Source organism: Macaca nemestrina, chromosome 3 (genome assembly GCF_043159975.1).
Source record: "Macaca nemestrina isolate mMacNem1 chromosome 3, mMacNem.hap1, whole genome shotgun sequence".
NCBI classification, from domain to species: Eukaryota; Metazoa; Chordata; class Mammalia; order Primates; family Cercopithecidae; genus Macaca; species Macaca nemestrina.
This window is the reverse complement of record NC_092127.1, coordinates 50,441,945-51,595,377: the sequence shown is the minus strand read 5'-3', so window position 1 is coordinate 51,595,377 and position 1,153,433 is coordinate 50,441,945. Positions and strand designations below refer to the sequence as shown.

Here is a 1,153,433-nt window from a genome sequence, read left to right as displayed (position 1 = left end):
AAATTAGTAAGATTATACACCTAAGTTACAAGAAAAAGTATAGAAACTAAGATGTTCATTGAGCTTATGAAATATATATAAGAATAGAAAAATAAAGAAATGGAGAAGACGATAATTGACAAAAGTAAAAAATTTATAAAAGGTAAATCAGGGAAAAAGACAAAATTTAAGAACAAATGATATGGGAAGAGTAAATGGCAGAATATAAATACTTATTTTTTATTATTTTACTTTTTAAAACCATTTCACTGAGATATAATTGACATTAAGAAAACTGTACATACTTAATATGTACATTTTGATGAGCCTGGGAATAAGTATACCCATGAAACCATCACCATCATCAAAATTATAATCAAATCTATCACTTTCTAGAGTTTCCTCATGCCTCTTTTATTATTACTATTGTTTTTCTGAACACCAAACATAAGATCCACCTTCCTAGTAAGTTTAAATAGACAATACAGTATTGTTAGCTATAGGCATTATGTTGTATAGCAGAGCTCCAGAATTTATATATCTTGCATAACTGAAACTTTGTAAACTTTAACCATTTTCTTCCCATTTCCTCTTCTCCCAGGCCATGGCAACCACCATTTTTCTAGTCTTTGCTTCTCTGAGTTTAAATATTTTAACTTCTACATAGAAGAGACATTATACAGTATTTGTCTTTCTGTGACTGTTTTATTTCACTTAACATAATGCCCTCTACTTCATCTGTGGTATCACAAATGGCAGAATTTTACCATAATTTAGTATATGCCATGATTTCTTCATTCATTCATCCATGGATAAACGTTTAGGTTGTTTCTACATCTTGGATATTGTGAATAATACTTCAATAAACACGGGAGTTCAGCAAACTATTCAGGATCCTGATTTCAATGACTGGATTTGTACCCAGAAATGGGATTGCTGGGTCATATGGTAGTCCTATTTTTAACTATTCAAGGAATTTTCATATTGCTTTTTATAATGGTTATACTTATTTACATTCCCACCAACACTGGACAAGTGTTCTATTTTGTTTACATCCTTTGTTTTTCTTAATAACAGTCATTCCAACAGGTGTGAGGTCATAGTTCATTGTGGTTTTGATTTGCATTTTCCTTATGATTAGTGATTTTGAGCATGTTTTAACATATCTATTGGTCACTTGTATATGTTCTTTTGAAAAATGTCTCTTCAGGTCCTATGCTCTTTTTCATATGGGTTATTTGGCTTTTTGCTATTCAGTTGTATAAGCTCCTTCTGTATCTTGGATGTTAACCCCTTATCGGAATTATAGTTTGCAAAGGAGAAAAGTATGTAACTTAGTAAGTGCTAAAAAAAAGGGTTGTTGTTATAAATCTATTAATTAAAACAAACACACATATACAGACACTCTACCTAATCAGGGTGAATGTTGCAATAGTTTGTGACATTTTTAAGGAAGGGCTGGTTAATAAAAACTTTAAAAGCATAATCTCAATAATATCAGCATCATGAAAACATAAATTATTTTTTTAAATAATATTTAAAATATTTTGATACTACCAAGTAGTCTAATTATGCATTCAGTATATAAATAAGAATATATTTGGCAGATAATGTTATTACATTTCTGCAAAATTCTGAGGAATCAACCAGAATATAATCAGAAACTGTAAGAAACTCTATTAACACATATAGCTATACAATCAATAACAATGTCAATTATTTGTAATGAGAAATGACTTCACTTGTAACAGAAAGAAGAAAAATGAGAGGAATGAAAGAAAGAAAAGAAAGAAAGAAAGAGAGAGAGAGAGAAAGAAAGAAAGAAAGAAAGAAAGAAAGAAAGAAAGAAAGAAAGAAAGAAAGAAAGAAAGAAAGAAAGAAAGAAAGGAAGGAAGGAAGGAAGGAAAGAAAGAGAACAGAAAAAAGAGATGACATATATAATTGCAATGTATTTAAGACATATGCAGAATTATACAGTAGTCCCCCCTTTATCTGTGTTATTGCCTTATGTGATTTTAATTGCCCATAGTACAGTACAATAAGATTTTAAAATAAAGAACACATTCATATAACTTTATTACAGTACATTGTTATAAATGTTTTATTTTATTATTAGTTATTGCTGTTAATCTCTTACTGTGCCTAATTTATAAATTAAACTTCATTATAAGTATGTATATATAGCAAAAAGCATAGTATGTTTAGGGTTTGGTACTATCTGTGATTTCAGGCATCCCCTTGGGGTCTTGGAATGTATCCCCTGAGAAAAATGAGGAACTACTATATAAAGGAAATTTGAAAATTTTTTTGTAGAACATAAAGTAAAAGTTAAATAGAACCATGAAATTTGTTTATTAAAAGTCCTTAATATTTAAATATGTCATTTCTCCCCTAAATTATTTTGAGTTTTAATAGTATCAAATAGGTTTTGACACTCAACAATTCTAATATTAAATTTCTTCATAAAAAAATAAAAATGATTTAAAAGAACAGAGTATTCTGAAAAAAAATTATTAAAGGAGATATAGTTTTACCATATAAAGAGAAATACTATAAAACATTAATAATTAAAATATATTTATGTTGGCACATAAATGGGTGGACACATTAATGGCACTATTAGATAATTAAGAAGTACACGTGAACAGAGAAATATAGTATCTGGATAAATTATGATTCTGAATTAATGAAGAAAATGTGAGTGCTATACCAAAGTTGCAGTATAGAACTAAGAAATGTTAAATAGTAATTTCACATGAATCAAATATTTAAATATTAAAATTTGCATCTGTAATAGTGCTAGAAGAAAACAATATTTTAAAATAATTTCTAATCAAGGAAGTCCTGTATAAGCAAAATAATCATTTTAGATGGAAAGATGTCACTTATAAAGTCAAAAAGAGAAATAATATTGAACCATGTAATTGCAGATAGTAATAATATGTTCTTTATTACTGCTGTATAGTATACAATAGCTTGAATATAACACTTATTTTACATTTGTTTGCTTCCAGCTTTGGGCTTTTATGAGTAAAGGTGTAATGGACATTCTTATATCTGTCTTTTGGTGAACATGTACACTCAATGATAACAATCCTTGTTACCAACCCAGTATTGGTAAACTTTTCATTTACTCATTGATGTTTGTGTGTTGATATCTCCATGTGGTTTACTTTGCATGTTTATGATTACTAATGATGTTGACAATCTTTTATATAATTATTGTCTGTTTTGATGTATTGTTTTGTGATGTATCTCAGGTCTTTTGACTAATATTTGGATTTTCTGTCTTTTACTATTGGTTTTGTATTGGTATTTTTCACAGTGCTGATAAAGACATACCTGAGACTAGGCAATTTACAAAAGAAAGTGGTTTAATGGAGTTACACTTCCAGGTGGCTGGTGAGGCCTCACAATCGTGGCAGAAGGTAAAAGGCAAGGAAGAGCAAGTCACGTTTTATATGGATGGCAGTAGGCAAAGAGAGAGAGTTTGTGCAGAGAAACTCCCATTTTTACAACCATCAGATCTTGTGAGACTCACTCAATATCACGAGAACAGTACGAGAAAGACCTGCCTCCATAATTCAATCACCTCCGACGGGATTCCTCCCACAGCACATGGGAATTATGGGAGTTACAATTTAAGCTGAGATTTGGGTGGGGACACAGCCAAAGGAGTTCATTATATAATCTCATTATAAGTCCTTTTCCAGTCGTAAATGTCTTCTTCCGATCCTTGGCTTCCTTTCCATTTTTTAATGATGTCTTTTAATAACCAAAAAGTCTTATATTTAATAAAACTTCTTTCAGTTATCTATTGCTGTATAACTACTTACCACAAAATGAATAATTAAAACATTGCATTATTTACTCATTATTTTGCATTTTAGAGAGAGCATGGTAGTCTCTGATAGTTGAACTTCTTATGTGGCAGTTTGCTTCCCATAGCACAAAAGAGGCAAAATGTCATATCCTCTGCATTGTATTGATTTAAGCATACCACACTGTGATAATTGTGCAAAGACAGCTACAAAATTTTCATTGTAGCATTGTTTGTATTAGCAAATCCCTGGAAATAAATCAAATGTTCATTAATATAGCACTCAATAAATGTAACACATTTGTGTAATGCAATATGATCTTATTTAATGATATGGAATGAGTCAAAATGTATGCTGTCTTACTAACTGAAAATAGAGGTCTGCATAAGGTGAAATTTATATATAACATGATCTATTTTTTGTTAAAAATATAAATGTGTTTGTGCATATTCATAGAATAATTCTGGGAGGATGCATAAGCTAATATTGATGATGTTTACATATCAAAAGGACCCTGTAGAATCTTGTACAGAAAAGAAACTTACATTTAATTCTCTTTTAATTTTTTCTTCATATGCATATATTAATTTTCTAGTAGAATATTAGAATTTAAAATATATAAATGTAACATTTTAACATATGAACATTAGCAAATTGTCTTAGCTCAAGCCATCAGAATACAAAACATAGACTGGGTGGCTTACACTACAGACATTTATTTCTCAAAGTTCTGGTGACTAAAGTCTGATATCAGAGTACCAGCATGGTTGGGTTTTAGTGAGGGCTCTCTTCCTGGCTTGCAGATGGCTGCCTTCTAACTGTGTGCTCGTATAGTGCTAAGAAAGAAATCTGGTGTCTTTTCCTTGTCTTCTACAGGCGTTAATTCCATCATTCGTCCCCTACCCTCATGATTTTACCTAATGCAAATTAATTCCCAAAGACATCACCTTCAAATACCATATCGTTGGGGGTTAAGGCTTCACCATATGAATTTTGAGGAGAACATACTCAGTTGATAAGACAAATGTTGCTACATGTTTGCATGTGTGTGTATATGCACATATATGTTTCATAAACATATATATAACAATGTATTTAACAACATATATCTAACAAGATGTTGCCATTTTTTGTTTTAATTTTACAATTTAAAGCTACGCCTATATACTTCTGAATACACAAAGGAAGAAAAACATGCATAGTGATAATAAAAACAAGATGAGAATCCCAAAAGATTTTCAGAATAATCAGACATATCCTCAAGCAAAAAATGAATTACTCTGAAAAATGTTTTAATGGCTTCAGGAAGTTACAGAGCTCTTTGAAATTAGTGTGTGGATACACTGGAATTTATATTGCGTTGCATGTAAAAACATCCACAAAATAGTGCATACATTTCATGATGCCACAGAATATGAGATAGGTGTGATATAGGTGCATCACTGTATCTCCTAAGACAGTATTCTTTAAGGAGTGTAGTTTTGTTACTGATATGGTTTGGCTATGTTCCCACCCAAATCTCATCTCGAATTATAGCTCTTATAATCCCCACGTATTGTGGGAGGGACCCAGTGGGAGGTAATTGAATCATGGGGGCATGATTTTTCCATGCTCTTCTCATGATAGTAAGTCTTAAAAATCTGATAGTTTTGTAGGGGGCAGTTTCCCTGCACATGCTTTCTTGCCTGCTCCATGTAAGACGTGACTTTGCTCTTTATTCAGCTTCCGCCATAACTGTGAGACCTCCCCAGCCTTGTGGAACTGTGAGTCAATTAAACTTCTTTCATTTATAAATTACTCAGTCTTGGGCATGTCTTTATTAGCAGTGTGAGAACAAACTAATACACTTACTTTTCTTCACTGTGGAAATTTAACCTTGATTTAACCCCAAAGGAACAGCACAGTCTTGTGTTCTATATGCCACATTGTATCACATGGGAATGAATGAAGATGTGAACAGTTATTTTTAAGACACTTACGAGATTTAGTTACTTGTTATATAAAAATATAATCATTAAAATCAGTAGTCTTTGAGGTTCTCACATTAACTTCCAGTTTCTCTACAAGAATCCGGTGTAAACAGTGGCCAGTCTTCAATATTTTCTTGTTGTATTTTCCATTCTTATCTTCCTAGTACATAATTATGTTAACCCAGTTTATCATTTTATTCATCTTTATCAAAATGTCAGGTCATTTCTTACTGCATAACACACAACAAAGCTTTATGCTCCGTCATAGAGGCTTTAATTATTACTTTACACCTAATTTTTGAGTCAGTCTCAAAGTCAGCTCTAAAAATTATAACACACTTGTTTTTCTCCATGCTGCTTGGAATTTTCCAATAAGTAGACATTAATATTGATGAGATCTGTAGAATATAGTACTACTCTATCAACATAGGTTGCTCCAATGGATTGGTTTTTAATCATTTAAGAATTTGGGGGGTTGGGGAAGAGGGAAGAACAGGGGCATGTTTGTGATTTTTTTTTAACACAGAAAACTTGTAATATGACTTAGTATTCAGATAAAATTGTTGAAAATGCAGATTTGAAAAGTAAATAAAAGCTGTAAGTTTAGCCTGAAGCAGAGCTGTGAGGCACACTAGGAAAGAAATGCCATCTGTGGACATTTACCTCTGGGCAAAATCTTTTGTTACAGCTGCTACAGGAGCAGCTGAGTCACCAACTAGCCTCTCTGAGCAAAATGCTAAGGTTTGACTTCTTGCCCATCTTTCTCTGTAACCTCTCTCTAGAGTTGGATGGGAAAAATAAGGTTATAGCCTTGTGAAAGAAAACTGATCACATCCTACAGCTTTCAACTTTAGAAATTCTGAACCAGTACCTACATGTTGCAGAGGTTTTGATTAGAAATTAAGAGAATAAAATCAATCATTTTGGTTCCTGTGATCCTTTGTGATTACAGTAACATTATATTTACTTGCTATATGATAAATAAAGTCATTGCAGCTGAGTGGACCTGAAAAGTCTAGACTCAAAAAGCTAGACCAAAATTATGACATAAAGTCAGATGTCAAAATGAACTTTCACTTTTTTCATTGCTTTGCATATTTATTTACTGTAGTAAACATATATAATATGAATACATAAATGTCACATCTTGTCTCTTCATTGAAAATAATATGATCTAGCTCCAGGCTGCTGAAAACAAAATTAATAAAATGGTAACATAGTTACTTTACTTTAAACAAAGAAGCTGAGTGTTTTGATGCTGTTTTTGTTATTTAACCAGGAAAAAAAAAAAACTATTTTATCCTTTGGTTACTCTGCATTACAAATGTGAAAATTGATGTTGAGAGCCAATGGAAATGGTAAATTATAAATAAAATAATTGTGATGCAATCTTCAAACAAAAAGTACCAAGGCAAATCAAGTAAGAGCAGCTTCACGAAGTATGTAGGGTGTTATGAAGGCACTTAAGGAATTAATTGCTTCATTCTGAATAATATAATTGTGTGTAAGCACATTGCTTACACAGCTAAGAAAGGTGTTTCTCCAGACATTGGTGTAAATGTTTAAATCATATATTCTGTCCATAAAGTAAAGCAAGTATAATATGCAATGAAAAAATGTCTTTCACTTTTGACATAAGAATGTATGTCCTTTTAGCTTCTTATTGATTTTATTAAATAAGATTGAAAAATAAAGAATTACAAAGCCAATCTATTTCAGCAGTAAGTTGAATATCACATTGTATTGACAAACAGTCCTGTATGTGCTACTTTCCTAGCTATATGGTTTTGATAACTACATGTCCCCTTTAATAAAAAGCATTTATAATAAATTTAGAATGAAGCTAGAATAAATAAATAGCCTTTGTAAAGTCCTAGTAGTATTTATCTTTAATGTAAAAAAAACCCTTTCCTTTAATTCAAATCCCACGTTGTAAAGAATAGGCGACAGAACTAAATGTATCTACAGGGGTTTTTGAGATTAATGGAGCTTAATGGAGAAATAATTAAGTGATATTAGAGGATAACTAACCCATAGAAGCTTCATAACAGTAGTTCTCAATCTGGACTGTTTCATGAAAATCACCTATTGTATCTAGGGCTGCCATCACAAACCATGATGCACTGGGTGACTTAAACAACAGAAATGTATTTCTCACAGTTCTGGAAGCTGGGGAGTTGAAGGTCAAGGTACTGACAAGCTAAATTTCATTTTGAGGCCCATTTTCCCAGTTTTTAGGTTAGTGTCATGTCTCTGCAAGCTCACATGACCACTCTATTTATGGGTGGGAGAGAGAGAACAAGCTACCTTATTATAAAGCCACTAACCACATCATGAGGGTCATATCCTCACGACCCCATCTAACCCTAATTACCTCCCAAAGACCCCATCTTTAAATATCATCACATTAGCTATTATGGCTTCAATATATGAATGTTGAAGGGATACAACCATTCAGTCCATAACATTACCTGAGGAGCTTTTAAAATAGTACTAATACTTGAGTAGCACCCTCAGAAATACTGATTTAATTGGTCTGGGAGTAGATTGGACAAATGGATTTTTGAAAATTCCACAGGTAAGTCTAATATCCATCCAAATTTGAGAACTACTCATCTGTAATAGAAAGACCGCATTTTTAATACATTCTCAATGTGAAATCTTTCAACTGAGACATATTTTTCTTTTTTTTTTTTTACATTTTTGACATAGTTTCAAACTTACAGAAATATTGCAAGAACAGTAACAAAATGTCCTATATACATTTCCACAGATTCTCCAAGTGTTAATATATCACCAGGTTTCCTCTATCCTTCTCTCTGTGTGTCTGTCTCTCTTTCTCCCTTTCTGTACACACACAAACACACACACACACACAGAGAGTGAGAGATAGAACTAAGACGTAGCCGTAATACTCCTTTACCCACTTTAAATACTTAAAAAACATCATTTAAAATGATTATAGTACAATTATCAAAAATAAAAAAATTACGTTGATACTGAAGGAGTTTGTTACACAAAGTTTATCACTTTTGCATAAGAAACATTTGGAACTAAAGGCACTTAAACAGAAGGTGTGAGAAAATCATTGACCTTCGTTCTGTTTCTTAAAAGCAAGAAATGGAATTCCCATGTGAAAGATATCCTCCTTATAAGAATATATCATTCTTACTATCAGGACAAGAATTTGAGGCAGAGAGAAATCTGTAAAAAAAAAAAAAAAAACACCCTTTTTAGTCATTTCTTTACCCAATTAACTACTCTACGCAAATCCCTTTGCCTTGTCACATTTTCACAATTTACTACACTTTCTCCAGTGCAGTATTTAAGTTCAATACCAACTATGACTTTGGGTCCTCATCTCCTTGTAAAGGTTGCTGTGCCACATATGATTTGTATCAGATAAATTTGTATGCTTTTCTCCTATTGATCTGTCTATGGCCACTTTCATTTTCAGGCCCAGCCAAAAACCCTAAGAAGATAGAAATAAAATCTTGCCTCTTCTACATGACTATGCTATTACTGATCGACAAATAGTGTTAAATTTTGCCAGTTGTTTAAAAAATGACATTTATGGTAATTTACCATTTTGGGAAATAATCATGAGTCTTCTCTTTACAATTAGTGGAATTTCTTCATGTATTTTTTTTGATATGATTCAGTTCACAAATATTATGTTTTGAAATTTTGTATTATTTATAAGTGAGATAGGTCTGTAATTTTCTTTTCTTTGTATTAACTGTTTAAGGCTTAAGTATCAATGCCATACTTTTGAAAAGAAATAGGATATTTTCTTTAATGTCAATTCTTGAAAAGTATATAAACTATTACAATATCTTTAGAGGTTTGTTATAATTCCCTCATGAAATCATCTTGGCTGTTGTGTTTTTTTGTGTGTAGTTTTTTGATAACTTTCTCTAAATTTCTTTGAGGCACATTGGTCTGTTTAAGCTTTCTGTCCCTCTTGATGTCTGTTTGGGTAATTTTATTTCCTTAGAAAATAATCCATTGTATCTATATAGATATTTGTAAAATGTTATCATAAGTTTTAAAAGAGCCTTATTTTCCCTCTTTGTAATTTTTTATTTTATATTTTTGTTCTTCATTTTTCTAGATTAAATTAGTTTATCTAATTTGTTATTTTTAAAACATATACTGGAATGTTAGTTTATTAATTTGACCAAATCTGTTCATATTCTCTGCTACTTTAATTTTTACTTTAATTTTTATTATTTTCTTCCTTCTGCCTTCTTCTATTTCCTTTTCTAGGTTTTTAAAGTGGTTATTTAAGTAATTTTTATTCTTTTTATTATAAGAAGTATATTAAGTTACACAGTTTTCTCTGATAATTGCTTTAATGGAATTCCACAGGTTCAGGTATGTGTTCAGATAGGTGTTTTTTATCTTTTCAAAAATTATGTAATGTAAATTTTATTATTTCCTTTGGCCTGAGAATTGTTTTGTAATTCTTTTAAAGTTTCCAGTTGAAAGGATCTTGATTTTTTTCTAAATATTTTGTTCATTACGTTCAGAATATTATTTGTAATATTTATAGTTTAAACTATCAAATAATTTGTTTTACCTCAGTACAATTAATCTCAAGAAGTCATATATATTTCTTTTGAATTTCAGCTATGACTAAAGAGACTCCTTTCCAACCAGAAAGCAAATGCTAGAAAAGACTTCATATTGGTGATACTAAACAGTGTTAAGCATGGGGTGCCATCTGGTAATATTTAAAGTCTACTACTGGATGATTAGCAATTTGAAAATGTAGAACATGAGAGACTGACGTAGAGCCTACAGAAGAGGAAGAGATAAAAATTCCTCACCAAAGGTATAGCGCCAAAGATAGAGAGCCTGCAATCTGAGTCCTGTCTACTTGCTTTTATTTGTCTGGTGAGGCAGTGGACTGTCAGGGCAGAAACTTAGGTTCCCAGACCAAATTGCCTTTGTTCAATACGTTGTTCCGTCGCTTAGTCATTGTCACTATGTCATGACAGCCTTACTCTTCCTCTCTCAAATCTTTAGTGCTCACTTTGTGCCAGACCACACTAAAAACTAGACATATGAGGGTGAACAAAACAGACAAGGAACCTCTGCTCATGGAGATTATAGTTTACTAAGCTGGTGGAGCTACCAAAAATTTACATTAACAAAATGTAAGATGGTTGAAATTTTTCAGCACTTGCTCTAAGGGAAGCACACCATTGAGATAAAGAGTGAAAGAGAAAAGGTTTAAATTAGAAAAGATAGACAATATCTTTGGGGAATTATAGATTCAATCTTCTCTATTATCGCAAAAAAAATTAACACTCTCTTGCTTTGCTTTTGCCGTTAACAGCATATCATAATTCCTTCTCATTGTTGCCATGACATTTATTAAATATAACATGAGTTTCTTCAATTCTGTTTGGCTAAAAAGATGTTTTGTCAAGTTTTTATTATTTGAAGAACTGGCTGTTGCCCAAACAGTGCAAGTCAACCTCATCGACTTATTCTTTTAACTTTAGGATCCCAATAGAAAATTTCTCAATTGTGAACTATGACAATGAAATGTATCAAGTAACAGCCATTCACATTATCAACATTTATACTGTTTTTCTTAGATTATGTGCATACTGTTGGTGATAACTAGGATATTTACTATTAAAAATCAATTAAGTTTTTAAAATATGGGTATTTCTAATGAAGAAATACGATTTAGAGAATGAAAATTTTTACAAAAAACTTTAATAAAACTTACAACTGTTTAATGTGTGTTTTTCTTTTTCACTTTAGGCAAATTGTGTCATCAATAGGGATAGAAGATTAAAAAAATAGGAATAACTGATCCCATTAATACAATACCCAATAATCACTTTCTGTTTTTCTTTACTTCATCAGTAATAGAGTATCATGTGTAATTATTTTACCTTTATCTATAGACAAATATAGATTGAACGTTCTTTTATACAGTAATATAAAAAACCATTATATTGTAATTTAATTGTATATTATATTGTAATAAAAGAACATTCAAGACTATTATCTGAAAAAGGAAAGGAAATTACAAAATATCTTGAGGAAGAAAAAAGGAACCATTGATTATAAAAACCAATGCCCAACGCAGCTCTATAAAACAAATGAATCTAATCAAATCTATGATTTTAGAAGAGTCTATAGATCAGTTAATATGGAGATGAGCCAAGAAAGAATAAAGGAAAGAGCACAAGACTCAGAGAAGAGAATTAAGCTGGGCATGATGGCACGCACCTGTGTAATGTCAGCTATTCAGGAGGCTGAGGCAGGAGAATCACTTGAACATGGGAGGTAGAGGTCGCAACGAGCCAAGATCACGCCACTGCACTCCAGCCTGGGTGACTGAGTGAGACTTGGTCTCAAAAAAAGAAAAAAGAAAAAAAAAAAAAAAAAACAGAGGAAGAAGAAGAAAGAAAACAGATATACAGACCAGTGTAATAGAATAGACACCTCAGAAATAATGCCACACATCTACAACCACCTGATCTTTGACAAACCTGACAAAAACAAGCAATGGGGAAAGAATTTCCTATTTAATAAATGTTATTGGAAAAGCTGGCTAGCCATATGCAGAAAACTGAAACTGGACTCCTTCTGTACACCTTATACAAAAATTAACTCAACATGGATTAAAGACTTAAACATAAGGCCTAAAACCATAGAAACCCTAGAGGAAAACCTAGGCAATACCATTCAGGACATAGGCATGGGCAAGGACTTCGTGACTAAAACACCAAAAGCAATGGCAACAAAAGCGAAAATTGACAAATCGGATCTAATTAAACTAAAGAGCTTCTGCACAGCAAAAGAAACTATCATCAGAGTGAACAGGCACCGACAGAATGGGAGAAAATTTTTGCAATTTACTCATCTGGCAGAGGGCTAATATCCAGAATCTACAAAGAACTTAAACAAATTTACAAGAAGAAAAAAAAAAAACAGACAATCCCATCAAAAAGTGGGCAAAGGATATGAAGAGACACTTCTCAAAGGAAGACATTTATGCAACCAACAGACACATGAAAAAAAAAAAAGCTCATCATCACTGGTCATTAGAGAAATGCAAATCAAAACCACAATCTCGCACGAGTTAGAATGGTGATCATTAAAAAGTCAGGAAACAACAGGTTGTGGAGAGGATGTGGAGAAATAGGAACACTTTTACACTGTAGGTGGGAGTGTAAATTAGTTCAACCATTGTGGAAGACAGTGTGGTGATTCCCCAAGGATCTAGAACCAGAAATGCCATTTGACCCAGCAATCACATTACTGGGTATATACTCAAAGGATTATAAGTCATTCTACTATAAAGACGCATGCCCAGCACTATTCACAATAGCAAAGACTTGGAACAAACCAAAATGCCCATCAATAAGAGACTGTATAAAGAAAATGTGGCACATATTCACCATGGAATACTATGCAGCCATAAAAGAGGATGAGTTCATGTCCTTTGCAGAGACATGGATGAAGCTGGAAACCATCATTCCCAGCAAACTAACACAGGAACAGAAAGCCAAACACTGCACTTTCTCGCTCATAAGTGGGAGTTGAACAATGAGAACACATGGACGCAGAGAGGGGAACATCACACACCAGGGCCTGTTGGGGGGTGGTGGGCTAGATCACTAGGGGAGGGATAGCATTAGGAGAAATACCTAATGTAGATGATGGGTTGATGGGTGCAGCAAACCACCATGGTACATGGATACCTATGTAACAAGCGTGCACATTCTGCACATGTGTTCCAGAACTTAAAGTGAAAAAAGAAAGAAGAAGAAGGAAAGGAGGGAGGGAGGGAGGGTGGAAGGGAGGGAGGGAGGGAGGAAGGAAGGAAGGGAGGGAGGGAGGGAGGGAGGGAGGGAGGGAATTGGGCACTGAATAACCACAAAAGGTAAAATGTATTTTGAAAATTTTGTTTGTGCTGTGCACTATGCCTTGAATACATAATTTCTAACCTCCCTACATCACTGCAGAGAGGGTATTATTAAGCAATTATATAGCTAGGGTAGACTGTCTTCAATAAAATTAATTAACCAGCCTTCAGTTTCTATATCACTGGCATTTGAAGGCAAGTCTTTGATTTAAGCCCATGTGCATTTCTTGCTGCTGGGCTGTTGTTACTCAAGTTTAAGAGAAGGCTTCTCTGGCTCGTAGATGAAAACAGAATTCTCTCCTACAGAAAGAACCTGATCTGAGAATAATTTGACAACAAACTCTGATACATACTGTGTACCAAGATACTGAAAGAAGCCAGGTACGGTGGCTCACGCCTCCAATCCCAGCACTTTGGGAGGCCAAGATGGGTGGATCACCTGAGGTCAGGAGTCCCTGCCAGCCTGGCCAACATGGTAAAACCGCATCTCTACTAAAAATAAAATAAAATAAAATAAAATAAAATAAAATAAAATAAAATAAAATAAAATAAGCCAGCGCAGTGGCTCATGCCTGTAATCCTCCCAGCTACTTGGGAGGCTGAGGCAGAAGAATAGCTTGAACCCAGGAGGCACAGGTTGCAGTGAGCCGAGATCACACCACTGCACTCCACCCTGGGTGACAAGGGGGAGTCTCTGTCTCAAAAAAAAAAGATACTGAAAGAAGTTTCAGATAAAGCCATGAGATGGTTTGCATTTCTGTTGGATGAATCATGGAGAAAAAGAAAAGATGTAGCTTATGTTTTTAAAAAGAAGACTATATCACATTCTGCAAATTGTAAACAGATGTGATTATACAATCCTGGACAAGGTTATTGAATTAGATATTTAAAATTTATGTGCTTAGAAAATAAACCCATTAATAGTAGTATTAATGGGTTCAGTTAGTATATGCCATTATGACTAATCTAATAATCCCTTTTTTTACTTGGATTTAGCAAGGCATTTGTCTAAGTTTTTCATGTAGCCTAATGGATCGGAAAAGAAATGTAGGTTACACATGGAAATTTAGAGAGACATTTGTTCATTATATTTTAATCAATAATATGAACAAAGATATTGAATACCTTTTACAAATTTATAAATAATAGAAAATGGTAACTAGAAAAGTAATTCAAATCTAAATAAATTTTAATGTAACAGAGTGATTAGCTTAGTAACATGACTTCAAAGTGGGCAAATATAAACTCTTGCATTTGCTTCCAAAAGATGAAAGAAAGTGGTAATTTGATTTAGCAACAATGTCTAGGAAGTGAGGACACATGGCATCTGAATAAAAGTTAAGCTCAGCATCAATCTCAATTGATAATATATTAGTACTACATACTAACCTATCTGACTTGCCTTAATAAAATGGTAGTTGTTAAATTTTAATGTTAATTACAATTACTTGCCGTGTTTGTTAGATTGCAGAATTTCAGAATTATTGATTTGGGTCCAAAATAACCAAAACTTTTTCATTGCAGAGCTATCAAAGGATGAAAGAAATTGCCTCTGGAGACTTTGTATTCTCAATTATTTTAGCTTTCAAAAATGCAAACTCTTGTGAGAATAGATCCAAATAAACAATCTGCAAATAGCAAAGGGTATATATATATTTTTATATATATATATATATAAATAACCATATTATTTAAAGCACTGTAGGAGTAACCACTTATACATAATTGATATACTATTTATAGATGATTAATGCAGCTTAGTATAACCTCAGAGTTCTCAAAATGTTAGGGCTTAGGACCCCTTCACATGTTTAAAACCTATTCAGGACCTCAAAGAGCTTTTTTAAATGTGGATTATAGCTATCAATATTAACCATATAAAAATTAAAGCAAACAATTTAGATGTATTAATTCAATGAAATATAACAATGATAACCCTGTTATGTTTAACAGAAATAACATTTTATGAAATATAGCTCTATTTTTCCAACACAAAAGTTAATGACCAAACTGATTTTTTTTAAATCTGTGTATGGCTGACTCATTGGAAGACGGCTGGATCATTATATCTGCTGCTGTATTCAATCTGTTATAGTTCATTGTTTTGATTGAAATATATGAAGAAAATCTGACCTCCCACAAATACACAGATAGAAAATAAAGGACTGTATTTAGTAGCTTTTCTAGATAATTGTTTATATTCTCTTTTGTGTCAAAACTCAATATGTGGTAGTATTTAAGGTTATTGGCAATATGAAATATAAATAATATTAATTAATTTTTTGTTTCCTATTAAGGCAAAATCCATTGATCTATCTTGCATTTTTGAATAGCTAGATTACCTATAAGCAATTTAGCAATATCATACATTAGTCATTTGAAAAATATTGTTTCACTGAACAATGCAGGTCTTCCAAATGTTGATATATTTTATTAGAGAGTATAAATAAACCACATTCATTAATAGTATCACCACTGTCATCAGAAAAATCTAGTAGTATTGGGAAGGTGGGAAGATTTGGATACGAGATTTTTAAAATTTTAACTTGAACTTCAAGTTCAAAGTTTTTATTGCCAACAAATATTGTCAGTAGTTTTTCTTGAAGTAATAGTTTTATTGCATATATTTTTTGAGATAGTATCTGTCAAATACCCAAATTTGGATAAACTTAATTTGTGTTAAGCTGTTGTTTTCAGGTAAAAAACAGTGTTTCATTTTTTAAAAAATTGTCACTTTGGAAAGTTCGCAATTCAAACAATTGTCTCTCCTTTAGACGATTATCACACTATAATATTTAGCAGAAGTGTTTTGTATGTACTTCTTAGTCATGCACATTAATAATAAGATGTACACTCACAGGTAGAGAGTTTTAATTAATACTTTTTACTGTTTCATGAAGGACAATCTTAAGTAAACTGCTTTTTTGTTTGTTTGTTTTTGAGACAGAATCTTGCTCTTGTTGCCCAGGCTGGAGTACAATGACGTGATCTCGACTCACCGCAACCTCTGCCTCTGGGGTTCAAGTGACTCTCCAGCCTCAGCCTCTTAAGTAGCTGGGCATGTGCCACCACTCCCAGCTAATTTTGTATTTTTAGTAGAGACGGGGTTTCTCCATGTTGGTCAGGCTGGTCTTGAACTCTCAACCTCAGGTGATCTGCCTGCCTTGGCCTCCCAAAGTGCTGAGATTACAGGCATGAGCCACAGTGCCCAGCCAAACTGCATTTTTACCCCTGCAAATGCATGGTGATAAAGAACATAACAACTATTAGTACACTTTGATGCCATTGCCTTGGTTAGTGCTAAGGTACCTGAAGTTTCACCTATCTTTTGCTTTTCGCACCATCAGTGCAAATGTAACATAGTGAAATGAGGCAAATATATCAGTACTATGTACTAACATCTCAAAATGTTAGGACTCAGGACCCCTTCACATGTTTAAAACCTATTCAGGACCTCAAAGAACGTGATCATTTTTTTAAAAATTGTCACTTTGGGAAGTTCGCAATTCAAACAATTGTCTCTCCTTTGGACAATTATCACACTATAATATTTAGCAGAAGTGTTTTATATGTACTTCTTAGTCATACACATTAATAATAAAATGTCTCAGTGTTATTATGAAAATCATTTTGACCTCACAAATCCCCGAATATTCTCATGGTACCCTGGAATTCTGCAAAACACACTTTGAAACTTGTTGGCATATTTGTTAAAAGCATGGTATAGGTAACTTTACTGGGTGTGAATCACAGCTCTGATTTGGGCTGTGAACAAATTATCCTCTTCATGTGTCATTTGACTCATCTGTAAAGTGGAGCAATAATAGCGTTTATTGCTTAGAATTGTGTGAAACTCAGAATAGTAGTGGACATATCATACATACTCAATTTTGTTTAGCTATTAGTACTGGTATTAATAATAAATACCACCAGTGTATTAACTTGGTAGAAGCAGTATATATACTATTCCATGAGTTAATTATGCTACTATATTCTCTCTAAATTATTTATAAATTTAAACTTTCCACTTCTGTAAGCCAGTTTTTTCCATGAGACAGAAAAAGTGACAGTTCACCTGAAAGTGATTTTCTAAAGTATCATTAATCCCCCATCTTAATTTTGTGATTCATGCTGACATAGAAATAAAAATTTCTAGTAGATGTCAACTTCTGAGAAAGTAGCAAGTGAAAATTATATTTTTAAATAAATCTGTAAAATCTGAAATTAATTTACTTCATTAATATCAATGAATTTTTTAATGAGATTCCTGTATTTTACTCAATAAAGTACAGCCAGATAACTCTTGGTTTCTATTTTATAAGCAAGGGAAATAAAGGAACTTTCTAAGTCTGAAACAAATGTCTACTACTATATTGACAAATAGTGTTGTGATTGTCAGAGGACTTTTATCCAGTGCTTAGCATTTAGGAAAAAAATACTTACTCTTACTCCTGACCTAAGGTGGACAGGATAAGTAATAGGATGAGAAGTGAATAATTTATGTGTGTTTAAGTTAAACTGTCTCTTTCCAAACACACAATTAAAATTAAAGGTCAATATTTTTAGACATACATACATATGTCTTAATTTGTTAAAGTTGCACATCAAGCCAACTGTGGCTGGATTTCCAGTGGGGCCAGCTTCATGGGCATGCAGCCTGTGTTGATGTACAGGATCCTGCAATTACAAAGGCCTCACTCTAGGTCGAACATTCTATTGTCATCATCTTCGGTTTCTTCACGATTTTTCAACAAGGGTCAAGATTTTCATTTTTTTAGTGGTCTTTACATATCATATATCCCGTCTTGGTTCAAGGAGGAGCCTATCATGAGAGAGACAAGCACAGACCATGTAAACTTTTCTGAACAAATCATGGAATTCATGTAGCATCGGTTTCACCATCTTCTACGAATCGAGGCAGTAATAAAATCCTACCCAGTGCAAGGGGAGAAGAAATAGAGCCTATTCTTTGACAGTGGAAGCATTGTTGTAGATTTTGAAAAATTGTACCTGCCACAAATGAAAAAAAAAATTCAAGTACTTAGTATATTGACATTCACTTATATGACCTTTCTTGACATCTCAAAGCAATGCTTAGAAAAATGGATACTCCTGAGAAATAGTTGAGAGTACAAATTTGGAGTCAGACTTTTGGGATTTGAATTCCAGCTTTTGCTAGGATTTTGGCATGGTACTTAATTGCTCAGTGTCTACGTTTCTCATCCATAAAATGAGAATAATTTTAGAAATTACTTTTTATGATTATTCATGTAAGAATTAAATGAGTTAATACATGTAAAACCATTAGCCATCAGTTTTTTTATTATTTGGTCAGATGAATGAAATTCTTAGAAAATATACTTTTAAAATTGGACACATATTATTTCCCACTCCTAATGGCATAAATGTCCGTCTCAGATTTATAATGATTACTACATTAGAATTTAAAAATAGAACACATTAGTTTCCCAGAGCTGCCATAACAACATACCACAGATTCATTGGCTTAAACAATAAAAGTGTATTTGTTTACAATACTGAAGACTAAAAGTACAAGATCAAGGTATTGGCGGTGTTGGCTCCTTCTGAGGTCTGCTAGGGAATAATCTATTCCAGGCTACTCTCCTTAGCTTGTAAATGGCCATCTTCTCCCTGTGTCCTCACATTATCTTCCTTCTGTATACATTTGTGTTCGGGTCTCCTCTTCTTATAAGGACACCAGTCATATCATATAAAGATTCGCACTCATGACCTAATTTTGGCTTAAACGCCTCTTTAAAGACCCTATCTTCAAATCAGGTCACATTCTGAGGAACTGAGGATTTAGAACTTCAAGTTGAATTTTTGAGGGAGTATAATTGAGCCTGTTTGATGGATATGATTTTGAGGAAATGTATCTCATCACTCAGCATTTGTTCCAAAATTTTCTTACAGGTTTGTCATTTTCTTACAAATCACTAGAATATCATAAAAGCTGTATATATGATTCCTACTTTTATAAGCCTTGGTAATATTACTGGATTATTACCTTCAAAATTGTTTAAAACTATGCACCCCACTCCAGCATGGGTTTATTCTCTGATTCATCACTTTAGCTAACATGCCTACCCTCCTTGAAGGAGGACATCATGCATCACTTACGTTGTTCCTGCAGGGCCTTCATGTAGAACAGAAGCTCAAGCTTCTGCTGTATAGAATTTAATTGAAAGTCACTTAAAGAGATTTGAAAACTTTAATCCTCACTTATATCTGTGCTTTAATTTAGACTGAACAAATTAAATGTGTTACACTTGTAGCACTTGAATGCATGCATTTTGTCAATACTTGGCACCACAATATGCTACTCCATTCACTAATGTTTTCCTGTATCTGTATCTTCTCCCCAACTAGACAGAAAGGTCTTTTCTATAAGAACCCTTGCTATGCCACTTCTCCCTGTATCACCTTGTCATCTAACAAAGTAACCTTTCATTGTATCTCTACCATTTTAACCAGATATGTACAATGCTTTAACATTTCTTCACAATTCAACTGTTGAACAAATACATTTCTGAAAAACTAAAAATCTTGTTAAACAGAAAAGTTACCAAAGTCTCCATCAGAGGTCTAGGAAATTATTACAGTGAAGAACTCCTCTTTTCTTTTTCAGAAGCCCAAGATCAAAACAGGGAGTAGAGGAAAAAGTGGTCCACACTTTCAAGGAGAGCCATGGAACTCTCACATCTATCTGGGTAGTGATGTGTGCAACAGATACAAAGAATCATGGAAGTGAGGCCTTAGCAGCAGTTTGATTATTAAGATAAGTTATCACATATGAAGGGACTAGGAATAGAGATAGCCAATGTAGCTCTACCTGCCATCCAACAATAGCAAATGAGATCATTGGAATAACTTTCATAAGTAAGCTCTTCTTCACAATCCAACTTTTGGTACACCATGTGTCACCATACAGATACCTATAGCCAACCAATTATCATCTTCAATAGATTCTTCTTTCAAGCATCTCAAAGACCCAGTTATACAATCAGGATCCAATATCCTACTATAACACAAAATAACAAGTCATGATATTTTTCTAGAACACTTTAGCTTCTTTTATATAAATACTTTTTAAAAGTACAATAATTATTTCAATTATAAAAATTTGTTTTGTTCTCCTGAAATAAAATTAAAGCAACTTAAATAATAGAAAACTCTCTTTCCATGATTTCAAAATATTTTTAAAGTGAAGTCCTGCTTAACAAATGGAGTTTTAAGGATACATAAAATATTAACACGCTTGGGAAATGTAGTTAATAAATTAATTACATTTTACTTATTTTTTCTTGATGATATAAACCTTTTGAGATAAATTTAAAACAATGTAACTGCTTTTCTTATTTTGAAATCCATGATTACAATTGAGGCATAAAAAACTAGTGTATTTTGGAAAGGAAAATTGTCAATATTTAACCCTATTTATTGGTGGACTCCTATTCCTTAACTTTCCATATTTTAAAAATTAAAATTGCTTTTTGTTATGGTTTTAAGTTCTAATGTTCTAAAAAGTTACTGATAAAATTTCACAACTAGTCTGTGCCTGTTGTCTTGAAATTTAATATTGCTGCATTACAATTTGGGAATATTAAAATCCTCTGCATTTAGTATAAACAGAACAAGTAAGACTTCTTTCTTCTATTAAAAAAGCAGAGACTCTGAATGTCTGGTCGAGAAATAATTATGCTATACAAGCAAAAATATGAATAAAATTAATTGCTAGCTTTATCAAATCTTTATAAGTGAGGACAATCTTTTCTTATAATAAAAAAATTAAGAAGATAGGACAGAGTAGCAAGAATTGGATGGGAGTAGGGTAGAAAGGAAAGAGGAAGGGCAAAAAACAAACAAACAAACAAACAACAACAAAAAGATTGCTTTCAATTTTCCCTTCACCAAAGCTGGTTTTACTCTCTTGGTCCCACATTTTAGAAAATGGAATTTGAAAGAGAGAACAAGAATAATCCATTAGAATTGATATATCCTCTGTTACAAGCCACTGGAATTAGGGGGAAATAAGAATGGGAATTTCATATTTAGTCATGAGGATTTAAATGTTAAGACCTCAAATCAGGAAATGTTAACTATTAGGATATAGGAGTTTGGACTCACAGAGGGAAAACAAAAACTGTAGAAGAAATTTTACAGTACAAGACAATGTAACGGTGGGATAACCTGGATGGGATGTCATGGTGGGGCTGTAAACTGCTAAGAAATGGTAAGATAAAAATGACTGAGGACTTGAGGATAGATTTGACTTGAGGATAGAAATGACAAATGATTCTCATAACTACTTTGCCTAGAGTCCCCCTATTTTGGAGCACTGTATCTTTTCTGAAGTCTTATCATAGGTTTTCTTTCTTTTTAATAACACTTATATTTTAATTGTGAAATGTTTCTAACATACAGCACATACAGTGGCCTATGCCAGACCTTTGGGGACCAACTGCATCATGACGGTCACTGAACCAGCAGAATGCAGTGAAAGATATATGAGAAAAGAATTAACATGATAGGAAGCAGCTCCTCAATTTCCCCTAAATCCTCACAAGAGTGCACATAAATTTCAGTGGTCAGGGTAGCCTATGTGGCAAGAACAATCAGCTAGTTCTGAAGAGCACAGAGTCTGCAGCTGGCAAACTGTTTCTACTTTTTCTCCAGTCCTTCAATCTTATTTCTTCTAAGTTCCTCTACATTTGACACTGGCATCCACAAATCATTACAGATCAATAAAGATAAAGTGGACAACCAAGTGCACTGCTCAAAATGATGCCTGCAGACAGGATTTCTCTTCCCACCAACTGCCTACCTGAGGTTTTAATGCCATTGACTTCCATTTAAGTTTGGTGATATTAAAAAGAGCCATTTAGTTGCCAAGCACATTTTTTGTTCTTAGTCACCTAGTCATAGGCAGTCTCCATGAGGCCATAAATGAGGGTTGAGATGACACAGCATAAAACAGGGGCAGGTGCATGCCCAAGGAATCAGGTGATCTGCTCATGTGGCCTATTTGTGCCTTCAGTATCTGCTTGGGCCTACCTCCTCTTCCGGACATAGGGATCCATCAGTGATTTATCAGTTTACCTACCTTCTAGGAAATGTAGACTGACAAAATATGAAAGATGATTTTGGGTACAATCATAATGAGTGTTAATGAGAAAGCAGGTATGAGAAATGAATAGTTCTTATGGGTTGTAATTTTACAATTACAGACTCACAGAGACTCACAGAGAAGGTGATATTTAAGTAAAGTGAAAGAAAAAATAAGTGAAAGAAGAAGTCATGCGGATATCTGTGGGAAGAAGTTTCCATGGCGAGAGAAAACCTGCATGAGGTAGGAACATGCCTGGAATTTTAGAAGACACCAGTGCTTACTGGAGTATTATAAATGGTAGTATAATGGTGAGTGGAAGATTAATGACTTATTAAATCATTCATAATCTGGACGCCACCGCCACTGGTGCTCTATGTTTTCAGAGAGCCAGTGGCAGCCAGATTATGAATGATTTTATAAGCCATTGTAAGGACTTTCTCACTTCTCTGGGGGGTGAATTAGGAAGCCATTAGAGAGCTTTGGCAAAGATGTGACGTCACCTGACTTACATTTAAGTAGGATTTTACAGGCTTCAGCATTCAGAATAGACTGAAGGGAATCAGGACAGTAGCAGGACATCAAGTGAGGAGGTTACTGCAATAATCCAGGAAAATAATAATGATAGCTTGGACTACGGTTACTTAGTGGGGCAGATGGTCAACAGTGGTTAGACCATTTAGCCAACAGGATTTTTTTGGATGAGTTAGATGTGGTGTATGAGATAAAGAAAATAAACAGTTTAAGAAACTAGAAGAAACTAAGAAGAGCAACACTGTGAGAGGACAGACTTGGGGACTGGGAAATCAAGTCCATTCTGGACGTATTAATTTGCGGTAATACTTGGACAATTGTATATGATATATGTATATATAGGATATGAATTGGGAATTCTTAGTGTGGAGAGAATATTTAAAGCTAGAGGCTGTGTGAGATAATTGAGTGAGTCACCTGGAGAGGAGAGATATAATTAACAGACTGAGCCCTGTGGTCTGGTGTTAAGAAGTCAGCGAAATGAGGAAGAACAAGCATGAGAGATGGAGATGTGGCAGCCAGTGAAGAAGCTAAAAATGAGGAATGTGTGTGCATCTCAAAAGAGGGTCAAGGAAGAAATGGTGATTGGGAAGGTATATTAGACTTTTTAGTTTCATCCTCCACATCTCCTAATCTTTTTGTATTGTCCCTCTATTTATTATTCCTTGAAGAATTCTATATAATTTCTTCAAAGGCAATAGAGCAGAGTGTTTGAGAGCAAAGATTACAGAGACAGACAACTTATCACTAACAAACTCCGGGCAGCCAAAACATATGAATGAACACAGTAATGATAACAACAAGCAATAATTTAAAATAATGGTATCACAAGTATTATATAATGCTTAGTTGTATAGTAAGTGTTATATACTTAGTAAGCACTCAATAAACTACAGCTATTATCTATCTTCCAGGTCACCAGTTTCCTATTCACCAGTTTCTAATCAGCTTACTTGTCAATCAAGTTTGTAATTTCAATAGTCATTTTTTATTTCTAAAATGTATATTTAGTTCTTTTTCAAATATTCCTAATCCCTTGTAGTTATGTATTTAATTTACTTGCCTCTTTTTTTCTTATAGGTTCAATTTTATATTCGTAGTAATTTTAAATAGAAATCTTCATCATCTTTACCAGTTTGCTTTATTACTTAAAGTTTTGAAGTTCTATTAATCTTGCTTGACTGCCTCTTATAAGACACATTATTTTGGGTGTTTTGCAAATTTAGATTGTGAGCTTGCTTTCCAAGGGCTTTATCAATAAGGATCCTGTGTGGCCAGAGATTTTTTGCATTTGCTTCTTCCTAGTATCCTGCATCTACCACTGTCTTCTGGGCCAACACCTATTTTAATTTCTCAGTCTAGGGTTTTCAGAACCATTTGATTAATATAAACGGAACCAGAAACCCAGCAGATTCAGAACCATTGTTTTGACTTCTCAAGATATGTTTGCCTACTCGGGATCCAGGAGGCCATACTGGCTTCCTCATTATTCCCATGTGCAATTTAGGCAGACTTTCTCTGTGCATGCTGTGAATATGAATGAAGTCTCTGAGACTTTCAGCTCTACATGGAATTTCCAGTACTAAATCCTTGCTCAAGTCATGAAGAACAATAATTAAGACCTCCACGCAGCCCTGATGCCAACTCATCTTCTTACAATCTGCATTTAAGTTCCAGTGCTATTTCTTTTGCTTGGGGATTTCCTTTCCTTCCTTGTGACAATTTTTCCTAAACTTTATCCCACATTTCTTATAAAGATAGTGTACATTTTTGGAGACTGGTTCAGGGGATAGAGTCACTCTCTCTATTCCATTATGTTACCAAAGCCAGAAATAATAGATTTTCGAGCCTGAGACTCTATGACAAGATTAGGTAAGAAGAAGGGCCATAACTGTACCAGAAGTATACATACATGAATGTCACTTGATCCACTTAATTGGAGAACAACTTATAGTTTATACGTACTTTTAGGCCAAGGTAAAAATGTCCAGGAAAGTCAAAGACATAATACCATAATAATATTATCATTTGACTATTGAATCCTTTTGTTTTATTCTTGCAAGAAAGCATTTCTGTACTCTAGTACATAGCTTTTCATTATGCTAAAAGGCTACAATAGATAAAACAGAAGCATATTCACAGTAAAATAGCTAAAGTAGTCCAACAGCTTTAGTTTCTAGATAATAGTCCTAACTCCGACCTGCATTCTTGTTTTAAAGTAGTTTGTGACATATTATGACTCTGCAAAGTTGTAAAGTTTCACAAATTCGATTAAGCTGCAAAAAGAAGCTGAAACAACTCTAATTGAATTTGGCCTTATCAATTATTTTTGGAACTCTATGCTAACTCATATTGAGTTCTCAATTCAAATAGCAAAGATAATTTTGCACCAAAGAGAAATTGTCTTGGATTTAGCATTAAGAAAACCCATGTAATTTGCTGTGCTACTTGCCTATTGAAGAAAGCAAAAATGTGCTAACTGAACAACAAAAATTGTTACAGCACCATTGATTTCATTTTACTATGGCTAATGTTTAAGTGCAAACATACAGAAATCAGGACAAGAATATGATTTACTTTGCTCTAAATGAAATATTTGTTTTGAGCATCCATATTGTGTTTGATAAGATGATACCTATTTAGCTCTATTAAATAGTGGCAACTATGATGTTATGAATGTGTTCAATGTAATTCAAATTATCATGCAGGCAAATACACTTGAAAGAACAGCATTAATTCTGTATGACACTAAATTATTGTTACACTGGTTTGCAATATGTATCTTTGCTGAATTCACAGGACTATAAGTAACAAAACTATTTCATCAACAAAGTGTGAAGGAACAAATTTAAAGACATGAGTGTGGAAAATTTTATATTACACCACCAAATTACTTTGAGAAGAGAAATAAAAAGAAATATAATTTGTGACAGTCCAAGCATACTTGAATGCTGTTTATATTGTTCTGTGTGTAATAAGTTTGTTTTTTTCATCTCTAACTAAGAAAAATGCATTGTTTTCATGGCTCAGTTTTCTGCCAAATCTGTAATTACTTTGAAGGTTTATCTAAACATCCCTAAATAATTTTCAAGTCATTTATATTCTTGTGCTACTAAAGATAGTCCCATTAGTACAGTGACTTTATCACGATGGTGGCAACCCAGTGACAGCTTGAAAATAGCAATTATACATACTTATTTTCCAGGCTCTAGGTCATCTCACTGAGTCATGTGGCTTTACCAACAATACATAATGTACAGACCATTTCCTCTCATGTCATATGTTTTGCCCATGTATATTTTTGTGATACTTTCAGTATTTTGCTCAGATTCTGTTCATTTCTTTGAATAAGTTAGAGGGAAAACTGTAATTTAAAACAGATGAAAATGTAAAGCAAAAATATTACTCAATTGAAAGCAGATAAATAACACTCTTCAAGGATTAGGGCTTTTATGTATGTGTGGGGTGGATATTTATAGCATATACAAATGTTAAGTTAACTTTGCTGTTCATATTTTGTTCTTACTATTCTATATAACTTTTTGCTTAAAAAGGCCTAACTTAAAATAGGAAAAGTATTTAATTAAATGCTTTGATTTCTTGGTAAGGAAATAATTATTTGCATTTGCAGGTAGTACAACTTCTCTATTTATCCATTACTTTTCTTTTTTCTTTTTTTTTTTTGAGACAGAGTCTTGCTCTGTCACCCAGGCTGTAATGCAGTGGCGGGATCTCGGCTCACTGCAAGCTCTGCCTCCCGGGTTCACGCCATTCTCCTGCCTCAGAGTAGCTGGGACTACAGGCGCCCGCCTGGCTAATTTTTTGTGTTTTTAGTAGAAACGGGGTTTCCCCTTGTTAGCCCGGATGGTCTCGATCTCCTGGCCTCGTGATCCGCCCGCCTCGGCCTGCCAAAGTGCTGGGATTACAGGCGTGAGCCACCGTGCCCGGCCTATCCATTACTTTTCAAATGATTCTTTAAAGATGAACAGCACCGATTTTTCTTTTGCATTGCTTTTCAATATTGTCAGAAACATTTCTATAATGAAGAGAAAATTACTTCAGTAAAATTTATATCTTTATTACATTTCATATACAGTTCACTTTAATAAATAACTATTTAACTATTAGTTTCAAAGACTTTTAGCTCAACAACAATTCTGCTTTTCTCATTATAGCTGCTATATAACTGCATCATTGTAGCTCATGCTTTTGGCTTCATCGTTACTCATCTTTAAAAAGTACTATTTTTTCTTTCAGATAAACTCTAACAAATGCTGCAATAAATTCTAACCCAAGAAAACAGTCATTCACAGGTGGAAATAGTATTTCATTTACATTATAAATGTCATATGCTATAGTATCTAAGGTCAAGCATTCTATGGACCCTGAAATAACAGCTATATTTGCTTTCATCTGCTCATACCAAATTCAACAATACATAAAATGAGACTTTTTTTGTGAAATAGAAACTTTGGATGAATAACTAGTTTGAATAACGAAAAATTGCAAAATTAATTTCTGCTATGCTATTTGTGAGAGCTACAGGTCTTCAGAATTCTGGAATGCATTTATTCGATCTGGCACTATTAGTTTGAAGACTCTGGCACCAGGCCAGAATTCTCTGTGCGATCCAGAGGCAATCACAGGACTTCGCCCGGTAGGCCTCTGGGGAAAACTGCCTTGTCCACACCAGACTTGGTGCATAGCCAATAAAATTACTGTTTTCTGTAGAGAGTCGCAGTCAAGAATTCAAAGTACCTCAGGCTGAACATTCCCACGAGTATCCCTAGCCCAGGAGCCGCCATTTGGAGGCCTCTTTATTAGGGGGACTCAGCTGAGGTACTCTTCAGGAGCCTTTGCCAAGACCTTCTTAGTGGAGAATTCCAACTAAGCTACTTTTCTCCCCTCTGACTCGGTACTTTTTGCCCTTAGTTCTCTCCCTTTCTTGTTCTGGAGACCACTGGGTTTTATAAAAAGGCAGGAGTCTCTTGTTTGTGGCTCCTGGACAGTTAGACAGTTCCCTTTGACTGCCCTGCATGTTATTAGACTTTCGCCTGCATATTAAAAAAAAAAAAAAATGGAACTCTGAGGGGTGGTGCCTCACTCTTATTACAGTAAGTGAATAAAGGCTTGATTGTTACTTTTAGTTTGGCTGCTTGTCCTTCATTGACTACCTTGACACCCAAGGCCTTGGCATGGTTCATAAATCTGCACTTTTCATGTGATAGTTTCCCTTGAACAACTTTTTTCTTTTTTGCAAAGCTAATGACCGAGTGTCAATAGATATTTTTGCATACTGAGAGTTTTCTAATGGAGAAAATGTCTTTTTACTTCAAAGAATACAGATATCCTGTCCATGTATACCCATGCTTATAGACAAAGCAAACAACAATGATAAATGTCAATTGGTCTATCTAAAAATGATAACATATAAAGTCATGGAAACCACCTCCATGATGTCACATGATGCTGTTAATGCAGTACTTCTTGTTTTCAAAATCATTGGGATTTTTAGTTTTATTATTGTATTTAAAAATATGCAGCTTTGTGTGAAATACGTGGCTTTGTGTAGTAAGAATGTCATATTCCACACCCTAACAATTAATAAAATGTAAATGTTGAATCTTCCTTCTTGACATTTTAGGCATCAAATTAATCTCTAATGAGAAAAAAGTTATTATTCCAGTTACATTTGTAAAGAGACAAATATTATGTGGAGGAAAACAAAGTTTCGTTGTCTAACAGATTCCTAATTAAGGAGTGGAGCACTTGAATCAAGTGAGACATGGAAATGGGCTATATGACTTTTACATGCAGAGCATATTATTTTTCAATAAGGGTAAGAAATGCTGCTTTAAAGAGAAACTCACCAAAGCTTGCTTGAACTTTGAGCTGTTAATTTTTTGTCTTCTTTTTCAATTATTTAAATAACAGAACATACCAACTTTGCCATTATAGTTTCTGTTAAGCTAAACAATTGATTATTTTTCCCAGGGAAAAAGACTCAATGATCATACAACTTGATTCCTGTAAAGTTATATTTTCAGAAACACATCATGAATTTAGCTAAATTTAACAAAGAATCTGTGAAACACTGATGAAATAAAGCAAGTTTTCATGCAATGCTAAAATACACAGATGAACTGAATTAAGAAGATAGCAATGGTAGAAATGAAATGTTCTGTGAAAAAAAGCTGCTTCGTATAATGTATGTGTCTAGCAAATAATGGATTGTTATATTCTTTTTCCATATTTTTCAAAAAAAATTTTGAGCTTCTTTAGATTTTTACCATATGCATACTGGGCTAAATATTTTCAACACTACTTCTGAGATTTGAACACATGGAATCTTATGCTGCAATTATATAATTATAATTACTGTATATAAAATGTGCTCATATGACTGAGCAGAAAATACTCTGGGAGCCGAAGTAATTGGTTTGCCATGTGGGGGGTGATAAGTACAGTTTAATCTGATGTTAGTGGAAGGCTAGGGACTCCTCATATTCACAATAGAAATTAAGGCATAAAGAAACTTGTAATTTTAGAGACAGTCACAACTATGGATATCATAAATATGGATGTCAAATTTGTTGATTGGAATTTCATCCTGATAAAACAAAATAAATAAGTAAATATGCAGACTATCTGAAAACTCAGTTGTTTTCACTTAAATCCATACATCTATCAATTTATTCTCTATTTATTCTCTCGTTTTTCCCTCTTCACAACTCCATTTTTCAGTCTCTTCCTCTGTTTCATCTTTTGCAATGCAGCCTCTTTGTTATGTTTTGCTTATGTACGTTTGTGTGTGATTTTATGAAAATAATCCTTTGATAAATTCCTTTATCCAAAGTGTTGGGGCTTAAGGGAAATTGTATTGCCTATATAAATATAAAACTATATTTTAGGAGAATGCCCAACTTTTGGTAACAGCAGCTTAAATATAGTATTTCTTTTGACATCTCAATTTCAGGAAACAATTTGAACCACTGAACTTATCTTTATCAATTTGTGTCTAGAGAAATGATCAACAGTATATCGTTAAATGCTAGTGCCCTGTATTGGAATATAGCCCACAGTTTAGGAAGTACTTCATTAAATTATGATTATTTTACTTAATAAGAGTGAAAGCAGTTTAAACTGAAGTGCATCCTTCCCCTTCCCTGCTTTCCTACCTCTGGAAAGTACCATCAAGACTTGTACAAGCCAGTGTGTTCAACTATTTACTCTTCTTTCCACTCTTGCACTCAGAGCAGAGGAGTTTGATGCCTGGACTGGTCCTACAGTAATTCTTCCACTCATTGATGTAGTAAAATAGGAGGAAGATAGGGCAGAAATGGCAACTTTCTCCACTCAGCTGCCCATTGATAGACCCTTCTATTGATTGTCACTGTCTTGGCTAATACTGTCCGGGCATCAATGACCTGCGTGTAACAGGTGTATAATGCTGGCTCTATCATGAAGTATTCCTGTGCCTCTTTTGGAACATCCTGATGTGTTGTCTAGACATTGGAGTTCTACTTCTAAGGCAGTTGTGACTGTGGCTGCCTGTGGTTGGACTAGTTCTGCCCTTTCATTAAGCCTTGATGGTTGTCTGGTTCCAGTTGTTTGAAGGTGTTTTTAAAACTGAGACACCTGAGGCTTCTTGGTCCTCAGGGTCAGCACTTGATGCCAATTTAGAAACATCTTCAAAGTCCCACTGAATGTTTTGTTTCACACGTGCGCTTCTTTAAAATTATTCTGATGTGATGAAACCCATAGGCGTCTGTGACTTTCTTGAAAACATTAGAAGATGGCTGTGCACTGTTAAATGCAGAGGCATAAGTACTACGTGGGGACTCCAATGGTCAGTTCAATTTTCAAGTCAAGTTTAAAAAATACTTTAGAAAATTGAAAGGTCTATTAAGTTAAAGAATTATCTCACTTAGGAAAATGTGTTGGTTTTTTGTTTTTTTGTGGTGTGTTTGTGTGTGCGTGTGTGTGTGTGTGTGTATGTGTGTGTGGGAAGAGAAAGAGACCTACAGTGAGTGAGCCAGAAAATGACAAAGTGAGAGAAGAATCAAGGTAAGTGTTTCATTGCCAATGTCACAGTTAGCTTGAGAATCAGTATTTGGGGAACATAATAGGACCTATTTCAAAGTCAAGTTATAGTGGAGTTCTCACTGAATTATAATGTAAATGTGGCATGTCAATTTCTGAGATACTGCTAAATGCTTCAAAGAAACTAAAATGAGAAGGAATGAATTTTAAATGGATAGATTTCTTTTCTAATATACCTGAGTAGGAAATAAAACACCTGTTAAAATGACAGTTTTCTTCTAGCTTAATGGAACACCTCGTGGAGAAGTGAACTAAATATTCTAAGTTTTTATCAAATAATGCATGCACGTTAGTTTTCTTTAAAAAAAATGGGACATATTTATTTGACATAAAAATCAACTGTCTCTTTCCTATTTATTTTTAAATTTTGTATTGCTCCTTGCGGGAAAAAAAACCACTCTGAATTCTCTTAAATCCTTTTCCTGAAGCCTAATTTTATCTAAAAATATATTCTCTAACAGATAATTCTTGGTCAATTTATACCATTTTATACAGACTTTTTTTTTTAATTTATTTATTATTATTATACTTTAAGTTGTAGGGTACATGTGCATAACGTGCAGGTTTGTTACATATGTATACTTGTGCCATGTTGCTGTGCTGCCCTCATCAACTCGTCATTTACATCAGGTATAACTCCCAATGCAATCCCTCCCCCATCTCCCCTCCCCATGATAGGCCCCGGTGTGTGGTGTTCCCCTTCCTGAGTCCGAGTGATCTCATTGTTCTGTTCCCACGTATGAGTGAGAACATGCGGTGTTTGGTTTTCTGTTCTTGTGATAGTTTGCTAAGAATGATGGATTCCAGCTGCATCCAAGTCCTTACAAAGGACTCAAACTCATCCTTTTTTATGGCTGCATAGTATTCCATGGTGTATATGTGCCACATTTTCTTAATCCAATCTGTCACTGATGGACATTTGGGTTGATTCCAAGTCTTTACTATTGTGAATAGTGCTGCAATAAACATACGTGTGCATGTGTCTTTGTAGCAGCATAATTTATAATCCTTTGGGTATATACCCAGTAATGGGATGGCTGGGTCATATGGTACATCTAGTTCTAGATCCTTGAGGAATCGCCATACTGTTTTCCATAATGGTTGAACTAGTTTACAATCCCACCAACAGTGTAAAAGTGTTCCTATTTCTCCACATCCTCTCCAGCACCTGTTGTTTCCTGACTTTTTAATGATCACCATTCTGACTGGTGTGAGATGGTATCTCATTGTGGTTTTGATTTGCATTTCTCTGATGGCCAGTGATGATGAGCATTTTTTCATGTGTCTGTTGGCTGTATGAATGTTCTTCTTTTGAGAAATGTCTGTTCATATCCTTTGCCCACTTTTTGATGGGGTTGTTTGTTTTTCTCTTGTAAATTTGTTTGAGTTCTTTGTAGGTTCTGGATATTAGCCCTTTGTCAGATGAGTAGATTGCAAAAATTTTCTCCCATTCTGTAGGTTGCCTGTTCACTCTGATGGTAGTGTCTTTTGCTGTGCAGAAGCTCTTTAGTTTAATGAGATCCCATTTGTCAATTTTGGCTTTTGCTGCCATTGCTTTTGGTGTTTTAGACATGAAGTCTTTGCCCATGCCTATGTCCTGAATGGTACTACCTAGGTTTTCCTCTAGGATTTTTATGGTATTAGGTCTAACATTTAAGTCTCTAATCCATCTTGAATTAATTTTCGTATAAGGAGTAAGGAAAGGATCCAGTTTCAGCTTTCTACTTATGGCTAGACAATTTTCCCAGCACCATTTATTAAATAGGGAATCCTTTCCCCATTTCTTGTTTCTCTCAGGTTTGTCAAAGATCAGATGGCTGTAGATGTGTGGTATTATTTCTGAGGACTCTGTTCTGTTCCATTGGTCTATATCTCTGTTTTGGTACCAGTACCATGCTGTTTTGGTTACTGTAGCCTTGTAGTATAGTTTGAAGTCAGGTAGCGTGATGCCACCAGCTTTGTTCTTTTGACTTAGGATTGTCTTGGAGATGCGGGCTCTTTTTTGGTTCCATATGAACTTTAAAGCAGTTTTTTCCAATTCTGTGCAGAAACTCATTGGTAGCTTGATGGGGATGGCATTGAGTCTATAAATTACCTTGGGCAGTATGGCCATTTTCACGATATTGATTCTTCCTATCCATGAGCATGATATGTTCTTCCATTTGTTTGTGTCCTCTTTTATTTCACTGAGCAGTGGTTTGTAGTTCTCCTTGAAGAGGTCCTTTACATCCCTTGTAAGTTGGATTCCTAGGTATTTGATTCTCTTTGAAGCAATTGTGAATGGAAGTTCATTCCTGATTTGGCTCTCTGTTTGTCTGTTACTGGTGTATAAGAATGCTTGTGATTTTTGCACATTAATTTTGTATCCTGAGACTTTGCTGAAGTTGCTTATCAGCTTAAGGAGATTTTGGGCTGAGACAATGGGGTTTTCTAAATATACAATCATGTCATCTGCAAACAGGGACAATTTGACTTCTTCGTTTCCTAACTGAATACCCTTGATTTCTTTCTCTTGCCTGATTGCCCTAGCCAGAACTTCCAACACTATGTTGAATAGGAGTGGTGAGAGAGGGCATCCCTGTCTTGTGCCAGTTTTCAAAGGGAATTTTTCCAGTTTTTGCCCATTCAGTATGATATTGGCTGTGGGTTTGTCATAAATAGCTCTTATGATTTTGAGGTACGTTCCATCAATACCGAATTTATTGAGCGTTTTTAGCATGAAGGGCTGTTGAATTTTGTCAAAAGCCTTTTCTGCATCTATTGAGATAATCATGTGGTTCTTGTCTTTGGTTCTGTTTATATGCTGGATTATGTTTATTGATTTGCGAATGTTGAACCAGCCTTGCATCCCCGGGATGAAGCCCACTTGATCATGGTGGATAAGCTTTTTGATGTGTTGCTGAATCCGGTTTGCCAGTATTTTATTGAGGATTTTTGCATCGATGTTCATCAGGGATATTGGTCTAAAATTCTCTTTTTTTGTTGTGTCTCTGCCAGGCTTTGGTATCAGGATGATGTTGGCCTCATAAAATGAGTTAGGGAGGATTCCCTCTTTTTCTATTGATTGGAATAGTTTCAGAAGGAATGGTACCAACTCCTCCTTGTACCTCTGGTAGAATTCAGCTGTGAATCCATCTGGTCCTGGACTTTTTTTGGTTGGTAGGCTATTAGTTATTGCCTCAATTTCAGAGCCTGCTATTGGTCTATTCAGGGATTAAACTTCTTCCTGGTTTAGTCTTGGAAGAGTGTAAGCGTCCAGGAAATTATCCATTTCTTCTAGATTTTCCAGTTTATTTGCGTAGAGGTGTTTATAGTATTCTCTGATGGTAGTTTGTATTTCTGTGGGGTCGGTGGTGATATCCCCTTTATCATTTTTAATTGCGTCGATTTGATTCTTCTCTCTTTTCTTCTTTATTAGTCTTGCTAGAGGTCTGTCAATTTTGTTGATCTTTTCAAAAAACCAACTCCTGGATTCATTGATTTTTTGGAGGGTTTTTTATGTCTCTATCTCCTTCAGTTCTGCTCTGATCTTAGTTATTTCTTGCCTTCTGCTAGCTTTCGAATGTGTTTGCTCTTGCTTCTCTAGTTCTTTTAATTGCGATGTTAGAGTGTCAATTTTAGATCTTTCCTGCTTTCTCTTGTGGGCATTTAGTGCTATAAATTTCCCTCTACACACTGCTTTAAATGTGTCCCAGAGATTCTGGTATGTTGTATCTTTGTTCTCATTGGTTTCAAAGAACATCTTTATTTCTGCCTTCATTTCGTTATATACCCAATAGTCATTCAGGAGCAGGTTGTTCAGTTTCCATGTAGTTGAGCGGTTTTGATTGAGTTTCTTAGTCCTGAGTTCTAGTTTGATTGCACTATGGTCTGAGAGACAGTTTGTTATAATTTCTGTTCTTGTACATTTGCTGAGGAGTGTTTTACTTCCAATTACGTGGTCAATTTTGGAGTAAGTACGATGTGGTGCTGAGAAGAATGTATATTCTGTTGATTTGGGGTGGAGAGTTCTATAGATGTCTATTAGGTCTGCTTGCTGCAGAGATGAGTTCAATTCCTGGATATCCTTGTTAACTTTCTGTCTCGTTGATCTGTCTAATGTTGACAGTGGAGTGTTGAAGTCTCCCATTATTATTGTATGGGAGTCTAAGTCTCTTTGTAAGTCTGTAAGGACTTGCTTTATGAATCTGGGTGCTCCTGTATTGGGTGCATATATATTTAGGATAGTTAGCTCTTCCTGTTGAATTGATCCCTTTACCATTATGTAATGGCCTTCTTTGTCTCTTTTGATCTTTGATGGTTTAAAGTCTGTTTTATCAGAGACTAGTATTGCAACCCCCGCTTTTTTTTGTTCTCCATTTGCTTGGTAAATCTTCCTCCATCCCTTTATTTTGAGCCCATGTATGTCTCTGCGTGTGAGATGGGTCTCCTGAATACAGCAGACTGATGGGTCTTGACTCTTTATCCTGTTTGCCAGTCTGTGTCTTTTAATTGGAGCATTTAGTCCATTTACATTTAAGGTTAATATTGTTATGTATGAACTTGATCCTGTCATTATGATATTAACTGTTTATTTTGCTCGTTAGTTGATGCAGGTTCTTCCTAGCCTCAATGGTCTTTACATTTTGGCATGTTTTTGCAATGGCTGGTACTGGTTTTTCCTTTCCATGTTTAGTGCTTCCTTCAGGGTCTCTTGTAAGGCAGGCCTAGTGGTGACAAAATCTCTAAGCATTTGCTTATCTGTAAAGGATTTTATTTCTCCTTCACTTATGAAACTTAGTTTGGCTGGATATGAAATTCTGGGTTTAAAATTCTTTTCTTTAAGAATGTTGAATATTGGCCCCCACTCTCTTCTGGCTTGGAGAGTTTCTGCCGAGAGATCTGCTGTTAGTCTGATGGGCTTTCCTTTGTGGGTAACCCGAGCTTTCTCTCTGGCTGCCCTTAAGATTTTTTCCTTCATTTCAACTTTGGTGAATCTGGCAATTATGTGTCTTGGAGTGCGCTTCTCGAGGAGTATCTTTGTGGCATTCTCTGTATTTCCTGGATTTGAATGTTGGCCTGCCCTACTAGGTTGGGGAAGTTCTCCTGGATGATATCCTGAAGAGTGTTTTCCAACTTGGTTCCATTTTCCCCCTCACTTTCAGGCACCCCAATCAGACGTAGATTTGGTCTTTTTACATAATCCCATACTTCTTGCAGGCTTTGTTCATTTCTTTTTCTTCTTTTTTCTTTTGGTTTCTCTTCTCGCTTCATTTCATTCATTTGATCCTCAATCGCTGATACTCTTTCTTCCAGTTGATCGAGTCGGTTACTGAAGCTTGTGCATTTGTCACGTATTTCTCGTGTCATGGTTTTCATCTCTTTCATTTCGTTTATGACCTTCTCTGCATTAATTACTCTAGCCATCAATTCTTCCACTTTTTTTTCAAGATTTTTAGTTTCTTTGCGCTGGGTACGTAATTCCTCCTTTAGCTCTGAGAAATTTGATGGACTGAAGCCTTCTTCTCTCATCTCGTCAAAGTCATTCTCCGTCCAGCTTTGACCCGTTGCTGGCGATGAGCTGCGCTCCTTTGCCCGGGGAGATGCGCTCTTATTTTTTGAATTTCCAGCTTTTCTGCCCTGCTTTTTCCCCATCTTTGTGGTTTTATCTGCCTCTGGTCTTTGATGATGGTGACGTACTGATGGGGTTTTGGTGTAGGCGTCCTTCCTGTTTGATAGTTTTCCTTCTAACAGTCAGGACCCTCAGCTGTAGGTCTGTTGGAGATTGCTTGAGGTCCACTCCGGACCCTGTTTGCCTGGGTATCAGCAGCAGAGGCTGCAGAAGATAGAATATTTCTGAACAGCGAGTGTACCTGTCTGATTCTTGCTTTGGAAGCTTCCTCTCAGGGGTGTACTCCTCCCTGTGAGGTGTGGGGTGTCAGACTGCCCCTAGTGGGGGATGTCTCCCAGTTAGGCTACTCAGGGGTCAGGGACCCACTTGAGCAGGGAGTCTGTCCCTTCTCAGATCTCAACCTCGGTGTTGGGAGATCCACTGCTCTCTTCAAAGCTGTCAGACAGAGTCGTTTGCGTCTGCAGAGGTGTCTGCTGCATTTGTTTAGTTTAGTGTGCCCTGTCCCCAGAGGTGGAGTCTACAGAGACAGGCAGGTTTCCTTGAGCTGCTGTGAGCTCCACCCAGTTTGAGCTTCCCAGCAGCTTTGTTTACCTACTTAAGCCTCAGCAATGGTGGGCGCCCCTCCCCCAGCCTCGCTGCTGCCTTGCGGGTGGATCACAGACTGCTGCGCTAGCAATGAGGGAGGCTCCGTGGGCGTGGGACCCTCCCGGCCAGGTGTGGGATATGATCTCCTGGTGTGTCTGTTTGCTTAAAGTGCAGTATTGGGGTGGGAGTTACCCGATTTTCCAGGTGTGTGTGTCTCAGTTCCCCTGGCCAGGAAAAGGGACTCCCTTCCCCCTTGCGCTTCCCAGGTGAGGCAATGCCTCGCCCTGCTTCAGCTCTTGCTGGTCGGTCTGCAGCAGCTGACCAGCACCGATCGTCCGGCACTCCCCAGTGAGATGAACCCAGTACCTCAGTTGAAAATGCAGAAATCACAGGTCTTCTGTGTCGCTCGCGCTGGGAGTTGGAGACTGGAGCTGCTCCTATTCGGCCATCTTATACAGACTTTTTAATCTAAAAAATGAATATATAGCTCAACTATAAACTTCTTTATCTTCTCTTTCCCTCTTCTCTTCCCCCATTCTTTCAAAATAATTATTTCATTGTTTATAATTCCTTTCTTGAAAATCTTTCAGTAAATTTATTTGATAGATATAATGTGCTTCCTCATCTAATTCATATTCCATCAATGATGCAGACACTACTGGCCATCTGTATGGCAGCTGTTTTCCCTTTCTTGCTTGGTTTACAGAATTCTGATATTATCTTTACCTGGAATATTGGGGAAATAATAGTCATGACATCATAGAGTTGACGATGATTAAATGAGTAAGTACACATGCAGTGCTTATAATAGAGCCTACTAGAGTAGATGCTCAATAACATTTATTATTATTATTATTCAGACTACAATTTGTGCGGATAATGTGAGGGTTTTTATCAGCCTTAGAGAGAGAGAGTCCAAATTTTCAAGCCAACCATGGCAATGACATTCCCCTTTGTCAACAGTTGGTTGAAATCACATATATAACTCTATTTAGACAATGAAATGTCATGGGAATTCTACTTTGGGGGGAAGGGTGGAATCTGGGAATACTTGATTCCCTGATAAAACATGAGTGCACATACACACCCAAGAAACCCCAATATTTTTTATTGATCTGTCTTCCACCCTTGCCTGCTTAGGATTACTGTGTCAGAATTATGCTTAAAGCTATGGCCAACCTTGTTGGAGAAGCAACTAATGCACTAAGGATAGCAGAGAAGAAAGGTAGAGTCTGATCCTTGATAAGTTAAAGGAGTGCACAAAAAGCTCAGGGAAAGCTTAATTTCAGTTAAAGAAAAAAATAAATAATCCTGTGACTTACGCCAATTTTATTTGGCTAGTGTCTGACTTAAGCTGAAAATTCTCCTAACACATATTGTCACTCATTCTCTTCTGCTCTTGTTCCTTGTACTTTCCAGATTTATTTATCTACTCTTTGATTTTACTTTCTCAAGACAAAATAACAAAGACACTGCCTCACTTTCCAGGGCAAAGAATAAAGAATATGAGATATATTTGACTGAGAGGTGATTTTTAGAGAGACTAGAGAATACCCCAAATTAGCCAGAGATTTAAAAACTGCAAATCAAATGAAGAAAGAGAAAACCAAAGGGGTACTCAGCCAGAGAAAGGGTTAAGGGATAGTGCAAGAAATGTGATGTTAGTGTAGTACCCCATTTGGATCAGCAGTTAAATAACATTTATGTAGTTATTTAAAAATAAACATAATACACATGAATTCATTTTAAAATGTGACATTCTATATAGGGAATGTAAAGAGAAAGCAAATGAATATGAGAAGCTAAGGATTTGGACAGTGGAGGGACAGACAAAAAATGGAAAAGGATAAATAATTAAAGATGGACCCAGCAGGGACAGAGCTGTAGATTTGTGATTGGAAGGATTTTACAAATTTTTGAAAGAATATTGAGTCACTTGAGAATTTGTGCTGGAAAAATTTATTAATATTTTAAAATGAAATAAAATTTGACACATACACTACACACACACAAATACACATGTCCATATGCACAAAAAAAATGCAGTAAAATTCAACATAAATAATTATTGCAAAATATTCACACTGTAGAAAGTATAGTAGAAAATTTTCCTGAATGTAAGGCAGGGAAAAACTTCTTGGGTGAGAATCAAAAAGGATAAGCCATAACATTTAATACCTTTGTTAAATCAAGTTTAGCCTTAAGCTGCTGCCTTACATACTTTGAGTTCAGCCTAAGTGTTTCTCTGGACATTGTGAACTAGTGCATAAACGAAGTGTAAACAGACTGTAGCCTACTCTTGTGCTAATCACCAGTTTTTGGCCAATCAAATGTGGCCAACTATTCAAGCCTGTTTAAATAAAGCAAATACCAAGCTATAACCATTCTGGCTGTTTCTGTGTCTTACTTCCATTTTCTTTCATCAGTTTCCTTTTCCTGTCCATAAATCTTCTACCAGGTAGCTGTGCTGGAGTCTCTGATCCTACTTTGGCTCAGAAGGCTGACTGATTCATAAATCGTTCTTTGCTCAGTTAAACTCTTTTAATTTAATTCGGTTAAAGTTTTTCTTTTAACAGATGGTGTCAGAAGTGGGATCTGAGGTAGGATCCCTATGAGCGCTGAGTGCCCAACCGAGGTACCTGCCGGGCTCACTGTGTCCATTACAGTCTCAGACCAAATGGAGATTGCACTAGGTTCTCTCTTGGATTCTGAAGTTCCGCAGATTTGTGTTTTGAGCTCTCTGAGATTCTTTGAGGAAAGTTCTGATCCAAACTGGGTTTGGAAGTCAGTCGTAACAGTAGAAGGACTGGGTCCGGGATCAGTTGGATCTGATAATTAACTGTCTGGAACCAGTTAGAGATCACTTACATATGACTGGCTCTGAAAGAAACTGGTAGTAAATGGCAATATGGCAGGAGGTGTAAAATTTGGCTTTTGGAAATTTGCAGTTATGTTTGTGTTCTACCCCTTTGTTTTTGTTGCACACTTAGGTAGGGGCCAAGACTTCTCTACTGTCATGATACTCTTATCTTTCCTTTTTTTTTTTTTTTTTTACCTTGCTTATGCCTCTATGAACAACAGAAGTAAAAAGCAGGTCTGTTGTGTGCACTTATGAGATATACTTTTATTTGTGAAGGATTTTTTTTGCTTTTTTTTTTTTTTTTTTTTTCTGAGATGGAGTCTCACTCTGTCACCCAGGCTGGAGTGCAATGGCGTGATCTCAGCTCACTGCAAGCTCCACCTCCTGGATTCACACCATTCTCCTGCCTCAGCCTCTGGAGCAGCTGGGACTACAGGTGCCCACCACCATGCGTAGCTAATTTTTTGTATTTTTTTTACTAGAGACGGGGTTTCACCATGTTATCCAGGATAGTCTCGATCTCCTGACCTGGTGATCCACCTGCCTTGGCCTCCCAAAGTGCTGGGATTACAGGCATGAGCCACCATGCCTGGCAGGATTTTTATTTTATTTTGAGACAGTCTCATCCTGTTGCCTAGGCTGGAGTGCAGCAGTGTGATCTCGGCTCACCACAACCTCTGCCTCCTGGCTTCAGGCGATTCTCCTGCCTCAGCCTCCCAAGTAATTGGAACCACAGGCACGTGCCACCATGCCTGGCTAAGTTTTGTATTTTTAGTAGAGACAAGGTTTCACTATGTTGGTAAGGCTGGTCTTGAACTCCTGACCTCGTGATCCACCTGCCTTAGCCTGCCAAAGTGCTGGGATTACAGGCATGAGCCGCTGCACCTGGCCTATTTGTGAAGGATTTTGCAGCCAGCCTTATACATGGATAACCTTACACCTTGATAGATGAAAGATGAAGGCCGAAAGCACGTGAGAAATTTTAATGGTACATACATTGCCTCCTAATCAGTCAGGAACAGAACACTGGTCCACTCCTCTTAACCTACACCTAGGGTTAAAAAGAACATTGCCAAGAGGTCTTCACTTTTCTAAAAGAGCATCATTTATTGGGTCCTTTTTCCCATTGTTTGGAGTAAATGAGGCAATGATTAGAAATGTATTCCCCATGATATGCTGTATAACAGATCCTACTGTAAAGCTATGGTTCCACAACAGACTACATTCTCTTGTGAAAGTTATGCTAAATAATAGAATTGCCCTAGATTACTTACTGGCTAAACAGGAAAGCTTCTGTGCAGCTGCTGGCACTTCTTGTTGCTCATGGAGGAATGTATCATGTATTCTAGAGATTCAGTTGTAGGGAATTAACACACTGCTTGGTTAAAGTGAGTAGACTTTTTATCTAGCTCGTTCTTTGATCTATTTGATTTTAGGTGGTTTGGTTTATGGGTACCCTGGCTAAGGAACATACTCCAAACTCTTGGTGTTATCCTCCTGATAGTCAACAGTAGTCTCCCTGGTGCACCACATTCTCTCAAAAGTTTTAAATGTTTGCATGCAGCCATCTCTAGAATAACAAATGATCAAATGGTCTCTCTTCAACTGGAATGACATGAGCTGAAAGAAATGTGTGACTGTAATGGCACAATAACCAATGAATGATGTACTGAGACCAGAAACTCAAAATGATGGTAACTGAGACTAAGGCCCTAAGTTTTGGTCACACCCTCACCTGAGTGAGATCCTGACTAAAAGGGGAAAAATTTTAAACAAACTTATGGGTGCCCGTTGTTTTGGACTGAGCTCATGTACTAGACCCCAGTAGACCAGACCAAACCAAAATGGAGTCAGTTATGCTAAATGTGACATAATCAAACTAAAACTTTACAGAAACACACAGATACTGGAACAGGGTTGTTTTTTCTCTGATAAACAGGACATTCCAGCATAGGGAGGTACCCTCTACTCTAATCCTTACAAAAAAATAAACTGAAGTCGTTGTTCCTACCTTACAAAACCCACTGTTCTGCGATTGTCAGTGACTTTCAAAACCAAATAAGTACATTTAAGATGGTGATAGCGACATCAATGACTAAAGTCTTGGTCAATCTCTAAAAATTAAGAGGATGACCAAAAGGGCAGAATTGTTCAATCAAGTTTAGCCTAAATGGCCTCCTTATATATTTTAAGTTCAGCCTAAAGGTTTCTCTGCACATCATGAACTAGAACCCAAAGGGAGTTGTAAACAGACTGTGGCCTACTCTTGTGCCAATCACCAAGTTTTGGCCAAAGGTAACCAAATGTTCAAACTGTGTTCAAATAAGGCAAATGCCAAGCTGTAACCAATTTGGCAGTTTCTGTAATTCACCTACATTTTCTGTACATCACTTTCCTTTTTCTGCCCATAAATCCTCTACCATGTGACTGCACTGGAGTTTCTGAGCCTACTCTGACTCAGGAGGCTGCCCAATTCATAAATCATTCTTTCCTCAATTAATTTCTTTTAAGTTGAATTCAGCTACGTTTTTTCTTCTAACACATTGACTATTTTGAAGTTAAAATTAAAATGCTCTGAACAACCAAATCAGTGTAAGCAAGTAGAGAGTCAATCCATGCACAGGGAGAAGATGTTTACCATATCTAAAAACGGACATAGAAATACTGTCTATACTGTCTAAAGGACTCTAAAAATCTAATCAAAAATCTGAACAAATACATAACTTGGAAACATATCAAAAGAAAAAAACAAATTTTAAATGTGTTTACAAAAGAATGGCCAATCTTACAGGAATCAGGAAGAGCTTTCCTCCATTACTCTTTCTTGCAAAGGCTGGGCCTTTCTCCCATGCTCCCTGCCATACTCTGTTAATAGGTAAATCTTCAGACTAAGTTACTCCCCTGTGTTTTCATTCTTCCTTACAGTGACTTCACAGTTATTCTTCATCTTCTGTTTTAAGCCTTAAATCCTATCTGTGTAATTGACCTCAGCAGTTTACCATACCACTTGGTCACTAGAATTCATATTGCTCAGTTATGTTCATCAAGTCTAATTTTGACAGCTAGTTGCTTTTATAGAATGGCTGCCCCTCTCTTCATATGAGCAGAACTTATCCTGCTATCCAGCTCTTCTCTTCCTTCTCACTCTGTACCATCTCTGAGTCCTGCATCTTCAGCCACAAACACCAGGGTTTATTCTTATGTGACTAATCAGTTCAACACATATTTAAGATAACCGAATACAGTCCACAAAATAGGAGCCTTTTAATATGTATTGTTACATTTCTATGTGAATAAATTATTAAATCACATATATATGTGTATCCTGATTTGGGACTTGTTACAAAGTTCAATACATAAGTGCAATAATGTTTTAAATTATAATAAACATGAGTTTTTGTTAACCTCATTATATTCAGAAGAGAGTGTTTTCAGTATTGTTTCCTTCCTTGTAACTTTCCTATTATTCTAACCCAGAAAATATAGGAGAGATATATTAATAGCTAAAAAGCAAATCAGGAGAATTTTTGGAAATATTTCTTCCTCCCATGTAGAGAGAAATAATCGTATATCCAAAAATTAGTTGTAAAAAATATCATTTATTTTATTCTGAGAAAATCTTAAATTTCTTTCTTGGAGAGTACAATTCTAATTATTATAAAACTGAGACAGATGGCTTTTCATTACTCTATGTAAAGGACAGTCTCTTGGATGTAATATCTAGAGCAGATGCTTCAGGAGGTTTTTTTATTAGAAAAAACATGAAGAATGTTCAGAAAAGGCTCATTATCTTATTAAAGGGGAATTAAGCCATACAAAGCAGTCATGAAATTATATATCAAAGTATGTATTTACAGCATTAGATATCTTAAAATATGCAATTATTTAAATGTTTTAGTCACTATGACATTCCCTACCTATCAGATTAAAATATCCCATAAACTTTAAGGTTAAGTAACAACAGAAGAATCATCATGGCTTTCATTTTTCTTGAGATACTAATGATTAATATGCTCTATTGTGATATCAATGTGTTATAGTATTGAAAGTTGTGCCGAAAAGGCTATATCAATTCAATGCAAATTATAGACAAAGCTGTCTGAAACTTAGTGTTACCCAAGGTCGTCAAATCTTGTAGCTAAAGTTTAATGCTAAGTGGATTTCTTGATGTCTCTGTAATATCTACTAGCTGTTCAGTTTTCCTCGCTGAGATTGAAGAAATGAGATATATAATTGAAAGCTGGAAAATCTATGTTTTTGCCAACCTGCAGTATGATAATTCCACTTCAACAAGTGATAACTAACATCTCAACTAAACTTAACCATATTGCCCAACATTGGAGTAAGTCTAAAGAAAGCAGCAAGTTTTATTCCTAAGTAACAAATTGTAAAATTAGCCACATATTTAGAAATCGGGTCAGTTGTAAAATTTTTAAAAGGCTAAGAATGAAACCCCATGTGCAATTTTTTTCTGACAAGGATGAGCTAAAGAGTGCATTTCCACAATTAGCTACATATTAGAGTGTTGTATCACTAAAAGTTGGTACTTAAAGGCTCCCATTCATTACACTTTTTGAGAAAGAGGTTTCACATTGATTTCCATCTCTCTGTCTTGGTTTGTTAACATGTTCCATATTTTTGGATTTTAAAGATTTTCTCCTGTGGATAGCAATCTTCCAATAAACTAATTCTTAAAATATGAGTCCTAATAATTGTGTCAGTCAGAATCATCTGATGCCTTAAGAATCTCTGTTTATCCTGAGCTATTGTCATAGACATACTATGGTTTGGTAATTATTGCTCTAATACTCATTGTTATTTAGCAGTCAATATATAGGTGATGCTGAACCTTAATTGCTCAAGTTATTTTCATATTCAAAAGATCTTATTTCCCATAGCTTTATATATTCCCAATTATTCCTAGGTACTTTTCACATTTGAAGTGCCATACTCCCACATTATAGGGATAAAAGTTCAAGCGAGATGAGCTTCTTTATATCCAATCAGATTTTTAACTTGTTCAAAATCATCCAGGCATAGAAAGCTCATTAATGGAGACAGGGAGAAAGGTGAACTGAAGAAATGGCTGCCTGAGAGGAAATATATATATATTTGCCACTACTCATTTTCTAGAGCTTATAGAAAATGAAGGTTAGGTATCTCTGATTTCTTCTAAAATTCAGGAATACAGGACTTGCAATGTAGCTAGGATTCAAATCAATGTATTATATTAGCAGAACTAATACACAAAATGCATAAGCCCATAGATGTTGTACTACTTTGGCTAACTGTAAAAAAACTCTATAAGAAGTAACATATAAACCTTGACATTGATCAAGTTTAAACCATTGCTGATCCAAAATGGAAACCTGTAGCAATTTAAATGTAGTAAATTTCTAGTAATAAGAGAACATGAAGAAAATATAAAAAGTTGCTCCACACATTATAGTAATATATTTATAACTACATGTGCCTTATATTCTGAAACAATTCCTGCACTAAAAAACCAACCATCGTCTTCTGAAACCATTCCCTTCCGGTATTAATGCTGTGGTGTTTATAAAATTCTTTCCCTTCCAGTCTACTGAGTGAGGTATACGTACCTGAAAATATAATATCAGTTACATCAAAAAAATTTATAGCTCACAGGATCAACAAAATCATATTTAAATTTGCAACACCATCAAGCATTTTAGGAAATCTACATTCTTGGATGAAGTCTGATATTTGATTGGAGAAGTCTGATTGTAAGTATGAATATAAGTAGGCTATGGAATAATAATCTAATTTGGACACCAAAAGTATAAACCCAGAGAGATAACTTAGTGGATGTGAGTACATATGTGATGTATTGGCCTTTGCATGTGATTGGTCTTTCAGTTATGTGTCACGGAAATGTTTACACTATATAATTTAAAGATTCATTGAAATCAAACCTCATATATATTTATTGGAATGAGTGTAGTATGTGATTCAATTTATAGCACTTGATTGTCAAAATAGTAATGCAATATTCTAATAGGTTAATATTCTAGCATTGCAGTAGTCTAGTAATATCTCCATATCTATCTATATTTATATATATTAATCACTCATGGTTGTATATGCATATCTATGTATATGTGTGTATGTATATATGTATACACACGCATACATGTTTTTCAGAACTAAAGAGTTAGGTTCAAAACATGGCTCAAATTTACTAGCTATGTGGTCTGGGTTAATTTTTCTGTGCTTACATTTCTTCACTGTTAAAATACACATAATTATGGCAGAATACATCTATGACTGCTATGTGGAATAAATGAATTAGCATATGTAAAACACTTCTGGTAATTATACACTCTCAATAAATGTCGGTTGTCACTTTTATTATTACCTTGCAGAAGTTATTTGCCTGGAACATTCCCTGCACCTCTATGCTAAGAAACTTGGTAGAGCAAGTTGGTCAAATGAGTTTTAGAGTTTCGGATTCTGGATCTCTGTTCTCTTAGGGATATGAACAACAATAAAAGATAGTCAGAAAAATTACTCAGAATATTTTGTTTGCTAAATCTTTTGAAGACAATGAGCTATCTTTAATGTTCTTATGTCTCTAATACTTAGCATAGTACTTGAAAATTAATTTTTGCTTACTAAAGACCTTACTAAAGGTCTGCAAAGTGACAATCATTCTATGGGCATTTATATAACAAAAAAACTAACTTGCATAAATTAGGAGGGAAGGTCTTATGGCACTAATTTCAGGAGCTCAGTATCCAAATACAAGACAGGACAATCTGAAAGTAGAGCCAGATCCCACATAGAGGAAGGGAAAACCAAGGTGACCACAGGAGCAGGCTCATTGTCACAACAGGCAATGAAGAGGTGTCTCTCTTATCAACTGTCTTCAGAGTCCTATGATGGAAAGCAGGTAAGATGCAGAATTGGCAGCAATAGCACCTGGAAGAATGTCAATCTTGAAATAAAATTGGCAGGAAATAGGATTTGGATAGGCAGCCGGATAGGGCAAAGGCCAAAAAGGTACTCTATGGGGGTAGATATATTCAAATTAGATTTCTTGGACCTGAAAGGAAGTAAGCAACACCATTTTATATCCCCACAGTTGATTTTTGGCTTAAATACTCTTGTTTTGCGACTGCTATGTTGTTCACCTGGCTTTGTACTTTGTAGGCAGTGTAATTGTTTTAGGTGAATGTGTTGTGTGGGCCAATTCTCTGGGAGAAATTTATTGAACATTTGATATATCTCAGGCACCAAGTTGAGTGATTTCTCATTGCACCATTTAGTCTAATTGCAATTATATTTTGTAATTCAATGTACTTTTTAAATTTTAAGGGTAATATTATCACTACTCTATTTTTTAACAAATAAGGACACAAAAGAATACATAATTAACCAGACATCAACTTTCTCTGATAATTAATATTCTCCATAAATAGTTTCAGATCAGTGGATGAATAAATGAACTAGCACTAAAACTTATGGTTTTATTTCTTCTTTGGGGGGTTTACTTTTAGAGGCAGCCAATGTGCAATATTCTAATAAAGTCATTTTGTCTAATATGATTAAGCTAGATTAATTTTATCTTAGTGTCTATTTCACTTGGATTTCCTGAAGTTTTAAAAACATGGAAGAACGTACGGGTGACATACAGGAGAAATAAATTACTAATTATTGGGAAGAAAACTATGACACACATAGAAAGTTGGGTTCTATGACACACATAGAAAAAAATGTAATTTAATAAACTAAGTGATTAAGTTAGAACAGGTTGAATAAAGGCATTGCTTTAGAAAGATATGTTAGGCTCACAACAATGTCTGTAAATCTACATTTCACAGGTATGTTGCAAGTAGGGAGGATTGACAAAAGATTGTAAGGAGAGATTTCTTTTTCTTTCAGAGTTACAGTAAGATTTGCTTCAACAACCACTAAACACGATGGAAGATTCTACTGGTTATTTATACAGAAAAAAAAGGAAATTTTGTTTCTTTTAGTAACTCATTGAATGATAATGATGAAGAAGAGGAAGATGATATGTTGACATAAAGATAGAATGGCTAGATAGCATTTTTGAGCAAATACTAAGTATGAGACACTATTCCCAGCACCTTGCATATACCACTCAATCTCAACACCATTTGAGGTTAATGAGGTAGGTATGGTCCTTATCTTCACATTTTATAGATAAAACCTAACGTACTAAAATAGCCATCTACTGTGTGGTGAAGCCAGGATTCAAACCCAGGAATTCTGATTGTAGAGCTCACAATATTCATTATCTGCTGCTTCTCTAAATATGCTAGAAATAAAGACACTATAATTTTTAAAAGGTTAAGCAGAAGTAGAGCAGATGCCTAATGGTCAGAAAGGAGAGCCAAGAAGTTGAATGGGGAAAGGACTTCCGTGATGAACATGGAAAAAGCGAGAAGAGTTGGTGAACCCCTGTGCTGAGGATCCCGTCTAGATGAGCTAACTTTCCAGTTTTCTTAGTTGCAAGGCACAGAGATAGAATAAAACTAAAGGTGGAGATTATCAAAGTCATTTTGTCATTGTTATGCTCAAATGCAGACATGTGAAAGGAGAGACAATAGATACAACCCAAATAAATGTATTTATTGCCATGTCTCAAGTGTTCTTCCCCTATAAATTTACTATAAAATCATGCATTTTCATTTGAAAAAATCCAAATAACACCAATAGAATTATGTTTCAAGTGAATTACTTCAGATCTGCTAATCCTACACCCCAGAGGAAGCCACTGTTAAAATATTTTGGTTTTTTTTGTTTTGTTTTGTTTGGCCTATTTGGAGATATTCAAAGGACATCATACAGTTCTGCAATCTGTTAACCATAAATCTTTGACAAATTTTCTATTGCTGCAGATACCTTTTCCAAAGTCTATAGACTCTATATTTATTTACAAATCACCCTGTTAATCTACTTTAAAATGTTATTTTAAAAAATTAAATTTTATTTAAATTTGTATGTATTTGTGTAATTTTCTTTGTTACCTGGGCTGAATTACTTTTTTTCTGAAGTGTATTATTCATCTGAATTTTGTTTATTATGTTGATTACTCCTCCCTTTTCTATAGTATCTGTGTACATCCTCAGTGTTGAAAATTTTTTGCTTCCAATTCGTCTTTGAACAAGATACTTCTGTCTGGTACAGCTATTTGCTCAGAAATGGTTAAGGCAAAGAGATAGGTATTGATGTAAGATCACCACAACTTCAGCAAGAAAATGGAGAGAAATCAGATTTTGACCTTCCCCTTTCAGGACAAGCAGTCACTCAGACAGAAGGTGTTGGTTCTCAGTGAAGTTTGTAGCACTTAGATACTTTTCTGTGTTGATCTCTGCTTATAGTCAATTTGGACCCAGACTGTCAAATTGCCACTCATATTCAGTCCTCCATTATGATTCACCACCAGCATGATTTTCCTAGGTAAAAACAGAGATTAGAGAACATAGAGACAGGTATCAACAACATCCTTTCTTTATCCAATATGATTTTTTTTGAGACGGAATCTCGCTCTGTCGCCAGGCTAGAGTGCAGTGGCGCAATCTCAGCTCACTGCAACCTCTGCCTCCTGGGTTCAAGTGATTCTCCTGCCTCAGCCTCCTGAGTAGCTGGGACTACAAGCACGTGCCACCACACCCAGATAATTTTTTTATTTTTAGTACAGACGGGGTTTCACCATGTGGGCCAGGATGTTCTTGATCTCTTGACCTTGTCATCTGCCTACCTTGGTCTCCCAAAGTGCTGGGATTACAGGCTTGAGCCACCGCACCAGGACCAAGATAATTTTTTTAATGAATTTCAGAGCTATTACTTTACTATCAGCTTGTTTCTCATTTTAACAATTGACTATATCTCTTCTGAATTTCACTTTATTAATTGAATCTAGTTCACTTGATCCTGTATATGAGGTTCAATTAGTATTTTCATGAAACTGGAAGTGAATTTCTTGTCTTGTTTTTAGACTTTCACATGAAGTAGCAATTAACCACACAATGGAGGAAGGTCTGTGTTGCTGTCACTGCAATGATTTTACACAGTATTCTAAAGGCAGTTGTGATTCAAATACCACAATGCAAAGTTCTGAAAAGTCCTCAGAATAGAATTCTAATTTTTTGCACTTGATCTTAGCCAAAAAGCCAAGAAGCAATGAACTCCAAATTTTTTAAAGCAAGACAAAATTTATTTTTAAACATCTTAAGAGCAATATTCACATAGTTATTACTGAGCTACTCTATAATTAAATAAATCAGCAGCTGTTTACTATTTTGTGTCTTTCACAGGAAAAGAAGGGCATATTAAAATTAAAATATATAATAATTTCCAAATAATATTTTTACCAATGATGTCAAATTTACTGTCAGATTCCTGAAAGATTTTCTTGCATCATTTGAAAGAGGCAAGAGGTACAAAAATATTACCTCAGTATCTGATTTTTATTAATCAATGCTTAATTTTTCAGCTTTGCCAAAGTAGTGTTTTGCTTTTTGGATTATTCAGTCATTTTATTTGATTTTTGCATGAGCACATCTGCCTTTCAATTGTAAATCCTCAGTAATAAATCTTTAAACTCTGACTGTGCTTTCATTTAGTGCATGATAATACTGATTTCATTCTTCCTATTCTAAGAAATTTTTGTTGGCCATAAAAAACTTTGGATTCACCTTTCATACCCAGTTTCTTATGTGTCTGCAGTTGTTTCGTCCCTTTATATGAATGCATGATTTAACTCATGAAAACATACAAATATTTCAATGTGAAAAATGAGCTATTTTTATTTTAAGATTATCTGACTTGCCTCAAGAATGATTAGAAGAAATAAGAGTGCTAGGCAACCAAATAATTTGACTATAAAGTAAAAATTGCCACATCCTAACAATTATTGATCTCAACAGAGATATGCCAATTGCTTCTAAATTCATCCTCATCTAATGTAATTTTCTCTTCCATGTTTCAGGTTTCTTGCTGTCACTACATTATACTCCAGCAAGTGATGGCAAAGGAGAGTCTGCAGGCCAAATTGACCAACTGCTTGTTTTTGTATGACCTGTGAGCAAAGAAAGATTTTTACATTTTCAAATCGTTGGTGTATTAGTCTTTTCATACTGTTCTTAATAAAGAACCACAAAGACTTGGTAGTTTATAAAGGAAAAAGATTTAGTTGACTCACACTTCCTCATGGCAGGGAAGGCTTCAAGCAACTTACAATCAGGTCAGAAGGCACCTCTTTACCAGGCAGCAGGAGAGAGAATGAGTGACAGCAAGGGAAATGTCAGATGCTTTTAAAACCATCGTCAGATCTCATAAGAACTCACTCACTATCATGAGAGCAGCAAGGGGGAAACCACCCCCATGATTCAATTACATCCCATCAGGTAGCTCCCACGACACGTGGGGATTATGGATATTATAATTCAAGATGAGATTTTTGGTGGGGACAGAACCAAACCATTATCAGTTGGGTAAAAGAATCAAACAAAAATAACATTCTGTGCCGGGCGCGGTGGCTCAAGCCTATAATCCCAGCACTTTGGGAGGCCGAGATGGGCGGATCACGAGGTCAGGAGATCGAGACCATCCTGGCTAACACGCTGAAACCCTGTCTCTACTAAAAAAATACAAAAAATTAGGCGGGCACCTGTAGTCCCAGCTACTCCGGAGGCTGAGGCAGCGTAAACCCGGGAGGTGGAGCTTGCAGTGAGCTGAGATCCGGCCACCGCACTCCAGCCCGGGCGACAGAGCGAGTTTCCGTCTCAAATAATAATAATAATAATAATAATAATAATAACAACAACAACATTCTGTGACATGTAAAAATTATATAAAATTTAGACTTCAGTGACCATAAATAAAGTTTTATTGGAACACAACGATGCCAATTCATTTTTGTATTTTCTATAACTGCTTTCATGTCACAAAAGAGTTGAATAGTTGTTACAGAGACCACATAACCCACAAAGCCTAAATTATTTACTATTAGCCTCTTTACAAGAAAAAAAAAAATGTACTGATCCCTGTACTGGTACTGTAGGAAATGTTTGCCAAACCTAGTTTTTATTATTAAGAGACTATACAGCTGCTAAGAGAACAGTCCCAAGTCTGAAGCCAAGTTCCTCCATTTACCAAATATGTGTCCTTGGAAATTTTATATATTGTCTCTGTGCATTAATATTCAATCTGCATTCATAATTGTACCCTCTTCAGAGAGCTGTTGTAAGAATTCTGTGATCTAAAAGCTCTTATGACGTTGCATAACATATTGGAATAAAATTAACATTTTTTTTTTTGAATTTCATTTAAATTGTGTAAGATTATTAAAAATGTGTTAATAAATTTTCAAATTGAATTCAAAAAAACAAAATTAACCCTTAATAATTCATACATTTGTCTGTATTACATTTTAATGAATAAAATTAGCATTTTTTGAATTTCATTTAAATTGTGTAAGATTATTAAAAATGTGTTAATATTTTTTCAAATTGAATTCAAAAAATAAAATTAACCCTCAAAATTTAGAGATTTTTATATAATAGCAATCTAGTAATGTAAATTAATTTATACATTTGTCTTTATTAAATGTTAATGAAGGATTGAGGCAATGGCAGAAACATTTCTTAAACCTGAGAATATTACTCAAAGCATAGAAAGTGATGAAAAACATTTTCTATGGGGCAGGAGTTAAAAATAATAGATAATAGAAAATGATATCTTCCCAATGTAATGGAGAAGTTAAGATTGTGCAAAAATATCATCTATATAGTCTGTATTCCTTAACCCATTTGACTTAACTCTTAAAACTCACTTAACAAAAGATAATAAACTATAGATGCTAGAACACAGAGAAAAATTATGACACATTTAACTTTTTTCTTCTTGTATATATTAAGAATTTAATGCTTTTAATAATAAAATAATTTTCCTCTGATATGTTAAATTAACTGAACCCAAGAATTAAATGTAGTTAATTAAAGTTCTCTTAGAAAGTCTTTATATATTTGCTCTCCATGTTTTTATAAACTTTCTGCAGATAAGTGTTTAGACAGTTAATAAAAAATAGAATCAATAAACATCAACTTCTATGTTTACTAGGAAATTTCACGGTTAGTTATGAATCTGACTTCTTTAGCACAAATTTGCTCAAACTCATAAATACATTTGCATATTTATATTTCTCTTTTACCTCTGCTTTTAAATTTGTTCTCAAGTTATGTGATAATATTCATGAAATTTTCTGTTTCAGTTGCAAAATTCTAGGTATTCAAGATAAGGTTTTACAGGTAATCATAAATTCAGTTTCTGTCTTATTTCTTAAGCACAACATCTGTTGTGTTATTATAATGATAACTTTTGACAAGTGTATGGCCTCTTCGATGTATAGAGCTAAAGCTTGTACTTGTGCTAGAAAGTATGTAACATTATATTCCATCCAGCACATTCAACTAAGCCTGATTTTAGTTTTATTTGTTCTTGTCCTTCTCCATCACATCCTATCAAAGAATAAAGGTTATGGTTTTATACAGGTAAGAATTTTCACCATAAAGTGCTGTGTGTACCATTTATATAAAATTCAAGACCAGATAAAACTCACTGGTAGTAATGAAAGTCAGAATAGTGGCTATGTCTGATGGTGAGTAAACATAGGTATTGCCTGGAAAAGGACAAAAGGGAATCTGGTGGAGAAGTAAAATCAGTATATCTGGATCGGAGTGGTAATTACAAAGGTATGCATATATATAAAATCTATACAGGTGTGTACTTACTTGTCTATTTTAATAAATTGCACCTCAGTGTTTAGAAAAAGAGCATGAGAAATAGTAATATCAGCTTTTGCTACAACAAAGCTTTTGAATTTAAAACAATGTTTACTGAGTGAAAGAAAAGGGGCCAAGTCATGAAGTAAGATTCCGTGGATGATGGGGAACTAGAAATCCCCCCAAGGGCCACTGGAAAATGGTGAAAATATGTGTAAAACACTCCAAGTCTAGCTCTCTGTTGTTCATTTATCAATCCCCTGAAATCACCACAGCTTTTTCCTACTCCTGTTGCCATCCTAAATATAAAAAAACATCTGGGAAAGCAGGCAGCAAACAGCAGCAGCTGTGATTATTGGCACAGAAGAGAAGAGGAAAGCACAGAGGTGGCAGCATGTAGCAGAATAGCTATAAAACTGGGCCAAGTAGCAGCAGCATGCCCACGGATGGCAGAGAACTGAGTACGGGAAGGGCCACCTAGCAGCGTTTCCACTTTCCAAAGCTACTAAGAAAATTTCAGCACAAATAATTATTCTCAGCAGAGTACATAGCCAATCATTTTATAAACATGCCCAAGTTCTCAGCATCCTAAGCCAGTTACACATTCTAACCTGGATCGTTTAATAGCAGCATTCGGTTTGCTAGGAACTGAGACTTTGACAAGTAAATCTAGGGTAAGATGAAATACGCTACTCGTCTGCTGACGTTTCATGACTTCTTCTTATATCAGCAATTTCAGGTAGCCTGGGTAAGTAAGGGCTAAGCTTTGCATTTATATGACAAGTAAGGATATGGAGAACAAAAGACAAAGCCTAGAACCATACACCAGGGGATTTAGAAAATCTTGCATAAAACCCAAAGGAAGACGGTAGAATAAATCCAAATGTATCAATTATCATCAAAAATAGAAATATGCTAAAACCCCAGTGCTACAAACAGAAGTTGTCATGCCACAATAAAAAGAAAAAAACATATATCACATAAATTCTATCCAAAAGAAGGAATTTACTGTTTCATGAGTATAGAAAGCTAAACTTTAAGTAAAAGAACAATATTAAAAATAAAAGGAGTCATGCATTGATAAATGATTTGATTTTTTTCAATAAGAAAAGCTAATTATAAACTTTTACACACAAAACAATGGAGCCTTTTGTAAAGTAAAAACCAACTGATAGAATTAAAAGAGAAATCTAAAATTTAACACAATGTTATAATTTCAACATACTTTGTTTGGATAGGTTCATTAACCAAAGCCAGAAAGTACTATAAAATTAATAAGTTTAACATGACAGGCATATGAAGAATATACTCCTTAAAAATTATTTTAAGCACACATCATTTATGAAAATTTACACAAGTTTCTATAAACTGAAAAAGATTATCATAGAACAACTAGCTCTAAATTAATTTTAAAAGTTTTAAAAGATAACCAGAATTTTCCATTCAGATCAAATTTTAAGAATGCAAATCTAAGTAAATCCTGGATCAAAAAGAAATCCTACTGAGAATAAACAAATTGTAGATGTAAATCGTAAAGAAATAATTCTAGGATTAGTTTATGAGGTATTTTGAGAACAAATACTTTAAATTTAAATATATGTTATATGCTAATTTTAGAATATAGAAATGTATATGAGCTAAATAGTAGTGAGCTAACTGTCTAATACAAGAAGGAAGAAAAATCAGAATATATCAAAATAATATAAAGAAAGAATAATTTTTCATGGGGCAAAAAGACATGACATAGAAACCAAGAGTAAAATTGATAAAGAAAAATAAATTTGCCTTTTAAAAACATTACTGTCATTAAAAAACCTATGACAAGAGTAATTAAAAAATGAAGAAACAAGCAAAATTGTTACAATCACAGCTGCTAGAAACATACTCGCCTGCTACAATTGTGGAGTGTAAACCACTTATATTTTAGTATGAAGAGTAAAAGACAAAACTATTGAAAGCAGTAATAATGACAATAATTTATTAAGAGACAGGTAATATAAAAAGATGTAAACCGAGACATCAAAAAGTCAAAATGTGGAATGGGATAGGAATAGGGTTTCTAAGTTTAGAAATTTTATTTATTTTTTTTAGTTTTTTTTTTTGTTGGTTTGTTTTCTTTACAATCAAAGCTAGGTTGTCATCAGTTTAATAACTTATTATAACTATAAAACATTTTGTAAACTTCATAGTGACCACAAAGTAAAAATCTATAATACATACATCAATCCCCTGAAATCACCACAGCTTAAAAAGCAAAGAAACAGAACATATTATTAGGGAAAAAAAATCATTTAACCACAAATGAAAACAGTAGAAAAGAAAGAATCAGAGGAGTTTTGAAACAACCAGTAAACAAGTAACGAAATGGCAATAGTAAGTCTTTGCCTATCAATAATAACCTTAAATGTAAATGGACTAAATTATCCAAATAAAAGACAGAGTGGTTGAATAAATTAAAAAACAAGACTCGATTGTATGCTGCCTATAAGAAAGTTGCTTCACCTATAAAGACAGGCATAGACTGAAAGCTAAAGGATGGAAAATATATTCCATGCAAATGTAAACCAACAAACACAAAAAAGCAGGAGTAGTTATACTTACACTAAACAAAATAAACTTTAAATCAAAATTATTTTTTAAAAATAGAATAAAAAGGCCATTATACAATGAAAAAAGTGTTCAGGAAAGGAAGAGGATGTAACAATTGTAAATATATATGTATATACCCAACACTGGACCAATTAAATATATAAAGCAAATATTAACATTTCTAAAGGAAGAAATCAACTGCAATATAATCATAGTAGGAGACTTCAACAACACACTTCAGCAAAGAACATGTGTTCAGTGAGAAAATTAATATACATTGGAGTTAAACTACACTCTAGATGAAAAGGACGTAGCAAATATTTACAAAGCATTTTACCCTATAGCTGCAGAATACAGACTCTTCTCAACAGCACATGAAACCTTTTCCAGATTAGACAACTTGTTAAGCCATAAACAAGTCTTAAATTAAAAAAAATTAAGATCATATCAAATATCTTTTCTGACCATAATAAAATAAAACTAGAAATAAATAATAGGAAGAATTCTAGAATTACAGAAATGCATGGTAATTAACATGCTCATGAACAATCAATGAGTCAATAAAGAAATTAAAGAGGAAAATTTAAAATGTCTTGAGATAAATGAAAACAAAAAACCACAATATACCGAAACCTATAGGATATAGCAAAAGCAGTTTTAAGAGGGAAGTTTAGAGCAATAAAAACCGTCGTCAAAAAAAGTAGAAAGATCTCAAATAAACAACCTAGCAGTATACCTCAATGAACATGAAAAATAAGAACAAACCAAACTCCAAATAAGCAGAAAAAAGTAATAAACATAAAAATGGAAGTAATCAAACTACAGACTAAGAAAACAATATAAAAGATCAACAAAACAAAAAGCTAGTTATTTAAAAAGATAAGCAAAATCAACAAACAGTTAGCAAACTAAGGAAAGAAAGAAAACTCAAATAAATAAAATTAGACATGAAAATGGAGACATTACTCTGACAGCACAGAAATACAATGGATCATAAGAGAATATTATGAAAAACCATATGTCAACAAATTGGAAAACCTGGAAGAAATGTATACATTCCTGTACATACACAACTTACTAAGACTAAATCATGAAGAAATGGAAAACCTGAGCAGACAATTATCAGTAACAAGATCAAAGCAGTAATAAAAGTTTCCCACCAAAGATAAGCCTAGGACCTAATGGCTTCACTACTGAATTCTACAAAGCACTACCAAGCATTTAAAGAACTAATACCAATTCTACTCAAACTATTGCAAAAAAGCAAAGGGGAGGGAATGTTTCCCAACACATTCTGTGATGCCAGTATTACCTTGATATCAAAATCAGACAAGGATGCCACAAAAAGATGACTATAGACCAATATCCCTGATAAACATAAAAGCAAAATTCTCAACAAAATACTAGCCAACTCATTTTGACAACACTTTAAAAGATGAATTACCATGATTAAGTGGAATTCATCCCAGGGAAGGAATGATGGTTCAACATCCACAAATCAATAAATGTGATATATTGACTGGGCATGGTTGCTCATGCCTGTAATCCCAGCACTTTGGAAGGCCGAGGTGGGCGGATCACGAGGTCTGATGGAGACCATCCTGGCTAACATAGTGAAACCCTGTCACTACTAAAAATACAAAAAGAAAAAAAAAATTAACCAGGCATGGTGGTGGGCACTTGTAGTCCCAGTTACTCCAAAGGCTGAGGCAGGAGAATGGCATGAACCTGTAAGGCGGAGCTTGTAGTGAGCCGCGATTGTACCACGGCACTCCAGCCTGGGCAACAGAGTGAGACTCCATTTCAAAAAACTAAATAAATAAATAAAAATAAACATGATATATCACATGAACAAAATCAAGGTCAAAAACCATATGATCATTCCAATATACGCTGAAAAAGAATTTGACAATGTTTAATATCCCTTAATGATAACTCTTAACAAATTGGTTACAAAAGGACCATATCTCAGCATGATAAAGGCCATATATGGCAAACTCACATCTTTTACCAACAAGGGTAAAGCTTTTCCTCTGAGATGTAAAAAAAGACAAAAATGCCCACTTTAACCACTTTTATTCAACATGATACTAGAAGCTCTAGCCAGAGCTTTTAGGCAAGAAGAAGAAATAAAGGGCATCCAAATTGGACAAGAAAAAGTCAAATTGTCCCTGTTTGCAGATAAATATTATGCATATATTTATTTATTATATATAAATATATATAATTCATAATTATATATAACTTATAATTATATATTTATATATATATATATATATGTATGCTTAAATGCTCCATTGAAAACTGTTAGAATTGACAGGTAAATTTAGTAAAGTTGCAGGATATTAAATCAATATCCAAAAATCAGTAACATTTCTACATGGCAGAAGCAAAGTATCTGTAAAATGAATTAAAATAAGCAATTCTACTTACAAGAGCTACAAAAAAAAAAAAAAAGAAGTAGGAACAAATTTAACCAAAGAAGTAAAAGAGCTCTATAATTACATTATTTATGAAATTAAATTTACATTAATCATAAAACATTGATGAAAGAAATTAAAGAGAACACAAATAAATGGAAAGATATCTTATGTTTAGGTATTGAAAGAATTAATATTGTTAAAATGTGCATATTTACTCAAAGCAATTTATAGATTTAATACAATCTCTATAAAAAATACCCATGACACCCAATGACATTCTTCATAGATATATTAAAAAAACTTAGAATTTATATGAAAAAGCAAAATACTCTGAATAGCCAAAGCAATCTTGAGCAAAAATAACAAACTGAAGGCTGACTACCTGATTGCAAAATATACTACAAAGCTATAGTAATCAAAAGAGCATGGTACTGGCATAAAACAGACACAAAGACCAATGGAACAAAATACAGTACCCAGAAATAAATCCATGCATTTACAGACAATTAATTTTTGACAAAGACCCTAAGAACACACATTGGAGAAGGAACAGTCTCTTTGATAAATGGTGCTATGAAAACTGGGTATTCACATACAGAAGAATGAAACTAGAGCCCTACATTTCACCATTTACAAAAATCCACTCTAAATGAATTAAAGACTTAAATGTAAGACGTTGAACTATGAAACTACCAGAAGAAAACATAGAAGAAATGCCTCATGAAATTGGACTAGTCAAAAAATTTTTTAAATGAGACCTCAAAAGCACAGGCAACAAAAGCAAAATAGGCAAATGAGATGATCTCAAACTAAAAACCTTCTTCAAAGCAAAGGAAACAATCAACAGAATAAAGAGACAACCTACAAAATGGGAGATAATATTTGCAAAGTATGCATCTGACAAAGGGCTAATATACAAAATATATTAAAAATCTCAATAGGAGAAAAATTGAATAATTTGATTAAAAAGTAGGCAAAAGACCTGAATAGACATGTCTCAATAAAAGGCATACAAATGGCCAACTGATATATTTTTTAAAATGCATAATATTACTAATTATTAAGGAAATGTAAATCAAAGCTTCAATTAGATAACACTTCATGAAAATTAAAACAGCTATTTTCAAAAGAAAAAAAATGCTGGTAAAAATGTGGAGAAAGGATAACTCATGCACTATTGATGAGAATGTAAATTAACATAGTCATTATGAAAATAGTATGGAGGTTCCCCAGAAAGTTAAAAAAAAAAAAAAAAAAAAAAAAAAAAAAAAAAAAAAAAAACTACCATTTTACCTGGCAATCCATTACTGGGTATGTATACAAAGGAAATGAAACAGTATTTTGCAGAGATATCTGCACTCTCATATTTATTGTAGCAGTATTTCAAATAGCCAAGGTATGGAATCAATGGAATCAACCTAAATATCCTCATACAGAAAAATAGATTAAAAATATGGCCCTCGTGTGTGTGCATGTGTGTGCATGTGCATGTGTGTGCGTGTGTGCGTGTGTGTGTGTTTTATGGCTGGAATACTATTCAGCCATAAAACAGAATGAAATTTGCATTGAACCTAAGCATAAAAACTTTTCCCCGGTCTTTGGGTCTTCATTTTGAAAGTTCCCATGTCGAGTGCCTGACGATCCCTGCTGGTCAGCTGCTGCAGCCCAACCAGCAAGAGCTGAAGCAGGGCGAGGCATTGCCTCACCTGGGAAGCGCAAGGGGGAAGGGAATCCCTTTTTCTAGCCAGGGGAACTGAGACACACAACACCTGGAAAATCCGGTAACTCCCACCCCAATACTGTGCTTTAAGCAAACAGGCACACCAGGAGATCATATCCCACACCTGGCCGGGAGGGTCCCACACCCACGGAGCCTCCCTCATTGCTAGCACAGCAGTCTGTGATCTACCTGCAAGGCAGCAGCGAGGCTGGGGGAGGGGCGCCCGCCATTGCTGAGGCTTAAGTAGGTAAACAAAGCTGCTGGGAAGCTCGAACTGGGTGGAGCTCACAGCAGCTCAAGGAAACCTGCCTGTCTCTGTAGACTCCACCTCTGGGGACAGGACACAGCTAAACAACAACAACCAAAAAAAAAAAAAAAGCAGCAGAAACCTCTGCAGACGCAAACGATTCTGTCTGACAGCTTTGAAGAGAGCAGTGGATCTCCCAACACGGAGGTTGAGATCTGAGAAGGAACAGACTCCCTGCTCAAGTGGGTCCCTGACCCCTGAGTAGCCTAACTGGGAGACATCCCCCACTAGGGGCAGTCTGACACCCCACACCTCACAGGGAGGAGTACACCCCTGAGAGGAAGCTTCCAAAGCAAGAATCAGACAGGTACACTCGCTGTTCAGAAATATTCTATCTTCTGCAGCCTCTGCTGCTGATACCCAGGCAAACAGGGTCTGGAGTGGACCTCAAGCAATCTCCAACAGACCTACAGCTGAGGGTCCTGACTGTTAGAAGGAAAACTATCAAACAGGAAGGACACCTACACCAAAACCCCATCAGTACATCACCATCATCAAAGACCAGAGGCAGATAAAACCACAAAGATGGGGAAAAAGCAGGGCAGAAAAGCTGGAAAGTCAAAAAATAAGAGCGCATCTCCCCCGAAAAGGAGCGCAGCTCATCGCCAGCAACGGATCGAAGCTGGATGGAGAATGACTTTGACGAGATGAGAGAAGAAGGCTTCAGTCCATCAAATTTCTCAGAGCTAAAGGAGGAATTACGTACCCAGCGCAAAGAAACTAAAAATCTTGAAAAAAAAGTGGAAGAATTGATGGCTAGAGTAATTAATGCAGAGAAGGTCATAAACGAAATGAAAGAGATGAAAACCATGACACGAGAAATACGTGACAAATGCACAAGCTTCAGTAACCGACTCGATCAACTGGAAGAAAGAGTATCAGCGATTGAGGATCAAATGAATGAAATGAAGAGAGAAGAGAAACCAAAAGAACAAAGAAGAAAAAGAAATGAACAAAGCCTGCAAGAAGTATGGGATTATGTAAAAAGACCAAATCTACGTCTGATTGGGGTGCCTGAAAGTGAGGGGGAAAATGGAACCAAGTTGGAAAACACTCTTCAGGATATCATCCAGGAGAACTTCCCCAACCTAGTAGGGCAGGCCAACATTCAAATTCAGGAAATACAGAGAATGCCACAAAGATACTCCTCGAGAAGAGCAACTCCAAGACACATAATTGCCAGATTCACCAAAGTTGAAATGAAGGAAAAAATCTTAAGGGCAGCCAGAGAGAAAGGTCAGGTTACCCACAAAGGGAAGCCCATCAGACTAACAGCAGATCTCTCAGCAGAAACTCTCCAAGCCAGAAGAGAGTGGGGGCCAATATTCAACATTCTTAAAGAAAAGAATTTAAACCCAGAATTTCATATCCAGCCAAACTAAGTTTCATAAGTGAAGGAGAAATAAAATCCTTTACAGATAAGCAAATGCTTAGAGATTTTATCACCACTAGGCCTGCCTTACAAGAGACCCTCAAGGAAGCACTAAACATGGAAAGGAACAACCGGTACCAGCCATTGCAAAAACATGCCAAAATGTAAAGACCATCGATGCTAGGAAGAAACTGCATCAACTAACGAGCAAAATAACCAGTTAATATCATAATGGCAGGATCAAGTTCACACATAACAATATTAACCTTAAATGTAAATGGACTAAATGCTCCAATTAAAAGACACAGACTGGCAAACTGGATAAAGAGTCAAGACCCATCAGTCTGCTGTATTCAGGAGACCCATCTCACACGCAGAGACATACATAGGCTCAAAATAAAGGGATGGAGGAAGATTTACCAAGCAGATGGAGAACAAAAAAAAGCAGGGGTTGCAATACTAGTCTCTGATAAAACAGACTTTAAACCATCAAGATCAAAAGAGACAAAGAAGGCCATTACATAATGGTAAAGGGATCAATTCAACAGGAAGAGCTAACTATCCTAAATATATATGCACCCAATACAGGAGCACCCAGATTCATAAAGCAAGTCCTTAGAGACTTACAAAGAGACTTAGACTCCCATACAATAATAATGGGAGACTTCAACACTCCACTGTCAACATTAGGCAGATCAATGAGACAGAAAGTTAACAAGGATATCCAGGAATTGAACTCATCTATGCAGCAAGCAGACCTAATAGACATCTATAGAACTCTCCACCCCAAATCAACAGAATATACATTCATCTCAGCACCACATCATACTTACTCCAAAATTGACCACATAATTGGAAGTAAAGCACTCCTCAGCAAATGTACAAGAACAGAAATTATAACAAACTTTCTCTCAGACCACAGTGCAATCAAACTAGAACTCAGGACTAAGAAACTCAATCAAAACCGCTCAACTACATGGAAACTGAACAACCTGCTCCTGAATGACTACTGGGTACATAACGAAATGAAGGCAGAAATAAAGATGTTCTTTGAAACCAATGAGAACAAAGATACAACATACCAGAATCTCTGGGACACATTTAAAGCAGTGTGTAGAGGGAAATTTATAGCACTAAATGCCCACAAGAGAAAGCAGGAAAGATCTAAAATTGACACTCTAACATCGCAATTAAAAGAACTAGAGAAGCAAGAGCAAACACATTCGAAAGCTAGCAGAAGGCAAGAAATAACTAAGATCAGAGCAGAACTGAAGGAGATAGAGACACAAAAAACCCTCCAAAAAATCAATGAATCCAGGAGTTGGTTTTTTGAAAAGATCAACAAAATTGACAGACCACTAGCAAGACTAATAAAGAAGAAAAGAGAGAAGAATCAAATCGACGCAATTAAAAATGATAAAGGGGATATCACCACCGACCCCACAGAAATACAAACTACCATCAGAGAATACTATAAACACCTCTACGCAAATAAACTGGAAAATCTAGAAGAAATGGATAATTTCCTGGACGCTTACACTCTTCCAAGACTAAACCAGGAAGAAGTTGAATCCCTGAATAGACCAATAGCAGGCTCTGAAATTGAGGCAATAATTAATAGCCTACCAACAAAAAAAGTCCAGGACCAGATGGATTCACAGCTGAATTCTACCTGAGGTACAAGGAGGAGTTGGTACCATTCCTTCTGAAACTATTCCAATCAATAGAAAAAGAGGGAATCCTCCCTAACTCATTTTATGAGGCCAGCATCATCCTGATAACAAAGCCTGGCAGAGACACAACAAAAAAAGAGAATTTTAGACCAATATCCCTGATGAACATCGATGCAAAAATCCTCAATAAAATACTAGCAAACCGGATTCAGCAACACATCAAAAAGCTTATCCACCATGATCAAGTGGGCTTCATCCCTGGGATGCAAGGCTGGTTCAACATTCGCAAATCAATAAACATAATCCAACATATAAACAGAACCAAAGACAAGAACCACATGATTATCTCAATAGATGCAGAAAAGGCTTTTGACAAAATTCAACAGCCCTTCATGCTAAAAACGCTCAATAAATTCGGTATTGATGGAACGTACCTCAAAATCATAAGAGCTATTTATGACAAACCCACAGCCAATATCATACTGAATGGGCAAAAACTGGAAAAATTCCCTTTGAAAACTGGCACAAGACAGGGATGCCCTCTCTCACCACTCCTATTCAACATAGTGTTGGAAGTTCTGGCTAGGGCAATTAGGCAAGAGAAAGAAATCAAGGGTATTCAGGTAGGAAAAGAAGAAGTCAAATTGTCCCTGTTTGCAGATGACATGATTGTATATTTAGAAAACCCCATTGTCTCAGCCCAAATCTCCTTAAGCTGATAAGCAACTTCAGCAAAGTCTCAGGATACAAAATCAATGTGCAAAAATCACAAGCATTCTTATACACCAGTAACAGACAAACAGAGAGCCAAATCAGGAATGAACTTCCATTCACAATTGCTTCAAAGAGAATAAAATACCTAGGAATCCAACTTACAAGGGATGTAAAGGACCTCTTCAAGGAGAACTACAAACCACTGCTCAGTGAAATAAAAGAGGACACAAACAAATGGAAGAACATACCATGCTCATGGATAGGAAGAATCAATATCGTGAAAATGGCCATACTGCCCAAGGTAATTTATAGACTCAATGCCATCCCCATCAAGCTACCAATGAGTTTCTTCACAGAATTGGAAAAAACTGCTTTAAAGTTCATATGGAACCAAAAAAGAGCCCGCATCTCCAAGACAATCCTAAGTCAAAAGAACAAAGCTGGAGGCATCACGCTACCTGACTTCAAACTATACTACAAGGCTACAGTAACCAAAACAGCATGGTACTGGTACCAAAACAGAGATATAGACCAATGGAACAGAACAGAGTCCTCAGAAATAATACCACACATCTACAGCCATCTGATCTTTGACAAACCTGAGAGAAACAAGAAATGGGGAAAGGATTCCCTATTTAATGAATGGTGCTGGGAAAATTGGCTAGCCATAAGTAGAAAGCTGAAACTGGATCCTTTCCTTACTCCTTATACGAAAATTAATTCAAGATGGATTAGAGACTTAAATGTTAGACCTAATACCATAAAAATCCTAGAGGAAAACCTAGGTAGTACCATTCAGGACATAGGCATGGGCAAAGACTTCATGTCTAAAACACCAAAAGCAATGGCAGCAAAAGCCAAAATTGACAAATGGGATCTCATTAAACTAAAGAGCTTCTGCACAGCAAAAGAAACTACCATCAGAGTGAACAGGTAACCTACAGAATGGGAGAAAATTTTTGCAATCTACTCATCTGACAAAGGGCTAATATCCAGAACCTACAAAGAACTCAAACAAATTTACAAGAAAAAAACAAACCACCCCATCAAAAAGTGGGCAAAGGATATGAACAGACATTTCTCAAAAGAAAACATTCATACAGCCAACAGACACATGAAAAAATGCTCATCATCACTGGCCATCAGAGAAATGCAAATCAAAACCACAATGAGATACCATCTCACACCAGTTAGAATGGCGATCATTAAAAAGTCAGGAAACAACAGGTGCTGGAGAGGATGTGGAGAAATAGGAACACTTTTACACTGTTGGTGGGATTGTAAACTAGTTCAACCATTATGGAAAACAGTATGGCGATTCCTCAAGGATCTAGAACTAGATGTACCATATGACCCAGCCATCCCATTACTGGGTATATACCCAAAGGATTATAAATCATGCTGCTATAAAGACACATGCACACGTATGTTTATTGTGGCACTATTCACAATAGCAAAGACTTGGAATCAACCCAAATGTCCATCAGTGACAGATTGGATTAAGAAAATGTGGCACATATACACCATGGAATACTATGCAGCCATCAAAAAGGATGAGTTTGTGTCCTTTGTAGGGACATGGATGCAGCTGGAAACCATCATTCTTAGCAAACTATCACAAGAACAGAAAACCAAACACCGCATGTTCTCACTCATAGGTGGGAACTGAACAATGAGATCACTTGGACTCAGGATGGGGAACATCACACACTTGGGCCTATCATGGGGAGGGGGGAGTGGGGAGGGATTGCATTGGGAGTTATACCTGATGTAAATGACGAGTTGATGGGTGCAGCACAGCAACATGGCACAAGTATACATATGTAACAAACCTGCACGTTATGCACATGTACCCTACAACTTAAAGTATAATAATAATAAATAAATTAAAAATAAATAAATAAATAAATAAAAACAACAACAACAAAAAAAAAAGTTCCCATGTCATGTAAAACTGTGATTGCATACATGTGTTACGTTCTGTCTTGTTAATCTTTCTTTCGTAAAGGGAGTGTCAGCTGTGACCGTTAAAATGAGGAGAAAAGATATCACATATTTTCCAGCCCTACATCTACCATGGGTACCATGCCACAGAAATTAACCCAATTTATTAAATGTTATTAGCATATAGCTAGAAAATAAACTAATGCAATAGAACAGATAATCCTCCCTCAAAAGCTAATATGTATATGGAAACATAATCATGGTGTCCAAGCAAGTAATTACCCTTAATGAAAAATAAAGCTGAATCTCTACTTCATAACATGCAAAAATCAATGTGAGTGGATTGAAAACAATGGAAAAATAGAAAGCCATACAGTTACTAAAGATAATATAATAGAATGTGTGTATCTGATATTGAGGGAAGAAAGTATATATTAAATAAAAGTAAAAACATGTAAAACAAAAATTTACAAGTCCCATTACATTAAAAATTAGAACCAACGTTCAAGAAAGACAAGCCAGATGTGGGGAAGACACTTGTGTGACACAAAGCTGAAAAGGATTATGATACAGAAACTATAATTGTTAAAACTCTATGAATAGAGCAGGGGACACTTGGATGGGGAAAAATAACTCTATAAATAAATAAGAAAAAACAAATAACTTTCCAGAAAGATGGAAAAAGAGATACTTCAGAGAATAGAAAGCACGAATGACCAATAAATATATGAAACATGTCTTATATTTTGAGCTTTCAAAGACCTTCAAGTTAAAACCATAATGTGATCATTACACAGTAACTAAGATAGATTTCAAGTTTTCACAAGATGAAATAGTGGCAAAGATGTAGAGCATCTGAAACTCTTAAATAAAGCTAATAAAATGTAAAATGGTACAACTACTTGAAAATCAATTAGGCACTTATCTATTAAGGTGATGCTATACACTCCTTACAAGCCAGGAATTAAACTTTTTGATATACACCCTAGAGCTACAAGATACATACATAAATGTTAATCATGGCAATATTTGTAATAACAAACAAAAAATTACCAAATATATATAAAAACAAAATAAAATATATTGTATTATAAAATTATACTGTTTAAAAGTGACAAAAATAAATACATAGTGTCATGAATGAAATTTAGAAACAACGTTAAGTGAAAAAGCAAATTCTAGACTAGTGCATTGTAGTGATTTAATTAATATTAAAATTTTACATATACAAAACAATATATTGTCAACATTGTTTCTAAATGTCATTGTTTATGAAGCAAATGCCACAAGTGCATCACTCTAAAGAGCATTTTCCAGAGGTGAAGTCTGAAGAGGCTGGTCTTCACAGTGGAGCTTCCTGAAGTGCATGCTTCTGCTTGGTACATTAACTCAAACACATTACCTGCCTGCTGGAAAACTGAGTCCTTAAAATAGCCTAGACATTTATAGATGAGCTTTTCCAGTGGTTTGTACCATTAGGTATACATGAGAAATACTCGAGGAGTTTTAAAAAAGTTTAATGATCAGGCCACACATCAGCCAATTAAACCAGGATCCTTCAGGATGAGACCCAGAAAGTCCTACATTTTAAAATTTTACTGTGATTTTCCAAGACGCAGCCAAGGCTGAGAAGCATTGTGTTACAGCAAGTCCTTATCACTTTCCCCTGAAAAATCGAATGCTTCTTGTGGATGTAATTTTACTCAATCCTGAATAAACTGGTCTGCCTAAAATTGATGGTCTGCAGTCTCTTAAGAGATTATATATATTTTTTATATATATATATAGGTTAAGGTAAAACCTTTATTGTATATGTATAAAGACCAGAGCAAGAATAAACCACTGTGGAACCTACGGTTTAACATAATGTCAAAATCCTCTGTGTCAGTTCACACAACTGAGAAAGATATCAATCAAAAGTATTATATCATTAAGCACTTTCCTAATTAATTTAAAGAGAACTGCATGATCACTGTATATGCATCAAATTGCTTATAATGTGCAGTGATATTTAAAGATACCATTTACTCCATATCTATGAGAAGTACACCTAATGGATAGAAAATGAGTTGTTTTTATTTTGTTTCATAAATGAGAAAATCCATATAAACTATTAAATTAGAAACAAAAGCAATTCACAGAGAAGAATGTCTTACTGAAACATTTTATTTTCCTTAGTGATATGATATGATTACTAGAACGTTAAGTTCCTAATTGGGCTATGCAGTAATAATCAAAAGTCTCTAAGCACCAACTATAAATATACGAATTCTTAGATTTCTACATTTTAAAAACAAGCTCATTTCCTTTACTTAAATTGTAAAAAGTTAGCTATGATTTTCCTCAAGACATTCATGTTCTTATTTTATAGCACTTTCAAAAAGGTTGATTAAATTGTTACTTTTAACTATAGATTCACAAAGTTTTAGACATTTTTATTATTTAGTTCCTTTTTCTGAAATTGAACTATTTTTCAAGCCTAATTCTTTATATAAGTAAGCCTAGCTCAAATGTTTGTATTTATCATTCACTTTCAGGATTTTTTTTTCTCAGCTGTGTTCTATTATTTAATCCTTATCTTTATATCTTCTATATGTTAATGAGAGGCAAAAATGATCAATTATTGTTAGTTTCATGGTGAAAAACTTGTCTTAGTCTATCTGGATAGTGATTTTGAGAAGTATTAATAAACATAATTATCTTTTTTATAAAGAAAAGAAGTATAAGAATGTTTAGAGACACAAAGAAGACAGATCTTAACTACATTAAACGGAAAAAATAAAGAATTGGAAAAAACGAATTATGAAAGCATACAAGTTTCATGAGATAGTTCCCAATATAATTGGTAGGTGGGATTTTCCATTTACTCAAAGGCACATGGACTCAAACTCTGTATAAAATCTACATAGGTTATTGGCAGGCAAATTAATATATTTGGGTGAATTAAGGTAGAACTAGGCTAGTTTGGGTCAAATATTACAGATAATGAACAGGATTGATTTAAAACTGATCCTGCAAAACCCATAGTAAAATATATGCATCATATTACTAAAACAACTGAAGAGAGAGTTTATGCATGCTGTGAACGTACACTCGGGTGCCCTTTGCCTGGCTAATGTACCATATCCAGCTGTAAATATGGTTTGCTAATTTCTGATGACTGTCCCCTTCCCTAGAGAATTGACTTGTGCCAAAGGGAGATGCCTTGGAATATAAATTGGGCTCCAGCATCTCCTTATTAGTAATTCAACTAATATGAGATTTTTTTTAAAAAGACTGCCCCACCTCCTTCACTCCCTTCCCCTCACTAGCCTCAAAGCTGGACTAACTCTGTGGTATAATTTACCTTTGGAGGTTCCCTTGGGGATCAGGATAAAGGTACATTCTTACTTAATATTTTTACCTTGCCCTGTCTCACTTTTCTACTCTTCGTCTACTGAAGGCAATCTCCCATGAGTAAATGATGAGAAATCTTCCATGATGAGTAAGAACTCAGGTTCTTTATCTGCAGAGCCTAAACTTAAGACAGATGATCTCTTCCCACTTCCTCCCTAGTTCCACAGTGGGATGCTCTTGAAGTTCTGTATTCTTAGCAACCTGCATGGAGTGAGGGATGTGCCAGTTAAAAGGAATTCTAAATTAATGGTTCGTTGGGTTTCTTGCAAGTAACTATGAACAAGATCACGTCAGCACTCCAGGATCTATTTTTTCACCATATAAGGAAACAAATTACATATTTCTACATTCAATATTTCTCTCATATCATAAAGCTGAGAGCAGTTTTGGTGAAGTGGGCCTGGTCATGTTCTTGCAAGATCCTACCGTTAATTGTGAGCATGGATGTTAGCCCTTGTATTCAGTCAACCTCTAACTCCTCATGGCAGCAATATATTTCCATTGTGTATTATGAGACTATTTTGGCTTGTAAGACTATTGAAGTGACTGACTGTTTTACCTCACAGTCCTCAATTATAAAGTTGTAAATATCTGGCCTGCCCTCACCAGACAGTTTCCCATGTTTTATTTTTCAGCCTTTACTCTGTAGGACTCACTGACAAGATTATGTTCTTATGGTTCCACATCCCATGAAGAGGGCATAGCCAGTCTTCAGATTTTCAACAGAAAAGTAGACTCAATATGTTCAATCACACAGTTGAAAATATCAGGCCCAGTAGGGCAATATCTAATAGAGGAAGTTTCTCAGCAAATGCCCTCCTCTTGCAGCTAGTTCAACCTGCAAATGGAACTTATCGCTCTCTTTTCATCTCTTGGCATTCATTCAATGCACCTACCTGTCTGGCCTGGTTTCAGTCTAGGAATATAAACAATGGCTGTGCTAACTTAAATCTTCACTTCTAAAGGCTAGTGTTTCTGGCCTGCTCCCTTCTCTTGGAATTTCTGAGTATAACAAACTGTCTTTTCAATAGCAATTATTTCCTGACCTATTGGTCTTGCCTAAATAATAAAAACTTTGAAAGAGTAGCCTGGCCTTTACTACTGCCAGTATAATGAACATGATGGCTTATTTAATTCATACAAATTAGCTGTGCCACATCTTCTTTGCTTTTGTTTTTTGTGTGTTAGTTTTGATTTTTTTTTTTTTTTCTTTCCAGATTTTATTTTAGGTTCAGGGTACACATGCAGGTTTGTTATATGGGTAAATTGCATGTTGTAGGGGATGCGTGTACAGATAATTTTGTCATTCACGTAATAAGCATAGTACCCAATAGGTCATTTTTTAATCCTCACCCTCCTCCCACCCTCCACCCTTAAGTAGGCCCCACTGTCTATTGTTTTCTTCTTTATGCCTATGTGTACTCAATGTTTACCTCCCACTTTTAAGTGAAGAATGTAGTATTTGGTTTTCGCTTCCTCTGTTAATTGATTTAGGATAATGACTTCCAGCTTCATCCATATTGCTAGAAAGCTCTTCTTTATATGTCTGGTAGAATTTAGCCGTACATCCATCTCTTCCAGGGCTTTTCTAGTCAGTAGGCTTTTTATTAATGATTCAATTTCAAAACTCGTTATTGGTTGGTTCAGGGTTTCAATTTCTTCCTGGTTCTATTTTGGGAGGCTGTATACTTCTAGGAATTTATCCATTTCTTCTAAGTTTTCTAGTTTGTGTTCATAGAGGTGTTCATAATAGTCTCAGGTTTTTTTGTTTTGTTTTGTTTTGTTGTATTTCTGTGGGGTTGATATCCTCATTGTCATTTCTGATTGTGTTTACTTGGGTCTTCTCTGCTTTTTTCTTTATCTGTCTGGCTTGCATGATCCTGTCATCATGTCTTATTTATTATTTCCAATAATCGTGTTTTGGTTTATGTTTTTTATGTATCTAAATTTCACTCAATTCAGCTCAGATTTTGGTTTTCTTTTCTTCTGCTAGCTTTCATGTTGGTTTACTCTTGCTTTCCTAGTCCCTCTAGGTGTGATGTGAGGTTGTTAATTTGAGATCTTTCTAACTTTTTGATGTGGGTGTTTAGCACTATAAGCTTTCCTCTTAACACTGCTTTAGCTAAGTCTCAGGGATTCTGGTATGTTTTATCTTTGTTTTCATTAGTTTAAAATAATTTCTTTATTTCTGTCTTAATTTTATTGTTTACCTAAAAGTCATTCAGAAGAAGATTTTTTAAATTTCCATGTAATTACATGATTTTGAGAGATCTTCTTAGTACTGATTTTTATTTTTATTGCACTGTGGTCCAAGAGTGTGGTTGACATAATTTCACGGTTTTTTAAAATTCACTGAGAATTGTTTTATGGCTGCTTGTGTGATCAATTTTAGAATATGTGTCAAATGCTGATGAGAAAAATGTATATTATGTTGCTGTTGGGTGGAGAGTTCTGTAGATATGTTAGGTTCATTTGCTCAAGCGTCAGAGTTTATTTCCTGAATATCTTTGTAAGTTTTCTGACTCAATAATCTCTCTAATACTGTCATTGGGGTGTTAAAGTTTTCCACTATTATTGTATGCTTATCTAATTCACTTAGTACATCTCTAAGAGCTTGTTTTAGTGAATCTGGGTGCTCCAGTGTTGGGTGCATATATATGTAGGATAGTTAGGTCTTCTTGTGACTCAAACCCTTTATCATTATGTAGGGCCTTTGTCTTTTTTGGTCATTGTTGGTTTAAAGTCTGTTTTGTCTGAAATTTGAATAGCAACCCCTGTTCTTCTTTGTTTTTCATTTGCTGGGTAGATTTTTCTCCATCTTTTTACTTTGAGCATTGTGTGCTATATGGGTCTCTTGAAGACAATATACAGTTGGGTCTTTCTTCTTTATTCAGCTTACCACTCTGTGCCTTTTAAGTGGGGCATTTAGCTAATTTACATTCAAGGTTAATATTGATATATGCATATTTGATCCTGTCATCATGTTAACTGGTCATTATTAGACTTGATTGTGTAGTTTTTTTTTTTTTATAGTGTCAATAGTTATGTTTTGTGGCGGTCAGTGACAGTGATTTTGCTTCCCATGTTTAGCATCCCTTTAGGGACCTATTGTAAGGCAGGTCTAGTGGTAACAAATTTCCTTGGCATTTACTTATCTGGAAACGATCTTTTCTCTCTTTTGCTTATAAAGCTTAGTTTGTCTGGATATGAAATTCTTGGTTGACATTTCTTTTCTTTAGCAATGCTGAATATAGGCCCCCAATATCTTTTGGCTTGTAGGGTTTCTGCTGAAAGGTCTGCTGTTAGCCTTACAGGGTTCCCTTTCTAGGTGACCTGCCCCTTCTCTCTAGCTGCCTTTAATATTATTTCTTTCACATCGACCTTGGAGAATCCGATGACTATGTGTCTTAGGAATGGTCTTCTTGTGTAGTAACTCAGAGGGATTCTCTGCATTTCCTGAATGTTAATGTCAATATCTCTAGTAAGGTTGGGGAAATTTTCATGGACAATGCTCTCAAATATGTTTTCCCAGTTGCTTGTTCTCTTCCCCTCTGTTTCAGCGATGCTAATGAGTACTAGGATTGGTTTCTTTACATAATCCCGTATTTCTCAAAGGTTTTGTTCATTCTTTTCTTTTTTCTTTATTTTTGTCAGATTGAGTTGACTTGAAGAATCGGTCTTCCAGCTTTGATATTCTTTCCTCAGCTTGGTTGATTCTGCTGTTAATACTTATGAGTATATTCTTAAGTTCTTGAAGCAAGTTTTTCAGCTCTATCTGATCAGTTTGATTCTTCTTAAAATGTCTGTTTCATCTTTCAGCTCTTATATTGTTTCAGTGGATTCCTTAGATTCCTTCAACTGGGTTTTGACCTTCTCCTGAATCTCGAAGATCTTCGTTCTTAACCAGAATCTCAATTGTATATCTGCCATTTCAGCCTGGTTAAGACCCATTGCTAGGGAACTAGTGTGGTCATTTGGAGGTAAGAAGACACTCTGGGTTGAGTAAGAAGACACTTTTGATTTGTAAGAGTTCTTGCACTTGTTCTTTCTCACCTGTGTGGGCTGATGTTCCTTTAATCTTTGAAGCTGCTGTCCTTTGGATAGGGTTTTTGCTTTTATATTCTTCAATATCCTTGGAGGTTTGTCTGTGGTATAAGGTCTATTCAGTGATTGGCTTCATTGCCAAAAATTTTCAGAGTGGCAAGGATCAGCCCAGAACTCCTGGGCTGCATGCTCTAATCCTGGGCGGCTGGTACCAGACCCAGGGCTTCATTCTCTGACTCCTGTCAGTGCAGACCTACCTGCCTGGCCTGGTTTCAGCCTAGGAATATAAAAAATGGCCATGCTAACTTAAACCTTAATTTCTCAAAGCTAGTGTTTCTGGCAGGCCCCCTTCTCTTAGAATCTCTGAGTTTAACAAACTGTCTTTTCAATAGCAATTATTTCCTGAACTATTTGTCTTGCCTAAATAATAAAAACATCAACACAGACCTTAAGTATGATAAAAAAAAATATTTACAGTCTATTTTCTCTAAAGCTTGCTATCTGAAGGTTTCATCTGCCCTATAAAACTTTGGTCTCTATATACTCTTATCATAAGCCCGACATTCATTTCTATTGCTTTCAGGTCTTTATATAATAACTTGACTCTTTCAACCAATTGCCAGTCAGAAAATCTTTAAATCCACCTATGACCTGGAAGCTTCTGCTTCAAGTGGTTCTGCCTTTTCAGATAGAACCAATGTACATCTTACATGTTTTGATTGATGTATTATGTCTCCCTAAAATGTATAAAAGTAAGTTCTACCCTGACCACCTTGGATACATGTTGTCAGGACTGCCTGAGGCTGTGTCACAGGTGTGTCCTTAACCTTGGAAAAATAAACTTTCCAAATTGACTGAGACCTGTCTCAGATACTTTGGGGTTCACATTACCTGTTTGCTATTATATACATTTGCTATGTTACATATTGTGAAACAAAAATAGTAATTTTCAGAAAAGTACACATGTGGTTCTATTAATATAAAAATAAATAAAACTGAAATATACTTAGTAAGCAAAATAAGATTCACATAAATAATGACCAACTAATAATAATATTTGAATAAAAGAGTGAGATTTAGGGAGGGAAAAAAGAAATATTCTGGCTGGGTGTGGTGGCTAATGCTGCTAATCTCAGCATTTTGGGAGGCTAAGTCAGGTGAACTCTTGAATTCAAGAGTTCAAACTCAACGTGAGACAGGGTAGAAACTGGGCAACATGGAGATACCTTGTCTCTACTAAAAATACCTAAAAAATCCTGGGTGTGGTGGTACACCCATGTGGCCCCAGCTACTTGGGAGGATCATTAGAGCCTGGGACCAAGGTTGCGGTGAGCCAAGATCACACCACTGCACCCCAGTCTGGGTGACAGAAAAAGACCCCTGTCTTAAAAAAAAAGAAAAAAGAAAGAAAGAAAGAAAGAAAGAAAGAAAGAAAGAAAGAAAGAAAGAAAGAAAGAAAGAAAGAAAGAAAGAAAGAAAGAAAAGGAATGTTCTACTGTTACTTTCTATCTTTGAAATTTTAACTTATTAGGTAATTATGAATGCACACAAGCATCCATGTATATAGTGAAATAATAATGGCCACAAATTTTTTTGACAGCCCTCCCTTTGATAGATGGCATTTGTATACCTTCCCATTGAATCAGGGTGGGCTTTGCCTATTGGGCTGCACTGACAAACAGAACATGTTGCCCTGATTCTGAAACATTTTCCAGGCTCAGGTTTTAATAGACTGTTCTCTTCCACTTCTGCTGTCTTGGAACACTCCCATGATGTTGCCTCTAGGAACCCAGCCAGCATGCTGTGAGAAGCATGTCTGAGTCCTGGAGAGTCAACAGTCCCTGATGAATGCCAACCAATAGTCAATATCAACTGAAAGCCATCTACATGAGCCATCTTGGTCATTCAGTCAAGTCAACCCATCAACATGACTGCAGCAGCACTAGAGACTGCAAGAAAGAATTGCCCAGCTTAGGCCAGTCAACACACAGGATTACAAAAGGTAATTATAAATTATTCTTTTAAGTCACTAAGTTTTTGGATAACAACAAATAAAATGACAATGATAAGTGAGGTAACCTTTATCCAAAACTCTTGGGACCAGAATTGTTTCAGATTTCAGATTTTTTGTTTTTTTGGATTTTAGAATATTTGCACAGACATAATAAGATATCTTGGGGATGAGACCAAAGTCTAAAAACAAAATTTGCTTATGTTTCATATATACTTTACACACATAAGCTGAGATAATTTTATACAATACTTTAAATAATTTTGTACATGAAGCAAAGTTTGTACTAAGTACTTATGTATGGAATTTTCTGCTTTTAACTTCATGTTGGTGCTGAATTTAGATTTTGGAGCATTTCAGATTTTAGATTATTGTATTATTGATGCTCAATATGTACATGCAATATGCCTTAAAACATGCAGAAGTGTACATACAACTTAAAATAACAAAGAATTCAAAATGTCAAATCTGTACATCTGGAGATATTTAATAAACATATGCCAAAATTTTAAAATAGTAATTAATCTTCATTTATTAGCACAATCCTTGACATGTAGAAGGTGGTTTATAAATATATTAAAACATAGACACAAACAAGCTGTAGGGTCAAGGAAAGCTTAAGAAAGGGACAATATCAAATCTAGGTCAAAATGATAGATATATTTCTTCAGGATCCCTTCAACAATTCAGAATTTGCACATTTTATTACTTTTATTTCACACGAGTTTCATTGCAAATGCCCATGTCTCATGGTTAATATTTTACTTAACCAAAGAAAGGGAGATAGAAACAAACATGTTATGCTCCTTTACCCTCAACAGGCCCAGAAAGTACACATGAGTAGAGGTACATGAACATACAAATGTTTTGTATAAAATTATGAAAATGTTTTTAAGACAAAACCTGGAGACACAAATGGAAAATGTGAACTTAAGGTAGAATTCTTCTTTGTTAAAGGCCATATGATAATCTTGGTATTGTGAGACTGAATAATAGTATAAATTTTAGTCAAATGGCAGAAGGTTACCTCCTATGGAGTTAAGAGGCTCATCTAAAATAGGAGTTTTGAGTATCAGAATCTTTTCTTAGCTGCCTGAGTAATTGCAAATATACCATTGTATTTCCAGATTGTTATGATTCAAAATGACCCATTTTTTAAATACTGAAGTTGGGAGAATTCTATATGAGAAATATTGGGGAAGATGAAGAGCAGTACAGAGTACAGAAAAGGAACATGACCCTGAGGTCCCTGGAATGGCTTTCTGTTTAGGGCATGCAATCTAATGGCCACCAATGAAACAGTAAATCAGGGCAATTCATAATATCAGTACTGAGATAAATTACTGTCAGTCTACAAAGAGAGGGCCACACATATGTGAAAGAAAACCTAAACACTTCCGCACCTAGATATACAAAGCAGTTTGTCTCAGTCCAACTCTTCTATCAAAAACAACCATAATCATTGAGAAAAATAGAAATAAAACAAAATAGAAAACAAACAATGAAAAACACAGATTTTAGATGACATTACAAAGCAATCAAGGTCTCAGAATTTGAGGGTCAAAATCTCAGAGAAAAGACAAATTTGTTTAAGTGAACCTTCCATTTTCCTTTCCATGCATCAACAGAAGAACAATCTAAAAAGAAAGTGGCATCTAAGAAACAAAAAGTTAGGCAGAACTTTCAGCAGTCACACAGTACTGGGAAAGAATTATGACAATTTGGGCTACAGAGCAACCAGGATTTGTGGGTTATGATCCTTGGCAAAAGGGGCAACAACAGAGAAGGGAGAGAAGACAATATTCTGAGCTTTATTTCTACTTGAGATTTGCTTATTCTAAAGTTTCATATGATGAGAAGCTGAGAAGATAGGAAGAGTGGAAGCTGAGAAATGTAAAACCTAGGCAGAACTTCTAGTGATCTCACACTGCTAGAAAGAAAAAGATCAAAGTCAGCGTTTTTATACAGAAAGTTGGGATTATGATGGCATCCTTTCAGTTGAGACTCAAGAGGAGAAATTCACATGCATTACTAGTGGGGGTATCAATTGTTTCAACGACCTTGCAAACATTTTTGTGTCGCTTCAGAGAGATTTTGCTCTAAAATTTCACTCAGGGACCCAGGTTGTCAGTGGCCCCATCATCTTCAGAATGTGGCTTCCGAGTGTAATACATCTCTTATTCCATTGCACATTGAGTAAAACAGATTGCAAAAAGAAAACAAAATCTTTTATGGCCCAGGTATTCCATTGTCCAGAAATTAGTCATATGACCACATTTTACTGCAAGAGGAATTTAGCTCTGAACCTGAGAGACAAGTAAATAATTTGATAAACACCTACAAAGTCTCTATCACACCCCACTTCTCATCATTGACACACATATATAATAGCATACCTTGAATATCTTGAACAATGCTAGAAATAGAAATTGCTTAATAGACACTGCATTTTAATTTTATTTGACTTTGTACAAGTAAAATTACTCTATGAACACCAATCTCTTAGAGCAGGCAGTTGCAATATACTAAAATAACAACTTTCTAGGCTTAAAATATTTTCCTCTTTTTTGCTGATTCAACAAGAAAATTTCATAGGAACTCCTTTGATTCTCACATTATGTACACCAATGATAAATTTGTTACCAAAGAAAGGAAACTCTACAAGTTGAGAAACTAATGATATAAGAAGCTATTAAAGATTGTAAACTGCTGCGTAGGATAGATATTCACAGCTGGTAATGGAAGTTTTAAAATAGAAGTCCTCATGTCATTCTGGTTGGTAACCCTTTGCAAAGCCTCAACAAATTGCTTTGTGATTTATATCTAATTTGAATATGCCATAGTAAACTCCCCAAGCAGTTACTTTTGGGAGGAATTTCCATTTTCCTTGAATTTTTGTTACTATGCTTTTGAAATTTACTCACTAGTGTTTAAGAATAAACTTGAACCTGAGGACACATTTCTAATCACAGTGTCTTCTAATAAGATTTTCCAGGAAGATTAAAATGTGCTCTCTGCACAGACATTAACTTATCAAGGGTTTTTTTTTTTTTGGCAATCAGGGAACTGCAAATAAGCTCAAGAAGAGGTCATGATTAAGCAAGAAATTTATTGATTCCTGGTGTCCTCCATCTATCATGAAATTTACATTATAAATTTCATGATTGTACACAGGAACATGTTTGCAATTATTTACCTTGCCTTTGGCAGAGTTTAAACAAGATTTGAGAATTGCTCATTTATTTTATCAGTCCTTGACTCAATTCTTAGCTCTCTAACTTACAAAGTTTGTTCAATTAATGTTGAGAGGTCAGCAAAATAAGGCAATAAAGCACTCAGCTAATATTTGTTAACTTAGCCAATATGTGTTAAGCACTCTTTTCTTTACATATATTGTCTTATTTAATTTTAATTCTTACATTCATCTCACCTCACATGTAAACTAGGTGTTACATGAATGATATTCAGGTGCTTTGTCCAATGTGATTGACAGATCTTCTTACAACTGGTTCATGTCTTCGTAGCCATTAAATGTTTAAAGTATTATCTCTGAAGATTGCTATTTCATCTCACAGAAAAGAATACTAGATTTTAGGTATCACCACTGATAAGTGAACATTTGGTAAAAGATAAAGTAGAGATACAAAATCCAAGGAGCTTAATCTTTATCACATGGTATATTGAATATTATTTTAAAATTAAATCATAATCTGTATTTATTCAAAGACTCACTTTTCCATGACTCTTAAGGCTTATCAGAAAATACGAATAACATAAAACAGAAATATTCCTGTGCAATGAAACATGTATGTAATTATCCAAATGCAAAATCACAAATTATCAGAGACACAGGAAGTGCGGTATTTCTGTTGTTATAACTGTATATGCCTTCAGTCTTTCTCACCTGTCAGCAGACTATCACAACATAAATCCAAACTGAATAATAGTATTGGAAATATCAAGGTAATCATTTCGATTTTGCTCTGTGTGTGTGTGTGTGCATGTACATGAGGATATAAAAATGTACCAAACCATTAATATACCAACTGGTAGTTTCTTTTATTTACTTATTTTCTGTCATTTTACTAATACACACACCCACAGAAATGTTTTTAATGTAAAAGAATATCTTTTTTGCCACCACATAATTATGATATACTTTTAAATGAAGCAATCATATTTTATTTTGTTTTGTTTTCTTTGGGCTAATAAAGCAAGAAAATTTGAGCATTTCCTTATTATTATGGTTATAATAAAATATTTGAAAATCAATACAAGTTATTCGTTTTTACAAAAACATATGGCATCTGTCTCTATCTGGAGGAAATCTATACCCTAGTTCAATCTCTATTCCCTACAACACATCCATAAGTCCCCAAACAGCTAATCATGAAAATATTAATGAAACAAGCACATGCTTTATTCATAAGCCTTGGCTTACTAGCCTCTTATTACATTGCCAGAGAAAAGAAATATTAAAATAAATGATATCTGTGTTCAGCACTGAAAATAAATCAAAACAGCCACAATGTCAGTTATAATAGATTCCAGTCAAATGTCATTTTATCACATTAAACTGAATTGACATTTTCAACAATTCTAGAATAATTTTAGTTAGCTATAATTGGTTGAGTGGAATAATTAAAAATCCTAAATACATAAGGTGCTTCAAGGCAGTATATAATGTATGTCACATAATGCAAAGCAATATCCTTATTATGTTTTAGAGTTTCAGAATTACATATTAGGCATTTATGCATTGAGACATAAATTTCTAACTCACTAAATTATGCATTCAATATTTATGAAATTAATCAGTATAATTCATGGTAGTGCTTTATATTAACAAAATTTGCTTTTTTGTATTTTATTTGTTAAGGTGAAATGTTTGGCCAAAGAAAAAAATAATTGTTTGCTGGCAGCAGAATTATTCACAAAATCAAAAAGGAATAAGTGACTATTCATTGCACACCTCCAGGAGGCACCATTTACAATGAATACTTCTGCAGTTAACAGCCTACAGAACTAAATGTGGTGTGTTGGGTAGAATACATTTCAAGAAACTGTATTATCTCTAATTTCTAGCCTATTATGCTTTCTTACTCTTTGCAAAAATCATTTAGGACATTTTAAATGATTTTGGCCTCTCTTTTATCAGCTGAGTCGTGGACCTTTTTTTTGAAACTTCTTTTTCCTCAATTAATTTTGCATTGGCTGCTATGCAGGGACCCCTTAGAGACATCTTTTCATTAGAGACATTTTAAACCACCATCTCTCCAGAAACTTGTGCCTTTGAACAGATTTAATGCATCAAATCTGTACATTCATCCAGCTGTTTAGACTTTGCTAATTCATACATATGGCAGCAGTCAAAATTTAACAGAAAGTGCATTTAGAATTTTATTCAAAACAAAGGATGGCCTGAAACAGGAATGTCAAGTTAAATCTGCCATGCATTTACTGTGTCTCACAAATGACCCACAACAGAGTTACACTCTCATCAAGAATGACCAGTTAATTAACCTTCGTATAATTCAAAGTCATTCACTCATTACTGCAAGCAAGCAAAGTCATCACAAGGATAGCATACTCATTCTTTCACTCTAAGGAAATTGTTGCCTTTATTTTTCAGAATTTCTGTCTTTGCATTTCAAAACTAAAACTTGTCTTGCCTGGGAGGGATGCAATAGACTTTTTTAATAATGAATTTGGATCTCCATCTTTATAAAAATCATTTGTAAAAAGGCAATTGCAACATTTATAACTTTGTACATATATTCTGTATATAATAATTGGCTAAAATTCTATACGTTTTTGTACGCTTTTAAAAGTTGAGATTTTGTAGCTCTCTCTAAAAGAAGGCGGGAGAGGTAACTTATCTTAAAGTTCTCCCTACTAATACCTAGTATAAATTTATGACTTCAAAATGTCCTTTCCCAGCTTAAACTTTTGTCTTGCAACCTGTATTGCTTATTAACATGTCCATTTAGTTTTCCTATAAGTACTTCAAACTCAATACTCAAAAAATGACCTTGTCATCCTCTTGCTCTACTGTAATGTTCTTTGAATTGATAAGTAGCACCACCATTATCCCAGTCACTGAGTCTAGAAATCTTAAGAGTTAATCTGAACTACTTCTCTGTCGTCTTCTACGTGTACTTGGCCACAAATAGGGACGTTCATCTCCTAAATATTTCCATCATCTATCTCCTTCTCTTCTCCACTACTAAAAGCTTCCTGGTCTAGGTCACCAACATGTGTTGCTTGGGCATTTAGAATAGCCTTACGACACTATTTATCTGCTTCCAGTCTTGCTCCATCACAGTCCATCCTCTATTCTTCAAGTCAAGCAATCTTACTAAAACACACATTTGACACTTTACCATTTTATTGAAAATGTCTTCATGATATCCCATTTCCATTAGAATAATTGCCCACCCTTATCACAGCCCCACATGAATTTTTCCCAATACATTTTTCCAGCCTCAAATAATAGTATGCTCACCATCACATGTCAGGCAGAGAATCTATTTTCAGTTTCTCCATTAGATTATTGTCTCTTACCATCATACCTGCAGACTTTCTACATTGTGACACTGAAATTCATCCCCATGAGTTCATAGATAGCACCAAACATTCACTTATCACTTTAAGCATATAATCAAAGGGACCTACTCTGGCTTATTGAATTAACTCATGCCATCTTATTGGAATCCCATAAATCTTGTAAGTTTCCTATATTAACACTCGCTCCTGTATTCTCTCATCTCTCCCAAGCTTTTAAATTAGCGTGGGTGTGGATCTATCCACCTTGTTCAGTAGCATAAGACCATTCCCTATCACATGTCTGTCATTTAAAAGAAGAAACTTCAAAAAAGTACCATGTAGCTTGACATTCAGCCTTTACATATAATATATCAGGATATAAAATATTTTAAAAGAAAGCAGACATAGATTTAGGGGAGGGGATTATTTAGCAGCCTAGGCTTTGAGCCAGACTTCCAGTTTCAAACTTTAGGTCTGTGCCTCAGTAGCTGTGTGAAGCTGTGTGAACTCGGACAAATTATGTGTCTCTGTGTGTCGATTTTCTCCTCTGTAATATGAAGATAATATTTATTCCTACCTCATAGTTCTAATGTGAAGGTTAAAGAACAAAATATTTATACAGTGTGTACAATAGTGCTTCTCACATAGAAAAACTTGCTGTATTCCTGTTAACTATTATTATTACTAGTGTTTTAGGCAGTAAGGTTTGGGATCAGATTGTGTTCAAAGTCTTGCTTTAATATACTCCAAACTTGTCATCTTGGTCAACTGATTCAAGTTTTAAAGCCTCAGCTTTTTCTTCTCCTAAAATAAGGGGAACAGGAAGTGTTTAGTAAAAGTGAACCGACTAGTGTTAATGTTAAAGCTGTGACAGACAATTGAATTGGAATAATGTCTTGCTTAAGTTGAAATCTTATTTACTTAAAGCTATTGTATTAGTACATTTGACATTTAAACCTTAGTTCCTTTGACCTCAGTTGAAAATCTTTGTCATTTACTATTATCAAAAATAGATTAACCTGCAATTCACATTAGGGGTAAAAGTTGAAGTAAAACAAATTAAAATGAAAAGTAACTTAAATGTAAAGGATCTTCCTGTGAACTAGCCAAATCTGGGGAAAAAAAATGCTATTTCTCTTTTTCTGTGAAGTAAAGGTGAAAAATTTGCTCTCTTGCTATTTTTAGCTTGCTTCTCAGGACTTTTGAAAACTATGGCTCTCTACATAATTTCATAGATTCTTTTCATATGTATATTCTTTTAAATGTAGATTGGTTTTATGTTAACTAATAACAGAAGGATTGACTTTTTAACTATTTCAATTATTTCCCCCTTTGTTCTTTATTTGAATATCACATTTCTCCGGCATCCTCATTGCAACTTGTAGCATTTACCATGATAGGACATGTCATCTGGCGCTTATTTCTCCCACGCTTCATAATGCTGACTCAAACAAAGGTTTTAAACAAAGCCAACTCATTATTACTAGCAGTCTTGTCATGCCATTATATTTATGCCATTTTCCTTTACTCCATGCTGAATGAAATTAATATTCTAAGTGTGTATATATACTATATATATTATACATATATATATATTTGTTAGCCAAAGTTATCACAGCATGTTCAAAAATGTAGTTTAGAAGCTAACGATATCAGCTATGCTGCTGCCTTTGCATCAGGTTTCAATGTTTTACTAGTTGACGCAAAGGGAGTGTATTCTAATACACTGTGAGTCAAGTAGTCAAAACATTTGGAGCTGGATCAGAGACAAACCACCATAAATCAAGCAGACTCTTCACTTACGAACAAGGCACACTAATATGACTGTTTCTTTAACAGCAGTTGCTCAAAGCAGAAAAAAATTTCCACCTGCACTGACTTACAATGGACAATTTTCTGTTTCTCCAACTTTTGAACATCCTTATTTTGGAGAATTTCCACGTTTATGATTTGAGCTTCTCCAAGATAAAATCCACAAGACTTGATTTCTTCATCTTTAGTGCTCAGGCTCAATGAATGAGATCACTAACGCAAGACCTCAATTCAAAATTGAGCAAAAGGAAGGAGAATCTATCGCACAGAACCCATTTTGCTTGAGGGCAGTGGCAGAGGCAGCTGGGTTTCTGAATGGCAGAGGTTGCAAAACTGCATTTCTGGCTCTGAAATGATTCCAGTAGGGGTGATAGTAAATTGGAGTTCCTGGCAGGAGGGTGTGGAGGGTGGGAGTAGTGCCAGTTTAGTCAGCAAGCCAGCTCTGTGGCATAGTTCTGGGCAATGTTCCTGGAAGCTAAATCTTAAGCCTGGTTCTTTAGGCACCCTAGCATTCCATGAGTTACCCATTTTTATTATTGTTGTTAATAAACACCTTTTCTGCTTCATTAGTCAGAGTCAGTTTGTGCTATCCGCAACAAGAATCTCTATAAATACCATAACACAGTAGTCTATGTACAGTTCCAAATGTTATCAAGCCTAGTTGGAATTGTATCCGGAGTGGAAGAAAAAGAATAGAGGAATTAAATCATAAAACTATTATTTTCAAGTACAAATGATTACCAGGAGTGGTCTTAAGTGCTTACGATACATTATCTCATTTAATTGTCACAAGGGCTTGATGAGGAATGTGGTATCCCCATGAAGCCAATGAGAAAACTGAGGCAGAGATAAACTAAAGTGCCAAAGATCTTAGTGCTATTGATCACCAGAGCCTTGTGATAGAAGAAGATCTAGTTTACCAGTATTCCTTCCTAAGGGTCATTGAAATTCTCTCATATTTCTGGTAAGTTTCAAGAAATAAAGTAATGGGATTATCTCGCTATTGTTATCTATGTGACCCCTCTTTATTTCCAGGTGGCTGGAATAAAAATAAGAGCACTGGTAAGCTCTTTGCCCTTTTCTGGCACTTCATCCCATGCTTGTCTTCAGGTCTAGGGTTCTCTCGAGTGTAAACCCTGTATCTGTACTTGAGCACATTAAGCATCAGCTTTCAACCATGACCGTATAAATGGGTTCCTCTCCCCTTAGAAGTCAACATAAAGTCAGAGTAATCCTGGTTCTTTTCTTGTCAGTTACTGAGAACACTTAGAGAATATAAACATTTTTATATGGGCCCTTGTTAGAAGGAATAAAGCAACTTGAACTAGGAAAGCTGCTCAAAATCTATAATGAAAAAACATTGCCAAATTCTGTGGAAACTGACAAGGTAGTTCTCAAACAAAGGTATAATGAATGGTAATAACTATTTATCATCTCTAAGAATACATGGCTACAGAATCAAAAGTTCTATGAGATATTTTAAAAATAAAATAAGCTTTAAAAGTACATACAAATCTTTTTTAAGTCAGATCATTCACAGAACATCAATATTTCCAGAAAAATCTCTTTTTTTTAAAATTTATTTATTATTATTATACTTTAAGTTGTAGGGTACATGTGCATAACGTGCAGGTTTGTTACGTATGTATACTTGTGCCATGTTGGTGTGCTGCACCCATCAACTCGTCATTTACATCAGGTATAGCTCCCAGTGCAATCTCTCCCCCCGACACCCTCCCCATGATAGGCCCCGGTGTGTGATGTTCCCCTTTCTGAATCCAAGTGATCTCATTGTTCAGTTCCCACCTATGAGTGAGAACATGCGGTGTTTGGTTTTCTGTTCTTGTGATAGTTTGCTAAGAATGATGGTTTCCAGCTGCATCCATGTCTCTACAAAGGACACAAACTCATCCTTTTTGATGGCTGCATAGTATTCCATGGTGTATATGTGCCACATTTTCTTAATCCAATCTGTCATTGATGGACATTTGGGTTGATTCCAAGTCTTTGCTATTGTGAATAGTGCCACAATAAACATACGTGTGCATGTGTCTTTATAGCAGCATGATTTATAATCCTTTGGGTATATACCCAGTAATGGGATGGCTGGGTCATATGGTACATCTAGTTCTAGATCCTTGAGGAATCGCCATACTGTTTTCCATAATGGTTGAACTAGTTTACAATCCCACCAACAGTGTAAAAGTGTTCCTATTTCTCCACATCCTCTCCAGCACCTGTTGTTTCCTGACTTTTTAATGATCGCCATTCTAACTGGTGTGAGATGGTATCTCATTGTGGTTTTGATTTGCATTTCTCTGATGGCCAGTGATGATGAGCATTTTTTCATGTGTCTGTTGGCTGTATGAATGTCTTCTTTTGAGAAATGTCTGTTCATATCCTTTGCCCACTTTTTGATGGGGTTGTTTGTTTTTTTCTTGTAAATTTGTTTGAGTTCTTTGTAGGTTCTGGATATTAGCCCTTTGTCAGATGAGTAGATTGCAAAAATTTTCTCCCATTCTGTAGGTTGCCTGTTCACTCTGATGGTAGTGTCTTTTGCTGTGCAGAAGCTCTTTAGTTTAATGAGATCCCATTTGTCAATTTTGGCTTTTGCTGCCGTTGCTTTTGGTGTTTTAGACATGAAGTCTTTGCCCATGCCTATGTCCTGAATGGTACTACCTAGGTTTTCCTCTAGGATTTTTATGGTATTAGGTCTAACATTTAAGTCTCTAATCCATCTTGAATTAATTTTCGTATAAGGAGTAAGGAAAGGATCCAGTTTCAGCTTTCTACTTATGGCTAGCCAATTTTCCCAGCACCATTCATTAAATAGGGAATCCTTTCCCCATTTCTTGTTTCTCTCAGGTTTGTCAAAGATCAGATGGCTGTAGATGTGTGGTATTATTTCTGAGGACTCTGTTCTGTTCCATTGGTCTATATCTCTGTTTTGGTACCAGTACCATGCTGTTTTGGTTACTGTAGCCTTGTAGTATAGTTTGAAGTCAGGTAGCGTGATGCCTCCAGCTTTGTTCTTTTGACTTAGGATTGTCTTGGAGATGCGGGCTCTTTTTTGGTTCCATATGAACTTTAAAGCAGTTTTTTCCAATTCTGTGAAGAAACTCATTGGTAGCTTGATGGGGATGGCATTGAATCTGTAAATTACCTTGGGCAGTATGGCCATTTTCATGATATTGATTCTTCCTATCCATGAGCATGGTATGTTCTTCCATTTGTTTGTGTCCTCTTTTATTTCACTGAGCAGTGGTTTGTAGTTCTCCTTGAAGAGGTCCTTTACATCCCTTGTAAGTTGGATTCCTAGGTATTTGATTCTCTTTGAAGCAATTGTGAATGGAAGTTCATTCCTGATTTGGCTCTCTGTTTGTCTGTTACTGGTGTATAAGAATGCTTGTGATTTTTGCACATTAATTTTGTATCCTGAGACTTTGCTGAAGTTGCTTATCAGCTTAAGGAGATTTTGGGCTGAGACAATGGGGTTTTCTAAATATACAATCATGTCATCTGCAAACAGGGACAATTTGACTTCTTTTCCTACCTGAATACCCTTGATTTCTTTCTCTTGCCTGATTGCCCTAGCCAGAACTTCCAACACTATGTTGAATAGGAGTGGTGAGAGAGGGCATCCCTGTCTTGTGCCAGTTTTCAAAGGGAATTTTTCCAGTTTTCGCCCATTGAGTATGATATTGGCTGTGGGTTTGTCATAAATAGCTCTTATTATTTTGAGGTACGTTCCATCAATACCGAATTTATTGAGCGTTTTTAGCATGAAGGGCTGTTGAATTTTGTCAAAAGCCTTTTCTGCATCTATTGAGATAATCATGTGGTTCTTGTCTTTGGTTCTGTTTATATGCTGGATTATGTTTATTGATTTGTGAATGTTGAACCAGCCTTGCATCCCAGGGATGAAGCCCACTTGATCATGGTGGATAAGCTTTTTGATGTGTTGCTGAATCCGGTTTGCCAGTATTTTATTGAGGATTTTTGCATCGATGTTCATCAGGGATATTGGTCTAAAATTCTCTTTTTTTGTTGTGTCTCTGCCAGGCTTTGGTATCAGGATGATGTTGGCCTCATAAAATGAGTTAGGGAGGATTCCCTCTTTTTCTATTGATTGGAATAGTTTCAGAAGGAATGGTACCAACTCCTCCTTGTACCTCTGGTAGAATTCAGCTGTGAATCCATCTGGTCCTGGACTTTTTTTGGTTGGTAGGCTATTAATTATTGCCTCAATTTCAGAGCCTGCTATTGGTCTATTCAGGGATTCAACTTCTTCCTGGTTTAGTCTTGGAAGAGTGTAAGCGTCCAGGAAATTATCCATTTCTTCTAGATTTTCCAGTTTATTTGCGTAGAGGTGTTTATAGTATTCTCTGATGGTAGTTTGTATTTCTGTGGGGTCGGTGGTGATATCCCCTTTATCATTTTTAATTGCGTCGATTTGATTCTTCTCTCTTTTCTTCTTTATTAGTCTTGCTAGTGGTCTGTCAATTTTGTTGATCTTTTCAAAAAACCAACTCCTGGATTCATTGATTTTTTGGAGAGTTTTTTGTATCTCTATTTCCTTCAGTTCTGCTCTGATCTTATTATTTCTTGCCTTCTGCTAGCTTTCGAATGTGTTTGCTCTAGCTTCTCTAGTTCTTTTAATTGCGATGTTAGAGTGTCAATTTTAGATCTTTCCTGCTTTCTCTTGTGGGCATTTAGTGCTATAAATTTCCCTCTACACACTGCTTTAAATGTGTCCCAGAGATTCTGGTATGTTGTATCTTTGTTCTCATTGGTTTCAAAGAACATCTTTATTTCTGCCTTCATTTCGTTATGTACCCAGTAGTCATTCAGGAGCAGGTTGTTCAGTTTCCATGTAGTTGAGCGGTTTTGATTGAGTTTCTTAGTCCTGAGTTCTAGTTTGATTGCACTGTGGTCTGAGAGACAGTTTGTTATAATTTCTGTTCTTGTACATTTGCTGAGGAGTGCTTTACTTCCAATTACGTGGTCGATTTTGGAGTAAGTACGATGTGGTGCTGAGAAGAATGTATATTCTGTTGATTTGGGGTGGAGAGTTCTATAGATGTCTATTAGGTCTGCTTGCTGCAGAGCTGAGTTCAATTCCTGGATATCCTTGTTAACTTTCTGTCTCGTTGATCTGTCTAATGTTGACAGTGGAGTGTTGAAGTCTCCCATTATTATTGTATGGGAGTCTAAGTCTCTTTGTAAGTCTGTAAGGACTTGCTTTATGAATCTGGGTGCTCCTGTATTGGGTGCATATATATTTAGGATAGTTAGCTCTTCCTGTTGAATTGATCCCTTTACCATTATGTAATGGCCTTCTTTGTCTCTTTTGATCTTTGATGGTTTAAAGTCTGCTTTATCAGAGACTAGTATTGCAACCCCTGCTTTTTTTTGTTCTCCATTTGCTTGGTAAATCTTCCTCCATCCCTTTATTTTGAGCCTATGTATGTCTCTGCGTGTGAGATGGGTCTCCTGAATACAGCAGACTGATGGGTCTTGACTCTTTATCCAGTTTGCCAGTCTGTGTCTTTTACTTGGAGCATTTAGTCCATTTACATTTAAGGTTAAGATTGTTATGTGTGAACTTGATCTTGCCATTATGATATTAACTGGTTATTTTGCTCGTTAGTTGATGCAGTTTCTTCCTAGCATTGATGGTCTTTACATTTTGGCATGTTTTTGCAATTGCTGGTACCGGTTGTTCCTTTCCATGTTTAGTGCTTCCTTCAGGGTCTCTTGTAAGGCAGGCCTAGTGGTGACAAAATCTCTAAGCATTTGCTTATCTGTAAAGGATTTTATTTCTCCTTCACTTATGAAACTTAGTTTGGCTGGATATGGAATTCTGGGTTTAAAATTCTTTTCTTTAAGAATGTTGAATATTGGCCCCCACTCTCTTCTGGCTTGGAGAGTTTCTGCCGAGAGATCTGCTGTTAGTCTGATGGGCTTCCTTTGTGGGTAACCCGACCTTTCTCTCTGGCTGCCCTTAAGATTTTTTCCTTCATTTCAACTTTGGTGAATCTGGCAATTATGTGTCTTGGAGTTGCTCTTCTCGAGGAGTATCTTTGTGGCGTTCTCTGTATTTCCTGAATTTGAATGTTGGCCTGCCCTACTAGGTTGGGGAAGTTCTCCTGGATGATATCCTGAAGAGTGTTTTCCAACTTGGTTCCATTTTCCCCCTCACTTTCAGGCACCCCAATCAGACGTAGATTTGGTCTTTTTACATAATCCCATACTTCTTGCAGGCTTTCTTCATTTCTTTTTCTTCTTTGTTCTTTTGGTTTCTCTTCTCGCTTCATTTCATTCATTTGATCCTCAATCGCAGATACTCTTTCTTCCAGTTGATCGAGTCGGTTACTGAAGCTTGTGCATTTGTCACGTATTTCTCGTGTCATGGTTTTCATCTCTTTCATTTCGTTTAGGACCTTCTCTGCATTAATTACTCTAGCCATCAATTCTTCCACTTTTTTTTTCAAGATTTTTAGTTTCTTTGCGCTGGGTACGTAATTCCTCCTTTAGCTCTGAGAAATTTGATGGACTGAAGCCTTCTTCTCTCATCTCGTCAAAGTCATTCTCCGTCCAGCTTTGATCCATTGCTGGCAATGAGCTGCGCTCCTTTGCCGGGGGAGATGCGCTCTTATTTTTTGAATTTCCAGCTTTTCTGCCCTGCTTTTTTCCCATCTTTGTGGTTTTATCTGCCTCTGGTCTTTGATGATGGTGATGTACTGATGGGGTTTTGGTGTAGGTGTCCTTCCTGTTTGATAGTTTTCCTTCTAACAGTCAGGACCCTCAGCTGTAGGTCTGTTGGAGATTGCTTGAGGTCCACTCCAGACCCTGTTTGCCTGGGTATCAGCAGCAGAGGTTGCAGAAGATAGAATATTTCTGAACAGCGAGTGTACCTGTCTGATTCTTGCTTTGGAAGCTTCCTCTCAGGGGTGTACTCCACCCTGTGAGGTGTGGGGTGTCAGACTGCCCCTAGTGGGGGATGTCTCCCAGTTAGGCTACTCAGGGGTCAGGGACCCACTTGAGCAGGGAGTCTGTCCCTTCTCAGATCTCAACCTCCGTGTTGGGAGATCCACTGCTCTCTTCAAAGCTGTCAGACAGAGTCGTTTGCGTCTGCAGAGGTTTCGGCTGTGTTTGTTATTGCCCTGTCCCCAGAGGTGGAGTCTACAGAGACAGGCAGGTTTCCTTGAGCTGCTGTGAGCTCCACCCAGTTCGAGCTTCCCAGCAGCTTTGTTTACCTACTTAAGCCTCAGCAATGGCGGGCGCCCCTCCCCCAGCCTGGCTGCTGCCTTGCCGGGAGATCGCAGACTGCTGTGCTAGCAATGAAGAAGGCTCCGTGGGTGTGGGACCCTCCCGGCCAGGTGTGGGATATGATCTCCTGGTGTGCCTGTTTGCTTAAAGCGCAGTATTGGGGTGGGAGTTACCCGATTTTCCAGGTGTTGTGTGTCTCAGTTCCCCTGGCTAGGAAAAGGGATTTCCTTCTCCCTTGCGCTTCCCAGGTGAGGCAATGCCTCGCCCTGCTTCAGCTCTCGCTGGTCGGGCTGCAGCAGCTGACCAGCACCGATCGTCCGGCACTCCCCAGTGAGATGAACCCAGTACCTCAGTTGAAAATGCAGAAATCACCGGTCTTCTGTGTCGCTCGTGCTGGGAGTTGGAGACTGGAGCTGTTCCTATTCAGCCGTCTTGCTCCGCCCCAAAATCTCTTCAAAGAAACCTTAACAATGTGTTTCTTCCCCAAGGAAAAGTCCACAATATTGTTGAAAGGAATTACTGAAGAAGACACTTTAAAAATCCAAGTAAAGCATTAAGTGAACAAAAGAGAATGTATGTGTGAAAAAAATTGATTTAATAGACATATAGCCTACACTCATTACCAAGTAGGGTTTCTCTTGTAAGTCACTTAGCAGACCTCAACCTTATCATAAACAGTCTGTGTCATACGGACTATATCTCTAAATAAAAATTAGATCTTAAAACACGAAGTTTTCCTTTGGTGCTAAATCTCCCTTGCTTGTGACATAATTTTATCCCAGTTAAAAAAATTTACGTAAGTGACAAAAACAAATACTTGCCTTAGTGGTTTTCTTTGTATCAAATTAAATCCCAATAGCTCATTATTCGACTTATATAGAATTATCCCATTAGAATTATCCTGCTTTGCTCATCTCTCCCTACCAATTCTCATTATGTTGAAGTTATAGATTTAAAGATAAATGCCACCTGTAAAACACCCATTGTTTTCAAGTTATAGGTTTAGAGATGTTTCATTTCAAAATATTGCTATGTCCAAATATCTCACGTTTTTCTTGTGTGTGTGTCTTTTATGTCATTCAGTAGTTCTATAATTTTCTTTATTTAACTTTCCCACATGTCCTTTATTAAATTGCATTCCTATTTCTTTCCCTTCCTTCTGTTCTCTCCTCTGTCTTTCCTATGACCTCAAAGACTGTCAATTTTCAGTTGTCCCATTCCTTTGTTCAGTCATTAATTGAGTGTTAAGTTCTTTACTTCTGTTTTTGTTTTCTACACTGCATCGATGTGTTTGGTACCATTCCCATATCTGTTTCAAATGCTAATGGTTTTATTTTCCGTTGTTTTTGCCTCTGTGTATATTTTAATCAGTTTCTGGGAAGATGGAAGGTGTAAGTCTGCTCTTATTATCATTTCCAAACCCCAAAAGAGCAGAGACTTCTGTCATTTTCACTCATTGCTATATTTCCAGTGACAAGAAGAGTGACTTTATTATCCCAAGTAAACTGGTTCTTTCTACTTAACAGAGGATGGTTTTGCTGTAATCTGCATTCATAGAATTTGGAATCAAACAGTAGAACTAGCAGGAGCTCTAATTCCTCAACTTATAAAATCAGAACAAAAGTATCCTGCTACTTCACATGGTAGTTTAAAGGAACAATCTCTACATGTATATGTGAAAATGCTTTTAAAACTGTGGAATTTTTATCATTATTCTTTTACTCATGTGGCTCTTTTCATTAGTTTCTATTTCTTCTGCCTTGGTATATGAAGTTACTTTCATTTCTTTTTGTCAACTGTTTTTCTTTTTCTTCTCTCACATTACCATGCACCTTCATCTGCTGAAATAGTATTTCTGGACATTAAAATTGATAGATTTTTTAAATGGTTTTTATTTGCCAATAAAAATGTGTCTCTTGGGATATCTATTTCTTGCTGATCAAAACCCACTACTCCCTTCATTGCCATACCAAGGATTGTCTTCAAAGACAGACCCCTCGTGCTTTATACACTATTGATCTTGCTTAATCCAGGTTTTAAAATATGCAATTTAGGAAAATGGTATTCAAATTTGAACCAAGTAAAATTTTATTAATGTGTAGGAAAAGTATTTTCTTCTCATTCAATTTTTACTTAAATAAAACTTCACATTTGAAGAAAGACAAACCACATTGTGTTCTTGCTGCTTAAATTCCTACAAAAATAATCCCTGCACTAGCTTTTCAGAGATACAAGTCTGTACCTAATCTTATTCTTTCACTTAATTTTGTCAAGGAAAGATAAGATTGTACCATTTACTCATTTTAATATTTTAATTTTAATTTTAATATTCACAGATGATTCTTTTGTATTGTACAAAGGAAAATGAAAACTAAATTGGAATCATTCTCATTTTTGTCAGCCTCAAAATGAAAAATGTTCTTGAAATCAAATATATTGTAAAAGTAAACCAATTTTTAATAGCAGAAAATTTTAAAATACTAAGTTAAAGTAGGAGGCTGTTATGGGCTGTCACAAAACTTGAGAGATGTAATTAAAATGAGGTCATTGTGGTGGACCCTAAACCTTGACCAGTTATCCTAATCCTAATCTACCTGGGGTAGCTCAAGGCAGAACCAGCTCTGTGGTGCAAATTGTGCTCCAAATATTCCATGGGACAAGTCTGAAGCTTTCCTCCAGCAGAGACCACCTCCTTGCTTGGCCTTTTTCCCTGCCCTGGCTTCTCCTCGTATGCTGTTTTTCCTGACAGCATGACCTCAATAACTTCACTGGTGCAAGACTTCAGACTCTGCTCTGCTCATGTTCTGCTCCTGGGGAAACTGGCCTCAAGCAGTTGGTAACAAAAGTGATCAGAGGAAGCCAACTCTAACGGTGGGAGCCTCAAGTTCCATCACTCATCAGTCAAATGGCATTACAAACTCATTGTGGTAGTAGATAGAGAATTGATGGTCTCTAGCATACAGCAGCTCTGAGATTTGCTGGTGCCTCCCTTCACAATCTTCACTCCTTTTCATTGGGTGAACTGTGACAGGATATAAGTAAAAGGGGACATACGAGTTGGTGCAATTATATAAGAGAAATACTAACCACAAGTACTGTGAAATTAGGTGGCCACTAATTCACAGTATTTACGGTTACTGTGCCCCAAAGTGCCCTGTTATATTGAGAGAAATAAGAGCATTCTATTTAAAAACAAAAACAAACCATTTTAAGCAAAGTGTGTGTCAGAGAACCTTCTTGGCAGCATTTAAAATGTCAACCACACAACTGTCAATTAAGGACAGTCAGCAATGAAATCCAGGAATAACTCCCAATTGTAAAAGAGTGAGAAAAGCAGAAGTTCAAAGAAGGTTGAATTCTTACTCTAGCCAAGTATTCTATGTCAAATATACAAAGCCCTAATAGGCAAAAAGTAGGAACCCTGACACTTTGGATGGGCCCATCTGGGACAGATGCCCTGAGTGTTTGAACTTTCAGATTTCCCTGAACTATATATGACTACAAGAGTAGCCCACTTCCCTTTGTTTAAAGATGCAGAGCCCCCTTTACTAAAAGACCATGCAGAGCTTCCAATTGTTGTAGATATTCTATATTCTATAGGTACCCTATACAACAATGTTTGCTCCTCTTAGAATCTCCTTCTACCTCTATTCCTGGCCACCAGACACATAATCCAGGATGCTGGATCAAGAGAGAGAGAATATAAAACCAGATAAGAGAGACTGTGTCAATATGGGTACACTCAGCCATGATACAAGATTTAACATCCTGGTGAGAACTTGAGAGCATAAGCCTAACATACTGCTTAGTATGGCTTTTAGAAGTTTAAGAAAACTGATTGCCCAGATTAAATGAAGTAGAAATGCTGGAATTGTCAATGCAGATTATAAAAGAAACAGTTTAAAAACTCAGAGCAGTGGGCATGCTAGAATGGTTCTACTCTGTAAAAATGAACAAAGCAATACTGACTATGTTTTTTGGAAGAATCTGAATCACACTCTGTTTACCATGGAGCATGAAGGGGCTCTAGCATTGGTTGAGAAACTCAACAATGGCTGTCCTCTGCCAGCTGGTACTGATGGTAGGAGATGCTATTAAAGAACAGGGATCCCAAGTAGAGGTGGGATGATAGTATCCCCAAAGCAGCAGTAACTGTAGTTGTTGTAATGAGCAGTAAGGTCAGAATAGCAACTAGGAAAGACTGACCTGCAGGACTCTATTGTCATGGCTAGTAGAACATGATTTTCTTAGGGGAATCTTAGATGGGAGGCCAACAAAAGTATTTCTTAATAGATGTAATCAAAGGAAATCAAGTGTAAATCAAAGAAAATGACCAAGGTTAGTCTCAATCATTTTAAGAGGTTTATTGGCCAATGTTAAGGATGCATCTGAGAAAGAGAACACAGAACCACAGGAAAAATATGTGGTCCATCTTTCCTCCTAAGAGGGTCTGGAGACCTCAATACTTAAAGGGAAAAGAGCCAGTACTGGGAGAAAGAAAAAGAAAGGAAAAAAAAAAAAGGAAGGTAGACAAAAGAGGCAAGCAGCTGCAGTTGAATTCTTTTGAGTCTTTGATCAGTGTTCACAGCATATACATTTTACATGTGAGAGGGGGTAGAGGAATATTCACTTATGCATTCATCTAGTGCTCAGCGAATCTGCATTTTAAAATAAGATAAAAATAAACAGAGGAAGTGGTCAGACTTCCATTTGCCTCAGGTGAGCAAATGAATGACTTTTTAATTCTGTCTTTTGTCCTATACTTGTGAAAATAAACTATCAATTTACATTGTAGGGTGAAATTCAGCAGAACTGTTTTAGAGTAAAGATCTTGGGACCCACAAAGAATTTCCTTGTGGGAAAACTGTGAGGGAGGCATGCAGCATTTTTTAATATCTGTAGTTATTTTATCTGGAGCAAAATGATAGACCGGTTTGCATGACCCAGTTCCCAGCTTAACTTTTCCCTTTGACTTACTGAGTTTGGAGTACCAATATTTATTTTCCTTTCACACAAGAATAGATGAGAAAGTTGAGGTAAGTTACACAAATGGAAAATCTTAACCCACTCCTCAGTTTCCAGTCTTGAGTCAATTGTCAAATCCATAACCCATTGACTGAAGGAAAGACCAGACCTCTGTGAAAAACTACTTTGTAATTACCATGCTAACTGCATACTGTGATAATTTCCACAGTCTTTTCCCACAAAGGACCTATAACTATTTACTTAGGGAACTCTAATTGAGAAAGAGAAGTGTCCAGATCTTTCTAGGACTGTTGGATAGAGTCTTGTAACCGCCCAGTGGGTTTATTATGCCCACTTCCCAGATAGAGTCAATTTTCAACACAGAGGAATTGCAATTAAGAGAGAGTCTAATTCACACAGAGCTGGCTGAACTGGAGAAGTTTTATTATTACTCAAATCAGTCTTCTCCAAAATTTGGGGATTGGGATTTTTAAGGATAATTTGATGGGTAGGGGATTAGGAAGTAGAGAGTGCTGACTGGTCAGATTGGAGATGACATCATAGGAAGTCGAAGCTGTCCTATTGTGCTGAGTCAGTTCCTGGGTGGGAGGGCAAAGACGAGATGAGTCAGTTTATCAGTCTGGTTGGAGCCAGGTTGTTCATTAGGTTCAGGATGTGAAATATGTCTCAAGCACCAATCTTAGGTTTTACAATAGTGAGATTATCCCTAGGAGCAACTGGGAAGGTTTAGAATCTTGTGGCCTCTAAATGACTCCTAAATCGTAATTTCTAATCTTGTGGCTAATTTGTTGATCTTACACAGGCAATCCAGTCCACAGGCAAGAAGGGGATTTGTTTCAGGAAAGGTCTATTATCATCATTGTTTCAAAGTTAAACTACAAACTAAGTTCCCCCCAAAGTTAGCTCAGCTTATGCCCAGGAATGAACAAGCAGGTCAGAAGCAAGATGGAGTGAGTTAGGTCAGATCTCTTTCACTATCATAGTTTTCTCTCTGTTATAATTTTTTTTGCAAAGGCAGTTTCAGTCTGATCTAACACAACGACCTACAGAGCCAATGTGCCATCATGGTATCCCTGTGGAAGTGTGTCAAGTATTGAGCAGAGTGCCCATTCGGTTTAGGTCCATCTTGTAGGTGTGCAGACTCACCCAGCAGCGTTTCTCAGGTTCTCAGATGTAAGATTGAAATGGACATGCTTAGGAGGTGGCAGAATCCCTACATCAGTTCCCTTATCTATAATGTAAGGGCTATTATCATTGGAGAGGCTAAGTGGAAATTCTGTGCATTTGTTTTTTACACTGCAAAAAATAATTACCATAGTGACCTAAAAATACTGTTCTGTAGGTTAGAAGACCGGGTGGGCTCAAGTGGGTTCTCTGTTTAGGGGCTCACAAGGCTGAACTGTGCTCTTATCAGGAGGCTTAGGTGAAGAATCCACTTCCATACACAATAATATTTTGGGAAGAATTTAATATCTTGCAGCTGTAGCGTCAGGGTTTTTGTTTTCCTGCTGGATGTTAGCTCCTGGAGGCTACTCTCTTGTTCTTACCTGTGACCCCCTGTATCTCAGCAATGGAGAGCCTCCTTCATGTTGAATCACTCTCACACAAAGCTCTCAGACATTATCTTTTGCCACAAGTTGAAGGAAGCACTGTGATTTAAAAGTTCATTTTAAACAGAGATTATCACCTAGATAACCTCCGTTTGCCATATAATGTAACTAAATCATGGGAGTAACTCCAGGCGGCAGAGTTCATGAGGGCTGGATCAGTTTCCTATTGCTATGCAAACAATAACCACAAACCTACCAGCTTAAACAATACAAATTTATTGTCTTAGAGTTCTAGAGCTCAGAAATCTGAAAAGGGTCTTACTGGGATAAAAACAAAGTGTTGGTGGGGGTATGTTACTTCTGGAGGCTCTGAGAGAGAATCTGTTTCCTCATCTTGTTTAGCTTCTAGAGACTGCCCCTACTCCTTGGCTCAAGGCCCCTGCAAAACCATTAAAGCCTAGCCCCATCTTTCTCACGGTGCCTCCTTTGATTCCTCCTAAGAACCCTTATGATACCATTAGGCCCACCTGGATAATTCAGGTCAATCTATTTTAAGGCCAGCTAATTGGCAATCTTAATTCCATATGCAACATTAATTTCTCTTTGCCACATAACCTAAAATATTCATAGTTTCTGGGGATTAGGATTTGGACATTTTTAGGAGACCATTATCCTGCCTACAACAGGTGCCACTTTAAAATGCTGCTTACCACATTCTGAAACATCACCCACCAGCCAAGAAAGAAAACAGAAAACAACTGCAATTGGCAGGAAATGGCAGAAATAAGTACCACTCACAAAGATGTCAAGGATCGAGGTATGGGACCTTCATCATATCGCTTTTTAAGTCACCAATTTGGCCCTGGAAAAAAAAAAAAAAAAGAGAGAGAGATTCTGGTGGATGAAAATAGACTACTGCAAACCTAAAAAGATTAATTCCAATTGCCACTGCTGTTTCAAATGTGATCATTTTACTGGAGTAGCCACTGGTACAAGGTATACAGTTATTTGATGAGATAACCAGAGCAGTTGATGTCAGTTAGCATTTGTCCTCAGTGTTTGTGCCATGGGCTCATGGACAATGCAGCCATGTTATACAGGTGGAGACTTGGCATGAACTCAATTGCATAGAACTCTCGGCATAATTGATACATCATGAATATTTGAATATTTGACTCATGAATATTTGACTATCCAATAATAATAGGGTAAACACCCAATGGAGTACTATCTTTGAAGAGACCAGCCAGTCATTCAGTGGCAAGATCACAATACTGGACTCCTTTCACCTTGGAAGAGGCAGCATTTTATCGAACTGGAACTGGCAAATATGCTGGGTATGAGAGTTTGTCTTTCCTGCTCACAAAACCCCAAGCAGCATCAGTATCAGAGGATTTGTGGAAAGCCTGGCCTATATAATTGAATTCCATATTATATTTCCTTAGAGCCAGGGACCCACGTTATAGCATAGGAGATGTGTTAACGGGAATATACGTTCATGCTACCAAATGTTTTTACCACACACTGAACCATCCAAAAACTGATGGCTTGACAGAGTTCAGTCTCTTGAATTCACTATGGGAGAGATAGCTTGGAAATGACACCCTGGGAGAATGGGAGTTAGCCTTCAGGATAGGATTTATACCTTAAGCCAATAAACATTATATGACGCTATGTTATCAATAGGTAGATGTCAGGAAAGAAAGGCCTAGGAAATAGTGGTTACATGAAATACAAATTGTTCCTAGTTACCAACTTGGGGAAATTGTGTTTTTTTGTCCCTACTTTAGGTTCTTGGAGGAACTGAGTGCCAGAGGGGAATGTGTCTACCAGTGGAAACAGTGCGAGTTTTACTAAAGATGAAACTAGACCTATTTCCTGACCATTGGCCATTTTGAGCTTCTTATGCCAATAGACCAGCAAACACAGAAGGTTGTTATCATGCTAGCAAGGCAGTTTTACCTTAATCTTAATCTTCATGAGGATGGTAAAACTACTACTGCACACTGGACGTAGTAAGAATAATTTTTGCCAGTTGGATGGTCTACTGGGCTCCAGTTTTAACTGTAAATAAACCAGTGCAGCAGCCATGGCCTGATAAGGGCTTGGTCACCAGTGGCCCATCAGAAGGTCACCTCACAGGGTAAGCCATCTAGATAAGCAGAAATCCTAGTCAAGGGGATGGCGGATGTAGAGTAAGTGGTGGAATGGAGATAATGAGTAATCAATTAATTCCTTAGGAACAAATGTAGTTGTCAGGGCTGCGGTCCACTCCACAAACTCTTTTCTTATATACGTTTTCTAGAAACTGTGAATCACCAGAATTCTAAATAAGCTATTCCTGAGTGTAGCGAACTAAATGTGAGAAGCAAGAGGATCTGAATGATACCAGTGGTGGACTAGTGTAGACGCTCATGGTATATCCACAGATTCCCTTAGCCAGACCAATTAATCCATCAACTAGTTGCTATGAGTATTGCCTACAAACATTCCAGCTGCTTCATTTTGTGGAGCACTTTCCTTGCCAAAAAGAAATTCTCTCTCTCAGCAAGTTACCCCATCACCACCACCAGCAACTACTGGTCAATAACTGACTGATGTGGGATGAGGCCTCAAGATAAGGCCAACTTTGGCATGTAAGTTGTTCTCCAGTGATCCTATAGGACCAGGCTGAATCTAGTTTCCAGCAGAGACCATGTTGTTGTTTAGCTTTCTTCCTCCTGCGCTATCTGTTGCAGGAAGTCAGGGACTCCAAACGGAGGGACCAGCTGAAGCCATGGCAGAAGAACATAAATTGTGAAGATTTCATGGACATTTATTAGCACCCCAAATTAATACTTTTATAATTTCTTATGCCTGTCTTTACTGTAGTCTCTGAACATAAATTGTGAAGATTTCATGCACACTTATCACTTCCCCAGTCAATACTCTTGTGATTTCCTATGCCTGTCTTTACTTTAATCTCTTAATCCCTACATCTTTGTAAGCTCAGGATGAATGTCGCCTCAGGACCCTGTGATGATTGCATTAACTGCACAAATTGTTTCTAGAGCATGTGTATTTGAACAAAATGAAATCCGGACACCTTAAGAACATGTTAACAGCAATTTTCAGGGAATAAGTGACATAACCTTAAAGCCTGGCTGCCTGTGGGCCAGGCGGAACAGAGCCATATTTCTCTTCTTTCAAAAGCAAATAGGAGAAATATCACTGAGTTCTTTTTCTCAGCCAGGAACATCCCTGAGAAAGAGAATGCATTCCTAAGGGAAAGCCTCTGAAATGGTCACTTTGGGAATGTCTGTCTTTTATGGTTGCAGATAAGGGATGAAATAAGCCCCGGTCTTCTGTAGTGCTCCCAGGCCTATTAGGACAAGGAAATTCTCACCTAATAAATTTGGTCAGACCAGTTGTCTGCTCTCAAACCCTGTCTCCTGATAAGATGTTGTCAATGACAATGCGTGCCCGAAACTTCATTAGCAATTTTAATTTCACCACAGTCCTGTGATTTCACCCTGCCTCCATTTGCCTTGTGATATTTTATTACCTTGTGAAACATGTGATCTCTGTGACCCACACCCTATTCATACACTCCCTCCCCTTTGGAAAATCACTAATAAAATTTGCTGGTTTTGAGGCTAGGGGGACATCACGGAACCTACCGACAGGTGATGTCTCCCCCGGACACCCAGCTTTAAAATTTCTCTCTTTTGTACTCTTTCCCTTTATTTCTCAGACTGGCTGACACTTAGGGAAATAGAAAACCTACGTGAAATATCGGGGGCTGTTTTCCCCCGATGCTATCTATTCTGCTTTCCTCATCTTGCTTCCCCAGAGAGCATTCCCTTAACAAGTCACTTTTATAAAATCCTCATCTCAGCCTCTGTTTCCAGGAAACAGCTTAAAATACGCACACCCCAACCCCCGATCATATTACTTTCCTATGTCTCCCAGAGGCAAATACTCTTAGAAACATATTGTTATTGTTTGTATGTTAGTACATTTACTGTCTATGCATGTATATCTAAATAATACACAAAATAGTTTGAATATTCATGAAATCTACACAAATTGTATCATTCTATTTGTATGTTTCTGTAACTTGCTGCTTTTCACTTTAAGTTTCTGAGATGTATACACATTGACTGTATGTATGTGTGTGTGTTGCTCTAATTTAGTCATTTAACTCTTCCATTTCACTGCATTTATTAATTTGAATTACTTCAATCATTTTTTAAATTTTTCTACTACAAAAATGTAGCTATGAGCATTCTTAAACAGAAAAACATTTGTCTAAATTTGACTTTCCAGGAGAGAAATTGCTAAGTAAAAGTGTAATGCCTCTTCAAATTACTTGCTAATATTTAAGAAAAAAAAAAAGTGGTTGAAGCAATCTATACTATCACAAAGAAAGTTAGTGTGTTCAAATATTCTACATTTACACCAGTAGTGGTATTCTCTAGTACTTAATGTTTTCTAATTTCTGAGTATGTAAGGGTATCATTATGGCTTCAAGTTGCATTTCTGCAATTGCTAGGGAGGCACAGTATCTTTTCATTTTTTTGTTTCATTCAGGTTTCCTCTTTCAAGAAATATTTGTATGTATTCTGAGTATTCTTCTGTATAATTATTTTTTTAATGATTTGTAGAAATACTTTATAAATTCTAAATATTTATATTTGTGAATATCCTCTTCCAGTCTACTGTTTGTCTTTCCAACTTGTACTGTTTTTGATGTGCAAAATATTCAAATTTTAGTTTAATTAAATTCATCAATCTATATTGATTTTTTTAATTTTTTAATGTGATTAGCAAATATTTTCTTATCCCAAGCTCATGAACACATTTTTCTAAATGTTCTTCTGTGTTTTAGCATTCTGCCTTTCCAATTTGTATCTTTAGAAGAAATTTTTGTTTTGAGATTACCAATTGTCCCAATACCATTTATTGTATTGTTCATTCTTTCATCTTGATAAGCAATGCTAGCCCAGTCACTATTAAGACTCCATAGTTGTGGTGACCCATTTCTTTGTTTTCTACTTTGTTCCATAAACCTTTTTCCATTTCTGTAAGCTAACCACACTAATTCGTTATATATTTAAATTTTATTGATATTTGGTAGAGCAGATCCCACCATTCGTTCTTTTTGCCAAAATTATACCCTTCTATGATATTTCAAAAGTGGACTTGTCAAGACCCATTATAAACTTTATTGTATTTTGAATGAGTATATAGAATACATAGTGAATTGACATCTTTTCATTCTTATGTCAATTTTTGTTTTTTTCTTATATAATTGGCCAGATTTTAAATATTCTTTCTTTTAAATCATTGGCCTTTGTGAGAACTAACAATAGTCTTTTAAATACTAATAAGATAGAACATCTTTTTCATGTTCCTATCTTAAAGAAAATTAATGCAATATTTTATTTAGGTTTGGGATATAAAACTTTTACAAATTAAGTAAGTTTCTTCCTTGCCCTAATATGCTAAGGATTTTACTTTCAATAAAAAATATTTAACATTATCAAGTGCTTTTTCTACATTGATTAAAATAATTATATAACTTTTCTCATTTGGTCTATTAATTTCATTAAATACATTAATCAATTTTATAATATTTTAAAAATCTTAAATTTTATAATAAAACTTGTATTTTAAAAATCTGTTGGCTAATGATTTAATATTTTGCATCAAATTTCATTGATACAAAAAAGAAAATAGCTGTTTTTAAAAAAATTTGGTAACACTCCCATGTAAAACCTTCTTAGGCTGTGTAGCCATTTGACAGAGGAAAACTTCAACAACAATTTCAGTTTCTTTATTGCTTATTGATCTGTTCAAGTTCTTTTTTCTCATGATCATAGAGAAAAGTAACATCCAATTTTCTGTGGGCATTTACTGACAGAGATGAAAACTTAGCTCAAGACTCATTGGTTTCATTGCTAAAACTCAAGCACTGTGATAACTATCATACAACCATATCTTTTTTCTTATTTCTAACTTTTAAGTTCAAGGGTACATGTATAGGATGTGCAGGTTTGCTACATTGGTAAATGTGTGCCATGTGGCTTGCTGCACACATCATCCCATCACCTAGGTATTAAGCCCAGTATACATTAGTTATTCTTTCTGATCCTCTCCCTCCTTCCATGCCCCACCCTCTGACAGGCCCCAGCGTGTGTTGTTTCCCCACCATGTTTCCATCTGTTCTCATCATTCAGCTCCCACTTATAGGTGAGAATATGCAGTATTTGATTTTCTGTTCCTGTGTTAGTTTGCTGAGGATAATAACTTCCAGTTCCATCCATGTCCCTGCAAAGGACATGATCTCCTTCCTTTCATGTGATGCACAGTATTCCATGATGTATATATACCACATTTTCTTTGTTAAGTCTATCATTGATGGGCATTTGGGTGAATTCTACGTCTTTGTTATTGTGACTAGTGCTGCAATGAACACACACGTGCATGTATCTTTATAACAGAATGATCTCTATTCCTTTGGGTATATAGCCAGTAGTGGCATTGCTGGGTAAAATGGTATTTCTAACTCTGGGTCTTTGAGGAATTGCTACACTTTCTTCCACAATGACACAACCATATCTTGTTTTTGAACTAAATTTGGGGTATGGAGGAGAAACTAAATAGATAACATAGGGAAAAGTACGTATTTAGAAGATGACTCTTTTGCTCTCCTGAAACACAGACTGAAGGTGGACATAATGAAGGGAGGAAAATAAATGAGAAAACTTATTACAATAACTCGAGCATAAATTGAAGAGAATAAAGTGCACTGTTGCTGACTGTAAATAAAAGGAAAATGGTAGATGGCCAACACAATAGAATATGAAGGGAAATGTGAAAACAAATAGAAGCTCTTAAAAATGTGAACTTGAGTCACACCACTTTGACAGAAAACAAAACAAAACATCTTACAAGGTAAAAGGAAAAGGCTGAAAGGAAGAACTGGTAGTGAATGAATTCAGGTATGTAGCTTGTTGATGTAAGTATCCTTTCTTTCTTCCTCTTATGTTTCTGCCCTTGTGGGGGAAGGGTCATTAATATTGCACTCCTGACTTCTGTCTCCGCTCTTGCTTGCACCTCTTAAAATAATGGAGAGATGACTCAAAAAGTTTCTTGGCATGAATTTCTTCTCTCTTTTATTCCTCCCACTTCACCCATCTTTTCCTTGAGGTGAGCTGTCTCTAGGGAGTATTTTGTTCTGTCCTACCTCTAAACCACTAGTTCTAGAAGATCAAACTCTAACCCCTCAATGAGGCCTCTGCCCTGGCCCAAAACTCTCAGAAAACAGGTGACTAAAATGGTCTGATTCTGCATCTCAGTTATTAGGATAGGGTATTTGTATTAGGACAAGCCACATTTTCCAAAATCACTTTACCATTAATAACGGTTATATTTAACTTTTCAATCTGCCTATTCTTTTGTCTTACTTGTCAATTAGTTCAGAACTCAGGGAAAGAAAATGAGTGACTTTTTGGCTTTCTCAAACACTGGCCATGCATTGTGACTCATATAAGATAAAATGCATGAATGTTTATAGATTTAAAATAAGGTTGATTGATTTGTTTAAGACTGAAATAAGAATTTGCGAAACATTCACATAGAAGTGAAAGTTAAAATCCTGGAAAATGAGGAAAAATGAGTTTGAAGCTTCAGCTTTGAGAATGCCTTACATAGGAAGAAATAAAGAAATATCATGTATACTCCAGGACACAGAGATTTACTTGGAATAATAAGAGATAAATCAGAAACCAAGGAAAAAGTAACTTTTAAGAAAGAAAAATTTCTTGACAATATCAGACATCCCAGAGGGTTTGGAAAGAAGGACACAGGATGCAAATGATAAATTTCAAAAGCTATACCTATATGCAGTGGGATCTGGGTGTCGTGGTGGTTGTCCTAGGATTTTATGAGAGAGAAATTGAGACAGAACAAATCACCAATCATGAAACTCATAGGACAAGAGTTTCTAGTACCTAAAACGTTCAATATTTCTGCATTTCCTGGGGTCTTTACAGCTCTAGCATAGTCCACAAATATGCTTATCATGAATTGTTTTTCCTAAGGTAATTTGCAACATAAGAATAGAACATTGATGGAGGGATTTATGGCATGTGCAGGTAAGTGTGTAAGTGCTGAAGATTGTGAGTGAATTAAATTTGTCAGAAACTGTGATAAAATTTGGCTTTTGTTGACTGAAAGTTTCAACTTTCAGTTCTTCGCTCCTGTGAAGTAAAAACAAAACACGCCCCAAAACCCAAACAAACAAATAAAATCTCCTACCATCTTCTATTCTCTTCCTTCAACTTTACTTTCCATTTCTTGGTTTTTCTATACCAATTTGTTTCTTTTCCCTTTCTTTCTTTCTTTTCTTTTTTTTTTTTTTTTTGTTTTTTTGTTTGTTTGTTTGTTTGTTTTTTGGTATGCTGTTAAATACTTAAATAGTATTTAACTTCAGAAAAAAGCCTTGCTAAGGTTGGATTGGATTTGAGAGAGAAAGATTTGATTTTATTTGTTGTTTACCTCTTGGTTTCTCTTCATCTCAAAGGTCTAAGTTATAATAAATTAATTCTAATTCTAAAATGAACCATGAATCCAGTCTCAATGGAGAAAAAATATTGGTTTATATTTTCACCCTTGCCGCTATTCAACGTTAGAAATTCCTAGTACTATCAACCCATATCCAATTCTGCAGATATTGATCCTCAAATGATATATAAATGCACTGTCATTGTCTTTCATTTTTTCCTCTGGAGAAATAGAGACTAGCTGCTCTAAATTTTTCACATTGTATTATAAATATTCACTGTAGAGCAAGAAAATAGACTAGACAGGCCCCAAATATCTTCATCAAAACTCTAGTCTCCTTGTTAGTGCTTAGAAGTCAACAAAAATCCTCCATCAAAACTTCCTTATTTCTGGTTACATTTTTTGATCTTCTAAAAAGTTTTATCACACTCACTGGCAATTCAAGAAATTAAGTGGAAAGTTATGTTTCATGATGACTCTCTGACAAGAAGCAAGATCAGAAGTGTAACAGAAAGACTTCCAGTTTTTCAGCAACCTTACCCTCAAAACAGCAACCTTCTAAATTTATGATTTACTAAACTGAAAATAAAAACAAAGATATTTGGGTGAATACTTTAATACTTGAAAATCTAGCTAAACTGCTTTTTCTAATTTTTAAATGTAGAGTTCTAGAGATGAGTAAAACATTGTCTCTTTCCTATCCAAATTACATGATCTTTGGTTTCAACCTACCCAAAGATTGTACCCATGACCAAAGAAAGCCACTTACATGGATGAAATTAATGCTGACTCAATGAATATAAATAACTGGAAGTGCATGACAGTTATTTGCAGTACTGTCAGTTAAGAAGAGATGTGTTTTTTCTTGTCTTTAAGAGTCACAGCATGAAATCAAACATACTCATTAAAATTTTATTATTTCATTTTATTCCTGAATTGTGTCCTGATCTATAAAACAACTATCCTGAGAAATATTTTTAAAATAAGGGCACAAATGCATACATGCTCTTTCTTTCTTTGTTATATGCCTGGACCTAAAGACATTTGAGGATTTTGCTTATATGCTCACATTTGATCAGACCTCCTCACCTCACACAACCATCATCTATCATGCAAAGCCCTTCTTTAATTCTACATTTGGTCTCTACTCCATCTCATTTCACTACTCAACCCCACTCTCTTCCTTACCATGATCACCCACCAGAACCTATTTGACAAGAATATTTAGATATTGTATATTTTTTAAAAATACAGTGTTGATTCATGTACATGAGTGTTGCAAATTTAGATAAATGATATTTTTTCTATATATCTCATCCTGTTTCTAACTTTTTTACTCAAAATCTTTCAAAAATCTATCAACGTTGTACATACCTTTATTTATTTATTTATTTATTTATTTATTTATTTATTTATTTTATTTTTTATATGAAGTCTAGCTCTGTCACACAGGCTGGAGTGCGGTGGCATGATCTTGGCTCACTGCAACCTCCGCCTCCCAGATTCAAGCAATACTCTCTGCTTCAGCCTCCCAAGTAGTTGGGATTACAGGCACCCGCCACCACGCCTGGCTAATTTTTGTGTTTTTTTGTTTTGTTTTGCTTTTTAGTAGAGATGGGGTTTCGCCATGTTGTCCAGGCTAGTCTCGAACTCCTGACCTCAGGTGATCCGCACATGTAGGCCTCCCAAAGTGCTGGGATTACAGGCATGAGCCACCATGCCTGGCCATACCTATATTTAATTGCTTCTGTTTGCTATATAACACATCATGTCAGGATTGATTACATTTTTGGAGAGCTTTATTGTGTTTTAATTTTTTTAATTTTTTTATTTTTTAAATTGACAGTTAAAATTATATGAATTTATTTGGTACAACATGACATTTTGAAGTATATATACGTTGTGGAATGGTTAAATCTAGCTAAAAACAAATTCATTACCTCACATTATTTTTGTGGTAAGAACAATTAATATCCACTCTATTTTTCAAGAATACAATATATCTTTATTAACTACAGTCACCATGCTATAGACTAGACCTCTTGAACTTACTTTTCCTAAGGATTGATTACATTTTATTTGTTTATTCCACTATTTCTAGATTGCCTCTAAAATCCTACTTCTACAAATAATGCTACATTGAAGATATTTAATCAGGTTCTCAAAGTTTTCTTATGCACGTACCCTGCAGAGGAATGACTGCCTCGCATAGTATATATATTTTCTTGATCAAAAGGTACTGCCTAATGTAGGCATTTATTAGTGTGCAAGTCTATCTACACCTCTGCCTTTCAGTGAATAAGGATTCTTATTTTCCTATACCCCAACCATTATTCACACTTTTTATTTATTTTTTTTTTTAGACAGAATCTAGCTCTGTCGCCCTGGCTGGAGTGCAGTGGCGTGATCTCGGCTCTCTGCAAGCTCCGCCTCCCAGGTTTACGCCATTCTTCTGCCTCAGCCTCCCGAGTAGCTGGGACTACAGGCGTCTGCCACCACACCCGGCTAATTTTTTGTATTTTTTTAGTAGAGACGGGGTTTCACCATGTTAGCCAGGATGGTCTCAATCTCCTGACCTCGTGATCCGCCTGCCTCGGCCTCCCAAAGTGCTGAGATTACAGGTGTGAGCCACCGTGCCCGGCCCATTATTTACTTTTATACAATCTTCTAATTGGCAGTCCAGTTGGTGTAAAATTGTATTGCTGTGATTTTCATTTTCTGATTATTAATGAATCTGAGTAAGTAACTAATTGGCATGTTTATGAGCTATCCAATATTTCTTTTTGGAAAATTACCTATTTCTCTCTTGTTCTGGTAATGGGTGATTCAACTGTATTTTCCCCCTTTGTTGATTTTAAGACCTCTTGAATCTCTGCTTTTTCCTCCCCTGATCTCATCTTATTTTTAACACAAAGTAGCATTCCTCCATAAATGCTAGGTGAGTTATGCCCCCTTTGCACTTTTTATGTAACTGTTGACTCTTTCTTTCTGTCAAATAATATTGGAAAAATGTTTCTTACCCGCGATATTCAATACCTACAAATGTTATGCTATTTTATGAGGAACTCCAGAACCATGAATTTGAAAGAATATACAGAAGCAAGAAAGTAGACACTCAGTATTCTGGAAAGCATAATTAATTATGCATTAATTCCTTAGGTTACTAAGGATTTTGCAAGACAGCTAGTCTTTTCTCTTTCCTAAGCAGTTTCAAAACTCGAATCTTTCTCATGTTTTGAAAAACTGTTTCTGATGTCACAGGGCTACTTCGTCAAATCTTTATGACACTGGGTTGCAGCGACCTTCTATTTCCAGAATGTAGGGCAAGATGTAGAGAAGCATTTTCCTGGGTCATTTTAATAAGAATGGATATGTAGGGTGATGAGCTCCACTGTGACCATGCTGAGCACTGAATCTGAAGTGTCAGAAACTCCTATGTGTTACTTAATAAATTGTGTGTGTGCACGCGTGCGTGTGTGTGTGTGAGAGAGAGAGAGAGAGAAAATATTTGTGCTATATGGGAATCTTTATAGTGTGAGATTGAAGTCAGGACTCCCTCAGGACATTTTCAAAGAACAGCATAGTTCATATACATTATATTTAGGGGCTCGGGATTGAATTCACAATTTTTCATTATGAACTAGTCTGGATTTGGTTAACCTTATGCACTCTGTGCTAAATTCATGAGGGACAAATAACTAATGGCCACGACAGAGGTGGGTAAAGATAACAGTGGGATTTGCGTTAAGTTGAGAAACAACTGTTTGCAAGACGCAATATTAAGAGGAAGAACGGGGAATTTCTTAAGGATAACAGCCTACATTTACTAAGTATTTTATTTTAACTTCACAATAAAACAAGTTAATGCATATATAGTTTGCATTTTTAGAAAATTCTGGAAAACTGAAGGTAAATAACTTGTTTACTATCCCACCATAAGTGACAGCTGGGATTTGTACCCAGGCAGTCAGGGTCCAGAGTCAGTGATAGTGACAAGAATATATATCCTCGACAGCACGTTTCAGTGAAATAGTTGTTCAAGTCATGAATCTTGTTTTCAAGGCTACAACTCACTGAAGGAAGCTAACATAAAGTATATGTTATGACGAGACAGCATGGCCTAACTTCAGAAAAATTTAAGGGTATGAATGAACATATATTCATAATGCATGGGTCCACAAACCTGACCATTATTGCTTCCACAGACCCATTCTTACACTAGTTTTAGACTCCAGTGACTACACTGACTGACTTCTAATTTTCCCAAATCCCTACTCCCTCCGAAAAGAAATATTGCCCAATTTTGCTTTTGTTTAATGAGGGCATAAATCTTAGATACCTAATCAGTTTATAGATTTTCCTTGATCAGAGTCAATCAACTCTGATCAGTGATGAAGATGAAAGGAAGGGGTCATTACATGGCAATGATTTGACACAAGCAAATAGACAGGAGAGATGAAGAATAAGCAGGAATTATGAATAACACATTCAGTACCATGATCACTGATATTTTTCTAATATTATCCACATTCATAGTATCACCCTGTGTGTGATTTAAAACACTCACTCTCCTCAAAGAGACATTTGGCCAATGAATTCTGTGCTAACAGTACAGTTCCATAGAATAAGCTGTTCCCAGTGTGAAAATTCAGTTCTGGTGTTAATGCCATTCTGTATCCTTTGAAATTTTTAGACATTGTCGATCTATCCTATATAGAATAATAAGGGAAAGCAAGCAGAACATTCAATAATCACAGCTAATCATAATTCGTGCTTAATTTTAACAAAACAAGAAATTACTGTAAACTTCATTATTGAGTCCTAATCATTGCAGTTAGTCAGAAGCCATTCCTTTACTCACTTTCACATTCTATCAAGATTTTTTTTCAGATATAGTGGGATCTTTATTACAGATGAATCAAAGTCCAATTTGACCTTGCCCTATAAGCTTCAGTTAATCTTTACAAATGGAAAAGCAGTATAATACCTAACGGCTCCTCTGGATTCTACTCTTAACTATATGGTCCCTATTATATACTAGAAATATTATTTACTATATTGAAAATTAGTCATGTATTTCTCCAAAATGTAACATGTCTACCTTTTAAGAAAACAAACAAAATGTTGTTCTCATGTATAACAAGGAGCCAAGATTTCCAAGATTTTCTTTCTAATTTACTGAAACTTTATCATCTTTCCTGTTAAAAATGCCATTCTATTCAGTGGTGAACCTCTAGATCACAGAAACCAGTATAGAGTTAAAGAAAGATTTGAGATAGTTTAGTATGAGCAATGTTTTGGAAAATTCTTAGCCACTTTCCTCCTTAAATATCACTTCTGCCCCATCTTTTCTGTCTCCTTTATGGAAACTGATTGTATGAATATTGGATGCACTCTATCTTCTGTGCATTTTGTTTTTTGCGTTTTTCAGCCATTTGTCTCTTGGTACTACATCCTGGATAATTTCTGCTCATCTGTTTTGAAGTTCACGTATTATCTCTTCTGGTATGTCTACTCAACTTAATTTCCATTCTTTATTTTATTATTTTGATTTTAGTTATGGTATTTTTTAGCTGTACATTCACATTTGTTTTTTGGGGTGTTTTTTTTTTTGGAGTGTACTGTTTTCAAAATGTAGAAGCCCAATCAAGGATCAGGCCTCTTTCTTTGTAGTTAGTGGCTACAGAGATAGCATTTGTGGTTGCTTGTTTGTTTGTTTATTACAAGACTATGGAATGTCTCTCTGGGCTCAAGGCCAGATAAGTCAAAGGCAATCACTGGAATGCAGAGTCTTAGATATTAATCCCAGGTTAGGTAAGACGCAGGTTCTGAGTCTTACCAGCTCAAGAAAAAAGGAAGAAACTGGCACCTGGAACGCTCAACATATTTATAAGGATTAGGTGCAGGAACGTGTCTATATAACAACAGAAGGCCCCTGGTGGACAAAGTGGTCTCAATAGCTACTAATCCCCTTCTCTTCTCATGAGTCAACTCTCTGTTAAACTGCCAGAGATGGGTGAAAATGAGCCATATTTGTGTCTTTGCCTAAAGCTATCTTGGTCTGGATTTTGAAATGGAATTCTCTTAACTGAAGTTTCAGCTATGTCACTGAGACCATTTCAAAGTAAGGTTTGACACCAACATGCAGAAGTTGCAAAAAGAGTTGTGAGAGAAAAGTAGTCATGTATCTCAGTTAACTGTGGTTAAATTCTGTTCTGTAAAAGTGGTTATCAATTTAGGTAGAAATGCAAAGAAAATTTGTTTTAAGAGAGTTTCTCGGTGAGTCTCACCATTCCCAAAGAAAAATCAATTTTCCTACCTCCTAAACTTGGGCCCTGTGAAAGGGCTTCAAAGAGATTCAGTAAAATGCGTAGTATATATGCCCCCTGCTGTTTGCAAGATGATCACTAAACTAGGTCTGAGTCATTCTTTAGGAATCTAAATGATTGGATGGGTTGGCTGAGGACCTGTGTCAGAGAACATGAGACAAGGTTTTAGGAGAATCTCATTTCCACAGTTTGTTACGAGAGACAATGAGTGTTTCCTTGAACCAGATATGGGTTCTAATTGGAAGAAAGAGTGGCATAGGATTATGTTGGATGCTGCTGAGGTGACCACCTGGAGTAAAGAAAAAACTCAGCAAAAAGAAGCTGAAGTTGACACCATATGCACAGGCGTCGAGGAAGAAAGAATGAACGAGGAGAAAGAGAGCAATGCATTTGCCTTTTCTATAAAACAATAGTTGACCAGTCTACTGAGATTGGGGAGTTGGGGAAGGAAACATTTTCAAAAGAAAAATGAGAGCACCTGATGAGAAAGTCTATTAGGTTCAGAAAAGAGTTATGCCAGAACAGTGCCAAATAGGTGCTCCTGTCCCTGCTCTTTCTTCTACTCCTTTCTTCAACCTCAAGGATCAGAAGTCATGACTAAATGAATAGAGAGGTTGGGACTGGCAAAGCAGAGTGAGAAGAGCCTGACTTTGCTGCTCCATCTTGCTACAGCTTGACTTATCTCAAAGAGTGGAGACCCAAATGGAATTTAAATTTGTGTTACTATTGCACTGAACCGGGCTTATGAAGTCACCAAAAAAGTCTGTGTTCTATGAGTATTAGTGACCATAAAACTTTTTGCACCTAATATTCACAAGAAAAGACAATGTACACTGCCCTTTTTTTTAAATCCAGTTAGGGGAAGAACTGGCACTACAAAATTTAAAGTGACAATGGAAAAAAATAATAAAGTGCTTTATATTCACATCTCATGAATCATGCTTATTCAATTCACTGATTGTGAAACTAGGCCTCATAATTCCTAAGCCTCATAAAATTTAGAAAGCTTGGCCATCGTGAAACTTAAACCCCAGATGGCCACGGATAGCCCCCCGATGTTCCCAGAACCCAAACAGAAAGACAATTCCGGGAAATAGCCTCATGGGGTCCCACCCTGATAACCTCATGGGGCCCCACCCTGATAGCCTCATGAGGTCCCACCCTGACTCAAGGTCCCCGATGTTCCCGGAATCAGCAATTCCAGGAAAGAACCTCCTAAGGTCCCGCCCCAACCAATCAGAACAAGATACCTTGCTCAGGCCATAGACAGACCCAATTACCACGCGCCTAAAGCTTTGTTTGAATTTCGCGCCCTAAGCTGTGTTTGAACTTGTGTTTGCCTATATAAACAACCTGTAACAAGCACTCGGGGTCCCAGGGCCAACTTAGAGCTTGGGACCCTAGCGCGCTAGTAATAAATAACTCTCTGCTGTGAATCTCGTGTCGGTGATCCTTCGCGGCGACCCCTGCCCAGGAGGGAATCGACAGTTTGGTTCCAACAATTGTACTAGCAAAACTTTTTAAAAAGAAGTTTAGAAAATAACTTTTAAAAATTACATCATGTTTAGATTTTAATTATTGCTAATGTTAGAGTCAGCACTTTTTTTTAGCATTTGCCATGTCACCTTTTGCAAAGCAATTAGATGACTAACACTTTAGATTCCACTTATTTGTAGAAACTCTTGCAGATCTCCCCTTTAACATTTCATTTAGTTCTATTTTTAATCCTAAATGAGAGAAATGTGGATCTGAAGGGAGAGATTGAATTTCTAAAAAAAATTTACATTTCTGAAAAAAGTTGCTGTGTAATATAACTGTCAAGATTTAAATCATCCACATGAAACTGACTGCATTCAGATTCCAGAAATGTTTCAATTGATAAACACAGAAAATGAAAGAGGTAAAAAGAAAAGTAATGAGCCATGGTTACACAGGACAGCTGTATTCTTCTCACTGTTTGGGGTTTTCCATTGTCAGTTTGATTAATGGGATGTCTTTAAATGTATCTCCTTTTGGATATCTTATACCTCAACAAGTCTATTTCATGTTTTTGCCGCCAACATTTCCTGTAGATTTCTTCTAACATGTCAGAGTGACAGATAAGTTTCCATAGTCAGCCTTATAGAGAGCTCATTATTGTTTCAAACCAGTGCAATTGCCCTTAAGGTTCCGTAACCAGAGGGCCTTTGGAGGCCCGTGTCGTTTCCAAACTCATGAAGAGTAAGGGTGGCATTTCTGGCTTAAAATAAGGGTATAAGTCACCATTTAAGGTCAAGTACGAATTTTTTGCAAGATAATCCCCTGAGTTGATAGAAAATAAAATATTAAATAGTTTAAATGCATTGTATGGACTGCCAACTTTCTTAATGTAAGCTATCTATAATTTATTTTTGTGTTGCTTAGCTAGTAATAGTAGAATAATAGAATTTTAAAATGTATTTAGTTCACTTTCTTAGGTGGAAACTTTGAATAAAGCAGCATTTCTACAATATATAATGGCAATAAATGAGCATCAGTTTTTATTCTAGAAAATATTTATAAACTATATACACACCTATGTCATTTACTCCCTAAACCACATGTCTAGATCACAGGGTTTAACTATCTTCCCTAAAATTATTTCTTTCTGTCAAATATTTCTTTAAGAAAATTGAATGTGGGCCGGGTGCAGTGGCCCATGCCTGTAATCCCAGCACTTTGGGAGGCCGAGGCAGGCAGGTCATCTGAGGTGGGGAGTTCGAGACCAGCCTTGCCAAAATGATGAAACTCTGTCTCTACTAAAAATACAAAAATTAGCCAGGTGTGGTGGCGCACGCCTGCAATCCCAGCCACTCAGGAGGCTGAGACAGGAGAACTGCTTGAACCTAGGAGGCAGAGGTTGCAGTGAGCCGAGATCATGCCACTGCACTCCAGCCTGGGCAACAGAGCGAGACTGTCTCAAAAAAAAAAAAAAAAAAAAAAAAAATGAATGTTTGTGTTTGTAAAGCACAGTTCAATCTGTCAGTAAAAGGACCAAACAAATTGTAACGTATCAGGCAAAACCATGTAAAAATATTCACAAACCAATTGAAAAATCTTTTAAATGTCCTGAGAAGTTAAATGATTCTAAAAATATGGTAGAGCTTAAGATTATATTAAGTTTTAGACTTTTTAGACTCAGAGAAGATATTTGCATCTTTTAAGAAGAGACACAATATGTAATTCAATAAAGTGAGTAACATGGGTGAGAATTGCAGACTAAAGACAAAGAGAATTAGGTGATGTGAGCAATTTAAGATTTTTGGTGCAGGAGATTATGACTCTTAAAAAAAGCTCAGTGATAGTTGGGAGATGAGAAGAACCTATGGATATCCATAGCTTTAGGTTTTCTAACAGGCCAAAATTTCTGGTGTTACAGGATTTATTTGGACTACTTTGTGTCCATTTTAATGTGTAGGCACCTTTCAACTCTGGAAAGAAAACTAATTTACTACAGCAAGGTTTAAAAGAGTCAAAGTACTATTATTAATACTTTTGTATTAAGAAGGAACCACTTCTCTTTTTTTTGATAGTTTATATAGTTGAATATATTTTAGATAACTTAGCCTAATGGAATCTCAAAATATAATTTTCAAAATAGTAAAATCATGAATTTCATAAAAATAGAAAATGAACACTACCAAAGATTTTGTTTATTTACAGATTGTTGAAGAAACAAGTAAAATTTTAAAACTGGTTCAAATGAGAATATGGCTTTCAGAGATTTATCTTCTCTTTCAGACCAAATTTATTTGTGTTGTCATCTTTAGGGAACATTTTTAAGATTAATCATTTTATGATAAATAATTTTTATAATTAACCATTTTTATTTTTATGATCTGCTAACCTGCATCGTTTTCAATTTTTACAATTTAACTTCTGTATCTACCAAACTGTAAACTGGTCAATTAACAGTGCACCTTGACTACAGAATCAGAAAATACCCATAAGTCTAGTAGACATTACCCAGAACCCCACCATACCCAATAATTTCTTATATCTCTTCCAAAAATTTGACATTTTTTTCTGAGAAGAGTTAGAGTTCTGTAATCTTAAATTACAATATGTAATAAAATAATTAATTTAGATTTGAGATTATAAACAAAATATTTATAACTTTGAAACGTTAAAGACTAACTTCTGTTTAATTTTAGTATGTTAGATTTCTTATGTAATGAAGTATGCAGAAAGATGTTATTAATTTAAAAAACACATCTGTTTATAATGAATTCTAAATTTATAAATGCAGTTTAAAATATTGGAAGATGTTTAAATACATTTTTTAAAGAGACCAGACACATTCGACGTCCAAAAACAATTATTAAAATATGTCAGAGTTATAAGGCAGAATAATATTGCCATGCTAAGCTCAAAATTATAATAATAACTAAGTTTTGAAGTGTAGCTTTAATATAATATCTGTATAGTTAAAGAAGATAAACTTGTAAGAGGTCTCTTCTGCATATAAACTCAACCAAAAATTTAACACATATGTAAAACTAGTATATTAGGCCTTCCTTTAGCACCTTTTTTTTTCTTTTGCTATTGCAAAAAAAGAATTTCATGTCAATGTATAACTAAATGCCATACATTGAATAAGTCAAATTTCAACAATATACCAAAATTTTAACATCTCCTACTAAATTATTCTCCTGCTCATTATATGGCAAAATCTTTCCTCTAAGTAATTAGTTTTTCACACCAATCATATTTCCTTTTGTCTATATATCTCAATTCAGTATAAAGATATTAAAATTTTCCTGCTGGATTCTTAACTTCTTTTTAACATTCCAAATGGCTTAATAAATACAGTACTGAAAACAAATATGATATAAACAAATGCCCTCTGGTTGTGTCCACTTGGTAATTTCATGAGAAATTTCTGCTTCAACTACTGAGCCAATGCATGCAATCTGTTTCTGCATTAGCGAGGGGCATTCAACATAAAGATCTCAACAGTAGTTTATGATTAACCTTAAATTCTGTGTTACTAGAATAATAGATCTTTCTCTCATCCACTTGGGCCATTTGGGTTTTCTGTAGTATCAAAACATCACTAACAGATTCATTTTTGGTAATAGTATTTTATAAGACAAGAGAAGTTTTCAATTACCAATCTTAACCTACATACAAAAGGAAATTACTGTAATTTAAAAGATATTTGGTCTGTCTCGCAGTCAACTGAGAATCAAGAGAAGGTGGATGAGTAGTCTCCTAAACAAGTTTTATTTCCATTACAATTTATTGTATACTTAATAATTTTACCAGAAAATTTAATTTCTTCTCAGGAGAAAATTGTGACCCACATTGTACAAAATGTTCTATGCAGACAAAGTTTAAAAATTGTCTTTATTGAGGAAAACTAACATTTATAGAACGTTTCACCTAACAGCTGCAGAATATTATTTTCATCAGCATATGAAACATTCTCTAGGACTGACCATACTTTAGGGAACAAAACAAGTCTCAAACAACTTCTAAAAATCGAAATTATATCAAATGTCTTTTTGGACCACAGTGGAATAAAACAGACATCAATAACAAGAGGAACATTTTAAACTTTACAAATACATGGAGATTAAACAACATGCTCCTGAATGACCAATGAGTGAAGTAAAAAAATAAGAATGAAATTTAAAAATTTCTTAAAACAAATGAAGATAGAAACACAACATACAGAAACCTAGGGGACACAGCAAAAGTAGTATTACAAGGCAAGTTTGTAGCAATAAATGCCTACATCAAAAAATTAGAAAGATTTCAAATAAAGAACTTAACATTGTACCTCAAGGAACCTGAAAAGCAAGAAAAAAAAAAACTGAAATTAGTAAAAGGAAAGAAATAATAAAAATCAGGGTAGAATTAAATAAAATTGAGGCTGAAAATGCAGAAGATCAACAAAAGAAAAATTCCTTAGACCCAAATAAAAGAACTCAGAACTGAAAAAGGAAATGTCACAATGAATACCACAGATGTAAGAAGGATCTTACGAGACTACTATGAACAACTGTACACCAGTAGATTAAAAAACCTAGAGGAAATGGATGAATTCCAGCACAATCTATCAAGATTGAACTAAGAAAAAAATGGAAGACCTTAACAGACTAATAACAAGTAATGAGACTGAACTACTCTTTACTATTAAGACTTTTTATTTAAGTAATGAAATATTTAAATTAAAAGTCTTCCAAAAAATAAAACTCAACACTGGATGACTTCACTACTAAATTTTTTCAAACCTTTAAAAAGAATTAATAACAATTCTCCTCCAACTATTCCAAAAACTTGAAGCACAGGGAATTATTTCTAATTCATTCTACGAGACCAGCATTACCCCGATACCAAAAGCAGACAAGGACACAATTTTTTTAAAAAAGAAAGCTAAAGATCAATATCCTTAGTGAACCTAGATATAAAAATTCTCAAAAAAACAAAATAAAACAAAAAAAAACTAACAAACTGAATCCAACAACACATCAAAAAGATAATATACTATGATCAAGTGGGATTTATCAAGAATTGCAAAGATGTTTAAACATACACAAATCAATAAATGTCATACATCACATCAACAGAATGAAGAACAAAAGCCATACAATCATTTCACTAAGTGCAGAAAAAGCATTTCATAAAATTCAACATCCTTCATGACAAAAACTCTCAATAAATTAGGTATAGGGAGAAAGTACTTCCACATAATAAAGGCCATATATGACAAACTCACAGCTAACATTTTACTGAATGGGGAAAAAGCTGAAAGATTTTCCTCTAAGAATTAGAACAAGACAAGAATGCTTACTCTCACCACTCTTACACAACATAGTACTGGAAGTCCTAGGCAAAGCAATTAGACAAGAGGAAGAAATGAAGGGCATCCAAATTGGAAAGGAGAAAGTCAAATTTTCCCTATTTTCAGACAACATGATTAATATATAGAAAAACCTAAAGATAGCCGGGCTCGGTGGCTCACGCCTGTAATCCCAGCACTTTGGGAGACCAAGGCGAGTGAATCATGAGGTCGGGAGATAGAGACCATCCTGGCTAACACAGTGAAACCCTTTCTGTACTGAAAATACAGAAAAATTAGCCAGACATGGTGGCAGCTGCCTATAGTCCCAGCTACTCCGGAGGCTGAGGCAGGAGAATGGCATGAACCCGGGAAGCGGAGTTTGCAGTAAGCAGAGATTGCACAACTGCACTCCAGCCTGGGCAACAGAGTGATATTCCATCTCAAAAAAAAAGAAGAACCTACAGACTCTGCCAAAACAAATCTGAGAGCTGATAAATGAATTCAGTAAAGCTTCAGTATATACAAAATTAATATACAAAAATAAGCAGCATTTCTATACATGAACAGTGACCCAGCTCCTGAAAAAGACCTGACCTAGACCTGAAAAAGATATCAGGAAAGCAATCTGACTTACAATAGCTACCAAAAACAGAATAAATAAATAAAATACCTAGCAATAAATTTAACCAAGGAGGTGAAAGACCTCTACAAAGAAAACTACAAAATACAGATAAAAGAAATGGAAGAGTACACAAACAAATGGAAAGACATCCCATCCTCACGGATCAGAAGAATTAATATCATTAAAATGACAATACTACTCAAAGCAATCAACAGATTAAACACAATCCCTATTAAAGTACCAATGTCATTCTTCACAGAAATAGAAAACAAGATTCTAAAATTTGTATTCAACTAGAAAGACTCCCAATAGCTAAAGCAATCCTGAGCCAAAAGAACAACAGTAAAGGTACTATATAACCGGACCTCCAAATGTATGACAAAGCTACAGTAACCCAAACAGCATGGTCCTGGCATAAATACATACAAACACACACACACACAGAGAGAGAGAGAGAGAGAGATCAATGGAACAGAATAGAGAACCAAGAAATTAATGCACATATGTATGGCCAACCGATTTTTGACAAAGGCACTGAGAACACTCACTAGAGAAAGGATGGTCTCTCTGATAAACGGTCTTAGGAAAACTGAATATCCATATGCAGAAGAATGAAACTAGACTCCCACATCTCACCAATATAAAAATCAACTCAAAATAGATCAAAGGCCTAAACGTAAGATGTGAAATGATAAAAGTACCAGAAGAAAACATAAGGGAAATGCTCAAGACATTGATCTGGGAAAGATTTCATGAAGAAGACCTCAAAAGCACAGGCAACAAAAGGGATTATATCAAATAAACAAATGGGACTATATCAAACTAAAAAGCTTATGCACAGCAGAAGAAACAACAAAGTAAAAAGACAACATACAGAATGAGAGAAAATATTTGCAAAGTACTAATTTGACAAGAAATTTATGTCCAGAATATACAAATAATGACAACGTCTCAACAGCAAAAAAAAAAAAAAAAAACAACAACAACAACAACAACAAAAAAAACGAAGTGATCTGATTAAAAAATAGGCAAATGATCTAAATAGACACTGAAATATAAGGGAAAAAAAAAGCTCAATATCACTAATCATCAGGGAGATGCAAATCAAAACCACAGTGAGGTATCATCTTACCCCAATTAGGATGACTGTAATAAAAAAAAAAAAGACAAAAATAACAAATGCTGGTAAGGGTGCAGAGACATGGGAATGCTTATACACTGTTGGTGGGGGTGTAAGTACAGCAACTATAGAGAGCAGCATGGAAGGTCCTCAAAAAATTACATATAAAACTACCATAGGACCCAGCAAATCCACTACTTGGAATTTACCCAAAGGAAAGGAAATCATTATATCACACAGATATATGCACACTCTCATGTTTATTATAGCACCGTTCACAATAGCCAAGATATGGAAGCAACTGAAGAGTACAACAACAGATGAATGGATTTTTTAAAAGGGGATTTGTATACACAACAAAATACTCTTTAGCTATAAAAAAAGAATGAAATCTCATCATTCACAACCACATGGAGGGAACTGGTGGACATTATGTTAAGCAAAACAAGCTAGAAACAGAAAGTTAAATACTTCATGTTGTCATTCTTATGTGGAAGGCAAAAAAAAAGTTGATCTCATAGAAGTAAAAAGTAGAGCAGAGAATACTGATGGCTAGGAAGAGTGGGGATAGTAAAGACTTGTTAAATAATAGCTAGATAGGAGAAATAACTTCTAGTGTTGTATACCACTGTAAGAAGACTATCGATAACAGTAACAGTTTCCAATAGCTAGAAAAGGGATATTGAATGTTCTCAAAACAAAGAAAAGCTAAATGTTCGAAATGATGGATATACTAATTATATGTATTGAAATATCACTCTGTACCTCATGAATATGTACAATTATTATTTGTCAATTCAAAAATAAAATTTTTAAAACAACTTTATTTTCCATTGGGTTATTGTGAAAAGACATGTCTTATCATAAATGACATAGATGTGTGTTACTTGAACTCAAATCTCCAATATATCTTTACTGTCTACTACACTCCTATAGCATGTGAAATTTATCAGAAAACTTATTTTGAAGAATCTTTTTTAGAAAGTTTAGAAAGTTTTATTGCTGCTATTACAAAACAAAGATTACTAATTAATTCCTTTTTTTTTTTTTTTTTTTTTTTTTTTTTTTGAGACGGAGTCTCGCTCTGTCACCCAGGCTGGAGTGAAGTGGCAAAATCTTGGCTCACTGCAACCTCTGCCTCCTGGGTTCAAGTGATTCTCCTGTCTCAGCCTCCTGAGTAGCTGGGATTACAGGTGCACATCACCATGCCCAGCTAATTTTTGTATTTTCAGCAGAGATGAGCTTTCACCATATTGGTCAGGCTGGTCTCAAACTCCTGACTTCAGGTGATCCACCCGCCTCATCCTTCCAAACTGCTGGGATTACAGGCGTGAGCCACTGTGCCCAGCCTATTATTTAATTCTTAAACAAAATCTTTCTTTCTATGAAAAACAACCAAAACGATATATTGTCTCATCCTAATAATTAAGAACTTATTAAATATCAGTCTTGCTGCTTGGTTAAATACTTAAACTAATTGCTATTATGCATTTTTGTGATTCTTTTATTACTAAAATGTAAGTATGTGTGCTAGAAACAGCAACAAGAAAAGACATTTAGTAGATATGTTCAAATATGAAAATTCAGTCTCAGAATTTTAGGACACCTTGCTATTCTTTTCTATGGATAAACAGATACTTCATTATTGATGGCATTTTCTGTTATAATATCTCATCCAGATTTCAGAATGAAAAGTGGCCACTTTTATGAAATAAGAAGAATGGACTAAAATATATTTTGGTTTTAAGCTTAAGCATATTACTCCAGTAAAAATATATACAAAAATGATGTAATTATAACATGTGTGTGTTTCTTGCCACTACAAGAAGAGGCATAATGTGTTGAAAGCTGTGTCTGTGTTTAACACTGTATTAGTCTGAAAATGTAGTAGGCTAGTTTACAGTAAAAAATAAATCCTGCAGATAATATATTTGAAGCCAAGGAATAATTTTATATTCTGTAAGATTTTCATATAAGAGCATTTATGTAGAATATTTTAAATAGAGGACACATACATATATCCACTTTAGGTGGTGCTTACTAAATGTTTATTTAATTCATGATAATTTGACCTCACATTCACTGAACTTTTGAGCAGTACTGACAGATTTCCCAAAATATACTGTAGGGCAGGACAAATGTTCAGTATCATTCAAGGTACACAATGTAACAAATCAGAAGCCACTGTTGTGTCAGTTTGGTGAAATAATAAATTAATCATTATGTAATCAATAATGAACTATAGTGACTGTTTTGCTCCCAGAAAGTATCTGTCACCATATTTTGATAATCTTACACAACTAAATAACAATGTTTGTAATTAAAATATTATAATTTGATAGCTTAGGCCAGGCACAATGGCTCATGCCTGTAATCCCAGCACTTTGAGAGGCCAAAGCAGGCAGATTGCTTGGACCCAGGACTTGAAGACCAGCCTGGGCAACATGGAAAAACCCTATCCCAGCTACTTCAGAAGCTGAGACAAGAAAACTTCTTAAACCCAGGAGGCAGAGGTTGCAGTGAGCCAAGATCACGCCATTGCACTCCAGCCTAAGCAACAGGAGTGAAACCCTGTCTCAAAAAAAAAAAAAAAAAAAAAAAAAAAAAGACAATTTAAATGTGTCAAAGTACAGATAGACATTATGCTTGTCAATCCGTAGTAGAACAAAATGTCATCAGATCAATTTCTTTATCCCCACTCAAATAGTAAGCCTGATATTAAGAAATCTCCAAATTGTATTATAAACAATTTTATATCATGGACAGTATAACAAAAATAGATAATTTTAATACTTCATTCCTAATCTATAGAAAGTGCCTTAGATGCTTCTAATATATCAGACAATGATGTGAAATTTAGAAGTAGACACAAATGCAAAAACAATCACCTCCTCAAGGCTGACTTTGTCCAGGGTCGGGGCACACGTCTGGGCAGGCAGGACTGACAGTTAACCCACTTGTTTTGCAAATCCTTGTTTAGTTATTTCTTTCTCTGAAAAATCTATGACAATTATTGCTGGATGAAGGAACTATCTTGTTGTACGTAAGACAAACATACAACCTTGTCTTTCTCCACTATGAAATTATAGGATTTCCAGTGTCAGTGATTATAAAGAGTAGAAACTGTTAAATGATAAGTGTTCTGTCATTTTCTACTGGGCATCCTTTTTAAAACTTAAAAAATAATTGCTTTTATTTGTAGCACTTCACAGTTCACCTAGGATTTTATATTCATTATTATATGTAATCCTGCAACGATTCTAGGATATAAATACATTAGATGTGATTACTGTACTTTTAAAAGGTCACACAACTGGTAAGCACAAGAACCAGTGATATATGCCAAGAGTTTTGAGTGTTGGACTACTGTAGCTCCCTTTATAGCAACTTGCCATAAAAGAGCTGCTACCGTTAAAACAATGTGATATATTAAAGGATATTATTAAATAGTGGTTTTGCATAGACAATATATTAAATGTGAGTTCAGAGGCAGCTCTGCATTCAAGAGACAAAGTATTCCTTTTTTAATATTTAAATTCTCCCTTCCTAAGGAAAACAATTGTAAAAGATGTCTAATGACTCCAATAAAAAGTAATTTACCTCCTAATTTTAAATGGAGAAATACTAATCTCTAAGAGGTATTTTCTTGAGGCAGCATTTTTGTAGTTACACATGCTTGAGAATTTCCTACAATTAAATAGTGAAAAAAATATTGACCTTAAATACACAGGCGAGCTCCAATTTATATTCCTATATGAAGCTTACTCTCTCTTCTAGAATGGAATGTAAAAATGTCCTTTTCTCTCAGATGCAGGCATCTGAAATCAGGGTACTCTTCCTATTTATCATTGATCTATCACTAAAGCAGTAACTAGAATATTTTTTAAAAACTAAATAAAAATGTGGTTAATCTAACTGAATTTTTAAACAAAATCATTTGTTTATTTTAATCCAGTTTCAACCACATTTTAACCTTTAACTCTTATTCATAGACTAAAATGACTGACATTTATTTTTATTTTTATGCTCAGTTTTTAAATAAAATTGAGACGTATATGTAGAATAATCAACTAAATAGGAGAAAGAAAAGATAGAAACACCTTTTTATTAATACATATAAATGGGGCAATTGAAATCTTAATTTCCGTAACTTGTTCCAACCAAATATACTTAAATTGACACTTTATTTGTATCTTTATTTAACCTTCATAAACACTACCTGAATTCACTAACGAAATATATTCTTGATCTAGCCATCTGTGAGGGTTTCAAGAGTGGGTTGACTCAAAATATTTCGTAAATACCAATGTAACCTGCCTTCTCGCATGGTCACTGTGGAGGCTAAAGGACCTCTTTTATGCTAATCTGCCATGTTGACTACTGATTGACCCCAGTGCCAGAAATACCTCTAAGATTTCTACTTTGTCTACTAATAACAGCACCTACTTAGTGGTAAATTCTACCCTTAGGTCAAAACCACCTTAATCTTACGATAAACACATACTTGCCATAAATCCTGCTCTTGAGCAAATTGTAGTCTATGACACACATAGTCTATGACACATATCCCTGAAGGGGATAAAATGGCTTCAATTGTCTTACATATCTCTTCTGAAGCATGCATACCCTTTGCCTACGGTGTATAAGCCCTTGGTCTGGCATAATCATGCGGGAAGTACCATCTTGTGGCTGCCCCAGGCATGGCTTCAGTCCACAAATCCCTATTAAATGTCTCTTTCTGAGAAACTGGATTTGTCAGCCTCTTTCTTCAGCCTCTTAGCTTCTGGGGTTATGTTGCCATAGACCTGCTCGCCATGGAATAGCCATCAATCATGGCAACAACACCAGGCAGCAACTGGAGAACTATTAAAAGAAAGGACCCAAAACATAGGGTACAAAATACTCAGTGAGAAAGTGTTAATATATGAACATGTGTGTATGTATCATTCATGTGCATACTTATGCAGGAATCTGTTGACATTTGATTGTGTAAACATTTATAAACCACAAACATTATTTATCACCGGTCTTTGGCAATGAATACTATTTGGGGATGTTAGATAAATTAATAAGAGTAATATATGTAAGGAAACTATAGTGAGATTCAAAAGAAATACTGAAAATTAACTCTCCAAAAATGGGTATTTTCCCTTTATAATGTATTCCTGATTCCATGACATTGGCAATGTTGCTTATGTGACCTGGAATTTCCACCCTTCTCACCTCTGCCTTTTTAAGTTTTACTCATCCATCAAGTTTCAACAAATGTATTTCTCTTCCATGGATCTTCTAGGAAAACAAAAACCCACAGTCACCCTTTATTCTGCTTGTAGACATTGCTACATGACTATCATTTAACTTCCTAAATTTTTGCGTACATTTTGGTTTTTACCTATGCATCAGTTATAGTTTCTGACTTTAAGTGTAATTGCCTGATTGGTTCTTCCTTCCCACTGCACAGACAAAATTAATTCACAGAGACCATGATATTGCAGTAAAGAAAGAGTTTAATTTTATGCGAGGCCATTAACATGGGAGATGGAGTTATTACTCAAATCAATCTCCCCAAAGGCTTGGAGGTTAGGGTTTTTCAAGAACAGTTTGTTGGGCAGGGGACTAGGAAACAGGTGCTGCTGATTGGTTAGGGAAGCAATCATACGAGGGTAGAAAACAGTCCTCATCCATTGAGTCCACTTCTGGTTGGGGGCCACAGTACCAGTTGAGTCATGAGTCACAAATCCAGGTGGGGTCAGTCTAAAAACTATCTCAAAAGACAAATTTTAGGTTTCACAACAGTGATGTTATCTATAACAGCAATTGAAGAAGTGACAAATCTTGTGACTTCTGGCCACATGACTCCTGAGCAGTAAGAGATTATAGAAATTACGCCTACATTTTAGCAGAATCGGGGTCTTGCTCGTAATCTTAATCTCGTGGCCTTTCATTAATCTTACAAAGATGGAGAGGGAATCAGTTTTAGGAAGGGGCTATTGTCATCCTTACTTCAAAGTTAAACTACAAATCAAATTCTACCCATTGTTAGCTTGGCCGATGCCCAGAAATGAGCAAAGACAGCCAGCCTGTGAGGTTAGATGCAAGATGGAGTCAGCCATGTTAGATTTCTGTCACTCATAATCTTTGCAAAGGCAATTTCATTAGCAACTGAACCAAGACAAGATAACTTCAGCTGAAAAGAATTCAGAGAATCAATGAAGCTTAAAGAAGCGTGCTTATGGTATGAACAAAATCCAAGGGAGACTAGCAAAGTAGATCAGCCTGATTCTAGAACAGTCTGGCTAGGATGCTCTGTCTCCACTGCCACAGTGCCTCAAGTTCTCAAAGCCATAAATAATGTATTAACCTCCCTATACATTTGCTTTAAATCCTCAAGATTCAAGTCTCAGCAAGTTGTGTCCCTTCTCCTCAGCAATTGGAAGAAGGAAAAATTAACTTTCGCAGCTTGAATTTGGTGGGCAGTGAAACCTTGACTCTCAAAGCTCCTTAGTCCATGAGGGGTCCTCCTAACCAGTGTGAATGTTTAAATGTGAGGAACCTAAAATGCCTAAAAGTGTCTACTGTATTTTTCAATGTATAACATAAATTTGGATCTATTTGTATATTATCTTTGCATTAAAACTGCTTAAGGCCGGGCGCGGTGGCTCAAGCCTGTAATCCCAGCACTTTGGGAGGCCGAGACGGGCGGATCACGAGGTCAGGAGATCGAGACCATCCTGGGTAACACAGTGAAACCCCGTCTCTACTAAAAAATACAAAAACTTAGCCGGGCGAGGTGGCAGGCGCCTGTAGTCCCAGCTACTCGGGAGGCTGAGGCAGGAGAATGGCGTGAACCCGGGAGGCGGAGCTTGCAGTGAGCTGAGATCCGGCCACTGCACTCCAGCCTGGGTGACAGAGCGAGACTCCGTCTCAAAAAAAAAAAAAAAAAAAAAAAAAAAACTGCTTAAAATAAAGTTGGCTGTATAATATGGATTTCAATACTTGTTAAGAGGCTGGTGCTTAGTGGTAAAATAGAAAAGCTCTCCTTCTTCTTCTTTTTTTTTTTTTTTTTTTTTTTGGAGACAGAGTCTCACTCTTTCCCGCAGGCTGGAGCACAGTGGTGCGATCTTGGCTCATTGTCACCTCTGCCTCCCAGGTTCAAGCTATTCTCATGCTTCAGCCTCTGAAGTAGCTGAGACTACAGGCACACACCACCACACCCAGCTAATTTTTGTATTTTTAGTAGAGATCAGATTTTGCCAGGTTGCCCAGGCTGATCTCGAACTCCTGACCTCAGGTGATCCACCTGCCTCAGCCTCCCAAAGTGCTGGGATTACAGGCATGAGCTACCAGGCCCGGCCCTGGAAAGGTCTCTTTCAAGACTAAACCTCTATGTTTTTAAAGCTTATTTCAAATAACTATTCTTATGTTCATAGAACTTCTATAATCAGACAATTTAGCATAAGCTACAGAATAGCTGTATTTATTGAACTCTATCCACAAACATTTATAATGGGTGCATAACTCTATAATATGAACTTTAGAAAATCCTAAAGAAGTATATGACACAGTCCATGAACCAAAAACACTCATAATACTGATATAGAGATGACATTTTTCTTATAGGAATCAAAAAGTTGAAGGCAGCAATAAGCAAATGCACATGATGTATAGAGGATCTTGCGTAAGTGTTAAGAAAAAACCAAGGCCGGCCACCGTGGCTCACATCTGTAATCCCAGCACTTTGGGAGGCTGAGGCGGGTGGATCACGAGGTCAGGAGATCGAGACTATCCTGGCTAACATGGTGAAAACCCGTCTCTACTAAAAATACAAAAAAAAAACTTAGCCAGGCGTGGTGGTGGGCACCTGTAGTCTCAGCTACTTAGGAGGCTGTGGCAGGAGAATGGCATGAACCTGAGAGGTGGAACTTGCAGTGAGCCGAGATTGCGCCACTGCACTCCAGCCTGGGTGACAGAGGAAGACTCCCATCTCAAAAGAAAAGAAAAAAAAAAAAAAAAAAAAAAAACAGAAAAAACCAAGTAACCAAAAAGTTAATGTGGGCTGTGTTTACTTCAAGATCACAAGTATAATTGATTTATACAGCCCAAACTCAGTGACAGATAACATTCTTAAAATAAAAATCTGATGGGTAATAATATTGTGAAGCAATTTGGCTTACACAGAAATATAAAGTCCCTACAATGCATTGTTAAAATGGATTTTATAATAACAATCATCAGTGTTTTAATATAATGTATTATTTTTAGGAAACAATTTTAGGCAGTAGAACTAATTTCATTTCCTTAAAATATTCAAAGTTTAGCATTTTGAAATGGAGAGATTTTTTTACCATTAATTTACATGTCTATGAGAATTTCCCATGGAAAGATTTTACTTCATAATGCATGTTCATTGCGTTCTTTCTGATAAATCAACTTGTAGAAAAGAGACAGAGAGGCAAAAACAAAACTGCAGTGAATGAGTGGTTCTTTTGTCTCATCATTCCTTTGGAGAAAAAAAATTCTTTATAGACATTTAAACAAAAATTCAAAGGTGTTTTTATTATTTTCCTAGATGCTTTCTGAAAATTATATTGTCATGTTTGAGTCTTTTTCAGAAAGATGATGCTTTAGTGCTATAGTCAAGAGAGTAAAAGTAAGAAATAGGCACTCTCTTATTTCAATTATGATCCAAATGCTGTCATTGTTACTGCCAAAGAAGGCTCAGTTTGCTTAGAATAATGGAGGAGAAATCATTTTTTCCTCTTTCTGCATGTCAAAAATGATATTTCATTGAAAGATATTATAATTAATAGTTTATAAAATATCTACCTTAAATATTAAGACCAATTAAAATTTTGTGAAATATTGATTTTAGCAATTAAGTTCTTTATGTTTTCTAGTTAGCAATTTTGTTATTGTCTTCATCAGTACTTAGTTTCAATTAAAGTCAGGAATTATATTTTTCTTTCTTCTATACCTTCACAACTGAAACCTAGGATAAACATGGATATTCAGAGAAGATTAATCCATATTCTCTAAAAATCTGAGGTGATAATAAACATTGTCTACATTGAATAAAGCAGATTATGCATTCTTATATTTTCAAGTTTTCACAAATACCACTCAAAACCTTCTCATGGGGACCCAATACAAAACAGATTTAATATTCAAATCAGTATTATTCTAAAAGGATTTAACGGAGTTTTTATAAACAAGTATACAGGGTGTACTGTAGAAAAACCATTAGGGATAAAGTAGAACCCCAGGGCTGACTCCATGCCTCCATGGCTAGGCCAGAGGAGGGGAGGATGCTACAGTTTCAAAGAAGAGCTGCCTTGCGAGGAGTTGTAATCTTCTCTCAAAGGACACAGCATCCATCCCCCACTCCCCGCTTCTTACAGTATGCTGCTTGCATTCTCCATTGGCCAAAGCCTATTAGGAACCAGTAATGTTGTTCACCTCACTTAACCTTCTAGGGTCAGAAAACAGGGTAAAAAAGAGTAGAGAGCTGACATGTAAGGGCAAACGGGATTAATCTAGCATGTTGAAACTCATATTGTGTTTCGTCCTAGATTCTTAGCCTGTTACCTGGCAGCCTATTACCTGCTTCTAGCATTTACAAAGCAAAAGACCCACCTTACAAAGATCCATAGCAACCTCTAATAGACTTTACTGAATAGCAGGAAAGCAGTAAGATTACTAGACATTAAGAGATTAGTAATGAACCAAAGAATGATTTTTAAAGCACTAGTCAATTGCCTATTTTTAAATCAATGCATAAAAAGAAGAGTTTATTTACCTGCATACATTTCTGAAGTTTCACAAAGGCTTAAAACATTTTCAAAAATCTCTTTCATAGAAAACCTTTTTAAAGGAAGGGAAATGATGGTTGTTATTCTAAATTAACAACATTTTATATGCCCCCATTTAATCACTCAAACTATGTATTAAGTATCATGAGCTGTTTGGCATTTGGAAGTTTAATGTAGTCGGTAGGCTATAACTGAAAGCAAATTTTAAAACCAATTAAAGTCATTTAAAATATTGATTTGATGAAACTTTGTATGTATATGTTTTTTCAAGTCATTTACCACTTACAGAAAAATATACCATTTCCTTTCTCTCTCTGTTGCAGCTTTCATCTGTGCTGAATTAAAAAAAAAAAAAAAGTCCATATTGCAAGGATCAGTTATGTTTATGACTTTCCTTTTTTAAAAAATATGTTGAGTTATTGGTCTGCATAACATCAGAAGGTTGGAATATCCATCAGATTGCAAATTTCCCAAGGTCAGAAATTATGTTCTTTATACCACTGGAAATTTTATGCATCTTTATTAAGGACTTACAAACAAAGCAGTTGCTGAACTCATGTAGTTTCAGGGTCTCAAATTCAAGTTCATTACTTAATTTAATCTCTGTGTTGGAGTAATCAAGTTGAGCTATAACTTATTTTTTCTACACATATTAAAATATCAAGCACACGTTGCCAAATGTTTCATTATGATTATACCTACCCACTTGAAATGGTATTCAGTGTTCCGAATACCATTGCTGTTTAATTTGTTGAGCACACATTTTTTACATATTTGAATGGCCACAAATTTTCCAGTACAACAGCTTTGAAACAACGTGGCTAAATTGTCTGCAGACTTCAGACCTTGTTTGCTACTAAGTTTAGAAGAGAGATCACAATGAGCATTCTACTCTCACAACTTGGATCTAAGAGAAAAGGTTGCTGTAAAGTTCTGGGAACGTATCTCAAAACAAGGGAGGCAAGCCTAGATCATAAGATTTTTAAGCTTAAATGTCATCTGCCTTATCTCTTTCAGATTCCTAAAATGTTTTAAATGACATAGAAAATGTGAAGCCTTAAAACCCTTAAAAACTCAGACAACTTATTCCAGAATTTTGAGAGAATATTTACTTGTTACTAGAAAACTAGCACTGGTTGTAGCAAATCCTAACTTTGCTTCAGTAATATACAGTCTAATGACACAGATTCACAAATTGGCAAGTTGCCTCCTGCTTTAGATCTGGAATGTATACCAGCCAGAAAAACAAGGCAGTTGTTTTCTTAATGAATTATTTTTGAGGCAGAGCATCTTTCTCCATCCCCTTTCTGCATTAGTTCTTAAATAGCTAGTCTTCAAAGCCAACAAACCTAGAACAAACTGGGCAGGATGAGAAAATGGGTGCTGGAGAGGATGGGTGATGGAGAACTGTTGATAATATTACCCTGCTTTTTGGGATAAATAATCCCAAATTTCAAGTGTGATAATTTTGGGAAAGGAACCCTAGTGACCCAGAGTTTGGAGAACTGAAAATTTTGACTGTTTTTTGTCATAGTGTCTTTTCAGAGTAACTAAGAGGAAGGAAAACATTTCAAAGGAGAGTATTTTCCAGAAATAATTCAGTATTATTAGACTGACAGTTGAACATGTCAACCTAAATTCTGTAGCTGTGGGTCTGGGGAAAAATGCAGCCAATCAATCTTCTCACCAGTCTTGCCATCCAGACAACAGAGAAGTGAGGCAAGTATATTCCAACCCCTTACCTCTTTACCAAAACTGAATCTTGTGGGAGCTCATCTCATTTAGTGTAATTAAAGCAAGAAAAGATTCCTCATGGTGGATGAAAAATAAGCAAAAGTGGGGAGGGGAGTCATATAACCATCTGAATATTTTTAAAAAGTAAACACCTCTAAAAATATTCTACTGTGGTAACCAGAAAAGAAGTTTCAGGAAGTCATTTGCTATTCTGAAAAGAAAACGCAAGGAAATGTGGTATGTATGAAATAAGAATGAAAATCCATGAGCTGATATTACACTGAACTGAAGATAAGTTGATATAAAATAAATCACAAATAATTTAAAAATTATAATTTTCTGGGAAGACTCTTCAAGGTAGAATTGATAACAAGTATATATTGGATAGCTACAAAGGCAGAGATGATACAAATAACCATTCAATGGAAAATTACAATTAAGGGCGATTTTAATTGCGTATCATATATTTGTATTAAATACATAAAATATTATACCCATCACTGATTGTAATAGGAAATATGCCTTGTCCCAAATTTTCTGAGCACACAACTTTACAATGCTCCATTTTCTTCTGTTTATCTCCTAAACATGACATTAATGTTTTTATAAGTAATTAGATGAAGTTTTAGATTAGTATACCAATGCTAAATTCCTTTGTAGGTGGATTGTTCCATTCTAAATCCTAGCATCATTGTGTGGGAATGTCTTCTTCACATTAATCTCATTTTAATTTGCATTTCTTTGATGTTTAGAATTATTTTTTAAATGCATATATAGGGGTGTTTTTCTCCTCAGTATATATCATACTCTTTCTCCATTTTCTTGCTGATTTGTAAGATTGTTTTAGGTACTGCACTCTTATCTGCCTTGTACTTTGTACACTTTTATTTGCTTTTAATTGTATTTATGATTTAACTTCTATGAACATTAGTTTTATCAAAGAATAATGAAGGCAGGTTATAAAAGCAATTGAGAAATGCCTGATAATATTACTTAGATCAAAAGAAGAGATTATAAAGTAAAATATTAAAACAAAGATCTCCAAGGAATGGTTTTAGGAAAGTAATTATGGTACAATAACTCAATTATATAACATATATAAATAGAAATATCAAAAACTTATTTGAAAATTATTAGAAATATCAAAATTTAAAAGACAGTTAATAGTAATTATAGAAAAAGGAAAGACAGAACATTTAATTTTAATATTACAAATTTAATATCCCAAATTACATCACCATTGAGGAAGGTTGACAATTTAAAAAACTGAAATCAGTTGAAGCTTTGCTAAACCATCAAATAGAATAAAGTAGTCAATTTTTTAACATTTTTGAGACTACTTGGCATACAATCAGCTGCATATATTTAAAGCATACATTCTATAAGTTTTGATGTATGTATACACTTACAATGTCAATCAAGGTAGTGAACATATTACTCTCAAAAGTATACTCCAACCCCCTGGTAATCTCCCCTTCCCTCCCCTCAACTCCTGTCCACAGGCTACATCTGCACTGTGGATTTATTGTATTTACTACAATTTTATATAAACAGAATCACACAATATGTGCCTTTTCTTGTCTGGCTTTCTTCACTTCGTGTACTTATGTAGATATGTATCCATGTTGTTGTATGTATTAATAGTTACTCTTTTTTAGGTCTTAATAGTATTTCATTGTCTGGATACACCACAATTTGTTTATTCATTCATCCATTAATGGGTATTATTTACAGTTTTAGACTATTTCAAATAAAGCTTCTATAAACATTTGTGTCATAGCATTTATATGAACACATGTTTTTATTCCTCTGAGTTAATAACCTTGAGTAAAATGACTTATCACAGGGCAGATGAACATTTAACTCTAAGAAGTAGTCAAACTTTGACAAAGTGGTTGCACCCTTTTACTGGGCACCAACACTATAGGAGAGTTCAAATTCCACCGTATCTTTGCCAACACCTGACATAATCAATCTTTTTCACCTTAAACATCCTAATAAGTACAAAATGATAGATCTCATTGTGGTTTGAATGTGCATTTTACTAACAACTAATATAAAGAATCTTTTTTTGTGTTCATTCACTGTTTATACATTTTCTTCATTAAAGTGTTCATTGCTGTCTTTTGCTTATTTTTTAATTTGGCTGTTTTATTATTTACTTATAGGAGATTTTTATGAAGTCTTTATTTTGAAATTATTTTCAAATTATATATCAGATAAGGGACACATAATTTGAAAACATTTGCTTTCAGTCTCTGTGGCTTCTTTAATTTTCATTTTCTAAATGTAGTCTTTAAAATAGTAGAGTTTTTCATTTTAATGAAGACAAATTCAGCAACTTTTATTTAATGAATCTTACTTTTGGTGTTATATCTAACAAATTTTTGCCAAAGTAAAGGTCACAAAGATAGTCTCCTATTATTTCTTTTAGAAGTTTTGTACTTTTAGGACAACAGTTCATTTTGAATTAATTTTTGTGTATGATGCAATATATAGATCAAAATTCACTTTTTGCATATTAATATCCAATTATTCCACTGCTATTTGTTGAAAAGCCTATTCTTTCACCAATTAATTGCTTTTAAGCTTTTGAAAATCAGTCGTTCATGTGTATGTTAATCTCTTTCTGGACTTTCTATTCTGGTTCATTAATCTATTTCTGTCTTTCTCTCAGGGTCTTTCTCTGTCAGCTAGGCTGAAGTGAAGTGGAGCAATTATAGCTCACTGCAGCCTCTAACTCCTGGGCTCAAGTGATCATCCCACCTGGGCCTCCCAAAGCCCTGGGATTACAAGTGTGAGTCACGATGCCCAGCATCTATTTGTCTGTCTTTAAGACAATGTAAAACATTCTTAGTGACTATAGCCCTTTGTAAGTCTTGCAATTAGAGAGGCTTAGTCCTCCCACAGTTTCATGTTTATTTGTTTTTCAGATACTTTGACTAGGCTAGGTTCTTTATATTTCTATATGAATATTAGATTAGGCTTTCCAATGTCTACAAAATGTCTGCTTGATTATAATTTCAGCTTGTATTGATTCTATGAATCTTTTTTGTGGGGAATTAACATCTTAATCACTTTGGGGGGATATTTACGATTTGCTTATCCGTTTAGGTATGGCCCATTCACTTATTTATTCAACATTTACTTGATGAGCACCTTTGCTTTTGTTAGGCACTGGTCAAGGAAACCAGGATGTACTAGTGAATGAAAGAGACAGAAACCCTATTTTTGTGGACTTCCATTCTAGCTGGGAAGGCAGGAGTGAAGGTAGGGATAAGAACTAATGGTAAACATTATAAATAAGGAAGTATATAGTATATTAGAAAAATGATAAATGCTGTGGCAAAAAGCAGAACATGTAAGGGAGACAGATGATTGAGGTCACTGGTGGGTGAAGACTGTAATGCGTGGGTAGGAAGATTTCATTTTAAAAGTGTCATTTGGGTAAAAAACTTGAAAGAGATGACACGGCCATGGAAGCATCTGGGAAAAGAGTTTTCCAGGTAGAAAGGAAAGCCAGCACTTAGTGGGAGTGCGCAGGTGTGTTTGAGTAAAAGCAAGACTTTTATTCAAAAAGTGGCCAATGTGGTAAGGTCAGAGAGAAGAGGGCATCTCTCCAGACCAGGTAAATCATTGAAGGACTTCAGCTTTTACTGACTGAAACTGGGAGTTGTTGAAGGGATGAAATGCAATAAGCTAAAAATAAGAGTAATTTGAAAAGCAAAATAAGTAAAAACAAGACAGGGTAGGGATGTGTAGTTAAGAATGAAAAAGAGGTAAGGATAGCTCCCAAATCCACATCCACATCTGGGTGATGATCAGCAATGCTTCTGACAAAACTCAGATGGAGAAAACCAAAAACGCTTTAGGTGTCATGATTATATATAGATATAAATAGATGATATAGATACACATATGCATGTACATAGATACATCAATGAGGGATGTATCCCAGAGGAAGCCAAGCTTTAAAAAACCAGATTCCAAAAAAAGGAATCTTAATGGAATATGAATATTAATTGAAAATTAATGTGTCCGAAATTGTGTTCAGAATCTAGCTAATTTTACTAACACCTCATACATACTGTTACTATGAATGGAAGAATTGAAAAACAAACAGCAAAGTGTTGCAGATTAACAATTCATTAGCACTGATGTTCTGCTCATTTGAATTCAGATTTGCTAGGCTTGTTGTGTGAAAAGAATCAGTGAGGAACAGAGATGTGCCACCCAGTGAACTGATGGAAGGCAAGTGCCTTGAAAGATAAGTCAGTGACTTACTAGGGCATGATCTGGAGCCATGCATTGTGCTTTGGAAAACAGGAGTTGCAGTTGAGAGAATATGGAGTTGGGAGGCAATCAACCAAGAGTTAATTTATTTCAGCAAAATCTTTTTGTTTTGTGAAGAGTCCAGAAAAATGGCATTATGCTCAAAAATAGGCCACGTAACTGGAAACCCAAGACTGTAATCATAGAAAATAATCTCTCAGCATAGCATTTTGGACGTGACTCTGGGTTAATGACAGTAGCAACACTATTAGCCCATCTGCATACATAAGCAGAAATGTTTCACAGAATAAATTTAAACTATGAAAGACCTCAAATTCTGATGTTATATTTATACAGTTAGTTTTCCATACTATGAACAGATTTGCCATTCAATAAGTAAATATATATCATTTTCAATGTGGGAAGCTTTAAGATGAATACATAATAATGTTATGGATATAGTGTTTCCTGCTGGCATAAAATGCAAAATTGAGGTGATTTTCCTTCCATGTGAAATGTAATCAGTATGATTTTAAATATTTTGGCATTTACATTTATGTTGTTCAAATTTACTACTGGTGTATCCTGATTGACACTAAGCTATCAAACTTCTTCAGTTAAAGATTTTACTGCTGTGTCTGAGAAGACTCAAAATAGGTAATGTAATTCTCCAAATCTAGCCAAGGAAATTATTCTTTGGATAAAATGTGTATCATAAATGCATTTAAAAATATGCTTTCTAGTTACGTAGAAAGAAGGAAATTCAGAAATTAGATATGGAGAATAGTTTATAGTTCAGTTTTCTTTTTTAGTTTGTGTACAAATGAAACTACACAGCTCAGAAAAACATGTAAACAATAGTTCCACATATCATTGAGTGTGGCTCTAAGAATTCAAAGGCTACATAATTACAAAAATGCAACTATAAATTTGTATTATGATCCTAACTTTAAAAAAATTCCTGAAACTAAGAGCTTATATACCCAAGAATACCAGCAGAATTTATTGTACATACAACCCATTTGTACTTGACTAACACTGAATTGAAAAGGGGTTCACTTTCCTGGACAATTTTTAAGTTGTGTCAACTCTGAGAAAAAGAGCAGCACATAAAAGGATCATATCTAACAGATGATGTGTGGATCCATTTTATTTTATACCGGTGGAAACTAATCAGAATACTGACACTGGTGAAATATACCAAAATAAAAAGCAGAGGAAAGCTAGATGAACATATAGATACTGAAATTTTAGGAAAATATTTCTAGTCATCTCAGACATGTTATAGACATGTTATTCTGTTTGTAAATGAAAGGAAGAGCTATTTGATAGGTGGGTGATATTTAAACTTTTCTAATAAACTTTTTATTGTATTGAACAGTGCAAAAGTTATTTTCTCTCAAATTAATAATCTTGGAAAGTTTAAAAATATATACCTATATATTTTTAAAATCTAGTATTTCTGGCCTTCAGAAATGCTGACTCTTCAGGAATATAAGTGGGAAAGTTTAGTCTTGACTCTTCCGGGGCAAGTAAACCATAATTATTAGGCTGAAAAAGGATCTAACATAGTGTTATTCCAAGTGTGTTTCACAGACCAGTGGTGGTATGCACAAACACACAATTGAAACCCATCTGCAAGCTGAATTCAGAAACTGAGAGTACATGCTTTAATAATTTGACATTGTTGTGACATCAAGGTATGTTTTAAATTTCAGTCAACATGGTTTGAAGTTTAAGTTTTGAACAGAAGTAACTTCTAATGACAGAAAAACATTTCAGAGTAGAAACTCAGATTAAAAAGACTCTAGCAGATGTAAACTAACTCATTACTTCTTTCATCAAGAAGGTCTGATGAATGTCAGCTCTACTAAACAGTATGTTTCATGGCACAGTAAAACTTGTGATTTACGTAAGGCCTAATACATTAAACTAAAAATTATGCTTATTATTATGTACTAACATATAAGCTGCTTATAAATAGCTGTCATGGCATGCTCAAGAAAAAAGTTTGGTGGAAGATGTTTGAATCGTGAAACAAATTTAGCATATCTAAATATGAGTTTCAATTTTGTTCAAATTGTTAAATATGTGAACTGTTCTGGAACACTTGTTTGTCTAATGTCTTAGGAATTTAAAAAAATTTTTTAATATACCCACATAAACAATGAATGCATCAAAATTATTACTAATGGTAGAAAGGACTGAAGAACTAAAACAAAAGTTAGATTTTTGGATGAACAGAGATTCTGTATAATTATCAGTGAAGTCGGTGATGGACATGGAGTAGATGATATTGCAGCTTATGAAAGATATCACAGACAACTTGCAAATTTAAAAATATATTATTTTATCAAAAGAAGATCCAAACATATGAAATTATAGATCCAAAATTCATTTCATTCAACTAAAGGTAATTTAAATTTAAGAAAAGTTTTAAAGGATAAATTGTTGAAAAAAACTAGTGATAAAGGATTTAAGATGCATTTGGAAAATACAGCATCACTTGCCTTATTGGATAAAAAACAATAAATATCCTGAGGTTGCTGAGATTGCCTTAAAATCTCTTTTTTCATTCCCATTGATACATCATTGCAAGATGATTGCTCTACTATGAATGCTATTAAAACAACACATAAAAAAGGTTTAGATTATATAAGTTAACAAGTAAGAAGATACTATTTGGTCACATTTAAAACTTTACACTTTAATATATATGATGCTCATTCCAATTATTCATATAGGAATTTCATGGGGGAATTGCTATTTCCTTTATAAATTTTTCTTTAGTTACAATTGTGGAACAACAAACAGTTACAAGTGTGTAAATGTGATTTTGTGTGCTAATCATTTCTAAGAATAGTTTCAATTAAAAATCTGTAGTTTCTATAGTCCTCTTTTTCCTATATTTTAACTGCATAATTATGTTTACTAAATTGTTACTGAGTTTTGTTTTGTTTGTTTGTTTGTTTTGTTTTGTTTTGTTTTGGAGATGGAGTTTTGCTCTGATGCCCGGGATGGAATGAAGTGGTGTGATCTCAGTGCACTGCAATCTCACCTCCCAGGTTCAAGCAATTCTCCTGCCTCAGTTTCCTGAGTAGCTGAGATCACAGGCATGTGCCACCACGTCTGGCTAATTTTTCTGTATTTTTAGTAGAGACGGGATTTTTCCATGTTGCCCAGGCTGGTCCCGAACTCCTGGCCTTAAGTGATCCACCTACCTTGTCCTCCCAAAGTGCTGGGATTACAGGTGTGAGTCACCACACCCAGCCTATATATGCGTTGAATCTAATAGTAAATACGTGTGGAAAGTGTAGGAGGGTGTGCTAATATAAGAACAATAATGGTGATGTTTGTGGTAAAAGAACTTTCCTGTATCTTAGCTGTGGTGAAAAACATGAACCTACACATGTGATAAATTTACACTGAACTGAATACAGCACACACACACAAACACAAGTGCATGTAAGTTTGATGTAATCTGAAAAAGGTTGGCAGGCAGTATCAATGTAAATTTCCTGGTTTTGATTTCACACTCTACTGTACTATTACCAGATGTTACCACTGGGGAAAACTGAGTGAAGGATAATCTTTAAATTGTTTCTCTAGTTGTCCATAAATCTACTATTAAATAACTTTATTTGAAACTCATTTAAATCTCAAAATAAAAAGTCATTTTAAACAATAGATTAAGAATGACAGCAATTCGGGAAACTGCCACAAGGGGAGAGGTTTGGGAGGTGGTAGAAACAGTGGTGATGAACAGGAATGTAATCATAGCCACAGATTCCCATTGTGCCACCTACTTCTAGCAAAGGCTTCTTGTAATTCAGCAAGAGCATGAGAATCTGTCTAGAGCTGTTAGAAATTGTGGAAAAACATTCTCTTTCTGGACAAACTCTTCTGGTTAAAAGTAATTTACACGTTAAAAATAGCACAACCATTACAAATCAGAGCATTAGTATTAACAATGATCTAACTATTTTATTTTTATAAGCCTCTGTCTTGATTTATAAGTTGTAGAATACTTGATTTGTATTGTTACTTGTCTGATTTGATGTATCTTATGTTCAAGCAATCTCCCACTTTCTTGATGAGAGAAGTGCCTTTGATAAATTCTATTTGTAACATCTGTAACAAGGCCCTTAAAGTTTTATTGACCAATTAAAGAATGTCTTATTTCTAGTAGTAAGAAAATATTTTGTTAAAATAATGCCATAAAATAAAAATGCTCTTAAATGTAAAAGCATTATAAGAGTGAATCAAAATGAATTTCCTCTCTTTCATTGCAAATAACAGTTTACCACTTCAATTAGAACTACCAATTTAACTTATGGTGCACAAAATTATGTAATAAATTTAATGAATGAAACAGTTCACACACACACAAAAGAAAAAGTTGTCTTGAACTTTGGCTTCAATGAAGCCAAATAAGAAGATAATAATTTTAGGATTGGATAAGTCATAATATGGGGGGGCAATTTAAGTTACTTCAATTTGTCAGTAAATATGTGTGAAATTTTGTTTTAAATAACAACAATGGCTTTGACACTTTTCTTATCTAGAATGGGAGACAATGCTTTCCTCTTGAATCTGTGTGAACTATGACTATTTCAACCAAGAGCTCACAGAGGAAAACAAAATTATACAACTTCCTAGGCTAGGTTATAAAAGAAATGCAGCTTCCACATTACCTGCTGGACCACTCACACTGGAGCCACCATACAAAAAATTCAACTAATCTAAGGCTACCTTCCTGTGAGCCACCATATGGAAACGCCATATGTAGGCTCTCTAGCGGACTACCACTGCTGAAGGCCCAGCCAACAACCAGCATCACCTGCCAGTCATGTAAGTGAGCTGCGTTGGACCCCCAACCTTGTCAGGCCTGATAATAACTGCAGGCACAGCCAACAGCTGGACCCTTTTCAAATCCCTGGCTCACAAAACTTTAGGGAAATAATGGTTATAATCATCAACTGGTTATGTTACTAATTTCAAGAGCAATTTGTTCCACAGGATTAGTAATTTAGTCCAGTAAGTATAAAACGATAATAAGCTAGACAGATAACAAAGTAAAATACAAAAAGCAAACAAAACTCCATTACCTTTTCCTTGAGCAGAAAAATAAGTTTTATTACTAGGATATGGAGTATAAATTTTATGAATTGCAATCTGACAGCAAGGAAATGTATGGTGCAAGTAGTTGTAGGGTGCAGAATTCCATCTTCCAAATAAGGTTAAAAGATCAAAAAAGGCTAAAATGAAAATACAAGGAGGGTGAGTCTTTAAAGTTATCCAGGGAACACTTCATTCACTGGATCAAAAATTTAACTACAGGCCAGGCATGGTGGCTCATGTCTGTAGTCCCGGAGGCTGAGGCAGGTGGATCACAAGGTCAGGAAATCGAGACCATCCTGGCTAACACGGTGAAACTCTGTCTCTACTAAAAATACAAAAAAAAAAAAAAAAAAATAGCCGGGCATGGTGGTGGACGCCTGTAGTCCCAGCTGCTTGGGAGGCTGAGGCAGGAGAATGGCGTGAACCCAGGAGGCAGAGCTCGCAGTGAGTCAAGATAGCGCCACTGCCCTCCAACCTAGGCGACAGAGCAAGACTCCATCTCAAACAAACAAACAAACAAACAATTTACAAAATCCAAGCTAAAGAACATGACTTTTAAATTTTCACTTTCCCTGGTTTCCTTCGATACAGACATAATTATTTCCCAAAATAGCCATGATTTTTATTTATTTACATTATAGTTTTACATATTTACAGGGTACATGTAAAATTTTGTTATATGCATAGAATGTATAATGATCAAGTCAGGGTATTTAAGGTATCCATCACCTGAATATTTATCATTTCTATGTGTTGGGTACATTTCAGGTCCTCTCCTTCAGCTAGTTGGAAAAGCTAGCTAGTGTGGTTAACTATAGTCAACCCACGCTGCCAGCAAACATTTGAACGAATTCCTTTTACGTAAATGAGTGTTTGTGCCCATTAACCATTTTAACCTCTAGCTCCAGTGGAATCATCCAGTAATCAAACCCAGATCCCATATGCTTGTCCAGAATCTTGGGCCATTACCCAAATTGGAATTGTCTTGGAAATAAGTCTGAGACCAAAAAGCTTTAGCCAGTTTTAGATCTTAATTTCAATCCTTTTATTTGTATGAGGGGACTTCAGAAAGTTCATGGAAATTTTGAATTTAAAGATAAAAACAAAAAATAAAAATTTTATCTCTCAATATAAGCTCCATCAAGTTTAAGACACTTTTATAAGCAGTTGATACCAGTTCATCCTTGGAACTGAGAGTCTGGCAATTTAACCATGTCAGTGCAGTCTTTTTTACATTATTAACTGAAGAAAAATGGGTGCCCTTCAAATATTTTTTTCAGATTAGGAAACAAAAAGAAGGCAGAAGGAAGTAAGTCAGAAGGAAACAAGATGAATGCCTACTGATTTCCCATCGAAACTCTCACAAAAATGCCCTTGTTTAATGAGAGGAATGAGCAGGAGCATTGTCATGGTGGAGAAAGACTCTCTGGTGAAGCTTTCCCAGGAAATTTCTGCTAAAGCTTTGGCTAACTTTCTCAAAACACTCTCATAATAAGCAGATGCTATTGTTTTTTGGCCCTGCAGATAGTCAACAAGCAAAATGCCTTGAGTATCTCAAAAAACTGTTGTCATGATCTTTGTTCCTGGCTGGGCTGCTTTTACTTTGACTGGACCATTTCTACCTCTTAGTAGCTATTGCTTTGATTGTCTTTTGTCTTTAGGATCATACCAGCAAAGCCATGTTTTATACCCTGTTACAATTCCCTGAATAAATATTTTAAGTTCTTGATCCCATTTGTTTAAAATTTCCCTTAAGAGCTCAGTTCTTGTCTTCAACTGATCTGAATGCAATGGTTTTGGTGCCCATCAAGTGGAAAGTTAGTGCAATTTTTTTTTTTTTTGAAATGGAGTCTCGCTCTGTCACCCAGGCTGGAGTGCAGTGGCGGCGTGATCTGGGCTCACTGCAAGCTCCGGCTCCCAGGTTCATGCCATCCTCCTGCCTCGGCCTCCCGAGGAGTTGGGACTACATGCGCCCACCACCACGCCTGGCTAATTTTTTTGTATTTTTAGTAGAGACAGGGTCTCACCGTGTTAGCTAGGATGGACTCCATCTCCTGACCTTGTGATCCCCCCACCTCGGCCTCCCAAAATGCTGGGATTACAGGTGTGAGCCACCACACCCCACCAAGTTGGTTCAATTTTTCAGTCAGAATTGTGTAAACTGAATCAATCGAGATGTCTATGGTGTTGCTTCTTGTTTCTGCTAATCGTCAGCCCTCTTCAATTAGGATGCAAACAGGATGAATTTTTTCATCGTAAATTGATGTAGATGGTCTGCCATTGAAGTCTTCATCTTCATCATTATCTCATCCCTCTGAAAATGTGCTATCCATCATTTGTAAACTACTGATTTCTTTGAGGGACTTGTCCCCACAAACTTTTTATCAATAATGTCACCATCCTTTGACCCAAGCTTCATTATAAATTTGATGTTTGTTCTTGCTTCATTTTTAACAGAATTCATCTTGCTTTGATATGGGCTTTTTTCAAACTGATGACATACCCTTCTTAGTGCTTCAAACTCAATTCTGTTCAGACATGTTATCACAGTATCAGTTTATTTTGGTACAAAATCATTTATAAGTTCATACCTAGTTTTTTCATCATATGCATTTTCCATGAACTTTTTGAAGACCCCTTGTATGATTGATTGGTTTGTAATAATTGGAAGACATAGAAATAAATACAAAATATAAAGCAAATCAGAAAATTAGTATTGTGTTTATATTAAGCTTAATGGTCAGTTTTCTAAGCATGGTGATAATTTTTGTGTTTGGCATTTAAGTATTTGAAATACTTAAAATGTCTGATATATTTAAGGGCCAATCATATTTGGCCTCTGACAATTTTAAATGTATAAGACAATTATCTTGAGTTTTCAAACTGTGCTTGGATTTACCCATAATATGAATTATTATATCTAAAAATATTTATATTAATTTGTAAGTGGAGTTTAAGTGCATAGGTAGATTTTTTGTGTTTGTGAATCTGTCTTCTTGATATTTAAAATCCTAAGAGATTTAGTTATATAAACTTTGTGAATATAGTTTAAAATGTAAATTTAATCAATCATGTAAGTGGTATTGTACATTTAAGATTTAATCTTTCAATATAATGACTTAATTTAACAATGATCAAAAAAATGAAAAAAATTCTAATATTTTTGCAAAAGTTAGCAGATTTATAAATTAAAAACAAATCTTATATGTTATAGTTAAACTTAATAAAAGTAGTTATTAAAATCTATAGCTTTACTAAGCTATTAATTTAAACACATATGATGCAAATAATCATTTAACACACAAACTTTCTACTCAGACATTAGAAATGTAATTGAAAGTATTTCTTTGACTGTAGTACATACCCAGTAAAAACACAAACATGGATATTATTTTTTAAATAATTTGAAATCAAATTATTAACTATGTTTTAAGACCAATTTTATGAGGCTTAGAAGGTGGCTTATTGACTGAAGACGCCAATAAAAGCTTCCTGATATGAAGAAATCAAACCCAGATATAGTAAATACTTTATATATCAGAGATCACCTGTAAATAAGCAGCAGGCTAAATGTGTTTCGGACCACAAAGGCCATGTAAACTTGGGCTACAAATTCACATGTGGACTGCCTTGTAAATTTTTCATGCAATTATTTAATGGGAAATAATTTTCCTCCACTTGAAAAAGAGAGACCTGGTTCTCTCCTGCCTCTCTTTAAGAAGTGGGCCCCTTTCTGATTTGCTCTTTCACTGAGGATGTAGCACTTTGGGCCTTATTGCGTGTCTCCTGGCTGACTCCCTTGTTGTATGGGGCTAGGTTTTGCCTCATGTAACTCACACCCAAAATAGCTGTCAAAACAGAAGTAAAAGGTGACAGGGGAGTGTAGATTCTCTCATTTTTAACTGCTTATCTTCCTAGATTCCCATGTTCAATTTTATATTTTAGGAGTAAAGGAGTTTTCTTACTTTTATAGAAGGTCGGAAATACAATTAAAATATGGTTTAAGAGTACTGGTCCACTATACTTCCACATTATTTTTAGATAAGCAATTTAGTTATCACCTCATTCCAACTATAAAATTATAATCATACTAAATTAAAAATTGGAAGTAGACAACACCAGTTACCCAACCAACAAATATGAATGAAATGAATTTCCATACATTTTTCAAAAATATTTTTTCACAATCAGAAATTTAAAAGTTGATGAATTATTGTTACTTGCTATTATTTTTTCATTACAGCAAATTTGACTCAACATTATTACAATGACAGCTTTCATAGGTCAAATAAGAAAGGGAGAAAAAGAGAATTACTAATTTCAAAAAGTACTTTGGACATTTTTACAAATGTTAAGAAAAAAGACAAAAGTCGCTTTATTACGATATTTTTTTTCTAGTAAGTAATTACTGAGAAAACAAGGATAGTTGATTTTTACTGATGGTACTCTTATGTATAGGAAAACACAACTCAATATCTATATAGATATTGCTATTAGAGGCCAGTTTATCTAAATTATTCAGCCCCAAACTATATTTGTAAAGCAATTATGAGTATATCTAACTCGGCAAAAAAACATTTTACTCTTTTCTGAAATTACAAGGGCAATGTTAAAATGGGAAACTTCAGCAGGAGGAAATGGTTGATATTTGTCATTACTTCTCCAGTGTCTTAGCTATGAGACCTTAGCAAGTCATTCAAACTTGTCAGGACTCAGTCATCCTATTTAACATATAAGATTAATTTTTGGCACTTTGATGTCAGGAAGTAAGAGAGAGGATTAATGGAAATTTCTTGAAAATTTTAGGCTAATAATATGGCATAGTCATTTTTTCTTTTCTTTTCTTTTCTTTTCTTTCTCTCCCTCTGTCTTTTTTACCTCACTCCCCATATTTCAGATTATTTCAGATTATCTCAGCTGCATAGTAGTGTCTTAATCTGACTGTGCTGTCTTCAGGACACATTTTAGTCTACCAAGAAATAATAATACACTTACAAACACCGACTTTGCAAAATAACAACTGAGCTAAAGGCAAATGTGGAGATGAGCTTAAAATGGATTTCGGTTACTTAAGTTGACGTCAATCATCCTCTGATGCAGAAAGAAAAAAAATTAACCAACAGTTACTACAGACTTCAAATGCCAAGAAAAATTATGGCCAGTGGTCTAAAGGCCTTCTTGGACTCCAGAGAGAAACAAAAAATGCAGTTAGGAGACTGAATGAAGACATTTGGGGAAGAGATAATACAGCCATATTGTTCTGTGTTCTAAGAATATATTTTGTATTCAATACTTCTGCATTATGGAGTCTTATTCTTGGACTTCTTACAGCTAACATTCCAAATAGAAAACCCTGGATATCATTAGCTTTCTTGAGTAGTTGAGTTTACATTTCATTGCCTTCTCAATCCATTACACAGAGTAATTTTACTTAGCCAAAAATGATTTTTACAGTGTTTTTGTAAAAAGTCTAACTACTAGGGAATATGCAATGACTGCTTATAGCTACAGTCCTGGCTCATGATTTATTTTACAAGTCTTTCCTCACAGTTCTTTGCTAAATGGACATTCTTTGTGTTTTATTACAAGTTTCTTCCATTGCATCATGCTCTCCGTGGGATGGTGTGCCTATATTTTATTTTACTCCTACCATTAATTACCTGTGGGCCTATATCATGTCTCCCTCAGACCCATTTATTACAATGGTGCCTGCTGGTGTCCCTGCAGCTAGCAGTCTGTCAGCATTTCCATTAGAAACCCCATTTCACAGGGGCTTAAAATTCAGCTGTAAAATTGTGCTTTAGGCTGTACATGTTTAAAGTACATGGTATGAGCTATGGAACTCCTTATTTTTAGCTCCAACAAGACAAATTTGGACAAAAAGCTGTTTCAAAATTGATGTGCATGTAGGCTCTAATTTTTGTGGAAAAAAAAGCAAAGTGGGGTTTTTTTCTATAAACAGTCTTATGAAATATGTATGGGTTTTTATTTTATTCTTCTCAAAATGGACACATATTTCTGCATGGTTTATAGGAAAATTAGTACAATCTAGGTGATAGGTATGCTTTCATGTTTCTTTGTTTCTTTAATTTTATTAAAAATACATATAACTGCTAACTTTTTAAATAATTTTGAAATACGTATTTATTCATGGAGAAAACACAGAAAATACTGTATTGACAAAATAAAGCTGAATTTTAAAACTTGTTTGAGAGTTATCTATGGAGTTGTTCATTGCCCAGTATTCAAAGATGAACGTTATTTACCATAGGAAATACTTTGGAATTAAGAAATCAAAAGTGTCTAAAGAGTTATCATCCCAAGAAATCCTAAAATTACCCCTCTCTTGGGTATGACATGGGTATGGGTAACAGATAAAATGCAGGAAGCCCAGTTAAATATTAATTTCAAATAAAATATATTTTAGTTAGTATAAGTATATCCCAAATATTGCAGGAGAAATCCTGATACTAAAAATGTTTATATTTTGTGTTTATCTGAGATTCTTATTTAACAGAGTATCTGAATTTTTATTAGTTAAATCTGGCAACCAAGGATATCAGCAACTATTAACATATTCTTCACGCTAAAATTAGAATTCAGTGTAATAGAACATCTGAGTAATAAATGAATAGGAAATAATGTTTGCTCTCTTAAAATATTGCATAGACTATAAAAACCGTTTCTCAAGAGTAAGTTTTTCATGAAAAAATATTCTTACATATAGAAGTCAAAGGGAAATAATATGACCAAGGGAAAAACAGAGAGGCATCTATAATGGAAAGAGGTTCCCTAAGCATGAAAATTGAGACATTTGGATCCAAAGACACTAAGGGAATGAAAGATACTGATAAAAAAAATAAAATGTCATATCTAAATCAGCAGTGCCCCTTATGAACTCTATCCTAAATCTTTGCCTTAATTCTGAAGTACAGAATTACTAAATACATTTAAGTTCTTTGATTAATAAAATTAACCAGGAAAAAAAGACCACATTTAAAAATAAATTTCATAATATTTGGGTAATTCATGCAACCAATAAAAGTTTTTAAGCAACTTCAAGCGGCTAGATGAAAGTGAATGGAACTAGTAGCTGGGTGAATTGCTAAGAAATTAATAGGGAATAACGAATTGAAAGAGTTGTGATGTCACAGCAGTTACTAGGAATGAAGGTAGTCGTAAAACAATGTCTTCACTAAGAATTAATTATACAGCTAAAATAAGAATATTCACATAGGACAGCATAATACAAGAGGAGGATGAATGAATGATGAGAAGGAACTTGTTTTTTAGCTAGTTAGATGGGCTATAATTGAACAAAACATAAACGTTTCAAAACATGGGTGAATTCATGAGAAGGAGGTTTTCTGAATGTGTATGTGTAGGGAAAAAGAAAATAAAATCATATATATAAAAGAAACTACAATAATAAATATTAAGTGAATATGAATGTATGAGTCAAATATATAGAATAAGAAATAGCTCAGGCTTTTCAGAACTTAAAACATAGTTGAAACTACAAGGCATGAAATAATTCAAAAATATATCTCACCATAAAATTTATGTCGCAAAGTGAAGTTGTTTTTCAAATTGCTTTTTAATTTATCTTTGCTTGTAAATACTATTGAACTTCTTCAGCTATCACTGAATATCTTCACTTGTAACAAATTCTCACATTTTAAAAATAGATTTGATTTTTTTGATTCTGGTAAAATATGCATAATATAAAATTTACCATTTTATATGTTACAACTCAATGACATTAAATATATTCACAATGTTGTATAATCATTGCCACTATTTCCAGAACTTCATCATCCCAAACAGAAATTCTTTACCCATTAAACATTAATTCCCCATTCTCCTCTCCTTCTAGCCCCTGGTAGCCTCTATCTACTTTCTGTCTCTGAATTTACTTATTGTAGCTACCTCACTTATGTGGAATCATACTTGTTTTTTAAAGTCTAGTTTATGTCACCTAGCATAATGTTTTAAAGTTTCATCATGTTGTTGTAGCATGTATCAGAATTGCACTGCTTTTTATGAGTGAATGATATTCCAAATTGTTCATATTCTACATTTTGTTTATTCATTCATCTGCTGATGGACATTTGTGTTGTTTCCACCTATTGGCTATTGTGAAAATGCTAGTGTAAACATTAGTGTGCAAGTATCTGTGTCCCTGCTTTTGATTCATTTGGGTTGTACTTAGGATGAAACTACTGGATTATATGGTAAAGCTATGTTTAATTCTTAAAGAACTATCCATTTTTTTTCCATACTGGTTGCATCATTGTACATCCCGACCAACACTAAATGAGAGTTTTAATTTCCCCATACACTAACCAAAATTTATTCTCTGATTCTTTATCATACTCATCCTAGCAAGTATGAAATGATATCTCATTGTAATGAAAGTGTGCTCATGATACACAGAGCAAAGGATGCAACACTTATTTCTTCAAGGCATTTAAGAAAATATCTGCCCAATCATTAGATGAGAACTAAACTAACGGAGCAGAGAATTCAGTGATGGCATGCAACCAAAAATTCAATCTTTACAATATTCCTGTAAAGTCAGAAAAAAAAAACAAAAAAACAGCAAAATAACAGGAACAAAATAGCAACAAACACAAACCTGAGGGAAGGGCGTGTGAACTCCAGAGCTGTCACTGTTATCTTATTTGTCTAGTGTATGCCAAACAAATATAAGCCATGAGAGAAAAACACATACAAAAAACCCATGAAAGCACATAGAATATTGTCCTTTTGTAAATATAACAACAGAATTTTACCTAAATTGACTGAGAAAAATCAAATCAGTAAAATCAGTAATGAAAGACATTTCTAATGACCTTATTAAATGTATACATATATCAAAACATCACATTGTGCCCCATAAATATGTAAAATTATTATTTGTCACTTGGACCTGGTGGAGTAATTGTGAATTCTACTAAACCTTTAAAGAAGAATTAATATCAATACTATATTTACTTTGGCTATCAACATATAGAAAGAGGGGGATCATAAGAAAAAAAAAACTAAACTACAGAAAAATATCCCTTATGAAGACAAATATAAACATCCTCACAAAATTTTAACAGAATCCAACACAGTCAAAAAAGATTGAACACCATCTGTTTTTTATGCCAGGCATATAAGGTTGCTTTATTAATGTACTGCACTATATTGATAGAATAGGGGACACACAATTATCTCAGTAAATGTGGAAGAATTTGAAAAATCCAACACTTCTTCTTGAAAAAATTATTCAACCAATTAAAAATGGAAGAGAATTTGTTCAACTTGATAAAAGGACATCTATGAAATTCCACAGATAATCATATCTAATATACTGCACTATATTGATAGAATAGGGGACACACAATTATCTCAGTAAATGTGGAAGAATTTGAAAAATCCAACACTTCTTCTTGAAAAAAGTATTCAACCAATTAAAAATGGAAGAGAATTTGTTCAACTTGATAAAAGGACATCTATGAAATTCCACAGATAATCATATCTAATGGTGAAAAAAATGAGTGTTTCTCTGCGAAGATCAGAAATAACTCAGGATGTATGGTCTCATCACTTACATTAAATTTTATACTGGAGGTTCTGGTGATAGAGTCAGGAGGCTGAGAACTCTCCTAGGCAGACATGGCAGGGTCCCTGCAGAGCCTTCGACCCACCCAAGTCATTGTACAATGGGGACTTGCCTAACACACACGTGGAGAAAAATTCCATTCCTTAACACATGCACAGTAAGGGAAATAAATCAATGTGGAGTGGCTCAAACAACGGGCCCACCCGTGCACTGGAAGGACAGGGTGGTGCCATCAGGAATTCGCACCTTATGCAAGGGAGGAGCCTGACCTTTTCAGCTTGTGTGTGGAAATCCTGTATTCCATTGTGAAGGGGAAACCTGCTTGGAGAACCGCTCTCTTTGCTGAGAGTTTTCCTTTTGCTTAATAAATTTGTCCTTCTCACCCTTCAATGTGTTTGTGTGCCTAATTTTTCCTGGTTATGAGACAAAAACCCGAATTTAGCTAAACTAAAGAGCAAAAATGCTGCATCACTAGGGAGCACAATTAAGCAAGAAAATAAAATAAAAGGCATCCATACTGAAAAGAAATAAATACAATTAACTCTATCAGTACAGAATGTTATCTTGTATATAGGAAATCCAAAGGCATTAACAAAAGAACTATCAAAACACATTAACAAACTCATCCATATTGTGGGATAAAATAACAACATACCAACAAAATCTGTTATATTTGAATACAGAGCCATGGATAATCCAAAATGAAATTTAAAACATGTTTATTTACAATAATATCAAAAAGAAACAAATGTTAGAAATAAATTTAACAAAACATGAGCAAGATTTATACATTGAAAATGACAAAACATTGTTGAAAGAAATTAAAGACATCAATAGAAACACTTCTTATGTTTACAGATACAAAGCATTCGTATTATTAAGATGGCTGTTCTCCTCAAATGGAATTTCTGGTGCAATGCAATTCCTGTCATAATCCTAACTGCCTTTTTCTTTAAGAAATTGACAAGCTGTTCCTAAAATACATATGGAAATAAAAGGAACCAGAATAAACAAAACAATCATACAAAAGAAAGACAAAGTTGGAGAACTTATATTTTTTTTCCACTTCAAATGCACTACAAAGCTACACTAATCAAAGCAGTGTTATGTGGGAATAAGGATAGACACATAGATCAATGGAAAAGAATTGAAAGTCCAGAAATACACCCTTACATTTAGTATCAATTGATTTTCAACAAGGGTGCCAAGACAATTCAACAGGAAAAAGAATAGCCTTTTCAACAAATCATTTTAAGAAAACTAGATATCTACATAAAATAGAATAAAGTTGTGCCCTCCTTTTACACCATATACAAAAATTAGTTCAAAATGAAGCGTAAACTAATGGTATGAGATAAAATAATATGACTCAGAACAAAACATAGGAGTGAAACTTCTTATGCTTGAGCTGTCCAAAGTCTTATAAATGACAGCAAAACATGTGACAAAATTTAAAAAGATAAATTGCACTTTATCAAAATTATTAAATTTCATGTCTTGAAAAACACTATTGAGATACTAAAAAATAATTGGCCACGTCTTATAAACAAAATGGACTCACGCCCAAAATTTGGTTACTGATGTCAAGACTGATGACAACACACATACGCCAATAGGTTATGAAATAAATTCACTCATAGGATGATGCTTTCTAGGTGAGCAAGCTGGCTCCCAAAAGGTGTAAAAATGTCTGAGAGCCAGGAAAGGACAATGGCTTAGGGATTTTATGGGGTTTATGAGATGAGGCTGGGCTGAGGGTCCCCATGCGTGTTTTGAACTTCCCTTCAGTGCCAAAGGTGGGAAAACCCAGACTTTCTTATCATCATGGTCCACTGCGAGACAGAAGGGGAAGACATTAGGATGGGGTTTTAAAAGCTGCCAGGAATCACACATCAATAATGGAGTCAGAATCTTTGTTATAACAATCCAGTAAAAGGGAAAAAAAATGCAAATCGGATAACTGATACAGGCCTTGTATTTAGCATAAAGAAAGTACTCTTACAATTCAGTAGCGAAAAAACAAATAACCCATTCAAAATAAGGAAAAATATCTTAATAGCCTGTTTTCAAGAAAAAATATACAAATGGCTAAGAAACACATGGAAAGATACTCAGCATCATTAGCCAGAAGGGAAATGCAAATCAAAACTATAATGAGATACCACTTTGTACTCACTAGGATGGCTAAGTAAAAAAGACAGATGATAACAAATGTTGGTGAGGATATGGAGAAATTGTAATTATCATATATTGCTTTGGGATTGTAAAGTGGTGAAGTCACATTGGAAAGCAGTTTGGCACTTTCTCAATATGTATTGTAAAACAGAGACAATATGACCAGCAATTTACACTCCTGGGTATATATCCAAGAGAAATGAAAACATATGTCCACAAAAAATTCCACATGAATGTTCATAGCAGTGTTATACATAATACCTCAGAAATGGAAATAATACAGATGTCCATCAACTGATGAGTGGATAATAAAATGTAATATGTCCATACAATTCAATATCATTTGGAAATAAAAAGGAATGATGTACTGATACATGTTACAACACGAATGAACCTTGAAATTATTATGCTGTAAAAAGAATTCAGCCAGAAAAGATATTGTATGATTTCATTTATATGAAATGTCCAGAACAGGCAAAACCACAGAGACAGAAAGTAGATTTGTGTTTGCCTGGGAGTGGGAAGAAGGAAGAATTAAGAGTGATTATTAAATGGTATGGAGTTTGTGTTTGAGGTGTTGAAATTCTTCTATAATTAGATAGTGGTGATGATTGCAGAACTCTGCTAATATATTAAACTGTTCAGATGTATGGTTTTTGAATTATATCACAATAAAACACACTCTCCTACACACACACCAACAGACCCCAAATCTCTTAAAAGTAATGATTACGATCCTCTTTGCATATATGTGCAAATCTTGGAAGACATTTATTTTCATCAGTATGTGGTGCTAATGTATTTAACATGGTTATGTAGAGTGGTAGTGAAAATTATTTGAAGAATATAACTTTTTACAGCTCAGGTTGGATGAGTGCTATATTTTGCAATTTTTCATCTCTGATATGTTGAGTTGGGCCTACATTATTTTGCCCTTGGGGATGCCCTGTTTTTTACTTTTTCTGCTGTCATTTCATATGCAATTGTCTACTGGAAAAAGAGGTGTAGGGCTGTGAGTATAATGTCCACTCACAGCCAATGTCTCTTTGAAGGAGGGTGGGTGATCTTGCAGGATTGTCTGGTTCAATCCTGTCTACTGCCTGTGGCTCCAGTTTGGGTAATAAACTATATGGTCCATGATCAGGATTCTATTTAATTAAGTTAAATTATTTAATAAAGCAGTTTGGAGTTGGGAACATTTTTTATTTGCTTGAGAAATTAATTACTAAACCTGTAGCTTTAAAAAATTACCAAGTAGGCTGGACAAGGTGACTCATGCCTGTAATCTCAGCATTTTGGAAGGCTGAGGTGGGTGGATTATGAGGTCAGGAGCTCTAGACCAGCCTGGCCAACATGGTGGAACCGTATCTCTACTAAAAATACAAAAATTAGCTGGACGTGGTGGCACACGTCTGTAATCCCAGCTACTCAGGAGGCTGAGACAGGAGAACTGCTTGAACCCAGGAGGTGGAGGTTGCAGTGAGCCAAGATTGGCCGTTGCACTCCAGCTCTGGGAAACAGAGCAAGACTCTGTCTCAAAAAAAAAAAAAAAAAAATTGTGACAAATTACCAAGTGATATGTAAAATCTACATCCTTAGTCCAGCCCAGAATTTTACCCCTTCTCTGCCTAAGTGAAATGGGAGAATTCCCTGATCCCCCTCTCAGGACTTGCAACAGGGGAGTGGCTCAATCACCACTGCTGCTTAAACCCTTGAGGGAGAGGGATCATGCAGACAGGCAGGTGCAGAGACTGGGGCAAATACTTTGGGCTCTGGCCCCATGGCAGTGTCTAGGGATGGTGCCTACAGCCCCAGTGTTAACCAATGCTCTCTTAGCCTTGCTGTCTGCAGATGGTTTTAAGTGCTAACCAGCTCAATGTACCCTCTGCCTTTTCACAAGCGCAGAGGGCCAGTGTGTGACAGTTTTCTGTATCCTGAGCTCTTGCCCACCGTCCTGGAAGAATCAGGTCACCCGTGGGCTTGAAGGAAGAATGCCAGGTTTTATTGAATGGTGGAGGTGGCTCTCAGTGGGCTGGATGAGGAACCAGAAGGAGGGGATGGAATGGGAAGATGATCTTCCCCTGGAAACTGGCCATTCAGCCTCCAAACCTCTCTCCAACTGCCCCCAGCTGAACTCCTCTTGGTGTTCAGACATTCCTCTTCTTCTTTCTCTGCTGTGTCATTCTACTATCCATCTGTTTGAGTCCTCATTTCCTCACCTGCTCATCTGCTTCTGGAGCCTGGGGTTTGGGATTTCTATGGGTACAGGATAGGGGGCATGGCAGGCCAAAAGACAACTTTTTGGGTGTGACAACAGGAATGCTGCCCTCATTTAGGACCATGGTTTTTCAGGCTTGAGGGTGGGGCCTTTGCTGGGGAACTGCCCTTTTCTACCCAGTATTTCCCTGTCTCCTGTCCGTATCATTTGCGTGTTAGGCATACAATTAAGAAAAATTTGGTAAGGGTAACCATGAATATGAGGACTAAGTTAAGGTTACGTCTTGAATATAGGTTATGTTTTCTGTAATAAAATTACATTTAAGGACTTAAGTCATGAAGCTAATGAAGACTTCTTCCTGATGCACATGGAAACTGCCATCAACTGGCATCTTACCCAGGGCGAATGTAAGATCCAGTGTAAATGGTTCCTGGTTTAGAACTTTCATTGTTAAAATTGATTGGATCAAGAGCTGGCACATGATATGGGATAAGTGAAAGAGAAAGTGAACATTCTATAAGACATGGAGTCACTATGTCTCTAACAATATGAAGAGTAGCAAGAAAGTGATAACTGCTGACTACTGATCCCTCTCAAAAATGCCTAATGGGTAAAATCATTCATGAGCAAATTCACCTCTCCGTGTTTCCTATAGAAAGGGGTGCATATCCTAAGATACGAATTATCATATACCAGATACACAATTCAATGCCTCCCCAAAAGTAAACACTCAAAAAGTTTGCTTTTGATATTCCCTTAGGTTTATTATTAATTACAAAACCATCATCAAAACTTTTTTCTTTTGATTTTCAGTTATACAAACAATAGTTTAAAAGACCCCCTCACCTCAGAGGATTAAGAGTGGTGAAAGCAGATTTTTAAAGCTGCTTACCTATTGGAAAAAGTATTCAATAATTTACAATGTTTGTATTAATTAACAATGAAGATTACAATATTTATTTAAATGTATATTTACCTATTTACCTGTTAGTGGTGAAACAAAATTGTACTATCTGTTGTAGAAAATTATATTCACTATAAGGAACTTTTAATATTAAGTGCTAAGTATAGAATCAGAATCACAATTCTTTTCTAAAGTATTATCTATGCATATCCTTGCCTTCAAAATATCTTATTAATAGTACAGGAAATTGTTTAAGTTTTACACAAGACTTTTCAAGAAAATATAAAGATAAAAGAAACCTCTAAGAATGGCATAGCAAGCCAAAATTCTTACTTTTTTACATAGTTGTTCTCCTTTCTGAATCATGCTCCAGATAACCAATAAGACATTGGGGGGGAAAAAAAAGTGTGTGTAAGACTTCAACTTCATTGTCACAGAAGTTATTACAAGAAATGATATCATGTGGGTTTTATTGTTTTCAAGTTTTGAAACTTCTATCCAGTGGGAATTGTCCTACTTTTAAATTAGTTCAAAATAGAATCATCAAGGTATCTAGATATCCATGGCAAAGAAACAGCTCTTTTCTAATCAATGTAAGTCAATCATTGAGTAATTGATTGGAATAGTTCACAGTTAATTTTATTCACTCACTATTAGGACAGCTGGAGAAAACAAATCAATCCCTTTATTTAAGTCTCTATCCTATCAGGACCATCTTCCACAAAGAAAGGGAAAAGGATGGCCAGCTTCTTGGTCGGGTCACATAATGGCCTTTTTCTTTCTCTCTCTGGAAAGTGTTTTGAGTTGATATAAATAAGCTACTCTTTTCATAGTCTGTAATTTCTCCTGTTAAATGGTATTAGTCATATTTATCCCCTTTTGTTTAATAGACAAATAGCAATTCAGAGATATGTTTGTATTTTTCCTGCACACAATTTCAAATAAAATCAGTAATTTTCAAGAAATATTTTGGTTAGAAATTTTGTTAGTATAAACTATCTGAAAAGTAAGTCCAATATACCTGGCAGATAAAATACTACTTGGTATATTGTAATTAAGTGGTAATTGTTGTTAGGAAGCAATCTTGTCCATCTTCTAACTCTTGTATCCCCAAATGCTGAGAGCATATTATTGCTCTGTAATGATATTCAGAATTAAATAATCAATATGTCTGGATAGAAGACCCTTGAGGAACCCTTGGGTGTTCATAATTTGAAAACAATTAGTATGAATCAAGTCTGTCGAAATGTACTTGATACGTGTGACTGATCTGATAGAGCTTGATCTTATCATGACAGAACATTAAATTTTCGTGGCCAGTTTTTCCAGGGAGAAGTAAAGAGTATGCAGACTCAGTGAGGATTTTAATTTACTGAATTTCAGACATTTCTTCCTGGAAAGAAACCTGACCCTTCTGGAATGAGCACTGGTTCTCAGGAACTCACACAGGTATTTTCTGTTTGGTATAAATGCTCAGATGGGAATATCCAAGGTTTAACCTACAAATCTTAGGACAATGACATAGGAACTGTTAATTCATGTGCTTGGAGACATGAGAAGTCTGAAACTATGCCATTAACTTTAGACAAATGATATTTTTAATATTTTGTGCTTTAGTCTCCTCTCATCTTAAAGTGAAGAGAATAATGGTGGTCACTGTGGTGGTTGGTAATGGTAGAAAAAATGAGAAAGTTCTCTTTCCTAGAATAGAAAAATTTATGGCTCAATGTAAAATTTGTATGGAACATAAGAATAGTATACTAGTTACATTATAGCACAGAATAAATTTATGTGAAAGCAAAGAAAGTATAATATACAAGGCACTTTGGAATAGGGAATGAAAATTTACTTTAACAACGTAAATTTCCTAACATTATGTTGACAAACAACAGACTTTTTTTCTTTTTTTATTGGCTTGTTTTGCTTTTAGTCAATTCTATTTTCTTATTTATTTCCACCACAAAAGTAAATATTTTATATACCAGTAACACTTCTTCATACTGAAAAATTAAATAGACTGTCAAAAATTTTAACACAGTATCAATACCCACAATATTAACCAAACATTTTGCTATACTAAAATTACAAAATAGAAATAATAAGTTAAAATGTAACATTGCAATAGAATCTACTAGAATAAACATCTGCTTCATTCTACTTTAACTATGTTTTATTGAAGGTAAACAAAAGTTACAGTTTTAATCCTTCCCCATTTTGCCAGCCTTTATGTATTTATCATACCTTTTTTTACAACCATGACAACTCTGTTATTTGAGAATTTTATCTTTTGAAGTAATTTTGTGGTCTGTTTCCAAACAGTTATCCAGCAGCACCTGTACATCAACTAATATGTGCTTAGAACGGAGAATGGAAATATCAAATAATCATTTGATAATGAAAATCGTTCTTCCTTTTCTGAAGTACAAATCTAGCTAATACCCATTACAGCAGACTACATTTATATTTCTTGGAGACCCTCCATCCCTACTTGAGTCAAGCAATGACGAAAGGTTCTTCATTATTTGTTAAACCTATTATATCATATATAGTATCTTAACGGATAGTCTAAAGGGAGGTTCACAATGTTTTGTAATGAGAAGTTGGTTGAATTCTGTAGACAAATCATTATTAAATTAGACAACATATATATATTACTTCATCTGTGGTACAAACTTAGTAATTACAATCCATAAATTTAGCTACATTAATCATTTACTGTAAACTTACAGGGGTAAATTACATGTGACAACAACAAAAATCTTGGAAATTAATAAATTACCACTTTGCCTGGTGCTCACTCTTTTGTGTGGAGTGATTTTTTTTAATTGTGTTCAATATGAGTTTTTCTGGTGGTTAAGTATATATTTCAATGGTACGTATAAAGGAAACAACAGTTGATAAAGGAAATTGTATTTCTCGGCTGACTGTATTGTCTTTCCTGAGGACCCTCATCATAATGACTTTTTCTCTGGTGGTAAGAATTAAAAATCAGTGAATGTCTGATCAGTGAATGGAAGCCAGTCTGTTTTAAAATCTTCTAAGTCTAGCCGACACCATTTTCTTCTTCCTCTTAACGTTTTATTAAAATTACAGATATTACTCCAAAGCTATCCAATGAAACATGGTCTTGTAGGTTTCTCTTCCTCCCACTCTGCTTTGGGTTGTAAATCTATTGAGGACCAAAACAGTTTTTTTTTATTTTTATCATATCCCCAATAACACTATACATGGCATAATGATCAGTAAGTTTGTAAAACCCCTTCATATCAAGGCAAACTTGATAAAAAGTATACAAACATGATCGCTGTTATAATGTCAGAAACTGAAGAGATAATGATTCACCAAAAATGTGAAAAAGTTATTCATATACAGAATTATTTGCCTGCAACAAGCTTGTAATTATACACAAAGGAGCAGTAGCTTGCTTGCCTTCTAATTATTAAATCAAAGATGTATGATTTTGCGAGAAGGCAAAATGGCAAGTTTAAGGTCTCCATTTATTCTCAATTTGGGCCTTTCAATTCTTTGGCAAACATTAATCATCTTTTCCCTAATATTTCAAGGAAGCAAGCTATTCGTTTTAGTCTCTAGGGTTGCAGGCACACTGGATTGAATATTTTAATCTGACAACAATCACCTAATTATTTCCATTTCCCACTATAATGTCAGCTCCAAGAGAGCAGAGGTGTTTTTTTTTTTTTAATTTCGTTACTTCCTGGTTCTGTGGGGTCTGTAACAGAGTAAGAGCTCAATGAACACTTCTTAGAATCATGAATGAAAATAAAGATGCAAATTATCATACGGCTAAGATTGCAAGTTTTGAAGTCAGATGTCCTGGATTGACCTGTCCACAGTGATCATGTTATAGTTCCAACCCAGCTTTGCCTCAGGGTCTTCCTCGGTAAACTTTGGATGATAATAGTATGATCTTCATGGGGTTGTTATGAGGATTAAATAATTAATTACAAATAAAGTGCTCAGGAAAGTTTTCTGCACATAATATACATTCAATAAGTTTAAGAGCTTATTTCATTAAATATAAACAATTTAATATTCAAAGACTTTTTATAGCCAAAATTTCAATTCTTTCTGATTTGAGAACCTGTGTTCATTCTACTAAACTTTTCTGACCACCCAGAACATTATACTTTATTCAGAATACTATTTTCTCAAAGACAAGTAATACACTAGCACAAAGAGGAAAGCAATTGCTTTTTTAATCAGAACATACGTTCATACTATTAATTCAGTATAACTCAGGCTTAAACCTCAATTTTGAGAAAATCACAGAGTAGAAGAATTGCATTTAAGTTATGAATTGGTAAGTTGTAATTGTTAGAATATTAACAATTCTATTATTTTTAGAACAATAAAAATGTAACATGACCCTGGAGGTGAGTGGCTCTGTCTGCAGAGCACAGCCACCACTGGATTTCTCAGCAATGCTGCTGGCCTTCTGTCCAGTGCTTTCCTGGTGTCCTTGGTGATTAGATTGTCCTCTGGGCCCTCCCTGGAACATAATTCTCTCATAAGTTCCATGGCCTCACCTAATACATACATTTCAGGATGTCCACATCTAAGTTTTGTTTTTTTTTTTTTAACTTTCTTTACCATCTGCCAGGTCAACACAGGTATTTTCCCTGCCCTCATTTTGGGTTATCAATTTATTTAGGCTGCTGAGAAGCTACCTTAGCAGCAAGGTTGCCTCATCCTCAGGCCCTTGCCAGAGTGTTAAATCCATGTTTCGAAAAAGTGCCTCAAGCCAATGAATTTTTCTTTAGCTTAAAAATTTTATTAAAAGCTCTGGTTAATGTTTTAATTCTCAAGACAGATTTCCAATGAGTCACCTTGAAGTGATATCTGCAATTGCTGAGACCACCTCAGTCGGGGAGACCCTAACCCAGTGGTGCTAGAGGAATTAAAGACACACACACAGAAATATACATGTGTGAAGTGGAAAATCAGGGATCTAACAGCCCTTTGAGCTGAGAGCCCCGAACAGAGATTTACTCACGTATTTATTAACAGCAAGCCAGTCATTGGCATTGTTTATATATATAGTAACTAAAAGTATCCCTTATGGGAAATGAAGGGATGGGCCAAAATAAAGGATAGGATGGGCTAGTTAACTGCAGCAGGAGCATGTCCTTAAGGTGCAGATCGCTTATACTATTGTTTGTGGCTTAAGAATGCCTTTAAGCAGTTTTCCGTCCTGGACTGGCCAGGTGTTCCTTGCCCTCATTCCAGTAAACCCATAACCTTCCAGCATGGGCATTATGGCCATCATGAACATGTCACAGTGCTGCAGAGATTTTGTTTATGGTCAGTTTGGTGGCCAGTTTATGGCCAGATTTTGGGGGGCTTGTTCTCAACATGCAATGACATTGCACACACTATTCTCTGCAATCAGCTATGATCAGCTACCACTCCTCATCATCGCTAAAGGATGAGTTCGACACTAACATATTTTAAGAACTGTGGTATAAAGTTGTTAAAGTTTGACTATATTTTCCAAATCCCAACCAAAGTATTCATGTCTCTGCATTCTTATTCGCTCTGGGAATAATGAAAATAGTTTTTCTCTGCACCAAAAATATATTTGATGAAAACAGTTGTGACCAATTATCTTTCAGTTGCTATTCCCATTGCTCCTCAAGTTACCCCAGTTGATTGTGTTTAAAGTTGAGCTTTTTGTTGTTTTATTGATTTTGCTTCCTTTTTAAATAATTTATTGTGGGTGACACATAACCATAAATATGTTATGATATATCTAATTTCATATATTATACCCAATTAGACAGAAATTCATCAGTCTTGCACATGAAATGGAAAAATCTAATACCAAACTTGAGGCAATGTCGTTTTCCTTACTCTGTATTATATGACTCATCACCATCAGATTAATCTTTCTTATGTAAATATGCTTTCTATTTTTATATGTTTTGGGGTATATAGTATAAATATGCTCACATATACATTCATATATGTAAGTATATGAAGCTGCTGTGCATACATGTATGTAAGTGCAAAGGGTAACTTTGTGACAAAATTTATTAAAATTATGTTTCTTGCAAAGTGTAAAATTTTGGTGTTTTTTTTTTTCCATTTAGTGTCGCTTTTTAAAACTGCCTATGCATTATTTCAGCCAATCCTCAGGTAACCACATAATTCATCATCCAAAGCAAGACTTCATTGAGAGTAAAAGAGGGCACTTTTAATATATTTGCTGGGAAAATGGTATGAAGGTAGACCACACTGGATAAAAAAGGATGTACCTTTGGTCTATTTAATCCTCATGCGGTATTCTCATTCAGAGAAACAAGTAAAAGCAGTCGACACCAGCTGTGGGTCACACAACTTCTAATTGTTAGGTTTCAAATTCAATTCCTGTGTTTTCAATTACTTCTTCTTGCATAACATCTCACTTGCCTGGTTCTAGTCAATACGGCCAGGAATGCTCTTTGCTCATTCTTTCATTGAGTTGACATAGACTTGTTGTGAATTTCTCTTGTGACATTTATATTACTTTACTTGTGATATTGATATCTGCATACTTTTCTTATCTCCATTTCTAAATTGTGTGTAAAACACCTATTTCAAATATAACATTTAACTTTTCATTGTGTCTTAATTGTCTACTGCTTAAATTACCCCCCAAACTTCATGACACTATGCAACAAATATTTATCCCCGTTTTTTCAAGAAAGCTAGTACATGTTTGCAGTTGAATCATTTTCTAAGCCTTTTTTTGGGAGTTCAATGACCCCCTTTCTCACTTATAGTGCATGCTGGTGGCTAATAGTGTTTCTGCTGATATAAAAAAGTCTCTGGCCTTTTGTGAATCTGAGTTTTATTCTGTCAGTCAAAAGCTACACCCACCAATCCTTGAAGGGTACTAGTCAGTTTTTATTTAATTTAACAATCCTATATCAACATTATGTCTTTCAGTGACCATAAATACTTCTGTCTTATCTATAAATTTATGAATCAGTTTTACAATCCTATTGTTTTTCTCATTAATTAGTTAAATAAATTGTTGACTCATCCTCTCTCAACTTGTAAGAGAATCAAGTTTTTAAGTGTTTTGAAAAGTATATTTTGAGGACAGATTAAGTCTGAGAAAACAATAAGATTTCTATCATCAACATAATTTTGTTGGTGATGATGGTGTATCTTTTTATTTTGAAATTATGTTTCAATAAAGTTTATAAATGATGAATAGAAATGAATGTCAGTAGAAGACAATAGGATACATAATCCGCCTTAGACAATGAGACCTCTAGGACAAATAATTACTTAGGATAAATCTTAAGTAAGCAGGTAATTGACTGGCTAAGCAGGTGTTCTCTTTCTCTTCACAAAATATCATAAAATTCTTCAGTTAAAAAAATTGATAGACCTTGTTATTAGAACAGTATAGTACAGCTGGCTGGAACTTTCAGATGGAACCTTTCAATATTTAAATATTCCAATTATTGGAGTGTATAGTGAAGAATTCAAGTCTCCCTGGGAGGTATTAAAGATTAATACAATTTTTTTTTGCTCTGTGTAATTTAAAGTTCACATTAAGGAGAAACCTTGTCATCTTGTTATTTAATCAAGACGGTCATTAATTGAGGAACAAATAGATGAAATAGCTAACTTACTTATCTGGAGAGAGACCACAGTAAGAAATGAGAAATCAAATATCATCACTTCCAGACTAACTGAAGCCCCTCTTGTATTTCAGATATGCAGAGCATACAAAAACTAGATTAAACTTTGATTTTCTACAAATGTAGGCAACATCCCAAAAAAAAACCCCACTGTAGGCTTAATTTTATGGCATTTTCTGTGCATTGGAACAATTTCAGCAAAAACTCAGGCTCTCAAGCTCAATGACAATTAATGATATTGAAAAAAGTCACATATTATGAAATTCACTTTCGCAAATGGTAATCTGATAAAACAGAAATCTCTAAAAGAGAAAGCTTTCTGCAGAACTAATTCTTACCTTAATTCTATAATATGGGGATAAAGGTGCCATCATCTACAGTTTAAGTAACTTATGTAACCATTTTATCTTCTGACCACATTCTAAAAAATTTACTTGAGAAATTCAGAAAAATTTAAGCACACCAACTGTTTCTGATATCCTTTATGCTTGCTTGCCCTTCAGTCATGTTCCAACTCCAGAGTGTGCATAGCCTTTAATCCAGTGTAATAAATCATGAAATGATTTTTTCTCAGCAAGACAAAAGGGACATTACTTGAAATGTTAGCATGGCATTGGAATAGTGGGGAAGGCTGATGCAATTATCTAGAAGGTCTGTTTATTCCGTCTTCATTCCTCTCTACCTGAGGAAAAAAATTATTATTCATCACCGTTAGCTCTAGCATTGCATCAAGAGTGAGATTAGAAAACACTGATTTATAAGGAGAATTGTAGCTGGAATAAGAAATTCAGATAAGCAAAATGACTTAAAGCAAAATGACTTAAACATTTTTTTGTTTTGCTACTCTAGTCTGTTTCTTGCTATCTATGTTTAAGTTATATAATAATTAATATTAAGAGTTTTGCTATTTATATCTATATCAACTCCCACCACAAATATATAACTTTATATTCAGGTGCTGTTTCATCTTTGAAGCAAGAGGATTCTAATATGTAGACATATAAATCATGCTGTCGTATGATAAATGTGCCATAGAACATTAGGCCCCATGTCCTGGGAGGGAAATAAATAGCCTTTGAAGGGTACAGTGTTCTTATAGTCTAAAGCAAATAATGAGGGGTGGAGGTCCTTATCTAGATTTTTACCTTTTTTTTTTTTTTTTTTTTTTTTTGAGACAGAGTCTCTCTCTGTTGCCCAGGCTGGAGCGCAGTGGCACAATCTCGGCTCACTGTTGCAACCTCCACCTCCCAAGTTCGAGCGATTCTCCTGCCTCAGCCTCCTGAGTAGCTGGGATTACAGGCACGTGCCACCATGCCCAGCTAATTTTTGTATTTTTAGTAGAGACAGGGTTTCACCATGTTGATCAGGCTGGTCTCAAACTCCTGACCGCATGATTCACCCACCTCAGCCTCCCAAAGTGCTGGGATTACAGATGTAAGCCACCGCGCCCGGCCTACCTTTTCAATATAAGTAAAGTTTACTGGGCTTCCTTGAAATAGATAAATTCAAATTTCTTGATTTCATTTATTTTGCAAAAGTATACCAGCCAAATAAAATACTACAGATTGGAATCCATGTGAGCAGAATGCAATACGAATCTTGCTGCTACAAGGGTGCACTCCTTTTCACGCATGCTCTTGGACCTTTCCTGTCTTTCAGGCTACATGTTTTGAGATGAAGAATAATTTATTAGTTAGCAGAGTAATGCCATATTACCAATATGACTGATTTGAATTGAAAAATCAAAGTATTTTGTATTGCCCTTAAAGTAATCTGCTGAAAGAGACAGACGGTAAAACAGGTGTAGGGGCTCATACAATAGACATATGCAGACTTTCTCTGCACACTATTTACAACATAAAATGCCAACGAGAAAAAAAAAGAAAAGAAAAAACATGAACAGGATTTAAAATACCTGAGGAGCATTTTATAAATTATAGTACTTAATCCTGGTAAGCAGGAAGCTGTAATCAGTCTATTTTACTAATACTTAAGCAAGGTAATACCATTGTGAGCCATTTGAATCTCCAGACAAATCATAATTCCTCTAGTACGTCTTCTAATTCCTTTTGATAAGATTATCCCCAAGTTCTTTAAAGTATATTTTCTTTTTATACAGGAGACCTGGATTAGAGTCACAGATTCCTAACTTCAACTTTCCTGCCACAGAGGGAGGGACAAATTTAAAACATTCTTGTTAAGGTGTATTATAACTAGTCGACTTAACATTATTCAGAAATGTTCAGAATTATATAGAGAATGGTGATATTTTTAATTTAAAAAAAGCATATGTTACAATTTAAAGTTCATCTGTGAAATCGATAGTTACGTTTTTAATCACATTTCAAATTTTGACCATTAAACCTTCCTATCAAGAGCTATGTATAAAAGCTCTTTTACATCTGAGCTGTTTTTAAAAGTAAACATTGGGCCAGGCGTGGTGGCTCATGCCCGTGATCCCAGCACTTTAGGAGGCTGAGGCGGGTGGATCACGAGGTCAGGAGATAAAGACCATCCTGGCTAACACGATGAAACCCCATCTCTACGAAAAATACAAAAAATTAGTTGGGCGTGGTGGCTGGCACCTGTAGTCCCAGCTACTCAGGAGGCTAAGACAGGAGAATCGCTTGAACCCAGGAGGCGGAGGTTGTGGTGACCCGAGATAGCGCCACTGTACTCCAGCCTGGGTGACAGAGCAAGACTTCGTCTCAAAAAAAAAAAGGAAACATTGATAAGCCAAGAGTTAAAAAAATACATTTCCTTGCAATAAAAGTATGGTAAAATGTCACTAAAATACCGTAAATTCAATTTGTATACTATTAATTATAGTTTTCAAGCTAGAATTAATAAGAACCCTGGTACCTATTTTTGAATCTTAATGAGATACCCAGCAAGGTGCCAAGGTTATTCTTTGGTAAATATGGACAAGATATGAAATATGAAAGCACCTAAATTTAAGATAAATAAATTTTAGAGGTCATTGGGTCCAACCTCTTTAATTTGCACAGGAAGTTTAAACTGGGAAAGACATAGAATATTTAAATATCCAGGCATTTTCCCAGCACTGGAAATAAAGGCCAAACCCTTCAATGATGAATATATGTTGCAAGTCGTTTTGATCTGATAGCAAATATGCTGATTCATATTTTCTATTGACTAATCCACATGACATTGCATTACATACTAATCTAAAGGAAAGGCATTCTGAATCACCTCATTTGTACAAGAGCAAATCTGGACTTGCAAAGAGATTTGCAAATATGAGCTAGTGCTAACACTGCTAAATCTAGTGCCTAGGAAGTTAGCAATGAAGAGCAGACAGATCTCATCCCTGCCTTGCTAACAATGAAATATCAAAGCAAGTCCTCAAGGATCTTACTTGCATTAAGGGCCTTTTGGTCTTGTGATGGGGGAAACTGAGGCAGACGCTTCTGAACTGGAAATGGGAACTCAAAGTATGATGATAGGGTCCCATGATAAAAGAGGGTTAAAACATTTTTAGTTCTTCAGAAATATGCTCTAGGGCTATAGGAAATGTTCCCACAATTAGATGGAAGTGAGAGGGCACTACAAGGATCTAGAGGAAGGTAAAGTAAATAGCATTTATTTAGAACTTACTACATATCAGACACTAAGCTAGATTGCTTACATTAAAATATTTTCTCGAATCCTCAAAATTCTATGAAGTAGATTATTTTTCTCTGAATGTGTGAGTTTAAGTTCCTTTGGGAAGGCCACACATAGAATACATGTGTCTACTACTGGGTAGGAATGATTTCTACTCCAATCCTAATAGAGCCCAAATCAGCTATGCTTATACAATAGTGATAAAATGCACTCTCTCCAGGGCCAGACTAGCTAGGTCCAATGCTGGCAGGCCAGCTGAATGATAGAGAAGTCCCTTCCTGTAAGCATTATTTTTCTCTGCTGTAAGACAGAACTGAGAGAGTGTTTGTGGAAGGGAAACGAAGTAATGGGGTGCAGATCTTAGACCAGTGCCAGGCACCCAGTGAGATCTCAGCCCGGGGCTCTTGCTTGTATTATACATCTTTCCAGCAGAGGGAGCAATAAACCTATAAAAGCAGGATTCTTGAGGGACCCAAAGGCCCAATCTCCTCAGAGGGACAATGGGAAATGTTACAACTGAGGGAAACCCTGTTTCCTCTTGGAGAAAGCATTATGATGGCTCGTAGCAAACAGTTTGATTTGGAACTAACTTCAGAAGACCCAGAAAACCAGTACAAGATATGGAGACTACAGAAATCTGTAAGAGGAACACTGATACATGGAAGGCCAGCAACCCTCACAGTGGGGACCAGAACAGCCAGTGTGAGTCAGCTGAGCAGGGCTGCCTGCAACATTTCCTCAGCTCATCACAAACTTCCCAATATGGAGGGAACTGAACTCCTGAGGCAAGGTGGGGGAATAATAATGATAATAGCTAGCACAAACGTTATCATTTCAGAATAGTGTCCTAAGTTAGAAGGAAACTGAGTGGTTAAGTAGCCTTCCCAAGGTCTCAAAGTTGAAAGTGATGAAGCTGAGAGTCTTACTCATTACGGGTTTCTATGGAGGTCCAGAGACACCATCTTAGCTCCCTGATGCTCTCCTGTGTCCCAGTGAAAGAGTGTCTTAGTCTCTCCAGGGGTCATGGCTTTGAAAAGGAGAGTGTGACACAGAAGAGGAATCTTGTTTTTCTAATTTGCTGACTCAAGTTTGTTCAGGGTCCCTCTACAATAAAGATACAGAAGATTATTCTCTATATACCCCAACGTCTGTCCTTCTCCAGCCTCACCCCAAAAGTGTTTTTGTTTGTTGTTTTTGTATAATTATGCTTCGGAGTTATGGTTAGAAAGTTCTTCAATGGAAACAAACAAACAAAAAAGATTTGTTGATGCTTGTATCATTGAGGTTCAGTGAAAGAAGCGGAAGCACTAAGAGATATATACATATATAGTAATTTTTAACAGATAGTTGACTTCTCAGAATTACGGAAGTGGGCTTAGTAGTGTCTGTAAATGATCACTTTTATGTCTTGTCAGAGATGTTGGAACCAGAGCGACTCCATCTCGAATAGGAGCTAGGTAAAATAAGGCTGAGACCTACTGCGCGGCATTCCCAGGAGGTTAGGTATTCTTAGTTACAGGATGAGATAGGAGGTTGGCACAAGATACAGGTCATAAAGACCTTGCTGATAAAACAGTTCGTAGTAAAGAAGCTGGCCAAAACCCACCAAAACCAAAATGGTGATGAAAGTGACCTCTGGTCATCCTCACTGCTCATTATACTCTAATTATAATGCATTTGCATGCCAAAAGGCACTCCCACCAGTGCCATGACAGTTTACAAATGCCATGGCAATGTCAAGAAGTTATCCTATATAGTCTAAAACATGGAGAGACCCTTAGTTCCAGGGTATAAGGATAAAGATTTTACCCTTTTCCTGGGAAAACTCATCAATAATTCATCCCTCGTCTAGCATATAATCAAGAAATAACTATAATTATACCAATCCAGCAGCCCATACCACTGCTCTGCCTATGGAGTAACCTTTCTTTTATTCCTTTACTTTCTCAATAAACTTGCTTTCACTTTGCACTATGAAATCGCCCTGAATTCTTTCTTGCACAAGATCCGAGAACCTTCTTTGGGGGTCTGGATCAGGACCCCTTTCCTGTAACAGTCTGATGAGGAGCTCAAATTCCATAGATCAGACAATCAGGATGGGAAAATGGATGTGAAGTAAGACACAGAAAGAAAACACTGGCACCCAGAAATACAAGCCTCTGAACTTCATAGAATGGGTGTCTAAAAAAAGCTGGGACATTTATTCAACACACACACCTACCTAGAAGTCAAAAAACCTGAACGCTTCCAAAGAAATGTGGAACAGTTGCAGGCCTGACTGCTGCCTCACAACAATAAAGTGAACCAGCAAATAAGAGATAGTGTGTGAGAGTAAAAACGGCTGTTGCTGTGCTTCTGCCCTCCAAATAATCCCAGAAGAATCTCTCATGTGGCCATCCTAACCAGTAACATACCAGAAGAGAATTCTGGGAAATGTAGTTCAGTTGAGTCAAAGTGACTCAAGGCAAAGTGACCACAATCAGCCTCTTTTCAATTTGGCATACATCCACATTTCATTAAACCATACTTAACCTCCAAATAAAGGTAATAACAAAGTCAGGCCTCTGCCTACCAAATATACAATATCTTGAGGACAATCAAAAGGCAAGCTCACCTGGAAATGCATGTCCAGAAAGGCAGTGTGAGGAGGTCTGTGGATCAACTCCCCAGTCAAACAGCCATATTTGGTAAAAATTACTTTTTAAAAAATTAAATCTTGAGACATTGTCCAAAATACATACATTAAAAATGAAGAAATATTTATTCAAGAAAATCTGTTAAACTGTGGCAAGAACAGCAAGAGTCTCTGGCATTTGAGCCACGACGTGCCCATTGCTGTCCCCTCCATACCTGAGGTGATAAGAAAGCCACTTTAGGTGAATGTGGCCAAAAACACAGAGATCCCTCAGCTCGAGGGTTGTGCTCTCTCTCCCCAGGATGCACAAGCCAGCAGCATTTATCATCTTCCATAGCTCTGCATTGGCCAAGGTAAATTCCAGATGAGTGCAAACAAAGGGTCAAGGATCTCTAAGCAGCTCCCACTCTCAGGACATAGGCTCTAGCCCAGGAGCAGCAAGCTGAGAATACTGAGGTTCCAATCACCTTCACCCCAGCTCACTTATTGGATAGAGGCTGCAGACCAGGAGAGGCAAGCCAAAAAGACAAAGAATGACCAACCCTAAGTGGTACACTGCTCAAAATGTAAGGCAGGGGTTCCCAGGGACCAGCACCAGTCCATGGCCTGTTAGGAACCAGGCTGTACAGCAGGAGGTGAGCAGTGGGTGAGGGAGCATTACTTTCTGAGCCCCGTCTCCTGTCAGATCCGCAGTAGCATTAGATTCTCATAGGAGCTCAAATCCTATTGACAGCTGCACATGAGAGGGATCTAGGTTGCATACTCCTTATAAGAATCTAACTAATGCATTATTCTGTGAGGTGGAACAGTTTCATCTGAAAACCTCCCCATGCCATTGCTGGAAAAATTGTTTTCCACAAAACCCATCCCTGGTGCCAAAAAGGTTGGGAACTGCTGATGTAAGGGATTCCTCCAGGAAAAATGACCCACTGTCCCAACTCCCCACTCTGGAGTAGTGACTCAGAGCTTTGTACAGAGAAGAGGTGAGGCATAAGAACAGAATGCTGTGAAGGTCACTCTAAAGGAACTGACTTTATATATGACAGAATATGGGAAGGTTCATCACTAAAGAAGCTTTCAAAAACAAAGAAGATTTTGGTAGTAAGCTATTATTGGGAGGCTGATTGCTTCATCAGAGGCAGAAGCTATTTGAAAGCTAGTGTACAAAAAACAGAAAATAAAAGGGAAAATAGTGGCAAGGTAGTCTATAAATTCATACATGGTAGTTTTGACAGAAACACTAAGGAAATCTAAAGCAAATTCATATTCAGTGTGTCTATTCCAGTAAAAATGAATGCCTTCCATAATCAAAGCAGCCCATTGCCATCAACCTTCCCCCATGTAGCTTGCTGATACCCTTGGGGAATGGTGACATATCAGTGTGATTTCACTGGATGACTGATTGGGCACTCATTAGTGGCTATGGTCATATTGACCTCAGTAAGTGGAAATACATGTATATAACCTCCATCCTACCCCCATGACCACTTTATACATCAACTGATTACATGAGGCCTGAGGCAGACTTATTCACCAAAGGAATCATTCTCTTTCTTATTATACTCCTTCTATAGTGAAGACACTCTTTGGTGACCATCCACACACAAATATCTCCAGAGCTTATGCCCATTTGACCATCCAGCAAATGCATCCATCAGACTGCATTAGCTGCAGTCTGAGTTGCTATACACCCATCCTTTTGGCCATCTCTCCTTTCAAACTAAATGGACAGCCAGGTATAAACCCTGAATTTGTGCCCACTGGAAGAACTTTCTTTCCTCACTCTCCTTCAGGGCCTTCTCAGAGGAGGGCTGTAGTGCAGCAGTCATCCCTCTTGGACTAGGTCCTGAATTTTCCTTCCTCAGGAAACTGAGCATAGGGCTCTCCCCATCAATCCTCAAAAACAGGTTGAGAAAGAAAAGACACTGCTTCTGAAGTAGGAGCCATGGGTGGCTATCAGGGGAACCTACCCCCAATATTTCAACATAGGCTCTTTCTATTTTCCATAAGTGTTGGCCAGCTGAGAAATAAAGAGAAAGAGTACAAAGAAAGGAATTTTACAGCTTGGCCTCCGGGGGTGATGTTGCATATCGGTAGAACCTTGATGCCCACCTGAGTGGCAAAAAAAGCAAGTTTTATTAAGGATTTCAAAAGGGGAGGAGGTGTACGAACAGAGAGTAGGTCACAAAGATCACATGCTTTGAAGGGCAAAAGGCAGAACAAAGATCACATGCTTTTGAGGAAACAGGACAAGGGCAAAATCAGAACTACTGATAAGGGTCTGTGTTCAACTGTGCACATATTGTCTTGATAAACATCTTAAACAAAATGAAACCAGGTCCGAGAGCAGAGAACCGGTCTAATCACAAATTTACCACGGTGGAGCTTCCCAATCCTAATAAGCCTGAGGGTACTGCAGGAGACCAGGGTGTATTTCAGTCCTTATCTCAACCTCATAAGACAGACACTCCCAGAGTGGCTGTTTATAGACCTCCCCCCAGGGAATGCATTCCTTCTCCAGGGTATTAATTTTTAATATTCCTTGCTAGGAAAAGAATTTAGCAATATCTTCCCTACTTGTGCATCAGTTTATAGGCTCTCTGCAAGCAGAAAAATATGGCTCTATTTTGCCCAATCCTGTAGTCAGTCAGACCTTATGGTTGTCTTTCCTTGTTCCCTGAAAATCACTGTTATTCTGTTTTTTTTCAAGGTGCACTGATTTCATATTGTTCAAACACACGTTTTACAATCAATTTGTACAGTTAACGCAATTATCACAGTGATCCTGAGGTGACACACATTCTCAGCTTATGAAGATAACAGGATAAAGAGAGCAAAGACAGGCATAAGAAATTATAAAAGTATTAATTTTGGGAACTGATAAATGTGCATATTAAAATGAAATATTCACAATTTATGTTCAGAGATTGAAGTAAAGGCAGGTGTAAGAAATTATAAAAGTATTATTTGGGAATAGATACATGTCCATATTAAAATGAAATCTTCACAATTTATGTTCCTCTGCCACGGCTCCAGCCAGTACCTCCATTCGGGGTCTCTGACTTCCCACAACAGGTGTCCAGGCAACTTTTTCACACAACTTACTTGTGCCCTCAGGGCCCAGTTCCATCTGATGATGGAGTGCTGGTGTGCATGCCTGACTTTATGGTATGATGTGTAGGATTCCACCCAGATCATGAAGGGCAGCCCAGGTCACATGGTAACTAGGCAAACCATGGGCAAATGTTCAGTTTCTACTGAGATTCAGTAGCAAACCAAAAGCTGTTCTCAGAAGAAGACCATAGTCTTTCTGCAGAGAATAGCCTGGCTTTGCTCCAAGATCCTAAGTGCTTTGTTGTGTGTCACATTTAGGGGCCTGATGTAAGCTCCAATAACTTCTCTATCTGTCATTGACACTTTGAGCATCAATGGATTTGCTATGTCATGTGGTCCAAGTGGCAGAGCAACTTGCTCAGCAGCTGGACCTCTTGCAAAGCATTCCTTTGTTCTGAGCTTCACTCAAAGTTATTGACCATCAATAAGTGTGTCAGTGTACCACACACAAATTCCAAAGATACCCATCAGGGTTTTGTTCATTTTTGTTAGTGATTGAATGAGCCATATACAGTAGCTGTTTCTTCACATTGAAAGGGATATCTCAGCACGGCCCATACCACTGAATAACTGGAAATTTTGCCAAGCTAACATACTAATTTTTTGTGAGATTTATTTCTCATCATCTGGAATGTAAGTGTCCTACTGATGTGCTCCTTCTTTAATATCTCACCCAGTCAGAATTATATAATCAATATAATGGATGAGTATGTTCTCTTGTGGAACAGAACTGTGATCAGGATTCCTGGGCCAGAGATTATAACTTTTTGCTGGGGAGCTGCTATATCCCTGAAGTAGGATAAAGTGTACTATTGGCCTTGCCAGATGAAAATACACTGTTTTTTAATAGTCTTTATGCAGGTCAGTAGCTATATACCAGATAGCAGGGGATGTGTTGCCTTGCTCCAGAAATGAAACAGCAGCTGCAATTTGAGTTTCCATTCAATTAAGTTTACTTAATTCACTGTCATTCTCTGAGATCCATCCGTCTTCTGCATAGGCCAGATAAGCCAGTCAACTGGTGATGTGGTGGGAATCATAACCGCTACTTCTTTCAAGTCCTTGTTCATGCCACTAATGTCTGTAGTGCTTCCAGGAATATAGTATTTCACTTAGTTTGCACCCAATTCATGAAGAGGCAGTTCTAGTGACTTACCTCACTTCACAGGTCAGGAAGCAAGTTATTGGGTATGCCTTTTCCAATTATGCATTTCAGAAGTGGGTAAATGATGACAGAGGATGTTTGGGAAACAACTGGATCCACTGTATGAGAACCTAAGCCAAAATCCATTGGTCACCTGACCTCCAAAAGTCCCTTATTTGACTGGTGGACCACAGTGACATCTTGAATTTCCAGGACTTAATGTGATTTCAGAGCCAGTGTCCAGTAATTCCCTTAAAATATGCAAAAACCATGGTCAATGGATATAGGTCCCATGGAGCAATGCTGGGCAGTGATTAGCATGATATATTTCTGGCAATGTGGCAAGATCTTTCCTCAAGAGGACCCAGCTTTCCTTTCATTCAAGGGGATCTGAGTATGCACAGTGGCTCAAGTTCGGGAAATGATTAAGAAGCTGTGGCTCTGTTTTCATAAATCAAGGTCACTAGACTTAAAGCTTTTCTGCTTATAAAATCAAGACTTCAGTACCACCTACAGTTGATTCTTGTTATTCACAGTAGTTATGTTCTATAAAGTCACCATGAATACTGAATTAGCAAATACTGGACCATTCCTCTTAGGAGAAATACAGCATTAGGTTCCTGCAAACCTCTGGTCATAATTTTTTGCCAATTGATCAATGTATAACCTTATTTTATACGTGTTTCTCTTTAAAGATACTTGACCTAATGGCCAAAAGCATTACAGCTCATTCCTGAGCAAAGCTTATCTAACATATGTATTTTTTTTGTAAGGCACAGCATAGCCTTCCTGCAATAAGCAACACTACACAGCACTTTAGTACTATGATGGGGGCCATTTTAAACAGCAAAATCAATCATTAACAAAAAGCCCAAAATGCAGAAAATGTGCCACTACACAGAACATGAAAAGAACACTTGTTTACAGCATGAGAGCTGAGACAAGAAGGCATAGCTAGGCCTTCCTTGACCTCAACTGGGAATACATGTGTCTGTGAATCAATTTTTTTGCCATTCTGCACACATGTATGTCCACAAATGACCTCAAAAGCAGTGTTAGTGTTAATTTTGATGTTAAATGAACTTTAGCAAGTAGGTGAATTTGCAAATACATAATTAATGAATAATGAGAATTAACTCTATTTTAGTTCATGGAACACCAAAGTTAATTATTCAATGCCAAAGAGTTTTGAGCTATACCCTTCTGATTATGACTTTGGTTCTGCTATTATGATAAGCATGCCCACTTTGTCTTTGTCAATTAAGTGCTCCCTTTTGTCCCCTGACACCGTGAAACCTCATCATCCTCATTACTTCTAGGAATCCCAGTTTGATGGCAGCAGTCCCATGGTAAGATCTGGTCTACAGAGAAGAACCATCACAGAACTCTCCAATAATATATTTATCAAAGCCATGTGGAAGAGAGTATCCTCTGGACCATCCCAGGATGGTAAGCAGATCCTACATGATAAATCCATTCTAGCATTTCAATTTTCATAAGGCTTTGAATTCCTTGTTCTTCTATGTATGAAGAAGATTTTGATATTTTAATGTTACTTAGTGTAGGCTACATTTAGATCTATGTATCAGTTAAGCCACCAACAAAGGGTTTAGAACAGTTTCTAGCTGCTCTCAAGCTAAGACATTAAATTTGGAATTTTTGCTAAGTAGGCTCATATCATTAAATTCATCCTGACCCAATTTAATATTTTGTCCCTAAAGTTCCTTTTCCACAGATATTCTCCAGAGTTTTGTGACTATAAATTGGAAAAATCATGCAGTTCTTTCTGTCTGTATTATACCTCTTCATAGGTTATGCTTTTACCATACCCATTGGTGTCTACTGGAACTTGAGTTTGATTCTAGGTCTAGAAGCAAGGAAAGGATGTGGAGGTACATCCTGAGAAGGATCAGCAGTACCTTGGCAAGTCAACCCACTCAGGGGAAGCCTTTACAGGTTCTTCAGACAAGGAGAGGCTGACCACCTCAAGCAAGAATAGAAGGGCTGCTTCAACTGACAAACAAGGCTTGGGGAAGTATAGGGGATCAAGCACTGCAGCATCCTCAAATCTGTTCATATGTCCCTACCCCTGTTTTCACAAACCTACTCCTTCCCTAATCAATGCCTTAACTTTAACAAGAGACCTTGTGAGGTCGGGGAATCATTTGCATTGCAATTCAGTCACCATCAAGATTAAAATTTGATTTTGATTTTCACAAATCTCACCTCTATAGAGGAATCATAGAAGCTTTCCAGTCCCTTGTGCAGACTTTGAGCTGGAAATGTAAATTTCTGCACTTTTCATGTATTTTCCCCCCAAGGTCTCCAGCATAGTTATAAGCAACCAACCAATGCCGTTATATTCATTTTTTTAGTAAAAGCTTTTATGACAGCAAATACATGATCACCAGAGCCTGGCTGTCTGTAAGTACTTGATTACAAGTATATAAAAGTGATAATTTATGTAACTGCTTTTCCATTGCATGACATAGTCTAGCCCTCTCTACCACTGGAAACATATAATGACCTTCATATGTAATCAGATCAAAGAACTAATTTCAGAAAACCCAGAACAAAGTCAGATTAATCACTCTTAAGATTCTGTTCTTCTAGAACTATGTCTGCTACCAAACCAGTATCAGACTTTCATTAGAGAAGCAGTATAAATATGCATATAGATACAGATAGATACTAAGCAACTTAATATGGAGATTTGACCTTATGAAATCTGGGGAGCTGATTAAGCAATTGTCTTTGCATTTAATTCTAAACCTTGAAGTCCACTATGCAAGCAATTGGGAAGGAAAGATGGACTTAATGTAGTAGAAAGAAAGAACCACCTGGAACTCACAAGCATGAGCTGGAGCCCACAAGGACAAACTGAGACCTGTTAGTCCTGTTTGCGTGTTTGACCTTGGTGAAAAAGGTGTCCTGCAGAGGCAAGGGCCCACTTTCATGGAGCTAAGCACATAGACCCAGGAGTCAGAGAAACTAAAGAAGAATCTGGCAGAAGACAGAGCAATTGCCAGCCTCACCAATGCCTCACACCAATATATGAGACATGTCAGTAACCTGTCAGTAACATATGTGACCTACGGAGTGGTTAATGCTTCATCTCCAGACTCCAAATCTCTCACAAGAATATATCTTGATCGTATCATAACTAGAAACATGCAGGAAAGGACATTTCAGAAAATTTAGTTCATCCTTGCAAAGTCGACACATTACAAAGCCACCACAATGTCATTGAAACTCCACTCTGAAGAATGTAACATTCAGAGCCAGATGAGATTGCTGGTGCCCATTCCTGGAAAGACAACAACAACAAAAAATGAGACAAGCTGGTTTAATTACAAAGGGAATGGGCAGGATGAAACAGGCCCCTCAGGAAGGGAGACATAAAAAAGGAACAAAGAAGGAGTCAAAAAAAAGATACTTCTAGCACTACTTCAAAGTGGTCTCTATAGTGACTAAATGTGATCTGAAAGGAAAAGTAAAGAAATGTTTACACTCTGGACTCCAGATACATTTCTAGGCAGCTTGAGTAAGCCTGGATTCTTTCAAGTGAAGAGCTGAATCTATACGCCTTTTCCAGCTTTATAAATTCTAATAGCAAATTTATAATTCGTGATGCAGGATTTTTCTCTCCTTAGTTCAGCTAAAATCCAGATTCTTGTCTCACAACCAGAAAGAATTAGGCACACGGATACATTGAAAGGTGAGGGGGATGGAATTTATTAAGTGAAAAGGAAAACTCTCAACAAAAAGATGAGTACCTCGTGCAAGTTTTCCACCTCACAAAACCTGAATACCAGGCCACCACGCAGGAGCTGAAGAGGCCAAACAAGCTCCTGCCCTGCATAAGGTTTGAATTCCTGGTGGCTCCACCCCATTCTCCCAGTGCACATGTGGGCCCTTAGTCTAACACACTACATTGATTTATTTCCCTTACTGAGCATGTGTTAAGTGATGGAATTTTTCACCATGGGCATGTTTAGGCAAGCTGCCTGTGCACAATGACTTGGGCAGCATTTGGCTGTCTCCTGCCTCTATCATTAGGACACAAAATATGTTCTTCTCTCATATAAAATGCTTCCTCTTGCATGCCTTCAGAAACTTTTTTTAGCCAGAGCACTAGCTTTATGCAAAACCATCAACACTATCCAGGCAATCTTAGACCCATAGTAATTTTACTAGGACAAAGATCCCTGCTATAGTGAGGAAACCAAGTTAAAGCAATTGATCCAGAGTCATTAGCACTCAGCTAAAATTGCCAAAATCATTATAGGACTGAGACTACAAAGGGAGTGGCCAGTGAGTGAAGAGGTGTGGAGTTCCCAAAATGACAATTATCAGCATAGTGCTCTGACTCATTTTCAATATCTCATTACCAACTTGATAGCAAGAGAGCCTGTGTGATCAGCGTGGAATGTGAAGACATTAAGAAGTGAATGTTATTATCTACAAAGTTATAGAAACAGAAGTAATTTAGACACACTACTTAGAAAATGTAAAGTCCATAGGTGAAAAATTTTAAAACATAAGTCTGGTTCAAAGACTGAAAATATTGACATTCTGAAAAATAAATAAAACAAATTTGACATTCAAAATAAAACAAGAAAATACATAGTTTTGTTTGTCAGATTATTTCAATTAACTAACACTTGCTAATGGAAATAACATTTTTAGTTACATATTGTTATGTAGCCTCATATGTAGATGTAGAAAAAACAACAATTTGGTGGGATACTTTTAAGACCAATTAAGGAATGAGCTATGAGTCTCATTACAGTCTTTCATTCTGAATTTAACATGCAAATAAAAAAGTAGGCACTACCAAACTTATAGCCAACCCTTTCAACTATTTAGCCACATCACCTTGATCAATACCTATAGAACAGACTTTATACTCCTCAAAGTGATTTGCAAAGCAAAGACACTTTTTCGGAGAGGAGGGGTCAATATCCTTCTTGAAACTCATAAAAGTGATTTAAAGGAGTGTTTCAAGTCCAAATTGTCTTTCCCTTTCATCACACTGGAGCACCTTGTTAAACAGCAAGTAATGGTAAAAGAGCATTTAACAATCTGCTCCACGCACACCTCTTTTCCAGCCAAATTGCACCTATAAAGCTAAAACAGAACCTCTCTAGATTCTCAGCAAACACGAACTGAATATTTTATGGTTTGTGCAGTAGTTACAATGTGTTGCCATTTCTTAATTAGCACATATATGGATGCCTTTCTTTCATCTCACGTTATTATTGTCGCAGTAATTCAATAAAAGTATCCTAAGCATTTACATTGTGGAGTATTTTTATGATTTATACCAACAGAATGGCATACATAGTGTTGTACATCTGCTTTAAAAGTCATCACTTTATTTCATTTTCTCATATCCCTTTTAAGAACAAGAAATATTGTAGTTTTCAGGACATGCTTTTACTTTTTATCATTTCTGTCTATCTGTGAATTTCATTCTTTCACATATTCCTTAACAATCCTCAAATCAATTCTGCTGAATGGTGGCAATGTTCTTCTGAAATCTCTCATGATAGAATAATGAATTGTCTGCTTAATTCACTCCATTAGATTTTTATTTTAAAAAGTAAGCAACATTTTCCCCTGTCTGGTCACTAACTAGATTTACACTCAGCCTCTTCAAAATGACTCATGAATAGTCAAAAATACAAGTCTTCTGTAGAGAAAGAAAATATATGTGTAAAGGAAAATTATTATAACATCTTTTTAGCATTGATATAGGAGGGGAGCAGGGAAGTGCTGAGAAGGAAAAATGTGGTCTCTGGCTAGGCTCCACCCCAGGCCTGTGCCCACGACCTAGGTGAGGACAACCACTCCTGCTCTGGCGTGGAAACGTTGCATTTCCCAAGACCACTCTGGCCTGCCATGCCCCCATCCTGTGCCTATGAAAACCCCGAGACCCTGGCAGGCAGAGACACAAGCAGCTGGACATCGAGAGGAGCGGGTTGGCAGAAGAAGACACAAGCAACTAGGCATCGTCCTGCTTCAGTATGACATTCTTCTAAACCATTTCTAACTTCAAAGGTCAAGGAAACAGGGTTCAGTTGAACAAAATCATCATGTAAAACAAGTCCTTAGACCTTCAAGTTGTTTCCCTTTACACTGTTCCACGTATTTGTAACAAAATAGAGTCCTAGGGATTTGCTTTGGCTCTGAGACTTCTTCATTTGCATAGCCCTGCTCTACCTGCTTGTCTGTCTTTGCATTTATCCTGCAACCTCTCTACTTGGCCTCCCGTAAACATGTAATAGAAGCAGCAAATAGCAACTTCAGAGAAATGATAAATAGATTTTTTTGAGTACTATTTGGTGTTTATAGCATCAAAATTAGAAATATCAAATAAGAGATTTGGGGATGATATTCAGTTAACTTTAAGGTGTTGTTTGAGTGATCAGCAGAGAAACCAGAAGTAGGAGACAGAGGCTGAGCTCTGGTCTGGGCCACTGGATGACTACTAGCAGAGTGAGAGGTATTTTAGAGTACAGCATTCTAAGCACCCACATTTATTGTTTCCCAACCAGTTCCTAGAAAAATCTCTGTGAATACAAGAGAAATGGAAGGACTATAAGCCCTGTTTTAATATCGAGAAACAGAAAGCCAGACTTACCTTAATAATGGATAGGAACACATCCTTTCTTTCCCTCTACTAAAAATTTCAGAAAGGAAGAATGACAAGGACCACACAGTGAAAGGGAGAACAACATCAGAGTTGGAACACAAGAGAACAGCAGTGTGGTTCAGGTCAGCATGACTGTCAGAGTAACACGAACAGCAGATAACCCCAGTGATCAGAGATATAAATGCAGACCATCAGTTATAGAAAGGCAAATTTTAAAGACTACAAAAGAAAATGGACAAAACATTCAAGATTCCATAGAAGGAATAATTATTATAATAATGATTGCTGATACTTCAAATTTGCCAAAAGCTGTCTTAAATGTTTTGCATATATTATTTCATGTAATATCCAAGCCTTTCCTATGGGATAGGGACAGTTATTATGCACTCTATATGGATGAGGAAATTGAAGGATAATGAGCTTAAGTTTCTTACCTATAGGTGCTTATCAAAAGAAAAATAATATGCTGAACTTTGAAAGGTGGACTTTTAGATGCAGTCTGTGCAGATTCCTGGCCACAGCAAAGGGGAGGCTTGGGTTTGCATGCCCAGGTCCTCCACCTTAAGTATTCAGGCACTCTTTTTGACATCATTGCTATTGTTACTTAGATGTATCTGCTTGGTTGCCTTTTCCCATTCTGCTATTTAAAAACTGAGTAAACACAGGTGGGCAACAGAAAATACAACTTAATCATGGTGGTCAATAGTAGTAGTGGCTATTTTTTATTTTGTTATTCATTCGCTTATCTATCTATTCATATATTGAACAAGATACCCCACCGTTTACTTCATTTACCCAGCATGTGTCCTAAGTGGTGAGTAAATAATCCATTAGCACTTTCAGGCCTATGTGCCCACCTCCTTTCTCAGAGGAAGCCATGTACAGCCTGTAATAGTACATGTCTTGATTATTTGCTTCCCAATCACTAATTCAGTAATACAGAAAGAAGGTCACAGTTGCTACTACAATATAACTATTAATATATTTTTAGTAGTTCTTTATGTTCACAGTGAAAATATTTCAATATCAAAATAAAAGGCACAGTTCTGTTGGAACTAATATGCTGATAATTAATATTTGATAAAATGGTTTTTCCAAAACATTATTGAAATACCAATCTGAGTCACACAAGCACACATACTCAAAAAGATTTTGAATTATCAAATATTTGCAATAAAGTGCAAATGAATAAACATCAGCATGCAAAGAGGGAAAAGCATAATTCTGTAAGACAACTGAAAATTCAGCAAATGTTAAATGCCATTCAGACTTCGTTACATATGAAAAACATTCACCAAGAGATAAATCAGTTCATATATATCCCCACACAGGTACACCACCTAAAATGTACTGATCAGTGACCAAAATCAATATAGTTATATAAGTTCTATACATAAGCATGCAAAATTGTTATGCTGTTTTACCAGCAAGTGACTTAGTTGACCTGAAATGGAAATAAATCTACAATCTACTGCCTCATTTTTCTTCACACCGCCTGATTTTGAAGATGCAGAGTAAATTGAAGGTCACTCAGTGACTCATATCTAAACACCACATGGTTAATCCTGAACATCTACTTCCTGAGAGATTGAACCAATTATGCTCTGAGCTCCACGATCGATAAAACGTACTGGAGTCTTGAATCCATTGAAGTGTTTTAAAATTCAGCCAGTATAACCCTTCCTGCAAGTATTCCACTGCCATTTCCCCAGTGTGTGAGCTCTCCCAGCAGCTGACACAAAGTAGCTGCTCCACACTTTAAAAAGAGAGCACCAGTTGCCAGACTTGAAATTGCAGTGGGGATTACAGCAAATTCCCAAACCTCCCCACAGCAGAAACAAGCAGCTAGTCTCATATGTTAGAATAGCAAAATAAGATTGAGGAGACCAAAATTTTTATACCATAGAATCTTTTGTAGCAACTATTAGGTAACATTGATAAGACTTGAAATTAAGGATATTTGGCCATAATAGCAGCTGGGAAGAAAAGTAAACACTTGTAAGTAGGACAATGAATGGCGTGCGTATGTGCACAAACACACATATATATTCAGCCTTAAAGACTGACACACTAGTCATCTACCACATGAATAGATCTAGAAGACATTAGGCTAAGTAAAATAAGCCAGATACAGACAGAAAAATATTACGTGAGCTCACATGTGGAATCTAAAAAAAAAAATCAAACATATTGAGCTAGATAATAAAACAGTGTTACCAGGGCAGAGGAAAGAGAAAATGAGGAGATGCAGTCAAAGGATGCAAAGTAGCAAATATGTAGCAGGAAAAAATTAAAAGGTCCAATGAGGACTACGGTTAATAATGGTGAATTCTATTCAGGAATTTTGCTCAATGACTGTTCCTACCACAGTGAGAGGAAAGTGAGACTACAGATGTGTAAATTTGTTCCAGTATAGTGACCATTTTAAATATACATGTAAATTTACATATATATATTTACGTATATAATGGTCACTACATATGTAAAGTTATGTGTATACACACACACACACACACACATATACATATATCTTATAAAATCATGTCGTATATCAGCAGTCATCAATCTCTTTGGCACCAGGGACCAGTTTCCTGGAAGACAGTTTTTCTGCAGACTTGGGGCGGGGGCAGGAGTATAGTTTTGGGATAAAACTGTTCCACCTCAGAGCACCAGGCATTAGTTAGCTTCTTGTAAGGAGCACACAACCTAGATCTCTTACATGGGCAGTTCACAATAGGGTTCGTCTCCTGTGAGAATCTAATGCTGCTGCTGATCTGACAGGAGGCAGACCTCAGGCAGTAGTGCTCACTTGTGGATCACCTCCTGCTGTGCGGCCCTGTTACTAACGGGCCACGGATAGTGCAGACCCCTGTTGTATACCTTAAATATACAGAAAAAAATTTACATTAAAAAAGAAAGAGATGATTGACAATTTTAGAAAGTTTTGTAGAAAGATTTAATTAGTACATTATATACAGCATGTATTGCCTTGTGGTTCAGTTATTTCTGCAGTACTGTGTTCAAAGTAGGCTGTAATCCACATGTTTTGTTACATGTAACATGCATGTTTTGTTCATTTTTGTATCCTTACAGATCTTAATGATGCTATGAACTTGATAAATATTTAATTGAATCCTCCAAACATAAAATTTTAAGTGGTCATCTTAAACATAGCAAGGCTTGAATTTAAAGTAATATACCAAATCAAACAGTGGCCAGATGGCCATTTAAAAAATTACAAACTCATATAATGCTTCCATTCTACAGAGACTCATCAGTCATTGAATGTTATTCTGGATGAGTCTTTGAATGGAATTTTGCCCGCATCTTCTACCCCTCAAGTAAGTGTTTAGCTGTACCATTCCAAATAAATGAGAATCTATTTGGCTACAGAACTGCAGGGAAATAAGGCATAGTCCTCCTCAGTAAACCCTGACACTGATAATATTACCATGTGTGAAACTACTATGAATGAATGTATTGACTAGTTGACAATATGTCAACGGGAGAATTTAATCTTAAGTGTACCGTTTTCACAATGCAACAAACTTTGAAGTTACTATCAAAAGTCAGAAGTCTTTAGGGTATGTTAAAAATTCAGTCAAAACTTTAAAATTTTAATAGGAATAGCACAAGCCTTGCTCTATAGATTGTTTGAAGGCTGCTATTACAATGCTTGAAAATCAAATATAGTGTAGAAAAATTAAAGTCTGGTTAAGGTCCATTAATTATAATGCAATGCTTCAACCAAACAACAGCTTGGCTTTAAATCAATACCCAATTAAATACTTCCTGCAGCTCTAGTCATTAATTGCTCTGCAGCTTAAAAAATAACATTCTAACTACTTATAGAAAGGTAATCAAAATTAGCATGTGAAACTTAAATTTGGTTCTTTCCTCAAGAAGGAAAATGAACTTTTTCAGTGACCTGTGGTCCATGCATTTCAAATCCACTCAAATCTGTTGAAAATGGAATACAATAAAAAGTAATAGGTGTTTGGTTGTAGGATAATAGTATACAAGATAAGGCATTTCAATCTTCATGAAAGTATCATCATTGAAAAAAATAATTATTTCTTTAATATGTCCTTAGTTGGGGACATACAGAATTCTTGCTGCCTATACAATATTATTATAGACGGGAAATGTTTAAAATGTAACATCTTCTAGCTGTTGCTGGCAAGGGAACATTTATGGTTATAAAGGAAATGCTGCCTTGCTCTGGAATGAGGAATCGCTCTTCAGCTGAACTCTAAGCACAAAGTGACTCATCCTGCCAAAGGTGATTTACAATGACCCTCCTACTGATGCATCATCCAGAATGCTGGTTGTACAGCAGGACAAATACAGAAGCAGAGGAGGAAAATGTTAAATTAAGGATGCTTACGTGATAAGGAGAGTTGCAGAACCTACGAGAATCACAGAAATCATCAGGATATCTAAAAAGCAAGGATAAGAGAATATAATTGAGATGAACAGCACAAATAGAAACATCATGCAGGCAGGAAGGTAGCATTGAGTTGCAAATGTGATAACTAGGAATTTAGCATGTTTTTGCAGTGAAGTTATGTCTCATCCTTACACAGCTTGTGGAAAAAAACTATGGAAACAAGAAAAGAAACTGCAGAGCGGAGACAATGCATGTGAAAGAGGAGAAGCACCCCAGAAGAGGAGCCCTTTCCTTTTCTGTCCTTCACATATACAAGTCTTAGTGTAGAGGGCTTAGAAGTATGTGTTGTGCAATGTTTGTAAAACTTTTATTTACAGAAGGTTTGAAATTATCCGTTATGATTCAGATGTGCAGATATGCAATTTTCCATATTTCTCCCTACTGCATTCAACTTATTCTCTAAGCCTTCTTTTGAAAATGTAATGCAGGCTTCTCTAGGTAACTCAGTCACAACTGATTGGAAAAGATCTCGAGGTAATTATTTTGTTAATAGAGATACAAAACTCAGACAAGTCCTTTTCCAAACTCTGTAGCAACAATACATACACACGTTTCTCATATGTTTGTCTCTTGCCTTACTCCTCCATGAGAAAGCTTTTGAGAGTGAAAAATTGCTAGCAGAGTATCACAACAGATACAGGAATGTATTTTACAAGGGCTCTCCTCAGGTTTGAATGGACTGTATTACTGTTCCCATGAGTCTTTTGTGGCCACCTTGGTTCTTTATGTATCCACATCTAATGTAAAGTGGTCCCATCTTGCCTTTGCACACCTACAAGCATCCTTGCTGGTACCGAAAGCCCCTAGCATAGCCTTGATATCTACACATTGTATTTGCTCATCTCAACCCTAGGTCTCCTATGATTTACCAGCCTTCTTTGCAAATCCACATGCTCCATTAAGGCATGAAGCAATTTCTTGATTTTCTTTATACCAGGTCTTTCAGAACTCTGAGATATAGTGGAAGACACTATCTCAAGCCCTCTTTCTGCCTGAAAAATCCAAAACCTTTGGATAAAACCCTTCGGGCATCCCATTTGGAGAGCATTATGAAGCTTTGCCTCCCGCAAGAGAACGGAGAGCATGCCCCTTCTCCCTGAAATTACCAAAGATATGGAAGTGAGCTTCTCACTGAAGCCTGAATGTGTTTCTTTCTTTCTTGTTCCAATGCTTTCCTCTGGCTGAGCAAAGCTTTTATCTAATCCCTGTTTGGCAGGAAATTGTCCCGAAGCTATCCTTCCTATTTTATAGTTTATAGTAAAAATGTCATGTTCAATTCTCTATACTTTTGTTCTTGATGTTTAAAGGGAAAAATCTGGAATTTAGAAAACTGTTTTCAAGTGTTTGTCCTTTGCTACTGAAAGCCCATATTTTAATATTATAATCTCAGAAATGGACTTCAAGAGCCTATTTTAAAGGGATGGGGGTTGACTTTGACTCTTTTGTTCTCTTTGCATTTCAGCTATAACAATCCTAATGTGGTAATGTGCTGCTTGGAAATAGTCTGCAACTGCTTAGACATCTTGCTAAGTAGTTGTCTGTATTATTCATTTTATACTCACAACATTGAACAAATGAGGATACCGAAGTACAGGGAGATTAAGTAACTCACGCAGGACCACACAGTTAGTGATGAAACTAGACAATGAAGCTGGGCAACTTGCATCCAGAGCCTACACTCTGCTATGCTACACCACTTAAGGCAATCTGTGCTGATCCAGAAGGGGAGGATTCATATATGAAGAAGCGAAAAACAGAAATTCCATTTCAAAATGTCTAATTATGTATGCGTGTATGTGTGTGTGTGTATATATACATATATATATTTATTAGTGCCTAATTTAATGTGTAGTAAAATATACAGTTCCAATTCTGATTAGGGTCTCAGCCATTCACAACAAATCTTTTAGTCATACTTGGAAAATCCTGGATTAAAGACCTTTCTGATACCATCATCTATTATTTCTGGGTGTGGGGAAATTAGCCACAAGAGTGCACGGAAATGCACAAAATTAGGGAGGCACATCCTGTTCCATAATGCTGTGTCCACCCAGTATATTTCTCTCTTGGTGCATTCCATCTTTCACTGGGGCTAGTATTCTTATAAGTTAAGCTTTTCTCCTATGCCTGAAATTGTGTTTTTACTTTCACGTGGATGGTTTCTCTTTGTAATTATGTGAACAACTTATAAGCATGCTTAATGAATCCCATCTTGATTCCTTGCAAGTCATTGGAGAAATATGTTATCATAGTTCAAACATAATCAGGAAATGTCATACCTATTAATGCATTCATTGTGACAAGTCAAGAAAATATTACAATGTTTAACTTGGAATCCAGTAAACAATATTAGAAGAAGAAGAGATTTTCTAAAGTATAATTACAATTTTTTTCTCTGTATCTGCCAAAAAAAGAGTTGTCAGGAGAAAGAAAATGTACTGGCTTATCATGTGATTCTTATCTTTATTTAAGTCATGTTATTACTTATACACGATCCATTAATTCCCAAGAAGACTTAGTGTACTTTAATATATCAAGTTATGAAATACAAATTTATATTTCTTTCTTGATTTATATTCTTATTTTGATTTATATATGATATCAAAAATAAATAATACTAAATTATATTAAATATGAGTGAGTGTGGAAACAAAGATAAAGGAAAACTAGTTTGGTTTCTGAAGTACTGCCCTTCCGTCTCGTATCAATGTTTAGTTAAGGTAACAGAAACTTCAGTTGGTATTTCAATTGGAGGAAATTTAATACAGGGTATAGTTACAAAAGTGTCAGAAGGCCTGGAGTGGCCAGAAGAGAAAAGTAAACTTCCTTGATTGGTATCTGCAGGAAGCCACCACCATCCTAGGCTAGAGGAGCAGAAGGGATATAGTGTCACCTACAGCCATGGTCCCCGCCCACCTGGAGCTGCTGGAGCCCCACTGCTGCTACTGCTATTTGGAACCACTGCTGAAGCTGCCTTGCAGAAATCTCTAGCCCATTTTCCTGACAGCATGGGAACCTTGGAGCCCAGAGCTACCTGCAGATGTTACAGAAGATAGAGAGCTCGGACAGCTGGGACAGATAGAGACAGGACACTGCGCTGCCAGGACAGCTGCTACTGCTGCTTTGCTAAAACCCACAAAACCTGCGCTGCTGCTGGAAACTTGCTGCAGGAACCCACGGCTCTACATCACTTTTTGTGACTGCTGCTAAAGGAGTCACAGTATTAGCACCCCCAACCTCGACTACCGAAAACTTTAAAAGGGTGTGAGTGATATGGTTTGGCTGTGTCCCCACTCAAATCTCATATTGAATTGTAGCTCCAATAATTTCCACGTGTTGTGGGAGGGACCCTGTAGGAGATAATGGAATCATGGGGGCAGTTTCCCCCATACTGTTTTCCTCATAATGAATACCTATCACGAGATCTGATGATTTTATGAGGGGTTGCCCCTTTCACTCGGCTCTCATTCTTTCTTGCCTGCTACCATGTAAAATGTCCCTTGCTCTTCTGCCATGATCGTGAGGTCTCTCCAGCCATAGGGAACTGTGAGTCCATTAAACCTCTTTTTCTTTATAAATTACCCAGTCTCAGGTATGTCTTTATCAGCAGCATAAAAACAGACTAATGCAGCGGGATTTTAGCTTTTTCCTTCCTTCTACCTTCCAATCTCTTGCCAATGCCTGTCATTGTGAGAGTCTAATAGAAGCTAGCTGGTAAAGACATTTCTAGGCAAAATAGTTTTCAGGTGTCCAGCTCTCTCCTTTTCCTGTCATTAGTCTTTGGTAATCTCCAGATTTTTTGTTGTTGTTGTTGACACGGAGTCTCGCTCTGTCGCCAAGCTGGAGTGCAGTGGTGTGATCTCGGCTCACTGCGACTTCCACCCCCTGGGTTCAAGCTAGTCTCCTGCCTCAGCCTCCTGAGCAGCTGGGACTACAGGCATGTGCACTACAGTCAGCTAATTTTTGTATTTTTAGTAGAGATGGAGTTTCGCCATGTTGGCCAGGATGGTCTCGATCTGTTAACCTCGTGATCCACCTGCCTCTGCCTTCCAAAACGCCAGGATTACAGCCACAGATTTTTTTTAATGTTGTTTTCTGTTCTTTCTCTTCTGCTCATTTTGAAACTAGAAAATATATTTCTGTTCTTTCAGTAATTAACCATAAAATTTGAACAGACTTTCTCATATAAATATTTTCTGGCAATGCCAAAATTTGTTTAATATCTCTATCCTCCCTGAATAAGAAGCTAAACATTGTCTTCAATGTACCCTCTCCTTCTCCTTCGTCATTACTGCTGTCTTGAACTTTAGTTCCACATTTTTAATCTATCTTTTTACTATGGTAAATATACATGAAATAAAGTTTGCCATTTTAGCAATTTTTAGATACACAATTCAATGACGTTATTGTATTCACAATGCTGTGCAATCATTATTTCTATCTACTTTCAAAACTTATTTATCACTCCAAGCAGAAACTCTACCCATTAAGAAATAATTCCCTGTTATATCTATCCCCAGCCCCTGGTCACTTCTTATCTACCTCCTCTCTGTATGAATTTGACCATTTTAGATATTTCATACATGGAATCATAGAATATTTGTCCTTTTGTGTCTGGCTTATTTCGCTTAGAAAAATGTTATCAAAGTTTATCTATGTTGTAGTCTGTAGAACTTCATTGCTCTTTATGGTTAATTACATTTCATTCCACATATACGCCACATTTGATTTATCCATTCATCTGTCGATGGCCATTTGGGTTGCTTGTGCCTTTGGGCTATTGTGAAGTGCTGCAATGAATACTGGCATTCATGGAGGTGTAAAATGGTTCACATTTCAGTTTTGATTTGCATTTTTCTAATAACTAATGATGTTGAGCATCTTTCATGGGCTTATTGGACATTTATGTATCTTCTTTGGAGAAATGTCTATTCAACCCTGCCTGTTTTTAATTGGATTGTTTGCCTTTTTGTTGTAGAGTTGTAGTATTCTGGAATTCAAACACGTATCAGACATATGATGTCTGTATTTTGGAATTTAGACACATCAGATATATGATTTGCAAACACTTTCTTCTATTTTGTAGGTTGTCTTTTTCCTTTTTTTAACTTTTATTTTAGTTTTAGGGGTACATGTACAGGTTTGTTGTATGAGTAAACAGGATGTCACAGGGATTTGGTGTACAGATTATTTCATCACCCAGTTAATAAGCATTATACTGAATAAGTAGTTTTTGATCTTCACCCTTTTCCCACCCTAAACCCTCAAGTAGGCCCCAGTGTCTGTTGTTCCCTTCTTTGTATCCATATGTACTCAATGTTGAGCACCCACTTATAAATGAGAACAGTGGTATTTGGTTTGTGCTCCTGTGTTAGTTTGCTTTGAATAATCCCCTCCAGCTCCATCCATGTTGCTGCAAAGGAAATGATCTCCTTCTTTTTGCATAGTATCCCATGGGGTATATGTACCATATTTTCTTGTCCAGTCCACTATTGATGGGAATTTAGGTTGAGTCCATGTCCATGTCTTTGTTATTGTGGATAGTGTTGTGATGAGCATGTGCATGAACGTGAATTTTTTTGTTATTGTTTTTTTGAGATGAAGTCTCCCTCTGTCACCCAGGCTGGAATGCAATGGCCCAATCACCACAACCTCCACCTCCCAGGTTCAAGCAATTATCCTGCCTCAGCCTCCGGAGAGTAACTGCAACTACAGCCTGCCATGCCCAGCTAATTTTTTTTTTTTTTTTTTTTTTTTTTTTTTTTTTTTTGTATTTTAGTAGAGACAGGGTTTTACCGTATTGCCCAGTCTGGTCTTGAACTCCTAAGCTCAGGCAATCTGCCCGCCTCGGCCCCCAAAGTGCTGAGATTACAAACATGAGCCACTGCCCCCAGCCCATGCATGTGAATTTATGGTAGAAGAATTTATATTCCTTTGGGTATATACCCAGTAATAGAATTTCTGGGTTAAATGGTAACTCTGTTTTAAGTTCTTTGAGAGATCACCAAACTGCTTTCCACAATAGCTGAACTAATTTAAATCACCATAGTGTATACGCCTTCCCTTTTCTCCACAAACGCAGCAGCATCTCTTATTTTTATCTTTTTTTTTTTTTTTTTTTTTTTGCTTTTTAGTAATAGCCATTTTGACTGGTGTGAGATAGTATATCATTGTGGTTTTGATTTGCATTTCTCTAATGGTTAGTGATGTTGAGCATTTTTTCACATATTTATTAACTGCATGTATGTCTTCTTTTGAAAAATATCTGTTCATGTTTTTGTACATTTTTTAATATAGTTGTTTGTTTTTTGCTTGTAAATCTTTTTAAGTTCCTTATAGATTTTGGATAGTTATACCTTAGTCAGATGCATAGTTTGCAAAATTTTTTCTCATTCTGTGGACTGTACTTTTTCTCTGTTGATAGTTTGTTTTGCTATGCAGAAGTTCTTTAGTTTAATCAGGTCCCTTTTTTTTATTTTTATTTTCATTGCAAGTACTTTTGGCATCTTTATCATGAAATCCTTGCTAGGTCCTCTGTCCAGAATGATATTTCTTAGGTGACCTTCAAGGGTTTTTATGCTTTTAAGTTTTACATTTAAGTATTTAATCCATCTTAAGTTGATTTTTGTATATGATGTGAGGAAGGGGTCCAGTTTCAATCTTCCACATATGCCTAGCCAGTTACGCCAGCACCATTTATGAATAGTAAGGACTTTCCCCATTGCTTGTTTTTGTCAGCTTCGTGAAAGATCAGATAGTTGCAGGTGTGCAGCATTATTTCTAGGCTCTCTATTCTGTTCCATTGGTGTATGTGTCTGTTTTTGTACCAGTACTGCACTGTTTTGGTTACTGTTTTTTCTTTCTTGATAGTGTTCTTTAACACAAAAAAGTTTTAAATAATGATGAAGTCCAATTCATCTGTTTTTGTTGCTGTTGTTTTTGTAGTTGCTTGTGCTTTGGGTATCATAGCTAAGAATCCATTGGCAAATTCATTGTCATTAAAATTTACCGGTATGCTTTTGTCTATGAGTTCTATGGTTTTAGTTGTCATTTTTAGGTCACAATCCATTTTGAGTTCATTTTTGTCTATGCTGTGCAGTAGGGGTCCAACTTCATTCTTTTGCCTATGGAGATGCAAAATTTGTTCCATGACAATTTGTTGAAGAGACTCTTATTTTGTAGATATTTGACAAGTTTCTGTATACAAGATAACATCATCTATGGATAGATGTATATAGAATCACAACTGATATATATGTGTCGATCTTGTAACCTGCAACTTGGCTAAATTTGTTTATTAGATTTTCTACTTTTTATATTAAAATCTTTATGTTTTTTATAGTTACCATATTTTACAAATTACTTTGCTTATCATATTTTTCTTGTGTCACAATTTTCTTCTCTGGGTTTACTTTCTTTCTTGAGAGAATTTTTTTTGTTTTTTGTTTTTTTTTTGACACAAAGTCTTTCTCTGTCGCACACACTGGAGTGTGGTGGCACAATCTCTGCAACCTCTGCCACCCGAGTTCAAGCGATTCTCTTGTGTCAGCCTACCGAGTAACTGGGATTACAGGTGCTTGCCACTATGCTTGGCTAATTTTTGTAATTTTAGTAGAGATGGGGTTTCACCATCCTGGCCAGGCTGGTCTTGAACTCCTGACCTCGTGGACCACCTGATTTGGCCTCCCAAAGTCCTGGGATTACAGGCATGAGCCACCGCATCCAGCCAAGAGAATTCTTTAATTTTTTTTTTGAACAATAGCTTGGAATGAATTTCTACTTAACCAGTTAATTTCTCTCAATACATTGAAAAATATATCTCAATTATTGTCTTACATTTACTGTTAATAATAGAAAGAATTCTATTAGTTTAATTAGAATACCTTTTCAATTAACCTACATTTCTCTCTGGTGACTTTGTAAGATCCTCTATGTTCTATAATCTTTGTAAGATCCTCTATGTTATGTACAGAACATAATCCTCTATGTTCTATAATAAAGTACATAGATTTGGATTTACTTATTCTGTTTGATCCTTAGCTCTTTTGTTTTCAAACGTGAAAGAACTTTTAAATATCTTTTCCAGTAATGCTTTTCATCATTTTCTCCATTTTATCCTCTGGAAACATGACCTAGACCAGCGGTCAACAAATTTTTCCTGCAAAGGGCCAAATAGTAGATATTTCAGGCATTGTAGGCCATATAATTTCTGTTACAACTACTCAAGTCTGCCACTGTAGCAAATAGCACACATGGATGATGTGTAAATGAATGGACATGACTTTGTTCCAATAAAATTTTATTTACAAAAAATAGGCTGTGGGCTGGATTTAGCCTGTAGGCTATAGTCTGCTGACCCTTAACTCAGACAAATACTTGTATCTTTTCATTTAACCCCCATGCTTACTTTTTACATATTTACATTTTTCTTCTCTTTATCTTGCTGTGACATATTCTGAGTGAATTATTCAAAGCAAGTATCCAACATCACTAATTCTCTCTATGACTGTGTCCAGTCTAGAAATCTCATCCAGTAGACTTTTTAATTTCAATGACTACTTCTTCATTTCCAGTATTTCTCTTTGTAGCTCATATCTGTCTTTTAATGCATTGGTTGCTCCTTGTTAAATGTAACTTTTTGGCCAGGCACAGTGGCTCACACCTGTAATCCCAGCAGTTTGGGAGGCCAAGGTGGGCAGATCACTTGAGGTCAGGAGTTCGAGACCAGCCTGGCCAACATGGTGAAACCCCATCTCTACTAAAAACACAAAAAAATCAGCTGGGTAGCATACCACCATGGCACATGTAGACCTATGGTAGTCCCTGAACTCCCAGCCATACTCACCAGGAGTTTAACTTCATCTTGTAGTTGGAGGAAATGAGAAGGGCTGGAAGCTTTCTCTCATGGTGTAATAAGGTGAGCTTTTATTGAGAGCTGAGGAAGAAGAAGCTTTATGTATTGGCCTCATGCATCCTAAATGAAAATTCTGTCAAACTGAACTGGAGTGGGCAAGAGAGAGGAAATGGATTGTGATTCAAATGCCACACATTCGCATCTTATTCTGTTGTAGTATGTTTTATTGAATAAATGTTTCTTCCTTTGCTATATACTTATAGAACTATTCCGAGACTTTAGGTGGTTGCTTGTTTCTTTTCCTCTTTTCAATAGTTTTCATCAGCTTTTCATGTTTCACTGGGGAGTGCATCCTCAGAGGTCATCACACTATCATCTTGGAATTGGATCTCTTGAATTTCAGTTTTAGAGGTAAGATAATTTGATGATGGAAGAAGGGGCTTCAAGATGGCTGACTAGAGGCATCTGATACTTGCCTCCCATATGAAATGGAAGCAAAAGAGGAGTAGATAGTCACACTTCAAATAGATTCCCTAAGAGAAAACACTGGAATTCAATACAGAAGTGACAGGAAACATGTAACACAAGGAAGGGAAGAGAAGTGAGTCAGCCTGCTCGGCTGAAACTGGCTAGAATCTCAGAGAGGCTGCCTAATATGAGGAAAGTGTAAGTGAGTGACTCCCAGTGGTCCACATATACCAAATCATGCCTACAACATAAAGCAGAACATTTTCAGATAAACAATCTATGAATGCACCTCAGAGAACTACAAAAGCAGGGTAAACCCAAACCAAAACTAGCAGAAGAATTAATAAAAATTAGAGCAGAATTAAAGGATGTAGACATTTAAAAATTTTTAAATATCAATGAAACAAAAATTTGGTTTTTTGAAAAGATAAACAAAATCAATGAACCACTAGATAGTCTAACCAAAAAAAAAAAGAAGAAGAAGATTCAGTTAAATAATATCAGTAGTGAAAAAAGTCGTAACAACTAATAGCACAGAAATGCAAAAGATTATCAGAGATTATTACTGACAATTGTACACTAACAAACTGGAAATGGATAAATATCTGGACATATACAATCAACCAAGAGATTGAATTAAAAAGAAATAGAAAACATGAACAGACAATAACGAGTAATAAGATTGAATCAGTAATAAAAAGCCTCTCAACAAAGAAAAGTCCAAGACTAGATGGCTTTACTGCCAATTCTAACGAACTTTCAAAGAAAAACTTTCACCAATTCTCCTAAACTATTCCATAAAATTGAAGAGGAAGGATTTCTCTCTAACTCATATTATGAGGTCAGCATTAGTCTGATACCAACAAACAAGCATGCAACAAAAAAGAAAACTAAAGGCCAGTATCCCTGATGAACATAGATACAAATATCCTCAACCAAATAAAACAACAATCCAAAGATAATGTACCATGGCCAAGTGGGATTTATGTCAGCAATCCAAAGATGGTTCAACATATGCAAATAAATAAGTACTGTACATCACATCAACAGAATGAAGGACAAAAACCACATGCTTATCAATAGATGCAGAAAAAGTATTTTATGAAATTCAGCATCCTTTAATGGAAAAAAATTCTCAAAAAAGTAGGCATAGAACAAATATACTCAACTTAATAAAGGCATATACGACTATCCCATAGCTAAAATTATACTGAATTTGGAAAAGCTGAAAGCCTTTCCTCTAAGAATTGGAACAAGACAGGGAGGCCCACTTTCATCACTCATATTCAACATAGTATTGGAAATTCTAGCCAGAGAAATCAGGCAAGAGAAAGAAATAAAAGACATCCAAATTAGAAAAGAGGAAGTCAAATTGTCCCTCTTTGCAGATAATATGATCTTATATGTAGAAAAACCTGAAGACTTCACCAAAAGAACTATTAGAACTGATAAACAAACTCAGTAAAGTTGCAGGAGACAAAATCAATATGCAAAAATCAGTAGTGTTTCTGTACACCAATAATGAACTAGCAGAGAAAGAAATTAAGAAGACAATCCCATTTACAATAGCTATTTAAAAAACTAAAAAGAAATTAAGAAGACAATCCTATTTACAATAGCTGTTAAAAAATCTAGAAATAAATATTGAACCAAAGCAGTAAAAAACCTATACAAGGAAAACTACAAAACACGGATGAAATAAATTGAGGAGGACACAAACAAATGGAAAGGCATTCCATGTCCATGGATCAGAAGAATTAATATAATTAAAATTACCCTACTACCCAAACAACTATATGAATTCAATGCAATATTTATTAAGATATTAATATTATTTTACACAGAAGTAGAAGAAATAACCCTAAAATTTGTATGGAAGAAAACAGAGCACAAATAGCCAAATCAATACTGAGCAAAAAGAGCAAAGCTGAGGGAATCACACTACCTGATTTCAAAATATAGTATAGTAACAAAAACTCATGATATTGGTATAAAAACAAACACATAAACCAATGGAACAGAATAGAGAATCCAGAAATTCACCCACATATTTAGACAACTGATTTTTGACAAAGGAAACAAGAACATACATTGGGGAAAGGACATCCTTTTTAACAAAGGGTGCTGAGAAAATTAAAACTCCACAGCTGGGCACAGTGGCTTACACCTCTAATCCCAGCACTTTGGGAGTCCAAGGCAGGTGGATCACAAGGTAAAGAGATCAAGACCATCCTGACCAACATGGTGAAACCGCATCTCTACTAAAACACAAAAATTAGCTGAGCGTGGTGGTGCACACCTATAGTCCCAGCTACTGCGGAGGCTGAGGCAGGAGAATCACTGGAACCTGGGAGGTAGAGGTTGCAGTAAGCCAAGATCATGCCACTGCACTCCAGGCTGGAGACAGAGCCAGACTCTGTCTCAAAAAAAAAAATTAAAAACAAAAAATAAATTCCACATGCAGAAGAATAAAACTGGACTCCTATCTCTCACCATATACAGAAATCAAAGCAAGATGGATTTAAAATTTAAATGTAAGATCTGAAACTGTAAAACTACTAGAAGAAAACATAGAGGCCAGGCATGGTGGCTCGTGCTTGTAATCTCAGCACTTTGGGAGGCTGAGGCGAGTGGATAACTTGGGGTTGGGGGTTTGAGACTAGCCTAACCAACATAGAGAAACCCCATCTCTTCTAAAACTACAAAATTAGCTGGACATGGTGGCATATGCCTGTAATCCCACCTACTTGGGAGGCTGAGGCAGGAGAATCGCTTGAACCCAGGAGGTGGAGGTTGCAGTGAGCCGAGATTGTGCCATTACACTCCAGGCTGGGCAACAAGAGCAAAACTCCGTCTCAAAAAACAACAAAAAAAAGAAAACATAGAAGAAATACCTCAGGACATTAGTCGAAGCAAAGATTTTATGGTTAAGACCTCAAAAAACACAGTCAACAAAACTAAAAATAAATAGGACCATATTAATCTACAAAGCTTCTCCACAGCAAACGAAGCAATCAACAGAATGTAAAGACAACATGTTGAATGGGAGAAAATATGTGCAAACTCTTTATCAGACAAGGTACTAACATCCACAAAATACAAGGAACTCAAACAACTCAACAGTAAAGAAACAAATAATCTCATTAAAAAGTGGGCAAAGGACATGAATAGCTATTTCTCAAGAGAAGGCCCACAAAATGCTTACAGGTGTATAAAAAACATCCTCAACATTAATAATCATCAGGAAAATGCAAATCAGAACCACAAAGGCAAAAAATAACAAATGTTGGCAAGGATGCAGAGCAAGGGGAACGCTTATACAGTGTTGGAGGGAGTGTAAATTAGTACAGTCACTCTTAAAAACAGCATAGAGATTTCTCAAAAAACTAAAAATAGAATTACCGTATGATTCAACAATACCACTATTGGGTACTTATCGAATGTAAATAAATCATTACATAAAAGCACTACCTGTACTCCCATGTTTATTGCAGCATTATTCACAATAGCAAAGATATGGAAACAGATGGAAACAACCTAAGTGTCTATCAATAGACAAATGGATAAAGAAAATGTGGTATATGCACATATTAGAATGCTACTTGGCCACAAAAACAAGAATAAAATCATGCAATTTGCAGCAACATGGATGGAACTGGAGGTCATTAGGTTAAGTGAAATAGACCAGGCACAGGAAGACCAATATCACATGCTCTTACTCATATGTGGAAGTTAAAGTATTTGATCTCATGGAGTTAGGGAGTAGAAAGGTAGCTACTAGAGGCTGGGAAGGGTGTGTGGGTTGGAGGAAGGAGGATGAAGAGAAGTTGGTTAATGGGTACAAACACACAGATAGAAGAAGTAAGTTCTAGTGTTTGATAGCAGAGTAGGGTGACTATAGTTAATAATGTATTGTTTGTTTCTTTCTTTTTTTTTTTTTTTTTTTTGAGACAGAGTCTCGCTCTGTCGCCCAGGCTGGAGTGCAGTGGTGCAATCTCAGCTCACTGCAAGCTCCACCTCCCGGGTTCACGCCATTCTCCTGCCTCAGCCTCCTGAGTAGCTGGGACTACAGGCACCCGACACCACGCCTGGCTAATTTTTTTTTCTTGTATTTTAGTAGAGACGGGGTTTCACCGTGTTAGCCAGGATGGTCTCGATCTCCTGACCTTGTGATGCGCCCACCTCGGCCTCCCAAAGTGCTGGGATTACAGGCGTGAGCCACTGCACCTGGCTGTATTATATTATTTCAGAATAGCTAAAAGAGTGAACTTGAAATGCTCTCAACACATAGAAAATGATAAATGATACTATCCTAAATACTCTGACTTGATTATTATACATTCTATGCTTGCAACTAAATATCACATGAACCCCATAAATACGTCCAAATATTATGTAATAATTTAAAAAAAAATAATGTAATGATCCAAAACTAATATCAGTGACTTTAGTTTTTGTATCCCATTGATTTATTGTCATATTCCTATTATTTAAGGCATTATGACTAAAGGTATTTATTTCTCTGCTACCCATTCCATTTAAAGAAAAGAAAAATTACACTAACACCTTTTGGCATCAGATCTCACCAAATATCTTTATTCCCATTTAGTCCTCTACCATTAAATTTCCAAAAGAGGGCAGAACAGATTGGTATCAGAAAAGAAAGAAAAAAGTTATATTTCCATAAATGACCCATTAAAAGGTACATTTGTGCTTATAAGCAGCTGTGTAGTCTCAGGTTTATGATAGGGATTACAAGAGTCTTAAAAATAAGTTTAGATCTCCAAGACCAACTAGTCATTTCCAGTAATTAAGATAATCCAGCAGAATCTTTAGACAAGCCAGGATCATATAATTCTACAGTTAGAAGTGATCTTACTGGACAATTGGTTCAGCCATTTCACTTGCAGCAGCAAATACACAATATGAATTGTGTCATATATGAGACCAAATTCACATCTTCTTTTTTTTTTTTTTTTTTTTTTTTTGAGACGGAGTCTCGCTCTGTCACCCAGGCTGGAGAGCAGTGGCCGGATCTCAGCTCACTGCAAGCTCCGCCTCCCGGGTTCACGCCATTCTCCTGCCTCAGCCTCCCGAGTAGCTGGGACTACAGGCGCCCGCCACCTCGCCCGGCTAGTTTTTTGTATTTTTTAGTAGAGACGGGGTTTCACCGTGTTAACCAGGATGGTCTCGATCTCCCGACCTCGTGATCCGCCCGTCTCGGCCTCCCAAAGTGCTGGGATTACAGGCTTGAGCCACCGCGCCCGGCCAGAATTCACATCTTCTTGATCAAAGATTACTATAACTTACTCTACTATTCTGCTTGTTCTAGCTATCTGTTGTACTCAATTTATGGCTATGCTAATACAATGTGGTGGAAAAGTTCATTTTTATCTGGTTATGTTGAGTGAATGAGGATACATCTGGGAAGCTCCCAGCTCCTATAACTTATTTTTAATGTATAATCTAAAAAGTCCAATTTTGCATTAGTGACGTCTAGCTTGATATCTCTTCTATTTCTTCATTGCTATTTTCTAAGTCTCTATAATTTGGACGCCATATATTATGACTCTTTTTCATATTGACTTTTGTAGTTTTACCACCTTTAATTCATTGCTATTATTGGTTCATCTTGAACAGTATTTGCAATGAAAATTAACTCCTCCAAATTTGTTGGCATGATTTTTGTATCCTTTTCCAACTAACTATTATTGAATAAGACATATAATAACCTTTTCCCTGATTATATTTTTCTCAGTTGGTTATATAGTGTTCTATCATTACCTTTCCATTTATAGCAATTAATTCACTTCCAAACTAAAGGACTGCCAAGTAAAATTTTACAAATAAAATTTCACATAAAAATAAACTTAGTTACATTTTATACATGTAAATAATATGTGTATGTTACTAATGTATCTTTCTATTTTCAAAGTAATTCCAGCTTGTATGAGATCAGAGCATGGTGGCATCAATTAAAATGTTTTAATTCATTGCCTACTTAATCACTTTACAATGTATGCATATATCAAAACATCACATTGTACTTCTTAAATATACCATTTTTATTTGTCAGGTATACTTCAATAAAGCTGGAGTAGTGGAATTTCAACCCATCCCTCCAAAACCCTTTTTCCTGCTGTATATTTGTTAATGAATGTATCACCTTCTAATATAGTATATTTGTTCTTATTTTTTTGTGACTGGCTTACTGATTTTCTTTCTTTTAATTTTTTGGCTTAAATGTAATTTCCATGGGGCCAGGGCTCTTTATCTAAATTGTTGACTAATGTATTTTCTGTGGCTAGGATAGGGATCGGCGTTGTTGAATGATTTGATTATGTTTATTGACCACTATGTTTAAGGGACTGGGCTTAGCTGATAAATGAAAAAGAAGGTGGAAGCCTGAATATATATAGTTTTAAAATGCATTTGATAAGCTTAGCCTCTATAGTAGAACTTCAGGAAAACATCAGCAACAGAATCAGGTGTGGATCCCTTTGTTTTCAAATGTATTGAAGAGGATTTGTAATATAATCTGCATCAAGTAAAGAGTCAACATTTCTTGATAATGAGAATAAAAGTAACAGAGAAATAGGATTATCTTACAGAGAAAACAAACCCACAGTGTAGAATGTTAGATTTTTGTAATACCCCTGTGGGGAAGAAGTGGTCTTCTCCAGTTGGATCACCTGGATGTCCCTTCCCTCTCTCCAGATACGATCACTCCTCTCCCCAGATAGATGCCAAAATCTGGCAGAACTGGAAGAATTTTTAATCCATGGCTTCTTCTGGAACATGAATTCATTAATTCATCTATTTATTTAACCAATTTTTATTAATTCTTATATATGTGTTGGGAAATAGTCTAGGCTTTGGAGACATCGTAGTGAAGAAAACATACTAAAATTACTACTCTATAATATACGGGACGCAAGAGCAAATGTGTGAGTTAATAATTTGCAAAACTGGGAAAATTATTTTGGAAAGAGGGAGATGGGACTAGAGCAGACTGAAAAGTCCTAAAATAAATAAATAAATAAATAAGAACATTTAGATAAAGAGAGAAGAGATAAAGTTGGGAAAGAGAAATTATTCCGTGGTAAATCCCTGGAAGCTTAGGTGTCATTCATATGGGACTCTCTTTAAAGGTTTAGTCAAGAATATTAATATATGAGTTATCAAGTCAGTAACTCATCTCCATTCTGCATAGTTCAAATTTATCCCTGGAAATCAAAACAGCTTTCAGGAATTGCAAAAGCCAATCCGTTAAGTAGAAAATGAGGCTGGGTGCAGCGGCTCCCACCTGTAATCCCAGCACTTTGGGAGGCCGAGGCGGGCGGATCACAAGGTCAGGAGATCGAGACCATCCTGGCTAACACGGTGAAACCCCGTCTCTACTAAAAAATACAAAAAATTTAGCCGGGCGTGGTGGCGGGCACCTGTAGTCCCAGCTACTCAGGAGGCTGAGGCAGGAGAACGGTATGAACCCAGGAGTCGGAGCTTGCAGTGAGCTGAGACTGCACCACTGCACTCTAGCCTGGGTGACAGGTCGAGACTCTGTCTCAAAAAAAAGAAAAAAGAAAATGAAACACAAACACAACATAGTCTGGAAAGTTTGTGGTAAACCCTTTTGTTGACCGTGATTATACTTTTAAAAGCATTAAAATTCAAGAAAGTCTAGGAACGGTATTAGCCACACTTAGAGCATGCTATATTAATGCAAATGGGCATGATGCAACCTCTGGTTTAGTATTCTCAGAAGTGAGCAAGCTTATGTTTGTGTATAATTGGCTGCCTACCTAATACTTGAAACGGCAAAGTATAATAGAGCCTCCCTAATCCAATACCAATAGGCAATGTCAGAGACACTTTCATCTGGGATAGACAAAAACAGCATAGGGAACCACTTTGTTATAAAAATAAAGTTAAACAAATAGTATTGTTATCACATACTCATCCCATAACTACCACTACCTTATCACTTTATTTCATAAGATACCCAGAAATACCATCCTGCAGAACAGAAGAAAAGACTCTATCAAATTAGTTTAACTTAAATCTATCAATTTAGAACATCTTAACAGAAAAGTTGGTCAAGCTCCTAACCAAAGCAGGAAACTGTCTGTCATTATCCTTTCCAGGTAGTTACATGACAATTCACAACTTTGGGCCTCACAGGTCAGACAAATCTAGCTTGAAAATTTTATATTGCTAACATCTTTCTCATGTTGAGCTCCAATTTCTCAACCTGAAGCTTCCACACTTTGCTCCAAAATTCTCTCAGTTCCTTTGAAACTACATCAAATAAATCTAACCTGTCTCCTATAAGAAAGAGCTTCAAATAGGTCACATGTTACACTCTTTCTCCTAATCCTTTCCACATCTACAAGAATCATCTTCCCTAACTCAAATATTCTTCATTCTGTGGATGCTTACTCATCTGATTTTAACCTGTAAGTGTCCAGTGTTCAACAAATAGATTTGGATTTGTTAGTTTCAGCTTCTGATCCAATATCATAGATTTGAGTTTCATATTTTAGATCTAAGTGCTAGATTTATTTATGCCTATTGATTTTATCACATTTAGAATGAGAAATCGTCCCACATTTTTTTAGTATTTCATTTTAAATACAGATTTTATCATCAAGTAATTTAGCTACAGCAGCAGTTTTTGCGGCACCCATAGATTTTATTCATCTGTCTTTTTTGTATTTTTAAGCTGTTGATAACATGCTGAATAAGATAAGCCAATAACTGAGGAACTAGACAAATCATACCACAAGAAATCTTTCATTCTGATTAGCAAAGACACATTACTCTTTCCAAGTAAGCTATTAAAACTTGGAAAGACAAAGTCTTGTATTTATGTATTAGCCGATTCAATAAATATTTACTAAATGCTTTCTATATTCTAGGTACTCTTCTAAGAATATGGATGCTAAGATGAATAAGATACTAATAAGACAAGTTTTGTTTGTTTTTTGTTGTTGTTGTTGTTGTTGTTGTTTTGAGATGGTGTCTTGCTCTGTCTCCCAGGCTGGAGTGCAGTGGTACAATCTCGGCTCACTGCAACCTCCGCCCCACAGGTGCAAGTAATTCTCCTGTCTCAGCCTCCCGAGTAGCTGGGACTACAGGCACCTGCCACCATGCCTGGATAGTTTTTGTATTTTTAGCAGAGACAAGGTTTCACCATATTGGTCAGGCTAGTCTTGAACTCCTCACCTCGGCCTCCCAAAGTGCTGGGATTACAGGCGTGAGCACCCAGCCAAGCTTTGCAATATAAAGGAGATCATTCATGCTGCCATAGGTCAAGCAGAAAATTAAACAAATAACTGCCTCTGCCACAGTCAGTGCTATCATCTAGAAATACATAAGACTGTATTTCATTTAGAATCTTATTAGGCCTCACATAATGAAAATTCCTCTATAATGGTTAGTGTTAGTTTTCATTTTGTTTTGTTTTGTTTTACAAATAGTAAGTACAGTGGAAGTCAGTTGCTAGATTTTCATCATATTAATGATAACAGAGACCAGATATTTATGATTAACTTGTAATTTCTATTATGGTCACAAGGCTACTAGAGCATACCTAGCCATTATGTCTGTGTTCAACGGTGGGAGAATGGATGAGAAAATGGAAGATTTCTGTTTCAAGACGACCAACGTTTTCCCTACATCAAAATTTGGTTTATGTCTCATTGGTGAGAACCCTGTCTTGTGGTCATGACTGCATAGAGGTATTAAAAAGAAAGGGGTTGAAGTAGGGGATGTCTGAGTTTGATAACAGTGCCTGCCAAATTATAGGAATATGAGGTGTGGGACCCAACTCCACTTGAACGACAGGTAGGGGTTAAAGAATACCTCATAGAGTTGCTGAACTAAAACTTAAAAAAGTAAATGGAAGATTTTCTGGTGCATTTTAGACAAGGATGAGATCAGTACCACTATTATGGCAGAAAAAGTAACACTATTTACTAATGCAGAAATATCTGAGAGGCAATGCTGTGTTCGTATAAGCAAATAGGACAGAGTGCAAGATGGAAGCCTATGTTTTCCTCCTTTCTCATTTTGCATATGGCGTGTTTTTTTCAGATTTAATGTCAGTCACGGAGACTGAATTGCCTTTGGTCCCAACCCTAGCACATCCTTGTGTGTGGCTAAATTCTCTGTCGGATCTTTTTCAACTTCTGTCCAATGTTCATAACTTCCCATTCCTGGCATGCTCTCTTTTAATTACTGCATTAAAGCAGAATCTTTCTCAACCCCAACTGTATTATTGCCTAGAGCCCAAAATGATCCATTGAAACAGTCAGTTCTATGAGTAAGTAAAATAACTTGTTCATTTAAGATGGTTTGAATTAGTCTCTTGTCACTTGCATTCTGTTGCTTGAAAAAGATTCTTGGCTGGGCGTGGTGGCTCATGCTTATAATCCCAGCACTTTGGGAGGCCAATCCGGGTGGAACACCTGAGGTCAGAAGTTCGAGACCAGCCTGTCCAACATGATGAAACTCTCTCTCTACTAAAAATACAAAAAAAATTAGCCCGTCATGGTGGTGGATGCCTGTAATCCCTGAGGGTGAGGCAGGAGAATTGCTTGAACCCAGGAGGCAGAGATTGCAGTGAGCCAAGATCACACCATTGCACTCCAGCCTGGGCAACAAGAGCAAAAGTCCGTCTCAAAAAAAAAAAAAAAAAAAAAAAAAAAAAAGATTCTTGATAAAGACAGATTTACTAACACACCTATGAAAGTAATCTTCAATGAGACACACTTTGCCAAACATTGATTATGGTAGTCAGAATTCTAAGATGAACCCCATGATCTCCATCATTTATTGCTACACTCTGCATAATCTCCTCCCCTTGAGCGTGGGAAGAACCTGTGACTTGCTTCTAGCTACTTGACTATAGCAAAGATAATAGAATAATATGTATCCCTTAGTTACGTTTTATTATATAGTTAGCGAGATATCACTTTCATGATCACACATTATGTCATATAAAATTATTTTTTAGCAGATTGGTATGAAAGACTGATCTGCTGCCCTTGAAGCAGCAACAGCAATATTGGAGCTACCAAGGGAGAGGACCATGTAGCAGAGAATTACAGACAGCCTCCAGGAGTTGAGAGCAGCCTCCAACTGACAGTTGATAAAAAGCCAGGATCCTTAATCATACCGCCACGTTAAAATAAATTCTACCAATAACCTAAATGAGCACAGTAATGGATTTTTCCCCAGACAAGCCTCCAGATGAAAACATGGCCCAGTGATCCCTTGAGTGCAGTCTTGTGAACACAGATTATGAAGCTAAAGAATTATTCACATATATAAAAGTTAAACCATACATTTGGATTATAGCTTCCTGGAAGATAATGTAAAAAGAAAAAAAATGTTTATTTACCTCATTTTTATTGTATAAACACACTATTTCTTATTCACATAAATAACAACAGCAAAATGTGATATGAAGTACCTCAGTATTCAAGGCTGTGCAAGTTCCCGAAACTTACGTTCAGAACTCTTGTAAAGTCTGAGCTAAAGTACACAGTCTAAATGCTCCAAAAAGAGACACCTAATTCCATGAATCTAAAGTCTTGAGAACAGCACATTCATGCATGCCTGAGAAAGAATGAGGAGAAGAGGGGCAAAGAAAGAGAAGCAGAGCAGAAGAAAGTGCCATGTCCCAAGAAGACCCTTCACTCACTTGACCCATCCAGCTGCATGGATCCAAGAAGTAAAAGAGAGATAAGAAGCCAGCATAGATGTGCACAGTTTTATTGAACAGTAACTCCACCCACAAGTCAGTGTGGCCTTGTTAGCTGCTCTGCACACTGACTAATCAAAACTAGTACCTCTCGCTTCCTTGGAAGGGCTAAGAATGGTATAGACAGAAGGAAGCATGGCTTAAAGGCAGCCTAACATTTTCTTCTCTCCCTTGTACCAGCTCATTTCTTATTCTATTTTAATCTATATCCAATGATAGGTAATTTAAGGTTCAGCCAGGGAACTGGCGTCTCTCTTAGGAGAAAATCTCTTTTTGTAGTGTCCTAAGCCCAGTGAAGTAGAAAATTAAGTTTTTGCCCACTAAGTCTCTGAAATAGGTCAGAACAGACATCAACCATTAAAACACATTTAATACTAGATTACGTTCTCTCCCTATTCTACTTGGACTCTCCATTTATGCCCAGCTACATGATCCAACATGATTCACAAGAGAGGGGTATAGAGTGAGTACCACATGTTAGTCAGACTCTTTCTGTTATAAGTAACAGAACACCACCCCAAACTAGGTTTATGCAAAGAAAGGAATTTATTGTTTCACATAATTAAAAAATCCAGATGTGGCAGCAGCTTCAGACGTGTGCTTCAAAGTATGATATCAGGAGTTGGTTGTGTTCCATCTCTTCGATCTGCTACCCTTTGTGTTGGTTTAATTCTCAGGCAGGCTTTTCCATGCCATTAAAAAGAGAATCAACATTGTTGTGATTTGTACTTCCTTCTACCAAACTAATCCCATCAGAGGGAAGACCTCCTATCCCAGAAACAATAATCCCTGTGACTCTATAGGCTGGGTATCCTCTCAGCCCTGGATTTAGGAGGTAGAGTCAACTCCTCCCTGTCACATGAGAATTGGAGAAGGATTGCTTGATAAAGCAAAACAGGAGTACTTTTATTAGTGAATGGATATCCAGCAGGCCAAAAATCACAGATGCCTCAGGCACACAAGAGGCCATCATATTCCAAATACTAGGATGGAACATTTTCTCAAATTTGGACATAATTAACATTCTTCCATTATCATTTTATCACACAGAAATTAAAATACCAAATAAAAATACTGTCTCCTTATAAAGTAGTAAAAATATTAAAGTCCAATATTCTCTGTCTCTCTCTCTCTCTCTCTCTCTCTCTATATATATATATATATATATATATACACACACACACACACATATATTTTAAGTTTAGTTCAGTTTCACAGATTTCCTTCAGAACTCAGGGCAAATCAGTGCCTTTTATCTGGCATTATGAGTCCTATAAATATACACAATCCGCTGAAATAAATGTTAACTCTTTAAACACTTCCAAAGTTGAATGAATCCAGTGTAAGTCTCTTGTATGTCAAGAGACATATTAGTATACAACAGTCCCGATCCTTAATAATGTTTTGAAAACACAGATAATTCCTACCTAGCTAGGCAAATTGCTTGATTAAATAAAGCTTAAACTCTATTACTAAAGAGAAAAGAAGATTGCATATTGTTAGACAGTCACAATCTCTGCCACAGACCATCATATTTATTTTCTTACGTAGTCAGCAGAAAAAAAGAAAAACAGACCGAAGGTCTGAGTATTTTTCTGACTAGCAAGAAAATTTACACTTTTTATATTGGTGGGGTGAAGAAAGACAAAACCATGAGGTCATAGCCCATGAGTTAATTATCACAAGGTTACTGAGAAAATTCAATTACCAGTGACAAATATACTCTATAAATTTGTGACCAAATACAATTTTCTAACACATCTGTTTTATAAGTCTTGTAATCATTGCTTCTAGTTAAAAGGTTGTATTTTAGGAGGGAAAACCAGAATCATTGTGGCTTACAGCCGAACATGGGAGGAGAGTGTCTGCTCTTCTTGGTAAAAGCGATAAGAACACAAATCTATAAGGATAAATTTCAGAATCCAGAGGAATTAAACCTGAAAGAAGTCCTTTGCTTTTTCTGGGAAATTCTCTAACAGATTTGTGGTCGTTGACTGGAGAATATTTACAAACCCACTTTTATTCCCCTTAAAATTTGTATCATCAACCATTATAGCATATGTCTTGGTTTTAACCAGGCAGGAATTAAAGTTTCCTTAAATGTATGATTTTTACTTGCACTAGAGGTTAGCTATGCTGCCGTTTGTTCTTTCATAAACCTTGAGAAAGCCTTTATCTCTGTGCTGTTCCCCTTGCATGTCCCAAACTGGGCTGATAGGGGTCCAGTGAAAGGCAGCTACCCCGGCCAGATGCCCCACCCTGATCTTGCCTTTCCTCGGCATTAAATTCCCCATAGATTGGATAGCTTTCACTACCCTGGTGTCAACATAAACATTTTCCTGCCCACCTTTTATGTTGTTGCTCCAGCAGGACCTGACTCTACCAGTCCCCAAGCTAAGAAACAGGCTAAGAAACAGGATAAAATGTAAAAGGTTAACGAAATAAAGATGTGCAGAATCTTTAGCAGTTAATCTGGTGCTGCCTATCAAGGTTGAATACTGATAATAAGCCAAAAGTTCAAATTTTCCCACAATATAGATCTGTCGATATTTAGCCTGACCTTTGTGGTCTGCAGTGACGGTTGAAAATAAAACTTGCTTTGTAATGAAATTGTTCTGAGCTAGCTAAAGCTTGTCCTTGTCCATATGGAACTCTAGCTCTAGGAACTGGCCTTGTAGTCAGTCTATAAGGGTGCTGGCTCTGACCCTCAACAAGGGACTGTCCATCTTGGACCTCATTATTCACTTTGAAGTTATTGCCTGTCCTGTCCAACACAAGCTTCAGACTATTCTCTTGAGTAACACCACAATTCAGGAATGGAAAAAAAAAAAAAAAAAAAAAAAAAAAAAACCCAGCTGCGTAACCAAGTCTGTTAAATCCACGAGGGCAGCAACCATCTCCCTTCTCAGAACGTTGTCGCAAATGATTGTCTTTCTTCTTAGGCCCCCACAACACCCTCACATGGAGTGCTCATGTCTTAGGGATGATTTGCATATCTCTGTATTGCTTCCTTAAACTGAACAGTGAGATGCTATCATTACCTGGTAACACTGAAACCCAATATGATAGTATTAAGATGTCGGGCCTTCAGGTGGTGATTAGGTCACAAGGGCAGATCTCCCACGAATGAGATTAGTACTTTTACAAAAGAGACCCCAGAGAGCTTGTTTTCCTCTTCTATATGAGGCAGAAAAGTGCCCTTACCTGAACCCAACCACACTGGACCTTTGATCTTAGACTTCCCAGCCTCCAGAACTATGAGGAATAAGTATCTGTGGCTTATAAATCCCTCAATTTATATCTTTGTCAAAATGCTGTAGGAAAATCTGGGTTCCTGTCTCCCGACCAGGAAAGATTAAGCTTACAGACACTTTGAAGGGTGAGGAGGGGGATTTACTGAGCAAAAAGGAAAAAGGAAAAACAACACAGCAAGGTGAGACAGGGGTTTCTGTTACAGGCCTTCATCCCACAGATTGAATTCCCAGTAACCACCCATGAACAGGTGGGGCCAGGCTCCTTCCCCGCAGCAAATGGCATGAACTTCCCGAGGCCTCACTCTCCTCCCCGTGCTCAGGTCAGTTGGAGATTCTCTGAGGAGCTCCTTTTACTTGGCTGTCTTAATAAGAGCCCAAATGGACTAAGATGAGCACTTAACATAATTATACATTTACATTTTTTTTATTATGTGACTATATACCTATCTCCCCCACTAGACTCTATGTTTTTTGAAATCAAGTAAAATGCCTGGTTTGCTCACATCTAAGTAACCAGGACCTAGTTTTCCTGAAGGAAATGTAGTATTTGGGCTTGATATTAATATTTTTATAGCATCTCTAAATACATGGGAACAATTTATAATTTTCTCAATTAAATGATTCTGTCAGAAGCCAAGGCACTATGATTTACATAATCAGATATTTGATAATCCGATTCAGTCCAAGCCAAAAACAAATCAGCAAATCAAGTCTAAAACAAAATCTGGACTATCTAGAAGACATGTAAAAGATATAATAATGTCTTCCATGTAAACTTTTGACAGAAGTAGGATTCCAAGTTTATATTCTCTAGCAAGGTACTGGATTATCTATGGGATAAGAAATGGCAGATTAAATTACTAAATGATAATGTGGCCATGCTTTTGTAAAAACCCACAAGTCTAACCAAAATTCCATCCTGAACAGAGAAATATCTCACTTCAACAAAGCAGGACTAAAAGATCTCCTTCAGTGAGAAACGAATCTTTCTTAAATAAATTTTAACATTGCTATAAGAACAATCTATTAATCAATTCTCTGAAATTCTACCAGAGACAAGAACCTCCATCAAAGTCATTCAAATTGTGGCCCGTGGACTGGTGGTGGTCTGCAAACTGCTACCAATCCACAGCGAGATAGGTACAGAAATTGAGAATAAGCACCAAGAAATTGATATGACAATTTGATATTGTCATGCCGTCCAAGGACATGATAAATGCATTTTATGAAAGTGTTGGTCTGTGACTATGTGAAACTTAAGCAAATAATAACAAGAAGAAGACACAGTCCTTCATCACAGAGAGTTTGAGAAGCTTTGGTCTAGTTTGCTTAGCTTGAAAATTTTCAAGAAAGGTTTACTATTGCTTAAAATAACCATGGAAAATTCTCATTAATGAAATTATATAAAACAAGAGGCTTACTGGAGTATCTGCTAAGATTAATTATCTACATAATATGTCCTGAAGTAACCAAATGAATCGACCTATTTTAGAGAACATTATCAAATACAATAACGTTAATTCTTGATTGACTCACCTTAAGGCATTACTGCTGACAGTAGCTGAAGAGCGTTAGGAATTGTCCATCCAAGTCAAGTGAAACTACAAATTAGCATAATATGATACATAAAATTTATTTGCAGTTGGAAAAGTAACTATTTTTTCTTCTCACACAAAAGCTGCCTTCTCAAAAGGATGAGGGATATTTTGAGAAATAGAGGAAATAATCTGGAGAAAAAGGCCTAAGCACAATTGTATGAATAAAATTTGGGAACTTAATAAAGCCTCCATTGTAGTTAAATCTCTACCTCTCACGAGCAACTTACAGAGTGAAAAGAAAAGGCTGGTAGTAGTTGGGAGTGTAAAGTTAAACTGAATCTTGCCTCAAGGTTGATCAATGCCAAAAAACACTCAGTAACAGAAAAAAAAAAAAAAAAACTGTGGAAATGTAGCCAGTTACATCAAATTTTATACAAGGGGATGTTTGTCAGTCTCCTCTCAAAAATGTGAGCAAGACCAAAAGTGGTGGGTCACACCTGTAATCCCAGCACTTTGGGAGGCCGAGGCTGAGGTCAAGAGATCGAGACCATCCTGGCCAATATGGTGAAACCTCGTCTCTACTAAAAATACAAAAATTAGCTGGGCATAGTGGCGCAAGCCTGTAGCCTCAGCTACTCAGAAGGCTGAGGCAGGAGAATCGCTTGAACCCGGGAGGCAAAGGTTGCAGTGACCCAAGATAGCGCTGTGCACTCCAGCCTGGTGACAGAGCGAGACTCCATCTCAAAAAAGACAAAAACAAAAACAAAAACAAAAACAAAAAAAAGAGGTCAGAAGATGGATGCCTTAAATATAATTTAAAACAAAGTGAAGTCAAAAATCTCAAGAATGTTATTCAATTTGTCCTGAGCAAATTTCCACTGACCTAACTTTTTTAGTGGTTCTTGTTCATGTGTAACCAGGAGGTCATATTGCATTCTTGGGAAATAACCAACAAAACATTCAGACACACAAAGAGTCCACTCTAAGTCAAAGAGGGTCATAAAGTGTTCTTGTCATAAGTTGATAAATAGAGTAATGAGAGTCGATACTGGAGCAGGTCTGGTAGCCTAAAACTAACACAATTAACATGCAGCATAACTGGAGATACCCATACTTGTAATTTGTCAGAAAGAACACTCACAACATTTAGATGAAATGCTTGAAAATTTGAGTTCAGATTCAGAGATATTTGTATGAACCTGGGATAAAATACACTCTTACTGAGGAGAGAAAAGAGGCTGATGAGGGATTTATATATCTTTATAAATCTCCAGTAAACAGATAACTAAAGGTCCAAGTGCTTCGGTTATTTAATTAATTACAAATTTTTAAATCAACTGCTCTACACGAAGCAGTTGAAATGTTCCAACCAATGATAGGCTTAATATTTACAAAATTTTGATAATTTTTCTGTCATGTCATTATTGAGATGAAAAATTAACTGTCAGGTTAAAAATAGCCTCATTGTGGTTTGAAAGTTCAAACCCAATACGTATTGCCTAAACTTATCCTAGTTTAAGTATGTAGAAGCAATAAGCAATGCACAAAAGGTTAAACAGGGTGATATCCTGAGTAGTCCCTTTCACGATTCTATCTCTCTAGCTTCACTGATTTTGTCCCTTTTTATTTTCTCCTTTCCACACAGCTCTTGTCAACCCAAGAACTTTAAGTACAAGACCCATATCATTCCAAACATGAAATAGATCACATTGTACTAATTACCTGTTGTTAAGAGAAAAATCCTCATTTCCACCTTCAATACAGCCAAAGCAGTTTTGAAACATTCTTAAAAAAAAGACAGAAACTGAAAACAACTTGAACATAATAGAATAAAAATATTCCTTACACTTTCTTACCCTTTTCAAAATTGTCATCTCATTAGTCTACGTAAAGATATAAGTAAGCCCAAGAACACCTTCATCCATGTCAGAGAAATCAAGATATTTAGTGTAAATCTGAAATGGTAAATAATGATCTAACTACAATATCATCAGTAACACTATCTCAGTGGTTAAAATATAAATGAATCTTTTTCTAAGGAAAAGTGATTTATTTCCCCAAGTTTTCCCCATCGGCTGCCATTACAAAATTTTACTTGTAAATACATTGGGAAATAAGTTTTCCATTAAGTCAAGACAGATCTTTATCAAGATATGTACCATGTTAAAACAGTTTTTCCCAAGAAAACTTTTTTCTTCTACAGGTTTCCACGAAAGTCTCTACAGTTATCTCCACCATATATTTAATAAATCAAGTTTAAAAGTTATTGCAATTTAAATGACTGGACAGACATCATATGTCTTTGTGGAAGACACAGATACATAAAATAAATCAGAAAAATCATAAAAATAATTATAGAAGTAAATCATAAAATACATATAGAGAACCAAATTAAAAAGAAAAAGCAACTTTTGAGTATAGGTCAGACAGATTAATAGCTTTATCTTTGCTATTTTTCCCCATTTATAGTTGAAGAGACTATGGACATAAAACTTGGAACTTGAAGAGACTATGGACATAAAACTTGGAACTTGGAGAAAGCTGTTTTTTAAAAAAATTTCTACATTGCCTCTATAGTATCGAAATTGAAGTGAAAAATACCCTATGTGTGAAGATTGTACATTAGTTTTCTTGCCAAGGCACAATTTCAGAGATAAATCTTTGAATTTGGAAGGCACTCTCCATAGAATCTGCCAGATATGAAAAAGCACAATCATTTTCTTTACGAAGTTTCAATCTGTTGGTGCCAGTTGGACGATGTGATTCGCTCAAAACAAGGACTAAGGAATCTAGTAGGAGTTCTGAGGAAAGAGAGTTTCCTGTCTTTCTATAGAAAGGGCCATGTACACAGGTCCTGAGCTAGCTGGAAAGGAAGCCAAACAAGCGTATCTCCAGCTATTACTGGGAATAGTAGAACAGAATGTTGACTGGGAACAGCCAGAGGGTTCAATTACCTATCATTCACTCTCATACTAATTAATTGGTGTTGATCAGTTTAGTTTCAAGAAAAAAAGTTGTAAACTCCTAGAAGAGTTTTAATTTATGCTCATTTTATTTTTTTTAATTGAATACTCAGCTTAGCATGGTACTGTTTATAGAATTCTCCCTGTTGAACTGTAGTTAAACTGAATTGTACACGTGCTAATCCCGGAGAGAAATATGAGGTATTTTTAATTAAAAACATCAATCATGTTAAAGACTGTTAAATCTAGTAGATCACTTTACCTAATAGGAGTTTTAAATCAAATTTCTATTTTTGGAACTTTAAAAAATATTTTTCTACAGTCCCACTTCTACAAAGACATTCTTCAGTTTACACTGGAGACCAGTTTATGTAGTTTGTGTTGGAGCCTAGTCAAATTCTTCCACACTCTTTCTGCGTTTCTTTGTATAATGACCCTCCTTTCCCCAAACTCTATTTCTGTTGTTAATTTACTGAGGATTGTATAGAACGCTGCTTAAATGAGAAACATCAGTACTGAGGATGTAGGCAATGCCTTAATTGATCAGATAAACATGGTCCATTTAGTTTTGCTTTAACTCAAACTTCAAAGTACCAAGCTGTAGGTTTGCTTCATTTTGGCAGAAGCAAAAAGCCTGAAACTCTTCGAAACTCTTCAGGAGGTAAGGAAGCTGTGGAAATTAGGCATCTGCCCAAAATCTAGGCTAAAGAATAAACACTTAAAACTCATTTTAACATCTACTTTGAACTGAAAAGGAAAGGGCTCATGAGAACATTTGAATATAGGAAAAGGACAATTTTCAAGACTGTGAACTTGGACCCATTTGACAACAGAGACTGTGATCTCAGGGCCAGGTGGTACTGGTCTCTCTTCATTAAAGTCCCATCAGCCCTATCAAGATGAAAAAACTTTCTAAATTTTCCTTTACTCTTCCAACTGCCATATGTGAGCTCTAGGTATGGACTTGCCTGTGGGGGATTTATATAGGCCTTTTGAACTTTTAACAGAGTCTCTCTTTTGAGTAACCATTTAAAAGAAGATTAAATTTAATTAGACTGTATTTTTTCCCGTGACATGTGCCTTCAAAGTCCATTTTATTACATTCTTTTATCCTAGCAGCGCACTAATGCTGTTGGGTGTAGGGCACCTTCAGATGCAGGAAGAAAGGAGGGAGATGTTTATATACTCAATCCCCTGGGAGTATTTTAGGAATGGCTGACATCTGACATCCATGCCTGCCCAACAACACTGCCTGAGCAAATGTTGCTCAGGAATCAATTCAGACACGTGACAATTTGGATGAGTAATCTGAGCCCTCTATACATTTGTCCTAGCTAGGGGTTCAAGGTGCCCTTGGGTTGCATCATCTATTTATACCCTAATTATTTCTCTTTTGATTTTTTTCTTATTCTCTGAACTTATTGATAATAACTACACTTCGATAGGAGTTGGTACCAACTGACTTATGAAGAAGTATTTGTTTTAACCTGAACCCAGGGTATGATTTACTTAAAGATTATTTCAGAGTCTAACTTGCTCCTAAAACTATGTTTATACATTGACTAGAAATACAAATCAGTGTCAATGCCATTATAGGAATGGATGGAAAGCAAGTACCTCAATCCCTGTTCAACAATTAGGTCATGCAGAAAATCACTAGATATAGGATTCAGTAATTTTCACTTTTATTGGTAGAATTTGGAGAGAAGGAGAAATATGACAAAGAGAAGCAGACATTTAAAGAAAAGGTAAAAGTCAACATTTGCAACCGGGTACTAAAGACTCATTCCTGTTAAAGGAGAGCAGATGTAACTGCTCAACCGCTTCACAATGCCTTTGGTGATAGCTCTTGCTGGAACGTGTGGATGAATGCGGTTTTCTCTCTTCATAATTGCGTTGTTGCTTTAGCCAGAACGCTGTGGCATTTTACCAGCCTTTCCCTTCTTGATCACATTTTTTACAAATACAAAGAAGAAAGAAAATGAACACATTGTAAGTAATTTCTTCTTCATTTTGGTGCGCTATTGAACAACACCGGTGTGCCCCTGCGGCCCTGGCTGCCGGCTTGCTGCTAACTTCCCTGGGCCTCTAAGGCTTGGGCAGAGGGACGCAGAAGATTGTTTGCGGTTTTTCGCTTCTTGCTTTTTCATTGGCGTGACAGTGCCCAGCAGTCTAGTCTATTCTTTCCTTTTTCATTTTTTCACTGGTGTGAAGGAGCACAGTCACTTAGCAAAAGAACGACCTGCGGGTAAAGGGAGCAAAGAAGAAAGAAAGGAGCAGGCCAGCCTGGCCTTTCTCTGTGGCCTGAAACTGACTAAAGTTAATTGCTCACATAAGAAGAATAACTGGTGGTGCTGTAATTGAATTATTATGGAAATAAACAGGTGGCAGATTTACTATAGCTGTGGGGATAGTAGGGGGCGAAATGCTGTAGCCACATTAACCTGTTTAATTTAATAGCTTCGGTACTCATAGGAAAAAAAAAAAAAAAAAAAGCAATGTTGCTCTTTGAGTCAGTTGGATGCCAAATGTAAATAACTACAATTGCCCTAACATGCCCAAGTGGTTGAGCAAAAAAGGGCATTGTGCCAGCTTCGCCTTGGTTTTCATGTTTATTAATTAAGCTCCTGGAAGTTTCAAAAACAGAAGTTTTAACTCACAAAGAACTCTGGGAAAAAAAAAAGGAAGAAGAAAGAATTTGGCGAAGGGAAGACAGACAGACAGACAGACAGACCGACCGACAGACAGACAAACGCTCTGTTTCCATTAATGGCACAGCACGAATCTGTGACAGATATTAGGAGCACTCTATACTGGACACAGGAAGGAAGAGCTAAAGGCTAGCTTTGCACGATGCTGCCTCCCAGTGGTAAGATTTTGGAAATGCATTTTTATATTTAGAAAAATCAGTGACTGGTGAGATATGCAAAAAACACCATTAGCTTCTTGACGTACCTGACGTTTACTTTTAAGCCAAATACCAGGAATAAAAGTTTGTGTTGAAATTTTTGTCTATTTGACTGCAGGGAAAAACAACATGCACTATTCATCTATCTGTCTATCTATTTTATCATTATTTTTTACCTCATGGATTGAAGCAAATTTTAAAGGAAAAAGAATGTTAATAAGAAAGAGCAGCACTTACTGTCAGGGAGGCACCTCACGAGCATTGTGAACACTCAGGTGAGTGTTCACGCGCATCCTCTGCCAGCTTTCCCAGGCTTGAGTGGTGGGCAGATTCCTAGATAAAGAATTTAAGATAAAATGGAGTTTGCTAAGTATTAAAAAGCACACAAAGAAAAATTAGTGTGAGCGTGAAGTAGAGAGTATCCAAAATTCATTTTATCAATAAGAAACACTTTACACACTCTTTGAATTACCTCATCAAATACCTAATACCCAAGATTATCAGAATCAGAGAAATTCAGCCAAACGTTGCAATGGAGCTAAACGGTTTAAACAAACCCAAGACTAAGCTGACAAGAAGTCAGAGAGCCTGATGGGTGCTCTTTCCTCTTATCAGTTTTGTTTTTAGTCCCATAAACCTTTAGTAAGTCCTTGCTGAGTGCATCACATTTTACTGACTGCACTTTAGGGTGTCAACTGAAGATCGATGAACTTCATAAATTTGAAAGGAGAGCTTAAAGCGTTCTTCTCATGAAGGGTTGGAGCTTGCTGGTGACCATTCTGACAGACTGAGGAGTGCAGCCTCTGGCCAGAAGCTGGAAACAAGCATATAGAGGAAAGGATAGGAAAAATAAGATGGATTTATGGCTAAAGGGTGACTAAGTATACGTATTCAGCAGGTCATGGAAGGAGATATAAATATTCACAAAGGAGAGGCACAGCATGTATAACATGCATCCTATGTTCACTCTAGGGTGAAGACTTAACATTTAAATGTATTACAATTAGACCTTATACATCAAAATGTGAACCAGAGGACACAAAGAACCTCTATGCGGCAGCCTCCAAAGACGGGCCAGGAGCACTTCATGGTCAATGGTCTCTTATCAGGAAGGAATGCTGGTCAGTTGCTGTGTCAAAACTGTGAAAGGGGCTGGGTACAGTGGCTTACGCCTGTAATCCCAGTACTTTGGGAGGCCGAGGCAGGTGGATCACCTGAGGTCAGGAGTTCGAGACCAGCCTGACCAACATGGCAAAACCCCATCTCTACTAAAAATAAAAAATTAGCCAGGTGTGGTAGCAGGCACCTGTAATACCAGCTACTCTGGAAGCTGAGGCAGGAGAATCACTTGAACCTGGGAGGTGGAGGTTGCAGTGAGCCGAGATCGTGCCATTGTTCTCCAGCCTGGTCAACAAGAGTGAAACTCCGTCTCAAAAAATAAAAATAAAAAATAAATTTAAAAGTAAAAACTGAAAGGGAGGGGCAGCATCAGGCAGTTGGTTCCCATTGGTGGCAGAAGGAATCTTTCAAAAGGGCTGGTTTCTGTTTAACATCTAGAGAAGAGAGCCTAGTGGCGTTTAGCAAGGGAGCAGGTATACGAGACACATCTGACCTCCCGTCCTGTCATAGCTATGAACTCCATTTTTAAGGTTTCTCTGAGGTCCCCTTGGCCAAGAAGGGGTCTATGCAATTGGTTTAGGGGCTTAGGATTTTATTTTTTTTCTCAAACGTCACTTTTACCCCACGTGCTAATGTCTGTCGGTGCACAGCCTCAGGCTCTTCTCTCCTTCCTCTGTATTTTCTCCACATAACTGACCTCATTTCCCATCTGTGGACCAAAGACTTCCATATTTATTTCATTGCCAAATCAGTTCGTATGCTTTATCCTCATGTCTAATTTCTCACTCAACATCTTCATATGAATGTGTGTCAGGCCCCTCAAATATTATAGGTCTAAGATCATTGGCCCCAATCTTATTCTCATTCAGTATATACATAATAAATATATATATACATATTTATGTATATCCTGCTATGCAAACCAGAAATATAAGAACACTGTTTTACATTTTCTACTGTCTCACACCCCGTATTCAATCCATCACCAACAGTCAATCATGAGTCCTATTAATATTACTTCTTAAATGTCTCATAACTCTACCTATTTCTACATCCATACAACAAACTCTCACTGCAACAGTTCAATAACATACCTTGCCACTCTCTGTTCATACCCATACTGCACCCAGAGAATTCTTTTACGTGTCTAATCATGATATTATATCTTCCCTGCTTAAAGCCACACACTTGATTTCTCATTGATGTTCAGATCAGAGAAAATCCTACAAGTTCAGGTCCCTGTCTACTTTTCAGGCTCCTCTTGGCCACTCTGAAACCCACATTCCTCACTCCAGGTGTACTGTCTTCTATTCGCTTCTCAAGCACCCTCTTCTCTCCTGCTATGGAATCACTGCACAGACTCCTTTGTATGTGCTGTTTAACACCTATCTCTGCCTTAGAACTCATCTGAAATATCACTTGCTGAAGTAAGACTTTTCCTACCTTTCCCATTTTCTCCTCCAAAACTCCCTACACACATAGACATACAGATACACACACATCCCTGGACAACAGAAGGTTCCCCTGTAACACAAGCTTATAGAATTATCTTAAGCAGTGACTGTCTAGCTTGTACCACTACATCATCAGTGCTATAAAAGCAAAGACCATGCCAAGATTTGCTCATCATTGTACCCCTGACACCTAGCACAAAGCATGAATCTTGGTTGCTACTGAATAAATACTTGTTAAATGACCATCCAGGAGTGCAATATATAATTGCTCAGTATCTCTACATCTTCTAAGCACAGGACAAAATAGAGACACGAAAAGAATCATCAACCCAACATCATTCAGGCTTTTTAATGATATTTTTAATTTCCATAATTCATCTATGAATGCAATACTGCTTTGGATTTTAGTGCTTTAACAGTTAAGGGTAATTCCAGAAGCTTGACATTTTCTATCATAATAGCCCTACTCCATGGTGCAGATACCCAGTTGGGGATTCTGCCAGTTGCTTAAGAGATGTATTCCAGTCGTATGCTCAGAAAAATAACCACAAGACTGTACTACCTAGAGGCCAACTGAGATCAAAACTCAATTTATAACCTGAAGTACAATTTGTCATTCTGATCAGCAGAGACAGAGTTATTCTCAGTCTCTGGGAATTAGGATAGCTCCGAGTTGGTGTTTAACAATATCCCAAAGCTCTGGTTATTTCCGTTTTCCAGGGCATGTTTACTGTATGTATTTTTACTATACGGAATTTTATAGCTCCTTTCCATTCTGTTCACATTCCATTGCGTTCTATTCACATATAAATAATACCTGGCATGAAATGTCTGTGTAGCCAGATTCTAGGAAGTATTTTATCAGCATGACCTAAAATGCAAGCAGTTTATTTTTGTCACAAAGTTAAAACAGTAACATTTGGTACCTGAAAATGTTTATGTGAATGTTGACCCCTAAAAGCACATTACCCTTAGAATGTAATATCACTATTCATGCTGTTTGCTTGATCATTTATGTAAAAGAGCAGTAGCTCTTTGGAATTTTCTTCTCCAAAAGGACAGCATTTTCCAGCCATTCTGAATAAACCCTCAAACAAAGAATAGGCAAACCAGATTAAAAGCTATTTATCTGCAATATCTGCAATAGCCAAAGATCCTTTGCTGAAGTCTGGGAAGATGTATTGCACAAACAAGTGATATTATTGCTGAGTCCATCTTCAAAGAATTCTTGATTATGGAGTTAACTCAGGTCTGAGAATTGGGAGAGAATGAGCAACTCCCCATAATGATGACCCAGGTCAGACCTATACTTCCCAGGTGTGGGGTGTTTTCCATAACACAAATCGAGAAGGACTAATGTACTGTCAGCTATTTCAGTCAAGGGACCCAGTGACCGGTGAACCACTACCAAAGATTTCTGTAATACACAACACTCTGCTGATGAACTTGCCCTGCTGCCTTTTATGATAACCACAATGATTTTGCATCCTTCCTTTGAAGGCTGCTACTTGGCCTCTGCTGCCCTAGAATAGTTTCCTTCTCATTTCAATCAGGGAAACCATGTCAACTGAAGCCTCTGCCATCAACATCCTCAGCTTAGGAAGAACAGTAGAAAAAACTCTCCTCAAAACTCCCTTCACCAACACATTCCTCAAGATATTGGTAAAGAAATTATCTTCTAGACATCTTGGGTAACAAATTAGGATGAAGGTGATTTATGTATAATTCCACCCCAGAGTACTTGCTACCCTTCCCTGCATTATTTAAGAGATTTCTAGGATCTCAATTTCACTATCCCAAGCCTCCATGAAACCCAGATTATAACCAAGCAAATGAGCCAGGAATCAGACCCACCGTAGCCACTCTGGGTAGCTCTTCCAATATAGAAGCTCAGAGTGATACATTGATTCTTTTGAAAAATTACACGTTACCTGTGCAAGGTCAATCACTAGTACACATAGTCCCAAGTTTTGCTGTCGTCAGATAAAAGAAAGAAATCTTCTCGCCCAGATTTTACAATGCATTTGACTCCTCTGAGACATGTTGGGATTAACCACTAGTTCAAGTCTGGAGATAAATGGGGATGGGGGTGGTGGTCACGGTTCTAAGTGGTAAACAGATTCTGTCTTGCAAAGTCAGCCTCCGAAAAAGAAAGGGAATACAGTCTCCAAGCAAGAAAAGCCACCTCCATCGAAGAAGGGAGAATGCACTTCTGTGATGCCCTTATGAGTGCTGCACTGGCAAATGTTTAACATCCATTCTCTGGCAAGAGGGTTAGGGACAGCCCTGATTTGTGGCATTTCAAATGCTTGTAACTGACTTCAAATTGTGAACATATCATGGCCACAGAGTAGAGATGAGATAAATGCAGTTGATCTCAGGGGCCGGCAAGAGCTGCTTCCAGCACACAATACGGAGTGGGGAAAGGCTATGAGTTCAAGGCTTTGGAATCACCCCACATTGTCTAATTCTGATGCTTAGGATCCTCCAGTCCTATAGTTTTCTGAGCATCGTTCTCTCTCACTTTCTCATACAAGGACTGGCAAGACTCTAAAATCAACTGATAGTACAATTTAGCGATCATAATATCAAACTTGGAGTTTGATTTTCACCTACACGAAAGTTGAAAGAATTGGAGAGAATTGAGACTGTGTTAGGATTGTGAGAGTTCCAGGAACTCAGTCTTTGCCATAATCAATAATTTAAGAAGATTAACTTATGATTTATCTTTTTTTTTTTTTTTTTTTTTTTTTAGCTATTCGGTGCCCTCCAAACATCCCCAGCATCTCTACAGTCTTTTACCTTTCCAATGACAGTGGCAACTTGGTTTCCCCAAAACCTTGCCTTGAATAGGCATTTCATTCTAAGAGAGCCTTTCATTACAGGGACCAGAGGCACTGTTCATTTAGCTCTTTCACCGTGGCATAGGATGGGCTACTAGGGTCATGTCTGTAAGGACAAATGGAATTTCGCTCCTTTTGGCACCAGTCTGAAAATCAATTCCACTTACTGGCTTTTCACTCCACTTTCCCTAAAACTCTATTACATTAAACTGAATCCAAAGTATGATTTTCTGTACTACTGAGGTCTTTAGCTCAAAGGAAGATAAACCAAATATGTTTCAATTAAGGGAAGCAAATAATTTATGGCAAAGATATTAGTTAGCTCACAGAGTTATATGAAACTTAGCCAAGAAGGCTCAGAAAGTCAGTGGGAACCGAGGGAGTTTTCTCAACAAGAAACGCTGCATAGGAAAAGGCTAGATTGGGACACCACAGAGTCTCTAGCTCGCACTATCACCTCTGTTCCAGTCTCTGCTGCTGCTGCTACTGTGGCTCTGTGGATCGTTTTTCCTCTATCCCCCAGATGGGACCACCTGACTGTCAAACCAAGGCTCTGTGCCTGTGTCCTCTCTGCCTGGGTATAGAAAGACAAAGCATATGACCTCTTCTTCATCCTTGGACATGAAGCCCTGCCTTCTGCCAAGACTTGAAAACTCAATGTGGAAAGAGTGTTCATATGCCCAATAGTCTGAAATGATCACAATTGTGTTTGATAGATTAGGAATTAGATGCTTTCATAGAACAGTTTCAAGGGACTGGGGAGCAGAAAGTGAGACTACAATAAAGAGACGAGTAAATTAGATAAAGAAGAACAATTACAGGAACTAATGATGACAGACTAATCTTTTAAGAAGTTTCATAGAAATAGAGGAGACAGTATCTTGAAGGGCAATGCAGATTTGGAAGTAATGCTTTGTTTCTTTTCTTTATAAGAGGTAAATTCAAGTCAATCAGAGAATGCACTTAAGAGAAAAAGACTGAATTCCGTAATTATGGGGATAATTGAAGAATGAATGGAAATGGGTAAAATTAAGAGCACGTGTGTGGATTAACTTTATAAAAGAAGAGGGTAATACTTTACCTAAAATAGGAGACAGGAAAAGAACTAATGATGATAATAATATCATAAATTAAAGAGGGGCACGTTACAGTTGTTTGTTAAAGGAGATCAGGCAGCCTTGATCTTTTCAGTTCAACAGGACACAAGAGCAGCGTCCAAAGCTGAAGGAATGAGGTGGAGTTAGAAACCCAGGATAAGTGAAAAACATTTAGAAAAGCTACCGTGAACAGTGATAACGAACGGGGCATGAATCTACTAGTGGAAATGGGGATCACTTCCTATCTGACTGACTAAAAAGCTGTTTAATAATAGCCACTGAAGTGAGGCTGATAGATTTTTCCATTAGGAATAACATATACTAAATCCAGCTTCCACAGCCCTAGTAACAGCCTTCAGTGTGGTTATATGAACAACAGAGGCAGATTTTAGCCTCACATCCCCCAACACACATCAAATGCACAACTACTCACCTTCTTGTAGATGTAGTAAGTAGAATAAAATATTGCAAGAGGATGAAGTGATTGTGACAAATGATAAATGAGTACCAAATATAGCTGTCTATGACAGCTTTATCTGTGGTTTTGTGGTGTCTTTCATGCTTATTAAAGGAACTAGAATTTAACCCCCCATTAAGAGTCCAGATCAGGCCTTGGATTCACCTTGGTCTTCTGAGGTTTGTCTCTTTTCCACAGAATCTTCCAGATGCATTTTTATAATGATACTCTATCAAGCCACTGAGATCAACTGCCAGAGCTCAATCTGCTACAGGAATCTTGCTAGAAGAAAAGAATGTTTCATCAGAGACAGTCATTCATCCCGGCCCACACCTCTCCTGCTCTGATCTTCCACTGTTAAAAGCATAACACACTGGAGGAAGATTGTGCTATATTTCATGCGTGCTCTGCGCCACCACCAAGGGACAGTCCCATCTGTTATTTGCTCTCAGCTTTGCTTACTGATAAAACAGGAAGGACAGCTTGCTGATGGGCTCTTTGAAGCAAATGGATCCTCTCTTTCCTGCAATTAATGTTTATAAATTATTTCTACAGTAGACAGCATGTATGGTACCATGATTTCAAAATTAGTTTCAATAAATTAAGGGCCTGCATTCATTACAAGAGGAGCTTGATTACAATGCAACTCATGGAGTTTACTGTTGCGCTCTACCTTTTGTGAAAATTGCTGCATGAAATTAAACACTCTCATTAATTCTGTTGATTATCATCCCCTCGTAACATCTTACGATCATATGTTCAGTTATTGAAATTTCACTTTATGTATATGATCGAGTTTTAGTTGTTCACAGAAAACAGGATTCAGGACACTTCAAAATTTCAGAGACTAGGTTAATAGTCCTCTGGCTTCAGCAAATGGAAATGGCTTATGAGAACAAAGCGCAAATACAACTGAAGTGATATGGGTCTTTTTTTCCCCCAGAATATTCTGTTGTTCAATCATATACCATTTTTAGAGTAGAGAAATAATTATGTACTTTATGGCTTCTGCACTATTTTCAAAAGGATTTTAGAAGATGAATCTCTTTTTCTAAATTGGAAAACATCCTTTTAACTCAGCTTTTCATGTTTCCTTTTTATTTCTTTGCCTCAATATCTGTGACCAAATTTGTGTGTTTTCTTTGTAAACTATTTCTTTTTCCATGTTAGGTAATGGTATGTTTTCTTAAAAAAAAAAAAGAAAAAAGAAAAAAGTGACCTTGAAATTTGTATTAGGCTAGACACTTTTAAAGCTTTAGACTGGGAATTTTAATTTCCAAGCAACACATATCAGTTCCAAGTACAGTTGTCCCTCAATACCCACGGGCTTTGGGGCATTGATTCCAGGACCTCCTGCAGATCCCCAAATCCACAGATGCTCAAGTCTCTGATATAAAATGGTGTGGTATTTGCATATAACCTACTCACATACTACCATACACTTTAAATTATATCTAGACTATGTATAATACCTAACACAATATAAATGCTGTGTAAATGGTCGTTATACTGTTTTGCTTAAGGAATGAGAAGAAAAAGCCGGAAAATGTTTGGTACAGATGAAAGTTTTTTTTCCCAAATATTTTCAATCTGATTTGTTGACTCTACAGATGTGGAACCCCCGAAGACAAAGGGCTGATTGTACAAACAAGAAAAAAATTGAGTCACAGTTTTGAAAGACTCTAGATAGGAGAGAAAAGCCTCTGAGCAATTTAAGAATCATTCAAAGACTCTTAAAAGCTCAAGGAGGCCACCACCTCTTTATCCTTGTATGAGGTGGTTGAGAAACAGCAGACGTACAAGGAGAGAGGATCAAGGGGAGAACAGGAGATACCAAGAGTTCTAGCTGAGAAAAAAAAAAAAAGAAAAAAACCACTCTATTTTATTTGAAAGAGCTACTCCTTGGTACACATTAATAATAGTAAAATGAAAGAAAAAAATACCGAAGCACAGAGAAAGAAAAACAGGTATGAAGCATCCTCATGCTATTAACAGGATGTATTTAGGAGAAGCAATTTTATAAAAATGCAGTCCAGCACTGTGGCTTATGCCTGTAATCCCAACACTTTGAGAGGCCAAGGTGGACAGATCACCTGAGGTCAGGAGTTCGAGACCAGCCTGGCCAACATGGCAAAACCCTGTGTCTACTAAAAATACAAAATTAGCCCAGTGTGTGGCGGGCACCGGTAATCCCAGCTACTTGGGAGGCTGAAGCAGGGAGAATCACTTGAACCCAGGAGGCAGAGGTTGCAGCAAGCTGAGATCGCACCATTGCACTCCTGCCTGGGTGACAAGAGCAAGACTCCGTCTCAAAAAAAAAAAAAAAAAATGCATCCCAGTGGTATTGCATACTCTCTGGCCATTTCATTTATTTTATTATAACCCATAGAAGACATGATCTATATTGCTTGTGCTCATTACACTATGAGAGTAAACTAGAAAGCATGGCAGAGATTTAGACTACAGCTAATTGTGCAATATACTATATATATATATATGTAGATATATATATATTTTTTGAGACGGAGTCTCGTTCTGTCGCCCAGGCTGGAGTGCAGTGGCGCGATCTCGGCTCACTGCAAGTTCTGCCTCCTGGGTTCACGCTATTCTCCTGCCTCAGCCTCCCGAGTAGCTGGGACTACAGGCGCACGCTGCCACGCCTGGCTAACTTTTTGTATTTTTTTAGTAGAGATGGGGTTTCACCATGTTAGCCAGAATGGTCTCGACCTCCTGACCTTGTGATTCGCCCGCCTCGGCCTCCCAAAGTTCTAGGATTACAGGCGTGAGCCACCGTGCCCGGCCACATTAATTGTTTTAAGATTAACTTTAGCAGAATTTGAATTACAACTTTATCAACTCCATCTTTCTATGAGAGATAAAACAAGGCCCCTTTGAGATCATACCCATAATAAAGAGTAGAAATAATAAAATATTCAGTGAGGTTTTAGTTATGATTAAATATGTTTTATTTATTTATTTTTTAACCTTTCAAGTACCCAGGCATTCGTAGCAGAATAAGAATAGAAGAGGTGTTCAAAACAGCCCTGACTAAATGGAGAAGTGTTCAGAAACTAATAGAACACAGTTATGAAGAGATAAGTAGAGTATAATTCATTTTTTAAAATTTCTTCAGTGGAATTAACAGAAGTAATTACCAACAAAGTAATGCTATTATTAAAAACAGAAAGGATATTACTGTCTTATGTGTGATGAATAAGACCAGTGAAATAATTTTCCTACTAAACTTAGTCATTTCTCTTTGGGGAAATTTGGATTAAGTTAGGTGCCATTAGAATGATTAGACATTCAGCAAAACACTAAGTCCAATTTATATTCCTTAAGTCATTAAGCTCATTGAAATATTCACAGAGGTCAGAGGAGAAAATGGATTAAGACATAAGATATTTTAAAAAGAAAAGAAAAATATCTTATGCATGAGCTCAGAGAATGTCTACCATGTAACTGAGTTCAGCCGGAAATGTTGACTGTCTAGTTTCAGAATTCCTAAGAACACACAATTTTTAAAAAATCAAAAATGTAATATGAGAGGTTGAAGTTAAGCCCAGAGAAACACACAGAACCTGAAAGACACTAGCCTTTCTTCTAGTCTTTCTAAACACACGTGCAGTCATCTGTTTCAAATATTTTCATGCCATCCTTCTTACAGGCCTACTTATGATGATCAGTCCCATTATTACCCCTTGATACAGTTTAGAAAACAAATTCGTGCACTAAGTAAATGGACCAAATTGTAAGTCACTGCCTTTTGCTCCAGAGTTGGCTGCTTTGATTACTCCTACACTTAACTAGTCAACTTTAAAGAAAAAAAAAAGGTTTTTCTGCGAAGGAGATTAAGTGCCTGTTTTCAGAGAGCTAAAAGCAATCAAGGCATCTACTGTGTTATTTTCCTATCCAAGTTGACTCATATTTAAGGCTGACTAGGAAGACATAATCACTGTCTGCTAATAACAAATAATTTTCTTCTGATAAAAAATTTGAAAGAGTTTCTAATGCTTTATTTTATAATTTTCAGTTTTCTATTGGAGTGACATAGTGAAAGCGAGTAGCATAGGGCTAGTATTCAAGAAAGCACCAAGTTCTTAAATAAGACAGCATGGTGTGTGACTACAAAGGAATAAAATTGTTTATGTATTTAAACTACCTGCCATTCTAATGGATATTTTTGTTCAAAGGAGTCTCCCCAAGAAGCTATTATTCCATTGATAGCGTTGTTTTAAGTATTTTCAAAACACCACTTTCGGAATTGACTTTGTTTGCATTTCCTGCCATACAATAAATCAGGCAGTTTAGCTTTGCTGTACCCCATATAATAGCTCAAATTCTGCTACCTCCCCTAATATATCAAAATTAATTTTTTTTTTTTTTTTTAAGGCAGAATCTTACTCTGTTGCCCAGGCTGGATTTCAGGGCATGATTTCAGCTCACTACAATCTCTGCCTCCCTGGTGCTAGCGATACTCATGTCTCAACCTCCTGAATAGCTGGAATGACAGGCACACACGACCATACCTGGCTAATTTTTGTATTTTTAGTAGAGACAGGGTTTCTCCATGTTGGCCAGGCTGCTCTTGAATTCCTGACATCAGGTGATCCGCCTGCCTTGGCCTCCCAAAGAGCTGGGATTACAGGCGTGAGCTACGGTGCCCAGCCCTAAAATTAATATTTTTAACTCAATATTTACTGCGTCCCCATTTCACTGACAGAATCATATAATTAAACTAAAGAATTTAAAAAGAAAAGAAATTATGGTTAGAGCTATAAATGTATTATTGTTGTTGTTGTTTTGAGACAGGGTCTCACTCTGTCATCCAGCCTCAAGTACAATGGCACAGTCCTAGGATCCTAATTCGCTGCAGCCTTAAATTCCTGGGCTCAGGTGATCCTTCTGCCTCTACCTCCCAAAGTGTTGGGATTACAGGTGTGAGCCGCCCTGCCTGGCCTTGAACTATCAATTTAAATACAGAAAATTTTAAATACTTAAAATTGTGCATCTTGGCCAAGTGCGGTGGCATATACCTGTAATCCCAGCACTTTGGGAGGGTGAAGAGGGAGGATCACTTGAACCCAGGAGTTCAAGACCAGCGTGAGTAACATAGTGACATCCTCTCTCTACAGGAAATTTAAAAATCAGTCAGACATGGTGGCACATGCCTGCTACTCAGTTCCAGCTTCTCAGGAGGCTGAGTTGGGAGGATCACTTGAGCCCAGGAAGTCAAGGCTGCAGTGAGCCATGATCATGCCACTGCACTCCAGTCTGGGTGACAGAACAAGAACTTGTCTAAAACACAAACATACAACAACAACAACAACAAATATGTGTGTGTGTGTATACCTATATATCACCAGATAAATGTTTTTATATATATATCTATCTCACTAGATGAATGTTTAGAAAGGAAAGTTACCCACATAGTCCAGTTGAAATGCCACAAAACTAGTTAACACATTTTGGTCCTCAAATGTCACATTAAGCCATCTCAATACTACTGCAAATTCCACAGCCAGCTTGGGACTATTCCTCATTCCTGGCATAACTGTTTACAATTCAAAGAATGATAATGTTCCTTCATTTAGGAAGACAAAAATTTGAAGATCAAAACTTGTTAAATTATAATCTCCAAGATAAAAATGCCTTTCATTTATTAATATTATACATAAAAGTTCTGTTATTTAAAAATTGTTAAAATATTGGTTGATAGCGTGGCATGGCAGTTTTTCAAAGTAAAACATAGCAAGTACCTACAATATACAGTGAAGTATAAAGACACAATTCCTTTCTTTTAAACATTTATAAAGTTAAATGGCAATATTTAGTAAAATAATATCCCTCCAGAGGTATCATTGCATTACTGTAATTATTGTTTTTAGTAAGATCTATTTCCTTGGAAGGACTAGTGGCAAATATGAATAAAACAAATGTACAGGCTTATTGCATATATTACATATCTACTGTGTTCTCTGTTTTTTTTTTTTTTTTTTTTTTTTTTTTTTGAGACGGAGTCTCGCTCTGTCGCCCAGGCTGGAGTGCAGTGGCGCGATCTCGGCTCACTGCAAGCTCCGCCTCCCGGGTTCACGCCATTCTCCTGCCTCAGCCTCCCGAGTAGCTGGGACTACAGGCGCCCACAACCGCGCCCGGCTAATTTTTTTGTATTTTTAGTAGAGACGGGGTTTCACCGTGGTCTCGATCTTCTGACCTTGTGATCCGCCCGCCTCGGCCTCCCAAAGTGCTGGGATTACAGGCGTGAGCCACCGCGCCCGGCTCTCTGTTTATTACATAAAAATTGTCACCATTTATAAAGAATTTACTAAGATCCAGACACTATACTTAGAGGTTATATAATCTTTATTTTGGGCCTATAAAGGGGGCACGGTTGACCTTGTTTTAAAGATAAGTAGAGCGAAGTTCAGAAAGGTTAATAATTTGCTCTTGGTTTCTTATCTAAGAAGTGGTAGGGTCAAAATTTAAACCCAAGTCTAACTTCAAAGTTTGCATTCTTGTTGACTATTTCTGAAAGCTTAGATTTCACTTATCCTAGCTGTTGAATTTTTAGTAGGAAAATTCTCAGTCTCTAGAAGTTGAAATGCATAAACTGTTGTATATGACAGTATCTATCAGCAAAAGAAACACAAGTTAGACAATGTTTAAGCTGAAATTAAACTCCATGTCCTATTTCTCATTTCAAAAATGATTAAATACATTTCTTTCCCTGCTGGATTATCACCAGAATGGCATATGATATCTCTAGAATCTACCATCCAGTCCCAAATGACCAGGGGACAAAAGCTGCTTTCATGTCATTTCTAAGCAAAAGCCGAAGGGCCAAAAATCACTGGGGAGATTTGCTGGGGTGAGATTTTTCAGTTCAATTTTATTCTCCCTTGAGGTTCAAACAAACTTCAGATAATCATCTTGAACTTGGTGATGAACCAAACACAGACTACGGTTTCTCGGAGGGTCAGCCCTTCCATTTAGAAAAAGGCACAGCTTAAAGTGACAAGCCAAATGGGGTCAGATGTTCAATACTTGGCGAAAACCTCAGCTGTCGTATTGAAACAATGTTGACGACATGGCAGGCTTTAAAATAAATCCCCTTGGAGGCTATTGATATCATTCTCGCTTTCCCTTCTGTCTCCTATCCAGGCTCGCTGCTTTCTGAAGGACATGCCAATCATGCACAGCACTTACTAGAAACTGCAAGACTGCACAACATGATGATATTTATTCCAGGAATAGGAGCCAGTCCTGGGCACACACATAAGGGGACTTCCTTCACTCCCCAGAAAAAGAGAAAGCATGCTGACACACATCTGCCCAAGCAATCAGAAAGCAGCTAAAGCCACCACAGTCCTCACTCACCAACAGTTAGACTTTTTCAATAGATTTTATTGAAGAAAGTGAATGCTGAGCACCATGAGTTCTCATAAACAATCAATTTTGGCAAATGCTTTAAAAATATTGGTTAATTGCAGTTAGGCAGGGCCAATGTATTTTTTTTTTTTTTTTTTGGAAAGAAAGAAGCTGGCTTACCAACATTAAGTTAAACACCTTGTAAGGTTTAGAAATATGAATCAACAAACTATTAGGGTGGTACCATCTCTCTATAATAAACCAATGCAAATTGATTTAAGTATAGCCTGAAAGTTTAGTACAAATCATAACTACATTCAAGCTTTGAATTTCACGACTAGGGATTAATTTTGCATGTCAATTTTACTGAGTTTATGGGATGCCCAGATATCTGATTAAACATCATTTCTGGATGTGTTTGTTAGGGTGTTTCTGTGAGAGATTAGCATCTGAAGGCTGGGTGTGGTGGCTCATGCCTGTAATCCTAGCACTTTGGGAGGCCGAGGTGGGCAGATTGCCTGAGCTCAGGAGTCTGAGACCAGCCTGGGCAACATGGTGAAACACTATCTCTACTAAAAAACACAAAACTTAGCCGGAGGTGGTGGCACACTCCTGTAGTCCCAGCTACTAGGGAGGCTGAGACATGAGAATTGCGTGAGCCTGGGAGGTGGAGGTTGCAGGGAGCCAAGAACATACTCCAGCCTGGACAATAAAGTGAGACCCTGTATCAGAAAGGCGGGGGGGGGGGGGGGGAGAGAGAGCGGGAGGGGGGAGGGAGGGAGGGAGGGAGAGAGAGATTAGCATTTGAATCTGTGGACTGAGTAAAGCAGATGACCCTCGTCAATGTGGGTGGGAGAGAGAGAGAGAGAGAAAGAGAGAGAGAGGAAGGGAGGGAGGGAAGGAGGGAGAGAGAGAGAGAGAGACAGAGATTGAGAGAGAGAGAGAGAGAGAGGGAGAGAGAGAGAGAGGGAGGGAGGGAGAGAGAGAGAGAGATACTAGTATTTGAATCGGTGGACTGAGTAAAGCAGATGACCCTCGTCAATGTGGGTTGGGGGGAGAGAGAGAGAGAGAGAAAGAGAGAGAGAGAGATTAGCATTTAAATCAGTGAACTGAGTAAAGCAGATGACCCTCGTCAATGTGGGTGAGAGAGAGAGAGAGAGAGAGAGATTAGCATTTGAACAGGTGGACTGAGTAAAGCAGATGACCCTCATCAATGTGGGTTGGGGGGAGAGAGAGAGAGAGAGAGAGAGATTAGCGTTTGAATTGGTGAACTGAGTAAAACAGATGACCCTCGTCAATGTGGGTGGGAATTGTCCGATCCATTGAGGGCTTAAATGAAACAAGGCTGAGGAAGGTTGATTCAATCTCTGCCTGACTGCTGGGACTGAGACATCAATCTTCTGCTCTCAGTGCTCTTCCAGACTCAGACTGGAATGTACACTATCAGCTCTCCAGTTCTAAGGCCTTCCAATTACAACCTGGGTCTCCAGCTTGCAGATGGCAGATCATGGGACTTCATGGGACTTCTCAGACTCCATAATCAAGTAAGCCAATTTAATATAATAAATCTCATATGTATATAATTATATATATATAAATCCCATATATATGTGTGTGTGTGTATAAGGTTGGTGCAAATGTAATTGAGGTTTTTCCATTGAAAGTAATGTCCAAAACCCTTACTGCCATTGAAAATAATGTCCAAAACAATTACTTTTGCACCAACCTAAATATTTATGTATATATACTTACATATATAATAGGAAATAATATATATATCTCCTATTGACTCTTTCTCTGGAGAACCCTAACACACCAACACAATAACCTTTCACTGTGCATGTGACATAATGAAATATGGAGAACTGTCTATGCTGTGAGAAAAATTAGCTTTTTGATATGTTACTCCTCTGTTATAAAATAATTTATTTTCCTGTGCATATATTATAGCGGAATAATATAATGCCAATAAGCATACTTTGATATTAACTTGAGACTTTTAAACAGCTTGCATTGTCTTTGCTTTTGAGGTTTATATAATATATAACTGCCAACTCATGTATCTTTCAGTTATAAGATTCTGAGACTGGTATATAGGTATCTCAGTAAGGTTATTGGGGTTCCTAGACCACCATGATGCCCAAGGAAATAGCTTTTTTATAATCCAAAGATGAAATACTACTGAGATTATCAAAGAAAACATTAAGAAATGTTTTTTAGAATAATCTCATCCTTTGACTAATCACCTTTCAGTGCTCTCAGAATACTAAAGCCATGGACAATTTTAAAAACTACAGGCCGGGCACGGTGGCTCATGCCTATAATCCCAGCACTTTGGGAGGCTGGGGTAGGCAGATCACAAGGTCAGGAGTTTGAGACCAGCCTTGCCAACATGGTGAAACCTCGTGTCTACGAAAAATACAAAAAAAAAAAAAGAACTATCTGGGTATGGTGGCGGGCACCTGTTGTCCCAGCTACTCAGGAGGCTGAGGCAGGAGAATCACTTGAACCCGGGAGGCAGAGGTGGCAGTGAACCAAGATTATGCCACTGCACTCCAGCCTGGTGACAGAGCGAGACTGTCTCAAAAAAAAAAAAAAAAATCGTAGAACTTGAATGGGCCATAAGATGGTCCAATTCCCTCATTTACTGGATTATGGTGCTTCATTCAGAGGCCATCTCAAAAGGCAGTGAGGAAAGAGGGCAGCTGGTTACCCATATCTGCTCCAGCCAGAGCAGCTCCTACCACTGTTCTATCTACTGGTCTTTCAAGCACAGTTTACCTAAGAAAAATAAAATTGCACTTCTAAAAGAAAAATTTGAAACCACTGATCTTGTCATTTTATAGATAATCAAACTGAAATTGAGAAAGGCGAAATGATCAGGCCACTATCACACCCCTAGTTTATGATCAGGTCAGAACTGCAGACTCTTTCCTTTCCCTAGAGCTAGAACAAGCCACTCCCTTTCAGGAGACTAGAGTTCTGCTCACACTATTCCTTCTGTTAAAATCATCCAGTCTCCTCTTATTTCCTGAATGTCTTGCTTATTTTCTCAACATACATTCATGAAGCTTTTTTTTTGGAATTCTGGCCAGTTTTATCCATTTAACCACACAGTTATGGAACGTTCTGAAGAAAAAGCATGGGGAGGAACAGGCTTAAGCACAAAGGAAAACAGAACTAGGGTGAAATGTTCCCTTCGATACAAGATTATCATGTTTACATTGTCATTATTGTCTTCATCAGTATTCCTTTTATTCATACCGTACTCCATGATGGTTTATTATTACATGTGTTACCTCATTTGATTACCACTCAATAAGCCCTGTAATATATCTTAAAAAACTAAGTGCTATGAAAGTCATAAATTTATTTGTACTATGTTGCATTTTTAGGTATACTGTATTCTAATTGTCCACAAACTCTTTAGCTGATGCAATTTTTCTCACAAAATAGATTTAAACATTTTTAAAGTCATCTGTTACATCTGTTACCTTTTTATTATCCAAGTGTCTGACAAAGAAACACATGGATAGCAAAGAATCTGCAAATCACTGGTTAGCAAAACTAGAAATAAAACCAACACCTTTAACCACAGTGTCAAATGGCAAAAAGTCAAGAGCAGAAAAGTGGAGACCAACTGCAGATAAGCTGCAGATAAACGGCAGGAGTGCTGCAGCCTTAGGTGACCTCCTGGCAGCTTTTGATGCTAATGATCATGCCCTCCTTCCTGGAGCTTTCCACTTCCTTTGTTTTATATATCACTGCTCCCTTTTTCACTCTTTAAAGCTTCCTTCCAAGTGTCATTTTATGGTTTTGCTGACCCTCCACATATTTTCATATTTCTGAGTATTTTCTCATGCCATTCATTTCTCTTTCCTCTTTGCTTGAACTGCTCATCTTCCAAAATTCAGCCCAACTACCACTTCCTTTCTAAAAGCTTTCCTGACCTCCAAGATTGGAAGTATTTATTCCCTCCTCTTTTTCTTTTAAAAAAAAAAAATTTCATTTTTTCAAATAGTGAAGCCACCTTTGAAAAATTGTGACAGTGAGAGAAATCTGACATAGTGGACTCCATCTTGCTTCTAATCTCCAAGCTGTACTTGGTCATTCCTGGGCATAGGCCAAGCTAATTTTAGGAATAATTTATTTTATAGTTTAACCTTAAAGCAAGGATGATAATGGTCCTTCCCCAAAACTAAACAGCCTTTGTAAAACTAATGAAAGGCGTTAAGGCTAGGATTATGAAGGGAGCCTAATTCTGCTAAAATATAACCAGCCGTTGTTCTGGAGGTCACAAAATTTGTAATTTCACCAATTACTCCTGTAGATAACACCACTGTTGTAGAAGCTAAGATTGGTCTTTTGAGATGTTTTCTCAGATTTTTGCATTTCTGATGACTGGCTAATTTCACCCAGATCTGTGATTCTTAACTCAACCAGTGGTGTGGCTCCCACCCAGAAGCTGACTCAGCACAAGAAAACCATTTTCCACACCCCTATGGTTTCATCCCCAACCAATCAGTAGCACCTATTCCCTAGCCTCATGCCCACCAAACTATACTTGAAACACCCTAACCTCCAAGCCTTTGGGGAGATTGGTTTGAGTAATAACTCCAACCTCAGCATAGCAGCCCTTGCATCAATGAAACTCTTTCTTTAGTGCAATGCTGTGGTCTCAGTGAATTGAATTTGTGTGTGCAGTTGGCAGAAAAAAATCCTATCAGGCAATTGCAAAAGCTATTGCATTCACATAGTCCAAAATCCAAACATATATAGAGGCAGGTAGTGAAAAATCTCCTTTGCACTATTGTTTCATGCTGTTCCCTTTCACTTCTCATTGGCTGACTTTTGTGTTTTCCAAAAATATTTATGCATAAATTAGCAAAGACAAGTTTGCTCTGGTTTTGCATAAATGGCAGGGTGCTATGCAGTACATTCTGTACATTGCTTTTTTCCACTAAATGATTGTGTTTTAGAGAGAGGTGTTGTCATATTAGTACAGAGAGTATAGCATCTTTCCCATATAGCTGCATAGTATTTTATGTCAGGGTTATAGCGTAGTATATTTAATCACTCTCCTATTTATGAAACTCTAAATGATTTTTAACTTTTGTTATTATGAGCAATGATGGAATTAATAGTCTTGTACATATGTCAGAGGCGTTTGAACCACAGAGACTCCATTTTGAGTGAGGGCTAGGAAAATGAGTCTGGTACTGGCTGGTCTGCATTTCCAGAAAATGAGGCATCCTTAGCCTCTAGAGGTTTATGGTTAAGGGAACAAATTAATAATGTTTAGGAAACAGACCCAGACTTGGGAGTGTCCAGATATCCCGCTATTTGGAGGACAAAAGCACTCCTAATTTTGCTTTAAAGATAATAATATCAGTTGTTACAAAATATAGTAATTAATAAATTTAATCCTTTATCACAAACTCTTGTAGCAGAGCACATCTTCCCAAGATCTATTTTTATCATATATATATTATATATATATGTGTATGTATGTATAAGCATTTTACCTAAGGTGGACACGTTCCTCCTCTTACTTTCAGGAACATCCTCTTCTGTCTATGGAGTAGCTGTCCTTTCACCACTTTACTTTCATTTATTTAACTTAATTTTTTTTTTTTTTTTTTTTGATTCAGAGTCTGGCTCTGTTGCCCAGGCTGGAGTGCAGTGGCACGATCTCAGCTCACTGTAACCTTCGCCTACTTGTTCAAGCAATTCTCCTGCCTCAGCTTCCCGAGTAGCTGGGATTACAGGTGCACGCCACCATGCCTGGCTAATTTTTGTATTTTTAGTAGAGATGGGTTTTCCATACTGGCCAGGCTAGTTTCGAACTTCTGACTTCAAGTGATCTGTTGCCTTGGCCTCCTAAAGTGTTGGGATTACAGCCGTGAGTCACCGTGCCCGGTCCACTTTCCTGCCTTAATAAACTTGCTTTTGCTTTGCACTGTGGACTCACCCTGAATTCTTTCTTGCATGAGATCCAAGAACCTGCTCTTGGGGTCTAGACTGGGACTCCTTTCCTGTAACACATATGTCATTTTGCAAAAACATGCTAGTATACTCACAGAATAAATTGGAATTTTTCCATCAGAGTATAAAATTATGATAAATATATTCAGTTATCCTCCATATGTGTTGTACCAATTTATACTTTCCCAAGCAATATGTGAAGTGCATATTTCTCCCACATTCTTGATAAGACAGTGTATCAAACTTACATATCTTTATCAATTTTATAGGTAAGAGATGTTATTTCAGTGTAATTTTATGTTTTATTTCTTTCATTATGATTCAAGTTCAGCACCTTTTCATATTTTAAAGGTTATGTGTATTTCTTTTTAATGAATTATCTGTTTATATAATTTTCACATTTTTCTAGTAGGTAATTAGTCTTATTCATTTATGGAAACTTTCTACATATTAAGAAAATTAGATCTGTTTTGTTGTTACATGAGTTACAATTTTTTCCAGTGTATGCTTTCTTCTTTTTGACTCTGCTACTAATAACCCTCCTTATTTTCTAGTTGCTGTAGGGGAAAAAAAATAATTTTCCCTACCATTCATATTTCTCAAGCGGGACTCCCTCTAACAAAAGATACATTAATAGGAGAAAAACAAACACGTTTATTAACATGTATATTTTTATATGAGACACCTAGGAAATGAGTAATTCTCCAGAGTAGGTCTCAAAGAAAAGCATTTAAACTTCAGGCTTACGTACCATTGTTCTCGGAAACAAAGAAAGAAGGATGTGGGGAAAGGCCTGCTTATGATATGACCAGGAAAACACCTTAAACAAAGATAAGGTTTGTTATGCAGATTTAAGTCAATATCTTCTCCAATTACTCATCCCTCTCTTCAGGGTGCAGAGAGGGAGACACTCTTACAAATAGAGATTTTCATTATAGATGTCAATTTTTCTTACGAAAGATCAACTTTTCAGAGCTACTTCTATGTCTGCAGTTTCTCAAAATAATCAATATGTCACAGAGTCATATTTTAGGGTTGTATATTCTGGTCTCCTACAATCATATTTTGGGATGATGTGATGTGAGCCCCAGCACTGCCTGTGAACTATTCATTTTGTAACCACCCAACTAGTTCTTCTTGCCTGCTGCCCAGATAGAGCTGATTTATCCAGACAGGGGAAATACAAGACAGAGTTTAATACACATAAAGCCAGCTAAACAAGACACAAGGGTTTTATTATTACTCAAGGCAACCTCCCGAAAATTTGGAGGCTAGGGTTTTTTAAAGCTAATTTGCGAGGGTTGAAGCTGTTTCTTGCACTGAGTAGGTTCTTGGGTGAGGACGACAAGACCAGATGAGCCGGTTCACCAGTCTAGGTGGCGCCAGTTGATCCATTGGAACGTACTTCCTGAGAAATACCACAAACACCAAGCTTAGGTTTTATAATAGTAATGTTGTCTATAGGAGCAATTGGGGAGGTTGGTGATCTTGTGGTCTCTGGCTGCCTGACTCTGTTGGAACCGAACTGTCGATTCCCTCCTGGGCAGGGGGTCACCGCGAAGGATCACCGACACGAGATTCACAGCAGAGAGTTATTTATTACTAGCGCGCTAGGGTCCCAAGCTCTAAGTTGGCCCTGGGACCCCGACTGCTTGTTACAGGCTGTTTATATAGGCAAACACAAGTTCAAACACAGCTTATGGCGCGAAATTCAAACAAAGCTTAAGGCGCAAAATGATTGGGTCTAGCTATGGCCTGAGCAAGGTGTCTTATGCTAATTGGTTAGAGCAGGACCTTATGAGGTTTTTTTCCTGGAGTTGTTGATTCCCGGAACTTCGAGGCAGGGTGGGACCCCCGGAATTGGCAGGGTGGGACCCCATGAGGTTGTTTCCCGGAATTGGCAGGGTGGGACCCTATCAGGGTGGGTCCCTATCGAGGCAGGGTGGGACCCTATCCAGAGCCACCTGGTGTTAATTTTTTTCTATATGAGGCCTAGTTTCTAAGTTTTATGAGGCCTAGTTTCAACTCCTGAGCTGTCATTTCTAATCTTGTGGCTAATTTGTTAGTTTTTCAAAGGCAGTCTGGTTCCCAGGCCAGGAGGAGTTTTGTATCAGGAGGAACTGTTATCTTTGTTTCAAAGTTAAAGTATAAATGAAATTCCTCCAAAAGTTAGTTTGACCTGCTTCCAGGAATGAACAAGGGCAGCTTAGAGGCTAAAAGCAAGATGAAGTTGGTTAGGTCAGATCTCTTTCACTGTCATAATTTTCTCACTGTTATAATTTTTGCAAAGGCAGGTTTAATTTATTATAGAACTCACCATACTATATCATAATTCTTTCTATATTTGCTATCAGACTTTGAGGGTCCCAAGAGCAGGTATCTTATTCAACTTTTCATGCCTCTTGTACATTAGCATAATATACAAGGTACTGAATATACAAGGTACATAATATACAAGGTACTGAACATCAACCACAATTTTTTTTAATGAATTATTGTTTGCTTATTTTTTCTTTTGGGCTTAAATTCATGTTAAATTTTAATGATTACATTGGTATTAGCTACATTTAACAGCATTTGCGGCATTGCTTTGTTGTGGCCCTACTTTTTCTTTTTCCTATTCTACTCATATTTAGTTGAACAATTATGTAGGAGACCAGAATATGCCACCCTGAAATGTGACTCTTTAGCATAAGGATTATTTTCAGCTGGTTATTTGAAGGTACCACAGATACATGAGAAGCTCTAAAAATAGAGAACAGGTTACCCTTTTGTAAAGGGAAATTCACACTTATAAAGAAAATTTCCATTGATAAGGGTGTCTTCCTCTCTGCACCAGGAGCAAATGACTTTAAATCATTAGAGATGCTTATTAATAGACAAGGCACTGACTTCAATCTGCATAACAAACCTTACCTTTGTTTTCCATGCTTTTCCTGGTTACTTCCACATTACTCATCCTCCAACTCTCTTTTTTCTTTTTTTCAGCAGAGGATGATATTTAAACTTGAACTAAGCCCACATCTTTGAGATTGACTAATTTTTCTGAATATCTAGAATGAATGTATATCTAAGGAATAAATGTTAATAAACTTCTATTTGTTTTTCTCCTCTTAATCTATCTTTTGCTACTGGAGGGACTAGTTAAGAACTCAGAAAAAGTAGAGAGAAAAATTATTTTCTACCTTTACAACAAGCAGAAATTATTCAGTAGATTGGTGTTAACGCGCATCCGGGTGAAGACACCACCAAACAGGCTTTGTGTGAGCAATAAAGCTTTTTAAGCACCTGGATGCAGGTGGACTGAGTCCGAAAAAGGAGTCAGCAAAAGGAGATGGGGTGGGGCAGTTTCATAGGATTTGGGTAGGTAGTAGAAAATTACGGTTAAAGAAGTTTGTTCGCTTGTGGGCAGTGGGGGGGTGGTCACAAGGTGCTTAATGGGGAGCTTCTGAGACTGGCCAGGAGAAGGAATGTCACAAGGTCAATTGATCAGTGAGGGTGAAGCAGGAACAAATCACAATAGTGGAATGTCATCAGTTAAGGCAGGAACTGGCTATTTTCACTTCTTTTGTGATTCTTCAGTTGCTTCAGGCCATCTGGATGTATACGTGCAGGGCTGGGTTCAGAGGCCTGACAATTGGTTTTTATTTGGAGTATAATTTAAAAGTACCAGCAGGAAAAGATTGTGTGTGTGTGTGCGCGCGCCTATGTGTGTGTGTTCATGTGTATGGGGTGGAGGTGGAAGAGGCAAGCTCACATAACCAACCATTTAAGGCTCTAAGTTTCTTTTTAATCTATAAGATAAATAAGTACCAGAATAAAGCATCCTAGAACATATTGAAGATTTCATGCCAAGATCCCTAGTCCCAGAAAGCTATTTAGAAATGAAACTTTGAAGTAAATCAATGGAAAATTCAAGGAAATGAAAGACCACTTCTTCAAAAAAATCCAACATCAATCAGTACTACTGCTAGGTATTCTCTATTTTCCTCCTTACATATTGTACATACAAGTGTTAGGATATCTTTTTACAGGAAAAGGGTAAAAATTATTTTATTTTCTATAACTTCAGCCACTTATTCTCCTGCTATTGCTTTTCAAATGTTTATGTATTTGAATGAAAATACAGTAACTCCTCCACCTGTCTTTAAAACAAAGGTTGTTATACACCTGGTCTACAGGGGCAGAGGGAAGGTGTGGAACTTAATATTAAATGTTCATCTATCATTTTCTCTTTGCTTCAGAGCTTGATGAGGAGTCAAGATGGCCTCTTGCTTTGTTTGGTTTTGAGGTCTTCATGCTAGCATGCAATTGTGTAAGAGCAATTTACTGTGACTCACCTTTTTTTTTTTTTTGCACAAAAAATTAACAGTTTTTCTATGGTGCTCAATAGCACTCAAATGTGCCAGGACAAAGACCTCTTTTTTAAAAAAATGAAATAAAACATATGGAAGGAAACTAAGAACTCTTGTCAAAATTATTCCACTGTGAAATTAGTTACATTCCACAAGAAAATATAACCATGCCAAGGGTTTTTTTCTTCAGTGACTCTCACATAAACTACAGCAGGAAAAAAAAAAATCTGGTGTTCAGCTTCATAAGCTGTCAGTGCCATTGGCTACCTAAACCCATTCATATTTGATTATTTTCAGTCCACTGCCATTTCTATACAGCCCTGGTGGATATTTCCTTGGTTCATTAAATACAACATTCCCATCAGCCTATTATTATTGTGTTGCTGCTGTCCTTGCTATAATTAACATTGCAACAGATTTAAAAAATACTACTTAAAATAACTGGCGTAGAATTCACTTCTAAACAGAATACACATAAAAAAGATTATCCAACAGGGAGCTGCCAAATGTACTGTAAACTGGAAGAGTTTCAGCATCCTTTAAACACTCGGCAAGAAGCTAACTGAACCACATCTCTGCTGTCAGCAGAGCATGAAACTCTGAGATTTGTTTCAGTTTCCATCTAGTCTCTGCCAGTTAAAACTAAAGACTTCCACAGGGTAAATACATATTCCGTTTTCACTGGCATTGCCTTCTTTCTCTTTGATAATCTTTATGTTTCCCTCTCAAGAATGCTTGAGCCTTTATGAATGTGACATTTTGCAAAGCACTGTGGTCTAATAAACTTTCCCAAATTTCCTCATCATCCTCATCTCCACAAAGCCTTTCTTATATGCACACAGTTGTGGTGGCAAAGAAAATCTATACTATACAAAGAAAATCTAACAGACCCTATTCTTTGTCCTATAAGAATATATCATGAAGAACACACACACTCATACACATACCCAGTACCTAGAGAGAGAGAGAGCTAAATGCAAACAGTAAGCTCTGCTCAAAATCCTCCATTGGATTCTCGTTTCTTATCAAATCAAATAAAATTTTCTCAGCTTGTCACTCAACAACTTCTACAATATGAGCCTAGATTATCTTTCCAGCCTACAATTTACCAATCTCCTGAGTGTATCTCCTGTTCCTAGTAAACTAGATTACTCACAGTTCCTGTGTTATATGGTGCTTTCCTATTATCTTATCCTGACCCCAGACAGGCAGAAAATCAGGGCCCTGGAATCAACTAGTCTGGAGTGTGGGATGTTATATGCCTGGTTCAGGGAGAAAGGAGGGAGAGGAACAGAGAAGAGGTATCCGTTGTAATCTTATCAATAGGCATCTGCTGGGGCACTAGGAAGTGATTTGAGTCAGAGCAACTCTCAAAGTTGCTGATGAGAAAAGTCATGCAGGCCATCCAAGTAAGTTGTCAATTTAATGAGTGCTACAAAAATGAGGATTCCTTAATGAAGCCAGGCACACCAAGAGAGGACAGGACACATGCTTCAAACTGGAGAGTGTGAGATGCAGGCTAAAGCTCTGTAAATAAGAGCAGAAATGAAATTACTTTTCCTATTTTGACTGCTTCTTTGGGGTCTGGGGACAGAGAGTTAAGGATGTGAAGAGAACTGAATGCCACCTGGGTTCTTAGAATGATAGCATTCTTTCTGCATGGAACACCTTTATGCTCTGGTTCAAATCATATCAATTCTTCCAGACCCATTTCAAATATCACCTCTTCCATGAAACCTTTTTTTCTGTCCCTCAAAAGAAACCATCCTTCCCTCACCTGCACTCTATCAGACATTGTCCATACTTCTTGACAGCTTTCCTTACTAGATTGTATATTACATTCTTAAGTTTATTTGTCTTATACCTTTACTATATTATATGCACCTTAAGTTATGGATTTACTCTTTCTTAATATCAACTGTAGCAACTACATACTGTGACACTTAACTGTTACTCAATAAATATTGTTAACATTATTTTAACTAACATCTGAGAACAGAGAGAATATTTGCATGACTTATGGAAAAAGAAAGGGGCATCATTATCCAAATATATCTTTGGATGTTCTTCCAATTGGCCAGTATCATTGGCATTCCAATATGTTTTATAGAGATAACTAGATATATTCAGCTTATATTGAATATTTACTTATAATTCCTCATGAACCTAGTCAATCAGTCTGAAAAATTTATTGTAATAGTATTTGCTATAATCTCAAGGCATATGAAGGATGCTGAATAAATATTACCCCAAAAATATACAAATGTCCAGTTTAATATTCTCTTCATTTGTTCTTCATACAACCAGGAGACATATCATACCACCTAAAAGTTGGACACCAAAAATAATTTAGGTTATGCTTTGATGAAAATTTAGTTTGCTTTCATACTTGATTTCACAATCTTTTCTCACTATTTTGTTCTTTTGTTAAATATACCATGTTGGAAATATATATTTCTTATAAGCTTATAGTAAGATGCATAGGAAAAATCTTACAGTATAAGGAATAAAATCCTTCTTAAATGTTTTCTGTATTAACGGGAAAATTGAGGTTAAATTTTCAGTCAAGTATATTGGATATTATGTAATGCATTTTATGTTTAAATATTACCACTGGATTTTTCTCAGTTTCCGTACTTATTTTCCTTTAATTTCTTGCTTAAAAAAATTGGTACCTCCATCTTATAAGTTAGCCCCTTTATGTATTTTTAATAATGCAGAGTATAAATAATAACACATAAAATTAAAGTTATCTAATCTTATTTATACTGCAGTATCCTAAAGTCAAAATGTTACATAGAAGAATAGTATAATACTATTAAATAAAAAGGAAATGACTATTATAGGTGCATTTTTTTGAAAATACAGTGATTTCAAAACTAGCTGGAGGTTTTAGGAAAAATCTGTCTAATTTGCTCCTAACACAAAGACAAATCTCCTAATTTGTTCCTAACACTAAGACAAGGCATTTATTCATTTTTCTCATTATGTAGAATTGTAAATTTACAATTTATAATTGTAGAAAATTGTGGAGTACAATATGATGTTATGAGTCATGAATACAATGTGGAATAATTAAACCAAACAAGTTAACTCATCCATTTCCTCAAATACTTAACATTTTTTGGTAGTGACAACATTTGACATTTACTCTCAGAAATTTTGAAATGTAGAATGCTCCATTATCAACTATTAATATATCCATCACACTGTGCAATAGATATAAAAACAAACCCGTATTGATCATCATTTCCCCATTCCCCCATCCCTCAACCTCCATAACCACTTTCTACTCTCTACTTCTATGTGTTCAATTCTTTTAAGATACCATATACAGTTGAGAACACGCAGTATTTGTCTTTCTGGGCCTCTCATATTTCAACTATCATAATGTTCTCCAATTGCATACATGCAAATAACAAAACTTCCTTCTTTCATAAGGCTGAAGAGTATTCCATTGTGTATATAAACCACATTTCCTTATTTATTTATCTGTTGATGGACAGTTAGATTGATTCTATGACTTGGCTGCTGCAGTGAACATGGGAGTGCACAAACCTCAACAAACTTATTTCAAATCTTTGGGCAAATACCTAGAAATACAATTTTTGCCTCATATAATTCTATTTTTAGTTTTTTAAGGAATTTCCATATAGTTTTGCATACCAGTTTACATTCCCAACAACAGTGTACCAGGGTTTCCTTTTCTCCACATTCTTACTAACCCTTGTTATTGTTCATCTTTTTGATAATAGCCATTCTGACAGATGCGAGATCATATTTCATTCTGATTTTAATTTGCACTTCCTTGATTATTAGTGATATGGAGTATTTTTTCCATATATCTGTTGGCCATTTGTATGTCTTCCTTTAAGAAGTGCTTATTTAGGTCCCCCGCCCATTTTTAAATTGGGCTTTTTGTCTTCTTGCTATTGAGTTGTTTGATCTCCTTACGTATTTTGAATATTGACCTTTCATCAGATGTATGGCTTGCAAATATTTTATTCCAATCCATATGTTGTTTCTCTACATTGTTAATTGTTTCCTTTGCTATGCAGAAGCTTCTTAGTTTAATATAACTCCATTTGTCTATTTCACTTTTGCATGTCCTTTTGCTGTCAAATCCAAAAAATCATTGCTAAGACAAATGTATAGTTTTCCCCCTGTGTTTTGTCTAGTAGTTTTACAGTTTCTGGTCTTCAGTTTAAGTTTTTAATCCATTTTTAGTTTATTTATGGTGTGAGATGAGGGCCCAGTGTTGTTCTTCATGTGGGTGTTTAGTTTTTTCACCACCATATATTGAAGAGACTATCCTTTTTCCACTGTGTATTGTTGGCAGCTTTGTTGAAAATCAATCAACTGTGCATGCATGCATTTGTTTATTTCTGGGCTCTCTTCAACCAGTCTGCTGGTTGATATGTCTGTTTTGCTTTAGTTTGTTTTGTTTTTGTCTAGATATTTATTGCTATAAACTTTCCTCTTATACTTTCTTTTCCTGTATCCCATAAATTTGGTTTGTTTTGTTTCCGTTTTTGTTTATCTCAAGATATTTAAAATTTTTCTTTTAATTTCTTTGTTGACCCATTGATTGTTTTGGAGTATTTTGTTTAACTTCCGTGTATTTGTAGTTTTTCCAAAATTCCTCTTACTGATTTTTAGTTTTAGACTATTGTGGGGAAAAAAAATGATACTTGATATAATTTCAGTCTTCTTGAATTTGTTGAGGCTATTTTTGTGCCCTCACATGTGTTCTATTCTGGAAAATGTTTTATTTGTTCTTGAGAATAATATCTATTCTGTTGTTACTGCATGGACTGTTTCATATAGGTCTATTACATCCATTTAATTTAAAGTGCTGCTCAAGTCTAATATTTAGTTATCATTTTTCTGTTCAGATGGTCTTTTCATTGTTGAAAGTGAGGTATTGAAGTCTCCTTCTGTTACTGTATTGCAATCTGTCTCTTTCTTCAGATATTTTATTATTTGTTTTATATATTTATGTGTGCTAATGTTGAGTGAATGTATTTTTACAATTGTTATATTCTCTTAAGGATTTGGCTTATTTATCATTATGTAATGCCCTTCTTTTGATGGTTGTTGACATAAAGTCTGTTTTATTTGGTTGGTACCCTTGCTGTCTTGTGGTTTCTATTTACATGGAATATCTTTTTCCATCCCTTCACTTTTACTCTATGTGTGTCCTTAAAATTTAGGTGAGTCTCTTGTAGTCAGCACATAAGTGGGTGCTGTTTCTTATTCATTCTGTCCCTCTTTCTTTTTATTGGACAATTTAACTTATTTACATTTAAGATAATTATTGATAGGTAAGAACTTATTACTGCCATTTTCTTGTTTTCTGGTTGTTTCATTAAGAATTTGTTTCTTTCTTCCTCTCTTTCTTTCTTTGTGATTTGATGATTTTCAATAGTAGTATGCTTTGAATATTTTCTAGTTTTGTTTTGTGCTTCTATTGAAGATTTTTGCTATGTAGTTATCATGAGGCTTACATGGAACATCTCATATTTATGACACTCTATTTCAAGCTGATAACAACTTAACTTTGATGGCTTAACTAACTTTGATACAGCAACAGTACATTTTACTCCATGTTTTCATTTAAACTCTTTGAATTTCTTTAATAACTCATTGATAACTACTGTTTTCAGCAGCCACCAGGGGCCCATACAGAAGAGCACCAGCAGGGGATCCACCTGTACGAGTTTCCTCTAGGTGGTCTCACTGTTAGGGATTGGATTGCAGGTGCAGTTTAATGACACAATCAGAATGCAATAGCTTAAAGGTTTTTCATACTCACATATCCTGGGGGGTACCTAGCATGCCCTCTCTATGCAAACATACACAGGTCAGGGACTGCAAGAAGAGAGAGAGAGAGAAAGGACCTTTGGGTCAATCCCTTTACTGGACCCACAGAATTATCCAAATTTCCTGTGGAGAGCTTTAATCAGTAGGTTTAAAATAAATAGGCACTAATTTCAGGAGGTCACATTGTGAATGAGAGGTAATCACTTTAAGTTCCTTAGCAAATGTCTAAATGATCCATTTAAAGGAAGTGGGAGAAAAGCGGGGAGCCTGGCCTACTAGATGGGAGAGATGCCTCTATGTTTTTATATCTTGTCATTGGCTAGAGCCATTCAAGTGGGATACAGTATTGAAAACTGGGTCAAGGTGGCCTGAACCCTGCTTCTAGTATTAATAAATTTATATTTTAAAAGGAATACTGAAGCAATGTAAAATTATTAACATTCAGTGCAATTTATCTCATGATGTCTTAGATTCAAACTCAAAAGTAAGGTAATTGGAGTTGAGTGGTGGATATTTATTGACTGTGAGGGAAAAGAGTAGTTGTAGTAGTTTTGTGTGGAGACACAGAGCAAGAGATTGGGGTGGAAAGCTGGAGATAGGTGGTAGAAAAAGACATCAGAGGGTGGGTAAGTCCTCTCCCCAGGGAGTTAAAGAGTTTAATGACATAGAATTGGTGCCTCTTGGGGAAAGCAATAATCTCCATTAATTTTAGTAACCTGTACCAGAATTCCCTTTAGGTATAGAAGTGTGAGGGTATATATCTGACCAGAGAAGAAGTATACCAGGATCAGGGGATAAGCAGACAGTGAATTTAGAAGGATATGTAAAAATATGCTGGGTCCGCCGGGCGCGGTGGCTCAAGCCTGTAATCCCAGCACTTTGGGAGGCCGAGACGGGTGGATCACAAGGTCAGGAGATCGAGACCATCCTGGCTAACATGGTGAAACCCCGTCTCTACTAAAAATACAAAAAACTAGCCGGGCGAGGTGGCGGGCGCCTGTAGTCCCAGCTACTCCGGAGGCTGAGGCAGGAGAATGGCGTGAACCCGGGAGGCGGAGCTTGCAGTGAGCTGAGACCCGGCCACTGCACTCCAGCCTGGGCGACAGAGCGAGACTCCGTCTCAAAAAAAAAAAAAAATATGCTGGGTCCATTTTCTGCCTTAGGAAAGGCAGTCTGTGAGCATCCCTTAGTGGAGGTTAGTGTAAAGGGTGAAGTCATCTACAATATCAAGACCTTGGGTTAAGACGATGTCATCTGAGGTAATGTCATCTCAGTGGAGAGATTTTGGGCCAGGTCAATGTAATCTGGAATGTTGAACTGGGTATTCTTTTCAAGTGGGTACCCATTTGTGTTAATGTAGGACACAGTATTTAGCATAATTGGTTGAAACAATCATTTCCTGAAGGATTTGGATGTCTGGTTGTAAACCAATAAAAGTACCCAAACCAGTAGTAGTAATAAGACCAATAATCAATAGAATAATGTGCAGCTACCCCTGACAAGGTTTTGTTCAGGGTGAAAGTTTAAGTTTAAATGGGTCCCTGGTTATACGAATAGATACCTGGTCTGTGGGACAATCTATTGTAATGAATCCTAGGAGAATATGAGTCCTCCATCTGGCTTCCAGTGTTAGTGGGATGGGGGCAAGATCAAAAACGTATATAAAGGTAGTTAAGGCCTGGGATAGACTGGAGAACCTTAGTTTATTTGTTGTCTTGGAATTTGAAAAGAAAAGAAGTTTTTTGAGGGCATCATTGTTTGTCTCAATTAAAGCAGTTATTTGGGAGCTATCAAGGATGTGAAAGTTCTATTGAATGTCTTTCAAGAACCTAGCAAGATGTATTTTAATAAGTGAAATTTATGCCTTTTCTTAGTAGTAGTAATGTTTGCAACTTTGAAGGGAGTAAGAAATATCCTAGCAAAGCCTTAGACTGTGGCCTCAGAACATATGGAGATTTGTAATTTTAATTTATTCTTTGGGTGTCTATAAATCAAGAAATTCCCAGAGATTTTTGTTTGTTTGTTTGTTTGTTTGTTTTTGCCTTAAAGGGGACAATTTTTAAGCAATGGCCTAATAGCTTATAACAAATGTAAAGATGAAACCATTTGTTGACCAGGGCATCTAGTGCAAACACAATGGCCTGAAGTTTGGCTAAGTGCATTGTTTCTTGGTCTCCATCATTTATTAGGCACTGATATGGTTTGAATGTTTGCCCCCTCAAAATCTCACGTTGAAATGTGATTCCCAATGTTGGAGGTGGGGCCTGGTGGAAGATGATTGGATCATGGGAACAGATCCGTCATGAATGGCTTAACATAATCCCTTTGGTAATGACCGAGTTCTCCCCTCAGTTAGTCCATATGAAATCTGGTTGTTTAATAGAGTTTGGGATCTCCCCCTTGTCTCTCTTGCTCCTGCTCTCATCATGTGACATTTTGGCTCCCCATCACCTCTGCCATTATTGTAAGTTTTCTGATGCCTCACCAGAAGTAGATGCCAGCATCATGCTTAATGTACAGCCTCCAAAACAGTGAACTAAAATAAAACCTCTTTTCTTTATAAATTACCCAGTATCAGGTATTCCTTTATAGCAATGTAAAAATAACACAGAAAATTGGTACCAGGATTGGGATGTTACTATAAAGACAACAAAAGATGTGTTAAGTGGCTTTGGAACTGGGTAAGAGGCAGAGGTTGGAAGAGTTTGGAGGGCTCAGAAGAAGACAGAAAGACAAAAGAAAATGTGGAACTTCATAGAGATTGGTTAAATGATTGTGACCAAAATGCTAATAGAAATATGGACAGTGAAGACCAGGCTGACAAGGTCTCAGATGGAAATGAGGAATTTATTGGGAACTGGAGTAAAGGCCACCCATGTTATGCCCTAGCAAAGGGCTTGGCTACATTGTGTTCACATCCTAGGGATCTGTGGAAGGCTGAACTTAAGAGTGATAACCTAGCATATCTGGTGGAAGAAATGTCTAAGCAGCAAAGTGTTTACGATGTGGCTTAGCTGTTTCTAACAGCCTACAATCAGATATAGTAATAAGGAAATGGCTTAAAGATGAAACATTTTTAAAAGGGAAACAGAGTGTAAAAGTTTGAAAAATTTGCAGCCTGGTCTTGTGGTAACATAAGAACACAAGCAGGCTGTGGAGCAACCATTGGTTAGAGAGATTACCATGACTAAAAAGGAGCCAAGTGCTAATATTCAAGATAATGGTAAAAAGGCCTCAAAGGCATTTCAGAAGTCTTCAGGATGGCCTCTCCCATCACAGATTCAGATGCCTAGGAGGATAGTGGTTTCAGGGGTTAGGCCCAGGGTACTGCTGCCCTGCTTAGCCCCAGGACACAGCTCACCTCATCCTGGCCACTCCAGCTCCAGCCTTGGCTCAAGGGATCCCAAGTGTAGTTCAGAATAAAGCTCCAGAGGGTGCAAGCCATAAGCCTTGGCTGTTTCCACATGGTGTTAAGTCTGCAGGTGCTCAGAACGCAAGTGTGAAGGAGGTGTGGCAACTTCCCTCTAGGTTTCAGATGATGTTTTGGAGTGCCTGGGTGCCCAGGCAGAAGCATGCTGCAGGGCAGAGTCTCCAAAAAGAACCCCTACTATGGCAATTCCCAGAGGAAAATGTGAGGTTGGAGACCCTGCAGAGTCCCCACCGGGCCACTGCTTAGTGGAGCTGTGGGAAGAGGGCTGCCATCCTGTAGACCCCAGAATAATAGAGCCACTTGCAACTTACATCCTGAGCCTTGAAAAACTATAGGTCATTAATTCCAACCTGTGAGAGCAGCCATAGAGGCTGCACCCTACAATACAGAGTTGTCCAAGGACTTGGGAGCCCACCCTTTGTACCAGTGTGCCCCGGATGTGGGACATGGAGTCCAAGGAGATTATTTTGAAACTGTAAGATTCAATGACTGCCCTGCTGGGTTTTGGACTTACTTGGAGCCTGCTGCCACCCATTTTTTATTTTTTGGCTGATTTTTCCCTTTCAAAATAGATATGTATAACCAACACCTGTACCACCATTGCATTTGGGAAGTAAATAACTTGTTTTTGATTTCATCGGCTCAGAGGTGGAAAGAGCTTGGCCTTGAGTCTTAGATAAGATTTTGGACTTTTGATTGAGTTAATGTTGGAATAAGTAAGGCCTTGGGAGATTATTGAAAAGGGATGGTTGTATTTTGCAGTGTGAGAAGGACATGAGATTTGGGGGGCCAGGGACTTAATGACATGGTTTGAATGCATGTCCCCTCAAAATCTCATGTTGAAATGTGGTTTCCAATGTTGGAGGTGTGATCTGGTGGAAGGTGGCTGGATCATGGGGGTGGATCCCTCATGAGTAGCTTAGCATCATCCCCTTGGTGATAACTGAGTTCTCCCTCAGTGAGTTCATGAACTCCCTCAGTGAGTTCATGCAAGATCTGGTGGTTCTTTAAAAAAGTCTAGGACCTCCCCCTTCTCTCTCTTTCCATGTGACATGCTTGTTCCCTATTGCTTTCTGCCATGAGTGTAAGCTTCCTGAGCTTCAGCAGAAGCAGGTGCTAACACCATGCTTCGTGTACAGCCTGCAGAACTATAGGCCAAAATAAAATCTCTTTTCTTTATAAATTACCCAGTCTTTATAGCGATGTAAAAAAATGGCCTAACACAGGGACATTGTGGCTAAGGGATGGAAAGAAGCAACATTCCACTAAGTATGATGTATGATGGTTAGCAGTACTGTCCACATAGTTTGCCAACTCTCATTATCATTTACTCACTTATGCCCAATGGGCTTCCCAGGTAGAGAAGGGGTATAGGGTAAGGATGACCTCCTCCAGCACCCTGGCATCTTTGAAGGGACTGAGGACCAGGGTAGCCACCCTTCCTTCCGGTAGCATACACCAGAAGACCCAGGTTTGGCTCCTCTTAGAGAGACCTTGGTAGCTATGCCAAGTTTGTAGGGTGTCATTCCTGTTACTTAAAGCATAATGAGCAGTTGGGTATGGAGATTCACAGATTTAGGGTTTGTGAAAGTCTCTATTTTCAAGAGATCCCTGTTGGGAGCCAGGCATTTGTTGTTTTAATAGTGTATAGCATAAAGCTAAGAGGGGCGATATCTTGCATAAGAAGCCCTGGGGCAACCAATGGCAGTTATCAGTTGTCCAGAGACTCCTGGAAGCATTACAACAGGTTTTCATTTTTTCTTTTTTGAGACGGATTTTTGCTCTGTCTCCCAGGCTAGGGTGCAGTGGCGTGATCTTGGCTCACTGCAGCCTCTGTCTTCCAGGTTCAAGCGATTCTCCTGCCTCAGCCTCCCAAGTAGCTAGGACTATAGGTATGTGCCACCACACCTGGCTAATTTTTGTATATTTAGCAGAGATGGGGTTTCACCATGTTGGCCAGGTTGGTCTCAAATGATCCACTCACCTCGGCCTCCCAAAGTGCTGGAGTTACAGACATGAGCCACTTCACGAGGCCAAAAGGTTTTCAAAGACTCTACTGTGAAGGAGTTTTTTGAGGGCACTCACAGGAGTGCGTATTGATTTTAATCTAGAAGTAAAATTTGTAAATGAGGAATATGTTGCCACCAGAACTCAGAAGTACTAAGAAATATTGGACTTAACTGACCTTAATGGTTGTACACAATGAATCTCCTTGGAGGAAGATATTAATGTAATGTCATACCTGTGTTCCTGGAGAAAGTGGGTGCCATTAAGATCTTGTTTGCAAATATTGTATGTGATGACAAAGCTGTTGGGAGGTATCCCATGGGTAACCCAGAAAGGCGCATTGTGTTTCTTCAGAGGCAGAGGCAAACTGCAGCTGTGAAAGGATGTAGAAATAGAAACTGAATGGAACAGGTTAGCCAAATCTGTAAGAGCAGACTATGAACCAGAGGTTGATTGGGTTGAATCAACAATGTTAATAATATTAGTTACTGAGTATAGAGGTCCTAATGAATAGGATCACAGTATTAAGGTTGTAGTAGTCTATAGTACGGCACCTTTTGTATGTGTATATATACATATATTTTTTTCAGATTTGGGAACAGGGAAAGATTGGCCGCTAAATGGAAAAGCAGTAGGGAGAATTATCCCTTTAATAATTAGGTTTTATATAATTAGTTTTAATCCTTAAGGAACTCATTTCAACTTACGTAGGGCCGTATTAACTATTAACTGGGGGGTTTATGGGGTCCCATTTTTTCAATCCAATTTGTAAGTGCCAAAAACTTACTTTAATTTAAATTTATTACTTCCTGTATCATATAATCTAAGTCCAACATAGAATATGTTATAGCAGTGGGGTAGATGATTATGGGAAATGTAGGCATGGCCATAGTTAAATTGAGGAATACTCATTTTTGTATTTTATACAAAATATAGAAGTAGAATATTTAAATTTAGTGGGACCCCCAAAAGTAACTATAATTTGAGTTCTGGTATTAATTAAACCCATTCATTTTGATCAATTAGTGCATTTTAGCAAATGTTAAAAGTTAGTTAAAATCTCTTTTGTAGAGGCACAAAAGCCAATCAGTGCCCTTTATCATTTTTGTTACTAACAAAAATTCTTTAGTATATGAAGTTTGACTTTCCAATGAAATCAAATTATGAAAAATATATATGTAATTTATTTATTATATATTTATATTGAAATATTGTGTGTTTGCACATATATGTATTCAAATTCTACACATAAAGGTAATTAATTTAATTACCCTTTATTTTCCTCTTTTAACTAAAGGTTTGCCCATAAATTGATAAGCAATCTAGAGTTAGCATTTTGTTTGCTAGACCTGGGGTTTGCTCAGCACTTAAAGTTTAAAGTTCTTTTATTGTTGCTGTTGGTGGTGGTGGTGGTGGTGGTGATAGATTTGTGGCCCACCCAAAGCAGTAGTGTCTTTTTTGCTGTTTTTCCTTCTTGGTTTTTTTTTTTTTTTTTTTTTTTAAGGTTTTTCACTACTTGGAACTGAGGGTCTGAGTATCTGTGGTTGACAAGAGAAAAAGAGAGAGCAGGAAAGGGGCCATGGTCACTAGGCAGTAACCTATCTCTTGGGAAAACCCTGTACACTGAGATGATCTTTAGAACACCTTGTATCTCTAGGTGGCTTAATTTTTTTTCTTTCTTTCTTGTCTTGCTTTGAATATTTACCAGACAAACTCCTCGTGGTATCAAATAGCCTTCTGTGTTTTGACCTTACGGGTTTTTACCAGAAAAAACTGGGGTTATCCTCCATGTGTACCAGTCACACAGGCAGCCACTTCCATTTCCTGGGTGTCCAAATCAAGCTCTGAGGGGCTTAGGGAACAAGGACTGACAGCAGCAAGGAATGCGTAACAAAGGAGGCACCTGCCTTCACAGCACTCAGTCTTGCTAGGCACCCTGAGGATTCAGGTGAAGTTACCTCTGACCTACTTTATGGTTAGGCAATTTTATACTTTTACCCCAGCTCTTCTTCACCAACACAGTGAAGCCCAGTGTCATATTACACTTTCCAACTATTACTGAGGGGTCATTGCTGCTTCCCTGGAACCTTGTGGCCCCTGTCTATAACCTGGGAAATGGTGGTAGAGCTCCACCACCCTGGCCAGCTCACTCTAGCAAGATACTAGGACTTCACCATTTATAGTCAATACATTACTGACCACTACAGAGATCCCAGGGCACTGAAACAGTGTACCTGCCACAGGGAGCAACACACATTCAGATAGGGACCTGCTGCATAGGGTCCTTCGAGATCCCAAGAAAAGCTGATGATGTCACAAAGGGAAACGCACCCTGCTTATACTGGGACTTGCTCTCTGACAGCTTCAGAAGAACTTAATGGATCATAGAGCTGTCTACAGCCACCACAATTTCAAGCAAATCCCCAAGGCAACACCTGAGAGCAGATGTAGGCAGCAGTGCGAAATAGCCTGATTGGATACTGGCAAGTAGTAGTGCCATCAGATACCAACTGTACCATGTGATACGGAAAATAAGTCACCCATTCCCAGTGAGCAGACAATGAAATTGTATCCAAGCTTTGACTATAATCATACCTTCTACATCAATTGTTTTGGATAAAACTCTTTGAGTTTCTCTATCAGCTTAGCTGATAGCTATTGTTTTCAGCAGCTACCAGATATCCAGACAGAAGAACATCACCCAGGGATTCACCTGCATGAGTCTCCTTTGGGTGGCTTCACAGTCAGGGGTCAGATTGCAGATGAGGCTTCAGTGACACAACCACCATATAATAGTTTAAGAGATTTTAGTACTCACAGACCCTGGAGGGTATATGGCATGTCAGGAAGCCTTACCCACATAGAGGTCAGGGGACTCTGGCAGAGAGAAAGAAAAGGGACCCATGTGTCAATGCCTTTATTGGGTCCAGGCCATCATCCAAACAGTTTTCGTGTGGGGAGCTGTAACTGGTGGTTTTAAAGCAAGCAGTCATTATTTCCAGGAGGTCATGTAGTGACTGAGAGGTAGGCACTCAGAATTCACAGGGAAATGTCTGAGGGGTCTATTTAAAATAAGTGACAGAAAAGCTGGGAGCCCAGCCTATTACATGGGAGAGATGCCTGTAAGTTTTTATCTCTGGTCACTGGCTGAAACCATTTAGGTGAGTATAATATAGGAAACTGTGCCAAGGGTGACTGGGCCCTATTTCTGGTAATAAAAAGTTAAACTCACATTCAAAAATGGGTGTTAAGGCAACAGAAAGTTATAAGCACGCTACACTCTCCACCCTCCACATACATATTTTATGTTTTTGATGTCAAAATTTACATCATTTTATAATGTATATATCTTGGCAATCTATCTTAGCTACAATTTTTATTAATAGTTTTACACACCATCATTACAGAACTATAGTATTTTGAATATGGCTCTGCTCTACATATACTATAGAGTTTTGTGATTTATTATACTTCATGTTATTAATTAGCAGCCTTTTGCTTCGGTTTAAAGAACTCCCTTTAGCAGTTCCTATAAGGCAAGTATAGTGATGATGAACTCTCTAAGCTTGGGTGTTTGTATAAGAAAATTTTTATTATTGTCTCAATATGGAAAAATAGTTTTACTGGATAAAGTATTTTTGGTTAGCAGTTTCCCCCACCCCTTCAACACTTTGACTATATCATTCCATTCTCTCCTGACCTTCAGGATTTCTGCAGAGAAATCCACTGATGCACTGATAGTCATATTGGCACTTTTATATTTGATGTATCTCTTACATCTTGCTGCTCCCACAATTTTTATATGTGTTTAATTTTTGATAGTTTGATTATTATGTGTTTTAATGTACTCAATTTGAGATGAATTTAATTGGAGCTCTCTGCTTCCTGTACCTGGGTGTTGGCACACATCCCCATATTAGGAAAGTCATTATTTATTTAAATATGGTTTCTGGCCTTTGTTCTCTTTCTTCTCCTTATGCAAAGGTTTGGTCTCTTGATTGTCCCATAATTCCTGTAGGCTTTCTCCATTATTTTTCATTCTTTTGTCTGTTTGCTCTTCTAAATGAATAATTTCAGATGTTCTGTCTTTCAGCTCACTGATTTTTTTTCTTCTGCTTGTTTGAATCTGCTATTGAAGTTTTCTGTTGATTTTTTTTGTTCAGTCATTGAATTCTTCATCTCTAGAATTTCTATCTGGTTCTTTTTTATTGTCTCTATTTCTTTGTCAATCTTGTTGCTGTTTTCATTAATTGTTTTCTAAATTTCGTTAAATTTTCTCTTCATGTATTCTTATAGTTCACTGAACTTCTTTATAAGTATTGTTCTGAATTCTTTGCCAATCATTTCATAGATCTCCATTTTGTTGCAGTCCATTATTTATTTATTTATTAAGAGGTAGAGTCTTGCTCTGTCGCCCAGGCAAGAGTGCAGTGGTGCAATCTCGACTCACTGCAACCTCTGCCTCTCAGATTCAAGCAATTCTCCTGCCTCAGTCTCCCAAGTAGCTAGGACTACAGGCTCCCACCACCACACCTGGCTAATTTTTGTATTTTTAGTAGAGACAGGGTTTCACCATGCTGGCCATGCTGGTCTCAATCTCCCAACCTCAAGTGATCCACCTGCCTCAGCCTCCCAAGTGCTGGGATTACAGGCATGAGCCACCGTACCCAGCTATTATTGAAGCTCTATTAGTTTCTTTTGAAAGTGTCATGATTACATGATTCTTGGTAACTCTTGCATTCTTGTGCTGTTGTCTGTGCATTTGAAGAGACAGCTTCCCCTTCTGGCCCTTTCAGGTGTTCTTTGGCAGGCATAGACTTTCATGATTTAGTCTAGTCTCTGATTCTGGAAGGGCCAGCTGTAACAATCCCAGGCAGGTAGAGCTTGTTTTGAGTTCTTTAGCTGACTGGGATGCTGCCTTCACTCTAATGTTGGATGGGACAGCTGCTATCTGGTGAGACCACTCCCAGGGCTCTGCGATGAGGCAAAGCTACTGAATGGGTACTACAGTGGCTTTTGGTCAGGCAAGTTACAAGATATATTCCCTGGAGAGGCAATTCAGTTATTCGGGATCTATATTTGAGTGGGTCTGCAGGATGGGCTTCAGGGTTAGGTGTCAGTGCTACTCAGGACAGGTTGGACCAGAGGCTATGCCCCTTACAAATGTGTGACTAAGGATTGCCTCCCTGTCTGGGTGGAGCCATGGGGTGGGCTTTTCTATGAGCTGAGTAGCTGACCACTCCCAGGTCAAGCCCATTTAGCTCCTTTGCTTTTCTTAAACCATGGAGGTGAGAATCTCCCTGCTTGGGAAAGGTCATTGTGTAGAATTTTTTTTTTTTTTTTTTTTTTTTTTGGTTGAATGGAGCTCTGCTTAACTTCTTAGGTCAAGTAGAACTAGTCTCTGTGTTTCATTAAAATATATGAAAATGGGAGTCTCCCTGCCTGGGTAAGATCATTGAGTGAAATTGAAGCAGAGTGGAGTTGATGCTTGACTTCCAAGGTCAAGCCAGTCTAGTTCCTTCACGTCTCTGAAATCCACTGAGGCTGAAGTCTTTTTGTCTATGCAGGCAGGGTCTCTGGGTGGTTTTTATGGCTAGATGGAGCTGCTGCTTGATATTCTGGATCAAGACAGTCTAGTCCCTTTGCTTCTCTAAAATGGGAGGAGGCAAGCATCTCCCTGATTAGGTGGGACCATTGGAGTAGGCTCTGAGGCAGGCAAGGAGAATAACAGTCTAGAAACTCAAACTAGCTTGAACTTCCCACCATGCATCGTAAGACAACCAGCTCAGCTTTGTGGATGGACTATAAGGTTGACTGATGTCTCTGATCTGGCTCCATAGCTGACAACAGCATAGAGACATTACCAATATCCATGTGCTGGTTACTATGACTTCTGCCTCCTTTCTTTATTTCTACCTGACCCTGGGCATTCTGTCCATGCCATTTTCCCTAGTGTTCCCTGTGAGACTAGAGTGGACTTGTAGGAAACAACTCAGAATGCTGGGAAAGCTGGATGACTACCTCTAGTTCTCTTTTCCCCCTGTAAAAACTGTGAGCCCAGGGAAATCCTCTCCCTCTGGCATCGAGCTAACTTGGGAAGGAAAGAGGACAGCACAGTCAGAGTGAGACCATTCTTCTTACCCTTCTAATTCAGATTTCATTCAGTTCTATGGGCCACATAGGTGTCAAAGGCTTGTTTCTAAGTGTTGGGGTTTTCAAAAGGATGTTCTAATCTGTGAATAGTTGTTTGCTGAACTTTCTGTGATGGGGGATTGAAGCCCAAGACTCTCCATCTTGCTGACGTCTCCTGCCTTTTGTTCATTTTTATCTCTTACTTTCTACTCTAAATGGTAAAGCAAATAAAACTTTTACCTGTCCACCTGCCTCACTTTTATAATTCTATCATAAAGTATAAAGGTGAGAAATCTTGGCTTTCAAAATACCTTCTAATATTTACAGAGCCGGAAGATTGTAAAAAATTCAGAGTGGCCATATTCATTAAGAACTTTGCTCTCCAAGGCTACAGGAATGCATCAAGAAAATAAACCATAAATATGACACACTGTTGATCATTCAGCACTCAAAAGACTCTCCTCAAGGACTATACTTTAAAAATATATAGTTATTCTACTAAAATAAAATGAACTTAGAATTTGAAGCTGATGAACAGCAAAATCAATGTCAACGTAATGAAATTTTATCATAATATTTCTTTTCTGGTTCCATAGCTTTAATACTCTTAGCAGTTATTTATGTATATTATATATAATTATATATTTGTTTTTATTTGTATATTTTATTTATATATTGTCATTTCCAATGAGAATGTTCCAAAAATTAATATTTTAACTAAAAACAAGTGTTGAAAGGCTTGCACTAAATGTGAAGTTTTACAAACACAAACTTTATTTTCTTTTGTATAATATGTGTGAACAAACTCTTTATGATGCTTTTTATGAACTGGTTATTTAAATATGTGGAAGTGAGCAAATGTTATTGCTGATTCAAAAGAAGGCAAAGGCACTTGCTGTGTGGGCAGAAAACGTTGAAGCTATTTGTGAAGGAAAGAGTATGTCACCTAAATTAATGTGGTAGACTCGCCTCATAAGTCATCTCTACCACTCTGCTCTACCACACTGCTGGAAAGAGTAGAGGTCAATATTCTACTCATTTAGAACATACAAGGCCTATTTATCCACTGTGAGACTCATATTTCTTCATGTAGTCAGGACACAATAAGACTCAGGTTAAAAACTTATTTAAGAAATCAATTATTCAAGATACTATATCAGCCATTAAACTTAAGCAAATATTTCAAAATCTTGCTTGCTGTCGTTAGTGAATGCCATGACTAGACTACATATACATCTACAGACTCCAGCTTCAGCACTGTTACGTAGGCTCCTCACTCCCACTCAATAAATTGTTTCCTTTTTCATGTGTTTATTGAATCCTGCTTTCTTTTCTTTTATTTTTTTTTCAAAATCCTTTTTAAAGGTACGTGACATTTCTCTGCTCAATTAGACTTAATAAGTAAATTTTTTATGCAGAAGAGGTGCCATATTAAGCATGGTGGCCATGCTCACACACACACACACAAAAGTGAGGGCCGCAAGTAAAGAATATCAGACATAAAGAGGCACTGACAGTGTCTAAAGCAAATTTCAAGCGGTCAACATTTTGTTTCTGATTCTCTTTTTGTGGAAGGTAATAAAATACTACATATACTTATGGTACTATTTAAAAAGCAATTTCTGAAGATTTAGATTAGTGATTGCTACTTATAGAAATTATGATTGGTCATAACAATTAAATGAGTATTGAACAAATGGACTCTTCCTATCCTTGTGGGCCAATTTCCAGCAGTATACATATTCTTGGTACTGTTTTGTTCCCATAGTTGCACAGAGTTATACTTTGGTTTTGTTATTCAGGAAATAAGCTCATTCAGTATACCCATATGGTGCCCTAGATTCTATTGAAAAGTCAATGAATTATGTTGGTGAATGACAGTGGACCACTTGATGCCCTCATTTTCTTTTCTATTATTTAGTTTGAGTGCTTTTTGATTGCTGAATATTAAGTATCTGTATCTGCTTAGAATGGATGAGAATTATAGGAGCTGAGAATATGGTGGAAAAAGGCAAGAAGCTGACTCAAATCTCACAGCTGATGTGACGAGATTTGACCACCTGGGTTGCCCATTTTCTAATGTTCCACAGAGATCTATGTACATTCGACCTTTTCTGCCAGTCTTTGTTTCAAAATCAAACTACTTCTCCAATAACTTTCTTTCAGATTAATTTTTTAAAATACTCATTGAGTACCAATTATCTATGAAGCATTGTGATAGGTTTTTTAAATAAATAAATATTAAGAGACTGTAATTCATGTTTTCAAGGAGTTCAGGATCCTTGGGAAAATCACCATTAAATCAAAACACATAAAAACTACTGTAACTGGTAGCATGTTATATGTGCAATAGAAAAGATAAACGTGTCTAAGGAGGCTTGGGACAGAAGGGTTAAATAGCAAGAAAAACAAGTAATACTTTCTAAAAGAAGTGACATTGAAGGGGAGCCTTAAAAATTGTGGTTATACCCCCTTCTTAGTATATACGTAAAGGAATAGACATTGGTATGCCAAAGAGATACCTGCACTCGCACGTTCATTATTCATAATAGCCAAGGTATAGAAGCAACCCAGGAGTCCATCAACAGATTAATGGATAAAGAAAATGTGATATATATACATATACAAAATAAAAGGAAATTCTGTCATTTACAACAACACAGATGAAATTGGAGAGCATTCTGCGAAGTAAAATAAACCAGGTACATAATGACAGATGTTATACCATCTCACTTACACTGGAGTGTAAGAAAGTCAACCTTTGAGAAATAAGGTAAAAAGGTGGTTACCATAGGTTGGGAACGGATGGGTATAGGGGAGATGTTAATCAACAAGTACAAAATTTCAGTTAGACTGGAGGAATAAGTTTTAGTGATCTATTGCACTCTATGGTGACCACAGTTAATAAAAATGTGTTGTATATTTCAAAATTGCTAGAAGAGTAGATTTTTCATCTTTTCACCACAAACAAAAAAATAGTTGGTGAACTGATGGATATGTTAATTAAGTTGACTTAATTTTCCTGAAATGTTTATATACATCAAAATATCACATTGTATTTTTCAAATATACATAATTGCCATTTGTCAATTAAAATATAATTTTAAAAAATTGTGATTGCAAAATGTAATGTGAATTTGACAGGTGAGATCTAGCAATCACTGCCTTTGCCTAACCAACTAAAGGTACAATAATAAGGTTAGAGTTTATCCTTCCATCCCATGCACTTTCAGTTGATATATGTTTCCATTCCATGCATTGCTAGTGGGTTGGTTAGAATTTTTGTTTCCATGAATCCATCATCCCTGCTCTTCTTTCATTTCTTTGTGACAAAAGACTCAATTTCTGTAAACATATTTTCACATGTCTCTATCATTTTGTCATATTTTAGTCCCTTCCTTGACAATTTGTAAGTTCTCTAAATTCAGTGAAATGGTGCTCTCCAAAGCAAAACAACAAAGGTATCAGACCTGGAGCAATTCAAAGTTGGTTTCTCTTTTCCTCCATGATATAACATTAAAAAAAAAAAAAAAAATTCTAGCAGGGCGCGGTGTCTCATGCCTGTAATCCCAGCACTTTGGGAGGCCGAGGCAGGCAGATCAGCAGGTCAGGAGTTCGAGACCAGCCTGGCCAATATGGTGAAACCACATGTCTACTAAAAATACAAAAATTAGCCAGGCATGGTGGTGTGTGCCTGTAGTCCCAGCTACTTGGGAGGTTGAGGTGGAAGAATTGCTTGAACCTGGGAGGCGGAGGTTGCAGTCAGCTGAGATCTTGCCACTGCACTCCATCCTGGGTGACAGAGCGAGATTCTGTCTCTAAAAAAAAAAAAAAAAAAAAAAAAAAAGAAATGAGACAAGTCAACAAAAGCAGACCTCACAAAACCACCTAAAATGACTTGAAGAGTAGGCCCTGTTTCTTCAGATTGCTGAGGGAACACCATCATAGAGGAAAAAGCAGGAACTCTGAATACTGGGTATCTCTCCCACTATTTGTCCCTTGTGTTTTCATGTTCTACAATGCGGCCAAACCTTTGGCATCGCCTGTATTCAAGTTACATTCATGCACTTGTCAATGTCATCCCTTCAGGTAGAAGAGAGGAAGCTAATTTAGTTGTCATGTGAAAACAAGCATATGCAGACGTGAAGGTGCAGAACAGGCAAGGAAGCATGGGTGTTTATGGAGAACTTTCAGCAACAGGAAGCAGAAAGAATCAAGCAGAACACAAATGTGTCAATCTGGAAGAGAACTGCCTCTGTATGTTCAGCAAGCATTCATCACCCTCTCCCTCTCAGCTAACTCATTCTTCAATAACCACACCCTAGAAATTGACACTATCACTTTCATTAGTTATATTTTTGTTTGTCTAATTGTTCTCAACCCTCTCTTGGCATGAGAAACATGATTGTAGAATGACTACTATCCCCAGGAAAAGTAGATTCCATCTTCAGTAGCTTATTGAAAGGCTGAAAGTAATTTATTCTTATTGATCTCTTCCGGAAAGTGACAGAAGAAACAGCCCACCACCCAGAAGAATAAAGAGAGGCAATTTTCCTGTGATTTTAAATGTATAAAAAGAAAAAATATCCATTGCAGCGTTGACTATAAGCTGCACAGACAATAAATTGTTTTGAAGATTGATTAAGCTCCCAAGTGTTGCTGTGATTATTAACCAATAGCATCAGCAACTTACTACTCTACTTTACGTGTCATAAACAGAGTAATAGTGAAGGATCAACAGGCGCAACTACATATGGTTATAATTTGTTCAGGTAATCTTAGAAATCTCATGAAAATGGAAAACAAAGCAGGTATTAGACAGTACAGAAGTCTAGGTATTCCCATTTTAATTGTTCCTGTACCAGCAGAGTTTAATTTCAGATTGTAACATTTTAGGATAGAGTTTGGTTCATTGTGTGTTCCAGTTTTAAAAGACAGAATTTTCTTATGTGGAAACCTGCCTGCAATTGCTGTAATTTTTTTCTATCTTTTATTATAACTTTGAAAAAAAAACACACTTAATTTCACCACTTTTCACACCCTTTATTTTTCGGTCTACTAGAATAAATTTGAGCTGAATATTTAATCTACCCACTTTACCAAGCATTTTCAATCATCAAAAAGCTGATGTGAAGGTAGCTGAATGTGATATGGAAAAACAGTATGAATCAGTAGAATTACCTAAAATTTATGGCATTCTAAAGCAGAGAGGTCAGTTCTGATCTTTTTTACACTTCTTCATATTACCTAATTCAGTACATGGAATATAACAGGTTCTCAAAATTTCTTGGTAAAATTGGATAAAGATGAATATTCTTGTGTTATACAGAAACAGTAAATTATATTTGTCACCCACTTCTTACAACATAGTCTCTAGGGAAGCAAGAGGCCATCCAGCCTTTCAGAATTAAGGCTCGAAAAGTAGATTTGCTAAGGTAAATGTCAATAAGGCCAGTTACAGGATCAGTGTTTCAGAGTATGAGACCTGGCCAGCAGTTTAAGTGAAATTGTCTCTTCAAAGGGGAACAAAGCATAGCAGAAAAAACACTAGAGTGGGAATTGACTAACAGAATTCTGTCTTATGTCAAACAATGTCACATAGTTGTTTGTACACTGGATAAATCTCTTAAACTTGCTAGATCTCAATTTACTCATCTGTAAAGTAAAGCAAATTGAACCTAGAAATCTTCTATGTATGTCAAGGTGAATTTCCTTTTTACTAGTCTATTGCCTTTAATTTTGTAAACCAACATACATGAGAAATATTAACAGAAGTCTTTAAAATTAACCTTTAATAATTATTTAATAATAATAATTGAAATAAAATCATGGCAAAAATGGGTCATCATATTTGACTCCTTGCCGAGGGCCTTGTCTTTCTTCATTATTCTTTTTTCTCTGCTTTGTGTACTGTGGGAACATGTGTGTACGCACACGCCTGTGTGTGGTCCCACTTCGGCTGACAAGTGTGCTTGGCTTCTTGGATTTCTTCACAAGATCCAATGTGTTTGCCTGCACCAGTGCTTTCATGATTTCTTAGTGATGATTTCTTCTAATCTTCCAACATCTCCCTTCCAGAGCTTGATTTCCCCAGTAAGCTCCCACATGTATCTGTAGTGTAATTTCTTTCACAAATTCTGAAAAATCCCTTACTCCATGGCTCTGTTCTCCTTGATGACAACTGCAGGATATGATGGCAGTAGGTAACATGTTAACCAGCAATTACAGTCTTTAACTTTTTTACATTATCTTTAGTCTCTAACTTCAATCTCTTTATTGCTATTTGGCTTTGAACTTCCTTGATATACTGAATAAATGCAGAATAAATGCAGGATGACTGCAGATCCATATACCTATTCTTTATCAGGCAGGACACAGAGTCTTGACAACTGCTTCCTGCTAAAACAGAATTAAGGGAGAAATAGAAATGTTTCTGGGCTGATCTCATTCTAAGAACAATTCCAAAACTGTCCCTAAGGAGAGGAAAGAGGCAGAGAAAAAGGGCTATGAGGTGCAACTCCAGCAACTGTCCTTGAGATCTCTGTACATTTTTACACTGATCCTTTCTTTTCTAAGAAAAATTAAGATAAAATGCAGAAAATAATGATAAAAAAACTAAAAAGTAGGCATGAAGGGAATATTTTGCTACTGAAAATCAGTACAAATATATGTAAAACACATTTAAGAATAAAACTAAATCTAAGGTCAGCAGATCGAGACCATCCTGGCTAACCCGGTGAAACCCCCTCTCTACTAAAAAATACAAAAAACTAGCCGGGCGAGGTGGCGGGCGCCTGTAGTCCCAGCTACTCGGGAGGCTGAGGCAGGAGAATGGCGTAAACCCGGGAGGCGGAGCTTGCAGTGAGCTGAGATCCGGCCACTGCACTCCAGCCTGGGCCACAGAGCGAGACTCCGTCTCAAAAAAAAAAAAAAAGAAAAGAAAAGAAAAGAAAAAACTAAATCTATATTTTGATTTTTGATTGAAAATATATTTCAAATTGTTGAATGACACAGAAGACATAATCACTGGTAACTGTGAGGGACGATCTGACTGTTAACTACTTTCAAAGGCACTCTTTGACCCCTGTGTCCTACTGGTTTTTTTAGCCCATTTCTAAATAGCAATGCCCTATCAAATGCTCAGATGCAAAATCTAGAGTTCAAATAATTGTCAGCACTCATCTGGACTCTTTTTTATTCCATCTTACATTTCTAAATCATATTTATTTCATAATGTTAAACTCAAGCCAGATGAAATCCCTTGACAAAGGAATCGAACAAGTCCAAATTGATCTCTAAGTGGATCAATAGAAACTTAACTGAAATGGATTGGGGATTTTATCAAACTTGATGTAGTAGAACACTAATAAGATCACTTCCAATTCACGCATATAGAACTAAATTTTCAGCACAAATTGATCTGATTACTAAGGATGAATGGTCACCTTTAATAATGGATTAAGGCGGTAAAGAATTCTTTTTTTATACAAAAATGTTTTTTTTTAAACTCTTGGAGATTGCTTTAACTTTTATTCTTATACCGAATTGTATTTGCTTCTTACATGGTTTGACTTACAGGTATGACTTTAGAAGTGTTTTAAATTTTTGTAATTTTATCTTCTTTTTTAAGTCAGAAATGTCTTCTGAAGTGTTTTCAAAAGAACAGTTTGTTAATAGCCAGAAAAGCCGTTATAATACAGCTCCAATAAACCATAACATCTCTAAAAGCTGTTTGTAAAATAACGCAAATAATAGTTAGTAAATCTGTCAATGTGACAGAGAATTGCCTGTTTGAAATGTTTGCTTTGTCCATTTTGTGACTGTTAATTTGATAATTTAGATACATGATACTTAGGAGATCTGTCACATGTTAGAATTTATTAAAATTTCTCATAAAATTTATGCATAAAGTTTGCTGATAAATCTTCCACTGGATTGGTTTAAAAACTTAACACAGTGATGAATAAAGGCTGAAGATTATATTTCTCTAAGAAACAAAAGCCCTAATCTACCTTCCAATCCACTTGAACTATTAGAAGACTCCTTTATCCTAACATCCGTCTCTTCATTTCAATGTGCAGTGACCAGCTTCTGCACTTCCCTCCAGTGCTGGCTCAGAACAAGTTTCACTTTTCTCCAACAAGGAGAGTGTTCCAATAAAACGTTTTGATCCTAGGATATCTTATTAACATTTTGCTAGTGAGTGCGTAGTTTTTCTGGACCTTTCCTTCCTAAGATCATACAATCTCTCTCTCTGTCTCTCTCTTTCTCTTTCTCTCTCTCTCTCTCTTTATCTTGTATCTCCCTCTTGAAGTCCTTGACTCTGTTGACTCAATCTCTCTTCACTTTCCTTCCATTAGATAAACAGACCCTAAAGCAGATATCTTCTCTTCTCTATGCCTAAGAAAATGTTCAAAATAAGCAGCCAGGGCTTGGAGAAAAGGTGTCTTGTTTTGCATTCTCCTTTCCTAACTGGTTGGTGTACTCTCAATTAGAAATCCTCAAACATATTCATAATTCAGTAAGGGAATAGCAACATAAGATACACAGACAGACTTCTTTGCTTCCAGTTTCTTAGATGTGCTGAGTCCAGATGTCTGGACTCCATTCTAAAGTGTTCTCCATCTTTATGTTTCAGGAAAACTCAAAAGAGTTCTGCATTGGAGTATTCCTAAAGACCTAGAAATTCCTGTAGTGTCTTTTCCCTTGTGTTACCTTTTCTGTTTGTTTTTACCAAGAACTACAAAAATAGCTGATTTGTCTGGTGTAGACTTTGGATATTTGTGGATCACTAGGACCATACCACCATAAGGTCAAACTAACATCTTTCAACATGAGAACTATGCTAAATATATAAGTAAACAAGGTATTATATAGACACTCAAATGACTTGGAATTATCCTTGTCTTCCCTGATGTCATTCTCCCATAGTTTTTCTCTTTACTTTTTCTTATGTTGTTTTCTAAAATAATTTTATTATATTGTTATGACTCTAAAAGTAATAATGTCCTTATTGTGAAATAAATATTTGGAAGATCTGAAAAACTACAAAAATAAAATTTAAAAACTCATATATAATATCATAAGCCAAAAACAATCATTATTTATGTTTTAGAAAGAACCTACTGGGCCGGGCACAGTGGCTCACACCTGTCATCCCAGCACTTTGGGAGACCGAGGAGGGCGGATCACGAGGTCAGGAGATCAAGACCATCCTGGTTAACACGGTGAAACCCTGTCTCTACTAAAAATACGAAAAATCAGCTGGGTGTGGTGGCGGGCGCCTGTACTTCCCAGCTACTCAGGAGGCTGAGGCAGGAGAATGGTGTGAACCCGGCAGGGAGGCAGAGCTTGCAGTGAGTGCAGATTGCACCACTGCACTCCAGCCTGGACAACAGAGCGAGACTGCGTCTCAAAAAAAAGAAAAAAGAAATAACCTACTGTATATTCAAGTCCAAAAGTTCTGGAACTAAATAGTTAAATAGGAAATCTCTTTCTACTTCTAGATCAAAGGCCAAATAATAGTCACATGTTCTGTCTATTCAAACCAAGATAAGACCACCTTTTCCAAAAGGAGCAGAAAAAAGATTCAAGAGATTTAACGGAATAGTTATCTCCAAAATTTTTAGGCGATAACTGGTCCTATCCTCATTTCACTCACCCATCCTACCTGGCTATGTGGGAAGGAATCCAAAAGGGAGAGAGAAAGTAAATATAAATGGCCCCAGCATCTCTTAGAAAGAGCACGATCCAGGCCACCAAGAGTACCAGACCACCCTAGCTCAGCACAGAGAAAGCCCTGCCCATTTACAAGTGGATGACGATACGTGTTTGCCTTTGAACAATATACATCTCCTACAGTTTCATTTACGTGAAATATTTCCATCATTTCTTGAGTAAGGATTCAAGAGGTTGTGTGAGGAGACAGCATTTCAACTCTCTTAAGGGGCTAACACCATAATATATAAGATGTGACATGAGTATAGGTGGTTCAAATGGAGTAGTGGTGGAAATTAGCTGAGGGAATGAGAGATGAGTGTTGTTATTTACTGTAAGGTCAAATATTATTATTTCCCATCTTGTAATGGTGAGAGTGATGTTTGCACACCCTCACGCGGTAGAACTTGGGAGTAGGTATGCCACTTGTTCGGACCCATGAAATGTTCATGAAGTGATGTGAGTTGATGAGAGACAAACGTTTTGGGAGCCTATGTGTGGTCTTTCACGTCTCTTTTCTGTCTTCAGTGACACCATTCCAGAGAGAGAAGGCTCCATCACCCTGAGTTCTACAGGGAAAGAAACAAGGAGTAGAGCCAGAGCTAACAAGTGAGGACATTAACATGAGAGAGAAATAAATAGTTATCATTATAAATCAATAGAATTTTTGAGTCATTGTTGTAGCGTGACATAGCCTATTCTGACGGATATAAGCCAGATGCCAAAGCTTTCACAAATTGGTGGAGGACATAACAGATGACACCAACAAGTAGTGGCAGAGCATACTACAGCTATAAGGACTGAGCCACAAAAGAGATTTGTTTTTATGAAAGGGTGAAAGGTAATCTTCTTAAAGCTGCATAAATTCAGATTTTTTTCCACTATGTGTATGATTTTGATTTATGCATTCTTTATTTTTACTTAACATAATACTGTGAGCATTTTTCATGTTTTAAACATTTTTGGAAAATACGATTTTTAATATCTATATGCTATCCCATTTATTTACTTATCGTATCACTGGCAGTTAGTCTCCTATTTGTCATTGTCAATGAAACTGTAAAAATTATCTTCATTCTAATATTCAAATTTTGAGTACAAAATTTTACAACCTTAGTTGGCTATTCATGTTTTTAAAATCTTTTTTGTATTATCCCTTGCATTACTATATAGCTCCTTTTATGCACATATCATGTTTATTATTTCCCCTTAATATCCCTTGATATTTACTCCAGTAAATTACACAAAGCTAATACATAATAATTATAACTAGTCAACAAACCAAAGTGTGCTGTGAACAAACTTTAACTCTTATAAAGAAAACTGAAAGAATTGTGGAATGACTTCTGGACAGGTGATCTAATTGCATCAGCATTACTTTGTATTTACAGGAGGGCTAATTCTAGCATGTGAACTGAGTTTTATGGTACATTTGATATAGATGGCTGGGCTCTCATCAGAGTTTAGAAGACAACTTAAGGAAACGGGCAAAAGTCTATATTTTAATATATCCAGATTCCTATTTTCTTCCTTATTGATGAAGTAAAAGCTATTAAATACAAAGGATTTTGTAAAATCAAAATTGTAACTGATTTAGTTATGAAATAGGACATTACTGGGAATAAAAGAAAAACTAAAGTCTTTCTAATTAGTCATCCATAGATGATACACAATCTAGATAATTCTGAAAGGAAGTGAAGAGAGAGAACTCAGCTTCACTCAAAGTATCTTGTATGCAATACAATTAGAAAATCTATCGAATATAATAGATACAGGATATTGTGGAGGGAGTTGAAACTGATAACCAAATCTCTGACTTGAGCCATAAGTAAAATGGCAATGCCAATCCCTCAGACAGAGAAAACCAAGTTAGGTATTGAGTCAAGAGGAAAGCCTCTTGTAGACCTGGACATGTGAAAACAATGTGAGGCCAGAGTATTTAGAGTGTTTAATACCTGTTTCTCCATTTGCTAATGTGATGGTAACTTGCTACACTTAACAGCCTGGTTGGTGCAGTATCTAATCCTACTCATTAGCTAGTTTTATTCTGTGACATAAACTTACAAAAGAACAGAAAAGCAGTGGAGAGGTAGGAAAATGTTTATCAAGGCAGTAAAGTAGTGAAAATAAATGCTTACACAATAACATGCTTTAACTCATTTGGAGTAAGTGCTGGCTATTAAATATAGTCAAAACAGATACCACGCTGTGAATTATAGGGTCTTAAACATCTCCTTCACTGATATTTGACTTGTTAGAGTGTAATGGTGGGTGGAGAGAGGAGTATCACAATAAATAATAGAAGACAAATTCTAGGCCTGTCAGCAATGATTTCTTATGTGTTATTTTCACTTAAACACTGAAGGAAATGACAAAGGCATAAATAGAATGAAAGCCAACTTAATGAAGTCTTTTTTACACAGTTCAGCAACACTGAATCTAAACCAGACAAGAAAATTTCCACACTTAAGTCAGACCCCAGGACTGGTTTGCCAGAATTGAAACTGAGATGCACTTCTGGAATTATCTTAAAGTGAGTTAAAAAAGTTAATGTGTTCATGTCATCTAATTTTTGCATTTTTTCAACGTGGTGGTGCCTGCAAAATCTCTTTAGAGTTATAAGGTTTACTCTGTAGTTGAAGATGTGCTATAGATTAGTGACTACTTAGTCACTGCAGAGTATTGAGCATAGCAATAAATCTTAAAAAAAAAAACAAAAACAAAAAACTATGAACCTCCAAAGGTTAAGAGGCCTCCAGTTCAAGCTAGTCTACCTTTTAGCTTCCAAAGGTACTTATATCTGAACTGCAATTGACCAAAATTTCATTGTCATTGCAAAATTACAAGTCAAAGATTGTGCTGTGTTAATCTTCCACACACTGATAGTTGTCTATGAACAAAAGTTGCTTCAAGAAAGCCAATTGGTATTTCATTAATCCATTCATTTAACCATTTTACTGAGTATCTATTTCATGTCAGACACCATGTCATGTACTACTATAATCCAAATATTAAGTGCATCTTCCTTCCCTCTCTGTCTTAGGGACCTAGGTATATGGCTTGAATCATAAATTCTAAAATAGAAAAGCCAAAGCCTTCTTGTATAGCCTTACTTTTCCTTGGTGCCATCTACTTCCAGACCTATTTATAAAGAAAGTTTAGTTCCTTTAATAGTAACACACACACACACACACACACACACACACACACACACATATACTCCTGCATATTCTCAAGTTCAGTAATGCCATTAAAAATGTAGTACTCACAAATATAGATTTAAATGGCAAAATGCATAGCCTTCTCCCATTTCTCCAGGTCTCTGTTTATACCTCTCTCCTCTTTTCCAATCTCTCTCATGTCTCAAAACCAAAACAAATTTTTTCCTACTTTTATACCAAATTATTTCTTACTTTTAGACATCTCTGTAATATTTCATTGGAATGTTCTAACTCAAAACTAAGTCCTCTTTCTAGTTCATGGCACCCAATAATATCTCCAATCTCTAGAAAAGGATTGTTCAACAGAATTTTCTGTAATAATAAAAGTATTCTATATTCCTATTGTCCATAGACTAGCCACTAACCACTTGTGGCTATTGAACATTTGAAATGTGGCTAGTGTAACTGAGGACTGACTTTTTAACTTTCTAAAATTTAATCTAATTTAAATTTAAATAGTTACATGTGGCTGGTGGTTACCATTTGGGAAGGACAGCACTACTTCATACAAAGAAATTTCTACTAGACCTTCAAGTACTTGCTTAATAATCAGAGCTTATTTGCAACCATGTCACCAAGCATATCTTCATAGACCTCATTTTCTTCATATTAAATATTTCAATCTTTTAACAAAAACCTCAAAGAACTGAATTATCAAACCAAACTCACATGAATCAGAGATTTTACCCAGTATCATGCTTTCCTAATAATTCTGAGTTTAAGGTAATCCATGGCACAGGCAAAGCAAAGAGAAGTCCAGATCCCCTAGTTTAGCTGTCCTGGTGTCTTCTCACCAGATCAGAATACTTTCTTGCCCTGATTAACTTAAGTAATCTCTAATAACATATGCAACAACACTACTTACACAGAAGACATATCTTTTATCATGCAATATCTCCATTTTATACCAAAATACTTTTCATAAAATTCCCTAGAAAGTCTTGGCTACACATCTATAGATTTCATTCCTAACAATTGACAGTTTGCCATAAGCGATAATTGACAGACTAGGTGCATCTGCTCAAAGCTTTCCATAGATAAGGACTTTCCCATTACTAAATACAGTTAGTATGTTTCTCAATAGATGTGTAATTTGAATGTGTATAAGAAGACTCAACTCGGCCACTTTTGTTCTTTTTTGGGGACATTTTCCAGGCAAATAAGAAAATAGATTATACTGCTGCTTAACCATTCTTTTTCCTACTCAAGAAAGTGTGTGTTGTTAGAATGGCGATCCTTAAAAAATCAGGAAACAACAGGTGCTGGAGAGGATGTGGAGAAATAGGAACACTTTTACACTGTTGGTGGGACTGTAAACTAGTTCAACCGTTGTGGAAGGCAGTGTGGTGATTCCTCAAGGATCTAGAACTAGAAATACCATTTGACCCACCCCTCCCATTACTGGGTATATACCCAAAGGATTCTAAATCATGCTGCTATAAAGACACATGCACATGTATGTTTATTGTGGCACTATTCACAATAGCAAACACTTGGAACCAACCCAGATGTCTATCAGTGACAGACTGGATTAAGAAAATGTGGCACATATACACCATGGAATGCTATGCAACTATAAAAAAGGATGAGTTCATGTCCTTTGTAGGGACATGGATGAAGCTGGAAACCATCATTCTGAGCAAACTATTGCAAGGACAGAAAACCAAACACCACATGTTCTCACTCATAGGTGGGAATTGAACAATGACAACACTTGGACACAGGAAGGTGAACATTACACACTGGGGCCTGTTGTGGGGTGGGGGAATGGGGTAGGGATAGCATTAGGAGATACACCTAATGTAAATGAGGAGTTAATGGGTGCAGCACACCAGCAGGGAACATGTATACATATGTAACAAACCTGCACGTTGTGTACGTGTACCCTAGAACTTATAATTAAAAAAAAAAAAAAAAGAATGTGGAGGAAATAATAAGCAAAAAAAAAAAAAAAGAAAGTGTGTCTTCATTTATGCTAAGTTATACATCTAATAGTTAGGCAACTGTGGTAAGAATGTATTCCTGGTTAAGTGTCATCCAAAATGCAACTCCGTGTTTGTGCTAAGTTCATCAATTCCAGAGAAGCACTAAAAATAAAATACTAATATTGAATGCAGGTTACCTGCACTATGCGCATCTAGATTTTTGATGTTGCAGAACAAGGCCTCTGGTGGCCTTGCAAACCAGCTTTTCCTCTTTCTCTCACTTTAGAATAACTATAGAATGTGCTGCTGGGAATATAATATCTTGGACTAAGGAGGAATTGACTAGAATAGCTTGGACTCTGTTCTCACCCTCCTAGAACAGGATGGATGCTTGCAATGCTTTAGCTTAGCTAGTCAAGTTACCCCTGGGTATAAAACCCAGGGTAGAGTGCCTTTCAGGGTACCTCCGCTGTGCTGTGACATATAGCCCATGCATATGAGGCTCCATCCACCCTGGACAGTGTTCCTCAGCCTTAGGAGACCGGCTCACCATGGATTTTAGGCTTCTATTGTCCCTTGCTGCCCATCTCTGAGTAATAAAATTGCTTCACTTGTGTGAGTGTTTTACTGGAATCATGTGGATTGATACCAGTGGATGTTATTAACAACGTGTTTAGAGCCCTCCCCTAAGATTGATGCCAGTGCACAGTGAACCTGCTTCACAGGTGTCCAGTATGGTAGCCAGTAGCCACATGTATCTATTAAGGCACCTGAAATGTGGCTAATCCAAATTGAGATGTGCTGTAAGTATAAAATGCACACCAGTACAACAAAAGAAGTATAAAATATTTTGTTAACAATTTCTATATTGATTACTAAGAAAACAATACTTTGGATATATTGTGTTAGATAAAATATGCTATTAAAAATAATTTTACCTATTTATTTATTTATTTTCAGTTTTTTTTTTTTGAGACCGAGTTTCACTCTTGTCACCCGGGCTGGAGTGCAATGGCGTGATCTCCACTCACTGCAACCTCCGCCTCCTGGGTTCAAGCGATTCTCCAGCCTCACCCTCTCCAGTAGCTGGGATTATAGGCATTCCACCACCATGCCTGGCTCCTTTTTTTTTTTTTTTTTTTTTTTTGTATTTTTAGTAGAGATGGAGTTTCACCATGTTGGCCAGGAGCTCTCGAACTCCTGACCTCTGCCTCAGCCTCCCAAAGTTCTGGGATTACAGGTGTGAGCCACCGTGCCCGACCTATTTTTACTTTTTAAATGTGACATGTAGAAGTTGAGGTGCCTGTGGAAGTTCAAGCCAACAGGAGATATCTAGTAGGTATGCTGCTATTTAAACCTGAAGCCTGCATGAGAATGCTGTTGGCATTTTAAATTTGGATGAACGTAGCCTTTAGGGAGCAGAGTTGAGACCATGTTGGATAAAAACACACAAGGAAGACTGAGAGTGATGAGAGCAACAGGAAACCTGCATTTTAGAGATATTTGGAAGTTGAGAAGCCTTCTACATTCACTGAAGGGGACTTATCAGAAATGAAAAATTGGGAGAGTAGAGTGTCTCGGGGCCAGGAAAACAGAACAATGATTTTTACACTGTGCTCCCCGAAGTCCCCCTGGGGATTACTACATTTTGTAACAGTGGAGAGGAATGAATAGTTGAATAGATGTGGCTCCACATCTCTCACCAAAATCAGAGTAAGGGCGCTTTTATTGATCAGTTTTCACTTGTCCATAGAATTTCCTTTAAATAAGCAGTTTATGATAAAATTACATTTAAATTTTGAGTAGAAAATATGATGTAGAGTGAATGATGAATGTCACCTGGTCACTTGACTGGAGCATACTGTAAATGTAGCCAAAAAGATGCAGCTACTAGGCTGGGCAAGATGGCTCATGCCTGTAATCTCAGCACTTTGGGAGGCTGAGGTGAGCAGATTGCTTGAAGTCAGGAGTTTGGGACCAGCCTGGCCAACATGGTAAAACCCCGTCTCTACCAAAAATATAAATATTAGCTGGGTGTGATGGCACGCACCTGTAATCCCAGCTATTCAGGAGGCTGAGGCAGGAGAATCGCTTGAACCAAGGAGGCGGAGGTTGCAGTGAGCTGAGACTGAGCCCCTGCACTCCAGCCTGGGTGACAGAGTGAGACTCTGTCTCCAAAAAAAAAAAAAGATTCAGATACTAATTATGTTCATGAATTCACATAATTTTTGTTCTCTGTGTTCCCATAGCCTCTATACAGTGCTATATGGTGGTGCTTTTCATATCTATCTTCATTTTTATTTACCTTCCCTGTATCCCCCTCTAGACTGTGAATACACAAAAAAATCTTTCCGGTGACTTTCATCTTTGTATTGCAAGTGTAAAAAGATGAAGAAAACTTTATTCACTAGACCTGATCTTAAGGAGAAAACTGCCTGATTTCAGGAAGAGAGACAAGTCTCAAAAGCATGCTCAAGCAAAATAAGACGCTTACTGAACTACTTAGCAGGAGAAAGATAGTTTCTTTTGTTTCTCAGAAGAAAGAAGAAAAAGAAGAATGAATAAAGAATTAAGGGAGAAAATGGGTAGCGAAAGAGAAGGCAGAGCTTATGATGGACTCTGTGATTCATATATTGTCAATAATGTTTCTACACATACGAATTTTTTTCTTTGAATAACTGATAAAGCTTCTAAATTTTATATTGGTACTAATGTAAAGCAAAACACAGACAATGTGTGTAGGGCAAATATTTGGACGAAGTCCCATGAAAATAGACTATCTGGGAATTCAAAGAGATCATGAAGCGGCTTTGAACTTTCATAGGCCAAAGGTATTTGGAATAGGACTTTTTAGACTAGTGCTGGCTAGTAAAAATCTAATGTGAACCATGAAATGCAAGCCAGATATGTAATTTTAAATGTTGTAGTTGTCACATATAGTTGTCTACATGACTCAACATTATAGTCTTCACACCTGAATGAGTTTCTTTCTAATATGCTTTGTCTCAGTAGATGAACACTGTCATTTTTTTTTCTTGTTTGTTTACTTTTTAATTTTATTTTTATTTTATTTTACTTTAAGTTCTGGGATACACGAGCTGAACATGCAGGTTTGTTACATAGGTATACATGTGCCATGGTGGTTTGCTGCACCTGTCAACCTGTCGTCTAGGTTTTACGCCCTGCATGCATTAGGTATTTGTCCTAATGCTCTCCCTTCCCTTGTCCCCTAACCCCTGACAGGCCCCAGTGTGTGATGTTCCCCTCCCTGTGTCTATGAAACACCTCTTTTCTTAAAATTAAGTAAATTAAATATCTGGGAATACTTTACTGTCTCCCTCATTCATTCCACACCATCTTCATAAATTAATAAATTCTCCCAAATACTTTTTGCATGTACTCCCTATGATAGACACAATAATGGCCCACCAAAGATGTCCACATCCTAGTCCCTCAAGCCTGTGAAAGTGTCCTCTTAGGTGACAAGAAAACACTTTGCAGATGTGATTAAATTGAAGTTCTTGGGATAAGGAGATTATTCTGGATTATCTCAATGAGCCAAACCCAATATAATCACAAGGATCTTTGTAAAAGGAAAGTAGAAGGATCACAGTCAGAGAAGGAGATGTGACAACAGAGAAAGAAGCCAGAGGGACTCAGGAAAGAGGCCTTAAGGAATGCAGGAAAACTGGAAAAGGCAAAGAAATAATTCCCTTTCCCAGAGTAATAAGAAGAAACACAGCTCTGCTGATACCTTGATTTTAGCCCCATAGATCCATTTCAGACTTCTGACTTCCAGAACTGTAAGATATAAGTTTATGCTATTTTAAGCCACTAAGTGTGTGGTAACTTATTTTAGTAGCTATAGGCAACCAATACGTCCCCTCATTACAGTCTCTATGTCCACAGACTGGGTTTGGTGCTTATCATGTTGTAACCACCCAATGGATTCACCTTGCCCACTACCTATGGAGAACCGATTTATCAAGACAGTGCGATTGCAATAGAGAAAGAGTACTTCACTCAGAGCTGGCTGTACAGGAGACTGGAGTTTTATTATCATCACTCAAATTAGTTTCTCTGAGCATTAGGGGATCAGAGTTTTTAAGAATAATTTGGTAGGTAAAGGAAGGCCAGTGAGTCGAGGGTGCTGATTGGTTGGGTAGGAGATGAAATCATAGGGAGTTGAAGCTGTCCTCTTGCACTGAGTCAGTTCCTGAGCGGGGGCCACATATCAGATGAGCCAGTTTATCAATCTGGGTGGTGCCACCTTATCCATCAAGTGCAGAGTCTGCAAAATATCTCAAACGCTGATTTTAGGAGCAGTTTAGGGAGGGTCAGAGTCTTGTAGCCTCTAGCTGAATGACTTCTAAACTATAATTTCTAATCTTGTGGTTAATTTGTTAGTCCTACAAAGGCAGTCTAGTCTGCAGGCAAGAAGGAGGTTTGGGGAAAGGCCCGTTATTTTCTTTGTTTTAAAGTATAAACTAAGTTCCTCCCAAAGTTAGTTCAACCTACACCCAGGAATGAACAAGAACAATTTGTATGTGAGAAGCAAGATGGAGTCGGTTAGGTCCGCTCTCTTTCACTGTTGCAGTTATAATTTTGCCATGCTGGTTTCAATGTCTTGCCTAGAACAATGGTCACACACCTCTTTGTTGTCGCCCTTCTTCTGTGTTGATCCTCTATGATCTACTCTGTTCAAATACTCAGGGTTTTTGTAGAGATTTTCCTTGCTTGTCACCCAAAGAAATCATATACAGCTTCCTCACCAAGTCCTATATGGCGCCATCTGACCTGGTCTTCGCCTGCGTCTGCAGACTATGTCTCTCTCCTCTGCCTCAAACACTGCTTAAGATCCCTGTGTACTTTGTACGATATTTTCATTCTAACTTTTCACGTGTTGTGCCCAGCACGTACAACAGCTGGAATGCTTCTCACAATCCTAACCCTCCCATACCCCTTTGCCTGGTTAGTTTTTAATGCCTTGTGTATAAATCATACCTCTAGAATCTCATCTCTATGCTCCCTAGGTAGGATGAGGTATTACTATACGATGCCCCATTCATGCCACTATCAGGCCCTTAAAGCACTGTCTTAATCTGTTTATGGGTCTCTCTTTCATCAGACTGTTAATTACTTGAGAAAAACTGCTTCATGTTTGAATGCACAATACTCAATCTGGGACACAGTAGTTTTTTGTTAGTTGAACGAGTTAAATTATTGAATTAAAGTATATAATATGGTACATCTATTAAAAAGTTTGGTTTCTAGGAAAAATAAGGAAATTCTTTACCAGTAAATTATAATAATGTTAAGAAACAGTGAGAAAAACATATCATCAGTAAAAGAAAAGTTAATGCATGTTATAAAACATCACAACTTATTTAGTTATTGATAATCTGGAAAATCCATTTATAACAGGAAATGTTATATAGAGCAAATCAGGGTTTCAACGGTACATTTCCAGTTTAAAAATACAAATTATCATTGGGTTTGTATAATGCAGATAAGAATCAGGTTGTTAAATGAGGGAAAACAATTTTATAGGATAAACCAATGATTTAAAATCTATATTCATGTTGAGATTCAATGAACATCTCTGGAAGGATCTTTCATTGCCACATTCATTTTATTATGTAGCTAAAAAGCTAATAGGCTCATCTCAAGGCTTCTTGTTGTAGCTTTATTTACTAAAGAGTTAAAGGTGGCTGGGCGTGGTGGCTCACGCCTCTAATCCCAGCACTCTGGGAAGCCGAGGCGGGCAGATCACCAGGTCAAGAGAACAAGATCAGCCTGACCAACATGGTGAAACCCCGTCTCTCCTAAAAATACAAAAATTAGCTGGGCGTGGTGGCACATGCCTGTATTCCCATCTACCCAGGAGGCTGGGGCAGGAAAATCGTTTGAACCTGGGAGGCGGAGGTTGCAGTGAGCCGAGATCACACCACTCCACTCCAGTCTGGGCAACAGAGTGAGACTCTGTCTCAAAAAAAAAAAAAAAAAAAGAGTTAAAGGTAAATTGTGGAGAGTATCTTATTTGAAAATTACACTGCCTGGACACTGCAGATTATTAGGTTATAGATTCTGCTAGAAAAGCAAGAAGTGAGAGAATCTGTCCTATACTTGTTTATTCTCAAACCTAAAAAATAGTAGTAAATTCTCTGGACAGTGAAGCAGGGAATTGCAGTACTCTATGGACGAGACAGACTTTTCTTCCTAACGTGGAATAGTAACCATCGTTCTTCTTTTTCTTCATTTTTTCCTCTCTCTCATTTAAACCTCAGATGTATAAATAACTGAAGAAGTTGTGCTATTTTAAAACATGCCATGACGATTTTTCACTGGTACATGCATTTCTATCACAGTCTTTTACTATCATTGTAATTTGCTGTTTAATAACTCCCCTTTCTAAAAACTGACTTTAATGGAATACATTATTGCATTTAACTTGTTCAAAAATATTATTTTTTAATACTATTAAGCATTTGCTCAGTTCATGATCCTTCCTCTTGCTGAACCTGTGCAGCCCCTTGCCTGGTTTTGTTGCTGCTTTATTGTTTGTCATCGTTATTTTCCTTCCCGTGGCCACAACTCCATTTCCCCTACCTTCTAAATGTCCCTCTAAGAACTGCTTTAGCTAGAACCTAAAAATGTTGACTTGCTGGTTTTTCATTATCATCCTCTTCTAAGTATTTTGAAACTCTTTTTTCCTACCCTAAAGTTTTACGTTTTTTGTTTTTTGTTTTTTGTTTTTATGGTGTCTTGCTCTGTTACCCAGGCTGGAGTGCAGTGGTGCGATCTCGGCTCACTGCAACCTCTGCCCCCTGGGTTCAAGCGGTTCTCTTGGCTCAGTCTCCCTAGTAGCTGGGATTATAGGCATATGCTACCTAGCCGGGCATGTAACACCCAGCAATTTTTTTTTTTTTTTTTTTTTTTTTTTTTTGGAGACAGAGTCTTGCTCTGTTGCCCAAGCTGGAGTGCAGTGGCGTGATCTCGGCTCACTGTAACCGCCACCTCCCAGGTTCAAGCAATTCTCTGCCCTCAGCCTCCCGAGTAGCTGGGATTACAGGCACCAGCCACCATGCCTGGCTAATTCTTTCATATTTTTAGCTAGAGATGGGGTGTCAACATCTCGGCCACACTGGTCTTGAACTCCTGACCTCGTTATCCACCTGCCTCGGCCTCCCAATTACAAAAATTTTTGTATTTTTAATAGAGATGAGGTTTGGCCATGTTGGCCAGGCTGGTCTCAAACTCCTGACCTCAGGTGATCTGCCAGCTTCTGTCTGTCAAAGTGCTGGGATTATAAGCGTGAGCCACCGCACCCAGCCAACAATGTATTTTTAAGATGGCAGATATGTAGGATTTTAAACTATCCTTTTGTTGTTGATTTATAATTTTACTATAGTATTGCCACAGTCTCTCAGATATTGAATTCTTGGAATTTAATTAGTTTTCACTGAGTCCCAAGAGAAATTCAGTTTTTGTGAATGGCCCGTGGTTATTCAAAAACTATATTTGCTTATTAGGTATTAAATATATATACTAATATATGAGGTAAATATATATAAATATGTATATTAGTAAGCTTAATTTTAATTATGTCTATACATGTTAAAAACATTCTGTACTTACATGTTTTGTCAGTTTGATCAAAACCATTTTTGAAGGAGTGTTAAAATCGCTAACTGAAATTGGAAATGCATCCCCATCTGCCTACTGTTCTGCCCACTGCTCATGCCACTCCTGACAAAACAGAAACTTCTGAAACCAAGGGGAAAGGGGAATTGTTAATTAGAAGTAAATAGTAGCTAGTAATCATTTTTACTAGCTATGACCTCATGGCAGGATTGTTGAAATGAGGCCTATTATTTGTCTTGAATTGCTTTACTATTTGCTGGATTTTCCCTTGGTGAGAAAACCTCCCAAATTGTAATTCACCCCTAACAAACATTCATCTACAGCTAGGTGAGGCAAATGCCAGTATGCCCTGTGGTCAATGGATAGCCTGAAGAACCAAGTAATATTCATCATCAATTCTCCCATGACGGCAGTTTCTTCTGCTTTTGTCCAATAAGCAAAAAAATTTCAATATTTATGAATAGATGAACAATAAAACAACTGGTGGACAAAAAACAGGAATAATTTTAAGAGGCTTTTATGTAAAGGCGTCTAAAATGTGCCAGACACTCACTGTGTGCCTTTGGACAAACTACTTAACTGCATCTTGCTTCATAGCAGTGTAGACCTCATAAAGTGGCATGAGGATTGAACAAATTAGCATACTGTTCATACTTAGAATGTACTAAAGTCATATAATGTGCATTTGATAGTCATTGGATATTTATTGGCTGCATTTCACTTTTCATATTCTTTCCACTTTCTTGATTTATTCATGCTTTGTGTAACTGTGTATGTGGTGTGTGTGTATGTAGAGGAAACCTTTTATAGGCATTATATTCTCTGGGAATTTTACTTCTTCAAAATCATTCACCCATCTACTTGTGCAAGGACCTTAGAACAATTTTTAGACTCTATTTGGGGTTAGAACTTAGTATCTGTTATTGTGACTAAAGATTTGAATCTTTGAGTTGTTCTCTTGATTGGGGAAGATGTATAGCCTAAGGCATTGCAGAGAGAAAGTCAGTACGAGGAAGAATAGAGGTATAATACAGTCACCCAGGGACATAGAGATAAGAAATGGAGAGAGAATAATGCCTGGTTTCATATTGCTTTCCATTTCCAGATTTTCAGCCCTTCTGAGGCCAGATGGCATTCCTGACAAAGGGTTTTTCAATACATTACTATATTCTTATCATAACTCCTCTTTTGCTTCAATTACTTGAATTGGTTTCTATTATTTGCATCTAAAAGAGTATCAAATAATACAATCTAATAGACCATAACAAGCTTGGTAAGGCTGAAAATTGTGTCCTTGACTGCTTCTGGGATCCGAAGATAATACAGCGATCATTGTTTGACATCTTTTCACTCACCACATATCTGAAACACAAAGCTCAGGATGTCTGCCATCCATCCAACTTGAACAAATTTGAGAAATAAAAGATGACATCAATGAAGGTATTCTGAAACTACAATAAATTGTTTCATCATCTAAAATAGACATTCATCTTAGATCCAAAGATTCTTAGTAGATGCCCACTGCTCTTTTCCCTTTTAGTTCTTCTGCCTCATTTCATTTCCTACCCAACTCATGCAAGCTTATTCCATGGGGCTATACGCTTCTCACTGATGGAAAACCATCAATTCACATCATCATCAACTGGAAATTTCATTTAATCAAAAAGTATATGTTGAGACTAATATTTTCCAGACAGCCTATTGAGTTAGGTTGTGGCTACAAAGTGCAATAGGCATGGTTTCTAAACCCAAAGTATCTCTCTCAGAGTATGCCTAGGTGTGATAAGGTGGGGAAGAGGAGACGGTTCTTTCGCAAATAACATGCCTGTTATTTATTTTCATTAAGAGCTACGTTAAGGAAATACTCTTGGCCTCTTTTTAGAACAGTAGTGTCTTAATCTTATAGATGAGTTTGGTAGAAAAAAACAACAACTAATGATATGTATTTTCTTCTTGGGAAGCAGCCTGACCACAGAGGACATCGATTCTGCTGGGCATTAATTCACACTATAAGTTTTACAGGGTCAAGGATCCGTGGGAAAAAGCTTGAATGGTACAAGGCTGCCTATAGTTAGACGGGCAAATTTTTTTAACCCTAGAGTTCAATACTAGAAAGTCCACTTGTCCATAACTATGAGTCATATTCTCCTGTGTTAGCTATATCTGCGTGATGGTGATATTTTGTTCTTCTATCTGCCTACCCAGTGGAAAACCTGAGCTTTTGCCCTGTAATCTAATAATCAAGGCAAATATCCAGGTGGAACTTTTTTTTTTTTTTTTTTTTTTTTTTTTTAAGATGGAGTCTGTCTTTGTTACCCAGGCTGGAGTGCAATGGCAAGATCTCGGCTCACTGCAACCTTTGCCTTCTAGGTTCAAGCAATTCTCCTGCCTCAGCCTCCTGAGTAGCTGGGATTACAGGCGCCAGCCACCACACCCAGCTAATTTTTTGTATTTTTAGTAGAGATGCAGTTTCACCATATTGTTCAGCCTGGTCTTGAATTCCTAACCTCAAGTGATCCACCTGTCTTGGCCTCCCAAAGTGCTGGGATTACAGGCATGGACCACAGCGCCCAGCCCCCGATGGAATTTTCACCACCCCAAATTCAGCACTTCACAAATGGAAATGTGTGCCACTCTCCAATCATTCCATAAAGGAAAATCAGAAGTTTATCACCAAGCATGCCTGTTTCAGTCACACACTTCTCTAATCATCAACTCATTCAGCTGAAACCTCAGAGTCCCAATGACTCATCCTCTTCTTATTCTAGTAAGTTAGGCATAAAGTCCTGTTGGTTTTTTCTTCACAAATGTTTCATTTATCTGCTTTCATCACTAATCCCAAGCTAGACTTCTTCATGCCTGCTCATTGCAAAAGCTCATCAGCTATATTTTGCTGATTCTAGATTTTTTCCTTATAATCTCTCTGGCAGAGCTGACAACATAACCTTGCTTAGTTGCCACTTTGACCACATTATTCCTGCCGAAAATACCTTCAGTGACTTCCGTCTTCAGATCAAATTATTTTTCTTGTTTTAAAGGCTCTGTCATAAGTGAATATAATACAACCAGCTTCTTCGTATTTGTTATTCTCTGGTCTACTTGGACTTAACTGTTTTATAAACCAAACGCGTGGTCCACTTTTACTATATGTCTTTACTGAAATTGTAAACCACACATATATCATCATCCGAAATCAACTTCTACCACCCTGCCAATCACTTCCAAATATTTAAGGACTAAAGCAAAGCCCAGCATCTCTTATCCATTAACTTATTTACAATTATAACCTACAGTTTCCAGTTAATCATACACTATATTAAATTATTTGTGTATTCCTGTGGTTTTATAGATTCATCTTTATCCAAGCTGAATTACTGTGAGTTCCTAGGGCTGAAGAATCATGGTACATTTCCTACATCATAAAATTCATTGTTAATCATATAGTAGATAAAAAATAATATTTAATAATTGATTGCCTTATAAATAAAGCTAAGTAATTGCCTTCACCTAAGAGATGGCTTGATTCAACACTTTGAAATTTGAGTCATTTGATAATCAAAATCTGCTCTGACCTCTGATTTTCTCTTTTGCTTTAGGCAAGCCATTTTACTTACTTTGGACTCATTTTCTTAATCCAAAAATGGAAGTAGGGTTTGTCATCTGTCTTATTCATAGTCACAGGTGAGGAGTATCCTAGTCAATACAAGGCACATAGCTAATACAATGTTTAATAAAAATGATAAATAACATCTATTACAAAATTGAACCATTGTTCAATTTCTTCTGCCCTTTCAGTTCTTTGATTCAATATTCTTTCACTGAAATCTGAAAGCTTTAATTTGAAAAAGTGTTTTACTAATAATTGTAGACTTTCTACATTAGCTTTTTCTTATCATTAGGCACAACTGGATGATATCAAATTATTCTTTTAAGGAAATCAATATATCACTAAAAATGCATAGAAAAACATCTGGCAATAACATTTCAGGTAAGAGAAATTTGGATATGAGATAACTATATCATAGCATTCCCTGTTTTCCATGGAAACTTTCTTTAAATAATTTAAAATAATATTTTCTCTATTTTTTAAGCCCTTAAGCAAAATTATTCTTCTTTTGCTACAGGAGCCACTGTTATTGTGAATTATGAAGAGCAGAAAAAAAATGAAAAAAATCATTCTCTGGGTCTCTAAAGAATCAGAAAAAGCTTTAAATAATTTTATTATATTGAAGATTTTCATAGTAAACCATTAAAATCAAATAAATGCCTTGAGAGACAATAACTTTGTTAACAGCACATCATATTAATTAGATTTTGTTTAGTGTTTTCATGTGTGCAAAATATAAATTTTAGGCCGGGCATGGTGACTTGTGCCTGCAATCCCAGCACTCTGGGAGGCCGAGGCAGGTGGATCACTTGGGATCAGAAGTTCCAGACCAGCTTGACCAACATGGTGAAATCCCGTCTCTACTAAAAATACAAAAATTAGCCAGGCATGGTGGTGCACACGTGTAATCCCAGCTACTTAGAAAGCTGAAGCATGAGAATCCCTTGAACCTGGGAGGTAGAGGTTGCAGTGATCTGAGATTGTAACACTGAACTCCAGCCTGGCCAATAGAGTGAGACTATGTCTCAATAAATAAATAAAGAAATACATTTTAGAAGTTAAAATTAGATTAAAAAATCAAAATACTAGAAGAGTATTTATTTTTTAAAAATCACAAATATTAGAGGTAATAATCAGTGAGTGTTTAACAATGTAGATCAGATATAATCTAACTTGGAAGAGAGGAGGGAAACACGCTAAGGAGAAATGATGGTAAAATTCCTAGAAATAAGATTTCCCACATTTCTTAATTATATAATTCCTTCAATTATTTTCTCTTTCCAAATATGTGTCTTAAGCCTGTTGCAGTTTACAAAGGTAAAATATAAGAGTTTTTAAAAATAAATAAAACAAATCTTTTTTTTTTTACTATTTAAAAAAATTCTATGTACATTTGAGAAGGAAATATTTGAAATTTTGATAAAGTTCAGTTTATATTAAATGTATATTTCATTTGCCTATGCTATCTCCATTATATTGGTAAATACTGAAATCTAGACTATTGCCTAATAAGTACTCTATGCTTCTCCTCCTAGAGTGAACTCTGTACTTTGCCCCTATACTCTAGTTGTGCTGGTCTTTCATTTATTTCCTTAAACAAGCCTGGATTATTCTGGCTTAGGGCTATTGTCACATCATTCACTTTGCCTGTAACACTCCTCACCCTGCCTCCTATTATCTGGTTAATGCACTCATCCTTCGATAGCAACTCATACTACATCTTCAGGAAAGTCTTTGACAACTTCCCAGGCCAGATCATATCCACCTGGCTGTACCGTCTTACAGCACCTGAGATTAATCCTAATTTGTGACTACACATTTGACTGATTAAGAAAAAGCACCTCTCCCCGCAACTAGATGGTAGGTTCATGAGGCAGAGGCACTACTTAAACTGTTAGTCATTGCACTTACAATATTCGTTTGGCATACGGGAAGTGCTGAGTGAATTTTTGCTGAATTAATGGACGAAGAACTAAACTTTGACTGTAGATCATTGAGTAACAAATTATGAAAGGAACATGGCAATGTGAGAATTAAAAAGAGAACATTCAGAACATGAAATAAATTTTTATGGTGTCCTTAGATTTTAGGAAACAAAATATATGACCATAATGACATGTTCTATAGTTACAATGTTAATTACATAAAGTAAAATTAGTTTATCTTATTTTCAATAAAAATGAAAACTAGTGGAAAATAACTTTCCCATACTTCTCTTAGGGTTATCTTCATTTACACTTACTAAGTTATTTTATCATAGCTGGAGAGTTATTTCAATGTTTGTAGTGTTTAGCCTGCATTAACACCTCCAAAATCCTGTTTTATGCCTTTCAGAGATGAATAAATGTTAGAAGCTAAAATTCGTAAGGAATTGAATCCTAATTATATTTTTATTTCTGAATTCTTTCAAACATCACATGTTTTTTAGATCACAGTTTTAGACACTGCCCACTGATGACCAGGTGTTCTTAAGCCAAAGAACACTGAAAAAAAAAAAAAAAAAAAAAAAACAGGCCTGACTTTCAAAGTCAGATCTCTAGGGAGTCTGCAAATGTAATTGTTAGGGCATGTGGAGACAAAAGCAACAGTACACTTACCCACCCAAAGCCTGCTTGTCCCGGCATGCATAATCATCTCAAATCCTTATAAATTAGACATTGCCTAAAAGTTTAAGAAAAAATGTTTAGATGTATTCCAATTACAAAAGTCTATCTGAACCTGAACCGGCATGTTTAAAAGCCTAATGACAATTTAAAAACAAATTACTAGACATTATATATTTTCATTCAATACATGCCATATTTATTGATTTTTAAATAAATATATCTACATATCTCATGGCTTGCATTTATTTTCAAAACTGTAAACATTTAATAGGTGCCAGAATTGTTGGTTTCTTTTTTCATTGTTCTCCCAAAACATTTTACCCAGGGAAAGTGCTATTTAATCTCCCATGTCTGTTTCCAAGTAAAATTTGGTCATCAAAAATTTAGGGTTTTTTCTGTTCTACATATCAGACCATTTTTTTTTCAAGATATATGAAAAAGATATTGTATCAAGAATGTAGGGACCTAAATGATTCATAATAGGCTATTTGTCTGAGTATTTCCCTCATCAGGACCTGCCTACCTGGGGTGGTAGAGAAAAAGAGAGACTGACTCAAATTTCCCAGTCAGTTTGCTTTTGTTCTGCTGGTAGGTTTTATAGAAAATCTATTTCCATAGAATCCAATGGATTGCTTAAATTTAGGAGTAACAAAACCTGTTTCTATGCTAATCATAAAAAAGCTTATCCTGCAACCTAATGAATGTCATTTATTCATGCATGCACTTACTGAATTTATACATTTAATAAACATTGAGCACCTACTACGTTTCAGTTGGCAAAAGACAAAAATCAGCAAATTCAGGCAGAAAAGTGAGTCCAGCAAATCAATTACAGCAGTATACAATGAGTTCTAAAAAACAGATGGCCTCCAGATGATGAATGAGTTCAGGTGTCAGGTCTTAAAGCAACTTGGGGAAGGCTTCTGGAATAGATTACTTTTGAACTTAATTTTAAATGTTGGGTAGAAGTTGTCTGTGTGTGGAGTAAGGAAATGGGAGTTGGGGAGGAAAATATAATTCCTATAAGAGTCTTCACTGTGTAAAGAGAAATAATGGCATCATATTTTGTTGCTGTTGAACTACTGTGAACACATTTAGTATGGCTGCCGAGAATGTGGAAAGCTGGAAAAAGAAAGGGGGACAGGTGATGGAAAGCCCTATGTGTTATATGGAGGAGTGTGAATTTTATCCATCCACAAAAAATAAATATATAAATGTGAAACCATTGAAAATTTTGACCTCATTTGAGTTTCAGGAAGAACATTCTGGGGAAACATGTGAGAGTGTAAAGAGACAAAAGACAAAATTCTTGTTAAAGGCATGAAATGAAAAGATTTTGAACTTGTACAGGTGGAAATAGAACAGGAGCTAGATATTTCAGACCAGAGGACAGACGGATGTAGACCATGAGAAAGAAGAGTGTTTCCGGGAGACTGGGTCTGCCAACACTTTCAGTTTTTAGTACAGGAAACTGGTGTGAAGTAGGATGCTCCAACAAATTCATGGAATCAGTGATAGATAAATTCGGTCACTAAAACTAAGGCCTTCAATTTAAATGAATATACACTACTTAAAAAGAAAGCAAAACATGATATTTATTATGTAAACTAACAAATGTTTATTTAAATTTCCATTTAAAATATTTTCAAGTAAAAATATGTACAAAAATGGTTATAAAAAGATTGAAGCAACTAGAAGCATGACAGGTATAATACATATAAATACAACCAAAATTCAATTCAATCCAAAGTTGAATGACATCATATTGCACCAAAATTTATTCCATACAAAAGTACATGCATCAAGAGTTTCCGTAAGATGAAAACACACTTATTTCATAGTATCTTACCACTTACACAAATAGCCCATAAACACCATCTGGCATTGTAATTGCGGTACCAGAACTCTCCCCAGAGGGGAATCATTTAGCTATAGAAGAATCCATTTTATTCACATATCACATGCTTGCGCAGGCATCAGTGCCAAGGAACCGTAAGAAACAACGCAATCCACAGATGAAAGTCTCTCTGCACTGTTTATATCTTCATAGATAAATATCTTAGTTCTACTAATATGATTGGAATGTAGATGCAGAAATAAAGTGCAGTTTCGCTCTTTAAGAATTTATCAATCAATGTAGGACATTGTATTAAATTTGTATAAAATACACACAATCCCCTTTACTAAGTTTCATGATCGCAATGCCAGAGTGAAGAAACTCTGCCTGAGTTGAGGACCAGTCAGGATATTGAGCATCACTCTTTCTCAGCTGGATCTCTCTGTTCTTCTGTTTTCAATCATTAGACCAAACCCACGATGCCCCTGAAATTCTGGGAATGGTACAAGGTCATAGCTAATGCATTCCAGATCCAAGTTAGGGATTTAGCTTGTCTATAAATTACAGTTTAAGCACAGATCAAAGAGATGGCTGCCAGCATAACCCTCAAGGGTAACCTGAGTTCCAAGACTTTCCCACTGGGCTAAATGGACTCCACTGTTGCTAATTATAAATGCTTGTCACAGAATATGAAAGATATTGAAATACATTCATAGATAGTACCTAATAATATGTTAATATAAACATAACAACACACGTATTATTATTCTACCCCTTGGCAACTGAAAATGAAGTTACCATTCCTAGGTCAAACTTTTAGACAAAGCTTTCTAAAACCATCTTCATAAAGTAAATCCAGATATGCTTACAATAAAAAGACATAAAAGATTCATCCTGAGATGAATTCTCAGTCAATAACTAAAAACCATTTCTACCAGTGCATCACTACCATGTAATCCATTCTACACAAGCTCTACAAATATTGAGTCAAATCCTGTCAGAAAATTAAGACCCAATAAGTTTGCCCAAGTATTCAGTACAAGAGGCCATTTGTCTTGCCTTTTTCTGACATGTGCATACTATAAAATCACAGGTAGCCAACATTTAGTATCAGTAAAAAACAACTACGTTTGTTCACCTGTTTGGCATAGGGAGAAAACAATGTATCTCATAGCATTAAATGATACAGTCTTAACACATATGATGCTTATATTTGCAAAGTTCCCAAATGTTGAGAAGTTCTAGTGAAAACTCATTACTATTGTGCAAAGATGAAAATTTGGAGCCAATGTCTGTATTCAAAATAACCAGAATATATTTTAAAGCAAAATATATCCTGATACTACTATAGATTCTAGGAACTGTCCTAAAAGAGTAAAGTGTTATTTCCTTTCTGAACATGAATAACATCAAAGGAAGAACCCAGTTCTCAAGACTTAAGTAGGAAATTTATAGAAATTTGGTTTATACCAGTAGTAATAACATTCATGAGGAAAAACTATTAGGTAACAATTTTCTCCAAGAAGAGGATCAGATTACTTAAAATTGTTGGAGAATTCTGGTGGTTTGTGCAATAATCATAGTGATTTACATTGCTTTTCTTCTTTTCAGAGCAATAAGAAAGTTCTTTGGGGTAGTACTTGAAATAATTCACATGCACAGTCATTTAACATAGATCGTTTCAAGTGTAAGCATACATTCATGGGAACAATCTGTTTCCTTCTTCAAAGTATGTTTCTACTTTGGAATGAAGGAGAAATTCTAGGGAAAAATTAATTCAGAAATCCTTTGAAATAAGACAGTTCAAACCTAGGACCAGGGAACCGCATTGCATTGCCTCCCAGTGTGATATGACTGTGCTTCTAACTATGCATCTAACAAAGTTCATTAGAAGGAACATTTGATGTCTAAATTTTATAATACACACTTCAGTCAGACCACTCACAACCCAACAAATTATAGAGCTTTAACATGCAAAGGCCTAATAGGTTTTCCCACAAGATGCTGTATGAAATACCCTGTCACACAAGGTACTCAAAATACAGTCACCATTGCAAAAGAGATACCTGTGCATTACTCTTTTTTTCCCCTCTGGCTGTCAGCATGGCTTTTTAAGGCTTCAACAAGAGGTAATAAGGACTTAGCAAGCAGTTCTCCTAACCAATACACTAATTCACTTGAAAGTCATACTTTTAAAAAAAAAATCAGTAGTGTATATGTTGAGGAAAAAAAAAGTATGTTCACTTTGGAACAAGTGTGGCCCTCTGTATGGCTCTCAGATGCCTAATGCTCTACAGTTTTGTGACAGAATTGTTAGCTGTAAAGCTGTAAAGGTGGTTATTGGTACTATAAATGTACGCTTGATTCAAGTACACTGAAACACACACATGTAACAGATAGCTATTAGGAGACTGTAACCATCCTCTGTGTGTTTTAAGGCCAATAGTAACAGAGAGGAGGGAGAAAAATAACTACCAAGAAAATAAAACTAATTGGTAGATTCACCCTAAGAAAATCTAGGTAATTATATAAATTCATTGTTATGAGGTTGTAGAAAGAACAATTATCTCATAACATATGGAAAATTGGTGAATTTCCTGTGAGACCATGATTTATGCTTTTGTGAATGTATACCTGATCTAAAATTAGACAAAACATTTATTTTTAGACACCAACTAATTTGAAAATACAAGGAAAGAAATTACATCCCAAAATTGACTATTAAAAATCATTTTTAAGTACAGTACTAATAAACTAAGGACTACCTAGAGATCATACTTTTAGCTATTATTTAAATTTTTTTTTTTTTTTTTTTTTTTTTTTTTTTTTGAGATGAAGTCTCACTCTTGTCCCCCAGGCAGGAGTGCAATGATGCAGTCTCAACTCACTGCAACCTCCGCTCCCTGGGCTCAAGTGATTCTCCTACCTCAGCCTCCCGAGTAGCTGGGATTACAGGCGCCTGCCACCATGCCTGGCTAATTTTTGTATTATTTTTAGTAGAGATAGGGTTTCACCATGTTGGCCAGGCTGATCTCGAACTCCTGACCTCAGGTGATTAACCCACCTTGGCCTCCCAAAGTGCTGGGATTACAGGCATGAGACACTGTGTCGGGCTTATTTAAAAATGTTTTTAAAGTACAGTACTAATAAACTAAGGACTACCTAAAGATCACACTTTTAGGTATTATCTATTTTAACATAGATTAAAAATACTGTTTATGGGAAAATTAAGCTTAAATACATGTATAGGTAATCATTATTTTGCCTATATACAAGTAATGTAAACAGAAACTATCAAGGTGACCCATTATCTACTCTAATTTATATACACTATGAACTTCTTCCCAGTTATACAATGCCATATTTTAATTCCTGACTTTGAATGGTTAGGAAAGCAAAATATAACTCTGTAAACTTGATCAGCACTAATGTACAACATGTTATGGAGGGTAAAGTGAAGCAAGAATATATTCAAGTAAAATTAAATGTCTTTCATGGGCATTCAAATCCCACATCTCTCTGTATTTCTTTCCAAACTAAGGAAAAGAGCTATAATTGAAATCCCATTTATTATTTTTCTATAGTTCAGAATCAACATATAAAATATGATGAAAGTGAGACTATCTCCCTATATATCACATCATATATATTATGAGAAAGTCACTTGTTATATATGGACATTCAATTAACTCATAACTTACATTTTAAAAAATATATTCTCCATACTTATTTCTAATAGAAAAAAAATAGGAATTATTTTACTTTACTCACACAGACAATGCAGATTTTGTGGGGGTAGAAGTATACACAACTTTGCTGGTCTTCTTCAACAAAATTAATACAGAATTCCTAATGCAAAGTTAGGTTCAGGACCTCGAACGGAACATGTCTAAGTGAGAGGCACTGAAGCTTAGGTTTCATTAACTTCTTGGGAGATCCACCTATGCACAGCAAACAACTAATTTTTAATATTTCTCTGACTATATTGCATAACATTAAAATATTGTTACCTTCAGTCACATACTATCTTTCATTTCCTGATTCTCTGGCCTTCAGTTTTTTATCTTTTCATAACTTATACCTCAATTACAAAAGGTCAATTTTAACAAAGGTCAGAGTTGCTCCCTTTCTTAGCAGTATATTCAGCTGCAGATCGAGATAAAGTAATGATTTTCCTGTAGACTGATCACAGTTGATGAGGAATTGTCATGTATAATTATACTCTTGTTAACCCTCTATCGATAAGTCAGATTGTAACTGGGGAAACAATTTTACCAGACACATAAGATGAACAGGAAATCTGCTTCAACGTGAATATCTTCGTGTTGGAGAAACCACCATGCATTGATAATGTGACCTATTAAACTGTCCAAATTTTGTGTCCACAGGGCTGAGGAGCTACAGTCTAAATGCATATGCATATTTTGAACTGAAGTCAGCCATCTTCCCTAGGACAAATCTTTACTCTTCTAAAGAAGGACAAGAATAGGGTCTACTTTCAGCTAACCATCTATAATGGTTCAGTTTTCATTTGATCAAAGGAATATAATCTAATACTTTTTAAATGGGGTCAAAATAGTACTATGAGGAAAATATTTACTGCAAATATTTATAATTGTGTAAGGAGAATCATTCTTTTTAAAATCAAATTGTGTTTTAGCTTTAGAAGTCTTTACTGGATCTCTTAAAATCACAATTAAGTATTTGAGAATCCATCCCCACAAAAATTAAAAAATACTATATTAGTTATTTTAAACAGTATTCATTACTTTTACTTTTTATGTTATAATAAACTTATGTATATAAACATTTGAATATGCATGGTACAAAGTACAAGTACAGCGCATGTAGTAGTATGTGCATGTGTGTGTGTGCATATTGTATAAAAATATGAGAAAAAATTTACTTATATAAAAACATACATATATATAAATAAGTGCGCAAGAGAGTTTTTGAATGAGAATCTGCTTTACATACTACCATTTTGAATGAAAATTATGAATATTAATTTCCTGATTAAAGGAACTCTGTGTCTTCTCATGATGAGTCCTAAAAATAAGCCAAAATACTACTTAATTTCCATCACTTTTTTTCTTAATTACTGGCTGACTTTTTTTCTGCTTGAAATGGCATTACAATGGCAGGGAAATTTCATAATGTAAAAATCACTTTTGAAAATGAGAAAGAATAATTCTAGTTACCTTTTAAATCAATACTTTTAAAGAGAAATTCAAATCAAAAATAAATAAATTAAATTCTGAGACCAATTTGCCGCTGTGAATATAAGCACATTAACCCCAGGAATAGCCAAGAACTGCACAAACCTCTCTATGAGAATTTACCAGTCTTCTTTCATTTGGCAAGAAAAAGCTCAGGAAAAGTTTGCTTGTTTAAATTCTATGAGCCTAGTCTATGGGGAAAAAAAATAGGAATATAAAAGAAATTCTTACCTCCGGCAACACATGATAGGGAGAGATGTGGACAAATGAACAATATTTACTAGAAATAGGAATTATAGATCAAATTTTGAAAACCCTATGCTAAGGAAGGAAGGAGTTATTATAAATTCACTTAGAGACCCAAACGTTAGGTTCGGTTAAAGAAATGTCAGTCTTCGATATATATTAAATATTTTCAAGAGCAAAATTGAAATTACTGAATTGGAAATGCTCCAAATTATAGGTCAACATTTATACTTTGGACAATTTTCTATGAACTCTATGTTTGCCTTTAATAATTTTAATTGGTATAATTCTTTCAAAAATCCTTATTTTCAAATGGACAAAAATTAAGGGATGAAACATACTCTGGCCATGACTAACCATTCTACCTTACATGTTTATAAATAACAGTTCAAAATTTCATCATTATATTGCTCTCATTTGTAAGTTCCACCATACACACACACACACACACACACACACACACACACACATATACTTTTTGGAGATGGAGTCTCTCACCCAGGCTGGAGTGCAGTGGTACAATCTCGGCTCCCTGCAACCTCTGCCTCCTGGGTTCAAACAATTCTCCTGCCTCAGCCTCCTGAATAGCTGAGATTACCAGCATGCGCCACCATGCCCAGCTAATTTTGCATTTTTAGTAGAGACAAGGTTTCTCCATGTTGGTCAGGCTGGTCTAGAACTTCTGACCTCAGGTGATCCGCCTGCCTCAGCCTCCCAAAGTGCTGGGATTACAGGTGTAAGCCACCATGCCTGGCCCACAATATTTTCTAATACTGGCATAACAACATCTTCTAAACACAAACACTCATCCACAGATTCTGATTCTTTCAATTTTCTTCTTATCAGTTATCTCTTCTGCAAGTTGAATGATAATTAAGGTGTGGAAATTACTGACAAAGACTAGATATAGAAGTGGAAATTTTCTAGAAACATCAGTTGTAAATCTTATTTAGCGGTGACATATCTTTCTCAATTTTTATGTTAATATATGTCTTTTCCTAATTAATCTGGACAGTTTCACCTGAAGAGATATTTTAACAGAATATAAAATGTATAAAGAAAATGCACAAACTGTCAAAATTCATCATGATGTAAAAATAGCCATAAATTTAAAAAACTGTTCAGAATTACTAACATTGCATGTAGATATCATTACAGATGTGGGACTATTATTTTGAACATTTTCTTTGTTGGTGATTTCTCTCATGTTGACAATGTAATTTGAAGGTTTAAAAATGCATATGTTTAGATATACTCATCAGGGGTAAGTTATTAGTGAAATAGGTGGTTGTTCTTAAGAGGATTTAATACCAAACTTACTCTTGCTCTAAGATGTGTTATACACTTTCCTGATCAAACTGATGTGAAAAAAATGACAGATAACTAAAACTTCCTGATAATGAATGACAAAACATCTGACATAATAAATTCTCAAGGATTTTTTACTCAAACATAATTCCTGGATGTGTCTCATAAACAGTAGCCCCTAGAAACTCTTCTTTAATGTATTCAATAATCCCCTCTGACCTTTGTTCAAAATGCTCTGGGTATAATCCATTAAAGCATGAGTGTTATCTAAATTGGTATCTAAGGGGAAGCAATGCAATGTCAATGTAAAATAAATTTCTTTCTCTCCTCTTGGTCATAATCATGATGTATGCTTTTTTTCAGAATTGAAAACACTTTTCACAGTATAGTCATCTGTAGTGTGTAAAACCATGTTTACAGAACCCATATATACAGAAAAATCTCGGTCTTCAATTTGAAGGTTCTTTGCCATGCTAATATATGTTGTAAAGAATGACCACATAGTAATTGTCTAGTCTTTTCTCCTAACCCCGATAGGTAGTTATCAGAGACTCAAGAATTGTGACTCATAGAACAACTGCATATTCTCTTTCTATAACTACATAGAGTTATAACTAAATTTCTTAGGAATTAGTTTGAATATGCTAAAATATATGAATAGAAATAACTGACTCCTTTTGTTTATCACCGAAGTTGTAATTCTCTGGATGTTCAGAAAATGAAGTAAAAATCCCTATTATGTGTCTCCCCTTGGGCAGACTGCCAAGATCTCAAGTCCATTAGTTCATAACTTATCTTCTTCTGGTACAACTTCCAGTATTATTTGTAATGTTCTGGTTATTCTCTCTACAAAGAAAGAAAAATAAATTAAAAATGCATGGAAATCAGAAATGCATAAAAACAACAAAATAGGAATTATTTTGGGTTGAATACCAAAAACACACAACTGTCTACTTCATAGAGCACTTTCAAGAATTTTTTACTTCATTAGAATCCTATCATGCTCAATTAATTTATTTGTCACTTCTGTAACTTCCCATGATGGCTTCTCAGCAAGAATACATTAATATTTTGCATTCTAATAAGGATTTTTATTCATGGACCCAAAGGGTGAAAATATTTTGGGACAGTAGGACCAACATATAAATAAATGTTTAAAAATACACTTCATATTCAGCTTAAAATTGGTTTATTCTTTTTGCACCTATGAGATTACAGTCAGTTCCTCAGAAGAATCAGAAGGAGAATCAGAATATAATTTTCATTCTCTAACTTGTAACATATTATTGAGAATATTGTCTTATCTCCTAGGGCCTAATATGCCTAATCAGTAGAATGAGAGACTAAATCAGTGATTCTCAAAGTGTGATCCCTGTACCAACAAAATTAGCATCACCTACCATATTAGAAACGTATCTTTGCAAGCTCAATCCTAGACCTACTAAATTAGAAACTGAAGATGGGGCCTAGTAGTCTGTAATTCTGATAGACACAAAAATGTAGGAACTGAGGACATCTCAAGAGAGTCTGACTCCAGTATTCAGAAGGAGGCCTACCTTTTTTCCTTCAGAACCATTGAGCTAGATAATTTCCAAGGTAATTTTATCTCAGCAGTTGTAGAACTCTATGACCTTGGTTTCTGGGGACATTAATTATTGTTTGCCTCTTTTTTTTTTTTTTTTTTTTTGAGATGGAGTTTCACTCTTGTTGCCCAGGTTACAGTGCAATGGTGTGATCTCAGCTCACTGAAACCTCCACCTCCTGGATTCAAGTGATTCTCCTGCCTCAGCCTCCCAAGTAGCTGGGATTACAGGCATGTACCACCACACCAGGCTAATTTTGTATTTTTAGTAGAGACAGGGTTTCACTATGTTGATCTGGCTGGTCTTGAACTCCTGACCTCAAGTGATTTACCTGCTTCGACCTCCCAAAGTGCTGGGATTACAGGTGTGAATCACTGTGCCCAGCCAGTTTGCCTCTTATCTTTGTAATGAATTCCTACAGAATCTTTTCAATGTCCTGCTAGTCCTGGAGCCGTTTAGAGCCTGACCTCTTGATGGTTTCATACCCAGATAGTCTTTCATCTGGACGTAGAATATTTCTCCTCATTCATGGCTTGTTATCTGTAATAGCTCCTTTCAAGCCATATTTAATGACATTTAAAAAGGTATTTTTTTCAGGCAAGGCACAGTGGCTCATGCCTGTAATCCCAGCACTTTGGGAGGCCGAGGCGGGTGAATCACCTGAGGTTGGGAGTTCGAGACCAACCCCAGTAACATGGAGGAACCCCGTCTCTACTAAAAATACAAAATTAACTGGGTGTGATGGTGCATGCCTGTCCCAGCTACTCAGGAGGGTGAGGCAGGAGAATCACTTGAACCCAGGAGGCAGCGGTTACGGTGAGCCAAGTTTGCGCCATTACTCTCCAGCCTGGGCAACAAGAAAGAAACTCCATCTCAAAAAAAAAAAAAGGTATTGTTTTCATCCTTTTCTTTCTGTGTTTGTCAAAGATGTTGTCCTTAGCGCATTAGTTTTACAGTCTACATTAATTGTAAAGGGCCCAGCACAGTCTCGGTAAATTATAAACTCTATGTGAATGTTTCCTAAATAAACTGTATTTTACACAGCCCACTCTTTACATTGAGATGTAAGAGCAGCATAAGGGAGCACTAAAGAGCAATTAAAGCCCATATTTTCAGAAAAGGGAAATGACAAAATTATTCTATAAAAATAGGCATTTTGGGGAAAAGGAAATATTAATAAATTGTAAAGAAAATGTAGCTTAAACAGAGAAGGGGCTAGGGATATGTGACAGTAGTTTAAAACAAACGAACAGAAAAACAAGAGATCTCAGGCATCTGCAATGGCCAAATGAAAAGCAATGATGTTAAAGAGACATCATCTCCAGCCCTGCCTCCCTAAAGAGATCCTGCCCATAGCCTCCTGAACTACTCTCCATGACTGCCCTCCACACCCAACACGAAAGCCTTTCCCAAAAGTGTCTCTCTATATTCAGGGATCCCCAGATGTCTGCTATCTTAGACATCTTGCTTCCGCATGTCATAACACTGCCTCCATTCAGACAAATGAGGAGCAACTTAGATCCTGCTGCTTCCCTAATGTGTCATTCTCCTTCCTAAAAGCTTGGTTTGGGTCCCTTATTCAGTAGCACAGGGTCATAGAATCTCTATTCCGGTTTTGCACACTTTCTGCTATCTTTCCTCTTCCTTTGTGTTCAATCAGCCCCGTTGACAATATCCAATGTATCTTGCTTATGTGATCTCTCTTGGAATCTCAGGATTTGAATGACTTTCATCGTTAATGAAGGCTTCTACAGAGTAATTGATTTTAACCATGAGTACCTGTTGGAGTGACACCAACTTTTCCTCCTTCTAGATTTATCTTACAGCAGTGGACCAGACAGCGGTGCTCAAGAGAGTCAAGTATGTCTTTAAGGAAGCTTCCTGCATGCCTGGGAAAGCTGCAGAGCATGTGGCATTCAAGTGCCATGTCTACATCCATGTTCAAAAACAGTGTCGGCTTTAAGGATAATCAACCCATGGTACTCTTTCTTTAAATAAAGGTGTGTTAATGAGTCTGCATTTGGTGTTTTCAGTAACTGTAAGGTACAGGACCAAATAACAGTTGTAGTATTTTTAGCTTTACCTTTCATGTTCAGTGTTATTCTTGAAATAATTTGAAACAACAACTGGCCCTGCAAAATTTGATTTACCCAACCATACCTGGTACCAGCATGGGAACTACAGCAAAAATTGCCTACATTTTTGATGTAGCACAAGTCTATTTTTTTTTTCTGGAAGTGTTCATAAGAATAATAGTATTTTTTTAAGGCTACAAATATTTTCACAAGCACGATCTCATTTTATCCTTACAATGAAGATAGTTTGGACCCCTAAGAAATGCAGGCAAGCTTAATTAATTTGCATATCACACCACAGTATTTGTGAACAGTCTGTTAAATGCATTATTCAGCTTTCAGTGACTTCACATAAATGAAGTTATCTTGACTGACTGTGTGCAGCATATGCTTTTAGGACTCTCGAGTTGCAAACTCGCTGTCCACAAAGATGCATTACAGTCATTCTGCTGGTGTTTCCCAATCTGCTTTTTTATAATTAAAGATTTCGTTTAAATAAGACTGTCCTCTATCTCTCTCCCTGAGCCAGAGGGACCCACTTCCAGTCACCCTACTCAACCCCGTGACAAGGTGTGGCTGATAAATAGAGACAGCCAAGTAAAACGGCTGCTGTGAGCCCTGGCCCAGGTTTGCTAGGTCTTGCTATCTTTGTGTATTTGCATATGTCATTGGGGTATCTGCCCCTTTTTCCTCGCGTGAGAAGCTTGTGTTTCTGTAAGTAAATAAATAATATAACTAACCCACCAGAAGAATAAACCACTCTGTCACAGATGGCAGAAAAAAGCTTTCTGTGTATCTCACCGTTCCCTTAAGAGCATGTTTTCTTTTCTCCCTAGAAATGCTATCAAACAAAAAGTGGTTCAATACTGGCATCCTGTGGCTGGAGAGATTTATCAAATCTCTGAAAATCTCAGCTCCTCGGATTCTGAACATTTCTCCGCTGTCAGTTCTCAGCAGCCTTTCACCATTTTCTGAGTGCTATTTGGTTACCTCTCATTTTTCACGGAAACAACCTAGGTAAAATGTATTTTGATAGACTATCATTTTCACAGAGCTAATCTATTCATGCATTATCAGGGTAAAAATAAATGATAATATAAAGGTTATGGAATTTTACCAAATGAAAGGACATGATATTAAATCATTGAAAAACTGCTCCAAGCACAGGCTCTTGGTCTCTAAGTTCACGCTGAGTTTCTCTCTAACAAAAAGATCATAGAGTAGTTGGGAGAAGGGTCAGGGCACTGCCTCAGGATTCTGTTGTTTGTGTGTCTGTGTGTGAGTGTTTTGTTTTGGCCAAAGGCTAAGAAAATACTTCCTATTGCAGCAATAAATATTATGAATTTTCTTTATTTTACTACAAGAATGCTGCCTCAGAGAAAAATCAAACAAAATTACGGAGGACTGTTGCTTTTTGCTACTCACTTTCAAGGCAGCTATAAAGATAAAGAGTTACAATGATCGCAGTTTAAAAGCAGAATTGCCATGCTCCCCGGTAAGACTTAATGGCATTTTTGAGAACCAAATAACCATTATGGGACTACTCCATTGCTGCTAGTTTCACAAATGGCTAACACTAAATTTGGAGGCCTTGGAAATGTTCAAAACATCATTAGAGACAGAAAAATAGGAAAAAACTTTAAAATTACATGAACACCAAAAGACATCAATGAGGGATCAAGCATGAAAACTGCTTGTTGGGATGAACTGACAAAGAAATAATACAAAGTACAAACGTGTTTGTTAGCAAGAGGAAAGGACTGTTAGATTTGGCTGACTCCAAACAGGAGGAACAAAATGCCTGCTAAAGTGGGATGGAACAATGGCTTTCCTCTTTAATCATACTCCCTCTCGTTCTAGTCTAACTCTAGGACCACCAGCTCTTTCTTCCTCAATTCTGTTAATTTTCTGTGCTGCTCAGGGGTTTTAACTGTCTCAGTTAGTATGGGAGACAGACATAGATCTCACAGCAATGAGTGCTAATCTGCCCTAAATGTTAGCAATGAATAAAGCAATCCTAATGGTAAATGGTATTTAGTAAGATCCCTTTTCCCTCCGAATAGGCTCTATCTTTAGTGTTTAGAACAAAGAGAACTTAAAAACATTCCACAGAAAACTAGTGTGATCTGAGAAGAAATAGAGATTAAATACTCAGTTAAGGCAATCAGTGTGCCTGTGTCAGCCATAAAGCACCTCATTTGTATAGTAACATTTCTTTGGGGAAACGAAATCCAGATATAAATAGTAGTATAAGATCTAAAGATGCAAAATTCCAATTGAATGCTAATAAAAGGTATTAACAAAACTGCTTTAAAGGACTGACTTCTCAATGAGTCTGCACAGCACACTAGAGATTCAATATGCATATCAAGGTTTTTGGTTGTTTGTTTTCTAGTAACACTGCCATTGTTTATTAATAATTTAACCAGAAATCTCCCTAACCTTTTAACTGGAATTTAAAAAATTAATTATGGTAAAGTAAGTAAATTAAAACAAAGAAAAGGTATGAAAGCTATGTTCTAAACTCACCAAATTCACCGGCGAGCATAGATCTGCCCTTCTGGCTATATTTGTGACCTATCTGTCCCCCTCCCTTCCACAAGGGATCCAGTCTAGAAAGAGCATGAACTTAGAAGTCCAGCAGATGTGGGTTCAATTCCTAGTTCTATGGTTTAAAATATGTACACTCAAAAATAAATTATCCATTTTTCTGAGCCCTGGTTTTCTCATCTGGACTTGGGAATAACAACACCTAACCTTGTTGAGGATTGCTTGAGATGATCATGTAGGGGAAAGGACTCAGGAGTGCCTCTGACAGAGAGACAAGCTTGCAACACAGGCTATTCATAAGCACCCTTCTTACCTAATGATCTACTATGATTTCTCCTCCTCCAATTTAACTGGTCACCAAGTCTTGCTAGTTTTTCCTTTTAGTATATTTCATTTTCTCTCAGACCCTGCAGATACTGCCTGTCTTCAGAATCCCCCTCAATTCTCAACAGGATTGCTGCAGTAACCACCAAAGTCGATATTCTGTCTTCAGCCCCAACCTATCTTAATCCATCCTCACAACCCCCAGGGTGACTCTCCTAAAATATAAAACTGCCTGAGTTTGACTTTCAGCTACTCTATATCTGTATGACTTGGAACAAGGGACCTGAATTCTCTCATGCTATAATTCAAAGCCTATTGAATGGGGATAATAATTTTTCCTACCTCAGTAGGATATTATAAGAATTAAATAAAGTCTTGTTCCCCTCCCTGTGTCCATGTGTTCTCACTGTTCAACTCCCACTTATGAGTGAGAACATGTGGTGTTTGGTTTTCTGTTCCTGTGTTAGTTTGCTGAGAATAATGGCTTCCAGCTTCATCTATGTCCCTGCAAAGGATATTAACTCATTCTTTTTTATGGCTGCATAGTATTCTACAGTATACATGTGCCACATTTTCCTTATCCAGTCTATCATTGATGGGCATTTGGGTTGGTTCCAAGTTTTTGCTATTGTAAATAGTGCTGCAATAAACATATGTGCACATGTGCCTTTATAGTAGAATAATTTATAATCCTTTAGGTATATACCCAGTAATGGGATTACTGGGTCAAATGATATTTCTGGTTCTAGATCCTTGAAGAATTGCCACACTGTTTTCCACAATGGTTGAACTAATTTACACTCCCACCATAGCACATGTATACCTATGTAACAAACCTGCACATTCTGCACATTTATTCCATAACTTAAAGTAAAATTAAAAAAAAAATTAAATGAAGTCATACACGTGCACGCACATGTGGAAGCTGCTATTGTTCTCTTCATTGTTCTTGTTATTATAATCCTTCATGAGGCACCCTTCCTTTTAAGGTACTGCACAGTCATAATGTTTAAGGCATTTGCAGGCCACTGCCTAACTCCCCAACAAATCTCATGTCACTCATCAAGTTACATGTTATGATATACAATCACCAAACTACATTCAACCCAGAAGGAAAATAATTAGGTTAGTAAGGGATTCAAAGAGAGATTAGGTCGTTTAGAGAACTACTGATAAAATTTCATCTAAAACAAAGCTGTTTCTCCTAAGAAGTGATTAAGGAAGCCCAAACTAATATCCTGAAAGGATTCAATGGCTGTACCCTAAATGTCCTTCCTGCCAAAAAGTAGTTCCAATTAAAACGCCATAATGTTCTCAAATCATCAATTATGCCACTTACATTTTTAAATGTTAAGTATATTATGTATGTACACCTTTATGGGTTTTCTACATGGTGTTGCACAATGTCCTGAAAGTATTTAAAATTCTTACCTGACATTATTCTAAACCACTTGGGTTTCTTGTCCCATATAATAAAGAGATAATATGCAGGCACTCCAGTCAGAGTGATGATAAAGCCAATCCCTGTACTAAATGGGTCTGAATAGAGGGAAAGGGCAACCATGAAGAGGCATGTGAAGGAAAACAAAGCTGGGATGAACAGTGGAACCTGGAACACAGAACACAAAAAAAGTCACTTCAAACATGTTCAAGCAACAGAAGTTGGGTTTGAGATGAGCATGTCAGTCATGACATATACTTTAGTGATATGCTGTAGTCATGCGACCAGGTGATAGGCACCAACGTGCCTTACCTTAGTAGCAAAGTCTCTTTCATGGTGCACAGATAATGTATTCAATGTACTCCCGGCCGGGTGCAGTGGCTCACGCCTGTAATCCCAGCACTTTGGGAGGCCGAGACGGGTGGATCACGAGGTCAGGAGATCGAGACCATCCTGGCTAACACGGTAAAACCCCGTCTCTACTAAAAATAATTAAAAAAAAAAAAAATTAGCCGGGCGTGGTGGCAGGGGCCTGTAGTCCCAGCTACTTGGGAGGCTGAGGCAGGAGAATGGCATGAACCTGGGAGGTGGAGCTTGCAGTGAGTGGAGATCACGCCACTGCACTCCAGCTTGGGTGACAGAGCCAGACTCCGTCTTAGAAAAAAAAAAAAAAACACACATTAAATGTACTCCCTTAAATGTCTTAAATGTAATTCAACTTAGTTTAAATTGTTTTTAATTCTTCGGATAGAACAAAATCTAAGGACAAAAAAAGGATATTTTATTAGAGATGTTCTGTTGGAATTATTTTACTAGTTAAATGCCATGATGATTATGGTTTTGATTTTAAAAGACTGGCTCTTTGATAATTATGTAGAACCCACTTTAATGTGGAGTCAAGAGCACCGGCTGCTTGTTACATGTTAAAGTCTTCCAGTGCATATTGATTTTCTGTTGAGATTCACAATAAGAACTGACAGGAATAAAACAAGCCAACTCCTATTCAACCGCTAATAAAGATGCCGCCAGCATTAGGCAATGAATATTATTAGAAACAAATCCTGACAACATGACTGACAACATTATCTATGCCATTTCTTAAAAACAAATAAATGATGAGGTCAAATCAATCTGTGAGTCAAGTCTGAAGAAGATGGCAAGCTTCTTCTCCAGTCCTCCAAAACGGAAATGCTTACTTATGGGAAATAGGTATTAAGTGGTAACTTCATAGATCTTCTCTTTCCCTGTATACTTTACATTTCTATTCCTTTTAGAGTGTATAATATAGAGAAAGAAGAGTGTAACAAATCACAACATTTAAGTACTTAAAATGCCTATTTTGTAAGGGCAAATTCCTTTTTGGAATTGGCATTAACGAAGTATCTCCCTTACTCTTTCTCACCACGGCTGTCCACAACTCCAGCATAAAGACAGACAGAAGTAGCCCATACTTTGAGTATATCAGGTCATTGAACACATTCATGAAAAATCGACATACCAAACATTCATTCATACTGTCATTTTTCAAAAATGTGACATACAAAGTTCAGCACGTCACATAAAAAATTGGATGAACTTTTTTTTTCCAACTTAAAATAAATCCAACAGGAAAGCACTGCCTGCAAGAGTTAAACATTTTTATTCCACAGATGCTGCCCCCAGCCCAACCTCCCCATCAGTAAGTTATGACAAAGGGAGGACTAGGTATTAGGAGAAAGATTTATGTAAACCCATCAAGATTGCTGAGGTTACCTTGAAAGGACGATGCATATCTGGGCATTTGTATCGAAGATAAATCAGCCCAGCAACTGCCAGCCCAATAAAAAGCCACCTGGCAAAACTGAGGAAATTCAAAAGACTGTCGAGGTCTCCAGAGAAGAGCATTATCATTGTCAAAGGGTGCTGAGGGGGGAAAGGGAAGCAAGCTTGGTGAATTCAGTGAAAGCACAGATGATTAACAACAAAAACCTCACTAGGCATTATGACCGTTTTCAAATAATTATTTATACCAATAAATTATCATCATAGTTAAAACCTGGATTTGACTAATCTTTTTTCTATAATCTGCTGTCATAATCCATTTACACACCAGTAACGGTATGAGAGTGATATGGCCATTATATTTTATTCAAGTGGAATTCTGTATGAATGTTGTGTTTTGTTTTTAGTTCCTTTTGCATTTGAGAGAAGATAATATGTTTTCAAAGAGTAAAAGAAAGGGTACTCAATGACTCAAAATTGAAAGACTCAAAGATTGAGATGATTAGTAAATAACCAATAATAAACAGTAAAAAAGACCCAACTGGAAGATTTACAGAAAGCTCTGCAAATGCTCTGATGAGCTCTTGGCTATCCACACACAGGAAATACAGACACTCATGGGTGATTCTGTCGGCTCTTGATTGCAAAACATTGAACTTTTTTCCTCCACATTTACTCTCCTGGTGTGCTTGTTGTGTGTGACCCTCAAGACCACGGAGAAGAATGAAGCACAGAGATCAGCTTAGCAAGTCTCTGCAGCTGCACATGCCAAGGACAGCACGACTGATAGCAGAGGCTTAAAATGAAAGCCCTCTTCACGGAATAATACATTCTGTTCCCACAAGTGACGTTAAAGTCCAGATTCTGCACAAAGGGTACGCATACTTTTAAAAGAAATTTCAAGGAAATGTTCTGAAACAAATTAAATGCATACAAAAAAAAATGTTCAGTGCATTCTATGGTGCTCCTGACAACAGATTCCAGTTGAGAGAAATATTACAAAATCACCAGTAAAAATGAATATAACATTGCCAATGGGTATTTGAGGACTTTTACACCTTATACAGTCTTTTGTAGCTCACATTTCACAACACTTTGCTCTGCATAAAGAATTTTACAACTCAAATTTACCTCATGGTGCTTTTATTTTATCCTGTAGGATAAAAGACATTATTTGCTCTCAAATGTCTCAAATGAATAATGGCACTGTCTAGGATTTTATCAATTCTTTCAATAATTTTGTGTGCATTTCATGATAAGGTGCCTAGATGGTACATCTGGGTACTTTTTGGGCTGTAGCTTTTTGCTCTACTTTCCTTAAGTAGTTGGGACTTAATACTCTACATTCTTTTCTGTGAGGTGCTATGTCGATGAGAGGAACCAAGTTAATCATTTTCCTTAGACTGTACACATTTTTGCAAAGACGAAAGAGAGGTGATGTGATTTTTGCCCCAAAGCATCAAATGGGCATCAGAAACATGGAGTAAAGGGAAGAGATGGAAGATATCCTGCCTCCCAAACTCCACCATGACATACATTAGCAATGAATGAGAAAGTAAAGTACTATCTAATGTCTGGTTGGAATTCCTTTTTGCTAATCTATTATTCAAGGTTATATCTAGATACACTTGTTAATATGCATTACCAAAACAATAACAGCTGGCAGAGGAGTGTGCTTGCGGACATGAATCATGGAGAGGATTTCTGGAAGGTGACCCTCTCGAGACGCAACATAGAATAACCTGATGGGAGAGAAATGTGGGTGGAGTTGACTGTATGATTGATCATTTCAAAGGGAAAATCCAGAAATCCCAGAGAAAACTTGCATCTTTTTCATACCAAATGGTCAGGCATTTCTCAGGTGATTGCCTAAGTTCACTTTTCAAATAAGGTGAAGAAACATCATAGGAAATCTAAATCTGAATTTTACAAAATCTGCCAACATTATATTATTCTTTGAAGAGAAAGAATAGCAATATCTGATTCGGCATAGCGCTCTCTACATATGAATAGCTGATGGGAGATCTAGTTCTAAATTCCTGGTATTTATATGTGTGTTGTCCATCCAATTCAACAAACACACGCACATGCACATCCACAGGTACACACACATGTATGTAGCATTCACATTAATCTGATCGGGTTTTAATCTTATATTAAAAGAAAAAGACTTTTGCATCAAACTAAACAAAGGAAATACAGATGTTAGGGGTGGTAATTTCTGATGTCTCTTACTTTACTTTTTTTCTTGGCATCTTCAGAGAAACAGAAAATTATATCACCAGAAATAAAATGCCATTGTTAGACTCTGTGGAAATACTATTTTAAAAAAAGCCACATGTCAGGCTTCCTAATAAGCTATTAATAGGCAAGCAGTGCCCTCTAATGGACAGAATAAAACATGCTGTTGATACTTGGACCATTTCAATCTTGCATGTCCCTTTAAAAACAACAGGTTTGGAGGCACTATTTCTTTTCTTTTTAAAGTTATCCTTATCACATCCAATCTCAAAAACAGAAATGTGTTTCTGGAAATACATGAACTCACTCACCTGGAGACAGCAAACACACCACCATTCATGGAGCCAAAGCAGGAGAGGGCAACAAAGATCGGAACTGCTAATGAGAAATTTCCCAGTAGCCGCTCAGAAAAGGTCTAGTGAAAGAAAGAACGAAGCAAATTAATGCCTTGCCAGAAAGTGGAATAAAATGAAACAATTTAGGCCAAACTTGCTCTATGACTTTCTACTAGCCTGGTGATACTTGTATGTTTTATAATTTCTCTCTTTGGTTAGGGTCAGACTAACTCCATAGACAATAATCAAAAGCAAGGACCACGGCATTGCTTGTTGCAAAACTGTAGTCAAAGGTCTAAACAGGCACCTTCTCTCTACTTTCAAAAAGCAATGATCCATTTATCGAATCTTTATCAACTATGATGTGTATTGTCTCTGACTCTGACAAGTGATAAAAGCTCAAATCAGAATTCTACTTCTGGAGATAGAAATCTTTCTGTATAATACCTTCTCTTTAGCCTGGAAAACCATATTTTATATTGAAATACACTGAGAAGTATTACAAATGTGTGTTTCATATGCCAATCCCATTGTTAGGAGGTAAATAAAATAACTGATGACTTAATAATTTATAGCATATACATGAGTAGCTCTGAAAATCTTTTTCCCAGAAAATCACACTAGCTAAACCTCTGTTTATAAGGTCACTCCGCCCCCCTCATGTATCTGTCAATTTCTTTTGTGGTTTCCTATAAAAAGGTTAGAACACAAATAAAAGTCCAACAAGCCACAGAAACTTAAAAGATAAACACAACTTCTAAAACATTATTTTATGCCATGATATGTGCAATATTGCAAATTTCCATGAAGGATATATTTTCCAAAAAAGAAAATGTGTTGGATTCATTAGTTGTCCTTGATGCAGCTGGTGCTATGTAATTAGTGGGGCACATTATGCCCAAAGAGTAAGTGCTGCCCTTTGTCTCGAAAGATGAGATGACTGACCTGACTTCAATAAGCTTTGTATATTTGATTGTCTGGTGGGACCTAGAGCAGTAGTCAGTCTTTTTCAATACAGTGAACTCAAACAGGTTCAAATGAAATGAGATAATTTATTCCTTGTAGATGTTGCTGATATGAGGTTATACCAACTATTTTAAAAGGAACTGACATCAGGTAACGGGAACTTAATTTTTCACCATTCATTGTTATGAAGTCAAGAGTGAATGGTCTCTTACTAGCTGTGTTATGCAAAATAAAAGTATGAGTCACCAAGTCTTTTTTTTTTTTTCTTTTTTTTGAGATGGAGTCTCTCTCTGTCACCCAGGCTGGAGTACAGTGGTGTGATCTCTGCTCACTGCAAGCTCCGCCTCCCAGGTTCACGCCATTCTCCTGTCTCAGCCTCCCAAGTAGCTGGGACTCAGGCTCCTGCCACCACACCTGGCTAATTTTTTTTTTTTTTTTTTTTTTTTTTTTTTGTATTTTTAGTGGAGACGGGATTTCACCACGTTAGCCAGGATGGTCTTGATCTCCTGACCTCGTGATCCACCCGTCTCAGCCTCCTAAAGTGCTGGGATTACAGGTGTGAGCCATCGCGCCTGGCCAGAATAACAGTCTTATAACATGATCGTTGGGGACAAAGATGGTCCTGGTGTCAAATAAATTTTGGAAAATGCTATAAAATTATGTGTATCCACTTCTTAGGGAGTTAAAATTCATGTTGGTATCTTTAATATTCTGAGAAGTATTATAACAACAATATCTGTTTAACTTTGAATAACCCAGTATTTCCTAAATTTATTAATATCCCAGGACTAGTATTCAAAAGGATATACTAGGAAAACCAAATTTACACGGTCCACATCAAAATTCTTAAGTGACACTTGGGGAAAGGATTTTGAGTTCGCATTTGAAAAGTTTATAAATAGAAAAATGTACAGAACAAATTGTAATTTGCATACAAAAAATGCATTTATTTAGATTCAATAACTGTCCACCTATCTTTAAAGACATGCTGGGAGAATAAGCCTTGACAGATTTTCAAGCATGTTATGTGTGAAATTGTTTTATAAGAAATTAGAAATAATGCGAAATCATATAGGAATTTAGATGTATCAGTTAAATGGAACACGCTAAGGTATGCTCTAAATTTTTTTAAATATTCATTATTATTCAGGTCAAGAAAAGATTACAGAATTTCAAAACACTTTCTGCTAGAGGGAACTACTATAAAATTGCATCAACTCATTAACCTAAATTCCAATTGGCATTTTCCCAACTTGGACTTACCACTGCTACTGCATTTGAAAGCAACAGCTCCTCAGCATTAATGGTCGTAAAGTAGGCCACATTTGTCAGCACATAGCCAATGGTGACAATGGCCATAGATATACATATTGCAAGGGGAATGGTTCTGAAATGCACAAAGGAATCACTTATTCATTATCTTTTGTTAGTCATTCTCTGATACCGAAGAAAACAACAAGCTAATTCAAATGAAGAATATAATGGTATCTACAATAATTATAGGCTCTGTTGGGTATGTATACACATTTCATCAGGGCAAAGAACCACATATTCCTTTGTAACTTAATAAGGTCCATGGGGGCAGATACTTCGTCTGTCTTGTCTATTGCTATACCCCAGAACATACGGATTTATGTCATTCATGTACTCCGTAAATGCTACAGCAGTGTTTCTCACACTTGAGATGCATCAGAATCACATGCAGGGCTTGTTAAAACACAGACTGCTGAGCTCCACCCCACAGTTTCTAATTCAGTAGGATTTGCATTTCCTCATATGTTCCTAGGTGATTCTGAGGCTGCTGATCAGACTACACTTTGAGAACCACTGTCCTATAAACATTTCTAATACTAATTCACTGCCTTGACACCTTTCTAACACTAGTCCTTAAAAATATTTTTCACGTTCAATATTTTTTCCATCAGTAGCTTTCCTTACCAACAAATAAACGCGCACTTTTGGAAGTATGATAGCGAGATATATCTACCTTTCTAAATGTGGCCATAATTTTGTATAAAACACAAGAAAGCACAGAAGTATTCACAATAATGACTTTGTACTGCCCTGCTGTGAGTTCAAAGGAAGCTCAAGATCGTGAGTATCTAATAATGCAACAGCACAGATAATCCCATGAAATTAGAGGTGACATGCTGTGAAGTACAGACGACCGGACAGTGCTGACACTATGTGGCATCAAGAAGTACCCGACACAAATGAATATTATATGTCTTCATTTAATGCACTGGGAAAGCCAGGAAGTTACTGACCCTAATAATTTGATTCCATGTTACCAATACACATTACTTGCTTAACATAATCGCCTCTTCAGACTCTCTCCAGTTCAGGCAGCTTAAACCTTCAACTGCCTGCACGAAGGCTGATCATTTTTCAGCCATAGTGCTTATCAGCCCTCATGGAGCCTTCACCCTGCTGGGTGCCACTAATGAAGACCTCAATATAATTTCTTCAAAGATGAAAATGTAGTTCAGAATCGGGGGGGAGAGGCACAGCCTGTCTCACTACCCAAGCTGGGTGTGTTTACCACACTAAGTCCCAGCACATTATACTGAACAGCGATATCCCCTGTTGAAAACATGCGAGCCTAGCCAGTCAGCAACTGTCATTCATTATGCTGCTTGGAGCCTGACACTTCCCCCGATTCCCAAAGCCTTCAGCGTTGATGGGGAAACACATTGACCTCTAAATGCTGACATCCTAATATGAAAGTAGCAGATGGTCCCCTTCCCCAGTGTGAAGAGGGTCCTGTGGAATTTTCTGTTAACACTATAACATGCACTGCTAGTTGTGATTGATAAATGCTAAATTTAAGTAAAGAATATCACTGAGCCAATCAAATATAAAAGGATGAATGGCATAAAGCAAATTAAAGATGAATCCTGTTTCTTCGTAAGAAGGGCTATTGTAAATGCAAAAGGGTAAGAAGGAGAACATGAAGGTGTATACACAGCTTTTCAATCACTCAGTGTATTATTTTGACCTTGAATCCTTTCAGCTTTTATAACATCCCCATATGGGGAGTAAATTCTTTCTGTGGAGGAGAGGGGAAGAGAGGAAAAGAAGAAGAGAAAAAGACTCCCTGTTCCTTGCAAGCATATGATTAAGGTATATAAAGGTTCCATTAATAAAAAATGAAGTGACATTATTAATTGCAGTGAAGTAACCTGTCCAAAACAGAGAGTACTGTCACATCACATGACGCTGCAAAATAGCAGAAAGAAATAAGTCTGAAATTTGGGATTGTGACTCTCCCAGCATAGAATTTATCTTCCCAGTCCAGCTCCTCCAAGTCAGCCGCCTGCCTGTTTCCTGCCTAGACATTACAGTCTCTCTGAGGGCCGTTTCCTAAATTGATCTAAGCAGAAGGGATCCCAGAAAATCTAACCTTCTAGGTTGGTTTCCCTTCATTCTGTTTGTTAATAACAAAAACAACAGGAGCAGCTGCTACCATTGGGCTGCTATGTGCCCAACATTTCATTAGGCACTTTACATGTGTGTCTCCTTTTGTCCTTAGAAAATTCTGTGAGTTAGGAACATCAGCACATTTTATATATGAGAAAATTAAGTCTTCAAGAGCTTAAATAACTATTTAAGGATACAAAATTGGTAAGGGGAAGCCCTGGAATTCAGGTGCATACACATTCTACATTGAAATTCGGGCATTTGGACCACCAAAGTGTGTTCACTTTCAAGCATGTGGGTCCCTCAACTCTATTACTTTTAAGGAAAATCATAGTTGTTTAAAATAAAGTTTATTGGAACTTTTATCAAGCTAGTATTTCTCATGTATTCCTTGACACTACAGTGTTATCTATTATAAAGAAGGGGACAAACTTATTTCATGACTTTTATCACTCTTCTGTGTAACATGAACTGTAATGTCAAGTGAACGTTTTCAAATAGTTTCACTGCTTAGGAAAGACAATTTTAAAATTATATATTATTTAAAAGAAAACAGAAGCTTACAATAAATTTCCCTAAAAAACTTTTTTTATAGAAAAAGAGGGAAGGTAAGCATGCCTCAGATAAGCAGAAACAGACTAACAATTTTCCTATCAGCCAAATATACTATCCAGATATTAGTGAGAAAAATAACAGCTTAAAATATAAACAAGAGAGTTGAATCTTGCTGCAATGCACAGCATATCCAGTAAATTCTCTATAATTATTCTTTTAAAAAAAAAAAAGTCTTTTTTTTTTTTTTTTTTTTTTAAGACAGAGTCTCACTCTGTCGCCCAGACATGAGTGCAGGGGCACAATCTCAGCTCACTGCAACCGCTGCCTCCCGAGTTCAAGCAACTCTCCTGCCTCAGCCTCCCAGTAGCTGGGATTACAGGCACCCATCACTATACCCAGCTAATTTTTTTATCTTTATTAGAGACAGGGTTTCACCATGTTGGCCAGGCTGGTCTCAAACTCCTGACATCAAATGATCCTCCTGCCTTGGCCTCCCAAAGTGCTGGGATTACAGGCATGAGCCACCACTCCCAGCTGATAATTAGATGCAATTAAGCAATGGCAAGTTGGATGGGGTATGGTAAAATAGCCACTAGCTTCCATTCTTATGTTCCATTTCACTTTGACAGAGGGAAGTGGGTGGCGAGGCTCTCTTGGCTGTCTTGGCATAAGCAGCCATTATTGACAATGAAGAGCAGTTGACTGCTTCAGAAGGGCTTGGCCCTACACAGTTAACTCTAGGTTTCAAGTATCAAAGTATAAGAGCCACTGGGTGAGCAGATAAAAGCTATTAGGCCATGCCAGAGCAATTTCCTGGAGGCTTTAGATGCAGAAAGCAGATAGCATTGCTAGTAACCCAAGATCAAGGCAAACGGCACTTGATAATGGAGGGAATTAGAGGAAGGAACCAGTAGGCCATGGATATTTCAAATCCTCTGTGTTCTTATGAGGCATCCACCAATCCTAATTGCAACAAAAGTATTATTTTTAAGCTGAGTAAAAATGACTCACTCTTAATAAAATTAAGTTCTATTCTTTCTCAAATGTTAGTACATGTTTGTTATGACTAACAAAATACCATTTACAAGACTTACTTAATCCTAAGAGCTTTTTGTCATAAATGCTCTTTTCAATTAACAGGCATTAAGTATGTGAGAGTCTGCTATTTTTATTAGTTGCAAATGGTCTTCAATCAAAAAGGTCTTGGATAGCCTTCTTTCCTACAGGCTTATTTTAAATTGGCACTTAAAACCAGTCTATGTCACACATATTTGCTTTATTTGAAATTGTTAAATGGAAGTCTCCAAAACATGTGCTTAGAAGCATTTTTATTCTGAGTGATAGGCTTCCCCAGAAATGAAAATGGCCCTATACTGACGGCAGGCAACTTATGTTTGTATAATCTACAAAGCACTGCCAAATACATCTTATTTTACCTTTAAATATATGCATGTCATTTTAAATCATTTGTGGAATGAGAAGCAGCATGAGCAAACAAAATTTACAACAACCAATGGAAATAGGAAGTAATATCAGCAATTTTTAAACAAGAAAACCAATGCTCAGAGAGGTTGAGAGACATAACCAAGGTCACAAAAGTAGTAAGTGGGAGGTCTGGAACCAGGACCCACATCTTCTGGCCCTGAGTTCCACACACGGTATATCTCGTCACAATGTCATGGCTGCTTTGTGCCTGCTTTAACTCTAGGTACAATGCCCCCAGGACCTTTACATGCTGACAAACATGTACTATTTTTATATAAATGAGGCAAATATTAGAAGACCAATTGTCATGGTGTGACACATTTTAAGCCAAGTATATTTTTCTTCACACCTAATAGTACTAATAGCAGAAAAAACATTCATACCACAAATAAACTTGTAAATAATGCACAATAAGGTGCGTTTTTTAAAGTATGCTTTGCAACTCTATCATGAAGCACCAGAAATGACTATTGTTTCCAGTGCATCATTTTCACAAAAAGTAACCCTTGCTATGAAAATGAAATGAGTAAACCTAGTCTGATTCTCCCGAGAAGTCAAGGAGACCTGAAGGTTAGAAGGATTTCTGACATACGACCCACATGAGTGGTCTGAATTACATGAGTGATTCTCTAATCACCTGGATTTAGGATATTTCAAGATTATTTTATAACATGAATACAGTCTTCTGAGATTTGTGCAAGTCCAAATAGATCATATACACTCTCCTCTGTTGGACACATAGAATGGCGACTACAGAACTCATGGATCCTGGGGCACCTAAACTTGTCTTTATGCTGTGGGGCTGGGCATGATGATAGGCAGTTCTGTCAAAACCTACAGTTGTGTGTTCTGGAGAGAAATGGTTGACGCTTCACATTTCTATTTAAAAATTCTAAACATTTTAACAAATATACTTGGCATTCAGAAAAAAAGAAAGAAGGGAAAGAGAAAAAATTAAGAAGAACAAAAAATGGCAAATACCTTAATATGTAAGATGCAAAACACAAAGGGAAACTGGGGACTATTTCTTTACATACAATTGAAATGAAACTGTAATTTATCTCAACATAAAGTACTTATAATCATATTAAGTACCTTTTGATCCAAAGCATTTATTTTTGAATCATACTTGTTTCACATTTTCTTAACAGTGACCCTGTAAAGGTAAAGACCTTGAAAGCTTTTCTGTAGGTCTGACCCAGAAATGACGCAAACATCTCTCACTTCTCTTTTTCGACCCACCAATTTACTTTTTTGCAGAAGTACTCTATTTATCTTATTACCACAGCTGTTAATTTTATTCTACCCTTCAAACTTCAGCCATGTGTTACAGACAAAAAAAGTAAATAAGTACATTTCAAAGAAAAGCTATCTGTATTTTTCATTCACATAAGTTTTCTTCCATACATTTTGACATACTTTCCCTGACTCTTGCTCACACTAAACTCTCCAGAGACCCCTTGACATGGAACTGTCCTATCTGCCTCTCTGATTTCTGACATTTCTAGCAGGGATTGAATTATAAGAAAGCATTCAAGAAAACAAATAGTTTTCCAGACATGAAAAAACTTAGACTACAGATGACTGAGAACATCTGTAGAAGAACACACATTTCTTTGTGTGTTTTCAGTGATTCTGCCTCATTGTCATTTAGTGCTGTGGTGGTAACTCTAGTTTTCTACTGAGTGGGAATTGGGCTATTAAAAACATTATAAATGAAATGTATTTGAAGATATATAGCACATAGTTGCAGGTAAGGCATAGGTGGTCACTGAAAAAATATATAGCAAGAGGAAGAAAACATTCAATAAGCCTATTTATGAACATTTTTTAAAGGTCTATGGTTCATGTTCATGCTTAATGATGATTCTGGGCCAAGGCTGAACAAAGTGATGGGCCAAGCATATTGTTACATAAATGTACACAGTGATCTCACTGATTTCCAGCATCAAACACCTGCCCTCTGCTTCTTACTGAACCATGGCAAGCCTATGGGTGTTTTCACTGAGACATTTTAAATTTCAATACCACTGATGTCTAATCTAAATCTCACCATTCTCCATTGTCCACAGATGAAGAACTCCATAAAAGAAGAGAAGACAGAGAGACCTGTAGGGAGATGTAAGAAATGAACAGACAAAGATTAAAAGACGGCAGGGCTAAAGGAAGCTCGTGGAAAAATGTGCAGAGATGCATAAAGGAAGGAGAAAAGTGCAGCAAAGCCACATAGAAAAATGGCCAGAAGGGTCATTCTTAGCCACCACCACATAGAAAAATGAACTAAAATGAAAACTTACAACTCAGAACTACGGAATAATAAGCAATCAGAAACATACATATAAGCAGTTTTATCTATTCATTATTTTTATTCTAGTATTAGAATAAATTCATGACTAAATAAAATTATTCAGCAAAATGTAGCTTGAGAGTAAATTTTCATTTGCTTGCATTTCATACACACAAAAAATTTGCATTGTCTGCATCTCATTTTTTCTCATTTTCTAAAGATTTAGAGTGTGTCTTACAGATATATTACAGTTATCCACATTTATCATGGATAAACACAAACATATTTGTAGGGAAGTTCTAGTGTACAAAAACAAAATTGGTTTTAAATAAAATACTAGCAATTAAATAACTAAGAAGACAACACATTTTAATAGTAAAAAATTAAATTTTACACTGATGTTCAATTCTTCTATCTGTTAGGTTGTTATTAATTTTTTAAAATTTATTATTTTCTTCAGGATTTGGTCTACAGAACACTAAGATAATGCAACATTTCGGTGAACCATTTTTATAATAGTGTTTCTGAGATTCAGATTTACAGCTCAGACAACTACTCACCAAAAGTTTGTGTTCCCTTTCGAAAGTGTAAGTTATTTATGAGAAGCAGCTAACAAAGCAGACAACACATTTCCCAGCCTCTCTTGTGTCTAGGAGGGGAAAGTGACTCATTCTTGCAAACAGAAAGTGAGTAGATGTGTTCATTGAAGACCAAGGTGGTTAAGTGGGTCACCTTGTGACATCCTTTTCCTGAGTTGAAAAGGACCTATAGCATGACAAAGCCACATGATGGAAGGAATATGGGTCACAGAATAAATATGTGAAAGACAGCCTGCCGGTAGCCAGGGACACCAACAATGGACTGTTACATAATTTTTAAAAATTAACTTTTGATTGTGTAAAGACATTGAAATTTTGTGGGTTGTCTGTTGTAGCAATTAGCATTATTCTAACTAATAAGAGAATGAAGGACCTCATTATATCAAGACTTTTCTGTAGCTTTTAGTTAGTCCATACAAGACTCAAAATGGTTCCTCATTAAATTTTATTTTACAATATATTACTTGTTTTATAAGAGACAAATATATGACATAAAATTATTAAAATGATGTTCTAAATTATAATATCAAATAAAAACTGATTTCATCTTTAAAAGCTAGGAGAGAGAAGCATTATTATTACTCACACTTCCCCAAAACAGAACAGAGATAGACCCCATTGTTCACTATTGTGAAATTTTAAAATATCTTGCACTTTTGAAAATTGCTACCCATCCAACAAAGAACAAAGTACCATTGCCTGTTGTTTTGCTCAAGGACACCTGATAAGACAAGCAACATTAAGTTAATATACTTGTATGCTAAAAACAAGGCAACATAAAATAAATATACACACTTTGGCATGGTAAGTGGAAATGAGAGTCAAAATTCCCTTAGACAGTAAACACAGGTCTTAGAAGGAACTGAGAAAACTTATACAATACACACACAAACCAGGTCCCATCACATTTCTGCTGCACAATAAGAAATGAAACAAGTAAACATGGAGACATTCAATCGTGCCAAATGACACTGCTTCTACCACCCAAAATTGCCTCCAACATTTCTGACCAATAAAGGCAAGTGCAACAAATGTTGATCATTTCACTGTGACATCTTGTGGTCAACTAAACAACTGGCTTTCAAGTAGGGTGCTCTGGGAATTAGAATATAAGATGAGCAGTGAGATTATAGAGTACCCTGTTCTCACTCATTTCAACCAGGTAAGTCCTCTTTTACTAGCTTCATGTATTGACATCCTGTCAAAGAAAGATGTGCTCCAGTAGTTGAAGTAGGTTTAAAATCACCGTTCTAGATACTCCAAGTCATGTTTTTACATTGCTTTGTGGACCCAATGCTGGCTTCCTAAAGTATAGTTTAAAATATATATGAATTGGGCCAAGCATGGTGGCTCGCACCTGCAATCCCAGCACTTTGGGAAGCTGAGGCAGGTGATCGAGGCCCGCCTGGCCAACATGGTGAAACCCCATCTTTACTAAAAATAGAAAAATTAGCCTGGTGTGATGGTGGGCACCTGTAATTCCAGCTACTCAGGAGGCTGAGACAGGAGAATCACTTGAACCCAGGAGGTAGAGGTTGCAGTGAGCCAATACTGTACCACTGCACTCCAGCCTGGGCAACAAGAGCAAAGACTCCATGTCAAATAAATAAATAAATAAAATATATAAAAATTTGTTTTTATAAAATGCCTATATATAAATGATTACATAGGTATGTATGTACACATTTGACCCTAAAGTTGAAAATAATTTTTCACTGCAACAAATCTCTATTTGTACTCTTAGGATAATTAAGGGAAAAATAACTTTAGCAAATGAAGCTAATGTTAGTAGGAAAAGTATAAAGTTGATAGCAAAGCCAATAGCAATGGCCTGGCTTTAGTAAAAGTAGTAAATACACATGCTAAGGCCACAGAGGACATGACATAGCAGCTGAATGGAGCAGAGGGAAAGGTGGGAAAGAGAAAAAAACAGAGTTGATAGGCTAAGCACCCTGCCAGTTCAGAGAGATAATACGTCACTGTCGAGAAAGTGATGATGAAGACTCCTGGTTGGAACAGTTGACAGCTTCCTGAAAAGGTCACAAAGGCTCTCAGAATGGCAGAACCTCCAGTAAGCCCGGCCTCTCCTCGCCTCAGGCTGTCAATTTATATTCATATTCCCCACAGAAATGGAAATGTTGTGATCTTTTATCTTTCAGCTCAAAAGTTAAAACTTGTGAAAAATAAGTTTTTGTGCATTCATTTTATATTTACTAATGCCTTTTCTTAGACTACATAGATTCATGTCCCTCTCTCGAGGAACATTTTTCTCAAGTCAAGTGACACTATCTTATGGCTCAGGGACTCTCTGCCCAAGGGAAACAAAAGTGGTTCATACAGTTGTCCATCTCTTAATTTCCCTTTTCTTCCATCGTTTCCCTCAGCTTTATACTCTAAATTCCTACAACCAAGAAAAATATCTATATATACCGTCCCAAATGTAAATTGTCTTTTGGTGACATCTTTTCTCTGAAGTTCTCTCTCTGGTATTTGTACTCACTTGATTTCACAGAATTATCGAAAAGTCTGGGTCAAGTTGTGTCCCCATCTCTAGCAGAAACACAGATCACTAACTCTCTCTGGACTTACATTTCCCCATGAGTTGACAAGGGTGTTGAATTGGTGAAATCTAAAGTTCGTTTGCTTGAAAGTTCATTATTTAATAATTTTAGCACATAAAGCCAATCCCTAAAGATCGTTTAACAGAATTCTTTGAAAACTCAGTTAAGCCCACTTGCTCATGTAACAGGCATCCTAAGGAAGTTTCTGCATTTGCTTTGCTCTGTCTATTCACAGGAGAGAATAGGATGCCAACTTTACAATCTCTTCTCCTGTCTTCTGAAGATGTGATTCTGTCCTCAAGCAGCAGTACAGCACATCAAAGTACCTTCCATCATTATAACTTCAAAGTGTCAGCCTGGCTGAAAAATAATGATCATTACAGAAGATCATTTAAAGGATAAGTGATCTGTTCACTCTTCTGCATTCTAAAAAGGCTGTCTGTGGGATCAGGTCAGACCTCCGGAAGGTCACATACATTGACCGTATTATCTTATGTAATGTTTTCATAAGTCACTATATCTTATAACTTTAGTTTTTATCAAAACCTTATTGCAAGAAATGTTTTTAAAATCATCTGAATTTCAGGAGGAGATTTCTCATTGCATTTACTAACATTCTTTATATCGAGTTCATTCATTTAATCAATATTTGTTAAATATCTTCTATATGCTAGACGTTTTAATAAGCAAAGGGATAAAGACATCAGCTACACACAAAAATTCATCCTCTCATGGAATCTAAAATTCAAACAGGACAAGACATGGAAGACCCTCTCTCTGGCATGCTGCTCCCCCTCGATCTTCACATGATTGCCCCATTTTTCTCAGATCAAAGTCTCCCTCCTCAGAGAAACCTTACCTCCTCCTAAGTAGGTCTCCCACCCTGGGACTCTCCATTACCTACTGTTTTTAATATGAAGATAAACTAAAACATCTTCTGACTCCTTATAGTCTCTTCAAATATCTTTACTTATATATTCATTATGTATTCATACTCACCAATTCCATAAAAATATTAAGATTATTCAATGAGCATTATTAAGGGCCCTTGAAGCGTTTCTTCTATATCTCTAGTGCAAACATTTTTGAGAAGGGTTGTCAGGACTGTTTGTCATCCTCAAGGATAACTCTGTTTTTTATGTGGCTTGTAACCACACGCAGAAAGGGTTTCTGGTTTCTTTGGCCTCTTTTGTTGCTGTTTTATTTTTTATTATTATTTTTATTTTTGGCAAAGACTTAAAGAAGACTTGAAAAAAATGGAAGCAGTGAAGAGAAAGGGGAAAAAGGAAGAAAGTTAAAAGGCAGCTTAACAGAGAAAGGAAATGTTTATTCCACCAAATCTTTATGTGAATTCTAAATTATTAAATCTCTGAGAATACCTGATTTATGAACAGAATAACACTGTCCCTAGCCAAAATTATGTACAATAAAAAGCAGGAAACCTCCTGAAGTTCATCTCAGATTTAATATCAAACACAGCAGCCATACATGAACATTTCTCTATAAAATACAAAAACAGCATGGTGTGATCAGCCGGCAGTCACCAGTGGGGAGTTGGGTACAAACAAACAGGGTGTGAGTGACATGGAAAGGATCAGCCTTCCCTAATCTAGAGAAACCAGCCAATGAAAAATAGTCACAGACTGAAATAATGTCAACACTTGGAAGGGAAAGGAGCACAAGGAAGACTCACTTCTAAATGTACAACGAACGGCCAGTTTACATTTGTTGTCAAAATACTGAGCTCCCTCTGTGACTAGTGAAGTTGAAAGAGCAACACAGTTGTGTTTTGTGAATGCATATTTAGAATATACCAAGTGAGGATGAAACACCATGGGGGAAAAAAGACTTGTTATGAAATAGGCTTACATTGATAATGCCTTTTTTTTTTTTTTTTTTTTTTTTAGACAGAGCCTTGCTCTTGTCACCCAGGCAGGAGTGCAATGGCACAATCTCAGCTCATTGCAACTTTCACCTCCCAGATTCAAGCGATTCTTCTGCCTCAGCCTCCTGAGTAGCTGGGATTACAAGCAACCGGCACCACACTCAGTTAATTTTTGTATTTTTAGTAGAGACAGGGTTTCACCATGTTGGCCAGGCTGGTCTCAAACTCCTGACCTCTGGTGATCCTCCCACCTTGACCTCCCGAACTGCTAGGATTACAGGCATGAGCCACTGTGCCTGGTGATATTGCCATTTTGTAAGAAAAGTAGCAAACCTCTAATAATAATTTCATTAAAATTTGATTGAAATATTTTTCTATAGATAATTGGTTCAAAAAGAAGAAAGATGTCAAGAAGGAAAAGGTATCTTATTATTTTTAGTGTACACTTCTTAGGTAATGTGTACATTACCATTTTTATAATATATGTAGTGAAGGATTGTTTCTCAGGATTATATATCCAACAATTTGAATACATATATAATAATCAAATTTATTCATGTTTAATCTAAGGCAATTTCAATAATTATGAGAATCATAAAGAAATATTTTTTGCATGTTTCCATTAATACTTCCATTAATATTTTGCCATTTGCTATGTTGTTAAGAAGTATTCTGGAAAGTAGAAAATCATATTAAAAAGTCGCTCTATTAATAGGATTTAGGGGGTAAAATGAACAAAAGACAAAAAGAAGAAGATTAATGTCACTGGTAGGTATTTGGGAAGTTACTTTAATTAGTTAACATTTTTCAAATCTGAAAGAAGAAAAATAAGTCAAGTTAATAAACCATAGTACACAGAAAAATAAATTTTTGGACTATAAAAGACTCAGCCATACACATGGACTATATCTTTATATAGAACAGATTTAATTATGAGAGATAACACTACCAAGATAATTTGAAACACCATGAGCTTTAAATTTAAAAGCACTATACAGGTTTTCTTCATCCACATGAACAGCCAAGAGTAAAAACTACCTCCATGCAAATGTAAGTTATACTCAACGTCAACTTATTCAGAGAAAAATAATAAAAATTGAGGCTGCCTTTCCCTTCAGATTAAAAAAGAGTATTACAAACTTTTAATAAAATTATATACTAATTGGTTGATATATCTATAAAAAGGCAAGTGGAATAGATTACCTTGAAATATGACTTATTATACAATATTAAAATAATATAATGATAAGTATCAATATTTATAATATAAGTATCATAAACTAAGGAGTAATATGACTATTTGCTAATACTGGGATATTGAGAAATTTGGGGGAAAGTCAAGAGCCTATATTATATCAGGTTTAAAAAAAATCCATCCCAGATAAGGTAAAGAGTGGGCTGTAAAAAAGAAACCAGGAAAACAAACAAACAGAAAATATGGGTGAGATGAAAATGATCTAGGGATGTAAAAATTTGAGGATCATAATAGCAATACAGAAATTAAAAAATGGTTATTATATCTGATTACAAATTATAGAAACAAAACCACAAGTTTTGTAAGCTGGGATCATAAAGAAAATTGAGTGATATGAAAAACTGGGATAAACTTTTTACAAATAATATAATAAAGAATCAATATCCATAATATACAAAGAATTCTGATGAATCACCAATATTCATGCTCTAAAATGGTAACCACATGTAGCTACTAAAATTGCTGGAAGTGTTAAGCCTCACTGGTGATCAAATGAATGCAATTTCAAACCATGAGGTGCAATTTTTGCCTTTCAATTAACCAGGATTTTTTTAAATAATGACACCCAACACTGTAAGTATTCTTAGCTATTGCTGTTGAGAGAGGAAATTAATATACCCACTTTGGAAAGCAACTTGGTAATAGACAAACTGTTTTAAAGTTTGTTGCCTTTGACACAGCAATTCTCTTCTAGCAATCTATTCTAGATCTATTCTATGTAAGGATGTAAATCCTTACATACCCAATATGTATATATGAAATGTATAACCCAGAATTATTATTATTTTTGCACCAGCCTAATACATTAAGAAACATTAGGAATGTTTTCAATGTCCAACAAGAAAATTACCACAAGAATATTGGCACATCCCCCCAAAGAAATATTACACTAGCATTAAAAATGTTCTTTACTAAGATCTAGGTGATATAGGAAAATGTAATAAAATGACATGAAATGAAGATGGTGAGACAAATCTATACCACATAAACAGAAAGCACTGGAATTGAGCTTGAGATGCAGCAAATCTAAAGGGCAGGGCACACTTGGAGGAACCTTCCAGTCGTCAGAGATACAGCTGTAATGGCACAGACAAGGCTCTGGCCTTGGGAATCAGACAATACACGAACAAGTAAATACATTATATAACACCAAAGTTAGGAAGAAAAATGCACATTAACATTTATCTCAAGCAATATAATGCAATACATACATGCACATGCACACACAAATGATGGGGGAAAACAAAATATCAAAATAATAACAATGAGGACTTTTATTTGATGTGATTAAGATATTACAGGTGATTTTTAATTTCATCATAATTTTTTGACATTTTAAATATGTCTATTATTATTATTATTAAAAGAAAGGAGGAAATGCTACATATTGTTACTGAAAATACTTACCACAATCATAAAGTTTTACTTTGATTTCCGACAAGGTACAGAATACATATAAATTTTCCTTTCTTCATTTAACTAAATGGATCATCGACCACAACTACTGGGTAGAGATTTGTGTCCCCGTCATTTAAAAATAGAATAAACAAATATGTGTCCATTATGAGAAATACTGAAACAGGATAATCAGGATATCCTGTGTTTCTAAGTGCCCATAGATCAGAGGCAGGGAGTGGAGGAGACAGGGTTAAGCAGGGAGGGACTTCCACCCAGGTATCGCTATAGAAATGGCAACAATAGAATAGAACTAGCACTATCTTTTAGAGAACAGGAAATACCTGCTCCGCCTAGCCACAGGCTTGCATCATAAACCCAATGGTTTGAAAAGCACCTATGTATTCCAACTGAAGCTTTCTCCCTTGCTGCAGTTCAGAGTCCACGTTGTGACTTGGCATAACGACAAACAATTCCGTAGCTCAGAGAAAGACATCACTGAGTTCAATTTCTAGTGGCTTTCCCCCAACATTTGCCACTTGATCACTTCTCCTTGGCAAGAGGACACTGCACTATGAGGATTAAATAGCTAAACACTTACATATATTTAAAACACATTTAACCTTTTTCCATAAGACCCAGAGCAGCTACAGAATAGTATCTTAAAATCATGACTTCCACTTGCTATCTCACTCATTTCTTTTTGTCATTTTCTGGCTGAAAACAAAGTTAATCTTGTTTTCTATTTAAATTTCTCTTTTACTTGCCTCAGGCCAGAATATAGAAAGTGAGACTTTGTTTGAAAATATCAATAACAGAAAAATTACATATTGCCTCCACAAATGATATTTAACCTATTTTAAGAGACAGTGTATCTGTAAAGATGTTAAAGACAATAAAAAGCAGCTATTTCCTTATAATATTCTAACATTTCAGCACTTCCTAATCGTAAACTTTCTATTTTAATCTTCTAACCAAATGACCTTCAGTAAACGACCTGAAATGTATTACTTACTTCAACTAGCCTAGCACCCTCTTTCATTATCTATTTGACTAACAGCTTTAGAAAGTCGAACGCAGGCAAATTTTAATGCTCTTACACATTTTTAAAAGCAGTTTTGTTCTATTCTCAAATGACATAGAGGTCACGTCTAATGATTACATTTCCTCCAGCTAATTTCAAGGCTAAAATCTTGCCATAGCCATCTTTCTTAGATTTCTATTCAACAACACTAAGCATTTGGAAAGAGTACTAGAAAAGGATCAAGATTTTAACTTATAAATATAGACAAATTAATCCATCTCTGTGGCTTCTATTTCATTAGCTTCACAATAAAAGGGTTGTGAATTTTAATGGTTCCTCCCCTTCTAACTTTAACATCACAGGCTTTGATAATTTATTTTCTCAAGGTCAAATTAATTGTGGTTTTAATTATGACAATGAGTCCAACACACTAAGCCAAGTCTATGTGTGAATAGAAGAAGGTAACCAAGTAGAGAACTATTTGTACACACAGGTAATATGATAATTGAAACCATTTTGAAATTTAGAGACATTACTATAATAAATCTTTTGCTATCTATCTCTTAGAGAACGGCCATAACCATAGAATATCAGGGAGGAAGAAGAAATAGCATCATGAAAAGCCAATAGAAGAGATTCTTTGGAGGAGGTGGGACTTGGGATACCAAGAAAAGCATTGTGTTAGGGGCAGTCTCCCAGGACCTAGAAGTGACTTTACTCATAAAATCAGACATTCTATTCTTTAATATCTCATTTTGTGCTATATGGCTATGTATTATAAGCTCTAGTTTTTACATATTATGGCATATTTTAGTGCTATGCCATGAACTTGATATCATAAACTATTTTTCATATAGTATTGTACAGCTTGATATATAAAACAGTGACCTTTGTATTTGATCACTGCATTCTCAATAATATGTATCGGTATGGGTTATTGTTTAAACTTTTGTCACAGAAAGATGTATTTTTTCCACTTCTATAATTTTAAGACAAAGCATATAAGAAAGGGAAAGAAAGATAATATGGTACAGCACTAAATAGCAAGGAAAACCATGTGACTTAAAAAACATGAGCCTGTCTCCTTAGAAAACCAATTATAAAATATTATATGTTCTTGAAAAACAACCTCCAGCATTGGAGATTAGAAATGCTCCAACTCTGAGACTGAGATAACTGTCGTTTCCCATGGCGGGGTGTTTCAAGTAAGGGTGTCTTTTCCCTTGTGAGCATGGGTTTTGTCAAAGCCAACACTCAAGCAGTACAGAAGAAAAGAAACGGCTTCCCCATGTCCACAAATCCTGATCTGATAGTCCCTATAGGTGACAAATGAACTAATGACATGATGTTTAATATCAATAAAAAGCAAACCATCTACCATTACATAAGTATCTACTGTGAGCGAAGCATTGTCAGACACAGCCATAAATTATATCTAATTCTTACAAAGCTCTTAAGGTAAGCATTAGAATACCCACTTAGTTGGGAAAAGGAATGAATGAATGAATGGAGACTTTTGAAAGTCATGACAAGGATTGCTCCCTCTCTCTCTTTATGTACACAACATATTAGACATATAGAAATGCAATCCTAACTAAATTATGGGGAATGTCTAATACTGAAATGTTGCAGACCCATCAGAAAAGATTCCTCTTATATAATTGCATCTATGGATACTATGGGCAATCCCATGTGTCTATGCTATTGAGAAAAATAACGAATCACATAATAAAAGACTAATATAACCTTCTGGACCACAGAGGCTACAGATCATTTTATATCTTCTGTGGGCATATATAGTAAAAGTAGTAAATAGGATTAGGGATTCGTCATTATGCCACATTAATGGCACTCTTAACAAGCATTTTTAAAATCTGTATTTTTCCTGGTACACTCCATATGTCTACAAGACACTCTACTTAAGGTAATCCCTTAAGTAGAATTCAATTCTACAGGTTGGATATGATCCTAGATCTTCAGATCTAATAACTAGGTTTCCACTTTGAAGGGATGCCAATTTGGACCCATTTCCTCCATTTACCCATTCAAATTTCTTAACATTTTCTGAGACAGCTGAGGAAACTTTGGTCCTGCCTAATCTCCTAACCATCATGGGATCTGGAAAATGGCCATAGCATCCCTTTCTCTGGATTCATGTTCTTGACAGTTTTTCTTAAATGTCCCTAAGACAGATATTCTGTTTACATTTCCACCCTTCGGCCATGCTCCCATAGTGATGTACTCTCCTTGTCAAACTAGGTACTCGTGTGTCATTGACAAGAATCATAGAACATGCTAGAGTTGAAGGGAGACTCAGAATTTGCTACTCTACCATTTCTTTTTTGCAGCTGATAACCCAGAGGCTCAGAGAGGACAAAAGATGTAGCTAAGGACATAAAATCAAATATTTACAAAACAAGAGCTAAAACTGTGGCCACCTGACTCCAAGTCCAGAGCTACCTTCATAAGACCAGTGTGATGCTCACTGTGCCTGGAAGTGCCAGTTGTCCCCTGGCTGACTCATATCGTGCACTGGCATTGCTATTTTACTCTCTTCCTTATACCTGCCCTTCACTTAGAATACGAAATGAGTAAAATCAAATCTTTAATACATCTTATTTAAAATATTTAGAAACTCTGACCTAAGATTTCTATTTGACCTTACCATACTTACAAGAATAAGGAAAATCTAACTAAAGATTTCCTTTACCTTACAAGTACGTGACACCTTCTTCCCTCCCCATCCCAAGAAAATAGGCCTGTAGAGTAAGGTGTGCTTCCCTACATTGGTTCCCATATATTCAGCAATCTAAAAAGATAACTATAATATTTGAGAACTAGAAGCACATTTAGGCAATAGTCTGTCATTTTTTCAACCTGAATATCCTCTAAATTGTGGCTAAACAATAATCCTATTTATCTCTATTTTGAGAATTCCAGTGCTTAACCAAATTCTCATTTCAATGCTTTTGAAATATAAATTTAATTTTAAAATGAACTATGTTCTCATTTAATTAAATCCCATTTGTTCTTCCATTGTCAGGGAAAATAAATGATAGTAAGATAGCTCTATATTTTTGCATAGTATGTAAACACTATGCTGATGCATCCTTCTTCTCTAAGCAGTTTAATCCATATCTTTGGGCTTGGACAGTGTGGAGATTATGATGCTGTTTGCCATAATTTCTGCCATATGATTTATCATATTGTTTGACTTTAGCAATGATGCAGGTGTATAAGACAATTAACAGAGTTACTTGCTTTTAATAAAAATAAACATGCAAAATAAAACTAAAACATATCTTCATAGAGTATAACTTTTTAAAAACTGCATATGTGTCACAAGATGAAAATCCATTAAAATTGTCATAAAGTTAATTGTCTCCAAGCACTGCCTCCCATACATTCAAAACTTGCAACAGTTTTCCCACCCTCCATCCCACCATTGGCTACTGAATAAGATCCAAAATTCTGATAGTAGAGACTAAGAGTTGCTGTATCCCCTTATCCACATCCTACCACTATCTTGATTTTGACTCCTCTTCACAATCCTTTCCTTTAGTCAAAACAGTCTACATACTATTCCCTAAAACTAAGAATTCTTCTATGGCTGTATCTATGCTCACCCACTGCCTGAGACATCTTCACTTCTCTGTTCTACTCTTCTAGGTTCTATTCTTCCTCCAACTTTCTCTTCCATAGCAAAATTACTTCCTTAGCCATTTAGCCACCTTGTACCCTCATGGATCAGCTTTTTTTTTATTTCCAAAAGACCAGCTGTCATGTTAGAAAGAGTATGAGATCTAGAACCAGGCAAACGTGGATTGCAATTCTGGTCTTCTCATTGGCTAACTACATGGACATGAGAAGTTACTTCACTACTCTGAACTTCAGCTTTCTCCACTGCAGAATGAAGATAATATACAGTATGTTATTAAAAGTAATCTGAGGTGCTACTTTTATGCTGCAATCAATCTACTTGTTAGAAAGCAGACACTGTTTGTATTTTTAATGATGGGCTTATATTTTTAAATTAAACAAAAATTCATAAAAATTATCTGGGAGTGACCTTGTATTTGTATTCTTCTGTTTTGTATCAACAGAATAGCTCCTTTTCTAGAAAAAGTAAAAATAAATATTAAAATACATGATGTCAGCCACTCAGATCAAGATCTTATTTGTCAGATTTCATAAAGGAGTTTCTTGGTAAGATAGTAAACCTAAAAATAGGTGACTTCAGTAGAAACACAAACAGTCCATCCATTGTATCAGCACAACCAGCCAACAGTGACAATGACAATAGGAGTGTGAGCATACAAATATTTGGTTAAGAAGGAAAAAAAAAATTCCGCCAGGAAGTCATTCTGATTACGATGTGTGAGCATATTGTCACCTGAGGGAGGTTAGTAGACTATAAAATAAATAGCGATTCTCATCATCTTCTGAACCTTTTAACTACTAGTAATTGGGCACTTTGCTGATGATGCAGAACAACTTTTCAAGCTGATTAATAGGTCATGTATGTGAAAAGGCACTCCTCGTTCATAAAACAATTATGTTAATCCTCTAATTTTTTCAAAGATTATAAAATATTCTAATCTTTGAAGAATATAGGTTTTGGTTGCAGATGGTGTTTGTATATTACTTGTAGAGCTCATTAACATTTTTGAATTTCATATATTTTATCCTCACAACCCCATGAGAACTATAATATAGGGATTATCATCTTCCATTTAAAACTGGTAAACAAAGATTCAGAAGCAATTTAGAGGTCTGTCCAAGGTCAAACAGCTAGTTAAAAAGAGACAGGATTAGAATTTTGATTTCCTGAACCAGTGCTATTTTCAAAGACTCAGCAAGTAGATGTTTTTATAATTCATAGAAGAAAATATTTTTTTCACCGGAAAGTCTCAACTTCATTTGGTTCATTTTAGATGTTTACATTAGTAATACAGTTTTAGCTTGTGCCTATCCAAATTCAAAAGTTGCTCATTTTCCTGAGCAGATCAATAATCTAAGTCAGTGTTGGAATGTGACTAGAATAAAGTTACCAAAATAATTTCAGTGCATGGTGTGCGTAAATATAATAACCTGAACGCATTTTGTCTCTACCCTTAGTGAACTACATGTGACATTATCCTATTCCAGTGAGAATCTTAAACAATATTGCATCTGCATGAATGCCCAGACAGCAGCAGACCTTGGACTAGATTTTAGTTGTCCAAGAAGTTTTTCACCAAGTATGACACAGAATGTAAGCTTTACTTGTGAACCTCATTTTGGGCACAAACACCTAACTTTCAAATCCAGACATAAAGAAAAGAACAAGGGTAGCTTACATGCATAAATAAGAATATGGATGAGGGGGTCGATATATGTGTGGACTCAAAAGCTGGAGACAATCTAATAGCTGACTTACTGCTTCTGATTATGGAAGGTATTTCTTTTCAGATAACAAGATTCTAACTCTGGAATCTCTGGCATATTTTATTTAACTCTCATTTTGGTTGTATCTATTGCAGTCAAACTATTTGACCCATCGTTTATGCCAGCTAACCAAAAATTTATCTAGGCTTGAAATAGTCATAGCAATTAGCAGGTTGCTACCCAGCATAAGGAAATAAAAAAGGCTGATAGCCCAGTTCAAGGAAGTTATATTAATAGTTTCTCAATTTATCATACATGAATTATTGTTGTGTAAAGGTATTATAGAGAAGATCTCTGCATCTGGTTAAAAAGGATTAGATGGACTTCAAGGTACCCTCAAATTTTGAAATTCTGTGATTCTATCACTCTACTCATCATGCCACTTGTATTCTCTCTCTCTCTCTCTCTTTCGCTTTCTCTCTCTCTCCCCCCGCCCTCTTTCTCAGCTAGTTAAAGAGAACAGAAACATAGCATAAAATTAAACCAGCCACCGTTGTTGCTCCTAAGACAAGAGTTTATTATTCTAGCCTCAAAATATAAAACTCAATGAGATTAAAATTAGAACTTTGAAACAACTACTATGAAAGTAAAGCATTGCCCTTCAAATTTTGCCTCATAGTGGAATTAAAAAAAGAATCCTTACAATTAAAGAAAAAGAAAGAAAGAAAAGCTAAATGGCTTCCACAAAGCACTTGAAGGATTAATATCTGTCTTCTTTGATTACCCCATGATAAAATATTATAATATAATCCTATAATTTCTGCACCACTTATTTGACACTTCAGCCTTATATGAACAAACTGTCTTTGAGCAAAATGTATTTTTTATGCATATGTGATGCTGAGAAATGCAAGAATTTTGATCCCAAGGTACATCAACCACATGTTCTATTAATGTGAGAAATTTTTCGAGAGAACAAAAGCAAGGAAGAGCAATTTGGTGACCTTGTTCTTTGAACATAGAATCGTCTCTTCTCTGTGACATCTGGCCAAATACCGATCTTTTGTCTGCCTCAGTGGCTCAACTAGCACAATTCTATTTCTACTGTGAAACATATTTAAAAATGGATTCACCAAGCTTTATGTATATTTTCTAAAGAAAAGCAAAAAAAACCCCAGAAGGATTCTAATTTAAGTATCAATTATTTCAACAATTGAAGAAAAGCAGTGTCATATTTTAAGATAATTCTAATGATGTCATATTGTCATTAGTACAGAGATGCCTCATTTTGCCCCAGGGAAGATCTTTATAAACTTGTAAATAAATTAATACATATCTTAAAAACATACAATGTGAGTATTTGTAACAGAAACTTTGGAAATATTCTTTAAAATAATATTCAATGTTGTCTAAAAATGTAGATAACATTTCCTTGTAATAAAAAGATTACAAAGTACAATATTGCTGTAATCTGCACATATATAGTTAAGATATTATATGTTATTTTCTAGCAACTATTAAGTTAGAAAACTATAATGCATGTAAAGATGCATTCTTGGCTGGGTGTGGTGGCTCATGCCTGTAATCTCAGCCCTTTGGAAGGCTGAGGCAGGTGGATCACTTGAGGTCAGAATTTCAAGAACAGCCTGGCCAACATGGTGAAACCCCGTTTCTACTAAAAATACAAAAATTAGCTGGGCATAGTGGCGCATGCCTGTATTTCCTGCTACTTGGGAGGCTGAAGCATGAGAATCGCTTGAACCTGAGAAGTGGAGGTTGCAGTGAGCCAAGATCACACCACTGCACTCCAGCCTGGGCAGCAGAGTGAGACTCCATCTCAAAAAACAAAAAGAGAAAGAAAGAAAGTTGCATTCTTAAGTTGTCAAAATGCAAGATACAAGACTTAAATTAACCTTTAGTCTTTAGTCATGTAACTCTGCTACAACACATTTGGGCAAGATATTTTGTCTATTTTGTTTTCTTATGTTTTTTACGCAGGTAACAGTTATAAAACTGTCCTACAAGCAATAGGCCTTATAAAACAGTATCGTAAAGAATTACACAGTCAATAAGGAATTAATATAGACACACTAAGAATTTAAGACTGCAACATCTGAACTGAATGCAAATAACATGATTGTGGACCATTTGTAGACCATTCTGGTTGATCACACTGCATTAAAGGTCTTTGGGCATTTTTCCCAAACTAAGTTTCACTTCTTCGAAGTTATCATTGGTACAAGGTGTGCTGACTTTGAGGCATCAATTAATATAAATTGGAAGTAGGCAAAGTATTAATTAAACATGACACTCTGATTATTTAAAGCTTCTATTAAAGTTGATAATTCAGAGTGTGTTGATAGCCTGTTTTTCAAAAATGACTGATGATATCAAGGTTTACTGACTTCCTCTAAGTCTACTATTTCCATCTCTTCAAAACAGAAGGGATAAATGAAGTGAGAAGAACACTGGAACAAGGCTAATAGACAAACTGGCTAATCTCAGACCCCCAAGGTCAAAGAAAAGCAATTCATTTCTTGGCTTTCCTCAACACAAGACATGATTTATCAATCTAAGAGCAGGATTACCAACATTATACATTTCAATGATATGTTCTTTGCACTGTGTAACTTTTTGAACAATGACAGATTGCATAGTCACCACAAAAGTCACGTCATAAGGCAAAATTCATTACACTTGCACAAGCACTGTGGTTTTTTAAAACAAATGTACACAGTAGCAATTATTATTACTATATATGCCATTTTGGGCAGGGGAGAAGCCTTTTAAAATTCAGTTATTCCTTGGGATTCTATCATCTTCATGGTCCAAACTTTGGACATTCATGTCCCTCAAAATACAATCCTTACTCTAATATATTAATTTGTGGAATCAGCTGTCATGTTATAGATAATTGGTAAAGGCAATATTCTTATGTTATTATAAAAGTTCAATAGCAATTGTTGTGTTTGAAAGATTGCTACTTCCATAAATTCAAAGCTATTCTTGGAGAAGAAAACATTGTAAGAAAGATCATGGGAAAATTTCTTAACATTATAAATGTAATCACACAAACAGGAATTTCGCCCACCTTTGTCTCTCATTAGATACAACACTTAAGGAACTGTCCTATACCACCTACTTATGATAGCAGCTCAGAAGCTATTTCATAGAGTAATGGTAGATAATTTGAAAGATTTCTCAAAAGGAAATTACACCTAAAGTGTAGTCAATTGAGATCATGGAAACTTACTCTGCATTCGATATATTTTAATACACATTATTTTCACTAATCTAAATTAATTATCATCTTTCTATTAGGTCACAGATTTAGGAAGATTTTATTGTCTAGGTGGAGGAAGACCGTAAAAGGTGTTGTATCTTCAGCGGATGATTCATTTCACCAGCTGCCAGAAAGTTGCATGTTGCAGCACACCTGGACACATCCATCCATGACTGATTAGGAAACACAATTATCTTGGCACATCACAAAGGAGATAGAATCATAATTATTCTCCCTTGTAACTAAAGGTATTTTGGAGCTGTATCTACCTAAAAAATAATGCAAATTACACATCTGGGCTAGGTCCACATAATTTTACCATCTGCACTTGATATTCACCTATAAATATTTCTGGAAGCATTCTCTGTGTTTAAAACAACTTCAGTAAAGTTTCAAGATACAAAAATCAATGTACGAAAATCAATAGCATATCTATACACTGATAATATTCAAGCTGAGGGCCAAATCAAGAATGCAATCCCATTTACAACAGCCACACAAGCAACAACAAAAAATACCTAGAACTACATCTAACCAAGGAGGTGAAAGATCTCTGCAAGGAGAACTACAAAACATTGTTGAAAGAAAATGTAGATGATACAAACAAATGGAAAAATATTTCATGCTTGTGGATTAAAAGACTCAATCTCATTAAAATGGCAGTACTGCCCAAAGCCAACATCATTGTTCACATAGTTAGATAAAACTATTCTAAAAGTCATATGAAACCAAAAAAGAGCCTAAATAGGCAAAGCAACCCCAAACAAAAAGAACAAACTCAGAGGCATCACATGACTTGACTTCAGACCATACTATAGGGTTACAGTAACCCAAACAGAATGATACAGGTACAAAAAAGGACAAATAGACTAATGGAACAGGTTAAAGAACCCAGAAATAAAGTCACACACCTACAACCATCTGATCTTCAACAAAGTCAACAACAATAAGCAACAGTGAAAGGACTCCCTATTCAATAAATGGTATGCTTGGATAACCAGCCAGCCTTATGCAGAAGGATGAAACTGGACCCCTATCTTTTATCATATACAAAACTTAACTCGAGATGAATTAAATATTTCAATGTAAGACCTCAAACTCTAAAAACCCAAGAAGAAAACCTAGGAAGTACGACTGTGGACATTGGCCTTGGGAAAGAATTTATGACTAAGTTCTCAGAAGCAATTGCAACAAAAACAAAAATTGACAAATGGGACCTAATTAAACTAAAAAGCTTCTGCACAGGAAAAGAAACTATCAACAGAGTAAACAGACAATCTACAGAATTAAATAAATTACTCACAAACTATGCATCTGACAAAAGTTTAATATCTAAAATCTATAAAGAACTTAAACAATTCAACAAGCAAAAACCAAGTAATCCTATTAAAAAGTGGATGAAGGACATGAAAAGACACTTCTCAAAGGAAGACATACAAGTGGCCAACAAACATATGAAAAAATGTTCAACATCACTAATCATCAGAAAAATGCAAATCAAAACCACAATGAGATAGCATCTCACATCAGTCAGAAGGGCTATTATTAGAAAGTCAAAAAATAACAGATGCTGGCAAGGCTGTGGAGAAAAGGGAATGCTTATACACTGTTGGTGGGAATGTAAATTAGTTCAGCCTCTGTGGAAAGAAGTTGGGTGATTTTCCAAAGAACTTATAACAGAACTACTATTTGACCCAGCGATTCCATTACTGGGTATATATCCAAAGGAAAATAAGTAATTCTATGGAAAAGACGCATGCGCTCATACGTTTATTGCAGTACTATTTATAATAGCAAAGACATGGAATCAACTTAAGTGCCCATCAAAAGTGGGTTGGATAAAGAAAATGTGGTACATATACATGTACTATGCAGCCATAAAAAAGAATGATATGGTGTCCTTTACAGCAACATGGATGCAGCTGGTGGCCATTATCCTATGCAAATTAACAGAGAAACAGAAAACCAAATACTGCATGTTCTCACTCATAATTGGGAGCTAAAAATTGGGCACTCATGAACACATAGACAGGAACAATAAATACTGGGGACTACTAGAGTAGGGAGGGCAAGACGGGGGCAAAAGCTGAAAAACTACCTACTGGGTACTATGCCCCCTACCCACTAGTAGCAGGATAATTCATACCCCAAACCTCAGCATCATGCAATATATCCATGTAACAAATAAAAAAAGACTTTAATTTTAAATTCAGGGGCTTCACATGTACCCCCTGAATCTAAAATTCACTGTTGGTGGGAATGTAAATTAGTACAGACAATATGAAGAACAATATGGAGGCTCTCAAACCACTAAAAATAGAACTTCCATATGATCCAGCAATCCTACTGCTGGGTATATATCCAGAAGAAGGGAAATCAGTATACTGAAGAGATATCTGCACTCCCATGTTTATTGCAGCACTATTCAAAATAGTGCTGCAATATAAATACATAATATAAATACATAAATATATATACTATATATAAATACCACATTTATATATGTGTGTATATATAGTATATATGTATATATACCACATTTATATATAGCATATATAATAGTATACATAATAATATAATAGTATATATACCATATATAAATGTGGTATATATACATATATAATAGTATATATATAAAAAAATGTGGTATATACACTCTATATATGCCATATATAATACTATATATACTATACATATACTATATATATTATATATACCATATATAATACTATATATACTATATATAATACTATGTATGCTATACATATACTATATATTGTATATATACCACATTCATATATATGGTGTATATATGGTATATATATACCACATTTATATGTAATATATGGTATGTACATACACCACATTTATATATATTATATATACCATATATACACACATATATATACACACTAGAATACTATTCTTCCAATAAAAGAATGAAATCATCAGTTATTTGAAGCCACATTTATTAACCTGGAAGACATTATATTAAACAAAGTAAGCCATGCACAGAAAGACAAATATTATATGTTTTCACTCATGTGTGAGCTAAAGAAAATTGACCCTATGGTGGTAGAGAGTAAAATGATGGTTACCTATGTTAGAAAGTATAAGGAGAAAGTAATGAAGATAAGTTGGTTATCGAAAACAAAAATACAGTTAGATAAAATACGTTCTAATGTTCAGTGGCATAGTAAAGTGACCATAGTTATCAAAAACATAGTATATTTTAAATTAGCTAAAAGAGAAAATTTGGAATATTCTCAATACAAAACAAGATACATGTTTGAGGTGATGAGTATTCCAATTATCCTGATGTGATCATTACACATCGTATGCATGCATCAAGATAGCATAGATATCCCATAAAGATATTTTATGGATCAAGAATGCATAATAGAGATAAAAAATGCATATGAGGTTTGGCACTAAAAGTTTAGAGCAAGCTTCAAAATGGTGTAATTTTTCACATTTCTTTCAAAAGCTCTGAAGAAAAATAATTGCTTGGAATATTGAATTCTAGAAAACACTATTCTAGAAAACACTATAATAACAGTTACCTTGTTCTAATAAAGTATATAACAATAACAGTAGTAATGACAACCAAACAATTATATAGAAATTTAAAAATGACAGTTACTAATCTAAGCACTTTATGCATATTAATCATCAATACAACCCAGTGAAGTGTGTGCTATTATTATTTCCATTTTTGAGATAAGAGAATTTCTTTGCAACAGAAAAAAAAAAAAAACAAAACAAACAAACAAAAAAAAAACACTGAATCAATACATCACCATCACTGTTCCTTAGTATCTGTGTGCACTAAATCATGGACCTTATCAGTGGTGTGCAACTAAGGCCCTTCATTTAAAGAAGAGAAGGAGACAATCCTTAATTGGAACACTAGTCTACTGGAATACACCAGAAATTTGGGTTGAGGTAATAATGGCGTAAGTAGCTTAAAGATATGCTTAATATTCACAATAGTATTACTGTACATGTGTCAAACAAAAATCATGCTTAAACTGTTAAATAATATTAAAGATAATATGAATTATATCTACACCACTGAGGTATCATACAATAAATATTATGTTATAGGTCTTGTCTGCAACTCTACAATTTGCCATTTGCTTATAAAAAATATTCTTATGTTAAATTCTAGTAATTGATGTCTTTAAAATGTCTTTAGACTTAACAGACATTGTTACAAACCATAATAATTTATTCCCATAAAAGAAATTCAATAAATATTTTATATTATATCCAGTAAGAACTGTCTTTTCTCTATGCTGCTGCTTATATACAAGCTATTCTCAAAAACTAAAAAGACAGGCCAACCTATTTATCTCTGTAATCAATGGGTTTACAGTCATAAGGTAGTTTGCCATTTCCAAGTAATGCTTAGAAAGAACTAGCTCTTGGGAAATATGTGTTCTCGACCTACAATTCCAGTTATAAATATGACAATACTGGCATAAATTGGTCGTATTTCTTAATAAAATAGACTTTCACGTGTTTAAATTACATATTGATTTGCATAGCGGTTGAATCAGATACCAATTGCTGGCTTGTGTGTTCTAAACTCTGACATTCCTGGTACTTGGCCAGATCTAATCAGTTTACCATTTCCCAAGACTCCAGGTTCCAGAATTTCTTAGTCTATCTTAGTGTGAATTGTCAATCCTTAGGCATATTCTTTGATGTCCAGGCTATTTCATACTGATGCACCTTTGTACTTGTTCTTTTTCCTAGAAATCAGTGTGTGTTTGTGTTTGTGTGTGTTTCCCCTCTCTGTCTCTCTCTTTCTCTCTCTCCCCACTGCCCGCCCCATACCCCTCTTCTCTCTCACTTATATTTATATAAGGAACACCTACTCACCATTTGAGACACTATTATAAACAACATCTCTCTAGATACACTTAAGTATTTCCTTCTTTCCTTTATTCCAAATTAGATAAATAATCTATTTTGGTACCAATCACACTGTTACATTTATTTGTTTGCACATTTGACTCATTGACTAGTCAACAAAATACTTCAAGACAAGTCTTATGCATCATGAAAGCTGTTCCCAGCACAGTGACTGGAACATAGCAGATGTTCAATAAAGTAAAATTAATTAAATAACTTTATAATTTAGTCTACATTTTATCCTATACTATAGTTCCTAAATTTTCCCTCTTTTGCCCATGAATTATTTTTCCCTGTAGAACATCCAATGTTTATGAACATATTATAAGAATAATTCATTTTTCTCTAAGTTAGTTCATTTTGAAAATATTACATAAATCACCATCAAATCATCCACTTATCAAGTTGTTACCTGGAAAGAAAGAGTAAAACTTATCCAGCTCCCCAAATTTGTAAGTTCCTATAACATTCTGCAGGTATTTCTAGGTTTTTGTAAGTAATCATCCAGTAATTACATTACTCACTTTAATTCTATAGTTATGAAAAAAGATTACATGAATTGTTAGAAATAATTAACTTTTTGAGTTCAAGCTATCCTGTGGGTAATTGAGAGTCCACATTAAGTTACATGTATGTGTTTATATGGGATAGGCTACTTAAAATATAACTTTATTCTTTCCTATGTTCAGGTTAAAAGACAACTTAGTATTGAAAGTAGACTATATAATTAAGCTATTTGTATATAATTATAATACATAATTATGTATATAATTTATGATAAAGTCAAATAAATCTTATCTAAGAATTATAGTGATGATGATGATGATAAGATTCACTAGCCCACACTGAATTCCTTCTTCAAGTCTGCTTTTCAAACTATGTAATCTTAAATTTTATTCTTCATAAAAATTTCAGGGTACATCTGGCTACTTACTTTTCAGGGTTTTCCACTTCTTCAGTAACAAAGTTGAGGTAAAACCTAAAAATAGATAAATAAATTATAAACTATTAATGTATTTTACCATTTTCCAAAGTCTCAAATTTTAAATATTTAACATTGAACCCAGAATTAGGAAAACTATAACAATACTTATAGTAAGATGAAACTATCTAACAACTAAATACTCCCATAAAACATTTCTCTATTTAGCCATATTTGTGGAGTTTTTATCATGTGTCAGAAATAGGCAAGTGGTAAGGCCATAGTCTCAAGGAGCTCATAGTTCATAGAATCTCCCACAGAATAGTGTGATACAGTGCAGATCCAATACTGGAGCAAGCATGTGGGAGCCAGAGGGCAGGTCTAGCCCAACCTGGTAGGTCAAAGGAGGTTTTCTAGAGGAGGCATCACCCAACTTGAACCTTTAAGAATTGCTTTATCTTACTCTGGTTAGGTGGTGTGAGGCCATTCCAGACTGAGAATAGCACACGAGCACAAAAGTGTGGCAGAGGGGTTAGGCACAGGAAAATGAGCACCTGTTTAGTATTCGGCAGTACGAGTGTGACAGAGGGATTACTATAGAAAGAGCCAAACATATGAAGGCAAAGACTTTTCTACCTTTTCGTTGTATATGCTTAGAAAATTTTTGCAAAATAAAAAAATCACATATTCAATATAATCTGTTATCTCATTACTATTAAAAGTAACCTTTTACATAGGTATGCAGGAGCACAGATTCATAGGTACAAATTCTCTAAAATCTAAAATCAAGTGGCTGGAATATTAGTCCATCAGCTCTTAACATACTTTAAGTATCTCTCCAGCTAAAACAAAGATGAAGAAACCTGTAGTCAGGCCTCTGAGCCCAAGCCAAGCCATCGTATCCCCTGTGACTTGCCCATATACGCCCAGATGGCTTGAAGTAATTGAAGAATCACAAAAGAAGTGCAAATGCCCTGCCCTGCCTTAACTGATGACATTCCACCACAAAAGAAGTGAAAATGGCCCGTCCTTGCCTTAAGTGATGACATTACCTTGTGAAAGTCCTTTTCCTGGCTCATCCTGGCTCAAAAAGCTCCCACACTGAGCACCTTGTGACCCCCGCTCCTGCCCGCCAGAGAACAATCCCCCTTTGACTGTAATTTTCCTTTACCTACCCAAATCCTATAAAACGGCCCCACCCCATCTCCCTTCGCTGACTCTCTTTTCGGACTCAGCCCGCCTGTACCCAGGTGATTGAAAGCTTTATTGCTCACACAAAGCCTGTTTGGTGGTCTCTTCACACAGAGGTGCATGACACCTGTCTTGCTCCATCTTTATAAAACCATCTAAATTCACAAGTAGTCAGTTGATGTTCAAGGTTAAAGTGTCTACAATTTTAAGGACTGTTTTAAGTAGAAACAATTGAGGAGCTGACAGAACTGTAACAATAACGGTGATCTAAAAAGTCAGCAGCCAAAGATTTTTTTAATGACTAGAAAATAAGTTTCTATAAATAGAGATTATAGTTACACCATGAAAGCAAGTGACAATCAGCACTTAGATCTGGAATATGCACTCTAAGAGGGGTTTGATGTGTTTGCTATAAGCCTGAGGCAATGGGAAGTAGCGGAAGAGAAAAGAAAAAAAACACAAGCACAACAAAAAACAAACACTACCACCAATGAAAAATCACAACACCAAGAAATATTTCTAGGCTTCTCATGTCAAAAATAGCCAGTTCCTTCCTAATAGTTGTTTTAGAAAGTAGTCTTTTCCAACAATGTTAAAGCAAGAAAGAAAATATTTATGAAAAATAGAACAAAATTTCAAATGTTTGCCATACCTCCAAGGAGTAGAGAAAAGGAAAGGACTTGGGGCAGGGTGGTGGGCAGGAAAGAGAAAGCTTCTTGTTTTAGTCCAAACATTCACACATCCTGTGGGAAATCCACCTTTACGTTCTAGTCTCCAGGAATGAGTCCATGATATTCTCTTTGGTTTATAACACTTCAAGGCCTCTAGAGAATGCTCATAAGATCTGTTCCATCTTTTCCATGATTGTGCATAAAAGATACTGCAATGCTAGCAAAGCATTCCAATACCCAACTATGTGAATTATTTTTAAAAGAAGCTGCTTCTTTAGATTAGATTTGACACAATAGTACAAAATAATCCTAGTAAGTGCTCTAGAAAGACTAAATCCATTGAGGATAGGATTTAAAAGGAAGAGAAAAAGACACTGAAAATGATTTTCTATCATACAATTGAAAAAAAAGAAAACCCTACCAAGCAATGTTTAGCTTTGGATCAGGATATGGGACTGAGTTCCCCAGGGCCACATGGGGGACTGGCAGATGTATTTCTCTGAATGCAGACCTTGGCAATGTTATTAACATTGTTCTGACCCAACTGTGTGACCTGAGTTAATGATTTCTTTTCCCCTACTCAAGTTTCTGTGAAGTAGCTTTATCATCCTAGAAAGCTTCTGCATTCCTCAGAGACAAAAGCCTCCTCTATTGGTGGTATCTTTTTCCGTGCTAGCAGAGCAAGGTCTCCAGGACAACAATGCTCTTGCTGCTTTTACTTACAGGCTAACAGGCTGGGCGGTAAGCTCTGATGACAATAGCTGTTTTGCTTCTGACTTATTCATTTTCAATGCCCTCACCTTTTTTAGGGGGGCGTCAAACATTGTCACAGCAGCAGCATAGGGAGTGGAGAATCATTTACAGTTCCCTACTGATAATTCTACAACCCAGTCTTGTAATTATATCTTGAAAACAAGAGAAAGGTCAGAAAGGCAGGGATCACATCTGGCAAGTGAATAAATGCCCCTCTCTTTGGAATTATTTTAGGCTCCATTTTGTTTCATTTACATCCAGATAATAACTTTTCCTCTAGAACTCCACACCAACAGACTATATTTTTTCTAAACACAGCTTCCTTTTTCTAAGACTGATGACCATAGATTAACAGCCAGATTACTTCTGCGTCTTCACAAAGCAGCATTCAGGTAGCACAACAACCTGTTATAGAAACACAGTTACTTATCTGTCCCCTACATAAGCCACTTGTATCAGATAACATTCCATTTTAAATCCTGGACTTATTTTCCAATACTGTGATTGAACCCTCAAGAAAATAAAGAAATCAATGGTTTCTTGGTCTTTCATATAGGGAGTAGACATGAGGATTATATGGGTAAAAGTATTAAAAAAGGTTCATGTAAACCCCTTTTACCTTGTCATCAGAGTAACATTTTGGGGTCAGCATCAATCAAGTTAAATATTAATACGATAATTCAAAATGAAAAGGGTCTTCATCCATGGAGAAATTCATCGGCACTCAAAAGCCTACATAAGCGGAGAAATTTTGCTCTACATAAAGCAAGTGACCTGAATTTTTAGTTCTGGCTATTAGAAAAGTAAGGAGGGCAAAAGAATATTTTAAGATTGCATGGGAACAGATCTATGGTACTCGCAGGCAAAAGAAATTTCATTCAACAGAATTAATCAAATCTCCCTTGTGACTATCTTCACATTCCACACTCGTGATTGCATCTTGCCCGGCTCCCAACACTTGGCTGTAGCTGAAAGCTTTCTCTACCTCCCTGCTTTGCTCTGGTGTCTCCCAGTGACCCTCCCAGTAGCTTGGCTTCAGCCCCAGGGCACAGAGCTCTGATCCAGGCTGAATAGCCATAGAACAGTTGATTCTGCTTTAACCCTGTGATCTCGCTCAGTTCTTTTGATGTCTAGCACCACATTGTGCTTGGGACAAAAGCAAAAAGACTTCAAAAATATTGAGTGATTCTAAACTAATGCTTACATATAATGGGTATAAAAATATTCTGGGAATATACACATATTTTACACTGATTTCCTTAGAGCTATAATCTTCTAACAATCTTCAAACGTATTTTGCCTCACAGGCCATGTTAAGATTTTAAGTTCCCATACTCCCTAATTATCCTCTAATACTATATTTTCATAATTCAATGAGATTAATAGGGTAAACACTCCATTCATGTTGAAATATATCTATGTTCCGCGCATTGGCTAGAAGGTAAGATCTTAAAAACTAAAGACACAAAAGAAATTATATTTGTGTGGGAAATGCATTCATATAATTTTTGAGCTAGTGTAGTTTCCTAATATTACATCATTCTCACAGCTAAAGCTGTATAACAATGAGATTTATAGACAATTTAAAAATAAATATTGCCATGATTTACCCCAAAACAATGAAATTTAATCGTACTATAATGATTTTGATAATTAAATAATACCGTGTAGGTTTTCTTGCAACCATCATCTAAACTAAATCTTACAAGGTCAATAAAATTTACTGAAGAAAAAGTCCCACTCTTATCCATGATTACTGGTTTTCAAGTATCTGAACAAACAAAGTACAAGTACAAAGTTTTAATGCCTTAACTAGAAAGGTAGGTATCACAGGTGGACATACATCAAAGGAAATATATCTGTGGCATCATGATTTTAATCATCTTTATTTTTTAAATTTTCAGATGTTGGGGAAATTTTAAGGGACATGTAAGGTCCTTTTAAATGTAGACTGTCTAGCAGAGTTGACTGCATTATCTTGGTTTCTCTTTCTCTGCCTTTAGATGACCATTACCTTCTGGGAATGTCATACTTATTTCTACATCTGAGTTACTTCTCTCATGAGAAGCTGGAAAAAAAAAATCAATTAATCACTATTTGTAAATACCCTTGGAGCTTTAGCTGAAAGGCCTTTTGACAAGCAAAGTATTATTCTCTAGTACCTTACGGAACTATTATGTCCTTACTGGTACATACTTATAAGTAATTTTTATTGGATCTTAAGCCCCAGCATTTGTTTGTTTTTTATGACATCAGGCTAAATCTAGCAGTCTTGACTGGAAACCTGTTATGTTTGTAGTTGTCATGTGCAAAGTAATTGGCCTGGTGGAGGGGACAATACCTTATTACTATTATGTGGATTATGCCTATTCACATTTGCCTGGCACCTTGGTTGGCACTTAATATGAGTGCATAATGGGATTAATGAACTACATAAGCCACCAGATCTGGAGCTATCGACTTACCAGCCAGCATATGCGTACATCCCATAATAAAAAGCCAGTGGCAACCGCGTAATACTTGAATCTCTTCCTGAAAAGGCGTCTTTAAAGTTCTGTGTTTGACCTGTAATTAGAATAGACTGATTTTAGGATTTTTCAAAGAATTGGTTCTTATTCATTCTTAACCAGAAACATGGGGGTGTGGAGAACCATACTGTTTTAAGTCTAGATTTCTTACACTCTGTTGATTACCATCTTTATCAATACTGTACCCATTCTACAGAAGGGGTTCCAAAAGTATATTGATCATTAACACTATTTCACATTTCTCTTTTAATAAATGTATAACAAGGATGAAAATATCATTGAAAAACAATCCTCTGTTTGAGGATGCCTCTGTTGTGACCATAAAAGAAGACTAAAGGGTTTTCTGTAAATTATAATCTTTATGAATACAATAGAATTCTTAAAAATGAAGATAATGTTTTGCTTGGCAAAAAAATGTGCAGAAGTATCCAAGGTTCTACCCTTAATAAGGAGGTGGAAATAAATCCCAAGACTCCTTTCCTACACAATTTACCTTTCTGCTTTCTGTTTATCCCACGTTGTCCATTAGAGGCCTACCATCTAGAACAGAAGTTGGAAAACCCTGGACCATGTCTGCCAACCCAAACTGCAAGCCTTTTTTTTTTTCTTTTTTTCTTTTTCTTTTTTAATTATACTTTAAGTTCTAGGGTACATGTTCACAATGTGCAGGTTTGTTACATATGTATACATGTGCCATGTTGGTGTGCTGCACCCATCAACTCGTCAGCACCCATCAACTCGTCATTTACATCAGGTATAACTCCCAATGCCATCCTTCCCCCCTTCCCCCCGCTTTTTTTTTTTTTTTTTTTTTTTGGGGTGGGGGATGGAGTCTCACTCTGTGGCCCAGGCTGGAATGCAGTGGCACAATCTTGGCTCACTGCAACCTCCACCTCTCGGGTTCAAACGATTCTCCAGCCTCAGCCTCCTGAGTAGCTGGGATTATGGGCGTGCACCACCATGCCCAACTAATTTTTGTATTTTTAGTAGAGATGGGGTTTCACCATGTTGGTCAGGCTTGTCTAGAACTCCTGACCTACGGATCTGGCTGCCTCAGCCTCCCAAAGTGCTAGGTTTACAGGCGTGAGTCACCGCGTCCAGCCACAAGCCTTTCTTGTAGATAAAGCTTTCTTTATCTATAAGTTAAAAATGCCTATTCATGAAGTACTGCCCATTCATGAAGTATTGCCTATGGCTGATTTCAGCCTATAATAGCAGAGTTGAGACCATACAGCTTGAAAAATTGAAAATATTTACTATCTTTTCCTTTACAGAGAAAGTGCACTCACCCTATGACCTTGTCCTAGAGAATGACGTTTTTTTCCTAGAAATATTGAAAAAATATTATAAAGAATTCTAAAATAAATAGGTTTCAATAAATTTTGCAGCAACATGTGAATTGAACACTTTTATTCATCACTTTTTTCTCTATTTTGTGAATCACAATGGAACTTTTTCTTTTATATCTTTTGAATAGTTTTAAAAGTCAGAAATTCAGATTCACTTTAGTCAGTCAATATTCAAGCTTAAGTGGAAAAAATGTTTCTACTACCCAAAGAAAATATCAAATGAGATTATCCAAATAGAAAGTGAGACTTTGTTTTAAAATAAAACTTCATGTAAATAAACATAAGGGGGACAGGAGATGGATGATGTGTATGAGGCACTCTCTCTTCCAAGTCAAATCTCAGTTTTTCCTGCATTCATTGCCCAGCCACAACATATATATAAATATAATATGTGTGAGTATGAAGACCAAAAGTGGAGAATGTTGAGTTACATACTAAACATTTTTTCCGTCAAAGTAAATGATTCCCAAACATAGCTCACTTTTTAAATGATACGATAAATTCAGAAATGCCCATTTTACTAAGACATCGTTGTGTCCTTCCAGAAGAAAAATATAAGTAGTGGAATTAAGAGAAAAGCATCTGTTGAATATTCTTTTATCATAATCTGTGGTCTCTTTGGCATAAAGGCACAATATTTCTAAGAGTACAGCACCAAATAATCAATAAGAAAAGCCAAATTCTATAAAGACTGGGTCACAAGCACAGATCTTCAAAAGTGCCATTTTGAGAATATTACAAAAGAGAGGTATTTTGTTTCTAGAATTCAGGAATATTTTGGCTATATAACAGAGGTCTCATGAAGATTAAAGTCAATATTCAAAGGAAAGTTCAACAAACCCTCATAAGTGAATACATTACATACAACTACTTTCAGGATATGATTAGAATAGAAATAAAAGCACAATCTGTATTAACAAAGTCTCTTACTAGAGTTTCAGATTAATGTGAAAAATGTGCGATCATGTGAGAGAGAAAGAAAATCACAATTTTATAGTAATCGAGCAAATATACCTGCTAACAATGGTCTCTAAATGTTAACATTTACATTAAATGTGGTAATATTCTCAGGGAATTTCTCTGTTGAGTGAGATCTCTGAATAAGCCTGTCACATTAAGCACTGATATCATAATTATTGATCAAAATATCTCTGTATGGTAGCCACCAAAAAAACCTCAAGATATATCATGACCTCTGCTCTCAAGGAGTTTGTAATACAGTAACATTTGAGCAACCAAACTCTTCCTCATATACATATATAAATACCCAGTAAAAAAGGAATATAGTCTATAATGCTACCTATAGTGTCTTACATTACACCAAAAAGAAAAAGAAAGAAAATATATCTTAGTTTCAAGGGATAGCATATAATCTTTTGGAATCTAAACTAGTATTAAAGAACAGCCAATGACCCAGAGATTCTGCACTTTTCAAATACTGAAGAAACTCCTTACAGAAGACTGAAGAGTTAGCTCAGAAAAATAAAGCACTAACAAAACAGATTATTGTGCCTACATTCCTAATGAATAAGATAGAAGCGAGCAGGCTAGCTCTGTGGAGGCCAAGGTGTATTAAAAGAGCAAGCTCCTGTCTTCTCTTCAGAGCAAGCTCTAACGGTCAAAATCTACATTGTGTTTATTCTGCATTGGCTGCGGTTGCCGGATTTCATAAAAGCATTTCCGCCAGCAGAGCTCTAAATTCTCCCGTTAGGCTTATTAAATGGGCAACAACAGCTCCCTTTCCCAGCTGCAGAGTAGCTGATCTTTCAGTGTTTGTCATTGTTTAATGCTTCTACCAACAGTGATGATTTTACCAAAAGTTGGCATTTCCTTTTGCCTGGTGCAGTTCTTCTGCAACATCATTAAATTTCTCTATAAATTCCCTTTCTTGGAACAGACAATATCAATGTAAACATTAAATACTTAACATGCCCAAGTTATGTCATTCCTTTACAATCTCTTCTCACTTTCTTATTTCCTGCTATATTCCTGTTGCTAATTAAATAACACATGTGAATCTCTGTCCTCCAACAATTTCCACTGAATTTAAGCAACTGCACGTGCCTTCTTTCCTAAAACAACTAAAACTCTAAGTATCACCTCTCAACTTCTTTTTTTAAATTAAATGTTAAACTCTATAAAGCGAGGAATCACAGAAATGCAAATTTTATAATAAAAATAATGTAACAATAAAAATTAAGTTTTTACAACTATTTTAGCGTGATATAATTTTGGTGTTTAGGAATGCTGTTCCGATATTGACTCCTCTTTTGAGGATACCATTCTCAATTTAAAAGGAATAATAACCAGAAAGTTAAAGAATTATTGATCATCTTTTATTATTTTCCAGATACCTTTTTCTCTTTGATTTTTATTACTATTATTAGACAATTTTAAAGTAAAAAAAAAAAAAAGACATATTTATCTGTAATTAAAACTAAATGGCAGTTTTTTTTTTTCCACTTTGAGTTTTCACTTCAAACCATTACACCTAGAAAATTCACTGATGCCTTATTTTGTTGCTTGGCCCAGTCTTAATCCTCTTTCTGCCATTCAACTGTAAAAACCAACTCACTCACAATGTAGCAGCCGTTCAAATCAATTAGATGACAATATAGACTTTAAGTTCCACAAGCAGAGACTAATTAAGGATTCTGCTAGTACAAGCAAAAGTTAGTGTTAAAAAAGACCAAAAGCAGATAAGTATTTTAAAAAGCATTTACTTCAGTCCATACCTTTAATTAGTTGCATAACTCCAGGGACTATAATTATGAGAATTGCTGTGAGCTTGCAAAAGGTTAAGAAAATCTGGATCCGGGCGCTCCAGCTGACACTCATGCTATTTAGGACCATCACTACAGCTGCAAACAAATAGATGAAGTTACAAAAGGTGAATCCTCAACGGCACAAAGACATTTTAGGTCCTTGTTACTCAAAGGGCAATCTATGAGGCAGCAGTGTTGACATTGCTGTTTTAGGAATGCAGAATCCCAGGCCCTTCCCCAGACCTAATGAATACAAATCTACATTTCAACAGGTTCTCCAGCTGGTTTCTATACACATTAAAGTTTGAGAAATGTGGATAAAACCTCTGGACAATAGGAATTCTTCTCTTGTTCTCTGTATGTAAGAGTGGGCATATATTGTAGTACTCTGACAATCCTATAAAAATGTCTTCTAACCAAACCCTCATCCAATCAGATGGCTGAATTTGACTCTCTAGCTTGATGTGGCAACTCTTTTCTGTCTCCATGACGGTATGCCTGCCACCGTGGATCACACTCAAGAAAGGGCAAGACATGTAGAAGTTGGTTCAGATCTTATTTTTCATTCTCAGGACTAGCCTCAGGCAGCACTTTTCTTTTGGTTTTCTTCTTTCTAATTAGCATGTCAAGGGGCGACTTTCAACCTACTGTACAAGAATCGTTTTTCAAGATATATTTTAGGGCTTGAGCACAATATTCTAAGTGATGAGTGCAAAAGACTAACCAGTCTAGGATGCACATTAGGTTCAAGCCAGCAGAATTTTTCATTCTTACTGACGCTATCCACAATTTCCCAAGCAGCAATAACTATTCACCTTCGACACCTTGTGGAGCATGAAAACCTCAAGGATAGCGCAAGGGTTATTCATCGCTGTATTGCTAGTATCCAGCTCCATGCCTGGCCTGGGTAGCTTAATACATTTTTGTTGAATGAATGAACTGGGTCCTCAGTCAGAAAATCTAAGGCACAGGGGGAATGGTGATGCTCTAAGACCTTTCTCCCCTACTCTGCTGGGATGACTGAGGTTATTCTAGACAGTGGATTTCAACTTTATACTCTTTCCACAACCTTATGCTCAGTTTTAACAACCCAAAACATTACTTTATTCCTGACATTTACAGTTATTAACTATAACCTTTATATTTATAAAGGTATATTCTCCCTAAACAGATATTAAAAATGTAAAGATATTTCTCAAAGAAACAAAACTCCTACAGAATTCTTATTATTCAAATTGCAATTGGAAGTTTTCTTATGTATAGTAATGAGTCTGCCTCACAGTTTTCATTGCCTAATATAGTTACTAGCTCACTTCAGAATTTAACAATCAATGCAAATGTTAGCAACACATAATCTTTAAAGGCAAAAAAATGGAAATAGCCTAAACCTCCTAAAGGAAGGCTAATTAAGGTATATCATTTTAATAGTTTATATGTAGCCACTTAAAATTATGAGGCAGTTAAATATTTATTATAAGAAAGGATATTCATGACATATTACTGATCAATACAGCAAGTTAGAGAGATGGATGGAAAGAGGGAGGAAGGAGGAAAGGAAGGAAGGGAGGAAGAGAGGGAGGGAGGGAGGGAGGAAGGGAGGAAGGAAGGAAGGAAGGAAGGAAGGAAGGAAGGAAGGAAGGAAGGAAGGGAGGGAGGGAGGGAGGAAGGAAGGAAGGAGTAATAGAAAGATCTGGAAACATATTTACCAAAACATCAACAGCAGGTGTTTATAGGAATACTAAATAATTTTCAATTTTTTAAATTTATTTTTAGGAATAGTTTAATAAATTTTATAATGAATATATACCTTTTTGGTGACTATAGTTTCAAATGCTGAATTGTATATTTGAAATATACTTAAATGTTCTCACCACAAAACAAAACAAAAAAAGAGGGGTAACTAAATGATATGATAGATGTGTTAACTCAACTTGATTGTGATAATCATTTCACAATATATATATAAATAAAATCATTACATTGTACACCTTAAAATTACAATTTTATTTGTCACATGTACCTCAATAAAGCTGAAAATTTTAAAAAGTAAATGAAGCAATAAAATACATTTTGTTTTTGGAAAAAACTCCAAGATGGGAAAAATAAGGGACCAGAAGATCCCATACCAAGTGAAATAGGGGGTTACTAATGAAGAAATATTTCAAAGGAGTAATTATGAGAATGACCAAAAAGGCCAAACCCCCGAATAAGCTACAGGGGCATCTAAGGGGGCATATTTCATCTGTGCTGGAAGTTGAAAACATGAAGGGATAGATAGGTCTGTCGTCAATCACAAAGTGCATTATTTTATCAGAGGAATCACAAAAATAAAATTATTTATGTCTCCCCAACATAAGGCACTTATATATGGAAAATGTTAGTGTAACTCTGCTCCCCACTCCATCATCCAGTGGTTCCTTTCCTTTTCTATGCAAATGACTGTGCGATGAGTCATTATACAATAATGACAATTGTTTTAATTAAGGAGATTCAACGTTGGTGTAAAAGTGAAAAAACTGTCTCATGTGGCCACCAGCAACAAAAGGGCAGTGTTTTCTTTCAAATAGGGCTCCTAAAACCCAAAGCAGTCTGTATTTATGAAAGTTCTTTCCGCAGTAGAAAAGAACTGTTATATAGAGAGAAAGAGAGAAAAAGAAAGGAGAGGAAAGGAGAAAGATAAAAAGAAAAAGAGTCAGGCAAGGAGGAAGGAAGGAGAGAGAGTGAGGCATTCTTATTTTTGGAACAACTAGCCATCTATATGTTTGAAAATAAGAAAGAGGTTTTGTTACTTTCATAAAGAGTATAAGTACCTAATGCCTATTGAAATATTTAAAAAAAAAAAAAAACCCTGGGTATTTGGGATTTTATAAAACACTTTGTAAAGTTTTCTCAGGCAAATGGAAGACATAATTCAACAGATACTATGAATTGATCATCTCATCCTGCTTTCCTCTCAGATAGCTTAACAAAAATTCTCATTAAGATGCTAGTATACTGCTGGTGGGAATGTAAATTACTATAGCCACTATAGAAAACAGTATGGAAGTGCCTTAAACAACTAAAAATAAATCTGTCATATGATCCAGCAATCCCATTCCTGGGTACTTGATTGTGGTGATAGTTTCACAAGGGAATACATACATCACACTTTATCAAACTGTACATTTAAAGCATGTATGGCTTATTGTATGTCAATTATACCTCAATAAATTTTTTAAGAAAAAAAAAAGATGAATTTTTTTCAAAGAGTTCTCAAAGCCCTGCTTTATCTGAGCATCCAGACATTGTCCTCATTATTTGGTACACCAAATTCCAGCTGAGATGCACCTGTACTGCCCTGAAGGCACAGCTTAACAAGTAACAAGGCAGCCAGTGAGAGGCATAGTGAAGCTTCTCCAGTGGCTATAACTGCTGTTTCATCATGTGTCTTTACAGTGAAATTTATGTCTATATATGTTGCTTATCCAACAATATCGAAAGGGATTTGGGATTCACTAAACGCAAGAGCTTTCTGAGTTTCTGAAACAAATAATATGTAGTTTTAAAAAATACTACCTGCCCAAACTGCCATAATGAAAGAAATCTGAGCCAGTTCTCTGGTCCTAGTTTTACTTCCTTTGAATAACAATTTGCTAATTTCACACATGAGGAAATAATTATATCAGTTTGGGCATTCTTTGTGTGCTCGCCTTAAATTTTACCAGAACAAAAATACAGGGACATATAGTTTTTATTTACTTATTTATGATTCAGTTTCCTAAGAACTGAAATGTGGCAATGGAAGCTATATCTATAAATCCTGGAGATAAGAAATACATATTTGAAGGAAGCTATATTTGAAGAGGATGTTTAGGGGAATGTTAAGGACTAAAGCTGTGATTTAAGGACTGGCAAGTAGTTCTCTCTGCACTGTGTAATTCAAGTCTATCTATGGGTTTTGAAGAGTGAGATTACAGAGTCTAGATATATTGGGTTTTCTCCCAGGTTCAGGTTCTTCTTGGCTTCTGAATTCTGAGTACTTTGTGCTAAACTGATAAAATATATGGATACTGTGTAAGTATGTTACATGTTGAGATAAAGCGGGTTGTTTCACTGCTGTTTTGTAATGGCTGCCTGGATTCCTTTTATCTTTTTATTAGCATTCGTCTCCTGGATGCATTAATTTTAGAGAAGATATGTAGCAACAAACACTTTAAAAAGCAGAGTGACAGTTTATATCTAGGATCTCACTATTGGGAATAAAAATGTTAAGCAATATATAAATATAAACTATTATTTCATGGCAGACATTCTACAAACACTTTACATGAATAATGTTATTTAATCCTCATATCTCTATGACATAGTCATTTTATCGACCTTATTTTTCAGATGAGCAGCTGAGACTCGAGATATTATTTAACTTGCTTATGTTTGCATAGGTAGTAACAGTGAAGGTGAGTCTGGAGCCCAGGTAATCTAACTTTTAATTAGTTCCCAGGTAACAATGAGGAAGTAGTTCAAAAGACATACATGATTCCATTAGTGTACCTAGTTCTTTTAAACTCACGATGGCTCTTTCTCTCTGCAAAATTTCATCTTTATGTTAGCTGGGATTTCAGGACCCTTTGTTTCCACATTTTACTTGTCATCCTCCGAAAGTATATGATAGTTGTTCTGCAGTACTTGTATATTTTAATACTATGTATATTTACCTAAGAATTGGTGGTGCTGGTAATTTACTTATGGTAGAAAAGAAGTAGGTATAGCCAGACTTCAAAGATGTAAACAGAGCCACTTCGTATGCTATATTTGAAGTGTTAACACAGAAATAGTCCTAGATTTTCTTTTATGTAATTTAATGGTGCCAGGAAAATATAGATTTCAAGAAGAATATAAAGTAATACATTTGTAGAACTGGCTAACTTTTTTCACAATACAATCACAAATGTTATTTTGTTTGTTCCTCCCAATTACTTTCAAAAGTTTGAGAATTAGGATGGGGCTCTTAGCTCATCTTTATTTTGTATAGATAAAATAAACTAGCAAGGAAATTGGCATTCAACAATTGATGGTGTTAGGGATGGATCTGGGACTAGATCTCATATCTTAAGGAGAATATTTTTATCATAATATTCTGGCATTCAAGTGTATCATTATAAAGGGTTCAATTTCAGGAAAACAGAACAGATAAATATTTTAAATATTGAGCACACTTCAATGCTTATTGAATCTATAAAAGCAGTGAAAATTCATGAACTTCTACAGAAGGTGAAGAAAGTAATTACAGGTCGGGTGCGGTGGCTCACGCCTGTAATCCTAGCATTTTGCGAGGCCAAGGCGGGCGGATCATGAGGTCGGGAGATCGAGACCATTCTGGCTAACATGGTGAAACTCCGTCTCTACTAAAAATGCAAAAAAATTAGCCGGGCGTGGTGGCGGGCGCCTGTGGTCCCAGCTACTCAAGAGGCTGAGGCAGGAGAATGGTGTGAACCCGGGAGGAGGAGCTTGCAGTGAGCCAAGATCATGCCACTACACTCCAACCTGGGCGACAAAGGGAGATTCTGTCTCAAAAAAAAAAAAAAAAAAAAAAAAAAGAGAGAGAAAAAAAAAGAAAGAAAGAAAGTAATTACAATATTGGGCTATAAGAGAGCAGTCAAATGTGAATCTATAAGATTTTCCATCTAAACTTCTATGCACTTGACATGTTTACTGGAATGGATAAAATTTGTATAAGCAAAAGCTTTTTTATCTTCATTAAATTTGACAGAAATGAAATACAGTACTTAAAAAAATGGGGGTGAATTAGTATTTACTTAACCCCCTACCCTTATCCCATTATCATCTCTCAAATGGTTGGCTAACATTTCACAAAATTTGAAATTCTTTTTTTCTATGATGTAGCAAGACCCTTCAGGTTTGCCCTTTTTCTATGCTTAACTAGAGATTTCAAATGACCACAAATTGTTTCCTTCCCCAAGGTTCACAGGGGAGCAATTCATGCAATTAAACTCTATTTTCTACATCTTGGTAACCTTCCACCCCTAACAGGTAGAAAATCACCTAGACTCACTTTGAAGAAAGCAGGATGTGAGAGATTTGCCCCTAGATAAATTCCTCCTTCTCTATCTCCATCTCCACCCCCTGTTGCTCCATTAAAGCTAAATTTTTCTTAAAGACAGTTTGACTTTCCCAATTAGGGCATCGATTTACATTACCCACCACTGAGTCATAAGGATATCCAGTTTTCTTTTTAATTGTTGCTGATTATGGAAACGCATTTCTTTCTCAGAATTTCAAGCTTGCAAAAGGAACATCAAAATTTAAAAATGAATGTAATAACTCATGGCAAAAATAGAAGGAAACGTCTGGGTTCATCTAAGATTTATTCAGGCTCCTTGTTAACTATTTCATCACCAATGTCTACTACAGAGGTTTTGTAAATCCCAACATAGTTATCCTTTCCTAGAACTGTTTTAAAGTTTAATTTGAGCAGTTTTCATTTAATTCGCTGAAATACTAATTTTCCCTTTAAAATGTTTAATTAAATTGGGATAAACAAGAAGAGAGTTATCTAGACTTATAAAAACATAAATATAGCATTATTATTAATGTAATTTTAACTCCAAAGTGAGTAAAGTTTGTGAATTTATAAATGTTTACATGCAATCTACTTAGTCTTCTGGTTATGGCTTTTAATTGATAACTATTATTATTAATTTACAGAGCTCTCAAAAATGCCACCCCTGCTCTTCTCTTTTTTAAAAATAATATTTGTGATATGATTCTGCCTCAGTCATTCGAGGAACAAGAAAATGGTGAATATAACAATGGCTGTTAGTCCAATCCCTTAGTGGAACAGTGGACTTATCAAGAACATTCTATAGACAAGGCACTCCGTTAATGGTCTTAAAAATCTGACTTTGATCATGTCTTTTGCAGGAAGATGGATGGAGCTAGAGGTCATTATCCTCAGCAAACTAACACAGGAACAGAAAACCAAATGCTGCATGTTTTCATGTACAAAATGGAGCTAAATGATGACAAGTCATGAACACAAAGGGTAACAACAGTCACTGGGCCTACTTGAGGGTGTTTGGAAGGAGGGAGAGAATCAGAAAAAAATAACTTGGGTGCTAGGTTTAGAACCTGGGTGACGAGACAATCTGTACCACAAACCCCCATGACACGAGTTTACCTATGTCACAAACTGCGCATGCACCCCTGAACTCAAAATAAAAGCTAAAGAAAGAAAAAAGAAAATATAATGAAAAAGAATCTGACCTAAACAAAAAAATCTGGCTTAGTTTCATCTTCCTTAAGCCATTCAAGATATTAATAGATTATTTTTTCACAGGCATTTTCCTGTGAAATAAAATTGGGGCTTAAACAGGTTTAAAACTTAGCACAAGCTCACAACACTAAGAATTGTAACACCAAGTTTCAGTTCCAGGTTGTTTGCTTCCAAAGCCTAAACTGTAACCACTATGCTAAAATGGTTCAACCCACAAAAACTTAGACTGCTAGATCTGAACATAATACGAAGCAAACTCTATTGCATTTTTATCATTTTCCCACTGCCTGGAAATATATCGAAGATGTCTAATCCTCCAAGTTTAACAAGTAAACAGACGATAGACTTTTCTGCTGGAGAAAAAAATTCTTAGACTTCTTAGAAAATCAAGTCAACAAATACTTATTGAGCACCAACAACATGCTAGGAGCTAAATGAGGGGCTGGAAATGCAGCAATGAATAGGTCTCTAGTCTCATGGAACTTCAAATGATGTTTTACTAAAAGTATACATAGCTACCATTTTTATTGTGTTCTTAATAAATTAAATAAAATAATGCCTTTGCTGCAAGTAACATGGATGGAACTGGAAGTCACTATTTTAAGTGGAATTAGAGAAAAAGAAAGTCAAATACCACATGTTCTCACTTATAAGTGGGAGCTAAATAATGTATACACATAGACATAGAGTGTGAAATAATAGACATTGAAGACTCAGAGAGATGAGAGGGTAGGAGGAGGATGAGGGATGAAAATTACCTAATTTCTACAATGTACACTATTTGGGTGATGGTTACACTAAAAGCCCAGACTCCACCACTACACAATATATCCATGTAACACAACTGCATTGTACCCACTAAATCTATTTTTTAAATTTTAATTAAAAAAATAAATGAATTACAGGCAATAAGTAAATTACAGGCAATATCTCAGGCATTATCCCACTGAAACATCTTAGCCATACAAACTAAAAATTCTTCCATGATTATGCAATTCAGTTAGTGTAGCTTTCTCTTTATAAGTAGCTAAAACTTGGTTAAATGTGATCATATTGATTAAGACAGTGATTCAAATGGCACCCAGAATTAAGTTATCCTTTCCCATATTTAAGGATTTAGTACCTGGCATCTTTTGGGGAATTAGAGTCATATATGGCTTCATATCACTCATGTAATTTTGTTCATGTTCTTTTTGTTTCTTTTTTAAATCAATGAATATTTGTGCCCATTGATAAAAGATGAACAACTTCTCAATTTGGAGACCATAAAGAAATCTAGTTGGAAAACACTATTAATAATCAATCTTGAAAGAAAACTCTTTTCATGACCAACAACAGGCAGCTAACATTATAACACTGGGAGTGACAGCTGCTAACACTACAAAATGTATAAACACAACTTACACACCCACTACATAAAGGTAACTCCACGAATACACATAAGATATAATTCAATATATAGCTAATTTCCAATTAAATAATCTCTAAAATAATTGGGGTTTCCTCTTTAAAAGTCTTGTTCATGTATAACCGACTTAATATTTTACTAGTAAGGTGATTTTTACTATTTAAAAAGATTAGCCATCATATCTATTGGCCAAATACAAAACTGGCGTGGAATACAATATTGGATGTCACTCCAAATCCTTCCAGCAGAAATTTGGAACTGTAAGCAAGAAGAACATGACGTGAGAGGCAACCCTACAATGCAAAAAGTCTAAAGACACTTTGTATTCAATCATTTTTGTGTTGTTTTTTTCCTTTTTTACATATATAGCTATAATACTCACTTAAGCCCACAGCTGTAATGAGCTTGATCGCAAGTTCAGGGATTTCACATTGAATAAAAAATGGTTCCAGAATGTAGCGTCCAAATGCCAGGGATATCACAGCTGTAGCTGCAGGGCTAAAAAAAAATGTATATATTTAGATTAACCACAGGGGGAAAAATAGCATTTTTATTAAATTTAATTTCATTAGATTTTTCTACCTTGAGTGTATTTAGCATATGCAACATGTTAAATATGAAAGTCTATAGTTTTCAGAATTCCATACTTGATTAGGTTGTCATAGACATTCCAAATGAAATATTTCCTATAACATTGGTGGCTAGTTTTTAAACTTCACATATTCTTGGGAACAAGGGTAAGTACTACCAACTTTTCCCCTGCTCTCCCATATTTGACTTTTCCTTCAAAATCCGGCTTATTACATAAGATCTTGACAGAGCTAGGCTTACAGGAAGCCATCTTCTTTCTCAAAAAGTCAGTAAATAAACTTCAGCCATATTATGAATTAGTTAATGCCGTACAGATCTAATGTGTCAAGGCATAGTCTAAAGAATGAACACAATACTCAACCTAAAAAATTAGTATTACGTATTCTCTGGAAATACATGCCTACATACTTGATATTGTTTTACTCTTATTTTTTCTGTACAGACAAAAACTCAAAGTCAAGTGATTATTCTTACTCCTATAGTAACAATCAGATATAAAGTATAAATTTAAAAATAATATATTTATTATAATCTTATACAATTAAGTAAATATAAATGGGACAAGAATATGAAATAAATTCAAGTATATAGAAATATAGGTAATACATCCTTCTATTTTAATTCTTCAAATATTTTTATGAGAAAATTGCACAGACCTTTTCATTTTAGATGTATGTATATATGAATGCATATTTTTTCCATAAACATGCAAGTCTGTGCAATTATCTAATTTCTTTTTTTTTTTTTTTTTCTGAAATGGAGTCTCACTCTGTTGCCTAGACTGGAGTGTAGTGGCACGATCTCAGCTCACTGTAACCTCCGCCTCCCATGTTCAAGCAATTCTCCTGCCTCAGCCTCCTGAGTAGCTGGGATTACAGGCACAAGCCACCATGCCTGGCTAATTTTTTGTATTTTTAGTACAGACGGGGTCTCACCATATTGGTCAGGCTGGTCTTGAACTCCTGACCTGGTGATCCACCTGCCTCAGCCTCCCAAAGTGCTGGTATTACAGCCATGAGTCACCGCGCCCCCCGGCAATTATCTAATTTCTTATGTCAAACTTCCTTTTTAGCTTCTCTTTCTTCTCGTAGTTACCCAACATTCATGCCTGATCCATAGATTATCAGAAAACCAACCACCATTACATGTTGTCAACTTTGGCTGGCTGATACTGGAGAGCAGCATAAGGTTTTTGATTTTCTTCTTTTCCTAGACACCCTCCCATCTTCCCCAAACAAAACTGTTTATCCTATTCTCCATCATTTATACAATTTTTGATGTATAATTTAAGATCTGATCATGTCATTTTAGTGCTTTCAAAATATGTTCAGGAAATGCAAAACTCCTTCACGTTGCATTCAAGGCTCCATCTGGTCTAAGCTCTCCTTATTTCTTCAGTTAGCTTCCTCCTACTAGAAGGATATGAATCTTCTCTGCCTGCAGCCTCTGCAACTCATTGACTATGCTATAAACTTCAGATCTTGGTTCAATTTTCCTTTGCCAGGGAAAGCTTCTCCAGCCTCTGACTGGGCCAGATCTCTTGGAGTATATTCATACTGAAGTCCTTGGCCTGTCTTCCACAGTGCTTATCACAGTAGCAATTTTATATTTACCTATGTGATTTCTCAGCTGATAATGATTTCCTCCCACTTGACTCGGAGCTCTAAGGGTACAAAATCGTATCTATCTTAACCACAATTTTATCTCCAGTGTTTAGCGCAGTGTCTAATATATAGTAGAAACCCAATATATATTAAATATAGAGTGAACTCGCAAATTCGGTTTAATGACCCCTGCTGTGTAATGATAGGTAATATTTCTCTCCTTGAAATCTGTGTTTTACAGATTATTTCTGGCAATACAAACTTAATCTAAAGGTATAATTTTAATGTGAAGTACTTAGGAACTATGAGTATTAGTAATGTTTAAATACTTAGATATCTTGTCCCTCCTCATGATATTTGTTATTCTACATATTTAAAAGGCCAACTCAGCAAAATCAGTATGTTATGACAAAGAGATACATAAGCATATTTTAAATCTTCTAGAATACAAAGGTACTTTCCTCTGTCCACAGACACACACACACACACACACACACACACACACACACACAGAGAAAAGTAGTTTTTTTTTCTTTTTAATTAAAGTAATAAGTGATTATCAGCTACCTGGGAGCAGAAATCATGACTGATTTCACTTTAGATCTCTTTTTATTGTCATTTACCATTCAGTGGCAGATTGTGGAATAAATAAATTAATAGATGTATATTTTATCTGTGCTACCATAAGATATAAGCTATATTTATATGGAATGATCGTGTTCATCATAATGCCAAGCAATGAGCCAAAGTTACACACTAATACATGGCTGAAGATGGAGTCAAGTCCAACTGTATTAAGCTCCAAAGCCCACCAGCCTGACAGGTCAGCAGTCTAAATAAGGAGTACATGTATTTGAATGCTGAGTATGTTATACACAATATATTGTAACTTTAAACTTTCAATTACTTATTCAAAAATAATTTAATATATGCCGAAAAAAGGGCACTGACCTAAGTGCTATACAGGTTACAAAAAGATCGTATCTTTATATGCTTGAAAGGTTGGCAGTTTTAAAAGGGAAACAAAATATAGACATCTAAAATATTAAGGAAGAATAGAAGGTATCATGTTCAATGTCAAATGTGAAGCAGAGATAGCATTTTCAGAAGAATTTAGAGATGAAAGAAATAACAAATTAGAATAAACAGGAAATTAATTATGAGAAAGATAGGATTTAAGATGACCTTTGAAGAGCAGATAAGATTCAGATAACCAAAAAGGAACAGAAAGTACATTCCTGATACAGGAATTTTAGAAAAGGGAAAAATACTTATTATTATATCATTATAACAATTTTAAATAATGCAGAGTTGTTTAAAATGAAAAAGACTTCATGAAGTATATACTACTTTGAAGATATTTTTTCTGTTAAAAAAAAAGACTTCTAACACTGTAAAACTCATGATTAGTGTTAAGTCAGTACTAACTAGCACTTATTGGCACTTAGCCATAAAAGCTCACATGAGCTCTCAATCATGTATGTTTGGTAAGTTTGATAAGAGCAAGTTTCCCTAGTAATATCCATTAAATTCTGTAATCAGAATGTCCACATCACATTTTATAGAAGTAATTAGCCTTAAGAAACTGTGATACTCTGAAATGCTCATATGACATCATAAGCTTCCCACAAAGTTGAAGGAAATTTGCTATTCAGAGTGACTTGGCACTATTCAGTTTGATTTTAAACTGAGACAAGCAGGAATGTAAACACATTGTTACAACAATAAAATCAAAAAAGGCGTTTGGAACTGTAGTTCCTGATTTGTTTAACATAAGGAAATGAGTCATTTGACTCTGTCATGCAAACTCTGTTTTTTATAAAGTATAAGCCTTGGTGACCAATTAAGTTGTCAGGCACAGAAGGGTCTTCATCACAATGACTAAGTAAAGTTAAATGCCTTAGTGATATAATCTACAATAAGAGAAAATTCCAATTCCTAGTATAATATTTAATTTGTCTAGTTGGTCAAAAGGTATCCAGGTGAATTTTCATGTTCATATGCTTTCAGGTAAGCATCTTTCTCCTAGAAGTGTCAAAGAGAATAGCTGAGGGTTAAAGAAAGGTAGATACTTTTAATAGTTTGGCATTGCTGGTGAACTGCTTGTCAGTGACAAAATTGCATTAAAAATATCTTAATCCAGAAAGGTATTTTATCACAAGCTTTATATCCTGAGGTAGACATGTTTACACGTAGTCACATGACATGCATATGTTTAACCAGTTAAAAATAATCAAGGTGATTCATAAGAACGAATTGGTTTATTTTTTCTTAATTCTTTCTACTATGTTCTTACCGTATTATGAGGAGTTCCACCCAGACCCGTACAAAAGCTGGTAATGGACCAAAGACTTCCAAAATATACGTGTAATGACCTCCGGATTTCTTTATACTTGTTCCCAATTCAGCATAAGACAAGGCTCCTGTGAAATATTTGTCACAAAATGGTACCAATTTAACACATTTTCAAGACACCTAGCATTAAAATGGATACAATAATGTTTATATGCTGCCTGAGATGTAACTATCTCCTTTGGTCTGAATGGCATCCTTATGCAAGACAAATAACCGTCATCTAATTGCTAAGACCCGCCAAGTTCCTCTTCTAACATCCTCACAGCTGAGATTTAGTTCACTCTATTTGAACACTATAATTTTACTTGAAATGACAAAGACACGTGTCTACAACAATATCATGTGTTCCAGAATTTTGAGATGAAAACCTGGAAATAGGGGAAAAAGAGAAGAGAGATGTCAATAATATTGACCTATTTTTAGAAGAACACAACCTCACACCGAGACAAGGCGTTAGTCCAAATGTTTGAGTTAGCTTTTAACTTTTTTTTGAATTATTTTTTGAGAACCCTTTTAATAAATTATGTTTCCGTGGAAAATCGAAATAAATAAGCTGTATCCACTCGTTAGAAAACTATGGACTCTATGCCTTGCAAGATTTCATTTAATTTGTAGGATATATTTTGTCAACAAAATGAATTCTGACTCCTTCTGTTTCTATAAAAGGCTATATTGAATGTTTTTTGAAGTGTACACTCTGGGTTTTTTGTTCTTTTTTTTTTTTGAGATAGAGTTTCTCGTCACCCAGGCTAGAGTGCAATGGCGCTCTCAGCTCACTGCAACCTCCGCCTCCCAGGTTCAAGCAGTTCTCCTGCTTCAAGGTCCCAAGTAGCTGGGATTACAGGTGGCCACCACCACGCCCAGCTAATTTTTGAATTTTTAGTAAAGATGGGGTTTCACTACGTTGGCCAGGCTGGTCTTGAACTCCTGACCTCAGAAGATCCATCCACCTCGGCCTCCCAAAGTGTTGGGATTACAGGCTGAGCCCTTGTGCCCAGCCAGAATATACTTTTTTTTTTTTTTTTTTTTTTTGAGACAGAGTCTCACTCTCTCCCCCAGACTGGAGTGCAGTGGCACGATCTCTGCTCACTGCAACCTCTGCCTCCAGGGTTCAAGCTATTCTCCTGCCTCAGCCTCCCAAGTAGTTGGGATTACAGGCGCCTGCCAGCACACCTGGCTAATTTTTTGTATTTTTAGTAGAGACCAGGTTTCTCCATGTTGGCCGGGCTGGTCTCGAACTCCCGACCTCAGGTGATCTGCTTGCCTCGGCCTCCCAAAGTGCTGGTATTACAGGCGTGAGCCACTGCACCCAGCCCAGAATATACTTTTTAAAATGAGGTGCTATAATTTATATTTGTGTACTTCAGATCGAATTAACTATAAGCTAAATTTTTAATATTTAACGATACAATTCGCATAAAATTGGACAAATATGCAATTCCACAAAACCTCAGTTTCACTCTCTGTGAAATGGAGATCTCAGTTTCTACCTCATAAGGGAATTATGTGTATAGATGTGGCAGTGAGTACCTAGGAGAGTACACGGCCTGACACATGGCAAGCATCACATGAAATATAGCTATACTTATTAATTTGAGTAATTAACAAGAAAATAAAAAATATATCCTGTCATTATGTGAAAAGTTCTATCTGTACTGCCAAGTGCTCAAATGTAAGAACACGACTTTTTTCCAAGCTACATCTGAGAATAAAAGTGTAGAGAAGTATTACTGATTAATAATAATTTAGACAGAACTGTCCAACATAAATATAATTTGGATATTCAGTGAAATCTTAGTGTTACATATTTTATATCTGATTTCTAAACTTGTCATGACATCACAGTCACCTAGGAATAATTGTTTTGTTTTTTTTTGAGAGAGGGTATTGCTCTGTCACCTAGGCTAGAGTGCAGTGGCACAATCTCGCACCACCATGCCCAGCTAAATTTTTGTGTATTTTTTGTAGAGACAGGGTTTTGCCATGTTGCCCAGGCTGGTCTGGAACTCCTGGGCTCAAGGGTTCTGTCTGCCTCAGCCTCCCAAAGTGCTGAGATCATAGGCATGAGCCACCATGCTTGGTCTGGGAATAATTTTTAATTCGAAAACACTCAAATGAAAAACAGACTCTCATCAAGAGAGTGTAGATTGTCCACAAGAGAAATTCAAGAATCTCTATCATTTTAAAATTTGCACAAATAATTCCGTAGTAACTAGTCTGCAGACTGATATGTGGGGAACACTTATATATTTCATCTACCTATAACTAATTATAACGAGTTGCAACTCACTCTCCATGGGGGAACATTCGCCATGTTGGTAGGCTGTCCAGAAAAGGATCCAATATAAAATGTTATTGGAAAGAGTCTTAAGTACCTCAGAATTTATTGTCAGAGAATCAATACCTAGACCTCTGTATGCTTTGCTGAAACTCCAGGATGGTTGCCCTAGGTTTACACTGAGTTCTGGGGGAATGATTTTCATTTAAAGGTCTAAAGCTTCATAACCATTTTGCCCAGATGAAAAAAGTTCAAAACAAGATGTAAAAATCCATGTATTGACCCTTCGCTTAAAAAAAAAACTATATGTATGTATTAAACCAAATGTACAGATTCTTTACAGTTGATCCCAGAGTTCTAGAGTCTTTTTAAAAAGAAGGATTATTTTTTCTTTACATTTTGCTTTGCTTACTGTTAGAGAGGCACTCCTGTCCAGAAGCTTCTGGTAACTTAAGTGACAAATGCAATGCAAATAAAGATAAGTAGATTAATACAAAAGCACACTCCCTTCAATTATTAATCAAAGAACACCAGCTCAAGTGTAATGTTAGCTAGTCTCCTTAGCTGTTTCTCTCTTTTTATTGTTCTTGAGCTTCTGCTTAAGATGATATGTAATACTTACGCATAAGCATATTTTCATAGTGCAAGTCAACATCACTTTAACTAGTTCAATACTCATACTGATCTATTTTATTACATCTGAATAATCTTTTATTATGTGCAAAAATTGAATCCCATAGTGGAAGCTGCATGCACATAAGTATGCAAAGTCCAGTAAACTGGTTGTGGTTTTTCTGGTTAGATATTGATTTATTCTGAATATATAAAGTGCTGTAGGAAGATTTAAAGACTGAGGTGCACAAAGTCATTTAAGATGATCAACAATTAGGTTTCTCTTTATCTACAAGTGCATACACCAGAGCTATTTTAAAGTTAATAGGGCTAAGGGTACTATTAGAGTTTCTCATAATGGTATTACTCCAAATTATTTTATAAAGATGGGAAGTAATACTGGGAAATAATGATACACAATTGTTACTGACTATTTAATAAAGCACAAGTTAGTCATATAAATAATACCACAAACTCTTTCTAAAAACCCCAAATAATTCCTCTATAAATCTTTCTATACTATGACCTTGTTTTAACAAGTTTTATTTAAAATAAATAAATAACTTCTTCCTAAAAATGGAATTTGAGGACCAGGAGCAGTGTCACTGCTCATGCCTGTAATTCCAGCACTTTGGGAGACTGAGGCAGATGGATCATGAGGTCAGGAGATTGAGACCAACCTGGCTAACACAGTGAAACCCCATCTCTACAAAAATACAAAAAATTTGCCAAACGTGGTGGCACACACCTCTAGTACCAGCTACTCAGGAGGCTGAGGCAGGAGAATTGCTTGAACCTGGGAGACGGAGGCTGCAGTGAGCCGAGATCACACCACTGCACTCCAGCCTCAGCAACAGAGCGAGGCTCCATCTCAAAAAAAAAAAAAAAAAAAAAAAAAAAAAAAAAGGAATTTGAGTTATCTAGATGAGCGTCAAACCAATGATTTAAAACATCACAAGGCCTGAGTGGAAAGAATGAATGGATTGGTACACATGGGAACAAGAGTTAGTACTTGTTAGTTAGTCCTAGAGTTAGTGTTAGTACTTGTTAGTGTTAGTCCTAGAGTTAAGACAAAGAGCAACTTTAAAGTATAGAATCTTTCCCAAGAAGAGTAAACAAATCTTCATAGCATAAATCAAATTTAATGTTTGACAGTTCACCAGTTTCTATCATCTTTACAACAAACTCAGGTAGCTCTCTAGTAATTTGCCTATTTCATAAGAGGCATTTATTTATCTCTTTATTATTAATTCTCAAATCAACAGAAGAGACATAAATTTTGAAGAAAAATTCATAATTATACTTCTACCAGTTTCCTTCGGATTAATTCAGTGAACAGGTGGACAAATTATCTGTGTCCCTGGAGAACAAGTGAAATATAAATGATAAAAACAGATCTGGGCAAGCACAGAAAACTAACACCCAACTGAAGTTTTAAAACTTATATTGCAAAAGTGTATGGGTATTGAGAAGAGATGAAAGGCTGAAAAGTAATTTGAAATTTGCTCAGGCCATTGCAATATGCCCCGTTATGATAGGGATTGAGTTATGCGCCATCATACATTTCTCTCTCATGCCAAGGACTTTTGAAAGGATATTAAGAGGTGACAAGCATATGAACTTAAAAAATATTTTTAAAAAGACTGCCACCCATTTGTTAGGCTAATAAAAAGTCAGTAAGGCTTCTGCTGAACACTCCGTTCTATGTCTAAATAGGCCATGCCAGGTTCCACTTCACAGGCGTTTCATTCAACATGCCAGCTGCCAGAGTGCCCAAGCTAAGCACAACTGCCCGGCACAGAAAGTGTGCATGTTTTTTACTGGGTCATGAAAGTTAGTCTTTGCTCTCATCCCACAGGGAAAAGTCAGAAAATAGCCTGTCTTAGTCAGGAAAAGAAAGTACAGCCTGTAGGAAACAATTTGAGGGCGTTCCAGATCACACCAACAGTGGATTCTCCGTCTGGGTAGTTCACGTACCTGAACAAAAATTTTAAAAATTTGGTGTGGCCTTTGCCATCCATTCACTCCTCAAAAATGACCATTTGCTTTCCCAGAAAGCAAGCTTTCCAGTCCCACAGCCACGCCCCCTCCCCCCCCAGAGAAAAAGTTGCACTCACCAAATAGTGACAGGACCCCACACACCGTCCAGATGGTCAGAGACATGCCCACGCTGCCTGTGTTCTGGAGCACGCCCTTAGGAGAGATGAAGATTCCTGCTCCAATGATGGTGCCAATGATAATGGAGATTCCCCTCAGTAAAGTGACTTTCCTCTTCAGCTGCACTTTCTCCTGCCCAGGTGGCTCCTTGTTGCCCAGGGAAGGCAGCCTCCTGTTAACATTTCCCTGCAGGTAACCTCCTTTGGAGATGGTGGACACAACAGGCTTTCTGACCATAGTAGGGGCACACGGGGGAAAAATAAAACAGAGGGAAAGAAAACAAAACTTTCAACTTTGGTGTCTCTTGGTGTTACTGATCGAGGTCTTCCTCTTTGCTTTCTTTGCTTTCAGACTGTCTTTCTCAGCCCTATAGTGTTCACAGGTAAAAACCCAAAGGTGTGCTTTATCCTTCACAGCGGCTAATTACTAATCAGAAACACCTGTGTATGCATCGTGCTCCCAGTTCTCCACCTCCTCGTTCTACCGCTGCTGCTGCTGCTGCTGCCGCCCTATCATTACAAACCAGCTCAGCTTCCTCATGGGCTTGTATTTAAGCGCCTGCCTGTCACACCAACTTACTACAGCTAAATGATGATGCAAATTCTCCAGGTTTGCATCAGCCACATGAGAAGGCTCCAGCATTACTCAGCTCTTTTTTTTTTCAAAAAAAAAAAAAAAAAAAAAAAAACAGGAGGAGCTTGTTGCTCAACTGACCTAAGCTTTTTAGAGAACAAAGCACACACTTTAAAGAGACTTTGGCCAATCCAGAAGTAGTAAATTCGGAACAGACCTTCCCAGAGATTTAAAGCAACTCGTAGTGAGCAACAAAAGCTGTTCAAACAAAATGAAACAGGAAATAGTTACTTCATTTTAAGGAGTTTCTTTTTCTTTAATGCATGTATAAAAACATTTTACACGTGACTGTTTTGTGAGTAGAATGTATCCTAAAGCTGCATTTTTTATAACAACACAGTTTGAGTTTCATAATTTGTGTAATGCTTATTTTTATTTTTTATTTTGAGTTTCTTATAAGGCAATACAGTCAAATCTAACATTTACAAAATTAAAAAGATTCTACACTTTATACTGTGTCACATACATACAACTGTAAGCCTTCCTCAACATTAAAAGATAAAATTATTTCTTACTACTCATAATAAACCAACATTTTAAATCACATCTGAGTGTGACAAATATAAAATTCACCATGACTCCAGAAAATAGTCATTTTCTGATTCTCATTAGCACAAGGTGATTTTTTTTAACTAATGTAAAAGATACATATTGTTCCTTTGAATTACCAAAAAAATTTTCTAAGTTCAAAATTACACAATTACAATTACATAAAAATATGCATATAGCAAAAGACTGTAAAGGAAAACACAGAATAGTAGTTACAGAAAGTAATGATATTATGTATGACTTTTTCCACATTCTATAAACTATTGTTATATTATGATTATAAATTTAAAATGCATTAAACATGTAAGCTAAGATTAAAATATTTACTTTGTAATTGTCAAAAAGGCAAAACATTTTTAAACCCTTCTAACTTTCTCAACCAAGTGTCAAGAAAAAATAAATACGAAAAGAAAAGAAATCCTAGATATCATTTTTGGCTATAGTTACATGTGGTTTTGAATGCAGTGAGAAGAATTGAATGTTATCATTACCCTGAAGCTAGCTTTATACGCACCATTAAATATGCTTCTGAACCTTTGAACAAAAACCACAAACAAAAAGCCTGTGTGCGAGAGGTTGGCAGGGAACGAAGGGAGTCAAGTATGGTCAGGATGATCAAAGAAGGAAATAAGAAATTGCCATTAGGAAAGCAGCATCGAAAAGGTCAGACCATTTTCTGTTGTGTTGGCACCTGAGAAAATGACACCACCTCAATGCTTTGCCCTCCAAATAATTGAGGCAACATTTTCTCCTTTTTAAATGATCTATCTAAATTCTATCTAATTGGCTTTGGCTACACCAAGTTAAAGTTTTTATTTAATACTTTCTCTCACTTGTTACGTCTTTCAAAAAACAAAAATGGGTCATTTTCCTCATGCAATCTTGCTAAAACTCCTAAAGAAGGAAGCCAAATAGAGATTCTTTTCCTTCCAATTCTCTTCCTCCTCCTACATCTCCTTTCAACTCACACAATTTTCCTGATTAATGTACCTAAGGGGGAGTGGCTTTTGTTTCCCAATAAGAGAAACATATTAGCTCTGAAGACATATGAGGTAAAAGTAGGACGCTAAGAATCACAGGGAACAGCAACTTTCTTTCTCTAATTAACACAGTGTCACACTTTAATTTTGAATTTTGTTATAAATAACTGAACTAATAAGTTGAGCCAAAGACCCCACTCAGATAGGAAGCTGAATGAATTCTAAAGGACGATTATTCTTTCAATATTAAATAACATTTTCCTCCTCACAGTATTTTTTTTAAATTGTGAAGAAAAATGGCTGATGTTAGACTAAAAACCAAAAGGATTATACTTTCATGTAAGATAGAGGCCACCACTCACAATGTTTGCAAAGCTGCACATTGCCACTAAGGGCAGCAGTGTACCTCTTCTAAGCACCCCAAAATCTGTAGAAAATGCAGTTTATAAAGAAAATGTTGAATTTTCTTGAACTCTTAAAATCGCCATTTCTAAGCTTGTAAACTAAGAGTTTGGATGGTCCTCAAATACTTGTGTAACATAAAAATGTGTTCAAAGCAAATGAATACATATTCTTCATCCTGTATTAGGCCTTATTTTAAGCATAGCTGTCAAATTATGGGACCATCCTAGTGCAATTCGCAAAAACTTATTTACTGCTTACTGTGTACAAGAAATAGTCCTAGCTTCCTCACAGCATCTCATAATAGAAATAGACATAATGTATAGTGGTAGCTACCATTTTCTAGTAATAATTTCTGTCCCATGGTTATAAATATAGGTATATAATCTAGGCCTGGCCAAAAATAATCCATTGTTCTGGCTGCAGAGTACTGGAATATTACCTGAGCTTGGATATTTCTAAACAGAATTAGAATTAGCTTTTTTCATCTGTTGTTGAAGATTGTAAAGATGTGACCTGAGAACAACCCGGTGGCCATGTTCCTTGACGTGTTGCAAATATCCTCATGGAATAAGATTGAATATGCAGAAATTAGAGATATTCAGAAAGTCCGAGTACTATCATGCCCTATCTTAGTTCCTAAAGGACACAGATTGGCTCGGGATCCTGAAGATCTTCATTTGCTTCTGTAAGCTACCTAGTTTCCTTGCCAGGTATGCTACCTAATAACACATCAAAAGTCAATTGCACATGGATCATGGAGCTAAATTTGAACGGCGCATCATGAACGTTTCTAGAAATGGGTCACCCGATATAATAGTAATTAGTCACATGTGGTTATCAGCTCTTGAAATCTGACTAGAATTTGAAGTCTTAAAGAAAAATAACAAAAAAGTTATTAATAATTTGTATTATTTATATTAGTTTTGCCTATTTTATTTTTTATTATGGCTACTAAAAATTAAAATCATATCTGTGGTTCAAAGTTGTGGCTTACTTTATAATTCTAATGGACAGTGCTGATCTAGAGTAAAATGCAGAATATATTTCTAAACTTTGTGTAAGCAGGGATTTCTTTTTTTTTTTTTTTTTTTTTTTTTTTTTTTTTTTTTTTTTTTTTTTTTTTTTTGAGACGGAGTCTGGCTCTGTAGCCCAGGCTGGAGTGCAGTGGCCGGATCTCAGCTCACTGCAAGCTCCGCCTCCCGGGTTTACGCCATTCTCCGGCCTCAGCCTCCCGAGTAGCTGGGACTACAGGCGCTGCCACCTCGCCCGGCTATTTTTTGTATTTCTTAGTAGAGACGGGGTTTCACCGTGTTAGCCAGGATGGTCTCGATCTCCTGACCTCGTGATCCGCCCATCTCGGCCTCCCAAAGTGCTGGGATTACAGGCTTGAGCCACCGCGCCCGGCCAGGCAGGGATTTCTTAAAAGGGACTTACAAACCCTAATATAAAAAAGAGAAAAATATAGTGTAATATATTAAAATTAAGAATTTGAGTTTATCAAAATATACTATTTGATTATAAAAGTGAATCTTAAAATGGGACAAAATATTTCCGATTTGCAAAGCTCTCATATCCAGAATAAATAATAAGTTTGTATAAATCAATAGGAAAATGACAGACAACCCAATAAAAAATGGCCAAGAAATTTGAACAGATGTTCAATAAAATAGTCAATTCATTTGTGAAAATCTGCTCAACAGCGTTAGTTATTGGGGCAATTAAAACCAAAACCACAATAAGCCATCAATTCCCACTGAGAGTGGCTCACATGAGACAGACTAGCAATACCAGGAGTACTGACAGCATGGAGCAACCAGAATTCTTACACTGCTGCTGGCAGGACACAAATTGGTGCATCCATTATAGAAAGCTATTCGATGGTATCTTTTAAAGTTAAACAGACACATACCCTTTGAACAAAAAAAAACACTCCTGGGAATATGCCCAATAAAAATGCAGGGCATCTATATGTCAAAAAGCATGGATGAGAACATTCCTAGTACCTTTATTCATTTCAAAATCACCAAATGTCCATTAACAGTATAACAGATATATATATCATTGTATTTATTCAGTGAAATACTGCAATGCTATAAAAAAAGGACGACCAATGGTGATATAAAAAACAATATGGGTGATTCTCACATAATGTTAGAAGACAGAAGAAAAAAGCATATACTGCATGGTTCAATTTATATAAAGTTTAAAAACAGGTGAAATGATTCTACACTCTGAGAACTCTCTGGTTATCTTTGGAGATAAGATTTCTAGTGATTGCGAGGGGGAACCAAAACAGTTCTAGAGTCTTGGTATTGTACTATTTTATCACCTGGGTAGTAATTACCTGAATATTTTAACTTTCTGACAATTCACTGAGCTTTACATTTATTTTATTTTATTTTACTTTATTTTATTATTTTTTTTTGAAACGGAGTCTCACTCACTGTGTTGCCCAGGCTGGAGTACAGTGATATAATCTCGGCTCACTGCAACCTCTGCCTGCCAGGTTCAAGCGATTCTCCTTCCTCAGACTCCCGGGTAGCTGGGATTACAGGCATGGCCACCATGCCCAGCTAATTTTTGTATTTTTAGTAGAGACGAGATTTTGTCATGTTGGCCAGGCTCGTTTTGAACTCCCGACATCAACTGATCCACCGGCCACGGCCTCCCAAAGTGCTAGGATTACAGGCATGAGCCACTGCGCCTGGCCTACATTTATATTGTTATACCTCTCTGTATTTATGTCATAACTCAGTTATAAAAAAAAAAAAGCACAATAGTTGAAAATTTGTGATGTTCTTTCAGAAACAGATTGCTCAAGCAGACAAATAAGCAAAACTGTAGAAAATTTGGGGAGCATAATTGATCAACTCAATACAGTTACTTTATAGAGAATTTCCCATCCACCAAATATAAAATAAAAATTATTTTCAAGTATATATGAAACAAAAACTATTCGTATCAAAGACAAAAATGAAACCCCAGCAAATTCCAAAGAATCAACATTATGTAAACTACACACTCTTACTATAAGTAAGGAAGGAGACCACCCTTCATATCATCTTATGCCCAATTTGTGCCTCCAAAGAAAGAAGAAGTAAAAACTAAAAGGCAGAAATGAAATCCACAGGCAGACAGCCCGGCGCCGCACCCTGGGCCTGGTAGTTAAAGATCCACCCCTGGGCTAATCGGTTCTGTTATCTATAGATTACAGGCATTGTATAGAAATGCACTGTGAAAATCCCTATCTTGTTTTGTTCTAATCTAACTACTGGTGCATGCAGCCCCCAGTCACGTACCCCCTGCTTGCTCAATCAATCATGACCCTCTCACATGCATCCCGTTAGAGTTGTGAGCCCTTAAAAGGGACAGGAATTGCGGGGAGCTCCGCTCTTGAGACAGGAGTCTTGCCGATGCCCCTGGCCGAATAAACCCCTTCCTTCTTTAGCTCAGTGTCTGAGGAGTTTTGTCTGCCGCCCGTCCTGCTACATAAATATGCAACAAAATTAGAAATTAATAGTTATAAAACTAATAAAATAAATCTTATATGTCTGGAAATTAAAAATCATACTACCAGCTGGGTGCAGTGGCTCATGCCTATAATCCCAGTATGAGGCTGAAGCAGGAGAATCGCTTGAGCCTGGAAGGCAGAGGTTATAGTGAGCTGAAATTGTGACACAGGGAGACTCTGTCTCAAAAATAAAATAAAATAAAATAAAATAAATCATACTACCAACTTATCTTTAAATTAGAAAATGGCCCTGAGAAAAAATTCACAAAATACTTACAACTGAATAACAATGAAAACCTTGAGTTCAAATTCGTTAGAGTAGATTAAAGAAAACTTAAAGGAAAACTTAAAACTTCAAGATACATTCATCAGAAAATAAAAGAGAAAATGAGCTCAATATTCAACAGAAAAATTTAAGTAAAAAGAATATAGTCAAATAAGAAAAAAAGATAATTACGGAAATCAAAAAATTAAGAACAAAAGGGGAATAGAAAACATTCCCAATTGGAAAATCTAATTATTTAGAAAGAATAATAATTTAGATACAGGTTTGGCAAATGTAAGTAATAAAAAATTAGGAAATACATTAAATGTGAGTTTAAAAAAAGAGAAAATAGAGAGCTAAAGAGAATTTTTAAATAATAAAAAGAGTATAGTGATCTACTACATGGAAAATAATTTGACACTCAGAATAAAATGGATATATTTCTGGAAAATGAATCGATTCTGTTATGTCACTAGAAAAAACAGAAAAAGTGAATGGAAGGGCAACTACTTATGGTGCTAATCAAGGATATTCCTGGCTCAAAAAACAAAACCAAACAAAACTGGATTCTACTTGTTTTACAGGTAAGGTATACCAAATTTTTATGAAATAAATCATCTCCTCCTTAGAGAAATTATTTCAGAAAGTGAAAAAAGGAGGAAAAACTGCAGAACTCATTTTTGTGAGTTTAGTGTAGACATTGGCCAACTTCCTGTAAAAGGCCAAGCAGTAAATATTTTAGGCTTTAAGGCTACACATTGTCTCTGTCCATGTTCTGTGTATCTGTGTGTGTGTGTCTGTGTGTGTGTGTGTGTCTGTGTGTGTTACAGCCCTTTAAAAACATAAATTTTTTTCTTAGCTCCTGTGTAGTTTGCCAACTCTTTGTTTAGCACTATCTTAACTGCAAATAAGGTATTACAAAGTCAGTGCAATGGGCACTGACAGGAAGTTTTATAAATAAAGTTTTATTAGAACATAGCCATGCCCACTCATTTGTATATTGTCTATGGCTGCTTTCATACTACAACAGTAGAGTTGAGTAACTGCAAAAGATACTGAATGGCCAAATAAGAAATTTTTATAATTTGCCTCTTTACAGAAAAAGTTCGCTAACTCTGGCTTAAGAGAACATACAGGAATTGACTATTTCCACTTTGATGTTCTCTCTTACTAGCAACTCTCCTTGCATATTCAGTGCTTGCTATTCCTACAAGATAGGAGTTAAAACAAAAACATTGTAAGGCAAAAACTATTATGTATGGAGAGAGTCATTGTACAGATAAAACATCTTTTTGCATCTAAGAACACAGCACAAAATATGTGAAGCAGATACAATAAAATAACAAAGAAAATTTGATAAGCAAATGTTGGAAAATTCAACACACTTCTCTCAATATTAAATCAATAGGAAAAAATATCAATTGTAGGTGATAGTTGATGTTCTATGGAGATTTTCTCATAACACTTATCTTATTTCTGGGCATTTGTTCCTTAGCTTCTGTTTTTGCTTAAAAAGTCGTACCTGCGACTCTCCTGAGAGGATGGCGCTTAGATTGACGGAGCTATTTTTCCCATGGGACAGAGAGATGCCTGGGAGTTTACATCCCTTGTGGAATGTTAAGGGATGTTAACCAGTCACTCCTTGATTTGAGAAAATGACAGTCCAACACACTTGCCTTGAGTTGCGACAATCTCTGAAGTGTATTTTGCCCTCTAGAGTTATTTTCTCAATCTGCAGGATCAGGCCAGGACTTTACCCGAAATTTTACCTTTGTCTTTCTCTTCCGTGTTCTGCTTCCTGCACTCCCTCCACAGTAATCATAGAAGCATTTCCTTATTTTGTGGTATTTTTCTAGAGAACTCGAATCAAGACAGTTGATATGGAACGTAGTCTAGAGTGCAGACTCAAAAAAATCTGTAGTGTATTCACTCACCTGCCAAATGGCAGTAACGAGCCCAACTCAAGTGACCAGCAGCGTATGTATAGCTCCTGTCAGGCTGCTGTATTGCAGTTACTAAGACTTTCACCTGGGATGAACTGGGATAGGGTACGGTTGAATAGGGATGAACTGCTTTGTGCAACCTCTAGTATTTGGGAATATTACAGTACTCTTCTTAAAGTTAGAGATAAGACAAAGATATTGTCACCTCTATCATTTAGCATTTTCTACTGCTAGAATTAGACAAGAAAAAGCGTGAAGAACGAAAAAGAGAACACAAAAACTCATTATTTTATGATTAATTACCTGGAAAAAAATAAAACATTCAACAACAACAACAACAAAAATCTCTCCTACAATGAATTAAACTATTTTAAGGTAATGGTTACAAATAAATAAGTTTCCAAATCAGTACATTTTATATATACAAACAAGTTACATGACATAATGAAAGACATCATACCATTTACAACAGTAACAAAGAATTTAAAAGCTAAAAATAAAATTAACAAGACATTTGTAAATTGTATATTTTTTAAAAACAGCTTGACCAGATAGAAAGATATGTCATTTTTTTTTTTTTTTTTTTTGAGACGGAGTCTCCCTCTGCCGCCCAGGCTGGAGTGCAGTGGCGCAATCTCGGCTCACTGCAAGCTCCACTTCCCGGGTTCACGCCATTCTCCTGCCTCAGCCTCCTGAGTAGCTGGGACTACAGGAGCCGGCCACCATGCCCGGCTAATTTTTTGCATTTTTAGTAAAGACGGGGTTGCACTATGTTAGCCAGGATGGTCTCGATCTCCTGACCTCGTGATCCACCCGCCTCGGCCTCCCGAAGTGCTGGGATTACAGGTGTGAGCCACCGCGCCTGGCCTGTAAATTGTATATTTTTAAAAAACAGCTTGACCAGATAGAAAACTATGTCATGTTTTTAGATAGTAATACTAACAACTTATTTTTTAAGTTAATTTATAAATGGAACATAATACAAATAAAAATGCCAGGAACATTTTTAACTAGGAAAAGTAATTCTACAACTATATTAAAATGTTAACTTTTTATGACTAAAAACCAAAGATTGAGAAAACACAAGGTCATCAAAATATACTACGATTGTTCAGTAGTTAAAACCTGGTGGTGTAGGTACATTAAAAACAGAATCTAAAGACTAGAAATTGGCCCAAATAAATTTTGAATTTTACCAAATGATAAAAGTATCATCTCAAACCAGAGGGAAAAATATCAACTATTTAAAAATGATGTGGGACTTGGTTATACATCATGGACTACTACACAGCTGTATAAAAAAGAACAAAATCATGTTCTTTGCAGAAACATGGATGCAGCTGGAGGCCATTATCCTAAGCGAACTAATGCAGAAACAGAAAAGTAAATACCACATGTTCTCACTTATAAGTGGAAGCTAAACACTGAGTACATATAGACATAAAGATGGGAACGACAGGTACTGGGGACTACTTTAGTGGAGAGAGATGGAGGAGGTGGGGACTGAAAAACTACCCATTGGCTACTATCGGTGACGGTTACTACCTGGGTGATAGGATCATTAATACCCCAAACACCAGCATCATAATATACCTATAATTTACCCATGTAACAAACATGCACATGTGCCCCCGAATCTAAAATAAAAGCTAAAATTATTTTTTAATAAATGAAGTGGGAAACCCTAAACTGTTAGAAAAACATAAAGTTGAATTAATTGTTCATACCATACAACAGAAATAAAATCATAATAGATCAAAGGTATAAATGTAAAAATAAAGTCACAAAAGTCCTGTAATAAAACATGGTAGAAAGTCCTGTAAGAAAACATAGTAGAATTCCTTTAGAATCTAGACTGCAAAAGGTTTATCTAACTGATACAAACTCTAGAAGCCACGAACAAAAAAGAGATCATTTTAACAAGATAAATTATTGAAATCTTTCTGGCAAAAAGAAAAAATCATAAAGTCAAAACATAAAATCATAATGTCACAAAAATGTGATGTATTTAAAACCAAAGCCAAAGTTCTAGTCCTTTTAAATTTAACAAAGTTCATACAAATTGATAACAAAACAATGAGCAACCTAACTGAAAATGAGCAAAGGATATTAATAAATTCTTCACAGTAAAAAAAAATACATATTGCTTTTACACATATGCAAAGATGCTCAATCTTAATCATATTGAAATGCAATTTCAAAAATCAAGAATGTTCTCATTAACAAATAGAGTTGGTCAAAAGGAGAAGCTTTCTTGAAGCAGCATATTCTGGCCAAACTTGGAATAATTTGAGCACTAAGAAAGATAATGATTGCAATGAATTATTATACATTTTTTTTTAAATGATGAGTGTAGTTTTATTAGAAGAGAGAAGAGAGAAGGGAGAAAAGAAAAGGGATGTTCTTTTAAGAATCACAGCTAATAAATGTAAAAGGAATGAAAGAATTAGAAAATCAATGATTTTGCAATTCTATTCAATAATTGATTCAGACAAGCATCATAATGAGTGTGGAAACCACTGAGTGAAATCTTATTAAAATAGAAAATATTCACATACTTTTGAATTATTAATCCAAAGATCACTTATAATTTCACAGGAAAATGTACCTTTGTAAAAGGGAGATCTGGTTGTCACTGCCTTAATAAAATGACCAAACCTAACATCACCAATAATGCCAGTTAACATAACCAATATTGATAACACAATATACTTCATGTAAAATTCTTGCCAAAAATGCTTACCCTGAATCCAGTGATAAGAAAACAAAACAATCCAAAAAATCCAGAATATGATAAAATGTATGCCACAGTTGGCCTGGAATTTTCCTCTCTCTCTCTCTTTCTTTCTTTTTTCTTTCTTTCTTTCTGTTTGAGACAGAGTCTCACTGTCACCCAGACTGGCATGATCTCTGCTCACTTCAACCTCTGCCTCCCAAGTAGCTGGGATCACAGGAGCCCGGCACACTGCCCAACTAATTTTTGTATTTTTAGTAGAGATGGAGTTTTGCCATGTTGGTCAGGCTAGTCTCGAACTCCTGACCTCAGGTGATCTGCCTGCAGGCGTGAGCCTCTGTGCCCGGCCTGGTCTGGAATTTTCAAAAACTCAGTGTAATAAAAAATAAAAAGGGAGCGAGAGTGTTCTAGATTCAAAATAACTAAAGGGATGCAACAACCTAATGCAGTTTGTCAAACTTGATTGAACTCCAGGTTTTTACATATATGTGATATATTTTGGAAAATTGAAAAAATATGAATAAGAATTGTATTTTAAATTATATATGGAATTATTGTTAATTTTCTTAGATATGACAATAAAATTGTGATTGCATAGGAGAATATCATTATCTTTCAGAGATGCATGTAAAATATATATGGGTGTCATAGTGTATGTAATTTGTTGCCAGATGATTCAGCAAAAATATATGTAAAGATAAGTCAGATGCAGTAAACTATTACCATTGCATCAGAGTTTATGATAGCAAAAGTTTGGAAAAAAATCAATATCCATCAAAAGGGAATAGTTAAATAATTATCCAAATATACAATGAAATACTAATCAGCTTTAAAAATTTATTTAAATCTCACAATGTAGTGGTATAGGTAAATTTCTAAAATATAACATATCTGATATTAAGTAACAAAAGAAGGGCAATAATTGTGTGTGTGCGCATAAAGATAACTGTGTAAAATCTCTGCATAGAAATTGAGCAGATGGGGATAAAAGTAGGACAAATAGTTTTAGTTTATACTTCTTTTTAACACTGTTTTTAACCTTTGTGAATGAATACCGATTTTAATAACCACAAAAATGTAACAAACAATGAGGCAAGTGCCAAGAATGTAGAGAAAAGGTAGATAACATAACAGAAATAGATTTAAACATAATGATGAGAAATAACAAATGCGACAACTGTTTTTCTGAAAAGCTAATAAATTTAAGCATGCTTTTGGCAAGATGGCTCAAGATAAAGAGAGGCAGTCATGACTAAACCTTAAGAAAAAAATACAGGAAATAACTAGTAACAAAATACAAGTTTAAAAACCTTAATAAAGGGCCCAAATTTAGAACAATTTATTTTAAAAGTCAGATTAAAAGAGCAATTTTCTAGAAAAACCAATACTACCAAAATGACTCACAAATAAATAGAAAATTGGAATATATTTTTAAATAGTTAGAACTTAATCAACAGTTAAAAGCTACATTTAACAAAATAACCAACAAAAAGTAGACAGGTATTTTATAGGAGACATCCACAAACAGGTAAAGGACACATAATTCCTAACTTTTGCAAACTATTACCAAAGTAGTAAAAGCAGAAAAACTCCCAATTCTTTTCTATTACACTATTATAATTTTGGTATCAAATAATAGAAAAACACAGTAAAAACATGGAAAAAGGAAGTCCAGCCTTACCTAAAATATAAATGGATGCTAAAGTGTCAACAAAAATACTTAAAATATTGGCAAATAATATTTAATAATGTATTTAAAAATTCATAATAATCTAATATGATATCTTAGAATAGAAAGATAATTGAACAATAGAAAATAAGCATAGTCCTTTGTGTATTATTTATATGCAATTTTCTTGTATAAGTATAGAATTTACAATTCATATACTAGAATGTACCTAATATGGAATTTACAATTTTTGAAATCCTTTAATGTGCAATCATGTAACTAAAAGATGGTAAAATGATAAATTTAATATATTTTATGTATAGTATATTATTTTTATATATGCATATATAATAAGATGTATATTCACATATGCTATTAAACATTTTATTAGAAATTTATTAGAAATTGGCCAGGAGTGGTGGCTTATGCCTGTAATCTCTGCAGTTTGAGAGGCTGAGGTGGGCTAATCATCTGAGGTCGGGAGTTAAAGACCAGCCTGGCCAACATGGCAAAATCTCATCTCTACTAAAAATACAAAAATTAGCAGGGCATGGTGGCAGACTCTTGTAATCCCAGGAACTCAGGAGGCTGAGCCAGGAGAACTGCTTGAACATGGGAGGTGGAGGTTGCAGTGAGCCAAGATCCCGCCACTGCACTCCAGCCTGGGTGACAGAGCAAGACTCTGTCTCAAAAAAACCCAAAAAACAAAACAAAACAACAAAAAAAGAAATTTTAGCCAACAAAAACAGACAAGAAAGAAAATAAATAAAATGGCTAAGTATTGTAAAAAAAAGTATATAAAGAGTTTTTGTTATTCACTTTTTTTTTGTTATTCACACTTTAGTTTATTGTCTAAATAGAAAGTCAAAGAGACTCTACCAACAAATATATTTAAAATAATGAGGATGCCCTGTAAGGTTGCTGAATATCAGATCATTATACCAAAAAAATTATATTTCCAAAAGCAAAAAAAAAAAAAAAAAATCCTTTAAAAAGTATTAAAAGTTGAAAAATGTAGATTACCTAGAAATAAATGTAAACTTTATAAAATATTAAAATCTTCACTGAAGGATTTATAAGCAGACTTAAATTCATAGAGATATATGCCCTTTCCTGGATGACAAAACTCAATAGCTTGAGGACAGCAATCCTCATTAAATGAATTGACATGTGACAATAAAATATTTTTAAAATTTTTTATAAAACTAGATAAGTTCATACTCAAATATATATTTTAAGATGAAAAGCCAAGAATAATCAGTACAAATTAGAAAATAAAAACTAGTAAGAGGAGGAAAGAGTCAACTGGAAATCAAGACTTACTGCAAAAACACAGTAATTAAACTAGTGATCTCGGTACAGAAACAAATAAGTAGACCAATAGAACAGAATACAAAGCTTACTTTAAAAGGCTCAATTACATATGAAGCCAAAGGTGTACAACAGGCAGCATTACAAAACAGTGGAGACAGAATGGCCTACGTAATCCATGGTGTTAAAATAGTTGGCTTTCTGCATAGAAAAAGTTCAGATTAGATTCTTACCTCAAAATATACACAAAAATATTTTAAACAGATTAAAGACCTGAATATGAAAAGCTAATTTTTAAAATATTTTACAAGAACGTATAGGAGTAAACGCTATGTCATCAGAGCAGTTAAAAAATTTTAAACAAGACAAATATCTACATGGGTTGCTCCCTTCCTCACCTAACAAGTTCTCTGCTCTAATCAAAAGGGCTTGTTTTTGGCCATCAGAAATAAACTATGAACCTCCACACTTAATGCTTACCATTCACTATATCATAACCCTGTTTTACTTTTTTTTATATCAATTATTATCAATGCTGAGAAGGGAATAGGCACGTTGTCTATTGTGTTTGCTGCTCTACCCCTAGATCTAGTACCTGGCATGTAGTATTCTCTGAATAGAATATTTAAAGAATTGTGAAAATGAAAAAAGAAAATGAAACTATAAAGTATTTGTAAGTGTATGACATTAAATTAAAAATTTTCTGTACATTAAAATTACTATAAATATAGAAATAGTCCATATCCAAGAGACCATATTTGTTTTGCACCTAAGAGGAAGTTGTAAAGTCCAGAGTGTGTGTGTGTGTGTGTGTGTATGTGTGGAAATGTATAAGAAAAGCAAACAATTCAAGATACAAAGGACAAAGGATTTAATCAGATTATTCAAAGAAGAGACAATTTAATTGGCGGAACACATGAAAAAGTGACCTTAGGTATGATAGCAACAGGAGACAGATGAATTCCTAGGCAGACAGGAAAGGTTTCCTGATGAAAACTGACTTTCAAACCAAAGACAGCTTGAAGCCTGAGAACCTGAGCTGCCAGTTCTGGGTGGAGTCCACAACTGGAGTGAAAACTTCCCCCATGCCTTTTAGCCAATTGAATGCTGCTTTTCCCAGGCCTGCCCGTGGACCAATTAGCATGCGCTTCCCCATTCTGAGCCCATAAAAATTGTGGACTCATCATCACAGAGGGCTACCCACTTTGGGTCCCCTCTTGTTGTTGAGAGCTTTTCTGTCACTCAATAAAATTCTTCTCTGCCTTGCTCGCCCTCTGATGTCCACCATACCTCATTCCTCTTGGTCATGAGACAAGAACCCAGAACCCGTGGAAGAGTAGGTGTAAAAGGTGCTGTTTACACACACTCCTGCTAATCAAGCTACAGGAGTGAAAAAAACCGCTGGGCACCACACACCCCCGTTCATTGAGCTCCAGGCGTTGGGACCAAACGAGATGTGTGACATACCCACCTTCACCAAGTTGCAGGCAGCAGGAAGAAAGAGAGCCGTAACACTTCCTTGGGGCTCAGAACTCAGGACTCCCTGAGCAAAAGCTGTAACAACCCTTGGGATCCACGGTTGCTGGCATCTCTGAGTTTTGGGGTGCCACTGTCTCCCTCTTGTCCAGATGCCAGGGCCCAGTGGCCCTGACAAAACCTGGGCAGAGGTGCCACTGGCCGTGGAGAATTCCGGCTGGTGAAGCAGCATTAAAAAAATTGTGTGTCAGGTACACAACCACTTTGTTGACATTTGTCTATAATAAATATTGACTGGCACTGCTTGTGGAAATCAAGTAGTGTTTACTTACACAAAGCACAGAGAGAAGAAAGCAAGTGTAGTCAAGGTATACCACAGAGATCTTAGTTACATTCTTCAGCACTGATGGTGTTTCCCTTTCACCACTTGCGGACCATAACATACAAGAAAGCTGAGGCTTTCTGTTGCCGTGACATTATCTTTCTAGATCTGAAAGCAATCTACATCTAAGCAAATCTGGCATATGCCAGTGTCTCATCTGAGTCAGGTTTATCTCATTAATCTCAAAATTGTACAATCCACAATTCAATTACAAGTTATACGGCATTATACCTAGATATCAACATAGCTCCTCATCTGTTCCCTTGCACGTTCCCAGGCTAATATAGTCTCATCAAAGAAAACACTGGTGGAAAAAAACATATTCCTCTCAAACACATATGGAAGAGTTATCACAGTTGACTACATCCTATGACATTTAAGAAATCTCAAAATACTTCAGATAAGACCTATTATACAATTCATGTTCTTTGACTGCAACACAATTAAGTTAGAAGTTAGAAACAGGAAAATCAAAATCCCCATTAAAACTCATTGGTCTAAAAGTAAAATAAATGGTAAGAAATGTTACAATTCTTAGAGGTGAATAACAATAATAATAGTATATCTAAATGTGTGAGGAATACCTTAGGCCACATTGAGAGGGGGATTTACAGCCTTTACTGCTCCCATTAGAAAAGAAGAAAGACTAAAAATTAAAGAGTAACTATCCAACATAAAAGATTAAGAGCAAGCAATAGGCCCAAAGAAAGTTAAGTAAAGAAGATAATTAAGATAACAAAATAGGTGAAGATAAAATAGAAAAATTCAACAAATTCTAGCTATTTTAAGAGTAGGGGAAATAAAAGCAAACTTCTGGTAATACTGATGAATAAAAAGATAGAGACAGAAAATGCAAATATAATATTATGAATGACAAAGGAGACAGTACTAATGATACAACTGAAATTATAAAGAGAACTAGCAAATATTATCAATAACTTTGTTCAAATTAGATTGAAAACATAGGTGAAATGAACATATTTCTGTTAAATGTTAACCTGAGAAAACTAACTTGTGAAAACATAGAACATCTGAATGGCACTATCAAAGAAATTGAAGTGTTGCTAAAATCTTACACAGAATTAATACAAGATCTGGATGAGTTTACAGGCGATCTTACAAAACATTTCAAAGACCAGTATAGTAGAAATTTGTATACCCCAAACCCACCAATTCTACTCATAGCAATTTAACTAAGCAAAAACTTTATCCATGCGCACCAAGAGATGTTGACAAGAATAATCAAAAAGCAAAAAATTACAAACATCCCAAATTGTCTTTGACTGGAGAATGTTAAATGAATTGTGTTTTATTCACACAATGGAGCATGAAAAAGAAGAAACTACAACTGCATGCAAAAACGTGGGAAAATCTTAACATAATAAAACCCCCAAAGCAATTCAATATGATACTCTCTTTATAAAGTTTAGCAACAAGCAAATGCAAACCCCACACATACACACACACACACACACACACACAAATTCCTAAAAGGCAAACTAAACTTTAGGACTGAGCGATGGAAAGGGAGAGGGGTTTGAGAGGTCATGGGTGTCCATGGCATTGTTTATAAACAAACAGATAAGTAAAAATGTGGCCATGCCTGGACTAATAATGTTGTGTCATGAACCTAGGAATGTAATGAATGTCATTCCTCATGCCAGAGGTCTTACAGAAAAGAAAAAGAAGTAATTATATCTTCTGTTCTTATCGTAACAAATCTTAACCAACTACTTTACACGGGGAAAGAAAAGTTAAGGTTTCACCTGTCTTCAGTTGACAAAAATATTTAGGATGATTAACATCCACATGTTGGTGAGGATATGGGGAAAGGAAACCTAAATATTGACCTTCAAATGTAAATTTATACAATGACTTTAGGGAGCAATTTAGAAATATCTAGAATACTTAGAATATTATCTATTATCTAGATATTTAGAATATCTAAAGTCGCACTTGCCTTATGAGTTAGGAATTACACTTCCATATATCTACGTTAAATAAATTTCTTTACAAGTGCTCAATGGAGACAAGCACAAGGATCCTTCATTGCAGTATTGTTTATCACAGCAAAAATGCAGAAACATCACAGAGAAATGAACAAACTGTGATATATTCCTACTGGTAAACTGTATGTACTAAATTTGCATGTATTAACAACTTAAAACCATCAAGTTAAGTGAGAAAAGCAAACTGCAGTCAGATACACAGGGTGTGATACTATTTAAGTAAAGTTTAAAAGTACACAATACAATTTTGCATATTGTTTATGAATTCATTCAATACTTAGTAAAAGAACATTAGGTTATTACCAATTCCTGAATAGCGAGTAGTTTACCTATGAGGCAAGAGAAGGGAGGGTTCCAGCGATAAAGCTTTGCTGGGATATTTAATGTATTATTTCTTTAAAGTAAAAATAAGCTGTGAACTCAAGAAACATGGCAAAATAGCATCTGTTAAACCTAAATCGCGCATCGTGTGTTACATTATTTTCTTTTTTTCTGTAGGTTTTAATTATTTCATCAATAAAATTGAATTGAATTAAATTCTATTGAATTATGCAACAAAATAGTATGCCATCTCAAACTACCTTAAATGCCAGAGAACACCATCAGTTCCACAGCACAAGAGAATCATCGGAATCCTTGGAATGGTCTGATGTGTCCAGTCTTGCCCGTAATTATTTCACTCAGCTAAAGCCTAAATTCCAACATGAAAAAGGAAAGAGATTTTGGGAAGAGTACTTAGCCTTCTGTAATATAAATTTTTATCAGTTATCAGAGAATGCTGAAAGTGCTCTTTTCTAACAGATAGTTGAGGTTATAGTAAACCTAGACAAACTAAAATCATTCACAAATAAGCAATTTCAAAACACCTTAAATAAAGTCAATTAAAATATTTAATTTTTGTAGTATGTCTCTTTTAAAGAAATGTGTAAACACCAGAGAAAATATATAGAAGCAAAGTAATAAAATTGTAAATACTTGTATAAATGTAGGTCATATGAACATCTGAAATACCATAATTATGACGCTGTTTCCATTTCAAAAATTCAACCTATCAAAAAAATGTGGTCCTTGATTTCAGTCATGATACTGAGTCATCAAAATGTAACCACAAGCAAGTCTCCACTTGGATTTCCACTCCCTGTTCTTTTAAGAAGCAGGAAATCATAATCTCTGAAAAGGACACACCCGTCATCACTAATGACAGCCTATCTACAGTGTAATTTACGTCAACATTCACTTGAATAATTTGTTAGAGGCCTTGTACTTCACACTTTGCAGTGGGGAAAGTGATTATTAAAGGAATTTGCCACAGGAAATAGTTCAAATAAAACAAAAATGTTATTGAAGTTGGGGAGGGGGCAAGAATCTTAGTCCATAACACAAACAAATCCATGCATTTTAATCTATTAAACAAGTAATAAGCAATTAGTTCAAATCTAGTTAAATTCAATTATGAGTTATATGAAAATCTCAACATGAAATTCAGGGCCAGAATTCACTAAAACAATGTCTATTACAATGACTAACTCACCATAAGTTGTCACAAAGAACGCTAAATAAATTCTAAAGTTTTAAAAAATGCAAAATAATTTTCCTAAAATCAGATTGTTTTAAAAATCTGTTTATGTTAATAAATATTTGACTTAATTTTAGTAAGCAAATGCTCCTTACACTTGAACATCCTTAGGAGGCATATAAATGATATACAAAGTTGCATATAAATGATATACAAAGTCACATATACCTGATTGACAATTAGCCCTTAGGTGAGAATGTTCACTTTGGATAAGCTGGGTCAGTTCATTGACCTCTTTAGTTTAAGTGTCTCCCCTCTGCATCTGTCATTTTATTCCTTCTTTAGGCAAACATTTCATGACTACCATGCTCCAGGCATTATACTAGGTGGGGATATATAGAGGTTAATAATACTAATAAGAGTATGTAAGTGCCTATCACTGTATAAGCAATTTACAGTCCCTGACATCATAAAATTTACAATGTAGTAGAGAAGACACAACTAATAAACTGATTTCAATTGTAATAAGAGCCAACAAGAAGATCTATAGGAGTCTAAATAACAGGGAAATGGTCTGAAAGGCAGGGTTGGTGTCCTTGAGAAAGGATAAGAACACTACCAGTTTCCACCAATTGCTTATTATTTTGCCTCAGTTGCCCCATACAGCTTTTCTCTGAAAACCAATGCTGTATTTCTAAAAACTTTATTAAGCCCTTTCCTCATTCTTACCCACTTTTCTCCCACATCTGACGAGCTCTTCACTAAGAAGCCTACACTTGCCCTCCATATTTAGGTAAATATACTTCATCCCACTGAAGATTCGGAGACTCATATGAACACTCATTCACAATTAATTTCCTGCATGATGTTAGTAAAACCAAAGAGAATGCAGGTGTTGCTGATTAAAAGCTGCCTTTCTCCAAAATTGTTATATACCATTTCTACTGCAATCTGTTCTCTTTCATTGCCAGGAAGACAATGAGAGCAGGACGGAAGAAAAGAAGGGAGGAATAAAAGAAGGTATATTAGTCTGTTTTCACACTGCTATATATAACTACCTGAGACTGGGTAATTGATGCAGGAAAGAGGCTTCATTGACTTACAGTGCTGCAATCTTAACAGGAAGCATGACGGGGAGACCTCAGGAAACTTATAATCATGGCAGAAGGCGAAGGGGAAGCAAGGACCTTCTTCACATGGTGACAGAAGAGAGAGAGTGCAAAGGGGGAATGTACCACACACTTTTCAACCATCAGATCTCATGAGAAGTCACTCACTCTTGTGAGAACAGCATGGGAAAAATCCATCCCCATGATCCAATCACCTCTCACCAGGCCCCTCCTCCAATTCAACATGAGATTTGGGTGAGGACATAAATCCAAACCATTTTAGAAGGGAAATAGAAAATGAAGAAAAGAAGAGAGTTTAAAAAGGAAGGGAGGAGGAAAGAGGGGCAGTAGCAGAAAGTTCATGCTGTCCACATGAAGAGAACTTTGCCACATCTTTTTCCCGTCTTCCTTTTCCTTTTTTCTTCCTCTTCTCTTCTTTACCTCCCTCCTCCTGTTTCTTCTTATCTCCTTTGTCTAACAATACACATAAATGCACAATTTAAAACTGATATCATGGGATATCCTCTGAACTCTTTTCTAAATGCAGTTTATATTGTAATGCAAAAATCAGCTCCTGGATGCAATAAGCACTCCACAGTATTGAAGACATTTTAAATAAAGCTGTCAAATCTCACTTCTCATATTTGCTACAGATTTAGAGTGAGAAGTGGTGGCACTTAAATTTCTGCCAGCCACCATTGGCACTGAAATGTTACTTTTGCTGAAGTTTATATCACTACTCTGCCTTTGCTTCTTGCTTATGCCTTTGATTTTCCTCACCTCTTCACCCACTGTACACCGCCTCCAATCATTTCACACCCTCAAATAGCAACTACTCGGAGTTGTATATTTATCTATGACTAGCAGACTAGTGTGAAGTTTTGGTGCAAAGTGATTGGAGAAGGGTTGTTCCCATATTATAGTAACATAGGCAACAACTTGGAATTAAGAATTAGTTATGTCTGATTTTGAAGCTTCTTAGCCATTTCTGACATTGGAGACTTCACTTTTCTTTAATATAGAATGTCAACCATTGCCTAAGTTTCTAGATCTGCAGTTCCCCACCTACTTTCATCTTCTTTATTGTTCTCAGGCTGCCTAGAGAAGCTCAAAATGCTTCTCACGTGACCATTCACAGTAATATGTTTCCCTTTGCCTCACTTCTTACCCAGCCTATTCCTATGCTGAAAGACATTCATTGTTCAACCAAACGGATGGTCTACCATGGTGCTGGTCTCAAGAAACATATTCATTTCACCTAAGAGGAATTCCTTCTCAGTTCTTAAATTAACAGGTTATTTTTTTCTTCTTTCTTACAATTTGAAAGCAGAGTTGTAAAAGAAAAGTAAACATTAAAAAAAAAGCACAAGCAAACAGAACAAAGTCTACAAGGAAGAGTACTGAAAGGTAAAATATGCTGGAATAAATGGTTTAAAAGTCCTGACTAGTGACTTCCAGTAACAGTGCTTTGTTGAAACTGTCATAATGGAATTCTCTCCAGCAAATAGCACAGTGCAACTTTCATTCAGTTTGTATGTGCATGTATGTGTGTGTATCCATCAGTTTCCAGAATTGTAGTAAAAAATCTAAGTATATGGTGTAATGCAATGTGAGGATGAAAGAAAAAGAATGTTAAGACTTTGGCTAAGTGGTAAAATCCATTAGCAGAAACCTCAAAAATGCAAGCATAATTATGACCCCTGAAAGTCAAATCAATTGTGCATGTCTGTGTGGGGAGTCAGGGTGAGGAGGAGTGGGGCTGAGTTGAATGAAATGGGAAAAATGAAAGTGATTGGTGAAAATGAGAAACTCTAAAGCAGCCACTCAAATGACAAAGTACATCAATATGGTACATTTGTTCTGTCTTTTTCTAAAACTTTGAACTGATCATTCTGCCAAATAAATGAACAAACTGAAACTTAGCCGTCTGTCCCATCCAGCCCTACAATAACTAAATGCACAACAGCTTGTGAAAGAACCAAAAAGGAAAGCCAGGCTGGAGCTAGCCAACAACATATATCATGTGGTAGGAAAGTGTCAATGAATATGGAACCAACATTTTTTTTTTTTTTTAAAAAGAAATGAAAAGAAAAAAAAGACTTGACAGTTGTTCATGAGAAGGCTGAGAAGGAGGGGGAAGATGATAAGTAAAGCTGACTCAGAGAGCACATGGTACAGTTTTGAAGTACAGCAGGTAGTTATGCAATGCTTGGTGATTACACCCTCAAATACAGCACGACAGGCAAGAACTTAATTTTTCAAACCTCCATGTTAAAAGCAAGTTTTGAATCTGGCAATGAGGCCTTTTCCTTCCACTAGTGTCAAGTCAGAGTGCAGCCATTTCAGTTGAATGCCCAGCTACAACATTCAGTGCATTTATCATAGCTAGTTATTTGGCCACATTTTTGTGACTTATATTTCTTGATAAGAATAGTAGTAAATTGGACAAGTTTTTGCTTTGAAGTCTTCATATTCAACAGTGGAATAAGGGTTCATCTTGTACCTATTAGTATCACATATCTTTTCCTAGAAAACTGAGACAACACTGGTTTGCATTTTAAAAACTAATATAAATGTAAGGGGTACAAGTACAGTTTTGTTATATGGATATATTATATATGGTGAAGTCTGGGCTTTTAGTGTTGACTGTCACCTGAATAGTGTACATTGCATCCCTAATTTCTTATCCCTCACCCCCTTTCCCTTCCCTGCCTTTCCAAGTCTCCAATATCTATTATTCCACACTCTATGTCCCTGTGTACACATTATTTAGCCCCCACCTATATGTAAGAACATGCAGTATTTGACTTTCTGTTTCTGAGTTGTTTCACTTAAGGTAATGAATGGCCTCCAGTTAAGAAAAGGAAAGAAGGAAGGTGTATTAGCCAGTGTTCACACTACTATAAAGAACTGCCCGAGAGGGAGTAATTTATAAAGAAAAGAGATTTAATTGACTCACAGTTCCACATGACTGGGGAGGCCTCAGGAGACTTACAATCACGGCAGAAGGTATCTCTTCACAGGGTGGTGGGAGAAGAAGAAGCAAACAAGAAAGGAGCTGCCGAACACTCATAAAACCATCAGAACGGCATGGGGCAACCTGCCCCATGATCCGCCCTCCCCCCACCAGGTCTCTCCCTCAACACCTAGGGATTACAATGCAAGATGAGATTTGCATGGGGACACAAAGCCTAACCAGATCAGAAGGTAAGGAGACAGAGAAGGAAGGAAGGGAGGAGAAATAAGATATATAGGTAGGGAAGGAGCAATAGAAAAGAGCCATTAAAAAAATAGATGTGCATGGCTGAGTGTTTTATGGTCATTTTAACCGAGAGTATGCTATGGTCTGAAGTATATATCCTCCTAAAATCCATACGTTGAAAGACTAATCACTATGTGATGGTATTAAGAGGTGGGGCTTAGAGAGGTGAATAAATCATGAGGGCTCAATGGGATTTGTGTTCTTATAAAAGAGGCCCGAGGGAGCTGCCTTGCCCTTTCCACCATGTGAGGACACAGCAAGAAGGTGCCATCTATGAAGGAGGAAATGTGCTCTCGCCAGACACCAAAAATGCCTGCAACTTGATCTTGGACTTTTCAGCCTCCGGAACTGTGAAAAATAAATTTCTGCTGTTTATAAGCTACTCAGTCTATGATATTTTGTTGTAGCAGCCCAAATGGACTAAGATAGAGTGCCATGAGAAAAACATCCAATTACAATAACTCATGTTTCTATGACACATTTTCAAATATGAGAGAGAAAGAAATTGGAGCCAACCATTTTATGGATTTGACAAAACCAAAACATTTTTCCTGTTTTAAAAGATAACATACAGGCAATCTGTGTCATGCAAAGTCTTACAAAGAGAAAATTTTCAGTGGCACACTTAAAATGGAAAATTAGGAAAAATTTGTTGTTAGTATCATTTGATCATCCTTCCCTCCTCCTTTTTTAGCTGAATATTTTTGTTCTTTCTTGCACTGTTCCACTTCCCCAATTGTATCCAATTTTCATTAAAGTGCCCCATAACACAAAATAATTCCTTCTTCACTGATAACTTATTTTTCTTTACTTATAAAAATTAAAAAAAAGCAATTTTTGTTGGAGAACTTCATGCAAAGTGTGAATGGTTGCTATAAGCCTTAACCTCAAAGAAATACTTTCTAATTAAAATCAATTAGAGGTATATGTAGGATGGTTTTTTGTTTGTTTGGGTTTGCTAATTGTTTGTTTTGGCATGGAAGCCTTCAAAGTATACCTTGCTCATTCTGATAGAGTAGCCTTTTATTTCATGTGTTTTTAGAATAATTATATAACTATTCAGTAGACTTTCTAGTAAGTTGGGGACCTTTGGTTAAAAACTGACAACTTATCCTTTTGTTTGTAGCCTTGTGGCATCTTCTTGACTCCTCCCCTTATTTCCAGATTCACTATCATGGGAGGGTTTATTTCTCTCAAGTCCTACACCAGGGTGATGATGAGAGCAGGTAGTGAATGATCAACCTCATTCAGTGAGCAGCTCTGATTAGAAAGCTTTCTTACCCTTTCTCCAGTGGTCAGATCCTCAGATACCCCTGCTCACCCACATGCCCAGCCTGTTACTACTGTTCCAAGCCCACCACATGCTAGCCTAGTCTATGCTAATAAGTTTCTGTCTCAGTTTCTCTCCACATTCTCTTCTGGGGCTAGAGCCCTACCATCACTGCATCTCTTTTGTGAGACCTGGACCCTTCATCACCCTCAGGAACCAGGGTCCCGTAAACATTCTGCTCTACCACCTTGAGTCACTCACACACACTCAGCCCAGGTCTTCTTATCTGTAACATAGAGCTAACACATCTTTATAAGGCTCTGAGAAATACATAACATAAAGAACCTAAATTACTCAGCCCAGTGCCTGACTGTAAAAGCTGAGTAAAATAGCTTTGACTATTTTTGCAAAAAGAGACAACAGAAGCCTAGGCCAGGCGCGGCGGTTCATGCCTGTAATTCCAGCACTTTGGGAGGCGGAGGCGGGCGGATCACGAGGTCAAGAGATCAAGATCATCCTGGCTAACACGGTGAAATTCTGTCTCTACTAAAAATATAAAAAATTAGCTGGGCATGGTGGCGGGCGCCTGTAGTCCCAGCTACTCAGGAGGCTGAGGCAGGAGGATGGCGTGAACCTGGGAGGCGGAGCTTGTAGTGAACCGAGATCACACCACTGCCATCCAGCTTGGGCGACAGAGTGAGACTCCACCTCAAAAAAAAAAAAAAAAAAAAAAGTGTGGATCTCCTATTTCTCTGCCTTTCTGATCTTCTGCCTCTCTCTTAAAAGGATGCTTACGACTACATTGAGCCCACCCAGATAATCCAGGATAATCTCTTAATTTCAATGTTCTTAATTTGACGACATCTGTAAAGTTGTTTTTGCAATTTGTATGGCAAAGGTAACATGCTCACAGGTTTCAGGGATCAGGATTTGGACATCTTTAGGGTGGTATTACTGAGTCTATAATAAGCTAAGATGAGCCTCTCTATATGAAATGCGAGTGAGATGTGTCTTCTACTTACTTAAAGCTGTGGTTTGTTGCTAAGTGCATATCTCCACTAACATTTTAAACTAGTTTTTTAGGGCTCTTGAAGAATGTTTAGTTTTCAAAACAATCACTGCACTTTGAACTTTAACCGTATCAGTGGAACCTGAGCAGAAGACATTTCAAAGAAGGTTTATATTTAAAGCAAATATCTATTCACTCTAATCTACTTTAAAATCTGCTGTTTTCCCAGAGAGACTTAGTCAGGATTCCAAATCATAAATCAAAATGAAAAAAGGAATATAGTGTACATTTAAAAATCATATTTACCATTCATCTATACCAACTAAATACTGTCAAAATATACAGAGCCTACATTTATGAATCAGTGTTTTAAATACTCTACCATAGCTGATAATTCATTTGCTAATCTAAGTAGTATTTGATATGATTTACAGAAAACTGGTGACCATCAGTCCCTGCTACAAAATACAGTATGTGGATCTGTGAAGATATTTTCGTTCACTCATGGTCATTAATACAAAAGGCAGTGTATTTGATTAAACACTAATAATTAAACTACATAGTGGAAAGAACTGAATTTTTAAAAATCTATATACACACATAGGTATAAAATATTTAGATCTCATTTAATGTCCTGTGGGGGAAGACATATTAGAGTCTGAACTCTAGAACCAGATCTTCTCAATGTGATTCACTAGCTCTGTGATCTTAGAAAAGTTCCTTAACTCTGTAAACTCTTCTTCCTACCCATAAGATAAGGATAATATATGTACCATATGTCATATTATTGGAGGAAGTTAATGAGATTATATAATATTAAATCTCTACAAGATGGATCTATACTTGGTGTATAGTAAAATTTGAATAAATATATGTTACTATTCTTACCATTTATTCTACCATTTCACATGTTAAGATTTTAAAGAAACCGTCTTCCTAATCTCCTTTACAGATCACTGAGAACTTGCAACACAGAAGCCAGAGTGAATGTTGCTCTAAAGTAAGTCTTATCAGGTCTCTCCTCTGGCTTACCAACTCAGGCTAAATGAAAGCAGAAGTCCTTACAATGCCTGCAAGGTCCCTCAGTTCTTTGATAGCAGCTGCTCCCCCACTCCCCACAGTGCCTTTCGTACTGTTTTTGAGGGAATGCCATCTTTCTTCCTGCCTAAATGCATTTACACTTGTTCTTCTTTCTGTTTGGAATATTTTAGTCCCAGAAATCTGCTGGCTTCCTACCTCTTTCAAATCATGAACATTGAGGCCTTCCCTGACCATGTGGGATAAAATAACCCTTTGCTCCTCACAACATTCTCAATTACTTTCTGGTTGATTTTTCTCCAGAGCACTTATTCCTTTTCTGTCATATGTTATAAATTACCTGTTTTTCTTATCTGTTGCCTACGTTTCCCATGCATTTACAAACTCTAAGAAATCAGAAAATTTTGTCTCCTTTGTTCATTACTGCATCCCCTTTGCCTAGAATGATGCCAGGGAGATATAAGATATTCTGGTGCCTTTGTTTAAATTGATGCTTTTATTTTCTTTCAAATGAGGGAGAGCCAGACCAGGGCCCCTCATTCACTGTAAACCTCTTCTACCATCCTTTGAACAGTATGCTCCCCTTTACTGTTCTCCATTGTCAGGACCAGGTTGTTGATGGGGCTTCCTGTCGAATAATTTTTACACATCCCTGGCTCATTTACTTTACCCCTCATGTTTCATGTGGCAAGAGCAAGTATGACTGGAATATATGATATAATGGGAACAGCTCCAAACTCCTTATTGCCATTTGATAAAATTTCCGCCCTCTTTTTTTTTTTTTTTTTTTTTTTTTTGAGACGGAGTCTTGCTCTGTCGCCCGGGTGGAGTGCGGTGGCCGGATCTCAGCTCACTGCAAGCTCAGCCTCCCGAGTTTACGCCATTCTCCTGCCTCAACCTCCCGAGTAGCTGGGACTACAGGCGCCCGCCACCTCGTCCGGCTAGTTTTTTGTATTTTTAGTAGAGAGGGGTTTTCACCGTGTTAGCCAGAATGGTCTCGATCTCCTGACCTCGTGATCCGCCCGTCTCGGCCTCCCAAAGTGCTGGGATTACAGGCTTGAGCCACCGCACCCGGCCTTCCGCCCTCTTTATAATAGTCATCTTCCACTGTTGATGTTTTACTTTGCTAATCACACATGATTCCATTTAATGTTCATAGTAATCCTGTGACCTATATACTACAATCCATATTTTACAGATGAGGGAACAGAGTCTCAAGGAGTTTAAGGAAATCTGAAAATGGTGAGTAAGTCCCATGAGAAGTGACTTGGACTTAAAGATGTCTCGCTCCAAAATCTGTGTTTTCAGCATTCTGTTATATCGCTTCTTTAACTGTGGAAAATCCGACACCATTTTTGAAGTCTTGAAACCTAAAACTGCATTATTTTCTGGCATCCCCAGAGAAAAACTAGTAGTTGAAATATATATAAATGTATGTCTACTCCATACAAATTCCAATAAAGATAAATGCTTTCTTTTTATGTTTCTTAAATACATGTGAATTCTAGATGTAGTTTTGCAACAAAACATCCTCTGTGTTGTTGTTGAAGGTAGTCATCACTTCTGCTGATAAAGGATGGTATAAGAATAATCAGGATATTCACATGAGATTTAAGTCAGATCAGAGAAGAATCTGATTTATGAAGTTGACTAAGTAATAGAGCAGAGAGCCACGCTCAAAAGAAATAAACATTGAAAACAAACAGAATGCAGGGAAAAAACGAGTCAATACAAATTCTCTGTCGTAAGAAATAAATTAAAAATAAAACTGGAAACAACATCCTGAGTATGAAAAAAAAAAAAAAAAACTCTTCTGGATGAGTAATATCAGATCGCATATGTGCTCTCAGAGTTAAGAGTTGAATTGCTGTCAACAGATTCTAGAGGGGCTCGTTTTCCTGACATCTCAATGTGCATATTGCATCTTCCTAAACAACAAATGCTCACACAGAAAGGACATTACCTGGAGCTCAGCCAAGGAGGTTTACCAGTTTACAGGAACACAGTCTATATTTTATTCCTACATTTTTATTGCAATCATTATTTTAGTCTCACAAATATTTTTCAAAATTTATTCCCACCTTTTTTATTTTTTGCCTATCTGAAAAGCATCAGAGCTCAACTCCCCACTTTTGCAATATGCTCTTCAGTTTAGCATATTATCTTTAACAATTATGTCTAAAAAATGCAACCTAATGATAACAGACAAAATACCACCATGTTGAGGTGAATGTGTTGCATAAATAATTCCTAATCATATTCAAGAATATTTTGTAGTTGAGGACTTGTGTCATTCTATTTTTTAAAAAAACTATATTGAAAATATATCCTTAATGTTTGCCCAACCATAGGTTCTTAAGAATCGTGATCATGTGCCTAGTTGACATATGGCTGCATCATGTACTTCATATTGCTTTGGTGAATAAAAATTATTTTAAATGACTAAAGTAAAATATACAAATAAAATACTTGAAAACTAGGAAAAGCTAAAACTTTTAAGGTTGCATTATATTTAAATCAAAACCCACAAAATCTAATAAAAAATACAGTTCTGTTTCCTCATTACCTAGGGTGAATAATCAGGAGGCATCAATCTTTTGCTCTTTTCTTTAGTTGCAATTGATACAGGCACCAGTTTTGCATGTTATAGGCATCAATATACCAATCTTATTTAACTCTAATTGCTCTATGTCACAGATCAGGGAGGGAGACATGAAAGCAAGTTTCAGCTTTAGCTAAAGTCATTAACTTCCAGTCTCTTAGGAGCAGTGCCTGCTCCAACATGTTGAAGAAACTTGGGCCCCACTATTTCTACAAAGCTCTGTTAAGAAGGCTGAAATTTTGGGTAACCCTGGGCACGTGAGAAAAACATTCAAAACTGCTGTAGACAAGGGGTGGAAATTTAAGTAAATTCAACCAGAATCTGAAATTTTGCTGCACTCAATGGATTTTGTTATATTACATTTATTTTAAACAGAAACAGGCAGCCAAAACCAAAAATGTGTTCATTGAAAACCCATTCTCGAGGCATATCTATGTGCAGTGAAAATAGGCACCTCCTGAAAGACAATGAGCAAATAAAAATAGTTGATTTACAAATGTGAAGCATCAGAACACTTACAAGATGATTTGTTCTGACCTTCAGATACTAAAATGAAGCTTGAATTCACAAATAACTTCAGCTGTAATGGTTCATTTACTCTCTTGACATTGGTGATATCACTAACAACAATGGTATAACTAGATCTTGATTAAACTTACTTTTTTTTCATTTGAAGAGCATTTCGTTATGATCATCCTAATTGCTAACTTTTGAAGTTCACTTAAGTTCTTGGCACTTATTTGTCCAGTTAATCCTCATAACAAAAGCGTTAAAACTTACTCCAATGGGTTATCCTGATGGCTAATGAATTTATATATGCAAAGTGCTTTGCTCCTGGCACAAAATATAAATTTAATAAGTGCTAAACATTTGTCAAGTAGAATTATTTTCCACATTTTACAGTTAGAGAGAACTTTTAAATTATAGAGCTGAGCTTCTAGGGTCATGCTCTTGTCCACAATTCTGTGTTTCATACAGTGTGGACTGTACGCAGTTAGAAGTCACGTGCATACACATCTCTTTAATGTCTAATTCTCTTCCTTTACAGTTCTACACTGTCAATCTCATTTCTCACTAGCCTCTGCTTTATACTTTCTCTAGCAATATGCTTTTCTTGCTTCAGAGCGACCTTTAAATCCCAGAGCTACTTCTTACTTCTGGAACAATTTCCAGGAAAGCATATTGTATCTTATGTCTAAATGTTTGTTTCAGGTATATCTATTTTCTGAAGCTTTTTCAGGTTGACTCCATCTCTTTTCAACTTCTAACTTATCGATATATACCCTGACCTCTTAATATTCTTCATTTCTTTTCTTTGTATAGAGAAGTATGCTTAGGAACACATCTGTTATTCTCTCTTTTGAATTCTGGATTCTTAGGAAGTAGCAACTTTATCTGAAGCCTCTGTTGTTCCATACAAAGTGCCAATGTATTATAAATTGTAACCTTCTAAGGACATCTACATGAAGAAGACTGCATCTTTGCCAACATGTCCCAAAGAATAATACGTCATCAATGATCAAACAAAACTATAAGAAAAATTTGATTATGAAATTGAAATTTTTAATATACTAAATATTGTACTATTATGATGTATATTCCAAAGATTCAAACTACTTCTTTTCCTCCATTTAACAGGTCTGAAGTTCAAAAGCAAAACCTTCTATCCATTAATAAATCATATGCTGTATGTCTAAGAACTGAAGTATACAATTACACAAAGAACCCACAATGTTCAAATAATAAATCACCTTGGTATTTAGAAAGTATTGTGCCATGAATCAAAACCTTTATTAGAATCATAAGATATCTTACTTACGTTACATCAGAGTGACTATGAAATATTACACAGGTTTTTCGGTATGAAGTTATGTAAAATTTTTCTGATACGAGATTTACCCGATACATATTAATATGACAGTCTTGTATTCTAAAAGCATTCTTACACTTGGGAGTGAGTCTGATAAATTAAGAATGGTCCTCCATGTCTATTCTGTACCAGGTGTTAATGAGACAATAAACAAATGATTTATCTTATCTAGGTCTCAATTTTCTAATCTGCAAGATGGATGGATTGACACAATCCTGACTTGTTTCTAAATTCTACCAAAAATTTCTAAATATTTCATACAATTTTTTTAATGATTAGAAATTATTATTCATAAAAATAATTCATTTAGTCATCATATTCTATATTAAATATCTATTGCATTCATACTTCACTATTGAAAATCCATCCTATGGTGCTACACTGCTGATGGAATTATATTATAAGCTGTGCTACTCTGAGCAGTTTTATAATTTATTCTACTTAGAATGTTTCTGTAATGAATATTGTCTTGATCATTATAGGAAAATAATTTCTCTATTAAGACAGCTTTCAGAGAAAAACTGATAAAATACAAATATTGCACATAAATTTTCTTTTTTTTTTAATTTATTTATTATTATTATACTTTAAGTTGTAGGGTACATGTGCATAACGTGCAGGATTGTTACATATGTATACTTGTGCCATGTTGCTGTGCTGCACCCATCAACTCGTCATTTACATCAGGTATAACTCCCAATGCAATCCCTCCCCCCTCCCCCCTCCCCATGATAGGCCCCGGTGTGTGATGTTCCCCTTCCGGAGTCCGAGTGATCTCATTGTTCAGTTCCCACCTATGAGTGAGAACATGTGGTGTTTGGTTTTCTGTTCTTGTGATAGTTTGCTAAGAATGATGGATTCCAGCTGCATCCAAGTCCCTACAAAGGACTCAAACTCATCCTTTTTTATGGCTGCATAGTATCCCATGGTGTATATGTGCCACATTTTCTTAATCCAATCTGTCACTGATGGACATTTGGGTTGATTCCAAGTCTTTGCTATTGTGAATAGTGCTGCAATAAACATACGTGTGCATGTGTCTTTATAGCAGCATAATTTATAATCCTTTGGGTATATACCCAGTAATGGGATGGCTGGGTCATATGGTACATCTAGTTCTAGATCCTTGAGGAATCGCCATACTGTTTTCTATAATGGTTGAACTAGTTTACAATCCCACCAACAGTGTAAAAGTGTTCCTATTTCTCCACATCCTCTCCAGCACCTGTTGTTTCCTGACTTTTTAATGATTGCCATTCTAACTGGTGTGAGATGGTATCTCATTGTGGTTTTGATTTGCATTTCTCTGATGGCCAGTGATGATGAGCATTTTTTCATGTGTCTGTTGACTGTATGAATGTCTTCTTTTGAGAAATGTCTGTTCATATCCTTTGCCCACTTTTTGATGGGGTTGTTTGTTTTTTTCTTGTAAATTTGTTTGAGTTCTTTGTAGGTTCTGGATATTAGCCCTTTGTCAGATGAGTAGATTGCAAAAATTTTCTCCCATTCTGTAGGTTGCCTGTTCACTCTGATGGTAGTGTCTTTTGCTGTGCAGAAGCTCTTTAGTTTAATGAGATCCCATTTGTCAATTTTGGCTTTTGCTGCCGTTGCTTTTGGTGTTTTAGACATGAAATCTTTGCCCATGCCTATGTCCTGAATGGTACTACCTAGGTTTTCCTCTAGGATTTTTATGGTATTAGGTCTAACATTTAAGTCTCTAATCCATCTTGAATTAATTTTCGTATAAGGAGTAAGGAAAGGATCCAGTTTCAGCTTTCAACTTATGGCTAGCCAATTTTCCCAGCACCATTTATTAAATAGGGAATCCTTTCCCCATTTCTTGTTTCTCTCAGGTTTGTCAAAGATCAGATGGCTGTAGATGTGTGGTATTATTTCTGAGGACTCTGTTCTGTTCCATTGGTCTATATCTCTGTTTTGGTACCAGTACCATGCTGTTTTGGTTACTGTAGCCTTGTAGTATAGTTTGAAGTCAGGTAGCGTGATGGCACCAGCTTTGTTCTTTTGACTTAGGATTGTCTTGGAGATGCGGGCTCTTTTTTGGTTCCATATGAACTTTAAAGCAGTTTTTTCCAATTCTGTGAAGAAACTCATTGGTAGCTTGATGGGGATGGCATTGAATCTATAAATTACCTTGGGCAGTATGGCCATTTTCACGATATTGATTCTTCCTATCCATGAGCATGGTATGTTCTTCCATTTGTTTGTGTCCTCTTTGATTTCACTGAGCAGTGGTTTGTAGTTCTCCTTGAAGAGGTCCTTTACATCCCTTGTAAGTTGGATTCCTAGGTATTTGATTCTCTTTGAAGCAATTGTGAATGGAAGTTCATTCCTGATTTGGCTCTCTGTTTGTCTGTTACTGGTGTATAAGAATGCTTGTGATTTTTGCACATTAATTTTGTATCCTGAGACTTTGCTGAAGTTGCTTATCAGCTTAAGGAGATTTTGGGCTGAGACAATGGGGTTTTCTAAATATACAATCATGTCATCTGCAAACAGGGACAATTTGACTTCTTCTTTTCCTAACTGAATACCATTGATTTCTTTCTCTTGCCTGATTGCCCTAGCCAGAACTTCCAACACTATGTTAAATAGGAGTGGTGAGAGAGGGCATCCCTGTCTTGTGCCAGTTTTCAAAGGGAATTTTTCCAGTTTTTGCCCATTCAGTATGATATTGGCTGTGGGTTTGTCATAAATAGCTCTTATTATTTTGAGGTACGTTCCATCAATACCGAATTTATTGAGCGTTTTTAGCATGAAGGGCTGTTGAATTTTGTCAAAAGCCTTTTCTGCATCAATTGAGATAATCATGTGGTTCTTGTCTTTGGTTCTGTTTATATGCTGGATTATGTTTATTGATTTGCGAATGTTGAACCAGCCTTGCATCCCAGGGATGAAGCCCACTTGATCATGGTGGATAAGCTTTTTGATGTGTTGCTGAATCCGGTTTGCCAGTATTTTATTGAGGATTTTTGCATCGATGTTCATCAGGGATATTGGTCTAAAATTCTCTTTTTTTGTTGTGTCTCTGCCAGGCTTTGGTATCAGGATGATGTTGGCCTCATAAAATGAGTTAGGGAGGATTCCCTCTTTTTCTATTGATTGGAATAGTTTCAGAAGGAATGGTACCAACTCCTCCTTGTACCTCTGGTAGAATTCAGCTGTGAATCCATCTGGTCCTGGACTTTAAATACATCAGCTACCTTTCTGGATTTGTCCTTATTTATCTCATCACTCAGTTCTTTGCTTCACAAAAGCTTGATTATTCCTGTTAGGATATATTAAGGAAAACATCATTTGAAAGGAAAAGGCAGAGCAAAGATCCAAGTAGTAGAGTATAAGAAGAAAATCTCCATTTGGCTTCACTGTTTTATTTTTTTATGATAGTGACCTTTACTATTTACTTACAGACTTTTAAAGCTAGAAAGGAAATGACACAATTATCTAGCTTACCTCCCTATTTTAAAGTAAATAAATTTTTGTTTCATTAATGAAATGCAAAAATCATTGCTGTACTATAATACAATATTTCCTAATATGAACATACTTTGATTCTGTCTCTACCATGCTGTTTATTCCAAAGAACATCCTTTTCAGCACAGTAACTCTTAAAATTGCAGAGCAATTGAAAACTTTATTTTCAAATATATTTGCAAGTAACTGTGTCCAATTTTGAAGCTCTAGACTTAGGAACATATGTGTAATTTTTTTAAGTTCCTGGTAACCTTAGGATAGGTTGCACCTCATCAAACTGGTTATATTATGTGCAGTTCAATGTCAGGCCTGCTGAATCAATTAGAAAAGACATAAACTGAAATATGAGCTATGTCTTGCTAGAATGAAAAATCAGATGTTATGTCTGTTTTTTAGTTTGATATGTGCCCTTGATCTTCAGCTGTCAGATCAACTTTGGACGTTTTGTTTTTTATGGTTTACAAAGTATTCACAGGTGTGAGACCGCAATTTTTTTCAACAAAGGGATTATTTCTTCACAATTCAAATAATCTTATATATAAAATACCTTGTCTATAAACTACATCTTACTGTTACCACTGAGATAGGATCATGAAATAGTAAAATAGAAATCTAGTCTTTTATGTTTCTATGTTTTAAAAATGTACATATATACACACATATGTATTTAATTATTATATACTTATATATATGCACCAACACTTGAATGTGTATCAGTTATAAGTCACAGAACTAAAAATCACACAGTACGTGTCATCTTTTATTTGTATTCAAAATCTGTAAACTGAACACAAAGTTTGACAACTTCTGGGGTTATAAACCACAAACAGGCATAAATGTGCCAGAAATTATGGTTTTTCCCTTTTAATTCTGAAATTAATTCTGTGAAATTTATTCACAGTATCAAGATAAAGTTTGGAGAGATAAGGAATCTGGAACTACTAACAACATCTGTGACCATTATCTCTATGATATGGGGGAAAAAAATCTTTAATAGAAATTTGTGAAAAAAATAACATTGTCAATATTATAACAATTAGGAAGGAAAGAATAGGGAGAAGAAAGAATAGGGAGAAGAAAGATTAGCCAAGCTAATTATGTGTTTAAGTAGATTTTTATCTTATACTTTATTGCACTATATTTATTTAAGGGTGCCTAGGAATATGCTTTTATTTACCTTTGCAATATTTTTCTCAATTAAAGATGTCTTCAAACATATGATTCACTAAAATCTGCATTGCTCCAAAGAAAATTATTTTCAGAAAATTTCATTCTATTCAGTGGGCATAATTAGTACCATAAGACTTCCAAGAACTTTTTAGAAAGTCCCCTTAAATCTTTGCAAATTTTTAAAATAAGAATTCCTGCCATGCACAGATTATTAGGTCAATATTTATATTAAAATAGAGAGAAACAGAATTGTAAAACATGAAATAATTATGTTTGGCTATAATAGTTTACATTCTCCAAAGTGTTTTAATATATTCAACCTTATTTAGTTGAAACAACTCTACATCATAGGTACTTAGTTATTATTACACGGCCTAAACTTCATCTGTATATCAATTTATCTCCGTGATTTCATCCTACCATTGTCTTTTGTACCCTTCCCATGGCAACAACAATGATAACAAAAAAACCATCTGAGCTCAACCTGGTAGGTAGGTTATAAAGAATCCATCTCATATGCATCTGTATTTCAAATCCCAGTTGAAGTATTCACAATCTAACGTTAATCGCTATTTTAAATATCTGAACACCAGTATGCCCAGTTACAGGGAAAGGCCATTCACTGTTGGTAGAGACATGGTATTGTCTTTGTCTTTGTTTGTGTTTGTCAAAATTCCTCAAAAAATAAGAATACTTTATATGCATTTTATATGTATAACATACCTCTGTATATATCTGTACATGTGATAACTATTTAAATTACAAGTTCAAAAGTGCAAAATAAGCAGCACCGGAAATCAATATGATGAAGAATATTTTATTTCTGGACTCAGAAAAATGTCTTTGTGACTTTGGTATACTACCCATCATTTGACAGAGTGGAGAAATACAGATTTTTATCTGAGGCCTTCAGGTGCTGGCTTCATTTAAAATTACAAGCATCAACAGCTCATTCAAGTGTTTTGATAATAAAATTGTCAGTAGTCCAAAAGTGATTTCAATATTTAATTATTCATCACATGATTAAAAATAAAATGAGTATTAACGTGTGAATGTGTAGTTTTCTCAACAATATTGGCCAATATTATTTTAAAGAACATCTCTGAAGGTTTTTACGTAAGAAAACAGACTGTCCCAGAAATCCTGGTCCCAGTTATCCTGAAGTTTCCTCTGATTCATCAAGTATTTAAGTTTCCAGGCCAACAGAAGCCTGGGGCTCAAATATTTGTAGCAAATCGGTGACTCAGGGCAACACAGCAGAACCCTGAGAAACAATCAAGAAGGAATTGCTTATAATCATGTGCTCAGTTACACAAAAGATACTCATTTCTTTTCACCACCACCCACCAAAGACCCCGGAGGACCCAGAGTCTATGATAATAGAATAGGTTACCAAAGGAAATTCAAGATGACCCATTAAATTTGAATTTCAGATACACAAACAAAAAATTTAAAGTATGCTACAGGCACTATTTGAAGTATACTTATACCAAAAGAAAATGTTTATCTGAAATTCAAATTTAACTGGGCAATTTTTATTTTTGTTTTTGTTTTATTATTTTGATAAATCTAAGAACATCCTTACCTCCACATACAATTCAAGGCTGATCAGTGAGGGAAGGATAAGAGTTTTAGACAAGAGGCTAGGCATAGTGGCTCATGCCTGTAGTCCCAGTACTTTGGGAGGCTGAGGTGGGACAATTGCTTAAGACCAGGAGTTTGAGATCAGCATGGGGAATATAGCAAGACACCACCTCTACAAAAAAAACAAATTAGCTAGTTATGGTGGCAAATGCCTGTAGTTCCAGCTACTTGGGAGGCTGAAGCAGGAAGATTGCTTGAGCCCAGGAGGTTGAGGCCGCAGTGAGCCATGACTGCACCACTGCACTGCAGCTGAGGTGACAGAGCAAGACCCCATCTTAAAAAAAAAAAAGAAAAGAAAAAAAGAAACTGAAATTCTAAACTAATCTAGGCCAGATTGGACTTTTTTCAATATAAAAGTGACAGGCAAGTTTTAAGTCTCCCATAAATCTCATTAAAGGGTGACAAGGAGAAAAAAAGTAAAACAGTTTCATGTTTTTATGCCCCTTCAATTTCAGATTTTCTCAATAAGACAATTAAATATCTAGAGCTTGATAATTGAGTTCAATTCTGCATCGTTATTAATCCTATCTTAGTCCATACAGAGTAATCATTACCATCCCTAGAAATAGATGCAACGGGCATTTTAGAATAAAAGTTGTGACATCCTTTGAGGACAAATGCAAAAGTTCTGATGTGGATTCTCAGACATCAGTGCAGGTTTGGGAAATACCGACAGCCGAGATGGTGCTGAAAATGAGAACTCTCCAGCCTCTCCTTTAAAGCCCCTGGGCAGACATAAAAGTGCTTGGCTGGATGTTTAAAGTGGGAATCTCATGAATGCATTCTTGATAAAGCTTGCTGAAGATGGTGATTCCTGTGCAGTTTCCGGGGAGCTCTTGTGAAAGAGGGATGTCTAGAAAGTAACATTTAAACACAAACTCAGATACTGATTTGTCTTTTAAAAATTGAGCCTCTTCCTATAGAAATAAGGAGGAAAAAAATGTATAAAAGTGGCCGAAGTCTTACATTCTGACATCCCTTCCTAAAGGGTTTGGGCATGCCATAAAAGAAGCAGGCTCATCTAGTAGAATGGGCAGAGCAATGTATGCTATCCAGCTACTTGGGGAAACTCAGAAGGCACAAAAATGCAGGGAATTCTAGACCTGTCCCAGGGAGACACTTTTCAGCCTTGATTAGAATAGGTCATTGAGATGCTTAGAAGACTGATAGCTGATATGAAAAAGAAAACATCTTTTCCTCTCTGTCCTAGGGACTGCCATGTGCCAAAAATGCCTCTACGCGAAAAGATGTAAGAAATATCATGAGAGAGCTGTAGGAATGAAATGTTTAAAGATACATCAGAAGGAAAGGGAAATAAATTCTCCACATATATGTCATGGTTATAAACTTTGCTCCAAAACGATGTCCAAAAAGTGATTAAAGATAGCAGAAATGGTAATCAGGTTCAATGGACAAAAGTTGTTGGTGTGGCCATAGTTAACATCTTTGAAGTCAGGTATAAACTGCAGGAATAACAAAGGAAGCCTACTGTTATAGACCAAATGTCTGTGCTATGGTTTGAATATATCTTCCAAAAGTGTGTTGGAAACTTAATCCCCAATGCAACAATGAGGTGAGGCCTACTCAGAGGTAATTAGGCCTTAAGGGTGGTGTCCTCATGAATGAATTAATGTTGTTATTGCAAGAGTGGATGTGTTATAAAAAGGGGAGTTCAGTACCCTTCTCTTTCTCTCTCTCTCTCTCTTTCTTTCTCTCTCATTCTCTCTCATCCTTTCTTACCTTCTCACAATCCACCGTGAGATGATGCAGCAAGAAGGCCTTTTCCATATGCCAGTCCCTTGATCTGGGACCTCTCAACCTTTGGAACTGTAAGCTAATAAATTTCTGTTCATTATAAATTACCCAGTCTGTGGTATTCTGTTATAGCAGCACAAAATGGACTAATATAGTTTGTGTCTCCCCAAAATTTATATATTGAAGTCTTAATGCCCAATGTAATGGTATTAGAAGATGAGGCCTTTGGGAGGTAATCAGAATTAGATGAGGTCATGAGGCTGAAGCCCTGTGATATTAGTATCCTCATAAGAAGAGAAAGAGACACCAAAGTTTCCTGTTTTAATTGCATGAGGACATAGTAAGAAGGCAGCCATCTGTAAGCCAGGAAGAGGGCCCTATACAAGGACCAAATCTGCCAGCACCTTGATCTTGGACTTTCTAGCCTACAGAACTATGAGAAATAAATGTCTGTTGTTTAAGCCACCCTGTCTATGGTATTTTGTTATGGAAGCACAAGCTGACTAAGACATCTACCATTCTCCTAAAGCTAATGAAATTAATTTTGGAAAAGAAGGATAGAGAGGTCAAAGTCACTGAAGAGAGAAAGAGAGAAAAGACCAAACTATGTACAATCATGAACATCCCTGTCAGTGCTTTAAGGGAACAGATGACGACTTCCTGGAACATTGTCCATGTGATGACTTCAGAGACTTGGGAGTAAATCAGACAGACTGACCCTGTTTCCTTGAATGAGTGCTTAAGTATTCAATACCAACTTGGTAGGTCTTCTGCTCATGAACTGATAGGATTCTACCAAAAAGTTAAAAATAATACAGAAAGCCTAACTTGTGCCAGGCAAAGCGATAAACTGGTCAGCATAAGATGCTTAGAGAAGCCCCCTCTAAGAATGCAACATTTAAGATGAGAAGGGGCTAGCTTTGAACAGTGGAAGGCAGAAAAGAAGAGCAGTCCAGACTGACGGGACAGTGCATGCAATCGTTTCAAGGTGAAAAAAATCTTGGCATGTCTGAGGTACTGAACAGAAGTCGGTTTAACTAGAGCATAATGAGAGAGCAAGTCACTCCAAAGAATTTAAAGAGGTAAGTTGTAAGTTGAACAGGAAAATAAATGAGTGAATAAATAAATGATTACTATGAAGAATGATTGCATTCCACTTATTAGACAGATTTGTGAAGGAAGGATTATTTAGGTACACAGTGAGTCATGGCAATTTTATAGAGGAAGCAAAACACAATGAATTTCTAAGACCTACAGAAAGAACAGCATTTGAAATCTTTGGGGAAAACAACATGTATGTCAGTGGACATGGAGCTCTGTGGTCTAAAGGCCCAGGAAGTAACAAATGGTAAGACAGACACACTTCTCCTGATGTGCCAAGAAAACTGATGGAGCAGAGATTCCTCATGCATGACCCCACGTTTGAAAAGTGCCAGTGCAAAGAAAAGCTCCAGTTGCTTTCCATGAAATTGCAAGATCATCTCTCGAGACAGGTGTTAAGCGATATCCTGTGTACTTACAATTTTCTTACTTAGCAAAGAATAGCTTGTAAAAACTCATTTTTGAGAAAATAGTGGTTATTCTCATTGACAATTATTAAATATGACATAGTTAACAGTGAGAAGAACTATCTAAATAACCATAACTGTAAATTTCTTGATGCTAAGTAGAATTTAGTCTTCAAGAAAAGAGGTTTTTAAATTATTAAAGTTTGCAGCTAGAAAATAACTTGAAGCAAACGTCATTACTCTCTCTATTTTGCAAATTAGGCAAGTGAAACAAAGATGCATTAATTTAAGAATAGCGATAACGCATTCAATATTGACTAGTTTAGTGTACACTTCCCATTGTTCCTCTTTTGTCCCCAAAGTTAGCATAAACAAGATTCCTAAGAACTCAGGAGAGTGCAAATGGTATACAAGCACAAGTTTTTCATTACTAAATTAAGTAAATAGAATGGAATGAAGGTTTTTATCTATTTATTTCTCACAAGAGAAAATTCGGGGGACTTGACATTTCCTCCTTTGAGAGTACACAGTCCTTTTTAGAAACGATGACCTCTAAATCATGCTTGTTGCCTAAGGAGCCATGCCTTAGCTAACTCAATAATCTTGCTGCAAAAGTAATCAGTAATCAGGTGAGAAGATAAGCAATACTCCGGTCTCAGAGACATGAGTCTCTAACAATTTTTTTTTTTTTTTTGCCAGCAAAATGTATTTCAGCAAATTAATTATTAATTTTGAATTAAATCATTCTTTTACTTAAATGACAAATATATATACTTTTAAAGTATAAACCGTAAAAGAAATTTATCTATTTTTACAATACAAATCATTTTAGAAGGTGCAGTAATTCAGGAATAATTAGTAAAATGAATAATTCCAGAGTTTGGGACCATGTGAATTTTAGGATATCCAAATTTCAAAGAAAAAATTTTGAAATACTGTATCTCAAAGTATACCTACACATTTTTCTTCCTAGAAGGTGAAATTAAAAACAGTAATATATAAAATTTTTCTTAAAAGGTTTATTATTTCTGATTCTTCCTAATCTATTTAATTGTTACGCAACAAAACAATGTGGTAGACGGAGTAACGACCCCAAACAGATTCTGCAGCTTAATCCTTAGAACTTGTGAATATGTTAGATTACTTGGCAAAGGGGAATCAAGTATATACATGGAATTAAGGTTGCCAGTCAGATAATTAGCTAACTTTAAAATATGGAGATTTTCCTGGATTACCTAAGTAGGCCCAATTAAGCACAAGGGTCCTTAAATGTGGAAAATGAAGGCAAAACTCAGTGTCAGAATGATACAACGTGAAACAGACTTGAATGGCCATTGCTGTCTTTGAAGATGGAAGGAAGCCAAGAGCTAAGGAGCATGGGCAGCCTTTAGAATCTGGAAAGGGAAAGAAAATGCATTCTCTCCTACAGCCTCCAGAAAAGAATATAGCCCTGCCAACATTTTGACTTTAGCCCAGTGAGACTGTTTTGGACTTCCGACCACTAGAACTGTAAAATGATCAAATTATGTTGTGTTAAGCTACCAAGTGCTAGAATTTGTTACAGGAACCATAGATAACTCACACACCAGACATAAAATCATCCAAGTTTGCAAACAATGTTAAATAAATTGGAATTGGGAAAAAGTAATTGAATTTGGGAGTTAACTTCTCAGAAATTTCATGCCACACATCCCAAAAGTAAATCAACAAATTCAGCTTCTAAAACAGTATGAGAAAAGTGACACGGTATCCACAGAACACGCAACTTGTTTAATGTTATTTTACCTTTACCACATCCTCTATTCTTTGAAACAATTATTTCTTTTATACCTCTAGTCATCTATTACACATTTAAGAAGAAAACTGTCACATTTTACTTAGGTATCCTAACTATTCACTCAATATTTCTCGAGTTCTCTCTGCCCAGCTGTTCTCATAGTACTTACAGTATAAGTTTAGAAACTAATATTTTATTTTTAAACATAAAAGAGTGGTACAATAAAAATAAAAGTTGTACAACAAACCAGATGGAGTGATTTGAGAGGATTCTAATAAATTTTCATGAAAAGGTTAATAAAATGATGTTTTTACTCAAGATTCTAAGGAATAGGATTATTCTGATATATTTGCAAGCCTTCAAAAGCCAGAAATAAAATGATAATTCTTTTAGATGCGTGATAAAAATATAAATGCTTGTTTTTTAGAAAAATAATTTGAATTATATTACGTAATAATGAATGTCAACTATAATTAATGAACAAATATAGCTGACAATTTGAACAATCTTATCCTTATAAGAGAAAACTACTATTACAAAATCTTTTATTAATAGGAAATTTTTGCTTTCACATTTGTTGTGTTTATTTTTTATGCTGTATTAGAACTTACTTTCAAATTACAAAAGCAATACATGATCATTTTAATATAGAATGACGTAAGTCATGTAAAGAAAAAAATAACAAATCTTATCTTATCTTATCCTAGCCTTCCTTTATTACCTTTAAAGTACCCAATATTTATAGCTTCACACATGTTCTTCCTAACTTTTTCCTATTTTAACACAAGCAGAAAAAAATAAATTCCTGAGAATTAGAATGTGGTGGTGTTGTTTTCACAAAATTGTGTTTTGTTTTGTTTTTTTTACTATACAAATTAGTCTTTGTCTTGCTTTTATTTTCCTCTTACTAATATCTTGTGCATATCAATATGATTACCAGATGCATGATATTCCTTAGATAAATATTTTAGTTTGTTTGCAAGTTTTGTCACAGAATACAATGCTGATTCACATATCACTTCATATACACTCTCACATATTTATGGTTTATGTCCTTAAGATAGATTTCCCAAAATATACTGCTATGTCAAAGGGAACAAATACTCTTAATTTTAGTAGATATTGTTGGATTGCATTCCAAAAACTGTGGCAATTTAACTTCTAAGAAAAATGCATGAAAATATTCATTCTTGCACCCTCTAAAAAACTGAATGTTTTCAGTCTTCTAAGTTTTGACTATCTTATGGGTGGAAATGAAATAATCATTGATCTTTCAATATGTAGTTATTTCAGATTAATATTTTTTGTACATTTATTTTCTGTTTGCATTTCTGTTTTTATTGGTGGCTTGCTTTGTCTTTTGTTCAATCTTGTACTAAATAACTTTTCCTTTTATTGTCTTCTTAACTTACAAGAGCTTTTTGTTTTTAGAGTTGATTACATTTATTCTACCATATGACTTGCAAATATTGTCTCACAAATGATCTTCTATATTTTAATGTTTTATGGTATCTTTTGCCATGTAGAAAATTTCAGTTTTTGTAGACTCAAATTTGTCAATTTTATATACTCATTTTTTACTTCTGAAGTACCATTTTTTATTAATAGAAAAATACTTATTAAGCACTGAATTGATCCTGCTAGCATTCTATTCATTTTTACTTCACTAAATTCAATACTAAAAGTGTTCTAAAACTTGCTTGTTTAAATACCAAATTTTCTTACATTATAGCTCAATGAAAATTCTTTTCAAAATACAGTACTTCTGCTTAAAATATTCTCAAATCATTTTTTAAATTGCATGCTTCTGTAAAATTTGAATTTTGAGAAGGTATATATATATATTTGTTCTTGTTGTTCTTTTCTTTTCTTTTTTCTTCCCTCCTCTCCTCTCTTCCCCTCTCCTCTCCTCTCCTTTTCTTTCCTTTTCTTTTGAGACAGAATCTTGCTGTGTTGCCCAGGCTGGAATGCAGTGGTGCAATCTTGGCTAACTGCCATTTCCACCTCCCAGGTTCAAGTAATTCTCATGCCTCAGTCTCTCGAGTAGCTAGGATTACAGATATGCACCACTACACCCAGCTAATTTTTGTATTTTTTAGTAGAGATGGGGTTTCCCCATGCTGGCCAGGCTGGTCTCAAACTCCTGGCCTCAAGTGATCAGCCTGCCTCGGCCTCCCCAAAGTGCTGGGATTATAGTCATGAGCAACCGCGCCTGGCCAATATATTTATATTTGATCGTTTATAGTTAATATTTACTGATGTTATAGTGGTCTTACTGGTTAATCCTTTCTTACAATGTTCAGAGTATTCTGTCATTATCAATATAAAATTTTTCACCTGAAAAAAGAGGAAATAAATTAATTACAGATAAATTAATAAGTAAATAAATAAATGTATGTAGGTCCATGTATTATTTTGCCTGCAAACAAATGAATACATACAGAGATAGGTTACTAGTCTAGGACCCAAGTAAATTAGCAGGCAAGGATAATATCATCTGCAATTTAACATGTGTAAAATTAAAGTTAAAGTAAATTGTATTATATTCTATGTATAGAAGATAAACCTCACAAGTAAACCCTCGCTATTAGAAATAAGTAAGATTTACAAGTAAATTGACAGGAAGTTCCTCAGAATTATCACATATTAGTTTGGCTATATGGAAGACATAGAAACCACCCAGTTGCCAAGTACACTGACTTGAATCAAGTGGCTTAGAGAGTAATTTACAAATTTGAATGGCATTATATAAGAGATATGAATATGCCACAATTCCAAAAACTATTACACGTTCCCATCCCATTCAATTGTATATTATCACTGAATGATCATTTTCTCTGTTCAGTAACCACGATCTGTTTACTAATTAAATAATAATTATAGAAAGAAGTCAATATAACAATACATTACAAAATTATCTACTAATTTTTTATGCATAATAATAATACATTATAGAATGTAATAATAATATTCAACACTTTATCATGTTGGATAAATGCAGGAATCATTGTAAGTGCTTTTAATTATTTAATTTATCACCCAAGCAAACCTTGAAGTAAAAACATTTATTATCCCCATTTCACAGATGAAGAAAGTGAAGTCTAAATAGGTTAAATTACATGCTTGACTTCACAAAAACTAGTGAGTTGCAGGTGTGAGGCTTGAATCCAGAAAATTTGATCCAGAGCCCATCTTAATTGTTATTCTATAGTACCTCAAAGTATACAGATAAATGGAAAAACAGCCTTTTCCAAAACATTGTCAATGTTTACTTTAATAGCTTTTAATATCAATCTATTACTGTTTCCTTGTTATTAAAACATCTGTGTGTTATACATTTATAATATAAAATTCTGCCTCATTTATAGATATTATTGTTACAAAAACACAGGTTCTGATTTCAGTAAAAGCATATCAGGTAATCTTAAGAACAGCTAGAAAATTTGGAGTTAACAATTTTTCTTTTAATCTATTGTGGATCTCAAAGAGCTAGCAAAGCAGTCACAAATTTTAGGGCAAGGGTCTAGAGGATAAGGAGAAAACCTAGGGTGGCTAAGACAGTTATAAATTTGACCAACGTTATATGAGAGATTTTGGGTTCATTTCAATCACATCATTCTGACGCACTATTACATCATTCTATCCTGTGCAGTTGAATAGAATGTGAGGGGTGAGCCTGGCATTTAGATCCTCTTTTCTCCTAGTGGAATCCACCTAAAAATGAAATAAATGTATTTAAACAATCTAAGATTGCTGGAATTTTTATCTACCTGCCAGATGCCAAGGCAAATCTTCTCTGAATAAAGATAATTTTATCTTAAGCCTCAAACTATTTCTACTAATCTTAAAAGCTAATATACAACACTCAATTATAAAGAAATAAACACATGAAGTGATAAATTAACTTGATCAAGAACAAAATAAGCAATAAATAGTAGAAACAGATCCTCAGAGAATGCAGGTAAGAAAAAGATAATTCAAAAGAAATATGCTGCCTAAGCTCAAAAAAACATAAACGACAGGATTAAGAATTTTGTCAGAAAACTGGACACTGTAAAAAAATTTAGGAACTCTAACTAAAAGGTACACTAGTCAAAAAAGAAAACTTAATGTGTAGATTCAACAGGAAATTAGACATGACTAAAGAACGAATTGGTAAACTAGAAGATAAGTGAGAAGAAAATAAGCAACCTAAAGCATGGAGGGACAAATGAATAGAACATATCGAAAAAAGTATAGAAGACATACAGGATATAGTAAAGAGGTAAAAGGGTCTATTATATGCGTAATTGGAGAAAAGAGAGATAATAGGGCATAAGTAATACTTGAAGAGACAATGGCCTAGAACTTTCACTGATTGTTTTAGTCATATATTGGGATACTATAAAACAGTGAAAATGAATGGCCTCCAGGTACGTCAGAACAACATGGGTTAATCTACATGTAATATTGAGGCAAGGAAGTCAAACACAAAGAGTACTATATGATTATGTTAACATAAAATGCAAACATAGACAAAATTATATTGCAATTTGAGAAGTCAGAACAGTGGTTATATCTTGGACAGAGGGAAAGAATACTGATTTGGTGGATCATGAGGCAGTCTTCCGAGTGTTGACAATCATCTATTTCTTGGTCTCGGCACTGAATACCCAGGCATATTTACTTCGTAATAATTCACATATTTTTTGTTTACTTTATTGTATATATGTTACATTTTACATAAAAGTTTAAAACAAAATAAAAATAATTATTATGTGTTAGTGGGAGAAAAATTATTAATTCAAGAAATAAAAAATATTTTTTCATTCTTTTTTCTTTTTTTTTTTTGAGACGGAGTCTAGCTCTGTCGCCCAGGCTGGAGTGCAGTGGCCGGATCTCAGCTCACTGCAAGCTCCACCTCCAGGGTTCCCGCCATTCTCCTGCCTCAGCCTCCCGAGTAGCTGGGACTACAGGCGCCCGCCACCTCGCCCGGCTAGATATTTTTTTGTATTTTTTAGTAGAGACGGGGTTTCACCATGTTAGCCAGGATGGTCTCGATCTCCTGACCTCGTGATCCGCCTGTCTCGGCCTCCCAAAGTGCTGGGATTACAGGCTTGAGCCACCGCGCCCGGCCTGTATTTTTTCATTCTTAAATCAAGAATTACATTTTAAGATTCATATTTTAAATATTTGATTATTGGCTGGGCATGGCGGCTCACACCTGTAATCCCAGCACTTTGGGAGGCCGAGGCAGGTGGATCACCTGAGGTCAGGAGTTCGAAACCAGCCTGGCTAACATGGTGAAACCCCGTCTCTATTAAAAATACAAAATTAGCCAGGCGTGGTGGCACATGCCTGTAATCCCAGCTACTTGGGAGACCGAGGCAGGAGAATTGCTTGAACCTGGGAGGTGGAGGTTGCAGTGCGCCAAGATCACACCGTCGCACTCCAGCCTGGGAAACAAGAGCAAAACTCTGTCTCAAAAACATAAAATAAATAAATATTTAATTATTAATAAGGCTATGGATTTTTCCAATTTTCTATTCTTTCTATAATTTCTATAATTTAGGACTTTCAAGATTTTATAAAATGGTCTAAAACACCTTACTTTAGAAAAAAGAAACTATGATGGTGCATATACAGTTTCTCTTCTACTTTCCATTTTTTCTGATTTCCAAAATAGTCAGATAGAATTTGTGAATAATAAAAGCTACATGTGAATGTCTTCACTTTTTCAGAATCATGACCCTCTTTTAAATGGTAATACATGCAAGAAAAAAACTTCTACCCACAATATTTACTCTAGTTTGGATATAAGGCAGCAAGTAACAAGAGGTGTTCATGTTAAATTATCTGATTAAGTCGAATCCTGATTGTTTGCTTGATATAGTATCCTTGTTGTATAATAATCTTTCTGATGATATCTGTGACCTTAAGTCATATTTGAATGAGGCTTGAAGAAAGTATATACAGTCAAAAACAGTTGAAACTATTTGATAATTTTCACAAGAAAATATCGGTATGCCAAATATAAGTAAATGCACGAAATTATCTTCACATTATTGGGTGTGAAGGCTAAAATCAAGGGGTCATTTCACTGTTTAACAAACTCTTGGGAACAGGACACTTAATCACTTATAATTGAAACTGTAAATAACTGTTGATTATATAAGACATGAATTACTCTGACACTTGCCGAGGGAGGTCTGAAAAAGCATTTATTCAATCAAGTATATGAAAAATAATACCTATCATCCTCAATAATAAATGGTGAAAATGCCAAGAGAAAAGTTATAAGAATTAATCTATATATCTCTGCATTCTTTAAAAATTTACTTTTCAGAAGCAAATCGATCCTCAAAAGAATTAGGAAAAACAAATAAATTCCGCTTTATAAATCAGTCATGGGTAGGATATCACCCACAATAACAAGAGACTTATAGAGGTCGCTCCTTTATTTAAAACAAGAGTTTATCCACATGCTATTGTTTCTCTACACATTTTACTGGGAGAATTGGAGGGATAGTTTCTATTCTCTGTACCATTTCTCTGGTTATACATGTACCAAATTATTTTTGAAAAATCAAATTTATTTGTGATTGGTTTCATAGAATAATAGTGTTTTCCTTATATCCTTGGCATTTTTGATTAGCCTCCATAGTTCTTTGAGTCACAGAAATTTCTTTTTCATGCTTGGTAATTAAATTATCATATTTGTTTTGACAATTTGAAAATATCTGTTTTAAAATAATGATGGATAAATACACTAAAAATGTACCTTTTATGTAATCTTATTCTTTTAAAGAAGGGTAACTTGCAAGAAAATGAAATTTAAATGTATATCACTCTAAGTTTTTTCATATAAATAAATCAATGAATGAGCAAGTGCTTAGACAGACAGTTGAACCTCTGTCAATGGGTTTATCACATCATCTTAAAATTGTTTATTTCTTTGTTCTTCTAGTGCATGTAAGCACTCCATACATAGGAGCAATATCTTATTTAAATCCCCAGGACCTTATACAATATGGTGCTCAGTAACAACTATTGAATGAAACTGAGCCTTAAAAAGTAGTCTTATTCCTAGAATGCCCCAAGGTTGAGGCAATATCTGCTGGATGTGTTTTTACTTAAAATGAAGATTGAAGAGATATAGAATGGCAATAGATAAGGCTATTGGGACAGGAACAGAAACAAATCTTTACTACATTCAGGCATAGACTATTACCAGACAGGTTAAACATTATATAGTTTCTATGAAAAACATTTTTATATTTTAAGAAAATATAAAAACTAAAGTGGAATTAAAAAGGAGGATCTGTCTGTAGTGTTCGGTAAATGTGGGTATTGACTAAACAGGAAAGAAACCACGACAGGGAGTAGCGGAGGAACAGGACTTCAAGGTATGTGTAAGTGGCCTGTCTACAGAAGTGGGAACCAGAGAGGGAAAAATGACTGAGTAATTATGAGTTTAGAGTGAAATGTCATCAGAATTCATGAGAGTAATAAACCAAGGGAAAATTTCCTTAGTCAAGGCATAATCTAGGAAAGGTATGTTGAGTTACTACTGCTGAGTGATGGTTATGGAACCTTAGGAGGTGCTCCTAGACCTTAAAGGAATTCCCTTTTAGATATTCCATTGGAAGCTCAGTGGCTTATTTCTGCCCTAAACCCCTTTCATCCTCACCTCCTCAATCTGTAGTTGTCCCAACATCCACAGATTCCTCTGCTATTTTACTTTCAAGTATTAGTGTTCTGGTTTTCCACCTAAAGTTGGACTCACATAAGGATATCTTTTCTTAGGATCCATTTCCAAGTATGTGCATCGAGCATTTGACTTATCCTGTAGGTCTAGGTAGACTCTAATTTAATCTGTTCTTCCACTTACAATCCCTGGTTAAAGCTCCAAGTGAGGTTTTGGCTGCACAAGCTGATGCTAAAAAAGTGCATTGAGTCTAAAAGTACCATGGTCAAGTGAGATTGGAAATTCTCATTCTACACATGCCCAATAATCTGTCTTTGGGGTAATTTCTTCCTAACCCACATTCTTTTCTCCATCAGCTCTGTGCCAATCCTACTCATAACATGCATATACATAATTGCATTTACCGTATGCTTTGTCTTGATTTTAAAAAGTAGTGGTGTTTTGTTTGCTTTAGGTATATACTTATTCTTTTACTCTTATATGAATAAATGTCACTAGATTTTAATAAATCAAATGTCAAAAAACTTTAGTACTCACCCATACTCTTTGACAAAATATATTTTGTGGAATGTTTCATCCTTTAAGAAATAATTTCTCATAAAACTAATATTTCTATCTGCATCTGTGAAAATAATCCAATTTTTCAGACTATTAAACTGTGAAACAAAATGTAATTATTTGATATTCAGCTCCTATTTTCTTAAAAACATATTATAATAAGAGAAATATTAATGCAAACAAGAGCAAGAGTGAGTCAAGATTTAATACATATTCTCACCTAATTTTAGAGTATTTATTGAGTATTTGTTATATATTTAGCATGATGCTAGGCATTATGGAGGCATGTGTATATTTGAATCCTCCTAATGTGTATAGTTACAGATGTTTGGTAGAGTAGATTATAAATTTATAGAAATAACTATAATAAAGGTAGGCCAATAAAGAGATAAGAGGACAGTTACTTATAAAACACAAAGACTTCCTTGATGACAAACAGGCATGAACATATATAGCCTATTTAAAAATAAATAAAAATGGCTGAGTGCAGTGGCTCATACTTGTAATTCTAGCACTTTGGAAGGCCAAGGCGGGATGCTACCTTGAGCCCAGAAGTTCAAGACCAATACCTGGGCAACAAAGGGAGACCTTTCTCTACAAAACAATTTTTAAAAATTATCTAGGTATAGTGGTACATACCTGTAGTCCCAGCTACTCAGAAGGCTGAGGAGGGAAGATCACTTGAGTCCAGAAGATAGACAGCAATGTACCCTGTGCTACTGTACTCCAGCCTGGGCAACAGAGCAAACCCTGCCTCAAAAATTAATTAATTAATTAATTAATTAATTAATTTAATTAAAGCAGCTGGTTAATATAAAAAATTTTAACCCCACTTGCAATCAACCAAATGGAAAATATGTTTAAATATACTGTTTTTTAATTGGCCAAAAAAATTTAAATTATGTCGTCCAATGGTATGATACAAAGCTATGCTGCAGAGCTGTACTGATAAATGCTTAAGGACTTGCTCTCTGGAGGGAAGTAAAACAACACCACCTCTTTGTAGTATTTGCTGATTTCTGCTTTATAAATACTTTCACCATGGCTGATTGCAAGCTACCAAATACACGTCACTAAACACTCAATTGGGAAGCTATTTATGATAGGCTTTCCTGAGCCAATCTGTGTAGACTCCAGCACACCTCTGATTGTGTGTACTCCTTGAAAAAACATGAATTAAGTAAATCTTTTGTAACACTGATTTGGCAATATGTTTCATTTGCCTTGAAACCATTTATGGCATTTTGACTCAGTAATCTTATTTCCAGAATCTATCCTAAATAACTTCAAATAATTTGTTAGCTTTACACAAATAGTTGTTTGCTGTCATATAATTATGATAGTGTTAATAATTAAATAGTAAGTAAGTATAACACATCTACAGTGTAATAGCCATCATTAAAAGCATGTTTATAAAAGGTATGAAATAACAGGGATGATGCTTTCTTTATACAATTGAATTTAAAAGGCAAGAAAAAGTGATCATGTGTGGTATGAACACAATTCCTTTTTAAAACCTGTACATAGAAAAAAGAAGTGATGATATATTGATAATAATGGGTTTTGGTGCAATTTTTTCATTACTTCATAACCCAGCACCTAGGAAATATTTGAAAAATATTTATCAATCTTGAATATTTTCTGCTACTTTTCTACATTTTCCAGATTTGTTCTAATATAAACTACTTCGATACGCATTAAAAAGAACTTTCATTGTGCTGGGTATGAGAGAAGTATAAAACCAGGGTTGCTGGCTTGAGAGGATTATGGGAAAATAAGATCTGAAACAAGTAGGAAATAACAAGTAGTGGAAGAAGAGAAAGAGTACAGAGGAAAGAAGGTATGCAAGATGATACTTAAGTTAGAATCGCATTTCCTTAACCACAAAACTTTTTTTAAGATTGAAAGGCTATATATAAGGACAGAAAATAAAAGAACTAGTTCATGGAGAAAAACAAAGTTCAAAGCAAGAGCCCCCATGATTTGTCAAGAGATTAATCTAAATCACATTAAGAGGTCTAGAGGTTGGCAAACTATAGCCAATGAAGCAAATTTATCCCATTGCCTATTTTTTTAAATAAAGCTTTTTGGAACACAACCATGTCCACAAATTTGTACACTGAGCAGTTGAGACAGAGAATATATGACCCACAAAGCCTATAATATGTACTATCTGACCCCCTACAGAAAAAGTTTGGCAACCCTCGATCTAGAAAAGAAAGTTCAAAATGTAAATATTCCACATTTTTAAACAAAATTCTGTGAAATTAGATCTATCTAATCATTAGAAAATATCTTCTGAAAAGTCAAAGTGTCTGACTTGACTTCTCTAATTTCCCCAGTCCTTTGTGTGAATGTGTGTGTGTGTGCACACGTGTGCTTAGTGGTAAATCCACTTAGAAAGTCAAGGCCACATACTGTTACATTAGAATTGGAAGATAGATATAAAATGCTCTAAACAAAATAGAGATTAATTACAAATTTGAATGCATTAACATTATATGAATGGCCAATTCAATAACTGATTATGTGAAAAATTAATTGCCTGCTGGAGTGGACAACCACACCCCACCACATATCCTCTCTCAGCCCACACAGGTGTTCCATGTCTCCTGGACTTCTCAAATGATTTGGCATTCATATGTCATGGCTTAAAAAGCCAGACACATGTTTTTAACATTCAATTATCTATTCATTCTACAAACATAATAAATGACAATTTTGCATTGAGAACTATATTAGTATTTAGGAATATAGTAAAGAAAGATGGTACTTGACCTCAAAAAGAATGTCTCTCCCCCACTCCCTCCGCCACCAATTTGTTATATGTTACAGGACTCATTCCAAAAAGTACACATTCCTAGGGCAATTAGTTTATGCCTCTATAATGAAATGGACGAATAAATAAAAATAGCTGCTGTTACAATTGATACTGAGAAAATGTGGTTTGGTTTGTAAAAGTATTTATCAGAGCCTTTTGCTTGTACCCAGAATTGCTCCCAGGATGGTGTGGGAAAAAGAGGTTGAGATTGAAAGGAGCAAATTTATTCTGCATAACTAAGTGTATTTAACTTTTGATTCTAACTGGTGACTTGGGAAGTTATTTCTAAAACTTGGGAATGGAGATGGAGGTGGATTTTGGTTAGTGTGAGGATGAACCCTGGCAGTGTGTTGGGGGTCTGGAACCAAAAGAAATACATCATGAGTGAGTAATTTCCATACGCATCCTGACCTAAGTGAGGAATTTCAAAATAACTTGGTACCCAAGTGTAGTTGGTGTCTATACTATAATGACCCTCCATTGTCTCTAAAGCCTGTTACCCAACACAATAGCCTCATATTTGTGCTTCTTTTGGAAAGGGAGACATGTCCACACTGGGGATAAAGCCCTGAGAACCAGGAAGAGACAGGCAGGAGTGGTGATAAGTGATCCAGGACTGACCCTGGAGTGAAAAATGCACTTGCTAGGTGATTGTCAGCACCACCAGGCAGGAATCACCATAAACAACAGAAATGGCACTGGACTCCTCAGATTGTGTGGGATGGAGCCTTGAGTTATTTTATTGGACACAAAAGAAGACTTGGAGACTTGGAAACTTTCAGCTTACTATTATAAACCTGATTTTTGTTTTATGTTATGCTTATTTACATCACATCAACCTCCTTCAGTGGGATGCAAGCAGAAGTCACATTTATCTTTACATTCCTCCTGTACCAAGCTTGGTGCATTATAGAGTAGGGGCTCATTAAATTAAGCAGAAAAAGAATTTCAAAATCAGAAAGAAGAGATGATCTTAGCTTCACCGTAGAAGCAATATAGAATTGACTGAGGGCTAAATAAACTACTTTTGTCTAGTTGGGTGTCCCCAACTAAAATAGTGTCTCTAGAGTTAAGACTGGAGAAGTTTGGGAAGTGTGAATGTTGGAGAGGAAAAGTTAGACAGGACTTTTCTGTAGCAAAACCTCAAGCTAAGAAAACAAAGGTTTTTAAGAAGGGGAATATATTTACCTGTTAGGTAAAGAGAAAAAGGTGTCCCTAATGTAAACTTGATTTATTCTGAGGATCACACACAATATGGGCCAGAAATTTCTGAATATAGCAATACAATAAAAAACACTAAAAACAGATTTTTTTCAGTTTATTAAAAGCATATGCTCATGTTCAACCTTGTGGGATTCTGATATCCTTGGTCTGGGTGAAAGACTAAAATCTATATTTTTATTGTATTTCCCACAACCCATTAAAATTCTAGAGGAAATTTCCTACTCCTCTTGGTCTTTTTAACTTGAGGTCTGGCATGTTTACTGAATTAATTAACAATGTGTTCACCATGCAAAATTGCTCTCTTGCCTTCATAAATTAGAAATTTGTCAATAAAAATACTTTAATGCAACCTATTTCTCACGTTGTTTTGCTTTAAATGAATTCTCATAATACCAGTATTATATATATTGAATACACTTCTCATTCTGCTTGATAAGTAGAAACTTAGAGAATGGCTAAAATAAGGTTGTTGGCTAGGAAAAATACATAGCAAAAAAAGAAAAAGAAAAAGACAAAAGAGTACTGAATAAACACGTTTTTATTATGTTATCAATGACCAAGATGATATTGAAAGCACATATAACAGAAAATATTATTTTCGTGCTTCGGATTTCCAATCTACAGTCATGTTCTTGCACTTACTTTGAATAGTATGATAGATGGATGGATGGATAGACAGATAGATAGATAGATAGATAGATAGATAGATAGATAGATAGATAGATAGATAGACAGACAGACACACGGATTCATAGATGAGAAGAGATAGATAATAGTTTGATAATAGATAGATATATAAACATAGAGAGATGGCTAGAGATAAAGTTGGAGATTTTTTTAAAAGTAAGAAATCTTGGAATTTAAGAAATGCCACACAAAAGTACAAAAGAGAAAGGGAAATAAAGATTTCTTTCAATGTAAAGTTTTTATTTGCTGTTTTACCTTAAAAATAATAATGTCAATTTCTGTCACACTGTCATGTGATTATACAATGAAGTTGGTTTCAGTATTGTCATTCATCTGTTCTAATTTCAGGTATCAGATGTATTAAGCAGTTCAAACTGAGAGTGTAACAGTACCTTTTTAAAACCGTATTATAGATTCAGGGGGTACATGTGCAGATTTGTTACATGGGTAGAGTTTGGGCTTCTAGTGAGCCCATCACTCAAATAATGAGCCTAGTACACAATAGGTAGTTTTTCAACTATCATCCCCCTCCTTCAATTCATTCCCCCTTTTGGAGTTCCCATTGACTATTATTTCCATCTTTATGATCATGTGTACCCATTATTTAGCAGCCACTTACAAGTGAGAACATGTGGTATTTGATTTTCTGAGTTATTTCACTTAGGATAATGGTCTCCAGTCCACTCATGTTATTGCAAAGGACATGATTTCATTCTTTTTTAAGTACTCCATGGTGTGTATGTACCACATTTTCTTTATCCAATCCACCATTGATGGGTGCATAGGTTGACTCCATAACTTTGCTATTGTGAATAGTGCTGTGATAAACATATGAGTTTAAGAGTCTTCTAGATAACAAAAAAAATATTTTCTTTTAGGTGGATGTCTAGTAGTCAGATTGCTGGGTCAAATGGTAGTTCTGTTTTTAGTTCTTTGAGAAATCACCATACTGTTTTCCAAAAGAGTTGAACCATTTTGCATTCCCACCAACAGTATATAAGCGTTCCCTTTTCTAGTCATTGTTGCCAACGTCTGTTTTTTTTTTGACTTTTTAATAATAGCCATTCTGACTGGTGTGAAATGGTATTTCACTGTGGTTTTAACTTGCATTTCCCTGATGATTAGTGATGCTGAACTGTTTTCCATTTTGTTGGCAACCTGTATGCCTTCTTTTGAGAAGTGTTTGTTCATGTCCTTTGCCCACTTTTTAACAGAGTTATCTGTTTTCATCTTGTTGATTGGTAACAGTACACTTCCAAAGACAGTAAAGAAGACATAAAAATTATTGCAAAGCTCCTTTTCTTATAGGACGTAGCACAGAAGTTTGGAGTCCACTCGCTACTTACAAATGTTGTGATGTAAGGGTGCCAATGATTTGAAACTATCAAGGGGGAGAAAAAATCCATCCCTCCCCCTTCTCCCATTGAAAGAGCACAATCCTAGGATAGCTGTGCTGACACTACCCCAAAGCTTTCAAAATTATTCATATATCATCATCTTGTTTCCTTATAAGTTGTACACTCTTAGTTTTCATACACACACACACACACACACACACACACACACACACTTCTGGTTCTAGAAAAAGAACGTTTTTCATAACTGTAGTTTGCTTTCCATGAAAACTACTATAAAATCAAAGGTATATTTTGCAACTGATGGCATATCAAACTTGAGAACATATTGCATTTATGCCCCCGAGTTTTAGTTTATGCTGTAAGCCTAGCTCTAGAGAGAAAGGAAGTTCTGTGGAAGTCAAGAAAAGAACTAGGGGAAAGAGCGAGATCGAGATTATGTCTGCTGTGCACTTACACCAGGTGCCATTAATTTAGCAAGTTATTAGACAATCCGAAGGTCACAGCTCTTCCATTACTTCTTGCAGTTCCCACACAGTCAAAAGAATACTGCCCTGTCCTTGCTAGATAATGAAAACCACTAAGATCAGAAAAGTATTAAGTTGAAAGAAGATAATTCAGACAGTTCTAATTACCAAAATAGGCCCTGTATTCCCATTTTCCCAGAGAAAGAGGATAAGTACTTTCTAAGGGTGCTAGAGCCTGCTCTTGTGGACTCACTAGAGCTGATTAATAAATGTTCAGGAATTTTGTGAGCCAGGCATTACATTGTCGGTCATTTGTAATTGGCCATAGTGGGAGTATGCACACAACAGAAAGCAGGGAATGCTACAAATCAGGGCCTTTTGTTCCCCCTGAGGGCCTATTTATTTACCCAGCACATGCAAAAATATATTATAGTAGAATGTTTACATTTTAAAAAGATGTAAAAATAACTATTCTATTGAAAAACGTTTACTTTTAGGCAACTGTTTCTCTTTTTCAAAATTCATAAACCTGTGTCTTCATTTTTAGAAATGATCTAGAAAACACAAGCAACTTTATTAATGAGAAAGTATTAATTATCTTTAAAGTAACATTTTGGATTAAAAAATAAATTGACCTAATTTTAACCTAGCCCAATCCACCCAACGTCATTTGAAAATATTTGCTTTTCAGTATTTCTAGGGACACATAGGGTGTTCTTTCCCTAAACCAAACTACTGACCTAAATTTAAAATTAAATTACACACACACACACACACACCACACACACACACACAGGTGTGCATGAAGACACTGAAGAAGGCCACATTGTTCCAATCCAAATACAGTGATTATTATCCACAAAGAAGACACCCCTTGGGGTGTCTGAAATTTACAGGGAAGACAGCTGAGCTCCCAGCAGGCATAACCCATCTGAAGATGTCTTCCTACAAATACCACAGGTACAAAACAATATTGCCTCACTGTTGAAATCTGACTGCCTGCTGCAGTGAAAACACAGGCCTCTGTGAACACTGAATTGAGGATAAAGGACAAAATGTTTAAGTTTATTATACTTTTTATATGTAGATGTCTTGAGACAAAATTACAAAGATTTTTTAAAACAAAAATATTTTAAAGCATTGAATTGAGTCCAAATATAGAAATAAATAGGTCATGAATATCACAGTTTACTTTTATAATTTTTATAAATATTAAAGAATACATATCTTGGGAACATAATGATCTTCATGCAATCATTTCTCATATTAATAATTAACTTGATCTCAGTTAATCTGGTATGGCAAGTCAATCTATGCACTGTATCAGGAGAAGAAGACTATAGCCAACAATACAAGATAAATGGAATATACACTTAGTGTATGTTCTATAGGGGGGAAAAGCCTTTTTAAAGCTTAACACTCTTTTTTTGAGACGGAGTCTTGTACTGTCACCTGGGTTGGAGTGCAGTGGTATGCTCTCGGCTCACTGCGACCTCCGCCTCCTGGGTTCAAACGATTCTCCTGCCTCAGCCTCCTGTAGCTGGGATAACCAGTGACCGCCACCATACTCAGCTATTTTTTTTTTTTTTTTTTGTATTTTTAGTAGAAACGGGATTTCACTATGTTGGCCAGGCTGATCTCAAACTCCTGACCTCGTGAGTCGCCCGACTTAGCCTCCCAAAGTGCTGGGATTACAGGCGTGAGCCACCGTGCCCAGCCAAGTTTAAGACTCTTGAATCAAATATTAGTAGCACCTTTAAGCAAAATTGTTTTGCTAAAGCATAAGCAATGAGAATGCTTGCCCCCCAGGAACTCAAATATATTTCAATACACTTATTTTGTTATTTATTTATAGAAATAAATGACGGCACTGAAGGTAAAAGTAACTGTGGATAATATATCTCTATTTCAGTTTTCCTTTTAACTATGAATTACTTTTAAACGATGAATATATTTAACTCAATTTTAGTTTGGTCATGAATAGTAAATATGCATATCTGAAAGTCTGCTCTAATATATATTCATTTCTTTGCTGTTCCTTAAATACTTGGATTATTCTCCCGTCTCAGGGCGCTTGCATCTACGATTTTCTCTGTCTGGAATGTTCTCTCAGACATCAGGATGGTTTCTTCCCTCACTTCCCCTATGCCTTTTCTTAAGTATCACACTGTTAGTAGGTCCTTCCAATGTGAAAGAGCAAATGACGCTTGCTTCCTCCATCCACATTTCATATCTCTCTTATCATTTCTCCACAGCACTTACTACCAACATACACACACTCACACACACATATATACTTTTAGTATTTTATACATACAGACATATATATATGCTTTTTAAAATTTTATATATATATAAAATTATATATATATATATGCTTTTTAAAATTCCATTGTCATAAATGCAGGATTATGAGCTGTTTTATTCGCCACTAAATCTTAAGCAACTAAAGTGATGCCCACATGTAGTGATAGCTCAGTTAATGAATCTTAATAGGGTCAGAAGGAACTCGAATGTTCTCTGATAGCTTCAGCATTACTTAATGGCAAAATCACAACCATAACCAGAATTAGTACCAAAAAATTCTTGTGTTTAAATACAGTAAACATGATTTCTTCACAATCCTGTTATGGAATCTATATAACTGTATCATTCTATATAAAGAAAAAAGGGTTGTTATAGTACTAAAGGAAAGCCATTAACAATTTTATTCCCCAAAGAATGCAAACTATAAGAGAACAAAAAACTCTATGACCAAAATTTTACCAAGGTGGAGAAAGTAAATAGGTAAATCAATAGAATGCTATAAATATTAAATTTATTTTTATATTAGCGAAGAAATTATTTTACAAGTGAAAATTATGCACCAATTTATAGTTTGAGACTCCATAATTTAAAGGCAGATCACCTATATTATATATGTAGCCCACAGTAATCATTGAGAATTTTTGCTTCTCACAGACTTGAACTTCTGAATTGGATAATAAACATTACTATGAGATAAGAATAATCACGATTACCAGAACACTCTGTATGTTCCAGGAGCTGTGCTTGCACTGGCTACTGTCCCAAAACAATTCTACAAAGTAGGTATTACTTTCCCATTTTTATAGATTAAAAAAAAGAGAGCTACTAGAATTTTTGTGCTGAATTAATATTGATGTTATCAGAGGGCATTTGGGTTCCTTCTGACCTTGTGGTTACATTAATTCATTTAAGGTTTATTAATTGAGAGACCATTACATGCAGACATTGCTTAGGGACTTAGCAATGAATAAAACAGATAATGATCCTGATACAAATAAGTGATTGAATAAATAAACAAATGGGTGGAGAAGTGCCAAATATCCTTTACAGAAAAATTCTGAATTATCTATGTAAATATTCCCTCTAAGGATTTGAATCTTAACTCTTATTTATTGATTGTAGACTAAGTGTATTGGCTTATTGATTTGCTTCTAAGGACTAGAGTGTGGAAAGTGAAGAGAGGAGAAAGAGTAACTTTACAGTGGAGAAACCTGGCAACACTAACTCAGCTAGGTGATCAAGGTCAACATTATTAGTGATGTCATGCCAATAACAAGTGCGCTTGACATGGTGAGATGAGAATGGCATCTCACCTTTGTGATCTTCCTCCTCAAAATACATAACCCTGGTCTAATTATGAGAAAAGCTTCAGGTAAGTCCAAATCGAAGGATAGTGTACAAAATACCTGTCCGGTACTCAACACTGTCAAGGTCACCAAAAACAAGGAAAGCCAGAGAAACTGTCACACAGGAAACAAAGGAGATTTGACAGCTAAATGTCCTGTGGAATGCTGGATCGGATCCTTAAACAGAAAAAATGGCATTGGGGAATAATTAGGAAAGTCTAAATAAAGTATAAAGTTGAGTTAATAATAATGTATGTTTAGTTATAAAAATGCACCATAGTAATATGAAATATTAACACTAGGAGAAACTGGGAAAGGAGTGGACAGGAACTCTCTGTACTATCTAGCAACTTCTCTGCGATTCTAAAACTATTTAAAAATAAATTCTTTTAAAAAATATATACTTCACACACACACACACACACACACACACACGTTCAGCCTCTTAAACAAACATGCAAAGAGGACATGCTCCCATTTCTGACCAAGCACATTTACTACTCTCCTAACAAAAAAATGAGTCAAAATGGACCCCAAGATATTCAAACTGGAACCACCATGGAGGACAGTGTTTCACCTTGGATGAGTGAGGATGGCTTTACTGGCTAAGCATAAGAGAGAGACTGTAGAGTATAATTACCTGGATGAAAGATTTTGGTTTTTCTAATGTCAGGATGGATGGGAGCTTCAAAATCTCAGCTTAACATTAGAACGTCAGGGAAGCTTTCTTGTGCATGAGAAAAGGCTCATTAAGAATTTCTGTTACTGGAGGTGAAAATCAGAAGGGGTTACTTTGGAGATATTGGGAGTAGTCTACAAAATAGGCCAGCTATGGGAGCAGTAAACCACAGGAAAACAATTGCCAGAGATGCCTTTAGGGTGCAGGGGCAGAAAAGCTTATCTGCTCAGTGGAATGTGATTGAGTCATCTCAGGGACTGATTCCTGACTGTGGAGACCAAGGCACCAAAGGCTCTGGTCTCCAAAGTGCCATAGGAACATTGTAGGCCTCAGGTTTAAGGGATTTTGCTGTTGTAATTAAACATCAAAAAACGTATGAAGAATGTTTGCTAGTTAGATTATGTTTTTCCCTTTATGGAACAAACCAGTGAACTTTTATCACCTCATAATATAAATTTGCAGTCTATGTTCCTGAAAACTTGAATGTAAAGATTCAGATATAATTCTCAATTTGAGAGAAGCCCAAACATAGAAATGGGTTATACAAAGCAGTATTATAAAGAGTAAATTCAATTTTTGCCTTGATTATTTTGTGTCTCTTGTCATGTCTACACTGATCAAAAGAAGTGGAATTTTTTTTTTCTTTTTGCTTCCAAAATGAAATTTGTCCTTCTGAAAAAGAGACACACACTTCAGGCAAAATAAAAATATGTACCTTTCTTTTGGGCACTGGCCATTTACTGCTCTTACATATGATTGCTTTTCTCAGGTGTAATAATTTATTGCCTATTAGTTCACTATTGTGCAGGATCACTTTTCTCCCTTTGGTTGCATGAGTAACTCCATTAGTGGTAATGAACTGTGTCATGGGTAATCACGCCATTAAGACCTATCTACCTTAAACCCCAAAGCTTGAAACCCTCTCAGCTCTCAGTCCGGCAAAGAGAAAAAGCAATAACCTGCAAAGGTAGAGACCTGAGAACCTCTGGAGATATTAAGTTTAAGCTTAATAGTGAGTCATTAATAAATAAGATGCAGTATAATTATCAATACGAAGCACATTTAATAATTAATACCTTGCAAACAAAAAAAGAAATGAAATACCGAGTGAAATTAGACAGAGGTTATATTCAGTTCCCCTTGACAATCCTGACTTGAAGGAGAATTCACAAACTGTTAAAATTATGAAAGAGCCATTTCCCCAAAGCTCAAGAAGTGAAGCCACTTAGTAAATAGGATTCTTAACACTCATCTTTCTGCGCTCTTACAAACTTTACCCATACTTGATTCTAAAAGTACAACTCCTCCCACATAATTACAACTTTTCGTCTTTCAATTAAATATAAAAATGTTTGGGTGTATGTGTGTAATTAATAAAAACAAGTGGCAAATGTAGCTGAAACACAGCCTCTTTCATCTCTCATTTTTATGACATGGGAGTCTCAGAATGGAATTTGCTGGCAGTAACTTCAGTTTCTACTCACTATCCCAATTTTTGATAACCTATAGTTTGTGAGTAAGGGAAGATAACTAATATTTATTGAGTATTCACCAAAATAGATTAATTTTGCATTGGTTATCTCATGTAATTATCTAAACAAGCACATGTAATTAAGCTTATTAACCTCAATTTTAGACCAGAAATTTGAGGCTAAGAGAGGCAAAATCACTTTCCCCAAGATTACAAGTAGTAGATTGACAATTTCATTACTGACCTTTCTGATCGTTAAGCTTATAGTTTTTCAATTCTGTTCCTAAATATATCTTTAAATAAGATATGAAAGTCTTCTTATTGCTTTGCAAATGATCATATCAAAGCAATGATGTGTTTGTTTATATAACACTTCAATCAATCACCTATATTATTTAGCAGTTTGTCAACAGGCGGGAAACCAAGGGATAATAGCATTTCCCAAGTCACTGATTTGAAAGAAAATCCAGTCATTGCCCTGCATTAGTGGCCAGTCAAATCTGTGATGAAAGGAAAGAATCAGGCTTTCACCATCATCAGTTCATAAACTTGGCCACATCACCAGCCTTCCCCACTGCATTAACCACTCAGCTCTCCTGAGAGGCTGAAAGAGAGAGTTCTAATTTCTTTCTATCACTTTCAGCCTAGCATGAGCAATTCTAGCCTTCATCATGAAATATGTTCACTTTAGGCTAAACAAAACCAGAGAGGTAACTCGGTATGTTTTAGAGTTCCCAACTGCACGGGGTTGTTTTGGTTTTTGTTTTTTGTTTTTCAATTCTCTTCTACTAGAAGACCAACTGCTTATAAGGATACGAGATTTTCTTAGGAATGGAATGTTTGTTTAGTCATGATGAAGCCACACTTTAACCATCTATGCTCCCAGTGACCCCAATCTTACTTTCTCTACCAAGTGTTTTCCAGCATGCTGTGAACAGTTAGTTGTTCCATACTTTTAAAATTGAATGCCTGAGTTTATGTTTGTATTTCAGATTCTGTTCAAAATACTCCTCAATTCTATTGACATTCTTTAAATTTTACAACCAAATCTGACTAAAAAACACACCTTTAAGGTAATGATGATAATAATTATGATAAAAATAGAGCAACTGCTGTCATAAAATAGTTTCTTACTTAACAAGTTTTAACAATTAATAAGTGTTAGAAAAATGACAGAATGCTTACTATCATTAGTGATTTCTTTCTCACTGAATTGAACAATACAAAGAAGCCTTAAGGTTTCAGAAATTCCCCTTCCTCAAAGGTCAGACAGGCAGGTAGCCTCATCCACTATGACCTAAAGGAAAATGAAAGAGAAACAAAATTGCCATGGGAAATATGAACTTGGTATAAACTTGTCAAAAAGAATTCATCTATCCAAACAGAATTAAATTAGGATCCCCCATATATGTAGTCTCTCATAATAACAGCTGCAAAATATCACATTCAGCTAATTTCAGGAAATGGCCTCCCTGCTCTTTGGTACTTATCTGAATTCTAGTCGTCTTTCAAAGCTTGTATCATTGCATTTTCCTCCTGAAGCCATTGGTTCTTACTCTGTTCCTTTCTCCATTTTGAGCTATTTTATATCTAGGATTGTACCACAGAAATAAACATGTAACACAAACTTATTTTACATTGTAAGGCAGATAATTTCATGTGTCATTCTCATCTCTTGCCCAAGAAGCTGAGCCTTTTGAATGCAGAAATGTCTCCTTCCTATATTTCCTCACTGCAACTAGCAATGAGCTAGGCACATGTATTATACTCAATAAATGCCCATAAACTAACTACTGGGTGAATATTAAATAATCATCTGATGTCATTGTGTGTTCCACTTGGAGCATGTTTCATTATTTGTTATTCTCTTAGAGTGTTTTATTTCCTTTTACTTTATGTTCTGATTTATATTTCTGAACCTCATATGCAAATGCTCTTTCCTTTCTTCTTGATCAATCCAAAAGCAACATTTCATTAAAATCCATCCTTAAATCCAGCTTCTTCCAGGAAGGCTCTGTGATACACCTGTGTGTAGTGCTTTCCCCTCCCACAGTCATGATTTCAATGATGCTAGCATGTTCTTAAACATCATTGCCTCACACTATTCTTCAGTGTTTTCTACCACAATTTTTTTTTTTTTTTTTTTTTTTTTTTGAGAAGAGTCTCGCTCTGTTGTCCAGGTTGGAGTGCAGTGGCGCAATCCTGGCTCACTGCAACATCTGCCCCCCAGGTTCAAGCGATTCTCCTGCCTCAGCCTCCAGAGTAGCCTGGATTGCAGGCACTTGCCACCACACCGGGCTAATTTTTGTATTTTTATTAGAGACAGGGTATCACCATGTTGTCAAAGCTGGTCTTGAACTCCTGACCTCATGTGATTTGCCTGCCTCAGCTTCCCAAAGTACTGGGATTACAGGCGTGAATCACCTATCACACATTTTATTTCTCCAATATAATATATCTCCAAGACATATATTATTACAGAAAATGTGTTTTTATGTTTGAATTAAGTGTGTCCATATGGAGAAAAGCATAAACCATTTTAAACCACTTAAAATTATTAAAATTGAGATAACTAAATGTTTTGTTATGTTTGTCTTATCTTAAAGAGGTCTCTAAAAAGTACAATAGTCAAAAATATGTAATATTCATTTTTAAAGCAAAGGAAGAAAAAATAGAGTGTTTATAAATGTTAGTGGATATGAATTTTATTGGGATGTATTTTACACTTTTACCACCATCTGGCATAGAAATATCACTATTTGATAGTTTAGGATTTTCAATAAGAAATTTTGGATGATGTATGTGTGGGGGTGTATATGTAATTATCAGGTGCTTAATGGAGACTACTGAACTTTTAATTTGTTAAATTAAGATCTGATTATAAACAAACAGTTCTTTCAATTGCTTTATTGGTTTTAAAAATGAGTTCTCTTACTATCCGTATCAGTGATTTGTAGATTTATGAACTTCTCTCCATTGTAAGGTACTTGCTTTGTAAATAATATATGCTTTCATCAAAGCCATTGTAACTCTAAAAGAAGAGATTGTAAAATTACCTTTAAAAACTTGGAGAAGAAACAGAAAATTTTGAAGAAGATAATATTAAAAAGAATAAATGTTGAAAACAAATATATATTTCATAATTAACTGTACAAAATATGACTTGAAGGCTTCTTTGGGTTTATTTATTTATTCATTTATTTATTTTCTTTTTCTTAGAGACAAGGTCTCACTCTGTCACCCAGGCTGGAGTACAGTGTCAAGATCATAGGTCACTGCAGGCTTGACCTCTTGGGCTCAAGTGATCTTCTCACTTCAGCCTCCTGAGAGGCTGGGACTCAGTGACTTGGAGAAGGGGTGTGGGGGAGAGAGAGAGAGAGAGAGAGAGAGAGAGAGGGAGAGAGAGAGAGAAACTGTGTTATAACAGGCATGCTCTTCGGTTGCCAGCCCAATCCCCTTTCCTTTGTAAGAGTCTCCTCTACCCTTCAGCATCAGCTCTCTTACGGCCTCCTTCAACTCTTTATCTCTTAGTTTCTCAATTTACAATTAATTTGATGAGAATAATAAATTATTTCCTGACCAGTAAAGCAACTGAATGAGGCAAACATCATTAGAGCTTAATTTAACAAATTAGTGTTCAACTGTGTTGACCCTAAGCAGCGAAGAGTCCTGGGCATAATAACATGCTGTGTGAATTCTGATGGTGTCTCTCTGTGACTCACAGTCATCACTGCTTCTTGTTGCTCTAGTTGAATCTGTTCTGTACTGGCACCCCTTCCAGTGCCTCCTAGGCCTGTGGTGCATTATGTTTTCCACAACAGTAAATTAAGTTGCAAAAGTCAATGACATTTCCACAAAGCTTTATGAATAATCAAAAGGGGGAGTATCACATCCGGGTCTCTTGATTCTATGCATGTTGTTTTCTGTGCCCCCAATCATGTCCCTTCTTGCTCCTTTGCTTCCTCCTGTTTCTCTGTTAAGACTTCCCTGAGACACCTTCTTTAGCAGAAAGTCTTTGCTGACCTCCCAGGCTAGTCTTGCTCTTCTGTCTCTCTGCCTCTGTGTCCTGTGCATCCATCATGGTACTCACCACCTCGGTAATTGCCTGTTTACTTGTCTATCTTTCAAAGCATTCTGTCACCCACATTGAGAGTTCTCTCTAAGTGTGTACTTAGAGATGCCTTTAACATCTGTGTCTCTGCTACAAAGCATCAGGGTGCCTGATAATATAAATTTGAATGAATGAATGAATGAATGAATGAATGAAAATTTGAAGGAAGGCATGAATGAATAGCCGTATTCATGAATAGCTATCTCCCTTTGTCTCACAGTCTAGGCTCCTTAGCCTGGTCACCAGATTTGCCCCCTTCCTTTTCATCTTCATCTCCTGTAACTTTTCTCAAGTTGCCTGGTTATTCAAGTAGTCCAGTCATCCAGGACTTACTCTTTCTCACTTAAGCCTTGTAGTCTTACACCACAAGTCTGTCCTGGTCATTCTAGTTAAAATGTTTTCTGTTTTGTATGCAGTGAAAATCGAGGTTAGGCTTACATGTTGCTGCCTCTACGTTCCCTGAGCATTTTGATCATAACGCTAAATTAGCACAGATTACATTGCATCCTGGCTGGTGATCTATCTATGTTTCCTGTCACACTGAACCCTTTCTTTAATGACCAAGAGCCATTTGTACCTTCAAAGAGATTAAATAATTTGCTTAAGACCGTAAAACTGGCAAAAAAAGGCATGCAGGCAAACCCAGGTATTTTGCCTCCAAATCCAGTACTCTAAAACTATTTCTTCTGAACATCTCTTTCTCTTCCACACTGGCTTAAGAATTTTATTACTTTTACTAATATACAAATACACACATACATACGCATATATTTTTCTTTGTATCTTCTTTTCAAATACATGTCTCATAAAACTCTGGAAACAAAAAAATGTAGTTGGTAAATGCAGAGACCCTTATTAGAGAAAATTCTGAATGGAAAACCAGGTACCAGCATATATTCCCAAAGTTATGCAAACTGCTGTAGTAGTATTTACCATGATTAGGCAGCTTCCTTTGCTATTATTTCCTACTCCTAAATAGTTTACGTTCCTATGAACAAGATAAAGACTAATGAAGGCTGAATAAATTGCTTTAATATTCCTACATTTGAAAAAAACCTTTTGAAAATTCCTATATGAAAACCAGTTTTGGAGGAGAAACTCTCTGTCAAGCTATAATGAAGCCCAACTGTAACTAGCCAATGTCGGATATATTTTCTAGGCTGTGTCTCCAGACCTCTTTCACATTTGCTGACAGCAGTTCAAATACTCAACAGAGTGCCCCGGGGGCAGGAGTAAGGGAAGGAGGAATTATTTTAAGTAGGCCAGCTCAGCTTGAAATAAGTGCAGTCTGATCATAGGTCTTGGAATTTGGGGCTTTCTGAACTGTAATCCTAGCTCAGACACTGATTCCTCCTGTGACCTAGGATAAATTACTCAACCTTTTTGCCTTGGTTTCCAGATCCCCTAAATAGGGATAATAATCCTGACCTCAGAAGGCTAGCATATGAATTAAATATCTGCAAGGTTTGATCTTAACGACAGGCAAATGAAGCATCTCGTTCTTGCAGATATAATAACTCTTTCAACTCAATTTAACAAGAACTATTTCTGCTAAAGAAACAAAAGGTGGCTGATTCTGGTATCTCACCAGCCTGAAATTGTTGATGCAGCCTCAAAAGGAAATCACCCTCATAAATGAAAAAACTTGAGGCTGAAAACAAAACATTAACAAAATATTGATTTTACCCCCAAACCGCCATGCTTGGTTGGTTCTTTTGCTGTAACAAGACGCTTTTGAGTTTGGCCTTCCTGAGCATTGGGACAGTAGTTAGCTTTCCTGAGCACTGCTCTCCCAAGGTAAGACTTATCAGTGTATTTCTGTTGTTTATTTCAATAGTTTGAAGATACATTTAGTTGGAGAAAGATTCAAACTATGATCACCAACAGTTCAAGGACAAGACTTTTTGACACCTGGAAGTTCTATCAAAAGTAATATTTTATACAAAAATTACCTAGGCATGGTTGTTGTGTGTGCATGTATTCCTAGCACTTTGAAAGGCCTAGGTGGGCAGATGACTTGAGCCCAGGAATTCGAGACCAGCCTGGGCAACATAATGAGACTGTGTCTCTAAAAAAAAAAAAAAAAAAAAAAAAAAAAATTAGCCAGGTATGGTGACATGCACCTATAATACCAGCTACTCAGGAGGCTGAAGTGGGAGGATATCTTAAGCCTGGGGAGGCCACAGTGAGCCATGATCGCACCATGGCACTCCAGCCTGGGTTGAAAGCAAGACTCTGTTTCAAAAAAAAAATATATATATATATACAGAGAGAGAGAGAGAGAGAGAGAGCAAAGTAAGATTCTGTTATTTTAGCAATACAATTAAATATGCATAGAATAAAGTTACTTTTAGAGTAAGTGAGGAAGGTGTTCTAGAACATCATATATAATTCCAAATTCATGCAGATTAAGATTAATATTTCTGAAGGAAAAAAATGTGAAAGGAAAAATGCATCCTTGAAAAGGTTGACTCCAAAACCAACAGAATATATCCTTACATTCCTGCTGCATTTTCTTTTCTTAGCATTATCTCTCTCTCATAAAACATAGAGTCAGCGGGGTGTGGTGGCATACGCCTGTAATCCTAGCACTTTGGGAGGCCAAGGTGGGCAGATTGCCTGAGTCAGGAATTTGAGACCAGCCTGGCAACATGGGCAACATGGTGAAATCCCATCTCTACTAAAATACAAAAAAATTAGCTGGGCGTGGTGGTGTGCGCCTGTAGTCCCAGCTACTTGGGAGGCTGAGGCAGGAGAATTGCCTGAACCCAGGAGGCGGAGGTTCCAGTGAGCTGAGATCACGCCACTGCACTACAGCCAGGGCAACAAAAAAACCCCAATCTGTCCTAAATTAACAATAAAATAGAACATCGTCAGTATTTGTTTTTGAATTAGTATCTATTCTGTGTAACAAACTACCCCAGAACTTAGTGGCTTAAAACAAGAATATTTACTGTCTCACAGTATCTGTTGGTCAGGAATCTGGGCATGGCATAATTAGGTCCTCTGGCTCAGCGTCTTACACAGTCATGATGCAATCAAGGTGTTAAAGAAGTTGCAATCATCTCAAGCCTCAACTGGGGGCCAGCTTCCCTGCTCACTTGGAACTTGGTTGCTGGCAGGATATACTTCTTCATAGGCTGTTGGACCGAAGGCCTCAGTTCCTCGCCAGCTATTGGCCTGAGGCCTCTCTCAGCTCCTTGCCACATGGGTCTTTCCATAGGGCAGCTCATAACATAGCAACTCATCTTATCAAAACACACAAGCAAAGAGTGCTGGAGAGAGAGAGAGAGGGGGAGAGAGAGAGAGAGAGAGAGAGATGGAATATGCCAACAAGGCTGAAGTCAGTCTTTTGTAACTTAATATCAGACGTGACATCCCATCCCTTTTGCCATAGTCTATTGATAGAAGTGAGTTGCTAGCTCCAGCTCACACTCAAGGGAAGGAGATTACACAAGGCTATAAATACCAGAAGGCAGAGGTGATCATTGGAGGCCATCTTAAAAGACTACCTACGGCTGACTTCCGCATACTGTGTACTACACCTAACTTCCTTTCCAACATTCCTGAGAGTCAAGAGTGTTTTTTTAGTATTAGCATAAGCTTTACTTCCCAGTAAATACTTGTATGACATTGCTATAAGATATTTAAAAACTCTTACAGATAACAGTATATGTTTTAGGAAAAAAAAAACAAAAAACAGGACAATAGTTAGGTGCCGAGACCAGCTCAGTCGGGGAGACCCTAACCCAGCGGCACTAGAGGAATTAAAAACACACACACACAGAAATATAGAGGTGTGAAGTGGGAAATCAGGGGTCTCACAGCCTTCAGAACTGAGAGCCCCAAACAGAGATTTACCCCCTTATTTATTAACAGCAAGTCAGTCATTAGCATTGTTTCTATAGATATTAGATTAACTAAAAGTATCCCTTATGGAAAATGAAGGGATGGGCCAAATTAAAGGAATAGGTTGGGTTAGTTAACTGCAGCAGGAGCATGTCCTTAAGGCACAGATTGCTCATGATTAAGAATGCCTTTAAGCGGTTTTCTGCGCTGGACGGGCCGGGTGTTCCTTGCCCTCATTCCGGTAAACCTTCCACCGTGGGTGTTATGGCCATCACGAACATGTCACAGTGCTGCAGAGATTTTGTTTATGGCCAGTTTTGGAGGGAGTTTTTGGCCAGATTTTGGGGGACTTGTTCCCAACAGTTAAGCAAATCATTCAGGGATGTGTCACTAACAGTCTAGGAGGTCTGGGTAAAGGATAAGGAAGCATTACCCTGTGATAAGAGCAACAACTTGTTTTATAATTCCTTCAGACCGATTCAATGGTTCTCACGTAATGCAATTCTTAAAAATTGGGGGAAGAAAGCTTAGATTTCTTTTAAAGCATTAGTTCATGCCCATAAACTGAGATTTTTACTAATGTGCTATGTTACATTATTTCAAGTTTATGCAAAATATGACCACATTCTATGTCTCTGTGACTATGTAAATAGTGACTATGTGAATGCTTTAAAAAATAAGGCTTGTATTCCATATATGTCACTGTGTGAAATGTTTTTGAAATTTAATCCATTAGCTCATTTGGACCATGGTGTTAATTCAAAGTCATATGCTTGATATTCAGGTAAGTTTTCTAGTTTTGCAATAGAAAACATTGTTGCTAAAAGTCTTATCCTCCTCTAGGTTGGTTTTAAATACTTATATACACACACACACATATATACACACACACAGACACATATGTATATATACCTAAACATGTACATATTTGTGTAACATGTATATTTTTGGGCATATAAAGGTTGTGGATAGATGGGGAGAATTTATCACCACCCTTATGAAAACAACTCAAGTTACATTACCTCCAAAAACAGGGTCAATATCATGATTTATATATTCCTCCTCAACAGTCATCATTTGTTTGCACAGAAAGTGGTTATCTGAGAATACTCATTCTACTTCTATTCTGATATTTGTGAATATGAATTTGATTAGAAACGCTACTTTTAATATGTTTGCTAAGAGTCCTGTTACAGTTGTGACAGATACTTTTACTCGCCAGTGAATTCTTCTTTTGTAAAAACAATTTTTCATCACTCTAAAATGTTTTGTACTTGTTATTTCCAAATTTTATGGCTATGTAGATTGCTTCCAGTTTAGTGATCTGAGATAAGATGTATTACAAAAACGTATTTCCATTTCTGTGTCATCAAAGAGAAAATGGAGAAAGATACAAAGTTCATTTTTTTTCCTCCAAATTTTGTGTCTGTGATTGAGCTGCTGACTTTGTGGAGAAGGATTCCCCTCTCCACAAGGGTTTCAAAACATTGCTTGTGAATCCGAAAAGCAGAAGCTCACTCTGAGTCCAAAGTTTCAGCTGTTTGAACTCAGTGCAACTCATAGTGTATTGAGGAACAGTAACCAGAAAGAAAGAGAAATTAAGTTAACCATTTCTCTCTTCTTTTCACTTGTCAGACTACATCTGTTTAGCCTTGACCTCAAATTTCAAATGGGGTATTGACATATTAAAATGCCTGTGGTCAAAACTCGACAGGAAACAAAGTGTTGTAAAAGATAGCTGAAGAATCTGTAGATGTATTCATTTGCTAGGGCTGCCATAACTAAGTTCCATCACGAACCGGCTCACTTAACAGACCTGTTTTGTCTCACAGTTCTGGAGGCTAGCTATCTGAAATCAACATGCTGACAAGATTAGTTCCTTCCGAAGGCTGTGAGGGAGGGCCCTTTGTCTGTTCCAGGCCTGTCTCTTAGGCTTGTAGACGGTGTCTTCCTGCAATTTCGTATCACCTTCCCTCTATGCATGTTTCTGTGTCCAAATTCCCCCTTTTTATAAGGAAATTTGTGATGCAGGATTAAGTTCCACCTTTTAACCTTACTTGAGCTTGATTACCTCTGTAAACACCCTATCACCAAGTAAGGTCACATTCTAAGGTACTCAGGTGTGAAGTCTTCAACACACAAATGTTTAGGGGAAACAATTCAGTCCATAACATTGTCTTATTCCATTCAGTCTAACATAACAAAATATCACAGACTGGGCGCTTTATTCCTCACACCCCTGGAGTCTTAGAAGACCAAGACCAAAGTGCCACTAGATCTGGTGTCTGGCGAGGGTCCTCTTCATAGATGGCTGTCTTTTCACTGTGTCCTCACATGGCAGAAGAAACAAGAGACTTCTCTGGGGTCTCTTTTATAAAGGCACTAATTCCATTCATGTACAAATGTTTTAGAGGGTATATAATAACTATTTTCAAATTTCGGAAGACTGTGCTGAAAAAGAGGGATAAGATTTTTCTGGGCTGCTCTGAAAGACAAAACTAAAATGAATATATAAAACTAGGGAAGTAAAAATTGTCATTAAACATAAACAATACATTATTTCAGAACTCGTGTATTTCATAAGAAAGGCTTTGGATTTTGCAGTCATTGAGACAATGATACAAAATCACATCACCAATAATTGCTAGCGGATGAGGACTTACATTTTTGCCTTCTCTCAGTCTTGGCTATTCCCTCTTAGTAAAACAGGGGTAATGACACCTATTTCATATGATTGCTGTGAAAGCTATATGAGATATGTATATTTGACATCTAGCACTGTCTTCAGCCCAGATTACAACCTTAGAGAAGATGATTAATCATATTACTATTACTATTTTGAGTTTTCTAATTATTCTAAAGTAAAGAGACTATTTCGAAGAATTAAAATACTGGATAGAGGGCCACTTTTCACGATATTACAGCAATTCTTATATTGTTTGGAGGTCAAATAAAGGATTTTTAAAAGTGACTTATACATTAATATTTTATGGTTCTAGGAGAAGCTGAAAGTAGATTGAGTAGCCTAGGTTTTATATCTTCCTCAAACCCCCACCCCCACTAGACAAAAACAAGAGTTTCTATTGCTTACTTTGGTTGTATCATTCCTCAACTACTTAATTTCATAACTTGTAGCAATATTTCCCCTGTCATTGTTTGATTAATGTTTAAAAATGCCTGTACAAACACCAACATCAATTTTAATGTAATCTTCAATGTCAAATATTATCACAAAATGCAGCACTGAATATTCAACTGTTGCAGCTCCTTGAAACTGAATGAATGCTCCTAAATACAAGTCTGCTGTGGGTTTATTGGAATACGTACAAATTAATCTCTTCCTCATAAAAGGAAATATAGAGGATCCATCATCCATTCATTCATTAATTCCTAAGTCATCAAGGAATTGTGTGTCCTGTTGTGTGTCCTGAGACTGCTAGGCTTTGGGAATACAAATGCTTAGCAGTCTCAGGGCACACAGCAGGGTATACATCAGGGAAAGTGCCATCTTGCAGGAGCTTTCAGTTTAGTGGAGAAAACATCCAGGTAGACATTGGTTTATGACAGTGTTGCTGCAGGTGATACGGTTTGGCTGTGTCCCCACCCAAGTCTCATCTCAAATTGTAATCCCCATGTGTTGGAGGAAGGACCTGGTAGGAGGTGATTGGCTCATGAAGGCAGACTTCCCCCTTGCTGTTCTCATGTTAGTAAGTGAGTTCTCGTGAGATATGGTTGTTTGAAAGTGTGTGGCACTTCCCCCCTTTGCTTTCTCTCTCTCTCTCCTGCCCTGCCGTGGTAAGACGGACTTACTTCCTCTTTGCCTTCTACCATGATTTTAAGTTTCCTGAGGTCTCTTAGTCATGCTTCCTGTTAAGCCTGTGGAACTGTGAGTTGATTAAGCCTCTTTTCTTCATAAATTACCCAGTCTCAGATAGTTCTTTATAGCAGTGTAAAAGTGTACTGGTATAGCAGTTACTAAAATGAGCACTTAGCCACAACTTTGATGGTCAGGAAGGGCTTGGCAGAAGAAGTGTTTCTAAGCTTAGACTATAATGGTTAGTAGGATTTCACAGGTAAAAAGGGGAGGAAAGAGTGCTCTGGAAAATATAAAAGTATACGTGAATGTTCAAGAAAAAATATGCATCAAAGAAGGAATTAACCCGGGGTGAGAAGGAACACGACATGGTGGAAAAACTGCATGAGTCCAGAGTCAGAAGACCTTCTGTAGCCGTTAAGTAGTGATGCCCCTTTCCCATCCATGAATGCAGGATGCACTGTGTAACGCTAAGAATGCGAGGCAGCTTTAGTGTTCATATATTATTTAAGATCTCTTATGCAAATTTTTTAAATGATGACACTCTTATAATGAGATATGAAAAACAGATTGGGGATGACTAGATGTTGAGTTGCTAAAAACCAAATCTCTTTCTTTCTCATCTTTGCAATAATTCACAGTGCCTAGCATGGTGAATTTATGTAAAATTGAACCAAGATATGCTTCTCTAGGCAAAAGGAGTTTAACGTGGAGTCACTCCACAAGTACTGGTTTTTCCATTGGAGAACTGAATAAGAATGGACTCGTTCTGCTAAGAGGAAAGCTCAGTCTTCCTTGGTGCAAAATGAAGCTCTCTGTGAAGTGCTCTGCAGAGTACTCAAACCAGAAGCCAGATCACGGAGGCCTGACGGACTTGTAGCAGTGGCTCTTAAACTATTTTACCACAAAATAAACTTGGTGATTTGTTTAGAATACAAGTTTCCTTGTTTTAGCTTCCTACAATCTAATTGTGTTGCCCCAGGCAGAAGCACATGAGTCAGATATACACTCAAGTTTCATTGCCAGAACCAAGTTCTTGCCCCTCACGTTGTATCTTTCCTGTGTTTTCAACCTTTCGTCTCACTTTAAACCCTACCTCAATCCTTGCTTCAACCACGTGGAAGTGGCTCAAACATAGCAGTTTATTCATGCCTCTATGCCTCTGTTATCAGCCCTCCCTCTATCTTAAAATGCTTTTGCCCTTAAAATGCAGTGTTCTGTTCCCCAGGTAACTGCCCACACATATTTCAAGACTCATCTATTTTAAATTTCTTCTCTGCCTTTCTTGTTTAGACTTGACCACTCACTCCTTAGTGTCTTTACTTTAACCCTGACCTGTGATGTAATCTATAAAACATTTCTCCACTTATTTTTTACACATTTCTTTCTTCTCTATTACAGTGTTTGATACAATAAGCACTTAATAAATGTTTGCTAAATGGATAAATGCATGAATGTATGAATGAGATACATTCTAAAACAGTGCTTAAAGCATGGATTCTGCAGTTAGACTGCCTGGTTTCAAATCCTTTCTCTATCACTTACCAGATGTGTGAATTTAGGAAAGGTACTTTAAGCCTCTCAGTTTCTCAATTATATATGAGAATGATAATTATAGTATCTGCCTCAGGTAGCTGTTAAGAGGTTTTAAATAAACTAATATTTGTAAAGCTATAAAGCACTTAAAAGAATGTCTGGAACATAGTGTTATCAGTGTTCATAAAATAAATGAATATACTACAGCAGAGATGAATGTTTACATTTATATCTAGAAACAGGGATTGAGAGCAGAGACAAATCCACAAGATGTAAGAAGAAAAAAGTGATGGGCTTAATGATTGAGGAAGAAAAAGGACTGGGATTAAGTCTTGGGATTCTAATAGTCACTAGGAGGGGTCGGCAAGTTTCTTCCATTAACTCATTACTTTTAATTATTTGATCATAAGAAAGGAGAGTCTGGCTTTGTGGAAAAACACACAGTCAGTTTCATTAGAAAAGAGAGAGTCAGATGTTTTTAAAACAACAACAACAATATGCCCTGAATAGTAGAGAAACAGAAGAGCGATTGATCTACAAAGGCAAGACTCAGATTGAGACCACAGCGAACCTGCAAAATAGAGGAGCCCCTGGGTGGGAGAGGATATAGTTGAAACTCTGGGAATGTAACATGCATGGTGTGCTCATCTGACAGACAGGGCAGTTTAGGGGAATGAGTCTCTGCAGCGTTGTAGTGAAGAGAGGATACAGGACGACTGTAGAACCACAGCTCAGCCAAGAGTAAGTGTAAATTTCTTGATCTCTCTAAAGTCTCTCTTTTCTGTTAAATGCAAATAATAATGCATGCTTCATTCAGCAAGTTATTGTGAGGACTAAAGGAGACAGTATTTGAAATTACTATGTAACAGAAAATAAGGTACAGATAATCCTCAGTACAAGCACAATAATGTGGGACTGCCAAGATGATTGTGCAAAGCAATCTTAATAATCAATGAGAAAACTAATGATTGGGCCTTGGCCTTTAAAAAGTTTTGCCAAAACATCAAAATCTTTCTTGCTGTCATTGACAAAGGTACAAGTAAATAAAAATAATAAAACTAATACCTAGTACAATATAACTTAAAACATGAGAAATGTTTAAAACTAACGTGTTTTACTTTTCATAAAAACTTATCAAAAGTAGTTTAAACCATGTTTGCCCCCTTGTCATGTAACTGGCAATGTGGAGCACCATCTTTCTTTACGCACTGGTGAACTGTCGTACGCTTTTCTAAGTTCAGAATGCCTTCCGGCATTGTATTCTTTGTTCTTTCAGTGTCTTGAAACACCTCCAAGAGTTTTTTCTAATGTGAAAATGTTCTGCCAGCATTACTTCCTCTAGGACATCTTCATTCTGTTCATCACAACTACCTTTCTCATTTATGTTAAGTTCTCTTTTAGTAAATTTTCGTGGCCTCATACCCAGAAACTCAAATGACAGCAATGTCAATATTCCATTGTCAGCTGTCTTCTTATTGGATCTAATTTCACATCCAGCATTATTGCTTTTCATTTCTTTACTGCACTTTGGTCTCTTGCACAATTTCTTCTTTTAATCATCTGTTTTGTAAAATGTCACGTGAGTTTATGATTGGAAGATGTGGAGGCAACACAATTACATGCTTTGCTGGGTGGTAACTGAGTAACAGATGTGCAGTAGCCATACTGAGGTGATCCGTCACTGATCATGGTGTGCATCTGCTATTTATGTAGTGATTTCTGAACTGAAGTGCTATCAGTGAGGTTAGAACTTCATGAAATTGCAGTTAATATACCATGGTTAATGAAACGTGAACCATGTTATTGAGGGACTGGTGTTATTTAACTAAACCATGGTAACTGAAATTGATACATATGAATTAGCAAATCGAGAGCTGCCAGTATTTTAAATTTCATCCTTTAAATGTTCTTAATTTCTTTTTAATCAGCAAGACTTATGTTTTTATGCACACCATTGTGATGAGGATCCCAAGATTTTGATGGCTAAGCTGCCATTTGAGTAAGAGGTTCAGAAGTAGGCTTAGTTCCTAACCCCACTCTCTGCGTGATCCTCCTTCCCACACCATTCCAAACATATCAGTGTGGCACACACCCAGGCTGAGAACCACTGCTCTAAAGCCTTCCACATAATTGAAAGTTTAGTCACTCTAGCTTTGAATTTTTCTACTTAAAAAAAAAAAAATTATTAAGAAAGTTCTTAATTTAGAATTTTTGTGTCTTTGCTTTTAGTTATTTCTTCTTATTTTGTTTTTGCTTATTTCATTTCCATTTGCTCATTTCATTGTAAAGAAATGGCTCTGAGAGAAATTTAAATTACCTTTGACTTTTCAGGCTGTGCCCCTAGATATCACGGCACCCCTTTTCCCTCTTTCCATCTCAAGAAACAAAATTAAGAATAAACGTAAGGGGAGACAATGTGAGTGAGAAAGAACAGAAATATAGCCCCATGTAAATTAAAATGTCAAAAATAAAATAATCACATATTTTAAAAGGATTTTTCCATTAAACACAGGAATTAAATAAGAATTTATGATAGAGAACGAGGTTTTGGGAGACAAAAGCTTTCATGAAAATGTTTAGATTTATTTTTTAATATCAAGTATTGCAAATATTCTAAATACTAAATAATAGGGAAATGGCAGAAAAATATACTAACTAGGTGGAATATTACATAAATTTAGTGACTGTAATTGTCAGTTTTAAATACATTGTAGCAAGAAGGAAAAATGCAAAAGATAGAATGTGAAGTGAAAAAAGTAGGAAACAGAATACTTTCTCTGTAAGACAACAATGCAAGGGAGTTGATGCTTCTGCCCCTTTCCTCAGAGCAGGAATGCCATTGCTCTCTCCCTCCCAGCACAAGCAACAAGGTGATGCTCGGCCAATTCCTTAGAGTTACTACTCAGAAGAAACACTTCAAGGAGAAATAGTAACTGGCATGGCAAGGTCCTGTTATCTTCAGGTTCCAGGCATTAATAGAATCAAAATAGTAGACAAAACCCATCCTGATGTTTAACTTAAGTTTAATAGTATGCTCCACTCTGAATTTCTAAGCCTAACCCCAACCACATCCCAAATTGTGTATCAGTGTGGCCCACTGCCAAAAAGAATATAATAATATTCCTAATAGTGGATCATAGTTATACCCAGAGGAATAGAAGGTCAATTTACCTGGAATTCCTTCTCCTCTTGTTGTGAAGCAGGTTCACTGTGTACTGGTCACCAACTTGTCTGAGTCCAGTGAGACAAAACACCTGTGCATACAACAAACTGCATGAAGAGACTTTTTACTACTTACAGATAGACAGCAAGGGACAACAGAAGCCTGTGACACCTTGTAAGCCAGTCTGCAAGTCTCGAGAAATTTGCTCAGGATAGATGTAGTGTCCTCAAAGACTCCTTAAAGAATTCCAGTCGCATCCTGGTGGTGTCCCAGCTGGCTTGAGACCAGAGAGGTTGTCTCTTCTGATAACTTTGCATCCTGAAATGGTGCAAACGAATGCATAAATAACTGATCTTTTGGTCTTTTGAAGGAATCTACTCCCCAGTGTGTTTCTAATTCTCTAGGGTAGAATGTTTAGAGGAGGACAAATAAACTCCCCTCTTGATAATATTAATCCTCTTTTATAACATATCTGGACATGTGTTACTTTTCTATTCTCCTTTTACCATGAGTGAGAAGAGAGAAGAATAAAAGGGATTCCAAAATATATGGACTGTGAAATACTGAAAGCTGAGGATTGGGAATTCATAGAGACTATTTCTCTGGATACTATTTTTCTTACAGCACAACTACATGACTGAAGACAGAGCTCATCTGGGTCAATGTTTCAGAAAATGTTGCCAAGTTACTTCTTCAAATGCAGATTCCTGGACCTCAGTGCAAACTACCATGTTAGAAGTGACAGTTGGGGTGAGATGGAGGAGAAGTGATATTGATAACCTGCATTTTTTTAAACTTTTATTTTAGTTTCAGGGGTACAGGTGAGGGTTTGTTATATGGGTAAGCTCATGTTACAGGGTTTTGTTGTATAGATTATTTCATCACCCACATATTTAGCCTAGTACCCAATAGTTACTTTTTCTGCTCCTCTCCCTCCTCCTATCCTCCATGCTCAAGCAGACCTCAGTGTCTGTTGTTCCCTTCTTTATGTTCATGAGTTCTCATCATTTATCTATCACTTATAAGTGAGAACATGTATATTTGGTTTTCTGTTCCTCTGTTAGTTTGCTAAGGCAAATAGCCTCCAGCTCTATCCATGTTCCCACGAAAAACATTATCTCGTTTTTTTGTTTGTTTGTTTGTTTTTATGACTGCATCATATTCCATGGTGTATATCTACCACATTTTCTTTATCCAATCTGTCACTGATGAGCATTTAGGTTGATTCTATATTTTTGCTATTGTGAATCGTGCTTAAACATTCATGGTCAGGTGCAGTGGCTCACGCCTGTAATCCCAGCACTTTGGGAGGCCAAGGTGGGTGGATCACGAGGTCAAGAAATCTAGACCATCCTGGCCAACATGGTGAAATCCCGTCTCTACTAAAAATACAAAAGTTAGCTTGGCATGGTGATGCGTGCCTGTAGTCCCAGCTACTCGGGAGGCTGAGGCAGGTGAATTGCTTGAATCCAGGAAGTGGAGGTTGCAGTGAGCCAAGATCGTGCCATTGCACTCCAGCCTGGTGATGAAGCAAGACTATGTCTCAAAAAGAAAAAAAAAAGCAAACAAAAACATTTGTGTGTATGTGTCTTTATGGTAGAATGATTTTAGCTCTTTGAGGAATCATCATACTGCTTTCCACAATGGTTACACTAACTTACATTCCTACCAACGGTGTATAAGTGTTTCCTTTTCTCTGTAACCTTGTCAGCAACAGTTACTTTGACTTTTTCTCAACCGCCATTTTGACCTGTGTGAAGTGGTTTTGATTTGCATTTCTCTAATGATCAGTGATATTGAGCCTTTTTTCAAAGCTTGTTGACCACACGTATATCTTAAAAAAAAAAACAAAAAAAAACAAAACAAAACAAAAAAAAGTATCTGTTCATGTCCTTTGCCTACTTTTTTTTTTTTTGGAGACGGAGTCTCACTCTGTCACCCAGGCTGGAGTGCAGTGGCCTGATCTCTGTCTGCTCACTGCAACCTCCACTTCCTGGGTTCATGCCATTCTCCTGCCTCAGCCTCCTGAGTAGCTGGGACTACAGGTGCCCGCCACCAAGCCCAGCTAACTTTTTTTTTTTTTTTTTTTAATAGGGACGGGGTTTCACCATGTTAGCTAGGATGGTCTCAATCTCCTGACCTCATGATCCGCCTGCCTCGGCCTCCCAAAGTGTTGGGATTACAAGCGTGAGCCACTATGCCCAGCCCCTTTGCCTGCTTTTTAACGGGGTTGTTTGTTTTCCTTTGGTAAATTTGTCTTAGTTCCTTATAGATGCTGGATATTAGACCTTTGTTAGATGCATAGGTTGCAAGTATTTTCTTCCCATTCTGTAGGCTGTCTGTTTATTAACAGTTTCTCTTCCTGTGCAGAAGCTCTTAAATTCAATTAAATCCCATTTTTTAATTTTTGCTTTTGTTGGGATTGCTTTTGGTGCCTTTGTCATGAAATTTTTGCCCATGCTTGTGTCCTGATTGGTATTGCTTAGATAAGAAAATCTAGAAGAAACTATAAGAAACCCCTAGAAGACACTAGGGTTTTTAGAGTTTTGGGTTTTACATTTAAGTCTTTAATCCATCTTGAGTGAATTTTTGCATATGGTTTAAGGATGGGATCCAGTTTCAATTTTCTGCATATGGCTAGCCAGTTATCCCAGCACCATTTATTGAATATAGAGTCTTTTCTCCATTGCTTGTTTTTGTCAGCTTTGTTGAAGATCAGATGTCTGTAGATCTGTGGCCTTGTTTTGGGGCTCTCTATTCTGTTCCATTGGTTTATGTGCCTGTTTTTGTACCAGTATCATGCTGTTCTGGTTACTGTAGCCCTGTAGTATACTTTGAAGTCAGGTAGTGTGATGCATCCAGCTTTGTTCTTCTTGCTTAGGATTGCATTGGTTATTTGGGTTCCTTTTTCGTTCCATATGAATTAAAATTTTTTTCTAGTTCTCTGAAGAATGTTGTTGGTAGTTTGATAAGAATAGTATTGAATCTATAAATTGCTTTGGGCAGTATGGCCATTTTAAGGATATTGATTCTTCCTATCCATGAGCACGGGATGTTTTTCCATTTGTTCGTGTCTTCTCTGATTTATTTGACAGTGTTTTGTAATTCTAATTGTAGAGATCTTTTACTTCCATGGTTATCTGTAGTCTTAGGTATTTTATTCTTTTTGTGGCAGTTGTCAGTTGTGAATGAGATTGCCTTCCTGAATTAGTTCTCAGCTTGGCTGTTGTTGGTGTATAAGAATGCTAGTGACTTTAGTACATTGATTTTGTGTCATGAAACTTTGGTGAAATGGTTTATCAGCTGAAGATTATGGAGTTTTCTAGATATAGCATCATGTCATCTACTAACAGGATAGTTTGACTTCTTCTCTTATTTGGATGCACTTTATTTCTTTCTCTTACCTAATTGCTCTAGTTAAGACTTCCCATACGATGTTGAATAGAAGTAGTGAGAGAGGGCATCCTTGTCTTGCATCAGAGAACCTGCTGTTTTTTTATTCAGTGTTTAAAAAAACTTTTTATTGTAAAATCTAACAGATATAGAAGACTATATAAAACAAACCAAATACCCTTGTAACCATAGCTAGGTTTAAAAAATATATTTTTTCCATCCATCTATCCTAACCACAGTCCCTTCCCTCTTTTCAACAGTAATCACAGTCCTGATCTTTATGGTAATCACGTCTTTATTTTCTTTTTAATTTTATCACCCAAATGTTCATGCCTAAGCACTAATTTAGTTATGCTTCATACTTCTTTTTCTAGAACAGGAGTGTTTTGTTTTTAATTATTCCTCCTTTTATTTATTTATTTTTTTTTCAATGTGTTTTTGGGAACACGTGGTATTTGGTTACATGACTAGGTTCTTTAGTGGTGATTTGTAAGATTATGGTACAACCATCACTCAGGCAGTGTACATTGTACCCAATATGTAGTCTTTTATCTCTCACCCCCTCCCATGCTTTCCCCCAAGTCCCCAAAGTCCATTGTATCATTCTTATGCCTTTGCATACCCCCATAGCTTAGCTCCCACTTGTAAGTGAGAACATATGATGCTTGGTTTTCCATTCCTGAGTTACTTCACTTAGAATAATGGTTTTCAGTTCCAACCAGGTTGCTTCAAATGCCATTATTTAATTTATTTTTATGGCTGAATAGTATGTCATGGAGTGTGTGTGTGTATATATATATATATATCATAACTTCTTTATTTACTCTTTGAATGATGGGCATTGGGCTGAAAGAACTTACATTTTTAACAACTTATTTAGGTGATCCTCAGGAACTCTAAACCATGGGAATCACTGCTAGCCTAACTCCGTATCACCTAAGGAGCAAGATCTATAGCCTCCGATGTATCACATTTTATTTCCGTAAGCCTTCAAAACTGATCAAGGGTGATGAAGATGGCATTATTTATCTCAATTATGTATTTTCATTCTCCTTCCTAAAAGAAAATTATATGCATCTATCTGTTAGCATGTGACTTGAAATACTTGTCTTTGTGAATACTCCATGGTCTGAGGAGGTCATTTATATCACACTTGGCCATGTAACTTACTATGGCCAATGCAGTGTAAGTAAAAGTGCTATCTGCCACCTCTGGGTAGATGCTTCAAGAGCCATCCCATGGCTCTGTCACTGTTCTTTCCCTTTGCCACAAGACCAAGATAAGGCTCTTTCCTTTAGTCTCAATCACCAAATAAGGAAGATATGTGAGGCAGACCCACAGCTCTCCTAGAACCTACATTGACAGAGTAGGAAATAAACTGTTATTGTTGTAAAGCACTGAGGCCTTGAACTTGTTTTTCTTTTTTAATGGAGCATAACATAAAGAAAGATTTCCAATCCATGGAGATAAAATAGTTTTTAAAATTTTCTTTCCTATGACAAATATATGGCCACATAAAAGCAAAAAGTAGCTTGTGCTGCCTCTAAGGTGGTGCAGTAAGTGCACCCACAAATGCCTAATGAAAGGACAGTCCCAATGTGTATACCAGCTACATACTAGTTTCATCCTGCCTTAGCACTCCCATCCTGCATTGTCTCAAGGACAGCAATAGAGCTTTAATCTGTCTTCAAAACAATGGAAGGATGGATTATTTGCCCTGCTCTCCTCCTATACATATATACAGTTTGGGCAAGAGGAATACCACCAGGCAAATTGTTTTCAAATCTATCTAATTTCTTCAAGACTTCTCCTGTTTGTTTTTCTAAAATCACTTTCTCTCCTTCCATGGCAACAGGACAAGACAAACAGTTCTCTTTTAATATTCAAGAGCTGTTGCTCTCAGACAATGTAGTGCTGTTCAGCAGAAAAGCCCTATTCAGCGTATTAAAAATCCCATTAACTCTTCCCTTCTCATCACTTGTGAATTACAGATACCCTGGTCAATGTCCTTGTCAGATACTGATTTCACCTCTTTTTAAACACATATCAGAATAAAAAACAAAGTATATGGCTATTTCTATCTACTCATGTCTCACTATAAATAAATGAAATGGCAGGGTTCTGAAGTTGATACATAACATTAACTTGATAAATACTATTTAAATCTGGAGACTTACACGTGGAAAGGAATTTTCAGAAGCTACCTTTCTTTAGCTCCCAGTCATCTAAATTAATGAAAACATTTTGCAGTTAAAAAAAAATCGAAAAGATACCAGAAGCAAGTTTAATATGCTGAAAATATACATGCAGGTCTACTCTATACATGGGTGACAAGTAAGTCACATAGAATTATATTAAAGCAATTATTACATGTCATTTGTGCTTCTTGATTAGTCCAGAGTCCCTATATAGTACAAAAGCAAATGTCTTTGTTTGATGATAAAAAGCGAATAATTCCTCCAGGTATAACTGGAAACATGTCATTTGACACAATATGCTTTAAAATGGTATCTGGCTTCCTTCAAAACCCAAAAGTTTATCAAATATAATTTTGCAAGTGTGCTTACAGGAGCTAACATAAACCAAATATAATTTTGAAAGTGTGCTTAAAGGAGCTAACATAAACCTTAGTTTCCAATATTTTGTTCAATGTAAGGAAAAGATGCTTCCATATGGAATAGAGCCATTTAGGAGCCACAATCAATCACTGAAGATAATCAAATGTCCCTGAGCTTCATGACCTGGGCTAACTGAGTTAGAGGTAATGATATTTGAATTTCCTCTTGTTGCCTGATTTAGAAGCCCATGATGCTGCTGAGATATTTATATTTAACTCTTAACAGGATTCCAGTGTGGTCCAGAAGCTTCTGAGACTGTTGAAGTTGGGGAAAAAAAAAAAGAGTGCTCTAAACTCCACTAGGACTACCTCCAAGGGGACAATTCTCAGGCCAAGATAACTAGTGGAAACCTGGCAAATTATTTATAGAGTTTTTCCTCTTCCTTTCTTAACTACAAGAATTCAAGACATTCCAAGAGGTTTAGGAGCAGTTTACTTGGTCCCACACTTCCTGGAATACCTCAGAGGACCCCAGGATTCTTTTATAACCCCAGGGAACATCCACATTTCTATAATATGAAAAAAAATACATGTACACTGATTATGGGCTAGACTGTGTGCCTTTCAGACTTTTATACAACAGACACTTGGATACATCCAGAATCCTTAAAGTCTGGGGGTGCAAAATATGAGGCTTCATTCATCAACTGGCATTCACAACCACAGGCATTGCCACCCCACCACATTTATTATCACTTTGATGGGGACATGTATGCCCTCCATTTCTCGGGTATTCTTTTCCTTCTCTTACACCTTCTTCTTATATCAGTTTCTTCCCCATCACACTTCCAAAATATATGACCATAATAAGAATGCCATCTAGACTGCTTAGGGCATTTGTTCATTAAAAAGCCAACTCTCAGCTGAATGAAGAGCCAAAGATCATTAGAGGTGACAGAGCATGGAATTTTTGAAATGAGTACCTCCCATAAGGCCTCAAATATCACCTTGGCCGTTTATGACTCTCTTGGTGTGTATTTTATACACCATTTATTTAAAACAGCTTTGAGAGAAGGTCATTCAGGTATTTGGATGTGGGTTAACATCTAAAATGAACCACGGTTTATTATTCTTCTTATTGTCCACTTACTAAGGATAGTATAGTAGATGGTTGAAGCCTATGGCCTCATTTAAGAAAGTGCAAAAACAGCACTTTTCCTCTGTTCATATTAGAATGAATATCTTGATATTTAAGGCTCTAACCCTTTAGGAGTGAGTGGTAATTTTGTGCATATAGTATATCTGCACTTCATCCTTCTAACTCTCGAGCATAATATTCTAACTCAGGCAGAGAAGAGCTGTGGCAAAGGGATGTTAGTGTCGGCAGCAATGTTCCCTTTAAATGAATTGGATCTATAAGACAATCTTATCAAGCTTGTCCTAGCACAAGTGGCAGCTTTATGTTTAAGAACAAGAGGAGTCAGTGAAGGATACCGTGATGCATCATAAACCTGCAGGATTTTTACAAGCCAAGATAGATGTTGAGATAATGAGAACAGATTCACTTGTCAGAGGCTCTGATGTCAAAACTGGAGTCTTCCATTATTTTCAAAAAGAATACTTTTTAATACATTCACAACACGAAAGCATGCAACAGCAATTGATGATACACAGAAATATATGTGGTTAATATCAAAAAGAAGCATCTACCTCTGATTGTCCAGAGTGCGTGTGGGTGATATGATAGTTACTTTAAACATTATATATTTTTGAATGTTAACTTTTGCAAGTCCATCTTGTTTGCTCTCATTAGTCTGGAACTACTTGAAGGGCCATTCTACAAAAAGCAATTCATTTCAGACTCTAAGCAGGATTTTTATGAAACTTCCACACAAGTGGGAACTGAAGAAATGTAGTCACCATAAGGCAAAAGATGAAGCTCCATCATTAAAATATCTTTGAGAGGAACTGAGAAGACTCACATGGGTAAGGCTCAGAATGTAAAGAGGTTAATGCTAAAATGACCCCAGAGTACAGTGTGAAACTGTTAATGTCCTATGAATTTGTTAACCTAGAAAAAGAATGGGTTGTGAATCTGAAAGTGTGGTCATGTTACAGAAGCATTGAGAGAATTCAGGAATGAGAGCATTGTGAGAGCCATCACCAAGGGCCATCTGATTTCTTTCTGTGATGCTCTCTAAGTAAAGCATAGAAATAGGCATGATGTAGAATACTTCTGCTTTAAGAGACCAAGACTGAATATCCTAAACAAGGACCAAAGAAAGTATCTTGGATTCTGAAAAGGAAGTAGGGGCAGAGGGCATTGTAGTCAGAACTCCACTAGAAAAAGAAATGTCTTAACTATTTGTTGCTTACTGATAAACAAAATTATTGGACATTTAGAAAAGAAGTTATTCAGTATCAGGGATCAAAAAGAATTTGGAAGGTTCGAACGGGCTTAAGAAATGAAAATAGAGGAAGATGTATGAATAGCTTGGGTCAGTATATAAACCAGTGATGTAGGCATATGGTGAACACCATTTTTTAGTTTGATGAGAAAACTTAGTAGAATTTTATTTAAAAATATAAAGGATGTCAAGCACTAGGTCCTATTATTTCCCTCAAGATCAGTACCCCCAGCTACTCCAAATGGAGCAGCATAGTGAAATTAGCCAATTCCCTTGAAAGGCTGTAGTGGTTCAGCTTCAGGAGGCTTGTTAATTTTCCTTCTCCAAGGGTTCCAAGTGAGGTCTGAGAGCAGAGCAGGGAGGCAGAGTGAAAAGAGGAATTAATAAGCTTTCTGAAGTATTGCTACCCCTACTTCTTTCAAGGGAATTAGTTAATTTCACTTTGTAACTCCATTCAGATCAGCTCAAGTTTGAGAAAAGCTCCAATTAAATAGAGGGAGAGGGGAGACAAAGGCAACTGGTAGGAAAGAGAGGGAATGGACAGAATTTAAATCAGTGACCCCAATCCAAAGCATTGCCCCAAATACTCAAAGTACTTTACAAATAAATATTACAAATATTTATGAAAGATCTGGCCAGGACATAAAAAGTTTTCATTTTTATTAATTGTATTCTTCCTTCGAATCTTGGTAAAACTTCTGAAATACAAATATTTTCTACTTCACCTGAATCACAGGGTTCACAGCAATATCTTTGTATCTGATCCATATAACATTCTCTCACTTTCTTCACACTTGGATGGTATGAATGTCTCTACCCATTTCTGATATGAAATAACATTATCAAGTGTTTTAAAATTGAAAACAAGAAATAAACACATAGAGGGGACTTCTCTTAAGCACTGCCTTGAATTATAAAAAGGGGAAAAATGACAAAAGAATGAAAGAAACTAATAGAAAAAAATAAAGAGATGATAAGTGGAAGAGGCTAAAAGGGAAGATATACATGAAAATAGTAAGCGCATATAAATTTCCTATGGACAGGAAGTATCATATGTTAAAGTTATTACAAAGGGCTTAAGTCAATACATTCATTCAAATTATAATATATAGGTAATGGACAAATTGTTCCTAAGAAACCCTCAAACACATAAAAATCACTGAAATAAATAATGTAATATAGCCCTTAACCTGGCGTAAATAAGTGTTCAATAAACTACTAGTATTTTAAAATTATTTTTCCATTATCTGTAGAACACTTCTGTTCATGCTTCTCTAGAATATTTAAGACCCTTTCTTAAAAAATAATATTTTACCTTTGACAAACTGGACTGACATGAACCAATAATATTAAAACATTAAGGATATACAGATTAGTCTTTTGATAGGCAGCATGATTAAATAGAAAAAGCACAGTTTTGGTGCCAGGTCACAAATAAAATTTATGTTTATTATTTTCTAGACAGACTCCATATGTGGCCTTGGGCAAATTCCTAGGCCATTCTAAGAAAGAAATGTCAACCTTCTTTCAGAAAATGAGGATAATAAGATCTGCTGTGTAAGACTAGGGGGCTAGGGGACGTGTATGTAAGGCACCCAAGACGGTACATATGCAGTGCTCAACAAACAATAGCTAGTATTATCGTTACTAAAAGTTAAATATGAGTAAGGCTAGAGTTGAAAAGCAATGTAAGAGCTCATCTTATCAGCAGACTCCCAAACTAGTTTTGCATCAATATAACTGGTATAAAACTTAACAAAAATAGAGATTTGAAGACCCCACTTCAAATGTGTTAGATCAGAATTTCTGTCCAGAAATCTATTTCCAAGTCACCATATTAATTTTATTAATAATACTTAGATGGGTTAGATCACTTGCCAATATCTCACAGTGTCCATGCAAAAACTAGAACCCTAGGCTTCCTTTGTCTCCATTTGAGCTTGCCTATTATATCACTGTATTTCTACAATCAACTATAATCTTGTACTCATGGTGTCCTTAGAAGTCTAATTATTATTATTAACCATTTTGTTGTCTGATTTTGTACAGTTGGTATATCTCACTATGTTTTTTTTTTCCCCAAACTCCAGACTCCTCCTGGCAGACATTAACCAAGCACATATTTTGCCCACTTTCTGTGGATTCTTCCTGTTACTTTGCCACTATTTTGTTTACAAACACAGAGCTGAATCAAGAATTCCTATATAGTAGCTTCACTGAAAGCACATAAAAACAATATTTAACCTAAATACAAACTTGTGCTTCTAAACAAGATAGAGTAGCAGGGACCAGATTTACCTTCCTACCTGAAACAACTGAAAATCTGGACCAATAGAAAACAACAGTGCTTAAGACATTGGCCCTCAGGCAACAAAGGACAGTGATTGCTAAAATGTGGGAAACAATGCCTCCCATGCTCCAGCTCACTTTCTAAAGTGAATTCCCAGGCCATAGTGTAGGAAGAGAAAAGATTGACAGAACTAAAAAAGGTTCAAATCTTACAATGTATTGTTTCTGGCCACAATAAAATTAAATTCAAAATCAACAACAGAAAGATTCCTAGAAAATCCCCAAATATTTGGAAACTGAATAACCCTCTACTAAATAACCTATTGGTCAAAAAAGAAATCAAAGTAAAATTAGAAAGTATTTTTTAATAAATGAAAATGAAAATGTACATATCAAAAATTGTCTAATATGGTCAAAGTAATATATGAGGGACACTTATAGCATGAATATGCCTGCATTAGAAAAGAAGAAAGGTCTTAGATTTCACCTTAAAAAAAAGAAAATTAAGTACTTAAGTATAGAAAAGGAAATAACAAAGATCAGGGTGCAAATTAATAAAATAGTAAACAAAGAAACAACGAAGAACATAAATCATGAAAACCAAAATGTGGTTATTATTTATGAATAAAATCAATAAACTAACCATACTGATCAGAAAAAAAAGAGAAAACACATAAGTTACTAATATCTGAAATGAGAGAGGTGATGTCATTACAGATTGTGCAGATATTAAAACAATTATAAAGGGATATTATTAATAACTTTATGGTAATAAATTTGATGACAGACAAAAATGGACAATTTCCTTGAGAAACAAACAACACTTACCGAAGAAGAAATAGCTTGCATAGTCTCATATACTTTAGTATATAGCCTCATATATACTAAAGAAATGAAAACTGAAATTTAAAAAACCTTCTCACAGAGAGAAGTGCTATGTATTTGGGAATGGGGAGGAGATTACAAAGGGAGAAAATTTTTGGAAATTAATGGCTATGTTTATTATTGTGATGATGGTTTCAAAGATGACTATGTCAAGACTTATCAAATTGTATGTTTTTAATATGTGCTGTTAATTGCATTTTAATAATGCTGATTAAAAATGTGATGAAAAAATACTTATTGTATTTAAAAAGCCCGTGATAGTTGGTAGTTCGTATTCACTCGAGAGGACTCCAAAAATCAGAAACATACAATTCCAATCTTAGAAAATAATCACAAAAAGAACCTTAAACTTGAAAGTGAGAATCCCTCAAGTTGGACGACATTGTAGATCTTCTAGAAGTGTTTTTTTCCTTTCTTTGATGAAAGGTGATTATTTGAATTTCTAATAAAAAAATAACATTTTCAAAGATAGTGTGTTTCCTAATGGTGAGGAGAAAATACCTAAAATCACTATCACTGAAATCAGAGAGGAATAATATCTCCATGTCAAAGTGTGTGCAAGTCTGTCTACACCTCTTTCAGCTATTCATCACCAGTATCTGTGCACTTCATAGGCCTCTCATGAGAACAGAATAAAATAATATCTAAAAGGAGGTTTTTGTATAAAATGTTTAGTGTTTCTAATACTTAGAATGAACAAGACTCATGAGGTGGAATGGAAAATAATTTTATTCATTTATCAAATCTGCCTTTACATATCAATTCACAGCTGATTATTCCACCCTTCACTGCCTCCCACATACCCAGTTTATATGGAATCTAGGGAAGGTCCCATGATTTTTCTGGTCAAACTCAAAAAATTAAGAAGTCTTCACTCTCCCAAGCTGTTCTGGGACGTTGAATATGTTCTGCCCAATGTAATACCAACCCTGGATGTAATTCAGTGTTAAAGCTTCGCTTCTGATTAACTTTGACCACCTACAGTGGGAGAAGAGAGAAGGAATGATTGCCTTCTTCCCTTTTATCCTCTTTGTGCCTCAGCATCTCCTCTTTCAGCTTGCTACTGTGGATTTGTTACCTCTCCAGGATCTAAACAGGAGGTAAAGTAGATAAAAAGGCAGGAGAGTTTTTACTTAGGCCCTGATATGGTTGTGTTGAGGTTTAAAGCAGATCCTTTCTCTTATGAAAATATTCATGGGTTCTTGGGAAACCCTCATCACAGAAAATCATGAAAATCTTTTTATTTACATTTTTGTTTTATTATACTTCAAGTTCTGGGAAAATCATGAAAATCTTTAACTAGCAGCCCTCAGTGGAAGCACTCCCTAGAGCATTACTCAGAACTCTTCTCTTCTTGGGTATACTTTCAACATCTCTTTGTTGAGTTTTCCTTGCATCACCAAGTAGTCCATTTGAACGAGATCTGAAATGACCCTGGAGCACTCTTTCTTTCTCTCATATGTCTCACAACCTGACCAAGGAAAACTGCCTATATTTTGTATCACTTGGAGCCTAACTACATTCTGTATTACTTTCCTAGGGCTGCTGTAACAAAGTAGCGCAATCTGGGAGGCTTCAAACAAGGGAAAGTTATTTATTGTCTCATGGTTCTGGAGGTTGGTAATCCAAAATCAAGAGGATGTCAGGGCCATGCTCCCTCTGAAACCTGTAGGGGAAAATCTTTGCCTCCCCTAGCTTCTGGTGCTTGCCAGCATTCCTTGCCTTACAGGTGCATCATGCCAACCTCTGCCTCTGCCATCACGTGTCCATTTTCTTCCCATGTGTCTTTGTTTCTCATCTTCAATCTCATAATTTCACCCATCACATAGACTGACCAACCCAATGGCAGCCCTGTGCTCTACTGCCACTGGATCCTCAAGGTGATACATGGAGGCACTATTCCTCTCTGACTTCAGTTATTTTTTTATTAGAAATTCAAATAATCACCTTTCACCCAAGAAAGGAAAAGAACACTTCTAGAAGATCTACAATATCATTAAACTTGAGGGATTTTCACTTTCTGGTTTAAGGCTCTTTTCATGATCATTTTCCAAGATTGGAATTGTGTGTTTCCAATTATTAATTTCTGGTCTTCTTGAGTGACTACAGACTAACTACTACAGGCTTTTTAAATGCAATAAGTATTTTTTATCACATTTTTAATCAGTTTTATTGAAATACAATTAACAGTATCTCCTTTTGGAACATGGGTATTGTTAGCATCTATTATATTAGGGCCTCAAGACTGAAGCTGAAATAGCTCCATATTTATTTACATACATAATTGTGAGGGTAGAATAACAATATTTCTGTTAAAGCAAATGCATACCAACCACATCTATAATCAGAAATTTGATTCTTAAAGATTAAAAAAAGAAGCATACATTGTGCAGAGAAGTGTCTATCTTCTCTGTTGTTTTCTTGGTGAGGGAAGCCAGATAAGTTTGATTACAAGTAATATGCTATTATTGGGTCATTAATACAGAGTGTGACCATGAGTAATAAACCCAAAAGCATAATCACTGAAATCAATAAATCATTCAGAAAACTAAAATTAGGCTGTAGTATAAATAGCTATCTCTCCAAATAACTTTTGGAGATAAATAATAAAAATGGTTAATTTGATATCTTTCTTTCTTTTTCTTTTTTTTTTGTGATGGAGTCTCTCTCTGTCACCCAGCCTGGAGTGCAGCGATCTCGGCTCACTGCAAGCTCTGCCTCCCGGGTTCATGCCATTCTCCCGCCTCAGCCTCCCAAGTAGCTGGGACTAGAGTTGCCCGCCACCACACCTGGCTAATTTTTTGTATTTTTAGTAGAGACATGGTTTCACCATGGTAGCCAGGATGGTCTCGATCTCCTGCCTCGGCCTCCCAAAGTGCTGGGATTACAGGCTTGAGCCACCACACCCGGCCAATTTGATATCTTTCACCAAATTGGTTTGCAGGTGAATGCAGATGAGAATCAAATGGCCAAAAACCAGCATAAAATAGCAAACATGGAAGGCTAAAAAACTTAAAGAATAGGGGCAATAAAAAATGCAATAATTGTGTTAAGAAATATTGAATACATTTAAAATGATAAAAAGTAAAAAGGAGAAAGTGGTTTTACTGCACATGACTCATGCAGACAACTAACTTTCTTAGCACCTATTTCTTACAGGAAAATAATTAGCTGCACACATAAAAACTAAGATTAAATGAGAACAATTTGCAATCATTCTTGAGATGTGGAATGTTCATGATCACATCCCTGTAACATGCACTACCACCCACTGCACAGCTTATGGCCCCATTGATCATAATTTCCATCCATTACAAGCCAAGAGCTATATGAACTCTTAAGAGAGAGAGGAATAATAGCTACTTTATCCTTTTTAAATTTCATCAGATAACACGTTTTCCTTTTCCTGCCAATATGCTAATATAACTTTGAGTCTATGTAATTGCATATGTCCAAACTATTGAGTCAAAAAAGCTATTTTGTACTATTTAAAATATTCTAAATACATGTACAATAGCACTCCTCCTCAATCTCAACCCCTCCAGTTACATGCTAGACTTAAACTGATTCCCTAATGTATGCTTTATTCAACCATATCAGCTCACATTATTCCCTACTTAGTACTTCCGTGCAATTCAGACCAGCATCAGTGACTCCTGTGACACCTATGTGGTTAGAATTACAAAGGGTTTTGGGGAAAACCCAGCTGTGACATTCTCCTTCTTTATTTCACCCCAGTCAAACGTTTGGCTCTTGGAGACCTTCCATTCTCACTTAGAATCTGTTACCAACAGGTTCTATTTAGTTTCCATTTTATGAATAAAAATTTTCAAACTTTGATCTCAGCTCCAGCTTCATTATCCCAAACTTTCTGTGACTTACAATGAAATTTCAAAACAAACACAGTGCTTGAGGAACAAACACTCCAAGCCATTTGGGGTCCAGGTATGTCATACTGAATGAACAACCTTAGGATATTTGAGAAGTGAATAGAGTTTCACTCCTGTCTGTCCACAGTCACCTTTTCTAAATCTTGTTTTCTCCCTCTTCTTGTCTGTTCTTCCCTGCCAGCAAGATGCTTTGTATTCTTCAGCTCTCTGTGACTGCCGCGATAATTCATTTTTTTTAAAAAAAGTGTTATTTGTGTAATAAGTTACATCTTAGGAATATTTAAATTTCTAAATAATACCAGACAAAGGGAAGAAACTCTTTAAAAGGGGGACCAGTACAAGAATCACTGAGTTATAAAACAGGAAGGGACACAAATTCTTCTTCCTTGGGTTTCACTGTGTGTGGTAGCTTATTCATCCAATTTTTCAACAAATATTTTTTGAGAGCCAATATATACCTTCATGGTGCTTGAATTCTTTTATCTTATTTCAATTTGTTCTGTACCAGTGTTAGCTGGACATTTGTCTGTCTTCCCTCTCACTTCTGGACTAGTTTCAAGAACAAATCGAGCTGATTATATGATACAATAGTGCCTTATTTATAGTATTTGCTCAATAAATGAAGAATGTAATTCATTCTCATCTAGTTCCCGTTGGGAAAAAAGTGCATTGTAATCTTAAGGGACTTCTCCAGTGTTCTACATCTGGTCAGTGGAAAACAAAATAATTCACTAGCATTTTAGGTGCCAGTGTAGAAAAACACTTTTTGCATAATGTTAACAATCAAATCATACCATATTGCCACCCATCTAACTATTCCACCTAAACAGAAGAATGGCCTTATCTTTAAAATGCATCTGATTCAAATTTGACTCTTTAGCACCAATTTATTTGAAAATTATACTTTTAATTTTTACTTTCTCATAACTATTAAGCTAACTATTCCTGGCTGGTCCTGTTGCATTATAGAGTTTTATGATCACTATGCAGTGCGGCCTGACAGGATCTATGGCAGGAACAGCCTCACTATGCTTAGAGTACATTTGTAAGAAAAGTCTCAGTTTTAAGAGGAATGATATAAACCTAGCATGACAGGGGAAGAGGGTGACCAGGTGTAGGATAAAAATACAGTTAAATTAAAACTGGCTAAGGAATCAGAGGATTTTGGACCTTGAATATCAATAATTTCAATGGCCCCATTAATGCTATTTTCAAATCTTTGAAGGTGTTGAATTTAGTATATGAATAAATGATGTATGTGTGTCTTCAGAGACAGGAATAAAACCAAAGCTGAAGAAAACGAAAATCAATTGCTATCAGTTTAAGTATAACTAATTTATTGAATCAGCTAGACTCAGTAGGATACAAAAAGGAAGAGCAAGAGAGTGAATGAATGAGAGAGAGAGAGAAAGAGAAAAGTAAGAAAGAAAGAGAAAGAAGAAGGAAGGAAGGAAGGAAGGGAGAGAGAGAAAGAAAGAAAGAAAGAAAGAAAGAAAGAAAGAAAGAAAGAAAGAAAGAAAGAAAGAAAGAAAGAAAGAAAGAAAGAAAGAAAGAAAGAAAGAAAGGAAGGAAGGAAGGAAGGAAGGAAGGAAGGAAGGAAGGAAGGAAGGAAGGAAGGAAGGAAGGAAGGAAGGAAGGAAAAGAAAGAGAAAGAAAGAAAGGAAAGAAAGAAAGAAAGAAAGAAGAAAAGAAAGAAAGAGGAAAGGAAAGGAAAAGAAAGGAAAGGAACAAGGGAGGGAGGGAGGGAGGGAAAGAAAGAGAGAGAAAGAAAGAAAAAGCAAGCAAGCAAGCAAGATTTTGCCCTCTTACCTTTCATATATACCCCTAGGATGTTTCTCTTTCCCCATCATTTGTTGGCATCTAGGACAAGCCTCTCTGCCCCCATTTAGTCACAAGAACAGTCTCATTTCAGTACTTTTCAAAGCCCTACCCAATAATATAAAAAGCTTTGAATCTTATCCTATTTGAAGCTTCTCCCTTCCCCTGTATCTGGCTGGAAATCTGAAGTGCATGAGTGATTGACCTCCTCTCTCTTCCCAGCTCCACTTCTTCTCTTCACTCCCTAGCTACTCTTTGATGGCTCCCAGGTCAGACCCAGGTAGTGAGAGAAGATTAGGCAAAAGTGGCTCAGTTGTATGTGGTTGGTTGAGTTACTTTCGGGGCTTTTTTGCTGACAGTGTCTCTCAACAGTGTTTCTGCAGATTCCGAGAAACTCTTCTACTGAAGATTCCTCTACTGCCGGTCAACCTGGGCAAGGCTGCTCCTCCAGCTGGCTGCTTAGGACTAATCTGGACTTTTGCTGGGTCCCTCTGCTGTGCTCTCCTTGTCCCTTCAGGCAGTCCTTTTGGGTGGAATCCTTTTCAAGCTGACCTACAGCCAATTCCTTTCGGTGGGATTCAAATCTAGATACTAGTAAGGACACGCATTTGCCTACAGCTGGAGCAAGTGCAGCTCATTCTATAGCTCACTCTCAAAGTCATTTTTCTTCCTTTTGTCACAAGCAAGGCACAGCTCCAGCCACAGCCTCTCCCATTAGACCAAGAGTAACTCAAGTATCACATCTTCACACATCAAGAGCTTGACCAAAACATTATTTCAGGGTTTTAGCCTGATTCTTCCTTGAAGGCTTCTCACTTAGAGTGGGATGGAAAGTACTTAATTCTCCCCTCATCCTAGTGACACAGAAAATGCTCCCCAAAGAAATGTCTTTCTGGAAGGCTTTCAACCCTGGCCTTTTATAGATGCCTGTGAATGAGTGATAACTACTGCAGGCAGGCCCAATTTAGGATCACCCCCTTTGCAAGTCTAGCGCCATGATTTAGAATGTTTTGTTCTCCAACTTTGGGCCGCTGGAGACAACAGAAAATAATTTTATTGAACATCCTTTGGCTTACCTAAAAATGTTTCAATAATTCAGAGGTTCAGAAAATTTAACTATCAGCCTTGTGAACCCCTGAATAATTCAAGTCGGGACTAAATCTCTATTCTAGACTGTGAGAGAACAGGTAAGTCTCCAGCATAGATTGAGAAGGTGATAATCTCTAAGGTCCTTTTAGCTCTTAGGATTTGCTGATCCACAGGCTGCCTCTGTCAGATGAGCCAAGAAGTCCCCTACTCTTCAAAAACAAACAAAAGGAAGAACATCAACAGAAAACCAGAATGTGATGCAACTCAATAAACATCTCCACATATCCTACTTGGCTATTATGTATTTGATCTCTTCTCATCTTGTTTGAGTTGGCAAATCATGATAGCACCAAGATTGTTATTTCAACTCTAAACTAAAATCTCTAGAGGGATAAAAGGAGAGTTCTGAGTTCAGATGTGTTAAGTATTAAGATAATCAGAAGAGGCTTAGAAAAGAAAATAGTGACAACATTGAAACAATTAAGCAATGTGGAAATCTTTGACTCTATTTAAAAATAATTACAATAATGATAATTAAAATAATTTTATTATCTCTTTCCTTTCCTTCAGGGTCTTTCATTTCAATTGCACTTAGGCATTTTCTTTCTCAGGCTGGATTTAGTATCCTCCCTGCCCCCCAAAACTTGCTTTGGTTTGATTTCTCTCCAGTAACTGAAAGAATTAGGTTAGCTTTTTCCTAATCTTCTTGATACTGAGGTGGTCAGTAAATGCACTTTTTGCTCTCTCTGAGAAAACTTGGGCGCAGAACTTGTTACTTCTCTGAGTGGTCTTATGGAATACACACACACACACACACCCCATAAGTGTGAAATGTAGATTTGTCACCAGAAAGTGGTGCTGATCCAGACCCCAAGAGAGAGTTCTTGGATCTCACTCAAGAAGGAATTCTGGGTGAGTCCACAGAGTAAAGTGAAAGCAAGTTTATTAAGAGAGTAAAGGAATAAAATAATGGCTACTCCAGAAGTAGAGCAGCCACAAGGGTAGCTGGTTGCTGATTTTTATGGTTATTTCTTGATTACATGCTAAACAAGGGGTGAATTATTCATGCCTCCCTTTTCAGACCATGTAAGTAACTTCCTGACATTGTCATGGCATTTCTAAACTGCCATGTCACTGGTCAGAGTATAACATTGAGATCAACCAGAGGCCACTCAAGTCGCCACCTTGGTTTCAGTAGGTTTTGGCCAACTTCTTTACTGCAACCTGTTTTATCAGCAAGGTCTCTATGACCTGCATCTTGTGCTGATCTCCTGTCTCATCCTGTGGCTAAGAATGCCTTATCTATCTGGGAATGCAGCCGAGGGGGTTTTAGCCTTATTCTACCTAGCCCCAATTCAAGATGGAGTTGCTCTGGTTTAAATGCCTCTGACAAATTTTCTAACATTTGCATAAAGAAGATGGAGAAGAAGGTTAACACTTTGCACCCTACATCAAATAATTTAAAATTTATCAGATATTCTTGCCTCTAAAACCCTGCTTCAGCTAAACTTCCATGGAAGATTATTTTCTTTTGACTTTTCACTTTCTTACTGCAATATCTTGACTTTGGATCCTTCTCTCCTCTCCCCCAGGTTTTCCTCAAAAATTTCTCATTCTTTCCTTTACATGAGGAGTCAATTCACTACCTCAGCACCTATTGTATATTTTTTATATTCAAACACATTCCAGTCGTGTTCAGCAAACAAACAGAGCCTCAAACAGCTCCTGCCTTTCTGAGAATACAATTTAGCAAAGACCTTTGGCTACTAAAACACACTGACCACAGTTTATCCTCCTCATCCCTAAGGTTTATCAAGGTAGTCATCTGAATGAGATGTTCTCCTTCTGTATTAGTCAGTTTTCATGCTGCTGATAAAGACATACCCAAGACTGGGAAGAAAAAGAGGTTTAATGGACTCACAGTTCCACATGGATGGAGAGGCCTCACAATCATGATAGAAGGTGAAATGTACATCTCACATGGCAGTAGAAAAGAGACAAGAGCTTGTGCAGGGAAACTCCCCTTTGTAAAACCACCAGATCTCATGAGACTTACTTACTATCAGAAGAAGAGCACAGGAAAGTCCTGTCTGCAAAATTCAGTCACCTCCCACTGCATTACTCCCACGACACATGGGAATTCAAGATAAGATTTGGTGGGGATACAGCCAAACCATATCATCCTGTCCCTGGCACCACCCAAATCTCATGTCCTCACATTTCAAAACCAATCATGCCTTCCCAACAGTTCCCCAAAGTCTTAACTCATTTCAGCATTAACTCAAAAGTCTACAGTCCAAAGTCTCATCCAAGATAAGGCAAGTGCCTTTCACCTACGAGCCTGTAAAATCAAAAGCAAGTTAGTTACTTCCTGGATACAATGTGGGCACAGGGATTGGGTAAATACAGTCATTCCCAATGGGAGAAATTGGCCAAAACAAAAGGGCTACAGGCCCCACGCAAGTTCAAAATCCAGTGGGATAGTCACATCTTTTTTTTTTTTTTTTTTTTTTGAGAAGGAGTCTCGCTGTGTCGCCCAGCCTGGAGTGCAGTGGCGCGATCTCGGCTCACTGCAAGCTCTGTCTCCCAGGTTCACGCCATTCTCCTGCCTCAGCCTCCCGAATAGCTGGAACTACAGGTGCCCGCCACCATGCCCGGCTAATTTTTTTTTTTGTATTTTAGTAGAGACGGGGTTTCACCATGTTAGCCAGGATGGTCTCCATCTCCTGACCTCGTAATTCGCCCCTTCGGCCTCCCAAAGTGCTGGGATTACAGGCGTGAGCCATTGCGCCCGGCCAATAGTCACATCTTAAAGCTCCAAAATGATCTCCTTTGACTCCATGTCTCACATCCAGGTCACGCTGATGCAAGAGGTGGGCTCCCACAGCCTTGGGCAGCTCCACCTCTGTGACTTTGCAGGGCATAGCCCCCCTCCTGGCTTCTCCTTTCCTGACATTGAGTGTCTGTGACTTTTCCAGGCACATAGTGCAAGCTGTTGGTGAATCTACCATTCTGGGGTCTGGAGAATGGTGGCCCTCTTCTCACAGCTCCACTATGCAGTGCCCCAGTAGGGACTCTGTGTGGGGATTCTGAACTCACGTTTCCCTTCTGTGCTGCCCTAGCAGAGATTCTCCATGAGGGCCTGCCACTGCAGCAAACTTCTGCCTGGGCATCCAGGCGTTTCCATACATCTTCTGAAATCTAGGCGGAGGTTCCCAAACCTTAATTCTTGACTTCGGTGCACCCGCAGTCTCAACACCAATAGAAGCTGCCAAGGCTTGGGGCTTCCACCCTCTGAAGCAACAGCTTGAGCTTTACCTTGGTCCCTTTTAGTCACAGCTAGAGCGGCTGGGATGCAGGGCACCAAGGGCGTCACACAGTAGTGCCCCACTCTACTGGTACCAATTTACTGTATTCATCAGTTTTCATGCTGCTGATAAAGACATACCTGAGACTGGGAAGAAAAAGAGGTTTATTGGACTTTTCAGTTCCACATGGCTGGGAAGGCCTCTCAGTCATGGCAGAAGGTGGAAGGCATGTCTCACATGGCAGCAGACAAGAGGAGAGAGCTTGAGCAGGGAAATTCCCCTTTTTAAAACTATCAGATATTGTGAGACTTATTCACTATCACAAGAACAGCCTGGGAAAGACCTGCCCCCATGATTCAATTACCTTCCACCGGGTCCCTCCCACAACACATGGGGACACAGCCAAACCATATCACCTCGCATTGATACATGTAATCTTCATGAAATAATGCAAATTTTCTTTTTGCTTTGTTTCTCTGTTCTGACAAATGAAGCTAAGTGGATAATGTGGGGTATTATTTTCGTCGGTAGTCACAGTAATCACGTTCAACCAGATGGCACAAATATATGAGGAAGCAGTTGTGCAAAGTGAAGAGGGTTCTTGGATCTCACACAGCTTCCCTGTGCTCTGCATTTTGAAAGTTTCTGAGTCAGCAAGCCCTGAAGACATCACCAATAGGATGCTATTTCTTCCCAGGGTCTGCCCACATTTCTCATGGCTCCAAGAACTACATTCCACAAGATTATTTTTATGTCCAACCATACATCTAGAAACTTGTTTAGATGGAAATAATGACAAAAATGACCCAGATGATTATCCTTTGAATTTATAGGGCACTTTTCTGAAGGAATCCAAATTCTTCTAAGGCTAGAAGGCTCCCCGTCACTTCTCCTCCCTAACCACCATATTCCAAAAAGTAGTGATTATACCTATACATGAAGACTTATTTCAAGAATTTAAATAATTTTTAAAAAGTTAACCATAAATACAGAGTCCTGGCATGTTCCACCCATACCCAGCGCTAGGAATTATGAAATAGGAAGCTGGCAGTGAGTTATGGTGCCTACTGTGGTTGTAAAGTGGTTTACTTTCTGCCTGAGTAAAGCATTAAGACATGCGTCAGGTATCATTAGGGAAGTTGTTCAGCAACTGTCAGCCCCCAAATAATTACAGACCATGGTTTCTTCTAAGATGTGCTCCCTACTTTCCACCATGGCGGTAACTGCCTTACACCACCTGTTCCATCAGCATTGCATGCGAGAATGTGAGGGACAGGCCTGCTGCTTGCCTGAGGTTAATGATTACCCTGTGGATTTTCTCTACGATTTACACATTCTAATGTTTTCCTGCTGTGTATGATCACCTGGCAACTTTTGCAGGGAAAAAAAGAAGTGCACTGTAGGTCAAAATTACCCATAGACTTTCTCACTGACTCTGAGTGTGTGTGGATGTGGGTGTCGGTGTGTGTGGTGTGTGTGTGTAATCAACAACACTGCTGCGGTACATTTGAACCACATTGGAAAAGGAGGAACCAAAGGCAAGAAAATGACTTGAATCGAAATCATCTCTCCAAGTGTGTTATTGATCCATAGAAGGAATGTTCTTGTAGGGTTGCAAAACGACTTTCCTGAGGGCTATGTGCATACTGCTTAGGACAGATATTACTGCTCTATATATTTAAATTGATGTTTTGCAAAATAAACACACATAAGCACATGACATTAACCTTTGTCAACATTCCTTAAATACAGGCTTTACTAAGGAAAGCACGGGTCTTCGTGTGGTTAAGAGACCATAATTTTAGCCTAGGAAAGGTAGTCTTTATGTTGAGAAAATGAAAGCCCTTTGAAGATTAATACTTCTGCATGTCTTCATTCACTTTACAAGGGCACAACCGTGCTGATTCCTGCACGGTAGCAATTTAAGAAGAGTAAGCATCAGCCTCACCTGAGAGAGATGAACCGTGATGTAATCTTCCCCAGATTGCCCCCCATTCTCCAGCCTCCCACAACTTCCCAGTTCACTAGAGTAATACACATCTCCTCCAGACACTTCTGAGAGTTGAGGCTGGACATCTCAGTAAATACGAACAGAGCCTCTTTCCCAATAAGTTAGCTAATTTAGGTTAGTACATTAAAATTCCCTGAAATGGTATTTGGAGTCTCTTGGAACATTTTATTCCTTAGGCAAATGTGGCCCAAAATAAAATTGCATTTCCCCAAAATGCATCCGTTCCAAGGTTCAGGCCCATCCGCAGAAAAATACAGCTGCCTCTCTGTGGCTTACCCTGCCTGGATCCCTAATGAGGCTCTGCTAATCTCCAATTCCTATAAGCGGCTCATTTCTTACTACATCTTGGGCTTACAGCTGTGTGGCTTTTGGGATGAGATTCTTTTTAAAAAGCTATGTTGAAAGGCAATCCATTTGATCAGAGAGTAATATCCTGACTTCATCTTTTATCAGTTCCCAGTGATACTTGGGCTGCACGTGGAATCCTGCAGTTACCTTGTTTAACATTAAAAACAATTTCATTTTCCTGCCAGAAGCTGGTCTTACTGATCATGTTGCTGCTTAGAAGCCTGGAGAATCATGACTTTTACCTAACTTTTAGTAGTGAGAGATGGCAGATAATCCTAATTAAGAAAGAAACACAGATGGGGAGAAAGACTGCAATGCAGAACAAGAATAACAAGTCTACTGTAGTAGTGATTTCCATAATCCAAAAGAGAAAGGGAAATTGTCAAGGCAGCAGGAATTTCTTTCAAGAGCAGTCTCTACCCCAAGAATAAAGTAGAGATGCAGCTGAACTTACTCAGATCCTCTACTTCTTTCTTCAGTACAGTTGAGGATTTCAATTTAATCTAGTGCTGCAAAACCAACAGTTCAGTAGAAAACACCACCGATTCTGAAGGAAAAATCAGTTTACTATTGCATTAACTATATTTAAATTCAGAAGGTCTGAAGACATTTTCCCAAAGGAATTACTTATTTTCTTTACTTCAAATCATTAGTTAATTCTTCTTTTCGAAGATTTAACATTGATATAGGAACTGTCAATGCCTGTAGTCCTGTGACTTGCTGGAGTTGATAGTCTGCTGACTTGGGTGTCTAATACTGTTGTCAAATGATTGAATGCTTATTAATTATATCCCTGGGCAATGGCCATGGCCATTACCCAGGGTAGCATAACATGAATGCTAAATCCGAATATAGCACAGAGAAAATCTAAGATTCTTGATAAATCAGAACATATTTGTATATATGGCTGTCAAAACAGATAATAGATCTTCTATGTACAAGCAACAAAAAACAAGAAGCAAATCTATCTCTAGAATTAGAGAAGTCATGGCTTTAGGTCAGCTAAACCTAACTCCATGTAAACACATGAAGAGTCTATGTTGCCTTCTAGATAATCCATATATTCACAATTTGAGTGGTTTATAACATATACAACCAACTCAATAACTCACAAATGGATAAAGTTGTGGAAATTGATCAAAGAAATACTAAACACCAAGTATCTCTTTCGACACTGAAAATTTACAAAAATAGTCTTTAAAATTCAGAATCCAAAGGACTATTAATGAGTCTAAAGGTCCTGTAACCGAATGTAGAGAGAAATCTGGGTTCTGTTTTGGCTAGAAAGGGATAGTGAAACAATTTCAATTGATTGACTATTGCATATCACACATTTTATATATAACTGTTTTACTTCTCATGGCAGTGCAGATATTATTGTCTTCATTTTAAAGAAAAATAAATTGGGACCAAGATAATAGTAATAACACTTACAAAGATTGTTTTTATTACTATTAGAGTTAACATTTGGAGGAACAATATGTCAGTCAACCATACTAAATCCTTTAACTGTATTATCTTACAGGAACCTTTCCAGAAAAGGTCAATATTTTCATCCTCAATTTATAGATGAAGAAATTGAGACTTGCAGAGTTAGAATAATTTGCCCAAAATTACACAGCAAAAATAATAAGGCCGAGATTAATAAATACCATAGTCAAGAGTTGCAGCTCTTTCAGAATTTGTCTAGCAGGATTTCTAGTTTTTACCAGAAAACCTCCCACAAAAATAAAACCAAATAGCAACACCACCAACAACAAAACCCAGTCACTTCTACTAGGCCACAACCACCAATTGGGACAGATATGACATGCTTTACTTGCTATAAATCTGATAATTTTTCAAGTTACTAGTAATGTGAAATGTAATGGTCCTCTGTAAATTACCAGTAACAAGTGCAATAATTGAAAGTACATGGTATTCACTAGGAAAATAAAGGCAATATTTAAAGTATGAAACCTAGACCAGGCCCAGTGGCTCACACTTATAATCTTAACCCTTTGGGAGTTGATTGCTTGAGGCCAGGAGTTTGAGACCAGCCTGGGCAACATAGTGAAACCCTGTCTCTACAAAAAAACCCAAAAACTTAGTTGGGCGTGATGGAAGACACCTGTAGTCCTAGCCACTAGGGAGGCTGAGGTTGGGGAGGAGAGACGATTTGAGCCCAAGAGTTTGAGATTGCAGCGACCTATGATTGTGCCACTGCACTCCAGCCTGGGCAACAGAGCGAGACCCTATCAAAAACAAATAAATAAATAAAGCATGAAATCTAGTGTCAGGTATTTGTGGTCTAGTCAGTGACATACTCAGCAGGAGTATTACAGTTGTTAGTCCCTGCATTAGTATAGCAAATAAACAACTTCCTTGAATTTCTTACCAAAAAATTTCATGGTGATACCAATATTGCTTTGAGCACCAATAAATACATTCATAGCTCATTTATCCTCATCAGTTAACCTTCATCTTGTAAAAGCACAATTAACTGTTGACTTCATTATTAAAGGTTGTTCTCAATTTCAAGAGTGGGGACCCTTGAAGATTTTGCCAGCCAAGGTTACATTTGTTTTTTGATTATTGCTGTCTCAGTAAAATTATGAAATGCTGGCCTAGCACAGTGGCTCACGCCTGTAATCCCAGCACTTTGGGAGACCGAGGCAGGTGGATCACCTGAGGTCAGGAGTTTGAGACCAGCCTGGCTAATGTAGTGAAATCCCGTCTCTACTAAAAATGCAAAAATTAGCCAGGCCTGGTGGCACACACCTGTAATCCTAGCTACTAGGGAGTCTGAGGCAGGAGAATCGCTTGAAATCAGGAGGAGGAGGTTGCAGTGAGCCAAGATTGCACCATTGCACTCCAGCCTTGGTGAAGGGTGAAATTCCATCTCAAAAAAATATATACATTATATATATATATATATATATATATATATATATATATATATATAATTTATATGAAATACCTTAAGATCTACAAATTGATAAACAAAAAATTCCATGAAGAAGTTTGGAAACATTCTTGAATTGTCCTAAAACACCTACAGGATTTCAAAGTAATTTGCCAGACATGTTTTCTAATGTAGGTTTTGTAGTCTCTGGGGTTTTTCTACTTACTGACTGCATGAGGGGCCCAGGAACTATTAGAGTGTGCCTACAACAGTGTGTGTCTCTCTACTTCCCAGGCTCCCTTGCAGCTGAGTTGGCCATATGACTGACAGCAAGCCCTGGAATGCAGCCAGAAGTGACAGAAGCCTCATTCACACCATACTCCTAAAATATTCCAAGAAATTTCCCAAACCCACTCTCTTTAGTCCATGCATCTGGAAGTGAAAATTTTAGAAAGGGTAAAGTCACTTAATGGAAGGGGCCCAGGTCTAGCCCCTTGGAGTCAAGCTGTCCAACTAGAAATTCTGCATTAACATTTGTGGGTGAGTATTAACCTTTGTTGGGCTAAGTCATAGAGAATTGTTTTAATTGCAGTCAGCCTGATTTTATAGTGACCTTGGATCCAGAATATTACTTAGATATTACTAGTATCTACTTCATAAAGTGTCTGTGAGGATGGAATACGATAATGAACTCAAATGTAAAGCAACTCCTTCTTTACATGAGTTTGAGTCTGTAGTATATAAACTATAAGTTATGTGTTCTATGATACATGCCTCTAAAAATAAATACACATGCAATTATATATATACACACACACAAGTATATATATATATATATGTTTGTAAACACACACCTCACTCAGTCCATATATTTCTCCACTGTGAATAAAAATGTATAGAAAGCGAGCATTCTTTAGGATGACCATTTGGTGGTTACCAGACATAGAAAAAGACGGTAATAAAATATAAATTTTAGGACGGTCTTTTGGTGATTATGCCAGATTCCTACCAGTATCTTTCCTCACCAGATCAATGGAACAGAAAATTCAATCATGTAGACCCATAGAATGGCAAGCCTACAGAGTGAATGAACTCAATATAGCTCTTTATTATCAAAAGATGAGAACTAGAGAATTCAGGTTTGTGTCCCAATATGATAGCCTCTGCACGTTATTATAAAGCAAATGTGAGCTTTTCCCAAGATGGAAAACTATTGTGACTGATTTCTGGGACTTTTAGAAGCCCTTCTATATGCAACTGAATTAAATAGCCAAAGAACTCTTCCTAACAGTGGCTATTTCTGCATCAGTTGGTAGAAAATAAGGATCACAATTTTAGAAAAGATCCCAACACTTTCTCACTAGAAGTTAGAGTAATCATCAGAATGACTAGCCTGAGTAAAATCAGTTATACCTATAGGTTTTCAGAAGTAAAAACATGTCTTTTGAATTTGCTTTTTTTTTTTTTTTTTTTTTTGGTTAAACAAACATATATCCCAGAATCTAAAGTAAAATAAAATTAAAAATTAAAAAAAGAAAGATGGACAAAGTACACTACGCGGTTAATTACCACAAATAAAATACACATTGCCAATAAACAGAAGAAATAGTTAACCAAAAAAATTTTCTAAAATTTAGTTTATCTTAAGGCAATCTGGGGAGCTTGGACATTGGGTATATACAAATACTGGGACTATTTAGCTAATCCTATCACAGGAACCCAACATTTTTCACTTTTCTCCAGTTCTGTTGAAAAAGAAAGGAAAAATATGTATACTCAGTACAACATTCACCTAATACCACCAAGGGCATTGTTTACATGTGCAGTAGATACCAGTTATAGTGTTGAATATAGAAATGTGTACATATGAGTTATACAGTTCCTATCCAAAAGTCAGGAGGCCCAAGATCCAGGAAGAGTTCATGTTCTTTGTAACATATGACATCAGATCACAAAAAATACAAGAACAGTTTTGTTAAATAATTTTCTTGAGTACTAAAATTTTATAAAATTATTCTATTTTTAAAATATGTTATCTTAATATACATAGTAATACTTTGAAAAATTGCTTGACTGTATCAGATATATTCCTATGTATATAGTTTTCTAGGAATACCATAACAAAATATCAAAAGCTGGGTGGCTTATAGAGCAGAAATGTATTTTCCCACAGTCCTGGAGGCTGGAGGGCCGTGTCCAGGGAGCAGCAGGGTGGCTTCTTCTGTGGCCTCTCTCCTTGACCACCCCTTGCAGTGTTTTCACATGGTTTTTCCCTCTGCACGTGTATCCCTGGCATCTCTCTGTGTATCCAGATGTCCTTTTTTTGTAAGTACACCAGTTAGATTGGATTTGGGGTCCACCCTAATGGCCCTATTTTAAGTTAATCATCTTTTTAAAGACTCTCCAAATATAGTCAGTCTGAGGTACTGGAAGTTAGAGCTTTAACATATGAATTTTGAGAATACACAATTCAACTCCTAACACCATGTCAAGAATTAAATAATATAGGAGAATATAATGGAATAATCATGGACCTTAGGGGAAATTGTATTACAAACAAATTCCCGGTTGATCCAGAAGTAGATGCATCCTATGGTGGTTTTTAATCCAATGGGGGTCTTCGCCACTGGCTAAGTCATTTAAGAACATGATGAGCATCTTCTTCAGGCCAGATACTGTGTCAGGAGATGTACACGTCAGCAACAGTCCCCATCTTGAAGAAGTTCAGAACCCAGTGAATACCCAGGAAAAGACATGAACTGTACAAATTTAATGTAATAATAAATAAGCACAACCACAGAAGAATAGACAGTGCATTAGAAGAGCAAAGGTAACTATATCATTCTTCCTGGAAATAAGGAAATTTCCACAGCATAAAGGACACTTCAGTGAAATAAGAAGTTGAGCAAGAAGAAGAAAAACAAAGAAAGACCATTTCCGAGAGAGGAAGCAATCTAGGTGAAGTTTAAAAAGTGGCTGTATGCCTAGATGAAGATGTAAGCTAGAGAATAATGATGATTTGGTCAGAAGAAGGAAAGACCTGGTGTACTCTCTAATGCACTTGGACGTATCTAGTGTAACGCTGCCAAATAAAACATTTTGCAATGAGGGAAATCTTCTATATCTGAGGTGGGTTAGATAAAGTGGTCGCAGCCTCTCTTAAAGAGGAACAAACCACCCAACAGTGCACAAACCACATCTTGGGTTCATGGTTAGAACATCCTGCCACAAGCTGGTAAAAGAGAAAGGGAGAAAGTGCCCAAATTTTTGCAAGCACAGAAGCCCATGAACAGTGTCTTTGGGCTGATCTATGCTCATTATAATAGTTAAAACACTGCTGTGTAGAGAATTAAGATGCTAAGGAGGCATGCAATATATGTACTAGCATGGCAGCAATAGTGCGTATGTGTCCAGAAGAGTACCCACAACATGCATTGCAACAATGCCCATTCCCACCCCTTCATGAAAATCATGTAAGACTCACATAAAGGGAGTTTCCCCAGCATCAATAGGTGCTGTCTTACTTTTGAGCAGCCTACTCTGATCAGCTGTCAGAGTGTACTTTTACTTTCCAATAAACTCCTTTATCTATTTATTATTATTATTATTATTATTATTATTATTATTATTTTGAGATGGAGTTTCACTCTTTTTGCCCAGGCTATAGTGCAATGGTGCGATCTCAGCTCACCGCAACCTCTGCCTCCTGGGTTCAATCGATTCTCCTGCCTCAGCCTCCTGAGTAGCTGAGATTACAGGCATGTACCACCACGCCTGGCTAATTTTTGTATTTTTAGTAGAGATGGGGTTTCTCCATGTTGGTCAGACTGGTCTCAAACTCCTGGCCTCAGGTGATCCACCCGCCTCAGCCTCCCAAAATGCTGGGATTACAGGTGTGAGTCACCACACCCGGCCTCCACTGTCTACTTTTATTTGGACTCACTCTCAAATTCCTTTGTGTGGTGAAATCAGGAACCTGAACTGGCCCATGGACAACATGTGTGTACTGTGCAATACGGTAGCCACTAGCCACATGCACCTATTGAGAATTTGAAATGTGTCTTGTGCCACAGAGGAACTCAATTTTTTTAAATTTTATTTGTTTTAAATTTAAATTTAGATAGCCAACATGACTCATGACTACTGTATTTGACAGTGTAGATTTAGAAAGAAAGGGTTTTTTTTCTTTTTTCTTCATCTATACTGTCCACATGCACAATACACTCAATTAGATACATTTTTCATTACATGTGAGATGTGTAGCAGGATGTTTAAGTGGAAATTTGACTGTGAATATATGGCAACAAGCATTAGAAACCAAAATGAGTTGCAAAATAGATCACCAAGTATATTAGTCAGGGTTCTTCAGGAAAACAGAACCAATAGGCTATGTGTGTGGATAGGGACAGAGCCAGCAAGCTGGAGATGCAGGACAGCTGAAGGTGGAGCGCCTGTCCGAGAGTCGGCAGGCTCAAGATCCAAGCAGAGCTAATGTTTCAGTTTGAGTCTAAAGGCAAGAAAAAGCTGATGTCCCAGTTTCAAAGGAAGCAAGGCAGGAGGAATTCTGTCTCACACAGGGAAGGGTTGGTGTTTTTGTTCTATTCAGACCTTCCACTGACTGGATGAACCCACATTAGGGAGGGCAATCTGCTTTCCTCCGCCTATTGTTTTCAGTGCTGATCTCATCCAAAACACCTGCACAGAAACACCTAGAAAGTTTGACCAAATATCTGGGCACCTGTAGCCCAGACCAGTTAACTCATAAAACTAACCATCACACCAAGTAAAAACTAAAAAGAGTACTTAATTAGAGACTCAAACCTCTCACACATGTGAAGAATATAAGAGTTTAGACAGCAGTTGTGGAGAGAATTTGTGGGGACTTTAGAGAAAGCTACTCATAGGTTAGTCTACTGTGAGAAACACCAGCTCCAAGGGAAAGGATTTGTTCACCTCTTACCTTGACCCTAATGAGAGAGCTTCAACCGAGAGCTTGGTAGCTGTCCTTGCTATTGGAGTGATGCAGTGGATTGAAGTCTGATTCCCACAGGGAAAATTTAAAAAGCAGAGTGGGACTGGCTAGCTCTTCCAAGCAGGAGGAAGGAATGGGGGGGAGCATATTTCAGTTGCCTGACTCCCAACTTTGGTTGACACAAAGCATGCAAGAGTGTTTGCCATAACTAGATTTGGGCTACATGTGAACTGCTTTATTACAGGGTGCATAGGGGCAAACAGGCCTCAGCACAACGATACTTAAATAGAGCATTCCTAGAGTCAGAGAAAAGTATATCACCTGCATCAAGGGAAATGTAGATGAGCACTCCCCAGTGTTGAGATTTCTAAAGAGAACCACAATTTCAGCACCCAAGAAGGCGGCTTTTAACTTCAGCCATGTCCTGAGAGTGTGAAATCAACTTTTGAATGTACCAGTCAAGTAGGATATTTCCAGTCCACATATCACCTCCTCCACTACACTTTTCAACTTGAGAGAAGAACTTGTCCAAAATGAAAAGGCTGACCACATCCACTTCCCCAACTGCAAGCTTTCCACCATTCAGCCTTAGTTAGGAGAAGGAGAATAGCTGTAATCTGAGCGCAGTTGGACATTTTACCTGTAATATGAAACTAGACAAATCCAAGAGATGTCTAAGAGGCATAACTGAAGGCTTTTGATGAACATATTTTATGTAGGTGGTGAGGAAGACAGGGTTTTGAATATCATGCTTGGGTTTCTCCTTGTGTAACTCTCCCCAGCTATATATATTTGATGATCCTATGACTTTGTATTACCTAAGATTAATTACAAAGGTCAGTGGTATGATGGAGTTTTCATCAAGAGCAGAGAGAAAACTAGCCCCACAGAACAAAGCATTAAGGGACCATGGAGAGAAAAAAAAAATCACTCTGTATCTAATAGTTGTGCTTATTTGTGTACCAGATACTTACACAATGGTATTCAAATGGTTCATCAATGAGGGGGAAGGGGTATGATCCCTAAAGCAACATCTTAGAAACTTGGGCTAGGTGAGTGAAAATTTACATTTGAGTAGTTCAAAATGCCTTTTTAGAAAGATTGTTATTCTCTCAAGATGAGAGTCTCTCCTATGAAGGATGGGGAGCCGTTACGTGATTACTAAAGGAGAATGACCTAAACAGCCTTGTGTTTTAGAAAGCCCACCCTGATGAGTATGTGGGAAATAGAGATGGGCTAACTTCAGACTTTAAACACAAACACCTGCTGGGAGATAAATGCAATTGTTCTGGTGAAAGTTGATGAGAACCTGAGCTAACAAGATAAGGTAAGAAATGCAACAAAGGGAAGAATTTCAGGAGATATTTAAGAGGCAAAATTAACAGATCTTGATAACAAAATCAGATGTAGATGATGGGAAGGAGAGGCTTTGAGGATGATGTTCAGGTTTCTGACTTGGTTAATTCTCTCTAGCTGTATTAGAGTAGAAACTCCAGAGGCATGAGCTGTGGCTTGGATCAAGGTGGTCCTTACATTTATCAAGTTAGAGCCAGTCCTGACTTTACGAGGTGGACACTCTGCTATATTACATCACTGTATCATATTACCTTCCTGTGATAGGCAGAATAAGGGTCTTCCAAAGATGTCTATGTTCTAATCCTGGAAACTAAATGTTAGGGTACCTATCAAAGGGAATGAAGGTTGCTTGTGGAATTAGGTTGCTAACCAGCTAACCTTAAAATAGGGGTAGTATTTTGGATTTATCCAGGTAGGCCCAATGTAATGAAAAGGCCCTTAAACTTGAAAGAGGGAGGCCGAAGAGTCAATGTTACGGTGATACGAGGTGAGACTTGAACAGCCTTTGCTGACTTTGAAAATGGAAGGGAGCCAGAAATGGAAGAACACAGGCAGCCTTCGAAACTGGGGGAAAAAAAAATCACATTTTTTCCCTAGAACCTCCAGAAAAGAATATAGTCAAGCCAATACCTTGATTTTGTCCCAGTGAGACCCATTTCAGACTTCTGACCTCCAGAACAGTAAGATGATAAATCTGTATTGTTTGAGTCCACTGAGTTTGTGGGAATTTGATACAGCTGCCCTGGGAAACAAATGCTCTTATCATTTATCCTTTCTCAGCAAATCCCTGCTCTCAGATTCATCCACACTTCTAATTTGTTTACCTCTAACTAATGCTTTATTTATAGTTTTCTTGACTTGTTATTTGCAACTTATTTAAACAGTACTATAAGCTAGTCATCGTGTGCCTACTTGCTGTGTAACTAACACTGGAGTAAGTTAAACTACCAGGTGTATTCCCTATGAACAGTTAGGCCCATCAAATTATCTCAGTGCATGCATGAACAATAAGAACACCTTGTGTTGCAGTCTCTTTTTTTCTGCTTATCCGATTGCCATACAACTAAAACATTTCCCAAGTAATAAATAATTTAGTTATAAAATTTAGGCAGCTTTCCGTCACAAGATATAATATTTATTTTGCTGTTGAATTAATTAATGTTTGGGAAATGCCATGTAAATGTTAGCTCTTATCCTCTTCTTATTTATAGTAAGTACATAACCTGAAACTTAATTCTATGCAATAGAAAATGCTGTGGACTATCAGTGGTAATGATGGATTAACATTATTTGTCCTTATGACTTTATCTGTAACCTGCATATAAAATTCAGAACTTGAAATGATGAAGATAATATCTGTCCATCCTAGCTTGGTCCAGCACTCATGAAACACAGATGTGAATGATTTTTGACTGGCAGATTTCCAAATGAATATGTAGCCACTACAACTTTTATATAAATTTAAAATTCTGGAAGAGGAGGGAAGAGGAATGCAAGACTCTGTCCAAATTGTGTGTTTGGGGCAATAAGCATATTGTACGCACAGTCCAAAATGTATTTCCAAATGCAGGTAAACAAAGGCTATTTTGATTCTGTTTTAAGGTCGCAAACAGTCTGTCATGGAGTTTAGATTGTGAGTCTCCCTGCTAGAAGATGGGTCACACTTGGAAGAGTGCTTTATATTCTCCATGCCACTGCCAAATGATCCTAGAGGTTAACAGAAAACAGCAATGGGGCTTCCAAAGACAAGGACTGAATTACATACTTGGTAAGACTAGGAATGATGAGAACGTTGTATTCTTCAAACAAAGTAACAGCCAGACAGATAGGCAAAAGAACAAAGAATCTGACCTCCAAGTAATCCTTAATTATAACTCTGCAACCTAAAAGGACAAGACTATAAAGTGGGTCAATAAGAAATGCATGAATTATGTAAGTAAAGAAAACTGAAACATATCTCCAGGCATAAAGCAAGCTAGCTATAATTTGCTACTATAAAATTCAAGAATTTTGCACCCTAGCTTATGCCATTAATGCATAAAGATACCAAAGCCTTCAATATAAAATGGTACTAGAAGCTGTAATTTAATTAAGGCCGAGGTACTAAGTTATTAATTACATGTGAAATAGTAAATATTTAAAATATTTGAAAATTGCTTATATTTCTTAAAATTGAGTAATATGCTATAAATCTCAAAAGGCAGGGTAATTCCAATCTCCGTGGCAAGTCTGTCTGTACAGCAAAACCTGTACAGCCTCTCTGGAGAACTAAGGTATAATCTGCCACAGCTGTGTAATTGAAGAAGCTCTGACACATGGAACTATACAAAAAGTTATTTTCAACTAGCAGAGCTTAGGATATTTTTCTTTCAGAATAAAAGCGCAGAATTCTGGACTATAATTATATTTCTACCACACTAAAAGAGCTCACAAATGCTTATTCTGTGTTAGAAGCAGGTCTTGAAATGGATAGTACAAATGTATGGAATTTCACCTCTTTTTGACAATGTAATTTTTGATTAACTTTCAAACACCATAAGCAAAATGCACCTGAACCCATGTACACAGTGAATCCTGGGTGGGAATGTTGATTTAAATGTGTGTTTGCAATAAGTAAACATCCTGAAACACATCATCTTCCTGATCACATTAACTGCCTCTCAAATATTGAAACCAAAGTACTTTGTGGCATATTCAAAAGAATATTGTTTTATGCCTATGTATGGATGGTTGTTCCAATCATCTTACAGACTCTGGTGCAATATGAGATACTTGAAAACTTCCATAGCCTATGCTATGGAAGCTTTGTAGTTTCTTCTCCACTTCCTTAATCTGAGAGTAGCTGGTTTGTCCCTGAGTTTTCCTGGGTGAATTGACTTTCCACCAAGTATCATCAAGAGAGTTTGATTTCTGGTTCTTGCCTTAATGAATAAGAGTTGCAATTCCAAGTAGTTAGCTGTGGACCACACCTAGGTATACCTCTGAAGTAACTTTAGCATAAGTTCAGTTAGTAGATACAACCCAGATCCTCTCTACCTCATGAGAATCTAGCTAAAGGAAAGGCCACAGGACCACCAAGGGCTCCTAAGAAGTTTCCAGCTGTTTGCTGGCCATTTAAAAAAACATCATATCATTTGTGGGACTTGGAACAATGAGGACTCTGCTCTTCATGAATGGACCTTGAGATTGTTTTAGAGGTAAAAGGAGGGAATTCAGCTCATTACAAAGACTTCATTCAAGGTCAGGACATGACTAGAAGAGCAGCCTCTCTAGGAACATGGTTTGAAAGGAAATCTTGTGAGAAAGTAAGAGAAAATGACTCACAAGCCAGCCGCACGCACATCAGTGCAAGTTAGCAGGATGGCAGATGTCACACGGAGGTAGAGTGCCTTTGGTGTCTTTTGGATCCCAATATTTTAATTTTTACCCCTTATTGTTATACAGTAATATCCCTAACCCTGCATGTGGCACAATTGCTTTAATAAAGACAGTTATAACAAGTGGATAAAGAAAATGTGGTCTATATACACTATGGAACACTACTCAGCCATTAAAAGGAACAAGATAATGTCTTTTGCAGCAACTTGGATGGAGCTGGAGACCATTATTCTAAATGAAGTTAACACCTGAGTGGAAAACCAAAAATCGTATGTTCTCACTCATAAGTGGGAGCTAAGCTAAGAGTGCACAAAGACATACAGCGTGATATAATGAACTTTAGAGACACAGAAGGAGGAGGGTGGGAGGGAGGCTAGGGATAAAACAACTACACGTTAAGTACAATGTATACTACTCAGGTGACGGGGACACTAAAATATCAGAATTCACCACTATATAATTCATCCATGTTACAAAAAAAACCACATGTACCCCAAAAGCTATTGAAATAAAAAATAATAAAGACACTATTATGAAGATACTAGAATTACTTCATACAAAACTAGCATGTGAGCTTCTTTGGTAGATGATGAACTCTGTGAGGGAGGGACATAGTCATTTTTAGATGCCCAAAATCTAGCATGATATTTGGCAGACAGTGGGTGCCAGAGAAGCATTTATTAATTTGGATTTTTAAATGTCCCTTAATTGTTTAATGTCTGTCTTCCTTAGCATAGGTATTTCCTAGTCCCTAGAAATCATGAATAATGAGGTATAAAGCACATACTTATGGTAACATCATACACAGTATCACAAGATTGATCATAACCTAGCTTCACTTTTATGCACCTTTTATTTCACTTATTACATAGATGCGAGTGAACACCCCAAGGAAAGACAGGTGTTAGGGCTTTAGACATATTTACGAACGTGAACTTGCCCATTAGCCTAAGACAGTTTCCCAAAGTTTGGGAGCAACACAAACACTAGAAAACCTCATTAGTCTCCTTCAAGGGTGTGTTCATAGTAGGTACCCAATAGATGTTAAGTGACTGACTGCTAAAGGAATAATGGGGGCTTTGAGCAACCGTCAAAAATAAAAGCTGAATTAATGATGAAAATAAATTTCTGACCAACATGGGAAAAATACCTGTACTATTAAATCCTGGATAGCTGTAATTGTGCCCAGGATCCCATTTCTTCCATTCCACTGGCCAATTCAAAAGCAGAGCAAATGTGCAAAAGATTCTGTGATATGATTTTCAGAGCACAGTTTTCTTCATCTTCCTTTCTTTCAGCCCGAGTAAAACAAAAAAGTCCCACAAAGAGGTAGGATCTCACTTTGCCTGCATTAATTCCCTGTCCTTTGCCCCGTTTCTCCTCTCTTGGAAGGCAGAGGCAGCTTCTGATTTTGAGCACTTCGTGTCCAGGTAAGCAGTGCTGGGAAGCACATGGGGGAAGTCATTGAAGAGAAGAGGTACCATGCTTCCAGCTTCACTCAGGACACAGACTGCAAAGGCTCAATAGTCCAGAACAAAACAATCTTGATCTGAAACTTGACAATCCCTATTTGCAGAACACTTGCTGGCATTAGTAGAAAATTTGCTTTTCTTTAAAACCTTTCTCCCCGGAAACGTCACATGCAGGGCAGCTCACCTCTGTCATGGGAATGGCACCTCCTCTAGTTGAGGTGAAAACTGGAAAGATGAAAAATCTGGCCTGTTCTTGACCTGAACTTCCATGAACCCTTAGGAGCATTCAGTAAGGTACTCCAAAGCCTGAGTGAAGGATGAGGTGGACACGCAAGATAAAAATGTGGTTATTCTTATGACTTAATATCTTGGAAAACTCAGATCTGTTGGTGCTTGATTTATTTGCAGATTTCCATAATGTCAGAAAACTAAGCAGAGTTCGTAGGATTAACATTTTCTCTATTTTTAGCACACACATATACACATAAAGCACAGTTACTCAATGAGCAAAGAGAAAACTTCCAAAAAACCTCTTATGCAGGAGAGCCCTACCAAGATTTTCAGGTCTTGATGTTCAGTTCCATTAGCATAGCAGGTTAATATCCATCAAGTGTAGACAGTCCCTCAGACAGTAAGAACCACTGTGGGTTAGTGGTTCACAGCATGGTTTTGGAGATGCACTGCTGGGCTTGGAATCCTAGCTCGTCCATTCCATATTATGTGACTCTTTGTACATTATTTAACCCCTTGGAGCTTCATTCTTATCTATGAAGTGGAGAGGAGATGATGATAATGTACCTCCCTCACAAGTATTTCATAAAAGTGATGAACTTGGAAAAGCATATGTAACATGGTGAGTGCTTCACAAGCAAGCATTAGTCATACCTGAATTGGCATTTGAACACTACATTAGAAAGAAAGTTGTAAAAGATAATGGGTAGGCTCTGTTGTCTTAGATAGGATGAGAAAGTACCGTTTAAATGATTTTTAAAAAGAAGAAAAAAAGAAAAAATCCTTGGGAGCATAAAAAGAAATAAGGCCCAAGACTGTTGTGATAACATATTATGCAACAAGAACAAAGGTCCTTTAACTACGGTAACAAAGATAAATGTGTTTTTCATGAACATTTAAAAATTTCTGTGATTGAATCAGCAAACCATTAAATTTTAAATTAAGAAAGACTTATAGTGAACATAGACAACCATCTAGGCAACAAAAATGAAGATTAAAAGAGGTATTAATATGATTTGTACATAATCTCTTTATAATATAAATGTCTGCAAAGTAGACTAAATTAGGTATACCAAAACTTCTGTACAAAAAAATTAAACTTAGATTAAGTATTCCTAACAAATCAAGCAACTAGCCCATAGGAAATATGTTTTTGCTTTCATATGTAAGCACATCTAAATACTATTACAAAAGAAAAAGCAAGAAAAATTCTTTCTTTTTAAATGCACCCCAAGGTAGCAATAATGTTGTTAGTTCCGCTTGGGATTTATTCACATATTCGTTATATGAATGATATATAGATATATACACATGTAGAGAGAGATCAGTTTCCTCACCACTATATTAATATTTAAGCATTGTGACATTTTAAAGGTATTTAAAGCATTATGACATTTTAAAGGTATTTAAAAATCATTGAACACCATCCCCAATTTTCAAGATTTAAAATTAAGGCCCACAAAGAAGAACGAATTTCTCTAAATTATATATAAGCTAATTCACAATCTGATGATCGTTTCTTTTGCTGTGTGGAAGTTAGTTTAATTAGATCCCATTTGTCAATTTTGAGTTTGTTGCAATTACTTTTGGTGTTTTAGTCATCAAGTCTTTGCCCATGCCTATGTCCTGAATGGTATTACCTAGGTTTTCTTCTAGGGTTCTTCTGGTTTTAGGTTTTACATTTAAGTCTCTAATCCATCTTGAGTTAATTTTTGTATAAGGTGTAAGGAAGGGGTCCAGTATCAGTTTTCTGCATATGGCTAGCCAGTTTTCCCAGCACCGTGTATTAAATAGGGAATCCTTTCCCCATTGCTTGTTTTTGTCAGATTTGTCAAAGATCAGATGGTTGTAGATGTGTGGCATTATTTCTGAGGCCTCTGTTCTGTTCCATTGGTCTATATATTTATTTTGGTACTAGTACTATGTTTTGGTTACTGTAGCCTTGTAGTATAGTCTGAAGTCAGGCAGCAAGATGCCTCCAGCTTTGTTGTTCTTGCTAAGGATTCTCTTGACTATACAGGCTCTTTTTTGGTTCCATATGAAATTTAAAGTCATTTTTTCTAATTTTGCAAAGAAAGTCAAAGGTAACTTGATGGGAATAGCTTGAATCTATACATTAGTTTGGGTAGTATGGCCATTTTCGTGATATTGATTCTTCCTATCCATGAGCATGGGATGTTTTTCCATTTGTTTGTGTCCTCTCTTCTTTCCTTGAGCAGTGGTTTGTAGTTCTCCTTGAAGAGGTCCTTCACATCCCTTGTAAGTTGTGTTTCTAAGAATTTTATTGTCTTTGTAGCAATTGTGAAACTATCATCAGAGTGAACAGGCAACCTACAGAATGGGAGAAAATTTTTGCAATCTATCCATCTAACAAAGGTTTAATATCCAGAATCTACAAGAAACTTAAACAAATTAGAAGAAAAAAAAACAACCCCATCAAAAAGTAGGCAAAGGATATGAACAGACACTTTCCCAAAGAAGACATTTATGTGGCCAAGAAACATACAAATGAAAAAAGTTTATCATCACTGGTCATTAGAGAAATGCAAATCAAAACCATAATGAGATACCATCACATGCCAGTTAGAATGGCGATGATTAAAAAGTCAGGAAACAACAGATGCTGGCAAGGCTGTGGAGAAATAGGAACACTTTTACACTGTTGGTGGGAGTGTAGATTAGTTCAACCATTGTAGAAGACAGTGTAGCAATTCCTCAAGGATCTAGAACCAGAACTACCATTTGACCAGCAATCCCATTACTGGGTATATACCCAAAGGATTATAAATCATTCTACTATAAAGAGACATGCGCATATATGTTTACTGCAGCACTATTTACAATAGCAAAGACTTGGAACCAACCCAAATGTCCATCAATGATAGACTGGATAAAGAAAATGTGGCACATATACACCATGGAATACTGTGCAGCTATAAAAAAGAATGAGTTTGTGTCCTTTGTAGGGACATGGATGAAGCTGGAAACCATCATTCTCAGCAACTAACACAGGAACAGAAAACCAAACACTGCATGTTCTCACTCATAGGTGGGAGCTGAACAGTGAGAACACATGGACACAGAGAGGGGAACATCATACATTGGGGCCTGTAGGAGGTTGGGAGCCAAGGGAAGGGAGAGCATTAGGACAAATACCTAATGCATGCGGGGCTTAAAACCTAGATGATGGGTTGATAGGTACAGCAAACCACTATGACACATGTATATCTATGTAACAAACCCACACATTCTGCACATGTATCCCAGAACTTAAAGTAAAATAAATAAAAAATAAATGACCAGATGCAGTGACTCGCACCTGTAATCCCAGAACTTTGGGAGGCCAAGGCGGGTGGTCACAAGGTCAGAAGATCAAGATCATTCCGGCCAACATGGTGAAACCCCATCTGTAATAAAAATACAAAAATTAGTCGGGCATGGTGGCATGCACCTGTAGTCTCAGGTACTCAGCAAAATAACCAGCTAACATCATAATGACAGGATCAAATTCACACATAACAATATTAACCTCAAATGTAAATGGGTCAAATGCTCCAATTAAAAGACACAGAATGGCAAATTGGATAAAGAGTCAAGATCCATCAGTGTGCTATATTCAGGAGACCCATCTACTGTGCAGAGACACACAAAGACTCAAAATAAAGGGATAGAAAAAGATCTACCAAGCAAATGGAAAACAAAAAAAAAAAGCAGGGGTTGCAATCCTAGTCTCTGATAAAACAGACTTTAAACCAACAAAGATCAAAAAAGACAAAGAAGGCCATTACATAATGGTAAAGCAATCAATTCAACAAGAAGAGCTAACTATCCTAAATATATACGCACCCAATACAGGAGCACCCAGATTCATAAAGCAAGTCCTTAGAGACCTACAAAGAGACTTAGACTCCCACATAATAATAATGGGAGACTTTAACACTCCGCTGTCAACATTAGACAGATCAACGAGACAGAAAGTTAACAAGGATATTGAGGAACTGAACTCAGCTCTGCACCAAGCAGACCTAATAGACATCTACAGAACTCTCCACCCCATCAACAAAATATACATTCTTCTCAGCATCGCATTGCACTTATTATAAAATTGACCACACAGTTGGAAGTAAAGCACTCATCAGCAAATGTAAAAGAACAAAAATTATAACAAACTGTCTCTCAGACCACAGTGCAATCAAACTAGAACTCAGGATTAAGAAACTCACTCAAAACCACTCAACTACATGGAAACGGAACAACCTGTTCCTGAATGACTACTGGGTACATAACGAAATGAAGGCAGAAACAAAGATGTTCTTTGAAACCAGTGAGAGCAAAGATACAACATACCAGAATCTCTGGGACACATTTAAAGCAGTGTGTAGAGGGAAATTTATAGCACTAAATGCCCACAAGAGAAAGCAGGAAAGATCTAAAATTGACACCCTAACATCACAATTAAAAGAACTAGAGAAGCAAGAGCAAACACATTCAAAAGCTAGCAGAAGGCAAGAAATAACTAAGATCAGAGCAGAATTGAAGGAGATAGAGACACAAAAAAACCCTTCAAAAAAAAATCAGTGAAACCAGGAGCTGGTTTTTGAAAAGATCAACAAAATTGATAGATCGCTAGCAAGACTAGTAAAGAAGAAAAGAGAGAAGAATCAAATACACGTAATAAAAAATGATAAAGGGGATATCACCACCAATCCCACAGAAATACAAACTGCCATCAGAGAATACTATAAACACCTCTACATAAATAAACTAGAAAATCTAGAAGAAATGGATAAATTCCTGAACACATACACCCTCCCAAGACTAAACCAGAAAGAAGTTGAATCCCCGAATAGACCAATAACAGGCTCTGAAATTGAGGCAATAATTAATAGCCTACCAACCAAAAAAAGTCCAGGGACAGACAGATTCACAGCCGAATTCTACCGGAGGTACAAGGAGGAGCTGGTACCATTCCTTCTGAAACTATTCCAATCTATAGAAAAAGAGAGAATCCTCCCTAACTCATTTTATGAGGCCGACATCATAGTGATACCAAAGCCTGGCAGAGAAAGAACAAAAAAAGAGAATTTTAGACCAATAGAGATTTCATCCCTGATGAACATCGATGCAAAAATCCTCAATAAAATACTGGCAAACCAAATCCAGCAGCACATCAAAAAGCTTATCCACCATGATCAAGTGGGCTTCATCCCTGGGGTGCAAGGCTGGTTCAACATATGCAAATCAATAAATGTAATCCAGCACATAAACAGAACCAAAGACAAAAACCACATGATTATCTCAATAGATGCAGAAAAGGCCTTTGACAAAATTCAATGCCCTTCATGCTAGAAACTCTCAATAAATTCAGAATTGATGGAATGTATCTCAAAATAATAAGAGCTATTTATGACAAACCCACAGCCAATATCATACTGAATGGGCAAAAACTGGAAGCCTTCCCTTTGAAAACTGGCACAAGACAGGGATGCCCTCTCTCACCACTCCTATTTAACATAGTGTTGGAAGTTCTGCCTAGGGCAATCAGGCAAGAGAAAGAAATCAAGGGTATTCAGTTAGGAAAACAAGAAGTCAAACTGTCCCTGTTTGCAGATGACATGATTGTATATTTAGAAAACCCCATTGTCTCAGCCCAAAATCTCCTTAAGCTGATAAGCAACTTCAGCAAAGTCTCAGCATACAAAATTGACGTGCAAAAATCACATGCATTCTTATACACTAGTAACAGACAAACAGAGAGCCAAATCATGAATGAACTCCCATTCATAATTGCTTCAAAGAGAACAAAATACCTAGGAATCCAACTTACAAGGGATGTAAAAGACCTCTTCAAGGAGAACTACAAACCACTGCTCAAGGAAATAAAAGAGGACACAAACAAATGGAAGAACATACTATGCTCATGGATAGGAAGAATCAATATCATGAAAATGGCCATACTGCCCAAGGTAATTTATAGATTCAATGCCATCCCCATCAAGCTACTAATGACTTTCTTCACAGAATTGGAAAAAACTGCTTTAAAGTTCATATGGAACCAAAAAAGCTTTTTTTTAAAGTTTATGTGGTACCGAAAAGAGCCCACATTGCCAAGACAATCCTAAGCCAAAAGAACAAAGCTGGAGGCATCACGCTACCTGACTTCAAACTATACTACAAGTCAATAGTAACCAAAACAGCATGGTACTCGTACAAAAACAGATATATAGACCAATGGAACAGAACAGAGCCCTCAGAAATAATACCACACATCTACAACCATCTGATCTTTGACAAACCTGACAAAAACAAGAAATGGATAAAGGATTCCCTATTTAATAAACGGTGCTGGGAAAACTGGCTAGCCATGTGTAGAAAACTGAAACTGGATCCCTTCCTTACACATTATACAAAAATTAATTCAAGATGGATTAAAGACTTCAATGTTAGACCTAAAACCATAAAAACCCTAGAAGAAAACCTATGCAATACCATTTAGGGCATAGGCATGGGCAAGGACTTCATGACTAAAACACCAAAAGCAATGGCAACAAAAGCCAAAATTGACAAATGGGATCTAATTAAACTAAAGAGCTTCTGCACAGCAAAATAAACTACCATCAGAGTGAACAGGCAACCTACAGAATGGGAGAAAATTTTTACAGTCTACCCATCTGACAAAGGGCTAATATGCAGAATCTACAAAGAACTTAAACAAATTTACAAGAAAAAATCTAACAAACTCAAAAAAAAGTGGGCGAAGTGTATTAACAGACACTTCTCAAAAGAAGACATTTATGCAGCCAACAGACACAAGAAAAAATGCTCATCATCACTGGCCATCAGATAAATGCAAATCAAAACCACAATGAGATACCATCTCACACCAGTTAGAATGGCCTTCATTAAAAAGTCAGGAAACAACAGGTGCTGGAGAGGATGTGGAGAAATAGGAACACTTTTACACTGTTGGTGGGACTGTAAACTAGTTCAACCATTGTGGAAGACAGTGTGGCCATTCCTCAAGGATCTAGAACTAGAAATACCATTTGACCCAGCCATCCCATTACTGAGTATATACCCAAAGGATTATAAACCATGCTGCTATGAAGACATACACACGTATGTTCACTGCGGCACTATTCACAATAGCAAAGACTTGGAACCAACCCAAATGTCCATCAATGATAGACTGGATTAAGAAAATGTGGCACATATACATCATGGAATACTATGCAGCCATAAAAAAGGATGAGTTCATGTCCTTTATAGAGACATGGATGAAGCTGGAAACCATCATTCTGATGAAACTATCGCAAGGACAGAAAATCAAACACCACATGTTCTCACTCATAGGTGGGAACTGAACAATGAGAACACCTGGACACAGGGTGGGAAACATCATACACTGGGGCCTGTGGTGTGGTGGGGGGATGGGGGACGGATAGCATTAGGAGATATACCTAATGTAAATGAGGAGTTAATGGGTGCAGCACACCAGCAGGGAACATGTATACATATGTAACAAACCTGCACGTTGTGCACGTGTACCCTAGAACTTAAAGCATAATTGAAAAAATAAAAAGAAAGAAATCATTGTCCTTTACCTTTTCCCTGCAACTTGCTCCTCTTAATTAATTGAGATTTGTTTGTAGAATATAGAGTTGTATTAACTCAGCAAACCAATTTTTTCTAGATCTCAGGGTTCTGGTTAACCCTTGGCCGGTGAGTTACAGTTAAACATGGCAGATTGGACACATCTCTGCTCATTCCTGGAATTCCACTAAGAAGGCCATTAAGTAATAAAACTGGTAAAGACATACATGTTCAAACATTATGGTAGAAGATACAAAAGGAGAAAAGTAATATCAGCCATATTTTGGAAGATGGAAAGCAGATGGACAAGTGGTATCAGATTCAACAGGGCAGAAAAAGACAACCCTAATCTTGCAAAGGGAGAAGCCAATAAGATGCACATGAATTCAATTTCCAGAAAAGCTGGAGAATTGGAGGCATCATTAACCATTAAGGACAGAGGGAGATTCAATCATTCTTTTCCTGCAGCTCCTAAATCCAAAATTTCTGAAACCCAAAAAATTTTATAAAACTTATTTGGCAGCACAATTTTACTTTATCCAGACGAATTTGCTGTCAAAATGTGAACTAAAATATGTAAAGCTAATTCATAGTCTTGATTTACCCCTCTTAGTATAAATATTCATGCTCCTCTGCAGGAAATTCAATGTGTTTGATTAAGGAGGCTACTACAGGTCCCACTAGGTACTACAGTTGAGCCTTGAACAATGTGGGTTTGAACTGTGCAGGTCCAATTATATGTAGATTTTTTTCAATAAATATCTTGGAAAGTTCTTTGGAGATTTGTGACAATCTGAAGACTCACAGATGAACCCCCATTACCTAGAAATATCAAAAATTAATAAAAAGTTATATATCTCATGAATGCATAAAACATTTGTAGATATGAGTCTATTTTGTGATTTACTACCATAAAGTATACACAAATCTATTATACAGAGTTAAAATTTATCAAAACTTACACACACGCTTACAGACTGTACAGGGTTCCATTTGCAGTCAGGAGAAATGTAAACAAACAAAGTTGCAGTATTAAACCATAGCTGAATAAAATTAACTGTAGTAATGCTGTAGCGCTGTAATAATTTCATAGTCAACTCCTGTTGCTATTGCAGTGAGCTCAAGTGTTGCAAGTATCTGCTTAGAACGCCATGTGATGCTAATCATCTCTGTGTGAGCAGTTCATCTCTCCAGTAAATTGCTTATCACAGTAAAAAGTAATCTCTCATGGTTCTTGAGTATTTCTTACTGTGTTTAGTGCAATACCGTAAACCTTGAACTACACCATGATACCCATTCAGAGTGCCACTAGTGATGCTGGAGGTGCTCCCAAGAAGCAGAGAAAGGCATGACATTACAAGAAAAAGTTGAATTGCTTGATATGTACCATGGATTGAGGTTTGCAGCTTCAGTTGTCACCCCCGCCCTCCATTTCAGACAGATGATTAATCTTCTAAACAGGCAACATAAACTTATAGTCTCGATAAATACAGTAAAGTACTATAAATATATTTTCTCTTCCTTATGATTTTCTTAACATTTTCTTTTCTGTAGCTTACTTTCTTATAAGAATACCATCATAACATGCAAAATAGGCATTAATTGACTATGTTATCAGTAAGGCTTCTGGTCAGCAATAGGGTTTTGGGGGAGTCAGAGTTATGTGGTAGATTTTCTGGTGCTTAGGTTTCAGCACCCCTAACTCATGTATTGTTCAAAGACCAAATTTATATCAGTTCTGCAGCATATTACTTTCTAAACTGTAAAAAAAATCTGAATCTTCAAACATGTCTGGCTCAAAGAGTTTCAGATAAGCGATTATAGAACTATGCAATGAGAAATTTCTAGTCCAAGATTTCTCCTCTACTGCTCAGCCTCCCAACAGGGGGTGAGGCTTATTCTTTGGTGGAATTGAATCTGAGAGGTCATAATCTCTGTGAGCCCTTGCATACCAATGGCTAATATAATGTATGGTACCATTCTAAAACAGGAGAATTAAGTGGAAGTTTACAGAGTGAAGAGTGAAGAACCCTGTCAATCCAAGTTCCCCTATTTGGTTCATAGAAAAGAGCAGCTGGATTTATGCTCTCTGGGCAGAATATTGCAGATTAGAGGAATTTTCCCTGAGTTGACCCAAAATAAAAGACCTATACAGTTGACACTTGAGGATTCCTATGCAAAACACTGGGAATGCTGTCTATTTGCCCTGTAGAGATGTCTCAGCCAAGAATAAATCAGAATGAATCAACCTTAAATCACACTGAATAGAAGTCAAGGATCATTAGACCTTTGAGAACATGAAATATTAAATAAAATAAATGAGAAGAAGAACTCTGAGTAAAAAATTTCCCCAAAGCTGTAATTAATATTCTCAGAAAGGAACAATTATATCCATGAAATGAGAACAGAAATTTTGTTTTTAAAAATCTTCAGAAAATAAATAACATAAGATGATTAAGAGTATATAATACTTGTATTCATTTGAAGTATTAGAAATTAAAGCTAGAGGAAACAACTGTCAAAAATAGAACAAAAACGTAATTACATGGAAAATAAGGAAGAAGTACCACATTAGCCTGTTCTCACACTTCTTTACAGAAATTACTGAGACTGGGTAACTTATAAATGAAAGGGGTTTAATTGGCTCATGGTTCTGCAGGCTGTACAGGAAGCATGGCAGGATCTGCTTCTTGGGGAGGTCTCAGGAAACTTACAATCATGGCAGAAGGTGAAGCAAAGCAGGCACGTCTTACATGGCTGAGACAGGAGAAAGAGAGGGCAGGGGAGGTGCTACACACTTTTAAACAACCAGATCTCACAATAACTTACTAACTACCACAAGAACAGCACCAAAGGGATGGTGTTAAACCATTCATGAAGGATATACCCCCATCATACAATTGCCTCCCAACAGGCCTCACCTCCAACACTGGGGATTGCAATTGAACATGGGATGTGGTAGAGACATAGACCCAAACCATATCAAGTACCTGCACCAAGGCATACATTAGTGAGGTTTCAGAACATCATGGATTGTTTTTAAACCTCAGAAACTCCCAAGGATAACAAACATGCTGCATGGAAAAAATCAGAAATCAAAAAGGCATACCACTAGGCACTAGAAGATAACTGGCAAGTCTTCAAAATTCTCAGGAAAAACTAATTTCGAACTAGACTTTTATATCCATCTAATATATTAATTAGAAAAATAGTATATAGACATATAATCTTTTAAGACTATTACCTTTCAAATATCAGAGTAAGTTCCTTGGAGAACATACTTCAAGAAAACCAAAGAATAAAGAGAAAAACGTGAAATCAAAGAAACAAGAGTGTCCATTTCTTTAAAAGGCAGTTAGAATTTCAAAGACAATATGGCTTATAGTAATATATTATCCTAAGAACGATCTTAGAAAATATTTGCTCCAAATTGGTGCCTTAGACTTCATAGTGTGCTTAACCACATTGAAAGACCTATGGAAAACTAAGTAAATAAAAAACAAAGCAATTATTACCTTCAACAAAAACAAAAAGTTGTGTAAGAAAGAAATTGTGATAATCATAGTAGACCATATGGCTTAGCCATTGGTCTAGCCATTATTTATGATAAATTTGTAAACATCAAATATTGATTAGCAAAAATGATTACTATATCTATACTAGACAGATGGGGAAAATGAATTATGGGAGTGAGTATAAGGGATTATGATTCAGTATGAGAAAGTGAAATGCTCATTTTTCAGAGTGGAGAGTCAAAAAATAGTACATAAAATTTCAAAATTAAGAACTAGTCATATGTGTTTGAAACTTAAAAATAAGGAGGTAAATATTAGAATAAATGGTTAAAAGAGTTGAAAGCTGCTGTCTTTGTTACGGAGATACTGGGGTTGTTCTGCTTGAACAGGAGACTGGTATTTTTCATCATAAATCACTGATTTTTATAAGGTGTTAATTTGACATAAACAAAAATCAAATTTTTAATAAAAAGAGCCTAGTGATTATTTTAGCAAACAAATAAGATTACTATAATTATAATTTCTGACTTGTACAAGTTTAATATTTTCCTTCATCTCCCTTTCCATCTGAACTGCTTTTTTTGCCAGATTAATCTTTCCACAGAGCAGCTCAAATCATGTTGTTTTGCTTAAAAACTTTAAGTGGCTAAACTCATTAATTTGGCATCGGAGATCTTCACAACTTATTTTCCGTCTATTTTTCCTTCCATTAATCAACAGATATTTGTGGAGCAATTGCTGCATGTTTTGTTGGACGCAAAGAGGATATAATGATGAAAAAGGCAGACATAATTCAGGTGTTCAAGGCACTTTAATTCAACATACTTCTGCTAACATCCTCTTTTCCTAGGCCTTTGTTCTAATACTTTTGGCTTGTCAGTCTTCTGCTTCACCTTCAAGCATGCATGTACAAGCTCTGGTTATATTTCAAGGCAGAATACAAATGCTACGTCCTTCACAAAGTCCCCAAGTGGAAGTTCATTTTTCTATTCCGAATGTCCTTTGAACTTTAGCCTGGTGGCTTTTATGCATTTTCTCACTATTATAGCAACTCACAAATGTGTTATCATCCAAACTAGAACTTGGGTTCCTTGAGAAGGGGGATCCTGAAAGATTCATTTTTATATACCCTACGGTTCCCCTGTACATGGTAGATAACTTAATAAAGTATTACCTGGATCATCCATTTGGCATTTGTATAGTTTTACCTACAACATTGGAACACCATTTTAATAGTGGCTTATATACTAAGACATTTACTTTTTATTCTTTGTTAAATGTTTCATTTTAGAATAGTTTTAGGTTTACAGAAAAATTACAAAGATAGTACAGAAAGCTCTCATGTACCTGACAGGCAGCTTTCCCTATTGACACTGCACATTTGGCACAATTAATTAATTAATATTTATACATTGTTATTAATTAGTATCCACATTTTGTATGGATTTCCTTAGTTTTTACTTAATGCTCTTTTTTCTGTTCCTGGATCCCATCCAGATACTACATTTCATTTAGTTGTCAAATCTTCTTAGACTCCTCTTGGCTGTGACAGTTTCTCAGACTTTTCTTGTTTTTGATGACAGTATTACTTTTCTTTTGCTGTAGTAAAATATCACCACAAACTCAGTGGCTTAAAATAATCTAAATGTATTATCTCCCAGTTCTGTAGACCATAAGTCTAATACAGGTCTAACTGGGCTGAAATCAATGTGTCAGGAGGGCTTGGTCCTTTCTGGAGGCTCTAGAGAAGAGTCTATTTCCTTGTCTTTTCCAGCACCTAGGGACCATTCACATTCCTACCGCAATGACCCTTGATAGTTTGGAGTAGTATTGTTCAGGTATTTTATTGAATGTCCCTCAATGGATGTGCCTGGTATTAATATTTTTCTCATGATTAGACTTGGGTATGGTTGGGTTGGAGGAGGGAAACATCAGAGAGGTAATGTAACACTCTCATCACCAATCAAATGTACATGATTTATCAGCATGACTTACCACTATTGCTGTGAGCCCTGACCACCTGGCTAAGGCAACATTAGCCAGATGTAGTAGACAGAATACTAGCCCCTGCTCCCGGCAAATGTTTCTATGCCCTAATCCTTGGAATCTGTGAATATGTCAGGTTACATGACAAAAAGAAATTAAGATTACTAATGGAATTAAGCTTTCCAATCAATGGACCTTCTGATAGGAAAGCTATCCCAAATTACCTGGGTAGGCCCAATGCAATCAAAAGGAAGAAGAGAGAGTCAGAGGAAAGAAGAAAGCAGATGAAGGAAGCAGTCCAAGTGACGTAATGTGAGAAGAACTGGACCTGTTGTTTTATGACTTTAAAGATAGAGAAAGGGGACCTTGAGCCAAGGAATGTAGGCAGTCTCTAGAAGCTGGAGAAGGCAAGGAAACTGATTCTTTCCTGGAGCCCCCCAAAAAGAATGTAGTCCTGTCCACATCCCTGCTAAGACCTTGATGTTAGTCCAGTGTTAGAACCCCAAAACTGTAAGGTAATAAAGTATCATTGTTTTACATCACTAACTTTGTGATCACTTGTTACAGCACCAATAGAAAACTAATACATTGGGCTTTTCCACTGAGAAGTTACTCTCTTCAACCTCTTTCCATACTTTACTCTTTGGAAAGAGGCTACTGTGTGTACCAGCCAAACTTAAGGAGTAGGAGTTATCCTCCACTTCCTTGGGGCTGGAGCAGCTACATAAATTCTTTGAAATTCTTCTGTAGAAGAAATTTGGTTATCTTCCCCCATTTGTTTATTTATTTAGTCATTTACATCAGCATCGGCTCATGGATATTCATGAATATTTAGGATTATAACCCAATATTGTCTCATTTGTTTTATTGCTCCAATTTTTTTTCAGTTTTAGCTATTGACAGTTTTCTCAGTTGGCTTCTGTGTCTCTTTGACATACCTATACCATTGTAGAGTTTTTTGAGCATTTCCTTATTTTCTGGCACTATAGTATGGTCCATACTTGTAAAGTCTGATGGTGGAATATGCAGGTTAGTTCAGTAGCTCCAGGGTATTATCAGAATATGGCTCTTCCCTTTTGCTCTGCTATCCACAAAGTGCCAATAATGTATCCTTTTATGATCACATGTTGTCTCCAGAACTTCAAGCATTACAGTATCAGTCCAAAGTCTTCCCAAGTAGGAAGAGGGCAGGACCAAAAGAGCTTCATTCTTTTGTGCCTCTCTCATAGGGATGTTAAATCCTTCTGAAAAGCTTCCATTTGATCTCCATTTATATTCCCTTGGCCAAAACTGGGTCACATGACTATTCCTGGCCCAGTTACTAGCAAAAAGATCTCCATGACTGGTTTTAACTGATCATGTCCACTGGGGCTGGATACAATATCTAACCCCTGCCATCAAGAATAAACAAGTTGGAATTTGCTTGCAAAAATGAGGGAAGGAATGTAGTTTGTTCTTCAGTGGGCAAAAAACTCTGCATTTGACTAACAGATAATCTGTTTCATCTTGCTTTATTTTTAATATGAAATGAATTTGAAAGACATAGCAGAAACACTGCACTGATTCATTAATCATCACATTTAAAAATACATTTCTCATGGTTTTGACAAGTATTGACAGCTGAAAAGACAAAAGTGTACTTTTCACATTGAAACAAAAAAAATTTTTTTTTTAAGTTAGAAGCCTTAAAGGGAAAGTTACATATTTCAGAGCATTGCAATACATATCCCAATTAAGATTCTCAAAAATCAGATTTACAAGGTGACTCATCCATTTTTGTTTTGTTTTTGATGTGTCAACTTATCTAGGCTACAGTGTCCAGTTATTTGATCAAACACCATCCTAGGTGTTGCTACGAAGGAACCTTGCATCTGTAATTAAAGCTCCTAGCCAGCTGACTTTGAGTGTGGTGGATTATCCATGGTAATCTAAATGGGCATGATTGAATGAGCTAGAAAAACTTAAAAGCAAGGCTGATGTTGCACAGAAAGAGAAGAAATTCTGCCTATGGAGAGTAGCTCCCACTCATGCCCCATATGTTGGAGCTTACCCATGAGCTTCCTTTCCTTATTGCCTGCCCAGTGGATTTCAGATTCACTTAACCAGCTCCCACAGTCCAGTAAGTCAATTCCTTGTAATAAATCTCTCTTCCTCCCTTCCTTACTCCCTCCCTTTCTTTTCTTCCACTCCATCTAGCTTTCTAGCTATCTACAACCTATCTATCATCCATCTATCTGTCTATCTATCCATTCTACTAGTTCTGCTTCTTGGGCTGAACACTGACTGAAACACTTAGAGATGAACTACTTCAGACAAGGTCATCTTCTGCTTCTGTATTCTAGTAACATTCCTTCTTCACCCCAATATTTCTAAAACGCTTTTTCTCTGAAAATTGCGGTAACTCATATAGATAAAGAATTAGCAGTTTTACTGTGATCCATTCAGTGTTCAGTGCACTCTACCCAAAACACATTCTCCACAAGAAAATTTCTTCCAAGCTTGGCTAAATTAGAAGGGAGGATTTGAGGAATGGTTGATATGAGGGAAAACTAGGGCAGAGTGCAGAAGGTGAGGACACATTCACAAGATGAAAAATAATACATGTTGACTTTTCGACAAAGTAAATATGTCAGAAACATCTGCTGGTCTTTGGTGTTTTGAGTACTCCACAGGCTTGTTGACACAATGCTAGAAGTAAACAGGAATCCAACGCTGACTGATTCTAACTCTGGCCTTTCAACAGGGGCCAAATAGCAGTGCTTGCTTTTATTTGTTTGAAAACAACTCCTCTAGCTTCCTTATTTGTGATGATACTGCAGCCCTTCTTCTTTCCGGGACACTTATTCAGATTTATTGCTTATCTTAAGAGTAATTCATGAACCACAGAAGTTATTCTTTCCTATGAATCCATCTCAGGCAGTATCTTCAGATGAAAATCTCTGGTTCTTTGTATCTTACTGTAATCAGAGTAGCAGAGGGTTTGAAGACAGAATACCTAGATTTGAGACCTGTCAAATCTTATATCAGAACACTCTCTATAGCCCCTTCTTCTTTATTTTTCACCATAATACTCACTACCTTCTTGCACTTAATATATCTATTCATCTCATTGGTTGTCTATCTCCCCTACTAGAATACAAACTCCAAGAGGGCTAGGATTTTCTTCCATGAAATCACTGCCATATCCCAGTATTCAGTGCATTTCCTAAACATAGTAGATGCTAACTATTGAACCAACAAACCTCACTCTGTTACTCTAATTGTAATGTGGACATAATAATAGAATCTAATTTACTACATTAGTATGAGGGGAAAATATTAATGCATGTGGCACTCTGGGATATCTCAGTCAGCCTGAACTCAAACTTTCTATAAGGATTTCAACATCTGCTTCTTTCCAAACAGAGTCTATGGAAGACAGAAAAACACAGAGCAGAAATAAAGCATTAATTAATTTTAGCCTTTCTCAGAATTTACTATTCTGCTATCTATAATTTTTTAATTCTTTATCTACAACATTGTCGTGGGCTGCAATTCATTGAGAAGTTTGTTTATTTGCTTTAGCCTGTCCCATACTAAGTAGGGATTTAGGAAAAGCCTCTTCTGCTTATCATTTAGTCAAGTCAGTCATCCAGTCAACAAATAGGATAATTGCTGCCTGGCTTGATGCTGGAAGTGCGGAAGTATTAATGATCAATAACATGTTTGTTCCAGTAACTAATAATAATATCAAGCAAATTTTCTTCAGACATAACCCAAATACCTTAGGTTACACTTGGCAGTTTATATATCTTATTCTTTCTTTAGTGGAAATGAAAAAAAAGAAAAAAGATATTCCCCCCTTGCAGTAAAATACTGAACAGAGCTTGCAAATAAACTAATTTGAATATTCAGATTTTAACCCTGAGACCAAAAAACAGAAATTTGCAAGGCTTCATTCTCTAATACCCCATAATTGAGAATGAATGATCCAATGTTAAATAAAATATATTCGTGTATTAAGTTCACAGGAACGTAAACAAGAATGTTAACAGTGGTTCTCTCTGGGTCATGGGCGATGTTTGTTGTTGTTGATATCTTTATTTTTTTTCTGCAGTGAGCATGCATTATTCATATGCTAATAATAAAAAGAAAAAAGTATTTTTTCTTTAAAATTGCATTTTAGATGTTGGGGTAATAGAAATTTTGCAACTGTCTGCAAAGTCTTATTACCATTAAATAAGTAGAATAAGGGGGAAAGGTAAAAAACAAAACAGGAGTTTAACACTTGAAAATAGGTGACCACAGGTCATATAAGAAATGTGCAGTCAAAAGTTCAATAAACAAACGGTTTTGGCAGCACAGTTAAACCATTTATAAGCAACTTCTCTTGGCCCTTCTGATATTTTCCCGTAAACACTAGGATATCACTGTGGTTACGGACTGCCAGGCTATTGGCAGGGGACAAAACACAAAGCACATTTTTTACTAATACTATTTTATTTTAAAATGCAATTGATCTTAAGTTACCTCCACAATTGCAAATTGGGGGCTTTTCAAGTAATTTATAGGGAAAAACTGTGAAGTTTATCTTTGAAATGAAATGAAATAATACCTGCACTTCCTACTTTGGGGAAATTTTATGTTAAATCACGCCGACAGGCAGAGATGACAAAACATTGAGAAATATTTAAAGATTTCATTTCTCTTCCTGATAACGACAAGGTTCATTTTGTGCTCTCAGAGGGGAAATCAAATCTGATTTACCGTCAACTACCTCAGTGCCATGATCCACATTTCATATTCTTTAAGCAGCCTCAGCATAGCAGCGATATTACTGTCCTTTCACAATGTGGCTGATCAACTGCCAAAGGCCTGACAAATCATCAAATGCTTTCATTTAAAACTACCGTTTCTTTATCATGATAAAGCATGATGCGCAGCATGTGGCAAACTATCATAATTTTATTGGCAAAAGGAAGCTTGATTTACACAATCTTTCTTTGAAAGGGAAAATAGTAGCAGTGAAAGGGACAGACTACATCTAGATGTATTCTTCCATTCATCTCACTTTCCCTCCATTCTTTGTTTCACCTAAACAGCAAAATATCTCACTCCCTTCCTTGGCCCTGTCTGAGAAAAGCTCAAGAAAGATAACCAGAAAAGCATCTGAAAAGTAACATTGATCAGCCTTATTCTCATAATCCTCAAATTACAATTCTGATCTTGAACCCCAAGCAGGCCAGCAGTAATCTAAAAGGAAATGTTAGTGAACAGGCAATGAACTTAAACATTCAGCAGAGAAGGAATTAAAATGTCTAATCACCCTACCAAGCTCATAAGATGTAGCAAAGCAAATGCTACCTGCCTAGATTGAATTACTGCTTGGAGCAGAGATTGTTTGCATCTCTTTAAAGATATGTGGGGGTTATATTTTATTGTTTCTAGTTTTCTATTGGAGCTAGATCCAACTTAGTCAAAATTGTGGTGCTTGATAAAACTCCCAGGGGCACATCCACATTCCCAAGTCTGCCCCAAGTCATCATTATGGCCTATTTGGGTTTTCCTTTTTCCTCCGTGACAACTGCCATAAATTTCCAGTGATAAGATTCGGAAGTGGAATGAGGAAGGTAAGAGACAATTTTCTGTGTTCTTGAAGAGATATCAAGATGAAGAATATACTTTATCCTTCAATGTTTTCCTCCTGGATAACTGAGAGCAAAAAGTTTAAAAAAAAAAAAAAAAAAAAAAAAGTTTGGAAAGCCAGGTTGGTGATTCAAGGAAACTTTATAAAGCAAAACAAAACAGCATGGTGAATACTAACTTTAACACAAAGAATAACTAATTGCCCATTTTTCCTTTTCCAGAATCTAAAATCATTTGAAAGAGTTGTATCAAACTTGCTTTGCCTTTCTATTCAAAATCATGACCTCTTTTTAGAATCATATGCTCCCTACCAAGACCTGGACTCTTGCCATTCACTGAAGACAAACATAGCTTTCTATTTAGTAATTCAGTCTTGTTATTGGACCACCTTTTAATTTAAAACATTTAAAGTTCAACTACTTCCCTTTATCTCAGAATTACTAGGAAATACAGAACAAAAATTATTCATATTACCAACCCCTTCTATGTGGAGAAAAAAATTAAAATGTAAAAATAATGTTTTATGAAGGAAAAATGTTTTCCCAGATAAACAAAAGCTGAGAGATTTCATCAACACCAGACCTGTCCTACAAACAATGCTAAAGGAAATACTTCAATCTGAAAGAAAATGGTGTTAAAGAGCAATACAAATATCATCTGAGGGTACAAAACTCCCTGGTAATAGTAAGTACACAACAAAACCCAGAATACTATAATACTGTAATTGTGATATATAAACTACTTATATCTTAAGTAGACAGACTAAAAGATGAACCAATTAGAAAAAAATTACAACAACTTTTCAAGACATACATAGACAATACAATAAGATATAAATACAAACAACAAAACATTAAAAAGTGGAAGGATGAAGTTAAAATGTGGAGTCTTCATTAGTTTTCTTTGCTTGTTTGTTTGTGCAATCAGTGTTGAATTGCCATCAGTTTAAATTAATGGGAGTATAAGATATTATCTGCAGTCCTCATGGTAACCTTAAATCAGAAAACATGCACAAATACACAAAAACTAAGAAGCAAGACATTAAAACACGTCACCAGTGAAAATTACCTTCATGAAAAGGAAGACAAGAAGGAAGGAAAAAAAAAAAAAGATAAGACCACAAAACAGCCAGAAAATAAATAACGAAATGGCAGGAGTAAGTCCTTACTTATCAATAATAACATTGAATGCAAATGGACTAAGTTCTTCAATCAAAAGATATGGAATGGCTGAATGGATTAACAAAAAACACCCAATATCAGTCACCTATAACAAACACTTCACCCCATAAAGACACACATAGACAAATAAAAGGGATGAAAAAATATAGTCCATGCAAATGGAAACCTATTAAGAGCAGGAGTACCTAAGACAAAATAGACTTCAAGACAAAAACTGTAAAAAGAGACAAAGAAGGTCACTACATAATTTGCTATTATATTATTATACATAATTTGCTAAATACTATTATACAAATAATATTTGCTAAATGTATACAGCAAATATTATTAGAGCTAAAAAGAGAGATAGACCCCAATAAAATAACAGCTAGAGACCTCAACACTCCACTTTCAGCCTTGGACAGATCATTCAGACAAAAAATCAACAAGAAACATCAGACTTAATCTGCACCACGGACCAAATGGACCTAACAGATATCATGCAATGAGTACAGAATACACTTTCTTCTCCTCAGTATGTGGATCAGTTTCAAAGATAGACCATATGTTAGGTCACAAAACAACTCTTGAAACATTCAAAAAATAGAAATTATATGAAGTATCTTCTCTGACCACAGTGAAATAAAACTAGAAATCAATAACAAGAGGAATTTTGGAAACTATACAAATACATGGAAATTAAACCATATGCTTCTTAAGGACCAGTGGGTCAATGAAGAAAAAAGAAGGAAATTGAAAAATTTTTTGAAACAAAAGATAATGGAAACACAACATACCAAAACCTATCGGATACACCAAAAGCAGTACTCAGAGGGAAGTTTACACCTATAAGCACTGTATTAGTCTGTTTCAACACTGCTCATAAAGACACACCTGAGACTGGGTAATTTATAAAGAAGAGGTTTAATGGACTCAGTTCCATGTGGCTGGGGAGGCCTCACAATCATAGTGGAAGACACATCTTACATGGCAGCAGTAAAGAGAGAATGAGAGTCAAGTGAAAAGGGAAATGACGTATAAAACCGTCAGATTTCATGAGACTTATTCACTACCACAAGGACAATATGGGGGAAACTGTGCCCATGATTCCATTATCTTCCACTGGGTCCCTCCCATAACACGTGGGAATCATGGGAGCTACAATTTAAGATGAGATTTGGCTGGGAACACAGCCAAACCATATCATCCTACCTGGCCCCTCCCAAATCTCATGTCCTCACATTTCAAAACCAACCATGCCTTCCCAAAAGCCTCCCAAAGGCTAAACTCATTTCAGCATTAACTCAAAAGTCCACGGTCTGAAGTCTCATATAAGTCAAGGCAAGTCCCTTCCATATATGAGCCAGTAAAATCAAAAGCAAGTTAGTTACTTCCTAGATAAAATGGGGATACAGGCATTGGATAAATACAGCCCTTCCAAATGGGAGAAACTGAACAAAATAAAGGGGCTACAGATCACATGCAAGTCTGAAATCTAGTGGGGTAGTCAAATCTTAAAGCTCCAAAATAACCTCCTTTGACTCCATGTCTCATATCCAGGTCACGCTGATGTAAGAGATGGGTTCCCATGGTCTTAGGCAGATCTACCCCTGTGGCTTTGCAGGGTACAACCTCGTTCCCAGATGCTTTCATGGGCTGGTGTTGTCTGCAGGTTCTCCAGGTGCATGGTGCAAGCTGTCAGTGGATCTACCATCCTAGGGTCTGGAGTACAGTGGCCCTTTTCTCACAGTCCTGCTAGGCAGTGCCCAATGGGGACTCTGTATGGGGGCTCTGACCCCTCATTTCCCTTCCACACTGCTCTAGCAGAGATTCTCCATGAGGGGCCCACTCCTGCAGCAAATTTCTGCCTGGACCAGGTATTTTCATACATCCTCTGAAATCTAGGTGGAGGTTCCCAAACCTCAGTTCTTAACTCCTGTGCCCCCGCAGGCTCAACACCACATGAAAGCTGCCAAGGCTTGGGGTTTGCACCCTCTGAAGCCATGGCCCAAGCTGTACCTTGGACCTTTTTAGTCATGGCTGGAGCAGCTGGGCCACAGGGTACCAAGTCCCTAGACTGCACACAGCAAAGGGACCCTTGGCCCAGCCCACAAAACCATTCTTTTCTCCTAGGCCTCTCATCACCGTGTGATGAGAGAGGCTGCTGCAAAGTTCTCTGAAGTGTCCTGGAGACATTTTCCCCATGGTCTTGGTGATTCACATTTGGCTTCTCGTTACTTATGCAAATTTCTGCCTCTAGCTTGAATTTCTCCTCAGAAAATGGGTATTTCTTTTCTATTGCAATGTCAGGCTGCAAATTCTCTGAACTTTTATGCTCTGTTTCCCTTTTAAAACTGAATGCCTTTAATAGCATCCAAGTCACCTCTTGAATGCTTTGTTGCTTTGAAAATTTCTTCCACCAGACACCCTAAATTATCTCTTTCGAGTTCAAAGCTCCACAAATCTCTAGGGCAGGGGCAAAATGCTGCCAGTCTCTTTACTAAAATATAACAAGAGTCACCTTTACTCCAGTTCCCAAGAAGTTCCTCATCTCCATCTGAGACCATCTCAGCCTGGATTTCATTATCCCTATCATTATCAGCATTTTGGTCAAAGCTATTCAACAAATCTCTAGGGAGTTCCAAATTTTCCCACATTTTCCTGTCTTCCTCTGAGTCCTCCAAACTGTTCCAACCTCTGCCTGTTACCCAGTTCCAAAGTCGCTTCCACATTTTGGGGTATCTTTTCAGAAGCATCCTACTCCCAGTACCAATTTACCGTATTAGTCCATTTTCATGCTGCTGATAAAGACACACCAAAGAGTGGGTAATTTATAAAGCAAAAGAGTTTTAATGGACTCACAGTTCACATGGCTGGGGAGGCCTCGCAGTCATGGTGGAAGGCACATATTACATGGTGGCAGGCAAGAAAGAATGAGAGCCAAGTGAAAAGGGAAATGCCTTATGAAACCACAAGATCTTGTGAGACTTATTCACTAGCGCGAGAACAGTATGGGTGAAACTGCACCAATCATTCAGTTATCTCCCACTGGGTCCCCCCCTGCAATGCGTGGGAATCATGGGAGCTACAACTCAAGATGAGATTTGGGTAGGAACACAGCCAAACCATGTCAAGCACCTACTTTTAAAAAAGTCAAAAAACTTCAAATAAACAACTTGATGAATTTTAAAGAACTAGAAAAGCAAGCAAATCAAGTCTAAAATTAGTAGAAGAAAAGAAATAAGATCAGAGCAGAAAGAGTTGAAAGGAAGAAAACAATACAAAAGATCAACAAAATAAAAAGTTATTTTTTGAAAAGATAAACAAAATTGACAAACCTTTAGCCAGACTAAGAAAAAAAGAGAGAAGATCCAAATAAATAAAATCAGAGATGAAAAAGAAGACATTACAACTGATACCACAGAAATTCAAAGGCTCACTGGAGGCTACACTGAGCAATTATATGCCAATAAATTATATGCCAATAAAAGTGAAAAAGAAGACATTACAACTGATACCACAGAAATTCAAAGGCTCACTGGAGGCTACACTGAGCAATTATATGCCAATAAATTGGAAAATCTAGAAGAAAAATGGATTAATTCCTAGACACACAGAGCCTACCAAGATTGAGCCATAAAGAAATTCAAAACCTGACGAGACCAAAAACAAGTAACAAGATCAAAGTTGTAATAAAAAGTCTCATGGCAAAGAAATACCCAGGACCAGATGGCTTTACTGCTGAATTTTACCTGAACGTTTAAGGAAGAATTAATACCAATCCTACTCAAACTACTCCAAAAAATAGAGGAGGAGGGAATACTTCAAACTCGTCCTATGAAGCCAGTGTTACCCTGATACCAAAACGAGACAAAGACACATCAAAAAAGGCAACTACAGGCCAATGTCACTGATGAACATTGATGCAAAAATCCTCAACAAAAAATATTAGCAAACAGAATTCAACAACAAATTAAAAAGAATATTCATCATGACCAAGTGGGATTTATTCCAAGGATGCAAGGATGGTTCAACATACTCAAATCAATCAATGTGATACACCATATCCACAAAATGAAGGACAAAATTACATGATCACTTTAATTGATTATGAAAAAGGCTTTGATGAAATTTAACATTCTGCCATGATTAAAAAAAAAAAAACCTGGATAAACTGGATGTAGAAGAAACATACCTCAACACAAGAAGAGAAATATATGACAGACTCACAGCTAGTATCATACTAAATGGGGAAAAACTATAGTCATTCTTCTAAGATCTGGAACATGACAAGGATGCCCACTTTCACCACTGTTATTCAACATAGTACTGAAATTCCAGCTAGAGCAGTCAGACAAAAAAATAAATGAAGAGCATCCAAATTCGAATGGAAGAGGTCAAATTATCCTTGTTTGCAAATAATATGATCTTATGTTTGGAAAAACTAAGACTTCACCAAAGAAACTATTAGAACTGATGAAAAAATTCAGCAAAGCTGCAGGATACAAAATCAGCATACAAAAATTAGTAGTATTTCTATATGCCAATAGCAGACAGTCTGAAAAAGAAATCAAGAAACTAATCCCATTTGCAATAGCTACAAATAAAATAAAACACCTAGAAATTAACAACCAAAGTGAAAAATCTCTAAAATAAAAATTATAAAACATTGATGAAATAAATTGAAGAGGACACATGAGAAAAGGAAAGCTATATCATGTTCATGGATTGGAAGAATCAATATTGTTAAAATGTCCACACTACCTGAAACAATCTATAGATTCAATGCAATCCCTATTAAAATATCAATGACATTATTCATAGGAATAAAAAAAACAATTTTAACATTTACGTGAGTGCACAAAAGACCAAGAATAGCCAACACTATCTTGAACAAAAAGAACAAAAGTAGAGGAATCACATTATTTGACTTCAAATTATACTACAAAACTATAGTAACCAAAACAGCATGGTACTGGCATAAAGAAACAGGCACATAGACCAGTGGAACAGAACAGGAAACCCATAAAAAAATCTATACAAATGATTGAACCCACTTTTGACAAAGTTGCCAAGAGTATACATTAGGAAAAGACAGTCTTTTCAATAAATGGTGCTAGAAAAACTAGATATCCATATGCAGAAGAATGAAACTAGAACCCTATCTCTCACCATATACAACAATCAAATTGAAATGGGTTAAAGACTTAAACCTAAGACCTCAAACTATGAAAGTACCAAAAGAAAACATTGGGGAAACTCTCCAGGACATTGGTCTGGGCAAAGATTGCTTGAGTAATATTCTACAAGCACAGGCAACTAAAGCAAAAATGGACAAATGCAATCACATCAAGTTTAAAAGCTGCAGCAAAGCAAAGAAAACTATCAGCAAAGTGAAGAAACAACCCACAGATGGGAGAAGATATTTGCAAACTATCCATCTGACAGGGAATTAACAACTAGAATATATAAGGAGCTCAAACAACTCTATATGAAAAAATCTAATAATATGATTTTAAAAATAGGCAAAAGATATGAATAGACATTTCTCAAAAGAAGACATGAATGGCAAGCAGGTATATAAAAAGGTGCTCAACATCACTGATCATCAGAGAAATAGAAATCAAAACTGCAATAAGGTAACATCTCACCCCAGTTAAAGTGGTTTTTATCAGAAAGACAGGCAATAACAAATGCTGACAAGCATGTTAAAAAAAAGGAACCCTTGTACACTGTTGATGGGAATGGAAATTAGTACAACCAGTAGGAAAAAGAGTTTGGAGGTCCTCAGAAAACTAAAAATAGCACTACTACCATATGATCTAGCAATCCCACTCCTAGGTATATACCCAAAAGAAAGGAAATCAGTATGTTGAAGAGATATCTGCACTCCCATGTTTATTGCAGCACTATTCACAATAGCCAAGATTTGGAAGCAACTTAAATTGAATGGATCAACAGGTAAATGAATAAAGAAAATGTGATATATATACACAATGGACTGCTATTCAGCCATAAAAAATGAATGAGATACCATAATTTGTAACAACATAGATGGACTTGGAGTACATTATGTTAAGTGAAACAAGCCACATACCAAAAGACAAACTTTATATGTTCCTACTTACTTGTGGGAGCTAAAATTTAAACGATTGAACTCATGGAGATAGAGAGTAAAATAATGACTACCAGAGGCTAGGAAGGGCTATTGGGTGGGGGGACAGAAGGGATGGTTAATAGGTACAGAAATATAGCTATATAGAATGAATAAGATCTCATATTTGATAGCACAACAGCATGACTACAGTCAACAATGTTATTGTACATTTTAAAATAACTAAAAGATATAATTGGATTGTTTATAACACAAAGAAAGGATAAATGCTTGAGATGATGGATATCCCATTTACCCGAGTGTGATTATTACATATTGTATGAGTGTACCAAAATAGCACATGTATCCCATACATACACCTATTATGTACACACAAAAAACTCATGTAACCCATAAATATACACTCCTGCTATGTACCCACAAACATTTTTAAATTTAATTAAACATTAAATTTAAACATTAGATTTAGTTAAATTTAAAAAAACTTAATAATGTTGCCATGTTTAGACAAAAGAAATTCATAGCAAGATTTGGGGCACAAATTCGGGCCTGTCAATTTTTCTGTTTTCTGAAAGTATATATAGCAGATTTTTTATAAAGTAAAATGTTATCATTTGTAGTATTTTTGTTTTTATGTATTGTTTTGATTTTTTGAGATGGAGTGTTGCTCTGTCACCCAGGCTGGAGTACAGTGGCACCATCTCGGCTCACTGCAACCTCTGACTCCAGGGTCCAAGTGATTCTGCCGCCTTAGCCTCCCAAGTAGGTGGGATTACAGGCGCCCACCACCACACCCAGCTAATTTTCGTATTGTTAGTAGAGATAGGGTTGCACCATGTTGTCCAGGCTGGTCTCAAACTCCTGACCTCAGGTGATCCACCCATCTTGGCCTTCTAAGGTGCTGGGATCATAGGCATGAGCCAGCATGCTCAGCCTCATTTGTATTTTTAAATATGCAAATTACCTTTTGACAGATTTGATAAATTGATCATTACATTCTTTGTAAATCTCTTTTTCCTTTGTTTAGGGAACCTCTAGTCTTTTGGATTTCCTCCTCCCTTTCAAGTTGCTAGACAATAGCTCCTTTAATATCTCTCTCTCCAGTAGTAAATTTTTCAAGTTGAGATTCCACTCATAGCTTACATTATCCTGAATATGTAATTAACATGTTTATTTTGCAGGAAAGCATTTGTTTACTCTTTACAGTCTTCCCTGTCCTTTCAAACTTCACCATTCTTTGGCAGGTAGCTTCTGAACTGGATCTTTGTTTTGATGAGAAGGTGAGTGGTGACTCTATTGATGACAGGAAATAAGGGAAAGCTAAACTTACAGAAATAAAGATTTATTGTGGAAGATGGGGGTGAGGCAGTGGTAAAGGTGAAGTTGAGGATTGTAGAAAAAGAGGGTAAGAGATGAAGCAGCTGCTGTTGAGAAAGAGCCCTTGGGAAAGTGCTAAATATTTCAAGGGAGCTAAATGAGAAGCTTTGCTATGCCATGAACATCCTTTCTTGCCTCCCAAAACCTTGCTAATAAATGCATATTATTCATCAACATTTCTGAAACTGAATTTGTGCGGGGGTACTTTTTATTTTTTGTCTGTTTAGTTTTGGTGTACAAAAGTATGCTGAAACTGCTCTCATTTGGAGAAAATTAGGAACAAAAGTGGCTCAAATTCTGTGTCCTGTTCAGTACTGCTGTCTCAGTTATCCATTGACTATCCAACTGCATTCCTCCCAGCCCCACTTTAGGCAACTCAGGACCCAACCTGGCCTAAACTAAACTCAAAAACCTGTTTCTTTTCTACCATTTCCCATTCAGTAAATGACAGTACCATTCATCAAGCTGTTTCTACCATAAATCTTGAAGGACAGCTCTTCTCTCTTATCCTCTACCTAACAGCAATCACCATGTTCTACCTCCCTGATCCATCTCAAATCCATCCCCTTCTCTCCTGACTCAAGTACCTTCATCTCTCTCTCTCTCTCTCTGAAAGTATTGCTAAAACTTCCTAGCTGATCTCTTGCTTCCGGTCTTTTTCCTTTCAAAAATCAGAGTAATCTTTAAAATGGATCATGTCATTAGAGTAGGGCTTCCCACTCTCTTAGAATAAAATTCAAACTCCTTATGTTTACTAACAACATTTTTTTTGTGATATGGCCTCTATTCACTTTTTCATCCAGCCTCACATATCCTCCTTTCTTTTCTCATTATGTTCAAGGCACATGATTACTCCTTCATTACTCTGAAGAGCTAAGTAACTTCTTGCCACTAAACAAGTTGTTTCCTTCGCTTAAAAGCCCCATCCCCACTCAATCCCCGATCTTCACCTAACCCACTCCTTTCTTCTACTCACACTTCCTGTCTCTTTGAATGTCACTTCTTCAGAGAAGCTTCCCTGGCCCTGCTCCTCCCCTAATTCCCCTGTCCCTCCCAGACTGATCAGGTCACTGTTATGTACTCATTTTGTTCATAGCACTTATTTCATCTATAATTAAATAACCTTTGCTATAATTACTAATGTCTGCTTCTACTGCAGACTCTCAATTATATGATTTGTGATGTTGGTGGTGGTATTATGGTGGTGAACTGCTAATTATTTAATGTTGTGTAGACAGACATTCCTGGGACCAGTAGTTCTGTGATAGATTCCTTTAAGGCTAAGACATTAAAAATTAAAAGTTCTATAGATAAATCATATTTATATTTGCTATTTATCTTTCTCTCATTACTTTAAAGGAAAGAGAACACCTGAAACATCCAATAAGTATAGGAAATTAAGATTGAGATGAGGATAAGACTAAAATAAAAATTCTGGGAATTTCAGCAGAATGGCATTCTTTCATCAAAAAAACACATCAATCACAGGCAAGGACAGGATCTCACACCTACAAGTGCAATTTTTGCACCTCTAGAAATAAAGAACCATGTCCATTTCAATTGTCCATTTCAATTCAAATATTACCCTCATTTCTTAGGGAGCTCACAAAAGTAGTTCATTAGTGCCACCTCGGGTGACAGGTTTATGGTTCTGTCATTATATCTTCTAATAAATGAACTGATGATATGAATCAAATTCACTAAAATCTCTGTTCATCCTGAATACATTGTAAAAAATCAAAGTCAAGATTATGTGTTCCATGGTATTTCAGATGTAATAAAGCCTGAAGCTCTAACTGCAAAATGAGAATTATGTGCAGTGAGATATCTTATTTAACGCAAAATGTTTTGGGGGCTAATAGTCCATGGCATACTGCTCATCAAAATGGACCAAGAGAAAAGACATGTGTTAAATCAGGGCTGACTCTATTGGCACTCACAACTATTTCCAATTCTAAGAGAATCAGTATAAGCACATCTACCCACAGATATCTTAGAGGTCTTTCCCTGAGAAGTCACTTTGATCCATTTCTCCATTTAACATATACTACTTATAATTTTTTATTTCATCATTTGATAGGAATTTGATGTGTGTTTAATATATGTTCATGGTATACACTGCTTTAGATTCTATGGAAAATTGTAAAATGAAATATAGAGTCATGGATTTTAAAATAGGAAAGTGATGTTTGTAACTTTTACATACACACGTAAACAAACTAGTGGACAGCTATTTTAAAAAGTGGATATTCTTTTGACATAAATCACATGGTGGGTTTTAAGTTAATTTCAAAATAAAAGAAAGGTTATTGTGGGATAAGTTAGGTCTAAGAAACATTCTTGGAGGGACACAAAAGATTGTAAGATTTTACCTATACTGGTACCTATAGCTTGTGTGTTGGGTTGAGGGGAGTCAAAAGGAACAAACTGGCTGACATTTGGAAGCAGTAAGAGAAAATATTGATAAGTTGGGGCCACATTAAGAAAGATTTTAAATACTGGATTGAGAAAATCTGAACGCATTGAAAGGATTAAGTGTTATATTCTTAATGAGAGTGACATAAAAGTATACGAAAGGAAATTACAGATTAAGGACTATATATGCAAATATTAGAAAGACATGTTAAGAAGTTGTGGCAATACAGGTCTAAATTGATGAGGGCCTTGATTGGACAGATGAGAACAAATAACATAATAATTAAGAGTGACACTGAGAAACAAGAACCGGTAGGCTTAGGTGACTGGTGAGTTATGAGAGATTTTAGGAGAAATAAATATGAAAAAGATGAACGTTTTGATACTTGGAATTGGGAAAAGTGGTATTTTAATCAATGAACTTGGAAAATTAGGAGGCAGGCATCCATTTGAGAACTACTTGAGTTTTGTATTTCGAATTTTGCAGTAAAAACAGATTCTAATGGAACTGCCAAAATGTTAAGAGTTGAGAGGTTTATAGGACCTACGGGTTCAAGTCCTCAACAGGATTCAGGAATCCTTTCTATAGTATTCCTCACAGAAGTATGAATACTTTCTGTATTCAGGAACATTACTAGGAACCCCTTCCTTAAGTTGAATTAAAAAGCACTCTCCCATAACTTACACCTAAATTTTTCATTTCTACCTTCTGGCTCAAAATTGAACAAGACTATGTCCTCTTCCATGTTATAATTTTCAACTATATTACAGTCTTTGCATCCTCCTTTAGTTCCAGCTTTTCAAGAGTCCCCTAGTTCCTTCAGGTGCAGCTCATTAACATAACTTCGAAACTCTTTATTAACAGAGATGAATAAGGCATCACAAATATCTCCCAACTATGAGAACCACTGATCCTATTTTAATCTTATACTCGAATTTTATAATAGTCTCTTACAAAAAAAAAAAAAAGGGCAGGCAACTTTCTTTTCCCTAAAAGCAAAAACTATAAAAGCTACATTCAAAATTAAAACACCTTGAGTCGAATAAAAGCCCAAGCTCAGCAAGTCTGAGAAACCTGTGATTGGACTTGTAACTGGAATGAACAAATAAATTAAAAAGAATCAAATTCAATTTACCAAAGGATTGTGATTTTCTGCTCTTTTCATGCAACAAATTTGGCAGGCCATAAAGATTTTTGAAAAATTATCGTTTTTATTATCTGATCTTTCTAACAATGCATTTGCTTCTAAACTTTGAAGTGCCTTCATGAAATAGAAAAATCCATTTAAGTATCTATTATCATGGAATGGAGACTTGATTTGATGAAACCTCCATACAACTAACAAATGTTTGCCTCCCCAAATGACTTTTGCACTGGCATTATGCTTCAGAAAATAGATTATTATTATTTATTATCATAATAATGTATATTTACATAATAAGTTTCTCAGAGGAGTTAAAACCCATTTTTTGCTTATTCTACAGCACTTTTCGTTTGTAAAAGTCAGAAAACTGCAACTTTGTTATTGCAAGTGAAAAAATGTGTTAGGAAGGCACAGGCCCCTCAAAGCCAAAGTCAGTATTCAATGTGCCAGCAGTCAGAGGATACTTGTGAATCAGCATTCCTGTGATGTTTAATTTTTCCATTCAGTATCAGCAATTCTTATAAAATACAAAATTTTAAAAACTTTTAAAATATATATCAAGGACTATAAGCATTTACTGTATGATCAGTGTTATACGATATGGAAGAAGCGGCCCAGTCCCAAATCTAACTGAGAAGACAGGATTTCAAAATAAGAAATAACTTGAGACACTTGCGAAAGAGAATATAATGACTTGTTAAGGGAAAGCAGTAGCCAAATTACAGGGTAAGAAGTAAAAAGAGCTCTGTTTTATTCCCTACTCCAAAAACAACGTGAAACTAGTTATTTATCCCACCTGTAAAACACAATAAAACTGCACACTACAATCTTACCCCAGAAGGATAGGTGTGGATTAAATGTGGGTGTCTGGAGGCTCGCAAATTGTGTTGTGATCTACAAATTGCAGTACCTTCACTTTGCTTTTATAACACATTCGTGGTCCTAACACACCACAGTCTACCTTTACCTGTCTAGATACTATATCAACATGCATCCAACATCCCTCTTTAGAATCTCCTGAGGATGAGCTGAAGACCAAGCTAAAACTATGATTCAGTGATTGCATATTAAATCATAAAAGGTTGAAACATACAAGGTCTCAATTTACTTTTGTAATACAAAATTAACCTTGTAGGTGCAAAATCGCAGTATTATTTTATAATCATAGATATATATCCTCTATATTTATTAGACATTACAAAATACCTGACCTTCCCAATGTAGGTTAGCTAATTATTTTATATCTAGCAAGAGCAGATTCATTAAACCTGCATCTCAGTATAAGTGGGACTAACACTTTTTCATCTTACCAGTTTCTATTACCATTGTTCGTGACACATTAATTAGATTTCATATTTAAATATTAAAATTTAAAAATTTTGCTGAGTGCACCACAGTGACAGTTAGTTGTTTATAGTATCAAACTGTTAGTGATAATGGTCATAAATAACTTTATGTTTATTTATCTCTGTATTTTTAATTCTCTCTACTATAAGCTACTTTGGGGCAGGAAAATTAATTTTTTAAAATTCACGTTTGTAGCAATAGCTCCTAGAAAGACACTTTGCACATGGTACACAAATAATACATACTCACTGCAAACTTGAAAAATAGTTGTACTGAAATGCAAGATACGCCTTTTTCAGTACATTGTGTTGTTATGTGAGTAGAATGTCGTCCATTCATATTGCTCAGTTTTAACTATTTGATCATATTCTTGTTTCTATGAGTTTTAAACAACTGCAAATCTAAAGGCTAAGATACAATCTGATGAAGCTGTGTTTACTTGTCTTTTCTTTTAATGGTCATTTCTTAAAGTACATATTTTAAGAATATAAAATAAAATGCCATAGTGCAGGCATATAATTTACAATATTGAGAAATTTACTTTTCTCAAAATGAGTAGAATCAAGGTGTGAACTCGTTTTAATTACTGCAGATTGCAAAAGATATAGACATCATCCTTTCTTATTTTTTAATTTCAAATATTCATTTTGAGAAGAAACACATTAATATTCAAATGTGCACAAAAACCTTCAAGCAAATAAAAATTAAAACTTGAAAGTTATTTTGTAAGTATAAAATCAAGAAATTTTTTGATATATATATTCCCCCAACCATCATATTTTCTTTTTTAGAATTTTCTCATCCTGCAACATTATGTTTCACTTTCTTTTCTGTAAAAAATGCAAGAAGAATTTACTTGCTACTTCCTTTCTCGGAATGGAACCATAGGCAACCTGTATTTTTAATATAAATGTTTGAGTTTTAAAATAACTAAGAAAAAATTTCAAATAACTAAGAAAACAATGGGTGGATGAGATGATGGATATTTTAATTATCTTGATTTAATCAACCACATTGTATACATATATCAAAAATCACATTGTACCCCATAAATGTATACAATTATTTGTCACTTAAAAGTAATGTTAATAATAAGAATTCTAATGTATATTATAGAAACCCTTTATATAAAATAAGAAAAATGAAGGTCCAAAGACAAAGCTTTGGAATTAGGTGAGATGTTCACTTTTCACCATGTATGTTCTATATCCCTTTGTAACACTGGTGCACTATCAATTTGACTTTACTCGAGTGAGCTACAATGTTAATTATTTTCAAATAATTTATTTAGTTTTCACTAAGAGTAGAAAACTATTAGGTGCTGGTAGAAATGCAAATGAAATGAAGACCCTGGATCTTAAAAAGTTTAATGTACATTTGAAGGGACAAAACATAGACCCCAGAAATGAGGAAGAAGAATTATAAATAAGAAGTCAAGAGGTGCAAATCATATTCTAATTCTACCTATTGAATACATCAGTCCTTTAAAAAATAAAAATAAAAAACGATGGCTAACAATAGAGGTGGTTTCACAGGTTAGCAAGGCCTACAAGTAGACTTCGCAGGTTTCAGCAGATGAGGATCAGCTTTCTTTCACATTCATTTGAAGCAGTCTCACTGGCTACAGTGTTCATATTGAAACAGTGGATTAATAAAGACAGAAAGATGACCAATAACTAACTTGTAAAAGTTGTCCCATGACACACCAGCTTTGATCCTGGAGCACTTCTATGTTCAATCCTCTCTTGCTTTCCTCTCTGTTTTACATCAATTCACTTTATTTCTAAGTAAATACAAAGTAAAATTATATTAAATGTCAATTAGTAAATAAATATTAACCCTCACTGAAAGTCCAGAAATCAGTACAATTTATTTTGCATCTTCTTTTTATGCCACTAGATAAAAACACTCCTTTTTTTATTATTATTCAATTACAGTGAATATCAGAGTGGGTTTGCTCACTAATACTGTGATCAGAGAATTTAATGAAACTGTAAAAAACAAAACAAACAAAAAAAAAAAACAAGCAACAGATTTATTTTCCTTATGGAAGTTAAATTACATGTGGAGAAACAGTGGCATTTTTCTTTTGCTACTTTCCAACTCTGAAGTTCAGTTTCAAGTTATTGATTCTGTTGTACGGCATTTCAAAACTTAATGAAGCACCTCTCAGGTTTTGAACCTGGAAAACAATATCCAGAACCGCAACTTGAAACTACTGGTCAATATAAAAATAAGGAAATCCAAAGGAGAGCAAGTATTAGCAAAAGCACCAAGCAGACAAAATCTAGCAATTGCTGCAATATCTAAACTACAATAGTGCACTCATTTCTTCTTAAAAAAAAAAAAAAACTTAAAGTGAGAGCTCTCTGTATTTCAATTATAAAATTATGCTGTTTTTCCCAGTGGTGTGTATTTGGGTCTGTTGAACCAATATAAGCAGGAACAAAGAAAACTTTCAGCCTTATTTGCCTCTAATCAACTTTATCAAGAAGTCAGTATAGGCCAAAGAGCTGGTTCCCAACCCTTACCTGCAGCCAAGCTTCAGAATCACACGGAGAGCTGCTTAAGTGGACTTCTGAATCTGCCCACTTAGGGGTTTTAGGTTAGGCTTAGGGATTGGGGACTGACTGTCCAGATTTTGTTTTCCAACAAGTTCCCAGGTGGCTGGTGCTGCTGATATTGTAATCACCCTTTATAAACACTGGGCTAAAAGAATTGGGACAAAGGAGATTGTCAATAACTGAGATATGTCAATATTTGGGTTCCTCGGAATCTAGCTGAACTGAGAATTTCAATCAAGGAATTTAACTGCTGATGAATGTACTATGTAGAGGCAGCAAATATTTTTAAATTGTTCTAGATATTACCTAATAAATACTTACCAGATGTAATGTCTAAAATTAATCTCATGTACCGAAGAATCGATTTTATTTTGACGACAAAGAATGACAGGTCCAAGAGCAATGCTGGAAAATTGATTTGTCTTACATCCCCACCCCCTCCACTCCTGTTATCACTGTGTGCCTCTTCAACAAATGTGTGCATATGTGTACACACAAAACACACCCTCTGCCAGCCCAGCGGGAAACCGCACGGCAGGCAGGGACAAGCGCACAAACGGAAGCCCACATACCACATGTCTAAATAGTTGAAAGGTGTAAATCCAGCTAAAAACTACTAAATAAAATATGCTCTATCCACTTAACTTGATAAATACAGTTTCCTAACAACTTGACAGGGCAGGTTCTAATTCAGAATATGCAGACTCAGTGCTTTGTGCCTAAATATTGAGGCTCTAGGAAAAGCAGTTCCCCACTTTCAAGACATTCACCTTCTCTTTGGAACTTCGACTTCAGCTTTTACTATGACCGGCCTGGGAATTGTGTACACCCCACAAAAACAGCCACCATCCCTTGGCCACCCTTTGGGTCCACTGCATGGATGCCGTGGCATGGTCTGCCTTCGAAGGGTGGTCCCAGGGAAGATACTTGCCTGCATCTGAGGAATGGGGGCAAGGCCCTTTAGCAGGGCAACTCTGGGCTCTCTGGTAGCTGAAATATGGTCTAAAGGGGAAATGTGGGCTCTGGGTGGAAAAGGTATATTGGCCACTGCACAAGTCTCACCCTACAAGGGTGGTGTGGCCAGAGAAAGTAAAAGTAGGACCTCTAAAAAAAACAGAGTCCAGGGAAGCACTATACTCCTCTTCAGTGACCTAGGATCCTCAGTTATTACATATTTTTCCATAACTTTTTTTCTTTTTTTCTTGAGACAGGGTCTTACTCTGTTGCCCAGACTGGAGCATATTGGCCTGATCTCAGCTCACTGCAACCTCCTCCTCCCAGGCTCAAGCAATTCCCCTGCCTCAGCCTCCCGAGTAGCTGGGATTACAGGCATGCACCACTACCACCTGGCTAATTTTTTTTTTTTAATTTATTTATTGTATTTTTAGTAGAGACAGAGTTTCACCATGTTGGCCAGGCTGGCCTCGAACTCCTGACCTCAAATGATCCACCCGCCTCAGCCTCCTAAAGTGCTGGGATTGCAGGTGTGGGCCACCACGCCCAGCTATCAAAACCGTAAATACTTAATTCATCCTAAATTGCAAGCAATTGCTAACAGAATAAAGTGTTTTTCCTCCTAAAGACTTTTTCACTTGTACTGAAGCTTCCATTACAAACACTCTGATGGCTGAGTTTCAGGTCATGGTATAATGGGAGGGCAGGAGAAGTGAGTCAAGAAGGGAAAAACAGGCATTGCTTCTTCTTTTATTTTATTTTATTTTTTGAGTTCCAGGGTACATGTGCAGCATGTGCAGGTTTATTACATAAGTAAACGTGTACCATGGTGGTTTGCTGCACCTATCAACCCATCACCTAGGTATTAAGCCAAGTATGCATTAGCTTTTTTTCCTAATGCTCTCTCCCCCACATCCTCCCCCAACAGGCCCCAGTGTGTGTTGTTCCCCTCCCTGTATCCATGTGTTCTCATTGTTCTCACTTATAATTGAGAACATGCGCTGTTTGGTTTTCTGTTCCTGCATTAATTTGCTGAGGATAATGGCTTCCAGCTTCATCTATGTCCTTGCAAAGGACATGATCTTGTTTCGTTTTATGGCTGCATAGTATTCCATGGTGTATATGTGCCACATTTTCTTTATACAGTCTATCATTGATGGGCATTTGGGTTGATTCCATATCATTGTTATTGTGAATATTGCTCCAATGAACATATGCATGCATGTATCTTTGTAACACAATGTTTTATATTCCTTTGGGTGTATACCCAGTAATGGGATTGCTGGGCCAAATGGCATTTCCAGTTCTAAATCTTTGAGGAATCATCACACTGTCTTGCACAATGGTTGAAATAATTTCCATTCCACCAACAGTGTAAAAGTGTTCCTATTCCTCCACAACCTCGCCAGCATTTGTTGCTTCATGGCTTTTTAATAATCACTATTCTGATTGGTGTGAGGTGATATCTCAGGCCTTGCCTCTTGATGCTATTAACCATCTGCTCACGTATTCCCCTAAAGCAAACTTTGATCAGCAGAGGTAAAGGACACAGGAACCAGGAGGCCTCAGTTCTAGTTTTGTTATGCTCTAAACTCATTTTGCTGCCTAAATTAAGAGACTTTGAGAAAGCTCCAATCTCTCTACCATTCAATTTCCTTTTTTCTTTTTTTTTTTTTTTGAGACAGAGTCTCACTCTGTCGCCCAGACTGGAGTGCAATGGCACGATCTTGGCTCACTGCAACCTCTGCCTCCCGGGTTCAAGTGATTCTCCTGCCTCAGCCTCCTGAGTAGCTGGGATTACAGGCACCTGCCACCAGGCCCGGCTAATTTTTTGTATTTTTAGTAGAGACGCGGTTTCACCATGTTGGTCAGGCTGGTCTCGAACTCCTGACTTCAGGTGATCCACCCACCTCGGCCTCCCAAAGTGCTGGGATTACAGGCGTGAGCCACCGTGCCCGGCTCAATTTCTTATTTTAAAAAGTATAGGAAAATTAGAGTAAACCAAAATTTTGCAAAAGGTATCCTAAAGGCTGTTAGTAGATACTGCTTGAAAATAGGTGGCAGGGGAGGAAGTAGCAGGGGGTGACCCATGGTCAAATTAATGTACTTGACATTTGAGTTAAATCGTGTGAAAGTTTATTTCCTACTAATGTATATTTTAATTATCCAAGAGTAGGCATAGAGTATATAGTGCTCCTTAATGTTGTTAGAACAAGGAATCACTGTTTAAAAGAGCATCTAATTGAATTAGTGACCCTCAGAACACATGTCAAAAGTGAAATTCTGTGTAGTCTCCTGAGAGATGAAATATGTCCTTCAAAATAATTTCACTACAATACATTTTCTGACTCAGGGGATTTTTGTCAGTTTGGTCTCAAGGCAAACATTGAGTGTAAAGAAATAAAATGCAATGATAATGATACAGGGATGGCAAATTCCATTGGCTAATATTCTACGTTTATGTGGAATAATGAACTAATTCAAGATTTTAATATACTAAAGTATTTAAAATTTAAATTATTGCAGTGATTACATAGTTTCCTATTGCTGTTATAACAAATAACCACAGACTTAGTGGTAGATCATATGATGCATTAGTTTTCTATTGCTGTGTAACAAAATACCCCACACTGTGACTCAGAGTCCTGTGTCACAATGTCAATGTCAATCTAGATGTCAGCCAGCACTGAGTCATCCAAAAACTGGACTGGGACTGGAGGATTCACTTGGCCCCCACCGTCGCTGGTTTTGAAGCTGGAGGAGGGGGCCAGTGATGCCAGTGGTCTTTAAAAGCTGGAAAAGGCAAGAAAATAAAATCTCCCCTACGTTCTGCAGGAAGAAAGCAGCCTTCAGATGCTTTGATTTTAGCTCTGAGAGACTCATGTTGAACTTCTGATCTATGAAGCTGTAAATACACATAAATTTCTGCTCTTTGAAGCCACTAAGTCTGTGGTTGTTATAGCAGCAATCAGAAATGATGCAATCACTGTAGTAATTTAATTTTTAATACTTTAGTATGTTAAAATCTTGAATTAGTTCATTATTCCACATAAATAGAGAATATTATCTAATGGAATTTGCAGTCTCTGTATCATTAGCACTGCGTTTTATTTCTTTATATTAACACTCAAGGTTTGCCTTGAGACCAAGTTGACAAAAATCAAAATCTCCTGAGTCAGAAAATGTATTGTGGTGAAATTATTTTGAAGGACATATTTCATCTCTCAGGAGACTACACTGAATTTCATTTTTAACAACAATTCTTGTGGGAACTGTTAGAAGAGATGGTACTTAAAAATTGCAAGGACAAGTCTGAATAGGATAGAAGGTTGAAAATGCCCACTTAAAAATAAACTTTATTGTTCAAAAATTTGTGTATAAAAATAGTTGAAACCATTTTATGTCAGTATTGGAGTTAAATCAGGGTAGAAAAGAAGATATTAACTTACCCAGTAAAATGTACTTAATATTTATCATTTGAAACATGTTTTCATTTGAATACCTAATAGCAATGTAGTATAAAGTTTAGGGCAGACTATAAAGAAGCTTAAGACCTAATCGCTAATCTTGGAACATGGACAACCTAAATGAGAATACGAGACAAAATATTAAACATTAAATTACAGTTAAAATTGATATCGGAAGAAATGACAAACTAGTGGGTGATTAATTTCCAAATAAATGATTCAGAGAAAAAATTATATAGTACTTCAAATGAAGGAAATATGATCAAAGAGACAAGGAAAAACACCACAATGTAGATGGTATTATATCTAGGTCTTTAAAATGGCAAGAAATTGTGTAGTATAAAGAGGAAAGGAATGCTAAGCAGCTGCTTTAGAGGTAGGAAAATACTTATATCATTATACAAATCACCCTGCATTATAGTTATGGGTTACCTGTTTAGGAATTGCTTGAAGACAAGATCATGTTTCACATTTGTACACCAGAATTTATGCAAGTCCCAAGCACATAGTACAAACTCAATACATATTTTTATTGTATATATTTCAGGTATATAACATGATGTTTTCATATACAAAGTGAAATGATTACAACAAGTAAGCAAATTTTACATCACCTTCCATAGTTAATTCATGTGTGTGTGTGTGTATGCGTGTGTGTGTCAAGAGCATGCAAAATATATTCTCATAACAAATTTTTAATACGATATTATTTAGAGTCCTCCTGCAACACATTAGCACTCTAAACTTATTCATCGTACATAACAACAAGTTTTATCCTTTGAACTACATCTCCCTATTTTCTTTGCTTCCCTGCTCCTGGTAAACACTATTCTACTGTTTCTATGTATTTGATTTTTTTTCTTTTTAAGATTCCACATATAAATGAGATCATGCCACATTTGTCTTTCTGGGTCTGGCTTACTTCGCTTAGCATAATGTTCTCCAGGTTCATCATTGTTGTCAGTATGTCCTTTTTTAAGGCTGAAAAATACTCTTCTCTGTGTGTATATCACAGCATTTTTATCCATTCTTCAGCAACAGACACAGGTTCTTTCCGTGCCTTGGCTATTGTGAATAATGCTGCTGTAAACATGGCAGCACAGATATCTCTATGAGATATTGATTTCATTTTCTTTAGGTACATATCCAACAAAGGGATTCCTTAGTCATATGTAGTTCTACTCGATGAATATTTAGTGAGTGAGACAGATGACTGTTAAAACAGTGAGTCTTTTTTTTTTTTTTTTTTTTTTTTTTTTTTTTTTTTTTTTTTTTTTTTTTGAGATGGAGTCTCGCGCTGTCGCCCAGGCTGGAGTGCAGTGGCGCGATCTCGGCTCACTGCAAGCTCCGCCTCCCGGGTTCACGCCATTGTCCTGCCTCAGCCTCCTGAGTAGCTGGGACTACAGGCGCCCACAACCGCGCCCGGCTAATTTTTTGTATTTTTAGTAGAGACGGGGTTTCACTGTTGGTCTCGATCTCCTGACCTTGTGATCCGCCCGCCTCGGCCTCCCAAAGTGCTGGGATTACAGGCGTGAGCCACCGCGCCCGGCCTGACTGTTAAAACAGTGAAGTGATACTGAAAAAAATTTTTTTCACAAAAATAAATCTGAAAGTATTTTATGAGATGAATTGAAATCCAAAAAGAGACTTAGATCCCTGTTAAAAGGTTGTATTAACTTTCTGAGAAGAAGACAATAAAAACATGAACTGAGGGTTGACAATGAGAAAGGAGGGGATCTAAGAGGATCTAAGACACAACAATAAGAAGGAAACGACATAATTTGATGAATCTTTAGATCTTGAGGCAAAAGGAGAGTCAAGACAGAGTTTGAAATTCGGATCCCATCTAACCATAATAGTGATGCTTCAGTTAACAAGAATGAGGAATCGAGAATGAGAAGACAATTTTAAGGAACTTCAAAATGGTGAGTGAAGTATGATAGATATGAAACACACAAGCACCATGGGAGTGTGTTCCAGTAATTCCGGAGGGAGGACATAAACTTGAGAGCTATTTCACACAAATCGTAATTGGAGCCATGTGAGAGGATGAGATTACCAATGAACACCAAGAAGGAAAAGAGTAAAGACACAATTTAGGAAGCTCCTGCATTTAAAGAAATAAAGGAAAAAAGAGAAGCTAGCAAAGGAAAGAGAAAAAGCAGAGATGCCCACAGGAGGCATGGGACAGATAGAACAGGTCAGCAGTCAGGGCCAACTCCTTCAAAGTGAGAAAAGGGGTCTTTCCATTTAGGAAGTGGTTTTGGATTCGTGTTAGGTGGCAACTTGTGACCACGGAGGAAGTACTTTCAGAAGAATGACTAAGAGAGCAATTAAAATCATGTATCTCAAAAATCTTTTTGATTCTGAAATTTATTAAACCAAAAATTGACATTTGGAAACTAAAATAATGGCACTCTCCAATAAGAAGTATCCAATATCCCATCACACCTTCACTTTTGTAATTTCTCCTGGGTGTATATTCAAAGTAGCCCAAGTAACTGCATGTTAGTGGAGCAGTTAATGGCCAACATGCCCATCCATCTGTGTAAGCTCAGGTGTGTGTGTACTGGAGGGCTAGGGTTCCCTACACCTTGAATCCAGTGAGGTTGAGAACAGAAAGGACCCAGGAAATTCAGTTTTATCCTGGTAGGAACAGAGATCTATAATCTAGGTGATCCCAGTGCTCTTCTAGTAGGGCATTCAAGTAAATTGTGGGCATTCCTTTATTCTTTTGGCAGAGAGCACCTAATGTCTGAAGCACAGAAGAAAGATAGTCACCCCTCTCCCAACCAAATGATTGATGCAGTAACATTTTCCCATGATATACACCATGATATAGAATAGAAACAGTTTCTTTTAAGACAAGGACTACCTTTACCAAATTTATAGTAAGAATATACAGTGTGCCTGTAAGATGAAAACACGTTAAATTAGCAAAACTTTGGGTTCAAAAAGGTGTATCTCACACGCCAGTAGATGAAGTACACTGCCTCCGCTCATGCTGACATTTTTGTCAACACACTCTGCTGATTATTCAGGATAACATTTTTCATAATTGGCAAGGCCATGCCCCCTGCGTGGACTTTCTCAGTGAGTGTTGAAAATTGCTAAATACAATTTATGTAATTTATTTTTGTCAATGACCTTATTAGTACTTCCACTGCCGAACTGTATTTGTGGGTGGATGTGTGTATGAAAATGCAGCCTTGACTTTTTCAAAAAAGAAGTTATGTAACTTTACACTTCATAAATTTAACAACCAAAATGTTATCTGTAAAAAGTGTTTCGGAGAAGCACTGTTTTACCACTGACTGGTTTGATGGGAGTTGATTAGATAATAGTTTTTCATCTGTGTGTTGTTACTGATACTGGCCACATTCCAGTTGGCTGCTAAGGTGTCTAAATGCTCCCAAACAAAAATTACCCATAAAACCTGTGACAGAGTTCTCTGAGATCATGGATACAAATCACTGCACATCTGGATGGGTTGTTTTGACTGAGTTTATAATGTCACATTCCTTGTAAACATGATACACCTGTCTCTGTTTAACAGCTAGTTTTTGAAGCTAAAGCATTTATTTTCTCCCAGAACTCAGCAATGCCACATTATTTACCGATATTGAACCTGGGAGTCACTAAAACATTCCAGGATTCCAACTATTTCATCTTCAGCTACAATAACCCTTTGCTTAGGTAAATTAGCAGGAAAAAAATCTGCTTTATTTTGTCATAAAAGGGGAAGTAAAGGAGAGACAATGAGAGGATCAAATAGTTAAAGGTTTCCATTACCTTTTAGAGATTAAAGACAGAGATTTGTAACTATTTTCATGTTTTACATGCTGAAAGTTATGTTTGCTGTTAGTGTTACAAAGAATCAATCACAAAAAACCTTCTGTGAGCATCAAGTATATACAAGGCACTGTGCAACAGACTTACAAATCTACAAAGAAGTGTATCCCTGTTGTCACACTGCTCCAGAGGGGCTTACAACCCATTTAGGAGGATAGGATTGACACACATGAAAAGATACTAAACTGGACAGTAAATAGGTGTCAATCATGTGCAAGGTGGGAATAAAGCAGCTGATGAATGGCAGGTGCCTGGGTCCATAGGAAACAAGGATGAAAGCTGCCCTTTGATTTAAGACCTGATCTGCTGCCTGCCGAGTCAATCACTGGTTGCTACTGTGCCCCTCATCTCAAAATCACTGACTTCAAATGAGCCACTTTATTAGTGTAGACCTCAGGATTTATTTGCAGCCAGGGCCACAAAATATATATCAGATTTTCAGCTTCTCATCCCCAGCGTTCTGCTGCTAAGCCCCGACTACAGACTTCCATTCCCAAGGTGCATACACACACTCACACTCATCTCTATATTTACTGGATATATCAATCAAAATAATAACATTAGGAAGGAAACGTTGGTGCCAATACTTATATACTGCTAGGGCATTTGGAGTTGGGGTTTGAGTAACTTTCAGAAAAAACCCTTGGGGGCGTAGCTTCATAATTATGATGTATATAAAGTGGTGTAAGACAGCGGCATGGAAGATGAACAGTTTCTGAAGAAGAAAACACACTCATGGATTTTCTTTGTGACTATAAGACTTAACTGCTATAATTCAGTATTGGTGGATTAAAAATTGATCTTAGCTCTTAGATCTTCTCATAATTCATTACTCCATTCCAAATACCTTTATCCAATACCTACTGTATGCCAGGTTCTGTGTGTGATAGGCACTGGGAAGACAAAGATTAACCCATCAGTCTCTGCACCCAACAAGCTTGCAGTTTAGTGGGGGAGAGACAAGAAAATAAGCTATGGAGAAGGAAGCATGTGATTCCACAGGAGCACAGAAGAAGAAAGGAGGAAAACCAAGAGGGAATGATGCCTGAGATGAATATTTAAAAGACAAAAAGAAAGGAAAAGACACAGCAGGAAAAGACAACACGTGTTGTAGTTTCATGGGAGCCCCAAAATAACACCCCTTTTCTCAAAATAATAATCAATTGAGACATAATCCAAAGAAGACAGCAAATGGGGACTGTTATAAACTGAGTGTTTCCCCCTCAAAATTCATATGTTGAAATCCTAACCCCCACTGGCATGGCATTAGGAGGTACTAGGAGGTGGGCCTTTGGGACGTGATTAGTTCGTAAGAGTGGAGGAGTCATAAATAGGATGTCTTTGCAAAAGGGACCCTGAGAATTTCTTCATCCCTTTCTTCTATGTAATGGTACAGAAAGAAATTGGCAACCTGGAGGAGGGCCCTCATGAAAACCTGACCATTCTGGCACCCTGATCTTGGACTTCCAGCCCGCAGAACTGTGGGAAACAAATCTATGTTGTTTATAGTCCCCTCAGTCTATGTCTATGGTAGTTTGTTACAAAACCCCCAACTGATTGAGACAGGAGCCACGAAGAAAACCTTAAAAACAGGCTCAGGTGGAGGATACAGGTGGCATGTGTGGGCAAGCGGACTCTAGACTCTAATAGTGATTTGGTCAGACAACCAGTTGCAGGCAATGCTGGACCAGGAGAACATGAGGAGTCAAGGAGAATGGACCAGCTCCTGATAAAAAGAAAGAGAAGGAGCTGGCATACTCATGATCACTTTCTCTTTCCAAACCCTCCGACTAGAGAAGCCATAATCTACCTGCTCTGGAGTGAAGAGTGTGAGGATATGAAAAGGGAAATAAAGTCAGGAATGTTATTCTAGCAGAACTTCCTCCCTCATCATAGAAACACCAGACTAGAGAAAGAAATATTATTCCCTAACACTGTGCAAATGCACAGACATGGAAGAGTGGCATGACATGAGAGAGAAGCCTTCAATAAGTTGACACGGCTGAAATAAAGTACATATAAACAGATGTAGCTGAGGATGAGGCTGTTAGAGGCCATCTCATAAAGCACTGTGTTGTGGGCTGAATGCTAGTATCTCCTCAAAATTCGTATGTTGAAACCTCATCTCCTAATGTGATGTTATTAGGAGGTAGGGTCCTTGGGAAGTAATTAGGATTAAATGAGGTTGTGAGATTAGAGCCTTCATAAACCTGATTAGTGTCCCTATAGAGTCCCCAAAGAGCTTGCTCTCTCTTCACCATGTAAGGATACAGTGAAAAGTCAGCAGTTTGCAACCCAGAGGAGAGCCCTCACCAGAACCTGACCATGCTGGCACCCTGGTCTCAAACTTCCAGCTTCCGGAACTGGGAGAAATACATATCTGTTATTTTAAAAGCCTAGTCTACAGTACTTTATTATAGCATCCCAAATTAAGACATATTGAAAACAAGAAACCAGAAATTCTGTATATTTTAGACATCATGACCACAATATGAAGAACTTATTCCTTATACCAAATATAATCAGAGTTTTAATACTCTTAGGCCTGTGACCAAATGTTGGTGATGCTTTCATTCTGTAGGGAATATACAAGTTACCAAGAGTCAGCAGGTGAATAATGGCTAAATGATGGAAATAGTAAAAATAATACTAACTAGAAGCAACAAACCATCCCTTCTGCCTGTCTATTCCTTTTTAGTGTCTTCTAAACCACAGTGTTACTGTGAAAGTTTTAAAGTGGTATACAGTTATAGAAATTTTATTTTCTATATCATCAAACAATCATTCTTAAGAATATGAGTGGACATAGTTTTAAAGTTATTAATTGTTGACTATATTATTAAAAAAAAAAAAAAGATCAGGCTGGCCGCGGTGGCTCACGCCTGTAATCCCAGCACTTTGGGAGGCCGAGGCAGGTAGATCATGAGGTCAGGAGTTCAAGACCAGCCTGGACAAGATGGTGAAACCCCATCTCTACTAAAAATACAAAAAATTAACTGGGCTTGGTGACAGCACCTGTAGTCCCAGCTACTCGGGAGGCTGAGGCAGAGAATTGCTTGAAACTGGGAGGCAGAAGTTGCAGTGAGCCGATACCATGCCACTGCACTCCAGCCTGGGCAACAGAGCGAGACTCCATCTCAAAAAAGAAGATCAATTCTGCCAAAACATTTCCTCTCAACTTCCAGCAAAATTAAGATTTTGTTTTGGCCAACGGAAACAACTTCTGAAGGGATGAAGGGACATTAATACAATTGATTTTATTAACTGCATTGTTAAGATGAGTACCCTGAAACATTTTGTCTGGTTTTATCTATAAAAGATAATATGGAAGGCCTTAAATAAAAATGTGTAATGTGTGTGTGTGTGTATGCACATGTCTGTGTGTGTATAAGAGACAAACATGAGATACTTCAAATTCTTTTCAGAAGAAAATGTTTAAATGTTTAAAAATAAGAAGTTAAACATAAATACATACACGTAAACACCAAATACAAAGCAAAAACATTCTAACAGCGGTCCTCTGTTGTTTCTCTGTCCATTAAATAAAAATTGCATCCGCCTGAAGTTTTCTCCTCTAATGGTACTCAAAGATCCCGAACAGAAAACAAAGTACAGGTGCCTTTATTTGCATAGTGTCACCTCACCTAAAGAAAATCCCTCCCCTGCTCCTCTCCACTCTCCTGGGCTAGGGAAGTCCTTTGATTCTTGCTGCTGAAGTTCCTGTTTGCTCTCAGTATTGTTTGATCACTCAGGGCACAGCAGAACAGCATGTAGCTGTTGCCTTTTTGGCACCGGCTTGATATTCAGCAGTAGGTGGTTTCTCACCAGTTTGGTTTTTGCTTTAGGACAATGAGTGACAAGATGTTAGTTCACACAGTACGACTTATGTAACTTACAAAAGAAAAAGATCAGGCTGGAGGTTTGTTCAGCAAATCAGCAAGATTTTCAAAACAAGAATAAAAGTCTTTTCCCTGCATCTCAAAATAAGGTTGACTTGGCCAAACTAAAAAAGGGCAACTCAGTCAAGAAAATGAATCGATATGTTGGGTTAATGCCATTCAAAATAGCCAGACTGGATTCCCTAAAGAAGATGTCTTTTAGGTGGAGGGGGTTGAAAACAGAAAATATTATTTATCAATGTGTTTATTTATTTACACAGTGGCCATGATACTATAAGGAGTCTAAACCTAGAGGAACAAGAGTTCTGCCCCAGAGTTTCAAGAAACTAAAATTACATGGGAAAATTTTGCTTGATTCTAATAAACTCACGTAAATGCTTGTCTCTTGCTTAGAATATTTTTAGCTCCACAAAGATTGGTTGTTAGAAAGTCAAACATTCCTTCACATGAAAGCACTGTAATAGTCATTTTTTAATTTGCGAACTAGTGTATTTGAGGTGTCAGTTGTGATTTGTTTTCACAGCTACAGGGAAAACTTCCTGAGAAGTCATATAAAAATTGTGAAAACTCAGAGTCTAGATTTCTGAATGAATCATGAATGTTCACATTTGACTCTTCCTCTTTGCTTCCTAGAAATAACAGTCACATAGCAAGAAAAATTTCCAAGATTGTTCAATGTTTAATTACTATGTTTTCATGAGTGTTTTTCTAAAAAAAAATAGAGTCTATGCATTCCTCTGGAGTCTGTAATTCTGACCTCAGTATTCTTTCCTATAGTTATGTCTTAAGGGGACAATGTTTCCCCACATTTAAAAAGGCAGGTTGGTTTTAACAGGCAATTTATTGCCCATACCCACTACCCACTAGCCATATGTATATATTCCTTTTTAGGATTGTCACCCAATATAATAATAGACATGTAGGATTTTTCCCCTTATACCTCTAAGAAGTTAACATTTCCCACATACCTTTGAAAACAAAGTAAAAGCAAAATAGCTTCCACAACAATTTTACAATCTGAGTTTTAAAATATAACTAGAAGTCAAATACATTGAAAAGCCAACGAAACATGGTTTCAGGAAGCTAAAAGCAAATGCACATCTTTTATATAGCAAGGTTCTATATTTTTCTAAGTCAGAAAAAGTATTAGAAGGGTTATTAGCAGTAAATAAAGCATAAAGGTAGGGTCATACCGTGGAACAGTCATTGTGTTAGTAACAAAAGAAATGGACTCATGCAAGCTTACCACTAACCACTTGATCTCTCTGACTTGACCTTTCTGAGATGCTGGACAATAGCTGCTCTATTCACCCACTAGACCAGGTGGTTGTGAAGTTCAACTCGCATCATGTATGTAATGGTGCTTCACAAATTGTAATATACTTAGAAAAAGGTTAGCAGTTATTGTGTAAATGTGAGGTGTTATGATTTTGTTAAGATGAGGTGAAAGCTGCTATTCTTATTCTTCTATTCTCACTTTAATTCCTTATAAAAGAGAATGACTTAAAAAGTCAATTCATGATAATAAAATCTCCATGAATCAAAGTAGCAATATTTTCAACTTATTTCTTAAGTTCTCACTTCCATCCTGTAACCCAATTATGTCACATAACCCTATGCTTTTAGATATGGAAAGAACATTTGTCATTTTGTAGTCCCAAATCATATTATAGACAAGGAGACAGAGGTACAGATATAAAATGATATGACTAAGGTTATGCCTAAAAGGACCTCGCCATAAGCATAAGAAGTCAGTAGGCAGTGAAGAGTGAGGATTCCTTCTCAATGTTTGGGCTACCACTGTGGCTGATGATAGTTTTAAGAAACAGTACTGGAGTCATTGATGGCCAATAGGTATCTGCAAGAGCACAAACATCATTTCTATGAAAGTTACAAATAACAATCAAATTTGGTCACCTGTTTTATTTTACTTGAAAAGTGTCCATGCTGATTGAACAAACACATTCAGGCACGGCACATCTGTGCTGTGTAGTGCTGCATAGCTTTCATCACCCTAAGGCTGTTCGTTGAGAGAGACCAGCTTCATGCTGAACTCAGCATGAGGACAACAGGGCAGGACACCAATTAGTGGAGGCATTTGCACCAACTTGACAGAACACTGTGCAGGGAAGTTCACGGGAACCAAAGCAATAGTGAAAGCATGTCCTTTGGCAGTAAATAATTAAACTGGAAGTAAAAACTTTATCCTTCATAGATGGAAGTTTGATTTATATTCAAGAAAATCTGCAGCCTTCAGAAAAATTAATCAGTTACCAATCCCACGTGATCTTGATGAAGCCATGAGAAATTGCACTGTTCTCCTGTACTGCACTTTCTATATAATCTAAATTCACTTTTTTGACCTTCAGCAGAATAGGATTGGAGGCAGAGGTCATGACCGTGAGTTAGCATAGTATCAAATAGATGCTGTCAGGACCCCAAATCCCTACTCCCTGAAAATAAACACTATTTGCTTGTCTGGCCAGCTAATGCCATATTTTGTAGTTCACAAGTTTCATTTAACTATAATTTTTAACTTTATATTTGCTAAGTTTTTACAACATGAATTGTTTTTAGAGAAAAAAAGAGTGAGATAAGTAGCCATGTATTGGCTGTGTTTTTTGTAGTACATGTTTTGCTTTTAATCCTAATTTCCTGATCTAATTCCCTCTTGGCCTATTTCCATTCAGAGTGCTCTGCTAGAAAATACTAGGAAAAGATCACAAATCAAATGTCTTATGATAATATCCTCAGAAATTTTAAACAGCTCTAAGAGATTTGGCCTCAGACCCAAACATTTACATGATCGCTCAATTTTAATGAGGTCAAACAAGCTGCTTGGCATCTGGCCGGTGCTCAAGGTCTTGGCCTGAGTGGGGAGGGCCATCTTGTTCTTACAGAGAACGTAAGATACACTGACAGGTGATAATGTAATGCATGAGGCTGCTGCCCTTGGCCATTTCATCTTTTCAACCCTCTGGATTCCCAGAGGCAACATTTTGGCCAGATGTAAACAGTTTTACCAGTAGCTAAGGATCTGAAGAATAACCACATTTTGCAGAGAAGCATTTTAGAGGATTTAAGTAACCCCCTAATATTTGTCACAATGGGTTCATCAACCTGAGAAGAGAAGAAAGAAAACAGACCTCTGGAAGTGCTAAGCAGAGTGACGGAGGCTACTAAGGAGTCAAATTAATACAGCTGTATTTTCATCTTGATTTTAGACAGCCAACTCTCGAGTATTAAAGTCACATCAAAGATATATGTTCCTTTATAACTCCTCCATTGTAAATATTATCTTTGAAAAAATTAAATTATTCTTGAGTAGGCTGTTTTTTCATCAAGTAACAGCAATGTATTTAAGTCTACTTAAATCTTATTTAAATAATTTACTAATTCTATAGGGTTATTCAATAGAAACCAAGATTGAATTAAAAAAAAAAATTTAAGGAGAGCAATCTCAGATGTAACTCACTTGACAAACAATTGCTTATGTTTTTTATTCTGATTATCAATACGAAATTTTCGTCTTAATATCTTGATTAGTACAGAGCCTGCCATGATACCAGTGAGGGGCCTTGTCACCAAATGTGGGAAGGAGAAAAGCACCTATAAATAATCTTAACACTTACTTTTACAATAAAGCATTGAGATTAATACATATATATGGTGTATTAATCTGCTCTCACACTGCCATAAAGATACTGCCTGACTCTGTAATTTGTAAAGAAAAGAGGTTTAATTGACTCACAGTTCTGCATGGCTGGGGAAGCCTCAGGAAACTTACAATCATGGCGGAAGTAAGGGGGAAGCAAGAATCTTCTTCACAAGGTGGTAGGAGAGATAGAGAGAGAGAAAGAGAGAGAGAGAGCACACCAGGGAAACTGCTAGACATTTATCAAAGAACCAGATCTCATGAGAACTCCCTGACTATCGTGAGAACAACATGGGGGAAACTGCTCCCGTGATCCAATCACCTCCTACCAGGTCCCTCCCTCAACACCTGGGGATTACAATTCAAGATGATATTTGGGTGGGAACACAGAACCAAACTATATCATATAGGAACCCAAAAGTAAAAACAGTAAAATCATTCTCTACTAATATGATGTTACCTTAGAATCCACAAAATCCCACTTTTTCATACATTTAAAGGGTTATGAAGAAAGTAGAATTTTAAATCACAGAAATGAATATTAAAACTTGGTTCAGTTGACTTGTAAATAACAGCAAACTACTTTATTATGGAGGTTGTGAATGTTCTCTAATAGAATTTCAGGCCAGGCATGTTGGCTCACACCTGTAATCTCAGCACTTTGGGAGGCTAAGGTGGGCGGATCACTTGAGGCTAGGAGTTCAAGAGAAGCCTGGTCAACATGGTGAAACCTCATCTCTACTAATAATACAAAAACTAGCTGGGCATGGTGGCACGTGCCTGTAATCCCAGCTCTTTGGGAGCCTGAGGCAGCAAAATCGCTTGAACCTGAGAGGTGGAGGCTGCAGTGAGCTGATTTCGTGCCGCTGCAGTGAGCCAAGATTGCATCACTCCACTCCAGCCTGGGCAACAGAGCAAGACCCTGTCATGAAAAATAAAAATAAAAAATAATTTGAGAAAGTACTTATTATAAAATGATGTTGAAAATATAAGGCAAACAAAGTAAAAAACTCAGTGGCTTTCCTAATTCCTAACAAGAGAATTACCATATGGATAAGCAGTCACGCAGGAAAAGACTATTTTCTGAGACCAAAGAGAAGCTCTGTAAGTCCCTCTCATGTTAAGTCTGTCCTACTGTCGAGAATATGTGTATGGGGTAGAAATTATTTCCCCATCTCTAATATTCTTTTGCCACGTACTGAACAGCCTAAGGACATGGTCTTAGGTTGTAGAGATCTTTAAAAGGTACTTTTCTGTGTCACTACAAGCATGCAGGCAGAAGACCAGGGTTGTTCTGCACTAGGAGCACCCTCCATCAGAACTTCCTGCAATGTTAGAAATGCGCCATAACTGTACCATCCAGTATGTCAGCCATTACCCTCATGTAATCAAATGTAGCTACCATGACTGAAGAACCAAATTTTTTATTTTATTTTTATTTTATTTTTGTCTATTTTAAACTTAAAAAGCTACATGGGTCTAGCGACTTCGACATTGGATAGAACAGTTGCAAAAGCAAACATAAAGCTTGTGGGTCAGTAATCAACTAGATCTACTAAAAACATGCGTCAGTCTGTGCCATAAAGAATAAACTATTCCTCTTTGAAACATCTATGTTAGTTCTATCACCGCCATTGTTTCGGTTCTTTAATATCATCTGCTGCGGATTTCTAAAAATTGGGAAATTGAAAGCCAGGGTAGAAAATCTCATCAATTAAATCAGCACATTCCAGGTGACAGAAAATATTGGGAACCTGTTCACTTATCCACAGATCCCAGGTGTGAAGTTTACGTCATGTACTGCATTGTGTGGCCCTCTTCATATGTATGGCAAACTAGCCCATCAGCGACTATGAATAACAAAAGTTTTTTAGCTTAAAGAAAGAAATATAAACTTGACTTAATAAGAGTACTCTGACCAATGGAGGAGTTCTTTTAAGAATCAACTGTTTTCACCTCCCAGACAGACAGTCCAAGAAGAAACAAACTTGGTTGCATAAAGGAAAATAAAGATCAGATACAAGGAGCTTCTTTCCAACTTCAGTATTAGGCAATGAAATAGGTTCCCAAAGGGTGACTTCAGAATCTCTAATAGGGGACATTGTCATACATGCCATCTGGTTTAGCTTACTGCTGTCATCCACTATATGGTATTTCTAGAATCGGGTATTTTATTTTAGCTGAATATGTTTCGTTGAGTATCTTACATAAAGGTCTAGCTATATTTTTTCCAGATTTTCAACTCCCACATAGTCTAGTGTGTATGCATAATTATTTCCTTAAAAGTATAAGTTCAGAGCTAAGGTTAATAAGATCTCATATATGTTGGTACTAAGGTTGTTATTTAGTTGTAAAGTGTAGCAATGTGATTGGCACTGCATTGAGGTGCAAAAGATACAATTCTTCACCTAAGGGCATAATCCAAAATCTAGCCAAGTGAAAGATAAAGACATGATTATGATTTTATTATTCAACACTTCTATTGGTAGAAAAACTCTAGGAAAAAAAGTTTCTAGAAGCATTATTGAGTAGTATGAAATAATATGGATTTCAACTTTTAAAAATTAGGGGTAAGAGAAAAGAAATAAGATGGAAACAAGTTGACATATTGGGCAAGAATTTAGAGAGAGTAATAAACTTGGTATGTGTTTATTAGTGGTAGACAATAAGTTTAGAGGATTAATTATTAACTGTGATGCAGATAATAAAATCCTGCTATGGGCTGTATTTATTAAGTGCGGTTTTGACAAGCAATAATTATGTAAGCTCAACATTCTCTTTCAGAATTAGTTGGGGTTTTTTTTAAGCTTTCACCATTCACAATTTGACCCCAAAATATTAACCATAATACAATACCACAGATGCAAAACATTCAGGGTGTCCTAATGCACACTTTCAGCCTTCTGCAAACACACTCTGCCCTCAGGAATCAGTGAATATTTGAGACAAGCTCTTCCCTAAACCATTGCCTACCTGCACCCCAGGCCACAAGCAAAATGGAAGATATAAAACGAGGTGATCCAGGATGGTGAGAAAGAGAGCTTTGGGTAGTGACCAAAGAGAAAGTAGATCTGAGAGACCGCAGGTGATGAAAGAATTAAAAATCCGAGACAAAGAAAGAGCTAGGAGGGTCAAAACTTCAGGAGCCCTGCTTTCCTGTCTCCAGTCCTTGATCTGGCTGAAACTGTGCAGAAGTGAAAGCGAGGGCCTGTGACAGGTGACTCTCTGATAGTACTTTCTGCAAGAGATCATCTGACTCCTGCCACCAGTGTGACAAAGACCACATGGAGGTCTGGGCTGAAAATCAGATCACCAGCCTTTAGCAGGTAAGGCTGCTGCTATTAGATTTGCCCTAAGACTGCTGGATATTTTTTATGACAGGTACCATTGGGTAACTCATTGGTTAAGAATGTGGGTTCTGGAGTCAGACTGCCTGAGTTCAGGCTTCAACCCACTGCCTGGTTGTGTGACCCTAAGTAAGTTAATTACACTGCCCAGGCCTCAGTTCCCCTAACTATGAATAGGACACAGTGACATGACCTGTGAGTACTAAAGGAAATTGTGCTCAGGAAAATGTTAGAGTAGTGGCTAGCTTGCTATAAACACTCAAAAATATTATATTACTCATTGTTATTATTTGTAGCTTTCTGACTCTCTTGGAATAATTTAACTGTATTTTCCATAGCGAACAAAATTACTGATATTTAATGGCTGCTTAGCTGATAGACATGATGGTTTTAGTGGTTGGTAAATCTCATTAAACAGGTTTCTAGTAGCCAAATTGTATTTAATGAGCATATTAATGGTCTTACTGTCTTTAAATTAAACCTTATTTCAACCATTTAATTTCTGTTTATAACAGACTTCCATTCTTTTAAAAGAAGCACATAAAGCTTCTCTTGAAAAGAGTAATGCTGTCCATTGACTTTTTTCTTCCCTCTTTTATTGACTGCCTAAATTCTTAGCAGTATTTGGGCAGACACTTCGTGCTATTCAAGCCTATTGAGTCATAAGATTTTGTGAAATTGTTTTCTACCTAACCACAAACGCAATATGCTGGTATAACTTCCTCTTTTACATTTCAACAGTTTTCGATTGTCAGACAATCCTAAACATATTTTCTTTTCACTTGACAATACAATATTATCTATATGCCCTTCTTTCTTATTTACCTTTTTATCTTTGCCCCTTGTAGATGACTTCAACTCCATCATTACTACTCCTGCCTACTTACAATATTAATATTATTTATCATTGTGTTGATCTGTGCTTTCTTCTATTCCATACATCCTGTCAGTATAAACTCTTTCATTATATTGATTAACCAACTCAGTTTATGGTACTGTTTCTTTATCTGTCATCCATTGATTATCACACATTCATCAGGCACTAGATAGAATTCATGGGATGTGCCACAAAGTGAAAAGGGATCATTTGCTTCTAGAGGAAGACACATTTACTCATCATACTGCAAAGAGAAACCTGACCCCTGCTTGAGATCTTACAGAGAACCGCAGAAAATTCACAAAAGCCCCCACAAAAGAGTCTGCTGTGACCATCTGTCAAGTTGTCAGCTGTAAACACCTGCCAAAATGCTAGAGCACCTCACAAGGAGCTGTGAAGTAACATCTTTGCTGCCTTTCTTACTTCTTCTTCCTTCCTGGTGCCAATCCTTGAAGAGCCAGAAAACTCTGCCGGTGAATTGGAGAAGGAGTAGAAGGAGTATTAGATTAGGTAATAAATCTTTTCCACCCCTACTTCAACTTCTGGCTCCCCACTCACAGCAGACTCAAGCTGCCAGAAAGAAAAAAAACCTCAACTTTAACACAAGATCAAAGTTTTTACAAATACACGCTTCTGACAGTTAAATTACTAAACCGGGGCAGTTTTCTGTGATCTGAAGTAACGACAAAACTGTATTACTTAACAGTGACCGGAAACATCATGGAGTTTGCCTAACTTTTCACAAAGAAATGAAAAGGCTAAACTCACACACTACGTTTAAAAGGATAGAGGGAGAGAACATTTAAGCTACTTCTTGACTATATTCCACAAGTTATCTCTGTTCAATGTAACAGCTGTTTCTTGGAAGAGAAAATGGTGATATCAGGGTACAGGATGGCTTCCTCAAGAATGAAGTTGTCATGCCCAGGCCAAACTTAATGACAGCCCTTGAATTCATGGAAATTATCCCAGGCAGAACACACGTCCTTGTCATCATTGTCAAGGATTACTGATTACACCATCGTGTTTCATCTGCACCTATGGACATAGGAAGGCATCAAATTACAAGTCTCTTAATGTCTCCAAGCTGCTAAAAAGGAATCATCTAAAATGTCTCTTGCTGGCCTCTCAGGAAGGTGTTGTAGAGAGTCTCATGAAGAATTGTTATTATCATTTTTAAATAATAGCTCGGCATTTAACAGAAAATTTTCTCTGTATTATTGCCATCACTTAAAGACAGAACTTATGACACCACAAATGACCAGAGAAAAGGTAACTCTAAATCAATGCAAAATAACAAAAGGATAAAAAGCATATCCCCAGAGACACGCCAGGAGATACATGCTGAGTTGCATTTATTAAAATGCAGGTGTAAGCATAAGGCATAAAATGACAATATTAAACCAAGAATTTAAATTATGTAGAATATTTTATAAGATTATAACTTTAATTTCCTTTGGGGAAACTAAGGTGGAAAATTGTAGTTTCATGAGACTGTTCACTGTTGATTTGAAAGCCATCTGGCTAATCCTTAGCATTTATTTTTTAATGAATAAATGAAAATCAAAAGAAGGATGCAATATTATTCAAGAAAAAGATTTGTACTCTGAAAGTTTTGAAATAATATTGCAACTCCAAAATTATATGTAAATTCCTCAGAATAGACCAAGTAGGCATGTTCTCCCCATCTAATGTCTGTTTAACTCCTTTGAAACAGGGGATCTATTTTTTAATATTGCCTATGTATGGGCAAGAAATGTGGGTATTTGCTCTGTTTTGTTTTAAATAGAAACTTCTAATTGCCTATTCTTTCTCTGGGAATCACATCTCCAAGGTGGTACACTGTAGGAAATAGAACAATCCTAGAGGCCATGGGCCTTCGTGAGAGGAATAAGTCTTGTTCCATCCCATTTCAGATGTGTAAGATGTTTACTCTGACACAGCCTATGTATCTTTAGGAAGCTTAAATAATACTAATTCAATGCCATTCCTAAATTATCAAGAGGATCCAACAAGACAGTGAGCATAAAATTCTAAAGACAAGTAATCTAAAATGGTGATTATTTTATTCTTTTTGTTATAGTGTTTCAGTGAGGAATTATATTTCAGTAAAGAACAAGGAAAGTAATAGAAAAAAGAATGTATAATGCTATAAATAAGGACCACATATTTCTGTTTATGCCCTGTTTACCCTAATATGTAAATATAGAGGGCTACAAAGAACAAATAACAATTCAAAGAAATAAAGGGGCCATTTAATATTGAATCACAAAGACCTCTGATGAACCCCAAACCCACTCTCCTGAAGCAAATCACCACTTTTCAAGCCATGGGATAACCTATTGAGTTTCTCTAGCTCTTCAAAGTTCTTTCTTCTCTTGCCTTTCTGTGTCCACTTCTCCAAAAGAGGGACTGAAAGCTTACTATAAAGTAACTTTGAATGTCCACATTTTATTCTCCCTCTTCCTTATGACTTGCTCCACTAAAGGGAGATTTTGTTTCCTCCATTCCGATTCTACATCAAAATAAAACTACTGTGTTTCATTACTTCCATGTTTGAAGCACTTGCCTTGATCATTTGGGTATGCGTAAATTTTTCACCTGCAATTTGATCATTCTTATTTCCTTAGCAGTAATTTACAGTTTTGGAAGACCTATCAGAAAACCAAAATTGTTCTGAAAAAAAATTGTCTTAACTTTATCTTCCAAATTTTAAAAACAATAGGGGCACATTGTGGAATATGTAAAAAAGTGTAATTTTTAAAAAGCAGAAAAATAATTTTGGGGATTTTTCGTCGCTGGTTTATTCTTGCTCTTTAGTAAAGTCAAATTCTTATTGCATATATATTTGCTATCCTACTTTTTACTTACTACCATATCATTCACACTTTTCATGTCAAAAATTATTTGTAACATAAAGTTTAATGCTAGTTATAGTTGATTATTTGGATATAGTGCCTAATTTTACAATAGTGAAATCTCAATTGCTTTGTATTGGTTTATAATAAATGCAAGCTAGTTTGCTATGGAAGCTTGGATCTACTCATAATTTGTTTTTTAAATATCGGAAATAGTTTTGAATTCAAGCAAATGTCTTTGTAGCACTAATTGAGATATTCATCAATTTTTCTCTGTTACCTGTTAAAACATGAGCTGTTACCTTCATTTTCCTCCTTTTCTTTTTTCTTTTAAAGTGTTGCAGTTGGGAAATGTGGTCAGAAACATGTCTTGCTTTTTAGAATGATCTGAGATTGTCTTTGGGAGTATCTTGTTTATAAATACACACGTTCAGTGGTATTTTGAGCTTTGGTAATGGAGAACGAAGCTTAAGGTTATTTTTCTTAAACTTATAAGGTCACTTGCAAGTCTCTCTGTTTTCACTTTCATAGTTTATCTACGAATAAAAGGTATAACTATGACCAAGTAGTGAATTGGTTCAATGCAGAAGGCCAGATGGCATGCCACTGTTTTCTCCCTCGTTTCCTAAGGAACACTTTTAAGAAACTGTGGACAGTGACTAACCATCCCAGTTTGTACCGGACTGAAGAGTTTCCTAGGATATAGGACTTTAGGTGCTAACACTAGGACAGTTCCAGGCAAACTAGGATGTTTGGTCACCCCTAAACAATTTTCCAGAGTTAAGTTTATTCAACATCAGACTCTCAGAATGAAATCCAACTAAGGGAACCAGTTCCTGCTGAAGAGATTCATATTTGTAATCCCCTTGCTGTGACAGGGAGTCTTCACAACTGAATCGACTGAATCATCACAATAATCTTGAATGATGGACATTGAGCTTATCATCTTAGTGATGATGTTCTAAAAACATTTGTGAAGGGTACATGTACCAATTATAATATGCCATAACCAGGTGACCTGGCCACCAGTCCCTCTCATTCTCTGTCCCCTCCACTGCCCCTGGCTTCTTGCCCACTCGGCTCCAGTCACTCTGGCTTCCTGCAGCTCAAGTGTTTCTGCTTGCAGTTCCCCCTGCCTCTGTCCTTACTCTTCTGCCAAATATCACGTAGTTTGCTCCCTCATTCAAGTCTTGGCACAAATCTCACCTTATCAGGGAGGACCTCCCTGACAACCCATTATAAAATAACTCCTTTACTCGCTATCCCTTTACCTTTTATTTATTTATTTTGAGATGGAGTATTGCTGTGTCACCCAGGCTGGAGTGCAGTGGCATGATCTTGGCTCACAGCAACCTCTGCCTCCTGGGTTCAAGCGATTCTCCCACCTCAGCCTCTTGAGTAGCTGGGATTACAGGCGCCCACGACCACGTCTGGCTAATTTTCTGTATTTTAGTAGAGATGGGGTTTCACCGTGTTGTCCAGGCTGGTCTCAAACTCCTGAGCTCAGGCAATCCACCCGCCTCAGCCTCCCAAAGTGCTGGGATTACAGGCGTGAGCCACCGCACCCAGCCCTACCAGTTTTTTTAAATCACAGTTACAAACCCCTGACATTTATTTATGTATTTGTTTAGTGTTTGTTTTCACCCCCACTAGACTGTGAGCTCAGAGGATAAGGTAGGCACTTAACGAATGAAGGGATATGGTAAACACCACTGATGCTGGAGTTGGAATGGCTAGATTGAGAACTCAGCTCTGCCTGGAATAATTATGTGACCCTTAGCAGGTTACCTCACTGAAATTCTCTACGCCCCAGGTTCCACAAGGATAAAATGAGGGTAACAATAACCCCTACCTCTAAAGGTTGTTTTGAAGAGGAAACAAAGTAATACACGGGAACCAGTTAGGACCCTGTCAGGTGTGTGGTAAGTGCTTAGGAGGTGTTGTCCTGTATTGCTACTATTTCCCTCATTAATGAATATGTTTCCACATATTGAATTAAACAGAAGCATCAAGCCTGGGGTTATCTGAATATGAATATGTAAACTATCAAGATCACAAAATGGCAGATGTTGTATATTGCTATTTAATATTTGCTATAAATATACATATATATGAATATTTGCTATATATGTATATATATATATACACACACACATATACATATATATATGAGATGGAGTCTTGTGTTGTCGCCCAGGTTGGAGTGCAATGGCACCATCTTGGCTCACTGCAACCTCCACCTCCCGGGTTCAAGCAATTCTCCTGCCTCAGCCTTCCAAGTAGCAGGGACTGCAGGCGAATGCCACCACACCCGGCTAATTTTTGTATTTTAGTACAGACGAGGTTTCACCGTGTTGCCCAGGCTGGTCTCAAACTCCTGAGCTCAGGCAATCTGTCTGCCTTGGCCTCCCAAAGTGCTAGGATTATCGGCGTGAGCCACTGCGCCAGGCCAACAATATTATAAAATGTTTTGAATGCCGGATTATTTCAAAGTACTTTTCATTTTTGCAAAATTGTTCACTTTGTAATCGTTACTCTGGTTTCAAGCAGACTTGCTAATCCAACACTTTCGAGCTGGGTAGTAAGTGACTATTTAAGCACATCTTACAGGTTTCCCAAGATGGGCTGGTGTTGGGTTTTACTGAGCACATTTGCATTGTGAGCAACATTTCTATTGGGAATTGTTCCTTTAATTTCTAAGGCATTTACACAACCAGTTTCCCTGACCAGAATCATTTTCTGGGCCATAAAACACACTAAATTTGGTTTAGTAGGAGGCATCAGTGGAAGCCTTTGTCATGAACTCCACCAGCAGGGTATTCCTACAACACGTTACCTAAATATTTCTGAAATTTTACAGAGTTGAGCAGATGGTTGAGCTCTCTGATATTGTCTATAATGGCCCCACAAAGCTTTGATTTCATTTGTAAAATTTTAATCTTTAAACAATAAATCATGGACAGGGGGATTAAGAAGTACTTTTTAAAATTATTCAGGGGTATCATCCTATGTGCCTATAAGGAGTTAGATACAGGTTCCTGTTTACAATCTTAAAATCTATTGGCTTGAAGATGTTTTGGAAGAAAGAAGGGAAGCATGCAGATTTGTAATTTTGGAATTTTGAGTTTTGTCACTGTATTAGTTCATTCTTGCATTGCTATAAAGAAATACCTGAGACTGGGTAATTTATAAAGAAAAGGTTTAATTGGCTCATAGTCCTGCAGGCTTTACAGGAAGCCTGGCCATGGCATCTGCCTAGCTTCTGGGAAAACCTCAGGGAGTGTTCAATCATGGCGGAAGGTGAAGGGGGAACAGGTACATCACATGTCAAAAACAGGAGCAAGCTAGAGAGAGTGGTGGCAAGGTGCTACACACTTTTAAACGACCAGATCTCACATGAACTCAGAGCAAAAGCTAGCTTGTCACCAAGGGGATGGCCCAAGCCATTCATGAGGAATTCACCCCCATGATCCAAACACCTCCCACCAGGCCCCACCTCCAACATTGGAGATTACAATTTAACATGAGATTTGATGGGGATATGTATTCAAACTATATCAGTTACTCACTGAAGGAAGAACGAGCCCACCAACCAAAAGCTAGGCAACTACCATACCTCAGGGCTCCCACATCAATTGCATGACTCACTTTGATATGAGGGCAAATCATAACCGCTCCCTCTCTAAGAGCTACTTTGTGGTCCACAGGAGAGTAACGGCCTCGTGACACTCAAATGGCCCTGGTACTCACAAGTTAACAAACTTCAAAATGCTATTTGAAAGGGAAACTAATAACATTAAAAAGAGGTCACAGTACTGTTTGAAAATCTACAAAGGAGTCATGATCTTTGTTCAAGGAAGTAAAATATTAAGGAAATTTGTGTTAGTTGAATTTTTGACTGAACATGTGCTATGAAGTTCTGATTGTAGAAGCTGCTTCCTATTTGAAAATAAAATAAAACTCTCTTGATATGCAAATGGTAAGAATATGCTTTGGTATCAAACAATATCTAAAAGCAAACTCTCTGCAAAGTATTCCAGAATGGTTTACTTAAGAACATCCTGGCTGAACTTCAAAGTAGAGCCTACTGAAAAATATTTACCCAGACTATTTGAAAAGAGATTTGAAAAGAGAGTTTCATTGATTTCCATTGTCCAGCTTTATTTCATGGATTTCTATCATTCGACTTTATTTTTTATTATCAGATCATTACCACAAGAAAGTATTACAGTCAAGAGATGACAGATAATAATGATGATTGTAATTGTAAATCCAAAAACTTTTACCTGTTAATAACTCTATAACTAACTACAATGAACTACCTTTAGTATACAAATAGGCCTGGTGTGGTGGATCATGCCTGTAATCCCAGCACTTTGGAAGGCTGAGGCAGGCGGATAACTTGAGGCCAGGAGTTCGAGACCAGCCTGACCAACATGGCAAAATCCTATGTCTACTATGAACACAAACATTAGTCAGGTGTGGTGGTGCATGCCTGTAATCCCAGCTACTCAGGAGGCTGAGGCGTGAGAATCATTTGAACCTAGGAGGCAGAGGTTGCAGTGAGCTGAGATCATGCCACTGCACTCCAGCCTGGATGACAGGGTGAGACTCTGTCTCAAAGAAATGAAAAATAAAAACAAATAAACCTGTAACTTGTATTTACCAATGCCACATCAAGTAGGACAGCATAACTGACCCAGTAAAAATTACTCCCTGGCTCAGCACAGTGTGAAAGTAGCTGGAAATTCATAATAAAGCCTTCTGCAACTAGATCAAGGGGCTTTCCAGGTTCTTTTGCTTGATTTTACCACATGATTGTGGCCACCATCTTCCCTGATTTGTATCCTCGATTTCCTCTGTTGTTCCCTCAAGTAGCTCTCTGCACATGTGATTATATTCCCGTGACAGCTGTTGCTTCTCTTGGTGGGCCTGTTAGTCTGACTGAAACCAGGAACTCTGGCCTGCAGAGATATGTTCTGTGTTGAGGACATAGTGGTTCTGTAACTCATCTGAGTTCCCGTGGTTGAGCTCAGTTACTAGGCAATACCACCACAAGACCACGGATCCTGGCTGCACATGTACATGCCTTCTCTGGCTCACCTTCTTCAGTAGCCTCCTTTCCCTGGGATTCAGAGAAAAGTCTTTGGAGACTGGGCCAGAAGACAAATAGAGTGATTAACAAAGCTTATCTAAAATTACTAATGATCTTTCATAGCCATGCTGCCATCCTACATCCCAATCTCTGTCAGAGGAAAACCCTAATTCCAAATAATTTATTTAAAATTGTCACAGTTCTGTCACGGCAAAAAAAAAAAAAAAAAAAAATACACAGGAGATGGCAACCTTAAAGCCTGGTGTACCTAGCTCTTTTGTCAAGATGCAAGCCTGAGGCAGAGCCTGAAAGTTCACTGTCAACTCTTCTGTACCTGAGGCTCTGAGAGGAGTATGAAACCCACTCTACTGAAGCCGGTAGTGCTTATGGTGCCAATCTCTGAAAATAAAAGAATTGGAACCATGTTAGAAAATAAAAATGGATTACCTTTGATGGCTCAAATGATAAACGTCATTTGGAATATACTTTGTATTTCACTTAGCCTCACCTTTTACCCATTGCATTAATTTTCCCTAGATATCTGTGAATCCAGGCACTACAAATTCACAACTTGCTGATAAGATGTGTCCAATTTCTTAAAGAATAACAATGTATCTTCAAATACTCAGATTTAAAATGCTGTAGTCCTAGTTTTTTCATACTTTTCACATTTCTCTTGCCACATTTTGGGTGACATAAAATGTCCCATGTAGCCACTAGTAATTATAAAACAGGTACACATGGAATTGGAAAGCACATATTTCATGCTTGATTATTATTTTTCTATCCTTGTCCACCAGCGTAATCTATTCTCTCAATTTAGTAAATTGGGCATCATAATAACTACGGCAGGGCTAGTGCCATGCAGCCTCCTTTGAGAGTAGGGAGTTTGGGAAGCCAAATAGAGGTGAAATATGAACCAACAGGGTAATACATCTGAAAGTATAAAGATAGTGACATAACTTTTATTCTGGTTGACATTGGTATTACAATTATCAGATCATCAGTGATATCAAATGTGCAGTGAGTCAAATTTGATATGAACAACCTTTCTAATGATATGATGCTTCAAACTTTCATTTGCACTGTCATTCACCATAACCTTTACTGGCTTCAGGCTGATTAGGTTATTGATAGTTAAAGTCATTTCTTCAGAGAATGCTGCTGGAATCTTAAACACACCCCAATATTTAAATTATAAATTGTATAGATACTTTAAGACTACTCAAAAGACCCCAAATAATAGCTAGGTAAATTTCAACTCATCAGCTGCCAGAAGTATAGACACATCAGGATTCTCCCAGGATTCTGGTACATTTGTGAGATTAAACCAGCCATACATTGCCAAGTGCAACGTCCATCCCAGATGATATCCAATCAATATTTATCAAGCTTCTCTAGAATGAGACAGACAAGGCTGAGAGCTAAGAGATCTGTCCAACTTCTGCCACTAATGAGCTGTGTGGCTTTGGGAATGTCACTTAGTGTTTCCTGGCCTTGGTTTCTTCTGCTGCAAACTGGGCAAGATAATCTGTGGTCCCATCCAAAGAATTTCCCTGCTCAGTTAACAAGGTCATGGTCATTTACAGAGAAGTTTCATTTTGGAGTCCATGGGAGGCCAGAACATAAAATTTCATAATTTCCAGCACTTTTCTATTTTAAGCATCATTATGTTTGAGGGAAAATAGTCCCAAATGTGTTAAACTAATTCTTCTTAGCAACTTTCTAACAGTCCCCAAATTTATTCAAATTAAGTAGCAAATTGAGATATCCTAGAGCAGATATACATTTAGTTTTAAATTGCTGCCTTTATATTTTACATATCATTGAATTTTCAAATAATACAATTAGCAAAAGTGTAAAAATATAAGTGAATTGAATTTAAACTGTGAAGCTAGAGGGATAGAAGTTTTTAATCACTAGATGTTCCATAGCATAACTGAATCAAGTTGTTTATGATAATTTTATTACCTCAAACCTCTTTTTAACAGAGTTATTGCATTTTCTCATGATGTATGATATCACACTTTCGAAGCCCTTTCAGTAATTGGAGCTCCATGAAACTGGCTTCTAAGGCTCATTAATGTGAAAAATTATCTTAAAAGTTAGGCAAATGTGGTTTTACTTGGTTTTAGAACTACCAACTATGAAAGATATTTTCTATATCTTTGACAGTATTTCTGATTAAAGTATCTTTTTTTGTCAACATTGTATCTTCATGAAGTTCATTTACATTAAACCTATTTGTAACAGGATAGATTTAATTTTTCAAACTAAAAATGGGAAAGTGTTCATTTTATCAAAATTGTAAAATTTGTTTCAGAAACCTGACAGCAGGGATATTATCCTTGACTGCTGTTTAGAATCACCTAGGGAATTTGGAGAGAAAATAATTTATATATGGCTGGGTCTGCCCCAGAATATTTAAATTAGAAACCCTAGACGTGGGAGCAGGTATATTTTAAATGCTCCCCCAGGGATGTGCAGTCAAGACTAAGCTGCTGGTCTAGAGTAACTTCTTATCTCATTCACGCGACAGTCTCTGTTGAATTTTACCATTGGCATTCCCCTCCCGATGCCTACTCCACCACAATGCCCTCTATTTCTTCTGTTTCTAACAGTTTTCCAAAGTGCTTCTGAAATAGCAGTTTACTTTATTTTCTCTTCCTTTATAACAGTTCTGTAGAGTTGGCAGCACATGTATTATCCCATTTGAAAGCCTTGATTTGCCCAAGGGAGCACAAATAATAAGTGATACGGCAAGAATAAGGATTCAGGCATTCTTATATCAAGTCTAGCGCACTTCCTGCTGTACCACACCGCCTTCCATGCTTGCAACCCAATGTCTGACTTTAATCACTCCTTGTCTGCACACAAAACCGTAGTTTGATGTTATCCAAAGAAAATGCAAAGAGGGGCCGGACACAGTGGCTCATGCCTATAATCCCAGCACTTTGGGAGGCTGAAGTGGGCAGATCACCTGAGGTCAGGAGTTCGAGACCAGTCTGACCGACATGGTGAAACCCCATCTCTATGAAAAATACAAAATTAGCCGGGCGTGGTGGCGTATGCCTGTAATCCTAACTATTTGGGGAGTGAGGCAGGAGAATTGCTTGAACCTGGGAGGCAGAGATTGTGGTGAGCCAAGATCGCGCCATTGCACTCCAGCCTGGGCAACAAGAGCGAAACTTCATCTAAAAAATAAAGCAAAAGCAAAAAAAAAAAAAAACCAAAAAAACAAACAAAAAAAAAAACACACACAAAGAGGAAAGGAAGGCAACTCATGCTGTGTGTAGTTGAGGCCCACTGACTACCTGTATTCAGCCCATGATAATTCCTTCAAGGGCTTTGGCAAGACCTTCAATGTTTAATTATAGACATTTTATCTTACTAAAGATGAGTCATTTTAATAAACAATTAATTCACTAGCTTTTAGTCAATCATCAATTAGTTGAAGAGTAGCAGCTAAAATTATGCTCTAGTCTGTTTTTCTCTGTTACTTTGCCCCCTTGTTTCCAAACTCCTCTTCCCTAATTAAAAAAATTCCCAACTCTGACAGCTCTGGCCCCCACAGCTAGAAAGAAAAACAAGAACCTTTACATTCCTGGCAACATATTTTAAATGTATATAATTAAAGCATTAAAATTAAAGAAAAAAACATATAAGAAATGCTTTCAGAGCAAAGTACCTTGACTTCAAGATCTGCTAACATTGAATTACATTAATTGTTCAGCAATTTTGATTTTCATAAATCACTCCAAAATCTCAACACATTTTCCTCAACAACAGATTATATTATTTTGCTTTAATAATCCAAATAAGTGTTTAAACTACATATTTCTCTTTATTTCTGTATAAAAGCCATACATAATAATATCTCAATAGTGTAATTAACTCAAGAGATTTCTAGGTAATAAAATACAAATCATATTTTAATTTTAAAAAAATATATGTAATAAAGAAGACTTACAGATTAATTCTCATTTATTGGCTAGTGGTAAGCTAAAAAATCAACATCCCTGGCCGTCCAAACATAGCAGAAAGGGGGCAAAAAATTTCCCACAAGCACTACATACATTAATGTGGAATGTCAATGAAGAGTAGAAATCATGCACCTAGTTCCAATGCTTCTCTATGTTGCCTTAGTTTCCTCATCTACGATATAGGGATAATAAAAGTTTTTGCCACACAGAGTTGTTGTGAAGATTAAACGAAGTCATGTATATAAAAGTCTTGTAACTGCCTGGCACACTGAACAAGGGCTACCTTCCTAAGTGTAGGTAGGACTCGTATTATCAGATTGTCGGCATTTGGCATTTTTAATTCTTCTTTCCTAATTCTTGCTCTCTTCAAGGTTGCTTCACAGCCAGAACTTTTGTTTTCAAACTCTGAATTCATCACAGGTACGTGAACTTACATTGAAGAGTGACTATGCTGGATTCATATAGCCAATATGTAATAGTCCCAAAATTGGATGATGACTTAAATGAAAGAAACCTCATTTATCGGAATGACTGGATTCGTTGGACAGATATACAGAGCATTGCTCCACTGAAGATAAGGTGATTCCTAAGATGTCCCCAATGATTTCAGAACTCCTTACCCTAAGCACACAGTCATACATTCATACTGTACCCCACACCACACAACACACACCAGAAAACACACACGCACACATACATACACGTCATACACCAGGCAACACACACACACATACACACAACACCACTGCCACATACACACACTGCCAAAAGTTTTTGTAGCAATAAGAAGGGAAAAGGCTGAAACTGGAACACAAAGGCTTGTGGCAAAATTTTAAGAATATCTCTACTGATTTAGATCTATATTACTTCAGCCAGTATTAAACACTCTTCAAGATACATTCTTTCATTTGATACTGACTTCAATCTGTGTTTTCCCTCTTTAGAATTCCAGAACTCTCTGACTCTATAATAAGGCCCTCTGACCTCCAGCCTCCTGGACAGAGTCTTTTGACTATCCATAAAAAACTTGTGAAAGACTTGCTGGTAATGAATGCTATCTTAAATGCTTTACAAACATTATTGAATTTAATCTTCACAATTAACCTTTTGAGGACTATTTAGTGAATGAAGTGAGTTTTGAACTCAGGCTGACTTAGATTGTACAAGCCCACATTTCTACTCCCGCCTCAACCTCCCAAGTAGCTTTGACTACAGGTGTCCGTGTCACCAGGACCCAGCTAATTTTTGTATTGCCCAGGATGGTCTTGAACTCCTGGGCTCAAGCATCCTCCCGCCTCAGCCTCTCAAAGTGCTGGAATTACGGGCATGAACCATCATCCCTGGCTTAAAACAACAGATCTCTTAAACTTGACTTGAGTTATTCCAAATTAACCCACTAAGTAGTGGGAATAGAATTTCCTGCTTTGGGACAGAAAACATCTTAATACTTTGTACCCAAACACATAACTCATTCAAATCCTATAATATCCATTTCTTCCAAGCAGAATGAAATTCTATCAGTTGTAGCTCATACCTTCTTTTATTATATGAGATGAATAAAACAGATTTGTACATTTTTAGGGATTTAAAGCGTAGCAATAGAATTACAGTCTTTATACCTTTTGACAATGACCCTGATACTGCATAAATGTCACCAGTGAATGAAAACTAATTACAGTTCTTCCAGGCTAAAAAGCAGCAGCTGAATACCACTAATTATGCAATGAAGCTAACAATACAACTAAAAATACTGGCAATAAATGTATTCACAGGGAAGACAAATAAAGAATAAATGCAGCAAATCAACCATTGTAGAAAAAAAAATGGCAAATGTTGAAATCTTTCCACATTACACAAAAATTTTAAATAAGCATTTAAGTATTCATTTTGTTATTATACAATGATTACTTCTATCTCAGCACAAAAGTAATTTTCATAGCTGACACATACCCCCAAATGCCCAAATGCCTCTTTAACACATATTGATAATTGTGAGTTTAGAATTAATGGAGATATGCCTAGGCTCAGATGGCAAACAGCTAGAGTTGACATTCAGGTATGCCAATAATCATAGACCAGTTTCTAAGATCACAGTTATCCAAATGATTGAGAAGAAAAAAAAATGAGATTTTGTTTGGATTTGGGAGAAATAATTGCAATTCAACTTTGTTAACCTGGCCAAGTTATTCTTCCACACAGACTTCTATTCTAGTCAAATTAGATGCTACATAAAATCCTAAGGATTCAATTGGGACCATATGCCAATTTTATCCTTAATATGGTCTGATTCAGGAGAGACTGAGTGGAGAAAAATAAGTATTGTTAATTTGAATATAAACCTATCGTAGCTGGGTATCTATTTGAAGAGTGCCATAGGCATCATTCCCGTTGTCAGGGAGCATTTGCCCCAGAGTGAGTGTGGGATGAGAAATGTGAATCTGCTCTCACCCCCACCTTGGCTCAGTTTTCCTCTGTCTCTTGAGCATCTCACTTGTTATAGACTATTTAAGGGACTTTCAAGGGTAATTTGGTAAATTTAACTTCATGTGATTTTTACCTTACATGCCCTTTTTAGAATCTAATTGTAAGGAGATTATTAAAACTGAAGGTGAGTTTCTCTATAATAATGTATATTTTATGTAAAGAGGCTGAGGATTTTAATATAGTCTTAATAGTGAGCTTGGGGTAAGTACTAAGCTCTGTAGAAAGAAACTTGCGTATGTTTGTAATATTTTAGTGAAGGAATAGATAGAAATGCTGAAACTAATGTTAGCATAAGAGACAGCAAACTAAGTGCTACACCTAACTCTGAAATTAATTATATGTGACCTTGAAAAGTCACTTATGGTTTATTTACCTGACAAAATAAGGAAGTGGGAAAGAAAGAAACAAAAGAAAAAGTGAGGATGGAAGAACCCAACACCTTTTTTATGTCACTAGGAGTAAAAGTTCCTTCTTATACCAAAACCTGAAAATAAAGAGCTACCTCCAAACACAGTGCAGGGTCATGGCAAACCCTTAATGGACAAGCATAAAACAGTCATGACTCCAAAGACTGGGAAGATCAAAATCTCCTGGACTTCATGCAGAGGGAAGTGGGGCTTAGAAAGAGCACAAAATTATGAAAACAATTAGCTACAAAAATGAGTATGTATTTTGAAAGAGTAAAGCTATTAAAATAAGTTACAGATTTTAAAAGCTCTTGAAGGACAAACTAAAGATCAACTTTGAAAATAAAATAAGACCTTTATTTTGCTTGCAAGTCAAAGGAGAGCCTAATAAATCAAGAAACAAATGCCGAGGGACTCTCAGAGCTAAACAGCAAAAGAAGCATCTTCTATATTGGGGGGATTCCTAGACAAGAAGTTCTGATTGTTTAAGGACAGCATGGCAAAGTCCTTAGAACCCATCATTGTACCCTCCATTACAAGAGACCCGGTACAGTTTCAAAGACCCCAGGCATCTGTGTTAGGGACAGGGTCACATGGGAGGAACTACCGCATACTTACACTTAAGAGTTGTTAAGATTTTCCTATAACAATACAAATAGCCTTGGTTATCTTTCATATGACAATTATTTTGTAACATAAATTCTAAAATCAATATTTTCTCCCTTTTATTTTATAATTAAAATCAATGATATGGATCAGTTGCACAATAATATGAACAGACTTAACACTACTGGATTGTACACTTAAAAATAGTTAAGATCTTCAATTTTATGTTATGTATTTTTAGCACAATTAAAAAAATTTAATAAGCAACAATTGTTTAGAAAAGTTTCTTTCAGCTTCACTCTTCATTATTGGTAATGTACGTTTTTAGGATTGTTGTGAAATTGGGCCAAGCTGCTGTATAAGTGAAACTGTTTTGAGTTTGGCTGTGGAATAAAATACATAATAATAATAATAATAATCTTAAATACTCCAGATTGTTGAGTCTTTTTAAGTAGTTTGAAGTTGATAGTCTCACTGCAGCTGTGCATAGGTTTATTTTATTTCCACTTATGTCAATATTTATGTCAAAATGCCAAGAAATCTAAATATTTTTCCAATGTTTTCATATGCTTCATTCTTGTCCATTAATTGGATTATCAAAAATCTAAAACCCTATCTATTATCTCTACCCAAAATGTATCTCTTCCCATAAATCAATTACTGCTTTGGATGTGATTATTTAAATATAATAGTTTATTTTTATTTTCTTGTTGAGATGGAGTCTCACTCTGTAGCCCAAGCTATAGTACAGTGGCGCGATCTTGGCTCACTGCAACCTCCGCCTCCCAGGCTCAGTGATTTTCATGCCTCAGCCTCCCGAGTAGCTGAGACTACAGGCATGCACCACCATGCCCAGCTAATTTTTGTGGGGTTTTTTTTTTTTTTTTTGTATTTTAGTAGAGACAGGGTTTTACCATGTTGCCCAGAGTGGTCTCGAACTGCTGAGCTCAGGCAGTCTGCCCACCTTGGCCTCCTAAAGTGCTGGGATTACAGACGTGAGCCACAGCACCCGTCCAGTTTTCTTTTTCTTTTCTTTTTTTTTTTTTTTGATATTCCATCTTTATCTGAATATCCTCTTAGCTCCCTAAAATTTAAATCTAAAGATGATGAAAGAAATGTTTATTGAATCATTACAAAACATTTTTCCAAAATGCATTTCAAATGGAGTATTTGATCTTTATAAATTATTTTGAACAAATTTTTTTAATCTACATAGTGTTTTGGTTTCTTTCAAGTGTCCTTATGTCATTAAAAACATGTTGCAAGGCACAAACCACTTTAAAATTCAAATCATCCCATTAACCACAGCCTCCAAAGACAATCCATGTTTGCCCTATCCAAGCAAAGAAAGAGAAATGCAAAAAAGGACAAAACTCTCCACTGAAGTAGTCCACAGTCTCTAAAACTGTGAAGGGAGCAGTGCAGGGGGAAGGGAGGGAAGCCACCAGATGATGGGGAGTGAGTGGCTCTGGCCTCAGATGCCAACGCCTCCCACTGAGCAGAGCTAGCACGACAATTTGGGAGACAGGAACAGGGTCTTTCTCCCTGATCTTTGCTGTATATAGCACCCTGGGAAAATGACTTTCAGGCAAATATGGCCTTTCAAAGGGAGGTTCCTGAGAAGGGAAGAGACAATTAGCTATAGTTTTTTAGTAATAAAATAATTCACCTTAAAAGCTCCCAGTTTCCTGACTTTTGAGGGTAAGAGTCATCCTGGGATCAGAGCAGTCTCCAAGGCCTCACCAGACCCTTCTCAGCAGATTTCCTTGCTCACTATAATTGAACCATTTACGGAAGTATCTACAAATCAGGTAACTATATCCTGCTAACCCCAAACAAATTGTATCCCAACTCAACTGCCCCTTAGCTGAATGCAAAAATGCCAGTAGCCATTTAAACACCACCCAAGAGGAAGAGAATTTTCAGAGGAGTCAGAATTAGATGTCAAAAGTTCTTAACCAAATGCAGGCTAATTGGCCTACTTTTGCAAAATAGTTTCAAATGTATGACCATATGAACCCATTCCTAGGGCCCCCTCTGGAGACCTGAATGGGACCAAGACAAGTGAGTGACCCTGAAACTCAACCTTTGTATTCACAGTAGGACCTCCTGCTTCAAACTCCAAGCTTCTGGAGAACAGGAACTACATCTTTTCTATTTCACATACCCAACTCCTCACACAACGCATGATGCAAGTGGGAATCTACATAAAATATCCTGTGGATAAATGGAGTAACACTGATGCATATGAGACCCAGTGTTAACCAGAGGAGGCAATCAACTCCAAGACCAACTGCCAAGATGAAAACCAGGACCAAGGAAAGCTTCTGAGATAAAATGATTTTTAAGATTAATATAGTGGATATTTCCAATTTTTATACACTTCATCTGACCTCTCCTTCCTAAATTTAAGAGTTAGCCATCAGTTGAGTCTTGTGAGAGGCTGTACCCTGCCACTAATTACAGAAAGAAAAAAAGGCCAGCTACCTGCTTTCTCTGACTCTAGGAGGTAAAGTTACAAGAACATGAACTAACCTTTGTCAATAAGATACAACCATCAGGGAATTGCATCTGGAGTTAATGATCAAATCCATTCTAGAAGTGGCAAGAGCATCTAGTGTCCAATGGCAGAGGGCCAGCCAGGGTGTGCTGTCTCGGAGGCATGATGTGGTGATGGTACCAGGGCCAGAATTTTTTCTCTAGAAGCATTTCTCAAGATGAATGGCTGTACAGAAACATATGTAGCCTCTCTTCATTTGTCTCCATGACTACATACTCAACGGTTTCTTCCTTGTCTCCTTTGAGGGCATACCAGCCTGTTGTTCTCCTGTCTCTCTGACCATTTATCTGTCACTCTTGAAGGCTCTTTCTGATCTCCCTGGTCTCTAACTGTTAGATCTTCAAAGTTCATCATTAGGCTCTCTTCTTTCCTCATGCTATGATCACCCACTGTCAATCTCTTCCACCCCTCTCTGCTTTAGTTCCAGCCATCATCACCTCTAGGCAAGACTACCCCAGTAATATCCTTCCTGTCACCCCACATTACCGTCTTCCACCCAACCTCTAAAATCCAGTGGCTACGTTGAAACCAGAATAACCTTGCCTAATGGCAATCAGATCAACCTCTGTGTAAACCCCTCATTGGATTCCCAGTGCCTTGGGATAAATACCAAAATTCTTACCACTTGTGATGGTTAATATTGATTGTCAGGTTGATTGGATTGAAGGAGGCAAAGTATTGTTCCTGGTTGTGTCTGTGAGGATGTTGCCAAAGGAGATTAACATTTGAGTCAGTTGAAGACAAAGAAGCAGATGGGCACCATCTAATCAGCTACCAGTGCAGCTAGGATAAAAGCAGGCAGATGAACATGGAAGGGCCATGACTGGCTGAGTCTTCCAGCCTTCATCTTTCTCTAATGCTGGATGCTTCCTGCCTTTGAACATCAGACTCCAAATTCTTCAGCTTTTGGACTCTTGAACCTACAACAGTGGTTTGCCAAGGGCTCTTGGACCTTCAGCTACAGACTGAAGACTGCACTGTTGACTTCCCTACTTTTGAGGTTTGGGGACTTGGACTGGCTTTCTTGCTTCTCAGCTTGCAGACGACCTATTGTGGGACTTCACCTTGTGATTGTGTGAATCAATAATAACTCCTTAGTAAACTCCCTTTCATACATACATCTATTCTATTACTCTGTACCTCTAGAGAACCCTGACTAATAGACCATGGTGTATAAAATTCTACATAGTCTTGCTTCTGCCTAATTCTCCAAACTCATAACATGATGTTTGTATTTGATGAACCAGCCTACCTCCTCTACCCCTGACCCTCCTTTCATCCAACTATATATTTTCATAACTCAACTCTCCGTTCAAATATGACATACTTCAGGAAGTTAATATTGCCCAACTGTCCCACTCTCCGCATGCTCAAAACCTGGAAGCTGTCATTGACTCTTCATTTCCTTAATTATTTATTTCATCATCTGGTCTCATCACTTCCTTGACAATTTTCACCTGCATCTTCACTTCATCTTCATACTGTCAACATGCTAGTACAAACATCATGCTTTCAGAAATAAATTTTTATAATTGCTTCCTGCATGCTTGAGGCTCTCCATCTCACTGTGCATCCTACATACTGCTGCAAAATTTAGAATAGCTCCAAAAAATAAAGTGAAATATTCATAATATTACAAGCTTATAGTGATAAGTATAAGGGAACTTATCAGAGTTCTTGAGTATATTAAAAGTCAGCTTCTCAACATAATCATCTTAGTTCATCAGTCTGCAATCAATGCACCTAAATAACTTCATTGCCCAAATGTTTCTGATATAAATTACAACTTTTTCTAGAAAAGTGTAATTATTTTCTGATTAGCATAACCTGTGACTCTCATCTCTTCCTCTTTTTTCAAATTGCTCTCACTTTTTAGAATGTCCTCATCTTTTGACTGTAAAAATGCAATCCATCTACATGTGGAGCCTCACTCAGCCCGATTTGTTCATAACTTTCAAACGAGAGAAAAATTGTAAATGAAAGTGATGCCAGTTCTTACTCTCTACCACCAAGGGACAGGATGGCAGAGGTAAGATCAGGAAATATTCAACACATTCGAAAACATTATAAAATCTGCTCTATTTCTACTACTTTCCATAATACTGTCTCCTTTACTCCCAATTTTTAACACAAAACATTTTCTAAATGTAGCCCATAACTCTCAACTAATCCCCCCATCCTCTCTATTTAAAATATGTCTGCCTTTCCCCTGATAGAGATACCTAGTAGGTCATTCCTTTTATTTTACGATTCTGCTTAACTGGATCAATATACTCTTTGTCTACACCTCCAACACACAAGCCATAAATAAATGCACAGCAAAGTCATCCTTAAGAACCAAGACTTCAGTAAGATCACAAGTTTCAGAGTTTTATCCTCAGCATCTCTGTCCTATTTAAATAATCTTGTATTTCCACAGTTATCGCTCTCTGGTTTAATTGATGCATCCATGAAACTTACTGAGATAGAACAAGATTTCTTCCATAGCTCAAATGGGATGAAAACAAATGGCTATTCTCATGCTATCTACAAGCAAAGATTCTAGCTTTTAAGGAAGTGCTCATGAGACCAGGATGTGGTACAGGAAAGCATTTAATTTGCTGAGGGAATGAGGAGATGAACAATAAAGTAGTTATACCACTTACACGGTCTTTTTTCCCTCCAGTATTTAATTATTAAATTTTCAAACCTACAGAGAAGTTTAAAGAATTGTATAGTATTCACCTACATACTTACTACCTAGAATGTGTTTTGGTTTCATATTTTTCTAATTGTTTTTATCATTTTCTATCCATTAATCTGGCTTAATTGGGGATGCATCTAAAAGTAGGTTGTATTAGAGATACCAATGCCCATCACCCTGAAACCCTTCAATACCACTTTTATTGGGGTTTTTGTGACATTAACAATTTATTACCTGTGAAATACACAAAACAGAAGTGTACCACTTGAGAAGTTGTGAGAATGCACGCAACCCAGCAACTAAACCACTATCCATCACCCCAGCAAGCTCCCTCTTGCTGCCTCTCAATTTCTACTCTCCATATACATGAAAAACTGCTGTTTTGACTGTCTCACATTGGCTTTGACTAACATAGAACTTCATATAAACGGAATTACACAGTATTCATTTTTGCATAGGGCTTCTTTCACTCAGCATAATGTTGCTTTATGCATCACAAGAGCATTCAGTTACATTGCTTAGTAGTATTCCACTGTATCATTGTATTTATATAACACTTTTGTTTATCCAGTCTCCTTTCCATGGCTAGTTTAGGGCTATTAGGGATACCCTAAAACTATTCTTTTCACACTCTAATATAAGTCTTTTTCTGGATATTTGCTTTGGTTTCTTCTGGGTAAGTTTCCAGGAATAAAATTGCTGGGTCATAAGTAAATACAAGTTTAATTAAAAAAACAAAAAGAGCTGCCAGAAAATTTTCCAAAGTGATAATAACATTTTACACTGGCACCAACAATGTATGAGTAGATCCAAATCCCCAGGGACATGGTATTGTCACAGTCTTTTAAGATTTTAACTAAATCAATAATAGCTTCCTTTAAATGTGGCAAATCATACCATGTTTTCCTAGATATCTTCATGAGCTAAATAATTAGGTTGAAGTGGTCTGGTATTAAAGATAAAACTACAGTAAATACATGCAGTAATTATATGAAGTATCAAAATGATTGTTACTAGTTCATATAAGCACCGACTGCTAAAATTTTCTGAGAGTCTCATTGCTGTTCCTCTCTCAACTGCAGCTCTTGAAAGACTGGTATTTTATTCTTTCTTATATTTCTAACATGTTTGTTGATTTCAGCAGTTTACATAAAAATTATAACCAGATTAATTATAGATGCAAAGTTCCAAGAGAGCAAAAACTAGGCCTGTTTATCCACCATTGTATTCCCAGTATCTAGCACAGTGTCTGGAGCCCAGGAAGAACTCAATATGTATTTTTTTTATGAATAAATGATTTATTTGGCAGATAATGTAACATTTCTCCTCCCGTTCTTTATCTCGAATAATGCTGACTGTTTCTCAGGGTTCCTTTGAAGTTTGAGATAATATATGTAAAAGTATCTCACACAATATGAGATACGTAGTACACACTCACCAAGTATCTTTTTGAACTACTACTTTTTATAACTGTAAGTATTATTATAAAATGTAGCTTGCTTTTCCCTTTTCTTTTCTGAAATTTATGAAATCTCATCCAGTCTCACAGCTGGAGTGCTCACCACTAAACCTGATGTCTCTCATAAGTTCTGGTTCTATAGTCCCAAAGGACTGCTGCACATCTATATTTACATAAAACTCCCCATGTTTCCAAATTCGACATGTCTAAAACCAAATGCTCCCACTTCATTCCTAACAGAAACTATAAAGGAACCACTGCATACCCAAGGAGCTACCAAACTTTTCTGATTTCTTTTTCTTCCTATAGACCTTTGTAAAATTCAGTGAACTCTCCCAACATGACATATTTATATTTTGCTTCCCAATCCTCCTTTATTTTCAATGCCAGTACCCTAATCCAGGTCACTACTTACCTACGAATTGTACTGCTTGAAATGGCATCCCAACAAAGTTCCTTGTCTCTCGTCTCTCCCTGTTTTTAATCCATACACTTTGCCATGGTTAATCTCCCTAAAGTATTGCTATACTCATTTTACTCAGCCCTTTTGAGGAAGCTGAGGATCAGTCATATACGTAGTAAGTAAGAGAGACCATCATTCATGTTTGTTTCTCATGGTACCATGCCATGTACATAATAGGTTTCTAGTTAACAAAAGATAGTCAGTGAATGATTCAAATTGTTCAAAGCAAAAGACAAACAAACAAACAAAAACAGAAAGAAAATACTGAATTCTGACCAAAACCAAATTAAGTAGCTATCCCAATAAGTCAGTTATAGTTAATGTTTTAAGTTACATTTCTTTATGATGTGGAAAAAGGCTATGACAACATATACTTAAAAGTAATTATAAATTTGGGAGTGGTCATGAGAAACGAGGAAGGAAATAAGAAAATAATGTTCTGCTTCAGACAAAGCAAACAATGTATCTTAGGTAAAATAATCCAAAACACCGAGAAGGCAGTAATGACAAAAAAGACCTGGAGAAAAGAAAGGATAACAGATGATATATGGGCTTGCACTACAATACAGAAACAGAAGGATGAAAGAAGAAAAAACTAATGTAATTTTGCTGTAAGCTCAGAGGATTCCTGAGACTGAGCAGAATTTCACCTACAAAGCTCTGGTCAGTGCTGGATATCAAGGTGTGTAATAATTGGAAAACACTGGAGGCATTAGAAAAAGAAAAAAAAAGAAAGCAATAAAAGTAAGCCCAAGAATAGTTGGATATGGGCTGAATCTACACATTGCTTCTGTGTGCAAGTGGACTGTAAAATTCAGTCCCAACCATTTATTTCCACTAACACAGTAGCAAAGAACAGATCGACTTGAAGAATCAAACAGTTTTGCAAACGTCTACATTTGTGCGTGAAAACTTATTACCTCTCCAAAAAGTCAGTATGTAGTCTTTTTTCAGAATTTAAAACCTAGAGGAGATGGGTCACTTTCCAGGTTTCTCTAGATATAAGACAGGTAAACTCAGATAGATTTTTGTTTCTAATGAACATTTTTCCTGCTACAAGAAGTGGTCAACCGGGCAAAATTAGCATTAACAAGGAGGGAATGAGTGCATTGGTAAAAAAGAGGCACAGTACCTAATGGTTTAAACGAAGCGGGTTTTCTAGTTACATGCTTGGGTTCAATCCTAGCTCCACTAGATATTAAGCTATATTAACCCTGGGCAAATTACTCGACCTCGCTGGACCTCATTTCACTCAAGTGAGACTGATGTCAGCACCTATCACCAAAGGAGGTAATAAGGATTAAATAAACTAATACAGCTACTGCACTTAGAACAGTATCCAACACACAATTAGCATTTACTAAGCGTTAGTTACTACATATTTTTCAAAGAATAGGCTTAAAATCAAATGACAAAGAGCAGCGACGATTAGGGGGAACCATTCAAAATTTATAGTCAGAAATTCTGGGTTCAAGTCAGAGTTGTAAGATTTACTTCATGTGTGTTGCCTTACTCTTGTTCTTTGTGCCTCAGTTTCCTTGGATGTGACAATATTTCTTATATCAAATGATTGTTATGATGATCAAATTATATAAAATAAGGATTTTTATAAAAGACTATACAGGTTATTATATTATGATGATGATCATCACCTTACAGTACATGGTGCTTAATAGCTTTTCAGTAAACGTTGAAGTTAGATGAATCTCATGACAAACCAATTGTTTTCAGGTAATTACTTGAGAAACTTTTTTGAGGTAATTATTTAAAAAATAGAAAACAGAAGACTTCACATAGCTAACATAAAGCAATGCTTATGGGGTTTTAGTTTATTGATTGATTTGTTTTAATTTTCCAGATTATCTCTAATTTCAATTTTTGCATATATTAAGTGCTTGTATATACACAAAGTTAAGGTATTTTTCTCATTAAGAAAAGCAAAACAGGAAAGGAACCAGCATGGCCGAATAGAAACAGCCCTGATGTGCGGCTCCCAGGGAGGCCAACGCAGAAGGTGGGTGTTTTCTGTGTTTCCAACTGAGGTACCCAGTTCATCTCACTGGAACTGGTTAGACAGTGAGTGCAACCCACGGACAGCAAGCAGAAGCAGGGTGGGGCATTGCTACATCTGGGAGGTGCACAGAGCTGGGGGACCTCCCTTCTCCACCCAAGGGAAGCGTGAGGGACTATGCTACCTGCCTGGGGCACTATGCTTTTCGCACGGATTTTTGCAATCTGCAGATCAGGAGATTCTCTCGTGAGTGTACACCACAAGGGCCCTGGGTTTCAAGCACAAACCTGGGTGGCTGTTTGGGCAGACACTGAGCTGCAGGAGTTTTTTCATACTCCAGTGGCACCTGGAACTCCAGTGAGACAGGAGAACCATCCGCTCCCCTGGAAAGGGGGCTGAAGCCAGGGAGCCAAGCAGTCTCACTCAGCAGGTCCCACTCCTACAGAGCCCAGCAAGCAAAGAACCACTGGCTTGAAATTCTTGCTGTCAGCACAGCAGTCTGGAGTCAGCCTGGGTCAATGAGTTTGGTGGGGGCAGGGGCAACCACCATTACTGTGACTTTAGTAGGTGGTTTTCCCCTGACAGTGCTGAGGAGACTGGGAAGTTTGGACTGGACAGAATTGCTCCTCTACATGACTCTTCAATGGGCAGGGAATCTCTGCAGGAAATCCAGCAGCTCCAGTCAGAGGCTTACAGACAAGACTCTCATCTCTGTCAGAGAGAGCACCTGTGGGGAGAGGTGGCTGTAGTCACAGCTTCAGTGGATTTAATTGTTCCTGCCTGCTGGCTCTGAAGAGAGTGGCTTATCCTGACAAAGGGGTTTCTCCCAGCACAGCGTACCAGCTCTGCTAAGGAACAGGCTGCCTCCTCAGGTGGGTCCCTGACCCCGTGCCTTCTGACCAGACCTCCCAACAGGAGCCAACAGACATCTTAGAGAGGAGAGCTCTGGCTGGCATCACGCTGGTGCCTCTGTGGGATAAAGCTTCCAAAGGAGCAGGCAGCAATCTTTGCTGTTCTGCAGTCTTCACTGGTGATACCCAGGCAAACAGGGTTTGGAGTGGACCTCTGGCAAACTGCAGCAGAACTGCAGAAGAGGGGCCTGACTGTTAGAAGAAAAACTAACAAACAGAAAACAACAACAACATTAACAAAAAAGACCCCCATAAAAACCCTATCCAAAGGTCATCAGCCTTAAAATGAAAGGTAGATAAATCCAAGAAGATGAGGAAAAACCAGCACAAAAACACTGAGAATTCCAAAAGCCAGAATGCCTCTTCTCTTCCAAATGATCGCAATGCCGCTCCAGCAAGGGTGCAGAACTGGAAGGAGCATGAGATGGACGAATTGACAGAAGTAGGCTTCAGAAGATTGGTAATGACAAACTCCGCTGAGCTAAAGGAGCATGTTCTAAACCAATGCGAAGAAGCTAGGAACCTTGATAAAAGGTTACAGGAGCTGATAACAAGAATAATCAGTTTAGATAGGAATATAAATGACCTGATGGAGCTGAAAAACACAGCACGAGAACTCTGTGAAGCATAAACAACTATCAATACCTGAATTGACCAAGGAGAAAAAAGGATATCAGAATTTGAAGCCCACCTTGCTGAAATAAGGCCTGCAGACAAGAATAGAGAAAAAAGAATGAAAAGGAATGAACAAAGCCTCTAAGAAATGTAAAACTATGTCAAAGATCAGACCTATGATAGATTGGAGTACCCGAAAGTGACCAGGAGAATGGAACCAAATTGGAAAACACACTTCAGGATATTATCCAGGAGAACTTCCCCAGCCTACCAAGACAGGTGAACATGCAATTTCAGGAAACACAGGGAACACCACTAAGATACCCCAAAAGAAGATCAACCCCAAGACACATAATCTTCAGATTCTCCAAGGTTGAAATGAAGGAAAACATGTTAGGAGCAGCCAGAAAGGTTGGATCACCTACAAAGGGAAGCCCATCAGACTAACAGCATATCTTTCAGCAGAAACCCTACAAGCCAGAAGATGGTGGGGGCAATATTCAACATTCTTAAAGAAAACAATTTTCAACCCAGAATTTTATATCCAGCCAAACTAAGCTTCATAAGTGAAGGAGAAATAAAATGCTTTCTGGATGAGAAATGCCAAGGGATTTCATCGCCACCAGGCCTGCCCTGCAAGAGCTTCTGAAGTAAGCACTAACTATAGAAAAGAAAAACCAGTACCAGCCACTGCAAAAACATACCAAAATATAAAGACCAATGACACTATGAAGAAACTGCATCAACTAGTATGCAAAATAACCAGCTAGCATCATGATGACAGGATCAAATTCACACATAACAATAAAGCCTCAAATGTAAATAGGCTAAATGCACCAATTAAAAGACACAGACTGGCAAATTGGATAAAGAGTCAAGACATATCAATGTGCTGTATTCAGGAAACCCATCTCACATGCAAAGACACACATAGGCTCAAAATAAAAGAATGGAGGAAAATTTACCAAGCAAATGGAAAACAAACAAACAAAAAAAGCAGGGGTTACAATCCTAGTCTCTGATAAAACAGACTTTAAACCAACAAAGATCAAAAAAGACAAAGAAAGGCATTACATGATGGTAAAGAGATCAACACAACAAGAAGAGCTAACTATCCTAAATATATATGCACCCAATACAGGAGCACCCAGATTCATAAAACAAGTTCTTAGAGATCTACAGAGAGACTTAGACTCCCACACAATAATAGTGAGAAACTTTAACACCTCACTGTCGATATTAGACAGATCAACAAAACAGAAAATTAACAAGGATATTCAGAACTTGAAATTAACTCTGGATCAAGTGGACTTAATAGACATCTACAGAACTCTGCACCACAAATCAACAGAATATACATTCTTCACAGTGCCACATGTCTCTTACTCTAAAATCAACCACATGTTTGGAAGTAAAACACTCCGCAGTAATTGCAAAAGAATAGAAATCATAAAAACAGTCTCTCAGACCACTGTGCAATCAAATTAGAACTCAGAATTAAGAAACTCACTCAAAACCACACAACTACATGGAAATTGAACAACCTGTCCCTGAATGACTCCCGGGTAAATAATGAAATTAATGCAGAAATCAAGAAGTTCTTTGAAACCAGTAAGAACAAAGAGACCATGTACCAGAATCTCAGGGACACAGCTAAAGTAGTGTTAAGAGGGAAATTTATAGCACTAAATGCCCACTTATGAAAGCTGAAAAGATCTCAGATTGACACCCTAATATCACAATTAAAACAACTAGAGAAGCAAGAGCAAAAAAAATCCAAAAGCCAGAAGAAGACAAGAAATAACTAAGATCATAGCAGAACTAAAGAAGATAGAGACACACAAAACCCTTCAAAAAATCAATGAGTCCAGGAGCTGATTTTTTGAAAAAATTAATAAAATAGACTGCTAGGTAAACAAAGAAGAAAAGGGAGAAGAATCAAATAGGCACAATAAAAAATGATAAAGGAGATATGACCACTGACCCCACAGAAATACAAACTATTCCTATCAAGCTACCATAGACTTTCTTCACAGAATTAGAAAAAACTACTTTAAATTTCATATGGAACCTAAAAAGAGCCCGTATAGCCAAGACAATCCTAAGCAAAAAGAGCAAAACTGGAGGTATTACGCTACCTGATTTCAAACTATACTGCAAGGCTATGGTAACCAAAACAGCATGGTACTGGTACCAAAACAGACATATAGAACAATGGAACAGAACAGATACTTCGGAAATAACAGCACACATCTACAACCATCTGATCTTCAACAAACCTGACAAAAAAAAGCAATGAGGAAAGGATTCCCTATTTAATAAATGGTGCTGGAAAACTGGCTAGCCCTATGCAGAAAACTGAAACTTGAACCCATCCTTACATCTTAGCAAAAATTAACTCAAGATGTATTAAATACATAAATGTAAAACCCAAAACCATAAAACCCTAGAATAAAACCAGGCAATACCATTTAGGACATAGGCATGGGCAAAGACTTCGTGATGAAAACACCAAAAACAATTGCAACAAAAGCCACAAGTGACAAATGGAATCTAATTAAACTAAAGAGCTTCTGCATAGCAACAGAAACTATCATCAGAGTGAACAGATGACCTATAGAATGGGGGAAAATTTTTGCAATCTATCCATCTGACAAAGGTCTAATATCCAGAATCTATAAGGAAACTTAAATAAATTTACAAGAAAAAAACATACCCCATCAAAAGGTGGGCAGAGGATATGAACAGATACTTCTCAAAAGAAGACATTTATGTGGCCAACAAACATGAAAAAAAACTCATCATCACTGGTCATTAGAGAAAGGCAAATCAAAACCACAATGAGATACCATCTCACACCAGTCAGAATGGTGATCATTAAAAAGTCAACAAACAATTGAGGCTGGTGAGGCTTTGTAGAAATAGGAACACTTTTACACCATTGGTGGGAATGTAAATTAGTTCAATCACTGTGAAAGACAGTGTGGCGATTCCTCAAGGATCTAGAACCAGAAATACCATTTGACCCTACAATCTCATTACTGGGTATATACCCAAAGGAATATAAATCATTCTACTATAAAGACACATGTACGTGTATGTTTATTGCAGCACTGTTTACAATAGCAAAGACATGTAATCAACCCAAATGTCCATCAATGATAGACTGGATAAAGAAAATGTGGTACATGTACACCATGGAATACTATGCAGCCATAAAAAAGAATAAGTTCATGTCCTTTGCAGGGACATGGATGAAGCTGGAAGTCATCATTCTCAGCAAACTAACATAGCAACAGAAAACCAAACACTGCATGTTCTCACTCATAAGTGGAAGTTGAATAATGAGAACACATGGACACAGAGAGGGCAACAACACACACCAGGGCGTGTCAGGAGCTGGGGGGCAAGGGGAGGGAGAGCATTAGGACAAATACCTAATGCATGCGGGGCTTAAAACCTAGATGATGGGTTAATAGGTGTAGCAAACCACCGTGGCACATGTATACCTATGTAACAAAAAATAAAAGAAAAGCAAAATAATATGTAAAGTTACTAAATATAAATAATATTCCACATATTATATGTCAAGCTATACATCATACATTTCATCTATTCCAGAAGTGACAGATCAATGGATAACATCAAAAATATATTAAAGTCAACAGATTCAATTTATTTCTCTACAGTCCTCTTCTGGAACTGATTACAAGGAGCGAAATGGACTAATTTTAGAATAAGCAACTCTACTATGGAACATCTGGAAAAAAAGAGCACTTTTTAAATTACAGCAAAATATTTTTTGATATAAATTTGTGTCTGGCTTCTGCAGAAAACAGTAGACACATATAAGGTATTGCTCCAAGAACAGACTGGAAATGTGGACAAATGAAATAACTTATATATATCCACAAGGGACACTTTTTTAACGCAGTTGTCAGAGGAGAAAGAGGAGAAGCATGTGGAAGGAGGGCTTCCTGATGACTAAATTATATGTATGTTTCTGCATGTCTCATTTCATGGGAACTATCTCTACTTTCAAATGATCATTTCTTCCCAACATTTCAATCTATATTGCACTTCTCTTTGTAATGAAAAGCATGTCACTTTTCTAACTTTTGACCTAAATACTAAGAAATAAAAATTTATTCAATGGTCCATTAGACCCACTTATTTCTGTATAGTGACACCAATGAGATATTTTATAGAACACATAGTTCTGTTTCTTATGCCATTAAACACAGGAGGTTATTAATTATTAACAACAATAATAATACTGAAAAAGTTTGTGGAGTGCATGCTATATGCCAGACAAATACGGTATAGCTTTTTACAATTACTTGGCATTTTGATATTTATTAGTGCATTTGATGCTTATAACAATTTTACAAAGTAAAACAGACGTCATTATCCCGATTTTAAATTTGAAAAATCACCACAGGCAACACCATACTTAATAGTAAAACTGTAGCAGCATTCCCATTACAGTCAAGAATAAGAGAAAAATGTTGCTTTTGTCATCCTTATATAGCACTGCTCTGAAATTTCTAGCTAATGAAGTATAAACACTGCAAAGGAAAAGAGAAAAATTATTTTCTTTGTGCGCAGCATTATTGCTCAATGTATATAATTCAGTAAAATTACCTTGAAGACCTGAACAGAAAAAAGAAAAAACACTGTAGCTGTTAGGTTTGCATATGGCTGCAAATGATAAGGCAACTGTAATAGGCAGTGGCTTACACATGCAAAGATTATGCTCTCAAATAAAGAGTGTGGAGGTAGATGACAAGGCCACAAAATCCTTAGGGAGCTAGCTTCTTCCAGGTTTCTACTCTACCATTCCTAGGGAGCCTGGTCAGGTTGGCTCCTGGATCTCACAATCACTGCATTCCAGACAGCAAAGCTTAAGAATCACTGTCCAAAAGTGACATATGGCATTCTGTTCATATCCCATTGGCCAAAATTTAGTCACATGGCCACACTGAATGTCAAAGGAGGGTAAGAAATGTCTTTATCCAAAATAGCCATGTGTACAGCTATTTTAAAAAATCAAGAGTTCTGTTAAGGAAGAAGGGGAGAATGCATTCTAGACATCAGCTAAAAGTCATGCTCCCAATACAGTTCAAAATATCCACAAAAAAGGAATTATGAAGGAATGAAGTTAATTAAAAATGCACTAGAAACTATAAAACCTTGTGGAAAATGTTCAAATATCTTAAATAAATGAAAATAAAGATTATGTTCCTGGACTGGAAGATTCAGTAATGTAAATATCTAAATTCTTCCCCAGAGTTCAACCAATTAGTGGTGTGCGATTAGAATAAAATTCCAAAGAAGTTATTTGGAATTTAACAAAATGATTCTGAAGTGCTAGAAAACAAGTAAATGACAGTAGGTGAGAAAACTTAGGGGAAGAAAAAGAAGTCTAGTCATCAACTCACTCTATCAGATTTTATAGCATACAATAAAGTTACAATCATTACAGAAGTATGAAATGGCACAAGAATAGACACCAATAACAATAAGCATAATATTAAATCTAGAGAGATAGGTAATTATTTACAAAAATTTAGCAAATGATAAAACACTGGTATACAGGCATATGATGATGAAGTAGCAATACGATTTTTCAAAAGACAGTCAAACCCTCAAACATCTAATTCTATGCCTAATTATTTATTTCACCTACCAAAGGTAAAATGGTTCTCACCTCTTTCCTCCCAGTGGCTAAATCCCAGTGGCTAAGACCTCAGGTTCTAGACCTAGAAAAGGCTGAAGTTTAAATGCTGCCTCTGTATGTTGGCTGCATAACACTGAGGAACATCCTTGCCTTTTCTAGATCTCCATGGATTAAAGAATTAAGGTTGCCCAAAGAAAAGTGTACTCCTTGCCCAGCTCCTAGGAGTGAATGTCTAAGATTTTTTCTGCCTGTTAAGAGTATCTTTGCTTACCCAGGGGTCTTGGTCCATGTCTCAGGATTATTTATGGTGGGGAACTTGGGCTATGTGCTATCAGCTTGACCTCTGAGGGAGCTAGAACTAAGATCACCCATGTGGGCAGTCAGCTATATCTATATGACCAACCTCCAATAAAAACGCTGGACACCAAGGCTCAAGTGAGCATCTCTGGTTGTCAACGCACCATGCATATTGCCACAGATCATTGCTAGGAAAAATAAACACTGTCCACATGACTCCACTGCAAGAGGAGAGCTGAAAGCTTAAACCTGGTGCCTTCTGGTTCCTGCCCTATGTGTCCCTTTCCTTGGCCAATTTTAATCTCTACCTTTTTGCTGGAATAAACTATCAACATTTAGATAACAGCTTTTAAAAGGCTTGTGGGCTCTTCTAGCATATCATTCAACATGAAGGTTATCTTGGAGACCCCTGAGCTGCAGCCTGTCTTCACATCTATAACAGGGGTAATAATAACAGTACAACCTGATGGGTTTTTCTGAAGATAGATGAGACAATGTCTGTACCGCACTTGCACAAAGCCTGCCACACAATAATTACTCAGTAAATGTTAGCTTTTATTACTTTAAGTCAGTGGGGGGAAATGGATTATTCAATGACTCATATTGAGATAGCTGTTTGACAATTTATGACCAAAAAAAACCAAAGTTAAACAATACCTCACATTTTATCTTCAAATGAATCTAGGGAAGTTTTAATATTTATTCATAAAAAACAAAGCCACAAAGTAATTTTGGGAAAATACAGATGAATATATTTCTGTAGTCAGTAAGAGGGTGCCTTGTCTAAGCAAACAATTGGAGAGAACTCCCTGAAAGGAAATGATACATGATCTTAAAATATACAAAAATTTAAGACATTTGTATGCCCCCAAACGCACCTTGAACAAAGTTAAAACAAAAAAACAAAAGGTGACAATATTTGAAACACAGATAACAGACAGTTTATATATTTAATACACATTTTAAATAGCACATGTAAATCAATAAGAAAAATTTCAAAACTCCATAGAATAATGGGTAAAGGACTTGAAAGACAATTGAAAAAGATTAGCATATTTATATCATTAATAAACTCATAAAAATATTTTCTCTTACTAGTAATCAAAGAAATACGGTATTTTTAAAATGCAGGGTTTTTTTCTCATTCAAGCAGAAAGTTTATATTTTTAAATTATAATATGCAATGTTAGCAAGGGTAGGTGTCATAGACATTCTTGTATTGCTAATTGGAGTATTAATTGGCATAATTCTTCTGGCTGGCATAATGGAGAAGGACTGGCATAATCCTTCTCCACTGTCATCAAAACTCTGGCAACCACTCTTCCAAACTTCCCTTCCTCTAAGTTAAAATTAGTATCTGACTTTGCCTTCTATTTCACAGAGAAAACAGAAATTATAAGGCATATTTTCTTGCCAACAAATCTACAACTCTATCATACTTATACTGATTCTTCTTCTCTTCTGGCAATTAGAGTTCTACCTTTCCTCCTGGCTAGAGCCAATCCTGCTTTCCTTGTTCCAGACCCTAATTCCCACTCCCCTTGTTCAAGAAATTTATACCACAATTTATACTTCTTCTCATTGAGAGATCTTCTCTAGTATCTATCACTTTAATGTACCTCTTACTTAATTGACTTCTTGTCAGTCTTATTTGCTAGTTCCTTATTCTTTATCTGACTTTGAATTACCATGTACTGAGTATTCATTATTTCTGGCAATCTTATCTAGTGCCATGGATTTAATATTATCACCGTACTAATGAGTCCCCAAATTATGTCCCCATACATATCTCTTTCTTGAAACCAATACTCACACATCCAGCTGCCTGCTTGATATCTCCACTTGCATATCCAACAGCAATCTCAAGGTTAATAAATCTCAAACAGATTTCTTAATTTACAACCCCCCAACATACATGTTCTTCTGGCTTCCTTGTCCTGGTCTTGGCAAAAATCTAGATATTTTCTCAGATTCCTATTTCTCACATTCCCCCATCCACTACACCATCCGTCAACTCCTATCAGTTCTACTCCATAATGATATCTCTTTTCACCATCCTGTAGGATCAATATGAAACCAAAAGAGCTCTTGGTTATCCTATGGAGTCATAAGAAAGAGCTTCCACAACTGTACTAAGGGGTTGAACTAAACATCTGGCCTGTAACATCTCTACCTGGAATGGTAGAGCAAAAATATTCTCTTTTTTATAGGTCTTTCAATGTAAGTGTGTATCATTACAAAGATAAAGAAAGAGAAACATGCCATCATGTTAAATAAATAGTGATTATCTTGGAGTGGCAGAATGATTGAAAAGTAATGTTTATTCTTTGCATTTCTTGTAGTTTTTACATTCTTAGCTATGTGTGTTTATAATTTTCATGTGAAACTACTGAAAACTAGAAAGATGTATCTAATAAAATAGCCTCAAAATATAAAAATGATAGAACTACTCAAAGAAATTGATAAATCCACTATTATGATAGATTTCAATAATCATCTCACAATAATGAGAAATCAAGCAGACAAAAAAGTCAATACAAATATAAAGGATTTTAATAACAGAAGTAACAAGCTTGATCTAATTGGGCAGAGATATAACTCCCAACCCAACAATTACAGAACATACATTTTTAACATACTGTGATTAATATTTGTCAATGTTTTTTGTGCTTGAAAAAATGTATATTCTGTAACAAGCAAGTCTCAACAATTTTTTAAAAAAGGTACAATATGGACCATGTTTACTGACCAAAGTGCAATTAAGTTAGAAATCAATAACCAATAAACATGTGAACAAGCAAAATATCCACGTATATTGGGAAACCAAACACTTCTAAATACCTTAGGAACAAATAAGAAATCTTAACAAATGTTAAAATTATATTTCAATTTTCAAAAATTCCAAAAATTCACCTTGTTGATGAAACTGTTGGGAAACTGACTCTCTCATACTCTGATGATGTTAAAACAAAGCAATTCCCATATGGAGGCAATTTTGGTGATACTAATAAAAATAGATATAAATCTACCACCTGACCCAATAATTCCATTTCTAGGAATTTTTCTTATGCATGTGCTCATGTACAAAATGACTTATGTACAAGATTATTCATTACAGTACTAGTTACTGTAGCAAAAGATAAAAAGTAGCACAAGTCTCTCAACAGAAAACTTGTAAAACAAGTTTTCACTCTTCCTCACAATGGAATATTATGCAGCCATAATAAGGATTAGGAACTTTGTATGAAATTTTCTATAGATAAGGCACTCTGTCTAGAACAAGGGCAAGAAGTTTACAGTATATTTTCCCTTTTGTGTAAGAAAGAGAAAAATCAAGAATAGGTGTTCATATTTTCTTGTATTTACATAAAGAAACAGTGGAAGAATGCATGAAAAATTAATAAAAGTCATCACCCACAGAATGTCTGGGAATAGGGTGGGTAAGGAAAGGCAGGCACAAGATTCCTCAGTCTACAGTTATTCTATAGTTTTGATTTTTAGGTTATATGCATGTATTAGCTATTCAAAACTAAAATAATAAAATTTTTAAAATAAAAAGACAACATAGAATTTGTGGAATTAATGAAAGTAATATCAAGATGTAAATTTAAAGCCCAAAGTACATATTTAGAATAGACAGAAGGTCAAAAATTAATAACCTAGATAACTAACTTAAAAAGAGAGACAACTAAGTTGAAAAAATTAATAACTAAAGTTTCTAACTTTAAGGATTAGAAAAATAAAACCAAGAAAGTATAAGGAAAGAGATAAAAATAAGTGTAGAAACAATAAATATTTTGAAAATCTGAAAATAAAATGGAACAGGATCAATAAGGACAAAAGTTGTAACCTCTAGACAAAAATGATCAAGGGTACAGAAAGAAAACACAGAGAGGCAGAGACAACAAATATTAGAAATAAAGATAAAAATAAATAAATCTAGAGAAAGTGCAGCTCAAAGTGTAGGGGTATTTCAAGAACTGCCTAAGATTACATATGCAATAACGTTTAGAGGTAGGCCTCAAATTCAAGACTTCCGACTCAAAACTAGTGTTTCACTTATTCATCTCTATGTTCCTGAGATATATCTTCCCATAATCAATTCAATCAATAATCGTTGACCTGCATAAGAGAAAGGAAAGCTAGGCCAGGAGCGGTGGCTCATGCCTGTAATCGCAGCACTTTGGGAGGCCGAGGCAGGTGGATCAGGAGATCAGGAGATTGAGACCATCCTGGCTAACACGGTGAAACCCCGTCTCTACTAAAAATACAAAAAAAATTAGCCCCGTGTGGTGGCGGGCGCCTGTAGTCCCAGCTACTCAGGAGGCTGAGGCAGGAGAATGGTGTGAACCCGGGAAGCAGAGCTTGCAGTGAGCCGAGATCGTGCCATTGCACTCCACCCTGGGTGACAGAGCAAGACTCCATCTCAAAAAACAAAAATTAAAAGAGAGAGAGAGAGAGAGAGAGAGAGAGAGAAGGGAAAGCTAGCAAGTACTTGATTTTTCTTCTCTCAAGCTGCCTCTCATTCTTTGTATATACTTTGTCCCACTTCTTTCTGGCAAGGAATATCACACGAAGATGTGACTGCTGTACAGATTAGGATTCCAGCAGCTGTCTATTTCTACTTTTCTGGAATTAAAAGTCTTGTAGGCCAACCCTGAAACTTGAAAAAAAATATCTTTAATATTAACAGAATTTTAAAGACCGTGACTCTATCCACCTCACTCCTGTTGCTATTGCAGCAATGTGTATGCTTCAGACATTCACTCTAAGGACTCACTGAGCCACATCAGCTGCATCACCTTCCAAGGCCCTTCGGACATCTGGACGCACCATGCCATTCACAAAATCTAAGGTACTGTCCTGGGTACTCTGTAAATTTCCTTCCACTCTGACATTCTGTGATTCTGTGCTTTCAGGAATGTGAGAAATCACTGAAGGATACGTTTCAGAGATCTAGACTGGTTTACCACTGATTAGGTTTACCACAGAGCATATGGGAATGAGACTCTCAAAATCTAATAGAAATTGCTAATGCTGAATATTTACTATTATTCAAATATTCATATTCTCTACTCTTGTTGATCTACAAGTTTAAAGATAAAACACCAAGGGAAATGGCATCAAAATAATGATCAGTAGATCCATATATTGTCAAGATTTCAAGTTTCATTTGTAAACTCCAGCCTAATTTTGGAGGAGAAGTGGTGCCTACAGCTTACAGGAAAAATAAATGTTAAACTTGTAATACAAATTTATACCTAGATCTACTGTAATTAAAAAAAAAAAAAAAAGCTGTTCCTAACTGCATTATCTTTCTTTTTAAGAAGAAGCAAGTAACCTAAAGACCTTAATCAAAAAATTGAATTACTGTTCTCAATTCCTTCATCCCCTGAAATAAACAGTACACATCTTACCTACAACATAGCAGGTAAGATATACGTCACTGTCCCTTGGTTTGGTGTTGACCATGTGACTTACTGTGGCCAACAGGATGTTAGCAAATGTACAGTGATGCAAGTGATCTTGCATTCTCGTACTCTGCCTTTGTCCATGAGAAGAACATACCTCTGGAATCTGCTGGCCCCAAAATAAGAAGGAATACACACAAGCCAGGACTCAACCATTAACCTTAATCCAAGTCCAACTGAGCCTATCATAAATCAGCTTTAGCCAGCTGATCTCATGGGTGAGAACAATAGGATTTCATCTGTGCCACTGAGATTTTTATGGTGGTTTGTTACACAGCATTATTATGGCAATATTTGACTAATACACTTACCTACCCAATACACTTATTAAGATAAACTTAACTATGAAATACTTTTCCAAAAGAAAACATGCTTTACAATTTCAGAGCACTAACAAAGGAAGGAAAAACACCTGTAAAAACTAGATCTTAGGAGGACAGGGTGGGACACAAAAACACGGTGATAATGTATTACAGTAACAAAGCCCTTTTTAGTAAGTTTTCTTACTACATCTGTTTTGGAGATCATAAAACAGAGGCTCAATAATTAACTGGAAGTGGTAAAAACAGCATTTCTGCTTAGGTTTTTCTGGTTCCAAATCCTGTGCACCTCCACTAAGTAAAGCTCTTTTCAAATATTCTTTAAAAATAAATAAACAAAGATGTCATCTTGCTATATTTCCCAGGCTGGTATCAAACGCCTGGGCTCAAGCAATCCTCCTGCTTTGGCCTACCAAAGTCTTGGGATTACAGGCTTGAGCCACTGCATCAGGCCTCAAATATTCTAATGAGTAGAAAGTATAGAAAGAAATCTCTACACTTTGGGGAAAGCTGTGTGTCACTCAGAAATTAAATACGGATGTGTTCTAAAGCAGGTGCCTCCAGGTTCATTTCAAATCACTAAACCATTGATGGATAAGCTTGGTTTCTCAATGAAAACATCCAGCAATGGGGTGAAAGACATTTATGCAGTGTTTTGTAAGAAAACCCTTAGAGACTAGATGAAATAGAAGTTCCTTAGGGAGGGAGGGTGAAATCTCCACTTCAAAACACCCACCTCCAAGACATGAATTTATTGTCTTTCCAAAATAGAAATTAAAGTTTTCTCAAGGATACTCATTTATGAAAATGCTGTTTATTGAAAACATATGGTCTGCAGCTGATTCAGGAATGCTCATCTATGTTGCCATTGGGTGTATATCATTATGTAAAATTCTTATGATCTCTATGTCCCTAGAGCCATATAGAGTTTTCTCTTTCATTCTTGTATCTCAAGAGGAAAATACAGAGATGTTACATGAATTACTCTTTCTCGAGTGTGAACATTTGGCAGGGATGATATCATTTCCAGATGCTTTCTTATTTTTCATCTGTTTAACGACCTTACTCATCAGAGAGTTGAAGGGTTTCTAAGTTTGGCTCTATCTAGGTATTATGGGGAAGAAGTTGAAAGCATTCTTGCCAGCAATGTCTCAATTAAGACTGACAAACAAAGCTTTTGGTGTATAAAATGATTTCTGTCCCCTTCCTGTTCGGTTATGGAAATATATACATACACACACACACACACACACACACACACACAACTATTAACATCTATCTTCAAGGCCAATAAGAGAGAGTTAAATGTAAGCAGCATGTTGTGATCCTGCTATTCAGGTAGTAATTGATAGTTTCGTGGATATCAATAATTGTTTCAGGACCGGGATGAATACAGACTTCAGATTTATAAGTTATTAAAAATACATAGATGTGTACACAGTGATGAAAATGTTGGACATAGGCTACTCTAGAAAACACGTGCTTGGAAAAATTTTTAGCAGGACTGATCTCCTGAGATTCTCCAAGTAATTATAATCTCAAATTTTGTTGAGAATCTGTGTATACCATTTAGATAGCTTAGTGTTACATAATGGGTTAAATTTATTTCCAATAAAGTAATGAAAAAATATATAGATGAATTTAATTAACATGAAGAAGCACAGAAACAATTTACCTACACAGAATTCAGCTATGCCTTTGTCTTATTCAACCAGAAATTATACCTAACAAAACCAAAATTAGGCGGAAAAGACCAGTTTCAGGGGAACTAAGTAGGTGTGACAAAATAGATCCTCCTCTCAAAGAGCATTTATTCTTATTTTTAAACATTTGTAATAATTCAGATTTTCCATTCTCTGTATTCAGAGTTGATCATTTGAAATGATTTAGAATTCAATTTAGAATGTCATCTTTTTTTTCTTTTTTTTTTGAGACAGGGTCCCGGTCAGTCACCCAGGCTGGAATGCAGTGGCATAATCATGGCTTACTGAAACTTCGGCTCCCCAGGGTTAAGCAATCCTCCCACCTCAGACTCTGGAGTAGGTAAGGTGCTCACCACCACTCCAGTCTTTTTTTTTTTTTTTTTTTTTTTTTTTTTGTACTTTTAATAGAGACAGGGCCCTTGCCATATGGCCCAGGATGGTCTTGAACTCCCGAGCTCAAGCAGTCGGCCTGCCTAAGTCTCCCGAAGTGCTGGGATTACAGGCATGAGCCAATGTGCCCAGTCAGAATGTCTTATCTTTTAAAAAATATTGTTTTAAATTTGGTGTTGCATTTTCTTTGAATGTGTAAGATTACATTAATGAGAGATTATGCTGTTTCATTCAGAAGACTTTGGAGACCTTCATTCTAAGAGCAACATACTTACAAACTGACTAATTTTAAAAAATTAAAATATGCTACTGTGCTTTTTCTCACCTAGAGAAGGGATGATCTCAGCAGTCCCATATCTGTATAGCACCATGAAGGCCGGGACTGTATATCTCACTCTGTATTCACCTAGCACTCCATAGAACTTACCTGGGCATTTATGTTTTTGATGCTAGTGCTAATGACAATGAAGAAACATGGGATGAATATTTCACCCATCCCTAAGCATTTACAATTTTCCTACTACTGGAACTACTATGATTTGGGAAAAAATCATATAAAATTATCATTTATTTGTGTCATCATTTTAAACTTGCTATTACCCTGATTAGGCCAATGCATTTGCACTTGTCTTTCAGGTTTTTAAGAAGTATACATAACTTTTTTTTTTTTTTTTTTTTTTTTTGAGATAAAGTCTCACTCTGTCACCCAGGCTGGAGTGTAGTGGAACAATCACAACTCACTGCAGCCTTGACCTCAGGGGGGTCAAGTGATCCTTCCGCATCAGCCTCCCAAGTAGCTGGAACTACAGGCACATGCCACTATGTCTTGATATTAAAAAAAAAAAAAAAAAAAATCTATAGAGGTCATGTCCCACTATGTTGCCCAGGCTGATCTTGAACTCCTGGGCTCAAGCAATCCTCCTGCTTTAGCCTCCTAAATTCCCCGGCCCCTAAGTTTCATGTTATGTGATTACCATGTCTTTACTGGGAGCCTAAGGACAGGGTAGTAACAAGTATACCACCATGTAATGTCTTTGACATAGGCTCTGCATGTATTGACAGAATCTAGGAGGGCTGATTGGAAGTCATTGGTTTCCTCTTTTCCCACTTCCTTGTCCCTCCTCCAGGGTCCTGGCTTTATCCTTGCTAAAGCAAACTAAATATGGCCTGAGAAAGAGTTTATATTTCTATATTTAGGTCCTTGTGGACAAATTGTAACCTCGCTTAATAATCAGACAAGATTGAAAACCTAACTTAGGAGCTTGTGCCTGTAACAATAGCTGAGTCTTGGCCAATCCCAGTGGCCATACTTCGATCATTTACAGACTGCAAAGTGTTCAAACTGTGTTCAAATTAAGGCAAATGCCAACCTGTAACCAATCCAACTGTTTCTCTACCTCACTGCTGATTTCTGTACACCAATTTTCTTTCTTTGTCTTTAAATTTGTTCTAACTACGAGGTATCCCTGGAGCCTCTCTGAATTGGCTATGATTCTGGGGGCTGCCCAATTCATGAATCATTCATTGCTCAATTAAATGTATTTAAATTTAATTTGACTGAAGTTTTTCTTTTAACATCCTGAATTGAGCCTTTTGACCCTTCCTAGTTTCAACCTGAGAAAAGAACAACAGGTCTTTCTTCTTCAGAGACCAACATTTACCAAAAGAAAAAAAAAAAAAAGTTTATCTCCTACTAATGCTCACAGCATTTATACACGAAAAGATCCCTCCTCACCAAGACTGAAATAGAAACGATTAAATAAGTAAAGAAATGAAGAGATAGATAATCATTTTCTATTCATAGGCATGTTCATCAAAAACCACAAAGTACGAAAAGGACAATGATCAGATAAGAGCCAGGCCTTTTTGCATTCAATAAGGCATAGCATGAACCTGGCAGAACTTTTATCAATAGCATCTGTTATTTCTCATGACAGTGATAAAGCCGCAACCTCAAGTCTACACCATCAAATAGCCATCGAGATGACAAATCTTCCTTTGTGATATAATGTATTTCCAAATGTAGAGATTTCCGTCATACTTGCAGAACAACATATACATAATAACATATATAATTATCTCCTGAGACACCAATCAATGTCTGTCTAAAATTTAGATGCTGTTGTTTGGGAGATGTATTTTTTTTTTCTTAAAACATACATAAAAATAAGTTTTTAAAAAGCTTTACTTTCTCTGTGAAAATCTCCAATCTAAAAAAAAAAGAGTTAACATTAAAAATTGAATAGATCCCTATTTCAAGTATCCATTCTTTTTTATATTTTTGTAATATTTTTTAGTCTTTTTTTTTTAAGGGACGGGTCTCACTATATTGCCCAGGCTTCTCTTGTACCCCTGGGCCCAAGTGATCCACTCGCCTCAGCCTCCCAAAATGTTGGTATTACAGGCATGAGCCACTGCACTCGGCTAAGTATCCATTCTGATTTTAAAAATCAAACTTAAAAATACATAATTACTCTTTTAAAGCTATTTATTAAAACTTCTAAAATTTAATAGGCAACCTAACCTTTTCAAAAAGAACTTATAGTGTGAACCATGAAATAAGTCACTTAGCAGATTTTATTTTCACATTGTCCTATGCAAATAATAAGCTAAAGTATTTTTTTCATTTAGAACAAGTGAGATGAAATAGTTGTTATTCTTATTTTGATGTTCTTGAAGGGCAGATCAAATGAAGCTTATCTACTATAATAATGATTGATGAGCTTCATCTAATGATAATCTTTAATACCTTAGAGAACAATCTCAATAGATCCAAACAGCAACAACATTCTGGCTCAATGAAGGGCATTGTGAGTAAGCACAAAGAGGTGAATTAGTAATTTACATAGAAGAGTATTTAAGTCAATTCTAGCAAAGCATAAAGAAAAGAGGGTTAACATTGTAATTTAAAATTTCTGGGTGTTTATTCCTGCAATGACACTTCAGAACAGTGAATGTTAAGGAATTTAGTTAATTTCTATGAAGTTTACAGTTTACATGTATTAAACAGGCATTTGCTTAATTATTTTCTCTCTTAATTTTAAGTTCTACCAGCTTACAGTCCTTGTCTTTCTGGTTCATTTTAGTGTTCCATGTGTCCAGAATAATACCCATATCTTGGTAAATGCAGAATAAATATTTGATGACTGAAAGAATGAAATCATTCCACATTCAATAAAGATTTATTGTAAGCCTCATCTGGTCCAGAAACTCTTCGAGTTGCTGGGTGGGGATGGGACAAAACAGAGAAAAATCCCTTCCTTTGTGGAGCTTATACTCTAATGGAAAAGACAATTAACAAAGCAAATGGGCAAATTTGATACCAAAAAAAAATCAAAACTGGAACGGGGGATATGAAATGTTGAGTGTTGGAGCAGGTGGTGAAATTTTAGTTAGGATTACTAAGAAAGTCCTTAGCAAGAAGGTGGCTTTCAAGTAAATACCTGAAGAAAGTGGGCTGCTCCCTGTGTTGCCATCTTGGAAGAGACCATTTCAAACAGATGGGACAGAAAGTACAAAAACCCTGAGGCAGGAGTGATGAGAAAACTGCTCAGGGCCAGTGTGATTCACCAAGCAATGAATGGAGGGAAGGAGGATGAAATCAGAGATTTCATTGGCCGCCCTCAAAAAATGAAAAAGGAAAGAGGAAAATCATATGACTTGTTGGCTAAAGCAAGGACTTTGGCTTTTATTCTGATAGACAAGAAGCTACTGGAAGGTTCTGGGCAGAGGAGTGACATAATGTGACTTACGTTTGAACATGAACACTCTGGCTGCTGTTAATAATAGACTTCAGGAGGCCCAGCGCGGTGGCTCAAGCCTGTAATCCCAGCACTTTGGGAGGCCGAGGTGGGCGGATCACAAGGTCAGGAGATCAAGACCATCCTGACTAACACAGTGAAACCCCGTCTCTACTAAAAATGCAAAAATTAACCAGCGTGGTGGTGGGCACCTGTAGTCCCAGCTACTCAGGAGGCTGAGGCAGGAGAATGACGTGAACCCAGGAGGTGGAGCTTGCAGTGAACCAAGTTCACACCACTGCACTCCAGCCTGGGCAACAGAGCGAGACTCCACCTCAAAAAATAATAATAATAATAATAGACTACAGGAAGGCAACGATGGAAGTAAAATAAACACCTACTTTGTAGCATTTTTATAAAAATTACACAAAAAAGTATATGATGAGCCCAGCAGAGACCTGTCACTAATTGCCCTTACTCGCTTAAGGACAGCTGTGATAATTCTCACAAGGAATGCCTTTCCTGCTCCGACAGACGTGTATACAGAGGCTCTGGGTTGTCACCATTAACAATCCCAAGAAACTACACCTCCTTTAAGGCAGCCCGGGAATTGGGGGTGTTGGCTTAATACAAGCAACAATAATCAGTGGACTTTCCCTTGGCCTCCCTCCAAAAAAGAAATGGCTCTGGCATCCAATGGAGTCATTCCGACAAAGTGAAGCAGCCATCCTATCTGCCATCTCTGCCCTGTACCAAGGGAGCTCAATCACTTAATGCTGAAGCATCAAAGGGTTGTGAAGATGCTGGGAATTTAGCTGTTAACAAAATGTTTATATCCAAATTCCACAGTACTAGCATCAAAGGGCAGCCATTCACATCAACACCAACTAACAAAGCACACAGGGGTGCTTTACACTCACTTCATGTCTAATATGTTTTCCGGAGGAAAGGCTAAAGGCTACATGAAACATGACAAAAATCCATGAACCCTAATTAAATTTCACCTTAACACACCACCATTAGACATTAACTAGGGATGTTTTACTTTCTGAAGGAGTAACCGCTTAGTTTTATTTCTTAATAGTATAAACAAGAACTTAGCAATCTGAGGGGAAGCAGTCCAAGCAGTCCTGACTTTGCAAACAAACAACTGAGCAGGTAGTGTTTCCTTCCCATTCTGTCCCCTTGCGGCTCGTACATGTTGAAAGATTTCTGTTCCTAATTCTGGCCTCATTTCACTGCTATTCCTGGGAGGGTTTGCAACAATTCATTCAACAATGGTTTACTGAGTGTCTACTTTGTGCCAGGTGCTAGTCTAGCTGTTAATGATACAACAGTAAACCAAACAGACACTGCTCTCTGGGAGTTTAACTTCAAGTACCTATAAAGGTTAAGGGAGAGGAAGAGGTGAGATCAAGAAAGGTTAATCCACCTTCAGATTCTCCCTTGACTGCATCTCTTCAACCCCAGCCACCCTCATTGGTGGGCTACAGTAGGCGCCAACAATAGCCTTCTTTCAGAAGGAAAACACTTTAGAATAAGTCAGGGCTATCCTCTGAAATGCTGAGGAGTCACATACCACTTCAAAGGGATCTAATCACCCACCACATCATCTGTGTGCATTTGTGGCTGCATACATAATATTGAGCAAAAAGAAAGAGAGACAGAAAAAGAAGACAGAGGAGACATGTGTTGGAAATTTTTGCATAATAAAAAAGTGGAATACAGGAATATCAGGGGTTTTTTTTTTTCATCTTTTGAAGTATCTTTTATAATGTGGTGACTTGCCCTTTAATAATTATTATTATCCCCATTCTGATTTTAGTTTCTACAGTTGCCACATCATTCAGAGCTATTCTTCTCCAGAGGATGTTTACTAGAATTACCTACTATGCAAGACACTTTTTGTTACCTCCTCAGCCTCCTTTCCTTATTCTGCCTTCCTACCAGAACCCACATTTTATTCAGAGATCCCCTGCCTATTCACGATTCTGGGCAACTTGACATTCCCAGCTCCAGCAGTATTCAATCAGCTTGGGGCATTCCCAGGGACATGTTGATACTTCAGGAGTGGATGCATGACCTAAGATGACTGAATGAAAGAAGACCACAGCTAGGGGAGAAGTTTTTTTTTTCTCTCTCTCCTGCTAGATGAAAACAAGAGATTAAAGCTAACACTTTGAGAGACAGAAACTTAGCCCACCATTCAGTTCTTAAATGAATCAAACCTGAGGCTACAGGAGATGATAAATGTCCTTATTGTCTAAGCCCATCTGAACCAGGTACTCTGTTACTTGCAGCCCAAAGCATTATATCAGATACACAATGGAATTGTCACAGCTCTGGGCAGAGGCAGGATTTATTTGCAGCTCAGATTCCAAACAGGAAGAGATTCTTCACATCACAGGATCTTTTAAAATCACTCCTGTTTTTCATAATATGAAAAAAGAAAGCTGTGCCAGAGCACAATAATCTGATCCCAACAGAGAACATCCACACAAAACTCTCAGGTTAGATTTTAACACTACAATGCTACTGCATTATGGTATTACTTTGGGTACTCAAAGATGGAATTCAAATAAGTGCTTAACTAAACATCATATTATAGAAACAGGGTTCTGAAATGGCTCTGCCAACAGCTTAACTGTGTAGGACAAGAAAAATGTGGGACATGAGAAAAGAATTGAATCCAAATTGGACTATCCATATTCCCTAAAACCAGTGATCCCATTTCTTAAAGGAGAGGAATGGGAGACAGACAACAGAAACTGTATATCTTATATATTGCATTATACCACAAAATATATACACCATATACATGCAGTAAATGTTGTTGTTTTTCTTATAGCCTGTTCAGTCATTCTTAGCAGGACCTGTTCTTAAAACCATAAATAAATTCTAAGTATTGTTACCTGTAGACATATTGATAGATTATGGGAAATCCTTTCTGACAGATTGTTTGCAAAGATGGCTGCATCAATTTCTCCAGTTCCTAGAAGCCTATGTCTCTGGAAGGTGACTTTGTTACTCTTCTCCAGATGGAACTATTTTCCCTCCTCTTGATATAGGCTAACCCTGTCCTGTGACTTGCTATAACTAATAGTTGCAGCAGAAGTGATATTGTGTAACTTCAGAGCCTCAACTTCAAAAAGCCTTGCAGCTTCCTCTCTTGCCCTTTTGCTGCCCTGAGACTGACATATAAAAAAGCTCAGACTAGCCTCCTGGAGATGGGCCATGAGAGAGATCTTGTGATAAACCTGGCCCCCTATCCTGAGGCCCCAGCCATGTTACCGAGACTATCTGGCACCAGCGAACTCCCAGTCAACATGACAACTGACAGCAGCCTCATCAATGACGCTGGTGAGACATTCAGAAGGGACACCCTGTTGATCCTAGTAAACATTTCAGAAATGTGAGCAATTAAGTTATTTACAAGCCACTAAGTTTTGGGGTAGAAAACTGATGCATCCTCCGTGTCTACCAAAGTCAGGATTCTGGTATAAAAGTCAATCCCTTGCAGGACTTTACCTTAAGGAAATTTTTTTTTCTTGTTTCGTCTCCTTGAATATGCAATGTGTTATGCTGCAAGTAAATGTCTTGAAAACCTCAAAGTGTTTTTAAGGAAGGAGTCATTCTGGAAAGAGAACAACTCCCTCCTCAATGGAAGATCCCGTTCTCTCCATTCTATACCTCTGACGCCTTCCCTCTGTCTATACCTCTGATGCTCTCCTCTTTTCCTTCCACCTGCCTGCCATAGGTCATAAGAAATGTGTCCATAATTGGAGCTAGAATAGTGGAAAGACATGTTCCTATTCCAAGAGCGCCAGCATCTGGATGGCCGTGTCACACATTCTAACAATACAACCATTTAGGTGCACTGCGTGGTGGGCTTTGGTGAGCTGGTCTGAGACCTAATTCACATATGCTGTTTTAATTATAAGTCCCAAACCATTAACTTACAAGCCGATTTTGTAATACCTGTAGCCAACTAATTTATTTTATTTTATTTTTTATTCTACTCTAAGTTCTAGGGTACATGTGCACAACGTGCAGGTTTGTGCCGTGTTGGTTTGCTACACCCATTAGTGGTCAGTTAATTTAAAAGTGAACTCAGGAGGGTGAAATCAAGAAATGGCTCTATTCTGCCAAGCTGACTTTTGGCTCATGCATCCAGTCTCCCTCTTCTGTTCCTTGACAGCATGGGATTTAGACTCCACAGTTTTCAGATCACTTTCAAGACTTTCAAAACTCCAATCAATCCCAAAGCATTAGTCTCTGTGTTAATTCAAAGCTTCTCTCCTCTTTTCAGCATAAGCCTTATTCTGGATATTCAGTCTAGATGTTCTAGACTCTACTTGAGAATTTCTGAACCTCAGTATCATTGATATTTAGTATTAGATAAATCTTTGTTGGAGGAAGCTGCCCTGGGCATTGTAATATGTTTAACATAAAACTGGTCCCTACCCAACTGATTCCAGTATCACTCCCTAGTTGTGAGAACCAAAAAATGTCTCAGATATTGCCAAATATCCCCTGGAAGGCAAACTTGTCCCCAGTGAAGAATTACTGCTCTAGACTATCCATTCTTAATAAGGATGATATTGTCCCCATGGGGATGGTAACTGGCTCCTGGGGGGCAAAAAAAATGTGTTCCAATGATTTGTGGACCCCAAAAGACCACACTACCCAGCATACAGTGTGCCTGTGGCATACAATCCACAGAGGAAGGGGAAGGCAGTGAGAAGAAAGGTCAAAAAATAGCACTTTGGGAGAGCGGAATGAAACAAGTTTATGAAACACAGCACTAGACGAATGGTGGGGTGTGAGATCTGTTCTTTCCCTCTTCCCTCCCTCATTTGCTTTGCCGGTGGGGGTAAGCAATGGAGGGGCAAAGTCTTTTTACTTAGCTGGTGTTATGTAATTCCCCCCAGCTGTTGAATTCTCCCTGTTATGTAAAGCATCAAAAGCAGGTCTCCTTGCAGTCCTGGGCCTGGGTGGCTGTTCATGGATTCCTACTTTGAATATCTATGTGATATGGCTAGAACACTCTCCAATTTCCCTCTAGCAATTAACCACACACAGCATCTTTCTGCTGGGGACCCTCAATTCCCGTGGAATGCCCTTGGGTGGGATTATTTAGAGATGGCTTTAGTTTGGCTACCTATACTGGCTCCAGTGATCCAGGAGAATTTCCACTGTCTTATTCTGCCCAGCAGCGAAGGCAGCTCCAGCCACCTCTAGCTTTCACACTTCTCCCAGACAAAGGCAGTCACTAGTCGCTGTGCCTACCACACCTCAGGGAGCTCACATCTGGATCTCTAGTTCTCTGCTTTGGTAATAGTACAAACGGCAGTGTCAGAAATACACAACAGGTAGCTCAGCAAGCCTCCAGGCAGGAAGTAAGACAGAGGACTGCCTGCTGGCACGCAGCTTTCCCAGGGGTCCCACTTGCCTTGTGGGAAAAGTATCTCCCTCTCCCCTCTCTCATCCACTGCTCTTTCTGCTCCCATTCCATATACCTTTACTTATGTGGGCGGAAGCTGGGAAAGCAGGGTTGATATTTTGGCTACCTTTTAATACATGTTTTGAGGATCTGTCTAAAACCGCCCTATAGAACATTTTGTTCTCAACTTTGTGGCCATTAGAAATTCTTAGATGACAGGATAACACTCATTACATGCTCATTTATATGACCCATTGGGGTTGATTGGGACTACATGGGGAGAGAAGAATCTAAGCCGGTGTTTCCCAGTCTGTCAGCTGAAAAATTGGGACTTTATTAAGAGTTCTGCAAACTGATTTGTATTCTCTTTTATTCAGTCAACAAACACTTAGTGAACTCCTTTCAGGAGCACCTGTGGATACTACAGGCAACAAGAAAGGCAAGGTCTCTGCTATCATGGAGAATAGTTTAGCAGAGGAACATAACTAATAAATAATATAATGCCAGATTGTAGTAAGTGCTGTGGAAAAAATAAGGCACTTAACATAACAGAGTGATTGGCGGTGCGGGGGATAGGTGGAGGAGAGTGCTGCTTTGGAATGAGTGACCACAGAAGGGTTCTTTGTGGAGGAAATATTTGAACTGAAATCAGAATAACAAGAAGGGGCCAATCTTGTGAACATTTGGGGGGAAAAAAATTCCAAGGAGAGAAACAGCAGGTGCAGAGGCCCTGAGCAGAAGTGAGCTGGGCATGTTCCAGAAGGGATGCAGCCATGGCGCTGGGGGTGGTAACATTGGGAGAATGCTGTGAGAGGACACAGAAGCAGCAGGGAAGAAGAGGAGATCGTGGGAATGACATGAAGCCAGAGGATTTGGATTTTTTTTTTTATAAAAGCGCTTTAAAAAAAATAATTCTGGTGTACATGCGTAGGAAGTGAAGGTTTGTCACATAGGTAAACGTGTGCCATGATGGCTTGCTTCACCTATCAACCCATCACGTGGTATTAAGCCCTGCATGCATTAGCTATTCTTCCTGATGCTCAAGCCCTGCCCCCCTCCCCCGACAGGCCCCAGTGTGTGTTGCCCCCTCCCTGTGATTCATGCATGCATGTGTTCATTGCAGCACTAGTCACAATAGCAAAGACATGGAATTAACCCAAATGCCTATCAATGTAGACTGAATAAAGAAAATGTGGTGCATATATACCATGGAATACTATGCAGCCATAAAAAGGAATGAGATCATGTCCTTTGCAGGGATATGGATGGAGATGAAAGTCATTATCATCACCAAACTAACACAGGAACAGAAAACCAAACACCCCATGTTCTCACTTATAAGCGGGAGCTGAATAATGAGAACACAGACGGATTTCAAGTGCAACAGTCGCACTACTCACAGACTGAATCTGTTTCACACACGGCCACAATTGTCCAAATGCATGTAAATCTTGAAAATGATGCAGACATGCATTGAACATGTTTCTAAATGTCTAGCAGCTTTCTGTCATGAGGAGAGGGATGGTGACATATGTTGATGTTAAAAGTCCTTCTCTCTGAAAATATTAGAAACCACTGCCTGCTCTGACTTTCTGATTTTAGATATCTTTGTGTAAAATTGAGTTCCTATTCTTTCTTCTATACTGAGAATAAACAAAACTTTACAAAGAGGAAAACGCATACAGACCTACTATGTATCTTTCCTGAAAGGACCCCATTCTATATACAACAGACAAACCTGAGTGTCATAGATGGGACAAGCACAGAAATGAGGTATCACCCTCAGGCAAGTATCTGCATTCTTGAAACAAAAATTACTCCTGTAGAAACACAGTATCTAATATCTCCAGGGATTCTGCATATTTACATTTCAAATAATTCGGAGTGAACCAAGAGTGGTACTTTATCACCTTAATGGGCATAGATTTTCACTAATAGAGATTATAAATACAGTTATTTATAATGATTTAAATTGCAAGCAGGCTGTTTTTAGTGGCTGATGCCAAAATCATCCTGGAACTACCTCTAACTTACTATCAGAGGCTTATTTACCATAATTGACTGTCTCATTGTTTTACCTTGTCTTTGACCCTGTACACCAAGCATGATGCTCCTGAATTTAAAGAGAAAGTGATTAATGTGGCAAGTGCAGAGACAGTCAGGCTTGCATAGCCCAGTGGGGATACGAGAGAAGTCTGATAAATAATAAACACCACCACTTTCTCACACTCTGACTCCCTCTTTTGCTGCATCTTCCAGGCAGCCCTTTAAACGAGAGGTCACTTATTTTAAAGCCAAATATACCTTTGTGCTATTCTAAACTTATTTATGCCCTGGTCAGGAAAAAAATATTTACATCTAAAAATGCTGAACCATGAAACTCTAGCTACAGGAAAGGTTGCTTCTATAGAAAACAGTGTTAGCATCAACATAATTTCCATAATCATTATTTCTTCTCATGAAACAATTCTTACCTTAAGAGATTAACTATGGGTATTCTTCCTGCTAAAATTTCTCTGAGACAAATCCCAAATGAAAAGCTTTTAAGGTTGAATGTAAAAATCCTTTAAGTATGAGGAGAAAATAACAAAGAAAATCAATTCTGTGAATATATATGATAGAACAATGGTTTTCTGAAATTAAAGAACAACAATAGTGAATTTTAAATTCATTGTGCATACGATTTACAGAAATAGAAATGTAATATCCAGTTTCTAATTTCTTAGTAATCAGGAGTTAATGAATACTATAATTCACTTTTGCTTTCAAAGATCATTTATATCTCCCTCCCACTACTTACCTCTTAGTTTCTCATCCTATTGCTCCTAGGGTCTATTCTGATAGCTGTTAGTTTACTAGAAATTGTGCTGTCTCTTTCTCATAAGGAGTAATGTAAGTCAAGTTACTGGAAATTAGTGGAATATTCAGTTAACATATGTGGTACACAGGCATAACTCTGAGATACTGACGGTTTGATTCCAGAACACCACATAAAAGTGAATATTACAGTAAAACAAGTCACAAAAATGTTTTGATTTCCCAGTACCTATAAAAAATATGTTTGCACTATACTGTAGTGTATTAAGTGTACAATTGTATTATGTATAAAATAACAATGTATATAACTCAGTTAAAATTTCTTTATTGCTAAAAAAATGCTATCATCTGATCATTTAAGTCATAATCTAATTGCTGCTGGAGGGTTTTGCCTCCATGTCAATGGCTGCTGACTAATCAACGTGGTGGTTGCTGAAGATTGGAGTGGCTGTGGAAATTTCTTAAAACAAGACGACAATGAAATTTGCCTCATCAGTTGACTCTTCCTTTCATGAAAAGTTTCTGTGTAGCATACAATGCTGTTTGGTAGCATTTTACCCCCAGAACTTCTTTCAAAATTAGAGTCCATCCTCTCAAACTCTGTTGCTGCGTTATCAACTAAGTTTATGTCATATCCTAAATTCTTTGTTGCTATTTCAAAAATGTTCACAGCATCTTCCCCATAAAGACTCCATCTAAAGAAACCACTGTCTTTACTCATCCGTAAGAAGCAACTCCTCCTCCATTGAAGTTTCAACATGAGATTGCAGCAATTCAGTCGCATCTTCGGATTTGACTTCTAATTCTAATTCTCTTGCAATTTCGACCATATCTGCAGTTACCTCCTCCAATGGACTTTTCAAACTCATCTATAAGGATTAGAATAAACTTCTTCCAAGCTCCTGTCAATGTTAATGTTATGACCTCCTCCCAAGAATCATGAATATTTTTAATGACACCTAAGATGATGAATCCCTTCCAGAAGGTTTTTATCCTCCTTTGCCCATACATATCACAGGAATCACTATCTATAGCAGCTATACCTTAATAAAATGTCTTTCGTCAGTAATAAGACTTGAAAGTCAAAATTACTCTGATTCATGGGCTGCAGAATAGATGTTGTGTTAGAGGGCATAACAACAACATTAATCTCCTTGTACATCTCCATCACAGCTCTTGGATGACCAGGTGTGTTGTCAATGAGCAGTCATATTTAGAAGAGAATCTTTTTTTCTGAGCAGTAGATCTCAAGAGTGTACTTAAAATATTCAGTAAACCATGTTGTAAACATATATGCTGTGATCCAGGCTTTGTTTTTCCATTTATAGAGCACAAGCAGAGTAGATTTAGCATAATTCATAAGGAGCCTAGGATTTTCAGAATGGTAAATGAGCACTGACTTCACCTAAAGCCACTGCTGCGTTAGCCCCTAAGAAGAGAGTTACCCTGTCCTTTGAAGCTTTGAAGCCAGGCATTAACTTATCCTCTCTAACTATGAAAGTCCTATATGGCATCTTCTTTCAATATGAACCTGTTTTGTCTACATGAAAAATCTTGTTGTTTAGTGTGGCCACCTTCATCAATGATCTCAGCTAGATTTTCTACATAGTTTGCTGCAGCTTCTACTTGCTGCTTCACCTTGCAATTTTATGTCATGGAAATGGCTTCTTTTCTTAAATCTTATGAAGCAAACTCTAGCTTCAAACTTTTCTTCTTGCAGCTTCTTCACCTCTTTCAGCCTTCATAGAATTGAAGAGAATTAGGGACCTGCTCTAGATTAGGCTATGGCTTAAGAAAATGCTGTAGCTGCTTTGATCTTCTATCCACACCAATAAAATGTTCTCCCTATCAGCAACAAGGTTGTTTCTTTTACTTATCATTTGTGTGTTCACTGAGGTAGCACTTTTAATTTCCTTCAAGAACTTTCTTTTTCTGTATGTTCACAACTTGGTTAAGCATTTGGTACAAGAGGTCTAGCTTTTTGCCTGTCTCAGCTTTTGATATGCTTTCCTCACTAACAGTAATCATTTTCTAGCTTTCGATTTAAAGTGATACAACTCTTCCATTCACTTGAACACTTAAATGACATTGTAGGGTTGTAAATTGGCCTTTTATCAATATTATTTTGCCTCATGGGTTAGGAAGGCCTGAGAATAGGAAGAGAGGCAAGAACACATTAATTAAGTTCACCATGTTATATGGATGGGTGTGGTTCGTGGCATACTGTAACAGTACAATAATAACATCAAAGAAGATGGGTCATAGATCACTATAACAGATATAAGAATAATTTAAAAGTTGAAAATATTGCAAGACTGAGCAAAATTGACACAGAGATACAAAGTGAGCATATGCTATCGGAAAAATGACACTGAGAGATTTGCTCAACACAGATTTGCCACAAGCTTTCAATTTGTAAAAAGCACAGAATCTGGGAAGTGCAACATAGTAAAGCACAACAAAACAAGGTGTGCCTGTATTAACAGAGGAATGTCATAAATGCTGTGTGGAGGGAAGTAAAATAGGGGAGGGAGGGTCAGCTATTGGTATTTAGATTATTGGGCTAGAATAAACTCATATGCTGCTGTCAGCTTCAAGTTTTATTCAAATATGTTAAGATTATTCTATTTTAGTGATAATTTCTTCCTCTTCCCATCAAAAGTTACAAAGTTGCATCTCCATTAATGCATGTATGGTAACTCTGTAGTAAGTTGGGAAATGCATTGGGTTTAAATCTTGCCTGTGCCCTGTAGCATCAAATTGTGTAAACCTGTCACGTTTCAGGTTCTCTTTCTACATCATGTTATATGGCAACCTCTGTGCTTGGTACAAGGTAATTATTTACATCAGTCATTGAAAGTGATTCTAGGATACCCACTCTCTCTGTTTGAGGGAATTCTTTCATTCTTTCTGTTATTCTTCTATGAGTTTAAATATTTACTGAGCTCCAAATATACACCAGGCTTTAAACCAAGTGCAGAAATACATGGGCATGACAGAAGTCTCTAACTTTAAGGGGCTCACAATCAAACGGGAATTTTATTTTTAATTGAAAGATGTTCTCAAATTGAGAGTCTTCATATTTGTTAAGACTTCTGCACTCATACTGGAGCTTGGTGGCTCACTAGACTTTTTCAAAGCAAAAGTCACTGTCTCAGAATTACTCAAGCCAAAACCTCCTTAGCAGCAACCAGTATAATTAAACATAAAATATAGATCAACAAAGCTTAAAGTTAAAACCTAATAACAGAATACGTGTATTTATACACCTTTTCAAATATCCAGATATAATTTTAAAATTCTGTTTTTGACAGACTTTTCAAAAGAGTACCAAACTCCTTCCATCTCCTCTTGGGTATGATGTAAAGCCCACACATGTCAAAGCCAACATCACCCAGAGAATACCAACAGAGAGAAAACAGGAGAGGAAGAGGCCAACACAGTGTTTTATTAGTTTGGGATATTATCAAGATAAATGACATTGGGACATTCCTCCAACACCTTCTTGATGCCTGAGTTCAGGTAGAGAAAATTACTGCTCATCTATTTATTCCTCGATTTTTCCCTACCAAACAAACAGACATGAAGTGCCAGGATGACATCATATCTGGGTTGACACTGACTGTAGTAAGAAACAGGGAATCTGAAAAGAATAGAAACATGACTTGTCTACTCCATTTGGCATTTGATTAACAACTTACTAGTCTTTTGAACTCTATCAAGCATCTTAAGTGTTAGCATGTATTCAAATTCATCAAGATAAGACCAATTAGCTTTCCATTTTCACTGAAATGACTGATGAATTACATTTAAATATGTGATGTTAATGAAGAGGGGATGCATGGGAATGCCTTACTGAACCTATTTTCTTAATCTACTGATTGAATTATCACATCACTTTTCCCCCAAACCATTATTTTCCCAATGCTGTACATTGGTAGGGCTGAACGGCACCCACAGCCAGCACACTTTTAAAAAGCCAAGATCGACTAGATAATTTTGGGAGATTGTCCCAAGGCCACAAAACTAAAAGCTTTATTGACATGAAGCTCAATGCTCCTGAACTGAACCTCCAGCATAGACCATACTCCAACAGGGAAGACTTGGATTAGAGATACTGGGGCTTTCTCTCCAGCACCAAAAGAGCCAGTGAATTCCGTCAGTGCAGTGGTGGAAACGCCAATTGGATTGTTCTATTGATCTGGAACAGAGTTAAATCAATCAAAAGAATCAATCCTCTTAGTCCGCACACTAAGGAAAAGAGCAGAATCAATTATTTAGGGACTTTATGTTAAAAAAACAAAATAAAACTTTTGTTCTCTAATGGATATCGGACATGTGCAAGTATTTTTGGCCTGATTTATTCTAAAATACACATTAGTTCCCCACTGAAACCAGAATAAGTAGATGCCATTAAAGCTACCAGTGAACAGATCTTACTCTCATCTAAATGAACCATATTGGTTTTATCCTCTCTGACACACACACACACACACACACACACACACACACACTTTAGTCATCAACTGTGTCAGCTTGAGTAAAAATTAATTATTCAAATGGATTTTTTTCAACTGAATTCAAGAAAATGTTATTTATATCCTTCCATCAGGGACTTTTACTCTTTTTTGGGGGGGCCTATGGTCCACTTTCAGAATCTGATGACAATTGAAAGAATGTCTTTGTAGATAAATTAGATATTCGCATTGATGCATTTATATATATTCACACACTCAAATGCACAAAATATTGCATATTAATTTCAGGAACATCACAGATTCTCAGAGCCATTAACTCAGGGTTAAGAACCCCTGTTTCATGTACTTGCGATTGAGTTAGACACTGACGGTCTGAAGCAAGGAAGACAGGGTCCCATGTACAGAGATATGAAACAAAATGGTATGACTGGAGGAGAAATAACAGCTTGATAACCCTGAAACACAAACAAATGGGAAGTAAGAAGACAAATTGTGGGCAAAAGCAGGGTATTAAAAGCCATGTATGTCATGCTAAGGAATTTAGACAGGATGCTGTAGCCCCCAGTTTCTTATTATAAGCCAAGAACATTTGCGAAGAATCATCTAGGGTCATTTACTGAATTAAAATGGGCCCAGGAATACGCATTTCAAGATCACTATTCATGTTACACTGGAGCATATACAATTTTAGAACCCTTCACAGGGCTTGAGGGAGGGAGGGAGCAACACAGGTAGTAAGAACAGCAGCCCAAGGGTTCTGAGCAGGGCTGGGGATGACGATCAGGTTTTCATTTTAGGTACAGCAGCCTGCAGGCTACAGGATACAGGTTTAATGAGGCCAGACTGAAAGATGGAGACTAGCTAAATCAGCTTGCAGAGAGATTCTGTGCCGTGTACTAAAGTGGAAGTCGTCCTCAGGACAGATGTGGAGGATTCTTAGGGACTGAAAATTAGCAGACTCCATTATTGAGAAGTACAAAGAGGAAATCAATGATGACTGGGTTTTCCGGCTTGAGAGACTAGCCCAATGGCAGTATTACTATCAAAATGGGTATAAAAAGCAGACTTAAGAGGCAAAATAGAGTACAGATTTGGATTCCTCACAGATGAGATATGTAAGGAACATCTGGTGGAGATAAACACGTGTCTGGAATTTGATGGAGGTGTCAGTGCATGCCTATTTTGTCAGGTTTTTCTCCTAGGACAGCTCTCTCTGAGGACACCACAATCTCCTCTGCGGGCAGCAAACTGCAGGCATTCTGGGAGCCCACCTGGGAGGTGGTGGGGGCCTCACCAGTTACTTAGTCCCCTTGTGCTCAGTCAGGATCTCCTCCACCTTCCATTTGCCTAAGCTGCAAGCCTGGAGCTGCTCTGGCTCAGTTCTCCTTGTGCCTCTCAAAGCCTCGAGGACTCAGCTTTTCTCTTGCCACCATTCTCCCTGCCCACATTGTCTTCTCTGGCTCTACCATTTCAGCCTCCACCTTTCCATCACCTGTTTATCCTCACTTAGGGTGATTTCAGGTTCTACTTCCGTCCTAGAGTTTCATAAGTAAATTTCTGCATTTTTGTCTTCAGCCTCATTGTTACTTGGGAGCTAGTTTCTCAAAAAGAGAGGGCGAGGAAGAAAAGACTTAGCCATCTTAAATGTAATTAGCATTGCTCTTGAATTGCTCTTGAATAACACAGACATTTATTTCATTGACCCAGCAGTTCCATTTCTAGGAACCTATCCCAAAGAAATTCTCATTTTAAGTGCACAAAGATGTATGTACATTGATGTTTTTTGCATCATTATTTGGAAAAGAAAATTTTGAAAAATGGAGGCAAATATAACAATCATTAAAAATAGAGTGGATGAATAAGTTATGACTCATTCATACCATGTAATACTACATGGCTGGCAAAAAGAATCACGTGAACCTAAAAATTCAAACTAATAATATTTTGTAACATTGTAAAATATTATACACAATTATAATATTTCATAATATTTTATAAAAAATATTCTTATTTATAACTTAATTCATTAATATCTCCACCAATAAAAGACTTAGCCAGAGGAGAAGCAGTCACTTGTGCCCAGAAATACTAACTTAAGTAGGAAAACAATGAAAAATTTGAAGCATTGGGGACAAGTGAGTACAATCAGAATTCAGCTGCTGAAAGCTAGAAAACTGAAAAATAGTGGAAAAAACAAAAACACTGTTTTTGAGAATTCAGATATGAAGACACAATTAAATCAAGAAAAAGTCCAAGTTTATACTGAGCATCCGCAGATATTGCTCTCCAGACAGCAAACCATACTAACATATTCTACTAATTGAGACAATTTGGTATCATGCAGAAATCAAAAAACAAGTCAATAGAATAGAGACCAGAAGCATACCCACACATACATGGGAATTTTAGTTATAAAATTTATAATCAAGTTGATATTTCAAATTAAGGGAAGAAATGGACTATTCGATAAATGGCATAAGACAATCAACTGTTTGTAAGGAAAAAATAAATTTAGATCCCAGTTCCACAACTAGGGCTGTAACATTGCGTACAGCATTTACAAACTACAGATGGATTAAAGAACTAAATTTTTGTGTGCATTTGTTAAGGGGAAATTCAGAAGGATGTTTCTATAATTTTAGAATGTAAAAGGCCTCCCTAAGCAAGCCAAAAAGTGGAAATGTCCTAAAGGATAAACTGAGAGTTTTTAGCTCATAAAAATTAAAAGCCTGTTTATAACAAAAGACTAAAAACTGAGTCCGGGACAAGTGACTGACAGAGAAAAAACATCTGTAGCATATTCCACAAAAGCTTAATATCTATACTATATAAAAATTACTTGACCTTTTATTAAACAAAGCCAAACAGCCCAGTAGAAAATAACATAACAAATGAATAGGCAATTCCCAGAATAACCAACAATGACCAACAAACTTATGAGATGAAACCACCTCACCAATTATTAGGGAAATACAAAGTTTTAAAATAAAATATCAGGGGGTGGGTATTATTGTGGTAAGAACACTTAGGATGGCATCTACCCTCTTAACAAATTTATATGTGCACAATACAGTATTGCTGACTACAGGCACAATGTTGTACAGCAGATCTCTGGAAGCTATTCATCTTGCATAATTGAAACTTACCTATTGAACAGCAACACCCTTTTTATCATTTTTTATCTCTCAGATTGGCAACAGTTAAAAAAACTTAACTATGTGTGAGAAATGCAAGAAACAGACATTCTTGTACACTTTTGAAATGAGTATACATTAATGAAATCTTTTTGAAAGGCAATGTCAGGAATAAAATTCAAGAATTTAACATCCAGTTTGGCACAGGCATTAGCTCCTCTGAACAGGTGTCAGCTACCACCAGTTGTTAAGGTCCTGCCAACACACTGTCCCCAGTATACACCAGCTGAATATCAACTCCAGCAGAATTTATCCAGTCTTAAATCATGTGTGCTCTTTGACTGGGCAATTCCATTTCTAGGAATCTATCCAAAAGAAATTCTCTTTTAAATACATAAAAGATGCACACACATTTATGTTAATTTTGTCATTGTTTTGAAATGCTAAAAAAGAAAAGAAAATAGAAACATCTTAATGATCACCAAAAAAAAGGGAGTGGTTAAATAAATTATGACATTCATGCCATGTAATACTATACAATCACTGAAAAAAAAAAGAGGTGACCCTAAATAGGTCAATACAGAAAAATACAGCATGATACTAAGAAAAAAAAACAGCGAGTTGCAAATCACAGACCAAAATTTACATATTTAATCCCATGTATTTTTAAAATATTTCTGTCGTGATAGTTAATTTTATCATCAATGTGACTGAATTACAGGATGCCCAGGTATGTGGTTAAACATAATTGCTGGGTGTGTCTATGAGAGTGTTTTCAAAAGAGATTAGCATTTAAATCTGTAGACTGAGTAAAGAGGATTACCCTGCCCAATGTGGATGGGCATCATCCAATGCACTGAGGCTCTGGATAGAAAAAAATGGTAGAGGAAGGGATGATTGGCCCTCCCTCTCTGCCTAAATGCTTGAGCTGGAACATCGATCTCCTCTTGCCCTTGATACTCCTGGTTCTCACGTCTTCAGACATTAACTGAAATCTACACTATTGGCTCTCTAGGTCTCAAATCTTCAAACTACACCACTGGCCTTCCAGGTCTTCAGCTTGCAGACAGCAGATCATGGGAGTCCTCAACCTCCATAATTACATTAGCCAATACCTTATAAATTACTTTAGTGTATACACACACACACATACACACGTGCATCAGCTGAGAGGGATACATTCTGAGAAGTGCATCATTAGGTGGTTTTGCCATTGTATGAACATCATAGAGTATACTTATATAAACCTAGATGATATAGCCTACTACATACTATTCAGGACAGTAACATTTGTACAGATTTGGAGCCTAGGAGCAATAGCATAGGCTACATGCAATGGGCTATTGCTCCTAGGCTCCAAATCTGTACAAATGTTACTGTGCTGAATAGTGTAAGGAAATAGTAACATAATGATAAGCATTTATGTGATAGGAAATTTCAGCTTCATTATAATCTTATGGTACCACTGTTGTATATGTGGTCCATTGTTGAACAAAACATCATGACTGTTTTTTAAATACACACACACACATACACACATATATATGCATATACACACATTTACATATATAAACAGACACATATGTGTGTGTGTATATATTTTTATTGTTTCTGTTTTTCTAGAGAACTCTAATAGACATATATGTGTATGCATAAGTTTTCATATAACATAATGTGTATGAATCCATAATCATAAATAGAAAAGAAGATGCAAGAATCTGTAACGCTAGTTATAGGAGTTATAGTTAGGAAAGAATATAGAATAGAAGGGTGGAAAGCAGAAGAGAGGCTTAGCATTTTGTTTTGCATACTCTTCATTGTATATATCATCTACAATGAGAACACATATACAGACACACCTCAATTTATTTCACTTTGCTTCACTGTACTTCACAGATACAGCATTTTTTTTTTTTTTTTTTTTTTAACAAATTAAAGATTTGTGGCAACTCATGTCAAGCAAGTCTATCAGCACTGCTTTTCCAACAGCGTTTGCTTACTTCTTGTCTCTGTGTTACATTTTGGTAATTCTTGAAATATTTCCAACTTTTTCATTATTGTTGTATCTGTTATGGTAATCTGTGATCAGTGATTTTTGAGGTTACTATTATAATTGTTCTGGGGCACCACAAGTTGCACCCATATAAGACAGTGAACTTAATAAATATGTGTGTTCTGACTGCTCTGCTATCTGGCTCTTCCCTTATCTCTCTCCCTCTATTCAGGCCTCTCTATTCCCTAAGATACAACAATATTGAAAATAGGCCAATGAATAACCACACAATTGCCTCCAGGTGTTCAAGTAAAAGGAAGAATGACATGTCAAAAGCTAGAAATGATTAAGCCTAATGATTGAGGCATGTCAAAAGCTGAGATAAGCTGAACACTAGACCTCTTGTGCCAAACAGCCAAGTTGTGAATGCGAAGGAAAATGTCCTAAAGGAAATTAAATGTGCTACTCCAGTGAACACACAAATGATAAGAAAGAGAAACAACCTTATTGCTGATAAGGAAAACACTTTAGTGGTCTGGATAGAAGATCAAACCAGCTTCAACATCTCCTTAAACCAAAGCCTAATCCAAAGCAAGGCCCTAACTCTCTTCAATTCTGTGAAGACTAAGAGGTGAAGAGACTACAGAAGAAAAGTTTACAACTAGCAGAGAGGTTGCTTCATGATGTAAAGGTGCAAGGTGACGCAGCAGTGCTGATGCAGAAGCTGCAGCAAATTATCCAGAAAATCTATCTAAGATAATTGATGAAGGTGGCTATGCTAAACAAAAGATTTTTGATGAATGTAATACCAGCACTTTGGGAGGCTGAGGTGGGCGGATAACTTAAGGTCAGGAGTTCAAGACCACCCTGGCCAACATGGTGAAACCCCGTCTCGACTAAATAAATACAAAAATTATCTAGTCATGGTGGTGGGTGCCTGTGATCCCAGCTGCTTGGGAGGCTGAGGCAGGAGAACTACTTGAACTCGGGAGGCAGAGGTTTCAGTGATCCGAAATCACGCCACTGTACTCTAGCCTGGGTGACAGAATGAAACTCCATCTCAAAAAAAAAAAAAAAAAAAAAAAAAAGATTTTCAATGTAGACAAAATAGCCTTCTATTGGAAGAAGATGCCATCTAGGACTTTCACAGCTAGAAGTCAATGCTTGGCTTCAAAGCTTCAAAGGTCAGGGTAACTCTCTTCTTAGGAGCTAATGCACCTGGTGACTTACAGTTGAAGACAATGTTCATTGACCATTTTGGAAATCTAGGGCCCTTAAGAATTATGGTAAATCTATTCTGCTTGTGCTCTGTAAACCTAACAACAAAGCCTGTTTGATAACACATCTGTTTATGCATGGCTTAATATTTTAATATTTACTGAATACTTTAAACCTACTGTTGAGACCAACTACTTAAAGAAATGTTTTTCAAAATATGACTATTCATTGGCAATGCACCTGGTCATAAAAAAAATCTAAAGGAGATATACAAGGAGAATTTTTTCATACCTGCTAACACAACATGCATTCTGCAGCCCATGGATCAAGGACTTATTTTAACTTATTTCTTCTTCATCTTTTATTTTTAAGTTCAGGGGTACACGTGCAGGATGTGCAGGTCTGTTACATAAGTAAACATATGCCATGGTGGTTTGCTGCACAGATCGTTTTATTACCTAAGTATTAAGCCTAGCGTCCATTAGCTATTCTTCCTGATGCTCTCCCACCCCCACCTAACCAACAGGCCCCAGTGTGTGTTATTCCTGTTCATGTGTCCATGTGTTCTCATCATTCAGCTCCCACTTATAAGTGAGAACAGGCAGTGCTTGGTTTTCTGTTCCTGCATTAGTTTGTTGAGGATAATGGCTTCCAACTCCATTCATGTCCCTACAAAGGACATGATCTCCTTCCTTTTTATAGCTGAATAGTATTCCATGGTGTATTTTTACCCCATTTTCTTTATCCAGTCTATCACCGATGGGCATATATATTGATCCCATGTATTTGCTATTGTGAATAGTGCTGCAATGAACATACCCCCGTGCATGTATCTTTATAATAGAATGATTTATATTCCTTTGGGTATATATCCAGTAATAACATTGTTGGGTCAAATGGTATTTCTGCCTCTAAGTTTTTGAGGAGTTGTCACACTGTTCTCCACAATGGTTGCACTAATTCACACTCCCACCAACAGTGTAAAAGCATTCTTGTCTCTCCGTAAACTTGCCAGCATCTGTTGTTTTTTGACTTTTTAATAATAGCCATCCTGACTGGTGTGAGATGGTATCTCATTATAGTTTTGATTTGCACTTCTCTAATGATCAGTTATGTTAAGCTTTTTTTCATGTTTGTTGGCCACATGTATGTCTTCTTTTGAGAAGTGTCTGTTCATGTCCTCTGCCCACTTTGTAATGGGGTTGTTTCTTTCTCATAAATTTGTTTAAGTTCCTTATAGACTCTGAATATTAGACCTTTGTCTGATGGATAGATTGCAAAAATTTTCTCCCATTCTGTAGGCAATCTGTTCACTCTGATGATTGTTTCTTCTGCTGTGCAGAACCTCTGTAGTTTAAATAGATCCCATTTGTCAATTTTTGCTTTTGTTACACTTGAAATCTTTGCCTGTGCCTATGTCCTGAATGCTATTGCCTAGATTTTCTTCTAGGGTTTTTACAGTTTAAGGTTTTGGGCTTAAGTCTTTAATCCATCTTGAGTTAATTTTTGTGTATGGCATAAGGAAGAGGTCCAGTTTCAATCTTCTGCATTTGGCTAACCAGCTCTCCCAGCACCGTTTATTAAATAGGAAATCCTTTCCCCATTGCTTGTTTTTGTCTGGTTTGTCAAAGATCAGATGGTTGTAGGTGTGTGGTCTTATTTCTGAGGTCTCTATTCTGTTCTATTGGTCTATGTTTCTGTTTTTGTACTAGTACCATGCTGTTTTGATTACTATTGCCTTATAGTATCATTTGAAGTCAGGTAGCATGATGCCCCCTGCTTTGTTCTTTGTGCTTAGAATTGCTTGGCTATTTGGATTCTTTTTTTAGTTCCATATGAATTTTAAAACAGTTTTTCCTAATTTTCTGAAGAATATCAATAGTAGTATAATGGCAATAGCATTCAATCTATAAATTACTTTGGGCAGTATGGCCATTTTCATGATATTGATTCTTCCTATCCATGAGCATGGAATGTTCCTCCATTTGTTTGTGTCCTCTCTGATTTCTTTGAGCAGTGTTTTGTAGTTCTCCTTGAAGATGTCCTTCACTTGTGTTCCTAGGTATCTTATTGTGGTAGCATTTATGAATGGGAGTTCTTTCATGATTTGGCCCTCTACTTGCCTGTTGTTGGTGTATAGGAATGCTAGCAATTTTTGCACATTGATTTTATATCCTGAGGCTTTGCTAAAGTTGCTTATCAGTTTAAGAAGCTTTTTGGCTGAGACAATGGTGTTTTCTAGATATAAGATCATGTCATGTTCAAACAAAGATAATTTGACTTTTTCTCTTCCTATTTGGATACACTTTATTTCTTTCCCTTGCCTGATTTCTTGGCCAGAACTTCCAGTACTATGTCTAATAGGAGTGATGAAAGAGGACATCCTTGTCTTGCGCTGGTTTTCAAGGGGAATACTTCCAGCTTTTGCCCATTCAGTATGATGTTGGTTGTGGGTTTGTCATATATAGCTCTCATTATTTTGAGGTATTTTCCTTCAATACCTAGTTTATTGAGAGTTTTTAACATGAAGGGATGTTGAATTTTGCGTAAGGCTTTTTCTGCATCTATTGAGATAATCATGTGGATTTTGTTGTTATCTCTGTTTATGTGATGAATCACTTTTATAGATTTGTGTATGTTAAACCAATCTTGCATCCTTGTGATGAAGCCAACTTGATTGTGGTGGATAAGTTTCTTGATGTGTTGCTGAATTTGGTTTGCCAGTATTTTATTGAGGATTTTTGCATTGATGTTTTTGCCTGAAGTTTTCTTTTTTGTTGTTGTTGTGTCTCTGCCAGATCTTGGTATCAGGATGATACTGGCCTCATAGAAATAGTTAGGGAGGAGTCCCTCCTTTTCAATGTTTTGAAATCATTTCACCAGAAATGGTACCAGCTCCTCTTTGTGCCTGTGATGGAAATTCTGCTGTGAATCTGTCTGGTCCTAGGGCTTTTTTTATTTTTTTGGTTGGTAGGCTATTTATTACTGCCTCAATTTCAGAACTCATTATTGGTCTATTCAGGGATTCAATTATTTAAGAAATACATTTATCAAGTTATAGCTGTCACAGATAGTGATTCCTCTGATGGATCTGGAAAGAGTAAATTGAAAACCTTCTGGAAAGGATTCATTATTCTGGATGCCATTAAGAACACTGGTAATTCATGGGAGGTGGTCAAAATGTCAACATTGACAGGAATTTGGAAAAAGTTTACTCCAACTCACATAGATGACTTTGAAGGGTTCGAGACATCAGTGGAATAAGTTATTGCAGATGTGGTAGAAATTGCAAGATAACTAGAATTAGAAGTGAAACTTGAAGATGTGACTGAATTGCTGCAATCTCATGATAAAACAATGGAGAAGGAGTTGCTTGTAATGAATGAGCAAAGAAAATGGTTTCTTGAGATGAAACCTACTCCTGATGAAGTTACTGTGAACATTCTTGAAATGACAACAAAGTATTTCGAATAGTATATAAACTTAATTGATAAAGCAGTGGTAGGGTTTGTGAACAATGACTAATTTTGAAAGTTCTTCTGTGAGTAAAATGCTCTCACACAGCATCATATGCAACAGAGAAATCTTTCATAAAGGGAAAAGTCAATCAATTCAGCAATCTTCACTGTTGTCTTATTTTAAGAAATTGCCACAGCCACCCCAACCTTCAGCAACCATCGACATCAAGGGAGCACCTTCCACCAGCAAAATTATTATGGCTCACTAATAGCTCAGATGAACATTAGCAATTTTTAGTAATAAAGTACTTTTAATTGAGATATGTACTTTTTTAGATATAATGCTATTGCACACTTAATAGACTACAATATAGTGTGAACATATAATTTACACACACATTTATATGTACTGAGAAATCAAAATATTCAGGTGACTCACTTTATTGCAATATTTGCTTTATTGTGGCGGTCTGGTACCAAACCAGCAATATCTCCAAGGTATGACTTCATTGTAATTTTTTTTAAAAGAACTAAAAACATATATGAGAAGCTCTCAAATTATGAGCCACATTCTTCAAAATCAAGCATAACTAAATTACGCATTCACCTTTAGAACTTAAAGTCATGTCACTTCTCAACATATAATCTGAAATATTCAAAGTAAATGGAATAAGCCACATCTCAAGGGCAGCATTCTAAATGGAATTTATTGAACCATTTTTAAGTTAACTAATTTTCAGTTTTAAATATTTGACCTCTAGGTCCTTACACTGTCTTATATTCCTAATTTTGTGCTTTTCTTTAAGGAGAATTCCTAGAAGCACTTAGGGAAAACAAGCTAGCTCACTTGTTAAACATGGAATAATCTGAACCAAAAGCCCAAATGCATAATTGTCTCCATATTTTTTGGAGCAGAACATCGTTTGCAATTGATATTCCTCTCCATAGTAATGGTGTTTTATTTCATATTCTGTATCTCTAACTCTACAAGGTGAACGACCAGTCTTCCAGTTATAAAATGTCTGTACCTAACTCTTTAATGTCTATTATATCTGCTATCTAATGTGCCATAAATGTGAAACTCAGTCCTTAAAATATTAAACAGAATTTAAAGCTAACAAAAATATTCAACAAAAACACTATATATAACCAGATCTCTCTGCCTTATAGTCAACAATACAACTATTCAGGGGATTTTTTTTTTAATTGGATAGCCTTAATTAGTAAGGAAAAAGCCATTAGGTGATGGAGGGGTCCATACCCTGAGAAACTCAGATCTACAAATCCTTATCATCTCCGCCATGTGAGGTGACATAAAAAAATAAAGATATCAAGTGCTCCAGTGCTGGTATATTCTGAAGAGCTGAATTTCTCACAAGCAAACCTATTCTATCTAATTTACAGCAGGTTCTAGAACATATTTCTGTTATGTTTATTAAATACATATTTTTAATATCACATATTCACCAAATTAACTGTTCTAGGATATTTTCAACAAGGAATAAAGGAACTAAAAGAATCTCATCTCAATTCTATGTCATATTCTCATTTAGAATGCCTGGAGAACAAAACAGTAATTTAAATAAATTGAGTATATTTTCCTTAGGTAATTAGAGTGTGTTTTCATTTAACTTGCCTGATGTATGTTCTTCCTAGATTCCTATGAAATAAATGAGCCATTGTTTTTAAGGTGACAAGAATACTCAATGAACTTGGGACAACCTAATGAAGTGATGGCTGAAGTCTAAATACAAGACAATCTAAACTCTCCTACGCTTACAGTAATTTTGGCCCATGAGTTTTGCCTCTAGTTTTAATTGTGAATTTGACTTTTTCGTGAATGTACTGTGTGAGATTACAGTTGTTCGAATGATGGAATTCAAATGGTATTAATGCAGATGTCTTTATATCCTTTAGAGAAGAACTTTTTCACTCTCATTAAACCAGTAGAGTGCAACACTTCTCTTTTCCACATAGCTAAAATCACAGAAAATACAAATAACCGGATATTTTAAACCAAAAATATTGATAATGTAGGATGAATTTTTCATTTTTTTATTGTTCTACCTTAATCTTTAAATGACCTTCTATACTTAAGTTTAACAAATCTTTTGAGAACAAAATGTACGATTACTGGATGTCATAAAGAGGCCTTTTGTTGCCACTGCAATTTGAAACATGATGTTCCAGAAATCAAAAGTGCATAACAGAGCAAATATTCATACATTCTCAGCTGTTTCAGGTTATTTCTTTCAAAAGGTTATGGCTTTAAATGCTCACAGGCAAAAGCAAGATGCCTATTAGAGTGGCCAAATGGAGAAAGACAAGGTACATAGAAAACAAAGCATGAACTGCCTCCCTAACCCTAATTATTCAGAATAGAGAAACAAAGAAGAAAGTGTGCATTGCTATGCTGCTAAATCAAGGATTATTCCACTTCAAATCTGGTCAAATCTGATCTTTGGAGGTCTATATTTTGTCAGGTATCCAGACAACAAACCTGACAGGTGGCTTGCAAAATGTAGGGAAGCGAAGACATATTGTTTAACCCACATTCTTGACATAGATAGGAAAATATAGCATATCTGAGGTTATTCACTCAGCCCTTCGGAGAGCTGGTCCCCCATTTCTCCTTCACCCAGTCTTTCCAGGCTGTTACTCTGATGCAGCATCAAAGCCAGTAAAAGCACATTTGAAAATGAAAGGTCTATCACATTCCACGCTTCTTTTGAAACATCAAAAAGGCACAAAAAGAAGCGGTAGGACTAGAAAAAGCGGACAAGGAGCAGGACAGTGCCTGTTAGAACGGCAGGAATAGCTGGAGGTGAACCAATGTGAGGTCTATGAAAAGGCAAGTGAGAGAACCAGAAATTTGCTGCTGACAAGATGAAAGAGCCCACAGCTGTGTCATGCTAATAAAAAGTTAATTTCAACTTTCAGACACTCTTCATGGTACTTTACAGTTCAATGGCACCAAGCTCATCCATTGTGCTACATCACCTGCAGAGGCTGGGTCTATTTACAAGCTCTCAGAATCCAGATAGAATTGGAGGAAACTATTTTATTCCTGGAAGATGTCCATGGGGATAAGAACATTTGTGATCAGGTTGCACTGCTACCCCAGTAAGCTTGCAAACTGGAGCTTCAGGCATTGAATAAGTCCTAAAACACAAACACGGGTGGATCAGGAGCTTTTCCTTAGCCCTAGTTCATGCCATCACTGTCAAAATCTGAGGATAAGCAGTTTCAGCTGAAATAAAAAAAAATCTTAAATACCTTGATAAATCTGTGGTCACCCTCATGACCCACTTCTTTCAGGCTGAAATAGACAACCTACGAAACTCTTTAAAAAGTCATATCCCTAAGTTTTCTACTGTGTTATTTCCTGAGACCATAAATCCAAGTTGTTATGTATACATAGAAGCTGCCTCTAGAAATCTTGTGCTAGGTGATGTTTAAAAAATACGAGTAGAAAACAAAAATCTAATAATTCTTCACATGCACATCTTCTCAGCGCCATTGTACCCTGACCTCAGAAAATGTCATAGTGGCTATTTCACTCTATAAGGTAGAATAAGCATTACATTTCCTGCAGTAGCCATGTAATTTAGAAGAGCTATGTATTTGAAATTTTAAATCCTGGATGTGAATTTCAGCTTTGTCACTGATTGTTTCACTGTAAGCAAGACATTTAACTCTGTTCCAACCCACATGCCCCGATGTGTAAAATGAACTATAAAAGCTGCCCTGTCCTGCCCTATTCACTTTACAGGGATGTTATCAGGAGCTAATGAGAAAAAACCTTTGCAAACTGTATACAAAAGTATACTATTATTACACATAACAAGATATTGCTGTGCCTAACAAGGAGTATAGTCAACATATTTGTTGAATTAATGAAAAAATTACTCATAAAACTAAGTAAGAAAAATTTACCATATGATTTTATTTCAACAAATATATTTCAATTTAATGTACTTTATGGCTCATGGTTGCAATATCCTTGAAATTCCATTGCATAGCCCTGAAGGTATTAATTATATTTACTCTAATATTTCTGTTTGCTATATTAACTCTTTTTCTTAGATACTAGTTCTTCTAGTGTATTTAGTGTCTCACATACACTGATGCTTGTTTTCTTCTTTTTAATATCCATTCAATTTTAATTATGTTACCTTTTATTATTTTACAATGTATTTCAAAAAATGCTGTTACAGATGCTTTAACTGCTCTATATGATCTGGAATAAAAGAACACTTAGAATTAGAACACACAAACATCAAGCTGTAATACCTACTTATCCTGAACAATTACTACCAAAGGGACGTAGTTTTTAAATAAGCACATATGTGGCAATGCAAAATAAAATACAAATTTGTTAGAAGAGTAAACTTTGCTTTAGTGGCTATAGAAAGAAGGTGGTTTTATTTTCTTTTTTTCAACATATCTGGTTCCGGCAGCAAGTTATATTATGCATTTAGAGCAATAGGTGCCCTGCAAGTTTCTTATTTTTTTTCAGTTTGTGCATGCCACTTGAATCAGAAACAAGACACATGAAAAAAATACCATCCTCAATAACCCCCAACAACTCTCCCACCAGAAGGTCACAATGTTAGTGAACTCAAGACTCTCACTGGTGATGGTATTTTACAATGAAAACATAACAAAATCCTTTGGGATTATAAATCACGCTGCTATAAAGACACATGCACACGTATGTTTATTGCGGCACTATTCACAATAGCAAAGACTTGGAATCAACCCAAATGTCCATCAGTGACAGACTGGATTAAGAAAATGTGGCACATATACACCATGAAATACTATGCAGCCATAAAAAAGGATGAGTTTGTGTCCTTTGTAGGGACATGGATGCAGCTGGAAACCATCATTCTCAGCAAACTATCGCAAGAACAGAAAACCAAACACCGCATGTTCTCACTCACAGGTGGGAACTGAACAATGAGATCACTTGGACTCGGGAAGGGGAACATCACACACCGGGGCCTATCATGGGGAGGGGGGAGGGGGGAGGGATTGCATTGGGAGTTATACCTGATGTAAATGACGAGTTGATGGGTGCTGATGAGTTGATGGGTGCAGCACACCAACATGGCACAAGTATACATATGTAACAAACCTGCACGTTACGCACATGTACCCTAGAATTTAAAGTATAATAATAATTTTAAAAAAAAAAAAAAAGAAAATCCTTTGGGGTCCAATTTTAACATCACATTCTCCAAATAGTAAAATAGCAGCTCTATATGTGGATGAAAAGGAATTTCAATGTCTTCCTATTTGTTTTTAGTCATATCATATTAACATGTATCTGGATTTAGTTAATTTCCAAAAAGAAAATTTTAGTTACAATATTTCATAAATTTAATAAAGCATTACATGCATGTAATTAGCACTTATCTGCCAAAAAGTATTCTATGTAAATGTATTTATTTATCTTACCTTCACTGAAGTTCTTTTTTTCTGGCTAGACATGAAAAACCGGATTAAGTGATCAATGCTGGCTTTATTTCTTCATAAGCAATAATTTGGGTCTTTTTCATTCAATACAACTGCAGCATTTTCATAATAAATTCACAAAAGGCAATACAAAGAAACATCTACTGAATAGGCTTCTGCCAAGCAATTCATGGTTTAAAGTTAGGCTCTACACCAAAATGGCGTTATGGTATTATAGGCATTTGATTTTTGTTTTTTCAGTTTGTCAGTTCTTTACTACCATTATTTTTTTCTAGCAGGAGATAACGTATAATCACAATGTAAGGCCTAGAGACCATTTACAGTTGTTTGCAATATCATGGTCAGACTTAACTCTCAAGAGCTGATATAAACCAAAGTGAAAAGAAGTCAACTAGAACCACATTTATGTCGTCACATTCAAATAGTCTCCAAAAACACTTTGCTATCATACATGTTTCCTTCTTCTTGACTGATTTTGTTAATTTTATTAAAATTATAATGAATAAGGCTGCAAAATTTTTGTGGAGTTGTTTTTTCTAGGGGACTACTATGTTCAAGTGAATGTTTTTAATTTGCAAAATGTCATTAGTAATGTCCTTTCTACAAACATGGTTGGCAAAATAAGAAAGCACAAAAGAGGGTAACAAGAAATGTTTTCAGCTTTCAGTGAAGAATACCGAAGCATGTATCTTTCATAGTAAAGTATGTATATTTCATAGAGTAAAATATTTGGTAATTCATGCACAACTTGAGCTACAAGGAAACTTCTCTTCAGGTAGGTCCTGAGGCTTGAGGAGAAAATGAGTGTTCCTAATGACAGGCTTCATGTAAAATAAAATGTAAAGCTGTACATACATTTTTTAAAATTATTATTACACTTCAAGTTCTAGGGCACATATGCGCAATGTGCAGGTTTGTTACATACGTATACTTGTGCCATGTTGGTGTGCTGCACCCATTAACTCGTCATTTACATTAGGTATATCTCCTAATGCTATCCCTCCCCCCTCTCCCCTCCTCCCACCCCATGACAGGCCCCAGTTTGTGATGTTCCCCACCCTGTGACCAAGTGTTCTCATTGTTCAGTTCCCACCTATGAGTGAGAACATGCGGTGTTTGGTTTTCTGTCCTTGCAATAGTTTGCTCAGAATGATGGTTTCTAGCTTCATCCATGTACCTACAAAGGACATGAATTCATCCTTTTTTATGGCTGCATAGTACTCCATGGTGTATATGTGCCACATTTTCTTAATCCAGTCTATCATTGGTAGACATTTGAGTTGATTCCAAGTCTTTGCTATTGTGAATAGTGCCACAGTAAACTTACGTGTGCATATGTCTTTGTAGCAGCATGATTTATAATCCTTTGGGTATATACCCAGTAATGGGATGACTGGGTCAAATGGTATTTCTAGTTCTAGATCCTTGAGGAATGGCCACACTGTCTTGCATAATGGTTGAACTAGTTTACAGTCCCACCAACAGTGTAAAAGTGTTCCTATTTCTCCACATCCTCTCCAGCACCTGTTGTTTCCTGACTTTTTAATGATTGCCATTCTAACTGGTGTGAGATGCTATCTCACTGTAGTTTTGATTTGCATTTCTCTGATGGCCAGTGATGATGAGCATTTTTTCATGTTTCTGTTGGCTGCAGAAATGTCTTCTTTTGAGAAGTGTCTGTTCATATCCTTTGCCCACTTTTTGATGGGGTTGTTTGATTTTTTTCTTGTAAATTTGTTTAAGTTCTTTATAGATTACTTTGGCCAGTATGGCCATTTTCACGACATTGATTCTTCCTATCCATGAGCATGGAACGTTCTTCCATTTGTTTGTGTCCTCTTTTACTTTGTTGAGCAGTGGTTTGTAGTTCTCCTTGAAGAGGTCCTTCACATCCCTTGTAAGTTGGATTCCTAGGTATTTTATTCTCTTTGAAGCAATTGTGAGTGGGAGTTCACTCATGATTTGGTTCTCTGTTTGTCTGTTATTGGTGTATAGGAATGCTTATGATTTTTGCATACTGATTTTGTGTCCTGAGACTTTGCTGAAGTTGCTTATCAGCCTAAGGAGATTTTGGGCTGAGACGATGGGGTTTTCTAAATATACAGTCATGTCATCTGCAAACAGGGACAATTTGACTTCCTCTTTTCCTAATTGAATACCCTTTCTTTCTTTCTCCTGCCTGATTGCCCTGGCCAGAACTTCCAACACTATGTTGAATAGGAGTGGTGAGAGAGAGCATCCCTGTCTTGTGCCAGTTTTCAAAGGGAATGCTTCCAATTTTTGCCCATTCAGTGTGATATTGGCTGTGGGTCTGTCATAAATAGCTCTTATTATTTTGAGGTATGTCCAATCAATACCTAGTTTACTGAGAGTTTTTAGCATGAAGGGCTGTTGAACTTTGTCGAAGGCCTTTTCTGCATCTATTGAGATAATCATGTGGTTTTTGTCTTTGGTTTTGTTTACATGATGGACTACGTTTATTGATTTGCATATGTTGAACCAGTCTTGCATCCCAGGGATGAAGCCAACTTGATCTTGGTGGATAAGCTTTTTGATGTGCTGCTGGATTCGGTTTTCCAGTATTTTATTGAGGATTTTTGCATCGATGTTCATCAGGGATATAATCTCCTGGTGTGCCATTTGCTAAAACCATTGGAAAAGCACAGTATTAGGGTGGGAGTGTCCCAATTCTCCAGGTACCATCTGTCATGGCTTCCCTTGGCTAGGAAAGGGAATTCCCCAACCCCTTGTGCTTCCCAGGTGAGGTGATGCGCCCCCCCTGCTTCGGCTCACACTCCGTGGGGTGCACCCACTGTCCGACAAGCCCCAGTGAGATGAACCTGGTACCTCAGTTGGAAATGCAGAAATCACTCGTCTTCTGCGTCATTCACACTGGGAGCTGTAGACTGGAGCTGTTCCTATTCGGCCATCTTGGAACCTCCTCCCATGTTTGGTTTTAAAGGTGGACCCATGGTTTATAAAATATGAAGCAATTAAATGAAAGGAAAAAAAAGAAAATACTTTCAAAAACAAAGCAACTCCCTCCATAGCCTCTGTTCTTTTTACCACTCGGTGGGGTAAAATGTCCAATAAAATGTAAAATGCAGCATATGCGATCATGTAATCTAAAAGCTTTTCATGATAACTTATTGCAAATTGCACTTGACAGTTCACCACAACAATGGAAAACTGACCCCTGGTTGGTTCACACAGTCCTTGAGCCCCAAATTGAAGTCACCAATAAAACGATCTTGATAAAAAGTTTTCAACTGTGCTCAGCCAGCTAGTTCCACCCACTGGGTGTGAGCTGACCCAGGACACCACTTTGTCCTGTTCCTTTGTGGGACTCTCATCTTCAGACAGGTAGTCAGGTAGCTCTGTGTTCTGTTCTACCACAGGAAGGTCTTGGAATGCGACCAGCATCTCTTCTCCACTTTCACTTTTCACAACTTACTGATCTTTCGTAAACTTGGTTGATGCTTTCACCGATGCTAAAGCCTCAGCTTTCAAATCTGAATGGATTCGCACCACACCTTTGACAGCCATTTGAAAAGTAAAACTAATAACACCTTTAATTTTTAACAAAGCCTCTTCACATAGATTTCTCCAAGACGTATCATCAAGGCCATCTGTATGCAAAACCACTGTTTTGGCACATTTGTTTGTAGTTCCCAGAAAACAACTGAGCTTCCTTTCGACATGAATTCATTTCATTGACACTATCACCATCTGCCTTATTGGAGGACTGATGTATGTCATAGATTTCAGAGGCCAGAAGTTTTGTTCCTCCTAGAGTTACAGTTTTCTGTATGACATTTTGTAGGCTCAACATCATACCCAGTTCTCCTTTCATCTTTTCTCTGTTTGCACGGCATTCTCCCAAGTATGGAAGAGCAAGCAAAGCCGAATGGATGACTGGAGGGTTGGGGTGGTCCATAAATAAAACAAGGCCAGGCAGATATCCCTGATCCTGGACGACGGCTCTTCTGTTTAATGGGTCTGCTGCTATATCCCATAACTAGTTAACTACCGATAGAGCATCAGACTCTTCCACTCATGGTGAAGGTGGAAGAATTCATCTTCTATGCCAAGCTCAAGAATAAAATCTTAAATTCGATCCAGAGCTTTAGGAGTCCAGAGCCTGCTGTACCATCAGGGCCACACCTACAGATGAGGTAGAAACCCAGAGGGCGCAAGCCCCTCAGTTCACAGCCACAGCCTCGGGGATCACAAACAACCAGACTAACTCAGGGAGCTAAAGAGCAAGGCGCTCTTTGGTGGTGGGGAACGGAGATGCTTGTTTTCACGTGTTCAATGAGTCACTGCTGTTTGAGCACCACTTTTTTTTTTTTTTTTTTTTTTTGATACAGAGTCTCACTCTATCATATAAGCTAGAGTGCAGTGGCGCGATCTTGGCTCACTGAAGCCTCCATCTCCCAGGGCCAGTTGATTCTCCTGCCTCTGCCTCTCGAGTAGCAGGGATTACAGGCGTGTGCCATCATGCTCCACTAATTTTTGTATTTTTAGTATAGACGGGGTTTCTCCGTGTTGGCCAGGCTGGTTTCAAACTCCTGACTTCAAATGATCCGCCTGCCTCGGCCTCCCAAAGTGCTGCGATTATAGGCGTGAGCTACTGTGCCCAGTCAAGCACCTCTGTTTTTGAGAATGCCAGTTCTATGGCTTTGCTACTCTATCCTGCCCAAGGTTATTGTGGAAGAATGGTGAGACACAGTATCTAGTGAGATGTATTGGTAGAGTCTCTTCTGTGAAGGTGAATTCCTCATTCTCCTGATCTTGGTAACTACCAAGGACACCGCTCTACCGTTGCATAGCCAGGACACACAGTGACTTTATTTGTACGTCCAGTGCGCACAGTGACCTCATAATGTGGGCACATATCGTTATTGACCCATTCTCAGAAAAAGCAGGGTCCAGAAAGAGGCAAGCACCCCAGCTGTGCCACCTAGTAGATAGTACCTGGTGATTGCCCCAAGGCTGCTTCCCTCCTGCTCTCTGTTAACTGTGAGAGAGAGGACTGGCAGATAGCTCAGCTTGCCCAGGAGACCTTTCCCTCATGGTGTATCACTTTGAATCTCTCTCTTTCCCATTTTTCAGAAATGCTTCAGTATTTCCCATCGTGTGATAATAATTCATTCTTGTTTTTGATTTGATGATATGAAGGAGACACTAATTGCAACATGAACAAAAGAAATTAGCTTAGAAAGATTCCCAAGCAACTGATTTGCTCATCACTCTGTCTCTATCAGTTCATCGACTTTTCATGAAAATAACACATAATTTGAATTTTGGTTGGAAATTCAAAATAGCACCAAAAGGTATCCACAGTAAAGTAAGTCTTCTTCTCAGCCCAGTTCCTGAATCCCACTCCCTGTAGATAAACACCATCGACCATTTCTTACACACTCTTCCAGAAATGTTCCATGTAAATATATGTCTATAGACATTATTAATACCTTCCTTTTAACTTAATCATATATCTTGAAGATCTGTCCATATCAGCACATGTAGATACACTAAATTATTTCTAATGATGATATAACAATTTATTATATGACCACATCAAAATTTGTTTAGTCAGTCTCCTGTTGATGGACATATGGCTGTTTCCTGGTTTTTGTTTTTCAGATCTCTCTGTGTAGAGGTGAAAATAAAATCAGAGGACAAATTGCTACATTTGCTAGCAGGCCTTGCAAGATTGGCATGTTTTAAATTTTAATAATATTGTCCAATTGCATTTCAAAGAGGGTGTACTAATTTTTACAGCACCTACATTGCATATGTACCTGTATCCTTACATCCTTAGCCACTATGAATTTCCATGTTTTATAACTATTGCCACTATGATAGGCAAAACATTGTTTCATGGGCTGAATTTGTATTTCTTAATTATGAATGAGATTGAGATTTTTTAATATGCATAAAAATATATTTTTCTTTCTGAACTCCTCTTTCATACATATCCTTTGCCTATTTTGTGAGGCCATTTATATTTTTCTTGTTGGCCTATACTAATGTTTTATACATATCTAGAGAGGACATAGTACATATAGAGTGCAGATGTGGTAAAAATTCATACAACCTCTCTGGAATGCAGTTGGAGTTGAAGATGCATGTGTACAAAGTACAGGGTTTTTTTATTTTGTTTTGTTTTTTGAGACCGAGTCTCGCCCTGTCACCCAGGCTAGAATGTAATGGTATGATCTTGGCTCACTGCAACCTCTGCATCCCGGGTTCAAGGGATTCTCCTGCCTCAGCCTCCCAAGTAGCTGCGAATACAGGTGCACGCCACCACACCAGCTAATTTTTTGTATTTTTGGTAGAGACGGGGTTTCACCATGTTGGCCAGGCTGGTCTTGAACTCTTGACCTCATGATCCACCTGCCTCAGCCTCCCAAAGTGCTAGGATTACAGGCATGAGCCGCTGCATCCAGCCCAGGTTTTTTTTAAAATTTTGCCTTTTGCCTTTAATTACTGTAGTTTTCCATGAAAGAAATTTAATATTTTATAGTAAAATGTATTCCTCTACCTCTATTGCTAATATCTGCTTAGATTTTTTTTCTTAGGAAAATATTACCCACTCCAAGATTACTTTAAATTTTTTTCATGATGCCTTATAAAATTTTTTAGTTTTGCATTTTATCTTTAAAGCTTTGGTAGAAAATCAAAATAGCAAATCTAGAATGTACTCTAATGCAAGGAGGGAGACACAGAACTATTTTTTTTCTAAATGGCTGAAAACGTCTCAATGCCATCTATTAAATAATCCATCTTTCTTCACTGATTTAAAATGCCACCTTTATGGTATCCTGGATTCCCTGAAGTGTTTGGACCTACTTAAGATTCTATTCTGTTCCATTGATCTGCCTGCCTATGCAGATATTTTAGAAATGAATGCATTTATGTAGCTATAATTTAGCCTCTGTGGGTCTATTTCCAGGCTTCAGTTATTTGCATTCTACAGTATGTTTATTTGTCATTGTGTACCTCGGTTTTGACTTCCTCAAGGGTAAAGATTATGGATTCTCTTCCCTCTGTAATTCCCTAAAACATGAGTCTCTGCCAAGTTTGGCATTTTGAAAACTGAAATCAAGCCATGTCCTTAGGCAGAACCAGTGGTAGTCTGAGTGGTTTCAGTGACTGAAGCCCCTGCTCAAAATATTCAACCTCTAAATGTAATATATAAAACACTATGACAGCTTATTCCTTTCATTAAAGGGATGTTCCTTTAAACACTAATATTGTGCATGGTGCTGAGAATACGTTCACCATAATTTCTCCTTGGTCTAAGTTTTAGTAGAAAGGCAACATGAACTAACATTTAAGATCCATGAAATCTGTTAAGAATAGCACATATTCCATCTCATTTAATATCACAAATAGCCTACAAAATTGGTGTTATCAATCTCACTTTACAGAGAAGGAAACAGGCTTAGAAAAGTAAGTTAATTTGCCAACTTAGTTAGTGGCAAACCCTGGATTCAAACCAAAGCCTGTTTGATGCCAAATATCATGTTCTTCTTACTCTCCTATGCCGCCTCCCAGAGACAGAGATCCTCAAACAATTATGGAAAATAGTTTTCACTTCTCGTCCTAGCCCTGCAGTGCCTCCCTTGATCACTGAATGGAGAATAATTTCTAGCTACAACCATGCTTAGCAGAAAACAGGACCATGATAAATGATTGACATCTGCCACAGAAGTAAAAGGCAGCAGTGGCCATACAGGACACTGTATTTGTCATTATTGTGCTACAACACAACGTAGGAGACCAAAGGAACATTTTCCCAACTTCACAGTTAAGTTTAGGAACAACCCTAAAAATCAGTTGATTGATAAAATTTCACTCCCTATATAAAGCCTAAGAAGCCAACGCTAAAAATAAATTTTGAGAAATATGGTAAATAAAAGAGAGATTTATATGTGGTATCCAAAGTATACCAGTCCTGCCAACTTGACATGCTAAATATTCAGCCTCTTTTTGTAATAATCAACTTGGCTCTAGTAGTCATAGGAAGGCACTACCTCAAACCAGTTTTCCGCAGGCAGAAGAGAGAGAAGAAACTCTATTCCATTCTAGAGCTATGTATCAAATCAAGTACCTGAACTTTCAATCAAGCTCTACCCAGATCGACCAGTTCTAAGAACCGGGCCCCTGGGTTTGTGTGATACTCAATAGTTCCGCATCTGGCCTCTCTAGAGTAGCCACTGAGTGGCCACCCAACTCCTATTCCTCCTTCCTCTCCCTTAGGGATCTGCAAATTTATCTAAGTTTTCTGCCCACTTCCCCAACTTCATATGGCTCAGGTAAGATTAGCCCCACTCCAGCCCCTCAGAGTCCACGTATAATCCCATGCCCTTTGTCAGTAACTGGATTAGCAATGGGACTAATTGCTATTTGCCATTAGCAATATGATTGGATTCAGAGTCCTGAATTGTGGTAGAGGTCTGCTCTAAGCATAAAAAAAGTTCTGCCTTGCTCCTCTGGAACAGCACCAGGGAACAACCTTTACTTTTCATCTGGCCAGTCTTCTTTGCTGATATAAGATCCAGAACTGCTGCAGCACATTCCCACAAGCCATCATTCAGAGAAGGGCAGAGCCAAAAGGATCACAGGGAATTGAACCTGTAGCCATCATGGACTCAGCCATGATGCCCACAATAGCACTGAACTTGCAGTTACTGAAGCAGTAAACAAATTTAAATTGTAAGCTATTACTGGCCTCCAAATGTTTCCTAACTGACCTCACTCATACACCTCCACTATGAATCTCTGAGGCAGTCACTCTCTAAACTCTAGACAAGGACTGCCAAAGTATTTACCTACTTAAAGGACACTGTAGGAGTTAAGAGGATAGGCTCAAACCCTGCCCCTGCCACTTATTTTCTGTGTGATCTTGGCAAGTTATCTAAACTCTCCAAGCATGTTCCTTCACCTGTAAACTGGGGATAATCGTCACATCTAAAAGTTGTGAGGATCGAGGCAACTCATGCCTAGTGCTTAAAATCCAGCCTGGCATGTAAATACTGTCCTGATTATGTATACTTTTGTCAATATCTATGCCTGATTTTCCTCTCCCAACAGTGACCCAAATTCCACACTTCCTGTGTTTATTTGGATTTCACAATCTTCAATTCTGAATCTAATCCATGTGTCTGTCTACACTGCACCACAGTGATTCCAAGTTCGGACCCTTTTCAAATATAGCCATAGTCATTGACATTTTCCCATCTAGGAATCCCAGGGATGATATAGCTAATGTGAGCCTGAACCCTAATGAAATACAAGTCTAATGCTAATTGGTATCTTGTAGATTTTAATCCATTCCTCTTACCACAGCAGTACTTCTTAAGAGCCTGTTCCTGTGGGTTAATGTGTACAGAAAAATGAGATACTAATTACTATGGATATTTAGCTCTGTTTCTCTATGAACAATCATCCTACTACAGTAATCCTCCCTTCCCGTTTGGTCCCAGCTGTTTAATTCATTAGGTATTACTTTTTTTTTTTTTTTTTTCTCTATGAGCTGTTAGGCTGAATTTCAAAAAGAGACTGACCAGGAAAATTTTCAAATATATCTTTCAAATTTCTTTTCTCCTTGAAAATAAAGTTGAACAGTCCTCATACCACTAAACGTGGCAATTGAGTTGACGGGACAGCTCCTTTCAAAGCGCATACCTACAGCTATTTTCCACACCCTGGCATTGCTTGTCCGCTGCTTTCCAAGCAGGTTCACTGGGAACTGTGCCATGCTCAGCTATCATTTTCTGCTTATAAGAAGGAAGTGAGAGATCAGGGTCGTTAGAGTCTATAAACACTTAAATGCTCAGAAATGCAAAGCAATGAGCTATTTTGCAGGGCTGCCGGAGAAAAGGAGTGGAGAAAAGAGAAAAGAAATCATGTCTTGAAACTCCAATGAGTACCATTCTTACATGATGTCTAAACAGACAGGAATTCAAGTTGAGCATTTGAATGTTAAAAGAAAATAGACAATGCAATGATCTTCCCAGCAAAATAGCAGCCATACATGGGCTGCCTTGAATGGAAAAGGGAAGAAAAAAGGAGAAACAAAGATAAAATGAGACACAGAGAAAAGAGGCAGACAGATTGTCCAGGGAGGGTACAGTTAAGATTTTTGTAGTTCTACATGAAAAAAAAAAAAAATCTGTTTCATAAAAGGAATTCAAATGAGAGAAATAAGAAAAAGTCAGGCTGAACTTCAGAATCCATGATATCCTGACCTATAATATTTCCTCATCTAATTCCAACAATTTCAGGTAGCCAATTCAATGCTATATAATTCTGAAAATGATTCATGGGACCAAAAAAGCAACTTTGGAGCATCTAAACTACCTGGTTCAAATTTGAGAACATTATTTTCATATTTTTCTTTATCTGCTCCACAGTTCCATGGCAAATTAATAGAAAGCCAACGAGATTTCTATGTGTGGGCTGTATTGTTCTTTTTTATGTGATATGTATAACCTTTCCCCATCTGCACAGATACAGAGAGGCCTATTTTGGTGTGCTTTTTTAATTTGCTGCTTGTCCATGAAATGGAATGCTCCTGAGAAACTAGAGCGGTAAAGAACTTAGAACAGGTGATAAAACCTCATTTTTGCACTGTCGCTCAATGACATTGCACTGCTGAAGCCGCACAGCAGTTAATGGCCATGGAAATTATACTGGCCCACAAGCCCTTGGACAGGAAGAAAACTAACTGTGAGAACTTGAATTTTATTGAAAATCAAAAGCCAACTGACAGGATGCTCGCTGAACTCACCCAGGAAATGCTTAGTCAGACTCATCAGATATAACAATACTCAGAAAAAGATTCAAGCGCAAAACCTAGGGAATTGTTTTTTTGTTTTTTTTTTTTTAAAAAAAAACCTATCACACACGTCAGGGTGAATTTTATAAAGTATACGAAAGGCTGTAGGAAAAAGTAGATTGCAATGCAGTATACCACAGCCATCAAACATCTAGTGCATTTTTAAGTTCAATAAATTCCTAGTCACTGTAATTGTGCCTAAAAACACAGAGTAAAAAAAAAAAAATGGCAAAATAAGCAAAGAATTATTTTAAGGCTAGAGGGTAATATTTTTATAAAAAAATGTAAGGGAGGTATGGGTGTATACAAAGACACATATAATGAGTATGACTATGTAAAACAGTAATTCCGCACTCACGAGTTCCGCAAGTGTCTACTGAGTACCTGCTCTGGGCTAGTATCTGTTCTATGTGCTGTGGTTATAACTACGAACAACACAACAGCTCTACTCCTACAGAATTTATTTTCTCATTAGGAAGAAATGCAAAATAAATATATTTATGAAGCTACATTCAATAATTGTAAATGATCAAGATCAGCCACTTTGCTTAATATTTTTTCAAATTTATTTTGTATAGACAATTCCACCAGAATTTACTCTATATTCATGCCAGCTATCATGAGGAAGAGAGGAAGAAATCTATCTGGGTCATGGCACCTTTTCACACACTTAAAAAAACATGGCTTCTTTAAGTGGAGTATGATTATATGTACGAAGTGTACATTTTTAAATTTTTTCAAATATATGGGTTGTTACACAGAAATCATCTTAGTGCCAATAAGTATTTAACATTTCCACTTTCAGCAGGTAAAAGAATTTCTATCTCTGTTTCATTATAATTATGCTAAACACTTTCAGGCTTCCATTTTCCTTTTTTTATAATAATGAAACAAAATGCAATCAAATATTCAAATCATTGGACAAACAACCATACAAAAGGCAATACTGCTGAAAATGAATTGTTACCTAGCCCACAGTTCCACTATGCAACAGCTTGAATTTTTGTCAGCTGACATAAGAGAGTCCAAATTTAATAATGAAAGGCAATTAAGAAGGGTGAGAGTATAACCTAATAAAAAGGTGGAATGTATGGAAATTGAATTTTTAAAAGTCTCTATACCAAGTGAGGCACAGGTGCTGGACTGCCATAATTGACATTGGAGCCTTCTATTGGAAGGCTATCCTGGGACCCAGTATTCCAACTCTTGTCTCTCTGGGGTGGGAAAGACAGGGGTCTGAGCCCTGACTGAAGTCCAAAGAAGTCATTAACATAATGTCTGCCATAATACAGTTCCACCCAAAGAGTATGGAAGACCAGACACATTAATCTTCTACTCAGAGTCAAAGGATAGGAGAACAGGGAATCAGGTGATGGGTGCCATTTCTCTCTCTGTCTCTCTTTTTTTTTTATATATCCACACTTAATCCAGTGAAATCACATATGTGGGCTAGTCAGATCTGAAATAGGCTGCACATTTTTGAAGATGGCCCACAGAAGCTTTTCTGTACCAATGCCCTTCAATGCCTCCTTTACTCTCTCTGAGATTCAGTTTTCTGACCTATATAATGAGGAAGGATAATTACATGAAATAACCTTTGTAAAAGTAACATACTATTGGCCGGGTGCAGTGGCTCACGCCTGTAATCTCAGCACTTTGGGAGGCCACGGCGGGCAGATCACCTGAGGTCAGGAGTTCGAGACCAGCCTGACTAACATGGTAAAACCCCATCTCTACTCAAAATACAAAAATTAGCTAGGCGTGCTGGTGCATACCTGTAATCCCAGCTACTCAGGAGGCTGAGGCGGGAGAATCACTTCAACCCTGGAGGCGGAGGTTGCAGTGAGCCGAGATTATACCACTACACTCTAGCCTGGGTGACAGATTGAGACTCTGTCTCAAAAATAAATAAATAACATACTATTAAGCAGGGACGCAGAAAATCCTCAATGTGAGTTACTGAATAAACAAGCTAGTATCATTCTTAATAGGTAACTAAAGCTACATATACTGGTGAGAGTAAAAATTTATCTAACCCTAGATATATCTATCACCTATTGCTAAGATAACAGAATAATCAATAATAATTTTTATTTATTTTTATTTTATTATCATTTTTTTTGAGACAGAGTCTCACTCTGTCACCCAGGCTGGAGTGTAGTGGCACGATCTCAGCTCACTACAACCTGTGCCGCCTGGGTTCAAGCAATTCTCCTGCCTCGGCCTCCTGAGTAGCTGGGATTACAGGCACCTTCCACTGCTCCTGGTTAATTTTTGTAGTTTTTTTTTTTTTTTTTTTTTTTTTTTTTTTCAGAAGAGACAGTGGCCAAACTGGTCTTAAACTCCTGACCTCAAGTGATTCACCCACCTCAGCCTCCCAAAGTGCTGGGATGACTGGCATGAGTCACCATGCCCAGCTAAGAATAATTTTTAAACCAACATTGGAACTTAAGACAATTGTATTTAAAATACAGCAAACTGGATATGATCGGTGAATACAGAACTTTAAAATGTCCTATGAAATACAGAATTTAATTGCTGATAAATCAATTGCCTGTCTTCCTTTTCATATTTTTAGTTAAGCTTTTGAAAACTTCAGTTTTTCATATTATTTATGTCAATTTTTGTAATGAAATTTGTTAATCAGAGAAATTACTGCTTATGAATCCATGGTTTTGTCTATTTATGTCTTTCAATCAGCTATAGAATAACATTTTAAGTGTATAAAATACAAATTTTCTATCCTAGAAATAAATGCACAATACTTTAATTGTTTTCTAAACTCTTTAATATTTTTCTAATCCTGTTAGGCTTTTAGTAATGTTTTTAATTCCCTAGTTTCCAAAGGATTTTTTGTGAGACACTTGTCTATTTTCTTTAGAGTGGGTTTAAAACAGTTCGGAATATAGCAATCATTGCTGCATTGCATGTACATCACCTTCTCATAACACCATACATAATGTGTAAGAATCAATCATGATTTATATCTGATTGCTGGCTCAATGTCACGTTATAAAAAAAAATTCCTTTGTGTGTACTCTAATATTCTTCTATTTTCTCTTGAGAAAATTAGTCACTTTTGCAGTTTTTTATTCTCAGTTTTACTTGGAGTTCTTCAGAAATGAAAGAGATTGAGGGTCATATACAGAAACATATTCAACCTCAAACATTTTAAAATGTATTCAATATTCAACCTAACTAGAGTCTGTTAGAGTATTCTGTTCTTAAGTCAAGAATAAAAAAGCTAGACTTAACTAGGCAAGATTAATTTACTAGAGGCCCCATGTTTAATTTTAAGACATGTAATTATGTTTTAATATGTAATATTAATTACTAAAGGCTTACTATATAAATTAATTTATTAACATAATACCTACATTTTCTAATGTTAAAAAACTCAGAAGATTAATATATACAAGGAATGCCACACACTGACCATCTCCAGAACATAATCTGCCACTTTCATTCACAGCATCTCTCAGAACCAACACTGTGTAATGCCCTCACAAGTTTCCCTAAGGAGTCACATTGGGCAAGTTATGCTGCAATAAGAAGCAACCCTCGAAATCTCAGCAGTTTGAAACCACAGAGTTTTATATCTGCCTCATGCTATGTGTCCATCATAGACCTCTGCTCCTCACAGCCTCTCAGGAATCCAACTTGCTTGTGTTTAAACAATCACTGAAGAAGTGGAGAGAAAGCTTAATTAATCAAGCAGTAAAATTCTTCCTAAAAGTCATAAACATCACTTGTTCTCACACTTCATTGGCCAAAGCAAGCCACATGGCATCACCCAAGTTCATGTGGGCAGGGAAGTACAATTCCTCCGTGAACTGGGGATAACCAGATATATTTGGTGGCAGCTCCCACTCACCTTGTGATAAAGGAAAGAAGTAAGAAAGCAGAAGTTTTAAAAATTGGCCCAGAAAATACCCAAACTCTTTTCGATGACATTCATCCTATTTTTTTTATAATGCATGCCAGGAAGAAGAGGATGAATGGAGTAAAAGTTACCATTTCCCTCATAGTACATTCTACCTATAAATGCAGGGTTTAAATCATCTTTTCATCCTCTTTTGTTTCCATGATAAAGCTAAATGTGAACTTGGCTGGATTCAGACCTTCCCAGCAAAATTAGGAATAGGGTAGTACAAACTTGAGGCTATTAGATTAAAATGGATAGTTCCTAATGTTTATTTACCGTCTATCCCAGATGCTATTCATAGTGGCTTATGTGGATCATCACATATAATCTTCATAGCAATTTATATGAAGTAGGTAGATACTATCACCATCCTCATGTTCCAAGTAAAGAAGGTCAAGAAGAACACAGAACTCATTAGTGAAAGAGGGTAGATTCCATTTCAGGCATGGACTCCACACCCCATACTCTCAATCAACACACAACAGTGAGTAGCACTGATAAAATATTTTATTATATAATGCCATTTGAGCTTGTGTATTTATATAAATGCCAGTGAACAATTGTAATCCTGAGAAAGAGGTTCCAAAACAGCATTCCAGCACATTCCTCCATTTTTGAAAAAAAAAAACACTGGTTTTTCACTTCTTTAGATTTCATACATTAAAGGGAAAAATATGTAAAGAGTGTTTTGGAGCTATTTTATAAACTTTACATGACTCTAAACTAATTAGAGAACTTAAAATTTTACTAAAAATGAGTAAGACTGAAAATTTATGAAGAGCATACTGGGATCATGACAATATTCACAGATGCCACATTTATAACTCTGGAATGGCATCCATGGAGACCACGTAAATGTCACCCCCTGAAGTTGTGCAATGCACAATGTGTGTGACCATATGCTGAGGCTCTAATGTTTTTATGGGAAATCTGCCATCACTTGTATTTCTATTCTGATGCTGTGTCTTAATATGCAGTCTTATTTTGATTTTTGTTTCCCAAATAGCTTCAAAATTTTAATACCTTAAGTTATTCTCCAAATTGGAAGTAGAGAATGTTGTCATACTGATATGATAAGCATTATAAAAACCAGTCTTAAATGAGCACATCTCATGTTGTCATTTCATTTGCTTAAAGAGTCAGTGTCTGGGTTTACATATGTAAATTATATTAACTGAACTGGGGAGCTGCAAAAACAGTTGAATTTAAGGAACTATATTTACTCAAGCATACAATAACAGCTAATCAATTCAAGTATTTTAAAACTTCTTGGAAATATGTCATATTACAGACATTATATGTACTGGTATCTATGGGGGGAAATCATAATTATTTTCAAACATGCAAGAAAGAAACACTACTTCAGTTCATCAACTTCAACAGCTTCCTATTCCAATCTCAGGAAAACTGCTCGATTATTCCTCTCCTTCCACAGGACCCCATTATAGGCCCCACGGGATCTCTCCACCATTGCTATTGTGTCTTAATTTTGTTTTAATCATATTTTCAATCCTCCAACCCTCTCCAATGTCAGCAAAGTGCTGTTGATCTTGAGAAGTCCTTTGTTGTAAATCCCACTGAGCCACTTTCTGCAGAGACGCTCCCCTTTTGAAGACTTGCCCCAGTGGTCTTTGTGTTGGCTGCTTCACTGAAGGAATAAAGCAGCATGCCTTAGGTAAAAATTTTTTGCAGTGCCTTTTCAAACAGTATTTGTACACTTTAGTAGTCATCACAGAGTCTCTGTTGACCTAAAAGATTGCAGTTTTATAAAAGCTGTGGCAGATGCTAAGAATATTCATCAATCCTTTTCTTCTTTTGAAACAGGCCCAAAGATGAATGACTTGTGGGCAAATATTGATTTCATTTCCCAAAGATCAACTATTAAGCATGAAAGAACACTTAAACACAAAATCAAAAGGTTTACCTTGTCAAACTGGGACAGAACATAGACCACCACACTTACCTACCTGAGGACACAAGGGCCAGGGAACAAATCAGAAATGTAATGTCTGTGGCACTTCCTATGAGTCTTCTCTGGCAACCAAAGCTAAATAAACGAAGCAACATAAGGCTGTGCTTCTCCAACTTAAACTTTAATGTGAGTATGAATTACCAGGGATCTTACTAAAATACAGATTCTGATTCACTGGGTCTGGGATAGAGTCTGGTATTCTGCATTTCTGACTAGCCTCCAGGTGATACTGATTCTGCTCATCTAGAGACCTCACTTTGAGTAGCAAGTATTTAGGCCACTTACTAGCAGGAACTAAGCACAATATCCTACAACCGCAAATGTCTGAGCTCTTTCCAACAAGAAAGACAAGAGCAAATGCTGATGCCACATCTGCACTGCCTCAGAAAATAAAGAAGGGATGAGGAGCCCCCCTGTGGCACTCTGTGCCCATAAAAAGATCACATCAACAGGAGAAGGATTGAGTGAGGCAATGGGGTTGGTGAAAGGAGTTCAGCAATCCGTCTGCTGCGCGCTGGGGGCGCTTGGTTTGGTTTCCACATTACCAGCCTCAGTGAGGTGGAACAGAGGATTACAAAGGGATAATCTAAATGGCAATTGCAAGTGTATTGTTGTGGTCACCAGCACCTTTTCCATCAGTATTTTCCATTTCTCCAAAGCCATATGGAACAGTTAATCTATGTGGGTGATTTCTTAAGAGAAAATGAACAACACATGGTCCCGAGTGGCAACTGTAGTGAAAGTTAAAAATGATATTTTCTTTTATCCCGAAGACTCTATAATGTTCACAGATCTTAATATTACCATAACAATAAATGACAAAAGGGATTTAGTTCAGTTAGAAAGCATCCTGCTATTGGCCATGTGGAGAAACTTAAAATAAAACACACTGTCTTCTAGCCTTCAGCAGCTTCTAGCCTTGAGCATTGAGATAAAAGTCCAATATGAAGTTTCCTAATGATTTGAAGAGCTGGCTGTTTTAACAGAGATCATGGGAAAAGAGTTAGAAAAAGAGAGATTTCAAATCCAAAACTAAAAAAAAAAAAAAATGGTAGATTTATGCTTCAATAGATTTGTTCCTTTAGCATATGCTCCATTGATCTTTCTGAAATTCTTCCAGGTGAGTTACCTGTTCTGTCCAAAAGGAATCACCATCAAAAAAACAAGAAGTCTTTTTAAACTAACAATTCCCTTTAGCTGAGGCAGAGTCTTTGGCAAAATTTACAAAGAAGCATTTTTCACTGACTTGCCAAAGATATATATCAAGAGTATAGGTAAAAATGTAAAAGAAATTAGACACAATTGTTTAAAAGCCAAATATGATAGCACCAAATCTACAGTGGTAGAGATTTGAGTTGGAGCTTGATTAGAAGGAGAACAGCCAAACAGAACCTGGCCTGATTTAGAATATTACATCCAAAGCAGGGACAATCTAATTGGTGGGCTGAGTAGGTAGCCACCTACATGAAATAAAAGGGTTATAGGGAATCTTCCACTATCCCAGTCCAAAAGCATCTTTTGCCTAAAATTCCAAATTAGACACCCTATTCCTATTAATATATCCATGGGAGAAGTAATACCATAAATTCTCTTGAATCCTTAATATATTTCATTGGTTTGTTATTAGAGCCTCTTCGCATTATCTAGCCATAGATACATTTTTAATAGGTTTTTGGGGGAACAAGTGGTGTTTAGTTACATGAATAAGTTCTTTAGTGGAGACTTCCAAGATTTTGGTGCATCCATCACCCCAGGAGTGTACACTGTACCCAATGTGTAGTCTTTTATCCCTCGCTACCCCCTACCCATTCCCCCAAGTCCCCAAAGTCCGACATATCATTCTTATGCCTTTGAGTCCCAATAGCTTAGCTCCCACATAGGAGTGAGAACATGCAATGTCTTATTTTTCCTTCCTAAGTTATTTCATTTAGAATAATAGTCTCCAATTCCCTCCAGGTTGTTGTGAATACCATTGTTTCATTCCACTTTATGTCTGAGTAGTATTCCGTGGTATTATGTATCATGTTTTCTTTATCCACTCATTGATTGATGGGCATTTGGGCTTGTTCCGTATTTCTGCAATTGCAAATTGTGCTGCTATAAACATGCGTGTGCAAGTATCTTTTCTCTATAATGTCTTCTTTTCCTTTAGGTAGATACCTAGCAGTGGGATTCGCTAGATCAAACAGTAGGTCTACTTTTAGTTCTTTAGGAACTGCCACACTGTTTATCATAGTGGTTGTATTAGTTTACATTCCCACCAACATTGTAATATTGTTTCCTTTTCACTGCATCCTCATCAACGTCTATTAATTTTTATTATGACTATTCTTGCAGGAGTGAGGTGGTATCACATTGTAGTTTTGATTTGCATTTCCCTGATAATTAGTGACGTTGAGCATTTTCTCATATGTTTGTTGGCCATTTGTATATTTTCTTTTGAGAATTGTCTATTCATGTCTTCTGCCCTCTTTTTGATGAGATTGTTTGTTTTTTACTTGCTGATTTGTTTATTAGTCTTTTGTAAGATGTATAGATTGTGAACATTTTCTCCCACTCTGTGTCTTGTCTGTTAATTCTACTGATTGTTTTCTTTTGCTGTGCAGAAGCTTTTTTGTTTAATTAAGTCCCATCTTTTTATCTTTGTTTCTGTTGCATTTGCTTTTGGCTTCTTGGCCATGAAGTCTTTGCCTAAGCCAGTGTCTAGAAGGGTTTTTCTGACGTTATCTTCTAGAATCTTTATGGTTTCAGGTCTTAGATTTAAGCCCCTGATCCATCTTGAGTTGATTTTTGTATAAGGTGAGAGATGAGCATCCAGTTTCATTCTTCCACATGTGGCTTGCCAATTATTCCAGCACCATTTGTTGAATAGGATGGGTGTCCTTTCCTTGCTTTATGTTTGCTTTGTTGAAGATCAGTTGGCTATATATACTTGGCTTTATTTCTGGATTCTCTATTCTGTTCCATTGGTCCATGTGCCTATTTTCCTGCTAGTGCCATGCTGTTTTGGTGACTATGGCCTTATAGTATAGTTTGAACTCAGGTAGTGTGATGCCCCCAGATTGGTTCTTTTTGCTAAGTCTTGCTTTGGCTATGCAAGCTCTTTTTTGGCTCCATATGAATTTTAGGATTATTTTTTTCTAGTTCTATGAAGAATGAGAGTGGTATTTTGATGGGAATTGCATTGAATTTGTAGATTGCTTTAAGCAGTATGGTCATTTCCACTAGCTACTCCTGCTTGCTTTTGGTGTCCATTTGCATGGAATATCTTTTTCCACCTCTTTACTGTAAGTTTATGTGAGTCCTTATTTGTTAGGTGAATCTCTTGAAGACAGCAGAAATTTGGTTGGTGAATTCTTATCCATTTTGCCATTCTGTATCTTTTAAGTGGAGCATTTAGGCCATTTACATTCAATGTCAATATTGAGATGTGAGGTACTATTCTATTCATCAGGCAATTTGTTGTCTGAGTATCTTGGGTTTTTTTTTTTTTTTTTTTTTCATTGTGTTACTGTTATATAGACCCTGTGAGATTTATGCCTTAAGAAGGTTCTATTTTGGTGTTTTTGGAGGATTTGTTTCCAGATTTAGAGCTCCTTTTAGCAGTTCTTGTAGTGCTAGCTTCACAGTGGTGAATTCTCTCAGCATTTGTTTGTCTGGTAGAGATTGTATCTTTCTTTCATTTATGAAGCTTAGTTTCACTGGATACAAAATTCTTGGCTGAAATTGTTTTGTTTAAGGGGGTCAAAAATAGGACCCAAATCCTTTCTAGCTTGTAGGATTTTTGCTGAGAAATCTGCTGTTAATCTGATAGGTTTTCCTTTAAAGGTTACCTGATGCTTTTGCCTCATAGCTCTTAAGATTCTTTTCTTTGTTTTTGCTTTAGATAACCTATGACTTTAGATTTCTCTTCTTCCTCAGGAACACCAATTATTCTTAGGTTTGCATGTTTAACATAGTCCCAAACTTCTTGAAGGCTTTGTTCATTTTTTTAATTCTTTTTTTGTCATTCATGGATTGGGTTAATTCAAAAGCTTTGTCTTCAAGCTCTGAAGTTCTTTCTTCTGCTTCTTCAGTTCTATTGCTGAGACTTTCTAGTGCACTTTGCATTTCTCTAAGTGTGTCCTTTATTTCCAGAAGTTGTGATTTTTTTTTATTTATTTATGCTATCTTTTCACTGAAGAATTTTTCATTCCTATCTTGTATATTGTTTTTCATTTCTTTAAATTGGACTTTACCTTTCTCTGGTGCCTCCTTGATTAGCTTAATAATCAACCTAAATTCTTTTTCTGGCAATTTGGAGATTTTATCTTGGTGTGGACCAATTGCTGGTTAGCTGGCATGATCTTTTCAGGGTGTTAAAGAACCTTGTTTTGTCATATTACCAGGATTGTTTTCCTAGCTTCTTCTCATTTGAGTAGACTATGTCAGAGGGAAGATCTGAGGCTCAAGGGCTGCTGTTCAGATTATTTTATCCCATGAGGTGCTCCCTTGATGTGGTGTTCTCCCTCTTTCCCTAGGAATGAGGCTTCCTAAGAGCCAAACTGCAGTGATTATTTTCACTCTTCTGGGTCTAGCCATCCGGTTGAGCTACCAGGCTCCAGGCTGAGAAGTTTCTGCAAAGAGTCCTGTGATGTAATCCATCTTCACATCTTGAAGCTATGGATATCAGCACATGCTCTGGTGGAGGTAGCAGGGGAGTGAAGTGGACTCTGTGAGGGTTCTTGGTTGTGTTTTTGTTTATGCACTGGTTTTGTGTCAGTTGGCCTCCAGCTAGGAGGTGGCGCTTTCAAGAGCACGTCAGCTGTGGTACTACAGGTAGGACAGAAACTTGCCCTAGGGAAACCTGGTTAAGTATTCAGGTTTCTCAGGCAGTGGGCAGCGTCATGGAGCTCCTAAGAGACCTTTTTCTTTGGCTACCAGGGCAAGTAGAGAAAGACTACCAGGTGGGGGCAGGCATAGGTGTGTCTGAGCTCAGCCTCTCCTTGGGCAGGGTTTGCTGTGGCTGCTGTGGAGGATGAAGATGTGGTTCCCATTCCAATGGAGTTATATTCCCAGGGGGGTTATGGCTGCCTCTGCTGAGTCATACAGGTTGCCAGGGAAGTTGGGAAAAGCCAGCAGTCACAGGTCTCACCCAGCTCCCATACATCCTGCAGTTCTAAAGGCGGGGCTCACTCCCACCATTCCCCCTACAACAGCACTGAATCTATTTCCATGTACCTGCTGGCCAGGGCTGAGAACTTGCCTCAGACCACGAGCCTCTCCACTAAGAAAGCAAGCTGACACACAGGTTTTCAGCATCTCAAGGAGCCCACAGTGGTGATCCAGTTCCCTCAAAGGGTCTGTAGATTCTCTCGGCTTTCCTAATGTGTTCCTGCAGTAGTTCTTGGAGCAAAAGTTCACGATGTGAGTTTCCACATGCTGCTCTGTCCATCTGAGTGGGAGCTGCAAGCTAGTCCAACCGCCTATTCACCATCTTAATCCTTACTCTAATAAATATTTTTTTTATGAAAAGAATAAGGGGAGGAGCAAAAGAAGTGTCCAGAGTCAATGCAGGGCTGATTAGCAAGCCATCTGGGGGTGATTATAAGAGTACTCAGGTATCTGATTCTTGAATACAGAATCAGACATTTACCAAAGGCAATATTCTTTAAATTTTTGCCTACAATGTCAATCACAGCAGTCACAGAACGTGAGCAACAGGCCACAGCTGATGCTCCACACCTCAAGCTAAACCTTGTGGAACACATATAGTGGCTCTTTTAAATTAGAAATACAATAACTGACATTAATTGTTTGACAAAATTTGAGTAAAACAACCTCACTGGATTTTGTCCACTGTAGTTTAGGTACTCCAAATAGACAGGAAATAAAGCTCTTCATAACCTGGATTATTTATATTCACTTAGGAGACATGTTTTCTTCCTCTGGCAGGATAACATTTCTGGTAGTAAACAGCTGCTTCCATCTTCACATAACAAATGGCTTTGACTCACCCCTGTTCAAGTGATCTAGTCAAACTCTGTCAGGAGTAACTTGAGGCAGAAAAGTACACATGTTGCTTTTTATGGAAATGTATATTAAAAGTGTAAGGGAATGGGTGCCACAGGTAATGCTGTCACACCAAAAAGACTTTGAACAGATGCCAGAGACAAATTCTCCTGGTGCTCTGCATCTCCTTTTTCTACTTAACTACATTGTTCCCCCCTCAGGTGTCCTTGAGGCGACTCTGAACATCCTGATAATGATTTTCAAACCTAATACATTTCTACGATTATGGAATAAATGCCTCTATGAAACAGAGAGATGAGCTTGAAAGAAAAGATGAAATTTGCATGTTTCTTTGCAGCTAGGGTTTTCTTTTTTTTTTTATTTCCTTTTGGAGCTCCAACTTTGTCTTTAATCATCAAAAGTTGCCCCTTGACAAAAGGATGGTATAGGAAAAAGCAGTGATGTTTTGTGGGTTTTAGCTGATCACCACTGACAAAGACCCTCTTCATGACCAAACTTTAGTCAGGCTTCTCTGAGCCCACTTCTCAACTAGGCCTCAACTTTGGCCTGTAACAACTGCAACTTTCAGCACAATTTTGTCCACCCACCCCACCCCCCACAACACACACACATACATACTAAGAGGCCTGAACAAACACTAGTGTAGTTTCTATCAACTCAAGGCCATTTCCCTAGTATGGCAATCCCAGCCCCCTTAAAATGCCTTCCTGAGATCCTGAGATAATTCAATGCTGCCAAAAGGCCATTTCCCTAGGATGGCAATCCCAGCCCCCCTTAAAATGCCGTCCTAAGACAGTTCAATGCTGCCAAAAGAATTTACCATTTGTTCAGGCCAAAACCTGACTACAGGCCCTGAGTCCCTTTCCTGACAGCAAGTACTTTAGAAAACTTACTATTGTAAATTCTTTCTCTCTTCTTTTAAGATCTATCTTCTAAGACAACCCAGGATGGTCTTAACAACCTAGAAGCCATCCCTTTGTAATGTAATGATCAAGAAAAATAGGGTCCATGCCTTCCTGTCTCTGTGGGAAGATAGGAGTTTAACTTTCTTTTCTTTTCTTTGATTTTACTTTCTTTATTATTTCATTTCTTTTTTTATAGCTCTTAATTTTTTTAATATACTTTAAATTCTGGGATACCTATGCAGAACATGCAGTTTGTTACATAGGTATACATGGTGGTTTGCGGCACTCATCAACCTGTCACCTACATTAGGTATTTTTTCTAATGCTATCCCTGCCCTTGCTTCCCACCCCCCAACAGGCCCCCATGTGTAATGTTCCCCTCCCTGTGTCCATGTGTTCTCATTGTTCATCTCCCACTTCTGAGTGAGAACATGCAGTGTTTGGTTTCCTGTTCTTGTGTTAGTTTCCTGAGAATGAAGGTTTCCAGCTTCATTCATGTCCCTGCAAAGGACGTGAACTCATTCTTTTTTATGGCTGCATAGTATTCCATGGTGTGTATGTGCCTCATTTTCTTTATCCAGTCTATCATTGTTGGGCATTTGGGTTGGTTCCAAGTCTTTGCTATTATGAATAGTGCTGCAATAAACATATGTGTGCATGTGTTTTATAGTAGAATGTTTTATAATCCTTTGGGTATATACCCAGTAATGGGATTGCTGGGTCAAATACTATTTCTAGTTCCAGATCCTTGAGGAATCACTGTCTTCCCCAATGGTTGAACTAATTTACACTCCCACCAACAGTGTAAAAGTGTTTCTATTTCTCCATGTCATCTCCAGCATCTGTTATTTCCTGACTTTTTAATGATCACCATTCTAACCGGTGTGAGATGATTTTCATTTCTCTAATGACCAGTGATGATGAGCTTTGTTTCATATATTTCTTGTCCGCATAAATGTCTTCTTTTGAAAAGTGTCTGTTCATATCCTTCACCCACTTTTTGATGAAATTGTTCTATTCTTGTAAATGTGTTTAAGTTCCTTGTGGATTCTGGATAGTAGCCCTTTGTCAGATGGGTAGATTGCAAAAATTTTCTCCCATTCTGTAGCTTGCCTGTTTACTCTGATGATAGTCTGCTTTGCTGTACAGAAGCTCTTCAGTTTAATTAGATCCCATTTGTCAATTTTGGCTTCTGTTGCCATTGCGTTTGGTGTTTTACTCATGAAGTCTTTGCCCTTGCCTATGTCCTGAACACTATTGCCTAGGTTTTCTTCTGGGGCTTTTATGATTTTAGGTCTTACATTTAAGTCTTTAACCCATCTTGAGTTAATTTTTGTATAAGGTGTAAGGAAGTGGCCCAGTTTCAGTTTTCTGCATATGGCTAGCCAGTTTTCCCAACACCATTTATTAAATAGGAAATCCTTTACCCATTGCTTGTTTTTGTCAGATTTGTCAAAGATCAGATGGTTGTAGATGTATGGCATTGTTTCTGAGGCCTGTGTTCTGATCCATGGGGCTATATATCTGTTTTGATAGCAGTAGCATGCTGTTTTGATTACTGTAGCCTTGTACTTTGAAGTTAGGTAACATGATGCCTCCGGCTTTATTCTTTTTGCTTAGGATTGTCTTGGCTATGCAGGCCCTTTTTGGGTTCCATGCGAAATTTAAACTCGTTTTTTCTAATTCTGTGAAGAAAGTCAATGGTAGTTTGATGGGGATAGCATTGAATCTATAAATTACTTTGGCCAGTATGGCCTTTTCATGATATTGATTCTTCCTGTCCATGAGCATGGAATGTTCTTCCATTTGTTTGTGTCCTCTTTTATTTCCTTGAGCAGTGGTTTGTAGTTCTCCTTGAAGAGGTCCTTCACATCCCTTGTAAGTTGGATTCCTAGGTATTTTATTCTATTTGAAGCAATTGTGAATGGGAGTTCACTCATGATTTGGCTCTCTGTTTGTCTGTTACTGGTGTATAGGAATGCTTGTGATTTTTGCACATTGATTTTGTATCCTCAGACTTTGCTGAAGTTGCTTATCAGCTTAAGGAGATTTTGGGCTGAGAAGACGGGGTTTTCTAAAAACAGAATCATGTCATCTGCTAACAGAGACCATTTGGCTTCCTCCCTTCCTATCTGAATATGCTTTATTTCTTTATCTTGCTTGATTGCCCTGGCCAGCACTTCCAATACTATGTTGAATAGGAGTGGTGAGAAAGGGCATCCATGTCTTGTGCCAGTTTTCAAAGGGAATGCTTCCAGCTTTTGCCCTTTCAGTATATCGGCTGTGGGTCTGTCAGAAATAGTTCTTACTATTTTGAGATATGTTCCATCAGTACCTAGTTTATTGAGAGGTTTTTGCATGAAGCGGTGTTAAATTTTATCAAAGGCCTTTTCTGCATTTATTGAGATAATCATGTGGTTTTTGTCGCTGGTTCCGTTTATGTGATGGATTATGTTTATTAATTTGCATATGTTAAACCAGCCTTGCATCAGAGGTATGAAGCCAACTTGCTCGTGGTAAATAAGCTTTTTAGTGTGCCACTGGATTCAGTTTGCCAGTATTTTATTAAGAATTTTTGCATTGATGTTCATCAGGGATATTGGCCTAAAATTTTCTCTTTTTGTTGTGTCTCTCTGCCAGGTTTTGGTATCAGGATGTTGCTGGCATCATAAAATGAGTTAGGGAGGAGTCCCCCTTTTTCTATTGTTTGGAATAGTTTTAGAAGGAATGGTACCAGCTCCTCTTTGTACCTCTGGTAGAATTCAGCTGTGAATCCGTCTGGTCCTGGGCTTTTATTGGTTGGTACACTGTTAATTACTGCCTCAATTTCAGAACTTGTGATTGGTCTATTCAGGGATTCAACTTCTACCTGGTTTAGTGTTGGGAGGGTGTGTGTGTCCAGGAAATTATCCATTTCTTCTAGATTGTCTAGTTTATTTGTGTAGAGGTGTTTATAGTATTCTTTGATGGTAGTTTATATTTCTGTGGGATCAGTGGTAATATCCCCCTTTATCGTTTTTTATTGAGTCTGTTTGATTCTTCTCTCTTTTCTTCTTTATTAGTCTGGCTAGTGGTCTATTTATTTTGTTAATCTTTTCAAAAAAAAAAAAAAAACTCCTGGATTCATTGATGTTTTGAAGGGTTTTTTGTGTCTCTACCTCTTTCAGTTCTGCTCTGATCTTAGTTACCTCTTGTCTTCTGCTAACTTTTGAATTTGTTTGCTCCTGCTTCTCTAGTTCTTTCAATTGTGATGTTAGGGTGTCCATTTTAGATCTTTCCTGCTTTCTCCTGTGGGTATTTAGTGCTATAAATTTCCCTCTAAACACCATTTTCGATGTGTCTCAGAGATTCTGGTACATTGTGTCTTTGTCCTCATTGTTTTCAAAAAACTTATTTATTTCTGCCTTAATTTCTTTATTTACTCAGGAGTGGTTCAGGAGCAGGTTGTTCAGTTTCCATGTAGTTGTGCAGTTTTGAGTGAGTTCTTAATCCTGAGTTCTAATTTGATTGCACTGTGGTCTGAGAGACTGTTATGATTTCCATTCTTTTGCATTTGCTGAGGAGTGTTTTACTTCCAATTATATGGTCAATTTTAAAATAACCACCACATGGTCAGCTATGCGGTGCTGAGAAGAATGTATATTCTATTTGTTTGGGGTGGAGAGTTCTGTAGATGCCTGTTAGGTCCACTTGGTCCAGAGCTGCATTCAAGTCCTGAATATCCTTGTTAATTTTCTGTCTCATTGTCTATCTAATATTGACAATGGGGTGTTAAAGTCTCCCACTATTATTGTATAGGAGTCTAAGTCTCTTTGTAGGTCTCTAAGAACTTGTTTTATGATTCTGTGTGCTCCTGTATTTAAGATAGTTAGCTCTTCTTGTTACATTGATCCTTTACCATTATGTAATGCCCTTCTTTGTCTTTTTTGATCTTTGTTGGTTTAAAGTCTGTTTTATCAGAGACTAGGATTGCAACCTCTGTTTTTTTTTTTTTTTTTTTTTTTTAACTGTTCATTTGCTTGGTAAATCTTCCTCTATCCCTTTATTTTTGAGCCTATTTGTGTCTTTGCACATGAGATGGGTCTCTTGAATACAGCACACTGATAGGTCTTGACTCTCCAATTTGCCAGTCTGTGTCTTTTAATTGGAGCATTTAGCCCATTTATATTTAAGTTTAATATTGTTATGTGTAAATTTGATCCTGTCATTATGATACTAGCTGGTTATCTTAGTTGATGCAGTTTCTTTATAGTGTCGATGGTCTTTACATTTTGGTATGTAATTGCAGTGGCTGGTACTAGTTTTTCTTTTCCATATTTAGTGCTTCCTTCAGGAGCCCTTGTAAGGAAGGCCTGGTGGTGACAAAATCTCCAGCATTATTGTCTGTAAAGGATTTTATTTCTTCCTCACTTATGAAGCTTAGTTTGGCTGGATATAAAATTCTGGGTTGAAATTATTTTCTTTAAGAATGTTGAATATTGGCCTCTACTCTATTCTGGCTTGTAGGGTGTCTGCCGAGAGATCCACTGTTAGTCTCATGGGCTTCCCTTTTTGGGTAACCTGACCTTTCTTCTGGCTGCCCTTTACATTTTTTCCTTCACTTCAACCTTGGTGAATCTAACAACTATGGGTCTTGGGGTTGCTTCTCAAGGAATATCTTTGTGGTGTTCTCTGTATTTCCTGAATTTGAATACCGGCCTGCCTTGCTAGGTTGGGGAAGTTCTCCTGGATAATATCCTAAAGTGTGTTTTCCAACTTGGTTCCTTTCTCCCCATCACTTTCACGTACACCAATCAAACATAGGTTTGGTCTTTTCACATAGTCCCATATTTCTTGGAGGCTTTGTTCATTTCTTTTCATTCTTTCTTCTCTAATCTTGTCTTCACACTTTATTTCATTAAGTTGATCTTCAATCTCTGATACCCTTTCTTTCACTTGATTGATTCAGCTCTTGATACTTGTGTGTGTTTCATGAAGTTCTTATACTGTGTTTCTCAGCTCCTCAGGTCATTTGTGTTCATCTCTAAACTGGTTATTCCAGTCAGCAGTTCCTGTAACCTTTTATTAATGTGCTTAGCTTCTTTGCATTGCATTAAAACATGCTCCTTTAGCTCAGAGGAGTTTGTTTTTACCCATCTTCTGAAGCCTACTTCTGTCAATTCATCAAACTCCTTCTCCATCCAGTTTTGTTCCCTTGCTGGCAAGGAGATGTGATCCTTTGGAGGAGCAGAGGCATTGTGGCAACCAGTATTTTCTAGGGTATTGCTTGATTCAGGAGAATATTCTCCATGTTTTTCCATGTTTGAAGTAAAACATGCACTCAAGCAGCCAATGGATCTGTTTCTGGCCACAATGCCATCTTTGGAATACAAACCTTGCAGAGTTTGCCTCAGACTGAACTTTGCCTCCATGCTACTCTTGATCTTGCTTCATACTGATATGTTCTTCCAGAAAGATCAAAGGCATGAGGGCTAAACAATCCAGCAGATATTAAATGAGAACATTTTTTAAATTCTATTTTTCTTTAGGTAACTAACTGCAGCCTCTCTAAGGCTGCAGAATCATTTACTCATATATTAATATCACATGCATACATATTACTTTGAACTTTTCTAGGCATATCTAGGGGATAAAAGATTAAGCAAGACAAAGCCTAAAACTTCATGGAACTTACACTGTAGGGGAGATAGACAACAAAGAAACCAAAATTGTCTGTGTACCTGTCATGCAGTCTTGTGTAGTCATAAGTATTGTGGAAAAATAAACCTGGGTAAAGGGATCAAGATGAAGGGACTGTGCACACCCACAGTAGGTTCATCTGAGAAGGTAATCTAGAATAAAGACCTATATGAGTCAGGGAAGCAGTCCTTACAGAGGAAATTATATGTCCGAAGGTCCTGATGGAAATGGAAATGTAGTATTTTTGAGAAACATGAAGAGCCAGAATGGTAGAGCCTAAAGCGAAAGTAGTAGGAAATGAAATCGTGTGAACAGAAAGAGGCCAGATCTAATGGATCCTGAAAAGCCATAGTAAGAAGCTGTGTTTTTGTTCTGAGTGAGCTGCTGCAGGATTTTGAATAGAAAACTGACTTATATAATCTAGTTTACATTTTACTCAGCTAACTCTGTAACTCTCAACTTGGAGTAAAAGTCTTGTGGGTACCATCAGAAGCAGAGAAACCAGTTTGGAATCTAAATGGGGTCTTTTACTAGGAAAGTAATGGTGAAAATGGTGAAACTGATCAAATGCTGGAAACATTTTGAGGGTGAAGTGAAGATTTTCTAATACATTAAATGGAAGATTTGCAGGATACAGAGGCATCAAGGATTACCACTTGGTTTTTTTACCCATATCACTTGGCAAATGGTGGTGCCTTTCTCTTAAATGGAAGGAAGAAATGGTTAGGAAAAGGGAATCCAGAGCTATAAACTGAACATGTTAAATTTGAATGTCCTCTTTAGACAACGAGTGGAGATGTTGAGGAGGGAGTCTGACATAAAAGTCTGGAGTCCAGATTAGAAGAAATGGTGGAAGTTATAAATTTCAGAACCACTGAAAAATAGATGATATTTAAAGCTATTGTACTGAATAAACTTCCCTAGGAAGAAAGCATAGAAAAAGAAGAGAAAGCACCCCAAAATCCTTAGGTCAGGGAGAAGAGGAGCCAGCAAAGAAGAATGGAAAGGTACAATCGCTGTAGAAATAAAACAAGGGGCCAATAGAATTACCCAAGCCAGTAAAAAAATATGCTTCCAGAGGGTGGAATTGGACAACAGGGTTCAGTGCTACTGACATGTCAAGGAAGATTAAGACTGAGAAATGTCCACAAGATTTGGCAAGAGGCGAATCATTGGTAACTTTGATAAGAAGGATTCCAGTAGTGTGTTAAGGATGAAAGCCTTAGTGGAATGGGCCAATGAATGAATATTAAAACATTCTTTCAAGGAAATCCCACCTGAAAGGGGATGTGACATCTGATCTGCAGTAAAGGATTTTGTCAAGGAAGATTTTAGAATGTCTTTGGATGTTGGTAGAAATGATTGTATAGGGAAGGAGAAAATAATGTCAGAGAAAGAGAACATAATTGCAGGAGCAAAGTCCTTGAGCAGGCAAGAAGGATGGGATCCAGCATATAAATGTGGAGTTGGGCTTCAAAAGAAACAGGATTTTTCATGCATTATAACAAAAGAAAAGGCTAAGTATATGGATACAGGCACAGGTGGACTCATAATGTAGTGGTAGGAAATAGAAGAAATTACCTTGTGTTTGTCTTTATTCTCTCGGTGAAATGAGACAAGACCATCAACTAAATGTGAAGGGAAAGGGTGTCAGATGCTGGAGGAGCAAGAGAAGGTGTGAAGCAGTGTCCCAGAGGGTGCTGGACTGAGCTGACCAGGGAACACCAACAGCTGCCCAGGCAGGGCAAACTGCCCACTTGAGATTTATGGTCAGAAGCTAGATGATCCTCTGACTTTCATTGTTTCAGCAATGTTAATGGATGGGAAATTTGGATATAATCTTTATATTCTAAGAAGACTTTTTAAGTCTATTTTAAACTGGGGGGGATAAAAATAGAATAGAAATCATGTTATAATAGGCAACTATTCATAAATGGAAGGATGCTTAAAACCAAACTTTCTAACCTAACTTTAAAATAATAATGATCTTTATTCTCATTTCCCTCTATATACAACTTTGCTCCATATAAGATTAGAGGGTCATTTTCTTTGATTTAAAGAGTACTGTACCATGAAGGGATATACTTCTAATCTCTGCCACTAGAAAACTGTAAGATCCTAAGCAATTATTTAATACCCCTGCAGCAGAGATAGTAGGTTAGCACCTCTAGGTCTTGTTTGCCTTTCTCTTAGAAAGAACTCTCAACTCCTTAGCTGAGCAGATGGCTCCAAGAATCAAGACTACATTTCCCAACTTCTTTTGCAGCTAGGTGCATCCATGGAACTAAATTTGGACCAATGAGACATAGAGAAAAGTGGTATGAGACAGCTTCTAGAAAACTTACTTTAAGAACATGACATGTTCTCCTTATCTTCCTTTTAATCTCTTCCTCCACAGGATGGCTAGAGTTCTAGTCATCATCCTGGACCATCCTAAAAATGGTAAAGCAGTTAGCTAGAGGAGTATGAGTCATTAACTGTTTTCTAGAAGCGACATCAACCCTGGACTACAAACCTTCAGCCTTCAACAATGTGAGAGAGAATGCTATCTCTATCAAGCCAACTGAACTGAATCATGATTGATATGCTTAGTCTCAAGTCTTAGTTTTCTCTTCCTTAAACTAAAGCTATTGTCAAGTTTTCTGTGCGAATGTAAAATTCTCATTTACAATGCCATTTCTGTTTCAGAGATCAAAGTGGAATCTACAGTAGCTAGCATCCAAAATTTCTGGCTTCAATCCTAACTTTAATGCCCTCCTGAAATCTATTTAGTGTTGCCAAGGAAGGTGACACCCAGAATTTTAAGTCCTCTCTTCATGTGTGTATTTCCACAGAGTTAATGATCATAATATTTGATCTCTGAGGTTCAGCAACACAGTTCTGACTCCAGACTTGGTTTGACATTTAGTGCAAAGAGGCATTGTGGGGTATTTTCTATGAGCTACTGGAACACCCTCCGCCCAACAGTTTCACTAGTTTTGATTCGTGTATTGTCCTATGTGGAAAACAAAAATTGAAAATAATACCTCTTGTGAAAATTTACTACCAAAATCATCCTTTCTTTTGCCATTCTGAATAAAATGATCAGTATCTGCTCATAAAGTTTATTAACTAAGGAAGGATGCCTTTATTTTTAGTTCTAAAATGCTAACACAAAAACTGCAAAAGGAAACATGCCAGATGAAAACAATTATTCAAAATAAGTTGACAAAAGCTATGATCTTTAGGAAATAAAATATTGAACTTACATTATTTTGATAATTCGTAAGTAACTGTGTAAAAATATTTTCCACATTGCATTATTACTAAACTGGACTAGAACCCTTTCCCTATCATTTATTAAAAGTCTCCCTGGATTTTCAAGCAATGTAGAGAAATGTAACTTGCAAGAGAAAAAACTTACAAAATACAGTATTTTAACAAAATTTCTCTTTTTGCACACTACACAAATAATATTGAGCCAACAGAAACTTTCGTTATTTTTTGTTTGTTTTTTGTTTTTTTATCTCTCTCTGGATTTAATGCCCTCATGAAGCTTGAATGGAATATATGCATGTCACAGCATAGCAGAGGGATAATGTATTTTCCCCAGCTTCACTGAGCATGAGTTGTGTATCATGCCATCTTGAAAGTCCACAGTGCAGTACGTTTATCCCTATTAGAAAAGCTCAGTCTAATAATATATGGATGCTGCAGCCATTTAGGACAAACATGTAAAATCATAACCTTATATGTATTCTGGAGATGGATGCATATACGTTGAATCTATTAACTATGCATTGACAGATTTTGGTTAAAACTAGGTTTGCAACCTCAAAGACTAAAAGGGCAAATATATTGACTATATTTGTAAATTTATGTAGCCTCAAACTTAATTTCAAGACAGAAAAAAAGAGCAGTGCCACTGTTGCCACTTTGGCCATACTTGGATTCACTTTACCCACCCTGAATCACACAGCTATTCAGATCAGGGTGCACGTTTATAAATATTTGTGATTTATAAATTTGATTAATTTGATAATTTGTGATAAGACATTCAGCTTCTTCTCATCTCATTTTAGAAATGAAGATCACAGCAATGAAAGAGTATATTTGTAAAAGTGACCAAAAAATAAGCAAATACTTATGGTTCAAATCCCAACATTTTCTAATTATATAACCTTGGGCAAATTTACTTAACCCAAGTCTCAATTTGCTCACCTATAAAACAGGGATGATAATCATACCTAACTAATAGGATTGTATGTAAAGCATTTAGCATGTCGTTGGGACTCAATGAATGTTGGCTGTTTTCATCATGACTAGTCCCTCAGAACCCTTGCCAGTATACCAGTGGGGAAAAGTAAGCATAATCTATGAAAGAGAGTAGGTAGGAGAGCTATTATTAACTGTGCTCTCCAGTTACTCTTATCTGCTCCCAAGGGGTATAATGTGATACTGTCTCTAAACACACCTGAGAAAGACACAAGATCCTGAGAACAGCACAAAGGCCTGATAATCCCTGCGGAAGTGTTGTTTTAACCAGACTTTAAACCATACACTCCAAAATTTAGGTCTGCATCTATATCTAATTAATACACAGAAAAACAAACAACCTTACAACCAAGAGAATAATGGCCAGGGGTCACTTGAAGAGCACGATAGGATTAGATGTTTTTTCTCCCCTCTATAACCATAGGTTATAGAATTTGCATCTTTCCCATCTCAGATTTAGCATTTCTTGGAACAAATTGTGCAAAAATATGTCAATTAGTTGATCCTCTGTGTTGATAAGGCTATAAATTCATTCCTCAAATTTTTTGGCTTTGAGAGTCCAAAGCCATAACAGTGAAAAATAATGTTTCACACCATTTTCCATAAAGTTAAGCATTCAAATAGGTTGCCACTGTTAAAGTCTCATATTTGTAATATACCTGTTTCTCTAATTAACACAGCACAGTCATTAATATACTATATTATGTTAGGAAGTCATAATTGCAGCCAAGCAGAAAATAATTACCATCTATCAGCCTTTATGTTTTATAAAAGCAAAATTATTTTTCCTTTGTTTTAGAACTTCCCCAGGACAAATAATAGTTTTACAGTGGCAACACTTTCATTTCACGACCCAACTGCCAAATGTCTCTATAAAACTGTCATATATTCTTCTGAGCTCAACTCACATGCAGCTGTTTCAATTTTAAAATCTAATCAAAGAGCAAATCCTTCTCATTCCACTGTGAACAGCTGGTAATAACAACAGTGAAAAATATAGTGTCTCTTTCAAATGTGTCTCCCTGTGAAAACAAGTTATTTCATATATCTTTCAGGTCAGACCTATAAAACAATTCCTTGAAATTAATTCATGTCAGCAAATCTGTAATGAACACCCACTCTAATGTGCGTTGTTGGACAATGTGCTCTTGGAGGTACACAGCACATGCCCTCAGGCAGCTTATAGATCACTGGAAAACAAGACAAGTAAGGGGCACAAAAAACTGTAACACAAAGGCAGAATAAGATAAAGGCCTGAAAGATAAACATTGTTACAAGGTTCAGAGGCAGGACAATTCAAGATCATTTAATTAAATAGATTGGCATCATTGAATGCAATGTAAGGTTGGTAGCACTTCATCCAGCAAAGGGCTGGGCATTCCTGGCAATGGACACAATATTATCAAAGATCCTAATGCAAGAAAGCACATGATGTTTTGGGGCCAACAAGTAGTCCACTGTGCTTGAGTCAAGAAGAGCCTCATGTAATGGACTTCTGTTGTTACCACTATCCAGGATTCATTTATTTAACTTCTAGGAACAGCCATATTTGTCTCACCATCCTTTTCCCTTCAGTGGTCCATAGAGTCTGAGTGACCCTATTTTGCTCCAAAGAGAGAAGTGAGATTTTCATAGTACACTTAATTGCAATGACTGATGGAGGAGTGGGTAGGCAGCCTAATCTGCCCAATCAGCATTATTAGAGCCAACAGACAAGACAATTGCTCGTCTTCTGCTAATGAACCAAGAAGTTTATGACTCCCCAGTCTGCTGACAATCATTTTGTAATGATAATGGGACCAACAATGAAGCAGACCAAGAGATGGCAAGAGAGAGGTCAACTCCTTCTACTGTAACTGCAGGTAGGTGTGTCTGGCATGGATGCTCCAAGGGCGTTTCAAACTCAATGTGTCCCAAGGCAAACTCATTATCTCCCCACTATAATTCCCTTACCCATCCACCAAAACAAATTATTTTGTGCTCTCTACATTCATCAATGGTGTCACCATACAACCAGTTATCCAAATTAAAAAGTTGAGAGTCAGCCACAATTCCTTCTGCTCTGTAAATTCTACATTAGTCTGGATCACCAACCCCTGAGGAGTCCATCTTAGTAATAACTTTCCATTCTCCCTCTCCATCCCTAAACTCCTGCATTCATGTCCCCCCAGAGGCCTCTGAGTCTGGAGATTAAGAATTTAATCTCTGCTGTCAGATATTCCTACTTTGGTCCTTATTAATTCCAGGATCTTTAACAAGTTCCTTAATATCTCTAACCTCAGTTTGCTTTTCTGTAAAATGGGGATAGTAATTATTCCTACCTGACAGTGTTGCAATTAGGATTATGTAAAATTATATGTAAAAAGCTTAGAAAAGCACATGACACAGAGTAAGCAACCATAAGTACTATTATTCTTATTCCGATAATCTTCTAATTAATCTCTCTTCCTCCAAACCCTCATTATTTTTTATCCTCTAAATGATTTCCAGAGTTCTGTAAATATGTCACTTATCTGAATAAAAAATGTTGGTGGTTCTTCAAGCTACACAGACACAATACATTTGTTTCTTAAAGCTACACAGACAGAATACATTGGCAAATTGTGGAATTAATTTACTTTGTCTATCCACCATATAGTCTACTTGAAGAGAAATGATATCAGAGTGTGGCACATGTGGTTGACTAGAACAGTTTGACAGAACACTTTTTTTCAGGTTGGCGTGTGCATGTATATGAAATTGCATGGGTGTGTGTGAATGAGAGAGACTGGGTCACAATATAAAATGTCTTACTGTGGTCACGGTAAACAAATTGAAATCCATTGGCCTATGGAGTAGAGTCCAATCACCTCAGCATCTCTCTTCACCTCAGCATGCCTTTCAAGATAGTGATTCCAAGCAAAGTCTGCACAATGACTGCATTGGACCCCTTGCCATGTCTCAAAGGTACATTTCTACATCTCCTTGTTTTGTTTCATTTTGTTTACTTTTTAAATAAATTTTATTGAGAAAAAAATTATACACAATAAAATGTACCCATTTTAAGTATACAACATGGTAAGTTTTAACAAACACAGGCAGTCACAATCCAGATATAGAATATTTCCACCACCCCAGAATGCTTACTCATGTCCATTTGCAGGCATTCACTCTCCAGCTTCTGGCCCTAGATCACCACAGATCACCTTTCTGTTCATTGATTTTGTCCATTCTCGAACTTTATATAAATGGGAACATACAGCATGTACTCTTGTGTCTGGTGTCTTTCACTCAGCCTAATGTTTCTGAGATTCATGCATGCTGTTGGGTATAACATTAGTTTGTTTCCTTTTATTCATGAGGAATATTCCATTTTATGGATATACTATGATTTGTTTATCCGTTTTCCTACTGAGGAACACTTGAGTTATTTGCAGTTTTTGTCTATTATGAATAAAGTTTCTAGGAAAACGTATGTACAGATATTTGTGTGGATATATTTTCATTTCTCTTGGGTAAATATCTAGGAGTGGAATGGCTTGGTCTTCAGGAAAGTGTATAATTAACCCTATAAGAAACTGCCAGTCTTCCAAAATGGCTATACTATTTTATATTCCCACCAGCATTGTATGAGGGTTCCAGTTACTCTACTTTCTTGTCAGTCAGTACTTGATATTTAGGTCTCTTTAATTTTAGCCATTCAAGTGGGTATACAGAGGCATCTCACTATAGTTTTAACTTAAGTTTTTCTCATGTCTAATGATGTTGAGCAACTTTTCATGTATCATTGGTCATTCTTTTATCTTGTTTCATAAAATATCCTTTCAAATAATTTGCCTATTTTTATTGGGTTGTCTTCTTATATCCTTCAAAAATGAAATATTTACATATTCCTCATTTGTTTTATGTGATTCCCTGTGTGTTTGACGACCATCCACTCTATCTCTATCTGACATACTTTTTAAAGTCTGGCTCATAGGTCTCCTCATTGGAGGCTTTTCCCCACCTCCCCAATGACTACTTTCTCTGGGCCATCACAACATCTGGTTTCCACATTCCTCTGTAGTGGTTCTTACCAGATTGCATCATAATTCAGGGTTACATCCTGAACCCTGATAGGATAGAGCCTCTATCCTTCCCTAGATTGTGAACTCCTTGAGAGCACAAGAGGAGTAATTTTCTCCTTTGAATCTTCCCAGGGCTTACTACAATATCTAGCCTATTTAAGTACTCAGGCTTACCTGAGTACATGAATGATTTAGATTTAGAAGCTAAGAGAAGGAAAAGTGAATTATTGAGATTAAAGCCATGGAAGGGTGAGTATGGCTTCAGAGTATTCTGGGAAAATATACAGGAATTAATTCGTTCATTCACTTATTTAACAAATATTCATTTGACTCTTACTATGTACCAGACACTTTGGATGCTAGGATGCAGAGATATATGAGCTAGACCAAACTCTGCTATGGAATAACTTAGCCTATAGCAAGAAAGACAGATCCATTAATCAAAAGTTAAAGTACAGTGTGACAAGTATGATGACCAGGGAAACCCAGGATGCTAAGGGAGCTCATAGCAAAATCCCTAACTCAGGCTTTGAAATCAAATGGGACTTTCTGAAGAAGTGCTATCTAAGCTCTGACCTAACGGATGCATCAAAGTGGCTCAAGTCAAAAAAACAATAGAACAGCAGGTTATACAAAAGCCCTGAGATAACAAAGAAAAAGTTATTTCAGGGAATTGCAATAAGTAAGTAGAGCTAGAGAACTAGTTATTGGATATAGGAAATGACTACAGAGGAAAATGTTGGTGATAATTCCATGAAATTATCAACAGATATAGGATAAAGAATGCTTACAAATTTTTTATTTTTGTCATTTGTGAGAATCTCTTTGTCATTCCCCCTCCACCATAATCCCACCTCTAACAACTACTTGTTTGATCTTGAGAAAATGAAACCTCCCTGTATCTTGGTTTCCTCATTTTTATCATGAAAAGAATAATTTCATAAAGTTGTGTGAAGTATGAACTAATGCAGGTAAAATACTTTGCCAGGAACTAGCTAGACACTCACCAAATGTATCACTCCTCTTGGACACAAGCTCTGTTTTGCAGCAACCATGTATCTAGATGAGCCAAGTAACTACTTATCAACAATAAGATATGAGCCCAAGGGTCGGGTCAGTTTTGGGCTAAGGCAGTTAAGATTAGGTGTGCCTTTCTCATGGTCTCTCACCTTTCTTTTTATGGTCACTTTGGAGTACACATGTTGAATATTCACTAGGAAGAAGCCTAGTTCTCTGAATGACTGCATGGAGCAGAGCCCCTTTGCACCATCCACACCTACCTTCTGCTTACCTCACTGGTCTGTGACATGTGGCAGCAAAACAAAGAAAAAAGAAAAAAAAACTTGTATTATATTAAAAGACACAAAGGATTTGGGGTTGTTTGTTACAGGGGTTATCCTATCCCGGTTTATTCAAACATTTAGCCCAAGCAAGGCATGGTGGCTCACCCCTGTAATCCTGGCACTTTGGGAGGCCGAGGCAGGCAGATGATTTGAAGTCCGGAGTTTGAGACTAGACTGGCCAACATGGCGAAACCCCATCTCTACCTAAAATACAAAAATTAGCCAGGTGTTGTGGCAGGCACCTATAATCCCAGCTACTCGGGAGGCTGAGCCAGGAGAATCACTTGAACCCAGGAGGCAGAGGTTATAGTGAGCCAAGATCGTGCCACTGCACTCCAGCCGGGCTGACAGAGTGACATTCCATCTCAAAAACAAAAGACAAACAAACATTTAGCCCAATGTTTAGTGTATACTAAGCATGCAAAACATGTCAGCTGAGGATGCTGTAATTATTTGTTGTTTTTTTTTTTTTTTTATTACACGAGGCAATATGAGATATTCAGGATCAAGCTCTGAAGTCAGACAGAATTGGGTCTGACTCCTGAAACTACATTTACCAATTTTGTTTGTTTCCTTGGCTAAGTGGCATAGTCTCTTGTGCTTATTTTACTTACTTATCTGTAAAATGCAGCTAATAACAGTGCCTACCTCATAAGGTCATGGTGAGCACTGAATGAGATAAAACATACAAATCTTTTGCAACAACCCCACATAGTAAGTGCTCAGTAAATGGAAGCTACTGATAATATTGAGAATGAAATCTGATATTAGGGAACATTGAGGATTTGTTGCTGCATTTGTACTTCATGAAATCACTCCAGGAATGTTGTTCTTAATGCATATCCATAGTATTTTCAGGTCAGTAATTACTCTGACTGACAAAGATAATAACGTGTTAACAGATCAGGCCTCCAGTGCTCATAAATTATTCTTTGTCTCTTTCCTCAGGAAGTCAGGGTTCAAGGGATTTGAGTTGTTATTGGCCTCAGAGGTTTTTTGATGGCTGGTTCTCTGACTACTAATGCTCCTGGCATGATTCATTTTCCCCAGTGCTACAAGTTGCAATCAACTCGTGCTGGCAGTTGACATCTTTTAATATTTGTTGCTCTCTTTCTGCCTAGTACTTGTGGCTCTATCTTGACATGAAGCCATTCCTGTTATTGCCATTACTAACTAAAAAGCCCTTGGACTCTAGCTGGGAAGCAGTACCATAAATTGCTTAGAGTTATCCTATTCCCTGCAAACAAAAATCCCGGCAGCTTTAGGCCCATTTTTACTTTATTATTTATATGCCCAGACCATTTATTGCAGGATACGGCCGCTCCCTGGGTTGAAGTAGGGAAATTATTCCATTTCCTATTGTAAATGGTGCAACCCCTGATTCAGCAGCCTAGACAAGAGGCATACTTGGAATGGAAGAATTTGCACATTTGTTGCTGAAAGTACAAATTCATTATCTGTGCCCTGTTCTTCTTTGGCACTTAAGACAGAGTGGGATAAAGAGACAGGTTTTCATATCTCTGTAGCCATTCGGTCAGGTTATTGCTGGAGAAAGAAAGATGAAGATAGATAGCGTGGACAGCACAGATTCATTTTAATGGTCTATTGGTTCCACTTAGTGAAGGCCTATTAATTGCATAACATGCATCTGTATCTGTGTCTTTCAAATAACATTTCTAACCACCTGGGGAACTGCTAAGAAGGCACAAAGGGACATATAAAGAATGGGTGCAATTAGAAAATTATCATCAAGAATGGAGAAAGGTTTGAAGGAGAAGGGGAAGATGCTCCTACTTCAACGCTGTAGGATTTTTTTTTTTTTTTTTTTTTTGGAGATGGAGTCTCAGTTTGTCACCCAGGTTGGAGTGCAATGGCACGATCTCAGCTCACTGCAAGCTCCGCCTCCTAGGTTCACACCATTCTCCCGCCTTAGCCTCCCAAGTAGCTGGGACTACAGGCACCCACCACCCCGCCTGTTTAAGTTTTTGTATTTTTAGTAGAAATGGGGTTTCACCGTGTTAGCCAGGATGGTCTGGATCTCCTGACCTCGTGATCCGCCCATCTGGGCCTCCCAAAGTGCTGGGATTACAGGTGTGAGCCACCGCGCCCAGCGAATTTTTTTAATAGAAAAATAATCTGTTTCACTATGAAAGGCTTTATTTGTAAATTGCTCCACAAGTAACAGTGGCTAAGGGAAATAAATTCATCAGTGAAGGAGAGGGTGTATTGTGAAAAGTAGAAAGTGAGCTGGGAGGTTTCTGATTGAAAAAATTTTCATTTTTCTATTTTGATAAAAATCTGCTATAATTATAGTTTTCATTCCTCTTTATTATTTCCCAGTGAAATTCCATTTTAATGAAATGTGGAAATTAATAACTATTTGGTATGTGTTAACCCTTCCTAGTATCTTGTGTCCACTGAGAGACCCCAAATATCTCCTCTTGCCAGTGATTATGCATCTCTGTGGAAGAGGAAACATCCTATTCTCCCTGTAAGAGAAGCTGCCAACTGGTGGAATACTTGTCATTTCCTGACAGTACCATTCATCTAGCATTTATTATTGCAGTATTATCTCCTGTAACAGACTATAAACTGCTAAAGAACAAAGGGGTTTCTTTAAATATACTGTTTTGACATACCTTAGGAAAAAGGAAATAAGTACCTGAAAATTTTTGAAAATATTTAGGTTTATATTTATTTGAGAGAAGAAAATGAGTAGCAACAGATCTTTTCTATTTTTGAGATTTACTATATTTTTCTCTGCTAAAAAAGGCAAAGCATTCAATAGAAGTATCTCTGTTTCTAGAACATTCTCAAGCAGCAGAAACAAGCTGATTAGGAGGTAGTTTTTTTGTGATGTGGCCAGTTTGAGGAAGAGGATCAGTGAGGATCAGCCTCTCTCCTCTGGTACAAAGGGACTGAGAAATCACTGGGAGAACCAGAAACCAGCCTCTGACTAACACACTTCTCTCCTTTGGATGATGCTTTGAAAACTAAGTCAACTCTTTGGTTTCTGAATAGAAGCCCAGCAGCAGATAAGCTGCAGTCCAAAAGGCTTGATGGATATGGCACCTATTGGCAGCCAGTTTCATTAAAGAAGGATACCTGGACAGCAAACTTATTTTACCTTAAGTCTAGAGGTGAATATTAAGGGAATAAGTGGTTGGTACCTCTAATCTTGGTCCTTCATATGTCCAATAAGTAAATAAGTCTCTGTTTTAAAACTGTAAGTACTATCAGGAGTAATTAATTCCATTTTCTCTCCTGAGAGTTAAGGCACTATCGTGAGCTAGTTCTGCTACTAATGTGGGTCTTCTTATGAATCCAGAACAAGATTTAATGGTAAAACTGTGGTGATGAGACCCAGGGAGGAAAAGGTCATGGTGTCTTAAGCTCCATCAAAAGCAATTATGAACAGTAACAGGCTATGTCATTCAGGACATCAGTACTAGGGCACAGCACTTAGAATTCAGACTTGAATTGGGTTTGTTAAAAGTATTGCACATAAAGACTTCCACAGTGTCTCTTATAGCTTATACTAAAAAGATTTTGACTAAGCCTAATATACTACCAGCCAGAAACCACCTAATCTTATGCCATAATGTTATTTTGGACCATGGATAACAATCATATATGACTTTATTTTACTTATATAAACAAGCCTAGTGTTTTATAGTTGTTAATTAAAAAGTACTTGTTAAATAAAATGGAATGGAACTAAATAGATCTTCTTTAAGAATCTGAAACTTGGCTGGATGCCGTGGCTCATGGCGATAATTCCAACATTTTGGGAAGCCAAGGTAGGCATATCGCTTGAGCCCAAGAGTTTGAGACCAGCCTGGGCAACATGGTAAAACCCCATGTCTACTGAAAAATAAATTAATAAAATATATTTTTAAAAACCTACAATTTAGTGTATTTTCCATCATATGATCATGCTTTGGGTGACTTTGTTATGGAGAAATGATACATTCAAATAGAAAACATATAGACTTTGCCTTCCATCTACTACAAGAGTGATCAAAATTGTTACCTCTGAGGAACAAGTTTTCAAAGGCAGGTTTTCTGTCCTCATATACAAGACATAGTGGAAAATCATAACTAAGTCATGTAATATCATTGATTAAACAAATGTATATCATGGAGACTAAAAGAAACATATTATATGATAGCAATTTCTGTAATTCCAGCTACTTAAGAGCCTGAGGCAAAGTATTACTTATGCCCAAAAATATGAGGTTGCAGTGAGCTATAATTGTGCCACTGCCCTCCCACCTGGGTGACAGAGTGAGACCCTGTCTCTAAAAAAAAGAAAAAGTGCTATTGGGGTGAGGTGGACAGACAAGACAGCTGACTAGACACAGCCAGGAAGTGTTGCTCCAACCAAAAGAAACCAAATTATCAAATAAACCACCACATTTTAGTAGATCTTTGGAGAGAAAATGTCAAAAGTGGATGGAGAGGCAATGCTGAAGCTGAGGCTGAAGTGGGAGGAAGCTGGGAACCCTGCATGGGGTACCTGAACTCCAGGGCAAGTTTCTGGTCCTGAATGGCTCCTGGGAAAGGGTGAGTGAGGGAACTGAGGGACAGCTCACTCTTACCATGGACCTCTGGGATCCAAGCTATAAGGGGACCCTGTATCCCCCATGGATGTGTGAGCTGGCAGGGGGAATCTCCTGGGGGTACAGGCAGAGATAGGTCTTTAGACAGTGTGGAGCCTGGGAGCTTTTGGGCATTGGGCAGCTCCAGCAGTGAGTGGCCATAGACACCCGCCCAGGGCTTCTCATCCCCCTCCAGGAGGCACATGCCCTAGTTGTTCTCCAAGCCAGGAGAGAGTGGAGCCTGCTTTGCTGAGGGACTGGGACATGTCTGCTCAGTGATGTCTTCTACCTGGCAGCTCCTCCCAGGGCCCATACCTAGCTGCCCTGCAGGAGTGGGTGGACAGCACAGCCCCCAAAGCCCAGCCTGAGTGCAATGCTGCACCTGAGTACTTTCCCAGTGACCCAGGAGCACATTGGATCCCCCAGTGCAGCTAGAACCTGACTGCGAGCCACAAGGCATCCTGCTGCCCCAGGACTGCGGCACACAGCTTGGGAGTATGAAGCCAAGATCTGTGGCCAGCACTAGAGCTGTGGAGGAGCCTGCACCCTCAAACCACTGAGAGAGGTGAGATGTGCAGGTTTTCTGGCCAGGGCAGAGTAGGGTGTACCTCCTCCATAGGGCCAGTTTAGAAAGGTTATGGCATATCTCCCTGCAGCAGCTTCTACCTGGCAGGGCCCCACCGCCCAGGAGACCTAACAAAAGAAGTACATATACAGTGCAAATCTTCAGAGGGAGATCCACCAAGGCCCAGGAGTGGATCTGGTGAGGGGACCATCTCTCTCTCCCCCACAACCAAAACAGAGCATCCTTGCAAATACAAAGAAATACAAAAGAGCCCCATGGCTGGGTATTAACCTAGCTACCAGCCATTACACTTAACCGCCATCTATTGGATCACAACCCAAACTACAACAACAAAAAATTATCCTGCTAATATATACACCTGTGAAACCAAGTTCAAGAATTCACCCACACATGGAGATACCACACAGAGCTCTGGCCCTCTGAAAGCATTCATAAATGAAGCCAACTGACTATACTCAACTTTCACCGCAATTTAAAAAAGAACACCAACCCCCCCACCCCCCGCCCCACCACCACCAGATGAGAAAAAAAGAGTTCTGGCAATTCAAAAAGCCAGAATGTCCCCTTACTTCCAAATGAGTACACCAGCTCCCCAGCAATAGTTCTTAACCAGTCTGAAATGACTAAAATGATTGACATAAAGTTCAGATCAATGGCAAGGAAGTCCATCAAGATTCAGGAGAAAGTTAAAACCCAATCCAAGGAATCCAGTAAAATGATCCAAGAGCTGAATGAAAAAAAAAAATAGCTGTTTTAAGAATGAACCAAAGTAAACTTCTAGACTGAAAACCTCACTGCAAGAATTTCATAATACAATTGGAAGTATTACTAGCAGAATAAACCAAGCTGAGGTAAGAATCCCAGAGCTTGAAGACTGGTTCTTTAAATCAACTGAGTCAGATAAAAATAAAGAAAAAATAATTTTTAAAAAATGAATAAAACCTCCAAGAAATATGGGATTATGTAAAGAGAACAAATCTACAACTCATTGGCATTCCTGAGAGAGAAGAAAGGATAAACTATATTTAAGGATATAGTCCATGAAAATTTCCCTAATCTCACTAGGCACATTGACAGACAAATCCAAGAAATGCAGAGAACTCCAGCTAGATACTATACAAGGTGGCCAGTCCTAAGTCACATATTCATAAGATTCACCAAGGTCGACACAAAAGAAAAAAGCTTAAAGGCACCTAGACAGAGGGGTCAAGCCACATAAAGAGATAACCTCATCAGGCTAGCAGCAGACATGTAAGCAGAAATCGTATAAGTCAAAAGAGACTGGGGGCCTATTTTCAGTATCCTTAAAGAAAAGAAATTCCAACCAAGAATTTCTCCTAAACTTCATAAGTGAAGGAGAAGTAAAATCCTTCTCAAATGAGCAAATCCAGAGGGAATACATTTTAACTAGATCAGTCTTACAAAAAGGTCCTTAAGGGATTGCTAAATATGGAATCAAAAGAATGACACTTGTTACCACAAAAACGCGCTTTAGCACATAGCTCGCAGGCACTATAAAGCACCTATACAATCAAGTCTATATAACAACCAGCTAACAATGCAATGACATGATCCAAATCACACATATCAATACTAACCATGAATGTAAATGGACTAAACAACCCACTTAAAAGTCATAGAGTGGCAAACGGGATAAAAAGACAAAACCCAACAATCTGTTGTCTTTAAGACACCCATCTCACATACAGTGACACCCACAGGCTCAAAGTAAAAGGATGGAGAAAGAGCTACCAGGCAAAAAAAAAAAAAAGAGCAGGAGTTGCTATTCCTATATCAGATAAAACAGTCATTACACCAACAAAAATTAAGAAAAGCAATGAAGAACATTACATAATGATAAAGAGTATAATCCAACAAGAAACTTAACTATTCTAAATATATACACACCCAACACTGGGGCACCCAGATTAATAAAATAATTTCTTTTTAACCAATGAAAAGACTTAGACAAGCACACAATAATAGCGGGATACTTCAACACCTCATTGACAACATTACACAGATCATCAAGCCAGAAAACTAACCAAAAAACCCTGGACTTAAACTTGACACTTGAACTGGACCTAAGAAACATCTACAGAACACTCCATCCAACAACCACAGAAGATTCATTCTTCTCATCTGCACATTGGATCCAGATAAAGCAGTGTTAACAGGAAAGTTTATAGCCCTAAACACTTTTATCAAGAAGTAAGTTAGAAAGATTTCAAATTAACTACCGACATTTTTTCCTAAAGTAACTAGGAAAAAAAAGAACAAACAAACCCCAAATCTAGCAGAAGAAAACAAACAACTAAAATTAGAGAGGAGCTTAATGAAATTAAGATGCAAAAATCCATATGAAAGATCAATGAAACCAAGAGTTGGTTTCTTGAAAAAATAAACAAGATCAATAAACTGCTAGCTAGATTAACAGATAAAAAAGAGAAGATTCAAATAAGTACTCTCAGAAATTACAAAGATGATATTACCACTAATCCTACAGAAATACAAAATATACAAAAGATCTTCAGAGAATACTGTGAACAATTCTATGCACACAAATTAGAAAATATAGAGGAAATGGGTAAATCTGGGAAACCCACAATATCGCAAGATTGAATCAGGAAGAGATTAAAACTCTGAATAGATCAATATTGAACTCTGCAACTGAATCAGTAGTAAAATGCCTACCAACTAAAAAAAAAGACTGGACCAGATGGATTCACAGCCAAATTCTACCAAATGTACAAAGAAAAACTAGTACCAGTCCTACTAAAACTATTCCAAAAGGTTGAGGAGGATGAATTCCTCTCTAATTCATTCTATGAAGCCAGCATCAGCCTAATACCAAATCTGAAAGGGACGTGACAAAGAAAGAAAACATCAGGCTAATATCTCTGATTAACATAGACACAAAAATCTCAACAAAAAAAGCCAAATCTAGTACCACATCTAGTACCACAAAAAAAGCCAAATCTAGTACCACATCAAAATATTAATTCACCACAATCAAGTAAGCTGTATTCCTGGCATGCAAGGTTGGTTCAACATATAGAAATCAATAAATGTGATTCACCACATAAACAGAATTAAAAACAAAAACCATATGATCATCTTAAGAGATGCAGAAAAAGCTTTTGATAAAATCCAACATCATTTTATGATAAAAACCCTGAACTTATTAGGCATTGAAGGAATATACCTCAAAATAATAACAGCAATGTATGACAAACCCACAGCCAGTATCATACCAAAAGGACAAAAGCTGGAAGCATTCCTCTTGAGAAACGGAACAAGACAAAGATGCCCATTCTCACTATTCCTCTTCAATATAGTACTGGGGGTGCTGGACAGAGCAATCAGGCAAGAGAAAGAAATAAAGGCATCCAAATAGGAAAAGAAGAAGTCAAACTATGTCTCTTCATAGATGATATGATTACCTACCTTGAAAACACTAAAGACCCCACCTAAAGTGACTAAAACTGATAAATGACTTTACTGAGGTTTCACAATACAAAATCCATTTACAAAAATCAGTTGCATTTCTGTACACTAATAACATTAAGGCTGAGAGTCAAATCAAGAACCCAATCCCATTCACAATGGCCACAAAGAAAATGAAATACCTAGGGATATAGCTAAGTAAGGAGGTGAAAGATCTCTGCCAGAGAAACTACAAAACATTGCTGAAATAAATTAGAGATGATACAAATAACTGGAAAATTGGAAGAATTGATATTGTAAAAATGATTATACTGCCCAAAGCAATTTACAGACTCAGCAGTAGTCCTATTAAATCACCAACATCATTCCTCACAGAATTAGAAAAAACAAAATTCTAAAATTATTTAAAATTATTTTGGAACCAAAAAAAGCCTAAATAGCCAAAGAAATTCTAAGCAAAAAGAACAATGCCAGAGGCATCAAACTACCTGAATTCAAAGTATATTATAAGGCTACCGTAATCAAAACAAGATAGTACTGGTACATAAACAGACTTACGGAACAAAGTAGAAAACTCAGAAATACAACCGCACACCTATAACTATCTGATCTTCTATAAGACCAACAAAAAAAAAGGAATGGGGAAAGGACTCCCTATTCAACAAATGGTGCTGGGATAATTTATTAGGCATATGCAGAAGAATGTAACCAGATCCTTACTTTTCACCATATACAAAAATTAACCAAGAAAGTTTAAATATTTAAATATAAGACCTCAAATTATAAAAATTCTAAAAGAAAACCTAGGAAATACCCTTCTTGATATTGGCTTTGGCAAAGAGCTTTTGGCTAAGTCCCTAAAAACAATGATAGCAAAAACAAAAATTGACGAGTGGGGCCTAATTAAACTAAAGAGCTTCTGCACAGCAAGAGAAACCATCAACAGAGTAAACAGAAAACCTACAAGATGGAAGAAAATATTTGAAAATATGCATCCAACAGAGATCTAGTATTCAGAATCTATAAGGAATTTCAATAAATCAACAAGCAAAAAGCAAATAACCCCATTTTAAAAATGGGCAAAGGACATGAACAGACACTTGTCAAAAGATAACATACACAAGCAGCCAACAAACATATAAAAAAATTCATTGTCACTAATCATTAGAAAGATACAAGTCAAAACCACAATGAGATATCATCTTATACCAGTCAGAATGGCTACTATTTAAAAGCCAAAACCAACAGATATCGGTGAGACTGCAGAGAAAGGGAAATGCTTATACGTGACTGGGGGATATGCAAACTGGTTCAGTCACTATGGAAAGCTGTTTGTAGATTTCTTGAAGAACTTAAAACAGAACTACCATGGGACCTAGTAATCCCATTAGTGGTTGTATACCCAAAGGAAAATAGAACATTATATCAAAAAGACACATGTACTCATATGTTCATTGCACACTATTCACAATAGGAAAGACATAGACTTAACCTAGGTGCCTATCAATGGTGGACTGAATTTTAAAAACCATGATACAGATATGCCTTAGAATAACACATAGCCATAAAAAAAGAATGAAATCATGTCTTTTGCAGCAACAAAGAGGGAGCCATAATACTAAGTGAATTCATGCAGGAACAGAAAACCAAATACTTTATGTTCTCACTTATAAGTAGGACCTACACATTGAGCACACATGGGTAAGCATGGGAACAATAGACCTATGGACTATTAAAAGGGGATGGGTTGAAAAACTACCTGTTGGGTACTATACTTAGTACCTAGGTGCAATATACCCATGTAACAATCCTGCACATGTACCCCTTGTATCAAAAGTAAAAGCTGAAATTTTTAAAAAGAGAGAAATATAATGTGGATTGGTTTAAACAAACCTTCTGAGATATAAATGACTAAGTTTTAGTTTCTTGTCAGTAGGACCCATTACTGATGAACTCATTCACGTATTTTCATCTGCCTGTTCTTAACATAGGAAAATAAATATGAAAGAGGAGTTTTCTATCACCTTTATCTCAAAATCCCAGATTACTCTAGTCATTGGTTGGGGATGGAAGGAGAGAATCCACCTCCAAGTAGCTAAAGACAAGAAAAAAAGGGAAAGAATTGATGTTATTTTAGTATAAAATATAGTCAGGAAAATCTTCATTGGGGAAAAATCAACCAAATCAAAATCTTTGTTTGAGAAAATATAAAATCAACAGATAAAACCAAACCAAACTGAAAAATACTGGAAAGAAAAATCCCTAAGTATCCCATAAGACATTATATCACTTATTACCACTTAATATACTAGGTGATGCAAGGCCAGCTCTACAGTAGCTGAATCATTCTCCTAATGAAAGGCTTTCTTATATTTCCAAGGCATGGAACACATAGAAAATAATATATCTGGAAAGAGTAGTAAATACTTACTGTGCACACAAACAACCTGCAAGGGTTCAAGAAACCCCAAGGCCAATGAAGTGTACATTTCAAAACTATTCTCTCTAGAGAAGTGATCGGCAAATATTTTTTGTAAAGGAACAGATAGTTAATATTTTATTTCAGTTTGTTCTAAATAGCTCTCTGTCTCAACTATTCAACTTCAATATTTTAGCATGAAAGCAGCTACATACAGATAAATGGCCATGGTTGTGTTCAATAAAACTTTGTTTATAAAAACAGCAAGTGCTAGGGCTTGGTCCACTAGCAATTGTTTGCCAACATTCTCTAGAAGAATGAAATGATAACTGAGTGAATAGGCTCTGGACCTCATCATCCCCAATACACCACACACACACACACACACACACACACACACACACTCTTCAACCAAGGAAAATCTATATTTATCTCTTCTACATATTTAATTTCCATGTGAGGTTTTGTTTGAGAATAGTTAGTTCAGCAAACATTTATTATAAAATATGTGTTTATTATAATAGTAGTATTATTCAACTAAATTCTACTATGTTTCTCAAAATATAAGTCAAGATTCAAGATAGAAACGTACTTGAAAAGAAGTTTCAGCGCTTTTAACGATTGATGAATTTAGAAACATCAATTTAAACAATTGATGAATTTAGAAACAAACTTTCATGGGGTACCTGAATATGGGGAAAGTTTCTGAAAATTTAGGGTGGGAGAGATATCATCAATATGGCTGACTAAAGGCGCCCAAGATTTGCCTCCTCCACAAAGAAGGACCAAAACAGCGAGAAGATAACAATACATTGAATAGAGTGCCAAAGGAGAATGCTAGAATTCAGCAGGAAAGTGACAGGAACCCTCTGAGGCATAAAAACTCAAAATGACAGTATAAAGAGGAAAGAAAATCAAGGGCAAGGATTGGCTCAGAGCCAGGAGTGACCCTCTAGTGCAAGGAAAAGATAAGCAAGAGATCCCCGACAGTTCACATTTCCACCACCAATGTTTGCAATATTAGCTACAGAAGAGCACCTCAGCCCTCATTTGCCCTGAGCTGGTACAGGGAGCTTCTTGAAGTCTATGCAACTGCATTGTCTCAGAGAGAGAATTCATTCTATGTCTCACCCACATATCCTGAGACCCAAGCAGTTGTATAATGACACCATTTTGAGGTCTGAGCAAACAGCAGACTACTTTATGCTCTGGGGTCCAAGAACTCCTGCATTCCCCCACATTCCTGGTGGGCCATGCTGACATCCCCCCCACATCAGTTCAGAGGGCTTCAGTGTTGTGTTATGTACTAAACCCAGCAGTGTGACTGCATCCCTAGCACCTGAACCCACACAGCTCCCTAAACCCCAGGGAGCAAATGGTCCAATACCCCAGGGAGGCTACCCCCAGGGAATACAGAATCATGAAATCCCCAGAACCTGAACATAACCTGACTGGGGCCACTGCCACTGAAATTGACCCTGCCCCCTCCAGCAACAAGGCCACCACACACCCATGCATGCCACCCAGGTGTATAAAACCCAGCCCATCCATGGCATTGACACCACCACAGGCACCCACGTATACCACCCAGAGTCCCATGGACCAGTTCACTCAGCCCATTGTCATTGGCACCTGTCCATATCACCCAAGAGCCCAAAAGGGGGCCCGCATGGCCCACTGCCACCACTACACCCATATGGCCCACCTGAAGCCCCTAGGACCCATCTGCCCAAGGCCTGCTGCTGTTACCACCAATGACTGCGTGCATTTCTTGGGAACCTAAAGACTGCATTTGGGGCGTCTGCCACCACCGCACATGCCTATATACAACAAGCAGTGGTTTAGGGATCTCATACAGGGCCGACCACACCACAGCCAGTACCCACCCATGCCACCCAGGGGCCTAAGGTCTGGCCCACCCAGTGATCGATTCCCCAGCAGAGCCTCACCACAGCCTCCACAAACAACTGCAGCCTAAGTCACTGAGGAACCACCAGGAACTGATGACATTGATTACAGTAGAAAAAAAAAAAAAAAGTAACACAGAGACTACACTACAGGACCCATACAGAACCAAAGCCAAAATACCCTACCCAACTGATACTATAGATACATCTACAGGAAAATGTGTTTCCCTATAAAAGCTACTCTATAAAAATGAAATCAAGTAATCATTAAAAAGTCAGGAAACAACAGATGCTGGAGAGGATGTGGAGAAATAGGAACACTTTTACACTGTTGGTGGGAGTGTAAACAAGTTCAACCATTGTGGAAAAGAGTGTGGTACGGAGGTTGAGATCTGAGAATGGACAGACTGCCTGCTCAAGTGGGTCCCTGACCCCTGAGTAGCCTAACTGGGAGACATCCCCCACTAGGTGCAGACTGACACCTCACACCTCACATGGTGGGGTACACCCCTGAGACGAAGCTTCCAGAGCAAGAATCAGACAGCAGCACTCACTGTTCAGCAATATTCTATCTTCTGCAGCATCTACTGCTGATACCCAGGCAAACAGGATCTGGAGTGGACCTCAAGCAATCTCCAACAGACCTACAGCTGAGGGTCCTGACTGTTAGAAGGAAAACTAACAAACAGAAAGGACACCCACACCAAAACCCCATCAGTACGTCACCAGCATCAAAGACCAAAGGCAGATAAAACTACAAAGATGGGGAAAAAGCAGGGCAGAAAAGCTGGAAATTCAAAAAATCAGAGTGCATCTTCCCCTCCAAAGGAATGCAGCTCATCACCAGCAATGGATCAAAGCTGGACAGAGAATGACTTTGACGAGTTGAGAGGAGAAGGCTTCAGTGGATCAAACTTCTCAGAGCTAAAGAAGGAACTACGTACCCAGCGCAAAGAAACTAAAAATCTTGAAAAAAGAATGGAACAAGGGATAACTAGAATAATCAATGCAGAGAAGGCCATAAATGAACTGACAGAGATAAAAACCATGACACGAGAAATACATGAAAAATGCACAAGCTTCAGTAACCAACTCGATCAACTGGGAGAAAAAGTATCAATGATTGAAGATCAAATGAATGAAATGAAGCAAGAAAAGTCTAGAGAAAAAAAAGGAAAAAGAAATGAACAAAGCCTCCAAGAAATATGGGATTATGTGAAAAGACCAAATCTACATCTGATTGGTGTGCCTGAAAGTGAGGGGGAAAATGGAACCAAGTCAGAAAACACTCTTCAGGATATCATCCAGGAGAATTTCCCCACCTAGTAAGGCAGGCCAACATTCAAATTCAGGAAATACAAAGAACTCCACAAAGATACCCCTCGAGAAGAGTAACTCCAAGACACATAATTGTCACATTCACCAAAGTTGAAATGAAGGAAAAAATGTTAAGGGCAGCCAGAGAGAAAGGTCGGGTTACCCACAAAGGGAAGCCCATCAGACTAACAGCAGATCTCTCAGCAGAAACTCTACAAGCCAGAAGAGAGTGGGGGCCAATATTCAACATTCTTAAAGAAAAGAATTTTCAACCCAGAATTTCATTTCCAGCCAAACTAAGTTTCATAAGTGAAGGAGAAATAAAATCCTTTACAGACAAGCAAATGCTTAGAGATTTTGTCACCATCAGGCCTGCCCTACAAGAGATCCTGAAGGAAGCACTAAACATGGAAAGGAACAACCATTACCAGCCATTGCAAAAACATGCCAAAATGTAAAGAACATCGAGGATAGGAAGAAACTGCATCAACTAATGAGCAAAATAACCAGCTAATATCACAATGACAGGATCAAGTTAACACATAACAATCTTAACCTTAAATGTAAATGGACTAAATGGTCCAATTAAAAGACACAGACTGGAAAATTGGATAAAGAGTCAAGACCCATCAGATTGCTGTATTCAGGAGACCCATCTCACATGCAGAGACACACATAGGCTCAAAATAAAGGGATGGAGGAAGATCTATCAAGCAAATGGAGAACAAAAAAAAGCAGGGGTTGCAATCCTATTCTCAGATAAAAACAGACTATAAACCATCAAAGATCAAAAGAGACAAAGAAGGCCATTACATAATGGTAAAGGGATCAATTCAACAGGAAGAGCTAACTATCCTAAATATATATGCACCTAATACAGGAGCACCCAGATTCAGAAAGCAAGTCCTTAGAGACTTACAAAGAGACTTAGACTCCCATAAAATAATAATGGGAAACTTCAACACTCCACTGTCAACATTAGACAGATCAACGAGACAGAAAGTTAACAGGGATATCCAGGAATTGAACTCAACTCTGCACCAAGTGGACCTAATAGACATCTACAGAACTCCCAACCCCAAATCAACAGAATATACATTCTTCTCAGCACCACATCGTACTTACTCCAAAATCGACCACGTAATTGGAAGTAAAGCACTCCTCAGCAAATGTACAAGAACAGAAATTATAACAAACTGTCTCTCAGACCACAGTGCAATCCAACAGGAACTCAGAACTAAGTAAATCAATCAAAACCACTCAACTACATGGAAACTGAACAACCTGCTCCTGAATGACTACTGGGTACATAACAAAATGAAGGCAGAAATAAAGATGTTCTTTGAAACCAATGAGAACAAAGATACAACATACCAGAATCTCTGGGACACATTTAAAGCACTGTGTAGAGAGAAATTTATAGCACTAAATGCCCACAAGAGAAAGTTGGAAAGATCTAAAATTGACACCCTAACATCCCAATTAAGAGAACTAGAGAAGCAACAGCAAACATATTCAAAAGACAGCAGAAGGCAAGAAATGACTAAGATCAGAGCAGAACTGAAGGAGACAGAGACACAAAAAACCCTCCAAAAAATCAATGAATCCAGGAGCTGGTTTTTTGAAAAGATCAACAAAATTGATAGACCATTAGCAAGACTAATAAAGAAGAAAAGAGAGAAGAATCAAATCGATGCAATAAAAAATGATAAAGGGGATATCACCACTGACCGCACAGAAATACAAACTACCAACAGAGAATACTATAAACTCCTCTACACAAATAAACTAGAAAACCTAGAAGAGATGGATAATTTCCAGGACACTTACACTCTCCCAAGACTAAACCAGGAAGAAGTTGAATCCCTGAATAGACCAATAGCAGGCTCTGAAATTGAGGCAATAATTAAAAGCCTACCAACTAAAAAAGTCCAGGACCAGATGGATTCACAGCCGAATTCTACCAGAGGTACAAGGAGGAGCTGGTACCATTCCTTCTGAAACTATTCCAAACAATAGAAAAAGAGGGAATCATCCCTAACTCATTTTATGAGGTCAACATCATCCTGATACCAAAGCCTGGCAGAGACACAACAAAAAAAGAGAATTTTAGACCAATAGAGATTTCATCCCTGATGAACATCGATGCAAAAATCCTGAATAAAATACTGACAAACTAAATCCAGCAGCACATCAAAAAGCTTATCCACCATGATCAAGTGGGCTTCATCCCTGGGGTGCAAGGCTGGTTCAACATACGCAAATCAATAAAGCAGTCCATCATATAAACAGAACCATAGACAAAAACCATATGAATATCTCAATAGATGGAGAAAAGGCCTTTGACAAAATTCAACAGCCCTTCATGCTAAAAACTCTCAATAAATTCAGTATTGATGGAATGTATCTCAAAATAATAAGAGCTACTTATGACAAACCCACAGCCAATATCATACTGAATGGGCAAAAACTGGAAGCCTTCCCTTTGAAAACTGGCACAAGACAGGGATGCCCTCTCTCACCACTCCTATTTAAAATAGTGTTGGAAGTTCTGCCTAGGGCAATCAGGCAAGAGAAAGAAATAAAGGGTATTCAGTTAGGAAAACAAGAGGTCAAATTGTCCCTGTTTGCAGATGACATGATTGTATATTTAGAAAACCCCATCGTCTCAGCCCAAAATCTCCTTAAGCTGATAAGCAACTTCAGCAAAGTCTCAGGATACAAAATTAATGTGCAAAAATCACACGTATTCTTATACACCAGTAACAGACAAACAGAGAGCCAAATCATGAATCAACTTCCATTCACAATTGCTTCAAAGAGAATAAAATACCTAGGAATCCAACTTACAAGGGATGTAAAGGACCTCTTCAAGGAGAACTACAAACCACTGCTCAGTGAGATAAAAGAGGACACAAACAAATGGAAGAACATACCATGCTCATGGATAGGAAGAATCAATATCGTGAAAATGGCCATACTGCCCAAAGTAATTTATAGATTCAGTGCCATCCCCATCAAGCTACCAATGAGTTTCTTCACAGAATTGGAAAAAACTGCTTTAAAGTTCATATGGAACCAAAAAAGACCCCACATTGCCAAGACAATCCTAAGTCAAAAGAACAAAGCTGGAGGCATCACGCTACCTGACTTCAAACTATACTACAAGGCTACAGTAACCAAAACAGCATGGTACTTGTACCAAAACAGAGATATAGACCAATGGAACAGAACAGAGTCCTCAGAAATAATACCACACATCTACAGCCATCTGATCTTTGACAACCCTGACAAAAACAAGAAATGGGGAAAGGATTCCCTATTTAATAAATGGTGCTGGGAAAATTGGCTAGCCATAAGTAGAAAGCTGAAATTGGATCCTTTCCTTACTCCTTATACGAAAATTAATTCAAGATGGATTAGAGACTTAAATGTTAGACCTAATACCATAAAAACCCTAGAAGAAAACCTAGGTAATATCATTCAGGACGTAGGCACGCGCAAGGACTTCATGTCTAAAACACCAAAAGCAATGGCAACAAAAGCCAAAATTGACAAATGGGATCTAATTAAACTAAAGAGCTTCTGCACAGCAAAAGAAACTACCATCAGAGTGAACAGGCAACCTATACAATGGGAGAAAATTTTTGCAATCTACTCATCTGACAAAGGGTAATATCCGGAACCTATAAAGAACTCAAACAAATTTATAAGAAAAAAACAAACAACCCCATCAAAAAGTGGGCAAAAGATATGAATAGATATTTCTCAAAAGAAGACATGCATATAGCCAACAGACACATGAAAAACTGCTCGTCATCACTGGCCATCAGAGAAATGCAAATCAAAACCACAATGAGATACCATCTCACACCAGTTAGAATGGCAATCATTAAAGTCAGGAAAGAACAGGTGCTGGAGAGGATGTAGAGAAATAGGAACACTTTTACACTGTTGGTGGGATTGTAAACTGGTTCAACCATTGTGGAAAACAGTATGGCGATTCATCAAGGATCTAGAACTAGAAATACCATATGATCCAGCCATCCCATTACTGGGTATATACCCAAAGGATTATAAATCATGCTGCTATAAAGACACACGCACACGTATGTTTATTGTGGCACTATTCACAACAGCAAAGACTTGGAATCAACCCAAATGTCCATCAGTGACAGACTGGATTAAGAAAATGTGGCACATATAAACCATGGAATGCTATGCAGCCATAAAAAAGGATGAGTTTGTGTCCTTTGTAGGGACATGGATGCAGCTGGAAACCATCATTCTCAGCAAACTATCACAAGAACACAAAACCAAACACCTCATGTTCTCACTCATAGGTGGGAATTGAACAATGAGATCACTTGGACTCTGGTAGGGGAACATCACACACCAGGGCCTATCATGGGGAGGGGAGAGGAGGGAGGGATGGCATTGGGAGTTATACCTGATGTAAATGACGAGTTGATGGGTGCTGACGAGTTGATGGGAGCAGCACACCAACATGGCACAAGTATACATATGTAACCTGTAAGTTGTGCACATGTACCCTAGAACTTAAAGTATAACAAAAAAAAAAAGAAGAAAAAAAAAAAGAAAGAAAAGAGTGTGATAATTCCTCAAGGATCTAGAACTAGAAATGCCATTTGACCCAGCAATCCCATTACTGGGTATATACCCAAGGATTATAAAACATTCTACTAAAAAGACACTGCATGCGTATGTTTATTGTGGCACTGTTCACAATAGCAAAGAATTGGAACCAACCCAAATGCCCATCAATGATAGACTGGAGAAAGAAAATGTGGCACATATACACCATGGAATGCTATGCAGCCATAAAAAAGGATGAGTTCATGTCCTTTGCAGGGACATGGATGAAGCTGGAAGCCATCATTCTCAGCAAACTAACCGAAGAACAGAAAACCAAACACTACATGTTCTCACTCATAAGTGGGAGTTGAACAATAAAAACACATGGACACAGGGAGGGAAACATCACATACCAGGGCCTGTCAAGGAGTAGGGGGCAAGCAGAAGGATAACATTAGGAGAAATACGTAATGTAGGTGACAGGTTGATGGATGCAGCAATCCACGATGGCACATGTATACCTATGTAACAAACCTGAACGTTCTGTACATGTACCCAGAACTTAAAGTATAATTTTAAAAAAATGTAATCAGTGACTGTTACACCAGATGTGTATACATTGACATGAAAAAACAAGAAACATGAAAAAGTAAGGAAACACAACACCCCAATGGAACACAATAATTCTTCAGTAAAAGATCTTAAATTACAGGAAATCTATGCAGTGCCTAAAAATAATTCAAAATAATAATTTTAAGAAATCTCAGCAAGATACAAGATAACACAGATAGACAATATGAAGAAATTAGAAAAACAAATCATGATCTGAATGAGAAATTTACCAACAGGATAAATATCATAAAAAAGAACCAAACACAAATTCTGGAACTGAAGGAAACAATGAATGACATAAAAATATAATTGCAAGCTTCAACAATATAACAGATCAAGCAGAACAAATAATTTCTGAACTTGAAGAGGTCTTTTGAAATAACTCAGTCAGACAAAGAAAAAAAGAACTTAAAGGATGAAAAAGTCAGTGTGACATATGGGGCACCATCAGGAAAACAAATATTTGAATTTGGGGAATACAGAAGAAGAGATGGGAAAAGACGTGGAAAATCTATTTAGTAAAATAACAGCTGAAAACTTCCCAAGTCTTGTAAGACATATAGACATTTAGATACAGAAAGCTCAAAGGTCTTCAAATAGATTCCACCCAAAAAGGTCCTCTCTGAGGCACACCATAAGAAAACTGTCAAAAGTCAAAGACAAAGGAAGAATTCTAAAAATAGCAAAAGAAATACTGCCAAGTCACATATGAGGGAATCTCCATCAGACTAACAGCACATTTTTTATTAGAAATTTTACATACCAGGACAGAAGGAGATAATATATTCAAAGTGCTGAAAAAATAATTGTGAGCCAAAAATACTATATCCAGCAGAGCTGTCCCACAGAAATGAAGGAGAAATAAAGTATTTCCCAGATAGGCAAAAACAGAGAATTCATCACAGCTAGACTAGTACTACAGGAAATACTTAAAGGAGTTCTACATCTGGATGCAAAAGGACAATCAACCATCTACCATCACTAAAACACACAAAAGTATAAAACTTACTAATAGGGCACATGCACAAATAAGAAATAAAAAAGAATCAAACATTATCAGCACAGAAAAACACCAAACTGCAAAGATAATAAGTGAGGAAGAAAGGAAAAAATTATATGCAAGACAATCAGAAACCATCTAACAAAATAGCAGGCCTAATTCCACACACAAAATGACAACCTTGAAGGTAAATGATTTGAATTCCCCAATTAAAAGATATAGACTGACTGAATGAATTTTAAGAAAAGAAAAAAAAAAACAAGATCCATCTATCTGCTACCTACAAGAAACTCACTTGATCTGTAGATAAACAAGCTGAAAGGGAAAGGATGGAAAATGATATTCCATGTGAAAAAAAAACCCAAAAGTGTGAAGAAAAGCAAGCATATATCACATAAAATAGACTTTAAGTCAAAAACATAAAAAGAAACAAAGAAAGTCATTCTATGATAAAGAGATCTATTCAGCAAGAGGATAAAACAAGAGGAAATATATATGCACCCAATACTACCCAAATATCAAATATTATTAGAGCTTAAGAATGAGATAGACTCCAATACAATAATAGCTGAGGCCTTCAATATCTCAGTTTCAGCATTGAACAGATCACCTAGAGAAAAAAAACAAAGAAACATTGGACTCAAACTGGGCTATAGACCAAATGGACCTAACAGCCATTTACAAAAAATTTCATCCAACAGCTGCAGAATATACATTTTCTCATCAGTACATGGAACCTTCTCCAGGGTATGTTAGGCCACAAAACAAATTTCAACAAATACAAAATTTGAAATCACATCAAGTATCTTCTCAGACCACAGTGGAAAAAAACTAGAAATCAATAACAAAAGGAACACTGGAAACCATACAAATACATAAAAATTAAACAATATGCTCCTGAATGATCTTTGGATCAATGAAGAAAAAAAGTCTTGAAACAGACAAAAATGGAAATACATCATACCAAAACCTATGGAATTAAAAACATTACTAAGAGGGAAGTTTATAGTAATAAATGCCCACATCAAAAAAGTAGACAGATTTCAAATAAACAACCTAACGATGCACTGTACCTCAAAAAACTGGAACAATAAGAACTCCTACCCCAAATTAGTAGAGGGAAATAAATAATAAAGGCCAGCACAAAACTAAGCAGAACAGAGACTTTAAAAACAGCACAAAAGGTCAATGAAATGAAAAGTTGGTGTCTTGAAAAGATAAACACAATCAACAAATCATTAACGAAACTCAGAAAAAAAAGAGAGAAGACCCAAATAAATAAAATCAGAAACAAAAAGGAAACTTTATAACTGATAGTAGAGAAACACAAAGGATCATTGAGACTATTATGAACAGCTATACACCAACCAAGTAGAAAACCTTAAAAAATGGATAAATTCCTTGACACACATAACCTACCAAGATCGAACCAGGAAGAAATACAAAACCTGAATGGACCAATAATGAGTAATGAGATTGAATTAGTTATAATAAATCCTCCAGCAAAAGAAAGCCCATGATCAAATGGCGTTACTTGCAAAATTCTAACAAATTTCTAATGATGAACTAATACCAATTCTCCTCAAACTACCCCAAAAAATTGAAGATAAAGGAATTCTTACTAACTCATCCTACAAGGCCAGCATTACCCTGATACAAAAATCAGACAAAAATACAATAAAAAAAGAAAACAGAACAATATCCCTCATGAATACAGTTTCAAAACTCTTCAATAGATACTAGCAAGCCAAAGCCAACAGCACATCAAAAACATAATACACCAAATCAAGTGAGATTTATCCCAGGAATGCAAGGATAGTTCAACATATGCAAATCAGTAAATGTGATATATTACATCAATGTAATGGAAATAAACCATATAATCATCTCAATAAATGAAGAGAAAGCATTTGATAAAATTCAAACCACCTTCATGATAAAAACTCTCAACAAATTAAGCATACAAGAAATATACCTCAACACATGAAGACTTTATATGACAAATCCAGAAATAACATCACACTGAATGGGGAAAAAGCTGAAAGACTGTTCTCTAAGAACTGGAACAAAACAAGGGATGCCCACTTTTACCACTTTTATTCAACAGAATACTGGAAGTTTTAACCAAAGAAATTAGTCAAGAGAATAAAATTAAAGGAATCCAAATTGATAAAAAGGGAGTTAAATTGTTCTTTGCACATAACATGATCTTATATATAGAAAAACCTAAAGACTTCATGAAAAAATTCTTAAAACTAATAAGCAAATTCAGTGAAGTTGTAGAATACAAAAACAACATACAAAAGTCAGTAGCAATTTTATACACCAATAATGAACTAGCTGAAACAGAAATCAAGAAAGTGATTCCATTTATAATAGCTATAAAAATTAATATACCTAGGAATAAATGTAACCAAAGAGGTAAAAGGTATCTGCAATGAAAACTACACTGATTTAAGAAAGTAAAGAGGACACACACAAAAATGTAATGACATTCCATACTCATGAATTGAAATAATTAATATTGTTAAAATGATTACACTACCCAAAGCAATCTACAAATTTAGTGTAATTCCTAATAAAACATCAGTGTCAGAAATAGAAAAAGCAATCCTAATGTTTGTATAGAACCACAAGAAAAAAACCATGAATAGACAAAGGAATGCTAAGCAAAAAGAACAAAACTGAAGACGTTGCACTATCTGACAAAGTGTGAAACTACCTTACAAATTCATATTAACCAAAAAAGCATGATGAGACATGTAAAAGCAGACATATAGAACAATGAAACAGAATAGTTACCCCCAGACATAAATTTATGTGTTTACAGTCAGCTAATTTTTTACAAAGATTCCAAGAGCATACATTGGGATAGTCTCTTCAATAAATGCTGTTGGGACAATAGAATATCCATATGCAGAAGAAGAAAACTAGATCCCTATTCCTCACCATTAAAATGGATTAAAGACTTAAATATAAGACCCAAAACTATAAAACTAGTAGAAAAAATCATGTATAAACACTTCAGGACATTGGTCTAGGCAAAGATTTTATGGCTAAGACCTCAAAAGCACAGGCAACAAAATCAGAAATAAACAAATGGGACTATAACAAACTAAAAAGCTTCTGCACAGCAAAAGAAAACAAAAAGTGAAGACAATCTGTAGAATGAGAGAAAATATCTGCAAACTATTTATGTAACAAGGAACTAATATCCAGAATATATTTTTAAAAGCTTAACATTACTAATCGTCAGGGAAATGCAAGACAAAACCACAGTGAGATACCATCTCATCTCTTTGGGGAAAAAAAACACACATTTTTCCTCTGCTTTCACACCACAACAATCATAACACAGATGAAGACTTCTGTGACAAAATGTGAGGGGGGTTGGAAGGGGAGCAATTCACCGAGTGCACAATCAGTTCGGTGTAGATATCAGATGGGTGTCCTGCTATTCAATTCCAACACTATCTACCTGGAGATAATGTCAGATCCCACAGGTTGTGGGCTCAGTCCCAAAAACTGTCCTACCCCCTTCAGAAACCAGTTGCAACTCCAGGCCTCCAGAATTTCTGATGAATGGGGTTTAGGTTGGGGTTCCCATGACCCCCTCTTTGGGTTTGATTAATTTGCTAGAGTGGCTCACAAAATTCAGGGAAACACTCACATTTAACAGTTTATCATAAAGGATATTGATATGGTTTGGCTCTGTGTCCCCACCCAAATCTCATGTCAAATTGTAATTCCCAGTGTTTGAAGAAAGGCCTGTTGGGAGGTGATTGAATCATGGGGACGGACTCCCCCCTTGCTGTTCTCATAATAGAGTTCTCATGAGATCTTTTTGTTTGAAAGTGTATAGCACTTCCCCCTTTGTTCTGTCTCTCTCCTGCTTGCCATGTGAAGATGTGTCTACTTCCCCTTCACCTTCCGCCATGATTGTAAGTTTTCTGAGGCCTCCTCGGAAGCAGAAGCCTGTAGGAGCCCACAGAACCATGGGCCAATTAAACCTCTTTCCTTTATAAATTACCCAGTCTCAGGTATGTCTTTATAGCAGTGCAAGAACAGACTAATACAGATATTATAAGGCAAGGTATGTGGGAAGAAGCATGGAGATCCCATGTCCTTCCTGGATGTACCACCCTGTGGTAATCTTCATGTGTTCAGTTATCAGAAAGCTCCCCCAAATCCTGTCTTCTTGCACCTTTTACGGTGACTTCATAGGATAGGCATGATTGACAACCATGTAGAAATGTGACTGAACTTAAAAGGTATGATCTAAATGCAGCAAGTCCTGTCTTTACAGATTCTTCTTGGCCTCTCTGTGCAGTGTTTCTTACTCCCAAGTTTGGGGCAGGACCCTGTCTTAAATGAGGGTCTTATCATCTACAAGTAAATACAGTCCTAAGATTCTGCTTCATTACAACAAAAAAAAAATGGTAACAAGGGATATGGGAGTTATAAGCCAAAAACCATGGACAAATATATATATTTGTCCTCCAGAACTTCTCTTGAACTGGGTTTAAGTTGGGGTTCCCATGACCCCCTCTTTGGGTTTGATTAATTTGCTAGAGTAGCTCACAAAACTCATGGAAACACTTACTTAAATTTACCAATCTATTTATATATAAACATATATATAAATAATATCATATTACCCCAGGTAGACAAGCTATTATCAAAAAGGCAAAAAATAAGAATTCCTGGTAAGTATGCAGAGAAACGAGAACTCTTGAACACTATTAGCACCAATTAAACTACTACATTATGGACAATGGTATGTAGGTTTCTCCAAAAACTAAAAATACCATTTGATAAAGCAATCTCACTACTGGGTATTTATCAAAGAAAAAGAAATCAGTGTGTCAAAGGGATACCTGTACCTCCATGTTTATTGCAGCACTATTTACAATAGCAAAGATATGGAATCAATCTAAATGTCCATCAGGGGATGAATGAATAAAGAAAATGTGGTATATATTCACAATGGAAGACTATTCAACCATTAAAATAATGAAATCCTGTCATTTGTGGCAACAAAGATGAGCCTGGAGGACATTATGTTAAGTGAAATAAGAAAGGCACAAAAAGATAAATACCATGTGTTCTCACTCAAGTATGGGAGCTAAAAAATATAGCTCATCGAAATATTATGAGCTATATTTATTATTATAGTATTATTATCCTCTGTTATCATTAGGGAATGAAAAGGGTGGCAGGAGAAGAAGATAGGAAGAGACTAGTTAACATATACAAAGTTACAGCTACATGGGAGGAATAAGTTCTAGTGTTATTTAACACTCTAGAGTGAATATGGTTAACAATAATTTAGTGTATATTTTCAAAAAGCTAGAAGAGAGAATATCGAATGTTCACAACTCAAACAAATGATCAATATTCTAAGTGATGGATATGATAATTGCCCTGATTTGATCCTTACACATTGTATGCACTGTATGCCATAAATATACAAAATTATTACATGTCAACTAAAAATAAAAGGAAAAAAATTTAGGGTGAGATGAGTAGATATATGGCACTTTTAGCTAATTAATACCTAGACTTCTTTAAAGAGCTTCCTTGCTATTCCCAGGGAAAGCTTCAAGTAGACTTTTCTTTCTTACCTAGTTTGCTAATAGTTTTCAAACTTCAGTTACATACAATTTACTTAGGAATGATTACAGAAAATACATAATCCAATGACTTTCATTTCAAAGGTCTGGGGTTAGGGCCAAGAATCAGCAGTTTTAACAAATATTCCAAGTTAGTGTACCACACTTTGAGAAACATCACTGTACAATGAACTAATAATATAAACTTCCTGTATTGACAAGAGGCTCTTGCCCTTATGAAAGTTGGAAAAAATAGGATAATAGTATATTTTTTAGACCCGCATTCTCTGTATTGTGATTTTTTTCAAAGACGTGTTTGCCCTAGGGGTCTGAAGAATATTTTAACTCCTTTGTTGTTCTATTCACTGGTGTTTACTGATGTGTACTCCTAAAGGAAATGTTTTTAAAATGTACAGAAACACAACTACACACAGATACGATCTATATTTTAAAGTAAGACTTGGTTTTAGACCTTTCTCAGATGTGTTTAGGGAGTTCAGTTCATATCCAGTTCTAAAAGCATCAACCCTCAGTGGACACCAGCGTTGTAGTCAGCCAAGTTGAAATCATTGTACAAGGACATTATTTTCAGCAAGTTCCAGACTTCATTCAAAAGAGAAAAAAATGTTTCTTATACTTTGTCTTCAAAAACAGTAGCTGCTGTAACTTCGAAGGGGAAAAAATCACTGGAACCAGAAGTATTGATATCTGATTTAAAATGCAAAAAACAAAAAAGGAATACAAGAGAAAAGGAGCAAAATATGTTCAGTGTGCCAAATGCAAGCATAGTAATAATCTGTAAGTGTTTAGAAGATATAATGACTATTTCCTTAGGAGGAAGAGTCATCATTTAGTTGAGTGCAGGGTGCTAGGACAAGGAGAAACGGGTCCTGATTTCTGTGTAATTTTCTATCAAACTCAAAGTTGCTGATTACATAGTTTCAGCCATTTTTGAAAAATGTGTTTTGGCACACACAAGTAAAGCTCTTAACTAATCCAGGACTGCTGATGTGAATGCAGCAAGAATTTATTTACAATTAGGCCTAACAGTCCCAAAGGTAAAGCCATTTTTTAAAGTCTTTAGGAAACTTACCTCTGCAAAAATTCTACTTTCCCCTCCCTGAAGGGTGTCAACTTGGGATAGGTGAATCAAATAATAAATTTGCTGAGTAGCACAAATATTAGCGAAGACTTTGCAGCTCTCATGATTTCTGCTACCTTTTAAAAGCTTACAAGTTCTATGCTTCCCTTTCAGTAAGCTATGTTAACCAAGAAACCCAGGAAAACATAAACGTTTGCTGGTATGAAAGATAATTTATAATTCCAGAGTAAAAAATGCTATTTATCTACTGTCATCATCATGCCTCATCTGCATTCATATTTTAATGCTGATTGAAAATATTGCTTGCTTCTTTCATTGTAGTTTCCTCCCCGAGATATATTTTCTCAAAAACGTCACTTCCATACTACTGTATTTCTGAGACTACATCTTTCTACCCTGCCAGGATATTTTTTTTCCTTATTACGTTACCACATTATGTTTCATAAATTTTTTTTTTAAAAACTGATTTTAAGTCGTTTGTAGTGTAGTCAAGTGTTTGTCTAAGGATATTTCCATGCAATGGGAGTTTTTTGAGTTTGGTCTACAGAGCAGAACCATCAGTATCACCTAGAAGAAATGCACAGTCTCAGGATTCATCCCAGATCTGCAGAATAAGAATCTTCATTTTCACAAGATCCCACAGTGATTTATGTATACTTTAAACTCAGAGAAGTAGAAGGTTTTACAAGGTCAGGGGCTGTGGGGAGGAGCCCCCATCTAGCCCAACTCCTCCTAGGATTCTGTGTCTGCCACGCCTTAAAAGATTGTTCTCTACAGATTCAGTGGTGGATCTGCCAGAGATATTTCTCCTGTGTTTTCTTTAGTGGGAAGAGTAGCAGGGTATCATTTAGCACTCTGTCACTCTGTCCATGGCAAGTCCCATAGACAGTAACATTCTGAAGAGAACCAACTAACTCTTCTTTACCATTATATCTCTACCGCTAGAAAGCAGTGACTGGCATATAATAGTTGTTTGCAAATAAAATGCAATTGGAATCCTAGAAGCACCAAAATCATTGGTGAAATATGTAAACATTTCAACAACTTGAAAGAGACGTATGTTCAACATGAAATAACCTACTCTCGTAGTTTCGTTGTTACTGATCAAGACAAAAATATTGTTTTGTAAGATATATAGTCTACTCCAAATCTAAGTCTCAACAAAAGCATAGTACACTTTGGTTAGGTTACTGACTCCAAGCTGCTTACTGACATCATAGAACATGTATTCTAAACTTTTGAGGACTTGTTTAGACCTAATTATATGATAATCAGATGGTGGAAACCCAATAAATGCTGCTGACAGGCTGACAAGATTTACTCACCACTGGCTTGAGTCTTCGTGACTCAGTTCAACCTCAAAGGAAAAGAATTCACGGCCTTTACCATCCACTCTGTAGCTGGGCAGCCTTTCACCAATGCAGAGAACTAATTGCTTCTTTGTCTTTGGCTTTCATATCGTTTATTACTGGCATGATGTTCCAGTACCCAAGAAGCACAAATCGTGATCCCCGAAGCTGCTTTAACCTTTTCAAACTGTAACAACTTGATTGTATGCTTCATTACACTCCTCAGGATGACAGTCTGAAACAGAGAAGTCCATCAGCATCCTTCATTAGTACCTTCTCCCACTTCCCAAGATAGCAAATGTCCTGCAAGTACAGGCAGAAACTTCAGCATCCATCCCTCAGTATTTTAGTGTTTCCCATTCCTGGGCACATTTCCTAACTATTAAATCATGTGTGTGCTTTGAAAACCATAAGCTCAATGAGCTTTGCCCACCTCAGCTTGCCCCAGGGCATTTAAAACTTCACTAGAAAATTCCTCTCTATGGGGGTTTTCTATCACAAAGCAAGAACATTAGCAAAAACTCAAAAGCTCACAAAACTGAGATAAGGTATATAGAAATGAAAACAATTCTAAAAGGGCTGGAAAGGTTTACTGAAATTATAATTACCATCATATTTTATATAGGATATGAAGTTCCTGCTAATCTGATCCTTGCCTTGCACACTCACCACCAGTGGTCCCCGTATCCCAGCCCATGCACTGCATCCCCTGCCAGCTATGCATCCTTACAAAGACACACTATAACTGTTTACACTTGGGTCTTCCACTCTACTGGGTAAATGTCTACTCTTCTGTGACAGCCTTGCTCAAATAACTTCTATCAATGCTACTTAAAGCACAGGTCATTTTCTATCCTGCAAGCAATGTATAAATTTACATAAACCCTAGTTTAGTGCATTTCACATTTATTATAATCATTTACATATGTCCCTACCCTAGAATGCAGGATATTTTCACATTCTAGTGAGAATAGTAGTAGGGTGCCATTTAGCACTCTGTCACTCCGTCCAGGGCAAGCCACATAGACAGTAACATCCTAATAAGAAACAACTATATCTTCTCTACCATTATATCTCCACTACCAGAAAGCAGTGACTGGCATGTAACAGGTGTTCACAAATAAGATGCAAATGGAATCCTAGAAGTATTTAGTTAGTTAGCACTACATATTCATTGCCCATTTAAGTAAGTACTTGACACTGAATAAACAAGAAAACAAAAAAATCACTAGGTTATGCCTAAAATTAGAGACATTTTAGGAAACATTTAAGACCCACTAACATGCCTTCATAATTAGAAAACATTCTACTAATAACATAAGTGTAAAAATGTTTCCTGTAATAAAAGCGTAATAACACAAACATATGAAACCATTAGGTCACTCACCTTTGAGAAGTTTAAAAATAAAGCTACAGAAATTGCTGCTACTTGGCAGGAGTAAATGAATTCTGTTTCTCTAAACTAGAAGCAATAATCCTATTAATTTGAATGACTGAGAGGCATCTCAGTCTTTACATAAGCCAATTTCATCGTATAGTCCCATAATCATATTACTTTTCTGAAAATGTTGCTTAAATACTAATATGAGAGCATCCCAAAGCAAACCAAAAATGATATAATTTTATTATATTTTCAAGTTAGCGATGCAGTAAAAAAAAAATTTTTTTAAGAAATAAAATTAGGGGCTGGGCGCAGTGGCTCACACCTGTAATCCCAGCACTTTAGGAGGCTGAGGCGGGCGGATCACGAGGTCACGAGATCGAGACCATCCTGGCCAACATGACAAAACCCCATCTTTACTAAAAATACAAAAATTAGCTGGGCATGGTGGCATGTGCCTGTAGTCCCAGCTACTCAGGAGGCTGAGGCAGGAGAATCGCTTAAACCCAGGAGGCAGAGGTTGCAGTGAGCTGAGATTATGCCACTGCCCTCCAGCTTGGGCAACAGAGCGAGACTCTGTCTCAAACAAAAAAGAAAGAAAGAAAGGAAGGAAGGAAGGAAGGAAGGAAGGAAGGAAGGAAGGAAGGAAGGAAGGAAAGAAAGAAAAAAGGAAAGAAAGAGGGAGGGAGGGAGGGAGGGATGGGAGGGAGGGAGGGAGAGAAGGAAGGAAGGAAGGAAGGAAGGAAGGAAGGAAGGAAGGAAGGAAGGAAGGAAGGAAGGAAGGAAGGAAGGAAAGAAAGAAAATTCGGGTCTAGAAAAATACCTTCAGTGGGCCAGGACCAAGATGGCTGACTAGAAGCAGTGGCGATCAGAGGATCCCATAGAAAATAACCGTAATAGCTGTGAATCCTGTACCGCAACTGAGGTATCTAGGTTCTCTCATCAGAACTGACTAGGCAGCTGGCATGATCCACGGAGAGGGAGGAAGAGCAGTGTGATTCAGTGGCCCAGCTGAGAGTCACATGGAGCAGAAGAGCCTCCACCCCTTAGCCAAGGGAGGTGGTGAATAAGCATGCTACCCAGCCAGGGAAACCTTGCTTTTTCCATGAAACCATGCAACCCATAGATCCGAAGATCCCACTCATGAATTCATGCAACTGAGGCCTAGGGTCCCAAACTTGGAGGCATGCGATTCTCAATGGCCTCTCAGCTAGAATCTGCTTAAGCAAGCTGAGTTTTCTGGGGGAGGGGAGATCAGCACCACAGCTGTGGCTGCCTGATATCTAAGCCTTTTAAGTTCCTCCTGGGAGGTGCAGCAGCCAGCACTGCGACTCATAACTGCCTAACACGCTAAGCTCCCTGGGTGGGGGAAGGACAGCATCCATCTCTATAGATCCAATCTATGCTTTTCCCCTGCTGGAGCCAGAGAGACTGGACAGCTTGGTTCCAAGAGTGTGCCCCACAGCCCAACATACCAGCTGTGGCAGACTGCAGCCAGAGCACTTCTTTAGGCCTGACCCTGACTCATCCTTCCTCACTGGGCAGGACCTCCCTGCAGGAAGGCCAACAACTCTAGCCAGAGGCTCAGGGACAGAACCCTGAGCTCCCTGGGCCTGAGCCCCTAGTGGGAAGGGTGACCACAGTCTCTGTGGACCAGCAGATTTATCCTTTCCTCCTGGTAGTTCTGAGGAATCAAGGCAGCCCAGATGAGTGGGTATCCCCCCAGCGAAGCACACCACCTCCATCAAGGCACAGTCAAAGTGCTTTGTTAAATGGGTCCTGTTCCCCATGCCACCCAAATAGGTGAGACCCTTCAACAAGGGTTTTCAGACACCCTATACAGAAGTGATCCTACTGGCATCAGGTTTGTCCCCCTGGAGGTCAGAGATCCCAGAAGAAGAAGAAGACACCCATCTTTGTTATTCTCCAATCTCTTTGAGTGACATCTCCAGGCACGAGAGCAAACCAGAAGAATAGAGCCTGAATTGAACCCCAATCAAACTGCAGCAGCCCTACAGAAGAGGGACCTGATCATTGAAAGAAAAACAAACAAATAGAAAGCAATAACAATAGCATCAACAACAACAAAAAAGTCCCACAAAAACCCCATCCAAGGGTGAGCAGCCTCAAAGATCAAACCTAGACAAACTCATGAAGATGAGAAAGAATCAATGAAAATATGCTGAAAACCCACAAGGCCAGAGTGTCTCTTCTCCTCCAAATGATCGCAATGTCTCTCCAGCAAGGGTGCAGAGCTGGACAGAGGATGAGATGGACAAATTGACAGAAGTAGGCTTCAGGTAATGGGGGAAAAAGAACTCCGCTTAGCTAAAGGAAAATGTTGTAACCCAATGCAAAGAAGCTAAGAACCTTGATAAAAGATTAGAGGAGCTGCTAACTAGAATAACCAGTTTAGAGAGGATCATAAATGACCTGATGGAGCTGAAAAACACAGCACAAGAACTTCATGAAGCATATACAAGTATCAGTAGCCAAATCAACCAAGTGAAAGAAAGGATATCAGAGTTTAAAGATCACCTTGCTGAAATAAGGCATGCAGACAAGATTAGAGAAAAAATAATGAAACAGAATGAACAAAGCCTCCAAGAAATATGGGACTACATAAAAAGACCAAACTCACAATTGATTGCAGTACATGAAGGAGACAGGGATAATAGAAACAAGCTGGAAAACACACTTCAGGATGTTGTCCAGGAGCATTTCCCCAACCTAGCAAGACAAGACAACATGCAAATTCAGGAAACATAGGGAACACCACTAAGATACCGCATGAGAACGTCAACCCCAAGACACATAATTTTCAGATTCTCAAAGGTTGAAATGAAGGAAAAATGTTAAAAGCAGCCAGAGAGAAAAGCCAGGTCACCTACAAGGGAAGCCCATCAGACTAACAGTAGACCTCTCAGCAGAAACCCTGCACACCAGAAAAAAAGGGCCAATATTCAACATTCCTAAAGAAAAGAATTTTCAACCCACAATTTCATATCCAGCCAAACTAAGCTTCATAAACAAAGGAGAAATAAAATCCTTTACAGACAAGCAAATACTGAGGGAACTCATCACCACCATGCCTACATCGAAAGAGCTCCTGAAGGAAGCACTAAATATGGAAAGAAAAAAACAGCAGCAACCACTGCAAAAGCCACACCAAAATATAAAGATTAATGATATTATGAAGAAACTGCATCAACTGGTGCGCAAAATAACCAGACAGCATCATGATGACAGGATCAAATTTATATATAACAATATTAAACTTAAATGTGAATGGGCTATATGTCCCAATTAAAAGACACAGGCTGGCAAATTGGATAAAGAGTTAAGACCTATTGATGTGCTGTATTCAGGAGACCCATCTCACATGCGAAGACACACATAGGCTCAAAATAAAGGGATGGAGGAAAATTTACCAAGCAAATAGAAAAACAAAGAAAAAAAAAGCAGGGGTTGCAATCCTAATCTTTGATAAAACAGACTTTAAACCAACAAACAGCAAAAAAGACAAAGAAGGGCATTACATAATGGTAAAGGGATCAATGCAACAAGAAGAGCTAACTATTCTAAATATATATGTACCCAATACAGGAGCACCCAGATTCATAAAACAAGTTCTTAGCGACCTATAAAGAGATTTAGACTCCCACACAATAATAGTGGGAGACTTTAACATCCTACTGTCAATATTAGACAGATCAACAAAACAGAAAATTAACAAGGATATTCAGGACTTGAACTCAGCTCTGGATCAAGTGAACCTAATAGATGTCTACAGAACTCTGCACCACAAATCAACAGAATATACTTTCTTCTCAGTGCCACATGTCACTTATTCTAAAATTGACCACATAATTGGAAGTAAAACACTGCTCAGCAAAAGCAAAAGAACTGAAATCATAACAGTCTCACAGACCACAGTGCAATCAAATTAGAACTGAAGATTAAGAAACTCACTCAAAACCACACAATTACATGAAAATTGAACAAACCGCTCCTGAATGACTCCTAGGTAAATAATGACATTAAGGCAGAAATCAAGTTCTTTGAAATCAATGAGAACAAAGAGACAATGTACCAGTATATCTGAGACACAGCTAAAGCAGTGTTAAGAGGGAAATTTATAGCACCAAATGCCCACATCAGAATGCCAGAAAGATCTCAAATTGACACCCTAACATTGCAATTAAAGGACTTAGAGAAGCAAGAGCAAACTAATCCAAAAGCTAGCAGAAGACAAGAAATAACTAAGATCAGAGCAGAATTGGAGGAGATAGAGACACGAAAAAGCCTCCAAAAAAAAAAAAAATCAATGAATGCAGGAGCTCGGTTTTTGAAAAAATTAACAAAATAGGCCACTAGCTAGAGTAATAAAAAAAGAGAGTAAAATAAAATAGACACAATAAAAAATGATAAAAAGGAATACCACCACTGACACCACAGAAATACAAACTACCATTGGAAAATACTATAAACACCTCTACACAAATAAACTAGAAAATTGAGAAGAAAAGTATAAATTCTTGGACACACACACCCTCCCAACACTAAACCAGGAAGAAGTTGAATCCCTAAATAGACCAATAACAAGTTTTGAAATTGAGGCAGTAATGAATAGCCTATCAATCAAAAAAAAAAAAAAATACCTAGGACCAGACAGATTCACAGCCAAATTCTACCAGAGGTACAAACAGGAATGGTACCATTCCTTCTGAAACTATTCCAAACAGTCGAAAAGGAGGGCCTCTTCTCTAACTCATTTTATGTAGTCAGCATCATCCTGATATCAGAACCTGGCAGAGAAACAACAACAACAAAAAACTTCAGGCCAATATCCCTGATGAACATTGATACAAAAATCCTCAATAAAATACTGGCAAACAGAAACCAGCACCACATCAAAAAACATCCACCATGATCAAGCTGGCTTCATCCCTGGGATGCAACGCTGGTTCAACATATGCAAATCAATAAATGTAACCCATCACATAAACAGAAAAAAAGACAAAAACCACATGATTATCTCAATAGATGCAGAAAAGGCCTGTAATCAAATTCAACATCCCTTCATGTTAAAAACTCTCAGTAAACTAGATATTGATGGACTATATCTCAAAATAATAAGAGCTATTTATGACAAACCCATAGCTAATATCATACTGAATGGGCAAAAGCTGGAAGCATTCCCTTTGAAAACCAGTACAAGACAAGGATGACCTCTCTCACTACTCCTATTAAACATAGTATTGGAAGTTCTGGCCAGGGTAATCAGGCCAGAGAAAGAAAGAAAGCATATTCAAATAGGAAGAGAGAAAGTCAAATTGTCTCTGTTTGCAGACAATATGATTCTAAAGTTAGAAAACCTCATCATCTCAGCCCAAAAACTCCTTAAGATGATAAGCAACTTCAGCAAAGTCTCAGGATACAAAATCAATGTGCAAAAATCACAAACATTTCTTTCTTTCTTTCTTTCTTTTTTCTTTTTTTTTTTTTTTTTTGAGACAGAGTCTCACTCTGTCACCCAGGCTGGAGAGCAGTGGCGTGATCTCGACTCACTGCAAGTTCTGCCTCCTGGGTTCAAATCATTCTTCTGCCTCAGCCTCCTGAGTAGCTGGGACTACAGGTGCATGCCACCACACCTGGCTAAGTTTTTTGTTTGTTTGTTTGTTTGTTTTTAATAAAGACAGGTTTCACCATACTGACCAGGCTGGTCTCGAACTCCTAACCTCATGATCTGCCCACCTCAGCCTCCCAAAATGCTGGGATTACAGGAGTGAGCCACTGCACCCAGGCAAAAATCACAAACATTTCTTTACCCCAGCAATAGACAAGCAGAGAGCCAAATCATGAATAAACTCCCATTCACAATTGCTACAAAGAGAATAAAATACTTAGGAATACAACTTACAAGGGATGTGAAGGACCTCTTCAAGGAGAACTACAAACTACAGCTCAAGGAAATAAGAGAGGATACAAATAGAAAAACATTCCATCCTCATGGATAGGAAGAATCAATATCATGAGAATGGCCATACTGTCCAAAGTAAATTATACGTTCAATGCGATTCACATCAAACTACCATTGACATTCTTCACAGAATTAGAAAAAACTACTTTAAATTTCATATGGAATCAAAGAAGACCCCACATAGCCAAGACAATCCTAAGCAAAAAGAACAAAGCTGGAGGCATCACACTACCTGACTTTAAACTATACTACAAGGCTACAGTAACCAAAACAGACATATAGAACATGGTACTGTACCAAAACAGACATATAGAACATGGTACTGTACCAAAACAGACATATAGAACAAGGGAACAGAACAGAGACCTCAGAAATAACACCACACATCTACAATCATCTGATCTCCAATAACCCTGACAAAAAACAAGCAATGGGGAAACACTCTCCTGTTACATAAATCATGCTGGGAAAACTGGCTAGCCATATGCAGAAAATTGAAACTGGAACCTTGCCTTACACCTTATACAAAAATTAAATCCAGATGGATTAAAGACTTAAATGTAAAACCCAAAACCACAAACACCCTAGAAGAAACACTAGGCAATACCATTCAGTACATAGGTGTGGGAAAAGGCTTCATAACAGAAACACCAAAAGCAATTGCAACAAAATCCAAAATTGACAAATGGCATCTAATTAAACTAAAGAGCTTTTGCACAGACAAAAAAAAAAAAATTATCATCGGAGTGAACAGGCAACCTACAGAATGGGAGAAAATATTTGCAATCTGCCCTTCTGACAAAGGTCTAATATCCAGAATTTACAAAGAACTTAAACAAATTTATAAGAAAAAAACAAACAAATGCATCAAAAAGTTGGTAAAGGATATGAACAGACACTTCTCAAAAGAAGACATTTACGTGGCCAACAAGCATCAAAAAGTTGGTAAAGGATATGAACAGACACTTCTCAAAAGAAGACATTTACGTGGCCAACAAACATATGAGAAAAGCTCAACATCACTGATCATAAGAGAAATGCAAATCAAAACCAAAATGAGATACCACCTTACGTCAGTTAAAATGATGATTATTAAAAAGTCAAGAAAAAATAGATGCTGGAGAGGCTGTGGAGAAGTAGGAACACTTTGGGATCAAGAACCAGAAATACCATTTGACCCAGCAATCCCATTACTGCGTATATACTCAAAGGAACATAAATAATTCTACTATAAAGACACATGCACACATATGTTTATTGCAGCACTATTTACAATACCAAAGTCAAGGAATCACCCCAAATGCCCATCAATGATTGACTGGATAAAGAAAATGTGGTACATATACACCATGAAATACTATGCAGCCATAAAAAGGAATGAAACCATGTCCTTTGCAGGGACGTGGATGAAGCTAGAAATCATCATCCTCAACAAACTAACACAGGAACAGAAAACACCACATGTTCTCACTCATACGTGGGAGTTGAACAGTGAGAACACATGGAAACAGAGAGGGGAACAACACACATGAAGGGCCGTTAAGGGGTGGGGGGAAAGGGGAGGGAACTTAGACAATGAGTCAATAGGTGCAGCAAACCACCATGGCACATGTATATCTATGTAAAAAAATCTGCAGGTTCTGCACATGTATCCCAAAACTTGAAATAAATAAATCATTTAAAAAATCTTAAAAGAAAGAAAGAAAAATACCTTGAGGAGATAAATGTCACCTTTAAAAATAACCATTCTCCTAATTATTTTCCAACACTTCCTATGAGAAAAACATGTGCTGTGTTATCTAACTATGAGTTTTGAGTACTTAGGATCTTCTTCACAAAGTCACAGTGCATGACAGGGTGAATATTTTCAGCCTAAGAAATAGGTAGAATGTCCTTTGCCAAATAGGAATAAAGAAAAGTGGAGGAAAAATTTATTCCCATTTATGTGCTTTACTTTCTAATTAACAGCCACAATAGCATCAAAGAAAAACTCTCTTTTTTAGGGGAAAAATGCGATTCTGGAAAATTTGAAATTGTCTCTGGCAAAAGCATGATGAGAGGGACAAAACATAGGATGCCAAGTTTCTGGCCATTCTCATTTCTCTTATATGACACCTAAGAAACCCAGTCGAATTCTCTATCCTTATGTATGAAGTTCTTTCCTTTATTTTATGGCACATATAACTAGTGTATACAATTGTTTCCTCATAACACATGTTATTTATACACTAGGCTACTGTCATCTTCTAGAAGTGGAAATGTATAGGGCTCAAATATATAGGCTCTGTATCCCTACTCTCCCATTTAGTAAATTTAGATAAGTGGTTTCATCTCTCTAGGCTTCACTTTTCTTTTATGTAAAATAGAGCTTATAAAAATACATATTTCAAAAGTTTCAAGACAAAAGTTTTCACATTTTAACATTTCTGAAATCAGGATGTTCCTTACAATTGCGATCAGGCTAACCTGAGGTTGGGTTTTGCCCAAGAGGATTTTATCATGCTCCTGCCCAGAATTTTCTACCCTTCCTGAATCCAGTGCAAAGATTGAGTCATGCAAGTGCTCTTGCTTTACCCTTCTGGGTGATGGATTTATTTTCATTTACCCTTATCCTGAAGGTACAGATAGCCCTTTGTTGTCCTGGATTTATAGAAAGTTCTCCTATCTTAAATGATGTTTCTTTCTTTATATTGTATAAAATAACAGTGCATCTTACAATTGAAGACTCTTAGGTGTGAATAACTCTCTCAGAGGGTAGATGTGAGGAGTAAATAAGATCATGCATGAAAGAGCCGATAGCAGTGCATGCCACATGACAAGCACTCAACAAGTGCTATCATTTCTTACTATCAATATCTAGTTGTCGCTACACAGAGAAACACATTAGTTACTTAATTCTCTTAAACTATGTACAAAATGCAAGCCTCAAAATGAACCAATAATGCCTTTTAAAATAGACCAACTAAAGCAGTGCCCCTGTGAAATCCAGGGTAGCCATCACCTGTGGCTAGCGATGGCCTCCACAGGGCAAGACTCAAACTCAAGTCTATTTTCCAGAAATGATCTTGCCAAATGTTTCAAATCCCCTCTGCTGGTTAAGACAGGCTTTACAGAAAGTGTTCCCGTTTTTGTTAATGGAAAGAGGGATTTAATCTTGCAGAGTTCCTCCTTAACATGCTCAAAATGGACTCCCCGGAGTTCTACAGATGCTGCATCAGCAGGGCAGGCGGGCTGGCTGGCAAAGACGCAATTCTCCTGGTATCCCAAAGACTAACTCGAAGGTCATGCTACTTTGCTAATTCAGTAAAATGTAATTACACTGCAAAAAGCTGGTTATTTTTTGTTCCTCTTATTGATGTACAAAGTTCTTGCAATTTAAATTGCTTAAACACCAGGATGCTCACATACATACATATTCAGCGGCAGTGCATCTGCATCTATTCAAAGAGCTCTAGATTTGGGCTTGAGAAGGAACGAGTCAATATACACCATCTACAGCCAATGGCAATAATTTATCTTCCTTTTCTGGGTCCAAGCCCTTTTCCTCTGCCACTCAAGCATGCAGGAAGCAGCCTAGTGATGGCAGATTATGTATTACTTTCAGAGCTGCTTCATTGCACAACTCCAAGGGGTGCTATTCACATCACAGTCAGTGTGAACAGTGCCTCCTGGAGTTACACAGGCACTATTTGTGAGGCCATAAATGACAGCTCTGGTACTAGTAATTGGAGCTAAGGCAGGATCATATGGATTCTTTATAAACTAAAATATGCATTGAGGTTATTTGATAGTGTCCTGACTAATAAAATATCATACCTTAAAAACAAACAAATAAATAAGCAAATAAATAACTTGAAACTACAGTAACCATGGTTTTAGAATTACTATCTTTATGAAAGTGTATTACTTATCTATACAGTAAATAATCTAAAGGAGAACCTGTATAAGGCTTCCAGTGTTTAAAACAAACCAGCTTTTTTGTTTATAAGCATCAACCTGATATGGGTGTAAGTGGTACAAAACACCAGAGGATTCATCCAGCCTCCAGTTTATACCTCTGAGTTCTCTCTCTTTTCAAAGGCCTCCACAGAAGATCTTCACCTTCTATAGTTACTCATCTGAATGTCACTCCTCTTAAGGTCACAATTTCTTCCTGTTGTATAATAAAATCCATTCTTTTAACACTAAAGGCACTTTCTGAAGGTAAATCTTGAAGGAAGATAAAGACAGTTCTTGTTAGTATAAAGTAGTTCACACTTCCAAATTTTAAGTCCTTGTTAAAGAAATCTGATATTGTGCCATACCTCCTGCCCCAAATAAGTTTCCCAGACTACTGTTTGGCAATATGTTCTCTAAAACTCCTAAATCATAGTTGGCCTTTTCTGAGTAACAATAAACTAAATGCTCAAATATAATGAAATGTTATCCATCAAGCATTTCTTTCACCAGGTTATTTGATATTCTATGATTCTTTTTTAATTAAACAGCCTGTAATGTCCCCCAACAATCCTGGATTTGAGATGAATGAAAAAGAAAGTCTGTACTTCCTAGTTTACCTTCTCTAATATTAAACTTCAGAGAATGGAGTGGGTACACTCCTTCCTTTTTGGCAGAACAAGTAGGCACCCACGCCACAGTAGGAATAGCTCCCAGGGCCCAAGGGTGTCACAGCACAAGCAAGATGAAAGATTGTTCCCATGAGGGGCAGCCTGTATGAAACATCGGAGCTATAGCAGTGGGAGGAGCAGCCCTCAACGTGGAGTCAGAGCCTGATAAGTATGTAATATGCAGTGTCGGAGTCCTCACAAGGGCAGGAGGGCATCCACAGGGGTGGCCTGGTATAAGGTATCAGGAGGGTATGAGTAGGATAATAAGGGTTTTCAGCTGATGGAGGAAAGAGGAAGTGGTATTGAGGTATCGGAGCCTACCCAGGGTGAAGGTGAAGGAAATGGCAGTGGAGATGGGAAACTGGTTACATACAAAGGATAATCAAATATGTAAATAACTAGATAAGGATGATGGGTTCCAGGTTTCTCATTATTGGAGAAGTGAGTTTCAAATATGGAAAAGAAGAAAACTAGAATGATCTTTGTAATGTTGAGTGAGAACTGGTGGTATCCATGTGAACCCATGTTTTTCAATATATGTAGAGAAAAAAGAAATAAATATAATGTAAATATGCATTTGAATATGTGGGAGGGGGTCAATGAGATGGTATCTGTGAATATATATTATATACAATACATATATACACACACATACACATACACATATACATACATATACACATTCCGTAAGGCTGGGAGGTATATGCCAACAGCAACAGTATGCCTGTTGCTCAGACCTGGGTCCCTGAATACCATTCTTTACCAAAAAAAAAAAAAAAAAAAAAAACACAAAAAACTGGAACCATTTGGAGACCTGTCTGAATATAGGACTGGGGCAATGTACCTGACAAACATGTCTAACCTATATCATGAGAAAATATCAAACAAACTGAGACTGAAGGACATTCTATAAAATAAATGGCCTGCAATCTTCAAAAATATCGAGGTCATGAAAGTCAAGGAAAGTCTGAGAAACTCTTCTAGACTGAGAGAGACTAAAGAGATATGACAACCAGATAAAACACATAATTCTGAACTAGATGATTCTCTATAAAGGATATTATTGAGGCAATTGACAAAACTTGAATGGAGTCAGAAGATTAAATAGTGGCAATGTATCAATATTAATTTTCTCTATTTGATGCTTATGCTATGTTTATGTAGGACAGTCTTTGTGGGAAACAATATACTAAACATTAACACTGTATCTATGTTAAGTTTCCTGAATTTGACCTTTGTACTGCAATTATAAAAGAGATTATCTTTGTTCTAAGGAGATGAATACTGCAATTATAAAAGAGATTATCTTTGTTCTAAGGAGATGCATACCGACATGTTTTGAGGTGAAGTGTTATGATGTATACAGTTTAATCTCAAATGTTTAAAAAAAAGGTATTTATAATAGTAAAGCATACACACTCACATATATAACATGTGTGTGCGTGGAGAGAGAAAGGGAGAGTGAGAGCACAAATTTGCCAGTGTGAACAATTAACGAGCCTAGATGAAGAATATGTACAGATTCCTTTTGCTCTTTTGGAACTCTTTTAGGATTGAAATTTTTTTCAAAATAAAAATTTCAACAATAAAATAGCAAAGCAAACTGAAAATCACTTCGATCATGCTTCCCAATCTTAGTGGCATCTGAATTCCCAGGGGTGCTTTGTATAAACTAAAGATTCCTGGCATACACCCCACATTTACAAATCAAAATCTCTGAGAATTCTGACTAGAAAGTTTTCAAAGTTTCTCAGGGGTCTGAATACATCTCATCTACTGACCAGCATTTGGGAGCCACTAATCTGTCTCCCTCATTTTACAAATGAAGAAACTGAGACCCCAGGAGTCTATGGAACTTGCTTAAGGCCACATTGATAGGTAATGACAGACAGATCAGAATCTAGGTCTCCTAACTCCCAGCCCACGTTTCTTTGATCACAATTCATAAAGGGATGCCCTGCAGTAGGATTGCTTTTAAAAATGTATATATATTGCTCTTTATAGTTTTCTCAACTTAAAATGTTGTTGAGTTCAACGCCGAATCTTCCTAGAGAGCTCTGCAATGCAATTGTGACTATCCTCAGAGCACAGAGCTAAGTTGGAGACCTCATCTTGGAAAATATATAAACTGGTTTTTAACCATCTTTTTCAAGTCAAAACGTCAAGCCTTTTAATATTTGCTAGTTAATGGGTTTCATCCCTAAAGGAAATAAAAGCAGTTGGAAGAAAGAAGTGGGGCAAGCAAGTAAAGAGCCTATGTTGATGAAGATAATCTCTGATGAAGACTCCACTAGCTTGACTGAAGCATTACTCTTTCCGTCTCTCTAGAATGCAGAAGCAATTCTGTCAAAGAAACTATGCATTTGCACTGGAATCTTGTGGTAAAATATCTGTGTATTTCCTAGCAAGCATCTCTTCTCATGAGAAACAGGGAAAGGAAAAATTACATCAGTTTATTCTTTTGATTCCCTCTGCTGAGCCAGTTCCTGCTTCAGTGAGAGAAATCTTATAATCAGATTTGTGCAAGTATTTCTGTCCAGACTTGCTGAGCTTTGTCAGCATAAAATGTTCACAAACTGCTAACATACAGTAGCATTTTTTCTGTCGATTTGTACAGTATCATTTAATTTCACTTTTTTCCACCTATAGACCACATATTTTATTCCCAAGCAGAGAAAAGGAAAAGCTACTCACCTAGGAAACCCACTATCCTCTCATCACATAAGAATCTGGAGACCAGAGAATGCAGTTAACATGAGTGGAGTTAAAGAAATCAAGCCCCACTTCCTGACAGTTGAGTAAGTGTGGAATTCACAACAGCAAAATATTTCTACTAACTTGGATACACTTAAGGTAACACAGTAAATAGGATTGTCAAGCATTATATTTGAGCCAGAAGTGAGTCCACCAGCTAATTCCACTACCTACTCACTCAGCTACACTATAATCTTGGATTTTCCCCAAAACCATCATAAGTTGGGATATTTGTAGCAGAGGAATGGGGCAATGCCATGCCAATAGTCAGTGATAACCTGTCTTTCCAAGAAAGTACAGGCGGTCCTTGACCTACCATGGTTTGACTTGCAATGGTTTAACTTGGGATATTTTGACTTTATGATGATACTTTCTGCTGTGTACATTAGTAGTCAGTACCTATAATCACTTTGTTTTACACTTTTAGTGCTGTAGTCAACAAGTCACATGAGATATTCAACATTTTATTAGGAAATGGGCTTTGTATTAGATGATTTGCCCAACTGTAAACTAATGCAAGCACATTTAAGGTAGGCTAAGCTAAAGTAAGATATTTGGTAGGTTAGGTGTATTAAATGCATTTTGACTTAACAGTATTTTCAACTTATGATGGGCTGATTGAGATGTAACCCCATGGTAAGTCGAGGAGCATCTATATTATCAATCCAACCAAATATCCTCCTCATTGCTGAGGTCAGAAGTCTGGGACTTCTCTTCCCTCTTATGTAATAAGTCTTAAGGTTTTGTAAGTGTGACTTTTCCTTTTCTCACAGATCTAACCTGTCTCTTCTGTTTCTACTGCTTGGGTCAGTCTCTCAACTATCTTTGATTTAGACACTTTGAATAGCATTCTAATGTGCTTCCATGTCATTAGTCTTTCCAGTTTCCATCCATTCTTTATGATGCTCCTGAGTTAGCTTCTTTAAAATATAGATTTGATTATCTATATACTTAATGAAAAGTCTTTTATGGCTCCCTGTGATCTACAGAATAAAGCCCAGCTCTTTGCACAGCTTCCTACCCCTTTGCAAAACACATTCCCTCAACACACAAGAAATCAATCACTTGGTGCTTCGGTGCTTTAGGACTTCTGGTAACATGAGGGACTGAAACCATATTAATATAAATGGGCTTACATCTCACAAGGAACATGTAAATGCTGATTAAAAGATCCAAATATATATCTCATCTCAAAAGAAAGAACAATAAGAGCTGGGTTGGGGAAACAATAAGGAATGGTAAAGCCTGTGTAGTAAGCAGAAGATGCTTTCCAGCCATATAAAAGGGTTTCAGCCCCAGATAAGGGCTGTACAGGTAAGGGCTGAGTGTCTACTCACCACATATGGAGAAAATATGTAGCTTTGGCCCATGTGAAAGGAAAATGGACCTAAAACACTGAATGAGTTCAACATCCTCTAAGGTCTGGTCTATCTGTGGAAATGAGACTACAAAAATTCTAACCATTAGCCCAGAGGAAGCTGTAAGAAAGGCTGCCGTTTGATCAGGCCACCGTTTGATCAGGCCAGTGGGAGAGGGAAGGTTCCAATCAGAAATCAAAACCTCAGGCCCATGCCAGAATGGGTTTCGTTCTAAATTTGCATTGCCTGTGTTGTAAAGAAACCCCAAAATAAACATTAATCTAGGCTGTGAAATCCACAGAGCCCAGGCAGAAGCAAATAGGAAGCTATTCAGTGAGGACATGTCTACAATTCAATGCTCATGGACATTTTCCAAAAAAAAAAAAAACACACACACAGAAGATGATTTTTCCAATAAAATATTACAAACCCTAGGAAAAAGCAATCCACCATGAGCCAGGGAAGATGCAACAATTGAGAAAGAAGTTCACCAAAAACTGGAGGTAGTATAACAATTTGGTAAAAGGAAAGAATATAGAGTTTGATTGGACATCATCGGACTAGTCTTGGAAACCAAAAACTACCAAAACAAAGGCAACGGTTCTTTGAAAAGTTGTCTCTTTCAGGGGCCATGTGCTATCTTGATGTGGCTTCCTAGTGTACATTTCTTTAATTCTCTGCTCCCTTCAGATTACCTTTATCTACTTAAAAATAATAACTCTTTGCTCCTTACTTCCATTTGAATGTATTCTTCCATATGCCATATGGAAGCCAGTATAGCTTAGTGTTGTAACATTAGATTCTGTGATTAAAATTTCTGAATTTACCTTGATTCTGCCACTTACTGGCTGTATGATCTTCAACTTTCCCTCTTTTTTTTTTTTTCTTGTTTAAGAGAAGTCTCACTCTTGTCTCCCAGGTTTCAGTGCAATGGCTCAATCTCAGCTCACTGCAACCTCCGCCTCCCAGGTTAAAACGATTCTCCTGCCTCTGCCTCCTAGGTAGCTGGGATTAAAGTGCCTGTCATCATGCCTGGATAATTTTTTGTATTTTTAGTAGAGACGGGGTCTCATCATGTTAGTCAGGCTGGTCTCAAACTCCTGACCTCGTGATCCACCCACCTCGGCCTCCCAAAGTGCTGGGATTACAGGCGTGAGCCACCGCGCCCAGCCAACTTCGCCTCTTTTTGAAGTCTCTTGCTTGTGAAGTAAGGATAATGGTTTGTATCTAGCAGGATTAATGAAGAGATCTGATGACATAGCACTGTAAAGCTCTCTGCCTAGGACCTGGCACAGAGAAGTAATAAATAAATGTTATTCATTATTATTCTTACAAATTACCTTGCACACATTATCATATATCCTTGCAACAATTTTGTAAAAAAAATATTACCTCTGTGTTACATATTGGGAAACAGTTCATGGAGGTTAAATAATATTCTTGAGATAATATTGCTAGTAGGTAGTGGAGCTTGAGCATGAACCCAGATCTCTTTGACTCTGAGACCTATGTGGTCAACCTCTACATGATACTGTACTGATGAAACTATTCATGAGCCCAAAATGATCACCCACAACCTTGTCTGCTAACTCTAGGATTCACCACTGACAGGCAACAATTTCTCTATGGCTTAATTTAAATTCATTTATTTGCTGAACTTATCATGCTTCTAATATGAGTCTAAGCACTGCATAAGGCATGGAGGTCTACAGTAGGGAGCAATGCTGCTACAATCTAGTGAGATAATCAGACAGTACCTACCCTAAGTGAGAGAGAGAGAGAGAGAGAGAGAGAGAGAGAGAGTGTGTGTGTGTGTGTGTGTGTGTGTGTGTGTGTGTGTGTGTGTTTAAAATTGTAAAAAGTATTGCGAAAAATATCACAGGGCACAGTAACAGGGTGACAAGTGAAATCTCCCTTAACAAGAGTGTCACAGAAAGGCATCTGCCAGAAGATAAAATTTAGGCTGACACTTTTAAAGTGTTTAAAGGAGCCAACATGTGAGGAACAAAAGGCAGAGTAATCATGTGCAGCGGCCGTAATATGGAATTGCCTAGGCATATTGGAGGAATGCAGCAATGCTGGAGCCGCTGAGGACAGGGGATCTGAGGAGAGAGAGCAAGCAAGGGAGAAGAGTGATGAGGGAAAAAGGAGCTGAGTGGTCATGGAGGCCCATGTTGTGGAGTTCAGATTATACATTAAGAGCAATGAGAAACCACTGAAATTTTTTAAGTAGAGGAATGACATGATCTGATAGTACTTTTTAAAAAATTACTCCAACTGGAGAATGGGCTTAACAGATAACACGCTACAAATGAAGAAACCAAGTAGGAAGCAATGGCAATACATCACTAGTGATAGGAGAGTAACAGAGAGAAATGAGTAGAGGCAAGATATATTTTTGAGAGAAAATGAAGGACAGTGCTGTTGGATTGAAGAGATTCTGACATAATAGGCTCTCACCCATTCAAGAGTAGGCCTAATACATCTTGAGTCACTGCTTAGTCAGTGATTGGCTTCCTCTGAGTTCTGTGTCTATTCCCAACCAACCAGCTATGATCAGGGACCAGAGGCAGCATGAGTGGTAATCGTTGGAAAGGCTGTGGATGAAGCAGGCTCTACGAAAAAATGTCACATTTCCTCTATTCAATCTCATCTCCCATACTAGAGAGTGAGCTCTTCGTGACATGGATTTTTATATTGTCAAATTTTACCCCCACATCAATTAACAATGTTTTTTACATAGTATGTGCTCGATAAATATATTTTCAATTAAACTAAATTACTCAAGACTAAATCAATGTCACATGAAATTGAAAATCTGTCTCTTTTCTTCTCCCTCTTTTTGTCTGTTCCCTTTCTGTCTCCATGTTCCTTTCTCTTCCATGTAACTACTATTTTTTTTTTACTGGCTGTCAGACTTTACCATTCAGAAATGACCAAAACAAAAGGAAAAAAATGGTACAAAGAGAAAATCAGCAGTTCTGTTCAATAATAGCCAATTGTTTCCCTGACAGCATCCAGACAAATAGTCTAAATCACAAACGCATTTGTGACCCTCATTTTGGAAGGGCTGCTCTAATCTTAGGGATGGAATTGAACTTCAAAAATGGGTATCAAGGTCCTTGGGGGCCCCTCAATTTGCAGTTCCAACACCCCAGTGGCTGAACTGCTACTATCCTTTTTCATTCGCTTAATAAAAATAACAAGAAAAACCATAATAGCCAAATTTTTCTCTCAAATGCCAATGTAGCGAGCAATCATTCCCAAATTCTAAGGCAGTAAAAAGACTACTTTGAACAATGCTTTATTTTTACCTCATTTATTTCTCAATTTTTATCCCTAGATTAGATATATACCTATGAAATAGGAGACAATACCTCGAACAGCAGAATAGTTTAAAGTTGTGAAGCAGATTAAGCAAAGAAATATGTATAATCACTATAGAATCCCTATGTTAATCATTCTTCTCTCATGCCTTTGTGTAAGACAGTCAAAAGGCAGCCTAGGTTTAAAATGGAAAAAATCACAGCATGACTGGACATGGGTTCCAGGAGTTCCTTTTTAGGAAACAGCAGATCATAAAGTAGCCCTCATTGGATAACATAAAATTTGGGTAAAAAAATAACCACAATCCTATGGAAACTTGAAGATATTATCTACTGATTTTACACTATAATTGCTTTCAGATTTTCACTGAACAACATTTTCAAAAATGCACAAATTTCTTAGCTCTCCATGCATGTGTAAACACTAATATATCTGTAAATACAGGAGACAGATGTTTTCTAAAGATGCTAAAAATATATTTTTGAGAATATTATCCCATGGTAATATTTTACAGAACTAAATTTGAAGGACTTATATGATTAAAAAACTAAATTGTTCAGCTACAAATGCTTACATATTTAATATCTGGATGATAGCAAAGTCTTTTAATGGGTGTGGTTTTTGGTTAATGAATGGTTCAATAAGTCATTTAATGAAAAAGATTCTCATGGACTCACAATATGGATTTAAATTTATTTTATTTCAATATGTGCACTGAAAATTAAATAATAAATAAAATTAGGTATAAACATATGTTTACTATTCTTTATAAAATCACATTAATTTTTCTTTTTTGTTGTTGTTGTTGAGATGTAGTCTTGCTCTGTCACCAGGCTGGAGTGCAGTGGCACAATCTTGGCTCACTGCAACCTCTGCCTCCCAGGTTCAAGAGATTCTCCTGCCTCACCCTTCCGAGTAGCTGGGACTACAGGCACACATCACCACACCCAGCTAATTTTTGTATTTTTAGTAGAGACAGGGTTTCACCATGTTGACCAGGATGGTCTTTATCTCCTGACCTCATGATCCACCCGCCTCGGCCTCCCAAAGTGCTGGTATTACAGGTGTGAGCCACTGAGCCCAGCCAATCATGTTAATTTCAAATGACAAATGATGTTTTGTTGAATCCAAATAGCACTTTTTAGGTTTAATGAAAAAGATGTATTTCAGGTCTAGTTTCCTATTCATTGTATCTACAATTAGTTTTAATGACAATAATGCAAAAGATGACTTTTACATAAATATGTTTTTCAGAAAAGGTAATACCCTAAAATCTTTGTGCTGTATTTCAGGATAATCAGATCTTGCATTTACCTAAATCAGCAAATAAGAAAAAGGTTTCTCTTGATAATTCTCTACAACTGTCTTGTTTCCTTGAATATATTATTACACTTGTGGCATTACTAAAACCTTAATTAAAAATTGGTATCTGATCAATTATAGAAGGAACTTGGAAAAGAAAATGTCCTTTATACATATTTATATATTATATATTTCTTATATAAAATTAAGTATATATATATACTTAATTGCTAATAAATTGTTGCAGATTGATGTGAACAAAGGTGGGATCCTCACAATACATTCACACCAAATCATAATATATCATTAAGTTCTATGACCCAGCTGCTTTTGAATTTAGCATACCTGTGTTGAAGCATTCCATATTATAATCATTAGTTCACTGTTTTTCTGTATTTGAACAACTGTGGAAATCTCCATGTGTGCAGTGTGCTAACACACTATTTAGCCTTCACATGTTATGAAAAAAATATACACAGAAGCACCAAAACTATATGAAATTTAGTTCAACCAGAATGTTTATGCCAATTTATAGATAGTAATCCAAATGAAACACTAAATTTAAAATATCTTCTGTATACTTCAAATCCCCAAGAACCCCCCCCACACACACACACACATACCACACACACACACTACACACACATGCCCCACACACACAGCAGTGTGAAAACTACTAGTCTTTTACAGGAATGCTGGTAACATTTTTTACCCCTTAACACACAGGCAGGACACTTGAGGAAGTATCCCAGGGTTATGCTTAGTTCTGGATGGTTATTTATAACTCCACTCATTTCTCTCCCACTCAGAAAAAGCGTATCAGAATTCAAGTCACATGAATTCATAGAGATAACCCAAAATATGATCTAATTTACTTATAAAGTAAAGCATTTTGCTAAATTAAATATTTAAACAATAATTAATAAATTATTTATTGTACATTTTAGAATACTAGGAATATCATTGATTTTACTATAGTTACAATCAAAAATCAAATAAAATTTAGAGGAGAACCAAAGGGGAGGGGTTAATTCACTATTAGTTTAGATATAAATTTTATTTCATTCATCATTTAAATACCAAAATAATATTTTAAATGAAAAATAAAATAATCATTTAATTGTTTCAAATCTCCATGCCCTTGAAAAACACAAGCTGTTTGGTTTAGTTCACAGTTCTCTTAAGTATCAATTTCTAATACCATTTTAACCCTAGGCGTGTTTTTCAAAAATAATCTGCATGCAAACATACCGCTCATTTCTAAAAGGGCTGAATAATGTTAAATTCACAAGTCAGATATCACATGATACATATCCCAACAAAGAATTATTTCTCTTAATTTACAAAAATACTTCCTTATGAAATTCAAAAAAACCGATTTTTTTTTTCGATTTTTAGGTTTTTTACTGGCCGATTTACCCTTAAGAATCATTCTTACAGCTATATGGCATTTAGAAGCAGTATCCATAAGAATCAAGAGCATAGAGGTTGGATTTGGAGAGATAAAAGTTTAAATCCTGACTCAGTTTACTAGCTATATGGCCTTGGACTCGTTAGTGACTTCTCTGTGCCTGTTTACTCTTTCATAAAATGAACATCATAATACGTAATCACACTAAGGAAGGGTTCTTAAATCAAATAATTTTTGTGACATTGCAACCTATAAAAGCAACAAATGAGGGCCAATAATTATTAGCACACTAGGATTTAGTATTAGTTATTTTAATACTCTCTCTTTTCTAAGATCAGAACCAATATAATTATTCACATTTTATGAATGAGACTGCAGTCATGCATCATTTAATGGTGGGAATATGTTCTGTGAAATACATTGTTAGTTGATTTCATCATCAAGCTAACATCAGCGTGTACTCACCCAAACCTACATGGTGTAGCTTACTATACACCTAGGCTATGTGGTATAGCTTATTACTCCTAGACTACGAACCTGTACGGCATGTTTCTGCACTGAATACTACATGCAATTGTAAAACAATGTTTAGTGTTTGTGTATCTAAGCATATCTAAACATAGAAAAGGTAAGGTATAAAAGGTTAAAAAAAAAAAAAAAAGTACACCTGTGTAGGGCGCTTAGGAATGGAGCTCGCAGGGCTGGAATTCGCTGGGTGAGTCAATGAGTGAGTGAATGTGAAGGCCTAGGACATTACTGTACTGTAGACTTTAAAAATACTGAACACTTAAGCTACACTAAATTTATTTTAGAACATATTTTCTTCCTTCAACAATAAATTAACTTAGCTTACTATAACAGTTTTACTTTATAAACTTGTTAAATTTTTTAAAATGTTTTATTCTTCTGTAATAACACTTAGCTTAAAACACACATTATATAGCTGTACAAAAATATTTTCTGTCTTCATATCCTTCTTCTATAAGCCCTTTTCTATTTTTAAAATATTTAATTCTTTTATCTTACTTTTTAAGCATTTTAGTTAAAAACTAAGACACATTAACCTAGACCTACACAGCGTAAGGATCGTCAATATCACTGTCTTCCACCTCTACATCTTACCCCACTGAAAGGTCTTCAGGGGAAATAACATGCATGGAGCTGTCATCTCCTATGACAACAATGCTGTCTCCTGGAATACCTCCTAAAGGATCTCCCTACGGCTGTTTTACAGTTAACCTTTTTTATAAGTAGAAGTAGTAAGCTCTAAGTAACAATTAATGGTATAGTAACGATACAAACCAGTAACATATGTTAACATCTGTGATGGGAGGGGGCTGCCACAAAGGTCTCTGACATATGTTAACATATCTTACTATGTTATTGGTTTATACTATACTTTGTTATTTTAGAGTATATTATCAAGTATATACTGTATATAATTGTATGCAATATACTTTCATATGTCTGGCAACACAGGTTTGTTTACACCAGCATCACCACAAACCCATGAGTCACGCATTGTGCCATGATATTACAATGGCTATGATGTCACTAGGCAATACAAATTTTTCACCCGCATTATCATCTTATGGTACCAGCCTCATTTATGCAGTCTATCATAGACAGAAATAACTTTATGCAGTACATAACTATATTGAAGTTCAGGAGATCAAATCACTTGTCCTAGAATCACACAAATAGAGAGTGGTGAAATCAACAGAATTCTAAGTCTGTCTGACTCTAAAGTACATGCTCTTTCCTTCCTACCTTAATGCTTCCAGCCAGCTAAACACTGCACCCAAGAATGAGTCTTGGTGGCTTCTGCAAGGTGGTGATGGTCAGTAACCCAAAGATGCACCTCTGCCACCAGGATACCCAAGTTCTCATCCTCCTTCTGCCAAGCACTAGCTGAGTACCCTAGGGAGAGTTACATTATGTCACTGTGCCTGTTTCCTCAGCCATCAACCCAAGATTATATATCATCTATCTCAGAGGGTCGTTGAGGGGATTGAATAAGGTATGCCATACAAAAATCTTAAAACAGTGCCTGGCATTACAATTTTTACTATCATGATTGTTTCGTAGGGCCAGTAGGATAATGAACTGTAGTATTCTGAAAAAGTTACTAAATAGATTTCCCCGTGATGTAAAAAACAGGTTGCAGAGAGAACTGCCTTTCTTAAAAGTCTCCTGCAGCACTCACTGACATCTCAAACTTCCTCTTGTGACACAGTTATCAACAGCATAAGGGGGATCATTTTTCTAGTAACTGTGCATGCTTAAGCCAACTGGAATTGAGAATTTGTTCCAAGTTTCCAGCAGGTTCAAGGATATCTATTCTCTATAGAGAAAGCCAGTCCTTCTTCTTTTTCAAGAAAGCCACATTCAGAATCAGGAGAGACACACACAGGAAAAAGGAGCGGATACTCAGCTATTGAGCTGCATCGACATTTACGGGTAACAATTGTCAAGCATGCCTGAGTCACCCCCAAAGCTAGCTAGAATTGTCAGCCAAAGCCTCCCTTCAGGGAATCCAGGAAAGTCCATAGGAAACATCAGTGCAGTTTTTCTTTGTGAAAACCTCCAAATATATCATTAAAGTTCCACAGGGAATATTCAAACTTGTGGTATTTATTTTCTTAAAAGAGTTTAGGTGGGAAGTGCCTGAGTACTGAGGATGAAAGGCTGTATTTATAATTACATAAGTTGTGGAAAATTGTTGTCATTCAGAGACTGGCCAGGAGTGTGGATGAAAAACTAGGATAGGTTTTTTCCTACCCAGAGGCTACTTTAATTCTTTCAGTCTCATAGCTTTATAAATTCTCAAATTAGGGACTCTTAAAACAGAAGCTTCTATTTTGGCAAAGATTCACTAATATTCATTTTATGTCCAGTTTCTCATACCTGGGGTAGTTATACATAATGTTTCTAATGTTTTAATTCTGGCCCATAAAAAATATTTTAAAAGATACATTCTTTATACTTGTATCATGTATAATATAATTACAGTCTACAGGGTTCTTTTTTTGTATATCAGGTACAGAATGTTCTCTTAATCATACTATTCAGTTCACAGCTAATTATCGCTGGTCTACACAAGGCACTATCTTGTTTTATTTGACTCTGGTTTCTGTTTTCTTTTTGTCTTGTTTTTGTTTTGTTTTTAGACGGGTCTCACTCTGTCACTCAGGTTGGAATGCAGTGGCACGATCATGGCTCACTGGCTCACTGCAACCTTGACCTCCTGGGCTCAAGTAATCCTCCCAGGTAACAGGGACTACAGGTGTGCTCCTCTGTGCCCTGCTAATTTTTTTGTGTTTCTTGTAGAGACAGGGCTTGCCATGTTACACAGGCTGGTCTTGAACTCCAGGACTCAAACGATCTGCCCACCTCAGCCTTCCAAAGTGAGCCACTGCACCCAGCAGTGAAATCACTTTCTTTTAATTCTATAATCCACTCACATTTTTCTCTTTCCTCTTAGACAGCTACTGTAATGTATTTGATGTCTTTCGGTTTTCATGAATTCTTGTAACATGTATATTACTCATTTTGCATGTATTGTCTTATAAAATAGTATACATTTTAGTCTGCTTATTTCATTTTTGAATAAGCAATAGGTTTTTAAGATTAACCCACTTAAATAACATCTAATTATTTGATTCTAACTACTGCATACAACTTAGTCTGTGTATATTTCCACCATGTTTTCCCTATTCCTTCTTCCCATTAAGGACCCTCTCTATAACTGTAATGAGTACCTTCATACACGTATACTTAGAGGTTAGATGACAGACTGTCCAATCCAGAATACTTCTGAGAGAGATTAGTGGTACTATTACTTAACCTGCCCAGGTAAACTAGTTCATATGGCTTACGTGACATGCTTTGGGATCTACACCAAAGCAAGTATTCACATAGTATTCACATGTTTTAATCTAACTACTACCAGATTACTCACCAGAATACAGTATTAGGCTACACTCCAATCAGCACAGACACAGTCTCTATATTGTTTTCACTATAATCTTTGCCTGTAGTTGTGTTCTTAGGATTTTTAATTTATAAAAGGCTCTCTTAAGTCAATGTCAAGCAAAACTAACCCAAATATCTAATTTTAAAGTCATTAAAAAAATGGATCAGTCTAAGATACAGCCAGGAGCCAAACGTAATCTCAGAGCCATATGTTCATTTTTATGTACAACTGACTAAAGGTGTATTGGTAAAATCTTGTATCTCAACATTTCCAAATATTTTCTTCATGAAGATACACTTGATGACATTCACATTTGGGACTACTAAGATTATTTGCCTGTGATTTGTAATCTGCGCGCATAAGCTGTGAAATCACCTCTTTACCTCCCACTGACCCTTACTGATAGTATATTAGAATACTAGCTTTGAGAACCAATGTTATGTCTTTCAGTATGTAAATACACAGTGCATAAGTGATCCTATGTAAGGAAATCTTCCAAATTACTAAAGCTTATTCCTTTAAGTGCCCAAACTTTATTTTAATTCTAACTATATTTCCACAAAAGCATAGCCAAGTATAGAAACAAGTACTTTAGGATATTTTTCCTTTACCAACCACCCTATGCCAAACCTCTATTTTTTTATGGCTCCTTGGATAAAGACTTTGTTTTCTAAACTTTGTTGCCTGAAATCTATGACAGATAGGACTTTTTATATATAATAAATGCCTATATTATGGGTTCACTAGGGAGTCTGGAATCACTGGAAATATATAACTTGTTCATTCAAGGTATTATAGACTGTGGATGTGAGGGAAAAAAAGGCGGATATCCAGCAATACAAATACTAAGGTATTCCTCCTTCCCCAAAATATTTTGGCATATGATAGATAATGATGATGAGAGAAAGTATAATAGGAGTATGAATCCTTAGTAAATATTTTTTCTTTGAGACAAAACTGGAGCATGATAGATTATGTTTGCTCTACATGGCGTCCATCACAAAGCCAATGAACTCTCTTAAGAGTCTATGAGCCAGACTAGCCTATGTCTTCTCTATGCTACTCAGAACCTTAAAGGGCTATAACAACTATGTCAGCAAGAGGGTCCAGGTATGAAAAAATCAGTATAATCAGAACATTTGGCAATGGCAGAAAAGACAAAAAATTTGCTCCTGATTTGTGACCCTAAAAAAAAATTAACTCATTTTTATATTGCCAAGTAATAAGTGCCACAAACATCTTCAATACATGCTTGTCCGCCTCACCTCAGTTACACATGATTAACCTCCACTTCATTTTTCATAGTTCATAGTTTCTTTTTCTTTTGGCTAGCCTAAATCATGTTGCTGCTTTTGAATAGAAGAAACTTGAATGGGTACGAATGTAGTCAATCCTAGGTCTTTTTGGGAAACAATCTGGCTTCACTCTCACCTTCCTTCCCTAGAAAACCAAACAAATATCTAGCATAACAATTATCACCAGCAATACTCCAAAACTCAAAGCTGAGGCTAAGGAAATTTCTGGGGCCACAGAAAAGTAAAAAACTCCAAGCAGATAGTAACAGAATTGGACTTCTGTATCTGCAACACCCTCTCCCAATCTGCTAGGCACCATACATGGAAAAATCCCCCTGGATTCAAGAGTTTCTACACATGACAAAGTGAGATCAAGGTGGACAGCCAGTTTCCTCACCATTTTGAGTTCCCTTTCAGAGAAACCTTTTCTACCTCAACCCACAGAAACACTGTGCCTGTAGAAAGACAAACCCCTGAAAGCAGCCAAAGACAAAGTGGGAAACAGGACTAGCAATCCCGCCCTGTTAAATTCTACTATTTATCTCAGCTAAAGACAATGCTAAATCAGAGTGGCTATCCAGCAGCACCATGCTGTAGGAGGCAGCTCCACAGGTCTTCTAAGCATGAACCCTGACCCAGATTTTCAACATAGTTGGGTGGCCTTTAAGACCTTCTCGCCAATTTGAGACAGACAGCGCTCCAAATCTTTGCAAGAGCTGAACAAAGCTGGGTTTGTGGCACCATCTAGTGATGAAAAGGAGGCAGTGATCAACTATAAAATGGCCTCAAGGGAACTGCAACAGATATCTAAGGAAACATACCTTAGGAAGACCAAAGAAGCCAGAGAGTAAAACCTGGAATAAATAACCAGTCCTTCAATGCAAAGCCATAGACATACATCCACAAGAAACTATAGCAAACAGGGAACCATAGCATCCCTAAGCAGAAAAACTAAGGAGTCAATGATCAATCCTAATGAAATGGTGATACGTGAGCCCTCAACTCAAGAACTGAAAATAGAAGGTCTAAGATCCCTCCAAGATAACACTGAAAAATCAATTCAGAAATTTATCAGAAAAAATTAACAAATAGATTAAAATAATTTTTTAAAAATCAAACAGAAATCCTGGAACTAAAAATATATTTGCTGAACTGAAAAATGAATTAGAGGCTCTCAACAGCAGACTAGATGAAGCAGAAGAAGGAATCAGTGAGCTCAAAGAGAGTCTTCAAGAGACCTTGAATTTCTCCTCAGAAAATGAGATTTTCTTTTCTATGGCATTGTCAGGCTGCAAATTTTCCAAACTTTTATGCTGTGTTTCCCTTTTAAAACTGAATGCCTTTAACAGCACCCAAGTCACTTCTTGCATGCTTTGCTGCTTAGAAATTTCTTCCACCAGATACCCTAAATCATGTCTCTCAAGTTCAAAGCTCCACACATCTCTAGGACAGGAGTGAAATGCCACCAGTATCTTTGCTGAAACATAACAAGAGTTACCTTTGCTCCAGTTCCAACAAATTCCTCATCTCCATCTGAGACTACTTCACCCTGGATGTCATTGTCCATATCATTATCAACATTTTGGTCAAAGCCATTCAACAAATCTCTAAGGAGTTCCAAACTTCCCCCATTTTTCTGTCTTCTTCTGAGCCATCCAAACTGTTCCAACATCTGTCTGTTACCCAGTTCCAAAGTCACCTCCACATTTTTGGGTATCTTTTCAGCAGTGTCCCACTCTACTTGTACCAATTCACTATGTTAGTCTGTTTTCACGCTGCTGATAGAGACATACCCGAGACTGGGCAACTTACAAAAGAAAGAGGTTTAATGGACTCACAGTTCCACATAGCTGGGGAGGTCTCACAATCATGGTGGCCACAAAACTCCCCTTTATAAAACCATTAGATCTCATGAGACTTATTCACTATCATGAGAAAGTGAATAAGCACAGGAAAGACTTGCCACCATTATTCAATTACCTCCCACTGGGTCCCTCCCACAACAAGTGGGAATTATGGGAGCTACAATTCAAGATGAGATTTGGGTGGGGACACAGCCAAACCATATCAGGAAGGTTATAGATTACCATACAGAATCAGTCAAAATAAGACCACCCCAAGGAGTATAATAATCAAACTCTCAAAGGTCAAGGACAAAGAGAGAATACTAAAAGCAGCAAGAGAAAAGAAGCAAAATAACATAAAAAGGAGCTCTGATTTATCTGGCAACAGACTTCTTATGTAGACCTGGAAAAGGTAGAATGGCATATTCAAAGTGCTGAAGAAAAAAACTGCCAACAGAAAATACTGTACCCAGAAAAAAAGCTTTTCTTTAAAATGAAGATGAGATAAACTCTTTCCCAAATTAAATTTGAGAGAATTCCTCACCAGTAGATTCATCTTACAAGAAATGCTAAAGAGAATTCTTCAACCTGAAAAAAAGAGAATGCTAATGTGCAAAAAGAAAACATTTGAAAATGTAGAGTTCGCTAGTAAAAGTCAGTATACAGTCAAATTTAGAATAATCTAATGCAGTAATTATTGGGTGTAATCCACTCATATCTCTAGTATGAAAACTAAAAGACAAATCTACCAAAAATAATAACAACACAGCAACTTGTTAAGAGATAGACAATATAAACAGATAATTGAGACAATAAAAAGTCAAAATGTGGAGAGAAAGAAATTAAATTGTAGAGCTTTTTTAGTTTTTCCTTCGTTTGTTGGTCTTATTTGTGTGTGTGTGTGTGTCTGGTCAAAGTTATCATCTGTTTAAAATAACTTGTTGTATCTATAAAATGTTTTTTAAGCCTTTTAACCACAAAGCAAAAACCTATAATAAATAAATTAAAAGTAAAAGACAATGAATTAAAACATACTCCCAGAGAAAATCACTTAACCACAAAGAAAGATAATAACAAAGGAAGGAAGAGAAGAGTTACAAGTCAATCAAAAAACAAGTAACAAAATGGCAATAATAAGTCCTTATCTATGAATAATAACATTGAATATAAATAGACTAAATTCTCCAATTAAAAGACATAGAGTGACTGAATGAACTAAAATAATAATAATAAGACCCAATAATATGCTGCCTACAAGAAACTCACTTCACCTAAAAAGATACACATAGACTGAAAGTGAGGGATGGAAAAAGATATTCCATGAAATTATAACCAAAGAAGAGCAAGGGTGGATATATTACATAAAATAAAATGGACTTCAACTCAAAGTCTGTAAAAAGAGACAAAGAAGGTTACTATATATTAGAAATGTTTACACCATGAGCATTAGCAAATGCAATACTATATAATAATAAAGAGGTAAATTCACCAAAAGATATAACAATTATTAACATGTATGCACTCAACACCAGAGTACCCAAATATATAAAGCAAACATTCATCGATCTAAGGGGGAGATAGACTGCAATACAATAATAGTAGGGGACTTCAGTACCCACTCTTCATAATGGACAGATCATTCAGCCAGAAAATCAACAAAGAAACATGAAGTTATAGGACATTTAATCAAACTGCTGAAAACACATTCTTCTCATCAGTACATGGAACATTCTCTAGGATAGCCCATATGTTAAGCCACAAAACAATTCTCCACAAAGTCAAAAAACTCAGCTCATATCAAGTATCTTTCTGATCATAAAATGATAAAACTATAAATCTATAACAACAGGAATATTTGAAACTACACAAATATACAGAAATTAAGCAATATACTTCTGAACAATTAGTGGGTCAATAAAGAAATTTTAAAAATAAATTTTTAAAATTCTTTGAAATAAATGAAAATTAAAACACAACATCCCAAAATATATGGGTACAACAAAACCAATACTCTAGGGGAAAGTTTATGGCAATAAATGCCTACATCAAAAAGTAGAAAGATTTCAGTTAAACAACCTAATGATGTACCTCAAGAAACTAGAAAAAGAAAAAGAAAACAAAAATTAGTAGAAGAAAACAAATAATAAAGATCAGAGCAAAAATAATTGAAATTGGGATGAAAATAAAACAATACAAAAAATCAATGAAACACACACTTGAATTTTTGAAAAGATAAACAAAATTGACAACCCTTTAACTAAACTAAGAAAACAAGAGAAAACCAAATAAAATCAGAAATGAAAAAGACATAACAGCTGATACCAAAGAAATACAAAGGATCATTAGAGACTATTATAAAAAAATATGCCAAAAAAATTGGAAAACCTGGAAGAAACAGATAAATTTCTGGACACATACAAGCTACCAAGATTGAATCATGAAGAAATAGAAAATCTGAACAGACCAATAAGAAGTAACAAGATGTAAGCAGTAATAAAAAAAAAAGCATCCCATCCAAGAAAAGCTTAGGACCCAAGAACTTCATTGCTGAATTTTACTAAACATCTAAAGAAGAACTAATACCAATTCTACTCAAACTACCCCAAAAATTTGAAGAGGAAGGTGATATGGTTTGGTTGTGTCCCCACCCAGATTTCATCTTGAATTGTAGTTCCCATAATCCACACATGTCTTAGGGGGCATCCAGTGGGAAATAACTGAATCATGGGAGAAGTTATCCCATGCTGCTGTTCTTGTGATAGTGAGTAAGTTCTCACAAGATCTGATTATTTCATAAGGGTTTTTCCCCCTTTTGCTCAACACTTCTCCTTCCTGCTTTCATGTGAAGAGAGCAGGAAGCGCTATCTTCCCCTTCTGTTGTATTTGCTTCCCCTTCTGCTGTGATTATAAGTTTCCTGAGGCCTCCCCAACCATACAGAACTGTGAGTCGATTATACCTCTTTCCTTTTTAAATTACCCCAGTCTCCAGTATGTCTCTGTCAGCAGCATGAGAACAGACTAATATGGAAGGAATACTTCCAAACTCATTCAGAATGAGGGCAGCGTTACCCTGATACCAAAACCAGACAAGAACACACATGCAAGAAAAGCTACAGGCCAATATCCATTACAAACATAGATTCAAAAATCTTCAACAAAATATCAGCAAACGGAATACAGCAATACATTTAAAAAAGCAGTAATCATGATTAAGTGAGATTAATTCCAGGCATGCAAGCATGCTTACACAATCAATAAAAATTATATATCACACTAACAGAATCAAAGACAAAAACCATATAATTATTTCAATAGATGGTAAAAAAGCAGTCAAAAAAATTAAACTCCTGATTATGGAAAAAAAAACTCTTAATAAACTGGGTATAAAAGGAACATCCCTCAAAACAATAAAGGACATAGATTAAAAAATTCACAGCTAACAGAATAGGGAAAAATTAAAAATCTTTCCTCTGGGATCTGAAACAACACAAGAATGCTCACTTTTACCATTTTTATTCAGTATTTTACCGGAAGCCCTAGCCAGAGCAATTGGGCAAGAGAAAGAAATGAAGGCATTGCAAATGAAAAAAAATCAAATTATTACTGTTCACAGATGATGTAATACCATATTTACATTTACAAAGACATATTCTTATTCTCAAAAATTGATACATAATGGTTGTACATATTTGGGGGTATACATGGTATTTTTACACATGCATACAATGTGTAATGATCAAACCAGGGCAAGTGGGACATCCATCACCCCAAACATTCACTCTTTATGTTGGGAACAAATTTTTCTTCTTCAGCAACTTTGAACTATATAACAAATATTGTTAACTATAGTCATCCTACTGTGCTGTCAGACACTAGATATTATCATTCTGTCTAAATATTTTTGTACCCATTAACCAGCCTCTCTTCTTTCCTCTCTTCCTTCTACTCTTCCCTCTGGTATGTCAAATCCACTCTCTACCTTCATAAGATCCACATTTTTATGTACCATGCATGAGTGAGAATCTGCAACATTTGTCTTTCTGTGCCTGGCTTATTTAACCTAACAAAATTACCTCCAGTTCCATCCATGTTGCTGAAAATGACAGGATTTTATTCTTTTTTATGGTGGGATAATATTATCTTGTGTATATGTACCATATTTTCTTTATCCATTCACCTGTTGGTGAATACTTAGGTTGATTCCATATATTAGTTACTGTGAATAGTGCTGCAATAAAAACGGGAGTGCAGATAATTCTTTGGCATGCTCATTTCCTTTCTTACACTAGATCCTAGCCAAAAGGCTGAGAGGCGATTCTAATTTCCTTTCAGATATATACCCAGTAGTAGGATTGCTGAATCATGTGGTAGTTCTATTTTTAGTTTTTTGAGGAATGTCATACTATTTTCTTTAGTGGCTATATTAATTTACATTGCCACTAACAGTGTATGAGGATTCCCTTTTCTCTGTATCTTCATCAGCATGTTATTTTCTCTTTTTTATGAAAGCCATTCTAACTGGGGTGAGATGATATCTCATTGTGGTTTTGATTTACATTTCCCTGTTAATTAGTGATGCTGAGCTTTTTTTTTTTTTTTTCATATATTATACCTGTTGACTATTTGTATTTCTTCTTTTGCATGATGTCTATTCAGGTCTTTTTTCTATTTTTAAATTGAATTATTTTTTTTTATTTTTATTTTGCTGAGTTGAGTTCCTTATGTATTCTGGTTATTAATCTCTTATCAAATGGGTAGCTTGCAAATAATTTCTTCCATTCTGCATGTTGTCTCTTCACTTTGTTGATTATTTTCTTTGCAGGGCAGAAGGTTTTTAGCTTGCTGTGATCGCATTTGTCTATTTTTGTTGTTGTTGTTGCTTGTGTTCTTGAGGTCTTACCCAAAATATCTTACCCCAGACTAAGTTCTGAAGCACCTCCCCAATGTTTTATCCTTTTCTTTTCTTTTCTTTTCTTTTTTTTTTTTTTTTTGGTTTTTGTTTTTTTGAGACAGGGTCTCATTCTGTCACCCAGGCTGGAGTGCAGTGGTGAAATCTCAGCTCACTGCAAGCTCCACCTACCAGGTTCAAGCGATTCTCATGCCTCAGACTTCCAAGTAGCTGGGATTACAGGTGTGTGCCACCACACCTGGCTAATTTTTGTATTTTTAGTAGAGACAGGGTTTCACCATGTTGGCCAGGCTGGTCTCAAACCAGCCTTAAGTGATCTGCCCACCTCAGCCTCCCTAAGTGTTGGAATTACAGGCATGAGCCACTGTGTCCATCCCCCAATGTTTTATTCCAGTAGTTGCCTAGTTTCATGTCTAAGGTTTAAGTCTTTAATCCATTTTGATTTTATTTTTGTATATGGTGAGAGATAAGGACATGTCTTCGTTCTTTTGCATATGGTTATCTAGTTTTCCCAGCACCATTTATTGAAGAGACTGTCCTTTCCCTAATATATGTTCTTGACATAGTTGTCAAAAGTTGTTGCCTGTAAATACATGAATTTATTTTTGTGATCACTATTCTGTTCTATTAGTCTATATGTCTGTTTTTATGCCAGTACCATGCTGTTTTGGTTACTATGGCTTTGTAGTATATTTTGAAGTTGGGTAGTATGATGCCTTTAGCTTTGCTCATTTTGTTTAGAGTTGCTTTGGCTATTTGGGTTCTTTTGTGCTCCATACAAATTTTAGGATTTTTTTTTTAGTTCTGTGAGGAATGTCATTTATATTTTGATAGGAATTGCATTGACTATAAAGGTTGCTTTGAACAGTTTTGACATTTTAACAATATTAATTCTTCCAATCCAGAAGTTTGGGATATCTTTCCATTTTTTGATGCGCATCCTTTCAATTTCTTTTATCAGAGTGTTTTAGCTTTCCTTGTAGAGGTCTTTTACCTCCTAGGTTAAATTTTTTCTTAGGTATCTTAGATTTTTTGTAATTATTGTAAATGGGATTGCCTTATTTTTTTTTAAGGATTGTTTGCTGTTGGCATATATATAATTGCTACTGTATATTGATTTTGTATCCTAAAACTTTACTGAATTGGTTTATTAATTGCAACAGCTTTTCAGTAGTAGGGTCTTCCAGATTTTTCTAAATATGATATTATATCTTCTGTGAACAATAATAATTTGATTTATTTATTTTTTTCAATTGGGATGCCTTTATTTCTTTCTCTTGTCCAATTGCTCTGGCTAGGGCTTCCAGCAAAATATAGACTACTTTTGCCATTTTCATCTCTAGTTGTTTTGTGCCTCTATAAAACACTGTTGAATATTGCTGATAGCAACAACTCCTATTTAGTTCTTGATTTTAACTGAAATGGTTTCAGTGGGTCCATATTTAAAGTTGTGTTTATTTAACTGGCTTTTAGCAAATATAATTTATCATATTTAAGTAATAACCCTCCATTAGTTATTTAGGAACGGGTGCTTGGATGATTAATACTGAGTGTCAACTTGATTAGATTGAAGGATGCAAGTATTGATCCTGGGTGTGTGCGTGAGGGTATTGGAAAAGGAGATTAACATTTGAGTCAGTGGGCTTGAAAAGGCAGACCCACCCTTAATCTGGGTGGGCGCCATCTAATTAGTTGCCAGTGTGGCCAGGATATAAAAGCAGGCAGGAAAACATGAAAAGGCTACTAGACTGACCTAGCCTCCCAGCCTACATCTTTCTCTCGTGCTGGATACTTCTTGCCCTCAAACATCGGACTCCAAGTTCTTCAGTTTTGGGGCCTAGACTGGCTCTCCTTGCTCCTCAGCTTGCAGGTGGTCTATTGTGGAACCCTGTGATTGTGTGAGTTAATACTTAATAAACTCCCCTTTATATAGATATCTATCCTATTAGTTCTGTAGGATAGAGAACTATCTCTAGAGAACCTTAATTAATACAGTTGCTAATTCATCAAATGCCATTTCAGCATCTGTCTGTATGTCAGTGGTGTGCCGGAACCATCTCACCCTGTTCCCAACTCATTCAGAATCATCACATTGGCCAAATGGTTGAACTGTTTTTAAATGGTCATGGTGAAAATATTTACACCATGAATATCAGCAAATGCAATAAATCAGGGATTTTATTTTTTGAGGGCTGGTCTTAAACATTTATAGCCATTTACAGCAGCCAATGGATATAATCATATAGTTTTTCTCACTGATTTAATTAACATGACCCATTCATTCAAAAAGTACCTACTAAGCAGACACTATCATGACAAGTGCTGTGCACTGGGGATACAACAGTGAAGAAAAAGGCATGCAAAATTCTTACTTTCATGTAACTAAACATCTAGTAGAGTTTGTAGTCTACAATGTGATTGTGTTAGCAGATTTCCTGATATTCAACTGTATTTTTATTATGGCATACAGCCTAATTAGTAAGAAGGTATGTTACTTTGATATACTGCTAAACTGAGTTTGCCTATGTAATCTAGAATTTTAGCATCCATATTCGTAAGTGTTATCACTTTGGGGGTTGTATTTTTGTATTATATTGATCAAGTTTTGCCATTAAGGTTAAGTTGTTTACATAAAATTAATTGGAGAACTTTCCGTCTATTTCTGAGGTCTGCAATAGTTTAAATAACATTGGAATCATCTTTAAAGGTTGGATAAAACTCAGCTGTGAAACCATCTGGACTTGGGTACCTATTTTAATGGCAGATCTTTAATTGCCCTTCCAATCCCTTCTATGGTAATGCATCTATTCAAAGTTTCTATTCATTGGCATATCATACCTTTGATCAAAATCATGCATCCTGTCTAGATTTTCAAATTTATTATCAAAAAGCATCACTATGTATTATTTTATAATTTTAAGGCCCTTTCACATCTGTGTTATATCCATTTTATGTTTTGTGTTTTGTTTTTTGTGTTTTGTGTTTTGTGTTTTTTTGAGACAGAGTCTCATTCAGTCGCCCAGGCTGGAGTGCAGTGGTGTGCTCTTGGCTCACTGCAAGCTCCGCCTCCCGGGTTCACGCCATTCTCCTGCCTCAGCCTCCCAAGTAGCTGGGACTACAGGCGCCCGTCGCCACGCCCGGCCAATTTTTTGCATTTTTTAGTAGAGACGGGGTTTCACTGTGTTAGCCAGGCTGGATTTTTTCTTTTACTCTTCATCAGGCTCATGGAGAATTTTGTCTATTTTATTAGTCTTTCCAGAAGATGAGCACTTGGATCTATTGTTTTTCATTTTGTTTGTTGTTGTTTCTCCTTCATTAATTTCAGTTTCTACCTTTATGTTTCTTCTCAATATCTTCTGACTAATTTTATTTATCTTTTTTCTAATTTCTAAATTTGTATATCGAGTTCTTCTTTGTTTTTAATAATGACGGTATTCAGTGTTATATGTTTTCCTCTGACTATAGCTTTAACTGCAAACAGATTTTGTCATGAAATGATACCCATTTAGATAATGTATATGGAAATGTCCTATTATAATTGCACATTTATCAGGTCTTCCGTGTATTTCTGAAAGCTTTTGCTTTATTTATTTAAATGTCCTGATGTTTAGTGCATACAGGTTTTTAATGTACTCATAAATTTTGCCTCCCATAATTGCATCATATCATTATTTATCCTGCTAATATTTTTATCTTGTTTAGTGTTTTTAACTTTAATTGGATTAATTATGGCCTTATATTAATATTGCTGCTATTGCATTCTGTTTGTATTTCCTTGTATCTAACATATTTTTACACATTTTTTCTATTACTCTGCTTTAAGTGTTTCTTGTAACCAATATATTGCTGAATTTTGTTTTTTAACCTAATACAACAATCTTTGTGTTTTGAAAGAATTCAGCCTTTTCACATTTAATTTACTAGGTTTTATATTTTCCATGTTTGATAATTATCAATTTTATTGTTTCCTTTTTCTTTCTCAGATTTTAGGTTGGTTTAAGAGGATGGCATTTATTTATTTTTTTCTTTTTATTTGGATGTTCTACTGTGCTCTTCACTTCTACCAATGGAAACTTTCCTTCCTGAAATTCATAATATGCCAATTATCTTCACCAATGAGACATTCTATATCCCAATTGCTTGCCACCCTAACCCAATTAGATTATTCCTTTCAAATACTTTGATTTCTGTGCTCATCCAACCAGATGAAATCTTTAGAATGATTATTTCACACCTCTCACCATACCCTACAAATCCCTAGGCTTTGCTTAGACAATTTAGTAATGTAATTCTAGACTACCACTGTTTCCATTGCAACATGACTTTTCCATTTCGATAATTTTGGTTTGTATTTCTATCACATTTTCAAGTATTCTATCATATTAAATTTAACTATATATGCGGCAAGTTTCATTGACTACCTCTTCATTTGCCTCTTCATTTTCCCCAATATTAAAGTTTTTTTCTGATTTATTTGTTGTCTGGATAGTGTTCTTCCTCTAGTCCTTTTGTCAGGCAGGACAAGTGAATAACACATTTTTTAAATCCTTCCACATATATAAATAGATTTCTTTCAGCCTGGAAGATGAATTCCAGCCCTTTCCTCAGGAGTCTCATATTTTTTCACTTCTAGTTTGTAGATGAGAAGTCTGATGATAGTGTGATTCTTTCTTATCTTAGAGGTAACCTGTTCTTTTAGCCTGTAAGATTATAAAATATTATCTTTACTCTTGGAGTTCAGGAATGTTCCCAGGATATGGAGTATCAGTTTCACATTTAACTTTGTGAGCTCCTTTAATCTGTAGATTCCATCTTTTTTCAGATGAGAGAAATGTTAATCTATTATTTGTCTCTCTTCTATCTGTTGTTTTTTGGGTTTTCCTCCTTCCGGGGCCCTATAAATTGCTTGTTGGAAAACACAAATGTGACAACCAAATCCATTATATTTTCCCTCATGATTCCCAATTCCCTTTGGTTTTACTCTGCTGTTAAGATTAGTTCTTCCAGGCCACAAATTCTGGCCTCACCAATTTCTCTTTCAAATTATCTACCAAATTTTAGACTGAGAAATCACGGTTGGTTTGTTTTCCTTTGATCAAATGCGTCTCTTTACTCAGTAACTAAATTTTCCTCATGCTCTAATAATTTTTAGTTCATGCCATCATCTATCTCCTTCAGCAATTGTGCTCCATTAGGAGATTTCTGTTCTGTGTGTTCATTTTTTAATTTATTCACCTTTTCAACTAGCATGTGTTGTGTGCCCACTATGTGTTAGACACTTTTATGGATGCTCAGGATAGAGCAGTAGAAAAGACAGAAAAAGGGCTCTTCCCTCATGGAGAAATGAAATTGATAAATAAAATACATCATGTATCAGAGTGATAAATGACACAGAGGAAATAAAGCAAGGAAGTAGAATAAATGATTAAGGGTAGGATAGATTGCTATTTTATATACATAGTCAAGGAAGCCTTCACTAAGAAAGTAAAGTAGAGCAAAGACTTGTTGAAGGTGAAAGTCTTGGGAGATGAGTGCTCTAGGTAAGGGAAACTAAGGTCAAATGTAATTAAAAGCAGAGTGGGAGAAGCGGGTGGGAGTAGGAAATATGGTTTGAAAGCATAAAAAGGGTCAGATACTGTAAGCCAGTCTCAGGGCTGCCACACTGTACAACTTTAGGGGAAATGTTTGTATTAGAGTCTATGTGAATGAGAAGCCCTCCAGTATAAGCAAGTATGGACACAAAGAGGCCAGTTAGGAAGCTACTGCAATATCTAGGTAATAAATGATAACAGCTGGTACCAAATTTGTAGTAGTAGACATGATGAAGAGTGGTCAGATTCTGCTGTGTTTTGAAAGTAAAGTCACCTGGCCATCCATCCAGGGCTGGCTTCATGGGCATGCGACCTGTGCAGGAGCCCAGGGCCCTGTGCTTAGAGGGGCCCCATGTGTGAATAAATGCTCTGCTGTGGTCATCTTGAAATTCTTGAAAAGTTTTGAACAAGGAGACCTGAATTTTCACTTTGCACTGGACCCACAAACTATGTAGCACATTATGCAGTCCTGTATGCAGCAAATATTTGCTGGTCATTCACTCCTGGAAATAGGATCTGACAGTCCATCAAGGAACAAAACAGAAAAATTATGTTCTCATGGGATTTACACTGTGAAGCAGATAATGGAAAATAAACATAATAATAAGCCAATTAATTAGTATATTCGAAGGTGATTAGTGCTATGAAGAAAAGTAGAATCTGGTAAAGAGACTTCAAGAAAGGTGTAGACCTCAACTTACATGATTAAATGGAGTAGTCAGGATAGGCCTCCTTGAGAAGGTGAGTTGTCTGAAGACACTTAATTAAGATAACAGAGTTGATGAAGAGAATACCTGGGAAATGAGACTCCCTAAGAACAGCTAACAAAAGACTCTATTGTAGGAGTATCCTCACTATGTTCCAAGAGTAGCATAAGCAAGGGAGAAAGTAGGAGATAAAGAGGAACAAAGGAGGATAGGCAGATACCATAAGGTCTTGTAGCCATTGAAGCACTTTGACATTTACTAAATGAAATGAGGAACTATTGAAGAGATTTGAGCAGAGGAGTCCCATCTGATTATGTTTAAAAGGATTATGGGTGTATAGAGAATCAACTATAGGAGGGCAAGGATCCAATCAGTTTGAAAACTATGCAATAATCCAGATGAAAAGTGATGGTAGTTCTGATCAAGTTGATAGCAGAAGAGGTGGTAAAAAGTGGTCAGACATTTGACATATATTGCAGGTAGAACCAACAGAATTTCCTACAGGACTGAATGTGGAGGTGAGATAGAGGAGTTGAGAATGGCCCTAAAGTCTCAGCCTGAGAAACTGAAAGAATGAAGTTGATGAGAAGCTGGAAGGATGAAAATGAATAAGTAGGTCCAGAGAGGAAGATGAGAGTTCAGCTTTGGACATGGGAATTGTCTATTAGACATCCAAGAGGATGTGGGTTAGTGTTTCATCTAGAGATCAGAGTAGAGGTCTGTGCTGGAAATATAAATATGGAATCATGGAAATGTAGATGAGATTTAAAGTGCTGAGACTGAGAAGATCAAGGGACTGAGTGTCCACAGAAGAAAGGGCCAAGCACTGAGCCCTGGGGCACTCTAACATTAAAGAACTGGGAAGAAGACCAACCATCAAAGGAGACTGAGATACAGCAAGCGGTGAAGTAGAAAGTAGAGTCACAAAATAATGGGAGGAATGGAATTGAAAACAGTGAATGTAGACAACTCTTTCAAGAAGTATTTCTCCAAAGTGGAGGAAAGAAATGGGGTAGAAGCTGGTAAGGGAGTGAGATCAAGAGAATGAATGTTTACAATGGTAGAAACAGCAGCATGTTTATGTGTTGGGTGGAATAATGCATCAGGAAATAAAAAATTGATGATGTAGGAATTGGGAAGAATTGCTGGAGCAATGCCCTTGAGTAATTGAGAGGGGATGCAATGTATTCCCCAAGTGAAGGAATTGACTTTAGATAGACACATAAATTGTTTATCTATGATTCTGTTGTAACAGGTAGGACAGCAGAGTATGTGGCATAGATACCGGTAGTGAATTAATGTGGTGGTGGAAATGTGTAGAAGTTTTCTTCTAACTTATTTTACTTTCTCTATAAAGCAGGAAGCAAGGCACTAAGTCAACAGGATTTGCTGGTAGACTGCATGTGGAATATGCACACAAGAAAAGGAGTGAAGGATGACTCCAAGTTTTTTGTTGTGAACAGTGGGAAAAATAGAGTTGCCATATGCCAGTGGAGTACTGGAGCTGACTTATACTGGCTCAAAGCCAAACATTAAATTTCCAAGAATTCTTTGAGCCAGTTGTTAAACACAGTCATTATTAAAAATTAAATTATACATGTTTTCAATTAATTTATATTAAAAATAAAAATAGTAAATACTCAATACTGATTAGTTTATTGCATTTTACCATATTGATGTTCTTGAGGTTATTTATACCTATTATTTCTGTGTGGTGTAAATACTGTATAACAGCACACTACTATGCATCTCTTCCCAACTGTGCATTCAGTTACATAAAACTAGTATTTTGAAATCAGCCACGATTAGAGTATTTACACCACAGAAATTGGAAAAATGCTAAAAATAAGAGCTTGATTTATTGTTTGGTTGCTTGTCTAGACTTAAGAAAGTGAAAGAAAAAATGTTAATGTTATAGATTAAATTTAAAGATATATAGCTGTGTCTGTTATAATACACTGTGAATACACAGAGTTGAGGAAATATTCCAGTATTCAAAACCTTCATCTGATTTAGCAAAATCATTGTATCATTGACAAATGAGTAAAGTTCCAACACACATCTGCATTGTTTCACTTTGATCTTAGTCATTAAAGTGCATAAAAACGGCAACCAACATTCCTGTTAGAACTATGCTTGTTCATCAGTTGCAACCATAGTTCAGCTACAAACACAAGAGTTCCGTCAACAATCAATGAAAGCATTCTGTAAGAATCAACTGGCTATCAGTAAAATGTATATAATACATTTTATACATTTATACACTATAATACATATAATAAATGTATATGCGAGTGTATTTTTTTTTCAAGAAGCCAGTTGTTAAACATTTAGTAACTCACACTGCCTTCACTAAATAGAGGGAAGAGCCAATCTGTGGGGCATTTCTGCCAGTACTGCATGTTCTTTCTCTGCCTACTGACCTAAGGACATCCTTAGGTGCATCATTAATTTCCTTTCTCTACTCCTCACTCACTTTTAGGACAGCAATAATCCAAAGAGTACCAACAGAAAGAGCAGAGGGGCATCAGCCAGTCTCTTCTCGGTTCCTTTCATGGGCCACAAAATGCCTTAGAACTCCTTCTCCCCCAGAGGTTTCCCTGAATTGCCAGGACCAGTAGAGATTCAGAGAAGACTCCAAGGATGATGGAAAACCTTTAGGCTTACTCCAGCCTAACTCTTTCCCCACTGTCAGCTGTCTAAATCACATAACTTTCAGAGGAGAATATAGAATTATTGGGCTTTGTGTACTCATCCACTTGCATTGTGCTGTTTGCAAGACTGTGTGGGTAATGGAAGTGATGCTGGACTTAGACACAATAGACATAGGCTCTGGTTGGCCTCTCAGATATCAGACAAATCACTAAACATTAACTGGAGAGTTTGGTCTAGAAGAACTTTAAGTCCTTTCTAACTAAATTTCTATCAGATATACTCGTAGTGGGTAAGGGGCATCAGGAGATGGTAGCCTGGTGACTACTTACTATAAAAGGATATAGGTAATGCTCTAAGATTAGATTATATTTTTTTAAAACCTCCGATACATATTATTCTATCAATGAGAATTTCCATTTATATGGAAAAAAATTCATTGGTAGTAGAAAGAAAGTTTGCGATAATAATTGACTGTATATACTCAATGAACCTTACTCAGTTTTCATTAGCATTTTCATGCGTGTGCGTGTATGTGTGAGTGCGCGCGCTTGTGTGTAGGTAGGTAGTTCTATGCAGTTTGTTCCCATGTAAAACTTCATCACAACCACCATCAGGAAACAGAACTGCTCCATCACCAAAAAATACTTATACTACTTTATTTTCACCCAACCCCACCCCTGTTCCCTAGTAGCCACTGTTCCCCATCTCTATAGTTTTATCATTTCAAGAATGTTATGTAAATGCAATTATACAGGGTGTAATTTTTCAATATTGGCCCTTTTTTCACTAAGCATGATGTTCTTCAAGTCTATTCAAGTTTATGCAGGTCTCAGTCGTTTGCTCCTTTCCATTGTTGAGTACCATTCCACTGGATGAATGCACCAGAGTTTGTTTAACCATTTACCCACTGGGGAGCATTTGGGTTGTTTTCAATTTTTGACTATTGCAAATAATGCTGCTGTGAACATTCACATGCAGATTTTTGCATGAGCATAAGTTTTTATTTCTCTGGGATAAATGCCAAAAGTACAGTCTTTGGGGCATACACAAAATGCATATTTAGTTTTATAAAAAATTGCCAGACAATTTTCAGAGTGGCTGTACCGATATACATTCCCACCAGTAATGGAAGACTGATCTAGTTTCTCCGCTCTGCCATTCTCCACAACATTTGACATTGTCACTATTTTTAATTTTACCTGACCTTATAGGTGAGTGGTAATATCTCATTGTGATTTTAATTTGCATTTTCCTAATGGCTAATGATGTTGAACAACTTTTCATGTTTATTTGCCTTTCATAGGTCCTTTTTGGTGAAATGTGTCTTCATGTCTTTTACTCATTTTCTAAGTAGATTGTTTGTTTCTTTACTCTTGAGTCTTCATTTTTCATATATTCTAATCTAGATACAAGTCCTTTATTGGATATGCGGTCTTGCAAACATTTTCTCCTAATATTCTTATTGTTAATCCATAAAATGGTGTCTTAAAGAACTGCTGAAGATCTCACAAATTCAAATGAGTTTGAAAGAAAATGTTGAAAAATAAGGAATACCTTAAAAGACTATAAATAACAGTCATTTCCCCAGTTTTTCTGAAACAATGAGAAATTAGTATTACATTTTAGGTAGCAGATGCATGAAGGTCATTGAGACCCATGGGGAAAAGTTACATTTTAGTGTACCTACACCAAACTGATTTATTCTCATTACCTTAAATTGAAGACAAGGGGATAAGAACATTGAAGTGGTTTACTAAGAAGTTTATCAAGCATATGCCAATATAATTATTTTTTTTAATCCTACAAGAAAATAGGTGTCAATAAATAAGTCATTTATAAGCTAATGGGACTTATTTCCAGTGTATTGAAATTGAAAGAGAAGCTTATTTAAAGATTAAGAAAGACATTAAGGAATGCGTTTCAGAAACATTAAATGGTACTAATAATGTGCTAAGTATTTACCTCTAAGTGAAAGAAATGTCTAGAATTAAAAAAAAAAAAAACTAAGGGAAAGAAAAGCATTTTATTAGCAAACAAAAACCAAACCTTGTGCAATATACTACCTAAATATCAAGAATAATTATCACTATTACTATTTTTTAAAAACTGATAAGAAAAAGCAAATCTTTTTAATAATAGTAGGAAAATGGATATTTGCTTATTACCTGAGAAAACAAAATAATCCTCTAGGGTAGTTTCAAAAATGCAACACTTTAGTAATTAAAATAAAATTATAATTAATGGATTAGATTCTGTGTATTTGCAGATAAAACAGTAATATAATTAAGCATAATGATGAAAATGGAATAGGGTGTTATTGGTTAGACCTTGCTTCATATTATCTAATTCTAGAAAAACACTGGACAATAAAGATAATGATTTGTAACAGATGTCTTTCCCTTGCATTAATGGAAATGTTAGCATAGTTTTTAAAGTTATACTAAAATCATCAGCTAACTTGTCTAATCTGAACTACTCTGAAAACTGTATGTTCTGAAAGCTATTTCAAATAAGAAGTCTGTTTTTGAAAAACCAGTGTTACAGAATGACTCCTATGTTTGGGGGAACCCTGAACCACCAAAATTGAACAAATGTCTCACCTCCATATCCTAAAATGAAAGCCTGCTTTATTGTTTTCTGATGACAGGAAAACATTGGATGGCTATTCATGTTTGCTGCAAGATTTGGATACAATCAAAGCCAAAGATCCATCCAAGTTATACATCTGGGAATTGGAGTTCGCCAAACAAACAACAATAAAAAAGTTATTGATTAATGAAGTTTTTATCTCACTGCCTAAAATCATTCTCCCAGAATTCTTAGCACTGCATACCTATCAATAATACACACTATTCTATCACCCATATTTGAAAACATTAACATTTCTTCCTCTTTCACGGTGACATCAGACAGCCACATGTTCTACCAGAATTATGTAAAGGAAGGGGTTTATTTTATCACTGAGGACTGGAAACCAAGGTTTTTGAAGCCTTAATGAGTAGAAGTCAGAAAACCTGTCATTTCAAAGCTTCAAGGCCTTTTATTAAGCCTCCCGAGAGGTTGAAGCAGAAATTCATCTGTGGAACACATAATTTGTTTGGGGGAAATCAACAGAATGAATCCTTTAATTACACAATGTAAAGGATTGATTCCTTGATCTTGTGGAAAACGTTGACATCACCGTCAGCCTCCTTCATGCTTTAGAAAAGGTGTTTTAGGCAATTGAGCGTGCTGTTCAGAAATGCAGTAGCACTCTGCCTATGAGCCAGCCTTGTCTGGAGAGGAGAGAAGAAAGGGAGGTGTGTGAGAGACAAGACATTAGGTCAGGTTCTGTCTGATTGAGGCAATGCACTGCATTACAAATTATTCCTTGTTATTGTACTGGAGTTTTGGGGTTGTTTATTTGTTTGCACTTTGTTTTGTTTCACTGCCTTTTATTTTAGTAAGTGGAGATCTGACATTGAAAAAATTGCCAGAAAAAAATTTCAATTCACATTGGAGGAAAGATGTGGCTCTCCTCCACAGGTTCTCATGCTGTGATTTTTCAAAAGGCAATTAAGCCAGAATGCACAGATGTGGGCCTGCTGGGCACTATCCTACAAGACCTTGTGTGGTTTTCTCTGAAGGGAGAGGACATTCCCATTGCCAGCATCTTGAACCAGAAAATAGTCTAAGAAATTCCTCCCCCTCTCTGAGCTGCATGGTAATTGGGCTTAGGCTCCAAAGCAACTTGCAGACTGGGGGGATGTCAAGCTGGGGGGTTCAGGCCAGAGGTCAAATTGGGACTGTGAGATGTGAAAGAATAGTCAAATCTCATAGCTGGTGGTAAATTAAGTTCCATGGTATTTTTCCCTGTTTTCCCTGAACTTTCAATAAAGTCCTAATAAAATACATGGTTTGGTCTCAACTCTGTATGGGGAGTTAAGTGAACTTCCTAACCTAATTAGGAATGATGGAATGAAAGACAAAGCAGGCCAGAACAATGAAACCTTTGTTCCAGGCTGTAAGAGTTGACTGGAGCTTCAGAAGGTAATAGACAGAGGCTTTGCTGGGGCTGCTTGACAAGGAGCCTGGAGCAGAAGGGCTGGTGAGAAATATATCACCAAACGGACATAAGACAGGGCTCTCAGGAAGAACAAAAAGGTGAGGTGGGCAGGCAGGGTGAGGGCCTAACATTCTAAAATTCCAAGCAGTTGCAAACCCAACATCAATTATCATTTATGCTTAAGTAGAAAATTCAGACTGACATGGGCTGAAAATGCACTTGCTAATACAATATCTTTTTAATTAATCCCTTCCCACTGCATCCCAGCACCATCACTCTGGTCCAGCTCCTCACTGCCTGACGGCCAGATTCCTGCCACAACCTAGAATTCAGACACCGAATTACTCTCCCTGACATATGGACTTAACACCACCATGATGTTAATCTTCACAAAACATTGACTTCATCCTAGGACTCTTCCGCCCACACAAATCATATGCAATGGCATAAAATTCCACATCTTGGATCATCAGTGATGATGCTGACAAGAGTGACAAGAGGCAGGAAAACATAGAGTTAACCAATAACCTGGGCTGAGACCTTTGAATGAGAGTAGCGATTAGGAATAGACTTCACACATCTCAATCCTGAGAGATCAGCAAGAAGGAGATTGGGAACAAGAGTTCTTATCAATGAGGACTGTGAAGGCATATGGAAAAGACCTGTGCTGGAGACCAACAAGCAAGCATATGAGACCGTAGCTGCCTTAGCTGAGAACTGGAGGCTTCAGCAGTCTCTACCCTCCAGCAGGATGCAGTGCAAACTTGCCCAGATGTCTTGAAAACAACGTGTGTGATTTATTTCCCCACTCAGAAGTTGAAAGGAAAATATAATATGGTAACATTGTTTTCCAATTGGGATTGCTGGTGGCTAACAAAACACTGTAAGCCATGTGTAACTGCACGTTTATGAAGAACCTGCTGCATGCCGGTCCCTAAGGCAACGTGGAGGAAGAATTGGAAGCCACAGGCCATGTCCTCCTGTTGCCAAGACCTAGAAGTAAAATAAAGAAGAGACTTTTATAGGAAAATGTAACAGGCTCCCCAATAAAAGTGAGTATAGGCTACTGTGGGAACGTATAAGGAGTCCATGAAACTGGGACCCAAGGGGGACATGGGAGAACTTGCCGGAGGAAGTGACATCTGATCTGAGATACCATGATTAAGCAGGTGCTGGCCTAATATAAAAGGAGGGTCATTTCTTAGATTGCTGCAACAAATTACCACAGGCTTGATCAATAAAAGCAACAGGAACTAGAGAGAATTCTGGAGAGAATTCTCCAGGTTGTGAAGGGCAAAGTCTGAAATCAGCATCATCAGGCCCCAAGATGTCAGGGTTGTGTTCCCTCTGGCGGTTTTCAGGATATCTCTTCCTTGCCTCTTTCTGCTTCTGGGGGTTGCTGGCATTCCTTGGTCATGTCACTCCAGTCTTTGCCTCCACCTTCACATTGCCCTCTCCTCTGTGTAGGTCAAGTCTCCCTCTGCCTCCCTCATTAAAGGACACTGAGGATTACACTTAGCATCCCCAGATAATCCAGCATAATCTCTCCATATCAAGATGTTTAACTTAATCCTATGTCAAAAGATTCTTAACTTTTTTTCCATAGAATGTAACATCGCTTGTTCAGGAATTAGGACATGGCTATTTTGAGGGGGGGGGGGGGTCACTTTTCCACCTGCCAAGGAAGGGACGTGGAGGGGCATTCTAGAAAGTAAAAGAGGTGTGCACAAAGGCTCAGAAATGTGAGAGAGGGATGGGGAATTGGGGGAGAGTAGGAAGTTTAATATGGCTTGGGTGTTGGTTGCAAGAGTGGAGAGAAAGAAAGCTGGAGACGTAGGAAGCATCTACAATATAAAAGGTTTTATGGTTTATTCTCCTGCAATCTGAAGGAGAAATGCCCAAGAAAACAACACTGCCTGAACAGCCCTGTGCCTTACTGAGCATTAGAAACTGCTCTGGGGACATGGACTGAGCAGGAGAACAGGTTGCAAGGATTAGTGTTGTCATGCATCAAAGGAGTACATGGGCCTCTTCTGCAGGGAACCACATGCACCCCAGGGGACTGGGTCCCTTTGGGGGAGCTTAAAAATAAGAGTTAACTGCTAAACCCCAGCTGCTTCTCACCACAGCCCCTCAGCCATTCTTCTCTGAAATATTTCAAGGTGGAATTTGTAGTTCAGGTAACGTAGCTTATGTAAGCTGTATTTCTTTATTTTTTTATTTCTTTCTTTTTTTTTTGAAACTGCACATCTTTGGATATGTTTCTTTTTTCTTTTTTTATTTTTATTGTTATACTTTAAGATCTAGGGTACATGTGCACAACGTGCAGGTTTGTTACATATGTATACATGTGCCATGTTGGTGTGCTGCACCCATTAACTCGTCATTTACATTAGGTACATCTCCTAATTGTAAGCCGTATTTCTCTAGGAACTCTTGTTCACAAATAAATATATAGATTGCTAGAGAAATATTTATCCCAAAAGCTTCTTCATCCTGTCCAGTCACCACACCCACCAAAATCTTTCATTCTTCTGGTAAAGGAGCAGTGACTGAAGGGCCCCTGCATCATCCTCCTTATTCCCTTATAGTTTGGGTTTCCTCTGGTGGAAGAAAGACACAGAGAGAAGGACAGAGAGAGATGGGGGAGGGAAGGACAGAGAGACAGAAAAGAATACATGAGTGCGTAAGTTCACTAAGTATTTACCAAACACCTACTGTGTGCCAGGCACTATTCAGATTATATAGAAAATAGCAGTAAGCAAGACACAGGGAATTCACATCCCAGAAGTTTCGGGTTGTCCTTCCTGTGTCCTGCTCCATGCCTAGCACTGTGCTAAGCTCTTTGTACGCATTATTTCTTTATACCCCACAGAAATGGAGATGAAACAAGAGGTCAGACAGAAGGATAGACCTACCCTCAAGATAGAGGTAGAAGTAGAAATGGAGAAGGCTTACCTGAAAATTATCTGGATGTTACCTTGCCTATAGAACTCAATTTCCTACAGCCATTTGTTTCAGACTCCAGGCTAGAATCAGATGGTTTTCCAGAAACCCCAGCCAAGTAAAGCAAAAGAGTTCCAAGGATAAATAAAGGGAAAAGTTCATAAGTTTGACCAGCACTTTTGGCCATGGTAAAGTAATATGGACTTGGCTGGACACTCCTGGTTATTTATAGAGCAAGTGAACACTAAAACATGCTGCAATTGCAGATGGCTGGGCCAGATGATCTGTCACGGTCCCTTCCAACTCCATTTATTTTGTGATATTTTATTTTTGCCCTAGTACCTATCACAAGGGCTAATAAGTGAACCATTATTATGAAGGAGAAAAAAGCCCAGACAAAAATTTTACATAGATTTTGTAAAGTAAAATTAAACAATATGAAGGGAGAAAATACACTTTTTAAAGGAAGGAATAATTGCATTTCTAATTTGATGAAACCTAATCAACAAGAAGATCTTCTAGTCACTTGTGCGTAGGGAGATGGCTATGACTACAAAACCATAAAAGATCTGAGAGTTCATCAGAAGAGCCCCTCGCATTTTACAGAAAAGGCTACTGTGGCCCAGAAAGGTGACGTGGCACGCCCAGGTCTTCTGACTCCTGTCCAAAGGTCTTTTATCCAAACCACTGTTCAAATCAGTTCAATATAGATTGTCTTCTCAATTAAGGAACTCCTAGAAAATTCTAGTCCTAGTAAAAGTTAAAATAGATACATTTGATATGCTAATGTGTGTGATTTGTGCTTACAATATAATTTTATATATCAATTCATATAAAATTTAATGGTTATCTATAGAGACAACTTCTCCTAACTCATAAGCTATACCAAGAAGCTATTTAACTCTTTTACAACAAGTACATAACAATGAAGTAAATGATGGCCTCAGTGGTACATTATGTTACGTCTTGTTTAAATAATTTCTAGAGAAACAACTTAAATCTAAACCTTGGCTCACATCTGATCTCCCCCTGGAATTGTGAGGAATAATCTGGCAATGAAATATCCTAGCTAGAGACTGTTATTCATCTGCATAAACATAAGGAAAATATTTTATTTGAGGTACTATAGGACTCAAGTATTTTTTCCTAGGTTCCCTTGTTTTTAACAAGAATATGAGATTTTCAGGCAAGAAACATCTTCGTGGGTTTTGAGACTAAGAGAAGATCAAGATGTTGTTATCTAGAGCAAACAAAACAGCATAAACATGCCAGGTGAGAAACCAAGTCAATCAGTTGTTGATTATTCTCTTTCTTCCTGCTGTTGAGCAAAATAATATTTCAATCATACCACTAAAATGTCAAACATCTTCCAAAACATAATTGGACAGAAAGATTCTATTGAGCCATGGTCCCCTCTCAATCTGATACAAAAAGTAGAAGGGAAGGCCAGCGATCAGCCTGTGGCAGATCCATTATTACCTCAACAGGAAGAGTCTGTCTTTATTTACGAAGAAAATCAATGCCCACTAGAGGTTCTCAGTGCTAGTTTTAGGAGAGAAAAGTCTATTATGATCATGATAAAATAACTTTGTGGTGAATAGCATAAAGAAATTAACATTTATTGAGTACTTACAATTAGTTCAGTACTTGAAGTACTTATTTAGTCCTCATGAAAATCTTTTAAGGTGCCCATCTGGCAAAAAAAAAAGAAAAAAGAAAGAAAGAAAGAAAGTAAAGAAAAGAAATGAGAAAGAAAAGAAAACAAGTCTACAATGGTTAATAGACCAAGTCTACAAATAAGAAAAGCTGTGAATAGAAAGTCAAGTCTCTCTTCCCCCAGGTTTATACCCCTGCATCACTTAGAGATTTTTCTCATCAAACAGTCCAAAAGGAGCATTGGAATAAGCTTTTGAGGATATGAGGTGACCTTCTCCTTTCAATACAAGAAAAGAAATTTTGAATAAGGAAATCTGAAATTTCTATTGTTATAGTTATGTGTTAATTTCAGAATTCTTTACCCAAGAATTCTGAGGATTTTGTAGTCATGAATCTACAGCAATCATTAAGGAAAATCCTAGATGATTTCTTTTGCCTCAGATTCTGTAGTCCTTGCAGAACGAAACTTTTGTCATCTGAGAACACCAACATTTGTTCCCAGTTCTCTGCAGGGCATTAAAGTTAAAAAGAGTTGTATGAGTAGGTTCTCTAAATGGATTTTCCTCAACAATCACTGAACACCTAACAAGACAACAAGAACTTGTGATGTATAAGAGTTTCTAGCTGATGGAATGTCTGTGGACATCCACACATTCTGGATGTCCTGGAGGAAATTGTACGGTATCTGTCACAGGGTTTCCCATGCTATTTTAAACGCTTGTGATGAGGAAGATTTTCTGCCGAATAGGATGCACCCAAGGGAGACAAAAACTATTAAAGTTTTTGGTTGCTCTAAAAAATCCTATTTAGCATTACTTTAAAATAAGTTATTACTGAAAAGAGAAATAACAACTTGGAAATCACAGTATATGTGTAAACCTATTTATGAAGCCATTTCAGAAAAGTTTTATAATAGATAATAACAGGCTAATTTGTGTGTGTGTGTGTGTGTGTGTGTGTGTGTGTTTCCTTATATAATTTTTTTGCTGTATTGTGAATGTCAAGTTAATTAAAGACAGAAACTATACAATCCAAAATATCATCTCTATGTGACTCCAGGTTAGGTGTTGGAGTTAGCCAAAAAAATAAAGGAACTTGTACAAAAAAATTGGAATGCAGAAGTAAAACTGTAGACATGGTTAAATTTGTTTATGGATGGAGGTAAAGGCGCCCTGGAGGGTCCCAACTGGCCCCCACTCCCTTCTGTCCTGTATCTAGCTCTCCTTCCTGACTAATGGCAAAGCTAATCCATAGTGCCCCAGGCCCACAACAAGATGCTAAGCCATGGACCCACAGAGGCCTCTCCATGCGCTCCCCTGTTGTGAGAGCTGGACATGGAAGCTCTGATTTGTCCACCCATGCCAGGGCCTCAGACAGACTAAGGATGCTTTCCTGATTTTCTGACTTTCACGTTGAGATCTTCACTTCACTTCCCCAGTCCCTCTCACAGCTGTGTGAAGCACTAATTTTTATAATTTATTTATTCCACAATATGCATAGTGGCTCTGCATTTCCAAATGAATTTTGACTGATACAGTTGTACATATTACACACATTACATACATACCTACATGTACCCATGCATTTATCCACATATACATTATATAATTCTTTACTAAATTCCTTATATATTACATGGTTCTTATAAATAGTTCCCTAAGTCATTTTCTATATCCTCAATACCTAGCACAGTATCTGATATAAAATATATATGTAGTATTTATTGAATGCAAAATGAATGGCAAGCTAATTTTTAGATCACTGAAAAATATTCTTCTACCCAATGGAAGTTAATGCTCAGTAATTCTGGGAAATTATGCCAACATCAAAGAGTTCTTAAAAGTACAATTCAAATTTAATTTATTATTATATACAGTGGGCTTATTAAAAGTAATATTCAGAGATAATAGATTCCAGACCTGCTCAACTAGAGTGTTTTTCTGCAATATCATGTCAGCTCTTTTCTCCCTAAAATCAGGAAATTTCAAGTATAGGCATACCTCATTGCATTATACATCACTTTATTGCACTTCACAGATAATGCATTTTTCATAAATTAAAGGAATGTAGCAACTCTGCATCAAGCAAATCCATCAGCGCCATTTTTCCAACAGCATGTACTCACGTCGTGTCTCTGTGTCACATTTTAGTAATTTTGCAATATTTCAAATTTTTTCATTACTCTTATAACTGTTTTGGTGATCTGTGATCAGTGATATTTGAAGCTGCTATTGTAATTATTTTGGGGTGACACAAACCATGCCCATATTAGACAGCAAATTTATTTGATAAATGTTGTGTGTGTGCTGACTGCTCCACAGACTAAACCAGGATTCGTCCATTTCTCTTCCTCTCTTTGGGCCTCCTTATTTCCTGAGACACAACAATATTGAAATTAGTCCTATTAGTAACCCTGCAATGATAACTAAGAGGTCAAGTGGAAGGAAGAGTCCTGTGTCTCTCATTTTAAATCAAAAGCTAGAAATGACTAAACTTAAGAGGAAGACATGTTGAAAGCCATGATAGGCTGAAAGCTAGGCCTCTAGCACCAAACGGTAAGACAAGTTGTGAATGCAAAAGAAGAGTTCTTAAAGAAAATTGAAAGTGCTACTCCAGTGAACACATGAATAAGAAAACAAAATAGTTTTTATTGTTGATAGGGAGAATATTTAAGTGATCTGGATAGAAGCCACAACATTCTTGTAAGCCAAAGTCTAGTTTAAAGCAAGACCCTAACTCTCCTCAGTTCTGTGAAGGCTGATAGAGGTGAGGAAGATGCACAAGGATGGCTGGGCATGGTGGCTCATGCCTGTAATCCCAGAATTTTGGGAGGCCGAGGCAGGTGGATCACCTGAGGTCAGGTGTTCAAGACCAGGCTGGCCAATATGGTGAAACCCCATCTCTACTAAAAATACAAAATTAGCTGAGTGTGGCAACGGGAGCCTGTAATCCTAACTACCTGGGAGGCTGAGGTGGGAGAATCTCTTGAACCCAGGAGGCAGAGATTGCAGTGAGCTGAGATGACGCCACTGCATTCCAGCCTGGGCAACAAAGTGAGACTCTGCCTCAAAAAAAAAAAAAAAAAAAAAAAAAAAAGAAGGTGCAGAAGGAAAATGTGAAGCCTGTAGAGGCTGCCTCATAAGGCCTAAGGAAGAAGCTATCTTTATAATGTGAAATTGCAAGATAAAGCAGCAAGTGCTGATGTAGAAGCTGTAACAAGCTATCCCGAAAATTTAGCTAAGATAATTGATGAAGGTGGCTACACTAAACAACATGTTTTCGATGTAGACAAAACAGCCTTCTATTGGAAGAAGATATCATCTAGGACTTTCATAGCTAGCAAGATGTCAATGCCTGGCCTCAAAGACCAGGCTGACTGTCTTGTTAGGAACTAATGAAGCTGCTGATTTAAAGTTGAAGCCAATGCTCATTTACCATTTTGAAAATCTTGGGGCTCTTAAGAATTATGCAAAATTGACTCTGCCTCAGCTCTATAAAGAAAACAACAAAGTCTTGATTACAGCATATCTGTTTACCACATAGCTTACTAAATATTTTAAGCCTACTGTTGAGAACTACTGCTCAGGGAAAAAAAAAAAAAAGATTGCTTTCAAAACATTTCTACTCATTGACAGTGCACCTTGTCACCCAAGAGCTCTGATGTAGCTGTAGAAGGAGGTTAATGTTATTGTCATGCCTGTTAACACATCATGTATTCTGCAGTGCACGGATCAAGGAGTAATTTCAACTTTCAAGTCTTATTATTTAAGAAGTACATTTTGTAAGACTATAGCTGCCATGGGTAGTGATTCTTCCAATGGATCTGAGCAAAGCAAATTGAAAACCTTCTGGAAAGTATTCACCATTCTAGATGTCATTAGAAATATTCAGATTCATAGGAGGAGGTCAAATTATCAATGTTAATAAGAGTTTAAAAGAAGTTGATTCCAACCCTCGTGGATAATTTGAGGATTTCAATACTTCAGTGAAGGAAATAACTGTAGATGTGGCGGGAATAGCAAAATAACTAGAATTAGAAGTGAAGTCTAAAGATGTGACTGGATTGCTGCAACCTTATGATAAAACTTTAATGAAGGAAGAATTTCTTCTTATGAACGAGCAAAGAAAGTAGTTTCTTGAGGTGGAATCTCTTCCTGATGAAGATGCTTTGAACATTGTTGAAATAACAACAAAGGATTTAGAATATTACATAAACTTAGTTGATAAAGCAGTGGCAGGGTTTGAGAGGACTGATTTCAATTTTGAAAGAAGTAACACTGTATCATGCTATCAGACATCACTGCATGCTACAGAGAAATCTTTCATAAAAGGAAAAGTTCATTGATGTTGCAAACTTTATTGTTGCCTTATTTTAAGAAATTGCCACAGCCACCCTAGTCCTCAACAACACACAACCTGAGCAGGAAGCAGCCATCAACATCAAGGCCAAACCCTCCACCAGGTGAAAGATTATGACTCCCTGAAGGCTCAAAGGATTCTTAGCATTTTTTAGCAACAAAATATTTTTAAATTAAGCTATGTATATTTTTTAGATATAACGCTATTGCACACTTAATAGAGTACAGAATAGTGTAAACATAAGTTTTATATGCATTGGGAAACAAAAAAATTTCTGTGCCTTGCTTTATGGTTATAATCACTTTATTGTGTTTGGTCTGTAACCAAACCCACACTGTCTTCAAGGTATGCCTGAATATAATTAATTGCTAAGTGACACTCCACCACAATCCCATGTCTGTGTCATGCATCTAGGACTGTTATGTTGCATTCTACTATGTTTATCCTTTGAAAATGGACCAAAAGGATGCCAGATACCTGTGGTTAGGAGTCTCCCTAGGTAAGAAAAATGTCTTCAAAGGGAAATAAGGGCTGGTGAGGCTGACTCATGGAGACTGGGGAAAAATCAATCCTGACGCCTCCACTCTTGGTCCTGGAATTTTATGTATTTATTGTTTGTTGTTGTTGTCATTGTTGTTGTTGTTGTTTTGTTGAGATGGAGTTTCGCTCTTGTCACCCAGGCTGGAGTGCAGTGACATGATCTTGGCTCACTGCAACCTCCACCTCCTGGGTTCAAGCAATTCTTCTGCCTCAGCCTCCCAAGTAGCTGGGATTACAGGTGCCTGCCACCATGCCCAGCTAATTTTTGTATTTTTAGTAGAGATGGGGTTTCACCATGTTGTTCAGGCTGGTCTTGAACTCCTGACCTCAAATGATCCACCCGCCTCAGCCTCCCACACTGCTGGGATTACAGGCGTGAGCCACTGTGCCCAGCCAGTCTTGGAATTTGAAGGGAGCAGATGTCTCTCTAGTCATGGATAGTTAGGGCAGCTTCCACCATCTGGAAGAAGGCCAGGAGCTAAGAATGATATGTATAATAGAACATAGGACAGTGGTCAAGTCATGTGTTGTAATTGAGATTATTTAATCTGTATCATCCCACATTGATGAGCACTGGAGTAGTACCACAAAGGCAAAAGCTGTGGCTATTTCGCTCACCAATAAACTTCTAATCCTAACTCAATGCCTGGCATAAAGAAGCACCCCATAAATGTTTGTTAAATGATGAGTTAAAGAATTTTTTCCCTGGCATCACTCAAATCTTATTTAAGCAGTATAACCTTGTCTAGTTGTGCCATGGAGACAAAGAAAAAGAATTTGAACTCAATTTTGGTCTAGAGCATTAAGGAGCAACAGTATCTGCCTCCCACACTACAGCCCTAAAGCCAGTTAGAGTGACCAGCACAGCGGTCAGGAGCAACATACTCCCAAAAATAGATGAATTCATGGAGAAAAGGTGAGAATCCTATAGTCCAGTTATTTCTTCCACCAGAACATTCTGTTCTATGGTCAATTTTAAAGATTCTAATTTCTTTACTAATATAGGAAAGTCATTCATTAAGTACTTACTACATCAGTGTATTGAAAAAATACCACTGTTTTCTTTTATCTGCTGCAAATTCATCAAAACTAAATGAAATGTGTCCCTCCCCTCCTTAGAAGAATAGTCCAGCATTTAATTTATCCTCCCAGTATCTGAGTTTTCCTGGACATTAATAGACAGGAAGATCCCTTTTCACTGTGAGTATTGAAAAGGAGATATCAGGAATGGGCTCACTTTTGTAGACAATCCTTAAGTAGGCATTTCGGTTTCCAACAGTTTCTCAAAAATTCTCTAACTGGTAGCCCAAAGACATATTTTGTTTTGTTTGTTTGACATGTGTTCAGTGTTCTAAAAGTTGTGAATTAGCTACAACGAAGATAAAACAATAGGATTGTCCAATGAGAGAAATGGAGGTCAAATTCTTTTTTGTAATAAAAATTGTATATATTTAAGGTGTATGACATGAGGTTTGGTTTCTATATACACATATAGTGAACTGAATATTACAGTCAAGCTAATTTACATATACATTATTAGTAACTACAGTCCTCATGCTGTACATTAAATCTCTAGAACTTATTCACCCTGCATGAATGAAACCAGCATTTGACCCACATCTCCCATTTCCCCCTTTCCCTGGCAACCACCCTTCTCCTCTCTGCTTCTAAGAATTCAACTTTTTTATATTTCACATATAAGTGAGATCATGCAGACTTGTGTCTGTGGGCTTTTAATGTGCATTTCCCTGATGATTTATGATGTTAAGTACCTTTTTATATACCAATTCACCATCTGTGTGTCTTCTTTAGAAAAATGTCTATTCAAGTCCTTTGCCCATCTTTTTAGCAAGCTTATTTGTTTTTTTGCTGCTGAGCTGTATGAGTTCCTTATATATTTTAGATACTAACCCCTTATCAGATAAATGGTTTGCAAATATTTTTCTCCCAACCTATAGGGTGCCTTTTCATTTTGTTGATTATTTCCTTGGCTGTACAGAGCTTTTTACTTTAATGTAGTCCCACTTGTTTATTTTCACTTTTGTTACCTGCTTCTGTTTGTTCATTCCAATAATAGAAAACCCTAAGGATTCTATTAAAAACTATTAGAACTAATATATTTAGTAAAGTTTCTTTACAACAGGATACAAAAATCAACATACAAAAGTCAGTAGCATTTCTTTAAACCAACAGCAAATTGTCCAAAAAGGGAATCAAGAAAACAATCTCTGTTATGATAGCATCAAAAAGAATAAAATAATTAGGAATAAATTAACCAAGGAGATGCAATAACTGAATGCTAAAAACTATACAATATTGATGGAAAAAAACTGAAGAAACCAATGGATGGAGACTTATCTTGTGTTCATGGATTAGAAGACTTAATATTGTTTAAATAGCTATACAAACCAAAGTGACCTTTACATTCAATGCAATTCTTATTACAAGTCCAGTAGCATTCTTCACAGAAACAGAATAAAAGCAATCATATAAAATTTGCATGGAACCACAAATGACCCCAAATAGCCAAAGCAATCTTAAGAAAGGAGAACAAAATATGAGACATCATACTTCCTGATTTCAAGTTATATTACAAAGTTATAATATTTAAAACGTTATAGTACTGGAATAAAAACAGACAAATTGGCCAAACGAACAGAAACAGAGCCCAGAAATGAACTCAGGCATAGATGATCAACTAATTTTCAACAAGGGTGCCAAGAATACACAATGAGGAAAGAGTAGTCTCTTTGTAGGAAAACAGTCTGTTGAATGGCAGAGTGATGCCATCTTGAAGCAGAACCACTATGATGATCAATGTTTGACTCCTACATACCAAGGTGTTCTGCAGCACGATCTTTAAACTGCAGCACAGATAAACACTCATAAAGATGCTTATCCAACCTCCTCAGTGGTCACAAATTTCACAAGAAAGTCTGAGATGTGATCAACTGTACATGTTTTGTCAAAAGAGCCTACTATATAAAGGATATTTTCTATGTGTAAGTCTCTATTAAATATTGCTTTCTGAGAAACTAGATGTGTTAGCCTCTTTTTTTGGCCTCTCAGCTCTCTCAACCATTAGGGGCAGGTTTGCATATGTCAGCTCACCACAGAACACTCTTCCATAAATGGTGTTGGAAAAACTGGATAGCCACATGCAAAAGAAGTTGTACCCTTGTCTCATACCACACACAAAAATCAACACAAAATGGATTTAAAGACTTAAACATAAAACCTGAAACCATAAAATTCCTAGAAGAAAACATAAGGAAGAAGTTCCTTTCTTAACATTGGTCTTGGCAATGTTATTTTGGATATGACACCAAAGGCATAGGAAACAAGAGCTCAAGTTCTTGTCAAGGAGTTGACCAGCACTTGGTGAGCCCAACTTCCCATGGAACCAGGAGTTCCTTCCTCAGGAGGGCAAATTCAACGTCTCATGACTTTGCTAGATAGCAGCTACCATTCCCAAACAACTTCCTGCATAGTTGCTCTTTTACTCCAGGCTGCTTGGTACCCAACCTCAATTCTTTATTCCCTGCACCCAGATCATTCCTCATACTTGCATTATGAGAAGGTAAGGTAGCATGTGTCCATAGTTCATCCCCAGAAATGTAAGTCCTATGTATCCAGAAGCCTCACCTGGCTCCAGCCTGTTCTCTGGGGTGATGAAAGAACAGGAAACTTTATGCCTATTTTTTGTAAACTTTTACTCTATAAACTACCCACTCCATGAAAAAGTTTATTTCTTAATCCCCTTCACGCAACATTGTGGTATTTATCTTCATTTACCTTGTCATGCCTCCTCATTACCTGCATTTAAAAACTGAGAGGTTCCACATGAAAATCTGGATGGCTGGTATGTCTTAAAATAGCCTACATTCCCCAGTGGCAGCAAACAGCTAGATATCAAAAGCCAGTGGTCCACTATTTCTTGAATTTAAACTTCAGCTGTCATGTAGCATCATGCTAACCCTGCGATTTACCTGACTGTAGAGTAAGAGGAATGTGAATTATTTCTTGGACCTGGAGCTCTACCCTATATATACTCCAACACACACTCATTGTATTCCTGTCTGGTCCCTGTAGGTTATGAATAGGTTATGATGCTGATCTAAATCCACTAAGAGATGTAACCAGATTGTCTAAAGGGGAAAGTGAAGGAGACCTTCTGTTTTAAGTGTAGGTAAAGGAGTCACCCTGAAGAATGGGAAATAGGAGAGAGTTCATGGTTTCCAAAGAGACAGACCTGTGAACTGTGGGAAGGGACATTGCCAGCAGACTTTGCAGCAGCCTACCCTGAGCAACAATTCCAGAGAGATGATAGAGGACCAGCCTTGCACAAGGCATCACATGGAGCTAGGTGTGATGGCCAGAAGACATCCTGCATGACCTCAGAGTTTGCTTTATGTAACCCAAAATAAAGAGCTATGAAAACCAACTAGCACTGGGCTTCCCACCCACAGTAGTGAGGCTTAAGGGATCTTTAATTGTGCCTTCGATGAAAAAAGAGCTAGCCTATCCCTGTGCCAATATCTTCCATTTGCCCCTCCAGAGCCACTCTCCTCTTTTCTCCATTTTGGTCACTGCTCCAAGGCAGCTTATTTATGGATGACAATCAGAAAGCTCCCAAGTACTCTGAGTTCCAGTTGAGTTTGGTTAATGGGGAACCTCAGGTGATTCTGTGAAGAAGAGTAGGGGCTCTCTCCCTGCAAAATCATCTCAAGCTGGAGATGCCCCGCCATCCAAAGATTACTGCTTTTCCCAAGGTGGCTAAAGCTACCCCAGTCTCTCTAAGTTCTGCATGCCTGAGGGTGGTAACAACTCTGCTGCTAGCCTCAGGTTATGACACCATGGCCTGCAGTTCCCCTATACCACACCTTCATTAAACAGAGATTTTCAAATGGATGAAGAAACCCTCAATGGATTAGCCTGTTTCAAACACACCATCTGTTTCCTGCTGGGACCTTGACGGATACAACCCCAATGTGATGGAACAGTTCACACCTGTCACACTACAAGAAACAGCATTACAGTGGTAAGAGTAGCAGGGCTGGGATCAGAAGCTGACGACTGAATGAGATTGCTCCCAGATCCAGAACAGATGTAGTTTCACCAGGGATCACAGAGCTTCGTAACCAGATGCACACACTTGATTATAGCAGAAGTTATAAGTTATATTGGTATCAAAGCTGCTGCCTTTATATTTAAATTAAGCACTTCAAACATAGAACTCTATTCAATTAGAAGATTCCAATAGTAATTGCCAACTAAAGGAGAAAAATAAGAGGGAAATAGAAAAGGAGATATTTTATAGAGCGAGATAAAAACACACAGAACTACAAAGAAAAAGAGATGCAAAAAACACAGCACAGAATTTGGGCTTTCCACTAGGACACGGCCAGGGGTTCTCTGGGTTTGGCGGGCGAAAGGCTTCTATATAGCAGTTGTATGCTTTAAGGCGAAGCATGGGCTTCAAGGTGTTGTCTACTGCTGCACAGACCTCTTGTCCCCCAGATCCTGCATCCTTTGTAACCCTTAAGCAGGTCATGCTGAATATGGGGCACAAGGCAGGATCCAGAGAGGTTAATACACACTTGGAAGAGGGAGCAAGAGAAGGGCTATGTTTATGACTGGAAGGGCTGTCTATGACTGGAATACTTAAGAAGGGTCTAGGAACTTACCTAGCTTTCAGTTCAAAGACCATGGATGTTGCGTAAGAAGACCTAAACCCTGTTTTCTACCTGGGGCCCTTTTCCTCAGGTGTGGTGCCTCAAAGGCATAGCTTTACAGCTGTCCCTGCCTTTGTTCACACACTGGGCACCAGATCCTCTCTGTACAGTGGAAATCTTAAGGTCAGGTATGTATGGGTCAGGAAATCTTAAGGTCTGCTAGTATGATGGAATGTTCACAAACAGCATGGAACGCTGTGTGTAATTGTGTGAGGGACTTGTTTTGTGTGAAGGTTTAAGAAATAGCTGGTATAAGATTTAGTCTTGGCCAGATGCAGTGGCTCAAACCTGTAATCCCAGCACTTTGAGTGGATTGCTTGAGCTCAGAAGTTCAAAACCAGCCTGGGTAACATGACAAAACCCCGTCTCTACTAAATAAACACACACACAAAAAAATTAGCCAGGCGTGGTGTGCACACCTGTGGTCCCAGATACTTAGGAGGCTGAGGTGGGAGGATGGCTTGAGCCTGGGAGGTGGAGAATGCAATGAGCACAGATCACGCCACTGAACTCCATCCTGGGCTACAGAGCAAGACCCCGTCTCAGAAAAAAGAAAACAAAAAAAGATGTAGTCTCATGGAGGTCAATATAGCCTGGTTAAGCTGAAAATAGAAAGTGGAACATCTGAGTCGTGGTGCTAGTGCACAGTTTGGGCATTGTTCACGACTGCTGGCTAGGGCTAGTGTTCAGAAATAATATGTGGACTTGGAACTGGAGCACTTCACATAGGACTCTCCAAATTCTAGACAGGACTTGCAGTCACTATTCACAGATGAAATCATCAGATGACAATGGAGCCAATTCTCCTCGTTAGACCAGCCCCCTGGCTCCAAACTTCACAAAGAATTTACAGCATTGTAACAGAATTTAACTGTATTCAACTCAGTGTGAATCACACACATAATATTCGTGCTATGGTTAAATGATTAAAAGAATCCAACTTTTATGTTTAAGACAAAGCCTCCTGGAATTGGTTCAAAGGCTGGAATTAATTCAGGAGCTGGTACATAACTTTGGAGATGCATTTATCCATCATTTGCCAGTGGTTACACATTGCATCAGGTAACATTACCACCCCAAAACCCTCACTTCTGGGCTCCCCCTGTGTCCTACATTGTGTCATTTGAAAGCCCTAGAGCCAAAAGCAAAAGTCACACAATGTATGCTTGAGGCATGTTACTGTCAGTACAATGTGAGTCAAAGACTGCCCAAATCCAGCTAGTTCCTCTATCTATAGCTCAAATCAGAAGTCCAGGAGTATGTAAGGTAAAGTAAAAGGGGTATCTGGTACACAAGGCATCTCCAGAAACTCAATTTATAATAAGAGGTGTGCTTAACAAACAAGGAATTAGAGCAGAAAGAATTGAACAGTCTTGAGGCATATTTGGTCCTAACTGCAACGGACCTTAAAAAATTAGATGCGCTTTAGCATAACACATATCTTTGTAAAAAACAGGATATTTTTGTCCATGAAACACAGTTTTTTCTTTATTGATTGTTAGATAATTGCATATTTTGGTTATATTGACTTTGCTCTTTTATGTTTACTTTTTACATTTTTTTAATAGATGATACATTCAAATATCAAAAAGTCCGAAAGCAACTGTTTTAGAAAACTAAACAGAACATCTGCATGTCCTGTGACCCAGAAATTCCTCTTATAGATACACACCCAACAGGAATGTATACCTACATTACCAAAAGACATGTATGAGATTGTCCATCACAGTACTATTTTCATAATAGCTCTGCCAAATGCCAGCTTCTGCAATATATCACCAAATTATCTGTTCAGAAGATAAAGCTGAGTTTACTGCTTACCACAGTAAAGGAGAGCATTATCTTCCAGACTTTTAGTAGCATCTCAGGGTAGGGGAGGAAAATTATGAAGATTTGGGTTTGGCTTGTTGACCTCCGACCCAAACCTACAAATTTATTGTTTGTAAATTGTAGGATGCTTGATGGTATAATTCAGCATTCATTCTAAAGGCCTAAGAACAAGTGAGCCAATTATGTAAATCCCAACCTGAGGACCAGAGATGAGAGGAAATGAGAAGTCTCAGCTCAATGTAGAACGCGTGATTAGGGTTCAATAATATAAAGATATAGAAGTTTAGGATTGATGGACATAAGGAGGCAAGTATTTTGAGGTGAAGCTTTCCAAGATTCTTGGAAAGTACACCATCCTTGGGTGCTATCTATTTAAAAGTAGAACAGCCTGATATTTGTTTAAATGCGATTTTTGTAAGAGTCTTAACAATAAAGTTTTCTGCACCTTGTATCTACCTGGTCAAAGGTTTTCTGAAATATTTACATTAAAATAAACAGTACATTTGTAGAAGGTTTGGGGCAGAGGTCAGCAAACTACGTCTGTGGGTCAAATCCAGTCTGTTTTTGTAAATACAGTTTGGAACACTGCCAAATCCTTTCATTAGGTATGGACTACAGCTGCTTTCCTACAACACAGCCCTCTCTTGTCTGATTCTACTGGCAGCCTGTGCCTTTCATTATCTTTGTGCTACTTTACAGCTTAAAAAGTTGTAGACAATGAATAGTAATGCAAATTACTCTTGTCTGTAGATACATAAATGAATTTTGTCAGCTGAAGGTATAATTGATTATTGCCTTGTGGATATTGGCTAATTTTGCATCTATTAGCTAATTTATTTCAGCATTCCTAATTGCCTATATATGTGTCTGTTCTTGGATTCTGTTTGAAGTGGTTTCTTAAATATATATTTGGATTAGTCATCGTTCTCCAGAGAATCAGAACCAATAGGAGATATACACATACACATACACACACACACACACACACACACACACACACACACACATATATATATATATATCCTGGACATCAAGAAGTCCCATAATCTGATGTCTGCAAGCTGCAAAGCCAGGAAAGCTGGCAGCATAATTCAGTATTCATTTTGAAGGCCTGAGAACCAAGTGAGCCAATGATGCAAATCCCAATGAGAGGGCCAGAGAAAGTGAGATGATGGGATGATGAGATGAGGTGAGGTGAGATGAGATGAGATGAGATGAGATGAGATGAGATGAGATGTCCCAGCTCAAGCAGTTTAGGTAGGAAAAAAGGAACAAACTCCTTCTTCCTCTGCTTTTTCTTCTATGCAGGCCCTCAACAGATTGGAAGATGCCCAGGCAGTTGGGGACAGCAATCTACTTTCTCAATCTACTGATTCAAATGCTAATCACATCCAGAAACATCCTCACAGACACACCCAGAAATGATCTTTAATCTGGGTCAGTGAAATTGACACATAAAATTTAACCATCACAATATCTCATCAGTATCCTCATTAATTGATGAGTTAAAATCTTTGACATGTGTGCATTTTATATTTGTATGAGAATTTTGATTTTGCCTGTTTTAGAGGTTAATTTTTAACAGAAGTGGGCAGTCATCCATGTAGTTATCAGTCACTGGGGAGCAAGTAGTGACCAGAGCACACCTGAGCAGACTGGTGAGGTGCAGGTAACGCTCTATTCCTAGATATGGGTGCTGATTACACAGGTGAACACTTTGAGCTGTAGATTGAGGTTCTTTGCAATTTTCTGAATACATGTTGTACTTCAATGAAAAGCTCATTTTTAAATAAATATATGAATAAACAAAACATCTAAAGGCATCTAGAGAAATATCTCCCCCCGTCTAATGATTTTCCACCTCAGCATTAGTCACTGTTATTAGGTATTTTTATTTATCATTCCAGACTTTTTTAAAGGATATACAAGGAAATAAGAATACAGATTCTTATTCCCTCAGCACTTTTTTCACAAAAGATAGCATGAAAGATACAACATACACACTGTTCTGTGCCTTTTATTTTTCACTTAACAATGAATCTTGGAGATCTCTTCTTATCAGTACATGGCGCTCCTCCATTCTTTATTACAGCTCCTTTGTATTTCACTAAATGGATGTGCCACACTTTATTTAACCAGCCCTCACTATTGATGGGCATTTGGGTTGTTTGTAATCTTTTGCTCCACAGAAATATATTGAGCTCCTAGATAATAATAAGAAAAAGAAAGGAAGGGAGAGGAGAAAGAGAGATGGAAATTGGGAGTGAGAATGGGTTGTCAGTGGCACAAAGGCCTGAGCACGTGTGGGGGTAGGGAACGCCCAAGATTAGGGTAGGTAGCTGTGACACCAAAGACCGATTATTTTTCCTTTAAATTTTGCCCTCTACCAGCCTTGACATTTGACTTTTTTTAAGGTTACCGACTTTAACAAAAGGAAGTCAACACACACTGCCTTTTTTCCAAAGAGGCTGGAGAGTATGCATATATTGGACATACAGGAATTCATATAACAATGATTCAAATAGCGGACTTCCTCAACTGTGATAAAAACAAGAAGAGCTGATTCCAAACAGCTAGTATTTTATTTTCAGAAATGAAATGCTAACAATTTCCAGCTTACCACTTACCCTAAAGCAAAGAGAACCACTTACTCAGTGAGCCACAGGAGGCTGTGACTCCCAAAGTCACTGCCCAGCAGAATGACAAGCCTAATTTGCGATTCCCCCTTATTTTCCATCCCTCTGGGATTGAAATGCCTAGCTGCTTCTTCCTAACCAAAATTTATTTTATCAAGGAAGCACCATGTTCTTTCAGGTCTAGAGAAGCCCACTATGAACTGGAAAAGACAAAAAACAATTGTTCTCATTTGCACAACTGCTTGGAAGGAAAATGAGATTACTGGCATCGAGGGAAATTTTAAATTTTTCCCCAGGCAAGAAGAATTGACTTTCTCTGCTCCAGGAGGAAGGTAGTTGAGAATTTACTGCACAACCTAGCTGGAAGAAAATAAGGAGCCTAATAAACCCAGGCAATTTAAGCACATACATGCACATGCATCCAGAAATTCTCTGTGCTGTGATTTATGCAAATGTATTAATTCATAATTAAAAGGTAATTGGGATCACTTTAATGGCCTTTTCTTCCTCTTAGACTGCCTCAGTGGCAGACCCCTGTCACATCAATTGTGAGTGTTAATATATCAGTTCCAATGATTATATTGTCTTAAAAATAACTTAGCTGCTGCACAGGCTGCCTTAGGGAGCTCAGTCTCCAAGGAGGAAGCTATCTAACAGCCAGTCCATTCTGATCTCCCAGTTATTGACAAGCAGAAAAAGAAACATTCACTTTTAATAATAGGGCTCTCTTTCATGCAAAGATAGTAGAAGATTTCTAAGAATAAATAATTCATGCTCCTCCAAGCTCTCTGAGAATAAATTTGTTCCTTTTCTGTTTTGTTTTTCTTCAAGATATGACATCTTAGGAAGAAGGGACTGGGGGAAAGAAAGCACTTTCTGCTTCTGTGGATATAAACACACAGTGTTTTATTCCCTAGTGCAACAAAACCTCAAGATCAACAGACAAGAGCTGAAAACCCTCTCCCACCAGACACAGTGCCATCTAAATGTTATCTCAAAAGATAGCATTTCATAAATAGTTTCAACAAAAGGATGTCAGTTTTTCCTTTATGTGCATGCACAAAATCGCTTTTCAGGAAAAAAATGACCATTACCAAATCCATCATAAAATTAATTACATTTAGTTGACCACATTGGCTGGCTGGCTATAACTCTTGCTGTATTTTCAAAAAGTGTGTTTCATTTCATTTGTCATTAAAGGAAAAAAATTGTAGTTTTCTAACATACTGTCTATTGGTGGTTCTCAAACTTCAGTATATGCCACAATTGCCACAGAAATTTAACTAAATACAGATTCCTTGGCACTCTCCCTCAAAATTCCTATTTACTTTTTCTGGTATAAGGAACAGGTAATTCTGGTTTACTTAAGCTATGGTTTCAGAAACACTACACTCTGATTCTAATTATTCATGTTAGTTCTCATGAAAATATTCACATTAATTCTAATGAAATATAATGTGACTTAATACTATATGTAAGAATTTCCTCCCTGACTTAATTTTGATATGAATAGGAGGCAGCGAAATACTGGGTAGAAGGGGGCAGTTCCCCAGCAAAGGCCCCACCCTGAAGCCGGGAAACCCATGGCCCTAAATGGGAACAGGCATTTCTGTTTTTGCACCCAAATGTTGCCTTTTCCAAGACCACTCTGGCCTGCCATGCAACTATCCTGTGTCCATATAAACTCCAAGCTCCACTGGCAAAGTGGCAAAATGGCATGACAGAGAAGGAGAGAAGAGAACGAGTGTCTGAACATCGGGAAGATTTTGGCTGGGGACAGTCGGAGAGGAGATCAGCTGCAGGACGACTGAACTCCCAGGGGAAGATCATCTTCCCACTCCATCCCCTTTCCAGGTCCCCATCCATCCCACTGAGAGCCACCCCCATCACTCAATAAAATCCCCACATTCACCATGCTTCAAGTTCGTGTGACCTGATTCTCTGGATCCTGGACAAGGACCTGGGTACCAAGATGGCAGGGTGTAAAAGGCTGTCACCCTGACTCTCCACTGAACTGGAATAGCCATCCATGGACAGCAACTGCTAAAAGAGCATTAAGTTTAATATATCCCTAGATGCTACAGTGAACCTGGAGCCCAAAAGTGCTTACCCCAGCTCCTGCACCTGCCCATCTGCATGCTCCTACTCCCATAAGGGGTTTGAGCATGCAGCGGCCCAGCAAATGAGCCACACCCCTATTGCAAGTCCCACAACAGGGTCAGGGAACTCTCCCATTTTAATTTCATTGGTAATTTCCTAAAATTGACTGTTGATTCCTATGTTCCTTTCAATGGACTGCTCCTTTGAGGAAATTACCTATTTAGATTATCTAAATGACGCTATGGAGCCATAATTGTTGACAAAACTGAAGCAAGAAAAGAAAACTGCCACAAAATTGGGGAGTCAACAAGTTCATTGAAGAACTGATAAAAGCTATGTGCCTCTTTCCAAGGAAAAAAAAAGGCACATTCACACAAATTTTACAACATTTCAATAGGTTCACAGACCTTAGACTAGAGATTTGTATCCTAATGTGTTCATAAGTCACAAATTCAAAGACAAATTCTTATTTGAGTTTAGGAATATGAAGGCAACATGTTCTGTCACACAGTGTGGCTACAACTAAATGTAGTATTATGGAAGCTTCATGAAACATGAGGCAGATCTTGCAGTTCTAAGAAACATAAAAGACATTTGTTAACAAACATGCCACTTCCAAACTTTCTGATGTAAAATAAAGTTTAGCAGTTAATTATTTCCTATAATTCATGGAAGTAGCCAGAGCCGATCATTTTAAATCCAAAAGTACAAGAATTTAAGAGGGAAAATGTTAAGAATGGGATAGAAACAGGATGAGTTTTTGTACTTGATTTCTTATATTCCTGAAATAAACCCCAAAATCTCTAATTTTGTTGATACATTAGTACTGTGTAAACAAAGTAAAGCATTCTGTTATGCATTAGTGACTAATTGTACATTGACTGCCTATTATATCATATTTAGTAATTCAGCAAAAGAGAAGAACACTAGCAAGGTCTAAGCAGAGCCAGAAATTTCATGAAGATATTAAGTTTACTCATCATATTTTATCTATCTGATTGCACAATTAAAGGAATGGTGAGATCATGTCTACAAAGAAAAGTGAGCCTCTCTAAAGAAAGATATTACAATAATGCAAAGCATTGCTTCACCATCTTAAAATGGAATATCATTGCCATTCATTTAAAAAGTTCTAGGATAATTAAATAAACTGAGAGTTTTTTAAAAGACTTTGTCCAGAGGCAAAGGTAGATGAGGGACTATTAATCCAGACTGTGACCAGTTGCTTATTGCTGTGTAAGAAACTAACGCAAAATTTAGTGGCTTAAAGTAACAATTTACTTATGCTTCTGTGGGTCAGTATTTTGGGTTGTATTCATCAGGAACAGTTTCATCTATGCTCTATGTGGTGTCAACTGGGCTCACTCATCTGTCTGAGGCCTCAGCTGGAACAACTTGAATGATTGAGATGACTGAGCTATCTGGGTCTCTCTCCACATGGTCTCTCATTCCCCCATAGACAGGGCTCCAAGAGGACTAAAACAAAACCTTCAAAGTCTCTTAAGGCCTCAGCTCAGATCTCACATAGTGTCACTTCCACTGTGTTATGTTGATCAAAGGAAGCTACTAAGTCAGTCAACAGTGGGAAAATAAACTCTACCTCTTCACAGGAGGAATTGCAAATAATTTGTGGCTGTTTTTAATCTAACAAAGACACTATTCCATAAAACTGTACTACATGCAATGCAGGATTTTTTTTAATAGAAAAGAAAATGCACTTCATTAAGACTATTGACCTGAATGCTAAAGAATGATAAGTGGATAAATGTAGTTTGTGACAACTTAATAAGCTATTGTATTTTGTTGGGGATAGGAGGTACAGAAAGATGGATGGAATGCTAGATACATGATGTATCCATTTGGATAAATTATTCTGGTAAGTTCCAAAAGCTATGAGAAACTGTTATGTTTAATTTTAATAACTATTGTTAAGTTGATGGATTAGCAAATATCTTGCCAATATTAATATCTAAGATAAAATGGTTTTGTTTCAACACTGATTGCATGACATGAACCTATGCACTAGTGAACTAGATCCAACGGTCAAATGACATCACAGAGCTCTTTTAAAAGAAGAAACATGTTTCAAGTACATAGAATGGGTTGTGATGTGGAATAACAAAAAATCTTTTCACACATTTTCAACTATGTCTCCACTTTAAACAGAAGAAAAAATACAGAAACAAGCAAATAGGAAAATTTAATAGACTTGTAGTTATGTGTATTCTAGTCCTAATAAACCAGGAATTTGCTTCATGACATTACATAAAATAGAGATTTCTCCAACACAATTACAGTAGCAGTAGATGATATCTGTATAGTTCTTCCAGTCTTAATATAACTACATGCACAACTATGCACATATAAGCATAGATGCATATACACATAAACATACATGCAGATAGAGAAAGAGAAAGAACTTTCAGAAAATAATATTGTGTTTGAGAAAAACACAATTAAGGAATTCACTTTCTGTTACTGTTCTTGGCCCTTTATTCCCAAACTAATTACTCACTAAATACTTATAACTCTAAATCTTTCATTTTAGCAAAAACCTTTGATACTCCATTTATGCTATCATAGTAGGCTTCTTTTAAAGAGTTCTTCTTAACAAATATTTTTTTTAAATAGCTCTAAATTGGATTGTCCCACCATGACAACATCATAAAAACTAAATTTTAGAATTCTAGAAATGGAAGGATCTAGCTTTACTTTGTTTTTTAGCCATTAAGAAGTATACTAATAGAGCTTGAATTGAGTGTACTATTTACAAATATTTTAAACCATCTCTTAATGTTGTTTATGTATATTTAGAACACTTCTTTAAAAATTGAAGGCTAATGTTATTGTACCAATTTTCCTTATAGAAAAATTGAGTAATAAATTGGTGGAGAACTTGCTGCCATATTCTTGTTAACAGATGATGGATCAACAGATGGGAGCCCAGATAATGGGAAATTTTAATCAGATTCAACATACTTCTTGCTAAGACAGGCAAAACTTTTTCAGTTCTAGAAATGTACTTTGGTAGGCTGACAAACTTTATATAAAACATGATTAACAGAGATTTTGGCTATCAGCTGTGATACAGTATTAGAGAACTGACTTACCCTCCTACCTGAAACAATAAAAAAACCAGACAAAATACATAAAACAAAAATTTTAAGACATTGAACGTCAGGCAATATAAGACAATGATTCCTGAGAGAAGAAAAACAAAAGAGGTATACCTTAGATATCCCAACTAACTGACTAGAGAGAGATTCTAGGATATAACACATGGAGGAGGAATCCAAAAGGAATCCAGAGGTCTCCTTGTATTGAGGAAATAGACCTTGAAATCCACGGAGGCCAAGACTACTACAGTTTGTGGAGCAGAATACCAGAAAAGAGACAACTTCACAGACAACTACAGAAATCAGCAGAGGATCCCATTTGGATTTTCAGAGTAGTATTGGTCAGTTATACGTGTAAGAAAACTTCTTGAAGCGACAGAAAAAAGCAAAACCCAAAAGAAATAAAAGGAACAGTCTTTGGAGATCACACAACTCAGAAATAGTCTCTGTTCCTCAGACAGAGTGGAAACTCACTTAATCCATGAGATACCTTAGAATATCAGAAGGTATTACCCCAACAATGGGCCAAAAAATAGCTGCAAACTAAATGCAGTTGTGGTCCTGCCTAACAAAGCTCAAAAGCAAGCCTAGATGGATCAAACTATTTTTAAATTTTTAAATTACATTCCAAAAGAAAGCTCAAAACTATGTATTAATTTTTTATTAATTAAAAACCACCTTTGCAAAAATTATAACTGAGAAACTCATGATAGTGAAAAAGATCTAACTCCATCTTGCTTCTAACCATCAAGTTGTCCTTGTTCATTCCTGGGCCTAGGTCAAACTTCGAGAGGAACTTAGTTTACAGTTGGCTATTTATTTACCTCCTTTTTTTTGCCTAATTAGCATTTTAGTGAGTTCTCTTTACTACCTGATTGGTCAGGTGTGAGTTAAGTTGCAAGCCCTGTGTTTAAAGGTGGATGGGGTCACCTTCCCAGCTAGGCTTAGGGATTCTTAGTCAGCCTAGGAAATCCAGCTAGTCCTGTCTCTCAGTTCCCCATTTCAACAGGAAAACCCAAGTGCTGTTGGGGAGGCTGGTCTATGACTGCTCTAACTGCTTCCTGCTGAATTGGGGCATAGTAGGGGTTGGGCAGTTGAGATTTCCTCAGGAGGAGTGACTTCAATGTCATTAACATCGGAGCATGGACTAGCAGGCCGGTCCAGGGGTCTATGGTAGATCTTAGTCATGGACTGCATCTGGGGCTCCATTTGAAGAACTATTTGTAGCTTTACAGCTTTGGTTCTGGAAGAGACAAACTTAACAGAGGCGAAAGATACAGGGTCCAAAGAGGAGTAACAATATTACAGCTGCTAGAGGTCCTAAGAAAGGGAGAATCCAGGGCATCCATTGGCTGAGGAGGCCCCAATGTCTGGTGTTTTGAAGCTCCTCTGCTCTACATTGTATTCAATCGCAAATTTCTTTAACTTTCTCAGTGATGATTTCAGATTGATTAACATAATAACAACATTCTTCCCCTAAAAATAAACAGCTTTCCCCTCTTTCAGCGATTAGCAAGTCTAAAGCTCTTCGATTTTGAAGGAATACTGCTGCTAGGGAGTTAAGTTAATCTTGCAAGGTGACCAGTGAGTCAGCAACACATTCCATGTCGCCATTTAGTCCTTGAGATAGTTTATAGTAGAACTGAGTAGAGGTTGTGATACTGCCAACGCCAGTACCTAGTCTGCCTAGCACTCCTTCTCCAATAACATAAGGAAGAATGGGTACTCTTTTGTTGTGGGGCTTAGGTATAACATAAATGTATAAATCTTATTCAGTGTAGATGGTCATGGGGGCACTAAGAATGAGGGGAAGCACAAAGATTCTGAAGAGCCATTCAAACAACGATAGGCTGAGGTACCACAGACAAAAACTATTCCTGAGGGTAGGCAGACTATTCGTGTGAGAGGAGTTACCCACCTGATGCATTGGGAGTTGGTTGTGTCTATAGTGTTGCTAAATTTTACACAGCTGAGGTTTGAGGCATGAGTTATCCCCAGATTGGAAATAAGAGGTTCTACTAAAACAGAAGTGGTGTTTATTTCTGTGCTGAAGTTGTCCCATTGTTCAGGTACAGGGATTAAAATGTATGGCCTGAAGTGTAGGGGGAGGCACATCCAACAGCCAAGGCCTCAAGGAACCCAGTGAGGGTGATATCAAATAGGCTTACCAGGCGAGTATGTGTACAGAGGGTTTCATGTAGTTTTGAGAGATCTAGTCCTTTGTAGAGTCTAGGGGTGCTATGTACCCAGGTCAGTTGGGAGATTACTTCCTTTATATGTTTTTTTCTTGCCTGATCTTGAACTCCACCCCCATCAGACATACCAGTATGGGTGAAGTAAGTCCAACAGACAGTGGCTCCAAGTCCTCCAGGACAACTAGGATTAACCATTTTCTCTGTGCAATAATGAGTATTTATTTGCATGCATGCAAAGAGTGGCAGAGTTATAGCAGTTGTGGAGCAAATGGGTGTGGGTGGTGAAGGTGGCGTTTCCCTTAGAAAAACTCTTATACGACGGGGCATTAATATTTCTGGGAAGCCACATTCTCCATAGAAGCTAAAGGGGAGTTACTGGACGTACAGTGGCATGGAGCAGGTTCAATGAGAGTGAAAGGGGGTAACAGAACAGTAAAGAGAAAAATATGATAAGGGAGGGCCATGGGGATTTACAATTTTAGTTACTGTCCTCACAGTTTTTGCTTGAAGAGCAGGCGCAGATCCTCTAGAGGTTCACAGGAATAGCTAGCATTGTCTCCTGGTTTTTCAGGTTCCTTTGGCAGTAACCAGGGTTTGACTCGAGTATGATGTATCCAAGACTCCACTCCAGTCACTTTAGCCATGGTTGAGGTAGATAAAATGACTGGGTAGGGTCCTTCCCAGGATGTATCTAGGGATGGGGAATTAGAGGGAAGGGACTTGACTAATATCATGTCACCAGGGTGGAATAATTCCTTTCCCTCCTTTCAGGGACAGGCTTCTTGTAATGTTTTAAGAACTTGTTGATATTTGGCTAAGGAGGTGATGTCTGCAACTAAGTTGGCCGTCTCTCAGTCAAGCACAAGGTCATTGGTTAGGAAGGGTCATCCATACAGCATTTTGTATGGGCTAAGTCCTGTTTTTTGGGGAGAGATTCAGATTCTTAGTAAGGCTATAGGCAACAGAGCAGGCCATGCAAGGTGGGTTTCCTGGATTAGCTTTTTTAGATGTCATTTGAGTTTTTTTGTTCATTTTCTCAACTTTCCCTAAGGATTGTGGCCTCCAGGCACAGTGTAAGTGATATTGTATGCCTAATGCCTGGGATATTCCTTGGGTTACTGTAGCCTTGAAAACAGGGCCATTGTCACACTGTAAGCCCCAGGGGAGTCCGAATCTGGGATTTATTTCATGAACTAGTACCTTTATTACCTCTGGGGTCTTTTCTGTCCTACAGGGGAAGGCCTCTCCCCAACCAGTAAAAATATCTACCGAAACTAGTAGACACTGAAATCCCTGAGATTTGGGCATGTGGGTAAAATCCAGTTGCCAGTCTTCCCCTGGGTAATGGCCTGTACTTTGTTGTCCTGAAGGAGCTTGGTGATAAGGCAGGGGATTATTTCTTTGGCACACTTCACAGGCCCTGATTATCTGCTTAATAGTTTCGAAAAGGCCTGGTTCAGTAAATAACGATTTGGCCATCTGATGGGTGCTATCAATGCCTAAGTGAAAGGTTTGGTGACGGGTTTTAAGTAATTTCCATTGGTTAGCTGCAGGCAAAAGTATTTTTCCTTCTTCAGTGGCTAGCCATCCTGAGGGGAGGAAACTATGTCCTCTTGAGGTTCCCCATTCTATTTCTCCTGTTGAGTACTGGGGCTTGGTTTTCCTAAGGGGATTACCCCATACTAGGGGTCCTTCTATAAGGATTTCTAATGGAGGGTCCTGCCTTGTAGCTCTTTTGGCTCCATTATCCACTTGGTCATTCCCCTCTATTTCCCTTTTTCCTTTCTGATGACCCCAGCAGTGTAAAACTGCCACCTCTTTAAGTTTCTGTACAGTCAATAATAATCTCCTAATGGCTTCCTGATGTTTGATAGGTGTTCCCTCAGAAGTTAGGAATTCCCTTTCTCTCCATATTGCTGCCTGGGCATGGAGGACTAGGTAAGCATACTTAGAGTCTGTAAATATATTTACCCTTTTTCCTTCTCCTAATTTTAGTGCCTGAGTGAGGGCTATTAGTTCTGCCAGCTGAGCGCTAGTTCCTGGAGTGAGGGGATTACTTTCAAGTATTCCATTATCACTGACCACTGCATACCCTGCTTTTTGAAATCCTTTTTCTACAAAGGAACTTCCATCAGTATACAAGTTGAGGTGGGGATCAGTCAAGGGAACCTCTAGAAGGTCCCCTCAAGTGGCATAGGTTTGAGCAATTACTTGTTGACCGTTATGTTCTATCTTTTCTTCATTGTGTGGAAGAAATGTGATTGGGTTAAGAGTTGCACGAGTGCATAGTCACAGCACTGGCCTTTCAAATAATAGAGTCTGATATTTAAGCAAACAGTTGTCTGACAGCCACAAGTTTCCTTTAGCAGTGAGTATGCCATTCACATCATGAGATGTCCACACAGTAAGATCTCTTCCCTGTATTTAACTATTTCAGTTAAATACTCTTTCATACTAAGACTGCTACTGCCGCCACTACCCATAAACAATGAGGCCAACCCTTTGCCACTACATCAGTTTCCTTACTCAGGGAAGCCACAGGTTGCAAGCTGGTCCCTCGAACCTGTGTAAGGACTCCTAGATCTATTTCTGTTTTTTCTGTGACATATAAAGAAAAGTCTTGCCCTGTTGGCAAGCTTAACACTGGGGCTTGGATTAGGGCCTTCTTTAGGGCCTGGAAACCCGCTTCTGCTTCAGGTGTCCATCTTACTAAATGGGTATTGGCTTTCTGAGTTTCCTTAATTAGTGTATATAATGATCTGGCTATTTCACCATACCTGGGAATCCGTATTTGGCAGAAGCCTGTTATGCCAAGGAACCCTTTTAGTTGCTTTAGGGTTTTGGGATAAGGATAAGCCATTATAGGCTGGATACATTCCTCACTGAGGGCCTTGGTGTCTTTGGACAATTTTAGCCCTAAGTATTTAACTGGCTGTGAGCAGAGCTAAGCCTTTGGTTTGGAAACCTTGTAGCCACAGGTGGCAAGGAAATTTAAGAGCACTTGGGTGGCTTGATGGCAAAAGGTTTCTGAACAGGCAGCTAAAAGTCAATCATCCACGTACCGAAGGACAAGAGTGTCCAGGTATTAGAATTGGCTCAAGTCTTGGGCTAATGCCTGGCCAAATAGATGGGGGTTATCTCTGAACCCTTGAGGTAAAACAGCCCAGGTGAGTTGAGACATTGGGTTAGAAGGATCTTCGAAGGCAAACAAGAATTGAGAGTCAGGATGTACAGGGATGCAGAAAAAGGCATCCTTACGGTCCAGGACTGTAAACCACTCTGCTTCCTCTGGTATTTGGGAAAGCAGAGTATAAGGGTTAGGTACAGCTGGGTATAGAGGAACAACAGCCTCATTGATAATGCTGAGATCTTGCACTAACCTCCACTGTCTGTTGGGTTTCTGTACTCCTAAAATTGGAGTATTGCAGGGGCTATTGCATGGTTTTACTAGGCCTTGGGCTTTTAGGTCCTTCACAATTTTTTGGAACCCTTGTTGGGCCTCAGGTCTAAGGGGGTACTGCCTTTGGTAGGGAAAGGAGGTGGAATCCTTTAGTCTAACTTGAACAGGATGGGCATTCTTTGCTCATCCATATTGTCCTTCTGTTGCCCAGACTTCAGGATTAATTGCTTCCTCAAGCAGGGGACAACAAATGGGTGTTCCCTATCCTATGTTCAGGTGTATAAAGGCCCCTGCTTTTGCTAGAATGTCTCTCCCTAACAAAGGAGTGGAGCTTTCAGGCATAATTAGAAAACCATGTGAAAAGAGTAAAGTTCCCCAGTCACAACTTAGTGGCTGGGAGAAGTATCTAGTGACTGGCTGTCCCAGGACCCCTTGGATAGTGATAGATCTAAGGACAGTTGTCCGGGACAGGAGAGTAAGACTGAGAAGGCCGCACCAGTGTCCAGGAGACAGTTAATCTCCTGGCCCTCAATGGTCAAGCATAGCTGAGGCTCTGTGAGAGTGATGGCATGGGCTGGCACTTGCCCCGAGCACTCTCAGTCCTTCTGCTGGATCATCTGGTTAGTGGCTTCTGACTCAGAGGACCTGGGGCAGTGGGCCTTCCAGTGATTCCCTTGACATAAGGGGCATGGACAAGAGGGTGGCTTATTTCTATTTGGACAATCTTTTGTAAAGTGTCCTTGTAGACCGCACAGGAAGCAAGCCCTATTAGGCATTCAATTTGCCCAGCCTTTCCATGTTCCAGAGCATCCCAAGTCTGCTTTCCTGAGGGCCATGACTAAAGTGGTGGCCTTTTTTTTAATCCCATTTGTCCCATTCTGCCTGCTCCTCCTCATCTCTATGATAAAAAACCGAGGTTGCCAAGTTCAATAGGGTTTCTAAGTTTTGCTCCAGGCCTAAGGTGGGCTTTTGAAGTTTTTTTCTAGTGTTTGCAGCTGACTGAGTTATAAACTTATCCTTTAAGATTAGTTGTCCTTCAACAGAGTCAGGTGACAGAGAGGTATGCTTTCTCAATGCCTCCCTTAGTCTCTCCAGAAAGGCGGTAGGATTTTGTTCCTCTCCCTGTGTTATAGTGGACATCATTGAATAATTAATAGGCTTCTTCCTAGTTTTCCTTAGTACTTCTAGCATGCAAGTTAGCAAATGTCAGAGGCACCAATCTCCATGTTCTGATTCTGTGTCCCAATGAGGGTCTACACTGGGAACTCCCTGCTGACCTGTGGGGAATCGTTCTCTTTCCTCTGTTGTCATCCTATCATTGACCTGACTGAGATACCAGAGATCACCAAACTCTTGGGCTGCAGTTATGGTGGCACTTCTCTCATTTGGGGTTAGTGCCTGATTTATATCTCTCCCTGTCAGATCAGAGGATTGTCCTAACCCTTGTAAAACATCAATATAGCCATCAGGGTTATCTGAGAATTTACCTAGGTCTATTTTAATTTGCTTCAAGTCTGAGAGAGAAAAAGTTACATGAACTCTGGCTGGGCTGAATTCTCCTTCCACCGCTTGGAGGAGGCATAATCAGGGAATACTGGCACTCTTTGGTTCATTGTTTACCCCTTTGTCTATCTCTTTTTGGGCCGTTTGTGTTGAAGGGGAGTCCTTATTAGTTGGGGAAGGAGTCGGAGGGACGCTGGGGTTGGGAGGTAGACTCTGAGGGCTTCCTGTAGGGCATAAATCACACTTTTTACATAATTGTGAGTCGTCTCTTAATGAAAAGAAAGTTTGTACATATGGCACTTCACTCCATTTGCCTCCTTTTCTACAAAAGAGGTCTAGCTGTAAGATGGTGTTATAATTTATACTTCCTTCAAGAGGCCAGGTTTCTCCCCTTTGAAGAGGATATCATGGCCAGGCAGGCACTGTAGAAGAATATAAGTCATTTCTTTCTTAGCGTCTGAGGGTCAAATTGGTCCCAATTCTCCAGAATATATCTTGGGGGTGTTTTTGCCTTGGGGGAAATGTTTCCCATCTGAAAAAAGAACATAGGGATGACAGCACCCCTAGTCATTTTCCAGTGAGCATTAGTCATAGAGCGTCCTCTATAGTTCTAATGCTGGTCCTAATGTTTATTCTTTACCAGGGTGCATAACCACCCACGGACATCTGCTTATTGGATTAGTTATGCTTACCAAAGTAGCAGTTCTGCACCCCTTTTCCTGCCTTTGTTGACCACAAAGAAAGGGGTCCAGGCTCCTGGATTCTAGTGGTCCTTTACCAGCGTGTCCAACATTGCCTTTGTGCTCAGGGTTAAGTCCTAGAGCTGGGCTGGGTTCCAGAGTATTTCATAACAACCCAGTTGCCCCATAAAGATGTATTCCCATACACAACAGTACTTATGCAAATTCATTTCAGAGAGGGTGTAGGTAACTTTTTGAGTCAGGATTGAGATAGAGTTTTTGATTCTGTAAGTACTTTAAGTCTTGGCTGAGTGCAAACAGCTCGAACTTTTGAGCAGACCAATTATTAGGTAATTCTCCTAACTCTGCTTCCACAAGAGTCTCCCTATCAGTTACTGAATACCCATTGGGTTTTTTTCTCAATAACCTGGGAGGAATCATCTATCATCCTGTCCTGAAGGGAGTTCCTCCTAGGTCTGGTCGGACCTTTGTATGGTAATTAAGATTTAAATCCCCTGTTAGGAAATCTGCTGGGTTAAGGGAATTTTCACTGGTTAATGTTAAATCACCTTTTTCTAACAGAATAACCCCATACTTTAAGATTTAAGTTAGTAAGCTACCTTTTTGCTTTTTTGACTTAGGATAATTCTGAACTGGTGAGGTGTCCTCACAATTAGGTTTCCTCTAAAAGTTATTTTTTCTTCTTTCTTCTGTTAGCAAAGCAGTTGCTGCTACAGATTAAATGTATTTGGGCCATCCACAGGTTACTTGGTTAAGGATTTTTTTATAGAAAGGCTATGGGTTGTCAGTGGTCTCAGTGTTTTCAGGCTACACCCTTGTTTACACTGACAAAAAGTAGTATTGGAGTGTTATAGGGTCACGGAGAAGACCTTCAATTATCAATTATAGGTTTTAAATTTACCCTGGCTTTTAAAAGAATAGGGCACACTGTTGTTTTGTTTTGTTTTGTTTTTCTTTACTACTTTTTTCTCTTTCTTTCTCTTTCTTTTTTCTTTCTCTTTCTTTCTCTCTTTGACTTCCTCTTTGTCCCTCTCTCTCTACCGCCTCTGTCTCTCTCTCTTTCTCTCTCTTTTCTCCTAGCCCTTTACAAACTTGGGGCCCTGGCAAGGGTAGTGGGGAATGGGTCCCACATAACTGCCCATATCGAGAGCTGTATATCTAAATTGGGAGGGACACCAGGGACAAGACTCTTGGGGTTCACAGCCTAGGGGCCTAAGGACACAGCATAGAGCTTCCTTAGATGCCTTTGGAGATACAACTTGCTAGAGGAAATGAAAGTCTGAACCATTAGTACCTACGAGACAGGGGGATCAGAGGAAGTAGATTCAGAGGTAAGGAGAATTTTGGGGCTACACTTTCAAGAAAGTCATGGTCGGGACCCAGGAAGTATGGGTCAGAAGGAAAGATAGGGGCACATGCATGGGCAACTGTTGAATAGAGACTTCTGGCTGTGTCATGATCTCAACCAACTAATGCCAGGAGTTCAGGACCACAGCTTTCTGCCTCTAGTCAGCCCTTGGCTTCCCCAGGAAAAATGAAAGTGGAAGCTGGTTCCAGGTAGACCAACGCTCCCAACCCAGAAGGGTTGAGGGCTGTTAGAAAGCCCTTCCCCAGACAGACTCACACCTGAGTTTTAAGTCCGGTGGCCACGCTAATCGTTTTTAACTGGCCGACAGGTGCCCAGTATTTTCCTCCAATTCTAAGGAAGGATAGGAGAGAATAGCAAGCAAAAGTGGTCCAATATTACTCACCACTTTGGAGGTACCTTCATGGTCACCAAAATGTTACCGGGGGGTCCTTGCTCCCAGAGCTCCCAAGATGGTGGCAGACTGTTTCCAAGATGGCAGCAAGCCTCTTGTTCTCTGACCTGGGGTTCTTGGCCTCATGGATTTCAAGGAATGGAAGCTTGGGCCATTCGGTGAGTGTTATAGCTCTATTGGAAGCTATGGGTCACGGAAGAGAACCGTGGAACCCAGAGACTAGTGTTCAGCTCGATTAGGATGAACCCAGGCACTTAGCCATGCAGGAACAATGGTGAGCCTTTAGCCTGATCGGAAGCAGCAATGGGTGCCTCACTGGATCAAGAGCACAGTGGACCGCTGCCAGAACCAGAGGGGTGGAAGTCAGTGGCGGGTCTGCAACGGCAGCAAACAGCAGTGATGCATGGCAAGCAAAAGCTTAGCTCAAGCCATAACAAACACAGACCAGAAGAGTGTGCAGTTGCAAGATGTAATAGAGTGAAAACAGAGCTCCCATACAAAGGGGGGGGACCCAAAGGGGGTAGCCATTGCTGACTTGAATGCCTGGGTTTATATCCTGATCATTGTCCCTCCCCCTGTGCTCTCAGGCGACAGATGATTAGCTATTTCTTTACCTCCTTTTTTTTGCCTAATTAGCATTTTAGTGAGCTCTCTTTACTACCTGATTGGTCAGGTGTGAGCTAAGTTGCAAGCTCCGTGTTTAAAAGCGGATGTGGTCACCCTCCCAGCTAGGCTTAGGGTTTCTTAGTCAGCCTAGGAAATCCAGCTAGTACTGTCTCTCAATATTGCTATTGTGAAACCTAAAATTGGTGCCTGAGATATTTTCCAGACCCTGTACTCGATGAATTAGCTGACACCACCCAGATCAATAAACTGGCTCATCTGGTCTTTTGGCCCTTACCCAGGAACTGACTCAGTGTAAGAGGACAGCTTTGACTCCCTATGATTTCACCTCTGACCCAACTAATTAGCACTTCCCACTTTCTGACCCCTTACCTACCAAATTATCCTTAAAAACCCTGATCCCTGTGTTTTCCCGGAGTCTAATTTGAGTAATAATAAAACTCGTCTCCCATACAGTCAGTTCTGCATGAATTAAACTATTTCTCTATTACAATTCCTCTGTCTTGATAAATCTGTCTAGGCACAGGCAAGAAGAACCCACTGGGCGATTACAATTTTAAGTAAACCATATCAATAATCATATTGGGGTTTCAACACCCCAATTAAAAGGCAGAAAATGGTCAGACTGTATTTTTTAGAATGCAAAACCCAATTATATGATTGTTATAAAAAACCCACTTTAAAAATAAGAACACACATAGGTTAAAATAATTGAAAAATATGTACAAAGCTATACTAGTCAAATATCATTAATAGGCCAACTGAAACTTCATCAAAGAAGCCTTTGTTATTTGTATGTATGAAAGCCTGATAGCCTAGATGCTTCTTTTTTTAAGTTCTAGAACAACCGTTTAAGATGGTAATTACACTGTCTTGCACACTATTTCCCTGGGGGGTGTTAGAGAATGGAAGCCGAAACTGGGGGATGAAAATGTCTCTCTTTGTATTTTATTTCTTTTATTTCTGCTCTTTTTTCTGTTGACCGAACAGTAAAAGAAAACAGCAACATAATCTTGAGCTCTTTTTGCTTGGTGCACCAGCCACATTATTGATCTTGTATCATAGTTCATATAAAGCAATGTTTGCTTCAGTGACTCCCAGCTTTCCTCCAAATAAATGGCTGTTATGTATGAAGACCAATGCCTACAAAGGTAAATTTAAGAGAAAATAATGTTTTAAGTTCATTCTGTTTTCTTTTCTGCTCCATTTCTCTCATAAGGAAATAATAGCTAACGCAATTAGATTGTTTCATTATGCTAGATTGTTGAATATTGCTTAGTTTACTCAAATATTTTTGTCAAATTATCTTTTGAGGAAAATTTGTTCTGTGCATGGGTGAAGTGTCACTAAAAAAAGCTAAATGAGTGCATATTCAAAAGCAGGACCTACGTTTCATTTAACTACAGTTTATTTTCTTCCTATTTTATGATCTAAGATTTATCATTTTTTCTAAAATTGGATAAGTAGGGAGTAAGGGCAAGGGTAAGAAATGAAACAGTAGAAGAAACTAGATGTGTTCTGGGTTAGAGCAAAGCTGGAGTGGAGGTATGAGATCCCTAAGTGTCTGAATTTGTTTGAAGAGAAGTGGAGGTAGGACAAGGGAATGAATTCTAGAATCTTAACTTCAGATGCAAGCAATAAAAAATGGCAAAGGGAGAATGATTTGTCCATTACATGAATTCATATTACTATTAGTTCTGGCTAGTGCAACCTGACAACAGAGGATGTTAAATTTGAGGGAAGGATTTGGAGGTAAAGTGCAAGAGGTGAATACATTTGAAAAGATTAGACCACTGAACTGCAGCTCCAAAATTAGCCCCAAGAACATCAAAAGCATAATCTCTCTGGCACCCAGCATAGGCTAAAGAGGTTTAGTTTCTTTCTAGAACCAATTGGATTTGACCCAGTGATTTACCTATTTGACTCACAAGCTGAGAAGAATACTGCACAGGCAGCTCTCCTTTGTGAGCATTCAGACCAGTAGATTAAGAGAAGGAATACCAATAACAAATGTACATTAAAAATATATAGAGAGAGTTAAATAAACTTTTTATAAAATCTCCTTTGAAAACTCTCCAGATGCATTACTAACATTATCCAGTATAGCTAACTCATACTTGCTATTCAAGGGCAACTTGTCAATTCTCAAAATAATTAGACAACAGTCAACACATGGGCCCTGTATTAGCAGAGCAAAACATCATTGAATTATCTGAACATTTAAGACTAACATTTTGCAGCATTTCAGAACTGATCTGTGTGTGAGTTGGGGAGGAGTGTTCATGATGAGTAGAAATTTTTCATTGTTTGAAATTCCACTGAATACGAGATTGCCATATTATTCTTATCCTCAGGTTGAAAATACAGAGGAAGCCTAGATGATAGGAAGCCAGTGTATCATATGATTCTGAGAAGATCCGTATTCTTCCACAAACAAAATGTCAGCTTTGAATAAAAACAGAACTAACTCTCATGTCTTCATTTTGATCTTCAAAGCTATATCATCTGGCATGTGACAGATCTCCACCCAGCATTAGAGCTAAAGGAAGTTAAGAATTATTGAAACATCAGGCCAGGCGCGGTGGTTCAAGCCTGTAATCCCAGCACTTTGGGAGGCCGAGACGGGCGGATCACGAGGTGAGGAGATCAAGACCATCCTGACTAACACGGTGAAACCCCGTCTCTACTAAAAAATACAAAAAACTATCCAGGCATGGTGGCGGGCGCCTGTAGTCCCAGCTACTCTGGAGGCTGAGGCAGGAGAATGGCGTAAACCCGGGAGGCGGAGCTTGCAGTGACCTGAGATCATGCCACTGCACTCCAGCCTGGGCCACAGAGCGAGACTACGTCTCAAAAAAAAAAAAAAAAAGAATTATTGAAACATCTTGGCTCAAGCATTGCCTGTGGATGATCACAGGTGAGTAAGAGAGAAAGCCCATCCAGTTGCCAAATGAAACTAATTATCTGTTCTCTGGGTTTCTCAATTTTTTTAATTGTATTTGATTCTAATTTCTTAAACTTATGATTCTGAAAGATTCAAATTATTGCCCCCTTTCCACAAATATATGGAAATACTGTCTACCTAGCTGTTAATACATTGGTCTTGAAAGGGGCTCTTGGAAAGAAATCTGCTTAAACTTGAACATTCCTCTAGCTTCTTCAATAAACACCATTCAACGCCTCAAGAATTGAAAAGAATGTATAAGAGGGTTCAGGACATTCGATTCCAAATTAAATTCATGCCTTCTCTAGTTATCAAAACAAACCATTTGAAACTTTTAAAATTAAGACTGTTTTCTTCCCAAGACATATTTGTTACAGCTCAGGTATTCTGTAAAATCCATCATTCCTGCCAACAATGTATTCACTTAAGGTATATTCTGCACATGATCAAGAGAGAGATCAAATGTGCCATGGAATTGGTAAATATTAATATTTACTAAGTTGAAGGAACACCCAGAAGGCTGAAAAGTCAAGCCAAAGAGACATAAAACATTAATCCTCCATTTTCCTCTTGACAATTACCACAGTAGGAATCCTGTCTAAGTTTGCTTTTCCTAAATTCCATATTTCATGCTTCTCAATTTTCATATCTATTATGGAACTCTGATATGAGGAAACATATACATTAAAGTCAAGGTAAATGAAAAAAAATTTGAATCTTATTGTTGGTTTCATTAAAACTAAGAATATGATTTTCTGATTATGCAATGTTTACATTTGATACCAATCTGGGTAGAAATCTTCAAGGATAATCATACTCAATTCATTGAATTAGGGGTGCTTAAAAGGCAGGAGTGGGAAGCTAAAAGTAGGATGTTCCATAGTTTAGATGTGAGAAGAGACACCAGGGTAAGAAAATACAGAAAACAGAAAAGCAGTTTAGTAGGATACTAGCTATGGTTTTTTTGAGCATGCATTGACAACTTTATTTCCATCATCTCTAAGCCTTACATCAACCCACAAAGCAAATATCATAATCCTCATTTTATAAATGAAAAACAGAGGCTCAGGTAATTTAAATAAGGACCAAAGTCAAATACTTGTGCCATCGTCATATTTAAACAAGGGCCTATGTAATAGCCCAAGTTTGTTTCAATAAGCCACAGAGGAAGGAGTCCTGAAGGCCTCAAGTGACATTTATGGAGATTAGCTGAATAAAGGAAAGCCACTGGAGGTTTTTAATGAATGAGTGCTAACACAGGATCTGTGTTTGCATAAGAGTCCTCTGGCAGTGAAAAGTGACTGAAAGGAAGTGAAGTTACAAAAATCTCTGCAAGAGCAGGAAGTTAGGAAGGCCTAGGTAGGCTATCAGCACACATATGACAAGGCAAGGGCAGAAGGGATGTAAGACAGACATGGATGGAGGCAACAGAGCTTGGAAATGCATTCATCAGAAATCGTCTTTGCAGATCTGACTCCCACCACTTGTGGCTGAGATATGTCGGATCCTTCTCTCAGCCTAATGTAGTTCTGCAAACTAAGGCAGGTTCCTCAACATTCCTTCAGAATAACAATAGCAGCTGTTACTTAAGTAGTTACAGCAGTGATATAGTAAATGTATTATGTAAGTTAATCTTCATAGCTAGAGATAGGTATAGTTATCAACCCATTTAATGATAAAGAAACTGAGGCTCCCAGTTAAATCATTGATTCCAGCTCTGTACTATATCAAAACCTGTGTGTTAACCACTGTGCTACCTCTCCTGAAATTGATCCAAATTCCCTCCCTCCTTCCTTTTTCCTTCCTTCTTTTTCTCATTTTGAGTACTTCGTACTCAACCCCAATATTTGTCAAATGCCAGAATGTATCTTTAACCCACATGATGTGAAGAATTATAGAAAAAAACAAATAGTTATTCTGGATGATCCAAACACATGAAGTTTTATGCCATGAACACATTCTCCCAAAGTAATACTTTTTTAGATTATAAGGTGAAATAAGTGGTGAGATATGTACAGAAAAATCACATAAGGGCATCACCTTTTTACCAAGCTGGTAGGTCACGGCTTGGCTCATAGCCTTTGTCTCATTTGATGTTATTGTCTGAGCATTGTTGACAGAACTTGGATAGTAAGTCTATTGAGGGCAGGAAGGAAGGAGAAAAAGAAAGAAAAAAGCATGGTCCTTGTTCCCAAGACATTCACAATTGCCTCAAGAAGAAAGATAGGGAAATATGATGAGGATGCAATATGAGGTGGGTGATAGCCAAGGCAGCACACAGTACTGAGATAGCTCAGTAGAAGGCATGGAACTCAGGATCACTTACATCACTGAATTTGCCAGTGACCTTCTCAGGATGTGACACCCAGAGCAAATGCAACATTCCAATGTGGTGGGCAAGAGTCCCTTGAAATGAACAACTCTGTAGCCTATATTTTCTTATTTATTGTTAGCTGAGCTTTGAAGTTTTAACAGGTGTTGAGCAGGCAGAAAAGACCAGATGAGGGGCAGGATTTCTAGTGAAGAAACAGTATGGGCAAAGCTCCCGCTAATCTCAGCATCCTTGCTCTACACCAAAGTTTAGCTTCAGGGAAGTTTACCTCCAGTGCCACCATCTCTTCAGCTCTCATGTACTCTCAACTCTCAAGGAGACTTATGCCCAGAGCACACCAATCAATCTGTTCTCAATGCAGCCCCCAATGACCTCGGGGTTGGGAAATTCTATGGCGTATTTCTATCCTTGTATTTCTTGTATTTCTAGTGCATTCCGTCTTGAAATCTGCTTCCCTTTCCTTTGGCTACTCCTTAGTCATCTTTGCAGAGACTCCTATTGCTACTCTGTGTGTATCATGTCAATGTTGGTGTTCCTAATGCCTCTATCCATACCCCTTCTTCCCTGACTTACAGATACCATCCCAGGCTGACCTACACAGAACTGCCTCCAAACTTGGAGCTGCATCGCAGGCCTCTCCTGAAGCTCCAGACTTATATATCCAGTTGCCAGTTGGCCATCACTGGAGATCTTCTTGAAAAACCTCAAAGCAAACATGTTCCTCAAACCTGCTCCTCCTCTTAAATTTCCTGTCTTTTCACATTGTTATCCACCAAGTCACACTGGTTAAAATTCTGGAAATCAGACTAGACTCCTTCTTCTCTCCACCCCAAAGTTCGGTGGATGCTAATTCCTTCGTAACTCTAAAATAGGTATCTACCTTTCCATCTTTACTGCCACCCCTGAGATCAGGCCCTTATAACTTCATCTGGACAAATGCTCCAGCCATTTCCTGGTCACCTTGATTCATCATTTCCAATCTGTCACCCAAATAGAAGCCAGAATGATGGGTCTAAATTACATTATTCATCATATCAACTGCTGAAAACCCTTTATTGCCTCTCCAAGCTCTTAGGATGAAGTCACACTCCTTAGTTTATCCAGTAGTGACCACAGTCTACTTCTGGCCTTAGCTCATGCCATTCTCACATGCGACCCACACCCCAGCAACACCGAACTTCTTCCTACTCCCAATTGTGCCAGCTGGATCTTTTTTGCCACTGTGCTTTCCCATTTGTTTTTCCCTCCACATTTCTCTCCTGTCTCCACTGGTTCATTCCTACAGGCTGTCAAGAATGTACCCAAAGGTTAAACTCTTCCCCATGCTGTCCTATCCCAGTGGACCCATGTACTTTATCATTGGCCTGCTTCTCAGCCTCCCTGAACAGGCTCCTTTGTTAGCCAACAGACAAAATGCATTATTAATTAATGCCTAGCACAGTCACTAGCACTTACCAGCACTCCATAAATGCTTGCTGAGATAATGAATGAATAAATACACCCCTCTTCACGGATGTGGCTTGCAGAATCTTGCTTTCCCTTGCTTGTAGCCCACTGGAATGCATGTAATCTTTGTATAAAAATGTGCTGAGAACTAACCATAGTATTTTAAAGATAGTCCAACCAGTGGCATTAGCTGACCCTTTGTGGGTCAATATTTAGAAGCCAAAAAGGCTGATGTACATTTACCTTTATGCCAGGTTTTCTTTGACTTGGTTTGGGGGGGTTTTTGGTTTGTTTGGGGGATTTTGTTGTAATGACATTATATATAGCAATTTTTTTTTTTACTTTTCTATTCATTTGCCTTTTTTCTAAGTTCAATACATTCATTTTACTTCGTAAATAAATCTTATTATTTTAATCCCATAGTTCTATGTTTACAACGCCATTTTGAATTCTGAATCTGTCATTCAGTATGTTATTACTAATCTCAGTTTAAGACATTTGCTTATTAGGTAAGTGATCTATATCTGCCTCCCCAAGTTGCGAAGAAAAGAATAAAAAACTTGGAACAGAAACTTGAAGCCTGCCACTAAATTAGTTAATCACTAGATTAACTAATTTACTAATCCTCATTCTTGTGGTAAAATTATTTGATTAGAGGTTACAGCCTACTCTCAGTATTCTTGATGAGGTATCCTGAAAAACTGTACAACATGATTTGCCTGTATCATTTAACTTTTATCCGAATCTATTAATGCTATCAAATGGCATTTGAGGTTAGTTTAACATGACTTGTTTTTGCTTCCACGTTTTCATTACCCTGCTTCATCTTTAAAACTATTTATCAACAAACATCAAGTTCACATGTTGATACATTCAGGACCCACATCTTTCCACTTTCTAAAAACTAGCACATTTTCCATCTCGTGGCATCTGTCCTGCTAGATCGCCAAGTGTGTTTTACAATCCCTTTTTCAAGAAATCACAGTGTTGTGGGGTGTCATTCCTCCAGGCCAGAAACCTTAAAACTCATTAACACGAACAGAGGTTCTCTGACTCCAGTTTCATCTTTACCAGTATTCTCCTACCCTTCCCTGTTTCAAAACTAATTACCTTGATAGAAAAAGCTTGACTGACCTGACCACATTGTCCTCGCACCAGGCAAAGCAGAAGTCTGTTAGTGGGTGCATCTAGATGAACTAAACATTTTGGATCCAGCTACAGCAGCTTTCTCATTTGGACCTGTTCTATAAACTTAGAAATGTTCTATGTCCTTCTGAACTTCAGCTTCCCTAACACTACATTTGCAGATTCTCAGCATTCTTTTCCTTTAGGTCCTTGGTGAATTAACCCTCCTTTCATCTTTTGTCCTGTCCCTTTGGAAAAAAAAAAAAAAAAAGGATCCACCTTATATTCCCTTCCAATTCTGTCAGTCTATATTTCTAAGACTCCAGCAAATTTTATGCACACTTTTTGTTAAACCTAAAATGGTATATTAGCAAACATGTATCAAGCACCTTCCTCTACCAGTTTTCCCAACTACTACAAAATTCACTTCCTGCAAGTATTAGCACATGCTGAAAATCTGCTCTGACGTCAGCACTGCAGAATTTCTCACCCTGCTTAAGTAGGTGCCTGACCTGGGAATCTGGAGAAAATCATGTTCTAAACAACTTGTTCTAGGTCATTTCCTTCATGTAAACTTCGAGTCCCTCCTTGACCCTGACCTGTACTTCATATCCTATAAACTCCCTGTATCTTCACTGTTACAAAGCATTGTGTACATCTGATCTTGAGACAGAAAAGTACAAGTTTATACTGATGTTCACAGTATAGTAAAAGGAGTTTTCTTAATCCCCCAAAGAAAGCCAATGTACAGATTTTCCCTTGTATCCCAGATGTCATTTAGGGCCACGTAGCCCCTTAGACAAGCACAAAAAAAGAATAAACTAGGCTCAAGGCTTTATAACTTCTCCATAGGAAATTCCAGTGCACTCCCTAAGATAGCTGTGGATTCTCAGGGCGTGTACATTTAATAGCAACCTTTGGCTCCAAGTTTTTAATTTTGTCACATTCAATTTACTGCTGAGGTGGTCATCACCTCACCAACATGGTTAATTTTTTCTCAGTTTTCACTGAAAACAAAAAATATCCCCATAAGATAGGTCTTTGGGACAGCTGCCACCTTCTTGCTTCCAGCCCCAGGATGAAGCTATCTGAGAAGACGGAAAGCAATCTGGAGCCTGAGGTACTGTTCCTGGGACCTGCCCTGCCTCTAGATCCCTTACTTGGTGCCTCGTAGTGAGAGATTATGTCTTCTCACAAGGCTGACCAATTTGCTTCAACTATAACTGTGATGCATACACACAGCTACTCCTCTTTGGCTCCATTAAAAACTGCCTATATCCCACGCATATCCCACTCTGTAACACAGGCACAATACAATTTGCCCATTTTTAACATTACAATATAGAATATAATGCTGATCCTTCAGAACTGGAATTTCAGACAGGTCTTCAGCTGCCCATTTACAGATTATCTCTTTCAGTTCAACTGCTTCTATAAATGACTGATCGTATTCATTACATGTTCTGCTTGTTTTTTTGTTTTTGTGGGTTTTTTCCAAACTTCCTTCTCAGAAAGTAACTTTGACTTCAATCTTGAAGGTACCACGCAGTTACCTCCATTTACTACCCACAAGGGGCTGAACTAAATGTTCCTGAAGGTCCTTTCCAGCAGTAAAATGTATGACTCTATATAAGAACCAGTTTCACTATCTGCCAGAGATTACACATAAATGCTTTTCTTTTATCTGAGCTTATGTCAGGTGGGGCATCCTCTAAATCTAAAAGCAAAACCATTTTATTTAGGATCCTTTTAGAACAAACAGAACGGAAACAAAACAAGTCACTGGAATACAACTTTTTTTTGGGTTTTTTGGTTTTTGTTACTTTTTTTTCTCTGCTGTAAGAATGGAGAAAGGGAGTCTTTGTGCCCTTAAATCGATCATTTTTACTATTGGAAACATTACTTGATATGATTTATTTCATTACAAAATAGATTCTAATAAGCACTCAGAGTAACACATGACGGTTAACATTAAGAGTGAAATAATGAAATCCCAACTGAGTGAGACCTTGGTTAGTACAGCTGAAGCTAAAACCTCGTATCTTTTGTTGGGCCTGAATCCCACCGGTAGAATAAATCAATAATGTAACACCTGGTCCTGCATTGAAGGAAATTTGGAAATATCTTGTTCCACACCTAGAAAAACCTTGCAGCTGCAGAACAGAGCAGCACTGTGCATGTTCTTTTAAGGGTATGACTTTTTTAGTTAAGGGGAGAGAAAAAGCACAGGTAGTATGTGTCTCTCTTGTTTCTAACTGTCACCGAGGCAGAGGTCACCGCACTGCTGAGGCTGATGCTGGCTGACAGTGGCAGCATATTGCTTGCTGGATGTGATGATACAATTCAGGGAGAATCTTTGCAGCCCTCATTATCTGCTGCTGTACTCACTCAATGCCGCCTCTGCTCCCTTCAGTAGGAGGGGGGATTATTAAATATAATTCTACTAATTATGGCTTGGTAGAAAAGTTGGATGGGTCCAGAATCAGTGCCCCAAAGGAAGAACAACATGAGGTAAAGATTGGAGGGCTTTTATGGTGGTACTTGAAGATAATTATAGGTATAGAAACCAATTCCAGAGAGAAAAAAAATTCAGCCAAGCCCAGACTGTTTTCATAATACAGCATAGCTCCCTTTTAATGTGAAACATTAATTGATTTTCCCTGAGGGGGCAAAATTTTTGCAATGTCAGTCTCCTGGACTGAGCCTCAGGCCCAGGGCACCAAGCAGCAAGTGGGAACTTCAAGAAGGCTCAAGGGTCTGTTGCAACTTCCCATCCTTTTGCCAAGGCAGCTAGGCTGTGGTATACCTTATTTTGGGTTCTCCAGAGAGCAGATAGACGGTCAAAATTTCAGAAACCTTCAGTATATACTGCATTTTATGAAAATAATGTTACTATAAATTGATTCACAATAACATAGAACCAAAAGTAGATATTGCGAATGATGATACTGACTCATCATTATGTTTTGGTACATTTAAGGTACAATTCAATTAATATCAAAGAATTTAGTCTTTCTCTTTAAAATATCATGACCCAGAATAATTACTCTGATAAGCATACTAAGGCAGAGTCACTTTATTCTACACAAAGGATCACAAGTACACTTTAGATGGCCTTTTTAATGGGGTGGAAGTGGACAATAAAATCTCCAAGAGAACATTTGCCATTGGTGGGCAATGATAGACTCTAGGTTTTTATTTTACAACCTAAGATTTCTCTGACTTTCCTAGATACAGAGAAATAGCCCTGGTTACAGGTGGCCATTATCTGGATGCATCCTTGTAAAAAACACATCCTAAAGATAGCTGTGAAGCAGTCACTCAAATCTGTGGCAACCTAGCACAAGAACATGAATCCAGGCAGAAGAGTATATATAGATATACGAGGCACCCGAATGTGGGGCCTATATTCATGATAACCTTAACTGGTCCAGGAGACGGTTTTGGGTATAAAATAGATGTAAGACATAAACTTTAATACCAATGAATCACTGTATGAGAAAGTTATTCTCTGTTCAGTCTATCAACCTACCTTATATGACCAAAAAAAAAATCTGTTTGGTGTTTCTCTTTAATATAAGTCCCTAAAATTTGCTAATCTTTCATTTTTCAGAAAGATAGCAGCCGCCAAGCATCAAATTAAATAATATTGCTTTGTCTTCACTGTATGAACTTTCACAATGACCTTTCATTTGTGAAATCTACAAATGTTTTTCTGTATATGACAGCAATATAAAGTTTCCTCTTAAATATATTAAATTTGGGGGAGAAGTAGGTACAATCCTAGGGGAAAAAACTGTGAAGTGAAAAACAATACAGAAAGCATATAGATCTGGCAAAAATAATGAAAGTAGAAGATGAATAATGGAAGCGTGGGAAGCACCACAATGCCTAGAGATTGGGAGCAAGATTTCACCATCTCCCCACCCCTGCCACAGGGGCTAGATAAATGTTGCAGAGGCTGCCCTGTGCATTAAAGTACAGTTATAAATATGTTTATCGGCATCCTTGGCCTCTACCCATTAGATGCCAAAAGCACCTTTCTCCCCATGTTGTGACACAAAAAATGTCCCCAGGCTTTTCCAAACGCTCCCCAGGGGAGCAGAATCACTCTGGTTTGAAAATAACTAATTTAAAGCAATACAGTATCTGAGTAAATGTTTCAGTTAGAAGGCAGATAGGGAATAGTGTTGGGCTTCATAGAAGTGACAATGTAAAGAATTCCATGAGTGAAAGCCATCAATCAGAGCAAAACAATACATGAAGTCAGAGAATGTTAGGTAGATATATTTTAATAAAGGAAGGGATTTCCTTTGGGGGTTTCCCCCATCCACTGGTTTATTCAAATATATTAAGATCAACTATACTACCTCTAAAAAAGGATTCTAGGTATGGATCCCAAAAATGAGGTAACTAAGGCTGTTTGCCTTTGCAATCCATTTCTGTATTCAACCAGAGAGTAGAATGGTTTTGTGAACCTTCAGGGGAAAAAATGCCACAAGATCTAGCTTGCCAATCTGGCATGACTCAGTGGGCTGAACTGGCCTGGCTTTTTTATGAGGTGTTTGGCAGACTGAATATTTAATTTCATTCTTTTATTTTATGTTTTGGGTGTACATGCCCAGAGGCCTTTGGACAATTGCCTCTTTTTTAATAAAGCTAATAAATGCCCAAAGGAAATTTACCTATATCTAAACTGACATAACAAAGCTGACACATTAGAGGGGTCAGGCATGAGAGATTCCAGCAATTTATATAAATGGAGGAAGCTGGCATAAATGTGGATTGTCTGGAGTTATTACTCAGTCATTGGCAGCCTTCCAGGCTGTTCATAATTTTAAATAAATTCTGATCTTGGTGATGTATACTTATTGATCAAGTTTTCAGAAAGTCATCACTATGTACTCTTGGACTACATATTGATCTGAAATCTCTACAGTTCCTGAGAGAGGCCTGGCATTACATTAGCTATTATCTGTACCACAATTTATCCTTCTATTTGAATCAAGCCTGTGGATAAGTGACTCATTCGGTTCCACTTACCATGGAAAGAGACCTGGATAGCTACTGAAAAACAAGATTCTCGGGTCCTATATCTCAATTCATCACTAATTTTCTTTAGACATTTCATTTCTCAAACTCCGTGTCTCCTAAAGATTAAAAAAGTAAATGGTGTCATCTACGGAAAAGAAATCCTAGTTTTATATTATTTCAAATTCCTCTTCTAAAAATATGCTGTCTTCTTATAGAAAGACACTGCTGTAGACTTATCATCCGTGATTTGGAGTTTTTTTCTCACATGGCAGGCAGTGGACAGTAGGTTTTTATGACAATCTAACTCAACTTCCCTTGTAAATAATGGGCCACATTTCTAAAATGGCTGGCTAGAATGAGAGGAGTAGCCAGGGGCCAGAAAACAGCTCTTCCACATATAAAGCTAACTGACTTAAAGGGATAGGTACTTGTTCATTAATTCAACAAACACTTACCGAATGCATACTCTCTACAGAGTCCTGTACTACATGCTAAAATTTGCAACAGTGAATAATAAACTGCTCCTACCCTTGTTTACCCCAGGTACTAGGAAACTGCTCAGCAGCTAAAAAGATTCTCATACCTAAAAAGATTCTCAAGCTAGGTTTTCTACAAATATGCAAATAATACACAAGACAAATGACTATTATCCTACAACACTTAGGATGTTTCATCTGGTAGTGCTGTCTTAGGAACTGAGCTTCCACTGAGCAAAATACTCAATTTTTGTGGTAGAAATAGTACATGATGCTATCTCTTCCCTCCATATTTATTCAGATTTTATGTGTATATTAGGTGTTCTAGAAATTCATGCTTTATAAGTTGGGCCCCAACTAGCTGGGGCTTAAAAATACTTTCTTTATTCCCAAATTGATTGTTTTTCTATCTTTCAGAATGAGTTTCCAAGCATTTCCCCCCCCTTTTTTTTCCACATTCTAACCCTCCTGATTTTATTTTGTTTTATTTTATTTTTTTAAACAATCTCACTCCATCACCTAGGCTGGAGTGCAGTGGCACAATCAAGGATCACTGCAGCCTCAGCCTCCAGGGCTCAAGCGATCCTCCCACCTCAGCCTCTCAAGTAGCTGGGCCTACAAGCATGCATCAACACACCTGGCTAATTTTTGTATCTTTTGTAGAGATGGGGTTTTGCCATGCTGCCCAGGCTGGTCTTGAACTCCTGGGCTCAAGCAATCCACCAACCTCAGCCTCCCAAAGTGCTGGGATTACAGGCATGAGCCACCACACCAGGCTCCCTCCCGATTTTAAGCCAAGAACATTGTCCCTAATTCATGGAAATAATTATCAGATTTTCTCACCTTCCAGCCCCTTCTTTTCAAGATGTCCCTATTCCTTCATCCCTCATTTTTTTTCTTCTCCTTTGAAAAGAAATGGTGATCCTTCTCCTCCAGCAAACCCTGAATTGCATATCACTATCCTAGCCCCTCCAGGTTCACCCAGGATAATGCACCATCACTCAGCCCATTATTCTTTTCCATACCATATTCTGTTTCTGTGGGAGTCTCTTCTTTTGCTTGTTATTGCCCTGTTTCTTTACAAAATGGAAGTAACCCCTTAGCCCAACAGTTCAATTCCTGGAAACACATCTTAGAGCAACCTTCACACAATACATAGGCCCATAATCCAAATTTTCTCCAGGATTTCTCCCTGCAAATAGTCCTAAAGACTCAGATGTTGTCTCTGAGGAATTTTAATCACCCTCATTTTAGACTTGATGATATGTGTGTTCTTACATCCAGGATGTATTACTTTTTTAAGAAAAACAATAGGATGTTTTTGAATGCCAATAACTTTTTACTATATCCAATTACTCATCCAATGCTATGGATTCTACTTCTGAAATGATGCTCAAATCTAACCTTTCCCTTCAGCTGTAACCTTTTTCTCACTCCTGCCCACGTTCAGTACTTCTTCAGATATTAACAGATCAGTCACAGGATCTTGATTGAACTTCTTGGCTCTATTTCAGCACTTTACAATTCTCCTTCCACAAAGCCATCTCTTCTAAAACTTTAATTGGATCATGCCGTTGTCAGCCTCAGACACCTTCAGTGGCTTCCCATTATCTACCAACTAAAGTAGGAGCGTCTTACATGGCATGTAAAGCCTTAAGAATATGACCCCAATATCCTTTTCTAGTCTTTTCATCTCCATTCATCTTTCTCCTCAAAAATTCATTTTAGACATACCAGACTTCTTCTTTGAACATGGGCTTCTGCCCTTCATTCTTTGTTAGTGCTTCTTCCTAGACCTGGAATTCCCTCCCCCCTCCATGTCCAACTAAATCCAAACCTTACTCATCCAAATCACACCCACCACCTTGTGAAGCTTCACTCAGGCCACTCATTAGAATTAGCCATTCCTTCCTTTTACTGCAATGGTGCCATCTGTCTCTAATGTTATGCTTACCAAGCTGTGTCACAATTACATACAGAGTTTTACATTCCTCAAGGTTATGAGCCTTGGAAGTCATAAGCTATCTTTATTAATGTTTATATTATTTCCATATATGTAATATGTGGCATATACTAGTTGTTGAGTAAATATGTATTCTAATGAGAGTTATAGAATTACTCATATCAGCATTGAAATTAGTATCTGATTTTTTTTTTTTTTTTTTTTTGAGACAGAGTTTTGCTCTTGTTACCCAAACTGGAATGCAATGGCCAGATCTTGGCTCACTGCAACCTCTGCTCACTGCAACCTCTGCCTCTCGGGTTCAAGTGATTCTCCTACCTCAGCCTCCTGAGTAGCTGGGATTACAGGCATGTGCCACCACACCTGACTGATTTTGTATTTTTAGTAGAGACAGGGTTTCTCCATGTTGGTCAGGCTAGTCTTGAACTGCTGACCTCAGGTGATCTGCCTCCCAAAGTGCTGGGATTACAGGCGTGAACCACCACACCCAGCAGTTTATGATATTAACTTAGTATTATGTTCTATTTTCATTGCTTTAGTTTTCAAACTTTACACAAAAGTACTACAGCTAAAAGGCTTATGTGTGTTTTTAAATTTGGCTTTAAATTTGAGGGAAAATGGGGCAGAACAGAATTCTGTTCATCAATTTGACTCTTTGAAACTACATATTTAATATTAACAATAATAGTTGCCTTTTATTGAATATCTACTATATGCCAAGCACTGAATTAGCATCATGCATTCATTATACCATGTAATCGTCTTGAAAAAAAATCTCTTCAGTAAGTACTATTTTATCCCCATTTTCCATATAAAGAAACTGAATCTCAGAGAAGTAATTAGCTCTAGGTCATACAGACATGTGGAACTGCCAGGCATCACAGACAAATTTATCTGATACTACAACCAATGTTGTCTCAACTTTGTCCCACTGTGTCCTCATTACCTGCATTAGAAAGAGGATGATGAAGACTAAGCAAGGACCCTGAGAAGAGAAGTAGACTGGAGCAGACAGATGATACAGGGGATGCCTCAGGATTTCCCAAGGAAAATATACATATTGATTAGAAATGTGGAGTAAGGCAGGAGGAGAATTTCAGGACAGCAGTTAGGCCACCAGGTATTTGTAGTTCAAGAAAATGCTTGCAATATGTGAACTCGTGGTTTAGGGTAGGTAGCATGAAGAAATTGGGCCCTTTCTATGGATTGCTTCCTTGTTTAAGCTGCAACCATCACCCTTCCCCCTTTGATAAACCTTGAAAACTGCCCTAAAAATGGCAATGGAGCCTCTATTCATTTTCATCAGTTTTTTCCTTACATTAAAGTACATATCAAATTAAGGACTGGAAAAACATAGGTTACTTAGTGACAATTAGTGTCATTATTACATGAGTCTCTCAAAGTGGCAACCAGCTTCGTACATTTTTTTCAACTTTCTTTGAAAATGTTTCTGTCCTATATAGGAGCTTTCTTCAGAATAACACTCAAGATCACAAAGAGAGAAGGAAGAAATGTTTGGGAGCAAACATTTATGTTTGCCCTGTATTAATCGAGTTTTCATTTCTAGGTGGTTTATTTTGTTTTGTATAAGCCAAGGAGTATTTGTGTTCTATTTCACATAGCCTAAGAACTCTACATCCAAACCTAAAGCAATTCCTTTTTTCTCTGTTTTAAATTTCTCCTCAGAAGTCCTTTCTTCCTTCCCTTTAAATGTATCTCTCATAACTAAGTGGCTGTGGGGGAGGACCCAAAGATTCAAGAAAGAAAAATGCCTCTGAACATGCAGCCAGATGCCAGATATGTGTATCCGAGGAGAATTACCCAACTTCTCCTTATTCATTTTCTGCCTTTATGGGCTTATATGTCTCATTAGATCATAAGCCCACAGGGAAAATGTGTGCTTTTAGGATCTATTCAGCAAGTAGTATATTGCAAATGCTGAAAAGATGCTTATCTTTAGAAATATGCAATGATGTAAAGTTATAATAGTCATGGAGGAGAAGAACTGACCTATTTCTTGTTAAAATTATCTGCAGTTTATGTTAAAAAGAGATAAAAGGGTTTTATTCAAAATACTAACCACTAGAAAACCTCCCAGAAAGGAGCCTTGGCTAGGAATCAGAAAACTGTGTATATTCTAATTCTTTCATTAACTCATCCTCATGAAATTGAACCAGTTACTTTACCCTTTTGTACCTGTTTCTTTGTAAAATAGGCATACTAGCCCCCTCCTACTGTCATCATCAGGGATTTCTAAATATCACATGAAATTAACTATGTGAAAATGCATTCAATAGTTTAAAACAATAACTCTTTGCCATGGTGGTTGTTATTATTACACAATTTGCTTTTCAGTGATTTCCAGTTCACGACAGTGAAATCCACACATGCACGTTTCTTTACTCCTCAAATCACACTACACTAAGAATAATCAATGTTTAACAGATACAAATCCACAAAGCACAAACACAAAGAAACAGCAGGGAATGAGCAATATCAACACATATTTGGAAGATGAAAAGCTGACCAAGGAACTAGACTCTTGAGAAAACTGAGTGTCAAGTGCCTAGAGACACAAGTCAATTCAAACTCCAGAACTATAGCCAGCCGTTATCTTGGGAGGAATGAGTGAGGCAGGGGCTTGACTAAGGGCATGAGTTGGAAGTCTGAGAAGCAGGAGCAATTCTACCTCCTGAAGTGCCCTTCCTGGATGTACAGAGAAGTTCCCAACTCAGGGTAACAGGCAGGTTGTAGAGAAAGGAAAAGGTGCTGGACAGACATCAGGAGAGTTAAGTAAAGGTCAAATATGCAACAATGAGATGCTTTCTTCTGCTGCTGCTCTCCAAAATGTCCTGACCACCTGAAGATAACCAGGAGACAAGGCCTTCCTATGTACTCATTAATGATTTAGAAATACAGAGATAAATACCAGGAGAATAGCTAAAAACATTAAAAGTAAATACCCCACAGGGCTGGCAGCTCCAATACTTAACAGTAAAACCCTTGAAATACTGATAAACTACTTAAGTGTATTACTCTGAAAAAATTAAATATTTTTTAAAGATTTATCCTTCAAAGAAACCAGAATATAGACTAATAAAAGAAGCTGATTTATTCCCATCTTTTGATTTTATTGGTTAAACCAGATTAAATTCAACAGATGGGGAATATAATAAAATCTACCTAAAATGACACATGCCACTTAGAAATTTTTTTAGGCTGAGTCAGCCCAGTCGGGGCAGAACCAACTTGTGTTTGATAGCAATTTATGTGATAGTTTTTTTTTTGTTTGGTTGGTTTTTTGTTTTTAGGAGGGTCTTGCTCTGTCGCCCAGGCTGGAGTACAATGCAGCAATCTCAGCTCACTGCAACCTCTGCCTCCAGGGTTCAAGTGATTCTCATGCTTCAGTAACCCATGTAGCCTCAGATTACAGGCATGCGCCACCACACCCGGCTACTTTTTGTATTTTTAGTAGAAGTGGGGTTTTGCCATATTGGCTAGGCTGGTCTTGAACTCCTGGTCTCAAGTGATCCTCCTACCTTGGCCTCCCAAAGTGAATGTGATAGTTAATCCCTGTGGAAAAGGTGAGAAGCAGGACCCTGGTAATCTGGGACACATCTGCTGATACAGAGCTTCTTCAGAGGCACGGGTACCAGCTGCCGGACCTGCCTCATTTGTGGGCAGGTAACAGAAAACTTGCCTACTGATGTTTCTCCCTTCCTTTGACCTCCCCATTCCAATTCATTACTAACTGAGCACTATTTCCAAAATTCGTTCTATTCAAGTCATCCTTCTTCAATAAATCCTTCACTGGCCCCACAGACTTTGGAATAAAGCCCAGTCCCTGCCATCCACCAGCCTCATCTAGGGAGACTCCCACTGTGCCCAGCAGAGAACCAGCTACCCATTGCTCCTCCCAGTCTCTCCATTCACTTCCATGCTTCCACAGTTTCATATGCTCTTCCCAAAGCATTCCCTGTAATGCTTTGCCCTAGCTTTTCCTGGCAAAGAACCACTTCTTTTAAACCAGCTGAAAAATCATCATCTGTTCTCAAATCAACAGGATGAATTACTTGCTCTTTACTTCATGCTTTTCATGTTCCTACTCTGTGTCACAGTTATTTGCTTGAATATCTGTCACTCCAATCAAACTATGTTTTCTCAAAACCAGGAATTAGTATTAGCAAAGTGTCAGACACACAGTCAGCCCTCAAGGAGAGTTTATTGAATGAATCAGTAAAGAGCGAATTAAACTAACATTAATCTGGGCCTTGGTACACCTTATGTTTGAATGTCTATAATGCTAATGTGAGAAAATATAATTTGCATTCCCCTAGTTGGTTAATGTCTAAGTTCACAGGTCATGAGGTCTAAACATCATCTCAAAAATAGAAATCAGATCAATGCTCTACCCTCTTTAAATATAATAGAGAGGAACAGAAGCAAGGGGTAACCAGTGATGAAGCTGACATATTAAACACTCAGAAAAGACTATTTTTTAATACCTCTTTCCTCCAGCCCACAAATGGTTCTTATTCTGTAAGAACCATTATTCTCTTGAGGCATCCTTAGTTTTTAAAAAGTACTAATTTAAAGGAATTTTTAATATTAATTTTAATTTTCATGATAGTATTCAAATTTAGCAAAATATTTCATGTTTGGACTAATATGTGCAGTTACTAAACAAAAATATTACACCTCACAGTTCACATTTGTTTTGACTTTTTAAAGTATTAGACAAAAGCAAAAATTCCAACTGGTCACAGAAGATCACAGAATTGAAGTAACTTGTTACCTTTCTTCATCTTTATGATCATGTGCTATCACGGTTAATTTGTAACCTACTCTTTAAAAGCAGTAACATGAAGTACCACAGGGCAGGGAGACAAAAACTGCACTCCTACTAGCTCACCCAATCCTGAGCCCTAATGAATTACTCTCAAAACCAATGTCCGTAGCTGACTTGGCCTAAAGCAGGGTCTCCTGTATTCTCCAAATTAACTTCCATGCAGACTGAAATTTTTATTAAAGAACAAGGTAATAAAAACATGTTCAATTGGAAGCATTGATATACATTCATAAAATTCAAGAGTAACCATAGCAATTATTTATCTCTTAGGCCAACAAAATGTTTCCTTTGCAGTATTTTACCTCTGAAATTGTTTGAAATTGCTGGAGCAGGGTGACAATAAGAAGCACACCAACTCATAGGCAGTTTTATACCTGGTTTTAAAATCTCTATAGGCAATGCATCTCCTCACTGCCTGCTCCCTGGAAGGCCACAGGAATGATCGCCTTTCCCCTTCCTCTATTGTATTATAACTCCTTACTTCCTTCCAAAAAATGCAGAGCAGGCTTAGGACCTGGAAAAAATACAGCTCTCCTGGAGAGCACAGCTGGAGCAGTCTGGCCTGTGCGGTCAGAAACAAGCTTCCACAGCCTTGCAAATGAGTCTGACACTCTCTGCATTCAGACTCTGTATTCAGACCTCAACCACCTCCTAGTGGTGTTCAGCCACATACCACCTGCTATGGGAGAACTGCCTCCTCCCACTTCCTTAGGAATCAGTCTTACTTCCTTGGTCCCCTACTACATTAGTTTGTTTGGGTTGCTGTAAGAAAGTGCCACAGACTGAGTGACTTAAACAACATTTATTTTCTCCAATTCTGGGTGTTGGAAATTCAATATCAAGATTTCAGCAGGGTTCTTTCTTCTAAGGTTTCTCTCCTTGGCTCATAAGTGTCCATCTTCTCCCTCTGTCCTCACATGGCTGTCCCTCAGTCTGTGTGTTATCTGCCTCTTAATCTTTTCTCCTTACTAGCACACCAGCCATATTAGATTAGGGCCCACCCCAACGATCCCATTTTACCTTAACTACCTCTTTAAAGACCCTGTCTCCAAAAACAGTCACTTTCTGAGGTACTGGGGTTTGTGAGTCAGCATGCAAATTGTAGAAGGACACAATTCAGCCCAGAACACCTACTATTCTCTGACCCCAGGGCATTCAACCCAACACCCTCTTCTTCCTTCCATGTCCAAAGCTCACCATCCACTTCCACACCCAGATCACCCCTTTCACCTAGCCGCCATTACCCAAACTCATGTTCCATGTGTCTCTTAACCCCTTGCCTTGATGATTTGAATATTGGAATAACTGGTGATATGGTTAGGCTTTATGTCCCCACCCAAATTTCATCTTGAATTGTAATCCCTAGGTGTTGAAAGGGGAACCTGGTGGGAAGTGACTGGATCATGGGATCAGTTTTCCCCATGCTCTTGTGACAGTGAGTAAGTTCTCACGAGGCCTAATGGTTTTATAAGATTTTGACAAGTTCCTCCTTCACTCACTCTTCTCTCTCCTGCCGCCATGTGAAGAAGATCCTTGCTTCCCCTTCACCTTCCACCATGATTGTAAGTTTCCTGAGGCCTTCCCAGCCATGCAGAACTGCGAGTCAGTTAAACCTCTTTTGTTTATAAATTACCCAGTCTCAGGTATTTCTTTGTAGCAGTGTGAAAACGGACTAATACAACTGGCTTTAGCCCTCAGAGAAGAAACGGTATATTAGAGAAGCTGGATAACTGAAATGACACTCTAAGTAATAGAACATGCAGCCGGTAGGGTAAAAATGAGTTTAGTCTTTTGAGTGCTTTTTCCCTTCTACTTCATCTCACTACCTCCCTCCTTGCAGCCCACCCCATCCCCCAACAAGCACAAATGGGGTTCCAGGATAAAATATGTAAATGTCTTTCCATAACGTACCTCCTCTTCCCTTTCCCACTCAAAGCTCATGTCACTGCTCACCTTGGCAGTGAACATAGTTGAGTAAACATGGAAGATCATCTCTTAGAGGGAAAAGTTAGGACCACAGAAAATCACATCACAGTATGCAAATTCCCACACTTGTAAGTTATCTTAGATATTATGCTTCAATAGCTACAATGTGACTTAAACACGCTGGGATCTGTGTAACAACATCTCTGTATAACCAGCCTCTAATGTGGCATCTGGTGCCTAGGAAAACCATACCTTATCACATTTTTTATTGTGTAATTAGCAAATCATAAAGACAGGAAAGTTTTAGACTGCATCTAAAAAGGGAACATAGTTCCAAATAAGCATTGTCATATGGCACAAGTTATATTTTACCTATCAGCTTTATTGGTACCCAGAGAACTATTCTGGAATGCATATTTAAATAATGCAAAACAAACAAAGGGAGAAAAGATGTCGAATGCTTATCGGCACTGTATACCATAGCTTTCTGCAATCACATATGTGTGTTTCTTCTTAAGCTTCTTGAGGAAAGGAACTGAATCTTTCAGTACTATGAGTTACCTTAAAAAAAAAAAAAAAAAAAAAAAAAAAAGCACTCTATAACTATGTTGAACTGAACTAAACTGAATTAAATACATATTTATTTGCTGGCCTATGAACACAAAAATAGCTTATCGATTTTCACCTGTTCAGACAGGATCAGAACACAGATTTCCACGTGACAATTTCAATCACTATAATGCTCCAGATATCTAAGTTTAAATAACACTTTACACATTTCAGAAATAAGAAATTTAAATAGAGTGGAATTTATGTTTTGTCTATTATCTCTTACCATTATTCCTAAATTCCTCACAACATTCAAGTTTGTCTATTCAGCATTTAATTATCTTTATTGCACCCAAAATAGTCTTTGTTCAAGAAAAACATTAAATACACAATTTAGAGATGAAGAAAAACATGACATTCAGTATTATCTTACTTTCAGAAAATAATTCTGTATGCATGAAGAGTGTACTATGAACTAGGGAATAATTTAACTTTAAGACCCTCATATTCAGTTGTTAATTACTTTTTTGTTGTCCTCAATATATTTCTATTGCATCAATGGAAAACTATAGCAGTCCTCCAGTGACCAAAATTATACATATCAATTCTTATGAATATTAATTAAAAGCTTTCTGTCTTCATGGAAAACCATCTACTTCCTATTTCAAAGGCATTGAATTTCAATGCTATAAAAAATATACTTCAGTTAAAATTTTCAGCACATCCCAATCAATAAGATTACGGGTTCTTTTGTTGTTGTTCTTCAACTTCTGGAAAGAAACATTTTTAAATGAAGTCATTGATCTACAACATTTTGCCTGTAAAATAACCTATTTCAAAAGAAAATAAAAGTGCCATATCTGACTTATGAAAAAATACGTGTTACAGAGAGAAAGCTGTTTAGTTATTGCGACCTTTGACAACGGAGTGAGCAGAAGTTGAGAGAATCAATCAAACGTGTTTGCAGTGTGCCCATCCCCACAGTGGCAGAGCACATAGTGGAGTTATAGATATGAGAAAAGAGTACTCGTAATCTTGCACTCATAGCGCTTAAAGAAAAAGTTTCCGTGTCTGCTCATATGTGCACACACACAGGAGCACATTTAGAAAAGCACTAATATGTGTGGAAGGGGTCCTACTCGTCCGGGTATTTGTTCTTTTCTCTTATTTCCTTCCTTGTCCTTTAAGAACAGAACTGGCAACTGGAGAGTATATGGTGAACAGAGTTGAAGGCAGATTGTGTCTAAATTCCGTGTAAAACAGTCATTCTTAATCTTGGTTTTGCTACCTTCTAAAATAAGTTTATGTCAACAATATAACAAAATATGCCAAATTTTATCAAAGCAAAATGTAAATTATTTTATTTAAAACATGTGCTATTTAAAGGATATTACAAAAAATACAGATGATGAACAGCGAGATGGAAGAGACGCACAGGGCACAGTATGTAGGAAGGGGAGTAGAGCTTCTCAGCATGCCACCCTCCAGAAACCTCCCCGTGTTCAGCCATCTGAAAGCACTCGCAAATCTGTGGTTGATTACATCATTGGCCACTGGTAATCGCTCAGCCTTCAGCCCTTCTCCCCTCCCCAGAAGGTAGGGTATAGGGATGAAAGTCCAAAACCTTTAATCAATGCTTCAGCATTTCTGGCAATCAGGCCCATCCTGAAGCCATCTAGGGGTCCCCAGACACTAGTCATCTCATTACCATAGAAAAGACACTCATCCAACTGAAGATCCTGAGTTTTAGGAGCTGTGTGACAGGAAGTGGGACCAAATATATATTTTACAATATCACAGATGTTATTTGCCTTTGTCAGGAAGCAGGTCTTTGATTCAAGGATAGTTGCTAATGTAGTTTTTTTAATAAGTAGAATATTCTGAGAGTTTTTGTGAGAGAAAGTCAAGACAAAGAAAACAACTAGGCAGTTAGTAGGCAGTTAGGATGTGCCAGCAATTCTTCTAAGCATATTCCACATGTCTTTAAAATATCACCCAGATACCAACTGAAACAGTCCATCCCACATTCTTTCTCCTTTGGTTTCTGTGCACTCTTCCTATGAGTTTCTGTTTTGGAGTGCCTAATCCTGATGTGAGCCTCACCCAAGCCTCACTGTCAGTCCCATTTTCTTCTCCCAGGGCCAGACCTCAGCAGAAGTGGTGTCAATCACTTACTCCTTTCCCAAAGCTCACTGCACACACCACTTATGACATAGAAGACTCTACCAAAGGAAATCAAACTACAGAACAGCAACAAAACTCAAAAAATTAACATTCAGCTTTTCTGTTATTAAAATATTTTCTCAGCAAACAATAACAAATGTTGGTGAGGTTATTGAGAAGATAAAACTTCCATCCACAGATGGTGGGAATGTAAAATTGTGTAGCCACTTTGGAAAACAGCTTAGCAGTTCCCCAAAATGTTAAATGTAGAGTTAATATATAACTCCACAATTCCACTCCTAGGAATATACCCAAGAGAAATGAAAACATATGTCCAGTTAAAGAAAAAATTATTCTGACAGTTGTTAAAATGGTAAGGAAGATTTTATTCAGGATTATTGCAATAGGTAAGGAAGATTTTATTCAGGATTATTACAATAGGCATCAAGACAGAGATAGGACTCAAATACAAACACAGCAAAGACAACCAAGAATCTATAGCCAACAAAGAGAGAGAGGGGGGTCAATGGATAGAAAATTACTAAGAGGAGATATCAAATGTAGGGGGTTCTAGCTAAACCAACTTAATGAGATTCTTGCTAAAGGCAGGTGACATAGTTTAAATCTTTGTCCCCACCCAAATCTCATGTAATGTAATCCCCAATGCTGGAGGTGGGGCCTAGTGAGAAGTGATTGAATCATGGGGCGGAGTTCTCATGAATGGTTTAGCCCCATCCCTCCTTGGTACTGAATAATGAGTGAGTTCTCATGGGATCTGGTTGTTTAAAAGTGGGTAGTACCTACCGGTACCTCCCCCTCCTCCTGCTCCAGCAATGTGAAGTGCTAGCTTCCCCTTTGCCTTCCACCAGGATTGTAATTTTCCTGAGGCCACCCCAAAAGGTGACCAGATGCCAGCACCATGCTTCCTGTATAACTTGTGGAACCGTGAGCCAATCAAACCTCTTTTCTTTATAAATTACCCAATCTCAGGTATTTCTTTATAGCAGCGTGATAAGAGACTGATGCAGCAAATCAAGGACTCATACATCAAAGGGAAGAGATGAGGAACTTTATCAAATATCAAGGATGATCAGATACGAAATGCAGGAGGATTCTTGCTAAACTGATTCACCAGGATTCTAGCTAAAACTGGGGTATTCAAACCTGGCAAGGATGGGGCCATGGTCAAGGCCTAGTTGAGAAGAGAGCTCAAGGATCCTGACTAAGCCTTGGTCAAAGAGAGAATCTTGGTCAGTCCACACAAAATCTTGTGCATGAATATTCACAGCAGCATTATTCATAATAGCCAAAAAGTAGAAACAACCCAAATGTCTATTAACTGATAAATAGGCAAAGTGAGATTTATCCATACAATGGAAAATTATTCCACAATAAAATGTTTTTGTCCATCCTACAAAATGAGTGAACCTTGCAAACAATATGCTAAGAAAAAGAAGCCAGTCATAAAAGACCACATGTTTTATGAATCCATTTATATGAAATATGCAGAACAGGCAAACCCACTGGGACAGAAGCTAAATTAGTAATTGCCAGGGGCAGAGGGAACAATATTCCATTGTATGGATTGTATGGAGATTGGGGAATTGACTGGTAATGGGTACATGGCTTCCTTTGAGAGTAATGAAAATGTTCTAAAATTAAACAGCAGTGATGGTTGCACCAAACTGTAAATATACTAAAAACACTGAATTGTATGTTTTTAAAGGGTGAATTTTATGGTATGCAAGTTATATCTCAATAAAGCTGTTATTAAAATATTTTCAGACATTTCCAAAGGCTACATTCTAGACATACACTAATTTGCTCAATCCTCATTTTTTCCCTTTTTACTTCCCCCATGGCAGTGGAAAGATAATTATCCTTACTTCATTATGAAGAGCAAATCCACTTTCTCTAGTTTCTGCTCCCTGCGTCAGTCCCAGGTTCTCTTTCTCTATGTGGTCTGCTAACAAAATGACCATTCTGCTGGAACCTCACACTGCCTTACAACCCCAACAGTCATTAATATGCCCCAAAGAGGAAAGGTCTATAGTCAGAATTGACTTCAAAGTTTTGTGAGTTTTTTTTAACTCAATAACAAAATTTCATATTCAAATGAAATACGGCAGTTGTATTTTCAAGGCATGTATTTCCAATGAGTTTATCTCAATTTTTTTATTCAAAACAGAAAAGATAATTAACATGTAATAACTATAAGGGTGCTTAATATGCCTAATAATAATCACAACCAAAGCAACATAATAGTTAATTCCAAAAGGAACAATTATGGTGTTAAATCACTATGATTAAATCTCGATTATTTAACTCCTATCAGTATGTATGCCCATCCAGGTTATTTTGAGGACACATTAATAAAATATTAAATGTGTAAATAATGTATGTACTGAAGGTGAAAAAAATATGATATGCAAATCAAATGAAGGATGACTTTTGGATATGCCATAAGAAAAATTTAGCTGACTACATCCAATCAGCCACAAAATCCTTCTTTTCATGAAATAACAATGACTCCAGGTGTCTAATTAGGACATTTCAACACGTCCATTCACATGTTGAAAACCACAACCATCCATTAGGCTCAGCTATAGATAGCTCCCAACCTGAGCCCTAACTCTTGTTCTGTGTAGTATAAAGACTTCAGATGGTGCTGGGCCATACAGCAGAAAATCAAAAGGATACTGGGTTTAGTTAACTCAGAGAAATGAAGCTGAGGGTAGCTCATAACAGTATACAACTATATAGAAAGATCATATATAGAAGCTGCTAATCAATTACTTCCTCACCTTACTGAAGGAAGAACACCATCAAATAGATGTGAGCAATCTAGGAACAGCACTTAGGATTGTATTCTTACACAATTAGCAGAAAACCCTGCTATAGCAACTTCTAACTGATAGATGTCTCAACAACTCAAGTCCAGGAATGAACAATCCAAGGCTGATCAAGTAGCTCAATGATTTCATCAAGGACTAAGCTCCTATATCTTTACACTCCACCATCTTAGCATGCAGGTCTTTGTTACGCTTGTTACCTCGTGGTTGCAAGATGGCTACTGCATCTCCAGGCATCATATCCAGGTTCCTGACAAGAAGGAGATGATAACTTATCCAAATAATTTAAATATGGAGCAAGATGGCCATCTTACAGTCATTCAGAAATGCTTTGTTATTTCATTGTCCCTGCTTAAATCTATATTTATGATATAACTGATGCCAAAGACCATGACTTTAATTTTCATGGACAAATGAGAAAAGAAAAAAAAGGAGGTGGACAATATATAAATGATGTGCTTGGACACAGTTAAGATCAAATGACATCATGGCATGCTATATTGTTGGAAAAAGTAGATAAAATAGTCTCAAAATAATTAGACAAGACTTTGCTTTTGGCCAGTCTCCTGAAAATATGCACTTCCAGACAATGACAAAGAGGTATTTGGAACAGTTTTCTTATTGCTTCCAGTGTTTGGAATCTAGGTAGTCAGAAGAGCCATGCATTTAGAGCAGAACTGGCCCTCTAATTTAGGCATTTCATTAACAAATGTGTAGGTTGCTGTTCCAAAAGCATAAAAAACCAGCTTTAAAATAGAAAGAAAAGAAAAACTGGGCATATGTGCATTATTGTGTCTAGCAAAAGCTAGTTTCTTCTGCAGCTTTTTAATATAGTCTCATGGTTGCTGAAAAAAGCACTCACTGGAACTATCAACCATAGTAATAAAAAAAAAAAAAAAGATCACCAACTTTAAACTCACTTCAGAACTGGCTGAGAAATTTGATGAGCTTCCATCATGCTGTCCAAAAAATATGGCATTGTGTTGTTGCTGAGTTCTTGCCCGGTTTTAAAGCATCTTTCCACTCCATGGTAAACAGACTGGTACAGGTGTCTGTGCCAAGCATTTTATCACTGTGACCAAGATACCTTGTGGAATCAAACTAACCCTGTAATCCTGCCTGGATTACTAAACAATCATATAACAATGGATAGTTATGGAGTCTCCAAAAGTACAAAGCATAGTGGCTCCAAGTTTTTAAACCTAGAAGAAGGGCTTCCTTTTAATCCTTGATTTCAAAGAAAGTGATTCTTTGAATGCTGTACAGCTTCCTGGAGCAGCTTTTATGGTTTTTGAACACTCTGCTTTTCTATTCAAAACCCTCAAAAATGAAAAATGTCATTGTATGAAGTACTAGCCACCAGCAGTGGGAACATGACAAGTACCAGGCTTCCAGATGAACCTGAAATGGCAGATTTTTCCATCTAAGGGTCATCTACTTAATAAGCCCTAACTCATGTTCAAATCTCCCCAAGCCAATCAGACTTTTCTTTCTGTTTGAGCTACATCTTCATCTTTCCTTGAACAAATATTCTTGAGTTACGCCCTGCCATGCACTTCACTGGTGTCCACCTGCATCCACCTCATGCTTCCTCATCCCACCTCCTAATTTTTATGCCATGTAAGGAAATTACCAAAGCAGCAGGCCAGGTCTCACTAACAGCTGAACAGGCAGGCCTCCATGAAAACTGTTTCGGCACTGACTGAATGGTTAAGTTAAATATTAAAGACTGAAAGAGCCTTACACAAAGGCTGGAATGTAACAGAAGCCCACCAAGAGTCTTGCTCAGGCCTCTCCTGGGCCTTGAAGCATGTCGAGATAATGAAGGAATTCTTACACTCCTCATACCAGGACACATCTACGATTAAACAAGTTTTATTAGGGATAAAGAAACTCCCCTGACCTCCTTACCTCAGCTGGAGACAAGATAAGGTGATCACCTTTGGTACCAGGATCCATTTAAATTAAGTAACTTTACTGAGGCTCCAGAAAATGATTGCTGGGACCCAGACCTTAGTTATAGATTAGATTGAATCAATCACTTGTGTCTTTAGATGACTGCACACTTGCATGTTGTTAAAGCAAAGTAAATATGGCCCGAGAAGGACACCATACTTCTATATTTGAGTCCTTGTGGACAAACTGCAACCTAGCTTAATAGGTAGACAACATTGAAAACCGAACTTAGGAGTATGTCTCTGTAACAATAGCTGAGTCTTGGCCAATCCCAGTGGCCATACTTCAACCACCTATACACTGCTGAGTGTTCAAACTGTGTTCAAATAAGGCAAACGCCAAGCTGTAACCAATCCAGCTGTTCTGTACCTCACTGCCAATTTCTGTACGTCATTTCCCTTTTTCTATCTATAAATCTTCTTCCACCTCGTGGCTGTGCTGGAGTCTCTGTGAACCTGTTATGATTCTGGGAGTTGCCTGAATCATGAATCATTCATTGCTCAAGTACACTCCTTTAAATTTAATTTGGCTGAAGTTTTTCTTTTATTAACATAGATTCATCACTTAGAAGGTATATAAGCACTGGAAAAATTTGTAACTTTAAGTTGGTCTGGTGAATTATCCCTGGCCTTCTCCCTACACCTGGTTACAGAAATAAACTCTTCTTCTTTCCCAGTTCATCTGCATCTCATTATTGGACCATGAGAACAAGCAGCCCAACCCTCAATTTGGTCCGGGAATACTTAGAGGTTTTAAACATTCAGACTTTTAAAAAATTTTATATGAGGCCGGGCGCGGTGGCTCAAGCCTGTAATCCCAGCACTTTGGGAGGCCGAGGCGGGTGGATCACGAGGTCAGGAGATCGAGACCATCCTGGCTAACACGGTGAAACCCCATCTCTACTAAATAATACAAAAAAACTAGCCGGGCGAGGTGGCAGGCGCCTGTAGTCCCAGCTACTCGGGAGGCTGAGGCAGGAGAATGGCGTGAACCCGGGAGGCGGAGCTTGCAGTGAGCTGAGATCTGGCCACAGCACTCCAGCCTGGGTGACAGAGCGAGACTCCCTCTCAAAAATAAATAAATAAATAAATAAATAAATAAATAAATAAATAAGTAAAATAAAAAATAAATAATTTTATATGAATAGTATGAGGAAAATATGTCAACCTAGTCAAAGCTTTCTTTAATCGTTCCTCAATTCCGAGTGGACCTGAGCTTCCAGCTGAGAGTTTTAATTCTTCTAAGGTCCCAGAAGAAGTATACAAGATCCAGTTTATAACTTTAAGCAACTTTTTAAAAACTCCTATTTCCTGAGCAAGATGGCCGAATAGGAACAGCTCCAGTCTCCAACTCCCAGCGCGAGCAACACAGAAGACCGGCGATTTCTGCATTTTCAAGTGAGGTACTGGGTTCATCTCACTGGGGAGTGCCGGACGATCGGTGCTGGTCAGCTGCTGCAGCCCGACCAGCGAGAGCTGAAGCAGGGGGAGGCATCGCCTCACCTGGGAAGCGCAAGGGGGAAGGGAATCCCTTTTCCTAGCCAGGGGAACTGAGACACATAACACCTGGAAAATTGGGTAACTCCCACCCCAATACTGCGCTTTAAGCAAACAGGCACACCAGGAGATCATATCCCACACCTGGCCGGGAGGGTCCCACACCCACGGAGCCTCCCTCATTGCTAGCACAGCAGTCTGTGATCTACCGGCAAGGCAGCAGCGAGGCTGAGGGAGGGGCACCCGCCATTGCTGAGGCTTAAGTAGGCAAACAAAGCTGCTGGGAACCTCGAACTGGGTGGAGCTCACAGCAGCTCAAGGAAACCTGCCTGTCTGTGTAGACTCCACCTCTGGGGACAGGGCAATAGCAAACACAGCCGAAACCTCTGCAGACGCAAACGACTCTGTCTGACAGCTTTGAAGAGAGCAGTGGATCTCCCAACACGGAGGTTGAGATCTGAGAAGGGACAGACTCCCTGCTCAAGTGGGTCCCTGACCCCTGAGTAGCCTAACTGGGAGACATCCCCCACTAGGGGCAGTCTGACACCCCACACCTCACAGGGTGGAGTACACCCCTGAGAGGAAGCTTCCAAAGCAAGAATCAGACAGGTACACTCGCTGTTCAGAAATATTCTATCTTCTGCAGCCTCTGCTGCTGATACCCAGGCAAACAGGGTCCGGAGTGGACCTCAAGCAATCTCCAACAGACCTACAGCTGAGGGTCCTGACTGTTAGAAGGAAAACTATCAAACAGGAAGGACACCTACACCAAAACCCCATCAGTACATCACCATCATCAAAGACCAGAGGCAGATAAAACCACAAAGATGGGGAAAAAGCAGGGCAGAAAAGCTGGAAATTCAAAAAATAAGAGCGCATCTCCCCAGGCAAAGGAGCGCAGCTCATCGCCAGCAACGGATCGAAGCTGGACAGAGAATGACTTTGATGAGATGAGAGAAGAAGGCTTCAGTCCATCAAATTTCTCAGAGCTAAAGGAGGAATTACGTACCCAGCGCAAAGAAACTAAAAATCTTGAAAAAAAAGTGGAAGAATTGATGGCTAGAGTAATTAATGCAGAGAAGGTCATAAACGAAATGAAAGAGATGAAAACCATGACACGAGAAATACGTGACAAATGCACAAGCTTCAGTAACCGACTCGATCAACTGGAAGAAAGAGTATCTGCGATTGAGGATCAAATGAATGAAATGAAGCGAGAAGAGAAACCAAAAGAAAAAAGAAGAAAAAGAAGTGAACAAAGCCTGCAAGAAGTATGGGATTATGTAAAAAGACCAAATCTACGTCTGATTGGGGTGCCTGAAAGTGAGGGGGAAAATGGAACCAAGTTGGAAAACACTCTTCAGGATATCATCCAGGAGAACTTCCCCAACCTAGTAGGGCAGGCCAACATTCAAATCCAGGAAATACAGAGAACGCCACAAAGATACTCCTCGAGAAGAGCAACTCCAAGACACATAATTGCCAGATTCACCAAAGTTGAAATGAAGGAAAAAATCTTAAGGGCAGCCAGAGAGAAAGGTCGGGTTACCCACAAAGGGAAGCCCATCAGACTAACAGCAGATCTCTCGGCAGAAACTCTCCAAGCCAGAAGAGAGTGGGGGCCAATATTCAACATTCTTAAAGAAAAGAATTTTTAATCCAGAATTTCATTTCCAGCCAAACTAAGTTTCATAAGTGAAGGAGAAATAAAATCCTTTATAGATAAGCAAATGCTTAGAGATTTTGTCACCACCAGGCCTGCCTTACAAGAGACACTGAAGGAAGCACTAAACATGGAAAGGAACAACCGGTACCAGCCATTGCAAAAACATGCCAAAATGTAAAGACCATCGAGGCTAGGAAGAAACTGCATCAACTAACGAGCAAAATAACCAGTTAATATCATAATGGCAGGATCAAGTTCACACATAACAATCTTAACCTTAAATGTAAATGGACTAAATGCTCCAATTAAGAGACACAGACTGGCAAACTGGATAAAGAGTCAAGACCCATCAGTCTGCTGTATTCAGGAGACCCATCTCACATGCAGAGACATACATAGGCTCAAAATAAAGGGATGGAGAAAGATTTAGCAAGCAAATGGAGAACAAAAAAAAGCGGGGGTTGCAATACTAGTCTCTGATAAAACAGACTTTAAACCATCAAAGATCAAAAGAGACAAAGAAGGCCATTACATAATGGTAAAGGGATCAATTCAACAGGAAGAGCTAACTATCCTAAATATATATGCACCCAATACAGGAGCACCCAGATTCATAAAGCAAGTCCTTAGAGACTTACAAAGAGACTTAGACTCCCATACAATAATAATGGGAGACTTCAACACTCCACTGTCAACATTAGACAGATCAACGAGACAGAAAGTTAACAAGGATATCCAGGAATTGAACTCATCTCTGCAGCAAGCAGACCTAATAGACATCTACAGAACTCCCAACCCCAAATCAACAGAATATACATTCTTCTCAGCACCACATCGTACTTACTCCAAAATCGACCACGTAATTGGAAGTAAAGCACTCCTCAGCAAATGTACAAGAACAGAAATTATAACAAACTGTCTCTCAGACCACAGTGCAATCAAACTAGAACTCAGGACTAAGAAACTCAATCAAAACCGCTCAACTACATGGAAACTGAACAACCTGCTCCTGAATGACTACTGGGTACATAACGAAATGAAGGCAGAAATAAAGATGTTCTTTGAAACCAATGAGAACAAAGATACAACATACCAGAATCTCTGGGACACATTTAAAGCAGTGTGTAGAGGGAAATTTATAGCACTAAATGCCCACAAGAGAAAGCAGGAAAGATCTAAAATTGACACTCTAACATCGCAATTAAAAGAACTAGAGAAGCAAGAGCAAACACATTCGAAAGCTAGCAGAAGGCAAGAAATAACTAAGATCAGAGCAGAACTGAAGGAGATAGAGACACAAAAAACTCTCCAAAAAATCAATGAATCCAGGAGTTGGTTTTTTGAAAAGATCAACAAAATTGACAGACCACTAGCAAGACTAATAAAGAAGAAAAGAGAGAAGAATCAAATCGATGCAATTAAAAATGATAAAGGGGATATCACCACTGACCCCACAGAAATACAAAGTATCATCAGAGAATACTATAAACACCTCTATGCAAATAAACTGGAAAATCTAGAAGAAATGGATAATTTCCTGGACACTTACACTCTTCCAAGACTAAACCAGGAAGAAGTTGAATCCCTGAATAGACCAATAGCAGGCTCTGAAATTGAGGCAATAATTAATACCCTACCAAACAAAAAAAGTCCAGGACCAGATGGATTCACAGCTGAATTCTACCAGAGGTATAAGGAGGAGTTGGTACCATTCCTTCTGAAACTATTCCAATCAATAGAAAAAGAGGGAATCATCCCTAACTCATTTTATGAGGCCAACATCATCCTGATACCAAAGCCTGGCAGAGACACAACAAAAAAAGAGAATTTTAGACCAATATCCCTGATGAACATCAATGCAAAAATCCTCAATAAAATACTGGCAAACCGGATTCAGCAACACATCAAAAAGCTTATCCACCATGATCAAGTGGGCTTCATCCCTGGGATGCAAGGCTGGTTCAACATTTGCAAATCAATAAACATAATTCAGCATATAAACAGAACCAAAGACAAGAACCACATGATTATCTCAATAGATGCAGAAAAGGCTTTTGACAAAATTCAACAGCCCTTCATGCTAAAAACGCTCAATAAATTCGGTATTGATGGAACGTACCTCAAAATAATAAGAGCTATTTATGACAAACCCACAGCCAATATCATACTGAATGGGCAAAAACTGGAAAAATTCCCTTTGAAAACTGGCACAAGACAGGGATGCCCTCTCTCACCACTCCTATTCAACATAGTGTTGGAAGTTCTGGCTAGGGCAATTAGGCAAGAGAAAGAAATCAAGGGTATTCAGTTAGGAAAAGAAGAAGTCAAATTGTCCCTGTTTGCAGATGACATGATTGTATATTTAGAAAACCCCATTGTCTCAGCCCAAAATCTCCTTAAGCTGATAAGCAACTTCAGCAAAGTCCCAGGATACAAAATTAATGTGCAAAAATCACAAGCATTCTTATACACCAGTAACAGAAAAACAGAGAGCCAAATCATGAATGAACTTCCATTCACAATTGCTTCAAAGAGAATAAAATACCTCGGAATCCAACTTACAAGGGATGTAAAGGACTTCTTCAAGGAGAACTACAAACCACTGCTCAGTGAAATAAAAGAGGACACAAACAAATGGAAGAACATACCATGCTCATGGATAGGAAGAATCAATATCGTGAAAATGGCCATACTGCCCAAGGTAATTTATAGATTCAATGCCATCCCCATCAAGCTACCAATGAGTTTCTTCACAGAATTGGAAAAAACTGCTTTAAAGTTCATATGGAACCAAAAAAGAGCCCACATCTCCAAGACAATCCTAAGTCAAAAGGACAAAGCTGGAGGCATCACGCTACCTGACTTCAAACTATACTACAAGGCTACAGTAACCAAAACAGCATGGTACTGGTACCAAAACAGAGATATAGACCAATGGAACAGAACAGAGTCCTCAGAAATAATACCACATATCTACAGCCATCTGATCTTTGACAAACCTGAGAGAAACAAGAAATGGGGAAAGGATTCCCTATTTAATAAATGGTGCTGGGAAAATTGGCTAGCCATAAGTAGAAAGCTGAAACTGGATCCTTTCCTTACTCCTTATACGAAAATTAATTCAAGATGGATTAGAGACTTAAATGTTAGACCTAATACCATAAAAATCCTAGAGGAAAACCTAGGTAGTACCATTCAGGACATAGGCATGGGCAAAGACTTCATGTCTAAAACACCAAAAGCAACGGCAGCAAAAGCCAAAATTGACAAATGGGATCTAATTAAACTAAAGAGTTTCTGCACAGCAAAAGAAACTACCATCAGAGTGAACAGGCAACCTACAGAATGGGAGAAAATTTTTGCAATCTACTCATCTGACAAAGGGCTAATATCCAGAACCTACAAAGAACTCAAACAAATTTACAAGAAAAAAACAAACAACCCCATCAAAAAGTGGGCAAAGGATATGAACAGACATTTCTCAAAAGAAGACATTCATACAGCCAACAGACGCATGAAAAAATGTTCATCATCACTGGCCATCAGAGAAATCAAAACCACAATGAGATACCATCTCACACCAGTTAGAATGGCGATCATTAAAAAGTCAGGAAACAACAGGTGCTGGAGAGGATGTGGAGAAATAGGAACACTTTTACACTGTTGGTGGGATTGTAAACTAGTTCAACCATTATGGAAAACAGTATGGCGATTCCTCAAGGATCTAGAACTAGATGTACCATATGACCCAGCCATCCCATTACTGGGTATATACCCAAAGGATTATAAATTATGCTGCTACAAAGACACATGCACACGTATGTTTATTGCAGCACTATTCACAATAGCAAAGACTTGGAATCAACCCAAATGTCCATCAGTGACAGATTGGATTAAGAAAATGTGGCACATATACACCATGGAATACTATGCAGCCATCAAAAAGGATGAGTTTGTGTCCTTTGTAGGAACATGGATGCAGCTGGAAACCATCATTCTTAGCAAACTATCACAAGAACAGAAAACCAAACACCGCTTGTTCTCACTCATAGGTGGGAACTGAACAATGAGATCACTCGGACTCAGGAAGGGGAACATCACACACCGGGGCCTATCATGGGGAGGGGGGCGGGGGGAGGGATTGCATTGGGAGTTATACCTGATGTAAATGACGAGTTGATGGGTGCAGCACACCAACATGGCACAAGTATACATATGTAACAAACCTGCACGTTATGCACATGTACCCTACAACTTAAAGTATAATAATAATAAATAAATTTAAAAAAAAAACTCCTATTTCCTTTATTATTATTTTTTTTCCTGAATTTTTCAGACCAAAATTGACCTAAATCTTTTCTTTCTTCTCATCCTCAATTTCCCACCCACACTCTCTGAGAGGCCCCAAATATTTACTTGTTTTCTCCCTGCTCCTTCTGCCCTCTCTCTTTTCTCATCTGGACCAATCAGCCCTCTCCAATGTAAACCCTCCATTTTAGCATCTCCTTCTACCTCACCCAGCTGACTAATCCTATCCGTAAAAGGAAGGCAAAGTTGTCTCCAAATTTTACCTTAGGATATTGGCGGGGGAGGGGGAGGGGGGATTACATTTATATCCAAATTTATTTAAGTCTTCGTTTACACGTGGCTTAGTAATACCATCTAACCTTCAAGTGATCCAAATGTGTCTTTTGCATATGAAGACCACCTCTCTTTATTCACCAGCCAGTATAGCTAAAGTCATAATATTTATTGCCAATTTCATCCTCAACACCCTCAGGCACTGAAAGAGCAGGATCTGGAGACAGGGTGGTCATTTAGACTATAACCTGATTTTTTTGTTATAAAAACTCAAAATGTAAAATATCTTGAGGATAACTCGAAAATCTTCAAGACTGCATAGCAGTGTAAGAAACTCAGGTGCCCGCCTCCTACTGGAAACATTTTCCACTCCAGCTTAGAGTGATTTCCCACCTCTTTGCTTACACTTTACTCTTTTAACCATAAATTGCTTGTAGTTGTTAATGACTTTCTCTCTCCCCAGCTAAATCTAAATATGTAGATTTTTGAGCTCAGAAAGCATTTCTTTCTCTCTTTCTCTCTCTTGCCCTTTGTATCTCTCTATAATGGCCCCGGAGCTTGGAGTCAACAACAATTACAAATTGACAATAATAAGTCAGAAGAGAAACAGAAGAAATGCGTCAGGAGATTTTGGGGTTTTCTGATAACAGAGCAGGAGGAGAGGAATGAGGCAGGTGTCCTGGTAGCTAGTTGGACTCAATGGGTGGACAGCACTGCAGCAGGCAGCTGGGGGAACCCTCCTCATCATCCTGCCTGTGGCTCCTCTAAGCTTCCGATTTCCTTAACAACGAATCTGACTGAGAGGAAAATGCCAAGGCATAACCCAACATGACAATTTAACTCTACATAGAATTTTCTTTTTGTTTTGTTTTTTTTTTCCTGTCTCACCAAGAATTGTCATTAAGAAATACACAAGAAAACATATCTTCTCTCTTACTTCTTGCCCCATCTTCAAAGCAGAGGAACCATTTCTGGTGCAGAAAAGCCTCTGATGCTGCTTTTATGAAGGAACATAATGCTAGTTTGGAGATCACACAATTGTAGACCTCTTTCCTCCGGCTGGGAAATATACTGAAGAACAGAAGATACAGTACATTCCAGACAAGGTCCGAGTCCTTTATCCATCCAGAAACTCTCGCAGCTTGACTCCCTGTCCTGTATTGTGAAGGGTCACAGAAACTTTCTGCATTAATTATGTATGAGGAACCCTGGAGAGGGATTGAGCCAATAGCCAGATGCAGAAACATTGTCCCAGACCCCTCCCCTAGCAGGAGCAGAGACCCTGAGGGAGACACTTAAGACTGTCCTCAATTTCAGTGCAGCCACACACAGCAGGGAATGTGAATAAGGGAGGAGGAAGATCAAAGTGCAGGAGATGAACCAGGGAAGAAGCCGAGAAAAATAGAGAGGGGGATAAAAGAGATAGGAGGGCAAAGGAGTGTGAGGGAGAAGAGAAGCAGGAGGGAGACAGGCGGGGACAGAAAGAGACAGGGACTCGGTCAGTAATGAGGTGGTTCGTCCCTGTTTCATTTCTTCTCCTTGATAGTTAAACGTTTTCCTTCGGAGCGTGCGTCTTCCCCACTGAAGTGGGTGGGGTGGCACTGGGGGTGAGCAGGCTGCGGCGGTACTGCTGCCCCCGGGGCTCTGGGTTCTGGTCCTCAGCGGACCCTCACTGTGTCCTAGGCTGACTTCTCTGAAGTCCGGGCACTTTAAAGTATCCACTCCAGTCAGCTCAGCTATTTCAACTAAATCCATTTCCATCAAATTATCACTTCTAGCAGTGATAGAAAAATTAATGATTTCTTGAAGGGACTATTGTATTTAAATATTTCAAGCCTGTTGGTGTGATATGTGTCAACAAGAGAGAAACATATTGACTAGGAGCTGCAGCTAATGATGGCTTTTATAAATATCCTGTCAGATAAATAATGGCTCTCAATGGATCCAATATGATGTACAGTTCTAAAGCAAGCAGGGTTTTGCCAAGAGGCTCAAAGGAAACTGCCATCACAATAGCATGGGCTGAATAATGGGATTTTCAGTTACCTTTCCGACCACAGAAAGGAGCAGTGGAGAGGGTGACTCAGCAGGCATCTAGGAGAAAGTGGATTGATTCATCAGATTCCACAAAGGGCCCAGAAAAACCCTAGCTGAGAGCCTCCAGAATACCAAAGAACATTTGCATTTGAATCCATTTGACAAATGAGCAGCCAACTTGAAGCACCAGAGGGTTGCTCTTGCTGGGACAAGCAGACAGCTCCTCTTGGCTGGCAAGAGCTGTGGGTCATGCAGGAAAAGGCCTGCGGTCTGGGTAGCTCCAATAGGACTGACGCTGTTGTGACTGGGCAGTGAACATGGTCCAACCAGCCACTTAATGTCCCACTATCCCTCTTTCCTCTTCTCCTTTCCGTCACTTGGCTTTTTGTCCATTTTGCTTCGTATCAGAAAACAAATCTAATTGGGGAAACATGAACAAATTGTCATTTTGCTTCCTGTTAAGAGTTCCAACAAATATTAGGTAAGGACTGGGTGGGTGGAAGGAAGAAAATTGCTGGATGGAGAGAAGATGCTGTTATTGTTGTGGATGTCAGTGATCCATAGATGGTTGGGAACTGACCTAGTACTGTACTCTGTCATGCCCGTTATGCATCTTCAAAAGGTATTTAAGGATGAGAAGTTAGAAGACTTTAAAATTCCAAACAAACACTCACTTATCCAGGATTCTTCTGACCTACTCTGGGTTTTCGTTTTGTCTTCTCTTTAAAGCAATTGAGAATCTCTGCTTTCTAACAGATAAATAGAGTTGAAAGAATAATTAAAACTTGAAGCAGAAAATACCCTACCATGTTTCATATGAGGATATGGCAGAAAAGGAACCATGCAAATCAACAAAAATTCAAAAGACCTTATCTCAACTGGAATGTTTTTGGTAACAAGTTAAAACACCTTTTAAAAAGTGAAAGTTCAAAGTGTTAGTGTACCGCCACTATAGTAAGTTTCCTCATGTAAATTAGATATCTCCAAGTTCCTGCTAACGTTCTATGTAGGCTTTTAGTGATGGGGAAGAGAAACCAACTTCATGCACATTTCCTGGATGTGCTTTTGGCTGAACCAAGAGAAACACTTTTTCCACCTCCCCAAACATTGTAACCTTTAGTTTATAAAATTACTGTGGCATCACTGTGTATCAGTTTATATTTACAACGTCTTCTGTGAGTGGGCTCTTGCAAGAGGTGTGGCCTTTGCACGGCCTACCAGAGACACAGAGAGCCACTCTGCTGCTTGCCCCAGGCACAGTCACACTGTGGAGCCTGAAGAGAGGATTCTTCTACCCTGTACAGGTGATGCAGCATAACCCTGGGGTCACAGTCCCAGGGAAGCTTTGACAGCCTTCAGATGAGAAATATGAGGGATGTATTACTTGCCTTTGTATTTCAGGTTTATAAAGGAAGTGGCCTCAAATACCAACCAACCAAATGGCCCCATGCCTCCCAGGAGTTCAGCTCCTCCTGTTTCCAGAAAGGGGTCCCAATCCAGACCCCAAGAGAGGGTTCTTGGATCTCACACAAGAAAGAATTCAGGGCAAGTCCACAATGCAAAGCAAAAGCAAGCTTATTAAGAAAACAAAGTGTTGAAAGAGCTATTCTGTAGACAGAGTAGGGCATTCCCGAAAGTAAAAGGAGCAATGCATCCACCCTACGTACAATACTTGTTTATATATAGGATAAAGAAAAGATCATGGGGAGATGTGCTCTGCTACACGGGTTTGTGATAAACGATTTATTTTCTTCATTATTATATTTTGCAAGAATCGATATTACTATTCTTAAAGCAAATTAGGAATGCTTATGTTCAAGATATCAGGATATCAGTACACTCCTAAATCTGAGTCTGTTTAGTAAATGTTATCAATCTGTTCCCTTAACTGTAAACATCTAGAGGCTAGCCATACCTAATTTTCTGGGAATGCAGCCTAGAAAGTCCCAGCCTCATTTTCCTAGTCCTCACTCAAGATGGAGTTGCTCTGCTTTGAATACCTCTGACACTTGGACATGGTTTTTAAAGTTTTTTTTTTTGTTTGTTTGTTTTTGTTTTTTTTTTTTTGAGACGGAGTCTTGCTCTGTAGCCCGGGCTGGAGTACAGTGGCCAGATCTCAGCTCACTGCAAGCTCCGCCTCCCGGGTTTATGCCATTCTCCTGCCTCAGCCTCCGGAGTAGCTGGGACTACAGGCGCCCGCCACCTCGCCCGGCTAGTTTTTTGTATTTTTAGTAGAGACGGGGTTTCACGGTGTTAGCCAGGATGGTCTCGATCTCCTGACCTCGTGATCCACCCGTCTCGGCCTCCCAAAGTGCTGGGATTACAGGCTTGAGCCACCGCGCCCGGCTAAAGTTAAAAAAACATGCAAAAAAGCAAACAGAACTGGTTTAGACTTTCTTCAGGGCCTCAACTCATCTGTCTGAATTGAGCCCAGAAACCTGAAAGCTGGGCATTGCCTTAAAACCTTTAGTTATTCGCATTGGTGACTCCTAATTGTCCCCTCACACAGACAGCCAAAATATCTTCCCATCTTCCACCAAGTTATTCTTTCAAATTCTCACTGTTCATCTTGCAGACATGAGGTTGTTGTATCCTAGGAAAGAATGTCAGCCTCTTGCATCCCCTACAATTGGTGAGAAGAGCGCTGACCTCAATAGCATGAGAAGACCTGGATTCTGATGCGAGCTCCACTAGCAGCCTGCTCTCCACTAGCAGCCTGCTCTCCCGACTCCTCAGTGATCATTTTTCCTATGTACTCTGGAGCTGATACCTACTCCGTCTTCCCGCTTTGCCTTTGAGGACTTTAGATGAGCAAAATGCAAGAGACATTCCTATGAAAGATATGTGGCATCATGCAATGTGTGGTATTTATAATCCTTTTATCCACTCGGCCTTGTCACCCTTACAAAGACAATACATCTCACCTTGGTGCCCAACTGCCTTTTGCTTCTCAGTGCTAGAGGTGCCACTGCTGTCTATAACCATACATCCCTTCCTTTTCATTCTCTGCTCATTGGTACATTTCTAAATGGAGGCAATTTCTGGACAGTTACATTGTAAGGAGGAAAGCTTTTCTTCCAAAAGTTATGGAAAGATCAGCTGTAAGTGAGGACAGTGCCACTCATTCATTAAACCACTTTTTATGGAGTGGGTGCTGTGAGCCCACCACTATGCTATTATGCACTTGAATTCAGCAGTGAACAGCATAGGCAAGGTCCCTGCTCTTGTGAAACTTATATCTTGATTTGAGGGGAGGACAAGAGAGAAATAGAGAGTAGAAAAGAAAAGAAAACAAACAAACAAAAAAAAACAGATAACCACACATTGTGGTGAGAACTTTATGTAGAGTTCTGATACAAGTCCCAAATAGGTCACAACTTTGGGGAGGGGGAAACACCAACATGCACATAATAAATTCCCTGTCAATCTGCAATCGACCTGGGAAACTGCACTCCTCAAAAAGTGACTTCATGTGGGTTCCTTTTGAATGGGCAGAGGAATGTCCTGCTTGTAATCACATAACCCAGTGAGTGAAAAGTCACCTGGCAGTGAAGAGACCTGTGTCTTCATATCTGAAATGCCGAAAAGTAGGGTTTAATATGTTGTTTTCATTTTAATTATATTTTTGTTCATCCACAAGTATATAAGCTAAGAAAGTAATAAGGATGAAAAATGCATTATTTATCCTATTTCCATGATTCCATCCTCTTTCCTAAAGACCTTCCCCAATTTTTCTATCAGAATTTAAGATTATCAAAATAAAGTTTTTGAAGGGTTGTTTCCTTTTGTTAAGTTTTCTATGTCTTTATAGCTCTCAAAGTATTTCATCTTTTTTCTCAAAACATTTGCAAGCCTTGCTATCACCCACTAATGACCTATTTCAGACTCTTATTTCCCTCTGAAGGGATTTCCTATATTTTTTATTGCAATTCCTCTGATATGACATTATATTCTAATCGGAATAACCACTCCAACACTTCCTTTACCCTCAACCCTTAAACTGCAAATGATACCCCAGTATCCTGACCCCTAACTTCAAAAATACCTTCCTACTTCATCCTCATCCCGTATTACATATATCTGCTTCTCTTTTTTCTTCTCCAAGATGTGACTGCCAATTGGCAGCAGATCCAGGCAGAGCAGCAGGCTATTCACATCGTCAGTTCTGTATCCTGCTCAGTTTTCCTCCAGCTGACCATAGGCATCGTCCGCAAAGTGAGCAATAGCTATTTTGGAAACCTTTTCCATATCAGCAGGCAAGCCTTTGAGACTGTAAAAGGAAAGCATTGGAAAAGGCGAAAATCCTCACTCATAGTTTTCAGCAGGAAACAAAATGTCTCCAAAACCATGCAGCCACACTGTGGTCTGACAAAGACAGCAGGAAGAAGCACCCCCACACCTCCAGCCATACTCCACTGTGAAGCAAGATTTCCTTTCACAGCAGCTGTGGATGGCATCGTGGAACCTCACATCATCGTGAGCACAGAACAAATTTTTTATTCTCAAATAAAATAAGAGGAACTTAAAGTATTCCAAAGCACAGCTTTAAAAATGTAATTGTGAGACCTTTTGACAAGGTCTCAGCCCATCTTTCCAGCATTACCATCCACAGTGCTCCTTCATGCATAGCAGATTCCTAAAAAAGACACTGGAGCATCATTCCCTCAACAAACCCGGCACTTTCCAACCTCTGAGCTTCTGCTCTCCAAGTCCTTTCTCTTAGACTGTTCTTCATTCTCAGCCCTCATTTGAAGCTTTTTCAACTGCTGCCTCCCAAATGAATTTTCCCCCTCTCATCTCAAGACAAACTCTGTCCCCCCCTTGTTTGTGCTCTCCTAACGCATTGCTTACAGATCTACAATAAAATTGGTCACATTCTGTCTTATGTCAAAGCTGTTGACTACAAACTCATAACAGGTTAAGTCCTGGGTCTCAGTGATCCTGGTTTTCCAGTTAGTGTCTAGCTTATGTAATAGGCAATATTGAAACATGTGTTAAATATAAGTGATCATAAATAATGACATTTCTTCAGTGATAGATTGTAGAGGTAATGAAGCTTCTCTTGTGAATATGTGATTGTCTCTTCTCTCTTGTGTGCTGCTGAGACGCTGGACAGAGTAACTGGTACGTAGCAATAATTCTCATATTTTTGCAATTATGGGGGAGGAAGAGGAAGACGATGATGATATGAAAAAGGGAAAGAGAGGTGACCCCTATGGTGGTTTAAAGATGGCCACAAAATTTTGATAGTCCTCCCATGAAGAGGTGGGCTCTCAGTGCCCTTTTCTTGAAAGTGAGTGGGCTCTGGAACTCCCTTGACCAACGAAGTAAGGTGGAAGTAACACCATGCCAGTTTCCAAGTCAAGATCTTATGACACTGGCAGCTTCCACTGCCGGCCTCTTGGAACACTCATACTTGGAATCCAGTTGCCACACTGTGGATGCTCAAGTAGCCCAAGGAGAAGCCTATGTAGAAATGAATCAAGAGTCAAATCCAACAGCCCCAACTGTACCTCCAGTTAACAGCCAGCAACAATTTGCCAATTATATGTGTCGGCCCTGTTGGAAGTGGCTCCTCCAGCCCCAGATGGACCACCCTAGCCTGACACCATGAGAGCAGACAAGCCATACCTCCAAAACCCTACCTATGCAATTCATGAGCAAATCAAATGAGTGTTGTTATTTCAAGCCATTAAGTCTTGGAATCATTTATTTAAAAGCATTTAATAACTGGGACAGCCACGTAGCTGACTTTCTTTTTGTCCTTTCAGATAAGCCCCACATTTTAAACATCTAAAAAATTTCCCAAATTTTTCAATATTCACAATATTTCAGCTTGGCCAGTTGATGAACGAGCTACTCTTTTTGAGTGAATTACAAGCTGTGTATGGTGTTTAAAACCACACCAAAAAATCTCTCTGGGTGAGAGATGAACCTGAGTAGGATGTAGGCCTCCCACTCCACTCCAGCTAAAGCTGCTCCTCTTCCATCTGTTTTCATGTCATGAGTTCCCCTTAAAAATCCATTGGAACAAAAGATCCTATAGCAGCAAAATGTACAAAAGGTGCTCTTCTAAAGTATTAGGCCCAGTAAATGTGACTCTGTGCCCCCTGCTAGTAGCTCAGATTACTCTCACAAAACAATGAAACAACCACTTAAATCATCTTCCTTTTATAGGCAAAACTAAACTGAAACCCTAGTTACATTTTCTACAACCTCTCATATGCTGGGCACTTTTGCTTCTGCCTGGGATACCTGGTACATGAAAGGTAACTCCTGTTGCTTTCAGAAGCTCCGTCTATTCACAGCAAAGCAGTGACACCTGCTTGGAAAAATTCCTCCCAGGAGTCATGGATGACATTTCTGGGAAAGATCCCAGAATGGCACGTTGGAAATTAATAAGCGTACCAAGCAAATGGCTCCTGTGGAAGCTGTACCCTCTTGTTCATTCAGCAGAATTGTATTGTCAGTGTAATGACCTACCTGTCTCCCTGGACCACTACTACTGACTGCTGAAGCCATTTGACATTCTTTCTTATAGGTTGAGGCTTGCTTTACACACCAGGACCCCATATATCCCTAGTCAGGGGTAATTTAGGGACATACAAGTCAGAAATACAAGTGTTTGGGATGGAATATGACCTTGGTAGCTCCAGTCTGACTTTATGATCAGATTCTAGTAACTGAACATGACCTTCCTCCCTTGACCAGGTGCCTACATTTCTCCCCAGGTTACAACCACTACGTTCCAACCTTGCTCCCCATCACAACAAACAGCCTTATCCTCATTTCTTCAAAACCAGAGCCCTGCGGTTTGTCTCGTCTTTCAGTCTGGCAGACTCCCTGACAATGATGCATGGCTTCCTGAGTCTGAGCGTCTTGCCTTTTGCCAGACCCCCCGCCACCACACTCCCCCTCCCTGCAGAAGCACCACCTGTCACCTCTTGCTTGCCCACCCTGACACTGGCACTTCTCCAGCAGCCACCACACTTTTCAGACACCACACATAACGTGCAGGGCAGGCTGCTCCCATTCGTGGAAGCAGGGTCAGCCTCTCAGGGCCTATTTTGCCACAAGGGTGTGGCCTCTTCCTGAGATGTCGCTTTATCTCTTTTTCAGGACTACCAAAACAAAGTACCACAGACTGGTTGCTTAAACAAGAGAAATTTATTGTCTCACGGTCCTAGAGGCTAGAAATCCGAGATCAAGCGTTGGCAAGGACTGGGCACGGTGGCTCATGCCTGTAATCCCAGCACTCTGGGAGGCCAAGGCGGGCAGATCATGAGGTCAGGAGATCAAAACCATCCTGGCTAACACGGTAAAACCCCTTCTCTACTAAAAATACAAAAAATTAGCGGGGCGTAGTCGCAGGCGCCTGTAGTCCCAGCTACTCTGGAGGCTGAGGCAGGAGAATGGCGTGAACCCGGGAGACGGAGCTTGCAGTGAGCCAAGATCGCGCCACTGTACTCCAGCCTGGGCGACAGAGCCAGACTCCGTCTCAAAAAAAAAAAAATAAAGATGTTGGCAGGGTTGGTTCCTTCGAGGGATGTGAGGGAGAATCTGCTGCAAGCCTCTGGCCTTGGCTTCTAGATGGCTGTCTGATCCCTGTGTCTCTTCACGTCATCTTCCCTCTCTGCATGTGTATCCACATTTCCACTTCTTATGCGAACGCATTGAATTAGAGCCCACCATAATAATCTAACTTTAGTTGACTTCCCTCAGTGAAGACCCTGTCTCGAAATACAGTCTCATTCTGAGTTCCTGGGGGTTGGGACTTCAGCATGTGAATTTGGAATGATACCATTCAGCTCATGACAGCTGCCCTCCCGCCAGTGTTCTTCATCCCACTCCCTACTTAGGTCTGAGCTTTTGAGGGTGTCAGAGCAGTGATTTTTCAGGTCAATCTCACACGTATAATGAAAGGATCCCAGTTTACATCTAAAATGTTCACTGCTAGGCCTCAAATAGGAGCCTGTCTTGCAGTCTGGTGAGGCAAACCTGCCAGGAGCTCATCTTTACCTGACATTGTTTGGATGTTTGTCCTCTCCAAATTTCATGTAGAAATGCAATCCCCAGTGCTGGAGGTGGGGCCCAATGGGAGGTATTCAGGTCATGAAGGCGGATCCCTCATGAATGACTTAGCACCATCCCGCTGATGACACGTGACTTCTCTCTCAGTGAGTTCACACAAGATCTAGCTGTCTAAAAGAGCACGACTCCTGCCCCCTCTGGCTTGCTCCTGCTCTCGCCATGTGAGATGCCTGCTCTCCCTTCACCTCCCACCATGATTTTAAGCTCCCTGAGGCCTCACTGGAAGAAGCTAAGCAGATGCTGGCACCAAGCTTGAAGAACCGTGAGACAATTAAACCTCTTTTCTTTATAAATTACCCAGTCTAGGGTATTTCTTTATAGCAACACAAAAATGAACCAAGACTTTACCCAAGAGACTGAAGAAGCTCTAGGAGTAAATGACCCAAAAGAGGGCTGACAGACTAGTGGCCAGTGACCAGAGAGGAAGAGCATGGTCTCTGTCACCTGGATATTTCTTCCAACCCCTATACATTTTTATTCCTTGGGGAAAAAATAGGTCTCAAATTAAAACAGAGGAATTATTTTTATTTTTTAAAATGTTTTTAGCTTTAGTAGCATAAAGTGATGCTGCTTTGGTACGTGGCTAGTAGGGAAAAACATGATTCTTATTCTCCCACCTAAAATAGCATAGCTAAGTACACTAATAGCTTAGAGAACTCAGGGAAGCTCTGAGCATCAAGGGCTCTGGCACATCAATTAGATAAGACATAAGCGGTAGTGTCTGGTGAATGCAGGAATGCCTAGAAAAAGCAGTAGCAGGTCGTGTGGTGGTCAGCAGATACCACGTGGTAGTAGGTGAGTGCCCTAGTCCACAGACATGCATAAGTCATGTTATGGAGACACTCAGAAATTAATGGGGGTGGAGGGGGTGATTTTGCAAGGAGCTAGAGTATTTCATAGCAGGTAAAAGCAAGAGTTAAGAAAATGCAAATTGCCTTTAAAAATAATGGTTTCTTGGGCCTAACTGAATAACTAGGGCTACCCAAGTCACAATTAAAGACTGGATTTCTAGAAAACTGAGATTGTAAAAAGAGCTCCCAATTGAATGCAATAAATTTCCATTTGGCTTTAGCTAAGTCTGAAAGGTTATAATTTAATGTGAGCATCAGGTCAGTACATTTCCTCTTGTAACCCCATGTTAAAGTGCACACGCCTGTCTCTTTGAACACTTGTAAACTGTCATCTTCATTCAGGCAATGCAACTGGGTGTTAGGAAATCCTGCAAAGAGATACGTATTTCATTCACCTTGGTTTATCCCACCAACTTCACTTCAATGAAGAAGAATGATCACAGAACTTCTTTGGCTGGCTTCATTTAAAAAAACAAAATTCCCAGAGGAGAGGGCACTTGAGCATCAAGAGACTTTCAACAAACCAAATAGCTGCCAAGTTCAGCTGCTAAAATCCTATCGTTTCATTGAGCCCCGTTGACTCTTAATTGTGGTTTGTAGCAAAATCCCAGGCTGCTTGCAATGAATCCACTAACCAAGGTGGAAGGTTTATGACAACTCTATTTTCCTTGTCAAAAACTACATGAGAGAATGAAGTAGGAAAGGGTAACAAAGGGCAGAAATCCTGAGGCTAAATTACAGGTTTATATACCCATGAAATATTATTAGCCTAGTCAAATTCCTACCAAGTTTCTGCATTCTGTCCATTTAGATTTCTCTGCGGCTTCAATGGGACACTGCTCTATGCTTGGCTGCCTCGTGAAGAGTTGTTATTTAATAGTTGATGCATTCCACCCAGTTGTGGCAACAATTCCCCACAGAGGTTTTACATTATTTTAATTTTTCAAAGCTTTGCAAAAATTCTTTAGTATAACAGAAGTAATATACAGAGATGGGATGCTTTATCAAGGTTGTTTTAGTAGAGCTATGACTAACTGGTGGTGACTAATGTGGACCTCCAAGTTCAATCACTCGAGAGCTACAGTCTTGTAAAGCACCTGACGTAGTACCTGATCATGATAGACCTCCAACAAATATCACTTCCCTTTTCATTCAAGGTGACCACATGTGTGGGTGTGTATCCAATTATAGCAAAAGAAATTAATTAAAGTCTTTAATTACATCTGAGATTTCACATTTTCAGCCCAAATTTCAAATCTATAAGGAGATCCTTTGGCTTTGCTGCTGTATGAATAAAGCATCCCACTGATTTCACTCTGTCTCGGCTACTGGGCTGGGCTGTCAGCACATGGTCACCAGTCAGGGATGTAGAGATCAAGAAGGGAGGTGCAACTCTGCCAAGAAGGGAAACCTCATTGGTTCAAGTCTGATTGGAAGCCTGGACATCTGGGAGATTAATGGCTGAAGCAGAAGATTGAAGCAGGCTAGAGAGCTTGGAGGAGAACTGCTGTTTGCTTCCACGTGCATACTGACCTTGAGTTAAAAAAAGGCAGATACATACCAGAAGTGGCAGGCTAACCACAGTCTCTGCCTGGGAGCAGCCACAGGCTCCCGTGCCTATCGGATTCTGGTAGAATTTGGCCCACAGGGAGGCCTAGTAGAAGACTGAAGGCAAACAGAAGAGTGATAGCAAGAGATTTCTTCCCCCCAGCCTTTTCCAGTCATTTGCAAACTTCCATCTAAGGTTACAGGCCCTGTCAAGACAGCCTACCCTATGTAACCTTCTCCAACCAGGCCCCAGGACCACTCCTTCCCCTGATCTCCTAAGCCTTGGGGAGGCAAATTGCCCCCAGACTCTTCACCTTCATTTGAAGTTTTTCTGCACCCAAGCCACAACTTTGTGACTTGATTCTTTATTAAACCACCCTCAAATTATCCTTTAAAAATGGCAGAAAATAGATGCTTCCTTCATTAAAAAATTCATACTGTGCATCTAAGTCTAATGAAGTCTCCTCAGTCACTTATATGCATGCAAAGACAGTTACTATGAAGATTTTTGGACACCAGAGTCCAACTCCAACATTCATTCTCTCAACCAACATTTATTTTATTCATTGATTTCTCTATGCTGAATGCAGACACTGTTCTAGGTACCCTGGTGAGTGCAGCGAGGTAACTGACAGTCCTGCCTCTCTTGCTGTATAGGTGACATCACTCAGCTCGCCATACATCTGCTCTCCATCCCCTTTTCTCTGTGCTTCAAGGCCAGACTTGACTGCACCACAGCCTCCACACTAGTGCCTCCGTCTCCCTTCTCTGCAGTCTCTCCTCCCCACTGCCACAGCACAGTATTTAATGCGCAGATGGGACCATTGCCCAGCTTGATAGAAAGCCTCTTTCTCAAATCCTGAGCCTACTATAGGGTCCATGCCTACCTTTGGCGTCCTATGCTCCCCTCATACCAAACCTTGGTATGAGATTGGTATGAGGTCCAATCTGCCAGGCTCTTTCATGCCTCTGTGATTCTCACATACTGTTCCAGCTGCTTCGAATGCCCTCTCCCCATTATCTTCCTGAAAAATTCCTAACTCAAGTAAGTCTACCAAGCCTGCAGGAGGACTAGAGGGCAGAATTAAATGCTCCCTCCTGGGCGGTCCCATAGCAGCCCACACACACCTCTGCTATGTCACTTATCATATTGTGCTGCAACGCTGGGTCACCTATCATCTCTCCTATCATGCTTGCCTTGTGGGCAGGGCCCTTGTCATCTTAATTATGAGGCAGAACACTCCTCTCAAAGCTACCCATGGCTATTCCTGCATTCTAGGTTGTGCAACAGAATTTATCTTTGGGGAAAATTGGTTTTTTGTTTAAATTTGGAAAAACAATGTGGTGTGCTTTCTAATCAAAGAAAATGCCCAAAAAGAGACTAAAACAATGAGAAGTCAAACAGCGTTAAAATTACGCCCTTGGTGGCCTGGTGTACCTCTAAGGACACATTATCTGGCTACTAAGTCTTCTCCGCTCTTCCCTAGTGAGGAGCCTGAGGCTAAGAGATGGGGAAAACATAGATGGGTGGGAGTGGACCCCGCCAGCAAGATAGCCGATGGTCAGGGCTAAGAGAGATGCCTTTGGAGCAGTGATAGCCAATATCTCACTTGAGCTTTGCTTTTCTGTTATCCATTTCTCACAATAAGTTCCAAGATATCACTGTACTCTATTCACCCCCACCCCACAGTAGCAGCCTTAGGCAAATAAGGAAGAAAATATGTTTATGCTTCAGGGTAAATTAGAGCACCAGAGCTTGAGCAGCAGGGGAGAGTGAAGAAAAGCAGTGATGACAGGAATCCCAGTCACAGCATTAGCAGAGAAAGAGGTGACATCAGCAGGCAGGTGCACCCTCACGTAATTCTTAGGAAGAGTGACTGAATTTCCTACAGTCCACAGAACAGAGGCATGTGCCCTTTTATTTGGCCAACAAAGTAGAGAGCTATCCTGGAAGGCTGAAGACTTTTTATGTAATTAAGTCATATTTGTAATTTTAGCAATTAGCATGGTTCCAGGCACTTTGAACATGCCCTAAAAATATTTGATAAGTAAATGAATGAACAAGTAATGAATAAAGGACTGGAAGTTTCCCTTCAAGGTCGTCTCAAGTATTTGTTCTTTCTGACATTCACATCATGTTTCTCTTTCCTCTTGTTACTTTCTTATTACAAAGTCTTTAAAGAGCTGGAAAAGAAGGCAAAAGCGAAGACAACAGGACCCTGTAGTGCCAAATCCAGGGCAATGACCCTGGTAAGAATGGAGATCATGACTGGCTAATTAGTACAAGACATCTGCAAGCCTGCCTGGGTTCCCACATGCTCCTCACTCTCATCCTCAGCCCCAGTTGAGGCAGATCATCATTCCTGAAGGACAACATCCAGTTTGCTTCTGTTTTCCTTTTCCTGGAGCGCTAGACTGAGTCTGGGAGACCAAAGGTCTAATTTCTTCTAGCCACTGGGATGGCGAAACAGAAAGCAACTCTGTAAAAAGGGTCAACAGACCACTGGCACAGCAGGGAAACGTTGGGCGTTCTTCGGGGTCAGGGAGAAGGAAAGCAGAGCTGTAAGGGTTTCCAGGCCAGAGGTTTTCAGGAGCCCAGGGTCAGTCATTCTACGGTTCTGAGTGTTTGTTCAGAATGAAACTCTCAGCCCTCAGAGGCTTTGCTGATCTTGCGAAGAGATCCAGGAGACATTTGTGTTCCCAACTTTGACCTCCACATGATTTCCCTCCTCTTTGGTGCACTTCTTTTCTTTGGAAGGCACTGGATTTTGTCCTTCGAAGCACAACATTTTGCCCTTCTCCACGGTGGCTAAGGAGGTAAGGTCGCAGGAAATCCTCCACACACACAGAAAAGCCCAAGTGCATTTCATGCACAAAAAGAAGCCCCCTGACTTTGCTGCAATGTGCTAGGGGGCTTGGTGAGGGACACGCACATGCACAGGCACACATGACTCAATTATCAGGGAACAGGCCCGCAGGCATGCGAATGGAAGCAAGCAACAGAGCTCCTCCACTGAGGGGAATTCTCAACTTGCTGTTTTCTATTTTAAGCACTTCTGCAAAAGAATGTGAGAGGCGGCAAAGGTCAGGGTTGTGAGCTGTCTGTCCATTACCGTTCATGGCTCAAAGTCTTGATAAGACATGGGAAAATTACAGAATTAATTTTGATGAAACAGAGGTAGATCAAAAGGAAATGACAAAGAAGCATGATTTGACAATATGTTTAAATATATTGTTCATTGACTCTCAATACAAAGGTCTGCAAAAAGAGAATCAGAGCACAATGCATCCAAATACTTTAATCACTTGGCACAATAATGTTAAGACAGAGGTAAACAGTATTAGCAAAAGGTTCATTGTTGGTTAAAAGAGTCTACATTTGGGATTTGTTTCTGTTGTTCATATAAGCACTTTTTCTCTAGCAACACAAAGCATAGAACTTCATTTTCCAATATATTTAGACCTGTTTATCAGTAAGTTTCCAAAAATATAAACCCAAAGTATATCAGATCTCAAGTCAGAATTTTCCTAGGCATCAAAAAAAAAAAAAAAAAAAACGAAAAAAAATTTTTCAAAAACAACAGACTGGCATCTGTTTGACAATATAGGCAAAATCTTTTCTTTTTTTTTTTTTTTTTTTTGAGACGGAGTCTCGCTCTGTCACTCCTGTCACCCAGGCTGGAGTGCAGTGGCGGGATCTCAGCTCACTGCAAGCTCCGCCTCCCGGGTTCACGCCATTCTCCTGACTCAGCCTCCGAAGTAGCTGGGACTACAGGCGCCCGCCACCTCGCCTGGCTAGTTTTTTTGTATTTTTTAGTAGAGACGGGGTTTCACCGTGTTAGCCAGGATGGTCTCGATCTCCTGACCTCGTGAACCGCCCGTCTCGGCCTCCCAAAGTGCTGGGATTACAGGCTTGAGCCACCGCGCCCGGCCAATATAGGCAAAATCTTGAGTGGAAAATAAAGCTCATGCATCCACAGCAAACGTAAATTCATACAAAAATCCAGAGTGGTGAATAGTCTTCAAGTATTGTGGAGATGCGAAGGAGAGAGGGAGAGAGGAAAGGAGGATGGGAAGGAGAAGCATGGGTTTTAGAAATCTTCAGACTAAGCTTGATTCCTGGACTCCCTACATACTCTGCAGCAACTACCAGCAAGTTCACTCCCCTCAAACTCCAGATTCCTCTCTGTGATAATGGAGACCATGATACTCTATGAGAGATAAAGGTTTAAACCTAGCATGTAGCAGTCACTCAGGAGATATGAGATTCTTCCTTTCTTCCTTCAGAATGGCTTTGGATAAGCAACACTGTATTCTCTTTCTAAGGTCCTAAACTTCAATTTGGGGAGGCAGAGCAGTTATAAGCAAGAAGGCAGAAGTGAACTAATGACTAAAAAAATGAGGCAAAAGGAAAGCAATCCTGGGAAATGGAAATTCTCTATCACTAAAAAAATGCAATAAACATTTAGTTCTGTTTTCTGGCAGCAGGCAGAGCAAATGCAAATGCATCGAGAGCCTACTAAGGAGGCCCTTGCAACAATGATAAACTGCTGCAGGAAGCATCTGTCCCTTCCCCACCCAGGGCAACATCTTAATAACCAGCATGTTCGTGATTTAAGTAAAGATTTAGACTCAGAACACGCACTTGGTCATCTGACTTTGGTTTAGGGCCAGGATTCCTAATATTCAGAAATGAGACTAAGCTCTTTTGCAGTGTCAAAAATGTCACTGTACCGCCTCTCCCCGACATAGTATGAGCTGCCTTGTAGTGTCTATTCATTGAGAAAGTTCATAATCACAAAAAGACTGAATTTGTATTATACTTAACCTCATATATTTGAAAAATTACATATATTTGAAAAATTACCACGACGTTTGTCTGTAAGATATTATTTATCCCACCAATAAAGGACACTTCGAGCACAGAGAGCTTTCCAGATCCATTAAAACAATATTGTAGACACTCTGCCTCCTAAAGGTACAAAGCCCACGGAGGCAAAACCCTGAGGGGAATGAGTCTCTTGCTTTTTGTAAAAATCTCCATCAAGAAACTTCAAGATGAATAATGATTTTGTCAATTTTGAAGCAAAGGTTTAAAAATAGGAAAACAGAGAGAACATTCACATACTGAGAATAAATTTGTTCCGAATGTTATTAATAAACCAAACTTTTTTTTGTAAGGCCAATGTGTAGATTGATTCTAAAGAGAACAGACATTCCATCTCTACTCTGAAGTACTAGAAAATAACAATGAAGAGAAACTATTGGTTTGTTTGTTTTCTTTTCTTTTGCTTTGTTTTGTTTTTTTTGACAGAACGAGTTTCTAGGTAGAAAGAACCACTGTTTTTATGATGAACTATTGGTACAATGACATAGCTATGTCTCAGAGTCTCTCAAGCAATCATGCTGAGTAATTTTTCTTGTTGATTGTATCTGTTTAAAAAAATGGAACTCTAAATTGTTGGGTAAAATTTACATTTGCCAAAACAGGCAGCAACTCATAAACTAGTCCAGTGAAAAGTCTGTAAAATCTAGCGGCTAAAACAGACGGAAAAAACTCCAGACATTCATAAAATTATTCTGCATGATATGCTAAGAGTCTCGGAGGAGGGAAAAAATAAAACCAGAGCAGCTGATTAAAGACACATTTTACTACCTGAATCTCTTGAAAAATGACAAAAAATAATCCCCAGAAATATCTATCTCCAGTCATCGCAAGATCCTTCCTCCCGCAAAAATAAGACAAAACTGTCATTTTTATGAGACTACCCCCAATGACCAGGTCTGCGGTTTCAAAGCCAGTGCTGTGTTGCCCCACAGGTGAAAGAAAGAGGAACGCATCCATTCCATCCTGTCGGAACAAACGTGAGCATCTGCCTTCCACATTTGGTTATGGTATATGTCAACAAACACAGCAGCAGAGAAGGCCCTGCAAAATTATCCATCAGGGACCTGTTTACATTTGTACTGTCAATTCTAATAGGTTTTTTATTGAATTAAATTCTTCTGCCCTCATTAGAATCATGATTGCCTGTCAGTGAGTATGACAGGTTTGAATTCCCACAAGGGTGTTAGACGCTCCATCTTGTATATTGCCCAGGAGGGATCAAGGACAAGGCTCAGTTGGAAATTCTACATGTCAATCCTTGAAATTACAGCACACATACTTCTCTGCAAATAAGTAATTGTGCTTCACAGTAAAGCAACCCAGAGAATTCCTAAGGTTCTTCTGTCTTGCAGACATATACAACTTGGCAGGTCCTGACAACCAGGTTGACCTGCAGCCACCCAACCTCAGCACGTAAATGTAGCACCTGCTCGTTTCTCAAGGCCTCTTGGGAGTTACTGAAGGCTACGGAGGCCTATAAACATGGACAGCAATTTCACCTGAGACGTGGTTTCAGGTAAAGCTTATTTCTAAGAACACACTTGAAAATGTAGAGAAAATTTGAGCATTATGGAAGACAGATAATTCTCTGCTGGACAATGGGGGAGAAGCCTCCAAAGGATGGCCACATTTAGTGACCACTTCCTCTGCCAAGCACGTTTTCTATCTTAACTCATTTAGTAATTACAACTCCATTAGGAATAACACTTATGGCCATTTCATAAATGGAAGAAAGAGAAGGTTGGAGAGTAATGTTTCAACATCACACAGTAAGTGGCTGGGCAGGACTGAGACCTCCATCTGCGGTACTCTATGATGCCACCCCTCTTCCCCCTTCTCTGGTGCCCTGAGCAGGAGGCTGGCCCTCCAGAGGCACCGAATGTAGCAGGAATCACAAGGACCTTTGGAGGCTCAGCAATGGCCCCTCAGCTTGGAGGAAAGATGGAACCTACAAACCATATTCCATAGTAAAGAGATTTCTGAACACAAATATGCTCCCCATCTGGGCCATCCCTAAAACAGATGAGCAACTCCTAAAATTGGAGTTTGTTCTTTCTTCCATAATTAAATGGAGAGAAAGGGGGACTTTACTACTCAATAACTTAATGTGGGAGAAAATGAAACCTCTTTATCTTTTATCCTTAACTTCTAACCAAGTATAGAGAAATCAGTCCATACAACCGCCTTTTTGGGGATTTTTTTAAACTAGCATCAAATTGCTGCATCCTCTAAGCCTGAAAATTCTCACATTTTACAGTTTTGCCCCATTTCCCAAAATTTCCCATCCTGGGTTTCTTTCAGAGATGCTGTTTTCCCTTGAGAATCTATATCTCTGGGGTCTAGAGCCCAGGCAACAATGTTCTTAATAAGCGCCCCCTGGAGATTTTGGAGCCCACCAAAGGCAGAGGCCCTAAAACAGAAAGCAAATTAAAGTTCTGCAGTTGGATATCAGCCTGTCATGTGGTCTTTATTTGCAGAGGAAATGGAGAGGGGCTGCATTTGGATGAGATGTTATAGGAGAACCCACCTTCTAATTGCTCTTCAAATTCTTCTCCAAGGGATTTGAAATCAACCACATTGGAATGTCTGAAAAAAATTCCTCCTATTAAAGGTAAATGGTTAACCTAGAAAGAGAAGCATGTAAGGGAAGGCCTGACTTGCTCACTCGCTTGCTTGTTTGCCAGGATGTAACGTCCAGGCAGGGAAGGAGTTTTGTCTGGTGACCTGCCACTGTCTGGTTGTTTGTTGAAATGACTTGATTTTCAGTCATGTCTCTTTAATGAGATAAAGCAAAAGAATGAACTAGGTACATTCTCTTCCTCTACCTTTAGATCCTTCTTTTCTCCAGTGAAGTCTCCTTATTCCTGTTCTCTTATTCTTCATTCTCTGCACCCCAACTTTCCTGGACAACCTGCCTGTACTCTGTCTCTAGATACTTCCTTCTGTTTTGATTTTTTTTTTTTCCTTTCCTGTCAGACTTGAGGATGCCTTCTGTTCTAACATCACTCCTTCTCTGCCACTCACAGGCTCACGGTTTGGTACCCAAGCTGTTTTCTGTTCCCTGGCAGCTAGCCTCGCATTCCATTCTGCCACAGGATTTAGCTCTAAGTCAGGCAGTAAATGGGCTCTTTACAAATCTAGCTTAATTTAAAGAACTCTCTTCCTGAGCTGCATTTCTGGGGACATTTTTCAAGGGTGTTAGCAATGAGGCTATATGCACTTGCTTGTACAACAGCAGATTGGCTGCTGTTTCTGTCACTCTGAGAGACCAACATTAAGACTCAAATTAACTAGCAAGTGTAAACCACAGGAACCAAGAGAATGATTTCACAGACTTATTTTTTTTCTCCTCTCTATTTGTATAATTTTAGCAACTAGGGCATGAAGTGTGCAGGGCCCAGTGTAAGTGTGGTGGAAACAGCAGGGGAATGATGAGTTGATGAGCTTGGGGGCATGGTGAGGCTGGAGGATGAGGGAGATTGGAAGTCATTGATTATGACTCCACAGTGCGATCTGAAAGACTAAGATTTGTGGAAACTCAGTCCTTGTCTTTCATTCTTAGTGTGAGATACTTTATGCTCCTATCCCTTTCTTGTTGTATCTAGCTTGACCATCAATATTTGGTTCATGAGGCCATTTTTTAAAAAGCTCATTTTCATAGACAAACTAGCAATTGGTTTTATATATGCATTAAATCACTGAACAACTTTGAAAAATCTATGCTAAACAGAGCATGTGCCTTCCAGGTTGTGGGACACTAAGTGGGTGGCAGCACCCTGGCAGAAGTCCACGGGTCATGACACTAAAACATCTGGTGAAGCTACACCCAACTAGCTCATTTTATTTTGACAGAATGCAGTTTTCACTGGGATTAAGATCTCTCACCACCTGTGTGTGAGGGCATGCGGGGATCAAGGAACCACAGCTGAATAGGTAAAATTCCATTCTCCTGTCCCTTCTCAGATACTAATGAGGAGTGACTTAGCCAAGATGCAGTAGCAGAGGGGCATGGTGAGAAACAAGAGGGCTTGGTGGGATGTAAAGGAAAAACTACGTTAATACCAGAGGGACTAAGGTGTAAGACAGCCCTGCTGTGTGACAGTGCAACGGTCAAGCCCCACCAGAAACAAACCAACAAAAATCACATCTCTATTGGGCATCACAAGTACAATCTAGTCTTTCACTGCCCAGTATAGTTTCCACTGGGCCACAGGTAATTTTAACTTTAAATGAGTTTGAATTAAAATTTCATTTCCTCCATCACACTGGCCACATTTCTAATGCTAATAGCCACACTTGGTCACTGCCTGCCACACTGGACAGGGCGGTTCAGAACATCTCTATCATCACAGAATGTTCTATTGGACTGTGCTGCTCTAGCATGTTCTGCTCTAGTGACATGCTCTGACCTGTAGCTTCAATGGATAGACATTCTTGAGCCAAAAGAAAGCCTTAAAAAGTCATGTGCAAGGGACAAAGCTTCCATTACACATAGAACGGAGCAGCCTGCTGGGGATAGGAGAGACACAGGTAGTCTGGTAGCTTCCAAAATAAGTGCTGAGAACTATTCACAAATGCAGCCCAAGAGGATGCAGCGATGGGATCATCTCCTTCCAAAATCGACTGCTTCTCTCCCTCTGCCAGACGGTTCAGCTGAGAGCAGCAAGTTGAGGAGCAACTCCTCATATAAATTAAATGGAAAGGAAGGGCTATCCTGGCACTTAAGGATTTGGAAGCCAATAGCACCAATATGATTAAATAATTGAACTGTCTCACCTTGCCCAGTCAAACTGGATTCCAACGAGGGTAATTAATCTTCATGTGCCTGTTATTCCCTGCCCTGTTCCTGTTCAAAGTCAAGTTTCCCAACCTGTTTCTTGCAAGAGAAGAAAAGGGAGGAGGAAGCCAAACAGGAGAGCTTCCTCATAGAAGGGCATTAGTACCAAGAAATCTTCAAGTCTAGTCTTAATGAAACTCCCTCAAAAAGGCAGCTTTAATGCTGTAATTGTATGTAACGTTATATGCAAATTTCAAAGAAACAAAAATATTTAGGGTTTACAGTTGTTCTTAAAGATTAGATATGGGCTGGGCACAGTGGCTCATGCCTGTAATCCCAGCACTTTGGGAAGCCAAGGTGGGCGGATCACAAGGTCAGGAGTTCGAGCCCAACCTGGCCAATATGGCGAAACCCTGTGTCTACTAAAATTAATCAGGTGTGGTGACAGATGCCTGTAATCCCAGCTACTTGGGAGTCTGAGGCAGGAGAATCACTTGAACCCAGGAGGCAGAGGTTGCAGTGAGCTGAGATCGTGCCACTGCATTCCAGCCTGGATGACAGGGTGAGAGTCCGTCTCAAAAAAAAAAAAAAAAATTTTAGGACTTTCCTTCAAGAAACTCTCAGTCATTGTACTTACACTAAGCCCCGAAACAAGAGAGACAGTGACTGAGACAGGCAAGGAAGCTAAGTAAATCTCCCCAGGCTTGCCTCAGTTCCCAAGTTAATCATTGCTCAAACGCAAAGCCAAGGTAGGAGAAGGGGGAGCTGGTCATAAATTGTGTTTAAATTCGTTAATTCACTCAACAAACATTAATTGAGGGCCTGCCATGCCAGGCACAGTTCTGGGAGCTTGATGTATCATCTCTGAACAAACAGACATGATCCCTATATTGGTGGAATTTATATTCCTAACACTCATGCTCAGGTTTTTTCATTCAACTACACTTTATCCATTAATCATATGAGTCAATTTTAAAAATACAAAATGTTAGCATATATTTATTTTGCATCACTTTCTGTAATATGACAGCTTGACTCCTATAAAAGTGTTTGTGAGGGTGCATTAAAAATAACTATAATCCCCAGGAACTTCCCAGAACCATGCACGTTGTGAACCTGGGTTTACACCAACAAGGAGACAGCTTTCCAGCCAGGCTCTATACACATCCATCTGGCTCCACAAAATGACCAGCCAGTAGCAAGGTGCAGCCCCCTGTTGGGCCTCTCGCTGCCCTGAAAGAAGTAGATATAGGACAGTAGTTGTTTGACACAAAGACAAGGACAAGTGAGATGAGATGAGAGAGACAAACGAAAAGTAAGAAAAATGAAAAATAATCTCACTGAATCATCCACCACCCCTAAGTATGTATTAATGGACCGATAAAGTATGCCCTGGAGAGTCTTAATACTACAATATTAAAACCTGTGTACCAAGAAAAGCAAAGGCGGCACATTATAACAAAGAGAGTTTGGGTTCTGTGTTGTTGGTTTTCTGGTTCTTGCTAATGTTCTGGTTTTTAGCTTTGCTCACTTAGATGTTATTTTCCTTTAAAGGGCTGCTTGCCGCAGAGGCCGTTTTCCAAACAAAGTGCAATGCTGCCCCCTGGTGGTCGAATAGTGTGAGAGCACTTGTAGAAATCGGGCATCTCTCCTAGCGGAGCTTCCTTCCCTTCGGTTCTGCCTAGATTCCGTTTTGCTATCTTTTCATGCTCTGGAGTGTAAATATTTCTTCCTTAAAGATTCTCAGCACAGAGATATTTTCTGGATCACCTGTTTCACACACTAATCAACATAACATTTTATTCCTAAAATATGAACTGTGTGCTGATTACAAAACAAGCCGTGGTGGTTGAGTTAATTTTGCTTATAAAAATTAAGCAAGCTCCCTGGAGGAAGCCCAGAAATCAAGCCTATTTCATATAACCTTTAGAATCCTGATTGGAATTCTCACTGGAAAGGCATTTACTGAGAACTCAAGCTCAAGGAAATCAATGCGTGGGTCTGACAGACATTCCACTCCCAGACAAATGTATTTGATTTCAGATCATCCGTCAATCTTTGTACTGGGAATAAACCTAAGACCAAAAGCTCTGAAAACAACAATGCAGGTGATGCACCGCACTGTCAGCAGCCTCCTTCCTGAATTGCATGAAAACACAACTACTAGCTTAGAGAAAGTTACATCAAATGAAAACACGTGGGGGGGGGCGTTGGCGGGAGAGCTAATCAGAAAATAATTAGCTAAGAAGTCCAGGCATATAACGTAGTTTTCCTCAAACCATGATCCCTACCACCTGCATCAGGGTAACTTGGGAATTTGTTAAAAATGCGAATTTGGAGACTCCACCCGAATCTATTGAATTCAAAACTCTGGGGATAGGACCCAGAATTCTGCATTTTCCAGGCTTCTCGGGTAATGCCGTGCACACCGAATTTTGAGAGCCATTGAGTAACACTTAACCAAATGTTAAATTTCCATTGAGAAGATTTCCTATTCAGAACTTCGCAAACATTATAAAGCTATAAAAAAATAAACATATCAGTTAATGCTTTTCCTCGATTTTCTCCAAAATTAGAAGGATATTTCTGATAATGGAAAGGCCCTCCCCAACCAATAAACAATGATCACAGCCAACCAAAATCAAGAGTATCACTTGTAATTGCTGATGATCATTTCTAATTGTACTTGTTACCCCAAAGCCATTCCTTTGAAAGCCCCATCAGTAAGCAGCATGAAGTGATTCATTAAACAGAAGCATCCACTAAATCAGAGGATAAGACGGCCTCAAGATTACTACACAGCTTTCTGCCCTGACAAGAACAACCTGACTAAAATAAGCAAAAGAGATAAAGAAAACGACAAAAAAATGCAAGCAACTAACATTTCCCTGTTTTTCACCTCTTCTAAACTGCATGGCTGTTCTTGGTGCTGACTCCTGCTCCCCTCCCTCTCCTGGGCCATGATTCCTGCCTCTCTCTGTCATCATTTTATAGCCACTTGTCATCGGGTCCCGTTCCAGGCCGTGGTGAGAATGGTGTGTGCTCTGGTCTTGCCAAGCCCAGGCAGAGGTGCCAGCACAGTCAGCTGCCTCCACACAAGCTACAGCCATTGAGCAGATGCCAGCACCAACAGGTTGCATTTCATTGTTCCCCTTTATCGCCTGAAAGCGCCACAGGAGGAGAGCGCGCGGGATGGAGAAAGGCTTGTGTTTCTGCCTAAAGGAACCGGCATGCGGCTTAAAGAGGGTCTGCCTGCTCCGCTTGATCAACCCAGCATCCCTCTGCCACCAGCAGAAAGAGAAAGAGAAGCAGATACCGAACATTTCACAAGCTACGCACGGGGAGGGCAGCGCCTCCTCTCCACCAGGCCAGGATCTCCCAAGACACATTTGAAATCTCCCTCCCTCCTACACCAAAGGGGAATCAGGTTACAGTGAAAATCTAGAAATGCCCCAATGGTTAAGCCGATGACCAAGAGCAATTTCTGCAGGGGAAGTTCTGAAAGCACAAATGACATCAGGAAGAAAGGGAAGGATACCTGGACCGTGTGAGGTCTGTTTGTTCTGGGAGAGAGATCGAACATTACAAAGCATCCTTTAACTTAATATGGAATTTCAATACATCTCTGAAAGTGGGCTCTAAGTCAACACCGCCCACTGACAGCAAAAAGGAGGCCGAGGCAAGAATTTACCTCTGAGATTGGCTCTTGGTGTTTATGTCTGGCTGCAAAGAGAAGCAAATTGCAAATGTAATGATAAAATAGCTTAGAAGAGAAGGATTTTTTAATGAATTACAATAAATATATATTAATCCAAGTGTGTTCCCAAAGGTAGGATTTAAATTTTCCTAAATCAGCTAATATCTTAGTCAATTATCCTCCGCTTGTATCTGGCCCATGTCACATGTTAAAATCTATACCACTTTCTATCTCTCCTTAATTGCTCCATGTGGATAACTTGCATTTAAAACCAGTCCTCTCTGCCACTTGACCTTTAAAAGAAGATTGGAAAGTAAATTTTTCATCCTAACAAAGCTACCATATTTCCCATACATGTGAAATAAATCACGAACCATACAGTTGAACAGGAATTCAATTAATGTTTTTGCCATTTTCAAGCCTGTATGGAACTGAAAACAACTGTTTCAAAGAAAAAATAAAAAGCATCCAAAAGTGTACTGGTTTTGCTTATTCATAAAAACTGATCTTCTAGTCTACTTTTGCTTTTTGTTCCTGTGATAGAGAGAATCAACAGCCTCCCTAAAGATGTCGGCATGCTAATCCCTGGAACCTGTGAATATGTTGCCTTACGTGGCATAAGGACTTTGCAAGTGTGATTAAGGTAAGGACCTTGAGATGAGGAGATTATCCTGGATTATATATGTGAGTTTAATAGTAATGACAAGGGTCCTTCTAAAATGAAGGCAGGAGACTCAATCAGAGAAGGAGAGGCCATGACAGGAGCAGAAGTAGGAACAGTGCCATCGCTGGCTTTCAAAATATAAGCAGTCTCCCCTAAGGGACCTGAACAGCCACTAGAAGGTGGAAATGGCAAAGAAACAGATTCTCCTCTAGAGCCCCAGAAGGAACAGCCCTGCTGACAGCTTGATTTTAGCAAGCTAAGTTCCATTGTGGACTTTGGATCTCCAAAACCATAAGACAATAAATTTGTGTTGCTTTAAACCACTCCGTTTGTTACAGCAGCTAGAGAAAACTAATACAGTCTCCAAATCCTTTCTGAAAGAAATTATGACTGTCATTTTCCATTTTCAAAAACTCACAATACAGCAGGGGCCAAACACTCGAAGTTAGTGATATTATTGTGTGTAATTAGAATCTGACACATACTTTATAGCCATAGGTGCCAACCCCTAACGAAATAACTGATGATATTGAACATCTTATTTTTTAAAGGAAAGATTATTAAGGATTCATCACAGAGTACATTGGAATGATAAAATGTGTTCATGTTAACTGGCTTGGCAACCACTTTAATTGTTTATCATTTCTTATGATCCTCAAGATTTTGCAAATAGTAGGCAATTGACACAGAAATTGGTTTTAAAATGAAACAGAAAATCCACTAAAATGGACTTCCTTGTCTGCATATCTACAGATGAACCAGAACTCATTTTGTTGCTTAAAAAAAAGGAAGAGAAAAGTGCATTCTAGTCATGGAAGACCATGGGAAAGGTGAGGGTGTGAGGAAGGTGTCCTAGAACACAAACTTCCCTCCCACTGACAGAAGAAGACAATGTTCAGGCCTTCGCCAAGGGGGGAAACAAGGGTGTCTGATGTGCCATAGAAAACCCTGCCTCTGAACTGAACTTAGAAATATTGACTCTATCTGGACTAGCTCAGGAAAAATGGGCTGAGATGCAATATCCCAGATTGAAGGGATATTGGACATCTTTCTCTTTTCTATTCAAGAACCTGGATAGTCTAGTTATATATAAGTATTTACTCCAATATTTAAAAGTAGAAAATATTCTAAGTGATATAAAAGTAGAAAATATTCTAAGTGATTTTGAAGGAATAGTTTGGTCTTTTCTAAACCCCACTGAAATATTCAAATCCAAGAAGCTTCAGCTTTCAATATTTAAAGTTTCACTTCTAAAAGAGTTTGGTTTTGTTTTTCTATTCAATTTTGCTTTCCTGCTTTTTAGATTAACTGTATCTTGAGAGTTGGCCAGGAGTAAGAAGGGTGTTTGGAAGGAAGAGAAGGTGGAAAATGAAGAGGCGGCAAGAGACTCAGGCAATCAGACAAACAAATCATCCATCTTCCCAGCTGAGGTCAGGAATACTCGAAAAGCCCTGTGGCCTGCACGGCAGCCCCACGCAGGTTTAGTGCAGCAGATGCTCTCTGGCTGAGTTAGAGAAACAGATAAAACCCTCATTTCTCTGAGCACTAAGTACAGAAGATGAGGCTGCATCAGTCTCATTAGGAATAATAGAGAGAAATTGCTTACAATCATCTCTAATGGGTTGCCAGTTTTCTGACAATGGGCTCAGCAATTAGTTTGTCAATTTTTAACCAAATGCAAAAATAATAATAACCCCCTGAGCAAGCTTTTGATCTGCCCTGCCACCTTTCACCCGATACCCCTGAGGCCCTGAAGCCCTCCCATGGCCTTTCCACACTTGCCACACCCACTTTTGACCAAGGAATTCATCTACCTCCTGCAAGAGCTCTCAGAAGGATCCAGTGGAAAATCCTGGCTCTTCACCCTTTCCTATCCTGGTCCCCTAAACCTTCTGAAAAATACTTTTCCTGTTGTCCTTTGGTGATAGCCGGGTCTAAATCAGAGACGGGTTTTTAAAAATATTTGATGTCTGACCCGATTTGTATAATGAATTTCATGATGAAGGAGTTTGTAACTGCCAAACAAAAAAAATATCCATTTTGCTCCCCAGTCCTCTGACTGCAGCATGCCGGGTGCAGCCCTGTCTGCCTCTGCTGGGGAAGTGACAAGCCTGACAGGATTCCCGGGGCACAAACTCATGGAGCCTGGAAGGCACGGGGAGGATGTAGCCAGAGGAGAAGGAGGGTGCCATCCAGATGTCCCCTACAGCCAACCACCTGGTGGTTACCGCACTGAACTGGCAACAGGGGCCTACGTGGAAGGCCTGGCTGATTCTACCCATGAAATTTCTAGCAAATGCCATCTATGCCTTTGGGCTCCTCTTTCTCTCCTGAGAGAAAATAATGCCAAACCCTATTACCGCCTCTCTTCAGAGCACTTCAGAGAGAACATTCCATGAATTCAAAGCCCAGCAGCCATGTTATTAATATTTCCACGGCGATGCCTGCGTTCTGTCTAAGGCTTAAGATGATTTACAGGCATCCTCTTTACCCCATCACAGTGGTGGACAGCAGACTGAAGGGATGGAGAGGATGTTCTGGCCAAGGACACATGACAAACCAGCAAATTGCAGAGCAAATTCTTCCTCTTCCTGAGCCTTGTATGTGAACCTGTCCCTTTAGAAAGAAAAAGGGCATAAAGAGAGAACAGGGAAGTCTACGGTACAGCAATCCCTGTGGCTCCCACATGCCCCTTTCTCACATAGCCTTTCCCGAATTCTCCTGTCCTCAGACAAGTGTCCCTGGGATAAAAGGAACTACAAAGAGCTCATTTTACCCTGTGCCAGGAGCTGTGACAGTGCCACACAGACAATATCACATTCTCAGGGAACCTTCCCTGACCACCCTGTGAAAACTGCTGACTCTGTCATGCTGTTTGCAAGCTTCATGGCACATATTAGTTTTACTTACAGGTTCATAAACTTATTTGTCTCTCTCTCCTGTTAGCTCCTAGAAGCCTCACGGGTCTGATTCTTTGCATGCTTACCATAGTGCACAGCACCTAACCATCAATATGTATCCAATTAATTTGCTAATTCATTAACCATTATCCTTCTAACAACAGTGGAAACCAGGTGTGATTATCCCCACTTCATCGATGAGAAGCCTGAGTCCAAGAGACGTATAGTGACTTTCCCAAGGCTATGGAACTTAGTAACTGTGGAAGGCAGGATGCAATCCTAAAACTCTTGGGCTTGCGCCTTCATCCCTGGGCCACGTGTATCGTTCCTCCTTCCACCGACCAACCGCATCCCTCCCATTTTATTCACAGAAGCTCAAGGCCCACCTCCTCCTTGAAGTTTTGCCCGTTATTTCTTCGCAATTGCTGACCTTTTCAGTGGACTCTCATATTTACTTACATAATAGCTTGCATGCCGGCTATTTGTCTGCCTGAGTTGTGTAATGATTAGAAAAGAAAGGAACCTGGAGGAAGGGAGGTCAGGAAGAGAAAATGGAAGTAAATGGATTTCAGAACAGGAGGAGGTATTTGTGCCATGCAGCCTTGAAGACACATCGAGAAAGCTGATGGAGACAAAACAGGGAAGTCCAGGGAGTGCGTCCTGCCATTTTGGGAGGAGGGTACCGAGATGTGCGAGACCACAAACCACGGTTCTGCTTAGTTCTGCTGCGTTTGGCATGGGGCTGCCATGAGTGGCCCTACAGTGCTGCAACCCTAGTACCAAGCAGGAAAATGCAGAGAAATGCCTGGCTCAAGGATAGCTTTTTCCCCTACTCTACCCTAAGCCATGGCACCTGGCTGCGTTTTCCCCATTTTCCTATTGGGAGCATCCCAGTCCCTCAGTACTTCAAATCTACAAATAGTTAGGGGGCAGAAAAGGCAACAGACTGCAAGGTCAAGAAACCCTGTTCATTGTTTAATGCATACTTGAAATGTTTAGAGCAAGGTTTTGCCCTATAACCTGCTGTGTGTTTTCCCATAAACCCCTGCTGACTGCCTGACTGTTCTCACTTAAGCAGAAGGCTTCTAATGTGTCCAGACACAGACAAAATGAGTTCTTCACCTCCCTGGCTTCTGCATCTCAAGATAGCATGATTGCTTCTTCAAATCTCTTTACCCCACCCTATTTGAGGTGCTCAGCTATCTGAAGAGTGAGCAGAGAAAGTAAGACTTCAGATACAAAGTGGAAAACAGCTCTCTGGCTATTCGAGACTATCATAATAGTGTATCAAGATTTCAGAAGCATACGATTGAGTCCAATCACAGAATAAAGCAAATCCAGAATCATTTATGGGTTGAATGCCCCCATCACTGCCTTAAGAGGGGTAGCTCCATCCCTTGGCCCACAGTATGTAGGACAAAAGAGAGATGAATAGAGTCACCTATTTACCAGTTCTTTATTCTGTTACAGCCAGGAGCAGAAGCCGACATCCACAAGGACCCTTTTCAGCAAGGGATTATATATCACACCATAGAAATACATAAAAGATAAATTATATCCCTGAGATCATCATGCCTCCATTGACCTGCCCAAGGTTTAAAGGCAGCTGCAATTAGGTGCCACAGTCACAGATCTGCTGGTAGCTTAGCATGCCTGCATTCACTTTCATCCTGCAGAAATGGAGCCGGAATGAATTTTGTAGGCATGTCCTTCATCCAAGTTTGAATTCCATGGGTCTGATTCAGATTTGCGAGAGTTTAGTAATTTGCTTTTGTTAACGAGATCTTTCTCAGCTTCTGCAGTGTTTACAATATGAGATCTAATTTGGGCTTAAAATGCTCATGAAAATTAACTGCATTACTTTTAAAAATGCAATTGGGAAGAGATGGAGAGGGAAAACGATGTGACATGCCACAAACTTACTACGTTTGCACATTTGCACATTTGCTGGAGAGTTCTCCCAGCTGCTGGCACGGACGAGCCCCGCACATGCTAACGTTCCAGCCCCTTGGTCAGGCCTGACTCCCAGACACAGGGACGGATTAAGGAATCTATTTCACCACTCTTTGCAATAAGAGAAATTGAATATCTATTTGGAATAAGAGCTTCAAGGTTTTATTTATTTTAATGTTTAAAAAGCATACAAGACCCCTGATGCAAAGCTTCTGGAGAACAGTGGAATTGGCCACAATGCCAGTGATTATCAGACCTTTTTAACTAATAAGCTTTCACCTGCCGGGTGCTTCCATGTGGCAGGCATGATTCTGAGCACTGTACTTACACCACCTCCCAACAGCCTGAGGAGGAGGTTAAAGCACAGAGCAGGGAGTAGCCACACAGCTACTCATCCGCAGCTCTGGAACTGAAACCCAGCTCAACTGGCCCCTGACACCTCACTCATCACCACGCTGATAGGCTGCTTGCTCTAAACAACTTTTGGGCAAAAAATAAAATAAAATAAAATTAGAAAACACTCATTCAATTAGGACAGCTGCATCCTCTGAATGTAAACAATACTTAATATACATTTAATGTATGTATTTAATAAAAGCCAGGGAGGTGATTTTCAAGCCTATAGTGCAAAGGTTGGGTCAGTCCAAACAGCCCCAAGACACATGGGTGCAGACTTTTAACAGGAGGAAGAAACCGCTTCTTCAAGTGAATTAACACAGGAACAGAAAACCAAATACTGTGTGTACTCATTTATAAGTGTGATCTAAACACTGGATACATATGGACATAAAGATGAGAACAACAGACACTGGGGACTCCTGCAGGAGAGAGGCGGGTAGCGGGCAAGGACTGAAAAGCTACCTATTAGGTACTATGCTCACTACCTAGGTGACAGGATCATTCATACCCCAGCCTCAGTGTCACACAATATACCCAGGTAATAAACCTGCACATGTACCCCCAGAATCTAAAATAAAAGTCAAAATTCTTTTAAAAGGAACCAGCTTATTCAGAGCACAGGAATGTTAGTGTGTTGCTTTCAGAGAACGATCAACTGGCTGTCTCCAAAGGAGACACATCCTTCGAGCCACAGAACTCATTTCTTCATTACACCAAGAGGGGACCCAGGTCCAGCTCAGAGGTAGAATAGGAAGAGCAATGAGGTATACGCCCAGAATCCCAAAGTATTAATTTCCCATGAAAATTAGATTTGCCACGTGAACCATAATGGAACATTATCCACCTTATTCTTCCCTTAGGCTGACCTGTGGGAGAAGTCAACCCATAATAAGAAGTGGAGTTTGTGAACATGAAATCAGATTACATGTTCTTAGTTAGAGCCAGGTTAATGGCATATCATGGTGACAGCTTGTCAATTAATCTACTTTTGCAATAGGGATTGGCCTCGTGAATCAGAATCTGATCTCTCAGCTCCCTTCACTCCTCCAATTCCTCTATTTCTACACACAGACAGACACACACACACACACATACACACACACACACACACAGGCCTATAAGCTTTATAAAGAAAGGGGCCATGTCTGTTTTGCTCACCAGTTTTCCCAGTGCTTGGCACATTCACTCAGTGAATGAATGAATTAAATGTAGGAGTGAATGAATGAAGTCTAACACTCTGAGGCAGCTCTAGCAGAGTTAGAGGGCCCCAGAATGGAGCCCCAGCTCTGAGATGGCTTTAAAAATAATTTCACCTCCAGCGACAACCCTCCCAACCAAACCTGGGTTAGGAGCTCCAGCAAGATGCTTACATCTCACTGTACTCCTGCCACAGCACTAAGTAAGCACAGCCTTATAATTGTCTGCTTACCGATGGCTTTGTCCATACTACACTCCATCATCCATGAGGGCAGAAGCCATTTCTATCCTGTTGATTATTTTATCCCCAGCATCTAGCACAGGGCCTGTCATATAATAGGTATTCAATACATATTTATTGAATAAATAAAAGAGAAAAGTGCATTTATTTAAAAGAATTTGGTGAAATATTTTCAAATTTGCACCGGCATTAAAGTGAAATATGGTAGTATTAAATTGGCTTCAAATAGAACTATAAACAGAAATATGGGGATCTTGGGGGCCCTCAGGGGAATATAGAAGCCCTGTGAACCTTGTTTCAGGGGCAGAAGGGTCCTCCCTTCCATTTGAAGTTTTAGGAGGTGACCGATACATTTGGTATATGTCAGCAATTAGTATAATTCAGCAATGCTACCAAAGCTGAGGGTCGAGAAACAAGCTAAGCATATCATGCAGACAGTATTATCTTCTTTTTTTTTTTTTTTTTTTTTTTTTGAGACAGAGTCTCGCTCTGTCACCCAGGCTGGAGTGTAGTGGCGCAATCTCAGCTCACTGCAAGCTCTGCCTCCCAGGTTCACACCATTGTCCTGCCTCAGCCTCCAGAGTAGCTGGGACTACAGGCGCCCACCACCATGCCTGGCTAATTTTTTTGTATTTTTGGTGGAGACGGGGTTTCACCGTGTTAGCCAGGATGGTCTCAATCTCCTGACTTCGTGATCCGCCCGCCTCAGCCTCCCAAAGCGCTGGGATTACAGGCGTGAGCCACCGCGCCCAGCCTGACAGTATTATCTTCTTAAATTTTTATAGAATCACTGTGAATGATTATCCCCATTTTCAGGTGATGAAATCAAGGATTACAGAAATTAAGTCACTGCCCTAGGTTACCAAACTAGTTAGAGGTAGCGCAAGAATCGAAAACCATGACGATTCTGACTCCAAAGCCTGTGCTCATCTTAAAGACCATGACGGGCTCCCTCTCTATACGATACAGTCTCTCCAAACAAGTGAATTAAGCGGGATATTTAAATATGAGCACACAAGTCATAGTTACAAAAGTAGTATTTAATTAAACTTTTAAATAACTTACCCCATCCCAGTTTCTGCCATGTCACACATACAAAAAAAGTAGACAAAATTAATTACATCTATATAGTTGAATAAAGCGTTCACTTGGAAATCTTGACTTTTATGGTCTAAATGTCTGTGTTCCCACAAAATTCATGTGTTGAAACTTAATCCCCAATGTGATAGTATTAAGAGGTAGGGCCATTCAGGGGTTATTAGGTCATGAGGGCTCCACCTTCATGAATGGGATTAATGCCCTTATAAAAGGGAAACAGGGAGTTTGCTTGCTTGTATTATTCAGGCAGAACTAATAGGACATTTTATATATATATATATATATATATATATATATATATAATTTTAACTCACATGATCACAAGGTCCCACCATAGGCTGTCTGCAAGCTGAGGAATAAGGAGAGCCAGTCTGAGTCCCAAAACTAAAGACTTTGGAGTCCGATGTTTGAGGGCAGGAAGCATCCAGAACAGGAGAAAGATGTAGGCTGGGAGGCTAGGCCCTCTTTTCACATTTTTCTGCCTGCTTATATTCTAGCTGCACTGGCAGCTGATTAGATTGTGCCCACCCAGATTAAGGATGGGTCTGCCTTTCCCAGCCCACTGACTAGAAGGTTAATCTCCTTTGGCAACACCCTCACAGATACACCCAGGATCAACACTTTGTATCCTTCAATTCAATCAAGTTGACCCTCAGTATTAGCTATCATACCCCTTGTACCATGTAAGCACATACAAAAGGCACCATCTATGAGGAGCCATCTCTTATCAGACACTGAATCTGCTGGCGCTTTGATCTTGGACTTACCAGCCCTCAGAACTATGAGCAATAAATAGCTGTTGTGTATAAATTATCCAGTCAAAGATATTGTGCTCTAACAGCCAGAAAGAACTAAGACATTCTCTGTTGTCTGGTCACCAATTCCATTCCAAATGACTTGTCTTCCCATGTCTATTCAGCCAAGTCCTATAAGCAACATGCTTTACTTTGCAAAACTTACTCAGAACCTAAAGGTTCTTCTATGTGCACCAAAGTGACCTATTCACAATGAAAGCATGAATTTAAAGTGCATATTCAGCCAATCTGCAAGGCAGAAATGACAGAAAGAATAGTTTGAGCTTGCCTCTCATGACAGAACTGCTTAGAATGATGACCTGGGTCAGGACTATTTTTTCATTCTGCCTCAAGGGTAAAGTTAGGCTATGGTAGGATATCTAAAAAGTTAATACATAAGAACTTCTTTTTTTATTTCTTAATCTCTATGTTTCCATGGTAACAGAACCATCAACCAACAAATCTGTCCTTCTTTCCTGCAAATTAAAAAAACAAAAACAAAAAACATTTCTTCCTTGAAGAAAATGTTAATGACACATTTATCCACTTGGATAAGTAACATATCTTGGGGAGTTTCCATGGTTTTTTTCCCTTTTCTCTCATTCCCCAACAACTTATCCAAGAATTGAAGTTCTGGATTGATACGGTTTGGGTTTGTGTTCCCACCCAAATCTCATGTCAAATTGTAATCCCCAGTGTTGGAGGTGGGGCCTGGTGAGAGGTGACCAGGTCATGGGGGTGGAGTTCTCACGAATGGTTTAGCACCATCCCCATCTCCGCTTGGTACTGTACTTGTGAGTTCTCACAAGATCTTTTGTTTCAAAGCATGTGCCACCTCCCCACTGCTCTCTCTTCCTCCTGCTCCAGACATGTAAGACATTCCTGCTTCCTCTTCACCTTTCACCATGAGGAAAATCTTCCTGAGGCCTCCCCAGAAGCAAAGCAGAAGCTAGACTGCAGAACCATGAGCCAATTAAACCTCTTTCCTTTATAAATTACCTAGTCTCGGGTATTTCTTTGAAGCAGTGTGAGAATGAACTAATACATGGATCAAGAAGTCTAGAAAAGCTCGATGACCAAGAAATGGGGTACAAATCTAGGAGAAAGATTTCAGTTAGCCTTTTTCCTGAACCAAAGAAAATGCTAACATTAAATTTCCCAGTGCCTGGTTTCTAAGCCATTTTTAAACCTATCTGCTGATTGGGTGGATTTCATAAATCTAATAACACCTGTTGGCCCCTGGTCAAATACAAATAACCCCAGCACACTTAACTCATCCTGAGGTCCCTTCTCCTGGCTGTCTCCACAGCAGGGACTGAGTGCTGTCTCAGGGTCTGCCTTCTTGGATTCCCCTCTGGAAGCAGAGGCTCCTCATCTCTCCAGGGTTACTGGAAGCCACAGAGTAGCTTGCCAACACTTGGGAATCTCCACTTGCAGATCTGACTTCAGCATCTTTGAAATAGTGAGGGGTCGATTATGTAGGACTTCATTTAATAATCTCTCCAATGCTCTATTTTTCTTCCCTACAGCTTATTGTTTTAGCATGATGACTCCATACAATCACCGCTGTAGCCAACATCTTAGACCATTCATTCTGTGGGCTGTCCTTTGTCCTGGCCTGAGCCTAACTAGTGACAACTCTCAAGAGAACTCTCACTTCTTTTAAAATAAAAGCAGTGGTTGGGTTTCTTCCTCAAAGAATTCTAATTTATAACATTACATTCTTTTTATTTTATTACACTTTAAGTTCTAGGGTACATGTGCACAACGTGCAGGTTTGTTACATATGTATACATGTGCTGTGTTGGTTTGCCACACCCATTAACTCGTCAGTTACATTAGGTATTTCTCCTAATGCTATCCCTCCCCCATCCCCCCACCCCACGACAGGCCCCAGGGTGTGATGTTCCCCACCCTGTGTCCAAGTGTTCTCATTGTTCAATTCCCACCTGTGAGTTTGAACATGTGGTGTTTGGTTTTCTGTCCTTGGGATAGTTTGCTCAGAATGATGGTTTCCAGCTTCATCCATGTCCCTGCAAAGGACATGAAGTCATCCTTTTTTATGGCTGCATAGTATTCCGTGGTGTATATGTGCCACATTTTCTTAATCCAGTCTATCATTGATGAACATTTGGGTTGGTTCCAAGTCTTCACTAGTGTGAATAGTGCTGTAATAAACATACATGTGCATATGCCTTTATAGTAGAATGATTTATAATCCTTTGGGTATATACCCAGTAATGAGATTGCTAGGTCAAATGGTATTTCTAGTTCTAGATCCTTGAGGAATCGCCACACGGTCTTCCACAATGGTTGAATTAGTTTACACTCCCACTAACAGTGTAAAAGCATTCCTATTTCTCCACACCCTCTCCAGTATCTGTTGTTTCCTGACATTTTAATGATTGCCATTCTAACTGGTATGAGATGTACACCATTACACTCTTTTCTTCTCTAATTTAAAGATTAGGGGGAGGGAATGAAGTGGGGGAAGGAAAAAACTAACCACATGATGCAGAGTCAGTTACTGAAGATGGAAAGAACTTCATCCTCAAGTTTTCCTGAGGGCAGTAGAGTCCAGACTATCTCAACATGCCTTACCCCTGAGTGTGTTTGGGGGGCAGTTTTGGTGTGAATTCCTTCTCTGGTTCACATGGACTGTTCTGTGATCATGATCAGGGCAAGGACAAGGGATTTCCTATTCACCTGGAGGACATGTGCTCCTTTGGGAAGGCCCATCTGTAGGTAAAGCAGTTTGTCCACCAGCAGCTGCAACTTCAATTATCTAACACGAACCTGTTTCTTAGTCCCCCTCTCACCTCTGAAGTCTTGGAGTCTCACTGTCACCTGTAAAACCTAAAAATAATATACTCATGACTAGGCCCCCAATGCTGGAAAATAAAATGCAGTAGGTGTGGAGTAGAGCTGAGCATCTGCACTTTCTTTAAAAGTTCCACGGGGGCTTCTGCTGTGCTCCCAGACTTGAGACCTGGACTTCAGAGTGTGGTCAGGAGACTCAGGCACCCCTGAGAGGAGCCCTGCTTCCTACACCTCCTACCTTCCAGATGATCCAAGTCCATATTAGAGATAAGCAACAGTGGTGAGAGAAATAAACAGGGCTCATCCTCTTTGTAGTCATTTCCTCTTTCTGTTGTAATAAATTACCATAAATTTAATAGCTTATAACAACACAAATCTATTATCTTATTGTTCTGGAGATGAGAAGTCCAGAATCAGTCTCAGGGAGCTAAAACCAAGGTGTCGGCTCTAGGAGGCTCTACAGGAGAATCTGTTTCCTTGCCTTTTCCAGCTTCAGCTTCCAGAAGCCACCTGCATGCTTTGCCCTGTGACCCCCAGCCAGCCATCCCATGATTCCATCTTCTCCTACCTCCCTCTTTCACTTCTTTTTTTTTTTTTTTTTTTTTGAGAAGGAGTCTCACTCTGTCGCCCAGGCTGGAGTGCAGTGGCCCATCTTGGCTCACTGCAAGCTCCGCCTCCCAGGTTCACACCATTCTCCTGGCTCAGCCTCCCAGTAGCTGGGACTACAGGCGCCCGCCTCCTTGCCCGGCTGGTTTTTTTTTTTTTTTTTTTTTTTTGTATTTTTTAGTAGAGATGGGGTTTCACCGTGTTAGGATGGTCTCGATCTCCTGACCTCATGATCTGCCCGTCTCGGCCTCCCAAAGTGCTGGGATTACCGGCTTGAGCCACCGCGCCCGGCCCTCCCTTTTTCACTTCTAAGGACCCTTGTGATTACATTGGATTGTCCTACCAGGATAATCCAGAATCATCTGCCTCATCTAAAGATCCTCCACCTAATCACATCTGCAAAGTCCCTCTTGCGGTGTAAGATATCATATTCATGGGCTCCGGGGGTTAGACATAGACATGTTTAGGGGTAAGGGGCATTACTCTGCTTACCACACTCCTCTTCTAGGAATGTTGGGGTTTGATATGGTTTGTATCTGTGTTGCCACCCAAATCTCATGTCAAATTGTAATCCCCAGTGCTGGAAGTGGGGCCTGCTGAGAGGTGAGCTGATCATGGGGCCGGAGTTCTCACGAATGGTTTAGCACCATCCCCTTTCCCCCTTGGTACTGTATAGTGAGTGAGTTTGAAAGGACACAAAGATAGATGTGTACCCGCCCCCCGCGCTACACCCTTTGTTCTGCTCTCTAATCTTTGCACATACCAGAGATTTTGTTTTGCACATACCAGAGATTTCGTAAGTTCTGTGAGTATCTGTTTTTCTGCACGTACCAGAGATTTTGTAAGTTCTGAGGCAAGGTCACAAGACGTGTTTAAGTAAGATAAACTCTTGCTGCCATAAACCTGCTCTCCTGCCTCAAAGGTTGAACCGAAATATCAGAAATGGCGGGAACCAATCATAGTTAGCCAAATCGCCTTGTTCAAACACTAGCCAATCATATATCTGATTTGTATAATAACTCTATGCCCACTTTTCTTAGACTATATAACACTGCTCGGAGCTCAGTGGGGGAGCTCTCCTGCCCGTCTCGTTTCGCGAGCGAGTGAGAGTTCCAGGTTCGAACCTGTAATAAAGATCCTTGCTGCTTAGCTTTGACTCTGGACTCTGGTGGTCTTCTTCGGGGAATAAACGGTCTGGGCATAACAAGTTCTCACAAGATCTGTTGTGTCAAAGCGTGTGGCACCTCCCCGCTGCTCTCTCTTCCTCCTGCTCCAGCCACGTAAGATGTGCCTGCTTCCCCTTCACCTTTCGCCATGAGGAAAAGCTTCCTGAGGCCTCCCCAGAAGCAAAGCAGAAGCTAGACTGCAGAACCACGAGCCAATTAAACCTCTTTCCTTTATAAATTACCTAGTCTCGGATAATTTATGTCTATCCAGTTAGATAGCAGACGTTTGCCAGAGGAGTCACTCATTATCAAAGTCCCAAAAACATTTTTGGCTTTAGTAGTCTGCTCTTTCTGCTTGCCACTTATTTCCCCTCCTGCTTTTCCTGGTTAATGGTCCTCTCCTATTTCATCTTGCCTTGTTTTTGCAGATACACAGTTCTGGATGAGGCACAATGCTCATTCCTACATGAGACAAGTGCACTGCATTTGGCATGCACAAAAGAGAAATAATTTCAGAGCATAAGTTTACAAACTTTGTGTAAAATAAGCTTGGGAAACTCTACAGCCAAATATTGTCAATCAGCATTCCTGGCACGTTTGCTCATTAAATGCTATGCAAGTCAAGCAGGTCTTTATCGTTGTTGAAATAGCAAATCTGCACATTTTGTGTGATTCAAAATATTTGTAATAAAACTGCTACTAAATATATAAGCATGGCGTTGGTCCTCACATCACAATTTTTTCTGAGGAGTGAAGGAAAGGATCATACCCAGCAGTACAGCTCTGGGGAGTTTTGCCCATGATGATAGAGTATTTTGGAGGGAAAGAGGAAGAAGGAGGGGGAAGCAATTGTAAAACCGAGGGAGACAGGATATGGGGCTCCATTTGCTAAGGGAAAAACAGCTGGAAATACACTGTGGTTATTATAGAAAATAAGAAAGTTCCTTGGAAATTAAATTTAGGGAAGATGAAATTGAAAGCAAGAGGAAATGAAAAGTCTCTCTGGTTTAAAGAAAGCACATTTAAGAAAAAGTGAAGTAATGGTAAACATTTTTCAGATACCTCTATGGCGTTCTTGTTTTGTGAATGACCAGTTCTTCTCCTTTATTCATCTTTCTATTATAGTATTCATCTTTTTTATTGACTGGTCAGCACTCTTTGTGTATTCTGGCTATTAACCTTTATTTCTGAAGTATGCATTACAAGTGGAGCTCCTATTTGTCAATCTTGTTTGTGATAAGCATTATTTTCCTATGGAGGAATTTTTAATTTTTAAAAAGTCAAAACTGTCCATTTTTTCCTTCATGCTTTGTGAATTTTTTATTAAGCTCAGAAAGGTCTTTTGTACACCAAGATTATTAAAATCTCACCACTAGTAATTAAAAATGCAAATAAAATGAGATTTAATTTTTTACCTATCAAATCCATTTATTCATTTCTTTAGAAAACATTTTTCAAGTGTCCATTATGTGACAAGTATTGTACTAAGAGCTGAGAATACAGGATTATAGAAAACAGAAAAAAAAAAATCTCTGCCCTTGTGACATTTACATTCTATTGGATCAAGATAAGCAATAAGATGAATAAGTAAACTGCATAATGTATTAAGGAACAAGTGCTATGAAGTGAAATGAAGCTAGAAAGGAATAGGAATGCTGGAAGGTGAGACAGGTAGCAATTTAAATAGCATGATCAGGACAGATCTAGTTGAGTGAGCCATGCTGATACCTGGGAGGCAGTGATCTGGACCAAGCTGTTTGGTATGCTACAGAAACAGTTGGGAAGCCCATGTGGCCAGAGGGGTGTGGGAAACAAGAGTAAGCATGGAAATAGGTTACAGTAGTAAGCAGTAAGCATAAGTAGTAATAGGTGGAGAAGTAGTCACCTAGACCATCAGCTATGGCCTATGGGCCATTGTAGGGATTCAGGCTCTTACTCCAAGTAACGTGGGGTAGCTCTGGAGGGTCTTGACTACAGATATTATCTTACAAATTATTAGAATCAGTCTGGCTTCCCTGCTGAGAATAGATTATTCTAGAAGTAGGTCAATATGAGGGGATTAGTGCAATAATCCAGGTGAGAGATGAAGGTGACGTAGCTCTGTGGTAACAGGGAATCGGAAGTGAATGACACCTGCAAGAAAGATAAGAATCAAGGATGGCATCAAGATCTTCAGCCTGGCCAACTGGAAGGACAGAGTGGCCATTAACTGTGAAGGAAAGGCTGCAAGTGAAGTAGATTTGGGGGAAGGGGAACATCGGGGAGAGGTTGAGGGGTCTTGTTTTGGATACATCGGCTTTAAGATACTCACTAGGAATGCAAGTTGAGATGGCGGATAGCGAGAGCAACAAGGCAGATTTCCAAAGCACTTTTCCATCTGTGAGCTGGAGATGTCCATTTACAAATCCTGAGAATATAGGTGGAATTTAAAGCCATGAGACTGAATGAGATGACCATGAGACTGGCAAACATTAAGAATATTGATGGCCGGGCGTGGTGGCTCACACCTGTAATCCTAGCATTTTGGGAAACTGAGGCAGGAGGATTGCTTAAGCCAAGGAGTTTGAGGCCAGCCTGAGCAACAGAGTGAGACCCCATCTTCTAATATATATATATAAGATACATATATTAGATATGTATCTTTTACATATATATGTAAAAGAATATTGACAATACCAAATATTGATAACTGTACAAGAAAATGCACATTCTCATATGCTTTCCATCTGAAGAATAACTGTTCTGAAAAGCAGTTAGCAACATGTATCACAATTAAAACATGCATAACTTTGACCCAGCAATTCCATTTCCAGGAATTCATTTTAAGAAAGGAACTAAACAGGTGAGTAAAAATAAGGATCCTCATGTCATTAATTATTATAGTGAAAAGCTTGAAACAACCTGAAGTTCCAACAAATGGGAGTTTGTTATTACAGTACATAATTAATATTATATGGCCATTTCAACCAACAGTGTAAAGATTTGTATTCACATGTGCTGTGGTATCTGTAATTTACTAAATACTTCAGCAAATATAGTGTGATATAGATTACGTGGTTGTTGTGACTTTTTCTTTACAGTTTAGGCTACACCCTAGGAGGAGACAATTGTTCTAATCAGAACTCCACACCCTGGGGCAGTCAGCTAGCATTTTATCAAAAAGGCCACACTCCAGAGGCGATTACTAAAAGCCCTTCTGTAATCCACATCTCTAATCAACAAGAAAGGTTTTGCTAATTAGCATACTGAATTTCAGAAATAGGTTTTCATAGGAGAAATTAATGGTTGTTAATGAACATAATGGATATTAGAAACGGGCAATCATTGGTGAAATTTGTGGAACTCAAGATCTGTAAAGTGGCTAAAATGTTTCAGAGACGCTTCCTCCTCTTGCATGAACATCATAAAAAAAAAAGAAAAGAAAGTCTTTAGAGAGTCGCGAGGCCTGCATTTCCAGGGTTGATCCCAAAAGAGTCCTGCATTCAGCCATCAGTTTAAAGTCTTCCGGTTGCCTATTCCCAGCTCTAAGGGTAAGCGAATCTTGTTTGAGCTATAGGGTTTGCCCCAAGTGAACCTTTCAATGAAGTTATGGTTACAGCCCCCAAGAGGAAAACTTACAGGACTTCAATGAATTTATGAAACAGGTTAAATATATTGTTTTGCTAATGGTTGTTTCTTTATTGAATATCTGCCTATGTGGTAGAATTAGTTCTGAGATCCACTTTCATTACAACCTGGGAGTAAGATCGTGAGAAGTAGATAACACTCACCCCTTTTCTCTTTTCACCTGACTATTCCTTTTAACCCAGAACCAAGGGTTGTGCATGACTCAGGCTGCAAGGGGGACGACTCAGAAACAGATGTAAGACAAGACAAACACCATCTTCCCCAAGTATTCCAGAGGATGAGGATCTTGAGACAGGAAAGGAAAAGGCTGATATTTGGGTTATATTTTTATAATCAGGAAAAAAAATAAAGCTAAAATTTGTCTTTCAAAAAGGAAAGTAAAAATAGAACGGGAGGGAGGAGAGATGCATGAGAAAATATTCAGGGAATTCCATCAATGTAAACTACCAGCTGGGAATTGATATTTCACCCCTATTCTTGCCTTCAGTGCTTCTCCCCCACCCCCTGCCCTACCAACAGTAGGATTTGGGACCTAGATTACCTAGAAAATTGCTTCTCCTTTTTTTCACTCTGTCAGAGTTCATCATCATGTCATAAGTGAATAAATACGTTTGAGTAGGCACAAACTTTGAAATATTTACCCTATCCATTTCTCTTTTCCTCTCCCCAAAGGCAGTCAACAGTATTTAGTTTATTTCCTATCATTTGTTTTAAGTAGGAAGATGTTATTTTTGGTTGTTCAAATTACTGTCATTTTACATTGATTCCCGATGCTGCCTTTCCGCCTTCCTGTCTCTCTTCCACTTTATAAAGTAGTCCCTGATTTATTTCCCTACACCCTCTTTTCTACTTCCCTCTCTGTTGCTTTCTTCTCCTTTCTACATCTCTCTCTTCTTATTCCTATTGTCTAGCAATCCAGGTACCCAGAGAAGACAACAGTAACTTAAGAAACAGCCTGGTGAGAAGATGTCCTGAGAGAATTTCATAGAGTGATTAGTACATCCCAACATGAAAGGGCACGTTTTTATAAACCCATGTTTTATAAAAACTTGTCTTCAATGAAGACTGGAAAAAATAATAACCAAATGGTAAAGTTTTCCAAAATCTTTTTTTTCTGGTTTTAAAAAGGCAGACTAGAAACAGATGTAAGTTGGGAAGGCTAAATCACAAAACCCAAGAATGCAAGCCTTACAGAATTCTGATAAGAATGTCAAGTGCTCTTCAAACAGCACTTTAAAAAAAAAAAATACTATTTGACTTTAAACTCACCCATCTCTGTCTGGATGAACATATGTTACCACACAGATTATTCCCCTTTGAAAATACCCACTGCCATACAAACCAGCAGGAAAAGGGAAATTTCCGGCAGGAGGTAGGCAATAAGACATGAGAGCTCTGGCCCTTTTAACTGCTGTTAAGTAGCTGGCTGTTTCCTTTCCTTAACCCCTCTCTCCCGCTCCTGCTGCTATGACTGTTGTTTCTGCTTTGCAAGGACATGTCATTTTACTTACTACTCTCTCTCCCCCTTCTTAATTGGCCTGCAGTAAAAATACAAATTGCACCATTGTACTTTATTATAAGGCATTTGATGGGCCCCAAACTGCCTCATAAGTACTGCCTAGAGGGTATTAATCAGACCTGCTGACTCTACTAAGCACCCACTTTTATATGTTGACCCCTAGATGAGGCCAGTGGGTGGTAACTCTAGCCCCTCCCACGGGAGCATTTACCTGGTCCCTGCCTCTCCATTAGCAAAGGCACAACTGCAAGGTGTGGCGCCCGTCCTGCAGCAGCCAAGTACACAGCCCAAATCTCTCCTCTGCACAGTAGCTTTAATGCCTATTGTACTTTATGGACATGAAAAGTCTGCCTCATTTGTCCCCCTCTCTCTAGGTACTAGAGCATAAAGCGAATGTCTGAATTTTAAAACAGCAGCTAAGGTTCACAATCTTCTGTCAAGTCTCATGGCTTGGTAAAGACAGCCTGTTTCTTGGAAGTAAAATCAAGGAAAATTGTTGTTCCCAAAAAGGGTGTTGAAAGAGCAAGGTTCCCGCTAGACAAGAATAGGGTGACAGCTCCAGGGGTTATTGTTTGCTGTGCTGGTCCCACTCAGTACATATCACTGTATGTTTCAGTAGCAAATGCTTGTTGAAGATCTGCTTATGTTGTAATGACGATAAAGGTCTGTTGTGAGATTTCAGTTTCACAAAGCTCTATTCTTTGCGTAAGCCTCACCACCAATTTTCTGCTGTCAGATACCTTGGAATTCACATCATTTGTGTGCTCTGAAACATTAAAATGGAAAAAATGGTAAAAATTTTTCAATGTAAATAAAAAGCAAAATGGTGGAACAAACTGATTATGGCCTAATCGCTGTCTTAACTTATTCATTCAGTAGCTTATAAGAAGTGCATCTATACCTCTATGCCAGAAACTATGTGCCTCATTGATTACTGAATATGTTGGTATATACTTACAATTCAGTGTGGAATATGGTGGAACTTCCATCTTACATTTAACTGTGGGGAAAAGAAAGAGATCACACTGTTACTGTGTCTATGTAGAAAGAAGTAGACATAAGAGACTCCATTTTGTTCTGTACTAAGAAAAATTCTTCTGCCTAGAGATACTGTTAATATGTAACCCTACCCCCAACCCTGTCCTTGCAGAGACATGTGCTATGTCTACTCAAGGTTTAATGGGTTTGGGGCTGTGCAGGGTGTGCTTTGTTAAACAAGTGCCTGAAGGCAGTATGCTTGTGAAAAGTCATCACCATTCTCTAATCTCAAGTACCCAGGGACACAAACACTGCGGAAAGCCACAGGGACCTCTGCCTAGGAAAGCTAGGTATTGTCCAAGGTTTCTCCCCATGTGATAGTCTGAAATATGGCCTCGTGGGAAGGGAAAAATCTGATCGTCCCCAAGTCCGACACCCGTAAAGGGTCTGCGCTGAGGAGGATTAGTAAAAGAGGAAAGAAGGCCTCTTAGCAGTTGAGATAGAAAAAGGCATCTGTCTCCTGCCTGTCCTTGGGCAATGGAATTTCTCAGTGTAAAACCCGATTGTATGTTCTATTTACCGAGATAGGAGAAAACCGCCTAGGGCTGGAGGTGGGACGTGCCACTAGCACGGCAATGCTGCTCTTTATGCACTGAAAATGTTTATGGAGATGTTTGCATATACGCACATCAAAGCACAGCACTTTTCCTTAAACTTATTCATGACACAAAGATCTTTATTCATACGTCTTGCTGACCTCCCTACTATGACCCTATTGTCCTGCCACTTCCCCCTCTCCGAGATGGTAAAGATAATGATCAATGAATACTGAAGGAACTCAGAGACCAGTGCCTGGCGGTTCCTCTGTATGCTGTGCGCCAGTCCCCTGGGCCCACTTTTCTTTCTCTATACTTTGTGTCTCTTTCTTTTCTCAAGTCTCTCATTCCACCTGACAAGAAATGCCCACAGGTGTGGAGGGGCAGGCCACCCCTTCATTTAATTTAATGTAATACATCATTTATGGTTTCCTCTAAGGTTCTAGTTTTTCTGCCCCATATCATTTATTCAACATCTCTACATTTTTGTTTACAAATGTTCATGAGTTCCAAGATTTTGTGGCCATAATGATTCTTCAGAAGGCCATTTCAGCTCCAAAGAATGATTTCAACAGTAATGCCTTCAATGGAGTAATTATCAGATTAAGGGAATTCCCAACATAGCCCTAGCCTTCTGATGTTATTGTGGTTTCTGTTTACGTCTCAGAAGCACACACATCACTTGTAGATGTCTCAGTCTCCTTCATTCGGGGTTCCTGCAAATCAATCAACATTCATTCGGCAAACTGGAGATTTCATGTCCAGTTTCTTTCAGGAAAATTACTCCTCTCAGGCAATAAGCTCATAGACCAAAGACCTGGGCACAGAACTCAGGAAGCACCAATATTCAAACCCACTAAGAGAACGAGAAGGAGCAGTGAGAAGGACTGAAAGCAAAACAGGACACAAAGAAAAGGACATCACAGAAGCCAAAAAAATAAAGAGACAAAGAGGATACGTTTCTGTGAGGAAGACATGCTGGAGGACCAAGAGAATAATAAAGAATGGACTCTCACCAAAACAAGGGAGACTCCACAGAAAACAGACAGGGTGACACTCTGAAACTAGGCCTCATAAAACTTAGAAACTAGGCCTCATATAAAAAATTAACACCAGGTGGCTCTGGATAGGGTCCCACCCTGCCTCGATAGGGTCCCACCCTGTGAAAGGAGCTGGGCACATTCCTCAGCCCCGGGCTCAAAACTCCCTGAGCCTAGCACAAACACATCCCATCCTCCCATCCCACCACCATATATCTCTCAAACTCCCTGAGCTCAGTACAAACACCACCTGGAAAGTCTCCGATAAGGAGACAGCCGTTCAAGGTTACTGAAAGCGCAGGAATTTCTTTGTTCCCCTACAACTTTCGGGCTATAAAAAGCAAACGCTCGCATTGTTCGGGGCCCTCTTGTATACTGTGTAAAGGAGGGACCAAGTTCGAACTTGTAGTAAAGATCCTTGCCGCTTGGCTTTGACTCTGGACTCTGGTGGTCTTCTTTGGGGAACAAACAGTCTGGGCATAACATCTGGGGGCCCGTCCGGGATTCCCCAAGCCCACCAGACCCCTGGTCAACGGATCTGCTAGGATCGATCTACTGATAGGTGAGCTGGCTCGTCTCCGTTTGTCTGTCTGTGTCTGTGTGTCTGTTCTGAATCTGAATCTCTGACTCGCGAGGTCTGAAACTGAGGCTGGCACAGTCCTGGCGGACGCGCTATAGGACAGCCAGTGGAGACCGGTGGGAGACGTCCCCTGGCTCTCTTCTGATTTAAATTGCGATCTGAGTTGCCGGAGCGGGTTCGCGATCCGGGCAACAGTCTGAATTGCCCCGGTCCCCGGGTGCGCGCCTGCTGTCTGAATTGCCCCGGTCCCCGGGTGCGCGCCTGCTGTCTGAATTGCCCCGGTCCCCGGGTGCGCGCCTGCTGTCTGAATTGCCCCGGTCCCCGGGTGCGCGCCTGCTGTCTGAATTGCCCCGGTCCCCGGGTGCGCGCCTGCTGTCTGAATTGCCCCGGTCCCCGGGTGCGCGCCTGCTGTCTGAATTGCCCCGGTCCCCGGGTGCGCGCCTGCTGTCTGAATTGCCCCGGTCCCCGGGTGCGCGCCTGCTGTCTGAATTGCCCCGGTCCCCGGGCTCCCGGCTTCCGGCGCGCGCTCGCGGCCCCGGTCCCCGGGCTCCCGGCTTCCAGCGCGGATTTCCTTTACAGGGATTCCAACCCACAACCTAATTCTAACCCACATTCCTTTACAAAAAGAGACACAGAAAGTGAGACTGGAGAGAAGAGAAAATAAGTGAGAGAGAGACCATAGAGATGGGAAAGGGAGAAAGTGAGAAGGGAAATCGGAAAGAGAAAGGGGAGAAAACGGCAGACGTGGAGAGTCAGAGAAAGAGACTGAGTATAAAGGAGAAAGGACACGGGATGACAGAGAGACAGAGAGAGAAAGCGCGCGCGAATGAGATAGAAACTTAAAGAAAAGACCCTGTAAGTATGTCAATCAAAGATTTAAACAGAAACGGAAAAATTAGAGAGAGAGATAGAGGGACGGAGCAGGCGGAGGGGAGGCGGGCTCGCTGAAAGGGAAAGTAACTTTAAAAGGCTGGGGGGGCGGACGCGAGGGCGCACTTCGCGGACTAGGCCCCCCCCCCCCCAGCCGCCTGACTCCACGGTGGCTTTACCCCTTCGGGAAATAAAACCCCCAGATGACACAGAAATCCCCAAGCTCCAGTACTGGCCATTCTCCACCAGTGATCTGTATAACTAAAAGGCTCAGAGTGCTCGGTTTTCAGACAACCCCAAAGATTTACTGGCTTTACTGGATAGTGTCATGTTCACCCACCAGCCCATTTGAGATGATTGTCAGCAGCTCCTCCGAATCTTGTTTACCACGGAGGAGCGAGAGGGAATACAGGTAAAAGCTGGAAAGCTGGTCCCGGGGGACGACAGTCAACCGACTGCCAACCCCGACCTCATAAACGCGACCTTTCCTCTGACCAGGCCGGCATGGGACTACAATACGGCAGAAGGTAGGGGACGGCTACGCCTTTATCGCCAGACTCTAATGGCAGGTCTCCGGGCAGCTGCTCGCAAGCCCACTAATTTGGCTAAAGTATATTCTATTCTGCAAGAAAAGACAGAGAGCCCAGCCACCTACTTAGAAAGATTAATGGAAGCTTTTAGACAGTACCCCCATAGATCCAGAGGCTCCAGGAAGTCAGGCAGCTATTGTAATGTCATTCGTAAATCAGGCAGCCCCAGATATTAAAAGAAAACTCCAGAAATTAGAAGACTTGGAAGGAAAGCGGATTCAGGACCTCCTTCAGATAGCCCAGCGGGTTTACAATAACAGAGATACTCCAGAAGAAAGGCAATTTAAGGCCACTGAAAAAAAATGACCAGGGTCCTGGCAGCAGTAGTCAGTAATAACTCAAAACTTAGGCCCCTGGCGGAGGCCAGTTGCCTACCTGTCAAAGAAGTTAGACCCAGTGGCTGCCGGGTGGCCCCCTTGTCTCCGAATGATTGCAGCCACGGCTCTGATGGTGCAGGATGCTGATAAGCTTGTCATGGGGCAAGAATTGCGGGTCGTTACCCCACATGCCATCGAAGGTGTACTCAAACAGCCACCCAATCGATGGATGAGTAACGCCCGACTCACCCACTACCAAGGATTACTACTAAATCCTCTCAGGATAACTTTCCTGCCCCCAACGACCTTAAACCCTGCCTCGATGCTGCCCAACCCGGACCTGGACGCCCCACTCCATGACTGCACCGAGATACTAGCTCAGGTGCACGGAGTTCGAGAAGACCTGCAGGATCGCCCACTTCCTGACGCCGACCTCGTCTGGTTCACTGATGGGAGCAGCTTCATGCATCAGGGCCAGAGGTACGCTGGAGCGGCAGTGACTTCAGAGACTAAGGTAATCTGGGCGGAACCCCTGCCCCCGGGGACATCGGCCCAGAAGGCCGAATTAATAGCGCTCACCCAAGCTCTTACCTTAGGGGCGGGGAAAAAGCTGACGGTATATACAGACAGCCGATATGCTTTTGCAACAGCACATATACATGGGGCCATTTACAGGGAGCGGGGGTTACTGACGGCTGAAGGAAAAGAAATAAAAAACAAGCAAGAAATCCTAGCCCTGCTAACAGCCTTATGGAGGCCAGAAAAGTTAGCCATTGTGCATTGCCCAGGGCATCAGAAACTAACTACTCCAACTGCTCAAGGCAACTTTCTAGCGGACCAAACTGCAAGAAAGGTGGCGAAGGCTCCCAGCCAACTCCTTGCACTCCAGCTCCCTGACCCGGGCCCCCAGGACTTGCCATATTTCCCTGATTATTCAGAACAAGATCTCCAGTGGATTGACAAGCTTCCCCTGAAACAGATCCAGAATGGGTGGTGGACTGATACTAATGACCAAACCATCCTACCAGAAAAATTAGGACAACAAATGTTAGAACACATCCACCGAACCACCCACCTGGGTGCTCGGTGGATGATAGACCTGATCAGACGCTCTAAGCTCAAATTCAGACATACAGCCGAGATGGCCAGCAACATCGTGACAAGTTGCAAAGTCTGCCAGCTTAACAACGCCTACCCCCAATCCCAGGCTGCAACAGGAACAAGGCTCAGGGGAACCAGGCCCGGTATCTACTGGGAAGTAGATTTTACTGAAATAAAGCCAGGAAAATACGGGTATCGGTACTTACTTGTCTTTGTAGACACTTTTTCAGGGTGGACTGAAGCATTCCCCACCAAGAAAGAGACTGCTCAGGTTGTAGCAAAGAAAATCCTGGAAGATATCCTCCCCAGGTATGGCTTCCCCGTCCAGATAGGGTCAGATAATGGGCCGGCCTTTGTCGCTAAGGTAAGTCAGGATTTGGCTTCCATCCTTGGGGCAAATTAGAAACTACATTGCGCTTACAGGCCCCAGAGTTCAGGACAGGTAGAGAGAATGAATCGGACCTTAAAAGAGACCTTAACTAAATTGACTATGGAGACTGGCGCTAATTGGGTGGTCCTTCTCCCCTACGCTCTGTTCCGGGCCCGTAACACCCCTTACAGACTAGGCCTTACTCCTTATGAAATTATGTATGGCAGACCCCCACCCTTAGTTCCCGGCCTAAAAGATGATCTGCTCAAGTCCGAAACAGAAAATGTCTCTGAACTCTTGTTTTCCCTACAAGCCTTGCAGAAAATTCATCAAGAAATCTGGCCCAAGCTGAAAGAACTATATGAGACCGGTCCCCCGCCGACACCCCATCCGTACCAGCCGGGAGACTGGGTCCTGGTCAAGCGACACCGACAAGAGACCCTAGAACCCAGGTGGAAAGGACCACTCCAGGTACTCCTAACCACACCCACCGCCCTGAAGGTAGAAGGCATCGCATCGTGGATCCACTACACCCACGTCAAGCCAGTGGACCCAACCTCTGATCTTCTGGGACCAATCACGGCGGCGGCTGAAGCACCGGACACGTGGACTGTGGACAGAGCTAAGAACAACCCCTTAAAACTCACCCTGCGCCGACAACATAGCTCACTGCAAACATGCAGTTAGATAGTCTAACCCTAATGTTAGTCGCCCTAGTGGCCGCTGGAGAAATCACAAAACCAGCTCATAATCCCTTTGTCTGGAGATTCTGGCTTTATGAAAACCGAACCCACCCTGGGCAACCTCATAAGCCCGGAAAATTATTGGCCAGTGCTGATTGCCCTTCCTCAGGGTGCAACAGCCCAATTCTACTAAATTTTACCGGTTTTCAAATAGCCAAACCTATGACACCAATAATATGCTTTAAGTTTGATCAGACTAAATACAATTGTAAACACTATTGGTGGCACCAAAATGCTGGCTGTCCTTATAACTATTGTAACATCCACAGGCCCCATTATTGGGGAGAGAGAAAACAGTTAGACCCTAAATGGCCCTTCTATCGTAGACGGGATAAAGACTTTCCATATACATGGATAGTTAGAGACCCCTGGAACTCCCGCTGGACCACACCTCAACATGGGGCTGTATACTACTCCCCCTCCTCCACATGGCCTAGCAGTCACCTCTATCTGTGGCGAGGCCTAGTGCAAGTACTGCCCCTGGTCCACGGGAATATCCAACGACAGGAAAACAGACTAACACAAGACTTACGTCCTTTCTCCTGGTTAAAGTTATTACAAGAAGGACTAAAACTTGCTAACCTTACAGGACTTCATAGCCTGTCTGGCTGCTTCCTGTGCGCCACTCTAGGGCGTCCACCGCTAACAGCTGTCCCTCTGCCATGGGGACCCTCTACCTTTGCCCAAGCTAACAACCTCCGAAACCACTCGTATGCTCCTATCCTGAACGTGCCCCTATACCTAAACCCCAGTCAGGAGAAGTTTCCCTACTGTTTCTCAAGAACCAATTCCAGCCTCTGCAGCATCACTGCAACGCCCCCTAATATTACCTTAAGAGCTCCATCAGGCATATTCTTCTGGTGTAATAGAACCTTATCTAAGAACCTACCTAGTCCTTCTGTTAATAACCTACTATGTCTCCCTGTCACATTAGTTCCCCGGTTGACTCTACTAACTGCTGGCGAGTTCTTAGGGTATACCGGTAACTGGACTAGTGCTGTTATTCACCCAGACCCTAGACCAAGACCTGCACGAGCCATATTTCTCCCCCTCATTGCAGGAATCTCCCTCACCGCATCCTTCATTGCGGCCGGACTGGCGGGGGGAGCCCTAGGTCACACCCTCATAGAAAGTAACAGGTTATACCAACAATTTGCCGTTGCTATGGAGGAGTCGGCTGAGTCCCTTGCCTCCCTTCAGCGGCAGCTCACGTCCCTAGCTCAGGTAACCTTGCAAAACCGGAGGGCCCTAGACCTACTCACTGCAGAAAAAGGTGGTACATGTATATTTCTAAAAGAAGACTGTTGTTTCTACATAAATGAATCAGGACTTGTAGAGGACCGGGTCCAACAGTTACGCAAGTTAAGCACTGAAGTAAAAACACGGCAGTTTACTTCAGCTGCAGACCAATGGTGGAATTCCTCTATGTTTTCTCTGTTAGCCCCCTTCCTTGGACCCCTGCTAAGTCTACTATTTCTGCTTACCGTAGGACCTTGTGTTGTTAACAGAATTTTACAATTTATTAGAGAGAGATTTGACACCGTACAACTCATGGTCCTCAGAGCCCAATACCAACCTGTAAACGCTGAAACAGAATCAGACTTATGAGACCCAAGATTGGCTCTAGAGATGCCTGAAAAGAAGGGGGGAATGAAAGGAGCTGGGCACATTCCTCAGCCCCGGGCTCAAAACTCCCTGAGCCTAGCACAAACACATCCCATCCTCCCATCCCACCACCATATATCTCTCAAACTCCCTGAGCTCAGTACAAACACCACCTGGAAAGTCTCCGATAAGGAGACAGCCGTTCAAGGTTACTGAAAGCGCAGGAATTTCTTTGTTCCCCTACAACTTTCGGGCTATAAAAAGCAAACGCTCGCATTGTTCGGGGCCCTCTTGTATACTGTGTAAAGGAGGGACCAAGTTCGAACTTGTAGTAAAGATCCTTGCCGCTTGGCTTTGACTCTGGACTCTGGTGGTCTTCTTTGGGGAACAAACAGTCTGGGCATAACACCTGATAGGGTCCCACCCTGCCAATTCCGGGAAACAACTTCATGGGGTCCCACCCTGCCTCGAAGTTCCCGGAATCAGTAACTCTAAGAAAAAAAAACCTCATAAGGTCCTGCTCTAACCAATTAGAACAAGACACCTTGCTCAGGCCATAGCTAGACCCAATTACCACGCGCCTAAAGCTTTGTTTGAATTTCGCGCCTTAAGCTGTGTTTGAACTTGTGTTTGCCTATATAAACAACCTGTAACAAGCACTCAGGGTCCCAGGGCCAACTTAGAGCTTGGGACCCTAGCGCGCTAGTAATAAATAACTCTCTGCTGTGAATCTCGTGTCGGTGATCCTTCGCGGCGACCCCTGCCCAGGAGGGAATCGACAGTTCGGTTCCAACAACTCAGTGGCCATGCGTTGGACAGGTGAGCTGGTAAACTATTTGAGGGGCAGATTCTATGACTGTTATTTCCCTTATAATTATCCTAACACCTAGCACAATGCTACATAAATAGATGGATAGGTAGCCCCATAGACGCTAGATAGAATATGTAATAAATAGTAGTTTCCATGTGTATATGTGTACGTGTGTGTGTATATATATATGTATGTGTGTGTGTGTGTGTGTATATATATGTATATATATTTTTAAATTTTTGTAGAGATGGGGTTTTACTACATTGCCCAGGCTGGTCTTGAACCCCTGGCCTCAAGTGATCCTCGCACCTCAGCCTCCCAAAGTGCTGGGACTACAGACATGAGCCACCAAACCCTGCCCTATTTTTCCACCTGAAGCACAGGAAATGACATCCAAAACACAGCACACAGAGAGGACGCTGTCAGTAGGAACCTTGGTAAAATTTTATGTTGTTTTGTTTCTTTAGGAGGCAGTGTGGAACAGAGAAAAGTTGAGTGGCAGCAAGTTAAGAGAGCAAGATTTGAGCTCTGACCCTCACTGACTAACCAATGACTAACTGTATAACCCTCAGCTAATCCCACCACCTCCCTGGGCCTCAGTCACTATCATAGTACAATTAGGGGAGTGGGCTCTGTGATACTTTTTCCAACTACAAAATGTTGTACAAAGCATCCATACTGCTCTCCCACTTGAAGGCTTATCCTTTACCCATCCATGCAAATATTTTTCCCTAGCTCTCAAGTCCTTCAGACCCATTATACTATGCTCTGGCTGTACCTAATTCTTGCACATAAGCTCATCCTTCTAGAAATGCCCATTTGCTTCAAACCTTCATTCCTGCAGTGTAGCCAGCCTCAGCTGAGCATTATAAGGGAAGCAACAGATTATTTAGTTGACTATATTCTCACCCACTAAATTGGGCTAGTGTGCATAATATGTCCCCCATTTGCCCCTCTGCATGCATTATCCTTTACTCAGAGCTCCTGTACCTTCTGGCCAATGGGAAGCCAGACAGGAAATCGGAGGAAGGAGAAAAGGAAAACAAGGTTGGGGCATGTATTTCCCTGGCTGCTTCTGTTATGCCCAGACCGTTTATTCCCCAAAGAAGACCACCAGAGTCCAGAGTCAAAGCTAAGCAGCAAGGATCTTTATTACAGGTTCGAACCTGGAACTCTCCCTCGCTCGTGAAACGAGACGGGCAGGAGAGCTCCCCCACTGAGCTCCGAGCAGTGTTATATAGTCTAAGAAAAGTGGGCATAGAGTTATTATACAAATCAGATATATGATTGGCTAGTGTTTGAACAAGGCGATTTGGCTAACTATGATTGGTTCCCGCCATTTCTGATATTTCGGTTCAACCTTTGAGGCGGGAGAGCAGGTTTATGGCAGCAAGAGTTTATCTTACTTAAACACGTCTTGTGACCTTGCCTCAGAACTTACAAAATCTCTGGTATGTGCAAAACAAAATCTCTGGTACGTGCAGAAAACCAGGTACTCACAGAACTTACGAAATCTCTGGTATGTGCAAAGATTAGAGAGCAGAACAAGGGTGTAGCGGGTGGGGGGCGGGTACACATCTATCTTTGTGTCCTTTCACTTCCTTGTGAAGTTTCCTGGAGATGACCTGTTCCTTTATTAGAGGTAACCGTCCTCTCTTAGGAATCATGCTCTATCGGGCTTTCCTTTTACAGTTTGGTAACTGGGTTTGGTAACCTGGTTTAGTAACCTCTTGCTCCCTATCCCCTTTCATCTCAGGAGTGGTAAGAGCTCAATTGTTCTGACTCCCTTTACCTCCCTACAAAATCTGAAAGACTGATCCTTGGTCTATACCAATCCAAACCTTGGTCAGATTTTATTTACTATAATTAAAACCAAATCTAAACACATGAATTTAGGACTAATTTACCCAAATCATATTATTCTCTCCAAAATACATGTCCTGCAAACACAATATGTATTGTTTGTTCCACCTATTTTGAATTAATTGATTTTAAATTAGCCCTCAAAGAAAAGGCACCCATTTACCACTCAGGAGAAGCTTCTATTATAACGTGAGCACCTCAAAGTAGGCAGCATCAGGCAATGTTACTCGACCTCCTTGAATTCCCAAAAAAGGAATGGCCAGACTGAGCAAGGAAAGGGGCATGGAGCCAGTTGGATGTAGCCATCCACTTAATATATTCTAACTCCAGTAGAAGTGGCCTTCGAGGAAGTTGCACCACCTACTTGACATGTCTTTTCATATGGTGTGTTACAAGGGATTTTTTTTTTCTTGACCTGATTTTGTAATCACTTTGCTTAACAAGCACCATATTTGGAAGTCTGGGGTTTCTATTCCACAGTAGCTCCTGAAAATAGAGATGTTCTTCTTATTCAGATACAGGCAATGTCTAATTCCTACCTCTGAATAGTCTAGGTTAATTGCCTCACTTAATATCCTACAGCAGCAAATTCTACAGCCTAACTCAATGTTTCACTAGAAAAAAAAACCCTTTGTGTGAAATCGGGTCTTTAAGTTAGGCTGAGCCTGGGGAAGAAGTAAGTAGGTGTTAGCATTCACCTCTCCCCCAAATAAATGTTACCTTGATTAGCAGCCTCTAGAGAAAAAGTGCAAGCACATCTCACTCTCCTCTTCATGAAGCCAATCCAACATGTATGTATCATCAAGTAAAAGTTGGCTCTGTGAAGCACTTACAGACAGGCTTGTATCTCTGTGTATAAATCACATCTCTTCCCTGTGACAAGTCGTGTCCAGGCAAAGCTTATTACAAATTCAGTTTGAAATCTCGAGAAGGAATAGGAAAAAAATAACAACAGCTTTATGGAGCTATGCTCAGGAAATGACTTGAACTCATCCCAATTTTGAAGCTCCATTCTATACAGCAAGCAGCTAAAACCCCATTTTCTGGGGAACTGCCCTTACAGGGAAGGTGTGGCAAAGCCATCTGCTGCTTTATAGTGGTTTTCAGCCTTGTTTTTCTGGTCCAGCTATGAAATTGTACTAATCACAGAAACAGACTGTTTGGCCAGGAAGCGGTGTATGCCAGATACAAGTGAATTTAAGCCCACATGTATTGAAGCTGCAAGCTTAGTTTGCAATTTATGTGCAAGTGGTTTTGTATTTATTGATCTGGATCGAGTGCAGGTCCTATAGGGGAAATATGACAGATTTCATCTGTCTGACAGCCAAGTCTAATTGTATTTTCAGTCTAAAATGACCAAAGACAAAAGTGCACATGTCGAGAGTCTTCACTCTGGTGCCATATGGAGTATTAGATACAGGGCTGTGGTCACTGTAAGTGTTCATTTTAATAACTAGACACAGGCTGCATCCTGAACAGCTAAAGCAAGAGAGGTGAGAGTTTTTAATTCAAATCTGAATTAATAGACCATCTGATTCTGCCTGAATGTGGGTGGGCCTTTTTAAAGACTGCCTTTTATAGACATGATTGGGGGGAATTTAAAAGATGTGTCATATATTATTGATTCATCTGGACCATGAAACTTCTAAGCCAAAAGTCAAATACTTCCCACAACGGTTGTCGCTAAAATTATAGCCAATACTTCTGGGAAGGCCCACATCTTAAAAATCTTCTATTTCTCTCTCTCTTTCTCTCTTGATATCCCTGTGTCCCTCTTTCACTCTAGGGACCTTTGTGATTACATCGGGCCCCACCTAGATAATCTAGGATTGTCTCCGCATCTCAAGATTCTTAGACTGAAACACTTCTACAAAGTTCCTTTTGCCATGTAGGGTAACATATTCACAGTTTTCAGGGATTAGCATGTAGAAATTTAGGGGTGTAGGACTGCATTCTTCGCCTACTGTACCTACCCTGCCAGTCTTATTTCATAAAATTATCTCCTACTTTTCCATCAGTTCCAGCCCCACTGATGTTCTTATAAATCCTCAAATAAACCAGTTACCTCTGCAACAGGACCTTTGTATATGCTAGTCCCTCTGACTTCACTTAATTTACCCTTAACCATCTTACAAATCAAATACCCTCATAGTATCATAGTTTTTTCTTATTACACATCATAGTTTTCAGTTGTACACATATTTTTGTGATCACTTATGTCTCTCTCCCCCACCAGACTATAAGCTCCATGAGGACAGAGAGATCATTTCTGATTTTGTTCACTTTTGTTCCAGGGCCTAGAACAGAGAGCACATAGTAAGCATTTGATGAATCTTTGTTGAATGACTAATTCATACCAGTAATTGACAGCCCTCAGCTGTCACGGATATTAGCAGTAATTGATACACACACACCTGGATTAAATAAACTATAGACATAGTCGGGCGCAGTGGCTCACACATGTAATCCCAGCTCTTTGGGACATTAAGGTGGGCAAATCATGAGATCAGGAGTTTGAGACCAGCCTGGCCAACATGGTAAAACCCCATTTCTACTGAAAATACAAAAAATTATCCCAGCATGGTAGCAGGCACCTGTAATCCCAGCTACTCAGGAGGCTGAGGCAGGAGAATCACTTGAACCCGGGAGGTGGAGGTTGCAGTGAGCCAAGATCATGCCACTGCACTCCAGCCTGGGCAACAGTGCAAGACTCCATCTCAAAAAAAAAAAGAAAAAAGAAAATATAGACATAAGCCATGATCTGCTCAATCTCATCTGATCTTCCTAACAAATTTTTTGGGTGGCTACTGTCATAATCCCCACTTTATAGAGTAAGAACCGAAGAGAGGAGAGCTTAAAGAACTTGCCAGAAGTACATATCTGGTAGGTAATTGAATCAGAATTTTCTCTCAAGTGGGTTTGCTTCCAAAGACCACACTGATGCCCTGGGATTATTTTCATGAGCACATGGGTGGCTGGGACAAGGGAACAAACCTAGCTGAAGTACATAGGTGAGGAGACTATACCCATGCACACGCAAACACATTTCCTAATCCCTGTCCCACTGTGTGGGAAATTTTGAGAACATTCATAGAAGACCCATAAACTGAGTCAGGCATGTCAAAGAAAGTTCTGGGAACATGACTAGGGCGATCCCTCCTAGCCCTCACCACTAGGGAATGGACTGGGGAAGGAGAAGACTTTGAAAGATGCAAGTATGCATAAGGCTGGCCAGAACCTTCGTTAGTGCCCCAGAAGGTAAACTGTAAACCCCAGGATGGGGTCATAAAAGAAGTTAGGTCATAAAACTGATCCCTGCTGGCCTCCCGTCAAGAGAAGAAGAAAACCTGGCAAAGGGCAGGACCTTCCTAGAGACCATCTGCTTCATAAGAATTTGCACATGGGGGTTAGTCACCCCTCACTGCTGCAACCAAGGTACAGAAGAGTTAGTAAGGGCAGTCTTGTGGGACTGAGCCGTAAACCTGTGGGGCCTGTGCTCTTTCCAGGAGTTAGCATCAGAATTGAACTGAATTCTTAGGTACCCAGCTAGTGCCTGAGAAGTGAAGAATCACTTGGTGTCAGAAAAGATGGCACCTATTTGGTGTCAGAGAAGATTAGAGAGATGGGTAAAAAAATTAGAGATGAAAGACAGTACTATTCTAGGCTAGGAGAATTTGGGTCCACACAAGCAACAGGAAGTATTGCCTTCAAATTATCCTGCTGATAAGGTTGGCAAGGTAGGTCCTTGAATGCCAGCTCAGGAATTTGGGTATATTCCTATAGTTTAAGTATATTTAGCTATTATGGATTTCGGAGCATGACATAGATTAGAAATTTTTCTCTTATCACAAAGGAAACTTCTACCTTGAGCAAAGAAGCAGCAGTAGCAAATTTACAAAATATATTTACACATCAAGTAAGAAACCAATTGTTTCCTCTTTAACCACACACATCAGTAGCATGAATGAGCATTAGTACTGCTTATAACTTACATTTAACTTTATTGCAGTTCTACTAGATAACCAAAGTTAGTCAACACTCTCATGGTGGAGTCAAGCATGACTTCAACAAACACTTTTAAATTAAAGCACAAAAACTCAATGACAGTTCATGAATATGATAGCTTTTCTTTCCAGCACTATTGGCTGGTTTTAGCCATATCAATTTTCAAAGAAATGAGTACTACCTAGGACACTCCCTTGTATCTGGGATTACTGTCAACTCAATTGAAACAAATTCTAAGTTCTGCTTCTAATGCTTCTTTTTGCAGGTTTAAAAGATGCATTTTGGAGTTTTGCACTGTTGGACATCCAATTTACGTCGTTGTGAGGAGCTGCTAAGCAGTTTATCTTCTGTCCATTTTAACGATCAAAACTGAATTCCAATGAAAGCCTTGTACTATTAGTATTGTACTATTCTATACTGCCTGTTGACCTGGGAAAAATGGGCCAAATTTAGTGCCAGCTTTATTAAATGCATTGTAAACAAACCTCTATGTATAAAGCCGTACAAATCGAGTCAGTCTTTAGCGCAAAAAAAACTGATTAAATATAAGACCTGACACCAGCCTGCCTAAGCAGGAGTATACTACAAAAGGTTCAAAACATCAGAGTAAACAAGTAAGAAAGGCCTCTCCTCAAACAGATGCATGAATCTAAGCCACACTAAACAAGGACTTTGACACTGTGTGAATTCAAAATTAATTTGTTTTATTATTTCCTCTCGCTGCAGTGCCACAAAAATCTAATTTCTTTTTAAAGTTTCTAAAAGAAGCAAGGTTGGTGGTGGTGGTTGCCATGAACATCCAATGAATGATTCATTCTTGCTCGAGTGGAACCCGTGGGAAATGTTGCCAATAACTTGGTTTATTTCTTATCTTCAGTTCTCAGCAGACAACGTATTTGTCTATATTTTTATGAAGAGTCATAAATTTTTCAGTTAGTGTACAAGTAATAACACAATGTGATTCCATTTGGTCTCAGTCCTCAGGGCTTAGGGAGAGAAGAAAACTCCATCACCTTGATCAGCAGCGTGGACTATGATTTCTACAGCCTGCTGGGAAGTCCTGGAAGAGGGTAGAGGAAGGGTGATCTGCACATTTGTAAATCCTTAGATGCATCACCAAAGGAGCAGAGAGCATTTAGCCAGATAACTCCAGTTGACTTTTCACATTTCGGGGCTATTGCAGGGAACCGGGATGTTTAGCTGCATTCACCTGTGTTGCTCTGTGGGGCAGTGTTAAGAGGGGCAACACTCCTGAACGTCTGAATCTCTCTCTTTTTTTTTAACCTTGGGCAAATCTCTTCACCCATATGTAAAATGAGAAAAATACCTTTCAGGATTATTCTGAGGTGTAATTAAAATACTATAGGAAAAAAGACTAGCACAGCACTGAATATAGTTGGTCCTCAGCAAATGTTATCTCCCAATCTCCCCTTAATTTCTATGATATCCATGAAAAGGATATCATGGAAACGAGATTTTCCACACTCTCCCCTTTACAACTACAAAAATTACAATCGCACTTAATAAGCCCTGGGCCCAACCCTGATTCTGACATAAATCCAATCCCTATTAAGGCCATACGAGTCGTCCACAAAACAATGTATCTGAACTACACTCCCTGACCTCTAGTCAAACCTTTTTCCCAGCATTACATCAGCCTCTATGTTATTGGGATCCAGTAACTAAGAGGCCAGAAAATATTCTCTATTCTAGGAGCTCCCAAAGAATAAAAACTGGGCTCTGTTACTTAATGATCATGCAATAGAGCCAGCCATGAATTAATGCTATTCCATCAAAAGCCTTGCAAAGCTCTCCTTTCTGTCAGGTAGCAGTTAGGAAGTGCTCAAAGAGGCATTATTCTTCAGGTTCCAAACGTCTCCTGTAGAAACCCAGCTCCCCAAAGCCCCAGCCCTGTCCCCCAGCCCACCTCACTGTAGCCTTTTATCTGATACACTAAGAAACCAACACTTGCTCATCCCACATAAAGACAATATTGCCTGCTTTTCCTTCTATTCTAAGGCTTGGAGGAAGCATACCTTCTGCAACCATCCTAAACTCCTAGCTCCAGACACCTCCCTGCTCTCCAGGCAAACTTTTTTCCCAGCATTACATCTATTTCAGTATTTTTTTCCCTTCTCAAATAAGAAAAGCATTCACTCTGAGGCACATTTTTGAAGCAATAAACACTCACTTCTTCTTAGAAAAATAGGCAATTTTCAAGTAACCTTTGGAAGCATCTAAATAACCCACACATATTTATGGCTGAGTGGTTCTGTGGATTGAAGAAACTTTAAGCCTGTGTTTGCAAAGATTTCCATTAACATCTTTGAGCAACCTCTCATCTCATTTTGAAACAAATGACTCACTCAACAGAAGAGAATCTGGTTTGTTTGCTGTGCGTTCTTTTCCTCCTCCCCCAGCTTGGCTCCCTAAGCAGAGATTTGATGTGTGCACAAAACACTCATAGAAGCCCAAATGGCAAATCTTCACCCAGAGGTCGCAAGGTCCTGGAGGTGAAGGCAGAAGCCTGTGCCAGTGTCCAGGGTCAGCCTTTTTCTCTCATTTTTAACTGAACCTCCATTTCACCTCACCCCCACTCCCTTCCTTCTTGCAAGAATAATTCCCCAAGGAAAAGGAAAAAGCCTCCCATCTTCCTACCACCCCCACATTGCAGCAGGAATGTGCTGTTTTTAAAGGGTTTGTTCTCAGGAGAAAATGCCATAAGCTATATTTATCTCTAATCCATTTCTCTCTCTACTCCAAGATTAAGGAATTAATGACTGCTACAGCTGCTGTCCTTAGCACATTAATTACTGTAAATTGTCTGCAGCCTCAAAAAAAGAATTGACTCACTGACAACGGTGAGAGGGCAAGGATGTACGCAAAGCATTAGGTACCTAACCTAAATAATAAATCAGTGTAGCATCAGCCCAAGAAGAGATATACAAGCTTGTGCAGTGGGTTTCCACCCACAGGCTTAAGCACAGAGGAAGCAGTGGGGCCGGGTGAGAGTGGGTGAGGGGGGGAAAAATACATTGTATATACACATCACTTTCCTCAAGGCCCATAACAGATCAAATATTAAGGAAAATTACTCTCAGAGTAGTTCATAAAAGCCTGCATCTTTGCAAGCCCTTTTCAGTCAGTACGTTGACTGTTATTACATTTCCTAAGATCCTAGAGGATGGACTGTAGTGAATAAAGGTATTTACAATGACTTGTCCACCCTGGTTTCCTTGCACCCCACACTCCAGGTAGACCCAGTTTCCATTCCCGGAGCCCACACCCTGCCCTCCTCAAAATCCTTTCATGTTCCATTTTCTCTCTGTGATGCATCTTCCCCTTTTCTGCTCTTTCTCCATCCAACAGCTTCACTAATTCTCAGCCCCAACTCGATGTCCCCACCTCCTGGAAACTGCTTGAGCTCCCCCAGTTCTTCCTGCATGCTTCCGTGGAACTCATGTCTTTGCCCCCCAGTGTCACGGTCCCAAAGCTGTGAGCATCCTGAGGGCTGTGCTCCTGTAAATTTTACCAACTCTTTGCTGCTCCTCTCTTCAGGTGTCACCATCCCCTCACCCTACCCCAGCATCTTCCCTTTTTCCTTCACAGCCAAACTTCCCTTCAAGGTCCTCGCTTCCTCCTTTCCCTTCATTCCTCAACCCTCTGTATTCTACTGCCTTTACCCCATTACTCCAATACAGCTGATCTCTCTAATCCCTGGGGCACACTTTAAACCTATCTTCATGAAAATACCCCAAATTGGAAGCTCTGTTGTCACCCTTACCCTCGTCTCTAAGGAATGATCAGGCTGTGGCAGCTCTAGGTTCCACACAGCTGGAGCCTATCCACTTCTCTCCACCCACAATGCCACTCCCTAATTCAGAACTCCATCACTTCTCACCCAGCTAGCTGCAACGCCCTCCCAACTGGTCTTCCTGCTTCCAATCTAGTCTCTCTCTCTCTTTTTTTTTTTTTTTTTTTTTTTTTTTTTGAGACGGAGTCTCGCTCTGTCGCCCAGGCTGGAGTGCAGTGGCCAGATCTCAGCTCACTGCAAGCTCCGCCTCCCGGGTTCCCGCCATTCTCCTGCCTCAGCCTCCCGAGTAGCTGGGACCACAGGCGCCGCCACCTCGCCCGGCTAATTTACTGCAGCCAAGTGATCCTTCTTAAAAGCAAATCACATTCAAGTCCTTGTTTTAATATCTTTCCATATTTACCCCTCTCTCCTGAGATAAATTTCCAATTCCCTTAACAAGATTCACTAGGTCCTTCATTGTCTCTCTCTCCATTCTCATCAATTGAAACTCTCATTGTCTCTGCCAGCATTCTGAACTTCTCAGGTTTCCTTGAGAGCGTCCTGCTTCCTCTCATCACCAGACCTTTGCCTATGCTCTTCCCTAATTCTTTTCCAGCTCCCTTAGGCCAGCTTACTCTTCCCTGTCCTTCACTCACCTCTTAGAGTTTATCTCCTCCAGGAATCCTTCTCTGCCTGCCCCAATCCCGACTAGGTGTCCCCCCTCATCCTCCTGTAGCACCCGGTACCTTCCCCATCACAGCACTTAACACAACTTAGTGACTGCCTGTTTTCTGCTTGGTATTCTGCTTTCTCTGCAAAGAGTAGAGATGCCTGCAAGCCAGACCCAGCAGAGAGAGATTTATTGTCAGGAAGCAGAGGGCCTCACAGGCACCTGAGAAAATGAGCTTCATAGGAGCAGGAACATAAAAATCATCAGAAATTGAGGCCCTTCTTTCCATCTCCCCCCTCAGAGACCTAAGGTCACGGCATCATTGTGCCTGCCTGCACATCACTCCGTCCTTCTCTCTCTCTCTCTGCCAGATTTCCTTACTTCTGCTCAGTCCACAAGGCTATCCCAGCCTCCACTACATTACCCAGCTCTCGAGGTCACCTTTTATCTTCTGCCTCTGGTGCTAACAGGTATAACATCTCAGCTTCCCGATTCCGAGTTCCCGAACGATGAGTTTGCCTGGTGCCTCTCATCTCGTGGTGCTGCGCCACTTGTGTCTTGTTTCTTGGCCAGCCTCAGCGTGGCTGCCTTGACTCAGGTCTAATCAGATTTACACAAGAAAGGTGGGGCTGTGATGCAGAACACAGCTGTGCTCACTGATATGGTTTGGTTGTGTCCCCACTCGAATTTATCTCAAATTGTAATCTGATTTGGAATCCCCACAGGTCAGGGGAGGGACCTGGTGGGATGTGATTGGATCATGGGGGCAGTTTCCTCCATGTTGTTCTTGTTTCTTGTGATAGTGAGTGAGTTCTCAGGAGATCTCATGGTTTTATAAGTGGTGGTTTCCCTCTTCCCCTCCCTCTCCACCTGCCACCTGCCATCATGTAAGATGTGCCTGTTTCCCATTCCACCATGATTGTAAGTTCCCTGAGGCCTCCCCAGCCATGCGGAACTGAGTCAATGAAACCCCTTTTCTTTATAAATTACCCATTCTCAGGTAGTTCTTTATAGCAGTGTGAAAACAGACTAATACACACACTTAGCAGAGATTTGGGGTACAGCCATAAATAATAGGAACCTCTGAGACACTGGAAGACACTGCTACACTAAATCTCCAGCGGGTAACCAAGCCTTTTATTGTTATGTACTATTGCCTAGCAAAAAGTCAGGCACAGGGAAATGTGCTGAGCAATGGCTGAACCAACATTTATCAGAACTCTCTATTCTAGAAGACCGATTTGGAGATCTTTTTTACAGTCAGACCAGGCAGGGTAAGCAAGTTCTTGATCCCCACATAACAAGAAGATAGCTGTTTTTTTCTTAAAGGGAGTTGTCCAGATAATACATGTTTTCTGACTTTTCACTTCACTTAGAGTCAAACCTACCACTTAGATGATAACAGCTCCTAGCTCCTTTAACCAAAACAGCAATAATCTTTTGTAACTTCAGCCTGCTTGTTTGACCTCTCCTTAAAATAATTGCTGAATTGGGCTTTAAAAGTATAGAAGGAAATCAGATAAAAAGTATAAACAGGATTAATGCAATATTTTACATCAATGTAATAATAACTGCCTCAAGATCCTGCCCAATTTGGAGTTCACCTCTAGACTCAGAAGATCCATAAGGCACAGAGTCCACAGGGCACCAAGCATAGTTTCTGACTTAGGGCAGGTATGAAAGGCTCTATCTTAAGTTAGATCTTTTTAGTACAATCCAGGTTTTCTCTTATTATGACTTGAGATCTCTCTCTCTCTCACCAGTATTTGTCTTTCAATATTCAAGACCAGCCATCTATTTTATTTCCAAAACTTGCTTGCAACTAAAGAAGAAAGCCTTTATGAATGGATATACTCATTTGTAAACAATAATAGCATTCTCACCAACCAGCCACGCTCCCTTTGTCTTTAAGGCTCTGCCATTGAAGACTGAAGAATATAAGATTATTCCTCAGACTGGCATCAGCATCACCCAAAGAACTTGATGAACATGTGTATTTCTGGAACCTACCTCATTGTTTGAAACAGAATCTCCAAGAGTGAGGAAAGACTGGAGTGCAGTGGCATGATCTTAGCTCACTGCAACCTCAACCTCCTGGGCCCAGGTGATCCTCCCACTTCAGTGTCCCAGGTAGCTGGGACTGCAGGCACATGCCACCATGCCCAGCAAATTTTTAGTAATTTTTGTAGAGACAGGATTTTGCCATGTTTCCCAGGCTGGTCTCGAACTCCTGTGCTCAAGCCATCAGGAAATAAATTTTTAAGGAGCACTTGGATGATACTTATCATCTTACAAGTTTGAAAACACTGACCTACATTATCTCAGTTGGCTCTTCCTAAAGCATATTTCATTAATTAGGGGTTCTCACCCTGGCTGTACAGTGGAGTAACTTAGGAAGCTTCTTACACAAGCCATGCCCACCACACCACCATTTTAATTCAAATCTGCAGCCATAAATGACAGCCACTGGTGCAACACCAGCTCTGCAAGATGCCCCATGAAAAACCAAGGGTTCTCAAGTAGAGTAAGTTTAGAAAGTTCTGGTCTTTAAGCCCCTTTTTTTGATTCACAGTAGAAATGGTCACAGTAAAGACTCTGGAAGTCCTACAGCAAAAAATCAAATGTAATTTTATTTATATTTGTTTCAATGTACTTAAATTTGGCCAGGCGTGGTGGCTCATGCCTGTAATCCCAGCACTTTGGGAGGCCAAGGCGGGTGGATCACGAAGTCAGGAGTTCGAGACCAGCCTGGCCAATATTGTGAAACCCTGTCTTTACTAAAAAATACAAAAATTGGATGGGTGTGGTGGTGCACGCCTGTAGTCCCAGCTACTCAGGGGGCTGAGGCAGGAGAATCACTGGAACCTGAGAGGCAGAAGTTGCAGTGAACCGAGATCATACCACTGCACTCCAGCCTGGGCAACAGAGGGAGACTCTAGCTCAAAAAAAAAAAAAAAAAAAAAATATATATATATATATATGTATATACACACACACACATATATATACATATATATACACACACACACACTTAAATTTGTGCTCCAAATTTAATTGCCTGCAAGAGAACTTGTTTTGTCAACTTGCTTGTTTGGTGTCTGGATGGTTGATTTTTACATAATATGAATGAGAATGCTGTATAGTAGGAATGTACTTAAATAAAGCCTGTTGCCCTGTTTTCTGAGTGAAGAACTAGCCTAGATGTTCCAATTTAGTTTGCGTGGCAACTCCTGTATTCTGCTTCTATTTAGCTCCTCATTTCTGTTTCTATTTACAGTTTACTGTTTATTTCATTTCTGTCTCTGGATTTTGTATTGGCACTGACTCACTAAACTTGATTGTAGGTTCTCCCTTGAGGAAATTGACAAAGACAAACCCTTTTTACCCCTTTCTTTTCATTCATCCTGATTTAGGGCAGCCTGAAAGAACTAACCCTGCCTAAATGCAATGCTCTATCTTTAAGTTTTATGCAGCTGTATCATATTCACAGTTTTTAATATCATGATATCCAGGTTATCAACTCCAAATAAGAGTGGGATAGAAAATGGGACTATAAAGACCATGCATACCCTGGAGCTGATGCATGGTTGGGTCCTCACTGCAGGAATATTAACACAGGAGGGAGGGTCAGCCACAGTTACCATGCATGCACACACTTCCCTAGTCTGGACAATTTCCTGAGGAAGAGCAAAAGTAAATCATTAAACTACCTGGAGAAAATAAAGTGGAAAATAATGGACTCTCAGACAAAAAGAGAGAGAAATAAAAATGAACTTTAAATTATTTGACATTAAGTTTCACTTCCACTTACATAGTAGAAATCATCCTTCTGGCTGGCACTAACTCTATAGCAGGACTTCCCCCACAGCAGCGCTGTTGACATGTTTGGCTGGATAATGACTTGTGGATGCTCCTATGCACTGTAGGATGTTTAGCAGCATCCTGCTTTCTACCTACCAGACATCAGTAGCATCCCCCCACCGCTGCCCACTCAACTGTAGCCATCAAAAATCTCTCAGACACTGTCAAACGTCCACTGGAGGCAAATGCCCCAGATTAAAAACGACTGCTCTAAGCATTATTTCTATATATAAAACATTATGAAATCAAGACTCAGTGAGAGAAATAAAAAGTTAAATCACAAATCTTTTTTCTAGATAATTTAACTTTAATCATACAACAGAATATGGATAAATATTTTTCAAACAGTTTCCTCACGGTTTGTATTTCCTGTAACAATGAATCATACTCTTTTTTAACTCTCCAGTTAATTGGGGTAGAGGGATGGATGGTAGTGTTTATGAAGAAAGGCACATTTCTAAGCTGAACCTAGAATTTTCTTTTAATTACCAAGAAAGTTGGGGAATTAAGATTTTGCTATATGAAAGTTTAAAATATTGCATGTTAATTAAAAATAGCCTCAATAAAAAGGGAAATAAGAGGAAAAATTCAAAATAAATGTAACGAAGATTAATGTTCAAGATGTGAAGAATCTACCAAATTAATTCCGTAAAGAAAAGAAAAGAAAAGTCTGAGATTTCAATGGATAAGTGGCCAAAGACACACACAAATAATTCACAAAAGAGAACACTCAACAAGCGAACAGTAATGAGCACTAGAAAATTGTTCACCTCACGAGAAATCAAAGAAAACTAAATTAAACACAATTTTTGCCTATAAAATTAGTCTCTTTTTAATTAAGGAGATTCTGCACTGATAAATGTGAGATGAAAAAGACACTCATATACTGATAAAAGTTTTTAAAATTAATTTGGCAAAATTATGAGCCTTAAAAACATTCACTTTGCATAATCTATTCTAAGAAATTAATCCTAATTACTGGAAAAGCTCAAAGATGCTCATTATAGCATAATCTAAGAAAATGAAAAATTGAATATCACCTGGATGCCCAATAAATAATTTATGTTGGAGAGGTTACATTGTAGCAATTAAATGTAGTATTATGAAGCCATTAAAAAGTTGCTTTAAAAAGCAGGTACTCAAAATCATATATTAAAGGGGGCTACATAGTTACCAACTGAAAGGCTGACCCTAGTTACCTTTGAGTAGCTGTAATATGGGAAAATTTTTCACTCTTTCTATTTTATATTTCTGAATTTTTTGTAATAAGTGTGTATTACTTCTACAATGGAAAAAATAAACTCATAGAAAAATGATTCACTTTTTTTAAAGTGCATCGCTGTATAATGAGGCATTAAAATAGCTGGTTTCTCAGTCATGTTTTCTCCAGATTGAGCTATTTTGAAAACATTCTCATCGTTTAAAAGATGATTGAAGCTAAGGAAACCTAATCTGTTCTAATTTCAGGGTCATCAACCTCAGCCATGTAAACAACCAGGGGAAGATGGATTCTGGAATACACTTAAAGAAGCCTTAAGACATGATTGTTCTCCTTTCCCTAGGCACATTTTTTTAACTGAATATGTGAAACAGGTTCTTCTCTACATAGCAACAGGAAATCACAAACACGGAAAAGTAACATCAAGTTCACTCATTCACCTAGATAACTTTAAAAATAAATAATGAATACTCAGCATCTGCCTTTCCTCATTATTAAAAGTCTGATCAATAATATTTATTGAGTATTCCTCTGTTCCCTTTATCATACCAATTCATGAAACATAAGAAATACCAAAAGACATGAAAAGATCTCAATTCTGAAATCAAATAATGAGGAAGTATAAAAAGATAGATTAGAGAATCATTATTTCCTAATAATTCAAGACAAAAGTTTACAGATTTTAGGAACTGGAAGTTACTTTAAATTCAACTAGTCCTACTTCATTTTGTATAGGCATTTATGTCAAAATAAAGAGGAATGCCATAAGAGGTCATTGTACATGGATGTCAAGGCAAGCTATAATAGAGGGGAGAACCTGAGAATCAGAGTCTTAGATTAAATTAAGGGATTAAATTAAATTAAGCAACTAAAATGGTAGTATAGTGCCTTTAGTCATCAAAAGTAGGATTCCTCTCTACATCCTGATGAAAAGTGGTCACCCTGATGCCATCACTCAGGTTCTGGCCACCCACTAAAGAATGATCACTGATGCCTTTATCTCTGTATCATATTCCAGGATCATCTAAATCTTGTCTGGAAAATACTTCTTGTCCATCTCACCCTTTCTATTTCCATCAATCTAGATAGAAATAGTAAGAAAATCATGGTATTAATTGAGTCTGAAAATGAGCTGGGCTAAGATGGTGGCAAGGAGAACAAAGAGGATGGGTGGAGATGAGATATACCTAGAAAAAAGGAAAGGCAGGAATTGATGGCTGACTAGATATAAACATGATGCCCATGTTTTCTGAACAACAACAAAAAAAAAAGTGGGATACATGGCCTGACAATCATGAAGGTACTTCTGAGTTCAATGGGGCAGGATATTTGCCCTCAGGACCAACTCAGAAAATCCATTTAGAGGGATTTTTTTAAAGTGAGCATGACCGGGAGTTATAGAATGGGAGTCAGGATGAAAGAGTGGGGAGAGCCAGGCAATAGGTAGAAAAGGAAGCACTCTTTAAGCTGTAAGTACTACGTTATTTTCTTTTTCTATTCAAGCATGTTCTCTTCTGCTGGAGAATGCTTTGTTAAACTGATCTGAGGTCGTTTCCATCCTCATGAGAAATCTGATGCAGTATTTCATCCTAAACATTATAAAGCTTGGCATTAAAAGCTTCCCCAAGTCTATTTTCCCCTGGAGTCAGGTACCGTTTGTCATTTGCTCACACATTCCTTCTGGCAGACTGATTCCCAGGGGCAGCTATGGGGCTGGAGAGCATCCTTCACACATGACTTCCCACTGAGTCCAGAGGCCGATGGGCACAAGCTGGAAACCAACTTACCCCGTTTATTGATGAATTCTCCCATTTGGGACACATACGTGTTGTCTTCTCTTCGTATTGTTCACCTAGGTTTATAATGTGCCACCAAAACTCAGAAAAACAAAACTTGAAACCTGATAATAAGTTTTATGTTAGAGTGTTCATCTCTATGAATCCAAGTATTTTTCGTTCTTTTGGGGAGCTTACTCAAGCCTGTGTTCCAGAAAGCCAGGAAGTAGTCAGTATATTCTTAGAGTGAAGACAGAAGGATTGTGGAAAAGGGATATGAGCAGTATTTAACCATAAATATGGTGAACACATTTTCTGAAACAAACAAAAAAATGTGATTTATGGTCTGAAAAACATTTTACTAGTCAATAAAATGGAGGCCAGGAGAAAAATACCTTTGAAAGTAGGGCTGAAAAATCCAAGACATTGGTCTCCATAGCTATAGAGACATATAGAGAACAATCTATTTCTAAGTTTGATAAAAGAATGTTTTAAAATCCTGAGTTATTAAATTTAGAAGGAATAAGGGCAAAAGAGGTGAATATCAGACTGTATATTTTGTCTTACTAAGTTGGCAAACCACCAACTGTCTGTTTTTGCAAATACGGTATGTGGTCTAGAAGAGCAATTTTTGGTCCATAACATAGCTCTCTAATAGACTTTGAACATGCAGCCTAAAATGAGTATTGAATGCAAACCTTTTGGGAGTTGTAGGAAATGTCTAGAGTATATATTTTCTCACCTGGTGACAGGGATGAATAGGACTAGATTAGTATAGAGAGACCCTAAGAACAAAGCCTCTAAAATAGCAGTTTTAGAGTCTTGTGGTCTTGACGATGGTCTGTTTTACCCTTAGAATGAATGCCTAGAAGCCATTACATTTAATGGGGATTGTGAAGACAGAAACAAACAGATTTCTGAACACAACTTTTCTGCTCGTGTCTCTGTGAATATGAGATGAAGTTTCTGGTATCTATTAATGTTATTGATCAAACCACAATGCTTTTATGTCTCCATAAAATACAATTTATGCTTAACATTTTTCTTTTAAATATTTTCTGTACCTTATGGCTCCCCTATATGTAGTAGCAATTTTTTCTTGCTCAAAGGGCAACCATGATGTGGAAAAGGCTCCGTCTCTGGGCAGCCAAAAGGGGATTCCTGAACCACTTCAGCAGGCTTTTGCGGTAGGTAAAAAACCATACCTGCATGACCTTTAATGTGTTTCTCTCGGAATGCTACCCCCAGGGGTGGCAAGTTTTCCCTAAGGAGAGGGTAAACCCAGCAGTAGGGCTCCCAAATCCACAGCTCTGGCGGACATCTAAAATTCCAGGGTCAGTGTTTGGGCACCATCTTGTTCCTGGACCAAACTGAGGGTTGAGCTGCTTTTTCTCACAACCCAATAACGAGATGCAGATGAACTGTGGAGAAAGAGAGTTTTATTTTCTGCAACTGGTTACAAGGAGAAAGCTTGAAAATTATTACCAAATCAATTCAAAATTACAGTTTTCCAGAGCTTATATATCTTCTAAGCTATATGTCTATATGTAAGTGTGCACTCATCTAAAGACATAAGTGATTAACTTCTTTTTAACCTATAACTAAGGTCTGAGTCCTGAAGACCTTCCTCTGGAGCCTCAGTAAATTTACTTCATCTAAATGGGTCCAGGTGCTGGGGTGATTACCCTTATCTCATCTCCGGCTAAATCATGGAGGTTTGAGGAATTCCTTCAGACCCCCAGTAAACCTGTTTGTGGAGGCCCGAGGAGTTTCTTCTGTACCACTGTAAAATTTGTGTAATCCTAAATGGGTCCTGTTAAGAATTCCTTCATTATTTTGTCATTCTTTAAGGCCCAGGAAAGGCCTAGGCAAAACTCTTGATGGTCTTTCATTACATCCCAGCCTTTGTATAAGGGCACTGGCTTTTGATATTTAACTTAACCGCTCAGTTAGTACTAAAACAGTTGTTAGCGAGACCTGACCCGCCACAATCTTAGTCTGTTCTGGCTGCTATCTCAAAATACCTGAGACTGGGTCATTTATAAGAACAGGAATTTATTTCTCACAGCTCTGGAGGTTGGAAAGTCCAGGATCAAGGTGCCAACAGATCCCATGTCTGTGGAGGGCTGCTCTCTGCCTCCAAGATGTTGCCTTCTTGCTGTATCTTCACATTGCAGAAGACATAGAAGGGCAAAAGGCTTCAGCTAGTTCCTTCAAACCTTTTTATAAGGGTACTAATCTCACTCATGAGTTGGAGCTGTCCTAAAGTGTCCACCTCTTAACACTATCACATTGGGTCTTAGGGTCCAACACAGGAATTATGAGAGAACAGATATGTTCAAACCATAGCAGGTACAGAGTCTTGCACACTTCCCCACACACAATGATCTTATAATTTCAAAGAAATGAAAACAAACCCCTCACCTTATGGTGAGAAAATAAATAACAGATTGCAGACCTAGAGTAGCCCATTTTCAAAGGGAGTCTACTATACTTCCTGAAGACCAGATTCCTCAAAGCTCCAGAGAAAAAAAAGAAAAAAGAAAAAAAAAAAAACAGCCATATTTTCAAGGTGTCAAAATGTTCTGCAAGATTCTAAGGGATGAGGCTAATGTCACTCAGTACTGCAACCATCAGAGTTGTGTACACACACAGACAGTTTTGTGTTTTACTTGTTAAGTTCAAACAGTAGCCAATATAGCATGTTCTGGAAACCTCGCCCCAGGACTTAGGTCTGTCTTTAAATTACCACAAACATAAACATCAATCAGTATTTCCTTTCTGGAGGACAATTTAGTAACACCTTTCACAAGCCTTTGAAGTGTGTGTATATATTCTTGGACTCAGCAATTTCCCAACTAGGAATTACTCCTAAAAATTAAAAATCATGAATTTATGTAAAGATTTAGCTATAAGGATGTTCAATCTATATTTGTTTATAGTAAATAAAACTAGAAACAACCAAATGTCCAGCACCAGGGAACTGAATAAATTCCAGTATATTGGTATGAAATGTTATTCACCATTGAAAACTAGTATTATAGAAGCATATTTAATGACACTGGCTCACGCCTGTAATCCCAGCACTTTGCGAGACTGAGACACGTGGATCACCTGAGGCCAGGAGTTCAAGACCAGCCTGGCTAATATGGCAAAACCCCCATCTCTAATAATACAAAAATTAGCTGGGTGTGGTGGCACGCACTTGTAATCTGAGCTACTTGAGAGGCTGAGGTATGAGAATAGTTTGAACATGGGATGTGGAAGTTGCAGTGAGCTGAGATTGTGCCATTGCACTCCAGCCTGGGCGACAGAGCAGGACTCCCTCTCAAAAAAAAAAAAAAAAAAAAAAAAATTAATGACATTGTATGTTAACTAAAAAGAGAGATTATAAAACAATATGAACAGTATGTTACAGTATGTTCCATTTGGGGAAGGAATCATAAAAATATAAATAAGCAACATTATGAAAATCAAGATCTTTGTCACCCTGTTAACATTTTGATGTGACTTCTAAAGTTTGTACAGTTAATATGTGCTATTTAAAATAAGAAAATAAAGTTTTAAATTACTACTTTTAAATTTCAAGCAACTAAATATTCCTCAGTATTAATTATCAGCAGAGCTATTGGGAAAAATAGAAGGGAGAAAAGAATTAACATGAATTGTTTTTGCATATTATTTTTTATTCAATTTTATTTAAATATAAGATCAACTTAACTTAAATTGCTCCCTTTTGGTAGATATCGAAGATAATTAGAATGTATATTTTTTACTGAAAAAACACAAGGGAGATGCTTTGCTTTTTCTCTGAATCCTTTATCATTAAAACCCTATGATTAAGATTGCTTCTTCTGTTTACCAAACTGGATGAATTCTAAAGTTATTTCTTTCCAAGGTGAAGGTGTTAATTTGCATTACCTCTGATTACTCATTCAAAAGAGTGAGCCAGGTTGCATCTGCTATATATTATGCAGTGAACTGTTGATTATCTGTGGAGACAAGGACAGTACAAATAATAAAAATCCATAGAGAATGCCCAAACTTCATTTTAGCCAGAAGTGTCAACAGTTTGCCAGAGTTGTTAGCAAGGAACAAAGCTGATTTGAGTTTTATCTCCTAACTCCCTTCCATATGCTTGAGGATTATGCTAATAAGTGAAATGACCAGCAGCAGAGGCAGCCCTGGGTAATTCCTAGTCAGGAGAATTGGTTTCTGATTAATCAAGATTTGGCTGAGTTGGAGCACGGACATGCAACTGTCTCCCAGTAAACAGCCTAAACATCCTTTAAATATTCATTGTCTAAAAAATTGCATTTACTTTAACAACATGTTTGCCAGAGTTTATTTTACCTATGAAGCACAAAGACTGTGACACCCCATTTCTGCCCTATCTTAACTGTTCATGCACAGAATGAATGGTGAACCCATTTCTCTTTGTCATACTATCCTACTGAGCTATCAAATTTAAATTTCTAAATACGTTATTTACGGAAATTACAATTCCATACACCAGATCAATCTATTTTGGCAATATGCATTTAACCTAAAATTCAATAGCCTAAAATTATTATGTTTCTGAAACTTGGAAGGAAAATGCATCCTTCTGTAACCTTTCTTTCATCAGTAAAATCTACAGAAATTCTACACTCCTACATATTTACACACATACATAAACCCTAGCAACGCCCATGATCTAATTTAACAGATGCTTTTACCACTCCATATGTCCACATATCTCATTTTACATTTGAAATTAAGAAAGTTAAGACAGGCCTTTTCAGACCTTATGAGAAATACCATTTCTCTAAAACTGCTTTTCTTCAATGAAGTGTCATAAATTGACTGAGAGGGATGTTAACTGCGTTAACTTTTTAAGATTCTTTCAAGTCTCTGTCTTTTGTGAAATAACTATAAATTTAGGTTAGTGGTTCAAATGACTTTTTCCCCCCACAACAAATATGAATAAGATAAATTGTACTAAAACTCTTTTATGCTTCACTGCATAACAGCCAGTAATAAGGCAGGCTCAGACAGCAGACTCTAATATCAGATGCATGGTATAGCTTTAAATATCTTCTATGGCACTGGACAACAGATTTAAATAGGTCCCTTTACTAGGAGGTTCAAATTGCCTCTTCTAGACTTTTCAACAAGAACTTTTTGGTCTTTCCTTTCACAAAGTGATAAGACTTTCTTTACCTACTTTGTATACAATCTGTGTTTCCCTCCAAGAAAACTTTCCATTTTCACCACAACCCATGAAAATACTAGCTATTTTCTGAAGAGAAGCTGATTCATGATTGCCTGAATTTCAACAATATAACACTCTCTTTATTGTGAATATTGCAAGTCATTGTCACCGAGTTAAAAGACAAACCTGAGCTATCATTCTTAGCGACTCTATTGTTTTAAGTTCAGGAAACTTCTCAAATTCATAGCAGGGGAAGGAATTACCAACGTAAATCTTTCTTGGCCCATATATTTGCTCTCTGACCCAGACTTTGTTGCTTTAAATAACTGGGCATTTTCCCCAGAGTCTGGAGGGATAGTGGCTTTCTTCTGTATATATGATAATTTCAAATCCAACCCCATATTCACATCTTCAGTGCCTTCCCTTATAGGGCACAAGAAAGAAGAACCCATACACTAAAACATTACACTAAGATTTCTAACATTCACTTCCAGATCTGAAGGTAATTTTTCCCCCAATTTTATTACATTTATAAAAAATGTAGAATTCCTACCGAGAAACAATCCAATTAGACTTACTGCCATATCCCATAAATTCAGTTTCAACATTTCTTGATCTTTCAGGACCTGTTATTTTCCAAAAATAAAAATTTCAAGAAGTAGGATTGAAAAAAAATAGCATCCACCTAAATATGAACTAAGGTGCTATATATAGACCACATATTCATCAGGCATTCAATAATCGCTTGCTTTAAGTAAAACAAATTCTAGTGGTAATGATAGGGAAAATTATGCCTTCTATGATAAAAATATGATGCCATTTTATGACGCAAATTTTTCCAGAATTGGCAATGTTCTTTTTTTACTTTTATTTTTTAACACTTTCCTTACTCTTTTACCTCATTTCAACTTATTGGCAGTAGTCTTGGACAGTGAAAGTTTTAATACCTATGCCAGAATCAACCTGAACTTAGTGTTAGGCTAAGGATTGATTCTCCATTTCACACACATACGTTCCTTCTTTACCTTGTTCCAAAAATTAACTTCCGATTGCCTTTTCTCAATCATGTGAGAAAGGGGCCGGGATAGAAAATTATGTTTGTTCGCCTCACAACCAACATTTGTAAAGTCATTAACAATTTGAGTACCACAATGTGATGCAGTTTCAAAAGAAAAAGAAACAAACTGAAAATCTGGTATTTGTGGGTCTCAAATAAAATTTCCTTTATAAAGAAGTTGAGAATTATCATTTTAAAAACTGACTGCATCAAATGTGTTCTGTGAGTTTTTTGTTTTTAAAGGCTATTTATGCAACTAAATGTTACCTTAGGTTAAACATCTACTGCTTCTCTAGCTGTTATGTAAAGCTAAACTCATTTATATTGCACAGGCTTTTTTTAAACCAAAATATTAAACTAAACTAGGTTCTTTATCTGCTATTTTTAAAAATTCCAAAAATGTCCAGAGTAAAGAGAAGGTAATTTCAGACTCTCTATGAGAAATATTTCCCTTTAAAGGCTGCATCATAGAGGCAAAGAGAAACTGGGAATCAAGCAATGGTCTCCTGATTTCGTTTGTGTTCACCATTTGAAAAATGCAAACCAAATAGAATCTGGTTTTTCTTTAATAGCAAAACTTTGAAGCCTGAGATATCTAGATACCAACATTTTGCTTTGCTTCACATGCAAGCCTAGACTGAAACACCGGAAGAATTTATCTTTCTCCTTTCCTCCACAAGTAATCTTCTCAAAAGAAAAATCCAAAGGATTTTCTTTGCTGCCATTTCGATCTTACAGTCTTGACAACCTGGCTTCCACCCCTACCACTCCCTTCAACTGCCCTCATTAATGTTACAAGGGGCCACCTAATTGCTAAACCTTGTGAAGACCTTTCAGTCCTCATCCTACTTCCATATGCAGACCCTTTTCCCTATCACTCATCCCTCAAGATGCACAAGGATGACCTCTTCCAGGAAGCCTTACCAACCCACGTCCCAGCTGGTGGGTGACCTTGGGCATCTCATCCTCCATGCTCCAGGAGCACCTTTGCATGTTCTGTGAGGGAATTTACTATGCAGCAAGATACCCACTTGTTTGTCTCCCTCCCTGACTGTGAGCAATGCAAGTGCAGAGAGTTTTAACCTTATTTATCTTTCTATCCACATTGCCTACCCAGTGTCTAGACTTGGCTGGCAAATGATACCATTTTTTCAATTTCAGGAAGTAAAGCAGAAAGCCCTGGCAGCACTGCCTACTAGTTTTTCTTCATGGCATTAAAACAGAGGTTTTTGCCTACTTTCTTTCCAGGCACACTTCAGCAAAGTTTTCATCCATATATTCCTCGTACCAAGCAAAGAGGATTCTATTTCAAAACACTGTGTCATCAAACATCCCAAAGCTTTTTGGTACCTGAAATGGAGTCTGAGCAGAAGTAGGTAGCAAGGGGAGAAGGAGGACAGCAGAAACCTAAAAAATTTCGGAAATAAATCCATGTTTCCTGCCTCTTTCCCCTTCTCTATGCATTTTCTTCTCTTTCAGAAGCACTGACACCTCCTAGCCATCTAATCAAGACAAATCTTTCATGCAGTAATTAAAATACAGCTCATCTTCAGAGGGAACAGCAAAACAAAGGCTGAAACAATTAGCTGACTGTGCCAAACAGCATGGTCCACCCCCTCCGGCCCACACCTCTCCCTCTCTTTCCCATTCTTTCAATTGCTTGCTTTTAAGTACTGTTTTTTCACAGGAAGAAAAACTTCCTTCCTGCTGAAAGGTAAGAAACTGAATAGATACTTAGACTAGGAAATAGCTTAATTGAATTTCATATGAAAAATGTTTCGGACTGTTTAAGACAAATGTTGGGTTCCCCTCTCAGCTGGAATTGCATTAGATGAGAAAGGGAGTCAAGAGATACTTGCTAATCTGTTACCGTCGGGTTAGAACAGAATATTGCATTAGCATGCAAAAGGACACAGGCCGGCAATACAGGGAAAGACACGTCTTCCCAGAATGAAGACTGCAGAGTAGAGAGGTAAATTGTACGAATAATAACTCAAAAGGTAGGAAATGAACTTGCACCTCGTAAGGGTGTGTGTGCCTTGATTACATTAGCACTACTTGCGATATTAAGCAGTATATTCATTTTTATTGTATCAGTTTTTGAATAGTCTGTAAAAGGCCAGTGTTTTATTTCGCTCTCTGAACCACCTGTCTTTTCTACAACATCCCCTACCAGCACATTCAAGCATTAGCGTTCAGGATTTCTAAAATCTTTTAACCATTGATGGCTGCCAGCAGTCAAATTAAATTCAAAGGGTTTAGTATAGCTTCAGGTTTTAGCGATATAATTTACTAAGAATGCCCAAAGCATTTGCAATCTAATTTGCAGTTCCGCAATGAATACCATTTCCTAACAAAATCTGCCTGAAATTTCCTTTTAAGGCTCCAGAAAAAAATACACTTGTGACACCTGTGTGTCTTCCTTCTGGCACTAACTCCAAAAAAAAAAGAAATTTACCAAAAAAGGATGATATACCTCATGCAAGGTGCAAAAGAAAAGAAGCCAAGAGAATGAATTTGTTTTTACTGCTAGGTCATGTGGGCCGGTACAGGCACTGTATGCTTCTTTTTAAAATTTAGGTTATTTTTCTATTTCTTCGAAGTCCGATATTAGTGCTGTATTTGTTACAGCACGAATAATCAGCATAGGCTTAACCAAAATCTTGGCTTTCTGAAAAATCACTAAATAAAAACCACTGTAGGAAACCCCAGATTTGATCATTTCCATATCCTTATGGAGGTAAACAGTCTATTTTCAGTAAGAAACAAGAGTGTCAATTTCTAATCCTAGCGTCAATTTCATTTCTAATACTTAGTCCCAAAGTGCCATTGCTTACAGTGTTCTTATAGAAGGACATTTCACCCTTATACATGGAAAATAAGGCCAAAAGTGACTGTTAAAAATCTACAGCTAACTTAGAGTATTGTTTGTCTTATGAAAAAATTGCCCTCTCTTACCTAGATTACTTTTGCTTAGATTAAATAAGGCGTGAGGAATGCTTGAAAAGTGTTTTGAGAATCTTCTGTGGAAGCTGAAAACATAAAGTTTTATCTAACTTACTTTTAGAGTTCATCTTCTCTCTTCCTGATACATAGGAATTCTGATCCCTAGCCATAAGGACAAAAGTAGCGAAGGGCAATGCAGCTGACAATTGCCAGGTAAAAGCTGAAATCTTACAGAGATGGTACTCACCACTAAGGAGGCTACGGAAATCAAATCATCCAGCTGAATTAATTTAATTAATAAAAGGCATAATTTGGGAGCCCATTAGAGAAGTCAGAGATGCCTAGCTATACCCACACAGAGTTAATCACTCACCATCAAGCCAACTAAATGTAACTCTAGAAATCAAACCATTAAAGTATAAATTGGAAAGAGCCAAGTTCCTAATGACGCTAATGATCTAAATCTGGCTGTTGATCTCGCTCCTTTCATTTCCCACTCAGTAAGCCCTTTTGTACCTTATAATAAACTCTATAGTTTATAAAATTTGAAAATGCTAATGGAGCAGCATTATTAATGTTTTTAAAGCCTACCAAAATATCAGCCCTTGAAAGGAAAACTGAGTCATTCCCAAGACAAAGGGAGCAGAAGCCTCCATCTGTCTCAGCACCTGCTCCCCCAGGTCACCTTCTATTCCCAAACCCTCTCCTCGTACGCAGGCTTTCAACAATGCTTCAGATGTCCAGAAGTATGGCGGAAAATGAAACAAAAGTGAGTGCCACAATATTTTGATTTGTTTCTATCCCAGTGGAAGAAAAGACGTAACTAACCAGTTCTGTAGAAATAAAAACAAATCTTCTTTTCAAGCATCACCTGTCTCTTCACTCTCAACTGAACCACTCTCCACCCACTTCCACTTTTAACAGGAAACCATTTTTGTTTGTAGAGCAACAGACAGAAAATTAATGTAGTCAGCCATTCACTTTCCAATTAATTTAGTGAAGCAGCAACTGAATAATCCAATTCTATCAAGTCAGAACATGAAAATGTCAGCTGCATAGCACTTAGTAGAAATAAGAGGAGGAAGAAGAGAAGTAACTAGCATCTCTGAATACCTTCTTTGGCAGGCATTTTGGTAGGCATGCACTCTTTTACTTTCATCCTTACAAGACCCTCACAAGGATGGAATTATTATCTCTATTTTACATAAACTCTCTTTACATAGAAAATTTAAATGACTTCCCAAAGATCACAGAACAAGTAAGTAGCAATGCTGGGATGGAATCCAATGTCTCTCTGACTCCTTGAGTTAAACTGAAAATGAATAAATGATAAAAATCATGATACTTTATGATAATTATAGATTAGATGAGGGTCTATTCTTGCTAGTTTTAATAATTCTGGTTTTTTTTTTAACTTCTCTTTGCCATTATCTTATGGTTATCTAAGATACAGTCATTTACTTTTTAAGAAACAACTCAACCCATATTCATTCCTTCCCCTTGCTTCATCTTCATCCTTTCCTTCCTTCACTGATTTATATCTCCCAAAGATTCAGGCAAAGAAGATAACAAAGATTGTGATTTAATGGGAATTAATGAATTGTGTTTAATTTAAAATAGATTCTGAATACAGATTGTTTATTACATTTTATAGCTACTTCTCTATGCACTTCTGATTGGAATAACTTTACAGAGGATTAAGGTCCAATAAAATCCCACACGATGTACAGTGTATGTGTCAGACATCTAAAAATTCTTGAGAAAGCAATTACACTCAGTGCTATCTAATAATAAACCAAATGGACAGCTATGGTACGAACTGCATTTCCTTACAACTCTACCCCCACCTGACTCTGCATTTCAATCTTTGCTAACTCTCGGCAAAAGAACAGATGTTCTGCTTTGGGTTGAGAAATCAACAGTTACCATTCATATGTTCCAGAAATTCGAGGGCCTAGTGCTGCTGTTTTAAGGATGCTAATTAATTCTAGCCCTTATGCTCCAATGTTCTTGTGGTTTCAATCACTTGCAATCTCACAGGACCTTGGTCCCCACTATCTCTTTTGAAAGTCTATGGGGAAAAGCAGCTAGGAAATATAAACTTCACTAACCTAGGGGGAGAAAAGAATTAATCTAATATGCTCTAATTTTGTATATTTCTTGTATCATTATCATTGTTGTCCTCTCTATTGTATTGATTTGAACAGGTAGGCACAGCCCCGCTGACACATACAATTGAAACAATGCCTAGAGATGCCTTTTGGTCATATTTTTCATTTTTTTACCAAACACAGACTAATTTTGGAAGCGGGATGGAAAGAGCTATTTCTGAATTCATTCCTGTTTTTGTTTGTGTGTTTGTGTTTGGATCTAGTGTTGATTGTGCATAATACTCAGCTAGGAGTGTGTTAAAAATGCAGCTTCCTGGGCTCAAAGACTACAGATTAGTAGATCTGTGAAGGTATCGGGGTATCTTCCATTTTTTAAGAAATACCTTATTCTTAAGCAGATGGTTCAAGGACCTCAGGAAATGCATGCATGCTCTTTAGCACAGATGTTAACAATCTGTATAACCTTTGCCCAAGATGAGATAGCTTGAGCAGAAATGGTCCTGCAGGTCAAGTATGGCGTAAAGATCCCATTCCATTTACATTAATAAACCCTGCTTGGCTCCCCAGCCAGACAGACATCATTCATACCAGAGTTTCCATGGTCACTGAAGTTTAAATCACCTGGGGTGATGACAATCACTGGGACAGGGCCCAGGGATTTGTTTAACAAGAACCCCAGGTGACTTTTATGCATTGACCTAGAGGGGAAAATAATTTAATTTGTGCTGACTTTCTATATTTCTCATAGCATTATATTGCTTCCCTATCTGTAGCATTGATTTGAACAGGTAGGCATAGCCCATCTGACAAATATAATTGATATAATTGAAATAGCAGTTTGATGAGCCGTTAGGTACCACCAAACCAGGTATACCCAGTAAAAGAACATCAGCTGGAAAGTCAGCCAGACCTGGGCTGGAATCCAAGATTTTTCACTTATAACTGTCTGATTTGACGAAGTTCCTTAACCTTGAGCAAGTTTCTTAATCGCTCTGAGCTTTATTTCTCTCATCTTTACATTTGGAATAGTATTACCCTTCAAAATATTGTGAGATGTCCACAACTAACATCTTACTGAATGGTAGTTGAGAGCTGAGAGCTTTTCCTCTAAGAACTGGAACAAGACAAGAATTTCCACTTTCACGTGACATTCTTATTCAACATAATACTGGAAGTCCTAGCTAGAGCAATTAGGAAAAGGAAGAAATAAAGAGCATGCAAATTGGAAAGAAGGAAGTCAAATTATCCCTGTTTACAGATGACATGATGTTGTACATAGAAAAACTCTATAAAAAACGCTTAGAACTGATCAATGAATTCAGTAAAGCTGCAGGATACAAAATTAATATTAAAAAACCAGTAACATTTTTACACATGGCTATAAAATAGCCAAAAAGAAATCAAGAAGGCAATTATGTTTACAATAGATACAGAAAAAATTACCAAGGAATAAATTTAACCAAAGAGGTGAAAGATTTCTACAAGCAAAATTATAAAACACTGACAGAAGAAATTGAAGAGGATACAACCAAATGGAAAAACATCCCATGATCATAGGTTGAAAGAATTAACATTGTTAAAATGATAATACTACCCAAAGCAATCTACAGATTCAATGCAACCCCTATCAAATTACCAAATTACCACAGAAATATTTTTTTAAATTCTAAAATTTGTATGGAACCATGAAAGACCTCAAATACCAAAGCAATCCTGAGCAAAAAGAACAAAGCTGGAGGTATCATACCACCAGACCTCAAAATGTATAACAAAGCTTTAGTAACCAAAACAGCATGGTACTGGCATAAAAACAGACATATAAACCGATGGAGACTAGAGAACCCAGAAAATCAATCCAAATATCTATAGCCAATTGATTTTTGACAAAGGTGCCAAGAACATTCATTTGGGAAAGAACTGTCTCCCTTCAATAAATGGTGCTAAGAAAACTCCATATGCAGATGAATGAAACTAGACCCCTGTCTCTCACCCTACACAAAACTCAACTCAAAATGGATCGAAGACCTAAATGTAAGACCTGAAATGATAAAACTACCAGAAGAAGTAAAAGGGGAAATGCTTCAGAACATTGATCTGAGAAAAGATTTCATGACTAAGACCTCAACAGCATAGTCAACAAAAGCAAAAATAAACAAATGGTATTATATCAAACTAAAGCCTCTGCACAGCAAAGAAAACAATCAACACAATGAAAAGACAACCTACAGAATTGAAGATAATATTTGCAAACTACTCATCTGACAAGGAATTAATATCTAGAATATACAAGGAACTGAAACATCTCAACAGCAAAAAGTAAAACAATCTGATTTAAAAATAGGAAAATGATCTGAATGGACATTTTTAAAAAGAAGACACACAAATGGCCAACGAATATATGAAAAAAATGTTCAACATCACTAATCATCAGAGAACTACAAATCAAAACCACAATAAGATGTCATTTCACTCTAATCAGGATGACTATGATCAAAAATATAAAAAAATAACAAATACAGGTGAGGATATGGAGAAAAGGACACTCTTATACACTGTTGATAGGAATGCAAATTAGTACAGCCACTATAGGGAATGGTATGGAGGTCCCTCAAAAAACTACAAATAGAACTACCATATGATCCAGCAATCTTACTACTGGGCATTTATCCAAAGGAAAGAAAATCAGTATTTCAGAGAGACATCTGCACCCTCATGTTTATTTTAGCATTGTTTACAATAGTCAAGATATAGTGTCCTACAACAGATGAATGGATTTAAAAAATGTGGTATATAAACACCATGAAATACTATTTAGCCAAAAAAGGAATGAAATCCTGTCTTTTGCAGCAACATGGATGGAACTAGAGGCCATCGTGTTAAGTGAAATAAGTCACGCACAGAAAGTTAGACACCACATGTTCTCACTCATGTGGAAGTTTCAAAAAGTTGATCTCATAGAAGTAAAAAGTAGTATAGAGGAAACTAAAACCTGGGGAGGGTAAAAGGGAGGAGGCCATAGGGAGAGATTTGTTAAAGGATACAAAATTACAGCCAGATGGGAGGAATAATTTCCAGTGTTCTACGTCACTGACTGGTGACTTGAGTTAACGAAAATATATTACATAGTTTCAAGTAGCTCAAAGGAGGATATTGAATATTCCCAACAGAAATAAATTATAAATGTTTGAGATAATGGGTATGCTAATCGCCCTAATCTGATCACTGTATATTGTATGTATTGAAACATAATTACATATCCCACGAATATGTACAATTATTATTTGCCAACTTAAAAAATAAAATTAAAAAAAACACAACATAAAAAAGTTGTGAGAATTAAATGTGATAATATATGTCAAAATATGTGACTTAGAGTAGGGGTGTGAAAACAATAGGAGTGAGGGGCTTCCTGTTTGTGTTTTGCCCACTGTCCAAGGAACAGAGCCTGTGACTTCTTCCACCAACTCTTCACATCAGTTGATATGCAAGACTCTTTCGGATTTTTGCTGAAGGAGAATAAGGAATGTTCATTTTTTTGCTTTAGGAAAGTATGAGAGAGATTTGGGAAAGAGGAGGGAAAAATGAAGAAAATAGGTTTATGTACTGAATGTTTGTGTCCTCTCAAAATTCTTATGTTGAAATCCTGACCCTCTATGTAATGGCTTTTGGAGGTGGGGCCTTTGGGAAGTAATTATATCATGAGAGGAGCCCTCACAAATGGGACTCATGCCCTTATAAGATGCCAGAGAAGAATGCACACTCTTACGTGAGCATATAATGAGTTGGCTGTCTACAGCCTGGAAGAGGGCCCTCACCAGAACTCTGCCATGCTGCCACACCAATCTTGGACTTCCAGCCTTCAGAACTGTGAGAAAAAAATGTTTGTTGTTTAAGGCACCCAAACTGTGACAATTTGTCATAGCAGTCCTGGATTAGTCCATTTTCACACTGCTATAAAGAACTGCCTGAGACTGGGTAATTTATAAAGGAAAGAGGTTTAATCAACTCACAGTTCGGTATGGCTGGGGAGGCCTCAGGAAACTTACAATCCTGGTGGAAGGAGCAGGAAGGAGAATGAACACAGGAGGGACTACCAAACACTTAGAAAACCATCCAATCTCATGACAACTCACTTCCTATCATGAGAACAGCATGGGGGAAACTGCCCCCAAGATTCAATTACCTCCACCTGGTCTCTCCCTTGACATGTGGGGATTATGGGGATTACAATTCAAGATGAGATTTTGGGTGGGGACACAGTCAAACCACACCAAGCCCCACATGACTAAGACAAGAGGATATAATGATACCCATCTCTTCCCTGCCATTTGAATTCATATTGTATCCCAAAACAGGGAGGAATTAGGGCCAGCATCTGCAGGATCTGTTTTCTAAAGAGACTTTTTGAGACTGTATACCCAAGTAGTGGTTTTAGGGCCCAAGTAAGAAAGTGAGGCAAAGAAATGAGGACTGAGCCACTCTCTGTTTCTGTGTGGAACCCATTGTCAATGAGAAATCTAAAGGTGCGTATCATTGGAAGAATCAAAAGATGGAATTTCAAATAAATACCAGTGGCCTCATGCTGCCACCATTAGAAATGGCAATGGAAAGACAGTCAAATGTCTTTGGGGGCTGGGGGAAAAGGAGGTCACCACAGAAAGTAAGGAACATAGTTTAACGCTACTTAATTTTTAAAGCTGAAAATTGAGTTGTCAGCACATGCCAGGCATCACTGAGAACCCCCACACCTGCAGAGGTCTTTGCAGGAAAGCTCAATACCCTGCAGGAGCAGATCAGGGACAGGGGCAAGGACTGGGTTCTTGATTTCACCATGCCTTGTTTGTATCCACCGATGGGCGAGTATTCACAGTAACAATTTTCATTATAAATGCCTGTTATTGGTCCCAGGCGAAACCAACCAAGCAAGAACAACAACAACAAAAAAATGCCTTTTCTTTGCCAGAATGACATGTCACAACAAAAACTTGAATGGTGGTAACTATCATTTCTACATGGGCTTAATTGTCTCTGACCTCAAGCGAACTATTTTAACTTATATATGATATATTCTCCTCATCTGTGAAATAGCCTAGTTGGCAGAGGCTTTCAAGGCTTGATAATGTAGATCAAAGTAGCTCAAGATGATATAGAGAGATCATACAAAAGAGTCAAGAAATTAAGGGTTTGGTCTGTATCTTATGGTCAAATAGGGCAGCCATCTGTGAATTATATTGTATTCAGACAGATGGCACCAAGAGTACGGAAACATGGGTTGCTCTGCCAGTAACAAGCTTAGTAACCTTGAGTAAGTCCTCTAAACTCTATAAGTCTCTTTCTGTCTTCCTCTGTAAAGGGAAGAAGTGTGTAAAGTCTATTTCATTCCTAGGGTTTCAGGTAGAAGATGTCAGGTCTTGAGAAGAGCAACTAAAAATATGATCCCCTTGTGATGCCAAGGGAGTTACATCACCCAGTACTTACAAGAATCCAAATGTTGACTGAGATCTTCTGTAAGCAAAAAGAAACACTGAAAAGCCTTGTCAGGCATTTTGTAGTCATCTGGTAATACAGTCTTGAATGTGTCTATCTTGGGCATACCCAGATGTTTATACCATGTTTAATGTTTCACTTAATGAGATGCAGTGAGGTCCCTTTCAGGCATTAGAGCCACAGGGAAGAATAGAGGAACAGGACAGCTTGTTTTGACAGAGTGAGCTTGTTGATGACATTGATCATTTGAGTTCAACCCGCTATGTTCATTTATTTGTTCATCAACAAATATTTACTGTGCAACTTTCCTAAGCCAGAGACTGGGCAAAGACTTAGGAAATTCAAAGATATCACCCCTGCCTTCTCTGAATGTGAAATCTAATTTGAAGAGATAAGTATCCAAGCAATTATGAAACAAGATATTGTATGACAAGTGTCACATGACTTGAGGCAATAAATGCCATTAATCCAGTGGATTTTAAATTTATTCAATGTCTTTTTCAGCAGAGTAAGATATTAATTCTAGATGGAGTTCTCCAAGGTTTTTCCAGTGAAAGTGGAATTTGTATTGGCATATAATGGACGAATATAAAGGAAGAAATGAACTGGAGGGTGTTTACTCTAGGGAGGGAAAATTAGCACAAACAAAGGCACCAAGTTGAGAAATCTCAAAGCAATCAGAATAGAGCCGATGATATCTTACACTGTTGCTTAATGTGTCAACAACCTGCAGGTCCCTACACAGTAGCTCTAGACCTTATGAAGCAGATCCCATCAAACTTATCCTTATAAACAGCTCCTTGACCCAAGTGCTTGTTTCTTTGGCCAGAATTATGCAGTTCATTAAATTCAGTGGTGAGTTGCTGAACCATAGTTTAGAGGTCTATAGATCCAGTCTTTTTACTAACATGGAAAAACAAAATAGGCCTTCCCATTTTTGCTCACATCCAGTGAGAATAGAAGAGTGTGGGGCCTCCCACTCCCCTCCTAGCTTTACGTGTGTCTTATGCCTTTAGCTAACCCAATAGTTTTAATCCACAATAAAGTCACTGGGACAGTCAGAAGCATGAGTGGCAAAGAGTCAAATCATTGGGCTTCCCAGTGGAAAACATGTTTCATAATACCCCAGACATATCTGGATTTAGCAGTATATCATTGCTTCACTGAGCATGTTATTCATCTTGTTAGCCATTAGCCATAGGTGGTATCATATCCCTGCAATGAACTTCCTTTGCAAATCAAAACCTAAAGTATGACATCACCAGCAGCTGGAGTTGGGAAATAAACTCAGGGCTAACACCAAGAGAAAACATAAACATTGGATAAGCAAATATGCTCAATGAAAGAGAGATGCTTTATACCACACATCGAGTGCTAACTTCTCTCACACCTGAGTTGAATTCATCCCATTTAATAAATGTTAGCCTAAAATAATTCTCATTCTTTTATACAGTTTTCAGTAGTTTGAATGTTTTTAAATCTCATGAAAAGATTTTTACAAATAACTTATCTTCTTTACAAGGTTTCTATTTCAATTACCTTCTGTAACACAGCACTTCTATTGTTTTAAAGTTTGGTGTTTGTTCCTTCACCTCACACGTTCCACCCTTCTACAAGTTCCTCCCAATTGGCAGTTTCTATTTATATTTCAACATATTAGTATAACAAATTTAAATAAAATCCTCTACTTGTATCATTAATTAGCATTTGGCAATGGGCCTGATTAAATGCCCTTGGAAGCAAATGATTTAAGTATCAAAAAGGTTATTTTTATCATCTATTAAAAATGCCTGTTAGAGAACTATTGCCACCACCTTCCCAGCCTCTGCACAGAGTCTAGCATAGTTCTTAATGCCCCTCTCCAGGTTGTATTGAGTAACTGTCAGTCAGCGTGGTCAGTTTTTCTAACAAATGAGGAAAGCTTGTCTGAAACAGAGGAGTTCAAATAATTAAAAACGTTTTAAGTTTAAATGAGTAAAATAATTTCCTAGTTCATGCTGGAACTTCAAAAAACAAGGTTTTCTCTTAGTTATTGACATTTCTCCTTGATATTGATATTGTATTGATTGATATTGACTTCTTATTGAAGGTCTTCTCTGTGCCTGGGATTTATTTAACCAGCAGAACTCCTAATCTGTACTCTTCTAACTGAGAAGCTGAATGTACTTTGCCAGACATCCTGACTGAATGTGACCTGCATTGGGCATAGAAAACTTTGGTTTTATAGCTACTGACTGTCGTTCGTAGGTCTCTCTTATTCACCCCTGTGTTTCTAGCAACTAGTATAGTGCCTGGTAATAAATGCTCACTAAATATGTGTTATATAATGAAGTGAAGTATATACACTTAGAGTATACCTCTAAAAAGACAGGATGGCTTAAAAATAAGGTAAATTGCCATATATTTTGTACTTGTTTGTGATTCCATTTAAATATGAGATATAGCTATAAGAAGTGAGTGATTTGGAGGGAAAATATTTGGAGCAAGCAGTGCAGTAAACCTTGGAAAATCAGCTACCGCGACAGTATATTGCCCCCTTCTTACGAAATGATCTAGGTGAGAACAAAATAAGGAACAGAAGAAAGGGAGGAAGGCTACAAGGGAAAGAGAAAAATAAAGGTTTTATACTTAACATAGGAAAATGTTATACCTAAGTATTATCATTGAGTAATCTATCTGATTTTTAAGATTTTCTACAAATTAATACACCCTGTATGAAATAAATAAAAATATCCATTTGCTGTGACTTTTCCAGATTTAGTGTTTTGTGTCTTTCTGACTCATCAGGAAAATTTGAAACAATGTTCCATGATGAGTAATGCTTTAGTCACTAAAATAAAGATCTGAGTGTTACAAATGAGGGATTTTATTGAATAGAGACTTTTCTGGGCTTTTTTTGGCATATGAGTAAATATTTATTGAGCAAAGAGATTTAAGACATAAAGATTCCCTTCAGGGAATTTACAATGTGGTATCTTCAATTACAATCTTAGGAGGAAAAAAGGAATAATATGGAAATAAAGAGGAATCTGTGTTTCAAGAAAACCTTCCAGAAAGAAAGAGAAACTGGATAAGAGGGGGAAACAATACAACATAATGAATTTAACACCTGAAAAGAACCTCAAATTCTAGGGAGGAAAATATGCTCAGAAATGTAATCCACCACCACTTTCAGTCGTAAGTACAGTGTTATTCAATTTTACCAACAAGAAAATCCAAATTCTTGAAGGAAATGAAAGTAGATCTGAACTATAATATTAATAAAATATTTATTAGTCAAACATCCATAAAAAGAAGCTAGCTACTTTTCAAATATAACTCAACAGTGAACAAGATGGATTTTAGATCATGTATGTAAAGGAGGCTTGAAATAATCCTCTGAGTATCAATGCTAGTTTTTGTAAACACAGACAATACACCCCTTCGCACATTGAGTTCCCTTCATCTTGAGAAATGTTCATTGCATTGGTTGCATATTCTTAAATTTTTCCCCCTTGTTTCCTTAGTACTACTAAGAAGTAAACAACCCAGAAAAAAATTACTCCCCTCCTCCATGGCACCATGAAGGCAAACATATCCAGTGAATAGATTGACTTGTGTAAGCTTGCTCCATGAGAGAAGAGAGAAGGACGGGGAAGGAATCTTTGGTAAGGGTCTTCTATGTGCCAGATGCTGTACTAAGGATATTGTGAATCCTTTTTGAATCCTTACAACAACTTTGGAAATTAGTATTAATATAAATATTATTTCTATTTTAGAGATAAAAAACTTGAGAATCAGAGAGATTTACCAGTTTTCACAAAGCTAACAATTAGTGCAAGCAGGATCTGAACACAGGTCCATTAGGCTAAAAATTGCTAGCTTACGCCCCACTAGACCATGCAACATCCTTTACAAGAGAAAGTTTCAATAAAACCAGCATGCACTCATTCTGGTCTACAAATATGCACTCAGTGTTAGATGACTTGTTATGCCTAACTGAATAAGTGCTGCCAGTGACAACAGCTTGGTTGCTTCTATAATCTGTACACTGGAAGTAATAATTCATACATCTGTGTCATGACCTTTGTGGGTACTTTCTAGGTAGCTCTCTTGTGAAGCTAATATTGCCTGTTTTGTAGATTCTACATTTGTTGATTGGTCTGATGTTGACAATTATCTCTACCACCACCAACAACAACAACAACAGATTGTGTCTTGTTATTTTCTACAGCCACTAACACAGTGCCTTGCATAGAACTGGTGGTAAATGATTACTGAATCAAACTGAAATATATTGAACTGAATTGAATTGTCTTGAATTATGAGACCAGGTAGCATGTTCACATCATTTTTGGTTCAAATAACTATTGAGCACTGTGTGCCAGGTGACACTGTATTTCCTAGTATAATCCAGGCTATTTCATTTTCCTCCAACATATTTAAAATAGAAAACAAGAACCCATTGTTTGTTATTTTACCATGGACCCCTATAACACGAGATATAATGGTATTTAATATTTTTTAACTTTGCCATTTAGAGCCACAAGTCAGTATTGTAGACAAGTCTACCTTCTGTGTTACTTTTTCCCCCACTGGGAAAGTGGAAATATGAACATTTTATCCTAGAATCTTTTCAATTATGAAAATTTAAGTCTTGAGTTATGTATGGCATTGCAGGTTTGGAAAAGAGTGGGAATCTGAAACAATATCAAGATGCTCTGTGATTTACTCCCTAGCGTGATCAGACTTCCACTGCAACTTGGGTTAGAGTCCTGAGAACCACAGTTCCTGAGTGATTTAACACCAGAAGAATCTGCTGGTGTCTGATTCTTCTAACTCCTTTTCCACGTGGCCACGACCAATGTGGTCATTCAATGTGGCCATTGTTAAGATATGCGAATTCTCAGGGATGTAATTAAGGAGGCACTGGGATGCTTTCATCAAAGGACAGTTTATCTGCTGCAGCACTACTGCTCTTGCGCAGGTTAACTACTTGGTAGTCCATTCATGTCCTGGAGTCAATCCGTGTTTAAAGGATGGAGGTGAGTGGGCAGGACAGGGCAGTTTATCTTTGCTGCCTTCTCATTTATTATCACATTGCTTCCTCACATGGCACTACCTCAGCTGGTCAAAATCAGGGATCACATATCACGAGTTATCAGGATGAAAGGCAAAATACATTCTTTGTTCACTCTTTGTAAGAGTATTTAAAATAATCATGGCAATAAATCCGATGGAAATACTCAAACATAGAAGAGGCTTATTCTGGAGCAGGAATTACTTTCTTCTTTTGCTAGCTTCCCATGACAGTTACAGACATCTTCCCAATGTATGAATATTCTCAGTGATCAGATTGGCTTGTAAAATTGTGTCAGTCCACACACTCTGCCTGCAGCCAACAAATCTGCTCTTTATTTCAAACAGGGAATGGTCGGTTATCAGCAGGAGAAGTTCAGCTCTATTCCACTTCCTGACATAAGGCCATAACCCTTTGAAAGACTTCAGCATAAAGATGGTCTACTAAAATAGCATTGATTTAAATCATGCTTTCTCTCTGTGCCTCCTAAATGTCAACACAATCAAAATTTATTGGATGCCCATCATGCTCCAACAAGGTCAAAGTGAGAGGCCAGAAAATGTATGAAAGAGACAGAGGCAAGTAAGAAGGACAGATAGACTAGAGGAAATGCAACTCTGAAAAAAATCCTGAAGATTTTTGAAAATACCGGAAATCAAACCACAGAAATCAAACAGGTACAACAAAATGAAAGCAGAAATTTTTTCATCCATTGAGAAGACATGACAAGTCAATCAACATAAATGTGACAGACTAGGACCCTTAACACAGAAAACTTGAAACAAAAACCTGTGCCAGGAAGACAGATGGAATTCATCATTCCATTGCAGTATCCTGAAATATATAGGGCTTTGCAAACTATCCCTCTGAACTATGGGAGTAACATCATTTAACACAGTCATTAAATGCAAGAGCCGTAACATGTATAGCAACCATGTGAAGGTGACAGTAGTCTGCTGAAAAATACTCAGGACATCTCAAACTTTGCCAGCAGACTCAACAAAGAAAACTGTACAAGGCTCCCACACATGGCTGAAAGCTGCCTTTCCATCTAAAGCTATTCAGAAGAGACTGTAAGCCCCAACTTAGCATCATTCAATAAGCACGTGATCAGGAATGATTCAGTGGAGAATGACAATCTATGTGCTAAGAGATTGAACATAGGCTCCACTAAATAGCAGAGGCAGTGGGGTACAGAAGGCATTGGGAGAGGTTTACATGGCTAGTCTGTTTTGAGAACAAGATATGGCTTTCTTAGGAGCCTCCAGCACAGAATATTTTTGCTGCAATGAAATGTTGTCTTGGAACAAGCCATTCCAGCACACAACAGCATGAACTAACAAAGCCTGGAGTCCAGTGGAGGCCACCTCCTCACCCTGTTATATTATCTGCTGCTAGTGTTGCTATGACAACTTTTCAAAGTAGCCTTACTGGGGACCAGAGTAAAAAAACCCTACAGGCACAGATTATGTCTACAAGACATGAAAGAGATGGTCAATGCAGTGGAGGGTAAATGGTCAAGATAGCTCTTAAACATTATTTAGAAACCCTCCACCTCCAATTTTTAAAATTGTCTGAAATCTTCACTTATATTGTCATGAAAGCATATAAAAGTTTCTTTATAAACCTTAATATGATAATTACATAGGACCCCGAAAGGTTGCCCTTTCTGATTCCTATGATCAAAATGTAATTTTTCTTTGTCCCAGTGCAAGTGTCCCACACTGCAAGAGACTTTTATAACCCACTTGATATTCAAGCCCCATGAGAGAGGATGTTTGATACAGAGAACCAAGTGGAAAAATGAGATCACTAAGTTTACATGCCACAGTGACATGTGACACATATCCCATGGTCAAGGACAAGAAATTCAAATAATAAGATGGATGATAAAGAACTCTTCCTCGTTTCCCAATTTTATCAAGAAAAAAATTACTTCCCTTAGTAATTATTTATTTTCCAGTTTCCACACGTGGTTCTCATGATAATTGCTGACTTTGTGAAATGTGTAACACTGACACTTATGTAAAGCAAAGTGGCTTTTGACATTTATGAAGTGCTGATTCTCTATAAATATAGAAAAGGGGTAATCATCACAAGAACTACTCAGTGGAATAGATCAATAGTGAAGACAAATACTCTTCTTTCATTGAAATTCAGAAGGCAAAAAACATCCATTTTTTATCTCTTTGATAAACTAGCACATTCTGTGACTTGCCAAATAAGATTTAAGATCACAGCTATGACACAGACACAGGGAAATTTTAGGAAGAAAGGAATCATAGGTGAACGTGGTCTATTTCCTCTCCTCCTATAGATCTATATATAGATATATCTGTGCGATCACCTTTGGAGACAGATAGTGGTAGGTATACTGTCACTCACCTTATGATCTCTTGTAAAAAAAAAAAAAGTCATCAGTTGTGGGTAGCTCATAACGTAACATAAGCAGTGATATCTATCACAAAATTGCTGGAAAAGCAGATAAGCTTCGAAGAGTGATTTGGGGAATATTAAGTATAAATTATGCTTCCATTTTCAGTGACATTGTTTTCCTCACAACCAGAGACCAGTGCTGGAGAAGGCACAGTGGCAGTCAGTTCCCCTGTGGAGATCACAAGCAGCCCAGGCCAGAAGCTTCTCCAAGAGCTGAAGTTTTGCATGTATGCATATTTGCCAATTCACCCCTTGTTAGGCTTCCCTGTGATATGCGTGGAGGCAAAGTAGCCATAGGCCAGAAAGCAGTTGCCAAACGAGCATAGGCTGTGCCCATCCCAGGAACTCAGCTTGAATGTTGGGTTAATTTTAGCCTTACACAGCATCAGCATGGCTCTTCAGCCCTTCTTCCTCACCACTTTCATCATATTTTAATATCTTAAAGGGTCAGGGATCTGATTGCTATCAAGGAGGTTCCAATTCCGACATGGGTGATATAGGCCTCTGGAAACATGTCTGGTGGCAGGTTTCGTTTATTGAACAAGTATTTATGGAGCACCTACTCTGCATATGTATGTGAGAGTGTGTGGTTCAGTGGCCAAAAGTGTGGGCCCTGGAATCAGGCTGCCTGATTCTGCCATTTGCCAGCTGGATTAGCCTTGGACAAATGGGTAATTAAAAATCCTGTGCCTCAATCTCCTCACCGAAAAAACTGAGATAACAGTAGCATCCACTTCTTACAAATCCTGTGAGGATTAAGGAGTTAACACAGGAGATGCACCTCAACAGTGCCTGGTGTACACTGGCCTTGATAAGCATCAGCTCTCTGTCTTCCCTGGCACAAGCTGGTGCCCACTAATAAATAGGGTGAATTAGCAGCTTCCCATTTCATATCCCTTATCCTGCCTGTTCTACTTGACCCACATCTCATCCTCAAAGAAATAAATGAAATAGAGCCTTCTTCTATTTATTATTTTTCCATTTAGCCTAAGGTATACAACCAAGTACATAATAAACTCTTCATTGTGTCTCAGTCTTTCCAAGCTATTTACCATAATTAACTTCAGGATCTAATAGGACAAATGATTTTTAAAAATAGTTTGTTCCACCTTCAAAATGAAAATTCTAACCTTCCAATGTGCAATCCTGTTATTCATAATAAAGATACCTAACCTTTATTGACTATTTACTATATGCTAGGCATTACGTTAAGCACTTATAAACTTTCTCTCTTAATCCTTAGAAAAATCCCATGAAGTGGGTGTTAGTTGCCCCAGTTTATAGATGACGAAAGTGAAGCTGATAAGGACTACTATCTTGACTAATCTCATACATGTAATAGAGTAACACCAGCTGCTGTAACAACAAACCCCAAATCTCAGTGATTTGTCAAAGTAAAACTTTCTTGCTCCTGTCTCAGCCTGATGCAGGACAGTAGGGGTTGGAGGGTGAGTGAACTGTGCTACCTGAAGTCATTCAAGGACCCAGTCTCCTTCTATCTTCTGGGTTCTTTTCCAAGTTCACTTCAGTCTTCTCCATTCAGCCGACTGAGTGAGGATCACACATGCAAAGGTATTTTTCTGGCCCAGGCCTGATGATGGCATACACTGCTACTGTGCTCATTTTAGCAGCCAGGATGTAGTCACATGACCACACCCAAACTGCAAGGAAGATGTGGAATCGTGTCATCCTAGGTGTTCATATTTGCAGTCTTCAAGCTGCACTGCTAGGAAATAGCAGAGCCAGCACCTGAACCAGATCCAGCAGGCTCCAAAGCCCTTCCTGGTACCCGCCACACTATTCATATCTGCATTAGCCTTTCAGATTTCCCTGCATCACTCTGCCATCTGACTTCTCAACAGATTGTAAGGCTAACTCACTCTATCTAAAGTTGTACTTGTGAAATTTAAAAACAAGTTTTATATATACCTTGTTGTATATAACTATTTTCTTGACATGGTTTATTTTATCTCATCTAGAAAATAGTTAAGAACCTGTAGAACTTGTATTGACCTACCTCCATCTCTCACCAGCCTTTGACTTCACACACAGGGACCATCTCTGACTGAAACAGTACAACCTTCAAAGGGATTCCAAAGTATTACTGTCTCTTCAAAGCTCATATCAAAATATTACTACTATACTAAATGTAAATTTGTGACACATGACAATCAAATTATTTGTATGATTTCTTTTTAGTCATCTTCATGCACATATTAATTGGATTTTTTTCCTTGAACTAAGCAAATAAAGACATTGATGAGCCATCTTATCATTAAGTGATAAACATTATGAGAATCCTTTAAGAACAGTGTTCACAGTCTGATGTGTTGATGCTACACTGAAAAAAAATCTGATGATAGATGTAGCAAAGATTATTCTAATCAATGCAGGTTTACAAAATGATTAAACATTAGGAAAGACTTGGGCCACTACACACTAGCACCTCAAAGTCTGGCAAACATCCGAAATATAATGGAAGAATCTAACTGAATGATTAATTCTGCTACTTGAGCAACACACTATTGGAGACCAAGTTGGAAAACCCATCAATCCCTAATAATAAAAGCCTTTATGCTCAGCAATTGAAAAATTTTTATTTACGTCAATTTATTTCCATTTGCCAAATACTTTCCACTGTCTACCTTCTTAGCACAGGGCAGTTTATTCCTCCCATCTCTTTGAAGTTTGACATAGCCCTGTGACTTGCTCTGGTTTACAAAGTGTGAGTGGAAATGACAATTGTCATGTCCAGGCAAAATCTCTAAGAGCAAGTACATGATTTGCCACAAGCCCATTTTCCTGCTCTGGTGGATTAAAAATGGCTGTAAATTCTCTATCGCTTCAGAGTCAAGAAGTGGACTCTGTTTCCCCTCCTTTTGCCTCTGAGTTGGCGCTCTGACTTGCTTTTTCCTCAAGAAGCCTTGAAACTTCACCTCTTACTCTTTCTTGGAACTACACTACTATGTACACAAGTGTAGGCTAGTCTCCTTGAAGATGATAGACCAGATGGTTTGAGAGATCCATCCACCCCAGCTGTCCCAGCAATCTCAATTGCTGGGACAATTGGCCAGTCCCCAGCCAATGCACCAACTGACTGTGGCTGCCTGAACGGCTCCAGGCAAGAATGGCAGAACTGCCCTGCGAAGACCAACCCAAGTTGCAAAATAGTACGCAAATAAATCGTTTTTGTAAGCCACTAAATTTGAGAGTCATTTGTTACATAATAACAATAGGTAACTGAGATACCAGCCCAGGGAACTGTAGAAGCATCTGTGGAGCTTCAGCAGCCTAGATTTCTGAGTGAGGATGACATAGACCAGAGTCCTTCAGTCCATGATGAATGTGTAATGTGTAGTAAGAGTCAGAAATAACCCTGTGTCAGCCAGGCACAGTGGCTCACGCCTGTAATCCCAGGACTTTGAGAGGCCAAGGTGGGGAGATCATGAAACCCATCTCTACTAAAAATACAAAATAATTAGCCAGGTGTGGTGGTAGGTGCCTGTAATCCCAGCTACTCATGAGGCTGAGGCAGGAGAATTGATTGAATCCAGGAGGCAGAGGTTGCAATGAGCTGACATCACGCCACTGCACTCCAACCTGGGCAAGAGAGCATCGGAGCAAGACTCCGTCTCAAAAAAAAAAAAAAAAAGGAAGAACCCTGGGTCATTTAAGCCACTGAAATTTTGAACTTGTTTTCTTCTGTGGTTTAACCTAGCCATTCCTTACTGATTCAGAAATTGGTACCAACAAGTGTTGAATTCTGCTCTACCAGAAGAAAACTAAAATGTGAGGTCAGGCAGTGGACAGAAAGGAAACCACTATCAGAAGCTACAAGGATGACAATACCTATTACACAGTGATACAATATGTGCTAAAATGTTCACCTGGGAAAACTCAGAAGGCAGAAAATGTGACTAATGGATATGTAGCACTAAGGAAGAGTAAAGTGCGTGTGAAACAAAGTCCCATAGGCACCTAACGACGGGACACAGCATGAGTGAGAAATAAACCCCCTAATTTTAAGACACTGAAATGTTTGCAGTGGAACATTATCAAAGCATGCCCTGATAATGCAATCCATGAGCCATGATTAACAAAGGGGAAGAGATACCAAGTCGCTGCTTTACTGTGGCCTAGGGAACAAGGTGAACCAACAAGGTGAACGTAAGAAATATTGAACTGGATACAAAGTTTTTGGTTCTAGGATGCTGGGAAATGAAAACAGCAGCCAAACCTTCGAGCCTCCTGATTTTCTTGAGCAAAAGCACCAGGTAGCCTGTGGAACACAAGGCAGCAAATAGAGAAAAGCCCAGTGAAAGAGTGGGAAAGAGTTTGTTTGGGTTTTTCTCCCTTTTTAATATTCCTGAGCCCTGTACATCGGGAGATTTTGTTATAAATGACAATACTGGAGAAAACATAACTCGGAAGAAAAAAAAAAACTATTCTGTAATTCTTTTTATCAGTGGGTAAGACTGGTACAATCAAACACATAGACATTATGTAGAATGTGACTCAGAATAAAAGAAATAGTTTTATTTTTTATTTGTATTTAGAGCTAGTTTTGAGAAATGTGATTTTTGTAAGACAGCAGGACAGAGAGGAAGCTGGTAAAAATTTACAGTGATTCTTAGACCTTCCCAAGCTTTCCCCTGATATTTTTATAGACCTGACCTCCACTCAACCTTTCTTCCTTCTGGAACTGCAACCACCATACTTGAAGTGTGCAAAAGAGGACTTAGATATCAGCAGGAACTCCAGGTGGGGGAGTGAGATTTAAGTGCAATTGATATCAGGCATCAGATAAATCTCAACCAAGGGAATGAGTCTGTCCCTTCTCAAGCAGCAGGCTTAAACATGCCCAGATCTAGGATTGATAGATGTATGCTGCTATTTCATATACACCAAGGTGACCCCATTCACTCAGGCTGCCATAGCTGTGATTATTGAATAAATGTCCCCAGCCGAGAAAGAAGTGCAAAAAGTGATTCTAACAAGCTAGACTCATCATCAGAATCAACATCCCTGAGCTCCAGTGACTGAACCAAGCCAGGCTGGCCCTGTGGGGCCCAGGACTTCATCAGTTCCACTCTGTGCAGCAACAAATGGAAGTTTCCGTCCCAAAGCCCTGCTGATTCTTATGAAAATAGGCACTCCAATATTAGTACTGGCTGGGCAGCTAATAAAGTAACTATCAGTTATCCAAGAATGCCATTATTCTTGGCTGCTAGTAGGGGAAAGGGCCAAGAACAAAGCAAAGGAATCCAGGGAAAGACAAATGTAACACTTAAGAAGAAATGTGAGCAGAGAGGGTAATGTTAAACCATTTGATCATTTAACTAGGAAAGCATTGAATGCAAGATTCATAAAATTTGAAAAGTGGTACACTTATGATTCAAAAGGTTCATTTTTTTTTTTTTTCAACAAAATGGGCACCAGCACAGAATTCTAACCTTTCTGGTTAAATACAACTTACAGAATACCAAAAAAAGAAAATGAAAACCACTGTGTTAGCTTCAGGTTGAATTACTGTCCTCTCTTTAATAATGCATGTAATTGTGAGATGTGGGGCTTTTTGATGCAATATAGTTATCAACCTGTGAAATATCTGATTCTGTAAACTTTAAGAACATAGCAATAGCAAATCAACCAAAGTTGGAGGCTCAGTGAAAAAAGAATATCCCGATCATTGTTCCTAGGGAAGAACTGCGCTTTTTGTCAAAAGGCCCCTGAGGCCCCTTGAAAAAGGGATAAGATGCCTTGAAATAGATTTTGATTACACTTGTCCCACTCAAAAAAAAAAACTCAGCAAAAAATCAGAGGAAACAATTTTTAATATCAAACCAAATAATGTGATGGCTTTTTAATTAGCATTGGTATTATCTAGGCACAGACTGGGTGGATGATACAATGTCAAAGGAATTCTTTTCTTTCCCAAAACTTTGGCTCTGTGCTCTTTGCTCCTTGGTTGATACCAGTTTCAACAGACAAATTCTCAACCCATGGTCCACATTTTTTCACTGGTTAAAGAATAAATCCTATTATCTGAACTAATCTCTGCAGCCTCATGTCCCACATACACCCTTACAAATCCCTCCTCAGTCACCTGTGACATGGCCTTACTAGACCACTTGATGTTTCCCAAACATGCCAGACTCTCACCTATCCCTGTATACTGTTCTCTACAGCCAAAGCATTCCCTTCCCACTCCATAATGTAGTAAAACCCTGATCAGACGCAGTACCAGTTATTCAATATGATTTCCTTGAACAACACCTAGCAGAATGAACAGCACGCTCCCATCCCTAAAGACTTCGTTCATATAGCTACTTTATCACTCACCACAAAACCATGTGCTCCTTAAAACAGCAATCACTCTTTAGCCATCATTCTACTCTGATTATTTAAATGAGCACTGTATTGGTTATCTATTGCTACAAAGCAAATTACCCCAAAACTTAGTGGCTTAAAGCATCATTTATTATTTCACAGTTTCTGTGAGTCAGGAATATAGGCATGGTTTAACCGGGTCTAGGTCTTACAGCTCTGGATCTCTCAAGGGTGTAACCAAGGTGTTGGCAGAGGCTGTTATTCTCATCTGAAGGCTCAGCTGGGAGTGGACCTGCTTCCAGGCTTCCTCTCACAGTTGTCAACCAGATCCAGCTCCACATAAACTATTATCTCCTTCAGTTCCTTCCCACCTAAGCCTCTCCATAGGGCAGCTCACAACAGGGTAGCTATTTTCATCAGAGCAAGCAAGTGAGAAAGAAATGAAATGATAGCAAGAGAAAGAGTGTCAGCTGAAGTTGCAGTCTTTTGTCCTGGTAGTGACACCCCAACACTTTTGGCATATTCTGTTTGTTAGAAGTGAGTCACCAGGTCAAGCCTGCACTAAAGGGGAGGCTATTATTACACAAGGGCATGAATACCAGGAGTCAGATCACTGAGTGCTGATGTCAGAAGCTTTCTCTCACAAACACCTTACATAGTATGCATTCAGTAAGGGCTTATTTATAAAAGTAAAAAAGAAATGTGACATTTTCTTCAAATATCTTTAGTTATATGCTCAGTTCTGTAAACTTTAAGGATATGTAATAACGGAAATTATACAAAGCCTATGTTCAGAAACACATTTTCAAAATAAGCATCAGAGTTTGAAAAACCGATTTGAGAGGGAAAAAAAGGCTTGCCATTCTCCCAAAATCATCTCAACCATAAAATCTGGATCAAAACTTTAAGGCTGTCAATGTCCATGACTTATTATCCCAATGTTCAGGAGAAAAAAGTGGATAGGAAAATAAGATATACACATTGTGACAAGATATTAACAACGAGTTAATCTAGATGAAGGATATGTGGATGATCATTACTCAATTCTTTCAACTTTTCTATATATTTTGACATTTTTCAAAATAAAAAACTGTGTGGAGAGTAGATTTTAAAGAACCATTTTATACTGCTCACTCATAAGCTAATAATATAGTCTCAAATATAATGTGAATATATAATTTTAATAAGTAGCTCTAGCTGCTGTCACTAACAAACCCAAAAGCTCAATGGCTTCATGTGATAAATATTTGTTTTTCACTCTTGTCATGGTCAGTATAGAGCAGATTTCCTAAATGACTCTCATTCAAACAGTACAAACTGTCATCTCCATCTTACCTCAGAAGGAGAAGGTAGGTATGTGGATAATTGTAAAGGGGTTTTATGTCCAGAAGCAAAAATGGCATTCATCACTTCCCATCATAGTTCATTGACCACAAACGGTTCAAATGATCCCAACCTAACTGAAAGCAAGGCTGGGAAATGAGGACTTTCTATGTCAGGGAAAGGAAGTAGGACTGATAAATATCTAGCCAGTCTCTGATAGAAGAACATTGTCACTCTAGCTGCTTTCCTTGTAGAATAAGAACCTTCTTTAAATAAAGATTATACGATGAATAAGTTTCTAACAGAAACTAAAATACAGGTATACCAGATCTCAAGTCAGTAGTTTGACAATGATTTCCAAATACTAGTTTTCTGAAGGATCAAGTTAGTAGCTTGAATTAAGTTATATCAAGTTCTCAATGCGCTACCTTCAACTAGTTACAATTAGGCCTAAACAGCATCACTGTCTTTAGATAAAGATAAGTATGTTGCCATCTTAGGAAGCTGAAGTCAGTCTGATTGAGTATTTCTTCATTCAGGCCTGAAGAGGTGGAGTTGTATTAGGAGCCTACCTCTGAAGCAGAACTTTTGTGCTTATAGTACCCAAAAATGTTTAGCAAAGCCAAAATAGAATTCAATCTCGATTTATAAGAAAGGTAAACACTATTCGTTTTCTGGGTCCAAAGTTTCTCTTGTTTGTAGCAGAGACTCCTGTAGACCAGGGAGTGGGGTGGAGGAGGGTAAAGAGATGCAGCAGTGAGGGAAGGCCATCAGCAGAAGAATAATTAGAAGACCAACCCAAATTTACACTGGTTTGTTAGCTGATGGGTTGTCATTTCAGTCCAGATGCTTTCAAGAGATTCAAAAAAATCTAGAATTCTCATATTAGTGAGTGGGGAAAAAAAGGGTGAAAGTATCATGCTATGTCTTTTTACATTGTTACAATAGAAACATTCAAAGCAAAAAAAAAATATTTATGGGTCTGGGGTGTGTATGTGTGTGTCCAACAGAAGTCCTGTCTGATAATATTGAACAGATTGGTATAAAAAAGAAGGGCCGATATATATCCACTCCACCTTTTAGATGGTCTGCATTAGGACAGCAAGGGAAAGTGAATCACGCTTCTGCGTCGTGAATAATGAATGCAGCATATTGAGCAACACAATCACTCTCTAATTGTTAGCATTCTCTTTCACCAGTAGAAATATCAGAGACAAAACTCTAGGACTTAAGAAGGACATATTTTGTTCCACATGGAGAATTTGAGGTTAAGGGTATATGAAAGTATTAACTATGCTTGTACTGTCTTCTTTTAAAAAAAAAAATTCAACTTTTATTTTAGATACAGGGTGATATGGTTTGGCTCTGTGTCCCCACCCAAATCTGTTGTTAAATTGTAATCCCCAGTGTCATGGGAGGGACCTGGTGGGAGACGATTGGATCATGTTCTCGTGATAGTTGGTGAGTTCTCATGAGATCTGGTGTGTTGTTTTGTTTTGTTTTGTTTTTGTTTAGTTTGAGATGAGGTCTCTCTATGTTGTCCAAGTTGGTCTCAAACTCCTGAGCTCAAGCCATCCACCTATCACAGCCTCCCAAAGTGCTGGGATTACAGGTGTGAGCCACCGCACCCAGCTGACATCTGGTTGTTTAAGCGTGTAGCACTTCCCTCTTCTCTCCCTCTCTCTCCTGCTCCTCCATGGTAAGACGTGCCCGCTTCCCTTTGCCTTCTGCCATGATTGTAAGTTTCCTGAGGCCTCCCAGACATGCTTCCTGTATAGCCTGTGGAACTGTGAGTCAATTAAACCTCTTTTCTTCATAAACTACCCAGTCTCAGTAGTTCTTTATAGCGGTGTGAGGACAGACTAATACACAAGGGTTACATAAACATGTTTGTTACCTGGGTACATTGCACCCAGGTAGTGAGCATAATACCCAATGGGTAATTTTTCAACCAACATCCCCCTTCCTTCCTCCTCCACCCCAGTAGCCTATAGTGTCTATTGTTACCATGTTTATGTCTATGTGTGCTCAATGTTTAGCTCCCACCTGTAAGTGAGAACATGTGGTATTTTCTGTTCCTGTATTAGTTAGCTTAGGATTATGGCCTCCAATTCCATCCTTGTTGCTGCAAAAGAATGAACATGATTTCATTCTTTTTATGGTTGTATAGTATTCTATGGTGTATATGTACCACAATTTCTTTAACCTGATGGCCACCTAGGTTGATTCCATGTTGTTTGCTATTGTGAATAGTGTAGCAATGAACATAAGTGCATGTGTCTTTTTGGTATAATGATTTATTTTCCTTTGGATATATACCCAGTAATGGGATTGCTGGGTCAAATGGTAGCTCTGTTTAAAGTGCTTTGACAAATCTCCAAACTGATTTCCACGAGGGCCAAACTAATTTACATTCCCACCAGCAGCATATAAGCCAAGGACAGTGCTCAGAAGGGTATTTTCTATGTTTTCTTCTAGGACTTTTCTAGTTTGAGGTCTTACATTTAAATATTTAATCTATCTTGAGTTAACTTTTGTACATGGTGAAAAGTAAGGTTGCAGTTTCATTCTTCTGCATATGGTTAACCAGTTGTCCCAGCACCATTTATTAAATAGGAAGTCCTTTTCCCATTGCTTGTTTTTGTCAGCCTTGTCAAAGATAAGATGCTTGTAAGTGTACGGCTTTATTTCTGAGTTTTCTATTCTATTCCATTGCTCTATGTGTCTGTATTTGTACTAGTACCATGCTGTTTTGGTTACTGTAGCTTTATAGTATAGTTTGAAGTTAGATAGTATGATGCCTCTGACTTTATTCCTTTTGCTTGGGATGGCTTTGGCTATTCGAGATCTTTTTTGGTTCCATATGAATTTTAGTATAGGTTTATAATTTTATGAAGAATGATGTTGGTAGTTTGATAGAAATAGTGTTGAATCTATAAATTTCTTTGGGCAGTATTACCATTTTAATGAAATTGATTTTTCCAATTTTTGAGCATACAATGTTTTTCCATTTATTTGTGTCATCTCTGATTTCTTTCAGCAATGTTTTGTAGTTCTCCGTACAGAGATCTTTTACCTTCTTAGTTAGCTATATTCCTAGGTATTTTATTTTATTTGTGGCTATTATAAATGGGATAATGTTCTTGATTTGACTCTAAGGCTGGACATTATTGGTGTATAGAAATGCTGCTGACTTTTGTACATCAATTTTGTATCCTAAAATTTATTAAAATCACTTATCAGTTCTAGTAGCCTTTTGATGGTGTCTTTGGGGTTTTTAAATATAGAATAATATTGTCAGCAAAGAGAGATAATTTGACTTCTTTTCCTATTCAGATACCTTTTATTTCTTTCTCTTGCCTGATTGCTGTGGCTATGACTTCCAACTGTACTTTCCTAAAATCACAGTTATAAGACAGAAGAGTTTAGCAGATGGGCAACTATAATGCCAGCAGCATCACTGCGTTATATTGGAGCATGAGTTCTTCATGACCATCTAGGTAGGATGCCTTAGTTTGAGTGGGTTGAACTCCAAGATGGTTTCAAAGACCAAAAGGCAATAATTTCTCTACATTTTTCTGTGAAAGGCATAAACTGACACTATTTTGCTATAACTCAGCAATTCTTTAATTTATTGAAGGAATAAAAAAGATATATTTCTGCTTGGATCTGTTTATAAGTATACCCACGTGTAGTTGCATAGGAAGAAAGGTGCACAATTTGTAAGATCTAAGACCCTGAGTCACTGGAAACAGGGCTACTTGTACCTAACATAGATATGATTTTAAATTGCAGGGAAAGTTCCATGCCCCTAATAGTTCTCCCATAATTCTGAAAAGCTTCACTTTTTTCATTCATTAGAGAAAGGTTTTGTAAATTCATAAAGCTCCTGAAATTGTACACAAAAATGTACAATTTTTATATGGGCTTGGGACACTTTCCTAGGGAGAGTGTCTAGGACTATCATCAAATTCCCCCCCAAAAATTCTTTAGCACACTAAAACTAAGCCATTGAACACTTATTTGATCAATAAGCTCATCAAATGCAAATTACCCTTGGAAGATTAGAGATGCCATTCACACAAACAGTTTTCAAAGGCTGATTGGCTTGTGACCAATGCATGCAGAAACTGTTACTAACCTGAAGCCTCCCTCTTAGGTACATTTCTAATGACTGCAGGTTAGGTGAATAGGGCACTCAGGTTGCACAGACTTATATATCTGCAGATGCTGCATGGCGCTTGCTTTGTAGTCTTTTTTAGCAAATTTGCTAACCAGACACCCTGCTCCCAGCTTCATTTCTTAGGTTTCTCACCAGTCTCCCAAAAAGTAATTGTGGAAAAGCAATGGATAACTTGAGTAGGCTTCTGAGTTCACCTAGAACATTTCAGGTTGAGTGAACAAGTTAAAAAATATAGCTTATATTTTTGTCAAGTTACTGTACGTGAAACTTGATATTTGACAATGACTATGCTAAAAAAAAGTTTTCAGATTGCATTAGACACTCTTGACTTTTTGATGTAGATTGTTCAGTTGACAATTTTACATGTAAAATTGTAAAATAAAACTGAATGTTGTCATTTTATTGAATTCAATCTTCTAAAAATGTATTCTTTTTTAAAATATGTCAGTGTAAATTTGCCAACTGTCTCCTGGTAGATTAAACTATCTTTTATTGTAAGATTATACTTATCCTAATTTTTAGGTATTAAGCTGTCCTTTATTTTATAAAATTATGGTTATAAAGATGAGTTAAAAAATGATCACCCAAAATTTTCAAAATTTTCCTTATTCATAAAATCTGAAAGCCTAACACTGATTTATACTATAATGTGAATTAGCTTATCAACTTGATTTCCTACTTATAGAAGCCTGGATGCTCTAATGAAGAAAAAGTGAAGGCAATGGGAGAAAGAATAGGGAGAAGTAGAGATGTTATGACATTTGAGAAACTTCAGTCTTTGTTCCTGTGTGCTGCTATAACAAAACACCTGAGACTGGTAATTTACGAAGAACAAAATTTATTTCTCAAAGTTTTGGAGACTGGGAAATCTAAGATTATGGCACTGGTATCTGATGTGGGCCTTCCTGCTGTATCCTCACATGGTGGAAGAGCAAGAAACAGAAATCACTCTAACATGCCCTTTTTATGGTGGCATTTATCCATTCTTGAGGACTCAGCCCTCGTGAGCTAAATACCTACCACTAGGTCTTACCTTCCAATGCTGTTGCATTGAGGATTAAACTTCTAACACAAGAATTTGGGAAGATACATTAAGATTACAGCAGCTGACATAGGCGAAACACTCTTGTTAGGGTTTAGGGTTGTTGAAGGCAGTATGAAGGATCTGGGGACCTGGATACCAACAGGGAAGTTGGATGGACCCTTAAACAAATTCTGTTTTTGTCATCATGTTACCAATGGCCTTTTATGGCAGTCGGGGTATATTTGTGATAGTAACTGGCTAACAAAGCTAAAAGCTAATGCCTCCACTACAAAGACATCTTAGAGGTGTTATTTTATAAAAAACTAAAAGTTGTAGATCATCTGACATGTTTATTTATAGGGAATTCTGGGAAAAAATTGTTTTATTTTGCTTTCCTGGGTCTATCGCTCTGGTGACAGTTTAGTACGTATAGAGAAACAAAGAGATGTTGCTTAAGCACAGACAAATCTAGAACAAACCAAAGATCCTGTTTGTACAGTTCACCTGGGCCTGGTGACATGGCCACATTGCATGGAAATTCCGCGTAGATACTATTCCTGCTGTTCTGAGGATTATCTCAATCATTCCTTCACTCTTTCAGCAAATATTTATTTGGAAAGAGTTGGATCTTTCCACCCCATCCAATTCAACTAACTAATATACACCAGCCAAATAAGAATGTTGGATCTTTAAACATCAAAGGCCACATTTATATGAAGTGGAAAATACATCTTTAAGTTTATAAAAGCCCTGGCAGAAGCCTGGCTTTTTTTTTTTTAAAGAATCGTGACCATCAGTCTGGTAAATGACTGCTCACCCAGTGGCCTGCTGTTGAAATCTCTCTGGGCCACTTGGTATCTTTGGTTTACAACAAAGAAAGGCTCATTCTGCAGCTATATAAAAGGATGTCCTAATAAAAAAGCTTCTTACCTGTCTCAAAGGAATATGGGAAGGATGAATTAGATAATGCCTTCAAAGGTACTTTTAAATGGTGCTATGGAAATAGAAGACGCTATCGCTATTGCCATTTTGTTATAGACAATAGTGTTACTTGTTTTTCTTGGAAAAGCTAACTTTGCATCCAAAAAAAAAGCCAAAAAGCAAATATACTTAAATCAGCCATTTGAGGGACTTAAAAATGCATTTGTAGCTAGATGGACTTTTCTTTTCTATGGTTCCCTTCTCCTTTCCTCCCTTCCAAGTTCAAGCAACCCCATGAGGCCTGAAGTTTCTGAAGTCAAGGGTCAAGAGAAGAATAGAGACAGGCAATAGCAATATATAAGTAGAAAACAGCAGAGAACAAAATTACAGAAACTTATCACAAGAGGAGACCTTTGAGAGCATGTCATTCAAACTCTTTGCTATAGTAATAGAAGACTTAGACCCAAAAAGGTTAAGCAACATTCCAAACATTACACAGATAGTTAAAAGCAGTCATGGTCATTCTTAAACATATCGTAATGGCTGGAAAGAGAAAAGGAACTCTCCAGTGCCTGTTTCAGCACCACCATAGTCCCAGGACCTGCCTCATACTCATGAACATGTCTCCACAGGATGGGAGGTAAGAGTTGGGGCCCTTGAGTCTAGTGACTTGGGCTCCTTCCTGACCCCACCCTACTCCCTCGTGGGGTAACCTTGGACAAGTAATCTCTCTAAGCTTAATTTCCCCAGGCTGTAAAAGTGGATGTTAGCAGTACCTACTCACCATGGGGTTGTTGAGAGGATTAAATGAGACTACATAGGCAGTGTTTAGCACAGTATCTAATGATAATTGTTGTTTTAGTGTCCCTAGATAACAAAATTAAATGAGAATTAAATGGGAAAATGCATATAACATGTCCATCATCATGCCTGACATCATAATAATTGCTCAGTATGAAGTATTATTACTTCATACTCCCACACAAGCATTCATTTAACAAGTATTTCTTGAGTTCTTACTGGGTGCTAGGAACTATGTTGTGCCCTGGGGATTCCACTCCCTGAGCTCAATGTCCTTGTCATCAAATGGAAGAGGCAGACAAATGCATGTAGTCAAATACATGCTCTATATTGGGGTGGGCAAACTTAACCCACATGCCAAATCCATGCCTATTTTTGTATGGCCCATGAGCTAAAAATGGTTTTTCCACTTTTAAATGTTTGGAAAACTTAAATAAAAGAGACTATTTCACGACACATGAAGAGTATATGAAATCCAAATTTCAGTGTCCATAATTACATTTTATTGGAGCACAGCCATGCTCATTCATTTACATATTGTCTGTGACTGCTTTACCCTATAATGGCCAAGTTGAATAGTTGCAACAGAGACCACATGGTCACCAAAACCTAAAATGTTTACTATCTGGCCCTTTTCAGAGTGATCTGCCACCTCTGTTCTATATCTTGGTAAATATCACAATATAGATGTGTACTGAGAGGTGCTAGAGAAGAATAAGTGGGATGGAGGCCCCCTAATCCTGCCTGGGAACTGTGAAAGCCTCACTAAGGAGCGGAATCTTTTTTTTTTTTTTTTTTTTTTTTTGTGAGACAGAGTCTCGCTCTGTGGCCCAGGCTGGAGTGCAGTGGCACGATCTCTGCTCGCTACAAGCTCTGCCACCTCCTGGGTTCACGCCATTCTCCTGCCTCAGCCTCCCGAGAAGCTGGGACTACAGGCACCAGCCACCACGCCTGGCTAATTTTTTTGTGTTTTTAGTAGAGACGGGGTTTCACCGTGTTGGCCAGGATGGACTCAATCTCCTGACCTTGTGATCCACCCGCCTCAGCCTCCCAAAGTGCTGGGATTACAGATGTGAGCCACCGCACCCGGCCGGAGCTGAGTCTTAAAGGATGAATAGGAGTTTGCCAGATGGAAAAGGGGACATGAATGTGTAAAGGCCCAGAATCAGGGCAGGGCAAAGGAGGGTCTGGGAAAACAGCAAGACAGGGAGTGTTTCTTCAAGTGAACCCTGACCTCACTGTTCTAGCAACATCCATAAAAGCCATCTCAAGTGTTCAGGGTTTCAACTGTCTGTCAGTCTCCAAAACTATGTCCCCAGTGCCAGAACAATTACCTCCTCTCATAAATATCACCTAGAACTTCTGATCCCTCTTAGTTTTCAAGTGTCTGGTGGAAATGAGACTGAATGACCTCATTGTGAATATGAGCCTTTCTTGTGTGCATGACCAGTCTCACTAGCATGTGTCCCAGGATTAATCTACAACTGTGACTGATTCTTACTGAAGGTGTTAAAACTAGACTTGGCTACAAAGCTTTAAGGAGCATTGAGACATGTGCTCCATGGATAAAAGCAGAGTAAAAAGAAAATAAACAAGAGCAGGCCAGGACTTAGCAAGTGGCAGCAAAATGACACCCAGGAACATGGGAACAGCTGGTAAAAGGGTATCTTCTGATCCCTAGATTAGAAGACGGGCAGAATTGGGTGGGGCGCAGTGGCTCACGCCTGTAATCCCAGCACTTTGGGAGTCCAAGGCGGGCGGATCACGAGGTCAGGAGATTGAGACCATCCTGGCTAACACGGTGAAACCCCATCTCTACTAAAAATGCAAAAAATTAGCCGGGCGAGATGGCGGGCGCTTGTAGTCCCAACTACTCGGGAGGCTGAGGCAGGAGAATGGCGTGAACCCAGGAGGCAGAGCTTGCAGTGAGCTGAGATGGTGCCACTGCACTCCAGCCTGGGGGCCAGAGCCAGACTCCGTCTCAAAAAAAAAAAAAAAGAAAAGTGCTTAGTATACTAAAACGCCTGTCCTCTGCATATACAGAAACTGCAGTGCACAAACAGGTAGAGAGGTGAGATGCACAAACAGTGCACAAACAGGCAGAGAGGTTAGAAAAAAAAAGAAAATGGGCAGAACTGACAATTGGAGACAGGCCTGAAACATGAGATGTGGAGGAGTAGGAAATGGCAAGTGCATAAGCAATGGCAGTCATCAGAGCCTATGACATGGCACTGACTTCACCAGTCAGTGGAAGGCCATGCTGTTGTATACCCAGAGGCTGCCATAAGCTTGAAGTTACATGACAGAAACTAAGAAGACTAAATCCAAATGTGAAATACATGCACATGCACATGCACACACACACACACACACACACACACGCTTGCTCACACAAACACATATCGGTTTACCTTCTCCTTTCTAACTAGGAAGGGTCAGTTAGGCACAGCAGTTCAACCCAGCCTTGTGCACCCTTGAGCATTACTTCGTTCTTCCAGCCAGCCCTCATCCATCGAACAACACTATGATTGAGCTCCTCTGTGAGGCAAGCACTATGCTAATTTCTGGTACTACTGTAGGGAGCAAGACATGAACTGTCACGGCTCTTGCAGAGCTCTCTGCCTAGCAGAAAAGACAGATGTGATGTCAATTACCTGAATCCTCTGGAATGACAGAATCAAGCAGCTTAGTAGAACCAAGCTGGGCAGTGGTCTACTGTGAGGACAGAAGGGGAATAGACAGCTCCCCTCTGTGGACATTCCCTTAGAGGCCCCTAAGAAGCATGGTTTGTGTCCTACTTTTTGGTAGTGATTAAACAAATCTGCCTTGCTCTTACAGCCATGAGCACAGAAAGGCTTTGTCAAGGAGATAAATCCAAGTCACGTGCAGCACAGCGCACTCAGAGCATCTTCACCTGTTCCTGAGTCAATCTCTTCATGCCTGGCTCTCCCCTCGCTTACAAGGGGTGCTCTCCCAGAATCCTCCTTGGTGCCTCTGCGAATAGATTTCAGTGGGCAACCCCACCAGGCCAGAGATGCCCAGACATGTCTGCACAGCAGCAGGGGATACCACTTGTGTTCCTTACTGGGAAGCTACTGAGACCCTGAGAAAATACAATTTGTCCAGTCCCTGGTTTTTTAGCTATGTTGGACATGCCGGAACCATGCTTAGAAGCAAACCAGTATTCCAGCCACGGGCTTACACAAACGTCACTTACCCAGTGACCCTGTATGCAAAGAAATTGTGTGGTTTGGACTGCTGGGACTAAAATCAAATCCACATTGCATATTTATCATCCCCCAAACAATATTCACACTATAAATCAAGCTCTAGCACTTTGTAGAAATGCTTTCCAGTACAAAGTACCTCATTGTTCTGTTCTTCACTAACAGTGTATTTTCTTAAATACGGAACCAAAGGCAGCAAACCATTCAACTTAATAGGGAAATGCTCTTAATGCAGCAAGTATTCTCCATGCTGCCAAACTCCAATAAAATCAGAGGGAAAATATACTTCCTTCACCCTCAATAACAAGAATGTGCATAAATTTGAGAGAAAAAAAAAAAAGCTGAGGGACCCACTTATAGCCCCTCTCACAATCACAATCGAACTACCTGCTCTTTGTAAAGAATGACTACAAGTAAATCTTCGTCTGTCAAAATGAGTAGTATTGCTATTTTAATATTTATATGTGTGTCAAAAGTAGGTACAGCCTTATATAATAAATAAGACTATACCCAAAAAACAGTAAAGTCTCTGCCCTAAGAACCTTTACAATCAAAAGTATAAATAAAAGAAGGAAAATTGCAGATGAAGCCCTGAGTAGAAATGGGATTTGGAGGTAGAACGCTTCAGTCAGTACGTGGGCTGTCTCAGATTTCAAGAATGTAAAAGGAAAGGCTGTTTCAGAAAGCAGAACAAAACAAAAAAAAAGAGTATTTTAAAAAGAGAAAGGATAGAATGATAAGCTAGGAAGTGAAGTGTTGTCTCTCCTTCTGGGTTCCATCACTCGGGGTAATGCTCAACAGAGATTCCACAAAGTGACCCAAAGCAAAAAAACCTATAGCAGAGGGGGTTAGTTTCAAGTGGTGGTTGAGAGTATGGTCTCTGAGATAAGAGTGGGTTAGAATCATGACTCTTACAGGTCTTGGCTCTTGGCTCCTGTGACTTGGATCAAGGTCCTTAATCGTCTCTGTAAACCCCAGCTCCTCATCTGTAAGATGGGGTAACAATTGTATAATACTTAGACCCACAGGGTTTCAAGAAGATTAAATAACGAAGAAAGCATAGTGTGTGACATACAGAAAAAGTTCCAAATAAATCTACCTTTTATTTTTATTTTTACTTTTAGAGACAGGGTCTCGCTCTGGTGCCCAGGCTGGAGTGCAGTGGTGCAATCATAGCTCACTGCAGCCTTGAACTCCTGGGTTCAAGCAATCCTCCCGCTTCAGCTTCCTAAGTTGCTAAAATGACAGGCATTCACTACCATGCCCAGTTAATGTTTTTAATTTTTTATAGAGACAGGGTCTCTCAGTGTTGCCCAGGCTGGTCTTGAATTCTCAGCCTCAAGTGATCCTCCCAACTCAGCCTCCCAAAGTTCCAGGACTACAGGCATGAGTCACTGGGCCCAGCCTAAATCTATGATTTAAAAAAATAAATCTGTTTGTCCTCATCTTGAAGAAAATAGGAGGAAGTGTTAGAATGGTGCGGTGAGGAAGGACATGGCATCCAGAAGGCCTTGGTTTTGGTGTTAGCACAGGACAAGTCATCTAACTCCACCCTGGGGTCAATTTCTTCACAGGAAACAAAGATGTTGGACTATAAACTATGTTGAGCTAAACCTAAAGCTCCCTCAGATTCTTAAAATAATTCCATGACTCTGAGTTTAAAACCAGTAAGTTCCTGTATAAATCATATTTCTTGCCAAAATGCCAAGCACCATATGGACTCTCTTGCTCTCTGTAATCTGGACTCAATGATGCCATAAATCAAATTATGTCTTCTAAGACACAGCTGACAAATTTAGACTACAGTGTGGGCGTTTGTCCTGTTCCCTTCTTTCTTATAGTTCAACATAAGTCCCAACAAGCCCAGATTCCCTTTGTTTTAAAGGTCACATAACCTTGACACTTTTTCAAGTAAGAAGTGGCATCATGACCTTATACCTTTGGAGAAATGCCTCAAGGCCTGGAATTATGAAAATATATCCAGTCTATTTCATAAAGTTTTCCCAAGTCTGATACTACTGAAATAAAAAGTGTAATGCTTGCACTGAACAATAAAAATTACATTGGAAGTACATAAGCAATGACAGTTAAAGGAATCATGGAAATGTATCTTTTCTAGGAAAATATCTAATGATGGGTGATTTCCAAAGCCCAGGGTCATGGTTCTGAGTGGTATACATGCAATTTCAAAATATCTCTTCACTCACATTTCTCATAACCATCAATGCAAGACTCCTGCTCTTTTGATAAGAGCTAGATATCATTTCATTTCCTCAGTGTTTCCCAAACATTTTGAAATCCTGTAACAAAAGGTGATATGAAACGGATGTATGAGATTTATCTAAAATTCAATTGTGTTTAGCAAAAACACTGCCTATGGAATTCTCCTTTGTGTGAGATCATACGTGATATATTGATGAAGCAAGATAGAGTAGGTACAATAAATGATCGTGAATAATTACTTAAGCTGCGACTATTAATGTCATCCTCATCTCTCTTTCCTCTGGCTATTTGCATCCCTTTTGAACATAGCTCATTTCTATGGAATGCACACTCTTCTGGTTGAATGTGCTGCTTCTCTCACACATAAATTAAATTAAAATTTTTAACAGTTAAAACCAGTACACCAACCAATAAAGGACCAACTCTGCTTGTCTCCATTGTGTCTGTAATAATACATGTTGATTTTGTTTAGTTTGTCACTGAAGAATGGTTCCAATGTTTGAAATATAATGCATAAAATAAAAAATAATTCTCATTACACTGCATTTAATCATAGTGACAAGCTGATAGGATGGCATGATATTAGTAAAAGAACATGGGTTTAAGTCAGAAAATCTGGGTTTTCATCCTGATTCCACCACTTAATAGTGTGGTCCGAGAGTCAGTCAGCACATCTGTAAAATGAGAGAGAGAATATTCACCTCATTCGACCATTATGAGGATTAAATTAACTAATTTAGATCAATGGAAGAGCACCGTGCAAATGTTAGCTGTGATTCCATAATCTAGTCAATACCACCTCAAATTTTCTGTGTAAAGAGGTGGAATGACTAAATGGGAGGAGATGATCAATGACTAACGGGGAGATAGATAGATTATACATAGATAGATAGATGATAGATAGATAGATAATAGATAATAAAAAGAAAGAATATATTAATAAGAATTTCTAATACATATATAACAGTTTATTATTACAGACTAAACTTTAAAAGTCATGGGGTCTCCAGACAGACGGTGGAATGGTGGTTGCTAGGGGTTGGGGAAGAGGCAGAATGGGAGAGTTTTCTTGTTTAATGGGTAGAGTTTTCATTGTACAAGGAAACAGAGTTATGAAGATAGATGGTGGTGATGGTCGCACAATACTATGAGTGTATTTAATACCACTGAACTATACACTCAAAAATGGTTAAGATGGTGAATTCTATGTTATGTATATTTTAATACAATTTATAAATGGACGAAAAATGTCATGGAGTCTATGTGTACAGTCATACAATGTGTGGCCTGTGTCAGGGCATCCCTCCAGCCAAGAGGATGAGTGGGAGAATCCAGCCTGCACTCCACTCACAAGAGGCATGTCCCAGCACAGGGCTGTGTCTGCCTAGAGGTAGGGGCATCTTTTTCTAACTTACACAAAGCCCTCCTGTGGACTGTGAGTCTGATCAGAATTCCTGCATTAAATCCTCAGACAATTCTCAAAGGTATTATTGCCCCACTCTTACAAATTAAAAAACCAAGACTCAAATAACTGAAATGAATTATCCAAGGAATTAAAGCATGAATCAAGGTCTTCTGACACCTAGGCCAATGCATTGCCTATTACATACCAGAAACCTAAGAGCAAAGAAACTCCCAAGTAAATGCTGAGCAGATTGATTGATATAAACCTGGTCAAGACTTGACAAAAACTCAACCACAGAGGTAAAACTCCATTCTCCTCTTATTTCCGTTAACGGATCCTGAGTCCACAGACAGGAGAAGACCTAGAACATAAGTCTGGGACAGACAGCCCAGTTTACATCACATACGACACAAGGACACACGATTTTTTCCATCCAAAATGCTTTCAATGTAAGAAGCAAAACAGATGTACAGCTAAATAAACACAATGAAGTGTTAATAGAAGTCATAATAGAAAGACCACACAACTGTTTTCCCATTTGTGTCTATGAACTGATGGAGGATTCAGATAAATGCTGTCACGATGGGGTGGGGTGAGGCTTCAGACCAGATGGGCCTTGGAAGTTAGGAGGGTGGCCCTGAGTTCTCTTTGTGGTGAATTTGTCAGAGCATACTGGCTGGCATGGGCTGCCAAGGGTGGGACAGGCAGTCACAGCATCTACATCCTGCAAGTAGAGTTGAGCAGAAAAAGCCCAAGGGATACAAGCTGAAAATTGCATGGAGCAGAGCAAAGCCTGTAAACTGGAGAAATGTGTACCAATGACCCACTCGTGGAGGCAAATTATCAGAGATCCATGGTCGGATAAAGGAACAGCATGTAAGCCAGAGGAGAGTCTGAATAAGCAGCAGAAAAAGGTGTGTGCGTTGTGCTCCTAAATACACTGTACTCTTACTGTGAATGAACTAGTTTCATTTAAAGAACCAAGGTCAGAAGGGACAGGAAGACTTAAGCCCTGGAGTTCAGGAAGGCCAAGTAGTGAACAAATGAAATATTTATATGTATAAATCTTTAGACTGGTGCTATGAAAGAGCTCAGTAGCCCTGGAGAGGATGGAGTCTTCAAAAACCAAGGTAAATGGAGCTGAGAAGTAGAAAAATCATAGGAACGTGAACAAAAGGAAAAATCTAGGGCACAGTAGCGTGGCATTTATTCACTCATTTATTCATTCAACAAACTTCACGGAGTGTTCATTAATGATATATATAGTAATAGTAGTAACAGCAGCTAACACTTACATAGCACATGTTCTATGCCACACGTTGTTTTAAGGACTTTTAAACCTTTTAACCCTCACTGCCCTGCGAGCTAGTTATTCCTATTATCCCTGTTTTGTAGATGAGGAAACTGGGGCACAGAGAAGGTAAATATTTTGCTGGCGATCATTCAGCTTATGAGTGCATGAGCAGCATTTGACCCAGGCTCTCTGGATCCAGAGTCTGCTTACATCCTTCACTATGATAATAACCTACTATGTTCTTGCTCTCTGCCAGCCGCCACAGATGTGAGAAGGCCTGGCTTCTGTTCCTAAAGGAATTTGTCACCCAGTGGAAGTTGTGGAATAGCAGTAAATAGAAATGTGGAGGAGAGGGGCCCGTGACAAGTTTCAGTTAATCACAATTTTCCTGGGTTGGCCCAGATTTTCTTGCTCTCATTTGAGTCCCATCCATGGAGAGCTTACCAATTATGGGAACTTAACAGTGGTATTAACTAGGGGGAAGAGAACAAATCTGACTTCCCAAACACTCCTCCACTCTTCTAATAATAGATTTGAATAATGCACATATAGTTTGAGTCCTTAGCAGATATCTGGAATTTATTTCTGGTTTGCCTGAAACCTTTTATTAGAATAATAATTTTTAAAAAGCCTAGGACATCCTATAGCTTGACATTAAATAAATGTAAACCTCTACTCAGAAACTATTTAAATTTTGTTTAAAGTGTTCTCTGTGAAAGTTAAATGACCTTTAAGAAGAAACTCTGAAAATGTATCTGCCATAAGGATAATTTATGAGCTGAACACATTCCACAGGTACTGCTAAGAGTGACACATGTGTTCCTGAAAAAGTACAGGAAAGTTCAGTGACATTCACAGTACTTTGCTGAAGAGCCCTGTCTAGTTGCTTCACTGATAGGCACCGTGGTTTCTGGCTTTAGCCTGTCCTGAGAGCCCTGGACGAAACAGCCCTTGAACCCCGAGTGCTGGGCACATGAATGTGATGGACAAGCATTTGCTGCAGTTTTTAAGTTCTCTTTAGGTCAACATTTCCAGGCATCTATCACTACCTAACAAATCACCCTAAAACACAAGAATTTAAAGCAACAAATAGAATTTATTTTTGCCCATAAATGTGCAGTGTGGGCAATGCTCCGCAAGAACAGGTCATCTCCGCTTCCCTCGGCTGACGTGGGGTCGAATACTTCTCTTTATCTCCACCCCGTGGCCTCTCCAGTATGGCAGCGTCAAAGTGGCCAGACTTTTTACATGTCGGCTCAGGGCTTCCAAGGCATGTGTCTCAAGAAAGAGCATGGGGGAAGCTGTATTACCATTAATGATCTAGTCTCAAACATCACACAGCCTTACTTCTGCCATATTCTATTAATCAAGGTAGTCGGTTTCAACAGAGGTGTCCAACAACCTCTGTGGCACCAGGGACTGGTTTCATGGAAGACAATTTTTCCATGGGGCGGGGGGCAGAGGGTAATTCTGGAGGAGGTTGGTTTCAGGATGAAGCACACATCCTAGATCCCTCGTATGTGCGGTTCACAATAGGGTTCCTGCTCCTATGAGAATCTAATGCCAATGCTGATCTGCCAGGAGGCTGAGCGCTGGTGGTCATGCTCACTCACCCACCACTCACCTCCTACTGTACGGCCTAGTTTCTAACAGGCCAAGGCCCAGGGGTTGGGGACCCCTCAGTTATAAGACCAGGGTAGGTTCAAGGGGAGGGGAAAATAGACTCCTCCTCTTGTTGGATGGGGGTGTGACAATGTTCTGGAAAATCACATAAGATGGAAAATATTGCTCCTGCCATTTTTGATACAGTCTACCCTATGAACTCACAGGAAGAATTTGTGTCCAATTCCATATCAGGAACTGATGTGCTACTACTAAGAATATGTTAGCTTAGCTCATGAAGCTGTGGATCTTGTTTTCGTCTTTTCTATTGGCTTCCAGAAGACCCATAGACAAATGTGTTGCCTTCCTCTAGCCAGATCCCCTGTAAAATTTCATATACAGTAACTTACCCTGTGTTCATTTTATTTTCCCACCATTATTTTCCCTTTGCTTCAATTTTCCTCACTTTTAAAATACACTGTTGCTGTATATGTATTCTACCAGCTGCAAAGAAAGTGAAATATGAATTTTAAAATTTCCAAGAATTAGCCGGGTGTGGTGGCACACACCTGCCATCCCAACTGCACTAGAAACCGAGGCAGGAGGATCACTTGAGCCCAGGAGTTCAAGGCTGCAGCGAGCTATGATTGCACCATTGTACTCCAGCCTGGGTGACAGAGTGAGACCCTGTCTCAAAAAAATAAATTAAGTAAAATAAAATACTCCAAGAAACCAGAGAATCCACCCAGTAGAAAATACATCTAGTTAAAAAAACAAACAAAAAAAAAAGATAGCAAAAGAGGTTAAACCTCACTAGTAATGATAAAAATGAATATTAAAAGAAGTCACCATTTTTTCTTATCACTTAATTGGGTCCTAGGCTCAGTGTTTAGTCCTTCACTAACACTGTAATTATTAAAATTATTTTCTTTCCATTAGTCAAGGATGAGGATCAGGATATGGACAATGAGATCAGTACTTCTGGATGTACCTAGGAGAACTGTAAAACTGCACAATTGCTTCCACAGAATAATTTGATGACACTTATTAAAGGCCAGAAAATACCATGAACTTCCATCCAGTAAAATCTCTTCTAGGTTCTAGAACAAGGAAATAACCCAGATTCTGGGAAATCTGATTTATGCATCAGGACATTGTCTCATTGTCTAAATGCATTAGGAAGTCATCTTAGTTTATCTTTTTAAAAATTGTTGTAAAATACACACATATAAAATGTACCATTTAACCACATGTAAGTGTACAGTTCAGTGGCATTAAGTGTATTCACTTATTATGTGGCCATCACCACTATATATGTCCAGAAGTTTTTCATCATCTTTAACATAAGCTCTGTACCCATTAAACAACAACTCCCCATTCTCTTTTTTTTTTTTTTTTTTTTTTTTTTTTGAGACAGTCTCCCTCTGTCGCCCAGGCTGGAGTGCAGTGGCCGGATCTCAGCTCACTGCAAGCTCCGCCTCCCGGGTTCACGCCATTCTCCTGCCTCAGCCTCCCCAGTAGCTGGGACTACAGGCGCCCACCACCTCGCCTGGCTAGTTTTTTGTATTTTTAGTAGAGACGGGGTTTCACCATGTTAGCCATGATGGTCTCAATCTCCTGACCTCGTGATCCCCCCGTCTCGGCCTCCCAAAGTGCTGGGATTACAGGCTTGAGCCACCGCGCCCGGCCTCTCTTTTTTTTTTAATTAATTAATTTATTTTGACATGAAGTCTAGCTCTGTCGCCCAGGCTGGAGTGCAGTGGCACAATCTCTGCTCATTGCAACCTCTGCCTCCTGGGTTCAAGCAGTTCACTGCCTCAGCCTCCCAAGTAGCTGGGATTACAGGCACCCACCACCATGCCCAGCTAAATTTTTGTATTTTTAGTAGAGACGAGGTCTCACCATCTTAGCCAGGCTGGTCTTGAACTCTGGACCTCGTGATCCACCCACTTCGGCCTCCCAAAGTGTTAGGATTACAGGCACGAGCCGCCGCACCCGGCCAAAAGCTCTCCATTCTTATCTCCCTCAACCCCCACCCCTGGTAACCACGATTCTACTTTCTGTTTCTATAAATTCCACTGCTCCAGGTACCTCATATATGTGGAATCATATGGTATTTGCATTTTTTGTGGCTAGTTCACTTCCCCTAGCATAAGGTCCTCAAGGTTCATCCATGTTATAGCATGTGTCAGAATTTCCTTCCTTTTTAAATATGACTAATATTCCATTGTATGTGTAGTCCACATTTTGTTTATCATTCACATTTCATTCATCCATGGATGGTTGGGTTAGTTCCACCTTCTGGCCATTGTGAATACTGCTGCTGTGGACAGGAGCACACAAATATCTGTTCTGAGTCCCTGCTTTCCATTCTTTGGGGTGTATATTCAGAAGTGGAACTGCTTTGATTTATTTTATGTCAATGAAATATTAGAAGCCATCATCATGTATAACAAATCAGGGAACTGTTTATTAAATTACGTACAGACCCTTCATCTTCTATCTCCTTTGGAAATGAGGACTCTGGAGACCTCCTATGAGCCTTTCCTGGCCGGGCTGACTTCGAGATGACTTCTCTGATCCCCAGCCTGTCCCAGAGCACACCCACCAATGTATTTTTTCTTCCACTGCTTGACTTGCTCTTCGTGTCACTGTCACCTGACATGCCATCATTCAGGCTTTCTTTTATTTTCTGTCCCTCATTTTAGAATGTGCACTTCTTGAGGACAAAAGCTTTTTTTCACTCTATGCCTAGATCAGCATCAAGAGTATACTGGCAATTTAAAAAATATTTATTAAATGAGGCCAGGCATGGTGGCTCACACCTGAAATCTCAGCACTTTGGAAAGCCGAGATGGGAGAATTACTTGAGCTCAGGAGTTTAAGGCCAGCCTGGGCAACATAGCGAGAACTTGTCTCTCAAAAAGAAAAAAAAAAAAAAAATTAGCCAGGCATGGTTGCATGTACTTGTGGTCCTAACTACTCAGGAGAGGGAGGCAGGTAGACTACTTAAGCCCAGGAGGTAGAGGCTGCAGTGAGCCAAGATCGCACCACTACATCCCAGCCTGGGTGACAGAGTGAGACCCTATTTCAAAAACAAACAAACAAAAAAAACCAGCAATATATGTTTAATGACTATGCACATAAAATAAAGTTACATTTAAAAATCAGTGACCAAATTATATAAGCAACATGAGAAAATGTGTGTATATATGTAAATATATGTGTGTGTACAGACACACACAGACACATACACACACAACTATGGTTTGAATGATGGTGTCCCCTACAAAATTCATGTTAAAACTTAATCACCAATGTGATGCAGATGCTCCTTGACATACAATGGGGTTACGTCCCTATAACCACATTGTGAGTAAAAAGTATCATGTCAGAAAGTATCATAAATAATCATTTAATACCCCGATAAACCCATGGTAAAGTCAAAAAATCATAAGTTGAACTATTGTTTAAGTCTGGGACTATCTTTTGTATTAAGAGGTGGATCCTTTAAGAGGTGATTAAGTTGACTCATGGATGGGGTTAGGGCCCTTATTTTAAAAAGCTACAGGCAGTGGGTTTTCTCTCTCCTGCTCTTCTGCCATGTGAGGACACAGAGTTTGGTGCCCCTTGCTCTTCAGCCTTTCACCATGTGAGGAAGGAAGCAGAGCAGACCCTCACCAGAGGCTGACCTGCTGGTGCCCTGACCTTGGACTTCCCAGCCTCCAGAACTGTGAAGAGATAGAAATTTCTGTTCTTCCTAAATTACTCGAAATATTTTGGTATTTTGTTATAGCAGCACAAATGGACTGAGACACACACACGTATAAACACACACACACACAAAACACACACAACACATAAAAATGATTACATGCAAATACACCAAAAGTTAAGAGTAACACAGAAACTATAACATTGGTGGGATTAAGTCTAGCTTTTTTTGAATTCCAAATGTTCTAATGCAGTTGCATTCATTTCATTGTGCTCTCTATAGCTAGGTAGGGTATTGCTTGGCCAACAAGAATTCTCCTGTTGACACTTGGGTGAATTCGCAATGCTCTAGAATCTTTTTCTCAGTATCGCAAGCTCATATAGATGTTTTTTGACAACCTGAGAGTAGGTCATTCTCTATAGATACACTCACATTAACCTTGCTTATAAAAGACCACTATATAAACCAAAGTGCAAATTATGTCTTTAAAATAAAAAATTTAACTGCCAAGGGGAAAGGATATTTGTTGGGAGCTCAGTTATAACCTGTTGACTTAGTGATCATGGAATCAGATCAACAGCATTTGGCTTGAAGATGCTGATGTTTAAATAGGAATGTTTGTACTGTATGGGGCCTGATGGCTGCATCACCATGAAAAGGTTATTCCTATCCCCAGACAGATGGCATTTGCTGGACAGGAGAGCTCCTCCTGATCACAGCAGAGACATAACGCCAAGTCTGCCTCTGTGAACTTGCTAACTTCTGTCACTAATCATCTACTTCATTTTCTCATTGACATGATTTTTCTTACTAAATATTAATTCAACAGACTTCATAATAACTTTTTGACTTGCTAATATAGCCAGTTGCATATTGTCCTTCCTGTTTCTGGACCTTAGCAACATTTATATTTGTCATGTTTTTGCATCTGTCTAAACTTATTATGTTTTTATTTTACAAATAATTGCCAGAAACTCAGGAGTACCTTGTTTTCACTATTGTCTACACTGAAATTATAAAAACAATTTCTGAAGTCAGGAAAGTAAATAATCTGTATTAGGAAAAGTTCTTTTCTAAATAATATTTTTTAGTGTAAATGCTTTGGAACTTGTAACAGAGACCCAGCTTGAATCTACCATGTATTCATCTCAAATTTAATGTATTTGAACATTGCAAAAGGACTGGTGGGGCAGGTTCACCAGGAATCTTTTTAATTATGATCAAACTCTTCCTAGGAAAGAGCTCATCCAAAAAAAAGAGTCAATGTCCTCTTGAAACTTGGAAGAGAGAAGTAAATGAGAGTATAGCATAGGGACTGTCATTCAGACTCTCCTCCACCCATACTCATGACAGGTTGTGCTAGGGGAGCCAAAACACTTTCTTCTCTGAAGCCTGCATGGGACCTTTAGAGTTTATCAGCGGTGGCTGGGTGATGGTGGCAGCAGCTTTGTGCACATTGTAACCATGGGTAGTAATAACTTCAAAGTTCAGGTGTCAAGGGCACAGAAGTCATGCCCTCACTGCCAGTCATCAAGTAACTTACATCAAGTATCTCATCATGGACATTGGCAGTTGTGGTTCTGTGGGTGGACACTGGCAATGCAGCTGCACTGGGCATCTGTGGGAACAAGGGCTATTATTATAGCTATCCAGGAGAGGAGATGTTTTTGAAGTTTACATAACACATCCATTTCTTAGAGACTTTCAGACTATTTTGGCAAATCTGAGAGGCCTGAACCTTGTTCAGACCAAATGAGAATGGATATATACAAATGTTGCTTTGTAACTGTTGTTATATTCTCCCATACCAACGTAGGAGCATCCTGGGAAATATAGTTCACATACCTGAAAGTTAAGTTTCAGTTGGATAGAATCATTACACTTATGAAAAATGATTCCTTCTCAGATGACAAAAGACCAAGTGATCACTGTTATTCCTACTAAAATCAAGCTATATCTCGGTTTGAAAAATGTTAACTTTGAAATTTGAAAAATTATTTTAAAAATAGAGTACAAATTATATCATAAACACTCCTCTCTGCCACCCAAAATAAACAAACATTAATATCTTGTTACATATGCTTCAGATCTTTATCTTACAAGAAGTAAAGGATTAAACTCAAAGATACTGTCCCCTAGAGCCCCTTCTCCACTCCCATTCCCACCCCTCCCCTCCATCCCAAGAGCAAATTATGGATGCCATTTTTAAATCCACAACAAATAATGTAATACATTATTTATAGATGTGAAAATAACTACAAAGCAAAAGTATAAAGACAAGGAATAAATATATGCTAAGGTAATTTTTAAAAATAAGAGATGGAAAGAGAATGTTTTACTCCTCTCATAAATACTATAAATTGTTTAGACCCTTTTAAATTCATATTTAATTCAAGGAAAAGTAATCAAGGATAATCGAATACTCTAAGAAAAGTATTGCACAGCTATAACTTCACTCTTCCTTTTCAGTTGAGTGAGAAAATGATAGAAGAAAGTTGGGAACTGGGAACCAGAGATAAGATAGTGTTTCGTCCTCCCAGCAATCCTTCCTTTAGAAACTGAAAGAGGAAGACAGGAGAGACCCACAGCTGATCTCTGAGAAGTGAGTAGCTGGAGGCACCAGGATACCAGCCAAGCCTAAAGTATAAAGCAAATCCCTGGACATAGCTTTTGATTCTAAGCTAAGAAGTGCAAGGTAAGCTACAAAAAGCATTCTAATCAGGGCCTAGATGTGTTTGATTACAATAAATCAACATCTGCAAAATTCATGAAAAAACTACCCAATGTTTTCATAGCCTTTATTTGACTTTAGAGCAATTAGAAAGCTTCATTTAAGTACAGTAATCATTAAATCTATTTAAATAAGGTTTTCAATTGCAAAGCAAAAATAATATACAAATTGGGGATTATACATCAGGAGCCAGATTTCTAATTAAACAAGGAGATTAAACCTATTCATTTATCTCTGTTTCTTTCTGAAATTCATCCAATATTAATATTAAAGGAATAAAAAAATACATTAACTCTCATGTTCTCAGAGCATGAATGGGGCTTGACCACTGGCCCTAGATTGGGGAGAGAAAATGGAAGTCTCAGCCAGGTGCAATGGCTCATACCTGTAATCCCAGCACTTTGGGAGGTCAAGGCAGGCAGATCACTTGAGGTCAGGAGTTCCAGACCAGCCTGGCCAACAAGGTTGAAACCCCCTGTCTACTAAAAATACAAAATGTAGCCAGGCATGGTGGTGTGCACCTGTAATCCCAGCTACTCAGGAGGCTGAGGCATGAGAATCACTTGAACCTGGGAGGTGGAGGTTGCAGTGAGCCGAGATCCCGCCACTGCACTTCAGCCTGGGTAACAGAGCAAGACTCAGTCTCAAAAAAAAAAAAAAAAAAAGGACATCTTTAAGAAAGCAAATCACAGGAAACAACAAAACAGAAGAATCCACAAAGTTCTGGAAGATGGAAAGGAGGTGGACCCATGGTAACTGAGTCAAAGAGAGAAGGCTGGAAACTATCACGCTGGAGGAGAGAGGCAAGAAGACAGTAGGAGCCAACTCTTTCACGTCATAGAATCCCAGAAAGATACAAGATTTGGAGGTGCTAGGAGCCAAGTGAGACTGATAACTAACATCCTCCTTTTTCCTCAGTGGAGTACACAAATGGTTAAGACACAGATGTGGATGCCAGACAACGGGAGATCAAATGTCACCTTTAATCTAGAATCCTACATTGGATACTGGACTAGAAAAACATTTGGGGAAAAAGTAATGAAATTCAAATATGGTTCCATGGATTAGCTAATTGTAATGTATTATGAATCACCCGCTTTCTGTCTTTGCTCTGTGGTTATGTAAAAAGTTAACATTAAAGAAAGCTGGGGGAGGAACGTACAGAAATTATCTGTACTATTAGTGCAAATTGTAGGTCTAAAATTATTTCAAAATTAAACTTTTTAAGTTAAACATCTCCTTGATTGCTGATAAAGCCAATATTAGAAAGCATAGCTTATTCTGCCTGAATTGGATAAATTTGCTCACTTCAGATTTGGGCAGATTTACCTAATCATAACTGCAAGCAATACTGTGCCATTTCAAGTCTTACCACAGAATAGAGTCAGCAGGCTCTAAGCCTACACAGGGCCCAGAGCTAAAGAGAGCACATGCTCTGCTTCAGACAGGCGAAACTTCAGTTTAAGATCTTAGGATCTCCTCAAAGAAAGGTGAGCAGAAAGGGCTGAGCTATGCCTGCCCAGTTCCTTCCCCGCTCTCCCCAATTAAGTATGTCACTCCTTGTCGCCTGGGGAGGAGTCAAGACAGAGAAGAAAGAATCCAGGAGCATTGTTTTCAACGCAGTGCTCTCAGACTTTTTGGTCTCAAGGCCCTTTTACACTATTAAAAATAATTGGAGACCTCAAAGAGCTTTTGTTCATACTAGTTATATATTTAAACATCTACTATAAAACTGACACTTTTTAGTATTTATTTATTTATTTAAATACTATTACTAAAGCCAGTAGATGTTAACATGAATAACATATTTTATGAAAAATAATAATTTTTTCCAAACCAAAAAGTATAATGAGAAGAGTGGCCTTGTTGTTCATTTTTACAAATCTCTGTAATGGCTGCCTTAACAGAAGACAGCTGGATTATCACAGCTGCTTCTGCATTCGATCTGCTGTGATATCACATGTCATGTTGCCTCTGGAAAATTCCCCTACACACTTACAGGAGAATGAGAGTGAAAAGAGCAAATAATATCTAGTGTTTTTAGAAAAAATATTTTTTCCTTCCATCCTTCAGAGATCCCTGGACTACACTTTGAGAACTACTGTTCTAATAAATGTCTCTCTATGTGCAGAACAGACGAGGTAAATGTTCCCCCAATTGAAGGTAGCACAAAGGCTGTAGAAGACAGTGATGAAGGCTAAAAGAAGGGTGCCCCAGAGACAGAGAAGCTTTGAAGAAAATCTGGCTATGAAGCAGAGAAACTCTTCCCCCAATTTCTCTTTCAAGTAGCACTGTCAGGTGACTGTCTCTGTCTCTCTGCTGGCAATTTACTGAGAGGCTGAACCCTGACAATCTCCAGACTCAAGGAAGCCGGCAGAGCTGAGGAACACCCTACTAAAACAGGAAACTGGGAGGAATTTAGCACAAGATTCAATGACATCCCTCATCCCTCTTGCCCTACTCAGCTCCTAACATCCTGGCCTCTTAGTTTGTTACCCATGCCCCAACACACACACCCTAAGTGAGAGGTTGGGTAATTCTTCTCTGAGGAAACAGAACAAGCCAAGAAGGGGGAAAAAAATAAACCCTATAAATACTGAGAGTTGGGATATCCATCAATGAAACAGCCCCAACCAATTACCCAAAATTAAAGCCCACATCTTGGCAAGCCCCACCTCTGCACACACAGTTCCAATAGCTGCAGATGTTGCACTCTTGTGTGCTAATAGACAGTCCAGAATGACTAAATCAGACATTCTCAGAAAGCATCCAATGGGGAAAAAACAGACAAAATTATAAAAAACAAATGAAAAGACAATGTGGTTTCTTTAAAAAAATAATAAAAATAATTAAAAAAAGAACATTCATCAACAACAAAGGGCTTCTTGGAAATTAAAAACATAAAAGCAGAAATTTAAAAATTAATTAAAGTTTTGTAAGATAAAGCTGAGAAAGTCTTTCAGAAAGTAGATCAAAGAAAAATGAATAGAAAATAGAAAAAATAATACTTAGAATATCAGAGAATTGATACCGGCTAAACTTGCAACAAATACAACCCCAGAAAGAGTTAACTGGGAAATTACCAGATAAATAAAAATTAAATCTTCACAGAATTGAGGAGCCTGAGTTTCCAAGTTGAAAGAGTCTATCATATTTCCAGGAAAATATATAAATATATGAAAAAGCAAAAAAAAATACATAGATGTGAAACTCCAGCAAACAAGGGATAAAGAGAAAATCCTAAAGGCTTCAAGAACACAAAAACAATGGAGATGCAGGATGGCATCAGACTTGAGAATAATAACTCTAAGAATCACATGATAATGGAGAAATGAAATGCCTTCAAAATGCTGAAGAAAAATGCTATCCACCTAGAATCCTAAACTCAAATCATCATTCAAGGATGAGGATAGATTAAAGACATATGCACAAAGGCAACATCTAAAAAAGATTACTTCCCAGGAAAGCCTTTTTTCAAGATGCTCCTAGAAGGTGTAATCCATTGAAAGAAAAGAATCAACCAAGGAAAGAAAACAGGGAATCCAAGACAGAAGGTGTGGTTGTCAGTCTTCAAGACGGCCCTAAATGAGCCCCTCCTGGGATTCACAGCCTTGTACGGTCCCCTCTGGTATTGGACGGGGTCTATGTGGACAATAGAAGATAGCAGAAGTAACAAGCTATTCCTTCTGGCATTGGGTTTCGTCTTTCTCCCTTCCACTCTTTCTCTCTTTCCAGCCACTAACTCTGGGGGAAGCCGGTGTGAGCAGTGCTATAGAGATGTCCGTTTGGTGAGAACTGAGTCCTCCTGCCCAAAGCTTCTAATCTGAGCTTAGAAACCGATTCTCCAGTGCCAGTCCAGCTTCAGATCATTTCAGCCTTGTGAGAAACCTGAACCAGAACCATCCAGTTAAGCTGTTCCTGGATATGACCCACAGAAACTGTGAAAAAATAAATGTTTGTCAGTTGATGCTGCTAAGTTTTGAAGTGATATGTTACAAAGCATCAGACACCTAATACACAGTGGATCTAACACAGAAGAGAAGAGAAAGACATTTCTAAGACAAGAAAGCCCCAGGGCAACAGCCATGTAGCCATCAGTATCCTGTCCAGATTTGAGCAGAAAGACTGAGGTCTCTAGGAAAGATGTCTCAAAAAAAAAAGTAGAACTGATAAATTATCTTGTGTATTTTATGATGGAGAGAAGTTGCATTCACTTACTTCAATGTGAATATATATTTAGTTACGTTCACAAACACTCCAGTTTCAGACTGAAGTGTTTGCTAATGGTTACATGGAAAGCTAAGCAAAAGAAAAGTTGTAACAATTATTAACTCTAGAAAAAAAAGGGTTCAAGAAAGGAAAGGTAACTAAAGTACATATTTAGCCCATATGCAAATAATATTTATATCATCATAGTAATGGAGATGCCAGACAGTGATATACCCCCCAGATTGTGGTAATTCTACTGAGAGTATGAAGAAATGAAAGCATGTGTAGCAGGGAGGGAGTGGTGGTGGTAGAGCATGTTGATTTAAGAAAGCTAAAATTTATCTTCTGTAATGAGAAGTTAGTGGATGATGTCTGAAACATGAAGATCGAAACACTTTAATCTAAGTATACTATTGACAAATGCAAAGGTAAATTCCAGAATAACAGCTAAAATAATTGAAAGGAATTGACTCTGGGGAGCAGAAATTGAGGGTAGGAAGCAATGGCATCATGCAGTGCTCTGCCATAAGTTACGTTATTCTCCTTGTCTCAAAAAATTTTGATCCAAATACAATTTTATTATTGTTATTGAGACAGAGTCTCCCTCTGTTGCCCAGGCTGGATGATTTTGGCTCACTGCAACCTCCGCCTCCTAGGTTCAGGCGATTCTCCTGGCTCAGCCTCCTGAGTAGCTGGGATCACAGGCACCTACCACCATGCTCGGCTAGTTTTTGTATTTTTAGTAGAGACGGGGTTTCCCCATGTTGGCCAGGCTGGTCTCGAACTCCTGACCTCAGGTGATCCACCCACGTTGGCCTCCCAAAGTGCTGGGATTATAGGCATGAGCCACCACACCCTAAAATAAAATATTAACAGCATTTACCTATCATGGGACAAAAATCAATAGGCAATGTCTACAATTAATAAACCACAAAATAGAAAATATCTTCATATTTGTCAGTATCTATCAGAAGATACCAAAAACACAAATAGTTAAATATGGTTTCCTCTGAAAGACAACACTGGGAATGGCAATATTTGTTGCTGCAATACAAACCATCCCCAAACATAGTAGCTGTGATGGTTAATATTAGATGTCAACTTGATCGCATGGAAAGATGCCTGGATGGCTGATAAAGTATTGTTTCTGAGTGTCTGTGAGAGTGTTGCCAGAGGAAATTGACATTTGAGTTGCTGGAAAAGCATTAGTTGTGAGATGGTTTCCCTACCCTGAGATGTCCTTCAATGCCTCAATGCCTCAGGGAGAGGAAAACCCACCGTTAATGTGAGTGGGCACCATCCAATCGTCAGTCAGTGCGGCTAAAACAAAGCAGGTGGAAGAAAGTAGGATAAGTTTGCTTGCTGAATCATCTGGCTCTTTTTCTTATTCCTGTGCCAGACGCTTGCTTCCGCTCCTCCTGCCCTTGAACATCAGACCCCAGGTTCTTCCGTCCTTGGACCGTGGAACTTGCACCAGCAGCTTCCCAGGGGCTCTCAGGCCTTGGGCCATAGACTAAGGCTGCGCTATCACCTTCCCTGGTTTTGAGGCTTTCGGACTTGGACTGAGGGACTACCGGCTTCTCTCTTTCCTCTCTTCCAGACAGCCTGTTGGGGGACTTCACCTTGTAATTGTGCAAGCCAATTCTCCCTTATAAACTCCCTTTTTTACTATTATTATACTTAAATTCTGGGATACATGTGCAGAACGTTCATGTTTGTTACATAGGTATACATGTGCCATGGTGGTCTGCTGCACCCATCAACCCATCATCTACATTAGGTATTTCTCCTAATACTATCCCTCTCCTAGCCCCCCAACCCCCAAAAAACCCCAGTGGGTGATGTTCCCCTCCGTGTATCCATATGTTCTCATTGCTCAGCTCCCACTTATGAGTGAGAAAATGCAGTGTTTGGTTTTCTGTACCTGTGTTAGTTTGCTGAGAATGATGGTTTCCAGCTTCATCCATGTCCCTGCAAAGGACATAAACCTTTTGTATGGCTGCATAGTATTCAATGGTGTATATGTGCCACATTTTCTTTATCCAGTCTATCATTGATGGGTATTTGGGTTGGTTCCAATTCTTTGCTATTGTGAATAGTGCTGCAATAAGTATATGTGTGCATGTGTCTTTACAGTAGAATAATTTATACACCCAGTAATGGGATTGCTGTGTCAAATGGTATTTCTGGTTCTAGATCCTTGAGGAATTGCCACACTGTCTTCCACAATGGCTGAACTAGTTTACACTCCCACTAACAGTGTAAAAGCATTCCTATTTCTCCACATCCTCTCCAGCATCTGTTGTTTCCTGACTTTTTAATGATCGCCATTCTAACTGGCATGAGATGGTATCTCATTGTGGTTTTGACTTGCATTTCTCTAATCATTCTCTAATGACCAGTGATGATGAGCTTTTTTTCAAATGTTTGTTGGCTGCATAAATGTCTTCTTTTGAGAAGTGTCTGTTCATGCCCACTTTTTGATGGAGTTGTTTGTTTTTTTCTTGTAAATTTGTTTCAGTTCCTTGTAGATTATGGATATTAGCCCTTTGCTATTGGATAGATTGCAAAAATTTTCTCCCATTCTGTAGGTTGCCTGTTCATTCTGATGATAGTTTCTTTTGCTGTGCAGAAGCTCTTTAGTTTAATTAGATCTCATTTGTCAATTTTGGCCTATGTTGCCATTGCTTTTGGTGTTTCGGTCCTGAAGTCTTTGCCCATGCCTATGTCCTGAATGGTATTGCCTAGGTTTTCTTCTAGGGTTTTTATGGTTTTAGGTCTTGTGTTTAAGTCTTTAATCCATCTTGAGTTAATTTTTGTATAAGGTGTAAGGAAGGGGTCCAGTTGCAGCTTTCTGCATATGGCTAGCCTGTTTTCCCAATACCATTTATTAAATAGGGAATCCTTTCCCCATTGCTTGTTTTAGTCAGATTTGTCAAAGATCAGATGGCTGTAGATGTGTGGCATTATTTCTGAGGCCTCTGTTCTGTTCCATTGGTCTATATATCTGTTTTGGTACCAGTACCATGCTGTTTTGGTTACTGTAGCCTTGTAGTATAGTTTGAAGTCAGGTAGCGTGATGCCTTCAACTTTGTTCTTTTTGCTCAGGATTGTCTTGGCAATATGGGCTCTTTTTTGGCTCCATATAAAATTTTGAGTAGTTTTTTTCTAATTCTGTGAAGAAAGTCAATGGTAGCTTAATGGAGACAGCATTGAATCTATAAATTACTTTGGCTTGTATGGCTATTTTCAAGATATCGATTCTTCCTATCCATGAGCATGGAATGTTTTTCCATTTGTTTGTGTCCTCTCTTATTTTCTCAAGCAGTGGTTTTTAGTTCTCCTTGAAGAGGTCCTTCACAACCCTTGTAAGTCATATCCCTAGGTATTCTATTCTCTTTGTAGCAATTGTGAATGGAAGTTCACTCATGATGTGACTCTGTTTATCTATTATTGGCGTATAGGAATGCTTGTGATTTTTGCACATTGATTTTGTATCCTGAGGCTTTGCTGAAGTTGCTTATCAGCTTCAGGAGATTTTGGGGTGAGACAATGGGGTTTTCTAAATATACAATCATGTCATCTGCAAACAGAGAAAATTTGACTTCCTCTCTTTCTATTTGAATAGCCTTTATTTCTTTCTCTTGCCTGATTGCCCTGGCCAGAACTTCCAACACTATGTTGAATAAGAGTGGTGAGAGAAGGCATCCTTGTCTTGTGCTGGGTTTCAGAGGTAAAGCTTTCAGCTTTTGCCCATTCAGTATGATATTGACTGTGGGTTTGTCAGAAATAGCTCTTATTATTTTGAGATATGTTCCATCAATACTTAGTTTATTGAGAGTTTTTAGCATGGAGGGGTGTTGAATTTTATTGAAGGCCTTTTCTGCATCTATTGAGATAATCATGTGATTTTTCTTTTTCATTGGTTCTGTTTATGTCATGGATTACATTTATTGATTTGCATATGTTGAACCAGCCTTGTATCCCTGGGATAAAACCTACTTGATCGTGATGGATAAGCTTTTCGATGTGCTGCTGGATTCGGTTTGCCAGTATTTTATTGAGGATTTTCACATCAATGTTCACCAGGGATATTGGCCTGAAATTTTCCTTTTTTGTTGTGTCTCTGCCAGGTTTTGGTATTGGGATGATGCTGGCCTCATAAAATGAGTTAGGGAGGAGTCCCTCTTTTTCTATTGTTTGGAATAGTTTCAGAAGGAATGGTACCAGCTCCTCTTTGTACCTCTAATAGACTTTGGCTGTAACTCCATCTGGTGCTGAGCTTTTTGTGGTTGGTAGGCTATTTATTACTGCCTCAATTTCAGAACTTGTTATTGGTCTACTCAGGGATTCAACTTTTTCCTGGTTTAGTCTTGAGAGGGTGTATCTGTCCAGGAACTTACCCATTTCTTCTAGATTTTCTAGTTTATTTGCATAGAGGTGTTTATAGTATTCTCTGATGGTAGTTTATATTTCTGTGGGATCAGTGGTGATATCCCCTTTATCATTTTTTATTGTGTTTATTTGATTCTCCTCTCTTTTCTTCTTTATTAGTCTGGCTAGTGGTCTATTTTGTTAATCTTTTCAAAAAACCGCCTCCTGGATTCATTGATTTTTTGAAGGGCTTTTCATGTCTCTATCTCCTTCAGTTCTGCTCTGATCTTAGTTATTTCTTGTCTTCTGCTAGCTTTTGAATTTGCTCTTGCTTCTCTAGTTCTTTTAATTGTGATTTTAGGATGTTGATTTTAGATCTTGCCTGCTTTCTCCTATGGGCATTTAGTGTATACATTTTCCTCTAAACACTGCTTTAGCTGTGTCCCAGAGATTCTGGCACATTGTGTCTTTGTTCTCATTGGTTTCAAAGAACTTATTTATTTCTGCCTTGGTTTTGATATTTACCCAGTAGTCATTCAGGAGCAGGTTGTTCAGTTTCCATGTAGTTGTGCGATTTTGAGTGAGTTTCTTAATCCTGAGTTCTAATTTGATTGCACTGTGATCTGAGAGACTGTTATGATTTCCATTCTTTTGCATTTGCTGAGGACTGTTTTACTTCCAATTATGTAGTCAATTTTAGAATAAGTGCAATGCGATGCTGAGAAGAGTGTATATTCTATTGATTTAGGATGGAGAGTTCTGTAGATGTCTGTTAGGTCTGCTTGGTCCAGAGCTGAGTTCAAGTTCTGAATATCCTTGTTAATTTTCTGTCTTGTTGATCTGTCTAATATTGACAGTCGGGTGTTAAAGTCTCCCATTATTATTATGTGGGAGTCTAAGTCTCTTTGAAGTCTCTAAGAACTTGCTTTATGAATCTGGGTGCTCCTGTATTGGGTGCATATATATTTAGGAAAGTTAGCTCTTCTTGTTCTGTTGATCCCTTTACCATTATGTAATGTCCTTCTTTGTCTTTTTTGATCTTTGTTTAAAGTCTGTTTTATCAGAGACTACGATTGAAACCCCTGCTTTTTTTGCTTTCTGTTTGCTTGGTAAACATTCCTCCATCCCTTTATTTTGAGCCTATGTGTTTCTTTGCATGTGAAATGGGTCTCCTGAATTCAGCACACTGATGGGTCTTGACTCTTTATCCAATTTGCTAGTCTGTGTCTTTTAATTGGGGCATTTAGCCCATTTACATTTAAGGTTAATATTGTTATGTGTGAATTTGATCCAGTCATTATGATGTTAGCTGGTTATTTTGCCGATTAGTTGATGCAGTTTCTTCAAAATGTCAATGGTCTTTACAATTTGGTATGTTTTTGTAGTGACTGGTACCAGTTTTTCCTTTCCATATTTAGTGCTTCCTTCAGGAGTTCTTGTAAGGCAGGCCTGGTGATGACAAAAATCTCTCAGCATTTGCTTGTCTGTAAAGGATTTTATTTCTTCTTCACTTATGAAACTTAGTTTGACTGGATATGAAATTCTGGGTTGAAAATTATTTTCTTTAAGAATGTTGAATATTGGCCCCCCACTGTCTTCTGGCTTGTAGGGTTTCTGCAGAGATCCACTGTTGGGCTTCCCTTTGTGGGTAACCCCACCTTTCTCTCTGGCTGCCCTTAACATTTTTTCTTTCATTTCAATCTTGGTGAATCTGACGACTATGTGTCTTGGGGTTGACCTTCTCAAGAAGTATCTTTGTGGTGTTCTCTGTGTTTCCTGAATTTGAATGTTGATCTGTCTTGCTAGGCTTGGGAAGTCCTCCTGGATAATATCCTGAAGAGTGTTTTCCAACTTGGTTCCATTTTCTTTGTCACTTTCAGGTACACAAATCAAACGTAGGTTTGGTCTTTTCACATAGTCCCATATTTCTTGGAAGCTTTGTTCATTTCTTTTCATTCTTTTTTCTCTAATCTTGTCTTTTCACTTTATTTCATTAGTTTGATTTTCAATCTCTGATATCCTTTCTTCTGCTTGATCAATTCCACTATTGATACTTGTGTATGCTTCACGAAGTTCTTGTGCTGTGTTTTTGCACTCCATCAGCTTATTTATGTTCTTCTCTAAACTGGTTATTCTAGTTAGCAATTCCTCTAACCTTTTTTCAAGGTTCTTAGCTTCCTTGAATTGGGTTAGAACATGCTCCTTTAGCTTGGAGGAGTTTGTTATTACCCACCTTCTGAAGCCTCCTTCTGTCAATTCGTCAAACTCATTCTCCATCCAGTTTTGTTCCCTTGCTGGTGAGTTGTGATCCTTCAGAGGAGAAGAGGCATTCTGGTTTTGGGAATTTTCAGGCTTTTTGCACTGGTTTTTCCTCATCTTTGAGGATTTATCTACCTTTGGTCTTTGGTGTTGGTGACCTTCAGATGGAGTTTCTGTGGGTTTTTGTTGCTGTTGATGCTATTCCTTTCTGTTTGTTAGTTTTCCTTCTAACAGGCCCCTCTGCTGCAGGTCTGCTGGAGTTTGCTGGAGGTCCACTCCAGACCCTGTTTGCCTGGTTATCACCAGCAGAAGGGGCAGAACCGCAAAGATTGCTTCCTGTTCCTTCCTCTGGAAGCTTTGTCCCAGAAGGGCACTTGCCAGATGCCAGTCAAACTCCAACAGACCTGCCAGCAGTGTCTGTCAACCTCTGCTGGGAAGTGTCGCTCAGTCAAGAGGCACGGGGGTCAAGGACCCACTTGAGGAGGCAGTCTGTCCCTTAGCAGAGCTGGAGTGCTGTGCTAGGAGATCCTCTGCTCTCTTCAGAGCCAGCAGGCAGGAATGTTTAAGTCTGCTGAAGCTGTGCCCACAGGTGCCCCTTCCACAACGTGCTCTGTCCCAGGGAGATGGGAGTTACATGTACAAGCCCCTGGCTGGGGCTGCTGCCTTTCTTTCAGAGATGCCCTGCCCAGAGAGAAAGAATCTAGAGAGGCAGTCTGGCTACAGTGGCTTTGCGGAGCTGCAGTGGGCTCCGCCCAGTTCGAACTTCCGCGGGGGCTTTGTTTAGGCTTCGCGGGGGGAAAACCTCCTACTCAAGCCTCAGTAATGGCAGATGCCCCTCCCCCCACGAAGCTCATGCATCCCAGGTCAACTTCAGACTTCTGTCCTGGCAGCAAGAATTTCAAGCCAGTGGATCTTAGCTTGCTGGGCTCTGTAGGGGTGGGATCCACTGAGCTAGACCACTTGACTCTCTGGCTTCAGCTCTCTTTTCAGGGGAATGAATGGTTCTGTCTCACTGGCATTCTAGGCACCAATGGGGTGTGAAAAAAAACTCCTAGTGAGCTGAGATCATGCCATTGCACTCCAACCTGGGCAACAGGGCAAGACTTCATCTCAAAAAAAAAAAAAAACCTCCTGCAGCTAGCTCAATATCTGCCCAGATGGCTGCCCAGTTTTGTGCTTAAAACTCAGGGCCCTGATTGTGTAGGCACCCGAGGGAATCTCCTAGCCTGTGGGTTGTGAAGACCATCGGAAAAGCCTAGTATCTAGGCCGGAATGCACAGTTCCTCACGCACAGTCCCTCAAGGCTTCCCTTGGCTACGGGAGGGAGTTCCCCCACCCCTTGCACTTCCCAGGTTAGGTCATGCCCCACCCTGCTTCTGCTTGCCCTCCATGTGCTGCATCCACTGTCTAACCAGTCCCAATGAGATGAGCCGGGTACCTCAGTTGGAAATGCAGAAATCACCTGCCTTCTGCATTGATCTCGCTGGGAGCTGCAAACCAGAGCTGTTCCTATTCGGCCATCTTTGTACCACACAAACTCCCTTTTAAATAGACATATATCCTATTGGTTCTATCCCTCTGCAGCACCCTAATACAGTAGCTTAAAACAAAAAGAATCAAGACTTGAAACAAAAACAATGCAGGGCTTGGTGAGAAAAGTTTGTCACTGCTCCACACAGAGGCAGCCAGGATAGCTCCACTGGAGCTCACATGATATGCAGCCCTGATGGGCATGGGCATGAAGTGTCCAGTGCCATAGCTCCACAGCCTCTGCGGGCCAGGCCTCACATGACTGCTCCTTGTGTTCTGCCTCAAGCCCACACTAAATTTCTAATGTGACTTTGGTCATGCATGCTGTTTCGCAAACTTGCTGTCAGCCCCTAAGAATAACAGAAAATCATCAAAATTAAAGAGACTAGAGGGCACAGAACAGGTATAGAGCTCTAGCCTGAAGGAACTCCACTCTCCCCAAGGCTGAAGTCTAGAGTGGCAGAGGATTTGAAAAGCATTAGTTTTCAGATGGTTTCCCTACCCTGAGGTATCCTTCAATGCTTGGGTTTACTTTTGGAGCCAGCAATGTACACATTCCAGGATGACATATTAAATGAGGTGGCCATTTTCTATGTTGTTCCTACATGTTTTCAAAGAAAAAGGACTGCGTTCAGACCTGGCCTGCTCCCGAACATCTCCACAAGACTTAAATTACATGCTTGAACAGCCGGATGGGCAACAGCAAAGCTGCCTGTCACGATACAGAGGCCTGCCAAGAGACAAGCAACTCTAAATCAAAAAAGGAAGAAAAAAATGCCATTCTCAGACCTCTCAGAAACTGGCCCAAGATGGAAACTCAGCTTCTCTGTGTCTAAAGCCAAGTCACTGAATCAGGTTGGTTGACTTTGAAGGCTGGAGGCTGATAACATTTGTAAGGGTTATGTCCTAGAACAACCCACTGCTTTCACATGAGGTAGTGAAGAGGAAAACAGTACAGCTCCAGGTGTAATAGGTCTTTCTTACTGAGAAAAAAGCCCGTTTTAAAACAATTTTACCTCACGTGACTTATGGTGACATTGAAAATTGGTTTTTTGTTGTTGATATTTTGTTTTGTTTTGTTTTGCTTTGCTTTTTGCTTTTCTCTAAAATGCTACTGTAGTAATAGCATAAAATGTAAACAAGGCTAGAACTTTTCTATTCTCTGTGAGTCATGATTGATTAGCAATTACTACTGGGAAGAAATACAGCAAGGACAAAGGCAATCAACAGTTAATACTAGAACCTCAACCTCTTCCACATCAAAGCCTTTTTCTAGACTTAATATTATTCTCTCTGTTGAAGATGCTTATATATAATGGAATGACCTAAAATAAAAACAAAAGTTTTAAGCCTTAATTTCACCTTCCTTTACTCAGATCTTGTAAGTAGTCCATATATGAATTTAAAAATCCAAAGGGAACTGCTAACTTGAAAATTTTAAATACACAAGGTGTTGTATAATATGTAAATAAATTAATCAAGTATTGCCTTTTAATGAAGGAAGACTGAAAGAAGTCTTTTCCATCCAGAAACCAGTATATTTTTACCTCCAGGGTTTCGCATCATTTGACTATTCAGAAAATATTTATTGAGGAAGTATGTGATAGGGTTTGGACGTCTGTCCCCTCCAAATCTCATGTTGAAATGTGACCTCCAGTGATGGAGGTAGGGCCTGGAAAGAGGTGTTCGGGTTATGGGAGCAGATCCCTTATGAATAGCTTAGCACCAACCCCTCAGTGATAAGTGAGTTCTTACTCAGCTTATGCAAGATCTGGTTGTTTAAAAGAATCTGGGATCTCTCCATTCTCTCTCTTACTCCCTCTGACGTATGATACACCTGCTCCCTCTTCACCTTCTGCCATGATTGAAAGCTTCCTGAGGCCCTCACTAGAAGCGGATGCCAGCACCATGCTTCCTGTACAGCCTGCAGAACCACAAGCCAATTAAACCTCTTTTCTTTGTAACCTATCCAGCCTCCGTTATTTCTTTATAGTAATGCAAAAATGGCCTAACACAGTATCTTTCAGGCACTATTCTAGGCTCTCGAGAGTAAAGCCATGTTCTGGATATCGATTGTTGCCAAATGAATATCCCAAAATGTAGTGGCTTAAAAGATAGCAATCATTTTATTATTATGATTCATATTTTGACTGCCTAAGCATATTAAGCAGTTGTCTGTCAGGGTCTCTGAAATAGTTGCAGATGATGGCAGGGGCTGGAGTCATTGCAAAGGTTTCTGCAATCATATGTTTAGCTATTGATGCTGGCTGTCAACTAGGACCTCAGCTGGGGCAATTAAACATAGCCTCTTTGTGTAGCCTGGGTTTCCTCACAGCACGGTGACTGGGTTCCCAGACTGAGAGAACCAGGAAGAAACTACATTGCTTTTACGATTTATCCTTGGAAATCACATAGCATCACTACTGCCAATAGTCACAGACCTGCCAAGATTCAAGGGAAAAAAGCATAGACCCCTCACATCTCTCAATGGGAAGTGTGTCACTGTCACATTCTAATTAGACAATGTGGGATGGGAGATCTTCTTGTGCCCATCTTAGAAAAGTCAATCTGCCATGAGAAATAAAAATATTATACAAAGTATCTGACCCTCATACATATGTTTAGGGGCTGGGAAAGCCTGGCAATAAATAAATCAAGAGAGGAATACCAGGCATGATAACTTCTATGCAGAAGAATTAGAGAAAGGAAGGGGAGAAATACAGATGGTGTTGAGCATACTGTCTCTTTTCGTACAGTGGTCACAGAAGCCTTCTCTGGTAAGTGGCCATGTGAGCAGAGATCCTGGAGGAACTGATCCATTGAGCCATGTAGATAATGGGGCAAGAGCATTCCAGGCAGGAGAAACAGCAAATACGAAGGTCACGTAGGGAGAGAGTGCTCCATGTGCTGAGGAAATGACCAGGAAGTCAGTGTGGTGAGAGCAGTGACAAAGGTTCAAGAAGAAGGCAGAGAGCTTGCGGGGGGCCAAGCTTGCAGAGCTTTTAGACATGGTGAGGACCATGGTCTTTGCTCTGAGTGACGGGGGAAGCCATTGAAGAGTTTTTAGGAGGAAAATGGTAAAATTGTATAAAAACAGGATGACTCTGGCCACGACATAGAAAATAGAAGCACCACATCCAGATACAGAGTGAAAGTGGGAGATGAGTATGGAGGCTCTTGCAGTAAATCAGGTGTAAGATGATGACACTTTGGACAAGGTATTAGTAATTGAGTTGGTGAGAAGGAATCAGGTTCTGATGTTAAATAATGTCTTGTCCTTTTTTTAACATTCAGATAAAAAGCCGTGTTTATGGATTTAAATATTAAAGCCTGAGCTTAAATAATAAATGTTAAAGGATAAAAATGGATCAATTATCACTGGACTGCATATCACAAGCGAATTTTCTTTTAACATAGCATTATGGGTTGTCTCTAAAACATTTTTGAAGACTTTTCTTCTGGCAGCTTTAATACCTTTCCCTCCTGTGACATAGTCCAGGCCACATATCCAAAGTGAAATGCAAATTAAGGAAATTATCACTTAGGCCAAAAAACCATTTGACTGAAGTATTCAGGTAATTGAAGAAAACATGTTTTAGGGGGTTTATACTGCCTAGGTAATTCTCTCAAATTTCCACATCCCTTTACATATGCAGATAACAGTAGCAGCTGGGGTGAAACTCAAGGGTAAGAAAAATGTCACCCCTGTGAGGTAAATGGCTTCTTGTAGGACAAGAGAGTAAATCACTCTCCAGGCCACTAGGTGCCCTAAAGGAGGTCATTCCCTCCTACACATCAGATCATTCTATTCCCAGGGAGTTTTACATTCATGCTGGTTCATTGACCACACAGCCAGGATGGTTAGGCAGCTCTTAATAGATTATGTGTTATTTCCTTATTATGTTTGCTAAATGGTGGTGCATCTAATCATTTTTATCATGTAGGGAAATTTCATGAGGTCTCTCTGGCCTAGCCAAATCCTAAAACAGGATTCCCCCATTTATTCCCTTATGCCATAACTGAAAGTTAGCTGAACCAATTAGAGGGTACGTAATAAGCCAATTAGTTGTTCCTTACTTTTCTTAATGAGTGTAAAATGTGTGCCTGCTCAAATTACAGCTTATTTGACAAGATTCTTTGCTATGCTACTACTATCACGACTTGGCATTATTTCATTTCTTTCAGTATTAACAGCATCAATCACAGTAGCTGAGTATCTCCTGTGAGCTTCCATAGGAATTGAGCTTGTCTTTACAAGGTAATCCTTCACCGTCCAACTCCAGCATCATGACCAGCTGTCTGAATTGCTGGAAAATGACCCCTCAGCAAAACTAAGCTGAAGCCAAACCACATCCTGAAGATGAAACACTTTTCTGGAGAATCAGCTGACACTTCAGATATAAGAGGTTTTGGTCCCATATTTCCAAGCTTTATACATTATCTTGCTGCCACCAGAGGTTAATCAATATGTTCTCTTAGGTTCTTTTTGTGATGATCCATCTACCAAGGTCAAGCAGGAAAAATGAGCAAAATGCATGCAAGGACTAAGATCCTAGCCATGAATTTTGGGGGAAGAGAAACTCTTGGGTTATTGTAAGACAGCCAGATCTAGTGTCCAAAGGAGAACAACAACCGAAAAACAAGAATAGAGTCGGAAAATTTTGTAACTTTGTCAACATTTATTTTCACCAAACAACTCATTAAATCACTATAAAAGTCAACGCATATGGTTGGATATGACAGTTTAAATTCTAGAAAGAGTTATAAGTCAAGTTAAACTCATAATACATAATGCAGTCTGGGTGTCTCATCCATGAATTATAACATTTTTATTACATCTCATCTGCAAATTACCAACTTGTTCCCTGTCCTGCCAATCTCTTGATTAAATGGGGGACTGTCAGGCATTGTGAAAATATATTATGGTAAAGGATAACTCCATCATTTGTCTCGATTATTTCTACATGCTTATTTAAAGCTTTATCACTAGAGCAGCTGGTGCAAACTGAATTGTTGATTTAGCAAAGTGAGAGCAGAAATAAGGAAGTAGAAAAAAATTTGGCCAAAAAGACCCATGTTTTATTGCCATTATCTTGCTGTATTTCATCATATGTTTTTCTAATATTTGTGTATCTTGAATACTTTTGTTGTCCATTTTGATCACTTTAGTTCTTATTCTTCAAAGTTATTCTCTTCAGGCCTTATTCCCATGGGCCCAACTGAAGGGTAATTTATTCTGTATCTTACACAGATAATGGGGCAATAACTATTTGTACCCATCAAATTTCCCCATAAAATGGTTTAACCTCTTGAATCAGTGCCAATAGGTCAGGTGAGTGAGTCAAGTATACATCACTTCACATTTATCAGAGAGCCACACTGCATTAGGTCCCTATAAAGAACTTACTTAAAAATTGACCTCCTTTATGAACTTTTATTCTAAAAGTAAAGAACACATTGATATATCAAAATATAAATCGTAAGTATGTATATATTTGTCAATTTTTAATAATTTCCCTTTATTTGTATTTGTTTCGATTAGTGTGTTTTATTTACTTTTTTCTAGTTGCAAAGTAACAACATAATTATTACAGAAAATCTTGAAGATAAAAAAGTCCTTTAAAAAGTCACCCACAATTTCAACACCCAAAGATATGGAGTGGAAACATTTTATAGCTTTCATGAAGAATTCTGATTTATGTTCTCCATTCATAGTAAACGAAAAAAAAATTGCATTACTAATAGAATTTTTCTCAAGGAGAAAACCACTTTGCTTAGCAACACACCTAAGTAGACATATTTGATTATAAACTTGAAGCCTGTCAGGCCTGGCTTGAACCATCTAAGACAAAACAAAGGAATATCTGCATGGCTCTACCTCAAAAATGGACAGGAATCATAGTCTAGAAGGAGAAGAGTGGTTAAAAGAGAGGGTGCGCCTCTAGCATGCGAGAAGACTAGCATCTAAGGAGAGTTAGCCAGTAATTTTTAAGGCAGATCTGTCTGAAATGCCAAACAGGAATGTCTAATAGGCTTTTAACAGAAGTAACGAACACAGATCCTCTGACCCTCCAGGTCACCCCTGCCCCAAATGTTCAGTAAAGTCTGCAGTACACTGCATCCTAAATTGTTGAGACTTTGAGGAGAAAAGACATTGGAGATGGGCAAATTCGGTGGAATAACATCATGCAGGAAAAGAAATGGCATTCAACAGGGCAAAATGCAGACTGGAAATTTATAAATGAAGCCAAAGTAAGAATTCCCAGCCATAAGTATTACCAAAAATCTCGCTTCCCTAGAATTTCAGAGATAATGGAAGAAACACTGACTTTCCCACTGAAATGGAGACTTAAACCAAATTTTACTTAAATATTAAAGACAACTCCCAGCAAATTGGAAATTTCAGGCTTGACACCTTATCATGAAGACTAAAAACAAGACTCTGTTTCTTAGCAAATGGAGAGTGAGTATTGATTCTTCATAAGAGACTGCCATGATAAAAGTGTTGTATTCAAAGATCAGTTTTGTCTAGTTAGAGCAATAAAATACAAGTAATATTTTTATCATACAGTAGAGAACACAGAGAAGGTTGCTACAATAATCCAGGTTCAAGGTGATGAGGGATATGACTAAACAAGCTTAGCAGTGCCAGCTTCATGTGTGAAAATGACTGTATTTCCTAAGGCACCTGAGAGCAATTACACAAAGGAACAGGAATTTAGATGCCTATCCTATTTTATTGAAAATTCTACGGCCGGGCGCAGTGGCTCAAGCCTGTAATACCAGCACTTGGGAGGCCGAGTCGGGCGGATCACGAGGTCAGAAGATCGAGACCATCCTGGCTAACACGGTGAAACCCCGTCTCTACTAAAAAACACAAAAAACTAGCCGGGCGAGGTGGCGGGCGCCTGTAGTCCCAGATACTCGGGAGGCTGAGGCAGGAGAATGGCGTGAACCCGGGAGCGGAGCTTGCAGTGAGCTGAGATCGCGCCACTGCACTCCAGCCTGGGCGACAGAGCGAGACTCCGTCTCAAAAAATGAAAAAAAGAAAAAAAAAAGAAAATTCTAAGGAATTAACGGGACTAATAGGCCTCATGACATACGGTGGAGTGGGGAGAAGAGAGAGATGGTGGGAGTTGTATGGAATAAAGAGCTTAAGTAGAAAAGCAAGCAAACCTAGTGTATTAGTTTCCACTTTCTGTTGTAAAAAGTTATCACATATTTAGTGGCTTGAAACAACACAAATGTATTATCTCATATGGTTCTAGAAGTCCGAAGTCCAACATGAGTTTCTCTTGGCTAAAATCAAAGTGTAGGTAGGGCTGTGTTCCTTCTAGAAGCTCCAGGAGAGAACTGTTGTCTTCTCCAGTTTCTAGAAGCCACCTATGTTCCCTGACTCAGGCCTCTTCTTCCATCTTCAAAGCCAATAGTGTAGCATCTTCTAATTTTTCTCTCACTTTGACAATCCTCCCTCTCTCTTTTAGACAGGAGGCCCTTGTGATTACATTGGGCCCACCCAGATGATCCAGGAAAATCTTCCCGTCTCAAGATTCTTATTTTAATCACATCTATAAAATTCCTTTTGCCATGTGAGGCAACATATTACAGGGATTACAGGGTTTGGGGATTAGGACGAGGACATCTTAGGGCTCCACTCGTCTACCTGACCACAACACCTGGCATTGCTTTTCCTACCAGTACCAGGAAGAACTAAGGGTGGGCACCATACTGCTGACTAAGTAAGTGTGGGGCCAATTTCCTAAGTGAATGTCATTAACTAACTTTCAACTGGATCAATCATTCTACCAATCTTTTACCACAAACTCTTCCAAATACAACTGCAACTGCCAAGAGACTGATGGACCAGAGAATGGCTTCTTCATTCCAGGCACTTCTAAAGTCCAAGTGGTCAAATACCAGCCTCTTTTTACCAATGTTCCCACCTGTTTCATGCAGCCAAATTTCACTAGAGGAAGGCAAAGCTAATGATTCCCTCATTCTCTGTAGTTTGACTCTCTCGAAGTGGCTATTAAGGAGGACAAATACAACTTAGACATCATGCCACATTCAGGGCAAAGGCAGCTAAGACTAATGTACAAAACCAGGAGAAGCTATTGATGTTTTTTAAGTCAATACAGGGGGTTGGGTCTTCATTTTGCTTTGAAAATACCTTTTTGTGGAAGATAGTTTCATTTTATGTATACAGATGATTTGTATAAATAGTAATAACTGTAATAATGAAAATAATGTCTACTTAGTGTAATTTAATCTTTAATTTGTCTTATGGAGATAGACAATTTACAAATGGAAAAGGCATGCCCACGTTTGAGAAAAAAACAGAGGGAGAAAGAGTAGGATAAACACAGAGATCAGTGTTGTCCAGGATTTTCATCTTCCCCCTTCTCTCCTGTGGCTCAGGCTAAGAATGGCATGGGTCATGCCATCTCAAAGTAAACTAGGCATGTCTGTGGGCCTGCCTCTGAGATAGTCTAAAAGTCTTGCCTATTTCCCAGAAGATTAGCATGGAACAGTAGCCCCTAGAAAATACCTTTAGCCCAATATTATGGGAATTAACCCAACCCAGTTTATGTAGAATATCCAGCTCTGGAATGAAGAATTAATGTAATCCAGGAGGTTAAAAAAGAAATAACTCAATTTTAGAAGATGAAAATAAATAGGCACAAACAGGCAGGATACAGAAATCAATCTAGATGTTGTGCAAACCTTAGTTTCACTACAGGTGTTAGTGAAATCTACAGTCTGTAGCAAAGATTAGGACTAGCAGTGAGCCACGGTGATTGCATGGGTTAGAGGTAGACAAGGAGAACAATATTCCTGTCAGCATCACCTTCGACCATGCAATCACACCTATATATAGCCTAAATGAATAAAACACTTTTAACAGGGAAAGGAAGACATACAGTGACATCTATTATTGTGTGCAGTTTCTAAATGACATGGTAATAAAAAAAAACATGTTATCACTTGCTTTTTTTCTAATGGGCTACTTAAATGAAATTTTCAATGACAGCAACCAACAATGAGTAGAAGACCATTAAAATCAGTTAGGATTGTGCTTCACTGTTTTTAATACAAAACCTGACAATGATTAAACAATTATGGGATTTGTTTGCCTCACACAACTAAGGATGGAAAGTGCTGGCCTGATAGGCCTCAGTGAAGCCATCAGCACCCAGCCTCTTTTTACATTTTGGGCTCTGCCATCCTTAGCATGTAGACCTCTTTCTCCACACTTCCAGCCTCCTGATTGCCAGATGGCTGCTGCATCCCCTGGTCCCCTCCCCATCTCAGGGAAAAAGAAGGGGATTGGGCAAAAGGCCAAAAGGGTAGGTGAGCTAAATCTATTCTCTTTTAAGAAGTTTTGTGGGGTTTTTTTGGGTGTTTTTTTTTTTTTTTTTTTTTTTTTTTGAGACGGAGTCTCACACTGTCGCCCCAGCTGGAGTGCAATGGCGCAATCTCGGCTCACTGCAAACTCCGCCTCCTAGGTTCAAGCAATTCTCTTGCCTCAGCTTCCTGAGTAGCTGGGATTACAGGCACCTGCCACCACACCTGGCTAATTTTTATATTTTTAGTAGAAACGGGGTTTCACCGTGTTGGTCAGGCTGATCTTGAACTCCTAACCTCGTGATCCACCTGCCTCAGCCTCCCAAAGGAAGCTTTTATAGAAGACTCACCCATATTGCAGACTCATCCTCTGCTCATAGTCATTGGCCAGAATTGTGACATGTGGTCATGCTTAGCAGTGAGGTAAAGGTGCCTGGCTCTGAGGCAGGTCAGCTGAAATGAGTCAGTCAGAAAAAGCATTCAACTAGAAATAAAAATCATTGCTTCACAATCAAGCACCAAGGATGAAGAAAAGGAGAAGGGAGAGAAAAGAGAGAAAGAGGAGGAAAAACATTTCCTCATGGAAAGCATTTTCTTGGTATTTAATAGCATTTACAGGACACCAAAACTGTTTTCTAGTGAGGTGGTGGCATGTTTCTCCCTGGAGATTTTTAAGGGTTTTCCATTGCAATCAAATGGATGAAAATGTTTTATAATTCATCTCTTATTGGAAAACAAGGAAAGGAACAAGATAGTCCCCTGAGATGTCATGTCATCTCTATTTAGGCTTCCAGAATACTAAGTTCCTTTCTTCTTCAAAATGTTTAAGGAAGTGTTCCTGGCAATAATGCAGAGGCTACAACCCCAGGAATGAGGCCAAAAGAAAAGATGTTCAGATATTTTTTAAAATAAAAAATATTGAAATATTCCCAGAGATACATTAAGTGCTATGGATGTTTAATTTTGTGTTGGAATGATAAATGTAGGGTCAAGTTCTACACATAAGACCCAAACATGTAAATCCTCATAGACCCAAACATGTAAATCCAAAGTGGGAGTACAAAATTACAAAATCAAGAATCTAGTTGCTTAAGAGGGAATATTATCATTGCAAATATTCAGGGAAGACTTCAATTGAAAGAATATGTATATGTGTGAGAGTGTGTGTGTGTGTGTGTGTGTGTGTGTGTGTGTGTGTGTGACAGAGGGAGGGAGGGGAACAGAGTTGGGAGAGGGGAACAGAAAGAAAAGGCCATAGAAATGTGTTTTACAAATAAAACTCTGAAAACACTGTATTCCACCTGTGCAGAAATTATTGACAGCAGCCTTATTTTGCTGACCTAGCAAGATATTTATCCAGCAAATCTCCTAACTACATAAGAACACATTGTCAAATTATTTAACTTGTTAATAACTTTACAAAACAAAACTTTTTTGCAAACTCTCTGCTCTGGAGGCGTATCTCAGGTTTATAAATTCTCATTCTCTGCTCTTGCTGCAGCTACTACTCCCATTCCTCTCTGATCTAGTAGGTCTTCCTCTTTCCACCCTTGGCTCCAAATCCCAGTTGAGCCATTTCTCTTTGTCCAAGAACCTGCATTACAGCCCTGCAATCTTGTGTGCATTTGCCCAGACTGAATATATTCTAGTGGTTCCCTCCAATAATCCTCTTGTCTAGACCCATATAATTTATGAAAAGGAATTTTACGAAGGCTTAAATGTAGTCTGTGCCATATTCAATTTAATTCAATAAATATTTATTGAGTGCCCACCTAGAATTGTGCTGTGCACTGTGTGAAATATAAAAGAAATATATAGCACAGTCCCTCCTGTCAAGGAGTTTGCAGTATTCCTGGGAATAAAACTTGGATGCTGAAGTAATTACAGGATGCAAGATAGTATAGAGCAATGCAATAAAATTATGTAACCAAGACCACAATATAAGGTACAGACAACATTATGTTCGGTCAGCGCAAGCAGGAGAGAACTATGGGGAATAGTTCACAGAGGAGACGGAACTTGAGCTTGTCCTTGAGAGATGTATGGGCTCAGCTGGGAGCAGCAGCGGAGGAGGGCACTTGAGGCAGCGGAAAGAGTGTGAGTAAAATCAGAGAGCAGGAACAGTAGGCGTGATATGTAAGAGGAAAAGTGAAGAGGCCAGCCTGACTGAAGAGAAGGGGGAATGGAGTTTGTGAAGTTGTGTTGGAAAAAGCTGGATAGAAAGAATATAATGAAACCACAGAAAGCCTTGAAGGACATAGTAACAAATTTGAGCTTGAACCATATGCTCTTAATCTCTCTATATCCCTTCCTTGATGTTCTATCATTGTCATTAGAGAATTCCTTCACTGACAGCCAGCATGACAGGCTGGGCACAGCATGGACTACAGAGTGAGAAAGCACTGATTCTGCCCCACACACAACCTGAGAAAAGTCATTTTACTGCTCAACCTTCAGGTTCACAACTGTAAAAATGAGAAAACCAATGCCTATAATTTAGGACTGTTGTGAAAAATAGAGATTATGTGTATAATGTATCTTGTGGATACAAACAGATGGAATCTTCTACGAGTTTCATTCATCCAGTAACTATTTGTTGAATGTCTACTATGTGCCAAACACTGTTCAGCACAGGGAAAATGAAAACAAAAACACACAGTGCTCATTCTCAAGACTTGAACAGATACGGTTTGAAACAGTGGAAAGACAGTAGCTTGGAATTGGATATACTTGTAACTGAAGCCCATTCCCACCTTGTACTAGTTGTATAACTTCGTGGTAACTATTCAGTCACTCTGAATTTCAGTCTCATCATCTATATAATTGGTCCAATGGTATCTACATTATAGGCTGATGTGGGGATTAAATACAAATATGTAAAGAACCTAATCAAGGGCCTGACAATTTTAAGGCATTTAACAAATGCAATTTGTATTATACTGAAAGGGTAGGCATGAAAAATCATCTTATAACAACAAGTAAATGACTGGAAGGGAGTTAGAGAAGTCTTCACAGATGACACAGTCACTTCACTGAGACTTAAATAACAAATAGGGTTTGCTAAGTGGGCATGTGTTAATAGGACATTCCCAGAAGAAGAAACAGGATATGAAAAAATACAGATATTAAAAGGACTGCCTTGTTCTAGGACATGCAGAATTCAGTACTGATAGATCATAAAGTTGAAGGTGGAAAGTCCCAGAGAAGAAAATGGTCAGATAGATAAAGGCCAGATTATCAAGAGCCTGGAATGCCACAAAAAGGGGTTTGGCCCAGCACTTTGGGAGGCCGAGACGGGTGGATCACGAGGTCAGGAGATCGAGACCATCCTGGCTAACACGGTGAAACCCCGTCTCTACTAAAAAAAAAAAAAAAAAAACTAGCCGGGCGAGGTGGCTGGCGCCTGTAGTCCCAGCTACTCGGGAGGCTGAGGCAGGAGAATGGCATAAACCCGGGAGGCGGAGCTTGCAGTTAGCTGAGATCCGGCCACTGCACTCTAGCCTGAGCGACAGAGCGAGACTCCGTCTCAAAAAAAAAAAAAGGGGGGGGGAGGTTTGGATCCCATCCAATAGGCAACGGGTAGTCATTGATCAATGTTGAACAGTAAAGTGACTTGATCAGCTCTGTATGTTGGAGAACTCTCTAATACAGAGGTGGAAAGGCAGGGACAGCATTTAGAGGCTATTCAAAAAGTTCACATGAAACATGGAGATAGATGAGATGGGATGATTACTACAGATATTTAAGAGTTGGTTCCATCAGAATTCAGTTTTGATTAGATTTTAGAGAAGAATAAAGATTAACAAAGAATCTAAAATGCCCCTCCTTTTCTTGCAGGAAGGTAGTGCATTTCTTGGGATTGAGAACACAGATGAGAAGCAGGTTTGCAGTCAAGATGATATTTCCTGTCTGAGATATGATGAGCTTAAGGTGCCTGTGGAATATTCAAGTAGAAATCTGGCCACATCGTTCTGGAGTACAGAATGGAGAACTAAGCTCGCTGGTGATGTGGAATTGGACATCGTTTATATATATGAATGAGGGTTAACCATAAGAATGGACTCACCCAGGGAAAAGGACACGGAAGGGGCAGGCTATTCCTACTTAGCCTTAATATTGAGCTGCTCAAAGAGACAAAACTCAAATCCTTTAGGGTAAAAAGATAAACTTCAAATGTAGAGTCTGTTGAGGTATGCCCAAGGTCAAAGAAATTCATTTTCTGGCATACTCTACATGATGTAAGTTTCATTTGTCTGAAAGAAATGAGAGGGACCACATGGAGAGCCGACCTTGGATATTGAGGGACTACATACAGGATGACAATTATAAACACACTGTCTCTAGGAAAACACTTCATTTACAAAGCAGATTTGACAGCTCAAGTTGCTTTTTGGCAGAGCAGTCCTGCCTGGCCCCTGTGTGACCTGGTGAGCTTCAATTACAGCATTGATGCTGGCTCTACCACAGAGACCCCCTAAAAGGGGAGTGATAAATGAGGTCCTGTCAGGCTTCATTCCCTGGGTGGCCTTGAATCTCTGCCGTTATCTGTTACCCTGCCAGTACTGACAGTGATGAACACAAGGCAGGCAGCTAACGACACCCCGATTCATTACCCAAAAAGAAGGGAAAGCAGAAATAAAGGGAAGGTGATTGCCATGTGGAAGCTTCTCTCACGTCAGCGAGTCTTCCTCCTACAGGTTTGAATGGTGAAGAAATGATGGACCCTGTTTGTCTCAAACAAAGACTCTAACGACACAACAAAACAAGTCACAAGAAAGTTTGCCTGGAAAACTATACACTGGCCTCTTCCTGGTAAAGTCCTTCACAAGCCTTACAAACAGAGAAAATATTCAGCGATTTGTTTGTTTGTTTGTTTGTTTTCCAGTCCACTCTTACTTGAGAAAAATGCAAAACATCAAAGACACAAAAAACCACCAGTCTATGCAGCTTGCCCATACTAAATTGTTATTCATTTCAGGAGAGTGTACAGTTTCTTTCTGTAAGACTCTATTAAACCAGTTACTCTACAATAGCAAACATTTTAGGCAAACCTAACCATTGCTTCCCATAAAGATATTTATATCTCTAAGTGGTATCTGATTCATTCCAAAGAAATATGTTATCGAGAATTGGTTTGTTTTTGTTTGTTTGTTTGGTTGGTTTTGAGGTGGAGTTTCACTCCCATTGCACAGGCTGGAGTGCAGTGGCATGATCTCAGTTCACTGCAACCTCCGCCTCCCGGGTTCAAGAGATTCTCCTGCCTCAGCCTCCTGAGTAGCTGGGATTACTGGCACCCACCACCACTCCCAGCTAATTTTTTGTATTTTTGATAGAGACAGGGTTTCACCATGTTGGCCAGGCTGGTCTCAAACTCCTGACCTCAGGTGATCCACTTGCCTTGGCCTCCCAAAATGCTGGGATTACAGGTGTGAGCCACCATACCCGGCCAGAGATTTTTGTTTTGACTGGTTTTTTCTGACCTAAAGGGGAATGATGGTTTTTATGTTATTGTCTCCCTTTTCTCATTAACTGGACTTCCTGTGATACCTGAAGACACTGTGCACTTTAATAAATACACTTTGAATTTAATGCTCAAGGAAGACAAGATTTTCCATCTTAATTCAATCTATCTTGATCTAGGGTGTTAATTAGAGTACTGGCTCTGTGGGACATCAAGAGGAAGAATGTTATTAAAAGGGAGAAAAAATAATTCCATGGTCAAATAGATTTGAGGAAACCTGAGTTACTCAACTTTATCAAGTTTCTTTCCTACAGGATTTTTTCAGTCCTTAATATACAAACGTGCATATTGACTCTCCTAAAACTATTGTCTGTAATATATCTCAGTCTATTTTCTTCTACTCAGCATATTTTGTGCAATATTTATCTAGACCAGTGTTACATAGAACCACACTTTGGGAACTGTCAGTCTAGATTTACCACAAACCCCATCTTCTCACTCATTTATTCCATTAATAAACTCATATGATTATCAAGCTATAGCTAAGTATTTGGCAGAGCAAAACAGCCTGAGGGTGGGATAAATGCTTTAAAAAAAAAAAAGGTGTGATATTATATCTGCCCCCAAAGCATGTATGTATCTTGCCCCTATATTCCGCTCTTATACATTCTGCCTTTTAACCTTATTTTCAACATTTCCTCTCTAAGGGAAAGAAGCATGGGTTAAAGAAGATACTGGTGCAGAAAGAAGAGCAGTTATCTTAAATTTGGGACAAAGGCAATGAAGGTGATTAATACATGGATTTTATTCTTGCTTTTTGCTTAAGACAAAATTGTTTTTCTAAAAATAGTAGCATGAAAACATCACCATTTCTTCTGGAAAACACTCCAGGCTTTTTTTATATACGTATGAATGAAAGTGGTGAGAACTTCAGAATACTTAAAAACTACAGCATAATTTTCGCAAGCGCCTCATGCAAGAGCAAGCATATAGGGACGATTCACTTCATTGCTATAAGACAGCTAAGCACTGTATGTTTCTTGTTATGTAAGATGGACACACATTAGCAGCATTTCTCATATTGGCTATTTGGTTTCTTCTACTAAAGCAAGCCCCTAGTGTTGTTCAAAATAGCTGAGGAGATGTAAAGTCTGGACTTCAGCACAAACAAACTTAAAAAGAGATATGAACTAACCAGAGTTGTTGATCAGTGTTTGCTTGTTATTTTAGCCATAGAGCAAAGAAAAAAAAGTAAAACAAATTTAAAGCACACTAGAACTTTCATTATTCAAGCAATTTTAAACTAGTATCCAAAGTAGTACCTAAGCAAACTTGTAATGACTAGAAATGGACTATAAAGCCTCTCTGATCTTTTTTATCTTTAAAAAGCAATCACGATTCAGGAGAAAAGAACTGTTCATCCAAAAACTGAAGTAATATCTGAGAGAGATGAAACAATCATTACAAATTAGAAGTAGCCCATCATTCATTTTTCTGCTATCTTCTCTCCAGGAGAAAGTTGACTCTCTGGAAAATCTGACTGGTGCTCTTTCCTCATGTGTTCCAAGAATTTAAAAGCCAATTGTGATGTTTCCAAAATAAAGTACAGAGAAAGACACTTCTATTTCGTTCCTCTTTCCCAGTGGCAGATTATTTGGATCCAAGCTTCATGGAATTTACCCGAGATGGGATGAATATAATTTTGTATTTTTTAACAGAATAAGGTTTATCTCTCCACAGTTTCCATGTAAAATTCTTTTTTTCCTACAACCAACTAGGTGCCTTCTACTTTTTCTGTGACGGCATTTATTTCTGGCCGGCCAACCTGAATTGTTCCATTATCTTGCTACCCACTTGTGATGAATAAACTTCCTTATTTCTGAGTTCTCTGAGATCTAGAGGATTGATGGGCATGAAGGAAGAACCGCGACTGCCAATGAAGGCAGGAATTCATCTTATTAGTCTCTGGTTTGAGTTAATCACTGGGGAGATAATATTTTAAACTCCAAAAGACTTCATGAAATTTTCCAGAATTTCTCCAGAGACACAGATCAATAGACCAGAATAATCAAGAAAAGGGAGCACATTTGCCAAATGCCACTCACTTGGTAGGGTATTTTACTTGAGTAAGCAAAAGGGTTCTTATGGAATTATTCCAACCCTATGAAAGAAGGAGCAAATCAACCCTCCAGGAAAGCTCCTCCAAATTGCAGCTAAAGATAAAAGAAAGGGTGACATTTTAATTCCAATCTTCAATCCTCAACAGAGGGATGCGGGTGGCACTTGTTTGTTATGTTATTCAGTTGATAAACAGCTTTCCCACAGCACTGAGCAATCACTGCCCTGTACTCTCAAAATAATGCACCATGATATGGGGACCCAGGGCCCCATAATTTTGCCAATGGCTCCCCTCTTCTCTTTCAGCGAGAAGCAACCGAAAATGAAGCCTGCCTGATTGCTATGAGGGTTCCTTGGGCTTCAGCAGTGTTTAAATATTAGCCCCCAGAGCTCAGAGCTTAACTCTCAGCAGCAAAGCAGAGTTATCTACCCTGGTGCCCTGAACCAGGCATAAACATTCAAAAATTTTAAAGCAAAGCCTAAGTTTAAAAAAGAATATCACACATGGCGGGGTACAAGGAATGAATAAACCTCCAGCTCCCAACAACATTTTCCAAAACGGCTCCTTTACCACTTCTAAATGTGAAGCACACAGAGCTCTGGGTATGGGGGCTCTCCTGCTTCTAGATGCCCCTCTCCCTCCACACTGTAAGCTTTATCTGCACCTGCACCTCCTCTAAGACTTGGCTCCTTCCTGATTATTTCTGCTTTCAATGTGATATGCTCATCTTATTTTCTTATCCTCTCTCTCCTCTCCCTGTTCCATCTCTTCCTCTGTTCGTCCTTATTCCTCTTCATCTCCCTCCAAGCCCCTTTCGTCTCTGCTTATGGCAGCCACTTAAGCATTGGTGGGTGCTCAAACTTGGCTTACCTGACAGGGGTTCCCTGAGGCTGTCCAAAAGAAACAAGACGCTAAGAAAGTATAAAAATCTGAGCTGCAACAAAGCATTTTTTTTTAACTTGAATTCAAAAGTATTTTCCTTAGCCCGTGCTGCATGTGCTGTATTGTTAACTTCTATCAAAGGGGTTCATATCTCAGGAATCACGGGAAACTTTCAAACATGATTGATGGCCGGTCAAAAGACCATCCACAGCGCGATAAGCTGCAGAGAGGGAATGTGCTGAGCCGGTTCAGGATTGCCTGGCTGTGCCTTTCAAATTCCTTTCATCGCAATCGGTGACTATGAGCACTGCAGGGTGAGAACAAGCCAGGACTTTGTGGAATATTCTTAACTGCTGATATGTAATCCATACAGCCAGTGGTAGCAACCCGAGGATAAAAGATTTAAAGAAATACAGACACAAGGACTGATTTTTTTTTAAAAGGCAACTTGGAAGGAAAAAAAGAGAGTGAGAACAGTAAGATTTATGTTAACCCATTGGGAGTGCTCTGGAAATCTCTTTGATGAAGGATTGAGATTGCTTTGAAGCAGACTTTATTGAAGCAAAAAGTTAAGTGCGGTGTCCAGGGACTTGGGTCGACTGGGTCACTTATCAATCTTCCTGACTTTGAGTTTCCTTTTTCTTCCAAATTCTGCATGTTACCAAGCTCCTAAATGCTGCTCTATAAAAATATTTTCCTGCTAAAGGAGGCTTTTATATGGCCTTCGTAATTTGTAGAAACTTGACTGGTGGGAAATACATTAAAAAGATAAGAACCCAGAAAAGAGGATACACACATATATACACCCACATATGATGTGTAAAAGGCTATCAAAGTATCTCCACCCTGTTATGCATGTCCTTTCTTACTATGAGTTCAGATTTCAAATGCGACACTATAGAGAGTTGGGACAAACCGGATGAGTACCATGGGAAGGCAAAAGTGGTTGTCATTTTCCAATGGTAGGAATATCAAACAGAGCTTAGGGAGCAAGAAGTAAAGATAGTCATGGCTGAAAAGGAGAGAATAACAAATAGAAGGTTTTGAGCCACCCGTGAATTTGCCTGAAACTGGGAATATAAAAGCGTCCCTTAAACAAGTGAGATGGCTAATCCTGGGATTACGAAAGAAAGCTTTAACAGAAAAAAAAAAATTTTTTTTTAATCAAGGAGGAAAAGAAGCAAGTACCAATGAGTGACATAATGACGAGAAAGGACATATTGCTGATGATGTAGGGAAAGCCGAGACTCAGGATTGTCCTTCCTAGCACAAGCTGTCGTCTGTAGCTGCACTTAGGCTGTTATTATAATTATGCTTTTCCATCCTTCCCGGCTGTGACCATAAACTAATGAGGCTGATTTTTTTTTTAACAAACTACAGCTTATATATTCAAACAGTGTTGATTTTCAGAGAGAGCAATGTTGCTGTTCTTAGATTTTGAAATATCTGATATCAGAAAACTATTTTCTTGATGGCTAGTGTTTTGCCTCTGAAGGCAGTTTCCAAAGGGAAGTTTCCAAAGGGAATCATTTCCAAAAATGGTTTGAATAATCATACAGCAGTGTTAGTGGTTTCACTGAAGTTAGTGTTTAACCTTCCCAGCTAACTTTTTGGAAGGACAAAGCTAATTTGGGGATACAGGTTCAAGAACAGAAGTTCAATCAGTCATTGCTCACAAAATGAAGTCACAGGATTATTGGAGCAGGAGGAATTGCAACTCCTCTGCAACCCTTTTAGACAGATACTGAGAAATATAGCAATCTGGTACACTGACCACTGAAGAAACCACACTGGAAAACATGAAAGCAAGTGCAGTGGAGACTCTGCCCACCTGATCATTGTAGCTCCCAAAAAATAATGAAATCACTCTGCTCTCACCTGCCCCAATAAAGAAACACAAATACAGTGTATTCTCAGATGTTTGGCTTACTGATATGTTCCACAGAGAGCCACCAGCTTTACACTAATAGCCAAGGTGGCTCCTACGGAGATCAATAATACCACTACTTGGCAAATGCTGAAACCCACTGCTCCCTTTAAATTCTCCACAAGAGAGCAAGAACACTTGGAGGACACACAGAAACTTCAATAACTTGGATGAATAACTATCTTTCCACTGGTAACTCATCCTTTCTTTCTGTAAGGAAATGGTCCAGGGATATAACAATAAATGGTACCTCTCCTCTACAAGGAGGGGCCGAGCAGTACAATCCCACTCAGCTTCAAAGAGTATCAGAATGACAAACACCATGCTGTTTTGTAATATCCGGACCAGTTTCCTGTGTTTTATTACAAGTGTCCACCATTTGTTGGAGTTCCTTAGAGATGGTCAACTCCAATGCCATAGAAATAATGGCATTTTTATTTGGCTTATGGGAAAATAGATATAGTGAGCATATAAACCTCAGAAAAGGTTTTCTTTTCTCTTATTTGCCAGCTTCTGTAAAATCTGTCTTGGTTGCCTGCTGCTTTTTCCAAAATCTGAGGGAACTGACTGAGCATAAAATGTTGAATTTTGGCATGCAGGGAAACCAAGAATCCAATACAAGTTGACATATTGGTAAATGTGATGAGCTACAAGGTGGCGTCACTTCTAAGGCACTGAGAGATGACCAGGTTCCAAGTAGGGGAAGTCCTTCAGGCCATTGCAGGGGACAGAGTCAGAAAATTATCACAGGTGTCTTCAGACTTGAGGACAAGTCATCAAAGCCCAAGGAAAGCACTAAAAGGACTTGAGCAATGGTTTCATCACCATAACTGACCAATTTCTCTGATAAACCAAGATGACATTTCAGTTTAGCCTACAGTGATATGCTATTGCATGGAAATGGGAGAAAGAATGGAAAGAAATAACATTTATTGAGTCTTCACCATATGGCCAGAGACCGTATGTCACAACAACCCAGTGTGGGAAGAACCATTATGTCAATTTCTACACATTAATCAGTTGAAGACTCAGAAGTTAAGTGACTTATGGAGCTTATGCAAGATTCAAACCCTGATCTCTCTGGTAACTAATGATAGGTGTTTTTTACATGCCTAAGCTGAGCTCCAGTGACATCTCCCAGGGTGTCCTACCATTGTTTCCTCCTTTCATGCAATCTATTCTATGAAAGTCCAATTTCACAAAAGATCTTCATTAGAAAGAAACTCTACTTCACACATAATTCACTACTGGGTTCCCTTAATAAAGGTATCATCTGGAATATCTTAACAAATGAAAAGAATTCACCTCTTGCATGAAGTGTGGTGTAGTTGTATAGGCATGGAGTCCTTTTTTGATGATGCATCAAAAGTTTTTATTCCCTATCTCCTTACATTGCCCCCCACCAAGACTACTAACCAACAACCCCACAATAGTAACCAAGCACTTACCATATATCTACCAAGGGCTAGTCCTTAGAAGAGCCGTGGGGCATGGCATTTAAACAGGTAAAAACAACAGAAAAATATAAACTTGGTAATGATAGGGCAGGTACATCTCCTCCACTCCAAGCTCCCCTCTGCACTATCGTTCTGACTCACCCTCCCCAGCCTCCCCCTAGAAAGCTGTATAGCAGCCATTTTTCAGTGTCAAGAATTCATTAACTAAAACATAAATACTATACTCTATGGGACCAGGATCGGGCTCCAAACAAAATTTAATGTGCAAACAGCACTTAAAGGCCCTTGGTCTCCATTCTGCTGTTCCTATCACCAGCCTGGTTCAGAAACCTCATAACTCGTCCTCTCCACAAGTGACTTGGCTACAAAGCAAGTTGTTTAGAAAAGCAGATAACAACCTCCCTTGAAAGAAACTAGTGAGGCATTTTAGAAAATAGGGTGTGTAGCAAATGTGGTCGTAGGAATCACACAGCAACCTCTCAGGACTCGTTTCCTTCGGCATTGCCCTAATGATGCTGCTTACGGTCTAAATGATGGAGAACAGTTCTCCCACACCCTCTCAGGTCTGTGATGCCCCCGTATTTTCTCTGCTTCTGATACAGGGAAAACTGAAAGGATGACAGTGCCAAAGAACTTTCTCCTGGTTAATAGAGAGAATTTGAGATCACCTGGAGAGGCTCAGTCTATTACAGAGACTCTGGGCAGTAATGAGACTTGAGAGATTTATCTGCCTTCAGGCAAGGTCTCTCCTAAACTACCCCAGATGCACCTCTAGCCTATTTTTAAAGACCTCTCAAGAAAGAAGGTTCTTAACTCTTCCCTTCTGCACAGGAATAAAGAGAGTGATGGGAAGGCAGTTCACTTACATCTCAAATCAGCATACATGTGAGTCAACATAATTGGCCAAACAAAATTGCATTCCGTGATAACAGGTAAGCTATTTTTAGACCATTCATAATGAAAGTGCTTTCCTATCTGTTGCCTATTTATGAGATCTGAACTAAGGAAATCCAACCAAATTATTTCCTTGATCAAAATTCTTCTATGGCTCTCCATAATCTAAGTAATCTCATGTAAACGAGATTGAAAAGAGAAACTCTCTTTTAATTTATTGTTCCCAGAGAGCCTGTAGCTCATTCCCTCATCTCCTTCAGGACTGTATGGAAATGTCACTTTCTCACTGAGGCCTTCCATTAAAAACTACCCCATTTAAAACATCCCTCACCATACACACACACACACACACACACACACACACTCACTCACTCTTTCATGCTTTATTTTTCTCCAGAGCACTTATCACCATCAAATTTACTATATAATTTTTTATTTTCTATTTTCCCTATCAGGATGCAAGCTCCATTAAGGAAAATATTTTGATCTGTTTTGCTCACTCCATTATTAAAATAGAGCTTGGCACAGTGTAGGTACTCATTACATCACTTTTGAGAGTACTGAATGAACATATAGCTTCCTGCAAGATGCAGGGTCTTAACGTTAACTAATTGATGATTACCTTTCTCAAACAGGACATGGACTGATGAATAAACAATAGCTATTCCTATTTAGGACATTAATTCTGCTTCTCTTTAAGAATGTGAAATGGGGAATTTTCAGCTGTGATCTTCAGAGTCGACACTCCTGAGATGTCCCCTTCCCCCAGCCCCAGAGGGGTACCAAAATGTGGGGCCTTGGGCTTCCTGAATTCTGCTTCAACCAAGCCAGTTCTTCTAATATCTGTCTTATACAATGGGGCTTTCTGTAAGATGTTACCGGGGAGGAAACTGTCCCATTGCTAAAAAAACAGTTAGAAAACCTCGAGGCTGAAGCATGAGAGAGAAAGCATGAAAGAACATTGGATAAAGTGTCAAAGAAATACAGAATTAATTCATTCAACAAAGATTTATAGGGCACCCATTGGGTACCTAGATTTGTGCCAGATGCTGGAAATACATAATGAAGTAGGACAGTCAGGCTCACAGTCAACCAAGCTCACATAACAAGCAATTATAATGTCCTTGGAAATTTTGCAAAATCAAAGGGGCTTTGGAGAAGGCTGTCAGGAATGTGTCCTGCCAGAGGCACCCGCTGAATCTTAAGGACGGTTATTAGTCAGGTGGAGCATGAGGAGACTGACCTTCACATTGTGACTTTAAATAAGATTTTTATCTCTTAGGACTCAGTTTCTCCAACTTTAAAATAGGAGGCTTGAAAATTAGCTGATATGTAAAGTTCATCCCAAATGTAAAACTATTTATCAGGCCGGGTGTGGTGGCTCACACCTGTAATCCCAGCACTTTGGGAGGCCAGGGGTGGGTGGGGTGGATCACAAGGTCAGGAGTTCGAGACCAGACTGACCAACATGGTGAAACCCAGTCTCTACTAAAAATACAAAAATTGGCCAGGCACAGTGGTGGGCACCTGTAATCTCAGCTACTCAAGAGGCTGAGGCAGGAGAATCGCTTGAACCCGGGAGGCGGAGGTTGCAGTGAGCCAAGATCATGCCACTGCACCCCAGTCTGGGTGACAGAGCAAGACTTTGTCTCAAAAAAATAAATAAATAATAAAAATACTATCTATCCAGCTTTGATTACTCACCCTATAATCAGTAACAAAAGTTGTTAGTTTCAAGTAATATTGCTGAATATAGAGTTTTGGCCAATTCGTTGAAACATAAATAATGTATTTGGCATTGCATGATGATGAGTAAGTCCCAAGAAAAATTGTTTAAATTAATTGGTGTTTTCTTTCTATGTGAGAGGTTTTTGTTGCATTGTTCAGATTCAACTTCAATAATTCCATTATAACTGTGCTCAATACCAGATATGAAGTAACCTAAAAACAAGTTATGAAATTACAAACTTTATTGTTCACCATTTAACATCAAGTTTGTTTTTACATTTGAGATGCTCTTCCATGTTTAACATATAGAACAAGAAAACAGAGTTCACTATGTCCTGGTCAATTTGGAACTAGAAGAGATTTCAAGACATTTTACTCCTCCATGCTTTCATATCATAACAAATATGTCATCCAAGAATTTGTTCACTGTCATCAATTATCAAACTATCAAAAGTTAACAGGTTAGTGTAATGATGAGTGGAATTCTGAAGTATATGTGCTTGGAGAATTTTGATGTTGGGGTTTTCAATGTGTACAGATCTCATTATACTTATGATGCCCAAGAGCTTAGTCTCTACCAGGAGGATTAAAGAAAATGACTTACCTTCGAAAAAATAAAAAATAAAAGTTAACAGCACTATTTCCAAACACATTAGGTTGTTGCAAAAGTAATTGTGGTTTTGACCATTACATTCAATGGTAAAAAACACAGTTACTTTTGCAGCAATCTAATATATGTTGGTATGTCCTTAATTTTAAGAGGAAGCAAGAAGAAAGTAAAAGAATATGAAAAGAGATATTCTTAAATTATAAAACATGAACTAGATTTAATGTCTGTAGTTCTACCACTGAGTGGCTGTGTAGGTAGATCACTTGAGGATAGATCACTTGAGCTCTTGATAGTCTGAGTTATTTGTGACTGTTTTCTTGTTTATCAAATGAAGGTGTTAACATCTATCAGAGTGGGAAATGCCTAAATTTCTATCACCTGATGAATGGATAAGCAACATGTGGTATATCTATAAAATGGAATGTTACTCAACATTAATAAAGTCTGTACTACAATATGGATGAACCATGGAAAATTATACTAAATGAAAGAATTAAGTCACTTAAGATCATATATTATATGATTCCATTCATACTAAGTGTTCAGAAAAAGCAAATCTAAAGACACAGAAAGTTGATTAATGGTTATCCGGGGCTGAGGGCTGTGGGGATGAGGAAAGGGATGGAAGTGGTGGGAATTTTTTGAAGGAGTGAGTAAAATATTCTAAAATTGATTGTGGTAATGGTTTCACAACTCCGTGATTGTACTAGAAACCACTTGCTACGGATTTAATGTTTGTGTCATCTCAAATTCACTTGTTGATGCCCTAACATATAATGTGATGGTATTTGGGGGCTTTGGGGAAGGTAATTCGGTAATGAGGTTGAGAGGGTGGGGCCCCCATGATGGGATTAGTGCCTTTCTAAAAAGAGGAAGAGACCTGAGCTCACACTCTTTCTGCCATGTGAGGATACAGAGAGAGGGCTACCACCTGTAAGTCAGAAAGAGGGCCCTCACCAAGAACCGAATATTCCAGCACCTTGATCTTGGACTTCCCAGCCTCCATAACTGTGAGAAATAAATGAAATAAGTGTATGTTATTTAAGCCACCTAGTCTATGCTATTTTGTTATAGCAGCCCAAACTGACAAAGACAATGCAGAATTGAACACCTTTAATAGGTGAATTGTATGATAATATCTCAATAAAGCTATTATTTAAAAATAATACTGATCAGAATTGTTGTGAGGAATAAATAATAGAAGGCATCTGAAAGTTCTTCATTGATAAAGAACATCCTATATAATATTAGCCATATAATTATATTTAAATTTTCCTTGAAAAGGATATTTTCAGTGCCACCCTGTCAATCCAAAGATATCTAAGATAAGCCCAAAGTCACCAAAACAAGGGGTTGTCACCACTCAACACATGTTCTTCAATTAGCATGTGTGACAAATCTGGATGCTGTTCCCATGATACAGTGGCACACCAGGAGTCTATCTCACTAAGATTCAGAGCTCCATCTACATTGCTGAAAACTCAGGCAGCATTTACTTTAGAACTTGTCAAACTTCTAATCATCTCACTTCTTGATATCTTACTCTGAACATATATCGATAAAGTGGAAAAGGATAAACATGTTGAAAGTTTGCTTTGAACATAGGAAATCTACTATGAAAATAGAGGTAACCAGGTATACATAAAGTAGAAGGGCAATCTTTCTCACATAACATAACCATGTTGATTCCACTACTGAAACCCATTTTCCCTTGCATTTGAAGTAAATCTTGGTGAACACAGTTTTTCCTTGTTTCACTTAACAACTGCTGTTAAAATTTAGTGACAGAATGAGAAAGTCATTCAATGGAGATTGCCAAATGTCTAATTAGATGATGTTAAAAATCAAAAGAGGGGGATCCAACTGCTAAATATAATAAGCTAAGGCATAAAATCATGGATGAAAGAGAAAATGGTACCTTCATTTTGTTAAAATGGGGTACATGTATAAGATATTTTCTGCAATTCTCCATGGATTAACCCCATTAGGACTCATTTATTGATTGACTGAGTTTCAACTCAGTTTCAACTACATTGATTTCACATCTGATCAAGCTAAGATCCAGAATTACTGCAAACTCATTGTAACTAAAGGAGAGAAAGGAACTGAATTCGTTTTCGTAAAATTAGAAAAGTAAAAACCATGAAAGAAAATATAAATAAATTTGATTATCTGAAAATTTGTAATTACTTTTCAACAAAAGACACTACAGAAAATTTGAAGACAAGAACCAGATTGTGAAAGATATTTGAAACAAATAAGAAAGACAAAATGTTTGTATCCAGAAAATATGAAGAGCTCCTAGAAATTAATGAGAAAAAAAGACAATCCAATAGGAAAATAAGCAAAGGATATAAAGAAATAATTCACTCAAAAGAAAATACAAATGGCCCCCCAAAAAAAATAAGAAAATAAGCTCACCCCGGTGGCTCACGCCTGTAATTCCAGCACTTTGAGAGGCCAAGGCGAGTGGATCGCCTGAGGTTGGGAGTTTGAGACCAGCCTGGCCAGCATGGTGAAACCCTGTCTCTACTAAAAACACAAAAATTAACCGGGCGTGGTGGCACATGCCTGTAATCCCAGCTACTTGGGAGGCTGCAGCAGGAGAACTGCTTGAGCCTGGAATACGGAGGTTGCAATGAGCTGAGATCGTGCCACTGCACTCCAGCCTGGCCAATAGAGCAAGATTCTGCCTTTAAAAAAAGAAAGAAAATAAGCTCACCCACACTAATAACCAGGGAAATACAAATGAAATCACTAATGATATTTTGCACCAGATAGAAAAAACTGTTATCATTTGAAAATACCATGCACTCACAAGGTTTTGTAGAGATAGGAATCTATTCATCAGTAGTAGCTATGTAAATTAGAATATTCATTTTGCACTGCCTGTTAAAATAAAAAATGTTTATACCTATAACCTATCTTTCATCCTTGTAGATATCCTATTTTTAAAAAGCTCTAGCACATGCAAAGATGTTTATTTTAAAGTTGTTTGTAATAGTTAATAGTGGAATTATTAAATAAGATGTTTTATATTCAAGAGATAGAATATTATATACTAGGTAAAACGAATGAACACGTGTATGTGTGTGTGTGTCGTCATAGATTGTTTTGTTTTTAAAGTTATTTGCATAAAATACATAAAATATCATGCAAAAATAATGCTGTTCATGTTACAATACTATACATTTTATTAAGATGCAAATACATGTATGCTAGTGCAGAAACAACCATCCAGAAAAATATAAACAAACTCATGATTGTGAGTACCACTAAGAAGGGGGCGAAGGGAGACAAGATTCAGATGGTAGTTGAAGAGGATTTCCACTCTATCCAAAATGTTTTAATTTTTTTAAAAAAGAAAAATATAGTCATGTGTTAAGTGTTTTCAAAGCATATATCCAAGAAAAAGCCTGAAAAACAAGTTATAAAAATATTCAAGTGGTTTTTTATGGGTGGTAGATATATTCGGGATTGTTATTTTCACATATATGGTGGGGGGCAGTGTGGGTGTGGGTGTGTTCTCCAAATTCCTCAAGTTAAAAAAAAAAAAAGGAAAATGTGGCCACTACAGTTTGATAGTCATATGGAATAACAAACCCAAATTTTAAAGTGGCCCCAATCTGAGAGTGATAAAAGCACTCTGCACATAAAAGTATGTTATATGGGTGGGATAATCCACTAACTAATCAACTATTATTCATTAGATTAAACATTAGATTAAAATCTTTATTAAGCATTAAACTTTCACCTTGAAAATCAGAGAGCAGACCTTGAAGAAATGAGCAGAACTAGTAGATTTTTGTGATTAAATATTACTACATAATTTGTCCTAAACACTTTTCCTTTTAAAAATGTCAAGATAATTATATGTTAAATATTATCTTAATAAGCCCTAGAAATTCATATTTTAATTATAGAATCTTAGGAAACATGAGCTTCTAGCCTCACATCATTTAAGTGTGGCCTTGTGGAATTTGCAGGTTATGCCAAAATCCTTCATTACCTGGTTACACACTAGTGGACAATATGACATTTTGCTTGGAAATGATATAGGATAATATGATGGAAAATAACTGCACTTTTTCTATTGTGCTTCTCCTATAAGGCTATAAATAAGTTGAATTGTGCTCCCTTGATTTATGTTTATGACTATTATTATGATGATTTATTTTGGGTTGAGTGCTGACAGTGTGCTGAGTGCTATACCAGACTCATAAGAAGAAATGGTTATGCCCCAGAGGCTTACATACCAAGACAAACAATTCAGCCATAAAATACACCAGCTAAGAGATGCTTAATCTCAGCAGTGCAATGCTTCTTGGAGTTTATATGTAGGTGGAGAAAACTTCCTCCTCCCGGAGAAAGAAGGTTAAAGCTTTTTGAAAGACTTGGAGGACCAGTTTTCAATAGAGATTTCATACAGGGGTAGGGAAACATCAAAGTGCATGCTATTAGGAGCATAATAAAGAGGATGGTCGATTGAGGGTTCCCCAGCAAACACACAGTTTATGTACTGAGTTAGGTATTGAGGTTATAAGATTGCCCATCAAGGACTTCAGTCTAGTGGGCACACTTGACTCTGTGATTCCAGATAGGTTCAATGGGCTACTTTTAATATTACAACCATCTTAACCTTTTCTGAAATAATATTGGTTATGGATATCTAAATCAGTGTTTCAGAATGTATGTTTTAAAGAACACTCTGCTTAGACGATGTTATTAGGTATGACAAAATTTTAAAATATAGCAGACAAATAAATTTGAAAAATGCTGGGTTAAACAAAGTGAAATAAGGATCTCTATTGCAAGGATAGTCAGAACCATCAATCAAGCCATGGAAATTGTGAACCTCAGAGTTTGACTACAAAAAATAGTTTTTTAGAGCACTTCGCGAGACTAGTACACCGGGAAATACATGTTGGGAAAGTTCAGTGGAAGAAAAGAACAAAAGAGAAAATGAATTTAACTGTGTTTGTTTTAACCATGATAGCTGTTAGGAGCCCTTTGTCTCCTGATTTGAATGCTACAAAGATATAACATGCCCTGGTGTCTCTTCCAGCTGAGCTGAGCGAGGCACAATACTCTGCACCACCTTCCAAGCACAGTTAGAAAGATAAGAGAGTAGGGTGAAGCACAATAAATGAGTCTACACATTTGTGGTAGCCAGCCCCCAAGATGGTTCCCAATGATCCCATCCTCCTGGCATTCCTGCCCTATGGGAGTCCCCTCCCACAATTAATAGGGCTGGCTTATGTAATCAGCAGGATATTGGAGTGTGACTGTCAGAGCTAGGTCATAAAATACATTACAGCTTCTACCTTGCTGTTTGGAATCTCTGGCTCTGGGGAAAGCCAGCTACCATGCTGTGAGAACACTCAAGCAGCCCAATGGAGAGATCTATGTAGTGATGAGCAGAATCCTTCTGCCTATACCGTGTCAGTGAGTCTTCTTGGAAGCAGTAAGTCAAGTCTTTAGAAAATGGCAGCCCCAGACAACATTTTGACTGCAACCCTGTGAACAACTCAGAGCCCATACCACCACAACTGCTCCCAAATTCATGACCCACAAAAACTGTGTGAGATAAAAAAATGTCTGTTGTGTTAAGCCACTAGGTTTTGAGGTAATTTGTTACACAGCAAAAGATAACTCATACAACCTCCTAGATTTTTCAAGAATTCAAATATTCTGTCTTGTTGTTCATCCATGTGTCCTGATTTGGAATTCAAAACATTTGATCACCAGATATACTCCTTGCCTTGTACACAAGATTAAAGTCACTGAACCTCAATCAATACCAAGGCCAAAGAGCATTCAAGGAATGATCTACATGGCATTCGTCAAGAATATATGCACCACCCAGTTCACTGAAAACCTCTATTTCCTAGATGGGGCTGGCCAACTTCTCAATGAACTGATAAAATCACAGAGATAACTAACAAGATCTTTTGAAAAATAGGCCCACTGACCAGGCTAGTGAGAGTAAGGAAGTGGCGTCCACTATAAAGGTTGACACTGACACTGTCTAAACTCCACTATGTGGTAAAGCAAAAGGATCAAGGCTCTTACACTGAGTTGAGGTAGTAGAACCAAATCCAGCTCTCCCCTGTGCAACATTAAAAGGAAAGAAATTGAATAGAGTCCAAGGATAAAGGCAAGGTTGGGGGAAGGGAAACAATACAAAGGGTCTGAAAAGACCTCTGCAGAGACATGAAAACATGCTACAAGGCAAGGGAGCCTGGAATCAAGGTAACCCATGCAGAGCAAGCTGGCCTAGAAGGGCAAACCCTAGGGCAGGAGTAGGAGCCCTGTGGAACAGAGCTGTGAAGGGTGCTAGGCAACTTTGGAAAGAGGGTGATCCAACCCAGATGTGTGAAAAATTCCCAGATCATACAGGATAAGCAGTCTTACCTGGAAGGGAAAGGGTAGGTTAGGCAAGAGAAGTGTCAAGTAGTGGTCATAGACCACATGGAAGCAACATGCTCAAAAGAAACTATGAGGCCGGGTACAGTGGCTCAAGCCTGTAATCCCAGCACTTCGGGAGGCTGAGGCGGGCGGATCACGAGGTCAGGAGATCGAGACCATCCTGGCTAACAGGGTGAAACCCCATCTCTACTAAAAATACAAAATAGCCAGGCGTGGTGGCGGGTGCCTGTAGTCCTAGCTACTTGGGAGGCTTGAGGCAGGAGAATGGGGTGAACCCAGGAGGCAGAGCTTGCAGTGAGCTGATATCGCGCCACTGCACTCCAGCCTGGGCGACAGAGCGAGACTCTGTCTCAAAAAAGAAAAAGAAAAAAAAGAAAAAAAGAAACTGTGAGCCAGATGATAGGATGCCCATCAGTGAAAAATGAAGCATTAGAAGAGGGTCCAATCTGAGCTATGACCTTGGGGGACATCAAAAACAGGTGAGAGGGGAAAAAATGGAGGAGTGGGGGAGGCAGGAAGGGTGGAAGGGAAAGACAGCGACTGGGAGAGTGGGAGGGAGAAGTATACAGACGGCTGGTGTCGTGGCTCACACTTGTAATCCCAGCACTTTGGGAGGCCAAGGTGGGCCAATCGCTTGAGCTCAAAAGTTCGAGGCCAACCTGGGCAACATGGTGAGACCCCGACTCTACTAAAAATACAATAAAACACACACACACACACACACAAATTAGCTGGACGTGGTCGTGGGCGTCCACCTACTCAGGAGGCTGAGGTGGGAGGATCACTTGAGCCTGGGAGGCAAAGATTGCAGTGAACTGAGATTCAGCCACTGCACTCCAGTCTGAGTGATTCTGTCTCAAAAAATAAAAACTTTGTTTTTCATGGGAACCACTGTTCCCATTTTAAAAGTTTGGGAAACACATGTCTGTCTAGCTGAGTACAGATTTCTCGGTGGAGAGATAAACAGTGAGAAAATAACCCAGGACATCTGGACCACAGGTACCCCAACACAAAAGCAGCGGGTGTCTGGGTATCTACCCATCTACTTTAGCAACATTGGCGATCTTTTAAGGAATTCTGCACAAATAAGTTGGAGTTATTTTCTCCCATTGTACCGAGTCCAGAAATAGTCCATGACCAATGATCCATTACAGTTGCCAGTAGAAATAAATTTGCTTGAAACTTTGCAACAGGCTCAATACACAGTCTTGCCCATGGAAACACACGTAATGGTAATCGGTATTCCTCTCCGGGCCCAGACCTGGTGGATAATTACAATTAAGCTTCAATGGATTAGCTGCCAGCAGGACAGTAGATAGTGAATGGTATTTTACATCTCTACTTTTTCAGCAAATTTGGGCAGGTGGGTTTTTTTTTTAAAGAAGTTATTTCCAATTAATTCAGCAGAACATTAAAATTACTGAGAATTGTACTGTCTCCCATGGCAGGATGAATGAGGTACAGAGTGACTCTCTTTATTGTGTTAGAAATGCAAGGGTCACTCACATTACTTACAGAGCCCCTAGTTTACATTTTTCAATTAGGAGATAATCAGTGTGCCATTATGAGTAAGAATTGTTGGAATGACCTTTTGGCTGTATATTTTAACCAGCAAATCTTTGGGGAAGGTTTGATTGAAAGCATGACAGGAGAACAAGGCAAGTTATACTGATGATAAATAAGAACAATTATCACATTTATTATCTGATAAATAATTTATTGTGATTTGCCATTAATCCATCTCAAGTCAACTTCTAAATGAAAACACACCCCAAAAAAGAGCTGACTTCTTCAGCTTTTCCCATATCATGTCAGAAATTCTTGCCTGAAAAACACAAAGGAAGCATTTACCTGGAATATAAAGACCTGTCACTACATACTTGATCATTTTAATCAGTTGAAGATAAATTACGCCCCTTATATAAATAGTAAATCAGTACTTCTCTCTCAGCTTTAAGGAAAAAAAAAAAAAATCTGTGAGAAGTTGTTTCAAGGAGAAGCCATAGCTCAATACTTGGGGATGTTTTGTTTTTTGTTTTGATTTTTTATGTAATTTCAACTTTTATTTAAGATTCTGGGAGTATATGTGCAGGTTTGTTACACGGGTATAGCATGTGATGCTGAGGTTTGGGATACAAATGATCCAATTGCCCAGGTAGTAAGCGTAGTACCCAACAGCTAGTTTTTCAACCCTTGCGCCCCTCTGCCTCCCCATCCATTAGTCCCCAGTGTCTATTGTTGCCATCTTTATGACCATGAGCACCCAATGTTGAGCTCCCACTTCTGAGCAAGAACATGCACTATTTGGTTTTCTGTTCCTGTGTTGATTCGTTTAGGATAATGGGCTCCAGCTGCATCCTCATTGCTGAAAAGGACATGATTTCATTCTTTTTTATGGCTGTGTAGTAAGGAATCCGTTTTAAGTGTTGTCTTCCATGCTTCCCATGAATTTTTAGTCAATGCCGACAGCATATTCCTAATTTCAAAGAGTACATACTATTATAAGAGGATAACTAAATTCTTCACGTTATTCCATAAATTCAATTGGTAAGGATTGGTTAAACCTATTAAAATCATTCTAAATGTTGGGGATCAGTGAAAAATGTTGATTCCTCTGTTGTATTCTCCTTTTTGGCAATTCCAATAAGCATACATGTATTATTTTTTAACTTGATAAGCAATATAGACCTTTTGGGCATGCAGATTATATTTTCCTAGTCACTTCATCCACTAATATCTTGAAAACTAATATTAATACTATTTTTTCCTTTTGAGCCCTCAGAGAGAGACACTATGGTGACTCTCATTCAAAAATTAGGTTTTAATTCTACTGCTTCTTTTTTGTGTGTGTAATTTTTGTTCTTTTTCAAAAATGAATTTCAAAAACAAGTAAATTAATTTGATTTTGTATTATTTGTCTCTGATAATAAACAAATATTCTTTACTAGGTTTTGTTCCCCATGCTTTTTTTCCTCTCAGCATTTTTGGTCACTACTTTCCTATTATTTACACAGTCATCCTACCTGTAAGTTTGGATTCATTTCATAAAATTTTAGGAACATTTTTAATTAGTAGATCATTAGTATTAGGCAGAAATCCATATGTCATTATCAGAAATTACAAACTCGTATCACCTGTTGTGGGCTTCACTGTTAGGGAACTGATATATGGCCCTGAGACATCAAAGGGTCGCCCTCTGCCTTCAGGTATCTGGAAGAGGTTTTTAAAAAAACTTCTAAGGGTCTGTTGAGAATATGGCTATACAACCATTCATGCAATTTGACATCCTCAGAGTCAGGAAATTCTTCCTCATAGCTAACCAAATCCCTCCAACTGCAATAGAAGTCCATTTCAAATTTGGTTTTAGGACTAGGAGACTCATTAAACTCTTATTTTGTAGATGAAAGAAAGGTGGTAAAGACAAGACACCACAGTATTCTTATCTTCATTGTTTCCTTGGCAATGAACAATGCCAAAAAACAGCTTCTTGGTAGGCATTTCTTATCCACAGTTAGAAATCTTTTTATCCTCCATCATGAGGTGAGCCAGGATCAATCAATAGCCCAAGCAGTAAGCATAGTACATCCCTGAAAGACCCCAGCCCCACATGCCTTACAGAGTAAAGCAGAATGGAGTTATGAGCATCCTTCATGGCAATACAGTATAATTTTAAACAATGAATAAGATCCTAGATTACACTCAATTTAAAAACAATGCAAGAGTGCTACTTTACCTAATATAGCCAATCTCCAATATATCATACATAAGTTACAAAACCTCTCTGCACATAGAATCACAAGAACTGATTAAAGAAAGGTAAAGGAACTGGGGGAGAAAAATCTATGCAGTTTTCTCTTGTCTGACATGAGAAATAGATGTGAAATAGATGTCACTAATGCAAATCAGGACAACTGAAGGTCTTGTCATAATGCAGCATTCAATATTTTAATGTCAACAACATGAGAATTCAAACACGAGAAATCTTTTTCTCTTTCTCCCTCTATGTCTGTCTATTATATATGTATATATCTGTCTATGTATGTGTGTGTGGTCAGACACCACAAATACAGTACTGGTAAAAAAATAAATAGCACAAAAAAAGGAGTATTTTACTCTTTTCTAACCAAAATTAATATGAGTTTCTTACAGGTGTTTTCCTCTTTTTAAAAGATAATCCACTTTGAAAACTGATAATCCAGCTCTTCCCCATCTAGAAGCTCTCAGGGAAATTTGATTTCCTGAGATGGCATTTGATTTACAAAGACTAGCGGAATGCTCATGGGCAGATCCTTCTGTTTGAAGCAATTCCAGAGATGTCCCTTCTGTGAAAATGCTTGAGATAGAACATTCCAGCGCTCCCTACCAAGCAGAACAAAGCTCACATTTTACACAATTCCAGATATCCTCAGGCCTCCCAAGTTACCACCTGTGATTTGGATCTAAGCAAACAGAAAGCTAAAAGAGGAGACAGATCATCAGTAAATCTCTTAGGTGCTGATCCACAAATACTAGGAGCCAAGGGAAATAACCAGGAAGGTCTTGAAGTGATGCTACCAGAAAGGGAATTATGATCTGGTTGGCACGGGGGAACCTGTTAGGATAAATCAAATGACTGAAATGTCAATACTGAGGAATGCAATCTGTGAAGAGAGGACAAAGAGGTGGGAAAATGAGGGCTTGCACTATAGATCAAAAAGAGTTGGACTTGCAATGAAATACAGATGGATGATAAAGGAAGTAGCAATGCTGAAGCTTTATGGGTTAAGGTAAAAGAAATATATGAAATAAAGGGGAATTAGCAGTGGGTGTCCTCTGTGCACTACTAAATCACGATGAACTCACTGATAAATTACTGTAGAGGGAAAAAAACAGATACCCATGTCCCCATAAATAAATAAAATGTAGCATGCAGTATAAATCTCTGCATAGATGTCTCTCCTCTCCCTGCTGCTACCTACTAAAATTCTCCAGCATTCTCCTCCTCCTTTTCCTCTTAACTCCCGAATAAGTGGGGGTGCTAAAACCCTTGTTTCACTTCTCGCCTTTGAATAAATGACGATATTCCTGGTTTCAGTCCTCCAGGTCCCTCAGGCACACTTTGACCACTCTTGGGTTTAAAGGCACAATATACATAAACCAAATATAAGTAAAATGCTAAATGACAAGATCACAAAACTCTGCTACTCTAGATTTCCATTACTGAGACATTTCTTAAGGGATAATAAAAAGAGCAAAATTCAGGTCATCCGGGAATTTTTAGAGCTGCGTTGCTGTTAGTTGCTTGTTTCGTAAAGTGGAAAGGGCAGCTAGAGGTGAGGCAATTTGGGCCTGCTCATGACAAATAAGGAAGAAACAATCAGGAATCTAGAGGTGAAGGTCACTCGGGAGCGTGACCTGATTCCATTTGCTATGCTGAGAGGAGCCTTATTTGTGCAACTTCTCACAGATACACAAAATAGGAAAAAGGTGAAGCCATAAGAGAGAATTCTGCCCTGAAAGTTAAAACTCACAAGGGAAAAATCTGTGAAGCAAAATTACACTGTGAAATGTCATTCTCTAAAGGGCTTAAACAAGAACTGTGATAAATGTTATTACTCTGCAGTGCCATAAGGGTGTTGAGGACTCAATCACTGCTCTGATTTTGCCCAACAAGTGCAAGAAGGCAGTTATAGGAAAACAGACCCTGTTCCAAAATGCTTTCAGGGCTAAAGGCTGCAGGAGAGAAGCAAAATGGGAAAACCGCTAATACAGCCATCAAACTCACAAATAACTTTGGATCATCACTGCCTCGTTGCACTCTTGGGTTTAAAGGCACCATAAGGTCAGTGTAAGCAAAAGATAAATAAAGTTAAAGGTCAGAAAGGTCCAGAAAATATCCAGTCAAGAACCAAAGGAAAAATAGCCTAAACCAATCTTTAAGACTGATTTTCTTAAATATCTCAGCAAAACAGTTGCAAGAAACCCCCTAAAGTCATTCCAAGATCAGGCAAGTGTGTCTAAGACTGGAGAAGAACAGCTGCACTTCTAATCTAGGATACAGATAAAAGAGTATCCAAACAGTTAGAAATTAACACCCATGGGGATGGTTCCCAGATATGTGATCACAGAAACTTTACAAAATGCATGTGTGTGTGCTTGTGTGTATATGGGTATTTTATTTATATATATATATGTGTGTATATAATCACCAGTCATGTCATCTTGTACTCTAGTTGCAGTGCAAAAGAGATAGATTTTAAAGAGTTGAGAGTGTTATTTTAAACATTTTTTCATACTTTGTTTTTACCTTTGAAATAGTTCAACCTCAACACTGTATTATCCAAGTTGTGATCGAGCTTCCCAGGCTACAGTCACCCTAATGAGGTCCTCCATGAAAGGGCCATAAATTAAGGGAGGGATCTGTGGGTACCATGAAAGAAAAGGTCAGAAAGGGTCAATAATTCAAAAAGGGAGTTTGCTCCCCAAACTTTCCATGTGTACTTGGACAACTAGGTGTGAAAAAGGAACATTCTCTCCCAGTGAACAAGGCCACTTCCAAACTTATTAGTAAGTCAAAGCTACTACGCAAAGCAAAATGGAAGACTTTGGGCTCAGGTTAGGGCTTCCCCACTAGAGATGACAAAAGTTGACCCTCATATACTTGCATAAATTGATAGGGAAAGATGTTAACGACAAAGTAACTTTTTTAAAAAGGGAAGTTACAGAACAATATGTACAGTCTGATTGCATTTTGGCTTAAAAAGAGCACAAGTTGTAAATTATGTGTTTTATGAGCATAGAAAAGGATCTGAAAAATATACAAAAATTTTTAACAGGTTGAGTAAAAGTGGGATTCCAGGGAGAACTTTTATTTTTATGTGATTCATTTCTGTATTTTTAAAATTTATATTATAATTGCCCTATTTTTATAACTTTAAAAAATAACTTTAATATTCTCATAATTCAACTTTGGGACTTCCTAGCTGCCTTTTATGGTTGTTTGTTAAAATAAAGTAACATTTATCCATTCAACTTTTCATGGGCTCTCTTAAGCTCAAGAATTTAGCTTCTCCATGAAAAACAGAAAAACTGGGTTAATGCTCCAGGTTAAGCAGACACAGAAATGGGACAATTGTGTATAACACATGAGCCTGGGTTGGATCCTAAACCAAAGAATGTTATGTTTTTCTCTTGCTATAAAGTTGGGGTTTTCTTGTTTGTTTGTTTGCTTGTTTGTTTGTTTGCTTGAGACACAGTCTCACTCTGTTCAGGCCATAGTGCAGCAGCATGATCTTGGCTCACTGCGACCTCCACCTTCCAGACCCAAGCAATACTCTCACTCAGCCTTTCCAGTAGTTGAGACTATAAGCACGCACCACCACCCTCAGCTAATTTTTGTATTTTTTGTAAAGACGGGGTTTTACCATGTCGCCCACGCTGGTCTCAAACTCCTGACCTCAAGTGATCTGCCCACCTTGAACTAGATCTGCCCACCTAGAACTCCGAAAGTGCTAGGATTACAGGCGTGAGCTACCATGCCCAGCCTCTCTTGCTATAAAATGATTAAGATAATTAACAAAATTTGAATAAATACATAGATTTAATACTATTGTCAATGTAGTTTACTGATTTGTATGACTTTACTACGGTTATATAAGAGAACAGTGAATATTTAAGCATAAAGGGGCATCTATTTTGTCTTTTACTCACTTTCAATTAGGTCAGAAAAAAGCATATAGATATAGAGAGATAAGTATGGATGCACATACACAAAGAGAAAGAAAGAGAAAGTGAATGTCCGAATACCAGCAAAATGTTAACATTTAGGCAATCTGGATGGAGGTTATACAGGAATTATTTGTACTACTTTTGCAACTTTTCTATAAGTCTAAAATTATTTCAGAATAAAGTTTTAGAAAATTAGGAAAGAAGAAATGAAAGGAGGAGGCAGGGAGGGAAGGATGGTGATTTGCCTTTTGCCATCTACTCCTGACTTACAAAGGCCTCTATGATCCTCTTCATTGTTTTGTTCGTTTAGTTGATTTTATTCATTTATGTGGTTTGATCTTGTCAGTGAAATCCAATATATCTTCAGGAAGAAAGTTGAGTTTTCACAAATACTTGAGAAAATTTAGCTAATAAACATATCTCAAGGTATCTCACAGGCAAATATTAATAGCGAGTGTGATTAACCTAACTTATTAGTAGGTGAAAAGATCTAAAGAATTTGGACAAAGTCATAGACTAAGTCAGCGGTAGAAGTGGAAATAGAAATCAAGTTTCCTAGTAACTCATTCAGTATGATTTTTTAAGCCAGAATTTTGTGATGCAGCAGCTATTCTACGGTGGAAAATTGCCCCTGGGAAGCTACAAGAGTTCATCAAAGGCAGAGGGTCAGAGTCCTGTGTCTGCTGTGGTGAGACACTGGTCATATTGCTATGCACCCCATAAATCACAAATAATAATATCCTGAGGCATTCTCTTCTGTATTAAAAGATAAGAACTCTGTTTTTGTTTCCAGAACCATTGCTCTCTTTCCCTGCTTCACATGGCTCATGTAATTCAGAAGATAGACTTCATTCAAAGAATGAAAAATAGGTGAGTCTGAATCCCGGTGCCTCTCTCCATCAATTCAGCAAGCTGCAGAACGTTATCTGCCTTGTAAGTAGCTCAGCTCCCTCTAACAAGATGAATTTCTTTCCTAAAACAGGTTTGTACTTAGGGCTTCACCACCAGCAGTGTTAGCACCACTCTGAGAAAAGTTATGTATTGATATAAGAAGCCCAAATATGGGCTTTATGGAGTGCAGGTAGACCTCATCTTTGGAGAGAAAAGATATATAATATTCATAAATAATAGGCTTTAGAAAAAAATGATAAGGAAACACTCTCCTTGAATCTTGGCCAAACGAGAGGCAGGCAGAGCTCCAAAGTCATCAAACTAGAAATGGCTCCAGAGGCTTTCTGCAGGCAGTGTTTTCATGGACTAAAACCTGTCCACTCCAAGTGTAGTCCATAGACCAGCTGCTTCAGCATCACCTGGGAGCTTGTTAGCAATGCAGACTCCAAGGCCCCTCCACAGATACAGCGAATCAGTGTCTGCATTTTAGCAAGATTTCCAGTACATTTGCGTACATATTATTGGAGTTTGACAAACACTGGACTCCAGGAAACGATGGAATAACTAGCTTAAGCCTAGAAGAAGCAGGGGGGAAGCACACACACACACCAACACTGCTCTGAGGCAAGCAGAGCCACAAAAGAAGATCCGAATTCTAGTCAGAACTACCCTCAGACTGGCATCCGGCACTCTGCTACTTCATCCCTCCACTCTACCCATTCATCCATCCCTCCTCTGTGTCTTGAATGACCAGCAGTCACCCTAAGTGAAAAGGCTGAGCAGCCGATAGCCTGTTATCTTAGAAAGGTGTTCAGGTGAGAGGGGGGCACACACAGCTCAGTGGTAGAGCGTTTGACAGCAGAAAGGTGTTCAGGTGAGATTAAAAGTAGAACTGCAACATAATGCAGCAATCCCACTACTGAGTATGTATCCAAAGGAAATGAAATCAGTATGTCAAAGAGATAAGCTGCACTCCCAGGTTCACTGCAGCACTATTCACAATAGCCAAGATATGGAATCAACCTAGGTATCCATCAACAGATGAACAGATAAAGAAAACCAGGGATATATACACCATATATACACAATGGGATATATACACAATACTATTCAGCCTTTAAAAAGAAGAAAATTCTATCATTTGTGACAATATGGATGAATCTGGAGGATATTATGTTAAGTGAACTAAACCAGCCACAGAAAGACAAAAACCACATGATCTCACTTATACATGGAATCTAAAAGAGTTAAATTCATAGAAGCAGAGTAGAACAGTGGTTACCAAGGGCTGGGGAAAATGTTGGTCAAAGGATGCAAAATTTCAGTTAGATAGAGGAATAAGTTCAAGAGATCTATGGTACTAGATGTTGACTAGAGTTAGTAACAATGCATTGTATTCTTGAAAATTGCTGAGAGTACAGTTTAAGTGTTCTCACTACAAAAAATAAGTATGTGAAGTAAGGCATATAGTAATTAGCTTGATTTAGCCCTTCCACAATGTATACATATTTCAAAACAATATGCTGTACATGATAAACATACAATTTTGTCAATTAATTTTTAAAATTAAGGTAAGAGAGGTGTTTAGGTGTGGAAGAATTCTTTGCAAACCTCGGGGCTAAAATCTAAGCTTGAGCATGCCTGCAAGCCTTATAATACATGGCATCCTATTTTCCAAATCTCATTAGACTGGAATGAGATGAGGTTATGTTTTTTTAAAAAATTGCTTAATTCTATTCCTCTTTGCTTCGTCTGCTCATGCAAGCCCCAGTATCTGAACACTTTCACAAAGTAGAGACCACGGTGGGTTTTGCCCACCATTTGTGTCCCCCTGGCATTGTATTGCCATTACCTGGCGTATGGTGGGTAACCAGCAAATATTTGTTAAATGAATGTTGAAATTTCTCCCAGGGAAGTCTGGTCTGCTACCCAGTAGTATCTGCTGGGCATCACTGTTGTTTCTGTGGCAAACTGCCTGTACCACTGGTACTGCCACCCTCGCTGAGCAGAGCTGTCATTTCCACTGGCTAGAACCACTTCTGCCAAATCCTGCCACCTCCCAGTGGATAGTAAGGTATCCAGCTGGGCATTGCCAGAGCTGAGCCCAGTAATTCCCAGGCTTCTCTTGTTCCACCCGATTTTCCATTATTCTCTGGGAAAGCAATATAAAAACTGCATCGACTATGCCACAGTACTTAACAGAGTGGTAGTCAAACCACTCTTCGAGCTTTAACTTCCAGTTCACTTTCTCTTTAAGACCCAGGAATGGACCACAGGCAGATTTGAGAATGAGACACCATGCATTAGAATCCCACTTACCCTCTGATGTTTTAGGGTTGGAGGGTCATGCTGTCTCCTTCTTCCCATTGGGATAAATCTTCTCCTAGGATGCTCCTGGGTCCTTCATGCCAACCAGCACTAAGGGCTGTCAGAAGCCCTCCCTTGGTCCCCCACCACTCCAGTTTAGTAGCCTTGGCCAGACTTGTCTGAACCCCAGTGTTGGACACAGCTTAAACTCCAAGTGGGACCTCTGGCTACATTTACAATTGAATTCAAGACCATATTGCATTCTGCACCAGGCAAGGTGGCTCAGGCCAGGCACGGTGGCTCAGGCCAGGCATGGTGGCTCATGCCTGTAATCCCAGCACTTTGGGATGCTGGTGGGGGCAGATCACTTGAGGCCAGGAGTCTGAGACCAGGCTGACCAACATGGCAACACCCTGTCTCTACTAAAAACACAAAAATTATCCAGGCCTGGTGGTGCACATCTGTAATCCCAGCTACTCGGGAAGCTGAGGCACGAGAATTGTTTGAACCTGGAAGGTGGAGGTTGCAGTGAGCCAAGATCGTGCCACTACACTTCTGAGCAACAAAGTGATACTCTGTCTAAAAATGAAAAAAATAATAAATAATAATTTTTAAAACTATATTGCATTCTGTCTCTATGGAGAATCACAGTCAATACAAAGTAGCCTGTTGGGGTATAGAACTTTGGAATGATAACCATCATTTAAAAGATTATTATTTCCAGTTTTGTCCCAAGTAAACAGGTAGCTAATGATATAAACCAGAACCACAACACCATTTCACCCTCACCTCCTTTCCTCGTCCAAATCTTCCAGTAGACATTTTTCTTATGTCTAATCCAACCTAAATGGGTTGGGAAGAACGTGAAAGAGGCAGCCAGACACTCAGTGACAGGAGAAAGACAGTACGAATACAGTGTGAAGGGGAAATCTCACCAAGAACAGGCCAATGGCTTATATCTTGCCCCAACCTAAATACCACCTTTTCTATTTCACCGGCCCACCATTAGACAAGCTAAAGAGTCTATTGCACAGTCTGTCTGCACAGTGAAAGGCTATTGAAGGGCATCTCCAGGACAATGATTTGTCACTAGATTCCCTTCACAGATGGTATAGTGTGTTGAAATGGTGATCCCCAAAAATCATGGCCAGTTACTAATCCTGGGTGGGTACCTGTGAACATGAACTCATTTAGAAAAATTATCTTTGCAGATGTAATTAAGTTAAAGATCTTGAGATGAGACCACCCTGGATTAACCAGGTGGGCCCCAAATTCAATGACAAGATTTGCTTGCTCTTTTTTTTTGAGACAGAGTCTCGCTCTGTTTCCCAAGCTGGAGTGCCGTCGTGGCACGATCTTGGCTCACTGCAACCTCCGCCTCCTAGGCTCAAGCGATTCTTGTTCCTCAGCCTCCCGAATAGCGGGGATTACACGCGCCCGCCACCACGCCCAGCTAATTTTTGTACTTTCAATAGAGACAGGGTTTCACCATGTTGGCCAGGCTGTCTCAAACTCCTGACCTGAGACGACCCACTTGCCTCAGCCTCCCAAAGTGCTGGGATTGTAGGCATGAGCCACTGCACCTGGCCAATGACAAGTATTCTCATAAGAGACAAAAAAGAGAAGATAGACACCATGGACAAGGCCATGTGAAAATGGAAGCAGATATGGGAGTTGTGCAGCCAAATGCTGAGAAACACCTGGAGCCACCAGAAGCTGGAAGAGGTAAGAAACGATTTTCTCCCCAACTCTTGGGAGGGAATGCAGCCCTACCAACACCTTCTGTCAGGCTTCTGTTCTCCAGAGCTGTGAGAGAATACATTTGTGTCTTTTTAAGCCACCAAGTTCGCGGTGATTTTTTACAAAAAAAAAAAAAAACCAGAAAACTAATATGGAGGTTATCTATGTTTATAAGCCAACCTTGTCCCTAAGTTGCTTCATTACCTGGCTGTATTATTTTTAATTGTCTGGGAGATTTAAAAGGATAACTTCCATTTATTGAGTGACTACTCTGTACCAGGCCCTGTCTCAGGCACAGATATTATCTCAGTTAATGATTATAACAGTCTTGTAAGGGTAATAACATTAGGTCCATTTTATTAATTTAAAAACTGAGGCTTTGCCTAATATCATGCAGCAAATAAATGTTTGAGCTAGGACCTCACTCTAGATTCTGGGCTCTTTTTTCTTTCTCCTGTACTACAACTACACGAAAACTAAGATTTTTAATTTTCTTATTTCTTGTTTGTTTGGGTTTTGTGCTTGACGGGGGGGGGGGGGGGGTTGTTTTGTTTTGTTTTGTTTTTAGACAGGGTCTCTCTCTGTTGCCCAGGCTAGAGGCTGGAGGCTGGAGTGCAGTGGCACGATCCCGGTTCAGTGCAACTTCCGCCTCTTGGGTTCAAGTGATTCTCCTGCCTCAGCCTTCCAGGTAGCTGGGACTACAAGTTCACGCAACCACACCCAGCTAATTTTTGTATTTTTAGTAGAGATGGGGTTTCACCATATTGGCCAGGCTGGTCTCGAACTCCTGACCTCTAGTGATCCGCCCGACTTGGCCTCCCAAAGTGCTGGCATTATGGGCATAAGCTGCCACGTCTGGCCAATTTTCTTATTTCTTTTTTTTTTTTTTTTTTTTTTTTGAGACGGAGTCTCGCTCTGTCACCCAGGCTGGAGTGCAGTGGCTGGATCTCAGCTCACTGCAAGCTCCGCCTCCCAGGTTTACGCCATTCTCCTGCCTCAGCCTCCCGAGTAGCTGGGACTACAGGTGCCCGCCACTTCGCCCGGCTAGTTTTTTTATTTTTTAGTAGAGACGGGGTTTCACCGTGTTAGCCAAGATGGTCTTGATCTCCTGACCTCGTGATCCACCCGTCTCGGCCTCCCAAAGTGCTGGGATTACAGGCTTGAGCCACCACGCCCGGCCAATTTTCTTATTTCTTAAAGGGAAAACAGGCTATTTTATTATGACTCCACTTCCACAGAAAACTAGATTCTGTCCAGGGTAGGATATATAGTTTCAGCAAGGCCAGAAATTGTCCCTGAGTTGTTATGGGAGATGGGGAGGACATTTATGAAATGTCATAGAATCTTTGTCTGACAGTCTTCTAAAGGCCTCTAGAGGTTGTCCAGGCCAAATACATCCCAGTCCATGCATCTCCCTTAAAGCATTGGCTTTAACCATGGCATGAGGAGAAGTTCACTTTTACAAGAAGTTGCCCTTTCGGTTTAAACAGTCCTCTTTCAATGGAGCCAAAATAGGCTCAAATTATTCCTTGGAAGCCACACAGAATCCCAAATCTCTTCACTGGAGCAGCCTTTCAAGAATTGATGACAATAAACAGGACACACACAAAAGTAGAAATTTCTCTTTTGCCATTAAAGTGGCTTGGTCTGTGATCTCTTCCTTATAAGACATGATTTCCAGCTCCATCCCTACCCTGACTCACCCTCCAGTCATGCACAAATCTGCCCATGCTCTCCTTTCAAGGGAACACCCACTGTCCAGGTCATAATCACAGCTTTAGTAGGGCTGAGGCAGAGTCATTTTCTCCCTTTAGTTGCACCTCACTTCTCTCTTTCCATCTTGATTTCTACCCCAGCCACTCACACTCAAGCTGATCCAAACTGTCATCCATCTACCAAAGGGTGGTACTGCTGATAACGACACAAATGCATTAACTCTCTGAAGTATTTCACCAACCCACTCACCCACCTGCCTCCGAAGCCTCCTGTTTTGAAGTGGCAATGTGATCAATCAAGTCAGTTTCATGTTCCCAGCCCACACAGTACAGGGAAAAAATTAATGACACTGACTGCTCTTGCTATGAAGCAACTCAAGTAGACAGCAGCCTTCACAACAGCAGAAAAGGAACACTTCGCTTTTACTCATACTGTAAGAAAAGGTGTGGAGGGGGAGGAATTGTGTGTGTGTATATATATATGTAGTAAAAAGCCATTTGCCTAAAGGCCATAACAGGGCTTATGCTCCACTGGCTTAAGTAAAAACTAGGACTCCTCTTTGCACTCAGTGCTTAAGCATTTCACAGACAACAAAGACAGTCAAGACAGAAATACTTGATTTAGAGTCTTTACCCAGCCCCTGTAGTTTGCAGATTGGGACTTCCAAAGCCAACCCAATGTGAACTGAACGGATGCAGTACAAGGACAGGAGAAGCCCCTCCGCATCATCCATCATAGGCTCCCAGCAGCTCTGCCTCATTTCCTGCCCACCAGACCCAGGGAGTAAAGACTGGGTGCATTTCTCCTGTTCTCTCTCTCTCTCTCTCTCTCTCTTTCTCTCTCTCTCTCTCCTTGCCTCTCTCTTTGTCTCCTTCTCCCTCTCTCCTGCTCTTTCCCCACCCCTCATTCTCGCTTCATGCCCAGCCAGGGGTCAGCCTCTCCATTATGAATATAAAATCCATCCCTTGCACAGGAAGAACTGTGAGGCGTTAAAGGCCTGCTCTGTTCAGCTTTGTGCACAGGTGCCAGGCCCTACCTGTTTCCCTTACTGTCCTCAAAAGGAAATGGCCCCTCTGTACTCCTTATTCCTCATGTCCCTAGAGGTACTCAGATTTCCACGCCCTGAAATATTTACTTCCTAAATTAGATTTCCCACCCCCAGCACTATGTACGCAGAAACAGCATGGAGCGGTTTGGAGTCTGGCTCTTAGAGAACTTACTTAAGGACAGTGGTTTTCCATCTGTCTTCCACAGAGATCTAGGGTGTCTTTGGAACCCCCTCGGGGGGCAAAGGGAAGGCCCACAGGATGGGCTCGCTTTTACATATAGAAATACTGTGTAGCGTTTTTTTAAATAAGAATACTCTTCTACTCAAGGAAAAAAAAAAAAAAAAAAAAAGCCGCGTTACCATAGGGAAGCACTCCTTCCTCATTTATCGCCCCATGGCCATGAAACACACAAACAGAAAGATGCATGTCTTCTCTGCTTCGCTGTGAAAAAGAAAAAGCTAAGAAAAGCCTTTGTGTTGGGCAGTAAAAAGCCACAAACAGACAGAATGTTACTGCTTCAGCTTCTCCCCGTTCTTAGAATGACACACTCTCAGACAGCTCAGGATCATCAGTCCAGCCCTTCATTATTCAGATGTGAAATGAAAACCCACAGAGGTTAATAGTTTGCTTTACTAACTTAGAAGCAAAGTCACTACCACAATTTTTTATACGTAGTGGACACTCAGTGTTGAAAGAATAAATGTTTACGTAAATAATTTGCTAATATACACCCAATTCATTCCAGAAAACAGTTCAGGTGGTTTCCTAAGAAACATAAATCAAACAAACAAAAAGGAATGACATTTAATCGGAGTGACAAAAAGAATGAATAGATAGGAGCAGAGATGTTCTTGTCTTGAACCAAATCTCCAAAAATTGCCACCTCAATACTCAAGACTTTGAAAATTAACATTCATTGTATTCTTCTAGGCTGTTCTAAATTTGAGTAATGAACAATTTTCTACTTGGAAGTTTAAAAAACTAGTAAGAAGCCAATGAGGGCTGGCAGGTAAAGAGGTGTCTTTGTGGATAATATCTTGTGTCTAGGTCTATCCTGCCTTGATTTCATTAAAATTTGATTGCTCTTCTCTCAAGACCAGAGCCTTTTCACTAAGATTTGCTGTAAGAAAACAGAATTGGGTTATGACAAATAGCAGGCCAAATAGAGAACCTAAAGAGGTCACATAGGCCGGCATGTGTTGGGACAGGCTTGATGGCTGTGTGCAGGTATCTTGCGGAAGAAGGCGATAGTCTCACCTCTCTAAGATTTGCCCATGAACCAGCAACAATGGCATCACCTGAGAGTTGGCTAGAAATGCAGACTCTCAGGCCCCATCCCAGACCCACAGAATCAGAATCTGCATTTTAACAAGATCACCAGTTCATCTGAATGCACATTGAAGTTCGAAAAGCCCTGCTCCCCAGCATCTTTAAACGCACTGATGCAGATGCCTAAAGTGCAGCCATAAAGACCTTATGAAGATTTCTCAAAGAACTAAAAATAGAACTACCATTTGATCCAGTAATCCACTACTGGGTATATATCCAAAGGGAAAGAAATCATTACATCAAAAAGACACCTGCACTTGTATGTCTATTGCAGCACTATTCACAATAGCAAAGACGGAATCACCCTAAGTCTCTATCAACAGAGGACTGGATAAAGAAAACATATATACCATGGAATATTACTCAACCATAAAAAAGACTGAAATCATATCTTTTGTAGCAGCGTGGATGGAAGTGGAAGCCATTATCCTAAGTGTAATAACTCAGAAACAGAATGTAAAATAGTGTATGTTCTCACTTAAAAGAATGAATATGCAATGGGTATACAGAATGGAATAGTAGACACTGGAGACTACCAAAGGTGGGAGGGTGGGAAGGGGGTGAGGATTGAAATCTTACCTATTTGTGTAATGAACACAGTGTTCACTATTCAGGCGATGGATACATGAAAAGCCCAGACTTCACCACTATGCAATATATGCATATAAGAAATCTACACCTGTACTCCCAAATATATACAAATTTTACATTTTTAATTAAAATCAAATAAAATGCAGCCATAGAATAACAAAATAAAGCCTGAAACATACAGTTGGCTTGGAGCACATCAATAAGAGGATTTAGGGGAAGTGGGGAGAAAACTTTGCTTTAGTTTTTGTTTTTAGAGGTGTTTGTTGTCCTCATCGATCTTCGATGAAACTATCAAATGAAAGTCAAACGGGGAAAAGCTACTTTTTGAGCCAATTTGTTTAGTCATACTTTGGCACATATTCACAAAGATATTCATCCCCAGGGGGCATAATTGTTCCTGAGAAGTGACTTTGTTTTAGAGAAAACTTTTGTTTCCAGAGGCGCAGGCTACACAGCACGGAGTGGAATAGAAATACAGCGATTATCCAGTTCATTTACTTGCAGTACACAGCCAGACAAACCAATCCAGGTAGTGCGGGCCATAAAAAAACATTTCGAGGTGGCTGAATTATCCAGGTTCACTGCTAACTTTGTTCAAATGAACTGGATCACAGCCAGCCCCACACAGCATTGTGTGCTTTTAAATATAGTGCAAGGGGAACCTGCACCAGCAGACATGAGGAGGGGAGGGGCAAGTGTCGGTGACCCTTGGACCCAGACGGCATCTGACAAAGGGTGACATTAGGCTTTGGCAGAGCCTCGGCTACACTGTCTGCAAAGCAGTTATCACAGGGAAGACAGGGCGGCCTGCCAAAATACAGACACTGGGACCAACCAAAGGATAATTGCTATAAATTCCATACACGGAGCGGAGAGAGAGATGTCAGGAGAACACGAATCCTGGCTGGGTAGCAGCAACACAGGACTGCAGGGTAGAGTCCGACAAGAAAGGGAAGATTTTTTTGAAAAGGCCAAATTTGTTCAAACAAGGTATGGCAGGCCAGCTGGAAGACATGTCAGTCAAGGACTAGACTCTGCTCAGAGGTATTTCTGTCACTTGCACACGACAGCTTCTCAAAACTAAAGATAAGGAAAAATTAGAGCTAGATTTTCTCCAGGCATGGGGTGAGTTCTAATTGTAATTTAGAAACTGATAGATTGACTAGCATTTGTTCAGGCCCTCCTAAGTGGCAGGTCCCTTTTCAGGTGCTTTGCATAAATTGGCTATTGGAGGGAAGTGGGGGTGGTTAACCCCTTAGGGATCAAAACCACCCCTATTGGATTCTTATTGGGACTATAGGGATCTAGTGACCCCTGAAGTTCCTGAATTGTCCGAATTTTTTTTTTTTTTTTTTTTTTTTTGAGACAGAGTCTTGCTCTGTCGCCCAGGCTGAAGTGCAGTGGCGTGATCTCGGCTCACTGCCATCTCTGCCTCCTGGGTTCACATCATTCTCCTGCCTCAGCCTCCTGAGTAGCTGGGACTACAGGCACTCGCCACCTTGCCTGGCTAATTTTTTGTATTTTTAGTAGAGACGGGGTTTCACCATGTTCAGCAGGATGGTCTCAAGCTCCTGACCTTCTGATCTGCCCGCCTCGGCCCCCCAAAGGGCTGGGATGACAGGCGTGAGCCAACATGCCCAGTCCGAGAGTTTTTAAATGTATTTACATGTATGTTTTTTTCTGAGAGAAGAAACCATAGTTCTCATCAGATTCGGAAACAGACCCATGACCCCAAACAGATTAAGAATTACAGTTAGCTGAATGAACTGGGAAAGACTGAAGGAATAAATCTATGGAGTATTCTCTGCCAGGCCCTGTACTTGGTGACATCATTCGATGTGGTTTGGCTGGGTCCCCACCCAATCTCATCTTGAATTGCAGCTCCCATAATTCCCACGTGTTGTGGGAGGGACCCAGTGGGAGATAATTGAGTCATGGGGGCAGTTTCCCCGATACTGTTCTCATGGCAGTGAATAAGTCTCACTAGATCTGATGGTTTTATAAGGGGCTTCCCCTTTCGCTTGGCTCTCTCTCTTTCTTTCTTGCTGCCATGTAAGATGTGGCCATGTCTGCCATGATTGTGAGGCTTTCCCAGCCGAACTGTGAATCCATTAAACCTCTTTTTCTTTATAAATGAGTCTCAGGTATGTCTTTATCAACAGCATGAAAACAGACTAATACATCATTTAACTCTCCTAAAAACCCTAGTGGTATCATCCCCATTTTACAGTTAAGGAAAAGCAAAGCTAAAAGTGGACAGGTGGTCTTAGCAGGTGAATACACCTACTAACTGTAAGGTCTAGAAAGTAAACTCAGACCTATCTAGTCCAAAAATGTCAATCTTTTTTAATACTATGATGCTTCCTGGGTATGGTTTTTTTGTGGGGAGATGGGTGATTGCAGAATTAATGAAGGAAGGCACCAAGGAAGACCAACGTGGCATTTCGCTGTCTCTTGAAGAATGAGCTGAGATTGAGCATCTCAGGGGAGAAGGAAGCACATTCCAGGTGGAAGGGGCAAGGTAAAAAGAGGCAGAGCAGTGGGAAAAGATGAGATGTTAACTGAGGACATTGCCCTCCCTCCTGTTGACTAAGGCACTTTGCAAAAACTTGAGAGCCAACTAACAGTCACAAGACTAAATGCATCCAAGGATTAAACTTCTAGCCCATTTTGTCTTAAATTTCCTGCCACCCAAACCCCAGTGGAAACAGAGGAAAACCTCTCCTACCAGAGACCCTGACATAAAGCCCAGAAGTTGCTTAATGCCCAATATCGATTCAAACAAGTGCATTTTGTTTCTTTCTAATGCATCGTAAGCAGGAAGAGCAGGCTTATTGCAGGTCAGGAAGAAGCCAAGAGCTTACCCAGGGCCACCGGAGCCCAGACAGCAACACAGGGCCTCTCTGGAAGGAAAAGATCATTTGTTAATTGTGTGGGGTTTAATGCATCTCCAGTCCCCCAAGACCGCTCCTGTCTCAACATAAATAACATCCAGAGACTAAATATTCCATGTGCACCACAATACAATTAATCAGGCTTTAGACACCCATTGACTCTACAGTGGGATTCTGCTGCCTTCTGAAACAGAAAAGCCATTGACAAGAGGAATATTAGCATGGAATCCCATGTAATTGAATTGTGGTTTTACGTCTTGAGATTAACAGATGACAAAGTCTCATCCCAGGGTGCTCGTTCCCCTCTCCTTACCCTGCAGACACACTGCAGATCATTTGGCCACACCACCAGCCACACACTCTTTAGTTCTGGTGTTGTTTTTAGAAATTAACTCTTTTTCAAGGGAGCCATTTCACATGCAATATTGCTGCTCAGGTAATAACTCCAAAGCATCTTCTCATTGGCTTATAAAAAATTTTAAGTGGATAACAGGCCAAACCTCTTCAGGATCCCTGCATGGAAATTCTTGTGAGTTTGTTTCCCATAAATAGAGGGCCAAAGGATGTTAAAAAGATAAAGATGCATGCCATTCATCTTGTTTCAGTAGATCATAAGCTCCTCAAGGGCAGGAAAAGGTTATTTGCTGATTGATTTAATATTTATTGAGTCCTAATTATCTTCATGGACCATAGAATTAAATCTATCAATATATTTGATTACAAGAAAAATATATTACTCCCTTTAGAAAGGACGCAGCAGCATTCCCTTTGATGCCTCCTTTCCTTTATACTGATTAACAACTTGAAAGAGCAGTTCTTGTTCTAAAAACAAAATATGAGTGGAAAAATACTTCATTCTATTCCATAAAACCGGAATGAAAGATTCTCCCTTTCTGAAATAACAAGGTGTTTAGAAATGAAGGAGCTGCAGGGGAAGGAGGCAGGGGGACCCTCATTCCTGCAAACATTTCACTTTTAAAGTACACAATATCAAAAATCATATGTAATTACGAGATTTCATACTTACTATTCTCAAAATGTGGTTTCAGCCAGAATGGAAGTGCTGCATAAGGAAACCTAAAAGGAAAAATTTTTAAAACAAACCAGAAAAAGCTAACAAATTTCTAACAGAGTTACTACTCTCAAGACCAGCAAATATGTGCCTATAAATAAATGCATTACTCGTGCCCACCAGCATATCACCTACAAGTGCTACACTTAGGCTGGGCGGCGGGGGCGGGGGCAGGGGGAGTGGGGAATGACACAGGAGAAAGGGTGGCTGCAGTTTTACCCACGTGAACGGCACTGAGACCATCGCTGACACGTGCAGCATGTCAGAGCTCTGGATTGAGATCATTACAAGCCCAACTTTGGCAGCTCGTTATCAATTCAGTGTGGGTGCTGTTTTGTAAACACATTTAATTTGGTTTTAAATTTTAATCCATAAAGTCATTACTAAAGGACTCCAGGCTGCTGAATTGATGAACCAACTGCTACTAAAGCTGACACGAAGGCACCAGAGCCAGGGATGGGGCTTTCCGTCCTCAACGGCCTTCTTTGCTTCCCTTACTCCTCTCACGTCCCTGATTTCCTTCTCACCAGTGAACTGACTCTCTCATGCATGGTCCCTGATCACATGGAAGATTTTTCTGTTCCTACCGGCTGTATGTGCATATGTGTGTCTCTGTGTTGTGTCTGTGTGTTTATGTGTCTGTCTCCTTCTCTCTCTCTCTCTCTCTCTCTCACACACACACACACAAGCACACACAATGAAGCTCATTGCCTTTTTGTGAGCCAATATTCCAATGACTGCCTCCTCTACCTTTCCAGTTTAATCTACTTCTATACATAAGCATTACTCTTTAACAAAAAGATCAGGCACTGGGTGAGTTTGAAGGAATGAAATTGTCTTAAAGAGCTGATGGCAGGGAGTACAGCTGACTGACAGATGGACTGACCAACTGACGGGGCCGGCAGCGCCTTATCTATTGCCCTCCTTGGAGAATTGGTTCTCATGGATAATTAACCATAAAATGAGAGGTTTTCTTCAAAGGAGAGATCAAAAGGTGAATCTTTCAAAACATACCATATTATAAAATTTGGTTCATTTAAGAATGTATCAGCTCTGGTTCTAAGGGATTTGTTTTATTTCAGCTTTTATTTTAGATACAGGGGGTACAGGTGTGGGTTTGTTACATGGGTATATTGCACCCAGGTAGTGAGCATAGTACCCAGTACGTGGTTTTTCAACCCACACCTGCTTCTGTTCCTCCCTTCCCCCTCTAGTAGCCCGCAGTGCCTGTTGTTCCCATGGTTATGTCCATGTGTCTCCAGGTTTAGTTCCCACTTATCTGTGAGAACATGCAGTGTTTAGTTTTCTGTTCCTGCTTTAATTTGCTTAGGATGATGGCCTGCAGCTCCGTAACCACCAGTTTACTCCTCATAACAACCCTGTGAGGATGGTGTCATCCTTGTCCTCCTCTTCCCAGGAGGCTGGAGGACAGAGAGGTCAAGTAACGTGCCCAAAATCTCACAACTGGAAAGTGACTATCAGGATGTCCACCCAGATAGTCCAGCTCCAGAGTCCATGCTTCTAGCTACTACACTCTGCAGTTTCTGACTTGATGGATGGCATCTTTGTCTAATAAAGAGGAAAATTTGCATTTATTTTTGTATGCATTTTATCTACTATTAAAGCCAAGTTTTCTCTATCAGGGAAAACAGATGAAACATTTACCCTACTGGGTACATCAGTTACTATCCTCTTTACCCTCTTGGGTGTTTATCCTATTTTATTTGCCCCATTGTGTAAATCAAACATTGTTCACCACTTGTGTTTATGGCCCCACCATTAACATTAACAATACGTGTGTTGACCAGAAATATTCTAGACCAACTTCTCATGCTCCCTTCAATCCATTCCCTTTGCTAGTCCACAGACATAATCACCTCCCACTCCCATTCCAAAAAGCAGCTTCTTACAGAACCATTCTCAAGCACTCTCCCCTCCTGCTCAGTGAGGTTTAATATAGCATCCCAGAGCAGCCAAGCTTCCACAGCCCTGGGGCACCTAACACAGAGGCCCAGGAAGCTTCCCTAGAAAAGAACTAGTGCTGATCAAGAAAGTCTCCATGTGCTGTGCTGTTCTGTGATAATCGTCTGTCTTCCTTTGATCTAAAGTTAAAGTGGGCAACATAAACCCTGGACAATGTGGGAAAGCCAAAAGAGTGATTCCATTCTTTTTCTGTGGTAATAATAATAACATTTTCTCTTCTGCAGGGCCGGTGTTTTTACTGAAGTGTCTTCCAAAGAATGCTGTGCTTTAGGTTTTTAAAACCCAAAGGCCCCAGGATTTTTTCCTCTTTCAAAAATGGATGGTTCTGCTTTTCATTTAAGGTGCAGTTTAGAGAGAAGCAGCCTGTGAAACCAATTAACTAATTGGAAATCACTTAATGACTGTAGCAGCATTTTGGATTTCCGGCGTTGGTTCACAGCAGTCAAGAGAAATTGCTTTCCAATATTATGATAAGGTAAGCTGTGGAGGTCTCACAGGGGGCGGTTGAAGGCTGCTGAGAGAAACAATCAGCTCTAATATGCCCACCAAAATAATGGAGACATTATAGCATGGAACTCAGTGATTGTGAAGTAAGCACAACATAAAAATCCAAAGATATGTGGAGATCTGCTGAGAATAAATGTGCAGCCATAGTTCCTTGCTATGATTTTTTGAGAGATTATAATCTTCACATAGACATTATGCTGTGGAAATTGCTCTTACAGAGAGAGCCAGGCATGTGTGGAAAAGGTGACATGAGGAGAAGGAAAAAATAATAGAGTAAGTGCTTACCCTGCCACAATTGTTCAATTAATTGTTTAGTATGAATATAGTCATTGTTCACATTAGGAAAATAATCTAGTTAATTGCTCTAGTTAACATAGGCAGAGAACATAAATTACCCCAAACCAAATATTTTATCCATTTGCCGTTGGTTTGTCTTCAGGTAATGAATTCTCTTAGCCTATTTCTAAATATCATAATTCATTAAACCAAAAACATCACTGTAGAAAATAATATCAGCAATCTCCAATACATCTCATTCCTTTTTTACCTTATTTTGAAAGAGAGACACAGGGATATGCATGGGCAAAGGCAGTTTAAACTTGCTTTGAGGTGGACAGGTGCCTCAGAATTATTTTGTAAGTATGACAATCTTTCCCCTGACCCCCTTTGCCTTAGTTTACTCAGTTGTAAAATGGATTGACACATGTTAGAAGACATAGGTGTTCCAATGATGGTGACATGTTACAAACACGAAGCTAGAACACTGTAAATTCTTCCAGCAATTACAAACTTTCATTTTTTCTTCCCCATTGGTACAGTAAGTTTGGGCAACAAAGAGTCTCTCTGAGAGATACTTGCTGTTGTTTTCAAACAGGAAGGAAATTTTGTACACCCGCTTGTCACTCTACTGCCTGCATTTGGGCCTTATCTAGTCCCCAGCTTTATTAATTCAGTAATGATGAGCAATGTATTAGATTCCTCCACTGGGTACTGCCTTAGATGCTTGCTTTGTACTCAGCCACTCCCCAAAGGACAGGAGGACAGAAGGTGTTCTCTTTTCAGGCAGCAGCATAAATAAAGACCAGTGTCACTTATACAAATCACTGTACCAAGAATTAGCCCACCAGACTATGGGACTACATTAGCCCTTTCTTCTCACCTGCCTCATATAGTAGGTGCTCATTCAAAGCAGGACTCACGTTGTAGAGCTACATGCCTGGAAGTCCTTCATACAAGAAAACACCTGAAAACACCCAGGGTGAGGTGGGCAACACTAGTACTCTAACACACTGATGATTCTTCCTTTAGAAACAATGTTTCATCCTGAGCAAATTGTTACCTGTTTAAATTATTACCTTTCCTAGGACTTAATTTCTCATCTGCATTCCAGAAAGTGACATCCTGCTAACATCCGGATTATATCAAGACAACAGGGCTGATAAACTGATTTTTCATTACCAGTAAAGATGATCAATAAGTAAAACAGAACATTGACTAATGATGCAGTGGAGGAGCAACCACATCCAGAATGTGCCAGCTGTGAGCTGGACTACCATGAAATAACAAGGAAACATTCCATTCTTCTTAATAAAAGGAAAACCTCCAACCTATCAAAGGAGAAAAATCCTGCAAATTAGCCTTTCAGACTGATTCAGAACATTTTCCAGGATGATGCACCTGAAGAAAAACATGTGATTCAACTGATAGCGTTCGTCACATCGCAGACTGATCCAAAGGTGAGGCTATACCTACAAAGACAGGCTGAATGCCAACTCGTGTAGCCTCATTTGCAAAGCTCGGCACTCTGGAGCTTAAATGTCCCTGCTTAACAAATGGGGAGCAATTTAGACTGTTGTATAAAGACAAGACCAAGGCCAAAGTCTAACAATAGCTCACCTCTCGCCAAGTCCTTGAATTAGTAAATGTTATTACAAAAACAAAATATACTTTTATCTAGGTTGTTACTTTTTCCCTCTGCTGTCCTCTGTGGCTTTGCCTATAAGCTCACAGTTTTTAGTTAAATTGGACAATTACTGAGTGAGAAGTGCATAATTAATGAACAGTCACCGTATATGTTTGGGAAACTGTGACCCAATCACTGAACAGATAACTGAACCACTAAAATAAATGACTTGTTCCACTCATTACCTGATCAGCATTTGTTTAGAAGTTCCTTGGTGCCCTATCAAAATTCTAATCAGTTCTATTTAAATTACATTTTTTGCACTGCATTGTTATAAATGCTAATTTATGCCTAGAATGGAACAGCTTTATTTCTTACCTCCTGAAGAAACGGATGAATAAAAACATACTTCTACAGGGCATAAAAGATTATCAAAGGTTCAATGACTATTGGATTTTGCACTTGCCAAGACACATCCTGAGACTTCGAGCTAAGCTTTAGGGGACAACAAGGGCATTCCAAGCCTCCCATAGCAAAGCCATCCCCAAGAAGAGTCTGAGGACTGTCACAGCAGCATCTGCAACCACCACAGGGATTTGATGCCTTTGGGGACTGGACAGTCTTTGGGGTGGTGAAGGGAAAGAAGGGAAAATTCTTACAACTTGAGAATAATGATCCAAAGAATCTTAAAGGCAGATGGTTATTTCAGAATCTCTAGGCAACTTTTGTGCACAGAGAGGGATTTCTCCGAGCCTGGTAGCCCATCTGCTTTTGCGATGGTGTCCATGTCCACCAGCTTGTAGGCGGTGGCGGATTTCACATGGTAACTCCATATATTTTTCACAATTAGTTTGGTCTCCAAACTTAGCACCAAGATGTCATTCTAAGCAACTCAGGCAGTTCCACCCAAGAGAAGACTAGAGCACAGTTTTGCTCTCTCTGATGTGCAAGACTTGACCACTTGCAGCCTAGGGCTGGCCCAGACAGACCCTAAGTCATTTGGGATCTAGAGGACCTCAGAAGAGAGAATATTGAGGCTAGTGTTCCAGAAATAGCAAGAAATCTCCTAATGAGGCCACAAAAGTCCTGCCTTTAAAAGTGCTTCATCCACTATGATGCTCCCCTCCCATTCCAGGCTCAGTGCCTGTGGAAGTCAGCAAGCCTGCCATTATCCTGCCTGGAGTGGGAGGCATCAAATTCAGAATTCATTGCCAGAAGTTTTTTATAAGCTGAGGAATTACCTTGAGAGGATTGAATTTCCAAGCGCAAGTCAGCAGCTGCTGGGGAGGCTGGGGCCACCTCAATCATCCTGTACCCACGAGTCTCTTGCAGAGAGGGGCGAGGTGAGGATGGATCAGTCTGGCTTAGGGCTGCATGGCCAAGGGGCTAGAAAACACAGGTTCACAAAGGCATTTAACCTCGTTTAAGCAGTGCAATGTGGCTGAGGCTTAAAACAAGGCTGGAACATTTTCTTGCTTATTATCACCTTGATAACCTTTCCTTGTAGCTAGGAAGGAGTGGAATGAGAAAGTGGGGCACTGGGAGACACTGGGAGAGGAGGGGTGGGCCATGGCACTGAACAGGAGGGGAGAAAGCTGCTGTTGTCCTGTTTTCTGAGTGCAGTTGGAAAGAGAGGAAGGATGTTTGCTCTCTAAATATTTTTACTTTTAAATAGAAACTGTTTTCCAGATTGCATGGCTAATCACTTCATAGAAAAGGGAAGAAAAGAATAGCTTTCATTCACTTTCTTTGAAACCTATTCATTACAGTTTGAAAGCAAAATTTTCTCTATGAAATACCTAAGTAGTGGCAGCATTTCTACAAGATCTAAGTGTGGGGGCGAGGTAGCAGAGACGGGAGAAGTAAGCAGAGCCCAGGAATAGCTGTGCTCACGTCATCATGGGAAGAAGAGGACTGGTCACCTTCGTCTATTCACGCAGTGGTCCTCGGCGGGGAGGGGGGCGGGAAGCAACATGGCCCCCGCCCCACACCTTCTCAAGGAATCGCTAACAGCACACTTGTCTGCCCTGTGGCTGAAACAAATCCTAAAAGGAGTCTTTTTAGAGAAATTAAGCTTTGCAATGATTGTTTCTCAATCTTGTTTAAATCAGTTATAATAATAACTGATTCTAATACGCATAAAAATCTCTCATCCTCCTCTAAAGCTATTTGAACGAAACCCAGATTAAAGCTCTGCGATGGGAGCATGTGGGGTTAAACACCTCACTGTGGTTCCTACCAGCAGATGATTGTGACTCTGATACCCACCCACTACTCTCCTGCCTGATCATCCTTGGACTGGCAATCAAAAGTCCTAAATAATATTTCTAGTCAAATCTGTGTATTACTTACATTTGAGTTATAGAATTTCACTGTTCTAATCTGAAAAAGAAAATTAAGCCCCTAGGGGAGTATGTGTTGTGGACTTTACTACCAAATGTTCACAGATTGTGAGGCTCAGTTACCATTGTGATTATCTTCTTATTATTATTGTCATTGCAGGCATTTAACATTAACTGAGGAGCTACAATTTTCCTGACTCTATCCAGGATAAATGATACAGGAGTTTTACAGAATCATAGTTACCATTGACTCTAGGCCAATAATTTGGCATTTCATCTCAAAATATTGCTCATATTAGAAATGTGAGACAAGGGGTCAAATGAGAAGACATCCTCCATCTGTGAAGTGATTCGCATTTTCAATATGTCTATTTAGCCTCCATCCTTATCAGTTATAAAGCTGTGGAACAACCAAAGAGTCCTCTGACATAGCACTAGAGGCTTCATTCCAGATTAAAATTGGTAATTAATCAATATTACATATACTTTGTTGTTCAATCCTCTTAGCAATTACTTGGAAGACAAAATAAGTAATGCTCGTTAAATTTTAAGATGGCGTAAATCTGGGAGAAATAGTTAATATTTTGAATTCCATATGACTCAAAGGTTCTTGCCAGGCTGGAGCAATGGAAAAAAAATTTATATGAAATGTCACAAAAGTAGACATAACCCTGCACTTAAGTTCAAAATGCCATTTTAGTTACATTACGTTTTACCAGAAATCATGTGAAAAACCAGAGGGGTTTTACTGTGTGGTTTAAAATCAGGAGAAGCCAGTGTGATATGGCTGCCCAAAATGCCAACAGAATTTCAGATGACAATAATAGACATCTCGTCCAAAACAGGAGAGGTAATGGTTCTGTTGTACAGTGGTCAGACATCATATCGCTAAGAGAGAAAAGGTAACACAACCTCCTTCACCAACTCTGCAAATTCAAAGAAGTTGTCATTTGAGCCTTAGTGTTCTCATCTGAAAATGGAAATAATAGCACCTAACAAAGATATTCTCATAAAATTATTGTAAAATCAAATGAGTTGGTCTTCATAAAACTCTTTTGAAAATTATAAAGTATCATTGCTCTGGACATCTGCTGTTTGTCATTCAATAATCACCTTCCTCTTTTTGGCAACTGCAATTCAGCCCTCCTTTTTGGGAATCTCCTCCACCGTTTTTACCATGTGGTGGGCCCAACTTGGCTGAGGCTGCAGAGGTTGGTTTAGGAATGGCTACATGACGCAGTCGGAGCCAAGGAGACATAAGGAGACTATGCTAGGGCTTTTGAGAACACAGAGCCTTGCTCCTTAGCTGTATTTGGTCATATAAAGAGTCAAGTCTTGCGATAGCATCCTACTACCCAGGGAGAAGTCAGCCTGAAGATGAAGTTTAACCAACAGAAGTGGGGGAGGAAAGGCAGAAATGAAAGAGATGAAGAAACTAAGCCCTGATGACCTCCTTTGATATGTGGATCAGACCGTCCCAGCCAAAGCCAGTATTCCCTTGCACTGTTCTATGTTCCAAGCCCATATATTACCTTTTATAAGTCAGTTTGAGCAGGGTTTTTAGGTCACTTGTAACAGAAAGAGTCCTACAATTGTGCATTTATTCTAATGTCTTGGAAAATCCAGTTATTCAAATATATGGAAATAATACATGAGAGAGTTTTCAAATGGAAAAGATAGATTCCACAAAAATCAAATTGGTTTACATTGTGTTAGATTATTATGTTTATGTTAGATTGTTATGTTAGACTGTGTTTACTAATACAAGCAAAATTTCATTTTTGACTACGTCTTGGATTCTAAGACTTACATAAGGATTTATATAACAACTTTGTTCTAAAAAGAATTTTTTTAGCATTTTGCCCCTGGGAAATCCATGTTGCCAGCCTACCCCATCTTGTCTTCCTGCTGAGCTAATAGCCAGATCTCCAACTAAAACAGCAGTGCCCATCTCTGATTAATGAGACCTTTCTCCCCACCTTTTTTAATGGCTTTCTCCCATTGTGATTTCAATCAGAACATTGCTGGGAATCCCTCTTGGTGCCTCTCCAGGATCACTTCTATTGCCATTTCTTATAGACTCCTCCTCGAGAAGAGAAAAGCCAAAGAAATGTCCCCATACTCCAAAGCTAGAATCAATGTGGAATGTGGAGAAATAAATTACAGCATTTTCCAGCCAGAAAGGCCTATAGGCATCATCACCTCATCAACAATGGGCTAAATCCATTCCACCTGATTTTTATTTTCTTTTTATTTTAATTTTTAAAAATATTTTATTTAACCTAATACATCTAAAATATTATTTCATGTGCAATGAATATAAAACATTACTAATGAGATATTTTCTATTTTTTATTCTAAGTCTTCAAAATCCAGTGTGTGTTCTGTACTTACAGCACATCTCAACTGGGCTATACCATTTTTTAAAATTATACTTTAAGTTCTAGGGTACATGTGCACAATGTGCACGTTTGTTACACAAGTATACATGTGCCATGTTGGTTTTCTGCACCCATCAACTCGTCATTCACATTAGGTTGCCGGGCGCGGTGGCTCACGCCTGTAATCCCAGCTCTCAGGGAGGCAGAGGCAGGAGGATAGCTTGAGCCCAGGAGTTCGAGACCTGCCTGGGTAATATAGCGAGACCCCGTTCTCCACAAAAAGGAAAAAAAAAAAAAATTAGGTATTTCTCCTAATGCTATCCCACCCCAGCCCCCCAGCCCCCAACCCCCAACAGACCCTGGTGTGTGATGTTCCCCGCCCTGTGTCCAAGTGTTCTCATGGTTCAATTCCCACCTATGAGTGAGAACATGCGGTGTTTGGTTTTCTATCCTTGTGATAGTTTGCTGAGAATGATGGTTTCCAGCTTCATCCATGTCCCTGCAAAGGACATGAGCTCATCCTTTTTTATGACTGCATAGTTTTCCAAGGTATATATGTGCCACATTTTCTTAATCCAGTCTATCACTGATGGACATTTGGGTTGGTTCCAAGTCTTTGCTATTGTGAATAGTGCTGCAATAAATATACGTGTGCATGTGTCTTTATAGTAGCATGATTTATAATCCTTTGGGTATATACTCAGTAATGGGATCGCTGGGTCAAATGGTATTTCTAGTTCTAGATCCTTGAGGAATCATCACACTGTCTTCCACAATGGTTGAACTAATTTACTCTCCCACCAACAGTGTAAAAGTCTTCCTATTTCTCCACATCCTCTCCAGCATCTCTGATTTTTATTTTCAATTGTTTTATACATAAAGTTTTATTTGAACACAGCCATGCCTGTTTGTTACATATATTTGTCTGCTTTCATGCTATAATAGCAAAGTTAAATGACTGTGACAGAAACCATATGGCCTGCAAAGCCTAAAATATTTACTATCTGGCCCTTTATACAGAAAAAGTTTGCTAACCTCTAATCTAGTCCAAACAACTAGTTTTTAAAAAAGAAGCTTAGTCCCAGAAAAACTAGCTAATCATACACAAGATGCCAAATCCAAGTTTGTTTCACACGGTGGTATTTTCATGTTCTATTCCTATGTATCTACTAGATTAGAGGTATCTTATGGGCAGAGATTGTCCCTCATGTTTCTGTGATATCCCAAACAATAGAGGCTAAATACTGAAGTATCCATTGAAACCAGTTATATAACTGCAAACGTATTGAGGGGATAATGAATTTATTCAAAGACGTCTATGTAAACCATCTCCCCTTCTGCCTCCACAGCCTCCAAATATTTGTAGCCACAAACCAATGATTCTCCACGGGATATCAAGTCACTATCTGTGACATCATCTATAAAAGGGCATAAAAGTATCCACCTCACAGAATGGCGAGGCTCAGATGAGATAAAGTGTGGAAGGCATGTAGCACAGAGCCTAGCACACGTCAAACTCTCAAAGACTAGTGGGTTACTATGATAACTATCATAAAAATGGAGGCACCCTGAGACAAAACTAGGTCTTACAGGGAACATGTATTTTGCTTATATTACTGTAGTAGGGACTTCTCTCAGATACCTACATAAGCAGTGGGGGAATATATATAAAGGTGGGTTCCAACACTTCATTTCCACAAACAATTGAATCCATATTCAATTGCTGTCACCCAAGGAAGTTAGAACACAAGTGCCAGAAACAGGGTTCTCCCAGATCCCAACAGCACCTGTAGAACTAGAAGGAGAGAAAAAGATTCTTTCCCTGGGGCTAAGGCGTTACAAATGTCAATACTTACTAAAGTAAGGAAAAACATAGCATTGTGTCAAATAGCATGTGTACAGTATAGATCCAATTGTGATCAAGGACATTTGTCCTGATTCTCCCTACCATGGCAATGGTCCCACCCAATACCAGAGGCTTTCCTCTGACCACACTGGCCCTTGTCTCTTCTCACTAAACCTTCTTTAGATTTTATGGCCATAACTTTCTCAACTAATAGGAATGTATCATCATCGCTCAACAGCATACTATGTTTATTGCATGAAACTTTTAGCTATGGGCAAAATATTTTCACCATCCAGCCCATCCTCTTGCCAAAGAATTATGCTTATAAAATTATTTTATATTTTGATAGTCCCCAATTTGGAAGTAAGAAGGGAATAATAAGCCTATGATCCCATGCAAGTAGAAACAGCCAAGTACTCATCCTCCACTCCACCTCTCTTCCTGGTCTAAGGTGGTACATCGCAATGCCCTTTTTCTTTGTTGTTATTGTTGTTTGTTGTTGTTTTTGTTTTGAGACAGAATCTTTCTCTCTTGCCCAGGCTGGAATGCAGTAGCACAGTCATAGCTCACTGCAGCCTCAAACTCCTGGGCTCAAGCAATCCCCCTGCCTTAGTCTCCTAAGTAGCTAGAACTACAGGCATGTGTCACCACACCAGGGTAATTTTTTGATTTTTTTGTAGAGACAGCATCTCACTATGTTGCCCAAGTTGCAATGCCCCCTCAAATAAATGCCCCTTTAGAACCTAACAAGAACATGTAGAACAATATAGTCTATCCTCTCCTTTATCCAATTTCTTCTTTTGATGCTAATCACAGGGAGTAAAAATTTTTCCAGAGTCACTTAGCCCATATCAGGAATCAAACCCTACATGTGGTCCTCTGTGATGTGCTAAACTCATCTGCTTAGGTCCTGGCAGCCAGAAAAGATTACTGGGGCTAATAACTAGTAAACTCCCACATTAGGAGGGCCTTTCCCACCCCGGCCCCCATTCCTACTGCCACCATCTGTGTTTGTTCTTTTGCTACATAAGAACTCAAACTGGGTGGTGGGCCTGTTATTTTTAAAAGTCTTTTAGTAGCGTCTATACCCAGAACTGCCTCATCACAATTATCCTCACCAAACGAGGAAACTTCACATTGAGAATGGATATGGTTTTCAGCCAGCACCAAATGTCTCTCCTTCTGCCTTTTTGTCTTTCCGATCAATCAGAACATGTGAAACTCCCAAATGAAGAGTAAACACACAGCCCAGGTTCCTTTCATCTCCTAACATATGTCATGAAGGGGGAGGGAAAAACTCTATTCCCAGCTTCAATCAGCCCTTCCTATTCTGCGACTTGAACCTGAAACTGAAAGGGATGTTGCGGGGCGTTGTGGAGGAGTGCTGAATGTGGGCCGACTCCTTGGAAGATAAGAGGTATTCGCTGCATACCTGAGTCTTGGAGTCATTATCTCCCCTATGAGCACTTCTGTATTTATATATAATGAGATCATTACCAGGCAGCTCTTCCAATTTGATTCAGACTTTAATATTTCTTGAAGAAAAAAAAATAGCGTACAAAAGGGTTTGTGATGCCAACTCAATCAGACGTGCTGTTGATGGAAAATTATTCAAGTGCAAGCCAGAACAGGCAAAAAAAATTTTTCAGAGAGGTTTCTGTCAAAGCTGAGTTCACCTGCGATGATGTTTCAAGCGAATGTGCCGAAGTGTCCAGAGGTGAGGAAGGAAAATAACAATGAACAGAAGAGAGGGCTGTGTATAGGATTAAAAACGAGGCACGTTGCAGCCTAACTATTTAGGCAGGTAGGGCAGGTGCCTCCTGCCGAGACTCGACTCCCACCCTGGCTTTCAGTGGGTAATTAGACCAGGGAAGCAGCTTTACTTGCTGTGGGCTTCACTAGGAGCAGTCAGTTTTTAGAAATTAACCCTTTGGTGGGTGCTACTTCCTTTTGTGATTGAACTCAGGTGGATAGGCAAGGTAGGTAAAGGCAATTCCTTCCTCCTCTCACAACAAGCTTTAAAGAAGAGATTTTCTGTCTCTTCAGTCCCACTGCATCTTCAGCAAAAAAAAAAAAAAAAAAAAGAATACAGAAGAATTTTTTTTTCCCTTTGTCCAGTAAACACCTGTTCATAGAAAATGGCTAGAAATTCAGTGCCCCTGCTAATTCTGGGAAAGGCTCTATCCATTTTCAGCAAATTACAAAATCAAATGAAACCAACTGAACACTAAAACTAACAAAAAAGAATCTCTCTTGATAATCCAGACAGCATCGCAGGATGATGCCAAGCCTTGGGTGACAACCATGAAGGTGGCTCCTCACTGGCACCCACTTTTAGAAATACACTCTGCTAATGTGAGCTCTCTGGATGTTTGCACTTTGGATAAACACAAGCTTACTGACTCATTTCTGGGATCTATGGTTTATCCTGTGATACAAATCCAAGAAGACTATCATTTTAGCTATTCACTCCCTGTCCTGAAACTGCAGATGGGAATAAGCAGATGGAGCAGGGATGCAGACTTGTCATCACATAAACATGAAATGAAAGGATCCTGGCTCTTTTCTTATGGTGGTTGTAAAGCACCCATTATTTTTCCCCTAGCACTTCCTAACAGGCAAAACCAAAATAACATTGGAAGAAAATTTACAGAATGCGCATGCTGCCCACTGAACCCCCAAACACTACTCAAAATAGCATTGGTAGATTGTTTTTTTATTATTTGTATTATTCTGCTTTAAAGAGATACCCTGTAATGGTTAGGAGTTAGTTCTGGTAAAATGTTAAGGCTATTTTATGGATCCTAGTCTTAGGATGTACTCGATATTTAGAAATCAGTTTGGGAAGGAAGGAAAGAAGCGGGAGGGAGGAAGAGAGGAAGAGAGGGAGGGAGAAAGGAAAGAGAGGGAAAAAGAGAAAAGGAAGAAAGGAAGGGCAGGCAAGTGGGTGCGAGGAGAGAAGAGAGGGAGGATAGAGATCTCGTAGCTCTGTGAAATGTAGCTATCTTTGCCATAATCTATACTATGTAGGCAAAGAAGTGCATCAAAATAATCCTAAAAGAACACTTGAACTTAAAAGAGATGTAAACATGAAAATGGGGACAATTTTCTCCCCTCAATTAAATCTACTAGTCATAGTAATTATTTTAAGATTAACTCCCTGAAAAGGAGAAGAATTAGCCCAAGTAAGACTTATTAAATGTCTGTCCATTGTTCACTATTGCACTGTTGTGTGTTAGCAAGTTTGGGGGTGGGAGAAGCAGTATGTGTGCATGTTGGGGGAGGTAGGTGAGAGAGAATGAAAGAGAAATTTCATTGACCATCAACATGGTTTCTCCAGGGAGCATGATAACCCAACAGTGTTCCTCCATCTGCCTCCCTTGAGCGAAGAGCACTCTTGACTCTCTCAAAAGATCAACCTTTTGACCTTCCCTCCTAGCCTTCAAAGAAGAGATCTCTCTTTTTCTCAAAAACCAACTGCCTCTCCAGCATTCTCACCCTATCCTCCAGTGGTCCTTTCCTTCTGTCACCAAATATGTTGATGTTCCTCTTCCATAGAAGATCCTTCCTCGGCTGCTATTAGGAGAGATGGATCCCAGCACCACTCTTCCACGGACTGGCCATGATACCAGCAAGACTGCTGGGAACATCATTTTCTCTCATGCTCACCCTAGTACTGCCTCAAATATTGCTTTATTTTGATCTCTTCTTTACTAGCAAAATCACCTCACCACTCATTCTCTCTGGGCACATCAGAAATATGGCTTTCATGCTCTCCACACCATTAAAATTTCTCTTTGGAATCATCAAATTGAACTATTTTGCCAAGTCACATAGTCTGAACTGATTCTTAATCCCTTGGACTTTTTAGCTGTATCTGATGTGACTGAGGAAACTCTTCTTGCAACCCTTTTTTTCTGAGCTCCCCACACTGATCTCCTCATTGCCTGTTCCTCCCTGTCTCTATTTTGTCCGGTCCCACATAGTTGCTATGGGGCACATGGCTTTATTCACAGTCGGGCAGCCAGCTACACATGTGATGGCTTCACTCTCCAACCCCACCTTCCCCACCACCACCATACACAGAGCACTCCCTCACACCAAATATTTGATTGAAGATACATTACTTTTGGTTAAAGTACTGTGTCTCACAGAATCTTCTATTCAAAAGTAAATAGCTCTCAGAAGCTTGTACATTAATTCATCATCTATTCATCCAAAATTAATAGATAATTCATGTTTCCTCAGAAATAAAAAGGTGGCACACTGAGGAAATGGAGTCCACTATGAAGGAATGTCAACTGTATTATCTAGAGAGAAAATAAGGCTGAACATGGTGGTTCATGCTTGTAATCCCAGCACTTTGGGAGGCTAAGGCAGGAGTATCTCCTGAGCCCAGGGGTTTGAGACCAGCCTGGGCAACATAGCAAGACCCTGTCTCTACTAAAAATTAAAAAATTAGCCAGGCATGGTGGCACACACCTGTAGTCCCAACTACTTGGGAGGCTGAAAGGATTGGCTGAGCTGAGGAGTTGGAGGTTGCAGTGACCTGTGATCGTGCCACTGCACTCCAGCCTGGGCAACAGAGCAGGACTCTCAAAAGAAGAATAAAAGAAAGAAAGAAAAAGGTGAAATTGCATTCAAGAAAATGCTGTAAATATATATTTAATACCTATAAAAAAAACTGTTTACCTAATTAAAACAACAAATTCCCATAATTGACACATGGCAAGGTCATAACCTTTTAACTCTCCAGAATTCTCACCAAAGATGACAAATCTGATGCTCCCTTAGAAAGCCAAAGGTCTCTGGGAAGGAGGATTCTGGAAAAGTTAATTAGCAATATCTGCCTATGAAGTTTCTGAAATAATATGATGATTTACTGTCAGAAATATGACAGAGAAGTTTCCTATCCTGCTCAATGTTTTGAGCAGAATAGCCCCTGTACTCCAAGCAGAGAAAATTGGTCACAGGATTTTGCTGTGAGCCCACAAGGACCTGATTCCTTTTTCCCATAAATAGCTTTCTCTGCACATGTGCTCTGTGAGGAACACTTAACCCTGTATCATTACTGTCAATAAAGGCGTGGAACCTGACCCTCTTGATTGGCTCACTACCATTTAAACAACTGTTGGCAGTCACCATGCTGAATATAAAGCAACTGAGTGTTCATTTGCCGGAGTTCAGCCTCTAATTTCTGAGGCTGCCCAAGATGCTTCTTTCTATAGTCCTGGAGCCCAGATCAGTAAGTAGCAAATAAATTGTCTAGATACTCTATGTGAGGGTGGCCAAGATTAAATTTCTCTTTTCTCTACCTGCAAGACGTACTCTGGTACCAGATTAATAAGATTACACCTCCACTCTGGAGCAAAGTGCCACCTTTAATCATTTTCAGAAGTGGACCACCCGACCCTCCACTTGTTAGGTTTATGAACAATAGGAAAAGATCACCAGGTGACAGCAAAGGCCAAAAATACCACGTCTCTGAAGACCTTCTTATGAAGGGTCTTATGAATCAAAGCAAGGGCATAGCCACCTGATATTTCACAAACAGAGGGAAGAAAAATTGAGAACCCCTAGTGTTTGTAATAAGGGAAACTTTGAAAATTGTATTAAAATCAGAACTACACAGCATTTGCAAGGAATGTCCTTACATTGAACACTAACATCATAAAATGAAATTCAAGCACATCCTAGAAACTGAATGAATGGTGGAGGTGACTAGGCTGATTCTTGGGTTCTTGGCCTTCTTATGAGCCTGAATGTTCATGTCTTGTGGGAGAAAACAAGATGGGGTCAGAGGGCAAACAGAGAGTCTCTTGCCCCACTGTAAGTAAATGCTACCATGAACAGGGTCTGATTATAGGAAACACTGCCTAAAGGTGAGGTGACTTATTTAGTTCTTCTTTTCATTAAAGAAGACACCTACCCTCTTATATCAACAAGATGTCTTCTTCCAGAAGCCATTAGAGCAAGAGTTCTTAGTTGCCCTATATCAGGGATTAGCAAATTACAGCCACAGGCCAAGTCTGGCCCACCATCTGTTTTTATAAATAAAGTTTTATTGGAACACAGCCACACTTATTAGTTTACATATTGTCTAGGGCTGCTTTCTTCCTTCAGCGGTAGAGTTGAGTAGTTGTAGCAGAGATCTTAAAGACTGCAAAGTCTTAGGTATTAACTATTTGACCTTTGACGGAAGGAGTCTACTAACTTTTGCCCTATATCCTCCATGGCAAAATTTAAAATAATTATAATAAAAGTCAATGTTTATCAAACTTTTCTAATGTGCAATGTGCTATTAAACACTATACATGAACTATATTATTAGATCTCCATAACTGCTCTAGGAAGTAGGTACTTTTGTTTTCATTTCAAAAGTGAAGGACCTGATGCTTACAGAACTAATAAGGTCTCAGAACTAGGAAGCGGTGAAAGCAGAATTCAAAGCCTGTCAGTCTGACTCCAGTGCCCTGCAACATGCTAAACATACAAAGGCTGGTAAACAGTAGACACCATTTACCATTTACCAAGTCCTTACTACACATTAGCCATTGCGTATATTGTCTCTAAAGCTTGCCACTGCCTGTGGTTGTGTTTCCAAAAGATCAGGGAACAGGCACCCAGATTGGTGAAGTGATTTGCCCAAAATCAGATGATGGAGAGTAGAAAATTCTGTGTTCAAACTCAGACTCCATAGTGCTTTCATTATATATGCCATCTCATTGCAGAAAGACAGTACTTCAGAAATAATGTAATAGGCATTAGAAATTGTAATTTTTTTTCTAACTTCCCATTCTGTCTAGAAAGACTGAGTTGACATGCCCAGGTTCTAGCCCTCGCTTAGTCATTAATGATCTTTGTGGCTCCTGGCAGGTCATTCAATCCCTTCTGATGTCAGTTTCCTGGTTGGCAAAGGAGATAGTTCAGGTTGGCTACTCTGTAAGATCTTCCAGCCTCCAATACTCTCTCAACCTTCAGTTCCGTTCCCTCAGAGAATTATGTGGTCACTTCTGTGCTCTCTCATTCTCTCTCCCTCTCTCTCTCAGTGTGTATGTGTGTGTGTGTGACTGTGTGTATCTATGGATGTTTTCCTGGTAATTCCAAACAACTATCTGAACGAACCAGGCAAGTTTTTGATTTAAAACTCCTCACTCTCAAAGTGCTAGAATTATAGGCATGAGCCCTACACCCGCAACATTTGTGGAAATTTATTTCTATCACATATTTTTTTAAGAGATAGGGTCTGGCTATGTTGCCCAGGCTGGTCTCAAACTCCTAGGCTCAAGCAATCCTACCCGCTTAGCCTCCAGAGTAGCTGGCACTACCAGCATACACCACCACACCCAGCTTCTACCACAGCACTTTGAATGGCTGCATGGTGCTCCACTCTAATTATATACTACAACTTATTAAAGCATTCCTTTATTCTTAGACATTTAAGTTGTATACATTTTCTACTATTAGAAACTAGGTTGTGATTAAAAATTCGTGTATGTGCAATAAATAAATAAAACTCCTTATCTGAGATCATCTCTCATTATGGATGCTAATTTCCTTTCATTCAAAAGAAAGGCTAAAATCCCCTCCTATAGTATCTTATCATTACAGGATGGCTCATGAAAACAGCTGTTCCCTCTTAGAACACTAAGAAGATTCCAGACACATGACTCTTACTGCTTCTTCATTAATTTTATTACCTCTCATTTGGTGTATGTCAGTTAATCTATTAAACAGTCAGTAATATCTAATTTTCTGAGGCCCAGATGGGTTAAATGCAGTAAAATGTGCATTTAATATTATGTGATTTGGCAGATGACATTGTTTTTCTTTACTGTAAAATTTTAAATCACCACCATCCCTCTGGTAAACTTTAAAAGTAAGGCCTATTGCTCTTCCTAAAAGGTAGAGCTTGCCCATCAACGATAGACTGGATAAAGAAAATGTGGCACATATGCACCATGGAATACTATGCAGCCATAAAAAATGATGAGTTCATGTCCTTTGCAGGGACATGGATGAAGCTGGAAGCCATCATCCTCAGCAAACTAACACAGGTACAGAAAACCAAACACCACAAGTTTCCACTCATAATTGGGAGTTGAAAACTGAGAACACATGGACACAGGGACGGAACATCACACACTGGGGCCTATCTGGGGGTTGGGGGCTAGGGGAGAGATAGCACTAGGAGAAACACCTAATATAGATGATGGGTTGATGGGTGCCGCAAACCACCATGGCACATGTATACCTATGTAACAAAACTGCACGTTCTGCACATGTATCCCAGAACTTAAAGTATAATTTTTTACAAAAGGTAGAGCTTTCTCATTTAGCTATTTATCTCTGTCTTATTTCCTATTATCTTTTTCTGTAAGGACCATTGAAGTTTCCTGATAGATGCCTTCATGAGGTTAAAAACAGCCTCTGAAGCAAAGACTGAGTTCTAAAACTTGCTCTTTGGAGTTTCTCAAATAGTGGCCCTTCTCAGTCTGGGTCCCCTCACTTTGACCGATGGGCAAAACTGATGTAAGAAAATATACCTATTCAGTTTTCTTCTTTTAGTGACTTGTTTAAAACAAAAAAAGAAAAGGGGAAAAAAAAAAATAAGGCCATCTTGCCAGTGATCCCTTTAAGCCTTTTTAATTGCAAAAAAATTTTTTATGGTGTCGCTGACCTAGCCTTAACAGAGTTCATTTCAGAAATGTGCTGAAGTGGGTACCAGCGCTGACAACTAAGGCTGAGAAATGTTTTAAGTATCACGACTCTACATTTTTCTCCTGTCTGTGAGGTTCAGGGATTCATCCTATCTGAATCACGCCTGCCCTTTGTTTATGCATGAATAAGATATTCTAGATACTGTGGACACTGCACAGACACCAGTCCTTCCTGGAAAAATAAGACCTAGACCTCAAATCAGGGTGAATACACGGACTGTCCCCAGTGCCAACTAATTTCTAAATGTGAATAAAGATACATTGGTTAGCAAGCTTTCTCCAGTTCTCCTATTGCCCCCTAACCTTTAGCAAGACAAAAATGTCACATATAATGGATCCTAAAATTAACGACACATTTTGCTTTTCAGTTGATCAGATCAGCTGAGAATGGGGTCAGTCTCTTACCTCCCCAAGATAAGAGGTTGTCACTGTTTGAGTGCATTTAACTGCACCACAGACATTAGGCCTCAGAAAATCCTTGACAACTTAGAAGCCCAGAATATAAATCAGGAATAAACCTGCAAAAACATTCAGCCTCACTCCCTAAGTCCTGATAGGGCCACACTTAAAGCATCCTCTTCCTGTATCATTTAGGAAAACCTCTTTGCTCACCAATGCACTGGATAACCATTTACTGGGCACCTAGTATTTGCAAAACTCTATTCTAGGCACTAGGGATCTTCTGGACACAATAGACAAAGTCCATACAGTGACAGAGCTTACATTCTAATAAAGGAGACAGGCTATCAACAAATAAGAAAAATGTATGGGAATAGTTAGTGCTATTTTGAGGACAAAACAGGATAATATAATAAGAAGGACTGTACTCGCTTGGGTAGTCAAGAAAGATTCTCTGAGGAGTTGACATTTAAGTTGAACCATGAATAAAAAATTGGCACCCTGTAAAAATCTTGGTTAGGGGAAGAACATTCCAGGAATAGGAAATATCCAGTGCAAAGGTCCTAAGATGAAAGGGAACTTGAAGTTTTCAGGAAATCACTAGAACATGATGAAGGAGAGGAAGAAATATATAAGATAAGGTCAGAAAAGGAGACAGAGGCCAGCTCTCATAAGGTCCTGAAGAGTCAGTAGGGCGCTTCATTTTGGTCTAATTATCATGGCAGCTACAAGAAGATTTTTATAGAGGGACCTTTGTGATCTGATAGGATTTTTAAAACAGTACCCTTGCTGCCAGGAGGGGAATGGATTGTAGGAAAGCAAAAACAAAACCAGAGAGATCACTTTGGAAGCAACTGCTGTAGTCCGGATGAGAGACAATGAGACTTTTACAGAGGTGATATTCAGCAAAGGTGGGGAGAAATGGGAAGTGTAGACACATGTTTTGGAGACTGAATGGCAGGATTTGCTGATGGATTTGATGCAGGGGATGAGAGAGTCAAGAATGAGTCTCAGGTTTTAGCCGGCTGGTAGTACATTGGACGTGTTCACTACTTTGGCATCTGAGATTGTGACGTTTCAGCCAAATGGCACCAAATGCACAACCAACTGCACTCTAAATTTGAAATGCACAAAAGGAAACTGGTATATTTTACAAACTGTCACCAGAGAAATCATCACTATTCTGATTCTTTCCTTTAGAGCAAGTGTGTTACTTGAGAAAGCCTCTAAGCATGCCTGCACACTCGTAGCATTCTTAACTTAAGCAGAAAGAGTGCATTTCCTCATTATGTCCTTGTAGCTGGGAGGCACGTGAAATGGAGAGTGGGCTGGGGATTCTGTGCTTTGTTAAAGTGAAGGGACAATCAGCATCAGGAACATTAGCCATGGCAGTACACAGGATTGCGCAGCGATGTATGAAAAGAAAAACCAGTCATCAGAATTGAATTTTCAGCTGGAGCCTAAGAGGCCAAATTTAATCATCCCCCTAAAATTATCACACAAGTCAATACATCCTCCCTTCTCCTTGCAAAGGGAAAGAAATGGATTCTTTATTTTTCAGTCAAGCAGGTGGCCTTGAGGCAGCTAACCAGCTGGCTGAAATCTAAATACCTTCGCCAAGACAAAAGTCAGTAACATGATTGATTATCTTCTCATTGTAGGAGAAGAGAACCTCCCCCAGCCAATCAGCATACAGAACTGCTACTGGATTATCAGTGAACCAAACTAGGCTTAGAGCTGATAAACGAAGGTGTCCAAATCCCAGGCTCCAATTGGCTCTACCAGCTCAATTACACTTGATGCATTGATTTCTAACAAGGTTCAGTTAGTTTCTTAGTTGTTAAGCCCTGGCTTTCTTTTTCAGACCTCAAATAAGTATCTACACTCCCAGTCCATCGTTTTAATATATCTGCTTCAACTGGAATTGGTCTGCCCCAGAGTGAATGCTCTTCGTCCAAATGGGTTAAAAGTAGAGACTTCTGAGCAGCTCAGAAGCTGCCACAGGAGAGCCCTACCAAACTCACTGTTCTTTCTCCTAGGGGTGAAAAAAATACCTTGGATCCATCTCACTTCACCGGAAGTGCACAGTTCAGATTCTATCTGACCAGTGGTTTGTTGTCTTGCACCCCAAGCATCTTGACAGCAGGAAGTAGAATGGTTCATCCAGGGTGGTCTCAAACCAGAGTTCTTTGCACAGGGAGCTCCCAGGTGAAAGTAGGACCAGACCAAACTGAGTGTGAGGTGGCACTCTCAGACCTCAGTGAGTTTCCTGCCTCTGAACGGAAATTCTCATGTGCATCTACAATATCATCTGGTCTCAAACCCAGGAGGAAAATGAAAATTGAGATTAAAAGACCCTGGCTAGACACAATGGTTCACACCTGTAATCCCAGAACCTTGGGAGGCCAAGGCGGGCAGATCACTTGAGCTCAGAAGTTCCAGACCAGCCTGGGCAATGTGGTGAAACCCCCACCTCCACTAAAAATACAAAAATTATCTGAACGTGGTTGTGCGCACCTGTAATCCCAGCTACTCGGGAGGCCAAGGCAGAATTGCTCAAACTCAGGAGGCAGAGGCTGCAGTGAGCCAAGATTGCACCACTGCAGTCCAGCCTGGGCGACAGAGTGAGATCCTGTCCCCCACCCAAAAAAAGAGACCCTCTCTTAACAAGTGAAGAACAAAGGTTTCAAATTCCACTTGCTCCATAATATTTACCAAGTCTATCAGTACCTCCAATTTCTCTTTGGTAAAATGGAAAGGAAGAGTCACCAAAATAAAACACTAGAGAAAGGATTGTAAAACAGTGGGATTAACTTTCTACCGAATGGAAATCTCACCCATTGTATCAGAGTAACTCCTCCTGATTCACCATAATAGAATGGTGTCCCTTATTCCTAAGAAAATCAAATAATGTCGTTTACTCGCTGGCTATCTTTTCTTGTTTGTTTTTCCTTATTCCTCTTGATGATTGCTGGTGTCATAGCTTGTAATGCTTGTTACTAGCCTTGGTATTTGCACTTAAGAAAAAAGTCCTTGTAGAAAGAAGCTGTCACAGAGGCAAAAGGAGTCAACCAACCACCCATTACCCTAAAACACCACTTTCCACAAAGCTGAGGATGAAAGTCAAGAGTCTTCATGTCGTGGCACAGAAATCTTTCCTCTCTCCACTCAGGAAGGTTAGCTTCCTCCTAAACACTGAACATCAGACTTGTCAAAAAATGTTCCTTATTCATCTGACAGAGACAGAATGTTGAAGTTAGAGAGATATTTGCTGAACTATCTCCCTTGTCTCGGGGAAAAGCTGAAATGCTGTTGTTGACCCTGACCATGAAGATTAGAATAGAGGCTGTGTGAAAACAGAGGTAGTGCTGAGTAGACGCACCACCTCCAGCCTTGGAATATAAGCCTCGTGATTGATAGAGGCAGGAACCCAAGCACTCAGCGAGGGGGATGTGGGGCAGGGGGGGGCGGGTGGCAGCTTGTCTCCTCTCCACACCAACCGGATTAATGACAACATCACAGGAGTTCAGCGGCTGCTCTGGTTCTGTTTGCATTCTTTCCTTCTATGCTCTTAGGCAGAAGCACAAATACATCTTGTGAGAAAACCTAATATCAGTGACAAAGAGGAATGTTATTTTTAAAGGACTCCTTGCTCAGCCATGAGGCTCCACGCAGAGCCTGCTTCCAGACAGCCCTGCTCCTCCTGGGCTTTTTCCCCAAGGGGCAAAAAGCCACATTCTATAGACTGCACGACCTTGGGTTACTTGGTGGGCATCTGAGTATGTCTCCTTCCTCAGAGTGCTCAAAGTTCAGTCACGGTTCTATCTACAGCAAAGAAAAGCTAGAGAAAAGCCTTTCTGTGGTTTCTTTTTTTCCACATTAACGGTATCCTTTATACTCAGTGGTTTTTTGAAATGATAAAGGGAAGAAGGAAGAAGGAAGGAAGGAAGGAAGGAAGGAAGGAAGGAAGGAAGGAAGGAAGGAAGGAAGGAAGGAAGGAAGGAAGGGAGGGAGGGAGGGAGGGAGGGAGGGAGGGAGGGAGGGAGGGAGAAGGAGAGAGGGAGGGAGGGAAGAGGATGCTTTTAAAGTCAAGACAGTGATCAAGAGCATGCTGCTGTGGCACTGACGCACAGCACCTGTGGGCATGGAGCAGTGAGAGCGGGGGTCTAATCACAGAGGGGTCACGCCTCAGCACCTGGGGAATGAGGGAGGAGCCACTATCAGAACTGCCTGAGCAACTTCCCCAAAACACCATCCTCCTCCTCCTCCCCTCTAAGATTCCGAGGTTGATTTACAGCGGACAGTGTGGAAGGATGTCCGAGTGTGTCGAGTGGAAAAGACAAGATGCAGAAGAGTATTTTCGGGAAGATCCCATTCTGTAAATAATACCGTCATGATTGTATCTTGTGTGTGCACATCATTATAGCCCCAGAACAATATGAAAGAACATACAGCAGATCTAAGCCGTGGTTTCTCTAAGGGATGACATGATGATGGACTTTCACTCTTATATTATACATATTAGAATCTTTCATATTATTTAATCGTTATGTTTCTCCCCCATTTAGTCTCACCAGATCCCTTTATAGTTACCCTGTCATGAACCACAGACCACAGAACAAGAAAAATGTTGCAAATACTAAATTTTTAAGAAAAAAAAATTTTTGTTTTCTGCCCTAAATCTAGAGCAGGAAGACTCTGCCATACACTGACAGAGCGAAGTTTTAGGTAGAACCCCCACGTCTAGAGAGAAGAAATGGAGGAGGCATATTACAGGGGCAGGGGTGGGTGACAAGGAGCAGCTACGATCCCCCACAGAAGAGAAAGTCCAGCAGGTTCCAGGGAGCTGCAGCAAGCTGAGAGGGGCTGAGGTGCTGCCGCTTTGCCCCAAGGTGAGGACCACCCGTCACCAAGGGTTGGTGTCCCCCGTGGAGTGGCACTGATCTGCTTCCCTGAGTCTACCCAGCATAGCCCTGTGTCTGCTCCCAATCCCGCTCCAGTGGAAAACTCCCAGTCTCCAGTCCAGCAACACCGGACACTCATGAGCTGCCACCTTGCCCCTAATCAGGTGAGACACAAGTACTAGAGAGTGACTTCAGGGTGAAATCGAGTCTTGCGCTGGGCCAGGATGGGAAAAGAGGGAACAAGTTCGGAGCCACCGAGCCAGGACAGTGGTAGGACACATTGCCTTTGATGTATGCACATTTTAGAATGCGTCATGTGTTGCTGCATGCATGTGCTGTTTTTGCGATGAAAAATCGGATTTGAGGGAACCCAATTTAACTCAACATTCACTATTTATCAAGTATAACCTCCAAATTGACTCATAAGACCTTCCCACCCTCAACTTTCTGTCAGACCAAGTCAGTGTCTAATTAATCTCTGAGGACACCTTTCCATCTTCTATAGGCACACAGGCACCACACACCACACACACTCTCTACTCGCACAACACACACACACACTATACTCCCACACAGTGCACACACATACCCACCACACACATACCACACGATACACTACACACCGCACACACAGCACAGCACACATACACCCCACACACACCCCACACACACCACACGATACGCTACACACTGCACACACAGCACACACAGCACAGCACACATAAACCACACACATACCCCACACACACCACATGATACGCTACATACTGCACACACAGCACACATAAACCACACACACACCCCACACACACCACACGATACGCTACACACTGCACACACAGCACACATAAACCACACACATACCCCACACATACCACACGATACGCTACATACTGCATACACAGCACACATAAACCACACACACACCCCACACACACCACACGATACACTACACACTGCACACACAGCACAGCACACATACACCACACACACCCCACACACACCACACAATACACTACACACCCCACACACAGCACAACACACATAAACCACACACATACCCCACACACACCACATGATACACTACATACTGCAGACACAACACAGCACACATACAGTACACATACCCCACACACACCACACAATATACTACACACCACACACACAGCACAGCACGCATACACCACACACATATATCTACACACTGCATTGGACACCATCTATCCTCCACACAACATACTGTACATCACACACCATGTACACAAACACACACACACCACACTATATTCCACACACCACATACATCACACACTATACACTACACACCACACACACTATACACCACACTCACATACACCACAGTATACTCCACATACCATACACAACACAGTATACACCATATACACACTCCGACACAGTATCACCATATACCATGCACGCACATACACACACCACACATCACACTATACTTCACACAACATGCACATACACACACACACACCCCCAACACAGTATACATACCCTAGTATATTCTATACACCACATGCACACCACACACCACCATATACTCCACACAATGCACATACACCACACTACACACCACACACCATGCACACACACGCATCACACACACCACACTACACACAACACACCACACACAGACCACACTATACACCCCACACATACACACACCACTCTACACCACACATCACGCTACATACTCCACACACTGTGCGCACACACCACACTACATACACACACACACACCCCATGCAGCCCCTTCTCCTTTCCAGTGGCACTCCCAAGGTCTCTGCCTGGAACGCCACCCTCGGCCTCTCATTCCTCAGCTATGAAGTGAAGTCTGACTGAATTTCCCTTTAGCTTTGGAGACAATCGCCTGGGTTTGCAGTCACTTGCTTGCCATTATCTGCCCTCACACAAGTTGTATAGGGAACGTCTCCTCAGCATGGTTAGTTCCATTGCACAATCACAGCACACCATTTGCCACTGTCCCTGGGCTCTGACACAGCATCCGAAATTAACTACTCTCCTACTACAGATGACCACTCACTAATCCTCCCAGGCTCTACAGCATTGTTTCCAGAAAGTACGTTTTCAAGCTGGACAGGGTTTTTCACCCTTCTCGACAGTAGCTGTAATAAGACTCCATTATCAGATTAGCAGAGAATGGCGATGCTAAGAAGTGACATTTGCACAAAATTTGATAGTTGCCAGAGATCTTGTCCCATGTGGTATTCACTCATAGAATGTCATTCAGTCCTCAAAAAAGGGGACATTAGAGTGACTCTTTCACCTCCATTTCTACTGATAAGCCCAAAACAATTAATGATATAAAAGTGATTGGGACAGACCTACCTTAGACAGATTTACAGAGAGAACCCCCCAATCCCTTCCTCAATTCTTGGTATCTGCATTCAGATAAGGGTAGGAAAAGAGGGCAGAGAGAAGAGAGAATTTTGGTGAGTTTTGGTGAGACTCATCATTGGAGAGAGCTATCCTGCTATGAGTCTTATCGGTACCCAGCAAACATCCTTGGGGAATAGGGAGGTGTGGTCCCCCAGACCAGTAAGGGGACTTCAGGGGACCACAGTGAAAAGTGTTTCCTGCAAGTGTATACTTACATGCTGACCAGAGCAAACAAGTCATAAGAAAAAGTGGCTGAAATGTGGAAACCCAGAGGGTCTACACTGTATTCCATTTGCTTCATGAGTCTGACAGCCAATAGGGGTTCTAACGCAGAGAGTCTGGCTGGGAAAGGAGCTGGAGGCCAGTTCTGGATCCCTGCTCACTGGGTCTGTGGCCTCAGCAGCTGCGGAGAAGGCAGAGGTTCGATTGCCTCCCACTTGTTGAGAGGCAAATGGTACATCTCTCACCCTTGACCTGTGGTTTTCACGTCACTGAATGGGGATGCAGCTCAAGAAGACAGAACCACCCTGTTTTAAGACCAGAGACCATGATTTATCTCATCTTGAGGAAAAGAAAATGACCTCTATCTCCTTGCCCAAAGGAAAAGGGAGAGGAGGGAAGAGGAAGGAAGAGGAAGGAACAGGAGGGGAGGGGAGAGAGGAGGGGAGTGGGGAAGGGAAAGAGGAGGAGAGAGGGGAGGGGAGAGAGGAGGGGAGAGGAGGGGAGGGGAGGGGAGAGGAAGGGAGAAGGGGGAGGGGATGGGAGGAGAGGGGAGGGAAGGGGAGGGGGAGAGGGAAGGGGATGGGGAGAGAGGGAGTGGGGAGGGGAGGGGGAGGCATTGCAGGTGAGAAGTCATTTGAAGTATCAAAAAGAAACTGATATCCTAGAATAATCCATCTGCTTCCTGTATTATTCTATTTCTGAGAATGAAGAAGAAACACTTGTCTCACCTCACTAAGAGTCACTGCTCTGTTTATCTTAGAGTCTAAATATGAATATGTGCCTCATCGTACACTGTCATCCCTTTTGCAAATGGCCACATGAGCCTGGACTAAATATGGGATGACTATTTAACATTATGGAAGCTAGAAAAACACCACCAAACTCCGGAAAAGGAGAATATTGACAAAGTAAATGCCTCCTACTTGTGATAAACACAGTAATAAAAAAGGTATTAAAAATTATTGCACCACATTCTACTTTGAGAATCTTGGTTTGATTTCTCTGAAAAGCAGCAGAATGAGGCTGTGGTAGTTTTTAGCCTTTTTTTCTTTTTTTTTTTTTTTTTTTCAAATTGTAAGATTTCAAGGACTCTAGGTAAATCTCTGCCTCTGGAAAGGTCAATCTGAAGTAACCAGATTTCAGATTGTGACACCTACAAAATATGGAAATGAACATGTTATCTCCATGCCAGGCCCACAGCCAGGCCTGCATGCCACTCACTCATCCTGCAAGTAGTTGGAGAGCCCACTATGTACCAGACACCATGCCAAGTGCTGGGCATACAAGAGTGAAAAAGACACACAAGCCACCTGCTCTCCTAGTGCAGTTCCAAGAAATCAGTTTGGAGAAATAGCTGTGAACCCCTAACAGTTGAAATTTCAAAGGAATTCTAACAGCATCAAATTTAAGTTTTAGGTGTTTTGCTTTTGTTTTGTTTTGTTTTTCCCCCAATCTCCCATTTTACACATGATAAACAATCATCATGTAAAGAGTTCACCAGTAAGGCACCAAAAGGTGCATCATAGTCAAAAAATGTCAGCCCTTTTTGCTGTAAGGCATTGCTAAGAAAAGGATTACTGTTAAGAATCAATTCACTGGGCACGGTGGCTCACGCCTGTAATCTCAGCACTTTGGGAGGCTGAGGCAGGCGGATCACATGAGGCCATGAGTTCGAGAGCAGCCACGGTCAACATGGTGAAACCCTGTCTCTACTAAAAATACAAAAATTAGCTGGGCTTCGTGGCGCACATCTGTAATCCCAGCTACTTGGGAGGCTGAGACAGGAGAATCGCCGGAACCCGGGAGGTGGAGGTTGCAGTGAACCGAGATTGTACCACTGCACTCCAGCCTGGGCGACAGAGCGAGACTCTGAAGAATACATGGATATGTAGATGTAGGTTTGGTGCTAAATGTTTTCATACGTAGATTCTGCTGTTAATTATATCATTTAGCAATTTTTTTTATGTTCTTTGATTTCCACTTCCCAGGTAACATGGAAGGCTGTAGGAAGGGAAGAGTCAGGGGCAACAAAGAAATGGATTTCTGTCCCACTGACATTTTATTCACTTAGCATTTTGCTCCGTCTTTAATAGGTAGATACATTTTAAATGAAAGAAATTAGTCTCTGTTTTCCCCTTAACTTCTCTTCGAAAATGAATGAGATTTTTTGTAAAGCTGTCTCTCTAATCTGCAGATTCTGTTTCAGTGGATCAATGAGAAAACACTTTGACAAGTCAAATGTTCATTTTTTAGGGGAAAAATAGCCCTCTCTATCCAGGCTGCCAAGACTGTGGCTTATGTGTTCTTAGGCCCTCAAGCTATCAATCCGCATTTCACTGCAGACATTGCCCAGATGTCTTGGTCAGTGCACATTAAAGGCTTAGTCGCCGGCTTCTTAGGAAAGAGATTTAACATTAGCACATGTTCGATGTAAAGGAACATCCTTCTCCATTGAAAGAGAAATTTTATTTCTCTGGGAGAAAAAAATTACAACATGTAGTCACTAGGATGCATTATGAACCTGTTATTGCGTGTGGGATTTATGATCAAGGTCTCTCTCTTCCGCAAGGATTCTTCAGCTAAGGGCGGAATTACTGATTTCAGCGCCCACAAAAATGTTTCACAGACCTTTGGCCCCATCTAGTGGCCATATCCTGTCAGGTCGCCCAAGCTTTTTCCTCTTAGAATTTGAGGAGAATGAGAGGCTCTGGCGGTGAAAGCTGAAGAGTTCATATTTTATACAGGCTTGGCAGAAGACTAGAGTTGGCCAACAGAACTGTTGTACCTCAGATTTGTGCTGGGCACATGACATTTCCTCATAGATTTCAGAGAGAGAGCTGCAATCGGATTCTGTGGCATTTAGAAAGGAGTCATTTTCAAACAAATCTGCGAAGTACTAAGCTGTCTCTGCTTAGTCATTGGCTTGAAACATACTCTGAAATGCACAAATTGCATGTGTGTGTGTGTACACATGCAGGCACATGTGTGTGCATGCGTGTGTAGGTGTGCGTGTGCGTGGAGGGCGTTGTAGTATGAAAATGTGCAGGGTTTGTGTGAGCTCTGCAGTGCCAACTGGCATCAGGAAGGGACATATGCAAAATCACATTCCACATGGCCTCTAAATTTAGATAAACTGTCAATATCTTGCACTAGAGGGGCCTTCTTTCTCCATGCTCTGGTTTAAAGGCTTAAAAACGGAAGCCAAGTTTAGCCCATTTGAAAGCGCAGGCGATTAATGGTGCTGTCCGGAGGGACGTCAAACAGCAGCTTACACTGTCGACGGCGTGCGATCAAGATCCCACCCGCCTCACAGAAGCAGCGGCTCAAAGTCAGTCCTCTCTCCCACCCTACACACCTGCCAACAGGCACAGAAACAAAGTGGTCAGAGGCAGGGGGGATCTGGGCCTTAAGTTCCCTTTTTTGTTCTGCTAAGAGTAAAGGTCAACAGAAGTTAGGCATAGATGGAAATCCAGATTCCCTTAGACCCAGCAATTCTGTCTTCATGGAGGGAGGAAGTGCTGGAGATCGGGCTTCAGCAGCACTATGACAATGGCTATGAACGTCTGCCTCAAGATGTTCTCAAGAGCAGACGAGTGGCCGAGGAGGGTCACAACTTGATGTGGAGAACTCCTCTACTCCCTTCAACCCTAGCGGATCATAAATCTAGTCATCATTGCTCTACTTTTCCCCTGCCCTATTTATTCTTATTGCCCTATTTTTAAAATTATTTTAAAATTATTTTTACATATCAGTAGGGAATTTAAAAGTAAAATGTGGGTAGGACAGAAATTCACTTTTTTGATTCCCTTGTCTATTTAATCCCCAAGCAGAATGTATGCCTTACCCTCAAAAAGATATGTTTCCTCATTAACCCCCCTCCTGTAAAATAGGGCTATTAATAGCATCTACCCCATTGGGTTACTGTGAGAATTAAATGTGTCAATACATGTAAAACACGTATAACAGTGCCTAAGCTCTCACTCAATAAATGTCAGCTATAGGTACTAAAATAATTCTAGCAAGTCAAATGAGCAGAGACAGAAACTAAAATAGATGATTTGCTCTTCAAAAATTCTTTTTACAGGTTTCATGACTATGTTTGCTTTCAAGAAATGCAGGTCTCCTTTCCAAGACCTGTCACTCTTTAAGGAGGAGATAGTATTAAGAGATCCTCCATGGGACTCTACAGCCACCAAATTCCATCCACAACTCAGGAGACAAAGAGAATTTGAATGGGAAGATGTGGACTCTTACTGCCAACTGGCGCCTGGGGATGCCTCCTTGATGATCACACTAAAAGGCCTCCGGGACCCTTCAGAGAAGAGGCCCTCACTGTCAGCAGCTGTGATCACCTGTATTGGAATCTCTGAAAACCCTCAGGAGGCATTATAGATGTATGCTTCAACTTTTGGGGCCGACTCAGAATTTTAATTCTATGAAACTATCTGAACAGTCCACTCAGAATGACTGACATACCATGGGTGGGGGAAAACTGCTTTATTATTCATCCTTCCTGGGAAGACAAGTAATTTCAGATTGACAAGACAAAAATAAGAAGAGGCAGAGAGAGTAAGCAAGTGAGATACAGAGACAGAAAAGCAGGTGAATGGATAGAGAGACGATAGATAGATACATAGAGGATAGAAGAAACAGGGATAGGTAAGTAGATAGGTAATTGATAGATACACACACAGATACATGAATGGTTAGATACGTAGATTATGATACACACAGATATGCATGGGTCTAAATACATCCAAACAGATACACAGATAATGACGCATACATAGATTACATACATAGATAAATGTGCAGGCTACAGAGGAGAAGGGGAGAGCAAGAAACACACTAAATCAACCTTTTTGTTCCTCACCTGAGAAACATAATGGCATCCTACATTCCAGCTTGTACATCATCCCTTAAAAAGCTCATTGAGAAGTTTGGTCATGATCCTGTCCTTATCCCAGAGCTCTTGGGAAACCTTGCCATTAACTCTTACAATTGCTGCACCTGCTCATTCACTCCTGGGAAAATGTCAAGATCTTTTTCCTTTTGTGGAACAGAGGCTACAGTAAAGGCACTTTTCTTTTACTGAGACTTTTTCAGAAGGGTTTTTTTTTTCCCTCCTACTATTCCAAAGATTTTATTTTAGACTGCAATGGAAAGCACAAAGAGGCATTCAGCTCAGGCTGCAGATTGCTAGAAAACCCTTCACATCCCACAGAAATTAGAGAGGCAGCCGCACTCATCAGCAATAGTGTATAAATTTGGAAGGAGTGATTTTATAAAATCAGACCATTTGAGAATGAGGAGAAACATTAGTTCATCCTCTTCATCTGCAAGATGAGGGGACTGAGGTACTTAGGATCTAATCTTTGACTACTCAAAGTGCCTCACTTTTCTCATCTGTGAAGCACCAGAATGACGGCACGGTGACTGAATTAACAACAGGTTGGTATTCAGGGGTTGTGCTGTTCAAGAGCCGGTGCTGCCTCTTTGGAAGGCCCTGAGCCCGGCTGCCTTCTCCATGCTGCTGGGCAGAAGCAGATCTATTCCCATGCATCCCCGGTCCCAGGCCTCCTTCTCCCTGGATTCCCAAGGTGTCAATCCAGATAGATGACCTGGCTGGTCCCAGACCGCCTCATGATTACAATTCTGAATGTTATTTACTCGAAGAGCACATTAAGCACACACCTTTGGTGGGGAATATTTAATGCAGATGTTTGGGAAGCAGCTTTGCCAAAATTATCAGAAAATGTATGTGAGGAAATTAGCCTCCTGGTCCCTCAGTGGGTATTATATCTTTTATTGTCTTTGTATTTCGAAGTACGTTCTTTTTTAAAGATGAGGTTTTAAAAGACTGTTCCATTGAGGGCACAGGGGAAGGAGAAGGAGGGAGAGAAGTAAACAGAGAGTAAAATGACAGAAATGGAGGATCCCACCTGCAATAACCTGAACCAGGTGGAGCTCAATCTTCCCACCACTGCTCCACAAGGAGCTGTGAACAAGAGCCATGTCTGGAGAGAACAGGAGCTTGGAGTGAGGAGAGATTCCTGGGTGCTATGAGAGGGAAAAGACATAAAAGATTCGGGATACAATAAAGAAAGATGGCTTCTCCCAGTGGGCCAGGCTGTCTAGAGAGGGTGGACCCAATGGCATAAACTGGTAGGAAAAGACACTGACATTCAACTAATGTAGAATTAACCATTAGGACCGGCCAATGAGGAACCCCTGGTGAACAAAATAGAGCAGACCAACCAAGCTCCAGAGAGCAGGACTTCCAGGGCCAACAGTCTTCCCGGCAGACTAAAAGAGGACATCTTAAAACATCCATAGGTGCCAATGTAGAAAATGTCAAACTTCTCCAGGAGAGAAAGAAAAATGATTGTTTGGACTGAGCCTGCAAGATCACCACAGGAGGGGAAGGTACTCGGGAAAACATTACAGAAAGATGGCCTGCAAGGGTGGCCTGGGGCTCCTCTCCACCATTTTCAGGAGGATGAATCCAAGTAGTCCTTGGGGGCTATGGCATGGAACTGTCAGTTGGGCAATAAATATGGCTAGTCTCTTTTTTGATTCACTCACATCTTAGAAGGAAGATAGCCTGGGGGTGTCTCCTCCTGGGAGCTGCTCCTGCCCTATAAGGATGGTCTGGGGGCCGGGCACGGTGGCTCATACCTGTAATCCCAGCACTTTGGGAGGTCGAGGCAGGTGGATCACCTGAGTTTGAGACCAGCCTGGCCAACATGGTGAAACCCCATCTCTAGCCAGCATGGAGGCGCAAGCCTGTAATCCCAGCTATGCCAGAGGCTGAGGCAGGAGAATCGCTTGAACCTGGGAGGCAGAGGCTGCAGTGAGCTGAGATCACATCACTGCACTCCAGCCTGGGCAACAAGAGTAAAACTCCATCTCAAAAAAAAAAAGAAAAAGAAAAAAGAAAGAATGGTCTGGGAAGAGGAAGGGGACAGGAGAGCACACAGAATGAAGGGCAAAAAGGTGATGAAGGTCACTTGGCCTTCTTTTAGTGCTGAAGGTCATGGAGGGTTGTCTCTAGCCTAGGGAAAGTGAATGAGTAAGTATTCTACTTGAGCTGGCTGGCAACTACATTGGGGTTTATGGTATGGTGCAGATAGCCTCTGCCTGGCTCTGCGCTCTGTGCATATGTTTTCAGAGACTTCATGTGGGGGTGGATGTAAAGAGAGAGGAACGTACACCCTGCACAAGCAATTGTGCAGAGCAGTTCCCAAGAGGAGTCTTAGGGAACCTGAGGACCAACCTTAAGCACCCCATACCCAGAAAGATGAGAGAGGAAGGTGAGAAGGATCAATGAGCCCCGTCACTCCACGCAGTCTAGGCTAGTATCCAGCCTAATCAGACCTGGACAGTGAGAACTGGCCAGATAAAACAAGAAGGAATCCAGGAACATGTCGAGGAATTTCCCACACGCTTTAGGAGAGGGAAGACAGGACTATGGATCATGACTCACTGCCTTAAGAATGTTGCATGGTGTCTGGAATATTTGCTACATCCCTGTGGCTTTCTTTTCCTCGTTCTCTTTCCCCGTGGTGAGCAGCACTGGAGTCCTTAAACTTGATGTTTTATGAGCTACAGGAAATGGGAAAGCTAGAAAAATAAAATATAACCCAAGAACCAGACTTAGATGGAGAAAGAGAAAAAGGCCCCGGGGAGAAGCAGACGATAACTGCTCAGAAGAAGAGCCTGAGGGTCAGGCTGAACCTCTGGAGCTTTCATAGCTTGGTGAGAAGGGAGCCAGTCAGGGGTATGAGGAGGGACACAAATGGTGAGAACTCAGCCCTGGCCTGTGAGAAGTCATGAGTGCTGGTGTCAACAATGTATCTACCTCTGTGACTGAGGGTGAGCCTTCTCACCTCTCTGGGTCTACCATGATCAGTAAATCAGGATGCTGGCCAGAGCACTGGAGTACCAAGATGGGAAGTATGAGAGTGGCCAGCCCTGGGTGCAGGAAATGAGGAGTACATTGTCATTAAAAAAATTTTCAACAATAAAACAGACTCAGCAGTTCTGCTTTTTATTATCTTCATGCACAGGCAATGGGAAGCAATGTCTGTGTTAAAATGCTTCTCCCTACCAGGGCATTGTATCTTATTCCCCCACCCTCTCGGGATGATGCAAGGCCAGAGAGCCCTTAGTTGGCAGGAAGTCCATGGAAGAGCTTTCCAATGCCACTCAATAATTACAAACAATTAGAGCTACACTAACACTGAAACACAGTATTGCTGAAAAAATTAAGAGAGGGAGTGTAGTAGGCTAAAGAATGGCCGCAAAGATATCAAATCCTCATTCCTGGAACTAGCAAATGTTAGTGTATTTGGCAAAAACTTTGCAGATATGATTAAGTTAAGGATCTTAAAATGGGGAGATTATCCTGGATTATCTCTGTGGGCCCTAAATGCAATCACAAGTATCCTTATAAGAAAGAGACAAAGGGAGATTTGACACAGACAGAAGAGAGGGCAATGTGGCTGCTTCAGGCACCCACCAGGAGCTAGAAGGGGCAAGAAACAGATTCTCCCCTGGCTCCTCCAGAGGGGTGTGGCTCTGCCAAAACCTTGACTTCACACCAGTGAAACTGATTGCAGACTTCCAGAATGGCACGAGAATACATTTCTGTCATTTTAAGCTGCTCAGTTTCTAACAATTGGTTACAGGAGACAAATACAGGTAGTACCACAATCAATGGAGAGTATCTTCTTCAAGGGGGATTATGGTTTCCAGAGAAAGGACTTTCTGCCATTCCATGGCTCACTTCAATCTGCCTCCTCTCCTTGGAGTCCAACATGCCAGAATTTAGCAGAAAATACTAGAGATGAAGCCTTGTGAACACAAAGCTGGAAAAACAGCTCTGACAGCTCTTTTTGCCCCCAGTAACCTCTTGAAAACTCTGCCCCACAGAAGGTGGTGCCTTTGGGACGTGAAGTTCGAATTTGCCACCAGACGAGAGTTCCTACAGTCCACAGATCCCGCCTGGGCCAGTGTTAGTACTCAGAATGACATCCTGGTCGATTCCTGGGAAGCCTCCCCAGTTGGCTTTACTACTCATTCTCTAGGTCTGGATGGTCCCCTTGGTAAACATCCTTTGTGTGCTGTTTGGATGGCAGATCATTTATTCATTGCATGAAGCATTTCATTAGTGACCTACTTTCTCCCTCCACACATCACAGAAACCAAAATCCCTGCTTAAAGTGAAAACCGAATAGAGCCAAGGGCCCAAATAAATAGGTTGTGTTTTAAACCCAGATGGGCAGAAGCAAAACAGGCTCACCTGGGCTTGACTTCCCCCTTTAAAAAAGAAACTTAAAAAACAGTAAAATGCCATGCAAAATACTGGTTAATAAACTTACTGAAAATGTAGCCTCTGTAGCGTATCCTTGTCGTGCCTCATGTACTCAGTCAGCATGCTACTAGAAAAAGTCTATCAGTAATGAATTTATGCGAATCAAAACATGGCTTAAGTACATTAAGGAAGAGTTACTCACTAAAGAAATCTCCCCGCGAATTCTTTTATAATGTGAGGACTCCATTTTTAATTTATTTTTGATGAAAATCTGGATTCTTCCTATCATATTTGCCTAAGGAGAGGTGGAGATTTACAAGTACAAATTCAAGTGAGTTCTGCTCCACTGCCAAGGTTAATTGCTGTCCTTCTTTCAAGGAAAGCTAGGATTCTAAGCCTCCATTGTGCCACTTTTGCAAGCATCAACTTGCCTGGCCTTAGGAGAGTTCCTAGAGCAATTTCCACATCTTATCCTCAGAGCAAGGAACGTTAGGACCACTGAGTTGGAAAAATCATCGGGGGTCCCACAATACAAAAATGCACCTAATTTCAGGAGGAAGGGAAGTTTATCAAGAAAATAATAAAAGGTGATATTGATACAAGAGAAAAACTCAAAGTACGCTAATTCTATAATATGAGTAGTTATAGAAATAAGAGAGGAGGAGGAAAAGACCTGACAGAGACATATAGGGAGAGAGAAAGAAAGGAAGAAAGAAGATCAAAACAAAAGAAATAAGAGAGTTTAATGAGAAAAATCAAATACTGGAAATGTTCTGATTCACATATATTCATTATAGATAGAGCTTTTTCTAGCAGGAGAAGAAGGTACAGTGGGTTCCACATAGGTATAAAATCTCCGTTGTTCCTGGACCTATGGAAATTTTTTTTTTTTTTTTTTTTTTTGACAGAGCCTTGCTCTGTTGCCCAGGCTAGAGTGCAGTGGCGCAATCTCGACTCACTGCAACCTCCGTCTCCTGGATTGAAGCAATTCTCCTGCCTCAGCTTCCCAAGTAGCTGGGACTACAGGTGTCCGCCACCACACCTGGCTAATTTTTTATGTTTTTAGTAGAGATGGGGTTTCACCATGTTGGCCAGCCTGGTTTCAAACTCCTGACTTCAGGTGATCTGCTCATCTCAGCCTCCCAAAGTGCTGGACCTATGAATTTAAACCTACCTCCTAGGGGCCTGGTACGGTGGCTCAAGCCTATAATCCCAGCACTTTGGGAGGCTGAGGCAGGTGGGTCACCTGAGGTCAGGAGTTCAAGACCAGCCTGACCAACATGGAGAAACCCCATCTCTACTAAAAATACAAAAACTAGCCAGGCGTGGTGGTGCATGCCTGTAATCCCAGCTACTTGGGAGGCTGAGGCAGGAGAATCGCTTGAACCCAGGAGGTGGAGGTTGTGGTGAGCCGAGATCAGGTCATTGCACTCCAGCCTGGGCAACAAGAGCAAAACTCCATCTGAAAAATTAAACTAAATTAAATTAAATTAAAACCACCTCCTAGGCTGGCACAATGGCTCACCCCTATAATCCCAGCACTTTGGGAGGCCAAAGCAGGAGGATCGCTTGAGCCCAGGTGTTCAAGACCAGCCTAGGCCATATAAAGAGACTCCAATCTCTATAAAATGTTTTTTAAATTTTTTAAAAATTAGGTGTGGTAGTGTGTGCCTGTAGTCACAGCTACTCAGGAGGCTGAGGTGGGAGGGTTGCTTGAGCCCAGGAGTTTAAGGATGTAGTGAGCTATGATTGTGTCACTGCATTCAGCCTGGGCAACAGAGTGAGATCCCACCTCTAAAAAAAAAAAAAAAACTACCCCCTGGTTTCACAGGCTCTGAGGGTTAGGATGATAAATAAACAAGCAAACAAACAACAATAACAAAAGTACCACCTGGACTACATTTGCACAAGGTCTTATAATTTTCAAACAACCTTCCCTTTGATTCTCACAACATCATGACGAGCACGTCATTTTATGTATGAGTACACAGAGACTCCATTTGTTCCCCACCCAGGATTTCTCAGCTGGGAATTCAGAACCTGACTTTAGGGCAAGGGCCTCCTGGTTCCCAGAAAAGTATCTTTCCCATTATCATTCTGAAATATTATACAAGGAGTCGGGGGCACCATGCACCCTGGAATCCTCCTCACATGTGTCTTTCATTGTGTGTAGGCAGATACCTTGAAGTCATGCCCCTCATTCATTTGTACTAAATTATGCATAACCTGTCTTAGCTCAGGCTGCTATAACAAAATATCATAGATTGGATGGCTTAAACAATAGACATCTGGCTGGGTGTGCTGGCTCACTCCTGTAATCCCAGCACTTTGGGAGGCGGAGGCGGGCGGATCACTTGAGGTTAGGAGTTTGAGACCAGCCTGGCCAAAATGGTGAAACCCCGTCTCTACTAAAAATACAAAAAATTACCCAGGTATGGTGGCAGGTGCCTGTAAGCCCAGCTACTCAGGATGCTGAGGCAGGAGAATCGCTTGAACCCAGGAGGCAGAGGCTGCAGTGAGCCGAGATTACGCTACTGCACTCCAACCTGGGTGACACAGTGAAACTCTGTCTCAAAAGCAAAAATAAATTTTAAAAAATAGACATCTATTTCTCACAGTTCTGAAGGCTGGGAAGTCCAAGATCAAGGCACCAGTAGACTCTGTGTCTGGTGAGGGCTCTTTTGCGGGCTTAGACAGCCCCACCTCCTCAGTGTGTGCTCACATAGCCTTTCCATGCTTGGTGCGTGCCCACGGAGAGAAAAGGGATCTCATGTTTTTTCCATTTCTAAGGAATAATCCCATCATGGAGGCTCTATTCTAATTATCTAATTACCTCCCAAAGGCCCTGATATGGTTTGGATCAATGTCCTCACCCAAATCTCATGTCAAATAGTCATCTCCAACATTGGAGATGGGGCCTGGTGGGAGGTGATTCAATCATGGAGTCAGATTTCTCATGAATGGTTTAGCATCATCCTCTTGGTGCTGTTCTCAGGATAGTGGTGAGTTCTTGCAAGATCTGGTTGTTTAAAAATGTGTAGCACCTCCTACCTCCGTCTCTCTCTCTCTCTCCTGCTCCTGCTCCTACCATGTGAGACGCTTCGCTCCCTCTTTGCCTTCTGCCATAAGTGTAAGTGTCCTGAGGCCTCCCCAGAAGCCAAGCAGATGCCAGTGGTGCTGGTGTTGGTGGTGGCATAAAGACCCGTGTACTGGATAAGCAAAGGCTTCCTGTACAGCCTACAGAATCATGAGCCAATTAAACCTCTCTTCTTATAAATTACCCAATCTCAGGTATTTCTTCACAGCAATATAAGAATGGCCTAATACAGGAGGATTAGAATTTCTTGAATTTTGGAGAGACAAAAACATTCAGTCCATGCCTATATAACCTGTGAACAGATTCCATGGTCTTTCGGAAGTTTTCCCTAGTAAGTAGTACAGTTAAGTACTAGGAAAGGCCATTGGCCAATGCTGATGTGAAGTGGCCCAATCAGGGAAAAGAAAGCAGAGGAGAGGGCCTCAGCCTGCCCTAGACAGAACTGCAAAGCATGGGGAGTTTATTCCAAATCCTCCCATCCTTGGACAGCACTCCCTCTCCTACGGAGAAACCCAGGGTCCCCCGTCACCTGGCAACTACTGTTTTATTTCCTCTCGGCTATGGGCTAAATGTTTGTGCAACACAAAAGTTATATGTTGAAATCCTAACCCCAATGTGATGGCATTTGGAGATAGAAGCTTTGTAGGTAATTTATGAGGGTAGAACCCTCTGGATACAATTAGTGCCCATATAAGAAAAGACTGGAGAGAGCTTGTGTCATCTCTTTCTCTCCCCGCCCTGTGAGGAAGTCATGAAGAGGGCCCTCATCAGAACCCTACGACACTGGCATCATGATTTCAGATTCCAGTCTCCAGAACTGTAAGAGATAAAGTGTGTTGTTGGCTGGGCGCGGTGGCTCACGCCTGTAATCTCAGCACTTTGGGAGGCCGAGGCGGGCAGATCACGAGGTCAGGAGTTCAAAACCAGGCTGGTCAACACAGTGAAACCCCGTCTCTACTAAAAATACAAAAAATTAGCCGGGCATGGTGTCACATGCCTGTAGTCCCAGCTACTCAGGAGGCTGAGGCAGGAGAATCGCTTGAACTCGGGAGGAGGAGGTTGCAGTGAGCCAGGATCTTGCCACTGCACTCCAGCCTGGGCGACAGAGCAAGACTCTGACTCCGTCTCAAAGAAAAAAAAAGCAGAAAAAAAAGCAAAAAAAAAAGTGTGTTGTTTAGTTCACCCACTCGATGATATTTTGTTATAGCAGCCCAAACTAAGATACTCCCCCAACTTAAAAATAAACATATTTGCTTATCCAGTACACAGGTCCTTATATCCCCGCCACCACTACCACCACTCCACGCACAAACCCAGTGTTGTGCTGGTAAATTCTACAAGCCATTCTCCAAAAAACAAAACAGCCCTGATTTGTAGGATGTGCCATTTCCATGATGCAAATGCTCTCATGGCTAATTTCAAGCAACCAGTGTGACATCACAGAAGGCAGAGTAGGAAAAAAATGTACAGTGGCATTTCTACTGCACGGTACAATAGTCATAAACAGCCTTGAGGCACAGACCATCATAAAATGTGTAACATTAATAGGAAATGATGAGCTTTCAATATTTACTAACTTTGTTTCCAATATAATTCAATTATAAATTTATATAATTTAATTCTTAATAACAATAGCTATGTTTAACAACCAGCTCCTGAATTTCCTGAAAATTTAATAATGGGCTCTCTTCAGCCTTTATGAACTGACCACTGCAAACAACTGTCCATCCCATCTACTCCCCACCCAGGTCCTGCTTCTGGTTTGCTAATGTAGCTGCTAACTGGTGGCATTTTTATGAGACCCAAAGTAGTCACTGCAATGGTTGAATTTCAGGCAACTTTGCAGATTGATGAAGTAGATGTTTCTTGAGCTCCTCTCAAATTATGTGTTTTTCAGTAGTGGACTCTGTCACCAGATAGACAATGGCCTCAGGCAGTGTGCCATTTTGTGGTTGCTACCCCTGCATATCACATAAGCTGTTGCACATACCCACAAACTCAACGTGACTCCCAAATATCAGAATAAAAACTGAAAAATCCAGCCAACCACTTGTGTTGACTGCACAATGCCTAAAGACTGATATAACTAAAATATTGTCCTCCTCTGAATTGACTGGGTATGTTAACATTGCATAGACAAGGCCGTGTTCCTCAAAACAGCCATGCACATAACACCTATCAAGCTCTTTCAGAAAAAGGCTCACATAGTCTTGAAACAGGGGAGGGAAAAAGCAAGCTGCCTGCTCTGCTCAAATGCCCTTGACTAGAGGTTTAACTTCCTCACTCTTCTTTCCAAGCACACAGTATTTGAAAAAAGGACAGCAGAGCCTGCAAATCCTCTCATCAAAGAGGCATTGACTTTTAATTTTACAAATGTGGCTCTTTCCCATAAGGAATAGAGAGAATTCATTAGTAATCATACTCCAGAGACTTATTCCTCCTGCATGTTTCTTTCTTCTGGCTATCATATAATTACACCCCAGATTTCTGATTACAGAAACTTTCCCCCTTAACTGCTATATAATTTTAGAATCTCTCTTTTTCTATTCCCTTCTTTTCCAGTAGGCCCTTAAAAAGAGAGGAAACAGGAAATTGGCAAAGATAGTATGTGAGTAGGTACCAGTGCAGTTATGCCTTCATTCCCGGAGTCGCTGTATTTATAGATGAAAGCAAAGTGTAGGGGGCACTGTGCTAATGAGATAAAAAGCGTTCCCAGAAAACAGTTCTAATGTGCCTACTTCTTGTAGTGGAGCAGAAGCCATCTAAGTGCGACCCTCACATACAAATAAAAGACACACTGGAAAGAAGCTAATTTAAAACATGAGATGCTACATAGACCTGTTAATTGCCACATAATACCAGCCATGTAAATAACTTCACATGGGCCTGGTGCAGTGGCTCACACCTGTAATCCCAGCACTTTGGGAGGCTGAGGCACTTCAGATCACCTGAGATCAGGAGTTCGAGACCAGTCTGACCAACATGGAGAAACCCTGTCTCTACTAAAAATACAAAAATTAGCCGGGTGTGGTGGCGCACGCCTGTAATCTCAGTTACTTGGGAGGCTGAGGCAGGAGAATCACTTTAACCCAGGAAGGGGGAGGTTGCAGTGAGCTGAGATCACACCATTATACTCCAGCCTGGGCAACAGTGAGACTCCATTAAAAAAAAAAAAAAAAAAAAAAAAAAAAAAAAAATTTTCACATGTCACAACCTGCCCTCAGCATTGTTTTACCACCTGCTGAAAATGCAAAAAGAAAGGATGTGACGTAAATCAGCAGCCTTATGATTGGCCTTATGGAAATCCTTCCTCTGTTCTCATGGAAGCAAGGCCATTTCCAAAGCCACTCTCTGTGGGAAAATACGCCCGGTATGGTGTTCAGTCATGGACTCTGCTACCAGACAGATGATGGCCTCATGCAGTGGCAAACCATTGTGCCTCACGGGGTGGCAAACCATTGTACAGTGATAGGCCCAGGTGTGTGAAACAGGGAATGAGTGCTAATTTAAGAAAAAGTAGCCTCTGACAGGGGCCCCATCTGTCCACAGCAAATGCCTAGCTCTGCTCCTTGGAAGAACAACAGAACATCTGAGCAGTTGCAGTCTCTCTCCTACGCACATACACTTATCATTTCTTCTTTTCAAAAAGAAAATTTCTCCTTAACTTTTTGTTACTAGTCTCCAGTGATGAACAATAGGTGGGAAATTCTGAGAAAATAAACTGCTGAAATTATTATTCACTCCTTGCTCCAGATTGCTCTGCGAGCTACGGACTGCACGTTCTGCATTCGGTGACTAAGGCCTCGTCCCATGTGTTTTCCCAGTTCAATCAACTGTGCTAAGAACTGTCACAATAGCCCTTGACGACAAGAAAATAAAATTTAGGGTAGAATGGAAAGCCTGACTTGCATTGTAATTCTGGTCTGCACCTGTTTTTTTCCCCCTGGTTGACAATGTTTGCAAACCTTTTCATCCACCTTAATGACAAAAGAAAAGGAATGGGTTATTTTTCCAGTTTGGATAATTGCTTCTGAAACGTTGTCACAATCTTCTAAATGACTATATTTCTTTCATGTCAGACCACTGTGATTTCCGGGCAGCACGGGTTGCGGTTTTGTTAGGGTTCTGGTCTGCTGCGAGCCTTGGGAGTTTTGTTTTTTGTTTTAGATTTTTTTCTCTTTTTTTAAGAAAAAGACAAAGAAAAAACAAATAAGTCACAATGATAACTTATGACAGAAAAATCAACATCTGAATCAGAGGATAATAGCAGGAGGCAGCAGTCAGGAGAGGAAGTGTCTTGTGCCAAGAAAAAAAAAAGGCACAGAAAGTTATTTAAAACTGATAAAACCCACCAGGAGTCACAATCCCATCATGGTTTCCCTTTGGAAAAGCAGTTTTCAGAAGCCCCAATTAACCTTAATTGAATTCTGCCTTAGTAATATCTGGAATTTTAATTGACTGGGAAGGTGATCATAAATCTCCGTTCATAATGCGGCTTAGCCATTAGTAAATCCCCGGATGGCACACAGCCTTGTCATGCGGGGGACTTAGCTATTCTGTGGGTGAGGCTGATTTTAGATCATAAAACAAACATTCAAAAGAGAAAGCCCCTCACTGTCAGAGCCAGCCTGAGAGCAGCTACAGTGTAATGTAGTGCAGAGCAGAACGGAACGGACGATTCCAGTGAACCAGAGGTTCATGTTCGTGGTGTCATCGTCATTGAGTTCCTAAAACGTGAGCAGAAGCACCATCTCCCATGCCCCCCCAGAAAGAAATCATCCTTCCAATCATTTAGAATAAGCATGGGACTGTTTATATTTTCTCTTTTAGAAAATCAACCATCAGCTCACTCCTTTGTTATTAAAACTGCTGAGGCCAGGGAGATATTTCAGGTCTTTCAAATTGCCTGAATGTGACTATTTTAACTAGAAGTTTCTCAGCTAGGGTTGAGGGGCCTCTCAGAATGACCTAGATGCTTTTTCAGAGCCTCAAGGGTAAAACCAAACTGAGGAAAGGGGCCCTGGTATATGCATTTTGAAGGAAAAAAAATGTAGTTTCTGATTTGGAGTTCCTTCCTATCCACCAAACCCAGCATTTCAGGTTGAAAAACCATGACTTCAGTCAAATTGAAAGGCCACCTCTGTCAAACAATCAGACTGATTGATTTTTATTTCACAAAATTGAATGGATGTTTGAATTAACTAAGATCACCAGTTATTTTGAAATCGTCTAAAAATAGTTCGGATATGATTTGACATGGCAGGAGAAACTGACTCAGATCAGCTCCTCTTTCGTTCCTCCCCATTTTCACCCACACTTTCTGATCCTTCTACCAGAATCAGAGAAAAATCAGGGCATCTCCGCCATATAATGCATTTCTTACTTTTGTTGCTTTCATTCAAACCTTGCCTAACACTGCCAACAGAAACCATTAAAACCTCAAGAAACATCAATGAAAGGAAAGTTCTGTATGTTGACCAGGTGGTGAAATGAGTGAAAAGGTGAATTTAAAGAGTCCTGAGCTGGGCGCTGTGGCTCACGCCTGTAATCCCAGCACTTTGGGAGGCCAAGGTGAGTGGATCACTTGAGATCGGGAGCCTGAGACCAGCCTGACCAACATGGAGAAATCCCATCTCTGCTAATGATACAAAATCAGCCAGGTGTGGTGGCACATGCGTATAATCCCAGCTACTCAGGAGGCTAAGGTAGGAGAATCGCTTGAACCCAGGAGGCCAAGTTTGTGGTGAGCCAAGATCACGTCACTGCACTCCAGCCTGGGCAACTAGAGCAAAACTCTGTCTAAAAAAAAAAATTCCTTGTGGGGGCATAGGGAAAATTAGTCATTCTTCTAAAGATCACCAACACTCTCTGTTTTCACATCAACCCTATTTCCTTCAGCACTCCTGAGTTGTCCATCGTGAAATTGGTCAGAAATAAACTATGGAAACTGGCACTATGCAAATTCAGACAAAGGAGAAGTCATTTCTTCAAGCTCTAATTCACTTTCAAAGTCATGTGGAGCCCCCAAAGTAGTAAATAAGTCTGAAACAGATAATTGCCTCTCCCTGCACAAATTTTCCTGAAACTTGAAAACTTGAAATTTTACCAAAACTTAAAAACTTAAAAGAAAATGAAATAATACTTGTAAACAATGACCTTTAATAATTTTATAAATCCTGTCCTATATTTTTCTTACCTACCTCAACTTTTATCTCTCTCTTTCCTCTCTCTGTCTTGTATAAGCATTTTGAAGCCTTCTTATCCAAACCACACTTTTTAGGAATCACACTAAGAAAAGGGAGAGCATAGCATCTGCATCTGGTGCCTTCTCACTACATCATAACACCATGAAGGGCATTATATAGCAAGAGGAGAAGCACATGCGTGTCAGCTCAGGTCTCTCTTCCTCTTCTTATAAAGCCCCCAGCCTCGTCATGAGGACCCTACCCTGATTACCTTATCTAATCCTAATTACCTCCCAAAGATCCCACTCCAATCGACATATGAATTTGGGGATTAAATTTCCAACACATGAAATTTGGGGGACATATTCAAACCATAGCAAATACCAAGGAAAACAGAGGAAATTACATGAGTAAATCTAGCATTTGTATGGCACAGGTATGGGAGGTTGGCATTGGTACATCAATAATTATTCACCAGTTGACCTGTTTCAGGAAATGTTTCCGATTTCCTGTAATTAATGGCAAACCTAAGAGCAAGGTCAGAGAAGAGACATAAATAGATTATTTCAGAATCAGTCTTTAAGATTTAAGCCGATGTTTTCAAAGTACGATCAGTGAAGTACCAGTATCATAACTATCTTGGGTTCTTATTATCAATGTAGGTTCCTGAGCCCCAACCTTGACTTACTAAATCACATCACTGAGAATAAGGCCCAAGAATATACATTTTACAGAGTATACTTATGCTCATTAGAGTTGGAAATCACTGAGTTGGGCAATAATAATTATCACTTATGGGTAATTTTCTTATCAAAATAAGTTAGTGATAGAGTTGTCTGAAAAATGGACTCAGGAAAAAGAAAATTTTTCTGGATCAATCATTGAGTTGACAAACTAAGTTAGACTGACTATTTTGTTGTGTTGTTAAAATAAGAAGAAATTAAGTTATTCAGGACTGGAAAGTAAACTGTTTGCAGTAGAATGGCAGAATAACTTCTTTGGATCTGTTACAAGACTGGGAAAGCCACAGTTGATGATATTGACCAGAGGTCCATCAAGTGACATGGTGAATCAGTTAGCTTTTGCTACATAGCAAACCACCCCAAAATGTGGTGGCCTGAAATACTAATCATTTATTTGTTCACGATTCTGAGCAATTTGGGTGGTTTTTTTGGTTTTAGCCTGGCTCAGATGAAGATTAGTGGTCTGGGATAGCCTCACTCACATGTCAGGAGACAGCTGAGCCTGGCTTCTCTCTGCCCCTCAGGGTCTCCTTCGGCAGCCTCGCCTGAGCTTTCTTACATGGGGTCCACACTTCAAGGCAGCAAGTGGGAACATGCCACACCTTTCAAGGAGCAGGCTTAGAACTTGTACAACATTGCTGCCACCACATTATATGTTGGTCAAGGACAGCCCAAATCCAAAGAATGGGGAAGTAGGCTGTGTCTCCTAGTGAAAGGAGAAGCAAAGAACTTGTAGACGCTTGAAATTATAGTTCACAGAGTACACAGGCAGAGATCTGAAGAAATCTTGAAGCATGGATGGTTCTGAAAATAAAATCAAAGTGGATGCTACATTTGTGCCCCCTACACCCACACTTAACAATGTGCTGGCAGCATGGCCTCCCTTTACCTAATAACTCTTACTCTCCTCACATCCTTTTCAATCACATATCTCTTTCCTTTTCTTGTTTTCTCCTTTTCTTTTCAAAAACAATAAAGCCTCTTTATATTGTTAATATTATTAAGACTTGAAAACATGTTAATGGTGACATATTTCCCAAAGTCATCCAGCCTCAAAAATTCTGAGTTCACTGTAACTTGTCTCTCTCCCTTTCCCCTCACAATTGGTCATTGCCAAGGCTGGGCGTGGTGGCTCACGCCTGTAATCCCAACACTTTGGGAGGCCAAGGCAGGCAGATCACAAGGTCAGGAGTTCGAGATTAGCCTGACCAACATGGTGAAACCTCATCACTACTAAAAATACAAAAATTAGCCAGGCGTGGTGGCACACACCTGAAATCCCACCTACTCGGGAGGCTGAGGCAGGAGAATCACTTGAACCCAGGAGGCGGAGGTTGCAGTGAGCAGAGATCATGCCACTGCACTCCAGCCTGGGTGACAGAGCAAGACTTCATCTCAAAAAAAAAAAAAAAAATTGGTCATTGCCTAGCCCATGGATACTACCTTGCAACACTGTTATGTCCCCAGAGCATGTCCCCTGCTGTGTCTCATACCATCAACACCCTTACTTAGGCTCTCACTATTTCTCCACCATTTACTAGTTACAGGACATTGGTAACTTCCTTTAGGTTTCTATGCTCCCTGTTTCCTAATCTGTAAAATGGGAACAATAATGTACTTATCTGTGAGAGTTGTAGTGAAGATTAAATGAGATATTCTGTATGAAGTATGTAGCACAGAGCCTAGCACATTAGCAAATGCTCATTGACCATAACCTGTTAGAGTCACCGTGCCATAATTCATCTTTCCTGTTTACCTGACTGTTTCTCCTATTCAAAAAACATCAATGATTCCCCCAAAGCCCTTGAAAATAAATTCCTCAAGCTGACATTTAAGGCCTTTCATATCTGACCCTATCGTACCTTTTCATTCTTGCTTTTCTCCTTAAAATGCCCTATTCTTTTGATGAAGACCCTCACACTTTCCCCCTAATTCACACTCAACCTTCAAAACATGTACCCACACTCAATCACCAAGTGCCCACTCAGACTGTCTTAGCCCATTTTGTGCTACTAAAACAGAATACCACAGACTGGGTAATTGATAATAAACAGGAGTTTATTCCTCACAGTTCTGAAGCTGGGAAATCCAAGATCAAGGTAGCAGCAGGTTTGATGTCTGGTGAGGGCCTAGTGTCTGCCTCCAAGATAGTGCCTTGAACACGTGAACACTGCATCCTCCAGGAGGGAGGAATGCTGTGTCCTCACATAGCAGAAGGTTGAAGCAGGGAACCCACTCCCAAAAGCTTTTTTTTTTTTTTTTTTTTTTTTTTTTTTTTTGAGACAGAGTCTCTCTCTGTTGCCCAGGCTGGAGGGCAGTGGCGCAATCTCAGCTCACTGCAAGCTCTGCCTCCCGGGTTCACACCATTCTCCTGCCTCAGCCTCCCGAGTAGCTGGAACCACAGGCGCCTGCTACCACGCCCGGCTAATTTTGTTGTATTTTCAGTAGAGATGGGGTTTCACCGTGTTAGCCAGGATGGTTTCAATCTCCTGACCTCGTGATTCACCCACCTCGGCCTCCCAAAGTGCTGGGATTACAGGCGTGAGCCACCGCACCCAGTCCCAAAAGCTCTTTTTATTTCAGCATTACTCCCTTCAAGAAGGCAGTGTCCTTGTGGCCTAAACACCCCATCAGGCCCCACCTCTCAATACTGCTGCATTTGGGATGAAGTTTCAAACACATGGTCTTAAGAGAGGACAAACATTCAAACCGTGATAACTAGTGCCCTCAGATACACAAACAATTCACAATCCCTGTCTTAGGGACTTCTGTCACCTCAAAAAAAACAATTCTATTACACATTTTCTCATTCTCCATTCTGCAACTCCGGCCTCAGACAATCCTTTCTTCCTTTGAACATCCAAAATAATGCTTCTCTTATGGCACTTACACTATGCGCCATATCACAGTTCTGACTTATCTAACGCACTGGAATGCAAGCTCTTAGAACTATGTCTTTTCATCCAATTCACCCAGCTATGTTTGATTCAGTTCCGTGTACATAATAGACCCTCAATAAACATCTTTGGAATTAAGAGAGAGAACTAACCCCTGCATTATCAGCATATTGAACCCAAACCATATCAGGCTGTAAGGGCTATATTTTGACCCAAAATTTAGCCCCCAACCTGATGTAATAATGCCCCATAACATTACTATGTTCTGTATACTTGTATCAACACACAAACGTGCACAGTTCACTGCCTCAACCTCTTTTTATACATTATTGAAGAATTCGTGAGAGCAAGAAGTTCTCAAAGTTCTCATTCACTCCTGATTTTTTGCCCCTTTTCACAGGACCTGTGGGTATATCATCTCTGACTGGTAGTATTTTAAATTTACCCAATGGTATTGAAATTTATCTGATAGCATTTTAAATGGATCTAATTTATTTAATTTACTTAATCTAATTTAATTAAACATCATCGCCACCTGATGTTATTTAACTTCACCTAATGGTATTTTAAATTTATCACAGTCTAGAAGTTAATCAGAATCAATAAAATTGGTTTAGGGCAGTGCTCCTCAATGTGTTGTCCCTGGACCAGCAACAGCATCATGATACTTGGGAGAAATGCAAATTCTCAGAATCAAACCCAAACTGACTGAATCAGAAACTGAGGGAGTGCCTGGCCGGCTTACATTTACACAAACCCTGCAGGCGAGTCAGACACATGCTTGTTTGAGAACCACTGGTAAAGGGATTGAGTGAAATTGTTTCTGGACAAATAAACTGGTAACACAGATGGGAGATAAGAAATTTTTTGATGAAAATGAACTATCCCTGGGTTATGGTTTGCATAGATTTGCAGGAGACCAGCCGAGATAGCAGATGAATGTAGTGGCTGAGACCCAATTCTATGATTGGCCAAGGTACAAGATACGCATCTGTTTACTCTGGAACTAAGAGGATAGGGAATGTGTCATAATGTGACACTGTCAGCACACAGAGTTATTTTTAGAGCTGGGTTTTTGCTTCAGAAGTAGAAGAAGAAAAGGATTTAGAATACACTCAAAAGAATACTGTATATAAATGTCTGAGAATTGTGGGTTTTCCCTTCACAATGGGAAATTCAGAAATAAAAAGAGCCAAGTGATTGATTGCACAGTGGCTCACATAACAGTGGAGACAGCCAGCCTCACCTGCAGGTATTCAAGCATGTTAATCGGTGCCTAGGCGGCTCAGCAGCCTCACCTGATCTGAGATGGCTGCTGGTGGCACACACACTCTCATGTGCCATAGGATTACTTAATTAACCTCTACAACACCAAAGGGCCAAGGCACCCCAGAGCCACTTTTTTGCTGCATAACTACTTCTTATCTTCATTAAGTCTAGTGACAGCTTTCCTAACAGTAGGAAATCATGCCTTAGCCTATGCTTGACAACTCATTGCTAAGCCAAGTTAAGCAAAATCTTTGGCTTTCCAAAAAATACAGTAGGGACAGGTAAAAGTTTAAAAACTCATTCTATACAGAGTGCTATTGGCTAAGTTCCTTAATCAAAGGATTTTTCATGATTTCTTGGAGAATCAAATTGGCTGCGGAGATTTAGAGATTTGTAGGAGACATTCAGCAAGAAAGAGTAAGCATAAGAAGATGCAAGGAACTTGCAGAGAGACAAGAATTTTGCACCTACATTTTAAAAAATCAAGGTGTAAGTGAGTACGGTCAGGTCTACAGTTGGAAGTCAAAGTGGAGCTAAAATCACAAGTAGCTATATAGGCCAGGTGCGGTGGCTCATGCTTATAATTCAAACACTTTGAGAGGCCAAGGTGGGAAGATCACTTGAGGCTAAGAGTTCAAGAACAGCCTGGGCAAAATAGAAAAACCATGTCTCTACAAAAAAGTAAATAAATTAATTTAATTAGCCAGGCATTGTGGCATAGCCCTGTAGTTCCAGCTACTCAGGAGGCTGAGGCAGGAAGATCACTTGAGCTCAGCAGTTCAAGGTTATAGTGAGCCATGATCGCACCACTGCACCCAGCCTGGGCAACAGAGTAAGACCCTGTCTCTAAAATAAAGATGAAAAAGTAGCTATATAAAATTATGAATTATAAAGCATTGTAGAGAAAACTCTATGACTATCAGAAAACTATTAAATATATTATGTTCTGCATCCAAAATAGATTCTATCTGGCACCAGACACTATAGAGAGTGACATTCATTGACAAGTAGCTTGACATAACTTCGGATCCTAGGGTTCCAGTGATTTTAGGAAGAATTGATTTTATAAAGTTCTCCTCCCTTCCTTTTTCCCAGTTCCACCTCAATTAAAATCTGAAAACCAAGAACAAATACATTTTCAGAAGGGGAAGAATCTCTTATCCTTGACAAAGCTACAGAAGAGCTATCAGTACAGTTAAGAACAGTATGAAATCCTGCCTCAGGTTCTCTGCCATCCCTTCTCACCTTGTGAATTCACAGTGATTTATCCAGTACACAAATATTCAGCCTCTCACAAGTGCTAGATAAATGCTGTGTTGTTAACTGGGGATACATTCAAGAAGTTTGCAATCAAATGCAGTCGACCAGACTTTCATGAGAATCACCTGAGGCACTTGTTAAAATACCAATATCCAGACCCCATGCCAAACCTTCTGAATCAGAATCTCTGTGGATGGAACCTTAGAATATGTGGGCCTCAGAGGCCACCGTAGGTATTGAAGCCCACTGATCTGTGTTAATGGGGAAAGTTTATTCCCCCTCCTTCAAATTAAGATGGCTTTGTCCTCAGCCAAGAGACTACTTCCATGGAGGGAAAGCTATATGCATGGTGGTTTCAAGTAAAGGCACCAACCACTTTGGCCTTGCACAAAGACATGCAGTTTTGGTAAAAGCAAATGAACCACTAGGGAAAGGTATAGACCACTTGGCCTTCAGCTATGGCTGGTGGACATGAGGGAAGTGTCATCAGAAGTGGCACAGTTTGCTGCAATTGTACTTAATGTGTGTGTTTGGGTGGATTGGAAGTTCCCATGACTCAGCAGAATATGAAACTGGAGGCAGAAATTTTGGGGCTTTAAGAATATTCAACTCGGCCGGGCGCGGTGGCTCAAGCCTGTAATCCCAGCACTTTGGGAGGCCGAGACGGGTGGATCACGAGGTCAGGAGATCGAGACCATCCTGGCTAACACAGTGAAACCCCGTCTCTACTAAAAAATACAAAAAAAAACTAGCCGGGCGAGGTGGCGGGCGCCTGTAGTCCCAGCTACTCGGGAGGCTGAGGCAGGAGAATGGCGTGAACCCGGGAGGCGGAGCTTGCAGTGAGCTGAGATCTGGCCACTGCACTCCAGCCTGGGCGACAGAGCGAGACTCCGCCTCAAAAAAAAAAAAAAAAAAAAAAAAGAATATTCAACTCAAGGGCAAAAGATATTTAGCTCTAATTTGACGTCTTTTGGACTTTAACATATCTGGGCTTGAAAAAATGTTAAGATTTAATTATTGAATTTTAATCTCTCCCTGGGAATTTGATAATGGGAAAGATTTTACATCAAACTTTGGCATATCTCTCTGTTGTTGGCATTTTATTATTAGATCTTGGCATCTCCTTGCAGATTGTCCAATATGTTATGTTGAACAACAGGGCTGGAAGGGAAAGAGGTGCAATTTATTGGGTCCTCTGTGTCCTCAACAGCCTTGCGGTATAACAGCAGAAACTTGCTAAAGGTTCATCAAGTGCTTGTTCTGACTGGGTGCCCTGGAAGTTAAATGACTGTACCCTAAATGGCAGTGGCAGGGGACTGGGACTAGAGAATTTAATAATGCAGTGGTTTTTCAAAACCAAATAGACTTGCATCTGGGTCTTAAAAGGCATAGCCCAGACCAGGTGCAGTGGCTCATGCCTGTAATCCCAGCACACTGGGAGGTGGAGGTGGGTGGATCACAAGGTCAGGAGATCGAGACCATCCTGGCCAGCATGGTAAAACCCCATCTCTACCAAAAATGCAAAAATTAGCTGAGTGTGATGGCATGCACCTGTAGTCCCAGCTACTCAGGAGGCTGAGGCAGGAGAATCGCTTGGATCTGGGAGGTGGAGGTTGCAGTGAGCCGAGATCACGCCCTTGCACTCCAGCCTGGTGACAGAGGAAGATGCGGTCTAAGAAAAAAAAAAAAAAAAAAAAAGCGTAGCCCAGAAGCAATCATATACAGCATTTGGGAAGCCAGATTTCAAAGATTCACTGACTCCTGTTATCAGAGTAAGACCCAAGAATGGGATTGGGACCCAAAGAGTCCAATCAGTGGTTTTAAACTAAAGGTTCTTAAAATATAGAATGCAGAGCAACAACATCAGCACCACCTAGGTAGTCAGGTTACTCATTTCTGTGTCTAGTCAAGTCATTGGTAGAATGTCAGAAAAACTCTCTCAGCATTGTGATCCAAAGGTGCAGGGCTAGAGGATACATTGCAATGTGAGCATGTCCTAAGGCTATTATCTATTGTTCAAACTACTTCAGTTAGCCTCAAGGGTCGGGCGGTCAAATCATGCCCACACAAATCAGAGGCCTTACTCAAACTCAGGCTTTAATAGTAACCTTAAGAACATAAGCAATCAAGATGCACAGCAAAGCGGGTAAGGGTGGGATGCTCTGTGTACCTGTTCAGGCCCTTCCTCCCCATATTAAACACATACTCTGGCCCAGAGGAATAATACATGGTGTCTCTAGATGAGGTTTTTGTATCACATCATACTTGGGGGAGTGTTTAGATTATGAAAGTTGTAGAGTTAACATAATCCCCTTTGGGAATCATGCCTCATAAATGTATACAGTCTAGGTTAATTGACCTTAAGTAATCCTAAACTAGGGCTATCCAACTGAGAACATGCCTTCTTTAAAGACACTCCTAGGCCAGGCGTGGTGGCTCACACCTGTAATCCCAGCACTTCGGGATGCTGAGGCAGGCAGATCACCTAAGGTTGGGAGTTCAAGACCAGCCTGACCAACATGGAGAAACCCCGTCTCTACTGAAAATACAAAATTAGCTGGGCATGGTGGCACATGCCTGTAATCCCAGCTACTCAGGAGGCTGAGGCAGGAGAATCACTTGAACTCAGGAGGCGGAGGTTGCAGTGAGCTGAGATCATGCCATTGCACTCCAGCCTGGGCAACAAGAGCAAAACTGTCTCAAAAAAAAAAAAAAACAAAAAACACAATGACAACAACAAAAACATTCCTATCCCAAATATCATTAGTCTACCAGGAGGTCCAGTTATCATCAGCATGTTTACAAGGAAATTAAACAAGGTCACTTGATTTCTTTTCTGGAAGTGTTCCCCCAGGAATCAGGAAAGATGTGGATCACAGGCTGGCTGCCTTATCTCTTTACTCCCCACCAAGATACTTCTGAAACGGAAAGGAAATATATTATTAACAATTATGCCAGCCAGGTGTGGTAGCTCACACCTGTAAATCCCAGCACTTTAGAAGCCCAAGGTGGGCAAATCACTTGAGTTCAGGAGTTCAAGACCAGCCTGGGCAACATGGCAAAACCCCATCCCTAAGAAAAACACAAAAAAAATTAGCCAGATGTGGTGGCATACTCCTATCATCCCAGCTACTCAAGATGCTGAAGTGGGAGAATCACCTGAGCCCAGGAGGTCAAGGCTGTGGTGAGCCGTGATCACACCACAGCGCTGCAGCCCAGGTGATAGAGTGAGACCCTGTCTCAAAAACAAACAAACAAACAAAAAATTTTTCCAAGGCAGCAGTTGAAAATTGGGACTAGCCCAGATAAACCTAGATGTATTGCCATTGTCTTAGTTCATTAGGGCTGCTATAACAAAGTACCATAGACTGGGTGGCTTATAAACAGCAGAAATTTGTTTCTCACAGTTCTGAAGGCTGAGAGGTCCAAGATCAAGTCCCCAGCAGATTTGGTATCTGGTGAGGGCCCACTTCCTGGTTCAAAGACCAGCACCTTCTCCTGGGTCCTCACACGATGGAAGAATGAAAGCAGCTCTCTGGGATCTCCCCATTTTTTTTTTTTTTGGAGACAGAGTCTTGCTCTGTCGCCCAGGCTGGAGTGCAGTGGCACAATCTCCATGTGCTGCAAGCTCCGCCTCCCGGGTTCTTGCCATTCTCCTGGCTCAGCCTCCTGAGTAGCTGGGACTACAGGCACCCGCCACCATGCCCACCTATTTTGTATTTTTAGTAGAGATGGGGTTTCACCATGTTAGCCAGGATGGTCTGGATCTCCTGACCTCTTGATCAGCCCACCTCGGCCTCCCAAAGTGCTGGGATTATAAGAGTGAGCCACCGCACCCCGGCCGGGATCTCCTCTAAAAGGGCACTAATCCCATTCACGAGGACTCCACCCTCATGACCTAATCACTTCCCAAAGGCACCACATCCTAACACCATCACACTGGACATAAGGTTTCAACATCTGAACTTGGGAGGGGACACAAACATTCAGACCCTGGCAGTCACCCTATCTATAGCGCCCAGCACTGGAAGTTTGTGGGTAATAGAGGAGAAATAAGGCTTGAAATTTAGGGAATCAGAAGGTAGTCTGTGAAAAATTATTTTCGTCATCAGACATCTAAAATTGTAACTGGAGGATTACAATTGTAACTGGAAAATTATTTTAATCTTCAGACATGTAAAATTGTAACTAGAGGATTCTTGTTGAAGCCTAGTCAAAACAAAAGTTCTTTTTCTGGCAGAAATATACTCAATAATGCATGACATATAATTATAAATGCACTCGACATTTTTTTCTTTTTTGATAGGAATTGCACAAAATAGAATTTATCATAACTCCTTTATCATAGGCCAAACTTCTATAGTTGTACTAAATGAGTTTGTCTGTGTGTGACATCACATGATTTATGCACTCCAAGCTCTAATAAAAAAAAAAAAAAAAAAAAAAAACTTTGATCAGTCATGCCAGAGGAAGAACTAAATTATCTTTCTATTCTCACTGTAGAAATTGATATTACAAATTCATTGTCATGTAAAGAGGCAATCAAAGCATAGGCTGCCCCTAAGAAGAATAGAAAAAAAATACATAAACATATCCCAGAAAATATATTAATAAAAATATTACGTTGCTTTCTGAATTTTGCATTTTCTGTGATATTTCTCAGCTTTCTGAGCTTGTGACGCCTGTGATATTTCTCAGCTTTTTGAGCTGCCACCTGGTAAGGTAGGAAAAACAAAAGAAGTTGGGGAGTGGGACAGACTCCCCAGCTTTGAATCCTGGTCCTCCCATGTACTAACTGTGTGACTTTGGAGAAGCCCCTCTACCTTTTGGTACATTGGCTTCCTCATCTGTAAAATGGAAAGAATAAGAGTAGCCTGCATCATAGGGACATTATGAGGGTTAAATAAGTGAACACATTAATTGCTTAGAACATGGCCTTGTACAGAGTAGGGGCTCAATTAATGTTAACAATTAAGTGGGCAAGTGACCTCTCTTAACCTCTCTGAGCCTCCATTTCTACCCTTAAAAAATAAGGAAAATGATACCCATCTTACAGAAATGCAAAGATTAGAGGTCAAGTCACTGGGATTTAGTGAGTATCAATAAACAAGAATGGCCAGGCACAGTGGCTCACACCTGTAATCCCAGCATTTTGGGAGGCCAAAGTGGACGGATCACTTGAGATCAGGAGTTTGAGACCAGCGTGGCCAACATGGTGAAAGCCTGTCTTTACTAAAAATACAAAATTTAGCTGGGCATGGTGGTGTGCATCTGTAATCCCAGCCTCCCTACTCAGGAGGCTGGGGCACAAGAGTCCCTTGAACCTGGGAGGCAGAGGTTACAGCAAGCCCAGATCACGCCACTGCACTCCAGCCTGGGTTACAGAGCAGGATCTGTCTCAAAAAAAAAATTTTTTTTTTAAGTTTAAAAAAAAAAAAAAAAACAAGAATGACTGATATTCAAATAATAGGCTCCAGTGAGTCAATGAGTTTCTCCTCTCAGATCCTCAGTGATGGATCCTGCCCCACCTGAGTGGAGTTACCGAAAAGTGTGACACCAGCCGCCTGCTCCCAGCCTCCCTTCCTGGGACCCCTCACCCCCTCACACTCCTGGTGGCTCTCTAAAAGTCTTTGGATATCATAGTTACTTTATTCACCTGGTGTTGAATGAAAGGACCTAACTAGCCTTAGGGCAACAGGATTTCTACCTTTTTACATTTTATTTCTCTCATGGTTTTACTTTTTTCTCTCAATCTCTTTCAAGTTTGCAGTGTTTGGTTTATTACACTAGGTATGAAAAAAAAAAAAAAAGATAAGTTGTTAATTGGAATGCTTGGGATCTTCCCATGCCTAGAAATTGAACCATACACTTGGGTCCCAAAAAGAAATGGGTATTGATTCCACTTTAACTGTCAGGGATGTTCTCTGACTTCCAACACGCCCTCCGTTCCCTTCCCCAGCAGCCAGAAAGCAGCATGTAGGTAATGTGGCCTGACTTACCTAATGGAATGGCTTGACGCCTTCATTTAGAAAGCAAAAGCACTTAACTAACACCCTGAAATGAGGTCATCTCAATGTTGTACTTGGAGGAAACTATGAAAAACTTGATTCTTTCACTGAGCTTCAACCTCTGGTGTCAGTTTAATCCATTCATTGATTTTTATTCATTTACAAACCATTAAGGCCCTGTGTGTTACTCTCATAGGCACTCCTCAGAAACAAGGCCAGAGAAGCTGAATTTTACTACCAAATTTCTGAATTTAGAAGCTTGGTTTCTGAAAAGACACAGGATCCAAAATTAAAGAAGGGGTGGGGAAAGAGGGGAGGGAATGGCAGGGGGTGGACGTCAGCTCTGTGTCCTGTCACCATCTATCTATCCACCTGAAAAGAACACTGCCAGCTCTGAACCCCTCTTTAGGACACTTGCCCAAGCAAAGGTTTTTTTGTTTTCAAATGAAACAGACCCTGATAGAACAACAACTCTCATGGGAGGAAAAATCACCATTATTATTCCAGGTAATTCCAAGGCAGCATCATCATATTGAACTATTTAATCTATACATCCAAATGAGAAAAGTTCATTGTTTCACCACTCTACTCAGTATGGCATATTTAAGGGTCGGGCCTGCTACCATACCACACGAAAAAGGCCCTGTGGCCAGGCACGGTGGCTCACACCTGTAATCCCAGCACTTTGGGAGGCCAAGGCGGGCGGATCACAAGGTCAGGAGATCAAGACCATCGTGGCTAACACGGTGAAACCCTGTCTCTACTAAAAAATACAAAAAATTAACCGGGCGTGGTGGCAGGCGCCTGTAGTCCCATCTACTTGGGAGGCTGAGGCAGGAGAATGGCATGAACCCAGGAGGCGGAGCTTGCAGTAAGCTGAGATCGCACCACTGCACTCCAGCCTGGGCGACAGAGTGAGACTCTGTCTCAAAAAAAAAAAAAAAAAGAAAGAAAAAGAAAAGAAAACAGGCCCTGTGACCCCCTCTAGTTCACAGGTCCCCAACCCCCGGGATGCAGACTGGCACTGGTCCATGGCCAGTTAGGAACTGGGCCACACAGCAGGAGGTGAGTGGCAGGCCAGCAAGCATTCCTGCCTGAGCTCCCCCTCCTGTCATATCAGGGGTGGCATTAGTCATAGGACTGCAAACCCTGCTGGGAACTGTGCACTCGAGGGATCTAGGCTGCAGCTCCTCATGAGAATCTAATGCCTGATGATCTGAGGTGGAACAGTTTCGTCCCAAAATCACTCTCCCCACGATCTGTAGAAAAATTGTCTTCCATGAAACCTGTCGCTGGTGCCAAGAAAGTTAGGAACCGCTGCTAGTTGTTCCTGGACTCTGAGTTGAGCCCCTGGCCTCACCTCTGAGTTTGCCTCTCAACTTATTTCTTCCTGATTGTTGACCTTGCTCTCAACTCACACATGGGTCCTGGTGTTCAACACCCCTACCAGCACTAACATATTCAAGGAAAAGCACCCAAAAGCCTGGGGCAAAAATAATATGAGTCGAATATCAGTTTTGTAAAATATATAATTATAAATATGTGTGTATATATATATACACACACACATGTATATTTATTATTTGTGTGTGTGTATATATATATCACTCATATCTGTGTGTGTATATATATATATTTCCCTCTCAGGAAAATCCTCAGTAAATGGGCTTCTATGACTTATCTGGATCTGCAGACCACATTCCAGAGTTTGAAGCAGGCTTGGGATTATCCTTGGGGTTGTGTATGTGTGTGTGTGTGTATGTGTGTGTACCATATAGTATATATATAGTAGCATATATATCATATATATAGTATAGATATACTATACAGTATATATATACACACTGCCAGTATATATATACATGCAGTGTGTGTATATATATACACATGTATATATATACATACACACACACATATACACACACACACACACAGAGCCAGCCAGATACATAGGCATAAGAGCCTAAATATTAACTGAATCATGTAGTTTAGGTAATTTGTGTGTATTTATTATTTATTTCTGTGGTTTTTTTCAGAGTCTATTTCAGGCTGTCATCTTCAGGACACTGCCTGTGCTATCAAAGTGATGCAAACTCCTGAACAGACATGGAATCTATCCGTTCCTGCCCAGGCTGTCCTGGAACTCTAGGACATCCAGACTCTAAGACACTTCACAAAGACACTTTTGATTCCAACTGCAACCCCAAGAATAATCCTAAATAATCTAGCCTAAAACCCTAGAATATAGTCTGCAGATCCAAATAAGTCATAGACAGAAGCCCATTTACTAAGGATTTTTCTGAAAGGAAAAACTGGTGTCCTTCCTAAATGAATATAGTGGAATTGACCCATTGCCCATTGCTAGTGAGGAAAGTGTAGGACTGGCTTTAGAATCAAACAGACTCAGGTTAGACTGGGCTCTGCCACTCACCAGCTGTGTGACACTGAGTAAATTAATCTCTCTTGGCCTCCATTTTCTAACCCATGAAATGGGGAGAAGTCCCATCTACTTCATCAGGTTGTCATGAAGATGAATGAGATGAGGTTGCAAAGTGTTCAGCATGGTGCCTGGCTATGCAGTTGCTCAATCGATAGTGCTGATCAATACTGAAGGCTACTGATACGATCTGGTCTTTGAGCTGTTTTACAGTGAAGCACAGGCTGAGCGCTGATCACCCCCTTGCGAAGGTCAGCTTTCTTTGGTAGGGATTAAAGGGGAGGTGTTGCCTACCTTCCTCCCGTGCTCTCTACTGGGAAGTGCTCCCTCCTCTGGTCACCACTCGCTCTGTGGCTGGTCACTGCCTGGTGCTCCTGGACACAGGCTCTTCAAATAGGATGCCACTGCTTCTCCAGGGAAAAAGGCAGAAAGGGAAGTAGGCAGGGAGCATGTCCCTTTGCTGTGCTGCCTCTTCATTCTCTGCTTCACTTGGCATAAGGCTACAGGGGGATGTGTGTCACATGTCCTAAAAGTCTGGGGTAGTTAAAGGGAGTTACTACACTGGAACAGACTCACAGCCATGTACTGAAGATGATGTTTCCCATAGCCTGGGGGAAAAGGACCCAGATAGGCAACTCACCTCAAGGAAGGGCACATTCCACTTCCTAACTCTGCTCTCCTGTCCTGAGGTCTGCCCTTCTCTCAAAAACACACCTTTTGGCTGGGTGTGGTGTTTCACACCTGTAATCTCAGCACTTTGGGAGGCCGAGGTGGGAGGATCACTCGAGGTCAGGAGTTTGAGACCAGCCTGGCCAACATGGCCAAAACCCATCTCTACTAAAAAATACAAAAATTAGCCAGGCATGGTGGCACACACCTGTAATCCCAGCTACTCAGGAGGCTGAGGCACGAAAATTGCTTGAACCACTAAGGCAGAAGTTGCAGTGAGCCCAGATTGTTCCACTGCACTCCAGCCTGGGCAACAGCACGAGAATATGTCTAAAAAAAAAAGAAAGAAAGAAACCATGCCTTTCCTTCTGTTCCAGCTGCTATCATGAAAGAAAGAAAAGAAAAGAAAAGAAAGAAAGAAAGAAAGAAAGAAAGAAAGAAAGAAAGAAAGAAAGAAAGAAAGAAAGAAAGAAAGAAAGAAAGAAAGAAAGAGAGAGAGAGAGAGAAAGGAAAAGAAGGAAAAGAAAGAAAAGAAAGAAAGAAAAGAAAAGAAAGAGAGACAGGAAAACACACCTTTCCTTTAACTTCTGCAGCACAGACAATGCTATCAAGTCTTGCTTCATTTTCCTCTTCCCAAGCACATGAGAAGACTCCATCCTCGGCCTTCCATGCCGGCATTGTGAGGACCATGCATTGGGGTTCTGGGCAATGGGATATGACTGGAAGTGACATTTGCCACTTCCAGGCCTGGGCATAAATCCCCTGCAGGAAAGGAAATCCCCTCCCTCTCTTCTCGGACCGCAGTTCCTCGAAGGTGACATGTTCTAGGAGGCCCTGCTACAGGATGGAGAGGTGCTGCCCACTCTACATCAGAGTCTGTGTTGTGAGCAAGGAGGAAACCCTCACAGTGCTACACCCCTGAGGTCCCAGGGCCATTTGTGACCACACCATAGCCTTAATTACCCAGACAAATATCACCTGAGACTCAGGCTCTTCATCAACCCTTCAAGAAACCCTGCCCTCAGGTGTTAGGCTTACTCCAAAATCTATATTCTTCCTTCTAGCTGTACATTTTACTAAATCTGAATTATTCATCTTAAATAATGCCCCAAAGAGAAAAGTGAGACTTTGGCAGAATAATGAGTGGTGACTTCGGCACTTTAAGCTCCAGCAAGATAGAGAAAAACATTGGCATTCTATATCCAAACTCTCCTTTTTTTTCTCACTTGTATGGATATGTTCACACATAATGCTCCCACACCATAATGCTACCCACAGGTAAATCACACACACACACACACACCCCAAAAAGGGCTAATAGTCTCAGACCAGGAGTTACAAACACGAACGTCTGAAGCAGCCATACAGAAAATGCCGGTATTGAAACAGACTGTGCACAAAGCTGTGGAAAACTGGCTGAGCCATGCCTTGTCTGAAGGAAGCAGCTCTTTCCCCGTCTCCCCAGCCGTTACCGTGCAAGCTGTGGGTCAGTGTGGCCAGATCTTCCAATCCTTTAAAAAAAATTAATATCTAAGTTTCTATAGAAACTCTCCAAAGTTTTACAACGTGGCAACTATGTACTTCAAATAAAATTTTTTAAAAGCTTTGCATGCCATACACAACTGAGCTGCCTGGTAGGCGTGCCCATGTTATGTAGGCCTACCGTTTTGCGTCACCTTCCCCAATCGTGTATGATTTATTTAGCTCCTGCCCTGTAGTTTGCAAGGCTGCCTCTCTCACAGGAAAGTGAATACCTAATTATGCAAGGTAATTGTTTTTCTTCATCACCTATCCTCTCCATCTGCAAATTCAAATTGCACCCCCATGGCCACTGGAAATAAGAATCCAACCCATTGATAAGTCATATACATCTTACATTTTGACTATGGCTCCCTTAGCTACACCCAGGCAGCCTCCAGCTTCTAGATTACCATATGCAAGGATTCCAATAAATTCTTAACCAGCACTGCCCTTGCTGCCGCCTCCGTGAGGCAAGGGAGCGCCATTAATGATGATGGCCTCATACCTCTCTCTCTCATCCAAATACTCCTATGAGCAACAGCCTACAAGTGTGAAATAATAGTCAGAAATTAGAATTGTGTTTTTGTGCCTGCACTACAATTTTTCTGAGAACAAGGCTAGCTAGCTTTTAGAAGGATCAAACAGAATTTGAAAATCACCCAACTTTATGTGCCAAGAGCTTTAAGAATATCAAACATTTCTTACCATTTGCAAGCAAATGGGTCAGAAGATTTTTCCGCGATTATCTCCTCCAGAAAAGAGCAGTTTGAAACCAGAGAAAATGGGTGTTACGAAGAAAAAAAAAAAAACTAAGAGAACAAGAAAGTCAGTCCCTGAGATATCTCAGAAATTGAGATGGAATAACTTTCTTCTACCACACATGTGAGCTCCAAAGCACAAGAGAGGTTGCATTTCAAGCAGAAAGCTCTTCAAAGCACAAATGTTGGAAAAACAGACCAAGACATCAGCGCATTCTAAACACAGCTGTGTTTGTCCACACCTACTCTTGCCAGGCTGTGTTTGATTTAACCTGGCAACCCAGGGGTGAAAGGCTGCCTCATCCAATTACTCAGTTTCCGAGGCCCCTCTTCTCCCAGCATTGTTATTGTTGATGTTTGATAGAGTAAATTGACCCATTATTAAATGTTGCAACCAACAGAGAGGTTTTAATAACCTTTTGAAGTTTTGTATTAAATGTGTTTTTACAGGGCTGTAATTTGTATTCATCCCAGGAAAAAAAAAAAAAAAAAAAAGCCACTATTCTGGGTGCCGTGGGCTGCGCCTGCTGGGGTAAGTCTTGCCACCACTCTGCTCCAGTCTCAGTTTAATGCATGAGTCACAGCTGTCTCTGGGATAACGTATTTATTAGCACTGGGGGGAAAAAAAGAAAGGAAAACAGGTTGTACGATTTGCCAATCAGTTGGGCTCTGCAAGTTGGAGAGTTCAGCAGGCTTTTTTGAGTGTTCTGGGTCACCTAGGAGTGAAGAGCCTACAGAAGTTGTCAGGAAAGTATAAAGCCCCAGGTTGTCATCAGGATAATGAGCCCGCGCCCTAGCTGGACTGGTTATCTCAGGCCTGCATCATAGGCAGAGAAAGTTTACAACAGAGAGCTTAAGGTGCAGTGTCAGCGTGTCCCTAGTTAGGGCCTGAGGGTACAACCGACTGAGCATCAGCATCCGATAGATAACAACAAAAGCCATTATCTCTCTCCCCGCTGGGCTGCCAAGTGCCGGGGCCAGGATTGCCTGGTGTTTGCAGTTTCCATAGCAGCACTGTTTTGTTCTAGCTGGCAAAGTACACGGAGAGGACGGATAAACATTGCAGGAAATGACACGAACAACCCAAGTACTGAGCCTGGGATCTCATGGCAGGCTCTGCCCTCTGTGAGTCAGCGGCGGAGGTGAGGACGGACACATTTCAGGAGATGCCTGGAAACTAACAGCGCCTTCAAGCACAGCACCTGGCTAAACCCAGCCATCCCTCCAAGACTAGAGCTCTGGGTCTCTACTCCATTTCCCAGAGCGTTGGAAACACATGCAGTGCATTCGGAACGCCGATAAAATGTGGAGAGAGCCCCTGCACAGGCAAAGTGAGGGGTGGGAGTGAGGTGCTGCTGTTCTCAGCTGCCCAGAACTCATTGAAGCCCTGGCTTCTCTTCCACCTCAGTGCTGCACAGATACAGAGGGGTCTCTGAAGTGCTGGTCACTGATTTGGAACATAAGGCTCCATGCCTGTGTGTTTATATACCTGCAGGGCGCCAACACCTCCACCCCTTGCACTGGAGACTGCTAGGGAGGGTTTGAAATTGGGGGCGATACATTGTTCAGATCCATTATTTGCTGGGCGTATAGCTACTACTCGCTACTAAACAAGAGAAAAGAAGACCTGGTCCCAGCCTTATGTATTAATCACGTAGTATGTAATAGGTCTAATTTGCTTTAATTTCAGTTTTCATCTATTGGATAGAAACTGAACTAGTTGTCTCAGAATAGGAAGCAGAGTTCTCGGCCACTAAGGAAGCCCAGCAATTTCTTGATATTACAATATCAAAGCACCTCAATGGTGTTTTCAGTGTTAAAGAAATAAATCCTCTAATTTAAAGATTCTTAATTATTTTTATGCCATCCTCTCACTATCATCATTGTCTCAAGCTGACACATGGGAGAAATGGAAGGTAACATTAAGTTTTATGTTTGCCAAAGGTCATAAATGTCAAATTAAGGGTGAGAGGTCACAAACTCATCCACAAGTCCAGATGATATTTCTTGTTCCCAACCCTGTGTAAACACAGAGGGTTTAATGCAAATACGTTGGCCACCTCCGTCCTCCCTGTTCTGGGATGTGGTTGCTATAATATTACTTCTCTTTTATGGATTAAGCTAAACGTACCCTGTGTAACCTAAAGGCTTCCCTGGCTGAATATCAGTGCCTTTGGGCTTTCAGGTTAATGGGACTAAATGTCTTTCTTTTAGGTAAGCCAAAAAATATTACGGTCTCAGCTAGACCTAAATGACAAAATGGGTAGGAGATTAAATCTAGAATGGAGGGAGTTAAGGGAAATCCACATATTTAAACCTGCACAGTAAACAAAGGGCAAGTGTACTAAGAACCAGTCTTAGCAATGATTAAAAAACCAGATTTCACTGGTCTTTGTTTCTCTAGAATCATAGCCAGTTGCCAGGCATATTGTAAGTACTCATAATTATTTGTTGAATTAATGATCCTCTCAGGGCTCCAGCAGCAGAATGGAAAGAAGCATCTGGAGTGTGGTAGAAAGCACCTGAGACTCAGGCTGCCCAGCCTCTGGTCCACTCCTCCTGAATCCTGGTGGGGAGCACAGCCTCCAGGGGCCCTTGGTTTCATGGTCGCTATCCTGCTGCTACCTGACTGATGCTGGAAACCAAGGTAGGTCAGGCTTTGAGGTGGAAGTGAGGCAACAGTTTCTGCCCTTGTTTTCCACGACTAGGTAAGAACTTATTCTTCCTAGTTATGGGTTAAAAGCAAGAACTCTAAAAACTTATCTCCCTGCAGTCTCTCGGGAAACAAATATGTCACCATCCATGTCATCTCATGTTCATGGCAGCCCTCTGTTTGACTTTACACAAAGCACTCCCAAGACTGAGCTGGTGGGAGAAAAAAAAAAAAAAACATCAAAACAAAGCAAAAAACCCCTGCCATCTAGGTCCTTATACTTTGATATTAATCATAGTTTAAAGAGTATTTAGTAACTGCCATGCACTGTGCTAAGCATGTTACTAACATCTGATTTATTCTTCACTCCTGTAAATGGACAGAGCTCAGAGAGGTGACATAGCTTGCCCTGGGTCACACAGCTAGCAAGTGATGGAGCTGAAATTGGAATCCGGGTTTGACTGACTCAAAATTCCAGGCATGCTCTTTACCATTACAGCGAGCTGTCCCCTCCAGCCTACGGCAAGAGACAGCACACGCACTACATAAATGATAAAGGAGCCTACAGTGTTTCATCCACCACTTCCCAGACAGGCAAGAGGGAAACGCATTTGAAAGGCTCAGAATTTTTTAAAAATTTTTTGAATAGGTAAAACATTTACAGGTTTCAAAAAAATCAAACAGTCTGCAGAGGTTCAGAGTGAAATATCTTATTCCCATCCTGTCCTCCACCAGCTCTCTATCCTCTTTATTGGATTTGTAAGGTATCCTTCAGAGTTCCTTTATGCAAATACACACACATGTGAACATACATATTTTTCTTTCTTGTTTTTCACAAAAGGCAATGCACTCTACATACTGTTCTGCACCTTGGGCTTTTCGTTTTCCATTTGCCATTTCATTTAACCAAAGACTTGTCACCCTTTCCATACCAATTCATACAGACCTTCCCTTTTTTTTTCTTCTTTATTTTTCTTTTTTTTTTTTTTTTTTTTTGAGACAGAGTCTCGCTCTGTCACCCAGGCTGGAGTGCAGTAGTGCGATCTCGGCTCACTGCAACCTCCACCTCCTGGGTTCAAACGATTATCCTGCCTCAGCCTCCCAAGTAGCTGGGACTACAGGCACCCGCCACCATGCCGGGCTAATTTTTTGTATTGCAATAGAGTATAGCTTAGCATTCCACTGTAATTTATTTAAGCAGTTCCATATTAATGAACAATTGAATTGCTTCTGATCTCTTCTACTAAAAATAATGGTACAATGAATAACTTTGAACATATACCATTTTACATGTGTGCCAGTATATATCTCTATGGTAAAATCCTAAAAGTGGATTGCTAGATCAAAAGATGTACGTGTTTGTGGCCAGACAGGGTGGTTCACACCTGTAATCCCAGCACTTTCAGGGGCCGAGGCAGGCAAATCGTGTGAGCCCAAGAATTTGAGACCAGCCTGGGCAACACAGTGAGACCCTATCTCTACAAAAAACAAAAAAACTAGCCAGGAGTGCTGGCATGCACCTTTAGTCCCAGGTACTTGGGAGGCTGAGGCAGAAGGATTGCTTGAGCCCGGGAGGTTGAAGCTGCAGTGAGCCGTGATCCTGCCACTGCATTCCAGCCTGGGTGACAGAGTAAGACCCCCTCTCTAAATAAGTAAATAAATAAGTGTTTGCAATTTAAACAGGTATTGCTAATACCCTTCTGTCTAGTGTCTCACAAGGACACAATCAAGGCTTCAGCTTAGGCTATGGCAATACCTATTTAAATTGCAAAAACAAGGTGTTTTGTTTTTTGGGTTTTTTGGTTTCGATGTTTTAGGGAGAGTATTTGAGAAGTTATGTGTAATCCTTGTTTTCAAAAGGCACATCATCTAATTAGGAAAGGCCTGAAATCCACGCATAATGTGGAAGGATCAAAATTGGAGGCAAACATCCTAACTTTGCTAAGGGATTGGCTAAAAATAGGAACAATACTAATTCACCAAAACCATTCATTATTTGTTCATCCATCAACATTCTTATTTAAATTTTTATTTCAGAGGTAGAAAAACAAGGATGGACTAGAGTGAATGAAGGTTGAGTGGACATTGATTTCTGTTTGGGGATCTATGTGGCTCTAGGGGAGCTGATTCTATCCCAGGAATGGAGCCCCAGAGATTTTCTACACCAATCAGCACTTTCCATTCCCCTGATCAAAATGCTGGGCTCAGAGGTGAGCACTGTAGGCTAAGCAGGCCCATCAGTGTGATTCTCAGGGTTTTGCTTGGAACTTTAGGATAAAAGTATTTTCTCTTCCTTTGGAAAGTCTGAAATAAAATCATTTTTGTTACCATGAGGAGAGTGAGAGGGAAATAAAACTTTTTAAATTAAAGAAACCCCTAGCTAGCATCCTGATGATTTTGTGTACCTTTGGATCAACCTCACATGAAGCCCAGTTTACTGATAAACAATGTAGTGACATGAGCCAGTAATATTCCTTTATCACTCAAGAGAATGTCTGTGACTCGATATGGGCCAGGCGCAATGGCTCATGCCTATAATCCCAGTACTTTGGATTTTTTTTTTTTTTTAGGTTTTTTGTTGTTGTTGTTGGGAGTGTTAGTATTTTTAGTAGAGATGGGGTTTCACCATGTTGCCCAGGCTGGTCTCAAATTCCCGAGCTCAGGCAATCCACCCACCTCAGCCTCCCAAGGTGCTAGGATTACAGTAAGCAACATCGCCCAGCCAATCCCAGCACTTTGGGAGGCAGGGGCAGGTGATTCGCTTGAACTTAGAAGTTCAAGAACAGCCTGGGCAACAGAGGGAAACTCTATCTCTACAAAAAAAAAAAAAAAAATTTATCTAGATGTGGTGGTGTACTCCTGTAGTCCCAATTACTCAGGAGGCTGAGATGGGAGGATTGCTTGAGCCCAGAAGGCGGAAGTTGCAGTGAGCCAAGATCGCACTATTGCACTCCAGCCTGGGTGACAGAGCAAGACCCTGTCTCAAAAATAAAAATAAAAAAGAATTGATCTGTTGATATGGAAGTCTTCTTCATGAGGTTGTTAGTGTTTGAACTAGACCTGCGGACATACAGGAATTGAATGATGCAGCGAGCTGGTGAGAATATTCCAGGAAAGATGTGATCTCAGCAAAGGCAGGAACACCCTGCAGTGCTTTCCCTCCATTTTGTGGGATCTGCCTTCTGCCTCCCCTGCAGCAGCCTCATTCTTTATCTACCAAGTAATCACTGTCTGATTTATAATCAGGCCCAGTCTTAAAGCTTGTTACCATTAACTATGTAAGTTCAATTTCATTGCAATTTATTTTCTCTTTTTATCTAACTTTTGAGTTTATCCTAAATAGAAGGCATGTCCTATTCCAGATAGTCAGACAAATTTGCCTTTAAGACCTAAGCTGATATTAAGCAGGAAAGTTCATTCAGCTCACTTTGGAAGTAGTTTGGTTTTTGACAGGATGATAGGACAGAGATGGGAAAAAAAAGGGCGGGGGGGATATGGTTTTTAGTGTTATCTATTGCTGTGTAACTATTTTACTACAAACTTACTAGCTTTAAAAAGAAAACATTTGTTATCCCATAGTTTTTGTGGGTCAGAGTCCGGGCATGGCTTAGCTGGTCTTCTGTTTAGGGTCTCACAAGGATACAGTCAAGGTGCTGGCTAAGGCTTTGCTCTCATCTGAGACTCAACTGAGGAAGGATCTGCTCTCAACTCTGATTGTTGGCAAATGCAGCTCCTTGTGGTTGTAGGACTGTGGGAGCTTTAGTATTTTGCTGAATATTGGCCAGAAGTAGCCCTCGGCTGCCAGTGGCCATCTGCAGTTCCTAGCTGCAGGGGGTTCCCCAACATGGCTTCTTGCTTCTTCAAAGCTAGCAAGGGAGAAAAAGAGGCTCCCACAAGATGGGAGCTCTGGGTGGCCCCTTCTCTACAGCTCCAGGCAGCCACCATCCTGATGAAACCAAGGTGATGGGTCCCCCACCCATATTTGAAACCAAAGAGGCAGCCTTGATGATCTCCAAATCACCTTTAGTGTTATTATTCCCTCATCTTGAAGAAAAGCATGCTTTTGCAGCCAAATTGCCGTATGGTTCACTCCTGTAGGATCTAAGAAGTCCAACAGCCTTTCTTCATTTCATCCTGTCTCCATCCCTTCAAACTGGCAGTGTTTCTGCTAGGCTGGCTAAATAGGTCCGTGGTTCACCCCTACACCAGCCTCCATATCAAATGGCTATTCTTTTTTTTTTTTTTTTTTTTTGAGACGGAGTCTCGCTCTGTCGCCCAGGCTGGAGTGCAGTGGCGCGATCTCAGCTCACTGCAAGCTCCGCCTCCCAGGTTCACGCCATTCTCCTGCCTCAGCCTCCCGAGTAGCTGGGACTACAGGCGCCCACAACCGCGCCCGGCTAATTTTTTGTATTTTTAGTAGAGACGGGGTTTCACCGTGGTCTCGATCTCCTGACCTTGTGATCCGCCCGCCTCGGCCTCCCAAAGTGCTGGGATTACAGGCGTGAGCCACCGCGCCCGGCCATCAAATGGCTATTCAATCATACCCTTAATGTTCTCTCCTGAGCACACTTCCTCATTTTTTGCAATATGGACAGGCTAAGGTTTCCCAGATCTTTAGGTTTTGGTTCCTTTTTGCTTAACAATTCTTTCTTCAACTCATTTCTCTCTTCTCATAATTTACTATAAGCACTTTAGAGGAACCAAGCCACTTTTTAGTGCTTTGCTTAGAAGTCAGTTAAATATCCAATTTAATCGCTTACAAGTTCTACCTTCCACAGAACACCAGAACACAAACACAATTCATCCAATTTCTTTGTCACTTTATGACCAGGACTGCCTTTCTTCCAGTTCCACTAACACATTCCTCATTTCTATCTGAGACCTCATCAGAATGGCCTTAACCGTCCATAGTTCTACCAACATCCTGTTCATGATTATTCGTGTATTCTCTAAGAAGATGGAAGCTTTCTCTAACAGCTCTCCTCTTTTCTTTCTAAGCTCTCACCAGAATCACCTTTAACAACTGAGATTCACAGCAATGTCAGCTTTTTCTAGCATAGACCTCATCAGGGGTGTCCAATCTTTTGCCTTTCCTGGGCCACATTGGAAGAAGAATTGTCTTAGGCCACACATAAAATACACTAACACTAACCATAGCCAATGAGCTTTAAAAAAAAAAAGGCAAAAAAATCTCATAATACTTTAAGAAAGTTTACAAATTTGTGTTGGGCCACATTCAAAGCCATCCTGGGCCTCATGTGGCCCATGGGCTGTGGGTTGGATAAGCTTGGTCTACATATTATCCAGTTTCAGAGCCACTTCCACATTTTTACGTATTTGTTACAGCAGCATCCCCATTTCCCAGTACCAATTTCTTCATTAGTCTGCTCAGGCTGCCATAACAACATTCCACAGACTGGGTGGCTTTCACAACAGAAATCTATTTTCTCACAGTTCTGGAGGCTGAGAGTCCATGATCAAAGTGCCAGAGGTTGGGTTTCTCCTGAGGCCTCTCTTCTTGGCTTGCAGATGGTCGCCATCTTGCTGTGTGCTCACTCAGAAAACTCTGCACCCACCTCCCTAGTATCTATTCTTCTTCTTATCAGAATACTAGTAGTATTGAAATAGCCACCCCCCTTATGACTTCATTTAGACTTAATTACCTCCTAAAAGTCCCTATCTGCAAATACAGCCATTAAGGACTTCTGCCTATGAATTTTGAAGGGATGCAATTCAGTCTATAACAATGACCCACCTTCACCAGATATGACATTTACATGACCACAAGCCCAACGAACTTTTCTGCTGTGCCTGCTTCTTTCAACATATTCGTGCTCGCCATCGGGACTGGTAGAAATTAGAGTTTGTTTACAGCCATATGGGAGACCGTGAGTTTTTTCCTGAGTGCGTTCATGGGGCATGCATTTGTGTCTGTCTGTGTGTGGTACTCAGCTCCAAGGCCTTGTAACAGAGATGATGTATCCCCACCGAAGAAAAATGACAGTCAGAATAAGAAGATGAAGCCAATTTGTCACTTAATGCAAAGCCTGATTGTGCGGCAACAACAGCCTCACACTGGGATTGATTACAAACAAGATGGCACTTCCCTGTGGGCTGCCTCGCGCGTTATTATAAATAAATACCATTCGTTTTAGAATCTGCATTACTGCAGAGGACAGATTATACCTCAGCGCCCTAGGTATACAGTAAATATCCCAGGGAGTACAATGGCCCTTCTCAACCCTCAATAGGAGCTTCACCTCATGTGACACAGTTTCATAAATAAAATCAGGCTGTAGCACAGAGCCATGAGAACAGAAACGAACACAGAGTCTGACTGATATTAGGGATTCATCTCCATGAAGGGCATGCTTTAAAGTGTGGTGGGATTTTGTTCCAAGCGGCCCAGGGGCCCTCAGTAGCTGTAAGGCATTTTTGATTTCTCCCTGGCAGTGAAGCCCAGGAGAACTGCTTGATACCTAAGAGTATTTCCTGAAAATCAGAGTTCGGTTTTCAAGATGAAAATAAATCTGTTAAATTTTTTTGAGTATCTCCTTGCCCTTGCCCTGACTGTTCCAAATCTGTCATCCTGAGATCTTCAAATAAATAAATTATTTTAACCAAGAAATATGGAGCGACTGTTTTCTATTTATTTCTTTATGCCTTGCTTCAGTGCAGAGTTGAATTTGATCTGCCTGTGAGAAATATATATATTTTTCATTTCCGGGGCTACCCACTTGTTTTCTATCTTCCTCTCTCCGTCTTTTCGACGTCTTCCTATCTCTGCTATCTTTCCTTCATAAACACGGATAGGCGCTGGGAAGGCGCAGCCCATCCCCTTTTCAGGTGTGACACGAGTGCCCTCTGCCGTCCAGAACGGTGAACAACTCAGCATCCAGGCAGGTTCAGACCAGAGGAGCAGATGGGGAAAAAACCTACAGCCGTTCTCCCATCTCTGGGCAAACACTGGAAGTATTGTTAAAATGAATAATTTATTAAACCACAATTGTTTACTGACTGCCCTTTCACTATTTGCTTTCCAGTTATTAAACACATTCGCGGGGTGCTTGGGTGTCAGCCCTTAGCCGACTTGAAGCTTCTTTCTGAGGCAATGATGTTCCCAGCCTCCTTGCTCTCTACACACGAGACATTTTCGATCTCTTTTGTCAGGTCAGGGTCAAACTACAGTTGTTCTGAGATGACTTTATCAATTCTCAGTTGATAGACTCTAAATGAAAAAATGCCTACCGCCGCCCCGTCGCTACTTAAGAAGGAGGGTTATTTGTGTAATGTTCTGTCAGTCCAGCAGGATCTGTGACAGGCGCAAAGAGTCAAGTAGAATAAGGAAAAAGATGTTTTTATGCCTTTTATTAGTCTCTCTTCATTTCATCAAGGAACAGATGACATCCATCCTAGGATGTCCTTCCAAACTGAAAGAGGCACGGGAAGAAACGTCCCCCACTCCTTTGGGGTAAGCAAGACCCGCTTTAAGTACTCACGCTAATTCTCACCGTTCACCAGGAGGGGATTCAATGTCCACAGCAGAGCGGGTAGGAGGGGGCCCTTGCCAGGAAGAAAATTCTCTCCCTCCAGATTTGAAGGGAAGCATCAGTCTGTACCCGGAGTGCCCCCTGCTTTTAAAGGGCAAACATTTCCACCATCCAGAATTGCAAGAAAATGTGCAGTAACCCAAAAATAAATCAATAAGGCTCGAGGCAAAGGAAGAAACAGAGATTCCCAAAACTGAAAGAGAGATTTTATTCTAAAACCCAAAATTTAAAAAAAATACTTGATACTGATACTAGACATAAGCACAAGAAAGCTTTCACCATTCCCTCTCTCTCTCTCTCTCTCTCTATCTCCTAAAATAAGACAATCATTTCATTTCCAAATAACTCATTAGGGATTTCTGTTTGAATGTAGAGACCTATTGCCAGATGTTGCCAAAACAAAACTCCTAACAGTAAATAAAATCAGAAATGTCATCAAATTATTTCTTTCCCCAAACTAAATATGACTTTCAAGGAAAACTCACACTTCGATATTTTCTGTCACAATATTACAATTCACAGGCTCAGCATCCAGAAGACGCAGGCCAGGTACAGGCTGGGGGTGGGGAGGGACCCTGCCAGCAGGGTTTGCCTAAACTCAAGCATCGAGAAAATGTGTCTGTAAGATACAGTACATATTGATGATGACTGGCACTAAATTTGAAGTGAATCTGATTTTCTGACCTGAGTGACAGTTATGGTTTTGCCAGGCACGTGACTGAACATGGCACATCCTCACTAAGCTTTGGTTTCCATGTTTGTAAAATTAAACGGATGCTTCTTCCTTCACGAAATTAAATACGAGCTCTTCTGTGTCATGTACACAAAGTACTTAGCACAGTTAGCGGTACAGTAAACATGCAATACATGTGTGGGACCCTTATCTTTCTATTTTCATTCCCTTCTTTCCATCCTAAGCACCATACTTCAAAACAGGGTCAGGCCAGGTGTGGTGGTTCATGCTTGTAATCCCAGCCCTTTGGGAGGCCGAGGTGGGCAGACTGGTTGAGCCCAGGATTCAAGAACAGCCTGGGAAACGTGGTGAAACCCCGTTTCTATTAAAAAAAAAAAAATACAAAAATTAGCCAGGTGTGGTGGCTCACACCTATAGTCCCAGCTACTTGGGGAACTGAGGCAGGAGGATGGGTTGAGCCCGGGAAAGTTGAGACTGCAGTGAGCCAAGATTGCGCCACTACACTCCAGCCTGGGCAACAGAGTAAGACCTTGTCTCAAAAACAAAAACGGTCACCCCATTTTTATGCTTCCTAAATTCCATCTGCCTTTATTCAACAAATATTTATTGAACCCTTCTACATTCTAGATACTCAAATATGAAAAACAGAGTCCTCACCCTCTAGGAAGAGGACACATATATAATACATTAACAATCTATATAATAAAACTATTTCTTTGTTATTGGCACTAAAGTAGCTGGTGTCATATGTGGCTGTGTGGCACACATGAAGTTTACTTTAATGGAGAGTGATCAGGAGTAGGAAAGAACCACAATTATTTTTCTTTCCATACAAAGTCATATAATGAATCATTTCATTTAGAATAACAGTACATTAAAAGTTTAAATGGATAAGTCTAGGTTTTTTGAATGTTGCCATAATTTTACAGGTGGTAAAAGAGCCTCAACATGTTCATGATTTGGTCAGGCATGGTGGCTCACACCTGTAATCCCAGCACTTTGGGAGGTTGAGGTTGGTGGATCACCTGAGGTCAGGAGTTCGAGACCAGCCTGGCCAAGTGGCGAAACCTCATCTCTACTAAAAATACAAAAATTAGCCGGGAATGGTGGCATGTGCCTGTAATCTCAGCTACTAGTGGGGCTGAGGCAGGAGGATCGCTTGAATCTGAGAGGCAGAGGTTGCAGTGAGCTGAGATCGCGCCACTGCACTCCAGCCTAGGCAACAGAGCAAGACTGTCTCAAAAAAGAGAAAAGAAAGAAAGAAAAGAAAAAAGAAAAGTTTATTTTTATTTGTTTATTATTATTATTATTATTATTATTATTATTATATTGCAGTTGTGCGTTTTAATTTCCTATTTTTCCCCTGTGGATTCACAAAGGAAATCATGCTAGAAAAAAAGAAGTCATCTTAAAGCTGAATAGAAGCCTGGCCAACATGGTGAAACCCTGTCTCTACTAAAAATGCAAAAATTAGCTGGGTGTGGTGGTGCCCCCCTGTAATCCCAGCTACTTGGGAGGCTGAGGCAGGAGAATCTCTTGAACCTGGAGGCAGAGGCTGCAGCGAGCCAAGATCGTGCCACTGCACTCCAGCCTGGGTGACAGAGCGAGACCTCATCTCAAAAAATAAAAAAATAAAGAAAAATTTTTAAAAAGCTGAATAGGGCCGGGCGCGGTGGCTCAAGCCTGTAATCCCAGCACTTTGGGAGGCCAAGACGGGCGGATCACGAGGTCAGGAGATCGAGACCATCCTGGCTAACACAGTGAAACCCCGTCTCTACTAAAAAAATACAAAAAACTAGCCGGGCGAGGTGGCAGGTGCCTGTAGTCCCAGCTACTCGGGAGGCTGAGGCAGGAGAATGGCGCAAACCCGGGAGGCGGAGCTTGCAGTGAGCTGAGACCCGGCCACTGCACTCCAGCCTGGGCGACAGCGCGAGACTCCCTCTCAAAAAAAAATAAATAAATAAAATAAATAAAATAAATAAAAAGCTGAATAGATCTTAGTTTCTCTTCAGCAAAAGCTATAAAAATTTGAGAATTTTGAGAGCCCAGAAGCTTGAGTCTATGTTTTTCTCTGTTGTGTCCCCATTTCCTGGTCCAAAATCTGGCATAGAGTAGATGCTCAATAGGTCTTTTTGGACAGAAAGTGATAACACCATGAGTGTTGAGCCAGACAAGCCCTTTCAGGCAGTATCCACCGTGAGACTGATGGGCCTGGGGGAGCATTTAGGAAAGGCATCAAAACCAGGTGCACATCAGAGCACCCGGAGATGGGCATCCTCCCAGAAACTGAAATGTGCAGTGCAAGGACATGGAGATGCCCGTGGGAAGAATGCCAGGCAGATGCCAGGAAGGTACCTGGAGAGACAGGCCATCCATGCCCAGGGAGAGAACACACATAGGACTTCATAGGAGCCCAAATTGATTACTCTGAATTTAATATTTGCTTAAGTTCTGAAATTCATCTCAATCATAAAACCCTAAAATAGAAAGGAAAATCTAAAGGATACGTCATCCCAGTGATAAAATCAGCACCAATTCGAACCTTATCATCCAGAATCCAGACATTTAAAAAATAACAGAGCCTAATATAAAAGGGGACAAATGAGAGAAATCAGAAATTATTCTCTGAACCCAGTGATACCTCAAATTGCCCCATTTACTTTCCAATATCTGCAATGAGCAAGTGTATGCTCTCTAAGTGACCAAAGCAGACACTCAGGTTTGCATTCCCTGACTTTTTTTATCAAATTGCTTCCTACAGTGGGTGTCCTCACTGATATTGCTTTCTATGTTTCTGCTAATAGAATAAAAAAATGTATTACTAGTATATAAAGAAGCTTTATTACTAATTTGGAAATTCTTATGACTCTGAATTATTATAATCTTAGAAAATCACTGCAATTGAAATATTTAAGTCTGGCCATTAAACTTTGGTTAACAATGATTAATAATTGCCCTTGTAACACCAGGTAATACAGGCCAAAAGGAAAAAAAAAAAGGTGTTATGAGTGCAGTGATTGGGGTATGTGTAGGGTATTATGGAAGCAGGTAAGAGGAGTCTCTACCCAGTTTAAAGGGTGAGGAGAAAAATGAGGAGAGGAGATTTCCTGGAAGACCCAGTTGAGCCTAAAAGCTTCCTCTCACCCCATGCCAGATCAGCTCTTGTTTTCATTTGTATCTGGAAACAAATTGACCATTTTTAAAGGAGTGAATAAAGTCAGGCACGGTGACTCACACCTGTAATCCCAGCACTTTGGGAGGCCAACGTGGGCGAATCACAAGGGCAGGAGTTCGAGACCAACCTGGTCAACATAGCGAAACCCCGTCTCTACTAAAAATACCAAAAAAATTAGCTGGAAGTGGTAGCGGGCACCTGTAATCCCAGCTACTCGGGAGGCTGAGGCAAGAGAATCACTTGAACCCAGGAGTCGGAGGTTGCAGTGAGCCAAGATCACACCACTGCACTCCAGTCTGGGTGACAGAGCAGGACACGGTCTCAAAAAAAAAAAGCAGTGAATAAATCTGAATGCTGACTATGTCTAAACCCAAGGAACAGGGGTTGTCATTGAGACTTCCCAAACACTGCAAAGACTACGCTGTTGTTATACACCCTATGATCACAGGTCACATCGAAGCAAACTGAATAATCAAAATAATTTGCAAAAGATTTTTATTTCTTCAAACCAATGTAAGAAAAAAGGAGGCCGGGCATGGTGGCTCATGCATATAATCTCAGCACTTTGGGAGGCAGGAGGATCACTTGAGGCCAGGAGTTCAAGAGCAGCCTGGCCAATATGGCGAAACCCTGTCTCTACTAAAAATACAAAAATTAGCGAGGCATGGTGGTGTGAGCCTGTAGTCCCAGATGCTTGAGAGGCTGGGGCACAAGAATTGCTTCAACCAGGGAGGTGGAGGTTGCAGTGAGCCGAGATTACACCACTGCACTCCAGCCTAGGCAACAGAGTGAGACTCTCACTCAAAATTCAAAGGAAAAAGAAAGAAAAGAAAAAGAAAAAAGGAGATTCTCACACTTTTGGAGGCCAAGTTAGACAGGTCACTTGAGCCCAGGAGTTCAAGAACAGCCTGGACAACACAGCAAAACCCTGTCTCTACAAAAAATACAAAAATTGGCAGGGTGTGATGGCATGTGCCAGTAGTCCCAGCTACGCAGGTGGGTTGAGATGGGAGGATCGCCTGATCCCAGAGAGGTCGAGGTTGCAGTGAGCCATGATCGCACCACTCCACTCCAGCCTAGGCGACAGAGTGAGACCCTGTCTCAAAAAAAAAAAAAAAAAAAAGAAGGAGGTGGGGGACAAAGAGAGTAGAAGAGGAAGTAGAAGGGGGGGAATAAGTAAGTCTCCCAGCAGGAAGGACCTGGAAATTTTACCTTATACAGAGAAGCTTTCTTTCTATAAATGTATGTGTCCACCCTTATCAGAATTTACAGAGAGCCCATATCATAAACCCGAGCACTTTTCATTATTTTTATCAGAGAAATGGAGGGCGCTTACACTGGTCAGTGCTTTAAAATTTCCTAAGCAATGATCCTAAGTGCAAGAAGATGTTATTATGTCCTGTGCCTCCTTCCTCTGACATTCAAGGTGCTCTTGGGAGAATGGCAAATGTTGGGAATATGTTAGAATGATGTGAGGTCAAGGAAAATGGTGGCCAAATGTTGGTAAAGATATCTACAAACGATACCCATGTCATCTCTTCAAAAATACGTTTCACTCAGACAGCAGCAAAAGAATTTTTGATGAGTTTGGAGAGAGGGAAGTAACACAATTGTCTGACAATAGCCTAAGCTTTCTTCCCTACCCTCTGTAGGGATCTATTAAGGACACAGGAAATGGAAAGAGAAGCTCAGTGTGTGATGAATGTCAGTTACTATTACATTTATTAAGCTCTTCTGCAAAGGCCTTGGGTATAGATGGGTATGTAACAAGGAAAATACATAAATAAACAATCACCTGCATTCTAGGGTTATTTGCCTCAGCCCTCTCTGTGAACTTATTGAGACTTGGTGAGATTACAAGAGAGATGCTAGAGAGTAGAAAATGAACTTGTCACTGTGCCAAGATGCTGAGCAAAACAAAAGAAGATTTGTGGCTTCCACCTGCGAGATCAGATGGATTAAGGTGTTCAATTCTTCACTTGCTGGTAGAGGAAAAAGAATACTCAAATCCCCCTCACCTCAGTCTTTGTTTCTTAGCTTTCCTAGCTTTGTTTCTCTGTTTATGGATGGTTTTGTTCTGATTGGAAAGTAAGACTAGGACCCTCCACAGACCAGTGGGGAGAATATGAGAAGCCACGTATGGCCTTGCTTATAATAAACCATGCTGATCTGCAAGTCACCAGGGAAGAATGTTCGGTAAATGTTTGGAAAATGCAGACTTCCAAAGAAGCGATCACAGAGCCTTATGCTTAGATGGTGTCTTTTTTTCTGGGAGCCTCTTCAAGCATTTTACGAACCTATCTAAAGGGTCCCTCACCAGTCATTGGAATGCACTTGTATCCAGGGTAGAATAAAGGCAGCTGCTCTGCCAGAAAGCAAACATGCTTTCAGGAAGAAAAGTTATTTTGTAAGTGTACTTATGAAATGCTCCAAGTTTTCCCCTTTATCAGGGCATTTATGTGTTAGAGTAGAGATGGGCTATGGGTATGGAGCTCGGGACTCTCCTTATGGGGAGCAAGCTAGGGCATTTGACATGCAGCCCACACCCACACCCTTCATTGAAGCTATGCGCAAAAGTGGGTTAAATTAAATGTCCTAGCCAGCTGGAAGTGTGTGCACATGTGTAGAGAAAAGCGCTGGCTTGCAGAATGGGCCATGTCATTAGGGAAACAGAAGACTATTGTGGGTTAACTACAAAGATCTCAGATCCTTTTTCACACCAGCTGGCAGAGTCAGAGTCCCTTTCTTTTCTCCCCAGCGGTCTGATCCCTAAACCATGGCCCAGACCCAGCTACCAGCAAGAATTCGTATGGTGTCTCTGCAGAACCAGCTTCACGGGCTGCAACCTACACAGTCCCACAGGCCCTCATTCAGAAGGCCCTGCACTTGATTTCATGCTCCATTGTTGCCATCTTAAAATTCCTAATAATATTATGTTTGAATTTGTGTTTTGTAAGTGAAGTCTCATGGGACAATGGAGAATGAGTGTAAGCAGATGAGATACAATATGTGTGCATGTGCAGTAACACCTTTTCTTGCCTCCCATTCACATACACCACCTGTGATGTCCCATGCAGAGAATTCTGGTGGACCCATGATGCATGAAAGTTCAGAGTAACTCAGTGATAAGTGACCCCCTACCCCACAACCCAGCCAAGAGGCCGTGCTTTCCCTTTGAATCAGTTTAGCTTGAAAGAATCAATACTGTTTAAGCAAAAAAAACAACCAAGGAACCCTACCATATTCTTTCTCATTCATGTTACATCACTGTATTAGCCAACCACACTGAAAAGGACATAGAAGGAAAGGCAAAGATGGGGCAACCCATAGTTTATTTTCCTGTCTCATCAGTTAAGCCAAAGGTAGTGAGTGTTGGTAGAGCATGTCATATTAAGTCAGATTTTTACACAGACTGGAAAAAGCATAGTGTTTATTGGTCATTTTAAAAACTCTTACAAAACAATAAGAAAAAGATAAATGTTCTAATAAAAAACAAGTTTAGGGCACTAATAGGCACATTACAAGAGAACTTCAAATGACCAACATTAAACATTATAAAATGTTTTTAACTTTGCTAATAATGAAAGAAATACAAATAAAAACAATAGTTATCAAAATTTTTCTACTCAGAAGGTTAGAAAAGATGAAAATGAAAATATTAGCACTCAGTACAAACCTGAAGTGGAAAGCAACCGGAGAAAAGCTTGACTACACTGACCAAACTATGAAATGACTCAGCAATAACATTGCCAGGAATCTGCTAAAGAGACAATAGGAACATTTATAAAGATGAATATGCAAGGTTGTTCACTATCGCATTGTTTAGCGTATCTAAAAATTGAAATAACCTCAACGTTGATCCATAGGTGCTGTGGTCTGAATGTTTGTTTCCTCTCAGCATTCATGTTGAAATTCTGACCCCCAAGGTGATGATATTAGGAGGTGGAGCCTTTGGGAGGTGATTAGACCATGAGGATAGAGCCCTTGTGAATGGGCTTAGTGTCCTTACAAAAAGGCCTGAGAGAGATCTCTCACTTCTTCCACTACGTGAGGACACAAGAAGAAGATGTCATCCATGAACCAGAAAGTGGACCCTCACCAGATACCAAATCTGTGAGTGTCTCGATCTTGGACTTCCCAGCCTCCAGAATTGTGGGAAATAAATAAATACATTTATATTGTTTATAGACTATCCAGTTTATAATATTTTATTATAGCAGCCCAAACAGACTAAGACAATAGGGTATAGGTTAAATCAATCATGGTACATCCACAATATGTTTGCAGTTGTCAAAAAAGAATTAGATCACTTTATATGTACTGACCTGGAAAATGTACAGAATACAGTGTGAAATTTTTTAAAGCAAATTATAGAAGATAAAATGATCCCATCTGGGAAAATATGTGTGTACATTTTTTTTTTACTAGTCCTGTCTCATCCTAGGGAGATCTTTTTTTATTTTTTTTTTATTTTTTTTTGAGACGGAGTCTCACTCTGTCGCCAGGCCTGGAGTGCAGTGGCCGGATCTCAGCTCACTGCAAACTCCGCCTCCCGGGTTTAGCCATTCTCCTGCCTCAGCCTCCCGAGTAGCTGGGACTACAGGCGCCCGCCACCTCGCCCGGCTAGTTTTTTTTTTTTTTTGTATTTTTTAGTAGAGACGGGGTTTCACCGTGTTAGCCAGGATGGTCTCGATCTCCTGAGCTCGTGATCCGCCCGTCTCGGCCTCCCAGAGTGCTGGGATTACAGGCTTGAGCCACCGCGCCCGGCCAGGAGATCTTTTTTTAAAGTTACCCTTGGGAGGTAGAATTAATTGGGGACAAGAATGAATAAATGAGATTACTTTTTACTTTATGCCTTCTGCAATGTTTAGGAAAAAACATTTCAGGCCAGGCACGGTGGCTCATGCCTGTAATCCCAGCACTTTGGGAGGCCAAGGCAGGTGGACCACAAGGTCAGGAGTTCGAGACCAGCCTGGCCAATATGGTGAAACCCCGTCTCTACTAAAAATACAAAAATTAGCTGGGCGTGGTGGTGGATGCCCGTAGTCCCAGCTACTCGGGAGGCTGAGGCAGGAGAATAGCTTGAACCCGGGTGGCAGAGGTTGTAGTGAGCCAAGATTGGGCCACTACACTCCAGCCTGGGAGACAGAGTGAGACTCTGCCTAAAAAAAAAAAAAAAAAAAAAAAAAAAAGCATTTCAGAGCATGTCTTTCTAACAGTTTTTTTTAAAAATCACATGTTAAGATAAAATCATTACTGCACATCTGTACAATGAATATTAAGTGACCATTAAAAATGATGATGTTGGCCAGGTGCAGGCCCCATGCTCGTAATCTCAGCACTTTGGGAGGTCGAGGCAGGCAGATCGCTTGAGCTCAGGAATTCAAGACCAGCCTGGGCAACATGGTAAAACTCTAACTCTACAAAAAACAGAAAACAGCCAGGCGTAGTGGCACACACCTGTGGTCCCAGCTACTTAAGGGGCTGAGATGGGAAGATGGCTTGACCCCAGGAGGTCAAGGCTGCAGTAAGCCGTGTTTACACCACTTGCACTCCAGCCTGGGTGACAAAGTGAGACTCCATCTCAAAAACAAAACCAAAAAAACAAAGGTTAATGCTGTAATCTATACATATTGACCTTAAAATATGGTCACAACATATATTTCTGAAAAAAAGAAAAACAGGTTACTGAACAATATATGTAAGACAAACATGGTTGCATAAAATTCTGCATCTGTTGAGAGAAGAGCATCAGCTGTCTGGAAAGATGTTCCTCAAATATTGACAGTAGTTATTGCTGGGCAGTGGTACTTACAGTGATTTTTACTTTCTTTATACTTTTCTGTGCTATGTAATTTTTGTTTTACAATGAGTGTATAATCTTTTTCTAAATCAGAAAAAAAAAATCTGTTTCTATTTTGAAAGTTGTAATATGTGCTAGGAAAATAAGAGTAAGAAAGTTCCACAAAATGAATAAAAAGTAATTTCTTCCTGATTCCCAGTAGTATCCCTAAAGTCAGCACAAATAAGGATCATAACTTAGAACTGCATATTTTCTGATTTGAATCTTTTAGCCCCAATTTTGCTAACTATACTAAAAACAGTATTTCAAATTCCCCCTGCCACAAAGAAAATACAAGTACATCACTAATCTGTTCAGCAAATTCAACCCCAACCAGGGGTTTTTTCCTAAACTAATTTATTCTTAACTTTTTCATTTATCTCCTAAGCACTGTGTTTGATGTTTAAAAAGAAAAAGCACTGACTTGACCTAATATTAGTTCTACACGAATGTGCGGGTTTATTTTCCCAATTTTGTCCTGATGACAGTAATTATTTCAGAACCTTGCTAAGTCTTACTTCCTTATCAGTCTTTCCAATAATTCTCACCAGCAAAACTGGCAGTTTTATCCTTCTTTTCAACAGAGATTTAGAGGCCAAGAATTATAGTGAATTCTCACCTGACAAAGCGTTTATTGCCTTTTTCAAAATATACTGCAGGACGTTTATTAGTAGACTATGAAGTATTTATCACCAGTAATTAAAAATAAGCTGTTCTTGTTGTAATAAATGCAGAGTCAGAGATGCAATACTATTACTTTTTATTGTTTATTTGCTCTTCCTTTAACCTAATATAAAAACTCCTTTACTAATGTGCTAAGGCATTTATCTGAAGGCCAATGTTAAATAAACCTGTTTGCATTTTACTAAGCAGACAAGGAAAGCATCCGAAGTCACTATAAAAAGATTTCTAAGGCAACAGTGAAAAGATCCAGGAATGTTTGTGCACTGCTAGTAGAAATAAAGGTAAATTTACTTTTAAAAGATAAGAAGGTAATTTGCAACATAGAGGAACCACGTTCTCATCCTTTAACCTAAAAATTCCACTTATAATTTTTATCCTAAAAACTAATCATAAATATACATTAAGTGATAGCTACACGATTGTTTAACCATTGGAACTTCGTTTTTTAAATTTTTCGAATAACAAAACACCTTGCAGCCATTAAAAATAGTGTTGCAGAAGAATATTTAATTACCAAAAAAAATGGGAGACAAGGAGTTTATAAAATAGTATGCATATGTACAACATGATTGCAAGTTATAGCTTAAATAGATAGATAGAGATCAGAACTAGAAATATATCAATCAAGCATTAATAGGTCACCAAAACATAAATGTTGAAATCTCTGGAGGATGGAATTATGGGTGGAGTGTATACTTCTGTGTGCCCATCTGTATTTTCTAAATTCTTACAGTGTATGTGTGCTACTTTTGTAATGGGAAGAGTTCTTATCAAGAGATAGTAAGTGCCCTCTAGAAGCTTGTTGAATGAATGAATTCAATTTACTTTTTATATCTCTCTCCTGCTTTGAGGACTCTCCATATATGTAAAGTTGTCATTTGAGAAGAAAAAGTTTTAGCTATAATTCAAATGTAGTCTCACTGAGACCTGTATGAGTAGACCAAAACTTGTTTCAAAACATCATCACACACATACACACACATAAAAATTGAGCATATCACATTCTAATATCAGCTAAATAAGATCAAATTATAATTTAAAAATAATGATTAAGGGATAGCCGCAAGTGATTAAGCTTCACCAAAGACTAAGACATATTTGAGTATTCTCCTAAATTCAAAGCATATATAATGATCTTAAATGCAGCAGACATAATTTCTTGTAAAACCTCACAATTTTTATGTTTGCGTATGTACACACACGCGGGTGCAAAGCAGACCCCCAGGTTATTTGAATTTATCTTTGCTACATGAGTTCTTGTTACAAGCATACCGGACCCACTGTCTTAGTTCATTTTGTGTTGCTATAAGGGACTCTCTGAGGCTGGGTAAGTTATAAAGAAAAGGAAGTTTATTTGGTTCACAATTCTGACAGCTAGAAAGCTCAAGATTGGGCATTTGCATCTGGTGAGGGCCTCAGGCTGCTTCCACTCATAGCGGAGGACAAAGAGGAGCTGGCGTGTGCAGAGATCACACAGAGAGAAAAGATGAAAATGGTGTGGGGCGTGCCAGGCTCTTTTTAACAACCAGCTGTCTCAAGAACTAATAGAGAGAGACTCACTCCCGAGGGAGGGCATCACTCTATTCATGAGAGATCCACCCCATGACCCAAACACCTCCCATGAGGCCCCACCTTCAACAGTGGGGGTCATATTTCAACGCGAGGTTTGGAGGGAACAAAGATCCAAGCCATGGCACCCGCAGATTTTTAGGAAGTAGAAAACAGTTCCATTCACACCTGAAATTTCAGGCCCAAACTTTAAACTGTCACTTTTATCTATTGTCATTTTTGGGATATTATTGTTTTAGTAAGGTTAGGGATGAGATTTGCCTTAAATTCGTATCTTGAAAGTTTAAATTACAGGCCAGGCGCAGTGGCTCATGCCTGTAATCCCAGCACTTTGGGAGGCCAAGGCGGGCGGATCACCTGAGGTCGGGAGTTTGAGACCAGCCTGAATAACATGGAGAAACCCCGTCTCTACTAAAAATACAAAATTAGCCAGGTGCGGTGGCGCATGCCTGTAATCCCAGCTACTCGGAAGGCTGAGGCAGGAGAATCTCTTGAACCTGGGAGGCAGAGGTTGCAGTGAGCCAAGATCACGCCATTGCACTCCAGCCTGGGCAACAAGAGCAAAATTCTGTCCAAAAAAAAAAAAAAAAAAAAAGTTTAAATTACTTAAAATGAAAAGCAGTTCTGGAATTCCTGGCCAATTCATATGTCCCAGGGTTTACCAAAGCCACAAAGGGCAATATCAAAGTGAACCACTAAAATGATTCCTACTTGCCTTTAAAGTTTTTAAATTGTAAAGAAGTTTTGTCACTTAGGGGGCATCTGTGGAGTAAAATCAAAACAGAATTTAAATAAAGTAATACCACACTAACTCGCCTCGTCCTCCGATTCTGGGAAAACTCTTGAGTCTGCCTTGTGAGGTAAAAGGCGACGTGCCAGTCATCCATGAAATGCTGCTTATTGTTTCAGCTTAAGCAACCTGAAAACAAAGAACTTCCTTTCTGCACTGGTATTTCTTTAGTTTTCTTTTACCTTGGCAATCCAATTAGAAGGTCTGCATGTACGTTTCATGATTGAAAACGCCTATTGGTAGGGCGCGGTGGCTCACACCTGTAATCCCAGCACTTTGGGAGGCCGAGACGGGTGGATCATGAGGTCAGGAGATCGAGACCATCCTGGCTAACATGGTGAAACCCCGTTTCTACTAAAAATACAAAAATTAGCCGGGCGAGGTGGCGGGCACCTGCAGTCCCAGCTACAAGGGAGGCTGAGGCAGGAGAATGGCGTGAACCCGGAAGGCGGAGCTTGCAGTGAGTGGAGATCCGGCCACTGCACTCCAGCCTGGGCGACAGAGAGAGACTCCATCTCAAAAAAAAAAAAGAAAAGAAAACGCCTGTTAAATCAAGAAAATGAAATTTAAGTCATTGATGCTTCCTTTAGACGCAAAGGATCCTTTCTGAGGTGCTGTTGAGAGGGCTGGGTGTGGAAATTCCCTGCATCTCTGGGAACAGTTTTAAATGCCTACCCCCTCCTGAGGCTCTGTGCTTTGCTGAGGAAATAATTTCAAAGGCGAACTGTATTTTGGCACAGCTCCACACCTGTCTAAATCACCATGCCACAAGGCTGGAAAGAGAAAAGACTACTACTGACTTTACTCCTCTTTCCTTTAACGAGTTTTGAAGGGTTTCTTTTTACCAAAGAAATAATGAACGCCTCTTGCAAACTGTGGGGGAAAATGTTCTATTTGGAAGTAATTGAAAATATGTTTTGCAGCTACTTACGGACCCTTTTCCAAATAGCTTTCTTTTCTAATTAACTCACCACAGTGCTTAGCTCTGAAATTCAATGGGTAGAGAGTGACATCTAGTGTGTTGAAAAAGAACTTGAGGCCGGGCACGATGGCTCAAGCCTGTAATCCCAGCACTTTGGGAGGCCGAGACGGGCGGATCACGAGGTCAGGATATCGAGACCATCCTGGCTAACACAGTGAAACCCCATCTCTACTAAAAAATACAAAAAACTAGCCGGGCGAGATGGCGGGCGCCTGTAGTCCCAGCTACTCGGGAGGCTGAGGCAGGAGAATGGCGTGAACCCGGGAGACGGAGCTTGCAGTGAGCCAAGATCCGGCCACTGCACTCCAGCCTGGGCGACAGAGCGAGACTCCGTCTCCAGAAAAAAAAAAAAAGAACTTGAAACACAAAAGTTGGATGAGGGCCAAAGATCAACGTTTATAACTATGACTCCTAAATGCTTCCCTTCTAATGTAATAATTGCCAGATGGAAATGCAAGGTTGCTATCATGGAAGTTTCGTGAGTGTTTGAAATTATGAGAAAGACTGTTTTCTCTTTAGATATTTAGAAAACTGTGGATGTTTTAAGGTACACTTTGTCTAAAGCAGCCTACAGTCCCTAAAAGTAATTTGTATGAGGACAAGGTGGGGTCATAACACCTAAGAGATGAAATATGGCTTCTCCCTGAGGTCAGAAAAGTAATTTTCACTTCAAAGTTAAAGTGGAAGGGATCAGGGATGACCAGCTGCCCCTGAACTCTAGCAGCTTGTCATCATGGGAATTTTTTCAGGCTTTGCAGGTAGACAGTTCAAACCTGATTCAGGAGGAAATAGTCACTGCCGATTTAACAGACACAGGTGCCTAAGGTGAGCAATGTCTGTGCTGTGGTGACAACAGATGGAACAAGGCAAGTCCCTTCATCAAAATAGAAATAAAGTGCTAAAGAGGACCCCCAAAGAGGAGGCAATCATATAGAAGGATCAGGAACTACTTGGTGTAGATGAATCGAATATGGATAAAATGTTTGGCATGTGCAATAGGAAGAAAGGGCACTCTAGGTAAAGGAAACAGCATGAATAAAATCACAAATTAGGAAAAGATCATCTGAGTGCTACTCTCCTTTTATTGAATCAGAAGTAGTACATTCTGACTCAAATGCAGGATAAATATAGGAGAGAAGTAAAATATGATGTTGATTGGTGGAATCTCACACAGACCCTCAAATGCCAATACAGGAATGGCTGCAGGGTCCTTGGTGCTGTGTCACAGCTGTTATCAAGAATTCATGCCTGCATTCTCTCCTCCACGGAACCCACCAAGGAAGAATGAAGCCAAGCAGAAACGCTGGTGTACAGTCACCTATGAGAACCAAAATAAGGCCAGCCAGAATACCGGCAAGGTCATGGCAGAGCCCAGGCATCCCTGTTTTTTTTTTTTTTTTTTTTTTTTTTTTTTTTTTTTTTTTTGAGACGGAGTCGCGCTCTGCCGTTCAGGCTGGAGTGCAGTGGCCGGATCTCAGCTCACTGCAAGCTCCGCCTCCCGGGTTGACGCCATTCTCCTGCCTCAGGCTCCCGAGTAGCTGGGACTACAGGCGCCCACCACCACGCCCGGCTAGTTTTTTGTATTTTTTAGTAGAGATGGGGTTTCACCGTGTTAGTCAGGATGGTCTCGATCTCCTGACCTCGTGATCCGCCCGTCTCGGCCTCCCAAAGTGCTGGGATTACAGGCTTGAGCCACCGCGCCCGGCCCAGGCATCCCTGTTAACATCGATCTCTAAGTGAGCATTATGCAGAGAAGTTTTCCCCACTCCCAATTCCTCTTCCGGATTTAAAGAAAAAGCTATTAGACTGCAGAAGGAACTTAAGCCTTTCCTCATAGGGAAGATTACCATCTTTGACCTTACCTGTTCTAGCTATGAGGCAAAAATCTTTCTAAATAGATACACATCAATCGCGAGGCCACATCTGCTTGCTTAAGTCAGGATTACATCGTTAAAAATCATTCCCTGTTCTCAGTAAGCCATCTCTGGATACAGTAGGGGAGCCAAGAATTATTGACCAACTGAAAACTGACAGGGCCCCGTCAAATCTATTTGACTTGTATTTCCCAGTTCCAAAGAACAGAAGGCCCTTTGTTTTATGACGAAGTGGAATCGGACGTTTGAAAGCCAGCATCCAATCACATCATAAGGGCACTTGGAAGATCCTAAAGTCTAAAGTTAGCACTGAGCTACTTTTCCAGTGGAGATCAGATAACTCTCCCTAAGGATAAAGCTTTATGCTAAATTCCTGGAATTCACTAACGTAACATTTGACGTATCAGTTACACTCAAGCAGCTCCTATGATTCAGGATATGTAATAATTTCTCAGTTTTCTGAGACAAATTTAAATTAAGTCTGCTGTGAGGTTTGACCTTGTGGCTCTCTGCATGTCATCATATGCTCTGAAATCCCAGAAACCAAGTCCCTGGTTCTTGGAGAGAAAAAGACAACAGATAAGAGGAAAATTATTAGTGAAAATTGAAATCTAGGTTTTGAGGATCCTGGTGCTCGTGTGACATTGGGTCCTCTATAAGAAAAAGAATTGTGGGTGGGGCGAGGTGGCTCACGCCTGTAATCCCAGCACTTTGGGAGGCTGAGGCAGGCGGATCACCTGAGGTCAGGAGTTTGAGACCAACGTGGAGAAACCCCGTCTCTACTAAAAAAAACAAAAAATTAGCCGGATATGGTGGTGCATGCCTGTAATCCCAGCTACTCCGGAACCTGAGACAGGAGAATCACTTGAACCCGGGAGGCGGAGGTTGCAGTGAGCTGAGATCGCGCCCATTGCACTCCAGCCTGGGCAACAAGAGCAAAACTCTGCCTCAAAAAAAAGAAAAAAAAAAAAAAAAAGAAATTTACAGTGGTAAATATCTCTTTAGAACCAAATACGAAATCCTCACAAATTATCAAATTTCTTAAAGCTATTGAATACCATAAACATCACAAAAATTAGAAAAAAAAAAAACTTGTGTTTTTACTAATTAGCTGCCTGACACACTTCTATGATATGCTCTTTACTGCATTTACTGTACATATCCTTTGCCTCTTTATGAGATTTAGAAAAATCGCTTTGTATAGAAAGAATAGAAAGATAATTCAGTCTTTACTCCATCATGACTCATCAAAATGTGTTTTTATTGTTAGTTTAGAAAGGTTTCTTTTAGCTTCATAACACATTATTGATACCATGTAAAATTTAGGATTGTTGTCAAATTTTTTTTTTTTTTTTTTTTTTTTTTTTTTTTTTTTTTTGAGACGGAGTCTCACGCTGTTGCCCAGGCTGGAGTGCAGTGGCGCGATCTCGGCTCACTGCAAGCTCCGCCTCCCGGGTTCCCGCCATTCTCCTGCCTCAGCCTCCTGAGTAGCTGGGACTACAGGCGCCCGCCACCGCGCCCGGCTAATTTTTTGTATTTTTAGTAGAGACGGGGTTTCACTGTGGTCTCGATCTCCTGACCTTGTGATCCGCCCGCCTCGGCCTCCCAAAGTGCTGGGATTACAGGCTTGAGCCACCGCGCCTGGCCTTGTTGTCAAATTTTTAAAAATGAGATCTAAAATTTCAGGATGTTTCCAATGTTCTTGGGCAATGGCTAATCTTAAATACTAATTGGTATTTCATTAAATAATTTGCTCATCGGCCGGGCGCAGTGGCGCATGCCTGTAATCCCAGTACTTTGGGAGGTCAAAACAGACAGATTGCCTGAGCTCAGGAGTTAGAGATCACCCTGGGCAACATGGTGAAACTTCGTCTCTACTAAAATACAAAAAATTAGCCAGGCGTGGTGCCGGGCACCTATAGTCCCAGCTAGGAGGCTGAGGCAGGAGAATCGCTTGAACCCAGAAGGTGGAGGTTGCAGTGAGCGGAATTCGTGCCACTGCACTCCAGCCTAAGAGACAGAGGGAGATCCTGTCTCCAAGAATAATAATAATAATAATAATTTGCTCATCAATATGGTCATCAATATCTTCACAGTAATGACATGAATTTTATAGTATCTTCATCGATATCAGTGTTTTATCAAATAAGCAAGAAATGTAAATCTTTGCCTAGTGTGATACACTCCTCTTCATCAGACATTTTATCAAATAATTGTAGACCTTATTCATTATTTCTGCTCAAAATTACTTCTTCCTCTCCATGGATGGTCACTTTAGGCATGATCTAAAACATTTTATTACAATTAACTTCTCAGTATAAGAAAATTTCCATTGATTTTTCTCTTAATCACTTTTGTCTCACATTTCATTCATTTTTTTCTCATAATTTTCTTTTTTTTCTTTTCTTTTCTTTGGAGACAGAGTCTGTCACCCAGGCTGGAGCACAGTGGTACATCTTAGATCACTGCAACCTCCGTCACCCAGGTTCAAACAATTCTCCAGCCTCAGCCTCCCAAGTAGCTGGGACTACAGGCGTGTGCAACCATGCCCCGCTAATTTTGTATTTTTAGTAGAGACAGGGTTTCAACATGTTGGTCAGGCTGCTCTCAAACTCCGGATCTCAGGTGATCCACCCACCTCAGCCTCCCAAAGAGCTGGGATTACAGGTGTGAGCCACTATGCCCAGCCAGTTTTCTCCTTTCTTTAATAAAAATTATAAAGGTGACTAAAGAAGATACCTTTCATGTATGTCCAAATCGAGCAAATAATTTTTCAAAAGTATTAATATTCAATATATTGTTACTCAAAAGTATTCTTTCCAAATTCACTTCTTACTTCTTCACAATATTTTACTATTGAAAACTTCATGAAAACAAATGGCCATGTGAACACATTGGTAAGCATGTAAGAGAGGGGCCCTAAAGCATAAGCTTCATTAGTTTCACATTATTATGTTGGTATAAAAGTAATTGCAGTTTTTTCCATTGCTTTCAATCTAATTCTGCATCAACCTAATAAATCCAATTCTGTTGAAATGATAGTTTGTTTGGAATTTTAAAGGTAATGCAAGATAACCCTCAGATTCTTGTAGGATATGTGATCCAGGAGAAAACCTGAAGCTTGTTCAAATGTAATCATATTCAACACTTTGGGAATTCTGAAAATTCCTTAAATGTATCCTGGAGGAAGTCAATAGTAGACTTAGAACTTAATAAATAAACTAGGGGCTGGGCGTGGTGGCTCAAGCCTGTAATCCCAGCACTTTGGGAGGTTGAGGTGGGAGGATCTCTTGAGATCAGGAGTTTGAGATGAGCCTTGTCAACGTGGCGAAACTCTGTCTCTACTAAAAATACAAAAATTAGCCAGGTATGATGGCACACACCTGTAACCCCAGCTACTCGGGAGGCTGAGGCACAAGAATTGCTTAAACCTGGGAGGTGGAGGTTGCAGTGAGCCAATATCTCGCCACTGCACTCCAGCCCAGGTGATAGAGCAAGACTTTGTCTCAAAAAAAAAAAAAAAAAAAAAAAAACCAAGGACATTAACACCTTATACACCAGCCTATGTCATTGAGTACAACTACTGCATCAGCCAGGGTTCTACCAGAGAAATGAAACCAGTAAAGAGGGAGAGAGAAATGTATTACAAGGACTCCATTTATGAAAATGTGGAGACTAACCAGGTAAGTCCAAAAGCCATGGGGCAGGCCAGCAGGCTAGAAACTCTGCCGTCCTCAGGGAAATTTCAGTTTTGCTCTTCAACTGATTAGATCGCCATCCCGATTATCAAGGATAATAGCCTTTACTTAAAGCCCACTAATTATAGATGCTAATCACATCTACAAAATATCTTCATAACAACACCAACGTTAGTGTTGGATTGAATAACCAAGAATAGGCTAGCCACGCTGACACAGCAAACTAACCACCACACGTTAACATCTACTGTTAGAATGTGCTAGCAAGTGGACAACAAAGGTGAAATATACTCTCTTTCACTCAGTTTGAGTTCATGGAAGCACAGAAAAGATTAATTTGCTGCAGGGGTGGAGTCAGGGTTGGAGAAGCTTCATGTAACATTGGTCAAGACCTCAACTCAGGAGTCAACATCCTGAGTTCAAATTCTGGCTCTGACACTCCCTTCCTAAGTCACTCCCTCATATCCTTATTTCTTCAATAGGAAGTGAGGATAACAGTACCTATCTCATATCTATTGTGGAAGTTAAAAGAGATAAGCCATGTAAAGTGCTTAGAACAGGCCAGTCATGTAACAAGTGCTTAACTATCAGCTGTCATCATTATGTTGATGATGACGATTGTCAATATGAGCCTTGAAGGATGAGTAAGATTAACCCAGGATAGGAAAGGCATCCCAGGCAGGAGAAACAGTAAGAGCAAAGGCACAGAGGCATGAAAATGTCTGTCATGCCTGGGGAGGAGTAATTAACACCGTGTAGCCAGAGCATGGAAGGTGTTGAGGAAAGCTTAGATCTGAAGGGTTGGCTGGACTCAGCCAGTGAGGAGCCTTGAATGTAAAAAAAGCTTGCACTTTATTTAGGCAGCAAGAAGAGACAGAAAGGTTTTGTTGGTTTTTTTTTTTTTTTTAATTAAAACAAAGCAATCCAGTCTGAATACTTGGAACGCCCAGGCCTAGTGTAAGTGCTCCACATTTGAATAACGAGCCTGAGTCTTGATACTCTCAGTACTCACTGCTTGAGTAACAGGAAGTCCAGTCCTTTCCCTGGCTTCCTTCTCCTGCATATTTTCTGGAATCCCCCAGAGGTGTTCCTGTGAGTCTTTAAATCAATCCTGATGGTAGCTTACTGTCACCATGACTGGTGGTCCAGAACCCCATGCATAACCCTCAAGAGAAGACTCCATATTGAGAGATCCACCACCCCAATCCTCCATGCTGGAACCAGAAGATGCCCTCTGAAGAGGGACCTGTCAAAATCATCTGGGTTCCAACATATTATAATCCTACATATTCACATATACTCAACATATCAAAGAAGGCTAATTGTCCCCCAAAATCCATTCTGTCTAAGTGCTATCATAAAAGAGTTATAACTGGGCATGCAGGCACCTGGCTAGGGACTACATTTCCCAACACTTGCTGCAGATAGATTAAGCCATATGACTTCTCACCAATGGAACATGGGGATAGTGATACATGCCACTTCCAGCCCTGGACCTTAGAATATTGCACATGTATTTCCCCATGTGCTTTCATCTTCCCTCAAACTAGAATACCAATTGATTGTGACTCAGTTTCAAACATGTCATTAGAACCCAGGATTTAGGGGATAGTAGAGAATAATAGGCCCCTGAGCACTTGAATGACTTCACAGAGCAAAGCTCGCCTTAGACTGTGGTTAACAAAGAAAGAAACTTCTATTGCTTTAAGCCGCTTGATTATTATGCATCTCTTGATTACAATGGCCTAGTTTTACCCCAATATACTCAGCTCTTTCCCAAGTCTTATACATGGAAACAGGTAAAGCTTGTAAGTAGAACCATCACCCCATCAAATAATTAGACCTGGATATCAGGTTTGTCCATTGTGCCAAATTGCCTATGATGAATTCTAATTCACAGAGACAGAAAGAGGGAAGGAGAGAGAAATAACCATTGTCCCTCCTACAATCTGGTTTATGTCAGAACTTCTTCACAAATCCATCTATTATGTTTGTGGATCCCACAGATGAACAGAGTTCAATGTTTTGTTTTGTTTTTTCTTGTGGGAATTTTCGCAGCTCCTGTGCAAAGCAATGGATATGAATGAATACCCAGGTAGGGAAAATGTCTAATACCTCTTATCAGAAGCACCGATGGCCCTGCTCCTGCTCAGCCACAACTCCCACGCCTCACAGCTCCTAAGATGCCTGAGATACCTGTGGTCTCTATAAAGAGGATAGGTGGAGAAGGTGAGAGCAAGGCTAGACTCAGAGAATGCTGCAATTATCCAGATAAGAGATAGTGAAATGCCAAATAGGATAGTACTGGGGGAATGGAAAGAATCAAATGTAAAAGAATCAAACGTGTCAGAAGAACAATAAGATGTGCTGACAGACATTTATCATAGTTATCACATATGCACTTCAGTAATTTTGATGATTATATTGATGATGATAATCATTATGTTATAGAAATATTGCAGGGGAACTACTCAATTTACATAAATCTGCTTGGTCCTGGACCACCTTGTGGTAAACAGTATTTAAAAAAAAAAAAAAGCAATACAGTGTTACATAACAATCATAGCTCATAAAAGTTTCTTTTATGACTTAAGAAGGGAAAAGAGGGGAGGAATTCAGACATAGCAAGAGAGTGAAAGATGAATGACAAAGAAAAACTAAGGCCACCCTAGAAATGAACAAGTAATACAGGTTTTTATGGGACTGTTAAGCATTGTGAAATATTTCATATTCTCTATCAGAAAGTCTCCATTTGTACAGTATCTTTTTGAAAACCAGGTAGAATTTTAAAAAGGATAAGTGATCAAGGAAACTTCTGTAAGTTTCTTTATCCCAGCCATCTTAAGTTCCTTTTTTTTTTTTTTTAGCATTCTATATGGTTCAGGATATTCACCTGCAAACAATATAATCTACTTGATTACGATTTAATCAGTGTTATGCACTAAATGTTTGCATCCCCCAAAATTTATATGTTGAAGCCTTAATCCTCAGTGTGTCTGTATTTGGAGATGGGGCCTCTAAGGAAGTAATTAGGTTACATGAGGTCATAAGGGTGGGGCCCTGATCCTATAGGATGAGCACCCTTATAAGAGACAACACTCTTCAATTCTCTCTCTCTCTACACACACACACACAGAGGAAAGGCCATATGAGGATACAGTGACAAGGCAGCTGTCTACAAGCCAGGAAAAGAGTCCTCACCCAAAATAGAATCAGCTGAAACCTTGGTCTGGGACTTCCAGCCTTCAGAACTATGAAAAAATTAATTTCTATTGTTTAGGCCGCCCAGTCTATAGCATTTTGTTATGGCAGCCCAAGCAGATAAAGACAAGCAATAAGGCATTTATTACTGTTTTTCACTGAAGCTAAGATGTCATCTTTTGTTAAGACACACCATTGTTTTATAATCCATTATAAAGATATATTATTACTAATTAAATTATAATATGTCATGAATTGTAAGAAGCATCCCAATTTCAGGAACGTAAAAGTGGGAGAAATGTATATCTTAGAATTGATGAAATAAAAGTATACTAGGAAGTTTATAGACTTTCCAGGAAGACCAGGGGAATAGGTTTAGACGCTTCACAGTCAGAAACAAAGCATCCCAGAAAAATGCCCAACCATTCCATGTGACTAGTCCAGCAGAAACAGCATTGCCACCATTGCCATGCCGATCAATACCTGTAACACATCGGAAATTCTGCCACCTGCCCTGGAAGAACTAATGCCCAGGGACTTGCCAAAACAGCCAATCATCAGCACCACTCTAAGCCCCTTTGGTGACTATGAGCATGAAGGAGAGACCCTTTCAATAATTATGCCAGGACAACAGGCATAAACCAGACTGCTCAAGAGAAACCAGACATTTGGTTATACTTGGTGGAAACTATAACCCTAGTTACAAAAGAGTCTGGGAAATATTTTTAGCTTTTCTGTTTCTATTATAAAGGAAGACAGCCTAGAAGCCGGTGGCACTAGATGTTAAGTGAGCCTATGTACCTGATCTGCTACCCATTTGTTAAATATGGGGGCAGGCACAGTGGCCCATTCCTGTAATCCACCACTTTGGGAAGCTGAGGTGGGAGGATCACTTAAAGCCAGAAGTTCAAGACAAGCCTGGGCAACATAGCAAAACCCTGTCTGTACAAAACAAAATACAAAAATTAGCTGGGCATGGTGGCACATGCCTGTAGTCCTAGCTACTTAGGAGGCTGAGGCAGGAGAATCACTTGAGCCCAGAAGTTCAAAGCTGCAGTGAGCTATGACTGCACCACTGCACTCCAGCCTGTGTGACAGAACCAGACAGATAAATAAATAAATATTGGAGAGCTCATGGATGAATATATTCCAAAAAAAATCGAATATTATAAAAATTTTATTATAGTGATATAGTTTGGCTGTGTCCCCACCCAATTTTCATCTTGAATTGTAGCTCCCATAATCCCTACGTGATACTGAATAAGTCTCACAGGATCTGATGGTTTTATAAACGGCAGTTCCCTTGCACAACTCTCTTGCCAGCTGCCATGTAAGACATGTCTTTGATCCTCCTTTGCCTTCTACCATGATAGTGAGGCCTCCCCAGCCATGTGGAATTGTGAGTCCATTAAACCTCTTTTTCATTATAAATTACCCAGTCTTGGGTATTTCTACATAGCAGTATGAAAATGGACTCATATAGGCCCGGCGCAGTGGCTCACACCTGTCATCCCAGCACTTTGGGAGGCCAAGGCGGGCAGATCACCTGAGGTCAGGAGTTCCAGACCAGCCTGACCAACATGGTGAAACCCCATTTCTACTAAAAAATACAAAAATTAGCTTAGCTATGGTGGCAGGCACCTGTAATCCCAGCTACTCAGGAAGCTGAGGCAGGAGAATCACTTGAACCCAGGAGGCGGATGTTACAGTGAGCCAAGATCGCACCACTGCACTCTAGCCTGGGTGACAGAGGGATACCCTGTCTCAAAAAAAAAAAAAAGAAAAGAAAAGAAAGAAAAAGAAAATGGACTATTACATATAGCAAAGAAAGAGCCTCTGTATAAACCAGAAATTGTTTTGAGCTGGCTTTGTTGCAAGGGCTCTTACCTCCAGCAGCAGGGCCAGAAAAGCCTCATGAAGAGAGCATTTTATCGGGAGAGATTCTTAGCCATTTTGCCCACTCTGAGCTTCAGAACGTTGATGCTAAATTTGTTCCATCCAAGATAAATGTACATTACAATGCCTGAATGTTTTCTTTCAGTTGGAATTTTATGACGATTACAAATGGATCTGCTCTGTTACGAGAACTATATGCATAGTTATTCATTGACCTGTAAAGGTTATTATACAGAAGTTTCTGGACTCGATCTCCAGTTTCTTCTCATAGATGCATTGGCCTCTATGATGAGGAGACTCATTCTGCTTTATGCTCCATCTTGCTTTTCAGGACACTCTATTCTACATCACTCTTGTCCCATACTCTTCTCCTCTCTAAGAAGTCTAGTTCTTGCTGCAGAGCCCTTTTCACTGATCTCAGAGAGTCTGAGGCCTTTGTTTTGTAAGTGATAACATTTCACAAATATTAAACCTCTGCATGTAATTTTCTCCACAAATAACACTCTCTAGAAGCTTCTCACCTCCCAGGAGACATCACTGAGGCTGGGGGCCCCAGAGAAGGAGAGAATGGAGATTTGACTTATTTAGCAAGACTCGGAGCTTGAAAAACAGGGTTAGGCAGTCCGGCATAGCTTCTCAATGGGTCACCAATGGCATTTTAAGTGGGACAATTATTCCTTATGGGGACTGCCATGGGCAGTGCTTCACCTCAATGCCAGCAGCACACTCCAGTTATGGTTGCAATAAACAACACTCACAATCTTCCCCAAATGCCCCTTAGAGAAATAGTAATTCCCCTATCTGAGATCTGCTGAGCTGAAGAGATTTCCTAAATGTCTATAGCATCACATAACACCAAGTCCAGAGGACCGGACTGATTTCACAGAGTTCCTCTCAACGTATGAAGAATAAAACCCACTGGGTTAGGATAGCTAGGCCTAGGGTGACAATTTTGTCCCAGTTTGCCCAGGACTGTTCGGGTTTTTGTTTGTTTTGTTTGAGATGGAGTCTTGCTCTGTTGGCCAGGCTGGAGTGCAATGGCACAGTCTAGGCTCACTGCAACCTCCGCCTCCCGGGTTCAAGTGATTCTCCTGCCTCAGTCTCCCGAGTAGCTGGGACTATAGGCATGTGCCACCACACCCAGCTAATTTTTGTATTTTTAGTAGAGATGGGGTTTCACCATGTTGGCCAGGCTGGTCTCAAACCCCTGACCTCATGATCCACCCGCCTCGGCCTGCCAAAGTGCTGGGATTATAGGCATGAGCCACCACGCCCGGCCAGGACTATTCAGTTTTAGCACTGAGCTCAGTCCTGGGCATACTGGGGTAGTTGATCACCCTAACTCAGCTGTGATGCTTCTTGTAGGAAAGGATGAGACACAAAAGAGCTCACTTCTTCTAATCTGGAGGGAATGTGAGGAGAAAAGAGGGGACAGACAAAAAAAATTACACCCAGGGTTTTCGCTTTCTCTCCTACCCCAGACATAGCCATCCTTTGGCCTACAAAGCCTTACAAACATCCAGATAGGTGGGAAGCACCCGAGGGCAGGGGCTCTGCTGGCTTCCTCATTGGGAAGCAATACTCTAGCCAGCTACCCTGGCTGCAGCCTGGAGCAACCACAGCTGGCACTTTACGTAATCTGTAAAATGAAGGAGTTGGAGAAGATTCCCTCCTAGGGCCCTATTCACTCACATTAAATAACTGCTTTAAAGTTTCTCCATTTAACTTTCCAGAACTTTTTTCAAACTCTGGGGAACTGATAAGGTAAATATTCCAAATAAGGAGTCGCAGCCATCAGAGTCATTCAAGTAAAAGAGCCAGAGTGGGTGGAAAGCCATAGAAAGTGGAAAAATTCTCTAATGAACAGATCTACCTGCTTTCTCTCCCCTCCAGCTCTTTGCAGGGTGTTAGGGAAAAAAACCACCATACTTTCTAGTGCTGCCGTAACAAAATACCACAGGCTGGATGTTAGAAGTCCAAGATCAAGGCGTCAGCAGGGCTGGTTTCTTCTGAGCCTCTCTCCTTGGCTTCCAGACAGCCGCCCTCTCCCCGTGTCTTCACGTCGTCCTCTTTCTGTATATGCGTGTGCCCTAATCTCCTCTTTTTTTGGTTTTGTTTTAGTTTTTTGTTTTGTTTTGGTTTTTGTTTTGAGATGGAGTCTCGCTCTGTCACCCAGGCTGGAGTACAGTGGTGCGATCTTGGCTCACTGCAACCTCCACCTGCCAGGTTCAAACAATTCTCCTGCCTCAGCCTCCCTGAGTAGCTGGGACTACAGGCATGTGCCACCATGCCAGGCTAATTTTTTTTTTTTTTTTTTTTTTGTATTTTTTGTAGAGACAGAGTCCCACCATGCTGGCCAGGCTGGTCTCAAACTCCTGACCTCGTGATCTGCCCACCTCAGCCTCCCAAAGTGCTGGGATTAGAGGTGTGAGCCACCACGCCCGGCCCTCTAATCTCCTCTTATAAGGACACTGGTCATACTGAACTGGGGCCCACTCTAATAATCTCGTTTTAACTTAATTGCCTTTTCAAAGGCCCTATCTCTAAATAAAGTAACATTCTAATGTACTAGAGGTTAGGAATTCAATATATGAATTTGGTGGGGGCAAAATTCAGCCCATAACATCTACCTCCCCGGGCTTGGAACTCTTTCTCCTTCCCTTCAATGTCTTGGATCCTCCTTTCCCAGGGATTACAGAGCCTAGAAGAGAGTCATTAGATAGAATCATTCCCAACCTGCAGATGTAACAACTATCTTCAGCTGCTGCTCTTAGCAGGTGGTGAGTATCAATGTGTTTGAAATGAGCTCTTTTTAAGGTAGACCTAGAATAGCAGTTCTCATACTTTTGGGGGAAGGTAAGTAATGTGTTAGTATTATTACAAAAATAATTTTGGCCAGGTGTGGTGGCTCACACCTGTAATTTCGGCACCTTGGGAGGCTGAGGCAGGCAGATCACTTAAGGTCAGGAGTTTGAGATCAGCCTGGCCAACATGGCAAAACCCCGTCTCTGCTAAAAATACAAAAATTAGCCGGGTGTGGTGGCACGTGCCTGTAGTCCCAGCTACTCAGGAGGCTAAGGCAGGAGAATCGCTTGAACCTAGGTGGTGGAAGTTGCAATGAGCTGAGATTACACCAATACACTCCAGCCTGGGTGATAGAGTGAGACTCCATCTCAAAAACAAAAAAAAAAAAAAGGAAAGGAAATAATTTTGACCCAATGGTCTCTGTGAAGGAGTCTTAGGGAATCTCAAGTGTCCCCAGACATACTTTAAAAACAGCTACCTTAGAGGAAATACCTGTGTGGATGCCGTCCTCTTCTAGTTGTCCTTCACTGCTACTTCTCGTGGCCAATACAGGCCTTCCTGATGAGGCAGGAGGATTTCACCCCAATCTCAACCCACCCTAATGACACAGAGCAAGGCCCAGCTTTAGACCTGTGCTTACAGGTGTCCACAGGACCTCAGTCTCAGAAGACAGCACATGGCAAGAATAGACATGAATACACATTAAACCAAGGCCAGAATGCCTCCATCTTCCACAGTGAGATCACTTTGCCCTAGTTCTCCCACAGGTGAGTCAACAACTTCCCACGTTAGGTAAATGATAGCAGTAAGCAAGCCTATATTAGTTAGGATTAAGTTTAGCTAAATATAAGGACCAAAAAAACTTTTTAAAGTGGCTTAAATAAGATAGAAATGTATTTCTCTTTCATGTAAAAGAAATCTAGGAATAGGCATCCCAGGACTGGTATGGTGGCTCCACAAAATTGTCAGGGACCAGTATCCTTGCAGCTCACAGTCGGCCCTCCCTATGTTATACGCTCATCCTCAAGATCCAAGGTCGGTGCTGAGCTCCAGCTATTGCAACTATATTGCACCCAGAAGAAATGGAAAAAGAACATTTGCCCAGCAGCTGTGATACTTCTGTTTAGGTCTCACTGGCCAAAATTAAGTCACATATTTACCTACAAAAGAATCTAGGAACGTATTTTTTTAGTTGGACAACAACATGTCGTACCAATGAAGAAAGGAAGAAGGAATGTTGGGAGGCACTAAGCACACTTGCGCGGTGGCTCAAGCCTGTAATCCCAGCACTTTGGGAGGCCGAGATGGGTGGATCACGAGGTCAGGAGATCGAGACCATCCTGGCGAACACAGTGAAACCCCGTCTCTACTAAAAAATACAAAAAACTAGCCGGGCGAGATGGCGGGCGCCTGTAGTCCCAGCTACTCGGGAGGCTGAGGCAGGAGAATGGCGTAAACCCCGGAGGCGGAGCTTGCAGTGAGCTGAGATCCGGCCACTGCACTCCAGCCTGGGCGACAGAGCGAGACTCCGTCTCAAAAAAAAAAAAAAAAAAAAAAAAAAAAAAAATCATCAATTAAAGTTCTTCTCCTCTAGAACTTAGCAAAGCCCAATTGAGATGGCCGCTACATGACTCATCAGCCAGGTGACTCACTCCTGCTCACCAGCCTGTCAGTGAAACTGTGTTTCTATATGTCAGGGACCTTCCACATTGCTAAATATTCACAACTCTGAATGTTACATAACTATTCACACCTCTGAATGTTACATTTTTTAATGCAAAGGGCCTACTATTCAGCATATTCTCTAAATTTTCAAATTATATGTTTTTATATAAAAATTATTATCTATGTCAGACACTGAAGGTAAATACACTTAAACATTAACCTAAAAGTTTACAGAGATTATTTCTGGGTGGTAGAATCACAGAACATCTTTCCTTTTTTTTTTTTTTTCATTCTTTTCTGTAGATATAAATGTTTCTGCGGCCAGGCGAGGTGGCTCACACCTGTAATCCTAGCACTTTGAGAGGCTAAGGCGGGCAGATCACTTGAGGTCAGGAGTTCAAGACCAGCCTGGCTAACATAGCAAAACCTCGTCTCAGCTGGGTGCGATAGCTCACACCTGTAATCCCAGCACTTTGGGAGGCCAAGGCAGGCAGATCACAAGGTCAGGAGTTCGAGACCAGCCTGGCCAACACAGTGAAACCCCGTCTCTATTAAAAATACAAAAAAAAATTAGCTGGGCGTGGTGGTGGGCACCGGTAATTCCGGCTACTAGGGAGGCTTGAGGCAGGAGAATCACTTGAACCCGGGAGGCGGAGGTTGCAGTGAGCCAAGATCATGCCACTGCACTCCAGCCAGGGTAACAGAGCAAGACTCTGTCTCAAAAAAAAACAAAAAAAAACTGTTCCTCCAATGTATACACATTGCTTCTATAATTGGGTGAAGCCGTAATTTCTTTCCAGTTTTTTTTGTTTTGTTTTGTTTTGTTTTTTGCGACAGAGTTTTGCTCTGTTGCCCAGGCTGGAGTGCAGTGGTGCATCTTGGCTCACTGCAACCTCTGTTCAAGTGATTCTCCTGCTTCAGCCTCCAGAGTAGCTGGGATTACAGGCACCCACCACCATGCCCGGCTAATTTTTGTGTTTTTTAGTAGAGATGGAGTTTCGTCATGTTGGCAAAGCTGTTCTTGAACTCCTGACCTCAGATGATTTGCCTACCTCAGCCTCCCAAAGTGCCAGGATTACAGGCGTGAGCTACCGTGCCCAGCCTGTAATTTCTTTTCAAGGGTCCAGTCTTGAAAAGTCTTATAGCCCTATCATTCATTAGTTGAGGGATTTATTTATTTACAACCCACAGTAGCTGAGACCAGAGATAATTTAAGAAATCTGGTGCTTGAAATAATTCTTTACCCCACAACCACTCTATTTTTTCTCAAATCACATTTCTGGGCTTAAATATAAAAATTATATCATGACTATTCTTAATATTTCAAAATTATGTCTTATGGTTTAAAGAGAACCTGAGAATAAATGTAACCCACAAACAGTTTGAAGTTCCAATCTGCTATTGCAATTATATGTGAGTTGGAAGAAGGGGAAAGTTCTGCAATTCAGACCTTGTAAGGAAAAATGAATGTTTTTCTTCTCAGAAACTCCCTAGGAAGAATCCCCCTTCTGCACTTTTTACTTTGTCCATTTGCCAGGGAATTTTTTTACAACTGAAAGTGAATCCAGGAGATCTGGAAATAGCTGACTCACAGGGTGGTGTTCTGCTCTTCAATCCCCATCACCATCCAGCCTTTGACAGGACCACAGGAACTCAGGAAGGGGATGGTGGCCAGCGCTGGTCGAGGAAGAAAATTCTGACACAAGCTAAAACATGGATAAACATTGAGACGTTATCAGTCCCATAGGCAAACAGCGGAAGTCTCTGGCTTCCGGAGGGAGCTTGTTAATTATCCTACCCATCCTGCACTGCTTTTTCTCCAGAAAGGGCATTTACTGAAAAACTGAAAGGCAATTCTTTTTTATTTTTATGTTTGTGCTTGTTGTTCCTACCCTAGAGCCAAAAGACTGACAACCAATTTAAACACACCAACCCTGCTAGAAAAACACCCAAAGGCACATGTATAAATGCATTAACTTCACACACAAAGAATAGCCCAGTTATATTTACTGAAGATTTACACAGTGTGAGGCAACAGACAAAATGGGTCTAGACTGGACAGAAGGCTCAATTACTTGTCTCAGGGAAATGGAGAGAAAGCTAATTATTCCATTCACTTGAATCCACTCCACATCTAGCTATTGATGAGTGCAAGACAGGTGGTGGATCCTACAACCCTCCTTGTAGGGCACACAGTAACAACCTTTCGCAGTGCAGCCCGGCTGTCATATTTGCAAGGCATACAGTAGCGCCAGGATAAAATATAAAACTTTCGTGATCAGCAGAAGCAGATTATCCTCGAAGCTAAGGAAGCTCATGCTCAGGACGCCTTACTTACACAATTTCTTCCTATTCTCATTCCACATAAATATGTGCTTCCTTACCTAATGTTCTATTTGTATTTTTTCTGTAAAAGGAACTCCAAATTCCGTAAGCTTCAGGCCCCACAAAACCTGGACTCTTCCCTGTAGCAAACAAAACAACGGGGCTAGGTGCAGTGGCTCATGCCTGTAATCCCAACACTTTGGGAGGCCAAGGTGGGAGGATCACTTAAGCTTAGGAGTTTGAGACCAGCCCTGGCAACATAGCAAGACCTCGTCTCTACTAAACATCAAAAAAATTAGCCAAGCATGGTGGCATGTGCCTGTAGTCTCAGTTATTTGGGAGGCTGAGGCACGAGCATGGCTTGTGCCAGAGAGATCCAGGCTGCAGTGAGCTATGATCACACCACTGCTCTCTAGCCTTGGTGACAACAGCGAGGCACTGTCTCAAATAATAATAATAATAGTAATAATAAGTAAAACAATGGGTTGTGTGTTCTTTATTTTTTACTGTAAATTGTGCCAAAAAGCATATAAAATTTACCAAATTGACCATTTTTAAGTCTACAGTGGTATTAAGTACATTCACGCTGTTGTACAATAATCTTTACTATCCATCTCCAGAATATTTTCACTATGTAAAACTGAAACTCTGTACCCATTTAAAAGTCACTCTCCATTTTCCCTTTCTTGGCCTCTGGAAGCCACTACTCCGTTCTACTTTCTGACTTACAAATTTGACTACTCTAGGTCCCCGCTGCGAGTGGAATCACATGCTGTACTAGCTGTCTTTTTGTGACGAGTTTATGGTGTCTCAAGGTCCATCCGTTGTTGTAGCATCCATCAGAATTTCCTTCCTTTTTAAGGCCGGACAATATTCCTTTGTATATGCCACATTTTGTTTTTCCATTCTTCCATCAATTTGATTTGAACTTTTTTTTATTTTAACATAAATGCTTGTAACCATTTGAAAAGTCATGTAAAAAGTCATTTGAAGCACATTCTCTAGAAGGTGCATAGAGGTCCCTTGTCAGTCTCATCTACATGAGGATTCAGAGTTCAATGCAGAATCACAAAGGGACAGTTATCTTTTTGTTGCCAGCTTATGAATAGCTTCTGCTAACAAACAACATTTTCTCACCTGGGCATCCCACATTTCTTTCTGCATATTCTTTAATCAACCAATACATATGAATTGAGGTGTGTGTGTGTGTGTGTGTGTGTGTGTATTTTTTTTTTTTGAGACAGAGTCTCACCCTGTCGCCCGGGGTAGAGTGCAATGGCCAATCTCAGCTCACTGCAACCTCCGCCTCCCAGGTTCAAGCAATTCTCCCTGCCTCAGCCTCCCAAGTAGCTGGGATTACAGGCACGTGCCACCATGCCCGGCTAATTTTTGTATTTTCTAGTAGAGATGGGGTTTCGCCATGTTGACCATTGACCCGGCTGGTTTTGTTTGTTTGTTTGCTTGTTTTGAGACGGAGTTTTGCTCTTGTTGCCCAGGCTGGAGTGCAATGGCATAATCTCGGCTCACTGCAACCTCAGCCTCCCGGGTTCGAGCAATTCTCCTGCCTCAGCCTCCCAAGTAGCTGGGATTACAGGTATGCACCACTACACCCAGCTAATTTTTTTAGTAGAAACGGGGTTTCACCATGTTGGTCAGGCTGGTCTCGAACTCCTGACCTCAAGTGATCCACCCGCTTCGGCCTCCCAAAGTGCTGGGATTATAGCCGTGAGCCAACTCACCCGGCCTGTATTGAGAGATATTATATCCTTTTATTTTCAACTATCTTTCAGCACCTTCAGTGTTCTGAGTGTAATACTCCACTTTGGAGAGTGAAAAGAAAAACAAAAAATGAGTAAGAGTAAGCCTAGATAAACTCACCTTCCAGAGGAGGAGACACACCTACAAATCCTAAAACAGTGTAATCAGTTCAGTAATAGAGGTATTTATGCACAAGGTGCTGAGAGAGCACATTAAGGGAAGGATTATTTCAGTATAAATGAGTCAAGACTACCCAGAGAAGGTTACATTCAAACTGGGCATTAAAAAATATATTTGTGGGGCCAGGCGCGGTGGCTCAAGCCTGTAATCCCAGCACTTTGGGAGGCCGAGACGGGCGGATCACGAGGTCAGGAAATCGAGACCATCCTTGCTAACACGGTGAAACCCCGCCTCTACTAAAAATACAAAACACTAGCCGGGCGTGGTGGCGGGCGCCTGTAGTCCCAGCTACTCAGGAGGCTGAGGCAGGAGAATGGCGTAAACCCGGGAGACGGAGCTTGCAGTGAGCTGAGATCTGGCCACTGCACTCCAGCCTGGGCGACAGAGCGAGACTCCATCTCAAAAAAAAAAAAATATATATATATATATATATATACTTGGTGAAGAAAGTTGCCAAAGGTGTTCTATGCAAAGGTAACAGTGTGAGCAAAAGGCTTGAAAGCTTTGCTACCTCCAGAAGAAAGCAAGTATTCTGGTGGCTGGAGGGCAGAATGCGTTAGTAAGAGTAGCAAGGGATGGGGTTCAAGAGAGATCACGGGCTAGGCTGTGCATGAGGCTTGCTAAGGAGTTAGTACTTTTTCTGGTGAGCAAAGGTCTTTGACCTGGCAGGGAGAGTGGGCACGGAGGGGAGCAGTGGGTGGAAGAAGGGTGCATCCTGATGAAATGTGTGCTTTGTAAAGACCATGGTTCCACCAATCAGGATAGGTTAGCGTAAGAAGAAATGAAGAAAGAGAATGAAGGCAAGAGAAAAGGATCAGGAGATCCCTAAATTTGAGTGAATATTTGACTAAAGACAATGTTTTTTCCTCCATCAGCAGAAATTGAGAGCTGATGAGCAAGTGGAATTCAATTTTGAAAAATATTATATTTCTGTGCTTCTGCATTTTAAAACTGCTACACACACACGTGTGTGTGTGTGTGTGTGTACAATGTCATACAAGAAAATGGTAATGTTGGCCAGGTGCAGTGGCTCATGCATGTAATCCCAGCACTTTGGAAGGCCGATGCAGGCAGATCATGAGGTCAGGAATTTGAGACCAGCATGGCGAACATAGTGAAACCCCGTCTCTGCTAAAAATACAAAAATTAGCCGGGCATGGTGGTGCGCACCTGTAATCCCAGATACTCGGGAGGCTGAGGCATGAGAATCGCTTGAGCCCAGGAGTCGAAGGTTGTGGTGAGCCAAGGTCACTCCAGTCTGGGCAACAGAGCAAGACTCCATCTCAAAAGAAAAAAAAAAGAAAATGGTAATGTTGGATATCACTGGGCGGGAAATTTAAGGCCAGCTTTAATTTTCTTCCTTATGCTCTCCTCTATTTCTCAATGTTCTGTACTCAAATATATTTCTTTTAACAATAGGAAAATAATATTTTTTAAAACTGTAATTTCTCATCATCCCTAGCTCTTTCATGTTGTGGAAGTTATCATTTGATTGTGTGGTGAGCTGGGGAGCTCCACTCGTCCCTAACCAAGCCCCAGAATAGGGTCCCAGAACAATAGGTATTCCCAGATCTTACTGGACCCCCAAAATAAATGCATGCGAGTAATGGGAGGGGGAAAGGAATATACACAAAAGAAAATGTGTGACCCTTTACATCCACACAGGGAATATATATATACATATATGTGTGTATATACATACATATGTGTGTGTGTGTATATATAGAGAGAGAGAGAGAAAAAAAAGTGGAAAAGGGTGGGCTTTGTACTAGTTTACTTTTGAAGGACAGAAAAAGTGAAGGATATGAGGGTGATATTCCAAGCTGGATGAACGGTGTGAGCAAACAGGAATGCATGGAGTGCTTGGCAGAAGGTAAGGGGACAGGCCACTTGGAACAGAGGATTCAGGGAGGAAAACAGGCTGGAAAGGTGGGTTTGAAACCAAGAATCCTTCAGGAAGTGGGAATCAATAGCTGTGAATAACAGTTCTGATGCAAGACACACAGGACTTTAGGAAGATCAGTTTGAGGGTGGTGGGCAGGAAACATTGCCAGAAAGGAAATGGGGTTGGAGGTGTGGCTTCCTCATTGCCACACCAGGAAGAGAGTGGGGAGAGCTAAATGTCCGTCGCCAATGCTGTGTCTTCACCGATCCCTTTCAAACGTGCTGTTTCTTTCTTTAAAAATAAAAACAAATGTATTGAGATGTAATTCCCATGCCATACAATTACACATTTAGAGCATAGAATTCATTGCTTTTTAGTATATTCATGTGGTTGTACAAATGTCACCATAATTTAATTTTAGAACATTTTCATAAAAGAAACCTCATACCCATTAGCAGTCTTCCCTCATTCTCTCTCCCCTAACCCTCCAGTCCTAAGCAGCCACTAATCTATTTTTTGTGTCTGTGGCCTGTCCTGGGCGTTTCATATCAATGGAATCATACAGTATGCAGTCTTTTGTGCCTGGCTTCTTCCACTTAGCATGAGGTTTTCAAGGTTTGTCCGTGTTATATATCAGTACTTCATTCCTTTCATGGCTGAATAATAATATTCCAATGTATGGACATACCACATTTCACTTATCCATTCATTAGTCATTCTAGTTATTTCCACTTTTGAGCTATTATGAATAATGCTGCTATAGGCGTCCATAGTTTTGTGTGGATATAGGTTTTCATTTATCATGGAAATGAAAATAGCGAGGAGTGGAGTTGCAAGATGTATGTTAACTAGATTCAGTTAATCTGAATGTTTCTGTTTCTGACCTATTCTTTTGCAGGCTCTTTGATGAATCTTACTGTTTATTTGTTCATTTGTTTTTGAAACTGGCTTATTTCTCACCCAGTGTAACTCTGAATTTCATTCAGCCAGTGCAGCCTTCACCCTAACTTAACTCAGCCTTTCTTGTGATTTTCAAAGCTGAAAAGGAAGTAGGTGTGTGCCAGAGCCATCTGCTCTTCTCGAGAAAGCAGATTTGGCCATGGAGCAAGTCAACTCAGCCTACATTCAGGCTGCCCCATGCCTCCTACACTTTCATGGTAAAGAAAACCAAACGTGTCTCTCTCTTTTAAGTCTGGGTAAATTGGGCCAGGCACGGTGGCTCACACCTATAACCCCAGCACTTTGGGAGGCCAAAATAGGGGGATCACTTGAGGCCAGGAGTTTAAGACTAGCCTGGGCAACATAGCTAAAACCCATCTCTACAAAAAAATAAAAAAATTATCTGGGTGTGGTGGCATACACCTCTATTCTTAACTACTCTGAGGGGCTGAGGTGGGAGAATCGCTTGAACCTGGGAGGCTGAGGCTGCAATGAGCCATGACCATGCCACTGAACTCCAGTCTGGGTGACAGAGCAAGACTCTGTCTCAAAAAAAAAAAAAAACTGGGTAAATCAGAAGCATCCTATATGGAAGCAGAAAAATTTTGCCCAATCAAGGATCTTCTGCTAGAACTCTTTTCCCGTGTTAATTGAGACAAGGATTCCTTAAGGAGGGATCCCAGGATCTCAAAACCAGTAACTGTCAGAGCAAAGGCTGAAGCTCAATGCTTTATAAATGTGTGTAAAATTAGAACTATCAAGAGGGTTTGTTGTTATTGTGGCTGAGGGTTTTATGCAGAATAAATGACAACCAGAAGTAAAGAAAAAAAGCAACATTTTGCAAGCCCTAGGTTAAGGTGATGTCATGTGAAACAAAACAAACAAGTTTTTTTAAATACAGCCAAAGCAAAGGTAAGAGACAGTTATAAATAAACATCTTGTATCTTCAGATTCCAGAACCTCTCCTCCCCTAGGAGCCAATGTGATGGCAACCAAAGTCACGTACAGTACTGAAAATGCTGAGTTAGCCAAACCAACTAACTGACCTGTGATCAATACCGAACGTCATCAATGAGTAGTTAAGCAATAGCAAATGATTGACCTGTTCTGAAGACTTGACAATGGAGGGAGTGAGATTTATACCTCAATATTGTTCTAACAATATTTCAACATCCCTGCCAGCACTGTGTGATTATAAATGGATTCTGCTAAGAGTAATAACCTTACTCCCAGAATCCTATATGTATGGGAAACAGGGTGCCAGGGGAACAGACATACTGAGAGAGAGGTGTTATAAAGCTTGAGTTAGGAAAGAGATTAATGTTCCAGTGTTACAGAACAAAACATTCTGAGGAACACAAGATGATGGCCTGTCTCTCTGTTATTGGGAACTTGTAACCTACAAAGAAACATAAGAGGTAACAAGTAACTTGACGTTAGAAGCAGTGAACTACCTGCCTTAAGAAAGTAAGGATTTAACTCTTATGGTACAAAGTATGGTATAAACTAGAAAGTATTCTGTTGAATCAGAAGAGGCAGATCCCCTCCTCCTCTTGTTTCTGAACTCTTTCGTGCTGATGAACCAACACATCTTCTGGAAAAATCATTCAACATGGCTATTTTTAAATGTTCTCAGAAAAGAATCTTTCTGAGGAATGGACATAGGCATGGGACGTCTGGCAACAAAATATGCTTGTCTCTGCTTTGGAGAAGACTCCCAGACAACAGGTATGCCCCTCCCAACCTTTCTCAACCATGACCCCAGTCCCTCGCAAGAGTAAGCTTTACCAGTCTTGTCCAAAGCAGTCTACACATGGATAAACTCAGGTTACAGCTGGTGGGTGGGGATTAATTTTTGCTGCCCAGTTCTGGTGTGCTCAATAAAAGTTCTGGACATCCATGCATCTGTTTCAGTTTCCCCTGGTGCCTACTCTGCCTAGAAGGTGGAGGCATGGAGATGAGGCCCTTCCTCCATTTCCCCATAGAGACTCTCATTATTCTGTCCTAAAACCAGATCTGTTCAGTTGAGGTTTTGATATCTGCCAACATCAGATGGCCCTTCCTCCACGGCACCCCTAAACTGTTAGCTTTTCAGTGAGGCTGTTATCAAAGCTGTCTGGACCACTTAGGATCATAGCTCTGCAACTCCTCTGTTGCCAGATATCAGTTTTCTTGGTCTTCTGTTGCAATGTGCCAGCTCCACTGTCCCTCCCCATTCTGAATCTTTGATCATCTGGACACCCCACTGGGCTCTTCCTTTAGCCAGGTGCTTTCCCAATACCTTGTCCCAGCTTCTTCCCTTTACCTCCCGGCTGGCTATCTCCAGACTGGCTGAGGTTATTACAATGCACCTAAGGGTAATAGAAATCCAAGGAAATGCAAGTACACTGTGAGACTGACCTCTGACCTTGCACATGTGGATCTCAGTTGCATCACTTTAATTTCCCTGCCTTTTTTTCTTCAAGGAGTCCAAGACCAAAAATATTAAAAAGAGAGACAGGAAGTATATTAGTCAGGCTTCTCCAAAGAAACAGACAAATAGGATATACAGTTGACCCTTGAAAAATGCAGGGGCTAGAGTTATCGACCTCCACAGTCAAAAATCCACATATAACTTTTGACTCTCCAAAAATTTAACTACGAATAGTCTACTGTTGACCAGAAGCCTTACTGATAATATAAACCATCAGTTAACACATATTTTGTATGTTACATGTATTATTTACTGAATTATTATAATAAAGATAGCTAAAGAAAAGAAAATGTTATTTTAAAAATCATGAGGAAGATAAAATATATTTACTATTCACTAAGCAGAACTGGATCATCATAAAGGTCTTCATCCTCAGCCAGGTGCGGTGGCTCAAGCCTGTAATCCTAGCACTTTGGGAGGCCAAGGCAGGTGGATCACAAGGTCAGGTCAGGAGTTCAAGACCAGCCTGGCCAAGATGGTGAAAGCCCGTCTCTACTAAAAATACAAAAAATTAGTCATGCGTGGTGGTGGGTGCCTGCTACTCAGGAGGCTGAGGCAGGAGAATCGCTTGAACTGAGGAGGTGGAGGTTGCAGTGAGCCGAGATTGTGCCACTGTACTCCAGCCTGGGTAACAGAGTGAGACTCTGTCTCAAAAAAAAAAGAAAAAAAGAAAAGAAAAAAAAAGGTCTTCATCCTCATCTTCTTCAAGTTGAGTAGGCTGAGGAGGAAGGAGAGGAATTGGTCTTGCTGCTCGAGGGGTGCAGAGGCAGAAGAAAATCCACTTATAAGTGGACCCATCAGTTCAAACCTGTGTTGTTCAAAGATCAACTGTACACAGATATATAAAAAGAGATTTATTATGAGGGATAAGCTTACATGATTATGGAGGCTGAAAAGTCCCATGATCTACAGTCTACAAGCTGGAGGGCCAAGAAAGCCAGTGAAAGCCAGTCCAGACCCAAAGGCCCGACCACCAAGAGCACTGATGTCTGAGGGCAGGAAAAGACAGGTGTCCCAGCTCAAGCAGATTGCAAATTAGCCCTTCCTCCACCTTTTTGTTCTATTTGGGTTCTCAACAGATTGGATGATGCCCACCCACACTGATGACGGTGATCTTTTTTACTGTGTCTCCTGATTCAAATTCTAATCTCTTCCAGAAGCACCACCACAGAAATACCCAGAAATAACATTAAACAGCTATATGAGCATGCCCGAGACCAGTCAAGTTGACACATAAAATTAACCATCACAAGAAGGAAGTGACGGGAAGGGGAGGGGAGGGGAGGGAAAGGGAGGGGAGGGAAGGGAAGGGGAGGGGAGGGGAGGGAAGGGGAGGGAAGGGGAGGGGAGGGGAGGGAAGGGAAGGGAAGGGGTCACTAGTGACATAGGAATTATCTAAATATTCCTAATGACCTTTTAACCTGAACTTAGTTCTTGTTTTACTCATCAGAATCACATCAGGAGGGAGGAAATGAGAGATGGGAGGGAGAAATCTACCTCTGGTGTCTGAAATTTCATAACAACCCATCATACTCTACAACAGACTTCAACCAGCTAGCAATATCTCTACAAGTTTTTCTTTTAACACTAAGTTTCTGATAAGAGAACCTTGCATTTAGTTGAGTTCTGCCTATACTCAGATTCCTTTCTCAGGAGCCAGGGTTGAAGGCCCAGCAGGCAAATTTTCCAAGGAGAGAAAGAGCAAATGAAGTTAACTGACATTAATGAAAGTAAATATTTTATCAATGAAAAAATAATTCTCCCACCTATGATGAAAACTAGTTTTTTCAGCCTGATAGATAAAAATTCTAAATCATTTCATATACCTTGGCTGCATTCTAATGTCTGCTTATGAAAAACAACAATGCTCCATACATTATATGAATTACATTTCTCTTTTTATAATTAATTTTTTGTACTACAAATGTACATTTATTGTCTAAAAATCCTAACAGTACAGAGGTATACAGGGTACAAAAGTCAAAATCTCCGTTCATCTCTCCTCAGGCCCCATAGGGTTGAGACTCACCACAACATACTTTTTTTTTTTTTTTTTTTTTTTTTTTTTTTTGAGACGGCGTCTCGCTCTGTCGTCCGGGCTGGAGTGCAGTGGCCGGATCTCAGCTCACTGCAAGCTCCGCCTCGCGGATTTACGCCATTCTCCTGCCTCAGCCTCCCGAGTAGCTGGGACTACAGCCGCCCGCCACCTCCCCCGGCTAGTTTTTTGTATTTTTTAGTAGAGACGGGGTTTCACCGTGTTAGCCAGGATGGTCTCGATCTCCTGACCTCGTGATCCGCCCGTCTCGGCCTCCCAAAGTGCTGGGATTACAGGCTTGAGCCACCGCGCCCGGCCCAACATACTTTTTTTTTCTGAAAACATGTCACGTTCATGAAACATGTCACGTTCATAAGCACATCATATTTTTTATGGGAAGCAATGATTAGCTGTTCACAGTGGACCCTTCCAGACTTTTTCTATATATGTGTATCTATTTACACATATAGGTGCTATGAATCTTTTATGTTTTTATTACATATAGTGGATTGTATTAAACATATTGTTCTGAAACTTGCTTAATGTTAAGTCAGAAACATCTTCTGTGTCAATACATCCAGCACTGCCTGACTCTCCTTTGCAGATGTAGAGTTATCACTGTACCATAAGTGATTGGTAGCTGTTTTTAGTTTTCCCAGTTTGGCTATTTTCAGATTTTCTTTAATGCCAACTATGCTGTAATAAATATTCATGTACATTATACATATGTTGCTGAATCAATGCATGTGAGCATTACTGTTGTATTTTATTTTTATTTTTACTTTTATTTTATTTAAACAGCATCTTACTCTGTCACCCAGGCTGGAGTGCAGTGGCACAAACACAGCCTACTGTAGCCTCGACCTCCTAAGCTGAAGTGATCCTCCCATCTCAGGCTTCCAAATAACTGGGACCTGAAGAGGAATGCACTACCATGCCAGTCTAATTTTTTCTATTTTTTGTAGAGATGAGGTCTTGCTCTGTTGCCCAGGGTGACCTTAAACTCCTGGCCTCAAGCAGTCTTCCCACCATGGCCTCCCAAAGCACTGGGATTACAGGCGTTAGCAACCACATCCAGCCTGAGCATTACTGTTTTGAGAGATATTCCCAAAGTGCTCTCCACAAACAGTTACAACAATGAACACTTCCATCAGCTGAATGTGAGATTGTATTTTTACTTTATTTTGGGGAATGAAGGTAGCATATTATTGTTGTATTTATTCATATTTCCCTAGTTGTGAGATTAAATAATCTTCAGGTGTTTCTCAGCCATTTTATATTTCTTTTTCTGTAAATTGCCTTAAGTTTGCCCCTTTCTTTTGACTTACTTTTTCTTGTAATTTGAAGGAGCCCTTTAAATATTATGGTTCTTATATGGGTCATGAAAACACTTCCTCTCTCTGCTATTTGACACATAGCTTTAATTATGCATCATTCATTAAATGGAAGTTTTTAAAATAGTTACGAGGACAGATCTGTCCATCTTTTCTTTACGGTTTTTGTGGTTTGAGACTTCTTTGAAAGGCCATCTTTACCCCCAAGTTTGTTTAAAAAAGAAAAAAACAAAAACGGGCTGGGCAAGGTGGCTCACACCTGTAATCCCAGCACTTTGGGAGGCGAAGGCGGGTGGATCACCTGAGGTCAGGAGTTCGAGACCAGCCTGACCAACATGGAGAAAACTGGCTCTACCAAAAATACAAAATTAGCCAGGCATGGTGGCACATGCCTGTAATCCCAGCTCAGCTACTCGGGAGACTGAGGAAGAAGAATTGCTTGAACCTGGGAGACAGAGGTTGCAGTGAGCCAAGATCATGCCATTGCACTCCAGCCTGGGCAACAAGAGCGAAACTCTGTCGCAAAAAAAAAAAAAAAAAAAAAAAAAATGACACTTCTCCTATACTACCTTCTAGTGCCTTTATGGAAAGCTTTTAACATTCGAATTTTTATTTTTTTATTTTTTTTAGACAGAGTCTTGTTCTGTTACCCAGGCTGGAGTGTGGTGGTGTGATCTCAGCTCACTGAGATCACAGTTCAAGTGATTCTCCTGCCTCAGCCTCCCAAGTAGCTGGCATTACAGGTGTCCGCTGCCACGCCTGGCTAATTTTTTTGTATTTTTAGTAGAGATGGGGTTTCACCGTATTGGCCAGTCTGGTCTTGAACTCCTGACCTCAGATGATCCGCCCGTCTCGGCCTCCCAAAGTACTGGAATTACAGAATATTTGAATTTTTAATTCATTTGGAATATGCTTCTGAAAACAATATGAAACAAAAATCCCTAACATGGTGATGGTGGAATTCCTGTCCCACTCCCATCTTCAATAGAAATCTTCTGATGTTTCATCATTATATCTGCAGTGGCTTCTGCCCTTATCAAAGCTTGTTAATAGTTTCTTTTCAAATAAAGAATGCACGTTGAATTCTGAGTGCTTTTTCAACATCTAATGAGATCATCATTTGAGCTCTTTCAATTTATTAACATGTGAATTGCATTATTGGATTTCCTAATGTTCAAATTTTACTCTTTCTCTAAAAGTTATATTTCTCAATTTTTCAAAGTATCTCAACTTTCTGATATGAAAGAAATGATATTTTTCTGTATGAACCATCTTCTAAAAAGCAAAAACAAAATGACATTTTTATTCCACATTATTTAAGAAGATTTAAAAATGAAAATCTAATTATTCTGCTTTTTCAATATCCAAAGCCATGTAAGTTACACAAAAGAATATATTTTTGTTTTGTTTCTTTCTAGAAACTAAATACTCAAATTGGTATTGTAGCATATGGCCCCCGCATCAAATTTACTTTTTTTGAGACTCTTGTTTCCTTGATGCTTTCATTTGCATTCAGTTGTAGGTTATCTTGTAATGCAGAACACATTTCTTAAGTGGCTCTCAATGTGCCAGGTTCTGGGCTTGCTTAGCAAGACTCACAAAATTTGTTACAACCAATCAGTCCTCAGTCCACTGAAGCAACGGAAAATGATCAGGGTCTCATATTTCTATCTATAAGCAGAAAGATGCCATGTTTGTGCTAACCTCATTCACAGAAGGCACAACGTCAAATGTTTTAACAGCGGCCACAATTTGTGTTCATGAGTATGGAGTCATCTTTGTACCTTCCATGTGTACCACCATGTAGAGTTGTGTGATTAATAAGTTATTTTCAAATAATGCTGATGGTGAAGAAAGTGTTAAAGAATAACAAGAACTGGCAGCCACAAGAAGCATTACACAAATTAATGTATGACTGTATATGTACATAAGGTCATTTAAACCATCTTTGTATTCTCACTAGTGACGTAGGAATTGTTTCGAAATAGTCCCAATGACCTTTCAACCTGAACTTAGTTCTTGTTTTAACTCATCAGGATCACATCAGGTTTTTTTCTTCAAGTATTCAAATAGCATGAACTGATATGTTTCAAACTGTCAGTAACTGATTATGAAATTTCTTATATTTGCTGAAAATATATCCTAATAATTTGTATTAATACATAATTTATTAAACCATTTTTTCAGGCCTAGTTATTTGTGAAAACTTTTTGTAACCTTTCAAAAAATATAAATCAAAAAAGAATAGCCTCTCATAAAGACCTTTTCTATAAGCCAATTGGTCTTGAACTCCTGGCCTCAAGTGATCCTCCTGCCTCAGCCTCCTGAAGTGCTAAGACTACAGTCATGAACCACCACACCCAGACCCCGTATAAGCCAACTGGAAATTAAATGAACAATAATATTAAAATGGTATTAAACCACATGTTCTCACAAGTGGGAGCTAAACAATGGGTACTAATGGACATAAAGATAGCAACCATAGACACTGGGGACTACTAGAGGGAGGATGGAGGTAGGGGCAAGGGCTGAATAACTATTGGGTACTATGCTTAGTACCTGAGTGACAGAATCAGTCCTACCCCAAACCTCGGCATCACACAACATACCCAGGTAACAAATCTGCACATGTACCCCCCGAATCTAAAATAAAAGTTGAAATTATTTAAATATAAAAAATAAAATTGTTTTTAGAGAGTTTTTTAAATAAAATAAAATAGTGTTGAAGTAAATGAAATAGGGAATTACATTTGTTTTAAGTTATTTCATTTCCAAGGTATATTGCTAACTTCCTAGTTTTTCTTTTGTTTTTCTGTTTTTTATTTTATTTGTCTCTTTTAACACCTTTGCTGGTAGGAAGCTAGTTCTTTAATAAGTATTTGTTAGAATGGTGATGAGTAAGATGGAAGAATCTGCATCTTTGAAAGCCAGCATACACTCTTTTTTCAAAAGCAGACATTAAAGTTAAGACATGGTATGTGATGCTGAGCTATGCATTCTCTGAAAAAACAAAACGAGCTGAAAGATATTTTTACTTTTTGTAATTTTTTTTACAGAGCCTGTGAAAGCAGTTGTTGAGAGATTTTGAAATAAGTTCAAAACCAAACTGTAGAAAAAAATCATTGAGAAAAAAAAGAAAATAATTGAGGAATCATTACTAAAGGCAACTTTTGTCTAAAAAAATAAGAACATTTGCTTGCAATGCAAAATCAGGTTTCAGCTGAAAAGCCTGTTAAAAACATTAACCACAACAGCAAAAATCTCAAATATTTTTTTCAGCAATTCTAATTAAAGTGTGCATCTTTTCAAAGTTTCTTCTGCTGTTTTCTTTCCTTAAAAAGGAAGACGAAGAACGAGTCTCAGCTATCTGAATAAGATATTAATGGGTTTCCAAAAAAATTATAACCAGAAACAATAAGAACAAAAGTTCCTCATTTTTACTTCTCTTTTCAAATAATCTTTTCTCCATGATTATCTTTTCCAATTAGCAAATGATAGAGAGAAAATAGTATAGGTAAATTGTTCAAATTCCCAACTTTCCAAAGTACCTGCCTTTAAAATGACTGCTGGCCAGGAGTGGTGGCTCATGCCTGTAATCCCAACACATTGGGAGGCCAAAGAAGGAGGATCATTTGAGGTCAGGAGTTCAAGACCATCTTGGCCAACATGGTAAAACCCCATCTCTACTAAAAGTACAAAAATTAGCCAGGCATGGTGGCAGGCAACTGTAATCCCAGCTACTTGGGAGGCTGAGGCAAGAGAGTCGCTTGAACCCAGGAGGCAGAGGTTGCAGTGAGCTGAGATCTCGCCACTGCACTCCAGCCTGGGCAACAGAGCAAGACTCCATCTCAAAGTAAAATAAAATAAAATATAAAATAAAATAAAATAAAATAGGTGCCTTTCTTCCCCCTACTGCCTATATAATTGCAGAAGCTTTTGATTTGTTTCGAATTGGTTCTTTTTTTTTTTTTCCTGAGGCAAAGTCTTGCTCTGTTGCCCAGGCCGTAATGCAGTGGCACAATCTCAGCTCTCTGCAACCTCCACCTCCTGGGTTCAAACAATTCTCCTGCCTCAGCCTCCCAAGTAGCTGGGACTACAGGCGTGTGCCACCATGCCTGGCTAATTTTTGTACTTTTAGTAGAGACAGGGTTTCACCATGTTGACCAGGCTCGTCTCAAACTCCTGATCTCAAATGATCCATCTGCCTCGGCCTCCGAAAATGTTGGGATTACAGGTGTGAGCCACCGCGCCTGACCTAAATTGGTTCTTTAAAAACTAGAAAAAATACACACTTGTTGAAATAAAATTTTAATACAAATGTACCTGTAATAAAATATGAATGTCCTTCTCTCACCCGCGTCAGTTTCCAGACGAATTCTTACTCAGCTTAACAGTTTTTGTGTTAAGGATCCTTCCAGATCCTTTCCTGAGCAGATACAAATACAGTTTTTCATGTGACTATAAACATACTCAGCTTAACAGTTTTTGTGTTAAGGATCCTTCCAGATCCTTTCCTGAGCAGATACAAATACAGTTTTTCATGTGACTATAAACATAGGTTTATTTTATATATTGTTCTACAACTCTTTTTTTTTTTTTTTTTTTTTTTTTTTTTTTTTTTTTGAGATGGAGTCTCACTCTGTTGCCCAGGCTGGAATGCAATGGCACGATGTTAGTTGACTGCAACCTCTGCCTCCCGGGTTCAAGCAGTTCTCCTGCCTCGGCCTCCTGAGTAGCTGGGACTACAGGCGCCCACCACCACGCCCAGCTAATGTTTGTATTTGTAGTAGAGATGGGGTTTCACCATATTGGCCAGGCTGGTCCCGAACTCCTGACCTTGTGATCTGCTCACCTTGGCTTCCCAATGTGCTGGATTACAGGCATGAGCCACCGCGCCTAGCCTACAACTCTTTTTTAATATGCCAAATTGACACAGCTGGAAAGACCTGGTACTGCGATGTGACTCCCAGTCTATCCGATTCTAGAACTTACTTTGTCTCCAGTACACGAAAACGCCACGTCAATTTGGGAAGACCAGTTGGGTATTGTACAGTTACACATCCGTTGAATTCTTGATTCAATCAAGACATTCTTCATCAGGGATTTCTGACTATTCAACAACCAGGAAATAAATAGTGGCACATTGACTAGATCATCTACTGACTGAAAAGTATGAAAACTATGTTGCAACATGGAAAAGTAATTGTGGTAAAATCTTAAGTGGAAAAAAAAAGGTATCTTCTGGTGATTTTTTTCCAAAACAAGATAATTTTGCACCAAACCTAAATTGATATCTTCAGTTCCTATTAAAAAAAAAAAAAAAAAAAAAAAAAAAAAAAAAAACAGGTAGTTTAAATGGTAATTCCCCCATTAACAACAACAAAAAAAAAAGTCCTATCTCCCTGGGCAGAGATAATAAAAGCCCTCTGTAAACTCTAAAGTCACTATACAACCATTAATTATTGTTTTCCTACAGAGAATGGAAAGTGTTAAGGGTTTGACTAGCGTCCCCCAAAAACTATGTTTGACACCCCAAAAAATATGTTGACATTCTGTGAATGTGACCTTATTCAGAAATTAGATCTTTGCAGATGTAATCAAGTTAACATGAGACCATTAAAATGGGCTTTAATCCAATATAACTGGTGTCTTTATTTTTTTATTTATTTATTTTTTTTGAGACGGAGTCTCACTCTGTTGCCCAGGCTGGAGTGCAGTGGCGCGATCTCAGCTCACTACAACCTCTACCGCCACCCGAGTTCGAGCAATTCTCCTGCCACAGCCTTCTGAGTAGCTGGGACTACAAATACCTTCCACTTCTTCTGGCTAATTTTTGTAGTTTTAGTAGAGACGGGGTTTCACTATCTTGGCCAGGCTGGTCTTGAACTCCTGACCTTGTGATCCAGCTGCCTCGGCCTCCAAAAGTGCTGGGATTACAGGTGTGAGCCACCGTGTCTGACCTAACTGGTGTCATTATAAGAAGAGAGTAACTGGCCGGGCGCGGTGGCTCAAGCCTGTAATCCCAGCACTTTGGGAGGCCGAGACGGGCGGATCACGAGGTCAGGAGATAGAGACCATCCTGGCTAACACGGTGAAACCCCGTCTCTATTAAGAAATACAAAAAACTAGCCGGGGGAGGTGGCGGGCGCCTGTAGTCCCAGCTACTCGGGAGGCTGAGGCCGGAGAATGGCGTAGACCCGGGAGGCGGAGCTTGCAGTGAGCTGAGATCCGGCCACTGCACTCCAGCCTGGGTGACAGAGCGAGACTCCGTCTCAAAAAAAAAAAAAAAAAAAAAAAAAGAGAGTAACTTGGACAGAGAGACACTCAGGGAGAAGAACACTAGGTGAATACATACAAAGGGAAAGCTGAGGTGTGAAGGTGGTTTGCTGCCACAAGCCAAGCATCACCTGACACTGGAAGAGGCGAAAGAGGTGAAAGAGGCAGGGAAAGATTCTCCCTAAGCGACCTCGGAGGAAGCATGGCTTTGCCAACACCTTGATTTTGGGCTTCCAGCCTCTACAACTATAAGAGAATAACTCTGTTGTTTAAAGCCACCCAATGTGTGGGATTTTGTCATGGCAGCCCTAGGAAACTAATATGGAAATAATCGAAGATTTTTAAGATTGGAGGTGAGGGGACTAACATTTGCTGGGTGTCAGGCCTCTGAGCCCAAGCCAAGCCATCGCATCCCCTGTGACTTGAACTTATACGCCCAGATGGCCTAAAGTAACTGAAGAATCACAAAAGAAGTGCAAATGCCCTGCCTCCCCTTAACATTGACATTCCACCACAAAAGAAGTGAAAATGGCCGGTCCTTGCCATTCATATTATCTTGTGAAATTCCTTTTCCTGGCTCATCCTGGCTCAAAAAACTCCCCCACTGAGCACCTTGTGACCCCCACTGCTGCCCGCCAGAGAACAACCTCCTTTTGACTGTCATTTTCCATTACCTACCCAAATCCTATAAAACGGCCCCACCCCTGTCTCCCTTCGCTGACTCTCTTTGTGGACTCAGCCCGCCTGCACCCAGGTGAAATAAACAGCCATGTTGCTCACACAAAGCCTGTTTGGTGGTCTCTTCACACGGACGCGCATGACACTGGGAACCTATGATGTTCCAGGCTCTTTGCTAGATGCTTTACCTATTTTATTTAATTCTAATAATCATGAGAAGAAAGGATTTTTTTTTTTTTTTGGAGACGGAGTCTCGCTCTGTCGCCCAGGCTGGAGTGCAGTGGCCGGATCTCAGCTCACTGCAAGCTCCGCCTCCTGGGTTTACGCCATTCTCCTGCCTCAGCCTCACGAGTAGCTGGGACTACAGGCGCCCGCCACCTCGCCCGGCTAGTTTTTTGTATTTTTTAGTAGAGACAGCGTTTCACCTTGTTGGCCAGGATGGTCTCGATCTTCTGACCTCGTGATCCGCCCTTCTCAGCCTCCCAAAGTGCTGGGATTACAGGCTTGAGCCACCGCGCCCGGCCGAAAGCATTTTACAGATGAAAAAATTGAAGGTTGGAAGTTGATATGTTGTTGGGGAGGCCAAGGCAGGAGAAACACTTGAGGTTAGGACTTCAAGATGAGCCTGGGCAGTATAGCAACACCCCGTATCTATAATAATAATATAAATAAATAATATAATTATTTATAAATAATATAAATAATAATATAATAATAATATAAATAATATAAATAAAATAATAATAATTGGCCAGGCTTGGTGGTGTGTGCCTGTAATCCCAGATACTTGGGAACCTGAGGCAGGAGGGTCACTTGAGCCCAAGAGTTGGAGGCTTCAGTAAGCTATGATGGTGCCACAGAGCAAGACCGCAGAGCAAGATCTTGTCTCAAAAAAAATAATAAAGTTGATGTGCTGATGTTCCCTCAGCTGGAAAAAGCTGAGGCATGGCTTTGCTTCTAAAGCTAACAATGTTTCCAAGGGCACAGCATTAGTTTGAGAAGACTGATTCAGCAGAATTGTGTATAATGATGTTAAGCATCAGTTACCACACAACCTTTAACCAGGTGAACCAGACCTTCACTGTTTCCCTGAAACCATTTTTTGTTTTCTTTTAGAGACAGGGTCTTGTTTTGTCACCCAGGCTGAGGTGCAGTGGCACGATCATAGCTCATTGCAGCCCCAAACTCCTGGTCTCAAGAGATTCTCCTGCTTCAACATCTCAAGTAGCAGTGACTACAGTTATGTGCTACCATGCCTCGTTAATTTTTTGTTTTTTAATTTTTCGTAGAGACAGGGTCTTGCTATGCTGCCCAGGCTGATCTCAAACTCCTGGCCTCAAACAATCCTCCCACCTCAGCCTGCCAAAGTACTGGGATTACAGGCATGCGCCACCACACCTGGCCTCCATTTCTGGTCTACCAAATATGGTTGCTTACAGTACTGACTTTTATAATTTGCCAACTAGCAGTCAAACTCTGTGCCTTTAACCAAAAGTTAACTTTAATGCTGAGGCTGTGAATAAATAACCACATCTATTACTGATCGGCCTTCATATTGAATGGTGTACTGGGGTGAACGATTCTTTCTTCAGCAAATACCAATCACAGACAGTATCCTAATATGTACATCAATTTTTGGTTTTAAAAAGTTTGCTTCAACTTTCATTTCCTAAGGCTTCAGTGACTGCGAGCTGGTAGATGATAAAGCTGGTTTCCAGGATATAAAAGCTCAGTCAGCTATTAGTTTTAAAGTCCATATGGTGTGTAGTTAAGAATTCTACAGTCAGACTGGCTGGGTTCTGATGTGCACAAAGACACATGCTGGGCAACAGTGAGCTGGATTTTAGGCCCCATTTTCCCATAGCTTGCATCCTTGAGCAGGGCACAACTTGCACAGCCCTGCATGGCAGCCCCACAGGTAGGTTTCCGCCTCTCCTGACTATGGGTGGTAGTTACTGTTCTCCATGCCATGCCAACTGATCATACAGGTAAAAAGGAAGCAAAGCAATCTGTGAGTTTAAAACGTTTAGTATATTTGATACTCGTGAGATTGCAAATGAAATCATGAATGCTTTCAAAAAGGAAGTAGAAATTGTAGGTATTTCCCAATCACCATAGTTTCCCTTAGGTGGGGCCACTTTGGGAGAAAATGAAAGGACTGCAGCTGTGTGATACTGAGATTTTAGTCCTCGTGGCCCCCCTACAAACTTATCTAATTCAGCTCAGCAAGCAGTAGCTGGAACATGACACCCTGGATGTGATTCGGGATATGTGTCTCCAGGAGGACTAATTAGCAGCTCATAGAGAAGAAGCTGTTCTCTGGTGCCCCATTAATTACCATGCTCCTGGCAATTCAGGCGGGCCCACATGAATGCGTCCTGCACAAAAAGGTCACATCCTGGTGTTGCTAGTCAGATCGGTGCATGATCTTATTGCTGTTCATGGTTATTTCCCTGATAATCGCTCCCCAGAGGTCAGTCTGGCTACAACCTAGCATATTTGAGCACAGCAATTGGTAAGATTTATGGAAAACAATTTTTCAGAAATGTGCTCTCAATTTTCATTGGGCAAATTCCTCTTTCTCGGGTAAGTGCTGGAGCATATGGAGCAGGTAAATGTTTTAATGGACAGCATAAAAGTAACATTTTTCTTCTGAGGTTGATGATTTGCACTTAGAGCTTCCAATCCCATTTTTTACTATAGCAAGTGTTCAGTACAAATTAAAGAGAGACAGAAAAACTCCAAGCCTTCAACCTTGCTATCTCCATAGCTCAGTAATGACTGTATCATTTCACAGATTCATATCACCTCCCTCTAGGGTTCCCATCCTCCGGGAGGAAACTTTTATTGAATTTCTCTACCTCAGGTTTTAGTCTCCTATCTGTCTCTTGTGTTATATACAAGGAACTCATTCCTTTCTAAGATTTAATACAATAAGATGAAAATGGCTAAGAGCAGTCCTTCTAGTCTCTGGGAGTTAAGATTAATGGTAGACACAAACACGTAATGAAAAGTTAAGGGGAAAAAATGTAGTGCAAGTAAACATAACCCATGTGAATGTATACAGTGCCTCGTTGTTCCTTAGAATCATAACAATTGCAACCATTATTAATTTTCTTCTTCTATGACATGAAAGAATAATAATAAGGGTCTGGCATCAGCCATCTAGCAATTCAAAGTTAGAATAACAGCAATATGATTCATTTTGTAAACCAAAAATAAAATTCTAAGCCCCCCAGCTGGCTGAATGGACCCTTCCTCTCAGCCAAAGGGATTCTACAGAAAGCTGAAAAACTAATTCAGGCTATGGTGGGAAGGGGGAACCGGATATACCTCATTATGCTCTCCTGCCTTTGGAATTCAGGCACAACTGACCAGCATTAACATTAAAACAGAGATTTTAGGCTGGGCACGGTGGCTCATGCCTGTAATCCCAGCACTTTGGGAGGCCAAGGCAGGCAGATCACGAGGTCAAGAGATCAAGACCATCCTGGCCAACATGATGAAACCCTGTCTCTCCTAAAAACACAAAAATTAGCTGGGCGTGGTGGCACGTGCCTGCAGTCCCAGCTACTCAGGAGGCTGAGGCAGGAGAATCACTTGAACCCAGGAGGCGGAGGTTGCAGTGAGCCGAGATTATGCCACTGCACTCCAGCCTGGCAACAGAGTGAGACTCTGTCTCAAAAAAACAAAACAAACAAACAAACAAAAAACAGACGATATCTTAAGACTGACACAATTCACTTATATAATCTGCATACGTACCCCCTGAACCTAAAATAAAAGTTAGAAATAAATAAAAAATGTTAAAACTCTGCCACTGAAAAACAGACTCTGTAGCAATAAGATACCAAATTCCAACATGCCTCTCGTATAGCATTGCGTGACAGATACTAGGCCCTGAGAGAAATAAAGTATTTTGCCCCAAAATATATTTATTTGACATATTTTGAAATAGCCCTGCACAGCCCTCTCTTGTGGGGAAAATGTATATTCGGTAGAGAATTCCCTTCCCTTTCCAGGTCTTCTCCTGATCCAAGAGAGGTTCAACTAAGAGTCTGGCACCTTTTAAGGTATGATGAGAGACATTTACCATCTGTTCTCTCTGTAGCCTGCTACCTGGAAGCTTCACCTACATAACAAGAATGTTGGCCACCTGGTGGCTGACACCTGTAATCCCAGCACTTTGGGAGGCTGAGGCGGGAGGATCACTTGAGCCCAAGGGCTCGAAACCAGCTTAGGCAACATAGCAAGACTCTGTCTCCATCAAAAAAAAAAAAAGAACCTTGGCTTCCACAACCTCTCTTATCTTACCTCCAAACATTTATCTCTGTTGATTTCAACTCTTTAGGCAAAACTTAACTCTTTCAACCAATTGTCAATCAGGAAATCTTTGAATCTACCTATAACCTGGAAGTCACGCCTGGCCCCCCACCCCCACCCCCACCCCCGCCCCCACCCCCGCCCCAAGATGTCTCACCTTTCTGGGCTGAACCAATGTAAACCTTAACATGTATTGATTTATGTCTTTGGCTGTAACATCTGTCTCCCTAAAATGTATAGAATTACACTGTAACCCAACCACTCTGGGCACATGTTCTCATGACCTCCTGGCACTGTCACAGGTCATGGTCCTCACCTTTAGCTCAGAATAAATCTCTTCAAATATTTTACAGAATTTGGCTTTTTTTTTTTTTTTTTTTTGGCCAACAATTTATTCATTCAGTCACATCCATTTACTAAGTATCTACCATGTTTTACCTGCTTACTTTTTTTTTTTTTTTAAGATGATGTCTCACCCTGTCACCCAGGCTGGAGTGCAGGGGCACAATGTTGGCTCACTGCAACCTCCGCCTCCCAGGTTCAAGCGATTCTCCTGCCTCAGCCTCCTCAGTAGCTGGGATTACAGGTGCCCGCCACCACCCCCCACCCCCCGGCTGATTTTTGTATTTTTTGTAGAGATGGAGTTTCATGATGTTGGCCAGGCTGGTCTTGAACTCCTGACCTCAGGTGACCCGCCCACCTCAGTCTCCCAAAGTGCTGGAATTGAGGCCTCCTGCCCGCTTTTTTATATCTCAAGTTTAACCCATTATACTACTCATATGTGGATTATCTGGCCTTCCTATATTCTCTCTTAATACTGTCTATATATCTTTAGCAAAGCATTTATTACTTTCTATTGCAATAATCCAATTCCATGTGTGTCTTCCAAGTTGACAGTGGACTCAGAGGGAGGGAAGCACCAACAGATCCATTTCTCCTTTGACTGCTCAGCACCTGGCCCAGGTGTTGAGTAAATGGAAGACGGTATGTGTCAATATGTCAAATAAAATAATAAGACCTCACATAATAACAAAATAAACTCTATTCTCCTAAGGCCTACTCTGAGAGTGAACAGGAAAGATCGGGCACTTGCGAGGAGTTAAAAAGTTAACAAACACATTCTCTAACGATGAAATAACAGAGGGTTCTTTAAAAACTACTCTTAGATTTTTTTTTTTTTTAAGCACCAGAAGGAATGGTAGAGATCATCTGGCGGACTCCACCCAATCCTCTGCCCTTTTCTACAGGTAGAAAAATGGAGGTTATAAAATCTCAGCCGGGCAGGGCAGGTGGCTCACACCTGTAATCCCAGCACTTTGGGAGGCCGAGGCAGGTGGATTATGTGAGGTCAGGAGTTCGAGACCAGCCTAACCAATAAGGTGAAACCCCATCTCTACTGAAAATATAATATTAGCTGGGTGTGGTGGTGCATGCATGTAATCCCAGCTACTCAGGAGGCTGAGGCAGGAGAATTGCTTGAACCCAGAAGGCAGAGGTTGCAGTGAGCCGAGATCATGTCATAGCACTCCAGCCTGGGCAACAAGAGCAAAACTATGTCTCAAAAAACTAAATAAAATAAATAAAATTAAAATAAAATCTCACCCGGGCATGGTGGCTCACACCTGTAATCCCAGCACATTGGGAGGCCGAGGCAGGCAGATCACTTGAGGTCAGGAGTTCAAAACCAGCCTGGCAAACATGGTGAAACCCTGTCTCTACTAAAAATACAAAAAATTAGCCCGGCGTGATGGTGGGCACCTATAATCTCAGCTACTTGGGAGCCTGAGGCAGGAGAATCGCTTGAACCCGGGAGGTGGAGGTTGCAGTGAGCCAAGATCGAGCCACTGTACTCCAGCCTGAGTGGCAGAGAGAGACTCAATCTCAAAAAGAAAAATAAAAAGAAATCTGCTTAAAACCCTACATGTGGTTGGTGACTGAGGCATAATTAGAGTCCTAGTTATTGGATACTGCGCCCCTCCCACTCCACATCCGTTGAAAAACAGAGCTGACCAACTGTGCAAGACAGACCCTTCAAGCACTAACTTCTGCTTCCACAAGAGTTGCACAAATGCAACTCTCCATTTAAAAATGCAAATCAGAGAAGAAACATCTCATGAGTTCTGCTTCCCCTCCCTCAGTTTGTCATTTATTTGACCTGGTCACATCCGCTTCACAACCTTTCCATCCTCCCCTCCCCAGTGCAAACATCACATCCCCAGGAAGCCCCTTCCTTATTATTCTCTCTCACACACACCCCAGGCCAGATCAGATTCCCCTCTATATACCAGCAGGACACCCTGTATTTCTCCTTCATGGGATTTGTCACCGCTTGAAGTAACATATTTGTGAGATTGTTTAATTAACATCCGTCTAATGTATCCTCCATTAGATTAAGAGGTCATAAATTACATCTCTAGAGATAAGGGGTATTCTAAAAGCACATACCGACTTGGGGGTACAAATGGGATTGGTGTGTTAATATCAGAACTATCCCTTTGAATCTGCTCCACCTGTTGTTGTGGGTCCTTCAAACTCAGTTCCAGACCCCCACCCGTCCAGGGTTCCAGGAGTCCCAGCGTATGCCTCCCATGGGCAAACCTGAGCCCTCTCAGCCCTCCAAGACATCTCATATTTCCTGCCTCTGGGGTGCGGCTCCCTGCAGCAATGAGCTGCTGAGGCCTCTGTGCGCCTCAAAGCCACCTATGTGTTGTCAGATATGATATTTTGGGTCTCATCACAGAGATTTCAATCAATTAGTTCTTTCGGTTTTTACTCCCAGTCCCTGCTTCCTAGAGCTCAAGACTGGGGTTGGCAAAAAGAAAAAAAAGAATTCCCCATCCGATCCTGAAGCAAAGGCTTACATCATGCTCGGGTGCCTTGATGCCCTTTAACCTTGAGACAAATTCTTTTCCAGAAGCCTTCGTGGTGGCTCATCTAAATAATCCCCAGTACAGCCTACCAAATGAGTCTTCCAGTGACCCCAGGCCTGTGTGCACTGAAGTGAAACAGAAGCCAGGGCATTAAAGTGAGACCCCCATCTCTATGAAAGAAAATGTTATCAAGTTAGCTGGGTGTGGTCACATGAGCCTGTATTCCCAGCTACTCAGGAGGCTGAGGCAGAAGTATCACTTGAGCCCAGGAGTTCAGGTTTGCTATGATGGTGTCAGAGGTGTTCAAACCAGAGCAACTCCATCTTGAGTGAGGACTAGGAAAATGAGGCTGGGACTTGCTGGGCTGCATTCCCAGAAAGTTAGGTATTCCTAGCCTCTAGGTGTTTACAGTTAAGGGAACAGATGGAGAGCTTACTAAACAGACCCAGACTTGTGTCCTGATATCTTGATATCTTCAGAACAAAGGCATTCCGAATTTTGCTTTATTTATTTACTTATTTATTTATTATTAGTATTATTTTTGGAGATGAAGTCTCATTCTGTCTCCCAGGCTGGAGTGCAGTGGCTCACTGCAAGCTCCGCTCCTGAGTTCAAGCAATATTCCTGCCTCAGCCTCCCGAGTAGCTGGGACTACAGGCGCCTGCCACCACGCCGGGCTAATTTTTTGTATTTTTAGTAGTGACGGGGTTTCACCGTGTCAGCCAGGATGGTCTTGATCTTCTGACCTCATGATCCCTTGCCTCAGCCTCCCAAAGTGCTGGGATTACAGGCGTGAGCCACCGTGCCTGTCCCAAATTTTGTTTTAAAGATAATAATATTGATTCTTGCAAAATATCATAATTAAGAAAATTAATTCTTTATCACAAACCCTCATAGCAGAGCACGTCTCCCCATGACCTTTTTTTATCTCCTATATATATACTCATATATATATACACTTCTATACGAGTATATATATATACACTTCTATACAAATATATATATACACACTTCTATATGAGTATATATATACACACACTTCTATATGAGTATATATATATACACACTTCTATATGAGTATATATATATACACACTTCTATATGAGTATATATATACACACACTTCTATATGAGTATATATATATACACACTTCTATATGAGTATATATATATACACGAGTGTTGTACCTAGGGTGGATGTGTTCTTCCCCTTACTTTCAGGAACGCCCTACTCTGCCTATGGAGTAGCTGTTCTCTCACCACTTTACTTTCTTAGTAAACTTGCTTTTTCTTTGCACTGCAGACTTGCGTTGAGTTATTTCTTGCATGAGATCCAAGAATCCTCTCTTGGGGTCTGGATCGGGACCCCTTTCTGGTAACAATGGGTGCCACCACACTCCAGACTGGTGACAGCAAGACCCTGTCTCTGAAAAGTTTAAAAATAAAAATAGTAAAAATAAAATATGAAGGGGAATGAAATTCAGTCTGAAGTTTGGACCATTGCTAAATTCAGAGAAAACAGCAGAATGTCAGTGCCTATAGTAATAGAATAGCAAGGTCAAGCCTTTATCCTGGCTCAGAGGGGAAGAGAACCTCCTCTTGCACCCATTCATTCAACAGCTATACTTAAGAGCAAGGTTTCCTGGAAATGGCCTATGCACAGGCACTGAAAATCCCAGCCAAAGACACTTCATGACTTGCAAATCTTGGCAGAGTCTTCGGGAACATGCCCAAGTGATTCCTGGAACAGAGGCAGAGATGACGTAGAAGGTATCACCTTAGGAGTCCGATACTTGTTTGAATGTTGGCTCCATCACTCGTTAAACAGGTTTCTTAGTCTCAATGAAGCAGTTTCCTCATCCACACACTAGTATAATCTCTGTGTCTCAGAAATGTTAGGGAAATTAAACAAAACCAGGTTCATAAATCAGATAAATCATCTGTTATATCCAACCATAACAGATGTTCAATAAACGGGAATTCACACACACACACACACACACACACATATTAATGGGAATTCCCTTTCCTGCAATATTTTAACTGTTCTGATTTTATAATCATTTATTCTCCAGTTGCTTTGGTCAAAGATTTTTACATAAAAAATTTTAAAACATCTATTCATTAGCACTAGCTAGAAAATTCTGCTAGTACATAATTTATTATTGCATCATTAAATCTAAGAAGTTGTGCTCATTATTAATTAGCTATTTCCTGAGTTCATTCCTTCTGATGTGGAAGGACACTATATCCCCCACTTTGCAAATAAATTCCAATTCAATAAGCTTATCTTAGGTTAAAAAAAAGAGGGGAAGAATCAATATTTCTTTATGATCTATGTGCCTAGGTGACTAATTGCATGCATGGGATCCAGACTCCACCACTTAACTAGCTGTGTAATCTTGGGAAGGTAGCATAAATTTTTGGTGCCTAAGTTTTTAATCTATAAAATGATGCTGATTATACCTACCTCATAGTATGGTGAAGACAACTGAGTGAGTTGATTGGAACAATGCTTGGCACATAATGAATACTCAATACTTATTAGCTATTATTATTTCCCCATGTTATACATAGCTTGATCCTCACAGCAACCCTTCAAGGGCTGTGTTTCTCTCTAATGTCCCCTGAATGAGAAAACCGAGCTTGGCAAACCTGCCCCAGAACCCATAGCCAGCTCCCAGCAGCCTCACATCCTGCCCAGGGTCTTAGGAGCCCAAAGCCCTGAACTTTCCTCCACAGCTTGACACTTTCCAGGAGGCTGGAACTAGTTCTCTTGAACTAGTAAAAGTAAAGTAATTTACTTTAAAACTCATATTTTACCACCCTAGAGAAGGCAATTAATATATTAATTTTTTCCATTTAAAATTTTCATTTACTTATTGATATATAAACACACATAGATAGATGATAACCAGATAGATAGATAAGAGATACAGATAGAGAGAGAGATTTTCAAAACAGAGTCTTGCTCTGTGACCCAGGCTGGAGTGCAGTGGAATGATCATGGTTCACTGTACCTTTGAATTCCTGGGCTCCAGTGATCCTCCTGCCTTGGCCTCCCAAAGTTGCTAGGATTACAGGCATGAGCCACTATACCTGGTCTTTAATACAGAAATATGTTAATTGAGAATTCACATGCCATCTAAGTGAAAGTGACAGTTCAGCATATATAACATGTAGATTTTGCCAGGTGCAGTGGCTCATGCCTGTAATCCCAGCACTTCGGGAGGCCAAGGCAGGTGGATCACGAGGTCAGGCGTTCGAGACCAGCCTGGCCAACATAGTGAAACCCCGTCTCTACTAAAAAAAAAAAAAAAAAAAAAGCCGGCCATGGTGGCAGGAGCCTGTAATCCCAGCTACTTGGGAGGCTGAGGCAGGAGAATCGCTTGAATCTGGGAGGCGGAGGTTGCAGTGAGCCGAGATTGCGCCACTGCATTCCAGGCTGGGCATCAGTGTGAGCCTCTGTCTCAAAAAAAAAAAAAAAAAGTAGATTTTTTTTGTTGTCTCACTTCTGAATTTTTTAAGTTAACTATTACATTATATATATGTGATTACATATATGTATTTGACCTCCTCAGGCACAGGTGACACATAAATATATTAACTGAGAATTTACATGCCATCCAAGTGAAAGTGACAGTTCAGCATATGTAATAAATATACATATTTTTTAGTTAACAAATATACATATATTTCTTAACTTCAAAAACTCAAGGACTGATGGAAAAAAATGACAAGGATTACAGAGAACAAACCAAAAGTGAATTTAAAAGAAGGATTTCTTAGAGGCCACCATCTGAATTCAAATGTATCTGCCAATAGGGGCAGGAGCAGGAGAGGATGAAGTCACAGTAGGGTTGCAAAATGCTGCCAATCCACTTAGAGTTGTTTACTGACCTCTTCCCCACTTGCTTCCTCCCAGTCTTTGGAGAACATAACTGAGAGTTCTAAATTCTAATTTTCTTCTCATAGACACTCCCATGGGAAATCATGATGTAATTGACGAATGTCCCTGTTGCCAACTTTAGCCATTTAATATCACAGAAATCTGCTAAGGAAATGTTTGTGCTATTTCCCATCCAGCCTGGCAAAGGGCAGTCCCCTTTGACATATTGAGAAAAGTTGCCAGAGACATTTTCTGGTAAACTGACACAGTTCCTGGGGCTTAGAAGAAGAAACAGGTCCCTCTAACAGGCCAAGACAGACACCAAGAAAGGGAGCCAGAGAACAAAACAAGCAGATTTTGTCTTTTTTAATTGAACTTTTTCTTTGACATTATTATAGATTTATATGGAGTTGTAAAAAATACTACAAAGAGATTTCCTATATCCTTTGCACAGCTTCCCCAATGGTAACGTTTTGCAGAATGATAGTATAATATCACAACCAGAATACTGACAATGAACAGTCAGGACACAGAACAGCTCCATCACCACAAGGATCCCTAATGGTGGTCCTTTATAGCATCATCTACTTCCCTCCCACCTTCTCCCTCTCCTTAACCCCTAGCAATTGTAGGTAAGAAAATATAATTTCTTTTCCTTCCCTTTATAGGTTCATAGTTGAGACACTCTCCTAAAAATAAAAATCAGATTAACAGAAGAAAAACAGGCCGGGTGCGGTGGCTCACACCTGTAATCCCAGCAGGTTGGGAGGCCAGAGGCAGGCAGATTGCTTGAGGCCAGGAGTTCCAGACCAGGCTGGCCAACATGGCAAAGCCCCATCTTTACTAAAAATACAAAACTTAGTTGGGCGTGGTGGTGTGCACCTGTAGTCCCAGCTCCCAGGGGGGCTGAGAATCACCTGAGCCTGGGAGGTCAAGACTGCAGTGAGTTGAAATCGTGCCACTGCACTCTAGCCTGATCAATCGGAGTGAGACCTTGTCCCAAAAAAGAAAAAAAAAAAAAGAACAGAAGGTGGGGTGCGGTGGCTCATGCCTGTAATCCCAGCACTTTGGAAAGCTGAGGTGGGTGGATTACCTGAGGTCAGGAGTTCAAGACCAGTCTGGTCAACATGGTGAAACCCCATCTCTACTAAAAATACAAAAATTAGCCAGGCATGGTGGCGCATGACTGTAATCCCAGCTACTCAGGAGGCTGAGGTGAGAGAATCACTCGAACTCAGGAGGCAGAGGTTGCAGTGAGCTGAGATCACGCCATTTGCACTCCAGCCTGAGTAACAAGAGTGAAACTCCATCTCAAAAGAAAAGAACAAAACAAAAAAACAAAAAAACAGAAAAGCAGAAGTTCAATGTGTGCTGTATCTACCCATCATGAGGGAAAGGCCTCTGTTCAAAAGGATTTCTCTCTCTGGGCCGGGTGTTGTGGCTCACACCTATAATCTCAGCACTTTGGGAGACCGAGGTAGGTGGATCAAATGAAGTCAGGAGTTTGAGACCAGCCTGGGCAACATGGTAAAACCCCGCCTCTACTAAAAATACAAAAATTAGCCAGGTGTAGTGATGGGCACCTGTAGTCCCAGCTACTTGGGAGGCTGAGGCAGGATAATCGCTTGAACCCAGGAGGCGGAGGTTGCCGTGAGCCAAGATCACACGGCTGTACTCCAACCTGGGGAACAAGAGTGAAACTCTGTCTCGAAAAAAAAAAAGCATTTCTCTCTCAAGGCAGTGGCTTAAGGACCTTGCTTAAGTAGCATTTTAACAAACAACCATAAATCCTACCTAGTGACAAGACAAGGGAGAGAGAAGTTCTAGTCAGTTATTTATTTATTTTATCTATTTATGACAGGGTTTCTCTCTGTTGCCCAGGTTGGAGGCATTGGTGCCATCATAGCTCACTGCAGCCTCAACCTCCTGGCCTCAAGCAATCCTCCCACCTCAGCCTCCAGAGTAGCTAGGACTACAGGTATGTGCCACCACACCCTGCTAATTTTTTTTTTTTTTTTTTTTTTTTTTTTTGTAGAGACGAGGTCCCGCTCTGTTGTCCATGCTGGAGTTCTGGGGTTTTAAAAGGTGGGAAAATGTGGGAAGACAGTAAAATCTGTTCCCAGATTCCTCTGGTGTCTGCTGGTCCCTCCTCTGTGCCAATACGTAAGTGCTGTCTCCAGTAAGGAAGGATATATGTCTCACCATCAGGCAAACAGAGGCTGAGGCAGAGTGTTCTCTGGCACTTTCAATGCCTTTAATGTAACAATCCTCAATATTTGGGAGAGAAATATTTTGGTTTCCTTCACAATCATTAGTCTGTCCATTTCTATAATTTTATCAGCACAGGATGTTACATGAATGGAATCATACAATATATAACCTTTTAGAATTTAATTTTCTGGTGATAAATCCAGGTGGCTTTGTGTACAATAGTTCTCTTTCTATTGCTAAGTAGAATTCCATAGTATGAATGTATTAACTTGAAACAAACCAGATGACCTCCAAAGGTTAAATGATGACCATTGGCGTTCACCTGGGTTGTTTCAAGTTTTTAGCTATTTACTAATAAAACTGCTGTAAATATGTATGTACAGATTTTTGTACATAAGTCTTCATTTCTAGGATCAATACCCAGGAGTCCAATTACTGAGTTGTAAGGTAGTTGCATATTTAGTTTTTTAGAAAACTGACAAACTATTTTCTAAAGTGGCTATAACATTTTAAATTTCACCAACAATGAATGAGTGGATCCAGTTTGTCCCCATCATTGTCAACATTTGTTGTTGTCAATATTAATTTTAGCCATTCTGATTGTGATTTTAATTGGCATTTCACTAATAGTTAAGGCTGTTGAGCATCTTTTCTTGTGCTTATTTTCCACCTGTACATCTTTTTTGGTAAAATGTCTCCTCATGTCTTTTGCCCATGTTCTTTCTTTTTTTTTTTTTTTTTTTTTGAGACAGAGTCTTGCTCTGTTGTTCAGGCGGAAGTGCTGTGGTATGATCATGGCTCACTGCAGCCTTGACCTCCTGGGCTCAAGAAGCATATCCTTCCTGAGTAGCTAGGACTACAGGTGTGCACCACCATGCCTGGCTAATTTTTTTATTTTTGTAGGGACAGGGTCTTACTTTGTTGCCCAAGCTACTCTTAAACTCCTGGCCTCAAGCAATCCTCCTGCCTTAGCCTCCCAAAGTGCTAGGATTATAGGCATAAGCCATTGTGCCCAGTTCCATGTTTTCAGTGAATTGTTCTTTCTGAGTATTGAGTTTTCAGAGTTGTTTTTATAGTCTGGATGCTAGTCCTTCGTAGAATATTTTCTCCCACTCTGAGCTTGTCTTTTTATCTTCTTAATGTCATTGGCAGAACAACAGTTTTAATTTAGATGAAGTCCAATTTATCAATTTTCCTCCCAAAAATGTGCTTTTAGTATCAAATCTAAGAATTCCTTGCCTAGCCCTAGATTCTGAAGATTTTCTCTTATTTTTTTCTAAAAGTATTACAGTTTTACATTTTATATTTAAGTCTGTGATCCATTTTGAGTTTATTTTTATATAAGGTATAAGAATTAGAGCCTGGGCCAGGAGCAGTGACCCATGCCTGTAATACCAGCACTTTGGGAGGCCAAGGTGGGTGGATCACCTGAGGTTGGGAGTTCAAGACCAGCCTGACCAACATGGAGAAACCTCATCTCTACGAAAAATACAAAACTAGCCGGGCAAGGTGGCACATGCCTATAATCCCAGCTACTCAGGAGGCCGAGGCAGGAGAATCACTTGAACCCGGGAGGCAGAGGTTGCAGTGAGCCAAGATTGCACCATTGCCCTCCAGCCTGGGCAACAAGAGTGAAACTCCATCTCAAAAAAAAAAAAAAAAAAAAAAAAGAGAATTAGAGCCTAGGCAACATAGTGAGACCTCGTCACTAGAAAAAAATTTTTTTTAATTAGCCAGGATTAGCCAGGCATTGTGGCACACACCTATAGTTCCAGCTACTTGGGAGGCTGGGATGGGAGGATCTCTTGAACCCAGGAGTATGAAGCTGCAGTGAGCTATGATGGTGCTATTGCACTCTGGCCTGGGCAGCAGACCAAGATGTCTCAAAAAAAAAGAATTAGGTCATTACATCATGGTAGTTTTTTTGGCCAATGCACGTCCACTTGCTCTAGCACCCTTTGTTGAAAAGGCTACCTATCCTCCATTGAGTTGCTTTTGTATCTTTGTCAAAAATCAGTTGGCTCATGCCTGTGATCCCAGAACTTTAGGAGGCCAAAGCAGGAGGATCTCTTGAGCCCAGTAGTTTAAGGCCAGCCTGGGCAACATAGTGAGACCCTATCTATTTTATTTTATTTTTTTTATTGAGACAGAGTTTTGCTCTTGTTGCCCAGGCTGAGTGCAATGGTGCAATCTCAGCTCACTGCAATCTCTGCCTCCTGGGTTCAAGCAATTCCCCTGCCTCGACCTCCCAAGTAGCTGGAATTACAGGCTCCCGCCACCACCCCCAGCTAATTTTTGTATTTTTAGTGGAGAAAGGGTTTCACCATTTGATCAGGCTTGTCTTGAACTCCTGACCTCAGGTCATCCACCCACCTCGGCCTCCCAAAGTACTGGAATTACAGGTGTGAGCCACCATACCCAGCCACAAGACCCTATCTCTATTAAAAATAATTTTTTTAATTGGTTTGGCATATTAACATTGGTCTATTTTTGAGTTCTTTGTTCTGTTCCATTAATCTATTTTCTATCCCTCTGCTAATACCACACAGTTGTGATTACTATAGCTATTTAAGTCTTGAAATAGGGTAGACTGATTTCTCCTACTTTATTCTCCTTTTGCAAAAATGTTTTACCTATTCTAGTTCTTTTGCCTTTTCTGATAAATTTTTAAACAAACTTGTCTGTAACTACAAGGAATTGTTGGAATTTTTACAGGAATTGCATTAAACCTACATATCAATTTGGGAAGAATTATCATTTTTGTTATGTTGAGTCTTTCAATCCATGAATGCTGTATGCCTCTCCATTTATTTAGATCTGCTTTGATTTCTTTCTTTCTTTCTTTTTTTTTTTTTTTTTTTTTTTTTTTTTTTTTGAGACGGAGTCTCGCTCTGTCGCCCAGGCTGGAGTGCAGTGGCGCGATCTCCACTCACTGCAAGCTCCGCCTCCTGGGTTCACGCCATTCTCCTGCCTCAGCCTCCTGAGTAGCTGGGACTACAGGTGCCCGCCACCGCGCCCGGCTAATTTTTTTTTTTTTTTTTTTTTTGTATTTTTAGTAGAGACGGGGTTTCACCGTGTTAGCCAGGATGGTCTTGATTTCCTGACCTCGTGATCTGCCCGTCTTGGCCTCCGACAGTGCTGGGATGATAGGCTTGAGCCACCGCGCCCGGCCGCTGATTTCTTTCTTTAGCATGGTGTGGTTTTCAGCATACAAGTCTTGTACATGTTTTGTTAGATTTACAGTTTGGTTTTTTTATTTTTATTTTTTTCTGGGTTGTTTGTTTGAGACAGACTCTTACTCCATCACCCATGCTGGAGTGCAGTGGCACAATCTCAGTTCACTGCAACCCCTGCCTCCCGGGTTCAAGTGATTCTCCTGCCTCAGCCTCCCGAGTAGCTGGAATTACAGGCATGAGCCACCACGCCTGGCTAATTTTTGTTTTTTCAGTAGAGACAGGGTTTTTGCCTTTTGGCCAGGCTGGTCTTGAACTCCTGACCTCAAGTGATCCTCCCACCTTGGCCTCCCAAAGTGCTGGGATTACAGGTATGAGACACTGCGCCCAGTCTTTTCTGCTTTTAGTGACTATAAATGGTATTATCTGCCGGGCACAGTGGCTCACGCCTGTAATCTCAGCACTTTGGGATGCCAAGGCGTGTGGATCACGAGGTCAGGAGTTTGAGACCAGCCTGGTCAACATGGTGAAACCCCATATCTACTAAAAATACAAAAATTAGCCGGGCATGGTGGCACATGACTGTAATCCCAGCTACTCAGGAGGCTGAGGTGAGAGAATCACTTGAACCCAGGAGGCAGAGGTTGCAGTGAGCCAAGATCATGCCACTACACTCCAGCCTGGGCGACAGAGCGAGACTCCGTTAAAAAATTTTTTTTTAATTTTAAAAATTGGTATTGTTGCCCAGGCTGGAGTGCAAGGGCATGATCACAGCTCACTGCAGCCTCAACCATGTGGGCTCAAACAATCCTCCCATCTCAGCCTCCTCCTCCACTCCTGCCTAGTAGCTGGGTCTACAGGAGTGTGCCACCTCACCCGGCTAATTTTTGTATTAAACTCCTGCGCTCATGGCTGCCTACCTCGGCCTCCAAAAGTGCTGAGATTTCCATGCCCAGCCTGGTATTGTATTTTTAATTCCAGCATCTACATGTTCATTGCTGGTATACAGAAATCCAATTGATTGTGTACGTTTATTTTGTATCTTGAGACCTTGCTGAACTCACTAGTTCTAGGATTTCTTTTTGTAGATTCCTTGGGATTTTCCATCAAGAATATCATATTATGCCGGGCGTGGTGGCTCAAGCCTGTAATCCCAGCACTTTGGGAGGCCGAGACGGGCGGATCACTAGGTCAGGAGATCGAGACCATCCTGGCTAACACGGTGAAACCCCGTCTCTACTAAAAAATACAAAAAAAACTAGCCGGGCGAGATGGCGGGCGCCTGTAGTCCCAGCTACTCAGGAGGCTGAGACAGGAGAATGGCCCGAACCCGGGAGGCTCAGCTTGCAGTGAGCTGAGATCCGGCCACTGCACTCCAGCCTGGGCGACAGAGCGAGACTCCGTCTCAAAAAAAAAAAAAAAAAAAAGAATATCATATTATCTGCAAATAGGAACAGTTTCATTTCCTCCTTTGCATCTATGTGCCTTTTATTTCCTTTACTTGCCTTATTGCCTTGGCTAGAACTTCCAAAATTATAACTGAATCAAGAGTGAGTAAGAGTGGGTATCTTTGCTTCATTCCTGATCTTAGAGGTTATTATGGGCTAAAATTATTTCCCTCCTACCCCTCTGCCCAAATTCATATGTTAAAGCTCTGATCCCCTTTACCTCAAAATATGACTGTATCTGGAGATAGGGTGATATGATTTGAATCTGTGTCCCCTTCAAATCTCGCATCGAATTGTAATCGCCATTGTTGGCAGTGGGGCCTGGTGGGAAATGATTGGATCATGTGGGTGGGGTTCTTATGAATGGGTTAGCACCATCCCCTCGGTGCTATCACTCTCATGATAGTGAGTGAGTGAGTGAATTGTCGTGAGATCTGGTTGTTTAATAGTGTGTGGCACCTCACTCCTGTCCCTCACACCACCCTTCCCCTGCTCAGGCCACGTAAGATGCCTGCTCCTGCTTTGCCTTCCACCATGATTGGAAGCCTACTGAGGCCTCCCCAGAAGCAGAAGCTGCCATGCTTCCTATACAGCCTACAGAACCGTGAGCCAATTAAACCTCTTTTCTACATTAGTGTCACTAAAGTTGGTATACAATCCCTTCCACTACTAAATTTGACTGGCTTTTTTAAAAAAGAGAAAAAATAACAACAACAAAAAACTCTTTTATTTATAAATTACCCAGTCTCAGATATTTCTTTATAACAGTGTGAAAACAGACTAATACATGGGGTCTTTAAAAGGTAATCAAATTAAGATAAGGTCACTAAGGTGGGCCCTAATTTAATATGGCTGGGGTCCTCATAAAAAGAGATTAGCACACGGACTCATAAAGGGAAGACCACGTGAAGACACGGAGAAGGCAGTCATCTACAAGTCAAGGAGAGAGGCCTCAGAGGACACCAACCCTGCTGACACCTTGATCTTGGCCTTATAGCCTCCAGAACTGTGAGAAAATAAATTTCTGTTGCTTAAGCCAACCAGTCTGTGGTACTTCGTTATAGCAACCCCAGCAAACTAAAGGTGAAAAGCATGCAGTTTTCACCATTAAATATGCTGGCTGTAGTTTTTTTGTTTTTTTTGTTTTTTTTGAGAGAGAGTCTCGCCCTGTCACCCAGGCTGGAGTGCAATAGCACAATCTCAGCTCACTGTACAAAAATTAGCCAGATGTGGTGGCAAGCACCTACAATCCCAGTTACTCGGGAGGCTGAGTCAGAGACTTACTTGAACCTGGGAGGTGGAGGTTGCAGTGGGCCGAGATCACACCACTGCACTCCAGCCTGGGTGACAGAGCGAGACTCCCTCTCAAAAAATGAATAAATAAATAAATAAATACAATTTAAAAATAAATAAATAAAAACAAAATAAATAGTAATTATTATTATAGGAGTATTCAAATTATCTGAACTGTGATTATCTCAAATTATCTGACTTGTGTTTTTGAGAAATGGTCATTTCATCTAAGTTGTAAAATTTGTGTGTGTGGAGTTGTGCCTTGTATTCTCTATTTATCCTACTCATTTTTAAATACACTGATTTATTTAATTTTTCTTCCCAGATGGAAAAGTGCTTTATTGTTTTCATTACAGTAAAAAATAGAACATACCCATAGTAAAAAAAAAATATATATATATATATATATAGAATATAGAATATTTCCCAGGAAAGGAAGTAAATCTAACCAATCAAAGATGTTAACATTCTAGTGAAGAACCTTTCAGACATCCATCTTATCCACCCACACAAATACATGAATGTATATATGGATACATATAAATAGGATCATATTATAAGTGCTCATCTGTAACCATTCCTTTCACTCAACAAATATATGTCAGCATAGATCTACACCATCATTTATGATAACCACAAGCTATTCCATTGTGTGAATATATTATAATTTACTTTACCCTATCTGATGTTGATTGTCAAAAGGCTAAGTTGTTTTTAGTCTTTTATATAAACAACACTGTGGGTGAATATCCTTGTTCATTTAGCTACAGATGTGTAGCTAACTCTTTAGAATTATTTCCAAGAGAAGAACTACTGGTACATTCATTGAAAATTCTGATCCATGTTACATAGATATATTATGTCGGAAAAAGAAGAAGAAGAAAAGAAGAAGGGGAAGAAGGGGAGGAGGAGGAGACGAAGGAGAAGAAGAAGAGGAGAAGAAGGAGGAAGAAGGAGGAGGAGGAGAAGGAGAAATTCTGATACATACAATCAAACTACATTGCACAAAAATATATTACCCTATCATCACCTTGCAAGCACTGTACTTTTTTTCCCCTCCTTGCCAAAATAATTTGTGAAAAAAATCAGGTTTTTTTGGTAGTACTGTAGTTGTTTTGCTTTTCTTTGAGTACTTATGAGATTGATGTATTTATGGGGTTTTTTTGTTTTCTTTTGTCTTGTAATTTGTGTTTCCTCTTCAAACACTACCTAGAAGCAGTAGGTTTCATTAGGCAGTCTAGAACGGATGTCCCCAACTCCCAGGCTGCAGACCCATATGGTCTGTGGCCTGTCAGGAACCAGGTGGCACAGGAGGAGATGAGCATGGGTGACTAAGCGTTACCACCTGATCTCTGCCTCCTGTCAGGTCAGTGGCAGCATTAGATTCTCATAGGAGCACAAACCCTATTGTGAACTGCACGTGCAAGTGATCTAGGTTGCATACTCCTTATGAGAATCTAATGCCTGATGATCTGAATTGGAACAGTCTCATCCCCAAACGGTTGCCATACCCCGTCCATGGTAAAAAATGTCTTCCATTAAACCAGTCCCTGGTGCCAAAAAGATTGGGGATCCCTGCTACAGAGGGTTGATTTAAGAAGCCCTCTTGGCCAGGCACAGTGGCTCACGCCTGTAATTCTAGCACTTTGAGAGGCTGAGGAGGGTGGATCATGAGGTCAGGAGTTCAAGACCAGCCTGGCCAATATAGTGAAACTCTATCTCTGCTAAAAACACAAAAATTAGCCGGGCATGGTAGTGCGCACCTGTAGTCCCAGCGACTCGGCAGGCTGAGGCAAGAGAATTGCTTGAACCTGGGAGGCGGAGGTTGCATTGAGCTGAGATCACGCCACTGCATTCTAGCCTGGGCAACAGAGGGAGACTTCATCCCAAAAAAAAAAAAAAAAAAAAAAGAAACCCTCTTAAACCCTTTTATTGGAAAAGAAGATCCAGCCTTAATACCTTTTCCAAAAACCATGGCAGCTTAAGTATTTTCATGTTTTTCTAATTTGTTTGTTTGTTTGTTTTTGTAGAGACAAGGTCTCACTATGTTGCCCAGGCTGGTCTTGAACTCCTGGGCTGAAGTGATCCTCCTGCCTTGGCCTCCCAAAGCACTAGGATTACAGGCATGAGCCACCAAGCCCAGCCTTCATGTTTTCTAATTTTACTGAAAAGCATTCTTATATCCTCGATATAAAAGAATAAAATAAAAACCTAGTGGGGGATGGATGGGTGATGATGATTGCATGACAGTGTGAATATATTTAATGTCACTGAAGTGTACACTTAAAAGTTGTTAAAAAGGTAAATTTTATGTTATACATATTTTACCATAGTTTTTTTTAACCCAGTTGGGGAAGATAGATATAGATATAGATATTTTTGCATACAGACAAGAATTTTGACTTCATTAGTTTATGACAGAAGAATTGACTCTCAGTCTACTCTCCTTAAAAGAAAAAGAAATGAGATTAAAGAAAGTATGGCTAATATTCCACTTTCATGTTCCATATGCTAAGAAATATGAGTTTCTTAAAAATTTAAATCTACCCTTGTTTTGAGATGTATAAAATAATAAATCATATCATCAATAAACTTAATAGTAAATAAAGGGTACTTTACAGAAACATACATAAATGATATCCTCATTTAAAATACTTTGCTTATATGCCACAAATTTACTTCCAAGAATAATGATATGTAAGTTCATTTATATATCAAACTATGTTTGAGACAAAATAATTTATCAAATCTTCTGGGATGATGGCTTTTTTTTTTTGGAGACGGAGTTTTACTCTTTGTTGCTCAGGTTGTAGTGCAATGGTGCGATCTCAGCTCACTATAACCTCCGTCTCCCAGGTTCAAGTGATTCTCCTGCCTCAGTATCCCGAGTATCTGGGATTACAGGCATGCACCACCACGCCTGGCTAATTTTGTATTTTTAGTACAGACAGGGTTTCTCCATGTTGGTTAGGCTGGTATCGAACTCCCAGCCTCAGGTGGTCTGCCCGCCTCGGCCTCCCAAGTGCTGGGATTGATGGCTTTTAAAGTTCCTTTTATCCTTCGGTTCTAGCTCAAAAGGCTTAGAGGTCCTCTTCCTGCCACTTGCTGACGTTTCTGTTAACGTTATTCAGTAATTTGCTCACATTTCATTATTGACTATCATTTTCATTAACATCCACTAATATTTCTTCAGCTCCTGTTAGAGACTGACTACATGGCTTGGTGACACAGGTCCTGTGGTCAGCTCATTGAGTCATTACATGCAACTAAAACCTTCCAATAGTCTAGGGAACCATAGTCAAATTGTGGAAAAGTCTGGAAAAGGACCTAAGAGAAGACCTTGTCTTTGCTTTGGGGGCTCTGATGCCCAAGTTATCTTGTGGCACCTCTGCTCTCTTCGCAGATACACAGAACCTTCCTTACAGTGCTGGGACCCAGGAAGAAAGGATTCTTAGGGGCATGGAAAGGGGGTTGGAGGTGGAGAGTCTTCTGCTCCTGCTATTTGCCTGGTACCCACAGTCTTCAGGTAAGAGGTGGCTGAGGAGATAGCAGAGTCCAATTCCATTCTGACCACCTCCCCTTACAACCCATTTTCCACCCACATGCCAAATGTTTTATGTTTCATATTTTATGTTTCTTGATTTGCTTTATATTTAAAAACATAAATCAGGTGTAGTCATTCCTGTGTGGCTCACCCTCCAATGGCTTTCCATTGCTTTTAGAATGAAATCCAAACTCCTATGACAGTTATGACCTGGCTCCTGCCACACTGACTCCCCTTTCTGTCCTTCAATGTCACCAAATGCTTACCCAGCTCCAGCTCTTCCTAAAGGTAGGCTCATTCTCACCCTCCAGTTCCAATTCAAACATCACTCGCTCTCTATCACATTGTCTTATTTACTTCCTTCACAGCACTGACCACACTCTATATTTATCATGTTTATTTTTTTGGGTTATTGTCTGTCTCTCCTCCCTCAATTAGAATGTAAGTTCCATGCAGACACCCTAGTCTGTCTTGTGTATTGCATCCCCAGCATCTAGCACTGTGCCTGGAATATGCTAAGTGTGCAACATGAGTGTTTGTGGAATGATCCCTATACTCTCCACCCCAAATCAGTATAATTGTCCATAAAACTGAGCTCCCCAATACATACCATCTTGTGGAAAAACCAGTACCTTGCAATCCTAGAATTTATAATCTAAGGTTCATTTTTAAAGAAAAAGACAAATAGTCAATGTGCTAGAAGAGTGTCTCTGTCCCACCTCCAAAACAGATAAAATCAAGATGAATTTACCATTTTGAAAGGAAAACACACAGTGGCCTATACCTGCATGTTCCAGGTGTGGAAAAGACGAGGTATTTGCTGAACTTCTATGTAGGCTGTATCCTCCGGAAGATGTAACTGGAATGTAGAGATGTAAAGCATAAACCTCTTTTGAGTTGTACTGAAAGGGATGTGGTTTGAATGGAGTCTAGCAAAATGCACATGAGAAGCAAGAATCCACCAGTGTGTATCAAACACTGTATACTCTAGGGGAAAGAATATCTATTTTTAAACAGACTTCTTTAAACATAATTATTCCCAAATGCCAAAAAGAAATCCTTTCATAGCAAGCACACCAACAGAAACTGTGACACGCCCAGCTGGCCCCCGTACAGTCCCCTCCTGCTCTCCCTTCTGTCCTGCTGACCCAGGCACTACAGCCAGTGGTAGCTTCTCCCCAGGCGCTCTAGGCAAGCTCCTTCCAAGGAAGCTGTAAGTTACCCAGAAGGTGGGGTGCTGGAAGTGAGGATGTTTTTTTCCCTCTTGTTTGAATGATTGAATGTCTTAAAGTGAGACTGTACTCATCTATTATTTAGATCAATTTTTTTAAATAATAAAAAGAGAACATAATTTTACTTAAAAAACAAACCTTTAGCTTGCCTTCTCAGAATGAGACTCTCTGTCTTCCTGGTTGACAACCACTTGAAAAACAATTTGGTAAGTTGTTTTTTTTTCTTTATATACATATGTTGTGGACAGGTTCTTGCTCTGTCGCCCAGAATGGAGTGCAGTAGCACGATCTCTCCTCACTGCAACCTCTGCCTCCCAGGTTCAAGTGATTCTCCTGCCTCAGCCTCCCAGGTAGCTGGGATTACAAGCATGCACCATCATCCCCGGTTAATTTTTGTATTTTTAGTAGAGGTGGGGTTTCGCCACGTTGGTCAGGCTTGTCTCAAACTCCTGACCTCAAGTGATCCTCCCACCTCAGCCTCCCAAAGTGCTGGGATTACAGGCGTAAGCCACCACACCCGGCCGGGAGGGAACTTTTTATGGTGATAGAAATGTTTTCATCTGTATTGTTGTGGTGATTGCATAAGTATATATATTTGTGAAAACTCAGAGAACTGTGCACTTACAAATGGAGGCAAATTTTGAGATCACTGAATTGCGAGGTATGTCCGTTTAAGGCTGCTCATTTGGCAACTTGAAATGATCAGGAATCAAGGGGCTTCCTGGATTGCAGACATGTACTCTTGAAAATTTGGCTTTGGTAATTGGGCTTTCCCATCAAGATTTGTCATTTTCAATGTATATAGAAATAAAACTTGCCACTCTCCGGCCCTCCCCTTGCTCCCTGTTAGGGCTTCTATTTAATTGATCTGGTTGGGCAGTCCATGATCACCTCTCTAGTTAAGATCCTGCCTTACTGATGTTGAGGATCCCCTAAAGGAAGACTTTAACTGGAATCTGAGCCTTAATCTTGGAAAGGCAGCATCCTGGTGAATTGGGCCGATTGCGTCAAACAGAAATTCTTGCCTTGAGGTTTTTTGGGATTGTTGTTGTTGTGTTGTTTTGTTTTGCTTGTTTTTGAGACACTCACTCTGTTGCCCAGGCTGGAGTACAGTGGTGTCACCTCGACCTCCAAGACTCAGGTGATCCTCCCACTTCAGCCTCCCCAGTACCTGGGACTACAGGTGTGTGCCACCACACCCGGCTAATTATTGTATTTTTTTGTAGAAATGAGGTTTCGCCATGTTGTCCAGACTGGTCTCAAACACCTGGGCTCAAGCGATCTATCTACCTTGGCCTCCCAAAGTGCTAGGATTACAGGCATGAGTCACTGCACCCAGCCTTAAGGTATTTAAATTAGTGTTTGTAAATGGGGAAAGCATACCTGAAATTGAAATAGAGGATACTGGAGTAGATGTGTGATTCAAATAAACTGGGTTAGAGCGTAACAAATTGGCAGCCTTTTGTTGCCAATTTACTAGATCTGTTTTTTGTTTGTTTGTTTGTTTGTTTTGAGACAGAGTTTCACTCTGTCACCCAGGCTGGAGTGCAATGGCGCAATCTCAGCTCACTGCAACTTCTGCCTCCTGGGTTCAAGCGATTCTCCTGCCTCAGCTTCCCAAGTAGCTGGGATTACAGGCAGCTAATTTTTTTAGTTTTAGTAGAGATGGGGTTTCACCATGTTGGTCAGGCTGTTCTCAAACTCCTGACCTCAGGTGATCTGCCTGCCTCGGCCTCCCAAAGTGCTGGGATTATAGGTGTGAGCCACTGTGCCCGGCCAGATCTGGTATTATTTTAAGAGACTCCTGAAGAAGCATTAGTTAAAAGTGTGATAGTAGAAAGACAGACATTTAATATTCTATGTGCTGCTTAGCTATTCCTGTTAGTTTCACTCCATTTCAGCCTGTACATTAGCTTCCAAGGACGTCTGTGAGCAGATGAGTGGCGTCTTCGTGACAGTGATCCTTGGAGTGTGAGACCTGCAGTGCTGGGCCACGATCATGGAGGCTGCCTGTTAAAATGCAGGTAGGTTCCTGGGCTCTACCGAAAACCTCTCTCACCTCAATGAGATGGACCAGGGACTCCATCTTGGATGATATCCCCAGTGATGTTCACGTGCTCCCGGTTTTGGGAATCACTGTTGCTTCTCTTTGGAGATAACTGCTGAAGATGGGACGGCGGAGCTCTTCAGGTGACAGCAAAACACTCCTAAGGCTGAAGGGCCGAGAGCCTGCCTCACAGAGAAGGCAGTGGCTAGCAGAGCTTCCAAAGCGCCAAACCAGGAGTTCAGGTCGTGTCGTCTTTGCAAGGTGGCCAGCTGGAAGAAGACCCAGTGGTGCTCTTGAAAATTGTGAGTCCTTTGCAGAAGATGCTGTGGCCTCGTACTCATGGAACCCATTTATGCACTTCCCTCTGGGAAAGCTGCATCACAAGGTTTCCTCCTGGCTTCCTAAAGTAAAACTTTCAGAGCTTTTTGCCCACAGCAGGGAACTGACACTCCATGGTTACTAAGAAACTTTCGAACATCTGAGAGGGCAGGTCATCTTGAACTGGGTGATCAAGAGCCCAGGCAATCATCGTGGCAGTAATCCCAGCCAGCCCTGCCCTGCAGAATTCACAGGAAGCCCAGCTCCTCCTCCCTTACAACTTCCCAGGACCACTTTGGGCCCCCAACGGACGAGTCCTCACATGACTCCATAGAGGTGACTTCGATGGCTCAAATGGCTATCGGAAGAATCTGTACCGGAGCTAGGCAACCTTTGGGGAACCACCAGATGAAATTGTGGATGTAACTCACTGTTAGGGCCATTCAGAAAGATCTATTAAGAAAGTGATGCCAGACATGGTGGCTCACACCTGTAATCCTCACACTTTGGGAGGCTGAGGTGGGTGAACCATTTGAGGTCAGGAGTACAAAAATTAACCCAACGGTAGTGGCTCACGCCTGTAATCCCAGCTACTCCAGAGGCTGAGGCAGATCATCGCTTGAGCCTTGAGGATGAGGTGGAGATGGAGCAGCAGGGAGATGGGGTGAAATTTTTTAAAAAATTGGCCGGGCACAGTGGCTCATGCCTGTAATCCCAGCTCTTTGGGGGGCCAAGGTAGGAGGATCACTGGAGGCCAGGAGTTGGAAACCAGGCTGGGCAACAGGGAGATCCCCATCTTTACAAAAAATAACAATAATAATAAAATTAGCCAGGTGTGGCAGCATGTGCCCATAGTCCTAGTGGCTCAGAAGGCTGAGGCAGGAGAATCACTTGAACCCAAGGGCTCGAAGCTGCAGTGAGTCATGATCATGCCACCAAACTCCAGCCTGAGTGAAAAAGACAGACCCTCTCTCTTAAGAAAAAAACAAAGTAATATGGCAGGAGATGCTTTGAAGCTACACAATAAATACACATTTTACTCCAAGAATTAGGAATAAAATAATTTTATTAAAAATGAACATAGATATGTCATGATGTAGAAGGCCAAAATTGCACCAATTTGGCTGGGCACAGTGGCTCATGCCAGCACTTTGGGAGGCTGAGGTGGGTGGATCATTTGAGGTCATGAGTTCGAGACCAGCCTGGCCAATATGGTGAAACCCCACCTCTACTAAAAATACAAAAATTAGCCAGCCATGGTGGCAGGTGTCTGTAGTCCCAGCTACACAGGAGGCTGAGGCAGGAGACTCGCTTGAACTCAGGAGGCAGACGTTCTGGTGAGCCGAGATCACGCCACTGCACTCTAGCCTGGGCAACAGAGCGAGACTCTGTCTCAAAAAAAAAAAAAAAAAAATAGGAGGCTGTGCATGGTGGCTTATGCCTGTAATCCCAGCGCTTTCAGAGGCTGAGGCAGGCAGATCACCTGAGGTCAGGAGTTTGAGACCAGCCTGGCCAACATGGTGAAACCTCATTTCTACTAAAAATATAAAAATTAGCCAGGCGTGGTGGTGCATGCCTGTAATCCCAGCTACTCCAGAGGCTGAGGCAGGAGAATCACTTAAACCCAGGAGTTGGAGGTTGCAGTGAGCCAAGATTGCGCCATTGCACTCCAGCCTGGGTGACAGAGCGAGACTCCATGAAAAAAAAAAAAAAAGTTGTACTAATTTTTATGATGAAATAGGAAACATGAAAGAAATTTTACAATGTGTCAGTTCCTGTGGACTAACCCAGCTTGAGAAGCCCCTCATGGCCTGCACTGTCTCCAGTGTATTCTCTGGCCTCATCATTTTCCAGCCTTATTATGAACTGTGGAGTTTACTGTATTTGGAACCTATAGACTTCTAAGCCTCTGACTGTATTTATTTCTGACTTAGTATTGATTTTAGAGGCTTCCAATTGATTTTTTAAAAAACATATTTTAAACAGAAATATTCTGATTTTTTTTTTTTTTTTTTTGAGACGGAGTTTCACTCTTGTGGCCCAAGCTGGAGTACAATGGCACAATCTCAGCTCACTGCAACCTCCACCTCCTGGGTTCAAGCAATTTTCCTGCCTCAGCCTCCCAAGTAGCTGGGATTACAGGCACCTGACACCACGCCCGGCTAATTTTTGTATGTTTATTACAGATGGGTTTTTGCCATGTTGGCCAGGCGGGTATCGAACTTTGACCTCAGGTGATCCACCCGCCTCAGTCTTCCAAAGTGCTGGAATTACAAGCCTGAGCCACCGTGCCCGGCTCTGATGCTTTTTTTTTTTTTTCAGACGGAGTCTCTCTCTGTCACCAGGCTGGAGTCCAGTGACATGATCTCGGCTCACTGCAACCTCTGCCTCCCAGGTTCAAGTGATTCTCCTGCCTCAGCCTCCTGAGTAGTTGGGACCACAGGCACATGGCACCACGCCCAGCTGATTTTTGTAATTTTAGTAGAGATGGGGTTTCACCATATTGGTCAGGCTTGTTTCGAACTCCTGACCTCAGGTGATCCCCTGCTTCAGCCTCCCAAAGTGGTAGGAGTACAGGCGTGAGCCACCGTGCCCTGCCCTGATGCTTTTAAAGTGTGAATATGGTCAATGATCCCATTGAGATAGAGCTGCTATGTAATAATATTATTACTACTAGAAAATTTAATTTTCCAGTCCATTCATACAGGTTTAAGAATATTTGCTGATTTGCAAGAAAGGGTCTCAATTCCAACGTAAGTAATTCTATATGGCCCTGAAGCCACACAGTTTTAACTCACGGCTACATGTACAGCCTAGCAGTTCCTTTGATGCTAACCTTCCAGACAAAGTTCTCTGAGCTAGATCATTCAAGGGTGAACCTCTTAATTATGCAGCTTCATGTCACCGATGTGTTCCTATTACGGTGTCTGCTTGAAGGTCGTGGTTCAACTTTAAATAAAACCTTAGTAGAATTACTAGCAATTTCAGTGTTTGCTCCCTACAATTATTTTACCATCTAATGAAAACTTTAAGAACACAATTTGGAGGACTATCAAATTAGTTCCAGACATCTGATAGATGGATATGCAAATGAGCAGATTTAGAGATATACATGAAAAACATATTTCCTTTTTTTTGAGACAGAGTCTCACTCTGTCACCAGGCTAGAGTGGGCAGTGGCGCGATCTCAGCTCACTGTAACCTCCGACTTCTTGGTTCAAGCAATTCTCCTGCCTCAGCCTCCTGAGTAGCTGGGACTACAGGTGAGCGTGATCACGCCTAGCTAATTTTTGTATTTTTAGTAGAGATGGGGTTTCGCCATATTGGCCAGAATGGTCGTGACCTCTTGATCGAGTTTTGCTCTTGTTGCCCAGGCTGGAGTGCAATGACGTGATCTCGGCTCACCGCAACCTCCGCCTCCTGAGTTCAAGCCATTCTCCTGCCTCAGCCTCCCAAGTAGCTGGGATTACAGTCATGCGCCACCACGCCTGGCTAATTTTTGTATTTTTAGTAAAGACAGGGTTTCTCCATGTTGGTCAGGCTGGTCTTGAACTCCTGACCTCACGTGATCCGCCCGCCTCAGCCTCCCAAAGTGCTGGGATTATAGGCATAAACCACTGCACCCGGCTCATATTTCCTTTTTTCACAGATATACATATGTATATGGTATCATCAAGGTATATCAACATTTGATTATAATGAGATACATGATACATTGGTTATTATTTACATGGACAAGTAAGCCAGAGCCTGACTCTCTAATATCAACAAAAATCAGGGTCGTTGGTTTGCCCTAGCACTAACACAGTTTGCTAGGTGACTGAACGGTGAAAAGGAGGGGAACGGGGATCTGAAATCTTAGATACAGGGAACTTCATTTTCTAACAGCATGGTCTCTTAATAAAACTGATGTGTTTTTTGGGGGTTTTTTTTTGTTTTTTTTGGACAGGGTCTCTGTGTGTCACCCAGGCTGGAGTGCAGTGGCGTGATCCTGGCTCACTGCAACTTCTGCCTCCCGGGTTCAAGTGATTCTCCTGCCTCAGCCTCCCAGTAGCTGGGATTACAGGTGCCCGCCACCACTCCCGGCTAATTTTTGTATTTTTTGTAGAGATGGGGTTTCACCATGTTAGTCAGGCTGGTCTCAAACTCCTGACCTCAGGTGACACATCCACCTCGGCCTCCCAAAGTGCTGGGATTACAGGAGTGAGCCACTGCCCCAGCCCTGATGATGCTTAATCCAAACGAAAAAGTAAGACTGGGGCCACCACACTTGCTACACTGGAGAACAGAATATTTAGACACTAGGTTAAAAACCTGTGAGAATGTCCTGAAAGTTAAAGAACTGTCATAGAACAAGTTCTATGATAAGCCTGTTACTAACACAGCCTGGGCTAGTTGGCCCTAACTCACCCGACCAGGATTCAGCATAGGGCAGGGAAATCACAAACTTCCTAGTCATTATTAGGTCAAGAAAAGCAGATCTTGAAAAAGAATTAGAAAATGACTAGCTATAATTTGTACCTTTGATGAATGTAATTCTAAAATTTTGTTGAATTTAAGAGACCATTTTAATTTACAAGATGTTAAAATGTGAAAACAGCAAACATGAGTCTTAGAACTAACGACAGGCAGCTTGGTAGATAAGGGCTGGAATGAGGAACACATTTCTTTAACCCGGAAAGAAAAGACAAATGCATGTAAAAACATAATTACCGGCTGCCGGGGGCACAGTGGCTCATGCCTGTAATCCCAGCACTTTGAGATGCTGAGGCGGGTGGATCACCTGAGGTCAGGAGTTTGGGACCAGCCTGGCAAACACGGTGAAACCCCGTCTCTACTAAAAATACAAAAATTAACTGGGCATGGTAGTGCACACCTGTAATCCCAGCTACTCGGGAGTCTGAGGCAGAATAGCTTGAACCTGTGAGGTGAAGGTTGCAGTGAGCTGAGATCGAGCCACTGCACTTCAGCCTGGGTGACAGAGCAAAACTCCATCTCAAAGAAAACAGACAAAAAAAGAAAAAAAAAAAAGGCTGGGTGTGGTGGCTCACACCTGTAATCCCAGCACTTTGGGAGGCCGAGGCCAAGGATTGCTTCAGGCCAGGAGTTCAAGACCAGTTTTGTCAATGTAGGAAGACCTCATCTCTACAAAAGAAAACTTTTTTTTTGTTTGAGACAGCGTCTCACTCTGTCACCCACGCTGGAGTGCAATGGCGTGGTCTTGGCTCACTGCAACCTCCGCCTCTCGGGTTCAAGCGATTCTCCTGCCTCAGCCTCCAGAGTAGCTGGGATTACAGGGGCCTGCCACCATGCCTGGCTAATTTTTTTATTTTTAGTAGAGATGGGGTTTCACCATGTTGGCCACGCTGGTCTTGAACTGCTGACCTCGTGATCCGCCCACATTGGCCTCCCAAAGTGCTGGCATTACAGGCGTAAGCCACTGCACCCGGCCAAGAAAAACATTTTTTTAAGATGACATCTCTAGTCATTAGAGAAATGCAAATCAAAAGCACAATGAGATACCACTTCACATCCACTAGATGACTATAAACAAATAGACTGATAATAACAAGTGCTGATGAGCAGGGGAGAAATGGGACCCCTCCTACACTGTTAATAGGAATGTAAAATGGTATAGCTCTGTTGGAAAACAGTTTTTCAGAAAGCCAAACAAAAAGTTCGTATATGATCCAGCAATTCCACTCCTATGTACTCCCAGGAGAAATGAAAACATATTTCTACACAAAAAATTGTATGCGGGCAGGCGCGGTGGCTCACGCTTGTAATCCCAGCACTTTGGGAGGCTGAGGCAGGTGAATCACTTGAGGCCAGGAGTTTGAGACCAGCCTGGCCAACATGGTGAAACCCCATCTCTACGAAAAATGCAAAAATTAGTCAGGCGTGGTGGCAGGCACCTGTAGTCCCAGCTGCTCAGGAGGCTGAAGTGGGTGAATCACCTGCACCAGGGAGGCAGAGGTGGCAGTGAGCCAAGACCACACCACCGCATGCCAGTCTGGGTGACAGAGCGAGGTTCTGGCTCAAAAAAAAAAAAAATGTATGAAAATGCTTACGGCAGCATTATTCATAATAGCCAAAAAATAGAAATAATTCAGATGTTCAGATGTTCATCAAATGATTAATGGATAAAGACCACATAGTGGCCGGGTGCGGTGGTTCACACGTGTAATCCCAGCACTTTGGGAGGCCGAGGTGGGCAGATCATGAGGTCAGGAGATCGAGACCACCCTGGCTAACACGGTGAAACCCCATCTCTACTAAAAATACAAAAAATTAGCCGGGCGTGGTGGCGGGCACCTGTAGTACCAGCTACTCAGGAGGCTGAGGCAGGAGAATGGCATGAACCCAGGAGATAGAGCTTGCAGTGAGCCGAGATCACACCACTGCACTGCAGCATGGGCAACAGAGCAAGATTCCATCTAAAAAAAAAAAAAAAAAAAAACCATGTAGTATATTCATACATTAGAATATGATTTGGTTATAAAAAGGAACAAAGTACTCATTCATGCTGCAACATGGGTGAATCTTGAAAACATTATGCTACGTGGAAGAAGGCAGACACAAAAGAGTACATATTGCATAACTCTACTTATATGAAATCCCCATAATAGGTAAATCTAGGCCAGGCGTGGTGACTCACGCCTGTCATCCCAGCACTTTGGGAGGCCAAGGCAGGTGGATCACTAGGTCGAGATTGAGACCATCCTGGCTAACATGGTGAAACCTCATCTCTACTAAAAATACAAAAATTAGCTGGGCATGGTGGTGCACACCTGTAGTCCCAGTTACTCAGGAGGCTGAGGCAGGATAATCACTTGAACCCAGGAGGTGGAGGTTGCAGTGAGCCGAGATCATGCCACTGAACTCCAGCCTGGTAACAGAGTGAGACCATGCCTCAAAAAAAAAAAAAAAAAAAAAAAAAAAAGGTAAGTCTATAAGAAATAAAGAGTGGCTCCTAATGTCTATGGGGTTTCTTTTTAGGATGACGAAAATATTTTAATACTGTCCTTATGAACTCTTCCAATACATTAAGCACTATTAAATTGTAAACTCTAAATGGGTGAGTTGTATGGTTGATAAAGTTATTAAATCACAATCCAGGGGCTGAGATTAAAAGAGAAGAAAAAACAATCCATATAGTGTCTGTTTATAATTTTCATTTTTTCTATACCCCCACCCCCCATCCTCCTCCTTTTCTTTGAGACAAGATCTCACTCTGTCACCCAGGCTGGAGTGCAGTAGCTGATAATAGCTCACTGCAACAAGCTGAAAATTGTAAAATATTAGTAGAATAACTGTACCTTTTCTGTTTATTGGCTCCTTTTCCTCAACTTATAAATATTTTAAGGTTGAAATTGCCTTTGCAAAATTATGACAATAAGAGAAATCTGACATAGTTGACTCCATCTTGCTTCAGACCTCCAAGCTGTCCTTGGTCATTTCTGTGCATAGGCCTAGCTAACCTTGGGAATAATTTAGTTTATAATTTAACTTGAAAGAAAGGATGATAACAGTCCCTCCCTAAAACTAACACCCTCCTTGCTTAGGGACCAAAAGCAGCCTTTGCAAGACTTTAATTTTGTTTTTTCTTTTTTTTTTTTTTTTAGACAGAGTCTTCCTCTGTTGCCCAGGCTGGAGTGCAGTGGCACAATCTCAGCTCACTGCAGCCTCTACCTCCTGGGTTCATACGATTCTTCTGCCTTAGCCTCCCAAGTAGCTGGGATTACAGGTGAGTGCCACCACCCTCAGCTAATTTTTGTATTTTTAGTAGAGATGGGGTTTCACCATATTGGCTAGGCTGGTCTTGAACTCCTGACCTCAGGTGATCCACCCACCTTGGCTCACAAAATGCTAGGATTACTGTTGTGAAGGCCACAAAAATAGGATTATGGGAGGGACCTGAGTTCTACTAAAATGTAGGAGTAGTTTCTATAATCTCTTACTGCCCAGGAATCATGTGGCCAGAGATCACAAGATTTGTGACTTCCATAGATAACATCACTATTGTGGAACCTAAGATTGGTTTTTAAAGATTTTTTTCAGACTGACCCCACCTGGACTCATGACTCATGACTCAGCTGATCCTTTGGCCCCATGAGAGGCGGACTCAGTGCAGGAGGATTGTTTTCCACATCCCTATGATCTCATCCTCAGCCAATCAGTAGCAGTCATTCCCTAGCCCCTGCCCAACAAATTGTCCATAAAAACCCGAACCTCTGAGCCTTCAGGGAAACTGATTTGAGTGTTAGCTTTAGTTGAGTCTCATGGGCTGGCTTTGTGCCAAGTAAACACTCTACTACAATGTTGCCCCAGTAAATTGGTTTTATCTGTGCAGCAGGCAGGACAAACCCTTCTGACGATTATAAGGTTGCTTCAATCTTATGAGAAAAAAAAAATTACCTAGCTCTTTCCCTCATTGTTCTTTGATTGGTGTCCTTCCTTTCCACCTCATTAACCAATGCACTCTGATTTCCAGCACCAGGGCCCCTACCCACAACTATTCATACTGAGGTTAAAATGGCCTTCAGGGCTGGGCATGGTGGCTCATGCCTGCAATCCCAGCACTTCGGGAGGCCAAGGTAGGAGGATCACCTGAAGTCAGGAGCTCGAGACCAGCCTGACCAACATGGAGAAACCCTGGCTCTACTAAAGATACAAAATTAGCCGGGCATGGTGGCGCATGCCTGTAATCCCAGTTATTCAGGAGGCTGAAGCAGGAGAATCGCTTGAATCTGGGAGGTGGAGGTTGTGGTAAACCGAGATTGCACCATTGCACTCCAGTCTGGGCAACAAGAGCGAAACTCTGTCTCAAAAAAAAAAAAAAAAAGACTTCCGGCCAGGCATGGTGGCTCATACCTGTAATCCCAGCACTTTGAGAGACCAAGGTGGATGGATCACCTGAAGCTGGAAGTTTGAGACCAGACTGGCCAACATGGTGAAACCCTGTCTCTACTAAAAATACAAAAAAAAAAAAATTAGCTGGGCATGGTGGCATACGCCTGTACTCTCAGCTGCTCAGGAAGCTGAGGCATGAGAATTGCTTGAGCCTGGGAGGCAGAGGCTGCAGTGAGCCTCTGCACTCCAGCCTGGGCGACAGAGTGGATTCTGTCTCAATAAATAAATAAATGACCAAATCCAAGGGATTCAGTCCCCATCTTGACCTCTTGGGGTAATTTATCACTGTTACATCCATCTGGAAACTGTTTCCTTACTCCTATAAACCAAAAAGTATCTGAGACAGGTCACAATCAATCTAGTTTATTTTACCAAGGTTAAGGACATCCCAAAAGACCTAAAAACAGAATCAAAGAAACAGTCGGTGGCCTGTGCCTTTCTCCAAAGATGATTTTGAAGGCTTCAATATTTAAAGGGGAAATGTGGGCTGCAGGGAACAGAGGGAGGGTACAGTAATCCACATGTTTCAAAAGAAAAGGAGCAGGGAGGGGAATGGTCAATTATGTATTAATCTCACGCTCAGTCAATGGGCACTTTACATAAGATAAAATGAGGCTGGGCGAGGCGACTCATTCCTGTAATCCCAGCACTTTGGGAGGCCGAGGCGGGCGGATCACCTGAGGTCAGGAGTTCCAGACCAGCCTGACCCACATGGAGAAACCCCGTCTCTACTAAAAATACAAAATTAGCCAGGTGTGGTGGCAGGTTCCTGTAATCCCAGCTACTCGGGAGGCTGAGGGAGGAGAATCACTTGAATCTGGGAGGTGGAGGTTGTGGTGAACTGAGATTGTGCCACTGCACTCCAGCCTGGGTGACAGAGCAAGACTCTGTCTCAAAAAAAAAAAAAAAAAGATAAAGCTATCTGTTTAGGAACAAAAGCAAGCCAGTTTCTTGCTTTCAGCTTAATTTTTTTCTTTTGGCAGAGTAAACTGGGGTCCCAAGTTTATTTTCCTTTCGTACTCTCAAGACACCAATCTCTCCTTGTTCTCCTCTGGCCAAGTCTCAAGTCTCTCTCCCTTTCTGCCAACTCCTTAAAGGTACAAGTTTCATAGGATTTTCAACCCTAACGTTTTTTCGATTTCACTTAAAAGACCTTTTTCTGGGTCAACTCATTAGTCATGGCTTCAATTACTGAACTCCCAACAGAATTTGGCTCTCACCCTGCTATGAACTTTAGGGCAATGGTTTATTCTTATTTATTTATGTATTTGTCTATTTATTTATTTATTGAGACTGGTTCTGGCACTGTCACCCAAGCTGGAGTGCAATGGCATGACTGTAGCTCACTGCAGCCTGGAACTCCTGGGCTCAAAGGAGCTTCTTGCCTCAGCCTCCTGAGTAGCTGGGACTACAGGCGCACATCACCACATTAGGCTATTTATTTATTTATTTATTTGAGACAGGGTCTCACTATGTTGCCCATGCTAGTCTCAAACTCCAGGCCTCAAGTAATCCTTGAGCCTCATCTCCCAAAGTGCTGGGATTACAGGCATAAGCTACCATGCCTGGCCCATAGTTTCAACTGTTTACAAAGTGACTCCACCCGTATGTTCCATTGACACATCACAATTATATGTTTACATATCAACTCACTATCTTCCCCTGAGAGTAGCATCTCCACCTGTTGTCTCCATTTGGTTCCATTATCCATCAGTTACCAAAGTCATCACTAGATTCCATTATCTCCTGCCTCAGCCCCGAGATTCAAAGTCACTCAACCCTACGGTTTCTGCCTCCTTCGCAGTCCTTAAATCCATCTCCTTTTCACCATCCTGCCCCAGTTTATCTATTTGGGGGGTGGCATTGAGGGAGGAAGAGGGATGTGCATCAGAACCACCTGTATAATGTTCTTAAGGAAACATACAAGCCCAGCATGGTGGCTCACACCTGTAATCCTAATGCTTTGGTAGGTTAAGGCAGGATGATCGCTGGAGGCCAAGAGTTTGAGACCAGCCTGGGCAACACAGCAA

General features: G+C 38.3%; 1 protein-coding gene, 1 non-coding gene and 2 pseudogenes across 14 annotated transcripts; 1 reads left to right on the top strand and 3 right to left on the bottom strand.

The window, feature by feature from the left end:
- Nucleotides 1-294,333: 294,333 nt before the first annotated feature.
- Nucleotides 294,334-1,083,283, bottom strand: LOC105493253 (solute carrier family 7 member 11). 13 transcript variants are annotated; one of them, XM_071093026.1, is made up of 24 exons: nucleotides 993,343-993,499; nucleotides 992,286-992,324; nucleotides 877,720-877,790; nucleotides 847,970-848,011; nucleotides 734,259-734,318; nucleotides 682,511-682,769; nucleotides 450,070-450,379; nucleotides 436,645-439,767; nucleotides 434,774-434,885; nucleotides 421,871-421,985; nucleotides 421,211-421,295; nucleotides 388,546-388,655; nucleotides 370,058-370,326; nucleotides 364,992-365,118; nucleotides 360,883-360,998; nucleotides 351,790-351,915; nucleotides 347,643-347,742; nucleotides 342,575-342,619; nucleotides 312,868-312,991; nucleotides 310,615-310,718; nucleotides 309,708-309,804; nucleotides 308,054-308,203; nucleotides 306,292-306,469; nucleotides 294,334-299,174 (listed from the first exon to the last, which is right to left on the bottom strand). In XM_071093026.1, the coding sequence occupies exons 12-24, from the start codon at nucleotides 388,590-388,592 to the stop codon at nucleotides 299,113-299,115; spliced, it is 1,545 nt and encodes a 514-aa protein (XP_070949127.1). In that variant the 5' UTR covers nucleotides 388,593-388,655; nucleotides 421,211-421,295; nucleotides 421,871-421,985; nucleotides 434,774-434,885; nucleotides 436,645-439,767; nucleotides 450,070-450,379; nucleotides 682,511-682,769; nucleotides 734,259-734,318; nucleotides 847,970-848,011; nucleotides 877,720-877,790; nucleotides 992,286-992,324; nucleotides 993,343-993,499; the 3' UTR covers nucleotides 294,334-299,112. The 13 variants fall into 13 exon arrangements, with proteins under 13 accessions (XP_070949127.1, XP_070949136.1, XP_070949130.1 ...); XM_071093035.1 differs by having other exon boundaries at nucleotides 421,871-421,981; XM_071093029.1 differs by lacking the exon at nucleotides 436,645-439,767 and having other exon boundaries at nucleotides 434,774-435,178; nucleotides 450,070-450,152; nucleotides 450,233-450,379.
- Nucleotides 475,717-475,778, top strand: LOC112428797 (U7 small nuclear RNA). The gene has a single exon (XR_003020848.2). It is a non-coding gene; the product is annotated as a U7 small nuclear RNA (small nuclear RNA).
- Nucleotides 616,901-619,200, bottom strand: LOC105493256 (armadillo repeat-containing protein 1 pseudogene; annotated as a pseudogene).
- On the bottom strand, nucleotides 760,990-762,412 carry LOC139362165 (uncharacterized; annotated as a pseudogene).
- Nucleotides 1,083,284-1,153,433: the final 70,150 nt, after the last annotated feature.

Coding starts and splice junctions, on each gene's coding strand:
- LOC105493253 (XM_071093030.1), bottom strand. CDS start 388,592: ATGATTCTCTTGTGCTGTGGAACTGATGGTGTTCTCTGGCATTTAAG. Junction 347,743..351,789: donor AGTTATGCAACTAATTAAAG/GTATGGACTGAA, acceptor TTCTAATTACAG/GTCAAACACAGAACTTTAAA. Junction 299,175..306,291: donor GTGGTTTAGAATAATGTCAG/GTAAGAATTTTA, acceptor CTTTCTTTGTAG/AGAGAATAACCAGAACATTA.